Raw genomic sequence first — 949,027 nt, 5'->3', positions numbered from 1 at the left:
TGTGTTGTTGGAAAAGAGTGTTTGCTATGACTAGCTTGTTCTCTTGACAGAACTCTATTAGCCTTTGCCCTGCTTCATTTTGTACTCCAAGGCCAAACTTGCCCGTTATTCCGATTACTCCTTGACTTCCTACTTTAGCATTCCAATCCCCTATGATGAAAAGGACATCTTTTTTTGGTGCTAGTTCTAGAAGGTGTTGTAGGTCTTCATAGAAGCGGTCAACTTCAGCTTCTTCAGCATCAGTGGTTGGGGCATAGACTTGGATGACTGTGATATTGAATGGTTTGCCTTGGATACGCACTGAAATCATTCTGTCGTTTTTGAGGTTGTACCCCATTACTGCCTTTCCCACTCTCTTATTCACTATGAGTGCAACTCCATTTCTTCTAAGGGTTTCTTGCCCACAGTAGTAGATATAATGGTCACCCGAATTAAATTCACCCATTCCCGTCCATTTCAGTTCGCTGGTTCCCAAGATGTCGACGTTCAGTCTTGTCATCTCATGTTTGACCACATCCAGCTTGCCTTGGTTCATAGATCTTACATTCCAGGTACCTATACAATATTGTTCTTTACAGCATCGGACCTTCTTTTCGCTTCCAGATACATCCACAGCTGAGCGTCCTTTCGGCTTTGGCCCAGCCGCTTCACTCTTTCTGGAGCTGCTTGGAATTGCCCTCCGCTCTTCCCCAGTAGCATATTGGACACCTTCCGACCTGAGGGGCTCATCTTCCGGCGTCATATCTTTTAGCCTTTTGACATTGTCCATGGGGTTTTCTTGGCAAGGATACTGGAGTGGGTTGCCATTCCCTTCTCCAGATATTAATTACTCGTTGGTATATCTCCATCATCAGTATATCCATCATCCATTTCTACCTAGAAGACCACCCAGAAGTTGTGACTGGCCCAGAATGTGGCAGCTCGGGCAGCACTGGGCGCCCTTTGGTTTGCCCATGTTACACCACTGTTCCATGAGCTGCACTGGCTCCCAGTTTCTTTCTGGGTGCAGTTCAAGGTGCTGGCTCTCACCTTTAAAGATGACATGGTCACATATCCTAAGAGGAATTGATTATGGCTCCTTTAAAGATCAGGAAAGCTGCAGATCAAATCCCAGAAGACTTAAACTCAGGTGCCTTAAAGACACCAGTGACACAAATCCTCAAACTAGCAAAGAACCAAGTTGAGCATAAAACAGCTGCAGTAAGTCAATTCTGGTACAGCAAGCCTTCATTTGGCAGATGGTGCTCAAGGGTCTTGAAAGTTCCAACCACCTCAGTTCTCCCCAAATTCCTGAGCTTTTTTGGAGCACAAAACCATCTTGGAGAGACCTAAGCCTTCTTCCCACTATATCTGAATTTTCACTTCCTGGTAGGGATGGGAATAGCTTTGGATAAAAACATGCACAAGAGAGGAAAAGAAAGAGACGGTGGAACAACTGTCTTTCCGAGAGTGCTTAAATGCCATTAGGGAGGAACAGCCATGAGCATTCCAAACCAAGTCAAATCTTTATTATGGTCATAAATCACATAAGGGGGGTGGGGTACAGTCAGTTAAAAAGCATAGAAGGTATATCAGTGTGTGTGTGTGTGTGTGTTTGTATGAAAAGCTAGAAGATATAAAAATATGTATTAAAACAGAAAGTATATATAAAAAACAAGAGTCTAAAAAATCTAAAAGCCATGAGCGTTCCAAGAAAGGCAGCCTTCCTTGGAATACGGTGGGGAATCATTGACTAATGGGAACTTCTAGATTTGTTCAATCTGATTGCTGAGGTGTGCTGGCCCTGTGCTCCTGCAATTAGACTGCTAATTTAGAAAATAGCGGCCTGTTTTTCCCCCTCCCCAATATAAATTGATAGATGCAGCTGGCACTGTTAACATCAGGGATAAATTGAGCAGTCACATGCAAAGGATGCTATTGGTATTATAAAAATAAAGATCTGTCTTTCCAACCAATCAGTTCAGCAGATATATACCAACAATCAAATTGTTAAAAATGACTTCCCATAAATTACCCCGTCTTCCACCTAATGGAGCCAGAAACAGATGCGAGACAATTTAGAGCTGAGATAACCATAAGTGGATAAAGTTTCTTCCCCCGAATAACTCTCATCTTTTCCTCCTACTCCCCTTCTCCAAATTGCACAAAAGTAGGCATCTTTGCCCAGTGCCCCCTTAGTGAGAAACAGACCATATTTCACACTAGAGGTTAGCGAAGCAATTCTGGCAGAATTGTTCAAGAATATATGCATTTAATATGGGAAGAATAATTCAATTTCCTTCCTATTATTTCAGCTGGGAAGTAACCATGGCCTTAGTTCTTCATTAAACCCCTGAGCTCATAAGATCTTCTGCCTTATTGTCTGCTATTCCTCTTCCGAGGGAGAATGGAAAGATACGTCAAAGAGCAATTTCAATCCATTTCTTGCTTTGTTTTAAGTCGAATATGCTGGCAACTCCAGTTAAATCAAAACTCTTTAGTGTCTCGCGTCATTCCACTGCATACTCACGAAAAGGCTATGTTTCAGTCCAATCCTTCTGCCCAGCATCTTCACCTTGCAGATCCCAAGCAGAGAACTGGATGGCCCCCACCTGCTGGTGTTTCAAAGGGCCTTGAAGATCTGGCTTTTCGCCCAGGCCTTTGGCGAGGAAGAGCAGACCCCCCTTCGGACTGTGTGGGCTTGTTCCTTTTTTGTTCCTGACTGCTTTTTCGTCATCCTTTATTCTTCATTTTTTCCTTGTTTTTCATGTTTTTACTTGTGAAACACCCAGACTCACCGGGAATCAGGCGTTATTGTTGTTGTTTCCTCCCATCTAAATTTCATGAATTGGTTGCAATTTATCACCCGTTAATTGCCGTTACGCTAATGATTGCTTGTGGTGTCAAGAGGGTGTTGCTTATTATGAAGGGTGCTAGCTAAATACTTTGTCCCTATTACTCCTCTTAGCTGCTTGTTCATCCAGACATTTCAGAAACAAGGCCAAAACTCAAGGGAACCGTCACCTGGGAGTTCTGACTACAACGATGCATTATGTTGTGGAAGGTTGTCACGATGTCAGGCCTAGCCCAAAGAACTCCTGGAGACCGTGCAGGTTCAGTCAGCAAGGTTTATTAGCCAGCGCCTGTTTACAGAAATCTTCTCAGACTGACCACTGGTTCCCAGGCACAGCTATTCACTATCTTCTGGAATGTTTAGGGATGCACCAGCTTTCTCCGCTTATCTCCAGAGCGTTGCTCTGGAGATGAGAGCACCGTTTTCACCCCCCTTCCTCCATTCCAGTCCATCACACACGTATGCTGGCTTGTACATGACATACGCATGAAGAAAGCCACAGAAATTCGAACAGGCAGGTCAACCAAAGCACCTATTGACCCTGGAGAGAAAGAAGACAGGGAACAGAAACCAGGTGGTGGTTTCCCTTTGGCCTGAAGGGAGGCAATATATGGGCACAATAAATGCCATTGTTTATGGTATATGATGTTAGTATCTGTAACTAGAGCAGGTTAGAATCTCATTAGCAGAGAAGAACGTAGAGGTGCTAGTGTAGCCATAGTAAGGTCATCCCACAGTATTATCACATGTTGCGTTCCAGCTGTAACGATCATAGGATGATTTACATTGCTTTCTTCAGGATTCCTATGTAACATTTCTAGGAGTATATAACCCATAACCTGGCTGAGTTCAGAGCTCTTTTGCACTCTTGCAGCCTGGAGCTGTCAGCCTTGCGAGGTAGCTCAGACAGGAAGCACACCCAGAAGTCCTAGTTTTATCTTTATTGTAAGGTTACATTAACAGAATCTTGCAAGTCTGAAAGTGCATCTCTCCCCCTTCGCCTTTCCAGTCCATGAAACTAGAGAGGGTCCCTTCTGAGACATTTGCCATGTCCCCATTCCTTCTGTGAGCTCAGTTACCTCTTATCTGACTGCTGCCTAGTCTGCAGCTCTTCCTCTTGTCCCCCAAAGCCATTCCCACATACCATTACAGGAGCCCAGTGATCATTGTAGTTGTGCATGCAAATAAAAGATATCTGTTGCACCCATCTCAGTTTGGTTCTTATTTAAATGGGCTTTCTCCCCACAACAATGTAGAAAAAGGAGGTAGTAAAAATGTTTCCCCTTTGCTCCTCAAATTTGGATGTAGTCATCCAGCCATGGTGGAAGAGATTCCAGACAGGTAACAGGAAAGAGTTCTTCACATGGTGCAAAATGAAATTATGAGGCCAGAAAACATGGTGAGACCCACAAACACTCAACAATGGCTTTTCCATTCATCAAGGGTAAGGCAGTCAATGGGTTATAGTTTGGACTATAAATTAACCCCATCAGACTCTGAAGACATGATTTTGACAACATGCTTGGGGATCCAGTAATGGTGTGGAGTCTGCTAGATGGTTGTACTGATTGTAATGTATGGATTGCACTTTCCTGCAGATTATGTTTTATGGGTTTTAATTGGTTTTAATTGGTTTTTCACGGTTTTATTTGTTTTGGTCGTGTGTTTGTATTTGTTTATTTTATTTGTTGTTATTCTAATTGTGTGAGCCACTCACATATGTGAACTGGACAGCTTTATCAATTGAATAAATAAAATAAATAAATAAATCACTGCTATCTTATCAATGGTATTATACATCTCAGTCCTAATCATTGGGGAAAAGGAGCGGGAGGTAGCATTTCCTGGAGACATCTAGCTGGCCTCTCTGGAAGCCAGATTTCTGCAGAAGATCAGATTTGGCTTAATCCTTCATGGTTCCCCTTAATTCCTCTTTCTAGCTCTTGATTTTAGGTTTAGTAAGACTCTATAAGGGATGAGACTAGCTTTTTAACCTGAAGGATGTTTGAAAATAATCTAGTTTACAATCACAGCCACCTCACTGGAGATGTGTGCATTTGCTGAGACCCTAGGACTTTTACATTTAGATCATATTGCATCCCAGGATCTTTCCAAACAATCCTGGCAAATTTTTGCAGAGAAAGGTTCGCAGCCTAAAAACTGGGTATATGCTTTTTGCCCTCAGGCACTCTTGATTATAATCTGAGATTTGACCCTGCCGCCCCCAATTTGAATATTTTTAAATAGTTCAAGATAGCCAATGGTTGCTTATTGCTTGACTGATTATGTGCCATTGAGTCAGTGTTGACTTTTAGCGACCACGTAGATAGATTTTCTATGAAAAGCTGTAACACTCTTCTTGGGTGGGGACCCTGTTGTCCACATTGGGAAATGTTGAGCTGGAGGGTCTCAGAAAGAGGCCACAGCATGGCTAGATTAGAAACTTCATTGCATACAAGAATAAAGCCATAAAGTAGTTGATTACATTGCCCCCCTAGCAATTGAACCCCATCTCCTCTTCTTCCTGCCACCATCAATTAGCTCTTTGCTGGGAGCTTCAGGGTGGCTGTTGATTGGTTATGTAAATTACTGGAAATTGCTAGCTACATTTAACTCTGGGAGTCGTTTCTGCACCCATGGAATTTCCTAATTGGATGGGATGTTCAGCAGCAGAACTCATTTTGGAAAGTGATGACTCTTCTTTCACTGAAGAGTTTTAAACACAAGATGAGCACCACCTCTCAAGTATGTTGTAACAGTGGATCGATTGATTGATTGATTGACTGACTGGCTGACTGACTAATGGTCCAAACTCTGCTTAGCAGGACACATTTGAAGTAAATGTGCTTACAACTATGGCTTAGTTTACTGTATGAATTCTACACTGTGTTAATATGGATTACTCTTTGTTGTTCAGAGTTGGAGTTCCGAGTGAGCAAATGTAAGATTGCATGAAATATCTCGTAAAAAGATAAGCAATATTTCTATACAGGCAGAGAATTTTTTTTCCTGGCTACAACAGTGTCAGCCCCATGTTTCCTTCCTCCTTTGACAGTTCTTCCTTCAAGCAGCCACCATATTCTTTGTCAGCCTTCCAGCTGTGCAATGTCTTTTTTCGCATCACATGCCCACATTAGGCATAATACAACAAATATTTGTTTCAGTTAATTAGCAGTGCCTGTAACAAAAGCCACATTATTCTGCACCATAACCATGTGTTATTGCTAGTCTTGGGGCTACACAAAGTGTTGCATTGTTTCTTAATTATCCTTTTAAAATGACACTGTGAGGAATTCTCTCTCTGCTGCAAATCTGCTTTTCTGTGATTTGTGCAATCGCTTCCCTACGGAGAAGCTGCTCTAATCGCTCGAGAGCATTTGGGCTAGAAAGGATCAAGCCGAGTACTGTAGGCTTGAAAAGGGGTGGCTGGGACTGGGACTGCTTGATGTTATCAAATCAAATCAAATCAAATCAAATTTTGATGATGGCCATAAGACCAACAGTGAATGAATGAATGAATGAATGAATGAATGAATGAATGAATGAATGAATGAGGTAAAAATGGAGATGTATAAATCTAAAAAGAAAGAAAAATACTACAAACTTTCAGACCGAGGAACAGTGGAGAATCCATATGGACTTGCAGAACTAAGCCACCCAGAAGGATATATCCTAACAATGGTTAGACAAGGGAAGTGAGAAAAATCATGCTTTCTGCCAGTGAATTTCTTCAGATGGAATCCATAAAAATTGACTGGGGTTCCTGGTAGACAGAGCAATGAAAGAACACGTGACTGAAGGAATCCACTGACCTGGCCCCACAAAGACATATATGTTGAGGGAGGGGAAGAGGTCTGCTGCCCCAACAGGGTGGCAGACGGCAAGGCATCCATCATGGCTAAAACGAAGGCCTGGTGAAATGTCAAGACTGTGATGGATGAAAGATGGGAGGCTGGCACACACCCATTTGAAGATGTTGTGTGCAACAAGGCTGGAAACAAGACTTTGCTGATTTTAGAATCAAGATCCTGTCTATGTACAGTGTTTAGGAATACTTCTGGTGTTTCCAGAACTTAATGTGCAAAGATTCCCCAACAAGAATCCTAGTGAGTGAGCTGGCTAATAACTTTTCAAATTGAGGTTGACTTCAGTGCATCTCTAAGAACCAGACCCAGAGGAAAAAGATAATTTTAGGCAGGTTAAACAGAAGCCCAAGAGCAAGTTCTAGCATCCAAGGAGATGTTTTGAAAGCATAAAGAGGAGGAAATAGCTTTCTCATGCATTGCTCTGGCACATGGCTGCAATACAGCGCAATTAAAGGCAGCATTTTGGATTTTTAGGGCTGAGCAGGGGTATCTGCAGGGTATGGTCAAAAAAGTCAAGAAGGTGGCTGTGAGAGTACAATCAAAGCTCTGCCTGTTTTTTATGTGATATGCATAAAAGGCAGAGCTTTGATCACGTTGTGGCCACCATTTTGATTTTTTTTTTTTTTATAATGTTTTTTTTATTTTTACAACAAACACAAAACAAACATGAACAAACAAAAACATAAAAAGGCATAAAAAAGCATCTTCCATTTTATACCGTGTGTCAACCAGTTAAACTCGTTGGTGCCCCTTTCATAATCTTAAATTCTCATATCATCTATTCAAAAATATACTTGTATACTTATCAATTAACAATTATTAATCATTCATAGCTAATCTATAAAATCATATATTACAAAAAATTTTAACTTTCAATAGGATTAGTAATACATCTCCATCTATCTATTATATGTGTATATATATAATAATTAATATCAAATTTCTATTATAAAATTTCCTAATCTATTACATTACTATATTTTCTCATCTAATCATTAATAAAAACAAATCCCGTGTCATATAAAATTGCTTATCTTCTTACTCTAATTTCAAATCTCAATTTAACTCATCTCTGCACATTCCATAATTTTGAATAACTTCCTCCTGCATAAGTACTTTTTAATTTTTCCAATTCTTAAGAGTTACAATTCTAACCAATATCAGTTACAGTATCAATTACAATTCTAACCAAGTTACAGTTCTAACCAGATTTCACTACATGTTATACAATTTTTAACTATATATCTCAGATTTATACTTTATTCCAGCGCTTGCATAATTTTGAGTTCACCCTTTTCATTCAATGTCCCAAAATATCTGGCTGTTCATTCCTTTTTTCTATATTATTGGATAAGAGAAAGCAATAATAAGTGTCCTTTTGAACATTCTGCTTTTGGAAGCTTCTGTCAGTTCCATCATTGTTGTATTCCCCTGATTTTCTCTTTAAACATCTGCAATAGTTTCTTTCAATATTGTTTTACTTCTTCTTTTTGTACATTCTCTTAGTACGATTTTCCATTATAATCTTGTATAATCTTTTTCTCACCCTCAGTGCCAAGAACAAATCTGTCTCTCTTCATTTATCAGTTGATTAACCCTTTTAATTCTCAGTTTATAGGCCTCACAATAATTCCGTTTAATGTTTCTGATTTCTTGTACTATTTCTTCCTTTTCCAATGATCCCATTTTATGTTTAATTAAGTCCATTTTAGCTTTAATATCTTTTTTTTTTTTTTTTTGAGAATTTCTGCAGCTCTTCTTCCAATTTTTTATAGTCATCCTCAATAGTTTAAAGATCTTTTTCTGCATTGTGTTTCTCGTATAGTCTATTATCTTGATAAACCTTCATTGAGTCAAAGGATTCTTTATCTTTGTTCTTGCCAAAAATAAGAGAAAAAAAGAAGCAAAAGGAGAGAAAGAAAGAAGGAAAAATAAAAAGAAAAGGAAAAGAAGGAAAAGGCTAAGCCTCTTTAAAAAAAAAATCCATCTGGCGGGTTGCATAGAAAGCAAAGCAGAGCTTCTAGCAGAAAAAAGAGCTACTGCCACTAATCAAGGCTCTTGTGACTGGCTCAAACTTTCCATCTTAATGTTTTCAAATTCGCTTTCAACTCCACTTTCTTGTTTATAGTTACGGATGGCACCTGTATAAACATGCACATCCCACTATCTTTTTAGAAAGCACAGGGTCTTTGAGCGTGCGTCACAATGAAAAAAAAAGCACTAATTCGCGCCTCTAAATGGCAGTGCAACTTTCTTTCATTTACTTTCTCTTAACTCCACTTTCCCCATTTCAAAGTCAAAAAGATATAAATTTCTTATAACAATAAAAAAATCTTAGTAAAAAAAAAGGCTTAAAATAAAAAGTTATTGAGTATTAAAAAGAGAAAGCCAATCCAGTTAAAAATATATTTTTTTTAAAAGAAAAACATCTTGTCAATTCCACTAAAAGGGAAAGTTGAAAAGAAAAATTTTCTCCCCCTTCTTTTTTTAATAGGGTTCAATCTCGCCGCTTAATCCACTTTTCTTCACTTTTAAAAATCTCTTTAAGTTACTTAAGGTGTTCTCTAAGAATAGTTAAATAGTAAAAGTCCATCTCACCCAGTTGACACCCTTCTCTTCCATCTTCCTTTGGAGCTGTCCCGGCTTTCGCAGCCATTTTTGGCTGCCTCTCCTCCACCGGCTTCAAGAGCTTCTCCCCGGATCGATCTGGGACTTGCGGCGTCCCTGAGATCCGCGGGACACGCCCTTTGCGTTCGCCATCTCTACGGGACGGCTTAGGTCCATCGGGACCGTCCGGGCGAGGAGATATCGGCTGCCATCCTGGGAGCCCAGGATCGCCCGCCGTATCGCCGCGACGCCAGCTCCGCCCTCTCACCATTTTGATTTTTTTGACCACATCCTGTAGACACTCCTGAGGTTGAGTGTATCCTCTGTTGTGCTTGAAAAAGAAAAAAAGAAAAACAGGACTTGACAGACTAAACTTTTGGTAGCCTTAGTACTATATATTACTTCTGAAGATCTTTAACTGGAGATAAATGCTGAAAAGAGCTATTACTCTTGAGACCTTCTTGGCTTCTGAGTGGTTGGCCTTGGTTAGAAATGGGATGCTGAACCTAATCTACTTAAGCTTCTAGAAGAGTCAGTGTCAAGCCACATCAATTATGTGCCTTCAAGTCAGGGTCCACCTTTAGCAGCCATATATGTAGATTTTCTCCATGAAAATCTGTCCCCAACCTGGTCCTTCAGGTCTTCCAACAGTGCACCCATCGCCACTGTAACTAAGTCCCTCCGCCTTGCTGCTGGTCATCTTCTTCTTCTCTTTTCTTCCACCTTTCCCAGCATTAGAGCTTCTCCAGAGAATTAGGTATTCACATCATGTGCCCAAAGTAGGATAATTTGAGCCTAGTCATTTGTGTTTCAAGTGAGATGCATGGAAGTAGTCACCACCTTTCATCTTTTCAACCTTGTTTGTCTGCTGGAAAACTCCAACCATTGGTGGAGTCTGTAATTGTCTACGTGGCCAGCCCTCTGAACTGTGGGAACTGATACCTGACAATTCTCAATCTAGTAGGCAATTCCTCTGGATTCCTGACTCTGCTGTCAAGACTCTTTGCTGGTTCTTGATCCTTGTTGTGCCTTCCCAATTCTCTATGGACTTGGCCAGGAATAGTAGGGAGTGGGGGTGGGCAGTGGGGGGCACCATCCAGGGCATTTATTCCCCTTCCAGAGATGAGCTTCAGCATTAAACTTGTCACTCCTTTTTCTGATTATGTACTTACGCCACCCCCTCCCTTCCCCAAAGCAGCTTAGTAGTACCATGGTCTTAAAAGATGGAGAGACTCGCCTTTCTTGACGTCTGTGTGCCTGGCAGCTATTGAAAGACAGGAATGAGGCCAAGGGGAAAAAACAGGGGAGGGGAAAAGGAACAGGAAAATAGGTTTGGGTTTTCCCAGCAGGAGACTCCCCAAATGTATTAAGTTTTCAGGCTATTAGAATTCAAACAGGATGCTTTGCAAAGGCAGTTCAGGCGTCCGTCCTGGGAAATAATGGTCTCTTCCCATGTAATTATGTGTTATTACTGCAATTAGCAGAAAACGAAGAAACATCCATATATGTGCAGGACAGCAGAAAATGGGAACTGAACATTTGCAGCTTCTTCCTACCTTTTATTGTTTTGTTGAATTCTGAAAAAAATATAGGCAGGTTAGGAGCTGTACCACATCAAACTGTGTTTCTCCATCCAACATTTCTTGGAAACAAACTGAGGAAGAGACAAGTAATCTGTTTGCCTTCAAAGACCTCTGCTAGCTGTTGCAATTTCTCTGAGAGGATGTTTGGTTAGCAACTCCAGCTTTTTAATCTTGCATAAGGTTTAGCATCAGGCCAGCCTGTGCTTGGAAAAATTCCATGTTCCTTTGGGCGCCTTTTTACAGTGGCAGATCTTTAATTTATTCAACATACATAGTCCTTTCATTTTTTTCTTTTTCTTTAATATCAACTCTGTGCAGGTTCCCTGCCTCTACAATCTTATCAACCTGATCTCTTCAGAAAATCATTTCCTGCATCTAATTATCTTTAAATATGTGTTCAGAACTGAATAGGGTGCCAAGCAGAAAAATTTAAAAACAGGAGAAAAGTACTAGTAGGACCCTGAGGGAGACTGAGAAGACTTCAAGGATGACCTGAAGTGGGTCCTAACTTTTCTTGAGTTGGAATTCTCTTCCTGTACTAACAGGAGATCAGCTAGATGACCTCTAAGCGACCTTCCAATTCAGAAAGAGGCCGTTCTGATGATGGAATAGAGAGGAAGACCTTGGAATTGGATTTGGGGGGACACTTCCAGAACACTTGAAACATGAAATGGCCTCTTTGGGGGTTGGGCTGTACCGTGCCAGAAGACTTTGCCATATTCATCACCAAAAATACAAATGAAGAACTAAAAATAAATGTACAGACAATGCTTGGCTCACTTGCCTGCTTTATTAAGCCCTATGTGATTTGTTTCAGAATGGAGTAGCATGTGAACCCAGGCACTGAGGCCTATAAACATGGTGTATGACTTATTCCACAAACCATGGTTAAGCTATTGCAGTTAACTTCCACGGGAGCATTGGAATTGAAATATACTCCATTATCTAAAACATAGCACAGATTATGGGATTTTTAAAAAACCTGGTTTAGCGTGATGTGTGAAGCCTGTCTCCCATTCAGAGCATCTTGTGGCCCATCTGCTGGACAGTGACTGTTTGCTTCAACATTTCTGCATTGCTGAACCCAATTATAGCTTTCCTAAACATTCTGTCAGTCTTTGGGTGGGGAAGCAAACTTCTGTTTCACGTCAGGCCAAACTAGTGCTCCATTCCAATTTTGTAACCAGCCATGTGATCATCTGATACCACTTTTCTTCCCCCATTTTTCCAATATTTCCAAGATAGAGATAGAGGCATGTCCCTTGTCAGATGTCCACCCCCCCCCCCCAGTTTCTTGCAAATTTTACAGTTTTCCTGAAGAGAAGGAGATTTCCTTTTTGTTTCCAACATTCAATTTTTTCAGTGCCATTCAGTTCACATGTTGAAGCTAAGGAATAAACAGTTCTAAGAACCAACATGGATTATCTGAGCCCACCACATCTGTTTCTCAGTTCCATGTATAGGAAAACAGGGTGTTTGGGAATTGTAGAGCATTCACTGCTTGTCAGCATCCTTAGTCATAAGTTAACCAGGATAGTAGATCATGTTAAACCATACATTATAGTTTACAAAACCCAATGGCTAGATTCACAGCCAAAACAAGCCATATTATGGCTTCGTGCATTGTGTGAATTGAGTTGTCTGGATTCCTATATTGTATTAAGTTGTGATTTGTTCAATGTTTGTGGAATATCTGACACTGGCTGGGCTAACCCAATATTCTCATTCACAAAGTATGGATTATAAACAATAGTAGCTGGTTCCATATATTGCCCAAAGCCAAAATCACAAACCATGGAATGAACTACCAAACTCAACCTTCAGTGGGGAAAAACAACTTATGTGCTGTGCATTTAGGCCATTTTTGTGGTTAAATAAAAGTTGCTACCCAAGTCCAGATCTCAAATTTGGAGCTTTGCCCCTTTTTTTAGACCCATCTCTCAACTCGGAGCATCCATGGGGGGCTCAAAAAAGTCAAGATGGTGGCTTCAACCATGCAGGTGACAAATGCAAAAAGGGCAGGACTTCAGTCATCAGCTGCAGCTGCCATCTTGCCTTTTTTGACCCTCTGCTGCTGACACCCCTACCACTATTCAGGTATAATCTCATTCTCCACTTCAGGAAAATGGAAATGATGTATTTTTAGATGCCTCATAAATCCCACTTGGGAAACCATGCGGGATCCCTTGGTCCCCATCTTGCTAGCATTCTCGAACCATGGATCACTGCTTTTCATTTAACATCCTGCTTTTGTATCAAGCTGCATGCAATAAATGCTAATGGCATTTTTAAACTGATCATAAAACTTCAAAAACATCTTAGCTTAAATAGATACAATAAATCACAAAAAGCGTAGCAGCATCAACATAAACTCATTTAAATTGGTACGTAGTAACTTCATGGAATCTTGTTATGCTTATAAAGGAGAAAAAAAGAACACACAAGAACTCGTAAGTAGATTTTGCAACCGCTTTATGTCCACAGATATTCATACTATTCATGCACACATCATATTACCCTATGTTTTATTTAATCATGGTTTATTAAGTGCCCCTTAAGGGCTTATTCATATAACATGTTCAGCCAAACCAAGCATATAATGTCTAAGTTAGATCTATGAATTCAGTCCTTCTCTGCTCTAATATACAGAAGTTTGTCACCAACATGTTAATATTAATTGTTGTACACTGCCCAGAGTCACTTTGTGTGCGATGGGTGGCTATATATAAATGTGACGTATAAATGAATGAATGAATGAATGAATGAATAAATAAATAAATAAAATAAACATCTGGGGAAATCCTAGAAAAGATAATCAAGCAGTGAGTTAGCAAGCACTTCAAAATGAATGGGGTGATTACCAGAAGCCAGCATGGATTTGTTAAAAACAGGTCATGCCAGACAAATCTTATGGCTTTCTTTGACAGTGTGACAAGATTCGTGGATTGAGGGAATGCTGTGGATGTAGTGTACTTAGACTTTAGTAAGGCTTTTGACACAGTGGACCATAGCCTTCTTCTTGATAAATTGGAACAATGTAGGGTGGATGATCCCACTATCAGATGGATTTGCAGTTGGCTGAACAGCTGTAGCCAATGCATGGTCCTTTATGGGTCTGTGTACACATGGAAGGAGGAATGCAGTGGGGTATCTCAGGGTTCTGTCCTGGGCCAAGTGCACTTCATATCTTCATAAATGACCTAGGTGAGGGAACAGAAATGATGCCCATACAGTTTCCAGATGATACAAAGCTGGAGTGGGGGTGGGGGGATTGCTAACAGAAGACAGGCATGAGATTCAAAGGATCTTGATAGATTTGAACATTGGGCCCTATTCAACAAAATGTTGTTCCATGGTGAGAAATGTAAGGTTCTGCACTTAGGCAGAAAAAAAACGGATGCACAGATGCAAGATAGATGACATCGGACTTAGCAGTAGTACTTGTGAGAAGGATCTGGGTGACCCGGTAGACCACAGATGAAGCATGAGCCAGCAATGTGCCACACCTGCCAAAAAAGCAAATATAGTTTTGGGCTGCATCAACAGAAGTATCGCGTCAAGATCACAGGAAGTGATAGTACTGCTCTACGCTGCACTGATCAGACTACACCTGCAATACTGTGTCCAGTTCTGGTCACCACAATACAGAAAGGATGCTGAGGAACTGGACGGAGAGCAGAGAAGAGTGACAAGGATGGTGAAGACTTGGAAGCTAAATCCCACAAAGAGTTCTTGAAGGAACTCAATCTGAAGAGGAGATGATAGCAGTCTTCTAATCCTTGAAGGGCTGTCAGAGGACAGAAGGTGTGGATTTACGAGGGCAAGAGATGAAGCAATGGGTAGAAGCTTATCAGGAAGAAATCCAAACTTGAAATAAGGAGGAATTTCTTGACTGTGAGTGCTTTTGAACAATATAACAGCTGGCCTCCTGAAGTTGTGGGTACTCCTGAGTTTTCAGGATAAGATTGGACAGCCATGTGTCCGGGTGGTCTGAGGATGATTGGACGATTCCTGCACTGGGCAGGGGGCTGGACTAGATGACTACACTAGAAGGTCCCTTCCAACCCTAGGATTCTATGATTTGGTTTCTTGAAGCCCATCACCCCAGCAGATGGCAGACCCTAAACAAGTTTGGTTGATCTTCAAAAGCTAATCAAGATTGGAAATGGTTAGTGTCTGGATGGGAGATCACTAGGAAATCCTAGGGCTGTGGGTTTGATTGGAAAGGAAAAAAATCAAAAAGGCGGTGGAAAACTAGTTTATAGTGTTTTCAATAAAACAATATGGCCGTAATCACGTTCTTGAGCTAGACTTGAGGGAGCTTTACATTTTTGTATCTTTGTAGCCATCACAGAAATTCCCTGAGAAATTTCACACATTGGAAACTGTTTTCACTTCTGTCAATATTTTTCAGTTGCTCTGCTGAAAAACAGTCTCCTGCCTTAAATGAAATTTGTTGGCAATTCAAACCCTTACATTTCACTGTTGCTTGTCTTCACAGCCCAGGGCCATTTCCACCGATTGTGTGAAGAGTTGTCTGGATTTAGCTTTGCATGGGTGCAGTGATTAATGTATTGGACTATGACTGTGGAGTCCAGGCTTCAAATCCACCTTCGGCTATGGTAGATTCCTCAGTGACTCAGTCATTCTCTTGCAGGCCATCTACCTCACAGGGTTATTGTGGTGGGGATAAAATAAGGAAAGACCCCTCCCCCATATAACCAGTTTATAGATAAAAGATAGGCTAAAAACACAATACATAAACAATGGTTTGTGACTTAGTCTAGTGCGAACCCAGTCAGCTAAAGATTCATCAGCATAATATGAGTTAGGGTCATATGTGAATCCCATCTCTGTTTGGCTGTGAAGTGGTATTTGCTATGCAAATTCATTATTTTAAAGGGATGTAACAGAAAGCCATGTATTGGTGGCTCTTATCTAAAGTTTATCAGCATGTTTTATATAATCAGTTTAACAAATTATTATTTTATTCCATCCCATGGCTGCTCACCACTTCTTGAATTTATGATATGAGCAGAAGTAACAAAGGGCTTATTTTCCTTGTTTCTTTCCCTGGATTATGATCCATCAGGTGGTGATGAAGGCCATCTCCATATCAAACCCAAGTCCTAACCCAGATTGGATTAGATCAGATGATCCTAAGGAGTTTCTTTATCAGTGTGTCTAAATATGGAATATTTAGTTATTAAAGTAATCTGGGTGTAAGGATGGTTTCTCAGCAAGGATCCACCTCCACCTCCTTTAAGACAGTGGAGAATTTTGCCTGCCAAAGAGAAGTATTAATGGTCTGAGTGATTGATGGGCATGTGAGTTGTCATTTGTACATACACACACACAAACTGTGTATGTATGTGTGCAAATGACAAAATATGCATCATGACACCGTGATGCTAACTCTGCCTCTTTTCATATTTGCATCCCACACATGTACACAAGGAGCAGAGCTTGCATTGTGACATCATTGTGACACAATCTCAGCTTCTTCCAGATCCCTTGAGGGATCATTTGCAGGAGAGAATCCTTACAGGCCCTTTTAAGGCCAGCTGGAGAGAGATCAAAGTGGTAAATAATGGTCTGGAGAAAAAACAAACCCTTCCAAGCGCAGTAGATATCCTAGATAAAGTCTCGACTAGAGACGTGAAACTTGGCATAAATCTGAGCAATTTAGCCACAAAGAACTGGCTTGTATTGTTTCTGATAATATTAAAAACATATATTATTGAAAAAGAAAATAAAAGAAGCAGACTGCAAAGGTGGAGAGAAAGCTGCTTCACTCAACAGAGGAGATGCCAACCGCTGGGTGGAACTACCTGGGGTCACTCTCCATGGTGCTGAAATCTCCCTGACCTGCACCTGCTTCGTTGAGCTGCAGGTTAAGCAAGTTATCACCAAGTTGGGTGATGGGCATCCACTGTCCAGACCTTGTGGCTGCCAAAGCTCCCTCCTAAATTGCATGGGAAGGGATGTGGGGTGGATCCTGAATCTTTAGTGAAGAGCAGATGGAGACAGAGAAAGTCATTGGCAGTGCCAGAACAAATGGGTTCTAGATCTAGAGGCATTGGGAAGATGGGAGAGAAATGGAGATAAGAAAGCAGAGTTAGTGATGATGATTTAATGCTTATCCCAGGCCATTCCTCAACCTCTTCCTCATGGGGATCGAGGACACTGAAATAACTGTGAGCATAGGTATCTCTTCTTTACAGAGATTGGTAGTGGAAAACTGTAGTGGAGTTGACTCATTGTACTAAGATATAAGGTGATTTGATGGATTTCAGTTCACGTGTTACACAAATCCAGCCGTTTTGATCTGCAAGCTGTTGTTTAGGATGTTGTGTGAGCCCAGCCACTTGTGACTTGTCCAAGAAACTGTAGCTAAGCAAACCACAATGTGATGTGTGAACCCAGCCAATGTATGCAGTTTTCACTTGTTATAGACTGTTCTGTTGCAACACAAAAAGGTTCCTGAGTATTGGGGCACTAGCAGACATTTTTGGAGAGAGTGGCTGGTTTTATATATGGTGCAATGCCATGGCTTGTTAAAACCTGGTTTATTGACTAATCTCCAGTGGGCTGCGTTTGCACATAATGCTAAGCCATACTCTATTGTTTATGAGCTGTGATAGATGGGTTCATGCAATATACCAAGCTGAAACCAAACAACGTAGAGCATTCTGTGTAAACCTGGTCAGTGCCTATTTTTGTAAATGGAGCTTACCTCTGTGCAGGTGTACATAGCTTTGGTAGGTGGGAGAGAGGGACCATTGTGCTCCAAATTTGGAAGGAAATACAGTGTTACAGCCATCTGAAACCTCAGAGAAACAATTCAGGCAAGAGACACGATTCATATGTGCCAAGGAAATCAACTAAAATTCACAAAGGAGGGAAACAACAAAGAAAGCAAGCCACATTCATGCACAGAGAAAATATTTTAAAAGAAATAGCACTCCGCCCTTTATGTGCGTAGAGATTTAAATGCATGTCTGTCACTTATATTTTAGCAGTGAGCAGTCTTGAATTGATGCAGGATGTTGCTCACTCCCAAGAACAATCATTTCAGTGATAAAGCCTTCCAAAGTATAATTTGGCTGCCAAAGTCATAATCAGGTGTTGACTTAATTAAAATCCCTTGAAGTGAAGGAGAGAAGGGGGAAAATCACTCTGAGGGGGAAAAAAGAAGAAGGAAAGAAAAATACATTTCTCGTTATTGTTACCTCTGACTCTCCACTGAAAATGCTATGTGGAATATAAAGCAGACTGACTCATATTTGCTGCTGTTTCTGCCAGGAAATAACTGATCCAAGTGCTGATGACAGAAGTCACTGCATAAGTCAAGCACTTGGGGCATGTCTTGTGGCTGTAATCTCTCTGCTCAAGTCCACTTGCGGAAGCAACAGATTAACGTGGGGAGAACCTCCGTTGATATACAAACTGACCTCTTGAGACTATTTAGCTAGGCTTTCCCAAACTGGCCTACTCTAGGGCAATGGATTAGGGCTTCTGGAAGGCTCACTCCCTTAGTATCCTGAGAATTGCAATCTCAATACATTTTTAGTGACCCAGAATGGGGAATACACCCAAACTGTAGGCCTTTGGTAGCTTGGCAGTATCAAACCCAAGTGGGCACATATGGCGGAACTATAGATTTCTGCCTATAGATTTGAGCAGGGCTTAGCAGCTTCTGGAAATGATGCAATGCAAACCCATTGGCTATGATTGCACAACGTAAATTGCTGGTTAACTGGATTGACCCAATAGCTGGATTTGCAGAATACATTGAACTGACCATATGGGTTAGATCTGTTGCGGGAAACTGTAGAGGTATACAGAGATGGTCTTGAAGAAGGAATTCAGCATCTGGAAGGGAGGAGTTAGTGAGAAAGAAACTCAAGTTTACCCCACCTTGCTTCTTTTTGGGTTAACAGGGGAAGACAGACTCTTGTCAGGCTTTCAAGATCATGTTATTATATCCTTTAACAATAAAATAGAGTTCCATTAGTTCTTGTGGTGTCTGTTTCCTGACTTGGACTTCCTCAAAGGGCTGACAGAAAGCCAATACCAACTGTCCTCCCTAATTACCTCTGTTCAAAATATAGCCAAGGAAACAATGGTTGGTCTTTATCAATATTTTGCCCCAATAAGTTATAGAACAAGAGAGAACTACATTTCTTTCTGCTGGTAGGAACAAGGGCTGAAAGGACTGACCATCTAGCTTCATTATTTGGGATTATTAATAGCAATACATCTAATTACACCATGTTAAGGAGGACAGTTGGAAACTGCAGTTCTACTGGCTAAAATTATGAGTGTTTCAGCACACCATCTGCTGATGCCTACCTCAGAAGCATTACATTTACATAACGTCTGGCAGTGAAGTCTCCACAGAACATTCTCTGATGGAGGAGTTCTCTCTGGGTGTCGGTTACACACAAAAGAGGAAAAAGGGGTTCTTTCCCATGCGAGAGCCTCGTGAATGTGGATCAGTTCTTTTCCTGGAATCTGATGATCACGGCATTCCTGGTCTTCTCCAGCCATCAGAGAAAGCAGCTGCATGACCCAACTGAAACACATGAACTTTAGCAGATATAAGCATTCCTGAAGAATTGGCCCAGGAGTGTTGGAAGAAAGGGAAGAGATGGTGGGCATCAGAAAGATACACTGGATCTACAGAAACTAAGATGTAGTTGAACCAGAGGAAATCCATCTCTGATCAAAACAGAACCTCCTTGAAGGCTTCCCCAGTACATGACTGCTTCTAGTGATTGTGATGGATTGTCAACTTAATGAACTATATGAGTAATCTAATCAAATAGATACAATCCATCTGAACATGGAGGTACATGGAAAGGCATATTCCTTGACAAGACTGATGAAAATCAGGGGGTCAGATTCCAATACTTTAAGGTTATAAAATAGGAGATGAATAAGAGTTCCGTGAGATGATGATGATGATGATGATGATGATGATAATAATTTATTAAACTTGTGTGCCACCTGTCTCTCAATGACTCTGAGGCAATTTTTCGTAACTATCTGGTTACTGATTTAGATAACCTCTGCTTACATTAGCTGGGAGAATCATGTTCACTTGCAATGTATACCTTTAACTCAGTGTTTCTCAACCTTGGCAGCTTGCAGACGTGTGGACTTCAACTCCCAGAATTCCCCAGCCAGCAAAGCTGGCTGGGGAATTCTGGGAGTTGAAGTCCACACATCTGGAAGCTGCCAAGGTTGAGAAACACTGCTTTAATTAGCTGTGCTGGAACCGAGAAATATATTAAAGGGACAGCTGTATCCCCGTTTTGATTCAATAAACCTACACAACTGTTGTTCTGTGTATTGTTGCCTTCTGTGGTGATTATGCCCACTGGGGACCTAGATCCTGAGTGGGGAGGAAATAAATTCGCTATTTTTTCCCCTTTCCCAAGAGCGGGAAATGATGAAAGCCACCAGGAGCCAAGAAAATCTCCCTGGGGGGATAATCTGATGGTCTGACGCGCAGAGAGAAGGCAAGTTGCCCGACGGATAATTCTGGGAATTGTAATCCCAGCACGTTTGAAGAACATCATCTTGGGGAAGGCTAAGGCAGACAAGCCTTCAGCTGGATGGTTCATTAGTCTGGCTTGACTAAGACAGTGTCCAGCTTCCACTGAGTTTGCAAGTTACGTCATATTGGAGCTGTTTAAAGTTTTGCACATCCATTTTCCTTCGGCAACGAAGTGGGTGTGTCACCACTCTTTCCTAGCTGATTTGCATTTGCTGGCTCCCTTCCTTTCACCTAGGAAGGTTAGTGGAGAGAAAGGTGCCATCTGCTCCCGGCCTTGTCTGATAAGCTGTCTCCGTTGCCCAGATTTAGTATTCCGAAATGGCATTAACCTGTTGCTTATTGCGCTGCCGGATCAAAGAGATGAAATAATAGGGCTGCAGAAAAGGATCAGGATCCTCCTGTTGGTCCCTTACTGGGTAAATAATCTGCTCGAGTCACATCCAATTAATCAATTTGCTTTTTCGCAGGGGAACTGGCAAGGCTTGAACCTCCCACAGGCACGAAGTACCGCGCTGGCCTTATTTCTGCAGATGCAAGCAGTTAAGTCAACTCTTGCTGTTCCCTGGGACTAGAAGCCGATAAAACGGCTGGAATTACACCTGGAGCAGCCACGGTGCAGTCAGCACAAATGTGAAAACTTCCCTGTGGGTCAGGAAAGAGCACGGCCGGCGTATCTGCTTCCGGAAACAGAAGCGAGCTGCTGTGGCTGCTGCAGAAGCTGGTGGGTGTCACAGTGGCATTTTCTCAGTGGGGGCCTCGTTCTGAAGAGCAGTTTTTCTCAAGCAAACAGCCCCAGAACGAGAGGGCTACAAGCCCAGTCGATCCTGGCTAGCATGGAGATTGCAGAAATCGGGAGAAGGGTGTTGGCTGATCTCGAGTACAGTTCAAGACATTGAGATTTAACCTGCCATGTTCTAAGTAGGCCCAGCTCTTTAAGCGCTCTGAAACATCCCTTCCTCCAGAATGCCTTTCTGGAGCTGGGGAGTTCACGCACCAGACTGGAGACTGTAGGAAAATACGCAGGCAAGAAAGGATTCCTGAATCTTGAATCGTAGAGTTGGAAGCGGCTGAAGAGGTCGAGGGCCCAACCCATTGCACGCTGCAGGATTCACTACCCCACCCCCAAAACTAGAAGCAACCATTGTTTTATTTATTTTTGAAGAAAGCCTGTGGAGCTTTTATGCATTAATTTTTTAAAAATTTCACTTCACCGTTTTTGTAACCGACCTGAATTTGGAGCCATTGGATGATGAACAACACAGGGAAAAAACACACTTCAAAAAAGGAAGCAATTCAGACCAAACCCCCCCCCCCAACCACTTTCCAAATTGGGCACCACAAAGCATCAAGTCAGGCTGAAAACTCGGCAGAAGAAAGTTGTTTTTGCCATCCTAAGGACAGCTAGGAAGGAGGGTACTGTGCAAACCTCTTGAGCCTAGAGCCATTCCAGTAAATAAAGATCGTATTTGTTCCCAGCAGAAAATAATCTTGCATTTGTATGATAGGCTGTCATCCTTGCACGAACTTTTGATTTTTTGATTATGTGTCATCAATATGGTGTCAGCTCTTAGCGACCACATAGGTAGATTTTCTCCATGACGATCTGTCCCTAACCTGGTCTTTCAGGTCTTCCAATGGTGCCCCCATGGCTGCTGATGCTAAGTCCATCCACCTTGCTGCTGATTGTCTTCCTCTTCTCTTTCCTTCCATCTTTCCTAGCTTTATGGACTTGAGAAATGCTAGAATTTCTCCTTCCCCCAGAAAAATGCAGAGTTACCCTCCAGCCTGGTATTTCCCAACCTTGGCAACTTTGAGATGGGTGGACTTCAACTCCCAAAATTCTTGGCAATGGCCATGCTGGCTGGGGAATTCTGGAAGTTGAAGTCCACCTGTCTTAAAGTTGCCAGATTTGAAAAACATTGATTTACACCCTCTCAACATGCTACTGGAAGCTGGCATTTGCTTTTGCATCACCTCTGTTTCCTATTGATTGACTGATTGCATGTATTAAAAAAAGAAAAAATGAATGGTCCGCAGGTGGTCACTGGGGGGTGGGCATCACGTGGCCTCTGGCGTCCTGATAGGATGAAGAAGAGCATTTAGTTACCCACTTTCAAAAAAATTATGCAGGTGGACTTCAGAAAACCCCTTCTGCCTCTCTCCCTTCGCACCACCCCAGCTGGACTGAGTGATGAGATCAAAATCTTCTTTTGGGAAGAGCCTCCAGCTTGGGGATGGGGGGAGAGACAACGTGGGGCTTGATGCTCTTGGCGGGGAGGCTCTGAGACGCATCGGAGATGGGCCTGCAGCTCCGTCATGTATTTTTGTGATGAATAACTCTGCAGGGAGCAGAAGGCCTGTTGAAGGTCATGAAACCGTTCGGCTGACATTGACGTTAAATGCTGAATTCCCTGTTGCTTTATACTCTGAAGTAGGAAGAAGCCGTGTGCATACCCTACCAAGGATTTATTTATTATACAAACTCTGGTACAGTACCTAGCAAATCTACTCTTCTACCTGGCCATCAGGTCAAGACAGGGCGGGTGGCTTTTATTGCTGTAGTGTTTTGACTGGTTTGCGGTTGGTAAAATAGAAGTAGTCCCCCCCCTCCTGTTACACCTTGCAGATTTTTTCTACACCACTTCTACTACTAAGCACCTTGTTTCAGATCCACATAAAAGCTCCTACAAGTTAGCAAGAGCGCAGGACTTCTAATACCCAGACCACAACTTGCCCTTTTAGGATGACCCGTTTTTTTATTTTTTATTTTAAAAAAGAGGATTTTAGCCTTCCGAGGGCTATGAAGATCTAGAAACTTAACGACGCGTCGAACGAACGGCACGGAGCAATTTTATTTTCCTCTATGCACGATGCCTGCCTGGAGATGAAGTGACAAATTTCAAACGGGTGCTAATATTAACAATTATGGATTCAGATTCGGAAGCTGCATTTCAAATGTTAACTTCCGTTACTAAAGTGCCATTGGATCGGAGCTGTTGGCTATCCTCAGTTGTTTTGATTTGTGGTAGGCAGAAAATATTTGAAGTTTCATATGTCAATTGTCAGATACAAAACTGCTCAGCACGCCAACTGCCACGAGAACTGTTGAATTCTAAATACCACCGATTCCAACAGTGAAATAAAAAAAATACCATTGCATGCCAAATATCAGACACCGCGAAATTCTAAATACTATTGCATGCCAATTATTGAACACAAAATGCCATCTTATGCCAATTATTAAAATAATGCGAATACAAAATACAGGCCTATGATGAGATTCTGTTAATTCCTTAATTCTGTGGAAAGACAGGCCCAAACCCCATTTAACCCTTAAGCTGAAAAGGTGATCTTGGGTTAGTCTCCACCTCTCCAGAGATTTCTACTTCACTGTGTTGTTGTGAGAAAGAATGGGAAGAGAGAGCAAGAAGTGTAGAGTAAGTAAGTAAGTAATAAATCAGTTAGGGTTAAGTGTACCTAACTTAACCCTAAATAATTGATCCAATACAAAACAGAGTTGTGTATCAGCCATCAACTGTTGTCCAATTCCATATACTGTTGGACACCCTCAATAAAACCCAATGAAAGGACAAGGTTATCCAACACATCAAGATTTTTTTCTTCATGGGTGTCCGTCCTCCCACCATTTCAACATCCATAAACCTCAAAGTGGCATTTCATAACATTACCGGTGATACCAGCTCATGATTTAGCATTATAACAGAGATTTGATTTAAGAACATATTTATAGGATATTAGAGAATGGAAATACATAAATCAGAATGGAAATAAGGATGGAAAAAAATGAAAAGGGTGGCCATATGAATTGAATAAATCCATTGATTGATGAATTGATTATGTGCCATCAAGTCGTTTTCAACTCTTAGCAGCCACATAGATAGATTTTAAATAAGTACATACTTACATACATATGTGCTGATTTCTTTTTGGTAATCTTTGGCTTTCTCAATTATCAGCGCACATGAGCAATGAGGTCTCCTGTTCTTCAGCCTTTTCTAAAGCTGGCTTGAACATCTGGCCTTTCCCTGTAGGGCTCTCAGCTGTGTTGGATGATCGTTAGCAATATTTTGCTAACGTTTGAAATTAAGGATATTGCATGATAGTTTGCATAGCCTGTTAAGTCTCTCTCTCTCTCTCTCTCTTTTTGGTGTTGGAAAGTAGATTGACCTCTTCTAGTCGCTCGGTCACTATGTTGCTCAAGGGGTCCCAAGCAGGCTACGAAGCTCAACCAGATGGTCTTCACCGCCCTGACATTGGTCCTATTCCCTTGAAGATAAGCCTCTGGGAACAACGATTTACAGGAGACAGATGGACACAGCTCACAGCCAGTATTTTTCTACTGCAGATCCCATATTGAGGAACACCCTCCCCCTCTTAGATTAGATTAGCACCCTCACTGTGGACATTTGCCAAGAAAGCAACGTGACCATGTCCATGACCGTTTCCTCTGTCTTCAACCATAACCAGATCTATGGCTGCTTACCTTTTGGAGATCAACCAAGTTTAGCTAGAAACTACCCCTGAAAGTAACTAGCTTCCAGCCTGGTTATTCACAGACTGACTGTGGAGTCTCAGCATGTGTGGTGGATCCCAGTTTCAGGGAGGCCGGAGAACCACGTATCTGGAGCCTGATGATACTGTATGTTATTTCAATAACTTTCACAACCCCCCTGTACGGTGGGCCTTTACTGTTAGCTCCACATTGTCTGAGGCAAAGCTCTGATGTAACTAAAGTTTTCTTCCTTTGCTCCAGGGACAGGGGACCACAACTCTGCTGAAATTGCCAGCTGATGCAACTGCCTCAACTCCAAATGCCGATAAGGTGTTTTCCCTAGTCTTTCCTAAAAGGCTGCTTAAGTAACGCAATCCGCTGGTCGATGCGTCCAATCAAACAACTATCCACTCATAAAGACCGGGACAGTTTATTTCTGACCTGAACTCTTTGCTACTGTCTCCGTTCAGCCCTTGGCAAGGAATTCCACAAAAGCCTTTCCCTCTCATGGTTTTCCCACGTCCACTAACAGGATCACGTTCCCTTTGGAGTCTTTTATCCCTGTGATGCTAAACGTATTTGCATCCTGGTTTGCAAACCCAAGAATTATCCGTTAGTGTTTTATGCAATCCCTACTAATGGGGGTTTATTTGGCAAACCACGTGTTGGACCCAAAATGGGGTTCTTGCCCAGAGATGAGTGCCAATAACTTCGCCGGACACGAGAAACCTTTAGAAGTTTCCTTTATTGTTGTGCAGCAGTAAAGGGGCTCCCTCTGTCAAAAGAGGCACACCGAACACAAAGAAATCGGGTATTTTATACAATGAGTTCAAGAAAACAGAGTCAAAGGGAAGGATAATGACTGGTTAGGAGCGTCTTTATGACCTCGCGCATCATACCGTCGAGTGGCACCCCGTTGTCGGGAAAGGGTCTCTAGGTTAGTTTGCATTGATCTCTCTCTCACTAAAGGGAGGTATACCGACTCTCTCTGTCCTAGGAAAGGGAAGGGCAGCAAAAGGAGAGAGAAATTCCTCTGTGCCTTGGAAGGTTTCAGATATGGGTTGCCACATCCCTGCCCTAAAGACAGATGGGTCACTAAGATTCAAAGACCCATTATCGGTTATGGCTGGGAGGTTCTTGTTTTTCCACGGGAATTGCACGCACGGTATTTCCCCCTTTCGTGCCCCTCGCGTGGTTAGACAAACCAAGGCTAAGAGTGTGACGCGTGCATGAGGCCTATGTTTTATTTAGACGGGCTTTTTGCTTTTGAATACAGTGCCGGCTACGGGGCAGCTACCTAGATTTCATTGAAATGCAAGGAGAAAAGACTTCTGCGTGCCAAGATCCGTCCGACAGTGGAAGAGTTTCCCTGGGAGGTGGCGGGTTCTCCAGCTTTGGAGGTTTTTAAGAGGGGGCTGCAGAGCCTCGTCTCAGGAATGGTTTGATCAGTTCTCCTGGACCAGCGTTTCTCAACCTTGGCAACTTTAAGATGCGTGGACTTCAACTCCCAGAACCCCCCAGCCAGCTGTGCTGGACTTCAACTCCCAGAAGCCCCCAACTGGCTGGGGGATTCTGGGAGTTGAAGTCCCACTGGTTGAAAAACGCAGCTGGCTGGGGGATTCTGGGAGTTGAAGTCCACGCATCTTAAAGTTGCCAAGGTTGAGAAACATTGTCCTGGACATTGCAGAGGGCTGGACTAGATGACCCTTCCTCCCAACTCCACAGTTCTGGGCTGCACAATACAGCAGTGAAGATTTTTAAAATATTTCTTTACTGCCATTTAGCGGCTGCCCCGGGTTTTGCAACCCAGGAACCCCGTCCCTGCACTTCGGTCACAATTTTACATTACAGCTTTGCCTGCCTTCGGAGCACCACCTTGGAACTCCAGCCCCCAGAGTGCAACGCTACGACGCCTCTTCGAGTTCGCTCCCAGCTTGCCTTGCGCCGAGGCTGCCTTGCCGTAGTGCATTCCGGGAGTCGTGGTTCTCCCGGAAAGTTTCCTGCTTGGACCCGAGAGCGGGAGAAAGAAAAGTTTCCACTCCGCCCCTCTGGGTCGGGCTGTTGCCGGAGTAACGGCTTCCTCGCCAATAGGCGCGCGGCGCGAGTCGCGGCGGGCCAATGGCGGCGCACCGGTGGGCGGGGCTCAAGTCTCCTTGAGCCCCGCGCCGCGGCCTAGTCAGTCTGACCCGGCCTCGGGCGCCATGGGTGGCAGCGAGAGCATTCCCCGGAGGGTCACCTTCGAGGCGGACGAAAACGACAACGTCACGGTGGTGAAGGGCATCCGGGTGAGGCTGGCGGCCCGCTCCCTGGGACCCCTCGGGCGACCCTTCGCCCGGCGGGGGACCCTTCCCTCTGGGGGTGAGGGGTCTGCGGCGGCTGGGCCCCCCGTCGTTGCCTTGGCAGCAGCAGCAGCAGCATAAAGCGAGAAGCTGCTGAGGGGGAGGAGAGGACGGGCAGCCTCGGCCTGCGGAACTCGCGGCCTCGTGATGTTCCGGATCGCGCCTCCTGCGGCGATTCTCGAGCAAACCGAGGCGGGTGGGGCTGGCCGCAGGGGACCCCCCCGCCCCCCCGCCCCCCCGAGCCTCCTTCGCCATCGCTTGCTGAAAATTGCCTGGCACTGAGGAGACCCTGCAAACCCGCCCCCCAATCCAGCCACCCGTTTTGCATAGGTGCCCCCCGAAAGATGGCACCCATGGCCCCCTGCAGGGGTTGAGCTTCATGTGGGGAGCGGGGGGGCCCGTGGCTTCGCCCCTCTGCGGAGAGATCCAGTCTTACGGCCCAACTGCAAACCGGGCGACCCCGCTCGAACCCCCTCCTGGTCTGTAAGGCGGGTGGCGCTTGGCTGCGGTGTTCTGCAGACCCGCAAAGTTGGGTTAGGCGAGTTGAGTGGCGTGTTGCGTGAAGACAGAGCGCCCTGAAAGTCATTGGGGCCCCTCGGTGGGTTTTCTGCACCCCCAGTGAGGGTTGTCTCTTTTTACTGCGTTTATATTCTGCCTTTTCTGGGAGCGGCCAAGGTGTACGTGACTTTCTCCTCCTCTCATTTTATCCCTGTAACAACAGCCCTGTGAGGTAGGTTGGAGAGAGTGACAGGCCTGAAGCTACCCAGGAAGCCCCATGAGATCGGATTGATGCCTCCATCCAGCGTCTGTCTTGTTAGATTGTGCCGAGTCTTGGTATATCTACCTCATAGCTTGTTTTACGTTCTAACCACATTATAACATGGTTTGCATGGTTTTGGAAGGAGGGTGTGCCTATTATTCATGAATGGTTGTTAAATGAGAGGGAAGTCATTGTGGTTCATATGGTTGAGGTGAAGACATCATGCCATTAATTAGGTTGCATCAATTCATGTCATTTGCATCACTGTGTTATGGCACAAATGGAGCCATGATATAATTTGCATTATTTGTATAATGACATACATACATACATACATACATATATATATGTCTGTCTGTGTGTGTGTGTGTGTGTATAGTAAATCCCAACAGAAGGTTAGTCTACTGCCTGTGAAGTTTGTGGTAGGAGGATCTGATACATCAAGGTTTTGCTGTGTGGCAGTTTGGAAATCATAGTTTATGGCTGGGCCAGGTTCACACCTAACTCCATCATTGCTGGATCAGCTAATTACAATTAAAACAAACTGTGGCTGAGGGGGACGCACCTGCAGGGACCTTGTGTTTCTGATCCTACCTTTCTGATCTATAAGGGAGATTTTCCCATATGGGTGTTCCTGTAGAGATAGGATCAGCATGAGGAATTAGCAATGTAGGATGGTTTGTCTAAGTGGGTTCCCCAATGTGCTGGCTGAAAAAATGACTGAACGTGTTGTGTGAATCCAGATATTTTCTAAACTATGTTTAAATGAAACAAGGATTAATGTATTTTATTATTTATTTCTTGTTCCAATTTATATGGCTGCCCATCTCATATATATGATACTGGGCAGTTTACAAACAGATGAAACAATATAAAAATAACCAGACAATACAACAATTAAAAACAGTAAAAGCAATACAAAAACATAAAAAAACATCATATAAAATTCATAGTCAAGATAATCACATCTAACAATAACACTCAGTACAGCCACTGTGCCAGCTCTGTCGCATTACCTGGTCAAAACCATGTTTTCATTTTTTTTCGAAAGACTAGCAGAGCGGAGCCAATCTAATCTCCATGGGGATGACGTTCCACAGGGTGGGCACCAGAGCAGAAAAGGCTCTCTTCCTTGACCCTGCCAGTGGACACTCCCTAACTGATGGGACCTGGAGCGTGCACCTCCTTCCAAATCTTATGGGAGGGGTAGATGTGATTAGGGAGAGGTGGTTCCTCAGATAATCCAGTTCCGTGCCATGTAGGGCTGTATATTTATTACCAGCACCTTGAATTGGACCCGGAAGCAGACGGGTAACCAATGCAGCTTGCGGAGCAGAGGTGTAGAGTGCATTGATTGAGGTATGCACATAACTCCCTGTTCAGCCATGTTTTGTGCCGGTAGAAGCTTCCAAATACTTTTCAAGGGCAGCCCCATGTAGGGCATGTTGCAGTAATCCATACAAGAGGTGACCAAAGTGTGAGTGACTGTGAGCAGGGCTTCCTGGTCCAGGAATGGGTGCAACTGGCACACAACATGGAGTTGTGCAAAGGTCCTCCTGGCCACCTGCTGCCACCTGCTCTTCAAGCAGGAACTGAAAGTCCAGAATGGCCCTTAATTGCACATAGGTTGTGTTTTGGGGTAGTGCAGCTCCATCCAGAACAAGAGATGAAAGTCCCTGGGACTGGGGGGTTCCAGCACCCGAAGCCACTTAGGGTTGAATTGAACCCTGTTGTTCTACATCCAAACCCCCACATCCTCCAAACAAGGCCACCACAGCATCACTTAGTTGGCTGGGGGTGGAGATAAAAAGCTGGATATTATCAGCATGCTGATGGTACCTCACTCTGTGCTGTTGGATAACCTCATGCAGTGGTTTCATGCAGATGTTAAATAGGAGCAAAGAAAGTACCAAATCCTGTGGCACCCTGCAAAGCAGGGACCAAGAGTGGGACCTTTCCCCTCCCCCAATCAGTACCAACTGGAACCGACTCTGGAGGAAGGAAACAATACAGGTAGTCCTCACTTACCAACCATAATTGGGACTGGCAACTCTGTCACTAAGTAACATGGTCAGAAAGTGAAAAATCATGTGACTGTGCCCAACTTATGATAGCAGTTTGTCAGTTCCAGCTGTGGTCATTAAGCAAATCACCCATGGATGTTAAGTGTGACAAAATGTGACCATGACTTGCCACTTTCTGCCAGCTTCTCCACTGACTTGTCCAGATAATTGCTTCATCTGGGATCCTCTGAAGCTGCTGCGCAACAACCCTCCCTGAAAAGGGAAGGTTGGAGACTGGATGAAAATTGTCCAGAACGGTTGGGTCTAGTGAATGGCTTCTTGAGGTGGGGGTGAACCAATGCCTCTTTAAGAGAAGGGAAAACCCCCTCTGGCAAGGAAGAATTCCCCACCGCAAGCACCCAACCACTGCCAGCACCCAACCACATGTCACATCCTGGGTGGTCTTAGCCAACTAGGATGGAAAGGGATCTAACATACAGGTGGCTGAGCTCACAGTCATGAGGACCGTGTCCACTTCCTCAGGTCCAACAGGATCAAACTCCCCCCAGGTAATGAGCAAGACTGTGCCCCAGTCACCTCCATAGGACATGCTCCAAGGATGGAGTCTAACTGGGAGCTGATCCAAGTGATTTTGTCCAACAGATGCCCAGCATATTCCTCTGAATGGCCTTGCAGTTAGACCTCTGAGCCCAATTTATCCAAAAGGGCTCAGGTCACCCTAAACAAGGCCGCTGGACAGCGCTTTGTGGATGCAATCAGGGCAGAGAAATGTTGACACATGGGCGTGATCCGATCCAAAGTGTTATGGAAATATGGCCCTAAGATCTAATGTTGAAATGGTACCTCCCCCCCGACCCAGAGTCACTCTGTAGTGAGATGGGCAGTGACAAATTTGAAATATAAATAAATAAACAATTCTAGGGCTACTCAATTATTTCAGCCTTTGCCAATCTGGAGCAACCTATGTATATAAGAACTGCAACTCCCAGAATTTGAAACCAGAATGGCCAGTGATGATGCTGAGTAGGAATTCTGGGATTTACAGTCCCTAAGCATTTGAAACTGAAGAAAATTGCTTTTCTGATCGTCCTATTCCATCACATGTTCAGCCTTCTGTAATGCTCTACAAGTCTCAGCAGCCATTGTTCTCCTTTTTTGTCTTTCTCTCTCCTCCATCCACAACCTTATATTTACGTTTATCAGCAGCTCTGAACAATTCCTTCTCTGCTATACCTTGGATAAGTTTCCTTTCTTCTGGGGCTTAATGTCAAATACTGCCACTAAATACCTTGCTTGTCTGACATGTCCAGAGGAGTTGGAATTTGCAGCGTTGTGTATTTACAGCAGAAGAGCACTAGATTTTTTTCTTTCCAGACGGCTCATCCCTTTCGGTAATTTGGTTTGTAAACTAAGGAAGAACCAGGTGCTTTCATGTGAAGCGGTGTGTCTCATCCCCAATAGACATTTTTTTCCATGCTGCTATGTATGTAGATGACCTCTCCAAGCTTCTGTGGTTTAGACCAGTTAAAACCTCCTCCTCCCCCAGTTTTCCATTGGCTTTTTAAAAAGACCCTTTATTTCCTCTTATTATTGTTTGTCATCAATTGCATTAGACTGGTATTAATATTGCTGTTTTAATATTGGCTCTCTTTTATTGCCATTGCATGCCAGTGATTTGAGACGAAGCTCTTGGCAGAAGCGGGAAATAAAGAAGAGCCCGGCTGTTTGGTTGACCCTGAATGACAAGGGAGAGATTAGAAGCGAGATGGGCTGAGCCATCTCCTGTCTGTCTGGTGGTGATGAGACCTCCTCGCCATTTCTGAAGCCTATGTAAGCAGTGTTTCTCAACCATTAACAACTAAGATGTGTGGACTTCAACTCCCAGAATTCCCCAGCCAGCATGGCTGGCTGGAGAATTCTGAAAGTTGAAGTCCACTGATCTTAAAGTTGCCAAGGTTGAGAAACACTGATATATAGACACTTCAAAAGAAAAATGAAAGGCGGAGGATGAAACGAGGAGCTGTTGGTGTGACACTTGAGGAAGGTTCTGCTTTTTCCTGCCTCTTTGATTTTGGGGCCCCTTTCCCTATCCTCATTTTCTGTTAAGACTTCTCCAACCCTTTATTGCCTCCACCTAATCTCTTTGGTTGTTCACCTGTAAACAAGGGCTCCTGTGTTCTCATGACATCGCCCAGCTTGACGTCCCTTTTTTGTCCCTGAAGCTTAGTAACAAAGACATTAAGGAGCTGAAACTATAGAGTGCTATTGCTGCAGAATATTACTTTTCAACCATGCAGTCTGGAAACCTTTATGTGCCAGTGCTCGAATTAACGTTCCTTCTGCTCTTGAGGCTGTAATTCTAACACGACTGTCTCTGAAGGGCTTCCCCTTTTTCCAGCAGTGCCCCAACCTTAATGCTCCGACTGGATTCCGGTATTCTAATCATGGACATATTGAAGATTGCAGCCCCTAGCTTAGGGAGCAACTTATGGGCCGTGTGTGCGCCTCCCCGGGGGTATTTTGTGTGTGTGTGTGTCCCTGGAGGCCTGCCCCTCAAGACTGTGCTGTTGAAAATTGGTTGCAAATTGCTAAATAATAGGGATGGAATTTTCTTCAAGACTTCTGAAAATAAGTAGCTCTTTTAAGTCTTGGATTGGCTTCATGCTTCTATATTTCTTTGAAGAAAAACACCCAATCCCCCCCTCCTCTCCTTGGGAAAAAGGCCAAAGAAATTCTATCCTCGCCAATGACATTATTGCTCTGCATCCTGTGGCTCTTGGCTGCTGAAAAATGATAGATTTAAAAAAGGGAGACCTTTGCCTCCAAAGTGACTGCCAGCCTCTATTCTGAGTAGAGTTTAGAAGTTTCCAGCATCTTACAGAGTTCCCATTTTTATGCTATTTTATTTTAAAGGCAAAGGATAGTAAAGGTTGAAGGATGAGTTTAGTGCAGGAAAATCACATCTAATAAATTTCCATTTCCACTTACTTGGTAGTAGCTTAAAATACATTATAAGATTTTAAACCCTCCAGGCATGTCTTTTGAGCAAAGCTATTTTAGGGCTTAGAGCTAAAATGAAATGCTAGAATACCTTGTATTTCAAACTCATACAAGATGTAGTATGGGAATTATATATGTTCTGGTAACACAGTTGAAAAACTCTTGGTGTGTGTTATTTTCAGCTCTCCGAAAATGTTATAGAGCGCATGAAAGAGCCTTCTTCCCCCGGTGGAAAACCTCAGCAGAAATTGGGTTCTAGTGATCATACCTCCATTGAAGGAGCTGCAGGTATGTCTCTATTTTCTCTGGTAAGACATGTATATAATCCAGAAGTTATTTTTGTTCAAATCATTAATAAAATATTTGGTTAACCTGTAAGTGATTATTAAAAACCATCTAAGAACCATTTCTACTGGCCTATGACAGATACACAAGAACACTCAAACACACATTATACAGTGAGTGTGTTCAATCATTGTATGAAGCCATTATGTAATCTGTTTGGATTTGACCAAGCATGTTGTGTGAACTCATCCAGTTGTGGTTAATTCAATAGGTCATGGGTAAACAAGCTGTTGTTTTGCCAGTGTCATGAAGGGCTAATTGACCAACTCCTGTCACATCATAAATTCATCTCCCCATGCTCTGTTTTAGATCTTTTAAAGAATCTAGTCATAGAGTTGGGTGAAGTATGGAGAAATGAGGAAGACTGAAGAGAGAACAGGTGCTTGATTCACTGATGTTAGCCCTTCAAGGTAGTCCAGACAAGAAGCACAACAACGAACCCTAGCACTATCTTTATTGTAAGGTTACATTAGCAGTATCTTGCAAGACTGAAAGTATTCCTCCCTCCCTTTCCTTTTACTTTCCAGAAAGCTAGGGAGGGTCCCTTCTGAAACACTTCCCATGCTTCCTCTCCTGTGGGTTGAGATATCTTTTACATACTAGTTGTCCAGTATGTGACTCTTCCTCCTGTTTCCCAAGGTCATTCCCTCATACCATTCATTACACTGATGGGCACATCTGTCCCATTCTCAGTGAAGATGGGGGCAACCCTGGCAATAGAGAAAGCAGCAGAGAGATTTATTTTTAAGCTCTGTTCACAGGCCTCTTTAAGTAAAAAGTGGCACATTCTCAACACACTTGCAGGTTCTACTTTTCATTACTCTTAAGGAGAAGCTTGTTTCTAATACATGGTGATCTGGCATAGTGCATGCCAGACCTGTTGATCTCAAGCAGTGTAAAACGAAGTTACAAACTTCTATAACATATCACTTATTAGTTTATTTGTATCAATTTGTAGGTCACCTCCTCAGTGACATTGGAGGACTACTTCTTTCGAGCTTCCTCTTCCAATTCTTTTAGTAACTTAAAATATACTAAAATAATTCACTGGCATAAGACCTTTGAAGTATATAACTGATTCTTTTCGAGGGCTAAAAAACAGATGATGTCATTTCACTTCAGGTCTCTCAGTCTGATTTTGCCACCCTTGTTTTCTTAAAGACATTCTGCAAAAGTCTTCTTGATAGGTGAGTTTTTTCTTTTGAGTTGCAAGAGACTAAGTTCCTTGCCTGCCCCAGTATGCCCAGTTAAGATTCATTTCCTGAATTTTATTGCACTTTGCCCCTGGATTGGATCAGTATATCTGATCCTGGATTGTGGGCTAGATCTCTGTTTCTTGTAATTCTTTGTCTTGATGATCTCAGCTGTTGGTTTTCCAGTGCTAACTGGGATGTGTGAAATGTGGCTCAACTTAGCTAATTTTGAGATTCTACCTGATCTCCATACCTAGAGGGGCAACCTTTGAAAATGAGTTCTGAAAAGGGTAAAAAAAGTGTTTTGTACAGGAATTATAGCAAGGATGACAAAAACATTCTAGAAATGATAATAGTTATCATTACTACATTATAAATGGCACACTTCAACTACATATTACATTTTAATTACTTAACAATTATATCTGAGATGAAGATTCAGTATAATAATGCAAGTTTATAATACTGAGATTTGTGGTCAATAGGTATGTAACACCCAAAGTATGAACATTTTGAATATCTGCATGCTGCTGTCACCATGTGATAGGAAATGGAGTCCTTCTGATATGAAAGTCGTATTAATTTTTGTATCTTGAAGAGTGGATGAAGGAAAGGAATCTAGATACCATAGAAAGAAGATAAGCTTAATATTGCTTGCAAACAGTTCAGTTTGGTTGGAACAGACCCAGGACTTATAAACTGTGCAAAGGGGTCCTTGTGATTGTACATTCAAATTGAGCGATACTATGCTCAGCTGCCTTCAGGAAGAGAGAAATAATCTGAAATCACAAATAAACGTAAGCAGGTAGATTACTGGGAGAGATGAGAGCATGGAGAAATTTAATTTTACTAGAGTTGCTCAGTAAGCTGGAGATTCAGCCCATCTTATAAACATTTACTTCAAAGTGATTTGTGGCATCCACAAAGAGAGATTCCCTCTAATGCTTCCCCTATAAAGCATCACTGTGGTCTGTGATGCTTTGGACATAGAATAAGAGTTTAAGAAATTGACAAGTGGCCCAGGATGGTGCACTGATAATTATTGAGTAGCTCCTGCCGGTGTGCTTCATACAATAGATTCTTGGCTCTTAGGGAAGGTGTTAAGTCTTGGAGAAGCTGCAGGTTGTCTTCTGAAATTCTGTAAGCAGACATTTTCCAATAAAATCCTAAAGCTGGAAGGAGCCCTTAAAGCCATCAAAAAAAACCCCCAGCTTAGTGTAGTCCAAATTAAAGGACTGAGAGATGGTCATCCAACCCCTGCTTGAACACATCCAGCAAAGGAGAGGCCACTATCATTCTGTGTCATTGGGGCCCCCATTGAATTGCTCTTACTGAAGTTTTTTCTAACATTCAGTTGGACTATGTCTTCCTCTAACTGCAAGACGTTATTCCATTCCTGCACTCTTGAATGATGGGGAACAAATCTTACCTTTGTATCGTGTGATATCCTTTTAGGTATTTGAAGATTGCTATCATATTTTCCTATATCTCTTTTCTTTGCATGCCCAACTCCTTCAGTGTCTCCATAGGATTTCGTTTCTAATCCCCTGGTTACCCTTCTTACTCCTCTTTGAGCCTGTCTGCTGACTTTAATCTTTCTTAAAGTATGGTGCCCAGAACTAGACCTAACACTTAACATGGAGCTGACCAAAGCAGATTGAAGTAGAACATTGATGCCCAGGCATCTGGAAATTACATTTCTGTTGATGGTGCCTACAATTCCATTTGCCTCCTTTGCAATCATATCACACTGCTGACTTGTATTTCGGTTTGCAAATCGCTATTCCAGTGGTTCTTTTTCTCAAGTCCCATTATTAAATTATGTATCACCCATCTGATACCTGTCCATTTGATTTCTATAACTGAAGTGACGAACTTTGCATTTGTCTTCATGAGCAAATTTTTTTTCCTGTTATTTTCAGCCCATTTCTCTGACCTACCAAGATTTTGAATATCTAGGATATTAATGATGTTGTGTCACCTCCAAATTTAATAGGTATTCCCTCCATCTCTTCATTCAAGTAATTAATAAAAATATTGAAGAGAGTGAAGTCCACGACTGAATTGTATGGCACCTCTTCGGTATCTCTCTCCAACTTGATTATATAAAGCAGTGTTTCTCAACCGTGGCAACTTTAAGATGTGTGGACTCCAACTCCCAGAATTCCCCAGCCAGCATGCTGGCTGGGGAATTCTGGGAGTTGGAGTCCACACATCTTAAAGTTGCCAAGGTCAAGAAACACTGATGTAGAGTAAAGAGGATGACCCTAACAGAGATAGGTCAGATCTGTTACTAAAGCGACAAGGGGAAAAACATGGCACAAGTCCAAAACAAGATGAAGGTGTGCGTGAGCAACTCAAGCAGACAATTTCCTAATTCACATGACTATAAGGGGGGGGGGGCAGGGAGTAAAGCACAGCCAGACTTGCAAGATTCTGTTACTCTAGCCCAGTGTTTCTCAACCTTGGCAACTTGAAGACGTGTGGACTTCAACTCCCAGTGTTCCATCAACCTATGGCTGGCTGGGGAATTCTGGGAGTTGAAGTCCACACATCTTCAAGTTGCCAAGGTTGAGAAACACTGCTCTAGCCAATATTAGTAAAAGTAGTAATAGCCTTCTTGTGCAGTTGATTTCTTGTTTTAGTCTACTTGGTGGGGTTGAGAGATATGGAACTGTGAATGAATACTGTTTTTGAACCATCTAGTTAATTTTCACATACACCCCTTAACTGGCTTGCTAATCAGCTTGCTGGCCCCCCCGTTCACTCCAAGACTGAATGCTTTAGTAGAAGGGTGCCCAACCAAGCAAGGAGGTTATGATCTTAGAGGGGGGACCAGCTTCTTTGAGGATGGATTAATAGTCTTTCAGAGGATCCTGCTGTGGCTGTATTGTCCAAGTAAGTTTAGCAGTGGTACAAAATCTTTATATGCAAGGGTCAGATGCTCTGTGGCTAACTCTCCGGGGGTATGCCAAGCAGTAAGTAGAAACACGCACAACTCTTTATACTCAGATATCCATTCATGTCTTCTTCTTCCATGTCTTCTTTGTCACACATTCATACTCCGTGCTGACCTGTGTGAAGTTTCCAGCCCCTTCCCATTGTGCAGCAAGAGGAAGTGGGACATTTTTCCTATGCAGTTTAGGCTTAAAGTGCACAGGGTAATTTTCAGTCTGCATTGGTGGACTAGATGACCTCTGCTGGTCTCTTCCAACTCTGCGATGTTGATTACCCTCTGCACATTGTTATAATTTGTATTGGAAAATTTGCATCATTCTTGCCATTGGAGTGGAAAAATTTCCTTGGAAAAATAAGTTTTCCATCCCACTTCTCTGATCTTGATATATCCGGAGGGCTCCATGGAACTAGAGCATTTGAGTAATACAGTGAAACCTTAGCTAGCCAATTCCACATAGCAAAGGAAGCTTAGACGACTTATAAGTTTTAGCAGCTTTCTTGGGCCACTTGGCAAACACCCATAAAATGAATAAAATATTTAAACATGATTGGAAAATTAAAACATTGATAGGCTCTGGGAATGTCAAGCTCTTAGCATACCTAAAATAATTTGGAATATCTTGGGGTGTGTGTGTATGTTTATATATACATACATACACAAATGTACCCCAAAATATTCCATAGGAGTTGGAGTCCACACATCTTAAAGTTGCCGAGTGGCATATATATATATACACATACACACGCGCGCGCATATGTGTGTATATACCCCCCCCACACACACACACCTGTATGCAAAAGTTTACACACTTCTGGTCAAATGGTATATTTCAATGTATCCCTAATAAACAGAAATAAACAAATGCCCATAAATAGGCATTCAGATTTGCAGAAAGATGTCATGTTTAACTATGTACTTATTCACTGAAACATACCATTTGACAGGGGTGTCTAAACTTTTGCCTACAACTACAGAGCTCCCACTTGGAACATCTGGAGTGTGTTACATTGGCTGCCAGAGCAGTCGTTAAGATGTTTGGATGTAGGAAGAAATGGATTATATCATCGTCATCATCAAGATGACAATCAACTGCTGTGCACAGCTTGTAGTGCAAAGATCTCGCTTTTGCCCTGGGCCTAAACAGGAGGCTGATATTATCAGAAATCTTCGTGGCTGAAATTGCTACACGTTTGGTTATCGTTATTCCATAGTATAAAGCTGTTTTGAATTTTAGAAGCTTCTGCCCATTGTGTCTGTGTGTTGGGGTCCTTTTTCATGCTGATACTACTTTTTCATATGGATACTACCGTTCCATGGAGTTTTCTGGGTCAACGTAATGTTTAATTTTTAAAAATCTACTTGACTACCCTCCAGCTTTGACCTGACCATTAATAGCTAGCCTGTGAACCTGCTGTGACCTCTGGAATAATTTTCACCAACGTGATGTGTTCCTGGGCCTTCATTTATTTATGGGCAGGGCTGATAGGCTGCTCCAATCACCAACTCGGAGCAGCGTTCAGCTCCCCAACACATAATTGGGATTAATACCATACAATCAATTTAAATGCCAATCTGCAGAAGAACCAGCCAGCAAAAGTCTGGATGTTCTAGAGAACGGTATCATGAAAATTGCAGTCTCTGGTGCCTTTAAGATTCCTTCGCATCATTAACAGAAAAAAATCTGTAAGCCATGTCATGCCCAAGGCTTTTAGTCTTCCCCAACCTGGTGACCTCCAGATATTGTTGGTCTGCAGTTTACAGAATTTTTGGCCAGCTGTTTGTTACTGGGAGTACAGACAAGCATATCTGAATGGCACCAGTTTAGTGACATGCAGAATACAGTTTAACATCTCAATGTAGTCTTCTTATAATAAGGCTTTTAATATTCAAGGAGGCAGGCTCCTACAGTTGAGCGCAGTTGCCATAGTTTCAAAGTACTGGTTTTTCATTTAAGGGGGCGGAATGGGTGAGAATAGCATATTATTAAAATAAATGTTGTTTTCATATAATAATGTAATAAACCACCTCTCTTCTGATCCCTTCTCAATATCTTTTCCTGGCACGGTATTTGTCAGAGCAGAGTCCACAGTGCACCTAAACTGTTTTTTTCTCCCTGTCTGTCAGAGCTAAACTCCTTGAGACATGGATCTTTTCCTTCCTTCCACTTTTGTAAAATGTCTTGCATGTTGATGGTCCTAAACAGAAATAATATGCAGTGTTAGTTTTTACCTCTGGCAAGCAGTTACTGTTTTTTTGTTGTTGAGGTCATTGAAAATTACATCCTTGTTCTGTCTCTGGGCAGACAGGTTCCTACTGATACTTGCTGCATTTGTTCCTCTTTTTCCTTCTCCAAGTCCGACTGTATCCTGGGGACTATAAAAGCTGGCTGGAGTTTAGGTTAGAATGGAAGATGGTATGTAATCTAAGAATGAAGCCATTTGAAATACCTAGTTGTTCAAGGAAGATCCAGAGAAATGCTTCTTTATTGCTGAAGAATGAAAATGGACTCATGTAAGGTTCTGTAGACCAGGGTTCTTCAGCCTTGGTGATTTGAAGATGTGTGGACTTCAACTCCCAGAATTCTGGAAGTTGAAGTCCACACATCTTCAAGTCGCCAAGGTTGAGGAACCCCACTGTAGACTGAGCTGGGAAAGCATGAGTTAGGTAGACGTTAATTTAGGATAACTTCATGGTGATAAAACTCAGTTTCAATGCTGAAGGTGTTTGACTGATCAGAGACAGCATAGTTTCCTTTATGAGGCTGGGCAGTTTATTTCAGCAATGGTGTGTGTGTCTTCGTGTCCTTGACTCACCATCTGTGATGAAATGCCTAAGCAGACCTTGGGAACACAGAGGAGGCAGCAAGAGAGTTAAGGGAGGAAGCAAGGACGTTGCAGAAGCGATTCTTGAATCCAGGGAGGGGGGAACATGAAAAATAAAGTCTCAGTAACTCTGCCTTAATTACCCTAGGTATAAGTCAATCTGTAGAATTTGGTGGGCTTTCAAAATTCTGTTACGTTACCTTATTAACAATAAAGATGTTCCCAGAAATGCAAATGGTTCTTGTTTCTTGAGTTTGCCAGCCTTTCAGGGCTTGGCATCATCTTTGAAACCATCTCCATTCCTCGTTGCATGATTCTGAAGCTCTTCTAAAGGAATGGAAATGGACCATGTGGTGAAATATCTTCCTCAGATTTTTAAAAAACTGCTGGCAATGTAATTTGTAATCCCTAACTATCTGGGTGCTTGAACTGAGAGGAGCAAAGAACAAATGTATTGGAAGATTAGTAATTGATAACAAATGGAGAGGGGGGGAGGCGGGAGGGAGATTCTGTTTCAAGCAATTCACTTCTGTTTAGCTAGGAGGGCGAGCAACAGCCTCTTTGACTGGAAATATCTTCTCAAACTTGTTTATTCAGGAAAACAAACCATAGCATATTGTGTTACGTTGTGGTGTTTACATAGAGAAGCTGTTGTGTGAAAACCATTCTCTACTTATTGTTTAGGACAAAGCTACTTGTAGGAGCTAAGATTTTAAGTGTGAGTTTGCTGAGTTTGTATCTCTGCTCACAGGCAAATGATCATCCAAGATCATAGCAATAAGGTAGGCATACATTCAAATTTATAGGAAGACCACTTAGATAGGTGCCATTCAAACATGAGTGATGGAGAACAGCCTTCTTAATTGATGTCTTGATTAGAGTTATAGCTGGATAATTTTGTTTGATCTATTTTCTTCTTGAAGCAACATTTGCTTAGAAGTATCATTTTTGGTTCAATGCCATTGTAAAATGAGTAATTCTATACATGTAGTCTCCAGTTTAAGAACGCGTTCTGTTCCCAAGGTCTGCCTTTAAGTGGAATTTGTATGTAAGCTGGAACAGTATTATTGTATAATACTGTCTAAGTAGTATTGTGTAATTAACTGGAACCACTGTGTATTTTACTCGAATCGTTGTGCATTTAACTTGAATTTTGCTACAGTAGGTTCCGTTCTTAACTATGGGTTGTCTGTAACCTGGGCATTCTTAACCTGGGGACTACCTGTACAGCATATAATAAGCATCCCTGGTCTCAGGTGGATTATTCAAAATTAAATTTCATGCTCTCTGACCTATCTCAGAAATGCTCTGTTTTGGTTTTTACTGAATGTGGATGCATACTATATAAACATTTCCTCCAGTTACTGTGCTGCTGACAGATAAAGCAAGAATGTTTTTATACAGTTGTGAGCACAGATGTTGTTGGGTTTTTTTGCCATTTTAATACCAACTTTTTTCTGGATCGAAAAAGACACTTTCGGTGTGTATGCATGCATCTCTCACTCTCTGTATGGATTACCTGTCCAACAAAAAAGTAAAATAAAGATTTGATGTCCATGGAATGTTTCTGCTGTGGCTTGTAATAGTCAAGGTGCATTCATAGTGGTTGTTTACTTTTCAGGAGTATGTAAGATTTTTTAGACCAAATCCTGATTTGAAGCAAAGCACCTTCTCCTCAAATATCACTGTCAAGAGGAAATGTGCAGGAACTCACAGTTAGTTGATTTGCCTGAGAAACTGCTGGATTTGAATGGGTGGCTTTTAATTATGAGAAGGGCATCAGGTAGGCTTGGTGAAACAGAAATGGCGACACTTTCAGAGATCATATATATAATCCTTGGAGTATAGCATTCTTGGCCCAGCAAAAGATAGAAAACTAGTTTTTGGAATAGCAGAATTGCCCAACCATCCTAAAGCAGAGGAGAAGAACTCAAGTCCTCTTCACAATTTCCTTCTCCACCTCCACTGCAGACACATAGAACAGGTTGGAATTACTTTTCCATGCTGTGAGGCTTCTCCTTCACCAAAGGGATATGCAGGTGGAACAGGGCTTGCTATGACCTTGTTGCATTTTTTTTTTTTTTTGTAGATAAAGTTAGTCAGATCCACCTTCACTTGGGATAAGTTCAGCAGCTGCTTTCCTTATTATTTTGGATTCTTCTCAGCTTGTAGATCTTAAGAATGGGGACAAGGTGTGTGGAGAGATGTGGGCTATCATATTTTTATGATTAAGTTGACCTGGGTGGGATTGTCTCTGTAGTTAAGGGGATTGAGCAGTGCTTTCTTGCAGGCAGGATGTGTTTCCCTAGGCTGTCTGTTGGAAACTCTCAAATCCTGCACGGTTGGCAGATGTGGGAAACAAGAACACATGGATTTCTGGAAACATCTTTACTGCTAGGAGAGTAGTGGAACAGAATCTTGAAGCCCATCAAACAAATTATCCAGATCAATTTATACCTAGTGTAATTAAGGCAGAATTACTTTCTTTCTCATGGTCCCCCTCCCTTCTATAGTGATCTTGTTTCTTCCCTTAATTGTCTTGCTGGCTCTGTTGTGTTCCCAAGGACTGTTAGGCATTTCATCATGGAAATCATTCCTTGATCTGTGGGGTATCTGCAATTACAGGCCAGTCTCAGACATTCAGTTTCTAAGAAATGTGTTTGAGTAACAGGCTGAGATCAAGCTGACATTAAATCCAAGTAGGGTATAAGTGACTAGGAAACCAGGCTTGGGAATGGAGATTCAGCTGTAGAAGAGCTTGCCTACTACATAGTCTAGGAATATTCCTTAATCCTCAGCTGTCATTTGTAGAGGAATTTAGCTCTGGCCTTGAGAAGGAGGTATGAGAAGCAAAATGGTTGCTCAGTCTTGGAAAGGTGTAAGCATGACAAAGAGACTCAGAACTGCCCCACCTTGACCTTGTTGTTCTTCAGAGGGGTAGTAAAAGTTTTGGAGGGCTTTCAAGATCCTGTTAATAGACTCCACAACAATAAAATAGCATTCCTAGAATCCCTGTGGTGTCTGTTTCTGTAATGGTATGTGAGAAAGACCTTGAGAGACAAGGCAAAGAGACGCTGCCTAGGGAGTGGTCAGATGAGAGAGGGCATAGCTTGCAGCTACCTGATGGGAAGAGCAAGAGGCTCAGAAGGGACCCTCCCTAGCTTCCCAGGCTGTAAAGGAGACAGCGGGAGAATTGTACTTTCAGACCTGCAAGGTACTGTTCATGTAGCCTTACAATAAGGTAGAATTAGCTCATCTGGTTGTGCTTCCTGTGTGATCTGCCTGAGAAGGCTGACAGTTTCTTGACCTGGCCTGCCACGAAGGGCCAGCGGTCTCTGGGTTTGCAGGTGAGGAAAAGCAAGCTAAAGCTATTGCGCTCACTGTGACGCTTCCTGAGCCAGTTGAAATGGCAGCAGTGATTGGCACCTTGGTTACATCCCTGAGCTGTTAAAACACCATTGAAAGCCAGTCTGATGTAGAGGTTCAGGAGTCAGACTGGGCCCGGGGAGACAGGTTGAAGTTCACCTTCAGCTGTGGGAACTCACTGGGTGGCTTTGGGCTAGTCACTTTCTTTTAGTAATGTACAACCTATTTGTTGTGTTGTGGGGGCAGATTGAATAGACATCTGCAGTGTAAGCCATCTTACTTGTCTCTGCAAGGTACAGGGACTACGTATATCTATACGGAAAGATCTGCACCACTTGCCAGGAGTTTAAAATTTTAAATTTTAAATAGATACTAACCATTTGGATAACAGACTGTACACCTATTATTATTACTCCTCCTCCTCCTCCTAGTAGTAGAAGTGGTAATTTATAGCAATTCTAAGGATGATTGAGTCTTTATTATTACTATTATAATTATTTGGGTTTTTATTGTACACCATCATGAATCCAAGTGGAATGTGGTAGCATGCATAGATAGATAGATAGATAGATAGATAGATAGATAGATAGATAGATAGATAGATAGATAGAGGGTGCCGGCATTGACCTGGAAAGCACGAAATGGCTTAGATCCTCAGTATCTAAGGGGCTGCCTCTCCCATTATGAATCTCTCTGCCCATCAAGATCTCTTTTGAAGATAACCCTGCTCTCGGTGGCTCTCATATCTGTCTAGTCCATAGGAGAGGCATTGTTCCATGCTGCTTCCAGGTTAAGGAAAGATCTGCATTGGCCCCTACTCTTAGCATTTGGAAGCCTATCAAGGGCTTTTCGTATCCAATTGATTTGGATATTACTGGTATAATCTTTTTTAATTTTGTGAGACATCACAAGTGCTTGTCTAAGCAGAAAGGTAAGGTATAAATTCTGCAGTTCATTTCTCTGTATAAAGTTAGTGTGATGAGGTTCATTCCTCATGCTAAATCCTGGTTTGTTTAATGATGATTTCTGAATAAACTAGAATTATCAGTTCGTGCAAGTCATGATTTACAAACCACAGCTGGGTTCATATATTTCATCAAGCCAAAAGCAAGCAAACAACATGATATTGGAACCTAGCAGTAGCATTTACTCCCTTTAATAGCAAACTCAAGCAATGAATGTCAGCAGGCTTGGATCCAAAGCATGGCCATTGCAACATAAGAAAATAAATATCGGCTTGCTCAGAATCCCCTGAGCTTGCAAAAGTCCAAAAAGTTATTATTTATTATTTTGTTTTACTACCACTCTTCCTTCCAAGAGGACTTTAGGGAACAACATCCTCCTTAGTTGGACCTAAGGGAGCAGTTCTTTCTCTGAAGATCTCAGGGAGGGCTGGGGAATGTTCAGTAACCAAAGAGTAATGGTTTTCTGCTGGAAAAGAAAAATGGAAAATCCATGCTTCAGGGAATAAGGTTGGAGTGTTTGGGAAGAACTGTGGCTAGTTGGAGCTTTGAACACAAGGTTAGAAGGCAAAGTCACCCTGCAATGCTTCCTTGTAATACTTAGTTTAATGTGGTGTCATCAGACATGTTGGGTTAATTATCTTGATAATTCTGGCAACTTGCCTGTGAATAAAGCTGGTATTTTTAACCCTATACTGCACTTGAAAGGCTGAGTTAAAAATGTAGGCTGCCTGTCGATTTAAATGCTAATAGTAACTATTAGGCAAAACTGTAGTGTTTTACCCTGCTCTTTAGAAAATGAGTATTCTGGGCTAGCTTTTGAAAATAAGCTAATGAAGTAATAAAAAAACACACTGAAAGAGGAGCATGAACGGAATCAGTTCAAGTTTAAATTCTTCCAAAAGTTTAGGCGAAGAGAGGAGTCTTCATTTGAATTCAAGAAGGTAACAGACATATCCTAGGAGGGGTTAGAGTGCATCAGGGAAGGGACTGCCAAAAGTTTTTCAGCTCATCAGCTGCTACTCCTGAGTTGATGGCCTTTCATGAGAAGTCCTATCAGTGATGCTTATAGCGCATGAAGGACCTTCACTTCCTGAGCTCTTAGTCCTCTTAAAGTAGGGAGGGCAACTTTTCTGGGAGGAACTACATGTTCACATGCTGGAGCTACTTAAGATGGTCACATCTTCTCTTTGATACTCTGCATATTTGTGGAGGTGGAGTTGGTCAGAGGAACATGTAGAGCGGGCAGCTTTCTTGACTTCGGCACTTGTTAGTGAAAAAGCATTTCTTTCTTCCTGCCTAGTGTAAAAATACAGCAAGTTGCAGAGAAGAAATGAAGCAGTCCATTCTTCCATCTGTTTGGTTCTGAGGAAGAAGAGTTTATGCTCTCTGACAAAGTGATTTTTTTTTTTTTTAGCAACTTGGTTGGGTTCAGGGGAGGGGAGAATATCCTCATGGGTGGGGGTGTTAATGATTCTTTTCTCCTTCACTGAAAGCTGACACCAAGGTGCCCATTCCAGTAGATCAAAGCCTAGAAATAGAAATTCTTTGCAGCCTTCAGTGGACTAAGTTGGAGCTACCAGACCTCCTTTGCCCAGAAGACTTCCAGCTCTTTCGCCAGGCTAAGGGGATGGAGGACACCTTGTTTAATGATGAAGAACACTACTTAGTGTTCTTCAGTATTAAGATAGGTGGTGACAATCTATATTGCCTGATCCAAAAGTATTCTGTATGTTCCCTTATATTGGGAGGAGATTCAGATGAATGGGGCCATCGCTATTCTTTCTCTAGGAGCTCATTCAAGCATGGTATTCCTCTCAATTTGTTTATGCCTAGTTATCCCCCAGTTTTCTTGTGGAAAAAGCAGGGGTAGAACCTTGCTACCAAGCAGGGCCTGCAAAAGCCCCTCTCTGCTTTTCATGCATGTCACTGCTGAGTGGTACTCTTGAGTTGCCACCAAGAAACTACTGTTTCTTTTCCTCCTCCAGAGCAAGGAAGAGGGTGGTGTGACAGTTTGGTCCAAGCACATGAACTGTTTTTCTCCGGGCAGCTTACTCCACTCCTAAGGGAGAGCCCTTTCTTTCCAAACCAACCTTTCTTCCAGCCATGAAGGATTCCCCATGCGGCTGATGGGAAGTCTCCAAGGGAATAGGGTCCTTTAGAAAGGCAGGGAGGGAAAAGCTTGCTTCAGTGGTTGTATTCTTCTGCAGTACCGAAACGATTGGGATGATTGTCTGCGTTAGCCACAAGATGAGCTGGGTGGAGAGGCACCCACTGTTCATCTTGATGTGAAAATGAGACCCCAAAGCTATAGCAGAAAGCACTTTGTTTCTTTCACTGCTGCGCTCTCAGTAATGCAGAATTACACTCTCTAATGTGATATTAAAAGCAATTTAGAGCCATGGATGTGTGCTGTTTATTTTATATTTCAGCTGTACTTGTGTGCTGTGTTATGTTAGCTGACAAATTGGATAGACCAAAGGCTCGGGAAGGTATTTCCAGTCAAAGAGGCTGCCGCTCGCCCCTCCTGGCTAAACAGAAGCGAATTGCTTGAAACAGAATCTCCCCCCTGCCTCCCCCGCTCTCCAGAGGCAAGGAATAGACAAATGCTGCTAATAACTTGGCTTTTATTTGCACCCGAATGACTTGGGTGCATTATTAAGCTCTTTGTTTTTAAAGTAGCCCTATTTACTAAAAGCTTCCTGAGACTTGAAAGGGTGCAGCTGAGTTATCAAATTACAACAGAGAGTTTGAAGCATTAATCTATTAATTGCTCTGATTAACGGATTAATTAAAAACAGATTTAAGATCGTGATTTTTGCAGGTTTTTTGTGAAATGTGCCTGACTGCTGCTAACTTGCTCTTCCTTGGGTTGATCTAATGTCTCAGGAAGGAGGGTTTGAGCAGATGTGTACATGGAAAATTTCAGCTTTGTATAAAATAAGAGCCAGAAGGAATGCAGTTGAATACTTTGAAAGCAGAGATCATCTAGTAAGTATTTGTACTCAGACCCATTTCCCAAATTCTGCAACGTTTTAATGGGACTAAGAAATTATCCGTATGTAACTCGTTTAAAGATTTTTGAATTCAGATTTCCTGATCTTGGGATGGATAGAAAGGGTGGCTGATAGAAGGCGGAAGCTTGATATTTGTAGAACTGGAATTCACACTTTCAGAATGGAGGAGGAATAGTTAGTAGGCACATATTTTTGCCATCCCTTTGTTGTCTTTTGGCAAGATGCTCAATGATAATTATCTCAGTATTAATGATTTTTCACATCTTGGGTCAGTGCCACACAAGTATCCTAAGGCTAGCCTAGCTCAGCACTTAACCCTAACTGTCCCGAGCACTTAATTTGTGACAAAGCAAGTTTTTGAGTTCAGATCCTGTGTGTGAAATGAGGAATGATAATTCTAAGAATCGAACTCTTGCCTTCAGAACAATACCTGGTTTTCATGTAGTCTAGACCTGTGATTTGGGCTGTGCTCCATGTCAGTATGTTCAGGATTCTTACAAGCTTCCATTCATATGCTAAGATCCTTAGAGAAAGCTCTGCCTAGCTTTCTCAGTTTTTCATGACCAACTTGAGACGAAGGAGGTTGAAAACCTTACAATTTGTAGGCATCTAGGAATTGCATTTATTTATCTGCTGCACCTCTACCTGCTGCAGTTGTGAGGCTCTTAGCGGTTCGCAACAACACAAACATTTCAGTAAAACGTCCATGGTAGGAGATAAAATGCATAACATTTCAAAGCCATCGAAACATAAACTTCCTAAAAAACCATCCGACCAGGTATTCTATCACCATAGGCCTTCTGGAATGACTCAGTCTTCAGGAGGTTCTGGAAGGAAAGGACAGTGGGGCCAGCCTCATTTTCGGGGGACCTGTTCCATAAAAAGAGATGCTGCTGTTGATAAGCTATGCCTATAAGTTTCTCAGTGTTGTTATCACAATATGGGCGGCTTTGTAAATATTTTCAAACAAATATCCCCTCTATACCCCCCGGAAATGGGGGATCGCCAGAAATTTCTCCTGGGATGCCTGGTCCAATTTCCTCAGTGTTTCTATGGCAAAACACTAGATTCAAAGGAAGTTGTAAATCTATTCTTTGTGAGTATATAGGAATGAGTGTTTGGTCTAATATAATCCACTATTTGTGGCATTGGGCAGTTTTTTCATTGAGATCATTTGAAATCTAATGTTGCATTAGGATAATGGGGTGGGAATAGATGGGGAAAGGATTCTGATTAAGATCAGTTGTAGGTGCTAATGGTGGTTAAAAGATTTGGGGGAAGGTCTGAAGGATATTGATTACAAGCAGGTGAGGGTATGGGGAATGGAAAACCCTGCTTCCTTTCCTGATCTATTCACCAGGAATGTTTTCTTATCTCAGGTACCTGCTAACAGAGTCTGGGTCTGAGATGACATAGTTGAGCCCACTTTAAACACAGAATATTTCTAGCCATGCTTGCTAATTCTAGACATCCAGGATTCTGTCCCTGTATGCTTTCTGAAGCATCTTCAAAAATAACCATTATGGAAGAAAGCAGTGTTAAATGTCCAAAATAAGCAAAATTGAATCCTATAAATCATTTGTTTGGTTGTCCCCCCCCCCCCCTTGGTAATTATAAGGTCGTGAGACTAGCTGTGCTGGATCAAGCCAAGGCCTGTCTTTGGTGCAACATTTTGTTGCTCATAGTAGCTGCCCAGATACCTCTAATGTGCTTGCAAGAAGAAGAGGAAGCAGTCTCTTCTCCTGCTGTTTGTCCACTGCATCTGGTACATTGTCCCAACATGGAGGGAATATTGAACATTGAGTCTTCAAGACTAATAGCCTTTGATAGACCTGTCCAAGATAGTTGACAGCATGTCTTGCAGTAACAAATTCCACAGGTTAATTATGTGTTACGTGAAGAAGCATTTGCTGTTCTCCTTCCAATCGGATTCATTAGATCATACCTGGTTCTAGTACTTGGCCAGCGGGAGGGGGGGGACTTCTCCCTGTCCACTTTCTATGGCATGCGTGATGTGGACAGGTTTGTCAAAGGCTTTTTTGTTTTTTTGTTTTTAATACACCTTGATCCACTCATCTCTTCTTCTGAGTTAAAGAAGCCCAAGCATTCTAGCTTTTCCTCAGAGGGAAGGTGTTTGAATAGCCTAGTTGCTTTGGTTGCCTTCTGCACTTTTTACACCACCATTATAATCCTTTCCAAATCCAGCACATCCTGTATCGCAAATGTGGATGTACCATGCATAAAGGTAAATATTCCTTGGAGCAGAACCACCTTGTGAACAAGGTGGTAATCAAAAGGGCAACATTTCCTTCAGGAAAAAAACGTGTGTTTTTGCAGATGGGAAGTTGGATTCTATTTTAATAGATTACTTTGACAGCTCAAAAGGAAATTAAGATGCCAGAATTAAGCCCTGGTTATATTAAATATGTCAGACAGCTGCAATTAATTTGTTTGCTTGTATGTGAATACTAGAGAACAGCCTTCTCCAACATGGCACCCTCTAGATTTGTTGGGGCCACAATTCCCCAAATCCCCGATAAATATGTAGTTGGAAAATAATTTCACATGATCTCCTTAACAAATGAGATGATGTTAATGCATTGCTTGAAATGATTCCTGTGGGCTGATTTCGCTATTGTATCTTGTAGAACATTTTCTATATACAGTGAATACATTTGAAAGTCATCCTTTAATTTGAGATGACATGCAAGAAATTCTTCAATTATTCTTTCCCCATTTAAAAACATCCCTCTGTAATTACATTTAATATCTGAAATTCACCTCTTAGAATGTGTTTACTCCTCCCCTTTGGCTATGTTTTTACATTTTTTTTTCTGGAGAACTTGATTAATGATGTCTTCAATTAATAACCAACTCAGTATTGATTTTAATATTGAACTTTACCAAGTAAATAAACTGGAAATAGAGAAAGTGATAGAATTACATCTTTATATAACAGGACTTAAATAATGAACAATGCCAAGTCTGGCATCTGGCCAGCCCTGTGAAAAATTCAAGTCCATGTCAAAATAGAAAGGACCCTTCCAGAATTAAATACAATATTTTGACAGGCATAATATGCAACAGAAGAACTGGAAAGATAGTGCAAAGCAAATTTGTATACATTAAAATTGCATTATGGCCAGTTGGAATGGCTGACAATGAGAAGAAGACAGAAGGATATTCTTTGAGCCTATTGTAGGTGGACAGTTGGTGATGGGTGTTTTTTTGTCTTGAAGTACTTTGTAGAGGCTTGAAGTAGTCTTTTTTTGGTTCCTTTGAATCAGTGTTGACTCTGGGTGACTGTCTGGACAAGTCCCTGCAGATTTCTTGGCAAGATTTCAGAAGTAGTTTGCCCCATTGCCTTATTCCCTAGGGCAGAGAGAGGGGGACTGGTCCAAGGCCACCCAGCTGGCTTTGTGCCTAAGGCAAGACTAGAACTCACAGCCTCCTGGTTTCTAGTCTAGCACCTTCACCAGTAGACCAAACTGGATGTCAATTCATCAAGTCCCTGCAGTTTTCTAGGCAGCATTTTCAGAAGTGGTTTGCCCTTGTCTTCTTCTTCCCAGGGCTGAGAGAGGGACTAGCCCAAGGTCACTCAGCTGGCTTCAAGCCCAGGGGAGGACAAGAACTCATGGTCTCCTGATTTCTAGCCTGGCGCCATAACCACTAGACCAAACTGGTTTGAAGTAGTCCTTAGCAGCGTTAAATGTCAGCTGCTAGGGAGTAGAAGTGGAAGAGGGTAATCACTCTCTTGTCCATGTGATGAGCCTCCGTGTGACAGAATGCAGGCCTAGAAGAATATTGGCTTATGTTTGCAGGCTTCTTCTTAGGACATCTCCCATGCCCACCTTGATTCCAGCTAGTCTGTTAGCAGTCATACTTGCCCAATAGCAGCAGAATAAACCTTTGCCCAGTTGCTGAGGCCTCTTGTCTCCCTAACTGCAAAATATCAGGCTTCCTTTTTCTAGGGATTAAAATGAGAAAAAAGGAATTAAAGAGCAATCCTACCTCCCAAAAACCTTGCTGTGGATACAAGGGCTACAGTCTCGGCCAAGCAAGAGCTCAGTGAATTTTCAGGAGATTGATCTTCATTCCAAGGTTTATTATGGGATAAAGAGGCAATGTCTTAAGATTGCAAAGGGTATGAAGCACAAGGGGGCGGGGGGAGAAGAGGCATGGAAACATCACTGGCAGAGGAGTACTTTGCTCTCCTGAAGATACAGCTAGGTCTGTAAATTGGACTTCAACTCCTCTCCCCCCCAGGTTCTTCTCCACAGGATATGGATCTACTTAATCCTAACCCTTGTCCTTAAGGAGAAACATGGAGCTTCATTTTACCTCTGCCGAGCAGCTGAGGGAAATGGTTTCTCTGAAGACCCATTTGCTCTTCAGTGCTGTGGTTGGAGATAGCAAAACAAACAACTTTTTCTTCTGAAGCAGCCCTCAAGCCCCCGCTTAATTTTCCCATATGAAGCTATTGCCGGCTCCTGATTTTATAGAACAGGCTCTTGGGGCCCAACCCTGAGGAGGCTTATTTAGGAATTAAGCCCCACTGAATTTAGTGGAGTTCATCCTAGCTCACTCTATGTATGTCTTAATACTTGGCTGTTTAACAGCACTGTAATGTGTTTCATTTGAAATATTCTTCTAGATATTCTTTTTGTAATAGAATTGCATGTAGTCAGTTATTGAAAATAAATATTAAGGACTCCAAACCCCATTTTCTCCTTCCACTCAGTGTTAGGAATTATTTCAGTGAGGCAAACAGGAAATAAAATGGCTCCCGATAAATTTTTCCTATTGTCAGACTAAATAGGTTCATAAGGAGGTTTTCTTTTTCAGTTCTTGTCAGAATTGAAAAAAATTGCACCTCTCTGCACACACGTTATTTTACCAAAAGCAGCATTATCAACCCGTCATGTCATTGCTTTCTGCATCGTTACTTAATATGGACATTTTTAAATTCTGATTCTGCAGACTATTGTTGTGCTAAAAGCCTTACAAACAGCTACATGAATACACTACCAGGCGTAGGTGTAAATTTACACCGGAGGTAATCACTTGCTTAAGAGAAAGCACATCATGGCAATGGCTGGTAAGGGGACCCTTGCAAACATTTTTCCCAAACTAGAAGGGCATTATTCTAATGAGACATTGACTTGGTCAAGTAGCTATTGAGAGCTGATATTTTCTGTCTCCTGAAAAAAAAAAAGATGAATAAGCACATGGGTTGAGAGGGTTCAGTTTAAACAGTTCAGAACTTTTGATAATGAAATTGGGGAGTTGTAACCAAGCTGTCAGAGAGGGGAGAAAAAAAGGGGGGGGTGAGGCTAAGCAGCAGAAGAAATAGGCACTCAATTTAGATTCATGTATTCATTCTTAAAAGAGGATGAATTAAAATACAGTAATTCATCTTAACAGATTAAAAGATGGTATGAAAGTCTTGGAGTCAGCTTTCATACCATGAATGCAACTCTTTGGCTTGTTTAATCATGCCACAAGTACTTTGCTTGCTGTTCATCAGAGTAGCCCTCCCTTGGCAAGCTTTTCTTCCTAATCACAGAAATATTAAATGGAACTTGGTCAGGTAGGTGGTTCTTCTATGCACACAGCTATAGTTTCTCTGTGAGGTAACCCAAGTCCAGGACCACATCAGCAAATGTGTTTATCCCATTATCTGTGCCCATAGGATAGAATTGGGGATAGGGTATAAAATTTCAAGACAAACTTTTAGGACTCAGGGTTCTGGATCTCAGCTTCTTGATAGAGGTTGCAATGAAGGTTTGGTTTCAATTAGAATGTCAGAATTCCCAGTTTCTGGTTATGGCCATGCAGGTTGGCTAATGAGCTATGACTCATTAACTAGAGGCTTTCTGATTCATTTGTGGGAATCGGTGTCAACTTAGCAACCACATAAATAGATTTTCTCCATAGCAATTGGCCCCTAACCTGGTCCTTCAGGTCTTCCATTGCCTCTGTAACTGAATCCATCCATTTTGTTGCTGGTAGTCTTCTATCCTTACACCTTTCCCAGCATTAGAGCCTTCTCTAAAGAGCTGGGTCTTCTCATAATATGTCTGAAGTAGGATAATTTGAGCCTGGTCCTTTGAGCCTTGAGTGAGAACTCTGGGTTGATTGTTCGATTATTCATTGTTTTCTTGGCTGTCCATGGTATTCTCAGGAGTCTTCTCCAACACTAGCGTTCAAAATTGTCAAGACACTTTCTATCTCTCTTCATAGTCCAACTTTCACTTCTATAAAGTGTCACAGAGAATACCATTGCTTGCACAGGTCTGATTTTTGTAGGTATAGACACATCATGTCATCTGAATATCTTTCCCAAGGCTTTCATAAGAGCTCCATATTGTTTAGTAGATCAGGTGGCAAAAAAATCTGCTAGACAATTTTAATAATTCATTAAAAGGAATGATTGGGTAACCAGCATTCACCGATGTTGAAAAAGGAAGGATTAGACTGGTTGGTACTTAGATGGGAGTTGACCAGAAATCCCAGCGACTAAACTAGAAAATAGGACAAGCATTCAGAAGGCAGTGGTAAACTACTTTTCTAACTTGGGCCAAGAAGACAACATGAACCTGTCTATATATCTGTCCTGTCTTAGCTCAAAGTGGATTTTGTCTGCGAAGACAGACTAGATGGAGGTATTTGCAATGCCCTGTGACTCTTGTATTTATTAGTTATTTGAAACGTATTTATCCTACCCTTCAGCCCAATAAGAAGCTGCTTACAAAGATCAGTTACAAGGCCATCCCTGCTCTTCTGCTTACGGTGTGCAAGACAAGACACAAAGAGTTTGGGAGAGGAGTTAAATGCCAATTCAGGTGCTCATTCCTACTACCGCACCTCATAAAGCTGGCTGGCATACATACAATTCAAGAAGAGCCCAATGGTGGTAGTCTGCCAGTACAGCACGTGAAGCCTCATACTTCCTACCTCCATCCTTTTGGGATGTGCAGCTATTAGAATAGGTTAAATATGTGTAATCCTAGCATATTGTCACTGGCATGAGATGCCAGTCATCGAAGCCAGACAATGTCATGCCATTTTGATGGGCATGTGCAAAAGATGGAGAATAAGACCTAACCAAAGTAAGCCAAAAAGGCAGAAAGACTTTTTCTGGAAGATTTCCTCCTGCCAATGAAGGAGGAAGAAGACACACCAGAAGATAGTTCCTATGCAAATTTAATGAGGCATATCCTACAGCCTCTCTTAATAGCCCTTGCTGTGATACTTGGTTCTTACCAAGTGGTTGGCAGGTGTGTGTGTGTGTGTGTGTGTGTGTGTGAGAGAGAGAGAGAGAGGTAAAAAAATGGTTGGAGCCATCTTAACCCCACCCATGTGTCCTGAATGCCTACAGCTCATTTGCCTCTGAATTTGTCACTGGAGGAGAGGCTGTGGTAGTACGGCTGCCGTGACAAAGCCGCCCCACAGGAGTGGATGGCCATTACAAATGAAATGAAATGAATTAATAAAATTAACAAAGCTAAATTCCCAACCAGGTCCCAACACAGACTGGGATTCCTCTGCTGCCATTTGCTTTAGGCACAGCCATCTGTGGTTGCCAAGGCTGTTCTACTTTGTCCTTGGCAGAAACGTAGAATCTTTACCATCCAACACAGTAGTATTACTGCAGTGTTGTCCAAACTTGGCCACTTTAAGATGAGTGGACTTCAACTCCCAGAATTCCCCCACCAGCTATACTGGCAGGGGAATTCTGGGAGTTGAAGTCCACTCATCTTAAAGTGGTCAAGTTTGGACAACACTGTATTACTGGGTCACCAGCCCCAGTGAAGGGCGGATTGTGTGCGCGCACCTGCAGAACAAAATGTTCCTCCAGAACTTTGGTGCAGTTGAGAGCTTCTTGTTTCTTCTCTTCCTTCTCTCAATCCTCCACAAATACTATTTTAGTTCTCTATTTTTCTCACTAACTCACAATGCTGCTTGCATGAGTCTGAGGGAAGATTTCTTTTTTCTGGCTTTGAACAGAATCTGTGTTAGGAACAATATTTTTGACAGCCGTCCTCTAGCGGGTTGACCCGTTGCTCAGAAATACAGAAATTCAGGAAGCGTGTAACAAGGTCACTCTCAAAAGTGTCTCAAGTATGCCTTCCCCTTGGACTATTTTATTCTGACGTTTTTATCTCTATACAAACTGTTAGGTTTTCCAAATGCTACTGAGGGATTCCTTGTTCTTAGAACAAGGAAAAATAGTCTGGCTCTTAAAACAGAGTTTTATTTCAATCTTTTTACAAGAAAAGCAGGCTTGTTAATCTTGCAGTGCCTAGGGAATATTGTAAAGATTGTTTCTTTATTAATTAGCAAGTAAAGCTCTTCTAGAAATAAGATGCTTGTTTTAAATAACAATTTAATATAGTGATGAGGCAATGTTTTCTTCTGTTTTTCTTCTGTAAATTGCTGAATGTTTCATACTTTGCTGTCCTGTTACATAAACATGCATATAATGAGCTGAAAACCCCCAGTGATATATTTCGTGAATTTGGATTAACTGCCGTTCTTCTAAGGCTCACTTATTGCTAATGAAGATCAGAGAATCAGTATTTGGGACTAGGACATTCATTGAAAGGTTAAGTAACTTCAAAAGAAAGCAAGTTTGTAGGCTGTCCGGTGTGCATCAAGGGAAGGTTCTGGAAGTGGATTGGAGCCACAGGCATGAATGGTCAGATGGTCAAGTGAACAGAGAACACCAAAGTTTGGTGCTTGTTTCATTTATGTCATAGATAGAGTCATGCAATCTGCCAGTGTGAAAACGTAATTGCCATTTTAGATTCAGTAACTCAATTAAGCCATCTTTTGCTTTACATTTTTTGGAATTGGTAATTGACTTTTCCTACGCTTCATAGGAAGTTTTGCCTGTTCCTTGGTGAAATATTGTTTCAACTCAGTTACTTTTGAGGGTACTCTACAATGTAGAATTGTGGTTTCAGGTCCTGTCACAACATTTCAATGGCGTTTAGGTCAGAATTTTGACTTGCCCATTTCAAAACAATGAATTTATTCTTTTTCATCCATTTTCTTATAGTCTTGCTTGAATGTTTGAGGTTGCTGTCTTGCTACATGATGCACTTGCACTTCAGATGATGAGCAGATGGCCTCATAATGATGGCAGGTTGTCCAGGTCCTAAAATAGTAAAGCATCTCTAAAGCATGACATTACTACCTTCATGCTGGACAAATGGTATGAGATTCTTCTCAAGGTAGGAATTCAGCAGGAGCCATTGTCGGAGGGTGTGATCATGAATATAACCAGAGTGCTGAAAGAAAATGAAGTAATTAAGTTGCAGAACTTTCAATAAAAAATAAAATGCTCATAATATAGTTGACTTTGGATGCAGCTCAGAGCCCAGCTCTCACTGAATGTTAGCAGGCATTCATTCTGCTGGAAGTAAAAGTTAGATTTATTGAGGAATCCATAAGAAAGGAAAGGGCCACTTCTGCCTAAGCTATACTTTGAGGAGAGGAAGTCCAAGAGAGACAGAGAGAAAGTTCCCTTTTATCTTTTAAACGCAGAGATTCTTTTAACTAATAATAGGCCAGGTGAGAGAGAGACATGCAGAAGCAGAATGTGAAGACTCTTCCCTTATCTATAGCCATTTGTCCTAATGGTCAAAACAGCTCATTGGTACAATGAGAGGATGCTACTGCCATCAGGCTGCTAGTGTGAAATTGTAATGGTGTGTGGAAATGACCCTGGGAGAGAGGTGGAAGAGTCACAGACTAGGCAACAGTCAGATAAGAGGCAGCTGAGCCCACAAAAGGAATGGTGCATGGCAAATGTCTTGGAAGGGACCCTCCCTAGTTTCTTGGTCTAGGTGTGTGTGTGGGGGGAATGTACTTTCAGACTTGCAAGATTTTACTTTATGGCTTGCCATACTTTATTGTAAGGTTGTAGAATTAGTAGAATTAGTTCATCTGGGCATGCTTGCTGTCTGGATTACCTAGCTAGGCTGACATCTTTCAAGTCTGAAAGTACATCTCTCCCCTCTCATCTTTACAATCCAAGAAACTAGAGAGGGTCCCTTTTGAGATGTTTGCCATTCCCCATTCCTTCTGCAGGCTCTTATCTGACTGATGCCTAGACTGTGGCTGTTCCTTCTATCTCCCAAGGTCATTCCCACATACCATTACAGAAATGCGGTGTTTGGTTTCTGCCAGATGTAACAACCCCCGTGTAGATGAAACATTTCACCTCTGAGTCATCCGTCCATTGAAGGATCTTCCCGAAGTCTGAAGGTTTATTGTCATGGGTTCTTTTTAAAAAATTTTTTAAACCACCAATAGCCAGATTGACTCAGACTCAATAGACACAAAACACTGGAAACCTGGACAGTTGGTTAGATTTTTGTATCTCCCTTCAGTGGCTGGGGTGGGGGACACTTTCATTTTACAAAAGGAAAGCTTACCAAAAAACAAAGGAATGGCAAATTATAAATGCTGTCAACTAGTTCAGAAATTAATCTTAGAAATAAAACTATTTTCTATTTTAACTATTTTCTGTAGGCTCTTTATCTACACTACATTCTTTAAAGTCCGATTTCACTATATTTTCATAACTTTCTATTTTGTATCTCCAATATATTTGCTTATTGCTGACTTCTCTATTACTGTTGTCTTAATCTGTTGTATTCCCTCCTCTTCCTTCCCTGCCTCCACCCAATGCTGCTGTTGGAGTGGCAGCTGGGTTGTCCTGGTGACATGGGAGGGCCAAGAAGGAGCACAGGTGCTTCTCACCTGTTGAGGCAGGTGGTCCCCCCACAGTTACCCAGGGTCTTTTTGGTGAACTTAAGATGTAATCAGCGTTCTTGGTGAACAGTGGCTCACTACTTCTTGCTGCTCTGCTACAAATCTCCTGTTTCCTTATTGCTTTTCTGACAATGGAGTAATGAACCTGACTTTGACGAAGGTGAGAGAGGCCAACGGATCCTTGGATATTATTCTAAGATTTCTGAATGACTCTTGCATGCTTGAGTGATTTTGACAGAACGGCCAAGCTTGGGGTGATTTGTTATTTCCCATTTCAAGCCTCTGTCTCTGACTGGGGCTTGAGGGAGCCCCAGGTCTTTAAAAAATGACTTTGGAACCTTTTCCGGACTGATGGGCATTAGTGACTTTTTTTTTTAGGTCTTCAGAAATTGTTTTTGAGCAGGCCTCCAGAATCTCTGTAGTGAGAAACTTCACCATGATGTGGGGAAGCAGAGTTGGTGAGATTTTTATAGAGCAGAGCTGGCCCCAGTCAGCTGGCCCCTTTAGTAGTTAATGACATGTGCAACCAGCCCTAATGAATTGATTGGGGTGGGTTGGAGCAATTGCTTTTCCATGCTGGCAGGACACGTGTTGGATGACTTTGTGAAAGAGATGAAACAAGCACCAAACTTCAGTGTTCTTTGTTCACCCAGACTCCCTTTTGATATCAATAAGTAATGCATGAAGCTCCAGTGGCATTTTGCATCAAAGGTTTGCAAATGCTGAAAAAAAATTGAAAAGGGGCTGAAGAAGCATTTCTGTTTTTGCTTTTGAGGGCCCAATGTTGTAATTAAACAGGCTATTGCTCAGAGTTCATAACTGAGCCATTGATAAGTGAATGATAAATAATCAAGGGAAGGTATTTGGGTGGAGGGGAGATGCCTGCTTTGCACTTAGAAAGGCTGGGGCTCAGATCCTAATACTTTCCTTTAAAAGTGGGAGTTACAGTGGTACCTCGGTTCATGAACTTAATTCGTTCCACGATTCTGGTCGTGAACCGAATTGGTCGCGAACCGAATCAAATTTCCCCATAAGGTTCAGTGTAAATAAGGTTAATCTGTTCTGACCCCTACGAACGTGGTTGTGAACCTAATTGGTCGCCAACCGAATCAAATTTTCCCATAAGGTTCAATGTAAATAAGGTTAATCCATTCTGAACCATATATATATATATATATATATATATATATATATATATATATATTTTTTAACCACAAAAATATGAAACAAAGTACAGGCAATCTCACCTAGAGGAAGCCATGACCATGTGTCAGAGCAGGGAAGATGGCCGTGGGTCGTGTTTGTCACCCGATGTGGAGTTCGCGAATGGAAGCAAACTTTTGCGAACGCTGCTGTTCGTGAACCAAATTGTTTGTGAACAGAAGCGTTCGTGAACCGAGGTATTACTGTATGTAATAGGTGTTGCAAAGCCTCTGCATGAAATCTTGGATGGTCTCTGCTAGTCAGAGAAGAGAACATGTAAGGCACCTTTCGGAATTCCTAATTAACAACAGTATGCACAGGATGGATTTTATAGAGCTTCCTCTGTTGATTTCTTTCTTCATGTACTTCCTTTTTTTTATTCTGTGATACTCCTCTGTTTCTTTTTTTTTTCCCTTGGCAATTTGTGGTGTATATCCTTTGAAGCTCCCTGAGACAGGTCTACTTGTAATTATTTAAGCAAAGCCTCTACACCCTCCCTGTCATTTCCCTTTTGTTCACCTTCACTGTTTGTCCTTCAGTGGCTGTTTCACAGAATCATAGCGCTGGAAGGGACCACAAGGATCATGTAATCTGGTGTTTTTCAACCGTGGCAACTTTAAGATGTGTGGACTTGAACTCCCAGAATTCAAGGTTGACAAAGGTTGAAAAAGTCAAGATTGAGAAAGCAGTGGGAGTTGAAGTCCACACATCTTAAAGTTGCCAAGGTTGAGAAACACTGATCTAATCCAACCCTCTGCAAGGTGCAGGTAAACCAACTTACTTTTCTGCCTAACATAAAGATAAAGACATTCTCAAATCAAACTCAGCTCCTGGTGACGGCAGTTTTCTTAGCAGAGTTACAAAAGCGGTCTGCAGTTGTCTTCTTCCCAGACTAGTTTATAGTCCTGAGAGTTCAGGTAGCTTCCCATCCAGGTGTTAAAAGAGTAACCCTGCTTTGGTTCTGAGTTTGACAAAGTATTACTCCTTGCTGAGGACTAAGCAGAACGTATCAGTGCAAATTAACCAGCCTTATTTTAGTTTGGTTACTTTATGGCTCATTGGGTCAAGTAGGTTAATTGAGTAAGGTATGGTTCACTTATCCTTCGGTAAGCATGTTGTGCAAATGCAGCAAATCTCTCTCACCAAAAGTTCATTTAGGTTTCTGCTTTGCCTTTTACCCCAGAACTGAAGTTGCTTTATCTGAAGGATTTTCTGGTTTGGTGTTTTTAACACATTTTCTCCTTTATCCCCTCTTTTGTTCACAGACTCAAAGAATTATTATGCCCTAGAGGTGATAAACGATTCGGGTGTGTAGTAGCTCTAGTATTTTAATGAGCTTTCCCACCCAAATTACTTTGGACTGCAATAAAGCTCTCCAGTTGTGTTAAATCAAAATCCAGTCCCTTTTGCACATAATTTAAATGAGCAAATTAACCAGCACTGTTAACAGTAAATTTGCCTCCTTTCTTAAGATTGTACAGTGGCAGAGCATATTATTTCAACCAAGTTCTCTTAAATATATTTTGTCATGTTGCTCGGTTTGAATGCTTAGCTGTAATTGTGAATCGCGGAGTCCTGGAGTGGAGTAGTGGACTTTCTTTAGACAAGCTGCTCTAAGAAACAGCAGATTCATTTTTGGAAAGAGGCATAATAATTGGTCTGGCCTTTTGGCTGTGAAGCCTTCTGGAACTAGCAAGGAAAGTGAGGTAACAGGGGATATGGCTAAGAGTTGCTGTAGAGGACGCTCATACAAGTGCCTCCATGCTCAGAAAATGCATGAGGAAGATGTTGGGATGTGTGACTGTTTGGTTATGTGCCATTAAGTCAGTGTTGATTCTTAGCAACTGCGCAGGTAGACCTTCTCCAGGATGATCTGTTCCCATCCTGGGCCTTCAGATTTTCCAGTGGTGTACAAATCATCAAAATCAAGTCCATCCACCTTGTTGTTGCCTATCCTCCCCTCCCCTCCCCTCCCCTCCCCTCCCCTCCCCTCCCCTCCCCTTCCCTTCCCATTGTTTGATTAGTTAATTATATGGCATCAAGTTGGTGTTGATTCTTAGCAACCATATTGATAGATTTTCTCCAGCATGAACTGTCCCCAACCTGGCCCTTCAGATCTTCCAGTGGTATGCCCATTGCCACTGTAATCAAATCCATCCACCTTACGTCTGGTTCTCTCTTTTTCTCTTTCCATCCAGGTTTTGCAGCATTGTGGACTTCCCAAGAGAGCTGGGCCTTTGCATAATGTGTCCCAAGTAATGATAATTTGAGCCTGGTCATATGTGCCTAGCATGAGAATTTTGGATTGATTTGTTTTGCGATCCATTTGTTTGTTTTCTTGGCTATTCATGATATTCTCAGGAGTCTTCAGTACCAAAGTTTGGTGTGTTACTGACTGTGTCTTCAAACAGTGGGGTAAAGGAGTTGTATGTGCATAAAGCTGCTCCCTGTAAATTGATTTGCTTTGGGGTTTTTTCTTGCTGTTTGGCAACCCTTTGCACTCCAGTCGAGCAATATTTGACTGTGCAATATTTCTGATTTGATTCTAGAAAATGGTTCTGAGTGTGTGTACTTCTTAAAGCAGCCATAACTGGGAAAAGATGCTTTCAAGAGCTGCAGAGAGGTAATGTGGAGGAGTTGTGCTGGCCAAAGAACAGCAAGAACTGATGAGTGAAGGAAGAAGAAAAAAGGAGGCAAAGAGCTGAAGTTTTGAGGGTACTGGGGGAGAGCAGGAGAATGGTGGGGCGGGGGGACTGGCAGAGTGTCAGCAGTGAAGAACGGTGGTTGCAGCCTGGAAAAGTTGGAGGAAGCCAAGCTTCCAGAAGAAAGTGCAGGTAGAGCATTGGCATGTCTTTCCAGGGCACCATGAGTAGTGAAGTGTGCACACCAGGAGGCCCAAGAAGCCAGAAGAAGTGAAAGGTGGGCCTGAGAACCTGGTGCTAGGGCTGAGCAGAGCCAAGCAGGAGGGGAAGAGGTCTGCCTCACCCCCTCACCTTTTTCCCAAACGCCAGAGGGCAAGATACCGCAACACAGCCTTGAGAGCAGAGAGCTCTCACAGCCAGGTGACCTTGGCCAGGACAGTCTGGAGGCTGGACAGAGGTGTCCGTAGGGGTCCAGAAAGTCAAGATGGGGACCACACATGTTAACAGGGGTAGGGCTTTAGTTGTACATCATGGCCGTCGTCTTGACTTTTTTTTTTTTTTTTAACCACACCTTACCCCACAGATGCCCATGGGCTGGGGGCAGTAACCTAAGGCAGTAAGAAATAAAGCTAGGGTAGTATAGGGTATAGGCTTTAGTAAAGAGAACACTGAGTAAGCTGTAGGATAGAGTCATATACATTTTTTATTTTGTGACACTCTTGTCTAGTAAAGAACTTGATTATAGGAATTGTCCCATCTCCTGCCTGAGCCTGTCACTATTCTCAAATCTATGACAAATGAATAATTAGGTAAATGATGGAGAAGGAACCTCATGTGGAGATGTGGATTTTGATGTCACTCTCTTGTCCCATTTGAAATATCAAAAGATATATTTGATTCATATGGTTGTCTGTTCTGCGGTTCCTAGAGGTGATCATCTAAACAAATGAGCATTTAGTGTCAGGATTAATCTGGACATAGTATAAAATGGAAGTGACATTGTTGTTTCTAGACAGTTTTGTGCATAATCATCTCTCAAACTCATCTTGTGAGCGCCTAGTATTGTCTCAGAATCTGTCATTAGAAAAATCAGGTTCTCTGCTAATCATGCGTGTTGTACTGCTGACCTTAACTTAACCAGACTTGGAGAAATTGTGCTTTGTTTTACTTCCTAGGGGTTTATTTGTACATGATTTATTTGCATCAGCTAAATAGGAATAGCCTGCCTAGATATTCAGCACATCAGTTTGAGTCAAATGATTTGTTTTCTTGCAAAAACTTGGGCAGATAAATAACATTGCTGGAGTTATTTCTCATCCCCATGTCCTTTTCTTAGGATTAGTCCTTACTCAGTTGTCTTGGCTATCTCATTTGGGAATAATCCTACATACCTAGAGTAATAGAATTTCTATTTAACGATCTACATCCCCACTTTTATTCCCTATTAGGGTCTGGCTGATCAATGCATAACCTAATTGATTGTTAAGGTCAAATGTGCCATGTCTTTATTGGCTGATAGCCTGATTGTATTTATTGTTCTTCAGAAGTTGTTTCAATGGTCCATTAGCCTTTTCTATCCATTCTTACACATAGGAGCAATAAAAAACCCTGATGCATAGACTGGCAGACACCTTAATTGTTATGCATTGTATGCCTGTTGTCAGGTGCCAGATCTGAGTCTTGAAATATTTAAAATATCTCTCCAGAGGTGAAATTAATCTAATGATCAATTGCTGGGTAAATTGTTTTGCTGTCTTCCCAGAAGCTGCTTGTGGAGATTCCATAGTGCAGAGAGGTGCAGAGAGGGCATACCCTGCTGGAAATGTTCTCTGAGAAAATCCCAGCAAATGTCTGATTGAATGGGGTAGAAGCTGCAAAAAGCGAGACAGCCCCCATGAATTTCAGGGATGTTGCTCCAAAGGAAACCTCCGTGGATTGTACCTTGTGTTCTAAGTCAGAAGTTGGAAATAGTTATAAACCACTTTCTTCGCCACAGTGTTCTTCAGATATATTGGGCTATAGCTTTCATGATTTCTAATTCTTCCCCACATTTTGCTACACCATGAATTATTCCAGTTGATTGGATTTTTAAGTGGAGTCCGGTGCTAAAATATGGAAACCGAGGGGTGTATAAGGACAGTGTTTCCTATTTAGTTGTCCAAATCATTGTGTTTTAAATGTACTTTCTAGACCATATTCTAATTGATTAATTGATTATGTGCCATCAGGTCAGGGTTAACTCTTAGTAACTACATTGATTTTCTCCAGGATGATCTGTCCCCAACCTGCTCTCCCAGGTCTTCCAACAGGGCACCCATCGTTGCTTTAATTGAAACCATCTGCCTAGCTATTGGTTGTCCTCTTCTTCTCTTACTTCCGTGTTCTAATAACTGACATTTAATTTGCCCATCCTTTGTTGAAATCACCAGGCACTGGGTTGGATTAGGTCTTTTCCAATCTTTCCATTTGGTGATTTTTCTAGTCATTATTATTTTCTATCAATACTAGTCATTCACCAATGGCTTCCCGAGCTTCTGTGTTTAGGTCGAGCTAAACAAAGTGTGGAGTCTTTATTCTGGATTTGTTAGAGTAAGTATAATTATCTTATCTAATATTTTAATCTATTCTGGCTCCCAAGTTCTCTGTAATGGCTAAACTTGTGTTTGGTCTCCCATTATCACCATGAAAACCTGTTGTTATTTCCCCTCTGTATATTTCCAACTGTGCCTTAGTATTTTGAAGCTTTTGAAAAATTTTACACATGTAAATGGGTGGACGAAAAAGTAGGTGCCTGTGATATTTTTAGAATGGCCCATGTCTTATTCAGAGATGTGTTGTCTCCCTGTTGCATTGAAACAATGATTATAACTGCTTACCCACTTGGCTGTTTCCCCCAATAGGACTGTCTGCAGAGCGTGGTCAAAAGAATCAAAATGACAGCCATGACAGTGCAGCTGAAGTTCCACTTTTTTTTTACGTGCATCGCCACTCATGAAAAATAGGCAGGACTTCAGTTGGCATTGTGGCTGCCATCTTAACTTTTTTGACCACCTCCTGCAGACATCCTTGTCTGCCAACATCTTTGGATTTCCTTGTAGAGCGAGAGTAGCTGTAGGCAGAACCATGATAGAATAAGGTAGGACCACCAGGTGAAGCAAGTTGAACCAGGAAGTAAATAGAACCTAAAAGTGAAGACTTAAAAAATCCACAAAAGTTTTTCTTCCACAGATTTATAGCTTTACTTTTTCCTCTTATTGAGGAAAATTGTGTTAACCAAATATTTTATTTTAGACATCTCTTGACTAGAAATTGGTATGGGTACTCTGTTGTTAATGATGTAGGAATGTATTATTAGAATACAATTTAATAGCTATATGATATTTTTGATCTGCTGGCTATTTGTGATTTGTTGGCTATTCACCCTTTTTCTATTACTTATTTTTTTGTATTTGTATCATTCCTTTTTTCTTGGAATAATAACAACAACAACAACTTAGATTGTCCCTTTTAATCAGTAGCTTGTTAATCATATTTATTAAAGTAAGGAAAAAATGTATTATCTTGTATGAGTCAAAAATGAAACTAATGGGCAAAACAGAGGACAGCTCTTTTAGCAGGGTATATGCAACATGCATTTATTTTTTCCCCATGTCTTAATTCCAGTCAACGAGGAAGAACTAAAGAAAAGAATAGCTGAAGAATTGGCTTTAGAACAAGCTAGACGAGATGCCGAAGCTCAGAAAAGGTAAGTTTGGGGAATAAATGTATATATTCAGTTTTATGGGGAAATTTGGGACTTTGGATTCAAGGGTTATTTTGAAATAAGGCTGGTACTCTCAAATTAGAACAGCAAATTAGTGGAAATGGTTGGGAATTTGGAAGTTTGAAGTCCAACACAGCTTGTGCACTCCAGTTTGCTTTAATAAAATGAGCTCTGTTTCATTTTTTTTTAGCTTGCTCTTATGTGTGAAAGTTAAACCTGAGTTGAAAACAATTTTTATAAATTGCCATTCAGAAAGCATCCCCGTTCTTTGTTTACGAAGATCTTTCATTAAATATTAAGAAATTAAAATCTAAGCAGCTCCTTCAGAAACTTACTGATTTGACTTAATGTCAAATTATGTCAGATCAGTAAAATTCCCTGAGTACTTTTAGAAAGCAAGGTGTTGTTTATTAGATTTCCCTCTCCCTTCTCACCCGAGAACTAATGAGGTCCATTTTTAACATTTTCATATAGTGATGTGGGTTTCTGAAATGTTTTTGCCATCTTAAAATCAATAGAAGTCTATTTTTGACATGTTATTTGACTTTCATTTAAATTCATTTTGCAAGCTCATTATTTTATCTTTATTAAAAAAACCTTGTAATTCATATTACTCAAGTAGTCTGCATATTTCTTGTCTCTCCTTCAGCACTACATTATGATGGAATTAACAACAGAGGCTTAAACATACCTCCCTAGTGGACTTCAGTGGGGTGGTTATAGGATTTCCATCTAAATTAAGCTAATGTCATATAAAATTGAACATAAACATAACCAAAACCCCTCTACAGAACTAAAATATGACTCTTCGAGGAGTAAAACAAATTTATGTGTTATGCTGAAATTACTGCTCTTTGAAATATTATGACTGGTCTTAATTGATTTTTGGTTTTTATGAGGAAATGTGCTTACTCTTTCTATGTTAGTGTTAATGTAATTAATGTTAGCAGTTTAAAATGGAACAATTTATTATGCACTTTGATTATTCCTCCTGTACCAATAACATTAAGTGGTGTCTGTTTGTGGTGGCTTTCTTGTTCAGGTTTTATTCTATTTAATATACACTATCCGTATTATATGAAACCATGAGGGAACTAGGTAGGCTTCTTAGCCTCCTCTGTCCAGGTATTTCTCTTCCCTGTGAACTCACACTTGCTGGTATCCATTCTGTTAGGGAAGTAGAACCTGGTGTCCTGATGTAAACAGTCATGGAAGCTGGGGTGGCTCAAAAGTTGGGTTTCATTCAGTGAGTCTGAAGGACTGGTTAGACCAGTGTTTCTCAGCCTTGGGTTAGATGTAGTGGAATCCTTTGGGGTTGATCAGGCAGAATCCAAAGCTTAATTGAGTCCTTATATCTCCAGCTTAGCACGTGGCTTGAAGCCTCAACTTATTGGGTTGCTAAAGGCTTTAAATTGTGCCCTTTCTCAGATGTCTCACAGTCTGAGACATACCACTCGCTCATGAAGCCTATTTGTTCTCTAAGAGGAATTATTTACTCTTGCCAGTGCTAAGTTAGCATCTGAAACAGTTGGTTACAATGCCCATACCTTAGTTCTCCGAAAGGTTTTCCTCCTCCATGTCCCTCTCATCCGTTGGAAACTCATCTGTTTCCATTGCTGCTTTCTTAGTGAATCTAAATTATTTGAGGAAAATTATGTTCTTCCTTTCAGGTAAACATAATAATTAAGATTTGGTAGTGGGTTGAATAATGTATAAGGTAACTGGAGATGGCAAATGGAGTTATTTTAAAGAAGCTGTGGTTCAGAACTATAGCAGGACATGTTGGACTTCTAGCCATTAGTTGGAACCTAATTATTCAGGACCTAAGAGATTTTGAAGCTCTATATAAAGAGGCTGTAATTCAGCGATGAAATAAATATTTGCATGAACATCATTCTTTGTTCAGTATTAGCAGTGATTTATAGAATGATATTTGGTTGAAGGACTTGAAACTTGGCAGAGCATACACTGCCCTGCTTTGGCATCCTTGTATGTTCAGCTAGTAGAGAAATTTACACAGGCTTTTCAGGTTTAAACAGCTTGATTCAGGAAGAAGGTTTTAAAAGTGAACCTTTTGTACTGTATGAGAAGAGAGAGAGAGGGGAAAAAAAACAGACGTGGAAAATAGATTTGCAGGGATTATCTCTATTTTGCACTTTGCAAAATTTAACCAAAGGTTTTCCTTCTCTCTCTCTCTCTTTTTGACAGCCGTTTTATAAAGGCTCAGTATGGATCTAATTCTCTTTTTCCCAGTAGATTATTCAGTCCCTCTTCCCTTTTTTAAGGTTTTTTGTTGTTATTGCCAAGTATGTGCATTTCAGCAAAAGCTTCTGTGGGTGGTATTCATAAAATTTGGAATTATAATATAGATCCTTCCCTCCCTCCCTCCCCGACTCCCATAAGCTTTCTAAGAAATTCCATCTGTGGAACTTGTCTGGTTCTCTGGGGAAAAAATGGTTTTACTTCTTCAGTATCTGATGGTAGAATACAGCTTTGCATTCTATTAATGTTAGCATTTTGTTTATTGTTTTGTTCACTAGTGTAATAATAGCAGCACATGCAGCGTATGGATGGTGCTACAAAGTTCACTGTGTACAGTTTTCTTAATAACTTTGCCGGTTACCTTCATAGGTGTCTGAAAAATGCCCAGCGTTAAATGCTAGAGGGTCATGTGCCCTTCTCCTATAGGACCTTTATTTTTTCTTCTTCGCAAAGCCAGTCACCACACCCACAAAACCCATCTTTTCGGAAGCCTTAGCCTCAATCTCTGTTCCATTCTGTAAGTGAAATAACTGCATATTTTCCCTTTTGTTTGAACAGGTGACAGTGATTTGGAATATTTTTCGAGGTTTGGAAGCTAAACAGGGTTAGGCCTGGTTAATGTTTTGATGGGAGACCACAAAGGAGCTCTATGTTTGTAGGCTACATTGGAAAGCTGGAAAAATGCATTCCAGAAGAAGTCAAGGGCAAACCACTTCCTTTGTTATACCTTTTCACCCTTCTTGATTTCCCTCCAGAATATCTATAATATTAAGCCCCCTAGGGAAGAATCTGATTTTTTGCACTTGCAAATCACAACATACAGTGTGTATTGTTAATGGAGATGGTTGGCTGTTGCTGTTGTGAGGTCTCTTTTAAACACGGCTAGCTGGGCTGTGAGAGCAGATGGGATGGCTCCCTGGTTTACTTGCTTTTCCTCTGATCCCTGCAGCGCTGTTGAAGTTGCAAGGGGTTCTCGCGCTAGGCCTGCTAAATCCCCAGTTTTCAGAGCTGAGAATATTTATCTGCCAAGGGTGGTGACAAGTTGATAGGAGTGCCTGAGAAAGCTTCATTTGGGTCAGCGCACTTCTGTGTCCCTGTAACCTGGTGTTAAAAATGTCTGTGCCTTTCCACGATTGAAAGAATCCTCTGTGGGGTTACGTACCATTGCTGATGTCTAAAGACAATCTGACAGTCTTCTAATGGGGTGTGTGTAAGAGTCGGCGTGATGCAGCCCGTGATGAACTCTGCATCTACTTTGCAAGTCCATATGTCACGCTCTTTGACAGGGAGAAAAATGTCACTTGTTCTGACCCCCTAACCTTTGACATCCGAGTTACACTTTTTACCTGGCAGAGCAGATGAGTGCTTCACCCATCTCATTCTTTTTCTGAAAGCTGGGCATGGTTAGTGTGTGCTTGTGTCAAAAATCTTGTGCATCAAAGCTCATTTTTGCTCAGGGTTTACTCGAGCACTTTACATTACAGCTGTGAAATGCTGGTAGCAGAGCTAGATGTGGGTTTTTTATGTCGAATGTTAGCAATTTAATTTGCAGTCGTTCTCCTTTGCAGTTGTTAGCTCTTCTTCTTTACTAAAGTACTTAAGGTGACATTCAGAATCTCTTGTGAGTTTATGACTTCATGTCTTTTAAACAAGCCTTAAAGTTTTTTTTTTTTTTTTAACACACAATGGCATGGATTACATAGCTTGTTTTTATTCCTTTTATACAGTACCAGAAAGAGAGGAAAAAAATGAATTGCCTTTCCCTGGTAAAATCACTGTCAAATGTAAAGATGCTTTTCAACATGTTTTAGCAGAGAGTTCTAGTTTTAAAGAACAGGCTGAATTTGGTTTAACTGTGTCCCTGTTCTCTCATCATCTTTTTACTGTGATTTATATTGGGAGATCAGAATGAAAGAAAAAGAGCCACCTGGTCATATGGAATCACTAACTGCATGTATATGCAATATTTTAAGAGTCAGTTGGATACCTTGCCACTTCAATCAGTGAGAACTTCTTGGGTTTCTGATTTATGAGGTCAAGATAAAGAGGGATTCCTGTAAGTTGATTTCCTGGGTATTTGGAATTCTCAATTTTTAAAAATAACAAATCTGATTCAGACTAAATTGATTTGGGTTATCTGTTTCTCTTACTTTTTGTGCTGTTTTTTGTCTCTGTTAACTGACTGACAATGCCAGGGAAGTATCCTTAATATCATAAAAATAAAGTATATTGTTCCAAAATGGACCTTTGGTGATGAAGGGATGGTATAGAAATAAAAAATAGAATTTCTAGTTATGGGGGAGAGACACCTCCCCTTTGTACCGTGCCCTAGAAAATTGGGGATTACACATCCAACCATCTTTTGGCCCTCTGACGGTCTCTCAGCAAACAGGCTTCCTAGCCAAAGGTGGCTAGGCTGGCTGGTGAATTCTGGGAGTTGAAGTCTTCTCATCTTGAAGTTGCTAAGGTTGAGAAACACTGGTTTAGTGTCTCCCAGCCAGCTGAAATAGATAAACTGTAAGTTCCCATCCAGGAACACAGAGAGGAACATAAGGAAGCTGTCTTAGTAAAACTGTGTACTTAAATGGGTGTTTCTGTATGCAAAGCACGTGTATATTGTGGTCTGCAGTTCAGAGTAACCCTGCTATATTGCTCTGGATTAGAAAAGTTCTTTTTGTTTTAAAGGTTGTTTTAATGTTCTTGTTTATGACTAGCAGTTTTTAAGATTGTACCGTGGATGTTTTAAATTGTACTATTTATTCTACTTAAGCTGCCAAGGGTCTTTTTGATTGTGGCAGGATAGCAATGCAGTCTATCAGTGTATGTTGGCAGTGAGTTCTGCTGTGCATTTCTGTTTTGTTTCTAAGAGAGACAGGAGACAGACTTTACAAAGGCCCATCTGGTCCAAACTTTGAAAGAGGGCCTGCTCAAAATCTCCCCTCTGCGTGGGCTAAGTGAGGTGTGGGCTAGAAGGCAGTGCTTTTGGGGCAGTGCCTCCCACCTTGTGGAATACACTGCTCCTGAAGATGAGTCTTCCCCCAACCTTCCCTGTATTCTAGGGGACCCTAAAAACCATTTTATTTCAGTGAGCTTTTGGCTCAAATGATGATTACAGACCCCCCTCTGTTTTAGTATTGGCGAAGTCTCAGTGATTATTTATTGTTGTTATTTTGTTGTTTTATTAGCTGTGTCTGTTTTTGTATACCACCCAGAGTCTTTCTGATTGGGGCAGTTTACGGATATTATAAATAAATGTTCTTTCTTAGGTTTACAAAGACACGTTACAAGCAGTTATTTATTTATAATATGAAGAGTTTGCATTTGGATTTATATCCTTTACTCATGTTCTTATTTTATTTTCTCTTAAAAGCCTGTGATCTCTTGGTTGACTATGTGACACAAAAGCATGATAGAAAAGAATTGTGGCATGCTGTGAATAGAGTTTCTGTCAAAATATATGGGATGTGATTGCCTATGGAACTAATGTTTTCTTCTGTGGAGAATTTAGTTTGCTAAAGAAGGATGTTTCCAGTCATTCTTGCAGAAGCCGTTACAAGAAAAGTTTTCCATAACAACTACCGTACCTGATCAAATGTTTATTTGAGGAATAATAAATATGAAATAGGTCTTATTCCCTAAAAGTAGAAATTCATGGGATATGTCATGTAAACCCAAATTTTCATCGTTTCTGGGTCCAAATCTGGCCCAATTAACGGTAGAGTACTGAGGCTTAATTGTTGGAAAACTTATCTTTACCAGGTTATGCTGGAACACCAGAGCCCTAAATGTAATGTTTACCTTGAGTAACTTTAGTAACTTTAGTAATGTTTACCTTGAGTTCAGCTGCTTGTAATTGCATGAACCTGACACTAAGGATGAAAAATCCTGCTAAAAGCATCTTGATGATTATTAAGGGAAAATAATCTTGGTGTGCCTTCTAGGCCACCTAACCAAGCTGAAGATACAGATGAAATCTTTGTAAACCAGTTGGCCAAGGTATTCAGGAAATACACCTTTGTGATAATGGGGGATTTCAACTACTCAGCATCAAGTGGGAACCAAGCTTTGTGGCAAGTGGGAGATCTAATAGGTTCTTGACATGCCTTGCGGACAACTTCATAATCCAAAAGGTGGAGGAAGGAGATCGTCTACTGGACGTAATGCTAACTAACAGGGAAAAATGGTGGAACAAGTAGAAGTTGTAGGAACCTTGAGGAGAGTGACTATGGAATCTAGAATTCACTGTACTGCAGGGAGGGAGAAAAGAAGATAGTTTCTGAAGGCAAAAATAGTTCAGGCAGGTTGGGAAATTCTGAAAAATGAGATAATTAAGGACAAACACAAATAATACCAAGGAAAAATGGGAAACAGCTGATGAGACCGGTGTGGTTGCATAAAGAATTGATTGATAAACTGAGAAGCAAAAAGGATAAGTTTAAAAAATTGAAAGAGGGGCATATAACAAAAGCAGAATATTAGGGAATAACCCGAATCTGTGAGGATGGGATCAGGCTGAGCTGAGCCTTGTAATGGATGCCAAAAAAGATTTCTTTGGGTATGTGCAGAACAAAAGGAAGGTCAAGGAAATGGTCATTCCACTTGTTGGAGAAGATGCCAAGATAGTGAAAGACAACAGGAAGAAAGGTGAACTCCTTACTTCTTCTTTTGCATCCATCTTTTCACAAAAAGAAAAAGTGGCCCAACTGTCAGAAAAGCTGCACCAGGATGGCAGAAGAAAAATATGGGTCAAAATAGGCAACAAAGTGGTGAGAGAACACCTGGCTGCTTTAAATGAATTTGTCACTGGGACTAGATGGATTACATCCCAGGATGCTAAATGAACTGACAGATGTGATCCCAGAGCCACTGGCCATAATCTTTGAGAGCCTCTGGAGTACAAGGGAGGTGCCAGAAGTTTGGAGACAAACTAAGGTTCTAATCTTTTTTTAAAAAAAACAAAGGGGGGGGGTGGACCCAAGAAATTGCAGATCAATCTGGTTGACATCAATACTTGGACAAATTCTAGAAAATATAAACAGATTTGCAAACATCTAGAAAGGATTAAAGTGATGAAATTAGTATGGGTTTGTTAGAAATAGGTTGTACTACTGCTTTTTTTTTTTTAACAAATTGACTAGAAGAAATGCTGTGGATGTAGTATACCTATACTTTACTTTAGCAAGACATTTGATAAAATTGGCTATAGCTTCCTTCTTGATAAAATGGAACAATGTGGAATGAATGGTCCTGCTACTAGATGGATCCACAGTTGATTGTACAATTGTACCCAACACATGGTTCTTAATGGATCTATGTCTACACAAAGAGGCATGCAGTGGGGTACCAGTCCTGAACTCAGTGCTTTTCAACATTGCTATAAATGACTTAGATGAGAAGATAGATGCTCAGCAGATTTGCAGACAATACAAAGTGGAAGGTGGGGGATTGCCAGCATTTCAGAAGACAGGTTCAGTGTTCAAAAGGATCTTGGTAGATTTGAATATTGGGCCTTTTCCAGCAAAATGCAATTCATTGGTGAGAAATGTAAGGTTCTGTACTTGAGTAGGAAAAATCAGATGTATAGATACAAGATGGGTGGTACGTGGCTCAGCAGTAGTACTTGTGAGAAGGATCTGGGTATCCTGGTAGACCACCAGTGAAACACGATCCAGCAGTGGGCTACAATTGCCAATGCAATCTTGGCTGTATGAACAGAGGTATAATGTCAAGATTGTGGGAATTGATAATTCTGCTGTACCCTGCACTGATCAGACCATACCTGGAATATTGAATCCAGTTTTGGTTGCCATAATATGAAAAGGGTGCTGAGGAATTGGAAAGAATGCAGAGAAGAACAAGAAAGATGCAGAGACCTTGGAGGTTAACTCCTATGAAGAATGGTTAAAAGAAGCGTCCTGGTGGACATCACCTTTGGAAAAAAAGTGGATAAGCTAGAAAACCTTACTTCAATTAAATTTAATTAAAATATGAACTAAGCTTAAATACAGAGATCAACAAAATGATTCAAACTGTTTTGAGTTTGAAACACCCCGTGTCAAGCTCAAAATGGGTTTCAAGTTTGGTACAGGTCTTCCAATCTCATTGGAAGTGTCCCAGTGCTGTTCTGATCTCGGAGCAATCTTGAGATGCACCTGATAGCTGGAACATCTGCTTTCAAACTGATTTATTTTTTAAATGTTGAACAGATTCTACTCACACATTATTCCCTATGTGTTTAATAATTTTTCTGTTACATTAAAAATACAAAGCAGCAGCAACTTTGAGGAGGTTCTCGAGGCCCTGTCTGAAGCTTTGGGGGAACAGAGATTGTGAACTCTGAACTAGATGAGTGTGTGTTTCTATTGAGCAGGATTTTCAGATATATGGCTAGGAATCCAGATATAGTTCTGTGGAATTGAGTATGTGTATGTCCTCTGTCTCTGAATGAAGGATCTGGCAAACAGGCTGGTTTAAATCTCTTAACTGGGAATACTCTAATGATAGTGTATCATATTTACCCATCAGAAAGATTCTGTAATCATCTATTCTAGCAAAAGTACAATTTTGTTCATTTGATATAACTTGAATACATATTCTTCAGTACTTAAATATAGATTTCCTTTTTAGATAATAATGCTACATTAAACAATTATTAAATCAGACTTTTTAGGATTATTTGTTGTGAATGTTTAGTGAGTATTTTTGCCTTTATAGTTTAGCTTTTACATTATTCTGGTAACCTTGATTTTTCTGACTAGCTTTCTTTAAAAGAAGAGATTATTTTAGCCGGTATGTGCATTTTTGAATTATCTGCGTTATTTATTTATGAAGAGTAATTAAAAAACAGGCAGTTTCATCCAAGTTACCAGAAGAAACCTAAAATATTATGTGACAGTTGTCTTTTGTGTCATTCTCTTATTCAGGACTTAAAAAGAAAGACAAGCTTTCTTGCTTTTTCACATCCCATTTTCTTTCAGTGAATTAGTTTCTTTGAGTGAATTATTTGAAATGAAGATAAATCTCCACCAACCAAAACTACTGCTGCTAAAAAGTTGGATTATTATATTTCTCAGTTCAAATAATGATTTCCACAAGCGCACTGGTGTGGCATTCTTTAAAACATGCTTCTTGAATGGATCATCCTTTGCCCTGAAATGTGCTGTAATTAGCGGTATGAAAGGATGATTGCTGGATGCCCATCTTGTTGCCAGCTCTTCTTTTTTAAATTGTTAATAATTGATCCTAGCTCAATATTATTTATTGCGAAAATTAGCACAGAAATGATCAGAAAATAGTCTTGTTCTACTTTTTTTAGCACTATAATTTAACAGTCCTTGCCCATTTCTCTTTTCAAGGTTATGCACTGTTCTTTCCAACTTCAGTAGCATCAGAAATTTTAAAAAAAAAGTTATTTCTCTGTACTTTGTTTAAGGCCACTAAAATTGGCTTTGGGATAGTTATCAAATGTTCAATGTTTTCTTTAGCCCCATACTGAGTACCTGGCTCCTAACAGCTCCATCTTTTTCTTCATGATTTTGTTCACAAATTGGCATCAGAAGAAGCTCAATCTTGATAGAGCGCATCAAACAGTCCATTTATATGTTCCATCAGACATCTTATGGGAGAGTTAATTTGGTTCCCCTCCTTTTTTTTTTGAGCAGCTGCTGCACAGAAATTATTGCAAAAGTACTTTGCAATATGTACTACATTAGTCTTTGTTTTTTGAGCATAAAGGGCTTTTTTTTTTTGGCTTGGGGGCGCAACTATATACTGTTAATCTTGGGACTTCTTCTAAATTACTTGGATAAGCTTATTTTTTGTATCATCCATGCCAGCACTGCATATTTGGCATTTGAAATTCTTTTGACAGTTGGTAAATGTTACTCCTAATTCTTGTGAATATTTAGCAGTATGTAAATTTCATGCAATATGAATTTTTTTGGGAAAGATGCTCTTTTCTTCTGATGCTACGGAAGCATACATGTTTCAATAGTTGTAGATATTCTTCTACACCTCAAAACTTTAGGTAATAATTTTTCCCTCTAGATTATTTGTTCATAGTAGAACGAGCCTTTCTAAAGAAAATCAGCCTGAATTCTCTGGTGATAAATCCTGTCTCACCAAACTTCTAGAGATCTTTGAGAATCTCAATAGACGTGGCTTCTGAGTAAGGCTGTATGGTGGACTAGATGTCCCTGAAGCAGCAGGGATGGCATTGTGGTGGAGATCAATAGCCAGATGGTGAATTCTGGCCAGCTCCCAGCCTTACCAAGCAGACCAGACAGGAAACATGAACAGATGAGCTGTGGGCTGTGCTGCCTCTTATCTGACCATTCTCTCGGCAGTGTCTCTGGGCCCCGTCTCTCAAGGTCAGTCCCACATACCATTATGTTGGCAGTGTCTGTCTGGATAAAGGAGAGATTGTGAGATTACCCACTTGCACTCTGGATATCATCTCCTTGTGAGTAGACTGCAGGAACTGAGGTTTTTGTGGTCAACTTATGAGTTGAATGATTGGCAATTGAGGGATTTCAATCAAGCTCACAGCCATGATGCAACTTATATGGACACAAGGTTCGCCCAGACCTAACTTTCTTAGACACTTTTGGATGTAATTAATTTATGGCTAAAGAGAGATTTTCTGAGCAGTAGGATAAGAGAATTCCACTTGGTAAGAACATTTTTTCTGGACTAAAAAGGAGAACAAAGGGTGTTTAAAGATTTAAAAGCTTTTGGCAAAAAGCTTAACAACGAATGGATGTAAGAAAGTTTAAAATGGATAAAGGGGATAGGGTTTTGTTTTGTTTTTTTGGTGAAAATGCTTTTGAATAAATTAGAATTAAATTAGACAAATGAATTGGACCTTTGTGGTGATGTTTTTTTATTTATTATTAAGGAGTGCAGACAATTGGTGGATTTTCCAAAACAAACGATGTACAGAGTCTGAGCCAGACTGTGATGCTGACTATAGCTACGGAGTGCCATTTGAGACAAAAGTATTAAGGGCACAGGAAAAGAAAACAGGAAAAAAAAAGGATGGGCTTCAAATTCCTTCCTTATGAGAGAAGGCTGGAACATTTGGAATTCAGAAAGGTGATTGAAGAAGGTCACAATATCTATAAAATCATGTGCAATATGGAAAAAATGGACAGGAAGAAGTTTTCTGCAATCTCCAAAAATACTGGAATAACTGGCCATTCAGTGAAATTGACTGGGAAGAGATTTAAAACAGATGAAAGGAAGTAATCCTTCACAAAGCACATAATTAACCTGTGGAATTCATTACCACAAAATATGGTAATGGTTACTAAGTGGGAGTTCTTTAAAATGGAATTGGAAAAACTCAGGTTATTCTTCTTGAAGACTCAAGGGAAGCAACAGAGGGAGGGGGGTATGTCTTGGTCTCCTGCTTGCATACAACCAAAAGGTTGGCCACTGTGAGAAACAAAATGCTAGACCAAGATGGTCTTGATTAATCCAACAGGGCTATTGTTATAATTCTACCCAACAGTTTCTTTGCAATATCTGATGAATTGTATCTTGGTCAATGAACTAGGCATTTTCAACCACAGGAAGAGTTTGTTGCATATACAAACTGAGTGTTCTTGATTTTTATCAAGTGCCTTTTTGTTGAAATATACTGGTTTTATTACAATGTTATCGGCCTATTTTTGCATGACAGAATAACAACAACAACTTTAATTGCATCTATGAATATTATGATACCAGGGGCCCTTAAGTGACTTGTCTCCCATACTGAAATGGTCTGGAAATGAACCAGGCTTAAGACATTGCTTTTTGTATTTCAATTCCTTCTGTACCAGTAGGTTTCTCTTTCCATCCTGGCACTTGAGCTAAAATGGGCAACTGGCAGAACTCTTGTCAATTTCACCTAAATTGAGGAAAATGTCCTGATGGTGATCCTGGCCCAGCAAAATAGACTAAGTATTGCTCCCCTAGTGTGCTTGCTTTAGATGCTGGTACCCCTGTTGCAAGTGCAGATAGGAACCGGTGAGTCTGTGCTTCAGAACACTGCATGTTGGAGATAGAAAAGGAGTCCACAATGCCAGAGATTGCTCATAAAGCCCAGCAGTGTTCAGGCTTTACGTGGGCAGATTCTTCTCTTTGGATGGTTCTGTACAGCAACCCAGTAGGAGTGCAGATATTGTCTAAAAGCATGACTGCAGGTTGTGTCTGCAATGGGGTAGGAGCAAGCTGAGGGTGACATTGTTCACTTAAGCCCTCTCACTGCAACTTGCGGGTTGGTGGATTGTGTAGAAGACCCCTAGGTTTTTCTGATGCACACAGTGTGCCTGCAACATTGCTCCCTAGTAACTCTGAAATGGGAGGCATTAGTGTTGACACTGAGAGTGGTATGAGGGACCTTGTGTTTTAAAGATAAATCCGCATGATGACATCAAGGCATCTGCTTCTTGTTCCTGAGCGTGAACACTCATAAAAGCACGACCATAAAATAAGTATCTGCCTGTTTCATTTAACTGCATTAAACTACCGGAATGTAATAAGAACTTTCCTTATTATCATTATAGTCAATGATCCACATAAAAACATATAAAAACATAGTAATCAGGGATGCAATATTTGATGATGCGTTTTAAACTGCAGCAACACAGAACTTAGCCACCATACTGATAACGCTGGCTTTGGAATTGGAAAGTAGGAGCTTTAAGTGATGATGTTCTGCTCGTCTTGGATACTGTCACAGAAGAGGGGAAATGAAAGAATTCTGTCTCTGTAGAAATATCAGTTCAGCAGCATGTAGGTTTTTGTCTTGATCTCCTCCAAACTACAAGGGCAAATTCATTTGGATAAGGGAGTTCAGAAATATCTGTCTAGTGGGAGCATTGATGATGCTGTATCTGAAATAAGTTTTTCCTCAACCTGGGAAGGTTGAGAGATGTTAGAAATTTGGCCAGCACTCTGGCCAAATTTTGAAAACTAGGTTCTGTCTTTCTGTTAGCTTCCAGTTAGCATGCTATATCATCTGTCCCTTGACAGAGTATGTGTTTGGCCTTTTCATAACCCAAGGCAAGTAGGAACATGGCTATGAGTCTGTAAGTTGCTAGCTTGGACTCTGTAGCACCCCACCAAATAGAAGAATAGGCCTCTACCATTACAAGGGGTAGTAGGCCAATGGGGGGAAAATGAATCTTTAGCTAGCAATTAATCATCACCATCATCTTCATCTTCTTCTTCATCATCATCATCATCATCATCATCATCATCATCATCATCATCATCATCATCATCTAAGCATTCTCACTTCAACTCATGAGAGTGACCTTTGCCAAACATCTTGAGGCAGCAAGAATAGGGCTCAAAAATTTTGTTTGCCCTGCTTCCACTGTATTCTTCATATGCAGAATCCCACTTGGGCTCCATATAAGATCTGAGCTAGCATTTGGGTTTCAAAAAGTTTAAGGGTGACAGTACTTTTGTTGCAACATGAGAATTTCAGTAGCGATTTCAGAAGCTCCTCCAGAGGATGAGAGAAGACAGTCCCTAAGAAGAAAGACGATGATGACCCACTCAGGCAACCAGGCCTTGCCTTTCATTGCTGCACCAATTTTATTCTGAACTCTCGCTTGATTTGCCTACAAGTATAAGAGCTTCTTTCGTACATTTCCAAGTGGGATTTCTTCTTTAGTCTGTTGCCATGATTACAATACAGTCAGTGATTCTGATACACTTCAGAATTGGCAATTCATTCCTCAGGATTGCAGGAATGAGTTTGGGTCTTTCATGAAGCATTTATGTCCAGATTTTTCCCCCTTGCCTTAGATTTACCCCATCGTCATAAATTCCGTATTTGTTGACATTATCTTCACAGTTTTAAAGAGCTCAGCTTACAACCCTGTTAACTTAGCTCTTGTCTCAGTTTTAGCTAATAGAATACATAGTAAGTAGATGTTTTGTTTGCAAACATGTCTTTGAACTATGTTCATTTTTTGCAGAACATTGAAAGAAAAATTTTGAAATCTGACTTAAATCCAAAAACATTTCAAATGTAAGAATGAGTTTTTAATGTTCTGTTTAAAAGAGTTGATTTTTGTTTGCTTTAGGGCTAGTCAGTCACAAATGCTGAGTTGCATTCTGTGACGAAAATTACAACCAGCTTCATTAAAGTATGTTTGAAGAAGTTAGAAATCCAAGTTTCCTTTATCTTTGTGATTGGCAATATGCTTAGTCTTTTCTCCTGCTGCTGTTACTTAACTCTGCCCAGCAGCCTTACCACATGAAGCCCACAACGCCCGGGGTTGTACCTGCAGCACATGGAGCATGCTGGCTAGGAAGAACCTTCTGCATGGAGTGTTCATAATACTGTTAACTGTAGGAAGCACAAGCTGTTCCCCCTGTGCTTGAGTTGGGTGCATTGCAAGGCAGAGATCCAATTACTTCTGTGAATTTACAAATTTAAATGGCAGGCAGAGAAGATTGTGATGGCCTGGGAAATCAAAAGGGGGAAGATAACTCAGTGGTTTTATTATAGTGATTATGATATTGATGAACTCACTACGAAGGTTTCGGTTGTCGGCCCCAGTAGAATATTGGATTTCCACAGCTGAAATGTGTACCAAAGATTCTTGAACGAGAGCAGGTATTGGGGTAAAATAAAAATCTATGAAGTAATCTTTTCTGAGTGTTTATTATTTTTTTTTTTACCTTTCTGTATAACTTACGTTTAGTTTAGAGAGATGTAGTAGGAATTTTAAGAAAGGCTTTTTCATATTTTTATAAATTTTACCTGCATGCAACATGTATATGTGCACCTATATTTATATGTTTTTATATTATTAGGGGCCTGGTTCCATAACTTGTTGATATTTAGCATTAATTTACTTTATATTACCAATAACACAAAGGTAGGTGTGGAAGAATGGTGGATTCATATAAGAGGTACATATGTATCCTATGTGATTGAAATATCTGGCATAATCCTAACTTGATATCAACTGGTTATTCCTTTGCTTTTCCCTTTTTTTGGCACTGCTGATTAATCAATCAAACTCCATGTAGAAACCTTGTGTTTTTACTAAATCCTGTTTGCTATGCAGAGAGCCAGTTTGGTGTAGTGGTTAAGGCACCAAGCTAGAAACTAGGAGACCATGAGTTCGAGTCCCAATTTAGGCATGAAGCCAACTGGGTGATCTTGGGCCATTCCCTCCCTGTCAGCCCTAGGAAGGAGGCGTTGGCAAACCACTTCCGAAATCTTGCCAAGAAAACTGCAGGGACTTGTCGAGGTAGTCCCCAGGAGTCAAGACTGACTCGAAGGCACAAAACCAAACGAAGGATCTGTGCAGAAGTGCTAACATGGAGCAATCTCAGGACCGTGAAGTGGTGTGTTAGACTTGGGTAGTGCCTGAAATAAAATTGCTTTGTTGTTCTAATCCTGAACATTAGCATAAGAAAATGTTTACTTGTCTACCTCTCTTTGCCTTCTGAAAGTTGCATTTAGAGAGAATATTGAAGACAAACCTCCCCCACTGATTTCCACCGTAATTCACTTTATTTCCTTGCATGATTTTACTTCCTGCCATTTTTATCCCATCCTGGGCAACAGGATGGGATAAAAAATGGCTGAAAATAAAATAATAAACGCGGCTTGCACCTCTGCCTGATTTCTGTGCCTTCCCTGGCAAGGATTCCAGTTTTATGTCTCCCCCTCCCTCCTCATATCCTTCCACTGATGGGTCCAAACAGATGGCAACAGCTTGGCAAGAGCGCACTCTCTCATTTTTAGTCTTCCATTTGGAAGGACCGTCTTCTAGAAATGTGGCTTTGCCGCTTCCAGAAAATGGATTTATTTCTCCCTCCTTCTGAGCAGGTGCCGCCAACAGCCCCAAATAATGAGATCTGCAAGGCGGCTGGCCTCCATATGGTCTGACATTTCATCTGTCTTCTGCTAGATAACATACTGCAACCCCTGCCCACTGTTTTTCTAAACCCCTCGCCCATTTGGGGAGGAAATTTCCTGTAAATACTAAATCAGTGTTAAAAATGTACATAGGCAGTGCCTGGCCACAGCTCTCAGTAGAAGGGCGTTCAGTAGAAATCATAATTTTTCTTGCTTTTGTTGGGTGCCGTATCCCAGGAAAATATTTTGGCTTTATCTGAAACTCGTGTGGAAAGAGAGCTTTCTCCTTTTACCCTATACACTGTTTGGTCATTTCAGAGCACAGTGAGATAATGAACTTTTTATTGTGATTTATTAACATGTATATTGCACTTCAAGTTTTTAAAATGCTGCATAGAGTTTAAAAGAGTAAGTCAATTCCCAGCCAAGGAGTAGGGTTCACATCTTATATTAAATCATAACATTACTTTAGTTTTAATTTCATATATAGTTGGCTTAACATGTTGTACAAACTCAGCCAATTGTGGTTTAATCAATAAACCATGATTAACTAAATCATGCCTTAATGTAGGACTGTGCAGTTTCCATCAGCTTGAAGGCTAACTTAAGCCTTGTGAGGCATGGGTTTCTCTTTTTCTTTGCAACAATTTATAACCAGAACTTCATGGAAACTTAGGGATTCTGTGTGTTGCACACTCACTGTACAAGCAATTCTACACTGATATGGTTCTTTTATTATGTTTGGAAAAATGGGGTGGGTGAGTTGGCTTCTTAGTCCAACCTTCCACAACTTGGTTTCTTTCCAATATATTTGAACAGAATGCCCAGAATTCAGGGGTATCCTGAAAACTGTATGGGGAACATGTTTGATGATTTGGTCTTGGCAAAAAATATTAACTAAATAGGTCCAGGATGCGGTGAGTGGATTGTTGTGGGAAAGATGAGTATATAATGCTTTAAAGGAGATGGCAGTGCACCTTGTTTTCAAGAAACCGATATTGATACCCAAGATCTTGACAATTCATAATGCCCTCTTCTTAATAAACAACTTGGGAAAATGATGGCTACCCATTTAAGACATTTGTAGAAGATATGAATTATCTGAATCCTTCTGGTCTCAGTTCAAGTAGCTTAGACCTGTGTTCCCAACAGGTCCTGTACTGGTTGAATCCCATCTCTGCCTAGTTATTTTTGGCTGACGAGCCTCAGATGTTTGTTCAACCATCTGAAAACTTTGTTCATGTGATTTTTGGGTGGATTCTTGCTGCTGCTGTTTTTGCTTTTCTAATTTTGTAACTATTATTTTTAATGGCGCAGTAGTCATTGAAGATGACTCAGAAAATACTGTTGGTAGCTGGGAGTCTCACTGGAAGAGCCTGGTTTAGCAATATAACTCCAGTGTTTTGGCTGCTGCAGTGGTTAGCAATTGGTTACTGACCCCAATTCAGGGTGCTGGCTTTAACCTATAAAGCCCCACTCAGTTCACATAGAATATAGTGACTGTAGAACCATTTCTCCCAACTGTATTCAGCCTGTCCCATGCATTCTGTTTGGGAAGATCTGGATCCTGAGGGACCTTGCCTCATTGAGTTGAAATGGGTGGGGTCCAGAGGTGAACCTTATCAAAGGTTGCCCCCTCTGTGACACAACTGATGCAAAGGAACATCAATTCCTCAATGGATTGACCAAGCCCATCAGATTCCAGTGAGTATCTGTTGGATGATGGATGTTGCTGAAATGCCTTTTTTATTGGTTTTCACTTGACATGATTTGGTTTATCTGATTGGTGGGATTATGATTGTTTGTGGGTTTTTTTTCCTTGTATAGCTGTTATATTCATTGTAAGCCTACTTGAATCTTGGAAGTCGGTGTCATAAGAATGGCTGTATAAATACATAACGGTTTCTAGGAATATACCTGAGAAGTATTGATATTTTTCACATTCTTCAATCCTCAGTTTATCATTTAGGTTAAAGGTTTCCTTGAAGCAAGTTGCCTTGGTTCCCTGACAGGAGCCATGAGTTCAAGCCTCTGTCTCTTTCGGTCCCACTTCCAGCACGTGAAATAATAAGGAACATTCAAGGAACATTATTCACTCATAAGTATTACAGTATGACTTCAGCAGCGTTGTTCCAAACCTTGTAAGATGTTACACAAGTCTGCCAAACAAAATTAACAAACTTTCTCACTTTGGTGGTAAGCAGAAAAATGACAGACAATTCATACAATAAGTGTGCACTGTTTTAGGTGTTTGATTCAAAATGAGTGCTCTTCCATTAGAGCTATTCTCATAGCAGCTCTCCGCAAGAAGCCCTTTCAAAAGACAACGGCAAGCCAGATGGGATGGGTATTCACGTACACCGAAACATCTGCTGTACATCATTGCCAAACATAAAGGGATCTTGATCTCCCACTTAATCACATGGAGCTTCACACCTTTTTACATGAAGGCTCAGTAGGATACTAATCTCTTGCTTGACCCCAGAGACAGTTATATCATTGAGAGCTGCAACTTTGCAGAGACACGTTGACAAATTTAATACCTTAACTCTTCTGGGAAATGTCCTTTCACCAGTAGGTTCTTGCTTCTCCAGCAGGTAGATCTATGTTAAATCCATGTTCACTTCATGTGGTGAACATATTAAAATAGTAAATAACTTTGAGTAATGACTGTACTAGCTAATTACGTGGTTTCTCAGGATGCTGTTATGTTTGCACATTGCATATTGGAGAATGTAAGATGTGTCGTGCTTCATCTGACCAAAGGATCTTTCTATCTTGTCTGTCACATTTATACATCACAATTCTGCTAAAGTTCTTGAGGCAATTTTACATTTCAATTAACTTAGAGTCTAAGTGAAGGAGGAGGAGGAAAATGCACCTGAATACCAATCCATCCAAAATGTTGTTTTGTGGCCAGGTACAATGGGCACTGCAGGTGAAGAGTCAAATGTCACATGGAGGGGCTCTGATAAGCCCGTGTTCAGTTTATGTCACTGACCAGGCAACTATTCCCAGAAAACTCACTGAGAGAACTAGTTCTGGCAAGACCAGAAGTGCAAACTGGATGAAACCAGACAAGTCCATTTCAGTAGGAAGTGATAGGTAACAACCTTTTCTCTTGCCTGGTTGTGGGAGCCTCAAGCCTCTTGTACCTAGTAGGTAGGCGAAAGAGATTTAAAGACTGAACCTTGAATTTGGTATAAATATTATACTTGGCCATCACTAGAATTCTTAAGTGTTTCGTTCATGCAAGAAACTTACTTGTCAGGGCTGTGTCCTTGAAACACTGCCCGTATGACTCCAGTTCTAATGTCAACCAAGATAGCTTCCAGGCCCTTCAGCTTGACCACCTCACAGTGGGCTTTCTAAGGGTAGCTTGTGGTATTGCAAGCATGCCACAAAACGTGTGAAAGAGCCCATATGTTGTTGGGTGAAGGTGTCGCACTAGGACTAGGGGAATCCAGGTATCCCCCGCCCCCCCCTTTCCCCCTTGAAGTCCTGAAGTTCAACCGAACCTGACAAGATATCAACCTAATAAGTAAAGTTGCATCACATAAACTGATGCATTGACAACCACATCCATAAAGGTGCATACTGTCACAGAATATGTTAGATTGTATCTTTGGCCTTCCATAGCATTTGAAGATTGATTTTTATTAGCTTTCCTGTATCTTTAGCTGCAGCATTGAATATTGGAAAACCAACACATTCAGGTAGGTAGTACAATTGATGGATGGAATCCTTGTTGACTGAAAGTGAAATTATCCATTCTGTTCGTTTAGCTATTATGGTTCTTGCTGGGCAGAATAGCTTTTGGCATCATGTGATAAACCAGTTATACCATCAGTATAGGTCCAATATGGAAGGAGAGCCTGGCAAAAATGGAAAGGATTGTGAATCTTGCTGAAAAGAATACAGTTGTTTTGTCCTCTGCTTTAGAGTAAAAATAGCATGGTAATTATTTCTGAGCGGAATGAAAAAATCAACCTGTAATAATAGGTTTTACAGAGGATCCCCCAGCTAGACTGGATAGGAGCCATACCACTTTCTTTAAGCTTGTTGATCAAGTGTCATTGGTTGTCAGCCCTCCAGTTCTTATTCTTTTCTGCTTTGGACATTTACTGAACATGGGGGTCTAAACAGCTAGTTGCATCTTTTTTCTCTGGGTCTGTCTGTATATCCCAACTTAGCTATCCTCATTCATTCATTCATTCATTCATTCATTCATTCATTCATTCATTCATTCATTCATTCCTGGACTTATGTCCCTCTCCAATCATGAACGACTTTGAGCACACCAATCCCTACAAGCTGGTTTAAAAACATTGCAGTAAAATCAAACCTTATCAGTAACATCCAAAGAACGTATGTCTAGTACTGGGAACATTTGTATTTGTATTGTATTAATCAAATTAATCCATTTAGTCAAGCCAAAGGGAAGCAGCTCAGAACATTCTGAGCCCCAAGGCCTGATGGAAGAACCATGATGTAATAGCCTTCTGGAAAACCAGTAAGAAAGGAGTTGTTTGGATATCTGGAGTATGCTGTTCCATAGATGGGGGCAACAGTTGAGAAGGCTCTTTTCTGTGGCTTTGGAGATGACATTCCCTGAACAAAGGGACTAGACTGGAGGGGGCCACTCTACCTGATCTAATTTAATGGGCACAGATATTGGGAGTAGGTGGTCCTATGGATATCTAGGTTTGGATGACCTTCAAATCACTCCTGCACCTCCTATAATCCCCAGCCAACACCCCTATTTATCACAAGGTCCATGGGAGTAGAATGAGGCTATTTGCTCTTCCTCTCAGCAGTTCTGCTGGCTGTTTTGGTCTGGGCATGGAAGCAAAGTGGAGCTTGTGTGGTATGGAAATAGCAGTATATTGAACTTTCTTGCTGTGCAGGAAAGGTTTTTCCACCTGGTAGTTTTTCATTTGCTATGAATGACCCTGTCTTATGCATATATATTTGCTTGCGGGGGGCGGGGAGGGCTTTCTCTGGTTGTGCAGTTGGCTACTTGCGTCTGCAGGTGAGACTTTGAATCCCAGCTGAGGATGAAGGGCCTAGAAATTGAAAATTGCCCTACATATCGGCATTTATGTGGTAGTGTGTCATAGATAGAGAGATGAATTTCACAATAATAATAACAGCAGGTAGCGCATTGCATCAAGCTGTTCCACTTGAGGAAGGGAAAAGGCAGAGGCTTCCAATCTTACTAGCAGAAAAATATTTTCACAACCCAAATATAGCACTTTGTTAATTTGAATGGTGACTGTGTACATCTTCATTGGTAATATTAACCAGACTAACTCTGCTTTACATTCTCAGCCCAAAGAGGCAGTGGGGTCTAGTGGTGGAGGTGTTGGTCTAGGAGCAGGGAGACCAGGATCTAGTCCCCTTTCAGCCACAGAAGCTCCTTGGGGACTTTGGGCCAGGCCCAGGCCCAGGCCCAGGGTGGCTCAATGAGGAAGAGGCTGGATTAAGAGCAGGTTGTGGTTCTCCCTCAGTCACACGGAATTGTAGTAGGGGAAAATTGGAGGAGGAACAGTAAGTACCCTGGCTTGAGTTCCTGGAGAAAAGGCAAAATATAAATCAAATCAGTCAGTCAATCAATCAATCAATGGCACTTTTCACATATGCAACCCCTGGATTTTGAGCTGCCGCAGTGGAATTTTTTTTTCATGCCTTTTATGTTTCCTTCCAGTTGGACCTGTGCTTCTTCCTTCTGATATCAGACAAATTTCCTTTATAAAGTTCCTTCTCTTATCTAAAATTCCTTCTCTTATCCATTGAACTCCCTTTCTCATATGAATAAGCCTGCTATAGATACCTCTGTCCCCTTCATTCTGAGATAATTTCTCAGCATAATAGGAAATGGAATTAAAATGGTAAGTGTATAATCCTATATGTGTAACACATATATTGTATGTGTTATATGTCATATACTGAGTCACTGGCAGTATTTATTCTATTTATTTCTTTAGAAAAACTGGCCTCACTGGGTGTGTGTGATGGCAAGACTATTGCCCCGACAATTTTGTCAGTGGCCTCTGATAACATCTTTTTTTCCAAAATACTATCCTCCTCCTGTATTGGGACTACAACTCCTAGAACCATTGAATATTTATTGATAGGTAAAACTGGACATACATGAGAAACAATAGCTTCTCTCTCAGTGGTGCATAATTTTTAACAATCCAGTTTTGAAATAGAATCCCTTGTAGAATACAGGACATTGGTGTGAAGTTCTTTTGTTTGACTGCCCAAATGTTGGCTGTTCCTGCTGAGGTAATAACACTTAGTTTTGAGTTGGCAAATAAGTAGTATGGGGCTCTTGTGACTTAAAGCAGGTTTCTCCTCTTCTAACAGCTCTGTCTTAATAATTTATTAGATCGGGTTGTTTACATTGCTCATTTAGATTGCCCGTTTTCAGGCATGATGAGTTTTTCTTGAATTACCATTCATAAGAAACACAATTCTGCACAGAAATTGAAAAGCAGAGGGAAAGATGGGGAATGCCCTCCAGATTCACGTTAAAAGCTCAGGCTTTTTACTATCAAAATAGAACGAAGAGATCCGAAAAGCTTATTTGAAAATGAAAGTAAAATGTTTCTTGGAGCGGATGGATGTCCTCTGTATTTTCTGTTTTATTTTGCATTTTATATTCTTGGACTTAAGAACAGAAGAAAAATTGTGCAGGATTAGACCATGGACCTTGGCAGTTTGGCATCCATGGAAGGGGCAAGGGGGCAAATGATGTCACGTGGCCATGACATCATTGTACAGACGACACAAACAGTGTCATTTGTATGATGATGTCATGGCACACAAATGATGCCATCATAGCTTGCACTGGATGCCCGTGGCACAGGTAGCACATGGGGTTGATTCTGTTTTATCCCATTCAAGCAGAGGGCCATTACAGTACCTTTTGGTAGCAAATTCCACAGAATTGATTGAATTGCATTGCAGAGAAATAATCTTGGTACTCTCTGCATGTGTGTGGGTGTGTGTGTTTGTGTATGCATTTGAATCCTTATTGAAGTATTAAAATGAAATGAAAGGACTTGCCGTGGATGTGTGTGCCTGCATAAAAGCCTTAAGTCTCTATTTATTTCTTTTTTAGCATTAATGTGGCTGGTAAAGTTCCTTGCTGGAGATTTAGGCATCGTAAGCTTTCTTCCAGTGCATACTAAATGCCAATCAAATGTGCTGGGGGAGAAAACTACTATAAGTTGATGCACACAGGTGTTTGAGATCCTGGGGCAGTGTTGACTTGTGTTAGTTTCATTAAACTCCTACAAAACCTGCAATTACATAATGCAAATAAGCCACGTGTGCCTTCAGAACTGTCCTGCTTTGCACTGGAGTTCCAGTGAATTGAGAATGCATTCGGTGTCTTTGTGCAGAACCCTTCAGTCAACCAAAGTCTCTTGGCGTTGTTGCCATGTGGGGTTGTCCAACTTCAGAAGCAAGAGACAATGTCAGCGTTAGCTTGAAACACGTTCATCGTGAAAAGCTGGCCAAAGAAAAAGGAAATGACTTTCTTTTAAAGGTGCTGTTATGAAATCTTGAATGAGGCTCCTTTTCAGATAAGCTTTTCGGATCTCTTCGTTCTATTTTGATAGTAAGAAGCCTGAGCTTTTAACATGAATTTGGAAGACATTCCCCATCTTTCCCTCTGCTTTTCAATTTCTGTGCAGAATTGTGTTTCTTATGAATGGTAATTCAAGAGTTGGTAGTCTAGTGTTTTCCAAAGTGTTTTGGACTACAACTCCCATGATTCTTTGTCATTGCTGATGTTCAAAGGCTGCTGTGTTCAGTTTATGTGCAATGTAGATAATGCCCCTCCCAAAGTCAGTTACTGGTTTAACACAGAGTATATGCTTAACCCAGTGGTTTTAATGTGGATAACATTAAAGTTATGAGTGTGGATAACAGTTCCAGCTAAGATATGGGTGAGGATTGGCCTCATTCACCCACTGGGCAGGGGAATTTTGAGTTTGGTATTAATATTTTAGCATTTTGGAACAGCCAATCTTGAGGAAAGTTCCCTGACCCCATTTATTTCTGACTGAATGTAATTTTAGAGTAGAGTGGAGTTTTCTTTGTTTAAACTGGTTTGTTTAATTGTTTTGGATAACTTGTTACCCTCATTGGTATTGGAACAGATATAAATGTTTTTAATCGATGATAAAAAAGAATTTGCATAGGAGATGGATTCATTACAAGGATGTCAAAGCAAACAATGGTTATGAGAGTTTCTCTTTCTTATATTTAAGCACCTCCTCCTCCTATCTCCATATATGTACTGCTTGTGGAAACTGCGTTTGGCAAGCTAAAATATGGATAGTTAGTAGTTTATATTCTGCTTATCTATCCAGAGGACACTCAAGGTGTCTTATTTCAGTACTTGGATCTTGACAAGGATTAGTGATAAAATAGCCAAAAATTAAATGTGCAAGGGGCCAGTGTGTTCATGGAAGTAGCAGTTGGATCACTGGCTTTACAAGAACGTATTATAAAGTGACAGTTTCATTTAGAATATCCCAGATTACCTTTCTTGTTTTTTCCTCCTTGCTTTGAAAATACTTAGAATTGATAGGAATAAGATGTGTGTTGCGCTTTATCTAAAGCAGGTTTTTAAAGAATACCACTAGAGCCTTGAAGGAAAAGTAATCAAAGTTTTGCTGGGAAAAACTTTTTTTTAAGAGAGTGGAAGAGCTGAGTGTATATTTCAGGTTTCTTGGCACCTAAGTAACTAAATTTCTGACACTCAGGAAGGATGGAAGGTGGTTGAGATGATGGTAGGCTTGCAGCTCCAAAGGGCTCTAGAGGAGGTGGATTATCTGAACCCATCGCAGTCATGGTTCAAGACAGGATAGTACTGAGACAGCATTGATAGTGCTTGTGGATAACCTCTGGCAGGCTCGGGATGGGAGTAGTGTATCCGTCCTGGCCCCTCTTGACTTCTTTCGATATCACTGATCATAGTATCCTTCTGGACTGGGTTGGGAGTGGGGGGCATGGTCCTTGTCCTTCCTCTGAGGCTGGTTCCAATCAGTGTTGGTAGGGGAGAGAAGTCTAGCCCTAGGTCCCTGCTTTGTTAGGCACCAGGGGGTTTACTCTCTCCCCACTCCTGTTAAACCTCTACCTGAAACCCCTGGTGGGTTTAGTATTCCAGTGTACTGATGATATTGTTTACTTTTCTGTTGTACATTTCTGTGTACTCTGGTACACGTCTCTGCCCAAGCTGAAGTGCTTTCCCAGTGCAAGTCTGGATGGGGAAGAATCAGCTTCATCTCAACCTCAACAAGACTGAGCTGCTATGGGTTTTGGCCCCCCACCCCCCTGTATCTTTACATCATTAACTCTGGATGTTACTCTGGACGACACTCTCCCAAGCAGCATTGGTGTAGAATCTGGGGGTCCTCTTGGATTCATGGTTCCTGCTTGAGGAATAGGTGGCAGCCGGGGCCAGGAGAGCCTTTCCACAATCACATCTTGTGCACCAGTTGGGCCTGTTTGTTGGTTTGTTTATTATTTAATTTGTCTGGCTGCCCATCTCACCAAGTGACTCTGGGCAGCGAAGAGAATTTAAGAGATAAAAACAATTGTACAGTGGTACCTCGGTTCATGAACTTAATTCGTTCCACGATTCTGGTCGTGAACCGAATCAAATTTCCCCATAAGGTTCAATGTAAATAAGGTTAATCCGTTCTGACCCCTACGAACGTGGTCGCCAACCGAATCAAATTTCCTCATAAGGTTCAATGTAAATAAAGTTAATCCGTTCTGAACCATATGTATTTTTTTTTAAACCACAAAAATATGAAACAAAGTACAGTACAGTACAGTATGAAGAGAGAGAACACTAACCTTGCTTGAGGCGACACCAAAAAACTTCACAGCAAGTGTCTGTCTGTGACCACGATCTCGCCTAGAGGAAGCCACGATCACGTGTCAGAGCAGGGAAGATGGTCATGGGTCATGTTTGTCACCCGATGCGGAGTTCGCGAACGGAAGCAAAACTTTGCGAACGCTGCTGTTCGCGAACCGAATTGTTCGTGAACAGAAGCGTTTGTGAACCGAGGTATTACTGTATTAATACAAGCATTAAAATACATAGCTGAGAATAAAGCACCCATCATAATGACTCAATTAACCACAAAATGGGTCCCTGCACACACTCAGGCCCCAGGCCTGGGGACAGACCCAGGTCTTTAAGGACTTAAGAAAAGCCAGCGGGGTTGGGGCCATCCTGATCTCCAGAGGGAAAATGTTCCATAAGGTGGGCACCATGGCAGAAGAGGCACATCTGCTAGGCCCCACCAACTGGCATTCCTTAGCTGACAGGACCTGAAGCATGCCCATGTTCCTAGTTTGGGAAGCATTGCTCATGGTCACTCATGCCTTGGTCACCTCCCAGTTGGACTGTTGCAACACGCTTTACTGGGGCTGCCCTTGAAGAGCATTCAGAAACTTCAGCTGGTCCAGAATGCAGTGGCACAGGCAGTAATGGGCACGCCACATAACATTGCTGCTCTGTGAGCTGCACTGGCTCCCAGAGGGCTTCCAGATGCAATTCTAGGTGCTTGTTGTCATCTTTAAAGTCTTGCATGGTGTGAGGCTGGGTTTCTTGTGGGATCACTTCTCCCCAGTGGTTTCTTCCCAATGTTTTCTGCCCATCCCACCAGATTGAGCAGAAGGGCCTGCTCTGGGACTTACCAGTGAAGCAGCGTTACTTGATTGGTCCTAGCAAAGATGTCTTTTCTGTCATGGTGCCTATCTTGGGGAACAGCCTCCCCCCCCGAGATACGGACAACCCTGATCCTGCTGGTGTTCTGGAAGGCCATGAAAACCTGCCTGTTACCCCAGGCATTGGGGCCAGGGCATTAATGGAGCTCTGACATGGATGGGATGTGCTGGTTCTGATGTTCTTGAGAAATTTAGGGGCCTTGATTTGTTTTTTCCCCCTCTAATTAAATGTGATTTTGTTTTTGTTTTTATCTTGTTCACTGCTCAGATGGCAGCCGTATAAACAGGGAGGGAAAGCACAATAAGGGGAAATTTGGATGGGAAAGGAAAATAGCCGTGGACATATACAAGAAGGGTTTTGTTCTGAGCTGGACACCAATAAGCACGTTCCCATAAAAATACAAAATAGCCTTTTGTTCTGGTTTCCCATTTGCAGGTATTCAGTACTTGCTTGCATTTTGTCTTTGCGCTGTCTGGACTGTTCCAGAATTGCCCTGTCAGATTCAAATGTTTCATCAGAATTGCTCTTTGCTGCTGAAGTCACCTCTTAAAATTAGCAGCCTTTTCCAATATTGTCTATGCTGAAGCAAGCAAGAGCTCCTTTGTCTTCATCAACAATCCTTGGTACCTCTGTTTGGGATTATCCCTGACTTTTGCAACGAGAAATGTGTGCATGTCTGTTCAGCCTTTTCTTTTTCTGCATCATTGATTGGGTAGCCAATGTGATTTGATTGGAATAATCTGCAGGATCTGGGGACATCTTGTAATGCAATTTGGTCCATGCCTGCATAATTTAGGCTTTCTGCTTGAGTAATTGAAGATGCTGCTTAATAAACTTGGTAAAAACTCCCATTTGGTTTACATTCCAGAGGGTTGTATAGGAAGCACAAAGGCAATTCAGATGGTTATTGCCAGCCTTCCTTCATTCCCAACCTCTAACCATTTCCTTGGGGAAGAGGGTAATCCTCTGCAGTAGAAGGTGTGGGGTGTGGGGATGATGGGGGGAACATTTGCAAAGTGACCCTAGCTATTAGGAATTTCTCTGAAAATATCTTGGCAATGTACACAAGGCACGAGACTTAGAAACCTAATCTCTGCTGCGATTTCCAAACCCTGTTTGAAGAGGTCTGTTTGATCATCTTTTACCAGCGGCAAATTTTCAGATGTTGACTTTGTGCTCAGTATGAGAACATACATAAAGCCAGTGTATTTTATTAGCAGAAATTATTTAATACAATAACTTAAGACAATAATTTTGTACAATATTTTAGTTCTTGTACAAAAATGTGTAGTGGTAGAATGGCAGGTATTGTAAAGATAATTTTGTTCATTTTGGCATCTTGTCAGATTATTTTTGTGAATTCAACATTTAACATTTTGTGAATTAAGCAAATATGAGTAGATGGGTACAGTTATTTGAGCAAGTTTTCTTCTACACAGCAGAGGATCTGAGGACTCTAATATTATCTGGATTGGACAGTGTAACATACAGCATCTAGACCAGTGTTTCTCATCTTGGCAACCTCCTAATGTGTGGACTTCAGTGCCCAGAATTCCCCAGCCAGCGTGGTTCTTGCTATGAATTCTGGGAGTTGAAGTCCATAATCTGAAAGTTGCCAAGGCTGGGAAACGTTGATCTAGACTTAAAATGTTGTAGGCCAGATTGGCACTGATAACACCTGTTTTCACTTATAGAGGGATTTTGAGCCCAAAACATGCCCTAAGACAAATATATTACCACCTTTCCTTGAAGCAAGAGAAACATTTTGCACTCCTTGGTTAACTGTTGGCTTGCCTTCCTGATTAGCTGGAGCCTTCCTTCCTTCCTAAAATTTCTACTTCTGCGTTTTCCAATTTTGGCATCATTGGTCTCAAAACTAGCAACTCATATATATCATATAGCTCTTTCCTGTGCATCAGAAATGGAAATAATGAATGTGTGTGGTGTGTCACATATAAAACCAGTCTTTGGACTCTCTGTGAGCTTTATCAGGAGATCAAATTCTTTTTCTGGCAGTATATATCAACACATATCTTTCTGAATGAGCAAAGTCATGGATAGTTCAAGAAGAGAAATGTGAGTCTTTGGTTCTTGAAAAGTGGGTTAGGCATCAGAGCAGAACATGGGTAGCACTAGGAAAAAGCATGGTCTTGGAGACCAAGCACAATCTGGATTAATCTTCAATTTACAAATTGTCTGGAGTGCTCAGGCAAAGGGAAAACTCTCTGGTGTCCCAACTCAAAGATAGCTACAAGCTTAAAATACTGACTATAAAGGACCATGCACTTCTGGGGGCATCATTGGGGTGGAGAGAACAGCGGCATGAGTAGTCTGACTCCAGAGAATGAAAGGAAACCTAAGAATAACTTGTAAGTCTGACATGTTTGAGTTAAAACTAGCTAGTTGCTAAAACATGCCATGGAAGACAGATAGCTACTAGCATGCAACAGTATAATGGGCGTGCCCAGATGGTCTTCAACACAGTTGACTCTTTAAAGAGATGGGAATGTTGCAGGAGTGGGGATTTGGTTATTGATTGATTGATGCCAAGGCTCTGGATTGGCCAGTTTTGATTCCTGTTTCTTTTGTGTATCTGTCTGGATAGGTTTCTGATAATAATCATCTAAGAAGTAACTCTTGCATAAAGTTCTGTGTGAGTTAAAACCTTTGATGGTAAATAAGTGATGACAGATAAATCACTTTATTTTGAACAAGAGTGGCCTGGAATAAGGATAGCTCTATGCTTAGATTACACGCTACGTGCTACTGAAGAAATATTAATAATGCATTTAATCTTTCTGGGAAATAGGATTTTTATAATCATAATGATATTATATCTGCGTGCTGTGCTGATAAGTTGAAATCACATTACTTGCTAGACTTGAAGCTTTATGCATATAATAAAGCCTGGCATTCATGCTTAGAAGTGCTCTTGCCTGTTAAAAACCAGCAATTATATATCTCTACCAGAGCTCCTGGGTGCATTATGGCATTATCAGTAGACACAAGCTGTGGGGAATGTTCCACCATGTCTCAGTGTGCTGGTTCCATTGAAATGAAAGGCCAATCAATTCTAGCAGAATTCTGGTTTGTTTTAGTGATCCTTTTGTTTTGACACATTAGGCAAGCATTCTGCTTTGACCATACAGTTCAGTTTTCTGTCTTTACTCTTTCGTAGATTGAAACAAAACCAAATGTACATTCAAGATGAAGTCAGTAAAGTCCTTGAGCGAGAGAGAACTGTCTCCAGTGAGCATTTGGCTAGAGCCATTCTCAGAGAGAGAGCTGCAACTGAAGATGAACACACGAAATCACAGCTGCTGGTAAGTGTATGGTTTTTCCCAAGATCATCAAGCTGCAGAAGACCTAGAATGGTGCAGGCAGCCCATACAGGATGGCTAGCTGCCCTCTTTCTTGAACAGAAATGTGGCCATAATCTATTAGTTAAGGAAACTGTATTTTGATATCTCTTGCGATTGCAAGACCGTTGCAGGGTTTGCTGGAGCTCAGTGTTACTTTAAAGGTGTTATGTCAAGAATCCAGTGCTTAAGGTTTCTGTCCCATCTCTGCATGGTCGTGTGACCTAGCTTAAAGCATTTGACTACTATTTTCCATTGATTTCTGAAACTGGGATAGTTCTGTTAGAAAACATCTACGTACGACGAATTAATGTCAAACAATTTAAAGCTTTTGTGTTATCTTGAGTCTAAGGCATTATTTAAGGATGTCAGTGGTGATCCACTAAGGAGATTACTTTCAAATTAAGTATATATTTTTCTAAAATATTACCTCTGCATTTCCCCATTTCACTAAAAGATAACCCAAGTATCTTTTTGGAAATAGAACTGTAGGGATTCCTCTTGTCCAAGTTTTGCTTAAAGACTTTTCCTCATGTTTTTTCTTTAATACATTCACGTTCCTGCTCCTGAAACTTGCATTTAATGTTTAAGTTCTTTTATGCACTTAAGACGGAAGGTAGCAATTTTCCATCTGAAACTGTGGTATTGTTGGCAAAATGTCAAGCTTTTCAAGGCTTGACATGTTAGGAGGTACTGAAAGTTGATAGAAGTGAGGAAATGAATAGAGCAGCAGAAGGCTTACATATATCCACTGAAAATGAACTCAATTTCCTTTTGCCCCTCAAGGAAGTGTGTATAGGATTGTAGCCCGGGTAGCTTCAATCCTGGAACTTACACGCCTGTGAAGACAGTCAGAGGGTTCTGTGGAGATCAGTAATCAGACATTCCTTGTCCTTGAGCTTATCACCTAAAAGATAGAGCATAAAATGGGTGTTGTTTGTTGTTCAGTCGTTAAGTCGTGTCCGACTCTTTGTGACCCCATGTGCTCATTCCTTGCGATACAGTCTTAAAGTCAGGGTTCCTCAACCTTGGCAACTTTAAGATGGGTGGACTTCAACTCCCAGAATTCCCCACCCAGGCTGGCTGAGGAATTCTGGGAGTTGAAATCCACCCGTCTTAAAGTTGCCAAGGTTAAGGAACCGTGCTTAAAGTGATAATCTGGCATCTCTGTAGGACTGGTCTGGCAGGAGAGCCTGTAAAAGGATCCTGCTTCCTGTCTCTCCCACTGCGGCCACCTGATGAGTTTTTTGGAGTGGTGGGGAGCTGGATGGCAGAGGCTGTTCACTTCTCAACCGCAGTTTTTGGAAACCGCCTTTTAGTTCAGTACCACCTCTGCCTTTAGAATTCCTCATTAAACGTTTTGTGTTGAAAAACTTCATTTGAACCCACCGAGATTTATAGCCACTAGAATAGTTTTCAATGCAGTGACATTGCTATAAATAACTTATTGACATTCCATCAGCGGACAAATTATGAGTGCCAGGGTGAGCTATAGAGCGCCTGGAATTTAAAAAGTAAATCTATAGATAACTGAAGTACACAAAAGCAGCTATATATCCATCTCCTTATAATGACCTGGCATTTACTGTTCATACATTTGCTTCACTGCTCAGTGAAATGAGCTGCCTTTAAGACATTATATTTGGAAAACAGGTTTATTGAGTTGCCACTGATGTTAAAATCTCATTTCCTATTGGAGAGGCAAAGAAAATATATTTCTATGAACTTGGTGCCAGATACAATGTTTAAAATTGATTACTGTTTGGAATGAACCATTGTGGAAATGGGGGGGGGGGTATTGCCTTTTCCAGTTTCTGTGGAAGTCAGACTTATTCCCTCATCCAAAACAGGGTGGTCTACCATTTCATTTAATCACCCCCGCAAGCCATGTTTTGGTGACGTCCAGGATAAACTTGGCAATATATTGTTCATAGAATGGTCTTTCTCCCCCTGCTCCCCAATTGCTCACAAACTGCAATCAGTTGAAATTTAACTAGGTATAATTGGGATTTATGGCTATATCTTTGGTTGATTGGATGTGGATTAGTGGAGTTTCTTAGGCCCAGTTTTTTTTAAAATGGCAGTCCCAGTATTACTAGCCCTCCCCACAAGTTCCACCACTGTGGTTGGTTTTGGGTACATGTGGAAGGCAACCCCAGTTATTGACATTTTTGGATTGCTATCTCAGGGATAATATCCACTGAAGTGGAGTGAGCTCCATGGAAACCTACGTTGTGGTGAATGTGTGACCCTTTTAAAGGAGACATATCGATCCTTTGTTGTTTTTCTGCAACAGATTAACGCAGGTATCCTCTGCAAATCTTACCAGGGGACAAGACATTCCATACAAGAGGTACTGCCAGTAGCTGATCTTCTGAACTAAAAATATGTCTCCTTAGGCAGAGGCATCTGTAGGAGCCAGTGCTCTCCTCAAAATGGCAAAATGAGTGTTACGCTGTTATAATGCCATCTCTGCCCATTTTGTTCATTTATGAGATATCATGATCTACATACAAAATGGGCAGAGCTTGTGTTGCGATGATGAAATGCTTATCTCATCATTTGCCCCCCTCATGCAAATTCCTCTGTTTCCATGGGAGGTGCAAATCCTATGCAGACCCTAATGTTTGAAATATTCCAGTGAACCAACAGTAGATATGGCTGTGTTGTAGCCCTAGACTGCAGGAAAGATGTTTGGGAGGAATTTCTGCTTGACTTATGAATATAAATCAAGGTTAAAAGATATGGACTGCAACTTTGTTCATCCTGAGCCTAGGACTCTTCAGCATTTTTATCAATGATGTAATAAAAGCATGGAAGGAATCTTGATTATGTTTTCAGATGATAGTAAAACTGGAAGAGATAACTAACACCACAGAAGGCCAGAATAACATTCAGAGTGGTCTTGTGACCATGGAAAACTGAGTCGAAATTTCCAAAATGGCATTAACAAGGAAACATTCTGGGTTTTGTGTTAGTAATAATTGCAGTTGATCATAAGTTGAACATTAAGCAAGCAGAGTGTAAATAAAATGGCTACAACAAAGAAGCTAATATGATTTTAACTTGGATTAGCAGAAATAGTTGCCAAGACAGGAGAGATCATAGCTCAACTTTATTCCATGCCAAGCCAATAAAACGTGCATACTTTACCCTATTTTTGGCACTGCTCTTTAAGAAGCATATAAATACATTAGAACAAATAAAGAGAAAGATAAGGATGTTGGAATAGTTACATTAAACAACCTCTTGTGAGGAATGATTGAAGATACTAGATAAAATTTAGCCTGGAAAAGAAAAGGCTGGGGTGGTGGTGACTGAGGCTTGCTTGAAGCTGTTTAGTGATTAGAAGGGTTCTCATGCAGAGTTAGTTGTTTTCTCTAGAGGATGAGACAGGATCTAGGGGGTTCAAGTTATAGAAGGAAGAGGGAAAAAAAAGATCTTGATGGATTTATTATGATATTATTATAGCTGCCCACTCCCACAGACTCTGGGTGGCTTACAAATACAAATACAAAACAATAAAAAGAGTTAAAAACTTACAATCCCATAGGCGTCCCAGACTAAAACAGACAGTAACAAATCAAACCAAACCAGGGGCCTCACAAGCACATCACCCCCAGGCCTGAAACCAAAGCCAGGTCTCAGGGCTTTTTGGAACCCTATCAGTTTGACAGTAGAACCAGTTATCTACAGGAGTATTACCACTTCCTCATTGGAGGTCTTCAGACAGAGCCATCTCTTGAGGATGCTCTCGCTCTAGAATTCTTGAACAGATCAAAGAGCTGGACTATGAATTCTTCAGGCTTCCTTCACCTGAATGATTGGGTGTTACCTGCGAATAGCTCTTTGCAATGGAGGGTAGCCAAAATGAATGCAAAAACTACACCCTCTCATGCACCACAGTCCAAAAAATTGCATATATCAGGAGCAGAATAAAAGTAAACTGAATGCTGTGGAAGTTGGGTACTTAAGGGAGGGTAGTAAAACAAGTAGAGATGGGGTCAAGGATAAATGTGTACTGAATGAATGTGTATTGAATACAAAACAGAGCGATGAGTATGAAGGAAGCACATTGAGGTTGTCATACAGGGAGAATGAATGAAGATCAAATGCAAAACAAATACATGAAAGCAAAGAGAATGCGCTGAAAGGAAGAGTGGGTTGAGAGGAAGGGGAAACTGAGAAAGATGTGACTGGATGGAGTTTATGAGATCCTTAGAAAGAAATGGGAGTGAAGTTTAAAGAACTAAAGGCACTGTATGAAATGGTATATGGACGTGGTGAAAGCAAGGATGATTGGCAAGAAAGAAAGATATGGAGAAGTACAAACCAACAGTGGTGTTGGTCTAGGTAGATTCAGCTACATCTCATTTTCTTATCTTGTGCCCTGATTTCTTTTTCTCTCACTATTTCTCTCTCCATTTCTGCACTGTGCATAAAGTTGCTTACCTTGGAAAGAATAAGATGGGTGTGATATGTATGTTTTGTACATATGTACTCCTTAGAGTCGTCTCCATAGACCTGAGGGACAGCTTCAAACTGCATACAGTAAAACTTTGATTTAATGGACTTATTGAGGGAAAGAGTGTCCATTATTCTTGAAGGTGTGTCAAAAGTACTATTGTGGCAATCTAAGTATTTAGTTTGATAATAAATTTAGGCAAATAATGTAAATTGATGCAGATGGTATAATTTCCATCAGCTCCTTATTAACATATACACAAATGATATAAAATTAAGGTTAACGTTAATTTAAATTTATTTATTTATATTTCAAATTTAGATACCGCCCATCTCACGAAGAAGGGACTCTGGGTGGTTCACAATAAAACAACAATAAATATTAGTTAAAATGCAATAAAAACAGTATAAAAATACAGTAAAAATAGAATAAAACTGAACATATACACAGATAATAATATCTTCCAAGATGTTGATGATCAGTAAGATGTTAACATATGGGAGCATCTTCAAGGTGCTAGCCACCCCCAGGGTTGATTGCCCCCTTTTTTGCCCCATGCCAGTTATTTATTTAATAAATAAATAAATTTAAATTTAACTGCCACCTCCAAGCTACTTTGAATGTAATGGACTTCTGTGTTACTTCTGTGGGAAATGTTGTCCATTGCATCTGAAGTCCACTGAATGGAAGCCTGTTAAATTCAGAGTTTATTGTACTGCAGATAAGGATTTTGTTAGCAGCTCCGTTTGTCACTGGCTCTTCTTTGACTACAAGGAGGCTTCCAATTTTCTTCAAAAGCAGATTACAACTGGTTTTTCCTGTTGCTCACCAAATCCTTCTTCCTATCCTGTGTTTTAACAACGACTGGCCTGGAAAATACTGCAGGGCTGCATGCTAAACAAGGAAGAGCACTCTTCTTTAAGAAAACACTCACTTGTTTACAAGCCTGCAGTATTTTATTACATACCTCATTTAGCTCATTCATCATTTTAATAGAAAAATGAGTCATTTTATATGATTTTGAAATAATTTAAGGGAAACCACATAGCCTAAAACTGAATTACTTATTTTAGGCCTAGCCAAGCAGGAAGAAACCATAGCAGCAAGTGGAGGAAGTTCAATAATGATTATTTGCAATGCAGTGAAAATGTCCAAGAAATTAGTTCATACCTGAAACTTAGGTCTGGATCTGGAGCAGAATTAAGCCAATTATTTTGTGTTTACAATCAGGATATTCCCTTGTTTAAAAAAAATTAAATGTAACTGTCAGAATAGTCAAGCTGGAAAAAATATATGAAACAGATTAGGAAACTAAGATAATATATAGTGGAATATTGCCTGTAGAGCATGGGGTGCTTTTATTCCTAATATCAGGCAGGTATGCATTTAAGAACCTTGAAAGGCAAAAATAGGAGGATTTTGCCTTTCAGTGTAGCTTTAAAAACATTTTTAATAAATAAGTTGGTGAAACCCATTCTTGCCATGGGGCTGCCTTTGAAGATTATCTGGAAGTGGTGGTTGGTACAAAATGCAGCAACCTGTTTGCTAGCCTGTGTCAAAACCACATGACATCTGTGCTTTGGAACCTGTCTTGGCTGCCAGTACGTTTCTGGGTGCAATTCAAAGTGCTGGTTTTACCCCATTCAACCATATAACTCCAGGACTGCATGCCCATCCAGAACTATCTTGCACACACAGTCATCTTGGGAGAAACAGCTACTAGTTCCCCACTTCCAGGAGGTGATGGAGCTGAAGGCAGGAGACGATGCTTCCCAGTGGCAGTGCTTGTTCTTTGGAAGAGCCTCCTGGCTGAAATCAGAGTCACTTCCCCCCCATGATTTCATTCAGGAGAATGTGGAAATGTCCAAATAGCATTTATGGACAGACCAAATTACATTTAGGCTGAATACGTTGGAATATGCTTTTTATCATGGTTGACTGTCAGTTTCAACTGATGTTATTTATTCAACTTGTAACCTCCCATAATCCGGCAGACAGATAAACCATGGAGTTTTATCTGTCTACTAGATTAGATTAGGCAGATAAACCTCCCATAATCTGATTAACAGATAAAACTCCATAGCATAAAATGTCCATGATAATAACATCCCAATCAACATCAAAGACAAAACCAACACCCCCCCGCCCCAAAATCCAAATTGCAGCCATTCATAGCCCAAAGCTCTCTGTATCTGATGAAACAAGCATTCCAGTCTCAACCAGGAGGCTTTGCCAATAAGCAGGTGCTGTCAGAGAGAAGCAGGAACCCTATACCTCAATCCCCCTTATGTCAGAAGTGGTGTACTACGAACAGCTTTACTCCGGACAGTCAAGTCAGTTAGCTCAATTCTGATTGGAGAATGTAGCCCTCCACCAAGCCATATAAGGCTTTATAGCAAAATTCATTCAGCTCTGGGATGTTTTATGATGTATTGATCATGGATATTAACCTCCAGGAGTCTTACAGAATTCAGTGGTTCTGAAGTCAAACTTTAAGGTGTCGTATCCTACTGAAGGCTTAGCATGGCCGCTTTGATTACCTCCATGCTTAGTTGGGAATCTTGGTGGAAGAGCTACCTGTGTATATATATATATGCTTAGAGGCAGTGGGGCATAAGAAAGAAGTCAAGCTAAGTCTCTTCTCCATGAAGCAATCCTCAGAATATGACAAGGCTGCATCCTCTCCCCTTATTTGTTCAATCTATATGCTGAATATATATTAAGGGAAGCTGGATTGGAAGAAGACGAGTGTGGTTTTAAAATTAGAGGAAGAAACATCAATAACCTGTGCTATGCTGATGACATTTTCTGATAGCCGAAAACGCAAAGGAACTGCAAGCTCTTGTAATAAAAGTCAAGGAGCAAAGTAAAAAAAAAAAAAAAAGGACTAAAGTTAAATATAAAGAAGACCAAACTAATGACAACAGGTAGAGCAATCAGCCTTAGAATTGGTAATGAAGGTATTGAAGTGGTAGATAGGTTCTGCCTTTTAGGATCAACCATCAACGCTAAAGGAACAACAGTCAAGAAATCCACTGCAGACTAGCACTTGGTAGAGTAGCCGTGAAGACCTTGGAAAAGATATTCAAATGCTGTAATGTATCTATACAGGTAGTCCTCGCTTAATTAATTGGTAATTGAGACTAGCAACTCCATCGCTAAGTGATATGGTTGTAAAGCGTGATGTCACATGACTGCACTGACTTACGGTGCCAGTTCCAGTTGTGATCATTAAGCGAATCCCGTGATGTCATTAAGTGCGATGTCACGTGACCATGACTTGTGACTTCCTAATGGCTTCCCCATTGACTTTGCTTGTCAGAAGCCAGCAGTGAAGGTCACAAATGGTGATCCCATGACCACAGGATGCTGCAACTATTATAATTGTGAGCTGGTTGCCAAGCACCCAAATTGTGATCATGCGACTGTGGGGCCGCTGTGACAGCTGTGACTTTGGGGATTGGTCGTTAGTCTCATTCAGTGCCATCGTAACTTTGAACAGTCACTGAACGAGTGGTCGTTAACCAAGGAGTACCTGTACTACAAAGATCAGAATCATACAAGCTATGGTATTCCCTGTAACACTCTATGGAAGTGAAAGTTAGAGTTTGAAGAGGCAGGATAGAAAGACTATTGATGCTTTTGAATGTTGGTGTTGGAGAAGACTCCTGAGAATACTGTGGATGGCCAAGAAAATCAACAAATGGATCACTAAACAAATCAACCCAGAGTTCTCACTCAAAACACAAATGACCAGATTCAAATTATCCTACTTCAGAATCATTATGTGAAGACCTAGCTCGCTGGAAAAGGCTCTAATGCTGGGAAAGGTGGAAGGAAAGAGAAGAAGAGGATGACTGGCACTGAGGAGATGGACTCAGTTACAGTGGCAATGAGTGCACCTTTGGAAGACCTGAAAGAGCAGGTTAGGGGATACAAAAATCTATCTATGGGGTTGCTAAGAATCAAAAAGGACTTAATGGCACACAACTGATCATTAAGTATAGCATTTTTGAGGAAAGATGGAGGCTCATTTACTTGCAGGTGCACAGAACTGTCTACTCCAAAGTCTGAGACTGAAACTCTAGAAATGTTGAGGTGGGTGATCTCAGAACAAGGCCTGAAGGCTGATCCTTTGCATCCATGTGGAAACTATGGAGATCTTTGTTTGGTCAGCATCTTGGTATGAGTTTGATTTGTAAATAATGCAGAACGTGGCAGTGCAACTGTTGAACAGGGTGTAGGGCCATGCACACGTTCTGTTTGTGCTGAGAGAACTCAGCACCCATGGCCTATTTAGCAAACCATCTTTAGAGTGGTGGTATCACCATAAAAAGCTTTGAGCGGCTCACAAGCGCATTGTCTGAATGACCCTGTTCTCTTTTATTAACCTCAGAGGCTGCTGCAATCACCAGGGAATATTTCACAGCACATATCTTCCTTCTTTTATTGTCCTCACTCTTGAGTGCTCTTCCCTTGGTTATGCATGACGCATTTTGTCTGCTGTCTTTTCAATGCACATTAAGGACTTCTTCCTTTGCTCGGACCTTCTTTGCTGTTTGATATAGATATTCATACATGTTTTATTGATCTGCTCTTTGGGTTTTTCATTTGATATTTGTTGTGCTTATGTTTTATATGGTTCACTGCTGGTGGCCAAAAATCTCCATACAGCCTTTTACAAGGCTGAGTTATCAAGGCACACATATGAAATACTTAGATTCCCCCCTCCCAACTCTGAACACATCTCCCCAGTTCATGGGTAATTTTGATTGTAGAAAACAGTTTAACGCAGTAGGAAGAAAATGTGGAGAACAAGCTCTTTGGAGGGAAGACATGCAACTGCACTCCTCCCCTGTTGATGTTTGCCTTCTCCACTCATCTACTCTTCCCTTTCCCCTAGTCAGGGCAGCCCCTCTCCCGTCCCCCTCCCACATGTACAATATCTGATCTAATTTTCAGTCTCAGTGCAGCACTTTCTTTCTCCCTCCTATTTGGAAGAACCTTTTAAAGGAATCCCAGCAGTTTTCCCCTTTCAAAAGTTGGGGCAGGCAGCTGGGTGGGTGCGAGCTGGTCCTTGTGGTGGCAGGTTAGGAGAAGGTCCCAGCCTAAGGTCCCTTCTAACCTTACAATTCTGATTCTGAGTGACCTGGGGTCAACATAGGATGCAAACTAGCCAGGCAGGAATTGATTGAAAGAGTTTGCTTTAAAAGCGATAAGGAATAGAAGTAGAGGATGAGGGTTGCAGAATTTCAGAGAGTCCTGTTGGGCATGTGTCAGAAGAGAAAAGTCGGATTGACGTTGAACATCTCAAGGATCCAAAATCTAGCTTGCTCTTCTGTGCGATTCCTTCCAGCATGTTAAAACTGAGTTTAGGTTACAAAATCCCTCATCGTTTTTCTTGCTTGAACTCCTTTCCAGTTTATTTAGCTGAGCTACATAGAGCCCATGCTTCCCCTTTGCCATGGCCAGGGACGAGAGAAACATCCAGACCTAAACGCTGCCTTGTTTTCTCTTGGGGGCTACCATTGTTCTACAAAATGAGTGAAAACAGCTTTGTGTCCCTGAGTTCCAAAGGTAGGAAATGGGTTTTAGAGAGTCTGTCTCTTTTACAGTAAGGTTTGGCGTGCTACCCGTGTGCTTCTAATTCTACCCTACCTCTCTTTAAATCTTTGATTACTTTGGGGCCTTGGGGGCCTATTCTCCCTCCCAGTGTGGGGCTGTGACAGGCTCTGAATCACAAAGTTGTCAGGGGTTGTCCTTCTAAATGGTACGGTAGAGGTACGTGCAGCAGGTCGCAACCAGATTCCTCTGACAGAAATCTTTAATCAAAGACTCCTTATGCCAACAAAGCAGTGTGACAGGTTTGATGGCTTATTTGCCTGTTGGATTAGACGCTTTTCTGTCTGAATAAATGTTGGTTATTTAGGCATGTATTTGTAATCCAGAATAGGATAACAACAATTTCTGCAGTGATGTATCTCTTCCTTCTCTCTCTTTTTCCCCATTGTAGAAGAAAACAAAAGATGCATTTCAATTAAAGATACAAATAAGATGATTTTCATTTACTAACATACAGGTTCTACTTATGTCCTGAGTGGGATGCTTATCTACCATACTCCTTTGGTAGGAGAATCTTGGAAAAATTTCCTTTAAAAAATCCCTTTTAAAGAATAAAGCTTAGCCAGGTTGTTTTGTTTTAATCATTTGTAGCATAATGGTTATATATTAAGTGCCTCCAGCCACAGCAGATTTCTGGAAAGTAAATATGCCATTTGAAGAATCAATGATCAAAAATAGTGCTAAGTTATCTCCACGCAAGAGCTACATTCCTAGTAAAGCAGGGCCTGTTTCAAAGGAGAGCAAAGTTACATATATCATAGGAGAAATTTTCCAGCCCTATTTTAGTGATGTTACTTGGAAATAATTTCCATTTGTCTTCAGTTGGATTTACTCCCTAGTAAGCATCTTTACAAACTGGATGGTTTGTTGTTCAGATCCTGAAAATTCTGAATATTAAGGGGTGGCTTAAAAAAGCAAAAGGAGGAGGAATCATACTCAGTTACAGAGGTCCACTTAATTGCTTACAAGAATAGGCAATTGGTGCATAAATCAGTGCATTAGCCAGGTGTTCCAGAAGAACAATTAGATTTATCTGGATCAGAGAAGTGGATGGGAATTCCCCCTTTGCTCTCCTAAAAAGCTTCATTTTCTCATAAAGTCACAAGTATGTAATTGATCTGAGACTCTGCTAGACTTCTACTTGCAAAAGGAGGTAAGAATAAGATGGGGTTTGTCCATCCGAGTCCTCTGTCTTCTCCAGTTGCTTCTCTTGAAAGTATGAGATGACGCTACTTTTGACGGAGCAGGCCTGTGTTTTGGAGGTTTTTCTGGATTCACAGCTCCTGCTAGAACAGCAGGTGGAGGTTGTGGGCAGGTGGGCCTTCTCCCAGCTTTGTTACCCTATCTGAGGGTCTTGCTACAGTGATTCATGTCCTCAACTCCACCCGCATCGCCACCTGCTTAGACTGCTGCACCCTGCGCTATGGGGGGTTGTGCATCTGTAGAACTGCGTTCTCCCGTTGTAATCGGCCCGGCCAGTTCCACCTAGCTGGGATAAACTATTAGTGGCACCCCACTTGAGGAGAAGGGAGCGGGGTGAGGCTTTCCAGTGGCTGCACTTGCTGTTTGGAGTAGTGCTGGCTGGCCCCACTCTGCCTGCTTTCCAGAAGCTGCTCCAGACAGACCTGTTCAGGAGGGCATTTGGGCCTTGATTCCATCTCAGTTTGGTTATATAGTGTGATTTCCTTTGGTTAATTTAATTTAATTTTATGTTTTCATTGGTTTATGAATCCTTATTTGTATACTTTTTGTTTCTTGTATATTGTTTTTATGTATCTTGTTTGTAAATCGCCAAGAGTTCTTAGGATTTGGCACTCTGTAAAAGGAGGAGGAGGAGGAGGAGGAGGAGGAGGAGGAGGAGGAGGAGGAGGAGGAGGAGGAGGAGGAGGAGGAGAGCCAGTTTGGTGGAGTGGTTCAGGCACCAGGCTAGCAAATGGGAGGCCGTGAGTTCTAGTCCTGCCTTAGGCACAAAGCCAGCTGGGGGACCTTGGGCCAGTCGCTCAGCCCAAGAAGAAGGCAGTACAGACCACTCCCCAAATCTTGCCAAGAAAACTGCAGGGGCTAGTCCTGGCAGTCGCCAGGAGTCAGTACTGAGTCGAAGGCACAACAACAACAGCTACAATTCAGTTTAGACCCTTCTTGTGGAATCCTCCCAGTTCCCTAAGTCCAGTATGACTTTCTGTCTTCTAGGAAAAGCTGGGTTTGCATACAACTTCATGCACACCTTGCCTGTTTGTGCTTGTGTTTGATAGAGCAGGGTGGTTCTCCCTGAGCTGAGCCGAGCCGAGCCCAAGAGCTTCCTAAGATTGGCTCTCCCACATTGCTTGTCAGGTTAAAAGTATTGCAGGATCATTCTGCATGGAGTTGAACACCTAACCTTTAGGTGTTGGACAGTTCTCAGAATGACAGGATTATAGAGGTGGCAGAACCATATAGGTCATTTAGTCGGGGGCATCTGCCAATGGGTGTCAAAAAAGTCACGGTGGCGGCTTCAGTCAGGCAGTTGTGGCTACCATCTTGACTTATTTGAGCCCACATGTGAACACTCTGGCGTCTAGCCCAGCCCACTGCTCAGACCCATGGCTTCAGCTGTTCAGCCCATGCAACTCTCCATCAAAACTGTTTTGCAAAAGGCTCATAGAATATTGGGAAGCTTTTATATTTATGTGCAGTTTCTTTTTAAGGCGACTATTTTGGGCAATTGGTTACCCATATTGCTTACTTTATTATATTGTATTTGGAGTGTAGTCTCATAATACTTTTCTCATACTCTGGATGGTGGAATGGTATTTTAAAAAACGCATAAAGATGTGGCACTGTAAGAAATTGTTGGGTCCGAAAGATTAAATATATTAATTCATGGTTGAGATATAAACTATGTCTGACAGCAGTGTGGTGTGAAAAGCTACAAGCTTCTACATCCCTGACCATATTGACCTCTAAACCAGCTTTAACCAGCCTAATGCTCCTCCATTAATCCCAAAGCCAAGATGAACAGCAGAAGTTGAAGCCCAGCACCACGCTGGATCCAAGCCCCACGCTTCTTTGTATAGTCTGGAAGTGGAGGTGAACTTGAATGATCAGGAAGAGTCATTATCAGCCTTTTTGGCTTTCTCTTCTTGGCTTCATCTCCCCACTATTTTCAGGAAAAGTGAAAGCCTGAAAATAGCATGGCCACTGTGACTTTGATGCATGCTTCCATAACGAACTGGTGTGCATTCTTCTTTAAATTTAGTGTGGACATTTTGAAATATGACTATCCAGCAGAAAGATTTACTGTTTCAGGCTCAGTTTAGATTACAGGTAGTCCTTGACTTACAACTGTTCGTTCAGCAACCATTTAAAGTTATGATGGCGCTGAACAAATGGTTACGACCAGTCCTCAGAGTTCCAGCCATCACAGCACCCCAGAGGTCACACTATCATGATCTGGGTGTTTGGCAATTAGTTCGCACTTACGACTTATTACCATTTGCAATCAGAAAGTCAATGGGGAAGCTGGCAGGGAATTTGCAAGTCATTGGGGTAAGTCTTCCCCACCCATGCACCCTCCCCCAACCCCTCTGTGCTTACACCGTACCAGCCACTTGTGCAACCCTGTGCACCCTCCCCGACCCTTGCTGTGCTCCTTGCACAGCCTCACGCATCCTTCCCAAGCCTTGCCACGCCTCTCCCACCACTCATGCCACCTCGTGCATCCTCTCTGAGCCTCGTCATGCCTCCCTCACAGCCTCCCTCACCCTCCTCATCCCTCACTGCACCTCCCTCACACCCCCCCGTGCACCCTCCTTGAGACTTGCCATGCCTTGCTCGCACCCTCACACACCTTCCCCAACCTTCACTGTCAGCCTTACCAGGTAGACCAGACAGAAAACATGACCAGATGAGCTAATTTTACTTTATTGTAAGGCTACATTAACAGAATCTTACAAGTCTTAAAGTACAATTCTCTCCCCGTCTCCTTTATACCCCTAGAAGTTAGGGAGGGTCACTTCTGAGCCTCTTGCCCTGCCCATTGGCCAGCTGCAGGCTACGCTGTCTCTTATCTAACCATTCCCTAGGCAGCGTCTCTGGGCCCAGTCTCCCAAGGTCTTTCCCACATACCATTACACTTGCCATGCCTCCCTCGCACCCTCGCGCACACCTTCACACCCCCATGCACCCTCCCCGAGCCTTGCCGCACCTCTCTCACCCTTGTGCATCCCCTTGTGCCCTCCCCCACCTGGCAGCAGCCGCTTACCTGCCTCCTGGCTTGCTGGTGCGCCGCCTGGGACTTGCATCTTCCTGCCATCTTCTGACTTGGTTGTGGGAAGCCAGCAGGAAGTTGCCTTGCCTAATGACCATGGGATTCAGTTAACAGCAGCAGCCGGGACTGCAGGAATTGCCATCACTAAGCGATGCAGTCACACTTTACGACTGCATTGCTTAGCAATGGAAATTCCAGTCTCAATTGCCGTCGTAAGTCGAGGAGTACCTGTAAATAGTATAGAAGCAGACAGACTTGGGAACGCAGCTCATACCTGCACATAACCATTTCTGCTGGTTTTGTTGTTTGCTGTACAGAATTTGGCTTTCTTCATTTCCACTGGTCATCTGCAGCAAAGATTAGCGACCTTTTGGCTTTCTTCTAACATGGAGGAAGTTACAGCTAATTAAGCTTCTTGCTCTGGCAATCCACCGGTCTACCAACATAAACCTTGCCCTCTTTAGCAAAGCAGTTCAATTCCAATCACTTTTTAAAGAAACAATATTTCATTTCTTCTCATTTCCCTAATTATCATGCAGACAAACAGTGGGGATCATGGCATTTGGATAAATAAGTGGCTTATGATTTTGCCTTAGAGAAACCCTCTTGCTGTTTTTCTCCCCCTTGAATGGAACAGTAGTCATAAATGAGCAAGTTCAGAGTATTTTATGATAGATAGTTAATGGCGTTATAACTGAGCCAACAGGCCTGTTACTATAGCATCTGTCACAATTCATGGTCATTAGCATACCTTTAACAGTTTCTTTTCGTAATCATTTCTACTAGGGCACGTAGAAGATAGTGCAGGAAAAGGAATTCCAGATGCAAGAAAATGCTCTTGCTCATTTTGAAGCAAGGGGATGTTTCTTGCACGCTTTCTTGCCCGCACACATATGCACATTATTTCAGCGTACTTTTGGCAATTAAGTTATTGTTAGCTCTTCTGAAAAGTTTCTTTCCCCAGGCCAGTTTTTTACCTCCAGCTGCTCTGTTACCAGTTTTTTCTAGTATTTGCACTGTTGCATTAGTATATGGATTGTAAAGTCACTTGAAATGCCTCAGGACGAAAAGTAGATATATACGCAACTCAGCAGTGGCCGAGTAATTTGAGTTGATGTGAGCTTGGACCAAAAGGCTGCCAACCAGGTTTGGAAAATGCAATAAGAATAGAATAGCAGTCAGCAGAGAACATTTATTATTATTTATGATTGATTGATTGATTGATTGATTATTTCAATTTTGAGGCTTCCTGACTCTACCAGTGATTCTGGGCAGCTTGCAGTTAAAAAATTAAAAAGGAAACAGCATCTAATAAAGAAAAAAAATACAGCTGATCAAAAGACAGAACCACAACCCGAAGACAAAGGGCTCCACAACCATTCTAACTCAAGACCTGGGAGAACAATCAGATCTTTAAAAATTTGCCAAAATTCAAAAGGGTGGGAGCAGTATGGATCTCAGGGGAGGGGTATCATTCCAGAGGGAGTGGACAATATCTAGTAGTACTTTGGCACAAGACGGTGGTAGAATAAGAATTGGACTCTGCTTTAACATTTATAATCAGGACTGAAGAATTTTGAAGGATTTGAAGAAGAGTATTTTTCTAGCCCAGCCTTCTTCAATCTGGTGACTTCCCCATCTTTTGGGCTCCAGTTCCATCACACACTGCTCTTGACTTTCCTGAGTAGGGAAGTCCAACTTGACCTAGATCAGAACTTGGCATTTAGTGCCCAAAGTGCTTTTCAGACTTCCTTTCAGAGGATTTCTTTGTTATTTTCTTCCCCAAGCTCCACTTTGCTCAGATTTTATGTATCATACCTTCTGGAAGGACACTTGGGAGTCCTCCAGAGACAGAGGACTCCAAAATTTTTGGCACGTTTGTAATTCTGAGAAAGTGCCATGGATGCTATCATGAAATGGTTGCTGTAAAGGCTGCAGCCTTTCACAACACACTGATTTTCAAATCCTGGTGACTGTGTGGACACAACCATGCGGTATGGAAGTAGTTTGACACTGCCTTCTTCTGGAATGCTTTTCTCACTTCCCCTCTAGTCTACAGCCCTAGAAGGTCTTCTTGGTCTGCCCTCCAAGTATCAGGCCCAACTTAGCTTAGCTTCTAAACTTGGCCAGGTGACTGTAACCGACTCTTCTCAGAATCTATTCTTTTACAGTCAGCTGAAGAGAGAATCTTAGAACAATCACTCCCTCCCTCCCTCCCAGGTGGGGAATTCTGGGAGTTGAAGTCCACGCATCTTAAAGTTGCCAAGGTTGAGAAACACTGATTTCTAGATAATGAGTATAGCTGACTCATCTGCACTTGTTACTCCAAGAATGCAAATAGATCTGATGCTTTTTAAAATCTTGCATGCTTTTTCCAGTCCCCAATCAAAAAGTTTAATCATTGCGTGCGTATTCTGTGCATATATAATAGCTGAACCTATGCTCGCCAAGTGAACTTCTCCCCATTTCTCATTTAGTATATATGACCTCTTGATTATATATAGTAGTCTAGTCTGGAAATAGGTTAAATCTCTCTATTTTTTTGTGTATGTGGTTGAGGATGGCAGCTGTGCCTTGGGGAACTTGTGTGTGTATTAAAAATTGTATTTCCCTGTTTTTATTTATGACTCCAAGTGTCACTCAGCACTGCTTACCTAGAAGCGGGCATGTACTGCGTGCTCTGAATAAGTATTGGCTTTTCCTTCTGGTTGCAGCTTGCTTCATTCATTTCAACGGGGCATGCTGTTTTTGTTGCTCTGGCTTCTGGCTTGTGTTTTCTCCAAAAGCCATCTCAAAACCCTTACTTGCTGATGCTGTGGTTCTCTGCTGGCGTTTGGCTGTGCTGACGGAAGTTTGTCAAAAGTTATGAATTTGCTGAAAGACTCCATGTAGCAACTCCAAGAGCTCTCGGCAGGGTTTCAGTGTGGTACCTTAAAAAACAGCAGTTAGAGCCTACTGAAAGCAATTTCCTCTTAACTTGCAGTTGATATAGAACAATTTAGAAAATTGATGCATCTGTCATAATTTTAAATGGGTAGGGTACACTGCCAAGTTTGGAACTAACACAGAGAAAACCCACAACTTTTGCTAATAGGGAGGAAGAGAAAATCCATTTTATGCTCCATTAAACTGTTACACATCATAAATAATTTATGCTCGGCTTTCCTCCATTCTGCAGGGTGGATGATAAACGAATCATTTTCAGAGGGTTTTAATGAATGCAATAGTTTTCTTTATTCCCACTTTCTTAAAACATGGCTGTATGATTCTTAAATTCCCATGATCGCTGTATAATTGTAACAGGATTAAATGATCAGAAAGTGGATTTTTGATACAAAGCAAGTCGGTGGCTGACTCTAGAGTGTTTTTTCTGTTAGGTGCCTTTGTAAATAATTGAAATGATAATAACTTCTGAAGCAATTGCAAATAACTGCCTTTAAAAAAGATTAAATGCGTTAACATGGAGCAGCATTAGAGTGAAACATGGCACCCCATATGATCCCCTTGATGTCACCTTGCATCTGTAAGGATGAGGCAACTGGAAGAGACCATCCCATCTTTTAGGATTGAACTTCTGACTGCTAGTCAAGTATATTTAGATTTGCTTCCTCAGCCGGATGCCTTTCAAATGGGTTGATCAATCCGCCTGTGGATTATGGGAACTGAAGTCAAGCACATCTGGAGAGTACCAGGTGGGGAAATTTGTTTCAGATGTTAATATTATAAGAAAAAGAAATGAGAGACTCATTAACAAGATAGATAATTTAGGCTAATAAAAATTATATTAAATTGCTGGTGTTGTGAAACAATTGCATTAACTTTTCAACAGTGATCATTACTTTATTTTAATTACCCCCTTTCCTCAAATGGCTCAGGGCACTGTCACTGTGAGCTAGGCTGCGAGGAGAGTGTGTCACATCTAAGGAGCTTGGTGGCTGAATGAGGATTTATCCTTGGGTCTCCCTTATCTTTGTTTGACATTATTAACTAGTGGACAGTGTTCTTTGCTTTGGATGGTTGCTTGGGTTCCTCTTGGGAGATGGCCACAATTCTGGAAGGTAGCCCAGAGAAGAAGCCAAATTTCCCCCCGGGTGTTTATTGGGTTTGCATCTTCATTTCTGCCCAAGTTGACAAACGGAAACTTTGTTGGCTAGGGCCCATTATTAGCATTTTTGATTAGGGTCAAATTATAGCCAGCTAATGATGTGATCCATCAGTTGGCCAGTATGCCAGTTCTATCAGTAACAAACAAGGTCCTCTTGTCTTTACTTAATGGAAGGCAAGCTTATTGGAGAGCAAGGAAATTAAGGACACTCCTGTGATACAGGTTCAAACTTCTAATTCCCCCCATTTTCCATTTTAGACATTTTGAGATCCTCCTACCACAGTCTACAGTCTAAGAACCTCAGAGACAAAGAGTCAGCTTACCTATTGAATGAGATCCACAGTGTCTGGTATTATCTGCCAGAATAGGGTTGCATCCAGTGTAGCTAGAGGGGAACCACTCATTGCCCCCCAGTTATTGGCTTTCAGAATACTTACGTAGATCTGGCACTTCCTCCAGGTAGAATGGCCACTCAGAATGTAAATGTATTTTAATGCAATTATTTGTTGGACTAAAGGAAAACTTTAAAACAAACATTTGAGTTGTATGATACAGGATTAGGTTGGTCAGAATTCCAAAAGTTAACTTCCAGTGTTTGAATTTAGACCATTTTATACATTAGCCCTGGAATCTGTCCCTGGAATTCATACCCCATCTGCATTTATAATGCCTACTAATTAACAGCATCCTCTGAACTCAATGTTAATGAAAAGTATTCCCAAGCTGTTATTTTTGTAAAACAATAGAATTAGTGTATAATAGAGATCCGTTTATCATTTGGGGGAAAAAAAATCTTTTGTTGGGTTTATTTAGGATTTCTGTTTAATCTCAGATTAACCCATATATCTGTTATTACTATGTGTTGGAAACATTTTAGCAGGTTTGAATATTGCATGATATCTACAAGAGTTTCTGAAAACCTTGATTCACTATGCTAATCAATTTATTTCAGTGCTTATTTTTTGTTCATATCCAATCAAGATGTATAGGGACGCGGTGGCACAGCAGCTCAATGACGCTGGAAGTTGCTGGCCAGAAATGGTCAACACTTCAGCGGTTCGAGCCCAAGCTCCGCGCGGTGGGGTGAGCTCCCGTCTTGCGCCCTTAGTTCCTGCCCACCTAGCAGCTCGAAAGCGTAAGTGAGTAGATAAATAGGTACTCTCACCCCGGTGGGAGGAAAAACCCTGGCGGTGCTTTGCACGGGAAAACGGGAATCAGTTGCCGGTTGCTGAACACAACGCAATGGAAGAGACTTGATCTCCTGCGACTGCCAGCTGGGCTCCGCCCTAGGAAGGAGGCAATGGCAAACCACTTCCGGGGGAAAAAAAAACTTGCCAGGAAAACTGCAGGGACTCATCCAGGCAGTCTCTGTAGAATCGTTCACGATTGAAAGCGGATTAAAAAAAAAAAATCAAGATGTAAAATTTCACCTCAGGCATCTAGCTGGTGCTATGTTGATATTTGTTGAATTTACGCTAACATTAAAAAGCACACAGTGGTTCACTCGTGTTGTTGCCTTTGAAAAGTAGATAATACTTTGAACAAGTGCTTTTAGTCATAATGATAAAGAGAAAATTTTTGTAGCTTCTCTTCTCTTTTTCTAAATTACGCTGTAAGAATGTGCTCAAATGCTTTGGAAGTCTAACTAAATACCTGATACCTCACTGGTACAACTGTTAGCCTTTTTTGAAAAGCAAATAATGTGTTTGTAAGCGTTAAAATAATGGAATATGGCTAACGGGAAGCCGACTGTACCAGATCTGTGTCTCGGAGATAAGGGATATATTTGCCAGCAAATGCTGATGTGTCACTTCCATTAATGCTATTATATTTGTGCATATATCAGGAAGTGAATATATTTTGAATTAATGTCTTTGAGGATTAGAAGAGGTGCCTCTCTGTCTTCCTCTGTTGTCTTCATGTGCAGGTTGTCAATGAATGGTCGTTTCTACAGCCGTCCCAAAGGAAATTCTTTATGAACTTGTGCTTTGCCGGGCAACCCTCTGTGTGGTATGGACATTTGGCACCTGAAGCAGCAGGCACCAATCCCTTAGGGAACTCTATCATTTTAGATAAGTTTTGAAGAAAAGCAGTGCTGAAATATTTTGAATTGTGTCTGGAAAAGTAGTTTGGATTTTGGTGCTGGGCAGTGGTTGGTCTAGAGTCATCTCCAAGATCCCTTCCCACCCATACATTCTGTGATTCTATTGTATGCAGTTGTCAAAGGAATCCTGTACAATCTTTGGCAGAGTGGACCTTTGGATCAGTTTCTGCAAGCCTATAGAGTTAACATGGGAAAATGAGCACGCTGGAGAGATATAAGTAGCTAGCCAAGAGGAATTTGTATGTTAAAGCATATAGGAATCTGTGTCCATATTTATCTGTATTTATTTAAAATATGCACAGGCCATCTTTAAGATAGTTTCCCCCCAAGACAATTTCCAAAGTGAAACTCCAAAGCAATTTAAAAAAAAAAACAATTCTGCAAAATGTTGGGGAACCCTCAGTTACGGACAACTGCAGCCCTAGATTTGAAGAAGGTTAACCTCAGCATTAGATTTTACTGGACGGCAGGTGATTGAGAACGCGATTCCTCTTCCTCAGTCCTGATGGTGATGTTCCTGATGATGATCCTGATGATGTTGTTTAGCTGTCAGTAAAACGTGGTTGGCTTCTAGGGCACCATATTGGGGAGTGGGAGGGGACTGGTGTCTGAAAACTTGCTGCTTAATTGTGACTTCCAAAAGCTGTTCCTGAATTGGAAGGCTGGACCTTTCAAGACATTTTGACTTTTGCCTGGCAATGATGCAGTGGCGTTGGAAACTCCCTGCCATGCTTTTAGTCCAGGCCTATTGTCAATCGGCCAAGTTGGCAGGTGAATTTTACCTGTTGTTTCTATGGCTGGGAAATACCAAGGATGGTTTTTTTGTATTGTCGAAGGCTTTCACGGCCAGCATACGATGGCTGGTGTGGGTCTTCTGGGCTGTGTGGACGTGTTCTGGAAGTTTTGTTTCCTAACGTTTCGCCAGTACCTGTGACTGGCATCTTCAGAGTGCAGGAGCACAGACAGGAGCAGTTCTCTCTGTGCCCAGCTCCTGTCTGTGCTCCTGCACTCTGAAGATGCCGGTCATAGGTGGTGGCGAAACGTTAGGAAACAAAACTTCCAGAACACGGCCACACAGGCCGGAAGACCCACACCAGTCATCGATGGTTTTTTTGTTTGGCTGAATCCCTGCTTCTTCTCTGTAACCGAAAGAACCTTTTCATGACTACTTTCTGCCCATGCATGGCTGTTGCCTTAATATTTGAAGCAAATATTTCCAGCAAATTTGTTAAGTTTATAGCAATGGATGAGTTACCTGGGTAGGAAAGGATGGATCCAGAACTGCTGCAAGGAACCAGCACTCATGCCTCCAGAAACCATGATGCATATTTCTTGTGTCATCCAAATGATCTTGGAGTGCAAAGTTTTCTACCGAGTGCTTGGAAGTTCACCATATTACAAGATGCATAATGGCTGTTTTGCTCATGTTAAAAACAAGCAACCTGGACTTATTAATTCTTAAGAGGACAAAGGACTGAACATCCAATCTGTTGCTCTTTGTCGCATGGGCAGTAAAAGTTATATTTTAGGAGCACATGGTTGATAGAGAATACAATGGAAACTGTATTTCTGCCAGTGAAATACTTTGACAAGAAAATGCCCTCTGACAAATTAGAGATAATTTTTGTTCTATGCTATTCCGCCCTACAAACAACTGCCATATTAAATCTTAATCAATAACAATGCTTTGTTAATTGCTCGAAAGTGTTTATATATTGGGTAAATTGCTGTTTGTAAATGTTGGGTTATATTAACCAAAGCAGCTAATTACAAGCAACAAAATAAACATAAGGTTTGCTAAAAGCTTCCATTCGTAGCTAGAAGCAGTCCCTGCTGTTTGATACTGCAGTCAGCCCTGAAAATGAGGTAATGATATTATACATACATCTATAATGCAGAGCAATTTCTTCCACAATGCATGTAAGTATCATTACTTTACTAGGAGTCTGTGCAATATGATTTATCTAATGCATTCCAGTCCCCCAATGTTAAGATATAATTGAGATGGGTGTGTGTTGGGGTGGGGGTGGGGGTAACTGTGGTACATGTATCATGATCCAAAGTGCTTGTAATTTTATAGATGCTTAGGGGAACTGAGGGATGTGTATAGTACATGTCCAGAAATGGGAAAGGTGGTAAGAGGTACAGTCTAGTAGGAAGAACTTGATTTTGCGATTGGGGCCATCACCGTTGGAAGCAGAAGAAATCTTCAGAAAATTCACAGCATTAAAAACACCCCTAAGGATGCTGTTCAGGTCTGCTTGGCATTCAGTATTTCTCATGTGTGGACCTTTCATCTATAAAGTCACTATATATGCCTCCCATTCAGTTAAATAGCTGCACACCTAGTCTTGGCTGACCTTGAAAGACTAAACAAAGCTGAATCTGGTCAGGACTTAGATGGGAGACCATCATGGAAATCCAGGACTGTAGAGGAGTTTGGTAAATAACGGATGCATCCTGGAAGAAGACAGTGGCATTCTATATTGTTTCTGAGAAAAAGACATGGACTTAAGAGTTGAGCTCCATTTAAAGGAGTCGTCGTCGTCGTCGTCGTCATCATCATCATCATCATCATCATCATCGTAAATAAAGTGCAACAAAAGCCAGAAGTGACTCTGAAGTGTTATCTAATGTGCTGGCTACCAGGAACACTTTTGAGTCAGGATACGTTTTTGGCCCCCTCACTTGAGGTGATTGGAAATGCTGGAAATTGGTCTTTAATGACCACCAAAGCAGCTTTCTGCCTTTGGCTGTCTGTGAATTCTGGGAACTGCAATCCCAGCACCTTTGGGGGACACCAGTTTGAAGAAGGCTGAGCCCCAGCATATTCTCCTTTTCTGTTATAAATGGAGAGAAAAATGTTGGTATCTTCCAGGGTGTGTGGGCGAAGTGTGAAGTTTTCACACAAGCTGTTTTAAACACCGTGCATACAGAAATATTCTGAAAATTTCCAGAAATTTGAAGCAATTAAAAAAATATTTTTTCCAAAAGGAAAAAGGAGGGTAAATTTGAAATATATGAAATAATGAATTTACAATTATAAAGTCACTTTCATCATTTTGTAAGTTATATATTCTGGAGGTTGTCCTCCGCTGTGTTGAACAGATACAAAAAGCTATAATTTTCATGGGGAAAAAAACAGAAAAGTAGGGAAGGTGCTGGGGGAATGGAAGATTAGGAGTGCCTCTATTGCTATATGAAATATAGCTTAATCAGTCCATTTTTCTGAATCTGGAGTACTATCACTATCAGCACTAGTTCTCATCTTTAATTTTTTCATTTCATGGACTCAGAGAAGTTTGCTTGTGTTTACACAACTTCGTTACCCCTTGAAATGTTAGTCTATTTCTCGATTTGGTGCATTTCCAAAGATAGACCAATTTCTTTTGCAACCATTTTATTTAAGGAAACATTTCACTTTTTTCCCCCAATTCAGTTCCATTTTTTATTCTTTCCACCCCAGAGGAACACTGGAAAGAAATTATGCAAAGGGTCAGCACTTTGTCGGACTGTCAGTAAGACAACTCTCCAATAACTGAACAGAATGAGTCCAAATTTGGTACTTAGGGAGAAACCAGCAAAAGGAAGATCATATTCAAGAACAAGCTGGATTCAGATGGGGGGGGGGGAGGGAGGCTGCAGAGGAAAAAAATTAAATCACTTTGATGGGCCCTATGGGAGAGGCAGCTAGGTAGTGGCTCGAAAACACTACTGACTCTTCTGTGCTAAGACATGTTCCTGGTCATGTTTCTGCTGCTCTATATATACACAGAGATGCAACACAAGGGGAAAACACACCCACACACGCACAGTTACTTGATTATACAGAAGAAATCAGATGCTTCCCTATGCCTGCTGTTTGCAAAGAGTTTGGAAAGAATTCTACAAGCCCTATTTGGCATCCTTGCCCTCATATGATACAACTAAATTTAATTGCCTTGAGGGCCTGATAAGCACTAAGCATGGTTTTTGAACACTTTGATTGGAATTACTGAAACTTGTGTTTAAAGGCCAAATTTGAACTTCCCTGACTGGTTCAACAGCTTACTGAAGCTCCCCTGTTGGTGTCAAAACTGTGGAAACTGGAAGAACAGTGGAAATGGCAAGTCCGAAAGGGAAATCTTTTAGCATGGTATTTAGGAAGTTGAGTGTTGTTAACATTCCATAATGAGTCACTTAGGTGAGATGGGTGGCTAAACAAATTGAATAAATAAATAATAAATAAATAAAAATATGGCAGCTTTCTGCTTTTTAAAATTATCCACCGAACTTGAGTGAGTGAATGAAATCACAGGACTTCCAAGGGAATTGCTGCTGTGACTGTTGTTGAAATACTCCTTGGCAGGATCCGTTGAGCAGTCAGCTCAATTTCAGAGGTTCACATTGCAACCAGGAGCTGCTCTTTATTTGCTCTAGGTTTAAGTTGCCTTCTGCTTCCAGGGCGTATGTTACTTACCTATTACATGCTAAGAGGGCTGTATTAAAGAGCATGGGGAGAACATAACGTGGTCTTTTGAACAACTTGCATTTGTGGATATGAACTTTTTTCTTTTTTGAAACCCTTTAGTAATTATTGGAGATGCTTATCCTCCATGCCTGTGAATAGTGAGGGTTGTTAAAACACATCTGGTTCTCTGTCTGCCCCATTATAACTCTGAAAGGGATGGTAACCTCCCTAAAACAGGTGGGCATTTTGGGTGTGTGCCTGGAGTCAGGACTAATGTCTTCAGGGCAGGTAGAAACCGTGGTGTCTTCACCCAGCTTCTACAAGGCATCAGTTACAACAATATATGGAATAAGAGGGCCTGATGATCGTATCTCAGGGCCTTACTGCTACTAGAATAGTCTACTGCAATGCACTATATAAGAGGTTACTTTTGAGGACTTTGCAGAAACTTCAGTTGGTACAAAGTGTAGCTACCTGAATGCAAGCAGATGAAAGACACTTCAGTCATGTTATGCCAATACTGCGGGCGCTATACTGAGTACAATAGGTTTCTAGGTACGATTCAGTATGTTGGCTCTGACCTTTAAAGTCATACATGGCTTGGTTTCTAGATACCTTCAGGACTATCTTCTCAGATAAAACCATCCTATCTGGTGTACTCAGTTCCAGAAGGAGAGGTTACCTCTCTCCCAACTTGAGAGAGTTGACATCAGTGGGGGCCCTGAGGTCAGTGTTTCTTGGTTATAGCTGCCACTTTGTGGAATAACCTCCCCTCAAGGCTAGGCTGTGATAGGCTTCAGCACTATTCTGCAAAGCAGTACAAGCTGTTCCGTACAGCCTTTGGCAGTTAAGGCTACCTGTGTTCTTAGCTGGTATATTTAGGCATGATACTTTTTTTTACTGATTTTTTTGGTTTTATGGTTTATCAGTTTTATTTATTTTATTATTGTGCTTTCTGTTCTATGATTGTCAAGTACTGTGAGTCCCATAGAAATCCAATAATAAATACATTACTAGCACTTTCAATTGTAGGTTGAAAGTGTGCTGGTAAACAGTGCAGCAGTTACCATATAGTAACACTGCTGAAATGGCTCTCATCCACTGGAGGGCCCTTGCACTCTGTACCAGTTGAAGTTTTTAGATAATATTGAAAGGTAGAGTGCATTGCAGGAATCCAATCTCAAGATAATCAGGGGATAAGTGACTGTTGCGAGGGCATCCCACTCCATAGAGGAACATAATTGCCTCACCAGGCAAGCTGAATGAAGGCTCCCTTGCCCATGGTGATTATCAGGGGGAATGCAACCCAGAGCTAAAGTAGGGTCATCACCAAACACAATAGCTTCTGCACAAGCAGCAACTCCATCTTGGTAGGATTCCAGTTCACCTTGTTTTATCCCAGGAAGTCTTTACTACCTCCAGATATAGGTAAGAACATCCACTGCATCTTCTGTCTAGCACAGGATGGAGAGAGATAACTGGATATTATCAGCATACTTGTGACAACTCACCCCAAACTGATGAATGACCTCTCCCAGTGTCTTCAGGTAGACATTAAACTACATAGAGGAAAAGATTTGAGTCCTGTGGCATCATGTACTGGAATGGCCAAGGGCTCAGTCACTCATCTTCTTTACTACCAACTGGAACTGCACTGCAAACAGTATCCCCACTCCCAGCCCTCAAAGTTAAAAGAAGGCACAGATTTCAGTTGAATATTAAGAAACTTGTTTTAACAGTGGGAGTGGGTCAACTGTGCAATTCATTACCTAAGCAAGAAATGAGCTGCTGTCCTTGCAGTTGATGAGCTGGATTCTGCATTGAGAAGGGCTCTGATTGTCCACACAGGGAACCATTATTACAATCCAACAGAACAGTTCAGGTGAAACTTTACTACTTGCTTTTACTGTATAAAATGGGCCAGTTCAAGCAGAACATTACCACTTGATTTTACCGTACATTAAATTGCTTCTCAGTTAGGACTCAGGAAGGGTGGAAGGGAAAGGAGTGTGTAGTTTTGCGCCTTGAAGGAAGCCCGTGTCTCATTTTGAAAATCATGGTTGAAATTATCATCTGAATGAGTCCCAAGTGTCATATTTTATTTAGAAGCATCTGTAAGTGCAAATAGAAGAGCTAAGTGTTATGAAGAGTGTAGCACTTTCCTGGTTTTTCGTTTAACTATCCATCTCACAAAAGTACTTTGTACTTGAGTGCCAAGAATGTTCTTTAAAACTATGGTAAGAAAAGGCAGTTGATCCCAATACATGTTGCTTTTTGTGAATTTGTTTTGGAGGCAGTAGAGCAGGGTTCCTCAATCTCAGCAACTTTAAAATGGGTGGACTTCAACTCCCAGAATTCCCCAGCCAGCCATGGGAGTTGAAGTCCACCCATCTTAAAGTTGCTGAGGTTGAGGAACCCTGGGGTAGAGCCAAAAGGCTGATAGCACAGGCTTATTCCTGATTATGGCAACATTGGGAGATGTCATGGGTGGCTGGTGAGAGCCATCTGAGCTGATCTGGTGCAAGTTTCGGCTTCAGCTCTTGTTAAACTAGAAGAGCCAGAAAATAGATGATTATAAGAGTGGCAGGACAATAGACAGAAGGCAACCTTTAGAAGGGGTGTGAGTTGTGTTGCAAGCCCTTGAGCCTGTTCCAATTCTTCTATGAGAAATGGCCTAAAGCTGGGAGAAATCTGGCTTCCTTTGGTTCTACATCTTCTGATGGTGAAGGGAGGAAGTTAGCTGTCCCAGGAACATCTGTATTGATGTGTTGGGGTAGTTAGTAGTACCGTATTACATTGGAGAGTCTGCCTGTTTGGGTTATTAGGGTTGCTGTTTGAGTTCTCCATTGGGTGTTGGGGGAGGGAGAGAAATTCACCTCTTCTGAATCCTCAGGTGCTACCAGTGCTCATGTCCAAATGCTTTGGAGTCCCTTGAATTCTCTGATTCCACATTTTCCAGGTGAATTTGCACAATACTTTGCTTGACTATGGTTTATTGGATAGACTACAGTTGTCTGGATTCATGAGACATAATCCATAAACAATGATTTGCAAACTACTATAACTGAGTTCACAAAATGTCTAAACCATCACAAACTGTTACTAGACGCTGGTAATATACTATGTCATGTTGATGATTATGTATCTTCTATTCTACCACTTAATTGATAAAGTACAGAGTTCGATAAATTATCAGATTACTCCATTAGCTAGAGTAAGTCTCATATATTTTCTAGTCTCTATCAACATTTGTAGAAATTGGATTTATTTGTTGCCTCAATTCTTTTAAATATGTTGGAATAATTATCCCAAGGAAAATGTCTATTTATATATATAAATATACTATTTATCTTAGAATATTATTGATATAAATAGATGATTAAAAAATCCCAGTGAGTTTATGGAAAAAGATAAATGTAAAAATGAATACTACTGAATGATACATGTACTGAGAGAATGTTTTTATGAGATGGAAACCCCCTAAGTTTTCTTTATCCACTGTTATCAAATGGTTTAATGAAAGTTTAACTTACCCGGCTTTTAGTTTTACCATACATTTTGATTGCTATTTCTCAATGGTACCTGAATGATCAATAAAAATCACTATGGACGTGATTAGAAAGTTACTGCATGACCCATATGGCAGAACTCGATTCCTCTTTTCGTTATAACAATATTCTGTTTCTAGCATTAAAGGCTGCAAGACATATTTGAACATTTTTGGAATGAAAGCATAATTGTGACCCTTATTCATCTGATAAACGAATAGTCCCAGTTTGAAAATTTGAAGGAAAATCTTTCTTTTCATGGATTAATGAAGATATTAATACTTTAGATCAGCTTGTTGTTAATCAATTTTTTAGACCATTTCAGTTATTGCAAGAGGAATTTGGATTGTCTAAACCACATAATAAGAGCCAGTTTAGTGTTATGATTAAGACATCAGGCTAAAAAGCAGAAGATCATGAGTTCTAGTCCCGCCTTGGGCACAAAGCCAGCTTGGTGATTTTGGGCCAGTCACTCTCAGCCCTAGCAAGACGAAGGTCAGGGCAAACCATTTCTAAAAATCTTGCCAAGAAAACTGCAGGGACTTGTCCAGGCAGTTGCCAGGATTCAGCTCTGACTCGAAGGCACAAACAAGCCAATGAAACACATAATAGCGGTATATTAAAATATCCCTTTTAGTTCACAGTTTGGTCCAGAGGTTTTAGTAACATCTAAAACTCCTGAATTATGATCAGCAGTGAAATGGACTTTGGATGATTCTAAACTACAGTATTTTTGCATAGAGTAAAGTTAAAGACTATTGTTAATGGGTTGTTGATTGTTTCATGAACTTTGGAACAAAGAGTTGGATTGCCACATATAGACAAATCAGTGGTTAAGGATCTTATAGAATATTATGTAGGCTTCTGATGATCTTAAGATGTGACTAGTTCATCAAAGATTTTTTTCATGTTTCTTGGACATCTCAGAGTGTTGGCTGTCAACTTCATTATGCTGTCAGTAGAAAATGATGGTGTAGATCCTTATGTACGTGATGTGGGCTTACTCCACTATTCTGCTTCCATTTAATATTCATTAGTTTATTAATGACTTTATTATGGAAAGACAAGGCCACCGCTGGTTTTCAGTCTTGGATTAATGCTTATGATTTGGCGTTTTATCGCTATTATGGAAAGACTGATCAATATGCCTCTGTGCGGTACAGATTTAATGCTGCATTTAACAACTGAGCTGTCTTTTATATGTATTATTGTACTTTTGGTTTTGGTTTTCTTTTTTAGTTTCTTCTTTCTTTCCTTATTGTATACTAAAGTGCTAAAAATGCATTCAAAACTGCTTGGATATTTTTAAAAGAAAATGATGGAGCTCTCCCATTTGGCTGGAAACTCAGTTTCAGGGTTTGGTTAGCCAGAAAACAGGTACCGCCAACATACCTGTATATTTCCATTTCCAGATATCTAAAAGCATAGCACGCTACCTTCTCTCCTGCTTTCTCAAATGCTCACAGGTGTGACGCTTGCTTGGTTGCTCACTCACTCATACCCTTTTCATATATCCTGTTCGCCTTAGATGTATCTGTTTCAGTGAAAGTACAGCCTTGCTTTCATCCATTATAAATTATATTCATTTGAACATGTCATTTTGCTTTTCTGTTACAATGGAGATCAAAGTGACACCAGTTCACTGCTGGTGTTCAGCAGCTCTTTGTGGTCCTGGACCTTCAAGTAATAGGATCCAGTTTAATTTGTTGCTGTCTTAGATCTCTCTGAAGGGATGTGGAATGCTTGCTTTGGTGATGGATTCCTGTAATTTATAAATGAAATAATAGGAGTTTTATGTTTTCCAGCTCTGTGACAGCGGCCTATTGATGCAGATGTAGCTGTAGCGTGGGACACTGAAAGAGTTCTGAATCTATTTTAAATGGAATCATGCATTTGAAAAGCCATTTTTGTGGGTAAAATGAAAATTCCAGGGCATTCATCTGCAGGATAAGCAATATCATTTTTCTCAAGTCTCTGTCACTTTGGCTTCTTTGCTGGGAGAAATCTTACTTTATCATGTTATAACCCATGGTCTCTGAGAGCTCGGTGAATAGAATTTCATGAGCAACAGCTATTTTTCAAAGTTTCCCGGTTTGGGGGCTGGGGGGAGAGATATGCCCCTTCATATGTCATTGATTCAAGGCAAGGTCACAACAGTATATGAAATAGTCTGAATATGTATGCTTCCACTGCAGCCAAACAGCTGTAAAACTAAGTTGCCTCCAGGAGCATCGTACTATGGGATTGATAATTTTTGTGAGTTCCATGGAAAGGAAGAGAGAGAGAGAATGGGAGAAAGAGAGAGCAATGCTCATGATAGTTAACCGAGTTCTACTAGGTCCTTTGGTTTATCCAGTGTTCCCCAACCTTGACAAATCTGAGCCCACATTACTGTTGCTGAGAATACTGGGGGCTGAAGTCCACATATCCAGAAGTTACCACAGTTGGGAAATGTTGATAAGGCCAAATAATGCCAATTCTGATTGTCAGCAGTCTCATAGGCCCAGGCCAAGAGAGGATACCATTGCTCACCTAAGCTGCCAAGGATTGTACTTAAGGCCTCAATTGTTGCAAAACATGTGTTCTGCCACTGAATTTTGGTCTATCTATCACAATTGTACTGAATTTCGTTATGTCCAGGCAATAAATATTACAGCCATTAATCACTTAATGGATGTATTACCAGTGGGAAACTTCCATTTTTATACCCGTAGTATCCATACAGATATTAGAGTAGTCTAGAGTTGGCTTTGATTTATGAATATATCTACAGAAATAATCATATTTCCCATGAGTATAAGATTGATTGATTGATTTGATTGATTGATTGATTTATATAGTTGCCTAAGCAATGAGACCTGCAGAATGGTAACTCTGTCAGGTCTTAGCAGATAGGTAGACATAATCAGAAATACAGTAGATGGTCCTTCGAGTAATCTGGCCCTGTATCATGAAGGGTTTTATAGTGAGAACCAGCACCTTGAATTGCACCTGGAAACCCATTAGTAAGCAGTGCAGTTTGCAAAGTAGAGGTGTTACATGGGCACACAGAGGACCAACTGCAGCTTCTGAGAGGTCATTAAAGGCAGACTCACATAGAGCACATTGCAGTAATTCAGTTGCGACGTGATCAAGACATAAGTGGCTGTGAGCAGGGCCTCCTGATGCAGAAACGGGTGCAGTTGGTGCACAAGGTACAGTTCTATAAAGGCCCTCCAAGCTGTGGCTTCCACCTGCTCCTTGAGCAGGAGCCATGAGTCTAAAATTGTGCACCAGATCTATTTGGGGCAGTGTAATGGCGTCTGGAATCAAAGATGAAAAGTTTCTGGATCCAGGTGGTCCCAAAATCCATAGCCACTTGTGTTACAAGGAATGAGATTGAGCCTGTTCTCCCCCATCCAGGTCCCTACAGCTTCTAGACTCTGAGACAGAACCTTGACAGCATCATTTGGAGGGCCCAGGTTTGAAATGTGCTAGCAAATATTATTATCATACAGGCAGTCCTCACTTACTGACTGCCTCATTTAGCGACCATTTGAAGTTACAACAGTGTAAAAAAGAACAGCTTTGCGACCAATCCTTGCATTTATGACCATTGCAGTATCCCACAATCACATGATCGCCATTTGCATGCTTCTCAACCAGCTTTCGACAAGCAGAGTTAATTGAGAATGCAGAAGTAAAATCACAAGTTGCAGTTGCGTGATGTCTTGCTTAATAACAACAGGGATTTACTTAATGATTGAATGGGAAGTGAGGTCATAAGCCCATTGCAGTCATGTGACTTTCCACTTAGCGACCACGGTGCTTAGCCACAGAGTTGCCAGTCCCAATTGTGGTCACTAAGTGAGGACTACCTGTACTGTTGGTATCTAATTCTGTGCCAGTGGATGACCCCATCCAGTGGTCTCATGTAGATGTTAAATAGAGTGGGGAAAGAACTGAGACCTCAGGCATCCCATAAAGCAAGGGGCTTAGGCTAGATTTCTCCCCCCCCCCCCCCCAATCAATACTGAATGGGATCAGCTCTGGAGGAAGGAAGAGAATTACAACACTGTGCCTCCCACTTTCAACCCCTTAAGCCAGTCCAGAATGATACCATGACAGTATTGATCAAAGAGGGCCAGAATGGACACACCACGCCTTTCCCAGTTAGGGTCACATTAATTGAAAATGCAGGGGACAACTTCATGCTTCCAGAAAGTCTTTCTATCTGTGCTTCTTTAAGTTTCAACTTTGCTGTCTTTTTCTGTAATAATGTGGTTTAGCCTCACCATCACAGCAGTTTTCAGGGCACAGTGACATAAAAACTGCTCCCTGGTGTTAGTCTAAGATGTTAATAATCCTTGAGATATGCCTTTAATCCAGGGAAGCTCCACTGTGTTCCTTATGTGAACTCCAAAATTTGTGTCAGTGACAAGCAAATTTGTTGAAAATGTAAAGAAGAAGCCACTTCAGAACAAGGTCACACCAACTTTCTTGCTTGCTGGTTTCTCTGTTCTAATTCCATTTTTCATAAATGAGAAGTTCCAATGGTGATCAGGAATATTTTTTTCTACAACATTAGAAGATATTCTCTTTCATTTTACTAAGGATTAATCCTATCACGCTCCATACAAAACAGACATTTGAAATTTGTATAACTTCTTTTTAGACATTTGAGACAGTTGCTGGATTGAGAAAGTAGGAAAGACTTGGATTCTTTCTTTCTTCCTTCTCTTAAAGAGTTTAGTTACAATCCTAAACTGCATGAATGATAAAAAGAACATTTTGCAGGAATCATTTAAGATTTAAAAAAGCATTATTTAACATCCCGTGAGAGCCTGGAAATCTTGTTCTTTGCCTTCTGTTGGATCTTGTAAATTTAAGTGAAATAAATGTTTGCTAAGCGGTGCTGTAGACTTAGATTATCCTTATTTTGCTGAATGGTAAACTCAGATGATCATACCAACCAGTGTGAAATCAGAAAGCTAAGACAATATGTGTTTAAAGGATAAAACAGAGAATTGATGGTGATTATATTTAGGTGGTGCTCCAAATCAGAGGTACCCTCCTAGCAGCCCCAGAGTTTTGGAAGCATCTCACCAGAACCTTTCCAAAATTGCTGCAAAGTTGTAACTTTGACTGTGACAGAAGGGGGGTGGGATTATTAAATGCATCGTGTTTGATTTAATCTCATTTGAAATCTCGATAAACTGAAATGTAAGTTTTGCCCTGGCTCACTGTTCCTCTTGAAATCCAGGCACAGCTGTTGGCACTCCGCATATTTCCTCTTTGGGTTTTCTGTTGCTGAATAAATGGCCCAGTAGAGCTGTGTCATACCTTCAACCTGTCTTCTTTTAAGAAACCTCAAAGACACACACAGGAAGCATAGGTCAGTTGGTATTTCCTTCGTTTCAACCATCTTCATATTTTATATTCATTTAATTGATTGATTCCCCACCTTTCTGCTGTGGTGAGCATGGAAAATTGTAACATCATCACAGGCTTCAGGACCATCACAAAGTTCTCCTGTTTTTGCAGCACCTTTAATGTAATAGTACATGCCAGCTACTTGAACCAGTGTCTCCATAGTTAGTGGTAGGTTCTCAAGATGAATTTTTAGTTGGAAAAAAGACCATAAAATCCCCCACACAATGCTCTGCAATTGAAAAGAGTGAGGCTATTAGAGTTAACACGGGCCCTTTTAATTCCTTGCCATCCGTCTCAAGTGCGGTTTGTGTAATTAAGGGGTAATTCTTACACTTTTCTTCCTCTTTTAATTGAAGCTCGGAGGATGTGCTGATCTTGCATCCAGCAAGCCTCCTGCATCAGTAAAATGGAGACGTGCTCCTGACAGTTATCGTTGGCATTAAACAAATAAAGAGTAATTAGCCGCCTATTCAGTGCTTGCTTCTGTTGGCAGTACCAAAGTCATATTTGCCATTGATTGTTAGCTAAGTTGATGCCTTACTGCTGCCAAGGTTCATTTTTTTGTTTTTGTTTTTACTAATCCCAGCAGGAGTTACTAGGATTACTTTGGCAGCTGCTAGATGATCACGCCCCTTGCGCATGGAAACACAGAATGTGGATGGATGGGTTACCAGTTTCTTGGGTGTAAGCATCGAGATGGGAGTTGACAGGAGGCTTGGAGTTCACATTTGTAGGCAAGGCAGGTGTGGGGAACCTTGGGGGCTGCTCAAGGAAAGTTGCAGAATACAGCCAGGAAACTGCCTGGTCAGCAGTTTGCAGGAATGATGCCCCTAAGCGGCCCCAGGGATCAGCAAGGGCTCTGGAATATACAGCCTGCCCTTCTGCTGGATGAAAGGAGAAGGCTGACTTAGCAGCTCCTCTCCAAACCTCTGCCCCATAGAGCAGGGTTCCTCAACCTCAGCAACTTTAAGATGGGTGGACTTCAACTCCCAGAATTCCCCATGCTGGCTGGGGAATTCTGGGAGTTGAAGTCCACCCATCTGAAAGTTGCTGAGGTTAAGGAACCCTGCCATAGAGAATCCACATCATCAGTTGTTGAGGGCAACCCCTTGCTGTGGAAACTCCACGCATTGCTCATTGCATGCTGGTTTACAGTAGATTTTCATGCATGTGCAAAAGGTTCAGTCTGACCGCACAAACTTGCACAGGGATGAAAGACGGTTGAATCCTTTTTCAAATGTGCCTGGCTGCCACTGGGGGCAGCAGAGGGCTAGATGTTTCTGCACCTCTTTGCTGTCACCTACTGGCAATCTGCATTTTTTGCAGACTTGATCCAGTAGCCCTGTGAAAACCTTAAGCTCATGACAATTGTATAAAAGTAGGTTCTTTTTACTTTTTAAATCTCTGTAATAATGTCTTAATGTATCAATCAGTTTCTCTGTCCGAGTGAAAGTAATAACTTGGCACTCAGTGATTCAGGTATTTAGGAAATTAGAACAGATACAAAACACTATGACTGCTGTTAAGCTCAGATGTCCAGCTGCTTCTTTGCCAAGCCTGCCAATGCCTATAAACAGACAGGGACATAAAATACTTGTCCGAATTATTCTTCCCACAAATTGTACTCTACACGCTACTTCCTAGGCAGTACTAAAATTTCTGATGCTTAAAAGCTGCACAATTCTTTGTTTTGCTTTCTATCATTATGGATGCAGTGGGCTTTAAACGTCCTCTCTCCATATTAGCTAACTAGATGGCCCTTAAATAAAAACAAAGCAAAAACATGTTTCAATTGATAAATACTGATTTTTCCCTGTTTGCTCTTTCCTTGATTTACTGGACCTGGATGCAGGAGATTCTGCATGGAATGGACCAATTTTCTGCTGCAAATAATGCCTTTTGTGTCCTGGCATCACCAGGCAAATGATGTAAAATGAGACCAATGAGACAGTTGGTGTCATCTACGCAATGGCATAATGACAGATAGTATAGGTGGATGGGATTATAACTGGCTTGGTATCACATGGTTTTGTTTAGCTCTTAGGTGATGGAGAGTTTGAAAAAAATACAAACACGTCCCTCATACACATATGTTTTGCCCCTTAATTTAAACAGTGTAGGTGTGCATGCACTAGATTTTATATACATATGTATAATCATTTTTTAAAATCTATCCATCCATGCTGTTCTCTATAAAAATACATCTAAACTAGGTTAGTCATGCATTAATCCTGTGGAGCTTCATAAAACTGAATCAGGACCAACCTGAGGTTCATGAAATCCACTGAACAAGTGGGATTAATATAGGCTGGATTTGGTTTTGTGGTGCAGTTGATTCCATGGTTTCCTGATCTTCTCATTCCAGTGTACTATGTCCCAAGGAAGGGATCATTTAAGAATCTGATCAGGAGGGCCACTTGAAGATGTGGACTTCAACTCCCAGAATTCTGGGAGTTGAAGTCCGCACATCTTCAAGTGGCCAAGGTTGAGAAATACTGATCTAGGTAATCTTTCGAGAACTCTCCTGACTCTGTGTGCTTTTAGGACCAGAAAAGAAAATCAAATTACAGTTTAGAGCAGTGTTTCTCAACCTTGGGAACTTTAAGATGTGTGGACTTCAACTCCCAGAATTCCCCAGCCAGCATGGCTGGCTGGGAAATTCTGGGAATCGAAGTCCACACATCTTAAAGTTCCCAAGGTTGAGAAACACTGGTTTAAAGGAAAGAACTTGCTTTTCAAATCCATGAACATTTAATTAAATCTGAAAACTAATGTCCTCCTACTTTGCATTAACCTGCTATTTAATGGCATGTGTTTGAACTGCTGTTGATTCATCTAAAGTTAGCTACTTCCATATTTTATAACAATGTTCTATTTCTTTGGTTTTTGAATTTGATTTCCAGTACTTAATAAGTATCATTGCAGCTGAAGTGAACATTATTCTCCGTCTGACTTACCTTAAGAGGCTTTCTCTCTTTAGATTACACTACGGAAGCAGCAAAAGCTTTGGTTCCTCCTTTGTGATTAGTTTTCCTAGGGCTGTTCAAGCTTTCGCATTCGAAGCTCAAAGGTGCATTGGGGTGGATTTGATACCCGTTAGCAACTACTTAAATGAAATGCATCTTTTCTACTGCAGTTGTTTTACAGACTTGCCAAGAGAAGTTACATGGAAGCATACTTTTAAGCTTTTAAGTGTATATAAATGGCAAGTTCCCCATTTTCTGTTGATTCCTACCTGGTCACAATGGGATATCTATTATTTTGATCTGTTCTTGCATGGCTATCCGGTTCAGGGTTGGTTTATTTTATTTATTTGTTTCATTTTTGTCCCACCCTTCTTCCCAGGAATGCTAGAAGGTAGACATGATTCTCCTCCATAAAGACTCCTTGACACTAATCCAGTGTTTTTTCTAATAGAATGTGATAAACTGAATATTGTAATCTACTTTAAATATTACAGGGCTAAGTGATAAATGTGCCATTTGCCGTGTGATCCTCTGAAAATGTTATCCCTATATTACCCTGTAATTACCCTGTATTTGTTGTACCCCTATATTACCCTGTATTTGTTGTGATAAACTGAAATTGGATATATATAATCATGGGTACTTGAAATATGGTGAAAAAGAAATCAAATTAAATAGTCTTTTCCCTTTGATCATCAGCACTGAAGGAGTTATTACGGAAGTTTGCATTAAGGACAGTTTGAAAGCATGAAATACTTTTTCAGTATTTTGAATCCACACTGTGGAGTCATGATGTCAGTTATTTGGCAAACCTCAATTAACTACATGACTTTTGCAACTTTTGATACAGAAATATAGATGATGATGATGATGCCGTTTTCAAACAGGGAATGATTGCCTTGAAAGTTTGGGCTCAACATAGAATTGCAGTCTTTTCTTTTCTGCGGGTTTTTGATAAGTACTTTCAGAGAATTCAAATATTAGTTTCATGTTATACTTCAGTACAGAGCTAGAAAGAAAAATAGATATGACTTAACAGCGTTGATTAAGGAAAATGAACTCACCAACTGTTTCAGGAGTAATTTACAGAATGTAAATTGCTTTTATCTCTGGAGTAGAGAGATCACTAAAACACAAATATTAAGTGAGCAAATTATATCATTGCAGCTGTAGTGTGTTGTAGGGAAAAAAGCATGGCTGCCTTAAGGAGTTACGGATAGGTGCCTCGTTTGTGCCACTGTGTTCTCCAAAGCATCTGTTTGCTTTCAAATCCAAAGTCCTACACTCAGTGGTTGTGTGTGTGTGTGTGTCAAAATCTGCAAGATCACAGGTGCATATACAAAAGAGTGAAACTTTGATCAGTACTCTGTACCTGCCATCTTGCAGATTTTGACACACACACAAACACACACGGACATCAGTGTGTGCACAGCCTTGGTCTATCAACACCAAGATGCAAACAACTTGGACATGCATGTGAAAAATAATTGCTTAGCACAACACCCATGAACAGAAAGAAGCTTGATCAGTGCCTTGGGTTCATGTACAACCAGTAGGAAGAACATCCTATACAGTATTTTAATTTTACTTCACTAGATTCCTGCCTTGCCATTTTGTGCAGTCCTGGAACCTTAAACAAATTTCTGGTCAGTTTTGAAACCACTGTCAAATCATGGGTTTGGAAACAGCCTTGTTTTGAAATTGACTAGAATTTATTTTCAACCCCAATTCTTGGCTTCCCAGTGTACTAAAATCCTTAATTCTCTTCCCAAACACCCAGAAATGGCAGAAGAGCGCGGGTGAGTAAATTCCTTGTATTTCTGCTAATGTACATTATGTCAAATGGTAATTGCTGACTAGTTCAACAACCATATGGATTGTTCTTCCTGGATTCTTTTTCTTTCCTATTGATGGAAATCTGCACTACCAATTATTTCAAGGGGTCTTTCTTGAAATACACAAGAATATTGTGTCCGTGAACAGTCAAAATTTCTTATTTAAACTTCTTTTACTTCTTCAAAAGCAATCTGAAAATTCATTTTAAATGTTTTTATTTATTTATTAAATTTGTCACCACCCATCTCATTAAAAAGTAACTCTGGGTGGTTTACAGAAAAGATAAAATTAATTAAAAATACAGTATAAGAGTAATCCTAAATAAATAATAAATATATTCCAAGAATTGATGGTAACTAGCGAGTATTAGGCACGGGGAGTGTCATCAGGGCACCAGCCACCCCCAGGGTTGGTTAAAGCTCTTATTGCCCCATGCAAGCTGGCAGAGCCAGGTCTTCAGTCCTTTCCGGGAAACTGGGAGGGTATGGGCCCGCCGCACCTTGGGGTGGGGAGAATATTCCAAAGGGCAGGGGCAACGGCAGAGAAGGCTCTCCTCCTGGGCCCTGCCAGCCGACAAATGTTGGCCCTAAAATCAACCTGTTGCTTACATGGTAACCCTCAGCCGCATTTTATTTGCCAACTTACCATGCCACACAGAATTGATGGGAAGATGAAATAAGGTTGTTCTCCTATGCACCTTGGCTACTGAAAGAGGTAAAAAGATAGTTAAAAGTGGTGCATTTTTGAGAATTGTGACTTGGTTTGCTAATGGTTGCCGTTCTCAAAGTCTGCTAGAGAGGAGACTTCATGCGGTCTGACTGTGTTTCAATTATCTGATTTCAAGGGCAGCAAAATTTGTTTGTACAAAGGAGTGGAATTCACTGTTCACAATGACTCTTACAGTCATGGATATTTAGTGATTTCTCAGCCCAGTGGCTCACTTCGGCAATGCATGTTTTTGCAAGTAGTAACAAACAGACTTGACATATCGAAGAGAGAGAGATCCTTAGGTTGTGCTTGTTGTCTAACTACTTGGTTTTTGTCATAGACTTGTCTACCACTTTAATCAGGTATGCTCTCATTCCACTGCTTATATAAATCTGGCCTTTATACAGAAATGGACAGTACGTGGCCCTCCAGATGTTGGATTACAATCTCTCATTTTCTCCTACGATTGTACATGATGGTTAGGGACGTTGGAAGTTCAACCATATCTGAAGGGCTGCACAAGGCTTTTTCATTCCTGATTAAAACATCTGTACTTGCACTCTAACCCTTTACTCCCTGTTAGCTAGTGTTCATTTTCCATGCAGATTATAATCAAGGGGTGGCTTCTCATATTGGGCTAAGGCAGAATTTTGGAAATGATGCCTTGTTGAAGAAGCCATCATTGCACATAATAATGTATCATTGGGTAGCAGTATCTGGACAACCTTGCTTGGACTGGGAAGCTAAGTATAATTGGTAATGATTAATACTTGGAAGGAAGACTAAGAAGCCCCAGGACTGTAGGCTAGACTGGGAAATTAAAAAAGAAAAATAGAGAAGACATGGGAAACCATTTCTGTATTGCTACCAAGAAAACTGCCTGGATGAGTCCATGATGCCACTAAGAGAGGGCACTTTACTGTTCACATGTCAGGATGTCATAATGAGTGTGGGCCCCAAGCCAACTAACACAACATATGAACCCATCCAATGAGAAGCTCTCAAGGCTGAGGGTGTCCCAGTACAATAACCAGTTGCTTTCTAGCTGAGTAAGAAATGAAAGGGCTTTGGAGGGAACTCCTCAGCTGAGTTCATGCACTATGGTTCACTGTGACTGATTTCACTGTGGTTTATTCAACAAGCTAAAGTGGACAAAATAATTTTCAAATCCCAGTGAATGGATTCACACAGGAAGTGAAAGGCAAATTAGCCAAACCACATTGTAATTTAGCATATTTTGTGAACCCAGTTACAGTGGAACCTCGAGTTACGAATTTAATCCGTTCCGTGACTCTGGTTGCAACTCGAATTGGTCGCAACACGAGGCAAATTTTCCCATAAGGTTCAATGTAATTACCGTTAATCCGTTCTGGCGTCCGCGGACCACACGTCAGGGGCGGAAAAATGGCCGCGGACCACGTGTCAGGGGTGGAAAAATGGCCACGGACCACGTGTCGGGGCGGAAAAATGGCCACGGACCATGTGGAGCGGGCGGAAAATGGTCACGGACCACATGGCATGGGCGGAAAAATGGCTGCAGACCACGTGGAATGGGCGGGAAATGGCCGCGGACCACGTGGAACGGGCGGGAAATGGCCGCGGACCACGTGGCACGGGCAGAAAAATGGCCGCGGACCACGTGGAACAGGCAGATCCGGTTCGTAAGTCAAGGCGAGTACGCAAGTCGAGGTAAATTTTTGGGGCCGGAGCTGGTCATATCTCGAAAAATTCGTAAGGAGGGGCGTTTATAACTAGAGGTACCACTGTATATCTGGAAACTATTTGCATAAATATATTGAGGGCTTTCTTACCATCTGAGCATGTGGGATGAAATGATTCACAGGACACGGGACATCCATCCATAGGGGAGGGAGGCAAAAAAGTCAAAATGGCAGTTGCAGCTGCACAGTCAAAGCCCTGATCTATTTTTCATGAGCTCTGCATGTGCAGTGCGTTTAAAAAAAGGAGACAGAGCTCCAGTCCCAAGGTCACAACCTCCCTCTTGACGTTTTGGATGTCCTGCAGGACACTGTATCCCCATTTTGCACCCACATTTGGGATGGTCAGAGACTTGAGAAAGGTTGATCCTTTTGTAAAATTCATGTTGACAGATTTAAGTTGGTGCATGAGTCTGTCCTCACCAATGTTTAGAAAACTTGTGAAGCCAAAAATGCATGGAGCAGGGGTTAAACTGCACATTGGTGCATTGAGGTAAGCCATAGGTGTTCCTCAAGCCATGTGTCCTACTTAAGACATAATGCTAAGCCAAAACCCATGATTTACAAACCCTAACACCTGTATTCTCACACTGAGCTAAGCCAGAATCCAACAAAGCACATTATACTTTAGTGCAACGCATGAACCAGAGCACTGTTCGAGGTAGAAATTGATTTGCTGGCAACCAGCCACTTTGGCCCCTGGTGTTTGAGTACTTTTTTATTACTTTGCTTTAGATATTAAAAATTCCTAATAATTTTCCCCATAACAGATTTCAGGCAGAACTTTTTAGCTTTTTAATTGCTCTCCTTCTTTCACTTTGAAACAAAGCACTTTGCTTTTTGCTTTAGAGCAGCCTATTAAATGATTGGCGAGGCCGATAACACATCTGGATTTTGAAAATAGTGGTTACTTCTCCTTCAGAGGTGTTTGGAGGAAAGAGATAAGAATCACAACACCACTGTCAGGTTTGAAGAATTGGTATCTTATTTCTGTGCCATAGACCCAGAATTCCCAAGAATTATGTTTTGTAGAAAGCAGCCTCTGCTAACCTACTAGTTCCCTTGGGATATGCTGGAATAATTATTTCTTTCTGTCCTGGCCAGTGCTTCTGGTATTAACAAAAGGTCCACTTCCCTGGGGCCATATTTGGCTGGTGACTGGTGGGGTGATAGCAAACTCACTCCTCTAGAGAGCTCTAGCATAGAAAGCCTGGGATGATCCCATTTTTAGGATAGATGGAAAACTGTCCCTAGGTTAGAAACCATTGTTTAAATTTTCCAGTTTCTCTCCCTGGCTTTGCTAGGAGAAGGTATTAACTGGTGAATATTTGGTGAGAAATGTACATCTAAAAATATTTTTTATAATGCTTTACATCTTGGAATTAGATCTGGATGCTCTTTTAACCCCGCATGGCAGACAATTTTAGCGCCTGTTTAATAATGTAAAAAGAATAAATAAAAAGCAATCTCAAAGACTTGTTATTTAAAAGCGGATTAATTTTTCAAAAATGAAATGTATGTCCTAACAATGATTCAAGCAGTGGACTCACTTTAATATTTCACTAAGCTTTCTTTGTTTAGCCTAGTGGCCGTGAGTTCTTCAGGTTAACTGTGCATTTAATCAGTTTCTGTATTGTTGCACTTCAATTTCAATTTCACTGTTCACTGACCGTTGCCTTATTTTCATCTTCACATAAAGGGAGACACACAAATGTTAGACCCTCCAAGCCAGAATGTTTGTCATGTCTTGTCACTCTGGGATTTGTTCTGTGGGAAGAATGTTTGCTAGATTCCTAGTAACTAGTCAGAGGAGCTGCATTTACTTTATCCAATTCCTAACTACCTGTTGTTGGCTGATGCTCCTTCCCGGCCTGATGATTAATGCTGCTAAACAAATGAATGGGGGTGTGGATGTGTGGTTGCATTCCTTTGTCCCTTTTCTGAGCCCGTGGGTTAAAAAACAAAAAAAATGGGTAAGCAGAGCTACGAGCCCCCCAAGTTCTGCCTGAGCTGATCCTGCGCTGATCCTGCTGTGTGACTTCACGTTCTTCTGATGGCTCAGGACTTGATTTATGTCTTTCGCTGCCTCACTCTGAACCGAGTGCAGCTACTGCTTATTTCTTGGAGTGCTTTGACTTTGTTGAATTAAAGTGAAGTGAAGAGAAACAAATTAGTATTCTTTTAGATTTGATTTCTGAAATGTTAAAAGCAAAGAGCTGCCTCCCTCCACCTTCCTCGTGCTCTCGTTCATAAGCTCCACATTAGTATCAGCTAGCAAACCTCCCCTACCTATTTTCCCTTGGGGCGATAATTTTCTGCGACTCGTGGAAAAGTCGTAGACGAAGTCAACGCAGCAGCCGTTCCCATTACGTTACAAGGGTCAAGGATAACACCTCCCCAGGATTGCAGTATTAGATTCCATTAGATGATTTGAGGGTGATCTGCCATGCTCTAAACCCTATACTTTTAAATTTTAAAACATATTTAATATTTATAAATCATTAATCCTCTTGCAAACCTCAGAGCTCCCCCTGTGGTGGAAGTACTAAGGCAGGTTATCTGGTGTTCTCATATTTATTTTTTTGCTTTAAGGCTTTTAGGCTCAAGAGTGGAGATGGATTTAAGTTAAAGAGCTGGACTATCAGCTTGAGCATAAGGAACAGTCCCCTTCTTCTGGTCAAATAGTGGCCCATTGAGCTTGGCATTAACCTCACGACTCCCTTAGTTATTCCTCCAGTCTCTACCTTTAGCCCTGTTGTTCTACCAGCATCCCTAGTACAATTCATCAGTTACAGCTCACAAGATAGTTAGACTGGTGAAGAAGTCCTATATTTGGATTATTTACAAGTACCTTTCCTGGTTTACCTTGGTGGTCAAACAAATACGTGATCATGATACCCTTCCCTCTGCTGATCCTTCCTTCAGGACAGATTCTGGTATGTTGGGAAGAAAACATGAGTTGGTCCACCTGTTCAGAAGTGACTTCAGCAGCTTTATCCAAGGCTTTCCACCCCCTACCACTCCCAAAGCAGGAAAGGCAGCTAGAAGGGGCTACTGTGATAGTGGTGTCATATTCACTGTGGTGATGTGTATACCAAATAGATGAGTCACAAGACTGGTTACATTTAGGAGCAGCTTGCCACAAGACTGGAGGAGGAGAGAAAAGTGGCACTTTTTCATCATGAGTTTCCAAACTCAGGAAGGGGTCAAAGCAGCAATGCTATGATTCTCTGTCCGCACTTTGATTTGGGGGAGGAGGGATGCTCGGATAAATTTTAAATACAGGTAGTCCTCACTTACCATCCGCAGTTGGGACCAGCAATTCCATCGCTAATCCACATGGTCGTAAAGTGAAATATCACATGACCACACTTATGATAGCAGTCCTGCTTGCAGTCGTTAGCAAATCATGTTGTTAAGTGCAATGTCATGTGACCATGATTTGTGACTTCCTGCCAGTTTCCCCATTGATTTTGCTTGTCGGAAACAACTGTGAAGGTTCCAAATGATGATCACATGGCCAGAGGACACTGTGACTGTCATAAATGCACGCTGATTGCAAAGTGCACGAACCGCGATCATGTGACTGCAGGGACGCTGCAATAGCCACAACTTCAAGGACCAGTTGTAAATCTCCTTTTTCAGCATTGTCATAACTTCGAACAGTTGTTGAATGAGTGGTTGATAAGCAAGGACTATCTGTATTGCAATGAAAATGCAGAAAAAGAGTTCTCAATGTTATTGTTTTATGCTGTAATGTTTGCAATGTTCCAGATTCAAATTTGGGCATCTTCTAGTGTAGCGTTTCTCAACCGTGGCAACTTGAAGATGTGTGGATTTCGACTCCCAGAATTGATGCGTTGAATTCAAGAGTTGGTCCACACATCTTCAAATTGAGAAACACTCTTCTAGTGGAGAAAAGTATCTGAATGCCAGACCATAGGAGATCTGTGCCTGAAACATTAGATTAACATATCCATATGTCTTTCAAGAACACTCCTCATTCCTTATACCAGAATTTTATCCTTACATTCAAAAATTACTTCTTTATTCCACCTGCTCAGCTAACTTCATCTAAACTTTTAAAACAGCAAATTAGGAGCTATTAGGTGTCCATTGTTGATAAAATTGGCAGGAACATAAGACTAAGAACAGTGGAAAAATGAGGCATGAAATGTTGGAGTCTTTGATTTGATTCCTCCTGCAGGGCTGTTCCCAATCCACAAACTGCAAAAGTGGGATTGCAAATGGCTAAACAGTTCTAAATATTACACTTCAGCTTCCTTCCATTTTGGTAATGCCTTTTTGTCTTCCAGGCAATATAGAAGTTTTTGAACTCTGCCCAGAACACATATAGCCAAGCCTTATGGGAATCAGTTAAACCCTAAAAAAGACTTGGATGCAAGCAGATGGTTCATGTTTTCCCTGCAAGCATCTGACTAAGCTGGAACATTTGCATTTAAGGCTGTGTTCAGATGTAGAGAGTGCAAACTTCAGAGAATCTGAGGCATTCATCCTTCTCTGGTGCAGCTGTGAGGAATCAGAAACATTCATCCAATTCTGATTAATTGTGGGTCAACATTAGGATGGTATCAGGGTTTCTCATGCTATTCAAGCCCAGCCAGTGTTTAAGTTCCTTCGGTCCTCAAAAGGATTGAAACAATCTTATCTCTCCTTCTGAATGTCTGGTTGCGTTCCTACTATTGATGTGATCCTGTTTATTGTTTGTGTAGCTCCATGTATTTTAATATCAAGGTGACAGCATTTCAGTGAGATGTTAATCTCAAGCCCAGGAAGGTGGCCAGCTCATTTAGTTCCTTTTGTTTTACTGCTGACAAACATGCCTCCTCATCTTCCAAAAATCAATTTTGTCTCTTGTCAGCCTAGCTGGCCCTGTGAAATTCTGAATAGTTTTTCAATGTCAGTTAAAGGCAGAATTGTCTTGGGTGCCTCAGGTTTCTGGGCCCTTCCTATGAAGCAGACAAAGGGGACACTACATTCATTCCTTGAATTCTATCTAATAGGACAAAAATTGATAGATCTCTACCTTATCATAATATTCTGTCTGAATTGAAAATGGGGCAGGGTTTAATGTTTATTAATGGAGAGAGAAAATTTATAGAAATTTGTAGAGAGTATAGAAATTGCTGCCATGGAGAAGATCTGAGTATCGTTGACAGGAGATGATGCTAATTTGGTCCAGAGCCAAAGGCCAACAACACAGCATGCAAATCTAACAGAGTTGTGTTTGCATGTGTGGCTGGCAGCCTGGTCTGCTGTCCTCTACATCAACAAATACACTAACCATAATAAAGTTCTTTATTTATTTGTTTCAGTAAACCAATTAACAGAGGAAAAAGTGTGGATGCATGCAACTGAATTAACATAGTGTAATTTCTGCAGAGAAATAACCATGAAATGATGACAGTGTCATGGTAAAGTTCAAACCAGGTTAGCCTCTTGGGGAATGGTAATTGCTTTGGCACTATCAGAAAGTAAAGCTCCAAGTTCTAGTTATGTTCTCCATGCCTTTCCTTAGCTTCCCCCTTCATGTATACATCTGCTCAGGTTGTACCCACTGGTAAAGCCAAAACTGAGTTAGGGAAGGAGGTTGTATCTGTTCTTTAGATTCTTTCTTGGACTCATATCAGTCAGGGCTGGTTATCAAGAATTGTAGCTATTTCACTATCACCTGGTCCTCTCTGTCATCCTTTTTCTTCCCATGAATTTTTCAGTGGCACTTTTATTGTTTTCTAGTAATAATCATAATCTGTCTCACTGCATTGTACGTAATATCTGTTAGGAAAGGGTGAATCAGCCCAGGTTGAGTTTGAATTTGCAATTCAATTCACCCGGGTCGATTCGAAGATTGAATCTGATAGACGTGCATGTGGTGCGTGGGCAGAAGTCCATCAGATCTTCAACTGATTGACAGGCAGCTGATTTAAGCCATCATCTCAGTGATTCAATTTGAAGATTCGGTTCGATCAAGCTGAATCTTCAAATTGAACTTGCACGCAACACCAATATGAAGAGAGAAAGGGAGACCACACACAGAGATATTATTTTCCCCCATTTCTTCCTTGCTTCTCCTCTTCATCTTTTTGATTGTGAAATGCAAACACTTGTCTGAACATGACTGGACTGGACATGTTTCCACAAAGGTGTTCTCATTTGTTCCCAGGTAAAGCAGCAGGATGCATTGAAGTGATTAAAGGCACCAGGCTAGAAACCAGGAGATGGTGAATTCTAGTTAGACATAGACACCCTAGACATGGAGGCAGCCAGGTAGCTTTCTCTAGTCATTCTCACTCAGCCCTTGGAAGAAGAAGGCCAGGGCCAACCACTTCCAAAATCCTGCCAAGAAAGCTGCAGGGACTTAACCAGGTAGTTGCCGGGAGTAAAAGACTGACTTGAAGGCACCAAAACAAAAAAATAAAACTGAAAAACAGGGAGGGATGTAGTAAAAATAGGAAGGCACTTCCAGCCCAGATCTGGAACTTGGGGACACTTTGAGATGTGGTAGCTGGTATAAAGAGAGCAGTCTGAAAGCCCCTGAAATACTACATGGCTGAAAAGAGATAGCTTGAATGGGCACTGGTGTACTTAACAGAGATGGACAAGGGGAAATTGTGGTCTTCTGACTTCTCCACAAGCCTATCCCATCCCATTGGCCTTCCTATGTTACTTTTGAGTTTTCCTTACAACTTCCATGCTCCTCAACTGGAAGCATCACGTAAAGACTTTTATGGCATTTGGTACCCTTTTTTTCCTTTTAAATCCTTACTGTTGGATCTGCTACAGAAAGTCCATATTCCCCATGCTGTGCAAGCTCTGGTCTCTTCATCCTTGCCTTTAACAATAATTTTCCTTTTGAAATACAATGCATGGCTTCAAGGCCCTTTTTACAACCTTTTGCTTTATCCCGGACAAAACGCCCTTGTTTTTCAGTTAGCATTTCATAGGACGGTCTTGTCAAGGGTCGTGTGAGGCACAGATCTTTGTTTCCCTTACAAACGTGAGGAGTGCCATTTGCGGGCTGTTCAAGCAAAGAGAGGAAATGGAAGTCTAGGCAAACAGAAGTGGAATTTTTGGAATTTTTCAAGTTTGTGACGGATGATAATTAAGCAGATATTCTTGACAATCTGCTAAATTAACACATTGTTATTTATCCTTGCTATTGCATTTTAGATCTTTCAGTCTATTTGGAATTATGACCGACTTGGAGAGAATATACAATATACATACAGCTTCCCCATTTAATCTGTGCCACTTGGTAGTTCATGTAGATTCCTTTCGAGCACGTCTGAGTTGGGGCTGGTTGATACCTTGAGATTGATATAGTTTGATTGAAATGTTCAAACTGGTCTAGCAAATTGTTCCGGCCCGAACATTCAAACGGAGTCAGATGAAACATCTAAATTGGAACCTATTTATTTGGGACTGATTTCAACCACTGAAACACAGACAATGGCTGAATCAATCTGAATTGATTCGGATGCAAATCAAATTGATTCAGTGTGCCAAATTGGTCCAAACTGATTTGCAACATCAAGACAAATTGCGTAACCCAATTCCTGTGTTAGATTTTTTTTTCCCGTTTGTTTTAACTCAATGTGCAGAATGGATGTGATTTCAAATCAGAATTAATGGAAATTATATCTGCCCATTCCTTAATACTAAGGTTCTTTTTAATATTTTTTTCCTAGAGACGTCTTCACTTAAAAATTAAGTTCAGTATTTTATTTTTAAGTACTTAGACTTCTTGCTAACATCTTGATCTCTTACATTCCTTTTCTGAGATTAAGTGCACATGTATGTGCATGCATGTGTGTGTGCATGTGCGCGCGCACACACACACTTCCTGGTAAAGCCAAAGATGAACCATACTGAGTGCCAGCATAGATCTTCAGAAATTTTTATTGCCGTTTTTTTATTTAACATTGATACAATTTAGGGATGCATGAGAATTGCAAATTAACTTTCCTTTTCAGGACCTCAATGTGTTTGCTAAAACTTTTATTAAAAAGAGGACAGTAAACCTTGTAAGAGTCCTCATTTACAGCTAAAATGCAACATTCAGTTAATGGAATACATGGTCATTGTTAATTATTTTGCTATGGCTAATTAATATTCATCGGAATCCTGTCTTGCAGCCAAATTAATGTAATGTTACCTTGCCAAACTGCCTATCAGCTGTGAATTCCCTGACTGTGGCATGTTTGTGTGTAAATGTTGCAGTGATTTCTCATTGAGAGTTGCAAGATTGATGTCAGCTCTTTGAGGCAGATCAGACTTGAACACCAAAGTCATGAATACTAAAACTATGTTTATTGCAGGGTTACAATACCAGAATCTTGCAACTCTGAATGTGCCTCCCTCCTCCCTCCCTTTGTCCTAAAGACAACTAGGGAGGGTCCAGTCTGAGACACTTTTTCCACCCCCCACCCCATTCCTGCTTTGGAGTCAGATTTCTCTTATCTGACTGTTGCCTTGGCTGCAGCTCTTCCCCCTCTTCTTCAAGCTTATTCTCACAGCCCATTACAGGAACAGCAAAAAATGAAAATGGGCTCAGGCTGGGGGTGCTAAATTTAGATAGCCTTGGAAATATTGAAGACTTTCCCTATTAGGGATAGATTTTTTTGCATGAATGTGTGCTGATATTGTAGTTATCATTGAACTAAAATTTAGACTATTGTGACAAAAACTAGACTAACATATATGAGAAGCTTCCATTTCCTCATTGTTCCTGATAAATGAGGTTCAGTTAATCTTGGAAGGGTCAGAGGTGTGACCAATTTGCCTTCTTGTAAATTGCATTTGGGGATTAGAAGCCATTTGGTGAGAATGATTGTGACATGGTCTCAAAGGTGTGAATGTATTTTACTCTTCCATAAAAGGTTTGGGCTTCAAAGGCTGGTGCAGACTAAGTTGCTACTTCTCCTTCCAGGGTGTTAAGCAGAGTCTCCTTCAAATCAAGCTTGATTCGTCATGACTTCATGGTTTGGTGTATATAGTTTTCTTGGCAACCATATGGAAGTGTTTTGGAATCTGTTTATGACTTTCCTTTAGCCTACAGACATGCTCCCATCCAAGTACTGATCAAGCCCAGCCTTGCTTCGCTTCAAACAAGGTCAACCAGGTGCTGCCATTTGCTCTCCTTCATTCCTTTACATACTAAATGTATATGCTCCCCAATTCTCAGTGGATATTGTATTTACACAGCAACCTTGAATCCTGCAGCACACAAGCTGTAAAACTCAAAAAGGTAAAAAGATATATTTGGGACTCAGCCTCAGCTGTAAAATTAAGGGGCTCTGCTTCAATTTTAATAACCATTATTTCCACCTTGCAGAAAGCCGAATTCATAGGTGATGTTAAACCTTCCTATGACAGGTCCTGTAGAGTGCCCTGTTAAAGATCTCCCAACATGGAATGGCCTGTACAGGAATGGGCTGTTGTAAATGATACCTGGAGAAGAAGTCTTGCATGCCTTGCATCATGATGGAATACCACAGATCCTTTCATTTCTCTTTTGAAGTGTTTAGTAAGCTCTATTTACAGAGCCATAAGCCTTTCAGAAAGCCTTTCTCCCTCAGTGCCTCATTTATCTCCCTTTAGTGATTTGCAATCTTACTATACCACAAATGAACTTCTTCTCACTTTGTTTAACCAATACGTTCTTTTCTCCCTTGGCTCCTGGTGGGGCATGTTGCTGTAGGAATTAAGAAATGTTAACAAGCCGATAAGATGATATGAGCCACAGCTAATTGAGTCCAATGTTCCTATTCCAAAGGAGGATTCCATGCACTGCTAACTCATTGTAGCCTCATTAGATCATGTCAATTCTGCTGGGGTCTCTGTTGGGCCAAGAATTTGGGCCAAGAATCCCAAACGTGAAGTCTCTTCAGTGTTTGTTGAGTTCTTTTTAATGATACCATCATGTTCTTTCTTTATTAGTATTTCTCATTTGAAGTAAAACTCTGACCAGATTCACACATCATGCTAAAGCACAACATGTGTAAGAGTCAGTTCCTAGGCTGATAAAAGTACCAAAGGCTGTTATGTACAACAAATTCCAAACTTCCCTGTTATCAGGTAAGAATTCTACCTTCTTGCCAGGTCACAGGAAAGCTGTTACAAAATCAGAAATGCTCCACCCTAACATATGTGGGGATGTACTGGTTTTAGATGCAAAGTAGCTCTTTTGCTGGAATTCTTGTAACTCCTTCCCTTTAATATCAAGTGATTGATTATGTGCTATCAAGTCACTGTCAACTTTTATTGACCACATAAATTTTACCCATGATGATGTTTCTAACCTGGGGTTTCAAGTCTAACAATGACACACTCTTTGCTACTATAGCTAAGCCCATCCACCTTGCTGCTGATTGTCCTCTTCTTCTCTTTCTTCCACCTTTTCCAGCATTAAAGCCTTTTCCAGTGAGCTAGGTCTTCACATAATGTGTCCAAAGTAGGATAATTTGAGCCTGGTCCTTTGTGCCTTGAGTGAGAACTCTGGGTTGATTTGTTTGGTGACCCATTTGTTGATTTTCTTGGCCATCCACAGTATTCTCAGGAGACTTCTCTAAAACCAGTGTTCAAAAGCGTCACTTCTGTTCCTATGCTGCTGCTTCAGAATCCAACTTTTTTGCTTCCATAGAGTGTCACATGGAATACCATGGCTTACATGATTCTGATATTTGTAGGTGCAGACACATCATGGCACCTGAATATCTTTTCCAAGGCCTTCATAGCTATTCTATCAAGTGCTATTCTGCAGCGTATTTTTTGACTGCTTATTCCTTTACTGTTGATGGTTGATCCTAAAAGGCAGAATCTATCTACCACTTCAGTATCTTCATTGCCAGTTCTAAGGGTGATGCTTGTATCTGTTGTCATTAATTTGGTCCTCTTTATATTTAATTTTAGCTCCATTTTTTCACTATGCTCCTTGACTTTTATTACAAGAGCTTGCAGTTCCTTTGTGTTTTTGGCTATCAGAAAATGTCATCAGCATAGCACAGGTTATTGATGTTTCTTCCTCTAATTTTAAAACCACGTTCATCTTTTTCCAATCCAGCTTCCCTTAATATATATTCAGCGTATAGACTGAATAAATAAAGGGAGAGTATACAGCCTTGTCTCACTTCTTTGCCAACTTACGGCCAGTCTGTTTTGCCACGTTCTGTCTGTACTGTGCATATAGAATTCACATTATCAATATCAATAGTAAACCTTGCTAAAAAGAACTTGTGGGAATTGTGTTTGGAATTAGGTAGTGGTTGAAGCGCATGACAGTGTGGCTTGTTGTGTGATCTAACCATTGTGTGTTATAAGCCACTGGATTTTTTTTGTTTAGTGGGATATGAAAAGCCAGCCAGTGGAGGGTTAAATGACTTTCATGGCCTAGGCCAATGCATTAACCCAGCCATGTGGGCTGGCTTGCATGTGGGAATGGCATCTCACAGCAGATCCTGTTGAAGAGACATTCACACTGCATTGGCATTTTCAGTGGAATAAGTTCAAATATTTCCTCAGATGAGAAGAGATGAATTCAGCTACTGATATATTTTTTAAATGTTCTGTAACTGTATCTTTAGACAAACATTGAAGAGATTGTCTTTCAACTCTTACCTATTTGGTATATCCACATTCTGGAAAGAGTGATTTTTGAGGGTGTTCCTCACGGTTATGTGGTAATCATACCATAATCATAATACATAATATACATAATCATAATACATAATACCATAATCATAATACATAATCATGTGGACATCAAACGTGGCTGGGAGTGGCTGGCCCCTTAGAGGCCTGTTGTCTTAAGCCCCAGAATCCATCATTTTCTTGGACTTTTCCTTTTTGGTTATGTTTTGTATAAATTTTTATGTTTTATGTATTTATTTATATATATTTATTGTTTTAAACGGTTTGTGTGAGCTGCCCAGAGTCCCCCATTGGGGGGAGATGGGCGGAGATAAATTAAACAAACCAATAAATAAGGGTTAGAGAGATTGTGGCAAGTAGCAAAATGAGTCATTTTATAAAATTGAGAAATTATACAGATGCCTAATATTTTATTCCGGAAATCTGTAGCAAACCTTCATAGCAAAATAAAAAGAAGTATATATCAAAATAAACGGATAAAAGGTTTTTCAGGAAATCAGTTTTGAAAGCCTGCATCTCCTGGCTGCTAAAAATCCCAGCTGTTTCCAAATCTCAGTTGTGGACCCAAATACACCCACACCCACACACACCATTTAGAGCTTGCTAGAGCTTTTTAAAAAAATATATTTGGATTGTTGATTATTTGGGGTTTTATTAAAAAGTGGTTAAGAACAAAAATTGAAGGTGAACTAGGGACATATTTTATAAGGTTATGTGTATGGACACTTTACAGTTGGGATAGCTGTACAAAATTAGGGGGGGGGGAGTATGGAACCAATACTTTTTAATGTCTTCATAAATTACCTGGAGGTAGGATGAACACTGAGGTGGCCAAGTCTGTTGATGATTCTAAATGATTCTGGATAATAGCATCAAAAAGGAAGTGTAAAGGACTCCAAAGGATCCCCAAACAGGCTAATTGGGTGTCAAAATGGCAAAGGCAGTTCAGTGTAATCAAGTATAAAACAATGTACATTGACACAGAATATCCAGCATTTGCATTTGCATTAATGAGATTTGAGCTGGTAGTGAGAGGTGAGGACTGATTGGGAAAGCATTTGGCGTGATGGCAGACAGCTCAACAAAAGTGTCAAGCTATTTATTGTCCCGTTGCTGTTTTTGAAAAAGCCAGTTCCACCCTTGGCTTTAGAAAGAGAGCTGGAAATAAAGCAGCTGACAGAGTAATACCATTATACAAATCCATTGGGAGAATGCACTTTGAATGGTGTGTATGGTTGTGTGGTCACCACCTTTGAAAAAGGATTGAACGATGGAAAAGATGCAGAGAAAGGCCACCAAAATTACTGGGGGAGGGGTTTGAGCTGCTTCGCTATGAAGAAAGCCTGGGTGTTTGGGTTTCTGTTGTTGTTTTTAGCTTGGCATAAAGAGAAATAAGGGAAATGTTATATACAATCACACGTGCACCAAAAATGTTACTTGAACAAAGTTGTTCTCATTTTCTCATCATGTTAGAATTCAGAGTCCTTCATTAAAATTGAATGTGGGGCAATTCAGGACTGATAAGGTGTTAGAGCGTTACACAAAGCATAGTTATGGATTTAGCTGCCGTCAGATGTGGTGGTGGAGACCGGTTTAAAAGAAGACTGGAGGAATTCATGGAGGACTGAATTTTCAAGGGCTCCTAGATTTGCTGGCTATTTATTACCTCCAGAATCATAGGCAGTATGCCATCAGTAACAGCTGCTCAGGAGCAACAGTAGAGGAAAGTTATTGTCTTCCTCTCTCTGAGCTCCTGAAAGCAGCTGCTTCTCTACCTTCTGGCCCAGAATGCTAGTCTGTGGGACCTTGGCCTGATCTGGCAGCCCTCTTGTCTATTTCTTTAGGCTTTCTTTAGTATTCTCTCTCCCTTTCCTTGTTCCACGACAGTGAGTTCATTCATTTGCTGCTTCTATTTTCTTCTATGACACTCAGGCAATTGCTTTTAATTGATCTGTTGAAGTTTGCAAAGGGAGTTGGCTTGTGCTTAGACATCTCACTGCTTCTCTCTGTGTCACTTACAATGCATAAATGACCTTTCTCTCCCTCTCTTTCTTGTGTGTATGTAATACATTTCCCAAGGCTGAATACTGGAAGTTCAAATAGCTTCATGACTTTTCTTTTTTAGCTGATCTCCACTCCACTGACTTCTCAAACTGTAACTATCTCTTGGCAAAGTACTGGGGAGAAACTGGGCCTTCACGCTAACAGCAAAGTGGGAGCCCTGAACTTTGTGGATGCCAAGGAGTGGCATTCATTGAGGAACGTTTTGATCTTCCCACACTGCTACATGGTAAACACTACTCCTGTTGAGCCTGTGCCAGAGATGTTTCCAAAATGTTTTTCTGTAGGACTTGTTAGATTGCCATTGTCCAAGTATCAGCTACTTTTCTCAGATCTGTAGAAGTAAACCGTGCATACAGATCCATCTTAAATTCAGTGCACAGTTAGGAGTGTTGAGTGTGTCCAGGCAGTTATGGCTGACAGAGCTCTTGATAATACACTATTGATAATGTCCTGTAGGATGACTGTGTGCATGACATGGCTTTTCCAAAGGAACCATCACTGTCTTGACTTCTAAACTACTGAATGTAGTATATACTAGGTGTTTGTTATTACTGACACTACTTTTTCATTTTGTTTTACTCATATACTCCTCATTCTTCCAAAGTAACGCATAAAGCATTTTTTCAGGTTCCCAATAATAACATAAAGATTCCTGGACTGCTCTGGTTCTTCTGTTAATCTGTATATAGGAATTTGTCAGCCACGACAATCTCTACTAGTTGCTTTTGGGCCATATTTGATCTCTGAGGTGTATGCCAGCTACAAAACTCAGCAACCTCCATGCCTTTCTTCCTTAGTTATTGTATAGTTTCCACTGATGTTTATAGCTCTTTAGTCAGTGGCTGATCAGCTAATAAATAAAAATGTAAGCATATAAATAAATATAAATATATTTTAAATGGCCAGATCCTCATGACATTGCCAAAATCTCATAAGGTTGGCAATCTGAGGCATGCACCCTTTTCTATTCTCGTCCAAAATCTCATAAGATTTTAGCAATTTTGTATTATTTTGTGTTGGACAGCATGATGTGGTATGTGCATTTGTGCGCACAGGGGCCATGTTGCTTCCTGTGCCAAGGGATTGAGGAAGGCAGATACGCAGGAAGACTTTCCTTGTACCAACACATTCAGGGATGTTTCACGCTAAGTTTTATTTCAAGCAAGAATCTCCAAATTCCTTGGAAGATTTACCAAAGGGTCCTTAACTCTGAGAGTTCACTTGGGTCTTGTTTATTTAATGCTTTGATTTTATCTAATATGTTGGACAAACTTACAGCTTTGTATTCTGCCTTTACATGCTTCCAGGAAATGGAATACAAGGTAAGAAACAGAGATTGAGAGTAAATGGAATTGACTTCATAGTAATAATGATCCTTAAGGAGAATGAGGAGGCCAGCAGAGATTCAGGGTGGGAACCTGCATTGTTTCAAGAATTGCAACTCCCCCTTGTTCTGGCCAGCATAGCCAAAAGGATGTTGGGAGTTCATCAGGGCTTGGGGGGGCACCATTTCTCCTTCTCACCTAGAGAGTAGGAGTGGCAGGGTAAGAAACTAATGACTGGGATGCACTTAATTTAGAAGCGTTCATATGTTGTTAGCAGTGTGCCGCCCAGGAAGCAATGTTTTTAGACTCCCCAAAGACGATGAAGCTAAATGCTGGAGTTCCCTCTGTCAGACCATTCAGATGAGAAGGAAATCCTCATTAGTCTCAGTCAAGCATCCCATCTGTATGAATACGGTCTAGAGTTGATTTTGGGCAGGGTGGGTTACAAGGCTGAGAATGAGCTTTTACTACTTCTTGGTTCAAAGCCATAAGGTGCAATGGTGAAATGTTTGTTCCAACACAGTGGTGAACAATAACATGCATCAAATATGTTTCACATTCCTGTAGCCCTTAATGGGGTTAAGGAAGTGGGATTAGGGAATAAGGAGAAAGGATCTTCTTTCTACTTACCCTAACAATCTTCTGTACTTCCTTAAGGAGGGCTTAACTATTGCAATTCTAAAATGTTGAATATAGTCTGCATTTCAGGTAAGTTTCTTAGCTTGATATACCTACAGATTGGGCAATGGACTGGTCTTCTGAAATCTTCTCTAACCTGTCTTTGTTTGAGTAAGCTAATTTGAGAGATGTGTCTTTTTTTTTAACTGTAGCTTCAAATATATTTTTGCTAGGATAAATATACTGACTTTGAATTGTGTCAAGAAAGATAGTTGGCTAAAATACACCCATATAAGATAAGGGACCTATGCTTTTGATCATGGCCATTATTATCATTCAAGGAAGAGAGGCAGAATAGATTGATTTAAATCCAGAGAATTTAAATAGGTGGTTTGTGTCGGGGGCGGGGGATCTTCTCATCTCGAAGCTGAGCTTTCCAGATGTCTTAGACTGTGGTTCCCAGAATTCCCATTGGCCCTGCTAGTTGTAAATTATGGGAGTTGTAGTTCAACATATCAGTAGTATTCCAATTGGGAAAGGCTGTCCTAACCAGTGGTGCAGATCGGCCCACTGAAACATGCAGATTTACAAATAGAGAAACATTAACATGACTGTTTCATTTTTCTGTCCATTTGCTGCACAGCTTGGATATATTTTACAAGCTTCCCTCACTTACTCCACTGTTTCCATATGACGTCAGTCTTATGACCAGTAACTATAACATTTGTCAAGTCCACTCTCAAAAAATCAGACCTGTTTAGAGAACAATTTTTTTTTTTTAGTTTTCCAGTATTTTGCGTTCTGCTTCATTCTTTCTTGGCTGAGCTACTACCTCCTTTTGCATAAGAGAAAGTACTTTTAAAAATGGAGTTAATTTCTTTAAAAAGACATCTCTCTACCTTGGTTTGAGATGAAATATTACTGGTATTTATGAGGCAAAATGCTCCATGACCACCTCCAGAACCCTTGAGGGTGATTTCACTTGTAAGATGAAGTCTTATTTCTCCAAGATATCTTACTCTGAGTAAGGATAGACCAGAATTATCTTTTTGATCAGTAACCAGGAAATTCGTAGCAAGCAAACATTGTTCAGCTTTGGTCAGAATATCTGAAGATGAATCTGTGTTTCTGTCATCCTCACAAATTGTAAAGTTTACCCCAGTCACTTCATTCTTGGCTGGTCAATTTCTTGGAACTAGCTCATTTTTAAATGGTAATGATCCTGCCATACCCATAGCCTTTTATATGCTTGCAGAGATGTTTAATTCAGGTTTAGATTGGCTAATGTGTTTTAGTCTTTCATCTCTAAGTGTCAGCCCTACACGGTCCACTAAGAAAGCAATGCCATAGGTCAGGACTACTTTTATTGTAACAGCTATAGTAGCAGAATCTTGTAAGTCTGCATGCGCTTCCCTCCTCCCTCACATGAACTAGGGAGGGGCTTGTCTGAGACATTTTTGTATGTTATTTCCTTGGCCTAGGCTCAAACCTCTCTTACCATTATCCAGGCAGTCTCTCTTCCTCCTGTCCTTCAAGGCCATTCCCTATGCCCTCTACGCTAAGAGTCTTCCTGAAGGTTCTCGACATCTACGGAAAGCCATCTCCTATAAGGATGACCCACATAACCATTCAAAACAGTTTACATTAATATTTCAAAATCAGTTTGAGTAGATGCTGATTTTGGCATCTAATTGGGTAGTGAATTTCAGAAATTTGCCATAATTCCTAGCCAGCGCAGGATTATGAGATTGGAAGACTAATGCATCAGGAAAGTACCAAGTTGGAATAGCAGTTTTCTTTTTTTAAATGCTCATACCAAGAATGTAATTGCATGCTGGCCACTTGGTTTTCATCTGTGATTCTCTTTCAGGTTTTATAGTACAATTTTTTCCACTAAAGCATTCATTCTAGGGCTGTGTGCATGGCACTGTGTTATGATTATTCCTAGATCTGTTTGGATGATCAGAGGCACAGCTGTTGAGCAAACAGAAAAATACAATGGCTACGCACTTAATTTTCTCAATGTGCTAATCATGATCGTATTAATATCTTGTCTTGGCAAAAACGGAACATGCTGCAGGTTTCAATCTCTTGGTAAAACGTATTAAGCAGAATTGATACCAAATGTTCACTTCACTGGAACTTGGTTGTTCTTCATCTATTTTTCTCTCTCTCTCTGATTTTTTGTTTGTTTGTTTGTTTTCTTTAAGGCCAAGCAACTGGAAGAAAAGGAGAGAGAGCTGAAGAAGCATGAGACTTATTACAAGGAGCAGCTGGCCCGCCTGGAAGAGAGGGTGAGAGAATTTATTCGCTTTTAACGAAGGTGACTTGCTATGAACACATGATAGGCCCTTACTCTTCTGCTATGTTTTAAATGCACAGAATTGATGGGAAGAACACTCTGATCTTGGCCAACTGAGCTGCTGGGAGGAAGAACCTCCACCTGTCCTCATCTACCAACCACAGAAAGAACAGCTCCTTTAAAAGTGTTTCTCAGCCGCCTTTACCATAAACTAGACTGCTCCCTCTGGCAGGGATGTGTGCATGTGTGTGAGTGGGAGAGAAAGATTGGAGTTAGTTCAGTAGAAGGCATGGTAATGTGTTTTTCTAACTTAAAAAAAAAGAACATTGTAAATTGTAAAGGAGGTCCACAGTGAACATTTGGTATGTTCTCGTGACCACCTTAACTAATTCCTGTGGGTGAACCTTAACTGTTGAAAGCCATCTCAACTTTTAGAAGTCTTGGGACTTTCCCAGAAAATGTAGAGGTTTTTGCAAATTTCCCAGGGAACGGAGTTCCAGAGCCATCTGGGTATCCAGCCATCAAAGATCTGGCTATCCAGACTGACATATTGGATTAGTTTGACCTAATCTACCTTTTCCAAGTATGATTTTCTGGTGATTAATTCTGATGTTGCACATAAGACTGCTTTACTTGGCTCTGGAGCCTTAAAGAACTTGAGGCAACTGTTAGAGTGGAACAGCTGCCCGTCTCTCGTTGATAATCAGAAAGAATAACAGAACTTTATTAAGGCCATGTAAAATCCTACAAATGATCATTTGTGAGCTTTGCAGAATGCTTCCTCTGGCTCTTTGTTACACTATTTTCAAAAAGAGAAGATTTAAAAACAACACAAGGAAGGTGGGGAGAGAAAAGGAAATATGTTGCTTGGAGAAATCATGTCAGAAACTCATTATTCCTACAATATGTTAAATGAATTTTGGCATATGCTGTAGCTCGTTAGATTAGCTGCAAGAAATTTACCAGGACCAATATATGCCAGGACCAAAAAATATACCAGGACTAAAAAAAAAAAAAAAAAAAAGGTGAGGTCTTGTATCCCCTTGAAAATAATGCTCAACAATTCATGCATATAGAAAATAGGAACCCTACTTAATAGAATCAGATATCCACCCAACATGATACTGTCCTACTCTGATTGCTGGGAGCTTTCCAAATCTGAAGCAAAGGTCTTTTCAAGACCTGTTGAGAGAGATCCTTTTAACTGGAGATGTGTAACATGGAACTTGATTTTTTTGTCAGGCAGATGATGATGATGATGATGATTGACATTTGAACAAATGGCAACTGCATTGATCGCTTTGTAATCAATTATTTGCTTCCTTAGAACATGGAGGCTTTGTCTTGATTATCACTGGCCATTCACTCACCTTACCTTCTAAGACAGCTGAGGCTCTAGAGTGGAATTCCAGTGAAGTTGGCCTTCACCTCCCAGATTTTCCAGGGAACAGAGGCCATGCTTGCTGCAAATAATGTCGGTGGTATTGTGAAACATCTGCAGAGCTACAGGTTGTAATCTAGAGAATTGCAGAAATTCCTAGATATGTCAGCAAATCTGGGAAGTCCCAGGCTGGGATCAGTTGGCCTGAGGTCTGAAATATGTGAATGGAGGATCAGGGTATCTGTTGTGATCAGTATATCTTCAGTATTCCTGACCAGGAGCTGTGCTTTCAAGGCATAAGACAAGCAGAAAACATAAGGAAGCCCAAAAGCACTGAGTATTTTGGTGAAGAAAGTTAGCTTAATCCTAAACTCTTTTTCAAGATAAAGCACCTTGACTGCTAGGTACCTGTTGTATCTGTAAATGTCAGAGTTCATATAATTAATTGACTCTTTTTATTGCTCTCTCTCTTCCCCTCCCCCCCATTAGCAGTTCTATATCCATCTTTCTCTCCACTAGATTTATTACTGCAGCCATTGATAATAAAGGCAGATGACAGCAAAACAGATTAGTGTCAGTGAGGTGCTCCTTCTAAAGCCGAATTACTATATATACACTCACCATCATCTGGCTGCTGTCACATCGAAAACATTTCAGAGACCGAAGTGAAGACCTTGTCAACCTTTTGGTGAGGATTAATATTGGATCCAGTTACTGTGCATCATGACAACTGCAGTGTGGACACATAAGTAATTCTACTGTCCGGGACAATAGGCATCAATAAATATGGCTCGTCTTCTAAATAAACATACCCTCTTTAATACTGAATGAAAAAACAGGTTCCCTGAATATAGCTGATGGTCATAGGTCAGCAATGGCATATCTCGGTTATGAATTATTGCACGCGCCAGTGGAATAGTTTAACACCAGAGTTAAAAAATAACCTTCCCATGCAGTAGATCTGTTCAGGCTATAACCTCGTTATTTAAGAGCTTCCCACATTCGATTTCAAGGAAGATTCATTCATCGGTTCTAAAGGGACCTTTTCCTCTTCAGACCCAAAGAAAATATGAGCCAGTTCTCTTGATTCAGGTTGATAGCGGAGCAGGCCTCAGGAGCATGCAGAAATAGACACAGTGGCCAAGAATGGAACCGCTGGATTTGCTTTTTGGTCATGTTGAATGAAAACCGACTAGCTGACAGCAGAAAAAGCTGGTTCTAATGCATTTGGAGCTCATAGTGAGTTAATTGCCACCCTTGTATAGGAAATGGCAAATCAATGGGAGAATAGATTGGAATAATGAAGACACTTAGAATGAAAACGCTCGCTTTTCTTCCAGCAGGAGACCTCAGCAAATACACCCAGATACTCCATCATTTTGCTGTGTCATTACTTCATTTCCAAAGTCCCAATGCTAAAAATTGAAGAAAACTGGCAATCTGTCATTACAGAGTATTATCTCTCCCTCCCTCCCTCCCTCCCTCCCACCCACCAACACTCTGCCTACCTGGCATGTTTCAAAACCGCGCACATGCAGTTGAAATGAAACATGTCACCCATGTTTCAAATCTATACTGGAGAATGTATATAATTAGAGCCAATGCCATTCATCAGATAATCCATTGGATGTAGATCCGAGAGATCTGTATAAAAAACACTTCTCACTTGTTGGTCCTTTGGCAACTGAAATTGGCTGTGGTTAAAAAAGAGAGGGAGGGAGGATGTTAAATGGACGGGCTTCTGTCCTGTAATGAATCCGTAGATGTCAGACTCTAAAACCACAATGTAATAGGATTTAAGATACAGTGCAGAAGCTTAGTGTAAACCTCTGGAGTCGGCCTTTTCATGTGAAAAAGTATACTGTAGAACAACACACACATAATGATCATTTCATAGGGCAAAAGGCATACATCCTTAGTCCATAATACATGGAAAGCCCATGCATGAAATCAATAAACTTAAGCAATTGTATCTGTAGTCTTCCATCACTAAATTCATCCAAACATTTTCAGAACTCACAAGCCCGCCCCAAATTTGTGCTGAGAAGGACAGCAGATTAGCACATTTGTTTCGCCTGTCCCTGAGATGCTGAGTAAGGTCTCCTGTATTTTTCTCCATCTCTTCCACTGGTGGGAACAGGTCCTTTAAGTGCATCGGTACCCTTGCTTCCATGATTATGGAACTAGCCCTAAAGGACCTACTCCTTTTGTTCCAGTCAGTCACATAGCAGATCCATTTTGTGTTTTCCATATGTATCTGACACCCATTGGGCAGACACATGAGAAGAAGCTTTTTTATGTGCATGGTTATTCCATGGTTATGAAACTCCCTGCCCCAGGCAGACAATCAGGCAATATCCTGGCTGGTTTTCCACTAACTTTGGAGATACATCTGTTTCAGTTAATTACTTTGGCCATTGACCAAACTGGTTTGTTGTTATTTGTTGTCCTGTCTCCATCTCAGTAAGCTTCATTATGGTCATTGACCAAGGCAGAAAAGAAAAGAAGACAATTCTGAGACAGCAAATAAGGAACAAATGAATAATTATAACAAAACTAATAATTCTAAAACTGATGTGATCAGAATGCAAGGTACTTTATAAAGAGGAGAGCAGAACATAGCCTAGAGAAACTAAATCACATTGGTTGGACCAGTGTTTCTCAACCTTGGCCATTTTTAAGATGTGTGGACCTCAACTCCCAGAATTCCCCAACCAGCATGGCTAGCTGGGGAATTCTGGGAATTGAAGTCCACACATTTTAAAATGGCCAAGGTTGAGAAACACTGGGTTGGACAATAATAACTGTAAATAAAATGAATCTGGGTGGCCTGGAAATCTGACTAGATGGGGGATTTTTAGCTGTAACCAAGCTTCTTTATAACAAGGGCAAATAGCAAAACACGGGTAAACGTTTCAGTAATTCCTTGGCCACACGGGCAAAGTCTTCATTGGAATGAAATATCCCAGAGTTTCCCTCAAGAACAGCTGTTGGAAGGACATTAAATCTTGCCAGAAGTAGGGCTCTTCTGAATTTTGCAACCATTATTTGGCTTAAATATCTCGCTGGCTTAAAGAAAAAGGGTGCAGCTGCTCTGGGACATATCTTTAGGTAGGGCAGCTAGATCTTATTGGCTGTCCAGAACTTGACATGCTCAGGACACGAACCGTCATCAGAATTACTTCAGGTGAGAAATCATGGCGTTTTAATTTATCATGCGGTGGCCCATTCCAGGATGAAACAAAGTCATCAATTAAAATCAGAGAGGTCAAACCCATGGGGAAAAAAGTGACATCAGACACATGGCCAAATACCGTCTCAATTGGCCACACCAGCTTCACAGTGCAGTGTTGCTTTGTCTGCATTTAGCCTGGGGTGTACATTAGATTGTTTACTAAAATGGCTGACATTTTTAAGTCATTCGTAGTATTTCAGTGTGGAATTGCAAAATGTATAAGCTGTCTGTATTATAGAAACATGTAGGATTATGGACATATTAATAAGAGCCCCATTAGGTAGTTCGCCTAATGCTCTTAGGTGAGTTCTTGCATGATAAGGAAAGTTACTCTTTGGCTCCAATGTACATCTCTGCTTTCCATAACCTGCATCCTTGTTTGGGTTTCTTGAGCATAGCTGTACTGGTTAATGCTGACTTCTGTTTTATCCATGTTCTTTCTCTCTACCCTTTGCTTCCCCATCAGTGAAGCATGAGAATCTTGGCACACTTCCTGAAGTGGGAGATGTATTGATTGTCGCGGGAGGAAAAAAATAGTGACCCTATTCATAAAGGCCAATTTTGGGGGTGGGAGTTGCAGTGTTGTTTCAGACACTGTGAGCAAGGAGACCATCCCTGGTGTGGTTTGACTTTTGAGGAGACTGAGGAGAAAAAAAAATGGATTTAATTACAGTATTGATCTCTGAGCATGAGGGAGCCCCAGCCGACAAAATGTGACAGCCCAGCAACAAAATGTTGTGCTGCTTTATAAATTGCAGTGACACAGACTCATGAGGGAAGCGCTCATGCTAGTTGGGCAGCAGGACGAGGAGACCCAGTATCAAGCCCTTCGCAGAGGGCCGATACAAGGAACCACGAATTATACAGATTCAGTAAAGGATTTCATGCAAAGATTAGGGGTAAAGAACAGAATTTTGGAAACGGTGATCGGAAGCTCATTAAGTTCATTAAGGTGGAGTCTTTTTGAACATTATGAATCTCTTCTTGGGCTTTTTGCAGCCTGAACTGAGCTGGCACTTATGAGATAGCTATTGATTAATCCCTCTCCTACCTGTCAGCTGCTTCTGTCTTAACATTCATCTTTCCCAGTTTTCCCACAATCTCTCACATCAGGATATTTGGCCCTCTCCCCTGCTAATCTGATAAGGAAGTGATTTTCAATCTAAATAAACTCTTAAAAAATAACTCCAGGTATGCAGTCAGGCAGCAGAGACGTGGGGGCTATCTAGTGGATGATGCCCAGTATCATATGATTATCTTTCTGCTGGACAGATGTCCTGGATATGTGAGCTGCTGGCTCTCAGGGAACTTCTTGATTCCCTTAAGGCCAAGAGAAGCTGGGAGAGGCAGAGAGGTTGGTGATAGAGGCCTTTGCGGAGAAGATAGAGCCACCAGACTCCTATTGTGATGCTTTAGCAGTCATGGAGAACGAGGCTGTCAGGAGGATGGAAAGGATCTTAGAGGGATCCAGTCCATGGAGAATGAACAGATATCCTCGTTGTGCAAGTTTCTGGGTGATGTAGGAGGGGCTCTGAGTAATGGTGGATTATTAGAGGCATAAAAAGACAGGTGGTTGACCTATGCCAACCACATAGTGACCTGCCTGGTATAACGGTGGCAGATATCTCCACTGTCTCAGTATCCTTGTGTTGGCGAGGATCTAATGCTTGTGGTGATGGAAACACCAGGGACCTGAGAGAAAGCAGTCTAACAGTCCTGGAAGCCAAATTTAAGTTGCTGGGAAGGATATTGAAGTTTGTATTACCAAGAGGTCTGTCTTGAAAACTGTATTTGTTCCTTTGCAGGGCCACTGGACTTGGCAAAGTTGAGTAGTTCAGGTGAAGAAGATGAGACAAAGGTGCTGGGAGGAGAGGTTTAGACTGATGAGGTATGGCATACCTTTTGGTCAAGCCAGGTCCATACAAAAGTGCCTGTGCTTGAGCTGGCTTTTTCAGGAAACAGAGAAATAATGAGAATGGGAATTGGCATTATCAGCCAAATTGACAAGCTCAAATTTAAATAAATCTCTCAGTCTTGAAAGTATCTTCCCAAACAAGCTTTAACTCTCTTTGATGCTAAATTTGCCCCTCACCCCAAAAAACTCTTAATTCTTTGACAACTTGAGCCAAAGAAGTAGGGTAATTTAGGTAGAATTATGCTAATTGGCAATGTGTGCAAGCTTGTGGGCTTATTTCAACTTGCCCTACTTAGTACTCCTCCAAGTATCTTGGGATTGCAGCTTTTATGATCTCCATCCAGTAAGGGCATGGTGGAGATTATAGTCCAATGCACCTGGAGGACATTACTCTAGAGAAATAATTTATTTTAATAGAAGAATTGGCTGTCCTTAGGATTTAGGGTGCACCACAGGAGTAATTTTCTAAAGATACATCCAGGCTGCTGGATTGTCTTCATGAAGCATGTTTGGGTGCATGCTCTGAAAGTGCAGATGTTTTCTTTCTCTCATTCCCCCCCCCCCCATTAATTTATATTTTGAGATAGAATCTTCAGCTCATAGGATCGGTGTTTCATTCAAGGCACTGGCTTATTGCATAGGCTGTCAAGGAGTGTTAACCTTCAAGTGAGGTGAGCTCATAGACTATACAGCTTGGAGTTCATGGCACATCCTATTCCAGGTATTAACCAGCATTGTTCAGCCTGCTTGCAGCGGTAAATAGGATTTTGCTATTATGATGTGTCAAGGTTTTCACAGCAATCAAATTTACTAGACACTAAACTGTTCTCTGCCGAGCAGCTTTAGTCTGGATTTGGGGGCTCGCGTTAATCTTGTTGGTAGGAAATCCTCATCTCAATTTGGTAAGGAAACTATAATTTAATGATCTCCTTGCTCTTACCCAGAAAGGAAATGCTTAAATCCCCTCTCCAACCTGGGTGTGAGCTCCAGTGTCTTGAGAAGGGAGATTACACACCATTCTGCTCCTGAGCCAGCATACTGTTGGTGTGCAGGTAGTTTACTATAGAAGCCATGCAGGTTTCAGATTTCCCTGCAGCTGGATTGATCTTTTCAGAGATTCGAAAAGGTGAAGAAGCTATCCAGCAGAGGTGAAGAAGCTATCCAGCAGAGAGTTTCTTTGAGAGTTTTGGGCTTGCAAATCCTCGCTTGGGGCTGCAAAACAGTGATGCCCTAAGTATTACTAGTTGACTGGCTAATTAATTAATTAATTAATTAATTAATTAATTAAGCGAGCTCGTATGGAGCCTTGCTCAGGCACTTCTAGGCAGCTTAGGCTACAGAGCCACACAGCGAGTAACGTAAAAAGAATACAGTGATCATCCAAATAAAAATGACAGTAAACACCCTTTTTTTAAAAAAAAAAATGATTATATGCCATCCATTTGTTTTTGACTAGTGACCACCTAGATAGATTTTCTCCATGATGATCTATCCCTAACCTGTTCTTTTAGGATTCCCAAGGGTGCACCATCGCCACCGTAACTGAGTCCCTCCACTTTGCTGCTGGTCATCCTCTTCTTTTCTTTCTTTCCACCTTCTCCCAGCATTAAAGCCTTTTCCACAGAGCTGGGTCTTCACATAATATGTCAAATTATCCTATTGAAGTAGGATCATTTGAACCTGGTCATTTGTGCCTCAAGTGAGAACTCTGGGCTGATTTCTTCAATAACCCATTGCTTTGTTTTCTTGGTTGTCCACGGTATCCTCAGGAGTCTTCTCCAACACCAAAGTTCAAGGGTGTCAATACTCTTCCTATCCTGCTTCTTTAAAATCCAACTTTCACCTCCATAGAGTGTCACAGGGAATACCACGGCTTGCACGATTCTGACCTTTGTAGGTGTAGACACATCACAGCATTTATATCCTTTCCAAGACATGCCATTTATAACAACAGCCCCCTCCTCCTGATTTCCAGGGAAAATATTGTCACAAACCATCACACTTTTATATCAGGAAAGGGGTCCTCACTTCTTGGGGCAACGTGTTTCTAAAAGAGGGGCACCATAACAGAGAACACTCATTTCCAAGCCCCACCTGTCTTACATCCTGGTTGGGAAGGATTTGCAGAATGGACTCTGCTGGATGATTGTTGGGCAGGCAAGTCTGACTTGGAGTAGATGGTCTTGTTTGCATTATGTGTCAGGTGTTCGCTGATAAACACTGTGTAGGGGATTGTATAGATAACCTTGGAAAAGGAATGCAGGAAGAGTTAAACAGAGTTAAACTCTTTTGTTTAAACAGAGTTAAACAAAATAACAGAGTCCTGGGAAGGGAATCGTTGAAAGAGTTGCTTAAATGAGATGGGCGGTGACAAATTTGCTACATAATTAATAAATAAATAAACAAGACGGGAATTCTGGGAGTTGAAGTCCACACATCTTAAAGTTGCCAAGATAGAAAAGCACGGCTCTATAACAATACAGTTGCATTCCTGTGATACTTGTGGTGTCTGTTTCCTGACTTGGCCTACTTCAAGGGGCTGACACACTGCCTTTGGAAGGGTTTGTTTCTCTCGCTGTAAGTGAGAAATAACATGATAATAATCTGTTACAAAAACAAGGCCAGCCAACCCAAAAGAAACCAAAGGTTTTGGTTAAGTAGATCAGGAAAGAAATCAAATACGAGGTTTTGAACTGGTGTGTGTATGTGGTTCTTGAGGCTCAGCAGTTTCTGAAATTCCTTTAAGAATGGCTTCCTACTTTCTTCAATAAATATCACTTATTCTCAGTTCTTTGCTTTTCTCATGGGCGCATCGAAGGGTCTGGTCCTGTTCCAACCTGGAATTGCAGCCAGAAGCAAACCAGCAGCCAGTGCATCTCCTGCCACGGAGGTCTTACACGACTGTCATGGCTCTCGCTCAGTATCCCGTGAATTTTGCATTTTGTACCTGTATTAATTTCTGAATAGTCTTCAGGGGCAGCCCCATGTAGAACCAATCGTAGTAGACCAGCCATGAGAGACTATTAAAGGCTGTGCCAAGCGCACATTGTTCTGTTATTCCTCTCACCTAATTTTCTGCCCTACTCCAAATGCTCAGCAAGTATTCCATGCCCTTTGGGTACACCCGTCTTCCCTGGGCTGCTTCTGCCCCTTTGCTTTCTGCCATTTTTGCTGCCTAAGTACATATGTTTTTCCCAAAGTTCAGAAATAGAATGGATGATAAAAATCTCTACTCCTAATCAGAACTGTGTGGGGATACCAAAGGGCGTTCTCAGCAGCTGCTTTCCCCTGGAGACTTTCCAAAAACTGATTTGGTACTTTTTAAAGCAGTGATATAATTTGTTTTTAATCAAACTACCTTGAGTTAAGATGAGTTCTGCTCTCAGTCTAATTAAAGAAATAAATTATGTAGGGTTGTAGAGAATTATCTCTTTGGGGGGGCTGGTTTTAGGATTAACAGAAGACTATAATTTTAATACAGGTTTGTTAGAAGTTTAACTCTCAACTGAATTCTGCATTTTTGAATGATTGTGTACCATCAAGTTGGCGTTAACTCTTAGTGACCATGTAGCTAGATTTTCTCCAGGAGGATCTGTCCCCCAGCCTGGCCCTTCAGATCTTCCCCCAGTGTCCCCATCGCTGCTGTAATTACGTCCATCCATTTTCCTGGTGGTCATCCTCCTCGTCTCTTTCCTTCCACCTTTCCAAGCATTTTGAATGATACTGTTACTCGACAGTGTTGGAACAAGAGAAGCTGTACATCTACATGAGTGAATAGCCAATTATGATCAGGAGAGCAAATTTCACAATAAGGGGGGAAAAAAAGACAAATAGCCAATATTAGCCTTCCAAATTGCTTTAGACTACATGGAATCTCTTCCTATTTAGTAGCTATATAAAAATCCCAACCTTTCGGAATCTTGGAATATAGAATATAAGAGTTTGTGTTTCTGTATTGTACTGAAGAATTAGAACTCTTTATTCCAAGCAGTTTATCCCAATATTTGGTTTTGTGAATATATTGCTTTCCACTTCCTCGTCTTGGTCATTGCTTCTGAAAGGAGAAGGGAATCATGTAATCTGAGAAAAGATTCTAGTTTTTTAAGAAGTTATGGACCCTGCAGCTGAGTCAGTCCTTGCACACATCTCCCAATACGTTCTTGAGGATTGAGTGGCAATATCAGACCACAGTGTGAAATGAGGAATTGGATTAATTTGAGTGAGAAATGCTGTTGTATGACACAGGACTCCTAAAGTATAACTTTGAGGGATTGAAATGATATCTTCAGAGAAATGCATAAGTCTTCTTGAAACAATTCTAAGATTGACCTCCGCTGGCTTTCTAACTTGCTGTGACCAGAGCCAGTTTTGTATGAGTGAATAACCTGGGGCAATTTTGCAAATGAACTACAGGCTGAAGGGTAGCCTCTCAACAGTACTGTCTCTTGTCATTTTCACTGATTTAACTTGCATTAGTGTGGTGGACATTTGCCCTAGGCCCTGTCTCACACCATGACTTTTCTAGATCTCTGACCTCATTACTCACCTTTCTTTCACTGGATCTAAATGTCTGGGTTTGTAAGCTTTTGAGTAATGAATGTTATTACATTTACAAATGTGAGACCTTTTAATTTGGGAAGTAGCATTCTGATTCTATCTGCTTCAGATCTATAGCATACAGAGTACTCCTTTTTGGAGATAATTGTCTGAAATATTTTTTTGGGGGGTAGGAGAATCTCTGGATTGGTTACATGCTGAATGATGAGCCAAATCCAGGTACTCAGGGATGCAACTGTTTCAGGATCCCACTGTGGTCTAAGCAATACCTCTGTTGCTTTGTGGGGTGACTTTGGCTGCAGGTGGAGGGAATGTGACTTTTGGTGGCCCCCAGTCCTGTTTACTGTGGGATCCTTCTGGCTGAACTAGGTGATGTCAATGCTGTTTTCCAATAGGAATTTCTCCAGTGGTCAAGAACAGTCAAGTTGGATTGATCAAAGCTAGACATGGATCAGATAATGTTGTGGCTGGTAGCGGATTTGATTGATGTGAGTAAAGACAGAAAAGACAAAGCCGCGATTCTGTCACTGGAGATAGAAAAGGCTTTTGATAAAATCTATAGACTGTATGCGTATGTTACCTTACCTAAATTTGGATCTCCCAAAAGATTTATAAAAAGGGTCCAAATTCTGTATGCAGCTCCCAAGTATGAGGTGAAAATTAATGGTCTTTTTTCATCTAATTTTTCACTCTGTAAATATCCACTCTCTTTGCTTTTTCCTACTGGTTTAGAACCTGTAACTTGTACTGTTAGGTAAGATCACAATATCTCTGGTTTTTTTGTGTGTAATGTGGACAACTCTATAGCATGGTGCTGGAGAGGATTTTGTCTTGACATCTCATATTGTTTTAGGATTGCATAGGTTTAAGCCTTTCTGCTCTTTAATATATGAATTAAATCCATTGAGTGAGTTCATCTGAAAACGTAATGCTGCCTGTCATCATTTTTTGCCTTATTCTGGTAAGTTGGTGGCAGCACTAAAGTGTGCCAGGCTGTTGCAACAGAGAAAGCCAATGAGTGGAAGTTTAATGTATTGTTGAAGGCTTTCACGGCCGGCATACGATGGCTGGTGTGGGTCTTCCGGGCTGTGTGGCCGTGGTCTTGAAGTTTTGTTTCCTAATGTTTCGCCAGCACCTGTGACCGGCATCTTCAGAGTGCAGGAGCACAGACAGGAACGGGGCACAGAGAGAACTGCTCCTGTCTGTGCTCCTGCACTCTGAAGATGCCGGTCACAGGTGCTGGCGAAACGTTAGGAAACAAAACTTCAAGACCACGGCCACACAGCCCAGAAGACCCACACCAGCCAGTGGAAGTTTAGTCCAGAGAAATCGGAGCTTCTTTGAGTGGCTGGCTCATCTCCTTGGGAAAGCACAGTCTATCTGTTCCAGCAGAAGCTGCATAGTCTCTTCTCACTTTGGATATTCATTAATCCTTATTGACGGTATAAGTAGAAGTGGCGTCTATGGCCCAGACTCTTTCTTGATTTGTTTAGGTTGGCACACCAGGGGATCCCCTTCCTCGAAATCTGATTTAGCAGCCAATGCCTCAATGACCTCCAATTTCATAGCTGCAATGTATTTTTACTGAAATTGGTTTGGAAATTTCAGCTACTATTCCGGAAAGAGGACTGGTTGGGATCACGCATAATGGACACATAATCCCAGAAATGAATTAGTACGCTGGTTTCTAGTCTGTTCCTAGGACAAAGACCTTGTGGAAGTTTTGACCTCCACAGCTTGGGATGATCTCCTCTTCTAATATTTTCCTACTCAAGCCTTAAGGTCATAACAAAACATACAAGAGTAGAGCTGTTATACTAAGGGTTATACTAAAGTAGTATTACTCAAAGTATATTTGAGCTATACTCAAAGTATAGTTTGCAACATCCATGAGAGTCACCAGAGGCGCTGGCACCCAGAGGAAGGTTAAAAAAATATGGGATGATGGAATCGGGGTCGCTATGTAAGTCCCAGTCTTCTTGTATGTGCTTTTTGCATAAGCACAAAAGGGGCATGACTTGTCTTGAGATTACACTTCCGCCATCTTGCCTATTTTTTTTTAACCCCCAACACCACTAACCTTAACCTTCCTTGCACATCCCTTCTAAGCAGGCTTAGCAGCGTAATGCACAAGTGTGCTGAATGCAAAGCCACCAATGGTTCTAAAGTCCAGTGTGAAGCCTGAGTGTTTTTGGTGTTTTTTCTTTTTCTTTTTACCCATTGTGTTTGCCTTTCAAAAGAAGAATAATTGTGCCCCTAGATTATGGGTGAGCTAATTTTCAGTCCAGGGGAGGATCAAGGAGGAAATTGCAAGCGGAGAGGGCATTTACAGGCACCAGGTGAGAAGGAAAGAAGATGGGCTTTGAAGATGGGCACTCTGCACTGGGGCAGAGAGTGCAGAAAGCAACTTGCATCTCGACGGTGTTTTGCAAGCTCCAACGTTTGAAGAGCGATTTAGGAGAATCTGGTTTAAAGCCAGGATACATCCTGTTCTTTTCCTTTTCCTGGCTTTAGGGAATGAAAGTAGTTACCTTCAAAATGAAACCCAGATTTCAGGAATTACACAAGTGTGTCCTTCCCACTGAAGTATGATCTTAAATTGTATGGGGTGTTTTGGTTTTTTAGTTATTCCCAAAGAAACAGTTTTAGGTTATAAAAGTCCTATTGCTTTGTTTGAAATACAATTAATTAGTGAAAATAAAGTGTATATTTATTTCATGCCCAATACAACGCCCAGAATCTTACCAACATGCTTGCTTATTAATTTTATTCATTGGAGGCGGGGGGGTTCACACAGATTCATGTTATCATTTTAGAAGGTCATGGTATCGCAGAATTTGAGAACTCCTGGACTTCAGCTTATCTAGTATCACATTTTGCTGCCATAGTGGACAGGAGAGAGAAACCTGCAAACAGGAAACTAGCATATTTATCCCATCCCATTTGGATTTCCCGGGAACTGAAATCCAGCAGCCCCTGATACCAGTGGTGGCTTCCTGCTGCCATGAATAATAGCAACTGGTAACCCTACCTTCAGTGAATCAACAGAGATTTTTCTCCATAAGCCAAAATATGATTCTGATAGAGATAGAAGAGCCCTTCTGGCAGTGACCCCTTGGCTGTGAAATATTCTTCCTAATGCATGCTTTTACCATACTTTAGACTTTCAGAGTGACAAAACAGACCAACACACATTTTACTCCCTTCTGTTGTGTCTTTAGTATGATAGTTTCACTTGTTGTTATCCCTGTGTCTTTTGGGATGCCTCCCGACAATATTTCCATCTATTTTAAAGCACTTTTATAGTTTTAAGAAGCAGAAGAAATTCTATAATAAGACTATATAAAAGTAAAACTTTTTGTTTTACTGTAGTTTTTGGTGGGTGTTTTTGACTTGAAACACCCAGAGAACTGCTGTTACTGGTTGGTTAATTAGGTGAAAGAATGAATAAAGTTATCCTTTGAGCCTTCTAAGGAAAAATCATTATTTTTGTATCATCATTGTGTGGCACTTCATAAACTAAGAGAATAGGTCACTGCACTGAGAAACTTACAGTGTGTAGTTAAGTCAAAGATACAGAAGAGGAAAGAATGGAGTAGAGGCAGAAATAGGAAAAAAACATTTCTGTTACACGAACATAGATTTTATAATGGTTGTTCTTGATCTTCTAGTACAGTACCAGGGTTCTTAACTTTTTTGTGCCATGGAGCCCTTGGAGAGTTTGGTGAAGCCTACAGATCCCTTCTCAGAAAAATGTATTTTAATGCCTAAGGATTGTACTACAAAGGAAAACAATTAGGCTTAAATAATAGCTATCAAAATATTTAAAAAATAACAAATATAGGCAGTTCTTGGTTTACAATGGCAATTGGGACCAGAATTGTTGTTGTTAAGTGGTCATATACACTGTGACATCATGGGCCATGCCACTTAGTGACAACAGTTCTGGCAGTCCCAGTTGCTGTCATTAAGGGAGGACCTCACGTGACCACGACTTCCTGCCAGCTTCCTGCCATTGACTTTTCTTGTGAGGAGCTAGCAGGAAACATCAGAAATTGTGATCACATGACTGCGATGCACTGCAGCATCGAAAACCAGTTGTAACTACCACTTGTTCAGCGCCATTGTAAGCTTGAATGGTCGCTGAACAAGTGGTTGTTACATGAGGATCACCTGTATGCAATATAGTACTTCATGTGCTTCTTCATTAGTCCATTAAATCAATAAGACAGTAAACAGAGAGCAATCATAGCGGGTTCTATATTTCTAGAATCACAGGATTAATAGCTTGTATGGATATTTAGGAGAAAAACCATTTTTGAAATGCAAACTGTTGACCATTATCAGTTACCAATTTCCAGAGAAAAAGGTCCTTCACACAACCCAATGTATTCTGGTTTTGCTTTGTTAGGATATAATAATTTTAGACAGTGTGATTTATTGACATTCACACACCTTTTTGGAGTCTAGAGGCCATAAATTACTTTCTTCCCTACATTCATTATGGAATGAAAAGCTAAATTTCACTTAGAGGTTAGAGAAAATAAAGTTGTAATTTTTTCCCCATCCAAGTTCATGGATCCCCTGAAATTTATCCAGACTCCAAAGGGTTAAGAACCCCCATTCTAGCACATCCAGCGCACCTACTGTTTCCTTATTGTCACAGTGCAATTTTCCAGACACGCCAGTGCATTCAATCTTATCTGCGGTGCCACAAGCTCTCTGCAACTTTATTTCAGATATTGATAGCTATGAGCCTGGGGTTCTAAGAACGGAACAGATGGCTTTGGGACCATTCTGCAGATACAGTCAGCCCAGTGATTCTTTTTACCTTAATGCAATTGCCTTCAATTTTCCAGGATTTGCAGGAAAGGGAGTTTTAATGCAGGCTGGTGACAACCCAAGAGCAAATACTATTCAGGGCTGAAAAGAGTTTTGGCTTCAATGTTGTCCACCATAGTAGTTTTTCAACTTTTTGTTGGAAATTCCTGGTTCTTCTTCTTCTTCTTTTAAAATTATTTTAACATTTAAGGGGTAAAATAAATGACTACATAAAAGAAGTGAGAAAGGATATAGTGGATGGAAAATTAAATATCAGTAAATAAATAGAGAATTTATAATTGCCATAAAAGTTAACATTCATTGTTTCATAAAAACGAGACTCATATCATCTTCATAAATATAAATTGCTAACTAAGCATTAATATTTATATTGAGGCCATCACTCTTTATCATTATCTAAAAGTAAATGCACGTGATCTCGTGAAAAAGAAAAATGAAAGTCCTGTTTCTGAACTGCAATGATAAACTGGAGGTTCCATCACTAACACAGAGTACCATACTGAGAACACAATACTTTCTGTATTAGGGGCTAAAATTTAATATTGCTGCCCACCTCACACATTTGGACTGTCAATTTGACCTGAATTATAGCATTCCACCCTCAAGAGTCCTTTCTTCAGATCACATTACCGGGAAGACATATCTCGATGGGACACCTCAGTGCCAGACATGCAGAGACAAGGAATCCTGTCGCTGACAGATTATGGTCTTGCAGGCCTCATCTTGATTGAAGATAGCCCTCATTATAAACTTTGAACATGGTCGTTCGGACCATAGAACCAGGAGTTGAAAGGCAAGGGTTAATAGTGAGGCTGTACAAAGGGAAGTGTAGGAGAAATGTTTGCACTTAAAAGAGTGCAAACTCTGAGAGCAGAACTTCTTTAGCAGTTCTTATGGTTGTGGAATATATTTTGACTTGGTCCATCCGCTGTCCCTGTGCAGGAACTTGTTTGAAAATAAGTTGAGGGGCATCTCTGCTTCCCAAGGTTTTGTTTTTAACTGATTCTAATCTTTCTCTTTCTGGCCTTGGAAAATCATTTTTTAAATAAAGGTGGTAGCTACTCCCCTTTAGCTTCCTCTTACATACATATTCCAATGTGCTTGCTCCAAATGTAGTTTGCATTTTGCAAAGGTATTGTCTGGTGGTACATCTGTCTCCACACACACACACACACATTTGTGTGTATGTTCAAAACTCTTCCTAGGCTCAAATATTTTTTAATTTGATAGACAAATCTTTATACATGTTTAATAATTCCAAAGATATGTTTCCCAGCTGTGGCTACTAGTTAACAGAGTTTCTGCATTTAATGACAGTTTGCTTTGTTAAATGAACATTAATCTCATCATTCATGATTCTCCCTGTGATCAATAGTACTGTTGAAGTGTCACTTAATAAACCAAATAAAAACTTGAAACTGTTTTCCATACTGAATAATGTGCATTCATCATGCTTTTTTTCCCCGGTTAACAAAAGATTATTTTAGGGCAGACATATCATATGTTCCAGTTAAATGTGGCCATTAAAGTTTTAGGCTGTCTCTCAGTGGTGCCACAATTTGTGTTCTGCATTAAAAGGTTCTTAAGAATAGCAGCTCTCTGGCTTTGAAAGATGACGCCCTGTAGCTGGGTTTTCAAGAATAGCTCATTTTCATTTTGCATTGTAGAAAAGCTGCAGGTATGAGTTTTATAGGAACAGAGCCTCATCTTGAATTTTCAGCTCACCAATCTAAGAATTCATATAAAAATCAGTACAGGATTTTAAAAAAAAAACATCTAGATATAGGAGTCATGGAGATGGAAGCCTGGTTTGGAATACAGATTGTCTGATGCAATTCTATTTGTCTAAAACAGAATCTCTCTCATTGTGCCTTCGTGAGATCTCTGCCCAGTTTTTCCTCCCAATGGAGATTGTAAATCTAGCCTAGGCAATTTACAGTATGTTGTTCTAACTAAATTTCCAATTGCCCTGTAATTTATTGTTGCTTATTCTGTCCAGCAGAATGGATTTGGTGAGTTGGCTAAGAATAAGATTTATGAACTAGGTCTTTTTCTGTTCAGGTCTCACTCACCTTGTTCAGGTCCCACCATCAGTCAGGCCTCTAACTGATTAGATGCAGTGGGGGCAGAAACTCTGACCTATGTAGATGGTTGTGAAATCTGCTTTCATGGTAGGTACAAAATATTTTGAATGCTCCAGAATGAAGTATTATGTAAGGTAAATAAATCCCCCCTCCTGTTTGCAGGTATTCCAGTTGCTTTTCTTTTACTGTAAACTGCAAATTTCTGAAACATACACAGGAGTAGACTGAGATTAATATAGAACAAACTACTGGTCCCTTTACCTCAACATTTGAACATCTTCTAATTGGTAGAGATAACCAAAGTTTGAAAGAAGATGTCTAGCTTTTTATTAGTATCAGAAGGGGGCAAAAGAGATGAGATGCACCCTCTTTTTAGTGTTCTGTTCCTGAAACAAAATCCTGGAATTTCATGAGCGAGCTTGAATAAAACGTAGCTGTTTCACGTCCCATCCTGTTCTCCATGACTTGATTGGAATGTTGTCTTGCTCCTTGCTGGTGTTTGAAAAAGGGAATTTCCATCTTGGTCCTATAGGAACAATACAGCAGGAAAAGAACGGAGATGGGTGGGTGATCTGAGTAGGGCTGTCCTGGAGGACAGAGGCGTAGATCTGTTCTGGTGTTGATGGTGCTGTAGGTGAGAGATTCACAGAGAAGCAGTGCTGAAGGTTAAGTTGAGGAATATATATCTCACCTGCTGCAAAGAAGACTCCGTTGGTTTGGCTGGCTTGGAAGGTTGATGTCTACTCCTGACCGTTAGGTCCCCCTCCCTTCTTCCCTGTCACATGACCCAGAATGAAGCTTGTCCAGCCCACCCCATACTTCTCAGTGCACACATCAAGATCCAACACAATACGAAAGTGTAGACATGGCGTGTCTATATGCAGCAAGTTACGTTGAAGAAAATTCAGATGCCTCCTATGGCCACTGCTGGTAAAAGGGTTGAAAATAATTCAAGAAGCCAGATTCTGCATGGTTCTCCATTTTGGGGGTGGGGAGGGAGAACCAGCACAGACATCTCAGTGCAATGTTTGAAAACATAGCATAGCCGTGTATGGAATATTCAAGTTGTGAGGTAATAGCTGAATGCTAACTGAATAATTGAAATAATTTACTCATCTTACTTGTTGGGTCCAATACCTTAGCATAGGAAAACAGGGATTTTTGTTTAGACATATTTTAATTTTTTAAAAGAAATCGTCCCTTGCACCGTTTTTTGCTTTGTTTGTAAATTGGCTGGCTGGTAGCAGTCAACATAGCTCTGAGGGATTGGAGTGAAAAACAAATGGACAAGAAACTCAAATTTACTATGGCCCAAACAGTTGAAACCTTTGGAGATTTCTTCTGGTGGGATATGGAGCACTGAAGCTGTTTTCAATTTAGTTTCATCACAAAGCAGCCACCCTGGAACATTCCAGGGTAACATTCTGGGTGGGATGCTCTACTGCAACTCGACAGAAAACATCTTTTCCGTTTCAGTCATATGTCTTAATTACTGTAGATGTTGTTACATGCTTGATTTTTTTTTAAATAGACACTGAATTTAAGAACTAATTGAAAACAATCTCATCCGTTCTTTATGAAGCTATATGTATATGGAAAATCTGATAGTCGGGTAACTTTGTTCACAGAGCAAGGACTGGATTTTATCTTGCTGCTGTGTTGATGCTCAATAGTCAGGAGAATAGGATGCCCGTGAAAAGGTTTATATGTGGATGACCATACTGGCTGAGACGTTTGGGAGATGTGGTCCTGACCTCTTTGGAAGCCAGCAGATAAGAGAATATGATGATAGAGCCAGAAATGTCTTCTGAAAAATTGTTCAAATATCCTTTTTTTATTCTTTCAGGTATGTAGTTTTGCAGATGGCAAGGAAAGAGGAAAGCAAAGGTGAACGTTACTAAGACAAAGGGAGCTTGCAGTTAATGGAAGCACAGGATGGATTAAGAAGAAGGAAATTACCACGGACAGCTCCTTATTGACTTTTTGTTTTGCTTCTGTTCACCTCCCCACTTCTTGCTGCTTAGGGCAAGAGCCAACATGCCCCACGTTTCATTGACAGCACAGTTGGTGGAGTTTGTAAGGAAGTAGGGTTTGTTCCTCTTTGGCAGAGGAGTGAGGCTATCCTTGATGGTCACAAAGATTCTGGTGATCAGACCATTTTGTTTCCTGAATGGGAATGAATGCTTCCAGCTAAAGCTGAGCATGCCAGTTCTCTCTAGGCCAGTGTTTCTCAACCTTGGCAACTTTAAGATGGGTGGACTTCAACTCCCAGAATTCCCCAGCCAGCAAAGGGAGTTGGGAGTTGAAGTCCACCCATCTTAAAGTTGTCAAGGTTGAGAAACACTGCTCTAGGCTGTGCATCAAGGTTTCTTATTACTGTCTCATTTTTGCTTCCTTCCTTCCTTCCACCCTCCCTCTTTCTTTGGTTGGAAAGCAATCCAGTTGAGTAAGCTTGCAGTTTGCAGCTACGTTAAGGGCACATTCCCCTTGCATTGGATGAACCTTGGTTAAACGGCAGACATTGGAATTTACAGAGAGCAAGCTGTCTCAGCCTATTTTCCTGTGTTTCTCTGCACATAATGCCCTGGGCTGAGGCAGGCCAACTAGGTCTTTGAGTTGGCCAAGCAAAATGAGACAATTCTCAAAAGCTGAGCAGGCAGTTAAATTGTTTCAGAAATCCCCATGATGTAGATGCCAGGAAGGCAGTTTATATGATTCATTGTTGGCCAATCCAGTGCCCTCCAAGCATGCTGGAATTGTAGCTCCTTTCCCTCTCAGACAAATGGCTGCTCTGGCTGTGGATAATGGATGTTTACTACTCTAGAAGGTGCCAGGTTGAATGGTGGTTCAATCCAATGGCCACGCTGGACATACCGATTTGTTTCATGATATGTGATAACCAGTCCAGGGAGGGACCTGCTTCACCTCACTCCACTTGTTTGTTACTTCACATTCAGGGCTTTTCTGTTGAATAGGCATGATTAAAATTCAATTTCTTGCCATGCAGGTAACTGAAGGCACATCTGGCTTAAGAAAAATTATCCATGCAGGGAATGTTTGGAAGAAGAAGAGTAGATGTGCTCATTTGAAACATGGGAAGGGTTGGGCTAAGGGTTTTTGAGGCCAAGGAGGCTTCAGAGGAGAAGATTTCTATTTCAGATATTGGACGCAAATGGCCACCTGCATCTTTATCATTTGCCTTGTGACAAAGGTAGACTCGGTCAGTTATGTTTTTCCAGCCAAGAAGCTGTTTATCTCTTGTTTCTGGATTTTTCCAAACACACTTCGCCACCAGGAATATTTCGCTGTCCTTCAGTTTATCAGTGTGGGAATATTATGCAGGGAGCATTATCTCTTTGCATGCTTCCAACTCTCTTTAGTCAGTAGTTTTGTAAACCAAAAGCTCAACCCTTCCTCTCCTCCATATATAGAGCCCCATTTTGTTTGCTGACAGCCTGAGCGATATTTTAATTTTTCTGCCCCTTAGAAAACTTCACTCTCTTATCCAGTAGATAAATGAGTCAGCCCTCAGGAAATGCTGCCGCCAGAGTGTTTCCGTTTGCAAGCACAATAAATGCAGAAGCTAATAAATGTCCTCTCCCATCAGGAGGAGGCGTATAATGAGTAAATGATGGGAAAAGGGATTCGGGAAACAAATGATCAATCCAATCTAAGACGACAAACCATTCCTTAATAACTTGGTCTTTGGCTGAGTTGGAGTCTCGTCTCTAGCCGTGGGGAACTGCTGAGGGAAGGCCTGGAGAGAAGGCTGTGAATCTTTGGCAGCTGGTGGATGTTGTAGGCTTCCATTCTTGTTCACTGAGCAACTTGCTGTGAACTGGAGCAAACCCATCTAGCACAATGTGTTTGCCCTTTTGCCATCCATGTAAGAAGATCTGTGGCTCCAAATGAAAGCCTGAGACTCCCTCTGGGGAAATTAGTAGCAGGGAGAGCACATGAACAACACTGATATTCAGAAGGACAAAATAAAATGTTAATCGAGCCTAAATATCCATTATTATTGAAAGGGATTCTCTCCTGCTCTGTAATCCTGGGCCATCGGATATAGTCACACCCCAAATCATAAACATCAGCAGATGTGTTGGATAGCAAAATGTGGTTGAATTTTGACTCTGAAGGAGGAGAAAAGTGCACGAGCTCTGGAAGATGGTAAACAGTGGCACAGTTGAAGGCAGAACCAGCAAAGCGTCATGGCTGATGCACGCCAGCTGTCTCTAGTGAGGGAAGTGGAAAGGAATCAGAGCAAAGAACAAATTTGTAAGTGCAGAACAGTCAGGTCTTCTAGTAGCAGTTTGGGCCTTAGAGAAGTTGCTGAGATAGAAACCAGGAACAGACCTTGGAGACTAGAGACGGGCAAAGCAGTGCTTACACAAACCGTCCCATGCACAGAACGGTTGGGTTTGAGTGATTTGTGTGAACTGAAACATGCCTTTTTGCCCTAGATGTGAAGCAAAACATTATTCCAGACAGAAATATTTCTGGAGGAGATAAGAGTGGGATAAAGACCAAGCTTAAGGTTAGGGGAGGGCAGGAGGTGATGGTGGAAACACTATTTTCAGAGCTGCTGATAGATGATAAGAGGCAACATGGACGAACCCTGCTGTACTTGCTCTGTAAAATCACTCTGGGATTCCTGCAGGGCTTGTTTTCTCTAACACGCAGGACAACAAAAATGTTCTGGGTTTTGTTTCTGCCAAACCATGGCTAAGCACCAAATCATTGATTCCCAGATCATTATGTCAGTTGGGCTGTGGCATACACTATTTTGCTTGGAAAAGGCCCTCCTTATGCCCTCCCTTGTAACCTCTAGCTGCATTGGTGGCACATGGAACAAAGAGCTGTAGTTTCATTTTCACCATAAAGATGGGTAGCCTGGGGACCTCTCCGAAATCCTGCAGGTCCACAACTTTCACTCCACAATGTAAACATGATAGTCATCTTCAGCTAGTGATACAGACTACATGTGGCCAGGGAGGACGGAAATCCTGTTTTGTTCCCTGCAGCGTGCATGTTCATCTCTTGTTCTGGATAGTCCTCTGAGCCTCCAGAGAAGATTTTGAAGGGAAAGGGGATTCTTAAAGAAAAATTTGCTCTGTTGTTGGAAGCTCTTCTGTCAGTAGACAAGAAGTTCATCAAACTGCAGGAAAGCAAGCAGACCACATCACTCTTAATTTCTACTAATTAGCATAAGAATAAACATGAGCAGAGTACATTTTCTGCATTCAGCATGCCCAACTTTAATCATGGTGGTCCACAGGAGGTAGTGGAAGGGAGCAGTGCCACAGATGTAATGGCATCATTGTGCAAATGACATGACACGTGATATCATGGTTTGTACTGAATGTTATTATAATGTGTGTTGTAAGAACCATATAAGGTAGTGTGTAATCAAGATGAGAGTAATAGACTTTCTTGGATGACAGTTCAGACAGGTAGCTATTATACTAGCTACTTCCCTCTCGGATGTTGGCATAAATTTCAGCAGCTTCATGGACATCTTCATTACTCATCCACCATCAAAATAGAAGGGGGGGGGATTAACAGGTGAGTCAGTTGGAGGCAGGATATATCTATGGAGGCCAGATGTTTCCAACCTTAGGGCAGGACCACTATTGGGCCCTTAGCTGCTTCACAAAGGATAGAGACCCTCAGCTTGCCTTCTCAGTATGTATTGACTGATGGGTCAAGATCGGCTAGGAGAGATGGTTCAACAAGTATCTGGAAGGTGGGCCAGGTAGGACTCTATAAACAGTGACCAGCACTTTGAATCAGACTTGGAAGCCAGTGCAGTAACCAAAGCATGAAGGTTATTGCTAAACCTGCTACACCCAATTAGCAGTCAGGTTGCTGCATTTTGGACCAACTGTAGCTTCCAAGGTGTCTTCAAAGGCAGCCCATGTAAGATTGTGTTGCAGTAGTCCAACCATGAGGTGATGAAGGCATAAGTCAATTTTCAGGACTTCCTAGTCCCAAAAGCCTTCAACTGGTACAACAGCCAATTCTGCGGAAAGGATTTAGGGTAGATGACACTGTTCGACTTAGTCTTGTTCTTGCTTTATTCCACTTCCTCTGAATTACATGTTTCTTAATTTTTAATGCCCACTTCAGGTAAGGTTATCTATATAGGAGAAATAACCTTTCTGCAATATTATTCGTGGAAGTTTTCTATAATTATAAGAGGGCTGCAACCTGGACTGGGGAGGAGGAGGATAGAGGCAGGAATAAGTGCAATGGAGCGTTTGTTTTTGTAGTCCAGGCAGAGGTGGATAATGCAGCTGAAGCTCTCCTTGGCTGTGTTAAAATGTGCTCCAGGGAATCAGGCCGTGTCACATATTGAGTGTTCTGGCTGAGAACTATTATACCTGAATGCTTGTGCTTTTCAATATGCTTCTATTCAGATGCATATTTCCATGCCAGGTCTTTGAAAAGTCCTTTCCTTTGAAATACAGGAAGATAATCATGGCTTTTGAAATGAATAATGCCACCCCTACTACGTTTGAAATCTTGATTTCTACCCCTCCTGCTAAATATCCGAGCTTAACCCTTTGTTATTGTATACCATATATTCCCACGATGCTACTTCACACAAACTTGAGGTATGCAAACTCTAGCAAAGTGATCCTTTGGATACTCAAAGCAAAGAGATTAGGAGCCAACAAGGCCCTCTGTCTTGATCTTTTCTCCCACTGTGCTGGCATACATCGTGATACACTCAGCAGCATTTAGAGACTTTTTAGTAGGCTACAAATTAGGAAAATGATCCCAACCTTCCTTCTGGCGGTTCTCTTCCTAAAGTGGTCGTTTTTGTAAAGTCTTGAAAGACGTTGTCAATATTAACCTAATAGATTGATTTTATACTTTCATATAACATGACTTCAACTGTGAAAAGATCTCAAGGTGCTGCATATTTAAAATGTAAAAACCCAATACATCAAAATAAAGCTAAAATCAAAAACGATTGGTATAAAAGTAGAGCAGCACCATAAGTTACAAATTGGACTGTCTTTCTGGCTATCTACTATTGATCTATTACCTGTTTCTATTAAACTCTTTGAGCAAACAAGGACATCTTGTGCAGAAGAGAATTCAAGGATGCCCAGGAACAATGAACTTCTCTTACAGAATTAATGAAAGAAGGCCCTTACCTGCTCATCTTAAGGCACGGGTAGGTTGACACACCCTTTCTGCTATTTAGGCACCAAGCTACTTAGGTGAGTACCAGGACCTCAAATTGGGCTTAGTGGCAAAATATATCACGACCAACCTCATGTATAATGTCATACAATAAGCTAACTTGGAAATTATTAGAATGTAGGTACATATAGTTTAGACCAAGGTTTCTCAACCTTGGGAACTTCAAGATGTGGACTTCAACTCCCAGAATTCTCCAGCTAGCATATGCTGGCTGGGGAATTCTGGGAGTTGACGTCCACATGTCTTAAAGCTCCCAAGGTTGAGAAACCCTGGTTTAGGCTGTCCCTATTTGAGGAGACCTCAGGTACAGAAGACTGACAGAATGTAGGCCGCTCAAGTTGAAGAGACTGTTCAAGAAGAATCCACAGGCACACGTGCTGCTTCAAGAGGAGGAATACCTTTCTGAACTAGTTACCAATTTCCACAATGACCGACCAATAATACCATCTTATTAAGATTCTACTTAAAGTCTTTTGGCCCTTTTCCTACCAACACAGAAGATTGTTTTCCTCATGCTGATAAATGATCTTTTGCTGTTCCTGGTGGATCTCGCCCAGCCGGATCATAGAGATATGAAAGAAGATTTGGGAGCAGAGGAGATGAAGGTGGAACCTTGTGGGATTTTGCAACATAAGCTCCAGGGAGTAAACAATAGTGCAGGGCTAGTTCTTGAAATGTTTGTTGCATTATGAGGGGAATCAGCATATCAGTAGAGTCGTTCTCAAAATATGCCTGCTAAAACTCTTGGAAGATAATCAACAGATTTGCATGGCCTCTGTCCCAGCCTAAATCTAGATTGGTGCCGCATCCTTGTTCTCATCCAATGACATTTTGTATCAGGTTGTCACTTTGCCTTCTCCCACCTCACCTGAAAAAAAGAATGCTAGATTACAGAAGTGTTGAAGCTTGCCCTTTTTATGGCTTTCCATTGTTGTTTGATGAAATCCGCATCTCAGGTACAACACTGAAACACAGTGGAAAATGCTTTGAAACAAACGTGCAAAATACTGCGTGTCCCAGAGCGTTTTCTTTGCTCCTTGATACGATGAGCTTCTTTCCTATTTTTTTCAATTCAGGTCCTTTCTGGTGGCTCACAAAGTAAGTTTGCTCGTTTGTTTATGAAATGTATAAACCACCCCAATCTATCAGGAATTTAGGTGGCTAAGTTAATAAAATCTCTCGAGCCGTGCAGGCCGAATGAAATAAAACAAGCCCAGCTAGAGTAGTGTCATGCATCGTCTGTGCCAGCCTCCCTACCAAAACTCTCCCTTTCCTGGGTTCCTTTCCATCCATAAAGCTAGCTAGCTAGCTTATGGTGGCTTACGGTGACAGAATTCTAGATCAAAGCAAGCTCTTGGTTAGCTTCCATTCCTTTTCTACAGTTAAAACGGGCAGTTCAGTGAGTGCAAATTATCTAGTCTTTTTACCTCCACCCTACTTTCCTAGAAGACATTTCAGCTTCTGGGTGCCCCACTTTGAGCAGACAATAGTATCTCAAGAGGTTTGGTTGATTTGAGAGGCTTCGTTCAACAGATCTCAGATGGGCAGATACCATATAAGAGACGTCTTTGAAATTCTGCGTAATTGTGGTAAGGTCGACGTGACAAAACCAATGTAAATAATGTCGTCTTGGTTCTTTTATTTGTATTTATGCATTCAGTTTCAATTTTCCTTTTGCCATCTCTAGAGCCTCCTGCTGCATTTGGTGTGTATTCAGTGTAATGACATAACCTTGGCATTTGAAACACATTGACGAGCTTCCCACAACTAAATCATCCGAAGAGGCAGGATTGTAAATCTATTTATCTAGATTGGTCCTTTCAGTCTAGGTAATTTTATTTCTCATCCTGGTTTTTCTTGAATGCAAGTCTTCTTGGGAGTGCAGATTGTTCTCTTCTGAATATAATAATCTCATATCTTGCTTTCTGCAGTATGCATTACAATAGAGTTCCATATCTATTAATTTCTCTTGCAGACCACTATACTTGCACCCAAATGACACAAATACGTAGTTCTGCAACTTCCCCTTCCTGCGTACAGCCCTGTATGTAGAGAAATCTCTTGCTAAATTTAAATGCATAGAACTTAGGTTATTGTTGTGCATTTTGTTGTCGTTCAGTCGTTAAGTCGTGTCCGACTCTTCGTGACCCCATGAGCCACATCGCGCCAGGCCTTCCTGTCCTCCACTGCCTCCCGGAGTTTGCTCAGTCTCATGCTCATTGCTTCAGTGATGCTATCGAACCATCTCATCCTCTGCCGTCCTCTTCTCCTTTGGCCTTCCATCTGTCCCAGCATCAGGGTCTTTTCCAAAGAGTCCTCTCTTCGCATTAGGTGACCAAAGTATCTGAGCTTGAGCTTCAGTATCAATCCTTCCAATGAGCAATCAGGGTTGATTTCCTTTAGGATTAACTGGTTTGACCTCCTAGCAGTCCAGGGGACTCTTAAGAGACTTCTCCAGCACCAGAGTTCAAAGGCATCAATTCTTCGGCGCTCAGCCTTCTTTATGGTCCAGCTCTCACAGCCATACATTACTACTGGAAAAACCATAGCTTTGACTATGTGGATCTTTGTTGGCAAGGTGACGTCTCTGCTTTTTAATATGCTATCTAGGTTTGCCATAGCTTTCCTCCCAAGGAGCAAGCGTCTTTTGATTTCATGGCTGCAGTCTCCGTCTGCGGTGATCTTGGAGCCCAAATAAATGAAGTCTGTTACTGCTTCCATTTCTACCCCTTCTATTTGCCAGGAGTGAGAAATTTAGTGAGAAATCTCTCACTAAATTTAAATGCATACAACTTAGGTTATTGTTGTGCATTTTAGTAAGAACATTAAATGCCAAACTTAAAGAAAAATGCAGTTGATAATAAGTAGCAGCTGTACAGAGCCTGCATAATCTTTCTTAAGTTATTCTTGGGTTTGCAAAATTCTTCTGTAGTTTTTATGGAGTTGTTTTCTTCCTGCCACAATCATTCTGAATGTTAAAGAAAATAACAGGACTGAAATTTAAAAAAAAAATAAAATGAAACTATACTCCAGGGGTATAATTCTGGGTATAATTCTGTCTATCTGTCTGAATGAGATTTATAAATTGCCTTGCTCCAGAGGCCCTAGATTTCCCCATGCTAGCTGGGGAATTCTGGGAGTTGAAGTCCACCCATCTTAAGGTGGCTGAGATTGAGAAACACTGCTCTAGATGGTAGGTAGGTACTTGGAAGATATGGTTAGAAAGGCTTTTCTATCAGATTTTTTTTAAAAGGAATGCTCTCTTTTTTTCTTTTCCTAAAAAGCCTCACTTCCCCTCACTTTTTTCTTTTGTCCGAATTTGGTTTAACTTTTTCCTGACCGCAACAATGCCTCAAGCATGCATTATAACATTAGAGAAGGGGATAAATTCTGAAATTGTTTGTACTTGTTTTGATGAAGGGGGAAGTCATTTCTTTATATATTTCTTTTCCTTTATCCTTTATTACTTTTAATATTTTTTTAAATTTTTCTTTCTGTACTTTTTGATTTTTATATTTTCCTTAGTTTGTATCAGTTTTTTATCTTTATGTTTGTAATAAACAATATCATTTAAAAAAAGCATGCTGTGCCTATTAGCACCACCACTGCTGAAGGAGGAAGCACCCAAATTCCATCAATCTCTTTGTGCCTCCGGCTTCAGAAATCTCCTCGGCTCTCTCCTACTGCGATTGTGACTCTGTCTGTCCCAAAAATGTACATTGGTACCTCGGGATACGAACTTAATCCGTTCCGTGACTCTGGTTGCAACTCGAGTTGGTCTCAAGTCGAGGTAAAGTTTCCCATAGGGTTCAATGTAAATCCGGTTAATCCGTTCAGCCCTCTGAATTTGGTCGCAACCCGAGGCAAATTTCCCCATAGGGTTCAATGTAAATCCGGTTAATCCGTTCCACCCTCCGCCCGAATTTGGTCGCAACCCGAGGCAATTTTCTCTTCAGAGCCTTACTCCTGCCAAGCCTGCTCTGCATTTTCTTTGGAGCCATGCTAACACGCACACCAAAAACCTTCGCAAAACACTGCAAAACACACCACAAGCCTCACCGAACGTCTCCTTGCTACCGCGACCTCGCCCACAGGAAGCCGTGACCGCGTGGCAGCAGGGAAAATGGCCACGGATCCGGTTTGTAAGTTGAGGCGAGTTCGTAACCCGAGGTAAATTTTTCCTGCTGAAGCTGGTCGTAACCTGAAATGTTCGTTAGTAGAGGCGTTCGTATCCCGAGGTACCACTGTATATAAATCACCTTTGCACTCTGCTATTTTCAGTCAGAACGATAGCAAGAAGCTCTGTTCTTATTTCCTTGAGAATAAATAAACTGCCTTCATCTGCTGGGGCATGTCCAGCGCTGCAAATCTTTTGTTCTTCAGCAATTCGGAGGTTCCACTGAATCTGTTCATTTCACCGTCTGGAGAGTCCCAGGCTCAAGCCAGATGTTTCCTCCCTCTCTCTCAGGAGTGCTGGTTGCGGGATTCCGTGAGTGTCTCCCAGCAAATAGGTGGTGTGGATTTACTGCACTGTGGGGTGAAGGCTCTGAAGGACCTCGTGCCGGCTTTTGTCACAGGTCTTGATGTTTCCAAGGCCAAGAAGTCAGTGTGGCAGCATTTGGGAAGAAGCCAAGCCCAAGATAATGGAGAGGAGTAGGGGCCCAGCTCCAATAGCGGGCCACCAGATAAATTCCCAACCCCAGGCAAACTGGAAAAAGGAATTTGTAACGGCTTGCGCACATTTGTGTTGTGATGTGCCGTGACTGTTTCGACTGTCTAAATCAGTGTTGTCCAAACTTGGCCACTTTAAGATGAGTGGACTTCAACTCCCAGAATTCCCCAGCCACCAATGCTGGCTGGGGAATTCTGGGAGTTGAAGTCCACTCATCTTAAAGTGGCCAAGTTTGGACAACACTGGTCTAAATCAAAGGGTATTGCTTGCAGTAGTTTGGAGGGCAAAAATAACCCTTGCTAGGAGCTGTGTTTCTGAAGCATTATTTTTTAGCTCCTCCTGACTTCGCTAGAGCTTGGAAAGGACCTCCTAAAATGATAGGATGGGTCGTAGTTAAAACTGAAAATCTGACTGTATTGAAGGATTGTTTTCAGTGTTCTGAAAAAGAGCACGATTGGAAATCTCAGCTTCGTGGGAGATGAACTGGGTGGGAGAAATCAGTATAAAAGAGAGCAGGGAAATTGATTCGTGAATTCTGAGAAACAGTTGCGGGAGTGTGAAAATCATCCTCAGTAGGAAAATGCCATAAACATCATCTGTTTTCTTTTATTTTAAAAAAAATCGAAGAATGAAAGATGAAGAATACCTACGAACAGACATGAAGGAAGATGCAATGAGCTCTCCAGAATGGATTCTTGAATAAACTAATTTTTACTGCAGAATGTTAGGGATAGGGGTGAAACAACTGCATTTAAGCCATTTAAGTTGGCATTGGTGAACAAAAGAAGTCCAGATGGCCACATGGGTTTTAGAAACATGGCTTGCAAGGAGAGCGAGGACACAAGTTTAAAGACCTAGCTCATGATCCTGCACTGTATAAGTGCCATTTTGTTCCAGTTTTCCTCTGCTAATGTACATTTTGCACAGGCTCATCCAAGTGCTTTCATGATGAAGTTTTAACTTGTTCAATCTGTTTTCCTTCCTGTAGATGCAAAGGAGTGCAAGAGATCTCTGTGTATGTGTGTGTGCTTATAATTGTATCATCTGGCTAAGATAGGTGGATATCACAGAATCTGCAAACCACCAGAGAGCTTCTCAGATATCTGGTGGTCTTTAATTTGACCTACCATGGCAAATAAAGATGGATGGATGGATGGATAGATAGCTTCCTGTTTAAATTAAACAGGGTTCCTAAAAAGCTCACCCACATAGAAGTTAGTGTTATAATTACATTCCTATTATCACCCTTTTCCCATGGAGTTTGGTTCAGTGTGAGGCACCCTGTTTAAGTTATGTAATAGAGAAATACTATACAACAACTTGGTCAAGCCTTCTGAATTAAGATGCCTAGATAGAGAAGTCCATTATATTGTGGCCTTTTTTTCTTTTTCTTTTTTCTTTTAAATTTTTTTAAATAGTAATTTTATTAAAAATTACAATGATAAAAAACTAATACAAACTTAAAAAAAATAAAAAATAGAAAGTGCAGAAAAGAGAATAGAAAAAATAGAAAAGAAAGAAAAATAAGGATACAGTAAAAAAAAGAAAAATATATGAAGAAACGACTTCCCCTTCATAAGTATAAACAATTTTAGTAATTTATCACCTCTTAAAATACAACAAATAATCTCTTCTTCCCATAACCCATCTCTTATCACTAAACAAATCCTTAAAAACCTCATCATTTCAGTCCTGATCAGCAAAAGTCGATTAAAGGTTACCAGAGATAACAACATATCTACAGTATTTTAACTTTGATCAATAAACCAGCTTTCTTCCTTTTACTTTTAACAATCTTGATCTTTAGTCCCTTCAAACAATGTCCTAAATCTTTATTTCTTTTCATTTTTTTCTTTGTCCCTTCTCATAAAATTCTTCAAAGCTTTAACAAGCCTCCTTTGTAAATCCAATATAGGAAAATTATCCAGGTCGCTCTCTTGGTTTGTTATTTGTATATCCCTTTTAATTATTAAGACATTAGCTGGTTTCTTTTGTATGTCCAATATAGCATCTTTTTCCATATCATTCTTGTAGCTTGTTATTTTTAAATTCACTTTCAGATCAGTCTCAATCTTTTTTGTTAAAACTTGTTCCTCTTCCATAACTTCTGTTAAACTCAGAAGTATATCTATAGAGACAGACACTCTTAAAATTAACTTCTGAGTCCATTGATCAAAAGTATCCTTCAATATGTTGAATGTTAAAATATTTTGCTCCATTCTGTTAAATTTAAGTGTTCTTCTTTAATTATGATCTTTGGTTCCTTCTAGTTCGCTCTAGTGTCCAACCTTCAAAGTCCCATCCTATCATTTTTTTAAAAAAGAATTTAAAACAAAAGTATTTTCTCATGGGAAAGATTTTTATAATTAATTCCAAAATCTTATTTCAAATTTATCTGGACCCTTAGTCCATTTGTAACTTTCTAAAATCAAAGTTTTAATCACCCTTTTGCTGTTTATTCCAAAAACTTGTATTTAAACTACTTTCACTAAGGATGGAAAGAAACTCACCCAGTGCTATAAAACTTATCAACCCAAAGGTTCCTAATAGCTGAAAAACAGTTAACAAGCAATTTCGGAAAATGAATGGAAAAGAAAGTATGCGAACCCAGTGTCCTTTTTGAAGGCACCGACCATGGGTTGAGCAAGATGGCTATTCCCTCATCTCCCATTGCTCTAAATCCACCGTAGACCACAGTCTTGTGGTCTCCTCGCAAGGAGCAACTGTCTGGAGCACCTGTGGGCAATCTCAAGTCCTCTTCTTGTCCAGAGAGGAATTCTGAAAAGCTGGTCTACTCGCCGGCTCTTCATTCTGCTATGGTCTTCGGCTCCACTTTTAGCAGAGCTGTCTTCAGTCCGCCATTTCTTCCCTGGAAGTCTCATGTTGTGTCCTTTTTTCTATGGGGGCAATTCACTCTGTAGTTTTGCTTTTTGCCTGGATGTTGGAGAGGCAACCTCCCCAGGACGATGCATTCTATTGATTTTAGAAGTCACGGAAGAGAGTCTTGGAGGAAACACCCTCTTGGGACATTGGACCCTACTCCACTTTGAAATGGTGTTCATTAATGGAGAAGTTCACCCCTCGTGTTGACTTCATTGCAGTGGCAAATTGAATAGTCCCAATTTTTTTTAGCCATTTTCAGTGTACAGAATCAACTGGCGTCCTGTGGGAGAGAATTTAGTAGCTGCCTGGCATTGTTATAGATGTGCCATTTCTGCTAATGTGCTCACAGTCTGGAGTGCCGGTATTATTCAAGAGGGAACAATGAAAAGTTCTCGCTTGCCAATTAAGTCTCCAGAGCCTTCTCAAAGCAATGAAAGATGACAGGGGGCCTTTGCAATACGAAAGGATTGCAAACATTAGTAACTTCATGAGGCTGGATTTTGTATTATGCAATATTGCTGATACAGGATGCCAAAGAGGAAAAAGTTGTAAACATAGTTGGCTTTGATTAGGCATCCTGTCATCAAAGGATGTTTAAATATCATTGTGTGTCTAACCATGTGCTGAAGATTGAGAACATTTGTATTAACAGAATGTGTTTCAATTACATGCAAATTAGATGGTTGAGTGAATTGCTACAAGGCTTGTGAAATAGGTATATCCTTTGATGAAACATTTTCATTTTCTTTAGCACCTCTAAATATTAGCAAGGCAGTGAATTTTCTAATAGTGAAATGAAGCATGCTATCTTTTGAGAGGGATAGCAGACGTACCCTTAGACTTATTAGAATGATCCTTTAGTTGTGCTTAAAATAGGCTTAGATACAAAACTTTAAATATGTTGGCCCCTTAGGGGATAAAGCATGCTTGTAAAAATAATGGAAAAGATATGGAGGTTCCTCCCCCCTCTTTTGATTTATGTGTTGGATATGATTGATACAGTAGAATGTGTAATCTTGAAGGTAGGGGCCATTTAATTCTGAATTATTGGATGAAAGGTCTTTTTAGGCAGAGCTGTAATCCCTTTGACACGCGTTAATGCTTGGCTCAGCTTGCTTGTTTTCTTGTCCTATTAAAAAATACAGCTGCTCTGTTTTCTAGGGTCAGAAATATATTGACTTCCAGGATTTTGATCTTCCAAGAGATGATCTTCTGTCTTGAAACAGAGCTAAAAGCTCTTTTACTTTGAACACTCTTCCATATGCATATTGCCGTTCTGGAGAAAATCACATGTATACTATTGTGTAGACTCAGTGTTGGTAGAACACCGTCTTAATGAAAATGGGGATTGTATTCCAAATTGAATAAACAATGGACTCTTCTAATGATAAAGGGAAGTTATCATTGGTGATAACATGGATCTTCAGAAGTGATAATTATATGGCCAAGAACAATGGGCAAGAGCTGGGTATGCCAGAGGTCTTTTCATGAACATCGCTTTGCACATTGGCAGTGTGTCACACCGATGTCTGTGTTTCTTCATAGATATGCAGCTTTCAAGTTGCCATGTTTGCATCAGTCATTTGTGATGATGCGTAAATGTTTTCCTTCAATGGAACAGGAAGTGGTAGCATGTCAAGCATCACGGGAAGAAGGCATCTGATGGCCAAGATCAGCATCATATAGCATAATGGGACAGGTTTGTCTTGAGGAAGACTCTGTCTTTCCTTATCACTTCACTTTGGTCGCAGGATGATGAACCTGTTGAGTCTGCAGCATCTTTCTAACTGAACGGGAGTTTTCATTTCCTACTGTGGGTTATACTTGGGATGTTTGGTTTTCACCCCCATCTCTAGGAGCCTTCATGGAGGGAGGGAGTTAAAGTCCAGTCTCAATGGAGGCAGAATATAATTTTCATGAAATGTATATCCCACATATCTCAAAGTAATGGATCTTAAACTGAAACTTCTGTGGCATAACAGAAGTGTAATATTTCCCAGGAGTAGACTTGGTTTCAGCAAATCTGATGTTGGGTTTATGTCTTGCTTGTGGTCTTCTCATAGTCACCCGTTAGACTAATAGTGTATGGGCGCTTGGTTTGCTCCAACACAGATCTTCTTATGTTCTCAGAGGCATAAAAAAAGATATTCATCTTTGTGAAATACAGCGAGGGATTCTTAGATGTTCTTCTGTGGTGAAGATATTTCATCAGATATAGGTAACACGATATTTTGTAGAGGGGTGCAAATGCCTCAAGATCAAAATGTTTCCAATGTCTGAATTTCTCCAACCTGACGGGAAAGGTTCTAACGTTTTGCAAATCCCAATCATTTAGCACTTTTACTGTTTCCAGATTAGGTTCTAAGAAAGCACATTTATATACATGTGCCCCTTTTCTGAGTTTCTATACACAAGTGAAGTAGTCACCATGTACTTAATGCATTTCAGGGCATTTCTCTTTCACGTTGAAGGATTCAAGCATGTCCACTGTAAGATTGATTTGTTAGTTATCTTTGGGGTGTAGGAGCTGCTGAAAAATGAAACTCCTTGGCTCTTTCCAAACCAGAATTCAGTGGGGTGTTTTATTGCATTACAAGTTTTTAACCATGCTTGGAAAAAGAGATGTCTACTGCCATTTAAATCATGGCACCCCTGAGAAAGCACTTGATTATAAATCAAGACTAGTGTATTGGAACAGGGTGTGCGTGAGAGCTGGAAAGATACAGAGATGAAGAGGGAGAAAAAGTAAATTAAACCTTTTTAAACTTGAGGCACAGGAAAGGGAGGAATGGATCAGGGCAAGGCTAACAGTGGTTAGCTTGGAAGGAACATTAATGATGGCGTATTGTTTCCTCATTCCAAAGAGCAAATTTGATGATAGGCTAGGGTTTTAAACAATATTCTACTGTGGCCTATTATTGTTTAGATAGATTCTGGCTGGAAGGTTGCATTAGACACGTAACCAGAGTTTTGTAGATTTAAGACCCACTAGAGTCTCAGATCTTCTCAAAAAGGACAAAGTGCAGGATATCTAGCTGATGTTGAGGAGCGTATCTTCACACTCTGTAGAAGAAACACACATTTAATATTCCGATTTTTAGGGTGTTTGTAGTTATTTTGTGCTATTTTTTTTTCTTCTTGTTCAATTTGTTTTTATTGAATCAACAAGCAAATGTCTTATGTAGCATACGATAAAAATGCTCTAAAATTTGCTTGGTTTTGCATTTGGGAGAGAAAGATCAACGTGAAGTACTGTTTCAGACAAACTCTTCTGTGAAGAAGAGGACCCATGGAGATCTGTGGTGGGTAGATAAAAATAGCAGTGTGGGTCTTAGATACTTTTTCCTTTCGCTTCTCCTAACTACATTACCTTTCAAAGCCTACACAACTCATGTCCACTCTGATGGTGAGAACATATCCTTCCAAGTTCAGCTGAGAAGGTTTGTCTACAGCTGCCATGAGCTCATGGGGGGAGGGCAATTCTGGATTGAGGCTTTCCTGTTACCACCCCAAGCTTTTTGGAATAGTCCTCTTTGTAGGTTTAAGCAGCTAAAATCTTGGTTAGCTTTTTAAAAAGCCCTTAAAAAATATCTTTTTGAGCAAGCTTTTATATGGCAAATCATTGTTAATGTTTTGTTTTTATTATTTATTTATTTTTATTTATATATCAAGTTTATATGGCTGCCCATCTCACAAAAAGTGACTCTGGGCAGCGTACAACAATTAATAAAACAATGTATAAAAGCAGCCGTTCTTAAAAAATGTAAAAAAACCCAAAGGCACAAGAGAGAGTAAATGTTAACCACAGCAATGGAGCCACCTCAAGATCTCACTGGTTTTACTTTTAGTTGTACTTGTCATCACTATTAGTTTTATGTGTCGTTTTGACTGTTGAACAGGCTTTTATATGGCGATTCATTGTTAATTTTAATTTTTTGTTTAGATAGATAGATAGATAGATAGATAGATAGATAGATAGATAGATAGATAATCTCCATTTTTAAGGTTGTTTGCCCATGGCTAAAAGATCTCTTTTTGAACAGGCTTTTATATGGTGATTTATTGTTAATTTAATTTAATTTAATTTAATTTAATTTAATTTAATTTGCTTGTATTAGTTTTACTTGTCATTTTGATTGTTTTTAACAACTTATATTTATTTTTCACTGTAAACCATCAAAAGACTTCGAGGGTCAACTAATAGTTGTTAGATAGCTGATAGATGGATGGATGGATGGATGGATGGATGGATGGATGGATGGACGGACAGACTCCATTTTTAAGGTTGTTACCCCATCCCCATACCCCAAGCCACGGCTAAAATGGTGGAGATTTCAAAACTAGCTTTCAGCTCAGCATATGTGGGGTTCTGTGTGTGCACTGGGCCACCAAAAACAGGATGTGAGTACTTAGAATTCCTTGCAATTTTGCTCTGTAATTAGAACTCAACCTCCTGTTCCTGCACTGCTGTAGAAAACGTGAAAGCTATATTTTTTCCACTCCACCGATATAGGATAGGGTATCGCTGTCATTTTCCGAGCCGATTCCTTGACCTGAAACTACCATATGTCATAATTTATTGTCTTATTAAGGGACAGATTCAATTAACCAGCTGAGAAGAAAGAAGCTATTTTTTTTTCTGCTAGTACATTAGAAGGCTGGACATTAATGTAATTCTTAATGGACAGCCTATTAAAATAAACATGGATATTTCTATCCAATGTTTATATAGTTCTAAATTTCCTATTTAAAGCAGAGTGTGGTGGTTGGGTGGGAGGGGGGAAAAAAAACTTTGCCCATTGAGAGAGAGTGTTTACATGCGCACACAAGGACAATTCCAAGTGAAAACCAGGCCACTCAAAACTTGGGCTAAGCTGAATCTAAATTGATAAATGGCTCCTTTATGGTCTGAAGTCAGATTAAAGCAGTTCAACACGTGTAGCTGCTGATCATTCAAATGGCAGATCCAAAAAGAAAGAAAGAAAAAGCCAAGCCGGTACGCAAAGAATATTGCCTTTGTGTCCAAAATGTGCCTTCATACTTTAAAATGATAAAAAATTGCAATCGATCTTTACAACTGTTGTGTTCATCTTTATTGATCAGGCCGAAGAAAGATAAATCACTCTCCATATAAGATGATAGCAAATGTTAGCGTCAGAGGGGACGGCAGGTTGATAGAGGACGATTCATCATCTCAAACGGTGACCTGTCCATATGTGCATTGTCGTCCGTCTGCTTGTCTAATCACATCCAAATTGATTTTATTTGTTTCTGAGAAACCGGCATGTGACTGTCATTGGATGAGCACGATTGCTAAATGTGAGGGGGGGGGTCAGCAATGTGAAGAAGATTCCATTTTCATTTTCTTACTGGCCAACAGTGATTTATTAAAAAATAAACTACCCCACAAAACACGTGCATGGAACTTTGCTTCACAGACAAATGAATTATTAGGCCCAGATTGCGGGAGCCAGCTTGGAGCTAAGAGACCACCATGTTCTGTTTAATCTTCACACGCCCTTTTGACTGTAGCATCAGTTCCACAATTTATTATAATTTGTGTAAAAGACATGAGGCCTGAAACACAATTTTAGTCATCTTCTCGGTGTAATGTTTTTTTCCAATGATTTTTGCAGATCCCTAGTGGATATCGGAGTGGTCTTGGAGAGCATAAAATTGCAGGCTCAGATGATTCAATATTTGCCCTGTTACTTTTCCAGATGGCATTTGATCTTTGAGGTGTCAGTGAAATTCAGCTGAGCACTTCTTAGAACACCTAAAGGCGGGGGCCTTTATTTTTTCTGTCTGTGGTTTTGTTCTTCTAGCCTCTTAGCCATCAAGTTATTGTGATTTTAATAGGATACATAGCAGAAGATTCTACCTGATGACCCAGTTCTCTCTTGAGATTGGTTGGGGAAGATATACTCAAAAAGTGAAAGCAAAAGGGCCACCAGTCAAAACATGTTAACTATATGAAGTGTTTATACCTCTGTCTTGAGGAAGAAGGTGTTTTCAGATGAGGGTGAAAGGGTTAACGATGCTCAATAGACCCTTTTTCATATGCAGCTACTTTTCTATACATACATATATCCATCACACGATTCCCTTAGGGTAAGCAGCATTAGCCTCAGAAGAGGAGAAAAAAATAGTAAATTAAAAAGCTGGAAAGAAAATTAAACAGAATAAAAACTACTTTACACCATTCATGTTCTGATTCTTCCTATTTTGCAAACCCTTCTTGCTACATTCATACACTGGTTGAAACACTGCCTTCTTTAAATTTTTCACCTCTCTCTCTTTAAAGATCTCATCGCTCCGTTCAGCTATGACTTTCTTAGATTTCCCCTTCCATTGACCCACTTACTGTTCCTTCATATATCCTGTGGTTCAATCCAGATTTGTTCTCTTTATATGGCCTGAACACCTCACTTTTCTATTCACACCACGTTCATTCAGCACCCATTTATTTTTGATGAAACTGTTCTCGTTCCAGGACACACTTTTCTTAAGTAGCTCATTTCCACTGCATTCAACTGGTTTTTGTTTCTCCTGACTTATCAACCTCATTTTCGTAACTAAGTGAGCACACACTTGTACACAGTCATTTCCACTTCTTTTGGCAAACATTCATTCTTTGCAACAAACTCTTTACTACCCACTATTTTCTACTGGCATTTGCACATCTTATTTTTTTTTCCATCCATTTTCCTATCTTTAATTTTCTTTAGCATTTTTCCAAAAGTGGTTATATCAGCTTGCTCTAGTTTTTTGTCAGTTATTTAACTTGCAATTGTTCACTCCATTTTACCTGACAAACGCTAATACTTTGGTCTTTGATATATTAGTTTTCAGATCCACACTCCTTAAATCATCCAGTCTGTCTAATATCCACTGCAAATCATCCACCAGCAAAACAGCATTGTCTGAATCCAAATCTATACAGTTTGTGTCCCAACTGATCAAGAACATACCTCTAATGTCACTGCAAGCACTCCTTGTACATTTTTCCATAAATACATTAACCAAGGGGGACATTGCGCATTCTCATCTTACTCCGTGCTCAAGGCAGAGCCACTTGCTAAGCGTGACATTTATTCCCCTGCATGCTTGCTTTCTCTCGTGTACCACACTTGCAATCTGCAACTCCATATTTGCAAAGAATATTCCATAATTTGTGTCTCTTCATTTCATGATATGCTTCCTCACAATCAGCAAACATGCAAGAAACATTACATTCCTACATTTCTCAGCAACCTTTTAAAGAGCAAAAATCTGGTCTATGATTCCCTTGCATACATCAATCCACACTGCGCTTCCTAAACTTTGTTCAGTATCAACTCTTGTATACTTTCAGTCAGATTTCTGCCAAACATTTCCCCATGCGCACTTCACAAATTAATCCCCTGTACTTTTTCATTCTTATTACTGTTTCCTTTGTATTCCAATGTTCAGGCTTAGTTGAGGCCTCCCTATACCCATTAAACAAGTTGTACAACCACATTTTAAGCAAACCACATCCATATTTATTTAAACACTTCTCCAGTTACCATCCACTTATGGAGCCTTCTAATATTTTACCTTTTTATAACGTTTATAACTTCCTTTGTATCATTTTTTGGGTTGGAAGTTAAGAAGATCGGCATGTGTTTCAATTCCACTCTTCATCAAATCAGTCTCTTCCCAAACACAACTCCAAATGCTCCTTCCAGCATTCTTAGTTCACAGTTCCGTCCCATTGCAGTCATTCCTCACTTTTATTCTAAGCTCTGCTCTTCCTGCTGGTGTCTTTGTGGTTAGTCTTCTTCACCCGCTCCTGAAACATTTTGTTTTATTTACAGTGGGGCAAAAAAGGATTTAGTCAGCCACCAATTGTGCAAGTTCTCACACTTAAAAAGATGAGAGAGGCCTGTAATTTTCATCATAGGTATACCTCAACTATGAGAGACAAAATGGGGGAAAAAATCCAGAAAATCGCATTGTCTGATTTGTAAAGAATTTATTTGCAAATCATGGTGGAAAATAACTATTTGGTCACCTACAAACAAACAAGATGTCTGGCTCTCACAGACCTGTAACTACTTCTTTAAGAGGCTCTGTCCTCCACTCGTTACCTGTAGTAATGGCACCTGTTTGACCTTGCTATCAGTATAAAAGACACCTGTCCACAACCTCAAACAGTCACACTCCAAGCTCCACTATGGCCAAGACCAAAGAGCTGTTGAAGGACACCAGAAACAAAATTGGAGACCTGCACCAGGCTGGGAAGACTGAATCTGCAATAGGCAAGCAGCTTGGTGTGAAGAAATCAACTGTGGGAGCAATAATTAGAAAATGGAAGACATACAAGACCACTGATAATCTCCCTCGATCTGGGGCTCCATGCAAGATCTCAACCTGTGGGGTCAAAATGATCACAAGAATGATGAGCAAAAATCCCAGAACCACATGGGGAGACCTAGTGAATGACCTGCAGAGAGCTGGGACCAAAGTAACAAAGGCCACCGTCAGTAACACACTATGCCGCCAGGGACTCAAATCCTGCAGTGCCAGTGTGTCCCCCTGCTTAAGCCAGTACATGTCTGGGCCTGTCTGAAGTTTGCTAGAGAGCATTTGGATGATCCAGAAGAGGATTGGGAGAATGTCATATGGTCAGATGAAACCAAAGTAGAACGTTTTGGTCTAAACTCAACTCGTCGTGTTTGGAGGAGAGAGAATGCTGAGTTGCATCCAAACAACACCATACCTACTGTGAAGCATGGGGGTGGAAACATCATGCTTTGGGGCTGTCTTTCTGCAAAGGGACCAGGACGACTGATCCGTGTAAAGGAAAGAATGAATGGGGCCATGTATCGTGAGATTTTGAGTGAACACCTCCTTCCACCAGCAAGGGCATTGAAGATGAAACGTGGCTGGGTCTTTCAGCATGACAATGATCCCAAACACACCGCCTGGGCAACGAAGGAGTGGCTTTGTAAGAAGCATTTCAAGGTCCTGGAGTGGCCTAGCCAGTCTCCAGATCTCAACCCCATGGAAAACCTTTGGAGGGAGTTGAAAGTCCGTGTTGCCCAGCGACAGCCCCAAAACATCACTGCTCTAGAGGAGATCTGCATGGAGGAATGAGCCAAAATACCAGCAACAGTGTGTGAAAACCTTGTGAAGACTTACAGAAAACGTTTGACTTCTGTCATTGCCAACAAAGGATATATAACAAAGTATTGAGATGAACTTTTGATATTGACCAAATACTTATTTTCCACCATGATTTGCAAATAAATTCTTTACAAATCAGACAATGTGATTTTCTGGATTTTTTCCCCCATTTTGTCTCTCATAGTTGAGGTATACCTATGATGAAAATTACAGGCCTCTCTCATCTTTTTAAGTGGGAGAACTTGCACAATTGGTGGCTGACTAAATACTTTTTTGCCCCACTGTATTTACTCTGCACTTTTCTGCTTCTTTTAATGCAAATCGTTCCTTGCTCTGTTTGACTACATTCTGTGCAACTTTATATTAAAGGAGGAGGAAAGGAAATATATATGCATTATGCAATATATTTCTCTCCTCCTTTTGTGCCTCATTCCTTTTCTTATTTTCCTTTTTTCCCCCTCATTCACAGGTTCTTTAACTTCATCGTTTCACCAAGCATCCATTTTCATGTTTCGCATTAGCGTAACTCTGCACACTTCAGTGACAGGCTGTAACATAATTATTTTCATCTTGTTTTAAGTAGCTTATACATTCACTTACATCTACATTCCATTCTTTCTGTTGGGGGACTAAGTATCATTCTGCTTTCACTTTAATTTCAGTTGTTTCTTTCCTTTTCTTTCATGTCCATTTTATCCCAAGATCTACTCTTCACCCTACCAAAAAATTATCTTACATTTAGAATCTTTCATCATCCTTGGCTCCTTCATTTATTGTCTCAATCCTTCACTGTAAAGCCCCAAAATCAATTATGCTTTTAAATTTATATTCATCCCTTTGCAATGCATAGATATTAGTATACACGCTTACACCATGTACTTGAAACAAAAGCACCTTTTCAAAGAAGATACTCACCAAAGAGTCGCCATTCTCATTCATTCTTGGGTCTCCAAAAGACCCAGTAATTTTTTCTGTAGTCTAGCTCCCAGCCATCCATTCATATTATCATCAGAATGATTTTTCCCTCCTGGATTTCATTCATTCAGAATATTGCACAGTTCTTCTCAAAACTCACCATTGGTTGTTCAGTGATCATCATTTATTGGAGCATAACTTGTAACCTTCCCTAACCCATCCTACTTTGTACACACCAACAGCCTAGATGATGCCAATTTCTACTTCCTGACATACATTTTAGCCCTTTCATTTTTAATTAAGCCTACAGATTTACTTCCCTGCATGTATTTGTCAGCTGCTCCACAAGATCAGACCATCTTCATATGAATCTTATATCCTTCCACTTTCTCCAAGATACACAGACACATCATTTTTTCCCCCTTTCATTCTTTAATTCATGCCCATTACCATTTATTCATCTGGGTTGCAATCTTCTGTGTGCCTTAGTTGTCACCAGATGGGCCCATACTTGTTGATCTCTGCCACCCATCATGGCTTGAGTCAGTTGAGGCTTTCACACAATGATTTTTACTAAAATAGAACATGTAGGCTAGACTACTAGTCTTGGCCATACCTGTGCCACATGCAACATTCCCTGCTAATGATAAGGACAGGTATATGTCACAAATGCAACCAGAGCCTAGTTTTACTGCTAGCACACACATGCAGTTCTATGCAAACTAAGATCTCTAAGCTAGAGACCAATTTGCAGTCCAGCATACTGTTCTAAATCCCATCAGTTAAGAATTATATGTATATAATTATATACATATCATTATATACCAATTAAGAATATAATTATATCTCTTTGACCTTCACTGCTTGAATGCATGGATGAAGTGCCTCTATATAGTCATCCAAGAAACCCTCTTTGCTGATGACTGTGCACTCCTGGTGCACAAAAACAGTGATCTACAGTTGAAGCTGAACATTCTGAGATGCTGCTATGCTCTTTGGCCTATCAGCCTGAACAAGACTGAAATTCTTTATCAGCCTGTGCCAAATACCAACCCCGTAGAACCAAAAATCACTGTTGATGACACCCAGCTGACAAACATAAACAGCTTCAAATACTTGGGAAGCATCATCTCGAGCGATGGGTCTTTGGACAAAGAAATTGACTCGAGGATCAGCAAGGCCGGCCAGGCACTGGGGCGGCTGTGTACTAGAATGCTCAATCAACACAACATCTGTATCTCCACAAAGCTGGAAGTCTACAGAGTTGTGGCTATCCCTTCTCTCCTATATGGACGTGAGTCCTGGACTCTGTACCAAAGGCACATCAAACAACTGGAGAAATTTCACATGGGTGCTCTTCACTCCATCCTTGGCATTCATTGGCAAGACTGTGTCTTCAACCTGGAGGTCTTGGATTGTGCAGACTCCACCAGCATTGAGTTCCTGATTATCAGAGCCCGGATGCGGTAGGTGGGACATGTCATCAGAATGGAGGACTACCATATGTCTCGCCAGTTGCTCTATAGTGTCCTGGAGTCTGAGAAGAGACCTCGAGGTTGACCACACTACACTAAGCACTGCAAAGAAGCTGTGAAAGAAACTCTATGCCACTGTGACATCTAGCCAACATCAGAAGTTGTGGTTGCTGACAGAATCCACTGGCGAGCCCTGTGCTATGAAGCCTCCACCAGCTTTGAAGACAGGCGCTGTTAAAAACTGATAGAAAACCATGAGTGGTGTCACAGGATAACACCCACAGTTACTACAGAATAACACCCAAAGTTAGTACAACAGTGGACTTCCAGCTCCTCCATGGTGCAAACTGGGACTGCAGACCCACCTCCGTGTCCACAGATGAACTGCACAACAGCGTGTCTTCTTCGCACTGTACTGACACATATTCAGGCTCTGTTACTACCTTTAATATATAAGACAGATGGACTGATTGATTGATTTCAAATACGGGCCCTTTTTTTAAAGCAGAGAATAGTGGATATAAACAGATTCTGTTCTTAATTGCATATATATTTTGGCAAATAGTGTGATTTTATTCTCATTGAAATCTGTGATAGCTTTCTTTTATACCCCTACATTCCAGTCGAATGATTGGACCCATCTCTTGCTTTAACTTAACTCAGTGCCCCTCTCAGAGACATAGATAAACCCAAGTTCTTCCCCACTTCATTCCAGTGTAGAAAGGAACTGGACCATCATCACTATTTGGGTAGGTGGGTTTCTAGCTTAACGGTTCACTGTACCCATCACTATGGGAGGAAGCTTCATTGAGTTCTATGGAATTTATTCTTTAGTCGTGTGGGTTGTTCTGCATTTCTTTCTTGTACTTGATAGAAAATACGGTGTATTTCTAATTTCAATTGTGTAAATGAGGCAAATGGTTTATCTGAATTCCTATCATATTTATACTGATGTATTTTTAGCATCATTCTGGCGCAGAAAGATGAATTAACAGTCAAGGGAAGAGACATGTTGAGGTTCCCCCCATATGACTACAGATAATTCTGCCTCCTCTCTTTTATTTCATCATTTCTTCCCTTTCCTGCTTTTTCCCTCCCCCCACCAAAAAAATATTTTATATGTGTGTATGCATGTGAATGAAGAGATTTTGAGAGCGAGAGAAGGGGAAACACTTCTCAGAGCTATATCTGATGAAGCAGACTGGGTAGGGAGTACGCTTATATGGAAATAAAGAGTTAGATCTTTCGGGTGCCAGAAAACATTGCTTTTACCCCAAATAGCAGCTTGGCCGACTTACACAGAAGTCACTTGAGTGCTGTGAATATTATTAAAGTTTGCCTGAGCTGTTCTGTTTGTCTGCGGTTGCCAAGGCCTGAGGCATTGTGATGTCCTGAGGGTTCAGCTGGGGAACTCCGCTGAACCTGGAGACCAGGTTCCTGAGTGCCAAGAGTGGTAGGACCACAGGGAGTCCTGTGGCTGATGATGGAAAAGCCGGGGAGTAGAGGAAACCAAGCCAAAGAAAGAGGGCCCCAAAAGAAAAAGGTGCCAAGAGAAAGTCCAAGATGAAGGGGCAAAATGTGCAGCTGAATGGAAGGAACACGGATTATGTTTTCTGGTCAAGATGTTTTAACTAATTGGAAAAGCATCTTGGATATTTTCCGTGGTCCTGCTCGTGGCAGTGCTTGAAACCACAGTATTGTTATCCACAAAGACCTCTTTGGGGATTCCAAGAGAAATGAACTTCCACCCCATAAATGTGGTTATCCTTTCTCCTTTGCTTATTTAGGCATTTACACTTAATTTCCTCCCTCTTCTTCTCCCCTCCCTTCACAGAGCTCACAGTTCTACAAAGTCACCACGGAGCAATACCAAAAAGCTGTGGATGCAGTAGAATCCCGGTTCAAGTAAGATCTTTTTTTTCTTCATTGTCGACTCTGTTTTGCTTTGGTTCTCGTAAATGCCATGAACATGTAATATATGTTGCAAATGTTGTTTTTCCAAGAAAGGATTTTGGACTGAAACAGCTGAATGGTACTTGTGGCCTTGAAACGTTGAGAGACACAGAGTGTGCTTTTTAGAGGAGCTTCATTTCTAGGATCAGCCTTATTAGAATGCAAAGAACTTGAGAAAGAGCAGTCAAAAACAAATAAACAAGCCATATTATAAGAAGGCTAAATTTACATCATACCCAAGGCCAAACACCAAGACTTATTTTTAACTGTCGTAGGAACTTTTGAAAACAGTTTTAAAAATACTGCTGCTGTTCCTGCTGCATTTGAAAGTCGAAATCTGCCTCTTCCTTATCGAGCTAGAAAGGTTTTTAAATCAGCAGTTGAAATTTGCCCTTCATGGTGCAGGTCAGGTAAAATTCTCTTTATTATTCCCCAGAGGGCTAAATGAAGATCCAGTAATTGCAGGAGCAACGTAGCTTTGACCCTTAGCCCTGGTCAATCTGCTGCTGCTAATTCTTCCAGGAAACCATCTTTCATCATATTTGAGAGCTTTCTTTTCAGAAAGTGAAAGGTCCCCATTTTCTAGCTGTCTTCTGAAAAAGCTGCCAAGAGAAGACACTGACCAGTACTCTGGTCTGGAAGCCTGTTGTTGCTGACAAGCTTTTTGCCTACAGGTTGCTATAAATTGCTTAATAATTTGATAAAGATCATAATTGGGGCCCTCACAGCAGCCTGCACTGGCTGGAGAATTCTAGAAGTTGAAGTCCACACATCTTCGAGTTGCCAAGTTTGCAAAACACTGCTTTAGACTCTCTTTCCATATGAAGGAATCTCAGGGATTTGCCCTGGTCTGCCTTGTGAAGTGTATGTTCAGATACAAATGTTTCAGGTATCTTCTCAACATGAAGGTAACTTGGAAACTAAATGTCTGGAATCCTGAAGGTGCGGAGAGATGAAACTCCTGTATGGTGACTCAGCCACCGCTGTGCCTTGGCCACTGATTCTCTGTTTTGACTGAAAGTTGCTCCAAGTCTTTCCCTGTCAGTTGCAAGGGGCTGATCCTTGGTCACCTGTAGATGCCTTCAGAGAAAGCTGGACAGCCACTTGTCAAGATTTTTTAATCCTGGGACCGGACAGAGGTTGGGCTTGATGGCTCCATGTCCACCTCCCTTTCTAGGATCCAATAACACAATGGTCTGTTTTGTCCCAAGTTGTGATTACTCCTTTCCCTAGAAAAGACCTGCATTTGACTGCATGGATGGATATGGCCCTGGGGTTCCATCGTTATGCTCTCCTGGGATCAAGTCTGTGGGGCACAATAGTGGGTTACTTATGAATTAAGATATGGGGGACCGCATCTCAACCACAGAGATCTACTCTGCCTGGCAAAGATCCTAATATTACCAGTTTGAAAGTAAGCCAAACGGAGTTTAACAATGGGAAAGAGCTCTACCTAATACCCTAGAGAACAGCTTCTTTGACAAAAAGGGTGTTCTGGTACAAAGTAGCATCTGAGAACCTGGAGAACAGAACTTTATGGATATTCTTCCCTAATCCTTAATATTTCATTGATGATTAAAATAGTGGCTGATGTGGGTCTTCCGGGCTGTGTGGCCGTGGTCTTGAAGTCTTGTTTCCTAACGTTTCGCCAGCACCTGTGACCGGCATCTTCAGAGTGCAGGAGCACAGACAGGAGCAGTTCTCTCTGTGCCCAGCAAGAGCCTGAGCCTCTCTGAGCACAGAGAGAACTGCTCCTGTCTGTGCTCCTGCACTCTGAAGATGCCGGTCACAGGTGCTGGCGAAACATTAGGAAACAAGACTTCAAGACCACGGCCACACAGCCCGGAAGACCCACACCAGCCATCGTATGCCGGCCGTGAAAGCCTACATTAAAATAGTAATTAATACTATGAAATGCTGTATTTAAAACTATTATTATGTTGCTAATTTAAGACTAACTGTGACAGATGATTTTCTAAGATCCACTAAAAATGTCCATGGGGAAGGGGCTTCTGTTATTAGAGTTAAAGTAAAGGCCATCTCCCTTTTTCCTTGCTACAGAAAGAGTGGGTATTTTTAAAGTTGACACTTTGTGTTTCTGTGCTCATACGCATTTAAATTAAACAGATTTTCTTTGAAGTGCATTTTGGAATGTAGTTTGCTATTTAAATCAGACTGAGATTAAAAAAAAAAAACCCCAAGCATTGACGTTCTTCTGATGTCTCGTGTTCAGTTTAATTGAACGTGAGGATTGAAGGCAGGGTTTTGAGCCGTAGTGCTATAAAGAGCTTGCTTAATTGTCTGTAAAGAGAGAAATTAAATAAGGTTGAGCTGCTAAATTTATAATTTCGTTAAATGCATAAAGCAATGTGTTGCGTGTCAGCGTGATTTCAAGTTGTGAGTGTGAGATTAATAGAGCTAATTGTGGCATTGTTGCAAAGCAACTCCACTTAATAATGGCAAATATGCCTTGAATTTTTAGTAAGTTTCCACTCAAAAATTAACTTTCTGTGTCAGCTTATAAATGCCAGTTTCACACATCTGGCTCACTTTTACAGAGATTCTGCTGACTGGTAAGATGATCCTATTGAAACCTGTAGGCTACAGTGTGAGTGCAGGACTTGACAGAGCCATGTATATTTCTACCAGCAAGTGTGCAGGTAGTGCAAGAGATACTACATTGCACCTCCAGTATATCTGTGCAATGGATTCTTTGGGGAAGTTCTCTTCTTGGAGGTGATCCTGTAGTGCTCCCTTGTATCCAGTGAAAAAGATCTGCAAAGAGGCCCATAAAATGGCACGCAACCAAATACTATCTAAAATGTCAGATCTAGCAATATGCAAACCGTACCCTGAAGGCCACACAAAACATTAAACAAGATAATATTCCAATCCTTTAAAACAATGGGCACTCAGAAAGAAATGGTCCCCTCCTGGACAGAACGTTGGAAGAGGCTTTGTAGGAAAATTCTGAGTCTCTGCTGAGAAGGTTCTTCATAGAGCCACAGTACCTTCCCCTTTCAGCTAGGGGCCATTTAAAGCAAGGATATTCCAGCTGGTCTTAAGACAGGAGCAGATCATCCTAGACCTCTAATCTTTGTGTGTTTAAAATGCTGTAACCAACATCAGGACTTATTTCTCTTTAAGAGTCTAAATTTGCATTGCTAGAATTCTAGTGGGTCTTTCATCATCAGTAGTGTTCAGTGGTAATCAGTTCCAAGAGCTTGGTGCTAATTGGCCTGGGTGAGATGGGGGTGAAGATGTTGGTCAAGGCCCAGGGAGACTCAGGTTCAGATCCACCCACAGCTGCATACTGGGTCCTTTGGGCCAATCACACACTCTTAGCCCAGTCTCCTCTACAAGATTGTTGTCAGGAAAATTTGGAGGAGAGAGTGTTATTTAGGCCATCTTGAACTCCTGGAGGAAAGGCAGGACATACATCTAACATATACGTAAAGAAATGTGCAGGATCAGTCTTGAGAAGCTAAACCTAATGAAAGCAAGGGAGCTTCACAATTGGGGAGTATTTCTTGCTAGGGTTGAAATTGGCCAATTCATATTTTCTTCTGAAGGACGTTAATGAAGGATTGACTTAGTAGTCAAGGAACACTCCAAAGTATACCTGGAATTTTGTACTGGTCTAATTGACTATAATAAAGTTAATACTATACCTGGAATTCCTGTGTTTCTCATAATTGCACAAAGAGCTTTGTATTGATTCAGTGGCAGCAGAAGTGTACTTTGGTGCTAATAAGTCACACCTGAGCATTTGGGACCTTTCAGGGATCTATGTCCTGGGGGTTCTGCGTGTGCAGCTCCTAAAATGGGATTAGTACTTGAAGTGTGGTGCTTGGGTGATGGCCAGAAATAATATATAGGCGTCATCATGGTTGAACTTTGCAGTAATGCTCCTTTCCCCTGAGTTCTCCATTTGGCCTTTCTCAAACCCATGTGAGATAGCTTGAACAGTCAGTCTTAGTGGTTAATTTGGACTTTTGAAGAGGTAGAGAAAGAGGCCAGATGGCCCAGCTATCTAGAATTGATCTGCAATCTGACATATTCTACCAGACATTGTCTTTGTGATACTTACCTGATGCCCTCTTTTTGCTGATCCCAGTATTGCATAAATTTTAATATTCCAAAACACACTTCAAGAAAAGAAAGAAATCTTTCTGGGGCCTAGAATCACATTGATTGTCAAATGGTTTATCTCTCGTTAAGACACTAATTTGCATTGATCAGATAGTAAATGATCAGGTTGTGCTAGTTCCTGCAATACCCAAATTGTATTAAAACCCCATTAGTCGGCCCTGCTGCCTTTTTCTAATGCAGGCGTTGTGTTCTCCACTGTTGCATTATAACCAAAATGATTATATTACACAGATGTCTCGTTCGTAATGAAAAGTTTACATAAGAAAGGAGAAGGAAGAAAGGCGAGAGTTTGAAATTACAGGAAGGGTCTTGCTCTGGAGAAAAAAGATTTGAGCTTTGATTGAATAATTATATTATGTGTCTCCCAGGGATTTTTTTCTTTTGTTCTTCACAGTCAAGGGGTAAAAACCAGGCAGCTTGAGGGATAACATTGTCTTCTGTGATGTTTGAAACCAAGTGCCATTATTGTAATTTGCGTAGAGATTGAACCACTCCTGTTCCTGGAATTAATCAGCTGCACTCCACAACTGTCACATGATCTCGGGAAAATGCACATTTGGTTTAAGGTGTTCCCAGTGGGAACTATGTATGCATCCAATTGCTCTCCAAATCACATTACCCTTCAAATCCAGAGTGGAAACTGACCCTCCTGGGTCTTTATTTGGCACCCTATCCACTACCTTAGACTGTGCCACTAGATGGGCAAAGAGAGTACGGAAACATCCTCAGAAAAATGACAGGTTATTGCCAGAGGCAGGTCAAGATGGTGACCGTTTCTCAGTGGCCACCTAACTGGGGTCCTGTTCTGCATCCTAAATCTTCGGTAGTATCCCCTGGTTGTATCATGATTATCTGTACAGCTTCTACGAGAGGTTTCAGTCTGCTCCCTCACCTCTGTAACAATTGAGATCAGAAATGGGGGCCTTTCCTGCCAGAAGAAGAGGGAACATCATTTTTGGTGGGGATCTAGTATGGCTTAGCTCCTGGGGTGTGGAACAGAAGGTGCAGGCAGATGCAAAGGCTTAATTACAGGCCTTAGGCAGGCCCTTGGGGCACCTTTCTTGTTTTTCTTGTAAAGATTTATATTCCACCCTTTGACCTGATGATCTGTGTGCACAACATGTTAAATTATACCAAGACTAGTCTGTGGCTTTGGATGGCAGCAGAAGACAGAGTACCTGTCTGTGGCACTGGGAAAAAGTGGTTATAACTGGCGGTTCCTCTGGATTATAGCAAAATGACTTTCCCTTCCTGTCTGCGTGTCCACAGAGAATTATTTGACGGTGCCACACATCCCTTATTGTAATGCTGATGGGCCCACAGATGGGCCCACCGGTGAATTAGAAGAAGTCAGCTCTATCGGGAGAATGTAAGTTCTCAGAGCAGCCATCTCCAATCTGTTTTGCTTAGAAGGGTTGAGATACAACTCCCAGAATCCCCTGACAGCCACCTCTCAGCCATGCTGCTAGAGGAGTCTGGGCACCTTGCTTCACATGGTCCGGGGAAAGGTGCTGTAGAGAGTAAGGGAGGTGACCTTGATGGAAATACGCAAGAACCGTTAAATAGGCAAAGGAGGCTGAACATTCTTTAAGTCCCGGGAAGCCAGAGAACATTTGGAAGCATCTCAGCCAAACACCTCCCTGATTCATTGGGTATAAGAAGGAGGGGAGGTCTAGCACACTCAGACTTGGAAGATTGTGTTATAGCCTGTTTCAATAAAATGCAGTTCTGGTCTTCCTGTGAAGCTGATTTTCTGGTCCAGTCTACCTAGTGGGATTGACCAGTGCCGTAGAGTTCCTAGTCAAGAACAGCAACCACCCAGGACAATGGAGGTCTTCCATCCCTCCCTCCCTCCCTTCTCAGGGTCCAGCCAGAGAATGACCACCACCTCTACTTGTTTTTCAGAACTAAGCCAGGGAGAAAGTGAAATTACTGTAGAAGTAAGAATGCTGTTAAAAGTTAAGCCATCCAGGGCTGACCATTATTCTTTTGGCTGAAATGATAAAAATGAAGATGAATTTCATACATACTCCTCTGCATCCTCTTTCAGGCAGATGCTACTCTATAAACTTGGGGGGGGGGGAATTGCATTTGATGGTTTAATCTGAAAAAAAAATAATTGTTTTTTGCAATCTAGTGGGTCAGAAAGGAAATCATGAAATCAGAAAACCATGGACCTGAAGAGTAACTGAAAAAAAAATGGGGATACACAGTCCATTAGGAAATATTAGCAGTGACCAGAGAATACATAAGAAAGCAATCAGCAAAGCATCTTTAAGGGTTTAACAATGGCATGGAAGTGTTGTTATCATTGATAAAGCAATCACAGCAATTTGAAGAAGAACTATTTTCTAAACTCTCTTAAATTCATGTCAGAAAGTCCCTGCTTATTGTAAAGTGACTAACTCCTCTATGAAAGGCAACATTCTTATCTGTCATTGCAGAGGAAGGAAGGGAGGGATAAAGCAGTAAGGCATGGGACATAGGTGTATATCTTGCCTTCTAAAAGTTATGATGAACCCCCTTTTTATATTGATCAGAGACAAGATTTATTTATGATGTCAGTTTAATAATAAAGTACTTGGAGAGACCTGTAGATTATTCCGACTAGCCAGTCACCTTTCAAGAGAGAAACCCTCAGCACATTTTCGTGGTTTTTCAGTCATCGCTTGTACTTCATCGTGGCTGTTCTCGTGATGCAGTGCTTTGGCTCTGGGAAAAGCAGACCGACAGATACTGGCTAGCTTTGCTAGGGATCCTGAGAACCCAAGCCACAGTGTCTGGAAGGCATTGTGCACATTCAAAATGCAGGGTAGATGCAATGCAGGCAAATAAGGGCAAATAGAAAAAGGATGTGGAATAGGAATGCATGAATTTGGCGGGGGGAAGCTGTGCTCTGGAATGATTTAAGCCATCCTTTGATTTGTTGGCTGCTTTCCGAAGGTTGGCATCTCCAAACCGAAATGAAGCTTAGATCTAGACGTGTCATTGATAGGATCCTTGCATGGCAAAGCAAAATACATTTATGTTATGTTAATGATTTGGAAACATGATCCAGATCCAGAAAAACAGAAGTGGAACTCTGCCCTTTCCACCAACGGAAGGCAACATGCCTTAACCTTAACTCTGACTCTTCAGATGTCAAACAGCGGCAAGCCCCATTCCTGTCCATGAACATCCAGAGACAACCAGTCTAGCTTTAGTGTATCTAGTATAGTGTATTTTGCCTTGTCAGAATAATCTTTTGGGATATTCCAAGAAGTTGGTGCTCAACTGCTCCAGAAAGAAGATGCCTTCAGCTTTGTCTGAGGCTATACAGTGTCTTTGTTAGAATGCATAATATGTGGAACAGCTCCCGAGAATGATTGCAGGCATTTGTACCACTCCTAGATCTGCTCTGCACCCCTGTGGTCCTCTTCCATCTCCTCTTTGGCAGCTGAACCAGTTTTCTTCAAGTCCAGCTGTAGTATCAGAGGAATGACCCAGAAACCAGTTTCTAGCTGGAAATGCTGGAGCTCCTTAGGAATGACCTCTTATCTCTTCTCCTAAAACTCCTTTCCAATTCCTTCCTTGTCCAAAGTGCTCCATATCACAAAAAAGAGAAGGATTTCTCAGCGTGGTATACAGGTGAAGGTGAGGAGATGAGGTTAGGAACGAGGTCAACTTCATTCCTAAAGCTTGGAATGAAGTTGACCTCATTCCTAAACCCCATGGAAACTTTTAGCTCGCAGGCTGGGGGTGGTTAGAAAAGTTGGAGGAAGGTGTGCTGTGTATCCCTCCTGGAGTTCCCATAGGGGAGGCCAGTTACGAACCTAGCAAATCACAGCAAACTTTAGGCCTTTTAATTTAAGAAATGCCGTTAGCCTTTGAAAGTGTTTTAGCTGCGATCTCACATTCTTGTTTAGGTTAAGAATTTACTGTATACTGTACATTATTTATATTTCCCACTCATCAGACAGACAGACTGTCCTCTTGAATTTAGGATGTCTTTCGGAGGAAGGACAGTGTTGCCCACACGGCTACAAGTTTTAGAGCTTTGAACCTGCATTGCTTTATAATTGACAGCTTTACTTTCCCCTACAGCAACAGCGGCAGTTTTCTTTCTTCCTTTGATCAATACAATCCATTAGGAATGTAGAGTATCCAAGACAGCAATATGAAATATTAATTAAGCACATTATAGCTAGATAAATGTGTACTTGGAAAGCAGCAAAAGCAGGGGGTTCTGGAGGACTCTGTGTGTGTGTGTGTGTAGCTGTGTCTGTCTCTGTGTTAAGATGCAATCATTTAAATACATATTTGATCTACATTTGAAACCGTTGTGTCCTTTCCCTGTTTCTCGTAAAAACTCAGTTAAAACCCAGTCATCCTGCTGGATCTTGCCAAGGAGTCTTTCAACCATGGCAATTCCCTGCCTCCAGGAAGCTAATAATTCTTTCCTGCTGGTTGTCCTGAGCAACCAGTGTTCCTTGGCCCACTATCTCTAAACGTGGAAGGTCTCCAGCAGGTAGTGGCTAGATGAGATCTTTCTCTGACATTAACGGCTCCAACATCCTTTGTGGCATGCCAGCTCTTTGGTTTTGATCAGCTCAGGCTGACCTACCAACTCTGCTCATATTTGAACAGTCCTGGTAGCTCCTGTTTCATTTGCTAGCCTTAAAGAAAGATCCAGTGGACCAACTGGGTTGTAAGGGGACTGTGCTAGAATTATAACACCACCACACCATTTCTTTCTGGGCCTCATTAGCGACCTTCTTCTCAGTGCCATTATACATTGAGGTTTGGTGGGTCACCATTCAATCAAGCTGACATCTGACTTTGGCATTCAGATAATCAGTCTCCAGAGTTCAGCCTGCCATCTTGCTACCTTTTTGGTGCCAGGAGAAGATTTAATTTCCTAGGCCTTTGATTTTTTTATATTTCTGCTATTACATTGTATTTTTCTTTTATCTCCATGTTCAAAGATTGTTTTGTCTGTGTGGTGGCTTGTGGTCCTGTTGGCCACTTTTAATTGTTATTTTAATTGACTGCTTTATCAGTAGGTATTTATTGAAGACCCTCCTAAGAGCTTTTAGGTACAGGTTGTGCCATGGATGAGGCAATTTGAGGATTAAGCTTTGGGTCCATCCAGGGCTGCAATTTTGGGGGAATACAAAAACCTGGGTTGACTCAGTTACAATTAATGCCTGAAGAATGGGTATATCTGGATCTTTCAGTCTGCCAGTCATAAGTCTATGATTGATGGATGGATGTTTTGAACCTGGCTGGTCAAGAAGCCGATGCCATTAAAATTTGGGAGTTAGTGGTACACCTGATAATGACCACAATAATAGGTCTTGTTCAGAAGTGCAGATGTCATCGGCTCCCAGAAGGAACATTCATTTCAGTGCACCTTGGAAAACCCTGCATTTCTATGCCGGTATTAACATCTGCATGAACTTGATCCTTATGCCATCCTTTATACGTTGATGAATCTCATATGTATCCTGGGGGGAACTACTGTGTTTGATACAGATCAAGAGATTCCCCAGTCATTTATACTGTAAAGCCAAAACAATGTGAACTAAAACCCACTATTTTAAATGAAGTTGCTTTTAGTTTTTGAGCCTGAAAAAAAAGTAAGCCCCTGTCAGTTGAAGGGTCATCAGAGAGAGCATTTTTTCTTTGAAGATGCCAGGGACACCTTCTTCCTGCACAGACAAAGGTAAATTGTTTTTTTCTGAATGGAAAAACTGAACATAACCAATAGCATGTTCTTCAGTGTGTAACAGCGGGTAAGAATTGCTCGCTTTTATTTTTCTCTTCATAAATTATTGCTATGTGCACTTTCACTAAATTATTGAAAGCTCTAAGAGGCATTCTTAAGGAAGAACACCTTGTGCCAAAAGGACCTGAGTGAGCCATTGATGGACATCAGATTCTTTGGCCAATGACCCCAAAGGATGACCTTGACAAGCCGGCCAGGAGGACTGAAAAAGGTCACAAGCTACTATTTAGGGAAATGAATGTTATAGGGCCATCATGACTTAATGTTCACTAAAATATTAATAATCCACTTGCTTAATCCCCTTTTGAAGCCATCTAACCAGGTGGACATTAACATACTTTGGACAGTGAATTCCGAGCATTGATTTACATGTTGCATAAAGGAGTCTGCCTTAAATCAATGGGTTTCGCTTGGCGACCCAAAGTCACCATATTGAGAGATGGGGATGGGGTCTCCTTTCTGCCCCCTCTATATAAAATGATCTACCTTGGGAGGTAGATTTCAGAAGATGACTGGTGGGCACAGCTTCTGCCGAATTTGGGATTCTTAATAGAACAAGCTTCCTCATCTTGTTAGAAGAATCTGAAAGGGATTATGGTAGACACTGCAACACGTTTCCCACAAGCCAGTACAGTTACATTTGAACAAACCGTTTTGTGCTCAAGGCTACCTTTATTCCAGATGGGAGCTTCTGCCAACATAGTTACACTAGACCAGGAAAAATAATCAGCACATGCTGACAAGGCTTAAGGAAAGGATTCATCAAGAAGATAAAGGCTGTTGTCTGCAGCGTCTTCCGCGTAGATCTTGTTGAAATGTTTGGAAGAGGCAGAGAGGCGTATTCCCCATCCATTTCTTTGCATCTATTTTTACATATTAGCATACACTCATCTGCAACATTATCCTTCTTTTGCTTGTTTTAGAGTGAGCATTTATTTTCAGTGGAACATGACTGATGTTCCTAATGGTGGCTCTCATGCTGCTCCAGACATTCTCCAGCCGTGATGGACTGCAAACCCGTAATTCCAAGCCAACATGCCCATTGGAGGAGTGTCTTGAGTGTATAGGGAGAGCATGTCCGAAGGTCTCCTTGATGGATCTCCTTGTGAAATTTATTTTCCCTTGGAACAGGGTTGGTCAAAAAAGTCGAGGTGGCAGCCAGGACTGCACCATCACAGCTCCATCCCTTTTACACGCATCACAGTGCGTGTGAAAAAGGGGTGAAGCTTCAGTCATGCAGTAGTGGCTGCCATCTTGACTATGTTGAAGCCATCCTGCCCTGGAGATAGATTAAAATGTATGCTGGATGGCTTTTTACAGGAGCTTCTGTCCACTTGCTTGACATGATCCTCATGCCAGATTATTTGGTGTTCTGTTTTTTTTTTAACAGTTTCTGGGCACTTCAAAAAGTTTGCACCGTTGTTTTCACATTTTGACATTGCAGTTGGCAACCCAAGCTGGCAAGCCCTGATAGAAGGCCTTGATTTGCATTGCATTTTAATAGTAGTAGGCTGCATCGGCATAACATGCAGATTCATTTGCACCACATGCCAATGTTGGTTAGTTCTAGCCTTGGTTCGTAGTGTTTTGTTTTTGTTTTCTTTAGTTGCTTAGCATGTTGTGTGTACCCAGTCTGGTTGGCGTTTTGTTTTAGCATAATATACTGTAAGTTAATTCAGTAACCAAATATTCAGTAGCCAGGTTACGATTTCTGTGACTGTAAATTTATTTATTTTATTTTCTGAATGAATAAAAAAACGGGAATCCTTTAAGCTGTCTAAAGTCATGAGAAGAGGCAGCATGTCATAAATTGTAAATAAGTAAATAAAGCAAGCTGCCCCTGACCCCTGTAGTATTAATAAAACTTTATTAATTTATTAATTCGGATAGGAAAAAAACCCCAGCCATTCCACATATGAATTACCCAGAATCAAATCCTGCTTTGATGCAGAGCACACCCTCAACAGCAGGCTGGGTCCTCTCACAACCCCCCAAGAAAATACAATCCGTGCGTTTGCCGCTTTTACAACTTACGTTTTCAAATGTCCTCTAAATGTTCTTAGCTCAGCTGCCCTACCTGTGTGGACCTGGCCTCTGAGAATGTCTTGAGCTAGGAAGATGTGCACCCATTGCAGTGCGCACTCTTGATAGCCGAGACTTCATTGTACATTCAGGTGAACAGGCTTGGAGCTTTTCCATCCTCATCCCAGATGCTCTCATGTGGATAGATGAAGTCATTTGCAGGAGAACTTAAATAAAATCAAGTGAGTGGATGAAACCTCCTCTCTTGTGCTCCTGCCCTTTACATCTCAATGGCCGACAGTCAAACTGGCACATTTCTCATTCTTGCGAACCCATAACCAACCAAGTCCCCTGAAAGTTGATGGATGGGCTCATTAAGGGCAGTTCTTGCTTCCAGCTGCAGGGTGGTCTCACACACGCTGACAGGGGACCCCCCCCCCCCGCCCCGGGATGCCTCTGGCTCCCAGCATCCTTTCAGAGATTCGAAGGCCTCTGGTTTTCATTGCTGAACATGCTCTGTTGGGAATTTACATTAGTGCAAGTCACCCATTTCCCAATTATGTTTTGGCAACAAGGGGGGAAGGCTAAAAGCTGCAGTCAATCTTGTGGGCCTTGTTTTCGAGAATTTATGAGTTCTGCCAGCATCCTTTCCCGCTCCCCTTTCAGAACCAGAGCTGTTTTGCAAATGTCTTTGTACACCTTTCTCTGACTTTCTCTTTGCATTAAAAAGAATGCACGTAGCCCCTGCAAACATTGATCACTATGTTTGTTTGCCTTAAAGCCAGCCATTTCTGATGGAATGAGGTGGGGAATAGGTTGTCATTCACCTTTAATCTCTTACACCAGTCTGAAGATTGCTACTACAGTTTGTCCCCTTCCTGTGTCCTGGCAAGCCACCCCATTGACAGTGTGAGGAACAGCTGAGAGCAACTGAGTTGAGGATGGGAAGTGCCATCAGCATTTTCTCATGGCCGGACTTGGGCAAAGCTGTGGAGAAGAAGAGGCCAGCCCCACTCTCCTCTATTATTTATTTATTTATATATATATTAAATTTGTCACCTCCCATCTCGTTAAAAAATGACTTTGGGTGGTTTACAAAGTGGTTAAAATCAAGTAAACTTACAATATATGATAATCTTAATAAATAGAAAATAAATAGATTCAAGAATAGATATAAAACTGGCAGTCACTCAGGGAGCATCATCAAGGTGCCAGCCACCCCCAGGATTGGGTAAGATTGTTGTCACCCCACACAAGCTGGCAGAGGCAGGTCTTTAATCCTTTCCGGAAAGCCAGGAGGGTAGGGGCCTGCCGCACATCTGGGGGGAGAATATTGCAAAGGGTGGGGGCAACAGCAGAGAAGGCTCTTCTCCTGGGCCCTGCCAGCCGACATTCTCTCGCGGATGGGGTCCACAACATACCCTCTGTGCCTGACCAGGTGGGATGGGTTGATGTGATGGGGGTGAGATGGTCCCTCAGGTGGGCTCCACACATCTTTAAGTTGCCAAAGCTGAAGGACAGTGAAAAACCAAGCGTGTTGGTCCCTGGTAGCAAAATGTGTCCATCACATCTCTGTCTCAGAAATCCCGAGTGCCTTGTTGATGGGGCAGCTATATATTGGATGGATGGATGGATGGATGGATGGATGGATGGATGGATGGATGGATGGAAGGAAGGAAGGAAGGAAGGAAGGAAGGAAGGAAGGAAGGAAGGAAGGAAGGAAGGAAGGAAGGAAGGAAGGAAGGAAGATAGGCTGCCAACCAGCTAGCTGAGTCCAGCTGATAGTGGTGACGCCTTTGAAACGTTGGGGGCCATAGAATGGTATTCTTGATCACTGCTCTTGTCACTGGAACTGATTTTTTCTTCTTGCTCATTGGAAGCACAAGGTTGTTAGATACCAGAAAAGCCAGTTCTAGTTAGTGGCTGGCTTAATGTGCATATTAAACAGATATTTTAAATATTTCATGGTGGTTTTAATTATCTATTCAGAGTCTCTGTTGGCAAAATTGCCAAGTACTTTGAGCATGTGTGTGTACTGACACATGCACGTACCGATCGCAACACTGAGAGGCATACAGAAAATGATGGACACGTGAATGCAGAGGAAGCCAATACTATTTCTTTGGGGCGATAATGATTCACAGAACGTATTCAACACACATCTCTTCCCTGCGGTTACTATTTGGCTTGAATCTGGAGAAAACCCTGTATGGCCATTGATCCATGTTGCCAAGGGCTCTTCAGAGGTTTTGGCCTTCCCCTTCCACCAGAGATGTTTGTGGAGTCAAAAATGTTAAGCTGGCCATTGTGACCACATGAGAGGAGCCCTGCTCCTTTTATGCATGACACTGGTGAAAGCGGTGGGACTTCAGATGCACGGCTGCAGCCCCCATTTTGATATTTACCTGTTGGACACTCTTGCCTTGTACCACATTTGCTTAGGGTGCTTTTTTTTTTAAAAAAAAAACACCATAATAATCATTTCTCATTTTGCTGGAAATTATTTGTACTGTTGCAGTAAACTTCTCTGTGCTTGCCACACTGGGTTCTTGTTTCTCCATGATGGGGGAGGTTAAAGGGAGGTAGCCACCCATCAAAGTCGTGTGCACTGCTTTTCATTCCTGCTCATTCATCATATGCTCTTAAAATGCATATATCCGTGGTAGTCTCTGGATGTTTTGGCTTTACAGCAGCTATGCAAGGAAGGGAGGCTGTCTTTCTGGAGGCTGAAGATAGTGACCTGTACTTCCATGACAGAGATCCAATGTGAGCTTGAGTTCCCAGTTCCAAGCCGAGGGCTGCTTGAGAGGTTAATGCAGTTCTGAGCCACATCAGAAGGAGGACACCTGAAGCCACATCATTCTATCAAGGGCACCTGAAGTCCTTCTTCCCCTTTACTCAGCACTGGTACAACCATACCTGGAGGCCTGTATACATTTCTGAGCACCGCATTTTCAGAAGGGTCTTGACAGGATAGAGAGGGTTCAGAGGAAGGTGATGAAGATGAGAGCACATGACCTCTACGGACGGGCTGAAGGAACTTGGGTTGGAGAAAAGAAAACTGAGGGGAGACAGGATAGCCATATTCAGGTACATAATGGGAACTTACAGGGAAGATGGTCAAGTACTGTTTTCTGTGGCCATAGAAACTAGGATCAGAAATAATCAGTATAAGTTGGAGCTACCTAGATTCATGTAAATATAATGGAAAACTTTCTTGCTACAAGATCTGTCCAAAAGTGAAACAGTCTTATCTAAGGAGATTGTGGGGTTCCCCATCTCTGGAGGCTTTTAAAGAGGTTGGACCTCTCATGGATGATTTAATTATTTTTTCCCGCACATTATAGAGGATTGGAGTAGATGTTCCTATGTTTCCTTCCGATTCTACAGTTCCCTTTTCCTTCCAACTCTACAACAGAATCCGTGATTCTATTGGGCAACACTTCCTGGAAAAAAAAAAATCATCATCATGCTAGAGTGTATTTTCCTGCCCTGATGGAATCGCCCCCAAAGTTTTCTAAACCAAATTAGTTTTTTTCCCCCCTAACTGCTAGTTTGAGAGATTCATTGAGACCACCATTCCTCCTGCTTCCTGTGTATTATCCTCATCAGTTCTCAAAGGTCCTAGAATTTCGCTAGGAGTCATCTTTGTTCCAGGAACAGAAGATACTTCAGACATCATTCCCCATGTAAATCCTGCAAGACTGCTGGATGTGAATCTTACAACAAGCAGACAGACCTTAAAAGGACAAATGGCAGGAGATACACATTGCAACACAACTGCCCATCAGAGGTGTGAAAGGGCTCAACCACTCCCCAAAATTGCAAAGTTGGAATCCTGTCACAGTTCCTTCTGTTTTGTGAAGAGTCTCCTTTGTCTTTCTGTTGAGCTGAGCCAAGAAGAGCAGGCCTGGCCTAAAATGGACAAATTGTGCAAGTTAGGGGTGTCTCCAAACCATGACCTAGGGCCAGAGCATACATGACAAGAAATGTAAGTTGTTGAATTTTGGAAAAGGAGAGGAGGAACCATCACTACCACAACCACAGAGGCTCTTCACCTTCCCCTCCCCAAAGAATTTGATATTTACCCCGGAACTAAAAAGAAAAGTCTGAGTGTTCACACCTGATTCTCCCCTGTGCAAATAACATGGTTGCAGTGGTGCCAGGGGGGAGTTGTAGCCTGCGGTCTTTCCTGTTCCCAGTCTGGCCACTTCTCCCCACTGCTGTTTTTCAAGATAAAGAAAAATAGAAATGCATTTCCACATTTCTCACTTAGCTCAGTCCTTTTAGGCTAAGGGCAAGGCCAAAGCCAGCTTTCTCTCTCTCTCATAGGCTGTAAGGGTTGGAAGGGACCTTTGAGGTCCTGCAGTCCAACTCACTGCCCAGTGCAAGAATTCTTGACGCCTCTTGTTCTCTTGGTTGCTTCGCTTCCCTTTCTTTCTCGGTCTCTGTTCTCCTCCAACAGCCAGGTGCCAAGAGAGTTCTTGCAAAGGTCCAAGGGGTTCACTAGCACTGTGGCCCTGGATCTGGTGGTGGCTGACTCCTGCTTTAAAGCTGCAGCTTCAAATGATGCCTCGTCAGCAGTTGCTGTTTAGCATCCAAACCCCGTTGGTTGACCCTTCAAACATGAGACAATTTATATGGCTGCTGCAAACCAGGGAAAATGTGGAGACTGTCCCGAACTGAAGATGCTCCTGATTACCAAAACCAGTTTGGTGATAGGCTGCGGGGGTGTCTGAATTGAACCTGCCCGCTGAGCAATTTATTGAAAAACCCATCGCATGAGAAATGCCTCTTTCCACAGACCCGTGCCTGGGCCTGACTCAAAACTGACGGGAGGACCGGGTGGCTCCAAGCAAGGCCACTGCCAGGCCCCCAGCCCGGAGTCTTTGCTGGCAAGATGGCATCAATCTTGCAGCAAGGTCACTGGGTTTCTTGGGCCGCCCTAGCACAGCAGATTGGGAATTCCGTGCCCACGGGGTTTTTTAATTATTTATGGAAATGACGGATGCATTCGCGACAGCGGTCCCGGTTATTAATTTTGAAAATGAAATTCGGTTTGTTTTGTGCTGCACAGTACCCACCATTTTTCTCTTCAATGTGCCGCAGCCATTTGGACCGGCAGAGATCAAACGGCGTCGTGGATTCAGCTGGGGGCTGCGGGGGGGGGGGGGGAGTGGTGGGCAGGAAGGATTTTGCTTTGGGCACTGCAGGGAGACAATGCAATGGATGGGCCTGGTGGCGGTGGGGATCTCCCCCCCCCCCCCCGCAAGCAGCTAAAGGAGGTGAGCGGGTGTCTCTGGTTGGTAGAAATAAAATACCTGCACTACTCAGAAGGAACTTGTTCAATAGATCATCTTTCTTCCAGGTTGCAGTTCAGAAATGAAGTGCTGGGTTCAGTTTCAGGTTGTCGTGAGCATAAAATTCTGTTTCAAGCTTCAGACTTCACTTGTGTAATCCTTAAGCAAAAATTCATATACCCATGTTTGGCTTAAGTCTCTGTTTTAACACCCCCCCCCCAATCAATCAATCCATCCATCAATCAAAGAACCCTTGCTTGTAATTCTAAGTTCCTATCTCCTTCAAAATCCTTCAGTAGACCTTCGTTCCTTTTTACCAAGCCTCTCCCTTCCTGCTGAGTTTGCTCTCACCAAGCCTGAGCAAGCCTGGACCTGCTTAATGCTTGAATGGGAGACCACCAAAAAATCTGGGACATGAGGGGAAAAAAAATGTCACAAGAAGGCACTAGAAAACCACTTTCCTCCTGCTGTCAAGAAAACTGCATGAACGTTTCTGTGAAGTCACAATGAGTTTGGCTTGACTGAAGGGAGACTTCACCAAACAGCCCTTATCTTTGCCCTGCCTTCAACATCTGTCTTTGATCTGTGTTGCATTAAGGCCATTGAGTAAGGATCAGCTGGATCTTGGGTTCTATAATGCAAGTTGGACCCTGCTGGTGCTCACCTCAAGTCCACGTTTTATTCAGGCCTGCTTGTCAGGTGTACAAAGGTCATTGTTAGTGTGCAAGGAGGAAGTCCTGTGCCCGAGAATCCTAGTCTTGGTGGACATACTCCAAAGATATGCCCCACATTTCCTTCAGGGCACATCTTTGGGGTGTGTCCACAAGACTAGGATTCTGTCTTGGTGAGAACCTGAGGTCTTCCAAACATTGCTGATTGCAACGCACAATCGTCCTTTGCCCTGGCTTTCTGGAGCTGCCATGGAGTGAGATATCTTCAGTATACCTGCAGCAACATTTGGCCAACACAAGTGGAATTGCTCTTCCATCATCCTCTTGCGTGTTAGTTTAATTGCTTGTTTCTTCCCTGGATCACATCCCGAGGCTCTGTGAGTCAAGCTGAAGTGAGCAGTCATTTCCAGCTGGGGGGGCCAACACAGGCCAGCTCCTTTTGGGACATGGTAGCATCACCATGGGACTGGCGAGGCTGGAAAGGCTGTTCTTTTGGTTTTTGCATCTTCAAGGGTTCAGAAGAATCTCCTCATATTTCCTTCTAGACTGATTCGGAATTTTCATGCTCCAGATTGCTTCACTGAAAATCAGTCAGTCTGCAACTGAATTGCAGCAGCCTCATTTCTGGCTGCTTTGGGGGCTGTCAGTGGGGTGCCAGGGCTGTGGATTGCCTGATGTGACGAGTGGAATGTAAGCCTTCTACTGCTTGCCCTAAAAGGGGTTGATGCAGCTCAAACTCAATTTTTTTTTACATCACTGAAGCCCCAAATTCCTCAAAGATCGTCCACCCCATTGGAATTTACTAGGGAGGGGATCTGTTTCCCACAACAGAAAGGTCAGACCCCAACAGAAAAAGAAACGTCTTGGGGGTAGGCTTAGCAAGTTTTCTCATCCTAGCACAAAATTCACAGCCTGCAAGAATGACCTTGGGATTGAGCTGAGCATCCGTGCTGCTTGCTTGCTTGCTTATTTATTTATTTATTTATTTATTTCCATTTCTATAGTCCTTTGTCCATCTCACTCCCACTTCCAAGCACTCAAAGAAAGATCCCTGCTTGTACAATGCCTTTAAGGAGGAGGGCATTTGGGGCTGGAAAAAAGGAGAGATGTTGGGAATGGAAAGGTTTTGGAGTTGGGAAAAGACGTAGGAATTCGGGGTGTGGGGGGGCTGCAGTCGGAAGGAGGAAGATGGGACCGATGCAAGGAAATGTGGTGTTCTCTGTCTTTTCGATGAAGCTCAATCAATCCATGGTTCCTGGATTACTCCACAGATTAGCACAGAGTTATTCCTCAGGTGTTATTAGCGCATGCATATAGAAGGTGTCCGCTGGGAAATTAGTGCTGAGAAATAGGTAGGAATTTTTCACACTGGGTTTTTTTTTTTAATTATAGAATTGTACAAACCCAAGTATCCATGCAAAGATGAAACTGATTGGAGAATGACTGACCTGGGATTCATCTTACCTTATCATCTTACCTTACTGTATTTTATTTTAACGCTACTCCTGCTAGAGGAACCCAGAGCAATTTAGAAGCCACAGAAGGAGGCAACAGAAACCCACTTCTGCCTTGGCATAACCTTGATAGCAGCTCCTGCAAATCAGAGACTGGGTTATAATTTGCTTCTCCCCCCCCCGCCCCCCCCAGCTTTTCCACTCAACGGTTGGCTGCTGTACAGAAAACGCCCTTCCAAATCGAAACCCTCACAAGACCGTCCCCACTTTAAAATCATCCCTGCAAACAAAACTTTGATTAAACTCCTCTCCTTTCTAGCTTAAATGTTCGCCTTGTAAGCATCCTGCATCACCTCCCTTTTTTTTTTTTTAACTCATCAGTGGATCAATAATGCATTTCAGGCCTCCCGGAGCTGGCAACACAACCCAGTTAAGTTTGTCTGAGTTAATATGCACACACATGCACAATAACAATATGTTTGCCTTATTGCAACAGATTGGATCAATGATCCATCAAGTGCAGAGTCCCACTTCCATCAAAGACTGATGTCTGACGCTTCGGTGGAAGCGAATCCCATGTAACGATTCTGTAATTCACCCCGTCAGTCGTCCAGAGCCGTAAGCTTGGCGAGTGTTCCCAGCCCTTCAACGGCGGGGAATGGCCTGGCATTACAGGAATAGAGTGCAATCTTTCACTGCAGGCTCCCCAGTATTCTCTAGCCACACAACAGCCACGGAAATGAAAGGAAGGTGTTCTCTGTAGCCAAGATCTGGGAGGGAGGGCGTGGAAGGACCAACCTCTGCTGAAAGCCCGTTGCAGACCTTTACGTTTGACGTTGTCCTTTCTCACATTCCTTCGCCTCCTTGGCATTGGCTGGCTGTATTCACACAGCGTGCTGAACCTGGGTTAATAAAACACAAGGGCTGTTTTTGCTAAACGTGTGGCAGTCAAACAGTGAAACCATCTCATGACTTAATGTGGTGCCAGTGACATCTCTGGAACAGTCCATTCAGTTTCTGAAATTACTCTTTAAGAATCTCTTGGAGTACAGTGGTGGTAGCTCAGGATGTTTGTGAGACCCAGTTTGGTGCAGTGTTTTAAAGCACCAGGCTAGAGACCTGGAGATGGTGAGTTCTAGCCTTGCCCGGGGCACAAAGCCAGCTGGGAGACCTTGGGCTGGTCCCTCTCGCTCAGCCCTGGGAAGAAGGAGGAGGAGAAGGCGGTGGCGGCAGTGGAAATTTAGTTCTGAAAACCTTGCCAAGAAAATTGCGGGGACTTGTCCGGGCAGTCTCCAGGAGTCAGAAGGCATTAAATTAAAAAAAGGGGGGGCACTCTGTACTTATTTTCTTTGGGCGGGGGGTTCCCCAGGCTCAGGAAGATGGGCACACCAGGGCTGCAGGCCTTTCATGCTACATTTCAGCAAGTCTGAAGCTGGGCCTGGAGAATCCCAAAGCAAGCACAGTATGGACGCTTTAAGAAGGTGTGAATGAACGGCGTGTGCTGGGGCCGAAAAAAGAAGGGCTGTGGGTGTCACTTGACTGCAGTCCGTACCTGATTTTCATTCAGGCAACCTGACTTTTTTCCAAGCTTCTGCCTGAGATTGGGGGGGAAAGGCTGGCTGGGGGGATTCTGGGAGTTGAAGTCCGCCCATCTTCCAGTTGCTAAGACTGAGAAGCCCAGCTTGGACGAATCCACTGTGACACAAGGCACTGATGTTTTTTTTCCTAGCTTGTATTGGCCGGGGGGGGGGGGGGGGAACAGGCTGCTTTAATGAGCCCACTCCTGTGGGGTGCAGAGCACTCCTTCCACGTCCTTTTCAAAGCATGGATTACCCTAATATAGGCAATTATATTACCTATAATTGCCGATGTCAAAACACTCATTGTCATACATTGGGTTTCCCCTACATTCTCGGCTCAGATGAGGCCCATCTATAATGTGTTGCTATTTTTACAAAACGATGCTCAATTTCAGTTTAATCTCTCTCGCTCGGTGTGCATGTGTATATGTGTATACGTGCATACATACATACACCCACATACACATACACCATCCATTCATCCATCCATCTCGCCAGGTATTCTCTGCTCAAGATAAGGTATTGCCTCTAGGAAACATTGCAACTGTCCCCCAGGGCGTCAGTTCAGATTTAGACCAATTGATATCATACTCAGAAAAGGAGCTACTCCAAAACCTACAATTAATTTCATTACTTCCTGGTATGGCAGATTCTGGTTTATTGACAGACAGCAAATGGAAATCCCTTAGAGCAGGGTTCCTCAACCACAGCAACTTTAAGATGGGTGGACTTCAACTCCCAGAATTCCCCAGCCAGCCATGCTGGCTGGGGAATTCTGGGAGTTGAAGTCCACCCATCTTAAAGTTGCTGAGGTTGAGGAACCCTGCTTTAGAGACCGTAGTATAAGAAAGGACTGTAGCACCTTTTCCAATGAATGAATTTGATTTAAAAGCTTATCCCATTGAATAAAATTGGCTGGTCAGAAAAGTTGCTACCGGACTCCTCCTGATTTTTTTGCTGCCCTAAACTAACATGACTCTCCTTGTACAAATCCTTAGCTGCGTGTGTCAGAAGGGGTGTCCTCATGGCAAGTACTCAACGAAAGGTTTCAGACACAGACACTAAGAGAACTTCGATATTTTACTGAATAACTCCCATAGCAAGGAGTGAGATGTGATCCCAATTCAGCGTATTGTTTTTTTAAAAATAGTAATACATTATAGATAGGCCTCATCTGAACTGAGAATGTTTTTAGAGAAGGGAAAAAGGATTTGAAATAAGAAAATATGTATTTTCGGTAAACTTAATTCTTCACTACGCAGGGTGAAAACACCTGCAGCAGGATCCTCTTTAGCCTTATTGAAACTTGTAAGATTTACTAATAGTTTGAAAATTGTTTATGACCGGGTCTCACTTGTGAGGATGAATCAAACGTGCTAGAACTTCTAATCCAGTGTTTCAACCTTGGAAGCTTTGAGATGTGTGGACTTCGACTCCCAGAATTCCCCAGCCAGCATGGCTGACTGGGGAATTCTGGGAGTCGAAGTCCACACATCTTAAAGTGGCCAAGGTAGAGAACCACTATTCTACTTTTTTTTTTTTTTTCTCCAAAAGTAAGGTTTTCTTACTTTTGAAAATGTAAGCCACCCAGAGTGCTCTGGGGCCGAGCAGCCTCTGTGTTTAATAAAATAAAAGATGCCAGTCACACATATTCATGAATGCAATAGATCTCTAATTTGTACAGTATGTAGGGTCTTTCTCTGATTTAGGGGAACATGAGCTTCAGTACCCAAATCAGACCAATTCTGAAGTGTAGGGGCCACAGTATTTAATTTTTATTTGTTAGATTTCTATCTCATTTTTTTTCCTCTAGGAACTCAAGGCGATCTGCATAGCATTCCTCCCCCAGTTTTTCTCCCACAATAACAACCCCATGGGGTAGATTGTTCTGAAAATCTTTGGCCCCAAATCATCAGTGATTTGGGTGGCTGCAGTTAGGGTTGCCCTAGTTCTGGTTGTACTCTGTCACAGAGTGTGTATATGCATTCTCTGCCATCCTAAAGCTTTCAGTATCACAGAATCATAGAATAGGAAGAATTGGATGGGACCACATGGATCATCTGGGTCAACCCCCTGCAACCAGCAGAAGGACCAGTCAAGCCATCCTTGAGACGTAGCTCTCCGGCCTCTTCTAAAAGTGATCAGAGGTGGAGAACCCACAACCTCCATAGGCAGGCTGTTCCGCTGTTGGACAGATCTTACCATCTGAAGTTTTTCCTTACATTTAAATGAAATCTGATTGATTGATTGATTGATTGATTATGTTCCATCAAGTTGTAGTCAACTCTTAGCAACCACATAGATACATTTTCTCAGTGGTGACCTGTCCCTAACCTGGTCCTTCAGGACTTCCAACGGTGCACTCATCACCACTTTAACTGAGTCCCTCCCCTTGCTGCTGGTCATCCTCTTCTCTTCTCTTCCACCTTTCCCAGCATTAGAGCCTTCTCTAGAGAACTAGATATTCATATTGATTGATTATGTGTTTCTGTTTTCTTGGCTGTCCACAGTATTCTCAGGACCCTTCTTCAACTGGTCCCAGTTTCTGTGGCCATCAAAAACAGTTCTTGGCTCTCTTCCCTTTACGGTACCTGAATGTGCTCACTCTTCCTCATATTGTTAGTGAGGAACTTCATTTCTCCCGTGTGAATAGGGCTTCGTTTCTTGACCGTCCATCCATGGAAGAGTCATTGTTTTTGTAAAGCTTTGAGCAAAATGCTTGAAATCTGATGCGTCTGAGGTCTAGGCATTTCATACATGATACGATCGTCCTGAATCATTGGAAGAAAACTTGGAGTGGGCTGCTGCTTTAATTGATACCCTTTAAAGCTACGTTGTCCTCGGATCCCCTAAGTGCCTTAATTCCCAGAGGTTAATGCCTAGACTGCCTTAGCCGAAGCAGTTGATTCAGTCACATTTAGCACTTTGCTGTCGCTTGGAAAACTCTGGAGAAGGAGGAACAGCAATTAAAACAACATAAGTTAGGCCTTCCCATTTATTTTATTGTTTTTCTTGTAATGCCTCCCCTTTGTTGTTGTTGTTTCCTACAGGAAATCATGCATCTTTGAGTCTTTGTTGTGCATATTTTCCATTCAATATACCCAAGAGGATGCTCTTGATCATTCAGAAGTGCTTTCTCAAAATTATTGTCGCTTAGCATCCGGATATCAACTCTTTTTATTTTAGAGAAATATCCCAAATGCAGGAAAGCAAGAACAGAGCAGGATCAGATATTCCCTATTTATTTGACAGGCTGTTCTATTCTGGAGTCGAAAATGAAGACTTTGGGGGGGGGATCCAGACGCAGAGTGGGTTTGAGGGATGAAGAAGCAAGCCATCGTTTTTCTCAGCTGGATGTGAAAAGTGTCGCCGAGCAGTTAAAACAGCCTCATGGGAATAAGTGTTTGCTGCTAATCCTACTGGGAGTGGAGGGTCTTAGGGGAGGAATTTCTCTGTCAAATTCAGCTGAGCATTCCTGTGAAAATCCTCACCAGTTATTATAAAGAAGCTGTAGAAAACAGCAGCCAAATTCTTGCAGGAATCATCACGTAGACTATGTGCCAGGAGGAGCATCTAAATTGGGACCGTAACGATGAAATAAATCAGGTTTGCCCCCTGCCCCCCAAAAGTCTTCACCACCATAATAATGGCTTTCAGTACAGGGGTGCCCTTGAGGGCAGAGGAGTCAAAAAAGTCAAGATGGCGGCTGCATTCACACAATCAGAGGCCCGCCTCTTTTTTACCTGCGTGTAGGCGCCCCGGTGTTTTCTGTATCTGTCATCATTTGCAACGGAAAAAGCAGTGTCTTTGTGACACACCCATTCTGGTTTCTGATGTAAATCTCACCTGCCTTATCTTTCAGTCATCTATTTCTAGCCTCATCCAACAGATGCATTCCTTGTAAAAATGCAGCATCAGCCTTGGGTCTCTAAGATGCTTTTGCCTTTTAAGAACATTCATATTCCATGTCACAACGTTCAGAAACATGTATGTGTTTCCATACATGCATATACAGGCATACACCTGGGAACCCAGCAAGGGTGTCCATAGGCAAAGGGTCAAAAAAGTCAACATGTTGGCCACGACCACGCCATCAAAGCTCCACCCCTTTTGTATCATGCATCACAATGGGGGCGGGGCTTTGATCACATAGCTGTGGCTGCCATTTTGATTTTTTTGACCCACCCCCTCCAGGCACCCCGATAGACCGAGGGATTATTGATGTCAGAAAAGGTTTCTAGAATTTTAAAACTGCAATTTTAAAACACTAACATTTGCAAACGTAGCTTCTGTTTAAGCTGCATTGGCAGGAATCATCTGTGTTTGCCTGCCAAAGATAAGGGGAGGGAGAGAGAGAAAAGCCGAATATCAGAAGAAGAAGAAAAAAGCATCTTTGGTACTTTAAAAAAAATGAAAATCAGGCTGAGGAAAAAAAGGACCAAAAAGCAACATCTCTTTTTCCAGCCAAGTGGCCAGGAGCGCAGCCGTCCTCCTCCAAGGCCTTTCTGCCAACTGATCTGTTTCGCTGCAGGGGGGAAAGGGGGGCACCTCCACTGTGCTGAAGCCAGGCTTCCCTCACCTCCGCTAGCAAGGCCAAAGCAGGATGTTCAGACCTTGCACCTGGCCCTTCCTTAAAGGCCCAATAAAAATTGCACGGCAACTTTGGATACGTTTTTTTAAAAATCCGGACAGTCTGATCACAAAGGATTTTGGAGATTTATGGAACATTGGAGCTAGCTTTCTCCAGCCAGCATTTTTTTTAGGGTGGATGCATGAATTCCCTTTGCAACGTCCTTGATGGAGTCAGAAGTGATCTTGCATCGGCCTTTCTCGGGATCCAAAAAGCTGTTCCTGTTCCCAGGCTCTTCTTTCGTTGTTCTGTAAATTTGAAGAACTTGGCCTTGCATTTCTGCCCACTCCTCCTAATCCAAAGACCCTCGCAATCTCAGGTTGAAAGTTGGCCGGTCAAGTGACTCGCGCAGAAAAGGCTAGATAAAAGCAGCAGTTTATCCCATGTCGGGGTCTTCCACCCCCCAAATTTTGGTCTTCCTCCTGTGCCACTGGGCTCCCAAAAACCGAATCTGGCTTTGATTAGCTTTTGGTGACATTCAAAATCTGCTCAACTGTCTTCTGATTGGGGATGATGGGCAGGGATTGCGGGACTGGAGCCCCGCCCCCCTTACACGCAACATGTGTAAAAAGGGGGCAGGGCTTCAATCCTGCGGTCTGGCCCACCATCTTGAATTTTTTGACCCCATTCCACAGACACACCTGCTGAGGGGAGTTGAGTCTAATGCTTCTTCCTCTCTGCCTTCTGTTCTTGCCATTTAGAGCCCTGTTTCGGAATCTCAGCAACTTTAAAATGCGTGGACTTCAACTCCCAGAATTCCCCAGCCAGCATGGCTGGCTGGGGAATTCTGGGAGTTGAAGTCCACGCATCTTAAAGTTGCTGAGATTGAGGAACGCTAATTTAGAGCATATCTTTTAAACATCTCAGAAGCTTAGGTGTTCAACACTTCCAAATCCTATCTCTGATGACTACCTAGAGACGTTTTTAAAAATAATATAATTTTTCACAAGGGGGAGGAGACCAGAAGAGCTGTTTTGCAGTTTTCCTGCCTTCTTTTCTATTATTTTAGCCTTTGACATGATTTCCCAGCGGATCATAAAGCCAAGCTTGAGTCAACTCCTGTTGACGTCATCTCCGTAGATTTCTTGGCAATAATACAGAATAGTTTGCCATTACCTTCATCCGGGGTGTCTTTCTGGCTTCCCTGCCTAGCCTACAGACCCAGGATTTCCTCGTGGTCTCCCATCCAAGGACTAGGCTGGTCTGTCCTTGCTTAGCTTTTTGAAATCAGCCAAGATCAGCGAGGTTCTTGCAGCTGTCTCAGTACATGACGTGGAATATTCTCACAAGTTGTCTCCCATTTCCTGGCACAAAATACATGTTTGTTCTGTTTATATCCCAACTTCCTTTGCTCAGGAGCTCAAGGCGGCCTACACAACCTTGCCTCCTCCCATGCTTTCCCTACAACAACCCTGTAAGGTAGGTTGGGCTGTGAAAGTGTGGTGTAGTGACAGCCCAGAAGAGACACAGGTTCAAACTTACCATCAGAATCTCCTGCCTGAATGTGGGGCCAGATTCTCTCTCTACCTTGTCTACCAAAAGTTAGACAGCCCTTTGGCTGGGATGATCTCCGGATTCCAGCCCTGGGCAGGGGGTTGGACGAGGAGACCTTCAAGACCCCTTCCACCCCTCGGATTCTGCCTCACAGAGCTTTTGTGACCAGGAAAAATAGGAGGAGGCAGGGCTGCGTGTGTTACCTTAAGCTCTGGAAGGAAAGCTGGGATATAAAGCTAGCGTATAATGATTAAAAAAAAAATCTCATTTGCAATTGTTAAAAGCCACTCTTCATTTTATAAAAACATGGGCTTCGTTCATAGCTCATCGTGGATGTTCCTTTGAAGATTCTTCAAATGGGGCATGACCGTCACTACCTGCAGCTATCTGCCAGATATCTACTGTAAAGGAGGAGATTCATACAATTAGCAAAGGTTCATTCTTTCCCCACGGAAATGAATGCAGGTGAATGAATCTCAGCCTGTGTCAGAGATGGGATCCCATCAGGGTTTGCAGGAGCAATTAACTGTGGTATCTTGGATTACAAACACTGCCGCCTTAAGCCACCGTTTCCCCAGTGCAACTTGTCGGCTTCATTTATGGCTCTTCTCCCTAGTCCTCTTCATCCCACTGCCGTCTTGAATGAGAACATTTACTGAAGCATCGACAGTTTTTAGCTTGAATATCCTGATGAAAAATACATCGCTACTGAGTTCCTGAATCTAAACATCACAAAGACATTCAGACCTTTGTTCACCGTTTTCCATAAAGGCAGTTGTGAGAGTTAAACGTATGATTAATTCAGTGGAAATAAGGGGCTTAATCTGATCCAGTACAAATTCTGTGGAACAATCATATTTTCTTTCTTCTTGTTTTCCATGTCCGTTGTTCAGGTGGGTGATACTTCTCTAACCTCAGAATTTTTGTCCAGCCCTGGAGATGTCAAGCCAGGATATGTCCATATATTACCTATCTTAGAAGGCTGAGGAGAAGAAGAACTTAGGGATCTCATGGGAATGACCAGGAATCATTGATATTTAAGAAGACTCTGGATTAGGCCAAGGTCCATCTTACTCCAATATTTTGTTTGTTGCAGTGGCCAGCCAATTGCATCTGGGGTACTCACAACTGGAGATGGAAACATGTCCCTCTCTGTTGTTCCCCTGAAACTGGGATTTGAAGACAGGTTGTCTTCAACCCTGAGGTAACATGGAGTCTACAAGATTGATAGTCCTTGATGAATGTGTCCTCCATGAATTCATCCCATCCCTTGTTTAAGCCATTGAAATTAGTGGCCATCACCACATCTGGTGGGAACGAGCACCACAGAACATACAACCAGCCATGCTGGGTCAGTCCATAGCCCATCCTAGTCCAGCATTTGGTTTCTCACACTAGTTAACCAAATGCCTTTGAGATGCTCACTAGCCAGGGATAAGAACATACCCTTCTCCTGCCATTGTTCTCCGCAACTGATGTTTGGAGGCACCCTCCAAACGCTGTCTTTGCATGTTTTATCCCAACAGTTCAGAGAGTATAATACTGGGAATACCTTTAGAAAACTCTAATCAGTTTTTCTTCATAAATAGAGAAAGGAGAATGCAGACAGGAGGACGAATGGCCCCATCCAGACTTTGGCATTCTAAGCAGAAATCACAATTACTATCGGTCGTTGTTATTTGATGTCAATATTATTTAAATCATTTTCAGCACTGGATCGGTGTCAAAGGGAATTTGGATGAAGGAAACTAGAATAGTCCAAGCCTTCCCCCAAGCCATTGTCACACAACTCCTTGTGTTTTTGCTGTGTGTAAAAGATATTAGAGCAGTCTTTCTCAACCTTGGCCACTTTAAGATGTGTGGACTTCAATTCCAAGAATTCCCCAGCCAGCCATGCTGGCTGGGGAATTCTGGAAGTTGAAGTCCACACATCTTAAAGTGGCCAAGGTTGAGAAACACTGTACTAGATGACACACGATATACATTGAAAGAAGGCAATATTTGCATTGGAGAAATAGGTGAAGAGAAAGATTCAATCTCCCCCATGTCTAAAATCTGAATTTAACATTTCTAGGTCCTGTACTCTGCCCTTCAACAGCATTTTCTCTGCTTCCTTTCCAAAACAAGCAGAGAGGTCTCAGACGATCTCCAGCGAATCCCTAGAGCTTGTAGTCAAATCCTGGCTGATTAAAAAAGTTCCCAGTGTGTTTTGCACAATCGAAAGGCCCGCCATTTCACCAACACATAGGTATTTTCCTTCCTGTACATGCTGCTTCCTGTGTGGAAGAGATCCAGAGCATGGAAACATCAGCCTAGGAGCAGCTTTTTCAACCCCTCTGGAGGCGTTCAGTTGTTGGCAGACTGGCTGGTCCAAATGGCTGGGAAAGACCGAATTGTACTTTACAGAAGAAAGCAAATGCATCTTTGTCCTTAGACCTTATGAAGTTTAAATACAAGAGCTGTCGAGACCCGGGGGCTGCAGGTGACCCTGCTTGGTGAAATCTGTTGAATAAATCTGCCTCTTTCTCCGCAATGATTTAGTGAGACTCATGTGCCTTCCAGCTGAAGGGTTTACCAGATTGTCAGGGGCGAAGTCTCAGTTTTGTAGGTATTTACTCAAAAGGGAGCAATCAGAAGAGATGGGGCAGGTTCTTGATCATAGAAGAGGATTTTCTTTGCCACTCCAGAATTCAAGGCAGCCCCGGTGCAAATGGGGTAGGAACCCAAAGATTTCCTCCACCTTCCAAGTCCACTCGACTTGGGGTTTGTAATTTCGCCACATAGTCTCTCTGAACTGTTTGAATGACATCTGGAAGGTTTTTTGGGGGGCCTCTGTGTAGAGGTGGTGGAATTGTAATCCGGCGCTTCTGAAAAGCATCCGTTTGCTGGAAACAGGATTCGGTTTTTTGCAAGGCTGACATTCCAGATCTGGGGAATTTGCTATTGCTGCTCTTTCGTAAAAATGCGTGCTCTTTTTACTTGGGAAGATAAAAAGCTTGCGCACAATGTTAGCAACAGCCGAAGAGTATTCACCTGTCCTTCCAAATACTGAGAAGGAAAGAAAAAGGAGTGGGGATTGTTCTGGCTTCACACACGCGCACACACACACACACACACACACACAGACTTTCTATTCCCAACCAGAATAGTGCATTCCCCCCACACTCTTGAGCCCATTATGGCCCTGGGCTCACTCCTGCGCTTGCATTATTAGCGAAAGGCCCCGCGAACTGTGACACGTCTTTTCCATCGCGGGGGCACTTTTATGAAGATTGATAACCGGCTCGGCTTGGCGTTGGCCTTTACTGCCGAACGAGCTGCGGGAGAAGCTCCATCCTCACGGGCTCCGTCGGGCTTGATGGAGAAGTTGCCGAGGGAGAACCGCCAGGCCTGAAGCAGCTCTCTGCTGGCAGCGGGGTTATAAAATGGGTCGACACGGGGGCCAGACAATAACCCACTGTAATTATATTCATTTTCTTATCCTGGAGGCCTTTGCTCTTGATGGGGAGTTCCTGGACCCCCCGTGCTTTGCTACCGTGCGCTGCATTGCCAATCCCTCCTCCTTGAAAGCCCTTCCCAGAATTGGCCAGAGAGAGGCAGCTGCTCTGCCCTCGAAAAGAAGGCCATTTTCCTTCAGCGATGGACATGGGGAGCATAAACCAGAACCCCACACCCAAAAAACCAAGAAGAAAAAGAAAAAATGACATGTGGCGGACCCCTGTTCCACCTTTCCCTCCATTTTGTGGACCCATTTCAGGGGCGGTTGAGAAGACAAGCGGTCATGATGGTCTGCCCTGCTGCTGGTTTTGCGGTGATGGTTATTATTCCCCAAAATGTTGCCTGCAAGATTTTGTAGGATGACTGCATTTCCCAGGGATCCTCACCCCTGCTTGGTCAGTCTCGCAGTATTGTGGGGATCACATGCATTTGATCCAACGGTTGCGAAGCCAGAGTCCCAGTCAACCCGCCCCAAAGCCTCTGATCCCCCTTGCCAGCCATTCTTAGCTGCAGAGACGTGGCCATGTCATCAGGCACCCAAGAGGCTTCCGAACCACAGTTTTGCCCATGGTCTGGGTTTGGACAACCTGAAATCCCTGCCCCAATCTGGCTTACATGAGCCAGATCCATACCTCGGACTGGATGGCGCACATTCTCGGGGTTGCAAAGCAGTTCATAGCCTGAGAAGCAGGGCCATTGCAGGGTCTTCATGGTGGACGTCTCTGATTGTCCTGCAAATGGGTCCCGGCCTCCAGCAGAATCCGTACCCCTGTTGTAACGGTAGCATCTCACCTACCTTATCGCTTTCCGGAGATGCTAGAATGCAAATAGGGGGCTGGTATCTGCTGTTGGGCCACAGCTAAGCTGACGCTGGGCCACCGCAAGGGGGAACAAACATGCATTTGCGTTTTTCTACTCCAATTTTTATCCTGGGGAATAACCTAGAAGGAGCTCAAGTTCTGGCCCAAACAATTTCATGACACCCAGCAACGCTGTCAATTTTTTATTACTGCTCTTTTAGGAAGTGCTGCATAACTCACTGCCAGCTTGATAGACTTGGGGGTAATATAACCACCTGAAACTACACTAATAAAACCTTTATCGCCCCTTTCGATACTGTTGGAACTGAACTTTTCTGTTTAACCATGATCTAACCTGCCTCCGTCCTTAAATGAAAGGAGCTTCTCTCTTTCCCCAAAGGTCAGATGTTACAGTCAGCATCAAACACCTTTAAGGTACACACCATTACATTTCTGCTTCATTATCCCACAAGTATCCTTCGGTTGTGAAATACCAAAAGGTAGACCTCCTTTTCCTCTGCCAAAGAGACCAAGATACAGTGCGTTGGCTCTGCTGTCTTTGATCATCCGCGAGGGAGGGAAATACTGCACACAGCAACCCAAAGCTTAACCCTTAAAAAATGTGCCCCAAGAAAGGGAGGCGTAGGGGACCAGGTTGGCGTAGGGGACGAGAGAGGCTTGTATCAATGCACGCTGACGAGTCTTGTGACCTAGACGGCCTGGCTGCATCTGTGCACCGTTTTTATTCTATTTCAGAATAGCGTATTTGCATTTTCTAGCATTTGGAGTGTCCAAAACCATGTGGGAGCTCCGTTGGATTCTGTTTGAGCTCTAAACCAGGGTTCCTCAACCTCAGCAACTTTAAGATGGGTGGACTTCAACTCCCAGAATTCCCTGGGAGAATTCTGGGAGTTGAAGTCCACCCATCTTAAAGTTGCTGAGGTTGAGGAACCCTGCTCTAAACAAAAGTGTCAGAGTCTGCACACTCAATCCCAAAGTCCAGTAAATCCTCTGAAGTCCAAAGAGTTCCATCAAAGATTTCTTTATCCAGGAGAAGCGTACAGCATCATAGTTTGTTGAGTCTAATTCTACAAAGCAAACCCTTGTCCTTTTAAGCCCAAATTCCCCCCCTTCTAGCTTTGTTTCCCGCTTGAAACTCTTCGCGCCTTGCCCCGGTTCTCACACCTCTTGGCCTTGGATGCTTGTTTCAAGATAAAGATAATGGCACCTGGCCTCCTCTCCCCCCTGTTTATGGCAGGTCAAGCAAGCGGTTTAAAATAACATTCCCACCATTCCACTATTCACCCATTGATATATACTTAGCAATAAAAGTAAAAGAAATAAAAAAACAAATGAAGGTTCTGGCTTGCGTAGATCCTGACAAAAAGTGTCCATCAGACTGGGATATTTTTCTTTCTTTTATGTCAATGCATAAAGACACAAATCGTCAACTCCTGGCTAGCGATTGGGGTCAGGGGTTGGGGTCCAACAAGGAAGCCTTTCGCAGGGAACTGTCAAGCCTCCACGTGCTGTTGCTGGGTTAGGCTCACCTGCAATGATCAACCCAAATTCTGAAGAATCCTGGTTGGCTGTTTTCGAGCAGGCTGTCAGCAGCCTGTTCATTCCCACTATTTTGGGCCACCGTAATGGCTAGGAGCTGATTCAGCAGTCACTACCCACCACACCTCCGTTTGGTGAAAAGGAAAAAAATAAAAGGGCAGATGGCTTGACGTCCAAACTTTGCAAATCTGTGTATTCCCACCCGAGCCCACGAGAGCCTTTTTCTTTCATTATCTGAGCATCATTGATGCTTGGTGCTCGTTGCTTGAAAGTGGCACTGATCCCCGAGCTTAGGAACCCGAGATTGGAGGCCCTGTGGGTCATCCCTGTGGGACTATGGCTTGTGTCTTTCCCAAACCAGGACTGCAGATCGGCAGTTCCTCTTAGGCTGTGATTCCTGGCTTGTCTCAGGATGGTGAACCAGAAGCATCTGCGGGGTGACCTCCTAAGCTTTCAGTTCCTGGTTTGTTCCGCTGCTAATCTTTGGGAGGAACCAGGCGAGACCACATTGTGAAACGTCTGCACAAGCTATTCTTCTCCCTTTCCATAGCTTGCAGCTGTGTAAGAATGCAGGAAAGGATCTGTCAGCTGAAGCTGTTGGCCGTTGGGGCCGTTGGAGGGTTGGAGGGGCCATTTACTGGACCAGTAATAAACCCTCCTCTTTGGAAGAGTGTTGCAAATGCCTAGAAGTTCTACTACAGGAAGACATTAATGAACCGATTAGATGTGTGCAGACGTGCAAAGACCCCACATCTTTCGTCTGGCTTGGTCTCTCTGCCCAACGGGATAGGTTTCACTCCATGGAAATGGTGTGTCCCGGAATACAATCCCGCCAGGCATCTTTTAAAGCCACCGTCAAAGTTTAATTGTGGGGAAAAATGGCTTGGTCAATCAGAATTTAATTTCTAGCCCACCCCATTACATGGCTTATGCATTAGAAAACTGTTTTCGATCGACAGGCGCCTTATTAAAGCTATGTAGCGGGTGCTCCATGATCACACGTCCCGAGACCTTTCAGTAATCTCTTTGGGAATGCAACTGAAAGAACGTCTGCAGAAAGGGAGTGGCGTGCTTTTGCTGAAGGCGCGCCAGCTTTAATATCATTTACTGTGAAATACTTGTTTAAGAGGTCAAACGGGAGGAAGAACAGTGCAGTTTGTGTGCTGCTAATTTTAAAGCGAGAAATAGAAATGCATCAGCTTGCTAGGTTTGCAAAGGACGGTTCAGTTGCACCAGGATTCATGCTCTGTTCTGGGAACCCCTTTGTTGGCTGGAATGCTTAATGTGATATTGCCAGACAGACAGTATAAATAAATAGGAAGGTTGCTGTGAAGACTGATAATACTTTTCCATATAAGATGACTTTCTCACTGCCATCAGGGCTCAAATGCTCAGATGTGTGGCCTAAACCTGTAGCACCCATCACGTATGCACACCAATCAAGTCCCAGAATGCTCTACAGTACTTCAACAACAGACAAGTGGATCCTGTTTTCCATGGGCCTCTGTGCGTGTGTACAGGTCATCCTCATTTAGTGACTGCCTCGTATAGCGACTGTAGTTATGACGGTGATGAAAAAGTAACATTATGACCAATCCTTGCATTTACAATCTTTGCAGGTCTGTAAAGCAAAGGAAAGTTGATGTAAGATTGTAAGCACAATTGTGGGTTCACTTAGTGACCACTTTGCTTAATGACTAAGTCGCTGGTCCCAATTGTGGCCGCTAAATCAGGAAGACGTGTGTGCGTGTGTGTGTGTGTGTGTCTATATCTATGTATGTGTGTGTATCTGGAGGGGTAGATGAATGAATGAATGAATGAAGCCTTCATTATTCTATCCCAGCAAAAAACAGGTTGGCAAGTTGCAGCCAAACTGCTTTTAACTGTTAACTGGCAGAAAACAAGGCAGCTGAACGGTCTGGGAACAAGATATTCTTTTGCAGCATCTGAGCATACAGAGTGACGGTGGTGACATGACTTAAAGGCGTAAGGGTGCAGCTTGCCCCAAAAGCTCCCTGCAACCGTACCTCGTTGGGCATCGCATTGGACCCGTCTGATATTTCCCAGAGGCCTTGCTCTGAAGGTCTCTGTCCTAATGGTGGAAGTTCTCAGTGTGTGTGTGGAGAGAAGCAGCAGGATATCCAGTTAACACCTCCCGTCCCAGATTTTCCTTTGTATTTAAAAAAGGGTATCCCTTTAATTAAGGTGAATTTTCAAAAAAGGGCTAAAAAATAAGCAGTGGAATTCTGTTGCTTGTAAAAACGATAGCTGTTCATCTAATAATTTGGCATAAATTGATGAGGTGTATTAATGTGAATGATAACACAGCTAGTGTAAGATGCTAAATGCTAAAAAACATCCTGCACCCTTCCAGCAGGCTGATCCCTTATTTAAGTCTGATGTTGAGAGAACAGCAGACGTGCTTCGTTCAGGTTTCCTTCAGGAAGGCCAACTCTGCACTGGTGACATTTTCAGTGAGTTTCAAAAGGTGTCACGGTTCTTCTGCTCCGTGAAAGCTGGCAGAGTTCTGTGGTTATGCGCTTAGCCTCATCCCCAAACTGAGCCAATGCATCTAGGCTGGAAATGGGGGTGGGTGGGAGAAATAACCTTCCCCGGTCTCGGTACTTTCAGATATGTTATAGTAGAGTTCCTGGCATTTCCAGGCACTGACCATGATGGTTTGGTCAACATATCTACAGTCAGTGCATGTCCAGAACATTAGGAGAAGGCTACCCTAGAATCTCAGTCCAAAGCACCTATTAACTATGTTTCAGATACTTTTCTTCTGTATTTTGGGGAAGAGTCCTTTGATAGATGATCCATAATCTGGACCAGCATTTTTCGAACTTCACCACTTTAAGATGTGTGGACTTCAACTCCCAGAATTGCTGGCTGGAGAATGGGGTGGGGTGGGGTGGGGTGGGGCGGAGGAAAAACCACTGAATCAGACTACCAGATCTGAGCTGCAAGGATCTAGATGACCCCTAGTTGGCAGCAAAGGGTTATGAGTTTTCTGCTTCTCTTTCTTGCCCTCTAGTGACTTCCTTGTGCAGCCCCAAACTGTGTCCTCCTTGAAAACTGAAGCTTGGCAGATGATTAATGCAGATAGAAAAAGAGGCAACATATTTCTGCAGGGGTTTTATCAGTGCTAAAGATGACCACGTCCTCTGTTCCCTGAACTCTACCCCTGGGTCCTGCACATCCATGTCCAGCAAGCTATTGCACTAATTTTAATACCCACGCCAAAAAGCACCATCACACACTAATTTGGTCGGCTTAGTAAAGGCATGCTAGTTACAATACATCCAGCATAGATGACGTGCAGCCTTCTTGATGTTGCTGCATTACTCAAAGCAGCTTTAGGACATATAGCCAGTGGTGAGAGATGTGGGAGTCACAGTTCAGCATCAGCTCCCTCCGACAGAGATGCAGAGCTGAATTCAAATGTTGCTGCTCCTCCTCCGACACCGTACACCCTGCCTGACTAAGCCTTTGGCACGTCGGGGACTCAGATCAGGACAGAACTGGGAAAAGATGGGTTTATTCCCTGCTTATTCAGTTGGAGACCCCCTGAAAGTACAGAATGCAGAGATTTCTAAGAACAACACTCCCTGAGCCACAGAGAATTGATTTGAAATATTCTGTGTATGAAACCACTTGCAGACAAAGGGTTTGTTGCTGCCGCACAGTTGGGTTCGTTGGAGTTGCTAAGAAAGGGTTTGCAAAAATAGATCTCATCGGTGAACCAATTCCTGGGAGGCAAGAGATGTTTGTAGTCCAGGAGATCTGTAGCTGTGTGAAGTTCAGATTTTGGAGAATGATGACCAGCCTGCCTGCTAACATTGGTAGCGATTTCTCCACGAGACCCAGCCCCGTGGCCTGGCGCCCCATCCTTCCACAGCAGGCTCTTGTTCTCTGCGTTGCGAGGAAGAGCTCTTCAGTGGACCAGACCGGCTCTGAGTCCTTTTGGACGATGGTTCCCATCTCAATATTCTAAATAGGGATCTTTTCTTAGAAGCCCTGGAAATGTCACAAGCAATACGGTTTTTGTTTTAAAAGGCTGTACAGCAAAGTACAAAGTACGTTAATTTTTTTTTCTTTTTCTTTTATGTGGATGCTGCTAGGTCCAAGGGGGTCTGAGGGGACAGGGTGTCAAAAAAGTCAAGATGGAGACCACGACTCCAATGGAAACCCAACCCTTTTTTTAGAATGATATAGTTGGAAGGGAGCTCAGGGGTCATCAACTCCAACCCCTGCGCACTGCAGGATTCACTACACCGTCCCTAATATAGGTGACTATCCAGCTGTTCGAAAACCTCCAGTGAAAGGGAAGAAACCACTCCATGCAGCCTTTGGCCCTGTTGACAGCTCTTCCTGTCAAGCTCTTGAGCAGTGTTTCTCAACCCTAGCAAACTGTGACACTCTCAGCCTTTAAAATGTGTGGGCTTCAATTCCCAGAATCTGGCTGGGGAATTCTGGGAGTTGAAGTTCACACATCTCAAAGTGGCCAGGGTTGAGAAACACGGCTTTAGTCCATGGAGGCTTTCACGTGACTTTTTTGTAAGGTAGAGGACAGTATCAGATGGTTTTCGTAGATATGGCCAATCTGCCATAAGGTCAACCTAAACCTAGTTTTGCTCCCAAGCTAGGGAGTTATGATTTCTAATCTGGAGATTACTCTGCACGCCCACATACATTTGCCTACTTCCTACGAATTAGACTTTAGATGCAGTGTACTGATAGAGACCTAGGCTTCATTCCCAGCTCTAAAAGTGATTGTAAACTGCCATGAGGAAGGAAGGAAGGAAGGAAGGAAGGAAGGAAGGAAGGAAGGAAGGAAGGAAGGAAGGAAGGAAGGAAGGAAGGAAGGAAGGAAGGAAGGAAGGAAGGATCAATTGATCAATCAATGGGTCAGTGGATTGATGGATGGAATGGAATGGAATGGAATTGGATGGATTGATCGATTGATCAATCAATGGGTCAATGGATTGATGGATGGATGGATGGATGGATGGATGGATGCCATAGCTAGCAGGCAGGATAGATAGATAGATAGATAGATAGATAGATAGATAGATAGATAGATAGATAGATAGATAGATAGATAGATAGATAGATAACAAGGTGAGAACTAAGGCTGGAGAGAACTCTTGTGTAAATATGGAAAGATACTTTTAGTGCTGAATAAGGAACAACTAAGAGTCCATTGTTCAAAGTAGCAGGAGGAAAAGGCTTCGAATATAAACTCTGGGGATTACATACACACACAAATATATGGCTTGATTCCCGTAGTTCTACAACAAGCTGATCTTCTGTACATCTATGACTTTTCTTGTACCCGCAATAAAATATACTTTAGGGAAAGCTGAGATTTATATCCTGACCTTATCTCAGTAGTTTTTCTCCCAGGGTAGAGGAAAAGAGACTTTCCTGGGCTCAACTCAATCTAAGAGTCCCTGTGCTGTTTCACACTGTTCTCAAAATAGCCCTTTTTGTACTTAAGAATGGGAGATTTCTTTATTTGTTGCCTCTATGGCCCTTCCACCTATCGTGAACTTGTCCTGTGTGCAGTTATTTCCTGAACTAATGAGTTTTCTACTTTGTAGCTTGCTGATGTTAAGCAGTTAATGCAGGGTTTCTCAACCTTAGGAACTTTAAGCTGTGTGGACATGGCTGGCTGGGGAATTCTGGGAGTTGAAGTCCACACAGCTTAAAGTTCCTAAGGTTGAGAAACCCTGAGTTAATGTCACTCGGTCTTTTCCCAAAGTTGTAAAACAGCCCATTAGGGGCTCTCTGCCAGTGGAATCCGAACTTCTTCCCAGTAGGAAACCTGTTGCATTGCCTGCAAAGGGAACTCATTGTGTTTGTACAACTGGTAGAACTTACTAGGTCTTCGTTAGCTTAAGGGTCTCTTTGTTGGACCCACATAGGTACTTTGAGGAGTTTCTCAGAAACAACCTTAATTCTGTTTCCTCTAAAAATAATCAAAAATATGGTCAATCACAGTCCATAGTTTTAAGTTAACTGACTGTCCGTCTAAGTATATATTCAATAATAATGTATATCTGCTGATCTCTGGTGGAATAGCTTCTCTGATACCCCAAACTTTCAAATTTTAACCGAGCGAAAATAGAAAACAACATCCTTCTAACGATTTTGAATAATGCACGTAAGAGTCATCCATGGACTATTCCTAAATAAGCTGAACTTTGTGTTACCAATCCAGAAGAATATCTTTTTTTTTTTTTTTTTTGGAACTTGGCATAGTTCTCTTAAGTTTTATGAACTGTGAAAAATGTAGGGAAATGGATGGAGGAATCTCCATGAGGCTTGGAGTCGGAAGGCACCAATTTCTTTCTTTCTTTCTTTAATTTATTATTCAAATTGATGTAGTGCCCCTCTCAATAAATGACGCTGGGCGGCTGCATTATATATACAATGAATGCAACCCATGACGTTGAGTGGGTAGGAATGGCAGCTCTGGGAAATACATAGAAATACGTTTCTATGTCAAGTATTTTACTTCACTTCACTTTACATTACATTACGTTAGGGATCCAGACGGCCCTGTGGGTGATTTCTGTCTCCAGCACATTGCAGGATCTGGCAATAGGAAGAGATTTGTGGGGTGTCTTTCCACAGAGCTGAAATAGAAAACAATGTCCTTCTGGTGATTTTGAATAATGCACATGAGAGTCAAACATTCTGCCCACTTCCCACCCCTGTATCTTTTGATGTTTAGGGCAACTCTTTCAAACGCCATTATAAAGTTATCTGTGAATTTCCACACACACACACACACACACGTATACAAGGAGACCGACATACACTTTTATTAAGGGAGCAAAGTCATCCCATCTGAATTGCCTCATCAGAACAGTTCAGGAGCCAAGTCTAAGTTTAGGTTAATTGCTTTGCTTACAGTGACTCTCTGTATTAGCAGTTGGTGGCAGAGCTTCTGTTAAGCTCCATTAGAAGTGGTGAATCATGAGAGCAGTGAGTCATAAGTCACAGAAATTGTTGGCATGCAAGTTCCTTTTTCAATTTATTTGGGGCTGTGGCAGCTGCAGAGCTCATAGCTATCATTCTCTGATTGATTTCTCATAGCGATATGCCATACATTCCTTGGGTAGGGCGGACTGTGTCGGCTGTTGGTCCAAAGGAAAATGGGGGTGTTTCCACGAGAGACTCAGTAATGCTCCAAATAGCCCCCCAATTTTCAGGCACTGCATTGGCTCTGTTCAACAAAGTAGGGGAACAAAATTGGATGTAGTCAAGAGCTGTTTCACCCTGTTGACTCATGGGATTGGTCTTGGCAAGTCAACAGCTGGCTTTGCAAGCCAACAGCTGGATGGGAATTCTGGAAGTGGCCGCCCAGATACCTTTGGAAGGCACCAGCACGAAGAAGACTGTAATAGGTGAATTAACACATGGCTATAGATAGGTTACATGTTTAGATCAACTTCTGAAGACTACCAGTTAGTGAAGAACCAACAGATTCCATAACACTTCATCATGTTCACCCAAATGCTTGAATTAACTTAAAGGCATATCCTATATTCACATTTATGCAGGGATGTCCAAACAGGAGAGCCTGTGCCCTCTTCTCCAGTGGCACTTCACCAGAGGCAAAAAAACATTTACTTGGGGATCTGAGGAACTTGAATATTTGGAAATAATACATGTTTATGGATTATGCATCCATTTTCTTTGCCTTTCCCACTCAACAATGGCTCTCCAGGGTCTAAGACCAAGAAGGGTTATTCCTGGGATGTGCCATGTGCCACTAGGAATTGAACATCATCATCGTCATTATTGGAATTTGCTGGCCACCAGCTCCATTCAGACTCATAGCAGCTGACAAGGAAGCAAGAATTAAAATATCCACAACAACATCTTGAAGCCCACTGCTTGGATGTTCATGTAAAGAAGCTACTTGCCATTATACAGCAGACCTGCAGAAGTCTGAACTTTGAAAGCCTGCAGGGCGGATTTTAAAGGTGGCTTCCATCTTTTGCCATGGTGTAGCTATGCAAGAGGGACATTTTACTTGGGAATGTGCTACACAATGTAGAAAATTTACCTTCAACTCCTGGGTTGTTGCTGCTGCTTCGTTTTTAACTTTCTACATCTTGTGCAACTGTCAAGACGTGAACCACCTAAGGAGCAGAGGAGTGCTTTGCATCCTCTTTTCATCCCTTTAGTTGAACTACAGCTCTTTTTTGGCTAATCTGAAATCAAGAAGGTATTTCTTGGAGGATGCGTTAATTGACACGCACCTCTCTCTGTCCTTTGGTCAGCTTCAGATCCAACCATCCGGAAGGTTTGTAGGAGCAGGATGGTGTCTGTGGGGGAAAAGAGCATATGAAGTAGCTTTCGAAAGAAATGGATGAGACCTACTTAAGACGTGTGGTTTCCATCCCTCAAGCAGCAGAACCTATCTGCACGCCTAAGACCGGGGCCATAATGATTGTGGGTTTGAGGCATGGGGCCAAGGTGGGAAGTGTGATAGAGATGGGCAGGGATAATGTTGCTTGTATATACCGCACTAACTTCTTCACTCCATGGTGGCTGCTGCGAGAACTCCGGAGAGTGTGCTGGGAGATAACACAGGGACTGTGTTCACACAACACACTAGACCAGGCTAAAATGGGGCTGAGCACATAGTCTGATTTCAGCATAACATGAGATCTTCGCCATTTTCTTCAGCAAACTGTGTGACTCAGCCCATCGCTGCACATTGAAGAGGGTTGGACTAGATCAGTGTTTTTCAAACATGGCAACTTTAAGCTGTGTGGGCTTCAACTCCCAGAATTCCCTAGCAGCTTGCTTTGGGTTTGGGTTTGGGTTTAGCATGTTGTGTTAATGCCATCAGAGAATGCCTGAGAGGGGAGGGAGAAAACAATTATATTCTCATGCCCGATTTCCAAGACAATTCTTAACTGGCCTTTGGAAACACTTGTTTAGCCCTTGTGCCAGGGCTAAATCGCACACTATTTATTTATTTCACGATAGGAGTGTTTTCGCCCTTGGGGGAAAGTGTGGTGCAAATGAAATAGGGCTGAATCCAAAGATCTTTTCCAGCACAACTGGGTGCGTTAGAATTTCTACATTACATTGCAGAATCTTTTACTAGTATTTATGTCTACTTCGTAGAACAGCACAGCCAGCTGGGTTTTTCCCCTAACTCCTGATATGAAAGTGATCAAAAATAGGTAGACAGACACGTTCACAAATAACTGGTGTTTAGAAGTTTAGAAAACTTCCCTTTGGGGAGTTTTATCCATCCCACTGATCTTTGTGGGCTGTACTGAAATACATTCTTCCATTCTTCCATTTTTTTCCCCCACACTTCTACCTATCAATTGTATTTTCTTTAGTTTAGCTTGTGAAAAGATACCCAAATCAAGCATTTTGATTGTGATGTCTGTTGTTCTTATGGGCATTCATCAAAAGCCTACCTTTTCTTTTCTGATGCTGTCCGATATGTTATTGATTGAGCTACAGTTCCTGGGGCGCTGCTGAATGATACATTCCAACTTTCCTACTCTTGTAGGATGCAGCCCGAATTTCAGTAGTGTCCATGAGCAATTCTCATCTGTTCAGAAAAACCACAATTGTTGTTACAATTAATAATTGTTTTGCAATAAAATATATTTATAGTACCTTAAAAAAACCATAACCTTTGCATTGTGGTGGCTGATGGGAAAGGGAGTCCCAATGGCAATACAGGTAGTCATTGTTTAGTGACTGCCTCGTTTAGTGACCATTCCCAGTTATGACAGTGATGAAAAAGTAACTTTGCGACCAGTCCTCACATTTACAACCTTGGCAGGTCTGTGAAGCCGAGGAAAGTCAGATCATAAGCACAGTCGTGGTTTCACTTAGAGGCCGCTGCACTCAATGACCAAGTTGCTGGTCCCAGTTGTGGTCACTAAATAAGGACTACCTGTAACTGAATTAGCAGTTTCACAGTGGAAGAATTTCAGGTTGGATGTAAAGTCATCAGAGAAAGAGAATTGTAAGAATGTGGTCCAGATGCTTTCAACTGTCCCCTCTGACTCCAGAGATGCAGTCTCCTGAGTTTTCCAGAGGCCCAAACCAGTACTTCGTAAATAATAGTTGCTGGAAAGTTGGAAAATCCAGGCAGGGCAGATAGCCCTGCTTGAGGGCCCCGGATAGACCTTCAGCCCTGGATGCATAGCCTGTGACCACTCTGGCCCTACCCACTTCTTGCAGTTTGGTTTACAAAATGCCACCCAAAAGCCACACGTGGTGCTTGGTCTGAGCATGGCTGTGGATCCTTGCCATGGCCAAGAACAACTGAGCTCCTTCTCTCTTGTCCTGGTTTTAACCCCGGAACTAAATCTGTTCCTAGCAGGTGAAATATTTAACATTTCCAGGTGTGCACCATGAGTCTTGAGTTTGTACAATGTTCAGTGTGAGAGCATTCCTTAAGCGCTGTTCCTCCTCCTTCTGTCTCCTCTTCCCCTTGGCCAGGCGATACAAGTGTGACCCAGTGTGTGCAGAACTGCAGAGCAAAATCCTCCAGTGCTATCAGCAGTACCCCAAGGAGACCCTCAGCTGCTCCGCTCTGGCCAGTGAATACTTCAAGTGTGTCCATCACGCCCGGCAGGTGAGTACAAAAATATGAAACAAAAGTCGAGCCTTCTTTACCCCCCTGGCGTGTTCTGAATGTGTTGGAACCATAACACCCAAAAAATCTTAACTCAGGCCATTATATTCAATCTCAAGTTGGCTCTACTATGGTTTTTTTTTAGCATCCAGACAATGCTTTGAAACAGAAAGAATTGATTGTTTTCTTATTGGTTGCAGCCAGGCAAGTAATAGCAGGATTCTGAAAAATAGGAAGGAATTTGGATGTCTCCAAATGGTGGCAAATGTGCTGGAAAATTGCTTAAAAAAAAAAAAAATTACCCTCCTCCAAAGGCAGCAATATTACAATAACAGAAGATCTTTTAAAAACTTATCATTTATATGCAACCCTGGCATGATAATTGTCTACCACTCAGTTCCTGGTTCCTAGATATAACCTAAATAAGGTTATATGCACTTTTCTTCCCTATATACTCCATTGTATTGCTCACTAACAATTAAGTATTTATGTTTTTTTTAAAAAGAACTACAACCCCCAGAATTCTTAGCCGGCATGGCCATCAGAATTCTGAGAGTTGCAGTTCAGGAAAGGACCATGTTGGAAAAGGTTGCTCTTAGCCAGTGTTTCTCAACCTTGGCCGTTTTAAGAAGTGTGAACTTCAAATCCCAGAACTTCCCAGTCAGCATGTGTGGCCTTCAACTCCCAGCATGCTGGCTGAGGAATTCTGGGAGATGAAGTCCACACTTCTTAAAATGGCCGAGATTGAGAAACAGTGCTCTGAGCCCTTCTGTTCATTCCATCATCGATCCTTATGCAACATTCTCTCCATTTGGAACATAGAGTTGGGAAGGGCCATTTAGGACCACCCAGGAATGTAAAGTATCCCCAAGAGGGGGTTGCCCCTCATATTTATACCTGCTTTCCCATTCGCCTTGCTTGGGGCGTGCTTTGTTCCATTCTGTTATTTCACTTAATATTATGGTGTATGGAACGTGCATCTAAATCCTCCCCAACTTCTGTGGTTTCTAGCTGATTCTTTGCAAAATCCATTAGCAGACTCCTTATAGATATTAGTACCTTCCTTGACCCTAGCAACTGCTTACCTGGCCACCCAAAGGCTGCAGATCGGCCCTACACAAATTCAGTAGCTACATGCATGCATCCGTATGTGCTTGGATTTCTCTCTGTTCCAGGTTTTGGTCTGTCTTTTTTTTCCTCATCCAGTTAAGGGTATAGCTGCATAGCTGTGACTGACAGCCTTGCATCCTCACCACCACCACCACCATCATCATCATCATCATCATCATCATCATCATCACCATCATTGTTATTGTTATTATTTATTTGCTGCTGAATCACATAGACTCACAGTGGCTCACAACAACATAAAATTGCCAAGAAACGTCCATGATAAGAAAACTAGCCCCTAAGCCCAAATAACATCAGAACAAATCAGAACCAAAAATAATACAACACACAACAAATAAGTCCCCAAAAAGGATGGCAAATTATCCTGCTGTAAAGGCCCTCTGGAAAAACCCAGTCTTCTAATTCCTGGACAGCCACCATCAAGGGGGCCTGTCTAGCTTCTAGGTGGTAGCTTTCCAAGGTGTAAGTGTCACAGTTGCAAAGCAGCACTTTCTGGCCTCAGCACCCCTCACCCGACATGGAACTAGGGCATCACCAGCGGCTTCTCCTGGAAGGACTTTCTTGGATGGATCCCTCTAGTTGGGAGATGTGGTCCAGCAGGGCCTTGATCCCAAACCACGTAGGGCTTTGTAAGTCAAACTAGTACTTCCGGTTTGTTTTGTCCTTCTGTTTCAGCTTTCCGAATCCTAAGGTCTTCCATTTGTGTAGCTCCCAGGATCCTTTTGAACCATGTTGACTAGAAACTCTGGACGCTGCAGTCACCACCTATCTTGAAGACCCCAGATTGGGGAAGGCTCTTCTATATGCGGAAATGTATCTTGTGTGTGCATTAATATGTATGCGTTTGTACATCTGTGTATATGAGTGTGTTTGGGCTTTTTGCCCATCCCCAAAATGTCTCTGATGGTTCTCTATCCTCCTCTTCCTCAAGTCTGTCATATAATCTTAACAGCGCCGGATTAGTAGCTTGGACGTGGTGTCTTCTGAGCTGCAGCTCATTAAGTGCGTAGAGAGCTGGCCAGAAGGCCGGTAAATAAATCTCCAATAAACTACGTAAGATTGCAAAAGCAAGGAAGAGGCAGGAGGACTCAAGCCTTGGAGAAGATAACAACTGTGGTGAGGTTGGCCATTAGTTACAAAGGAGAGTTTTGGCTTCCAGAAAAGCACCGAAAGTCCATATTCTCTCTCTGATTCCTCTCATATTCTCAGACAGCCTTCGTAAAAGGTGGACAGTGAGCCCTTGCCTGTCATCTGAGCTAGAAATGAGCTACATTTCAGTGACTGAAGGCGGCAACCTGGCCACCAGATCTTCTGAAGAGAGGCGGGAGTCCACCCAATGGGGCTACGATGTCTCTGAAAAAAATGTGGCTGAATATTTTGGGATCTTTAAGGGTTGGGGGGAACAACACTACCCAGATACCCCTCCCATTCCCGAAAGCCAAACAATGTGCTAAAATCACACCCGAAACTGAGCCCTGAATTGGATGCTGGGTGCTGTGGTTGCAGCTGGGCGACGGATTGCCAACCCTGATCTAAACTCCAAAACTCCCTTGGTGAACAATGACAGAACAATCATCTGAAATAAGCTGCTGTTGAATGTTTTGTCAATTCTGCTTTTGCTCCGTTCCATGTGTTGACAAGGAGGATGCCTAAATGGCTTTCCTCCAACGGCTCTCAGGTAAGATTGCCGGCAGTGGCTTTGTTCGGCTCGCTTCGGGCCGTGCTTTCTAAATTATCCCCCTCTCGTGGTTTTCATTCTTCCATCTCCACCAGGTTGGCCCACCAGCCAGCGTTCTCGCTAAGCACCTCCCGGATGGACGGGGAAGGTCTGGAAGCCCCATTTTGGCTGGAGCACCTATTGTTCCCTGCCTTTGTGGGTCTGCGTGTCCAGGGCAAGCAGGTTGATAATGGCCATCGAGGCAGCTGGCCAAAATTACTTGGTGGACTATCTCAAGAATGCAGGACGCTGGCAGAGACCATCTGCGAGGAGCTGAGAAATAGAAAGACAGTTAGGGCATCTTCACACACGCTCTCTTCCTGGCATTTCCAAGTCACTCGTTCGATGCTCTCCGTTTATAACTCTCCATAGAAGAGGGTTTTTAGCTTTTCCCAGCCTTCCTGCTATTCTGCTTCACTTGGTGGCACAGGGAAGCACGGAGGAGCCAATTTTCTTGGATTCTCTCCCCACCAGTCTGCAAATTTCAGGGGAAGCAGATGCAGCGTGCTTTCCCCTAAATACTTAATCACTCATCCCATTTGCGGCCTTCATTCTGCTCCCAAGAGCAAGCCTTGTTCTTCCAAATTCCACTAGTCCTTAGCATTCAACTTGGCTCCTTTTCCATCACTTCCGTCCAATTCTGGGGGCTGGCGTAGTTTATCTGATGCACAGCGTCCACGCGCAGGCTGAGAGGTCAGCAGGCTCTGGCACTAATTTCCAGGATTAACTTGTGAAATGCAATTATCTTCTTCATTCAGATGCTATCTGAACATCCTGGATTACATTTCTGCTGGCAACCTCTGAACCGAACAGGCTCACATTCCATATAAAGACAGGAGTTTTTTTTTTAAAATGTAATGTTTTGTCCTCTCATTTTTCTTCCTTTGTTTGTTTGCTTTGAGAAATGCCTTCTTGAGAACTCTTAAAATATTAAGGATTTGGGTTCTTCCCCCAGCACTCAAACAGCAGTTTGATAGTGGCATGAAAATACAGTTTATCCCCAAAGTGTATCTCAATTATTTTGTAAGCTGATGTGTGATTTTCATTGTCAGTTTTGGACTAAGGATGCAGGCTGAGCCCATACCATATTCTGTATCTTAAACTTGCTTCATCCCAACCAGTGTCTTTTCTTTCAGTCCTTTCCAAAACACACGTCCATGCCACAGGGCAGTCAAGGTACTCTTTATATGCTGTTTGGTTTTTTGATTGATTCTGTGCCATCAAGTCGTTTTCAACTCCTAGCGACCACATAGATAGATTTTCTCCAAGACGATCTGTCTCCAACCTGGTCCTTCAGGACCTCCAACGGTGCACTCATGGCCACTGCAACTGAGTCCATCCACCTTGCTGCTGGTCATCCTCTTCTCTTTCCTTCCACCTTCCCAGCGTTAGAGCTTCCCCTAGAAAGCTACATGTTCATATTGATTGATTACGTGCCACCAAGTTGGTGGTGATTCTTAGAGGCCACATAGATAGACCTTCTCCAGCATGATCTGTCCCAATTTGGCCCTTCAGATCTTGCTGTAGCTGAGTCCATCCACCTAGCTGCTGGTCGTCCTCTTCTCTTTCCTTCTACCTTCCCAGCATTAGAGCCTTCTCCAGAGATCTGGGTCTTCTCATAATGCATCCAGAAGTAGGGTAATTTGAGCCTGGTCCTTTGTGCCTTGAGTGAGAACTCTGGGTTGATTATGTGCTCTATCTATCTATCTATCTATCTATCTATCTATCTATCTATCTATCTATCTATCTATCTATCTATCTATTAAATGACATAATATATATGAGAGCCAGTTTGGCATAGTGGTTAAGGCATCAAGCTAGAAGCCAAGAGACTGTGAGTTCTAGTCCTGCCTAGGCACAAAGCCAGCTGGGTGACCTTGCGCCAGTCACTTTCTCTCAGCCCTAGGAAGGAGGCAATGGCAAGCCACTTCTGAAAAACCTTGTCGAGAAAATTGCAGGGACTTGTATATATATATACAGAGAGCAAACCCCATTCCATTCTAGCACTGAAGATGTTACCTAGCCGAGTAACGAAACATTTGCAACAAAGCAACCAGGCTCAGAGAACCCCAAGGACTCCACTATATATATATATTTATAATAAGGAATGATAGTCTCAGGACACAGTGGAGAGCTTCTGCCTTGTATTCTTTGGTTCACATCACTAACACTTGGTGAGGTTTCTTGACGTGATTCATATATATATAATATTATATATATATAATATATATAATGTGTGTGTATCTCTCTCTCTCATTCTCTCTCTCTCTCTCTCTCTCTCTCTCTCTCATATATCTAAGCCACATAGCAGAGTACACATATAATTAGCCAATGTTTTTTCTCTAATCACAGCTGTCAATTTCACCATCTCAACTAGCTCCATCAGCTTTACAATCCATTCTTCCATCGCAGGTAGTATCAAGTCTTTCCACCTTTCAGCGTATAAAACTCTCCTTGCGGTTATCATATATACAAACCATAAGATTAAAAAAAAAGTCCATAGGACCCAATTGTTTAACCATCAGCCCCAAAAGAAATGTCTCTGGTTTCAATTGTATAATTTTAGGATTTTTATCTACAAGTAACATTTTAACATATTCAGAATTATCTTTTTTGGTGGGGGGGCTCTAATAATCTCCTCACATCTATGACCCTGTTGGGTAGGTTTGCAAAGGGGGTGGCCCGAATTATCCAGCAAGTGTCCAGATACAACTTCAACCAAGGTCTCCCAGCAAACATGCCAACACTTCCAAAACATTGGGAGTGGGGTGGCATTACATTGTTGGGTTTTATTTTCCCTACAAGAAGACAATTCCATGCTCCCACTCCTTGTATGGCAGTACATCTCTCTCTTTCCCTCGATTTTCCCCAGCACATGCACGCACACCCTGCAAGGCTATAGCATGGGAAGCAAACATTTCCAACCCTCTTAATGGTTTGGATCTTTGGAGATTGCTGTAAGAGCAAGCCTTATGCAAGGAGAATATCTGCAATGGTACGTGGGAAAGACCTTGGGAGAGTGGGCAAAGAGATGCTGCCAAGAGAATGGTCAGATAAGAGATGGCATAGCCCTCAGCTGGAAAGTGGGTGGGGCAAGAGGCTCAGAAGAGACCCTCCCTAATTTCTCAGGCTGTAAAGGAGACGGGGGGAGAATTGTACTTTCAGAAATGCAAGATTCTGTTAATGTAACTTTACAATAAAATAGAATTTAGCTAAATCGGTTGTATTTCCTGTCTGGTCTACCTAGTAAGGCCGACAGTATCTGTGTGTGGAGAAGAAATGCATGGAAAGTGGGGAGGTGGGGTTCTGGATCTTTGGCCCACCTGCCAGCTGATTTCAAGAGGGTCTCCTTCACCTAAGTGGCCCTCCAGAAGAGAAAAATCATACCAGCCCCCACTTTTTGCAGCGCCCTTAGCTGCACACACAACTTCCCTGAGGAAGTCATCATGGGTGCTGCCCGTCGGTGAGTTCTCACTATGTTCAGGCTCCTGAGGTGCAAATTCTAGGACTGGAGAACGGTGGTGAGGGTACAACTCCCAGCAATCCTGCTAGTGGAGTGAACGGAATGCTGGAAGTTACACTTCGACAACCTTGGGAGTGCTCTAGGTTGCCAATTTGGCTCCTCTGGTATTGGAGGATCGGGGCAAATCTGGGCTGTGACATCTGATTTGCAAACCGGAATGAGAGTAAATAGAACAATGGTTGTCTTTGCTCCTCTAGTGGACTTGGGGCAGTTACTTTCCATCAATTCTTTCAGACCCAACAGCACCTTCTCGGTGACATGTTGGAACAGCACAGTGTTTCTCAACCTTGTCTTTAACGTTCAACTTTTAAGATATGTGGACTTCAATTCCCAGAATTCTGGGAAGTTGAAGTCCACCCATCTTAAACTGGCCAAGGTTGAAAAGTACTGGAATAGCAGGAAAAGGAGATGAAAACATGATTGAGCTTCATGTGTTGTTCCCCACTAGAATAGCACCAGTATCTTCTGCACTTGGGAACATCAACCCCCCTGACCCATTCTCACGTTAGGTTGGTGGACTCCCTTCAGTTGACCTCAACTCCTGGTGGCCACCTGAACACACATGTGTCATTTTCTTAGCAACAGCATGGAAGCATTTCCTCCCCCCCCCCCCCAACTTCCCAGTCTAGCCTACAATTTCCTGGTGGTCTCTCATCCAAGCATTAACCAGGTCGAACCCTCTTCACTTTTCTAAAGTTGCTTATGCACTGCCACCTTTTATGACACAGAACCTGGTTTACAACAGACAGACAAACCAGATCATCAGTGTTTCTGTCTAAGCTTCATGGGAAAGGAGCTTCTGGACGGAGCAGGTGTCTTTCAGAATCCTACAGCCTCTGTGTATAGAAATATGGCCTTACATTATGCTTTGACTTTTATAAGCCGCCCGGAGTCCCTGTGTACGAGTTGGGCGGCCATATAAATTTATTAAATAAATAAATAAATGTTAAACTGTGGTTTAAAAGGGACCAGCATCAACCTCCTCCACCCCTCTCCCTGCTGGTTCAGGCTGCTTGGGGAGAGGGTCAATCAAGATCTAAAATAATATTTGAAAAAGAGCTCTACTTTTACCCTTTTCTTAATGGAAGGCAATTCATGAACCACAGGTGGACGAGTGGGCGGGCGTGTTTTAAGTCGCTTGCTGATGTTGGAAAAATCTGAGCAAGGAGTTCCTCTGCTGCCACTTTTAAATTGGCTAGCTGAAACACAGCAGCAATGAACACAGACAAACAGATGCTGGATGCATTAAAAAGAGAAAAGGAAAAGTCAGCTGAAGGAGAGAAGCTGGGGGTGAAGGAGTCACCCCAAAATTAGCTGCTAAGAACAAAAACGTGCGCAGGGAAACTGGCTCAGTAGCACTGGAGGATATCTGAATTCCAGGCAGTGATGCGCCCGCCAGAGTGGCACAGCCTTTGTGCTGTTCATAAATTGAATGCATTGACTCCCCTTTCCTTCCTGCTCGATCGCCATCGGCGCGTCTTCTCATCTGCAGGCCCCTTGTTTTGCACCGGGTAATCTCGCGGCTCCATCTTTCCCTTCGACAAACCTCGCCAAGTGGCTAATATCGAGGGCTTTGACCCTGGGCTGAATCTTGAGTGAAATCAGGACCTGACGTTCTTGGAGGGCGGTTGGATAAACAGTAGCCCGTTATTGATGTACTGTATATTATATTCTTCTTCATCGCCCTTGGAATGGTGAGAGGGGTGGCAGTAGAAGCAGATAGGCAAGGTAGGAAAACTCTTTGAAACTAGAATGATAGTTTGGAAGGTAAAAACTGTGAGAAATTGGAGGTGGCCGTGATCGCATGAACAGGACCACACTAGACTTCAGGATCCAGTTTTGAAGAATTTACTATATAATTTTTTTAAAAACTAGGTTTATACAATCCATAAGAGTAGGCAAAAATTGGGTTGGCTGGTTTATGATTCAGCATGTTGCGGGACTTCACCATTGATCCAGGTGAACCAGGCCATCACTTCCAGCGATATTATGGTTATTTCTTTGGTCTAGCTGACATAGGAATGCTGCATCTGAGTTTTCTTAAGCCAGGTTCAGGGTTTAGTGCAGAAAGTTAGCAGAGGAGTAAGGAAGCTAAAGACAAACTTTCATCCAGAAGCCTCCAAAGATACCATCTTACAATCTGAAATGGACTCTCCTGTCTCATTTAAGGACTTGGGATTCACCCCCACCCCCCTCCTGCTGTGGGAGGTGTTTGAGTGGCATTCTGGGACTGATGTGAACAACATGGTCCACTTGTCCCCCACCCCACCCCCCACAGCATCCTAGGACAGCGTTTCTCAACCTTGGCCACGTTAAGACGAATGGACTTCAACTCCCAGAAATTCTGGGAGTTGAAGCCCACCCATCTTAATGGGGCCAAGGTTGAGAAACACTGTCCTAGAGGATGGGGGAGTCTCAAAGACAAGACTTACCTCCCTTTGGCCAAGCCACAGTATTTGAAAAGTGTCAAACTAGTCAAGCTGATGGCCTCAACTGTGCAATCAAAGACCTGCCCCATTTTTTAGGGCTAGCATCTTGCTTTTTTTTTTTTTTTTGGAAACTCCCCTCCCCCCACAACGCCCACACCCTGGGAGTCGTAAAGATGCCGTCGGCTAGGACTGTCTTCCTCGGTGGGGACAATGGCTAGGAAATGGATTGCTATTGGGTTGGAGGGTCTTTCTTTCTTGCCTCTTTTGGACCGCCCTGGAGATGACCCTCATCTGCACCCATTCGTTGGAGACCAGCTATTACTTTGGGATTAATCAGGGAGATTCTTGGTATGTGGGAATGATTTGGGATTCTGGAGGAAGATCCGCAAGACTGGGCAACCCGCATGTGAAAGATGTCTCAGCCCATTGAAGGAGGGCGGGCATGGGAAGAGTCTCAGAAGGGACCCTCCCTAGTTTTCCGGAGCGTAAAAGGAAAGGAAGGGAGAAATACTTTCAGTCTTGCAAGATTCTGTTAATGTAACCTTACGATAAAGACAGAGCTAGTCCTCCTGGTTGTGCTTCTCGTCTGGACTACCTCACAGGGCTAACGGGCCCTGACCTAAGCCGAGTTCTTGTTGGCTCAACCAGCTCCTGAAAGCGCCAGAGCATCGACGGTGAAGCTCTTCCGCCCTCAGAGCTGCGTTTACGGTTCTGGCTGAAGTTGATGCAGTGAATAATTTGGCACGCAAGCAAGAGCTTGTTTATAATCAGGGGAAATGTCCAACCATTAGCAAGTTTTCTGAGCAATTAATCCAAAATGTTGCAGGTGTAGCCGCAGCAGCTTCGAGCGCGGGAAAGGAGCCCCCTGCGTCCCCAGCTCAATCTTCTCTATGTCACACAGGGCGTCCCTCCTGGCGGAAATGGATTTTTTTTCGCATCAGCGATCTGCAGGTGATGGACAGCCACCTGTATTTTCTTGGCTCACCTGGCAGATACCTGAAGGGAAGAAAAAGGGATCTGCTTTTCAGTTCCTGAGGTCCCCTCCCCCTTACTCCAACCCTACACACACACACATGCACACACACACTGCCATTCTTCCTCTGAAAGACCCAAAGTTAATGAAGGCGGTAGTTAAATTTATACACTATTGAATATTAAGAGCTTGGCTCTGCATGTGGAAAATGCAGGATAAACCAGGGCTTGATTGCTAAGCTTTCTGACACTGAGAGGGGCTTGCGGGCACAAGAAAGGGACACCTGTTGGCCCCCTGTCCCCTGCTTCCTTATCTCTCCCTTAGCAGCTGATGACCCTGAGGGTTGAGAGCGGACGCAGTGGCTAAAAGACCCCCAAATGAAGAAATCTAAGCAGAAGCGGATGGGGGAGAACACAGGCTGGGCGCTTCTAATTTGCTATTAGTCTGTAGCTTCCTCTGACAGCCTTCCCCAAATCAGGGTCCTTCGGGCATGTAGCATGACAGGTCCCATTGTCCTGGGTCAGCCATGGGCACCAGAGGTGATGAACCAGAGCCTTGCATGCAGGAAATGTCAGGATTCTGAGCCATCAAGATGGGACCGATTGGACAGACCACGGTTCAGGGGACGAGGCTAACGCATGGAAAAGCCCCAGCTGCTGGCTTTGCGGGATGCGCCAAGTTGCCAAAGAGGAGAACGCCTCCACCGCCTCCGTGCTCATGTTTAGCTTTCGGAGTTTGGGGCGGGGGGGCATCTGAGTTTTCCTGTTGTTTGTGGATGGTTTAATGGTAGGACTCTTACAGACTGCCAGGAGTTGCTGGCAAATTTGGTGGTGGGGCCAGACGAGGAGGTGGGATGTCGACGAGACTCAGAATGGGAAAGAGTGCCAGATTTGGGGGGGTTGATTAGGACAGCACGGCAGCACCTTTCAATCCCACAGGACTCCCCCCCCCCCCCCCCCGTTCCTCGAGATAGTGTAACCTTAAGGTGCTGGGCACAAGACTTTGTGCCCAAGACTGTATGCTGGCAAGAGGGCTTTGGATCTGGGTATTTCGGATCCCAAAGCAGGGATTTCCGTGAGAGAGTGCTCAGCTCACCTTCCTTGAATCATCTCAAGAAACTCGGCGAGGCTGCTGAATCCAGATGTGCATGTTGGGGCAGAAAGACTTCTTCCCCAGGGGACACTAGACCAGCCTCTGGGGCAGGATGAAGCTGGACGATTGTGTTGTCCCTCTCAGCTCCTAGTTCTCTGGCCCGGCTTTGCTTCATTATTCATTATTCATTATTCTGATTTTTTTCTCTCTCTCTTTCCCTCCCTTGGTTTTTTCCCCCCTCCCCTCTTTCAGAACCTGGCTGGCCGAGGAGGATAACGGCTGCTGCGCATTGAGCATCAATCCATCAACTCCAGTTCCAGCAGCAGGAGGGGGGGGGGGTATTCAAGAACAATCCAGCAGCCCATTTGCAGGGCGGACGGAAAGAGCCGTGTCTCCAGAAGGGCCAGATCAAGACCACCACAGCCACGGGCCTTATCTCATTACGCTAGCGATGGCAGATCCGAGGGCAGCTCGTAAAACCCACTTACTGGTAATTGAAGGGAAGCGAAGCCCCAACCTTCTGCTGACCTTAGGGGGGGAGAGAAGACCTCTCCCCCAACCCTGTTGTTTTCGCCGCAGGAGCTGCTCACCGGCCCGCCTCGGCCACCTTCCAAACCTTGCGGTTTCCTTTTGCATAATTGGGAAGGTGTGGGTTTAATTTATTGCCGGAATTATGTCGCTCCGAATCGGTCATGCTGGAATCATGTTTTTGAAACCTCCCTGGCATGGGGAGTTCATTGATTGCAAATTATGATTATAATAAGGCATTTGATTACATTGTGACAGTCGCTTGCAAGTGGGCTGACACAAAGTACTGACAATTATGTCCCTTCCGTATCAGTAATAAAAAGGCATTTTTGCAAATGGGATCGAGAGCTCCACTCGCCTTCTTCTGGGGTGGGGAGGAAACAGCGGGTGGGTCCCGGAAAATGCCACCACCTTCATGCCACTCTGATGGTGCGGCTTAACATCAGGGTGGCATTAATGTTGGGCTTTCAAAGGATCCTGACCTGAAATGCATTTGAGACTTTAAGTTTCTCTAGCTGGGAAGAGGTTCTGCTTTTCACAAGGATCCCCTAAATGGAGGTCAACCACTGTTCACGGTGGTTATGCCCCACTGTTGGGGATCAGCCCTTGCTGATCTGGTTCTCGGTGGATGGGTTGGGATGGCAACTGGCAGAATTCCCTAAGAATCAGTGGGAAAGGAAGTGGGACTTCAGGGGCTAGATCAGTGTTTTTCAAACTTGGCCACTTTAAGGTGGGTGGACTTCAGCTCCCAGAATTCCCCAGCCAGCATGGCTGGCTGGGGAATTCTGGGAGCTGAAGTCCACCCACCTTAAAGTGGCCAAGTTTGAAAAACACTGGGCTATCTGGTACTTTGCACAATGCATTAAAATGCAAACTATAAATTAGCCAAATCGATTGGGGTTGCAGAGCTGCAAACCCTGAAGATGGCTCCTTTGCTAATCCAGTTATGCATACGTGAACACAGCTTTTAGATCAAATCACAGATAACACAATCAGCCTTCTAGAGACACATCATGGCAGTCATCCAACCTTTTTGCTTTGACGTTCCTTGCTGGGCAATGCTTGCTAAGTTTTAAGGTTTTAACCTGAACCTTTGCAGGAATCCAATATTCATTCCAGCCTCAGAAATACTTCTCCAGGAGTTATTTAGACTTGCTCCTTACGGCACCCCCATTTAATTCATCAAGATAGCCTGATATTGCTACAGTTCTCCAGTCGCACCACCAGCCTCCCCTCAATCAATGTCAGTCGCCTTAACTACCTTCGATCTGTCTCAATCAAGCCAGCAGCAACCCTAAAAGTGAAATTCTACACTAACTCCTGGTGCTTTCTCAGAAAGGCTGTTGTTTAGATGTCTGTGGTTTTCACAGGTAGACTGCACAGTAACTCTATAAGTGAAAAGGGCTTTAACCGGATTCACATATTGTATTAAGGTGGAATAAGCCACCATTGGTTGTGTTCACATCATACTGAGAAGCCATGATTTACAGGCTGCAAGGGTTGGCTTTGGACAACCAGCTAAGCCACAAACAAACTATGTTTTGGCTTAGCTCAATGTGTGAACCCAGTTTTTGGCCTCATCCATACCACCACCTCGCTTGGCACTGGAATGGCCTGTTAACATTTGAGGACATGTCCTCACAATGGAGCCTCCATCTCAGTGCCAGTCTGAAACTAGAGTTTTCATTGAAAATGGAAGAAGACATCCTATGTGAACGTTCTGATTTGCCTGGAGGAGGAGTTTGGTGACCTTTAGGGCTCCCATTGGCCAGCTGCAGGACCATCCCGCCCATCTGACCACAAGGATTCCGTATCTCTGTGTTAATTTCTGCTTTGACTGCTGGAGAGGACCTCCCCACCACCCAAAGTTTAGCTCCATTCAGCTCAGCTTTGTTTGGTTTTTGAAGCTCAGGTAGAAATAGCAACTTCATGGAAGGTATTCATGAAGCTGTTACATCAGCCACTAATCTCCACTGCTTGGTTTTTCTCCTCCATCAAGTGCCTTCATGCTTGCAGAAGTCAACAGCCTATGGAGGTGGGGCTGCTTCACCCCGCCTGCTCCTTATCTTCTCTTTCTACCCAACAGCTGCAGCCCCCACCTTAATGTGAGGGCACCAACTTTTCTGGCCTCCTTTTAGAGGCCCACCAAGAAAATAACTGCGAGATCATTCAAAGGGGTGCTTTCTTCTTGTCTCAAGGACTGGAGGAAATCATGTTGCCCCCCAACATGATTACTGTTCCCCCCAATGCATTTAACCTCACTTCTGAATCCATTCATTTCCTGGGTTACACTTATTTATGGAATCCTACACAAACCTAACAGGCTGGGTTTGCACAGATATTCAGAGCCACAAAAAGACCTAACCAAGGTTAACGTTCACCAAGATTAACCTGTTTGCAAGTGGAGATACTCGATCTTTAGCTGAGCTGTGGAACTGTAGTGTGGGAATCCAGCCATTAGTAAATATTGGGCTGGCCTGGACCTTGGACTTCTGCCCTCGTCTGGTGGCAGAACAGGGGCATCTGTGGGGAGGGTGTGTCAAAAAGGTCGAGGTGGCGCTGTGGGGCAGGATTTTGGCCACATGGCTGCCATCTTGACCTCTTTGACCTCAGTGCAGAGCCTCTAGCTGCTACATTTGTAACTGAAGCTACTACAGAATTCTGCCCACTCAGGTAGATTTGCAGCAGCCTTCCTTCACCACCTTTTTAGCTCCAGCAAATTCTGCTTTTGCCAAACCATCCTCAGCCCATCTGTGTTCGGCTCTGTGGTTGGTGTGCTTGGCTATACCGCATCTTTTCAGAAGCTTTAAAAAAAAAAAAAGTTTAGTTGCATTAGGTATTTACAGATCCCGCTTTTCAGAATACAAATCTTTGCAAACTAACTTATGGAGAAATCTTTTTAGTTGCGTTTATATTGATCCATCAAATCATTTAGACAAACAAACAAACAAGGGATTACATGTCGTGCAAAAAAGCCAAACAGCTCCAGGCAATTGATTCTAGAGAAGAACCTTCTGAATGGTTTGGGGGGCTTCGAAGTCTATTGAAAAAGGAGAGACATGGAGAGTAAAGGGGGGGATAAAAGCTTAATGCAAGGAGCGTTAATGGGGGGCAGAGAGGGTGGCAAGTTCCTTTTGAAAATCTGTTGAAAGCACTGGGCATCTCCCCTCCCCCTGAATGTACACAAATACAAACTGTGTGTAACTTGTGCCTTCTGACAAATGGAGAGAATATCATACTAACATTTGACATTACAAGTTTTTTTAAATACAATTTTCAAAGCATCTGGAAAGGAAAGAAAAAACGGTATGCATATACAGGAAAAAACAGAGAGTCCTCTCAGACACCTTTTGTGCCCAAGCTAAAAATTACAGGTTAAAACTCCCTGGATTATGGGGAACCAGTTCTGTCCTAGGGCCTAAACCACCATCAGACTTCTGGTCCTCAGCCATTTTGGACATCAAACGATCCAGAAATAAACTGGCAATAGAGGACAGATGTCCAGCTCTCTTCATTCCTCCTAGCTCTCCAGTTGCCACATTTGGAGCCAGCTGCAGTACCCGAGCAGCTGTTAATGGCCAAACAGCTGTGATGAGGTCAATTGCAATAAGCTAACCTGAATGCAGGGAATGCATGGAAGATGATGGTGAGAGGCATCTTCAGGAAGGGTGTCAGGGACTCAGATGAAGGGGGCAAGAGGCCTCCCCTAAGCTAAGGTTCCAGGCTACCTCCATGATGCTCCCTAGCTAAGGTCCAGCTCCCTGCTTAGGACCTCTTAGAAATGCAGGATGGGGTTCTTCAATCTTTGACTTGGTTTTACATTCTGTACAGTTCCTGAAGGAGACCAACGTACATGTACCAACCGTGATAATAAAAGCAGCTTTCCAGCAGCATCTCTGAGTTCTTTTCAGATGTAAATGAAGTTCGTTTCCTGAATAGGATCTCGTGTTTTACAATCTTGAATGTTGTGAGACTCTGGGATTTTAATCAATCCGAATGGCACTCCTCCTGCTCGCCAGCTGGTTAGCCAGAGTGCTTGCTGTTAGCTGGTAGAAAGGATGAGGTGGACCTAGCAGTGTAGGTTTAAAGAAACTCCAATGCCCAAGAATTACTCACTTTCCTGGCTTATGGGCCAAGAACGGGGTGATTTTCCATCTGCTGCTTACAGTTTCCCATCTTCTGGTCAACAGGGGACAGTGAGTTCCTCAGGAACATCTCCTTCTTTTGATGGCATGCTCACATTTAACTCCAGCCAAAAGCATGAAAGTCAGGTGTAATTTTGTAAAATATATGTCCAGGATGGAAGATGTGGGCCACTGGAAAGCACCTGTACCATTTCAGGGCAACTCTGAACTGGATGCTCTGAGAGCCTTTCACCAGGTCCAAGGCAACATGAGTGAACCTTGTTGGGAGAGTCCATTCCTTCCTTTTTTTCTCTCAAGGAAAACTTGGGAAAATATCATTGAAAAAGAGAAGGACAAAGAAAGAAAAAGGCATAATAGATTTCTTAGCACCCTGAGAACTAAGACTGACTGATGGATTGGTGGATGATGGTCCATCAAGTTGATGCTGACTCTTTATGATCACATAAATAGATTTTCTCCAAAATGTTCTGTCCTCAACTGGGCTTCCAACAGACCTGTGTTTAAAGATTGGCAGAAGGGTGCTATGTTTGCACTCGAGTGTGACCAAAAGCAGCTTTTTAGAATCCATTCTAGGAAAAAATAAGGTTGTCCCACTAAGTTTTGGGATGGGGAACTGCCCACTCCATTCTTAACCTCCACTCTCTAGGGCAGTGTTTCTCAACCTTGGCAACTTTAAGATGAGTGGACTTCAATTCCCAGAATTCCCCAGCCAGCCTAGCTGGCTGGGGAATTCTGGGAGTTGAAGTCCACTCATCTTAAAGTTGCCAAGGTTGAGAAACTCTGCTCTAGCAAATGCAGAGTCCTTACAAATTATTCCCTGGAGAATGTGGCAGGAAAAAGAAGTTTGCCAGCTCCTGAATTGAAAAAAAAAGTTTCTCCTTCCATCAAAACCACTTCAATCAATTAAGGGATTCACTGATCAGCAAAATCTTCCTAAAAATAATTGCTTGGATGGGATAAAGCAGTCTGGTTTTTTTCAAGCCTGCAAACACGGCCAAGAGCATTGTCTTAAAAGAGACCTCACCTTACATAAGAGCAGAAAGGAACAGAGCGGTCCTTTATTTGCTGATTTCCCATCACGCTGGTTCGGCTCAAAGTAACCACGGTAACCTAACATGTCATCAGAGTAATACCACATATTGTGGCTTGCTCATAAAAACAGAAAGGCAGAAACCGGTTTTTAAAAGCTGGAACAAAAAAATGTAAGGCTGCAACACTTACAGAAGGAGGAGGAGAAAAGCAAACAGATACGAGATCTTGCAATACAAAACCAAGTGGAAGAAAATGAAGTCTTCACACATTAGATCAGGGTCTCCCTGCTCTTTCCCAGAAATTTTAAGATGTGTGGCCTTCCACTCCCAGAATTCCCCTTCCAACATGTGTGGACTTCAGCTCCCAGAATTCCCCAGCCACTAGTCTGGCTGGGGAATTCTGGGAGTGGAAGTCCACATATCTTAAAGTTACTGAGGTTGGGAAACACTGTTTCAGATGCTTCCTGAAGAGAAAGCCTTCCTTTTCTGAAAAAAGGCAGACAAGTTAACTTTTTTGCATATTTCTTTGGGGGCTATATTTGTGTAGGAGTCTAACTTTGCAAGCCCTCTGAACGACTCATTTAAAAAAAATGCAACATTAGAAATAAAGTCTACCGCTCTAAAAATGATTAAAATAACAACATAGCCAAAACATGGGTGTCACGCTGAGTAGCCCTCTTTTATTTAAAGAGGAAGGCCTTTCAGAAGGCTGGGCTGAAGGAAAGGGTCTGGTTGTGAGAGAGAGACGCGGGTCAGGATTTTGGGTTTCTATTTCCTGGGGATAAAATGGGGAGTTTTGTTTTATTTTGCAAGAACAAAAGCTTGGATTAATGTTTACACTCCATTCAATGCCTCACTGGAGAGTTTTGAGTCTCGCAAAACTGCCATGAGGATATTGTCTCCTAACCAAGGTGCCACCACCAACAGGGTGGCCTCTCTCAGTTGTTACTGGCCGTCTTGACTTCTGTGATGTGGAGGAACTGGAAAGAGTACAGAGATGGTGAGGGTCGTGGAGGCTCAATCCTGCAAAGAGCGGTTAAAGGAACTGGGTATGTTTAGCTTAAAGAAGAGAAGCGAAGGGGAGGCACAATTGCAGTCTTCGGATACCTGAAGGATGTCCCAGGGAAGAAGGAGCAGATTTATTCTCCAGAGCTCCCAAGGGTAAGTCAAGAACCAACGGGTGGAAGGTTTACAGAAGATCCAAACTCAAAATAAGGAGGAATTTCCTGGCCACGAGAGCTACGAAGCAATGAACAGCCTACCTCCTGGAGTCGTGGGGGCTCCATCATCACTCTGTTCAAGAAAAGACTGAGGTAGTCTGAGGCTTCCTGCCCTGGATAGAGGGCCGGGCTAGCAGACCGCCAAGGCTCCTCCCAACCCTAGGATTCTACGACCTCCCCTCCCCTTGGAGACCTCTTTGCACCTTGGACTTAGTTGGATGACTAGGGAGAGAGCAAATGGGGAGAGAGAGATGAGGGAAGGGTGTTTCCATGCTGTCCTGTTCCCCCCCCCCCCCCCGCCCTATCACTGGAATGATAGTGTTCAGAGAGAGGTGAGGCTTTCCTATCCAAGGTATTTCTTAACAAATCCAACTTTTACTTCAAGTATAATTCATGTCTGCTGCTGGCATTCACTGACAGCGGGTTGATTGTTGTGAGCCGCCCAGTCGTTGAGAGTCAGGCACCACACAGATTTAATAAATTATGGTTGGTCGCACAGTCAGCCAGATGTTTAGTCTAGATTTGGCATTTTTATCTACCTATTGAGTATTATATTGATGATGATGATGATGATGATGATGATGATGATGATGATGATGATTGATCGCACAGTCAGCCAGATGTTTAGACTGGATTTTGCATTTTTATCCACCTATCGAGTCTTTCCCAAGGGCTTGGGATAGGCAGGTATTGTTTGATGGTGTTCAAGGTATCATTGCAATATGGAAGCTGTTCCAAGTAAAGCTCCTTTTGCAATTGACGGATGGTGATTTTGTCAATGCCGATGGTCTTCAAGGGGTGCTCCAGATGTTTTGGGACTGCACCCAAGGGGCCTATTACTGTTGGTACTATCTTTGCTTTCTTTTGCCATAGTTGTTCTACTTCTCTTTATTTATTATGGTTGGTCACACAGTCAGCCAGATGTTTAGACTGAATTTGGCATTTTTATCCACCTATTGAGTCCTTCCTAAGGACCTCAGATAGGTCTTCTTCTTCTTCTTCTTCTTCTTCTTCTTCTTCTTCTTCTTCTTCTTCTTCTTCTTCTTCTTCTTCTTCTTCTTCTTCTTCTTCTTCTTCTCCCAGATAACTGTCAAGAGCATTTTACTTTTCAACACTATATTCTGCTACTTAATTGTCCAGTATTCTTACAGCACTCTGCTTATGTTCAGGAGCACAGCCTCTAACAAAAGCTCTTGCTGAACTCCGATTTCCAACAACATCAAGGCCTTCTCCATGGATGCATTCAAACACTTGACCTGCTTATTAAATTAACCCAGTTCACGCACAACCTACCGGACTCTAATCCAACAAACCGGGTTCGTATATCACAGTAAGCTATTAAAAAGCCTAACCAAGATTACCTGTGTTGTATAAGATCTACACAGCCACTAAGAGTCACCAACTTGATAGCACACAATCAGTCAACCAAGGTTAAAACTAAAAGCAGCCACTAACTCTTTCAGTGGCCAGGTTGTGTGAACATGGCCCATGGCAGCCCCTTGAATGTCCTTTCTTACGGAAGTTATGTGGCTTCCTTAAATGGACATTTAAGGAGTTTTCTCCAAGACCAGGCAGATGTATTCACACAATACACTAAGCCTGATTAGTCTTAAGTTGCATTTGTTTGTTTTATGTATCTGCATGTGGGTGATTTGGTTGTGTTTGGAGACTTTCTGGTTCAAAGTATTGTGTGAACCCAGAAAAATGGGTTCATTCAGTAATCAGGTTCAACGTGGTGAGCAAACACAGACCCTTGTTATGGCTGTGGATGATTTTAAGTGAAATTTCTCCTCTCTGCTTTGAAATATATTCCCTCCTCTTTTAATTCATTTAATATGGCATTTGTGTATTATGATGCTGCTTTTAGATGTTTAGTAAGTCTGTTTCCTCCGCGGCTTTTTCTTTCTGGAAGGCACAGTTAATATATCATTTTATAAATAAATACAGTCCTGTTTCATCCGTAAATATCAGAAACCGGATCTGTGCCCTTTTTAATATAAAGTACATGTCCTTCATTATGCTTCTAGCTTTACTACCTTGAGTTTTGTAAATGTGAAACTCAAGATATAAAGGGTAAAATATAAATTTTGCTAGAAACTCGTTTCTTACACACACGGCTTGCATTCATCATGAAGCACAGCACCCACGTGCACACCCAAATTGAAAAGAGAGAGAGATTTTGGAAAAATAACTGTGTTCCTTCCTTGGGATGTTTAAGGAATAAAATAATTTAACGTGCATTGATTAAACATTTGGATACAACTGTTCAATACCTCTTAACATTTCATTATCAAAATGTTACCATCTGTGAAGCAGTAGACAAGGTATTATAAGTAAAAATTCTCATCTCCCTGAAATCTCATTCTGTGGGCCTTAATTCAGCAAGTTCATCAATAACCCTCTCTAAATCATCTTGGTTGGGTGTATTTCAGCAGGCAAATATTCCATCGTCTATTGCAATAACCCCCTGAAACTACAATCTTGTGCATATTAGGAGCGACATTCAACAATCCGACAGGAGAAGTGCGACATTACTGTCAGTCCTCCACAAACAATGCAGAGGTTTTGTGCTCAGAGGTGAACAAAGCGTGCATTTCCAGCTGTCATTTGCATATCCGTACACACCGCAGAGCACTGCTGTGTTAATTCTGTGCCAAAATGGTCCTTGTAGGTTCCCACCAGTTTTCTCCCCTGCCAAATTTGGTCCCACTCTGTTCTTTGAAGAGGTACCCTGTTCATGGACCGATATTCCATTGGGTTATACTGGAGATAAATCTGTAAGAGGCCACTCCTGTTTCATGCCATTGGTGACTTACGAGTTTCCTCTCTCTTCTCAAGATGAAGTTCATTTTGTCTACTAGAGCATTTCAGTCTCCAAACACTTTATGATGGGTTTGCAAAACCAGGTCCGGCACACGTGGCCATGTTCAGCAACTCTCCATGGGCAAGACCCCGATACACAGGAAAACAGGGTGTATTTATAATCAAACCACCAGGAAATACAAGATTATAAATGTAATTGGTTGCAAATGAATTAGAAAAAGATAACGTTCTAAAATAGACCCGAGTTGCTAAGTTGTGCCCGCTAAACGAACCTGCTAAGTTTCAAACCAGAGTTTTAGCTGCTCTGACCAACTTCCTTTTGAAGCCTAACCACACATACCATACAGAAACTATTCTGATGTACCTTATGCCTGCTAAGTATTTGTTGGTCCAGGTGAAAACATTTATTAATATTCCAAGGGGTTAAATCCTTCCACAGTTGGAACGACCAAAAGTGGGTGAAGGCGGCCATCTGGCCATCGCTGAGCTTCCGGTCACATGGGCTTCCCAACACTGCGACGGCCAAGGCATGGATGCTGAGCAATGGGGAAGGGGTTAGCCAGGTCACCACCCACCAAGAGGTCCTACTGCAAGGGCTAAAAGAATTTTAGGCACCTCCTCCAGAGAAAAGAGGGGACCAGTTTCAGCCCGGGCTGCCAGATCACTGATAAAATAAGATTTCACTGGACTAGTAGCTAATGGGGCGAAGCATGTTGTGGGAAGATCCTACAATTGCACGACTGGTAGACCAGGGTGGAATGAAATGACTCGTGTCGGGGCCTCGGCCTCTGCAGATGCTCTGGTCTGCTTGAAGCTGAGAAAACACCCCTGGGAAAAATGGGGGAATTCAGGGACTAGGTACTGGGCTGAATGACATACACAGGTAGTAATTCAGCCCAGCCCAGAGCAGTATAAAAGAGGAGGGGAGCAACAGACCGAGGATGGGAAGGCTCCAGGGTTACCGTCTTATCTTCAAATGTCTTTATTTAAATAATTTATTGCCCTCCAGTCACCAAAAGCTGCGGGAGCTTTGCAAAGGAATAGCAATCCATCAGGGCGGGCAACGGATGGAGATGATCTGTCTCTAATAGGAGAATATGAAAAATGCATGAAAGATCAAATGGAGGAAAATGCAATAGAAAAAGTCAGGGCGTTACGTAAATCTTATCTAGGTATCTGTCATCCAGGATGGCAGGGGAATCGCTTTGCATACTGGCAGATCCCTTTTTTAAAAAAAAGTCTTGATGGTAGATAGGAAGTTGTGAAAATGGCCTGAGCTTTTGGTCCGGATCGTAAGTCACCCCAGAAATAAATAATCAAAAACACAACCCTCTGGATGAACTGAAATCGTTTTTAAAATGCTAGCCATCTGTAAAGCTATGTTCCCCTTTAAAAAATTGCAAAAAGAATGACCTCTTTATAAGATATTTCTTTCTTTGTTGGCTAAAAAAAAAGGGGGGGGGATTGTTGCTGTTGTTGATTTAACCCAGAAAAAGTTCAGGACATTCATAGACCTTCATTCCTTCTGGTTATTCTTAACACTCAATCAGAACCCACTTTCCTGCAGCAGAACAGTAAAAATGCAAACAAATCTACATAAAAAGGGACTTCGATTGTGTGGTTGCAGTCGCCATCTTGACTTTTTTGACCCTCTCCTTGGGGACACCTCTGAATACAGCAATGGTGTTCTGCTAAACCTGGAGTTTAAGGGTGAATGAAATGTGAACCCAGCCGTCGTGGTTTACAAACCGTGTTATGTAGCTTAGTGTGTTGTATCAACCGAACAAGTTGGGTTTAACTCAATAAACCATGTCAAGCGATCCATGACGGAGGTTTGAGAATTTTTTCGGTTGTGGAAAGGCTGGATTAAGGCCAACCGACACCCTAAACCCACCCCAACCACGGTGCCCCTTGGCTCTTCCCTTGCTTAACGGACAAGACTTTAAGTGTCAGTAAGTGTAGAAGGTGAAACAAGAGATGAAAAAAATCAGTTTTCTTCCAGTTGTAGTTTCTCCCACTGCTATATTAAATCTAAACTTTTTTAAAAAATGTTTTTTTATTTAGCACTAATAAAATTAGTCACTCACCCCTCCAAAGAAAACTTTTTTTTTTTTAACAGTGCGGGTTATCCGAACACAGCAGATAAGGACAATTACAAAAAATTCGACTAAAGTCGAGCGTGGCATTGAAAGAGTTAAAGGCGTGATAGCGAGGGGGAGAATCTCTGTGATGTCCCCTTTCCTTAGTGCCTTAAGCACGGCCCATTATAATCCGGGGCTGGGTTGTGGAATTTATTAGTAAAAAAAAATCCAGAATCTCTGATCAAAAGGCAAACTTCTAGTGATGGAAAATGGCTGTCTGAGTGAACATTTCTTAAAAATGAATTTTAGCCTCTTGTAGGATCCTGCCAAGCTCTTGTGGCATGCTAGAGTTGGGCAGGGCACTGAAAAAATCTGGCCCAGGGCATTGTGTGAACAGATCCTCTGCTTGGGTGCTGTGGGAATTCAGGGCAGCTGTTTTCTCCCACCCTGTGGAAACTTCTAATGCAGTATTTCTCAATCTTGGCCATTTTAAGAGGGGTGGACTTCAGCTCCCAGAATTCCCCAGCCAGCCTTGCTGGGTGGGGAATTCTGGAAGTTGAAGTCCACCCCTCTTAAAGTTGCCAAGAATTCTGGGCGTTGAAGTCCGCCCCTCCTAAAGTTGCCAAGGATTCTGGGTGCTGAAGTCCGCCCCTCCTAAAGTTGCCAAGGATTCTGGGCGTTGAAGTCCGCCCCTCCTAAAGTTGCCAAGGATTCTGGGCATTGAAGTCCGCCCCTCCTAAAGTTGCCAAGGATTCTGGGCGTTGAAGTCCGCCCCTCCTAAAGTTGCCAAGGATTCTGGGCGTTGAAGTCCACCCCTCTTAAAGTTGCCAAGAATTCTGGGCGTTGAAGTCCACCCCTCTTAAAGTTGCCAAGAATTCTGGGCGTTGAAGTCCGCCCCTCCTAAAGTTGCCAAGGATTCTGGGTGCTGAAGTCCGCCCCTCCTAAAGTTGCCAAGGATTCTGGGCGTTGAAGTCCGCCCCTCCTAAAGTTGCCAAGGATTCTGGGCATTGAAGTCCGCCCCTCCTAAAGTTGCCAAGGATTCTGGGCGTTGAAGTCCGCCCCTCCTAAAGTTGCCAAGGATTCTGGGCGTTGAAGTCCACCCCTCTTAAAGTTGCCAAGAATTCTGGGCGTTGAAGTCCGCCCCTCCTAAAGTTGCCAAGGATTCTGGGCGTTGAAGTCCACCCCTCTTAAAGTTGCCAAGAATTCTGGGCGTTGAAGTCCGCCCCTCCTAAAGTTGCCAAGGATTCTGGGCGTTGAAGTCCACCCCTCCTAAAGTTGCCAAGGTTGAGAAACACTGTTCTAAAGCTATTGCAGGAGATGGGCAACCTTGGCAGAACATGCTTACCACACTTGCTGGCTTGGTGTGCTATGTTGAACCACAAACTAACCAAGCATATTGAGTTTGCCCGGCATGACAAACCACCAAGAAGCAGAGCAAAGTTAAAACAAACCCAATTTCACATGCTCTGCCGTGCAAATGCCAAGTCAGCCTTTCCCAAGTGGGCAACTCCCAGAACCCCCCAGCCAGCAGGGCCAAGGCAGAGAATTCTGGGGTGGAACTCCACCCCTTTGGAAGTCACCCTGTGGGGAAACGGCATGAGATCTTTCCCTGGACCCGGCGAAGGATGTTGTAGAAATGAAGTCCAGAAGTAGCTCCGAGCCAAAGGCTTTTTTGATCTCAGCCTGAAGCCCCCGTTTGCTGTTCCCCCTGACAAGGGCCGCATTTCCAACAATTTCACTGGTGATGCCACGTTGCAGGGGGAAAAAATGCTGCGCTTTGAAAGGAGCGTCATTAAAACTGGGCGGGGGGCCGAGAGGGGGGCTTTTTATGGTCTGTTATGGCCATTCTGCCCTCCGGGATCACACCGCGCTCCGTCCTAATGGAGCTTAATGCTGCATTAGCTAATAGGGGTGATCTAATTAGACCGCAATGCTCTCGTGGCGGTGGGGGGGGGGCATCGCCCCTTGGTGGAGTTCTTGGAAATGGGAAAGAGGCTTTTCTACGGGGTCCTGCGGGCCTCCGCTCTGCAGCCTTGTTGCACTGCCTAGGTTTGCTCCACTTGCGCGTTCTGGGGCAAGAAGACTGGGGTAGAAATTACATTCCCAAGGAAGGACACCATTAGCTTCAGGTAGTGTTTCTCCACGTGAGCAACTTTAAGAAGGGTGGACTTCAACTCCCAGAATTCCCCAGCCAGCCATGCTGGCTGGGGAATTCTGGGAGTTGAAGTCCACCCATCTTAAAGTTGCTCACGTGAGAAACACTGGTGTTCATCATAATTCCAGGTAGAGAAGTTCAGCTGATTTCTTTTTTCTTTTCCCCAAACAGGTCTCCTTCAATGTGGGGTCTCTTCATTCCAGTCCTGAAGCTCTTCCATTCACTTCATTTCAGGCTTTGGAGTTCTCTCATTTCTCCAGCGTAGCTTTCAGATTTATCTCAACCTTGGTATCTTCAGGGAAATCAGGGCTAAATTATTGTCCAAGAAACAAAGTGGCAGGATACAAGGGGGCAAAATTTAAACCGGTCCCTGTTGCTTGTTGGTACATACCAACTTTTTCAGGGACTTTCTGTACTGGGGCCAGCACTCCAAGAGTTCCCGGCCTTTCCCCATCACAGTTTTTACTTCCCAAATCCTCGGAAGTCATTTGCAGCTGACGTACGATCGTTGGTGTCGCGGCTGACCTTGAAATGCTGGGAATGAACATCAGCCCTGTGCTGCTTGAACTGCTGCATGCCCCAGAATAAAACCCATAAAAGCCCGTTCCACCAATGTGGGAAATGAAATAAATTGCTAAAACATCCCCTTGCCCATCTAAGTTCTTCCTTCGTAGTACGTGTTTTTTTGTAAGTTTCATGGGAGGGAGGGGAAAAAAAAGACACTGAGAGGCTGAGATACAAAGCCTTCAAGCCGCCATTCCCCTGTGAAGGACCTGCCAGGACTAACTTCTCAGAAGCACCAGCAAGTTGCATTTCAAAGAGGCACTGGCTTCACTGTGGCTTTGGCTGTGGCATAGGTGAGCTGGAAATAAACGGGCCCAGATTTCCACCACTGTTATTGTTAAAGGATCAAAGGAAAGCAGAGTGGCTTTCAAACCAGTCTCAAACTCTTTCCAAAAGGGGGGAAAGGGCATCAAATTAATCTTAGAGCAGTAGGAAAAAAATCATTCAACAGCAAATGGCTGGATTAACCTTAACGCTCCATTATGAATCCAAGAAGACAGACAGAGGAAAGAGAAGGCTTGAAACAGCCAGTGATGGCTCCATCTGTCATGAAATGACAAGGCAAACCGAGGCCAACCCAAATGAGGTGCCCATAAAAGCAAAATACTAAAACTAGGAAGGGTATGAAGTTGCATTAAAAATAAACATTGTGAAATGTGGTATAACATCTTTGACTTGAGCGCCATTCTGGGTGACTACAAGACCATCACCATGTTGTATTTTTCTACAGTATCTACAGTAATTGGTTTGTTTGCCCTTAGTTTTTTCCCCCATGTTTTTCCCAGTTTCACCTACTGCCTGCAGATCTCCAGGTGGTCTCCCATCCACATTTTTCCCACTTTCAAACAGAATCTGCCTTTCTGTAGCCTGACAACAAGTCCAAATTGACTAATGAAGCTTATGACTGAATGAAGTTTTGAATCCAAAGCCAAAGCCCATTCCAGCACCCCAACTGGTACCCGTGAAAGGGTTCGGGGACCTTCACCAGTAATGCTCCTAAATGCCCCAGCCCCAGTTGCCTAAGGACAAGATATTTGTTGCTCCCAGTTCAAGGCCCTCGTGGAAACATCTCATGGGCTGTGGGTCATCACAACCATCACACTTCCTTGTCACCAACCCCCTTATCAAACGGGGTGCCTGTTCCTCCATGGCAAATTGAACCCATGGCCGAGGCTCTGCCTTGCAGCTGGGAGCCCGGCTCTCCCTGTTGAAATCAAAGGAAGCTTTGGGGGGCATCCAAAATCACAGCGAACGCAGGACCCAGTGAGCCGGTGCCGAGGAGGTGGCGGGAGTCATAACTGATCCAACTGGAAGACACCCGGCTGGAGAACAGTTGTTCTCTAATCTGCACTGGCAAAATCTCCGAACAATAAGTCATTTATGGATTCTCCATATGGGCTTTCTGTCGGCTGTGCATTTATGGGAGCTGAGTGGGAGATGGAAGAGTTGGCAAATTGCGTGCCAACCGAAGGAGCTGCATTGGGAAACACCCGGCATTCTCTGCTGCCCTTCCTTGCCTGCTGCCCACAGGGAAGTTGGGTAGTTTCTGTGAATCTTTGCTGGGTGCTGGATTTCGGGGACTTCGAGCACTTGGCACAGCCCCAGCTTCTCCAGATGTTACCGTCTCCTGGCCAGGAAGTGTTTGTGTAACACACTCAGCTTCAGACCCTGATTGCAGAGCATCCACAAGGCACCCTTAAACACTTCTCCATTCCCTTGTGGGTAGGCATTACAGGCTTAACCCCCAACAGCTGCCCTTCGGGGGGTTCATCATAATCCAGATGTGGCTCCTGAGCATGGCTGCCGGTGACAGCATTTGTTTCACAGTGGTTCAAGATGGGAACACTTTTCGGTCTTTTTTACATGCGCTGCATACATGATGTACATAGAAAAGGAAGGGGGCTTTGAGTTTCTTGAGTTTTTGGACCCTCCCCCCCCCCACCATGGATCCTCCTGGTTGGGGCTGCAGCATAGCTGAGAATGAGAAACATAGCCAAGCTGGAACATTGGGGGGGGGGGTGAGTTACAGCCATAGAATCAGACTGCTACGATTAGGAGGGGACACCGAATCCAAACGACATGTCCTTAAAAAATCAGGGGGGTCTGCAAAGGGGTCAAAAAAGTCAAGATGGTGATCACAGGTCCACTCATTTTTCACGTGCATCGTGCATGCGAGTGCGCGTGTCAAGCACCCCAAGATTAATCCTTGCAGTTTCCGTCCGCAAAGATTACTGTGGGGAATTTTCCATTCAGTTTGCACCCCCTCAGCACGCCCTCAGTCAGTTCCTATATCTGCATTAGAGCGAGCACATACGCTACTCAGTTCAGCTGGCAAAAAAATACAGCGTGATGTTTATTTATTAAACATTAGCAAACGTCAGAAACAGTGAACAGCGAAAATGAGACAAAAGGCAGATAAGCACAGGGAGAGAGAAAGACATGAACCCAAGCAACAATTTATATTACCTGCAGAACCCCAGTATGGAGCTGAATATAGTTCTATAGCTTTAACCCTTTTATGTACATCACAGGAGCAGAATGGAGATGGAAAGGAGGACACCAGGTGATCCTTCCTCTATTCTGCACCATGAAAGAAACAATGGGGTGGACGGGGATAATGTATTCACAGGTAGGAAGTGATGAGCAAGAAGACCCTCTATTCGTAACTTTCTTGGAAAAGACAAGAGTTTGGGGTGGGATAGAAATTGGGTTAATCTTTCTAGTTTTTGTTCCACATGGTTTCAGGGTATGTTCATTTGCACTCACCGTTTAACACACAGAACATTTAAGACATATTAACACATAGAAATTGTGTTAATAACTAAAATAAAATAAGGCAGCCTATTATAAACTGGCATGCAGGAAGCATAAACAAAGCTGCTGTCGTTATTATGGTTGGTCGCACAGTCAGCCAGATGTTTAGACTGGATTTGGCATTTTTGTCCACCTATCGAGTCCTTCCCAAGGACCTGGGATAGGCAGATGTTGTTGTCTGATGGTGTTCAAGGTATCCTCGCAGGGTGGAAGCTGTTCCAAGTAAAGCTCCTTTTGCAATTGACTGATAGTGACTTTGTCCATGCCGATGGTCTTCAAGGGGTGCTCCAGATGTTTTGGGATTGCACCCAAGGGGCCTATTACTGTTGGTACTATCTTTGCTTTCTTTTGCCATAGTTGTTCTACTTCTATTTGCAGGTCTTTGTATTTTGTGATTTTCTCCCGTTCTTTCTCTGCTGTTCTGCTGTCTCCAGGTATTGCAGTGTCCACCATCCAGACTTTGTTGTCTTTCTTATCATCCATGGTTAAGTCCGGGGTGTTGTGTGGCAGGTGCTTGCCTGTCTGGATTCTAAAGTCCCAGATCACTTTAGCTTCTTCATTTTCTATTACTTGTCTGTTTTGTGGTCTTGCTTGCAGGCAAATGGTATTTCTTGCAGATATTCCGATGCACCATCATGGCTACTTTGTCGTGCCGTTGTTTGCAGCCAGTCTGTGCGATCGTCTTGCAGCAGCTGACTAGGTGGTCCACTGTTTCCTCAGCTTCTTTGCAGAGTCAGCATTTGCTGTCTGTTGCTGTCTTCTCAGTTCTGGCTTTGTATGCATTTGTTCTTCAGGCTTGGTCTTGGGCAGCCAGAATTAGCCCCTCTGCCTCTTTCTTCCACTTTCCTGCTCTCGGCCCTTGCCAGGTCTTGTCGTTATCTGCTGTGCCTGCTAGTTTTTTTGTGTACTGGCCACGTAATGCTTTGCCTTGCCACGTCTCTTCTCTATTCTTCATTTGGTCTTTCTTGTAGGCCAGTTTGGGCTCTGGTATTCAGGAAGTCTTCATGGCGTACCAGCTCCAGTGCAGCTTCTTCACCATCCTTCAGATACCCTCCGAATGCCCTTTTTCCTTCTTCAGCTGTCTGGGCACTTGCAGCATTCCACGCCCACCTGTGCTCCTTGGCAAGTAGAGTCTGTCAACATCGCTGCGTGGAGGAAGGGCCTGGCTCCTTCTCATTCTTTTTCTGGTCTTCCTACCCAGGGCTTCTAGTTTAGGTTGAGTCCAGTCCACTACTCCAAGTGTATATGTAATGACTGGAATTGCCCAGGTGTTAATCGCCTTGATGGTATTTCCTCCACTGAGTTTGGACTTTAAGATCTTCTTTGCTCTTCTGATCTATTCACTCCTAACCTTCTTCAACGTGCTCAATGTTGTCAGCCTGAAGGATGCCCAGGTAGTTGTGATGATCTCCTTCATCCAGACTCTCGATGTTATTTCCATTGGGCATCTTCAGTTTTTATTATTATTTTTGCTATTATTATACAGTCTACCAGATAGTTCTGGCCAGATTTGGAAACTCTGACTATTGAATCCTTCTCAAGGATCTAAGATAGTTAAAGATACCATGATATACACATTGTTCCAAGTAATGCATCTTTTTGTAATTGATGAGCTGAGATTCAGTCCATTCCTCTGGCGTCCAAGAGCTTTTCCAGATCTCTTGGGATGGCACCAAGTTTACCAACCAACACCGTTACAACTTTCTTATTCCACATTTGATCAATCTCTGTTTGAAAGTCCTTATATTTCTCTAGTTTTTCTAGTTTTTTCTCACTGTCCCTTCTATCTCCAGCTACAGCAATGTCAATTGTCCATCTTTGTTTCTTTGTATGTCTGGCTTAATAAGGGCTAAATGTTTAGCAGTGTATATTTTGGGAGTCCCCTGGGAACTTCACCTCTTCATTCTCAACCACTTTTTCAAGATCGTGTTTCCCTCCATTCTTGGCTGCTGGAAAGATAATTCTTACTAAGATGCTAATATTATTATGTCACATGGGGTTAGCGTATCTGGACTGTAAACATCCAGAAACTCCATGGGGTGTGTGTATGCATGAACATATCTCCCACTTGCAAATCAGCCATGCTGTTTCCTCAGGACCACATGGAGCTCCTTTATGGTGCTGCCAACAGGTGTTACGTCCATTGTCCTGACCCCTCCCAACCATTTTTCAGAGACTGAACAGGAAGAGCTACAGACCTCCTCTGTTTAATTTTTAAAACAATAAATCTCTACATCAATATTATTACTGAGGCAATCGTGTACTCCATGATCCCAGGCCCATCTTTCATGCATTTCGTAATTAGGGACCTTTTCTTGGGAATAGGAATTAATCAAACAGAGCAGGACTTTCTGATGCATGTATCTTTACGCATTATTTCTTTCAGCCTTGGCTCATAGAGCAAATTTCTTGCAAGGTGATTTATAAAACTAGAGATCTGGATTTAGGATATTTCAAGGCACGGTTGGAGTTGGGCTAGGAATGGTGTCCTCAAAGGATTCGATTCTGCAGTTATGCTGGTTTGCAATAACATCCCCGAGGAAGTTGTCTGGTTGAAACAGGTTGACTTCGTGCATTTGAACCAGTGAACTGGATCGCTTCAGCTCTGAGCCAAAGCCCGTTCCCCCCGAACTTCAGTGTCTATGGACCCCCAGATTTAACCCATTCCCTCCCTTGGTGCCTTGCTTCTGCATCAGTCTTTTCCCTAGCACAAATCGCCAACATTTCCCTCCGTCACGAATGACGGAACCGGTGTAAATTATGCAAATGTATACAAATTGACTCCACGTGCATAATTTGTTCATGGGATTTGGGTGCACACCGAGCGCGCACAGACTTTGCCAAGGCAACCGTTTTTCTGGGTCGGTGCCAACTTGGAGAAAAAACTTACTCTATATCTCTTAGCTCTGAACTCCAGCATGAAAAGGAGCTTCATGTTAGTCCTCTCCTTCCATCAGACTTCTGCATTTGTCCTAGAATCACCTGATTTTTTGTTTTCCTGGGGAATTTTGGACAGAGCTGTGTTTTATTCTCTGGAAAGAAATGAGGGAGGGGGCACTTTGGACTTAATACCAAAACGCACATTGCTTTCCCCCACGTTAGCGTCAGCTCCTGCCAACCTTGGGCTCAGTCATCAGCACATGGCCCAATGATTGTTGGGTCTCCTATCAACAGTCATGGCACCTGCCCTCTGGAATGATATCCCCTTGGAGATCTGTGTTGCCCCCTTCCTGATGGTAGCACAGAAGTCTTTAAAGGCTTGGCTGTTCTCCAAGGCCTTGGGTTGGGTGCTTGGGGAACCCTTGGTTGAGCTTTATGTTATAGGGTGGATGTTAGTCTGGATAAGATTTTTTCTTCATTGCTTGTCTTCCATTCTTTTTCTTCATTGTTTTTCTTCACTGTTTTTCTGTAAACTCTAAGCTGGCCAGACCTATTCTGTATTCAGCTGGTCTCTAACTCTAATAAACTCAACTCAACTCTTCCAAGACGAATTTTGATCGGGTGACTTAAGGAAAAGGTTGGAAAACAAGGGCTACAAGGTGAGAGGAATGCACAATATTGGTATAATAGAAGAGATAGATGAGTAGGGATGAGTCTGAACAACAGGCACTGAACTGGTTTCCTGAATGAATGTGATTTCTATCTTTGCACCATACCTCCCAGTATAAGCCAGATTCACACAACACAAAGACACCAACCCATGTTAAAAATGACCAAGCTTAGTATATTCTATGAATTCAGCCACTGGGTCTTTCACTGACCTGGGTAAGTGGGTTGTGACAATGCAGCCTGTGACTGTCTGTAGAGGAAAATAGATAAAGGGTGGTCAGCCCTTTAAGGTAGGCCTGGTCAGGAAACAGATTCCAAGAGAAATCAAGGAGCTTGGCTTTACTGATCTAAGCCAGTATTTCTCAATCTTGACAACTTTAAGATGTGTGGACTTCAACTCCCAGAATTCCCCAGCCAGCATGGCTGGCTGGGGAATTCTGGGAGTTGAAGTCCACACATCTTAAAGTTGTCAAGATTGAGAAATACTGATCTAGGCTACAACCCCAGACTCTTGAAAGCCTGACAGTCTTTGCCCTTCCCTCCCTCTTATACCAAAAGACTGAAGGTGGAGTCACTTTAGTTTCCTTTCTCACATGTTCTTCCTTTTCCAAGGTTTAATCCATGTTTTGCTGACTGTCACATTTCATCTTCAAGATCATCTCTGTGCTTCTCTACCAGGACGCAAATGCCACATCCTTCATGGTATAAAAGAATGTCCACCACCACTTTTCTGGCCCATCCTGAATGGACTTTCTGGTAAGTGTTGTGATGAAACATGATCAGAAACAGATCTGGACTGAGAGAAGAATGAGCTCCCTTCCACTCAGGCAGGAGACCCAACTGTCATCTAGCAAAGGTAGGTGAAGAGTTATGTGTCCTCCGGCATTTGACACCCTTTCCAAAATTCTGGAACTGAGTCCCACTATTTTCTGGTGAAACAGTGGATCACTGTCTGGAAAGTAGAATAGGATCCCTTCCCAGCCACGTATGTAAAATTTAGTTAGTGGTTGAGTCTCAGCTGCAAAATTCTAAGCCAGGATTTGTACCAGGAGCCAAGCAAATCCTTGTGAATTTGTGTTCCTGAGTTAATCAATTCATCAGAATGCTATGACACAGACTCTAGCCAAATGCAAGGCAAGAATGGGACTGTTTCAGCTAGTCTGTTGGAGAAAGTCAAATCAAGACAGGCAACAGAAGGAGAAATGGGTCTGGCTTCCAATGGTAGATAACGCTAGAGAGGCAGACAGGAACCCAACTGGAGATTTCAAATAGGAATGTCAATCTGATTTTGAAAAATGTAGGATAGACTTTACATGCAACGCATACCTGAATTTCCTGAAGTCTGTAGAGGCAGCTTGGACTTTGTAGATGTTTTGGATACTGTAATTCCCACCAAACCCAGCCAGCCTGACCAATGGCAAAGGACGGTGAGAACTGTAGTCCAAAACTTCAAGAGGTTATCAGGTCACTCCATCCTAGATTATCAGAAAGGAATGAAGCAATGAAATAAATTCAGGAAGATAAGAAAGCCTGTGCTGGATCAAATCATGGTCTTCTTCTCTGCTCTATTAATGGCCAAGGAGATGCCCCAGCGAAAGTCTCAAGATATCAAGGAAAGAATCCACTCTCTTGCCTGGCTGTAGCATGCCGCATGCCGCATCCTCATCACAGCTAATAGTTTATTTTATTTTATTTTATTTTATTTTATTTTATTTTATTTTTTTAACTTGTCCCTGCCCATCTCCCCACAGTGGGGGACTCTGGGCAGCTTACAACACACTAAAAACATAAATACAATTAAAAGTTATAAAAACCAAGCATTAAAAAATAAAAAAGCTAAAAAATCCAAGAGGCCGATGGGGGTCACACCAGGGCGCTAAGGGGCCAGCCAACCCCATTTCTGATATATATAATATATATTAAACTGTATTATATATATTATAATTCTATAATAGTTACCAACCATCATCCCATTGTCTTCTTCCATTGTCATCCAAATAAGAGTCTCCAATCTGGTGTGACCTCCTTACATGTTGGAAAGTTTCCCAAGACCCAGGGTGTAGAGCACCTGATTTGCTTTGAGAAGATCCTTGTCAGGTTCAGCCCAGGAACAACAATGAGGCAGTCCAGTCCAGTATAGTTCCTTTATTAGCTTGCACCGAATAGACAGGATCTCGCCAGACTAAACCTACGCTAAAGGACCTAGTGGATATACCCCGTGAGACTCTAGGGAGGGGCTAGTCTCCTCCTCTTCATCGTCCCACGGTCTTGCTGCGGACTGAGGAAGCGCTTGCTCTGAAATGTCCCCCCTCCCTCCTGATAGCCTTGATCCTCCATTCCAGTATCTTCCTCGCTCATGCCTTCCATTACAATCCTGGTGTTATATCCAGGATTCTCCAGCAAAGTGAGAAAGGGCCCTTGATCCCAAGCCTCTTGAAATCACGTACCATGTAGACCAAAGTTGGCTATAGTGGCTGGAATGACCAAGGATCTGATATCAATCAGGCTGCAGGCGTGGCTGCAGTTTCCCCCTCCAGCATGGGTCTGCTCAGACATATTCCCAGGCTACGTTGCAATACACACATGACTAGGCTAAATGGGTTTGAGTTGCTTGTGGCTCAGTGCATTTTGTGAAGCTGGTTGTTGGCTGCGATGTTACGTAAACCTGGTTATCATGTTGAGCCATATGGTGGCTAATTTGTTTGGGTATTGCCTGTTATAAGAACACAGCCACTGTGGTTTGCCAACTCAGGTGTAGGGTACCGTGTGAACCCAGCCACTGTTTGCTTGTTTCTTGCTGAACCTAGATTCCTAGATTCAACAAGGATTTATTTATTCTTTATTAAGTTTTAGGAATCAATTGAAAACAGAGTTATTTAAAAGCACCTTTGAATTATGAACACTGCCATCTATTATTGGTTATATTTTTTAGTCTAGTGGGGATTTTTAAAAAATCTATTGTGTCCTATCTTCATTTTAAATGTAATTTTGGATGGCCCATTTTTTATCTTTATTGATTGCACTGTGTATGTTTTAGTGTAATTTGATGCAATTGTAACCTTCCAAGAGAGACTTTGCATTCTGTTGGATAGAAATAAAATGAAATAAATAAAGACTAAGGCCAGGCTAGGCCCTGCAGGAATCCTACCATGTCAGACCTGGACCAGAACAGAACTAGTTCCAGCTAGACCAGGAAAAACTGTCATATGCACCAGCGAGTTGAGGAGAGAGGTGGGAACATCTGGACTTGTTTTGTCAAGCAATCCACTCATTGGGTTAGATTCCGTAGTAGTATGGAATCAAGTAAGCAAATCTTGGATCAGCAGCTCCATGTTGATTGGCTACAGCAGTTTCTATCTTCCTACAGGGCTTCTGATGGTGATCAGATCATCTCTGGAGCAGGAACTGTGGGGCACATGCTTGACCTTATTGAGAAGGATTCTTTTGCTGATGTAGAAAACCTACAGTGTCTACCTCGAACACCCTAAAAGGCAAAATCCCTTTCAAGTTGAGCTTGATTCCTGTTTGACTTCATGATCAGAAAGCCATGCAGGAATTTTCTATAGGCAAAATAATAATAATAATAATAATAATAATAATAATAATAATAATAAATAAATAAATAAATAAATAAATAAATGGGTCTACAGCCATGGAACTCCCTGGTTTCCTATCCAAATCCTAACCAGGGCCAACTCTGCTTGAGAAAGACCAAGCAAGATCAGCCAAGGTTGGGCAGATGCTACCATCCATGTTCCGCTAAGTGTAAGTCAAATCCTTTTCAAGTTGGTGGCTTCGTGGACATGTCCTCACAGTTGTTTTGGCCACAGTTTGGAAATGGTCTGCCCCTGCCATGTTCTGGGCTGATTTTCAACTTCCCAGTCCACATTTTTCTCAGTTGAGAAGAGGATTAACCTTTGCAGCTTCACTCCAAAGAGCATGTGAATCCCACTCAGCGCATTAGGATCTTGTTCACCAATAAATCTGTTCAGGAACTTGGCAATATGACATTCCGGGGTGTAGCACAGCATTTATCCAGCATTTATTTGTGTGTGTGTGTGTGAGAGAGAGAGCGAGAGCGAGAGCGAGAGAGAGAGAGCGAACAAACACAGCCAAACTAAGTTTAGTTGTATTTTAGTACAACATCTATCTATCTATCTATCTATCTATCTATCTATCTATCTATCTATCTATCTATCTATCTATCTATCTATCTATCTATATGTCGCATTTCTACAGCTGCCCGTCTCAGACAAAGCGACTCTGGGTGGCATATAACAATTAACATGTTGGAAATGAAGTCAACGTTGTCTTGTTGTTGTTTAGTCGTTAAGTCGTGTCCGACTCTTCGTGACCCCATGAACCATACTGCGCCAGGCCTTCCTGTCCTTCACTGCCTCCCTGAGTTTGCTCAGTTTCATGCTCATTGCTTCAGTGATGCTATCTAACCATCTCATCCTCTGCCGTCCTCTTCTCCTTTTGCCTTCAATCTTTCCCAGCATCAGGGTCTTCTCCAAAGAGATCTCTCTTCGCATTAGGTGGCCAAAATATCTGAGCTTGAGCTTCATTATCGATCCTTCCAATGAGCAATCAGGGTTGATTTCCTTTAAGATTGACTGGTTTGACCTCCTAGCAGTCCAGGGAACTCTTAAGAGTCTTCTCCAGCACCACAGTTCAAAGGCATCAATTCTTCAGCGCTCGGCCTTTTTTATGGTCCAGCTCTCACAGCCATACATTACTACTGGACACAGCCATACATTACTACTGGACAACGTTGTCTAGCTGGATGTAAATTCCCATTCTTAAGTCTCTCTTCCTCCTTCAGAGGCCTTCTGGATGTATTAGGCTACAACTCCCATCATCCCCTAGCACATCCAGAGAGGCACCCAATTTGGGAAGGCAGCTCCATTCACCCCACGTTCTTAACCTAGTTACCTAATTAACCCATTTTCAGGACTTACCCAAAAGATTAGATCATAAACTCTCCAAATGGCTTGAGTTCCTACAATAATTTAAGGCATCTGCACACGTACACCGAGACATGACTTATCCGTGATTAAGAACTTTGCATGACGCACAATTGTAGCCCCTAGATCTTTATCTGACGGGGTAAGTGCACTGTGTGAACATTGCCTTTTGTCTCTCAAAAGCCATCCCAGCTGCATGAAACCTCTCTCTGCGGCAGTTGTAGACCTGCGGATGCCAAAGAATGAAGGGAAAAAAACAAGTGAAGAGTTTTATGTTCACATCTTCTTTGTAGGTTTCCAGAAATCTCTGGCAGAGTCAGAAAGGACCATTCAGGCTTAGGGAACTCCAGCGTTAATTACTGAGGCATTTCTCAGATATGCTAAGACTGGAAATCGGAAAGCTGTTACAGCAGTGTTTCTTAGTCTCAGTGACTTTAAGACCTGTGGACTTCAAGTCCCAGAATTCCCCAGCCAGCATGTTGAAGTCCACAGGTCTTATAGTCACTGAGACTGAGAAATATTGTGTTATGGAAAGTTCCATCACACTTGACAGCAGGTTGTCCTCAATTTACGGCCACTCATTTAATGACCGTTTGAAGTTACAATGGCACTGAAAAAAGTGACTTACAACCAGCCCTCACACTTATGACTGTTGCAGCGTCTCTGCAGTCACGTGATCAAAATTTGAGCACTTGGCAACTGGCATGTATTTATGATGGTTGCAGTGTGCCGGGGGTCACGGGATCACCACTTGTGACCTTCCCAGGGGGTTTCCAACAGGCAAAGTCAATGGGGGAAGACGGATTCACTTAACGATCACAGCAAAAGAGGTTGTAAAATCAGGCACCACTCACTTAATGACCATATTGCTTCGTGTTGGAAGTTCCAGTCTGAATTGTGGTCGTAAGTCGAGGACTACCTGTATCGGTGGGTGGGTGGGTTTAGGTAATAGCAAGACCTTTCACATTTTGCAGTCAGTCAGTGAGAGAAAGGCTAGGAAAATTGAGGGTAAGGAAAAATTGAGGATATAAGCACAACTTATACAATAACAAATAAGTTACTTCTGTAGGGCACCAAAGGAAATGCATTTAGAGTACAGTTTCTATTCCGCCAATAAATACCGGAAATTGGTTGGAGAACAAAGAAAGGAAAAGTAAAAAAATCAGGTATTTAACTATATTGTTTTTAGGGATGTTTTTCTCTTCTTTATTCCTTTTTCCCCCTTTTTTAATATTTATAAACAATAATGTAGTGGAGACTTTGTTACTGAACTCAAAGATTCATATTTCTTTTTTTCTCTTTTCTCTATAAATTTTTAATTGCTTTTTAATTAAGACCAAAAAGGAAAAAAACACAAAAATAGTAATAATACACGAGAAGAAGAAAGAAAACATTCAAAGGTGGTATTACAAAAAAGTGACCAAAGTACAGGAACACAAAAATGAAAAATAAAAACTTAGCATGCCATTATAGAGTAAATAGTTACACATCTCTCTATATTTATCTAATGCAAACATTATTCAAATACATATATATTCCCAGTACATTTATATAAGTGTTATTTTTTTTTAACCTACTGTATTTTGTATAAAAGAGTCCCATATTTCATTCTACTTGTCCATACAAAGTCTACATCTATAGACCAGTGTTTCCCAACCTCAGCAACTTTAAGATGTGCGGACTTCAACTCCCAGAATTCCCCAGCCAGCATGGCTGGCTGGGGAATTCTGGGAGTTGAAGTCCGCACATCTTAAAGTTGCTGAGGTTGAGAAACACTGGTCTATAGGCAATCCACTCATAAGTGGCAAGTCCAATCAGGTCTTCAATCCATTGAATAAATGGGGCCGTACATTTATCTTTCCAATGCCACAATGTCCATCTTTGGCCATAGTAAAAGCAAGGAGAATCCATTTACATTGCCCAGATGTCAAATTCCATGGACTAGGTATATAGTTCAAAAGAATATTCTCCTCTGAAAATGTTAGCTTTTGTTGGGCAATCATGCCCAATCCATGACGTTCTCCCCAAGCTTAGTATGTATAGGACATGGCAAAAACATGTTTTAAAGAGGCATTGTCCTTACTACATCGCCAGCAAAATGCGGTTTTGGACAATCCTTTTCCATACAAACGTAATGGAGTCCAGTCAATTCCAAAGGCTATTTTTGGTTGTATATGTTGTTGTTTAAGGTCCATTGACACTCTTGCTATAAAAATTAAGACACTCCCATGGCCTAGGCAACATAGACACTTCTAGTTCTCTATTCCACTCATCCCTTAACATCTGCATATCAAGTTAACTTATTGATCACAAACATCTATAAAAGCTAATAGTAGGTCTTTTGGTTCCAAAGGATTTAAGAAGTTGTTTTGGTATCTCAGGTATCTCGGAAGGTGAGAATGCTGCTGGCCTTTTCTTTTCTTCTTAATATTATGAACTCAATCTTCTTTGCTTGGCATCTTTTACTGATGTCCCATCGAGCCTCAGTTGCACAATCGTCGTAACCCTCTGCCCATCGATAGACATTACCTGATTGGAAAACCTCTCTCAGTTTCAAAGAACAGGAAAAAGGAAAAAAGGACGGACGTGGTTTTAATTTTGTAAATATTGATGATGTTGTGAACGATTACTCCGTCAACTTCCGTTCTCTCTTTCTCGTGCTCTCGCTCCCCAGAGACGCAAACGGACACGCACCCACATACGTGTGCACCCCCCCTCTTCCCATTCGCCTCTGATGCTCTGAACGGACCATCACTCTTTTTATAATGGCGTGGAGTGATAGGCAAAATAATCCTACCTTTTATGGGGTCAGTATATCAGTTTACAAAACAGAGGCTATTCTTCTCTGCAGGTAGCGGCTCAAAGGCCGACGGAAGAGCATCTTGGTGTTAAATATTTATTTGCAGCTCTGAAGGCAACCCGAGAGGAGGCGTGGTGTATTTATCTTGCATGACGTTTCCATCTTCGGCAGCCCTTTCTTTGCGGTTAGCAAACCTCATAAAACATGTGAAGGACTCTTATGGTGGGCGATAAATACCCTTCCTGTCTTCCAGCAGTTTAGGCAGCTATGTATCAATCAAGGGGATCTCTCCCCAAGAGCTGAACTATCAGTCAAAGGGACTTGATCGAGGTTGCAGGGAGAGAGAGGTGTGTTTTGGGGAGGAACTGATCCTCTAAGGCAGGGCTCCTCAACCTTGGCAACTTTAAGACGGGTGGACTTCAACTCCCAGAATTCCCCAGCCAGCAAGGCTGGCTGGGGAATTCTGGGACTTGAAGTCCACCCGTCTTAAAGTTGCCAAGGTTGAGGAGCCCTGTTCTAAGGATGACCTACAACAGAAAGAAAGTGGGGCCTTTAGAGAAGCAGTGGGACATGCAATGTGTTGCTTCAAAGCCGAGCAGCTGGTGGAAAACCACTTTCCAGGATTAAATGGAAAGCCTGCCCTTTCCCTTCTGCGAGAGACGCTTCTGTTTTTCCACCTGGTTCTCAGCACGCTTGAAAATTTCTTTTCCATTTCTCTCCGAGGTGTTTTGGACGTCATTGATGGAGGGGGTAAGGGGTTTCCTGGTGCTGTTTCCTTTGACGCATCTTTCTGAAGCCTTCTGGGCTACGCGGCTTTGGAGATTTACTCATCCTTCCACTAGGAAACTCGCCCCGGAGTCAACTTCAAACAGCTTCCATGTCGTTTTCATTTCACAATAGGGGTGTGATGTGCCATTGTTCCCAAGTCCATGATTTTGGACTTGCCAGTCTAGTCTGAGGTCCTGGGATTTCCTAGTGGTCTTCTTTCCATATAATAACCACACCCAACCTTGCTTAGCTTCCCAGCCCTGGCAGAGTCGGCCAAGTGCTTCCACCTGGTGAGATTCCTTGTTATTATCCTGCTATTATTTTAGTGATTTTGACCTCTTTGATAAGGAGTGTATCTTTCCTATTAATCTTTGATTCTCCATGACCTCCCATCACGTTACTCTGCAGAACGACAGGGCAAAGTTGGACGTCAGTAAATTCCATGTTAGGGCGATTCTATACGTTCTGAATCATTATGGTATAATTGGTGATGTCTGGTTTCAGTCTGGCTTTCATCTGGTGAAAATCTGGTAGATTTTGTTTAATTTTTCCCAGGACTTGCATCCCACCCCAGTTGCTAAAGACTCTGGGTGGCCTGAAGCATCAAAATAGAAACCGAAAAAAGACAATAAATAACTAGATCTCAATCAGTATGGAAAACAAACATCAACCACAGGAGAAAGCAAAGATAAAAGTCCAAGATACTGTATGTGCCCCAGCTGGTCTGCTGTTACTCAGTCATGCCCTTTGAACGGTTATGCCTGCGGGGTTTCAAGCAGGAATCACGGCCCTGCTGCCATCCAGCCCGTCTGCATGGCTCCCTTATCCCCTGGGCGGGGATGATGGAACTTGCGCTCCAGACAAGTGGACGGCATCAATGGTCTTCCGTGTTTGGATTGGTCACTGTGGCAGACGACAGATCTGTATCGTTGGCTAAATAGGGTGCATATTTTATTAACCCTTTTTAAAATATGTAGTTGTTGAACAGTATTCCTGGGTAGTTGTGTAAATGTTGAACCAACTCTGTAGCACAGTGTTTCTCAACCTTGGCAACTTTAAGATGCGTGGACTTCCAGAATTCCCCAGCCAGCTCAGCAACTTTAAGGTGTCTGGACTTCAACTCCCAGAATTCCCTTGCCAGCTCAGCAACTTTAAGGTGTCTGGACTTCAACTCCCAGAATTCCCTTGCCAGCTCAGCAACTTTAAGGTGTCTGGACTTCAACTCCCAGAATTCCCTTGCCAGCTCAGCAACTTTAAGATGTCTGGACTTCAACTCCCAGAATTCCCTTGCCAGCTCAGCAACTTTAAGATGTCTGGACTTCCACTCCCAGAATTCTCCAGTCAGTTCAGCAACTTCAGGATGTCTGGACTTCAACTCCCAGAATTCCCTTGCCAGCTCAGCAACTTTAAGATGTCTGGACTTCCACTCCCAGAATTCCCCAGCCAGCTCAGCAACTTTAAGGTGTCTGGACTTCAATTCCCAGAATTCCCTTGCCAGCTCAGAAACTTTAAGACGCCTGGACTTCCACTCCCAGAATTCCCCAGCCAACATGCTGGCTGGGGAATTCTGGGAGTGGAAGTTCAGACATCTTAAAGTTGCTAAGGTTGGGAAACACTGCTAGAGCATCTTCAGACTGAAGCAACTTTATTAGGGACACTTCACTTCTCTCCCTATTGAGCTACACATTTCTTTATATTTATCTTCATAGATTTCATGAGCTGCAGTTTATCCCATTGAATAAAGTCTGTCAGCTGGAAAAAGGGCTGCCAGACTCCCGATTTTGGGCGAACATGGATGAACACGTCTCTCCTCCTACAGCGCCTTCAATCGGAAGCTCCACGCAGGGTCATTGCAACATTTATAACGGCAGCTGATTTCTGAGATGCATTTTGATATAAAAATATAGATTTTTTTGCAGATGGACAGCTCCTTGGGCTTCGGGAGCAAGCAAAAAGCTGGGGTACAAAAATCTAATGTGGTCGTTCTCCTTTGTGTTGGACCCGTTCCTGATATTCTGTGACGCGTGCCATTCTTTCAACAAGGCCTGTACGGGATGACATTTTTATTGCACTTACCTTTTACAGATTGTTTTGTTTTTAATCCACAGGAAACTTTTGTCACAGGGTGACCTATGAAAATACCGTAAATAAAGCAACAGAGAAGTTCACCTAATCTTTTTAATGGGAGAGGCCGGGAGACAAAGCCATGATTGTCGCATGCCAATGAGTTTCCTTCCCAGCAAGGAGGTGGGGAGGTTGGGTCTCGCTTTTTCGGTTCCCCTTGACTGTTGATGTCTTTTGAAGATGGTGGGGATGCCTGCAACGGGTGGGAAAAACGGCTTCATTTCAGCAACAAATAAAGCTACAAGGCTCAACATCCCGATGCGCTGGAAAGTAAAAGACTCTTCCTCATTTTTTTTCGAGCTGTAATTTCATTGCTTTCGATCAGGTTTTGAAGGATGTCAAGTGTTTTCCAGAGAGACGTGCAGGCGGTTAACTGCATTCGCTCCCTATCGCCAAGAGAGATTTGGTCCCTTCTGGAGTGCAGTTTTTATCCGATGCCCTAAGATGTTCTCCTCATTTTTGCAACTCCTTATCTGTAATAGAGGGGGAGAAAATTCAGTCACCTGGTGATAACTTACTAGGGCAAGTAGGTTGGCCGGAGATAAGAAGGCAAGGTAGTTAAGATAACAAGCAATCTGGGTTGCAGGCTTGATAAAATAGAGGCATGCAACTTCGGGCTCTTCTCCAGCAAGATTTTCGCAGCTGAATAATATTTTCCCCTGCTTAGTCCTGTAATTCCACTGGTGTCCAACCACGAACCCAAGATGGACATTTATAGGCATAGCTCACCGATGGCATCTTCTGTTCCTGCACAACTGAGATTCAGGCAACACAGAAGGTAGGTAGAAGCAAACTAGGGTTAGAGACAGTGACCGGGATGTCCACAGGGCAGTCAAGAAAGTCAAGATGGCAGCCACCACTGCATGATCAAAGTCCTAGCTGCCATCTAGATTTTTCTAACTTCCCTTGTGCACACCCCTGGATAGTGAGTATCTCCTTACCTAGAGCTAGTGTTGACCATCCAGAAACATTTGTATAGGGCGTAAGTATCAGCTGGGCTGCTATGGCCAAATGCCATTTATATAAATAAAATTGTCTGTTTTAATAAATAAATAAATAAATAAATAAATAAAGAAAGAAAGAAAGAAAGAAAGAAAGAAAGAAAAAGAAAGAGGGATAAAAAATAAGGTGCAAATGAATAAAGGGAATTGAGTGTCATAGAAATTTAAGGTTTTCCAGTATTTCATTGGTTCTGATTGCCTCTGACATGACTATCCTGTTTAGAACTCAGTGCTGATTTGTAGCTTTTTAAATAGTATAATATATCAGTGATTTACAATTAAAACATTGTTAATTGGTGATGTGGGTTACCTTGACGTTTTCTCCTTTTTACCAGAGGCAGCTTTTGAAATTTAGCTGAGATGACTCTTGACCTGGTTGAAAGCCCTGACAATGATTAGGTTCATACAAGATACTAAGGCAAAAATCAAGCAAACCCCATTGTGGCTTAGCACAATACATGATCCAGCTATCAGGTTTATGACACCTAGTTTTTGGCTTGACCAACCTTGATTGAGCCATTTAATTGTGGATAAGCACGGTGGCCACCATAATATAGCTGGCATCTTTATTAAAATGGGCGGTGGTGAAAGTCAAGTGGTGTGACAGGGAACAGAAGCATCCTTGATTTCCTGTAATATTGTGAGAAAACTCTGAATCCCTCACCTAGCAGGAATTCTGGGCACTGGGCCGAGTGGAATTCATGATGATCAGCGGCTACCAAGCAAGTGAATGGATTACTGGTTCCATCTTTCTTTTTGGTTGCTACTGAACCATAGTTTCATTTTTCTTTCCTCAGCCAGGAAGATGTGGGTACCTATGATCTTCTCAAGCTCCATTGGGACAGAACAAACTTAGCTAGAAACTCAATCTTTAATTTGTTCCAGGAATGGTAGTCCTGTAGGGGAGGTGGCAATTACTGAACAGGTATAAGTGGTTGTGTAGAATTTGTTCCCAGGCACATCTCAAATCTGGCATGCTCTGCCCTTTGCAGAGAGGAGACTTGGAGCTCCTTTTAACTCTAGCCCTCATAAGGTCAGTTCATGACTGGCCCTTGTTCACCTTCTCTGCATTCCTGCCTTCTCATTCTGATAAATTTACCAGGTTAGGCTTGTTACATCTTTCCAGCAGATGTAGTTTTGGAAGGAAGATGTTCTGGAAGATCAAACAGGAACACAAATTTCCACCACCCATAACCTACTCTTCTTCTGTCTTCCATGCACGAGTCATCTTGCCATTGCCAGTGGACCCAGCCAGTCAAAGAACATTATCCATCATCCCACCTTGCCAAGGTGTCCCAGGCTGCACAGCTGGAAGGAGTCTGCTGCTTCGGTTCACTCCATCCCCAAATTGCAATCATTTTGCCATCTACGTGCAGTCGGCTGAGCAGCAATTCTTCCCATTCCACATGATATCCATGTTCATTCTCTTGAGGATTAGGCTCCACAGTTTATCTACTCCTGAGCAACCTGGGTTATATAATTTACAGTTGCTATGCTTTTTGATGGTTATCTTTTTTATATTCATTTTTTATGTGAAACTTTTAACTGTATTTTCTTAGTAGTACACTGTGTTTTTAGGGGATTAATTAAGTTGCTGCGCAGAGTCTTGTTATAGGGCTAAGTATTATTTTTTTGTGATAAATGAATGTCAAGAAATGGTCTGGGTGGAGCGCATCTCTTAATTCCACCCACCGCTCTCTAGATTTAAGTGAAAATGTTCCAGCTAAGCTGGGAACCCTCTTGAATTAGCAACCTTGCAAGTAGGAAAATACAATTATACAGGCAGGGGACATGGTAGAAATGCATATTTCCTCTTCCATCATGGCAGCAGCACCGTTTCATCCGATCTGTGATCACAACAGCTGCATTTGCGCAACATGTTTAGCTTGGTTATTGAGTTAACCCATTTTCTAGGGTTTATGCAACTTCAAACTAACTTAAACTAAATGATGGCAGCAGAACTGTCCAATGTTCCTGCTCATCCCATGTCAGCCCTTCGAGGTAGTCCAGACAGGATGCACCAGCCATGAGTACTAACACTACCTTTATTGTGAGGTTACAGTAATGGAATCTTGCAAGTCTGAAAGGACACCTCTTCCCCTCACCTTTACAGCCCAAGAAACTAGGGAGGGTCCCTTCTGAGATGTTTGCCTTGCCCCATTCTTTCTGTGGGCTGAGCTGCCCCTTATCTGACCATGGTTTCGTCTGCTGTTCCTCTTCCTCCTCCTCCTGTCTCTCAAGGACATTCTCACAGACCATTGTGAGACCCACAAGATCCTATAGGGCAGGTAAACTCTGGGTCCCTTCTATGAAACAGTGGCACCTTGAGGGACCCAGGTGATGTGACTTCTCTGTCACAGCACTTGCCCTATGGAACAAGCCTCTCTATCAAGATTTGGGTGGCCCTGACCCCATTGGCCTTTCACAAGGCCTTGAAGACCTGCCTTTTCTCTCAAACCTTAAGGCTGGTTGGTTAGGTGAGCCCTGCTGTCTTCGGCCTGTATGTAAGACTGAAAGGTTTTATTCGGACAGCGTATGGTAGTCACCGTCATTGTTTTTAATTGTTTAGATTGCGGTTGTCTTGTTTTATTACCGTCATAAGATTATAGCAAGATGAGTGGCCACACTGTGGGTGTGACTGTTTCTAGTATGCAACTTTCCATCTGCTTCCATTTGCCCACAAGTCCCCTCTGAAGCCTCCTTGATTGCCCACGCTTCCAAGTCTGAAAAGGCCCTTGGGAGACATTCCCTTCCAATGTCTTCTCTTGGGACTTCATGGATATGTGAGAAGCCAAGGAGGCTGTGGATTGATGGACAGAGGATTATACAATGAAAGGCAGGGTGTTCTCATAGTCCCCCATGTGGGACCCAACAAGCATTGGATGACACAACCTTCTCATCTTATGGATGGACTATTGTAATGCACTCTACATGGGGCTGCCCTTAAAGACCATCTGGAAGCTAGACCTTGTGCAGAATTCAGTCACCTGTGTACTAATGGGGACAACCCCTTACTGCCATAAAGCATCAATAATGCGAGAGATGCGTTGCTTGCCAATTTTTTTCTGCTGCAATTAAAGTCTAAAATAGCTTGGACCCCTCACTCCAGATAGAATCTGCCCACCTACAGAAAATGTTGGATGATAACCTCTACCATGAAAGGAAAGGTGAGGAGGGACTTGGCCAGCTTTATCTGCATGGCCCTTGCTCCTGTGTAATTCTTCCTGCTGGAAATTAGATCTGCTCCCTTGCCCCTAAGATTTAGAAAACCTATGAGAACCTAGCTCTTCCAAAGGTCTTTCAGTAAGATATAGGTGGTGGGACATGACATTCTTGTGATTTATGGTGCTTTGTGTTTGACGATGATTATAAGATTATGGGTTGTGATAGCTGCCATTTTATGCAATGACAGGGATGTCCACGGGGATCAAAAAAGTCAAGATGGCCGCCACAATCATGCAATCAAAGCCCTGCCCCCTCTTTATTTGATCCCCCTGTAGATCCCCTTGTATGATGATATTTAATGTTTATGGCTCTTTTTATCATAATTGTGCTCGTGCTGAATTTATACTGTTGCTGTGAGCTGCTTTGAGTCATAACAACTGAAGCAGCCTAGAAACATTTGAAATCAATGAATAAAGATGCTTAACCTGCTTCCCAAATTAATCCTTTTTTTGGGCTCGCAGCACAGAATGGGATTGTTATTACGAATCATAGCTAGCCTCATCATCAAACCATAAGCCACGCGTGAGCAAGAACACCGTGCGCCACCTATGAGAATTTCTTCCAAATTTTTCCTCTTTTGTAAAAAAATTTCTAAAGCAACTTTCCAGACATCCAACTGAGTGAGACCTGGGCAGGAAAAAAAAAAATGCAGGATTTTCCCACATAGGACAACGAAAGAAATTCAGTGGACCTACTTCTCTGTAAGTTCCTATTTTACAATTCAGGGCTTTTATTGATGGCTAGCCTTGTCTGGAAGCTAAGCAGGGTTGGAGCTGTTAGTATCTGGAGGGGAGAGTTTGACTTGAGAATGTCTTTATTTTTCTCTTTTTATCTGTACCTAAAAGTTGAAGAGTTACTGTTTTTAAAGGACCTCCCTGGGCCCAATGCTCTTGAATCAGGAAAGCAACACGTGTTTAGAGCTTAGTAAATAAAATCTGGAGGGGTCTGGTAGCACCTTTTCCTACCCACAAATTTTATTTAAAGGCATCAGTTGTCGTGAGCTGTAGTTTGCTTCGTCAGATGCAGCGAATGGCGCTAAAGCCACTCCGTTCAACCGATGAAGCGAGCTGTAGCTCACAAAAGCTGTTGCCTTTGAATCAAATCTGTTAATTGGAAAAGGTGCTAGGAGACTCCTCCTGGTTTTTTTTACCACCATAGCCTAGCACACCTCCCCTCGTATAATGCAAATAAAATCAGTAACTGGGAGGGAATGACACACGGTTCACACGCCGCTAATTTAGAAGTGAAGGAGATGTCACCAATGATGTCTATTTGCATGTGGTTAGTGGTTGAGGTGTTGGAGTAGCATGGTGGAGACTCAACTTCTATTCCATCCTCATCCACAGGAACTCCAGTGTGTCTTTAGTTCCTTTCTCCCAGCCCAACCTACTCCACAGGATTGTTGTTGGGGGGAAATAGGAGGAAGGAGTACTAGGTATGACACCTTGAGCTCCTGTGTGAAAGGCAGGATATAAATCCAATGAATGAATGAATGAATGAATGAATTTAAATAAGTGGTTTGCAAAAATACCATACTCTGTTCCCATCACATACTAACCCGCTCCAACTTTGCTTAGTATTTGAGATCAACCAAGGTTGACTATATAAAGATGGGTGACAGGCCTAAAAAAACCGTTCCTGCATATTCTTTTTTCATCATCTAGTTTGAGCACGCGCAGGAAACTTTTTCTTCCTCCCTGGAAAACGATTCAGAATAGCTTACGGCCTCCAGACCATCTTCCCCCAAAGTGCAAGACTGCTGCTTTGAAAAAGTAGGACAAAGCCGTGGAAATGTTTAAATCAAGGGGATCCTCTTTCTGAAAGTCCAGCCACAGTTTAGTTTTTGCAAAAATAAATTCCTCACTGCATTTTGCCCCTGCAGACGTTGACTTGTAGCGTCCTCCATGGGCTGAAGGCCTGGAGTATGTTAGCAGCGTGTTTTGTCATTTTCTTCATGAGAGGAAAAGCTCAATTTTAACCATGGAAAGTCAGATTTTGATAAAAGCAGGGAAGAGAAGCAAAGCTGTTGCATTCAGCCTTGCACGTTCTGTATTTCCTTCGGTAACATCTTGAATTTCTAAAGTCTTTGAACTTTCCATATGCCATAACGGTTGGCAAAAAGTTGGATCAGGAAACTCCACATATGAGTTTATGTGACCAAGATCACGTTGGAAGACATTTGCTTGAGATTTTCATAATGCTATGGATCGCTTTCAATATTTAGTGCTAAAATGTTGGCAGTTGGCAATTCAAGTATCAATGCGATGGAACGCCAGATAATTCTCTTTTCAAGCAAAGCTTGCAATAATGAGAGAGAAAGGGGCTGCAGAGAGCCAGTCCAGCAAAGCAGCTTTCCCCAACTTGGTGGCCTCCAGATGGATCGGACTACAACTCCCATCTTTTCAAGCACGGGTGGAGATGATGATGTTGTATAATCTAACATCTCTGCAAAATTAGAGGCTAGAGAAGAAAGAGAGGTGGTCAACTTCCCTTGTTCTAAAGGACCACAACCCATCAGTGACACATTAGCTGTGATCACATAACAGTTAATGAGAAATCTACGGACTCCATGGGTATGCAATATACAAGCTTGGCTCACTTTAACCGGGATCACCTTTTTTTCCTGGCTTAGCCTGTGATGAGAACCCAATCTGTTTGCTTAGTTTAGGATTCAGGGTATGGTGTGAATGGAGAAAAATGGTATGATTCAATCATCAGTGTCAGTGTGTTGTTCATGAAGCCCCCTTGGCCTGGAGTGGTTGGGGGAGCCGAGGGAAGCCACAGAACAGTGAGTGTTGAGCTAAATGTGAGAATGCAATAAAGAAATATATATTTTTTTAAAAAAATGGACTTTCCTGAATTCCTGGCTTTATGGAAGAAGAAGATTCGACCCTACTCACACAGGCCTCAGCCTACACCATAAAGTATTGATCAGGGGCAAGGTCAATAAAAGAAAAAAAGTGATAGGGGAAGGATAAGTAAAGGAGATGTTTCAAGGAAGAGGCCTTTACTGGAGAAGAGAAGAGAAGAGAAGAGAAGAGAAGAGAAGAGAAGAGAAGAGAAGAGAAGAGAAGAGAAGAGAAGAGAAGAGAAGAGAAGAGAAGAGAAGAGAGAACAGAACATACATTGCACATTCGGAAGACATAGTTAGATTACAGCGGACAGCCTAACCTCCATTTTTGCAACTTCCAGACTTTTCCCATTCCTAAACAACAGGGGAGAAAATTCAGCAACCCAAAGGCCATTTTTGGTGATGCAATTCGAGGCATTTAAAAAAAGGAGCTAAAATAGAGGAATTAAGGTTTCCTTGAGGCCTGATACCTGCCAAAATAAATATGGTTTGAGCCTAGCCAGCAGGACAGCTGAATAACACTATGGGCTCGATTGCAGAAAAAGCCAACCAGTAGTTAATGTCGAGCTTATCTAGCAGGACTCCCCCATGGTTGTCCTAAGAGTTTAGGTTGGGGCAGTCCTAGAAGTAGCTTGAGCCTCAGCTGTGTATGTTACACACCGTCATGAGCCCCTTGGAAGTTGGCCTGGATAGTAGCAAGCAGCTGTTGTGGGACCTTGGACAGGATCAGTCTTCTCCCAAGTTATGGCATTTGGGGACAGTCTTCAAGGGCTGTCCCATGAACAGCACATTGCAGTAGCCTGGACTCAACCTTACCAGGATGTGACTAGTTCCTGTTTCTCTCCTCCTGCATTTATTCATAAAAGTCGCTCCTTGCCTTTAACGTTAGGTGGCCTTGGCCTTGGATCCCATTCAGACCAACTTGTTCTTTCAGGAGGGACCCAAATCCCGAAGCCCACCCTCCTCAATCCATAACTCACTTATCTGCAGTCCATTATTCTCCTGCCTCCAGTATGGAGGCCCTGGTGCTGGGAAAGGCAAAACCACGGGAAAAGCAGAATTTTTCTGAGGTTTTTTGAGCTAAAATATTGATCTGGTTTTTCAAGTGATGGGCGTGGCTCTCTAGGACTCAGATAGCATCAGTGTCTGGGTAAGGTGAGGGTAAAAGTAGAATGAAGACGGCAGGTGCCTCCATTTTGCCTTGTTTGACCCTACCTGCCCACAGATACTATTCACCGATAGTCCGGTGGGATGGATTATGGTGCCATGGTCCAAAGCAAGTGAAAGATTGAAGGGCTTGAATTTTGGATGTCCCCTTGGAAAGTCAGTGCATTATGGCCAACCTATTTCCCCAGAGCCAGTTCCATTAAACACAAAGTCTGTTGCCCTCTCCTATTCTCTTCCTGTTGTGCTCCGAAGGCCTCCTTGCTCCATGGATGTAAAACAAAGCATTTCCAGCCAGCTAAAGGTTGAATGCTGGGCACCCGGGTTCATTATTGTCTCGGAGTCAAGTTCTGTGATTGAAGCTGAAGCCGTTCAGCGCTGGCTTAGCAATCTTATCTCCTCTACCCCAGTGCGGCACCCAGCTCGATACGAATGCAAACTCAGGTTTTTTTAGCCATCAACCTGCCTCACCTTTGTCCTTTTCAAGAGGCTGCCGTGTGCCAGAGAATGGGCCGGGAGAACGGAGACAGACGGATGTGCTCGTGCTTCTGCTCCCGGAGAAGAGGGCGGATGATGCTTTGGCCCCAGCGCGCAGGGCCCATTTCCAAGCAGGATGCAAACCATGTGCAGTTCAATCGCTCGGACGGCTTTGCGGCCAATTAACAGTCAGCGACGGTGCGGCTCCCGGATGCGCCCTGCCCGCTACAGATACCGGGAAGACAGTGTCTGGCTTAAGAGCACCTGATGAAAAACTGCCTTGAGTCAGCTGAGCATCCTCTTTCCCCAGCCTTGCAGCATTACAGGAGCATTGCTCTTGCCGTGCAGCAGACAGACGGTTGAAGAGCTGGGGGGAAATACACCTTGCGCCACTGTGGGATCGGCACCGAATGGGATTTGCCTGCGCTGGGCAACCTTTTCCTTATTGATTTAACTGGCAGGCTTGTTTCTTTCTTGAAACCCTTTGTTTGGACACCGACTCTGGACGGTGCACAGAGGATTAAAACAAAGCAGCCGCATCAAAGAACGAATCTGAAACCATAACAACAACATAGGTCCAAAAAACATGCGATTTTCCATCAGTGTGGGTGAAAATAAACACTGCAGCAACAGGAGTGTTTTAACCCCGACCCCACTCCAGGTCCAAATGCCTAAGGCAGTGTTTCTCAACCTCAGCCCCTTTGAGATGTGTGGACGTCAACTCCCAGAATTCCCTGGCCAGCAGGGAATTCTGGGAGTTGACGTCCACACATCTCAAAGGGGCTGAGGTTGAGAAACACTGGCCTAAGGAATATCCAGATCTTTCATACCACCCAATCTCTTCATTAGGGCATGACTCCGTGGCCCTCCAAGAGAACATTTAATCACAGAAGGGGCTTGGAGCTCGCCAACCCTCCCTGTTCTTGTACGGCAGGCAGAAATAATTGGAGACAGGCGACTTCATAAATAAACAGAAGATTGAATTTTCTCCACGTTAAGATTAGTACGTGTATTTGCTACTCAGAGCCAGAGACAGCAAAAGAAAAAAGAAAAAAATGAAAAGAGAAACTTTACCGAATTTCTACTTTTAGCTGCCCAATTTGTTGTTGCTCAACCGTGGACATCTCTAGATGTCTCAGTCGATGGATGGTACGTTAAGGTTTGGTCTATCATAAGGCTTCAAGAAGTTTTGAACCAAATCCATCGCATGACAATTCCAGGAACAAATCATGATTCCACAAGGAATGGTGGGATTTTATCATTTATGTGAAAGAGACTCTTCCTTGTAACAGTCAGTGTCAGAAATTAGAGGAAAATTAAAATGTACCAGAGAGCCAGTTTGGTGGGGTGGTGAAGGCACCAGGCTAGAAACCGGGAGACGGTGAGTTCTAGTCCTGCCCTGGGCATGAAGCCAGCTGGGGGACTTTGGGCCAGTCCCTCTCTCTCAGCCCTACAAAGAAGAAGGTGAGGGTAAACCCCTTCCAGAAATCTTGCAGGAACTTGTCCAGACAGTGGCCAGGATCAACACAGACTCAAAGGCCCTCCCCCACAAAAATGTACCAGCATCATGTGATTTTTTAAAAAAATAAAAATAAAGAAACTGGCAGCGCAGTTGATTCATTTCTGACTCTGGTTTATTTGAAACTGCAGCAGTGTTGATGTTTTCCTTCGAATTGCTGAGTCTGCAGACTCTGCGGGTGGTCAAGTTCCCCTTTAGTGGGAATTGATGTCTCTTGGATCTTGGGGTCAGGCTAGCCATTCTCCCCATCCATTCCTGCCCCTCTCCACAGGGGATCAGCCTCCTGTTCCTGGACCTCATCCTTTCTCTCTGCATCCTTTAGAGGAAGTCTTCCCATCCATCAATCCAGCTGCCGTAGTAACAGCCAACGGTAATCCCAGCGGTGGGAAAAAGTGTCTGGTCACAAAACTGCCAGAGTGTGTATCGTGTCACCTTGACAACACACAGGGGCTTTTAAACGCAAGACAGGAATGGTGACCTGGCAGCTGGGAAGCCTTTGGGGGAGTTCAAAGCTTTTGTTTACATTGTTTAACCTCAGTCTTCTCCTGTTTGACTTTCCATTGTAGGAAACCTCTTGTAGCTTGGTTCAAACTTCTTTGGGAAGAATGGGAGGGCAGGAGGGCTGGTGGCACGGAAGTACTCTGTGTGAAGAGGATTATGGTCTGTTTTCAATCATCCAGAGTAATAATGGTCTGAAGTTACAGGAAACCAGATTCAGGCTGAAAGTTAAGAAAAACTTCTTAATAGTAAGAACAGTTCAACAGTTCAATCGATTACAGAGAGATGTGCTAGGATCGTGTTCAAGCAGTGGCTAGATAGCCGTCAGTTGAAGATGTTTTAATCTGGATTCGTGCTCTGAAGAGGGGGTTGGGCTTTATGGCCTTGAGGGCCCCTTCCAACTCTCGGATTGCATGGTTGAGTTTTCCAAGACTTCAGATTTCAGAATTCAAGAGTTGAGGCTCAACATATTGGTGGGCGCCCAGCTCAGGAGAAGCTGATCTTGATTCATGACTGCACATCTACATGCATTCAGCATTTGGTTCTGGAATTAATCTGTTTTTTCTGAGTTCAGACAATAATATGTTGAATACAAATCTACTCAGGTTGAACTGATTTTTTTTTCCCGGGATCAGCCATAACTGGATCCTGGGAAAAGATGCATTTGGTTTAAGAAGTTGCAGCTGGGGGCTACTACGGCCCCCTCGGTGTTCCAAAGAGCTATTTTGTCTTGGAACCCCCAGCATGAGCAACCCAGGCCAGGACCAAAATATACCCATAAATGAACCGCTAGATCTCCATTTAATTATCATCTTTGCCATGAAAAGTGACCTGCTGGCTATTGTCTCTCAGCTTCCTCACTCCCCTCCCCTTCCCCCATTTCTAGCATGGGAATAAATACCGGGCCTGCCTTATAGGGCTGTTGTACAGAAGACTAAAATAGCCAACAACTGCTCAATATTGCATAAATGCTAGGTATGTTATAGTCTGCCTGGTACTGAAGTGTTAGGAGGCAAAGTGAAGGCGTTCCTTCTCTGCAGTAAGATTTTTGTGTGTGGAGGGAGAAAGTGTCCTGGCGTGTTTGGGAGAAGATGCTCCTGCAAGGGGATGGAGGGGTAATAGGTGGGGCAGCCGGGAAAGCTGCGGACCCCGTCGATGAAAGAATGTTGACTGGCGGGGCCCAGAAGGTCAACCCTCTCTGCTGTGGCCCCCGCCCCATGGAATATCCTTGCCCCAGAGGTCAGGCAGGCCCCTACTCTCTTGACCTTCCAGAAAGCAGTCAAGACCTGGCTCTGACAACTTGCATGGGGCAAGAAAAGGGCAACCAATTCTGGGGGTGGCTAGCACCTTGAAGATGCTCCCCTACGTTAATATCTTTTCGATCACCAGCACCTTGGAAGATATGATTATTTATGTATGTGTTCGGTTTAATTGTATTTTTTATCCTATTTTTATTGTATTTTAACTAATACTTATTTGTCGTTTTTATTGCAAATGGCCCAGAGTCGCTTCCTCTTGAGATGGGCGGTGTCCAAGTTTGACATATAAATAAATAAATAAAAGCAGCAACAAGACCTTCTTTGGTGATGCGGTTGCCATGGAGACCTTTTTCGCAGCTTCCCAAGCCAGCCAGCGGTGTGTCTTGCCCACTTAATCAAGCTGACAGTGTGGTGGACCCTGAGGGACATCTCCATGGGCTTTGCTCTCCTGGACACATTTTGGCAACCCAAGGCAGCCTGGTTGCCCTCAGCAACGCTGTCTCTGAGCAAACTGGATGTTCTGGTAGGAAGAAGGCTTTGAAGCCAATGAATTGATCAACCAATCAAATCAATCAAATGAGGTTTGTTTGATTTGATTGATTGATTGAATTAAATGTATTATGGCCGCCCACTCCATAACCTTCTGAGGGATCAGTAGACCTGTCTCCTTTCATTTTGCACAGATATTTTCATACGCTTCTATTTGCACACGCTTCTATTTGCACACAGGCTCACACGTGATTGTGCACATTTACACCGTTGCCTCATCCAGGTGTGTGCACTCATCAGACACATACACAAGACATTCGTACCACACAAATCTTTATCCTGACAACCTGCTTAACTGTAAAAAAAGAAAAAAGTGAAAAAAGATCCATTCCGCTCACCTGCGTTAATTGAATTAATTTAACTCAAAGCAGACCTGGTCCTGCAGAGGTTTAAATGAACTCCATGTGCACGTATGCATATGCACACATACAGAGAGAGCAATAAAACAGAATCTGCACCTCAGTACTGATGGAAAATAAATTGCTTTTCCCAGAAAAGATATTCTGAGGCTAAGACAACTAAGGGCTCCACCTCACGTCCCAATAATCACAGCACAAAGGTGCCCCCAGCAACTGTGTTTAGAGGGCACATCCTCATGAATGTAGCACTGTCTGAACCCCAGACTACCATGGAGGGAGTTTAAAATCATCTTCTCGTGGTACAAATCTTGCTATACAAATGGTATGCAACATCTGGATGGGGAAGGAGACGATGGTAAGGTCAGAGGCTGGATTTTGTCCATGTGGTCACCTGACCTTGTTGTGGGCACAGGCCTTTCCTCTGGACTATGTCTTCCTAATGCACTCTACGCTTCACTCCCGGCCTGGTCTCTGATGGCAACATAACTCCCTCCCCTTCTCTTGCTCTTTCACCCAGACCTGCCACTGAACCAGTCTTCTAGAAGACCACTAGATACGTGTTCCAAAAAATTGCCCAACTGTTCATCTCTACGCCAAGGTGGGGTGGCATAGATGAAGCCACTCCAGGGTTCACCCCATGCTGCCCTGCCTCACAAGTGGCCTGTCAGGTGATTTTCTTGAGAACAGGTCTAGCTGCCTTCCAGAAGACTGCTGGACAGACGTCCAGCACAACCTGGGCAGCAACAGAAAAGGGGGAAACAGTTTGTTCTGCTAGTTCTCTGGTCCCATGGAAAGATCTGTGGAAGCAGAGAACTAATGGCTGACGTGCCATCTTTCCCACTTCTCTTGCCACCCCTCCTAGCCCTGGAAACCTAGAGAGGTCTTGCTGGGGTGGCAGGAAAGGTGGGAAAGATGGCTGTTTGGGACAGGAGGAGGGTTCTGTTTGAAAGAACCAGGCTTTTCCAGTGTCAAAGGAAGAAGACCCCCAGAAAAGAGTGCCCAGGGATCAGAGAGAAGGGGCTGGGCCCACAGGAACTTCAGGTGACCAGTAAAGGAACCGAGCAGATCTCAGAGGCTGTATCACCCTGAGCACCATCAGGGAGGACCCACGCCCCATTTGCAGAGCAAGACTGGGAAAAGAGGAAAACAGAAACGATGCTCTGCCTCTACAAGGGGTGAGGATAAGACCATCGTATCACCTTTAAAAACAACTAGCTCCTTGGCTAGAGGGACCCATAGATATGATGAGCAGATGCTGAATCACTGTAATTTCAAAACGAAGGCAGTCGGCAGGTTATAGCAATACCCTAATTCAGTTCTTCCTGGCAGGCAGCTTGGGCTGTGCTGCGGGAACAGAGCTGAGCCGTTTTCACTTTCCAGCCTGGACTCAGCTTGGCATTCCCCAACCTCTCCCGGCGGAGCTGTTTGTGGCTGGAAGGGGGGAAGAAGCCTCTCCGTTCTGATCTTAATCATTCTAATGGGGTCCATGGGAAACTTCATCTCTGCTAATGACCTAAGTGGGTCAGAGCAAATGGGAGCAAGGCAAGGCTGTTCTGGCAATGCTTTTATCATGCAGAAGCAGAGAGATGGAGACGGCACAGAGGTCGCAGAAACAAAAGGGAACAACGGAGTATATTGTAATTAGATTTGCTGGAAAACATTTCCGGCCAGATATATTAATGGTGTTGGTGACATTGGGGGGAGGAGGAGGAGGAGGAGGAGGAGGAGGAGGAGGAGGAGGAGGGCTTCCAGAGGTCCCAGGTGGAATTTGCAAAGAAGGGACATGTCTTCCCATCAAACTCAAGCACTGCATTTAAATCTGTGCGCCATATTGAGGGCTGCTCTTCCTTCTGAGAGAGGCGGATTATCTCTCACTGGTATCATGGATTGCTTCCAAGCTATGGTGAAACTGAATTTGTTTGGAAGTCTGTTCCCCCCCACCAAAAATAATTCCTGAGATTTTCAGCCCCCGTGCCAACACAACAGTACCCAAAAGAAAAGGGTCTTTGCATATTTTCCTCCTGATTTTCTCCCCCATTTCTTTTCTGGATGGCCCCTGTTGGCCACCTAACCCCTCCCTTGACCATATGCCTTCAGGGAATATCACATGGGGATGGATTTGAATAAAGGATGGTCTGTTTTTAAAAGATAGCCAGAAGATGATAGAGATACAGGTAGATGATGATAGATGAGAGAGAGAGAGAGAGAGAGAGAGGGAGAGAGAGAGAGAGAGATGATGATAGATAGATAGATAGATAGATAGATAGATAGATAGATAGATGATAGATAGATAGATAGATAGATAGATGATAGATAGATAGATAGATAGATAGATAGATAGATAGATATAGAAATGATAGATGGATAGATGATAGATATAGATCATAGATAGATGATAGATATAGATAGAAATGATATAGATAAATGATAGATGATATATATAGGTATAGAAATAGATAGATATAGATCATACATAGATAAATAGAGATAGATAGATAGATAGATAGATAGATAGATAGATAGATAGATAGATAGATATTTAGATAGATAGATAGATAGATAGACAGACAGTCAGACAGACAGACAGATAGACAGACAGATGATAGATAGGTATAGATGGATGCATATGTACATACATACGTACGTTAGACCTGAAATAAGACAAGGAGTGCCAAACAATGTCTGGATCGCAAACACACTTCTTGTTGTTATAGCAGCCAAAAGATGTGCCTGCACACATCTCAATGGGACAGTTCTGCAAAAACCACCAGCTATGATGGAGTGGATCTCTCCTCCTCCTCCTGGATGGAAAGGGCAACCTGCCCCAAACCAGCCAAGTTCGTTGCTCTCCTCTTAGAATCAGTGGGACATGGAAGAAAGTAAAAGAAAATAGAGGTGGAGCTAGACATCTGCCACCCCTCTTGCACAGACACACACTCATCACTTCCAGGGGTATCTGCAGCTAAGCAGGGCAAAGCAGGGCAAACCCCACCCCACTGTGACCTCCCTGGGCAAGTCTCTTCTTTAGCTGCCTGCAGGGTGGGGCTTGCACTGGGATGTGACTGAACATGCTCAGATGCCACCAAAGCGCAACTTGTTCCTTACTTGCTGGCAAAACACAGGCCAGCCAGCTCAGATGCTGCTGGCCTGTTTGTGGTTGGCAAGGAATAATTCTGTACTTGGATATTTTTTTTTAATTTTTAGAAATCCAGTTATGTCAATTAACTTCCCTGGTTATAACAGTGCTTTTCAACCTTAGCAACTTGAAGAAGGGTGGACTTCAACACCCAGAATTCCCCAGCCAGCATGGCTGGCTGGGGAATTCTGGGCATCAAAGTCCACCCGTCATCAAGTTGCCAAGGTTGAAAAGCACTGGGTTATAGTGAAGACACCCCTATTACTTTTGCCCTGAGTAGCCCTAGCTTAGCAAGTAGCAGTACCTCCTTGGGGATTCTGACATATCCCAAGCTCCCTTGGAGTATCCCTCTGGGACATTCTTGCATTTAACACATTATTTGTCCTCTCCCCGGTTGCCATTTCTGAGTGTAGACACAAGAGAAATATTGGAAGATCCTCCTGTCTGTGGGTTTGCTCTTGACGCAGCTCCAACAAGAGGGGTCATCAAAGGATTTAAACAGGGCTAAGATGGGTTGAGATGGGTCCTCTAATTGTCCCATTTGGCTGATGGGAGCTCTAAATAGACCAGGGGAGATAGCAATTGAGAAAGAGAGAGACTGTTGATGTACTTCTGGCTCAATTTCAGAGGGAACTAAATCAAGCAACATGTATAAATTGAATTTGTGTGCACGCGTGCATGTATGTGCCCTACACAAGTAGAGGAGATGTAATAGGTAGTTTGGTTTTGCTTTGTTTTTTTAAATCCAGAACAGTCTGACTGCTGAGAAACCCAAATTATCATTAAGTGAGCAATAGGGCTGTGCAAAGAATTGTTTTGAAGATTGTTCCAAAGTAATACAACTGAACCACCCCTTTGAATCAAACTGCTCAACTGATGTGACATATTGAATTTGGGGGCTTTCCAGTCAACTGGCCAATTCAATACTTAGGAATCCTGGGCAGACAAAAATGCCCTTTTTTTTTTTTTGAGCTGAACTGATTTGATGATTCAACAATTGAAACTAAAATGACTTTTGCCTTCTTTTTGTAAAGGCAGATTGATTACACCAGGCTTCATTATTAAAGTTAACACTAAAATAAATTAAGCCTTTAACTTCTTTATATATCTCTTTTTGTTGCTTTTTAACTTCATTTGCTGACTTGGGTATTCACCATGGAGAAAACCAGGTCAAGTCATTGAAATCCTTGTCTTCAGCATCTTAACAAAGATTCTAATCTGATTTGGGGATGATTCACAAAACTTTAATGATTTAAAGCACTAAGGAAGGGACTTCAGAGTGCAAAACGTCTTCCAATATCTCTGAACATGCAGAGGACACCTTCTCTCAATGTTAACCTGATAACAAGCCATTTAGGTCATTCTGTTTTTTGTGGCAAGCAAACTCTTATTCACTCAATGAAGTTGAAAAGCACAGAAAAAGATTAACATGCCAACAGAGAAACTGGATGTGTGAATCCATTATGGTAGGTGCCCATCAAAGTTCATCCACCTTCCCCCCCTCAACATTATGCATGTATATTTACAAATGAGCATTAAAATCACCTGAAATCCACAAGGAACATTAGGATCAGGTATGGAAAATACAAATGATCAACAATTACAATAACACAAAGACCTAGTCTCTTGAGAAGTCAATAACGCTGGGAAAAGTAGAAGGAAAGAGAAGAAGATGGTGATGTACAGCAAGGTGGTCAGACTAGATTGCAACAGTGATGGGTGCACTGCTGGAAGACCTGAATGACCAGGTTGAGGGCAGATCCTCCTGAAGAAAGTCTCTTTATGTGGTCAGTAAGATCTGACACTGACTTGATGGAACATAATCAATCAACATGAAGACCTAGCTCTCCTGAAAAGGGCATAATGTTGGGAAAAATGGAAGGAAAGGGGAGAAGAGGATGACCACCATCAAGGTGGATGAACATTACAGAAGTGCCGGGTGTACCATTGGAAAACCAAGTTAGGGACAGATCATTCTGGAGAAAATCTATGTGGTCACTAAGAGTCAATATGACTTGATGGTACATGCTATCAATCAACATGAAAAGCCAGTTGTCTGGAGAAGGCGCTAATGCTGGGAAAGGTGAAGGGAAAGAGAAGAAGACAACCAGCAGCAAGGTGGATGGATTGAGTTACAGCAGTCATGGGTATACTGGTGGCAGAACTGCAGGACCAGGTTGGGGACAAATCATAATGGAGAAAATCTATCTATGTGATCCCTAAGAATTGACACTAACTTGATGGCACATAATCAATCAATGTGATAGGATGAGAGGCATAAAAATAACCCAACTGGCAAATAAACATTAAAGCAATCAACATTTAAAATGCTAGAATAACAGGACCGTTTGGGTAACTGAAAGAAAAATAAGTCACCTTCTAGTCTAAATCATGTCAATAATATCCAGGCAACCAGGAAAAGGGCAGGGTGAAAATGGCACCTTGTGAGTTGCTCCAAAAACATATGGCACCCCCACCCCCACCCCATGAATTATGGTCCCTTGCTGGGTGGAGAGAGATATTCTTTAAAATGTCTTATCTTTTGCTGGAAAGGTGAAAAGCGCTGGATGGCAGATCAAGAATCTGGCAGGAGACAATGCTTCTGTTGTTACTGGGGGAACCTCAGTATAGTCTTTTTTTTTTTTTAAATCTGCTAATATATTTTCAAAAGGGGTCTGGGTTAGCAATAACTGGGCAGAAAAGGGACTTAAGGGCTGTGAAAGACATCTGTGAAAACACAGCTCAAGCTGTACAATTGCTGCAATACGGGCAACTTCTGTGTTAGCACTCTATAGAAAAAGAAAGCCCCACTATTTGAACGCGCTCCCATGACTATCAAGAAAGTATCACAATTGTACCACCAAAGGAATACTACGTGCCCTTTTGTTCACCATATCTCAAAAGAGCTACTGAACAAAAGTAGCAGAAAAGAGCAAGGACAACGATCAGTAGATTAGAGTGCCTTCTCTGCGGATCAAGATTACAACGTTGGGAGCTTTTCAGAGAAAAGGAAAGTGTTTGGCAGCTATGGTGGACATTGGTTAGGGAAAGAAATATTCGTCTCTCTGCAGTAAATCTCAAGGTCATCCAGTGAAGCTGAATAATTCCAGACAGAGAAGGAAAACGTGTGGAAGGCATCAAATGTCCCAAGCTTTAAAACAGGTGAGATAAACTCATTGTAGGTGGTGCTAGCAAAGGCTGAGAGGCTTGTTAGCAAGATGTCACCCACCAGTATCAAAGACGGTGACTCTTTCAGTACTTATGGCCGGAGAACATCCTTGGGCAACAGGGATGACTGGGGCACTAGAACCTATGAAGGGTGTTTGAAGCAATTGGAAATGTTAGTCTTGAGAAGAAAAGGTGGAACAGAGTAACACAGAAGAAGGTCAAGTACTGTATATTGTTGCTTATGTATCTTATCTGTTGATTGATTGTGTCATCAAGTTGTTTTGATAACTTAATGACTACATACATACATTTTCTCCACGATGACCTATCCCTAACCTGATCCTTCAGGTCTTCCAATGGTGCACTCATCGCCTTTGTAACTGAGTCCATCCACCTTGCTGCTGGTCGTCCTCTTCTTCTCTTTCCATCAGAGCCTTCTCCAGACAGCTGGGTCATCACACAATGCGTCCAAAGTAGGATCATTTGAGCCTGGTCATTTGTGCCTCGAGTGGGAACTCTGGATTGATTGTTCGATTATTCATTGTTTTCTTGGCTTTCATTGGTATTCTCAGAAGGCTTCTCCATCACCAAAGTTCAAAGGAGTCAATACTCTTCCTATGGATTTGCAAGTCTATAAATATTATTATTATTTTCTAGGTCATCACCTCTTCTTTGTATTGTATTGTATTTATAATTGCTATGAATTGGGCATCCCGTAAATCTGATTTATAAACAAGTAAGTAAGTAAATACTGTAAGTAATTTGGATTCTTGCCCTGAGCAAGGTCTTGGGTTCCATGCCTCCAGACCCATTCCCCTTTCTAACTCTCTACCTCTAATAGTCTTAAAAACTGCAAATCACGACAAACCCTCCCGAATTGCCTCATTTGAGATGGTCCAGATTAAAGTCCTGTTCAGTGGCTTACCTCCCCTTCTTCTGTTTAATAGTGTGATGGCAGAAGAGCAGTAACATCACAAAGTATTTTCAATTTTTTAATATTTGCTTGTTGTGTGTGTGTGTGTGTTTTAGATAATTGCTCAAAAGCTGGGATTGGTGGCTTACATGCAAACATATTTTTTTAAGTAAAGAGAATCATGGAGTCCCAGGGTTAGGGTTAGACTTAATGTTGGAACATACTTCGGCCTAACCCCAATACGTATAGTGAAATCAGTAATCCTACTAGTTATTGGTTCCACCATGGGGTAGTGCAAACAATACATGCAGTTAATCCTTTGGTTACACTGTCAGTCCTTTGGTTCCTCATAAATTTTCCCCCATTATGTTGAAGGATAAATTAGGGGGGGAGGTCTGCTTTAAACCTTTTGATGCATTACTGGAATTCATCATACCATGTTGAAGCAAATTATGTGTGTGTGTGTGTATCTGTGTGTCTGTGTGTGTATTCAAAACTTGGCAAATGGTTCTGAAATGTCACTGCGAATTATTAACTAGATAAATGGCCTCCTTTAATTAATATGTAAAATGAAAAGGGAAACCAAAATGAGTTGTTCTGTTGGGCACGTCTGTCTATACCAGAATTTCTCAACCTTGGCAACTTTAAGATGGATGGACTTCAACTCCCAGAATTCCCCAGCCAGCATGGCTGGCTGGGGAATTCTGGGAGTTGAAGTCCACCCATCTTAAAGTTGCCAAGGTTGAGAAACACTGGGCTAGATGGTACTTTGCAGAATGCATTAAAATGCAAAGTATAAATTAGCCAAATTGATTGGGGTTGCAGAGCATCAAATCATGGCTAACCCATATGATCAGTCTTCTGGAGACACGTCATTGCAGCCATCCAACTTTTTTGCTTTGACGTTTCTTGCTGGGCAATGAACTGCAACTCCCGAATTCTGATGGGCATGCTGGCTAAGAATTCTGGGAGTTGAAGTCCACCCAACTTAAAGTTGCCGAGTTTGAAAAACCCTGGGGTTCATGATGGTGGAGGCAGAGAAAATAGAAGCAATCTTTCCATTGTTTTGCTTCCAAGAAATCTACAGGAAATCTCACCAAGACTTCCAAGAGTCAGCCTTTCCTGGTTGGCAAGATCAAGAACCAGGCATGGCAGGAATTCCAGGAACATGCTCTATTGTGGAAGAACTGAATCTTGAAAGCCTGGACATTTACTTTCCCAATCTTTTTTAAGTCCAACAAAGTCGAGGTGGGGTGGTTGTGAGTCTCGTTCTCATGTTTTCTCCTTCCCCTGGGCTGAGCAACTTTTTCCCCTCTCCTTCCTCCTTATCAAGGCCTGAGCTAAATTCCTCCACCCCTTTTAGGGGGTTTCGACAGGGTGTGGTCAAAAAGTCAAGATCAGATTTTGTTTGTAAGATGGTTGAAGCTCCATCCTGGACCACAGAAGTACCTGGCAAAGGAGACATTGAAAAGCTGCAGATTGGTGCCAAGTTGGCTCAATAACCCGACAGCATGGAATGTTAGCAGAACAGCCCTTCTTCAAAGATCCTTAGTTATTAGCGAGACAATTCGTCTTGGCAATTAGGGAGATAATTAGTTTGATTCTTTCTCAAGCCACTGGCTGTGGTGGGAAGCTTGGCTGTCTTGCTAAGCAGAAGCTGATGTTAACTCCTTTCGCTCCAGACGTGGATCCTGCTTCCAGACAAAGGTTTTGGACAGCACACTGAGAACTTCAGCAGCATCAAAATCATTTGGAAAGTTACTGGTCCACATGTCTACTTCAGAATCAGAATCCTGCGGCAGGAATTAATACCAAAAGGAATGCTAACAATTCAACCATATATAGAACCAGGAAGAAATTTTCAGTCCAACTTCTATTGAAGTTGAAGTATGCTGGCTGGGGAATTCTGCAAGTTGAAGTCCACGCATCTTAAAATGGCTAAGATTGAGAAACACTGACTTGGAGCAACCTTCTCCAATGTGGTCCTTTCCTGAACTACAACTTCCAGAATTCTGATGGGCATGCTGACTAAGAATTCTGGGAGTTGAAGTCCACACATCTTAAAGTTGCCAAGTTTGAAAAACACTGCTATAAGGTTTCATGGTCACCTGGCATTCCAGGAAGTGCTGCAAAGAAGCAAGGCTTCCTGGAATGGCTGTGAACCCTGGGCATTTTGGGCCGTAGGACCCAAAACAATTCTGGGAGTTGGGCCCTAGGCCAAAACAATCAAGACTATGAGCCACCATGTAGATTTGCAGAATGGAGGGTTACAGAATGGCTGAAAGAGTTTTTCAGCACCCATTTCTCTGGCTTCTTTTGAAGGTCATTCTCTTTCTACAATGACAGGATGATCTCCTTAAACTAGACCAGAAGGGAAGAACTTCCCACATCTGGTACTTTGGATATAAAATGCTTTATGTTGCCAGTCTCAATTTTTTATTCTGCCACAGGGAAATCTCAGGAAGGGTGTTTCTGCGTCCTCTGCACTCTTCTGGATGACGACCCCTTTAATAGGGACAAACCGATGGACCTTTGCATGGGAGAACCCACCTTGTCAGCAATTCTGCACGGAAGTCAAGATAGTATGCAAATTTCTTCTTATGTTTTAATTTGGATCAGAGGTTACCTTCACAAGATTTTTTTTTTAATTGCTATCTTCGCAAGGTTATTAAAATCACACCAGTCTCTGGAGAGCCAAGTACAAGATGAGGCTATGGAAATGGCAAAGATATTGGATTTTTTTGGGCAGCCAGGATCCCCGAAGTAACGGATTAAATCCAATCTTATCTTCTTGGGCTTAAAATTTTATTCACCCAGATCCTGATGACCTGAATAAAGAGAGGCATTTCATAATATCAAGGTTTTTAATCTCATGAAGGATTTCTGAACCATAATGGTAAAACAACCAAGATCATCAGGTTTATCACATAGATTGTAATATACTCCCTATTTATTTATTATGATGTATTTTACTGGATTTATAAGCTGTTTCAGTTGCAATGACTTTGTCTGGCGTCTGTCCCAACCTCCCTGTATGGATCCGAAAGATTACAATAAGAAAACAAATCGACAATATTCTGGACTCCAAAATCTTCTAAAAATCCTAAAAGAAAAAAAAAATGAACGGAGACCACCAATATTCTTATTAGGTTTAATTCCAGAAAACTAACCGAATTTAAGCAATAATGGCTCCCTTAGATGCTACATGTCACCCAGCAAAGCAAATTTAGACATTTGGACTATGGTTTTTAGAAAGAAAGAATAAAAATAATTGAAAGGATTCAAATAGATACTAACAATAGTCTTTAATGTTTAGTGTAAAGCAGTGTTTCTCAACCTTGGCAGCTTGAAGATGTGTGGACTTCAACTCCCAGAATTCCCCAGCCAGCCATGCAGCAGTCCACACATCTTCAAGCTGCCAAGGTTGAGAAACACTGGTGTAAAGCATATATATATATATACTTTGCGGTCAGCGGTTGGGGAAATAAACCGAAAGGAATAGAGAACGTGTTACTGGAAAGTTTTCACATAATGTTTTCCTTTATGTTTTATTCATGCTTAGTAGTTGTTTCTTTTTGTCTTATTCTGCGCAACGTAGACCTTTTCTTCCTTTGCATTTCATTATTCTAATAATAAAAATATATTTTAAAAACATGATTATGAAATGCTGTTACATAATATACACACGTACACACACGCACAGAGAAATATTCGTCAAAATAACCAAAAATGAAAAGACCTTGCATTACTAGCGAACGGGGTCAAGCAAAAAGGACATTTTGCAACCAGAAAACACCACGTTGAGAAAAGTGAACTTGTTCTGTAGTGGGATGAAAATCATTCTGAGCTATTTCTAGAAGTTTAAAATCTAAGCTTTATGGTATGGGCAAGGAAGGGGAAAAAGGAATATACCTGATTAGCCCATATGGGGGAAAAAAAAAAATTGGTCATTACTCAGCTGTTAATCAGAGTTTCTTCACCTGCAATCTGTTTTTCTTCTCAACTTGTAGCGTATTAGTGTTGGTTCACTAATATTATCATCATCTGAAATTCCAGATTTTAGCTGCTTTCTGCAGTTGTAGATAAGATTGCAGGGAGAATCATCAATAACCTCAGATATGCAGACGATACCATGGCAGAAAGTGAAGAAGAACTAAAGGGCCTCTTGATGAGGGTGAAGGAGGAGAGTGCGAAAGCTGGCTTGAAACTCAACATTAAAAAAACTAAGATCATGGCATCTGGAGCCATCAATTCCTGGCAAATAGAAGGGGTAGAAATGGAAGCAGTAACAGACTTCATTTATTTGGGCTCCAAGATCACCGCAGACGGAGACTGCAGCCATGAAATTAAAAGACGCTTGCTCCTTGGGAGGAAAGCTATGGCAAGCCTAGATAGCATATTAAAAAGCAGAGACGTCACCTTGCCGACAAAGATCCGCATAGTCAAAGCTATGGTTTTTCCAGTAGTAATGTATGGCTGTGAGAGCTGGACCATAAAGAAGGCTGAGCGCCGAAGAATTGATGCCTTTGAACTGTGGTGCTGGAGAAGACTCTTGAGAGTCCCCTGGACTGCTAGGAGGTCAAACCAGTCAATCTTAAAGGAAATCAACCCTGACTGCTCATTGGAAGGATCGATAATGAAGCTCAAGCTCAGATACTTTGGTCACCTAATGCGAAGAGAGGACTCTTTGGAGAAGACCCTGATGCTGGGAAAGATTGAAGGCAAAAGGAGAAGAGGACGGCAGAGGATGAGATGGTTAGACAGCATCACTGAAGCAATGAGCATGAAACTGAGCCAACTCAGGGAGGCAGTGAAGGACAGGAAGGCCTGGCGCAATATGGTTCATGGGGTCACGAAGCGTCGGACACGACTTAACGACTGAACAACAACAACAAGCAGTTGTAGAGGACCATAGGACTTTTCAGATTGGCCAGGATTTCGTTCCTGAATTTATATGGGAAATATTCCATTTATTTTATTTTATTTCTCTTTATTGGGATTGATTGATTGATTGATTGATTGATTATATGCCATCAAGCTTTTGCCTTCTAGTGACCACATAGATAGATCTTCTCCATGACCTTACTGGTACAGAGCTGTGTTTCGCAACCTCAGCAGCTTTAAGATGTGTGGACTTCAACTCCCAGAATTCCCCAGCCAGCATAGATGGATAGGTGGAAAGAGATGCTATGGTTTCCAAGTGTTTCCTTTTATGTGCATTTCCGTGGCAAAGGAAAGGAGGCCACTCTGCCTTCACAAGAGAGCATGGAGTGGCACAGCAGGCATGGAAAAGTCTTCTGTTGGCTTAACATTAATGCAGTGTTTCTCAACCTTGGCAACTTTAAGCTGTGTGGATTTCAACTCCCAGAATTCCCCAGCCAGCATGTTGGCTGGGGAATTCTGGGAACTGAAGTTTACCCATCTTAAAGCATGCTGGCTGGGGAATTCTGGGAGTTGAAGTCCACCCATATTAAAGCTGTTGAGGCTGAGAAAAACTGGTATAGAGCAAAGTCAGGGAAGCCCACAAATCTTGATTTCTGCATTTCTAGCCTTTTAATGATAGCTGTGCTCTGGATCCCATGATCAGGAGTGAACAGGGCTTAGTGTGGAAGAATCCAGAGGGATCATGGGGGGAATCTTTTTTCTGGATTTTGTTCACTTCAGCTCCATCCCGATGTGCCCCATTTTTGAACCCCATCTTTCTATTGCCAGCTTCTCCACGCTCCCCAAATTTGGTCCTGTTCTTTTCTGTTTCTGAAGAGAGAAAGAGTCCTAAAGCCTTTGCATAATTTCTATAGAGGTGGAACGATTAAAAATGGCTCCTGAAATTGGTGAATTTAGTGGGCAGCCAACCCCTTTCACAAAGATATAAAGCAAGTTGTATTAAAAGCTTTAGAAGGCTCAGCAATCTTTCATTGCTATTTTTGGAGCCAAAACCTGGAGAACCTTTTGCTCGTTAGGAAACTATATGAGAAATATAATGACTTGGCAAAGGGTTGTCCTCTTTGTGTCTTTTCTGGTTCAGTAGCGCCTGCGGGTCCTCCAACATCTATTTTCTTTTCTCATCTAGCAACGTCTTCCACCGCTAAGTCAAAGAATAGATCTGCCAAGAACATATAAATTCACTGTTAAAATAAGGGACAGAACAGAATTTGCAAATTAATCCAGAGCAGAATTTGCGAGTTAGCCACTTTGTGGACTGTTTATCAAGTTTCCTATAAACTTGCCATGGCCTGTGTTTGTTAATTAACAAAACCCTCTTTCCTGGAACAAAGTTGCTTCTTTCAAATTTCAGAACTCGCCTTCAGTTCTGGCACCGTTAGAAAACACACATACAAATTCCATCCATTCAATTATAATCACAAAACATCACCGTAATTAATGCAGGGAAGGTATTGGAAGCCCCTCAGAATACCGATGAGATATGCAGGTGTTCGTACAATTGTACACCATGCCGCAGTTCAAATGTTTCCAATTAGGGAATTAGAACAGGCAAATAAATAAGAGAAGGTGACAGCTATCTACTCAAAATCATCCTTTCTGTTGCTGTAAGGAGACACTTAGTTGTCCTGTTTTTCATTAAGAACAAAACCCCCAAACAAGGAAATCTATGGCAGGGAGCAAGGCAGTTGTCCAACATCAGAACCTCAATTTGCATGCAAATGTTTCTAACTCCCAATGGCCCCCCAGAAGGATCCAGGAGATATCATCTGGAGTGTTCAGCAGGAATGCAACGTTCATGACTTCTCCATGAGGTCCGCAAGTTACCCTCCAAAGGTTAAGATGGGGCTGCAAAGGTGGGACTGAAGCTCTGTTAGGTTTTGAGGGGTGTCACGTGTGCATATAAAAATCAGGTGGCACTTCAGTCGCACCGTTGCAGCCATCATCTTGACCTTTTTGACCACACCCTGCAGACACCCCTGCAGGAGAGGAGAGAAGAAGGTGCTTTAAAACATCCACAACACAGGTGGTTGTTTTTGCATGACTCACCTGTGGTTAACAAAACTGGGGTTTAACTCTGTTTTCTACGTTGGCATGATCCAATCACTACACAGGTCAGATAAAGTCACAAAATCACATGGGGTTGCCTAATTTGTGTGTTCCCACATGGCCCTGTCTTACTATACTGTGGGTTTTAGAGAGAGTCTAGAGCCCATCTTATCTATCCTCATATAGTAAAATACCCAGAGCTTACTAATTCCTTCTGGGTGCAAATTCTTCCCTCTGACCAGTCAGACTCCATTTCTCTGGCTGTTGCCAAGCTTTGTTACACCACCTCCAAAATTAGTGGGAGCTGATGCGCCTTGACCGTTCTCACTCACTGATCACTACAAAGACATCAGTAGATGGACTCCTTTGCTGTCTGTATACATAATATCAAGGGGATTTATGTTTCCCCCATGACCACATGCAACAGTTTTAGATCCAGAATTTTAGCACCACTAATATGTTTCCAAGATTCCAAGGTTTAGATTTTGCTTAGGGTAATCATTTCAGTTTTAAATGATATTATGATTTTAGCTTCACAATTACAGCTATAGTTTTCATATTATCATATATCATATATTCATATCTAGGAGGTAACCTGAGATGATGTTCTCTGATGTCTTCTTTTGTTGTTTGTTGGTTTGACTGCCTCTGTTTTATGCTGGTCATTGACCAAAATAAAGATCCTGACTTATTAGTTTGTGGTTCACTGTGGCTATTGTGAAGGTGAACAGAGAACCAATGTTAGGCAAGCCAACTATCATGATAAGTGGCTTTTTTGTTGGGCTTAGGGTTACCACATCCGCATGATCACTGATTCATTGATTATCTGCCATCAGGTTAGCATCAATTCCTAGATAGAGGTTCTCCATGAGGATCTGACCCCAACATGGCCCTTCAGGTCTTCCAACGGCGCATCCATCGGCGCTGCAACTGAGCCCATTCACCTTGCTGCCGGTCATCCACTTTCTGACCACTAGAGGGCAGCAAAAAGATGCAGAAAACAGACCTTCCTGCCTTCTAGTGGCTGCCTAGAGAACTGCAACCCATACATGGCAGCCTTAGTTTGGGTGGCCCATTAGATGTCAACACAGCAACTGGCTTGGAGAACCTGTTTTAGGGTAAAGCCTGATCCAGTGAAGACAGACTCTAAATCATCCAATGAGGTCGTCAACAGCTACAGCATACTTGCTGGAAGATTCTGGGTGTTTAATCTGATTTACAAATCAGGGAAACCTCTAATGTGTCACTATAAAGAATTGTTTAATGCAATGTGAGGAATGACCTTTTGCAGACACTGTGCTTGGAAAATGATGGATCAGTAGGATCGGTTATGAGATCCTTCACTTAAATGTTGGTTCTTCCTCTCTACAGGTGACCAGGAAGGTATCCTTGATTCTTGGCCACCGGCTCCTCTCCCGTTCCTTCTGCCGTGGTGTTTTCCATTTTGCTGACGTTCCCCCCCTTAATTTGTCCTCTTTCCAGCAGGAATTAATTGCCTCAGCAGAGCATAAAGGCAACACAAACGTTTTGCAGGGAGATAAACACAAAACCTGCAAATGAACGATACTGGAAGCACCTTTGCTCTGACTTCTCAAAATAATTTCAGCTGGAGTGCCGGGGAGTTTACTAGTGGGGAAACAAATGCCTGTGAAGAGACTGCATGCTTAGGGGGGGGAAAGTGGAGTTGCATACAGTCCCCAGATATATTCTGTATCTATATTCTATATTCTAGATATTCTATATCTATATCTGTATCATGCTGGCTGGGGAGTTCTGGGAGTTGAAGTTCACATGTCTCAAAGCTCCCAAGGTTGAAAAACACCAGTACAGCCCATTCCAGTTTGATACTAAGAGTTTGGGATGAGTAGTGTTTAATTCCAGCATTTATTCTATTGTTCTGAGGGTTCTTCTTCACCTCTCTTTGTAAGTAGTCCAGGTTGAGGTGGCCAATGAATTTATTTATTTAGTTCCTATAGCTGCACATCTCAGCAAGTGACTCTGGGCAGCGTACAATCACAAAAACATAAAACAATTAAAACAATGCAAAGTAAATAAATATGGTCCCTGAGTAAAAACTATTGCCATAGATGTCAATATAGCCAAGAGACGGGGCTCTTAACACACTCAGGGCCCCAGGCCCAGGCATGTAACCAGGTCTTCATAGCCTTATGAAAGGCCATCAGGGTCAGGATCATCCTAATCTCTGGAGGGAGAATGTTCCAGAGGGCAGGGGCTATGGCAGAAAAGGCATATCTCCTAGTCCCCAACAGCCAGCATCCCTTGGCTGATGGGAGCCATAACATGCTCAACCTGCCAGACCGAATTGGATGGGTAGAAACAATTGGGGGAAGAAGGTCCCTTAGGTAGCCCTAAGGGGAATCCTAACCCTAGGTAATTGGTGCAGTGTTTAAGACCTATTCCCATTCTGTGAATCAGCTCATCCCCTGATCACTTTTCCTAGGAGCAATATGGAAACGATTTACCAGTGCCTTCTTCTGAGATTTTTTTTTCAACTTCCTAGTCTAGCTTATAGCTCTCAGATTTCCTGGTGGTCTCCTGTCCAAGCACTAATTAGGGCCAAATGTGTCTCATTGTTTGAGATCAGCCACCTGCTATTACTAGCTGGGTTCAGATAAATTCTCCTTGGGTCCAGCTGTGTTCCTGGTGACTTCATGGATCTATCAGTGTAGTTCTCCTGCCTTATTCTGGGATGTTTTTCAGCTCCCCAATCTATCCTGTAGCTGTGGGATTTCCTAGCAGTTTTCCACAATGCAATTCCCAAATGTTGTTCATTCTTGCAAACTTTTCCTTACAGAGGAGAATAATAATGGCATTCTGTCAGTCAACAAACACAGATGCACCCTTCACACAGACATTAAACAAGTCTCATAGCCATTCCAAAACCAAATCACATCCATTTTTTAATATATCTCTAGTTACACCATCTACACCTGCAGATGTACAATTGGTCAACACCTAGACAGCAATTCTTTCTTCCTTTTCATCTATTTTTCCCCATACATTTATAGCATTTGTTTTGGTTCCACTTTTTGACATATCACTATCATTCCCATGCAAATCTTCAAAATACGCCTTCTGGTGTTCCTTTAGTTCAGTTTCATTCCAAACCACTTCACTGCCTTTATTTTTAATTCCATTCACTCTGCTTGAGGCTCCTTGTTTAGCCATCTACACCCACTTCCATAACAATTTTGTTTTCCATCAAAATTGCTGTGCATTTTCTCTTTTTAAACTTAATTGTTACTTGCTTTTTTTATTACATTCTTTGCAACTCTTTTCCCCTGTAACACATTGTATAATATCTTTTCCTCGACCTCATTTTTTGCAGCAAGCATTCTCTTGCATGTATCTTCTCTTAGTCCACCGCCTCTTTCATTTCATTAATCCGCCAACCACTAGCAGAACTCTACCCACTTTGGTGGTGCTGTGCAACAAGCAGATTTCCCCTTCTCTTTCTTTACTCCCCTTATGTTACTCATTCTGTTGGGAGATTTATTTTCAAATATATTTTCCTACAGGAGTCATACTTTCTCTTCTTGCTTTTATTCCACATTCACTCTCATTCTTACACTCCTTTCCTTCTCTCCTATATCCATTTTTCTTCAAGATCCACTCTTCACACTACCAAAACAGTCCCACATTCAGAACATCTCATCACCCTTCACTATCCTTCACTAATTCTATCAATCTTTCAACATAAACAATCAAATCACTCATGCTTTTAAATTTGCAATTGTATGATTGCATGAACTACATGTTTAAAACAAGTTGAAAAGTGGTTGGATATTTCAGGAAGACAATGATCTGATACACCTCTAAATCAACCTTGAGCCACTTACAGGGAAGAAAGGTTTTGACCTTTGGATCTCAAAAATGCCGTGCATGCAAAGAAACCTAAGAATATTTCTCAGCTAGAAGGTTCCTCAAGGAACGGAGGGCGCGAGGACTCTAAATGAAAGAAAAGAAAGCTATTTAGCTGGCTGCAGAAAATGTTTGAATCTGTTACTTCTGTCAAAGGAGATGTTACAAGTACTGAGTGCAAAGAAATCTAAGATGCTTCATTTTCTGTGTTCATTTTTAAAATATGGAATCAGTAGACTTCTGCAGATAAATAATAAGTATGCATTCAAATTTGCAGATAGATGCTGTGTTTAACTTTGTATCCTGTACAGGCTGTGTTAGCTACTATCTTCTGTTCAGTTAGGGATGCAATGAAATGTACAATTTGGTTGGGAGGGATGTCTTCATTTTTGTGTACAACTGTTTTGCCATGTGGACATATGAATAGACATGCTTAAGCCATGAAATGAGACAAGCAGAGTTGCTCACCAAACAGCCACTATTCTCCTTCACTGTTATATTTCTGAAGGGTCCAATCACTTTTTCTTTACTCTCTCATCTCTTGCTGATCCATCTCTTCCTGCCATCTAACAAAACAATCCCCTGTGCCCCATCGCATTAAAGTTTTGAAGACCTGGATGTTTCCTTCAGATGCTGGGACCAGGATGTTAGGTGAGCTTGTCCTAGGAGGTGAGCACATGTTGTTATGGCTTCACTGGGTGATTTGTTCTTAACACTGTGACCTGTTTTTAAGCTTGTATGAAATCCAGAATCATCTTTCTGTGAGTTGGGCAGCCACATAAATCTTCAAATAAACAAATTCACAATTTCCCCCCAAATTCAACTCTCTGGGTCTTCCATGATCACCCTTCACCCGAGTGCAACATGCAAGCGTTACCAGTGTATGGATTCCTGCTTTCCTACACATCGACAACCATGGAGATGATACCAGTTCATGACCTCCTTCACTTTCACACGTGTGTTTATCAACTCCTTTCCATATGATCAGGCCAACTCCCTTCAGTCTGGTTGCGTCCTTCACGGTCTCTTAGTTCTGCAGACCCACGTCATCTCTTTTCCTTTCTTTCTTCAGTTCCTGCTCTTGCCCATTTACCCCACTTCTGTTCCAAATCACTCTCTTCCAGATGCTGAAGATACTGACTTCTGCCACCTGTCATGGCTCTGGCCAATTGAGGTTCCACATGATGCATTTTAATAAAATAGAAACTAGGTTATTGCTTGAGTTGTCTCCACGTCGTGGGCCCCCTTCCCTGTGATTCCTGAGGGTCTGCTGCTCCGGCACTTTTGACCAGGATGCCCAAAGCAGAACCGCGGCCCAATTTTACTCCAGATATGCTTGCACTTAGAGGCCTCCAAAGGGGAGGGAACGCGGGGAGGGGAGCACAGGCTCCCCCCTTTTCTATCTGTGGCATGACAAAGCCTGCACATATGATGGGGGAAGGCTGGTATTGCAATGTCGCTTTCGTTATTTTGGCAAAAGCCCTACAACCTGCAGGTGCCTCTGATGTGCCCGTCTTTGCAAGCTGGAATCACTACAGAGAGACACCCTCACAAAGCAGCAGAGCATTGCCCGCATCCCTTCAACCTGGAGGAGCAGGTAGTGCAGACACCCTCCAGCCTCATCATCACACCAAGATTAAAACAAATCCATCTTTGCATCGTGGGCAACGTGCTGGCTGGGGAATTCTGGGAATCGAAGCCCACGCAGCTTAAAGCTGCCAAGGCTGAGAAACGCTGCATTAATGTGAAGGCAACAGAAGATATTCCACGCCTGCTGTGTTGCTCCATGTTCTCTTGGGAAGGCAGGGTGGCCTCCCTTCCTTGGCCAAGGAAATGCACACAGAGGAAACCCCTGGGGACCGCGGCACCTCTTTCCACCTATCCGTCTTTGACCACCAGGGCAAGTAGCACCAGGCAGAGAAGGGGAAGGGTCTTCAGAAGCCATCCTGGGCCCGTTTCTCACCTGGCCGCTTGCAAGCAAAAGGAGTCTTTGTGTTTCACAGACCAAGAAAGCTTCAGGAGAACGCGGGGAGTGCAAGTTTTCAAAGGCACCCATTTTCGTGAGCTGCAGTGCGCTTCATCCGATGCACGGAGGGGCTAGATGAATCAATCTAAAGGATTACATTGATTAAATTGCTATGAATAATAACAAATATATATAGCACCTTTTCTAACTAACAATATTTATTCCACAGCTTTCATGTTACCACCGACTAACAGGGCTCTCTTTCTGCAGCCTCCTCTACATCTCTTTTCCTCTCCTTTAGACCAAAATGAGGCTTTCCCGTGTATTTCTTAATAACTCTACTTTTTACTTCAAAGATAATGTACGTCTACACGCATCTATTGAAACCCGGGCTAAGCTAACCCTAATATGCTGAATCCATTTTCGTTTTTATGGGATGTTCTGCCACTTAATTAGCCAGAGTTTGTTAGCACTCTGCACCTGCTCAGAAGAACATCCTCTAACAGAGGCTTCTGCTGAACTCCAATTCCCAACCGAACATAGAAAGAGGTGTTATCTGCCCACCGTTCCTGGGATTTTACAGACTGATTCTCAAGCGTCTTATTTCTGTGCGCTCTAACAAAGTCTACAGACAGGCATCAGAGGAGCTGAGCCACAGTGGCAAACTTTCTGGAGCGATCCTCACCCTGATGTGTTCACACAACACTGTTAACCAGGTCAGCTACAACCATGCTCCACTTAGATAAAGCTGATTTCAGTTATTTTCTATGAGGGATGATGTGCTGTGTGAACCCAGCCCATGAGCTTCCTTTAAAACGCCCTGAATTATTGTTTAATTGAGAACGTGGTTTAATGCAAGGAGCAAGGAGCGTGGTGGGAATGCAGCCCCTCTGCCCTCCTCCCCTTCTGCCTATGAAGAGTAACTGTCTGCCTGCAGACGTTGCAGCTGGAAGCTTCTGGTGCAAATCATCTTCCTGGTCTCTGCCTTGCATTCCAACTTTGGTGCAATGCAGTCTTTGCAGTTTGAGGTCCTCAGCTCAGTGCAACCTTAAGGGTCCAAAATGCAAAGAAGAGACAGAGAGAGTGAAGGAGGCCAATGAGAGGGGGGGAAAAAAAGGCAGAGCCTCGGCATCATGAATATGGAGGAGGAAAATCCAGTTCGTGCAATTCTTCAAAGTGAAGGCATCTTCTTTTTCTGGTGTTTAGCTGTCTTAGGCAACTGTAAAAAGGGAATTGGATAAAAAGCTATCAGAGGAGGATAAAAAAATCTTCTGTGAACATCCAAGATCATCTCAGGGACCACCAGGGTTAGTTAAAAGCCCACTTAGGTTGAGAAACACTGCCTTAATGGAAGGACAAGGCTTGTACTGGGCTACGATGCAAAATGTTGAGGTTGTATTGCACATGTGAACGGAGCCAGAATTGTCTTTCCACCCCCATCCCGCCCCCTCCAGGTTTTGTGGGTTAAATCCTGGCTTGCCGTTTTTTCATTCCAGGCAGCAAAGCTAATCTATTCAGGTCTATCAGGCAAGAGTTATTTCAACAGTTCAGGCTTCCCACGCGTGCCTGATTATGAGGTTATTGATATCAGTGGGCCCCAAAAGGAGAACAAGAATTAAATTGAGAAGAAAGTGAGTGGGACAGGCAAGGAAGCACGCTTTGTTTCTGGATCACTCTGAGTTTGAAAAGGCTCCCCTCCTCTGGAGCCAGGTAGGAAGACTTGGTTTGGAGTCTCTAAAGGCTCAACCTTCACTCCCCCCTACCCCACTTCCAGATTTTCATTTTAAATGCATCATAGAGGTGGAACGCACTCACCTTTGGGCCTCCACACTTTGCACACCTCAGAATGTGAACATCAGCTAGAGCAGTGTTTCTCAATCTCGGCCACTTTAAAATGGGTGGACTTCAACTCCCAGAATTCCCCAGCCAGCCATGCTGGCTGGGGAATTCTGGGAGTTGAAGTCCACCCATCTTAAAGTGGCTGAGATTGAGAAACACTGAGCTAGAGGGACACACACTGGGTGGTAGGGTGGAGGGAGAGTTTTCACCCGGGGGGGGGGAGTAGAGGCAGGTAAAGGTGGGAGTTTCTGCCAACGGGAAAATAGACCACCCTGTAGTGCTGCAGCACTTGAAGAAGAAGGATACATTGGCAGAAGCTGGACTGCTACCACAAGAAAGTTAGCAAAAGATCGGCTGAATTTTGAGACTCAGGTGATGCTACGGGAATTCATTCATTCAACTCCAGAAGACTGGGGGAGATTAACTGTACAATATTGAAGAGTATCCGGAAACTACAGCTGGTTCAAAATGTGGCCGCGCGGACAATCTTGGGTGCCCCGAGGGTGGCATGTATAACACCTTTGCTGCGGGAGCTGCGTTGGGTGCGGGAGGGAAGGAAAAATGTAGGCAACTTGCAAGATTCTGTTCCTATAACTTATCTCAGTAGAGTTCTCGTCTTCCTGTGGAGTCAGCTTTAGTGCTGGTTATCACTGTGAAAGCCCTCCATGGCATGGGTCCGGGTTACCTGAGGGACCGTCTCACCCCCATCACATCAACCCAACCCACCCAGTCAGGCAGAAAAGGCATGTTGCGGACCCCGTGCTGGCTGGGGAACTCTGGGACTTGAAGTCCACGCATCTTCAAGTTGCCAAGGTTGAGAAACACTGTACTAGGTGTTTGAAACTCTCTCTGAAGATGATGCCTACTTGTATCTGCTTTCTCTTTGGTGTCAACTGGATCTTTTGTTCTTCTCTGAGCTTTTCATTGTCACTTGGGCACCAGCAGTGAAGTATCACAGGACCACCAGTGATGCCAGTTGCCCTATTTGAAGGGAAAAAGTGGTACTTGAGAAACACAATACTGGAAATCTACTTTTGCATTCCCTTAACTTTCATTAGTTGTCATAACTATTTGATCCAAAATAATAATACAGGTAGTTCTTGTTTAGCAAATGCCTCATTTAGTGACCGTTCACAGTTACAGTGGTGATGAAAAGTAACCTTGCGACCAGTCCTCACATTTACAACCTTTGCAGGTCTGTAAAGCCAAGGAAAGCTGAAGTCAGATCATAAGCAGAGTTGCGGGCTCACTTAGCGACCACTTTGTTTAACAACCAAGTGGCCAGTGCCAATTGTGGTCACTAAACGAGGACAACCTGTAATAAAAAAGCAACTGTTTTAAAAGCAGGAACAATGGCTTACATTAATCACTTGATGTGACAGTACATATGTATCAACTAGACAAGGACTTCACAACAATGTAATTCCTTTAGAGCTTCCTTCCATAACTTGGCACCTCCAGGCTAACTGATAGGCTGGGATCCCTAAACATTTGGAGGGCTCCAGATTGGGAATGTCTGCATAAAAAGAGAGTAATTGTACACACTTGGCCAAATCTTTATGACACAAGATGGTTCCAGGTACTGGCCCACTAAATATAAAGGATTACACTATTCTAAGGTATCTAGCAATTTTATACTTCTCTACTCAAGTAAATCCTTCTGGTCAGGTTCACACAATCTGCTTAACCTGGTTCCTGAAATAACCCATTTCCTGGATTTGCACAATATAATGACCTATAAACTAACTAAACAGACTGCAGTTGGACAACATGCTAAAGCACCCAAAAGAACCAAGTTTAGCATGTTGTGTGAATCCATCTGCTAGTACTTTCCCTGACCTGGTTAAGATCATGTGTGAACACAGCCAGTGTGCAATCAGAGTTATTTATAAGTAAGTGGAGGTAGAGTTTCGAATTTAGGCTAAAATTGTATAAAAACTTATTTGGAGGTTAATGAAATTGAGATGTGGTTAACCTTTGATTGTGTATTGTAAATTGGTAGATTACATGATGAACATAAGCCAATGGACTGACACAGCTGCAAAAATAGCAAATGCAATCCTAGTCTGCATCAACTGAAATAGAGGGTCAAGATGAAGAAAAGGACTAATTGGTTTCTCTTCTGTGTTGATCAGATCACCCCTAGAATATCCAGGTCTGGGCACCACATTTGAAGAAAAACAGTGACAAACTGGCATTCATCCCAGATGCTACGGGTTCTGGAAGGAAAATTTAGGAAAAGGTGCTGGGTATGTTTAGGTTGGAGAAGAGAAGACTGTAAGGAGACAGGATGATGGTCTTCCAGTATCAGAAGAGCTGTCAAAGAGAAGCCAGGATTGAATTAATAGAACATCACTTCACCAGCCCTTTCAGCTGAACAGTACAGAAGAAATAATTTGAATAAGAAGTACATAAACCAGACATTCCAGCTGAATCTTACCCAGCCACCCTTCCAAACAATTAACCAATAAATGCACCTCATTATTTTCCAACCTAGTCATTCTCATGCTCGACCCAAACAGAGAGTCACTAGAATCAGCGCCTATCTGTCTCTCTAATCGCTCGCTGGATCATTATGTCACAGCCTTGCTGAGTTCTCTGACTTTTTTTTTTTTTTTTACATTTTTCTCTGCTTTGTTTCCACTTATTCATTTCAAATTTCAATACTAGAGTTTCCATTGCTTTTTTAGCTGAGATCCGTCTGCGGCCAATAACATTTCCCCTTTTACAGGCACCTAGTCAATAGGAATGGATTGTTGAGGTTCCCAGGTGGCAGTCTTGATGTAGAGGATTTCTATATGGGGCTTAGACTTTCCTTTCTTTTTCCGACAAATTCTTCCTCTGAAATTCTGTTCAGTGTTTGGGGTGTTGGGTGAGGCTCCAGGCAAGGTGGTTGCAGGCCCAGTTCCAAGTACGCTGAGAGCGAACCTATTGTCACATCCTGCTCAGATGGGGACAAAGTCTGTGTGTCCACCTGAAAGATGGGAACCCACAATCATCTGGAAACAGGCAACACTGCTGTTAGTACTTCATTTGTGGTAATATTTTCCAACAGGCAAACAGGAGTTCTAATAAAATGTTGCATTGTGTCATTTGACACAATGCTGCGCTGTCACCCCACAGCAAACCTTTCTGAAGAGGTGAGCAACACTGACAGGATCACTGCATGGATGGTGGAGCCAAACACACACATATGAGCACAAACCACTATTTTCTTAACACGCCTACACTCACATCTCACACACTGAATGTTATTTATCTGTCCTTGACACACATCTCCCAGTCATGTAGACATCAGTGTGTATCTAGGGTCCTTACCATCTCTTTATGTTACATTACTCTCACACAATGTGCGTCTCTCATACATTGTGCTGAGTTTGCCCAAGACATCAACCCTGGGTAAAAAACACAGTTGCCGTGTTTGCACAATGTGCTATGCTTGAAGAGAGAAGTTGCATTCTGACTTAACACGTTGATTGGTTCAAACAAACTGCTAAGAAACAGTCTGGATTTCCCACAATATGTTGAAGCACAAGTCTCTCAGCTTCAGTGTGGCCTAGTTTATCATGCTGTGTGAACTAGGCCTGAGGATGACAAGTTGGGGAAGGCTGATCATGTAATGGAATTATAACTGAAGAAATAATTCCTAAAAGCTAGGTTCACACACCACATGCTTAACTAGGTTGACTAGGCACATAGAATATGCGGTGCCCAGACAAAGACACCATCTGACAGGTTAAGGTGAAGGTCTGGTTCACACAGCATGCCGAAACACCAAATCACAAAATAACCAAATTTTAGCCTTGTCTGGCATCTTGTGTGAAGTCCACCACACTCTTAAGCCTTCCCCACACATGAGCATACAGATGTACACCATATTCTAATATGCTCACTCTCTCTTACATGCAATCACTGTTCACATGAACATGCCTACCTATCATGGTTCTCATGTTTTGATTGACTGATTGATTGAGTGACTGATAATGTGCCATCAAGTCGGTGTTCACTCTTAGCGACCAAGTACATAGACTTCTCCAGGATGCTCTGCACCCGTAATGGTATATGGGAAAGACCTTGGGAGATGGGGAGAAGAGATGCTGCCAAGGGAACAGTCAGATAAGAGACAGCATAGCCTGTAACTGGATAATGGGTGGGGCAAGAGGCTCAGAAGAGACCCTCCCTGGTTTCTTGGGCTGTAAAGGAGACGGCGGGAGAATTGTACTTCCAGACTTGCCAGATTCTGTCAATGCAGCTTTACAATAAAGTAGAATTAACTTATCTGGCCGTGTTTCCTGTCTGGTCTACCTGGTAAGCCTGACAGCACCCAACTTGGTCCTTCAAGTCTTCCAATGCTGCACCCATCTCCATTATAATCAAGCCTATCCATTTTGTTACTGATCCTCTTCTTCTTCCCTTTCCTTCGCATTGATTGATTGATTGATTGATTATGTGCCATCAAGCTGGTGTCAACTCTTAGTGATCACCAAAGTAGACTTCCTCACGAATGAGTCGTCCTCAGATCTTCCAACAATGCACCCATCGCTGCTGTAGCTAAGTCCATCCACCTTGCTGCTGATCATCCATTTCTTCTCTTTCCTTCCACCTTTTTCCCACTTGGGAAAAAGAATCAAAGGTACGATGAGAGATATCTGGCTTGGTAACCATACTTATGAAAAAGATGTTGGAATTGTTATTGATTTCATACTGAATGTGAGTCAGGAGTGTGATGTGATTGCAAAGGAGGCATCTCCAATTTTAGTCTGCATCAACAGAGGTATAACTTCCAAATCACAGGAAAGAATCATTTCACTTGATTGTGCTTTCATCAGACCTCACGTATTGTATCACATTCTGGGCACTGCACTTTTAAAGGAATTCAGAGAAATGAAGAGAAGGGCAACAAAGGTTGATTTATTATTTGTTACAGAAGTGTGCCTGGCATCAGATCAATAGATTCCGAGCAATCAAATTCCATGTACCTTCCTTCCTTCATCCCACTTTTCCTTCAGCAAAAGGGAGGCCTTATATGACACCTTTGGCCCAAACAAGTCATTGGAACAATATCATTGCTTTCCTAAATGTGAACAGGAATGGGATGTCTTAACCCTGGATGGGGCAGGCCATTCCAGAGCAAGAGGGCCATCACTGGGAATGCATCTTCCCACATAACCTCTCTTTTATCATGTCAAGGGAGAGATTCTCAGCCTCTCCTTGGCTGGGATGTAACGGATGGGAACTTCAGCTTGGATCAGATGGTCCTGAAAGCAGCAAGGTAGTCACTGGAGCAGAAACCAAGGTCTGTGGGGGAGCTTGGGGTGTTTAGCCTTGAGAAAAGATGGACAGGAGATATGATAGCCCTCATCAGATACTTAAACACTGAAGTGTTCAAGCAAAGGTTGAAGTGGCCAGGGAAGCTTTAATTTGGATTTTTGAGCAGGAAGTAGACAGAGTAGCCTCGAGGGTCCCATCCAATTCTAGGATTCTTTGATTCTCTTTCATGAATGGCTGTGAGAGAGACTTTAACTTCACTCTTTCCCCATCTGTCAAGCAGCTTATAGCAGCTCACAATCTAGAAAGCAAAATCCTGACATTTCAGAGTAGGTAGGCATATTGCAGTGAGCAAAGATGTAAGGTTACCGAATCTTAGCCACTGACTACCTGTCCCTTGGCTCTCATTTATCAGTGACTATATGAAGACAGGGCCTTTCTATTGCCTTTGATCTTCTTTCTAACTGTGTCTTGATTTAATGGGGAGGATGCTGGCTGCTTATTTGATTACCCCCTGAATGTCCATCTGTTCTTTTTTGAGTAATAGTTTGCCAACAATAGTTTTCATTCCAAAGGTCAGACAACTCCATGCCATCATTCTTCAGCCCATTTTTCTTACAGAGTTTGCTGGTGAGGAGGGGTGAGGATAAACCCTTCCGCACCATCCTGTGATTCTGAAGAAAAGTGGGGCTTCCATCTTAATGTTCCTTCTGCCATCTTGTTGATTTTGACGCTGCCAACACCCTGACACCCTCATCGAGCAAAGGCATGGGTGTCTTCTTGGAGCTTCATGTTCTTCCTCGGATGGCTGAGGCTCCTTCTGGAATATTAGGCACATCAAGAGATGGCTTCTGTTGGCTGCATTCACCATGCTTATCCAACTCAGCTGCAAACCCGGCAGCTACACTCACACCACAGTTTGGTTAGTTTTAACTATGGTTAGGGTAGGTTTTTGTTGTTGGGGTTTTGCAGTTTAACCTGTGTGACCATAGATTCTGTGCATTGGGAAACCCAGGTTCACCATGTTGTATAAAGACAGCCATGAATGTGGAAGAGGCTTAAATAAGAGAGCTGTTTCTCACAGTCACTTTTCCTACTTTTCTTTTTCTCTTCCAAAGACCAATCCCCACTGGGCCAGCTTTGGGAAGGATTTTTTCTGTTCCTTACATGCTTTTAAAGCATTTTTTTATTTTGAGAAAGTTGTCCTTTGTATAAGAAGTGGGCAGAAAGGGATGATTTACAGCCATCATCCAAGATTTCTGACTCATGAGAACAACAATGAAAAAAATTGATGTGTCTAACAAGAACTCCACAGCCTTTCAACCTAACAAAAAGAACTAGGTTGCTGAAAAACAGAAGTGGGGGGGACAAACTTCTGTATGAAAGAGCTTCTGAGCTTGGTCCTGGTGCTGATTGCAAATTTCATGCTCAAAGCATGTGCTCTGAATGTATTATTGTAAGGGTTGTTAGCTAACCAAATTGTTAGATCTGGAAATAAAACCAAATTGGAAGCTCTCAGATTGGGGAAGTCTGTTCTTCAGGGTTCTGAAAACAATAGTCCTGCAAATTTGTTGCTTGCTTTCCCCTAATTATAAAACACTCCTATTACGACTTTGTACAAAACACTTAATGTGGGTGATAAAAGATCAAGCAGCTATATTCACACATGATGCTAAGTTTGGTTAGCTTCAAACATAGTTACTTTTTCTTCTGGCTTAGCTTGTTGTGCAAACTCAGGCTGTTTGGTTAGTTTGCAGCTCAGTGAACCCAGAAAATGGGTTAATTCAGTAGCTAGGATGGGGTAAGGGGATGCAATAACCCACATTTAGTTAATTAAAAAAAATTAACTAAGCACAAATCAGAGGAATATGTATGGTTACCTTTCTAAGGGACAATTCTGTGCATTGTGGAAGTTCTCAAGGTATACAGAAATGAGCTACTTTTGGGGGTGAGTCCACTTCATTTCACTTTATCAATTCATTTATTCAGTGTTGAGGCCACCCAACTCTACAGTGACTCTAGGCAGCTTACAATTAAGCAAAATTAAAAGAAACCAATGTATATCAAAGAAAGAGAATACATCCAATCAGAAGACAGAACTAAAAACCAATGGGGTTCCACCATCACCCTAACCCAAGATCTGGGAGAACAACCAGTTGTTTTTTTTAACCAGTAGCAAAAAATGAAAAGCAATATGGGGCAATACAGACCTCTGGGGGGGATACCATCCACAGGGCAGGAACCATCAGCGAGAAGACACACTTCCTGGGTCCCACCAGGAGACTCTGCTCAGTTGACAGGACCCCAGCAAGTTCCTTCTTAGAAGACACAAGGACTCTGAGTTTACTAGAGAGAGTATTTGGTCTGTGAACATTGACCTATGCATCTGTTAATGGTGGTTTCACCAACCCAGAGGGCTGAATTGTTATGACTCCCTCTCCAGATGATGGATCAGCTTTTGTTTTTATCAGGACTTCTGGTTTCATGTGATTACAGGGTAAGCAGCTGTTTTTAATTTGATTTGCATTTATTGTTTTTATTCCCACTTACATATTTGGGAGTAGAGTCCATGGGGTTCTCTGAGCTTGGTTGTTTTCTTGCAGACGTTTCATTACCCGACTAGGTAGCATCTTCAGTGCTGGAAGGGAGTGGGATTTGCTCCCTGTTTATATACAGTAGCTTGGCCTGCTAGTGTTAGTGGGGTGGTTGTTTTTTTTCTTGGTAGTTCCTAGATTAGGCTGTTGTTTACTGCTTGATTGTTTGTCTGGTGTTAATCCCTGCTTATCTGGGTGTTGATTGCTGGCAAGAAGGTGTTCTGGTGTCTTCTGTGGCTGGCGAGGATGTGTTCTGGTCTCTTCTATTGGTACCACATATTGGGGAGTTGTCCACCACTCTGGCTTGGCTGATGGGAACAGCCATAAACCTTGTAAATAAATAAATAAAGGCATACATAAAAGTAGCCAATGCTTTCAGGCCGCAGGGTATTCGTCCTTTAGCATTGTGTAGTAGAGAACATCTTTCAGCCTCAAAAGTGAGAACATATGACTCAGGCATTAAAGCTTCCCCAAGAATTCTGCCAAAAAGGGCATGAAGACTTGTTCTTATTTAACAACCAGCTCTAAGAACAAAGCCGATAGTGTCTCGCTGTTCTACACAATTCCGGAAAAAGCCTTCTGACAAATGATTTGGGTTTCTTCCAACCTTGGCTGTACGACTCTTTTTTTCTTTAAATGATGCTTAATCTTCATCTCAGTCAAAACATTTCTGATCTGGCAGGGAGTCTCTGGACAATATGGTTGAAATGTGCCTGTGAAATGATCTCCTCTGTGAGTACCAAGGCAGCCAATATTCCAAATATCCCTACTAATTTATTTACACTGAAAAAATCCTCAGTAGTCAACCCTGATTTTGGATTCATAAATAAGTAAAGACTCAATGTGTATCTGCACACTGCCTATACCTCCTAGTTGATTGGATGCAGGAAACAGGATGTTGGCTTGCAAGGTAGTCTCTAGAATAGAGATCTTGGCTTGCAGAGAAGAATGTGAACAAGCTTGGGATAAAACTGGACTTTGGTTGTGCTTGTGACATCCTGTAATGGTCTGTGGGAATGACCTTGGGAGACAGAAGGGAGAACTGCAGACTGGGCAACCGGTGGGTAAAAGGTGGCTCAGCCCACAAAAGGAGGAAGGGTGTGGGAAACATTTCAGAAAGAATTCTCCCTAAGTTTTCCGGAGAGTAAAAGGAAAGGAGGGGAGAAGTAATTTCAGTCTTGCAAGATTCTGTTAATGTAACCTCACAATAAAGATAGAGTTAGTACTCATGGTTGTGTTTCTTGTCTGGACTACCTCGCAGGGCTAACACATCCTGACTACAATGTGCAACACTATTGGTCTTGTGCTTAACAGTAGCAGGGAATGAAGCAGGTCTGGCACAGGCCCAGCTAAGGTGGGCCACCTTGTCTATTCCTCCTCTGTCTTACTAGAATGCATCAATGGAAAACCTCAGTTGACTAAAGCAAATCTTTGAGCCCCTCTTTGGAAGACTATGTAATAGATCAAATTATGTTTCCTTCTCTTTTCTCATCTCCTGCCTCCAATTTGTTTGACTATTTCTTGTGCCTTTTCTGTGTTTTGCCTAAGCATGCTTAACCTAAAAGAGGATAGAGTGATGGATATGAATTTACATATGTTTGAGGAATAATATCAGAGTTCAGGAGAAGCCAACGGCATCCTAGGAATGCTGTTGTTAGAAATATGGTTGCAAATCTGACCCTCTTTATTCTGTTAGTGTTGGGCCTTTTACCAGATTGAGCCTGTATTGTGTGGAACCTGGCCTCTCTGCAGCACTCACCAAACCTGGTTATATCAGCTGGGGATGAGAGGACTGCAGTCCATTATATATGGAAAGCACGGGCTCAAAAAAAGTTGGTGTAAATGTGCTTTAGGATGGATGTGGGCAAGTCAAGTGTCCCTTGCTGGTTCCTTGATGCTTTCGGCCACCCCTGCTTATCTTTAGGGTGGGATAGATGGGTCCCTTCCAGATAAAACACTTGGCTGCAACCACCCTTATTTTAAGGATGGTTATGGGGCCATGTGGACCCCGAAACCTTTCTTGAAAAAAGCCGGAAGCTTCTCATTTAATAAATGTAAATTAAAGGATCTAAAAAGATGAACAAATGCCCCATAAAATCATGTGCTGTTAGTTGTTTTTATCTATCTATCTATCTATCTATCTATCTATCTATCTATCTATCTATCTATCTATCTATCTGGTTATATTTTACTTGCTATGTAGACTGGATAGCCAGAGTTCCTGGAAGTGAGGGGTAGAGAAGTAATTGCAGAACTAACTAAGTGGAGCAGAGGTTCTGTTAAACACCAAAAGAGCATTCTGAAGGCCCTGCCCCAAGGCATTCTTCTTAGTTGTCCCAGCTACAATGGGAAACCAGGCCCTGGGCTTCTTCCAAGCACTACCAATGGTGACAACTAATGTAAGAGGAACATGATGCTACAGCAGTGAAGTTCTCAGACCAGAATGAGGTGAAAGGTCTCTTCAAGTATGGGCTGGAACAATGCCATATTTGATCCTTCCAGTGATCAAGTAACAATGGTCCAGGACAGAAGAAAAACAATGATGTATTCATTATTTAGTGGCCTGTTTCTTCGTGGAATACAGGGAAATTTGGCATGGCTGATTAAGCCAAGGAAGGGGAGGAAGTGGGGTAGAAATAGGCAGAGACGTAACAGGAGGTTGGTTGGGATTGTCTAATGAACTAGGCTAAGCTAAGATGGGGTTGGTAGGTTGTGGTTTGGGTGTTGTGGAAAGCTACCATATGTAGCTGCAGAACTTTGAATGGTCACTAGAGGACAGTGAAGAGACACAGTAAACTCTCTCTCTCTCTCCTGCCATCTAGTGGTCATTTGGATATTTCAGCCCAGCTATGGTAGCTCTGGTGTCAAAAATGTAACTATTCTCTGCTGTATAAAGTAGGCCATCACATGATGACTTATTTGTTTGCTCAGAGTATATTATGTGAACACAGCAAGCTTGGCTCAGCAGATTATTCTTAATCGGGTCAGTTGAAAAACTAACAGTTGTCTTTGTACAACATGATAAGATTGGCTAGTGTTAATCGGGGTTAATGTTAAACATGTCATCAACACAGAGCCCCAGAGTGGTCATAGGAAAAGAATTACAGAAAGTGTTGCACAGGCTGTGCTGTTCACACATGTTTAACCAGGTTAGTGAAAGAGTTAATAGTTGCTAGGCTAAACTTGGTTAATTTTAACTTTAGTTAGGTTTTTTTTTTAATTGTTGAATTAACCCAGTCTGTTTAGCTAGTTTCTGATTCAATAGATTTTGCAAAGCTGGAAAAAAGGTTAAGTCTTGCCACAGAATGTCAGTCTGACATGGAATGGGGAGGAGAATGCAGGAGGCATTACAAAAAAGATTATTGAGTCCCAGGAAAGAGGAAAAAGAGTGAGAAAGATATAACTCCACCCTGATTTTATGAGGCATAAGTTGAATTTCAGAGGCTCTGATTGATGTTAGTCCTTTGAAGGAGGCAAGGTCAGGAAACAAGAATCATGTGGAGCTTTAGAATGTACTTTATTGCTGTTAGGATATTTATTTATTTATTAATACAATTTATAGACTCCCAAAGACTGGGGGAGGGGGTTACAATTATAACCCTTATGATTACAAGGGTATTGTAACAGAACCTTGAAAGCCTGTCAAAGTCCTTCTCTACTTCAACTTATGCCTAACAAAATCAGGGTGGAATTATTCTTGAGTTTCTTTCTCACTTTCCTTTTTCCCAGGATCCAATAATCTGTAATGGCTCTGCTTTCTCTTCTCCATTCCCAGACTGATAGTCCATCCTAAATCTAATGTCATGTTCTCTGCAGCTGCAGAGATACTGTGGAAAGTTTTTCCCCCTTAACGCCTTCCAGATGTATCTAGGAATTTGGGGGACTTCAACCCAACCAGATGTGGAGGGCACCAAGCTGAGATAGGCCTGGAAACATGAAAAGGAGGGACAATATGCTGAAAAGTCCGTGGAAAAAGATTCAGGCTGTGGTGGGGCTGGAGAAACGTCATCCCCATGGAAGATGACATTAAGAATAGGGCTATCAAATCTGCCTTGGACAAATCCAACAACTGCTAATTATTTGTTTGTTTGACACGCAACTCTGTAGTGACTGTGGGCAGTGGACAATAAAACAATGATTAAAATACAACCTCCCTAACTTTCTGCTGCGGTTAGCTCTCCAGGGTCAGATGCAGAAGCCTGCTGGATTGCATCTAGCTTGTGGGCCAAAAGGACCTGATTCATGCTCTAAAGCTTGGTTTACACATCAGTGAAATATGCTGGTAGAAGACTGAGCTGGAAAAAAAAGACTGTACTATTCCAAGGTGCAAGAAAGAAATGTAATTTTGGAATGCTTCCAAAATCTAGCATGTCAGGATTTCTAACCCGCCGTCTTCCTTATAAGCTAGTTTTCTACCTGCAGAGAAGATTTCTATTAGCAACGATAGTCAAAGATAAGTCTTAGCAGGTCAGTTCCACCCCATCGTCTCAATGATAGGGTCCCTCCGTTCACGCCCAACTTCGAGGAAGAGACCATCACTGAGTACTTGGAAGTTCAAAATTTGCTCTTCCTGCACCAAAATCAATGCTGTTGTCTCTCGCTCCTTTTCTGCCGCAGCAGCCGCTGATGATGTAAAGGCTGTAAAAAGTAAAAATAGAACCCAGTTCAGCTGGATCCCACTAGGATAGTGAATGAAGCTAGATGGGTAGGTCCGAAGTAACCAGAGGCAGCTGATTCACTCCGCAATCAAGCCGTCCGTTGGTTAATGAATTGCAGCAGCCTGACAATGGATCCTTGTTTGCCCCAGAAAGAAAAGACAGCCCATTCTTACAGGTTTCTAATCGTACGGCGAAGACAGTGAGACAGCGAGGCCTCCCTGCTGCTTACGATGTCAAAATAGAAGGGGGAAGAAAATAAAGGAAGCGCAGGGCACAGGCAGTCTGCAAAATAAGGGGGGGGGGGAATCCTTTCAGCCTCTATTTATACATCCAGAAGCAACACCCCGGGGCAACAATAGAGTCTGTTTCTCTTTCACGGGTTCTCTTTATCATGGAAAAGGCGAACATCCTCCTGCCACTTGGCCGCAGAGAGACGGTGCCCGCCACTGACCCCGGCTGCCAGCCGATGCTGAGGACGGGCGCAGCAGTTGTTAATTTCCTTTTGAATGCTGTGCGTTTCCAGAGCCCTGCACATGCCGTAACCTCCGCGGCTTGCTGAATCAACTGCCTGTAATACCTGCGTGGGATAGAAACTGTTGGGGTTTTTTGGCAGGGGGGGGCAGAATCCAATTTTATGGACCTGGTTTTTCTCTTCAGTTAAATTTGTCAGATATGCTGGAGGGGTTAACCTCCCGGAGATTTTGTTTTCTTGAGGCTGAACTTCCAACATCTGCATGTCCATTTTTGGAATACGTGGCTCCCTGGGATCTAGGCTTGGAAAGGCCTCATGATGTCAAAAGGCATTGTTTCTGTACGTGTGCAGATGGCTTTCTCACGGCTTTTAACAGTAGCGGTTTGGAACAAGTTCTGGATTCAGGATCCTTCTGGTCAGTTAGTTTTATTGTTCATTTCTTTAAGAATCTTACTTCTACCCTGTTGCAACCAAAATAATAATAATAATAATTATAATAATAATTATTATTATTATTTTAAATTTATTGGCCACCTAACTCCATAATCATAACAATAATGACCACGTCAACCCCCAGATCAAGACATAAAAGCCAAGAACCTCCAGGTTCTCAAATCTGCTATGTTGGCACAATCTATAATAACCACCAGCAATCAAACAACATTACGGCATACAAATTTAATAATAAATAATAAAATAAATAAATTAACCAATCCAGAGATGTCGCTTGACACAGGGATATTATTACGGCTTCACGCATCCCATCCAGATTTCAAGGTTGGGGGCTTTGTGGATCGCTTCTTCTGTACGGCAAGATAACGTCCTTCAGCAGTTTGGACAGGCGATCCCAACAAATTTTGAGAAGGCACCAGTGAAAAAGAACAGGATTTCTGATGTTCCACAATAACATGGTCGAAGCCCTCCTACTGATGGATCACAGTCCTTCTGAAAACCACGTAGATCATTCTTCTCTACTAGCATTAAAGAATTGATTAAATTCACACACACACACACACACACACACACACACACACACACAGAGGGAGCTTGAAAGAATTGCAGCCTGTAGGAAGAAGAGGACATTAGAGAGATGATAAGGTCATGATGCAAGGCCACAAAAGTCGAAAGGCTGGAGAGTTAGGGCTCCCTGGGTACTTCTAACTCTGACCTTCTTCCTTGGCATCATTATGGTGCCACATATGATCTTCTAATGAAAGACCCTGTAACGGGGGGCTTTGGGGAATCTTAACTCTGAATCTCCTGGTTCAGCCAGGTTTAAATCACAGTCTTAATGTTGCATTAAAATGGAACTCCCTTGTGCAACAAATTAACTCCAAGACAGGTTATAAAGAGAGCAAAGGATACAGGAAAGATTGGGAAGGTGGACAAGGATTTATGCTTGGAAAGGATGGGCTGGGGAACACCACGAGAATGCCAAATGGGTTTCCAAGGTTGGAACGCAAGGTCAACAGAAGGCTTCAGAGCCTCAGCCTCTCGAGGCTCGTTGAATGAGTTTGAGTCCCGTCTTTGTCTGCCTGAGTTTTCCAGATGAAGCCAGCGGGCTTAAGGAAGGAGAACAGATGCGTCCACCTCTTCCGTATCATTCATTTCTTGGTGCAAGAGAAGATGTGGGACTGGAGGCAGTCTTCTCCCATCTTCTTGCATGTCCTTCCTTTCTAAGGAATGGAAAAATCAAAGGGCAGAACCTATTCAGAGAAGTGGTGTTTTTTCAGAATGGCATCACGGTGGATGTGCGGGGTGTGGACTCACCTTTGATCAAGGTTTGGATGGCGTGCAGACATCGTTGGTGGGTTGCCAGCTATGGCTGTGAAGGTTGTCCAGGCCAGTGGGAGAGATGGGAACAGCGACAGCAGTGCAGGCAGCTGGAAAACAGCTAGAAAACAGCCCCGTCTGGATCTTCTTGGGCACCAGACAAGTGGCCCAACCATACCTACAATCACATCACAACAACCAGGCCACAAAATAATCCCTGCCAGTCCAGATCTCCTCAGCCCAGGTCCTGCAGTCCAACACATCTGCCGTGGAATCTCTATCACCATGCCGATCCCAGGCCACCCCAGTCCAGGGTCCCCAGGGGAAGGGGTAAGAAGCCACCATGGTTGCTGTACCATGTGGCCAGTTAAGCAGCAGCCGCAGGATGCAAGCCGGTTCTCCTGCAAGACCCCTGCCTCACTCTTGCTGCACTAGCCCCCTGGCTGAGTCCTCCGTTCCACAGAGGACTGTTATGGCCCGGATGCTGTAGCCCCTGCCACTTCGCTATGTTGCACTGGCCCGATCAGCCTCATTCCTGAACTCACTAGCTGTGTCTACCCACAGCACAGCCTCTGTAATTGTCAGCCTTGTGAGGTAGACCAGACAGGAAGCATGGCCAGATGAGCTAATTCTACTTTATTCTAAGGTTACGTTAACAGAATCTCACAAGTCTGAAAGGACATCTCTGCCCCTCCACCTTTATAGCCCAAGAAGCTAGGGAGGGTCCCTTCTGAGCCTCTTGCCCCACTCACGTTCCTGCTGCGGGCTCAGCTGCCTTTTATCTGACCTCTCCCTTGGCTGTGTCTCTTCTTCCTGTCTCCCAAGGTCTTTCCCAAATACCATGACATCAGTGGAGAAACTGCTGCTTGCTTCAGACCGCTTGTCTTCTGCCCAAAGAGATTCAGACAGGGTGGTTGGCCCTCAGCTGCAGAGGGCCCTGGATGAAACAGGTTATCTGGGCCCTTTTCAGTCTGGATTTCAGCCATTCAGTTTCTTCCTCTCCCCTTCCTGTTCCTCCAGGCTAAGCTGAGGTTCTCGTAATGGCTGCCACGTACCTTCTTCAAGACTACCTCCATATCTGTATTCCCCTACCTGATTCACTGCACAGAGGAGAATACTCCACTCACAATGGAGCAGGCAGAACTTCAGTAGGAAAGTTCAGAGGAGCCACCCTGATGGAGACAGAACAGGTCCATGGCCTCATTCCCCGAGATAGACGATTGGATAAGAACTAACGATGGGGTGACATTTCTTGAATGTTTAAGTGGCCTATCCTAGCACTCCTAGCAAGACCTTTGGTGGCATTGGGGACTTCTCCTTAAAGTCTGGCATCGGTCCTGCCCTGAATAATGGAGCTTCGCTAGAAGTGGCACTTCTGTTTATGCTTGTCGAACAATGCACTAATTCTAATACAACCCAGTCTATGTTTTTTTCTGTCCATGTTCTCTGCTCTGACAGCAAACGCTGGCAAATTGTAAAGTAAACAAGCCACATGCCCCCATTGCAGGGTCTTCATAATTCACTACCCACTCAAAATCTGCTCTCATGGTTACTACAATTCTCCAATTGTTCCTTTAAAAAAGGAGTAAAAAACCACCTCCCCTCTTCCTCTTTTCTGCCCTTAGGTAGATAAGATAAAAGCACATGATGAATGAGTGGCTGGGAAACCATGCGCATGGCTCTATGCTCACTTGAGGTTTATAAAAGCAATATTTCCTAGCGCTGTTGTGCGGGCACAGAGGCTCATGTGTTTCATTGTGGGGACAACAACAGCCAAGCAGGCTGTGTAATTTGTAGTGAGAATATCCAGTCTCATGTTCAAAACCCTTGACATAATTTGATGAACCAAAATCTATTAGAAGGAAAACCGGCAACATGGTGGAACTGCAAAATCTCACACTTTGCTAGGTAAGGTCCAGAGACAGTCTGGAGCATCTGTCCAAAAGGGAGATTACTGTTTCTTTCGTGTGGAAATCAGGCTGAAGCACCGGAAATCCAATTTTATGGCCTTACTTTCCTTCTGTCTTTGTTCTTCCAGGAACTGATGAACGCCTCCTCCCCAGGAGAGATGAAAGAGCAGGTGGATGAAGCTCCTTTTCATCATAACCTTTTGGGTTATGGTGGTTCAGGGAGAGCTGGACTAGAGCTGAAGTTAAAAGCCACACCATTGCCCTCAAATCCTGGGGGATATTTGGAAGATACCAACTCTGTTCCTAAGTTGGTATCTCCAGATGTGGGGAACCTGGGAGGGGCCAAGGTTTGGGACATGCAGGGGGGGGGGGTTGCTGGGTTGAAGAAAGCTGGGCATGATTACTGGTGTCATCCAGCCATGGCAAATGCAGGGACTGAAAAAAAATCACGAGACGATATGGTAGAGAGGTAGGATTAGAAGTCCTCCTTCCCTTGTGGTTGCAGTCTGGCTGTGAGAGAGGCATTCTCGTTTTGAAAACTGTAGCTGCAGCCTTAAATCCCCTGACTTCTATTCTCAGTCCTTATCCTCTCTCAGCTCCTAGAATTGTGGCTCTTGTAACTGGATTGTCATCCCAATGACTGGTCCACGGACTGATAGGCATTAGAAGCAGGTCTTCCAAACTGGGGCTGTGGTCTTGTAGGAGGTCCATCCTGTGAGAGGGCCTCCTGGCTCTGCATTTAGGCTGGGAGTATATAGCACATATAACTCCAGCCAGGTTAACACAAGACAATCCCTGCACTCCACCCAAACCAAGACACCATGTTATGGCTTAGTGCATGGCCCAGGGCCGCATCATATGTTAAGACAATGTCTGGGTTTCTCACAACACATCGAGCCAGGTGCTACTGAGTACAAGCTGAGCCTAATGCCATCCAAATGAGGAAAGCCACGGTCCCCTTGTGGGGGGTGGGAGGGCTTGCTTTGTGACAGTCCAATCGTTCTGCCCACCCCCATGACCTCCTCCTGAGGAGACTACTGCCCAACACACACGTTAAAGCCCTTCAAAGTATATTCTTGGCTCTTAACAGTCTCCTTTAGGTATGCGCAGATCAATGTTCAGTCTGCATCGACTTGCAGGTTTTGATGCATTCTTGGATTCCACAGATTGATTGATTGATTGATTGATTGATTGACTGATTGATTTTCCAATGTACAAACCAATAGAAAATCTGCCTTTGTTGTCGCCAACTTGCTCCGGATCTGGAAGTTTCTCTACCATTTTTCCTCGCAACGGTGTAAATTCCCCTTTTAACAAATCAACTGAGATGATGATTTGCTGTTTGTATGTACATTTCCCCATGATATGCCTTTTGTGTGTGAGTTTTTGACACCCACACATTGAGGAATCTGTTCTGCAAAACATTTCATTTCACTGCCACTGATACCCTTGGCAAATTGTTTTTTCATTTCTAGCCGTAAGTTCCTTATGACTGCTTTCCTTAAATTTACAAGATCGATGGGACTGTAAACTTCCCCATAGATCTTCTGTTGGACTTAAAGCAGGTGGCACCTATGGATTTTGACGTTACTGTAGTATTACCAGGAGCCCTACAATCTGCAATTTTGGACCGATTCGCCTGATTAGAAAAGCAGCAGGATTTTAGCACGGAATGGAGCTAAAATGTTAGCCTAATCTGGGCCTCCAAACTTTGGAGGAGTCCCTTCTATGAGCTCTGCATAAGATGGTATGATTTTTGTTCTCGCTGGGTATAAGCAAAAAGAAAAAAAGAGAAGAAAAACCCAAATTCTACAAAAACATCTCTCTCATATGCTCACCAGAACAGTCCTCTATATTTATCCCCACCATGCTGCATATTTAAATACTGAATATTTAAATTGGTTTCCTTAACCACAAGGAAAGCAAACAGAAATGAAATATATAAATTGGCAGCCCACGTTTCTAAATAGTCCTTCTCTGGAGATAATTTGTCCCAATATAAAGAAGGGAATTCTCTGCTTCCCTGTATCTCTGAAAATAAGCATCCTTCTGCCTTGAGGAACCAGCTGTCCCCCACAGTTTCTACCCACCCCACAAGGTCCAAAGAGTTGACATGGACTGGGTCCCATTGCTTAAACAACGTCACCTGGTGGGACCCAGAAACTGCACTTTCTCTGGGTTTCTCAGTGCTCTCTGAACTTGGTGGTTTGCTTGCAGACGTTTCACAACCCAACTAGGGAATGCCATCAGTGTGAGGGAGGTTGGGGTTTGCTCCCTGTTTACATACAGTAGCTGCCCTGCCAGTTTTGATGGGGGTGTAGTTTCCTCCTTGGTGGTTCCTTGATTATTGTTTTCTGCCTGATTGTTTGTCTGGGGTTCCTCCCTGCTTATCTGAGTGTTGGTTGCTGGAGGGGAGGTGTTCTGGTCTTCTTGTTTCCTTCCTAGCTTTTTTATTGTCACTTTTGAATGGTGTTGTAAATGTGGTGTATCTCTTCTATTGCACTTTCTCCATCACTGCACTGCCCTCTGGAACATCACTCCCCCTGAGATTTGTATAGCCCTCATCCTGACCCCATTGAAATGAGTCCTTAAAACCTGGCTGTGTCTCCAGGCCCTGTTTAGAGTGGGTGCTAGACCCCTGGTGAGATGTTCTGGTTTCTTAAACGATTGTTGTTGTCTCTTCTAGATGATTTGTGTGTGTGCGTGTTTGCTGTCTCTTTATTACTGTATGAGGGGGGCGGTGGCTATGAATCTCATAACTAAATAAATATATCTCATAACTAAATAAATATATAAATATGCACACCTCAACATCCGTGCAACCTCCTCTCTTGGGTCAACAGAAGCTCCATTCTGCAATCTGGACAAAGGGAACCCAAATTGGTGGCTTTTACGAATTTGGGGCTCGGTGTTGCAAGGCAGAGCAATGAAAACAAAGGGTGCCATTTCAGACAATACCTGTTTTGACAACTGATATACCATGTAAACAATGGCAGAAGGATATATCTAAATTTGTATGGCGGGAGAAAAAACACGAGTTAAATATATGGTACTACAAGATGCAAAGGAAAAAGGAGGATTGGGTTTGCCAGATCTGAAATTATATTTTGCTGCCTGCTGTTTAATTTGGATGAAAGAGTGGGTGTTCTTAAGAAACAGAAGGTTATTGGACTTAGAGGTTACGATCTGCGATTTGGGTGGCACGGCTATTTATGGTACGATAAAGCTAAGTTGAATGTAGATTTTAAAAATCATTATGTCAGGTGGGCTATTCTTAAAGTATGGAATAAATATAAATTTAGGTTCTGCCCCAAAACACCTTTGTGGCTTTCAGTGCAAGAAGCATTTTATAGACAAGAAATGATAAATAAACATAAATGGTTAACTTACTAGAATTTTCTCAAGGGGACTGTAAAATAAAATCTAGAGAAGATTTAACGATAGAAGGATATCCTCGTCAATGGTTTTCTGATGTACGATTGTTAGAAAGATTTAAAGTGGATAAAAGATTTTATGAACAATGTAAAGCTGAATTTGAAAGGGAATTATGTACTAATGATGAACATGTTATTGCTAAAATGTATAAACTTTTGTTGAAATATGAGACAGAAGAAGAACGAGTAAAAGAATGTATGATAAAAAGAGCTAAAAACTTTGGTTATAATATACAAATAAAACAATGGGAGAATATGTGGCTGAAAGGATTGAAATTCACATGATGTTTTGATCTTAAAAAGAACGTTTATAAAATGGGGTATTGTTGATATTTGTTACCAGAGAAATTGTCTAGAATGTATAAAGGCGCTTCAAATCTTTGCTGGAAATGTGAATAACGTGAAGGGACATTTTATCACGTTTGGTGGACGTGTAAAAAAGCCAAAACATTTTGGACACAAAAAATAAATATACGAATTCAGAAGATTTTAAAGATTAAAGTATGACTGAATCCAGAGACTTTCCTTTTGGGACTAATGGACAGGCAAATAGAGAAAAGTCATGGAACTTTGCTTTCATATATGACAATTACAACAAGACTGTTATATGTACAAAAGTGGAAAGGTTCGACATTACCCACCATGGAGGAATGGTTGGTGAAGATGATGGAACTTGTGGAGATGGCTAAATTAACGTCTTTGTTCAGAGAAAAAACGAACTCTAGATTTATGGCTGACTGGAAACCCCTTATAGACTTTTTGCATGAAACGGGAAAAAAAATCACTTATGACTTGTGGCTTCGATGATTAGAAAAAAATTGGATAATAGAAAAAAGTGAGCTTTATTTTGTAAGAGTAAGAGATAATTTTGTAATTGTACTTGTACTGTATTTGCTGCAAAGGAAATTGGAGGCTCCTTCCTTCCTCCCTCCCTCCCTCCCTCCCTCCCTCCCTCCCTCCCTCCCTCCCTCCCTTCCTTCCTTCCTTCCTTCCTTCCTTCCTTCCTTCCTTCCTTCCTTCCTTCCTTCCTTCCTTCCTTCTTTTTACTCTCTATTAGTTTGTGTTAGTTTTTATGTTCTTTGTAAAACTTTTAATAAGATAGATAGATAGATAGATAGATAGATAGATAGATAGATAGATAGATAGATAGATAGATAGATAGATAGATAGATAGAAAAAAGAAAACAAAGGGTGCAGTGTTACCCAGCAAATTACTTCGCTAAAACATTAGCTGTTTTTGCAGGGCAGATGCATTTTAACAGAGGAGGCCCAAATTTCATCCAGGAGGGTGAGTAGGAACAATAAATTTTATTGTTGCTACTCTTGTCTTTTTGAGGCTGGCTGGCGCGCTCATGTTGTATTCTCCCTAGAGCAGGGGTTCTTAACCTGGGGTCCACAAGCTCCTCGGGGGTCTGTAGATAGTTTTCAGGAGGACCATGAACTTGGGAGAAAAAGTACAACTATTTTCACTAACCCCTAACTGAAAATCAGCTTTTCATTCCATCATGCACCTAGGCAACCAAGTAATTTATGCCTCTAAACTCCAAAATGTTTGTGAACTTCAACGCATCTCACTGTCTAAAATTATTATACCCAAAAGGGTATTCTTAATTATTGATTTAATAGTTGAATGCAGAAGCACTTATGTTACGATGTTACCTATTTGTTATTTTAATAACTGTATTTCAGCATCCTTGATCTCCTTTGTGATACAATCCGTAGCTGTGTATTTTAGTTTATGCATTTGAATACATTGTTCTGAGAAGGGGACTCTCGGTTTCACCAGAATCTTAAAGGGGTCCAGGGCACAAAACTTTCACAGAGACCCTCCAATGTGGCAGACGGTTTGCAATTACACCACTTTCAAAACCATCCCCAACCTGGTGCCCTCCAGCTGTGTTGTGACTACCCCCCTCCCAGCTGAGAATTCGGGGGGGGGTTGTACTCCATCACACCTGGAAGGCATTAAGAAGGCTGGTTTTCATTTTTCAGCTTCCACAACATTGTGTATGGGGAAATCCAGAATTGACATACTGTAATCCATAGCTGCTACAAGCCTCAGCGTGTAGTAAACCTATATTTCTTTCATTGTATGAGCTTCACGTTATGCAGACTGAAGCAACAGACTCTTTGCAAGGCCTACACTTCTTCAGGAAAGGGCAGAAGATCACGTTTTTAAATACCCCGATGAATTGAAAAACCTCCCCGTAAATAGAAAGTTAGCCCTGCAAGGAGGAAGATGCTTTTCCCTGATGTGCTAGTTTTTTTTATCTGCAGGGAGTTTGTTATTTGCTTTCCATTGTACTGTGCAGAGTGTTTGATACATGAGGAAATGCCCCTTCTCCCCTGCAGTCCAATTGGATGCAGCAAGATTGCATCAGACCTGAATCTCTGCCCTTGGCTGGGAGGGGATGAGGAGGAGAGGGGCGTTGAATTGCAGGGGGAGATAGACTGAAATGGTAGTTCAGCCATAAATCCCCCCTTTCGGAACCAGAGGAATAGCCCTGTCTTAAAGGCAACAGATCATAAAGCAGGATCCTCAACCCAGTCCAAAAAATGTGCATGGAGTAATTTGTAATATGTGTGTGTGTGTGTAGAATTCCTGCCCTGAGCAGCGGGTTGGACTAGTTGCCCTCAAGGAGCTCTTCTAGCGGTAGGATTCAAGGTTCCTCTTTTCCAGAGCGGCAAGTCAAATGCTACCTGAAGGCTTCTTTTGACTCCAGAACAAAATACTTAGTCGTTTGATATAACCAGCATCGTTCTCTCCTTGAGCTGCCTCAGCGTAAGTCAGAATTGCATGGTCCTTCCAGGAAGTACTGCAGCAATGACGCTGATTCCTCAGGCACCTCCCTGCGGCTCATGAGGACACGGGTGGACGCGAAATAAATAAAACAGCCTCGACCATCCCATACATTTTCAAAACTAAGTAAGCCTATCCAGAAATGAATTGGGACATTTAATGCTCAGATTTTTAAAAATTAAAAATGTGGATTTAAATCTTCCAGATTGAACACCTGCCCTACGCGGTGGACAAACAATTCCAAGAACATCCTTATGGTAAGCCATGGAGGTCTATAACGGAAGTCAAGAGCAAAAATACTTCTGGACACAGCTAAGACCAAGGAATTACATTCACACAATGTGCTAAACTTGGTCAGATTTAACCCTGTTCTGTTCCTGCGATGACAGGAAGAGATCTCTGGTCATCTGTAACCAGAGTGCAATGACGATGGTTTTCCTGCGGCAACTGGTGATTTCATTTTCAAACTGGGGATCCCACACATCATGGTGAGAGAGAAATCTACTGGATCTTCTGGATCATCTGCATTTCTAGCCAACATCTCGTGGCAGTGAGTTCCACCAGCACAACGACCCAAAGCGACATACACCTCTGATGACCAGGGAGAATTTTTCCTCTGCTCTTCATTGGAAGAACAAGGAGATAATATTGATGTGTACATCCACGGTGCCTAATTAGGAAGCTACCCCCCCCCGCTCCAAAAACCAATTAATTAAAAGACAATGGGATTTTTTTCCCCATCACAATTCCTCCCCCCCCTTTTTTTTTGGTCCAATAAGGCAGCACAACGTCGCCTTGTCAATGTAGATTATTTTCCTAATGTTATGCTTGTTTCTGAATAATTTGATTCAGTCTCGGGGGGCCACGGGGTGTGTGTGGGTGTCTATCTAATTAATCCGAATGACCCAACACATTTCTTTGTGTAGCGGAAGGCAAAAATCTAGCAGGAGACAAATCGCATTCGAATTAATCTTAGGGGGATCATTTGGGGCCCATCCAGTTTGTTTAGGATCAATTTTAATAAAGATAGATAGATAGATAGATAGATAGATAGATAGATAGATAGATAGATAGATAGATAGATAAGCAAGCTGAAATAAGGCAATGCCAAACCATCGGAAGCCGGTTTTTGACAACCGCTCGGGCACCAGACTGACAGCTGCGTAGGAAACTCTGATTCAGAAAACTGGGTTTTTGGGATCGGTTGAGACCATCAAAAGATCCCCGTCCTGTAGAGCTTTTGGTCGGGTTGGAATTTTTGGATTGCCTTTTGGAGAGATGGAAAAATGATTATGAAAAAAATATAAATGGAACCCTACGCTGGACTGAAAAAAGATCCTGCATTTCCCCCCTCCCTGCCCCCTTTCTGAGGCCTCCTTTAGTCTTTTGAAAGAGAATTGGGTTTGGAAATTCAGGGGAGCAGGGAGTTGACAGCTTGATGGATCTGATGCCTTGAAGAGGACCAGCATTATCAAATCTTGGTTAGTTTTAACATTAGTGACTTATTGGGTTCAACCTGCTGAGTTAGTTCACCATTCAGCATCTTGTGTGGCCTTGGAAAAATGGGATAATTCCATAATCAGACTAAGTGTGTTGTGTGAACACCATCTTTATGAAGTCCTCATGAAGGGAATGTAGGTTTCTTGCATGGACTGTCGGATGTCAGAGGACTGGAACCACTTAGAACATATATCTCAATCTTGGGAACTTTAAGATGCGTGGACTTCAATTCCCAGAATTCCCCAGCCTAATTTGCTGGCTGGGGAATTCTGGGAGTTGAAGTCCACGCATCTTAAAGTTCCCAAGGTTGAGAAACACTGAGTTAAAAGCTCATCACAAATCCAAGCTTCTTCATTAATCTTTATTGAAGAAAGGATGGGTTCTTGTGCTGGTTGTAAGCCAGAGCCAAGGAATTTCAGCAACTGCTGTGATTCAAGAATGAACCTTATATAAAAAGACAAGATTCAATCTCTTGTGGGTTTTTTTCCTTCCTGCCACTGGCATTTGTTCCTAATCATGATGATGCCAACATGGCAAAACTTGCCGTAATACGTCAACGCAAACCTCACCGTTTTTTATTTGGGTCAATATGAAAGGGCAGAGCTTACGTCATGATATTGTGGCCCATGTTTGGTCACTGGCCTCTACCTGTGGACACCTGTACTTCCTGCCCAACTGCTTGTCCCCCTCTTTTGAATGGACTGGCCCATTTCCACCTGTCCTTTGTGACTGCAGTGTCCACATCTTTATTTATCTATTTATCCATCCATCCATCCATCCATCCATCCATCCATCCATCCATCCATCTTATCTCTCTCTCTCTCTCTCTCACACACACACACACATCCCCTCTGCCCCTATGGTGGTCTGTGTCTTCCTCAATCTTGGGTCCTCCTCCAGAGGCCTGGGGGTTTGAGAGTTCTGCGTAGGATCTGAGCTGTTCTTAGCACTGCACTCTTCTGGACAGAGAGCTCTGATGCTGTTCCTGGGATCTGTGGGAGCCCCTCTCCCAGCTTAGGAGTCACAGCCCCGAGTGCTCCAACCACCACTGGGACCACTTTGGCCTTGACTTTCCACATCCTCTCTATTTCCTCCTTCAGGCCCTGGTACTTCTCCAGCTTCTCATACTCCTTCTTCTTGATGTTGCTGTCACTTGGCGTCGCTACATCTATCTCCACTGCTGTCTTCTGTCTACTACCACGATGTCTGGTTGATTGGCCAGTCCCTTCCTGTCCATCTGGATCTGAAACTCCCACAGGATCTTAGCCCTCCATGACCTTCTGTGGAATGTTCCATCTGGACTTGGGAGATGTTCCTGTACACAATGCCAGCTTCTTGGTGTGCTGTTCATTGTATGCAGTTAACTGTCATCCGACCACCATTTCTACAACTTTCACCCGAAAGGAAAGATTGGAAATTGGCCGATACTTCTCCAACAGAGAAAGGTCCAGTGATGATATTGAGGAAGGGGGGTACCACTGTCTCCTTCAAGGATGATGAGACCACCCCTTTCTCAAAGAAGCTGAACACCACCACAAGAACCCATCCTGTGGTCACCTTCCAGGCTGCTCTAATAAGCCAGGAGGGGCCAGGATCTAACAAACTGGGGAATTCTGGGAGTTGAAGTCCACTCATCTTAAAGTGGCCAGGTTTGGACAACACTGCTGTACACTTATCTGAAACAAGCTTCTGACTGTTTCAGAAAAGACACGCATAGGGTTTGCGCTACTAGGGATAACACATTGCACAACTTGCAATTGTGCTCAGAGTCAGCCCTGCTGAGTTCAGTCGGATGCCTACTTTAAAATACATCTGTTTAGGATAATACTGATGGCCTTCAACATAGCATGTCAACGACAACATTGAAATGGAAAGGGATGGGCGGGTGACTTGCAAGGCAACCCTATCAAGACTTACTTACAATGGAAATTCGGTAGAACGTCTTCCCAAGTCATTGCTGTCAACGTGTTGGCATATCAATATGACGTTCCCAAGCACATTTCTGGATGATCCTCTGCTACGCTGGATGCCAAAGTCTACAGACTGATGTGCAAATATACGTGATCCGTCGCAGCCAGAAACACTGCCCTCGAGGCAGCTCACAGCACTAATAAAATAAAATTAACAATTAAACAATTGAAGCTAGCAGCAGTGAAGATAGAAGAGGAGCGTCAGCCGTGCTATCTGGGGAGCAAGCCATTCTGTGTTCAAAGCCCAAATGTCGAACAACGATGGGAATTTAGGCAAATATTTGAAAAACAAGAGATCATCCGACATGTGAAACAAAGCAGAGGGAAGAAAATTAATATTTTTCTTTATTTTTCCTTCTCCTCTGCTTCTCTTTGCTCTCTTTGGTCCGCCTCTATCCAAAAGTTGCAAACAAAGTGGAATTTTTCCTGTGACAGAAGGGAAATATTCAAATGCACAGGAAATAATCATATTCTGTATATAATGAATTTAAGTTTCATGAAACCTAATTTAAATTCCATTTAATGTTTGCCTTGGCTCTTCCCACTTCTTTATCACAGCTTTGGGGAGTGTAGTCCCTGGCGTGCCAATTACAAGCTGAGTCTAGCTGTTGAGCCCCCAAAATGATGAACCCCAATTTTCAAAACCCACTTCCAAATTGTCTAAGTCTTAAACATGGAAAAATACAGAAATATCCAGAATAGAAGAGTAGACTGTGAAGATGGTAGAACTTGCTGAAATAGCTAAATTGACCTGTTTGATTAGGAAAGGAACTTTATAAACTAATTTTATAAAAGACTGGAAACCCTTCATGGACTTTTTGCTGAAAAGGAACAAACATGAATGGGTGATTTTGGGATTTGCTGATTAAAAAGGGTTGTTTATGGGAAGAAAGGAACCATGTTGTGCAATTTGGGAGGGCAGAAATGGTATTAACAAGAAGATCGGAATTCGCTTTTTAAAATCTTTTTCTTTTTCTTTTTTTCTCTTTCTCCGACTTTTACTGTTTTTCACTTTTTCTCTTACCTTCTTATGTCTTTTTCTCTTTTCTCACTTGCCCTTTGCACTAGTTTTAAATCCTGTACAGAATTTTTCTTTAATAAAAATTATATAATAAAAAAACACAGATTGTCTAAGTCTTGATGATCTTTTCTACCCAGTCTTCTCAAGGTAGCTAGAGATAGATGATTGATAGATGATTGATAATAGATAGATAGATGATAGATGATAGATAGATAGATAGATAGATAGATAGATAGATAGATAGATAGATAGATAGATAGATAGATGCCCACGGCTTTGGGTTATCATAGTGCAAAACGTCTCTTTATTGCTCTGGCATCTTTGCAAATCCACTCTCAATCAAAAGCTGATAATTTAATTTCCCCTGCGTGCTAACTGCTGCGATGACATGATGGTAATGGTGATGATAAGTGTCTCTGGCTGATGAGCGTTTGTGGAACTCCACGTAGATCTTCCTGATTAGAGCCACGTCGCCATCATCTCGTGCCAGGTGCTCTTCGCCGAGAGCAACATTTCACCTGCTCCCAAGTGGACCACCCTGGCTGGGCCACCCAGTTCCTGCTGCTGACCCAAAGCAAACGGAGACAGAGGCAGCCAGCAATGCAGGCTGGGGGATTCTGGGAGCTGAAGTCCACCCATCTTAACGTTGCCAAGTTTGGAAATCACTGGGTTAACCAGTAAGTACGAGGCTTTTTAAGTTGCTTTGATTACTAAGGCTACAACCACCAGCACTGGGTGGGATTCTAGGATATCATTAATGAAGTGAAATTTGCAGACAGAGATTCTCCTTCCTCAGTTGGCAAATGTTCCCTCTGTCAGCTCTGAAGCAGGACAGCAGAAGCTGGATCAGTGATCTGGAGTAGGGCCAGTTGGGAAGAAAGTGGAGTGGCCAACCCAACTGCATTCACAGCACACACTTAACCTGCTTACTGAATTCACCCAACTTCTGGGTTTGCAGAACACCCGATGCCGCAGACTTGAGCAAATCAAGGATACAACTCACCAAGCGTCACCTGTTGTGCAAATTCAGCTGCTCAGTTTATAACTATCCTGGGTTACGTGCAGTGTGGATGCAACTGCTGCTCTCTCTTATTTTATATATATGATGCCTTGTTTTATACATCGGTGTGGTTCCACCTGGACATCTGAGGAGGGCATTCCCACAAGATCCTTCCGCAACACAGAGCCTCATGGTGCTTCAAAGATGAACATATTGTCTGTAGCCAAGCCAAGCTTCCTTCTTGTGGGAGGAAGCAGGGACATCCTCAGATATAGTTCTGGTGGCTTGGGAATTCCGGGAAGTAAAATCTCTCCCATCTTCTGAAAGCTGTCCAGGTGGCCCTTCTGTCCCTGAAAGGTGAGCAAGGATCAAATGCAGAAGCCTTCAAGATGCCACGAGACTCTCATGAGCTCACGACGGCTCCATCAGCAGCTTGCCAGCGTTTGGACCTTGGCCTGTGCAAACGCCATCCTTCAGCAGGACATTCATCTCCTGTCTTGGCACCAGCATCTTCAAAGCCAACATAAGATCCCTTTCAAACGTTTTTTCCCCTGACCAGAATTGGCAGGGAAGGAAGCAGGAATGACACAAGCCCCCTTCTTTCCAATCCCCCCTCCCATCTTCCGGGATGCTGACATTTCTGGCTACCTCCAGGTGGCGCCCCAGTGTTGGTTTTGAAGCCATTGGCTTGTTCCTGAATTGAGGAATCTGCTCGGCAACTGTTTGATTATTCTCAAAGTTACGGGAGCCCCGGCGGATTTATTTAGCAAGAAAATCTGGTTTTTATCAACATCCAGTGCCAGGATGCTTGAGAAACCTGGGCAACATTGCCCACTGAAGTGCAAGAGGAGAAGGCTGGAAACAATTAAGCTGTTACTCTCTCTCTCTCTTTTGAAAAATGTATTTGCAGTTGGCTTTTGGGGATCATCATTAGGGGCCGTAGACGCCTTGGAGTAAATGAGGGTGTGTCGGAGAGAGAAGGAGAAAAAAAGAAGGAGCAGTTTTTCCAAGAATCATCCTCTGGCACGTGTTCCGCAAAGCACCAAATAAAGTGATTTCATCTGTTTTACGTTAAATGTCCATCCCATCCTTGGGGAGAAGAAAGTATTGCAAGTATTTCAGATGTTCCAAGGTGGACTTATCAAGGTTTTTGCCCTTGAGACGGTGGTTCCTTTTTCTCTTTTAATATATGCACCTGGTGTGTGCATCAGCCATGCACTTCAAAGGAGAGGCAGCCTCAGGCCAAGAGAGCCATCTGAATGAATGGGGAGGCTCCGGAGGTTAGATTCAACTTCTAAGCATCTTTCCCACACACCCACCCACCTCCATGCGTCAAAAAGCCACTGAGAGTCATAGAATGATCAAATCATGGTGTTGGGAGCGACCTTGAAGGTCTTCTAGTCCAACCCCAACTAATCTTATATGATCGGTGTATAATTAAATAATGACATAAATAAAAGCAAGGGAACAGAGCAACCGTTCTGTGTTGAGGCAAACATTCGAAGCTGGATTGGAAAGACTCTAACCTGAATTCTCTTGCTGCATGGCTCTGGATGAGAGGAATGGGGCTGAGAATAAATAAATTGGGGAGATTCTACCTTCCAAATATCAGCCAACTTGCGCGCTCGGAGAAATGGTGGTTTAAAAAAACAAGGGGCCCTCACACCAACAAACTCAGAGCCCACTTTGCGCTACTAGTCCTCTGGACAGCAGATGGGGTACCAAATTCCCCCTGCATGCACCATAATGTGTGCAAAAAGTGGGTGTCCTGGTCCCCAAAATGGATAGGGTATAACTGAACTACGACTTCCAGTATCCTTAGGCTATATTCCAGGGCTCTTGGGAGTTGTAGTTTTGCGACCTGCGGGCTGTGCTCCTACAGCATGCTTAACCATACGGGTTATCACTTATAAAGCCCGACATCAAGAAGGCAATAAAACCATTCCTCAAATCGCACCCAGAAGTGTGTGCTGGACCCAGCGTTGCATCCATGTGGCCTCCAAGGGCAGCCCCATGCAGAGCACATGGCGGCAGTCCATTCAGCCTTGCTCTCTTGGAGGTCAGGAAGAAGAACTAGCAAGGCTTTTCCGGTGGAAGACGCCCGGCTAAGCCAAGCTTAAGAACGGGACCTGCTGCCCGAGCAAGATCTCGCTCAAGACGGGCTTAAAAATGCTACCCTGAGTTATTTGCTTCCAAGGTAGGAGAGGACTGGGGAGACCAGGAAGAATTGGGGGATGTTAACAGAACAGCCTTTTGACTTCTCCCCAAACCTGTGGAGACATCTGTTTGATCTGAGCATTGGACATCGTGCTTTAAGGCAGTGTTTCTCAACCTTGGCAACTTTCAGAGGGGTGGACTTCAACTCCCAGAATTCCCCAGCCAGCAAGGCTGGCTGGGGAATTCTGGGAGTTGAAGTCCACCCCTCTGAAAGTTGCCAAGGTTGAGAAACACTGCTTTAAGGTCCTGTGGGAAAGGAAGTTAGCAAGGATGTCATTTTGGAAGAAAAAAAGGAAAGAAACATAGAGGTTGCTTCACTATAGTGGCCCCAGGAGCTGACCCACCTCGCTGGCTCCTTCTGGCTCATTATTGACGAAGAAATCAACCGAAGGAAAAATCTCTTTTGGCTGGCTGTCGAAGCTTTTAACTCTCACTACCTCCTGTGCTAATGAATTCCTAACTTCTCCGTTCCAGCATACAAAGGTTTGGACGGGCAGATGAGGGAGAAGTAACAGAAGAGGGGATTCAGTTGTCGATGGGATGATTTGTCATGTCTTACATCATTTTATTTTGAAAGCAGAAACTGTCTAAAAGAGTTCCAGACATTGGGAATTGGGGTTGCCCGAACCGAGCTGAAGCTCTTCCGAAACAGACCGGCCGCTGTAAAAATGACCTCTCCGGTTTCTAAGCAAGGTTCCCACCGGGACTGGTATTGTGGTTTGGGCAAACCCGTCCAATTTAGTTCTAAAATATAGATTCTGGAGGTTTTTGTGAACACAACAGTAGATATTGGTTGGTTTTTTGGTCTGGTTTTTAATGAATTCCATCCATCCCCCTTAAGCTTCTTATATCCTTGGATTTCTTTCGTGCCAATGGCAAATGTTTATTGGGTCGACACGGGGCGGAGAGGATTCAGAATGACCCCCTCTGTTTCTGCAGTATTTGCTCTCTCTCTGCTTAAGCCTGTTAGGCCTTTCAATAAAGTCCCATTTGACATCATTGACAATTGCCACGGGAGATGTTAGTTTCTACCAGTCTTTTAAGAAATGGCTTGCATTGACTGGTCTAGACCAGCGTTTCTCAACCTCAGCAGCTTTAAGACGTGTGGACTTCAACTCCCAGAATTCCCCAGCCTGCCTGCCAACTTCATTATCATAATCATAATAACCACCATGCTGGCTGAGGAATTCTGGGAGTTGGTCCACACATTTTCAATTTGTGGAGGTTGAGAAACAAGGGTCTAGGCCATCTCAACCGCACTCACAGCCAGACCCATCCAGGCCGGGGTGTGCGCAGGGGAGGTCAAAAAAGTCAAGATGGAAGTGTGGAAGCAACTGTACAACTGAACCCCCCGCCCCCGGTTTTTTTGCACGCATTGCAATTGAATCAGCCTAACCAATGGAGAACTTTCAGAAATCAAATGGTGTGACAGCCAGTGTGGTGGAGTACAAAAAATGTTGGATTAGGAGTGGGAAACCCCAGGTTCTGCGCCATCTCAGGTTTGTATTTGGACAGGAGACCACCAGACTGCATATTACTGGGAAACTGAAAAAAGAAATATTCCGGGAAAACGCAATAGCAAACTGCTTCCAAATTGTTGCTTAGAAAATGGCCCAGAGTCAAGCCTAGCTTGAAAATGTCTTGACCCTCGATGTCTGCAAAGGCAGCGGTTTGATAGCCGGGCCAGCCACTCCATGGCAGCCATTTTGTGACTGTGCTCACATCATGCTCTCCAAATTCCAAAATGTGCCAAATGGGCACCAAAGGACCATGCTCTTTCTGAGTCTTCTGTTAAGAGCGGCCGCAAGACCCAAGGAATCCGAGCGCTGGGTCTGCCAGCCTCAAAATGCACCCCCCAGTCTGTTTCATGTGCACGCAAAAGCCACATCGAACCCAGCCTGTCTTCCCTCACCAAATGACTGCCGAGCCGGGCCAAGTGGGTGGCGGATATCAAGCCACCCAAGCCGGGTGCCCTCCCTTCTGCCGGGAATTAAGGCCGGCCATTTACGAACCCGGCGTTTCCTGAACAGCAGCCGCCTGCGAAGGTGAGTCACTTTGCTCATCATGTTTCTGAGTTTCGCCTCCCTTCTCCCCTTTTCCCTTGTCAGTCTGCTGAGTGTTTATTACTCCTCTGGCTTTTTCCACATGGCATTCATTTCTGTGAATGAAAACAAATGGCCGCGTGCAAGAGGCAGGAGATAAAAGAATAATCAGCGCATTTTATATGCCACCTTTGAAAATCAAATCACAATATTAAAAAAGGGAGCTTTGAAGCTCCCATCCATCTCTCAGGATGTATAAGTTCTCTCAGCCATCACAGGAATAGGACAAACACCATCATCTACTGGGGAGATAATACTTGCTTCAAGGAGAGTACAATATTCAGTTTTTTTGTTTTTTTCCTGCTTTCATCAAAAAGAAGTACAAAGGCATAAATGCTAGGTTGCCAGCAAGACAGGGACTGACTTCTTCATCCCCCTCTGCCCCCAAACACCCATCTTGTTCTCTTGTCCGCGTGAATTGCTGAAGAGCCTAGAGTTGCAAAAATGAGGGGTTTTAACTTGAAACTCAACCCTGCTCAGTGCTGGTTTATTTGAGAATAAGACTGCAAGCGCAGATCCTTGGCCTGCTTCACACATAAGCGGTTGCTGCCTTGGACCCTGATGTTGAGAAACAGCCTCGAAAGCAGGTTTTTGGAAAAAGGTGACGTGGCTCATCATCCCAAAAAATGTCCTAAGAAGAATATGAATCTCCAGATGGGTTTTGCAATTATATACAGTAGGAAGGAAGGAAGGAAGGAAGGAAGGAAGGAAGGAAGGAAGGAAGGAAGGAAGGAAGGAAGGAAGGAAGGAAGGAAGGAGGAGGAGGAGGAGGAGGAAGAGGGAGAGAGAGAGGAAGAGGAAGAGGAAGAGGAAGAGGAAGAGGAGAGGGAGAGGGAGAGGGAGAGGGAGAAGGAAGGAGAAATAGAGAAAAGGAAGGAAGGAAGGAAGGAAGGAAGGAAGGAAGGAAGGAAGGAAGGAAGGAAGGAAGGAAGGAGAAGGAGGAAGAGGAAGAGGAAGAGGAAGAGGAAGAGGAAGAGGAAGAGGAAGAGGAAGAGGAAGAGAGAGAGGGAAGGAGAAATAGAGACAAGGAAGGAAGGCAGGAAGGAAGGAGAAGAAGGAGAAGGAGGAAGAGGAAGAGGAAGAGGAAGAGGAAGAGGAAGAGGAAGAGGAAGAGAGAGAGGGAAGGAGAAATAGAGAAAAGGAAGGAAGGAAGGAAGGAAGGAGAAGGAGAAGGAGAAGGAGAAGGAGAAGGAGAAGGAGAAGGAGAAGGAGGAAGAGGAAGAGGAAGAGGAAGTGGGAGAGGGAGAGGGAGAGGGAGAGAGAGAAGGAAGAAGAAATAGAGAAAAGGAAGGAAGGAAGGGGGAGGGAGGGAGGGAAGGAAGGAGAAGGAGGAAGAGGATGAGAGAGAAGGAAGGAGAAATAGAGAAAAGGAAGGAAGGAGGGAGGGAGGGAGGGAAGGAAGGAGAAGGAGAAGGAGGAGAAGGAGGAGATGGAGAAGGAGGAAGAGGAAGAGGAAGAGGAAGAGGAAGAGGAAGAGGATGAGAGAGAAGGAAAGAGAAATAGAGAAAAGGAAGGAGGGAGGGAGGGAGGGATGGAAGGAAGGAAGGAAGGAAGGGAGGGGGGAGGGAGGGAGGGAAGGAAGGAGGAGAAGGAGAAGGAATGCCTGCCTGCACTGAGCAAGAAATGGACCAGAGGGCCTCTCCTGTGCATCCTTTATACAGTCTTGGATTCTAAGGCTGTTTCTAGCTGCAGTATCAGCTCCTGGTATACATAACAGCAGAAAAAAGGCAGCATGTGATTTGATTAAAACCAAACCCAACCCACGAAAACTGGCCACTGGTAGAGAGGGATGACACTACCCAAATTCCCCTTGGCCAGCAGCGGTCCATAACCTGAACATGCATTTTTAAGATGGCTCCCCGATCTCCAGAAGTTGCACTCTCTTCCTCATTTCCGATGGAGCTTCCTGACAAAGCAATTTCTGCATTCCGCATCTGAATTTGCACTTGCTGTGTTCTTGTTCTCACTTGGAGTAAAGAGCTAGCGCAGGCTTTCTCCACCTCAGCAACTTTAAGAGGTGTGGGCTTCAAATCCCAGAATTCCCCAGCCAGCATGTCCACACCTCTTAAAGTTGCTGAGGCTGAGAAACATTGAGCTACAGCAATGACTGCTTGAAGCACCATAACTGTGGGTTCATTTTAACTGGCAGAATAGTGTGTGTGTTTTTAGAGCACAACCGGACTCCAGGGGCCCCAATCTCTCACACCTCCAAGACAAACTTCTCCCTCTAACGAGCATCTTCTGCATGTGACGGAGTCTAACTCCTGTCATCCACACCCAGCTTGCACTCCAATTTTTTTTCTGGAGAGAAGGTTGGAGAAGTTTCTGGTAAGATGCAACTGTTCTTTATACAACCCCCTAGAGCACAGCCATAGCAAGGAGTCATAGTGATGTTCCGTGCCGTGACGTCGTCACTCAGGTGACAGAATTCACGTCATTTGTGCAATGAATGTCACAAAACAGAATCTTTGCAGTTCTGCACCATGGCAAAAGCAAGAGTTCGGGGAGAAACCATTCAGCCCTTCCATGCAAACCTCTCTCCATTACAACTCTAATTCCCCGTCAGCCAATATTGAAACTGTAAGCCCTGTTCAGAAACCATGTTAACCCCGTCTCTTCTGGATCTCAAGACAAGTGCCAGCCAGCATCCTTAAGCCAGCGTGCTTGGCTGGAACGCAGAGGCGCCTTTCAAGCAGTTAAAAATAAGACCGCGGAGAAAAATTCTCCACCACTTTACTCAAGAGTTGGTACAAAGAATTTGCTTTTCACTTTCTTTCAAAGGAAAAGAGAATTTCTGGCAAATTCTCACAAGCTGTTTCTGGTTTGAGGGGGCTCTTATTTAATGAATCCTTCTGGTGGCCAAAGTGTGTACAGATGTGCAAATATGCTTCAGTTTGGTTCCAAGGAAAGCCATCCCACTGGGAATACACAAGATCCCCCATTTCATTGTTTCAGAAATAACTTAAAACAGCTTTATTCCAGCTAACCTTTGGCCCCGGCTCACCGATTGCGAGTGCTGCCTTCAATTTTATTTTTTGTTTTGGATTTTTTAAACATTAACTTGATTTCCCCCTGAGTTTCTTTTTTCTTCTCTGCTTTGATACATATTTGGTTTTTTACACTGCTCCGGATTGGAGTGGGTTATAAGTACAGGTAGTCCTCATTTAGTAACCACCATTGGGACTGGTGATTCGGTTGTTAAATGAAGCAAAGTGAACCCACGACTGTGCTTATGATCTGATTTCAGCTGTCTTTTGCTTTACAGACCTGCAAAGGTTGTAAATGCGAGGACAGGTTGTAAATGCGAGGACTGGTCATAAAGTGATTTTTTCACCACCATCATAACTGTGAACGGTTGCTGTACATGATGAGTGCTAAACAAAGATTATATGTACTTCCAAATAAATAAGTAAATAATAATAAGTATAATAACCATAAGTATAATATAAATAAATAAGTAAATAAATAGAGTGACTTCAGGTTGGGAAATGTGAACCATCAGGAACATTGTGTCACAGAGAACAACAGGTATTGGACATCTTCTGACACCAATCAGAGTCAGCTGCACAACGCCTGCAAGAGAGATTCAAAAGAAATTCTCAATCCTCCTGAGAATAAAGCAGAAAACCAGAAGCCTCTTTTGAAGGGGAAAGAAACTTTTGAGAAATTGTAAATAAAATTTTTGCACAGTGTTCAAAAGAAGGAAAGGAAGGAAGGAAGGAAGGAAGGAAGGAAGGAAGGAAGGAAGGAAGGAAGGAAGGAAGGAAGGAAGGAAGGAAGGAAGGAAGGAAGTCTGTCTCTAAAGTTTGCCAGCCCAATAAATATTCAAAACTTATACTCAATTGTCCTGAAAATAAAGCAGAAAAACAGAAGCCTCTTCTGAAAGGGAAGAAAAGTTTTGAGAAATCACAAGGCAAATTTTGGCATGGCATTAATGAAAATGAAACACACACATAGGCACAGATACCCTCCACTGTTTCTCAGATTCAACTTCTCTCTTTCTTTTTGATTTGGACAACCCAACAGATCTGGAAGACATCAGATTAAATCTGATTTCACCTGTCTGATTTTAGGGCAACCAGGTTAAGCGACTGTTGTTGTTTAGTCATTAAGTTGTGTCCGACTCTTCGTGACCCCATGAACCATATTGCGCCAGGCCTTCCTGTCCTTCACTGCCTCCCTGAGTTTGCTCAGTTTCATGCTCATTGCTTCAGTGATGCTATCTAACCATCTCATCTTCTGCCGTCCTCTTCTCCTTTTGCCTTCAATCTTTCCCAGCATCAGGGTCTTCTCCAAAGAGATCTCTCTTTGCATTAGGTGACCAAAGTATCTGAGCTTGAGCTTCATTATCGATCCTTCCAATGAGTAATCAGGGTTGATTTCCTTTAAGATTGACTGGTTTGACCTCCTAGCAGTCCAGGGGACTCTTAAGAGTCTTCTCCAGCACCACAGTTCAAAGGCATCAATTCTTCGGCGCTCAGCCTTCCTTATGGTCCAGCTCTCACAGCCATACATTACTACTGGAGGTTAAGCGACTACATTCAGCTATATCCTGAGTAACCCTCATCTGCACAATTCAAGACTTTTTTTTTTAAGACTGCAGTCCCGATCTAATTATTTCTGTGAAAAGGATGGCCTCTTCTCTTGGATGGGTGTGCACCTAACGCTATGTTGTGCATGTGTAAAATTGTTGCAAAATACGAGATGTGCTTTTTTCGCTGTGCAGAGGAACACTAATGGAATAATAATGGCCTGTGTAGACATGAGTGGTTTTCGAGAAAGCAGTAAAAACACGTAGGATTGGCAGAAAGCAGTCATGTCAAAAAACACGGTCTGCCGAAGAGTTCCTTTCGGAATAATTAAAAACTACCCCTTGTCCACAATTCCAGCATGGCTGTATTTATAGTTATCATTTGATTGATTGACTGATTACTTGATTATGCGCTATCACTGACAGATCTTCTCCAGAATGCTCTGTCCCAGTCTGGTCTTTCAGGTCTTCCAGTGGTGCGCCCATAACTGCAGTAATCAAGTTGATCCGCTTTGCTGCTGGTCATCCTTTTCTTTTCTTTCCTTCCACTTTATCCAGCATGATGGACTTCTCAAGAGAGCTAGGTCTTCATGCTGGTGGGTTATGTACCATCACGTTGGTGTCAACTTTTAGCGACTGCTTAGATAGATCTTCTCCAGATTGATCAGTCCCCAACCTGGTCCTTCAGGTCTCCAATGGCCACCTATTGCTGCTGTACCTGAGTCCATCCAGCTGGCTGCTGGTCATCCTCTTCTTCTCCTTCCTTCCACCTTTCCCAGCATCAAAGGCTTCTCCAGAGGGCTGGGTCTTCACATAATGTGTCTGAAGTAGGATCATCTGAGCCTGGTCATTTCTGCCACGAGTGAGAACTCTGAGTTGATTAGTTTGATGATCCACTGGTTTCTTTTCTTCGTTGTCCACGATATTCTCAGGAGTCTTCTCCAACACCAAGGTTCAAAATTATCAATACTCTTCCTATCCTGCTTCTTCAAAGCCCAACTTCGGTTTCCATTGAAGGTCAACCTTTGCCTGCAAGATTCTAATCCTTGTAGGTATAGATGGTAATGTTTACAGATCTGTGCTGCAAGAATCCAGATTGTCTGTAGATGGCACCAAAGAGATACAGGAATCCTAAACACTTTGCTGCCATCTAGGGATGGCATACAGATGCTCATTGGCCACATCTGGCAGGCCTACTCTATGAACACTACAGTGAATTGTAGAGTTTCTATATGAAATGGCATCTAAGTCTCCCATGGCCTGATTTAGTGAAGGAGAACCATCCAGAACTCCTGGATCCTACAATCAAAGGTGCTCTTGAAAGCCATCTAGTCCCCATTCCTCTTTTGAGGACATCTTTAGATGTATCCCAATGTCTGCCCGGCCTTTCTTTGAAAACGTCCATCAAGATGAAGCCTATTGCTATTAGAGAAGAACGTTTCCCTTTCATTGTCAAGGGCTTTCCAAACCTTCAGCTGACATTGACTCTCTTGTAACGTGAGCCCACTGTATGTAGTGCCATCAAGCAACCAGAGATTTTTGGAAAGCTTATAGGCAAAGTGGGAGGACACCAGAGACAGTGTGTCCTCTTGAATTATCTCCATGTGATTTCATGGCTACTCCGTATCATTTCCTCAGCAACAATGTGGAAGTGAATTACTATTGTCTTTTTCCAGTTTGTTTATCCAACTTCCCAGTAAATCATTCTAGGATTTCCTGGTGGTCTCCCATCCAAATAACGGTCATATCTGACTCTGGCTATGAACCAAGGTCTAACTTTGCTTAGTTTTTCAAAAGCAGCCAAGATTGGCTCTCTAATGCCATCTAGTTGGGTATGAAGGCCATCGCTTTTTAAAATTCTTTCTACCCAGGAACTGGACTTCAAGGTAGACTGCCTCGGAATCTGGAGTTTCTGTAGAGCTGCCATGTTTAGAAACTATCAATATACCTTGGTTCATCCATAAGTGTGTCTAAACCCCCTTTAAAACATAACAGTTATTACTCACATCTCGTAACAGTGACCTATTCATTTGGTGATTTTCAACTGGTGGGACCAAACCATGTTCTAGGCAGAAACAGGATAAGGTTCTGAAAGGTCAACTGTAATTGAAATTTACCATAAAAAGATGGATATGATAACCGTATATCTATAAATGTGTAAATGTCCTTCTTAGAAAGCATCATTGCTGGGACTACAGACACAAAGGGCTATGATGCACAGCAATAAATGAATAGCATGGATTTTTTTTTTCCTGTACGGAATTATCCACTAGTTCGCTTGGATGCAACTTAGATGACTGGACATGGTGTAGGCTGAGCTGGAGACCAGCGAAGCCAAGATAATTATTATACAACATTGGGGAGATGCCCAGGAGCCGGGAATTCCAGGAACTGAAGCCAAAATCCATCTCCGAGCCACCAGGTTGCGGGGGGGGGGGGGGCTGCTTTTCACCATTGTTATACTTCAGTGTTGTCCAAACTTGGCCACTTTAAGATGCGTGGACTTCAACTCCCAGAATTCCCCAGGCTGGCTGGGGAATTCTGGGAGTTGAAGTCCACTCATCTTAAAGTGGCCAAGTTTGGACAACACTGTTATACTTCTTTCATGGCCCCCTACCAGAAGAAAACAAACAAACACAACAACAGAAGGGCACTCGGCAAAATCTGGAGGTTCTGGAAGTCTCTCCAGCCTCTTTACCAGCAGCTGGCATAGGAGGCATCTTTGTTCTGTCACCAAGTGGTGGCATACGGAGGGTCACGGCCCATATCTGGCACGCCTACTTGGAGTGCTTCTGCTTTCCCCTTGCGTTGCATGAGTGTGCGCTGGTGCACGTGGGAAGTGCAAGAGCAGGCTGCGTGTGCTCTGCTCTGGGTCAAGTGACCGAGAGGGAGGGAGGGGGGCTTAGAATGGAGGAGTCAGTGCATTGCGAGCCATCCCCCGGCTCCCTCTCCCGTAGGGACACATTGGGGAAGTGCCCCTCTCTTTTGCTGGCCCCTCTCCCCATGCCACGTTTGGTCCTGCTCGGCTGAATGATTAAGATGGGTGGACTTCAACTCCCAGAATCCCCTGGCCAGCATGCTTTAAGATGGGTGGACTTCCACTCCCAGAATCCCCTGGCCAGCATGCTTTAAGATGGGTGGACTTCAACTCCCAGAATCCCCTGGCCAGCATGCTTTAAGATGGGTGGACTTCAGCTCCTGGAATTCCCCGGCCAGCATGGTTTAAGATGGGTGGACTTCAACTCCCAGAATCCCCTGGCCAGCATGCTTTAAGATGGGTGGAGTTCAACTCCTGGAATTCCCCAGCCAGCATGCTGACTGGGGAATTCTGGGAGTGAAACTCCACCCATCTTAAAGTTGCTGAGGTTGAAAAACACTGGTTTAGAGGATTCTCCTGCTGATGGACAGGCAGATGGACAATCCTAAGGCCTTTTATCTCTCTGCTTTCTGATGTTCCACTAGGGTGGAAAGAAAAGAAAAAAAACTGAAAAGCTAGCTCTTTTTTCTTTTCAAGATATAGTTTGATTGTTGTGCTGTCGTTTCACCAGGCTGCCTTGACAAACATTGTGTAGGAAGTGAGATGGAAGTGTAATCTGTGGTGTTGCATCTGTGATAATCCTGTTCCCACGTGCGAGTCATTCCCTGACAAACAAGCCCTGTTGAGAACCAGCCTTTAAGGTCCAGGATGCTCCACGTGATGCGAGGGATTAAAACGTGTTTCATCATCTTTTTAAAGGAACATAATAATTGGAGGGCAGATTTCAACAGCATCTGAAGAGGGGCATTTAAACATTTCCCTTCCTCGCAGCAACGATGAGAAAAATTGCCTGCAGAAACAGGTGCCCGTGGCTGCTGTTAATCTTAGGAGAACACCTCTTACTAACGCCAGACGAAATGCTGAATTTAATAAGTCTTTTGTCGGATTCAACCAGGCTCTTAAGTTCGTAGTTTCGACTGAAAAAGACTCTAGTGGGGTCCCAAAACTGGAATTCCTAGCAGCCAAATGAAGAAAAACCTACATCAAAACTTTGTTTGCGGAGTCCTTGGGGTTCTCTGAGCTTGGTTGTTTCCTTGCAGACTTCATGACCCGACTAGGTAACATCACCAGTGCTAGAAGGGAGTGGGGTTTGCTCCCTGTTTATATACAGTAGTTGCTCTGCCAGTGTTGTGGGGGGAGAGGTGGTTTCCTCCTTGGTAGTTCCTTGATTGGGTTATTGCTTTCTGCTTGATGGTTTGTCTGGTGTTCATCCCTGCTTATCTGAATGTTGGTGGCGTTTTGTTTCCTTCTTAGCTTTTTGTTGTCTTTTGAACAGTGTGTAAATGTGCCATCAATAGACATATAGAGATAAGCCACAATAGACATATAGATCAGCCATCAATAGACATATAGAGATAAGCCACATTTACACACCATTCAAAAGACAACAAAAAAGCTAAGAAGGGAACAAAAAGACCAGAACACCTCCCCTCCAGCAGCCAACACCCAGATAAGCGGGGATGAACCCCAGACAAATAATCAGGCAGAAAACAATACCCTAATCAAGGCACTACCAAGGAGAAAACCACACCTCCACCAACACTGGCAGGACAAGCTACTGTATATAAACAGGGAGCAAACTCCACATTCACCAGCACTGATGATGTTCCCTAGTTGGGTCATGAAATGTCTGCAAGGCAACCACCAAGCTCAGAGAGCACCAAGACTCCACAGTTCAACCCGGAGCTACCGATATTCTCTTCTATTACAGCTTTGTTTCCCTGACACAGCCTTAATTTCATTTGATGCTAAGAAGACCCCCGCTAGATCAAAAGGGAGCAGCATCTATTTTGCATTCGCACCTGGATAGTGGACAGATCTGAAAGCAATTCTCGGCCACCATTTCACCCCCACCCGCTCCTTTGAACTCTCCCTTCAGTCGTCATGGCTCAGGGATTGAGAAAGTGAGCAAGGGAAATCAAGGGTGTCTGTGGGGTAGGGTCAAAAAAGTCAAGATGGTGGCCACGGTGGAGCTTTGATTGTGGTGTAGTGTCCGCCATCTTGACTTTTTTGATGCCATCCTGTAGACGCCCCTGAAGGGAACTGCAAAGATCTGCCTTTTTTGTACCCAATCCACCCTTTATGAGTAAACTTTATGAGTAAACTGCTCCTACACTTGGAGGTCTATTTTCTACTGTAAAAAGAACCGGGGAGGAATAATTTAAAGGCTGCCCCTTCTAAAGCCAGGCCTATCATACTTTTATCAGATGGTCTAGCTAGGTGACTTGACTTAGCTGATCTTGGAAGAAAGCACATTTTGTTGGGTTTTAATTTATTCATTTTATATTTTTTTGGTGCCTTCCAGTCAGTCCTGACTCCTGGCGACTATATGGATAAGTCCCTGCAATTTTCTAGGCAGCATCTTCAGAAGTGATTTGCCCTGGCCTTCTTCCGAGAGAGAATGATGGGCGCAAAATCACCCAACTAGCTTCGTGCTTAAGGCAGGACTAGAACTCACAGTCTTTCAGTTTCTACTTTAACCTTTAACCACTACACCAGACTGGCTTTCCTTACTGATATACAGCACCCAGAACCATAATTTACGAGTTCGGTGGCCTTATATATTCTACAAATAAATAAATGCTAAGCTGGGTCAAATCTGGTTAGGTTTGGATGGGAGACCAAGATGCAATCCCAGCATTGTAGGCTAGACTGAAGAGCCAACGATCAGATCTTGGAAGGAAGTAACAGCATCTCACTTCTGAACTGAGGCCCAGAAACAGTGACCCTCACAGCAAACCATGATGAGGGCCAAGTGACAACACCCAAGCTGTGATGTCATCACGCAAACTCTACCATTATGTACTTCCATCCCAAAGTCTGGTGAGAGTAGGCACATAGAGGCATTTGCGTGAGGACTGCCAGACCTCCTTTGGCCCCCAAGTCAAAATCTGCCAGAGAATATTTCCCAGGTCACAAAGGCTCAGATAGGGTCGATTTACTGTAGCAAAAACAACAAAGCCATTAATTAATGAATATATCAAATTTGTCACCGCCTACCTCGTTAGAAAACAACTCTGGGTGGTTTACAGGAAAGATAAATATTAATTAAAAACACAATGTAACAATTAGTGCTAAATAAATAGTAAATATTATGAAAGAATTCTGGCACGTTGCTGGGTATGAAATGTGAGCCCTATTTATAACCATCGACCCACACATGTCGTCCATTGCTTTTTCCTACTTGCTGTCTATAAAGGGCTAGAAGCAATTCTCTTTGGGACAGGTGACATGCTGGTGGGTGAAAATGAACTTTCACACCAATGTCTTTTCACACCCCTTACTCCCCTTGTAGACACTCTTGTCCGGGGTCGAGCATGAATCGATGGAGACTTTATCTTAGCCATCCAAGGAACTGGGATCCTTCAGCATCATGTCGCTTTTTCCAGTGATCCTCTCCAGGCAAGTGGAATCTGACAGATTTTGGCTACCTAACAAGGAGGAACAGTTTAACAGCTGGCATTCGAAGTGCCAGGAGGCCCACATTATCAAATTATATCTGTGGATGTTACTCCTTCTTTCCTGGGAGTTCAAGCGGAACAGCAATTTTTTTAAAAAAGTGGAAAAAAATAAGTCTGATCATAAACTTTGATACTTTAAAGCAGTGTTTCTCAACCTTGGCAACCTGAAGATGTGTGGACTTCAACTCCCAGAATTCCCCAGCCAGCATGGCTGGCTGGGGAATTCTGGGAGTTGAAGTCCACACATCTTCAGGTTGCCAAGGTTGAGAAACACTGCTTTAAAAAAATAAAAAAAGAATGAATTTTTTCCTGAGGTTGAAATTAGGTGCCTGGAGAGGCCAGACTTCGGAAGGGCAAAATGCACCTTTGCCTCCTCCCAGCATTGTTTGACATCCCTGCCAATGTCATCCCCCCTCTTGCTTTTTCTCCCCCAAATCTGGGGGAGCGAGTGGGCCAACCGGAAATGCCAAAATGACTCTCTGTATTTTTATTTTAAGGTGAGTCGGATAAAGGAGTTCGCTAGGCTGGAATGGGCTTGACTAGCTGGTGGGACAAATCTGATATTCCGGGGGTCTGTTGGGGCACCAGAAGTAATGCCAAGCAAGAGTTGCTGTTTAACCTCAAGCTGGAGGGCAATGTGTTGTGCGAAGGGGCATCCACGCCTCCCTTTTCCCCTGCTTATGAAATTAAGTTACTGGGTGTTTGCAAAAGACTTTGACGTGCCCCCTCCCAGGTGAACAAACTAGCCTGGGGGGATAGCAAGCTGAGCCATGGTTAAACTGCGATGGTTTTGAAAAGTGGCAGTGGGATTTGGACGGGAGGCCACCAGGAAACCCCGGGGCTTAAGGATTTCCGAGAAGGTGTACCAGCCCCGCGCGAAGCGACCAGGAGGCCAGCTCGACTCCCTGCTGGCCCACGAATAAGCGCCAGTTCCCGAGCCTTGGAGTCCCACCAAGGAGATTCAGCCGCTCAGGGTTAGCCCGGCCCGGCTCAGCGGGCCGCGCGACCGCCGCCCACCGTAGCCTTGCCCGGAGAAGTTTCGCGGCTCCGGATTCCCACGAGCAGGGAACTCGGGAGCCGCGGGGCGGCGGCGGGGGGTGGGTCCGCGGGGCAGCCGCCCTTTGCCCCCTGCCGCCGCCGGCGCCCCGGCAGCTGCGTCTCCCGCCCGCGGCCCCCCCCGCCCACACCCCCTCGACGTCCCTCCTCCCTCCGTCGCTGGCGCGGAGACTTCACAATTAGCCCAATCAGGTTGGAGATGCTGGATGTCAGTCGGAGCGAGCGAGGCAGCGGACGCGCGCGGGGGACTCGCTGAAAAGTCGGCGGGAGGCGCCGCGCAGCCAGTGGCGGAGCGGCGGCGGCGGCAGAGCGGGCAGGGCGCCTCCTCGCCGCCTCCTCGCCGCTCTCGGCCCCTGCAAACTTTTGGGGAGGTTCGGCCGGAGCGGCGCCTGCGAGTCCGCCTGCCACCCGGTTGCCCGCGCGCCCGCCCGCCCGCCGCCCGGGGGCCCCAGGACCGGGCGATGCTGGCGGGCGAGAGACCGAGCGGGCGGCGCAGTCCAGGATTCGCCCCCGGACCGACCGCCTGCTAAGGACCTTCTTGACATTTCGGGACGGGAGCCCCATGCCGTAAGGGGCGCCGAAGCCCGAGCAGGCGGCGGCGGCGGCAGCGGCAGCGGCGGCGGAGCATCCCCGCCATGCATCGGCCAGGCGCCCGCCCTCGCCGGCAGCTGCGGCGGCGAAAGGTCCAGGAGCGGCCACAGCCCGGCTCCCACTGAGCCCCGCCGAGCCCGCGATCGCCCGCCCGCCCGCCCGCCCGCCCGCCGGCAGCCCAGCCGCCCCCCCGGTTGCCAAGGATATCTCTCTTCCCTGCTCCCCCGTAGAAGCCAAAGGGGGAAAACTGCGCTGCTGCTGCCGCCGCCGCCGCCGCTGCCGGCATTTCCGTTCCTTTCCTCCTTTTCGGCATCGGCGCCCTCCCGGCTCCAGCCGCCGCCGACATTCGGGCTGCCCCAGTGGCCGGGGCGGGGCCGGGGGCGATGGCTCGCCGGGGCGGGAGATCGGCTGCCTGAAGCCGCGCGGAACCGCTCGCCCGCCCGCCCGCTCGCCCGCCCGGCCGCTGCAGCGGGCGCTCTCCCGGGCGAAGGCGGCGGCGGCGGCGGCGGCGCATCAGCCCGGCGGGCGCTGCGGAGATGGCCGAGTGAAGCGGCAGCGGGGCGCCGCCGGAGCCAGCCCGTGGCCGGCCGGGCTCCGCCAGCGGGCGGGAGGGGGCGCCGGGCGCGGATTCCTGCTCTTCCTCCCCCCCGTTTGCCGGGGGGGCATTTTCTGCAAATCGGGGTCTGGCCGTCACCTGCTCGCGGCTGCCTGGAAGGGCTGTTTCAAAACCTTGGACAGGAACAGCGGCGCCTCGCAAGGAGGACGGACCTCGCTGCGGATCCGGCGGGCAGCCCCGGCTGGGACCAGCGCAGAGGTAAAATATGGGGGGCGGGGGGGGGGCGCGTTTAAAAATAAATTAAAATGCATGCATGCATGTATGTGGATATAGATAGATATGGAGTGCAGGGGCTTGCAACAAACTGTGTGTGTATACACACACACTCTTACTACACACACGCACCCACACCCGAGACACCATCTGCAGTGTCAATGCGGCGCCTGGGTTGAGCAAAGGTGGGGGGGCAGGCAGGGAGAAGGGGGGAGCATCTCCAAGCTTCCCAGGTAAGCAGGAGCCCCGTCACCTTTTCCCTCCCGCAGAGGTGAGGAAAGCTTGCGAGCACCTGCCCTGATTTTTTTTGGGGGGGGGAGGAGGAGAGGACAGGAGAGGGGAGGGAGTCACAATCCTGGAGGGGGAGGATGAAAAGTATTTCCCCCCCTCTTCAGCTTCTGGTTTGTGGTGGTCTTCTTCACTTGGGGGTGGGCAAGGTGCTGAAACCAACTTAAAAAATAAAGTGGGGGGGGGGACACCCTAGGCTGTGCAATTCAGAAGCCTTGGTCAGCCCACAGGCTCTCCTCCTTTTTATCCAAATGGGGTTAGCAAGACATAAAAATTCACAGGGGAACCTAGGGATGAAAAATCAATGACTCTGCCAGTGTGTGTGTAATGGACATGTGTGTCTGTGTGTGCGCGCGTGTGTGCAAGACCCAACTGCAAGAAAACGAGGGAAAATGCAGTCCAGATTGAGGAGTCTTTGCCATCTGACTTCCGCAGGACTTCCCCCCTCCTGAGCTATAATATAATTTCTTGTTAAAACACGCACACACACTCGCACCCCCCTCCCCCGAGCCTGTCTGTCGGTCTCCTCGCTGCGAAGGGTGAATGCATTCGGAGTATCTTGTTAGCAGGCAAGTGTTTTCAGGAGATGACAGAGAGGTGAAGTACCACAGGGTGAGGCATTGGGTTCCAGTTGGCATGGACAAGGGTGTGCGGTTACCGTTTGCTTTTAAAAAGAATTGGCATGGTTCAGCTCCTTTTCATCATTTCAGCCTTTCCTTTCCTTTCCTTTCCTTTCCTTTCCTTTCCTTTCCTTTCCTTTCCTTTCCTTTCCTTTCCTTTCCTTTCCTTTCCTTTCCTTTCCTTTCCTTTCCTTTCCTTTCCTTTCCTTTCCTGTAGTTTTTGAGTCAGGCTAGCTCGAGCTGGTGACAAAAGGAAGGTGATTTTACACACACACACACACACACACACACACACACACACAGCTTCCCATGGATCGCTCTTGCTGGCTCTTAGTCTAAGGGAAGACCCACTGAGCTCCACTCACCCCAGACTGAGCCTCGTGGATTGTTTTCGGGTGGTGAAGTTTGGAGGGGAGGGAACAACCCCCGGCCTTTCCATCTTTCAGCTGCTCCAGCTTTGCTGCGCCTAAGGGTGAGTTTGTCTCCCCCCCCCCAAAGATTCCCTTTTCCTTTTTCCTAGGTTTCCGAGCCCAAATCCAACATCTGCCATCCATGGAGACATTGTATTGGTGGCCCAGTTCTCCCATCTCAGTATCAGAGCTTAGTTCTGAAATGGTGGATGGTGCTCTGAGGCATGGACAGAGTGCATTTCCCTCTCCCGTAACCATGGGATTGATGGTGGGGCTGCCAGACCCAGGGTGGTGTTTGCAAGCAGCTTTGAACTACCTCACCTCTTGTTGGAGATGGTAACCCCAGTTGAGAAAGAAATTTCACTTCTTTCCAATCTCCACATTGGAAAACCCCCTTTGGTTTCGCTTGTGTTTCATAAAGTGCCTTTTGCCTGAACCCCCAGATGTTGATTGACTGGTGTGTCTGGGAAACTCCAGCTGTCTTGCGAAATGTGTTGTCTTTCATATTTTTGCAGAAATGGTTTTGGGGACAACAGGAGAAGTGAGAAGCTCTTAGCTCTTAGGGGTTAGGGTTCAGAAACGGGATGGGAAAAGGGAAAAATTCAAGCTCTGTGCACCATCATCATCTTCTTCAAATCAGTTTTGTGCCAATCCTAAAAGGCAAGAAGCTTTAGTACCCATTTCACAGATGGGGAAGTGCAAAGCAGAAGGGCGAAAGAGAACCAAACCCTGTACTTTATGTTCTCTTGGAAAGATTATCGTCTGAGATAATTAATTGTCTGAGATAATTCAAGAGTGGAACTCAAACTGGGAGACCACAGTCAGTTCTCTCCCCTGTCATGGAAGCTCCCTGGATGACTTTGAGCCAATTATTCTCTCTCTTTGCTCAAACAACCTCACAGGGTTCTGGTTGTTGCTGGAAAAACTGGAGCAGGAGATGCTTGAGGAAGCTGGCCTATAAAACAAGCAAATAAAATAAACCCTTTTTATGTTTATGAGGGCAAAGGAAGCATCACAAGCTGCTGGTGGGATCGAGAAGGGTGTTCCACACGTTAGGGACTAGACGCTTGATTCCCTCTGCCGTGATTTGTGGCTCCTTTCAAGCTATCTCCTGTCAGGGCCTGTCTCCCACTCCCTTACGCCTGCATTTGGGGCTGGGAGTGTTTCTCGGGTGCTGTCAAGACAAACAGCATTTGGTGGGTAATGATCAAGATGTTGATGATTTCTTCTCGGTGCTTGCTATTTTAGCCGGCAAGGAGACCGGAGATGGGATTTGAGAAACCCTGAAAAGAAAGGCTGAGTGCAGTTACCCTGGAGCTGCGGATTAAGGGGTTAAAGCCATAGACCTTGTACGGGAGCAGAGAGATTTGATGAGAAGTGTAAAGATGGGGAGGAGGGGTTCTCTCCCCCCCCTCAATTCCTCCAGGGTTATTTCTTTCCAGAATTAAAAAGAAAATGTAGCATTGGAATGAGCCCAGGGCTTTCCAGAGAACTGATGACTTACTCAGTGGATCAAGACAGTTTGCACCGTGATGCTGGTTTTTACTCCAACCAGTCTTGTCTTGCGAACCCCTGACAAAAACACTCCCAGCGGGAAGAGTGAGTGGGTTACTCCTGCAGGTCTCTCGAGCTGTAGCTGCCCCTTTCTCATTCTCCCTCCATGTTCCAGAACTTCATGTGAAAGGAAGTTGACTCAGTCCACCGCTGGGAAGAAGAGGCAGGGTGGCGGGAGGTGCCACGGAGCATGCGAAGAGTGGGGCTCTTTTTTTGAGCATGTCAAACGTAATGGCCGTCATTAACCTCAGTGCACCTCGCGTGAGCCGTAGGAGAGGCGGGGTGTTGGGGGTCAAAAAGGACAGGTTTGGAAATCATAGCTTTAGAAATGATGTGTTATTGGGCGAAGCTGTGACCTGGCAGGCGCAACCTATAGAAAGAGCGATCTGGCCAAAATGAAGCCCTTTGAAGTCCCGTAACTTTAAATGGGGAGGTTTAAGGCACGCGCTCAACCTTACATGTGAAATCAGCAGAGCTTGAAGTTGTTCCCACTGATGATCTGGAAAATTCTGGAGTGTGTAAACAGAAATGTAAGTTTGTTCCGTATGTACACGTGGTTCTGTTTAAAAGCCAATGTGTTGCACGGTAAAAATGCTAGAAGCATAACCGTATGATTTATTCCAGGGACATTTTGGGTTATGGGGATACATCAGTAAATAAAACCTGTTTACAGATTCTCCTTTGTCCTTGTCGATGCACTCCCCTTTCCATCTTGTCAGGCTTAGTAAGGGCCCTTGACCAGAATGATCTCTTGGATCTCCAAATGCTGATCTGCAAGAGAGATCCTATGCCTCTGCAGACTTGCAAAACCGGAGTGAATTTAAAAAGGTCTAACTTTTCCCATTAAGTGTTTCAGGGACAGGGAAGAAGCCCCACCTGATAAAATCCGCTGAGTTGTACTTTAAGGCAGGAGGTGCCCCATTTCAACAGCTCAGGGGCCACGCTAGACTCTGCACAGCATATAAAAGGCTGTACCCCCCGAAGTGGGTGGGATCTGAATCCATGTGGCGGGGGGGGGGGAGTTAAAGGGCTGCCTTGCAGAGGCTTGGCAAGGATTTCACTCCATGCCCTCTCCTCTGAATTTCAAAAAATGCAAAAAAGGGCCACCTTGGAGGGGGGCTTCAGGGGCCACAGATGGCCCCTGGCTTTTCTTTTGGGTACCCTCACACACCGTAAGGCGTGGGCTTACAGGACGTTGAGCTGGACTAACACTGAGTTGGGTTTCAGCATGGGGGGGGATCCAGCCCTTGATTTAGCATCTTAGCCGTCCCATGAAGCTGTGGGAAAGCTATTTAGCCCTGTACCTTCTGTTGATGCCACCTTTGTGTTCCGCCAAACCTGGGTTTAGGCTTCCCCATGTGTGAATCCAGCCTTTCCGGCTCAATGACTCCCTGGTTTTTGGTGCTGGTTTAGCAGAATTGAGTTATTTTGGTGGAAGGGGGGCTGCCAGGGGTCTTTGTGCAGAGAACCCACCCATCAAGAGGCTAGCCCGCTCCCCGCGGAGGACGTAGGGCCTGCACGGTTCCTCTTGCAGGCAGAATGCTAGTTAGTAAGAGCAGAGAGCCGGATCAAACGTGTCCTTTCCCTGCTCCTTTGGCGTAAGCCGCATAGATTCAAACGGGGAGGATCGTGGGCTGTGTGTCGGCTCCGAGGGAGGGCGAACGTGCATGTCTGAGTTAAGCTGCAACTGAAACTGACTGTTGATATTCCACTTTTCCCCCCCTAGGCATATGGCCCTAAATTATGTAGACAGGAGAAAGTGATCTAAACACAGAGTAGCACATGCTTTTGATAGAAACGTAATGCTCCAACGAGAGCTGATCAGTTCCTTCCAGATAAACAAACCAAAGGCTCGTTAAGCTTCCTCCGTGTTAACTGTGATTTGGACAGATTTGAAAAGGATGTTCCTTGTTTGTGGGTGTGTGTGTTGATGTGAGTGTGCTTGCAGGCCAAGGGAGGGAGTCTTCCGAAGGTGTAATTCGGTGTTTTGCTCCAGCGTTTCTGCTCCGTTCCTTCCTCCCTTCCTGCTGTGGACATTAAAAAAAATATATATTAAAAGACAGTTAATGCTCACAGGATGACTGTAAACAGCCTTTCGGCGTAGAAGCCTGATCTCCAGAAGTTCCTGGGAGAATACCGGAGTTCATTAGCAGCTGAGCGACGTTCTTGCGGTTACATATGTCGGTTTAGAAGAATTAAAGAGGAACCGCAGACCTCAGACAGAAATGCCAAAATTCCTGGAAAGAGGGTCGGGGGCCTTTCCCAGCATAGTCAGACTCTTTCTCCCCTCGGCTCCAGCCAGCTTGGCTCCTGTTGGGGAGGATGGGAGTTGTAATCCAGAGAGGCTGAAGGGCTGCAAGTTGGAATTGATAGCTCTGTGGTGGCCAATCCTACAGGCCTGCACAACTGATGTAAAGGCAGCTCCGTGCAGGGGTAGATTTAGACTTGGGGAGGCCCTAAACCAGGGTTTCTCAACCTTGGCAACTTTAAGACCTGTGGACTTCAACTCCCAGAATTCCCCAGCCAGCATTTAGCCTCTGCCTAAACAATGGGAAGCTGTTGAAGCTTTGTTGGGCATTGCAAAGAGAGAACAAGCTTATCATTCCCACCCTGGCAAGGAGCCCATTTTCAGAAAAGCAAAGTACCAGCTTTGCATGGGGAAACTTGCATTGTGATGTCACAATGCAAACTGAGCCCCTTTTGGGTCCTGACATCACAAGCCCAGCCGGGGCGGACCTTCCACTGTGACATCACAATGCACATTTCGTGGCTCGCCCCCCCCCATGCGCGGAAGCCTGTGGTTCCTCTGGGACGATGTGGAGGGTCTGTTTGCAAGTGCACCCGTATTTGGAAGGAGGCCCCCAAGATGCAGAAGCCATGTGGGGTGGGTGGGGAAGGCCCCCTTTCAAACCGAAGGCGTGAATGCCTGCAGAAAGAAAGCACGGTTTAATCAATTAATGAGGGTCATGGGAGCTAGGCCAGGGGGCTTAATTTACGGAGACTTTCCTAGAGAGAATTATAATAAAACTATTTTAAGAATCTGAAAATTGGAGAGGCCCCATCAGACTGTGAGGCCCTGAACTTTGGCTTGTTTAGTTTGTCTAAATCTGGCCCTGAGTGCGCATTTACGAATGTCATGTCTAACCCCGCAAGTGTGACTTCCCACCACCCAAGAGAATGAGAAAATGACTGGTCCATGGGATTTGAACCCAGGTCCCAATGCAAAATGTGAGGATCTCGTTCTCAGGGTTTTTCTCACACTGGCTATTTTGCATTTTCTACCCAACGCTTCAGGATAGACTAGGCTGGGGGTGAACCCTTGCCTCGGACTCGGCTTATCCAGCTTGAACGATCCCTTTCATTCAAATGTGGTACTTCTCATACTACGCGAGCCAGCTAGTATCACATGGTGGCGTGCAACCGAAGGTAGCAGTTTTTAAAAAAATAGTTACAGAGGAGGCTGGATTTTAGCAAGGTCAGCTTTTCTTAAGCTTGCCTGGTCCACCAATTATTCTTCTGTGTCACTGTTTAAGGACAAGTCCAGAAATGAGATTTTCATTTCCATTTGCAGGGAAACAGATGGCTCATGTTTTAGATGGTGAAACAATTTTTTTCCCTTGAGCCATGAGAACTAGACACTTAACTTTCACCTTAAATGATTCTTATCTGATATTCCCTTGTTTTTTAATCAATAATACATGGCCTAAGATTAATTAAAAGGGTGGGGACTGTGCCGTTTCAGACTGCAAGTGGGGTGTTTTCCACGATAAGAGTATTTCTGCAGGACGTATGTAGAAAGCTAGCATGTCAGGGAGAAGGCTGGACTAGAACTTTGGGATCTAGTTTAAAGTGGAAAGATTATTGAGGATCTAGTTATGAGAAACTGCACATACTGTATACCCTGAGACGGTAGAAGTTACAGCGTGACCTCATTCCAGCAACATCTCACTTTGCTATGGACCCTGCTGGTTACAGTCCAGCAACTGGTTTCCCATTTCAGCCAGGATCTGAAACTGACACACGTTGCAAACCTGGATTTACATTTTGGCCCATTTTAGGAAGCAAGGATCATTTCTGACTTGGGCGCAAATTGGCATCTGTTCAGCCCAAGACACGTGATCTCGGCAGCTTCTTGGTGGCAGAAATGTGAAATGTGGTGTTCCCCCCCCCGCCGGGTTGTCAATCTGGAGGAACAGAATGACATCTTTTCCAGGTATCCCTGGAAAATCCCTTGTCTCTGTAGTCCTTTGAAATTTGCATAGCATGGGAAAAGCTGTCACCCTTTTTTCCTAGCTTCTCATGCTACAGGAAGAGAGGAAAAAGTTGGAGGAGATGCAACCATCTCTGAAGGATGGATTTATTTCACCAGCCCTGGCTGGTGGCCAGTTTTTCAGAAGGCCTGGAAGAGTCTCCTTATCGGCTGTTCTGATTCTATGTGAAAGAAAGACAATCTGAGATGTGGTTCCGTCCTCCTACAATTAAAATGTGTCCCTCCTTCAATGAGTTTCCTTGCTTTTCTTCCTCCCCTCCAGAACGACAGTCTTTAAGGTTTCAAGGATCAGAGCCTTACTGGGATAATTTTAATTGTCTGGAGATTTTTCTCCTTCTTTGAAATCTAAGCAGCTCTTGTAAGTCGCCTGATTAATAAGGAGCTGGACTTCAAATGATGCAACAGATGTGCGATGTGCGAATTGATTTCCGGTTCTTTGTGCTTTCTTTTTTCTCATAAGATTAAATACATGTCCATCAGACATCGCCCTCCCCCCCCCCCCACTGGGGGCAGGTGCCTTCTCAAATAATGGAAAATAAATCTGGTTAAGGAAACAAGAGATTTTCTCCCGGGGCTTTCATTTTCGTCTGAAATACAGACTTTTTATAAAAGCAGTTAATTAATAAAGGGGTAGGGTGCCAACTTACGAAGAAGCACTGGTTCACAATCACTCTGTGTAGTTGTGCATGGGAACTCGAGTGGTTGGCATAGAAAGAGCTACACCAGGGGGTCACCTGTGACAGGTAAGGCTCACCTAGAGATGACAAAGCTAGGGATGTTTGCAGAAGGTAGTCTAGGAAGTGGGAGAATCTTTCACTGGCCACAGATGCGTATATCCTAGTTACTGTACTTGCCTAATCTCTTTTGAAATTGATTTTAATTGCTTTTTAATTAATAACGAAGAAAAAAAAGCAAAACCCAATAATAAGGATGGAGGTATGTATATCGTCAAAGGAAAAAAAACGTGAAAAAAGTGAAAAAAGTATGACAAAGAAAACAGTATGATATGTCATTGTCATTATTAACAGTTACAATTCTATATATACTTATCTAATGCAAATATTATTCAAGTGTGTATATATTTCTAATACGTTGAACTTGCCTAACCTTATTTAGAAGTTTGTTACTATACATGCATCTGCCCTCCTTCAGATCTCAGACCTTCTTGTTGCCCAAAATCCTTGGGTGCAATTTGCTAAGCCCCTCCAAAGGTTACTATTAACTTGTCATTTTTAATGTGATGATGGGGGATTATTATTAAATAAATGGGACGTCACCCTACAGATGGTAAGAGACAAAATCTCCTTCAAACTGATCTGGGACTTCATGGTTCCGTCCATGTACTTTACTCGCTAACCATGTTGGAATGGTTTGTCCCTCCCCTATTCTGAGATATTCTTTTTTGCCTTTGCAACCCAGTTAGTGGAGATGTGATTTCTTAGTGGTCTCCCATCCGAGTACTATGTAATCAGGTCCAGCTCTGCTTTCCTTTTCTGGGATCAGCCAAAGTCAGATAGATGCTGCCACCTAGCTGGACAGGTGTAATCATACTAATGGCATTAAATTATTTAAAATAAAACTTAACTCAGTTAAATGCAACATTTGTCCTGATTCCACCCATGCATCGTCCTGATTCTGTCCAGTTTGTGGAGGGTGGCACTTGCCAGGCCATTTAGAGGTCAACTGTGCCCTCCATCTCGAAAAAAAAAAGTGTGTATTTCAATTGCAAAGGGAGCTGAATTGAGGATAATGTAGATTTTGTTGAAATATTTACTGTTCAATGAATAGAATTGGAACTTGTGGGGGGTGGGCATTAAATTATGGCAGATTCCAGGTCTAGGATGAGCTTGAACCAGATTGAGACTGTATTTACTAATGGTCAGACTCCATCTTGAGCTCGGGTCCAGTTCCCAGTGTTTCAGAGCAACTGGAACAGGTGCAAAGAAGAGCAATGAGAATGATCAGAAAGAAAATGAAGTCTTATAAGGAGAGACCGATGGTGTTTCTCCCTGAGAACGTGTTGTGTTTCAACACTTTGAAATCCCTGCAGGAGTGTTGCACAGAAGGACGTGTTCTCCATCCTTCTAAAGTGCAGGCCTGGACCTGTGGATGGAAGTCACAGGAAGACATGCTTTTCTGTATTTTAGGAGGAAAAAAATCCCCATAAAAGAAATGTGACAGAGGAACCCATGTTCCAGAGAAGTGGTGGGCTTCCCTTTGCTAGGTGTGTCCAAGCAAAGTCAGGAGAACCATCTCTTGAGGATGTTTAACTTGGGATCCTACCTTGAGCAAGCAGTTGGCTTTCACGAGTGACACAACAGATGCAAATTACATTTGTGTGATGACATCATGGTGTATGTGAAGTCACTGTCACTTCTACTGGATGGCTGGGGTTCCAATAGTTTTACAGGAATAATTCACATCCCACCCTCTGGAGCTTTCAGGCCAAGAGTTAGCATTCATTTGGGGACTGCCAGGAGTTGAAAGAGAAATGTGTGTAAAATATGTACTTTAGCACAGTGCTACAATCTCACCATTGTTCTGTCCTGTAGAGTGATGGGCACACATGTCCATCATTAGACTCTTTGATCAGTAGAAACATTCAAAGTCTTAGATGTTGTGAACGAAGACCAGAAGACTTGGGGTAAATGAAACAAACCTGGTGTTCCTGACATCATCTTCTTTGAAGTAATCCCATGAGAAAAAAAATAGGGAAAATGCATGGGAGAAGATTATCCTTGAGGATAATCCCACATCTCAGTTCTTGACTTGTCACTTTCAATTTGGATGAATCCAACATTTGAACATCTGGTTCTTAAACTCAGGAAAGTGAAGAAAAAGTTGTACTGGGGGACTCTTCCATCACTTGCATCGAGCTGAGAGTTGATAGAACTGAGCAAGAAGATGATGAGGATCACGATTCTGGAGAAGCTCCCAGATCTTCTCCACCTGGTAATGGTTTGGATGAGTAGATGAATGCTCATGAGTTGGCATTTTGGGTGAAAACCAAAACCATTGTTGCTTCAGCAGGAGCTTGGCTCAAAGAAAAGGGGCATATTAGGAACAGGCCATTGGGTCTTTTCTGTTTCTCAGAAGGTTCCTGATCCAGACACGTGCCACCATGGGCTTCATCCAAGGTTGCATCATGAGGCAAACCCTGCAATTCACATCTGATGTTGAGGTGCAAGGCGGTAGGGGCAAGGTTTGCATCATGATGTCACCACCCATGTGTTGTTGTTTTTCTGCCATCATGGCTAACTGCAGATGGCCACATTTCAGGGCTCAACCAAAAATCCTGAAGCCCCTTCCAGCTTTATTACTTTGCTCCTAAGACTTTGAGGGTAGTGCATTTTAGGAGAGCTGGAGAGCAAATCTAGAATTCTGTTGTTGCATGGAAGCTTGTTATCCCAAAGCTCTTGAAGAGTGATGGATACTTTTGGGGGTGGGGTTTTCTCCTTGGAGAGCCCAGATTTTGAACCCAACTAACCCTTGATAAGCAGCGACCAACTCTTGCCAATGGTTGGTCCAGCACATCATCCTGAGATCCAGTTAAACCCACCTCTTCCATCATGGTACCCTCCAGAGATGCAGTTCAGTTCCCATAATTCCTCAGCCTGATGGCCATTCTCGTGAGTATGGGAATTGAAGTCCTCACATCTGGGGAGTCAGTGCCCTTTGAACTGTAGTGCTCCATGAGCAAAAAGTGGCTAGATTGCAGACCACATCAGTAAGCACCCAGTAGCTTCTGATGAATTGATAACTCTTTTTCGATAGGCTACCCCAGATACACCATTATAAAGAACATGTGGCTCAAGCAAGCGAGCCAGGTTAGCAAGCAAGGCTGGCTGGGGAATTCTGGGAGTTGAAGTCCACCCATCTTAAAGTTGCCGAGGTTGAGGAACCTTGGTTAAAGAACCATGAATTAATCAGTCATCTTGTTCAGCTTGCCCCTGTGTGACTCCTTAACTGTGCTAGGAAAGCAGCGGGCTGGGGTCACTGGAATGGATTTTAACTCTGGCTGGTTGGTGTGTGTGTGTGTGTCAAACAAGTCAAGATGGCGGCGCTTTCATCACCAATCGCTGCCTCCATCTTGACTCATTTGACCCTCCACCCTACTGGTGGATCCCCCTGCCTGGTGCTTTGTTAATGAGCGGTGACCTCTGTTGGCGTCCCCTTCTCTTGCAAGGAGAATCCATTTCTGTGTCTTCCTGCCCACTCTATTTTTCTTGAAAAAGGAAAAAAACCTTTATTTAATTTGCTCTGTCGCCGACAATCAAAGTCTCTCAGTGGCTTCAAGTAAAAACTCTCAGACTCTTAATGTTTATGGCTTGCTGTCACACTCCAGGAAAATCTCAGGAGACAGGATATATTTCACGAGTTGGAAAAGGAGTTTTTCATCGTGGCACCAGCGTTCTAGAATTTCAGCCAGCTTTTTTTCTTTCGGTGAGATATAATGGGGTTTTGCTTGAGGTTGGCTTGGTGTGTGAGATAAGCCCGTCATGGTTTATTTAATAAACCATGATTTGGTAAATCATGGCTTAGCTTGAGGTGGGATCCTGGCCTGTGGCTAATAATTGGTTCTTTTGATAGACTGCAGCAGTTGAATGGAAATGTTTTGGTGTTGTTTTTTTGGGGGGGGTATTTTATTTTTTATTTGTTTTAGGTGATTTTGAAGTATCTGTTTTAACTCTCCCACCACGATGGAACGCTTGAGGCTTGCACTGACTCTTTTGGGTATTATTCATTGGACTTATAAAATGGGACTCAGCAGATAGGAAAATGCAATGTGGCACCGACAGATGTTGGAGAGCCCTCCCCAGGGTGAAAAGTAATATCATTGAAATCTTGCAAGACTGTGGCATTCCAACATGAGCTCTTGCATAAGTCCACCGTGTCTGGGTTGCAAAAATCCAATGGGCACCAAAGAAATACAGTAAATTGCCACCATCTAGTGACCACCCAGATTTTTGCAGATCTGATCCCAAATCCCTAATCTTGCAAGGTTTTTCTTAAACTTTAGGAGTCTTTTTGTGAATTGGGGTAGGTTGAGAACATCTAAGCACCTTTGTGGTCCAGCCAGGGCCAGCTTTCGTCTAAGGCCAAGTAGGCATGGCCTAGAGTGCCAAGGCGGGAGATGGCACCATCAGTCAACGCAGCCTAGGGGTACCAAATACCTTTGAGCCCACACTGGGTCCAACCATGATTAGATTTTCAAAATCAAGGTCATCTAGATAATTCTACTTGCCGTCACTCAACGTTGCCTTCAAGTTGAGTTCAGTCCATTGGGCCTTCAAGGACACCACCATGCCATTTTCTTGGCAGCAATCCAGAAGTGGCTTGCCCTCACCTTCACCCAGGACGTCTCCTTTCACAGTTCTCCCATCCAGTTTCCAGCCCTGATGTTCCCGTGAGGTCTCCCAGACCAGCCAGCTGCTGTTCTGAATATCTCTCCACAGTTTTATAGTCTCCAGCATCTCCACAAGGGTGAGGAGCCGCTTCTGATGGAGAAGACCCACTGCTGTCGAAAGAGGGGCAACCTTGTCTCAGCACGACCAGCAAGTGCCTCCAAACCTGAATTTTGTGATGGGTGAACAGGCCCTGAGATTCACAAGCTGGCATCTACCCTTTCCAAAGATTTGAACTCATGACCCAGAGGAATAATTTTATTTTATTTTTTGCAGCAATCTCAAGCTCGGCTGGTTGTAATTTCCCCCCTGGCCATGCTTGGCAATGAATTAGCCAGAGTCTGACAGCAAAACCTTGCTTTGTGCTCCGCTCGGGCTGGCTGTGTGGCTATAATGCAGGTCATCTGGAATCTGTTTGCATGTAAGATATATACTTGCGTCTTCCGATCCCAAACCCACCTAGACTCAATGTATAAGAACTGGTGTAAATCTTTGTGTTGGAAAGATGAGCCCGCTGGTGTTCACAGCATGCCTTGCATGCAAATATTTGCAAAACGAACTGGCTTGCGACACAACTTGAGAGGAAAATATATTTGGGGAAAAATGGAGTGCAAGTAGAAAAAATCTGTCTGTGTGTGTGTGTGTTTAATTTGAATGATGAGATACAACTTGTCGTCCTCTCCTGGTAGGAAACTGGCTCAATTAAACCATGGTTTCTGGAACTATAGTTTTTAAAGTAAGCCGCAGTTGGTGAGTTCATTCCCCATCATTAGCCATAAGCTGTGATTTGCAAACCACAATTGCAGGGCTCATGGAACAAAGTAAGGTAAAACAACATCCCCGTGTTGTGGCTTTGCAAATTATTTGAGTCAGGGTTAACTACCCTAAGGTTAATATAGACACCAGCAAGGGTCTGATTTGCACATCACACTAAGCCACAGTTTACTTAATTATGGCTTACTGGATCAACCAGAACTGGTTGGATTTCTCTTGCACGCTAGAAAGTACATTAGAGTTTGGGAGTGTCATTAGCCAGCGATTTTTAAGTTTGATTCTAACTTTGAACGCTGCAGTTTCGGCTGCCTTCACTTTGTCTCCTGCAAAAGAATTAAGTTGGCCGGTTTTTAAACTATTTGATGGCTGAATTTGCAATTACTGGGTTCTTGCGGTGCACAAGTAATAAATCAGGCTGTTCACGCTCTTTGAACTTGTCAACCGAGATCCAGAATCCTTGTAAATCAAGCATAAAAACTTCCGTCAGGCCCGTTTGTGGTAAAAGAGCTGCTAAGATCCCTAGGAGGAGGAGAACACCCAGAAATAAAACAGAAAATGATTCCAGAACTGGACGGCTGCCACCTCACTGCCATTATCAGCTATTCTGGGATCTGTTGCCATTTGCTTTCTCTCCCTCTACGAGGAAGAAGAAAGTTTGGGAGAGAAAATCCACCATGGATCTCTGCTACTGTGAGAATCAGCAGCCTGGTATAGCTTCTAGGGGACTGGGCAAAGTGGGCCATTGTGGCCTGTTGACAACCCTGGTTAGATCAAAACCACTTCAGGCTGGGGATTATTTGGAGGGTATTCCCTTTTTTTAATGGATTTACAGAAAGAGGAAAAGGATGGTGCAGGATGCCCTCAGGAGCACATACATCCAAAACAATGTTGATTGGGTTTACAATGCTCTTACACACAGGAGGAGGCTTCACAGGAGCAAGTGGCAGTTCTGCTGGTGGTATCTTCCAGAAAAAAGAGGTTGGCCCCTAGGTTGAAGTTCCCCCAAACCCCTGCCAGTACTCTGAAAAGCAACTTCTAAGCTGGCAGGGGTATCTGCAAGGAATGGTCCAAAACGTCAGGATGGTGGCCACATAGGTGTGGTTGAAATTCCACCCGTTTTTTTAATGTTCATAGCATGTGGCTATTAGGGCCACCCAGATCCAGGGAGATTCCATCTTTAACTTTGGATGGGGTTGTACTTCCCCATTCAAGGGTAGTGGACAATCTGGGGGCCTCCTGGACTCACAACTCTTGCTTGATGAGCAAGTAACAGTTGTGGCCAAGTAGGTCTTTGCACAGCTTCATCTGGTGTGCCAGTTGTGGCCTTTCTTGGACAGGATATCTTTTGTCCTCCCCAAAGACACTCTTGTCTTGAAAGTCCCATCTGTTGCTGGAAGAACATCTCTCCAGCCATCCTTGGCCTCCTAGCTTTCCCATTCTTCCATTGCATCCCAACACAGTTGAGTTCTTTCCACACTGCTTTTTTCAGTAGCTACTAAACATTTACTGGAGAATGTTTCCTGTCCTGGCCAACTTGGTTTCTCTGTTGACAAAGTTGGTGGACAATTTCTAAAGGCAAGTTCTCCCTCCCTCTTATCCAGGATCTGCACATCATGCCTGAGCAGATCAGTCAAGCTATAGCAACACCATTCCCATAGCATGCCATGTGGGGAAGGAGAATCTAGCATGTTGTGAAACTCAAACCATTTAATCAGCTAATGAGCCAATGTCTGCTGAACTGGCCCAGTTGAAGACCTAGCCATATTCTAAGCCTGGTTACTATACCCTTGGCTAGTTTTTGCAGCTGAACAGAGCAGAATGGAAGAACTTTCCTTTAATACTGTAAAAAAATGCCAAAAGTACATCTGCAGTAGGTTGTCTCAAGTCCTTCTCTCCAAATGTCACAGACCTTTGGGTTTATTACAGCGGGGCGATGTCCCACTATTTTTAACATTTCATCCACATCTCATGAGATGTGTGCTGCGTATCAAAGAATCAGTTGGTTTTGTCAGACTGCTTAGGTCCTGTGGCAAGCCACATTTCAAAAAAGGGTCAGATAAATTTGAAGCGCAGCTTTTCCGGTGCCGATTTTTACATGGTTTCACTTTTCTGACGCTGATTTGGTGTATCGTTGGTCCAGTGCATTAAACAGCAGTGATTACTGCAGTATGCTCTCTATGCCATTGAAGACTACTGAGACTTATTTTTTTGGTTCAAAAGTGAGCAACCGGCTTGAGGGTGGGCAAAAGTTACTTTTCCCAACCGATCTCCAGGTACAAATCAAAGTGCTGGAAAGCCTTAGATCAGTGTTTCTCAACCTTGGCAACTCTAAGATGGATGGACTTCAACTCCCAGAGTTCCCCAGCCAGCATGGCTGGCTGGGGAATTCTGGGAGTTGAAGTCCACATATCTTGAAGTTGCTAAGGTTTAGAAACACTGCTCTAGAGAGTCTGTACAAGTGACATTCAGCATCTTTTATCTGCTTTTTAAAATGTCTAGGCTTTCAAAATGGAAAAGGTTTTGTTGGTCATGAGAAATGCTAAAGATGACAGTCAGTGTGGTGTGCTGGGGAAACCAGGAGGCCATGAGTTCTAGCCTTCTCCCAGGTATGGAAGCTGGGGAACTCTGGGAGTTGAAGTCCACCCATCTTAGAGTTGCCAAGGTTGAGAAACACTGCCCTAGATGGATCAGCACCCGAACAGCAGCAGGACTGTCACTTCCAGACACATTCTCCCATCCTATGCGCACACCATGGATAGGAAAGTTGAGGGCTGTTCCTCCATAAGAGATATAGGGAAGTGCAACAGATCTGTGCTTTCTGTTATGCCATCGAACTCCTGGAACAGCCCTCCGTTGGAGATGATGCCTTTGCTCCTGATCTTGAAGGAGGCTCTCAAAAAGAGCTTTTGGAGTTGGTCATCAGGATGCCTGATGATGATGATGATGACGATGATGATGACTGGATTAAATTCATTGGATAAATTCTTCAAGAACCATGAAATTGCTATTGAAATGTCACGAATGATTTGAGGGTTCGTAAGGCATTTGTTATGCTTCATGTATTAATGCTGTGGTTAAGGTGTTGTTTCGATGATGGTTTGAACTGTAAACTGCCATCTTTGTGGAAGGTAACAGAATAAAAATATAGCAAATAAATAAATTCTTCCAGAGGTACTTAAATTCCACCACGTGTTCTAGTTCTTGAGCTTTGTAGGTATTTTGCCACGTGTGCATCAAACAGACTTGTTTGGGTCACCGTTAGAGGGAAGTCTTTGTGAAGAATTAACATTATTGATCTCCGAGGAGGCTGTTTTCTATTCAAATCTACTTTCCTCTGCAGTTATTCTGAAAGTCACATTATTTTGTAGTGAAGACTTGGTTTGGAGTCAGGCAGTGCTGAAATCGAATCAAATAAAATCAGGTTCAGGGCCAAAACAGTGTTGATGTAAGTTCTTTCCCGACCCACTTAATCAAGTCAGTTTCAAATCCTAGTAACTCCATTTGGTTAGACTGGGTTAATTTTAAACTTGATTTGTTTTCTCAGGTCTTAATTTGCTTTGTTAGTTTACCAGTTGCCAATTGTGCAAATGGGTTTATTATGTAATCAACTTAAAACTGTTGTATGAATGATGCCAGGATGGACATTCTTGCCCTATAGAATTTCAGGAGAGCGTTGAATATGTTGAAGAGGGACAGCTCAGTTGGATTAACTTAACTGGACATTAAGATTAATTTTCAGTGTGCTAAATATCTTTGGCAGATGTTCCTCTGTAGATTGGTTGATATGGAAAAGGGTCTTAGAAGATAAAAAAGGTTAGGGTGTGGCTTGAGATATCTTCATGTTCCAGAAATGTGTCTTGCCTTGGTTTAAACCACAAAGGCTCTCCTAATTTGTTTGCTAGTTACATTTACATCCCGTATTTGTTCCATAATGGGCCTCAGGTTGGCACTTATAAGCCGCTTGCCATCCTGAAACTGGGTGGACCCATATCTGTTTTAGCTATAGTAAGGTTGATATAACTAGTACCTCCAAAATTATCTCATGGGCATGGAAGATATCTGTACGGTAAGAACAGATTTTCCCAAATGTGGCCTTGCAAACATGTTGGATTTCATCTCCTAGAATTTCTAGCCATCTGTGGGATACCAGGCTGAGGAAAGTTGGGTGGGAATCGAGACACTGGAGATATTAAAATCAAAGGCCGACAGTTTGAGCCAATAGATTTGAGGTTCTCCACTTCCACTATAATGTAGAAATGATGACTTTGGCTTTCCTTCTGTGGGAATTAGGAATTGCTGGAATTGTTGGAATTAAGGATGCTCAAGCATTTAATTTCTTCCACATTCTGAAATGAACCTAAGGGATTCCTCACTTAGCAGACTAATCTGCAGATATTTTTTGCATTTTGCATTACCCCATCTTATTGGTTTTTCTCTTCTCTTCTCTTCTCTTCTCTTCTCTTCTCTTCTCTTCTCTTCTCTTCTCTTCTCTTCTCTTCTCTTCTCTTCTCTTCTCTCCCCTCCCCTCCCCTCCCCTCCCCTCCCCTCCCCTCCCCTCCCCTCCCCTCCCCTCCCTTCCCTTCCCTTCCTTCCTTCCCTTCCCTTCCCTTCCCTTCTCTTCTCTTCTCTTCTCTTCTCTTCTCTTCTCTTCTCTTCTCTCCTCTCCTCTCCTCTCCTCTCCTCTCCTCTCCTCTCCTCTCCCCTCCCCTCCCCTCCCCTCCCCTCCCCTCCCCTCTCTTCTCTTCTCTTCTCTTCTCTTCTCTTCTCTTCTCTTCTCTTCTCTTCTCTTCTCTTCTCTTCTCTTCTCTTCTCTCCTCTCCTCTCCTCTCCTCTCCTCTCCTCTCCTCTCCTCTCCTCTCCTCTCCTCTCCTCTCCTCTCCTCTCCCCGCCCCGCCCCTCTCCCCTCTCCTCTCCTCTCCTCTCCTCTCCTCTCCTCTCCTCTCCTCTCCTCTCCTCTCCTCTCCTCTCCTCTCCTCTCTTCTCCTCTCCTCTCCTCTCCTCTCTTCTCTTCTCTTCTCTTCTCTTCTCTTCTCTTCTCTTCTCTTCTCTTCTCTTCTCTTCTCTTCTCTTCTCTTCTCTTCTCTTCTCTTCTCTTCTCTTCTCTTCTCTACCACTGTAATCCCTCAAGAGTCTCCTGGCTGAAATACATTGAGCAGGTACATGCATTCATTTTTGAAAGCCCTTTCAGAGAAAAGGCATTCAGACATGTGTATTTTGTGAGAAACTGTTTTCCAAGAGTCCACGTTTTTGTGCGGTTATTAAAAAAAAATCTTTGCAGATTAATGCAGAAATAGGGTAGAATGAATGGTATGTGTGAAATATCTAGGGACCAGAAATAGATGCAAGATTAGGAGCTTGTAGCTGTACTTCTAAATGATTCAAGAACTCCTTTCTATTTTGCTAAGACTTTCAGATATATTTGTAAATGCGTCCTTGTGAGTTCTTCACATTTCAGTGGCCGAATTGTGAAGGCAAAGCGACGTTTTTCTTGTTGTGAGCTGTGCGGGATTTTCTTCTCCCACTGCAGAAATAAAACGTTTGGGTAGAGCAACGGCTACTGGCCTCTAACATTTTGCTAGACCCAGTGCTGAAAATGGTAAGCTCCATTTGGGCCTTGTACACACAGTCAACAAAACGTTCAAATTCAAAACAACCCATTTGGAGTTCCAGATGTCCAGCTTTGAATATGAAACAGCTGTTCTGAGCGTAAAACGGGCTGTTGCAGTCGTTTTTGAGTGTTTTGAGTGAAAGGAAAGCCTTTCTAGCTTGCAACATAAGGCCAAATGATCACAGCAGCTCTGTTTTGCATTCAGGCAGAGTGTTTCGAATCTGTAAGTTCAAGCTTGAAAAGTTTTGCGCATCCTGGATATAGATATAGGTATAGGTACAGGTATACCGTAGGTATAGATCAATGTTTTTCGACCTCGGCAACTTTGTGGACTTCAATTCCCAGAATTCCCCAGCCAGCATGCTTTAAGATGTGTGGACTTCAACTCCCAGAATCCTGAGAATTGAAGTCCATACATCTTTAAAATGGCTGAGGTTGAGAAACATTGATATAGATAGAGACACAATAGATAGAGACATAGGTATGGAAAACATACTATAGCAATGGCATCTGCAGGGAGGTCAAAAACATCAAAATGGTGATCACGACTGCATGATGGAAGCCTCACTCCTTTTTGTACATGTGTCAGTGTTGAATCCATATATTTACAAAGAGGTGGGACTTTCATCTCATGGTGGTGAACCCCATCTTATTTGACTCCCAGCTGCATGGATGCCGCTACGCCACTCCCAGAATTCCTGGGACCAGGGTTACTCTAGCTAGGAATTCTGGACTTGCAGTACAGCACATCTGGAAACGCCGTGAGCGAAGGCTGGCTCCTTGGCAAAACTCAGGAATCACAGTTTACGTGGTTTATTGCACAACATTGCTAGCCCATCCCCGTCTGGATGGATTCTGGGCAGCGAACAGCAAAGCACAAAGCTGCAAGAACAATGACGGGCAGCGTGTCCATAAATCAGAAACCACAGCTGCTTGAAAAGGGGAAGGATTTCATAGAACCCTTTCTGTAAACAGAGTCATCATGTGAGTTTGGCCAGAACAGCTGGTGCTTCCTCTCCAGCTGAACTCGCTGTCCTGAGGTCTTCCTTGCAGACGCTGGAACGCGACCTCCTGCTCCTGGAAGCGTCCGAGGTACTGAAGGGGAAAATCACATTTGCGGTTGGCTGGTGGCTCTTATTATGCGCCAGGGCCCAGGCAATTTGACCCACCTTCAGAGGGGTGGGAGCTGGCATGGTGTAGTGTCCAAGGGATTCAGCCACTGAAACCCAGCTGGGTGGCTTTGGGCTGGCTGCTCTCTCGGCACAACCGACTCTACACGGTTGTGTGAAAAATGGAGGAATGTTGCATTCCCGCTGGAGGAAAGGAGGGAACTTGATGTAATGGTCTGTGGGAATATCTTTGAGAGGCTGGAGGAGGAAGAACTGCGACCAGGCAATGGTCAGATAAGAGGCAGCTCAGCCCACAAAAGGCATCGGGGTGGAGAAAGCGACTCAGACGGGACCCTCCCTAGTTTTCGGGAAAGTAAAAGGGAGGGGAGAGTTGTTTTCAGACTTGCAAGATTCTGTGACTGTAACCTTACCACAAAGGTAGTGTTAGTACTCATCGTGTTGGTTTTTTATCCAGACTACCTCGAAGGGCTGACACCTACATCTTGCAATTAAATGCAGTTTAATAACCCAGTACCCCCTTTTTAACTTCCCGGGGAAGCAATGCATGTAGCTAGAGGAACAGGCCCAGGGGTCTCCCATTGGGGAAAAGTGAGACCTCTGTGATTCACAACCCCGCCCAAAGAGAATCTGTCTCATGACAACACATCGGCTCTGAGACACCATAAAGACATACTGGAAGTGCTATATCCAGCTGATATCAGTGTGAAGCTGGCTTACAGCAAGGCGATCTGGGACACCTTCCAGGAAGCCTCATCCCTATGATGATTCATTGCAACTGTAGTGCCAGAAGGATGAAAGAAATGGGGATGATGTATTCGGTTGAGTAGGACAAAGCAACTTTCTCCCTGATTGTTTGACAGCGAGATCAAGGTTCACGTCCTTTGCTATGACTCTGGTTTCTGCATGCATAAATAACCCGCCCAACCAAGAACCTGATGAAGTTCTGGAGATGAATTTCATCAAGAGAATTGGGAGATGAATCAGAGAGAGCCATTGTGGGTCTTTAGCGCAACTCCCATTCATTTTACTGGATGTTAGGAATGCCAATTTCTGGTGCATTGGGTCAAAGGGAGGTTTCTAGGAAAGACTTTTTCTTCTGTTCCCCTACAACCAGGCTTACCTCTCTAAAGTTCACGGCACCTGCTTAAGTTTACTTCTCGATGATGAGGCGCAAAGTAGAATTGTAGGAGATCAAAATCTCCAGACTGTTGGCTCAAAAGCATCTGTTAGCTGAAATGGTGGCTACAGATGTCTTCCTTAAGCCCAGTTCAACCCTGGGGACTATATCAACTTCTCCATATTGTTTTCTTGGGTACACGTGGTTTGCTATCTTTTGAGAAGTTCTTCTACTTCCCAGTGTAATCTAAAAGCTTTGATTTCCTGGGGCTTTTCCATCCAAACCCTGATCAGACCTTTCCTCTTAGCCTTGCACGACGAGCAAAGATTGGCTAGGTGCTGTTCACTGGGTCTTCTTAAGAAGAGGAGCAGAGATTTACGTTTTTTAGTTGTTCTGATCCACGTGCAAATCCAACTCAAGTATTTTGATTGAGTTTGGGGACAATTCACACAACCTCCTCTGACCTGTGGGTGTCAGAAAACGTGGTGGATTAGTGAGACTGGCTAAGATAGGTGGCAGGGTGTGGACCAGACCTGCGCTAATACCCTGGAGGTCTCAGAAGGAGGGTGGAGTTGGCTTGTTGGAAAAAGATATATTCAGTCTGTAAGGCCGTAATATACATGGATTGGATTTGCAAAGTACCTCAAATAAAGGAGTTGCTCATCCCTGCTATAAGCCATTGTTTACACCCTGCAGCGGCTGGGGCTCCTAACCAGGCTAAATCAAGGCTGACCAATGCACGTTATGGTTTACTGCACAGGATGATAAGTTTGGCCTGAGGACCTCAAGGAAGCGGGTGCAACCAAACTTCTCTGGTTTTCTCTGGCGCATGAGGGTATGTCTTGCTCCTTGTGGGTGCTCAGGTGCCCCTATTAGCCATCCCAATCTTGGAACCCCCCCAAACAGCCCACTTTGAAGTGGGTCATGCAAAGCCCGGGGGCTCCTCAAGCCAGGAGATGTTTCTGGCTTTTGGCTTAGCGGGTTGTTTAAGCCTGAGAAAGAATTGTTAGCCCATCGTAACAGAAAGGAAGTCAGAGAACAAGGATTCCTGCGTAGAGCTGGTCTGCCTTCTGGATGCTAAGCGCCTGCTTATTCTGCAGCAGCGTTTACCCTTCGGATTCAAACTGCTGCAAGTCTTTCTCCTAGGCATGCCTAGGACACATCAGAGATCACCTAGTCCAACCCCATCCCCTGTGCAGGAACGACTATAGTGCCCTGTCTGACGCAAAGCTGGAACGTGGGTTAACTCGGGAATCGGGGGAGCATGTCACACAAATGAAAGGTGCCTGGAATGTGCTTAGAAAGTTCCACATTTAACCAGGAGTAGAAGATGTGTATGTCTCTGTGGGGGTGTGCATGATCTTATTAAAAGGTCTGTAAAATCATTCCATGCGCCTTTCATTCATGTGACGTGCTCCCCTGATTCCAGAGTCAGATGGGGTTGGACTAGGTGATCTCTGAGCTCCCTTCCAGCTCTAAGATAAAGGTGCAGAACAGGCTAGGGCTGCAGAGAATCTAAGCTGTACACAGACACATGTGTGGAAAGGTTAAATCTAACCCAGTTTTGCACATGTCCAGAGTTTTTTACTGGGCAAGTCCAACTCGGGGAATTCATGCGCAGCGGCTTTTACAGTCATGCACCCCTGATAATAGGCACAGCCCCAAGCAGATGTGTCTGCCGATCCCCCCCAGGATATTGGGGCACGTGGGCATGTTACGAAACTTGCCAGTTATCCATGTGGACAGAGCTGGCCCTAACCCCATCTTCTGCTTCTCCAGCAGTTAGATATGCCAGAACCAGCCGTTCAAACTTCGCTTCGCCGCCCGCTAATTGCCACCAATCAAACAGATGTTTCAAGCCTTGCTGAAGAGCTGCATGACTGTTTACATGACGTATGACAACCTGCGCGTCTGAACTGTGGCAAGGAAGAGTGATAGAGGAAAGGCTTAATTCTCTCCTTTTCCAACTGGGAGCCCTCCATTTTGGTGGCCCTAATGCTGAGCCAGCATGGGAAGTTGGCCCTTGTGGCCGGATGCCAGTTGCTGCCAACCGGGCAGGTGTTCCAGGCCCAGCCCAGGAGCAGAGTGACTGTTCCTGTGCTTAGTGGCAGCATTTTCATTTTTTTGGTTAGAAAATGTATTTGCCTCTCTTGGTTCGTTTGAACAAAAGATTTGCCACCAGCCTCTCCTGCTCTCCTGTTTCCAGATGAGCTGGGACAGCCAAAATCTCTAGATAGCCCAGTCCTTGGATTATGGGAGCTGAAGATAGAGTATCTGAAGGGCACCAGATTGAGAAAAGTAAAGTTTGGGACAGATTCTTTGGTGCCTGTATCTCAGATTTTTGTGCCTTCAAGTCTGTCTTGACACCTGGCGACTATCTGGACAAGTCCTTGAAGTGTTTTTGGCAAGATTTTTGGAAGTGGTTTGCCTGTGCCTCCTTCCTAGGGCTGAAAGAGAAGGACTGGCTCAAAGTCACCCAAATGACTTCATGCCTAAAGCAGGACTAGAATTCACGGTCTCCTGGTTTCTAGTCCAGCACGTTCACCACAAGACCAAACTGGGTATCAATTCATCAAGTCCTTGCAGTTTTCTAGGCAGTGTTTTTAGAAGTGGTTTGCCCTTGTCTTCTTCTTCCTCCCAGGGCTGAGAGAGGGACTGGCCCAAGGTCCCCCAGCTGGCTTTGTGTCCCAGGCAGGACTAGAACTCACGGCCTCCTGGTTTCTAGTCCAGCACCTTCACCATTAGAGCAAACTGGCTGTCTTTACATGGACAGGTCCCTGCAGTTTTCTAGGCAGCATTTTCTAGGCAGCTTTGGGCTGGTGGTGGTGGTCCTCCTCCTCCTCCTCCTCCTCATTCTCTCCCCTCCCCCAGGGCTGAGAGAGAGGGACTGGCCCAAGGTCACCGAGATGGCTTTTGTGCCCAAGGCAGGGCTAGAACTCCCGGCCTCCCGGTTTCTAGCCTGGCGCCTTCACCACTACACCATTATACCTGGCTCATGTGTTGCAGATTAAGTTTCCATTTTTGTATTTGGCAGCCTGTCAAAAGAATTTAATTCAGCTTTAGGGAATGAACGTCTGACCTGGTGGCAAACCCAGCTCCTAATTCAAAAGGCAGAGACAGGAGACGTTTAACAGCACCTCCAAGTAACGCTGCGGATCCTGCTCTGGTGGGGATAAAGGTTCGCTAATGAAGTCAAGCCATTACGTTGCTTCCAGGGAGTCGCGATGATTTTGGTGCCAGGGCAGCCCAGCGAAGGGCCGGATCCTGAGAAAGCCCCCCCCCCCCAGAAAGCCTGAGAAGATTTAAAAATAATAACATCTTTTTTCTCCAGATGTGTTTTGCTGCCTTTGCAAGCGGTGGTATTATGGAAGCTGATTTTGAAAAAGTAAATCTAATTTAAATCTGCAGAGACGGGCTTAAATCTAGGAGATCAAGCTGTCAGAAGAGGGGGGACTTCTCCTCATGCTCTGAGTCAGCTCCGGTTCGCGTTCTCTGGGCTTTTTGTATTGCATTATGAAATCGCTGCATTCAGCAGTGATGGGGAACCTGGAAACCCCATGGATGAAGCCAGAGACTGGTTGCTGATATATAAAATCTAACATAGTCTAATGTTTCAAGAGGTGTGCAGGTGTGGAAGAAATGGTTGCCTTGCAGATGTTGACTTAATTGATTTTTGGAAATTGGTATCTCACCCTTCTATCCATACAACAGTCAGGACGGCTTACGACAATTAAAATGACAAAGTATAAAAGTGCCAGCCCTTCGAGGCAGTCCAGACAGGAAACCAAAGCCATGAGTTCTAATGCTACCTTTATTGTAGGGTTACAGTAGCAGAATCTTGCAAGTCTGAAAGTACCCCTCCCCTCCTTTATTTTTCCTTCCCAGAGAACTAGGGAGGGTCCCTTCTGAGATGCTTCCCACGCCTCTTTTCCTTCTGTGGGATGAGATTTCTCTTATCAGGCCATTGTCTGGGCTGCAACTCTTCCTCCTGTCTCCCAAGGTTATTCTCACAGTCCACTACATCAGTGAAAACAGGGCAGTTAAAATCCAAGTAAAATTGGCATCATTAAAATAAATTAGGTTAACAGTGGCTGAGCTATAATTCCCATTACCCTTGGCCCCCACTGGCCTCGTTGGCTGGAGCTGCTGGGTATTGTACAGGTGGTCCTTGTTTAACAGCTGCTCATTCAGTGACCATTCGAACTTATGACGGCTCTGAACGAGTGGTAGTTACGACCAGACCTTGTACTTATGGCTGGCACAGCATCCTTGCAGTTACATGATTACGATCTTCTTGGTGCCTGGCTCTGGAACTGCTGTTGCTAAATGGCATGGTCTTGTGGTTTTTCAACTTATGACTGTTTCGCTTAATGACGGAATTCCCAGTCCCAATTACCATTGGTATAAGTGAGGACTACCTGTAGTTTGTCAGATCTGGAAGGGCAGAAGTACTCCACCCTGGGGTGTGTTTGTACAATATTCTTAAGGCCACCAGAGGGCACCAATGAGTCACAAAGCACTTAATTCCTTTACTGCCATCTAGTGGAAGATCAGGAATTTGCAACCCAGGTCTGGTCAACCTAGTTGACCATTAATCCAGTGGTTAGGAGAGTAGTTCAGGCTGAAAGGTAACTAAATATGCTTGATTTTAACACAGTGCTTTTGGTAAAGGCTGGGCTTCAAAATAAGGCTCAGAAAAAGGCAAGCATCTTTAAATATACGTAGGCATCTTTTCCTAACAGTTGCAGAAATAATCAGATGTGTGTCTTGACATCACAAAGCAAACTCTGCCCTTTTGTGCTTGTGTCATCATATCACATGCAGAGGAGGAGGAGGAGGAGGAGGAGGAAGAGTTATTGTTGAAGTTCGTATTCCAATGCATGTTTTCTCACTTGCTCCCTATCCTTCCAAGGATCTGAGTGCGCTTAAACACAAGGGTTAAAAAAGAGTAAGAACACTGTGTTTAAAGAGAAATCTTCCATAGTAAAGTATCAGCCCCACCAAGATCAGCTGAGAAATAAACCGCACAGGAAGGCTAAAACTACTTTTACTGAGATTCTATAATAACAGAGTCTTGCCAGTCTGATTAGGTTCAACCTCCTGTTCCTTCTTATAATTCAGTGAATCAGGGAGGTGTCTGTCTGAGCCACTTCCAAATATTATCTGTCTGTTGTGGCCTTAAAATATGTTTTGCCCCTTGTCGCCTTAGCATTGGAGCTGGCATAACTCCATCACGGTCCTCTTTTTCACTCTCTACATCAGTGTTTCTCAACCTTGGCAATTTGAAGAGGTGTAGACTTCAACTCCCAGGATTCCCCAGCCAGCAAGGCTGGCTGGGGAATTCTGGGAGTTGAAGTCCACACCTCTTCAAGCTGCCAAGGTTGAGAAACACTGCTCTACATCAAGACTTTAAAAAGCAAGCATACCAGCAAGTCAGATTTACAATAATGTGAACCAAGAAAGGTTATGAAGAATAATTTACTTTGTCTATGAAGCATATTGTAATGGGCTGTGAGAATAACCTGGAGGAACCACCATCTTGACTTTTTTGACCTCTCCAGCAGATGCCACTGGTACAGAGTGTTATAATGGCCAGCACTGCTCTTGCAAGACGAATTTCCTAATAGCGTTGCTGATGGAAGGATGCTAATGCATAGAAGTGATTCTCTGCAGTTCTTTGGGTTAGGGTAAAGTAAGTTGGTTAAGATATTGGGGCACCTGGGGGATTCTGCAAAATCAGTACTGGGGGGCATAATTCAAATGCACCCCCCCTTTTGATAATAGGGGGGATAACCAGAAGTTACTTCCTTGCAACCGAAGGGAGGACAAAGAGGTCAGTCTCTCTTCTGGATTGTCTGTAAGATGGAGGAAAGGAAAAGCTGTGTCTTATCAATATCGTAATACTTATGCCAGAAGCATCTTCAGGGTATGGTCCAAAGTCAGATGGTGGCTACAAAGGTCCAATCGAAACCCAGCCTGATTTTTATGTGCATCACATAAAGGCAGGGCTTTGATCGCACCTTTGTGGTGGCCATCTTGACTTTTGGGACCATACCCTGCAGACACTCTGGACATACATGTGTATTTATGTACCTATTTCCTTTTGATATAGCATTATGCTCAGTGCAGAAAAGGAGGAAGAAACAGGAAGGTAAAGCAATTGAAGGCAAAGGAGGAGGAGGAGGAGGAAGAGGAGGAGGAGGAACAACTAATTTAAACCTGGTTCACACCAACGCTATATTTCTCCATACCTTTCTGTATTTTCAAGCCAGGCTTGCTTCCTTTTTTTATAGTGATTTTATTAAAAATTACAATTACAACAATAAAACTTAATACAAACTAAAAAAAAGAATAGAAATAAAAAATAGAAGGTGCAGAAAAGAAAAACATAGAAAGAAAAATAGAAAAGAAAGAAAAAATAAGAATATAGTAAAGAAAAAGAAGAGAAATATATAAGGACTTCCCCCTTCATCATAACAAGCATAAGCAATTTTAGTAACTTATCACCTTCTCTGAAAATACTACAAATGCTCTCTTCTTCCCATATTCCATCTCTTATCTATATTCCTTCCTTTTACTGTTAACAATCTTGAGCTTTAGTCCCTTCAAATAATGTCCTAGAACTTGATTTCTTTTCATTTCTTCTTTGTCCCTTCTCACAAAATTCTTCAAAGCTTTAACAAACCTCTTTTGTAAATCCAGTATAGGAAAATTATCCAGGTCATTCTCTTGGTTTGTTATTTTTATATCCCTTTTGATTATTAAGACATCAGCCAGTTTCTTTTGTATGTCCAGTGTAGCATCTTTTTTCCATATCATTCTTATAGCCTGCCATTTTAAAATCCACTTTCAGATCAGTCTCAATCTTTTTTGTTAAAACTTGTTCCTCTTCCACAACATCTTTTAAACACAGATATCTATAGAATTAACTTCTTAAAATTAACTTCTGGGTCCATTGTTCAAAAATATCCTTCAGTATATCCAGTGTTAAAATACTTTGCTACATTTTGTATTTGTAAGTCAAAATTAAGTGTTCTTCTCCTTTAATTGTAATCTTTAGTTCCTTCTAGTTCCCTCTAGTGTCCAACCTTCAAAGTCCCTTCCCAGCATGTTTTTTTTTTTAAAGAATTCAAAACAAAAGCATTTTCCCACAGGAAGGATTCTTATAATTAATTCCAAAATCTTATTTCAAACCCATCTGGACCCTTAGTCTATTTGTAACTTTCCAAAATCAAAGTTCTGATCACCCTTTTGCTGTTTTTTTCCCCCCCCCCCATTTTTTAAAGTCCTTAAACTTATATTTAAAACTTCTTTTGCTAAGGATTGAAGGAAACTTACCTGGTGCTGTAAAACCTGTGGATCCAAAGGTTCCTAATAGCTGAAAAGCAATTAACAAGCAATTTCCAGAAGTGATTAGAAAAGGAAGTATGCAAACCCAGTGTCCTTTTAAAGGCACCGACTGTGATTTGAGCAAGATGGTTATTCCCTTGTTTCCCAGAGCTCTAAACCTGCCATAGGCTGCTGTCTTGCAGTCTCCTTGTGAGGAACAACTGTCTGGAGCACCTGTGGGCGATCTCAAGTCCTCTTCTTGTCCAGAGAGGAATTCTGAAAAGCCAGTCTACTTGCTGGTTCTTCATTTTGCTGCTGTCATCAGCTCCGCTTCTTCAGTTCGCCATTTCTTCTCTGGAAGTCCAAGCCAGCCTTGCTTCTCACACACCTATATGTTGCTTCATACATAGCTTTTTGTTCTTCAACTTCTCCCCTCTCTGTTTTTGCGGATCTCAGCAACTCTTCCCCACCCTGAATTTCCGAACTTCCCCTTCCTCTTGACTTGTTCCCTCTTCTTTAATAGATTTGTTTTGTGTTTTGATCCTTACACAATTTCTGTATGATCAAACCCCCTATTGATACTCACTTTTTGTATTTAATTCACATTCCTTCAGTTCTCATTCATTCTTGATCTTGCCATTTCATGCTTTACTGCAGGGTATGGTAAAAAAAGGAAAGATCATGGCTGGACAGTGTGATTGAAGCTTCAACCATTTTTTTAAAATATAATTTTTATTAAGAATTTTAATTACAATAATGAAAAGTAACACAAACTAAACTTAGAGAAAGAGAAGAGAAGGGAAAAAAGAATAAAAAGTGCAGAAAAAAGGAAAGAAAGAAGAAAAAGAAAATATAATAAGGAAAAAGAAAAGAAATATATAAAGAAGTGACTTCTAACCTTCATCATAACAAGTATAAACACATTTAATAACTGTTCACCCCCTATAAGGTTACGAACAGATATCTCTTCATCCCATATCCCTTATCTATAAGCAAATCCACAAAAATCAACCTTTCAATCCTGGTGTCAGCAAAAAGTCTGTAAAGGGTTGCCAGAACTTTGCAAAAAAAAAAAGAGTCTTATTTTAACTTTGATCAAATAAACCCACTTTATATTCCTTCCTTTTACTTCTAACAGTCTTAATCTTTAGTTCATTCAAATATTGTCATAGGATTTGATTTCTCTTCAATTCTTCTTTATCTGATCAGACAGATTTCTTCAAGGCTTTAACAAGCCTCTCTTGTAGATCCAATAAGAAAACATCTTCTGGGTCATTCTCTTGGGTTGTCATTTGTATTTCCCCTTTAATTTTTAAAACTTCAGTTTCTTTTGTATATCCAGTAAAGCACCCTTTTCTGAATCATTCTCTTGGCCTGTCATTTGTAGTTCATGTCAGATAAAATTTGTTCCACATCTGTCATGTCTCCATTAACATCTTTTAGACAAAGTCTGTCCATAGAATCAGCCATTATTATTGACAATGCTGATATTGTGGTTACTAATTTCTGGCTCTGTTCTTCAAAGATCTCCTTTAATATTTCTGATGTAACATTTTGTAAGTCTCAGTATTAACTGACATCAATAAGAGGCTTGTATTTTTTTCCCCTTCTGCTTAGAATTTTTAGTCCCTCTAGTGTCCAGTTTCTAAAATCATCACTTATCTTTGTTATGACCCACAATAGCCAAGATAGCCAAAATGAAAATTTTTCATGAGAAGCTGTTTATTTTTTATAGTTAATTCCAAAGTCTTACTGTAAAAGTCAATATTCTAAATTTATCTGGACCATTAATCCATTTATAACTTTCTTAGATCAAAATCTTATTTAGCTTTGTGTTGTTTATTTCAGATTCTTTAAGTTCTTACACATATAATTAATTTTTCTTTTGTTCAAAGTTGAAGATAAACTCACTTGATGAAGACTCTTTGAACTTGTTGTTCTGAAGGTCTCTAATAGCTTTAAGATGGTTAATAGGCATTTTCCAAAAGTGATTAGAAAGTGAGGTTTGCAAATGTAGGGTCCTTTAAAAGTCTCTGCTGCAGTTGCAAGCAAGAGGGCTCATCTCATCGTCTCCTGGTGCTCAAACCTGTGGAGAATCACTGTCCTGTGGTCTTCTTGTGAAGAATAGCCCATCCAGAACATGTGTGGACAATCTCTTGTCCTCTCATCTGGAGAGGTTCCAAGGAACCGGTCTACTCACCAGTTTCTTTGTCTTTGCCATGGTGTTGGTTCCACTTTTGTGGAGTTGACTTCAGTTCACCATACCTGCCCTGGATGTCCTAAGCTCCACCCATTTTATGTAAAAAAGGGCGGAGCTTCAATGACACCATCATAACTACCAGCTATTTTTTTGACCCTGCCACTCACACTTCCTAGGAACCCTCTTCCCGCTCCCTTCAACTTACTTTTAGCTTCCTCCTGACATAGCCAACTCTCATTCCCATATCATAATATGGGTAGAAGTGCACTTTATACCTAGCTGGTTGTGGGCTTTTTGACACACTCATTGCAACAGATCACATGCTACCTACTGCCTTTTTGCCAGTGTGTCAATATCTTAAAATTTCTCCATGCCTTTTCTCACCCTCAGTAAACATTCTGTCAAAGCACAAATCTTCATCCGCTTACTTTATTTTTTTGCCATTTGTTTATCTAAGTCTTATTTGGCCGCCCATCTTAAAAAAACAACTCTGGGCCACTCACAATGGCAACAAAAGGCAAACATCCAATAAAACTGAAAAGCAAAACCTGGTGCTCCAGCCATTCTCCCTGATGCAGCGTCTTCAATCTCCAACCTCGCCCTATTCCAGCACCAGGGGTTGTATTTATGTATAATTTGCAGTCGTTCCCTCTTTTTTCCACATCAGATGCAATTACTTTGGTCTTTGAGACATTAATTTTCAGGTCCCTACTCTTCGTTGCAGCATATAATCTATACAATATTTGCTGCAAATCATTTGGGATCTGAGCCAACATCTCCATACAAAATACATAAACCTTTGCACCCCAACCAACAGATGTGACCAGAAGAGTTCCTTAAACATTTATCTGTAAATCTGTTAAGCAGCAAAGGACCATCCCACAGCCAGGTAGGCTCTGACAAAGGTGCTTGATTATTCTTCTAATTCTAGTTCATGAATTATTGTTACTTCTTTATTTGGGTGGTGTTGGTAAGCGTATTATGCTCATTTGCCATCACTGTCCCTCCCAAAATTCTGATTATAATCAGTCACTCTCGCCAGAGTTCTTTGGCAGCAGGAGACCTCTGCCAACGTAAATGTAAAATGTAAAATCTTGGAGAGTTTTCTTGTGCCATTTCTCTTTATGGTCCTGGATCTCAAGAGGAGACTCTCTCTCTTTGTCAGTGGGGAGGAGGAAAGGTAGTTTTCTTGGAGAAAAAGTGTGACAGTTCTCACTAATGGCAAGCAAGAATTCTCATTCCTTTGTTGCTTCATTCCCTTCTCCTACTTCTAAGCTGCTGTTTTGCAAAATAATGCTTCATTTTCTCCAGTTCCGCGCAGGAGCTAGAAAAGCAGGCGTTCCCATTCAGTAAGGCGAAGGATCAATCACCCTACCTTATTTTCATTATTTGCATATAAGATTTTTAGCCTCATGTTTATAACAAGAAAACGACCTGCAGGAGCTAATCTGAATTAGGATAGGAAGGACCAACGTGTAGCTTGAATGGAGTTCCCATAAATAGGAGGCTGGTAAAAAGATCCAGAAACAGGAGGGCATTTTTGGGAGGGGGTGACACATTTGGAGTTGGAGAGTAGGTTGTGGGCACACTCACAAAATGGCTGCCAAGATGAGCACGGACTGTAACCAAGGTTCATTGACTGGAAAGGAAATTTGTGAAGTTCCTTCCCGCCCATCCCTTGGGTTGCAGAAAATATTCTCGTCTCCCTGGTCTTATTTTGAATGTGCGTGTATGTTTAGGAAATTTTCCATCTAACCCCAGAAAAACGTACGACGATAATAAGAGTCATTTATATATTTATTTACCACATTTTTGCCCTGCAGTCCACTGGACCCTTGGCAACTACTGGTTATAAAAGACAATTTAAAACACCCAGGTTAGGCATAAGAAAGGAGGAACTGCACTCATATTTTTCTCTAGTCCAATTATGAAAAACACCAAGACTGGCTTCACTCAGAATATTTCACTGAGTTCATTCAAGGTCTGTGCCTGCATTGACACCCGGGGCTAAGCGTGGTTACTGTTGACCTCATTCATGTGTGTGAGTGTGGTTCAGCATATTGCCCAATCCAGCTGGTTTGGTTAATTTAGGGCAGTGTTTCTCAACCATGGCGACTTGAAGATGGGTGGACTTCGACTCTCAGAATTCCCCAGCCAGGTGAAGTCCACCCATCTTATAGTCGCCACGGTTGAGAAACACTGATTTAGGCTTTGAGGCATTCAGCAAACCCAGAAAAATGGGTCAGTTTTCATAACTGGGTTACATGGGTTGTGCAGTGACAGCCAACTCAGGACCTCTTGCCCAAGGATCTCTACAATCCTGGTGTGCCTTGTTTGATTTATCCAGCATGGACTTCTGTAGAAGACACTGCCCTGGTTAAGCTGGACGGACTATTGGCCTGAATTGGTCAAACGTCCCTGGAGATTCCTCTGTTTAGCTGAGCATCAACTTGCTTTTTTGTATGTTTAGCATACTGCCCTCACCCTGGAAGAAAAATCCCAGTCTCTAAGCAGAATCCCCCGTCCTCCATTTCTACCTGCCTGGGACTTTAAGGAGAGGAAACAAGGACTTTGCTACCGTTAGAAGCAGGAGGAAGCGGGTGACCATGTCTCTTGCCCGTGTTTCTTTTCCATCTTTCTCTCCCGGTGTGGGTTGCGGAGAAACTCTGTCAGTGATAATCAGGATTTATTAAAAGAAGCCAGCCGGGGGGAGAACATGTTTTGCTTCGTGATTAAGGAGGATTGGGGAGCTGATCTGGGGCTGAATCGCTCGGCAGCTGGATCCGTTTGCTGAAGTCAGCATCCGGCTCAGAGATGCTGGGTCTCTCTTGCTGTCTCTGACATCCTTAGATGAGACAAGAAGAGAGATGGGCAACGGGCGATGCTGGAGTCCTGCTGAAGGTGCTGGGGAACCGCTGGGCCCCTCCTTCCAGAGGAAAAGACCTGGCCCCTCCCTCAGAGCCCCCGTGTGTTAATAGGCTGGGAAGAAAAGGGCTTGCTCCAGCATGCTCTTTTTTGAACTTGAGCTCTGTGTGGCAGGATCTGGGGACCTTGGAAACAGGGTGTCCAGCTTTTGGCTGCATTCACCCAACCTGATGAAGCAGCTTGGGTAACACAGGTGTGTCTTTGCACACATGAAGCTTGGATAGCGTGAATCCACGTGGTTTGGAATCTGGGCATTGGGTCAATCTGGAAAAGGGAGGACTTGAAGAACCAGGTTATGCGTCAGCCCTTTGAGGTAGTCCAGACAAGAAGTACCAACCATGAGTACTAACACTACTTTTATTGTAAGGTTACAGTAACAGTTTCAGTCAAGTCTGAAAGTACCTCTCCCCTTCCTTACTTTTACTGTTCCAAAAACTAGGGAAGGTCCCTTCTAAGTCGTTTTCTCTACCTCCTTCCTCCTGCAATGCAGATTTCATTTATAAGAACATCATCTAGGCTGTGGCTCTTCCTCCTGTCTCCCAAGGTCATTCCCACATACGTACGTTACAACTGTCATGTGGTTGCAACCTGGACACAATTCTCAGGGTTAAATAAGATTTGGTCAGGGGGGATCAGGGCTGTCCAGAGGGAAGGTCAAAAAAGTCAAGATGATAGTCACAACCATGTGATCAAAGCCCCACCAATGCATGTAAAAAGAGGCAGAGCTTCAATCACCCCGTCTCGGTCGCCATCTTGACTTTTTTACCCCTCCCTGCAAACACGCCTGGCTGATTTTGAGTCCTTTTCTCCTTTAGCTTCTCACCCAATGTGTTAAGAAGTATACTTGGGTTAACAAAGCACAATTTGTGTGTTCACAGAACATGCAATTGCTGGAAATTGTTGGAGGGCAACATGCAAGCTGGTCCACCCAAGAGGTGAAGGAAATGGCTGGGTTTCCATGATACAGCTGTCCAATTTAATTTTAGCCATTGTTCAGTCAAGCTCCTAGTCCTCAGTTTGAATCTCCCTGCCTCTGTTTGTTTCTTTCCTCGTTTATATCAAATTCATACCTGCAGCCAGCCCATGGTGGTTTCTTAAACAATGGCCAGCGACGTCAGTTAAAAGAGCATTGCTAAAACAATACATAAGGACAACGAAAGCATGCAAATATCCATAAAAGCGCGAGATTAAGAAGGGAATGCTTGTTTATCCAAGTAGGGATAATGCACTTCTTGCATCTTTAACGTTTTGTTTTCCTCCAGATTTTCTTTGAAGCAAAACACTGAACTCTGAAGCTTCTGCTTCGGGGAGAGAATTAAAAAAGAAAAGCCCTGAAATGTGGAGGCACGGTAAACATGCCGAGACAAAAAGTGAAATCTCTCAGGGTGTGTGTCTCTGTATGTTTGTGCAGAACTCGCAAAGCAGCTCCCTGCTCCAGCCCTCTCCTTCCAGGGCATTGGCTGCTGTTTGTAGTTTTAAGCTGCCGTAGAAAGCTGGATTGGATTTAGGCTGCAAATCAACAAAGCCGGCAGAATCGTGGGCCTCCGGCCTCATTTCAGTTCCTGTTTTATCTTTTGTTTTCTGGTGTTGGTTTCTTGTCCGTTTCTTTGGAGCCGTGGGTGATGATAGGCTTTGTATTGCTTTTCCGTTCTCCGTTTTCCATCTCTGGAGGGAGGCAATGCAGTTTCGCTGTTCTCAGATATGGGCCATCGGCCTTTTGGAGAAAGGCTGAACTTTGTGGGGACGGAGACTTGGTTCAAATGCTTGGCGAGGTCGCCTTCCTTAGTCAATATCTGATGACTTGCTTGGAGATCTGGATTCTGCTCCATCACCCCGGATGGGGCCATAGCTCCGAAGGCCCTCTCTTAGGGTGCTCAACTTTAGACTCTCTCTCGTAATGCTTGGCATCCCCTTGGGTGAAAATCATGCCTATTATTAGCATCCTGTGGGTGCAATGAGGAGTAAAAATGAACAAATGAAAATTTGTGAGCCTGGCTTGTAGGTCCCCCCTCCCCTCTCCTTCCCCCCCCCAGACAGCTGTTTGCACATCACATTTTGAAGGGTGTGCTTAAAGATGTGAAACATGATTGTCTCTAAGTATTGGAATATCTTTAAAAAGGGTTGGGTTCCCCCCCCCCATGTGACTGCCTGGACTAGTTGGTTAGCCCTTGCCTTCTTCCCGGGGTTGAGAGAGAGGGACTGGCCCAACATCCCCCCGTTGGCTTTGGGCCTAAAGTGGGACTAGAACTCACAGTCCCCCAGATTCTAGCCCAATGTCTTAACCACTCTCCTAAACTGGCTCTCTTAAAAAGTTTAGGGAATTGTCTGCATACTCTCAATAACCAGTGTAATGAGAAATTGGCATATTTGTTAAGGTGTTGGACTTGCACCAGGGAAATCCAGGTTGAAGTCCCCCTTCAGATGCTAAGAACCAGTGTGGTTTAGTGGTGAAGGTGCTGGACTAAGAGCCAGGAGTACTGGGTTCAGGTTCCCACTCAGCCATGGAAAACCACTGGGTGACTTTGGGCCAGTCACTCCTAACCCAGCCTACCCCACAGGACTGTTTTGGAGAAACATACAAAACAAGACTGCTTGTATTCCTGCTTGAGCTCCTATATAATTTTTTAACAAATATATGTGAGAATGGATATTGTGTGATAACTGAGTGGTTGAACTCTGCATCAGGCCATCCTTGGCTTGAAGTTGGCCTGGACAACAAACTTTTTAGGGAATTTTTGAGATCTAGTCTGTCTCTCAGCCTCAGTATTTCCAATCTTGGTGCGGAATAATAATATATTTATTTATTTATTTATCAAACTTATATGCTGCCCATCTCCCCCAGAGGGGGTTGATGGTGATGATGATATAATGACTGACTTTACAGCGTCTGAAAGTCAAGTATAAATATTAATTACTATGGTTCCTTTAGAAGCTGCCTTGGAGTAAAGTGGCAGAGTAATAATAAATAATAATACATTTTGGGTGCAAAACCTTTCAGGGGCAAGAGCTGAAGGTAGGTATTTCAGAATCAGTTGGAAGCTGCCTTTAAGTAGGGTGGGGATAAAGTGGGTCAGAGCAGTAACTGTGTTTAGAGCAGTATTTCTCAACCTTGGGAACTTTAAGACGTGTGGACTTCAACTCCCAGAATTCCCCAGCCAGCATGACTGGCTAGGGAATTCTCGGAGTTGAAGTCCACACGTCTTAAAGTTCCCAAGGTTGAGAAACATTGATTTAGAGTAAACAATATTTTTAACCCATTTTCTTTTTTCCAGTTTAATTTCCCTTCCCACCTTCTTCATTCTTTAAAAAAATGTACTTAAAGAAAGTGTGTCCCCAAGGGAGGGGTGGGATCCGTTCTTGGAAGCACAGATTTTGCATCCATACTGTACACAATGGCTGGTTGTCCAACATGCTCAACCTTGTTAGTGAATTAACTCATTTTGTGGGTTTCTAGAACACACTGAACCATCTTCTCAGGCCCCCCACAGATATATAGAGTAAAAACCTGTGGATGTGGTCTTGGGTTTCTGTTTGATATTCCTATCCAATATCAACCGGATTGGAACGGGCTGCCCATTCAGAGGCAGAGGAGGCCCTTTCAAGGACTCTGAGCTCTTTAATTCTAGTTGATAGCAAGAAGCGGCAGAACTAAGTGGTCACTTGGCCTTTCCAACCTTCTAAGGTCCCGTTGGCCATGGACAAGGGCTGAGACAACAGCTCTCTTGCTGGAGTTCCTGCAAGGAACTCTCCGAGGTCCTGAAATCACTTTTTTGTGCCCCAGCTGTGACCTTCCCCTGGCTGTGTTCCCACAAAACACTTGACCTGGTTAGGAGGTAATCCGTTTTCTGGGTTTGCACAATACACTGAACTAACTAAGTGGGTTGGGTTCAGCTCACATGCTAAGCCACAAAAGAAATACCCAAGTCAAAGTTATCCAAGCTGAAGATGGTATGTAAATGCAGTGACTGGTTGTTTAACTGCCCTAATTAAGCATGTCATGCCTATCTCCCCATAGTGTGAAACGATGCGATGATAATGGAAATGAAGGGAGATGGTTTGCATGAGGTCCAATTACCTTTGAGAGCATGGATTAGCTGCCCGGAGTGTACTGTCCTTTCGGCTCAGTATCTTTGCCTGTAAAGGTGAAATAGCAATGTTAGGATGGCTTACTTCTTGGGGAAACCTTGGAGACAAACATAGTGATGGCCTTCATACAGGTTATTGAATTAGCCCACTCTCTGAATTCACACAATCCATTGACTAATCAACGTTTTCATCTGATCAGCTAATGATTACAAACAAGCTGGGTTTGCAGAACACGATCAGCCAGAAAAACAAGATTAAAACCAAGCATGTTTAGCCCATTGATCAAATGCCATTGCTGTGTTAAGGATGTTGTTTGAATATAGCTATTTTCTATTACAGGCTTGCAGAGAAAGTCAACTAATTGAGACCTCTTGGCCAAGGTGTTTGTTTGTTTGTTTGTTTGTTTATTTATTTATCTACCTTACTTACTATAATTTGTGTTCCATTTGCTGGTAACAATTCCATTTGGCTCACACCCATCAAAGTAATAAAAGAACCATTAGAATCACAACAGAAGTAGCATTAAGCCATCATTATCTCCAACCCCCAACACCCCTCGCAACCACGGTTTTGCCAGTTAAGGAGCATACCCTGTTCTGTAGGCTCTTTGAAAAAGCCTTCAAGCTGGTGCCTCCTAGACATGCAGAATTACAACTCCCAACATGCTCAGCCAGCATGGCAGTTCTGTCTTGATGGGGTGGGATTTGTAGTCCCAGAGGTTCCAGGGGGGAAGGCAGTTTTGGGGTGTAGCCCCGGCCTTGGCACAGAGTTTGCTATTTGTGAGTCACCCTTAATAAGAGTTGATATGGTGACCCCTCCCTCGGGATTGGTTTGTGCCAAACTGGGTTGTCTTCCTAGCTGACATTTCTAGGAACAGGGAGTATTTCTACAGGTAGGAAAACCATGGGTTTAGTGTTTCTTTGTGAAGCTTTCTCTTAGTTAGGAATGGCTCAAAGGAACTGGGGAGCAGAATGGGATCTTGGGAGTCTGGAACTAGGTGGTGAAGACGGATGAGTGGGGAATGAGCCCTGCCTCTCAGAAGGTTGGTAGCAATATATGGACTTCAACTCCCAGAATTCTGGGAGTTGAAATCCACACATCTTAAAGCTCCCACGGTTGAGAAACACTGGAGTAGAGAAGCAACTTGAACTCCATTGAGGTTTGCTTCTGATGCAAAAAGTTACCCCTACTTGAAGTTGTCTTTATACATGGATATTAACTATATTTCTCCAGTGTTCTCTGATATTTTGGCCTTCAGGGCCCAGACTTCCTAGTCATGCTGGTTAGATGTTGGGAGTTGTAATTCTACACATCTAGGAGGCCCCAGCTTGAAGGCTTTTCCAAAGTGCCCACAGAACAGGGGATGTTCCTTAACTGGCTAGCAATTCTGAGAACCAAAGTCCAAGACATCTGGTGGGGAACCAGGTTGGAGAAGGTGGTTGAGAAGATGCAATGCTGGGTCTGCTGCAGTTCCCTTTCTGCTGCTCTGACATGAGTCCAGGTGTTTGCTTATTCTGTTTTATTGTCTGTTCATTCAGGGAACAACCTTTCTCCCATGGATAACAGCAATGAAAAGGGGAGGATTAGCAATTAAGTCGGCTTTCTTTAATGATGGCATTGCTCTTGAAGGCAGGAATAGGAGGGGAAGGAAATGCTTTGCAATAATGGGCTTTCTATTTTTCCTCTTTTCCCCTAGGATAAACTCCACCACAGGATCAGCACTCTGAACATCTCTGCAGCCCCGGTGTCATTTATTTCTTTCCCCCAAACTCCAATTTAGGAATACAAAAACTTTTGGTCATCATGTCGGGAGACATGTGGAGGTGGACTTGCCTTGGCTTGCATCTTGTCTTCTGCACTGTGGGGCCATCTTCTGTCGCTAGGCAACTGCCCTCCCACCCAAAGAAACCTTTCCTCACCTTCTCTGCAGAAGCCACTGAGATCTCTTTTAATCACTTGGTGGTAGACAAAAGGAAAGGGTATATTTACTTGGGGGCTGTCAACTGGATATACAAACTCTCCAACAATCTGGAGGTGGAGGCCCGTCATGAAACAGGTCCAGATATGGATAACCCCAAATGTTACCCTCCCAGACTGGTCCAACCTTGCAACGAACCCTTAACGATGACAAACAACATCAACAAGATGTTGCTCATTGACTACAAAGAGAACAGGTTGATTGCCTGCGGAAGTCTATACCAGGGCGTATGTAAACTCTTGAGGTTGGATGACCTGTTTAAACTTGGGGAGCCCTTTCACAATAAGGAGCACTACCTCTCTGGCGTGAACGAGAGTGGGTCTGTTTTTGGAGTCATCGTTTCTTACAACAACATGGATGACAAGCTGTTCATTGCCACTGCTGTGGACGGGAAGCCTGAATACTTCCCCACCATCTCCAGCCGAAAGCTCCCCAAAAACTCAGAAGCAGAAGGAATGTTTGCTTATGTTTTTCATGATGAGTTTGTGGCTTCCATGATCAAGATCCCATCAGACACATTCACCATCATCCCTGACTTTGACATCTACTACATCTATGGCTTCAGTAGTGGTAATTTTGTCTATTTTTTGACCCTTCAACCTGAGATGATTTCTCCCTCTGGATCTACCACCAAGGAGCAGGTCTATACCTCAAAACTGGTCCGTCTCTGCAAAGAAGATACAGCCTTCAACTCCTACGTTGAACTGCCCATTGGCTGCGAAAAGAATGGGGTGGAATACCGGTTGCTGCAGGCCGCCTACTTGTCTAAGGCGGGATCCATCTTGGCCAGATCTTTGGGTATCATGCCAGAGGATGATGTCCTCTTTACAGTCTTTTCCAAGGGGCAGAAGAGGAGGATGAAATCCTTGGATGAGTCTGCTCTTTGCATCTTTCTTCTGAAAAAGATCAATGACCGTATCAAGGACCGGTTGCAATCCTGCTATAGAGGAGAAGGCACTCTAGATTTGGCTTGGCTAAAAGTGAAGGATATTCCTTGTAGCAGTGCAGTAAGTCCCAATTCTAGATAGAAAAGATTCCATTTTCTCTTTAGCTGGGAGATATGGCTGAAAGAACTGAATTTTCAGCCCAGAGCTGGGGTGAGATCGGTGACATTGAAGGAACCGTGTTTTGTGAGTGGGGAGAAACATTTATGAGAGAGCTTGTCTGGAATATTCCTGTTTTATTGGTGCAAATATCAGTAGCAATTTGACTCCTGACTTAGTAGCACCTGTTCTTCAACTGTTTGATAGGAGAGTGGCATGGTGCTGCCCTCACTACGTTGGCTTTACGGAAATGCCCCATCATCAGGTAGATTTGGCTGCCTGACAGTGTCAGTGCAATACAGTTGACACTCTGAATTGGCTTTGCTGTGTCATGAATTCAGTTTGGTTCCGTGATGTCATGATGCCAACACAGAGTGAGGGTAGCCAAATCAACAACAATGGCAGGGGACCAGATTGGGGAAAATTAAGCAGTAGTGTGTGTGGTGTATGGCTTTGAGTCAGTGTTGACTCCTGGCGGCTACCTGGACAAGTCCCTGCAGTTTTCTTGGCAAGATTTTCAGAAGTGGTTTGCCCTGGCTGCCTTCCTCTTCCTCTTCCTCTTCCTCTTCCTCTTCCTCTTCCTCTTCCTCTTCCTCTTCCTCTTCCTCTTCCTCTTCCTCTTCCCCTGCTGCTGCTGCTGCTGCTTCTGCTTTTGCTGCTGCTTCTCCCCCTCCTCCTTCTCCCCCTCATCTCCTCCTCCTCCTCCTCTTCCCAGGGCTGAGAGAGAGGGACTGGCCCAAGGTCACCCAGCTAAAACTCACAGTCCCCTGGTTTCTAGCCTGATGCCTTAACCAATACACCACTCTGACTCTAAAGTAGTAGTGGCCAGAGACAAAGGAGCAATAAGATGAACAAAGCATGTGGGGCGTTCTTGAAATGTTTCATCCTTCTAAACCCAAGTTGATGTTTGAAAAGAGGTGGGACAAGCCTAGTTAGGATACAACGGAAGTTTTGTACCAGAGACTTTCTCATTCTTCCTCTCTCTCTCAGATTCCTAAACAAAACAAAAATAAGTTGGTTTAGACCTGAAATTGCTAAAGGAATAATGGATAAGATCAAAGTATTTTGATTTCTTCAGATATGAAAATCTTCATACGGTGCATCATAAAAATATTGTCATTCTCTTCCATCATCTACAGTACATTAGGGGGATATTTTTCCCCCGACCTTCTGCTGAGTAAAGTACGAGATGATGTCAGAAGCAGCTTATTTACCTTTGCTTGGCTGTTTCTCCTTCCTGCCCTGAATCATGGCTTGTTCAAGGTGGCCTTCAATTGAGGAAGGTTAAGGCTGCTGGATCTGGGCTGCAAAAAACTGGACAAGGATTAGGTGGCCGCAAAGTGAGTTCCTTTCACCTCTGTGCTGTGCCTATTGGTTGTTGGGAATTTTGCAATCTGGCTCTTATAATCATAAGCAGTGACTGTTGGCAACGGTAGAGGATAAAGAGGATGGCCTTGAGGGAGAGAAGGGAGAACCACGATGAAAGAGATGGGAGGAAAAGCATAGGTGAAGTCCGGGACTTGTAGGAAGTGTGTGCCTCAGACACCTGCCTAATGCACACAGTTATAAAAGAGAGAGGAAGAGGAGTACAACCAGACATGCAAGGTTATGTTCCTCTAGCTCAGTGTTTCTCAACCTTGGCCACTTTAAGATGTGTGGACTTCAACTCCCAGAATTCCCTAGCCAGCCATGGCTGGCTGGGGAATTCTGGGAGTTGAAGTCCACACATCTTAAAGTGGCCAAGGTTGAGAAACACTGAATAGAGGGCTGGTTTTTTTATTTATGTCTGCAGGGACCTCATTTCCAAAGTAGGTCTCCCCAATGCTCTTCATTCAATTATGGTCCCCATAAAATTGAAGCAACTGTGGACAACTGCCTTGATCCCAGCAGTTTCTAAACTTCTAAAAGTTTGAAAAAATCAACGTCCATCGAAGCCACCTCCTCACATTCTTCCCACTTCATCAGACCTGGCTTTTTTTCCCCTTTGTAGGTAACAATCCAATAAACCAGAATTTTGCAGGGAACGCCCGAAGACTGAAGTAAATCTCTGGGTTCTGTTTAGACTGGGAAAAATAGATGTTTTGCACGTTCTCCATCCCTTGCAGGCGGGGGAATTCTGGGAGTTGAAGTCCAGACATCTTCAAGTGGCCAAGCTTGAGAAACACCGCTCTTGCCAGTCTAAATAAAAGGAGTCTTTAGTCTTCTGTGGAGTTTCTCTCTTGGTCTGGTCTACCCCGTAGGGCTGGTAGAAACCGTCTTTCTCTGTGGCTTTGACAGCGTGCAGCGTGAATAAAGATAATTGCAACAGGAGGCAGACAGAGCCTTGCTGTGTTTTACCGCTCTGGCTGGGGGGAAAATGAGAGGGAATGAGCGTAAAATATCAAACCCAAACTTTGGCTTCAAGGAACAAGTTGGAAGACTTTGCTGCCGACGTGGAGCCACAGCTGTGACGGAACGAGACAAGCCGGGGAAATGAGAAGTTGGGAACTCAGCCACGCTGTGCTGTTGCTGCTGTTCTCAGCAGCTGGGAAGAAGAGGCTGGGAACTGCCACAGCCTTTGTGCGAGGCAGATTGCAACTGGAGCCACACACTGTTGCACAGACAAAAGGTTGGCAAGAGGATTCCTCTTTGCTTAGAAGCTTCAGAAGCTGGGTATCCAAGACACTTGTGGCTGGATTCACACGATCTGTTCAACCAGCATTGCTCAAGCTTGGCCACTTGAAGAGGTGTGGACTTCAACTCCCAGAATTCCCCAGCCAGCAAGGGATGGAGAAAGTGCAAGAAGTCCATTTTTCCCAGTCTAAGAACCCAGAGGTTTACTTCAGTCTTCGGGGGTTCCCTGCAAAATTCTGGTTTATTGGATTGTTACCTTCAAAGGGGGGGGAAAAACCAGGTCTGATGAAATGGGAAGAATGTGAGGAGGCGGCTTCAATGGACATTGGTTTTTCCAAACTTTCAGAAGTTTAGAAACTGCTGGGAGAAAGGCAGTTGTTCGCAGTTGCTTCAAAGTCATGGGGACCATAATTGAATGAAGAGCAATTAAAGTTGCATTGGGGAGACCTATTTTGGAAATGAGGTCCCTGCAGACATAAATAAAAAATCCAACCCTCTATTGCAGTGTTTCTCAAGCTTGGCAACTTTAAGATGTGTGGATTTCAACTCCCAGAATTCCCCAGGCAGCTATGAGTTGAAGTCCACACATCTTAAAGTTGCCAAGCTTGAGAAACACTGTGCTAAACATTTGGGTCCTACACGTAGCACCCAAGGATGCCAGTGTGTCCACAGATACCTCTGTGGGTACCTGAGCGACCCCCGCCTCCTCTGTTTTCTTACCTAATGCACACAGATGTGAACCTGGATGCAGGTAAAGTATCAACCACAGCATCCTTTTTATTTCCTATGGTACAAAATCAGCAGAATCTCTCTTGGGTAATAAAGAGGATGGTTAGGTGCAGTCTTGGAAGCAGGCCCTCCTGCGCAGAAGAGGGACAATGTAAGGAGGGGTAGAAAAATCGCCCCAAAGAGTGGAGAAAAGATGGTGATGAGCAGGTTGCTGGTAAGATGGTTCCTTGGTTAGTTCCTAACCAAGGAGAAAACCACACCTCACCAAAACTGGCAGGGAAACTACTGAATATATACAGGGAGCAAACCCCACCCTCCCTCGCACTGATGATGTTCCCTAGTTGGGTCATGAAACGTCTGCAAGGCAACCACCAAGCTCAGAGAGCACCAAGGACTCCACATGGTTTCTTGTAACTAGATAAATCCTTTTTCTGAGTAGGTGCACCACTCTCCCCAACCCCATGTCTCCCGCCTCCTTGCAAAAACATTTAGACCTATTCTCAAACTTACAAATGTACCACCAGCCTAGAAACATTGGTGAGTTCTTCATTCAACATCAGGGAAGAGATGTCTGCAGCAAACCCCCCAAAAATAATGAGACACCTGCCATGACGTCACCAGCTTCACCCTTTCACGCATACACTGCAAGGTTGCATGCAAGTGCGCAAGGGGTGGCATATGCATTGTGAAGCTGTGAGGCATGTTTTGGCAACCCCACCTTGCAAGCCAGATTGACAATACGTCGGGACAGTCTTTGCGTGAGAAGCCATTTTATGGCTACTGTGGTGGCCTGTTTTGCTGAGAGGAGGGCCGGCGTCCCATAACTGGCTGAATCTCAAGGGCCTCATTCCATTTAGCCTACTTGAGCATCTAGTATGCACTCAGCATATGTATGTATGACTATGAATAAGAGCCAATGTGGTGGCATGGTGAAAGTGCTGCTGAATTAGAAGGAGGAAGCTCCAGGTTTTAGTTCTCCCTGAGCCACAGAATCCCTGGGTGACTCTGGCCCCATTGATCTCTTAGTTGTAGACTGGGAAGTCAAAAGACATCTACAGTCCATGTAGACCAGAGTGGTGGATTATGGTCTGTAAGCATCAGCTTCGGTGGCAGGACTAGAACCTGGGTCTTCCCCCTCCTAGTCCAGCACCTTCACCACTAGACCACAGTGGGGCCACACTGGGCTGAGTTTGGTTCTTTCTCACGTAGGGAGGGTTCAAGGACAGAAAGCAGAACGTTTCACCTCCGCTCTCCTGTTCGTGTCTCACTCTTGTTGCAGACAGTGTCGTTGGCTCTCCATACGGGCAAAAAGTTTCCCTCCCAGCTTGGCAGCCTCCAAATCAGTTGATTTCAGTTCCCAGCATTTCCAGCCAACGGGTCCAAATCTAAGCTAAGTGCAGCATTATGGGATGGCAACCCAAGGCATCCAAAGGATACCAGATTGGGATAGGCTGATTGAAAACGCAAGATCTTCGCTTTGCATTTTGGATCCAGCCCATAGAATCAATTTGCCACATTAATGAAGCGGTGAGGAGCCTTGGGGCTGAATGGCCGTGGTTGAGCTTAATTTGGTCCTGACGTTTCGCCAGCAGCTGTGGCTGGCACCTTCAGAGGCCAAGTGAGCTGCTTGGCGGGCTGACTGGGTTCTTCCATTTGCCCTCGAAAGCTCCTCACGGCTTCACTGGTGCCAGCCATGAAAGCCTACCCCAATTTATTGCCACATTAATATTTTCTGAGTGGAGCTGGCTCTCAGAAAGTTGTAGATTGAAAGGCAGGCATGCAGCCTGGAGCATACACCCTTCATCCCCCATCATTTCAAATCAAACAGATTCAGCAAGTTTTTGTAGTCCTTCAGAAACCTATTTGACCACAGGCAATAGACAGGAGGCAAAAGAGATACATACACTGGGTCCTGGAGCAGGCAAGGCCAGGGGAGGCTAAAATGAGGCTGGGTAGCTGGTGTTTGGTGTGTTGTGGGAACCCAACCATTGTTTTAGCAGGTTGTGGGAGCTAGAAGTTGCTTTCTGTCTTGGGGCATGGCCTGTGATATGAACTTCGTGTCAGCCTGGTGAGGTAGTCCAGACTGGAACACGTCCAGATGAACTAATTCAACTTTATTGTTCATTTACATTAACAATCTTGCAAGTCTGAAAATACACCTCTGCCCCTTCGCCTTTACAGCCCAAGGAACTAGGGAGGGTCCCTTCTGAGATGTTTGCCACAGCCCCATTTCTTCTTCAGGCTCAGCTGTCACTTATCTGACCATTGCCTAGTCTGTGGTCCTTCCTCCAGTCTCCCAAGGTCATTCCCACCTACCATTACAGCTTGCTAACCTGTAGCAGGTGGCAACATTTAGCTCATCGTGGCTACTCTTGCAAAAAACATAAGCAGATCAGACCGGTTTAGCACTGGGATGGGAGACCACCAGGAGACACACACAAACCCCAGGCTGGGCAGTTGAAAAAACTTCCTGGAATAAGGCAACCATAAACTGCTTCTGTATACTTTCCAAGAAAACTTTCTGGATGTGTGTGCAAAGTCATCCCAAGTCTTTATCTTTTAAACACAGGGTTAGTGTGTAGGGCAGTGTTTCTCAACCTTGGCCACTTGAAGATGTCTGGATGTCAACTCCCAGAATTCCCCAGCCAGCATGGCTGGCTGGGGAATTCTGGGAGTTGAAGTCCAGACATCTTCAAGTGGCCAAGGTTGAGAAACCCTGGTGTAGGACAGTCCCTGCCTAGGCATGTCTTTGGCAGGAAATCTTATATTGCCTTTAACATTGTTGGTCTCCAGATGTTTGAGCCAACATGGAAGGTGATGCGTTCAATGTGACTAAAGGCGCTGCAGAGGCAAACATTTTGAAAAGCGCCTGGCCCCTTTAACTGGCTGCCCCCAGCCCTTCCCCTTTCAGACATTCCTGCATGTTCATTCCTTGTTTTTCTCTTAGCCCAGCTCACCCAGCCTGCTCATTGCGGACGGAGCCAGAGAGCCTGGGGCGCTGGCTGCGGCCCTTGTGTCTGGGCTATTTTGAGCAAACTCGCTGCCCTCCAAGGAGCCTATATTAACTCCTCTCTTTATGCTTTGGGGACAGATGTCCCCTCCCAGTTGGGGTGGATGGAGCTGGATCTTCCCCTGTTGCAGGCGAACTCCTCTTGGGAGAACCCTTTCTTCCCATGTCCTCCTCATCCTCCACGTCCCACCTGGAGAGCCACATTGTAGAGGTGGATCAGAAGGTTGGGTGATCTGTGCTTGAGGCTGGCGGTGTCTGGCATGCTGTCCCCACACAGCTGTTTACGTGTCACTTAGAGCCTAATGTTGACCTCTGATAGCCTTGCCTCCTTGTGGCTTTGCAACTTTGCAAGATAATGCAATGCAGGAAGGAAGGAAGGCAGGCAGGCAGGCAGGCAGGCAGGCAGGAAGGAAGGAAGGAAGGAAGGAAGGAAGGAAGGAAGGAGATAGAAAGAGAGAAAGAGAAAGAGAAAGAAAGAAAGAAAGAAAGAAAGAAAGAAAGAAAGAAAGAAAGAAAGAAAGAAAGAAAGAGAGAGAGAGAAAGGAAGGAAGGAAGGAAGGAAGGAAGGAAGGAAGGAAGGAAGGATGGAAGGAAGGAAGGAAGGAGAAAGATAGAAAGAAGGAAGGAAGGAAGAGAGAAAGAAAGAAAGAAGACAGACAAGGAAGGAAGGAGAAAGAGAAAGAAAGACAGAAGAAAGAAAGAAAGAAAGAAAGAAAGAAAGAAAGAAAGAAAGAAAGAAAGAAAGAAAGAAAGAAAGAAAGAAAGGTCAAAAGACAGAGTATTGGAGAATTGGCAAGTTGGGAGCAGTGATTCTGAGGCTATTCATAGAGAGAATTAGAGGCTATTTAAAGCACGGCTGCTCTGGGGGCCAAGGCACAACCAAGTTGGTACAATGATCATTTTGTTTGGAAGTGTAGTAATGGTCTTGAATGGGTTTAGCTTCTGTCCTGAGGCCAAGCCCTTCTCGGGCCCAAGACTGCGACGCCCACAGGGAGTTGGGGAATTCCCTGTTCCTTTCAAGCCGTGTTTCTCAAACTTGGCCACTTTCAGATGTGTGGACTTCAACTCCCAGAATTCCCCAGCCAGCATGTATCATCTTAAAGTGGCCGAGTTTGAGAAACACAGCTTTAGAATTTCTTGTGCTTCGTTAAAGAGAAGCTACGTTTTGATTTCCAGCAGGAGTGCAGGGGAGCGTCTGTGAGTTTGGCCTTTGAGAACGCCAAGCACGTGGGTGTGCAAGCTAAGGGGCTGGCGAGACGGTTCCCCAGAGGTGAGCCTCCCTGAAACCTCCTGTTGTTCCAGGTTTTGTGCTGAGCCCTGACATCTCTTCAGGAGCTTTTCCAAAATGCATAATCGGTGCGGCCTTTCCCTGGCCTTATTCTGGGCATCTGTTCTCAAGCAGAAAAAGCACTGGGTCGAAATTGTGAATCTTTTCCTGTCCCCTTCTAGCTCGGAGTGTGAAAACTCAGGCAGCAAGTAGCTTCACACATGACATTAGGCTCTGGCTTACTGACTAAGCCACAATGTTTTATGTTTTCATAGGGCCGTGTTTCTCAACTTTGGCAACTTGAAGACGTGTGGACTTCAATCCCCAGAATTCCCCAGCCAGCATTTATATCTGCCACAATGTTTTAAGTTTACATAGCTGGCTGGGGAATTCTGGGAGTTGAAGTCCACACATCTTAGAGTTGCCAGGTTGAGAAATACTGCTGTAATGCATGTGACCTACATTGCTGTGAATGATATATACTGTATTGGGAGTAACAGACCCCCTCTCCCCCCAGATGCCCCATCAAACTGAGGTTTCCCTTGTATCCTGTTCTTGCATAAATAATCTTATTTCACACAGTGGAACATATGCACTGGCATTTTCCTAACTGAGCTAAATGTGACTTTCCAGCTGCATTTGAACGTCGCAGAGAACCACAAACCAGCTTCCATCTCACCAGAGTTGTCCATTCTTTGTGTTTCTGTGTGTGTGTGTGTAAAAAGGTGAAGATGGTGATCGTGACCGCACTGTCAAAACTCTGCCCCTTTTTTACGCATGTCACACAAAACACTTTAAAAAAACAGGCCAATGCTTCAAGCGCATCATTGTAGCCACCATCTGGGCATTTTACCCCTCTTTGTGGACACCCCTGACAGCAAACCAGCTGACTTCTCACATGGTGGAAACCTAGTTTATGAGAATGAGTTTGGGCTTCAGAATGTCCTACAAACCCAGAAAATTGGGCTTATGGGGTGACATGTGTCTTCTGTCACCCTCACTGCCCCCAAGGATGTCTGTATCGGATTGGGTCCAGGGATGTCCACAGGATATGGTCAAGAAAGTCAAGATGGCAGTTCCAATGGTGCCATATGTGATCGCCAACTTGACTCTTTGCACTGTACTCATCCTTTATTGTCTCATAGCCCAGTTGACGTTTCCTCGTTTGAAAGTTCAGCCTCCTTTCTCAGCTTAACACATCGGTCCTTGCCAACTGATCCGTGATTCCTGGGTGAAAATGTTTCCTGCGCACAAAAACGATTCCCTTCTGTTGTTGCTTTTCATTTTTAAAAGCTCGGTGATTGCGTGCACACGGTGGTGTTCAGGAGCCTGAGTTGCAATTTTGACTGGAAAACAAAATAATAATTATGCTAATTGCTCCTTGGCAGAGGGACTCTTGGTGCCAACGAGGCTTCCTGGCGCACCTGGGTTTGCTTTGAGACGTGTGTGCGAATTTCACGACCTCTGATCCAGAATAGCGATAGCTGAGCCTTTTGGCGAGTGGCATTGGAGCTGGAGTTTGAAGCTGCGATTACCCCTTTGCTCCTCATTTTAGGTCTTTTTAATTGAAAGTATCTGAAAAGCCCCTTTGTTGAAAAGTGGGACAAAATCTTTTAAAGGAATGGAAATAAACATTAAACCTGGCTGAGTCTGGGATCCTGGTAGTAAAGAGACATTGGTGTGCTGCTTGTCTCTGGGTTACGCTCATTCCCAGCAGTTTGTCCATAGATGTCGTCACCTGAGCAAAGGAATCATAACATGGAAGGGACTCTCTTCTTAACCAAGTGATTCTGTCACCCACAATTGGATTACTGCAATGCATTCTACATGGAGCTGTCCTTGAAGATCACCTGGAAGCTGCAGCTGGTCCAGAACACAGCGATGTGGGCAGTGATGGGTGCATCTTGATGTGCTCCCTTCTCCCCACTGTTTTGTGAGCTCCACTGGGTACCAGTTGGCTTCTGGTGCAATTCAAGGTGCTGGTTATCACTTCTATATATGGCCTGTCTGATTGAGGGTCTGCTTAATGTTTGCGCCCATCCAGTGAGGTCAGGCAGAGTGGCCGTGCTTTGGGTCCCATCAATCAACAGTATCAACTTGTGGATCCAGGAAGTGTGCCTTCTCGGTGGTGGCCTCTGCCCTCTGGAATGACATCCCCCAGAGATCTATACTGTTCCCACCTTAATGATGTTCAGAAAACTATTAAAAACCTGTTTGTTCTCCCAGGCCTGGCTGGGGAATTCTGGGGGTTGAAGTCCACCCATCTTAAAGTGGTTGAGGTTGAGAAACATTGATCTAGAGAGAGACAGGCAAACAGACAGTTTGGTGTAGTGGTTAAGGCACCAGGCTAGAAACCAGGAGACTAAGTTCTAGCCCAGCCTTAGGCACAAGGCCAGCTGGGTGACTTTGGGCCAGTCTCTCTCTCTTAACCTGAGGAAGAAGAAGAAGGCAGGGGCAAATCACTTCTGACAAGCTTGTCAAGACAACTGTCGAGATTAGTCCAGTCCAACACTGACTTGAAGGCACAATATATATATTAATTATTGATTAATTATAAGCTGCCCAGAGTTGTTTAGGAATCAGGTAGGCTCAACATTTAAATAAATAAATAAATACCAACCCCCTTGCAGGAGTCCATCAGTGCAACATCTCCAGCCAGGGTTGCCCAGCCTCTGTTTGAACCCCTCCAATGAAGGAGACCCCTACTGCTCCCTGATACAGCTTGTTTCACAGTTGAAGAGTTCTTACCATTAGGAAGTTCTTCCTGAAGTCCAGCCGAAACCTTCTAAAGATGTGTCTGTCCTGTCTTGTGGAAGAAATCTGAACAATTCTGCCTTGTCTTCTGCCTGAAAACAGCAATCATGCAGTCTTCTCTTCTCCAGCCAGATCCACTGGATGTTTCCCATCATTTCTTGTAGACCTTTCTTTCCATCCTCCTTGTGAGCTTGGCTGCTGTCTTCTGGACGTGCTCCAGTCGGTCAACGTCCTTCCTCAAATATGGTGCCGAGAACTGGGCATGATATCCCCCCTGCAGTCTGACCAATATAGAATAGAGAGGAATGATAAATAGAGAGGACATTATTCTTCACATGAGAGCTAGACTACATTTTCTGACCATGTTTTCAGGTGTCTCCAAAACCCTGTGATGAGCGCTTTTGTCCTGTGGGGTGGGATGGATGGAGGGGACCTTCTTCCGTACTTTCCGTCTGATAGGGCAATGAGGAAGAAAACGTTAGGGCATTTGCTTGGCAGATTTTCTGAGGCGGACCTGAATGAGCAGGCCCCTTTCTTCCCATCTGCTACCGAGTAGCTATTTTCAACCTGCTGTCCATCAAAATAAAGTGGGGGGGTGTATCGATTCTCCCTTCCCTCTGCAAGCTCTCCAAATTGTCATCTGGCTTTTGGTATGTTCTTTAGATTGAGATTAATTTTATTGCTTATGGTTTTCCATGGTGGAGCAGCCATGCATCGTAACTTTTCCTTAGTATTTGGTATGGGGTTGGGTTATTTTATTTGTTACAACCGGTGGTTACAGCAATAAAGTTCATTCATTCCCTCACAGCACATAATTCATGGATTTTGCTCCCATGAGAAGGGATGGTGAGGCTGTCGGTGCTGAGCAGACTAATTTATGGGAGAGAAAAATTCTCCCAGTAGGTATACATTGTGGAGATGACTAGTGGTGATGAAAACAGCACTCAGGCGCTGTAGTGGATTAGGCCTAGGGAGACCACCATCTAAACAACCTGCTGGATAACGCAAGGGAGGAGGTAGTGGTCACAGTTCTGGCTGGGGAATTCTGGGAGTTGAAGTCCACTCATCTTAAAGTGGCCAAGTTTGGACAACACTGGTTTAGGGGGTCCTTGCTCATGGAAGAAGTAGCATTTCTGAGAATGCTACCCTGGCAGTCCTCGCCTTCAGTCTGCTCCTTATTACTTTCAGTTTGTCTCTGGGACTTGTTGACTACGTTCCTGATACCATTGGTGCCAACATGAACTGTGACCACTACCTCCTCCCTTGTGTTATCCAGCAGGTTGTTTAGATGGAACCTGATGCCTATAAACTTTGCACCGGGTAGATCAGTCTCCATGCTTTCTACATGCTGATCGTAAGCCCTTCTTTCTGTGTTTCTAATTATCAAATCACTCAAAACCAAGAGTCCTTGGCTCCCTGGAAGAGTATAATTAGTACAAGAAGATGGGAGTTCCTCACCCAAATATTGGATCTTCTTTAAGCAGCTATCGCTGTTATCCTCAACATAATGTTCTTCTTCCCTAAGAGTCTCCTCTTTTACCAAGAAAAAGGGAGCCATCATCTTGGGAATTGGAAGAAGCTATCACAGCCTGGAAGATCTTACTCTGGCTTTTGAAGCATCTACAACTTGGCCACCATTTCAAGGAAACGATTTGCTCCCTGAGAGCCAAGAATTCATAGCGCTGAGCACAAGCCAATGAATTATGCCCAAAGGCAAATATTCGTACATTTGACAGTCAGTGCAACAGAGTGAAAAGCATCTTCTCCCCACTGGCTTTCTATCTTCGTATTAGTTATTGTTGGTGACTGTTCTTTGGGAACTGGTCGACTTAAAAGACAGCCACTATCTTACACTTGTAGAAAGTCTGGATCCCTGGCTTCAAATTATGGCAATAGATTGATATAAATTAGGTAGAGGTTTGTACTGTTGATATATTCAAGGCCTCTGGGCTAATGAATTTATTTCCTCCTGGAAAAAATTGGAAAAATCAATAATGGCCTCATTACTTTTATTTATGACATGCAAATCATGCAAAAGGCCATTTGAAACACTAGAGAGTAAAACTTTGGCCTGTAAGAAATGCAGATTTTCCCTTCAGGAAATTAGACATTTTATGATGCACAAGGCAAGCTATATTTTTGCCTGGAGCCATGTGTTGGAAAGTGTGATTGTAGCAAAGACAGGCATTGAAGTTTGTGGTGCATTAAGATTCTGCAGGTCTCTGGAAACTTGACACCAATCCCTTGATCTGGGGCTTTTGTGTGTTTGTGTAATAAAATAAGAAAAGAAACCTGAACAGCCGCAGACACGAAGCCCAATAAATTTGAGGAACTTCATTCTGTTCCTGCCTAAATTACATCGGGACAAAAAGTCTCTTAGCTTCAGAGTTGAAGTTCTTCTGTTGGGGGCCTGTAGTTGCATAATAACCCACAACAGTGTTTGCATGGCTGATACATGAAAGTCAATCAGGACCCAGTTCTGAATGCCAGTTTCTCATCTGCTATCCCTTATGTGGCTGGAGGTCTGTTTGGATGAGGCTGTGTGCTGTCATAAAGCTTCTATATTTTTGCCAAGGAAGCTTCATAGATATGTCCTTAAGATCCCAGAAGTCAAGCTTGATGTAGGGGAGATTTTACTTAATACTTTTTGGGTACTTAATGCAGATGTTGACATGGTCCATGGCCTTTGTTGGAAGGTGCAGTGAGTATCATGAGAGGGGGAGAATATCCAGAGGTTCTTGGGAATGGAAAGTCTCGAGCTGTAGAACAGACAAAGGCAATCTGTTGAACAGATGTTGACCATAGCTAGTGATGAGAGATCCTGGGAATTGTTACATAACATCTTGAAAACCACAGGGTTTTTTTTACCTCGGCAAAGCCATCTTGGCTGTTTTGAATTGTCTGATGATTCCGGCAGCAGGATAGATGGGTAAATTAGTTGATTCTGAAAGTTATCTAGTGGGATCTCCCTGTGCTTTTGGCTGGCCATATTATTAGGTGGAGGGAAGTGGCTGTCTCAGATGATTCCGAGTGGAGGTGGGACCTCAGCAGCTCCAACCTTCCTTTCCTGTTCCTTTGGAACAGAGATTGGCATGCACTTATGCTAATTGTCTGCACTCAAGTTTGGAGCACCTGCTTATCTGCAGAACATCCCAGCTTCCCTCTGCTGCATCTTCACAGCAGGCTGGAAAAGCTCTTGACTGAAACTCTGTCAGAAGTCTTGGGATAGTTGGACCAAGGATCTGACTCTGCTAGCCAGCTTCCAAAAGTTCCCATCTCTCATTGCTGATGATGAACTTAAGTTCAGCTGCTAATGCCAGTCCTCGTGGTTCCTGCAGGGAGAATGGCATTGGGTGTGCCACCTGGTCTTTTTTCTCTGGCAATAACTTTTTGTCAACCCTTCTCTTCAGTGCATCTGATGATTGTTCGTTCCTAAACCTGCAAAGGGGGTCAAGATGCTTGTTTACCCAAGTCCTTTAGGAGGTTTGTGTGGGGCTTTCCTTATTATCATGTTGTGTTCCTTCAAGGAGAGACATGGTGGGTAGATGAATTAATAGAGCTGGCCATATTTACCAACTCCTTTGGGACCCTGGGTACAGCTAGGCAGCAGCAGCAAGTCAATCTTAGCTAAGCTCAAAAGCTAAATTGGGTGAGCCTTGGTTAGTATTTGGATGGGGGACCAGACTGGGAAGTTTAAAAAAAAATCCTAGAAGGAGGAAGTGGGAAACCACTTCCATATTGCAAAAACACTGCATGATGTTTTTTCACGGTCACCAGAGATCCAACTTGACCTGAGCGACACTTTGTGTCACAGCAGGTGAAACCCTGGTGATGCTTGAAAAAAGGTAACCAGGTCAGATCTGGCTAATACTTGGATGGGACAGTACCAGGAAACACTGGAGCTGTAAATTAAAGATGAACACCCATCTTGGAAAAAAGCATTGGCAAAACTGTGCCCGGGATCTGCAACTTCCATGCATCTCAAACTGAGCCCTAACATCTACATTCCATTCAGTATTCATCTTCTCTAGCTCAGCTTCCAGAGGGTAGCAAACTGAGACCAGGTTTATTATTTTGAATTAATCCTCTCCGTATCTCTTTATGGGTCCTTGGGGCCAGCCCAAAGTAACAAACCTGCCAAATGAGTAAGTTACAGTTTTCTGAATAAGCAAGTGTCTGTCTTAGGAGTAAAGAAAGACAAATGACAGATTTGCTACTGGCCCATGATGGCCGCCGTGCTTTAAGCAGGACTTTATGGAAGCTTCTCCTGTCCAAGAAGCTGAACTAAGACCAGTTTACTGCCAGTGTGAAAGTGAGAGGAAAAGTACTAATCTTTTAGTTAAGATTTCTCATGAATGCTCTGGATTTGGCTGGGTTTGCAGTTGTCTGGAAAGGTATGTTTAAAGCAGATTTTATCAGCAGAGGAGGCATATGGCAACCATTGCTTTGGGCACAGATGCCAGCTTATCTGGCTCCTCAAACCCCACTATTTGGCCAAGTTGGTTTGTAACTGTTGGGTTTTTAATCTTTGTATACGCCACCCGAAGTCACTGCTGTGAGATGGGTGGCCATATGAATTAAATAAATAAATAAGCAGGCAAATTGCTTCCTAGCTTGTGCAGAATTGTAAGGAAAGAAAGATGGCATGGTTTTAATACCCTGTCTGGCATTAAATAGCATTTAATGGGATGCCAGCAAGAGAACTCATCTACTAACATCGGGATGAGCAGAGTTTTGATTAAACAATTTCTTAGAATGGAATAGATCCATTCCCTTTGAACGTCTTGTGCCTAACACAATTTAATCCAGATTTCTTAACCTAGTGTCATCCAGTTAAGTGGGCTTTACAATCCCTAGAAGTCTCACAATTGCAGTTTCCGCCCCTTGGTCACTCATCAACCAAGTTGAGGAAGGCTGATCCAATCAATGTTCTTCTGCCTGGTGCAATGAATGTTCTTCTGCCTGGTGCAATGAATGTTCTTCTGCCTTTCCACCGCTTTCCCTGATGTAATTGTTCATTGCCATTTCCTGTTCTTCTGGAGATACAGTATCTTTTTTGGTCCACCAGTGAAGTCGCTCAGATTTTGATCCTGTTTGATGAGCTTTGATCTTTCCCCCTGCACTTCCTTGGATATTCAACTTGGAACTGAATTGGCTTGGACTTTTAAAAGAACTTCCATATCATCTGTTAATTAAACTCTTGGCCAGGCTTTATTCACTGAAGTTCTATACCAGCAGTGCTTGATGCCCAGAATTATTAATCTTGTAGGTGAATTCAGGTCTCCTACAAGGCATGAGAGCGGAGCTGGGTGGTTTGTACTCAGTTGGAAGATAGCTGAAGAAATGTGATCATTGTTAGTTCATTAATGTAAAAAATGCCTTGGATCAACACATGCTGTGAAACTTACGTTAGCTACTGAACTGTACAACTGCACTCTACCTTTTAGCAATTTAAGCAGGTAGAACTATACATTTAAATGTACTTAGGGAGAAAAAAGACCAAAGAGTAATACAAAAGCAAGATAGATAGATAGATAGATAGATAGATAGATAGATAGATAGATAGATAGATAGATAGATAGATAATGGGTTAAAGATTGAAGGGATAGTGGTGATAGATTAATTCACCCATCCAAACACTCAGTTTTCCTTTAAATTGTTCTGTATAAACCCTGAATGGCATAGGATCAGGTGATGTGGGATTGCCTGCTCCCAAGGAGACCGTCTGACAGGGAGGGCCCCCTGGGGTCCCGTCCTTGAAACAAAGTAATCTTATAGGACCCAGGAGCCCCCCCCCCCTTTCCCTCTGGAACAATCTTCCCCTGGATGTAATGGCTGGCCCCAGTCCTGTAGGCCTTTAGGAAGGTGGCTAAGACCTGGCTTTTTTCTGGGCTCAGGTTGAGTTGAGTCTCCAGTGGATGAGTCTAGAACCTCTCAGTTCTATTTGCCATGTTGTTGTTTTAGGAGGGTTAATGATATGTGTTGCTGAGTTTTGTATTTATGGTTTTGATTGCTCTTCCCTTTTTATACGCCACCCAAAGTCGCATGGTCTGAGTTCGGTGGCCATATAAATGCTTCAAACAAATAAACTAATTTAAGAATTGATGCTGGTTAATAAACTGAAACCATCCTCCATCATCTCCAAAGCCCCAGCAGAAACACCTCTGCAATTTTTCCAATAGCTGTAGACAGCCTAGCACCAAGACTTCCAGCCTACTTCCTTTCTCTTTACCCCCAGTTCACCCTACAGAAACATCATTCCTTCTGCTAACTAGTCCCATGGTGGATTTTGAGAGATGTGCTAGATCAGTGTTTTTCAAACTTGGTAACTTCAAGATACATGGACTTCAACTCCCAGAATTCCCTAGCCAGTTGTTTCTTCCAGATGGGATGCAACTTTTGAATTTCCAGTTGACGTGGGAATTGTGGGGCTGCAATCCCAACATATCTGGAAGTTCCCAGGTTAGGGGAGGTGCTACCATGTAAGGACAGTGGTGACTTCCATTCCAGTGCATTCACTGTTGGATGAATAGTGAAATCAGCAACCTGTTTGAGAACTTACGCGTTGTCTTTGCTTTGTGCAACAACCATAATGTCCATAATGTTATTTTCACCTCCCCCCCTTGTCTTTTTTCTTAGCTGTTAACAATTGATGACAACTTCTGCGGCTTGGATATGAATGCCCCTCTTGGAGTGTCCGAGATGGTGCGAGGACTGCCCATCTTCACAGAAGACCAGGACAGGATGACATCGGTCATTGCCTATGTCTACAAGAACCATTCGTTGGCTTTTGTGGGTACCAAGAGTGGCAAGCTAAAGAAGGTAGGTCTGGCTTTTCAGAAGCCAGTGTGGCATGCAGCAAGTTGACTATGGTAAATGGTTCAGGCCAATAAAAGGATGAGCTTCTGTTTTCCCAGAATTATTTTTGCTGAAGTTTGGTGAGTGGGTAGGAAGAGAAAGTTGTTATGTGTGAATAGGTCAAAGTGAGAATGAATGACCAGAGTGATCTTGAGATCTGCTAATGGTCTATCTATCTAGGTTCTAGGTTATGCTTTCCTTCTGGTTTGGAATGGTGGCATTTAAATCAACATGGAAAATTACTGGAGATATGGGACAAGTAAATTTTATTCCCACTCTTTCCAGAGTATGAAAAAGAAGCTGATTTTTAACATTGTTGAGTATTGTATTTACCATCAGAGTTATGGTTGTACGTTTGGGCAATACATCTAGAGATTAGTGGGCCTGTAAAGACTTCACCAATTGTCCATTGCTTAAGTTGTCCTGTGTTCGAGCTAATGTCAGCACAAACAGGCTGTGACTCACAAGAGTTTATTTGCTGATTAGCCGAGAAAGTTCTACTTAACTTTTTGTAGTTTGGATTTACTGAATTGCCTGTGTGGATTCATATAATTAGAAGTCTGTCCCTCGCTTTTCCTTTCCATTGTGCATCGTTCACAGAGCGGGCAGCTCATTGTCGGCTGAATTATGCACTTTTAGTCTTTTACAGAATTTGAGTATTTGCATTGTGGAGTCAGAGCTAGGACTGAAAGAGGCATTTGACTCTGGAGGTTTGGGCAGTTTTGATTGTCTCTCAGGATCTATTGGAGATGACCTTCTAATGGAGAGAAACTGACCTAGTGTGTTAATTGTGATAGTTTAACTGTCTGTTCATTTATTCCGTTCCTGTATGAGTACATACCTTGCTCTTGTACACTTTCTAGCTTAAGGAGGGGGCTTTTGAACGTGTTAATATAGTCTAATGTTAAATGAAAAATCCTCTGGGGAGGAACAGTAGAGCAAGCTTTTGCCAAACAGCGAGAATCTAACTGGACCTCATCATGGATTCTTGTAAATTATAATATAATTTTGAAACTTCTGGAACTGCTTTTAACAGCCTGGATCTCTTTGGATGTACCACTTTACAATTCTGATATTCTCCCATTTGTTGAGGATTATGGGAGGGGTAAGACAACATATATGGTTGTAAAAGATGCCATAGAGGATGTGACCGGTAATTCAATCCTATTGGAGTAAAGCTAAATCATCTTATGTCTGAGAGTCGGTCCACCAAAAGATTATCTGCTTTTGAATGAAATGATATTTCAGCTTGCGTTCTCTGAGTTTGGACTTACAATGTTCTTGGACACAATGTGCCACTTATCCGTGTGGAGATGTGTTCCTTCTTTGGTTTGCATATTCTGAGTCCACCCTTCATTCTCTATTCAGCATTAAAACCATGCCTACTTCTCTGAAATGTGTGTCCTCTTTATGAACTATTTTTTTGAGCATGTTAGAAATGCCTAAGTGCTGTGTTCCACAGAGAGGCAACTTTTTAATTTCAGTGGGCGTATTTGCAACTTGGAAACAGATCATGATGCCTTGGTGGACATTGTGGTCACAAAACACCCATTGCTATCCACCCTCCTCCCAAGCTGCCAGAATAATCTTATTATCTCAGATAATTTTCTGAGCAGGTGGGCAAACTTCCAAACAAATCACAGGTCACCCCTCATGTTTCTTTCTAAGAAGAGTTTGGGGATCTACCTGGGCCTAGAAGCATCCTGGCAAATAAAGATGATGCTGAGGGCTGGTGCTTTCTTTTGTTGTAAACCACCTTCTCATTTAATCTTTAAAATTAGAGAATCTTAAATTAAGCAGTGTAGGTAATCTGGCAGGCACCAAGGCTGGGCTTTGTAGTCCTACTGGCTTACCTACCACTTCTCCCAACTGCTCTGAAAGGTTTGTTTTTTTCCATCTTTGTGTTCTCTCCAGTGTAGAAAGAATAATAAGATGAAGAATCCTTTCTTGTTTTGGAACGAATTTCTTCTTCTTTTCCCCTTTCCAATCCCTTCAAGTTGGAAAATTTCACTGTGTGAAGATATAAATAATACTTCTGAGTTTGGCTCATTGCTATTCCAGACTCATCTGATTGGCAACGGCTCTAGTTGTGCAAAGCGAGAAAAAAACCTTCTGGTGGAGTAAATTAGATGTTCTGTGTCATCACCTTCGGCAGGATTAAACAAAACCCCAAACCAGCCCAGAATAATTCATATTCTGACGGAAAAAGTGTAGGGGCAGAAAGGCCAAGGGGGAAAAAATAAATAAATACAGTGGGTGGTATGGGAACTCTACTCAGAAGCGTGGGTTGTTGAGAATGTTATTTGATATTTTTGACAACAGTCAATATTTGACAATGGCACAGAGATCTCTTTGTGCATTGAATTAACCTGTAACAGGACAGTAGGAGGTTAACATGCAACAACTCTACAAATGAAGTTCATGTGACTCTTTCACCTGCTCAGGCCATCAGCTCGGCTTGCAAAAGGGATGACTTGGGGACATTTGACATTCCTTCTCCGGAATCGATTGTCCAGCAGCCCTAAGTGTTGTACGTTGCAACCCTAGTGGGAAGAAATGGCCTTTAGTGGTAGGTTGAAGGCTTCAAGAGCTGATGTTCTGTGAAAGACCTTTTTCCTTCTCTCTGTCTTTGCAAAAACGTAGGGTACCCATCGCATCCCTGAACCCCAACCATTCCAGAAATGGGCTCAGTGAAGTTGAGTTTAGGGGGTAGAGCCTTGCATACAGAGCATGATGTAACCCTCAGATGGTCCTCTTCAAAGGTCATTTAGCATGTTTATTTCCTTCTTATTTAACAAGGCTTTGCAGAGATACCCCCTAGTTATTTATTTGTTGTAATATGTTGCATAATTTTAACCTGAAACATCTGAATCGTAACATTGAAGCACACTCCATGATGGCTTCTGCAATAACTTTAACCTAATTGCTGAATTATCCTAATTTTGGGGGCTTACAGAATACATTGAGCCAAAAGTACTTAAATGGGCTGGATTCAATACTGTAAGATGCAACCTGTAAATGAATCAAGGTGAGCATTAAGCAAAAGAACCAGGATGGCTCAAAAATTGTATTATGCAGAAGTGCAAATATTTTAATCAAAAGCTTCTTGTCATGTCAGTTAAATTGGGAGCAGAGACAGAAAATAACAAAAGGTACTGGAAATTGTTGGCATGCTAATCGATTTTAGAAATCTACAGAATCCTGGCTATCTTACATCACTTCAGTAAAAGATTTGGTTCCAGGAAAGATTTCAGGAATTGAAAAGGAAGCCATAGTGAAAGCAATAAAAAACCATTGACTAATTGCACTGGGAAATGTTGCTCTATCATAAATTTAAATGTAATGAAATGTGGTTTCATACGGTGGTTATAGTGCCTGCAATGAGTTCATTAAGTGGCTTGAGACAAGCAAACATGAAACTAGAAATATGGACTTATCCACTAGTTTATTGTAAAGATTGCAAGATAATGTATGCAAAGTGCTTGCATACTCTATAATGCGCTATATAAATTATTATTATTGTCATTATTATTATTGTTCCAGTGATGTATTTCCGTTTCCATGTAGCCTTTCTACTTGTCAACTCTGGCTAAAGAATGTGGACAGGTTTAAAAAAAAAACACAAACTTTTCTTATTTCCTCTTCCCTGTGCAGTTTTAGAATTGATGGATGTTGGTTATTTATATGTTTTATATAAAGATGATACAGATCATATTTCAGACTCCTGAGATGTCCTGTTCGTGAATCTCTTGCAAACTATCCAGAAGCATAAAACAGCCTCAGTTGGTTGATAAACAAATGTCATCCATGTCAAGGAATTTTTCCAGTGACACATGCAATAGAAGTAAAATATTGTGCTTTCCAAGAGTATATTATTAAAATGAAAATGAGGAGTGTGTCAGGAGCCTGGATACGTAACCAAGACAACAAAGGAACAGGAACAGGAACAGAAAGCTGGGATGGAAAAGAACAGGGAGCAGAATGGAGTAGAGAGTTTAAAAACACCCATCTACATTCTTTGCTGAAAGGAGGCATGGACCGAACGTTAGGCCAAGTAGAAGATGGGACTTGTTAAAAACAGGCTGGAAATTGAGAGAGAACACCTGTCATCCATGGGTTCGCCTTCCCATGAGTTGCTACATCAAAATTTGGCTAAAGAAAAGTTGGTGCCTGTGACAGATCCCGTTCTCCTAGCACATCCCTCCCCCATTTTTTTGTGGGCTTTAGTGCTAGATGTGTCTCCAAAGAATCTTCCCCTGTCTTGCTCTATCAAGCAATACCAGTAGTCCTCGAGTTACAACGGTAATTGGGACCGGAAATTCTGTCACTAAGCGAAGCTTTCATAAAGTGCGCCCTGCTTAATGATGGCAATCCCGGCAGTCCCTGTTGATGTCGTTAAGCGAGGATTGAAGGTTGTTAAGCAAGGACCTGATCTGACTGGGTCTTGCGACTTGAGGGTTGTTAAGCAAGTTTTTTCTTCCAAGGAGCCTGCACTTGCCCTGCCGCCCAGAGGCTCCTTGGAAGAAAAAGCGGCAGGAACGGGAGCGACTTACCAAAGCAACTTGCAACCTTCTCTACTAGCTTCCCCACTGACTTTGCTTATGGGAAGCTGGCCGGGAAGGTCTCAGATGGCAGTTACATAACCATGGGACTCTGCAACTGTCATAAGTACAAGCTGGTTGCCAAGTGCCCAAATCGCAATCACATGACCATGGGGACACTGCGATGATCATAAGTGTGAGGACCAATCGTAAGTCCCCCTTGTTCAGCGCCGTTGTAACTTTGAACAATTGCTGAACGAGTGGCCGTAACCTGAGGACTACCTGTATCGATACACACCACCTTAGAATGCCAATGTAGGTTGCCTTGAGGAAGACCCCGATTCCCTCTGGTGGGTGAGGATAGCAGCTCCTAAGATGGGTAGATAACCAAGAATCATATCTGGTTGTCAGTGGGCAATCTGCAGAGAGATGTTCTTGAAATACCTTGGAGAAAAGCGGTGTGGAATAAGTATTGTGCTCCTTGATTCAGCTCCTGCTAATAGGGGAGCAGCGTCCCTCTGTCTGCAACTGATGGTCACAAGGTACAAGGTGTGTGGCATGAATGTTTATGCTGTTTGAGTTGCCGTTGCATGGATCCCATGTCAGTGCTCTGTAAAGAAGGGCGGTATCCTGTCTGGGTAAGACAGTGTAGGATGGAGCCAGAGCTGCATCATGTCGATTGTGCTTGGAGGGCCACCTCATGTACATGCTACATGATTCCCAATAAATGAACAGTTCCCAGTTTGGTGTTGGCTTCTGCAAAGCAACAAGGGGGGGAGGAGGGGCAGGGGAAAAAATAAATAAAAACTACATGCAAGTGCCGGAATAAAATTATTTCCCAGACCATCTCTTTTGTTTAGCTTTGACTTTGGGACAAAATTGGTTGCTTTGTGGGATGAAGTTGGTCAAGAGCGAGAGAAACAACATGCAAGGCTCTTGACTTCCTTGGACTTGTTCTGGGGTGACTTTTGGCCTTGGGAGTTCCGGCATGCTAGAAAGGGCAGGAGGCTGATTTTAAACCCAAAGGTTTAAGATGGAGGCAGGAGCCTTCATGATCAGAAGAGAATAATCTGTTTGAAGTGGCTTCAGTCCTGGTGAAGCTTCCACCAAGTAATAGCCAGCTGAAGGAAGGATTGCATTCCCTTTGAAATATTAGATATGCAGTTGGAGAACATTCTTGGATTCATTCATGGTGACCTACTGTAGCTGGTTTTGGTCCTCTGACATCATTCCATCAGCTTAGGCTAGGATGACAAAGTGTGCCTGTGTAATGGTATGTGGGAATGATCTTGGGAGACAGGAGGAAGAGTCACAGCCTAGGCAACAGTCTGATAAATGAATTCTCAGTTCGGAGGAAGAATGGGGGTGGAGAAAGCATCTCAGAAGGGACCTTCCCTAGTTCTTGGGAGAGTAAAAGTAAGGAAGGGGAGAGGTACTTTCAGAGTTGCAAGATTCTATTACTACTGTGTTTTTGTAGGGAAAGACCCTTGTTCCCTCCTGGCCATTTTCACAGGCTTGTAAGTGAGCCTAGGGGTCTACCTTACACTGGAAGTAGTGGATTTTATATGTTTCTATCTTTCCTGTGCTACTAACTAATTGCATTGCATTCTTTTCAGTGCTTTATCATTTGCTGTTTCTTTTTTTTTTTAACGTATTTTTAGAAATGTGTGAAGACTTTGGATCTTTGAGTGGTTGTGAAGCAAGCTAGATAGCTTCAGCAGAGGTGGCAACTGGCTGGCTTTGTCTAAGCTGAGAAGCTAAGCAGGGCCAAACCTGATTAGCATGTGGGTCAGAGGCTACAGGGGGTTGTTAGCTGGACTAGGAAGTAAAAAGAAAAATCTGGAAGAAGGCTGTGGCAAAGCACCTCCAAGACAACCGCATGGATGGGGCCATGAGGTCACCAAGGGATGAGATCCTTTGGGTTCTTGATCTCCCATCCAGACATTTTTGCTACTTGATTAGCAAACACGGGACAAAGTATTCAGCGTGCATTGCAATGCAGTCAAAGTTAAGCACCCTCCCTTTTCTCCATGACCTCTCTGTAACAAATTCACCTTGGCCACTTGTCAGGTGGATGTCAACCAAAGGGCTGTGCATTTTGCATTGCCTGTTCCCCATGTAGTCTTTGGCCATTTCCATGTTAGTGATTTATGGTATCTTCTAGCATCACTCCACCTTGTGATGAGGTGGAGCCTATCTTCACTGCTGATATATTGGCAGAGCAATGGCTGGGAGATGCTAGAAAATGCTATACATCACAGGAGTACAGGTGACCTGAGGTACAGTTTCCAATACCATATGCAATGCCATGTCATTATGGAAGATTGGATGGCTCAGTTCTGGATGGTGGGATGGTATGATTTGGCTAGGCTAGCCCTTCAAAAACCATTGTCTTTGGTGTGGAAGCTGAGAAGCTGAATACTAGCAGAATAAATTCTACATTCCAAGAAGCAATCTTACTACAGTAGTCCTTGCTTAACAACCACAATAGGGACTGGAAAATTTATTGTTAAGCAGGGTGGTTGCTAAGCAAGTTGTGCCTGATTTTGCGACCTTTTTTTGCAGCAGTCATTAAGCAAATCACCACAGCTGTTAAGCAAATCACACGGTCATTAAGCGAAACACACAGTTCCCCATTGATTTTGCTTGCCGGAAGCCAGTTGGGAAGGTTACAAATAGCAATCATATGACCCCACGATGCTGCAACCGTTGTCAGTGTGAGCTGGTTGCTAAGCACCTGAATTTTGATCATGTGACCGCAGGGGCACTTCTGATAGTTGTAAATGCGAGGGCCAGTTGTAAGTCCCTTTGTTCAGCACTGTAGTAAGTTTGAACGATCACTAAACGAATGGTTGTTAAGTGAGGACTTCCTGTATGGCAAACCATTCCATGGATCACAAACTCAGGAGTCACACAAGTCCTGCTGAATTATGGGTATCTTGGGAAATCAAGGTGGATTTTACTGGAAAGAATGCACACAACTTTTCTCTTCGTTTTCATCACTTTCTGGCCTTCAGTTATCCATGTAACTCTGCAGCGTGATTCAATCATCTTTGCACGCGCTGACTCTTGAGATTGTGTGAGATTTCCATCCAGGCTTACGCTTGTGGTAATTCATTCTTATTTTGGCTGCTCAGATCTTACAGCTGTTTGTTGTTGTGGGTAGCAAGGAGAAGGAAATGGACTTGTTTACTTCGAAACACATTCTCCAGGATAAATAATTAGCAGGGGAAAACACATCCAAAAAATGATCACGAGTGTGGTTGTGTGTGAGCTTGGATAATTGAGCAGAAGGCTTGCAGAATACAGAAGCAGTTTTGATGGACAAGTGACTGGTATTTCCCCCCCCCCCAAATTATGAATATAAGGAGGAAAAAATTCTTCTTCTAATTCAAAGTTTCTACAGCAGGAAACGAGGCTGCCTTTTGCAAGGTCTTCGTTCCTCAAGATGTAAGCTCATTCAGTTGTGAGCAAAAGGAAGGGCCTTAGCATGGATGCTTCATTGTACCGGTTACCTGGAAGGCCCCATGTGACTTTCCAGCAATCTTAGAAGCTTCCTAGTATTAATTGGCTGGAGTGGAACATGTGACTTTATGGGACTAGGAAAGGGTCTTTCTACCAGTTGGCTGAGTAGATCATGTGATTTTGGAGGAGTGGGCAGCATGGAGCCCATGGGCTTCCATAAATGTTGCTCCTCAAGCAGGGCGCTGGCCCATTTGCATTTGGGAATGCCATAGGTCCCCACATCAGCAGCATAGGATGGTTGACAACAAAAGGGTGGCAGCTTGTACCCCACCTTTAGATCAGCCCCTGGGAGCAGGACTCAGTTGTGGTCACCAGCAACCTTGACCTTCTGTAAATGGATGTTTTTGGCCTGACCATGTCCATCATGGGACCTCAGTAGCCATTTTGTGAGTACCCTTGCAAGTCTTCATCTGCCCATCTCTGTGTTGCTGTTTGACCCCAATAAAAGCTTTTACATCACAAAGAGAAGATGACTTCTTTCCAATTATTCTGGGGTTGTTTTTGGTTTTTTCCCTTTGTTTCTACCGTTCCATCTTTGTTTTGCAAAGATGGGTGACATCTGAACTCTGCTCTCTATGTGTTTTGCTGAGCCCACAACTAAGAACCCAACAACTGCTCTTCAGCAGCGGTTAGCGCATAGCTCCTCTGAACAAGGCAGCTTGATTATGTTGTCCCTGGGGAACCTGTTTTTCGTTTGTTGCCAGAGCTAAGCTAGTAGTCTTGGTCACGTTTAATGCATGGAAAACCACAAAGTAATTATGCATAATAATTCTGGATTTCATCACTGCAAAATATGACCTGTACCTTAGATGTGATGACAAGGGAGATAAGGCACTGTCGCTGTGTTCATGCTAAGATTGTTGCCTATGAGAATTAATCGATTTATGCTATTCTTAGAGGCAGAATAAATCTCTCCTTCACTATCTTGTCCTATCCTTAATTATATAACTATCATGTCCTTTCCCCATCCCTGCCAGCTCTCTTCTAAAATAATTCCCTTTTTGCTTGCGTTCGCTTTCTTCCTTTTTCAAACGGGCCGAATGCTGTTTAACTTGATGTTCTGACTTTAAAGTCATCTCGGCGTGTCATTGGAGATATGGATCTAGTGACCATGGAAGGAGACTTGTAAATGGAATATCTAATCTCCTCTAGATCCAGACTCTGCTCCAAAGCCTGGCAGCATTTAACCGGTGGAACTGTGCTGTGCATTTTTATGGGACTCAAGGGGAGCAAGGGGAGAAAAGTTCTGCCAAAGCCTTTATGGGAAAGACATGCTCTTCAACCTTGTGCCTTAAAATCTCTGTAGGCTGATGGAACTTGTACATCTCAGAGGTGCCTTGTGATAGGAGAGTGGAATATGCAACCCCAGCATGTTAGTTTGGCTTTCCAGACTCCATGTTCTCCAGATGCATCCGAACTATAGCTCCCAGGATCCTTGGCTAGGGTATTTATTTATAACCAATGCTTCTGTGCCACTTCAACTGCACAACCCTAAGTAGCTTACTAGCATTGCCAACAGCCGAAAGTGAATGTAGGCCTATCCCAAGGAGGAATCTTACTCTGATTCAACTGCTGGGCCCCCATTCATCTCAAAAGCAGTATGCAGTTCAGAAGGTATCTGATTCGAGTTGGAGGAAGACATGGCCAACTCTGGCAGTTCCAAAAGATGAGCAATATATTCTGATGCTCTCTGTCTCCCCAAACAAGGAGCCAAATATTTTATCTATTGTTGGATTTAGGGTTCAGTGCAAGAGAGGGAGATGATAGGTTTTGAGGGACTTAGCTATTATAGTCTTCCAAATCAGTGGTGGGCCTTATTGTGCCAGAAAACATATCTGTTGTCATCTTCCAGACTCCCTTCCTCCAGCTATATATTTTTACATTTCTTTTAGGTTTTTTTTTTTAAACATAATTTCATTCATATCTATGGAATCTAGTAAAAGTTGAAGGGAGGTTTTCACACAGGAATCCAGGTCACTCCAGTTCAGGAGAACTGCAGATCAGGGAGAACTCAGAGGATGCAAACCTCTAGTTATGGATAGTTCACCCGCAGAGTATAAACTCTGTAGTCTCACAGGCACAGAGGTATCTGGAGCTTCAAAAAGAGCCTTGGATCAAATGAACTGGATCTGATGTCTTGGTGCCTTTTGCTAAGTCTTAAACTAAATTTAACACATACAAAATCTATCCTTCCAGAACATTACATCCTTCCTGCAAACCATAATCCATACGCATATCTGGAACATCATAAATGATTTCTAGTTTGAAGATTCAGTTTCTGGAAAACCATCAGATTACACCCTTCCCTCCCAATACCGGGAAGAGAGTCATTTGGAAGAAGAGCAGTAGGTTTTGCACAGACCTAATTATTATTATTTGCCTTGAAAAATTATTGCTTTGTGTTTTGCATTTGTTCAACCTAGCTAATGGGTTGTCTGGACAAAGGTCGTCATTGTGTGATCACTTTCGATTGCTAAAATGATATAAATGGGCTTAAAGTAATTAAAGGTTGAGCTTTGGGGCTTCAGAACCTTGCCATTGGGTTCAAAGATGAGAAAAATTGCAAAGACAGGAATGTTTAAAATGCCGTGTTTCTATCCAGACTGATTCTGATTATGAGTTTTTCATTTATTCATAACAATTTGTTTTGCTTGCCTATTAAAGATAACTGCTTTTTCAAGAAAAGTCTAAATGATTTGTATAAATCTGAGTTGGTTGTCAGTGTTCATGTCTACATTTAATTAAGCTGCTTTGCAGCAGTCTGTCAGTATCGATGCTCTTGGGTTTCTGCTTGGACCTTTTTTTCCCCTTCCAATTGGACTGGAAAGGCCCTTATAAGGACTTTGAGCTCTTTAATTCTAATCAAGAGCAGTTGATAAACAATATTTTTTAACCCATTTTCTTTTTTCCAGTTTAATTTCCCTTCCCACCTTGTTCGTTCTTTAAAAAAATGTACTTAAAGAAAGTGTGTCCCCAAGGGAGGGGTGGGATCCGTTCTTGGAAGCACAGATTGTGCATCCATACTGTACACAATGGCTGGTTGTCCAACATGCTCAACCTTGTTAGTGAATTAACTCATTTTGTGGGTTTCTAGAACACACTGAACCATCTTCTCAGGCCCCCCACAGATATATAGAGTAAAAAACTGTGGATGTGGTCTTGGGTTTCTGTTTGATATTCCTATCCAATATCAACTGGATTGGAATGGGCTTCTCATTCAGAGGCAGAGGAGACCCTTTCAAGGACTTTGAGCTCTTTAATTCTAGTCGATAGCAAGAAGAGGCAGAACTAAGTGGTCACTCGGCCCTTCCAGCCTTCTAAGGTCCCGTTGGCCATGGACAAGCTCTCTTGCTGGGGTTCCTGCAAGGAACTCTCCGAGGTCCTGAAATCACTTTTTTGTGCCCCAGCTGTGACCTTCCCCTGGCTGTGTTCATACAAAATACTTGACTTGGTTAGGAGGTAATCCATTTTCTGGGTTTGCACAATACACTGAACTAACTAAGTGGGTTGGGTTCAGCTCACACACTAAGCCACAAAAGAAATACCCAAGTCAAAGTTATCCAAGCTGAAGATGGTGTGTAAATGCAGTGACTGGGCATTTAACTGCCCTAATTAAGCATGCCATGCCTATCTCCCCATAGTGTGAAACGATGCGATGATAATGGAAATGAAGGGAGATGGTTTGCATGAGGTCCAATTACCTTTGAGAGCATGGATTAGCTGCCTGGAGTCTGCTCAGTATCTTTGCTTGTAATGGAGAAATAGCAACGTTAGGATGGCTTAATTCTCGGGGAAATCTTGAAGGCAAACATAGCGATGGCCTTCATTCAGGTTATTGAATTAGCCCACTCTCTGAATTCACACAATCCATTGACTAATCAACATTTTCATATGATCGGCTAATGATTACAAGCAAGCTGGGTTTGCAGAACACGATCAACGGCAAAAACAATCAATCCATTTTCTAAAGTTTGCACAATTCATTGAACTATAGACTAATCAAATAGACTGGGCCCATACAACATGCGAAGCACATAAAAACTTAACCAAAGTTAAAACTTGGCAAAGTTAGTGAGTTACGTGGCTGCCACTGCACGGTCTATAACTGACTGGGTTAAATATATGAACTCTATTCATATATTCTGCCCTATGGAATACTCTCTCCCCAGAGGGCCCCAACTCTCTTGTCCTTCCAGAAAAAAGTCAAGACCTGGCTCCGCCAACTGGCACAGGGCGAAAAAGGGGGCAACCAACCCTGGGGGTGGCTAGCACCTTGAAGATGCTCCCATATGGTAACGTCTTACTGACCATCAGCATCTTGGAAGATATTATTGTTTGCATATGTGTTTGGTTTTATCCTATTTTTACTGTATTTTTACATTATTTGTATTGTATTTTAATTAATATTTATTCTTGTTTTATTGCGAACCACCCAGAGTCACTTCTTGTGAGATGGCCAGTATCTAAATTTGTATTTCTAAATCGAAATACAAATCAAATCAAATCAAATAGAAACTCAGCTTCTGTAAGTGGTTCTCAGTTGATAGCTTGGAGTCCTTCACTAGACCAGGGCATCTGGCACGGTGCAAAGAATATCACCAGCTTCCAATCTTATTTGTTAAAACAACACAAGACTGTAGATTGCTCCTCTAGGCATTCTGAGAAAATAGAAATAGAGGGTGACTGCAGCCCAGTGCTGTGTTGGAAGGGTGCCCAAAAGACAAAAGAAAATTGGTGGATAATAGAACAAATCCTGTGAAAGGGTTAAAGGCATGGTACACAGCAGGCCGGCCGATTTGCAAGTGGGCTCTATTTTGTATTTGGCCAAAGCCACACGGCAGCCGTTTCGTGAACGAGCAAGCCATTTGGTGAAAGTACCCCTCTCCAAATTCTATATCTCCCCTCTGCGCAAAAATGCTGCCTTCCCTTTTTTCATAGTTTTCATCATAACAATGATGCCTTTTATTGGACGACAGGCCAGATGAGAAGACAAATGAAAAAGATTCATTTTGTGCAGCAGATCAACTTGGGAGTCATCTGAGTGTCCAAGCTTTTATTTTGAGGAGTTAGTTATCTTTTAAAACCAATCCAACGATCTGTTCCCCCCCCCCGCCCCTTCCTTCTTTACTAGTTTAAGTCTTTCTTCCATCCGCCTTTCATTTCTATGCCTCTTGCTTTGTGACGCCACTTATGGTTCGGCTGCTTATGGGTGATACTCCTAATTAGTTTTGCTTTTATGAAATCTTTTGCAAATCAGTTTTGTCAGAACAAAGTGGGAGAATCCTCCACCCATCCTCCTTCTCTTCTCAACCTAGCTTTGGTTGGGAAGCAGAGGCTTTGTGTTTAATTTTTCATCCCATCATTCTCCAGATAAGACCTTGTTTGCGTATCTGATAAAATTCTCTGTGCTGTCAGGGAGCTGATTTGAATCACACCTTATCCAGGACTGGTCTGCGTCTCTTCCTTTCACGGGGAGTTGAACTTTGTAGCCATGAACCAACAGTCTTCTTCTCTGCTGATATCTTTTGTCTAGTCCCTATATTTAGACTCAGCTGTTTGCATCAAGAGCAAGAAGCTGGACTGAGATACTGACATCTATCACTGCTTTTTATTGGTAGAGGGTGGAGGGAGAGGAGATCTTCTGCAGTTCAGAGTGCTGATTATTCTTTCTGAAGGCCTACATAACTCAGGTCTCAGGTACCTGCAAGACCATCTCTTCAACTTTGGCTCTCCCCAGGTAATCTTGTAGGGAAGGCTTACTGAGGTTCTCACACCATATGAGACAAGAGGGTGGGGGCCCAACAACATGCCTTTTCAGTGCCTGCCCCCACTCTCTAGAATACTTTGTCTCCCAGGATCCAAAACTTTCTGGCCTTTTGAAAATGTCTGATTCTTTGGCAGCTGCCAAAGACCAGATGTGATTCTTTTCCAAGCCTGATTCTCAGAGTTTTCTTTAGCAAGATTTATTGAGCTAGATAAAACAATTGAACTATTTCCGTTTGGAATCAATTCATCCCCTTATGTATTAGGACAGTGACTTTCTGATTTTCTTACAGTCTTCTTAGGATCCAGCAAAGGGCAGGTTTCTTTGCTGATCATGGGGGAGCTTACAGCTGGTTGTTGACATAACAGCCCCCCAAACCTTTCGGTCTGGGAACCCTCTTACAGTAAGCTACTTCACCCTGGATGTTCTGCAGAGCACTTGGGTACTGTTGGTATGTCTAATGATGCATGGGAATGACCTTGGGAGACAGGAGGAAGAGCCACAGACTAGACAACCACCATGTAAAAGATTTCTCAGCCCACAGAAGGAGAGAGGGCATGGGAGACATTTCAGAAGGGACCCCCTAGTTTTCTGGAGAGTAAAAGGAAAGGAGGGAGACATATTTTCAGTCTTGCAAGATTCTGTTAATGTAACCTTACTATAAAGGTAGAGCTAGTACTCCTGGTTGTGCTTCTTGTCTGGACTACCTTGCAGGGCTATTAGTATGTGGGCTGCCCTGAAGATAGCCATTGATTGCTCTTTTGATTTTAACAGTATTGTGATTTTGGTTATTTGTAAACTTCTGTAGCTATAGAAATAGATGGTTTACAAATTTGTGTAATAGGTAACTAAGTAAGTAAGTAAGTGTCTGGAGGCTGTCTGTAAGAGTCGGCTATGGAACTAGTCAGAGGAAAAAGAGAACCTCAGGATATTTCCCTCACAGCAGGGGTAAGCAACCATATGTGGCCGTGAATCCAAATTAGAACCTTCCAAATTGAACTTCTGCATTTCACAGCAAAATATGAGTTACCATTTGTATCATCTCCTCCTCCTCTTTAAAGAAAATAAGGGGTAAAAACCCCTGCTAAATTTGGCACGTTTTTTTTGCCTTAGGACTTCCAGTCATTCAAAATACTATTAAAAAGGAAGGCTGAAAAGTTTGGCCTGGTGAACTTTCAGAGGCATTTCTCTCCTTCCTTCCTCCCCTTTCCCTCCCTGCCCACCCCTCCCTCCCTTCCTTTTTACACACATATATCGTAAGTGTAGATAAAGTCCCTTCCTCTCTGCCTTTGCAGCTGCTGACTAAAGGAAAATTGCCCACTCCTTTGTTACAGATGAAGGGAACTTGAGGGAGTGCTAAGATGTGATTTCTCAGCTACATCATATCTCTGGACCTTTCCTTTCTTCTTCCACAGTCTGGCAGCTGCCACTTGCAAGCCAGTTGTCCACTCCTTTGGAAAGATTGGTGCCCTAGAAATGCTTCCTTTTGTCTGCCCTTCTGATTGGCATTGGTCACAGGAAAACATACCTTGAGTGCCTCAAAAGTGGTCAACCTTTGCTGGCCGATACCTGAAAATTGTAGTCCCAACATAGATGGAAGCAGGAAATTGGAGTTGGCTACTTCAGAGCTACCGAGATCCAGGTTTTATCACCCATGTGCCCAACGTGAATTGTAAGGCATGTCCAAAAGAAGTGTAAGTAGTTGCTCTGCAGTTATGGGGCTAAATCCATTGCAATCTGAACCAGAAGCCTTTTCAGGTAAACTATGAGATGTGCTATATTTTCCTTTTTGCACTGGAGCTCAAGAGCTAGGGTTGAGGACCTCTTTTTTTTTTTTTTTTAATATGTGCTTTTTAAAAACATTACATCTAGTCCTCATTTAGTGACCAGAATTGGGACTGGCAATTCAGTCATTAAGCAAAGCGGTTGCTAAGTGAACCCGTGACTGTGCTTACAATCTGACTCTAGCTTTCCTTGGCTTTACAGACCTGCAAGGGTCATAAAAGTGAGGATTGGTCTCAAAGTTACTTTTTCATCACCGTCATCACTGCGAATGGTCACTAAATGAGGCCGTCACTAAGCGAGGTCTATCTGTATCAGCAGGATTAAACAGAACTTCATCCAACACATCAGTAGAGATAGTTCTTCTGAGTGAGGGATGGCATTGGACAGAATTTAGGACGGTAGTTTTAACTCAGGCTTCAGCATTTGCTGTTCCTGTTGGACATCACAAGTCCAGAGTGTGATACTTCCAGTTATAAAAGGATCTTGGCTAGCAGCTGATGAGAAAGACTTTTGTCTGAGACTCTAGGAGAACCTCTTGGGATAATGAGACCTTGACAGGAGATGATGATAAATAAGCTGCAGACCTGGGATGGGATATTTGATTGGTCCTGCCGAAAGGAAAACATTCTGCCTTTTCAGAGCTGAGGTCCCCTGAGCCGGACGGCATTTTCCTTCTGTGCTGGATTCCAGTTACAGTGGGCAAAAGCAAAAGTTCTGTTTAAGGTGCCTCAACCTTCCTGGTGACCACAAACTGGAAAAGTCCATTCCTTTCCTTTCCCGGCGGTAGAAATCCACTGCTCTCCAAATCCCGGAACCCAGTTCTTGCGTTAAAAAAGAGCAGTGTTCACCGCAAGGAGGGGAAACAAATGTCACGATGGAACTGTGGCCACCTGGATCCTTCATCCCTACAAACACTGGATCTCTTTCTGTCCTGAACTTTTGCTCTTAAGTTTAGTAGAAGGAGATATGGGCCGCTTGTACGGAAATGCATTTGGAATAGTGTGTGCATATGAGCTCTGTGGGATTGGGGCTCAAAGTTTAGGGTCAGTGTTTTAGACTTCAGAATGACATTCCTGCTGCACTCCTAAAATTCACAGCCAAGAGGCATTCTCAGCTGTTTGATCTCCCAGCCTGCCTTACGAAAATCAACACTTGCTATTAATGTCACAGCCCCTCTGTCTGTCACACGGTGACCGGCAGCATTGTTTGAGCAAATTCCACAGCTTGTTCACGTACCTTGAGAAAACATTGTTTCTAACCTAAAGTAGGGCCTCATTCTTGAGAACCTACCTGTTTTGATGTTTTTTGTACCCTTAAAAAAATGAATCTGATTTTGGAGCAGCCGTTGAACTAAACCAAACCACATTGTTGCGTAGCTGTGCTTAACACACTTGGAAACTGTGAGTTTTATTGGCCTTCGGTTGACCAATATGACGTAGCACAGGATCCTTTGTGTCATAAAGGATACTTTCTACTAGGAGTAATTACTGGAGGTCCATGGTGGGTGGGGTGGAAAGAAGTTGTGGGTGGGGCCAGGACCTAATGTGGACGTGGCTACATCTTCTCATTTTTTGGAGAACTATGCTAGATAAAAATTATGGGAGGTGTAGTGCAAACAGTCTGGAGAATATCAGCTTGGGGAAGACTGGGGTGGAGAGTCAGTTTACCTTGGAAGGCCTGTGTTCAAATCTCAGCTCAGCTTAACTGTCATCCTTTCAAACCCGTCTTGCAGGTCTGTTGTGCAAAAAAAATAAAATAAAATTGGAGAACATGTCCAGTGTTACCTGGAGTCCTTCAAAGGTGGCATATTAATGTATTTTGTATCTTGTTTTATTGTTCTGAGCTGCCTTGAGTGTTGATATAAGCCGAAAAGTGGGATATACATTTAGGAAGACATAAAACAAAAGTGTACTGTGATGATGATGATGATGATGATGATGATGATGATGATGATGATGAATTAAAATTGTAGGTAAGTGTGTTGTTATGTATACGGTTTGTTTTTGGCTTATTGCTTTTGTAAGCCACTTAGATTTGCTTTGATTGAAGCAAGACAAAAGCACCTAAAATAGACACAGGTAGTCCTCATGTTACAATGGCAATTGGGACCGGAATTTCTGTCGCTAAGCAATGTGGTCATGAAGCTCAGCATCACATGACCGCATTGCTTAGTGACAGAAATGCCAGCAGTCCCGGTTGCTGTCGTAACCCCAGGACCGTGCGGGTTGTTAAGCAAGAAGAGGTGGGAGTCCTAGGCAAGCAGGCCAGTGGGTGAGAGCTACAGGTGGGGGGGTGCTGCAGGCGGGTGCTAAGGAGTGTGGGTGGGAGGTGGGTGTCTCAGGCCAGCAGCAGGGGGGTGGCAGTGGCAGAGGGGCAGTCATAAATGCAGGCCGGCCAAATTTTGATCATGTTACTGCAGGGGCACTGCAACAGCCGGAACTTTGAGGACCAGTCGTAAGTCCATTTTTTCAGTCCTGTCGTAACTTTGAATGGTCCTGAATGAATGGACGTAACCCATTTCGCCTGTAAATGTGAAAAAAAAACCTGTGGATTCAACATTTGTGATGCGAACAAGTTACCCACTTTTGATTGACCCCCATGCTTTTTTAAAAATCTATTTTATCCATCCATCCATCCATCCATCCATCCATCCATCCATCCATCCATCCATCCATCCATCCAATTTCCACTTACCTCTTTTGCCCCTTCTTCTCTCTTTTCATAAGCTGCTGTTATTTCTCTGTCTGCAGGCCAACCTAAATAACCGAACTTAACCTAAGTCTTGTTGAATCTCTTGCCTGTCAGCTGAAGATGAATGCAGTGCTGGATTCCAGATGTTAGGCATGGAGGGAGAACATTTATCCCACCTGCTGATCCCGAGATACACAAAAGGAAAGATAGTGTGCGATTTGTGAGCTCTCATAAATTGAATTAAAATTCTCACATGAGAGGAGTGAGACCCCAAGGTCAACCTACGCAAATAATAGCAGGAAGCCCACCACCAATGAATGATTCAACCACCGGTGATCGTGCTGCAGAACAAGATGGAAAGTATAAACAATAATCAGAGAAAGAGGGAAGAATTTTCAGTTTTATCAGTCCTGGAAGACCAAACATGCACATCAGTTCTAGCTCTGATTTATGCTGGAGTGTATGTTCCTTGCAATATTGTGACTTTAAGGTCTTGAAAGATGTGAGAGTCTGATGCCGTTCGGGCATACTGTGGCTTTTTCTTTTTTTGCATAGATTTGTTTCCCTTATGCAAGTGACAGGTGGACTTTGGTGTTCATGGCAGATTTGGCCCAACAGACCTTTCTCTCTATGGTATCTATGATGTCCTTTGGTCAGAATAGTACCATCTGAGGAAATGCAGAGATTGAAATGGCATTGTCTTGTGCTTGATGGAAGGTGAGGAATCTATCTCTTCCCTGCCAGTCTGGGATCTGGAAATATCCACTGATGGTCTAAATGAATGATCTCCTTCCCTAATGATCACTCTGCTAGCCCTCATGCTCTCTTCTTACGGAGACCCCGGTGTACACTTTTGGAATTCATCATCTTCAAGAAGTTCTCATAACTTCCTCCAAACTGACAGCAGACTATAAATTCCAAAGCTCTCGAGGAAAGGTTATTGCCGGGGCTGGCGGAAATCTCGCCATATTAATTTTTCAGAACCTTTCTTGTGAAATCTAATTAAACCAAGCAACCTGAGCAGTGCGCAAATCCTTCCTGTATTTAGCTTGTTTGTCATCGGCATGATGAAGGGGCAAAAGCAGAGGTGGGCGTTAATTGTTACTCGCTGCATTGGACGGGGCTGTTACAGTTGCACGTTGGCTCAGAGGCCTCTGTTCCTTGGATCTCCTCTGCCTTTGCTCTTTCCTTGAAGGCTTCTCTCTGCTTCTCTTTGGGATTCCCATTTTCTGGGCTTCTCTGCACGCAGCCTTCAACTGCTTGTCTGTTGTGCAGAAACTGGCTGGAAGTGAAGCCTGCTGGAGACATGGTTGTCTGGTTTTCAATTTGTTCTTCAGCTTTGGCAGAGATGCCAGCCAAGGTGTTGTGTTTGGATGGCAGTTATCCTGGCCCAGATTCCCTGCTTTACCACTCCCACCTGTGTTGGGAGAGCAAACACCAATTGTTTTCCTTTCACTGGACAAGTCTTGGAGGACATGCAGTTTCCATTGATAGACACTCCATATGAACCCCCCCTCTGTTGACTCCTACTTGTACTTGACCCCATGCAGTCTGGGGTATTCATCAGTGGTAGGAAGGAAACAACACTGTTTTGCCCTTTTGTCACTTGGATTCAACATTTGTGATGAAAACATGCTAGAATAGGAAGGTTGCGACTCTTGTCAATTTTGCCTTGTTAATAATACTAATAATAATGATTGATTGATTGGTTGGTTGATTGATTATGTGCCATCAAATTGTTTTCGACTCCTAGAGACCATCACTGCTGGAACTGAGTTATAGACTTTTCAAGAGAGCTGGGTCTTCATGTTAATTAATTGATGATGTACCATCAAGTTGGTGTTGACGCTTAGTGACCAGGTAGACAGATTTTCTCCGTGATCATCTGTTCCTGATCTGGTCTTTCAGGATTCCCATTGCCACTGTAACTGAGTCCATCCACCTTGTTGCTGGTCATCCTCTTCTTCTCTTTCCTTCCACCTTTCCCAGCATTAGAGCCGCCATTTCACTGCGTACACCAACTTGGAAGCAATCCCTTGGATCTTATTATGAAAAATCAATTTACCATATATACTCATGGATAAACACATCTGTGGCCAAGCCAATCCTCAAATTTTTAACCAAAATGCCATGAAAAATCCACCACCCACAGATAAGCTGACCCTCAAAATTCTCATTTTTTAATTTTCACAATTGGTTTATCTGCAAGTGGTGCATTTTTCATGGTACTTTAGTTAAAAATTCAGGGGTCGGCTTATTCATGGATGGGCTTATCCGTGAGTATATATGGGTACGTTAAAAGAGAATTAATTAATTCATTCATTAATCAAATTTATATGGCCGCCCATCTCACAAAAAGTGACTCTGGGCGGCTTACAGCAATCCAATAAAACAATAGATATATAAGCAATCATTACGTAAAATCATGATATAGTAATTATTAAAAACATTAAAAACTATGAAAACAGAACTAAAACAGTAAAGGAAAATAACAGGCGATGGGTTGTTAATAATAAAGCCCGGTCACTAATTCATCTGTCCCATGGGGTCAACAGGCCTGAGGACATAACCATGTGAATAAGCCCATCCATGGATAAGCTGAACCCAATTTTGGGCGTATATTTTGGAACCTAAAATTCTCAGCTTATTTGCGAGTATATACGGTAAGTCTGGTTTCTGGAGATCGGTCTTCTAGACTGTGCATTCATTTGGGAGCCACAGGATCTCACTTCACTTTAGCCTCAACAAAGCTTTCAGCCTCCGTGAACCCTTCAGAAGGGGACAGGTGGCCCAGGGCAAAATTCCTAGAGACCAGTGATAGGAAAGTCACTTTTTGTGAGATGAACGACCCTATAAATTTGACAAATAAATAAATAAATAAATAACCAACCAAATAAATAAATAAAGTACCAAGAGTAGCCAATTGGAATGGAGATATTTGCCTATAACAGAATGAACCATAGCAGACAGACTGCACAGCACTGCTTGTATCAGCTTAAGTAGAAAAACCTATTTTTGACACTGGTGAAGGAGAGATGGGCTGATATTGCATTCATGGCAGGCTGGGGCTGTTTGAGGATGACAACATCATGCTTTCCTGCCCTTGAGAATGAGCGGTCCTCATGCCAGGTCAAGGAGGACATGTGGGTGACCCTTTTCTCTTCCCCTCTTTTGAGAGTTGACTTTTTCAGCATCTTGAGGAAGCTATTGATCATCCTTACTGCATGCTGTAGAACGTGATCATCTTAGTTGATTGGCGAAGGCTGTGGTGTGCAAACAGCCAGAATGCTAGTGTGCTCTTCCACGCTGAGCAAATAGAGTCTAGGATGAACTTTGGGGCATCTGAAAAGAACCTAAAGATACTTTTTCCTTTGTGCTGAGACAAGGATGGGGCTGGCTCGTTGTGCTAATCTGGCAAGTTCCATGTATGATACAACTCGGTTATAGATAGTTTATCTGATTTCTCAGTGATACATATTTTCTCTGATTTCGGAAAGAAAGCATGGAGAGAATTCCAGCACCCTGATCAGTTGTGGGATGCAGCACTTCTTGTCCAAAGCCAGCTGGAGAAAAACCTTGGAAGGTCTCACCATCTCAGGGGCTCCCTTCAGAATCTTGATGGGTCCATCCAGCAGCTCCTGGATCCGCTGATGGGAGGCACAGCTGAGACAAAGCAGGAACCCCACCAGCTGAGAACATTTGGGGGAAAGCCTGAATCAGTTCTGTCCTTCCCTAGGCTTTCAGTTTCACCCCTTGCAAAGAAAAACCATGGCCCTCCCCCCTGCCCCCACGACAACCATCGCAGGTGTCTTCCCTTTAACACGCCTGGCCTTATGTTCTCTGTTGTGTAGGCGCCTGGCTTGGGATAACTGAGTTGCTGGCATTGCATTGAATCTCTTTGTTTCCTGCCAGAGATCTGTTGGCAGACGCTGGTGTGTCTTGTGTGTTGTTCTTTCTGTGTTGGTAGCCCTGTTGGTGATTAGATTAACTGCTGCTTAATTGGGTGTAAGGGACTTAGCCTTTGCTGGTGCCTTGTTGTGACTTATGCCCAGAGAGAATCGAACTCTCAGCCATTTCCTTCCAGGTCTCACCTCCTGGGTTTAGAAATTACTGTCCTGATTAGCAAAGCGTGCAATAATTGGGGAAATGGGGGGGGGGGGCGTTTAATTGTCTCTAGCATTTAGACAATACATTCCCAAATGCTCCAATGGAATAAGCTGGAACCCCGTGCTGCGTGGCTTGGCGTTAGGGCAAGCTGCGGTTCAGATCTTTGTGGGCAGTGACACGTGCATGCTTGCAAAGAGCGGTGGAACCCTGGATCAGATAGAGCACCATATGCAACTTATTAGGACAAGATTAACTACAATTACTGGGCGTGAGCATCACTGATTCAGCATTGTTCACTTCTGAGTGCACAGGATCTGCTTGTAAAGCGCCCTGAGCTTTAACAAAAGATCTTCAATCAGCCGAAAGCAGAAGGGGTCGGGGAGCATCTTTTCCAACTCACAAATTTTATTGAAAGGCATCAGCTTGCTTCGTCAGATGCGACGAGTGGCTTGACTGATAATAAACAACAACAAAATGCCTATTGCTACATTCCTGGCAAGAAAATCGGGGGGAGTCTGGTAGCCCCTTTTCCAATTTTTTTTGCCACCATAGACTAACAAGACTCATCCTACAATCAGCCAAACTGTAATCTTTAGCTTAAAATTAGAAATGCAAACACTTGTATCGAGAGCTGTTGCCAATTTAATTTACAAGCATTACATAGCAAGTTCTGATGGATGTTCCTCATACACTGGATTGTATCTGAATATGCTCCACGTCTACTCCAAGAGTTTGTAGGATACTCCAGAGCAAATTGGAAATTGGGTGGTGGTGGTGAATGGCAGTGAGAAACAGGGCAAAGAAACCCCCATTGAGTGGGCAGAGCATGCAGGAGCAGAAATTTGCTCAGAGTCTTTTGGAGTATGTGGCTATAGTAAATCTAGATCAGTGTTTCTTAACTTCAGCAGTTTTAAGATGTGTGGACTTCAACTCCTAGAATTCCCCAGCCAGCATGTTGGTTGTTTTGGGGGGAAAAATAGGAAGGAGATTTATATATGCCACTTTGAACTTCTGTATGGATGTATTGATGAATTGATTGTATGCCATCAAGTCAGTGTCAATTCTTAGCGACTACGTAGATAGACCTTCTCCAGGATGATCTGTCCCCAACCAGTCCTTCACATCTTTCAACGGTTCACCCATTGCCACTGTGACTGAATCCATCCACTTTACTGCTGGTTGTCCTCTTCTTCTCTTTCTTCTACTTTTTGATGTATTATGGGCTTTCAAGAGTGGTGTGTCTCCATATTGATTGAATATGTGTCATCAAGTCAATGTTGACTCTTAGCAACCACATAGGTAGATTTTCTCCAGGATGTTCTGTCCCCAGTCTGGTCCTTCAGGTCTTCCAACAGTGGACACTTCACTGCTGTAATTGAGTCCATCCCCCTTGCTGCTGCTCTTGTTTTTCTTCTTTTTCCTTTGTATTGATTATATGCCATTAAGTCAGTGTCAGTTCTTAGCAACTACATAGAGCTTCTCCTGGAGGTTCTGTCCCCATCTGGGCCCTTCAGATCTCCCAGTGTTGCACCATTGCCTCTCGTCGTCCTCTTCTTACCTTTCCTTCCACCTTTCCCAAGGTTATAGGTGGGATATACCTCCAGTAAATAAATAAATGAAATACTGTTGCCATGTAAACTACATAGACCTATCTATTTAATCTCCAGTATTTGAGCTTAACTCAAGGGGAGACTTGACCCTTACTTAATTTTTTAAAAGCCCTTTTTTCTCCTCTCCCCGTGTGGCTTTTGAGGCAGGATTTACAAAAATGGAAAGAGCAGGCAGGGCACTTCTGGATAACAAGGGTTTTTCGTGTGCAGGGCTTGCCACGGGAATGCATAAGGCTGCCTCTTGGTCACCCCATCCTTCCAAGACACCCGGCATCTTTTTTCCTCTTCTCGCCTTTGATGGGTAGGAAGTGCTCCTGTGCCCCTTTCTTTAGCCCCCCTTTCCCTCTCCCCTCCCCAAAGCATAAATTAGATTACAATGTGTGTAGTGCGTTTTTCTCCGGTCGCCTGTGTTGTGGCGCATCTGTGGGATCTTCTGCAGTTAATGGCTTCGCACTAAAAAATGAAATATAATAAAGGTTATGATGCCTCTCTTTTAACCTCCTGGACCCCATTGTATATAAGCACAGGGGCTTCTGGGGAATAGTTAACCCCCCCATCTCTTTTCCATTCTGCATTTTAATGGCTCTTGATAATGTGTGTGTGGGAGTGTGTGTTTAGAGCTACCCCTCACTGGGTTGGCTTAAGTCTGTCTTTGTTACTGCTCAGAGAACAATGGAGCAAAAGGTTCCATAAATGCATGTGTTTTTACTGGTAGAAATAGAAGGATTATTTTCACACTCCAAGTAAGCAATAGGCTGGAGCAGAAGAGGAAGAGAACAGAGAAAGGGGAGGCTGAATGAAGAGACGTAGACGTCTCAAAGCCTTTGGAAGTGTGCAAGAATTCAATTACATTCTCCCATGGATTATGTGCTCTCAAAGAAGAATGGGAGAGAGAATGATTTGGTCCAAATCTTTATATAAACCCTATTCATATTGCCCCAAAGTTAGATGTAGATTAGGACACCACCACAAACCCCAATTTACACTTTTCAGAATGTGGTGGGTTCAGAATTCAAAAACATGTTTTAAAAGGTATGCACTCAGGAAGGACGCATTATACAAGGAAAATACTGCTTGTAGTTAGCGTCTGTGTAATAGGAAAAATCCAGAAGTTGGGAGAAACCTGGTATGTTTTCTGTTTGGCTCACTTTGAACAGGCCAGAACAAATTGATATCTCAGTGGGCTAATGGAAAATTCGTAGTCTGGGGTACAGATTCCTTGACGTGCCTCTTTGGAGCTCAGAATTTACAAGTGGCCATTGATTAAGGCGGGGTGTCCATAGGATAAAGAGTCATCATGGCAGCCATGATGACTCTTTTGACCATACCCTGTGGACACCTCAAATTTAGGGTACCAATAACTGGTTCTCCTTGTAAGGCCAAGGTTGGAGTAGGACAGTTGCAGATTGTCTCAAAGGCTTCCAGTAATGGAGGCTTCCTCTGTTTCTCCAGAGGAGTGACCTTTTATTAACATTTGTTTTTCTGAAACTTCTCATTTGCTTCTGATTTTGCTCTTCTAGTCATGCTCTTAGTTTTTTTTAAAAACTAGGATATATAAGAAACGAGACAGAGGCGAGAGCAGAAGTACCTCTATGACTTTGTCTACCCAACCATAGAGATTCATCTTCCCTGTCTCACACCACCTCACCCTGGTGATTATGGTCCCCTTTGTCTCGTGGGTCTTGAATATTTTTTCCCCCTCAAATGCCCCAGCATCAGGGCAAAACAGGGGCACAGAAGCTGGGCAAAAGCAGCCTGTCTCTTCATGCTAAATCTGGGAACCTTGAGATGCTCTTGGAGATGGCAATTGAAGTCAAGACCAGGGACCCTTTTCTGCCCAGCGCAAGGAGAAAATCTAGCAAGGGGAAAGGGGGAGCTACAAGGTAGATAGGAGAAATAAAATAATATTAATTAGGGCCCTGCAGGCAAACATTTCCCCCTTTCTCTTGTGCAGAGCTCCCTTGTCCTTTCTTATCTGAATCCTGCCTTTCCCTTGGCTTAATTATTTTCTAGCAATCATGTACAAGCTTTAATTTTTTTGTTTGGTTTTGGCATATCCTCCTCCCCCCCCCCCCTTACTTGGGCTTTTGGGATCCTGGTGGAATGCATGAAAAATTACACGTTTGGCAATCCTGTAAAAGGAAATCATGCATGTTCTTCCCAGATGGAAATCATGTTATTTGATTTATTATATTTACACACCACTTTTCTTCCAAGTGTTCCAAGGCAGTGCCTTCATTTCCTTCCTCTGCACAGCAGCCCTGTGAAGAGGGTTAGTGAGGGAGAGTGCTTCAGTAAGGTACTGTAGGTGCCCAGGAATCGACTCAAAAGACTTGGTTTGACCTGAAGTCCTATCCTTGGCTTGTTTCTGACTTTCTTTTCTTAGCTTTACTGCCTCCACTCTGAGTGGCTTACTTCATGGTATCCGTTCCCTCTGCGGTACTTCTGTGACATCACAGAAGGCTAACCAATCAGTGCTGGAGGCTTTGCTGCCATTACAAAATTAGGTATAGCTTATTTTGGGTAGTTATTGACATCATTTATATCCTGTCTGCTGCAACAAACTCTGGGCAACTCACGTAAATTTAGAAATCTCGTCATCCGGTGCACTAAAACCCAACGATTGGAGTATAGTTAAAAGTTGTCAGCCCCACTAGATAGACCAATGAGTCAAGTCAAATGAAGGCTAAAACTGATTTTATTGAGATTGGCTATAACGACAGGATCGTGCAAGTCTGATTGGGCTGGACCTCTTCCCCCTTCTTATACTCCAGGGGATCTGGGGGGGATCTGTCTGAGCCACTTCCAAATGGTATGTGGCTGTTCTGGACCTTAAAAAGATGTTTCAGCCCCTTTTGCCTACAATATGGTTCTTGCATATTTCTCCCTTAACCTCTACAAAAGTTAAGAAATGAACCTCTGCTCTAAGTCGTTCAGGTTCCAAATAGTCTCCAGAAGAGTCAGGTTTTCCGTGCTTTCGAAAATGTGGAAAATGGTGAGGCTCTCCAGATCTTGTCTCCCCCTCCCTCCAGTCCGAGAAAGGCTACTTGTGGGCAATCACGCCTAATACCTTTGTTGTCTCTGCATTTCAAAGATCAACAAGGGGAGACTTGGGGCAAAAGTGTTGGGTGTACATCTGGGAAAATCCCCCAGTGCCTGCTGGAAGCTAAGCGGATCCGTAAGATGGCTAGTATGGACCATCTTACCCCATCTTCTGCCCATGTGGAAGTCAGAAATGATGACTAACTGTAAACTGCCCAAGAAGATTCCTTGAGAATAGATGAATACCATGTCCTTGAGTTTCAGATCACAAGCCAGTTGTGAAGTGGAATAACTGGTTTATTGATACCAGGGCAGCTGGGGGGTGTTAATCTCCTGTTCCAATTGTCTGATTGGCATTTCTCTTTGAAATGCCAACCTGGATTTGCTCCCTGTAAGGACTTGAAGTATTTTCCCCATGGGACAAAAAGTCTTAGACAGAGAGAAGATATTTTAATGAAGATGAACTTAACTCTTCTCTACCCTGATGGCATAGTCCTGATAAAATAAGGATAATGCTGTCGGCATTAAGGGTGGGGTGGGGAGTAAAGCTATCTACAGTTCTCCAGAATTAGAGTCTTGTTTCTGTTAACTTACCCCAGGCGAAACAGCTCTCAGAAAATAAAGATACACACAGGTAAAATTCATTTTCTTCCCATGGATATGTAGAGATTAATGTTAGTTTTGCAGATTATAGAACGGGTCATTTAATGTGTATGAGTTTTTCCCACTTACATTTTTATTGCTTTTTAGTTGCATTTCAGTGTAAAATATCTATGGTTGGGAGCTATCTTGATTTTCTCTTTTTCTAAGAAAGGTAGGCAGTCATTCTTTCTTTCTTGTATATAATTAAGCTCTGCCTGGCAGTGACATTTTGTAGCATCTTCAAACAACTATTTGCAGTCAGAACGAGATGCTGAGATTTGTTTTGGAGAAGTGATGCGAGGGAACCTCTATCTCCAGTCAATAATATATCAGAATGCTTATGTAGTTGTCTTTTAATTAATTCTATATCTATTGTTTTCCTTTTTGCTGCTTGGAGTGACTGTTTATTGACTACATACCCCAGTTGTTAATTTTTAGTTCTGCGCTGAATTACTTTTTCAGCTGCTTCAGGCAACGTTTTGAATGAAATTTTTTGGCAAATGCGTGACATAATGATACATAATCCTAAAATAGCAGGAAAAGGACAGCAGTCTTATTCATTGGCTGGCTGTCCAAACGGATTGGGCATAGCGAGGTGATCCCAAACCACTTTGATCCTACATAACCTTCCTACAAACCAAGATTTCACCAACAGTACTCCTCTAGACACCATCACCATTGGAATGGCCTTTTCTAGAATTCTGTCGGCCATCCTTATGAACAAGGTTTGGATACAAGCAAAATTAACTCTGTATATTTTGGACTTGATAGCCATGTTTGCTAGCATCTTTTGGGGAAGGGTCAGATTTGTCGGTCAACTGCTGGATGATTTAAGGGCCAGTTCTCTCATTCCCATGTTGGCATAGGAGGGTATGTTTTGATTTCATTCATAGTTTGGTGTGTTCATTTCCTGGTGATTCTTTCTAATGTGAAAGTAAGTTGGTCAAGCTGCTTTGGGTGTCGTTTTTGGGCAAAGGGTAGTACAGAAAGATAGGGAGTAATAGAATTAATATTTATTTATTAATCTTATACAAGTACCACAGATGAAGGTGAAGGTAAAGTCCTCTTCAAATCAAGCTTGACTCCTGGTCCCTTCATGGACATGTCCATGAACTTTCTTGAGGACAGTATGGAAGTGGTTTGCCATTGTCTCCTTCTGGCACCTCTTTGATTTCCCTGTCTATTCTACACCTCTGGGATCTCTGGTTGGTCTCTCATCCAAGCACTAACCCAGCCCAACCCTGCTTAGCTTTTTGAGAGCAGCCAAGGTGAGTTAAGTGCTGCCAGTTGCCTAGACTTTTTGATGCCTTCAAGTCAAGTTCAGTTACTGATGACCTTGTAGACATCCATGTAGTTTCCTTGACCAACTGTATGGAAGTAGTTTGCCATTGTCTTGTCCTGTTGTGACTAGAGTCTGATATAGGAGAGACCCCAGGATATCAGGTGGACCTGTTCAGGTTGTCATAAAATCAGCTTTCTGCTGTTCCCCTGTCCTAAAATCCTTGGATCATGGGTTTCATCGAACCATCAGATCATGGGTTTGGAATGGATCTTGGTGGGCTTTTAGTCCACCCTCCTGCCCAAGTCAGAAATTCTCAGACCATCCCAGACAGATAGCTGCCAAAAATTTGAAAACATCCAATGATGGAGCATCCGTGACTCAAGGAAGCAGGTTGTTCTCCTGCTTAATAGTTCGCAATATTTGTGTGACGTCAGGTCTGAAAATGAAATATATTCTCTCTGCCATAGACCAGAGCTCAATTTCATACCTGTAGAGGCCCTTAAGGAGAATGTCTAATTGCTCAGATATAACTCACCTTAAAAGCTTCAGAGCATCTCTGGCCCCAGTTTCCCCCTGGGAGACACTCCTGGAAATCTAAATTTAGGCCTCCTTAAAGGATGTGTGGATCAGTATAATCTTCACCTATTATTCCATTCTGTCATTTCTTTCAGTGAAGGTTTTCTTTTTAATTAAAAATCCACAGTAAAGCATTTTGAACATGTTTCCTCTCTATAGGCCTGTCCATAATTTATGCCTTTTAAAGTGTGACTTTCCCTAATAGATGCTTCAGTTAAACCCAAGACTACCTAATGTGCATTTTTATGCACATCTTCCTGAAATGGACACTGATTTTTTTATTCAACTTTTCTCAAATAAATACATTTCAAATAAAGACGAACAGCCTTCACTGGACTCTGTTTACTGTTTTATCTCTATCATAGCAGAATCCACTTAGATAGATCAGATTATTTCTTCTAAAAAAAAAAAGTTCAGAGACGGTGTTAGATCTCTTTGTATTCTGACCTACAGAAAACCCATTGAAATGAAAATCAGGAGTTTTATTTCTTTGACTGAATGTATTTTAGGGAAAAGCTATTCTTCATTGTCTGATAATATGCTGTTTCAATTTATGATAGAGCATGGCAGCTTTTATCTGTTAAATAAAAAGATGTTAAAGAAAACATGTGTGCGTGTTTTCTTAATGTTTCGGTGAAAAATATATTCCCCCTCCATCAGAAATGTAACTTCTGGAGACTGTTGGGAAGGAACTAAAGAATCCCCATTTGAACAGTTCCCGTAAAGAATTATTTTGCATGGCTGTGCAACAATGTGGAAGGATAGAGAGGATCAGCTGAGAGAAAAAAGAAGCAATTGTCTCTGGTAACCCTTGTGATGTGCTGGCAGGATTGGGATCCACAAGGTCCGGGAAGCAGATCCTGTCTTTAAATGGTTGTGGCAAGATCAGAGTTGTGCAAAGCAGAGGCTGATCCGCAGCGAGAGACGAAAGTCGTGGGAAGGAGATCTCCGGCTATTGCTCTGACAGACAGAGCACAATCTCGCACTTGGAGCAATTCCCCTGGATGGAAGTGAAATGTGACAGCAAGTGATTGCCTTGAACAACCCTCTTTGTCATGCTGCTAATAGAACTTAAATAGTAATGCCCACACTTACACAGACACCTTTGTCCTCGTCTCTCGGGGACCGGATATTTTTAACATCTCTCGGCTCTGAAGACCTCTACGATAAATAGATTTGATGGAGACTTCAGCGTCAGCGCATGCAGGCCAGATGCTTCGCACTTGTGTGCTTGATGGTGGTAAGAAGACAGTGTGCCAAAAATACCTGTTTGTGTCGCAGACTCTCCTAATAAAGGGCTTGCCTCCTGCAATCAAAGAGACAGCTGTTTTCTGGCATTGTTAAGATTATAGCTGAGAGCAAGCCAGATCAACAGTTTACACGCATTGGAAGACTTGAAGAAAATCCCAGTCTTCGTTATCTTAAGTATAGACTGTTCATCTTCAGTCTTCATTGACTGCTGGGGGAATCTCTTCCTCTTCTCCATGCTTAAGATCTCCCTTTGATGGGAATGGGAATTGTTTCCTTTTTGGGGTAGGGCTGGTGAGGATCCAGGTGACAATTGACATGCTGGGAGAGTAGCAAATGCCAGTATGATGGTTATTGTAGTTCCAGTGAATGTTATAATATCAGAAATGTCAAACCCTCCAAACTACAAGCATACATGCATGCTTTGCAGATATTCATCATGTGGACCTGTATGGCGTGTTTTGTGTGCATATTTACTGTAATTACATCCGTGTGATGACATCTTGCTGGATATATCTGGAAATAAAGCGAAGAGGTTTTAGAAGGCAGGGGCTGGTGTAGCCCCGTTTGGGATCACATTTTAGGGGTCAGATGATTAGGGCTGTGTTCTGTGTGCTTTAATTGTATTTTAGTTGCATTTTACTAATGATAGTTTTTAGATGCCTTTTTATTTGTGTTATGCAGTGCCCAGAATCTCTGGATTGGACTGTATTCAAATCATTAAAAAAAACATAAATGAAAGCATGAATTATTACAGGGTGCTGTTTTCTGATCACTGATATTATATTGCTTTGTTGCTCAGAAGGGACAGCAAAACTGATTAACTATCAAACATTAATAATGGGTACATTGGAGCACAAAACAGCTGTATAATTAGAGCACACATAACGCTTGAAAATAATCCACTCCGTTCATCTGCATTTGCATGCTTTTTTAAAAAAGTAAAATCAATGGCCTCCACACCATAAGAGTCTGAGACAACCTAGTCCTGTGGCAATTTCAGCCCCATTAAGGGTTTCACCTCTCCAAGATTCATGTGCGCTGTTCCACTGAGTAGATCCTGTTTCAGCAGTTTTCTTGCCTGTGAATTGTGTCACTTTCCTGAGCAAGAACTTAAATATGGCTAAGATTTCTTTCCTTAACCAGCTCTTCCTACTCCAACGTCTAAACTACAGTTAAATATGGGCTGCACATCAGAACAGAAATTTATTTATCTTTTTTATATTTCACATTTGCCCAGAAGTGACTCTGGGCAATTTACAATACAAGAATAAATATGAATTAAAATACAATCAAACATAAAAATGGTTAATGGTGGAGAACTGCATTGTCCCCAAGACAAGAATGGAAAAGGAAGTTCCCCACCTGCCCTTCAGCTTAGCTAAGTGAATTGTTTTCTATACTTTGGGGATCTTAACCAAAATTAAGGCAACAAACCTGGTTAGTCCTAACTTTCATCCAGTGTAATGTCTACATCAGGGCTAAACCCCCCCACCAGTCTCCAAATATTTGGATTTTTCTCTGTCTAGAACTGGAAAGTATGAATGTCTAGGGTATATTTCTTTCTGTGATGGATAAATGTTGTGTCCTTCAAGGTGGCTGCATATACAGGATTATAGTATAAGCAAATTAGCTTGTAATTGAATATGAAAAACCGTAATGTGTTGGATTGCTGTCAAGGTATGGCTTTATGGTTTTTAAAGGTACTCGGGGTTTTTTAAATTGCCATCATTATATTTTAATTGCAGGGACCTAATGCTATAATTGGCCAAGCTGAATTGTCTAAGATGGTGCAGTTTGGTGGGGGAAACATTTACACATTGTTTTCATGTTGGTTTATTAATGCTGTGCTGGTACTCTAATGATGCTGCCTTGGCTTGGTGAAAATGCAAGATCTTGCAGATCTTTTGTATCTTCCAGCTTTTGGGTTGTGGAAATGCAACCCCAGGTGGAACAAGAAGATGGCTTCTGCTTCTTGCTTTCTACTGACCAGAAAAGATTCTGCAGAAATGTGAATGGAGAATCACTCAATGCATTTGTCTGACTGCTGGCAAATGTCTATACATTTATTTATGTATTTGAGAAGTGAGAAACTCAACCTTTTTTTCTTAGCCCATATGAGAATAATTTAGGTTAACAAAAAGGTTATTATTCTCCCAGGAACTAAATCCTCCAAAGATGCAAATTAAATACATGTGCATAAATTTTCTAGCCTAAAATTCCAGTTCATCTGCCTATTATATTCTTTGAGTCATTCCATCTGTCACAGTCCATAAGTGAAGCCAGTCCTTCTTCTCTAAAATATCCTCTCTAGATTCATGCTGGTCAGTCAGACTGTTCCTGTTCTAACTTTAGACATCCATGGGTAGAACTCTTTGTTTGCATAACATATTTACCAATATCTGAAGCACAGTTTATGCCGTTTTCTGATTTGTACAACACTATAAGTTAACTACAAATGTTGGTTTTAACACAAGGTTAAAAAGTATTTGGCCAGTATGTGTTTCATTATATTGTGTTATGTTAGCACATGTAATGATTGTTCAGGAAGGCAAGAGTCATGTAGACCTACTGATGTGCAGAAACTCTGCAGGTTTTTAGTCCTTGTGGCTGAAAGGACATGCTTATAAATACTGGACAATTCTTGTTCAAATTCTAGGAGCCAAAGGAGTGGCTGAATGAATTTACAGTGGCCGTTGAAGGATTTCAGGGCCATACTCACCTATTGCTAATATAGGGGGTCACCAAAAGAGACTAACTCATGCAACATAGTAAACATAATGGACTGATGCAAAATTAGAATTATGCAAATTATCGTAAAGGGGGTAGAATTTGAATTCTTGGGGTACAGAATTCAAATTCCTTTTAATGTGACATGTGCCTGTCTAGAACGTTTGTGAATGAATCTCAGGAGGCATCATTACTCAGCCTGATAACGTTGTGAATGGTGTGTAGCTGCCCCTTGTGATAGCCCATCAAGTTGCAGGTGGCAACATTTGTGTAGGTGGTGATCTACTCTCAAGTCTAGATTGAGTCTATTCACCAAAGCTGTCTTTTCCGTCTTCCAGAATTGATTGATTGATTATGTGCCACCAAGTTGTTTTTGGCTCTTAAGTGATCACATCAATAGATTTTCTCCATGACGATCTATTGCTAACCTGTCCTTTCAGGACTCCCAATGGTGCACTCAACGCCACTATAACTGAGTCCATCCACCTTGCTGCTGGTTGTCCTCTTCTTCTTCCAGAACAGGCTGGAGAAAAAGTGCATGTCCAGTTAAGCCTTCATCTTCCTGAATAGCTTTTGATCTGGTTTCTCAGAAATTCAATTCTGGCCTAGAATTCTGGTTTTGCTTGCTGATCTCTAATACAACATCTGTCTCCCAGTAGCTCTCAGTTCATCCCAGGTGTTCCTCAGTTCTGACCATGGTTGTAGGAATTAAAATAGCCTCACCCAATGAGGACCACAATATGCCCTTGAAATTTGAATTTATCCACCTTTTACAGGGGTTCCTGGCTACATTGAATAAGTCTCATTCAATGAGCATTCCAGCCATAAAGAGTTGACTTACCATGATCTTCGCTGATTGATAGTGATCAGGAGACTGGGAAGAATTGTGTCCCAACTGGAGCCTATAGAACAGTGATATGGCTCCGGTACTGTAATAGTTGAGAAATAAAGGCATAGATTATGAGTTCTATAAGGCACTGGCTTTTTTCATCTGTAACAGTAGAATGGTTCTCCCCACATCTCAGTGACAATTCATGACCAATTCATGACCAAAAGCAGGTGTGTGTGAGTCTCATCCAACAGTAGTTAAGCCTGATAGCTGTGAATTATGGGAGTTGCAGTTTGAACACATCTGAAAGGATTAGAACTTAGAGGTCTGATCTGATCATTCTTGGTGGATCCTTTTTTGCCTCTTGTGCTAATCTATTTTAACTCTCCTGTCTGTCTTCTCTGTATTTTCTGCATGGGCAGAAATGTACTTTGACGGACCAGTGATGCAGAAAATGACTTGTTGCTATCAAAGTGTAGCGTCTCTTGACCACAATTACAAAGCAACTATGTAAAAGCATCGTTTTCTAAGGTTTATTTGCTGATTCTCTCTCGATCTCTCTCTGTTTTGGCCTCTGATTTTTCTAACTAAAATATTCATCAGTGGAACACTTCCTCATTTTACCAGCATGAAATAATGTGCGTTAAGTAAAAATGCCAAGATTACTTTAACCCAGCCTGACCTTCCAAACTGCCAGCTGGTACAGCCAAGTTCTAGGAACTGGAGTTCCAACATCTGGAGGGAAGCATGCTGATTGGGAATTCTGGGAGTTGAAGTCCACCCATCTTAAAGCATGCTGATTGGGAATTCTGGGAGTTGACGTCCACACATCTTCAAGTTGCCAAGGTTGAAAAACATGCGTTATAGCAACCCTGGAGGATAGACTACTGTGATCATAATGGTTGAAGATAACACTCAAGTGATGAATCCTGACCAAATTTAGTCAAAGCAGGGACACAGAGCAGCAAGAGGACACACCTGAAAGAATCCTATCGTTTGTGGATGGACAATAAATATTTTTTTAAAGAAAAACTTAAACAAGAAACTCCCCCTCTAAACCACTGTACAAGGAATGTGTCTGGTGGTGTCAGATACAGAATAGGGAAAATGAGACATAGAATGATGTATCCGACGGGGCGTGGCTGGGTGAAATTCTCATACTAATGAAGTGAATAGCAGTGCTCAACTCAAAGGAGAGGTGCAGACTGGTCCTCTTTTACAACAGGCAAGCCCTTTGCATTAAAAAAAGAAGAAGCTTACGTTGCCTTTATATAGTGTCTCTTTTTAAAATAAGCTACTGGCTGGAATTTTTGTGCTGGAACCTTAACCTGCTCTAGTTTGTTCCAGGCTACTTGTATCCATGGTATGCAAGTTACAGGAGGGAGAGGTGACTTACGCAATGTATTTATTTATTTTTAGTTGTGCATTTTTGCTCTATAAGTCCCTGCAGAAATATGTCCTTACCTTAATTTTGTTGGGAGTGCATCATAGCATCAAATAAGACATTCCCATGACAACACAAGAACAGAACAGGGCAGGATTATTTATTTTATTTTATTTTATTTTATTTTATTTTATTTTATTTTATTTTACTTTATTTTATTATTTCAATGTCTTCCTCTACTGATCCCCATTCCATTGCATCTCCAGGTGTCAAACAATAAACTTTGATGAAAAGGCAGGAAGGAAAACAAATAATAATAAAACATAATCTACAGCATGGTTTTTTTCACTTGCCGGATTCATTTGTTTCAGGTCTCAGCCTGCTGTCAAAATATTTAGTGCAGCTCTAGGCACCCAATGATTTCCTAGCTTTTTCCACTGGAAAATATTCCGGTCTACAATTTATTTCTTTATTTTATTCGAGTTATGTGGCCGTCCATCTCAAACAAGGGATTCTGGGGCAGAATCCTGGAAGAAGGTCATGGTAAATCACTCTGGTTCTGTGGCTGAGAAAATGATATAGGTGTGTCCGAGGGGTCACCAGGAGTCAAACTCAGCTTGAGGGCATCTTCACCTCTGTCCAGCTAGCTGCTCTTGAAAGAAGCTAAGCAGGGTTGAACCTGGTTAGTACTTGGATGGGAGACAACCCAGAAATCCCAGGGTTACAGTCTAAACTGAGAAGGCAAAAAGGATCTTGGAAGAAGCGAGTAACAAGCCACTTCCATATTGCTGTCAAGAAAAATACCTGGAAGGAGATTTCATTTCTCCTTCCACTGTGCATGCCTGCGAAATACATCTTATTCCTTCTCAAGCTTGTTTGCTTGATCAGACCTGCCATACTGCTTGACCATTCACACTTTGTTTCACTTCCTATAGACTGGGGAGAACAAAAAAGAATTTTCATAATGAACTCTTGCAAGTTGTCCCTTGTATCTTTGCTTGGCTTGAGTTACAACTGTTCACAGGGATCTGAAACTCATTCTCCGAAGGAGAAGACTTGGTCTTTCAGTCCTTGTCCAGAATTTCTAATATTTTCAGGCAGAAAAGAACCATACCTGTATGTCATTGATGAAGAAGCTTTTGAGATGACAATTGTGTTTGTCCTCATTGTCATTCTAAATCCTACAAAGAGTTAAATTTGCTTGGCCAGTAGGACCACTTAGAGCAAAGTGGAAGGTGAATAGCCAGTGATGCAAAATTTAAGTTTGTTTTGAGTGTGGCTGCACAACAGGAGGCAAAACCTGACAGCTTCATCATGATCCAGAACCCCCATAGCCAAGTGTTTCTCAGCCTTAAAACAGACAGCTGTGAGGAGATAACAACTCTGTCTTCACCTGGCTCTACTGTGTCATATTTCAGTGCATCTTTCCCCAGACTGGTGCCATGCTGGCTGAGGGGGATGGGAATTGATGTTCAGTCATTTGGAGGGGCCCCACCTTGGAAAGTCCTTGTGTGCTTCTGCATCCAGGGGATGAACCGACATTTTCTCTAGAATGTTCTGCTTGGAAATCTCTTCCATAGAATACAGATTGTCGATAGTATGATTTGATTAGATGATGTCTATTGCCAATGTCACAGTTTCAACAGTTCATTGGACAGGAGAATTAGTTGGAAAGAAAGAAACTGTTAGACAGTGATGGCCTCAAGTGTTATATTTTAAGGAGAGTTGACTAAGTGACCTTTGAGAACAAAATTGGTAGACTGCATCAGCACCCAATAAAAAACAGGTTAGAACCAAAAGCCTTAATCCAATGTTTTTTGACACATTCCTCTTCACATTCATTTAAGAGACAAGTCAAATACCCATTACATCTCCAGATACCTGACAGAAGAGCCAGTTCTTAACAACTTGACAAAATACTATCAGGGATGGGCGAGGTTTGTTGCCACGACCAAGTTGTTGCTAAGGAGAGGGGCTGTCACCAAGAAGATTTGTCTCTGGGTTATCTCTCACTTTCTGGCATGGGGGTCATCCATAGCGTGCCTTCTCTGTTAGTTCTCACTGGATGGTAGAATTCACTCGAAGGAGGCCCAATTCATATAGGTATGAATTATTTAAAGGTAATAATTGTGCATCTGGAAGACATAGAGCTCCTTCAGTAGAGGCATCACATAGATAAAGCAGGTGGAACCCATCCCTGCATGGGCTGCTGCATTTTGAACCAGCTGGAGCTTATATATGGTCTTCAAGGGGCAGCACCATGTAGGGTGAATTATAGCAGTCAAGATGTAAAGTGACAAGGTGACAGTAACTGACATTAAAGCTTCTTGCTCCAGGCATAGGCACAACTGGCACCTAAACTGAAGCTGCATTCAGGCTGTTCTGGCCATCTCTTGATTCAGAAGGAGCTGTGAGTCCAAGAGAACCCCCAGTTACTTCTTCTTGAGGTTGCAACACCCATCGAGAGTAAAAAACAGAGCTTCACTGGAAGCAGATGGTTTCTGAATCAACAGTTGCTCCATCTTGCTGGGATTAAGGCTAAGCCTGTTTCTCCCTATCCAGGCCTTGCTTTACCCAGTGCTAGTCAATGGCACATTTCTTGACTGCTGACTCTATATGTTGATAAATTATCTCTGAAAAACAATGTTGTTGGAAATCTGTACATGGGTAATTAATCAAAATAATTCTTTTCCCCCCATGGTTTCCTTCCTCCATTCTTTTTGATTTTTGAGGGGCTCAGCCTGCCTTACAAGATTGTTGCAAAGAATGCTGTCCCATGTTTTGTGCAGTTCCCCAAAAGTGCAGTAAGGATTAAATTGGTCATTGGTTTGATGGGGAAAGGACCCTTGTGATCTTGAATCCTGGGTTGGATCCTACAAGTAGTAAGAAGAGAAGACTGTTTCCCATTGTGGTTTCAGCTCCCCCACTGGCCTCTTCTCTGTTGAAACCGGCCAAGTAACTTTGGGTTATGGTGCAGGCATGTCCTTTGCTGATTGAGCAGTAATGAAATTAATAGCCTCTTACAGCACTTACGGTAACAAAGGAGTCAGCAAGTAGTGGCTATTTACAATAAAGCTACTACCCTAGTGACATTTTGGTGCACCGAGAAGTTCATATTCTTAGATCTCTTGCCATCGCCATAAAATCAATCAGCCATTTCTAAGCACAAGGGCATAATTAAGGGGTGCTTTCAAGGGGCACAGCATTCTGTACTAATCACCAAGAAACAATAAGGAGGGAAAACACCCTGTTCATAGAATAAATTATTCCAAGCTAACAAATCTGCGTATTTCTATATATATTTTGATGGTCAGATTCAGCACTCTCTACCCACAGGGATTTTCTTTATATAAGGGCTAAAGATGTGGATCCATATGGAGAAAGAGTTGATGTAGGCGCAATTTGATCTAAGGCTATTGCCACCTTCTTATTCCAAGCAGTGACTAAGGCCTCAGCTGAACTGTGCACCAGATCCTCAGGAACTCCACCAAATGGCCTCTAAAACCCGGTTGGGTCTATCAGATGCCTGGGGTGGACCAGATGAATAGGTCCTGGCTCCTTGGGGTGAGAGCATGCTGGCTGGGGAGTTCTGAGAGTTGAAGTCCATACATCTTAAAGTTGCCAGGGTTGAAAACACTGCTCTAGAGCAATCAAAGAGGGATCTATCTATGACAATGGACAGATAGAAGCATCCCCCCAATTGTAGATCATGTCACTACGACCCTGAGACAAAAAAACCAGAGCCAGCATGTGACTCCACTGTGTTTCAAGCCCTCAAAGACCTGGGTTAGGTCCATAGTTGCCATGATGGCCGTGAACTACTGAGCCATTTCATATTCAGCACCGAAGGGTGGTAGATTAAAGTCTTCCAGGACCATAAGTCTGGGGAACTCCATTGACAGTTTGACAGCTGCATTGAGCAGTCCAAGGAAGGAGCCCAGCCTCACAAATAGTTTTGCATCCAGTTATCTATGGAGCAGCTCTTCTGAAAGCCACCGGAGTCTTCCAGAGAGTAATAGCCATTCCTTCAGCTTGCCCTGGGATCATGGCTGGTGCCACATATGAAACCTAGGAGGACACATTTCCAAAAGGCTACCCATGCAGGTTTTGGTACTACTGGCCAGATTGGCCCTCTCCTCCAAAATAAGGTCTTGTATGAGATCTTTAATACCTGGTGGCATTGGACAGCAACCATCCAGAGCCACCAAGGATCACTAGACCAGACCTCGTGGCTGAGAACCAGGAGACAGAAAGTGGAATTGGTATAAGTAGAGGTGTTATATGTTCACATCCAGATATGCTTGTATCTGGTCTGCATCACTGCATTCTGGACCTCTTGCAGTTTCAGAGTGTTCATTAAGAGCAGCCCCCTATAGAGAATATGTGGGTGAAAGGACTGAAATTTACAATATGTCATCATCTTAAAGAGAATTTTTATAAAATCATGTATCGTTGGTATTTGTCACTGGAAAAATTGTCTGCAATGTATAAAGATATTTCAAATTTGTGCTGGAAAGGTGAACAACAAGAGGGGACTTTTTATCATACATGGTGGACATGTAAAAAAGCTAGAAAAAATTGGACCAAAATCATTAATTCATATTTTAAAGATAAATATACAACTGAAGCTACAGATGTTTCTTTTGGGATTGATGGACAAAAAGTTGGGAAAAAAACCGCGAAACTTTGTTTTTATATATGATAATAGCAGCGAGACTTTTATATGCTCAGCAGTGGAAAGGCTTGACATTACCCACAATGGAAGAGTGGATGGTGAAGATGATGGAACTCGCTGAGATGGCGAAATTGACAGCCTTGTTTAGAGAAAAGACATTGATTAAGTTTAATGCTGATTGGAAACCCCTTTTGGACTTTTTGCGGGAAACAGGGAAAAAAATGAAATGATGATATATGGGTTTGATGGTTAGAAAAAATAGTAGATGATAGAAAAAATGAAAGTTATGTTGTAACCATAGAGTAAAAGTTCAGTTTAAATTTATACCTGTAACTGTTGTAAAAGAAAATTGGAAGTAATTTCTTTATATTTCTTTTTTCTTTCCTGTTTTTCTGTACTTTTGGCCGTCTTGCCTGCCTGCCTGCCTGCCTGCCTGCCTGCCTGCCTGCCTGCCTTCCTTCCTTCCTTCCTTCCTTCCTTCCTTCCTTCCTTCCTTCCTTCCTTCCTTCCTTCCTTCCTTCCTTCCTTCCTTCCTTTCCCTTATTTTAAATATTAGTTTCTGTTAGTTTTTATCTTTCCTGCTTAAAAATTTAATAAAGTTATTGTATGTGTGTATGTGTGTGTGTGTGTGTGTGTGTGTGTGTGTGTGTATATATATATATATATATATATATATATATATATATATATATAAAAATAAAAGAGCAGCCCCATGTAGAATAGCTTGCAAGAATCCAATTGCAAGGTGACCAAGGGATGATTAAGCATGACCAAGGCCTTCACTGTCTATTATTATGACAATAAGAGCATGAAGAAATGGCCTGAGGAAGCAAGATAGCTGCATCTGGTTCTCTGTGCATGTTCAGAGTCAGCCTCTTGCTGTTTATTCAGATCCCCCAGAATGCAGGCTTGGCATTGTGAGGCTGGCCTTTGGCTCAAGGTAAGCGCAAAGCACCCCAGATCAGAGTTCTGTGGATGTTTTTCCAGCTTGTGGCAAATTCTCATGTCCTTGTAAAAGAACTGGCGGGCTAGCGAGCTTGAAAGAGGAACCTTTAAAAGGGTTGAAATCAATGTGGAGTGCCATTCAAGTGGCCCAACAATGCTAAAATCAATGCAGAATTCAAAATGAAGAGCCTGGAAGGAAATTACAGCGTTTGTTTGCAATTCTAATATGATGAATCAACAGATTACTTGCAAAGGGTTGCTAATGAAGGAGATAGGGAGCGAGAGAAGGGACGGGATAGGGAAGAAGGAAAAAAGCATAGACGTTCCACATTTTTAAAAAGCATTACCCCACCCCCGCCCCCCATCTCATAACTCCTTCCTTAACTTCAGTGGCAAATTGGGGAGGAAACGTCTGGTAGTGAAAAGAAAAATATTATAGGTAAGCCTGGATGGCAGAAAATCACTGAATTTCTGGTTTGGAATGTCTCCATGGCATTTTGCCCAATGTGTTGGCTTCCCATCGTTGGTGCCAATGTCAGTTTCTAGACTCTGCCTGCCAAATTTGGAGGAGAATTTGGTTTAGGATGCATTTTGTATAAACTGATCTAATGAATGCAATTACCCTCCAGTTCTCTTGAGTCTTGCAGTGCGGTTCAAAAGTCCAAAACTCTATAAAAAGGATTCATGTTAGGGAAGGTTGTATAACCAGTTGCATAATGTAAGAGGGGACTGCTTAATACCTAAGCTTTTTTTTCCTTTTGCTTTTAGTAATATGGGAGCCCGACATGAAAATTGGGCAGAATAAACCTATCACTAGAAATGGATGTGTTCCCACGACACAGTGTCGCTCTTTTCCGCAGTAAAACGACTTGCCCTCGTGCCTGAGAGCGCACAATCGCTGATGACCTGCTCATCCGTAGAATGGACATAGCAAAACCAGCTGGGAAGTTGCAGGGTCCTATTTTTTATTTCCCCCCCCCCCCCGGAAATGAAGAAAAAGTTTCAGGGACATAATTTGGTGCCACTAGGGACAAAGTTGAGTCCACTTGGTGTGGCTTCAGGAGGGTGAAACGTTATAACAAATGAGAGAAATGGAAAGCCTAGAAGGGCTCTACTTTGGTGGGACCGCTCTGGGATGTTGTGTCTGTCTTGGGAGCAGAAAGGGACAACTAACCCCCCTGCTTCAGAGAATCATGGAGTGTATGGATTAGAAGGGACCTTAAAGCATCTAGTCCTACCTTCCTTGGCAGGTGACCACCTAGTCCCTTTTGGAGAATCTTCAGTGAATGGGAAGTCTGTGGCTATTCTAGGTAGATGGTCCCACTGCTTCTTAGCTTTTGGCACTGGGAAATTTTTCCTAATATTCAGCCCAAATTCTTTTAGCATCAACTTCATTTTAACTGATCTTCATTTAATTTCAGCTGTGTTCTGATGATGCGGTTGGCCAGGGAGAGCTATTTTAGCTCCAAAGAACCCTAGAACTGATTTTTCTACCCTTACAGAATAAAACTAGCTTCAGTTCAGTCCCCATTCTCCTTGGGTGCCAGAATTGGGTGGGTGGGTGGGGATATGTCCTATTTCCCATGACTGAACATGAAACCAGATGAATAACCCCCCTCCCTCCCTCCCTCCCTCCCTCCCCATGTGAGATCCAGAAAAGAAAGCAAAGTAAGGATAACCAAATAGAGTTTGTTGGAAGTTTTGAAAGGAAACTCTTTACCGTTTGGGTTGTCTTCTTTGGTAATAAAATTAGGAACAGTGCAGAGAAATGAGTGAATTCTCTCTTTTTCTTGATGCTAGAATGGGGAGTCATCCAGTTTCCACAGTACCGTGTAGATTCAGGAGAGAGAAATTAAAATGCAAAACAAAACCGTGCTTTATGTTGTTGGTTGCTGAGTGGATTATCTGAGTAACCTACAGCTGAACTGTTTAAAACACTTAAAATGTAGGATCTATAAAATACAGCCATAATATAAATCAAATAACCCAGAATGAAAAAAAACTAGAAGAGGAAACAAGCTGATCACAGAGCGGTATCGCTCAGTGGGGTCTTGTAAATGCCTCTTTATACTATAGGAATTGGATTTATAATTCAGCAGCACGAGATTAAGCAGTTTTTGTAAAAGGAGCCGAGGAAGGAGAGATAAAAAGGAAGCGAATACCGTGGCTTCCAAACCTCATCCAGAAAAGAGAGGCCCCCGCAATGCTAGCAGAACGCATCTACTGCATTCATACAACATGATGAACTTGATTACTGAATTAACTAATTTTGGGGGTTTGTACCATCCCCTGAGCTGTAAACTAACTAAATGGGCTGCATTGGCACAACACACCGAGCCATAAAAAGCTAACCAAAGTTACCAGTATTTAAGCCTAGCGGCTTGTGTAAACCCAGCCATTAGAACTTTCATTGGCCTGGTTAAACATGCTGGGTGAACAGTCATTGAATCCAGTGGAAGCATCTTCTAAGCAATGTTGTAATTCTTTGATATCTATCCTAAAATGGCTGAGATTAAGCCCAGTTTGGGCAACCTAAAGTAATTTTCTCTTTGGTCCATCAGAACCTCCCTATTAAGAAGCATTGTATCTATGGTTGCTGGGGATTGGAGAAGCCCATGGTTTATAGACCACTGGAAGTCCTGAAAGGTCAGATTAGGGACAGATCCTCCTGGATAAAATCTATCTATGTGGCTGCTAAAGCTTGACACCAGCTTGATGGCACATAATCAGTCAGTTTCTTGTGGGCTTCCTGGAGCCACTTGGCTGATCACACAACAGGACCTCAGAGATTAGACTTGATAGACCAAAGAGACTCTGGCGCGCTCTCATCTCTTTGAAACAAGGAGAAGAAACATTGGCACTTCTAGGATTGACTTTATTTTTAGGGGGGGGGGTGTTGGAAACCCAAGATCCACCAATTAGAGTAGGCAGACTTTATGCAAAGGTCTGGTGTTCATTTTGTGTTGGGAGATAAACCAAGTTCCGCCGCCTACGGCTTGTTGCACCACAAGAATTCTGAGCTCAGAGGTTTGTTCTAATTATCAGAAATGTCATTGCACTTCTTCAGCAATGTAATCAGGGTGGGGAGGGGAACAATTCTGTGGCTGCCCTTGGGCTCAGAAATCTTTGGCGATCGAATAGAAAAAGCACCCACCCATCTAGCAGGAGAACAACGTTCCTTCCACCTTTACTTTGGAGAATCTCTGCTTTTCCCAGCAGATGGGACCCAAGGCAGTAGTCCAATACCCACACTTCCTAATCATTTAGCACTTTGCAGCACAGGGGTAGGTAAGCTGGATGCTGAAGCTACAGAAGAGTCCCTACGGCACTGAGCAATTAAGGGTGTGACAAAGGAGGTGATGCTATGGCTCTGGGCTACATTAGGATTGAATGGCATTTAATGAACAGAAGGACCAATCTGCACCCTTCCACTGTCTCTCAGTGAAACCTTTTCAGAGCATGTTGGTGTATAAGAGTATTTCTCAACCTTAGCCACTTTAAGATGTGTGGACTTCAACTCCCAGAATTGCTGGCTGGCTGGGGAATTCTGGGAGTTGAAGTCCACACGTCTTAAAGTGGCCAAGGTTGAGAAACACTGGTCTATGAGCTTCATGCTAGAATTGGCACTGCAGTCTGGCTTTTCTGAGTTTTTCCAACCCAAGGCTTTCCTCCCGTTGATTTACTCTGGAGTGTTCACGTTGTCTTCCACCTGTTGGAAATGGGAGACCCAGAGTAAGGCCTGCTAGTTGTGGCTTGCTCATGGCTGTTCATAAATTACAATTCCAACTTTGCTTTCAGCCAACTGAGCTCAACAAATGTTTGTCTTTGAAGTCTATTGACGCTTTGGCTTCTACAAGTTTAACAGTGGAATTCTACAAATTTGCCAAGGCTACCAGTTGGCCCAGTTCAAGGTGCTAGTTGTTACCTAGAAGGTCCAATACTACCTGGGCCCCTTGTTATGTTCAGGATGTCCTTCTTTGGGTCAAATCTGCCCACTGTACGTGATCTGGACAAGAGACGATGCTGTGGGAGAGATCTGGAAAATGTCATTCTCAGTGGCAGACCCTTGTTTGACCCTCTGAGCTCAGTCTAATCTCCATCCCCTTATCCTATAGGAAACAGGGAACTTTCCTCTTCTTTTGGGAGTGAGTTTTATGGAAGGCAGCACCAGATTTTTAAAAACATTAAGGATTTTAATATTTATAGATTTTATGGTTGTTTTTAATGGATTGATATAAACAGCCTAGAGCCATCTGAGCAGGTCATGTACAAATCATAGCAACAAACAAACAAATAAATAATATGTACCCTTGCCTCTGCTTGGAACCGGACTCAGACAATAACCCCTCCCAATACAATTAAATAAAAAAATAATTTTAACCTCCGTTCTGGAATTTTGTTCCATCCATCCATTGACAGCTGCCTACTGTGGTAGAATGTCTCTGGGAACAGAGGGAAGGAACTGGGACCATTACATCCCAGTTCAAAGAACTCTGTGGAATTTTTGGAGGAAATTTTTGGATTTTTCTAAAATCACTGCTAGCTATTCAGCTTGCTCAGAGCTAAGATAGAAATCCTGTTTTTTTCCCATTCCTTACATTTCTGGGTAACAATTCCATTCTCTTGTCTTCCTTACTTTGTGGAATATGAAGTGTGTGGTCCACATCGTTTGATCCACCTTCTTCGCTATGTTCGCTTAATTTGATTACTAGATTCATCCATGATCTGGAATTGGACAACATAGTGAACTATAAACTAATACTCCCTCCCCGAAGGATAACACTAACCAAGCTTAAATCATGATGATGATGATGATGATGGTGATGATGATGATGATGATGATGGATGACAAAGTTATATCTGACCTTTTCTCCAGAAGCTCAGGGTGACACATAGCACCCCACAATAATCCTGGGGAGTAGGTTGGTCTGAGAGAGAGTGGTTGGCCGAAAGCCACCTGGTAAGTTCTGTAGCTAAGGATGAGCTTGAACTGGGTCTCCTTGTTCTTAGTCCCTTTTACCACTATATGGCACTGCCTTTCAAGCAATTTCAAAGCCTAGACCTGATCCAATTAAGTATGCTGTGTGAACAAAGCTATAGAGAAAACAAGAAGAACCTGGTGTTGAGTCCTCAGTGCCCCAACAACCTTGCATTCTCCCAGCAGTGAGATTCTTCCTGGAAGCTTAAAAGTTGGCTCGGAAACAGTAGATAATTGCAAAGAAATTATGTAATAAAAGAGAAAAAATAACTTAGTGGCTTTCCCTTCTTCCAGATGGAAACTTCTGTGATATAAGCTTTGTTTATCCTTTTCAGTAACAGGAATTGATCTAATTAACCATATTCCTAACTTTGTGTAGGAAGAAGTTTCATGAAGCGTAGAAGCTGCTGTTTCTAGAAATTTCAAGCCTTTCTCTAGCTCTGAAGACTTCAGCAAGCCTCGTCCATGTGCTTTCTAGCCAATATTTCTAGCCATGAGAAGTAGAAACTTATTTTAAAATCAAAACAAAACGTGAAGACCTCAGGAAGTGCTTTGCTCAATTCCAGATTATTTGGTTCCTCTGTTTTGTGCAGAAACACACCATGTACAATATCTAGGGCAGGGTTTTTCAAAATTGGCAGCTTTAAGATGTGTGGACTTCAACTCTAGAATTCCCCAGCCAGCATGCTGGCCCAGGGAAACAGACAAATTGATATTCCTGAAAATCATTCGAAACATTCAAAAACGCTAAAGTGCCAAGCTAGTCTGGAGATGTGGAGAGATGCTTCAGAATTTCTCCTCAACGAAATTTATCTCCAGATTTAATGCTGTGAGTTGCATTGTCTTTCATTCATAAGTGAAGCCAAAGCAGAAGGAATTTTACAATAATCAATTATTTTGATTAAATCTGTGAATGTGTAGAGAACACTCTTAATGCAATTGTTTTTAGTGCCTTCATGCTGTTGGCGTAGTTCCCTACTTTCTCTCCTGAGTCACATTAATGAATTGTATAATGAATTGTTTCCAACTTGTAAAAACATTCCAAAAAAGAAAATCAGTGTATTGTACAATGCTTTTGTACTAAAATTCTTTTTACTTGGTGTTTTGGGCCTCGAACAGGGATGAATAGCCCTTGAACATTTCAGTGAAATCACAGCATTAAAATAATTTTTGCTGGATTCACAGTTACATTCTGATAGCTTTTTTGGAATGTTTTACAATCAGTGCACTTGATAGTAAACAGGCAAGAGATGCGAATGAATAGAGGGAGATGAAAATGGGAAAAAAGGTAGAATTTCAAATCCTCCATTTATTTTGAAGAACTGATTTTAATCGTTCTCCAATTCTCCTCATTGGTTAGGAGAAATGGTGTGCAGGACCTGCGAGATAATGAAAAAAGCAATGGGTGAAATTTGCTAATCCCTGTAGATCCATTACTGAGTCAGTCTGGAGTCGGGCAGTGCCTACATTGAATAAAATAAAATAAATAAAATCATAGAAGATGTTCTCTTCCAGTTTGTATTTAGGAGGAGGAATGGCAAATGAAGCTGTTTGAAGGCAGAACTAAGTTTTTGCCTTCAGCCCTGTTTCACTCTCTTTTAAACCCATTTTTATTAAAGCTTATTTTCCTGCCTCCTTTCTCTGCAAAAAATCAACGGAATTGCTTCCTCTCCATTTTCTCAAGGCAGGTAATTGGGAAGAGTCAAGTGAGAAAGATAGCAGGAGAGAATTAGTGCAGACTGGCAAATGTCTTAAGCCAGATTCACACATCCTTGTACATCACTTGAGGTCTTAGATAGTAATTGCTGTAGTCCTGATAGATGGCAGAGAAATGTGTAGGAAAAGCAGCTGAACAGATGTCTGATCATGTGGAAATGCCATTTGATTTTATTTCTGTGATGCACGGCCCATCATTTCCTCCTGTGGTCAAGAATGCTTTCAGATGTGTGGCCAGAAATGGCTACCCATTGATCTTCTGAAGGGACCAGTAGAAAGGTAATCCTTGTTAACAGAGCTGGATTCACAGGAAATCACCCCATGCTTTTGGAACTGCATAAGATGTCGGCCTGGTGTGTTGGTGAAGGTGTTTGATTAGGATTGGGGAAACATAGGATTCTCCCACCTTTCACCATGAAAGCTCACTGGGTGGCTTTGCTCCTCTGCTCAGCTCAGCCTAACTCACTGGGTTGCTGTTGTAGGGATAAAATGAAGGAAATCCCCATAAAAATCACCCTGATCTCTTAAAAAGCAAGGTACAGTATAATTCTTAACAAATAAATAAAAAACTCCGGCGAGTAAGCTGACGGCATATACAGCTATGGGTCAGAAAAATTGCTAATGATTCTCTTGACAACACCTTCCCATCTCCAAATTTAGAACAACAGGTTGATTTGAGGAAGGTGCAGAACATCCTGTTTTGGGTCTGAACCACCGCAAACCACTTCTTGTTCAGGAACAGTGGCTTTTAGAAAATGATTGGACTGAACCAATAGATTGGCATGGGAACAAGGAAAAAAATGGAATATCCCTGTTGCTGGAAGGAACGTTTACACATCCTTACTTGATTTTGTCTCCTTAGAATGCAAGTTGGGTGGACATTGCAGCTTTCTCTAACCAGGGCAACAATTGTCTATGCTGCCTGCTGTCTTTGAAGGGTAGAATCAGGTCCTTTCTAACACAGCCTTCTCTTTAATACAACAGGTATAGAGAAGGGCAGCAAGGATGATCAGGGAGGTGGACATGAAGTCTTACAGGGGAAGACTGAGGAACTGGGGATGTTGACCGTTGAGAGAAGAAATAACTAATGGGGAGGGACATCAGTTAAACAACACCATCTATCAGGACATGTCCTGTGAGAACTGTGGGCTGTTGTAGAGAGCCAGGGTGATGGCCTTGAAGCAAATATTCCGAAACTGTTATGTTAAAAAAAAAAAAGGCAGAATCATTATTTAAGTCCTGGGAAGACGCACTGGCTCCCCCTGACTCCCTGGGGTATAAGAGGGAGAGAAGGGACATCTCAGGCAGACTTGCAAGATTTTGTTGCCCTTCTCAATCAAGTATATCTGTGTATTAGATTTTTATCCCACCATTATTATTTTTTTTTATAAATAACTCAAGATGGTAAACATACATAATACTCCTTCTTCCTCCTCCTCCTATTTTCCCCACAACAACCACCCTGTGAGGTGGGTTGGGCTGAGACAGAGTGACTGGCCCAAAGTCACCCAGCTGGCTTTCATGCCTAAGGTGGGACTAGAACTCACAGTCTCCTGCTTTCTAGCCTGGAGCCTTCACCACTAGACCAAACTGGCTGTCTAGTTCTAGAAGAAAGAAGTTCTAGTCTTCTTGTGGAGATGGTCTTCTGGTGTGGTCTACCTCGTAAAGCTGTCACCTGTCTACGTGCCATAACAAGGAGACTATGTAGATTTGCTTTAGAGAGTTCAGAGTTTTTCTGCAGCCTTGGGTTCAGGAGTTACGAAAAGACAGGAGAATTTCTGGAAAATGACTTTAAACTTCATGGTTGCAAGGAGTTCTACATTATTTGGCTGGAAAGGAGGAGAAGGGGGATGCTACACTTAGTGAAGGAACTTGGCCTCTCCAGATGTGAAAAGAAGTCAAAGTAAGCACTGTTTATTCTTCGGGTTATTCTTCGCAAGGTTGTATAGCAGCAGCTTCTTCTTAGCGCTGAGATGGTGCTGGTTCTCTTTTGTGATGGTTTTAAAGAGTGCTCTATTGTTATGTATTACCTTGACAGCTTTGTACTGGAATGATTTTTTGCATTATGTCAGCTGTGACAAACATGAACCACTAATTGATTTTTTATTATGTTTTGGATCTCTTCCTTCATGAGGGGCTGAAGGCAATAATTCTTCCTACCGTTTACTTACTTTATCTTTGCACTGATTTGAGGGAGATAAATTAAGTTGGCCTAGGAAAATATTACAGGTCCCAGACTAACTCAATTTCTCCCTCCCTATTTATTTAGAACGTCTCTTCCCATCAGATGAGGGGTCCGAACGAGACTAGAGAATGGGGTGGCATTTACCTTGATTTCTAAAAATTGGGCAGGCTTTAAAGCAGATCAAGCTAGGAAATCAAATTGTTCCACGTGGTTCCACTGAAAACCTTGTTAAATATTTCCTTGATCTCTAATAAATTAGTTCCCCCATCTGAGAAAGAGTGGACGTTGGGACGTAGATGAACCGATGTCTTCGTCCAAAGACCTTTGACTTCGTGGCCTTTGCTTGCACTAACCTCTTGTTGCCAAGCTGAGTTTAAAAGGTTGAATTTCTTCTCCAGAGATAAATTAATGATTTTTTCATGAACACACAGGTGAACATTCATAATGTTCAAGCAGCTAAGGGACGTGAGATGGGTTAATAGTTTTTGTGCAAGTCACACATAATTACCTTCATGGACGAGCTCTTTGATCTATTCTACGGATTCATCCCATCTCTTTTATTTGTATTTTATTTTCCTCCTTTAAAACAAGCTAAAAACAAAACAGAAGCGAAGTAAACATTTACTGGCAGCTGATGGCGAAGGGAAGAAAGTGTTATGGCGAAAATTACTTACACTGGTCTCTTAGAATTGTTATCATATTAAACTCCTGTTTTGCAGGTGTAAGTATTTTACGATCAGTTGGATATTGTTCTTTTGGACAGTGAAATTGCTATTCTCTCGCGGGGTATAAATTACCTGTCAGAGCCTTTTAGGTAGTTTCAAGCTGGTTAGTTCAGGGACAGGAGTGCGAGGGGAAGGCTGAACCGTTCAGCTTTCAGAAAAGGGGAGAAATACAAGGTAGAGTTTTCTTTGATAATTTAGAGCCAGTGGTTTTCTGTCATAATGTTATTTTCCTCTATCTCCTTGACAGCCCATCGGAAATCAGGAGACCACTGGACTAAAGCTGAACTGCATTGCAGTTTCCCCAAAGCTGTCTTTTTCCCTGTGGAAGGAGATTCTGTTTTTCTACCTGATTCTTGGGGAGCTTGAGAATTTCTTTTGAGTTTCTTTTGGTGATTTGATTATTGGAGGTGGCCAGAGAAGCTGTTGCTTTCTGTCACCCATCATGCTGAAACCTCTCAGAGTGTCCACATTTTGCAGTCTGAAAATGCCCAAAGGGACAATCCCCTCATACTATTTTTCCTTTGGAATTTAGATGGAGTTGAAACCACAGCAGCAGTTGACTGTTGAAGAGATTGTAGAATGAAAGACAGGATAATCACACACCTCTGGGCACCTCAGAATGAAATGAGGGCAGGAGCACTGCAATTCACCCATGAAGATTCCTCCCAAATTCATTTCTCCTTTACAAGAAAGTTTGGAAGCCAATTCTCTTGCATTAAGTTAAAGGAGAACTAATAGAAGGAAAGGGACAACATTATTCTGCACAGCACTGTGAGTCAGGGATGGTTTTAATCAAAGGGAACTTGATGTCCAAGCTGAGCTAAACTGGTTCTTAATTTCTATTTGGAGTGTTCCAGGATGGACAACGCAAACTCTGAATATTATTTGTTTGGTTTTGATTAGGTATTCCAAAAGGATAATTGCTTCAGGATGGGAATCACGATGCTTAGAATTTAAGAGGTGGTTCAGTTCACAATTATTTCCCTGTCAGGTTCATTTTTTTCCTTTTCCCACCAACATATAGGTGTCCTGTTCAAGGTAGTACATCCAGCAGAGCATAGTCAGGTGTATCAAGACCAAGGCAAATGAGGTCTTTAGAGTAGAGGAAAGGTCACAAGAGTAATCCAAATCCTAGCCAGGAATTAAAATAACAGAGGAGATCATATAAATCTGGAGGATCAGCTGTAGGGCACAGTCAAGGGATCAGCTAAGATTCAGTGGTTTGGGAGAAGGAGTTGAATAGACTCCTGGATAAACAAGGAGAAAGAGAGATTACAACCAATGTGGTTCCCATCCTTCTACTTGCGTCTATAGTGGAAGTGACAGGACTCACTCGAATACTGTTGGTGTTCCTTAGACAGTAATGTAATACAGGTCTCCTGAATAGTTGTCACTGACTCCCGAGGATGCTGTTCTTCTGAAGGGACCTAGTCATAGTCTCAAACCCCTGTGTCATTCCATTCACAGGGCCTCAATCTGGTAGCAGTGACACTCTCAGAAGCGCAAAGTTGCAGAGTTGGCTCAGAATCAGAGTTGGAAGGATTGGAAAACCCCAACTCTGACCTGGCTCCATACTAAAGTCTGATTTTTAAGGATGTGGACCATTTACTGTGTGTTTTCTCCTCTGGTTTTCATCCTCCAATAGAGCCTTGAACAGAAGGTAGAGATTGCTTTGAAGGCTGTGATCCAGTTCCATTATCAAATGGAATTATGTTCCTAGAAGTCCTCTGAGAACCTCATGTAGGTACACCTTGAAAGAAGAATGTGATAGAATAGCATCAGGAGAAGTTTGACTCATGACTGAGTGCAGTGTTACTCCTCACAATGAAATACAGTTGAAATTACATGGTGGTGGCCTCTCTTCTCATCTGCAGTGAAAGAGCTGGTGAATCCCATTCAGTTTGGAAGGTCCCAAGTTTCTTTAAACGTGTTCCAGGGGATACTTTGGGTATTTGCTAGATATGAATATGTGCACATAGGTCTTTGTAATCCATGCTGATTACAGCATCAATGAATAATAATCCTGTGTAATTGGGTGTACAAGGGATCAACCCTGGTTTGAAGGCTTCTATCCTAGTTGTTGATTTTCACTAATGTCCAGTTCAGTTTCAACTATCACTAAAAGGTTTTGTAGCAAAACTGTCATGAGCCGTTCAGTGTCTCCATCAAAGTAATGGAAGATAAGGCCAAGTAAATAATTTTACAGTGCTTTCTCTTTTATCTGGGAGATAATCTCTACCATCTGAACACAGTAAGCTGGAGCTTAATGATAAATGCCAAAAACGGTGTGACCAGCATGAGATTTCTAGCATTTAGAAACATCCAATTTAAATATCTTGTTCAGCTAATCCAGCTGTCAGGCGTGAAGGCTGAAACTTAAAGGAGTTGCAGTCCTGCACCTCTGGAGGGCACCAAGTTGGGAATGACTCTCCAATGAAAAAGGAAAGCTTTTTCGATTGGCAATGCTCACATTAAGCCTCAGCTATAGACTTATTAGGTGGATATTGAAAAATTGCTCTTCATTGATAGTCTCCCTCAAGCTGAGCTCACCTCCTGGTGACAAGAAGTAGAAGTTGCTGGTACTGCTTTCTTCAGGGAATCTTTTTTGGCTTCTCACCCTCACCTATATTCTTTTGGCCCTGCTAAGCTTTTGGGGGGCATCAGCAAGGTTCACTAGATACTAGCACCTAGCTGGTCAGAGATAAAGATGTCATCAAGTCAAGGTCAACTCTTGGTGACTTTGCGGACATCTCCATGTTGTTTTCTTGGCAACATAAGTGAGTTGCCATTGCTCTTCTTTTGAAAAGTTTGCCCAATTCCCAATCTAGCTATCTGCTGTGGAATTTCCTGGTGATTTCCCCTCCAAATACCAACCAGGTCTACTCTGCTTCTTTTTCTGAGATGAACCCAAGGACCTCTAGATGCTGCCACCAGCTGTGTTAAAGTGGGTTAACTTGCCACTTGGTTTACTTGGTTGGAGCAAAAGATGCTTTAATTACACGTTCTGATTTTTGAAAAACAGCTGTATGCAGTGCATTTCTATTTCACGACATAAACATGACATCATAATGTTTAGGGCAAACGTGGGTACTTTATTTCACCTGAAACAAAATCTGCATCAGACTGAAAGCTTGCTTGGGCTAAAAGTTCAAAGATCTCTGGGTGAGGTCAAGAGACCTTGATTTTTGTAGTGGGAGGAATATCCATGCACCATTTTTTTCCAAGCATCATGTGCTTTGAATGTGCTTCCCACCCTTGTGTTTCTACTCCGTTACCTAAGACTGCTTTTCAACACATGAAGGTTTTTGCCATCTCCAGCAACATTTTCAGAACCTGGAACCAGCAATTCAAGCAAGATGACTGTAGAGTTAGTGGCGGTGAAGATTGGGGCAGTTAACATCCTCTCTCCTTGCATTTTTACATCACCTCCTGCCTGACTCCTTGTCCTACTCCTGTGGATTGTCAGCACGGGAAGAGCAGCACCAGCTGGACAAGGAGAATAATCTTGTCATATAATATATTGCTCAACCTCCACGTTTTTGAAGACTGGCAGACAAATTAGTTTGGGCAGCAATGGAGAACCACAGAGAGGATCACTTCTGTTGCAAGCTTCCTGTTTTCTACTAGCTGCTGAAGAAACAAACACTTTATTCCCCCCACCTCTTCTCTATACACTTGTCAGTTGGCTATGTTCACACAACATGCTTAACCAGAGAGGCTGAAGTCCCAGCAGGTGCATTTCTACAACATGTTGAGTTTGGCTAGAGCTAAGTTTGGATCTGGGGGGTTGCTGATTGCTCCATGGGTTGTGTGGGCCCATCCAGCATGGTTATGGCTCATTGTATTGATCAAACCCAGAAAATAGGTTAAATCAGGAAATGGGTTAAGATTGTGGTGAGAATGCAGCCATCTCATTTTTCCTGAACAGAGATTTTGTTGCATCGTGTGGCGCCATGGCTGCATCTTGTGCTGCCAGGATGCTAAACCATGTTTTGTTTAACCGTGATTTATTCCATAAGCTATAATTTGCTGGGTTCACACATCACACCAAGCCATAGGCCATGCTTTGAAAATCACCATGCTTGGTTTCATATAGCAGGCTATGTCAAAACCAAATAAGCTATGTTATGCCTTAGCGTGATGTGTGAAGCAGGCTACAATGTTAGTTGAGGCTAATGCTTACACTGGGCATAGTTAAAATGAAGGTAGAGGAGAGAGGACTATGATCCCTGTATATCTAACTACTTAGTTTTTGCAGGTAAAACTTCAAAGTTCTAACTAGGCTTCTAGTTGTGGTCAGGTTGAAAACATAAGTTATAGGAGAACAATAGTGGAAGAGAGGCAGGTCTCCATCTCCTGCTTGAGAGCACGCCAGAGGCATCAAATTGGCCTTTGGGAAACACCAAATGCTAGACTACAATGGGCTTTATCCATCAGGGCTGTTCTTATATTCTGTGTACTCATGAGACATGATGGTTGCTATTGTCTTGGATGGCTTTTAACTAGGGATGAGATACATTCGTAGAGGAAGGTCTGTTGAGAGGTCTCAGTCTTGAAGACTCCACATTACTTCTGTATTAAGGACAATATGTCTCCATATCCCAGTGGTGGAACATCTGCATCTCCTCCTTGTGAGCCTTCCAGAGGCAACTGGCAGGCCACCATGAGAAACCAAATGCTGGACTTCGTTGGGCCTTGGCCTGATCCAGCAGCTGTTTTTACTCATTGATTTTCAGCACAAGGAGCTTGTTAGCAGCTTAGGATGGTTATAAGGTGGGTAACACACTTTCCAATCATCATTGGTCTATTCAGTGAAGAACCACTAATCAGCTCAGCCATTGTCATTTCGGAGACCTTTCTCTTACAAAAGAAAGGGAAAAAAACATGAAAAAAACCCAAAAACCATTCTGAGCTCCATGACACCTGCCTCTGATCTGGCTGTCAGGGTGTTGATCTGTGGAAAAAGAGCACAGACCTGGACAAGGTTTCATTGGGAAATGTTGCCACTGATTAAAACAGGCCCGAGTTTGAGTTTCAGCTACTGTACGTACAAAAGGTTGCCATGGAAACAGGCTCTTGGTACTGTCCAGGTTTCAAAACCATGTTATTTCTCTCTCTCTGTCTCTCTCTCTCTTTCATCCTTCACTTCGCTTGCTTTGTTGATGATACCGATCATTCTCTGGAGATGACTACAGTCTTCACATGAAGAGGACACATCACATTCAGACGTTGCCCCCCAAAAGAGTTCATGATAAAGGATATGGGGATGACTGCATGGACCCTCACCAGTACTTCCTTTGAATTTTGGTCTTGATCTTCCTGGGTAGATGGAGAAGATTTGAAAGGGACCTTCTTCTCACAAGCAGAGAACTTGAGTGGAGGGCTTCACCAAAATGCACCCAGTGTACAAAATGCACACAGCAGAGGTCCACAGCAGTGTTTTCCAACCTGAGCAACTTCTATATGAATGCATTTCAACCCTCAGAAGTCTCAGCCCTGGCCAGCTTGTAATTCTGCAAATTGCAATAAATGCAGGATTTCCAGCGTTTCTTTTAATCTCAGTGATAAGATGGAACCCAATAGTGCATGACATCTCGTGATGCTGACTTGAACCAGAGTTAGTTTTGATCTGCCCGTGTCTGTTTAGTGGGGTGTCCACCGTAAACCCCCCATTTTAGTCCTCCTCCTTGTTAAAAACCCAAGAGAGAGTTGTTCTGCCTTTGAAGAGGGAATGTCAACCTTGCTGCCTGCTGCCATGACAGGAGAGGCCATCCAGCAGCCGCTAAGTCCTCCGGTTGCCCTAGATTCATTGCAGCGTGTACGGTTGCTCTCGAATCTTTTTGAAAACCATTTGGCTGGTTTTCCAAACCTGGTGCTTGCTTGCCTGTGGCTGGCACAACACCCTCCTTGTCTTCCTAGTCAGGACTGCGCCTCCAGGGATACCCGTGGCGACGATTCAGATCAAAGATGGCTTAGTTTAGATGACTGAATCTAGCCAAGATTGGACAGAAACTCAGCTGGCTTGCGCTCGCTTGCATTGAATTGTGGCATAGGAATGTGATACTTACAGCTTTGGATTCAGAATGAGAAAAGCATGCTCCTTCCATAGGTCATTCTGCATTTTGAAAAACACCATTGCACTCTCTGTGGCCTTTATAGACACGGGTCCGTGTCTGTAAAGGCCACAGAGAGTGCAATGATATTTTTCAAAATGCAGAATGACCTATGGAAGGAGTATTCCTATGCCATGATAATCCTGCTACGTTAGGATTTTGGGATGTCCTGTTTTGTGTGCTGGCCTGGATCCTGTGTTTATTTATTGATTTGTGAGGCTGCTATCCCACCTTTATGTTGCACAGCTCATCTTTTCCTATATTCCCCACCACAACAACCCTGTGGGTGGATGGGACTGAGAAGAAAGGTCCTGGCCCAAAGCCATCCAGCCGACTTCCGTGCCTCGGGGAGGATCTGAATTCACATTTGCTTTCCTGATACTTCTACTGTATACTGCTTTTCTATACTGCTTTGCAACGTTCATTTAGAAAAGGCTTCATCGTGCACCGAACCCTAACAAAATGTAAACTGACCAAGAACCTAAGATGCAAAATGGAAATAAAATTATTCAGCAGCAGCTTTACAAACATCCCCTCAGTCTCAAAGGACAGATTAAGGTTTTGTGCCTGTCTGAAAAGCAACCGGTAATGTCACTGCATTAAAAAACTACAGACAGGCTCACGTGGGTATTGTCCCCTCATCCTTTACAAATTAAAAGGCTCTTTAGCGTCTCGGTTTGTCCGTTTTTCTCCTTGGAACGGGCCCTTTCCAATTTGCAGCTTTGCGCATCGTTCTAGGTTGCTCTGCAAAACGCTAGCCCGGTTGCAGGCGTGCAGGACGCAAGCTGCGCTTTGCAAACTCACTTGGATCGTGCAAAACTGTTGCTGCATTAGTTCCCGTGAATAATCGAGGCATGGGTGGAGAGATTAAAACGGTTGATGCTCAATGCATTGGTTCCGTGATGGCATTCCGACGCATTTTTGAAACGAATTCCCTCTTACGCGGTGCTCTTCGTACGGCTCGCGTTGTTTTAATATTGCATCGGCTCTTCTGTTCTGCTCTAGCTGCCACGTCTCTGTGTTTGGCTTTCTTCTTTGCGGCCTCTTTTAATTCTTGAGGGGTTTGTGCTGGTATATTTGGGGCGGGGGGGGGTATTCTTCCGGCTCAATGTTGTGGGCGTGAGTTACGGGAAAGCAGGAGATACATCTTTTCAATGAATATAAACTGATGGAGTTTTGATGGAGTTTTATTACTGGCGGCTTTGGGGGACGTGTCCACGTAGTTTTCTTGGCGACTGGACACAGAGGGTTTGCGATTGTTTTTTCCAATATAGTTTTCATTTCTTTTTCTGTGGTTAGCTTGTAACACTGGAGTTTTGGATGATCTCCCATCCACATGCAAATAGTTTACACCATTGTTTTGCAACCTCAGCAACTTTAAGATGTGTGGACTTCCACTCCCAGAATTCCCCAGCCAGATCACCAATTTCTAGGTATTCCCTAGCATTATTATTATGGTTGGTCACATAGTCATCCAGATGTTTAGACTGGTTTTGGCATCTTTATCCACCTATCGAGTCCTTCCCAAGGACCTGGGATGGGCAGATGTTATTGTTTGATGGGGTTCAAGGTATCCTCGCAGGGTGGAAGCTGTTCCAAGTAAAGCTGCCTTTTGCAATTGATGGATAATGATTTTGTCCATGCCGATGGTCTTCAAGGGGTGCTCCAGACGTTTTGGGATTGCACCCAAGGGGCCTATTACTGTTGGTAATATCTTTGCTTTCTTTTGCCATAGTTTTTCTACTTCTATTTGCAGGCCTTTGTATTTTATGATTTCCTCCAGTTCTTTCCCTTCTATTCTGCTGTCTCCAGGTATTGCAACGTCCACTCTCCAGACTTTTTGGTCTTTCTTATCAACAGTTGTTAAATCTGGGGTGTTGTGTGGCAGATGCTTGTCTAATTTTTTATTATTAGTAGTATTACTATTACTATTAATTTGATTTGTATGGCTGCCCATCTCATCAGCTAAACAACTTTGGGCAGCTCACAACAGGTTAAACACAATCCAGTAAAAACAAATTAAAAACCAGTACACAAACATATAAAAACTGTCCATCGTTAATTTTAAAAAAGAAAAAACATGAATTGCAGAATTCAATTTTGGGAATTTGGCTTGATCTAAATCTCAATGATTTCCTGGTTGAAATGACAGGCCTACAGAAGAAGCCATACCCCAACCAAGATTGGCAAGCCAAGTTACTATATATAAACAACCAGCAAACATCACTTTCCTCTCGATGACATTACCTAGCCAGATAACAAAATATCTGCAGGAAAACAACCAAGCTCAGAGAACACCAAGGAAACCAACTTTGGCAGAAGTCTCCCAGATGTGACTTGGCTGCGTGAGAATCTTCACTTCGGACAAAAGGATGCCGAACAAAACCACCCATTGTCACTGCAAGCGAGAAGATGAAAACAACTTTCATACTCCCAGTGGTGAAAACTCATTGTTCCGGAGTCCTTTGCAGAAGCAGTTTTGCACACTTTTCACTTGAATCTCCCCTCACGTGCTCACAAAGTATTTGCATCGAGTAATTTTAACATCGCTGTTTATATAGCCGAGTCACAGTGGGGTCTGTGTGTGTGTGTGTGTGTGTGTGTGTGTGTGTTGATTATATGCCATCAAGTCGTTGCTGACTCTTAGTGATCATGTAGATAGATTTTCTCCATGATGATCAGTCCCTAACCTGGTCTTTGTGTGTGTGTAGATATGTATGTATGCATGTATGTATGTACGTTTAGGCCAAGAAACTGAAGTTTATTTTTTTCACATTGCTCCAGGTTAAAACAGGAGCTGAAATGGGAGATAAAAGCAGAGCTGATCCATGGAAGGAATGGGGTTGAATAAAAGGCAGAGTCTGGCACTCCTAAGATGGGGTCAGTTAGAGGAAGAACGGACTTGTAATTTGAGGAATTCTCAAGGATGCTGCTAGAGAAGAGCTCCTGTTAGGATTTTCCTCGAGGGTTTGGCAGAAGATGCTCCTGAGACCCTGTGGCAGACTTTTCCCCAAGGGCCCTTTTGCTGCTTGCTCTCTTCTTCTTGAGCTGGCTGTATTTTTATAGCGGTTTCTTATCATTCTGATAACTCAGCAACCAAGATTCCTGTTTATCATTCTTGGTGTTACTGTGACATTTTCTGTAAAACTGGGGTGGATGCAGTGGGGGCAGAGATGAAGAGCAGCGGGGTCTTGAAATATACAGTTATGATTCCGAAGAATGGCCTCGATTGGTGGGTCATGATTGGGCTGGATTGTATAGGCCTTTTCCTTCTCCCTCTGGGTCTGGAATATAGAATCAGAGAATCAGAGAGTTGGAAGGGACCTTGGAGGTCTTCTAGCCCAGCCCCCTGCCCAAGGCAGGAGTCCTCATACCACCCCAGACAAATGGTTGTCCAATCTTTTCTTGAAAACCTCCAGCAATGGAGCACCCACAACTCCAGGAGGACAGCTGTTCTATTGCTGAATAGTTCTCACTGTCAGGGAATCCCTCCTTATTTCCAGGTTGGATCTCCCTCTGATGAGCTTCCACCCATGGCTTCTTGTCCTACCCTCAGGTGCTATGGAGAATAAATTGACACCTTCTTCCCTGGGGCAGCTCTTTAAGTATTGGAAGACGGCTATCCTGTCTCCCCTCAGTCTTCTCTTGGTTAAGCTAAACATACCTAGTTCCTTTAGCCATTCTTCATAGGATTTAGCCTCCAGACCCCTTATCATCTTTGTTGCTCCTCTCTGCCCTCTTTCTAGGGCCTCAGCATCTTTTTTGTGTGGTGGTGACCTGTGATGGAATGGTTTGATGAAGGCCGTGCTCGGGGAGATAAGCATTTCCTTAGCCCCCAACAGGAGCGTGGGAAGGTTAAGAAGATGAGACTGGCACCACGCTAAGGAATTCACGGTGTTTGGGCTTGCTGGCTTGGGAAGTTTAGATTCAGTCTGGAGAGATTCTGCCTTGGAGGTGGAAGCTAATAAATGCAACAGAACTGTATCTGTACTGTCTCGTGGAGTTCTTTGGGCTGAACCTGACATGACCAGAACTGGACGCTGTGTTCCAAATGTGGCCTCACCAATGCGGTGTAGAGCGGTACGATCACCTCCCTTGATTGTGATACTATCCCTTTGTTGATGCAGCCCAGAACTGTGCTGGCTTTTTTGGCAGCTGCAGCACATGGCTGACTCATACTTAAGCGGTGGCCCACCAGGACACCTAGATCCCTCTCATAGGCACTACTGCTGAGGCAGGTACTGCCCTGCCTGGAACAAGGGGGCTGAACTTGGTCACCCTTCTAACACCTTCTAATTCTCTAAGTCCATGAAAGTAGGAGGGCAGACACAGCCCTGCCCTGGTGGAGAAACATGATGCCACCTGCTTTAAAGGCATGGATTTCTTTTGTCCATGAACAGCCAGCTGTCCTCCAATAGCCTAAGGCAGTGTTCCTCAACCGTGGCGACTCTAAGATGTGTGGACTTCAACTCCCAGAATTCCCCAGCCAGCATGGGGCCTAAGGTGAATTTCAAGTCCACCATCGCCAGCACTGATTTCCTCTGCCCAATTTTGCCAATTCTCTTTGCACGGCGAGAGGCTGTGAATGGGCACTGCTTTTTTGCACTGCTCATTTCCATGCCCTTGAATCCTTGAGCCCAAGCTGCTCTTAAGTAGGGTGGAGGAGAAGGAGCCCATTTGGAGCTTTGGATTCGGCGGCCTGTAATTACGTAATTCTCCCTCGTTATCTTTTCTAATTGTCAGCCGCCGGGTTCCCTTCGACGGCAGGAAACAACGGCAGATGGGGGTGGCGTAGGAGGGAGCGGCAGGAATGGCAGCCTGCCGCAGCAAAGGCAGAGTTTCCAGAGAAGGGAAGGAGGAGGAGGAGGAGGAGGAGGAGAAGAAGAAGATGAGATCCACAGGGATTTCAGGGCTGGAGACCTCGTCGCAGAGGCGATGCCCAAAACATCATCAAGAAGAAGGGGAAGGAGGGAGGGAGGACTTTCTATTTTCCTGTAACCTCTACCAGATGCTGGCTTTCCAGAATGGGCCCCAGCATCCTGCCTTCCCTCTTGCCAGCTGTCCCCACGGCCTGCCTGTTTTCCTCCTCTCTCCTGCTCCGATGACGTGGATGGAGTCCCCTTGGGCAAGGGTGCGTTGCTCCATTGCTGAAGGAGGTCTCGGGCTGGTCTCTCTGGCATTGTTGTTTATTTGCTTGCCAAGGAAGGAAGAGCTCATTAGTAGTGTGAGTGAGTGCGTGTGTGTGTGTGGTGTGTGTGTGTGTGTGTGAGAGAGAGAGAGAGAGAGAGAGAGAAGGAGGGCTGGGAACCTGGCACTTGGGAATCAGGAGTGGACAACTCTGTTGGAGATGTCAGTTGCTGGCCAGTTGGCCAGTGGAACACCAGGATGGCTGGCTGCAGAAATGGCTGTGGCTGTGTGTTTCTTTTGATCCACCCACTCATGGATCGGATTTCCTTCCAGACGGCTGTTACTGAGCAGTGTTTGAGCTTTTCCTTCTATGCCAGAGCCTTGCTGTTATTTTAGCGATGGGTGCCAGCTTGGAGTGTGTTTGGGGAGAAAGCTGTGTACGGTAGCCGTGCTGGTGAATCCAGCCGCCTTCCCAGAGCCAGACAGACCACTGGGAGGAACCAGGATGAGGGGTTTCCAGCAGCACCTGCAAGGTATGGATTTCCAAATGGGGGCTAGGGAATTAGGAGTGGATCTCAAGAGGGAGAGAGAGCTAGCAAGAGGCAGGAAGCGCTGACTTTCTTTTCCCCTCCCTTGCAGATCCTCAAGCGTGATCAGCAATGATGGAGGAAGCTCAGGCTGAACTTTGCAAATTGGGGGCGAGGTCCTCCTGTGAACTTTTAGCATTTGCACCGGGTCTGGTTTCCACGGACGTCTTCCTTAGTACTGCTGCTGGGAGGAATTGGGTCTGTTTAGATGTCCCTGGCAGCCCAACCCAAGTGCAGTGGGAGGTGACATCAGAGAAGATGGTTGGGCATTATTACAGGTGGGCTTTGTCTGTACCTTTGCAACCTTCAGGTATGCTAAAAGCCATGAGGACTGTTCCTCTGATGCACATCCCCGAGTGTGAACAGCATGGCCTGGAGCTTGAAATCCACCCATAGTAGTTTTCCTTCCACCGTTCCTCCTCCTCTTGTTCAATTTGATGTCATTTGTTGGTAGGAACGAGGGCTGTAGGGAAAACTGCTGGATATATATATCCAGGAAACATTAGTTAAAATTATTCTCCCAAATTATTTCCAGGGGGGGTTGTGAAGGGTTGGCTCATAGTTAGCAGTGCAGCTGAATGTAGTCTTTCCTGCTCTGGATTCTTTTAAAAGGGCAACCCTTACACGCTTCAGAACAGTGCTCAGCAAAGAGGGTTTTCTTTTACTAGTGCACATTATTACCATTACTAGTAGCAGCAGTTATATATCTGGCCTTTCTTCATCAGTTTATGTTTCAGTAGATGAGATATTTCTAAGAAAATTGAAAAACTAATGGGATTTGGGATGGAACCCCAAAAAATCAAGAATCCAGACGTACCTCGAGGAGGATGAACTCTCACATCCCTCCCCCAGTGATATAACTGAGAGTTGTTTTGAGGCTTAAGGATTGTGGTTTTTTTTCTTCCTTCGAGTCAGTTTTTGACTCCTAGCAACTGCCTGGGCAAGTCCCTGCAGTTTTCTTAGCAAGATTGTTCGGAAGGGATTTGCCGTTGCCTCCTTCCTAAGGCTGAGGGAGAGTGACTGGGCCAAGGTCCCCCAGCTGGCTTTGTGTGTAAGGCAGGACTAGAACTAATGGCCTCCCAGTTTCTAGTCTGATGCCTTAACCACTACGCCAAACTGGCTCTCTAAGGATTGTTTAACTGACCCAATTTGTTCCTCCATTGGCAGCCTATCATTAGCATTCAAGGGAACACTCCAAAGTCTGCAAGTGCTTAGATTTAGCTCCAATAAACACCATCTTACAAAGGATTAACTGACTTGACCCAATCAGTCATCTTATCAGGACATCTAAATCCAACCAGATTTTAGATGATAGGTAGCTTTGCCTACCTATTCCTCCAAGAAATACATCTGGAGAGAGAGAGGGTGGTTGAAGATAACTATTATGCATGAAATAGCCTGCCTCCTGAAGTCTTGGGTGCTCCATCTCTGGAGGCTTTCAAGACAGTTGTCTGGGATGGTCTGAGGATTCCTGCTCTGGGCAGGGGGTTGGACTAGAAGATCCAAGGTCTCCTCCAACCTAATGACTTTGAGTAAGCCTAGTGAGGTCATATCACCTTGCCAGTAGTCTTCTGGCACTAGAGACCAGGCACTTCAAGAAGCAAGTGGGCGAAGACTCTGTATTTTTGGCCAAGTTGCTGTGCTTTGACCATGAGGGTGTGCTGTCAAAATTACAAGTAAGAAGGTTTGAATGGGGCACTCTTGGCTTGAGTTCAGCGCACTGTGCTAACAGGGCCTGTATTATCTACCCTGGAATGGCACAGCGATTTTAGAATCCTTGAGTGGATACAGTTCGTTGTCAGTGGAGCTGAAGGACAGAAGCCAGTGCTGGCCACAGGCTGAGAAAAGAGCCAGCCAGCAGATTGGCAGCAGTGATGGATCTGCAACCGATGCTAATGAAGGCTTGCTTCAGGAAGTACCATTTGGCTTCCAACCTTTCAGGCTGGCAGCCCAATTTGCAGAACAGAGCCAGGTCGCTGCTTCTAATTATCCTTGCACCCAAGCATTCTCTTCTCCTGAACCCTCATGATTTTCACCCCAGGATAACATTATCATGCAGCCTACATGGTTCTCGGATACCTCTCCAGGTTTCCCCCTCCCAATCTGCATTCCTTTCACGGCTGATCCCTTTAGTGGCACTCCAGAGCTTCCATTTCAGAGCAGATTCATGAGGGAGGAGATCCAACTCCTGGGCCTCTTAAAACCCTTGGGCCTTCTCCAGTCCCTCCAGTCCAGGACTTCCCAAAGACGAGAAAGTGGACTGAGAAAAGCATTTATTTCCCACGGGATGCACAGCTCTGCTTCTCTCATTCCATAGCCAGGAGCAGATTCGTTGGGCTTTGAAACTCTGGCAGGACAGGCTGAAACTGCTGGAGATGGGTGGTCCCACAAGGAACCGGGCCCTGTGCTGTGCAGAACTTTAAAGGTGATAACCAGCATTTTGGATTGTATCTAGAAGCCTACTGGAGCTGGTGCAGCCCACACAGCAACAGTGTCACATGGGTGAATCTTGATGAGCCCAAAACTGTATGCGCTGGACCAGTTGATGCTTTGAATGCCCTCCAAAGGCAGCCTCAGGTAGAGCGCATGTAGAAAGCTCAGACAGTTTGGTCCCCGTGGCATCTGTGAAGGATGAAGAGAGGTGGAACTGACATAAGGAGCATTGTGGCACTGCAGTACAAGCCCTGGCCCTCTTCTCCACGTCTCATGACCCACGGCCAGAAGAGGCAGAGCTTGCGTGTCAGGCTGCCATGTTACTTTTGTCATTCTGACCAAAGGAGCGAAAGCCTGTGGAGGCTGTTGCTTGATCTCCACAACCATTTGTTTCTTGGAATACATAAGAATATGGGGAGGGTTGTGCAGGCATAGCTGGCATCTATGGGCACCCCTGGGAGAGGGTGCACAATGACATGTGTGTCATGATGTCATCAAGCAAATGCCACAACTTCAGTGTTAGAAGCTGCGGCGCAAGTACATAATGGTGGGATTAGCGTGATTCATTTTGATTTATTTATTTAAACAATTTTATATGGCCACTTCTCTCGCTCTCATGACTTAGTAGATTAAAAGCCAGCACAGAGATGTAGAGACAAAAATAAAAAAGATTAAAAGAACAAAACCATTGAAATGATATGCAGTATACAATGGGCTGAGGCCTACTAAAAAGATTTTTTTTCACTCAGCCATACAGCTCAGGCTCACCTAACATCCTAGCCCCAGGACCTGGGGGAACAGCCAGGTTTTTGAGGATCCCCAAAGGCTAATAAGGTTGGGGGTGTCTAGATGTTGGGGACGATGCTGTTCCGGACAGCACGTGCTGTGACAGAAAAGGCACAACTCCTGCATGGATTTGAAAAGGTATCTGACAAGTTAACCATAGGGGGGCATAATAACCTTGGGCTAATCTTCCTCCAACCCCCCCCCCCCCCTTACTTCCCAGAGAGGGAATCAGTAACCTCCCTTGCTGATTGAACACACAGGATGGGGAAATAGTACTTGGAGAAGACCATCCCAAAGACTCAAGTCATAAAGGACTTTATTAGGTCATCACCAGCTCTTTGAATTGTACTCTGAAGCCTCCTGGGAGCCAACGCAACACCATTGTTAGTCTGCTGATATGGTTCTCCCCCATCAGCAAGCGGGCAGCTTCATTTTGCACCAGCTGCAACTTCCAAACAATTTTCAGAGGCAACCCCCAACAGAGCCCCTTGCCGGAATCCAGATGTGAGGTGAGGAGGACATGTGTGACTCCCTCCAAAGGACAGGATATCTATCTGAAGAAATACACATGTCAAATGTTGATAATAGGAAGCGAACAAAGCTATGAGAGATGAGACAGAGATCTTCAGAAATATAAGTAAATGATGTTTGAACAGGTTGCCAAATGGACTGGCAAATGCAATTTCTTCATTAGTTAGTGGTAATGACTTTCCAGCTTAGTTCGATTTAGTTAGTGTCAAAGACCAAAACCTTTATACAGTTCAAGTAAACATAACATAATATACAGTACAATTAAATAAAAATAAACTCATTATCATTTGCAACCCTGCCTATGACGTTTGGTAAATACAGATGTCTTCTAGCATCATCCGACCATCGTTGCGCTGGCATAATGGCAAAAAGGGGGAGCATTATTGCTCTAGTGGTGGCTGGGTGATGCTGTAGAGAAGCTACAAGTTTATAGTGAGAAAGAGTACAAAGATAGTCACACGGTTTATATCTTGTGGTGGTCACTCTTAAGTTGCTGTCCTGGATGGTGGTCATGCTAGAGGTGGTCCTGGAGGTCAACATTCAGGATTTGGCAGGGTTATTTCCTTAATCTGGAGTGTTCTTTGATAAAATAAGTTGGTGTTCATTCCCAAGGAAATGTGTTTGGTGCTGAGAATAGCAGAAGCAAAGCCCATTGTGGTTTCATGTTGTGGGCCAGGGTTTTGTACGGGTTTAATTTTAATATTGAGTTAACCCATTTTGGGGCTTTGCACAATACAGTGAATCATAAACAAACCATGGGCTGGGTGTCAGCCCAACAAGGTAGACTAGACTAAGACAGCAATGCCAGGTAGATCAGGACTACTTTGATTGTAATAGCTCTAGAAACAGAATCTTGCAAATCTAAATGTGCTTCCCCTCCCTCCCTCCCTTTTCATGTGAATGAGGGGCTTGTCTGAGATGTTTTCTCTCGTTACTTTCTTGGTCCGGCCTCAAGCTCCTCTTATCTGACTGTTGCCTTGGTAGCAGCTCTTCCTCCTGTTCTTCAAGGCCATTCTCCATGCCTTCTACCTTGGGTTAACTCCAGAGGTTCATCAGGCGCAGACTAGATGGTGGACCTTCTTTGTGGTAACCACAATTTTGGAAACAACCTTCCCCCAGAAGGATATTTGGTCCCCAACTCTGGTTCCATTTTCCAGACAAGTATGACCAGTATGATTTCAGCCTGCCTTTGGCTCTAGTTGATTGTAGGAGGCCCTCAAAGGAAAACTTTCATTATATTCTTCTTTGATGGTCTTTATATGGTTTCTGTCTTAGGGTTTTAATCTGACTTGGTGGCTCTTTGCTGCCTGGTCCTTGAAGTGGGACAGATAACAAATTGTCAGCCCTTTGAGGTAGACCAGACTTGAACGCCAAAGTCATGAATACTCAAGCTACTTTTGTTATAGGGATATAGTAATAGAATGTTGTAAGTCTGAATGTGCTTTCCCCTCCCTCCTTTATCTTCATGAGAACTTGGGAGGGTCAATTCTGAGATGCTTTCTCCACCCCCATTCCTGCTTTGGAGTTAGATTTCTCTTATCTGACTGTTGCCTTGGCTGCAGCTCTTCCTCCTCTTCCTGAAAGATATTGTCACACTCCATTACACAAATACTGTTAAGTATATAAGTGAGCCTGCTATGCCGTTCACCTGCAGATATATACATTCTACCCCTGAAAACTAATAAAGAGTGGACTTATTCCCCAGAGAGAAGAAGGAAGGGAAAAGAGAAATCAAAGTGGGGTTGAGAAGACTGCCTAAATTGCTACATAAACCTAACCATCTCTTATTAAATCCTGCCAGCAGAAGTGTGCGCAGGAGTGTGTGTCAAAATCAAGATGGTGATTGTGACCATGCAGTCAAAGCCCTATCCTTTTTATGTGCGTCTGCAAGTTTGATCACATGGTTGTGGCCACCATCTTGACTTTTTTGACTCCCTCCCAAGGATGCCTCAAAAAGTAGTTTACTGACTGACTGGGAGAATGGAGGGAGGTCATTCTTGTAATGGGAACAGGGCCCATATTAAAATATAGGCCAGAGTTTTTCCATGCCCCCAGAGACACCAATTCATAATCACACAAATTGATTCACATAAATTAGTAATCGTTTTTTGCACAACTTTCTATTCTTTCTTTTAATTATATAAGCAACCCAGAATCATTTAGAAGTTGGGCAGCCTTCTATACTGATGACAGATGGATGGATGGATGGATGGATAACAGACAGACAGAAGACAATGTTCATACAACACATTCAACCCTAAATCCAGGTTAGCAAGACCACCATTGCTGTGTTCAGTTAACACACACTGTCCAAAAATAATCCATATTAAGGTCAAGCAGGATGGCCTGCATCACCTAATCTGCTAAATCAGTGTCTGGTTTCCCACTATCTATTGGCTGTGATTGTACAGCGAGTTTAATCCAGCTACCAAATTAATTTGTTTTCTGGGTTCATGCAGTCCATTTAATCATCAAGTAGCTAAGCAGGCTTGGCACGCGCAAGCTAACCGGAATGCACACAGGCAAACTAACTGAAACTCTCATCTCTCTAGGGAGGGATTGTGTATATGGGTTACTGTTGTTCCTCAGCGTTGGGAAATTGTATTGTTATATTGTTGTATTATAGGTTTTAATCTGACAACGGAGCTTATAGGTTGCTCGGTGTCGGACATGATTAGAGCAGCTATAAGCTGAGCCAAAGAAAATAAATGCATGAAGAGTAAGCTAACCAAGATGAAAGATAATCAAATTTAGCATGTGGTGTGTGAAATGTAAGCTATCATCTGCCCTGATTAGGTATGTGCAACTTATAAAAAACAGGCATACTTTATATCTTAACTTTTCTGACCCTGCTCTGTAGTCACTCCTGCAGCCTGTCTCAACTCAGCCTTCTCCTGATCATCTGAAGCTTGCAGCTACCCAAAATCCTTTCTGCAGACCATCCATATGCCACCCTGGGAACTTCTCCATAAGAACTGAAAGGAGTAATTTACTCCTGCAAGTAGCCAGTGTCTCCAGCTGATGGAGAAATGCTTGCCTGAGGTGATCAGATGGAAGGGTAAGGACCTTCTGTGTAACGGGAAGAAGGTGCTGCTTCTGTCCCAAGTCCTGGATGGCAGATGTTGCATCTTAGAGACCATGCCCGGAAGATGCATATGTTCCCTTCAGGTTGCTGAGAGCATTTCTGGCATTTCATGCTGTGTCACAGGTTGGTCTGCCAAGAATGATGTCACTTGGCATCTCTTTTTTGAAAGAGTTAGGTCATAGGAAGGAGTTAAAAGGTTTCTCAGGGCCTACTTGCAGGAGGCATTTAACTGGGTCAAAAGGGGGAGGTGGTCATGCCAGCATATAACCCGGATAAGCAAACCCAAGGAGGCTATGATTTAGACCCGAAACTGGGATTTAAAAAATACATCTAATGGGTCTGTCTCTTGTTCTGGTTAATTTTTGGTTTGGCCAAGGCCAAGCAAATACTTAATGCACTGAATTAGAACATACAGTGTTACAAAACGAGTTGAGCTATATAACAAGGTTCTCCCAACCATGCAGAGGTTGGCACCTGCAAAATATGTGTATTTTCTCCCATATTCCAGTTATAGATAAGCCTTTTCTAGGGCTTGCTTCCTTAAATTGCTCTCTTCAGCCATCCTGGAAGGACAATTCCAAAACATTCCAGCACCATAGAAGGTCTACCAGGTTGAACTGAATCTACATGGTGCCCACTCCATGGTGAAATTTTGCAACTGAGCAACACAAATACACTGTGAAAAGGTCACCATTGTGGGACAGAATGACTATCTGCAGAGATAATCTGACTTACTTATGAGAATGTATTGAATATTTTATTATGCACTGGGTTTTATTGATTAGATTGGATTTCTGATCAATGACTAATAAAGTTTGAATTTGATTTGAGGCTCAAATAGACCGAGTCAAGTTTGGGGGTAAATTAATGTCTGCTGAGGTCCTGCAGAGGTCATTCTTAGGGTCAGTGCTATTCAACATTTTTATTAACGATCTGGATAACAGGAGTGATGGACTGCTTATCAAATTTGGGGATGATACAAAATTGGGAGGTCTGGCCAACACCCAGGATGACAGAACAAGATTGTAATCTAGTCTGAACAGATAGGATCAAATTGGCCTTCAAAGGGAGAAATATAAAGTTTTTCATTTAGAGAGGAAAAACACAGGGGGCACATATACAAGGTGAGGGATTTATGGCTTGCTTATTTATTTGTTTGTTTATTTAAACAATTTATATGGCCGCCCAACTCACAGTAACTCCGGGCAGCTTACAAGAATAAAAATCCCAAATCTAAAACCCACTCCACCCTGCCACCCCCCTGGTGACAACAGTACATTTACACTAGCCATTTGATGGGCTCTGGGTTGACCTGGCATCCCCAGGCCCACTGGCAAAACCATGTTTCAGGGCCTTGCAGAAGAGCATCAAGGTGGGGGCCGGTCTTATCTCTGGAGGGATGATGTTCCACAGGGAGGGAGCCACCAAGGAGAAGGCCCTGCTTCTCAGTCCCACTAGATGGACTTCCTTAATAGGGGGGACCCATAACATATCCTACTTCCCTGATCTGGTGGGTTGGGCAGATGAAACTGAGAAAAGGCAGTCTTCAAATAACCTGGCCCCAATAACCTGGCTTGGAAGAAGAACTTGGTGCGGTCACTAAGACAGTTGCTAGAAGGGCATAGGGACATATATGCATATATACATATCATTCTACATCATTCATAAAACTAATAATTAAAAAGAAATTAAAAGTTAAAAAGAAAAAGGAGAGGGAGAGGATAAATGTTTGAAGGTATCAAAGAAATGAAATTTTATTAGACAGTATTCCTGCCTCAACCTCATGGCAGCAAAACAAAATTCAGCAACATTTTGGGTAGTAGTGATCTTATGAACTGCTAGGAGGTAGGAGAGGTACCAATGATGGTTTCTCCCTGGAAGTTGCTTTATGAGGAGCCAAATTAGTACATTACAGAAGTTTGTGTAGAAATGACAATGCAACAGGACACGCTGCACATCCTCTACGGCCTGGAAGTCACAAGGGCTGGTTGAATTGGTTTTCCTCCACACTGCAGAGGACTGGACTAGATAGTTGGTCCCTCCCAACTGCTCAATTCAAAGATCCTACGGTCACGTAACTTCCCTAGGTCATGCAAGGAACATAATAGAAGTTATGGGACTGAAACAACGTTATGAAGATGGGAACACCCATCTCTGTTCTCTTGATAGTTTTGATTCCCCATGGCCAAATGGGGGTGGGCAAGGGCCACAAGGATGGGCAAGGGCCTCCAAAAGGAGGAAAACATAAAAGGATGTACAGAGAGAAATTAACCTTCCAGTCTTCTCTGGGGCAGCTGGTTGGAATAAAAAAGGCCACCAGGCTGTGCTCCCACACATGCTTTAATCAAATCTGTTATAACAGGGCTTGGCATACTGTGTGAATCCAGCCCATAACTACGTTACAAATGTGTGAATGTCCTCATAGCACTGTCACTAATGGGATGTCCTCACTTGTGACGGATGAAGGAAATGGCTGAAAAGTGAGGAAGGGAGGGAGGGAGGAAGGGAGGGACTGTTTGAACAATAAAAGATAAGTGCCTATTTTACATCAGTTTATTGGATCAATCTATACATTGCTATATAGCAGGAGGAGACACTGTTTTGCTTCTGGGACCCCCCGTTATCACTTTTGGACTATTCCAAGACTTGGATTTTCTTGGGGTTTTAAAGAGTTTCCTTAGTTTTTTAACTATACTGCAGCTCTTTTAGGGGTTTCACTCCTCTTCGTAAAGTTTTTCTCTTTCAGATGGTAGGAGGCAAGGTCACTGACTTAGAAGCTGTGATCGGAGATGGGCTTTAAGGCTGTGGACAGTTAACTAATTAATTAATTAATGAGTGGAAAATGCCTTCACCTTCTCTTTCTCATTTCCTTGGGGAAGGACTTTCTCCGGTGCAGGGCTCCAGCGCTGTTAACTGATGCTTTTTTGCCACTTGTTTTACTTGATGAGACATTTTGCACAATCTTTCTGCCTCTGTCTTGGTCTCTCTCTCTCTCTCATTCACACACACACACACACACACACACCTATCACCTCTATCCAGAAACAAATCAGAAAATCATGTCAAGGGGATATAGAAGCTTCCGCTCATTCTAGCTGTCTTGGATTATTGTTCACCGTGGTCTCTTTCATTTTTCTAAAGTCTCCCACTCCTCCCCCAACTCCTTTGTTTTCCTCTCTCTTTTTTCCTGAATTAGAACAAATATACTGCGCCTGGCAGAAAATTGGCAGCTGTTAAGTTTCCAGAGGCAGTAATTTTTCCCTCTTCTAAGTAGCTTAATGGGGTGCGTGTTTCCTTTCTTTTCCTCTTGCTTTATTGCTTTGCTAACCTCGTGGTGTGGAGCATGAAAATAAAATCAAACAGCAACAGCCAGAGTGCAATCGGACTCCTTTGACCCCTGTTTTGCCCTGCTGGATTGTCAAAGGATTTGGCCCCCGATTGGGGGCTGAGCGAGAAATCTTAATATTTTGGTGATTAGCCTTTCTCTTAAGGCCAACTCCCACTTCTGAAAGTGTGATACGCTGGGTTAGGTGCTTTCGGTGGGGAAAAATAAGATGGAGAGAATCAACTTTTTTTCAATCCCTTGTTTTCCTCCACTGCTGTGTAGGCTGTGGCCTCTGACCTTGGGAGCCCCTGCCTTTGCATCTGACAAGCAGACCATGGCTGGAGACAGCGATGGGTAGGTGTAGAGGGCAGCGGGAATGGCCTTGAAGGACAGGAGGAAGAGCTGCTGCCAAGGCAACAGTCGGATAAGAGGGGCTTGAGCCCAGGCCGAGAAAGTTGCGTGAGTAAATGTGTCAGACAAGCTCCTCCCTCGTTCACATGAAGACAAAGGGAGGAAGGAGGAAGCACATTCAGACATGCAATCCTAGTCTAGTCTACCTTGAAGGGCTAACAGTGGGAATTATAGCAGATGGCTTTCAGAGCAGGCTCTTTGCTGTTATTTTATTTTTTATTGTTTGGAAAGTTTCTAGGTCTCATGAGTGGTAACTAGAGGAGGAAAGTAGATGGGGCAATCAAGGGTTGGAGCACCTTACCATAACCCAGTTCCTTCTGTGGGCCAGGGCTGCTGTAGGCAGTGTGGTTGCCCTACATGTGTATGGTGCCAAATTGCAGAAAACTGTAGTAGCTGCTTTCCTACAATCCCGCTAAGCTTGGTCAGATTTAACCACGGGGTCTCTTTTTGTGACTCCATATATTTGCTGAACGAAGGCTCTTTTGATGAGTTTATGGTTTACTGCATAACACCACCGTAAAATGAGTTATTATCAAGAGAACTTGGGCTTGTGTGTGTAGGCATTGTAATGAGCCACAGTGATGTCAAAACGACACGTGTCACAACATCTTTGCACCAATGACACAATTATGTACTTGGGTCATGGCGCCCAATGCAACTACATAAGTATTTGTCTGATGTTGTCTTGGTGGTTGTGGGTCAGCCCCACTAGGCAGACCAGACTAGGAAATCAAATGAAGGCTAAACTACTTTTATTGAGATTGGCTGTAATGACAGGATCGTGCAAGTCTGATTGTGCTGGACCTCCCCCCCCCCTTGTACGCCAGTGAATCAGGGGGGTATCTGTCTGAGCCGCTTCCAAATCGTATCTGGCTGTTCTGGACTTAAAATATGTTTCACCCTTTGCTGTCCTGGCAATGGATCTTGCATATCTCCATCAAGGTCATCTTCCTTACTCTACATCAGGGTTTCTCAACCTTGGCAACTTTAAGACTTGCTGGCTGGGGAATTCTGGGAGGTGAAGTCCACCCATCTTAAAGTTGCCAAGGTTGAGAAACCCTGATGTACATTGTGTGAATGGAGCCAGTATGTCTGGTATGAGAGAGGTGAGGAATCTTCACACAGAGTGTGGCGTTGAAAACCTAAGGCAGTTCAGGGTGTGCCTTGTAGCTACTCGAGATTGTTCAACTCCACCTTCCTGGATCAAGTCAGCCAATATCCACTGGGTTTTTGATAGTGTGAAAAGTTTTTTTGCCACTAGTTGGAAATCAATATTGTCTATACCTCAGGAACTATTTTTAGGAATTACTTTGCTCTACTTTTTAGAAAGTGCCTCCCGCCTTGTTTTGTTCCCTGGTTGTAGAGGACAAGCTAGGTTTCTCTCTGGTTTCATGTTTGCAGCAGAATTATGTTCAGTTTTTCTGTGTTTCTCATTTACTTGATTTTTTCAAAAAGATACTTTAAAAAGATAAAATAAATATCAGAACAACACAAACATTATTTGCATTCATGTTGGTCTGCATTTTGGTACACATATTTCAAAGCCTATGTATTTTCTCTGTCGTGTAGGTATATTTATGTATATTTTTCATGCTTTTCCCCAACAGTGTAATGTAATGCATCTTCCTCCCTATTTTCCTGACTGTGCTCATTTTTTGGAGAGACTTTTCTCCAATAATGCATTTTGAAAAAAAATAAAAATAAAAATTGGCCAGTGGTACGGAAAACAGAGGAAAGTGTGCCATTTTACATGATAACGGCTACATTTTGATTCATGCGTCAGTCTGAAAATGCAAACTAAACAGATTTGTCTCCTGCAATTTCCTTCTGTAAGCATAGACCAAGCGATGTGAACTCCAGGCAGACAGTGTGAACCGTGTGTGTGTGTGAGAGAGAGAGAGAGACAGAGACCTGAAGAACATCTGGAGTATTTGCACACAAAAGGCGTTGCTCTCAACAGGTTTTCCTTAGTAACTGTTAACTGTCTGGACATGAACTGCGAGGCAGGATTCTTCCCACAACAGATCCAGATCAGGCAATTGCTGGGGACCTCCATTCCCACAGGGCTCATTACAATCCCCAGCACTTAATTTATTCTGAGCTTCTTCTGTGGCCTCTTTTTTCACCCTGAAATCTTATGCAAAGTAATAAGAAATAATTCTGCGGCTGATAGATGCAACTGAAGAAAGTTTGCCTACGCTTGCTTATTTCTTCTGTAACTTATTTTGACTCTGCCAGCACGGTTTAGGGCACATCATTTGCAAATGGGTGGCCTTAGAAATTATTAATAAATATTTTAGAAAGGGACCAGGGCTGGCCCAGTAGAGCAGTACTGCCATCGCTGGAAATATTGGTCCCGATCAGTATGATTAAGATATCACCAGGCACAGAGGATGGAGATTTTTCTACCCAAGTGAAGGGCTAGAAGATGAAATTCAGAAAGAAATGAAAGCAGATGTTCTCAGGATAGTTTTGGAGAAAAACCTGTAAGGGGCAACTTCTGAATTCATCTTCGTCTTAATTGCGACTTAGAAGTTTTTCCTCCCTTCTCACTTGGCCCTGGTGGAGCAACATGAACTTCATTTTGTCTACTCAAGCAGGAGATCAGAGTATTGAATCTCCAAATACTTTATGATGGGTTTGCGAAGGCAGGTCAAGCACACATGGAACAAGTTTAGTGGCATTCTTTGGGCAAGACCCCAAAACAAAGAAAACAATTTTCTTTATTTATTATCAAGCAACAAGAAGCCACAATTGTGTAAAGACACGATTGGTTACAAAGACATCATGCTGTTACGTCTCCAGTGCAAAGTCACAACTTTCCTCTAGTTCTAATGCTCGGACCAACTTCCTCTTACGACCTCATTGCTAATTTAGAGTGAATCTATTTTGAAAAGCTTGCTAATTAAGGGTTGCTATACTTAAAACTCTTGCTATGCTCAGGGACCCTGTGCTAACCCATTTATTAATATTCACGTTGGTTAAATTCTTCCACAGTAACCAGTATGGTATTCCAACTGGAAAATGTATGGGGCAGTTTCTTACTCATGGTTGCATGAACATGTAATTCTGGTCAGTTCAGGTGGGTTTAATCTTAAAATGAGGATCTTCCTCGAAAAGTGATACAGGCCGTGACCCTTTTTTGGAGTTTTTCAGTTGCTTAATATATCCATTTTTGGAGATTCTCTCCAAATCTCTATGAAATGCAAAGGAAAAAGAAGCCTGTTCTTTCCATCTTACCTACCAGAGTTGGGGGTTCAACTGTAGGTAACCCCAGATTACCTTTGAACCTTGGATTAGTTGCTGAATTGGCCGGTCTTTAGTTGGTGACTTTTCTCTGTGGGATGCTAAATCTCCTGCTTTATTTTTGCTATAAGTTGAGAATATCCAAATACAAAGACACTTGGTTCTCAACTGACTTGAGCGTTTCTCCAGGTTGGTTTCAGCCTAAATTGTTAGGGTTGGGGCAAGTGAGAAAAGTGTCTTAAGATCCTGTCTTGGGGTCAGTTCCTGAGATTTGCTTGAGGTCCTTCAGCTTCTGGACCTTTTCAGCCTCTGTCCTCTTGCTGATGCAAGAATATTTATAATTTTGTGTCCAGTGCTTTGAATTATTAAATTACTTAGAGGGAATGGATGATGGAGAGACATTGTTGGTATGCAACACCCTTCCACAAATGAAACCATAAAGATGTTCAGCTGCATTTTCCATCACAACTACGCCACCAGGGCTTTTTCTTGCAAGCAAGCAAGGCTGGTTTGTCTATAGAGCAAAGGACCTCCAAATCTAGGTATGTGGTTATTTAACTTTCCAAGATAAGCAAGATACATCTTCTTGATCTAGCCGGTATACATGGACAGGGATATCTTAGGGGGAGTGTGGGTCAGAAAAGTCAAGATGATGACCGAGTTCATGCAGTTAAGGTCCACAAAAAGGGGCAGGATTTCAAATGTACAATTGTGATTGTCATCTTGACTTTTTTGCCTCCTCCGTGCCTTTGTAGCTCTTCAGAACTTTTGACTATCCTAGTTCAGAACCAAAGGTGAAATGCTTCATCTTGTCCTCAAAGTGCATTAGATTGACGCTTCAGGCTGACCAATCGAGTTCATAGCTGTCAAACAGGCTTCTTCATGGGTCAGTGGTTCCTTTCAAACTGTTCCTTAATCCAAGGAGAGATGCCCTCCCGAAGGCTTGAATTGTCTGTTGCTGAGGCATGGAGGAACTTCTAGCTTCCAGGAGCTGATACTAGAATAACATCTTCCTGGATTGCTGAAGTTGCATCCTTGGATTGCCTCTGTTTTCTGCCTTGGACCTCTGGCTCCATTTATTTCCCTTGCCTATTATTTGGACTCTCATGTTCTGGTCCTGCCTGTGTTTAACAAGGGCACAAACCCTTGTTAAACACAGCCAGGACCAGAACATGAGAGTCCAAATAATTGGAGTATCGTATCTCCAACAAGATGTTGAAGCACCAACCATCTATCCACATTTTAGCTTAGTTTCACATGTCGTGTGTATCCAGTGCTTTGATCCTCTATATCAGCTTTCTTCAACCTAGCACCCCGCAGATCCTTTTGGACAAACTTTCTCAAACTTCCCAACTGCAGATCCAATGATTGGTATGAGCATGGCATGTTTTGTGAACACAACAGTTGTGTTTTGACTTTGGTGTGGGGTTTTGCATGCTGGGCTGATTCACCCAACATGCCAAGACAGCAGTTGGGTTCCCACAACACACTGAAACACAGACTACCCAATCCCATTTTGCTCAGCTTAGCATGTTGTGGGATTGGTCAGCATGCTGGCTGCAGAATTCTGGGGGTTGAAGTCCACACTTCTTAAAGTTGCTAAGGTTGAGAAACACTGCTCTATTCCATTCCATCCTCCTCCAGCCCCACAGACCTCTTCTCCCACCAGTATGCTAACAATTTAACAATTGGTATCTTCTGAACAAATTCAAGTCTTCATGGGGTTATCTAGAATTACTTTCCCTCCAATCTTCAAATTTTTCCAAAGACTTGGGGGCATTTTTTCCAGGTTTCTCAACTTGGCAACTTTAAGAGGTGTGGACTTCAACATGCTGGCTGGGTAATTCTGGGAGTTGAAGTCCACACCTCTTAAAGTTGCTGAGGTTGAGAATCACTGGTCTAGGGTGATGAATCATGAGCACCCCTTCTCAACTTCATGGCTTTGTGTTTCTTCCGGCTTGGAGCTGAAGGGGTGCACATCTTCATAGTGACATCATCTTCAGACATCAGAAGATGGACCTTGGGTTTGTCCATCCTGTGCAAAGGTTGCTGGTTTCTAAGGGGGAGATCCTCCCAGCCTCTTAACTCATCTTGCCTTTGTCCCCGCAGGTAAGTAAGGTCTCTGTTGAGAGGGGGCTCTTGACGCACCATTTCTGTGAATCTGACACAGTGAGTGAAGAGCTGATGGATCTTATTCAGGGCAAATGAAGAATTGTTCCCATTACCAAGTGTAATTAAAGGGATAAAAACAAAGTGGGATCTAATTAAAAGAAAGTTTAATTGCTATATGAATCTTTTAAACAGCACTGTGCATTGATTCCTCCTTTTGTGGTGCTTTGTCCTGTTGCCTCCAAAGATGTTTCTGCAGCTACCAGATTTATTCTGTTTCCTGAGTTCACACATTACTTTGAACCATAAACTAACCAGCCAGGTTGGGGAGGGGTTAAAAGCACACTGAGCCACAACTGATCTTCTCTCCTTCCTTTCCCCATTTGTCTTCCTTCCTCCCTCCCTCCCTGCCTTCCTCCCTGCCTTCCTCTTTCCTGCCTTCCTGCCTTCCTGCCTTCCTTTTCTCTGTCTCTCCTTCCTTCCTTCCTTCCTTCCTTCCTTCCTTCCTTCCTTCCTTCCTTCCTTCCTTCCTTCCTTCCTTCCTTCCTTCCTTCCTTCCGCCTGCCATCCTGTTTTCCTTTTCTCTATTTCTCCTCCCTCCCTCCCTCTCTCAGATTTAAGGCCATCCTATTCAGCATCAGTTCTAGGAGGCACTTTAAAAAATCAGTTGAAAACAGATTTTCTGTTAAAAAAGGTTTGCATGCATGAACCGTTATTAGAATTTGCTCTTTTTAATTATTAATATCACTTTAATAAGAATTTCATTTACTTGTTATAATATTCATGCCTGCATTGCCAATAAAACACATAAAATCCTAGCAACATTAGATATCTTCAATTGGTGCATCGACGCAAGATCAGTTACCGGAATAAAGCACGCTTTGGTTAATATGCAAAAATAAACACAAAGCTACGGCATTTATATCATTATTTTTCTGCCTTTTGCCTTTTGTTCACTGCCCAGAATTGCAGCTCTTCAAGTTGGATGGCCATTTGAATCTCTGAAATAAATAAAAATTAAATAAAAATCTCTCTCACACATCTTGTTTCAAAGTTAACATCAGCGTAGATTTGGCAGTTTTATTCTTAAGCCCCCTACCTGCATGGATGGTGGTTTGGCCTCATTTTACCCCATTTTTAATACTGAGAGGGGTATCTGAGACCATTGTTTGAAGAGATTTAAGGACAGGAACATGAGCGCTTTGCTTCCCAGGATCTTCAAGCACTCATCCCTCCCTTAAAAAAAATTCCCCGTCCCTCTAAAAGTCCAGGCTGAAAATTTCAGCTTCCCTTCTGGACTCCCTTTCCTACGTTTTTTCCCCCCTATCTGTTCAGTCGCGTCCGATTCTCAAAGACTGCCTGGGCAAGTCCCTCCAGTTTTCTTGGCAAGGCTTTTCAGAAGTGGTTTGCCCTTGCTCATCAGAATCAGACCTGGTTAGACCTTGGATGGGAGACCACTAGGATATCCCAGGGCTATAGACCAGGCTGGGAAATTAAGATAACATCCTGGAAGAAGACAACAGCAAACTATTTCCATATTACCATCAAGAAAACTCTGGATCTGTTCACAGGTCTACCCGGATTTGAGCTCAGATTGAAAGAAATGTTACTTTTTATGAAGTTAAAAAAAAAAAGCCACAACCTCTCTTTTGTCCATGGCGTGTTAAAAACAAATTAAAAAGTAGATATGGTCAAAGTGGAAGTTTTTTTAAACGCAGGGCTGGGGCTGAAAGATTAGGCTTCTCATATTATTCCTACAATGGGGCTAAAGTGGATGGAGGTGCTGTGTAGTGGGAACAAATTGGCCCTAGAAGTGGTACAGACGGTTATCTTACTGTACCTCTGCTTTAATTTAGAATTAAATTAAATAGCTCTAAGACAAATGGTGAGAGCTGGAAAAATGCACACCAATTCTATGCAAAGGTAGGCGTATTTCCCCAGTTTATTTCACGTAGAAGCTTTCTGCAGAGTCAAACATTTCTGGCCGTTGAGAAGAGCTAAAATCTATTTCAGCTGCAAGCTTTTTAAGCGCCGTTCTCAGGAGAAATCGTTCCGTGAAACTTAGGTGGAATTTGGAAGAAGGCGCCAGTTGTCCGGCTGAGCTGGGATTTAGGTTCCCTTCCCTGCTTTTGCATAACCCAGTTATGTTCCCAAGCAAGGAGGAAAGGTTTTGTATCACGGTTCTTCCCCACTGACTCCCCCCCCAGCCCCGGCTTTTTTTCTGGGATGTTCCACTCCACAGGAATGACCTGCCAGTAATGAGAAAATGGCCGAGTCGGGCGAAGTGGAACGGAGCCGCATCGAGCGTTTTTGATATACAAATGTATTTCAGAGAGTGTCACAAAGATAATTGAAAAACGCCAATAACAATCGACAGAGAATCTCTTAACTGGCCGCGGAGGGGGCCGATGACAGCGAGGGAACCCCATCAAAGATTTGAAACAGATTGTTAATCTTCCTCGGAGGTTTCCAGAAAGATGCTGACGGTGGTGCGCAAAGCTGACCTTGCAGTCCCACCAAGGGGAGTCGAGGAGATTGTCCTGCTCGGTGGGTGAGACGCTTGGCTTGGCTTGGCTTGGCTTGGCTTGGCTGGCCAGGAGAAGGATGGTCCTCAGAGGAAGCTGTCCTTTAAGGGTGACACTAATTGAGGTGGGGACAGCGCCCAGCCAGAAAAGGGAACACACTTTAGAACGGACCAGGACATGCAGAAGACAGCTTTGCACAGTCAGAGACTTTTCAGGCAAGCCAACTTGGGGAATCAAATGCAGTGGTTGGATTGCACTGCCCCCGACCCCAAACTTAATGCTAATTGTGACCTGCCCTGGCAGCCCTGCCCCATGGCTCTGTTTCCTTTTGCAACACTAGCATTGACCAATTTTGAATCCATTCTGGGCTGGTGATAGAAGGGAAAACATGTCTCACATCTTGTATGAAAGTTTGGAGGAGGAGCAAGGAGATCCAGGGTCCAGCCTCCCCCCCCCCCCAGCCAACATTAGCCCTGCAAAGTAGTCCAGACAAGTGCAACCAGGAGTACTAGCTCTATCTTTATTGTTTATTTATTTATTATTCAAATGTATACGCCGTCCATTTCACTGTGTAGGTAGGCGGCTTACGAGTAAGGTTGTAAGGTTACATTAATAGAATCTTGCAAGACGGAAAGTATTTCTCCTCCTTTACTTTTCCTTTCCAGAAAACTAGGGGGAGGGTCCTTCTCATATGCTTCCCACACCTCTTTTCCTTCTGTGGGCTGAGATACCTTTTCCATGATGGTTCTCTAGTCTTAAAAAATCTCCTCCAAGGAGTAGCATCTTCACCCACCTCCATGTCTTCTACCCTTTGCTGAAGTTAGTCTTCTTATCTAATGGGACGGGTTGCCACCAGAGTGTTTATGTTCCCTTGCGTGATCAGGACCCAGACTCCACAGAGTTCCTGTTGTGCGAAGGACTGAAAGTGTGTTAGGCTGAGTTGGCAGTCCCCTTTCGGATCTTCCAGTTCAACGTGAAGAGCTCAGGTGATGGAGAAGCGAGCACGCACGTATCCTCCCCAGTTGGAAAGTGGATTTCCACAATGTAACCTCTGTCCCTCTGAAGATGACTTGTCCCGAATCTGAGAGTGTACAGAGGGAGGTCAGGAGGTGGGCTTCTGTTTAGAAGGCCACAGGGACTCCCTGATGTGAAGGGTCTATTGAGCGAGTCCTCTGGCAGTCCATTAAAATACTGTGGTCATGATTTAAAAAAAAATGTTGATGAATTGATCAATTAATCAATTACCATCTTTAATGAACTAAAACAGCTTTAATTGCTTGGCAGTTTTAATGGAAAGGGACGGATTCTTTTCTTCTGCCTGCATTTCTGAATGAAATGTAGATGCTCTTTGGGTGAAAAGTCCCATAAAAGGGTCAGTTGATAGGTTTTGTAGTCATCCTTCCTTCTTTGTAGTGATCCTTCCTTCAAGAACTTTAAAGCCAACAACATAGTGTTTTCTTTCTGTCAGAAACTGTGTTAAGTCTGGTCACTTGTAGTGACTGGGAATAGAGGTGGTCAAGGCAGGGTTGGGATTCAGGCTTGTGTAGTTTTGTGTTGACTTAGGGGGGGCGAAAGCTCTTCAGCAGAAAAAGGGGACTTTTGGACCTTGACAAAACACTGCTGATCATCAGTAGTTCAGCCTGGCTTTTCAGCATGAAATTTACATTTAATGTAGCTTGTAAAAAAAGACACCCGTTTTGTTAGAATGTAGGAAGTTCCTTTATACCAAATCTTTGGTCTCATTAGCTCTCTAATTCCAGCACAGCTTTAGAGAGATTAAAAAAAAGCTTCCAAAAAGACTTATTGCAAAAGATCCGGAAAGCTCCATTAGCAAGTCATTTTTTAAAGTGTTCTTGTTTGAAAAACACTGCAGGAAAACTGGAAATTACTGGACTCTGCCTCCTTGTGCATTATAAGAGAGGCACACTGCAGATTGCTTCCTTGTGGTGGGAAGGTAGCATTTGTCCGGCCGAATTTCTCTGCATTCAGACATTTTTTATTTTTATTTTTATTTATTTATTGGATCTCTAAGGCTGCCTGACTCCGAAAAGACTTTGAGCAGCTTATTGTATTTACATACGCAGCATATAGGCCACTCCAATCAATCAATGTTTTTATTATTATTATTTGGTTTTTATGGTCTTTAATGTTTTAATGATTTTTGTTGTTTGTTTTGGATTATTTTGTGGTACTGTTTTTGTGTTTGTACGCTGCTCAGAGTCACGTATGCAATATGGGCAGCTATACAGATTTACCAAATAAATAAATAAATATGGCTCCCCAGATCTGCAATTGGGATGAAAACGATACACAATAGTCAACATGACAACCAACCAACGTACAGTATAAACAATTAACTGGGAATCAAACATTCCAAAAGCCATAATTAAAATGGTTGCTTATTCAGATCTTCAGTCTAGCAGCCTTGTTCCCAAAGCTTTGATGAAGTGGTTGAGTCTTCACTGACTTTCTCAAAATCAAGAGGGAAGGGGCCATCCAAATGTCTAGAGCAGTGTTTCTCAAACTTGGCAACATTAAGATGTATGGTCTTCAACTCCCAGAATTCCCCAGCTAGCCGTGGTGGCTGGGGAATTCTGGGAGTTGAAGTTTAAACATCTCAAAGCTTCCAAGATTGAGAAATACTGGTCTAGAGGGATACTAGTGACTTCTGGCAGTGGTATGTGGGAATGACCTTGGAAGACAGGAGGAAGAGCCACAGCCTAGACAACGGTCTGATAGATGAAATCTGAGTTCAGAGGAGGAATGAGGATGGAGAAAGCATCTCAGAAGGGACCCTCCCTAGTTTTTGGGAGAGTAAAAGTAAGGAAGAAGGAAGAGGAGAGGTACTTTCAGACTTGCAAGATTCTCTTATTGCAACCTTACCATAAAGGTAGTGTTAGTTGTTGTTATTCAGTCGTTAAGTTGTGTCCGACTCTTCGTGACCCCATGAACCATATCGCGCCAGGCCTTCCTGTCCTTCACTGCCTCCCGGAGTTTGCTCAGTTTCATGCTCATTGCTTCAGTGATGCTATCGAACCATCTCATCCTCTGCCGTCCCCTTCTCCTTTGGCCTTCAATCTTTCCCAGCATCAGGGTCTTTTCCAAAGAGTCCTCTCTTTGCATTAGGTGGCCAAAGTATCTGACCTTGAGCTTCAGTATCAATCCTTCCAATGACCAGTCAGAGTTGATTTCCTTTAGGATTGACTGGTTTGACCTCCTAACAGTCCAGGGGACTCTTAGGAGTCTTCTCCAGCACCACAGTTCAAAGGCATCAATTCTTTGGCGCTCAGCCTTCTTTATGGTCCAGCTCTCACAGCCATACATTACTACTGGAAAAACCATAGCTTTGATTATGCGGATCTTTGTCAGCAAGGTGATGACATCTAGTTAACATTGGTGCTTGCAGAACGGTGCTTGAGGAGGAAGAGAATAGCTAGAAGTTGGGGGAGGAGGGAGTTAGTTGCTGCTGTCTCCCATGTCAGCCCACCAGGTAGACCAGACCAGCAAATCAACTCCACGTGAAGGCTAAAACTATGTTTATTGAGTTGGGCTAGAATACAGAATCTTGCAAATCTGAAAGTACCTCTCCTTTTCCTTCTTCCTCTCTACAGCTGTGGCCCTGAAATTATTGTAGCATATTAAACAACTAACCACGTGCTGCTTTTCAGAATACATCAGATCTGATGCCCGAGGCAGATGCCCCACAGCCTTAGCTATGCATTGGCCCTCTTCTTACAACACTCTTACCCAGGTTAGCTGAAGACCCAGCGGTTGCATTCACACAACACTCTACGCTTGGCTGATGTTCATTTTATGCTTTGTTTTGGGTGGCTTAGTGTGTTGGGCCAACTTAGCCCTTTATGGTTTGTACTTTTGTGCGAACCCAGAAATTGTTAACTCGCTCACTGGATTTAGTATGTTGCATGGATGCTACGTTGAGTTGGTCTGTCTGCTGTCCTCAATCAAAGACTCAGCCATGGCAGCCAAACTAATTGAAGTGTCCAGAGACTAAGGATAAATGAACCATCTTTGTCATCCAGCAATCCTCTGGATTTATTCCCCGCTGTTATAAACCTAGTTTTAACAGAGACTGCTCTTGCACATCTGCGTGTGTGTTTGTGTGCTGCATGACTCTGTCCTGTCCTGCAGGGAACCTCTTTTCCACAAACCTTCAGAAGTTGATTCCTCCACTGCAAGAATACAACCCATCTTTTTAGGTCTTATGCTAAAAAGGATGCTCCCCTCTTGGGGCACTAACAACATAATGTAAATAGCAATTAATCCATCTGCTAAAGTTGAGTGTATCACTGGATACTTATCTGCCCTGAATAATCTCCTCCAAGCAAGATCTTATTATAGTTGAAAGGGATCGGCCTCCATGGTAGGAACCTTAATAATGGTGTTACCTTTCATGGAAGAGTGCCTGAATTAAAACGACCAATAATGTGTCATAAATGGCTTCTGAATGTGAAATTCTTCCTTTCTTAAACAAGGGTGTTTTTTTTGTTTCCTCTCTCCCTGGAGGGTCTTCTGTGTGCAGAGATATTATTATCAAACGCAATTCAACATAGTTTCAAAATCCAAGCCTTACCAAGGGCATTGGAAAAGCTCAGACAAAAAGAAAATTTTGCACCAGGGCTGAATATGGAGTCTGCACTGGACTGTTTTTAGTGAATATATCAGAATATATGTTGCTTTGCATGGCATGTGGCCATATGGAAAATGGACTAATTTTACATCTGATTCTTGGTGCGTATTCCAATATAAAATGCCTGTTTCAGTTTGCATTTACTGTAGCTCTCTTTTTCATGCTCAAAGCTGCATGGCAAAATTCAGGCACCGCATGTTCTGCTTGTCATTTTGGCTTCTCTCTTTGACCCTCATTCCATCCATCATTTTCAGGGCTTCTCCTGGCAAGATGTAGAGCCAGGTAGGAATCAAGAGTTGGAAGGGACCTCAGAAGTAATCTAGCCCAAGACCCAGCAGTTACATTCGCACAACACTCTACGCTTGGCTAATGTTCATTTTATGCTTTGTTTTGGGTGGCTTAGTGTGTTGGGCCAACTTAGCCCTTTATGGTTTGTACTTTTGTGCAAACCCAGAAATTCGGTTCAAGCATTTCAGAGAGCATTTCGGAGCAATGGGTACCCAGGCTCTGTTTGAAGACTTCCAGTGCAGAGAAACATACCATGTTGTGATTCCACTGGTGGACCTTTCTTACCATCCGGAAATTTCTCCTAATATCTAACTATCTGTTTCCCCATTGTTTCAGCCTGTTGGCTCTGGTCCTGCCCTCTAGGATAAAGAAGAACAAGTCTGCTGCTTCTTTCATATGACCAACTCTTTAGAGATCTGAAAAGTAATGTTGCATCTCTTGTTGGTCTTCTTTTCTTCAAGATAAACATACTCTGTACCTTTAACCTAGTTTCTAGTCTCTTTCCCATCTTGGTAGCTCTCCTCTGAATTTGTTCCAATTTGTCACCATCCCTTTTTGGCAAGATCCAGCATTTCAAATGGGGCTTGAGAAGAACAGGACATGGACTTCCTCTGTCCTGGATTTTGTGACCCTGTTAATACATCTCCAAATAGCCTTTTAGCAGCCATATCACACTTTTGGCTCATGTGGGACTTGTGATCAGAACACCAAGATCCTTTTCCCATGTTCTATACTTTTCCCTTTCATTGTTCTTCCCTAGGTGCAAGAGCTTATTTTTCTCTAGGTTAAACTTCATCCTGCTTCTTTCAACCCCTGTTCAAGCCTGTGTGGAACTTTTGGAGTCTTCCCTTTTTCTTCTAAAATATTAGCCACACCTCCTTGCTTTGGATCATCTGAAAATTTAATAATCATCCCCCATCCCCTTGATCCAGGTGGTTAATAAAAAAGCAGGGAACAGAGCTGGGCCTAAGACAGCTCCATCTGACACATCACTCAGAACTGCTCCCCAAGCTATGGTGACCCATTTTTGAGCATTCTCTGGGTATCTTCATTCAGCCAAGGATGAACTCATCTTAACAGTTGTATCAAGTAGCCCATGTTCTACCATTTATGAATGAGGATATCACAAGAGATTTCCTTGAATGCTTTTCTGAGATCAAGGTACACTATGTTTGCAGCATTCCCCCTATCCATTAAGCTAGTGGATCTGTCAAAAATAGGTACAGAGTTGCATCATAACCTTCTAGGCAGCCTTCCCATCCTGGTACCATTTTGAAATATGCAATCCTAACATATCTGGAAGATGCAGGTTGGGGAAGCCTGTTCCAGGCTATTTTTGAGGCCACATATAATCAGAGCTTAGAGCATTCCGAGGTCATCTGGGCCCAGTTGTGCTTCTAAGAATGGCTGAGAAAAAGAGCTCTTGAGCAGGTCCCCTGTGCTGTTTCCTTTGTAATCTCTGTTTCACAGCACAACCCCAAAGGGCACAAGGTTTTGATGGCCCTCCAAGTAGGATAGAAATACAAATCACCACTTTTATACTTGCTCATACTTGGCTTTCAAGATGTAGATGATATGGTCTTGATTTTCAGCAAAGGAATCAGGGTTTCTCTACAGTGTTCAAATACAAAGCCTGTTGCAAATGCAAGATTAGGGTAAAGCTTGTGATTCAGATGTGGTGGGAAACCAGCCTTGGTCTTAGCATCTTGTGCAGGACAGGCCATGATCTTAAGCCATTATATCATTTGTTTTGTTTGGGCAGAACATGTGATAGGAACACAGCAGTTGTGTTTTCTTCCTTGGGATTGAGAGTTTAGCAGGTTATGTCAATTCTAAGTGGGAATAAATGCAATTCCTGGTATAGCATATGAGAAACATGACCACATGTGGACAACAAACCCTCTTGGACAACCAGATTATGTGTTTTGCAATACCCATAGTATTTGCAACATGAATATATGGGTTAAGCATGTCCATAATCTGGTCTTCCAGTACATCATTCTGTTAGTACTCATGCGCTCTAGGTAGTTTGTAGGTCATTGAGGGGTAATTGCAGTGTGATGGGGTAGCCTCTGGATGGCCTTGAAACAGCCAGCAGCAGTAGATTGCTCACACTTCAGTGCACTAAGTTGCCTCCCCAAGACATCTCATTGTGCAAAAATGTACCAGTTTAGCCATAAGAATGAATGCACATGTGAAAGATGGTGGGGATGCTGAAAGTGTAACGCCACAAAGGTTTGACATAAATTACTGAAAGATAGGAGGGGAATCTGTTGGTGGCTTATCTCACAAAACAATGAAGTCCAGGTGACAAGAAACCTCAGAAGAAACGTTTCAATGCATTTTGAGAGTTGCTGCCTTAATGAACTCAGTAATAAATGAGGGGTGGAAATTCCTCTTGCAGTTTCCAAGGTTCTGTATTCATCCCTAAGACTGTGAATGATACCTCCCTGAAATCTGTGTAGTTCTTGCACTTTGATCTTGCCCGCCCTCATTCATTCATTCATTCATTCATTCATTCATTCATTCATTCATTCATTCATTCATAACATCTTTGAATGATTTGAAATGCTTCTTCCCAGGTTTCTTGCCACCTAGAACAAATAGCTGTGCAAGAGATGCCAACAGTCTCCCCTCCTATCTCTTGATTATTTATGCCTATTACTCTCTCAGCCACCTCCAAACTCTCGGAGCGTGCTTATATTCATGACAAGATAAAGAATCTCGAATTCAATTCCTGTTGATTTCTTGAACAAAATCCATGTAATTTTCTTGGCAGCACTGCAGGAGTGGTTTCCCATCCAAGTACTAACTAATCAAGTCTGTCCCTACTTAGCTTCGGAGTCCACCAAGGTCAGTCTGATGTGGTCACTCGGTCCCAACTATATATCTAACTCCAGGCATATTTACTTAAGCCCACAGTGAAAAATTTGGTAGAGCGTCTACAGCAGGCCCTTGGAAGACTGCTTTCAGAATTAAGTTCCTTTTCCTGCCTGCGTATTCCTGCATGGAAATTGGCAAGAGATTAATAGCAAAGTCTTCTCCAGTTCCCCATCTGTGCTCTCAGTCTTGGAATCAGCCATTGGGTCAAAAAAAAAAAAAGTCTTCAATTATTCAGGGCAATTAATAATTCATTAACATTGCTCCAGCTAATTATTATGCATTTATTTGTCAACCCAGGCAACATGTCCCCTGCACTTCTTGCAGTCTTTCCAACCTTTTCCATCCCTGTTATGCTTTCCCCCCCCAAATCTAGTCTCCTTGGGCTATGACGGAAAAGAGGCATAGCTGTTTTCCTAAAGCAAGCAGCTGGAGCTGAGCCTCTGTGTCTGTGTCTACAATTAGCATATGATTAATTAGGGCTTGGTAAGTGCGAAAGGTCGAGTAGATCCAGCTTCCTTAGTTCTGAACCGTTAAGTGTCTCAAACTGGGAGTGTTGGGATGACCTGGCATCTCCATAGCACATTTTTGTGTTGGCTGATTTACCCGTCTCAGGGGTAAATCTGTGAAATGGAAAGAAATCCACTGGGCAAAAGGGATTTTGGTTTTGATTGGGATGTTCAAACTGTTGCAAATGAGCTTTCAGGATAATAGGGCTGTGAGGTGCTTTTGATCTGGAGGGGGAAAGGTGCTTTGTGATACAAGGGTGCAAATGTAGCAACTGGCTGCAACTTCTTAAAGCAGCTGTGTCTTTTCCTGGAGTGGCATGACACGGCTGTTTTAAGAAGTTTCAGGTAGACAGTCTAGTTGGACTTTGAAGAAGCAGGATAGGAAGACTATTGACGCCTTTGAACCTTGCTGTTGAAGAAGACTCCTGAGAATACGTGGACAGCCAAGAAAACAAACTGATGGATCATTGAACAAATCAGCCCAGAGTTCTCACTGACCAGGCTCAAATTATCCGACTTCGGACACATGATGTGAAGACCTAGCTCTCTGGAGAAGGCTCTGATGCTGGGAAAGGTGGAAAGAAAGAGAAGAGGACGACCAGCAGCAAGATGGATGAATTCAGTACAGTAGCGATGGGTGTGCTGTTGGAAAACCTGAAACACCAGGTTAGAGACAGATCATCATGGATAAAAACTATCTAAGTGATCTAGAAAAGTTGACACTGACTTGATAGCACATAATCAGACATTCAAGTACCTTTTTGGTTGAGAGTCTGAAGTTCCGCACAAGCTTTCCCAATAACACAGAATATTTTATGTGAAGAATGGATGTTTTGAACATAATACACAAAGAAAAATGATCTGATATCAAGTTGGACAGTGTATATTTATGGGTGATGAAAGGTTCTGAATGTGGGACAGGCCATTTTTGGGGTAGTGTCAGGAGTGATCTTGGGGAAAAACGGGCCTGGAAGAAAAATAAAGAAGTGAAAGAAACTTGATGGAAAGTAGAGTGGCTTCCAGAAGAGAAACTACAATTCCTGTATGAAAAAGTGTTGGCAGATGGATTAATCTCCGTCAGAATCAATGTAAGAAAAGAGAACATGTAGGCTGCTCTGAACAGAGTGAAAAGAATTAGGGCCACTGAAGTCTATGGAGTTATGCTAATGAGAAATAAAGTAATAATACAATTTAAAAGGCCCTAGATGAGAAAAACGCATGTGACAGAGTAGCTGCTACAAAAACTGTTGAGAGAAAAATATTATATAGGGTGTGTATGGAGAGGAAGATTGTTACAAAGAACCTAAGAGAGGCAGAGTAAATGCTGAGCACCTTTGGAGGTGGGTGAAGGGAGCGAAAAGGAGGCCCTTCCCGCAGAATGAATGGAATTAAAAATAAAGGGGGTGAAATGATCTGGGATGAATCTGAAGTGTGGCCAGGCTGGGAACTGCATTTTAGAGATTGGTATGAGAAGGAGGGTGATAGGTTGAAGAGTGGAATTGATCTGAATGCTCCAAATTAGTGCCAAAGGGGGGACAATGCAGTGAGGAGGTTGAAAAATAAAAAGGTTGCAGGAATAGATGGGGAAGAGGAGAAATGTTACCTGGTGTGTGTGGTTTGCTTATGGTGTGGTTGTGTAGCTTGTTTAATCTCTGCAACACCTGATGGTTGGAAGAATGCAGTTCCTGTTCCCCTACACCAGTGTTTTTCAAACTTGGCCACTTTAAGACGTGTGGACGTCAACTCCCAGAATTCCCCAGCCAGCATGACGTCCACACGTCTTAAAGTGGCCAAGTTTGAAAAATGTTGCCCTAACGAAGAGAAGGGTAGCAAGAGTGAATGCAAAAGCTAAGGGAGAATTGGTTGTTAAACTAAGGGGAATAAGTTTGTCATGCTTTCCCCATCACATTCTTTATGGGTTTGCTGGTTTTCAGGGTGTAGGTAAGGGACGTAGTGCAACATTTCTTCTAAATCAGGTATTTGCCTTTCTTGCAAATCACTAGCTTCAGCTCATTGAGATTTCCGGCACGTTTTATGGATTTTCCAATGGAAAATGGCTCACCTAAGGGTAGCAGATGATCACTTTATTGCCCACCGCCTGTATTTAACAACACTGAATGGCTCTCCCTAGACCTCTGGATTACAAATGGGTTTATCTACAACAGAAAGCATGGCCAAGTTGGAGAGACCCAACATGGAGGCCACCAAGTCTTAGGAGAGCACAGAACAATTTTCTGTTGTTGAGCCTTCTTGCTCCCTGCCCATGAATGTATCTGAACAAAAAAAGGAGTCTGAATTAAATTCTCCAAGGAAGGCAGAAGTTCAGCGTCTTCCGCTACATTTTTGGAAGATGAATACGACTGGTCTGCCTTGCATGCCTGACACCTTGTTGATCATATGTTGCAGTAGAGTGGCTTTCTCAAAAGGCTATCATTATTCCTGGAGTTAAGAAATAAGAAGTCATTCTTCCAAAGGCAGTATTTTTTCCCAAGGCAACTTAATAACATTCCAGAAAAGATATTATTGTAAAAATTCGAAAACAGCAATGCAGTGTTTTCATTTTGGATCATGAGTAGTTTTTCTCCCCATCTCTAGTAGAACTATATCTCTAGGGGGAAGGGAAAGCATCACATTAATTGTGTTTCGGGACAGCTTTCTCCAACCTAGTGCCCTCTAGATGGGTTACTTTTCAACTCATAAGTGTCTGTTAGAAGCTACAACAATGGAGGTCTTGGTGCTCTCTGAGCTTGGTGGTTTGCTTGCAGATGTTTTGTGACCCATTTAGGGAACATTGTCAATGCCACTGATCATCAGCACTACATCAGCACTGCTGATGTTCCCTAGTTGGGTCATGAAACGTCTGCAAGCCCGCAACCAAGCTCAGAGAGCACCAAGAACTCTACAGTTCAACCCAGAGCTACAGATACTCTCTTCTATTGGGGCTACAACAATATCAGAACAACTAGAAAATAGGAGATGATGAATTTGAGTCCTCCTGAGGCAGAGTGGGTGACCTTGGGCTACACTTACACTCTCCCAGCCCACCCAAACTCATAGGGTTGTTGTTGTGGGAAAAAATGAGAAGAGGGACTTCTCCTTCGGATCCCAAGGTGGTGGTGTCCATTTCTTCCTCCCATTTTTCCACACAACTACCTTCTGCAGTAGGTTGGGCTGAGAGAGAGTGACTGACCTCAGCTGACCCACAGAGCTTCTATAGCTAAGGGTAGACTTGAACCTGGGCCTCCCTGCTCTGAGTCTGGCACTTTCCCCACTACTCCACACTGGCTGTTGGGCTGAAAGGGAAGGATCGACTCAGTGTCCTCCAGGAAAGGTCCACAGCTGAAGGTAGACTAGAACCTGGGTCTGTCTGATGCTAGTTCTCCTCTGACACAATATTAACTCTCCCCATCTTCAACGTAACGTGCATAATCCTTTTACAGTGGAACCTCAGTTTATGAACTGAATTTGTTCCGTGACTCTGGTCGCACCCCGAATTGGTCGCAACCCGAAGCAAATTTTCCCATAAGGTTCAGTGTAATTACCATTAATCCATTCTGGCGTGGAGGACAGGGAGGCGGCTATTGCTTGGAGGGAGAGTCCCCCTCCCTACCACCACGTGTCAGGGCGGAAAATGGCCGCGGACCACATGTCAGGGGTGGAAAAATGGCCGCGGACCACGTGTCAGGGGCAGGAAAATGGCCGCGGACCACGTGTCAGGGGCGGAAAATGGCCACGGACCACGTGTCAGGGGCGGAAAAATGGCCGCGGACCACGTGTCAGGGGCGGAAAAATGGCCGCGGACCACGTGTCAGGGGCGGAAAATGGCCGCGGACCACGTGTCAGGGGCGGAAAATGGCTGCGGACCACGTGTCAGGGGTGGAAAATGGCTGCGGACCACGTGTCAGGGGTGGAAAATGGCTGCGGACCACGTGTCAGGGGTGGAAAAATGGCCGCGGACCATGTGTCAGAGGCAGAAAAATGGCTGCGGACCACGTGTCAGGGGCGGAAAATGGCTGCGGACCGTGTCACGGGAGGGAAAATGGCCGCGTATCCTGTTCGTACCCCGAGGTGGAGTTCGCAAACCGAGGCAAAATTTTGCAGCCGGAGCTGGTCGTAACCCGAAAAGTTCGTTAACAGAGGCGTTCGTAACCCGAGGTACCACTGTACTTCAGAAAGCAAGTTCCTGAGGCAATTGAAACCTGTCACATCTCTGAGTGACCTTGTCATTTTTTTCAGTTGTGCTGCAGACTTCCAGTTTACTTGATCCACAGGACTTCAGAACTTCAAAAATCAGGCAGATGTGCCCCCCCCCCCCCGGTTCTCTGATTTGGCTACTCAGAAGCCCTCTGCTTCAGTGAGTGACAGAGGGGAAGCATTTGGTCAATACTTTAATGTGTGAATGCACCCACTGTACCTTTTTCCCCCAAATCTATACCCAGATTGGAACAGACATAATCCGCAAATATCTGCCTTTCTAAATTGGGCTGCTCTGCTTGCAGCTTAGAAAAAAATGTGTACGTTAGTGCACATGGCGCATTGTTCCGTTAAAGAGTATTATCGTCAGGAAGATGCATACCAAAGGGGGCATCTTAGTGAAAAATGAGTACATCAGTAACCCTTTTGGGAGAAACGGGCACTTTTTTAGGCAGACTTTTTTTTAAAAAGTCTGCCTAAAAAAGTGCCCGTTTCTCCCAAAAGGGTTACTGATGTACTCAAAAGCAAAGAGTGATTTGGGAAGAGATGGTGAAGTTAAAACTGGGGAAAAATCAAGAAACTGAGACCACTTTAATTTGATCCCTATTTTTCAGCTTTAAACTTGAAGATTTTCAGCTTCATGTACAGTGTTTTTCAACCTTGGCCCCTTTAAGCTGTGTGGACTTCAGCTCCCAGAATTCCCTAGCCAGCCATGCTGGCTGGGGAATTCTGGGAGTTGAAGTCCACACAGCTTAAAGGGGCCAAGGTTGAAAAACACTGCTCATCTGTGTTCCCTCTTCCCTGTTGTCTGTCTGGTTCTTTTCTTCGCTGTGCCTCTAATGCAGTTTAAAATGCTTCTTCGCCTCTTAATACAATGGAAGCCTTGCCTTTCTTTCTATAGCACATGCTTAATTCCACCACAGGTGGGATTTAAGGCAGAACATTTGCCAAAATGTTTGAGCTGCAAAAGGTGTTTTAGGGTGCTTTTTACATTACATATTTAATCGCAATTAAATAGGTAATGAGGGGGGTTCATCTGGGGGCAAGGAAGGGTTTGGCAATAACAGGCTGGAATAATGGATCTTAGATTGAGTAAAAGGAAACGTTGCCTTCAAGCTGAGCCTAGAATAAAAAGTCCTTTATTTTGAGTTGGATGGGTGGGGATTCTTGGGACCCATCTCTGCAGTTTTCTTGCCAACAATATGTTTGGAGTTTGCCCTTGATGTCTTCTGCAATTTTGGTTGTTGTTTTAATCTGTATAATTTTTCTTAAAACTTTTAAAAGAGAAGATAAGAACTAATGCAAACGAATATAAAGTAGGGAAGAAAAAAGAAAAAGGAAGGAAGCTAAGAGAAAGCTAAAAGCACCAGGGAAAAAAAGTAAAAGGAACATAGAAAAGAAAGAAAAAAGATACAGAGCAGTGGCTTCCGATATTCTTCCCAGCAAGTATAAGTACAATTATATTTTAACCTCTCTCTCTAAAGTTAACATCACAATACTCTTCTTTCTATAATCTATCCTGTCTAATCATCAAAACCACAAATCACAAGTGTGTTCTTTCCATTTTTATGCAAAAAGTCCATAAGAGATTTCCGGTCACCAAAAAATGTAGAGAGTCTTTTCTCTAATCCAAGAAGTCCATTTGTCCATCTCAGCAGGATCTGTCAATTTCACCAACCATTCTTCCATAGTGGCCAGCGTCGAATCTTTCCATCTCTGTGCACATAATAATCTTGCCGCAGTAGTCATATATTGAAATCATCTTCCATGGCTTTTTTCTAACTGTTTATCCATTAGTCCTAAAAGGAAAAGTTTGGGCTTCCATTGAATATTAATCTTTAAAATTTCTGCAATTCTTGTTGTTGTTGACTTATAGCTGTGGGATTTTCTAGTTGTTCCTTTTTGGAGGACATTATTACATGCATTTGCTCAACTGGGAGACAAGATTTAATCTTCTCAGATGTTCCCCTTCTTTTGAATTATATCCCTGTCAGGTGCAAATTGACATCTGGACAAAGAAAGTGGATTCTCCATGCCTTATTTATAGCTAAAAGACTAATTCCTCCATCTTGGCAGGATAAATATGGCCCCCACCTACTCATTGTTGGGCAGAGTTGATGTCATTAACAACACAAGAATGAATTAGTTATCGATGCGGATTAGCTGAAATGGATTTCAGTGAAAGATGGTTACCGTGAATGTTCACATATGTATACTTATCTATGAATGTATGCCCTATATGTTTTGGTGTCTTTCTAATTACTCTTTTTTCTTCTTGTATACATTTGTATGTTGGGTACTGATTTTTTTTCTCCAACTGATAAAAAGAAAACAAATGAGAGCCCCGGCCCCCACCCCAGAATTCCCTAATGGTCTCCCATGCAAATATTAACCACCTCTGAGATCTTGCTTAGCTTTTTGAGATTAGCCAAGTTTAGCTAGATTCTGCCTTCAATCTGGGGGTGCGCTTATGAGGATGTAAAATTGGGTATTTTTTAAAAAATGCATTTAAATAATGATTGGGCCTTCTGTGCATAAATAAACACCACTTATGAAATGAGAGTCGTGCGATATTAACATCTGCATCATTGCTAAAGTATGAATTGCTACAGAAGAAAAAAAATGGAGCAGTTATAATTGTGCTTGACACTTGCACTGGAATCCAGCAATTAATATTAGTTATAATTGGTTGTATCTGTACTACTAGTAGGAACTCACTTTCAGCTTAGTAATTACAACGTTTGCTACTTTCTATGGTAATCCTTGAGCGTGCGTATCAGAAATAGGTAACCTGATGCCCTCCAGCCAGAGACTGTGGGAGCTGCAGTGAAAAAGGTCTGGAGAGCAACAGGTGATATATCCCTGACAAGACATGTGTAAGGAACAATTGCCAGAAACATGGTGGTGTGTATGAAAAATCCTGTGTTTCTTTCTTGCTGCATTTGGTATTATCCAGAGAAGCAGAAGGCAAGCTGTGTATGAATTTATTACTGGAGCTTTAGGGTGACTGTGAGCATTTTTAGAATGGGCTGTCATATTCTGGTCTAGCACGAAATTGACAAGTTGATTGAGCTGCGGTCTGGGAAAACTCTAGCAAGCAAAAACAAATTGAATTCTGGAGAAAGGGTACAGGAGATGTTCAGCTTAGGCCAGAGTAAGTTATAATGGTTTTCTTGGAGCCTGGGAAAGAGGGTGTCGGTTTGCAACATTTTACAAGTGTGGAACATGTGCACATTCTTTCTTATCTCCCATGGATCAGTGGATGGTTAGCAAGATCAAGACTTCTCCACTTAACCTTAGAGATAAATTGGGTGCTAAAATTAACATTGCCCAGATTTCTGTAACTCAGTTCCCTTTCAATAACTCTGGTTAAAGAAGACTCCGGAAAAGTTTGGGATGGTAAGTGTCTGCTAAGGGACTAGCTCCTGTCCTGGGAGCTTCCATGGCTGAGAAATCTGGGTTTCTTCAATGCCAATCCAACATCTTCTCTACTATACCATGCTGGCTCTCAGTGCTCTCCTGGTTGCAGAAGGCTTTCTTCACCTGCCTTAGAACGATAGGATGAAAGGTACGAACATTTGAATGTTGAAATACTATGTGTTTTTCCAGCTGCAAATTCCAGAGGCCAGCATGGTGATGCTGATGTTGGAAAAGGTGGTGCAGCACAAGAGTGAGCCCTCACTCACCTTAGCTTTGGACCTCTAGCTGTAGTTCCAGCTTCTTTCACTCTTTCTCAATGGCCTGCCACCCATCATGGTTCCCATTTTGTTGGAGAGTATGGATCTGACTCACCACCAGCTACAGCACAGAGCAGAAAGCCCAAAACTCTTTGTCTATTTCCATCTATCAACTCTTCATTCACTCTCTTTGACAGTCAACTGCTGGGTCTGTTGTAAAGGCCAGTTTATCATCACTCTAGCTATCCTGCCTCCAGTTTCATCTCTTCCTAGCCCAAACATTTGATTTACAATTCCCTCTTATGGATCTTATCTCTACAGAACAGATCTGAATAGTATGTGGGAATGGCCTTGTGAGATAGGAGGAAGAGCCATAGACTAGACAATGGTCAGATAAGAGGCAGCTGAGCCCACAGAAGGAATGGGGCATGGCAAACATCTCAGAAGGGACCTCCCTAGTTTCTTGGACTATAAAGGCGAAGGGAGAGAGATAGCCTTTCAGACTTGCAAGATTCTGTTATGGTACCCTTACAATAAAGTTAGTGTTAGTACTTATGTTTGGTGCTTCTTGTCACTCTTTTTCACTCTTGTGTTTGGACGTTCAGCTTTTAAGCTCCATGAATATAGATGGTGAACACTGCAGAAAGTGTACAATGCAATCTTTCCCCTTCCTGTATTGTTCCTATTTTCAACATAAGTCATTCACCTTTTTGCTCCAAGATAATTCCCACTGAGTCTAATGCCCAAGGCTGTCATTTTGCATCCGCTGACAAGGGCATAATCCCCATTTAATTAAGTGGGACTTATTTTTAGGTCGACTTGTCAGGAATTGGGTAGTAAATAGGATTGAAGGGACAATGGAAGCTCCAACTTGACAAAATATACCTGGAGTTTTGGGAGGGCGTGAAGAGTTTCAGTAAGGATCTTCCCAAAAGAAAGTCCCCTATCTTGAAAAAGAACAGACATACAGTATCCTAGCTACTTCTTACAAACTGGGGTACCCCAACTTCCAGAATTCCCAGAAATTCTAGTTAGCACCAGGCTGTGAATCTGTGCAATTCTGAGAATTGCTTTCTCACCATAGGCTGGGGAAGATATTCATAAGTTGCCAGATAACACTGTGTGTTATCTCTCAAATGCTGTCAGACGCTAATTACAGCATGTTCCTGATCAAACGGTTAAAACCCACCAACAATGTACAGTATCAGCTATGCAACAGAGATTAAGTATAATGTGGAAGCTGAGATCTTCTCACATCTGATATCCTGGAGACTTCCAAACTAGCTTGCCTGCTCTTAAGGCTGTGCATGCTTATCAGAGCTATTCGGTGGAAATAATAAGTGGAAGGCATCTTGTCTGCCCTCCCTCCCTCAGATCTTCCTCTGCGGTGCCCAGCTGTTTGTGGGATTGCGCAGAAGATCTGCATATTGGAAGAAGGCATAGATAAGGGTGTGAAGCTTCCTAATGCTGTATGTCAGGGGTTAGAAACACATCTGTTCCCCCATCCCCCAGGCAAATGATACCTGAACTCTCTAAAAAAGTGAAATAGGTTTGCACAGGCAAAATGGGAAGCAAAAGCCTGAAGGGAATTTTTGACTTGCTTAGGCAAAGCGGAAGCACTGTCAAAACTCACTCCTGTTTTGCCTGGGCTAGTCTCCAAAGTTTCTCACAGCTGGTGACTTCTGGTGTGGGGTGTATATCCATAGGTCTCTAGAGCAGTGTTTCTCAACCTTACCAACTCCAAGATATGTGGACTTCAATTCCCAGAATTCCCCAGCCAGCATGGCTGGCTGGGGAATTCTGGGAGTTGAAGTCCACATATCTTGAAGTTGCTAAGATTGAGAAACACTGCTCTAGAGAGTCTGTATAAGTGATATTCAGTATTTTTTATCTGCTTTTTAAAATGTCTAGGCTTTCAAACTGGAAAAGGTTTTGTTGGTCATGAGAAATGCTAAAGATGACAGTCAGTTTGGTGTGCTGGGGAAACCAGGAGGCCATGAGTTCTAGTCTTCTCCAAGGTATGGAAGCTGGTTGGGTGACCTTGGGCCAGTGAGTCTCAACCCAACCTACGTCGTTATGTTGTTGTTCTGGGGAAAATAGGAGGAGGGAGCATTATGTACACTGCCTTCAGTTGTACAAAATAAAGGCAGGGTATAAGTCTGGTAAATAAACAAAATAAATAAAAACAAAAACAACCTTTCAGAAGTGCTAATAACCTTAAGCCAAACTGCTAGGAAAGTTACATGTCTTTTAACAAGTAGGAGATGTATGTCTTGCCCAGTCCTAACCCAATGATGTCATTTGTTTTATTTATGAGGAGGTTGGATAAATTAATTTTGCATTTTAAGGGCGGTCACAGTATCACACAGTTTGTCGGCCTTTTGAGGTAGACCAGACCAGGAAACCGAAGTTATGAATGCTAATACTGTACTGCTTTTATTATAAGGTTACAGTAACTGGCAAATTTGAATGTGCCTCCCCCTTTCCCTTTATCTTCAAGAGAACTAGGGAGGGTCAAGTCTGAGACGCTTCCTCAAATTACGTTTCTGCCTCAGACTAAAATTGCTATTATCTGTCTGTTGTCTTGGTTACGTCTCTTCCTCCTGTTCCTCAAGGTTATTCTTACTTCCCATTACAAAGTTAGAGAACCTGGTTTACAGGAATGTCCACAGGGGACATCAAAAATCAAGATAATAGCCGCAGTGATGAAGTTGAAGCACAGCCCCTTCTTTATGTGAGTTGCAACACATTTAAAAAAGGAGGATGCGTTAAAGGATAAGTTAACGGCTGGACATTAAAGGATGGAGGTAGTTAAACTATGATTATGTAGGGCCTTTGCACAGGTATATCTGGTGTACAACTTGCACCCCTTCCTGGACCAGGAGGCTCCTCGGACAGTCACTCATGCCCTGGTCACCTCACCACTGGATTACTGTAATGGCTCTACATGGGGCAGCCCTTGAAGACTATCCAGAAGCTACAGCGGGTCCAGAACGCAGCTAAGCAGACAGTGATGGGGCATCCAAGTGTCCCTGTTGCACTGGTTACCAGTTGGCTTCCAGGTGGAATTCAAGTTGCTGGTTATCACCTTTAAAGTCATTCATGGCGTAGAGCATGGCTATCTGAGGGACTGCCTATCTCCATTGTCTTTGCCAATCTGGTACGGTTGGGTAAGGTGGGTGCACTCCAGGTCCTGTCCTTCAAACAGTGTCATCTTATGGGACCCAGGAGGCACACCTATTTGGTTTCAGTGCCTGCCCTATGGACTGACATCCTCCCAAAGATTCATATGGTTCCCAGCCTTATGACATTTTAGAAACTACTAAAAAACCTGGTTGTTCTCAGAGGCCTTGGGTTAGGATAGTTGTGGAGGCTCTTGTAGTTTAGCTTCGTTTTATCTGGTTTAAGATCCAGGTGGCTCTGTTCTCTTTTTATATGTACTGTTCTTCTGTTATTTGTAAGATGCCCAGAGTTGTCAAGGAGTCGGACGGCTTCGAACTTGGATTAAATAAATAAATAAATAAATAAACCTAAGCAGAAGATGTTCAGGGGTGTATTCCAAGATGTCCCAGGCTGTGAAGGGATAGAAGATTCTAAAATCCATCTTTCTGACAAATTTCTTCTTTCCCTGCTGTTATGGTACAGGCACAACCAGGAACATCCTAATGACGCTCACAAAGGGGAATGACCTCTGCAGATTGATGAAGAACCAATCAATCAATTACAACCTAAACTACAAAGCTGAGATAATCTGACATTGTCTATTAAAAGCGAGCTGAAGAAATATAGCCTTTGAAGTGCTATTATCCGTTCCCTTGAAGACCATCTCAGAGGGTTCTCCTGGACTTCCCTCCCGCTTTTGTCACTAGGCCAACAGCCAGTAGGTTATCTTGGCCTAGAAAGCTTGTGCAATTTAGAGTGAATGGGAGATGCTTGCATTGCTCAAATAAAGCTGCTCAAATCTACCAGTACTTTCCTGGTATTGGTGGGTGGTGGCCACTGATTTTGCTCTAGTGCTGCGTAAAAGGAGTCCTAAGTCTATAGCAGAGGGCAAACCTCTTGTAATATAAATTTGTAACTCAGGACATCGGTCATGGGCACCATCTTGACTTTTTATACTCTTCCTCTGTGTAGTAGGGTAAGATCAACGAGATTTAGGGTGATTCTTGAGAGCTGGGCATAGATGAATATGGCAGGTCATGCTATGGTGCCAAGGCCCAAAAAGTTTGCCAACTTCTGCTGACTTGAACTGACCTACCAGGGTACCCGCAAGGTCTTTTGACATTTCAGCAGGTGTAGATATTAATGTCCAAACAAATATTGATCCCTGAAGTTTAAAAATAGGCCCCGCTCAGTTACCTATACTATCGCATTGTATATTATTATTAGCATTGTCAAATATTGATGACCAATTGGCTATCAAATATTGCCATATACCTAATGGCAGGTGTTAGATATTAAAAGGCATATTCATACTCCTTAATATTAAAACGTCTAACATTAAAAGGAAACAGTAGTAAAGATATTAAAAGGAAATAATAGCATGTGACAAATACAAATATACGGTACGGGTCCTCTGGAAGCTGAGGTCTTTTTTGCATAGACTAAAAACAGGCGAACAGACTAAGAAAGTTTGCGAGATAATTTGGCGGGAGCAAAATTCCTTTGGGCTGGTAATTGCAGTCAACTTCCTTGTTAGTGTTTTCTCATTAAGGAGTATATTTACGGAGCCAATTTTTATAAAGGACTATTCCTTCCGGCAGAGGTATCTGGGACTCCTTTGGGCTTGAGTTTCTGGAGATTGCATATGCCTCATTGCTTATGCTAATATCGAAGACCCAAAGATTCAGCCAATTTCCAAAACGGGTGTCTCATTTCTGATAAAAGCTAACCTGTTCATTAGCATGCTCCCCTTCGTCTGTCTAGGGACAGGTAGGAAAGTCAATTCTGCTGGTATGTACTTAGACTTTGAGAGAGGTAATAACATGAATTAAGGAGATGTATTGATGCATCTTTGTAAAATAGGGGGGGAAAAAACACAGATTCCCAGAAGCCTTTGGGAATTGTCTCTTGGAAATCTTCTGAATGTTCATGGATTTTTCTCCCTTGCAATTTTTCTCTGAGTGTCTAAAATATACTACGCTCTGCTGGGAATCCTCTTACCTGGCATCACTTGACCATTCATGCTTATTGGTAGAAATGCCTTTGTTTTTTGGGGGGGGGGTTTGCGTGATAGCCTGGTTCTTTGAAGGGTTTCTCGTATCCTCATGAGAGCTTCCCATAGCAGCAGCTGTCAGTGAGCAAAGGTCCTGTGTGATGGGCTTTCGGGATACTAATCTTGAGCCCCACGTAGTTGTTCCAGCTGGAGAAGAACAATTTCTGCAAGTTTGTTCAAGGACTGGCTTAATCCTTCCACTTTTTAAACAAAATTTTAGGCAAACACAGCATTCCTAATAGATAATTTCCCCAAAAGTCAACTTCAAGGAAAACATAAAGGATGAACCCTTCAAACTTTTTTCTTTAATTAGGCTGGAATTATCTCTGCTAAGCCAGAGTAAAATGGAGTTGGGTCACTTTTGATTGATCACAGTGTGGGAAACTTAGCCATGATCTTGGCATGTTGTATGAACCAGGCCATCCTATTAATAGTAATGTGGTTTGGTTGGTTGTGGTTAAGAAAGATCACTGGAGCTTGTTTAACAAACTGTGGTCAAAAAAGAAACCTGTTTAGCATGATGCCTTATCATAGTCAAAGAAAACCTTTGGAAAAGTGCATACTTCACACTAATCCATAATGTTTTATTTTGGCTTACACTGTTGTACAAAACAAGGGCGTCCACAGGGTTGTAGGGGTGTCCAAAAAGTCTGGACGTTGGAAACAACCATGTGATTGCAGCTGCCATCTGTATTTTTTGACTTCTCATGAAGATGTCTCTGGTTCATGACCTACTGTGGTTTATAGGGCAGACATTGTAGTTTACTGAGTGCAAATCATGGGCCAGCGCGATCTGTGAACCCATCTGTATAGTGGTTCAATCCACTCGGCAGTACCATCTGCTCACAGACTCGGTGGTCTTTGGATGGAAAAATAAATGCTAAATGCTAAACTCAGTTAGTTGAAAGGCTGCTCAGCTCTGCTGTATTACAACACAGGGGAATCTAGGTCTAGAGAGAGATTTTTCAAATCAGGGGCCTTTGCAGAGGTGGTCAAAGTTGCCATGTTGATCTTCTAAAAGGTCCCTTAAAACTGGGTTAATCTTTGCTCTGAAAATTCAGAGAAGGAATATTACAATGCTTGAAAGGTTTGGCCCAACTCTGAAATTCATTATTCCTATTTTAGAGACACAACCTGGATGCAGAATTGACTAAGGGAGTCCCTGAAAAGCTAACTTGGAGACAAGTTTGTCAAGAGATGGAATAATATTGTTAATTTTCCTGGCATCTTACCATTTTCAGCTTCATGGTAATGTTTTATGTTTCCCACTAGGCTTGACATTGTTAAAGAATAGAAACATGTTTCTCAGAATCTCAAAGCACAGGTTGATTTTTAAAAAAAAGATAATTATGGTACACATTAAAACCATAATAATTAAAATTTCTTTAAAATAGCTTTTAGTTTGTAACATTGAATATAAAAGAAATAAGAATATAAGTGGTATTATTATTATAGAAAAGACTATATACTTGAAAAAAGAACCTATAATATAAAAAGAGCTATATAGTGAGAAAAAAAGGTAAGAAAATAAAATTTTCCTTTTTAGCTTGGGGGAGGTTGAAAAAAAGAAGAAGAAAAAACTCCCTAGAAAATAGCTTTTAGTTTGCAATATTGAATATAAACAAAATAACAATATAAGCGATATTATTATTATAGAAAAGAATAGAACTTGAAAAAAGAACCATAACTTGTTATATAAAAAGAGCTATATAGTGAGGAAAAAAAAAGAAAGAAAAGAAAAATGTCCTTATTAGCTGGGGGTGGGGGAGAGAAAGGAAAATATAAGAAAAAACTCCCTAGAAAATATTAAAAAGGCCTGTTAAAAACAAAACCCAGTTAAACAAACTCTAAACTCAGAAAAAAAACAACTCCACACCTAAATACAAACACACGTTTAAAGAAGTAAAAGGGAATACAATATATGGGGCTATTACAATTAAATAACTTCAATTTCAACATTAGGATTCAGTTTTTAAGCATTGAATTAAGCCTACCCCAGTGTTCCTCAACCTTGGCCACTTTAAGATGGTGGACTTCAACTCCCAGAATTCCCCAGCCAGCATGGCTGGCTGAGGAATTCTGGGAGTTGAAGTCCACCCGTCTTAAGGTGGCCAAGGTTGAGGAACCCTGGCCTACACCACATGGAATCAAAGTGTGATGTCTATGTTGCTTATGGGCTAATTGGAACAGGATTCCACTGAGAGCATTCTTCCTCTTACAGTAAGATAATCTGACTCATTGGTGCCAAATGAACAACTCCCAAATTAATTTGGCTTTCCTCGTCAACCTTCTTGCACACTGAATCTACTTTGCACAAGTCAGCATCTCTGTTGGCGATGGGGATCATCATCTGATTTCATGAACCGTTGCAGGCACTTAAACATTTATTTAAATTAAACAGTGAGGTGAAAGTGGCCAGTGTCCCAAAAGATCTTCTATGGCTTCATCTGAACTTTCTAGAGATCTTATGTGAGACTATCCTGACCTTGCAAGATTTTGCCATCTCTGCAGATGACCAATGATGGATTGATGAATATGGGCCACTAAGTTGTTGTCAACTCTTCGTGACTACATAGATAGATTTTCCCTGTGATGATCTGTCCCTAACCTGGTCCTTCAGCTTTTCCAACATACTTCATTCAATTTAGACTTTCTTTTTAACGTGGGTCTTTTAATTCTAATTTTATATTGAAAAGGAGGAAGAATGATTTCCTGGGAATACCGTCTTGACATTGAGGTCCAGATTAGGCGTGGCTGGTGCTACTGTTCCTTTATAGGGCCACCTAAGACCCTGGGATGTGGTGGTACGTCTGAAAGTAGAAAGGCATTGTGACTTGATTTTTGCTAGAATGCAAGAAGCTGGATGGGGGAGCAGAATTTGCCCTGGGCCTCCAAAGTGTAGAGCTGTGCTTTGCGTTGCAATCTTCTTCCCCGGAACGGAGCAGAGGATTTGACAGTATTTTCCTTTCTTCAACCCAATTATTCCAGGATTCTTAGATTCATGCTAGGTGACATTCTCCATCTATTGTTATAAAAGAGATTCAGCCCCAATTATGATAACAGTTCTGGCTTAACTCTATTAATCTCTACCGCACGGTGTTCATTCCCTGCCTTTCGCTTGCAGCTATCTCTCCAGAAAGAAAACCCACGCACAAAAGGACAAATTCCTTCTGGCTTTGATCCCCGCTGACTTCATCCAAAGTCCAATAAAAATTAGCATATCTGAGTTGAAAGGGAAATAAAATCAGTGACTCATAAATCCCCCCAGGCCAAGGCTATATTAATTTGAGCAGTGTAAGCAAAGCCGCTCTCTCTTTATGTGCTCGCTCTATAGGCTTGGGGGAAAATGGAGATACAACACAATGGGGAGAAGAGGGGACCCTCTGGGCTGTTGGCTTCAGATCTTTGGTGATTGGGAGAGTGGATGTGTGCTGATATTTATAGTCAGTTCAGGAGAAGGTGGGGCCCTCTCCAAATTTAGGGGACCTTACTCAAGATGTTGATTTGTATGAGGAACTACCTCTATTCAACGTTCCCAACCCCCGTTCCTGGGGTTGTTTGCATGACCCAGGTGACCCACTCAGGCTTTAGTATGAGGAAAATACCTAGCCTATCTTCCAGAAAGGGCTGACCAGAAATGCCTCAGTTAAACTGGAATGGATGGCCTCACAGATGCTGCAAAGAGGGTTCAGAGGGTGTCACTTCCTGCCACTGTTATAACAACAACCACAACTTCCAGTGGAGCCCAGTGGAGGGTGGACCACTGCAGGTAGAGTCAGAGAACATTGTGGGTCACAGGCTTTGCCCTGAGGTCTTTCTTAGCTGCAGCACTGGAGCTCATTCTCCAGTAGACCATTGCAAACTAAAGCTAGACATACCCGGGCATTTTTCTCACTCTCCTCATTGGTAGTTTTGAAAGGGAGACCCCAAAACCTTGGCAGAAAATAGAACTGGTTGGGATTAATTGCATCATGTAGGAGGAGCTGTTGCTGTTTGCAGTTGACTAGTCAATGTTTGCGTGTTCCGATGGATGGCAAAGTTAGGCGAATGCCGTGTTTCTGCTAGCAATGCTGAGCTATTGAGGCATTGCTGTGAGTACTTGAAGACACAGACATAGATTCTTCTGGATGGCACATCTGTGCAGCCAGGTAATCAAATTTAAGGGGCTGTCACAATTCATCAGCAAATCTCTGTGTAAAGTTTATATTGGTGTTATGATATTTGCATAAAAAAAGGACCGATGAGAAGGAGAGGAAGAGGAAATAACTCCTAGTTCTACATCAGTTGCATTTGTTGTACAAGTAATCACAATTGTACTGTGCTCGATCACAGACTGTGTTCACATCACATCCTTAATTTGCTGCCTGAATTAACCCCTTTTCTAGGTTCACACAACAGGCTAAGCCACGCTAAACAGCAACCAGGTTTCATGCTAACCAAGCTTAGCATGTTGTATGGGTACAGCCCTTGAAGTGGCCAACTTGCTTAAATGGATGATATGAATGCAGACAACGGGGGCTTCAGCCGCTTAGAAGCTCCAGCTTTTGGTCCATTCTTGGTACTTTTTTCGTGAGCTCATTTTACCATTAACTGGATCCATCTGCTTATGTCAGATCCAGCTCTCAGCGGTGGTTTTAAACTTTAGTTTGTGGCTGAGAGTTTGGATCCGAGAGCAGGTTTGTATTTCTAATGTCTCCTTTTGTGGGGAGGTAGATTCCCAACGGAATATAACGTCCACCTGCGATGTGCTTTGATTGTCTACTTGAGGCCAATGTGCTGGTGGCTGTTGTTATTATTATTATTACAGTTGGTCACACAATCAGCCAGATGTTTAGACTGGATTTGGCATTTTTGTCCACTTATCGAGTCCTTCCCAAGGACCTGGGATAGGCAGATGTTGTTGTCTGATGGTGTTCAAGGTATCCTCACAGGATGTGAGCTGTTCCAAGTAAAGCTGCCTTTTGCAATGGGCGGATGGTGATTCTGTCCATGCCGATGGTCTTCAAGGGGTGCTCCAGATGTTTCGGGACTGCACCCAAGGGGCCTATTACTATTGGTACTTTCTTTGCTTTCTTTTGCCATAGTCATTCTATTATTATTATTATTATTATTATTATTTGCACCCGTCTGTGTTACACCAAGGCCCTGTGGGCAACTTTGCTGAACCATGTCCACTAGTTGTTTTATACAATGTTAGTTCTTGCAACTAAGCTTAGTTCATTCAGGATCACGGATGATGGTGTGTGGTTATTCGTCGCTTTTGCATCTGGGACACCTTCCAGGAAAGCTAAAAAGGCAAAACAGTGGAGCCCAAAGAAAGACTGTATTGCTTTTCAAAGATTCCACTTGGTTAATCTCTGCTCAGTGGAAGGCGACCCCATATCTGCAGGAGAAGCCTTCTCCTTGCTGAATGTTGATAGTGGAAGTCAGTGTTAGCTTGATCCCTTAAAACAAGGAGGCAATAGGGCCTGCAGGACTGAAATACAGACAGGGGCTATAATTCCTTTGCCTGCGATTCTTCTCTTTTAATTTTAAAATTCAATGTAAAGAAGCAAAGTAAAATTAAATTAAATAATTCAGAAGAAGGTCACTCCTTCTTTGGCATCACAGTAGAACCCGAGCATTGGTCTTGAGTTCCAGGATGGCGGATTTGAGTTGAATATTAGGAAAATGTCTTAAGGGCAAAAGTCCAGGAGAGGAACCAATGACCCAGAGAGGTGGTGGCTTCCCCCTAGGGGCATTGTGGGTGCCTTGATTTAGGTTCCTCTGCTGAGCAGGGAGGCAGACCCCATAGTCTCAAGGGCCCCATCCAACTCTCAGATCCTCTGAACTCGAAAGGATGGATGGATGGATGGATGGATGGATGGATGGATGGATGGATGGATTTATTTATTTATTTATTTATTTATTTATTTATTTATTTATTTATAAGATTTATATGGCTGCCCATCTTGTGAAGTCCAACTCTGGGCAGCTAACAACAGTGATAACACCACAAACAATAAAAACAGTCAAACAAAACCCAGGAAAAACCAGACACCTATCCATCATCTGCACCCACTCATCTATACAACCCCTGGGCTCCAAACTTACTGTTCCAATGCCTGGAGGGAAAGCCAACTACAAGGATGGAGTCCTGCTGGATCTCAAGAGGAAGGGTGTCCCACAGGGCAGGAGGTGCTATGGAAAAGGCAGCTTCCTAGGTCCAACTAGATGGCAACATTTAAGGGAATGGACCTGGAGCAAAGGGTTGGGTTACTAGGCCTCCTAGCTTCTCTGTAGAACTCGGCAAAACTGGAGCTGGTGCCAAGACCAGCAGTTCTGCTTCCAAGGCATTATGAGTCTAACCCTAACCCTAGCCCTCATCCTACAGCCTATAGATAAGTGAGAGGTGGACATTTGGAAAATCATCAGCATGGGGTTTTTTTTAACCCATATTTCTCCCCCCAGTTTTCTGTTTTTTTAAACTTTGATAACCATGGTTTCTTCAAGCTGGGTGAAGTTAGCAATGAGGACCTAAAGATAGCGATGAATGAATCACCCAGTTTCATTTTCTCCTAACTTTAGGGCAGGGTTTCTCAACCTTGGCGACTTGAAGAAGGGTGGACTTCAACTCCCAGAATTCCCCAGCCAGCCATGCTGGCTGGGGAATTCTGAGAGTTGAAGTCCACCCATCTTCAAGTCGCCAAGGTTGAGAAACACTGTTTTAGGGGGTTGTTTAAGGTCTGGTTCCACTGCATTTATTAAGAAACGAGCAAATTCTTATCAGAAAGATGCTGAAAGGTATTCCTGCTAATCTCTCCTTGCAAATTCAAGAGCTGCAACTGTGATCACCGTAAAGAGAATGATGTCTCTGTCCACTGTTTTCCTCTGGCAGATGATTTAAGGGTTAGGAAAAGAATGAGGCAAATCTAATAAAATGTATTCAAGTCGTTTATTTATTAAATGTAGGCGGCCATCTCCTAAAATCTCTCAGCAGTTTCCCGGTGGTTTACCTGGCTGAATGCATGTGGTTTAACGTTGAAGAGCTGAGCACCCAAAGCTGCCTTCTTGTATTCCATGCACAAATGTGTCTTTTTTGTGGATTTTCCTTTTTTTCTTTTTTTTTAAGGAAAAGCCTGCAGAGCAGGGCTCCTGGAATAATCTTTTCAACCCCTTACCAGTTTGTACCCATAGGAGGCATCTGTGTTTTCTTCTGCGTAACCAAATAATGCATTGTGTCTGTGCATTTCTGTCTGTTTCTGTTTTTTCCTTGTGTTGCATCTCTGTCTATGTGGGCACTGAGAAGAACTTACATGGCTGCCTATCTCAGATAGTGATCCTAGCTCACAGCGGTCAATAAAAACAGAACAAACCCTTCCTACCAGGTACCAGATCAACCGTACTGTTGACCTCTTCACTCAACCCCATCCTAGCCCAATATCTGGGGAAGAGCCAGGTCTTCATGGTCTTCCGGAAGGCTAAAACAGTGGGGGGGCCTTGAATCTGAGGTGGGAGGCAGTTCCAAAGGGCTAGGGTGGCCACCAAGAAGGTGAGCCTCCAAGGTCCCGTCAGATGACAACATTTAAGAGAGGGGACCTGGAGCACACCCACCCTACCTAACCTAGTAGGATGGGCAGATAACCTCAGGGAGAGGTGGTCCTGCAAATAACCTGGCTCTGTGCCATGGAGGGATTTAAAGGTGATAACCAGCACTTTGAATTGTACTTGGAAGGCAACTGGGAACCCAGGCAGTTCACGCAACAGCGGTGTAACATAGGCGAACCACGGGGCACCCAGAACTGCACATGCCACTGCATTCTGGATGGTCCTCAAGGGCAGCCCCATGCAGACAGCATTGCAGTAATCCAATTGGGAAGTGACTAAGGCATGAGTGACTGTGAGCAAGGCCTCCTGGTCCAGGAATTGGTGCCCAAGACAAACTTGTGCAAAGCCCCCCGCAGCCATGGCTGCCACCTTCTGTTCCAGCAGAAGCTGTGAGTCCAGAATGACTCTCAAATTGTGCACCAATTCTATCCATTATTTCTTTCTGGTATTCTGTAGGTTTGGAAAGAATAAAAGCAAGCAAAAAATGTCCAGCAATTTCCATCCTTCTTAACAGAAATTGGCAACTTCTGATCGTTTGATTTACAGGTAGTCCTTGTTTAGCGACTGCCTCATATAGTGACTGCCTGCAGTTACAGTGGTGACGAAGAAGTAACTTAATGACCAATCCTTGCATTTATGATCTTCGCAAGTCTGTAAAGCCAAGGAGAGCTGAAGTCAGATCATAAGCACAGTCACAGTTTTACTTAGCAACCGCTTCACTTAAGGACTGAGTTGTTGGACCCAATTTTGGTCACTAAACGAGGACAATCTGTGGTTCCATTTTAAAGAAGAAACTGAGTCAAAAACCACTGTTTCATCCTAATGTCTAGCCTCCATTTTTGAGTTGGAAAGTGATGGAAATTGTGGTTTATTCATCACAAAAAGATGCCGTGGACGAGAACTCTGCCTCTGTCTCAGCCAGAGCAACAAATGCTTGGGAGTCATCATTCTAAAGCCCAATTCAACAAGGTCGTATTGTGTAAACCTGGAGAGCGCAACCCCCTCTGTGTTGATCACTGCATCCATCAACCCATTTTCTGTCACTTTTAGATGGCAGGTACAAATAGAACAGAGGCAACGGTAGGAATGAAAGGAGAGGGGAAAAAAATGAGCTGGGGAAGGGTCACAGGAAGATTAAATAATTAGTAAACATGCCAAAGAACAGGATGAAACAAATGGCGTGATTCGTGTTTTGCATCGCCTTCCGTCCCGAACCTTTTAAAGTGTCAGCTGGCGTGACAGTCAGCCTTTAAAGTTTCATAATAAAGACAGAAGCTGTGCTTTAAAGAGAAGGGGGCGGGCGGCCCCAGAATTTTCCTATCCGCTTGCCGGCAGAAACACTGAAAGCCTAGAAACCATGGAGACTGGGTGGTAGAAATCCATATATATAGATGAAGATGCCTGTTTTTATAAAGATTTTAAAAAGTGAGCGAGAGGTAGACCGAAATCCACTTAGCGAATGCATCAATGCCCTGTGGGGTTACTGCAAGATAACACGGATAATACATATTGCGAATCTAATGGGGGGCGGGGGGGGGGAGGCAGTAGCTTACTTCATTACAATGAAATATGGTTATCCTTTATTGATACTTTCTGCATAAAAGATTCGTATTTATATACATGTATGTGTGAGAAGCTCTTCTTCCGTTCTTTTCCCCCCCTTTCCTTTCTCCTTTGGCGATTGCTTTTTCTCTTTTTTATTCTGTTGAATAAAGAAAGGCATTTTTTTAAAAAAAAAATGTATTTGAATCAATGACACTTGAAAACTGCAGATGAATGCCCAAAGCATCTCTGGCAATTCTACTTTGTTTCCTCTTGACTAACGGTAAACTAAATAGCTTTATGGAATATGAGGCCACGGTTAATGCAGTATTTGCATTCATACTGTAGTGTTACTCTGTTTTCTAGAGTCATGCTTTTTCAGAGTTGGCCCAATATATTGGACTAGGGACTTGGAAAATATTCTGCTCCAGCTAGAAGATATGTTAGGGCAGTGTTGTCCAAACTTGGTCACTTTAAGATGAGTGGACTTCAACTCCCAGAATTCTCCAGCCAGCATGGCTGGCTGGGAAATTCTGAGAATTGAAGTCCACTCATCTTAAAGTGGCCAAGTTTGGACAACACTGTGTTAGGGGGAAGGCAGAAAGTAGCCAAGAACGTAATGGCAACCTGCAGGGATGGTGGTCAACAAGTGGTAGGAACATGCTGGGAAGATGGTTCAAGCAAGGATGGGAGAGGGGAGGAGGCAGATCTTCCAGACTTGGTTTCTGTGAAACCTGAATCACCAGTGGGTTTGGGTTTCCCCAAACTGCAGCCCCCCTAGAGCAGTTTGGCAAAACTCCCAAACTGTGACACGATGCTTTTGGGCTTGAAACAAAACCTGTGGTCCATTTTCTGCACATCTGTATATGGAGCCATGAACTTAACCAACCAGCTGGGTTCATATTACAGCAATAACCCAAACTAACCAATGTGAATACGGAGTTTGGGTTCACCTCCCTTAAACTCTCAGAGAGGGAAAGAGAGAGAGAGAGAGAGAGAGAGAGAGAGAGAGAGAGAGAGAGGAGGAGTGATGGAAACCATGTGAAACCTTGTACAGAATGTAATCTGTCTCTCACTCTCTGAAAGCTTAAGGGAAGCTGGACTGTATACAGGTGGTCCCTGCTTAACGACCACACATTCAGTGACTGTTCAAACTTACAACGCTGAATGAGGAGACTTACAACCAGTCCGTCCGTCGCAGCATCCCACGGTCATGTGATTGCGTTTTGCGACCTTCGCTGCCGGCTTCCAACAAGCAAAGTCAATGGGGAAGTGTTGAACCTGCTTCATTCTTGGATTAGACAGATCCAGGATGTGGGTCAATTCTTTATTAACCTGTAGACCCAATACTCTCTGTTGGTCTCTCTACCGTGCTGAAGTGCCTCGATTTCTGATTGTAAGCCGCCTTGAGTCTGAGGCAGTCTATAAAGTTTGGGTACATACAAAGAAAGAAAGAAATCAGCCCCTTCCTCATCTGATCCATTAAGTGGCACCCATTATGATGTCTTCAACTCAATAACAGAGAAGGCAGATATGAATACCGGAGAGCGTATGCTTCCACTCTCTTCTACCAACTCTGCCCTTTCCCTGATCAATAATACAGGGGCATCTGATGCCGCAAGCCAAAGTTGCTTACCGATTGTGTTTATGCAGACATAAATATCATTATCGACGTGGTCACGGGGCTCAGATAACAGAAGCAGGGGGTGGAGTAGAGTTACGCTCAGTGGATAGATGAGAGAATCCATATCAAGTCCCATGAGTAGGTTATACCTGGATTCTTTTATCGACTGACAGCTGCAAATGAATGCCAAGGATTATTGTTTTGTTTGTGTGGATATAAATATTTGGAATGGACATGATCTTTTTTGTGAAGTCCCAAGGGACAGGAAGCCGGAGCGAAAATGTCCCGCCGATCCATCTGCCTCTAAATACCCAGTCCTGAAAAGAAGTATACCTGTTTCTTTCCCAGATGGTGGTAAATTCCTCCTTTTCCACCCCAGCATAGAAGAAGTTAAAGAGATGCACCACACAAACTTTTTGCAATACTCACAATAAATTTGCTTATTCGGATTTGCTGATTCTCTGCAGAATCTGGATTTTGGAAGAGGGGAAGGATCTCATGACTCCCTTTGGTCATGCATGGAGAATATTTAGATGGAATGGATACACATCGTTTTGTTTTAGTTAGTGCAGTGTTTCTCAACCTCAGCAACTTGAAGATGGGTGGACTTCTGGGAGTTGAAGTCCACCCATCTTCAAGTTGCTGAGGTTGAGAAAGATTGACTAGATGACCTCCAAACTCCCTTCTGATTGTATGGTTTTATGCAGGCCCTTTCATAACCCACAGAGGATGCTTTTTGGCCCATCTAAACAAAACCTCAGGAAACCTTCTTACAGATTATTTCTGCAAACCGTGCCACAGCCCATGGAATTATGGATGATGAGTGGAAGAATAGGAGCCCAGTGTGAGCAGGACAGTGTTTGTGGCCACAGTCTACATTCTTTCTCCTTGTGTAATGAAGTTCTTGTCAACCACTTGTTTTATTCCAAAAATGTTTCGTTAAGGGTCTGGGGACTGCTAAGAGTAAGCCTCCTGGAATGTTTGGAGTAGGATGCAAATCTTTGCTGGCATGCAAATAAAATAAAATAAGGCATTAAATGCATTAAAAGCCCCATCTCTCTCTTCTGAGTTATGATCTCAGATCCCTGTATGGCCCAGTGCCTTGCCCATGTAACCCACTTGAAGTTCCATACCAGCCCCAGATACACTTTTCTCTTTCTTTCTTTTTTTTCCTTTCTTCCTTTTTTTTTTCCTTTTGTTGTTTGGTTGTTTAGGTAATTGCTTATTGAACATCTCTGAGATGCGTGGAGAGATGAAGGCCAGGCCTCTGGGCTACTCTCATCTTTCTGTTCATAAAAGGAAGATGATCAAAAGCAGAATTCTACACCAGAAGAAAATTAATGGAAATTTTTCACCTGTCCCCTCTTCAGTCTGGCACAGCAGCTTTTTTTCCGCTTCTTCTTCTTCAGCACTATCCTGCACTCATCCTGGCGTCATTAGAAAGGAATTTCCTTCTTATTAAATGCATCCATCTCAGCAGGAGGACAAAATGATTAAAAACGTACAAGGAGTGAAAGCCCGTGCTTCCAAGTCAATTGCTTGTTCTAACAAGGTGTTCCTTTTGGAATTATTTTATTTGGATGACTTGATGGCATAGAACGGGTTAAAAAAGGACATCTTTTGCTGCATGAGTTTTGATTGGGTCAGAGGGAGTAAGAGCAGCTATAGGCTAGGACTGAGCTAACAACCTTCTATAAGCAAATTTGGATTGTGGAAAAATACTGCTTTATGATTAATTTTTAAGTGTGTGGTTTCTCATCATTGTCAATTGTAGTGGTGAATTTGCTACCACAAGATGTGGTGCTGGCTACCAACTTGGCTGGCTTCAAAAAAGGGTTGGACCAATTCATGGAAGTCATGAGGATCAATGGCTCTTAGCTTTGATGGTAGGGTGACTGGCCCTGAAGACCATCTGCTAGGAGACTAGTGGCCTTCCGTGGGCAGTTGGTTGGCTGCTGGGAGAACAGACTGCTGGACTAGATGGGCCAAGGGTCCATTCCAGCAGGGCATGGGTTATGGGTGCATCTTTGAAGACCTGAAGGGGCAGGTTGGGGACAGATCACCCTGGAGAAGGTCTAGCTATGCACAGGTAGTCCTTGACTTACAACCACAATAGGGACTGGAACTTTGATGTGGTTAAGTGAGTTGTGTCTGATTTTACAAAATTTTGTTGTGGTTGTTAAGTGAATCACCACAGTTGTTAAGCGAATCACATGATCATTAAGCGAATACAGTTTCCCCCATTGCCTTTGCTTGTTGGAAGCCCCCTGGGAAGATTGCAAATGGCAATCAATGGTGAGCCTGGGGTGCTGCAACTGTCATAAATATATGCCAGTTGCCAAGTGCCTGAATTTTGACCACATGACTGCGGAGATGCTGTGACAGTCATAAATGTGAGGACCGGTTGTAAGTCACTTTTTTCAGCGCTGTCGTAACTTTGAACAGTCATTAAACAAATGGTCGTAAGTCAAGGACTATCTGTAATTGCTAAGTTCTGACTCCGCTTTGATGGTACACTATGAATCAATTGATCAGTCAGTCAAAAATCCTTAACTCAGTTTGCTATTTTCTAGTAATGTCATAGTGTAGATAGTTTTTATTTGGTAGATAGGATGACAAGGTCAACCCATAATTTAGGATCAATGAAACTATTGTTTGGACTGATCCTGGAAGGATTACCCATTTTTTCAATTGGCCTCAGTGGGATCATCATGTCTTATGGTTCAGGATCCCTTAATGGCTATGACTTGTGAACAACGAAGGGCAATATGGTGGTAGAGATGACCTGGCCATTGCAGGGAATGGAGGGTTGCTCCTTTTGTTTCAGGTTACAGGGGGACAGCAGTGTTAGCCCCTCCAACCTAAAAATCTCTCTGCTCTCTATTGCCAGGTCCATTTATTTATTTAAAGCATTTACATGACCACCCAACTCAACCAAGGTGACTCTGGGTGGCCTACAAAACCTTCAACAAAACCTAACAAAAAGAATGCAAAGCCACAGCACATAAACCGACAAACAATAATGAAAGAATAAAACTATAAAAAGGTGATTCCAACAGAAAGAACAGCATCCTCCAACTGGGGCTCCAACACATCACGACACAGAAGCCCGGGAGAAGAGCCAGATCTTGATGGCCTTTTTAAAGGCCAGCAGGATTGGAGCCAACCCTATGTCAGGAAGAAGGGGCATAGCAAGGTTGCTATAAAACATCTATTAATAAGTCAGTTCAGACCCGTCAAGTTGGGGAGACTGGTGATTGTATGAAAGTCTCTAGTGATGATCCATAGTTCTTCCAAGGACATTGCGGTGATCTTCATGACCCCCTCCATTCATCTTATCCTTCCTTTACTTCCCTCAGCCTTCATTGTTGTTTTGTTCTAGTCAATCATTCACTCACATCATAAGCCTGTGAGTATCTGCTCTCTGATTACTGCCTCAAGGAATAGAATGGATTGATTAGTTCTTCTTGCAGCGTGTGGGAGTCTTGGTAACCATCTCCAAATTCATAATTCAAAGACATTTAGCTTCTTTCTCGCGCTTTCTCAACGTCCATCTTTCACTGTTGTTTCTTACCATTGGAAAACATCTATTAGCCAGAATTTAATTCTGCACGACAGCATCGGCCTGGTGTGTTTCATGGAGATGTGATTGACAGAGGAGAGTGCAGTTCATCTCTATCAGCTCTGTCTGCCAGGCTAGTCTGTAGTACAACAGGGGAGGATTGGAGGGTGGGGAGACGGAATGACCATGACCTGTAGGAAATCTTTTCAGTGAGCAGATGTTCCACCAAGCTGTCTACCAATTTTGAGTACAGCCAGCTAAATTTAGGTGACTAGGACAGTGTAAGGATATTGTTAGTGTACTGCCCAACTTACTGCCTACAGCCTCCTATAGAAGGTCTGCTGTTGGATTATCCATCTCTCCTTGTCCTGTAGGTGTGCAGTGTCCAAACTGGTGCTGCCCAATCTGGAGTAGCTTAGGGATTCAGTTTCTCCAAGACAACCATGGATCTGTTCCAAAGAGTATCTAGCCCTGTATGTACACCAGGCACATATTGGGTTTGATGTTCTATGTAGAGCTGGTGATCAAAAGCTGGACATGACTTGTGAGTTCCTACTGTCATGGACAAATCGTTCCCTGGTCAGTTAGACTGACAGCTGACAGAACCCTCTATAAATTGTTTATTATTTTATTGTATTTATTTATTTAAATTTATTGGCCACCCAACTCCAATGGACTCTGGTCTTGTTGGATGGCTGGTCCTAGAAATTGGAGTAGGAGAGTGTAGCCCTGCTAGTTTTCCTGGACCTCTCTGTGGTTTTCAGTATCATCAGTCATGGTGTCCTCTTTGTGGACTTGTTGCTTGGACTGGTTTTTGGAAGCATGGTTTGCAGTGATTCCTTCCCTCCTATCCAGTTGCCCAATGCCCAACAGCAAAGTACAACCCAGCAAAAAATATTTACAATGAGTATCATTAGTTAGGTTTATTGTCAAGAAAGTCAGGGGTCAATATTCCGAATCTTGGAAACTGAATAAGTAAACAATCTAGCCCTCGTTTATTCAGTGAAGTCATTCAGGTGACATCTCTGAGAACCGTTTGAACTTGTTTTTCCCACAATGCAGAACTGAGGGACTAACCATCCTTTTTCCAGATAAGATTACTGGAAAATCCATCTGCTCTTTAATAATAATGTTTTGAAAGAGTCTTGTTTCTTTCACACCCCCAAGAACTCACCAGTGCTGACTGTGTCCAATAGGTGATGTGGGGACTACTGTGAAACCACCACGCTTTTCGTGTATGGTGGCCCATCCTTCATGAAACCATTTTATCTCCCCTGCTGTTAAACTTGGTTATTTGGACTTCTGTTCCTTATGGCCAACTCCATGGAAGCATCCTTGAACTTTGCCCAAGTTATTTAATGGGCTAGATGAGGGAGAAGAAGCTGAACTGAGAGAGGCTGATGGGAATCAGTACAAGGGAAATGAGACTCAACTTATTTGAACAAAGTTGTGGTGCTTCTGAAAGAACACAATTGGAAATATTGCTTGATTTTCAGTTGTGTCTTGGATTTACAGGCTGTAATAAATGGTTTGCACAGTGGCACTGGTGTACCAGCTGTGATCCCTCCTGAGCCAGCTGGGTTTGGTGGCAGTTATTCCTACTGGATTCCCACCCAACTTGACTAAGGCAAGGTCCGCTACATGGGGCTATCATTGAAAACGTCCCAGAAGCTACAACTCATGCAAAATGCAGTAGGTGAGCTGCTAACTGGCACAAGATTCAAGGATCTTAGGAATCCTACGCTGAATGATCCACAATGGTTGCCATTTATTTCCTAGGCCCATTGTAAGCTATTGGTATTGCCTTTGAAACCCTAAATGGCATACAGTCTGACTATCTAAGGAACCACCGCTCCTATTACAAATCTATATAGCTATTGAGATCTTCAGGAAAGGTTCTTTGGAAGATGCCCCCATTCCAGAAACCCACTGAGCTGGCAAAGGGGCCTTTTCCTGCTTTGTTCCCAAGTGATGGAATTACTCTCAGTTGGGTGGTACTTTTGGTCTCCGGTTTCAGTGACCTGGAAATGTATTAGGCATTATTTGTTTGCTCGAATCCCCTATAACTGTCAGTCCTTCGAGGTAGTCCAGACAAGAAGCACCAACCGTGAGTACTAACTCTACCTTTATTGTGAGGTTACAGTAACGGAATCTTGCAAGTCTGAAAGGACATCTCTCCCCCTTCACCTTTACAGTCCAAGAACCTAGGGAGGGTCCCTTCTGAGACCTTTGCCATGCTCCCATTGCTTCTGTGGGCTAAGCTGCCTCTTATCTGACAGTTACCTAGACTGCTGCTGCTACTCCTCTTCCTGTCTCTCAAGGACATTCTCACAGACCATTACACAACACTTTGCCCACTCCTGGATCTCTCGCTCTCTCTCTCTCTCTCACACACACACACATACACACACATTTTGATTGCTTGTATTTGATCAATTGGTTATGTGCCTTCAAGTTGGTGTCAACTCTTAGTGACCTCATAGATAGATTTCCTCCATGACGATCTATCCCTAACCTGGTCATTAGGTCTTCCAACAATTCATACATACATATATACATACATACATATATTAAGAGAGAGAGAGAGAGAGAGGCAGTGGTGAAGGTGTTGGTCTAGGAGCAGGGAGACCCAGGTTCTAGTCCCCTTTCAGCCACTGAAGTTCCTTAGGGGACTTTGGGGCAGCCTCCCTCTTTCAGCCTCTCTCAGGGCCTGAACTAAGAGCAGGGAGACCCAGGTTCCACTTCTCCTTTTAGTATAGAAGCCAGCTGGGTGTCTCTGAGCCAATCCTTCTCTCCCAGACCTAAACTGGGAAACTGAAAAACATCCCTTTACCAACCTATGTAGACCAGTGCAGTAGATTATGGTCCATAACCTTCAGAAAAAGAGGTCTTCATCCTGCGGTGGATTAATTCAGATATCTTTTGCTATCTATCTCACACGTGTACACGTGTTATGATGATGGGTGCATGACTCTGTTTTCATGGTTTGAATGGGCAGGGTTTGCACAGGATCCTTTCTGCTGCTTCCTGAGATCTTGACAGTTGTGTTATCTTGCCTAGCAGAAAGGTGAAGAAGTGTAGGAGACCAGGTTTTAGAAGAGCAAATTTGGCTGATCAGATGAGAGCCACAGCTTCAGTTCAACCATACCAATCCTTTTATGAACAATAATCAACCCACAAGCCATCTTTGCAGGGAAAAGCCAATTACAAACAGGAAGCAAGCCATTAACTCATCTTGATGTTTTGGTTTGCTGCATTATGCACTCAGAGGCACAGCCGTGCTCTCTTTTTACTTAAATTCATGTTGGTGAAGGATCCTGAATGACTCTAAACTCCTTTATGGCAATTTACACCACACATATTGATCCAAAAAGTGATATACACCCTGGATTACAGCCTTGGTTTCCATTCATGTAATTTATGATTCATCCTTTGCTGTTCTGTTCTTTGTTTCATCTTCTTTTTTAAAGAAAGGCTGAAAGAAGTGTGAATAATCAATTTCCTAACTGGAATTAAAAACAGCTCCCATTAAATGAAGGGGAGGCGTGATCCATCATACAAAGTGGGGCAGGATATCTAGGCTTTGATTAGCATATGGTGCCTTTGGGAAGACAATTAAGGATCTGATAGGCTTAAAATTCAAGCTCAAAGTTGGATGCACTGATGACCAGGCCTGCAATGTCATAGCCAGAGAAAGTGCATTCATATAAGCCATGAGGAACATGGACTTTGTAAGATTCTTACCCAATGCTTAAGTGCCAGTCCAAGAATCCAGAGGAACCTCCTGGAATCATGATTATTTCAGGGCAGGGGTTGGAAGGATGGTGCCCACAGATGCTACCAGAGTTCTTGTTCCACCCAAGTTTTGAAAAACATAGTATTTGGTAAGTAGCTGCAGACCAGAGTTTTTCCACCTGCCAGAAGAAGGTTGAAGATAGCCAGGGTGGTAGAGAGCAGTGACCCAGAACATCCTCAGCAGTTCACATTGGGGAGGGAGCTAGAATCCCTAGCTTTTGTCCATGGTGTGTGTGTCCCCTTGCTCTCATCTAAAGAGAGTGCCAGGAATGCTTCAGGAAAGAAAGCCCGCTCCTATCACAGTTTTCAGTTGGGAGGAATCTTTTTTCCTTCTCTTGACAAAGAAACCTGGTCCCAATTGTTTGCAGTCTGCAAACAATTCAAGAGGGGATGGAAAAAGATTGATCCTGACCAGTGATCATTGCTCCCTCCCTGGGGAAGAAGTCTGTCTCTTTTTCCATTCTGAAAGGGGAAAGGCGAGATCCTGTCATTCTCCTTCAGGATGAAGAATTGGAATAGATTCTGATTAAGCTCTGGGGAGGGTCAACCAGCACGTGGAGGAAGGTGACCCTGTCAAGACTGTATCCTTGGACTTTCAGAAAGCCCTTGGTAAAGCTCCTTATCAAAGGCTCCTGAGTAATCTTAGTGGCTGGGGACGGGGGCGTTAAGAGGTCCTGTCCTCTTACTGATTGCTAACTGGTTAAAAAACAGAAAAAAACAAGTTTGCATTTGATACCGAACTATTAAGACTGTTAAGGAACCAAAACGATTGTGAAGAACTCCAGAAGGATCTGTTGCAATGCAGTGACTGGTTGACCAAGTGGCAAATGTGATGTGGTTTAAATCAATGCAAAATGATGCACATTGGGAACCTTCAATGTCACATATATACATCGGATGGGAGCTGTCTAGAACTAATTGGGAAAAAGATCTGGGGGTGATAGTGGAAAGCTCAGTGAAAGCTGCAGCTGCGAAAAAGCCAAAATCCGTGCTCGGGATCATTAGGAAAGGCACTGAAAATAAGTCCCAACATTGGAATGCAACCGATTTATTTGTGTCATTTGCATAACGCGACATCATTCTGACTCCTGTGATTACTTGAACTGCTCATACTTTGGCTACGCTGGAGAGCAAGGTTGGGGAACAATTGACTTGCAGATGGCACATATGGGAATCGAAGGATAGCCCTCATGGATCAGGCAAAGGTGTAGCCTGTCTTTTCTGGGAAACGTCTCTACTTTGAAAACTGTTTCATGTTTGAGAATTGTCCCTTGTTTTGAGATGGTGATGGTGATGATTGATTGATTGATTAAACTTGCACACTACCTGCTTCTCTGGGTGGCTCGCAAAAATCAAACAAAGGAACTACAGTAGCATCGATAAAGCATAAAAGACAGAGATCTCTTGTTGGACCTTCTCAGAAGTCTTTGCTCTGGTATTTCTCTAGAAGCTGATAATTACCACAACAAACTCCGCTGCCTCTGTGGCCTGCTTTCAGCCCATCTCCTGGGTTCCATGTCGCATACAGGTCCATTTATACTTTCACGCAAATGTACGGCACAAGGGATCCATGTACATCTTTATGAACCAAAGCAGCTGCAAATCCATATGTACACAGAGTCTGTTGAATTCAGACATTTTGTCAGAACAACGGCATGTGTGTCTCATTATAATGCAGACTCCGTCCCTCATAGATGTACGTGTCATGTTGTGGTGCATGTATGGAAGAGGGCGAGTTTGTGTGGGGATATATGTTCTGTAATTTGCAGTCCTTGCTCCCTATACAGACGCCAATATCTGTCTGTCTGTCTGTCTGTCTGTCTGTCTGTCTCAGCTACTTAATAATGCTGTAACAGTATACTTCCCCAACTAATGTACTTTGATTGTTCGGCAATGGTGAATGCTGTCAGTTGTCTTCTCCATAGCGTAGGACACCATGTATTGGATGGAATCAGAAAGAGGGAAATGCCTTAAGCCAAAACTGGGGTCTCTGTCATGGTCCACCAAATATAGTAATCTTTCTTTTTTTCTTAAAGATTCCATTAGTGGGGAGGTAAAAGCTGGCATGTTGCATAGCGATGGGCCTGTCTTTACCTGTCATTGTCCTTATTTCCTAGAACATCTCTGGGTACAACATAGGTCCCGTTGAGGTTCTTGGAAAACAAAAGGAAACTTCAAGAAAATGAGCAGAGATTCCATGCCCTCGGGAGCAGAATATAATAGCAGTGTTCTGACTTTCTTTCCTTGCCCAAAAAAGTTCTGCATTTTCCGATATTGGTTATTTTAGGGCTGCTGTGTTTCCCGATCCTTCCTATCTTCACTTTTCCCCAGACGTCCTAATTTAATGTGGAAGCTACTTAATTCAACTGCCAAAAGCCAATACAATTAATAAAATCATCCCACATCTACGTGTTTTTTTTTTAAAAGCCATTTTTTAATGAAGACCCACTAGGCCTTTTCAGGCTTAGCACAATGAATGTCAAAGGTTTTCAGTGCAGTTTGAAGTTTTGGAATGTATTCTATTTCTTAAGTCTGTAGAAAGGAATATTTAAAGAGGAGAGGGAGTTACAGAAGTCTTATTTTTTCCTTCCTTCCTTCCTTCCTTCCTTCCTTCCTTCCTTCCTTCCTTCCTTCCTTCCTTCCTTCCTTCCTTCCTTCCTTCCTTCCTTCCTTCCTTCCTTCCTTCCTTCCTTCCTTCCTTCCTTCCTTCCCTTCCCTTCCCTTCCCTCCCTCCCTCCCTCCCTCTCCTCCTCCTCCTTTCTTTTTCTTTTGGATAATAGAGTGCTGAGATTTGCACATCAAATTTCCTATGTTTTCCCCCAATCCCATTCATCCTGGGTGGCATTTACCAGTTAATTAAATCTTTCACTGTTCATTTTCCAAGGGTGACACCTTCTAGGCATTATGGAGAAAGGGTCCTGGGCTCATCAGCGCCAGTTTGATGCAATGGTCAATTACATACAGTTATGACTTCCAAGGCCATCTCAATTTGTGATGTACCTTTAGGAAAGTCACCGTTTTTCTGGATAGATTGCGTCTTCGTTGGAGAATTCATATTTGGCACATCAAAGAATCCAACTGGAAGAGTATCTCCAGGAGGATTGGAAAAGATTCCTTCTTGAAATTCTGCAAAGCCTCTGTTTGCCAAGAAGGAACTACTGTACTGTGGATCAGTTCTCTGAAATAATAATCGTAACAACAGTAACAATAATTTATTAAACTTGTATGCCACCCGTCTTCCAACAATTCTGGGCAGCTCACAACAGTCAAATAAAGAAATTGCAATGTGATCAATAAAAGATAACAGAGTAAGATAAAAGATAGCAAACATGTTGAAGCGAGGGGTCTTGCTCTCCCTCACCAAAGGCTGGGTGAAGAGGCAGGTCTTCTTCAACCAGCAGTGTGGGGGCCATCTGGATCTTGGGGGGGACCTCGTTCCAGAGGCCAGGCACTGCTACGGAGAAGGTGCACTTCAGGGTCCTGAGAGATGACATTGTTTAATCAAAGGAACCCGGGGTGCGCCAACCATGCCAGATCCAAGTGGCTGGCAGATATTATGGGAGCCCTGTTCATGCAACGCACATAACCTGATTATTGAATAATCCCATTTCCTGGGTACACCCAATACTTCAAATCATGAAGCAATCAAATGGTTTGCTTTTGTACAACATGTCAAATCACCAGAAAGCTAATCAAGATTACAACTCTCCAGCAGAGTCATAACTGACTTGAACCTACTGTGTGAATGCAACGTGAGGACATTTCCTACATTTTTGCCGGTATATTAGGAATAAAACCTTAAAAGCTGAACTGTGTGTGACATACAGGTAGTATACCTTTCAGGAGAGTCATTAATCAGCAGGTGCCTGTTGGACCACTGCTTGTAATAAGTGTAATTTATATATTGCTGGCATTTTTGTTTTTGGGGGGATGTTTTCTCTGTTCTTACAGTACATGGATACTGGATGTGGGTTAGGCTTTTCCTATGAATAAAAGGATTTATTTACCACTTGAGATACCTTGATTGTTGACTTTGAATTTAAGGAAGAGCTATGGGGACAGTGTTGGGCCAGCAAATGCTACCTGGTGTCAGAAGTGGGATCCTCTAAATGGCTTCAATTCCAACCCCCCGGCTCCTTCTAATGTCTGGAAATGATGCAAAGAAATGTTGTAAATTGCTCCAGGCATTTCAACCGTATTTGGGGAGGAGGGGGTGCAAGCGAAAGAAGAATGGCTTCAGTATGCCTTGATATTTATTTATTTATTTTATTTATTTATATTTCAAATTTGTCACCCCCATCTCACTGCAGAGCAACTCTGGGCAGTTTACAGTAAAAAAGAATAAATATTAATTAAAATGCACTACAGCAAAAAGATTCCTATATAGTTTTGACAAAGAATTATTCCTACTTAATGCATTAAAAACTAGCACCTATGACACTCTTATTATTCTTAAGACCAGAGATAGATTGGAAGCGATCTATTTTTCATGTCTTTCTTCTTTTTCTTTTACTTTATCTCACGTTTTCTTTTCCTTTTCCTTATAATTTGTATTTTTCATTTTCTTTTTCATTTCTAACTTTTAACTTTGTAATTTTAAAATTTCAATAAAATATTATTAAAAAAAAGATTCCTATATAATACTTCTAAGAGACTGATGTTAACTAGGAGTTATGAGACTCGGGGAGTGTCTTCAAGCCGCCAGGTGCATAGGAAATGTACAATACAGTTCAGTTTTTGCAAAAAGCAGATAAGCAAAAGCTTCCAGTAGGAATAGAAAAAGATACTGTATACTTTGGGTCTAGGAGGAACATTCATTACTCAGTGTAGCAAATGGTGCAGAGTGTAAAACACTTACCAGCATTCCATGGTCATGCAGTCATTCCAAGAAGTGCTTAAAGAACAGCAGCTTCTACAAAGATGTCTAAAGCACAACGAGCATGTAGGGTATTTTGCTGTGAAAAGAAAGTACTAATAGTCCCAAATGCCGTGTTCATTTTTTAAAAAAATGAGAAGTGTTTTTTTTTGGGTGGAGGGGAAGGGCACATTAACCATGTTTCTTTCCTCCTAATGTTTCTCCTGCCATGGATCCTCTGGGTGTGAAAACTGAATTCTACCCTGGGCAAGATGTATAGCGAAATTCTTTTCTATCTCAAGTTAAAATTCAAATCTCTGCAGGGAAGATTTACTCCCTTTATTACGGATTGCCAGTCTCTTATTGATATGGGAATTTCCAGTCCAGATACTTCATCCTGTCTGCTGACTTCCTGTACTAGATCAGTGTTTCTGAACCTTGGCAGCTTGAAGATGTGTGGACTTCAACTTCCAGAATTCCCCTTGCTGGCTGGGGAATTCTGGGAGTTGAAATCCACACATCTTCAAGTTGCCAAGGTTGAGAAACACTGATCTAGATCCTTTCTGTGCCTCAAAATGGGGAATATGGAAGACTGAATTCTTAAGGTCCTAGATTGAGAACCTAGTCTCAAATAGAGTGAACTGTTGGACCAAGTCCTATGACACGTGAATCCAAACTAGATTTGTTCATCTGTTCTCTAAAACTGTCATCTGGAATCAGTTATAAAAAGTAATGAAATCAGGAAAAGCTACTCTGGGTTGCAGAACTTGCCCAGTGTCCTTAGCCAACTGCAGGCTGCCAGGAATTCTGCAGAGCTGCAAACGTGGTTGTGTTCTGCAGGCAGCCAAGCTTTTTGATGTGCATCCTCTGGTTTGAAACCACACAGTTGCTTCTCTGAATAAATCAGTCCTTGCCCTGCATCTCCCTTGCTCATTCCTAACCATTCGTGATGCTCTTACCATCATTGCTAATCTCGTATTCCGCTAGAATAGAGTTTCCCAATCTTGGCAGTTCCCAGAATTCTCTGCAATGGCCACGCTAGCTAGGGAATTCTGGGAGCTGAAGTCTGGAAATGGCCAAGGTTGGGAAACCCTGCTTTTGATCCTGTCCTGTTAACAACATGGTTAACGGTCATTTTGACCCCATATGTTCTTATCATATGCTTGGTGTCCATGACAGTGGTCACCATAGCCACCTGTCCTGTGTAGGATGTATGATATTTCAATAGTATGTCCTGAAATGCCCAGGCTCAAATCATTAGCCATTATCTTTCAACCCAAACTACCTGTTACAGTTGTTTAAGGGAGGGGGGTTAAAGGAAGGACTGATATCCTATATGTAGCCTTGAGCTTCTGAAAGAAGGATGGAGTATCAGTCCAAGGAAGGAGGGAAGGTCCAAAGAAAGAAAGTGGTCCAGGTTGTTGTGGAGGTTGTGGACTTGTTCATCCACAGCCTCTGGACTGAGCAGGAAGAGAACTCATAGCTGCAAAATCCTCCATTTAATATCAACCAGAATTATTTCTATTTATCTCAGAGGGACACCACCTGACCTACCAAAAGCTCTCCTGCTTCTGACCGACCAGACATTGTTTTTCTCTATTATTATCTGTTAGAAAGATCAGAAGAGACTAAGAGGAAACTGTCTAGAGAACAGCTTGTAAAAGGTCTGGCAACACAGAGGTTCTGCCCCAGCCCTTTCAATATTTTGACTCTCATCTTTGATTTAGGTTTGGAGGTTTTAATCAGGCCATTGGAGGAGGCTCTAGGATGATTAATTTCAGCCCACTCCACCCTCTTTTTGTTCTTGCGCTAATGTGGGTTTTAAAGGATTCATGGAATCTGGAGCTGTCTTGATTTTGTTTTCCAAGCTAATAACCCAAAACAGGGACCATCCATTTTGTAGCTGACAAAGTCTGTCCTTAAACTAAGCTGTCCTTTTTTGCATGCTGATCTGCCCTCTGTTCCTTCTGGAGAAAATTACATTTTCAAGGAGCAAAATAATATTAAGTGCTTTTTAAATGTAGCCCATTAACTGTCTTTTCCAGCTGTTTTGCATCAATTCCGTTTCTCCTCTGGACCCCACTCTTCCTCCCATATTCTGGGGGATGAGTCGCTCTGAATAAGCTTGCTTGCCCAGGACTGTGGAGCATGGATGTTAGGCCTAGCCCTGGGTACTTTGCAATTCTGGTTCTCTGCAGTTAGGAGATGGAGGGATGGCCTTGATCATATATGTGAACATCTCGATCTGCTTTAGGAAGGCTCTGTTTATACAATATCTTTAACCAGGTAGGTACAGGTAGTTGGGGCATTCACCCAACATGATAAATGTGATTTGTTTCAACCTTGGCTTGGCTTTTTGGGAGGCTTTGCCTATTGTGTAGACCTAGGCCTGTTGATGGTTGGATGTATTGTGTGAACCCAGAACATGTATTAATTTAGTAACCTGGTTGAGAGTGTTGGGTGAATGTAGCTGTTGGGTCTCAGATGTAGTCCATCTACTTTCTGAGAGAGACAAGGCAGGCTCAAAATGGCCAGAGGTAAATAACACAACTGAGATGGCAGGAGATTGGTTTCTGGAGGCAAGGTGAATCCACATCCAATCTTTGTGGATTTTGAACCAGTAAAATGCTCACGATTCAGAACCAAACCTAAGCCTTTCTTATATAAAAACAGCTGGGCCCTTTTTGGTTCCCTAAATAGCTGTTCTGGGCTGGCCAGCTGCAGCTTCTTCTCATGCCACTTTCAATAAAGTAGCCATATGTCCTACACTGCAAAGACAGTTTTATATTTGCAGACATCCTCTGTGTCAGTGGTTCTCAACTGGGGACCCTCGGGTATTTCAAGGGGGACACAGGTAAAAAACATGTAACGGGGCCACAGCATGTACCGAAGGGACCACAGGAAAGCCAAGTATCTTATACTTCAAATACTATCTTGTGGATGCCAGAAAATGCACTAGTCACTCTATTTATTTATTTATTTATTTATTTATTTATTTATTTATTTATTTATTTATTCGGCTTGTATGCCGCCCATCTCCCCCACGGGTGACTCTGGGCGGCTCACAATAAAAACGAAGAAATACAGTTCTGTCCAAGATGGCTAAAAACTATAAATAATTTAAAAACATATTAAAATACCGTAAAAAACCTCCTCTAATTTTGGCCCTATAAAAATCTGTAAGATGCTGGGGGGGGGGCAACCCATCATCCCACCAGCCATCTCCACAGGTGCAGGCCCCCCTCTGGCCCCCAGGCCTTCTGGCAAAGCCAGGATTTAATACCTTTCCTGAAGGCCATGAGGGAGGGGGCACCCCGGACCTCAGGAGGCAGGATGTTCCATAGGGCGGGCGCTACAGCAGAAAAGGCTCTCTGCCTAGACCCCACCAATCGAAATTCCCTGACCGGTGGGGTCTGCAACCTGCCCCCTCTGCTGGACCGAGTGGGACGGGCTGAAGTGACCAGGGCGAGGCGGTTCCTCAGATAACCTGGTCCCGTGCCATGAAGGGCTTTAAAGGTGATAACCAACACCTTGAATTGGACCCGGAAGCAAACTGGTAACCAATGCAGCTCGCGCAACAGCGGTGTTATATGTGCCCTCCTAGGGGCATTAAGAACTGTCCGCGCTGCCGCATTCTGCACCAGCTGTAGCTTCCGGATACTCTTCAAGGGTAGCCCCATGTAAAGCGCATTACAGTAGTCCAACCCAGAGGTGACCAGGGCATGAGTGACCGTGCGGAGGTCCCCCTGATCTAGGAAGGGGCGCAACTGCCGCACGACACGAAGTCGTGCAAAGGCCCTCCTGGCCACGACTGCCACCTGCTCTTCGAACAGGAGTCGTGAGTCCAGGAGAACCCCCAAATTACGCACCGGGTCTGTCTGGGGTAGTGCAACCCCGTCAAGAACCAAAGATGACAAAGTCCTAGATCTTGAGGCTCCCTATATCCACAGCCACTCCGTCTTACCAGGGTTCAGCTGAAGCCTGTTGTCCCCCATCCAGGCCCCCACAGCCTCCAGGCACCGCGAAAGGGTAGTCACAGCATCACTTAAGGCACCAGGGATGGAGATGTATAGTTGGGTATCATCAGCATACTGATGATACCTCACTCCATGGCGCTGGATGATCTCACCCAGCGGCTTCATGTAGATATTAAATAGGAGCGGTGAAAGCACTGAACCCTGTGGCACCCCACACAGTAGGGGCCGGGGGCTGGACCTCTCGCTCCCTATCAACACCGATTGGGTTCGGCCTTGGAGAAAGGAGCTGAATCAGCACAGCATTGTGCCACCCAACCCCAACTCCTGCAGCCGACCCAAAAGGATACCATGGTTGATGGTATCGAAAGCTGCCGAGAGGTCAAGAAGAGCAAGGATGGATGCACTACCCTCATCCCGCTCTCGCCAGAGATCATCTAGAAGTGCGACCAATGCTGTTTCTGTCCCATAACCAGGCCTGAATCCTGACTGATAGGGGTCCAGATAATCCGTTTCCTCCAGGATCCTCTGAAGCTGCCGCGCGACCACCTTTCTAAAAAGGGGAGATGGGAGACTGGACGAAAATTGTCCAGGAGGGTGGGGTCTAGCGACGGTTTCTTGAGGAAACCTCTTTGAAAGGCTTCGGAAACACCCCCTCCTGCAAGGATGAATTAACCACCGCCAGGACCCACCCTAGGGTCACCTCCTTGGTGGATCTAACCAACCAGGAGGGACACGGATCTAAATCACAGGTGGTCGCGCTGACAGCCCCGAGGACCCTGTCCACTTCCTCAGGGACAACAGGATCAAACCGCTCCCAGATAACTGGGCAAGAACGCTCCCTGGTCAACTCTTCTGGACCTACTCCACGCTCTATATCCTCTAATGGGACCCAGACGGGGCCCACAGGAGAAAAACAAGGTTAGAAGAGGGCCACGAGTGAAAAAAGGTTGAGAAATCTTGCTGTATGAAACTGGTTAGCCGGTTCAACTCTGGTTTAAAGATAAAGAAGAAGGAAGAGAAATAAAATGGGGACTTAGAGGGTGAGAGCCATCTGGTTTGGCCAGTGGGGCAACTCCCTGGAACTGTGGGATCGTAATAACAGCAGACTGGGTGGGGCCAAAAATGTTGGATCTGGGAGGGTGGGGTTAAAGATTGGAAATCTCTGAAGGGATAAGATTTACCTGCCTTATAACTTATAAAGTTTTAGATTTCCGCCTGGATTAAAAATGTGGGATTCATATTTATTTTTAGGATATAGTAAAATCTTCAGAGAAATGCTCCTCGAATTATTATTATTATTGTTGTTCAAATAACATTGTTATTTAAATGTATTATAGTCACCCACTCCAGAATAATTCTGGAGGCAGCCCATCTTTCAGAAGGCTTGGTAGAGTTTCCCAAATCATCTTTGCCAGCTTGGGCAAATGTTCCATGGGTAATACTGGCAGAGGAAAAAGGCAGTGATGGATACTCACAGAGAGCATAGAGAATGGCCTTGAAGGACAGGAGGAAGAGCTGCTACCAAGGCAACAGTCAGATAAGAGGGGCTTGAGCCCAGGCCAAGAAAGTAATGTGAGGAAACATCTCAGACAAGCTTCTCACTTGTTCACACAAAGATAAAGAGAGGCAGGGAGAGAGGGAGGAAGAACAATCAGGCTTACAAGTTTCTGTTACTACAGCTATTACAGTAAAAGTAGTCCTGACCTACATGGCATTGGCTTCTTAGCCTGGTCTACCTTGTTGGGCTGACACACAGAGGCAACCTTGCAGGACTCTTGAAGAATCCCCACCACGTCTTTTGGGAGACCCGGCTGCTTTAATGCTTGTAAAGTGTCCTGTCATTACTTGCCCTCGGTTGCCTTCATTGTCATGATGGGCAATGGTGGCACGATTTGTAAATAATATCATGGCTAGACGTTGCCTGTGATGCTACCCCTGGAACCCCAAAACGAAATGATGGGAGTCAAAGCACACAGCACCGATGGCATGGCAAGGAGGGCAAAAAGGAAGAAGATGGAAATTGATGCCGAGAAGGAGAAACAGCCTGTACATCTTGCGCCTCTGGGAAGGGTTAGGATTTGTTTTTTAAATGAAACTGAATATGCTAATTGCAAAGCAAGTATCCAAATTTACAGGAACCAGGTTGGTGGATCTCCTTGCTCAGGGGGTAGGAAACCCAGCCGGGCAATTCCTTAGATGGATGAGTCCAGAGGGCAATAGACTTACACTTTTATGATATTGGATAATTTGTCAGGAAGCTGTAGGGTTGTGGCATTTTAAACAGCAGGTTCCCAGAGGGAATATATTTGTTAAACATTATAATTATCCTTCAGTGCTGATCTGTACAGCAATTCAATTCAGACTGATGCTCATTACCATTTCAGAAATGGTGCTTTCATTTAGGTAAGGCGTACAATTATACATCTTGATTAGGTCACTCATCCCTGGAGCTTTGGGGTTATTTATTATTATGAGGTGCCCCTTCTTGCAGAGGAACAGCGACGTGTGTCCCAGCCACATCTGGTCAGCTGCCTTTCTGCTTCTTGCTTTGGGAGAAATAGTCCAAGGGGCTAAAAAGCGCCGTAGATCGTATGATGAAGGTGGAGCCACCGAGGGTTTTGAGCTGGCTTGAAAGGGAGTCAAAGAGAGTGGCCACCGAGCCTTGTCTTTGGCAAGCGTGCAAGAAATGATGCCTTCAGTTGGACCTTCTTTCTTTAATCATGGTGTGAACCCACCAAACGGGCACATTGGTAATTAGCCTCCAGGCTTGAACCTGGAATGAATCATAGAATCCAAATTGGAGTTTCTTCTGGACTGGGATGGTCACATAGCAACACTAGAAGACTCTTTCAGATTCTGAATTTTCCGTCTACATTTTTCCTGTCCTAGATCTGACATTGCTCAGTTAAGGGCGGGGAATGTACTATAGGAAGACTAGGGGCTTGCTTTTTAAAACTGCTATTCATTTAAAATGCGTATTTAGTGAGTATTTGTTATCTCATGCTTTAGTTGCATATTCAGAATTAAATCCTCTTGATTCCATTGACTGATTACCAAGTTAGGTGGGTAGAAAACATTTTGAACTCAAACTGATTTGAACTGAAAAAGCCCTGCTTTGAGTCTGATGCAGTTGTTTCACACTTGAACCAGGCAGTTTCAATCCTGTTTGGAATCAAGTTCAACACTTCCCATTGTGCGCTCAAATTGCTTCTAAAATGGTCGGGGAAAACATCTGAATATGAAAACAGCTGTTTTGAATAAGAATTGTTTTCAGATTTGAAATGCTCCATTATGAGCTCAGAAAAGTTTTTTCAAGTTTAAAACAGCGGTTCTACACTACGGGTAGTCCTCGTGTAGTGACCACAATTGGGACTGGACACTTGGTTGTTATGTGAAGCAGTCACTAAGCAAAACTGCAACTGTGTTTATGATCTTCCTTCAGCTTTCCTTTGCTCTACAGACCTGTGAAGGTCGTAAATGTGAGGACTGGTCGCAAAGTTACTTTTTCATCACTGTCGTAACTGCGAACAGTTGCTAAATGAGAACTATCTATACTGATCCCCAACATGCATTCTTAGCAATGCAGTTGTAATTACGGCTTAGTGCTGCTTTCACCAGATCTCTGGGAAGGAGGTAAGCTCTAAAGGTGTACACAAATAATGCAATATGATTTCCAGTGTCCATGACTGAGACTACTGAGTTTTGCACATCAGTCTCATGACACAGCCCAGCCACACCCATGTGTGACTAATGACTAATCCCTAACTAGTAACAAACACAAGGCATGGTGTACTTTAAAAGAGGCAGGGCTTCAATCACATGGTTAGGGCCATCATCTTGATTTTTTGGACACCCCCAACTCTAATTGAACACAGAGTTCCATTAACCAGGTTTAATGCCAGTGGAAAAGGGGTTAGGATACAGAAACCTGGAAACTGAATAAGCACAACGTCTACCCTTCTCTTCCACCTTCTCATCCAGTGAATTCAGTAAGGTGGGGTCTTTATTAATTGTTTGAACTTCTTTCTCCCAGACTGTCTAATTGAAAGGCTTACACTTTCCAAGCGTTTCCTTATACTGTATTTCCCCAACCCCCCAGGTCCAAAGCCAAATCATGTATGCAGTGTATTTAATTATTTGAAGTAACACTTGGATTTTCCTTGCTGAATAGGTTGGCTTAGAACAATCATTTTTAGCATGTACAAAATGCCTTGCAGGTGTTTGTATCTGTAAAAAAAATGAAAGGTAGGCCAGAATTAGGGTTGCCCTAAAGTTTAGCGATGGTTCAGTTTTGCCCTACGAGCAGGGTGGGAAATTGATCCAAAGTGGTCATTGGCCCTTTGAGATGCAGTTTCCAATATTGGGTTGATTCCCAAAGGGGATAAATCTGGTCATCCAGTGATGATGCCAGGTTGAGGTAATCCGATCGCTTTGAAAGATGAAGAGGGAGGTTGGCTGCAAAATTGTGCCCTGCCTGAAGTTTTTTCTTAAAAAAAAAGAAAAGATTAATAAGCCACAAAGAAGGTGACTTCCCCTTCTCTCCAGATCTTCCCAACAGAGTGGACTATTTCCCCAGTATTATTTGTAGAATTCTCTGGTTGCCAGTGAAAAAAGCAGGAAAAAAAAGCCTGCTTTTTCTGTACGCAAATAGTTTTTAAAATGTTGGAGGCCTGATCTGGCCCACCATTAAAAACACTTCCTTATATTATATACAGGCTGGAGGCTGACAGCGAGACTGTATTAATAATCAAAGTGACCGATGTATTGCTACCTTTCATGTGTAACAGAGGAATCACTAGAAATACCACCTTCATCTTTTCCCACTCCCCCCACTTACAACATTGGTCCTAAATAATTTTCTGGTGACACAACAACATGACTTTCTGGTTGGGGAGCACAAATGACCCTTTGGGATTATTCCCAGGGCAAAAACCCAGAGAGAACTCATCAGATTGCCCCGTCTCAGTGGCCAATATTTATTTCCCGTGGTTCTCCCTTTCTATCATTAAAAAAAAGAGGACAGGGAATATATGGAAAGGTAACCTGAATTTATTACCTTTGCATTGCCACACTCTTTCGAAAAGCGACGTGCTTTCAGAGCCTGGTTGCGTGTGGAAGTTTCTCTCTCAATGCTGCTCCTTTGATGCGGGAAGCAATGTTTACTGGGTGTTCTAATTGCTCTCATTAAGCTTAGGTGGCACTCTTAATATTACTAATTAAAGAGCTATAAAGTCTACTTTACGGCGAACGTAAGTGCATCAATGTCGGCTGGGGCTCAGGTGTAAGGGGTTGGCGTAGCCATGTCCCCAAAAGGGCAAGTGTGCAAACAGTTTTGTGTGGCTGGCTGACCTTTACCTCTGTCTGTCCATCCGTCCATCCGTCCATCCCTTTTCACCAAAAAATGGCACTTGGCTAACTGTCTAAACCAGTGCTTCTCAACCTTGGCAACTTTCAGAGGTGTGGACTTCAACTCCCAGAATTCCCTAGCCAGTAAGGCTGGCTGGGGAATTCTGGGAGTTGAACTCCACACCTCTGAAAGTTGCCAAGGTTGAGAAGCACTGGTCTAAATAATAACATGCAAAAGAAATTGAATGTATAACTCAATATCTAGACACGGAGGAAGCAAGGACGCTTTGTAGCATGTAAAAGCTACGGACGGGTATGGTGCATGTTGTTGGTATAAACTATGTTTAGTTAGAGTTCTTTTTCTCTTATCCCCTGGCTCCCTTGCGGGGTGGGGGGGTTTGCTTAAAATTGCTTACCACAAAAGGGATTAATGTAATGGGATGCCATGTAGGCACATGCGTACGTAAATACATTAATTAAAAGCCCCAATAAAATGTGTTTAATACTTCAGGTAGTACTGATTGACCAGGCCTCAGGTGAACGTTTTTGCTGAAGCTTAGACTGTAGTTTAGCCAGAACAGGCTGTGATTTGCCGAAAGCGTTTTATTAAACCCCTATAAGCCGGTTTGTTGTCATTATGCCTGTTGGCCCCACAGAAGTATTATTTTGCGTTTGGCATTTGCTCAAGCAATGATGCTGAGTCGTCTGGACCAAAGTCACATATCGCTCTCGGTAGCCCAAACGTTCTAAATAAATCTGAAATAATATGTGGTTGCCTTAAATGATTTGTAAGCCAAAGGGCTCCGTCTTGCAACCAAGACAACAGACAGAAAGGCGAGGGCATCCAGAATGTGGCCGATTGTATTCTTAGCTGTACGGATCATGATTTTCATGATTTTACATGAAGCTCCTGGTTGTTGGCTCATCCGAATATTCTTGCATTGCATGCACGTTAAGAGGGATTGATTTTTCAATCAAGCTCTGATTTTTACCACGGTCCGTTTGTTGAACGGTGTACAAGACAGTGTTCAATCAACCCACTCATCCACATTTTGTCAGCCCTGCAAAGCCACAAGTGGGGAAAACTCTGTATAACATCTCAGCTTTGCTAGTTGGCCTTTTTCATTCCATCCAATATAAACTGGACAGGAAAGTAATATATGTTCAGAGCTAGCAAAAGGTGAAGGATTAATTCTCTGACAGCCTAAAGCAATGTTTCTCAACCTTGGCAGCTTTCAGAGGTGTGGAGTTCAACTCCCAGAATTCCCCAGCCAGCCTTACTGGCTAGGGAATTCTGGGAGTTGAAGTCCACACCTCTGAAAGCTGCCAAGGTTGAGAAACATTGACCTAAAGGATGCTTCAGTTATATTACATTATTTTCAGCTGCTGAGTTTCTTCCCTCCCATGTAGAGTTTGTTGGGTTTTTGTTAATTTGAGAGAGGGAGTAGACAAGAATTATCATAGCTGCTACAAAACAAATCTATTTCAGGCAGATGAAAGAACAGTTGCAGATAATCATGTTTTAAGCACTGTCTGACATCGTCTCTTGTTCTTCTTTGATCCAGTAACTGAGGTTCCTTGAAACAATGTGTTAGACATCTCAAACATGAACAATTCTGGATTTCAAGAAATAATTCACTGGTCTGTTTCTGGTCTTCGAAACTCTCCTGGACTAGAAGATGACCAAAGCAGAGAAGAAAATATTTACTTGCTTATTAACTTGCAGGACTTAGAGACTGTTCCAATCACAATTGACTTTAAAATCTGTTTTTTGTGGTACTGTTTGGGATGAAGGAGAATTCATTCCCGTTTTCGCCATGGTTTGCTATGACCAGAAACCAAGCTATCTCCCTTTCCCTCTTTTTCTTACTCTTGTCCTTCCTTCTCTTCTTCTTCCTCTTCCTCTTCCTCCTTGATGTAACTGTCTTCAACTTGATTTCAACCAGCTTGATTTAACTGCCCCCCTCTTTTTAATCTAGTTTGTGCAAAATAATCAAAGAACATTTACAGGGTAGCATTTGTTTTATGATGTCTCCATTATGTTTGCTCTTTACTCAACGTTGAATCAAAAAAAGTCTTGGTTGCTGCATACAAATATTTTTGCTTGAAGCAGCCAAGGCTTCTTGATATGAGCATCACGTTTATGGGCACCAGTTCTTGGAATGCCATGAAGTGTTGTGTAATCGATTCCAGGAAGTGCTGATGAAGAGAGATCTTCTTGGAAAAAAACCCTGTTTACATCTAAAAAGCAAAACTTATTTCAAGAACCAAAACTGCGGTCTGCAGCTGGAGTTAGAAATGATTGAAATGGGTGAATTTGCTTCTGAGTAAACAGCAACAGGACCAGGCAGTTAATCCAGGAACATGGGCTCTACAGGATGTTGTCCACCTATTAGTAAGCCTAGATTCCAAATAGCAAACTTCCTTATCCAGTTCTCAAAATCGGATGCTAGCAAGCCAAACCTGCTCAAGGGGAACGTTTCGTTCATTTAACTGGTCTGGATTTCAAAAGTTTTGGCCCACTGGGAAATCAGTATGTGTCAAAACACCCTGGCTGGACTGAAAATATCAGAAGGTCAGTGAGTTTTAGTGATTTTTTAGCATTTCTTTTAAGAATGACCCATCAGAGTTAAAGGAAGACACTGGTGATGAGTAGAGAATCTAAAATCGATATCTATTTGTTTACCTCGTATTTCTGGCTCCTATTTGTCATGTTTCGAGTGGCAGCTGTTCCTGGAAATTGGTGCCAGTGTCAGGGTGAAAAACATGATTTATGTACTTATGTAGGCGGTGGTGTGGCAGAGGGACAGTCAGCCTGTTTGTGCTTCCCTCCAAAAGGTTCGTGTTTGTTGTTTAGCAGTGCTCATAAATCCAATTTATTATTATTATTTATTAGAACAAGGTCCTCAGCCTTTTCTGTCCCATTTGGAAGTCCCCTGACAGGCACTTTTACAAAATAGGCATCCCCTGAGAACTTTTGCTGTTGCATTAAGGTGGCATGTGACCATCATAAGTTAGTCTGTTGCAGCACGGTGACAGTGGTAGACAGCGGCGAGGGAATTGAGGGATCCCTTCCTTAATAGGATCTCAGATGAAAGATGCTCCTTTTTTCTGAAGCCACATGATCGTTGGAGAGCTTTCATAGGGATGGTCTCTTTGCTGACCAATGATCTCAAGCCAAACTGAAGGAGCGGAATTAAGAAAGACGAACAGCAACCATTGACTCAACCCTTGGTGGCTTAAGGAACAAAGCGATGAATTTTTCAGGGGCCTGCTTTGAATGGTCACAGTGTAGTTTTCCTGAAATGTGAAGACTTCTTTGCATTGAGCTCCTAAATTCTCCTGAGAGTGTGTAATGGTCTGTGGGAATGACCTTGGGAGACAGGAGGAAGAGACACAGACTAGAGAACCGTCATGGAAAAGGTATCTCAGCCCACAGAAGGAAAAGGGGAGTGGGAAGCATCTCAGAAGGGACCCTCCCTAGTTTTCTGGAAAGGAAAAGTCAAGGAGGGGAGAAATGCTCTCAGACTTGCCAGATTTTGTTACTGTAACCCTACAATCAAGGCAATGTTAGTATTCATGGTTTGTGCTTCTTGTCTGGGCTACCTCAAAGGGCTGACCCAACGTTATGGGAGGGCTTTTAATTTTAATTTAATTGATTAAATTTATATACTGCTTGACTTCCAGTGAGTCTGGGCCTTTGTTCTTGCCTTATTCTGGGATGTTATTCCAGCAGCCCTGAGCTTTCCAGTTGGCCCCAGTCCAATTCGCCACTGACCCTGCTTCGTTTCAGTTTAGACAACTGTAGCACCCAACTTGGCCTTAGCTGATTTCAGAAAAGCTAAGTAGGTTTGAAATTAGTTGTGGTTTGGATGGGAGGCAACTGGACAACCCCAAAGGACAGGGCAAACCAGGAAGTCAAAAAAGTATCCGTGAAAAGGGCAATGTTGGATAACGCCAAGAAAATTTCACAGAAAAATCATCTAACAAGTGCTACGACAAAGAAGAAACAGTTTACCACGTGTGGTCCTGCAAAAAAACCCCTCAAAAGTATTGGAAGGAAATACATCAAAACATTTAGAAAATTTTAAACATAAAATTTGAACGGAAACCACAAATTTGTTATCGGGAAGAATTCCAGAAAACCTAAATGAAAGGTATCAAAATTTACTGATACATGTTGATGGCTGCAAGAACAAATTTGGCTCAACGTTGGAAAAGTGAATGGGAGACCAAAATTGGAGAAGAGGCAGCAGTGGCAAAGCTGAGAGGATATATTTCTAATAAAAGTCTAACTAAATTCAATGAAGAGTGGGTCCTTTATATATGATACATAGCATAGCAAAGCAAATTCAGACATTTGGAATATGGTTTTTAGGAAAAGCGTTAAGAGACTATTAAAAAACAATAGATGAAATGGCTTAAATAGATATTAGCTGTAACATAATCTCCAATGTTTAATGTACAATGCAAATGTTTAGATAGCAGTTAGGGATTGGGGAAATAAATGGAAGGGAAGAGGAGACTGCATTACCAAAAGTTACTTTTTCATATTGTTTTTACTTATGTTTTATTAATAGTTGTTCATCTTCTACTGTCCTTTATTCTTGTGCAATTTCTGTTCAAATAATCTGTCAAAGTTTCTGTAATTAAAAAAAGGGAGGGAGGGAGGGAGGGAGGGAGGGAGGGAGGGAAGGAAGGAAGGATGGAAGGAAGATGAGAGAGAGAGGAGGGAAGGAGGGAAGATGAGAGACAGGAAGGAAGGAAGGAAGGAAGGAAGGAAGTAAGGAAGGAAGGAAGGAAGGAAGTAAGGAAGGAAGGAAGGAAGGAAGGAAGGAAGGAAGGAAGGAAGGAAGATGAGAGAGAGAGGAAGGAAGGAGGGAAGGAGGGAAGATGAGACACAACAAGCAAGGAAGGAAGGAAGGAAGGAAGGAAGAAGGAAGGAAGGAAGGAAGGAAGGAAGGAAGGAAGGAAGATGAGAGAGAGAGGAAGGAAGGAGGGAAGATGAGAGACAGAGGAAGGGAGGAAGGAAGGAAGGAAGGAAGGAAGGAAGGAAGGAAGGAAGGAAGGAAGGAAGGAAGGAAGGAAGGAAGGAAGGAAGGAAGGAAGGAAGGAAGGAAATCTGCACAGATATTTCTCTGAAGTCACCAAGAGTTGAAACTTGACTTAACAGGAACTTTATTTTCACAGGCAACATTAATGTTCAATCTAGCTTTCCTGATGCTTATGTCGTAATTCTTCTGTAGCTTTCTGCAATTGTTTTTTCCTTGACGGACAACAAGCACTGTTCCTATTCTCTCTGTCCTGCCCTCCTAGAATTCTTCCTCTGGTTTTCAGCCTCCTGGCTGACCGTGTTTCTTGCCAAGTTCCTTTCTTTGCAGTGCTGTAATTCCTGTTTCTGCCCTTTTTTCTGCCTCTGCTATTTTTTCCCCCTTTCATTGTACTAGAAACAATGGATGCCGTTATAGTCAATAAAGGTACATGTTATAGGAATAATGGTCAATGATTACGGTGGTTATGGGAATTAGACTCCACTAAGTTGTTACACAAACATTGTTAGGGGTTAGATGGTAGATTGGCTGCAATTATAGCTTAGAAGTTCTCTTTCCATACTTGGAGATTGGGGGGGGGGGGGGGTGTTCTGGCGAAAAAGAAAGTGATTGTATTGCACAAATATTTATCCTACCCTTTTTGCACTAGACAAATTTCAAAGGAAAAATGCAAGTCTTCTCTATTTATAAACAGAGAGGGCAAAGTGGTTCCTGCATTTTGGGACATAGTTCAATACCCTGTGCAACAGAAGTAGAGCATGATTTCTGATGTGCTCCCCCTTTAGACGTTACATTCCTCTATCTTGGCCTAAGCAGCAAGTGGGTGATGTGAATTTCATTGATTTTTTATTGATCTATTGAACAATGGCCCAGGTCTCCCTTGGGATTCTGCAAGAGTATCAGGGGCCAGATCAGCAGAATCTGACTCTGAATCCTGTTGCCCCATTCTTGCACCTTCCATGAACAAGAAGGGAACCTCAGGAGGTTTGGAAAAACCTGGAAAAAATGCCCCCAAGTCTTTGGAAAAATCCAAAGATTGGAGAGAAAGTAATTCTAGATGACCCCATGAAGACTTGAATTTGTTCAGAAGATACCAGTTGTTAACTTGTTAGCTTACTGGTGGGAGGAGAGATCTGTGGGGCTGGGGGAGGATGGAATGGAATAGAGCAGTGTTTCTCAACCTTAGCAACTTTAAGAGGTGTGGACTTCAACTCCCAGAATTCCCCAGCCAGCAAGCTGGCTGGGGAATTCTGGTAGTTGAAGTCCACACCTCTTAAAGTTGCTAAGGTTGAGAAACACTGGAATAGAGTATTCAGGTGGAGATCACTGTCCCCTTGTTGGGACAATTTTTTAATCTTTGTCAGCCCCACCAGGTAGACCAGACTAGAAATCAATTATAAAGTTGAGTTACTTTAGGCGAGATGGGCAGCTACATAAATACGATAAATCAATAAAAAAAATCAATGAATCAATCAACTTCCCTGTGACCGCGGCTGACCAAGTTTAGTTAATGTAATTGTTAATATGTAATTGTTAATATATAAATAACATTGTAAGCTGCCCAGAGTCGCTTGTAAAAGCGAGATGAGCAGCCATATAAATATGATGGATGGATGGATGGATGGATGGATGGATAGATGGATGGATGGATGGATGGATAGATAGATAGATAGATAGATAGATAGATAGATAGATAGATAGATAGATAGATAATTCCACTGGAAGGCTAAACGTACTTTTATTGAGATGGGCTATCACTATCATGACCCTATTTTCTTGGAAAAAATGAAGGATGAACCTGAAAAAGGGGCAAATCTGAAAGAGGTTTATAAGGATTTTTTAAAAAATGTTTATGACAGTAACTTTGCTTTACTCAGGAACATTCAAGCGCAAAGCCAAGAAAATAAATCATAAAATTAAATAAATCTAAAGGACAGCTTTCTGAAATAAAGGACTTATCATAAAGGATGTATGGTCACCGTAGCTGTAAAAACAGATTTTGCAAGTTTGATTGTGCTGGACCTCCTCCTCCTCCTGATACTCATGTGAATTAGGGAGGTGTCTGTCTGAGTCGCTTCCAAATATTATCTGGCTGTTTTGGACTTAAGATATACTTTTGCTCTCATCGCTCTGGTAGCAGATCTCGGCTCCCTCTGTCCAGGTCATCTTCCTTACTCTCTACACTCTTGGTCAATTTTTTAAAAAATAATTTTACTAACATTTTTAAAAGGAAGATCAAAGCTAATACAAGCTATTATAAAATAAGGAAGAAAAAAATCAGAGAGAGAGCTCTGCAAGAAAGGGGAAAAAAGTAAAGGAAAAATCGAAAAGAAAGAAAACAGATACAAAGAAATGGCTTCCAATTTTCTTTACAGCAGTTATAAGTACAATTATAAACTTACCTCTTTCTCTAAAGTTACAGCATGTCTCTCTTTTTTCTATAATCTATCCTGTCTAATCATCAGAACCATAAATCAGAAGTTCATTTTTTTCTGATTTCTGCAAAAAGTCCATACGGGGTTTCGATCTTGGTGAGTTTTTTTTTAAAAGCAGAAGCTAAATTGTTTTAAGCGTGCAGGATTTGGTCACGTAGAAATGGCAGGATGTGAGAAAAGTAGTCATCCATCCATCCATCCATCCATCCATCCATCCATCCATCCATCCATCCATTCCATTCCATTCCGGCTTCATCTTTCATACAGAAGCTCAAGGCAGCGTACATAGTTTTCCTCTTCCTTTCCCCACAACAACAACCCTGTAAGGTAGGTTGGGCGGGAGATAGTGGATGGCCCAATGTCCCCTAGGACGTTTCCATGGCTGGAAAGTGTGTGGGCTCCCCGACTGTAGAAATCAAGCTGTTTTGCTAGGTGGCAGGAAATGTGCAGGAACATGAAGTGCTCTAGGAATCTGAGGTCTGACTGGGCAATGGCACCTTTTCCCACATGGACGTTTGGAGCCATTTCTGACTCTGGATTCCTCCAAGCCAGTGTTGTCCAAACTTGGCCACTTTAAGGTGAGTGGACTTCAACTCCCAGAACTCCCATGGCTGGCTGGGGAATTCTGGGAGTTGAAGTCCACTCACCTTAAAGTGGCCAAGTTTGGACAACACTGCTCCAAGCCCTGGTGTTGGGTTGGAGAAAGTCAGACTTTCTGTTGTCCAAACTGGGACAGACTTCACACTCGAGCAGGTTGGTGAGTAGATAAATTGCCAGTTTCCAAGTTATTGGTCACTGTGGGTGTAATTTCACCAGGTTATGCACAACTAGAGTCATTCTGGAATTGGGCAGCATCAAAATTGAATTAAATAAGGAATAAGCTGACCAGAGATAATGAAATGGAAACTAATTTAACAGGGCTGCCTGCATGGCTACTCAAAGGCAAGCACACTTTGATTTTTTTTTTTTTCCATCTGTAGTTCCAGGTTAAGTATGCAAGAGTTGCATCATCAATCACACCAAGTGCAGAACCTGAATTCCTGCACAATGGAATCGTAGTTCACTGATTAATTGGTGTAATTTGCATGTTGAAATATTTTACTAAATATTTCTTTGGGGAGATCGGAAAAGACTGGTTTTTTACAACAGCCTGGCAAAATAGGTTAAGCAGGGAAGGAAAGGGAGTGTGAGAGAGGGGAAGGAAGGAAGGAAGGAAGGAAGGAAGGAAGGAAGGAAGGAAGGAAGGAAGGAAGGAAGGAAGGAAGGAAGGAAGGAAGGAAGGAAGGAAGGAAGGAAGGAAGGAAGGAAGATGAGAGAGAGAGGAAGGAAGGAGGGAAGGAGGGAAGATGAGAGACAGAGGAAGGAAGGAAGGAAGGAAGGAAGGAAGGAAGGAAGGAAGGAAGGAAGGAAGGAAGGAAGGAAGGAAGGAAGGAAGGAGGGAGGGAGGGAGGGGAAGGGGAGGGGAAGGGGAAGGGGAAGGGGAAGGGGAAGGGGAAGGGGAAGGGAAGGGGAAGGGGAAAGGGAAGAAGAGGGGGAGGAGGGAAAAGGGGGAAGGAAGGGAGGGAGGAAAGGAGGGAGGGAGGGAGGGGAAAGGGAGAAAGGAGGGAAGGGAAGGAAGGAAGAAGAAAAAGAGGAGAAGAAGGAAGGGGAAGAAGAAGAGGAGAAAAAGTGGAAGAGGAAGAAAAAGGGAAGGAGGGGAAGAGGAGGGGAAGGAAGAGAAAAAGGAAGAAGGTGGAAAGGGAGGAAGAGGAAGGGAAGGAAAGCAAAGAGGAAGAGAAGGAAGGAAGAGGAAGAAGAGGGGAAGAAGGAAGAAGAGGAGGGGAAGAAGGAAGAGAAAAAAGAAGAAGAGGGAAAGGGAGAAACTAGAAGAGGAAGAAGGGAAGAAAGGGAACAGAGGAAGAGGAAAGGAAGGAACTGTGCAACTAGCAGATTGATAAACTCAACTCCTACACCCCTGTAGCTGAACTTCTCTCCGCCTTGAAGAAGCCTCTCGCTGCTCTGCCTGCCTGAGAGGCCAGGCGTGCACAGCTCCGAGCCCTCTACACGCGGGCAGCGAGGGAGACCTTCTGGGGGCTGAAAAAGCTCACCCAGGATGACTCCCCCCCATCCTGGCTAGCAAGTCAGGCTAGCAGCCCAAGCCAGAGGAGGGTCCGGTGCAGAGCCTGACCCTCATCCCTTCCTGGCCAGGGGGATGATTTCTGCTTAATGCAGCCTTCTCATCTTTCTTAAATCCAATTAAAAGCCTCGATTATGCCAGTGAAAATTTCTGCCAACCCTAATCGAATCTAATAAGCCTTAAAATAGCATTCAGCGAGAGAGAAGCCCTGGGGTTTAATTTGATTCTGAGGCTAATAACATGCTTTGACTGAAGTGGTTCCCCCCATGTTTATTTTTTCAGTCAACGCGCACCAGCTCCTCTTCTGTGCCTGGGAAGGCATTGTGGTTTGGTTTTTCTTAAATACTAAAGAAAAAGAACAGAACAATCGCTTTTCCTTCCCGGCTTCCGTAGTAGCTGGAAATGCCGTTCAACAGGTTAAATCTCCGAGTGACTTCGTGGGGACCTTCATGCTGTTTTCTTGGCAATAAAACCGACATGACTTCCTGCAGCTTTCTTCCAAGGTTGTTTAGACTTCCCAGTCTAGCCCACAGCTCTCAGGTTCCCTGGTGGCCTCCCATCCAGGCCCTCCTCAGCTCCAACCCTGCTTAGCTTCCTAAGACCAGCCCAGGTCAGTAGGCACTGCCATCTAGTGGCCTCGGAGGTAAACCATCTTCCACATTGGGCCACCTGAGGACTACATGGACATGTTCCATGTAGTTTTCTTGGCAATGGATTCAGAACTGGATGTCTTTTCAGTTTCACTAGCTTGCAGCTCTAGGATTTCTGGATTGTTTCATGTTTCCTCCAAATTTGTTGTATTACTTTTGGTGGCATCAGAACTGGCACTGATCCCCAAGTCCTTGCTGGGAACAAGGGAATTGGAGGCCCAAGTGGGTTTGCTCTCAGGTCTTGGACTGGGCTGTTTTCATGGGTCTTCCGAGGGTTTCCTTGCAAGGGAATATCCAAGGATAAGAGAATATTCAAGACATTCTGGGGACTTCCCCCACACTGTGTATCTGTGAAGCAGGGAAGAAGTGGTTTTATTGATAATGCCTTCTTCTTCCTCTCAATCTTTTCCCAGCAAGTTAGACTGGTACTAATGGAGCAGGCCCATAAGAACTTCTGGTATGGAGTGTTATTGTACAAATGTTAAGAAGCTATCATGAAAGAATTCTTGTAATTGCTATGTATGAAATGCGAGCCTTATTTATAGTAAAATCGGTGTTCAAAGTTTTGCACCTTTTTCTCCCACCTGAGCTATGCAATGGGCTGAATGGCCGTCTCTCTTGGGGACGAAGCCGAATTTCCACCTGTCTCTTTCTTTGGTAATGGATAGATCTGATATCAGGTTGTTTTCTTCCACCTCTGTAATTCAGAAGAAACGTGTTCAGTTCAGAAGCATCCAGAACAAGCCACAAAGATGTTACGTGGGCCATGAAGTCATTGCACAAATAACACAAACTAGCACAAATTACATACTTTGCATCATTTGCACACTGTTGACATGGGGCACATGATATTACTTGATCCCCATTCAGATCCTAGTGTTTATCTTCTTCTTTAGCAAAACCGTTAGGGTTGTTGGCTGGCATTGAGTTCTTGGAAAATTTGGAAGAGATGACTTCACCCATGGAAAAGTTGGGTTGGTTGCCTCTTCTGAGCATATTGACCAAGGTAAGAGATTTCCACAAGGGTGTCCTTGACCATATCATTGGAAAAACTGATGTTGAAGGACTCTTGAAGAGAACGATTTCTCTTGGGCCATATTTGTATGAAGAGAGTTTTGAGGGCTAATCCCATGTTACTCTTGATCTTCTCCCAACCACAACTTGTGGGTCTAACTGGGACCATTTTACAGACAGAATATTTTCTCTAACATTTATCCACTCAGGGATAGCATCCTTTTTACAAAACAGCAGTTTTTAATTTCTTTCCTGCTCTGAAAGGATCCAAAAGCAATTTACAAGTGAAAACTGTAAAATGATGAAAAAAAGTTAAGGACATCACAGGCTGCAAAAGAAAGGCGGGTGGTATCTCACCGAACTGGACCCAGAGCAGTTTCATGCTTCTCCAAATAGATCTGATGGGATCTGTCTATCTGGGCCCATTCTGGAGATTGATCACATTTTAGGCTTGGAAGATTAGACTCAAGGAACTCGAAGCCAGAACCCCTCTTGAAGGCAGGGTGGATGGACGTGCCTTTTCTGCTCCCATCCTTTCCATCCATGTTCAGGTTCCACCTTCTCCATTGCCAGCAGTTGGTCTCTAACTGCAATTAGATCCCTGAGAAGAGGCACCTGAGCTTTGATTGTGAGCAAAATAAAATGCTGCCCTTTCAGAATTAAGATATTTGCTTCACTTCAGGAGGTTTACATTTAAATGGTATAACATGGTCATTTTAATAAATATGTAAGCACTCTTTGAAGAAGTGGGGGTGTTAAACACCCGTGCAAGGGGCCTGGCCGTGGCCTCCCATCCACTTTGCACTTTGCACATGCCCAGGGGAGCGAAATCCTGTCTCAAGGTGAGGGTTGCATGTCCTGTTGCTGCACGATAGCCAGTTTGCCCGCTTGAGCGCCGCTTTGGATCAGAGAGGGAAGCTTTTGGATCGCGCTCCTCATATTTAGCAGCAGCATAATGGGTCATTTCTATCCCAAATGTACTTACAAGTGATGCACGCTCACTCACATGAGCACACTCGTGCGCACTGGGAGGGGAACAGTGGCCCTCCCTCTTTTCTTCCTGCCTTGGGCTTGTGGTGTAGGCCCAATTATCCCAGGCAGTGACAAGGAGAAAAATGAATTAGCAAAGCTTTGTAATGTCAGCATTATTTATCTTTTATAAGCTTGCCCAGATCAGCTGCAGATCAGCAGCAAGCCCCTTTCTTCCTCCGACCTGCCTTTGATCTGGCTTTCTTTATAGCCCCTTGGTAGAGTCCCTTTGCTCCATCCTTACAAAATCTTTTTTTTTTTCCTGCCATCAGTTGGGGAAGGATAAGACAAGGGAAAGAACCAGATCAGACTTGCAGGGGATAAAGGTAGCCAAAAGTGTGTGTGTGTGTGTGTTGTGTATTTGGACCTTATTCCCTCCCCTCTCCCTCCAGTTCTTCTGGATAATAAAATTGATCTACTGGATTTGTTTCCTGAGATACAGAATTCTTGAGTAGTGAAGGAAAAGAAGGGTGCTGATTCGGATAAGAACTCTCACTTACGCTACAATATATAATTAGTATATTAAATATATTATACAATATTAATATAATATAATGATCATACTTGGGACACAGGATGCGAAGATAGCTCTCTGGAGAAGAATGTAATGCTGGGAAAGGTAGAAGGAAAAAGAAGAAGAGGGTGACCAGCAGCAAGGGAGATGGACTCACAGAGGTGGTGGGAGCACCCCTGGAAGAGCTGAAGGACCAGGTTGGGGCAGATCATCCTGGAAAAGTCCACCTATGTGGTCGCTAGGAGTTGACACTGACTTGATGGCACATAATTGGTCAACATGATACAAAGTAATATTATATAATGAGAGCCAGTCTGGCCTAGTGGTTTAAGGCACCAGGCTAGAAACCAGGTGGCGATGAATTCTAGTCCCGCCTTAAGCACAGGGCCAGCTGCGTGACCTGGGGCCAGTCACTCTCGCTCAGCCCTGGGAAGAAGACAAGGGCAAACCATGTCTGAAAACCACTGTCGAGAAAACTGCAGAGACTTGTCTGTGTAGTTGCCAGGAGTCAAGACTGACTTGAAGGTGTGCATGCACACACACACACATGTACACACATGTAGCTCGTTTGTGGTTTGGAGTGCGAATGCAACTGCTGTTTGTTGAAATTGGGTATGAACAATATTAGATTCTAGGATTGATTTCCAAGGAGCATTTCAAATGTAAGTCTGACAATAACACAGACACTCTTTCTATCATCTCTCTCTCTCTCTCTCTACCTCTACCTCTGTCTATCACATCTATGAATCATCTATCTATTAATAATTTCTCTCTGTCTCATCAATCTCTCATCTTTCAATCTTACCATAATCATCTATCTATCTATCTATCTATCTATCTATCTATCTATCTATCTATCTATCTATCATGAATCATCTATCCATCATTTTCCTCTCTCTCATCTATCATCCATCAGTTGATCAGATCTATCTATCTATCTATCTATCTATCTATCTATCTATCTATCTATCTATCTATCTATCTGTCTATCATCAGTTTATTTCACATTATCTTATCTTGGGAAATCAAAGACAGTGGTCATGAATAGGAAATATAACTGTGGAAAGACTTGGACCAAAATCGAGGCAGATGGAGACAGAGCAACCCAAGTTTCTCTGCCTTTCTCTCAGTTATTATTTTTTTTCCTCAGTCCCAACTTGCTTTTTGTGGACTGGCTGGTTTGCCTCCCACAAAAGTGCCAGCTAAGGCTGATGGCTTGTGTCTGAAAAAATTGCTTTCCTACTCGTAAGGTTCCAGGGACATCTGCAGAGGGATCAACAAAGTCACAATGGCAGTTGTAACTATGCAATCAAAGTTCGGCCCCTTTTCTTTATATGCATCACCACAAGACACCCCATCTCATAGAACATGTCCCCCATCCTAGGCCAACAAAACAAGGTGGATTTGCAGGACCCATAAAAGTCAAGACGTCAACTGTGCAATGGGCTTTGATTGCACAGTTGACGTCTTGACTTTTTTGACCCACAGGTGCCCAAGACATCTTTGATAATTCTGCAATGGAATTATGGGTCCTGCAAATCCAACTTGTTTTGTTGGCCTAGGATGTGGGGCATGTTCTATGAGATGGGGTGTCTTGTGGCACAGGATAGCTGTAATGGTCTGTGAGAATGACCTGGGGAAAGAGGAGAAAGAGCCACAGACTAAACAACCATCATGCAAAAAGTATCTCAGCCCTCTGAGGTAGTCCAGACAAAAAGCCCAAACCATAAGTACTAACGCTACCTTTAATGTAAGGTTACACTAACGGAATCTGGCAAGTCTGAGAGCATTTCTCCCCTCCTTTACTTTTCCTTTCCAGAAAACTAGGGAGGGTCCCTTCTGAGATGCTTCCCACACCCCTTTTCCTTCTGTGGTCTGAGATACCTTTTCCATGACGGTTCTCTAATCTGTGGCTCTTCCTTCTCTCTCCAAAGGTTGTTCCCACAGATCATTACAATAGCAGACCAGGCAAAGTCCACTCCATTTTGCAGTCCACTTCTTTAGGGAAATTATTTCCAAATGGGCAACTTTCTATTCTAGTCTTCTTGGATTAAATCCATGGAAAATTGCTAGCAGAACGCAATGCATGTGTGCTGGGGTGATGGACATATCTCTCAACTATTCAGGGGTTCATCTGCTTCTCTCCCCCCACCAAGTTTGTTTAAAAGCACCCTGAACATCTCTTGCGTCTGGTCAAGGGAGGGTTAGGTCCTCTGTATTCCTTTTTGGCTAGGATGGTGGCTTTTTTCTGGACTTTAGTTATTCATTTAATCATTAAATGTATTAGGATCAATTAATAATATTCGTATGTTATTTAATAAATGTATATGGGCGATCATCTCATATACAGGCCCCTGGGTGGCTAACACTTAAAAACAGAATAAATACAATCCAAATTATAATCCAAACATTGGGGGTTTCCCATTTATATTATTGAAGGTCCACCCCCCCAGAGATTTGTGTGGTTCCCACTCTAGTTCGTGCAAGAAACTATTGACGACCTAGTTGTTCTCCCAAGGTTTGGGGACAGGGTCGAGCCCCCCACTATTTTTCTGTTTGCTTGTTTGCCTTGTTTTGTTTTGATCTTGTTTTGATTATTTTGCTCTTCCAGATGATTGTATCTTACACAGTTTTGGGTAGGTAGACAGACAGACAGACAGACAGAGATTGATTCTTAGTTGTAAGCCACCCAGTCATATGGGAGTTGGGCATCCTATAAATTAAATGATTGATTGATTGATTGATTGATTGATTGGATTTCTGTGGCCACCCACCTATCCCACATAAAGCAACTCTGGATGGCTAATGCAATAAAACCATCCCTGTGATAACAGAAAACAATAAATATCTGTATTTTGTTGGCACTTTTATCATGCACCGCCTGGAGTCCCTGTAAAGTTGGGTGGTCTTACAATGAAATGAAATGAAATAAAAATCCCCAGTTGCTCCTGGCCCAAAGGTCTCCTATCGCCCTTGCTATCACAATGTACTTAGTCTTCCAGTGAATCCTATATATCTTATGACGTTAAATTATATCCACTGGGAGTAGGTTTGGGATTTGCAGTTTCAACTGAACATGCCTGGTACTCCAGCTGGAGTTGCCTTCTATATCTGCTGATCTCCTGCTGATATCTGAGGCTTCCTTTGGAGAAGACATATAGAGGGTGGCCCAGTGAGATTTTGCACGGGGCGAGCAGAAGGAAAACAGGGTGCCAAGTGGTTCAAGGGAAATGTGGGTTTTGATGTGGGATTTAAGAGAAAGGCAGAGGCTACAAAAATATTTGGGGCAGGAACTGCACGCATAAGAGGGACAATTGTTGGAATTATGCATGTTCTTCTGCATGTTCATTAATAATTAAAAAATGTACAATTATGTGCCACCCTATAAGTAGAGTCAATCTTCCTGATGCACAAATTTTGGTCATGCTGAGGCAGGTTCAAGGACAGGAGTAATGACTGAGCTGAAATGGTTTGGGAGTTTGGGTTTAAATTTTGATCATTTGCAAAGAGAACAGAATTTTGGTGGGGTGAGAAAAGTTTGGTTGGACTGGCAATGTTTAGTACTGAGAGATTACAAGCATTAAGTATAAAATGTGCCTGGGAAAATTAGTTTCCTTCCTTCTTCTGCAGGATGTATTTTCTCCTGCACACTTTTCTGCAAAACTCTGAATTTCTTGAAGGATGACCCAATATGCAAGGCTAGATTGCAGAGCCTGTACACAACAATGAGGGAAAATTAAGTTTAGATTTCATGTACTTCATTTAGCAGGAACTGAACTTGGTTCACCTTTGGAAGACGCACTTCTCTGCATTTTGTGAAGCATTCAGAAAAATTGAGAGAAAAATCTGCACAGCGACGCCCATCTTCATAATCAAATCATACAAAGTAGATGATTTGGAGGACTTGCACGCAATACAGACTATTAGGCAAAATTGTAAGCCAAAAGGCACATGTGGGTGTGCAAGGAGTGCCAAAAGAAAAAAAAAGTCTCTATATTAGTGCAGGAATCAAATCAGTAAACAGGAAAATCAGAACCAGAGAGAAATTAAAATGGACGTTCACAGAAAGAAGAAACTGAGGAAAATCAAAACTGGCATGCAGTAATTGGTTTTCCAAGATGTCTCTGGGATGTTCAGAAGCAGGAGGCGGAGACCAACTCTTCTCCCAGTGAGTGGGAAATGGAGACAGACTGTGCCCAGTCCAGAAGTAACACAATTCCAGGCTGATTGTCCCAAATAGGCAGGTCCTCCATGCATTTATCTAGTTCCCTTTCAGAGTCATCCAAATGAATGGCTGTGACCATCACTTATGGTAATACGTTCTATCGGTTGATTCTATCGGTTGATTCTGCCAATTTACCCATCCCTCCTCTTAAATCCTGTCCACCCTCCATTGAAAAGACCCTACAAGTCTTGTAGGCACATTCAGACCAGGTGATCCGGTCTCACTTCTCTACCAAAACCTACATTTCAATTGCTCTGTTACATTGCCCCACAATACACAGCCAGGGAAGGAAGGGTGTGCAGATTTGGTTTTGGACACAAAAGTAACAGCACCCTTCTAAAAATGGGGCCTCATAATTGTCAAAGATGTATAACATCAGCCTGCTTCCATTAAGGAGCTTTATGTATGATGTTTTGTAATGTTGGAGCAGTGTTTCTCAACCTTGGCAACTTTAAGATGTGTGGACCTCAACTTATATAGGATGAGAAAGATAGAAGGAAGCTAGATACAAAAAACAGAGAGGGGATATTGTAAGGCATTAAAAAAAACCCACCCTCCTGTGTTTAGAAAGTGTGAAACTAAAATTATGAATGAAGAAAAGCATGTCAAGAAGATCACATCACAGAGGGTGTGAGGATATGCATGATAGGGTTCAGTGGTCCTGTTGGGAAGTTGCTTTTCCTTCCAGCATGAACAAAGGCCATAGCCAGAGAATGTTTATCCTTAACTGTGCCAGACATTGACTGATTATATGCTGTCAAGTTGGTGTCAACTGTTGGTGATCACATAGATAGATTTTCTCCATGATGATCTGTCCCTAACCTGGTCCTTCAGGTCTTCCAATGGTGCACTTATCACCACTGTAACTGAGTCCATCCACCTCGGTGCTGAACATTCTCCTTCTCTTTCCTTTCACCTTTCCCATCATTAGAGCTCCAGAGAGCTGGGTCTTCACATCATGTGTCCAAAATAGGATAATTTGAGCCTGGTCCTTTGTGCCTTGAGTGAGAACTCTGGGTTGGTTTGTTTGATGATCCATTGGTTGATTTTCTTGGCCAACACCAAAGTTTGAAAGTGTCAAGACTCTTCCTATCCATCTTCTTCAAAATCCAACTTTCACTTCCATAGAGTGTCACAGAGAATACCATGGTTTCCACGATTCTGATCTTGGTAGGTATAGACACATCATGTAATGCACCAGACATACCTTATGCACGTATCCTAAATCGACCATTGTCATGCTAAGAGCCAACAATCAGACATGCAGATGGAGAGGCTGAGGGACAGTTGGCCTAATCCTGAGCCCTGTCTGCTTGGAAAGGTCATCCTCAGGTCCCCTTTAGAGCCATTTTCCCTTGGGGAGTGTTGTTTGCTTGCCAACAGAGTCTTGGGACTTCGTGGCTTTGACCCAAGGAGTGGGGTTGTGCACTCTTGGAGCCAATTGGGGGTGAAGTTTATGAGGGGGAACAAATCCGGTATCTTCTTATCTTCCCTTTAAGATTTTATCCCTCTGGAAATTGCTGCTGGCCAATGGCTTTGCTTATCAACACAGTGCAATAGCATATGAGAGAACTAGAGTTTTGCCAACATCTCCGCCACCCCAAGAAGGTCTCAGCATCTAACCAACCCTGACTGATCTCAGAAAGCTGAGCAGCATCTGACCTGGTTAGTTGTTGGATGGGAGACGTCAAGGAGAATCCAGAGTTTAGGCTAACCTGGGAAGTTGAAAAACCATTCTGGAAGAAGATGGTGGCAAACCACTTCCATATTATTATTTTAGATTTTTTATCCCGCCTTTATTATTTTATAAATATCCCAAGGCAGTGGACATACCTAATCCTCCTTCCTCCTCCTGTTTTGCCCACAGCAACCACCCTGTGAGGTGGGTTGGGGTGAGAAAGCGGGACTGGCCCAAAGCTACACACGCATCCATGAAATTATCTGGTGCTGAGTCTGATCTGAGGGTGACCGTATCTCTCTCTGGCCCTTGGAGGTAGCATGGGTTAATAACCATGGATTATTATCATGATGAATAGTTATGGATCTCCTTATCTGATATCTTCTGCAATTGCATTTTAAAGCTATCACCGTCAATGGCCATTGCAGAATTTCAAGAGGGTGAATCCCGTATTTCAACCTATTGCAATGCCATTATTTCCTCCCCCCCCCCCCCCCATCCTGACTCTCTTTCACTCCAGCCTCACTGGATGGCCTTTAATTCGACTAAAGAGTGTTGCAATGTATTCATTTCCCTTTAATTTGCTCTCATTGTCCTTCCTGGGGGTAGAGGGGTGTGTGTGTGTGTGTGAGTGTGAATTAAATGGAACAAAGAGAAGAGGGGTGTAAATTTACTTGGAATTTATTTCTAAAAGCCCCTGTGTTCTCAAAAGGGTGGGTGTGTGACTTCTTTTGTGGATCTTTTAACCCCACAGCAGTCCAACAACTGCAACGTTTTTTTGCAAATGGAAGAAGCAGAAAGCAGAACCAACAAGGGCTTTTTAAAGAGAAGGGGGAAAATAAAGGGGAAAACTCCAGGCCCATTTTTTTTTCTTCTACTGCCCTCTGTTATTTATCTTGTGTACAATTCTTGCCTTCTTTTGTAGGGAATCCTACAAAATTAGGGGCCATAATTCAATCCACCTTTAGTTATTTTATTAGAAAAGAAGAGGAAGGGAAAAAATCCATTTCTTTTCGTTTCTTCCACGCCCAACGTAATTTTATAACCTCATATTGTGCCTCCTGCCGTTTTTACTCGGTTTTCTTTTAAAGATAAAAGCTGCCACGTGTGTACACAGGGTGTCTGCAGGGGTGGCAGAGGGGCAAAAAAGTCAAAATGGTGCCTGTATGATGCAAGTAAAAAGGGATGGCCTTTGATCATGTGGGGGCTGGCATCACATGGGCTTTTGGGGGGGCCTATGGACCCCTGGTACATTTCTTTGAATGTTTGACCTTCCACCCACATGATAATTTGAATATCCTTTGTGAGATTAGGAGATTGATATACCAAGTAAGGCTGCAGCAAAGGTTTTAATAAAAGCTTTATGAAGTTGCCAGTGTTATTTTTCAGTTCCTTCCCAGTGATTCCTCAACACAGAATTTACCTTTTCCATTGCTGCCACGCCGGCTTGCAATATTGATTGAGATACAAGCCTGAGATCTTTTTCTGGCACTTAAACTATGGATGCTGGTGTGCATGCTTTTATGCGTTGGTCCAACGTGCAAGTCCCCCCTTTTAATTGCAAAAATCCTTTTGGAGCTCACTGCAATTCTTTGCTGTTTCTACCTCTTCATTTGGATTTATCCACTGAGCCATTTCACCCTTGAAATCAAAATACAAGTTCTTTGCCCTTAGTAAAATCTCAAGTAAAGGAGAAAGAGAGAATGGACACTTTTCTTTGATATTTTAATGTCTTATGAGCTGAGATTTCCTTCCTCCTTCCTCCCTCGGTCCCTCTCTCCTTCTTCCCTCCTTCCTTCCTTTCTTCTCTTCTTCCTTCCTCCTTCTCTTCTTCCTTCCTCCCTCCCTCCCTCTCTCCCTCCCTTCTTTCTTTCCTTGCTTCCTCCCTTCATCCATCCTTCCTTCTCTCCTTCCTCCCTTCCTTCCTCCCTCCCTTCCTCCTTCCTCCCTTCTATTCTTCCTTCTCTTCTTCCGCCCTCCCCTCCCCTCCCCTCCCTCCCTCCCTCCCTTCCTGTTGTGAATGTGAATCATTCAGTTGGGTGAATTCACATTGTATTCTGAAGTGATGCAATTTAAGACACAAAAGAAGGAATCCAAGGTTTACCAACATTTAACCTACCTTTTGCAGCAACTAGAGCAGTGTTTCTCAACCTTGGCAACTTTAAGATGTGTGGACTTCAACTCCCAGAATTGCTCAGCCAGCCTGGCTGGCTGAGGAATTCTGGGAGTTGAAGTCCACACGTCTTAAAGTTGCAGAGGTTGAGAAACTCTGAGCTAGACAGTGGAAAATAACTTAATTGCTTACTTGATAGCAGTTGCAATCACAGTTGGCTCCCCTTAGGTTATATCTAGCTGACCAGCTTATCATTTCAGTCCGAGTCTCGTCCTGCTCCTCCTTCTCATGGTTCCTTGAAATTGAACAGGCAGCTCATCCAACAGGATGGCCCTCTGTGAGATAAAAGGCAAACACCTCTTGAGTTGATCTCATGTCCTGGTAACTAAATTGACATGTCCTTTGCATGCCACCCACACAAACGTGATTTTGCCATTGCCATCTTCTGAGATAGTCTTCTGACTTCCCTGTCTAACCTTCAACCCTGGGATGTCCGTGTGGTCTCCCATCCAAATAGTAATCCGGTCCAACCCTGCTTGGTGTTTTCAGATCAACTGAGGTCAACTAGAGGCTGCTAACTGACACTGCTCGGTCTAGCAGAAGGTAAAAGTAAAGTCCATCATTTGTGTACCCCAACTACAATACTAGAACCAGTCCATTTTTGTAGAAACTTCCCAGGGCATCTGTAGGTTGGCGTGCATCAAAATCTGCCAGATGGCAGACATGGCCTTGCAGTCTTGCAAATTTGACCACCCCCTTGTGGGCATCCCTGATACCTTCTGAATTTTCCCCAAATCTCTTTCTCTGTTAACCACCTTCCCATCTTAGAAGATTGTGTTTTCTGCATTCTGCAAAATTGCTATCAACCTTAGTTTTTCCCAACTTCTCTACAAGTTGCTGTGCTGCACTGACGTACTTCCTGGTGACCTGACAATAAACTCTCTTCATCTGGCAAACGTCTTGGTTGTATTAAATATGAACTAGTTCTGGGCACTAGCAGTGGGCAGATTATACTCCAGGATCCAGATGGTCCTTACCAATGATCTTAAATCAGTGTTGTCCAAACTTGGCCACTTTAAGATGTGTGGACTTCAACTCCCAGAATTCCCCAGCCAGCCATGCTGGCTAGGGAATTCTGGGAGTTGAAGTCCACTCATCTTAAAGTGGCCAAGTTTGGACAACACTGTCTTAAATGATAACTCATTCAAACCAAGCTCGGTTCTGAGCCAAAACCCAAAAGCAAAATAAACTTACCGTCAGATTGAGCTCCTGATGACTTCGCGAGCACAGCTATGTTGATTCCTTAAAAAAAATACTAAAGTGGTTTGTCATTTTGTCTTGTTTTTGTTTTTGTTTTACTTAGCAGTCTACTCTGCACTCTCAGATTTCCTTGTGGTCTCCCATTCAGTTACTAATTACAGGTCTGATTCTGCTGAGCTTTTTCACCACCCTTCCTTCTTTAGAACTGCCTTTGCAAATGAAACACCCAACGAAGACTAAACTGCATAGGAAGTAAGAACTCTTCCATTTTCAGGAAGGGTTTTTTTCATGCTAGTCTTGGAATAAGTACAGAATCTTGGAAACTGCAAGAGGAATTTCCCAGCCTCCATTCTCGGGAGTTCATTAAAGTAGCATTTCTCTGAATGCTTTTGAAACCCTTCTTGGTTTTTCTCCGCTTGGACTGAGTTGCCATTGGTGAGATAAGCTCCCAACAGGCTCTTTTGCTATCTCTTGTTTATGACTAATCATTCCTTTCCCCGCCGTTGTCAGCCCTTCAGAGTAGACCAAACCAGGAAACCAATGCCATGTAGCTCAGGACTACTCTTATTGTAAAGCTATAGTAACAGAATCTTGCAACCAGAATGTGCTTCCCCCCTCCTTCAATTTATATTTGTGTGAACTAGGGAGAGGCTTAGAAAGTAATGTGAGATGTTTATTCACATTACTTTCTTGGGCTGGGCTCAAGCCCCTCTTATCTGACTGTTACCTTCCTCCTGTCCTTCAAGGCCATTCCCTCCTCCCTCTACAGTACAGTGACCATATTCTCTTGGAAAAAATAAAAGACAAACCTGAAAAAGGAGCAAATCCGAAAGAGGTTCATAGGGATTAAAAAGAAAGGTTCATGCTGAGAACTTGGCTTGACAAAGGAAGATTCAAGAGCAAAACCAAGAAAATAACTAAACGAAATGTAAAGGACTGCTTTCTGAAATAAAGGATTGTCCTTTATCATAAAGGATGTATGGTCACTGTACTCTGCAGCCTTCCTGTGACCTTTCTCACTGCCCTCGCCTATAGTCCCCGGGCTCCCATCCCCATATGAACCATGGCCAACCCTACTGAGCTTCCGAGAACAGCTCGTCTAGGTGCTGCCTCTCAGCTAAAACCTGCCGGTGACGGGCGCGTGTTGGCGCATGTGTATACAGCCGAATATTTAATTCAAGCCCCACACTCATAGTCATAAATCCTAGCTGGCATGACTGTTTTGAACCAGGAGCGTACTTGGGGAGAGGGGAAACCAAGGGACTCCCTTACAGTATGGGCTTGTGGAGACGGGGGCAGAGTAAAGAAAGACGAAGCGGGGAACGTGGCTGGAACGTGGCTTAATGGAATGAAAGAGACGGAGAGTGTCGAGAAGGGGCCAAGCTGCCAAGGTCAGAAGGAGAACACCGCCACGAAAAATATGGCAGGGCCCAAAGGGGTGGGTGAAAGTCACTCTTCTGGAGTAGCCAGGAAAAGAGCGAGGTTGCCCTGAGTTCTTCTCCCTGAGCAAATGCCGGTATTTATCACTGTCGGGAGGATTTATTGTCCAGCAAAGACGGTGGAAGCGGGGAGGCTACCTCCCCTTCCTTTCTTTTCAATTACTGCCATGTCGAGAGAAGAGAGCCACCAAGTCCTCGGGGAACCAGCTGCTGATGAGGTGACGGGCAGAAAAACACGTTCCGGCCACGGCGGAAGACAGACGGGGAGCCTCGGGGGGTGCTGGGCACCCCTCGGCCTGGGCCGGGTCGGCAAGCCGGGAGAGTTAGCGGCAGCCTGGACGTAGACCACAGGCCAGGAGCCAGAATCAGTAGGAAGAGAGACACCCCGCCAAGGGCTTGGCCAGCTCCGAATTTTGAAATAATCCGGGACCAGGAGGAGAGAGCCGAGCACGCCCTCGGCCGAAGGGAGATCATGGTTTAGCCCTGCCCGTTGGCTTTCCCAGGGTTCACCCGACACCCTGACTCTCCTTCCTGCTGGACCCCCTCATGGTTTGCCCAGTAGGTTGAGCTATCACCTCAGTAGGTAGGGCTAAACTACCGATAAAGGAACCAAGGTTAAAAACTCCCCAGATTTAGCGTGCGGTGCAAATGTGGCTACAGAGTCCATAACATGGCCGGGTTAAGGAAGGGGTGCTACGGAGCCCACCTGGGAGCTCTACCCAGTTTTGAGATGGAGGACTGGTCTGTTTGAGGCCGGCCACGGTGGACTTGAAATCCAGTTTCAGAATCTATAAATTGCTCGCAAAAATGTACAAATTATTGTTGAGAGAAGAAATGGTTGAAGAACAAGTTAAAGAATGCATGATTAAATGGGCAAAAAATATTGGACATAATATACATGTGCAGCAATGGGAAAATATGTGGTCTAAAGGATTAAAATTTACTTTGTTATAACTTGAAAGAAAATTTCTATAAAATGATGTATCGATGGCATATGACACCCCAAAGACTATCAAAGATGTATGGGACAATTTCCAACATTTGTTGGAAATGTAACCAACAAGAGGGGTCGTTTTACCATCTGTGGTGGACATGTAAAATTGCAAAGTAATTTTGGACTCAAATACAAACGTTGATGCAGAGCATACTACAAGTACAGATTCCATTTAAACCAGAACTCTTTCTGTTGGGGATAATGGACTTTCAAATAGGAAAACATCTTATTAGAATTACTCAATACATGATTACCTCAGCAAGACTTATTTATGCACAATTTTGGAAAACCCAGACACTACCAACAATACAAGAACGGTTGTTAAAACTGATGGATATGGCAGAAAATGATAAACTGACTTGCTTATTAAAAGCAACTATTACCTTAAAGAATGGAAACCCTTGATGGACTATTTGCAAAATGCAGATGGGGTGAAGCTTACATAGGGATTTGAAGATTAGATTATAAATGTAATGGGATATATTAGACAAAGAATTATTCCTATTTAATGTATTAAAAACTAGCACTTATGATAGCCTTATTATTTCTAAGACCAGAGATATATTGGAAGTTATCTATTTTTCATAACTTTTTTTCTTTTACTTTACCTCACTTTTTTTTTCCTTTTCTTTATACTTTGTATTTCAAATTTTCTTTTTCATTTCTAACTTTTAAATATGTATCTTTAAAAACATAATAACATATTATTAAAAAGTTTGGATAGATGGAGAGAAAGAGAGATATGATATGACATGACATGACATGACATGAGATAGATTAGGTAGGTAGGTAGGTAGGTAGGTAGGTAGGTAGGTAGGTAGGTAGGTAGATAGATAGGATAGAGAGAGATCGATATATAGAGAGATGATAGATAGATAGATAGATAGATAGATAGATAGATAGATAGATAGATTAATAGTTAGATAGTTAGATAGGATAGAGAGAGATTGATATAGAGAGAGATGATAGGATAGAGAGATAGAGAGAGATGAGATAGATAGATAAATAGATAGATAGATAGATAGATAGATAGATAGATAGATAGATAGATAGATAGATGAAGACAGAATAGATCTGATAGAGATTGGTATATAATGATAGATATAGATAGATAGATAGATAGATAGATAGATAGATAGATAGATAGATAAAGACAGAATAGATCTGATAGAGATTGGTAGATAGATAGATAGATAGATAGATAGATAGATAGATAGATAGATAGATAGATTAATAGTTAGATAGGATAGAGAGAGATTGATATAGAGAGAGATGATAGGATAGAGAGATAGATAGATAGATAGATAGATAGATAGATAGATAGATAGATAGATGGATGGATGGATGGAGGGAGGAAGGGAGGGAGGGAGGGAGGAGGGAGGGAGACAGAGAGAGATAGATGATAGAGATGATAGATTGAGGTGTGTGGATGGATGGATGGATGGATGGATGGATGGATGGATGGATGGATGGAGATAGAGGGAGAAGAATGCATTGCCTACTTCCATTCTGTCATTCTAGCTGGCTTACAATCACCTGTATATATATATATTTTTTAAAAAAACATCTGCCTAAAATACACTAATAAACTCTAAAAAGTCACATGCACACACACAGTTACATGCAGAGTCACCCACACAAGCACACACAGGCTCTCATTCTCTGTGGTAGCCCCAGTTCTCTGCATCCACCATGGATCACTACACACCAGACCTTGCTAAGTGTGATAAAGGGTTTCCCAGATGTTTGCTGTTTGGTGATCCCTGATTCTTTTTGGAGGAGGGCTCTTGGAGTGATCCTTGTGTAGCGTATGTGTCTGCAGAACTATGAGCCAGCTCTTATGCATATTCAAAGTGTACTTTTTTTTTCAAGGTCCTGTTATCTGTGGTTTGGTCACCCACAGTTGTCACCCTGGAGTTGAACCTCCATGGATAGCAGAGGCCACCTGTATATATTATAGGTTGTGTATATATATATGTGGGTGTGCGTAAGTATATATTTCTTACACATCCACATATACAAGCAGGGAGCAAGTCCCAATGCCAGTGACAAATTGTTCCATAGTCTACACCAGTGTTGCTCAACCTCAACAACTTTAAGATGTGTGGACTTCAACTCCCAGAATTCCCCAGCCAGCGTGCTGGCTGGGGAGTTCTGGGAGTTGAAGTCCACGCATCTTAAAGTTATCAAGGTTGAGAAACACAGTGCTGGCTGGGGAATTCTGGGAGTTGAAGTCCACACATCTTAACGTTGCTGAGGTTGAGCAACACCGGTCTGCACCTTGCAACAATTTGGTGTGATTGCTGTCTGCTGTGCAGCCTGCAAAAGTTAGCCTGCTGAAGATCTACAAGCCTGGGGCAGACTAGATGCTCCTACAGTAATTTGGGCACATTTAGTATAACCTTCAGGACACTGATACACCCCTTAACTAGGTTTATTTCCAGGGGTTTCAGATAGTTGACAAGGCTTTCTATTTCTTTTACTCTGTCCTCCCTCTGAGCAGCCCAAGATAAAGTTTCATCAATAATTTGCTTTAGAGATTATGCTCCGAAAGGGGGTAACTAGAATAAAACTTAAGACTCAAAAGCTCACCTAAACTCTGGCGGTTTCATCCTCCACATCCTCCAGAAATCTCTGGAGACAGTCCTAATTTGGGCGCAAGCCTTTTTGACATTGCAGGGGCATGCCACGTGAGCCCCCAATGTCCTACTAGGGCTTGGCATCTCTTACATTTGGGATTCTTCTACACATTGATGAAGTCATAACTCTGCCTTTGCAAAGCAAAGCAGCACAGAGTTGGAAGGTTGATGTGTTAATGGTAGGAAAGATATATGGCTAATGGCATGGAAGTTAGCAAACAGTTCCTAACTGCTGCTAGCTTTCCAAATCCAGCCATTTTTTAAAAAAAATTTCATGCTAACACAATTAACAAGACAATTGTTAACCTTAAAGGGGGGAAAAAAAAAATACCAACTAGAAATACAAACTAAGAAAGAAAAGAAAAAAGAAAAGAAAAAAATCTACCTTATATCTAATAATGATAATTTTATACGTATTATCGTTCTTAATTTAAATATATCGTAGCTGTCCACTCCCATAGACTCTGCTTTCCTAATGAATTCACTACTATAATACGAATGGTAGAAAATATTATTGTAAGATGTTGCAAAAATCGCTGTCATAGTAAATCATCCTTTGATTCCTAGAAAACTGCCTTTTCCAAAAAATTGCGCCTTTCTGACTACCCTTCCTTGACGTTTGGAATGACGTCACATTTTCAAGGTCTCAGAATGATTCCTTGAGCCATCTTCCAAATGCAGCCATGCTGAAAAGCACTCTTTCGTCAGAGTTTACCCCTACTATCCCCTTGTCAAAAAAAGAAAAAATACCCTACTAGAAAAAGGGAATATATTTGTTTGGAGGGGATAACGCCTGCCCTTCCTCTGTCACTCTTAAAACTTGACCTTGGTCTTCATTTTGGGGTTAGGGTCTTGTTTGGGATTACAAGGTGGACCTGGGAAGGCTTCAAGCGATGACTCTGTTGTCATGTTTGAGGCAACCAAGCCACCTCCCAGCTGAATTTGGATACCTGGTGACTGGCAGGGTGGCATCTGTGCATTTCTCTTGCATTGGTGTGGAAGAGGCTTCCTGCCTTCTTCCAGAAATCACAGGGAATAGCATTGCTGCTGTGGGGCGAAACAAAGGTTGAAGGGCAGAATTGGGGTGTTTGGTTTTGGAAAAAGAGCAGGGTGAGAGAGGGGACGGGAGCGCCTTCTTCCAAGAGCTGAACGAAGGTCGTATGGAGGAAGAGCAGGATTTTTTCTTCCCTGTTAAAACTGGCGGCCACGAATCATGGACTGAAGCGACAGGAAAGGCGAGGGAGTGATTTAATGAAAGATAAAAATATGGTGGACTTTAAGAAGATATGGCAACCATTTCTTGATTAGCTGATGTTAGCTGAGAAGAGTGATGTATTGATTACTGGTTTTGTATATTAAAGAACTGTTTTAATAGAAATAATAGTAAAATAGGTAAAATAAAGATAAGAGATTCAAAGTAACATAATTACTGGTATATTTACAATGTTTGACAGCCGGAAACCACATTTTAAATGATTTTTTTTTCCTTTTCTTTCTTTCTTTCTTTCTTTCTTTCTTTCTTTCTTTCTTTCTTTCTTTCTTTCTTCTCTTCTCTTCTCTTCTCTTCTCTTCTTTTTTTCCTTCTTCTTCCTCTCCTTTCTTTTTCTCTTTTTTATTTTTATTTCTCTTCCTTCTTTCTTTTTTATATATGTTCTTGTTAGATTTACGTTCGAGGAGTTTAATTTTCTATATTATTTGTTGTATTTAATGTAGTCTGTATTTAGCCTTTTACAATAAAGATATATAATTACTAAAAGAAAAAAAAAGAAGAAAAGGAAAGCCGAGGGAGTGGACTGTTATTCCGAACATGGATGCTGGAACCCGTCACCCAGGGAGGTTTGGACGTGTTCAAGGGGAGACTGGACCGCCATCCGTCCTGGATGCTTTCATTTGGATTCCTGCCCTGAGCTGGGGGCAGACTGGATGGCCTCAAGGATCCCTCCATTTCTAGGACTTCGGGGGCTTCCCCCTCTAGCCCGGGGTACTTCCCAGACGGGTCCCATCCAAATGCTAGGCAAACTGATGTCATAGTTAGAGGCAGGAATACCCGGAGGCTAAAATTTCTGAAATGTTCGCTTCGCTGTGACAAGCCAGCTAAATCTGGCTGTGATAAATCTGGCTGCAGTTAAATCTGCTGATGTCAGTATGACTGTTCGCTCTCGGAGTCAAAAAGGACGGTGAGAGTATTAAAAGCCAAGTTATTTGTTCAATTGACTCCACAATCTGCATGGAGGATCTTTTTACCAATTAAAGGCCCCTGTTCCAGTCGGCTGCCGTTCCTCGTTTAAAGCAGCGAGCCTTACTTTTGAGTAAACATATTTATCACTAGGCATTTTTTGTTTTTCCCCATAAGGATGAATTAGGCCACTCTGAGAAATACTTTTTTTCAGTTCTTTCCTACAGTCCTTGTTTTGCCAAGTTGGATCTTCTGATTTACCCACTTGCTTACATAGCTATTCGTGTAATTAACTGATGGCGCTGAAATTTGTAATCGGTTCTAGGTTAAATTAGATGCTAACTCTGATTAATGAACCTTTTTCCAAGGGGTAGATTTTGAAAGGCTCTAAACCTGGGTTCCTGCAGTGGGCGGGGAAGTGATGTCATGAACACCATGACGTCATAGTGCAAAGGAGGCAAAGGACTCGCTCTGTATCATTTGACTCGTGATGCGATTGATATCATTTGCACTATGATGTCATGATGTGTGTGACATCATCATGGCTTCTACCAGATGACAATGTGTTGAAATGTTTGTCAGGGACTCTGATCAGGAAAAGTTAGGCTCCATCTTTTGGATCTTGCCAAATGCTCCAGAATATAACCCTTTTTCCTGGGTCCCCATAAGGACTAGAAACTTCCTTATTTTAAAACAGGACTCTCATGCTGCCTGAATTCACCAGGTTGCATACATGTACAGTGGTCTTCACCGTTGTCCAATAAAGAAAGGCGAGCTCCAGTTTTTAGTGATCAGCATTAGTTTTAAATTCGCATGAGACGTTAGAATTTTGTTCCTGTGAATCGGAAGTGGGTAGGAATTGAAAGAGCCAGCCCTGTTTTTTGCACATTTCTAAGATGGCTTTCTCAGACTCTGCACCTTCTGGCTCCTAAACTCATCGCAAATGAGGAGCAGATGCACGAAGACCTCATCCTGGCTAGGGACAGCAAGGAGAGAGTCATCCTCGATGACGCTATGTCCATCATCCTTTTCCTGGAGATACAGGTAGTCCTTGCGGACACAGCGGCTGAGTTCCTGCAAATGCCGGGCTGCATTTTGATCTAGTCTTGAGTATCGCATGAAGGCAGCCAGTGAATAATCTGAAACGGAGAGACTGTGGTTTGGGAGGTTAGGATAGAGTCTGAAGCTTGTCCTTAGAAGTCCCAGGATTAGGAGTTGGGTAACACCTAAACTGTAGTACGGTGCATGTGTGAAACAGAGATAGAAAGGATTAATGGTGAGGGATGGTGGGAAGTGTCAGTCTCACTAGGTAGGCCAGTCCATAAAATCAACTCCACAGGAAGACTAAAACTACTTTTATTGAGATGGGCGACAATAATAGAATCTTGCAAGTCTGATTGTGCTGTTCTTCCTCCTCCTCCTCCTCCTCCTTATACTCCAGTGAATCAGAAAGCTGGCTTTTCAAAGGAAGGCTGAACCCTTTTCTATGACACCTTAACTTTCTTCATGCAGGGAGCATTCTTAGCATCATGGGAGAACCCACAGAAATGCCTCCATGTGCACTTTATCGCTTGAAAAGGGATCCTAGGGGTGGAGGGAAGGGAGATTCCATTTATTATTCCATTTATTATTTATTTTAAAGATTATTTTATCGATTGTTTGTTTGTTTGTTTAGCTAGTTTATATGTTGCCCATCTTTCAACAGCGACTCTGGGCAGCTGAAGAACAGTGACAGTGAATATACACATAGTGGGAGCTGAGAACAACAACATTGACGCCCATCTCACGGGACCCCTTAACCTCCAACCCCCATGACCGGGAACATAGCTGTGTTTCAAGGCATTCGGGAATGCCAGGAGGGTAAAGGCCAGCCAGATACGGGGGGGGGGGGGGGGGGGAGGCGTGGTGTTCCAGAGGGCAGGCATTGCAACAGAAAAGGCCCACTTCCTGGGTCCCATCAGCTGACATTCCCCAATAGAGGGGACCTGGGACATGTTCCTTCTCTTGGACCTCGTGGGGCAGAGAGAGGGTTCTTTTGTCCCTAACTTCTACAAGTTGTGCAAAAGAGTATGTGGTCTTCTCAAAGGCTGGGTGTACCTTAGTCCTTGACAGATTCCCCTCCCTCCTGCAGTGCCCTCCCCCCCCATCAGGGAGCAAGGTGTCCCTCTCAGAGCAAAAACAAACCCATTAGCGCTGGTCTTTGTAGTGTTAATGAAGCTAATTAAGCTCCATGCAAAGAGCCAGGGAAGGACTAGAAGGTGACTTCACCCCTGGGGATGTTTCCATCCCTTGTCTCTGGAATTGTCCCCAAAGATTTCCAAGATGAGTTTCCATATTGGGTGGACTCCAAGAATAATAAAGAAGTGAAAAGCAGAAGATAATGATAAAAAAGTATAACGGGTACCCCAGCCACTGTATGTAGCTCAGGAGAGCCTCAAAGACTTGGTAATTTCCATCATCTCCAGCCCGCAGGAACAACTGGGGAGGTTAATGAGAACTGTAGGCCTGGGAATATGGGAGTTGTAGTTCAAGATTTCTGGAGGGTGGCAGCTGGGGAAGCAGCTCTCAAGATGAAGTCCTGTATAGACTAAACTTCATGATTGATCTGTTTCTACAGATTATAAAGCATGCCCTTCCTGTGCTTGGCTGGCCTTGAAAGCTAAGCAGGACCAACCCTGGATAATATTTGGATGGGGGACCCTCTAAGAAGTCCAGAGCTAGACTGGGAAGCCCAAAGAACAGCCCAGAAGGAGGCTGGGGCAAATCATTTCCCATGCTAAGAAAAGTGCACACAGATACGTTCAGCGAATTACTCAAACGAGTCTTAACCGTAGTTTTACATACTGTTGGGCTTGGCTTCGTGTGTCAGGTGGACCCACGCTTTCTGGTCTATAAATCATGAGTGGGTTAGGTGCGAACCCCTCCAGCTGAGGTTTCCCGAATCAACCACAATCAAGCCAACCACCCTTGGCAGGACGTGAAAGCCCTGCTTGGTTATTGATGGATGGATCGATGATTGGAAAAGTGCCCCTTTATATTTCTTGTCATTGGCACCCTGTGTGGAAAACACCAGTGTGGGAAACCGCGTGGGCAATTTGTCTGCAGACTCCTCAATGCGGTTTTCCCAGCCCGGGCAGTCTGCCCTGCCTGTGTCTCAAGTCCACCAGGCTGAGACCAGGAGCAGGTGCTGGCGAAGAGGGGGCGGGACCCGCCTTCATCAAGCCGGCACTTAATTGCCAAATTAGCATCACGCCCAGTTAAAAGGCAAACCAGCGAGAGACAAAGGCTGGTGGTCTCTGTGTGGAAGCACCAGGCTTCTCCCCAGCGTGGGACCCATTATGTTTTTGCAGGCCTCGCTCCTCAAAGATGGGGGTCCTCCTGTTCCTTTTGTAGGCATCCGGCATCCCTTCCTTTCATCGAGAGGGGCTCTGGTTGCAACGTCTGTTGCACCCATCTTTATTGATCACTCGAAGTGCTTGCTGGTGCTTTGGTTTTAGAATCACGTTTACTAAAGTTCCTAGTCCTCATTGTGAAGGAGAAAGTACAGAGAAACAAGGGTATAGTGTCTGATCGAGACTACAGATCTTGAACGCTACCCCGTGGGTGTCAAGCCAAAGGTGAGAGTCCATTGGAGTTGGGCGGCTAATAAATTCCCATAAGTAAGTAAGTAAGTAAGTAAATAAATAAATAAAAGTTGTGATGCAGTTAGCTTTGAGAGGCTTCTGGGCCAGGCCTCCTCTGAGACCCCCTTCAACTTGCTGAAACTCCCTTATCTTACTTTTGGCCACAATTTTCCCTTTTATTATAATAATTTTGAATGAATGAATGAATGAATGAATGAATGAATGAATGAATGAATGAATGAATGAATGAACAAACAAATTAATAATGTTCTGGCTGTTCTCTTCCCTGCCGCCTGATTATACTGCTCACCTTTCTCCCCCCGCCCCCAGTTTAACGGGTTGTGGAAATCGCCCCCCCCCTTTTTTAATTAGTTGTGCACTCTGCCCGCTGTGAGACCTCAGCTGCACTGCGTGGTTTCCCCAGAGTGCACCCAGCAAATGAAGGTGGTGGGCTGGCTGTGTGGCCATTAGTAGGTGCCTAACTATGCTGCGTGTCCCTCCCACCCCCAAGTCAATGCAAAAAAAGACGGGTTTGTATGTCCTGGCAAGTATCGATAACGTGGAAGTGACGCTTGCCAGCTGGGCGCTCATGCATTGCCCCTCGTCTGCTCCTGTTGTGCCTTCAGGGGGTGCCCTCGGTCCAGGACCCCAAATCCTGTTTTGTCAAAGCCCAAGGCCTAAAGAACCTTCCTAGGGAATACATGCGGGAGGAATCCGTGAAATTAACTCGCAGGGAACTGTAGCTGAGATCAAGCAGCTGGAATTGTGACGCATCCGAAGGGTGATGTTCGACACTGGGTGACCTCAGGAGGAGTGGCAAAGCTGCAAACAGCCTCTCCTTGCCTGAAATAAGCCAGCGTAGTAGGAAGAACTTGTTACTACAGCAATAATGGAACTGCTTGTCCAGATGGTTTTGAATCTCTCTGCAATAACGGCACGACCACTTGAGCGGTGATGGATGGATCCCACCAATCGCCCGTTAGGCTAAGACAGTGCTTGTCAACCATGGCCAGATCCAGATGTGTGGATTTCCAGTCCCAGGACTCCACAGCCAGCATGGGCCTTGATGAGAAATCTGGGCGTTGAAGTCTACACACCTGAAAGTTGCCAAGGTTGGGGGATACTGGCTTAAGAGGTGGAGAGGAGGATAAAAATTGGGGTAGGTACTGGGGACCTTGCATCCATGAGTTGCATGCAGCCCCTGAACTTGCTTTTGGGTCTCCTGGAACTTCTCTAACCACGATGGCTGAAATCTGATCTGCAGGGTTTCCCATCACCTTGAAACAAGAGTCACACTTAGTCCCCAATAGATGTCAGCCCTCCAAGGTAGGCCCAGTTTGGAGACAGATGTTGCGATGACTCCAGTTATAAACTTTGCTGTTATAAGGTACGATAGCAGAATCTGGAAAGACTGCCAGGTTTCAAGGTGGGGTTCATGGCTGCCAAGGATAAGCTCTGTCCAATACTACAAATGTTTGATGTCAAACTGGAACTTAAATTTGGAGAATATGCAGCAATGGCAAAGTTAACAGTATATATGGAAGCCATTCTTGTTTAAATGTTAGAGAGAGAGAGAGAGAGAGACAGACAGACAGACAGACATGATAGATGATAGATAGATAGATAGATAGATAGATAGATAGATAGATAGATAGATAGATAGATAGATAGATAGATAGATGATAGTTCAAATTTAAGCCAGAATGGCTTCCATATATATTACATATTTTGGAAAAAGGTAGATACAAACATTGAGAGTATGGTTTTTAAAGCTTACATTAATAGGCTCTTGAAGTTGGTTGGAGTACAATGAAGGGGGCAGTCAGAAATTAAACACTTACCTGTATTATTTTTAGGGCTGTTTTTTTTTCTTTTTTCTTTCTCTCTTTTTAAACATTGATAAAACAATAATGGAGATTTTGGCGTTAAGATGTATACTTCTTTTTGAAATCATGAAAATAACTTCATATGCTTGGAACCCTTACTCATGTCATACTGAGTTGTACTGGCAGAAGCTCAGCAGTGACCTGTTTATTCATAGAGAATACCCCTTTTGAAACGATGCCATTGTTTCAAATAAAATAAAAGGATAATAGTAAGACGAAATACTGCTAATAATAATACTTTAAGCACAGAGTACTTTTTCAAAGAGGGAAATAAATATATATATCGCTATCTGCCTCTATTTGTATATGCTGTATCACTGCTCCACTAGAGTTGGGCGGCCAATACATTTAAATAAATAAATAATAATAAATAAAGTTTTTTTTTTTTTACTGGAAAAAAAAAGAATCAAGATAGGGCAATCTTGAGTTTCTTTCTGACGCCATCCATTTTCTCTGGACAGGCTTATCTTTTATTTTCCCTTAATGATTCCTACATGTCTTCATCAAGGTGATCTGTACATTCTTTTACAGTAGAAGTATGGCTTATTTTAAGCTCCTCCCCTACAATCTAGCCCTGCCCATATAAGTGGCTCCACCTACCTATTTTGCAGAGTTCAGCTCCTGCCCCCAAGATTGAGGGCGGTCTCTGGAGTGCAAACGAGTTGCCATCCCTGCCTTCAATAAATTCCTCTGGTTTATTGAAGCTTTCAGTTTTGCAAGTCGGCTTTGCTTGACCTTTGACCTGGAGGAGGGACTATTTGGGGCTGTTTTTCTCCAAACTTAGGAAGCTACCTCATACTTCACCGACGGAGAATTGCCCTAGACTGTTTACTTGCTGAGTTCAGGTGATGAAGTCTAACCAACGTACAAATACATCTACAACACAGATCAATCGATAGCCAGCAAGTTCAAGTCTAATCTATTTTGCAACCCGTATCTGCTCTGCTCTTGGATTTAGAAAGGTTCATCCAGATGAGAAGAGAAGACGGCGTGGGGGAGATGATATCAGTCTTCAGATACCTGAAAGGATGTTGTGTAGAAGAAGGTCAAGACCATCAGCTTTCATTTCAGGGGCCAGAACGCAAAGAATAATAAAATTAAGTTACAGGAAGGTGGATCCCAGAAGAAGAGTCTGACAATGGATCAAATTACCTAGAGAAATGGCCGAATCCTTTTCACGTTCAGACACAATCTGGGCAGCTGTCTTTGGAGTCCTGCTCTGAGAACGGGTTTAGAGATCCTGGTCTTCAGGGCCCTTCCAGTTGTACCATCCAGCCATTCAACCAGTCAAACATGCTAAAAAATGTCCTGCGTTCACTCCTTGAATCATTCTGCTCAAGCCATCTTCCCCAAAATGCTTGACTTATTTATCCCAGCATTTACTATTCTGGTCTGCATTGTAAACCTTGATGGAGCCCCATCACATCCCTCCCCAGGCTAGAATAACCCCCTCCCTCTTAGGATCAGATGACCCACACGCTATCATTCGCAGATCCCCTTTTCTATCAGCCCAAAGCAAGGCTGAAACATGAACATTTGCCAGGCTGGCTCATGGGCTATTTTGCTGCTCCAGCAGATGAAATCATTTGCTTCTTTTCCCATAAACGTTTCACAGCAACGTGCCACCATTCCTTCAGGGGACACTACTTTCCTGCCGGTGGCTTTCTCATGTCTTGGACAGAAGTCTTAAGGGACCTGGGGATAGAATTTAAGATGTTCTGCAGATACACGAGAGCTGGGCATTGTGGTCTCTAAGTGGCATTAGGAAGAAGGAGGAGGGGGCAGCTGAGATCAGCTTGTTCAGTGAGACCACCTACCATGCCTCTGTCCCCAAAGTGCTACGGAAAAACCCAGTGGCAGATGCTTTGCATGGACAGTGCCTTTTCTGCCCTCAGGGGAACATCTCCAATCATGAGAGAACCATTGAGTTGGCAAGTTTGGATCGCTCATAACTCATGTCTCAAAGAGATGGCCAGGGGACTGCCTGGAGAATGTAGAAAACCTATAATGAAGTTTTGATGAAAGACCCACAGGCACACACCCACAAGAGTGTTGTCAACTGGAGAAGAGCCCAATGTACTTTTTGGAGAACAGGAGACTGGATTGATTTTTGCTTGATGAGTTCCTTGCCTGCCTTGCTAGAGGGAACTGTCTCAGCCCACCGAAGGAGTGGGGGTGGGGAAAACATCTCAGAAGGGATCCTCCCTAGTTTTCTGGAAAGGGAAAGTAAAGGAGGGGAGAGGTACTTCCAGACTTGCAAAATTCTGCTACTGTAACCCTACAGTCAAGGTAGTGTTAGGACTTACGGCTTTGGTTTTGTCAGGCCTAGCCCAAGGAACTCCAAGAGACAATGCCAATTCAGTCCAGCTATGTTTATTAGCTGCAACCTCTAGCAAGAATCTTCCCAGACTAAAACCCCAGTTCCCAAAGTCCTCCAGCCACAACAGTGTGAATTCCTCAGGGAGATGCCAGTCTCATCCTCTTGTTCCTCCCACGTGGTTCTGGCGAGCTAAGAAAATGTTTATCTCCCTGAGCTTGGCCTTCATAATTCCATTCCATCACAGGTTTCCTGGATTGGACTACCTTGAAGAGCTAACAACAGAGGCTTTATTTTCCTCTGTCCAAATGCCAACAATAAAGATAATTGTTCCTGCTTAGCAAGTTACGTGAACATGGGAACCCAGGACTTTGGGTGTGTCAGGCAACTTAGAAGTGGGTGACACACAGATTGGTGGTGGTGGAGAATGGACTGGGATCTCCTACATGCTGTGTGGAATTGTCCAGGTTGCAAAGCCCCAGCACCCAGGTGCTGGTTAATGCTGACTTTCCAAAGAGCTTTGAATGGGTTGATTTGGCAACCGCCTGAAGGGCTGTTTGCCAGAAAAATGGCTCGGATTTTAAACTGGACCAATTTTGGTTCTCCCCTTACGAACTGGTGCTCCAACTTGCTGAGATGGACAAACTGACTTCTTTGATTAGAACTTGCTGAGATGGACAAACTCACTTTGATTAGAGAAAGAGATGTCTGCATTTATTGGTGACTGGAAACCCCTTATGGATTTTTTGCATAAAAATGAAAAAAAATGAACTGATGGATGGTTTTGATGATTAGACAGGATAGATTATAGAAAGACGAGTCATGATGTAACTTTAGAGAGAGAACTTACAATAGAATTGTACTTATAACTGCTATGAAGAAGACCGGAAGCCCTTCTTTATACCTTTAGATCTTTCTTTACATCCTTCTCTTTTTTCTACTTCCTTCTCTTTTCTTTTCTGATTGCACTTTTAGCTTTTTTTGTTACGTCTCTCTTTCCTTTTCCTTTTCCCTAACTGAGTTTGCATTTGTTCTCATTATTGCTCTTAAAACCTTTAATAAAAATTATATGCTAATTATAAAAAAAAGAAGATCACGTGCCCTCAACCTGAGGAGCTTACTTATTTAATTCTCTTTTTTTCGCTGCCCAAAAGCCACTGTCTGGATCAGATCGCCGCAGCCTGTTTCCTTTTCACCGTTCCCCCCTTCTCTCAATATATAACAAGAATTGCAGGCCTGACCTTTTCCAGAAAGGGCCTGGTGAGCCGGAGGGTATTTACACAGACCCTGCTCCCGGGTTGAGTGATATTTAAGAGCACGGCCAAGGGAGTCTCAGCCCGCACCTCTGCCGTTCGCTCGCCTTCCCGAATTCCTTTGCAGGGCTGCAGGATTTCTGAGGTCGGCCGAGCTGGCGGCCAGATGCCGGCTGACCCAACCAGAATCCACCGCCAGGTTTCTTCGGCCTCGGATAAAATGCACGAGAAAAGATGATAAAATCTATCGCTTTGGATAACGATGGAGAGGGGAGTTTGCAATGTCCCTTTCTGAGTTAGGGAAAGTTGAGGATGTCATTTTTGGGAGAGGAAGAGTTTTGCTCTCGTCAGGGCTCCATCTGATTGACATCTCTTGTGTCTGAATTCCCAGAATATTCAGTTCTATTTTCCATAGGGCAGTGTTGCTCAACCTTGTCAACTTTAAGATGTGTGGACAACTTTAAGATGTGTGGACTTCAACTCCCAGAATTCCCCAGCCAGCCATGGCTGGCTGGGGAATTCTGGGAGTTGAAGTCCACACATCTTAAAGTTGACAAGGTTGACCAACACTGCCCTAGGGCATTCTGGAAGTCGCCTTTTTTTTCCTTTCCACCCAACCTAATGGGGGGAAAAGTGTTGCAAAGGGACTCATAGTTTTGTTCCTCAGCAGGATAACTGCAAAAATTGAAGCGGTTGGAACAAAACTGCCACTTATGGGCAGATTGCCTGTAGACGTAGACTTTGTATGGAGAAGTACAGTGAAAGATGGGACTTGTGTATACAAAATACAGTAGGTTGAAAAAAAATGATAGTCATATAAATATATTAGGACTGTATACATGCTTGGATAATATTTGCATTAGATACATACATACATACATACATACATACATATACATATACATATACATATACATACACACACACACACACACACACACACACATATATATATATATAGTAACAGTTACAGTAAACAGTTACAATTATATATATATATATATATATATATATATATAATTGTAACTGTTTACTGTTCTGACATATCATACTATTTTTTTTTCTTTGTCGTATTTCTTTCACTTTTTTGTAAAGCACTTTTTATCTTTTTTTCTCTTTGACAATGTAAGTATCTCCATCATTATTATCATTATGTTTCACTCTTTTTTTGTTATTAATTAAAAATCCACATATATATATATATATATATATATATATATATATATATATATAGCGTTTTAATTAAAAAAAAATATATATAGCTTTTTAATTAATATATATATATCACTGTGTTTTGCTCTTTTTTGTTATTAATTAAAAATCCATGTGTGTGTGTGTGTGTATATATATATATAGCTTTTTAATTAATAACAAAAATAATAAAAAATTATATATTATATATAAAATAAAATAAAATAAAATAAAATTTGCAGGGAGGGGAGTGAAAGAAAGATCGAGATGGAAAACGGGCTGGATGTGGGCAGGGGCTATGGAGAAAAACTTTGCAGAAATGTCTCCCCGCTGCGTCCTTATGGGAGAGCCAGTTACGCCAAGTGTCACATTTTTTTTATTATATTGGGATAAACCTTGATATATTGTCTTGTTTCACTGCAACGATGTTTATACGATCTGATTAGAGGTTATTAGCGTCCTATGATTTAAATAGCTTGAAGTATTGAAAATAGAGAAAAGGAAAAAAAAACATTCTATTGATATTAATTACAATTTAGGATGCCCATAGCACAGGCATAAAATGATTGGGCTTTTTCATCCGAAGTTAAATTTAGCATTAAAAAAAGATGCAACTCCCATCCAAGCATCGGTTCGTGGAGAATGGTTTCAACCCCAAGCTAGTTACTTAATGCTAAGTGCTCCATTCTATGGCCACCTAACGAGTGTCCCATTCTTAAGCCCCTCCCTTCTTGTCACGTGACCCAGGGCGGAGCTGATGGGAAAAAACCCAGAAGCCATGATCCGCCGGCCCTACCTCGTTTGATTGGCAGCTGCCAATCACTTTCTTTTGGCAGGAGAGGGGGATTCTGGGAATTCTCCAGTGGCCACTGCTTTGAAGAGGTGCGGTTAATTCCTCTCCAGTCCCCAATTCCCCAAAACGCACAACAAGGGAAGGCTGGAACGATCTGCCTTTGGAAAGGCCAGCGCAGTTCTGGCCAGATTTTACTCTTTGTTGAACATCTGCCCGCGTCCTTGTTCAATGTGCCCGTTTCCATCGGAAGAAACCTGGCACATCTCGTCCTTGTACAAAACAGTTGCTTTGAACAACCCAGTTAAATGGTGGCAGAATTGACCTTGTCTCTCGTGTAACAAGAGGCTGATGGAAAGAACCACAAAGCAGACCGCAAACTCGTGCAGAGAAGTGGCAGGCACACTCTTCCGGAGCTTTGATTATAGAAAGCCCTAAATTTCACATGCACGCGCACACACACACACACACAGTTTGGTCACTATCATGCCTCTAACAAGGGTGAGAAACATTTCCGTCTTTCTTGCCTTTTATTAATCATTAATTAATTAATATCTAATAGAGAAGGGGGCTGAAAGTCTATTGCGTAAGGGTGGGCTTGCCCCGTGGGGCAAACCATGCGCTTCGATTTATCCCACATGTCAAAAGAGGCGCAAGAGGTGCAGCAGATTCAGAAGCGCTGCTTCTCCAAACGTCGGTGCGACGGGAGAGTCCCCGAGCCTTCCTGGCTGCAGTCCTGTTCGCCCAGGACTCGTCATCTTCTCTGTGGTCCCCTCCTCCTCCTCCTCCTCCTCCTCCTCCTCCTCCTCCTCCTCCCTCTGCCCTTCACATCTGTATTTAATCTGGCCGCGTGGCCTGTTTTGGGGACAGGAGCTGGCTCTCCAAGGCCGTCTCCGGCCGCCGAGAGTGGATTTAAAGCTTCTGCGGGACGGCAGCCAAGGCTCGCTCTATCTGCCCGGCCAAACGAAGGCCTCTTGGCTAGGCTTCAAAAATAATATGTCCAGCAATAGGCCACGGAGTCCTCTTGACTGCAGCGGTGCCGTGGAGGGTCAGGGAGGCCAGAGAAAGCGGGGCGGAAATGAGCGGCTGTGCTGTTTGGGGTCCGGAGAGAAGAAGATGTTCCTGGAGTAAGGTTTGCCCGCCGAGACCAGATGGATTGTCAAGAACAGACTTGGAAAAGCAGACGCGCTTGGCTCGGGGAGCTGTAAACCCTGTTTGAACGTCCAAGGTCCTGCTCCTTGCTGGCGGATGTCAACTTGGGGTTTCCTTAGGTAGAGCAAAGAAGATGGAAAGTTTGGCAACCAGGAACCATGGTTTATCTTTCTGCGTTATTTTGACTGCAGAGGAAAGGAGTTTGGAGGGACAGAAACGGTTCCCCCCTCTTCCTTGGAGGGCCTTTAAAAAAAAAACAACCACCCAAGGGAGACTTTTTAAAAAAAACTAAGGGAGACTTTAAGACAAACTAACAAGAATCGAATTAGAAAGAAACTGGTAGTCCATTTTCCACCTAGCAAACATTATTAAAACAAACTTTATTAAAAGGCATCAGCTGCGGTGCATGAAAGCTGATGGAATAAAATTTGTTTTAATAAAATTTGTCCGTTGGAAAGGGGGCTGCCAGACCCCTGATGTTTTGCCCTTGTAAGCTAACACAATTCTTCTACAAAAACTGAATAGCAGATGAAGCTGATTGCAGTCATCACTCACCCATTTTTCTTCTTAGAAGATGAACAACCTAGAAGAGGAAAAAACAGAAAATCAAGCTACGAGATTGCAGCATTTTGCAAACTCGTGGTGGTGGTGTGATCTCAGGTTGAGTCAAAGAGACTGAAGTGGACAAAACAGGTTGCTCACCCCAGCAGAGGATACGTGGATTGGTTGCAAAAATGTTGGGTTAGTGCGCCAAGTTTAATGTTAAGGGGAAATTTCTAAATTAAGTTTTTGATACTTTTAGATGCACAAAACATTTGGGTAGTACAGTTATGTCCCCAGCAGGTGGCAGTACTTAGCCAAACTTGGCTGATTTCAACAAGTCAGGCAGGATTAGACTTGGATGGGAGACCACAAAGAAATTCCAAGTTTCTTTGGCGAGATGGGGAAGTTAAAAATAAAACAAAACAAAGACTCGTGGATGGTAGCAGCAAATTTCTTCTGTAACACGGCCAAGAAAGGAACGTGTCTGTGTAGTCAACGAGAATCAAATGTGACTCAAGAGAATCTTTGGAGTTTTAACAGCATGCTCAGATATATATTGACTGTTATTTGGAAAACGGAGAGGGAGATCAAGGCAGCTCAAGGCATGGTGCATTTTTAGCTAGCCATCTTCAGCCTTCCCATAGATTAAACTTGGCCTCTCACGTATTTTCTTTCCCCTCCAACGTGCTTGCTGTCAGGCCCTTTTATCTCTTCCCTGTCTGTGTCTCTCTCTCCCTGCTTTTTCCAGCCTTCATCCTGGTTTTGCCAGTTGTTTTTTGATGCTTGCTGAAATTTAATAAATAAACATCAAACTGTACTTCTTGTGGGCTGGACCGAGTGGAGTGTGTGCTTCCACCGATCTAGATAAAAAGATCGACTGGGAGTGTACTGGAAATTAGCCACCATCATTATCCATCATTATCATCTGGCTATGGGGCATGTCTCTGCCACGGGGGGCGGGGGGGGGGGAGAAAGCCAGAGGGTCTGGACCGGCTTCTTGGATCGTTTTTAGGGAGAACTTTATTTCAGAGAGGGCCTCTTCTGCCTCAAGGCAAGAGAGCCCTGTCTGCAATCTTTATGTCACAGCTGGAGGGAACTTTGGGAAGGCAACTGGCACCCGTTGGTTGAGGCAGAACAAGGATAGGGGCAAATCTTACAATGTTCTTCCACTGGTTTGTGTTGCTCTTCGCAAGGCCATGGTGACCTCTTCCCATTCACCCGAAGGAGCTTGCAGAGGAAGAAATTGTGGTGTTGGGGGTTTTTTTGTTTTTGTTTTTTGCAAAGCAGAGAAAACAGATCTTTTGTAAAAGGATACAAGGCAAGCCTTTAAGGATGTTGAACAAGCATGTAACAACATTTTGCGTAAAGCTTTCCAATATTACAGAATTACTCCTTCCTTCCTTCCTTCCTTCCTTCCTTCTCCTCCCTCCCTCCCTTCTCCTCCCTCCCTTCCCCTTCCCCTCCCCTCCCTCCCTCCCTCCCTTCCTCCATTTTCCTCCCTCCCCCTCCCTTCCTCCCTCCCTCCCCTCCTCCCTCCCCTCCCTCCCCCTTCCCCTCCCCTTCCCCTTCCCCTTCCCACCACCCTTGTTTCTCCCTCTGCTTCCTTCCCCTTTCCCTTCTCCTGCCTCCCTCCCTTTGAGTTGCAACCGAGTCTTCTGGGAGCAGGTGATGTTAGGGACTTCGACTGGATTGAGCTGCTGGACAGATGTGACCAGGAACCAGTTTCTCCTGGTTCTCCTCCTTGTGGGTTTTCCTCCACAGCCCTTTTCCCATGATCAGCCTGTGTGTCGGCTGCTGCCCTCGGGGCCTGCAGTGCCCGAGAATTGGCTGCTCTGCCCGGAGGTCCACCTTTCCCTTGGCGAACCGTGGGCGACGGCTCTCCCTCCTCCCGACTGGCCAGTCTCCTCCGGCCTCCTTGTCCAGGCGAGGGTTCTTCTCACCGGCCGCAAGGGGAGGGCCACGTCGGGGCAAGAGTTGTGGGGTGCTGCTGGCGACCGCTTGGAAGAGGCAACAGCACGCTTGCAAATGCTAGTTGCTGAAAGCCTGGCTGGGAGGTGGATTTTATGGATCGGGAGTGGATTACGAATGGGATAGGCTAGTGGAGGAGAAGCTCTGTTGCCCAGCTGATGGAGCGAATGCCTCCGGCTAAGACTCCTTCCTCCCATCCCTCTGGACTGGAGAGGAAGAAAGCCCTTTTTCTGCACGCCGAAAGAGAGCAAATGCAACTCTGGACCAGCGATAGCCCCGTCCTTTTTCTTGACAGCTCGCTCAGCCTTCCTTTCTCTTCTCCCTGCCTTCTGACACCCCAGACTCCGGCCTTTTCCAGCCCTCCCAGTGCCTGCGGGTCTCTTCCCAGCAGCCATGCTTCGCTGGGGAATGTGGGAACCCATATTGGAAAGGCACGCACATTCTGGAGGGCCGATCTGGTTGTTGAGGCAAGGGGGTTTAGGCTGAGTAATTTTATCCCTGATAAATTAGCAATAGTCCGGTTCAGAGGCTGCAAGAATAGAGGTCTAACCAGCTAAGGATGGGGGAACATGGCTAAAATTTTTCAGGGGGCCCCCAAACCTTTGGGTACCCATGAAGAAAAGCCACTGTGAGATCTTTCTGGGCAGATTCCAAAATAGAGACTGCTCTCTATTTTGGAATCTTTTATTCATCCAACCCTTTTAATCCATTTGATGGATCCATTTGATGGATTTGATGGAATCTTTTATTCATCTAACCCTTTTAATCCATTTGAAATGTAAACCAGCCTTTCCTATTCCGGTTTCTACAACCCCTTGCCAGCTTGACCTTTGTAGGTAGGGAATTCTGGGAAATTGAGCCCTGTAACATCTGGAGGATGTCAGTCACAATAAAAATGGAAGACCAGTGGCCCTTAAGTTATCAGAGCAGAAAGGCAGGATATAAATCTGAACATGCATAAATATAGCCGTGTGCATTTATCGGTTTATTTGCTGAAGATTCTAGGTAATTAACTATGTAAACATATAAAACATCCTAATAAATATAAACATAAACATTTTAAAAAAATCTGTTTTGTAAAAGCAGCAGCATATATGCACGTCCAGACAGAAATATACAGACACACACAGACACTTCTGTATATATGCAGAAATTCAGTGGCATTAACCATTTTAACAGCAACGTTGAAACTAATTAAAACAAGGTAGGGGAAAAAAAAGACTGGATAAGTATACCATAAATAGAAGAACTCAACAAAAAAAAATGCAAGGAGGTTTCCAAGTTAGGGTGGTTTGCTTGACCTGTTTTTAATTTCTGTGACTTGTGTTTTTATTTTCTGCTACACATTTAATGGGCTTTCTTGCTCGGCGTGCAATTTTTCATTTCTCGATGTGGCACCTTAGAGAAGTGTAGAAAAGACGATGAGAAACATGAGTTGTACATTAAAAATCTAGTGGATATTATTAACCAGGGTGACAGCCAAACCAGACCAAAATCCTTTGGGGTCATTTTGGCCTAGAGTCAAGCGAAAGGGAAGCCCCCCTGCCCCCCCCCCAATTAATGGGACAGGAACATGTCTACAAGTCTTCTTGATGGGGATGTGCGCGCATGTGTGTGCATGAGCGTGTCCCCTCTGGCCCAGTTTATCACACGTAAATCTCCTTGGCGGCTCCGTTTTCCATTTTAACAAGAAACAAGCATTTCATAATAACTACCGAGATTAGACGGTGAGGAACCCTTAAACCATTAACCTGAAGGAAATGTAACAATAAATTAAAGCTATTAACCAAACTGTGCTACAAGCTCAACATTTGTTAAGTAAATTGTACAGTTATTAAGACTCATTTCAGCATCCTCGGATCCATTCTTGGTAACCTGCAAGCTGGGAAGAGAAATCTAATTCAGACAGGTGGGTGGCGAGCAGAGACCAAAGACCACCTTCTCCATCTGGTAGACGCCGTGATGACGTTACATGCGTTGGACCTCATCACCTGTTCCATCATTTGTGTTCTTTGCTTGATGAGGTCACAGTGTGTGTGTGTGTGTGACATCACTTCCCCCAACGGATACCCGTGCCAGTTTGGTTCCTCCCAAACAAGCTGGCTAGAATTATGGAAATGTAGCCCATCTGGAAGACTTCGTTGGAGAAGGCACCTGGGTGGCTGTACAGAATTATTAGCCGTGTACTTAACCAGTTTCCTAAAAGAGTAGCATGTTGTATGGACCCAGCCTGTTTGCTTAGCTTATGGTTCCGGATATTGGTTGATGGATGGATGATGTACCATCGAGCCATTTTGGACTCCCAGTGACCACATAGACAGATTTTCTCCATGATGAGGGTATTGGAAGATCCGAAATACGGATTTGTGAAGCAGATTCCGCATGCTGTACAAAGACAGATGCTTTCGGGTTGCATCTTAATTTTTTTCATCTTTCCTGTTTTCTTTTCCCGTGGCTTCTCTCACAGGTGCCATGCCGGGCAGGGGGTGGGGGGGCGGCAATCCAAAAAAGTCACCAGTTTCACTGGCCTTTTCCATGTTCTCCTTCTGACTCATGCATTGACTCCGTCTGCATTGATTTTGTTATTGTTTCTTTAAAGAGACTTTCCCCTTCAGTTTGTTGGAGAGCATGAATGCTTTTACTTTCAGGCCCAGAAGCGATGAAAGTTATTCATCTTATAGAAAGGAGGACATGGGTGGGTCATCACTCCCAGGGAACCTGGAGCTTATGTTCTTGGACGTGGACTTGCCATGACACGGATGCTCTGCTGGGGAAAAAAAAGGGAATATGTTTTATTTATTTAATATTTATTTATTTCAACCCATGTATGTGATTTCTCTTGGTCCAAATGTTGCAAGTCTAATTCCAGACAAGGAGGATGAAGAGATAAATGACCCGGTCATCTCAATTCACACAGTCCTAGAATCCTCGTGCTGGAACCTGGGCGTCCTTTACTCGGGGACTATCTGTATCTCAAATTACCTGCTCTGGAGTCACAATTTTAAATGCTGGCCAGTGTGACATGTCTTGCATTAGCACCAAGTTTGGGACTTACCAGCTCCAGAGAGCAATGAAATCCAGGAGGAAATGGGGCAGAATGTATTCTCTTTATTCTCCCAGCAAAATCACAATTTCTGGCGAAGGGTGTGCGTTCTGGAATATATCCGACTGACTTAAATTCAGGGGAGCATGCTCTAGCTTAGAGATTTATCTTTAAAAAGGCAAGCACTTACTTGGATCCTGCAAATCACCTAGCCACTGCTGAGTTTCCATACCCTAACATTTCCCCAGAGTCTCTTCTCTTTCTTCTTCGCAGCCCAGGACAATCGCTTAATGCTTGCCCATTTGCATCGAATTTGCACCATTGTTCTGCGGAATTCCTCTAATTCCTCCGTTTTTCTGTTTCCCATCATCCAGAATTTGAGAAACACCAGCAGCTTATGCAAGGGGGAGAAATAAGAGAGAGAAAAGCGGGGGGAATCATCCAATTTTTGGCTTCAAAGAAGTCCAGAATAGGGGGTAGTTCAAGGAAAAACAGCAATAAATGAAAAACAGCTTATGAGGATTGAGTTCTGAGAGGCTGAATGAAAAAAAAAATATTGCCTTGTTAGTGGTCTTTTTTTCTTTTTGGCAATAATATGGAAGTAGTTTGCCACTGTCTTCTGGGATAGCTTTTCAGCTTCCCAGCCTAGCCTTGGGATCTCCTTGTGGTCTTTCATCCAAGTGCGAACATGTTCTGACCCTACTTAGATTTTTGGAGATCCTAAAGTTGGATGAGTATTGCCACCGACTGTAGCTGATAATGTAAATTACCGGATAGCTGTCTTAAAAATGGTCATTTGGGACATTGATTCAGGCTTCTTTAATATAAATGCCCAGAGAGAAAAAATGCATTGCTGCTTGTACAAGGCATTCAGCAAGGTGCTTTTTTCCACATTTATGTTCAAGCCCGTTGTGTCTGGGAGAGATGAATTCTGTTGAGCTTCCATACATGCAAGCCCTCGGGTTGCTACAGGATGTCCGTACCTGCTTGGAGGGGAATGTGGAAGAAATGATTTTACAGCGAGGGGTGGGAGGTGAATTTTAGCCTGATTGTCTCAGCAATTTGTGATAAAAAAATGCGACTAGAAGGATCAAAGAATGGGAGTCTGGAGGGAAGCCCCTTAAATGCTGGAAAATGCAAAAATCTAGCAAGAGTGAATTCAAGAAGTGCATGGCTTTTTTGCAGTTTGCAGACTTCAGACTGCGTGTATGGGGAAATTAAATAATCGAATGAACCGGAAGGAGCAGGTTCTAAAGGAATCGTTTCATGGATACGCTGGATTTCTTCACAGGATTTTTTTTTTTAAACAGTCACTCTTTTCTTTCTTTTAAAATATGTTCAATTTCCCCTGCAAGTTTATGTTTTCCAAGAGAGGGAAGAGAATGGAGCTCGAGGAAAACAGGGGGGAAGAAATGCAGACACCCAGGTCTTTGGGGAACGCTGTCTTAGTAGTCACTGCTTGGTGTGAAACCAGAACGACGATACCAAACCATAATGTCTGCTTGCTGTGTAAGCCTTGGCTTGCGGCTTGCTGTGTGGGTCCCACCACAGTGGCTTACAAACTAAGCCAAGCTTGTGAATCGCCCAGAGTTCCCCCATCGGGGGGAGATGGGCGGTTGAAAAATTTAATAAATTAAAAATAAATTTTAAAAGCTTTAACAGGTTTAGCAGCATGTGGGAACCCCTGCAAAAGAAGGTTAGGGTGCAGCTGGTATCTTACAAAGTATATCCGTACGGCAACCAGCATGTCACAGTTTTGACCGATTGCTTTCTCACCCTGTCGCCAGATCAGGGGAGAAGGTGGAGGAAGGCTTCCTTAGACGTTGTTACGGGTTTGATATTTACCCCGGAACAATTGGGAAGGGGGATCCCCTCCTGGTAAGAATATTATTGCTTGAGTAGCAAATCAGTTCTCAACTACAGCGTTTCGCCCTCCACTGCGTTCGTCCAGGTGCTGCCATCTTCTGGTGGCCAAGCGCTGTTGCTTTGCCACCTCGTGCAAGGTGGCTGTGAAACTTTACAGCCGTGTTTTTCGACCTTGGCAACTTTACCGTGTGGACTTGAGCTCCCAGAATTCCCCAGCCAGGAATTCTGGGAGTTGAAGTCCACACCTCTTAAAGTTGCCAAGGTTGAAAAACCCGGATGTAGAGTTTAGACCCGTCTTTCTCAACTTCAGCAACTTTAAGAGGTGGGCACTTCAACCCCCAGAATTCCCCAGTCAGGAATTCTGGGAGTTGAAGTCCACAGATCTTAAAGTCGCTGAGGTTGAGAAACTTTGGTTTAGAGGATGAGCTGTGCTAAGGGGAAAAAAGATTAGCTTGCTCCCTGTTTTGTAGCAATTATTATTGGGATACTTATTCTTATGACCCAGGCTCTGGTCATGTTTGTTAGCTATGTACATGGGTCAAAGGGCATCTTAAGAATGTGCCATTTGGCCAGGTTTTATTGGAGACCTGCAAGCAATAAATTGCGTAGTACATTCAATCAATACATGAATTGCAGACTTCCCCCCACCCCTCCCAACCCCAGCGGCTTTTTCTTTCTTTATTTCATTTCTTCACGACATTATTGGTTTGCCCCCCACTTCCAAGTGAATCCAAACCCATCTACCTTCTGATGTCATGAAAGGAGTACTTGCTCTCGGTAAGGCCTGGCTGAAAGGAGCCTGATCTAGTGGACAGAAGGAAGAACCTTGACGAACAGGAGGAAGAGCCACAGCCAAGACAAGAGTCAGATAAAAGCAATCAGAGTCCAGGCCAGAAATGTAATTTGTGGAAGCATCTCAGACTTGACCCTCCCTAGTTCTCTTGTAGATAAAGGCAGTGGGGGGAGGCGCTTTCAGACTTGCAGGATTCTGTTAACCATCTTTACAAATAAAAATAGTTTTAATATTCGTGACTTTGGTTTCCTAGTCGGGTCTGCCTTGAAGGGCTGACACCCAGAGCTGGAAGGAGCCAGTGAAAATGTTTAAATTCACTTCTCTTGCCCAAGGCAAGGGTGCAAATGAATGCATCTTGGGAGGAAAGATGGCTGTCCAGCTTCCTTTTGAGGAATGGATGCTGTCTGCCTCTCTGGGTCACTGTTTCCCTCTCTAACTTCTCTTCGGGCTAAGGAATTGTTTCCCCCATGTCATATTCAAGACATCCAGTTGCACCCTGTCGTGGATCCTTTAACTCTCATGCATAGTTTGCTGGGATTGTTCAAACACTGTATGAGGCCAAGCATGGCTTCTTTAAGGGGTCACTGAGACTTTAAGACAGTGTTCTCAACCTTGGCCCCTTGAAGACGTCTGGACTTCAACTCCCAGAATTCCCCAGCCAGCCATGCTGGCTGGGGAATTCTGGGAGTTGAAGTCCAGACGTCTTCAAGGGGCCAAGGTTGAGAAACGCTGCTTTAACAGGAAGTTCCAAATCTGCAAGATGGTGTGTGTGGTGTGGCAATCAAAGCCCTGCCCCTTTCATGAGGGGTGGGGGTTAAGATCTGCAAGAGGGAGGGCATGGCATCCCACTGAAACCCCGCCCCTTCTGTATGCTTGCTGAAAAGGGGCAGGGCTTCAGCTGTGACATCACGCCTACCGTCTTATAGAATTTGAACACACACACAAACACATCCCTGTGGACAGCCCGCCAACAGGTGCAGCGAGCATTCCCACGCACATCCCAAAGCATCTTTTGGATCTGATGCGCGGCCCGTCCCTACTTTCTGCAAAGGCCCAAGCGCCGTGCCCCGTACCCATCACTTCCGAAGGGAGCGAGGAAGTGGCTTCGGATTTTAACTCTGCAGAAAACAGGCCACACGTCGCTGCGGCGCCCAACCACCGAGGTCCCCGGGGCGTCATTTTTCCAGTAAATAAAAGTTTCCGATTGAGCAAAGCCGTGCTTGCGAGTCTTCGACGCAATCAAGAAGTGGATCCGAGGGTGAAGTGTCTGGAGATCAGGGATTTGCTGCCGAATCCCAGAAAGTAAATGTGTAAGCTACAGCAGAGACATCCACAGGCCAGGTGTGGCAGGCAGGCGAATCACAAAACTAGCGTTGCACTAGCCTAGTGCAAGTTCCACCCCTTTTCTGTGTGCCTGGGTTGAGCACCCACGTAGGAAAGGGTAGAGCTTTCCTCATGCCATCGCCGTGCTGATGTGGTCGTTTTGACGGAATAGTTGGGTTCGGGGGGCGCTCCTGCACAATAGCTGTGTTTGCCTCGCGTGCTAGGCTCGGTGAAAACGGCGTTGGGTTCTTTCGATCAGCTTGTCGCAACAAGGCCATCCTTTTGCACCGTAATGCGGTTTTCTTCCATCGGTTGCAGCAGGACACATAAACACAGCCATTGTGTTTTGCAACCTTGGGATTAGAGTAGAGCACATGGTGCAGGCTTGGGGATGCCAAGATTACAGTGTAGAACAGGCTGCCTTCCACGATTGTCCCAGAATTGAATCTGGTTACGTTTCTTGAGCCGGGCGACGTCCGCATCTTGTCACGATGAAGATGTGCCTCAGATGTTGCCAGTGGAGAGAGAGAAGTGATGGAGGAGATCTGAGCTCTTGTTTTATCGGTGCATTTGCGTGCTCCATGCGCCTTTCATCTGCCCTTCGTTTTTGTCCTCCGTTGGCCACAGGCAAAGTCTTCCCCTTCTGAATCTGCAAATCTTCTTCCCCGCTTCCTCCTCGGCGTGGGACAAGGGCCACCTGCTGTGAATTCTGGTTCCCTGCGAACGGGGGATTTCACACTTGTTTGTTTTCCCCAATACGAAGCTGCGGGGAGGAAGATCTGCATATGGTGAAATTCTTCCTCTTAGGAGGAGCTTGACAGGACGGATGTCTTCTCGCCGTTGTCGTCATCTGCCAGCGTGAATGGAGCTGTGGTTTCTAACGTGGCATCAAAGTTCCAGGCAAACTTAGGGTTCGCTGCACTAGATACTGTACAAGTCTCTCGTAAAAATGACATTGGTCTTCAGAACCCGAGGAGGGGGGTGGGAAGCCCCCTCCCGTACTTCATGACTTTTTTTTTTAAAAAAAAGCAAAAACATACATTAAATGGAACCTTTCAGATCCTTCAACGCTTTCTGCGTGCCAAGATAGTTAGGCACAGATTAATATTTTCCCTAATGCATTTCCTCTTTTCCTGCCAAGGTCTGTGTGCAGACAAGAATTTCTTCCTTTTTCTAATTAGCTGTCCTCTTGTGCTCCTCAAAGAGAGCAGCAAGAAAGGAAAGAACTCGGGGGCGAGGGGGGAGGAAAAGAAGAGGGGGGAAAAGGGAAATGTATGGAGGTTTGCTAGAGCATGACAGAAATGTTCACACATCCACAAGAAGGTCAGCTGATTGGGTCAAGTTTCTTCCAACTTTTGTATCCTGTCTCTTGAGGGGCTGGCTTTTCTTCTGCTTCAGGAGGCAGAAGATCTACAGAGAGCCGGGCTTTAAATCAGAGGATCAGCTGTGGATTGTCTGCTCACCCTCACAGGATCAAGCTTCCATTCAGAGAACACTCCAACTTCTAATAGAGCAGTGTTTCTCAACCTCAGCAACTTTAAGATGTGGGAACTTCAACTCCCAGAATTCCCCAGCCAGCATGTGTGGACTTTACCTCCCAGAATTCCCCAGCCAGCACATGTGGACTTCAGCTCCCAGAATTCCCCAGCCAGCATGTGTGGACTTTACCTCCCAGAATTCCCCAGCCAGCACATGTGGACTTCAGCTCCCAGAATTCCCCAGCTAGCACGCCACGGATAAGTCCACTTATCTTAAAGTTGCTGAGGTTGAGAAACACTGTGATAAAGCCTAATTTGAAAGTGGACAACCTATTCTCCCTTAAATTGGTGCCTAATTACAACTCCCAGACCTGCTTTGTTTCACATCTGGCCGGATGAAGAAGGCCAGACCGCTTTGAATGCTTACATGGCCCCATAAAGCTGTTATCCTAATTTCTATCATCATTTCAAAAGTTGCATGCAACCCCAGGCTTAAGAAGTCCTCCAAAACTCTTTTTTTGGAAAATTAGCAACATGATTTCTTACCTTTTTGGGCTGGGAACAAAGAACATCTGTATTACAAACCCTGAAATGGGCTTGGTGTACTTTAAGAAAGATCCCATCCCACCGCCAACAATTTTGGTTTTGTATGTGATGTGATCCTGCCCACTTTACATCATTATCTTGTCTGTTGGGGTCACCTCTGTCTTTGTATCTATCATCCTCTTTCCATCATTTTCTCTTTCTCATTTCCTATCTGTCTATCATCATATTTGTTAGCTTTCTATCCCTCCCTCCCTCCTTCCTTCCTTCCTTCCTTCCTTCCTTCCTTCCTTCCTTCCTTCCTTCCTTCCTTCCTTCCTTCCTTCCTTCCTTCCTTCCTTCCTTCCTTCCTTCCCCATCCATCCATCCATCCATCCATCCATCCATCCATCCATCCTCTTCAAGCACTACCTTGTTGACCTTGATTAGGTTCAAAAGCGAAGCACGGTTGAGCCTGGTTAGCACATGGATAGGAGAGCATCAGGATATACCAGTTCTGTGGGCCAGATTGGGAAGTAAAAAAAATATTCCTGAAAAAGGCACTTTCTCCTACTATTCCTGCTGAGAAAACAGCATGGTTGTGTTCACCTAGCCATCATAAATTGACCTCTGTCGAAAGGTCGTTGGTATGAGGTTTTCACACTCTCATTCAGTCACTCCTCATGAAGTGGAGGAAGGTGTTAGTTGATCATGTTTACACAATACCTTTAATCAGGCTAGCTACACATCTAATGACTACATGCACACAATGGGCTAAACCTGGTTAGCGTTAACCTTGATTCGTGGGCTTTGTGAACGCGATGTGCTTGCTGGTTTTTATAGTTCAGTGTGTTGTGCCAGCCCAGAAAATAGGTTCATTCAGTAACCATGTGAAATGCATTGTGTGAACCTGTGTAGCACACAGTACATATTTAAACTTTAGCAGTGCAAATCCAGTGTTCCCAACTTTTGGAAGTCTGGGAGAAAAGGGATGGATTTCTCCCAGGACAGATTAAGTAACCAATGAGAGCACTCATTCCCATGACAGAAATGTGATCAGCAGTTTGTTTGTCAAGTCAGATCTTCATCAAGGAGGCCTTGCGTCTTCTGCTTCTCTAATTACTTGTATAAGAGAGAGCAAGGTAGAGAGCCAAGAACCAGGGTGGTGTCATGATGAAGGTGCTAGACTAGGAGTGAGGAAACGAGAGTTTGTCTTGCCATGTCCAGCACCTCCACTACTGGACCGACCTGGCTCTTGGGTTGTGTTGGGGGGACTGGGCCAAAGTCCCCCAAAGAGCTTCTGTGGCTAAGGGGGGACCTGAACCAAGGCCTTCCTGCTCTTAGTCCAACATCTTGACCACGTCACCACCCTGTAGCACCTTCCCACTTTGGATTTTTTACCCCTCCCAGTTTAATCAGGAAAAGAAAAGAGTTTCTTCTCATTGCTGTGACAGGAGAAACGGAAGGGGGCATGTCACTCCCTAAAAAACGGCATGGTGGCATGGCTGGTAAAGGAGAAGAAGAGAAAGTTCACCCTACCCTCTATCTGATCAGAGTGGCTCAGGAAAACACAGAGAGTGAAAGTAGCCACAAGTCCCAGCTTCGGATCGGGGTCTCTGATCTCCCCGGCCTGTTGTATTGATGATGAACTCCTAACCTTGGCATTGTCTCAGTGTGTGACCTTATGTCAAAATGACTTTGGGTAGAGTTTCATTGACCGGGTGATGTCAGGTTCCCGAAGGAGATGGATTGCTCTAGCCTGCTGAGGAACGAACTCTTGTTCGCTCTTACTATGTCTCCCCCTCACCCCCTCCCGGTCTCATCTGTCTCTCCCACTGGAGGTGTCTCATCATCAGTTGTTTTTCCAACACCCGCAGGATGTCAGGAGCCAGACCTAGCTGGGCTGCACTAGGCTCCAAACCTACATTTATTTAATACTTTATGAAATTTCTATTGTGACAGAGAAAGAATAGGGTTCTTCTTTTCATTTTTCTGGTGACAACAACCCTGGGAGGGAGGGGCAGCTGAGAAGGAGGGTCAGGCCCAAAGTCTGTAGCTGGGGTCAGGGGTGGGCAATTTGAACCTGGACCTTACCTTCTCCATGATACCACACTGGCTCTCAGCTTTCATCTTGAAATTAAACCTTGGACATTACAACCAGTGGTACCTTTCTTCTAGACACATGTGCTGAGAGAGTAACTTTAATTAAGAGTGCTCTCAGCTAGGTTGTGACTGCAACTCTCATGATTCCCTGCCAGAAGAACCAAAAGTTGGTGCCGTGGACATCTGTAGGGGGCAAGGTGACATATTTCTGACAGAATCATCAAGAAAATGCTGCAAATTACATAGAGGGAGATGGGTGGAGATAAATCTAATAAAAAAATGAAAAATAAATAAATATTTGGCTCAAACATTAGGATACTAGTCTGTAATGGTGGCATCTGCATGATGCTGTCATTGTACCTGGGTGTGGGTCCCACTGGTTGGACTTCCAGCTTACAAGAGTGCCTCACTTCCATCTAGAGCCGGGTTTTTCACATTCTTCACTACATTTGGGAGCAAAGAAATCAACTGGATGATTGCTTCAGATTTTCCAGAGGAAGGGCAATATTTCTGAGAATTCCCCAATGCAGGACTCCCCCATAGTAGTGATGGTGGCCCTGGTGCCATCTCATTTGGAAGACACTAAGTTGGAGAAGATAGATTGAGGTACTTTCACTTGTCCCATCTTCTGTTGCATCAGGGGGATCTGTGCAGGCCTGTTTTGGGGGAAAAGTCATTTAGCCATGCCGGGATGAGATTTATGGACCCTTAATGGGTGGCAACCTCCCTCCCTCCCTCCCTCCCTCCCTCCAAAGTCCAAGTCCCTGAAACAACCATGAATACAGTTCTCTCACGTTGTTCCCTCTTGGAATGTCCACCTGATTGAAACTACCTTTCCTTTCCTTTGCTCAGATGTGGCATTAAAACACTTGCTTTCCTCTGTTGTGGCTTTTGTCCATAATTGTTTTGCCTCTTAATAGAGTCAATTGCCTATCCGGGATGTGGGAACCATACCCCTTAACCCTAATCCTAACCCCAAAGGGATGGTGGCAAATCTGATGTGCTTGAAGAAGGTCTGCATTGAATGTTGTTTTGGTGATGGGACCTTAAGGAATACTGCTGGAGAAGAGCCAAGTGTGTTATGTGAATGTGTACAAAAGTGTTAAGGGAAGATGAACCCTTTATCTGGCTGTCAAAACAGAATGGGAGTCCCAGACAGGAACTGGAAGAGCTGGCTTCTCCAGCAGTTTGGATTATTTCTACTTCTCCCCCTTTCTCCCACGTGGCTTCTCTGTCTGGAGTGATGCCATGATGCCCATCCCAGTTGGAGCCCTCTGGATTTTATAAATGAGGGGGGTTGCCTCCTTTGTGGCAAAAATGCCCCCCACCCCCATCCGATCAAGACGTCTGTGATTCATGTAGCTTCTGCATGAATGCCTATACAACATCTGTGACTGTGTGCTGCTGGAATATGGGGATGAATCTCTGGCCTGAGGGAAGATGTAAACTCAGTCATGTTGCAAGAACCAGCCCTGTGTGTGAGTTAACTTTCTGTTTGTGACCTTCTTTCCAAATATGGGGGCGATGCTTGAGTGATTCGAGTGAACTCCAAAGTTCCTTCTGGGTCTCTCAAAGGCCCTATTGTGGCCATGCAAGTCACACTCCTTGGAAGCTTTCCAGATGCTGAGAGTCCTCCTCCTGCTCCCTGAAGAATGGCTGCCATTCTGGCTCTTGAAGTGACGGTCAAAAGGTCAGATGCTCCACTGTGGCGCCTCCTTGAAGTTCTCATGAGACCATTATCATGCATCAATTCTCTGATCTGATGGTGAAGATGAAATGCTTCCAGAATGCAGACTTGGGCTCTCTTATGCTTTAGCAGACAGTCTTGACTTGACTGGTAGCCAGACAAGGCCTGGACTGATGCAACAGATTTATCTTAGCTACTAAATTAACCTGTTTTCTGCATTCACACAATACCCTGAATCCCAAACTAACCAACCCTAGGGAAGACTAACCTAGATTTGGGCAGTTTGTGACTCAACTTTTGCCTTGGTGTATTGTGTGAATTAGTTCATCCCTACCATAAGTTTGTTTAAGTATAGAATGTTAGATGGGCACAGTAATTGTGTTCTGTTAACCGAGGCGCAGCATTACTGGGACTGTGTAAATGCAGTTCCTCAAATTGATTGTCCAACCTGGAGCACAGGGCTTTGTCAACCTAGCTAACCAGGATTTGGCCAGGTACATATTCAGCAGATGGTTAAAGATGGCATTCTTGCCTTACAGCACTAAACCAGGTTTACACGAGTGGCAGAGGGTCAGTGGTACAGAAGAAAAAGCTAGAAGAGCTAGGTTAGTCCATGAGAAAATAGTCAATATTCATAGTTCAGCTGTTAGGAACAACCCAGACAACCAGTTCTCTGCTACCTTTTACCAAGTGGGTGAAACTAAACGCTAGAGAACAGAAGGAGAAGAATGTAAAAATTTTTAAAAAATGATGAGATGTTGTAGGCATGAGATTAGCGGTTTAGACATGAAGATTACTGATTAAGTCCATTAATCACTAGCAGGTACTGCAGATATCAGGTTACATGTACAGATGGCATTTGGGGACAAAACAGGTGTGGCTGGCCTCTTTTCTTTCTCCTGTCCTACACTTTGAGAATTGCAGGCTGATTTCCATCCTGAGCTTTGGAAGTCAAGAGAATAGATGCATTTTGGAGGGAGGGCGTGTGTGTGTTTATGTGTGTATTTGTGTTTGCATATAGGTACACCTTTATTTTATTTGACTAGACTTATATCTTGCTCCAGCTGTTGACCAGCTCCAAGCGACTTCTGATCCCCCTGTATGTAAACAGGATTAAAACAAAACTGTAAATCCCAATTAAAAACAGCACATGTTAACCTTAACAGCGATAATAACCCCCACTTCCTGGGCTGAGGAACAATAACAACTGGCATAATCGACTTTCATAAAATATACTGTAGGAGGAGAGCAGGCTGATGCCTTTGAATAACATTTGTTAGTCTGAAAAGATGCTACCAGATTTTTCCTGTTTCATAGAAGGATTCTCTACCTACCCCCTGCCCCAAAGATCTGCTGAAATAACCAGATTTTGATTGCTTTCCTAAATCCCAGTGATGCTGGGCCAAGTTGAATCTTGGGGGAGTATGTTCCAGAGATGCCCCCAGAACCCAGTAGAAGACGTTCCGTCAGAGGAATCTTGGAGGGATTCCAGTCTTCTTGATCTCAAGGGGTGGGCAGAAACTACCAGGAGCTGGTGGTCCTGTGGACATCCAGATCCTGATCCATGAAGGGCTTTAAAGGTACAACCAGTTGCACCCAGAAGCAAACTGGGAACCAGTGCAGCTCAGTCAAGGTGTTACCAGGCAAACCCAGGCAGTTTCTTCATTTCTCAAGCTGCTATCTTCAGGACCCATTGTAGCTTTTGAGGAATTGTAACTTACCTTTGTTAAACTAAACTATAATTCCCAGGATTTTTGGGGATGGGGGGGACTATGCTAGTTCAAGAGGGGAGGTAAAGATTTGTTTTTTTTTAAAGGCATGAACAGTGCATATCTTTTCCAAGCTAAGTCTTCTGCCGAAATTGTCCACACCAATGTGCCTGATCAAAGGTGAACATCTCCAGAACCTATCCTTCAGCGTATGAAATTCCCGTGAAGGGCAGGGCTGGCAGAAATCTCCTGCTTCTGGGCAAAACCTAGTCCTTTTTTTTTAATGGATGTCTTGGCAAGGTTCGAATGTTTGCTCTTGGCAAGCTGTTACCTTGAAAAATTAGCTCCCCCTGCCTGCCTCTTGTTGCTACAAATGAACACTTCCCATTGATTAGCACATGGCTTGTAAGTGTCTAATTTATCAATCAGCCGGCCCGGTGGGAGTGTGTATCAACCCAGATTTCAAAAATTATGTCATCTGTCAATTGGCAGGGGAATTGGTAATCTTGTAAGCGATTGGCACCGAGGACCCCCCATTTGGAGAAGGACGGAAAGGAAGGAGAATGAAATTCTCTCTCATCCTCCCTCCTTCCCTCTCATTTGCAGGGTAAATGATCCAAGATTCTTATTTGCCCTAAGAATAATATATACGGGGTCTAACAAGATTAAAGACAGGGACATCCACTGGGGTGTGTGTGTGTGTATGTGTGTCAAAAAAGTTAAGATGGTGCCCACAACCCTTCCCCCTTTTTATGTGTGTTGAGCATGTGGGGCTTTGAAGCCACCATCTTAACTTTTCTGACACCTCGCCACTCCTGGGGATATCCCTGGAAATAGCCTAACCTAGTCTTTCCAACCTGATCTGCACTAGAGATGTTGGACAGCTGCTCACAGAACTTCCAGGCAGTGTGGAAACATCTGTTTACAGCTGGGTGTGCACATCACATCACATTGAGTCTCAGCTGCAGTCAAGGAAGCCAACATCTACCCATCGTTTCAAACACTGTCCAAAAACAGTGACAGCCAATATGGGGCACGGGTGGAGGGGCTGGACTGGAAGAGGGAGGCCCAAGGCAGTGGTCCAACTGTGGAAGCTTATGGGGTGATGTGGAGCCAGTCTCTCTCTCTCTCTCTCTTTCAGCCCAACCTACTTCCTGGGGTTGTTGTGGGGAAGAAATGGAGGTGAGAGGGCTATCTCCTTGAGCTGCAGAAGGAAAGATGAGAGGTCCATTAAACCACCAAATGCATGAACCGAACAGCAAAGACTTAGTGGACAGCAGTGCACTAAGCAGGGTTAGTTTTAAAACTTGGGTTTGTTTTTCTCTGGTTACCTAGGTTGTGTGAAGCCGGCCTGTTGGGTCAGTTTATGATCCTACGTGTTGCACAAACGGAGAAACGTGGTGAATTCAATCGCCCCTGGACAGTGTTGGACAGACCCAGTGAACGTGGGTATTTGCTGACCTGCTTCACACATCCTGGGAAACCCAGTTCTGGGGGAGGGGGGGCTGCTGCTCACAGAGGAAGCCCCAAATTATTAACTGGCTGAGAAGAGAAATAACTACTAAAGTGCAGGCGTGCTGGTGGGCGAAGGAAGCTATGGGCGGCAGAGGAGGGGGACTGTTCCTGCTCTTGATACACCTGGGTGTGTTTGAAGAGAAGTGACCTTTTTGGGCACACTCCCTGCAGGAACTGGAGTGTGCAAGCTGCACGCGGGACCCAGCAGGTTTGGCTCTGCTCCAGCCGCTTTGATTTACACAAAGGCTTCTCTTTGGGCGGATTTTGCATCCCCGTCTGACATCCGGCTTAACGAAGGGGGTCAAGAGGCAATGCTTTCCTGGGGTCGCAGCGCATGGCTTGGCTGAGGACGGGAGCTCTTCCACTGTTTGTTTGCAGGGCTGCGATTGAGCTGAGATGGGGGGAATAATGCAGCAAGGTGGAGAAGAAACCAGCTGGCAATTTGTCTGTCCCGGCCGTGACTCTGGGCCAGGAGACAAGGCCCCTGAAGGAGAGCTCTGTGACTGGGGCCCCTTTGCCAGGCTGTGGCGCTGCGCCACTTGTGGCCCTTCCTGGCAGGATGACCTCTCATCCCCTCTTGGATTGACTACTGCAATGGGTTTTACATGGGGCTGCCTTTGAAGACTCCTGGAAGCTGCGTTTGTTGCCAAATGCTGCCGCCCACCGGTTGATGGGCAAGAGCGGGCACTTGTAGATTAAAGCAGGGCTGCGGCGTCATTCCTCCTAATGTCCCACCAGAATCTATTTCCTTGCCATTTGCAGTTCATTTTTATTCTTTTTGTAAGATAACCCCTATGTTTTATTGTTCCAATATGGAAATGCAAAAAAAGTAGAAAAAGACAGCTATTGAAATACAAAGAAAGTAGGAAAAAAGCAAGATAAAACAAAAAACACTGCCACATTTGCATTTTTAAAAATAGTGGAAAAAAAGGAAAAGAAATAACTTTGTAGTGACAGGTCTTTTTCCTTCGCTTCCATTTGTATCCCCAAGCAGTAGCCACAGTTTAGATACTCAAACTTTGCATCAAACATTGGTAATTGTTGTTAGTTTCTATTTGAGTCCTAAGTACCATATTCCAGATGTCTAAAACTGCCTTGCTCTGTGATATATTGTATATGAGGGAGCCATTCCTGCTTGAATTTAGTTAAATTAAATTTGTTGTGCATATACTGTATATTGTCGATTTTACCATTGTAACATATGCTCTAATTTGAGTCTCCCAGTCTGATATCTCAGGCAAGATATCCCTTTCCCAATGTTATGCTGGGTGCATCCTTGCTGCAATCAACATGTATCTTAGTAAATTGTAATATTTTTCATTGATGTTTTCTGGAATTACAAGTAGTCCTCGACTTATGACCACAACTGGGACTGGAACTTCCATCACTAAGCGATGCAGTTAAGTGAGTCATGTCCAATTTTACAAACTTTTTTGCCGCAGTTGTTAAGCAAATCTGGCTTCCCTCATTGACTTTGCTTGCTGGAAACCCCCTGGGAAGGTCACAAATGGTGATCATGTGATCCCAGGATGCTGCAACCATTGTAAATGCATGCCAGTTGCCAAGCGCCCAAATTTTTATCACGGGACCGCAGGGATGCTGTGACGGTCATAAGTGCGAGGATCAGTCGTAAGTCACTTTTTTCAGCACTGTCATAACTTTGAACAGTCATTAAATAAATGGTTGTAAGTCGAGGACTACCTGTATGCCTAATAGAAATGCCTGTGGTTTCAGTTCAAATTTTATTTTTAGATTTTTTTTGGATTTTTTTTTAAAGTATTTCTTTCCAAAACATGGGAAAAAAGAAAAAGAAAATATTGTTTTATATCCATCAATAAATCATAGAGTTTCTTACCCTGTTGCATGAACTCATCCATGGTGCTCCAGGGTATGGTAAGAAGTGTGAATCTACCATTTATACTTTCAACAAACCACAGTTAAACACATCCTGGGTTAGCCCAATGAGTGAATCCAGCCACTCTATTTTAGGCCTTTACTTTTGGTCAGGTCGAAAACTCTTCTTCTGATATTGGACATTTTCATTTAAAGAGGGACTGAACTTGCTAGAAAGAAACAGGAATTCTATAAATGCTCCTACGTATGCTAGAAGCTTTACTTTTTGCTCCATTTCAATGTCTGTGTTGGTCAGGGACTCAACCTGTCCCTTCGTAGAGTTTGCTAAGAGCTTCCTTGCTATGTTCTGTGATATAAAATGCATATTTTTTAATTATCCATGGACTGGCACTTAGCAGGCATTAGACAAAATTAGAGCCGGCCATTAAGCCTGGACTGGGGATGGACTGGGGGAGAAAATGAAGCATCGTTGGCAGTAATTCCCACCCCCACTGGCTCCCAGGCCTCTGATTGCCCAGATCAATATAGCCTAAATCCATTAAATAGGTGGGATGCATCACACACAGAACAGGCGAGGCTTTGCAGCCCACGCATAGATGCCGCTGTGTTTCTCCCCCGTAGAAGGACATCCAGCAAGAGTTACCATCAGTCCTTTGGGGGCCGTTAGACTCATAAACTAGGGAGAAGAACCAATATTGGAAAAGCAATAAGGCATTAGAAAGGTCTCTGTCTGGTCGTAACACTGTGGCCAGCCACACTTTGGGCAGCGTGGATTGATGTGCTGAGCGGCCCCAAGCACTTGGTGAAAATGGAGCTTTCAGGCCATTAATCTAGGGGGTTCCTAATGAGATTAATTGAGGAGACCTGGTGTAAGGAAGCAGCTTTGTACCAGAGCAGAAATGAACAGTCTGGGTTTTTAGTGTGGCCCAGAGTTTCTGAGACTGAACATACGTGACTGGCTTTGGCGGTTCAATTATCACAACTTTTATTGTCTTTTTGGACTGTGAGCAACTTTTGGGGATCTTAGAGAAGAATCCCAGCTCTGCTACAGAGGGAGCTTGACAAGACCAGCCAGGAGGACTTCCTGCTCAAAACATCCATTCTGTTTCTGCACAATGGTAGAGCTGACCGTGCTCCCTAAGCTGCTTTCACTGAATTTGTCAGGGACCAAGCTGGGGCTTTGGATATGAGGACATCAGAGGATCAGAGCATTTGAAGATGAGTCTTTAATCATCTGGTCCCCACCCACAAGGAGCATCATCAAGCTGAAGCTCTCAGCTTTGATCTACTCACACCCATCCTCAGCTTGCAGTCTTCTTCCTGAGTGAATTTTTCCAGCTGCATCCTCCATCCCTTGTTCCATACAAGCAGATGACCTGGCCAGTGGGGCGGGGTGGGAGGGGACAATGCCCACCAGCCAGAACGTCTCCAAAAGCTCTGGGATGGGCAGAGGGACCATGACTGGTTTGCTATTTCCCCAGTGAACTCTCTGTAATTCTGCTGGTTGGAAGAATGACCCGAGCTATTCTCTGTTTGGGCCAGTTAGTTTGACCAAAATATCTGTTGGTCAGGTTCTGCATAAGCCAGAGAGAGAAAGAAGCCTGTACCTTTAAAGATGAATCGTCTTGTTTGCTCATTAAGGAGATCATTCCCATTCTAGCTGAAGCTGGAACACTTGAACGCAAGCATCTGTTTGCTACTGGGAACAGATATTAATTGTCTTGATACTTCAGTGCATAGAAATACACCCGCCGGCCTCCGATAATGTTTGAGCAAACAAACAAACAGCTGCCAGGAGGGTCCCTCGGATGGTTGACCTTTGCTGAGTGTTGGGTGGCTGTTTTTAATAGCAACCTGGTTGACAAGGTAAAAGGGGATATCGAGATGCTCCAGGAATGTGGAATTAATGCCATGATCCTTTGGGGCTGGCAGGTGGTTTAGGAGCCGAGACGCTGGAAGGTGTGGTTGGTAGATTCAGGTTGTTGAGTGAGGAGGGGGCTAAGGCCAAAGATTGAGAGTAATGTGCACGTGGGTGTACGTGTGAATTGATTTCATCTTATGACTGATATGGAAATCCGTATCTTTGTAACCCAGTTTTGAGCTAGCGCAGAGCGTCAGAACCATGCAGGCAATATCTTGCATTGTTCCTCTTTGGGACTCTTCTAGGAATTGACCCAGGAAATTCTCATTTGCTTGAGTTTGTGGGTGACACAATGGCTCTCCAGCCTTTGAGACCCTCAAAAGCCTGAGGTTGGGATTCAGCTCGCTGGGTTACAAATGGTCCAGCATCGGTGACAAGCAACATTGCGTTGAATGAATGGAAGGCTGCGAAGTCTGTGGATCGGCCAGGCCTATCATATGTAGGAGGAGCTTGTGAACTGCCCAGATTGTCTTCTCTTTGGTGCCTGACCAGCAAAGTGGTACTTTCTACCTGTTGAACTACAACCTTTGGCTCTAACTACTGACCTATGGGACTTTCCAGTTGAAATTTAGGTCCAGGTTGAGCATGGCTTTCAAGCCAAGCACTGAGACTACAAGAGGCTTCTGAACATCTTAGGTTCAGCAGTTCCCAAAGCACTGAACAGACCATGAGTTTGCCTTCTCTCTCGGCTTCAAGGGTTGAAGGAGATGTTGACAACCTTCCTTTTTGAGCAGGTTTTTGGTGTCAAAGCTAAGTGTGGAAGGCCCACCCTTGTGGTAGATGGGCATCTGCCAAAGGGGTGGGGCTTGGTGGCATCACTTTACCTGCTGCCTTAGAGATTTTTGACTTCTCCCAAGACATCCTTCCCCTTCATGGATCACTGCCTTGTTGTGGCGAAGAGGCTTGCATAACTCAGTGAAGCCATGAGCTATACCGTGCAGGGCCACCCAAGACGGACAGGTCATGACAGAGAGTTCTGACAAAATGTGGTCCACTGGAGAAGGAAATGGCAACCCACTCCAGGATCCTTGCCAAGAAAACCCCACGGACAATGTTAGAAGGCTAAAAGATATGACGCCGGAAGATGAGCCCCTCAGGTCGGAAGGTGTCCAATGTGCTACTGGGGAAGAGCGGAGGGCATTTCCAAGTAGCTCCAGAAAGAGTGAAGCGGCTGGGCCAAAGCCGAAAGGACGTTCAGCTGTGGATGTATCTGGAAGCGAAAAGAAGGTCCGATGCTGTAAAGAACAATATTGTCTAGGTACCTGGAATGTAAGATCTATGAACCAAGGCAAGCTGGATGTGGTCAAACATGAGATGACAAGACTGAACGTCGACATCTTGGGAATCAGCGAACTGAAATGGACGGGAATGGGTGAATTTAATTCGGGTGACCATTATATCTACTACTGTGGGCAAGAAACCCTTAGAAGAAATGGAGTTGCACTCATAGTGAATAAGAGAGTGGGAAAGGCAGTAATGGGGTACAACCTCAAAAACGACAGAATGATCTCAGTGCGTATCCAAGGCAAACCATTCAATATCACAGTCATCCAGGTCTATGCCCCAACCACTGATGCTGAAGAAGCTGAGGTTGACCGCTTCTATGAAGACCTACAACATCTTCTAGAACTAGCACCAAAAAAAGATGTCCTTTTCATCATAGGGGATTGGAATGCTAAAGTAGGAAGTCAAGGAGTAATCGGAATAACGGGCAAGTTTGGCCTTGGAGTACAAAATGAAGCAGGGCAAAGGCTAATAGAGTTCTGTCAAGAGAACAAGCTAGTCATAGCAAACACTCTTTTCCAACAACACAAGAGACGACTCTACACATGGACATCACCAGATGGTCAATACCGAAACCAGATTGATTATATACTTTGCAGCCAAAGATGGAGAAGCTCTATACAGACAGCAAAAACAAGACCAGGAGCTGACTGTGGCTCAGATCATGAGCTTCTTACTGCAAAATTTAGGCTTAAATTGAAGAATGTAGGGAAAACCACTAGACCACTCAGGTATGACTTAGATCATATTCCTTGTGAGTACACAGTGAAGGTGATGAATAGATTTAGAGGATTAGATTTGGTAGACAGAGCGCCTGAAGAACTATGGACGGAGGTCCGTAACATTGTACAGGAGGCAGCAACTAAAACCATCCCAAAGAAAAAGAAATGCAAGAAAGCAAAATGGCTGTCTGATGAGGCTTTACAAATAGCTGTGGAAAGAAGGAATGCGAAAAGCAAGGGTGAAAGGGAAAGATATAAGCAACTGAATGCAGATTTCCAGAGAATAGCAAGGAGAGATAAGAAGGCCTTCTTAAATGAACAATGCAAAGAAATTGAGGAAAACAATAGAATGGGGAAGACTAGAGATCTCTACAAGAAAATTGGAGATATGAAAGGAACGTTTAGTGCAAAGATGGGCATGATAAAGGACAAAAAAGGCAGGGACCTAACAGAAGCAGAAGAGATTAAGAAGAGGTGGCAAGAATACACAGAAGGACTATACAAGAAAGATCTTAATGTCCCTGATGTCCACGCTGGTATGATCACTGACCTTGAGCCAGACATCCTAGAGAGTGAAGTCAAGTGGGCCTTAGGAAGCATTGCTAACAACAAAGCTAGTGGAGATGACAGTATTCCAGCTGAGTTATTTAAAATACTAAAAGATGATGCTGTTAAAGTGCTGCACTCAATATGCCAGCAAGTTTGGAAAATGCAACAGTGGCCACGGGATTGGAAAAGGTCAGTTTACGTTCCAATTCCAAAGAAGGGCAACGCCAAAGAATGCTCAAACTATCGCACAATTGCACTCATTTCACATGCTAGCAAGGTTATGCTCAAAATCCTACAAGCTAGGCTTCAGCAATACATGAACCGAGAACTACCGGATGTACAAGCTGGGTTTCGAAGAGGCAGAGGAACTAGAGATCAAATCGCCAACATTCACTGGATAATGGAGAAAGCACGAGAGTTCCAGAAAAACATCTACTTCTGCTTCATTGACTATGCAAAAGCCTTTGATTGTGTGGATCACAACAAACTGTGGCAAATTCTTAAAGAGATGGGGGTACCAGACCACCTTACCTGTCTCCTGAGAAATCTGTATGCGGGCCAAGAAGCAACAGTCAGAACCGGTCATGGAACAACCGATTGGTTCAAAATAGGGAAAGGTGTACGACAAGGCTGTATACTGTCACCCTGCTTATTTAACCTATATGCAGAGTACATCATGAGAAATGCCAGGCTGGAAGAATCACAAGCTGGAATCAAGATTGCAGGGAGAATCATCAACAACCTCAGATATGCAGATGATACCACCCTAATGGCAGAAAGTGAAGAAGAACTAAAGAGCCTCTTGATGAGGGTGAAAGAGGAGAGTGCAAAAGCTGGCTTGAAACTCAACATTAAAAAAACTAAGATCATGGCATCTGGACCCATCAATTCCTGGAAAATAGAAGGGGTAGAAATGGAAGCAGTAACAGACTTCATTTATTTGGGCTCCAAGATCACCGCAGACGGAGACTGCAGCCATGAAATTAAAAGACGCTTGCTCCTTGGGAGGAAAGCTATGGCAAACCTAGACAGCATATTAAAAAGCAGAGACGTCACCTTGCCAACAAAGATCCGCATAGTCAAAGCTATGGTTTTTCCAGTAGTAATGTATGGCTGTGAGAGCTGGACCATAAAAAAGGCCGAGCGCCGAAGAATTGATGCCTTTGAACTGTGGTGCTGGAGAAGACTCTTGAGAGTCCCCTGGACTGCTAGGAGGTCAAACCAGTCAATCTTAAAGGAAATTAACCCTGATTGTTCATTGGAAGGACTGATAATGAAGCTCAAGCTCAGATACTTTGGTCACCTAATGCGAAGAGAGGACTCTTTGGAAAAGACCCTGATGCTGGGAAAGATGGAAGGCAAAAGGAGAAGAGGACGGCAAAGGATGAGATGGTTAGACAGCATCACTGAAGCAATGAGCATGAAACTGAGCAAACTCAGGGAGGCAGTGAAGGACAGGAAGGCCTGGCGCAATATGGTTCATGGGGTCACGAAGAGTCAGACACGACTTAATGACTAAACAACAACAACAAGACATCCTTAGTTTTACCCCACCCAGAATCATGGGAGTGGGCGGATAGATAGGGTTATAATAAATCAGCTGGAGTGGAAGAGTTGCAGATCTGAACGGACAGCAGTGAAGACCATGCTCTGAAGACTCTACGGGTTAATTAATTAATGAATTAATATGTCAAATTTGCCATATAACAAATTTTTAAATTTGTTTTTATATATCAAATCTGATATATAAATGTATATATCCAATTTAACGTGAGGAGTGCCAAAAATATAAATGGGTGGGAGCAGAAGACAGGCAAGGGGGGTGTTGTAATGTTGTGATGCAACCTGTGCCTCTTACATTCTTGTTTTGGACAACCTGACACAAGTACAAAATGACAGAGCTTGCATTGTGACATCACAACCCAAGTTTCATCATTTTGGCAACATGGGAGTTAGGAACAGACGCTTCTGAGCAGGGCAAAAATGACATGCAGGTTGTCTCTGCATCTAAATCAGCCTTTGAGCTGGTACCTCCAAATGCTGGGGCGGCAATTCCCACAATTCCCAAGGACTCGTGGCTAGGCATCCTGGGAGTTGTGGTTCTAACACATCTGGAGATCTCAGCTTGGGGAAATGTACCATAATTGGGGTCAACAGCATTGACGGACAATTCAGATATTGCTTATTATCTTTTGCTTCTGGCAACAAAATGTCATGGGTCAGCCTTGTTAGTCAATTAACAGGGTCCTCTAATGAGAGAAAATCTCTCATGTCACCCAGGCCAGATCTCTCCTTGACAGGAAATCTGTTCAGACAAAGCGCGAGGCAAGGTTCGAGATGAGCCAGGGGTCAATTTGGTTATTAAGTGGAAAAGATCAGTTGTTTCTAATGAGAATGGGGTCTTTAAAGGAAAACAGATGGGTCTGCCTATGCCAACTAATGGGGGGAGGGTTGTGTGTGATTTTTCCCAGAACTGCAGCAGAAGTGTCTGTGGGGGGGGGGTCAAAAAAGTCAAGATGGTGCCTGTGAGTATGCAATCAAAGTCCTTTCTTTTTGGTGTGGCCAGTATCTTGAGTTTTAAATGCACACACACACTCACACACACACACACCATGGACACTTCTGATCTGGGGGGCTGCAGTATGCTCCCCCAATGAACTAGAGGCTGCAGGTGACCTCACGGGAAGGGCTGATGGTTCTCAACTGGATCTGGGGAGTTTTTTTAGAGATGGGAACAGGAGCAGGACGCCTGCCTGTTTCTACCCTAAAAATTGCCCTATCCCCAAAGGGGCTGAAATTGTTGAAATGGGGTGACCAAACGGAGGTATTTCCGTGGCGTGGACTGTTTAGGGAGCTTGTGGGGTGAGGGAGGCTCTACTTCCCAGAACCTCCCAGCTTCCATTTCTACCCTTCATCTTTGGAAGGAAAAAGAAAAAAGACCACGGTGCTGAAAATCGGCTATTTTGCCTTTGCCTTTGAATCTGAATCTGTAAAACAGTGGAAGGAGGGTTGGCATTTCTAGTGATTCCACAAGGCAGGCATTTATTCTCTTTATTTATTAAATGTATGTCCTACCTTTCCTTCAGGAACTTAAGGTGGTGTGCATAGCATCCCATCCTCCACGTTTCCCTCCCACAACAACCCTGTGAGGTGTTGGACATTTGCAAGATCTACACCTTTAATAGTATTAACTATAGAGTTAAAAAGAGATTGTTTTGGCTGTGAATCAGGTGGCAAACTCTGTATAAGAGAAGTATCATTCCTCTTACTTGTTCTGCTGCTTTCCTGATTTTACCTTTTTAGGCTCACTGCTTATTCCCTGCTGTCTGCTATATTTATATTATATTATTTATATTCTTTGTTGTCACTTTTGTATTGTTGAAGATATATTTTATGTTTAAGTTTTCCTTTTGATACAAAGCAATGCTTCTCAACCTTGGCAACTTTAAGATATATGGACTTCAACTCCCAGAATTCCCCAGCCAGCCTTGCTGGCTGGGGAATTCTGGGAGTTGAAGTCCATAGTTCTTAAAGCTGCCAAGGTTGAGAAACACTGATATAAAGGTTGATATTTATATACCTTGTCTCCTCTTAATCTCATTACCCAACATGAGGTAGGCTGGGATAAGAGTGGCTGACCCTGTGAGTTTCCACAGCTGAGGGTCTTGGCCAGCCTGCCATGTTCTGGTCTACTGGCATTTTACTGAATTACTGTATATGCAGTCCTTTCTCCTTCAAGTTGCGCTCCTATCAGGCTTAATCATTTCCCATCCTAGGCCACAGCTAAGGTCTTGGACAAGTAAGAGCGAAAGGAAGAATCACTTCTAATTGTCAGGACACCTCTTTCCACAAGCATGTCATGGCCATCGATAACAACATTCACCCGTCCCATTTAACCTGCATTCTGAACTGCATTCATTCATTTTCTAGAAATGTGCAATACATTAAATTCCAAATTAATCAAAGGTGCTGGCTTTGCAAAATATCAGAACCCACCCAAAAACTCTGGTAAAACTCAGCATGTCTGAAGGCTGCCTTCCAGCCTTTAACTGCCTTGGTTAAGGGTCTTGTCCATATCTTAATCAAGATTAACCCTAGTCTAGCCCAGTAGGTGTAAATGGCTTTGCTAAGAGACCCAGGTAAGCCTGTTGTATGACTGTTGCCAAAATGTAGAATGATAGCTGCAAAGAGAGCATTAGTTTCAGGTAGGAAAAATGAGAGTCAAATCTCTGCCGCAGCCTGAAGTCATTCCCGGAATAATTTTGAACCCTACTTCCAACCTTAATGAATTTTCCTGGTTTGTTGGAAAGGCAAAGTCAAACCTTTGTCTTGTGGGAAATAGGGGATATATTTGAACAAGTATAACATTTGAGGGCTGTTCTTCTGTGTCTTTGTTGGGAGGGAAACACTATGTATGTCATAACATATACATGTGAAGATGAAAACACGGTGACTTTTCAGTGGTTTCCTGAGTCTCATTCCTTCCTTTGGCTCTGCAGATCCGTATTGATGGTCCCATCAAAGGCGCCCTGGAGTATGAGATAGTCCAAGTGGCTAGTGCAGGACCGATTCTGCGGGATATGGCTTTTTCGGTGGATCACAAGCAGCTGTACATCATGTCCGAGAAACAGGTAAGCTGCCCGGCTTTGGTTGACCTGTTTTAATTCAAGAGAACCATGTTTGCATTTTGCTTCCTTAAACAAGAAGGACTTGGTGCTGGGGGATAGCAACGAGTTTCAGATTACCCAAGTCTTGATCCTGTCTTGAAATGCATCTTTTGCTTCCCTGGAGTCTGTCCGGCCCTGGAAAAAGTCAGGAGACCCTTTTAGATAGTGATTGGGTGTCAGGGATGTGGCTACTGAGAAATTGAGATTGCTATAATATGCAGTAAAAACACATTTTTTCTGCCAAGTTCTTAATTGCTAATTTACTGTTGGATTTTTCTGGATTTTAGCTGTATTAAGGCCATTTGGTTTCCCTTTTTTTGACTTGCTCTCTCTATTTTACTGTCCTTCGCCAGTTGATTGTTCCGTGGATTCAAAGGTGGGGTATAATCCAATAATAAATAACTAAGTTATGAGGGGTATGCAAAGCTTTTTGAACTTAAACATTTCAAGTTCAAAACGCTCCATTTTGTCAGCCTCCAGGCAGAGCAACAAATATCAGCTCTCCAGAGACTCAGCTCTGCGTTGAGGAACTAGCTAACACAACAGTTGCGTAAATGTGATACGGCTAGATAAGTTGCTTTATTGCACACAAAAAAGATGTTATTTATAGGCAGAAAAGCTGGCAGAACACAGGAATCAAGCCATGTGTCTATGTGTCTGTGTTGTGTGTCAGCCCCACCATTTAAATCCTAGATTTTTTCTTCCCACCCTTCCAAATCAGTTGACTTCAGCCATTCTTTTCCAGACCTTAAGAGTTGGAGACATCTTCCCAAGTTCATATAATAGTCCTGTTTGGCTTGCAAATGGTTGATTCTCTTGTTGCCAACTTCAGCTCTGACCCATTTTGAATCAAAAGAGGGTTTTCTGACCCTGCAGGAATGCCCAGTAGCTATTCTAAGCTCCAGACATGGTGATAACAACTCATGACAGGATATTCCCAGATTGAACCATTTCACATTTTGCATACCCCTGTGAGCTACCTAGAATTTATTTATTTCCAGCCTTTCTAAATGCTCAGGTTGAAGGGAGGAGTAGGCTGGGACCACCCAAAGGAGTGGGTCAGCCCGTTGATGCTATTGTCCATTCCGAAAACTTGGAAACGACCAAAATGATGCAAACGCAACATGGGTGAAGCACATCTTGCTTTCTCTAAAGGTGTGGAGATGTTTGGGGACCTGATAACAAGTGGTTGTGGGATGATCTCAATGATGGGAGAGGCCCTTCAAATGTATTCCTTAGTTGGAAGTAGCATAGTGAATTGGGGTCATGGGGTTCGTAGCTTTCTTGCTGGAGGTCATGAATCTGAGTTTTCCTGCTGAGAATGATTGAATTTGGAGGTCTCAAAATTAGTCTATTCTTATCACTATCTCAAAATGTGACAGGAAGACCTACAGTTGAGCATCATTTCACGACTAGAGATTCCATCCATCTTCAGTGCCATTCTCTTTCTCGCCCTCCCTTTTGATGTATCTATTATTCCCTTGTTTAATATTTATGACCTTTGACCAAAAGAAAATGTTAATGTAGACCTGGTGCATCCAAGCATCATTTTTTTAATTGTTCTGAAATACTGTGGAGAATCTTTCCACCTCCCATGGAGATAATGTACATATCTGCTACTTGGCTTAGTTATTAATTCAAGTTGCCTTTTTGTGACTGTTTCTGCTGGATAATCTAATAGTATATTGGGGAGAATTTGACAAGGCTGAATAGATTAGCCCATCTTAGCCTCTCATTTTTACTGTTTAACGACAGGCTGAAGGATCTTGAGATGTTCCTTCTTGAGATAAGAAGATGGGGGAGATGTGATAATTGTATTCAGCTACATCAGGGGTTCCCAATCTGGGGTGCGAGATGAAATTTCAGGGGGTGTGACAATTTTATGCACTGAGTTAAAAGCTTATTTTTTTTAAGTTCAGTTTGTTCACCCGCATTAGAAATTAGGCTTCTTCATCTTCAATGTGATATTACTTTTGTAGAGGGTGCGAACATTAATCAAACATCTCCTAGGGGTGTGAGGCATAGAAAAGGCTGGGAGCCACTGAGGTGCATGAAGGAATGCCGCTGGGAAGATGGTCAGAAACTTTTTTTTTTATTGCTGTAGAAACTAGAACCAGAAGTAATAACTTCAGTTGGACCTACCTAGAATAGGTTTAAATATCAGGAAAATGTAGAGGTTTTAAGAAGAGGCTGGACAGCCACCTCCTGAGGAGGCCTTAATGGTTCTTCTGCACATTGCAGAGGGTTGGACTAGATGATCCTTGTGGTTCCGCCAACTTTACAATTGTATGAGTCAATAAAGTTATAGAGAAAGGCAGGATGCAAATTAATAAATAACAGCCTCTATCATTTGGAATAGGAGGGTCAGTGCGGTCTAGTGATGAAGGTGCTGGATTAGAAATGGGGAGACCCAGGTTCTAATCCTCCCTTAGGCATGGAAGCCAATTGGGTGACTTTGGGCCAGCCCTTCTCTTTCAGCCCTAGACTGGGAAGTCATAGAACATCTGTCTACCAACCCACACTGGATTAGCAAAGTAGATTATGGTCCAGACAGACAGACAGACATGGAGCTACTTTGTGGTCTCTGCTCCTTTCTCTTCTGGAGTTCATCACCAGCTGCAAACAGACCTCGACAGCCTGTTCAGCATTTTAGATCCCTCCCCTCTGGTCATTCAAGGGCAGGACTCATCTGCCTTAGGCATATTTATCTGGATCCCATATTTATTTGCCCAACCCATTGTGAGCAAAATGGTTTTTGCTTTTAGACAAGCATCAGCTACAAGTCCCTAAGAACTTCAAAACGATGGTACATGAGACAGTTTGTCATTGCACAAATGATGGGACCATGCAGTTGTGTTATGACATTTGAAACAAAGTCGTAAGTCAGGTCATTTGTGTGATAACATCACAATGCGTCCTTGGTCTGCCACCTCCTTCCTGTCACCTATGGACACCCACGCTATGTATTTAAGTATATCCTTCCCCTTAATGTTCCTCTGCTTTCCTTCTCGTCTCTGAGAGAAACTTCTGATCTTCCCTTTGAAGATCAGATTTCGAAATTATTTGCCTTGGTCTCATCCCTTTGTGTCTCTATAGAATCCCATATTCTCTTGCTTTTCTTTGCAGCTGTGAATGTCCATCCATCAAATATGAGATGTCAAAAGAGGGGGTTCAATTTCATCCATTCATCTTCATTAGAGACATAGTCAAAAGATATAACTCAATAGTTCATGGGTGGCAGTGACAAAGGACAGGTGGCTTCACGTTTCTTTTTTTTCTCTGCCTGCATTTTACATAAATGGCTATTTTATTGCTGCAAATTTCTTCTGCCTGTCACCTGTGATCAATCTTCTTGCAGCCTAAGTTTTTGATCTGTCTTCATTCAACCACCCGTCTTGCAGGGCGTTGGCCCGCAACAAGGAGGCACAAATGCTATTAGTTTGAACAAGGCACCAAAGTTTGCGTGACCTCTGGTTGGTCTAAGCTCCCCAAAGCGTGTAGTGGCCAGGAACAAAGTGGGCAGAACTGAGCCCCCAAAAGGTGTAGGGCCATTGCAAACATCTGGCAAACATTGTGAAAAACAAAAGTGAAGGAAGAGTTGAATTTAGTTTATTGAAGCCTTTCACAAGACCAGTGAAGGGGACTGAATGATTCTTAAGATAAGTCATCTTCATGATCACGGTGATAATATTTATTTATTTATCATATTTATATGGCCACCCATCTCACAGAATATGATGCTGGGTGGTGTACAACAAAACTATAAAATGACAATATTAAAACAGAATGCCATTAAAACATTGATATTATTATTTAAAAAGGCTAAGCGAGAGCTTTAGATATTATGAACAGTGGAGCCACCTCAGGAGATCACCAAACCCTTGAGACCCCCCAGGCCTGTTGACACAGCCAGGTTTTGAGGGATTTCTGGAAGGATGGAATGGAAGGAGTCAATCTCACCTTGGGGGAGATGATGTTCCACAGAGTGGGTGCCATTGGCAGAAAAGGCTTATCTCCTGGGTCCCACCACATGTAGCTGTTTAGCTGATGGGACCCACAACATACCTCTTCTCCCAGATCTGATGGGACGCGCAGATGTAACTGGGGAGAGGCGGTCCCTCAAATAACCCAGCCCCATGCCATGAAGGGCTTTAAAGGTTAAAACCAGTACCTCGAATTGGACCTGGAAGCAAACTAGCAACCAGTGCAGCTCGTGGAACAGAGGTGTACACATAACTGCCTGCACCACAGCATTTTGCACCAGCTGCAGCTTCTGGATACTCTTCCAGGGCATTGTGTAAGAATGGGAAGGACCAGGAGGAAGTCCAGAAGAGAGAATGAGGGTAGCGCAGGACAAGGTTAGAGGAGAGACTGGGTGAGGAAGGACCAGTTGAGCAGAAGCCAGTACATAAAGAAGCAATCAGGAAAGAGATAGAAATCACAACTGCTGTGGAGGGCAGGGAATGTTTGTTGGAAAGTTACAATGAAAGGAAAGACAGCATAGAAATGAAAGGAGAAAAACAGAGTGGAAAAGGCAGTGGGGAAGTGGACACTGGGAGAAGGCTGTTGTAGGGGATTGCACTCAACCCACCATCAGGGTGCATTCAACCAAGGATCAGCGTGTTGCACACCTAGCCAGCATGATCTCAGCCCAAAAACAATCATTTGATGGTGAAATTGGTTGGTGCCAGGGTTGGCTCTGCCTTGGAGCCCGTTCTCTCCATGGATACACTACTGATGCAACATTTCCATACTTTCAGTTGAGGTTCTCCAACATTAGGGAGATCAATACCAAAGTACAAGTCATGTTTGTTTGCTGACGTTATGCTTTGCATTCCAGCAAGGTTTCCTCAGCACAGTGGTGCAGAAGAAGTAGGGGTCTCCTTGCAGGATTCAGAGTCTGTGTGCAATTTGGATTCTGTGGGGTGGGTTGGTGATTGGAAGTTTTCTGGGAGGTACGGTTGAATGGGGGTTGGGAACGGTGCCAGCTGTATTCCGATTGGTCCACCTCTCAATTTGTTGATCAGGTGGGAGACCATATCCAGTTCCATTGATCTGTTGATGTCTCCTATGTTGGAGTGCCAGACCTCCAGGAATTCTTGGCTCTTCTCCTGTTGGCATGGTCAGTTATTCTGTATTTTCCCAGTGGAACACGTGGTCCAGTGAGGGTGTGGGTGGCCCTTAGGTCCCTCTGCTCTTGCTTCTTTGCTATTGTTATATGTTCTTTGATTCGTAGATGTAGTTGGCATCTTGTCTGTCTTACATAGTCCTGGCTGCAACCCAGAGAATTGATTTTCTGTATGATGTTGGTTCTTTCCTGGGTGGGTGGGGGTCACCTTTAGGTTTCCAGAAGATTCTTTGTAGAGTTTTTCTGGGTGTGTGGGCCACAGTCAGGCCTAGTGGCTGGAGCAATCTGCTGTTGGCTCAGATATCTTTCTTACACACAGGAGTGTCATTGTGGTGGATCTTGGAGGATCTTTCAGTTCTGTGTTTGTGTCTTGGTGCATTTTTTTTGACGAAATGGGGTGGGGATGGGGAATTAGTGTTGCTAATTATATATTCCAGTGTTTTTCAAGCTGAGCAACTTTAAGACGTGTGGACTTCGACTCCCAGAATTCTATCCCCAAAGCTATATGCTATGGTGGCAGTTGAGTTCTGCTTTTTTGCATGCTGATGAGCTATAGTGTGTACTGCAAACCCTGTTCACTGGGCACTAATTCAGAAGATTTGCTTCCAGCTTTAGCCTGACATTCAGGTCTACCTTCTCCCACTTGCTTAGACTTCTCCTCCTCCACCCCCTTGGCTCCTTTAAGAATTGCCCTGATAGAGCCTTGAAAGGATGAAACTAATTTTCCTCTGTAATGCCTGAATTCAGTGTCACCCCAAAGAAATGTCACATCAAGAAGACAGGTGGAGCAGTGGGTCGCATGCCTCAGACGTTAGACACATGCCCCAAAATAGGATGGAACTGTCATGGAGATTCCCAACAGGTTCATCCTAGTTATGGCTTAAGCAGGAGGTTGTTGGTGGCTGTGGCAGCCTTGGGAGTCTGTCGCTATTGTTACTTGCAGATCTGCTGTGGCTTATGGGGCTATGGCTAGCAAGCCGTTACCGAAGTACTGCCTCTAGTTGTTTCTTCCCCTTTTCCTCTGAATACGCAGTCAGCAATTTCAGGGCAAAAGAGAGAGGTGGATCAAGAACATCTTCATAATTGATTTCCAACAACATAGTCATTTGTGCTCTTCTTCACAACTCTGACCTTCATCCAGGAGCAAATGATAAAAATGGGCTCTGGAGCTTCTTTGGGGTCTCTTTTCCCTGGAATCTGGGTGACCCCCAGATTGATAACCTTGTTAAGAGGTCAGGTTCCTTCATTCCTGGGCTCCAGCCTGTGTTGAACTTGGCTTTGTTCTGGTAAGACTTCACAAGGACCATTGGAGAGATATGGGGAAACTAGCTTGCTACGTGGGCACAGTGCATGGTTGCAGGAACCAAGTTCAGGATCTGGGTTAATTGGAAGATGTGGTAGGAAAGAAGGCTTAAATATCACCAGGATCCTATACTCTGTGGGTAAGATTTAAATTAGGCAACAACCAGCGGTCATTCCAACCTGCATAGGTTTCCTCCAGAGAAGGACCCTTGAGATTCGATGGATTGATTCCCAGGAGAGCATAGGTAAGATGTTCTTCGTTGTATTGTTGAAGGCTTTCACGGCCGGCATACGATGGCTGGTGTGGGTCTTCCGGGCTGTGTGGCTGTGTTCTGGAAGTTTTGTTTCCTAATGTTTCACCAGCACCTGTGACCGGCATCTTCAGAGAGCAGGAGAACAGACAGGAGCAGTTCTCTCTGTGCCTAGAGAGGCTGTGCCAGCTGGGCACAGAGAGAACTGCTCCTGTCTGTGCTCCTGCTCTCTGAAGATGCCGGTCACAGGTGCTGGTGAAACGTTAGGAAACAAAACTTCCAGAACACGGCCACACAGCCGGAAGACCCACACCAGCCATAAGATGTTCTTCCTCCATTCTCAAGGGAGAAGGATACACAGTTCCTCTTTTTGCACCCAAGTTTCCACCCCAGCCCTCATGTGCCTTTTAGCATTGCACCTGCAACTCTGCCCAAGAAGATCAGCTGAAGAGCAGTTCCAACATGCATCTGCTCTGCAGAGCTTAGAGGCAAGGAAGGGGCACGGTGGACAATCTACACTTCTGGTTCCCATTCACCAGCAGGGCACAGCCCCATCTCTGAGAAGGGGAAACAGTCTCTCCACACCTCTCTAGGGAAGGTCAGCACTGAGTGCTTGCCAAGGTGTCATGTTTGACTGGGAACCAGAGATGTTCCTCTCCCTTCCTGGGGTTGGAGTGCCCTATGGCCTGTCTGTCCCAATTCAATTCCTCCCTCCTGGCTAATAAATCTGATCAAACAAACTTTTTAAACAACCAGTTTGCACAGGTGTGATTGAAGAGCTGAATGACACCTGCCATGACCATAGGAAAACTATTAGGTGTGAGGTAAGTGTGTGTGTATTAGATTTGTTAAATTCTTTTTTTTTCCCAGTTATTGATCTTTTTTGCCTTTGTTGTTTTTAAATCCCTCACTCCTTGGGTTTCTTCTTCTTAGAGACTTTAATATCCTTTGTTTTTCTTTCATCGTATAGTTTGCTCTCTTCTTTGCATCATCTTTTATACAGTTGTCAATATATAGTTATATAGCAACTTGGTTTGCATAGAACAGTGTAAATAAATCAGTGTTGTCCATGAAATGTTAATTGTCGGGCTTTTACATTTTCTGGATATATTTTATACATGATGTTGAATTATATACCAAAGCGTTGGAATTTGACTGTTTATCAGGAATTATGGTTGAATCGGGCATGAGGGGTGGCTAAAAGAATCAGACTGAGAAATTGGAAATGTGATATTATTCCAGATGTCAAAGGCTGGTTGTCAGAAATGGGTGATTTATCTGTTTTGGCAAAGGCAATATTTTCTATGAATCAAAGGATGAAGCAATATGTGTTACTACGGCAGAGAGTTTGTGATATTTTACAATACTATGTTGTACTGTTCATATTATGGTAGTGTATTCATGAGTAAGCCAGTGACTATTGTTACGGAGAAAATATACGGTAGTTTTTTAATTTCTTTTCTTTCTTAGTTTGTATTTTTCATTTGTCTGGGGTTGTCTCTTTCCTCATCTTTCTAATTTGTGTTGTTAATTGGGTGTGCATAAAATAAATAAAAATAATGATTAAAATATGTATTAAAAAAGGAACGCTACCCACAAGAGAAGGGTGCCATTGCTAATCCCCAAGGATGTTCTCCGACTTCCCCCCATTTGCTTTTCTCTCCCCCTTGAAAACAATTTTATTAGAAGGGGACAAATTAGTTTGTGGGAGGCTCAGCCCAGAGACTCCCATCCCCCAAACCAGAAAATGATTAAAAAATTAAATATTCCTTTAAGTCAGGCTCATCTGTTGGTGATTTCATGGATACATCCATGTACTTTTCGTAGCAGCAATACCGAAGTGGTTTTCCTCGTGCGTGTGTGTTTTACTTTCCAATCCTGAGATTTCTGGTGGTCTCCCATCCAGGTAACTGACTAGATCCAAGCCTGCTTACCTTTTAAAGATTTGTCAAATGATGCTACCTGTTGTAGGTGTTAATGCAATATTCCCCATGTTTTTAAGACTTTTTACTGTCATGGTCAAGTTTTCAAAGGCTTTCCAGGAGCTCTGGGTGATATTCATGGTTTGAGGGGCACACTTGGTTGAGCCCTATTCTGCACTACACAACAGTTTTCACGCATTTTTACCTGAGTTGCTTTTAATACAGGTTTCTCTTTTAAATTGCAAGCCGTATTTATGCTGCCACAGTCTTTCAGTCCCTGGAGTCGGATTGTTTTAATTCCCTTCCCTCTCTCCGTCCAATCTCTCTGCTTCCTCGCAGTAAATGAAATGTGATTATTGCAAAGCCAAGCTGATCAGGTCTTGTTTCATTCTAGCGTTGGGAGACGTGGTTGCATCTGACAGGTTCCAAATATCCATCTTGTACTTATGGAATAGGGCAAATCTTGAACCCGCCTTGCCCCTGTAAACTACATCGTAGACTCAGAGAGGAAGATGCCAGGAAGAAGAAAGGGCCAGAAGAGAAATCTGAGATGCTGATAATTAGTTCTGATCTGAAGCCTGATCATTGTGGACTCTGTCAAACAGCTGTTTCCTCTAATTCCATTGACAGCCTGCCTCCTTCTCCTGCCGACCTTCTGTTTTCCAACCACTGGCTTATTAACTGCCTTGGCTCCCCTTTTGCTATAGGTCCATCCTATTCTGGGCAGCAACCAACACCAACGTTCAACCATAAATCTAATCCCCACACCTCCTTCAGGGAGAAAAAGAGGGGGGGCTTTTTTCCTATCTTGGACTCTGCGTGATTTCAGGAGAACTCCTGTGCGTGCTGAAAATGCATTTTTGATCCGGGGCTCAAGGGAAATGAGATGGAGCAATGGGAAAGTAATTATGTGTCGTAAAGGCAACCCTCCTCCTGAATATATCAACGCAAACAGAAGTCTTTTGGGGGAGGGGGAGAAGAGAAAAGTGGGCAGGTTTTAGTGAGAAGGATCTTGGTGTGCTGGGTGTTTGTAGCTTTTTATAACTACACAACTGATGGGGGGTGAAGGGTTTCCAAGGTAGTGCATGGTAGGACTAAGAAGCTCTGTCCTAACACCAAAGTTTGAGACAATTTAGCACAGCGGTTCAAGTGTTGAATTTGAACTCAGGAAACTTAAGAACCGGCTTCACTTGATCATGAATTTTACTTGGGGACTTTGTTCAATCACTCTCTCTTAACCCAATTCTTCTGTCAGGGTTGTTTGGGGTATAAAATGAGGGAGAGCCATTCTTTCCATTTATGCTCTTGATCCCCCAAGGAAAGTTGGGATATAATAAGGACAATGAAAGTAGAGTCTCTTGAGTCAAGCTTCATACACATCATGGACATTTCTATTATGCAGCTCTTTTGGTCACATTATCTTTGCCTAATGTGTCCAAAAAGTGATAATTTTAGCTGAGGCACAAGTGATTACACTCAAATTGCCATAATTTGCACACATTATGTGAAGTCCCAGCTCTCCAGAGAAGTATATAATTCTGGGAAAGGTGGAAGGGAAGAGAAGAAGGGAAGAGCCAGAAGCAAGAGGGATGGTCTCAATAACTATATCAATGGGTGCACCATTAAAAGACCTGAAGGAGCAGATTGGGGACAGATCATCCTGGAGAAGGTTTATCTATGTGGTTGCTAACAGTCAACACCAGCCTGTGGGTACATAATCAATCAATCAGTGGGAAGAAGAGATATGAGGATGACCACCAGTGGGTCAGTTAGTGATGTACCAGTGGGAGACCTGAAGGAGCAGGTTGGGGAAAGATCCTCCTGGAAAAAAGTCTATCAACATGGTCACTAAAAATCAACACTATGTTAATGGCACATAATGAAGATCCCATTGAGTCACATTCAATCTCTGGTGACATCCTGGTCAACTAGTATCCAGTTCCTTTGATCACATTATAGCAGAAAGCTGCCATTGTTTTTTAGAAGTTTCCCTGAGTTATCAATCATATTCATGGTCCTGAGATTTTTCTGGTGATCTCTCCTCCATGTATTAACCAGAGCTGACCCTACTAAGTGTTTTCAAGATCAGTCATGGTTGGCATGGTGCTGTCACCTAAGAATAAGTCATAGTATTAAGGGCAAGGGCAGAGAAAGAGCATGGAAATAAAGCCAGAACGTGATGGAACATCACAAGGACGAGACCTTGTTTTTGTCTCTTTCAAGGCACATCCAAGGGAAATGGGTCAACCATTTTCTTTGTTCTCCCCTGGTCCCCATCAGTCCTTTGCACCCTTCTCCTTTCTTAAATAACATAAGCAGCCCAAGGTTTCTGCCCCCCTCCCCCTATTTCCAATCCTGGCTTTTAACCATTAACTAGTTTTGGCAGCAGCGAATTGCTTGGGGCTTTTTCGCTTAGGAAAATGTGGAACTGATTGCTTGCCTGACCCCATTTGACCCCTGAATTTGGAGTTCAACCTGGGCCCTCGGAATAATAAACTCATATAATTACCAGAGAAAACCACTTGTGATGGAGTTGGGGAGGGGGGGGATAATCGATTGGAAACGGCAGTCAGTTGTACCTGCTCTGCTTTGAGATCAGGCAAAGATTTGCTAGTATTGGGGAGACTAATTACATTGATCTGCTTTGCTATTCTCCTCCTCAACCTCTTCCCCAGATGTGAGAGTGGCTGGAGTTTTGCTTAACATAAAGATCAAAATATCTTTGAAAGTTGTGGCTCGGAGAAAGCATTTGAGAGATGGGGTGGAAGGCTTTTTGGCAAAGGTGTCCATGCGTGTTCATCCATATTCCAGCATAGCTGACAGATGCATTATTCTGAGACGCTTTTGTATTTTAAATAGGAGGATCAAGCTCTGTATCCACAGGTCTGCAGGTCCAAAAGTCTCCTTTTATACAAATAGCTGAGTGAATGCACTAAGCCAAGCCAGAGATTTTTAACCACATTTTGTTGAATAAACTATAGTGGTTACAAAATGTTAAGCCCTAAAACCTGATTTTCAGAGCACTGGAACTGGCTTCCTACAATGCACTAAACCACAAAGAAAACATACAGTAGTGGAGCTATCGCAGTGCACCAACTCGGTCTGTGGCTTCACACCAGAGCAGCATGGAAAAGAGGCTCGGCATTTTTTCCGACCAGTTTTCAATCAGTTTAATGAAAGAGAATTTGCTTTTGATGTTTCTTGCAACGGGAAAGAAGGCCAGCAAAGTCTTCATGGCTGGAATGAGCACTCTTAGTTTTATTTAGACATGCGGTGGCCAAATCGAATGTACGGGGATGTCCACAAGGGGTCAAAGAAGTCAAGATGGCATCCATGGTTGCAGCTGAGATCTTCGTTTGTTTAACATAATTTTATTGCAAAATTTTAAAAGTAAGACAGAGGAAACAATCTACAGAAACCATGAGAGAATGAGAGCCGGTTTGGTATAGTGGTGAAGGCGCTGGCCTAGAAACCAGGAGGCTGTGAGTTCTAGTCCTGCCTTAGGCATGAAAATTTGCTTGGTGACTTGAGGCCAATCCCTCTCTCTCCGCCCAACCCACCTCACAGCGTCCTTGTTGTGGAGGAGGAAGGAGTATTAGGTCTGTTTGCCGCCTTGAGTTATATATATTAAAAAGGTGGGTAAAATTATAATAGTAATAATAGTAATAAAAAATAAAAACTGAATAAAAAGATAAAACAAAATATCAGGTATGTTTGCCACCTTGAGTTATATATTAAAAAGGTGGGATAAAAATAGAATAATAATAAATAAAAACTGATAAGTTATGAAGCTATAATATCGAAACAAGCAAAAACAGTTTTATTCTTAACACGTTTGAAGAATAAAATAAAGTACAGGCATTAGGTATGTTTGCCGCCTTGAGTTATATATAAAAAAAGCGGGATAAAAATATAATAATAAATAAATAAATACTGGTAAGTTATGAAGTTATGATATCGAAACAGAAGGAAAAGAGAAAGAATAAAATAAAACTAATTTTTAAAATGTGAAAAGGTTACTTTTTTAATGCCATTTTTGATGACAGCGTTGCTATCCGGATACCAGCAGAGCATTCGTTCACTCCTTAATGGCGTGGTATAATCATGGTTTGTTTACTGTGTCACCGCTGGCGGGTTGACATAGTTTGCTAACCCGAGGATGGAAGATCCAGGGGAGGATATAATTTATTTTTACCTATTTACTGGGCTTATATACTGCTCCAATCTGAACGGGCTCTGAGTGATGCCCGTTCCTGATATTAAAACAAAATACGGAGGAAATTATATAGAGAACAGTACCCCAAGTCCTGATAACCAGCAGCTGTCCTCCCTGATGGAAGGATCAAAGACAGCATTGCTAACTCCGGTGGTGAAGCTAGGTCTTAATCACTTCCAATAAATCAAGAGGCGAGGGAGCAACCTGATCTCCAGAGTAATGCTGTTCTATCATGGCTAATTATAAGTTTATAAACCACCGCTACCATTACCACCACTAATAATAACTCCATGCTATCCCCAAAGCTCACTCCTAAAACGTGTTTTAATAGTATGAATATTAACCAAGCCTCCTACCCACATAATAAGGTACCTCCAAGTGGAATGAGAACGGAACCAAGGACCTAGTCTCTGCATTTCTGCAGCGTTGACTGTGTTGAATCTCACCGCTTGTTGGCCGAGATGTGACGGTGCCATGAAATGTTCTAAAGCCACCGAGAGCAAAGGGCTAGTAAGGGCCTGAGGGCAGGGTCTGGCCCCTTTTCATTTTCACAGAGAAACATGTCCATTGGGACAGGACGGGATGTTGTAATAATTACTTAAAGTAAAAGCTGCATGTGTTGGACTTCACACTGATTTTATTCTAGTCTTGCAACACATCTGTTGGTGGGACTGGCTGTTTTAAGTGTCCTGGGTTTGGACTGCGCCCAACGGTGTGCCCAGGGGAAGAGGAATAGCTGGAAGGCAAACACAGCAGCTGATGTTCCACCACTCAAATCTCCATTATCCTAATGCATCCCCAAATCGACTTGGGGAGCGGGGAGCTGCTGTTTGGATATTAGAGCCATTGAGGTAATAGAATTATAAGTGCGTTTGGAGGGTGGGTGGGGGTCTCCTGTTCCAGCCTTCCAGGGCCTCTCTTGGTGGCTTTCCTCCTTCCCATGCCTTCTTCTGCATTGGTGGCAGAAAGTCATCGATCCAGAGTGGGACAGCAAGACCATTATTGCCTGCTGGAAAGTGGAAGGACATCATGGGCTGCTGAAGACTGTTCTGACCATCTTCACAGAGCAGATAAGGAGCTAGAAATATCCCCAAGTCCCATGTGCTAGGCTCAGAAACTCAAGTTGCATGGGCTTTTAATTCTCCCTCCAACTTGGCAAGGTCCCATATGTCTCCGTGTTAGTAGCACTTCATTTCGCAGATGTGCCCTTCTCTACTGGGAGAGCGATCTTCCTCCTCTGCTGCAGCAGTTAGGGCTTGGAGGAAAAAGATTGGGCAGTTCATTGATAAGTGACAAGGAAACAAGGCTGGGTTTATACAATATAGGTTATTAAATGAACCCATTCTCTGAGCTTGCATAGGAGTTTATATAATTTATGTGTGTGTGTGTGTGTCTTCGAGTCAGTATTGACTCCTTGCGACTTCCTGAACAAGTCCCTGCAGTTTTCTTGGCAAAATTTCAGAAGTGGTTTGCCATTGCCTCTTTCCTAGGGCTAAGAGAGAGTGATTGGCCCAAGGTCACCCAGTTGGCATCATGCCTAACATGGGACTAGGACTCACGGTCTCCTGATTTCTAGCCTGATGCTTTAACCACTACACCAAACTGGTTCTTGATTGAATAATAAACTAGCCAAAAGCTTGGGTTTGCACAATACTTACCATCATAATTACATAAACACAGATAGTCCTTGCTTAAGCAACCATTTGAAGTTATAACAACACTGAATGAATGGGACTTATGACCAGTCCTCAAAGTTATAGCCATCGCAGCATCCCCACAGTCATGTGATTGAGATTCAAGCACTTGGCGACCGGCGTGCAATTATGACAGTTGCAGCATCCCACAGTCACATGATCACCATTTGTGACCTTCACTTGTGGCTTCCAACAACCTAAGACAATGGGGAAGCTGGAAGGAGGTTGCAAATGGTGACCACATGACATTGAGCTTAACAATCGCACAGGATTTGCTTAATGATGGTAACAGGAAGTGCCAGAACTGCCCTCATAAGTCAGAACTGTCATGTGATGTCACGCATTACAACCGTGTCACTTAGCGATGGAGTTGCTTATCCCAATTACTGTTGTTAAGCAAGGACTACCTGTAACTGTGGTTAGTCCTAATCAAGATTAGTATATTGTACAAATGCATCTGCTAGTGTCAGGTTCAGCCCAAAGAACTCCATGAGACACTGCAAATACAGCTCTGTTGCATTTATTAGCTTCCACCTCAAGACAGAAATCTCACCAGACTGAACCCTAGTTCCCAAGCCAGCCAGCCACAACACCGTGAATTCCTTAGGGAGGTGCCAGCCTCATCATCTTGAACTTCCCATGCTCCTGCTGGGGGCTAAGAACACGCTTATCTCCCTGAGCCTGGCCTTCATAAGTCCATTCCATCACAGCTAGGTTTTCACTGGACCTGGTTAACTGGGTTGAGTGGATTGGAGGGTTGGACTCAGAAATCTGCACTGCTGACCCTCCTGTTCATTTGGGGGTCAGGGAGAGAATTTGGTCAGGTTATCCTTCACCAATGAGTGTCTTTTCATGCTTCTGAAGCTTTTGAAGGAATGTGATTAGGAATGGTCATAAAGGGAAATGGAGGGAATTGAAGAGACTGTGTAGCTCAGGGTCGAACTGTGGAGTCCTTGGGGTTCTCTGAGCTTGGTTGTTTTCTTGCAACACTGGCAGGGCATGCCACTGTATATAAACAGAGAGCAAGCCCCATTCCATTCTAGCACGGAAGATGTTACCTAGCCAGGTAATGAAGACTTTCCATTGACGCCATCCAGTACGGGCACAAAGACACTGACTCAAAGCAGAAATAACCTGTGCATGGTCCTCTCAGTAACCTAGATACTGCATATGGGCTGCTGGAAAGTATCATTCTCAAAGCCAGAAGAAGAGAAAGAAATCTTCTGCCAACAGAGTTGTCAACGAACAATCTTCTTGGGCAAGGGATACAAGGAATGAGTATGCACAACATGTGAGGCTATGTTAAAATGCAGCTGTGTGGTTTGTGGTTCAATGTGTGGTAGGAAAGCCATTCATTGTTTTAGTTGGTTGTGTGAACCAGGCTATCACAATAAGCCATAATAGGTTTTAGCCAAGAGTCAGTGTCTTCATGCCAGTACTGGATGTCTTCAATGCAAAGTCTTCTAGATACCTTGAAACCACCATTTCTCAAATACTCAATCAGTAGGGCTGTTGCTGGCTGGGAATTGGAGGAGTTGCAGTCGCACCCATCAAGAGGGTGTCAGAGGGGGAAGGACACCCCCAACTATAGCAACGTCACAAGGATGTGGATGATAGCTTCCAAAAATGCTATCTTCTCAGACCAATGGAGAGGTGGGGAAGTCAGGGGGAGATCTTCCAATGAACATGGTGAAAGTCACCTTGGTTCAGAAAAAGCTTGAGAATTTAATGCTTCCCCACAACTATTGACTCTTCTGGGCATCTGAGCACAGCTTCTGTGGAAGGTGTCAATAAGTGCCTGACGTCTGAGCAGATAAAGTAGCTGCTTCTGCTGCTCTCCAGAGTGATTTCCTGCTGCTTTCTAAACTTTTTTTCTTCTGCCCAAATCCACAAAATGGAAGGGGGATCAAAGAGGTTCAAAAGGAGACAGTTCCCTCATGTGGCTTATTGACAGTGCCTTAAGATGTGATAGGTTTACAAGCCAAATCCATTTTCTGCTTGCTCCCTGCACATTTTTTGTTGGAACGCATGAACCCAGAACGCTCCTCGGCAAAGAGCTAAAAGGGCCTCATCTGGTTCTCCCCCCACCCCCACCCCAGATTCAGAAGCAATCTGATGCAGTGCTTCTTGGATATTGCCAGCACTTAGACTCTTTTCAGGCAGGACAAAAATCAAAAGCAGTTGGGTAACACCAGTTCTTTCTTAATATGTATGTTATGGGAAGCCTAAAAGCTCAGCTTAGCTGGAGAAGCAGGTCTGCAGAAACCCTGGTGGCCTTCCATCCCACATGCAAACCTCTTAACTGTTAAGGTGGTCCTGATTTTACATCTTTATAGATCCCTGGTAAATCCGTTTTTCTGCATTACAGCAGGATGTATGGCTTGAGTCATTCGGCCCCAGACATTCTCCAATGTTGTGTTCACGCAACACATTTAACCAGGTCCTCTATCGCTTGCGTTCCTGTATATTAAATTTAGCTCATGTTAACACTCTGTTTTTGTGTGGCTTTGCAAATTGATATAGATGTGGTATAACATCGGTTCCCCAAAACATAGTTCATAGTTGATCTGGTGGTCACTGAGGGACTCCAAGCGCTGAAGAAAGAACAAATGGGATTCATACCACTGCTGGACCATAGGTTGCTCACCTGTGCTGTAAGACAAGTTGCCCCTTTGGTTGGCAATCAGGTTCTCTTGCTAAATCTTCTGTGACGAAGGACTTTCACCCTCCCGCATAACTGCTACACTGTGTATACCAGTGTTGTCCAAACTTGGCCACTTTAAGGTGAGTGGACTTCAACTCCCAGAATTCCCCAGACAGCTTGGCTGGCTGGGGAATTCTGGGAGTTGAAGTCCACTCATCTTAAAGTGGCCAAGTTTGGACAACACTGGTGTATACGCTCCAGTAGAATGCATTCCAAAGACTCCTTGTTCAGTATTCAACCCACTAAATGAAGGGTCTCTGGTAGCAAGGAAGGAGAACACTGTGGCTAGAGAAGACCCAAACGATCAGTCTATTTCAATGTTTTTCAAACTTGGCAACTTTAGGCTGTGTGGACTTCAACTCCCAGAATTCCCCAGCCAGTTCTGGGAGTTGAAGTCCACACATCTTAAAGCATGCTGGCTGGGGAATTCTGGCGGTTGAAGTCCACCCATCTTAAAATTGCCAAGTTTGAAAATCACTGATCTATATGAAGGGCATAACAGAAAAACAGACATGGAAGCCAAAATAGATTTGATTGGGATTCTTGGCAAACAGCCAGTGACCTATGGAGGGGACAGTTAAGTTTTGCATCCCATAAAAATGGGATTAATAGGAAGCAAGCTGCCTTTCAGTTGGCTTGGGAAGCTGCATGGTTTCCCCTTGCTCTAATGGAAATGTTGGCATGACTTAAATGTGGCGATCAAAAGTCCCCAAGCATTAATTTTTCATTCGACAGTAAAGAGAGAACAGGTGATAGCTTAATACGTGTCTGTGCTGTTAGAAGAACTCCTTGTCTCTTCTTTCCAACAGAGGTGACTGAACAATTCTCACCATGCGTCCCTCCATCCCATAATAAAAATAATAATAAAAGCTTCCCTCTCATTAATTACACTCCTTTAACCTGACATGAGATCCACGCTTTCTTACTTGTGAACGGAGTTCCATTTTTCAATCGATATCTATTACCATATCTCCTTGGACGAAGCCTGCAGCCCTTCACCTAATTAGTGGATGAGGCTAATTTTGTGTTTTTGAGAACGGTTTGGTGCTTCTGAGGAGACATAATGAGATCAGTCCTGCCCTCCTTGTCTCCTTTTGGATCCTAGTTTGCAGCTCAGAAGCAAGATTTTTTTGGTTTGGTTCTGTTTTGTTGTCAGTTAAATGGAGGCCTGGAAAAAATGGGTTGGTGGTGCTTCATCTCATGAAAAACATAACTGCTTAGTGCTCATGCACTCTTATTCAAGTTGGGGTCAAACCCACATTTAGGAATGCCTAGTGAATTCACAGATGTAGGCTCTTTGGTTCTGGCTTAGCAAACCCAGCCATAATGGTTTACAACAGTGTTTCTCAACCTTGGCAACTTTAAGAGGTGTGGACTTCAACTCTCAGAATTCCTCAGCCAGCCATGCTGGCTGAGGAATTCTGGGAGTTGAAGTCCACACCTCTTAAAGTTGCCAAGGTTGAGAAACACTGGCTTAGGCAGTAAATAAGTGAGCCATAGTTTTGAACTATGTGTGAATCCACCACTGAAGTAAATACAACAGTGTTAGCCAGAGTTAACCTATGTTCCATTGGCTGCATTGACCCAACATGCAGAACTTGGCTCCTGAATGAATCCATTTGCCCAATACACTGAACCATAGACCAACAAATGTGACAGAGTTTACCTGTGTCGTGCTAAGCTACACTCAAGATGAACATGAACCAAGCTTTGAAAATTACCAAATGCAGTCACTAAGTCCTTAACTGATCTGGTTAAAGATGTGATGTGAATCCAGCCATTGAGTTCCTTAAGTTGTTTGACTATGTTTATATATCTTGCTAAGCCATAAATTATAGTTTATGGAATACAGTAGTGGGTTCATATATCTTGCTAAGCGAAAACCAAGAAAGCTGCATTATGCTTCAGAGCACTGTGTGAACTCTGCTTTTGAATCTGGATCCATTCCGGGATCTTTACAATAGTCTTGCAAAATAGGTTCATAACCCATGTAGATTTATTTTCAGAGTTTTGGCCCAGGATGCACAATTCTCTGTAGAAGCTCCAGTATGTTGATGATTCCTTGATATACCTACTTTCCTGAAAGCTCAGAGCATCTTGAGAACCTTTGAGCATCTCTGAGCTTAAAAGGAGAGTTATTGTTGATTCCAGAGCTGGACTTCAGCACTAGAGAGATATTCCAAATCTGAACACTGAAACAGTCCCCTGTAAGGACAGTACGTAAAACAATTGTGTTCCAACCTAGAGAAGAGAGATGTAGCACTGGTCACACCTTGGCCTTTTGGATTCTTGTTCTCTTCATGGGACAACCCCTGGAGATGATCTGGGAATTGCAGCTGGACCAGAATGAGGCAACGTGCAAGGTGAAGGGTGCCTCCATGAGGTCCCCATAGACCCTGGTGGAAATGGCCATTTCCTGAGCCCAATTCAAGGTGTTTATCTGCAGACTCTTCCCATCCTGGATATAAACTGTTCCAACCTCTTCCTTCAGGACGGCGCTACAGAGCACCATATGTTAAAACATCTAGATATCGGAATAGTTTTTTCCCTTGTGCCATTGCTCTGTTAAACACTACATGACTCGATATGTGCTGGACAGTGGCTTCTCCCTTTGAAAAAGTTATTTTACTGGGCAGTGTTATTGTTTATTATTTTTCTGTTGCTATCCAAACACACTGTTGATCTTGCTGTTCGTCACCGAAGACAAATTTCTTGTATATATTTTATACTTGGCCATTAAAGTATTCTGTATTCTGTATTATTTTGTTGTCTAAAACCCTACTGAGCTTAAGCCCAAGTTACCTTCAGAGCCACCTCCACCCGTTCTTCCAAACATACTTGGGATCTTCAGTGCATTATCTTTTTCAGATCCGATCACGGATAGAATGTCCCTGATAAGGCGTGTATTGTGGAACCAACTGCTAGCAAGCCTGCTCATACTTACAATGTAGGAAGGGGGCCTTACATACGTTGCATTTAACCAGTTCTTCTAGTGTTCTAGCCATCTTCTAGGGTGGGAGCCTCATCCAAGACCCAGTTCAAATTCTCAGGTCAGTTTGATGAGTGATGTTGATTTGATTTGACAAGTCAGTGGGATTTGAATGATCAAGCCTAATCATTCAGTCAGACAGATTTGATTCGAATTATTGATTCCGTTTGCAAAAAGGTGCAATTCAAAGGGAAGAGATGCTCAATCTATCTACTCATTCCGCTGCTTTCTGAATGATTATCAGCTCAGTGTTCTTCTGCCAATGCCTCTCATGCCTTGACTTGCTTGCTTATAAGTTTCTACCTCCATCCTTTGTTTTTGTCTATTTGGAGCATGATTCCAAGTTTTTTCCCCATGCTGTGTGATAGATGGAAATCCATGCTGTGGGGTGGATTTAGCACCATCAAGGTGCATTGTGCTTCCAAGAGTTCATGATTCTTGCCCTCCCAAATCTTGCGGTCTAAAAATGGACAGTGGGGAAAAAAACAAAGGAAAGACACAGGAAATAATGACTGTGTTTGCAAGCATCATCAACCAGGCCAGACAACAACGATTCGATGTTGCTGCTGCCCAACTCCAGATCAACTCTTTCACTAGAATTATAGCACCACACTAAGCTTTCATATGCTTTAATTTGTGCATAGCAAGCTATGTGAACACAGCAGTTGCATTTCATTTATCCAAGGTTAGGTTTTAGCATGTCGTGCGCACAGACTAGGTGCAAACCTGCCCCACTGGATTTATTTATGGATTGTTGCAATGTGAGAAACCAGAAAATGGGTTAAATCAGTAACTAAGGTAAGCAAGTAGAGTAAACCCAACTGGAAAGTTGGGGCTTTGGTGAGTTCTGAACATCAGAATCTGAGGATCAGAAGCTATAATCGTATCTTCTTAAGGAGCTTTCCAGAACCATTGTCTGACCTCACCTGTTTTCTTACGTCCTCACGACAGCAATCCCTAAGAGAGTTCACACTGGAAACAGCACGGCAGAGAGCAAAATTAAGAGGAGGGTGACTTGATACCCCTTCCTACCCGCCCACCCCTTTTCCAATATGATTTTATGAAGTATATTTGGCAAGGCAATATGTTGCTGAAAGCCTCTATACCAGTGTTGTCCAAACTTGGCCACTTTAAGATGAGTGGACTTCAACTCCCAGAATTCCCCAGCCAGCCATGCTGGGAGTCGAAGTCCACTCATCTTAAAGTGGCCAAGTTTGGACAACACTGCTCTATACATTGCCAGAAGAGGATGGAACAAATGCACTCCAGGAATACAGAAGCGGTACTAATGTTAGATTTCACTGAGACATTGGGAACGAGAGCCGAGAACAATAAACCTGCTGAGGTCCACCGTCTTGGTGCTGAGAACATCTTTCAAGTTCTCTTGTGCAGGGAAGGAACCTAGCTTTATCAAAGACAAGGTTTGCTAGTTTGCAGAGACAGTTGCTAGCCAGTTGCTGGACCATGAGAGAAATGGGTTCTTTCTAGTGGCTTACAGAGAAACTGGATCTGTGTAACTCTGGCTGGTGGGGGCAATGCAAATGTTAGCAAGGAAGGAAGGGATGGAGAAATGAAAGTGTGTTCCAACCCAACACCCTTTTCCTTCCTTCATAATTCCTTACATCAGGGATGGAGAACTGCCTGCTCCATATAGAAATTGGTGCTAGCTGAGAGGACACGTTGGCCTTCCTGGCCACAGTGTCCTCATTCTGAAACAACTCCCACCCACCAAGCTGAGGAAGACCTTTTGTTGTCGTCGTCGTCATTTGGGAAAGCAGTGAAGACCCTGTTTTTCTTTGGAGCCTTTGGACTAACACTGACTTTATTGGGAAGAGATTGTTGAGTTGGCCAACATGATTCTGTTTAATAATTGTCTCTTATTGCCTTACTATTGTAGCTTCCTTTTAATTGCTTTAGTGGGTAAGCCACATAGAATGTACTGTATAGAGGAGGCAGAATGCACAGCTATGAATGGTTGCTTGGTTGGCTGATATCATAACTGGTGGGAACTATCAAATGTCATTTTTCAGTAATGCAGGAATCTGTTTTAGGCTCTTGGGGCAAGCTAGGTTCCAGATCAGACTTTTGGGACCATACCTGTAAATGGGTACATACCCCCACACACCCTGCAGGTATGTATATAACTGCATCAAGGAAAAATTGGCACACACAAACCCCATCTCTGCTCCTATATTATTTGATATTTAGAGTTGTCTTTGTCTCTGTTGCTGTATATGTTGTGTTTGTCCATGTCTGTGTTCACTTGGGCAGGTGTGGCTGTCAAAGGAAAAAGGTGGGATGTACTCAAAAGATCTGGATTCCTGCTGTTATGGGTTCTAAGTGATTTAAGGCCTTTCACGGGAAGCTGTTTATCAGCTGATTGGTGGGCAACTGGAGAATTCCCACGGATTTGCAAGAGCAGTGATGAGGGAGCACAGGGAGGATTGCTGCCATATCTCACTGAGATTGATGTGATCCAAATTAAAAAGTTACCCCGTTTTCTTCTTGCACCAACCCTTGTTGGCTTGGTTGAGAGATGGTGGCTTGCAAGGATTTTGATGGGGAATGTTCAGCGTGCAGCTCTGACATGGGTGACTTAATCCTCTTCCTGAGCAACAGTGGGTGCCCTGAAATGCAGAACCAGATCTCTGAATTCCTAAGACAGTGAACTTTGCCAAAAAATGGGTGCACTAGATGATCCTTGTGGTCTCTTCCAGACTTCTGTGATTCTAACTGTACAAATTACCTTCATCAGTTAAGGCTAGCCCAATGAAAAGCCCTATGAAAGTCCTCTTCTAAATAAGAAATGGGTGAGAGAGACCTGATATTGGGGACAGGCAGGTCCACAGTGAAAGGGCTGCCTCTGAGGGGGCCACCCTCTGGGTCCCCACCCCCCCGATCTTCCAGGAAGCTGGGTACCTTCAGTATCCCCTCCAGCTAGACCATGTACAGACACTTAGATTCCACCTGGAGCAGAGGATGGTTAATTTATTAATTTAATTTTAATTTAAAGGTTTAAATTATAGGTCCCAATGGTTCCTATAGTTTTAGTTATGTTTTGTCAGGAATAACAACCGAATCCCTCCCTCTTTTGTATTTGCAGTGTTTGAAAGCACTGTGCGGTACTTTGGATTTGATCTCAGAATGTGCTTCGAAGCATGTGGGAGGGCAAGCATAGTCCTTGCCTGCGATTCTTTAAAGCAGCTGCATCTTTGCCCAGGATCACAGGGCATCGCAGTTGCTTTAAGACGCAGCAAACAGGTGCTGTGCTTACACCACCGCGTTTTGGCAAAGCCCCTTTTGGAGTTCAAATCCAAAGTGTTGCGCAACCCTACTGTTTGCTCGATGGTTACACTGCGTTTGTGACAGCTTTCCAAGAAGCACTGACAGATTTACATGGTAGGCCCTGAGTATCTTCCTTACATGCTGCATTTGCTTCATATCAGTGTTCCGTCACCTCCTTCCTTACTCTGACATTGATACCCACCCACACGTTTGCAAACGCGCACCATAAATCTGTCCTTTTAAATACAACGATGAAGATGCCAGTTTTCTTTGAGGATGAATAAGATATATACATGGCGTGTGGCGTATATGAGATGTGGCGTATATGGGATGTGGCACTTATCACATTGTGTGTGGTGAGAATAAATGTTGCTCCTGCCATGCAAAATGAAATAACATCTTCTGCCTCCTATGTATTCTCTTCCTTCTGACATGCAGAATCTACTAGTATGTTGGAACACAAGCATTTTTTCCCCAGTCGCCTTTTCCCAATGCTTGTTGAGAATCTACCTAGCCACAGATTTATCAAGGGAATATCGCCCACTACTTAGCCATCATTATTTTATAGTATGAGACCAAGGCTGTAAGCGTGGAGCAGATCACTGTCAGGGTTCTCAAAACTCTTTCTGGAACAGAATCTAGACAAGGAAAAGGCTTGTTCCATTCTAGGAGTGGAAGGAGAGTCTGTTGACCCCAACAGCTTTTATTTAATAGGCTTTAAAATAGGACAGGCTGCTGCTTTCTAACTTCATATTTTTATAAAGCAGAGTGGCCAGTCCTTTGATTTTGGCCAATCCAAAATATTCAGGAAAAAAGTGTCAAACAGGGACTTTTTCTTAAAACACCTAAAATGTCCTCATCTCTGAATTCTACACCAGGGTTCCTCAACCTTGGCAACTTTAAGATGGGTGGACTTCAACCTCCAGAATTCCCCAGCCAGGCTGCCTGGGAATTCTGGGAGTTGAAGTCCACCCGTCTTAAAGTTGCCAAGGTTGAGGAACCCTGTTCTGCACAATTGAAGCATTAAACTTGCCTGTTCTGTGTTAGCTATTACTTTCAGTACCAGAATGGTGGACAGCTCCTTACCAAAGAATCCTAGAGTCAGATGGTCTTATTGAAGTCATGAAATCCAACCTCCTGCTTGGTGCAGAAATCCAAATTTAGAAGAGCCAATAAAAAAGTCAAACCTCAAGTTTACTTCTATGATTTTAGAACCAATAGGAGGATCTAAGTGATCCTGAATTGTTAAGAGGAGCTCCATTGGATTCGGGGGGGAAACACTACAATATGTATTCTAAGTTTTCTATTTCCACTAGGAGTTCACCAAATTCTTGTGCAGGTCTTCACACATTGGGCATAAACCTGCTTATTTCTCCCCATGTTCTGATAACCCATTCCCCTTTGCAGCAGCCAATTACATATCGTGATTCTTCTGTGAAGACTTCTTTATTTTACTGTTTGCCTCTGTAATGGTATGTGGGAATGGCCTTGGGAGACAGAAGAAAGAGCCACAGACTAGGCAATGGTCAGATAAGAGGCAGTTGAGCCTGCAGAAGGAATGGGGACATGGGAAATGTCTGAGATGGGACCCTCCCTAGTTTATTGGACTGTAAAGGCAACAGGGGAGAGATGAACTTTCAGACTTGCAAGGTTCTGTTAATGTAACCTTACAATAAAGATAGAGCTAGTACTCCTAGTTGTGCTTGTCTGGACTACCTTGCAAGGCTAACAGCCTCAAACCCGTTGACCCCATTTGTTAATTAATTTTAATATTTTAGAGCTCTGTTTGAACTTTTTGCTCACTATTGGATAAGGAGAAGATGTTACTTATTTGATTTGTATATTAGTAAGAGATGGGTTATGGGATGAAGAGTTTTATATTTCTTCATTAAGAGGAGTGAAGAAATTATGAAATTGTTTATTACTTGTGAAGAGGGTGGGAAGTTGCTTTCTTAAAAGGGGGAGATTTTTTTGTATTTTTTTCTTTTTTCTTTTACTTTGTATTATCCTTTATTGTTCTTTTTAAAATCTTAATAAACTTATTGAAAGAAAAAAACCCTGTTGACCCCAAACATCTGCTCTTTTGTGGTGAGAGAACAAGAACCCAGCTTCAGCAGACTGAAAATCTGCCACTCATTATGACCTTCCTTCTCCAGCTTCCAGATTGCAATGGCTGGGGTCTTCAGCTTGACATTGGAAGTATGAAGAAATCTATAGTGGCCCCTTCTATGCAGACAATCTATCCTGCTGCTTTCCCCAGTCTGGGAATTTGGGGAGTTGCAATCCCAGCACATCTGCAGCAGATCAAACGTTGGCCAGAAGAGTAACAAAGTTCTGTCTCTTGTCAAAAGCAAGCAGGAGAAAACTAAAAGAGTGACACTTCGTGAGTTTGCCTTGTCGTTTAGGCACGTTCAACGCAAGTTCTGAATTGAGATGAGCCTGGGAAGAGACTTGCCTTAAAGGCTACCGGGTTGCATCTCCTGACCTCCTGTGATGAAATGGAATTATGAAGGCCAAGCTCAGGGAGATAAACATTTTCTTAGCTCACCAGAACCGCGTGGGAGGAACAAGAGGATGAGACTGGCACCTCCCTGAGGAATTCACACTGTTGTGGCTGGAGGACTTTGGGAACTGGGGTTTTAGTCTGGGAAGATTCTTGCTAGAGGTTGCAGCTAATAAACATAGCTGGACTGAATTGGCATTGTCTCTTGGAGTTCCTTGGGCTAGGCCTGACATCTCCTCTGCATTGCCTATTACTTCAGCCCTGCTCCTCCCGTGTTCCTTTCAAATTAACAAAGCACATCTGGAGCACCATCGCTTCAGGAATTGGATTGCGGCAAGAGCCAACAACAATAAAGAGGAAACTATGGTTTGTGTAAAGATGGAGAAGGTATGGACAGAGGAGACCAGTTGAAAGAGCCACAGGCTGAAAGAACCACAGTTGTTGTCAGACATCCTTTAGAGCAGTGTTGGTCAACCTCGGCAACTTTGAGATGTGCGGACTTCAACTCCCAGAATTCCCCAGCCAGCATGCTGGCTGGGGAATTCTGGGAGTTGTAGTCCGCACATCTCAAAGTTGCCGAGGTTGACTAACACTGCCCTAGGGCCAAACGTCAGCAGACATAAGCATTGTGTTTCTTTATATGACTTTTGATTGCACCTAAACCTGTTGATAGAATTTGTATGATTCCCAATCCTGTTACTGCATCGGCAGCCCCTGAATTGTTGATAGGGCACTGGGAATAAATTTTGCCTTTTTTTTAAATACTAGGCACCTAGTCAAATCTTCTGCCCTACATTGCAATTTCCCTGCTGGATTCTGCTCGGTTGTTCACCAGCTTACTTCTGAAGTTCCCTCTCTCCTTCCCTAAATAGGACGGTGCAAATGGGTAGAAATCTGATCCATCTGATTACTAGTTTTTTAGGATGGCTCTCCTTTCTCACAGCTTCTGGCTAGATATTTAATCAATATCTGGACATAAATTTGCAGTTGGTGGGTGCATTCAACTTTGAAAAGGGACAAATGCCAACTTGTTCATTGCAGGGAGGGTGCTTTGTAAAGGTTTCTCCTTTTACAATTTTTCTGTGATGCTCACATAGTCATTCCCAGAAGTGCTACAAAGGAGAATCAGCCTTTGTAGCAAGTAGGCAGGGCATTTCTGTTGTAGGAAAAAGGAAGGAAGGAAGGAAGGAAGGAAGGAAGGAAGGAAGGAAGGAAGGAAGGAAGGAAGGAAGGAAGGAAGGAAGGAGAAGGAAAGAAGGAGAAAGAAAGAAGGAAAGAAGGAAAGAAAGGAGGAAAGGAAAGAAAGAAAGAAGGAAGGAAAGAAGGAAGGAAGGAAGGAAGGAAGGAAGGAAGGAAGGAAGGAAGGAAGGAAGGAAGGAAGGAAGGAAGGAAGGAAGGAAGGAAGGAAGGAAGGACGGACATTGGTTGCCCCATCCATTTAAAAAAATCAGTCTTCTCTCCCAGGGAAGGAAGAATATAAACCAGATTTATATCTGCTTTCTGTGGATCCTCTAGGAATGAAACGACCCCAAATCTGCTCCCAGGAGGATCCATGGCAAAATTATTTTGCATCGATTATAAAGCTCCAAACATTCTTCATGATATGCAACTGATTTTTTAAAAATGTAAGCATTGCTGGGGGAGGGGAGTTGTAACCTGGAAAGGAATTACAAGCTAAATCCACACCCCAAAATCTATTATTTCAGGGTTCCTTATAGATCTTTTAAGACAGGTTTTTTCCCCTTCCCCTTTTGAACCTGATTCTTCTGGTTGGACTCAGATATGCAACACCATTTTCTCTTCTAACATTTTTGGGGTCTGAGTTGGACATTTTATACATGCTGTGGCATTTCTTGGTATTTTCTCATTAGCAGTCAACTCTGTGGCGGGTGTCGTTCTAATTGCAATCAGATTTCTTCGTTTCTGCCTCCCTCGCCAGGCTGTTTAATGTTTGCAGGACTGCGCTAAACAGCTGGCCCTAAGCCTGTCAGCTGTAGCTGAGACTCCAGAGGGTCCCATAAATGTAATGGATGCCCTCAAGAATTTTGGAGAGGTTAGTTTGGTTCCTTGGAAGGAAAATGATAGTAGTGGGGAAATAACTCTTCCTGCAGTGTCTAATTAGTTAAGGCTCTTCAAGCCCTGGGGGTTTTCCAGAGTCAGCTGCTCCACTACTACAAAAGTTCTCACTCACTTGCAAAGAATATTGGGAAAAGAGAGGTCCATCAAAAACATTGAGAAGAACTCTTGATCTTCAGCCATAAATCCAATGAATGAATGAACAAACTGCCCCTTAATTCTGAGTCTTGCCACAACATTGGAATATCTTCTTATTCAGCAGAAGGCTTTCCTCAAAATCTCATCAAACTCCAAACATTCTTCATGATACGCAACTGATTTTTTAAAAAAATTAAGCATTGCTGGGGGAGGGGGGTTGTAACATGGAAAGGAATGACAAGCTAAATCCATACCCCAAAACCTATTATTTTGGGGTTCCTTATAGATCCTTTAAGAGAGTTTTTTCTCAACTATTTTTGGTGGCTGATCATTCATAGAATCTTAGAATTGGAAAAGGCCCAACACCTTTCTCTGTGCAGGAAACAAAATTAAAATATCCCAGCTTGAATACATTTAGTGAAGGAATGCTCCTTCACTTTGACAAGTTGGTTCCAGTATTGGGAAGTCTTTATATAACACTGAGCTGGAATCTGCCTTCCAATATAGACAGAACAGAGGAACTCTGGACTTCTTCTGGGTGACATGCCTTCAAGTCTCTTGAAGAAAGGTATCATATCCCGTTTCAGTCTTCTCTTTCAGAAGCTAAATATACCTCATAAGCATGTCTCCTACGACTCAGTTTCCAGTCCGTTGATCCTCCTTGTTGCTCTTCTTTTTTCCTCCTCTGGTTTCTCTGAATCTTTTATTGTGGTGACCAAAACTGGACACCGTACAAGGGGTGTTGGCAGTCTGAACAGTGCAGAAGAGACTAGAACAATTACTCCCCATGATTTGGAAATTATACTCCTGTTGGTGCAGTCTAACAATGTGAATTGGTGATTTTTTTTATAGTCATTTGTCTTTTTTCCCCCCAGTCATGTTACACAGCTGGCTCATGTTCACTAGTTTTCAGTTACATACAATTTCACGAGCATGTTCATATGTGCTCTTATTAAGCCAACTATGCCCATTCATACCTGTGCATTTGATTGACTTTGCCTGTCTGCAGAGTTTTACATTTCTCTCTGTTAAATTTCATTGTTTTATTTATTCAATCAGTCAATCAATCAATTTAGGAGCAGCCTGAATTACCAACTCTGGACAAAAAAGTTAAAAAAATAAAAAAATATGATAAAAGAAAAAGAATTTATAAGTGGCCCAAAGGCAGACGTATAAATAAATAGAATCCATCCAACATGTGCTGAACGTTTTCTCTGTCCCAAGGCCTGGGAGAATAGCCAGGCTTTCAAAAGCTTTCTGAAGTCAACAGAGAGGGAGCCATCAAGATCTCTTGGAGTGGGCGGGTATCATTCCAGAAGGCAGGTGCCATGGCAGAGAAGGCACATTTTCTGGATTCCAATAGATGGCACTTCTTAATTGATGGGGCCTGAAGAACCCCCACTCTGCCCAATCTCACCATACGGACAGACCAGCTGGAGACAGGTGGTTCCTCAAATAATCTGGCCCTAAGTCATGAAGGGCTTTATGGGTGATAACAGCACCTTGAATTGCACCAGAAGCCAACTGGTATCTGGTGTAGCTGGCAGAGCAGTGGGATCACATGGGCATAACAAGGCATGTCCACCACTGCCCTCTTGCATTCTGAACCTGCTATAGCTTCTGAGGCCTTCAAGGGCAGCCCCATGTCGAGCATATTACAATAGTCCATTCATGAGGTGACTAAAGCATGGGTGATTGTCTGAAGGGCCTCCTGGTCCAGGAAAAGGCACAACCAGTGCACTAGATGTACCTGTGCAAAGGCCCTCTTGGCCACAGCTGCTACCTGCTCCTTGAGTAGGAACTGTGAGTCCATGTGATGGAATGTATCTATGAGGAGGAGGGTGATGTGGGAGATCAAGGCTATCAGGAGGGAGGGATGCATTCCAGGAGGGGAAAGGAGACAAGAGACAACACAGTCTGGAGGTGGAGTGTGGGAGGAATAAAAAGTTCAGGATAGCCACTCCCTAGAATCTCCCAGGGTATATCCACTACTTAGATTTAGTTTGGCAAGATTCTGTCTATAAGGTGTAAGCAGATAAAGGAACTTTACTCAACTGGACTGCTTCACCGTTGTTCTTGGGCTGGGCCTGACAGTCCAAGATGACTTCCAGATTAATTTTAGAATTAAAAATGTCCACCCCTTTCTCTAATCTATCCGGTTACTATATTCAAATGTATATTAGCTATTCTGTCCACTTTTATGTTATCTGCAAATCTATTAACCTCTTCATCCATTAATTAATAAAAGTTGAATAGTATAGGCCCCTGAGTGAATTTTGTGGGATCCCGTTCAATGTCTTATGGTTTGATGAGGAATCATGGATGAGCAAATTTTGAAATAAGATTTTTCAGCCAGTTGTAGATCCCCTTTGTGGTCATTCCATCTAGCCCATGCCTAACTAGCTTGCTAATCAGAATATTATGGGATACTTTGTCAATTGCTTCGCTGAAGTCAAGGTACATTATTTCTACAGCACCCTCACAACCTGCTTATTTATTTGTTTATAAGATTTATATGGCTGTTCATCTTAAGAACACATCTCTGGGCAATTCATGAAGTTCATGAACAACTATTAAAGGCAGTTACACAATAAAAACAACGAAACCAAGACTTGGTTTGACAAATCAGTGCTGCTTTCTGATAATTACACATGATGTTCAAGATTCTTAGAGTTTGGTCTCATTATGATCTACAGTACTCTAGAACATTCATTCATTCATTCATTCATTCATTCATTCATTCATTCATTCATTCATTTAAATTTATTATTGAATTTCTCAACCGCCCATCTCCCCCCAATGGGGGAACTCTGGGCAACTCACAACAAACATTAAAAACATAAATATATATAAATACATAAAACATCAGTTAAAAACATTACTAAAAAGGGGAAGGAGAGTCCAAGAAGATGAAAAATCTGAGGCTGAAGACAGGAGGCCTCTATGGAGCTAGCCATCCCCATGCTTGAAGTATTCCCTCCCCACCCCAGGCCAAGTGGCAGAACCAGGTCTTCAAGGCCCTTTGGAAGGCCAGGAGTGAGGGGGCCAATCGCACCTCCGGGGGCAGAATGTTCCAAAGAGCGGGGGCCACCGCAGAGAAGGCCCGCCTTCTGGACCCCGCTAATCGGAGTTCTTTCACTGAGGGGGTCCGAAGCATGCCCTCTCTGTGTGACCGGGTGGGACGGGTTGAAGTCATAGGGGAGAGGCGGTCCCTTAGGTAACCTGGTCCCATGCCATGTAGGGCTTTAAAGGTGATAACCAACACCTTGAATTGGACCCGGAAGCAAACTGGTACCCAATGCAGCTTGCGGAGCAACAGTGTTACATGGGCCCTCCTTGGGGCACCAACAATAGCCCGTGTGGCTGCATTCTGGACCAGCTGTAGCTTCTGGATACTCTTCAAGGGGTATGCATGGGGCTACCCCTTCATTCAAGGGTAGCCCCATGGATTTCAGAGTGCTCTGTGGGTTCACCTTTGTGAAAATGGGGATATTTGCCCTCTTGTAATCATGCAGCACTTCACCATTTTCCAAGATTTCTCCAAGATAATGGACAGAGGTTCACCCAGACCATCAGCAATGTATTTTCAGTGAAATAAACCATTATGGGCATCTTGAGACTACCATTTAAATGCTGGTTCTGTGAACTCCTTCTTTCTTACTGTAATGTTAATAATTCAGAATGCAGGGCTGGTCCTGATGTGAGGAAGAATAAGGCAGTCATCTCAGGGGCCAGTTGCTAAGAGTCAGGCAAAGAGTGCAGGATGTTGGGGGACAAACCTGGGTGTGCCCCTCAGGCTACCCTCAGCTCCCTAAATGATGTTGTATGGAAATAAGATTTGGCTGTTAGCCTAGATTCCTCCCCCCCCCCCCCAAGAATTATGGAGAGGTACATCTGAATGCAAAGTACCTTGGGCCGACATCACACTTGGTTGACTGCTCTTGTGCCAGATGGAGAGACTTGTTGCATGATGACAGCAAGTCAAGTCTTTCAATGTTATCTGGGAGATGAGGGGATGGAGGTGCCAGGTTGCTGTCAAAAATAGCAGCTTGGCATCTGCTCTCTTTAGTTCGAATGGATATGTTAGCAACAAGCTTCAACCACTTGCCATTTTGTGTGATGATAGAAGCTTCCCAGGATAGGGAAATGGCTGGGTCCAGCAGCGTCTGCACCAAACCATGATTATGCCCCAGTGGCAACATGTGCACAGTGATGTCATGATATGGATACCACCATGATGTACTTGCATCCTGAAGCCTGATGCAAGAATGTCAGTCCAGCATTTCTTTCATAACATTATCATGCACTTTTCATCCTTTGACCCACTTGCCCCTCCCATGGACCCCAGTGGCTGGACCCCTCCATTGCATTTAAGTGCCATCTCATGGGCAGTTCTGTCCATCACCAGTACTTAATGGGCAAGAAGCTGTTAACCCAGAAAAGACTCAGAAAGGTTTTGCACACAGCACCACTTCCTCCTTTTTTTCCTGGTTCCTCTTATTTCCTTTTCATGATGGGGTCTTGCCATTCTTCTTGCAGATCATGAAAATTCCCTCACTGGATCAGACATAGACCCATCTAGCTAGCATTCCATCTCACATGGATGGCCCATCAAATGCATCTAGGAAACTCACAAATTGGAGATCAAGACAGCCCTCCTCTCTGGTTGCTGCCCCCTTGTGCCTAGAAGATAGAGGTGGATTGTCCCCATGCCTGGAGGCAGCACTCAGTCATCATGGGTATAGCCATTGATAGACTTTACTCTTACCCCTCTTCCAAATAGACCGAGATAGAATTCCCTGGCAGTCAGTAGAAAACTCTAATGCTGCCTCCTCATCAATACTTTGAGAAGGTGAAATGAGGAGATATGGGGGGCTTAGTAAAGTTGAGGATATGCCTGAGGGATTAACATGGGGAAAAGACAACTTGAGATGGGAATGCTCCAGCAGGTGTTAGTTCAAAAGAAGTTCTTCAGGGCCTCCTATGGGAGCAGAGTTTTCTGTAGAATCCCCATCCTCTTCCTTGTAAGACAACTCATCTGATTTGGGCTAGATTGAAAATATATTCAGAGTATGTTGATGATTTGAAAACTAGGACTTTCCATGGCCAAAGACTGGTAAGTTGAAAGGATCAGCAGTGTTACTTTCCATGAAATTTTGTCTTTGAACTGTTCCTCAGTTTCACAGATCATTGTTGTATCTAAAGGAGCTTTTCCCAATGAGATGTCCTCCAGAGGCTGGGGGCTCTAGGTTCTAACAACCCAAAACTACATGGACAGGAGTGATGGGTCAAAAAGACCTAGAAGACACCAAGTGGGGAAAGATAGCCTCTACAATCTGTTTAGCTACTGCACAGGGCAGGTAAGAACTCCTGTAGAAACCAGTAATGGGAAGATTTCTATCTTGAGTGGGAGTTTGAGCTAGATAGTCATTCATGCCTTGGTCACCTGACAACTGGATTACTGCAATGCACTCTACATGGGGCTGCCCTTGAAGACTAATTGGAAGTTGCAGCTAATCCAGAATGCGAAGGTGTGAGCAGTGGTGAGTGCATCACATTACACCCATGGGTTAACCCAGTTTTGTGAGCTATACTGGTTATGGGCGCAATTTAAGGTGCTGGTGATCACCTATAAAGCCCTACATGGCAGCGGGCCAGGTTATCTGAGAGACCATCTATCTCCAATAGTTTGTCTGCCTGGTACAGTGAGGGCAAACCTTTTGGGCTAGGCATGTCAAAAATCTGGAAAATGCCTACCTTGACTCTGCTGACGTGACAGACGCCACCCCCACCCCCAAACAAAAGAGAAACAATTCTTTTTTTTTTTTTTATCTGCGCTCAGTCGTTACCGACTCTGCAGTGACTGCTTGGACGAGTCCTTGCAGTTTTCAAGGCAATTGTTTCAGAAGTGGTTTGCCAGGGCCTCCTTCCTAGAGCAGAGCCCAGCTGGCGAGCGCAGGAGGCGGGGTTTCCGTTGCGTGTTTTTTTGCGCTTACCGGCAACTGCTCCCGACTCCTTTTTTGCAAGGCGCCGCCAATCATGTGTGATGCTATGTATTATATAAGGAAACATCCAATTATTACAAAAATGAAATACTCAGTTTCTTTGGTAACTCAGACAAGGAGAATAGTTGTCGGGTGTGGGTGAATGCTGGTGTGTCACCCAAAACGTCGTGGTGGGTCGCCTGTGACATGCGTGTCATTGGCTCGCCATCACTGCCCTAGTGAGATCAGGCAGAACAGATACACTCCAAGTCCAGGTGGTCTCCAAATCAAAGAATAGATTTTTTAAAAAATTACCAGATGAACTTCTAAAATTGTGGTTTTTGTGGTAAGGAAGTGTCCACAGTGAGGTCTGCTGATCCAAAATATCCACCATTACTTGTGAAACTATTTTGCAAGCTAACCTCCTCTTTTACGTGGGAACATTTCCTTTAAGAACTAGGATCCGGGGCCAGGTACCGTGTCTGTCCGTACCTGCCTTTGTCCAACATCTTTCGTGTGGTTACTAACTTAACCCATCTTCCTGGTTTGTACAATCCATGGGAATGTGAACCAACCCAACTGGCCGAATGCACAGAATATGAAGGTTGCTAACTGACTTGGCCCGTGCATATAATACAGAAAGCATTGTGACCTGGACTTCCCTTGATGTACACATGGGCAAAGCAGTGACATCAGTATGCCGCTGGTGTCAGGCGACAAGACTGGCCCAGACTTTTTGCCAAGCAAGTGGGTTTGCAGCTCTGTTCAGTTTGAAATCTTGCATACGTTGATGCTCCCCCCACCCTGTCTTTGTGATTTGCAGTTCTTGCACTCTTCGCAATACGGCTGCTCTCTGCCTGGAGCCCTCGAGAGGCTGTGGAGGGGTCCTCTGGGGGCGGAGTGGAATTTAGGGATCCCTTGAGAGGGGCGGGCTGACCCTGCGCAGCCCCACCGCTCGCCCAGGCGCCGCGCAATTCAGGTGCGCGGACCGGCGCGTGTCCTCGCCGAGGCTTCGCAGAGCAGCCCGTCCCTTGGGGGCCAGCCCAGCCCCGTGGCTCCTGCCTAATCGGAGGGTAGTATCCTGGCTTGTCTTTGGTCAGACCCAGGGAGCTGTGTAAAAAGAACGGGAGGGCCATTTGTTCTGATCTCCTCCGCCCGCTTCCCGCGGCTTGCCTTCCGCGCCAACGGAGCGCAAACCCAGCGGCTGGAAGTAATTGCATTTTGCTCGGTAATCACCCCGGGGCTGGAGGAGACCCATCTGTGTCTGTCTCTCCTTTTGGGCTCCCCCCGCCCCAGGTTTTCTCCAAATGCATCTTGGGAGAGGAGTGTAAATTTCACCCTCCCCGACACCCCCGGCTCGCCTGCTGGGCCGTACATCTTGCACGCCTCTTCCCCTCGCGGCTAATGGGTTTTGCCTCGGGGCCAATAAGGCTGGCTCGTATTTCATGCGCTGGATCCCCCACCCTCCTCCAGGCCGTCGATCGCTCAGCGTTGGGGGCCGCGGGAGTTAGGCGTATAAGCGCCTGTGTAGGGTGGCTTTACAGCCCGGCCGTTGCAAGAGGGGAGCGCCCAGGAAATCTCTTTATTGCAATTGTATTTTAAAAAGTTCGAGATTGAAAATGGGGGGTGGTGGTGGACTCCAACTCCAATACTCCACAGCGCCTCACTTACAGGAATCTGTTCCCTCTGTGTGTGTGTGTGTGTATGAATGCACGGATGCAGGTATGCAAGAGAGAAGAAGAGATATTGCCCCCCCCTTTTTTTCCAAGTTGCAAAGTTTTTAAAAACAAAAACTAGGGCATGAAACCTTACCTTTTCCAGCGTGGTTCCTGCCCCCCTGCCTTGCTTTTGTTGAAAACACAGGGGATTCAGCTTTGGTTCTGAATCTGCTGAGCTGAAGAAATATATTACTCAATTTTTACAAGTTTTGTAGGGGGGAAATGCTACAAGGAGGCTCTGCTTGCTTGTTTTGCTACCCTGAGAAATAGGCATTCATCGTTTGACTATGGTAGGGTCCCTCACTGTTTTGAGGTTACAGCCCTAGAACACCGAATTGAGAATGGGCCTCCTTCTGAGTTATTATCAAGCATTTTCACATGCATTCTAATTTAAGGGTAGCCCGGTGATAGGTTGAGAAATACGGGTCCACCTCTGGTTGATTTGCAACAGGTCAGTGAAAGTCTCTACCTCCAAATTAAAAGCTCACCACCATCCCATCTCAACAAAGTTGCAAATTAAGCTAGTAGAAGAGAGAAGCTAGTAGAGAGAAGCTAGTAGAACTGGGGAGAATATCCAGAAGCTGGGTTTTGTGGGAAAATGGTGTGAGATTGGCGCTTCTGTGAGTCATTCCTCCTTGACTTGAGCTCAGTGTGTGTTCACAAGTAGCTGCCTCACAGTCCTTTAGGGTGTGACTTTCTGTGTGAGTGGGACAGATCTAGACTCCTGTCCTTTTAAACAAAGGACATGTCCTGTCCAGGTAGGTCCAGATAGAAACCTTCCTGCATCTCACCAGGCTGATTTTCCTGTGACTCAACTTTATGCTAAACAGGTACAGTACTATAAAAATCCCTAGGAAGACCCTTGATCATTGGACCAGTTGAATCTTTCTCCTTCGAAGTTGCTTCCACTGCTCAGAACAATCCTTGGGTGAACCTGCTTGGTCTTCAAATGGCTTGGAGACAGTAAAGGTCCAACTCTGCAGGGGAGGTCCAGAGAATCACTGTATAAGTTTCCTGAAACTTTAGCTCCTGGTAAAGTTATGGTGCCAAGTCTGATAAGTTTTAATTAAGAAAGCCTGGTCTTTGTTTTATCAGCAATTGATTTCATTTCTGATTCCAAATTGATGGATTCTTTGAGAAATGTACGGAATTGGAAATGGGATTGTTTTGCCCTTTTTGCCCTGACTGTGTTCTTAGCCCTATACACACTGTGAGGTGTACAGACCTTCCTGGTTGAAGGAGCCAGATCTCTGAAAGTACGACCTTTACCCCTGGATTCTTGTGTGCTCAAACCGAGATGGTTGCAAATCGTTCCAGCATATCTACTTTAGAAATATGTAACAAAGAGGACCTTGGCAGGTAGATCTTTCTCACGGAGATACAGATGCTCCCGGTTGTCACTGTAAGCTAGTCTTTTGCCTCAGTTCACTAACTCAAGATTCTCACGAAGTTCACAGTAGATCCCACATATCTGAAGTCTGCCTATCACCAGACCTAGAAAACTAGCATTGTATATTTGGTCACAATTAAGTAACCTCCTCTTTGTGTCTTAGATGTCATCATGAACCTACAGGGTAGCTCCATGGATGATTGAGTTGCACTTAAATGCCCTTTTCGAGCTTTTTGATAAAAAGAGGGAGAATGAGAAGATGGAGGCATACACCACCACAGTACAATTCCATTCTCACTGACCTCCTTGTATATGGGGTGAATTTCCAGGAAGTTCAATTCTAGGAAGGCTATTCTGCCGTAAGAGAGGGTGAGGGCAGCATAATGCTGAACCTTTGTGGTGCCAGTTGTGGTGAGTCCTCCAGGGTGCTGATTGGCACCATTCCTCCCAGTTCTGTTCTCTCTCTGGAGGAAGAGAACATCCATGGTCACATAGTCATTCCAGGAAGTGCTGTGAGGGGAATTACATCTCTGCAAAGAATCTCAAGCTGCTGGGAATGCTGGGGCTATTCTGGTCATTAAACAAACGAAAGATTCCCCTCTCTATCCCCTACAGAGATTTTGAAAAAGAAGATTTGGACATTCTAGTTTTGCTTGCAGTTGGCCTTCACACCACCATGTTTCCAGATTCTCTGCCACTGAGATCTGTGGTGGAACTCTGTTAAATCCCTGATAATAACTTGTTGAGAAATAGAGAAGCTGCAAGGAAGAAAACTCTTAGTTGCAAATATAGCTGTATCTGTTGCTGCACGGGCTGGAGAGGAACCCTGAGTTTTACCCATTTATTGACTGTGTATTGAACCCCATCCAAACCTAACTACTCGTTTCAGTAGGAAAAGCCCCAGAGAGTTGCTTCTTTCATAAGACTGTAGCCTGATCATCAAGAGGAAATTACTTGGGGGTGTTACCTGCGGCTGTCCATTTGGAGCCCCCGCTCCAGTTTTGCCCGGTGCCTTCTCCAGTCTGTTCACAGATTGGTTTATCAAAGTAGAATAGACCGAGATGACTGAAAAGTCCTTGATCTCGCTTGGTGGAGGGAGAGTAATTAACTTTTAATGACGTGGGTTGCTTCCTGGCCTGCCAGCCTTAGTGGAGCCTAAACTCATTGGAGGTACTTGCCAAGAATTGGAGGGTTGCTAAGAAACATTGGCAATGCCCCTGGTTCTCTTTCAACATAGGATGATCCTCTCATCCTCGTCTAACAACACCAAGACCAGCCAATGCTGCTGCTTCTTTCCACTCCTGAAGTTAAGACTCTGTTGCAATGGTTGAGGACTTGCTGCACTGCTCCCTCCTGAAGGAGGTCATGGATCCCTCTGGCTCAACACTCCCTATTTTGACTAGCATAAGTCAGAGATCTTTCACTTTCCTGGGCTTCCCAAGGTCCCTTGGAGTAAACACTAATAAGGGCATGAGAATCAAGAAGCTTCTGGGCAGAAAAATGAGACGTTGGGAGATCTGGAAAGTGGACGATTCAACCACCTCTCCTCTTTGGTTGAGCAGAGGACCATCTCTGTTTGGTAACATGTTCTCTCAGCTGCTGCTGCAGTCAGTGGAATGGTACACACCAGGATGCCTTAGTATTTGTGTGCTTCCATTTATAGTCATGTGCAGGAGACAGTCGCTCCAGTCATGGGGGGAAGATCCTTTTCCTTGTCCCAAATACCTTCATTGAGTCCATTTCTTTCTCTCTGGACTTGCACACTTGTTCTCATTCATCCTGATTGCTTCCTGAACAACAAACTAGAGAAAGTCTGAAGACTCTGGTTTGTGGAATTCTTGGCAACCCTTTACCACCAGAGGAGGCATCAGTATTTCCTTCTGTGTAATGCGAGACTGCCTCTCCCTGAGGGCATCTGTCCATCACACCAGGTCAGATAGGATGGGCATGCTCCAAGCCCCTTCCGTTAAATGTTGTCATCTAGTGAGACTTAGGCAGGGCACCTTCTCAGTAGTAGCCCCTGCCCTTTGGAACACCCGTCCCTGGAGATCCAACAGGCCTCTACTCCTCTACTCCAAAAAGGCTTGAAGGCCTGGCTTTTTCCACAAGCGCTAGGGTAGTGTGTGGCTTTACTGGAACCCAGTAAAGTAGTTCGTGGATGTGATTGAGGGGAGCATTGCTTTTTGAGGGTGCTGAGAATTTTTTTTTTTAAACTATTTTTATCATTGTTTGTAAGCCTCCCAGGGTTGTGGTGCATAAGATAGGCGGTGTCAGGCCTAGCCCAAGGAACTCCAAGAGACAATGCCTATTCAGTCCAGCTATGTTTATTAGCTACAACCTCTAGCAAGAATCTTCCCAGACTAAAACCCCAGTTCCCAAAGTCCTCCAGCCACAACAGTGTGAATTCCTCAGGGAGGTACCAGTCTCATCCTCTTGTTCCTCCCACGCAGGGTAAATGTTTATCTCCCTGAGCTTGGCCTTCATAATTCCATTCCATCACAGGCGGCTATATCAATCTAATAAATACACAAACAAACAAACTAATAAATACACAAACAAACAAACATTGCATCTATGTGCATTCATCTGTGCATGCTGGAAACACTGAGTGGGCTGCCTCTACCCTGCTCTGGGTCATGTGACCACAAGGAAGGTGGGAGGGAGGCTTAGAATGAAGATGTCACCAACATTCTGAGCCATTGGCCAACAGGGTTGCATGGGGAATTTGGGGACATGTTTTCTCTTTATCCTCTGTCTGGATCTAGCTGATTTTCACACTCGACCTTCCTTTTGCTGACTTCTTCCCTCATGCCAAATTTGGTCTTGTTCTGTTCTATCTTGGGAGAGTTATGCTCCTGGCACACTTTTACAGAATTTCTTCCAACGTTCTGTTGGATGGAATGAACAACTGAAGCCTACAAACAGACGCCCATCCCAGGTACTTGCTGGTGGTCTCCTTCTGGCCCAGATACAGGTCAGAAAGCTGAAAGGAGCAGCCACCGAGCCAGCGAGACCCTGGCTGGATCTGGACCTTGGTGGGTGCCCAACTCTACCTCTCCGTGCATGATAGCTGTGGCCCTTGGCTGCCTTCATGCAAGACTACGGTGCTTTCTGAATTAACCCACGTTCTAGATTTGTATGATACTGTGAACCACGAACAAATCACACACACTGGGTTCACACAGCACACTAACGAAGCGAACGCAGTGTGTCCATTGTGTATTTGCAGCAGTGCGTGTAGAACAGTCTAATGGGGATTAGAATTAACTTTATATGAAAAGCTGAAATCATGTTTTAACAATCTCAGGTACCGGAAAAAAATGCAAGCAGCAGAACTATCTATCTTCCTCCTTCAATCTGGGGCCTGAATAAGAATTCTTGCTGTGAACTTAATTTGCTACCTTTCTTTTTTTACGGCTGGGGGAAAAAAAAAGATCCTTCTTTTCTTTTAGATCATATTCTTTTTCACCGGCTAGCTTACAAGTTTGAAATAAATCCTCAGAAGATGCAAGCTACACACCCAGCAAAGAGTAAATAAATCACAAGGCTGTTTGGCAACACATCCTTCACAACATTCGGGCGGTCTGAATCTTGGCAACTGCGCAGGGAGTGTATATAAATTTCTCACAAGGGGCGAATGGATGAGGAGTACAAAGTGGAAAATCTGCTGCTGTGGCAAACGTGGGGAGCCATACGAGATTTCAGGCATGTTCAGCGTTGCGCTGTCTGGCTAATTCAATAAGCTTGGATGAATCTGTAAAATAAAACAACAAGCAATATTTGAAAGAAGGGAGGCAGGTAAATGAGGCAGGGCGGAGGGTAGAAATGACCAATAATAATTATGCAGCAGAACGCTGCATGCGTTGCCCAGAACGAGTGACATGTTTCCCCACCTCAATGTTGGGGAAAGGCTGGGAATTTAAAATTAATGCCAGCTCAGATTCTGCCTTTTGGCTGAGACCAATGGGGCTACTGTAATTTCAGAGAGCAGAATTAACAAACCAACCAACCAGAATTTGAAAAAAAAGATCAGAAAAAAAGATCGGAAGACGACCGAGGTCTCTTGCTGTTGTATTCTCATGACACTTTGGAGGTCCACCCCTTCTCCACCCCTTGTCTTTTGCTGTTCTTTGGTGATGGGCTAACGAGAACTGAAGGGAGACAGACTTTCCTATTCCGCGGCTCTCGGAATTTGATTGCAATGGAGATTGGAGAACTTAATACAGAATTTCATAGCCTGGGTGGAGAAGGCAGGGAAAGGTAGGGTGAGGACAACCTTGACATGGAAGAAACATGGGCAGGATTTGCCCAAATGTAGTCATGGAAGCCTAACATGGAATGACACAGATGAGACTCTCCTAAGAAGGGGGAGTCTTGAGTGTGAGGGCTCACCTGTAGATCAGAGAGAAGTTCTGGGTTTTGGACCTTGGATGCCCATCACTTGGCAATTGATGGGCACCTGTCAGTAAATCAGGGGCAGATTGGGTAAGACAATTCCAGTGCCCAAAAGGTAATTCTATACACTTTTTCATCTTTTTATTCCGTGTGCCCCCGTTGTTCATGGTCTAGAGCGGTGTTTCTCAACCTTGGCAACTTTAAGAGACGTGGACTTCAACTCCCAGAATTCCCCAGCAGGGCAGGTTGGGTAAGACAATTCCAGTGCCCAAAAGGTAATGCTATACACTGGTTTTTCCATCTTTTTATTCCCTGTGCCCCCGTTGTTCATGGTCTAGAGCGGTGTTTCTCAACCTTGGCAACTTTAAGAGACGTGAACTTCAACTCCCAGAATTCCCCAACCAGCATGGCTGGCTGGATAATTCTGGGAATTGAAGTCCACATCTCTTAAAGTTGCCAAGATTGAGAAACGCTGCTCTAGAGTCCCATTTGCAGCAGAGCACAGAAACATACAGGGGACTTCTGGGAGTTGAAGTCCACACATCTTAAAGTTCCCAAGCTTGAGAAACACTGGTCTAGATTACTGCAGTGCCCTCTGTGCAGGCCAGCCCTTGAGAACAAAAAAGGCGGTTGTGGTTAATGCCAAATACAGCACTGAGCATAACATGGAACCTAGTGTGCCAAATGCACTGGCTGTCAGTGAAACATGCATTTGTACAACCTACTTATTCTGTTTGTACATTTTCTAGGTACACACAATACCATAAACTCCCCAAGTGGGTTGATTTTGCAGCCACAAAACAATTAGTCAAGGTGAACACTAACCAAGCTTAGCAGGTTGTGTGAATGTACCCATTTGGTCTTTGCCTGGCCGGGTTAAGTATGTTGTTTGAACGCAGCCTTCTGATCTGGGTTCAAAGTTTTAATGGTGAAAGTTAAACTCTTAAGCCCTCTCTTAGACGTATCAGCAGAGGTGTCTGTGAAAGGGTGTGTGTGTGTGTGTCAAAAAAGTCAAGATGGCAGCTCCAACTGTGCAAGCAAACAAATATTGAGAACAACAAATCAATGTGAAGGATTCTGTATTGTGCTTGTAGAGAGAAGAGAATTGCAAAGAATATTGTCGAAGCAAGAAATGCTTCAAATTGAAAGACGCAGGAAAAATGCAAAGTGATTTTGATGGAAATAAAACACCGTTGTGGAAGAGGGCTAAACAAAGAGCTTCCAGCGGAGTGGTGGATTAAAAAAAAAAAAAGTGATAAATGGCTTGTAATGAAACTGGAGTGACAACATGCTGGAAGGAGTATTTGAAAAATCTGAATGGGAATTATAGTGATGTATCAAGTGGAATTGCAACCAGTGCTATATTGTAAATGTTAAGAAGAAAACAAATGATGAAAAGGAAGTCATAAATGCTGTGACAATATTGAAAAATGGCAAGGTGCAGGTGTAGGTGATGTAAGCGCAGAAATGTTAAAATACGGATGTGGCTTGTTGAGGGAGTGACTATGTGATTTGTTTAATGTCTGTGTAAAGGGTGCATCTGTGCCTGATCATTGGAAGAATGTTCTTACTGCGCCTTCTACAAAAGGAATAACAAGAGTCAGTGCGAAAACTACAGGGGGATTAGTTGTAAAGCGTATCAGGGGAAGAACAATGAAATTCCCGCAGCGGAGGAATAAATTGTGAAAGTGACAGAATTTGCAGAAATGGCAACGCTGATCTGTTTGATTAGAGAAAAAACAACAAAAACTTTTTTGAAATACTGGAAACCTTATACAGGCTTTTTGCTGGAAGAAGAAAAAATTATTTATGGGTTTGAAGATTAAAAAAAGAAGTGGATTAAGTGAGGAGCTGAAGAGACTTGTATAACGTCTAAGAGGGAGGAGGGATTATAAGATTATAATTATCTGTTGAAAAGAAGGTTGGAAGTCATATTTCATAATTTTAGATTTTTTCTTCTTTTCTTTTTTCTTTTCTTTTTTCTTGCTCCTTCCTTCCTTCCTTCCTTCCTTCCTTCCTTCCTTCCTTCCTTCCTTCCTTCCTTCCTTCCTTCCTTCCTTCCTTCCTCCCTCCCTCCCTCCCTCCCTCCCTCCCTCCCTTTTTCTTTAGATTTGTCTTTTACTTTATGTAAAATTCTTAATAAATAAAAAGAATATCTGGGAAGTGTTTCAGAGAATTCTGGTTGGAAGGATGAAGAGACAGAATGAGCAACTTTTGGGAAAGTGCAGGGGGGTTATTTTGGGTGGGGTGTGTGCAGACCAGGGCTTTGCTCTTCAGCAAGTTGTTAAGACATGCATGAATGTGAGAAAGATTATTGAATATGTATTGATTGAGGGGAAGCCTATCATAATCTGAATACACTTGAATTATGGGAGATTTGTGTGAGTATGAAATGGAAGGTTAGTTGCTGAATGCAAAAGGGCAGTATATGATGCAAAATCAAACATGCATGAGGATAAACTAAATGCTTAGCAAATGCTTCAGCACTGAGCAGAGAGTAGATACAACGATATGTGATGTTCCAAAGATTGCTGTGTATTAATGGATAAAGGTATAAACAGTTCTTCTGATGTTAGAGATGTGTTGGTTGAGGATGTGAATGCAGATGAGAGATGTGTCATTGGCTGAGAGTCTGAATTATTTGCAGTGAGTGTTAGACGGTATGATGCAACAAGGAGATTGGATCTGAGCATTAACATCTCAAAGCCAAGGTAGTTGAGTTTGAACAGGAAAATGGAGTGAGCCGCTACATAAATGACTCCCCCCCCCCAAAAAAAAACCCTTGAGCAAATGGATGAATTATGTACCTTCGTGGAATATTTACTAAAGAGAGGAAATGGATGTAGAAATTTGACGAAGTGTCAGTTCTGTTGTTGGAGGAAAAAATGTTTGTCGACAGAAAGGAAAATGGCTGTGAATAACTGCATACTTCTGCCCTCTTTGGTATATGGAAGTGAGAATTGGGTATGTCAGAAGGAACATAAAAATAAATTGAATGCAGTGGGAATGGGGCACTTAAGAAGTATGAGTGGTAAAACAAGAATGGAGAAGGTCAGGAATGATTGGATAGGTAAAGAATGTTGATTGAATGCAGAAGTGAGAGGCCAGAATAGAAGAAGACTTTGAGGCAGTTTGATGGCAGAGAGAGAAATGGTAAGGATTGAGTTCAAAACCAGTTTATGAAGAAACAGTAGATGGGTTGTAAGGAAAGGATGGACCAAGAATCCCAAGGTTGGGTGGTGCTGATAAGAGCTAGAAATAGAGGTGAGAGGTTTCAAGAAGAAAACACAAGGTCTGAAGCAATGTGTTGACTTTCTCTGGGGTGTCTGCAGGGTATGGTCAAAAAGGTTAAGATGGCAGCTGCAAGAGGGCAATTGAAGCTTTTCCTGTTGGTTTTTTTTTAATGATCCACACAGAAAACAGGCAGAGCTTCGGTCACGCCATTGTAGACACTGTATTTTTGACCACACCCTATGCACCGTGTTGGACTTGTTGAAAGCAAGGATGGTTGGCAAGGATCGCAAGAGGTGGAGAGGAAGTGTGTGTCCTCAGAAAGAATTTTTCAGTTTAGAAAAAGGATAAATGAGGGAGGATGTGATGAAGGTTTTGTAAAATAAGGCATAACATGGAGAAAGTGGACCAGTTCAGGGACCCGCCTCTCAGTTGTTTTGGAAGAAGGTCTAGGGCAGTGTTTCTCAACCTCAGCAACTTTAAGATGTGTGGACTTCAACTCCCAGAATTCCCCAGCCAGCCATGAAGTCCACACATCTTAAAGTTGCTGAGGTTGAGAAACACTGGTCTAGGGAACGGTGGGCATCTCATTCAGAGGCCTTTATCCTGAAAAAATGTTCCACTGCCTTATGTCCAAGGAATTCATACCTTCTGGGGCAGAAAGTAGACATGTATTATGAGAATATGATCTGGGGTACCTTTACTCTCCTTAACAACATTAAAAACATCCAGTTCTCCATTGCAGCTGGACCTTTATTCTGCCAATGTGCAAAACGAAGAGATGAAATGTGTGTAAAATCCAATAGTGTAGGAGAGAGAGAGAGCTCAGCAAATTGGGTTTGAAGGACTATATTGGCATGAATCTGTCTCCAACCCCATCTTCTTCAACATGACCTGCAGGTGAACTGGCTCTTTGAGGAATTATCACATTTACATGTAGCTAAATTTAAAAGCAAAATAAGCCATAAATCCTTCCAAGAGCTGTTTTGTACAGTCAAGCTATCAAGGTGTGTTAATAGAAGTCAGTTGTCAATGTTTGTCTGCTGTAAAGACTTGATTCCTCACTTGCTAAGCTTAATTTAACAGCTGGGCATGAGCACAGGAATGCCTGTTTATTTATTTGTCGTATTTATATATATATATATATATATGTGACAGATAAATAAAATGAATAAATAAATATAGCCTCCCATCTCACGCAAAGTGACTGTTTCCCTTATCATCCCTCCTTTATGTTTTTCCTTATTGATACTTACATCCTAGTTTAATTAAAACATGGTTAGTCTTTGCATCTGAAGCAGGGGAATCTGATTTAGAGCACAAGCCTATAGACTTTTACTCAAAAGTATGTCCTTTCAAGTCCAGCAGGGCCTACTCCCCAAAAATACATTTCTTTATTCATTGTATCATATTTAGTACATTTATGTCCTGCCACAATCATATACAACCCTGAGCAGTTTAAAAGACAGATTAACCAGGGGTGTTTTAGATGTTTTCTGTAAAACTAAAGCATCCATGATAAATCTAAATAAAAATGTTGAAAATCAATGAAAACATGAAGTTGGTCAGACATGGTGGACTCAAAACATAGACTGCTCTGTAAAACCACATTGATGGCTGGTTCTAAGTTGCAAATGCTTTATAACTTTGCTCGGTTGTTAAAAGAATTGCAGTTGAAATGTCATTGTTTACTCAGAGGCAACTGCAGCTCAAAATTAGCTTAGAATTCTGATAAGTACATTGTTTATTTAAAATATTTGCATGGCATTTGTTAAATGCAGCTCCCCAATTGACGGAGAGAGATCTGTAGTAAGTCATTCCTTCCCCCCATCCTGATTAAGCTTATAATCTAAACGGAGTGACAAGGAAGAGAATTGAATGGGAAAGAAGGATGAAAAAGCTAATTAATTGGGCTCCCTGATCAGGGTTGGAAAAATCTGTGTGGCCAGTGAAGTTGGCATGTTTGTCTCCTCCTACAGAGCTACATGACAGGCATCAGAAATACCTATTTTTAACTAACCAGCATCCCTTGTTTAGAGTGGAATGGTGGCCCTGACCATGAGTAATGGTATGTGAGAATGACCTTGGGAGGCAGAAGAATCATAGACTAGACAACTGTCATGCAAAAGGTATCTCAGTCCACAGAAAGAGAGGTGATGCGGCAAGCTTTTCAGAAGGGACCCTCTCAAAGTTTCTGGAGAGTAAAAGGAGAGGAGGGGAGAAATACTTTCAGACTTGCAAGATTCTGTTAATATAACCTTACGATAAAGACAGAGCTAGTCCTCCTAGTTGTGCTTCTTGTCTGGACTACCTCGCAGGGCTAACATCATGTGACTCTTTTTTTACATGGATCAGACATGCGACACATGTCATACAAAACCCTCTCAATTTTCCTGCCATCTGGTGGCCCTCTGGACTTTTGCATCTTAGTTGTGGTAGCTGTAATAATACTAAATCATAATTATTCATCCCCAAAGTAGTCACTGAACTAACCCCTAAAGAGCCTTTGGCACTTTGACTGTACTTCTCTAATACTCCCAATCATTACAGCAAAAGGCCACGAACCTACATCTTGAAGTGGGACTCTGTGCTTTGCTAACAATTGTCCTAGTGCTTCAGATTTCAGGGAGATCTATGAAAAGTATATAATATCTCTTAACTTAAGAGCAAATATCTAAGCTAAACTTTCCAATTAAGGTAGAAGAAAATCAGCATTGGAGCCCTGACAACTGTGACTTTAGCAAAACGTAACAGAAAATATCTACATTGAACTCTCCAATTAGCTGTGACTTTAGCAAAAACTCGGGCACCCATGGGGTTGGGGGTGGGGGGAGGAAAAAAATCTAAAAAGGATGTCTCTCTAATCACATTTGGCTGCTGGAAGTTGAGAGGGTTAGTCTTGTAGCCATGGGTGAATTCCAGCCAATTTTAAGCTCATTTAGAAACAAGGTTTCAACATATACACCGTTGAAAGAATATTTCCCCAATATGAAGTCTTGGGATAATGTTTCTAAGCAGGATACTTCCATGGGGAAACCAGCATGCTAGTGTTCCACGGAGAAGAGCAAAAATGTTTAGCTCCTTGACGGGCTGGCCGTGCCACTATAAGAGGGTTTCCCAAAACTCAGGACCCATACACCAATCCCAAGATACTTTATTCATTAATATTTTTTTCAGAGAAAATGTCACTATACGTAGGAATGTTCAAAGGCCATGCATCAAATGAGTAAGAATGTGTTTGAAGAAGAGGGCAGCTGATTTGAACATTTAATTAGAATGTCTCTTATGGACATGACGTTGTCTATGGGATCTGACTTTGGGTACATCTTGTATGTCCTTATGATGTCAGAGAAGTATTGGGGGACTCAGATGACTACATGGGGCTGCCCTTGAAGACCACCAGAAGCTGCAACTAGTCCAGAATGCAGCAGTAGGTGCAGGGTTGGGCGTCCCTAGGTTCACCCATATTGCCCGCCTGTTGCACTCCCAGTTTTCTTCTGGGCGCAATTCAAGATGCTGGTTATCACCTTTAAAGCCCTACATGGCATGGGACCAAGTTATCTGCGGGACCATCTCTCCCTGAGGATATCTGCTCATCTCACCAGAGCAGATAGGATAGGTACACTCCAGGTCCCTTCCCTTAAACATTGCCATCTTGTGGGTCCTCAGCAGTGTGCCTTTTCCGTTGCGGCTCCTGCCCTATGGAACATTCTCCCCCCTGAGATCCAACAGGCCCCCACGTTTTTATCCTTCTGGAGAACATTCAAGACCTGGCTCTTCCCCCAAGTGTTGAGATAGGGCGAGGTCAGGGTGCAATGAGAATGTGGGTTGCATCAGGGAAGTACAGTTGTGGCACCAGATTTTTTTGTTTCTTAGATTTATTGTTGCTGGTTTTATGATTGTGTATATTGTTTTATTGGTGGTAGGCGGCCCAGAGTTGGTTTTTAAGATGAGCTGTTTTAAGTAAGTAAGTAAGTGGGTTGACAGGCAGACAGACATCTTGTATTCTTTAGGGCAGTGTTTCTCAACCTTGGCAAGTTTAAGATGTGTGGACTTCAACTCCCAGAATTCCCCAGCCAGCCATGCTGGCTGGGGAATTCTGGGAGTTGAAGTCCACACATCTTAAACTTGCCAAGGTTGAGAAACACTGCTTTAGGGACTTAGCCTGGCTTCACGCAACATACAGAACTCTAAAACCAAGAGAACAAAACACAACTCCTCTATGTATCCCTTCTGCAATTATTGCAATGTGTTTGCCTGGTCTATGCAACCTGCTAAGCCAAGGGCTGGCTTTCCCCCAATGCACTGAAAAGCAAGCTGTCAGACTTTATTTGAGCCCAATTCAGTAGGTTGTACAAATCCAGCTCGTCTTTGCATTCCTACATCATCCTTGGTTACTGAACAGACCCATTCCCGGGGTTTGCATAATGCTTGAAACTACAAACTAACCAAACATTCTGTTTTTTTCCTAATACGCTAAGCCATGAAGAGCCTACCAAGGTTATGAGCCCCCAAGCTTTCTAGGTTGTACAAATGCCGCCACTAGATTGTTAAGAGAACTGCTGCAGTACATAGTGCAAACAGAGATTTACCACCTCGGCGTAGGAAAACCTATTGAGATCTCAAGCAGAAGAAGGGGAAGATGATATCTTCATCAAATGAGTTTGAATCTAGCATGAGAAAATGGCTCTCTTCATGTACGTTGAACTTGGTTCATGAATTAACCTATTTTGTGGCTTTGCAAAATACTTCAGAGCATATGCTAGTCGAAACCCATAAGCCAGGAGTTCTCAAACTGGGGGTCCAGTCCACCCAGGGTGTCATAAGCAACTTGGGGGATCACTTTTTTTTTTAAGTATGAACCCAGGCAAAGTGGGACTTTGTGTTGAACTCACAAATTTGTTCCCCACATTGTGATGTGGGCCGTTGCGGAATTGCAAATGTTGAGATCTTCTGCCGTCTGTCGACTGGAGTTATTAAAAGTAAGTGGTATATTTACTTCTTGCCCAACCCTAACCTCAGTGAAATTATTGTTTTATTCATGGAAGGAAGGAGAGTAGGCACACCATTTATCGTGGATCAACGTTGCTTTGCAATGCTGCAAAGTTGGAGACGTCCTAAGTTAAGTCCAAAAAATCCTGGGGTGGATGAACACCTAACCAGGTTTATCCTCTGGTTCAGACGCATCGGCTAGTTTTTTTATCTAACCCTGTTAAACGTGTTGTGCAGACAGAGGTGCTGACTTGCAAGCCAACGCTCCAAGAGTCCAAGAAAGTATTTGTTTTTGCAGCTAGTAAAATAGAATTCCCTGCAACATCATAACTTGGAAGTGTGCATACACTTCCCCACAGTTATTCCGCAACCCATCTTCAGAAGCCATGCTTTGAAGTTGACTCCTTTGTAGTTAATGAAGTTTAATGTTAGTTAATGCTAGATGAATCAGAACATTCCTTTGAGATAAGCTGGCCTGTTCAAAGCTGGGACAGATGAGATCCGCTCTTTCCCTTCTCCATCCATTTAACGATCTTTAAAAATAGCCTGCCTAAAACACTGTGCGCATTTTCATGTATCTTTCGCCCCATGTATGCTATTTTGAGCATCTTTTCCTTAACTGGCCTGTTTCAAAAGTTGATTTCACTCATCAAAAGGGCTTTTGTATGTTGTTTTCGCTCCGTACATGCGCTGTGGAATGTGTTTCTTATGTGTACCATGCTGTTTTTCATGGCAGAGTTGCTTGCGCAGAAGGGGAACATCTCCCCACCATGCCTTGAAATGAACAGCACAAAATAAATAAATAAAACCTCCCAGCTGTAGCCCCCAAAGTCCTACTCTACTGCATTTTAAATTACTAAATCAGGTTATCGGAGAATCAAACTCGATTGATCACTTGTGATTACGAGCAACCCTTCTTGCAAGTTGCCTAACATTCACAGATGGATGGCTATCGTATTCTGGAACACGAGACCTCTTCCGAACCCCATTAAAGGCCTGCTTCTGCAAAGCATCCATAATTATAATCATCATACATTTAAATTGTCCCATTATAATAGGAAACATGATGCATCGCAGTGTCTGGCGAGGAAGGATTAATTAGCCCTCCGTTATCCTGTCTGAACAATCGTTTACTTCAGATAAAAAGACACCATGAATTATTTGGCACACCACACCTCCAACATCTTATAAGGAAAAAAAATGAGGCCTCTTGACAAGAGGGAGACTCAAGAATCACGTTGCAACCCAGATCTTAGTTGTCCAGAAGCTGCTCATGACTCATTTATCAGAGGGGGACAACACAAATAATATCAAGGATGATGGATTTTGGAGTCCCGCTTGGGCATCAGGGAAGATCGAGTTCGAAAAACACCTCTCTCTTCCTGTGTTTGTCTCCAGATGTAGCCTTCCTTCTGAAACACGCTGGGTTGATTTATGGATGGAGCCAACTGGTTTTTATAATTAAAATGGATTTTTGGTATAAGCATTGCCAAGTAGCTCAGTCTATTAAAAAGTTGGGGTGACCTGTGCAAAAGAGGTGCATAGCTAAAGCTCTAAGGCAGCATTTCTCAACCTTGGGAACTTTAAGATGTGTGAAGTTTCAAACAGTGGTCTAGAAATTCTGGCTGAAAGTGGGTAGAGTCACAAGCTTATATTAATTTTTTGCTGCTTTTATATTTGCCTGAACCTGAACACATTAAATTATTTTGGTTAAAGCCCCAGAACTTTTGTTGGCAAGAGTGTGCTGGCTATGGTTGGTGGAGCTGAAGTCCCAACTCCACCATGTTAGAAAATATTAAAATTACTGGAACAGGAGGTCTGACCCCAGTTCCCACTCTATTTTATACAGCAAGGGGGTCTTGGGTCAGTAAATTGAGGAAGGCATAAAAGTATGGGCTTGAGAAAAGTTTTACAGATCATCCTTGTTTAGTGACTGCCTCGCTTAGCAACCATTCGCAGTTATGACAGTGATTAAAAAGTAACTTTGTGACCAGTTCTCACATTTACAGCCTTCACAGGCCTGTAAAGCAAAGGAAAGCTGAAGGAAGTTCGTAAGCACAGTTGCGGGTTCACTTAGCAACCACTTCGCTTAATAACCGAATTACCAGTTCCAATTGTGGTTGCTAAATGAGGACGACCTGTAATTCAATACAATTGTGTTTGAGGCAACAGACCAACACCAGTTTCCCAGAGCCATAAAATATAGATCAGTCAAAAGCAATGAGAACTAGAACTTTGACCCTGATTGGGAGTGAACTAGAGAAACAGCCTGTGAGTGAAGGTTGCAAGAATTGTTCTGATGGAGGGTTCTATGAAAATGTGAGCTGAGTTGGACCCGGCTATTTAATTATTTATTTATTAAATTAATGGGCTGCCCCAATCTGTATGACTCTGGGCAGCTAAGCACCTGGATGGGAGACCACCAGAAAATCTCCGGGCTGTAGGAGAGGCTGGGAAATAAAATGCTGGGAAAAGCAGCCTCTTTGTGAACCGTTGCAAAGATAATTACACGGATATTTTCCTGTAGTCACCAGGAGTCAAGCTCGACATAATATAAACTGGCAAAAAAGAAAAGAAAAGAAAGGTGAAGAAAGTGAGATGCTAAAAATAGGAGAAGCAGCTTTCGGGGCTTAAATCATTTCAAGGGTTGTTCTGTCTCCAATGATAGTATTTTAAAAGGAGCTAGATTTCTCAAGCCCAAAGCCTCAGCCGCCTTGGGGAAGGTTTTTCTTGGGCAGATCCTTCCATTAACGGCTAACCTGTCCTGAACCTTGTTGATTGCTTTGGGGAAATCTGAGCCAAAGGCAAAGCTGCAGCCCCCTTTTCTTCCCCAACCATTGCTTCAAAGAACTCTCAACAAGTTAGTTAAGGAGCCAGCCCCTCCTCCTCGCAAATTCACACTTCCTGCCTTCCCTAATCCAATTATGCTTTACAAGGTGTTCTCATGCTAAATCCTGCAAAATTGTTTCTGATATTTTTACCCACAATTTATGTTAACCTACTCAATGTATAATTGCTTGTCTAATCACATGCCCCTTATTTTATTTTATTTTTAATTATAGAATTAAGCTTGACACATTTTGCTTCTTCCCTTCCCAGCGTTTAAGTATCATCTTTGAACCTAAAATATATATAATTACTTTATGACTCCACTGATATCTGTCCGTGTTTCTTTTGAAACGTTCTGGCGCCTGGAAGGAAGGAAAATAACATTTAAGCTGTCTTCCTTCTGCATTGGCAGAAAGCTTTATAGTTTTCTTTGCGAACAGCATGATGAATACTTGGTTTCTAAAATGTATTATTATTTCTATTAAAGTTGGGAATGAATTCAGTCATCCACCAAGTCTGTATTCCGGCTGGAATTCTTAGGGTGTGAACAGGGTTTTCAGACCAGAATTTTCCTAATCGCCAATTCCATCAGATTAATTTTCTGGTCTTGGGAGGTCAAAGTTTGAGTCTGCAATAGGCGAGAAATGGAAGGATGCATATAATCTAAAATTCATTTCCATTTATATACTGATAGACAATCCCCATCAGAACCAGACTGCATTGTTGAAAGCTGGAGCATGAGAATCATATTCCGCAGTTTATCCAACTGTCCTTTCACTCAAGAAATCCCATGCACTGAGGTAGGATCTTTGAGATACTCTCAGAAAGATTTTCTCCATCTGGAACCTCCTCAGGTCTAGAATTACAAGCTCCCAGCATTGAATATTCTAGCAGGTACAGTGTAACATATCTAGAGGCCCTCAGGCTTCATAGACATCCATCCTTAACCACACGGATGCCACAATGATGTTGAAATATGCATTGCAACATCTCCGCACCAGCTCGGCTCTTTTGTACCATGCTGTCACAAACAAGTACCTGAGCATTGCAATTTGCGATGTGCATATGTCACTTGCCTCCCCTTGCTCCTCCTGTGGACACCAAGGCTGAAGGAATTGCTCTGCAAACATTCTGTAGGTGTTCAACTTAGGAAGAATTCTGAGTTAGACCAAGGCTCTGTTATGTCCAGTTTGGAGTCTGGTTTGATGAGAGGTTCTCCAGCAGGACATTAAGACGATAGCCCTCCTTTTAAATCCATTTATGTCTATACCCCAAATCAGCCTCTTGCTTCAATTAAGGTGCTGAATTAAGAAGTTCTCACTATCACCTGGGCTGGACCCACTATCAGCCCAGCAGATTGGCAACCCATTCCAAATTGGTTTCCACCACTGAACATAGTGGAACAAGCTAATTTTATCTCTTTCCTCAGCACCAGCTGGGAGCATATCGGGACCAAGTAGAAAACTCTCTGGAAATAGAAGTCACTCTGAATTCTACCACCCGTCCAAATTAGAGCTGAGACAGTTTGCAGCCAGTTATGCCAAAAGTCCCAGAGCTGCATTCTCTATCCTGGGTAGTAATTATTCAGTAATCTATAGCACATTTCCTTTCCAACTTTGGCTCATCTAGCTCTTGTCCTTGTTCCTAGATCAGAAGTTCTCCAGGTGTTTTTGAGAGCCACTTCCAGAATTTCTTGCCATTGGGTATGCTGGGTAAGACTGATGGTCTTACAAAGTGTCAGCCACCTTCTCTCCGTACATAAGTGGAAAGGTCTAAGAGACAAAATAAATTTCAAGAGCATCAGCTTACCACTCCAGGAGTGCTTAACTTCCATTAACTCAAGGCCTCTACCAAGTCTGGCAAGACACATCAGGGGCCACACTTAGAAGTGAATGAACCTGGACCCATTTTAGACAGAACAGCAGGAGATAGTAGAGATGAAGTGGATACTTTAAACATCTGCAAAGCTTAAACTCCCCATTCCACACCTTGACATCCCCCCAAATTGAAAATATTCAAACAATGGATCCCATCCTTTCTGGGAGCCACAAAAGGGGCACCGGCACGTCATGTGCACTCCTGATTTAAGATTTTGTGTCCCCATCCCTGTAGCTGGGTCTGGATATAAAAGAAAAAAATTCCTCTGGCAGTCAGAATCAATGCATTTTATTGGGAAGGGGGGTCCTAACCACATGGCATATAAAATGGGTGAATTACAACCCCTCTGAAAATGAGGTTTATAATGGAAACCAACTGACCCTTAGCTGCACACAGGAAGGTGGAGGAAAAGCCGGAAGATCAATGGCTTAGTTAGACAAAAATAAAAGATGGCGTTGGTAGTAGGTATGGTCTACCTTCTCTGCAGTTCTGCGTGATTACAGAGTAATCACTGAAGCCTTCCATCTGCAAGGGACAGCAGGTGATGGATGAGGGCCCGGTCCTGCTTCGGACACCTTTTGCTCAAGGGGAATTCATGCTTTTCTTAGCAATCAGTTCCAGGGCTCTTATAGGACACAACTCCCTTTTTTTTCAGAGCTCTCCATGGTGCTGAACAACTGTTCCTTTCACCTTAAATTCAGCCTTTGATTTCTCTCTTTAGAACCATAGGCAGACCATGGCTTGGCTTCTATACATTAATGGGGAATAAATTAGAGGACGCTCAAGACTTCTGGCTAGGGAAACATTGACCTCATTCCCAGATTTTACACTATCTTGGGGAAAACTTCACCAGCTGAATACTTGCTGGGGGTATATTTCAAGACTGCCAGGAAAGCGAAAGGCAATCCTAGAGAGACTATTTTGAAATTAAAGAGGGATAAGCTAAATATAATTTCTGGCTAAATAACAAGCTTAGTGGTAAAGCAGCAGTATTAATAGAGGTGTTCTGTAAGCTTTTTTTTCTCAGTATGTACACATTTTTCTGTCCTGGATAAATTCGGGGGGGACCCCAAATGCTTGTCAGATTGGTTTATAGTTATCAAAGCAAAAGGCACTGTTTTAGCAGATACTCTTGGCTTCTCTATAAAGACATGTAGGTGAATTTATGCACTCTTTATGCTATCATGCTACCCAGTCCATGACAGTTGGACTGGTTGGTTCCCCGATTGGCTGCTAGCAAGCTGAGAGGATGAACCATCACTGCAGGGTAATAAGAGATCAAGGCTAAACATGCACGCCTACAAATATAAGAGGCCACAGTGAATGGGTTCACCTTAAAGTTTTCAAGAGGCATGCATTTGGTATCTCTTTATCCTTACCATCAGCATCTGGAGTTGTTGCATGAGAGTCATACTCCTGGATAAAGTGTCTAAGTTGGAAGGAAATTAGATGCTGGTTGATACATTTCCAATTTAGAGCTCTCAGAACTAAATTATGGGAGAGGTACAAGTGAGATAAGCCATTAAATCAGTGTTTCTCAATCTTGGCAACCTGAAGACGTGTGGACTTCAGCTGGCTGGGGGAATTCTGGAAATTGAAGTCCACATATCTTAAAGTTGCCAAGGCTGAGAAACACTGCATTATATAGTCAAATGCAGAGCTCTCAAAGTTCCTTCCTAAAGACTAACTGGGTTTGTAAGGGATCATTAAAGGTATCCTACACTTTGTTGACTGCAGGATGCAGTCATGCAAAGTTTTTAAAAATGGGTAGTGGGAGTTCTCCTAGAGACAAATTGTTTTATCACTGCAGGCTCTTGACACCCATCCAAGAGAAAGAAGGGGAGGCCATAGATCTGCAAAAGAAGCCAGAGGAAAAGCTGTCGTTATAATTTTACAGTTCACTGATGTGAAATGGAATCTAGTAAATAAAAAGCCGCACTTCCTGAACTGTGTAAATCTGCCAGAGCTTGGAACTATGAATCAGCCAAAGAGCCAACTGGGTGGGTGGGTCTTCTTCCCAGTTAGGGTTGCCGACGCAGCCAGGAAGGAACATGACAGATAAGCCCTTGGAATGGGAGAAACTGGGCCCTTCTGCAAATGATTCTGCTACCCCCAGAGGAGTTGGCGAAGGGCTTAAGAATCTGTTTTTGTGCTCAAGGATCCGGAATGTGTGATCTCAGAGCTGCTGGTTTGCATTTGGGGACCTTTCAGTTACACCAACTCTTAAGCTGATTCACAGATTGATGGCTTCCTCTTTAGAGTTGCTGATATGGCTCAGACAAGATTCATAGGCTTGGTAAATGGATAAACTTGGTTAATTGTGGGCCAGCTCCAGAGAGGATTTTTGCTAGGAATCTCAAAGGAGCTCCAAGTTGCAACAGATACATCTGTACCTAGATATTTTCCAATCAAAGAAGCTGAAGAAAAGACCAGATCTTCTTACCATCATCCTATTCCAGATGTAGGCATATGACTATGTCTTTGGTACCTTCAAGTCATTCTTGGCTCCTGGCAACGGTCTGGACAAGCCCCTGCAGTTTTCTTGGCAACATCTGAAAATGTTGGCCCTGGCCTTCTTCTTCCTAGGGCTGAGAGAGAGGGACTGGCCCAAGGTCCCCCAGCTGGACTAGAACTCACACTCTCCTGGTTTCTAGTCCAGCCCCTTCACCACAAGACCAAACTGGCTCTCATTTATGAATATTACATTTATGAGTATTACCACAATTTTATTTTAAAGGTTGGATATGGTGATTGATCGTTACAATTTTCAGTCTTCAGTGTGCTGTTCAAGCTGACAGTGCAGGTTGCTGAAATGGTTTCGTTAGCCAGATGGAAGTGGAAAAGGTTTTGTTTTGTTTCAGTATGTTTTTGCACACTTTTGGGGAGAAATGTAAGAGACCACTCTGCACCTGTGAGAAAGGAAAAGTTTGAGATGTTCGTAAGGATTATAGTCCACTTGCAGAACCCAGTTACGCCTTGACTGGATTCTGATCTTAACATTCAGGCTCACGCTATAGAAAGCCCGTAGATCATGGACTGCAGAAATTCAGGGCTACAGAATATTTGAATCCCAAACCTACGTGAATAAAACATTGCTGAAGTCACATAATAAGCCATGTCCGAAAGAGAAATGTCGTGGCTCACAAAACTTTCTAAGGTAATTAGTGGGTTTTTACAACACGCTGAGCCAAAATGACATAACCCCACTGCAGCCTAGTCTAGCGTATTGCACAAACCTAGGCTCTGTTTTAACAGGGCAAGGAAAGGAAGGGAGAAGAGCTTAAAACAAAAACCCACCTAAAACACTATCATGATCCACAATAAATGTTCTCTTCTTTTTATCATTGCATTGTGCCTTTCAGCTTCAGCATCTGGCAGGCTTTGGAAGCTAATCAGGGCCAGGTCTGTTTAGTACTTAGATGGGAGACCGCCAGAAAATCTTAAGAGATGTGCTCTCAACAGGGAAGTCTGTCTGTCTGTCTGTCTCTGTCTATCCTGGAAGAAGCCAGCAAACAACCTCCATACTATTGCCAAAAAAAAAGTGAGATTTTTTTCTGTGCGTGCAGTTTTTCTCTCTCGCTTATGGCTCTTTTATACACATGCTCCCTCTTTTTTTTTTTTTTCACAAGTCAAAAGCATGGGTTTGATTGTTGTTCTTTAGGATGTTTTTGTCTAATTTTAGATTTGACCATGGATGTTTTGAATTCTTTGGCTATATTCTGTGTAAGCCATCAAGAGGCTATTTTTTTGTATTCTGCTGGATAGAAAGGGCATTGAACAAGTCAAGTAAAATAAAACAGAAGCAAAAGCAAGTTGGAGCTTCTTTCCTTGGAGGGAAGGAATTCCTTCTGCAAAAACTCAGGATATTTGAGAGATGGTAGATTGAAGAAATTTGGTGCAGGCACGAGAGCTGCCTTATATTGAATGATCATTGGTCGGTCCAGCTCGGGGTTTCTCAACCTTGGCAGTGGACTTCAACTCCCAGAATTCTCAGTAATAGCTGTGCTGGCTAGGGAATTTTGGGAGTTGAAGGCTAGACATCTGGAAGGTACCAGTAAGGGATGGCTGAATTCAAGTTGTACCTCCTTCACCTTGAAATGTTTGGCGTTCATAATTTAGAACAGTGCTTCTCAACCTGGCAACTTCTATGTGTGGGGACTCCAGTTTTCAGAATACTCAGCAGTAGCTATGCTGGTGGGGAATTCTGTAAGTTGAAGTCCCGCAGGTTTGGGAAAGACTGGTCTAGTTACTCTCTGGAGTTCTGGGGTGAGGTTTAGGACATCATCTGGAACCTGACGTTTCTAATTGGGGAAGTAGCAGGGATTGAGTCTTGGAGTAAAGTAAGTATCCTTCCACTGATTTTCTGTCAGAGGTACATAAATAGGTGGTCCAGATTGAGGGTCCCTCACATCAACAAAGCATGATCAAGCTGGTAGAAAATAACAAAAAATCCCTGGCTGAGTCTTCCACAAGCTGGAGCCAGAGGAACTAACAGTGATCTATCCAGATGACCAGTGCAGCGGTGTAGCGCATCAGCAAATACTTTGAAAAAGTTGTTTTAGAGCGTGCAGGAGTTATCTGTTACTCTTTAAAGCAGCCATGTCTTTTTCTGGGATTAAACGGCCACCTTCTGGAACTGAAGTGTGGTCCCAGGGAAAAAATGCAGCTGCCTTAAAGGGTTGCTGGTAGGTGCTACTTCAACACTCCTGCAGTCTAAGGAAGCAGATTCAAAGCATTGCGCAAGTGTAAGGATTAGCGTGTCCTTAGAGGCACAGGTCCATGTGAGGCTCATTCCTTGTCTCAGGAGCAGCATCCAGCCAATTGATCCATGCAGAGCAATAGGTCAGGTTAACATTAGTTTTCCTGGGTTGGATTTATGGTGCTTAGTTCAACAGAAGGCCTTCCCACCATAGGCTGCTGTAGCAGATACAAGACATTGTGCCTTGAAGAACGTTTTAGTTGCACTAGATGCAAATTCTAACACCAACAATTATGGGCAGGTATTATGGAGTGGGAGGGATAGCGTGAAGCCAGACTTAAAAGAGAGGTTCTCCAAGACTGTCTCCCCCCAACCTGGTGACCCACAGATGTTTGGGGGGAAAACTGTCAGAATTCCCAGCCAGCCGATGGCCTTGCTGGATGGCAATTCTGACAGCTGTCTACAAAAGTTCCAGAAAACACCAGGTTGAGGAAAGGCTGCTTTAGGTGTTCGTTTGGTCCCGGTATGGATGTAAGTTTAGCAGAACTGCTCCTCCTGAACTAATGTTTGTTTTATTGTTGTGTGTCTGTGTGTGTACTTAAAAGTTTTAAGAGCGATAATAAGAACTAATACAAACTAAATTAGAACGGGGAAAATGAAAAAAGAAAGAGAGAAATCACAGAAAAAGCTAAAAGTGCAGTAAGAAAAGAAAATAGAAAAAAAGAAAGATATAAAAAAGGATACAAAGTTATAAAGCAGTGGCTTCCAATATTCTTCACAGCAGTTATAAGTACAATTCTATCGTAAGTTCTCTCTCTAAAGTTACATCGTGACTCTCTTCTTTCTGTGATCTATCCTGTCTAACCGTCAAAACCATAAAACAAAACTTTTTCTTCTTTTTATGCAAAAAGTCCATAAGGGGTTTCCAATCACTAATAAATGTAGATGCTGTCCTTTTTCTAGTCAAAGACATCAGTTTGTCCATCTCGGCAAGATCTGTCAATTTCACCAACCATTCCTCTACGGTGGGTAGTGCTGAAGAACCTTTCCATCTTTGGGCATGTAATACTCTCGCTGCAGTAATCATGTGCTGAAATAATCTTCCATGGCTTTTTTATAACTGTTCATCCATCCATCATAAAAGGAAACCGAACTAACGTTTGGAACAGAACACGGCATCCTTCTAGAATAAAACAATTATTCTGTTTTTGGTTTTTTGTGTATTTGTTAAATGCACCAATCTATGAATAATTATGAGCAACTCACCATGGGTGGTATAAAAATGTGCTATTCTAACCATGAAATGTATATCTTTGGGAGATGTGCATGGATCCTATTGCAATTTTTTAATGAAAAATTAATGGATGGAAGTAGCTTGAGAAACCAGCCTAGGAGAAATGTCTCATCCTCCACTCTTACTGGAGAGTCCTCTCCTATGACAGGCCAAACCGTAGATACGTCTTGTTTCTCCACTACTGCCATTTATGGATTTATGTATGTTTGCTTTGTTTAGAAGTGAAGGGGCCAAAATGTTCTTTAATGTAGAGGCCAAACACAGAGGAGGTACAGATGGGACCTTGAGCAAACTATCTCTAGATATTTGAACGGGATGGGGAAATCATGCTGAATAAGACAGTCCTGCCATGTAGAACGTAAATAGGAAGTTCATGAAATCTAAGTTAGCCAGATTTGGAACAAACACTTAATTTGAAATGTAATGCTCTTCCCTCTAAGGGGGAACAGGGTTCATGTGTTATGTTTTCTCTTATACCACTGTTCCTCTTGTGAGTCCAGGGCTGGAGGAAATACCTTCCCAGTTAGTTTGGAATATGGTCATCCCTTCTGCAGCATGACCCTGGCCAGGGACATCTTCAGGAGAACAGGGGGGTCAAAAAAGTCAAGATGGCAGCCATATCATGCAGTTGGAGCTTTATGGCTTTTTTAATGTGTCTCTCCATCACCATCTTGCCATCACCATCTTTATCCTGCTTCCCAAGACACGGCTGGCCCTGATGCGATCTGATACCACCTGAGCAGACAGAAGCCTGCTGGTTTCCACGAACAAGCTTAAACTTGGTGGGGGAAGAAGCAGGCAAGAAACTATGGATTCAGTATTCTTTTTTTAAAAAAAGTTGATATCGGGCCGTCCTTTGTTGCAAGAGACTGCGATCCCGTCATAATAATTAGCGAGAGTGGCAAATTGCTGCATTGCGTGCTTTTCGTTTCTTCCTGTCTCTGGGGCATCTTGAAAGGCTGACAGCTCCTGGAGGGCACTGGCTGCCCTACCGACGAGCTGCGGAGAACTGAGCAGAATTAATTGCAGATTTACGTGGCACCGGGGGAGAAGGAGGAATGGGTGGGAGGTTGCTTCAGATCCGAGCCACGATGTGCGATCTTTGCTTATTGCTGCTTTCCCTTCGGCTGACGACCCTTAGGTGGTGTACCTTTCACTCACGGCTCCCTTGTTTTCAGAAGTCTCCCCCTTTATTAATTAGAGGCCCCGACACAAAAGCTTGAGTCACTGTTCAGCAGGGTACAATTTTAATTAATCTCACCGCCAAGTGGTTGAAGGCAAACGTGTAAAAGGGGCCAATATACCAGCAATTAGACACAGCATTGAGAGCAGTCTTGCAAAGCTGGGCACACAACCTTGGCACGCCGCTGCAAACCATCTCCTGAGCAAGTCATTTGTGTAATTTGGGCGGGGGGGAGAGTTCCAGCCACCCTCTCCCACTGCCAGCCTTTAAAAATGGGTCCCAGAATCCAAACATGTGGCAAATTTTTTTGTTTTTCTGCATATTGCTTGGCAGTGGTTTGTTAACAGGTGAGGATGCCAAAGATGCAAGTGGACAGAAGAACACCTGAGAAAGTGGGTGAGATCAGTGGTCTCTTCAGTCCAAAATTCTGGATCAGACACCTCTGAAAAGTTCACAAGCAGAAGAAGAGAGCGTTCTTTCTCTGTTTTCCTGAAATACCTGAGCTCTGGCCATAGTGCTGTTATGACTGCTAACTGATAGATTTCTTCCCTTCCTACTTCTCCTTCCCAATTTTGTCTCCTTCCTTTTTAAAAGGATCTATTTATTTTATGGTATTCATCTGCTTGTTATCAGAGACCAGCGTACTAGGAAACTGCTTCTCCACCCCTCAGATCCCAGCTTACAGGGTTAAGCATACCTTTTACATTTTTCCTTTCAAAACAATAACAGTAAAATCAGTTACTTCCTTGTCGCATATTTTTAGCCATTTTAACCCAACAAGATGACAATTGAGCAGAATTTAGCTATCTTTGTGGTAGTCTCCACAATTTTGTTGGAAAGTCAACAGTGTTATCTGGCTGGGTTAGTCTAGTTTGTACAACCCGGTTGTTAAAGTCATCCTCTTCCTCCAATGACCAGATACAAGTCCAGCAAGAAAAACTTCAACTTCTCCAGGTCAAAGTTGCTCATTTCCATGCTCTCATTGTCTCTGTCCTCATTGGCTGCATCTTCCAGAACAGTGTTTTTTAACCTCTTTCAGGTAGCAGGTCCTGGGAGAGATTTCTAAAGTGTCCCTGGAGACACTGCCAATCTGAAGAAATACTAGCCTAGATCAGTTTTTTTTACACCTCAGCAACTTTAAGATGTGTGGACTTCAACTCCCAGAATGCTGGCTGGGGAATTCTTGGAGTTGAAGTCCACACATCTTAAAGTGGCTAAGGTTGAAAAACACGGTTCTACAACTATAGCTCCTGTTGGTACCTACATAACTCATGAATGATACCAGTCCGGTTCCTCACTAGGCAAGATCTATGGTTGAGGTTCAGTGGGCCAGCCAAGATGGAGATTCTGTTACTGTAACCCTACAATAAAGGTAGTGTTAATACTTATGGTTTTGGTTTCCTGTCTGGATTACTTCAAAGGGCTGACATCAGTCTTGTAAGTCTGAAAGTACCTCTCCCCTCCCCACCTTTACTTTCCAGAGAACTAGGGAGAGTCTCTTCTGAGACACTTTCTCCACTTCCATTCCTTCTGTGGGCTGAGCTGTCTTTTCTCTGACCATTGTCTAGGCTGCGGTTCTTCCTCCTGTCTCCCATGGTTATTCTCACAGCCCGTTACAGGGATGGGCAGACACCTTTGGGAGCAGGCTGTCCCACAGATAACCTGGTCTTATGCCATGTAGGGGTGTTGATGGATGCAACATTTATAATTTGTCCATCCTATGACTGTATTGGCACAGCTTACTTTACCAGGTTGGATCAGAGAAATTGAAGAATACATGAAGTTTTGTAGTATTCTTAGCTAAGTTTTGCTGGTGGGGATAGCTTTGCGCACTGTGTAAACTCAGCCCATTTGATTCATTTAAGGTTCAGGGTAGTGCACAAGGCCAGAAAATGGGTTAATTCAGTAACCAGGTTCAGTCAACCCAGCCTAGGTCTCAGATACTTTTGCACCTCAAATCCCAGCTTCCTTTCATAGCAATGGCACTGACATATTTCTGTCTTGTTCTAGTTTCTCTCTTCCTCTTGCAATTATATTTTAAGCCCCCAAGTTGGAAGTTGCAAGCCTCTTCTTGGTTATTTTTCAAGGCTTCCTCCATGAACCTTTCAGTTCATAGCTCATCTCCCTTAATGTTGTTTGAAAGCTGCCTATAAGGTACAGGTAAACTCACCTGCAATCGGTCACTCCTGGCTGTTTGAAACTTTAGTATCGATGGGCTTCAAAGGTGCTTCATCATATTGACTTCTGCATCAGTAGGGGAACCAACTTTCTCTGCTGACGTGGGAACCTACAGGGTGAAAGTCTACAAAACTGATTGCACTGCATCTCCGTGTTGCATCTAGTCAATTCTCCCCACCTCCAGGAAAATGCCATGTGTGATAAAAAAAGAGCACTTCAAGGTTGGTAGATGTTATCTGAGAAGGTTTTGCTACCAAAATTGGGAACAGGGGAATTAATAGCTGGCAGAAATATCATCTAAGCTAGAAGTCCATTTCAATCAACCCTAGATCTCAGGGAAAAAAATGAAGAAAAGAAGCAAAGTAGATCAGGAGGATATCAATTCTGCCTTCAGGACTCTTCAAAGGGGAATGGATTTGTGGATGGATTCTCACAAGACACAAAACATGAAACCTCGTTTTGCAGACACCTATTGCTATGTTTGCATAACATGCTAGGACTAAAATCAGCTTTCTTATGGTTTAACCAGATGACCTGGTTCACACAATGTATTAAGAGACCAGCTGAATTCTCACAACACAGTAAATCACAAATTACTCAACCCCATTCTAGCTTAATCTGGTGTGCCTCTAGAATTTCTATAATATTTATGACATGTAAAATATAATTTCAATAAGTACACAGGTTTTTTCATTACATACCCTGGACTGGATGTATCTGGAGGTCTTTGGGACTTGATGAATCTTTGTTCACTTTCATCCTTTTCTTCTTTTCTTAAAAAAACTCAATTGCTTCTACCCCAAGTTAACTTTCTGTCTTTTCTGGGCAGGTAAATACACCTCTAAGCAAAGCTGTGGCTATCTATTCTATGTAATGTTTAATATTTTCCCCACAGATGTTTTTACATTTCCCTCTATCATATACAACCCTGAGAGTCAATTCAGATTGTGGTGGGATATAAATGCAATGATTGGGTGGGTGGATGGAAGGATGGATGGATGGATGGATGGATGGGTGGGCTTCAATGGATCCTCATAAATAAAGGATTTTTATTAATATTATTTTTGCTGCCAACTATCATCTTGTTCACTTTTGTTTTGAAAGTATTAATTCAACTAAAGATATCAGTGAGAGCCAGTTTGGTGTAGTGGTTAAGGCACCAGGCTAGAAACCAGGAGACCATGATTTCTAGACCCACCTTAGGCACAAAGCCAGCTGGGGGACCTTGGGCCAGTCCCTCTCTCTCAGCCCTGGGAAGAAGAAGGAGGCCAGGTCAAACCACTTCTGAAACCTTGCCAAGAAAACTGCAGGGACTTGTCCAGGCAATTGCCAGGAGTCAACACTGACTCAAAGGCACCCCCCACTCAAAAAAAGGACATCAAGGGATGTCTTTAGGGCACTTTGGTTCTCAGAAATGCTGTGTTGTCCATTCCTGATGATGTGCTAGGACTGTGGTGTAACAGCTCGCCTAAAAGATGTCAGGAACACACCAACAAAGATAAAAAGGAGCAAGAAAGTGTGGGTAGCCAGGGAGGCCACAGACTGCAAGAAAGATGATTGTACACACACACCTCCTGGCCACCGCATTAGGAAAATTGTGTTACTTAGGACCATTCCATGTACTTTGGTCAATTGATGCAACAGTGTGGGTGTGGCAATACCACACACACCTTCCTTGACATTCATATTTATATTAACCAAGTCATTCCAAATAGATGACTTCTATCCATATCAGTGTTTCTCAACTTGGCAAATTCCAGAGGTGAAGACTTCAACTCCCAATTTTCAGCAATGGCCATGTTGGCAAGGGAAGTTTAGGAATTCTAGGAGTTGAAGTCCATATATCTAGAAGTTGCCAAGGCTGGAAAATACAAATCTATAGGTTAGTGGCCATCACCACATCAGGTGGGAATGAATTCTACAGAACAAAAGGATACCCCTCCTGGATGGTGCCAAGGTCCATCTTAGTCCAACATTTGGATTCTCACAGTGGGCCACCAGATACTGCTGGGGTGGTTGGAAGCAGGAAGTGGAGATATACCTCTTTTCTGCTATTGTTCTCCTGCAACAGGTATTTGGAGGCAGGCTGACCCAATCTCAGTAGTTGCGTGGAGTCTTCAAAGATAAATAAGCCTTCATTAGATCTGTCCTCCATGAATCTATCCAGCCCCTTTTGAAAGCCCTCCAAGCTGAAGGCCAGCACTAAATTTTGTGGCCATGAACCACACAAGTTCATTATGCACTGTGTGAACAAGTGTTTGTTCTGAATCTCACTCCAGAATGTCGCTGGTCCTGCTGTTTTGAGAGCTGGAGAACAACCTCTCCTGGCTCATTTTTTCCAGGGCAGGCATGACTGTATATGAAAGTTTCATATTCAGTTATAAGCCTGCAAATCACCAGCTTGTTTGCTTTGGCTTCCAGGGAAGAATTGTTACGGAACTCAGAATCATACCTACTCATTTGGATCATGAACTTGGGCTGCTTTGCCAAGGATGGATGGTTGGGCATTCACTGCCTTGCTGGGTAGGACATGAACAGCTTAGGAACTTGAGTGGCCTGTCCAGAATTGTTAAAAAATTCTTTCTTTTCCCTTGTCCCCCACAGCTTATCCGTGTACCAGTGGAGTCATGTGAACAATACAAAAGCTGCAGCGAGTGCCTGGGCTCAGGGGACCCCCACTGCGGATGGTGTGTGCTCCACAACATGTAAGTGTGACTCACAGGGACTGGAGAAGGCCGTTGCCTCATCCTCTTCTCTTCTCTTTCCCCCCATCTCACCTTTTCTCACCATTGTGTGTGAAAGACAACAAATCTGCAAATGGAGAGGTCCATCTCCAGGGAGATGAAAGCTGGGTCATTGGAAATGGAGCTCCTAGTTTGGAAAGGGAAAAGAAACATAGGAAGGAAGGGGTGAGGTTCTGCTAAAGTCTAGCCATCGCTCTTCTGTCCTCACTGGTTGTTTGGAACAGCTGCAGCTTCGCCCATTCCTGACATAAAGCACAACATTAGAGACCCAGCGTGGTATAGTGGTGAAGGTGCTGGACTGAAAACCAGGAGACCGTGAACTCTAGTCCTCCTGTAGGCATGGAAGCCAGCTGGGCAACCTGGGGCCAGTCCCTCTCTCTCAACCCAACCTACTTTTCAGGACTGTTGCAGAGGGGATGAAAGGAAGGGAGATCTTAACCTACACCAGGGTGAGCTCTTGGAAGATAGGCAGGCTCTAAGTCCCACAAACAAATAAATAAGGATGAGAACATGTTAAACTGTAATGGTACATGGGGAAGACCTTGGGACACAGAGCCAAAAGACACAGCCAAGGGAACAGTCAGTTAAGCGACAGCATAGCCCACAGCTGGAAAATGGGTAGGGCAAGAGGCTCAGAAGGGACCCTCCCTAGTTTCTCAGGCTGCAAAGGAGATGGGGGGACAATTGCACTTTCAGACCTGCAAGATTCTGTTAATGTAGCTTTACAATGAAGCAGAATTAGCTTATCTGGTTGTGTTTTCTGTCTGGTCTACCTGGTAAGGCTGACATCAATCTTGCAAGTCTGAAAGTACGATTTGCCCACCATCTACTTTACAGCCTGAGAAACTAGGGAGGGTCCCTTCTGCGTCTCTTGCCCCACCCATTATCTAGTTGTGGGCTATGCTGCCTCTTATCTGACTGTTCCCTTGGCAGCTTCTCTTCACTGAGTTTCCCAAGATCTTTCCCACATACCATTACATAAACCCATGGATAAAATACACGCAACTCCTCATTGCATCCATTTCTACCATGCTAAATTCTGCTATTACGTTTCTTCCCAAAACACAACAAAGTACTTCTGCCAAAGTGGAATCTGGGACGGTCCGTCCCCGGAGCATCTGATGTGCATCTGAAGGCTGGTTTGGGGTAGTGGAGAAGGTGCTGGACTAGAAATGGGGAGACCGTCTGTTCTGACCTTCCTTTAGGTATGAAAGCCAGCTGGGTGCCTTTGGGCTGGTCCCTCTCTCTCAGCCCCACCCACCTCACAGGGTTGTTGTGGTGAGGAAAAAGGAGGAGGGAGAGCTATGTTCACTGCCTTGAGCTGTACAAAATAAAGGTGGGACAGAGATCCAGTAAGAATAACAACAACATTAAGAATTGTTTGTGGATTTCTTTATTAACATCAATCCTTTCTTACCGAATCCTACTGAGGCCCATCTTGGGTTTGTTTCATTCTTCAGTTCTGCTCTGTGTCATTTCCCAAATAGCTCTGACCTAATATTGCCCAACCCAGCTGCGGTTTGAGGGCAGACCCTCCAGCCAGATGTGGCTGCATAAGCCACTTGGTTCAGTTTCCCAAACGAAAAGTTGGTCTAGCTCACTGTGATGGAATGGAATTATGAAGGCCAGCCTCAGGGAGATAAACATTTTCTTAGCTCACCAGAACCGTGTGGGAGGAACAAGAGGATAAGACTGGAGGAATTCACACTGTTGTGGTTGGAGGACTTTGGGAACTGGGGTTTTAGTCTGGGAATATTCTTGCTAGAGGTTGCAGCTAATAAACATAGCTGGACTGAATTGGCATTGTCTCTTGGAGTTCCTTGGGCTAGGCCTGACACTCACTTCCCTTTCCTGAGTCTGGCGTTTTCACATCTGGACTGCACAGATTCAATTGGCTACTAGAGGGCAGCAAGGAAGGATGATCTTGGAGATCTGGATGTAGTTAGTTTACTCTCTGGGCCAGTGTTTCTCAACCTTGGCAACTCTAAGATGTGTGGACTTCAACTCCCATGGCTGGCTGGGGAATTCTAGGAGTTGAAGTCCACACGTCTTAGAGTTGCCAAGGTTGAGAAACCCTGCTCTGGGCAGATGATGAGAACTTTAACCCTACACCATTGAATGGTACCTACTTGGAGAAAAACAGTTGTTCTGCACAAAGGAAGGAAGATGGCTTTGAAGCAGTGGGTCCTGCCCGGTGTCTTGGATTCAATGCATTCTGGGGGAAAGGTCCTTTCTGAAAAGGACAGACCTGACCCAGACCAAGGAGAACACTTTGTTTTTCTCCAGGTCTGGATGGAAACCTAAGGTCCTGCTTTTGTTCTGTCTGCGTGGAGCCTCTTCAGAACTGTGGTCCAGAGAAGCAATTTGCAGCTTACCCAGTTTCAAAAGCTGATCCCAGGGCGCCACCAGTCAATGCAAAAAACGGCAGTGCGCCAGCTTTGGCTGGCTATTCACGGAAGAAGAAACAGCAGGGCCCTTTCCTCCCCCTGTTCTCTGCACTACTCACGATACTGGCTTCTTTTTCCCAAGGGGTAGGCTGCCATAGATGAGAGTATTGATTTCTCCAACTTTTCGGTCTTAACTTTGTAGGAGGAAATGTGACCCTGTGTGCAGTGGGCACAGAGAGAGCGAGAAAGAAGCTTGGAAAAAAGGAGGGGGGATGGATTTCTAGGTGGCAAGGACTGAAATTTGGAAGGAAAGGCCATGGAAGTTTCTGACTGCAGCTGTGTTAACTGGCATCTGACTCCTAGATATTCTGTCCACCTCCTCTTCCCAGAGCCCAAAAAGTAAGATTACCATATTGGGTGAAAAATCTAGACAACCACCAGGTGATAATGACGAGTTTGAGTTTGTGTAACTCCATATCTAGTGGGTGTCTTGCTTTTTGAAGCCCTGATATGCTCATCTTAATGTTGTGTGAACGCAGCGGTTGTCTGCAGTCCCACTACATGCTTAACCTGGCTATGGAATGGACCTGTTTTCTGGGTTCACTCAAGACACTTAATCATCAACTCACCAAATGCACACAGCGTGCAAAGGTACACCCCTTCCCTCCGTAAAAACCTAACTAACTAAGGCTAACACTGAACAAGCTTCGCATGTTGCGTGAGTTCAGCTGCTGTACCTTGGAAGTTACCTGGCTAAGCATGGGGTGTAAATGTAGCCCCTGATATAGCAAAATGGGATAAAGGTTCCATATTTTTGCATTCACCGGACTTATGATTTAGTTGGCATCTGTCCAAATGGGAAAGGAGAAGTTTTTACTCCTGGATCAGCCCAACCTCACTTGGTCTTCTTCTCAGTGAAGGCCTGACTAGAGTGGAGCCATCTTCTTCAGGTCCCCAATTCAGTGGTATTGTTGGCTAAGGGTGTAATTTGCAAAGAGAATCGATTAGAACTACAAATGCATACAACACTGTAATGATAACCAGACCCCTGTGAAGAATAACTGCCTAACCTTGGATCTTTACACAACCTGAGGACTGTGTAACACATTTTCTAGGGTGCCCATTTATATAGCAACAAAAAAGGGAATCTGAATATAGCAGTGTTCTTCAACCGTGGCAACTTTAAGATGTGTGGACTTCAACTCCCAGAATTCCCCAGCCAGCAAGGTTGCCAAGGTTGAAGAACACTGGAATATGGTGAAACCTCAATTTAATAGACTCCCACTTAGCAGACTTTGGACATTTTGAATAGCAACAGGTAATATTTCCTTTCAGGCTTCCCCTGAAAAAGCAAACATTATGAGGTCATGTCTCTTTCATATTTAACAGACAATTGGGAATAACAGACACCTGCCTTCCTCTCAAATTAGCCTGTTAAATCAAGGTTTACTAAGCCTAACACCAGCACTGAGTGTGTTAGAGAGATGCTGAAATTCAGGATTGTGATACAATTCACAGGAGCTGATATCTGTCCCGAGCATTGGATACATATAAGCCACCATTTTAAATTTCCCATAATGCTCTGGAACTCCCTACAGACTATTTTGGAACCTTGTGATAAATCTTATAATGGCAACTAGAATTTCTTTCATGAAATCCACTAGAAATTACACTTTTTGGCCTATATATTTTCTGTACCACTATAACACGATAAAATAGAACAGAAGAACTGTGTCTGTATAACATGCTTAACCTGATTACTGAATTAATTCATTTTCTGGGTTGTACATAATGACTGGGATTTGCACACTACTGGAAACCACTAGGGAAAAAAAACTAAACAAAAAGATTAGCTTGTTGCATGAACATAGCCCCTAGGTCTTTAACTGGTTAAGCGTGTTGCACGGACACAACCATGTTTGTCAGGAGAGCACAGTGAGTTATTTGACAGCAATTCTAGGCCACTCTTCTGCCAGTTGACTAATGAAAACAACAGCCACACAGTTAAAGCAAATGATCAATACAAAAAAAAAAAATTCTACTGAAAAGAAGAAAAGAAAATGTAAAAAAATCATGGCGCCCCCATTCAGCTTGGGCCAAAGGCAAAAGGAAATAAAACTATTTTAACATGTTTCTAAAAATCCAGGAAGATGGGAACTACATGTATCTCAGGGGAAGGGGGGAGCTTCATAAAATGGGGGCTACCACTGAGAAGACCTTCAAACTGGGAGATGGCAAGAGACTCACTAGGCTTCTTGGGCAGGGAGTCCATGAGAATGGACGACTGGACGAGATGGGCCAGGATTCAATCCAGCAGGGCCCTGCTCATTTTCTTATGTTCTTAAACCTATATCTCAAAATATAAAGTTTTCTTGAAGCAGATTCAACTAAGACCAACAGATGCCACATAAAGTTATCATGGTACCAATAGAAGAGAATATCTGTAGCTCAGGGTTGAACTGGGGAGTCCTTGGGGTTCTCTGAGCTTGGTGGTTTTCTTGCAGATGTTTCATTACCCGACTAGGTAACATCTTCAGTGTTAGAAGGGAGTGGGGTTTGCTCTCTGTTTATAGCTTGCCCTGTCAGTGTTGGTGGGGGTGTTGTTTTCTCTTTGGTAGTTCCTTAATTAAGCAGTTGTTTACTGCTTGATTGTTTGCCTGAGTTGGTAGTTCCTTGATTAGGGTAATGTTTATTGCTTTGATTGTATGTCTGGTGTTAATACCTACTTATCTGGGAGTTGATTGCTGGCAAGAAGGTGTTGTGGTCTTTTTATTTCCTCTTTATTGTCTCTTTTGAATAGTGTGTAGATGTTGTTTATCTCTATGTGCCTGTTGATGGCTGACTTGTCTGAATACCAAGCTTCCAGGAATTCCCTCAAGTTTTTTTTCCCTAGGAGCTACCAAGGAAAAAACAATTCTCCCACCAACACTAACAGGGCAAGCTATTGTATATAAACAGAGAGCAAGACCCACTCTCTTGTACCATTGAAGGTGTTACCTAGTCAGGTAACAAAATGTCTGCAAGAAAACAACCAAGGACTCTACAAAAGTATCTTTGAAACACTGATTTGATTTTCCCAAGTGAAGCTTCTCCCATCTCCTGTGTAACTAAACTAGTTGCTCACGATCACTCTTGGTCCAAAAGCTGAAGCACTCAGTTGCTGTTTCTAAAATTAATATCTTCTAAATAACAGTAATTTATACTCAGTGAAATCTTGAATGCAACCTATCATAACCTGGTGAATATTCCAATATCAAGCATATGTGGACAAGGGAAAGGGAAAAGCCACCTTATCATATCAGACACTGGATGGATTGCATCTTCTCATATGACCAAGATATGAACTTTATGGGATGATAAAGAACGGTGCTGAACAACTGAGTAAAAGAAATTAAATCCTGACATGAACAAGCTATACTGCATTGATTCTTGGCCGTATCTTCTAGCAACCATATCTGGAACTTCTTTCCATTCAAGGAAGAAGCAAACAATGTTTATGAAAAAAACGGTTGCCTGCAATGCACCTACTTTTCTGATGATCTCCTGACTTCCCGATAGCTTTTTCTTAAGCTTCCCTCCAGAGCGGGAAGACACTATTCAAGCAGCTGATCTTCTTAGATATTTTCTGAGGTTGAGAGGGAAGGTTTTAATTGTGTCTTTTCAACTTTCCATTCCCTTCTGCTGCCTTGGCCATGAAAATAAATACCATCTGGTCTCAGCGTGTAACTCAATCCCGCTGTTCACAGGAAAGTCCTCATTGATCGACCTCAGCTTTACCTTTCTTGGTCAAAGTTTTGCAATTCAGTAAGCAGACTTTCAGGTAATCCAAGCTCTCTTCAGAGGCCCTGATAAAATCAGCCTCTTTGAACGTCTCTTTCCCTGTCCCTCGGCTTTTAAGATGCCGATCTGCTCTGGCCCAAGACGGTTTTCTATCTCACAACTTTCTTTTTCTGCAACTTTTTCTGCCCCTGAAGAAAGACAGTGGCCTGTGTCTAACTGTGATAGGTAGAGAGGCAAAGAACTCCTAATGGGGAATCTGAGATGTGGCACGTGCTTGGGTCTTACTCCAGTACATCTCTTCCAGACCCTGGAAATGTAGCAGTCTGCAAGTCTCCTCTGGAGACCCCCAAGGAACGGAATTGGGTTACCATGCAAGAAATGAGGGGGAATAGTAGCCGAGCGGACTCAGCACCAGCATTTGGGCTGGGAAGTACATAAAATGTGTGCATTAAACTAGGGCTAGACTTCAAACCCCCAGGCACCTTGAAAGAAAATGAAATCAGAAAATGTTTAAAAGCCAAAATCCTCCCCCCACTGCAGCCTAATGACACTTCATCACGATCCCACTCATTTCTTCCAGGAAAAAATAAAAATTCCAATCACCCATTGGCAGGAAGATGCCCAGCTGTGCTTTAAAATAAGGAAGAATTCTGAGGAACCTGCCTTCTTTTTTGGAGATACGAAGTTTCAGAAAGACCCAAATTTATGGGAGAATTATTTGGCAGATTGTGACTTCCGTTTGAATGAGCTAGCTTGCATCGGTCCAGTTTGGCCCAGGACACAGAATGAATAAATAAGGACTCATTCTGAATAAAAAGCTTTGCCCTGACTCTCAACCAGGCTCTGAAGGACACAGTAGCTGGGGAACGTCATCCAAGCCAATTGAAGCAGTGGTGGGGCATAGCCAAGGTGGTTCTCCTCTGGCTACTAGACATAGGCTCCAAAACTCTGAATGACCTGGAGGGGGTACCAAGGTGTTTTCTGTGTCTTTTGGCTGCCCTGTGGTGGACATCCAGATGTTTGATAGCTGTACTTCTGACCGCCTCCAGGGTATCCTTCTGAGGTCAGAAAAAGCTGGTCTGCTGTTATTTTCTATTCTTAGGATGACCAAGATAATAACACGTGGCTTGTCAAGCTCCTTCTGCTGACATGTCAGTCTCTGGAACAAAATCAGTAGTGGTATGATGGATGGACAACTGAACGACAGGGAACAAATCCATCTCAAACATGGAGAGGTTTTCAGGGAATTGTTTTCTGTCGGACTCTCTGGCAAATTTTAGTGTCTCTGCGTCAAGCTGATGATGTGCCAGTGAGAGAAAATAGCCTGTGGAGCGACTTCTCCCCAGAGAGAGGTCATGTCTGCTTTCAATTGTATTTGCTCTTCAAATTTCCATCACTCTTGATAGTGTCAAGTCTCCTGGCAGGATGGGATACACCAGATTCCCACTGCCCTGAAATAATTTCTCTGCCCCTTTAGAGGTGCTTATCTACCTCTAGTTAATTTAGCAAGCCAGGACTTTCATTCCTTCTTCATATCCACAGAGGAGCTGTAGGCATTGATTCCTAAGATGTGCAAAGCCATTTAACTGGCTGCGTTCACACGACACACTTAACCTAGTTACTAAAGAAAATCATTCTGGCAATGGCCCAATAAACTAAGCATGCATGGGCTGGCTTCATACAACCTACTAAACCACATGCCTTGTCAAGATTGGGATGTTCTACCCTGGTGTCAGCTAAACCTTCAACTGACCTTGTTAAGTGTATTATATAAACCTTTGCCCCAAACATCCCGGCGCATAGAACAGGCATGTTTTTTTTTCTTTGCTTGTTTCCATTTCCAGATGGATTCCTTAGGATCTTCAGCTAGGGAAGGAGACTTGTTAGGAATAATGTGTAGAAGAGAGCCGTGTTGATCTCCTGGAGCAAAACATCAGAGGGAGTTTGGGAGCATCCTTTCCGACTCACTGGTTTTATTAAAAGGCACCAGCTTTCGTGAGCTGCAGCTTTTAATAAAATTTGTGAGTCACAAAAGGTGCTACCAGACTGCTGATAGTCAGGAACAATATATTCTTGCTAGGGATCTGAACCGATCTCTAGCTGCAAGATTTTTAGATAAGACTGGCCTGGAATTAGACCAGTGATTTTCAAACTTGGCCATTTTAAGATGTGTGGACTTCAACTCCCAGAATTCTCCAGCCAGAGCATTTTTCAAACTTGGCACCTTTAAGATGTGTGGACTTCAACTCCCAGAATTCCTCAGTCAGCATGCATTCCCAGCAATTCCCTATCCATGATGTCTGGGGAATTCTGGGAGTTGAAGTCCACACATCTTAAAGGTGCCAAGTTTGAAAAACAGTGAAGTAGACTAAGATTGTTCTCCCTTCTCATAAGGGGTTCTTCATTGGGGAAAATACCACGCTTGCAAAAAGGATCCTTGAAATGTAAAACAATTTCCTGTGGTTGAAGCGAATTGGCAAACCTACTTTATAGGATGAAGCCATTTGTGTGTGTGTGTGTGTGTGTGCAAGGATACATACATGGATGAATGATCCCACAAGTTCCTTTGCAACTTTGGAGCTTGGAGTTTGAATTTTGAAGATACAACTTGTTAGAAGAAGAAGAGAGTCATAGAGAGTTAAAAAATAATTATTATAGTAGGTTACATTTTGCACCCCTTCATGGATCACTGCCTTGTCGTGGCGAAGGGGCTTGCGTAACTCAGTGAAGCCATGAGCTATACCATGCAGGGCCACCCAAGACGGACAGGTCATGACAGAGAGTTCTGACAAAATGTGGTCCACTGGAGAAGGAAATGGCAACCCACTCCAGGATCCTTGCCAAGAAAACCCCATGGACAATGTCAAAAGGCTAAAAGATATGACACCGGAAGATGAGCCCCTCAGGTCGGAAGGTGACCAATGTGCTACTGGGGAAGAGCGGAGGGCAATTCCAAGTAGCTCCAGAAAGAGTGAAGCGGCTGGGCCAAAGCCGAAAGGACGTTCAGCTGTGGATGTATCTGGAAGCGAAAAGAAGGTCCGATGCTGTAAAGAACAATATTGTATAGGTACCTGGAATGTAAGATCTATGAACCAAGGCAGGCTGGATGTGGTCAAACATGAGATGACAAGATTGAACGTCGACATCTTGGGAATCAGCGAACTGAAATGGACGGGAATGGGTGAATTTAATTCGGGTGACCATTATATCTACTACTGTGGGCAAGAAACCCTTAGAAGAAATGGAGTTGCACTCATAGTGAATAAGAGAGTGGGAAAGGCAGTAATGGGGTACAACCTCAAAAACGACAGAATGATCTCAGTGCGTATCCAAGGCAAACCATTCAATATCACAGTCATCCAAGTCTATGCCCCAACCACTGATGCTGAAGAAGCTGAAGTTGACCGCTTCTATGAAGACCTACAACACCTTCTAGAACTAGCACCAAAAAAGATGTCCTTTTCATCATAGGGGATTGGAATGCTAAAGTAGGAAGTCAAGGAGTAATCGGAATAACAGGCAAATTTGGCCTTGGAGTACAAAATGAAGCAGGGCAAAGGCTAATAGAGTTCTGTCAAGAGAACAAGCTAGTCATAGCAAACACTCTTTTCCAACAACACAAGAGACGACTCTACACATGGACATCACCAGATGGTCAATACCGAAACCAGATTGATTATATACTTTGCAGCCAAAGATGGAGAAGCTCTATACAGACAGCAAAAACAAGACCAGGAGCTGACTGTGGCTCAGATCATGAGCTTCTTACTGCAAAATTTAGGCTTAAATTGAAGAATGTAGGGAAAACCACTAGACCACTCAGGTATGACTTAGATCATATTCCTTGTGAGTACACAGTGAAGGTGATGAATAGATTTAGAGGATTAGATTTGGTAGACAGAGTGCCTGAAGAACTATGGACGGAGGTCCGTAACATTGTACAGGAGGCAGCAACTAAAACCATCCCAAAGAAAAAGAAATGCAAGAAAGCAAAATGGCTGTCTGATGAGGCTTTACAAATAGCTGTGGAAAGAAGGAATGTGAAAAGCAAGGGTGAAAGGGAAAGATATAAGCAGCTGAATGCAGATTTCCAGAGAATAGCCAGGAGAGATAAGAAGGCCTTCTTAAATGAACAATGCAAAGAAATTGAGGAAAACAATAGAATGGGGAAGACTAGAGATCTCTTCAAGAAAATTGGAGATATGAAAGGAACGTTTAGTGCAAAGATGGGCATGATAAAGGACAAAAAAGGCAGGGACCTAACAGAAGCAGAAGAGATTAAGAAGAGGTGGCAAGAATACACAGAAAAACTATACAAGAAAGATCTTAATGTCCCTGATGTCCACGCTGGTGTGATCACTGACCTTGAGCCAGACATCCTAGAGAGTGAAGTCAAGTGGGCCTTAGGAAGCATTGCTAACAACAAAGCTAGTGGAGATGACAGTATTCCAGCTGAGTTATTTAAAATACTAAAAGATGATGGTGTTAAAGTGCTGCACTCAATATGCCAGCAAGTTTGGAAAATGCAACAGTGGCCACGGGATTGGAAAAGGTCAGTTTACGTTCCAATTCCAAAGAAGGGCAACGCCAAAGAATGCTCAAACTATCGCACAATTGCACTCATTTCACATGCTAGCAAGGTTATGGTCAAAATCCTACAAGCTAGGCTTCAGCAATATATGAACCGAGAACTACCGGATGTACAAGCTGGGTTTCGAAGAGGCAGAGGAACTAGAGATCAAATCGCCAACATTCGCTGGATCATGGAGAAAGCACGAGAGTTCCAGAAAAATATCTACTTCTGCTTCATTGACTATGCAAAAGCCTTTGATTGTGTGGATCACAACAAACTGTGGCAAATTCTTAAAGAGATGGGAATACCAGACCACCTTACCTGTCTCCTGAGAAATCTGTATGCGGGCCAAGAAGCAACAGTTAGAACCGGTCACGGAACAACCGATTGGTTCAAAATAGGGAAAGGTGTACGACAAGGCTGTATACTGTCACCCTGCTTATTTAACCTATATGCAGAGTACATCATGAGAAATGCCGGGCTGGAAGAATCACAAGCCGGAATTAAGATTGCAGGGAGAATCATCAACAACTTCAGATATGCAGACGATACCACCCTCATGGCAGAAAGTGAAGAAGAACTAAAGAGCCTCTTGATGAGGGTGAAAGAGGAGAGTGCGAAAGCTGGCTTGAAACTCAGCATTAAAAAAACTAAGATCATGGCATCTGGACCCATCAATTCCTGGCAAATAGAAGGGGTAGAAATGGAAGCAGTAACAGACTTCATTTATTTGGGCTCCAAGATCACCGCAGATGGAGACTGCAGCCATGAAATTAAAAGACGCTTGCTCCTTGGGAGGAAAGCTATGGCAAGCCTAGATAGCATATTAAAAAGCAGAGACGTCACCTTGCCGACAAAGATCCGCATAGTCAAAGCTATGGTTTTTCCAGTAGTAATGTATGGCTGTGAGAGCTGGACCATAAAAAAGGCCGAGCGCTGAAGAATTGATGCCTTTGAACTGTGGTGCTGGAGAAGACTCTTAAGAGTTCCCTGGACTGCTAGGAGGTCAAACCAGTCAATCTTAAAGGAAATCAACCCTGATTGCTCATTGGAAGGATCGATAATGAAGCTCAAGCTCAGATACTTTGGTCACCTAATGCGAAGAGAGGACTCTTTGGAAAAGACCCTGATGCTGGGAAAGATTGAAGGCAAAAGGAGAAGAGGACGGCAGAGGATGAGATGGTTAGATAGCATCACCGAAGCAATGAGCATGAAACTGAGCAAACTCAGGGAGGCAGTGAAGGACAGGAAGGCCTGGCGCAATATGGTTCATGGGGTCACGAAGAGTCGGACACGACTTAACGACTAAACAACAACAACATTTTGCTGCCTATATTTTTTCCCAGGAAATAAGATTTCACAAGAATGATAGGCTTTGAAGAAAAGGAAAGAAACGTGTTTATGCTGCTGGGTTTGTAATAATATTAAGTTAACATATCTGGTCTTATGCCTATGTTGGTCTATACACAAACCAACCAGAATCTCATCCAATCTACATATGTACACTGGCCTCAATTAAACTCAGTTTGGATCCCAAGGCCTCTCACTTTCTGCTTGTCCGCTCACATATGAGAATCAGTTCCTCACTCCTTCAGGTTATGGGGACCTCATGAAATCATCACAACCATACTTACTGACATCAAATGATTCAGTATACACCCTGCTTTTCCACCCAGTTGCATGCAATAAGCAGCTAATAGCATTTTAGAAAAATAAAAGACAAAAATACAAACAATAATATTATTAGCCGTTAAAGGTCCGGCTAAAGGAATGAACGGCAGAGTAAAGGAAGAGCAGGCCCAACTCTTGAGTAAGTTTATTCTAGAACCTGGGACTGATCCAGAAGAATGGTCCTTAACGTAAGCTAAAACAGGAGAGTCTTCGGAAGGGTTTCTCTCCAGAATCTAATATCAGGACAGGCTGAACCTGGAATTGAGGGATCAGGAAGGTTTGTCAGAAGGGGAGTAACTGGTGGTTAGGGGAAAATGGAAGTTATTCCTGGGCCCACCAGCATCAGAGGAACCAACTGATCCAAAGATAAGATCCCACCCAGAGAGTGACTTCCTACAACACCCTGAATCTGAAACTTGGGTTAGCAACATTCACATGACACACTACCCAAATAAATGCATTGCTGGGTATCTTACTGTGATGGCCAGGTTCATACTACAAGTTGAGGCAAACCTTGGCCTTCCTACAATGCACTGAATGGCACACTACAAAAGTGTGTTGTATTGTGCCAGTTTGCTTCTTGGGATCTTTTGCTGAGTCTTAGCAAATCTCGGAAGGCAATTCCTGGATCGTGTAGCCCCATGTATGAAGCCTTAAAAAAACAGCCCCATTTATCCTGAATATGTAATATTAAGAGATCCTTATACAGCAATGGATTGGTAGGCCTATTTCAGCCCCCTTTCTTTTTCCTTTCCATCTCCCCACTCTCAGAAGCGAGTGGCATCTCTTTGGGGAACCATTCACTTTCGTAATGGTCTCTCGCACTTAACATCATATTGATCCTCATTCCAGGTGGAGGGGGGATACCTTGACATCTCTTGCCCCCTGTATGAACACTTTTCATATTGCTCCTATGAAAGCTGGGGTGGTGGAAATGGGGCGATTGATCTTTTTTCCCGTAAAGAAGCATTTAAAGAGGAAAATGTGTATAGTGAAGCTGGGTGAAATCTATCATTAACCCCAGGGCAATGAGTACCATGCGAGATGGATCCTGTAATTCTGACAGCATTAACATGATTTAAGTCACACTGGGATCAATAGCTGGCTGAAGTCCAATGTAGCGGAAGCCGTCATGTGATTGCATGCTTAAGACTTGAAGTAGCATCATCTCTCAAATGAAGTCAGGGCCATTGGCAACCCAGGTTTCTCTAGGAAATGACATTTGGATATACAGGCCTGGTTATAATTTTGTAGGGGGCATTTCTGGGACACAAGTGTTGGGAGGTCTCAATAACTATTTTTGGCCCATTAATTGTTTGGCTTGCTGTAGGATAGGCCAGCAGAGTGAATCAGCTGTAGTTCTTCTGTTATTGGAAGCCTCAAAGAGCAATGATAGTACTTTACATAGCAAGCGGTTGGTGACCTCATTTTTCATCACAATGATGTCATTAGTGACCTGTTGCATGCCTCACTGTCTTCTCCCCCGCAACACCTAGTAAGGTACCAGAAACCATAGCTGTTCCTCCAACTTAAGTCACTCTCCTGGGTGTGCCTTCCCCTTCATAAAAGAGGAAAACTGAGATAACTGAGATCTCTTCCCTAGCTAGAATCCTAGATGGAATTCCATATTTCACTTGGTGTTAGAAGCATTTCCGTAAGTTATGCTGGGATCTGGCAGACAGCCATGAATCTTGTAGCCATGCAGTGATTGGTAAGACTAGCAGACTGAGCAATGCCCAAGATGGTATTTGCAAATCTTTGGCTCAACAAGAATGGACAACGTCAAGCTGAGAGTTGAGTATCTGAAGCAAGAATGAGCATGCTCAAGAGTTGCTGTTGGAATTCATTTGTCATGTTTTGGAAATGCAGAACAGTAGAAATGAAGGAGGTAAACTCTCTTCTCTTATGTGGTAAGACAGCCAAACTGACAAAAAGTGGTGGCAAGTGATTCTCTTTTCAGTAGCCATTTCTTTTTAGAGTATTTTAACAAAATTTAAATGACTAATAAAGTGCAAAAGACCTCTTGAAATTCTTCACCTAATTTGGGGGTAAAGAAGCTGATAGGACACACCTACAAGATGGGGGATTCCTGGCTTAAAAACAGTAAATCTGAGAAGGACTTGGATGTAGTTGTTGGCAAGAAGCTGAACATCTGTTAGCAGTGTGAATCAGTTGCTTGAGGTCTAACACAGTTTTCAGCTGGATCAGAAGCAGGACAATATCAAAGACACATGAAAGCATTATTCTGCTCTTCTTAGCACTGGTATGATCACAACTGGAGTATGGTGTAGGGGTCTGGGTACTACATTTCCAGAAGGATATTGAGAAAGCTGAGAGGGTTCAGAGGAGAACAGTGAAGATGATACAGGGACTTGAGAACATGCCCCAAGAGGACAGGCTGAAAGAACATGAGATGTTCAGTCTCATGATTGAAGGGAGATATGACATAAAAGATACTTTATACAGAAATATCTATGCCATACAGAAGATATTCAGGAACTATCTTCTGTTGCAACAGGAACTAGGATCAGAAATAATGGGCATAAGTTGCCTCTACCGAGATTTCATTTAAATTTTAGGAAAATCTGCCCACCAATGGAAAAGTCTATCTATGGAGGTTTCAGGTTTTCCATCTATGGAGGTTTTTCAGAAGAAGCTGAACAGTCACTTCTCATGGAGCATCTAATTGGTTTTCTTACCCATTGCAGAGGGTTGGAGAAGATAGCCCGTGTGGCCTCTCCAATTCTACAGTTCTATCATTCTGTGATTCCTATCGGCCCCCATCTTTGTGGCGGATGGCAAGGGAGTGTGAGATCTGTAGTCCAACATCATCTGGAGAGCACCACGTTGCCTGCCTGTTGTCTAGTGCTGGCTTGTGAGGTTGGGCAGATGGACAGTCCCAAATTCCATTCCTAATGTCACTCTTTGTTTCAATGTATTAGCTGGCTGGGCTGGGGAGCATTTGCGGGGGAACGCCAAAGCCTCTTCAGGACTCTTCCAGGACAAGATAGGAAAGGCATTCAGAGAGGAAAAGTTCCATCTTATGTGCAAATTAAATCAGCAGAAGCTGGATGCAACCGTGACTGGCAAAGCCAGCTTCTAAATTGAATTGCATTTGCTTCAGATGTCCATCAGCATGGGGAATTATTACTTCTCTGCCCGTTGTTAGGAATTAATTTGGGGAGAACTTAATTGTGCTTCTGCTGAACCTGTCTTCTTCCAGGGCTTCTCTCCTCCCTTCTGCCTTGCCTTCTAATTTTCCACTTGGCTGGGATTCTTTGGCGGGGAAAGTTTGGGCTTGGGGAACATCTGCAGAAGCTGCTGTAGTAAAGTGGATTATCTCTTGGATCCACTGAGTTGAATAATAACAGCTTTACCTTACCCGCCGCACCGTATTCAAATGATGCTTTGAACATGTCACCCTGGGGCTGGGGTGGAGGGGGTGCTAAGAAGGGTGCAGAGGGAGAGAAGCCCCCCACCCCCCAGCTGTGTCCAGTGGAGGATCTCTTCAGCTTCTCTTTCAGGGCTCCTGCTCAAAGCACCTTAAAAAAAAAATAGCCATCTTTCCAGCCTCCACCAATGAGATCTAAGTTTTTCAAGGAGATCATTTATCAGATGTTTGGAAAGATTCTGGCACATCCCTCCTTTTTCACTGGATGTGCCAAGGATTTAACCTGGGATGTTCATGCAAAGTGGAGGACTTGCTGACCAAGCTAGAAGCTCTCCCAAGGGAACCTGACACGGAGAGAGGCTTGGCAACTTTCTGTTTCTAGATTTTTGCTAAGTGCATTGCAGAGGCTTAAGACCTATATTGGCAACCTGTGGTCCTGGGCTGGAAACGTCTCTTGCAGATGTGCCTTCCCCCCCCCCCCCGCCCCACTCCTTTCCCTCCGTTGCAGTTGCTTCAGCTGTACTGAGAAACAAGATTCTTCCAAAGCAAAATCTCGGTTAGGGTTGTGTTGAATGGGGATTAAGACAAAGGCCTCTCTCCCCAGCTGACATCCTTATCAAAATTGCAGATTCCTCTCCTAATCGCTGTCCCAAAATATTAAACCCCTTGAGGTCTGAATCTCAGCATCTATGCTGCATTTCTCAGCTATCCCTCGCAGATGCTTTGATCTGGATTGCAGGCAAAGGGGAAGAACGCTTTCACTTTAAACAGGCTGATGATCATCCTAGTCCAGGGATGGTGAACCTTTTGGGCTCGGCGTGTCAAGCATTCGGAAAATGCCTACCTTAACGCTCCTGGCGTGTCACACCCCCCAAACAAAAGAGAAACAATTCTTTACATATTCATTTGTTTTAAAAAATCCAGTCCAATCACGTGTGGTGCTATGTATTATATAAAGAAATGTCAAATAATTACAAAAATGAAATATGAGTAGAACAAACTCAGTTTCTTTGGTAACTCAGACACGGAGAATAGTTGTTGTCGGGTGTGGGTGAACGCTGGCGTGTCACCCAAAACTCCGTGGTGGGTCACCTTTGATATGCATGTCATAGGTTCACCATCACTGGCCTAGTGCCTGAATCTCCAAGGGAGGGTATGAGGTTATAGGCCACCTGCCCTCCCTCCAGCAATTGTGGTTGATTGGTTGGTTGGTTGGTTGGTTGGTTGGTTGGTTGGTTGGTTGGTTGGTTATTTATTTATTTATTTATTTATTTATTTGCAATGGGGAAACTGAGCTCCTGACAGCTAGGGAACAGGGTGGGTAAAGTTTAAAGCCTCCCCCTGTGATCACCTGTTTTTTTAAATGGTTTTCTTACAAGATGGAACACAAATAATAGCCAAGTACAGAAGCGATTAACACGGTCATGATTAAAGTAAATTAAACCTTTCGAAATAGAAAATTGTATATCAACATTAAATATGATTTCCGAGATGTAAATGGACAGAGAGTTGTGTGAATTGTACTGCAGATGCTTAATATAACAGTTGAGAACTACATTGAATGACTTTTTCATATGAGGGAAAAAATTAGAACGTTGAGCTTAATATTAAAGTCTCCACTGTATTGTTATTTGTTGTTAAATAGAGAAAGAAAAATTTAAAAAGGGGGAAAGAGACCCATATGTTAATGATGGGGACATGTCTGCATGTGAGAGAAAGAGAATGGATGTCTTTGGTGAGTGAGTATGTCTGTGTGTCTGTGTGTGTATGTACAAGCTTCTCATGACATTGTCCTACCACATGTGGAAACGCCCCCTCCCCCCAAATATTCCAAGGAAATATCTTGAAAAAGGCTTCTAGGAGATGGGATGGAAAGAATGGATGCACTGAAAAGAGTTAACATGATGTTCAGGTGCAGAGCCTGTTAATTTCGTGTCTGAAGAGGCAAGACGGTCTTACCTCACTGTTTGGTCTTAGTGAGATAATTGATCCAAAGATGTACATGTAATCAGATCTGGCAGGGGATTAGCCCCAATTGTTCCTCTAACTCTGCTAATGTCCCACTTGTCCCCCGTCTAAGCTGAGAGGAGGATTGGCAGGGGGAGAAGGGTAACAGAGTTTATGCAGACCCTTTTCTCCAAGATCATTCCTTCCACTGCAAAGCGATTTATTTAAAGGAGGTCAAGCGTGCTGAGAACAAACTGTATTAGAGAAATCATCCAAGGGTTCCTGTAGAAACCTTCTGTTTCAGTAGGCAAGGAAATACACACTTGAATGGATGTGCAACCAGATAGGAGTGCAACGCAGAGATCATAATGGGTCGGGCTAAATCAATAGTTAACATTGCTGCCTGAAGCTTCATGAACCATCCGTCATTTCATCTTGTCTACTGCCAGAAGATTCAATCCTTGTACTCTAAAAGCAAAAACAGTTTGATGTTTTATGATCTCGAGTTGAGGGTGACTCCTGGAAACAGCGTCCATAAAGTCTTATAGTGCCAACAGTTACAGACATCATCTGGTATTGTCTTCTTCTGTTCTGCAGATCTGTGGCCTACACCCTTAAGATCTCTAGCGGGTTCCCCATCCACATACTCACTGAGGCCAGCATATGCTACTTGTTCCTCCCTCTTGAAAACCTACAGCCAATCGATGGGTTTTGCCTTGTTCCAGTCTTCTGACTCAATGCCGATCAGTGGGAAAATGCATTACAAAGGCCCAAATTGCTCCGCAATTCAGTATCTGCTTGGAGATCAGTGTAAACATCGGCTCAAACTAGTTTAACCACCCCATACATTCCGAGGGAAAACATCTTCTTAGCATTCATTCCTAGTCTTGCTTAACACGGAATTTTCTTAAGTGAGTTGGATGTCCATTTCTCTAAGGTGGGATAAAACCAACAGGTAGAATGATCAACAATGGAACAGATCTGTTAGTAACCTCCATCATGACTTGAGGTGGGAGGATGGAGAGGAGAACTTATTTCTGGCTGGTGTCACTTACTCTTTCACATAGAAGAGTATGCAGGAGTAACTACTCCCCGTTCTTTCACGATAGAAACCTAGCCGCTGAGGAGTTCCACAGGAGTTCCATTATAGTTTTCCTCTTGGCACGCTAATTTTGCAAATGCAAATCTTTTCTTTTGCTAACCCTCAGTCTTTGGCCATGCGGTCCTCTTGCGTATCAGCGGAAGTGGTCACCCAGAAATCTGGTGGGATTTTTGTACTAACAGGCAGACCCCTGGGATTTCCACGTCAAGTGCAAACACAAAACAATCAAATGAACCATTTAGGTCACGTTTTGAGGACTTGGGTGTTAGTTGATGAAAAAATGTACCTATATCTGCAGAGTTTAAAAATTGAAAGGGGGAAGGAAATACAGCACAGAACCAGCCAAATTTATTTCTTGCAGTGAGTTACACAGCTGTCTTTCTAGTCTTACGCAGGGAACTATCTTCTCAGTTCAGAGGAAAACATTCACAAACATTATTAGTGTTAATAAGAAAACTCTGATAGGGCAGTATGTGTGAGAAAGGAGTGCTTTTGCTTATTAATTACTTGCCTTATCTCTGCAGCTTTGTTTCCTTTTATTAGTTCCTCTCCCCACTTTTTTTCTCCCCCTTTCAAATTAATGTCCATGAATTTGGCAGCAGGGAGGTTGTTTTTATAAACTCAGAAAAGACAAGAGACATTGCGCATGGAGCAAACGAATGCTTGGTGTTGGAAACTTGGAAGGGCTATTGGTATGGCGGTGAACTGCATTACAGTGCAGTGGTACCTCGGTTCACGAACTTAATTCGTTCCGCGACTCTGGTCGCGACCCGAATTGGTCGCGACCCAAATCAAATTTCCCCATAAGGTTCCATGTAAATATGGTTAATCCGTTCTGACCCCTCCGAATTTGGTCGCCAACCGATTTTGGTTGCAACCCGAATCATGTTTTCCCATAAGGTTCAATGTAATTACGGTTAATCCGTTCTGAACCATATGTTTTTTTTTTAAAAGACAAAAATATGACACAAAGTACAGTATGAAGTGAGCATGAAACTGAGCAAACTCAGGGAGGCAGTGAAGGACAGGAAGGCCTGGCGCAATATGGTTCATGGGGTCACGAAGAGTCGGACATGACTTAACGACTGAACAACAAACAGTACGAAGAGAGAGAACGCTAACCTTGCTTGACGCGACTTCTGGCGTGGAGGACAGGAAGGCGGGTGGGGAGGCGGATATTGCTTGGAGGGAGAATCTCCCTCCCTACAGGAAGCCACGACCACATGTCACAGCAGGGAAAATGGCCACGGATCCTGTTCATCACCCGATCCGGCGTTCACGAACGGAGGCAAAATTTTGCTAACGGAGCTGTTCGTGACCCGAATTGGTCGTGAACAGAAGTGTTCGTGACCCGAGGTACCACTGTATATTGAAAGGGAGATATTCCATAAAAATGGCAGACGGTCAGAAAAGCTAGTTTTAAGGATGTGCAGATATGATAAAATCCATCCCATTAAATTGTTCGCCTTGGGGGCGTGACTTTGATCCGGTGTTTGCTTCTGACATATTTTCAAATAACAAAATCACAGGAAAAAAATGAATGAATTGAACTGCCGAAGGAACCCCTGCATAAAAATGATTATATCTAACCACTCTCAGCACTGAGTATAGCTTTGCATGGCACATGAAGTTCAAAAATCCATTTTTTTTCCCCCAGTCATGACCTTTGGTGCAACCCTAGTGATCTATGAAACCCCAGTTAAGAAAGATTGCTCATGGGGGTTAGTTTAGGCTTGAGTTATCCACTGTATAAAGAGTTCTGGAAGAAGTGGGAAAGGAAAGTTTCCAAATCAGTTCTCTAACATTTAAAATGCCCTAACACTCACAGGAACACCCTGCACTTTGGAGAGAAGCAGTCTCTTTCGTAACACTCCTTGGAATGACCATTACTTGGCGGGGGGGTTTTGTCCATAAGTTATTATGCCTCCAGATACTGGCTTCGGAGCAGGTGAATTTCACTGAGCCAAATACAGAGGTTAGGAAAGAGAGTTGAATCTTCATCCCTGATACCTCCTTCCTTTCCCTTTGCCCTTCTTGGGTATATGAGCATCTGATTCCAAATTTATGGGGGGTAAGCTTTGAAATGCTGTTTCCTGCCCATTTACAAGAGCACTTAGTATGCGCGTTTGTGCTCTTATTAAAACACTAACTTTGTGACAAGGGGTAGCATCCCATCTGGGAGGAGAGATAATAAGGTACAAGCAAGGAGGAGTAAAGAGGGTGGAAGTTCCGCTGCTTGAACCTGGTTATTTATCAAGCTTGCAATTCAGTTTTTATTAGCATGTATTAGAATAGATTAGCTTCGTCTTCTTGGCAAAGATTCGGCCACCATTGTAAGCCAAGCCGAGAGACACACTCAAGCAGCCTTTCTGGACCTGGTTCCATTTTTTTCTGGGTCACAAGGTTGTCTTGTAACTACTCAGCTGTGGCCACCCAACATCTGAACCCTGCTTCAGGTGGTTCCTGAATTAACCCCTTTTTCCAGATTCTCCCAACAGTCTGAATTTGAGACTCTCCCATTTGAATGGGTTTGCATGGCATGCCGAGCTCCAAAATAAGACAAAGCAAGGGTAGCATGAACCAAGTTTAGCAGGGTGCGTAAATCCATCTGCAAGGTCTTTCTCTGGCCCGGTTAACAGGGTCGTGCACTGGAGCTTTTGTCTGCAGAGAAGGAAGAAAATCTGCTTTGCATCCACTCAGCATTGTTCCTAATTTTACCACGTCACAATCTTTAACTCTGCTCCCTCCCCTGCTCTCTGTCTCCCAGCAAATAAAGCTGAAACTAGTTTGGTCTTTCTTCCGAAAGGAACCGAGCCCCCATCTTTTTATCATACAGTTATGCCTTTCTCCAGCATCTTCGGAGAGAGAGAACCAGACGGAATTGGCTGGTGCTAGGCAACCGTCTCCATCACCCCTTTCTCCCTCTTGGGCTACCTAGGCTAAGTACCATCCTTGCAGGCAATTAGCTGCAAATAGCAGTCTCAGAAGAGTCCTTAGACAGGGCCCAGCCGGACAGCCATCCCCACCATGGGGTCCTTTGATTATTTCAGACCCCGGGTGTGACGAACCGTTGTTTCATTTGCATCGAAAAGTTGGAAGCTATCCCTGCTGTGGTGTTTGCCCCCCAAGCATTTTAGCCATACCCTAAAAACCACCCCATTGCCATGGAAGAAATCTATCTATGTGGTTGCTAGGAGTCAAAAACAACTTGATGGCACGTAATCAATCAAAAAAGCAACCCCAACTGGTGCCATAAATCTCTCTCTTGAGTTCCAATTCTGAAGCTTTCACAGGAACCAAGGAAGTCAACTCTACGGTAGATACCATTATCCTTAATGATGACAATCAGCTTCTACAGAGTCTAAGGATCTGGCTCTCTAGATAGGGATCCCCAAGGTTTTAAGCCTGTGTTTCTTTCTCCTGCCTTTTCTTGGACATGGAGCAAGAGCAACCCCTTTCTCAGGCTGTTCTGTTATGGCTTCTTGCAAAATCTTGCTTCCTGCACTGTCTCCTTTCTCCTCGGCGTTGCCATTTACAGACTTCAGGTGCCAACTACTAATGGGAGTAAGAACATAGAAGGTTTTAGCTTCTGTGCTCTCCATCGTACAGAAGTAGTTTATTCTGAGGTTAATAAAAAGGCGCATGTCTTTCTTGATTTGTTTTAGAAAATGTCTTTGGCCACCCATCTTATATATCATAACTCCAGGTGGCTCAAAGCAACAACAATAAAAACATGTAAAAATAACTAACTTCCAAAAGGAAATAGCTCCTGGAATCTTTGAGCAATACTCTCCGATAACAATAGCAACAATCACTGGGTTTCACCAGTTTCATCTGATCCCAATGCTTGGAGGAAGAGCCTATTTCCAGGAGACTAGAAGGGTGGAGACCTGCTAAATCTCAGGCGGGAGGATTCCACAGGACAGGGGCCACTACAGTCAGCCCTTCAAGGTAGTCCAGACAGGAAACCAGAGCCATGAGTACTAACACTACCTTTATTGTAGGATTTCAGTAACAGAATCTTGCAAGTCTGAAAGTACCTCTCCCCTCCCCACCTGTACTTTCCAGAGAACTAGGGAGGGTCCCTTCTGAGATGCTTTCTCCACCTCCATTTCTTCTGTGGGCTGAGCATTCTCTTATCTGACCATTGTCTAGGCTGCAATTTTTCCTCTTATCTCCCAAGATGATTCTCACAGACCGTTACAGTTACTAAGAAGACATACTTCCTAGGTCCTAGTAGATGAAAACTTTTAAGGGTACAGACCTGGGTGCAGCATGACCTGATGGAATGGGCAGATACCCTCAGGGAGAGACAAAAAACCTGGCCCTATGCCATGCAGATGATAACCAGCACCCTGAATTGCACCTGGAAAGAGACTGGGAGCCAGTGCAGCTTATGCAATAGCGGTACAATATGGGCAAACCAAGGGGCACCCAACCTTGCATACACTGCTCCATTCTGGACCAGTTGTAACTTTCAGGTGTTCTTCAAGAGCAGCTCCATGTAAAATGCATTGCAGTAGATGAGCCAGGAAGTGATCAAGGTATGAGTGACTATGAGCAAGGCTTCCCGGTCCAGGAATGGGTGCAATTGGTGTGTGAGATTGATCTGTGCAAAGGCCCTCCTTAGCCACAGCTTCCATTTGCTCCTCAAGTCCAGGATGACCCCCAAGTTGCACACCAGCTCTGTCTGGGGAAATACCATCCCACAGAGAGACAAAGATGACACCTCTCTGGATCCCAGGGGGGCTGTTTCCTTTCATACTGCATCAGTTGACTTGGCTGTCTCTAACAGAAAAGCAGAGTTAGGAAGCTGAACTCTATCCCTGGTCTAGCACAGGATAAAATGCTGGCAAAATTGCAAGGGGAGTCTGGTTGCATTCAAGAATCATTTACATTACGGTATAAAGCTTAAAGTCAACAGCGTCAACCGCTAAGCAATTATAGCCTGCTGAGCTTTGAACCCTGGGGGGAGAAATGAGGAAATGTCAAAATATTGCTAGAAGTGACCTTAAAACTGTACACAGGAGTGTAGCGGGGGCTCTTTGGGAAAAAATAAATAAAAACAAAATCTTTTCCTACAGGAAAACTGCTCACATCTGCAAGTGCTTGTCTCTCGTCTGGCGTCTCAGCCTTCCCTTCTAGCCCGTTCGGTCTCCCTGGATTATAAACTGAAGATGATTTCTAGAGAGGCAAGGTTGACTTTATCAGACAAGGTCTTGGGGCAGCTATGGAAGCACACTGGGGAATTCTGGGCTGGGGAATTCTGGGAATTGAAGTTCACCCATCTTAAACTTGCGGAGGTTGAGAAACACTGATCTAGGCTAGTATTTGTTCAGATTGGCAATGTTTCCCAGAACACTTGGCAGAAAACACTCCCACAAACTTCTACCCAAAAGTTATTTGTGCTTAGGGGGGGGAAATGCCAGCCTTTTGCTGTTCTTCTTTACCATATTCTCCTGAAAGAGAGAGAAATACTACCTCATTAACTTTTGCACAAGCGATGGAAGAAGGTTTAGATTTGACGTTCTTCAACATTTGTCTTTCAATAGCCTCTGATTCTTCCCCTCCTGCTTCTTATCAATTAAAAACACCTGAACAAAATGCTTTCCAGAGGCATCCACCAAGAGGGCGGCGGGTTCAAAACCTGCAAGATGGTGGGTGTGGCGCTGCTCTCAAAGCCTGCTCCTTTTCATGCAGGTATGAAAAGGCAGAGTTTAGGTGGCAGTTCCACGCCTGCCAGCATACAGATTTTGAGACACCACTGCACCCGATGGACACCCTTGAGCTTTCTCCTCTCATGACGTCCTTGGTGTTCTCTGAGTTTGTGGTTTGCTTGCAGACGTTTCATGACCCAACTAGGTAACATCATCAGTCCGAGGGAGGGTGGAGTTTGCACTGATGATGTTACCTAGTTGGGTCATGAAACGTCTGCAGAAGACCACCAAGCTCAGAGAGTACCTAGGACTCCACAGTCTGAGCTACATATTCTCTTCTGTTGGAACTTTCTCCTTTCACTTCACACATCCTAAGTCAGCTGTATTATATTTGTCGCTCAGGGAAAATTAAGAATGGGAGAGAAATTCATTTGGTTCATGGAGCAATGCAAACGTTTACTTCCCCGTTTGATTTATTTTATTTTATTTTAAGAATGTATATGTTCCGCCCCAGCTCGAACACTGCAACTGGGTGACCTACAGCAGAAAACAATCCAAGAGTATAGTCAACAATACTCAAAAGTAAGCAACTTGGTTCACATTCCTACACTCTCCCAATGGTGTTGTTACACATCTAGGCCTCAGTGCCAAGTTTTTAAAGTCTTTCTAAAGGTCATCAGGGTTGGGCCCCCCATTACCATTAGCCTTCATTTTCCACCCTTCTTTAGAACTTGCAGTGTTCTTCTCCAGATATAGCGCAGTTCAAATAGTGTTTGCATTCTTGTGTGTTTTCCCTTGCCTTAGACATCTTTGTAATCATCTGTTTCCTGCATGGATAAAAAACACATTTGAAGAATTGGATAGAAAGATGAGAAGGAAACACACACAAAATGCCTTCGTTGGGGGAAAACGCCCACTCAGCTTGGAGAACTGTGTGCAAAAGCGTTTTATCCAAAAAAACGCACACCAAAAATGGGTTTGGAAAGGAGATCCAACAAAGGTCTGCTTCAAAACGTGCAAAAATTGTAGAAATGGAACCAGATGGGTCTGTCTCCCTCTCTAAACTAATGTCATCCTGAGGATTTTCCTGCATTTCTGCAGCTGCACCCAAGTTCATGCCATGGTACGTTGTAAAACGAAGTTGACGTGTTGCAAACGGGGGCACACGTATTGTTTCGACTTCAAAATAGCAGCTGTTTGGAGTGCTTCAAAGCTTAAAACAAAAATGTGTTCTGAGAGTGATGTTTTGAGGCATTCCAAGTTGTCTTTTAACATGACACAGTTTGCGGTGGTCCAACGGGCTGCTTGCAGGGCGCTGTTTTGTTCCAAGCTCAAAACAAAACACATATGTTCCAAGAGGGGTTTTTTCCCCCCAATGTCACACACACAAAAACCACCCCTTTCCCGGGAATAATTTCAAATTTTCTTCCCATGGGAGGCAGCCAACTTGGACTGTTCCAACTTTTCAAATAGGGGGACTTATCTTCAAGCTTCAAATTAAGCACATTCTCCATCGGGTGCGCACCCGACTACTTATAAATCTGCAAAAAAAAATTCGTTTCCAGCTACTCCGGAAAAAGCAGATTTTTCTTTTTTTGCTTTCAACAGGGCTGGATGGAAGGTGTGTTCCAGCACATTTCTACACTTTCTTCTTTTCCTGAGAGAGGTTCAGTTATGCCTCCCCATCTCTTCTAAATATTCCCATAGTCCAGTCCAGGGAGAATTCTGGCATCTGCACTGTAACCAATGAAGTCAACTGACATAATTTGATTCCCAGAATTTAAAAAAAAACTAAGAAGGAGGCAGGAAAGGAAAAGGTGCTTTAATTATTCCTTGCCAGCAAAAAATAGGCCAGTAGCAGCAGGCTGCAGCTGGTCTATTCTTGGCCGATAATCAGCAATTACCAGCAGAAAACAAGCCACTGGCTGGCCTGTGGTTTGCCGGCAAGCAAAGAATAAGATGTGCTTTTGCAGCAACTGAGCTTCTGCTGTGATGTCACTGTGCAAGCCCCGCCGTATATTGTATTATTTATATAGGAATCTTGTTGTAGTGTGTCTTAATTAATATTTATTCTTTTTACTGTAAACTGCCCAGAGTCGCTTGCAGCGAGGTGGGTGGTGACAACTTTGAAATGTGACACCATTTTATTCCTTTATTTTATTTACAACGCAGGCAGGTAGAGAAGGGGCTTCCACAGTGACATTGCTGTGGGGTGAGGCTTTCCATATTTTGTCCCTCTGCTTGGAACACCCCAGGTGGAGGGCAGGGCAAACCAATGCAGGGGATGAAGGCATTCATGACATTTTTCCCTTCATTTTATTTCACCCAGCACTGAACATTCCTGTTCTGGGGCTAGCTCAGGCTGATTAAGCATGGCTGAAGTTGATCCCTGCCACTTCCCCATATGGCCTGCCTGCTGAACATCATGTGCTGGAGCATGGAGCTAGAAGTCCTACGCAGTTTTGCTTTCTCTCCTTAGCTTGCCACTTTGTAATCTGGCAGGGTTCCTTTCACAGATGCAGCGCAGGCAGAATTTCAAAGCGTTCAGAGTCTCTGGCGACTTGCAGATGGAAAGAGCTTCTCCCACTGCATTGTGGTTGGGAGTGCAGCTGTCTCAAACGTGGCAGCGTTCCTGCTGCTACAACAATCTCAATGTTAAGTAGCACATGATACACACTCAGTCCAGGTTTGCACAAATTGTGGCTTCAGTTTAATCAAACTCCAATGCACTTAAATTCCACTGTTTGATTTTGTGCTCCTCACGGACGCATTCTTGACCAAGGAAGGTGCCCTCCAGATGGATGGATTTCAACTCCCAGAATTCTCAGCCGTGGCCATACTGGCTGAGGAATGATGGGAGTTGAAGTTCAGTTACCTTCAATTCCCAGAATTCTCAGCAATAGCTGTGCTGGCTAAGGAACTCTGGGAATTGATGTCCACACATCTGGAGAGAGTCCAGGATGGGAAACCCTGCAGAAGAAGCTTAAATGTAACTTGGGGCACAAGGCAGATGTTTGTTTATTTACCAAAAATCACTCTTCCGATTTTAGGCAGTTTACAATGAGTGAGATAAAACATCAATAAAATGATAACATTTACTCATTAACCAGTAAATAATGAAATTAGAAACTTGTAGCTGCCATCAGATATTCTTTTAAAGAGGACTCTTTTCATTATCCAGAAATTGTCACGGTAAAGGAACACCTGCTTTTTGGGGTAGGGGAAGAAAGAGATTCTTCTGAGCTGTGTTTCTCAACCTTGGCAGCTTTAAGATGTGTGGACTTCAACTCCCAGAATTCCCCAGACAGCCAGAATTCTGGGAGTTGAAGTCCACACATCTTAAAGCTGCCAAGGTTGAAAAACATTCTGGAGTAGGGGACAATCTGTGGGCCAGCTCCCTGCCCCCCAAATTATTTCAGGATGGGACCTGAAGCACCTTTCCCTCTTTAGTCGTGGAGTTTGAGCAAACCTTAGAAGAAGGTGGACTGGAGGTTAACAAGGGCCCAAGCTGTAATCGGGTTTACAGATGACCTCCACCACCATGACTTGGGCCTTGAAGGCTACTGACAACTAGTACAGCTTCTGCAGAACAGGTGCAATTCTGCTAAACTGGGTAATCCTGGCAACCAAGCGTTCCTCCTCTTTCAGTGCCAGGTGCAGTCTCCAAACTGTCTTCAAGGGCAGTCCCAGGTAAAGCAAATTGTAGTAGTCTAGCTGAGAGATGACCATGGCGTGAGTTACTGACTTCAGCACCTCCTCGTCCAGGAAGGGCGCATCTCATTTTGCACAGTATGGCTGGCTTCCCACCACATGCTAGATTAGGCTAAAGTGGAGTTGGATGGTGTAGGACAGCATGTAGTGTGAATCCAACCACTTCATTATGACACACTGAAGTTTAGTTTTTTGGCCATTTCATAGTGTCTGAATAGAGGCATTGTTTTGGGAGTCCACCTGACTTTAGATCAAGGGCATGGTGTGAAAACAACCAATGTGGGCCCAGCTTCTATCAAATGCTTGTAGATCATTGAAGGCAAAAGGAGAAGAGGACGGCAGAGGATGAGATGGTTAGATAGCATCACTGAAGCAATGAGCATGAAACTGAGCAAACTCAGGGAGGCAGTGAAGGACAGGAAGGCCTGGTGCGATGTGGTTCATGGGGTCACGAAGAGTCGGACACGACTTAACAACTGAACAACAACAAGATCATATTTGTATTAGGGTCTTAATAGAAGAAAATATCTGTAGCTTAGGGTTGAACTGTGGAGTCCTTGGTGCTCTCTGAGCTTGGATGTTTCCTTGCAGATGTTTCATGACCCAACTAGGTAACATCATCAGTGCAAGGGTGGGTGGGGTTTGCAGAGATGATGTTACCTAATTGGGTCATGAAACGTCTGCAAGCAAACATCCAAGCTCAGAGAGCTCCAACGCTTTAAGCCAGAATGATACCAGCTGTAGAAATGGACTATGCTTGCTCCTCTCACACTTAACAGGGTGCATCAGAACCTACACGACCCTCAAAATCCCCATTTTTTTCCAAAGGATTTGATGCAATTTACTTTTAAAAAATGAAAAGGAAGATGCAGCCCATAAAAGCGATGATATTTGGTTACCGAAGGTAACAGAGTTTATTGCCCCTCTGAAGGGGCTAGTTTAAGGGCTAGCTGACTCCACCATTCTTTGACTCTTGTGCAGTTTGATTAGCCTTTTTCAGGAGCATCCGCTTGGGGGTAGGGGGTGGTCAAAAACATCACAATGGCAGCCACAACCATGGAACTGCACCCCACCCCTTCCAAAGGAGCAATGCACATAAAAAAGGGGTGAGATTCACAACTGTTACCTTGACTTTTTTGCCTCCCCTCCCTGCTAATATGGTCCGGCCTCTTTTGAATATTTGGGCACTGATTGTAATAAAGGTTATTAGCCGCTAACATCCCCCCCGCCCAAAGAAAACCCCTGCCGGAAAAGAGAACCCCTGCTCTTCTCTGTTGCCCCAGTACTAGCTGGAGTCGGGTCACTGTTGCTAGTCAAAGTACTGGTTTAAGCAAGAGACTCCTTATATTGATTTATTGATTTGATTTCTGTTGTTGTTGTTTAGTCATTAAGTCGTGTCCGACTCTTCGTGACCCCATGAACCATATTGCGCCAGGCCTTCCGGTCCTTCACTGCCTCCCTGAGTTTGCTCAGTTTCATGCTCATTGCTTCAGTGATGCTATCTAACCATCTCATCCTCTGCCGTCCTCTTCTCCTTTTGCCTTCAATCTTTCCCAGCATCAGGGTCTTCTCCAAAGAGATCTCTCTTCGCATTAGGTGACCAAAGTATCTGAGCTTGAGCTTCATTATCGATCCTTCCAATGAGCAATCAGGGTTGAAATTTGATTTCTATCCCACCTTTATTTTGTACAACTCAGGGCAGTGAACATAGCTCTCCCTCCTCCTTTTTCCCCACCACAACAACCCTGTGAGGTGGGTGGGGCTGAGAGAGAGGGACCAGCCCAAAGGCACCCAGCTGGCTTCCATACCTAAAGGAAGGTCAGAACAGACGGTCTCCCCATTTCTAGTCCAGCACCTTCTCCACTACCCCAAACCAGCCTTCAGATGCACATCAGATGCTCCGGGGACGGACCGTCCCAGATTCCACTTTGGCAGAAGTACTTTGTTGTGTTGTGTTTTGGGAAGAAAAGTAATAGCAGAATTTAGCATGGTGGAAGTGGATGCAATGGGGAGTTGCGTGTATTTTATCCATGGGTTTAACCCGTTCTCATCCTTATTTATTTGCTTGTGGGACTTAGAGCCTGCCTATTTTCCAAGAACTCACCCTGGTGTAGGTGTTGCAGAAGTTTCTTTCATCCCCTCTGTAACAGTCCTGAAAGGTAGGCTGGGTTGAGAGAGAGGGGCTGGCCCAAAGTCGCCCAGCTGGCCTACAGGAGGACTAGAGCTCATGGTCTCCTGGTTTTCAGTCCAGCACCTTCACCACCACGCCAAACTAGCTGTCATAGAGGCTTTGATGACCCAGTCTATGCCAAGATGGGTGGAGCTAATCCAGATCGATCGATTGATTATGTGCCATCAATCCATCTTCAACGTCTAGTGGCCATATAGGTAGATTTTCTCCGTGATGATCTGTCCCTAACCTGGTCTTTCAGGTCTTCTATTGGTGCCCCCACTGCTACTGCAACTGAGTCCCTCCACCTTGCTGCTGGTCGTCCTCTTCTTCTCTTTCCTTCCACCTTTCCCAGCATCAGAGCCTTCTCCAGAGAGCTGGGTCTTAGCATTACGTGACCGAAGTAGGAACATTTGAGCCTGGTCATTTGTGAGAACTCTGAGTTGATTTATTTAATGATCCATTTGTTGATTTTCTTGGCCATTCACAGTATTCTCAGGAGTCTTCTCCAACACCAAAGTTCAAAAGTGTCAAGACTCTTCCTATCCATCTTCTTCAAAGTCCAACTTTTGCTTCCATTGAATGTCACAGGGAATACCACAGCTTGCATGATTCTGATCTTGCTCATTTAGAACCCAACAATGTTCATGTGAGTGCATCTGGAAGATGATAAGTGGACATCTTTGCCAAGGAATAAAGGTCTCTCCTATTATAATTATTATTATAATAATAATAATTATTATTAATAATAATAATAATAATAATAATTTAAATTTATTAAAGCTGCCCACTCCAGTAGAGTTTCTTCTAAGGGTCAGGGGACTGCTGAAGCCTGGTGTGAAATAGAAATATATCATGATTATTAACTACCAAAAGTGGAGGCTGAATCCTTACTTGGCCATGAAGTTTACAAGATGAACCCATGAGTCACCTCCTAACCAACTAGATTAATTTTCTTGTGACTTTCATGGATGTATGCCTGCAGTTTCCTGGTCAACAGCCCAGAAGTAGTTTGCTATTATCTTTTCCAGGGCATCTTTGATTTTCCACTCTTGCTTACCGTCTGGGGATTTCCTAGTGGCCTCCCATCCAAAGGGGGCCCAATCCCATATGTGTTAGGGAGCACGTGAGCAAAATGAAACATAAGTGTTTCATTTGCATGCATAAAAGTCCACCTCGGGGTAACATGCATGGAAATGAACTTCAGTGCCGCTTTTAAAAAAGCAGCCGTCTTTGACGGGTGTGGAAGCAACATAGAGTTGAAGAGATCTGAAGCTGTAGGAGAAGTTCCTCACTTCCATGGTTTCGTGGTTTTCTTTTTAGCGTTGTTGCTGAGTCCCTGATAAAGATATCAACGGATTGGGGATTTTGGCGCTGAAAGTATTTTCTGGAGCTCAGAAATCAGAGGTCTGAGCTGAGCTGGAGTAACCAGGCGAGGCCCCTTACATGGTGTTGTACACCTTCTCGTCTGTTTCCCGTGGGCTACAACGAGCAGAATGAATTCTGTTTTCAAAGGATACCCAGGCATGTATTTGATTTACAAAATCTGTCCAGAGCTCCAAATATAGAAGTTGTCCCTTCTGGGCAGAACTGGGTTGACTTTGGCTTGTAGCCTCGGATTGATTTGGAAAAAAATTTGCTGTGGGATGGAGAGAGTAAAGCAGGGAATGAGAAAGAAAGAAAGAAAGAAAGAAAGAAAGAAAGAAAGAAAGAAAGAAAGAAAGAAAGGAAGGAAGGAAGGAAGGAAGGAAGGAAGGAAGGAAGGAAGGAAGGAAGGAAGGAAGGAAGGAAGGAAGGAAGGAGGGAGGGAGGGAGGGAGGGAGGGAGGACAGGAAAGAAGGACAGGAAAGAAGGAAGGAAGGAAGGAAAACCTCATAAAAAGGAAGGCTTTTTCTTGAGTTTCGACCCGATGGAATCTTGCTTTTTATTTTTTGCTAATTCTTTGGGTTCTTAAGCTAACATAGTTATCAGGGATGTCTCTCAAGATGGCAGCCACAACCACGGAATCAAAGCTCCGCCCTTTTTTACGTGCGTCATGATGCACGTAAAAAAGGGCGGAGCTTTGACTCCCCAGTCATGGCTGCCATCTTGACTTTTTTGACCCTAAGCCTATGGACCCACCGGTGATTATTGTTTTTGTTGTCATGATCGTTTGGATTTTAACCTCGCCATGGATGTTTTGCTTTGCCTTTTGGATTGTGGTGGGGTAGAAGTATTATCAATAAACCCATAAACAGATAAATAATACCCAGAAATGGACTTGGAAAGGTAAATATTGGCTTCAACTGCAACATTCATAGAGGAAAAAGACAGATCTCTTCTCTCTTGTGCTGGATGAAAGAATGGGTTTAAAATGCAGGAAGAGAGATTCGGATTGACCGTCAGGAAAAAAAACCTTGAATGTTGAGAAGAGCGAAGCAGTGAGGTTAGCAGCCTCCCCTCCGTTTCATAGGATGTGTTCAGGGGGAGTCCAGAGCGTATGGACTCCAGGGGTTGGCCTAGATGCCCTCAGGGACTCCGTAGGCTCCCTAACAGACCAGTGAATGTGTAACAGCAAAGTCACTCAGAGAAATAAATGCTCTTGTGAGGACCAGCGGGAATATTAGCAGCGGGTATCCCTGACAGCCGATCTGAGATTCGTAGAGTGGGGTGGCCGTATAAATCTCTAAGGTTAATTTTTAAAAACAAAACAAATCAAAACTCTCCGAATTCTGCAGTTAGGGGATTTGCAAGGCTCTTTGTGGCTGCATTTCCCCAGCGTGGTTAACCAGGTCAGGTTAAGCCTAGGGTAAGCCTCACCTAGTAGCTCCATTGGGGGGGGCACGTGGTAAGCTGGGTTAGGGTTAATCTTCTGGGGAGGGTTCTGTGGCTGAGTCTCTCGTGCGAATCCGGCCCGGTTGGGGAGGTTCCAGTGGAGCGTCTTGGGCAATCCCCAGAAAGGCCGGAATCTGTAGCAGAAGAGACCCCCACCCACCCCCACCCCCCGCTCTGCTGCTGGACAGCCTCGGGCTCTGCTGGTTCTTGGTGGACGGGGCGGGGGAGCTTGCCAGATCTTTTCCTCGGCTCTGCACCTCTGCCTTCGACACCAGTCGGCCCTGCACAAATTTTGAACAAGAGAGGATCTTTGTGGTGGACTGGAATGGAGGAAGGGGGGTGAAAACGGCGGAGGAAACTGGCGCATCCCTAAACATTCCAGAAGATAGTGAATAGCTGTGCCTGGGAACCAGTGGTCAGTCTGAGAAGATTTCTGTAAACAGGCGCTGGCTAATAAACCTTGCTGATTGAACCTGCACGGTCTTCAGGAGATCTTTGGGCTAGGCCTGACAATCTTCACATCACTCTCTCTGGGTTGTCTCATTCCAATTTTCTTCTTTTCTCTTCCTCTTCTTCCTGCTCCTCGTCGTTTTTCTTTTCCTTCTCCTCTTCCTCTTCTCCTCCTCCTCCTCTTTCCTTTCTCCTTCTCTACATTTGTCTTCTCCTTCTGTTCCACTTTTCCTCTTCTTCCTCCTCCTGTTCATTTTTCTTCTCCTTCATCACCTTCTTCTCTTCCTCTTTCCTTATCCTCTTCTTCATTTTTCTTCTTCTCCTTCCTCTATCCTTCCTCCTTCTCTACATTTGTCTTCTCCTTCTCTTCCTCTTCTCCTTTTTTCCTCTTTCCTCCTCCTCTTCATTTTTCTCTTCCTTCTCCTCTTCCTCTTTCCTCCTTCCCCTCCTCCTCTTTCCTTTTCTTCTCCTTTCCCTTGTCCTTCTTTTCCCTCCCTTTTCCTTCTCCTCTTCCTTTTTCCTTCCCCTTCTCTAATTCTCCTCCTCCTCTTCCTCTGGCCAACCAGAGCGTCATCTGCTTGATTTCTGGCGCTGCCAAATGGTCCCAAATGGTGCACGTGCTTTTCCCTCCCCCCCTCCCCCGAATCGTGCCTGTTGATGATTTTTCACACCTTTTGGTGCAAAGGTGTCAAGCTGTTTGCAAGGCGAATGGGTGCCAGAGAGGAGATGGCAGGAGTCTTTGTTACTGAGGAAACCAGACTGAGGAAGCCCCAACCAGAACAATGGCTGAACTCACACAAGATGCTGAAGCAGAGGTTTACACCCTGAGCAACTGCATTCAGACAACTTGTTAAGCTTCATTAGTGTTGACTCAGTGTGTGTGTGTTTATGTGTGTGTGTGTGTGTGTGTGTTATGGTTTATGATGTGTATATTTCGTTATAGTTCAGTGTCTTGTGTGTGGCATTGCAGAGCATTTTTCAAACTTGACAACTTTAAGATGAGTGGACTTCAACTCCCAAAATTCCCCAGCCAGCAAGGCTGGCTGGGGAATTCTGAGAGTTGAAGTCCACCCATCTTAAAGTTGCCAAGTTTGAGAAACACTGATTCTAGCTAATCTTGACCGAACATTTAAGGCTACACCAGATCCAACTAGTGAGTCCGTAAAAAGGAGATTACCAGAAATCCCCCAACCGTGGGCTCGATTAGGTTGCAAAAAGCCCCCGATGCTGGAAGTAGGCATTTGCAAACCATGCCCGTGCTGTTTGCTGAGAACACGGTACGATTGTGCCCGTGAGTTCACTAGCTTCTTGCAGCTCCTTATTGCTTTTAGGGGCGTGGAAGAGACGTTTCAAGAATTAGTAAGGTTTCCATAGCTTACAAGAAAAAAAGAGGAAACTACAGGTTCATAGTGCAGTCGACGGCAAGACTGCAACGCGTTAATGTGCGTAAGAGTTTTGCATGTATTAGAAGGAAGAACGATTAAGGTTATAAAAAGGCAGAAGCGTTCCATCTCTCTGGGGCAAATAAAAATCATTAGGGGGGGAGCGGGGGGGCCTCAATCCTAGTCCCATCTCTTAACTTTACCCAGTTGTGCATCTTCAGATCCCTTTAACAGCCGTAGTCAAAACTGGTTCCAACCCCGTGCCACTCAGTCTGAGCCGCAACCAGCAGACGGAGAATTAACATCACAAATGGGCCTCTGAACATTTCCGACATTTGGAGGCCTTATCAAAGCATCAGGATTCAATCTCACCCCTATTATCTGGAAAATCGTTTCAGATATGCCCCGCCGCCACCACGCTTGAATTCAAGGGTAAAAATTGGGCCACCAAATGGGTCACGCCGAACGAACATGGCTTTGGAACATAATGTTCAGGTTGGTTCAGTTGTTTGCAGGAGAATCCCTTTTTTTGGGGGGGGGGGCGGATTGTTTTGGCTCCCTCGGAGATGCTTCAAGCCTTTGTGTTGGTAATTGGGTTAGTCGTTTTTAGTGGCACACCGGCCTTAGTTTGGCAATCACTTTGTACTTTCTCCCTTCATCCCCACCCGGTTCACCATGTTCTGTATGCTTGATTAATCTATTATCTCGTGTTTCTCTTGGAAGGAAGTTCTGTTCGCACCAGAAAAGATCAGAGTGTCTCTGTTCTGGGAGGAAAACAGCCAGTCCCTTTTAACTCTATGAAGGACCTGTCTGAAATATAAGGAGAGGCAGCCTGCAGTGATCATTCTTTGGGGGATTTAATAGGGGAGAAAGCAGTGGCTGCCTTAAGCCGATTAATGGGCAAATTCGGCAAATTCATATCGTGTTCAGGGCACCAATATGGATATGGTTTCACCTTGCTTTCTTTCGGAATATTTTTCCGATTTCCCCCTTCTGGAATTTCCTTGTGGTCTCCCATCCAACCAGGTTGATCCTGCGTAGCTTTTTTGAGATTGGTTAATTGCTATATCCTGTCTATATGCATGCGAGGCTTTTTAAAACCTCCCTATTGCTAAATGATACCTACAGTATTATGAATTTTACTGCTTCTGCCTTCTCTCCTCAATTGCTGGTTGGAAACTAGAGGCTGCCCCCAAATTAAAACTTTTAGCCATCTCTGGTCTAGCACGATGTATGCCCTTTTAAGGAGAACAGTGAGCCTTGTCAAGGGGGATTATTTTGCTCCTGGATAGTAACCGATCGAGCAAAAAGTGAAATAGATCTAAACAGCGTTTCTTGGAATCTCGGAGTTTGCACAAGTTCTTAGAAGAATCATGGTGTGCTCGGGTTTTAATCTGGGACGTTCATGCGTTTCTCGTTTCTCCTGCCAGTCACCCGCTTTTCAGTTCTGTTCTTTTAAGGCAGTGTTGTCCAAACTTGGCCACTTTAAGATGAGGGGACTTCAACTCCCAGAATTCCCCAGCCAGCCATGCTGGCTGGGGAATTCTGGGAGTTGAAGTCCACTCATCTTAAAGTGGCCAAGTTTGGACAACACTGTTTTAAGGGAATCACACAGGAGACTCAGAATTCAACATCTCCTCTCCGGCGGCTCCTGCTGAGCTGACGCTGGGCCTCTCTGGCTGGAGAAAACCGTGCGCTCTAATCCCATAATGCAGAGACTGAATGACCAACCTGCGTTCATTAGCCTGCCAGAACATGGGAATGCTGGGGACTTGTGCAAAAGAATCGTAGAATCCCCGAACTGGAGAATCCAGCTTTGCTCTGTGCAGACATTCAGCCTGAAGCACGCCTAACAGATGTCTTTCCAGACTTCCTGGGAATGCGTTCAGTGAAGGAGAGCCCAGCTATCTCTCGGTCACGGGTTCCACTCTCCGATTGCTCTTAGTGTTAGTCGTCTTTCATCTTAGGAAGGGGGTTTTTTGTGACCTAAAATGAGGCCTAGCCCAACTCCTACTTCCATCCAACCTTCCAGCTGGCAAAGAAGGGGAACCATTTTGGAAATTAGCAGTGGGGAACCTGGACAGGAACGAAGGAGCCACTTCATGGACCGAAAGTCAATGTTGGGCTCCCTGTGACAGGCGGGCATTGGTGTTATCTCTTTAATTTTTACGTAAGGGTGCCAAAATGGCTTCCTGCTTCTACCCTCCCTCGGAGTTGGCTTCAAAATGGCCCCAGGATAAGGATGCTAGCTGGGGACCGCATTAAGACAGGGAGCAACACTTACTGATTATGATAATTTCTTTATTATTCAGTTCCCTGAATAATAAAATCACTCAACAGGATTCTCCTTTGTTTCTCACTATGGAAAGCAGCGCATTGTATGGAGATGTAAGATGGTTTTACTTTCTTTTCCTTTTTTTATTGGTCTCCTTGGAGACCAGACTGGCTTTTGTTGCAGCAACAAGTAAAGATGTCAGTATTCATCTAGCCTTCTGGCCAGGTGACAGCAGCTACACGACGTTTGGTTTCATTGCCATTTCATTTTCCAGGTTTTCAAAATCGATTTGTTTGCTTCGTTTAAAATATTTGTAAGTTCTCCTCTATCAAGGGGTCACCTCGGTAAAGACTGAATGTTGGCTTCTAAATTTGAAGAAAAGAGACCCACCACCAGCAGAGAAAGCAACTTTCTTAATCTAGACCAGTGTTTCTCAGCCTGGGCAACTTCAAGATGCGTGGACTTCAACTTCCAGAATTCCCCAGCCAGCTATTCTGGCTGGGGAGTTCTGGGAGTTGAAGTCCACGCATCTTGAAGTTGCCCAGATTGAGGAACACTGATCTAGACAGTCTTTAGGGAAAGCCAAGTTAAGGGAAGCTGGTCTTAGCAACTTAGTGATTAAAGTGAAGTTCATCTGGAGCATGCAAAACTTGGATCTCTTAGTCCTCCCAGATTCTTTCTTTAAAAAATATTTTTATTCGAATTTTTCAATACAATAAAAGTGTAAAAACGTTAAAGGAAAAATAAAGAAAAAAGAAGATAGAAAAAAGGGGGGGAGTGAAAAAAGAGAAAAAACAGAATGATGACTTCTGCCCTTCTTTCTATGAAGGAGTTGCCATCTTATTCTTTACCCTTCCTCTTTAACCCTTTTTAATCCCCAGATCCATAAATCATCCATTCAACCTTGTCTTCTTTCAACAAAAAGTCCACATAAGGCTTCCAGTCTTTTGAAGATTAGTCTTACCAGAATCCACTTGAGGTAGATGCTAACTGGATGAAGCTCATCAACTTGTCCCTTTCCCATGGAAGAGCTGGAAGGTGGTGTGCCTTTCATTGTTGTACAAAATGATCAAGGGGTGTTTTCTTGCCTTAAATTCTTTCTAAAAATCCTGGCTTTTTTATTGTCTCTTTTGAATGGTGTGTAAATTTGGTTTATCTTTATGTGTCTATAGAGACTGTGGTTCACGTTATCAAGTGCCTTACTAAAGTCTAAGTACATTACATCTACAGCATTCCCTCAGTCCACTAATCTAGTCACACTGTCAAAGAAAGCCAGGGGATTTGTCTGGCTCGACCAGTTTTTAACAAATCCATGCTGGCTTCTGATAATCCCCCTGTTCATTTCTAAGTGCTTCCTAACCCACTGGTTGATTAGCTTTTCTAGGATTTTCTCAGGTATTGATATCAACCTGTTTGGTCTGTAATTTCCTGGGTCCACTTTTTCCCTTTATAAAATGTTGGAACAATGGTGGCTCTTCACCAGTCTTCTGGCACTTCCCCTGCTCCAGGGTTTCTCAGTGAAATCAACCAATTTTGATACATCCAGATTTGAGTCAATGGCTCTGAGATGACATCCACTAGTTCTTTTAGCATCCTGGGATGTAATCCCTAGTGACATGAATTCATTCAAAGCAGCCAGGTGTTCTCTCACTAATTCCTTACCTATTTTTGATCTGCATTTCTCTTCTACCCACCCTGGTGGCAAAGATGTTGGAGTAGGAGGAGGGAGACTGGGGTTCAAGTCCCCCCTCAGCCACAGAAGCTTCTGAGTGCCTTTGGGCCAGTCCTGCTCTCCCAACTCAGCCTACTTCACAGGATTGTTATTTATTTATTTATTTATTTATTTATTTATTTATTTATTTATTGAATCTGTCACCGCTCATCTCTTGTTTACAAAACAATTAAAATCAATTAAAATCACAAAATTACAGTAATTAATAGAAAATAAAAAGATCCAAAATAATTGGCAATCACTCAGGGAGCAACATCAAGGTGCTAGCCACCCCCAGGATTGGGTAAAGTTGCTATCCCCCCACGCAAACTGGCAGAGCCAGGTCTTTAATTCTTTCCAGAAGGCCGGTAGGGTAGGGGCCTGCGGCACATCTGGAGGGAGAATATTCCAAAGGGCGGGGGCAACGGCAGAGCAGGCTCTCCTCCTGGGCCCCGCCAGTTGACATTCTCTCTCTGACGGGACCCGCAACATGCCCTTTCTGCCTGACCGGGTGGGATGGCTTGATGTGACAGGGGTAAGACAGTCCCTCAGGTAACCTGGACCCATGCCATGGAGGGCTTTCAAGGTGATAACCAACACTTTTAATTGGACCCGGAAGCAGACTGGGACCCAGTGCAGCTCACGTAGTAGAGGTGTTATATGCGTTGTTCTTGGGGCACTCAAAATTATCTACGCGGCCGCATTGTGGACCAGCTGTAGCTTCTGGACACTCTTCAAAGGTAGCCCAATGTACAGCGCATTGCAATAGTCTAGCCGAGAGATGACCAGGGCATGAGTGACTGACCGGAGAGCCTCCTGATCCAGGAAGGGGCGTAACTGGCGTACCACACAGAGGTGGGCAAAGGGTCTCCTGGCCACGACTGCCACCTGCTCCTTGAGCAGGACCTGTGAGTCCATAAGGAAGCCCAGGTTATGCACCGGGTCCATCCGGGGCAGTGCAACCCCGTCCAAAACCAAAGATGGTAAGTCCTTGGATACAGAGGGGTCTCCAATCCATAGCCACTCCATCTTACCAGGGTTCAGCTGAAGCCTGTTGGACCCAATCCAGACCCCCACAGCCTCCATGCACCGTGAAAGGGTGGTCACAGCATCACTCACTTTACCCAGGATGGAGATGTATAACTGGGTATCATCAGCATATTGATGATACCTCAACCCATAGTGACGGATGATCTCACCCAGTGGTTTCATGTAGATGTTAAAAAGGAGCGGAGAGAGTACCAAATCCTGGGGCACCCCACAAAGGAGGGGCTGCAAGCTGGACCTCTTGCCCCCAGTCAACACCGATTGGGATTGATGTTGGAGGAAGGAAGAGAACCAGCACAAAACTTCCACCTGCTCCCAACTCCCCATGTCGACTCAAAAGGATACCATGGTTGATGGTATCAAAAGACGCTGAGAGGTAAGGGGAGTAAGGATGGATGCACTACCCCCATCCCGCTCCTGCCAGAGATCATCCATGAGTGCGACTAATGCCATTTCTGTCCCATATCTGGGCCTGAAACCTGACTGAAAAGGGTCAAGATAATCCATTTCCTCCAGGATCCTCTGGAGATGCAACGCCACCACCTTCTCAACCACCTTCCCTAAAAAGGGGAGGTGGGAGACCAGATGAAAATTGTCCAGTATGGTGGGATCCAGTGATGGCTTCTTGAGGAGGGGGTGCACCAGCACCTCTTTAAAGGCAGCTGGAAACACCCCCTCCCTCAAGGATGAATTCACCATTGTCTGGACCCACCCACATGTCATCTCCCAGGAAGCTTTAACCAACCAGGAGGCTCATGGATCTAGTTGACAGGTGGTGGCATTGAATGTCCAGAGGACCCTGTCCACTTCCTCAGGTTCAACAGGATCAAACTGTTCCCAGATAACAGGGTAAGAATGTATGCTGGCATCTCTATAGACCATGCCTCACGCTTGATATCCAACTGGAACTGGATCCAAGCAATTTTATCCTCCAGATGCCTAGAAGATTCCTCTGCACAGCCTGGTAAATGGGCTACTGAGCCCCCCTTTCCCAAAAGACATTGGGTGATCTTAAACAGGGCTGCCGGGCGGCATTCTGCGGATGCAATAAGAGCGGAGAAATATTGACATTTCGCTACTCTTAACGCCACAAGGTAGGCCTTAATAGCGGCTCTAGCTTATGTTTGGTGGGGTTCAGTCCTTGTTTTCCTCCAGCGGCACTCTAGAAGTCTTCTAACCCTGTTCAAAACCCTCAGCTCCTCCATAAACCACGGGGAGTGTTGGGTTCAATGGGTCAAGAGAGGTCGCATGGGTGTGATCTTGTCCAAGGCCTTGGCCACTTTCCTATTCCAGGTAGCGGCCAAGGCCTCCACTGGACCATGCAGCAGACTCTCAGGTATAACCCCCAGCTCCCTTTGGAACCCAGTTGGGTCCATCAGTCGCTGGGGGTGGATCAATTGAATGGGTCCTGCCTCCCTGTGGAGGGGAGTAGCATAGGAGAATCTCAAGGCCACCAGGACACGATCTGACCATGACAAGGCGGACAGATGTAATTCCTCCTTCAGATCACTTTGCCACTGTCCAAGTCTGGTGTGAGACCACTGTCCTGAATCAGGTCACGGGTAATCTGGGACAGACCCATGGCTGCCATGGTAGCCATGAACTCCCGGGCTGCCTCTGAGGCACGCCCCAGGGATGGCAGATTGAAGTCCCCCAAGACCATCAGTCTGGGGAACTCCACTGCCAGCCCCATGACGGCCTCCAGAAGCTCAGGCAGGGAAGTTGCTACACAGCAGGGAGGCTGGTACAGAAGCAACACTCCCAACTGTGCTCGCAACCCCAGCTTCAGGAACAGGGTCTCACAGCCGGCCACTTGTGGAGCAGTGCCCCGAAGGCCAACAGAGAATTTCTGATGACAGCTGCTACCCCTCCTCCCCTGCCCTGGGGTCTCGGCTGGTGCCAAACCATAAACTCGGCCAGGCACATTTCCGAAAGGGGCACCCCCCCTTCAGGGCCCAGCTAGTGATACACGCCAGGTCGGCCCGTTCCTCAGTGATCAACTCACATGTAAGGGGGGCCTTGTTGTTAACTGACTTGGCGTTAAGAAGCAGCAGCCGAAAGCCAGGGTCTCCATGGGTCTGCTGCCCAGGGCCTGGGTCTGAGTCCAGAGGGCCAGAACACGCCACCGGTACTAAACACCAGGGGCATCTTCCCCGAGAGCAGCCCACCCTCTGTCTCCTATCATAACAGCCCCTCCCCGTCACCACCTGAATAGTGTAGTCCGCCTTGATCTCCCCAGAGCTTCCATTCCCCCGCAATCCCAGCCCTCCAGTTTCCCTGGTTAGGGGTACCTCCATCCAGCCAAAAACCATCACACACACCCAGTCACCTAAATGGTGATGGTGGGCTCCACGGCACTTCAACTCCTGCTCTCAGCACCGTTGGAACCCTAACCATCACCCTATTCGTCCACTGTGCCCCTTTGCCCACCTCTCTCACTAGATGGCTGGGGGCATCTGCTCCATTCCTACTCCCACCCCGACTCTCACTCGGGGGAGGTTGTTCTCTATCACAATCACAACACACTCCACACATCCACCCTCAGCTCCCCCTCCCTGTCTCTCACACTAGGAGAGGGCACCTAACCCATTGTTATTATGGAGGAAAATAGAAGGAAGAGTGCTACATAAGCCACCTTGAGCTCCTGAAGGTAAAGCAGAATAAAAATCTAATGAACCACCAAGTAACTAACTTAAAACTAGCACAGCTCCGCAATTATCTTCTGATCTCCTTCTTGTTGAGGGATTCTACCTAAAAGGTCTTTGTTTCTGGAAGATCCCTGGAGATACCTATCCTCTCTGCAGTATTGGACTTGCACTCTGGAGCTAAGATTGGGATGTTAAGGTCCCTGGAGTAGACAGGCTTCCCACCACACATGGAGATTGCTCACATTTTATCCTCTGGAGTCCCAGCCGTTGAAATGTTTTTCAGACAGAAGCAGAAGAAGCCAATGCTGATGAGATGAACTTGCTCTGTAGAGATTCTCTGAAATGTCCCCTCTTTCTTTCCTTTTCTCTGGAGGAGCGCCAAAGTTAAGGATTTGGGATCTCCTCCAAAATCAATGCCTCATTTCTCCCTTTGTCCCTGACGCTGCAATTTTCAGAGCAATTTCTCCCATTGGGCAATTGTCAGCAGCATTTTTTCCCCTCTACCCTCCTGGGAACAAGGCAATGGCAGCAGATTCCATTTAGTTAAATAAAAAACCCAGAATGTCTTTCCTCACAGGGAGATCGCTCCTTATTTCATCTATTTTCATCTACTTTCATTAAAAGACTCCAGTTCTACTTGGAATGCTTCTGTGGGCAAACACGTCATTTTTCACAGGGAACCTTATTCAGTCCAAGGCCCACACCTTGCATTTGAGCAGCAGGCTGGGGGCCCCACTCCAAAACATCATCAGGATCAAAGCAAACACTAAATCAGATTTAGCTTTCATCAGTTTGATAATCATCTGCCTGGTGGCATCTCCAGCAAAGCAATCCAATTTTGGCTTGAGGATTTTGAATAAAGGACCCATCGCTTCGTTGGGTCATCAATTCCACCAACAGAATTCCTGGCAAGAAATTTTTCTCTGACGTTGAATTGGAATCGGCTTCCTGTAATTTAAATATGTTAACGTTGGGCCCTGCATGCTTGAAGGATGGAGGACAGATCTTGACCTTCCATATGACGTCCTTTCAGAAACTAGAAGGGTACTTCTCTTCTCAAGTCCACCCATTCCCATCTCCATCATTCTTTCCATAGCTTGTAGTTTCTGATCCCCTGATGGTCCTTGCTGCCCAGGATCTTCGTGAAGGATGAGTTTCAGAGCTGGACAGCTCGCACAAAGTTGAGTCCGAACAAAGCAGAAAACCTAGTGGTATTACTTCCCATGATTTGGAAGATCTCTGTGGAGGCAACCTAAAACTGCCACCACCGTGTGACGGGGTTCTTTTTTGAACTGGAGGTGTGTTTATTTGCAAAGGTGGCAGTGGGCACAGAGACACTCAACAGCTTTTATGCTTTTTACTTTATACAGTTACGTGCAGCAGGTATGTACAACAGGGCTGAACGGCACAGTCTGGTGTCAGGTTTCCACCAAGGTCTCCATCCCAACAGCTTTCCCCTTCTCTCTCTCCTGCTTCCTCCCCCTTTCTCTCTGACTCTCTTCCCCGTTTCTGGGCTTGACAAGAGAGAGAATGTGGAAAGAAAGGAAAGGTTTGGGATCACTGGAGTGTGCTCAGTGTTGCTTACCTTTTTCCAGCTCAGCTGAACACCTTCTGCGTTGGTGTTGGGGGAAGAACCATTCTCAGGTCTTCTGCCCAGTTTTTTCCCCCAAACCAGAGCTTCTCTACCAGCAGCCACCTCCCTCCATCTCCTTCAGGGTCTTGGGTGAGTCGCCACCTGCAACTAGCCACATCCCTCCTTCACCTCTTGGGTCTTGGGTGGAGCTCTCACTCCTCTGGGCCTTCACTTCCCTTCTTCTAGGGATCCCCCCGGGCCTTCCTTCTCCTTTCCCCAAACAGGAACTGGCAACTGTTCTGCACACTTACCTTCTCTCTCCTACTTCTCTCTAGCTACTTCGTTCACTCCAGCAACAAACTTTTACTGTCTACTCCTTCTCTCTCTCTCTCTCTCGTCCCCCCCCCCACCAATTTTGGGTTACTCTGGCAGCATGTCCTGCAGCAACTGAGGTGGTGGTCCCCCCCCAGGGAAGAAATATCCTTTCAGACTTGCAAGATTCTGTTACTGTAACCTTACAATAACGTATATTTAATTCATCTGGGTATGTTTCCTGCCTGGACTACCTCCCAAGGCTGACATCAGTCTTGTAAGTCTGAAAGGACTTTTCTCCCCTGTCACCTTTACAGCCCAAGTAACTAGGGAGGGTCTCTTCTGAGCCTCTTGCCCCGTCCACATTCCTGCTGCAGGCTAAGCTACCTCTTATCTGACTGTTCCCTGGCTGTGGCTCTTCCCTCAGTCTCCCAAGGTCATTCTCATATACCATTACACTAACCTACCACTACAAGTGAACAAGTCCTTCCCACTCATGCTTAGATTTATGTCATGCACAAATAAACCAGCCTCACCAATAAAAATCTGGAGATAGGCTTATATCCAAGTCAACCAGAATCTGAACAAATTCATGGCCACTCCTGTAAGCTCTCAAATTGACAGCTCAGAATTTGTTGAATTATTTTTATGTACCTATGTATGTATGCACTCATTGCACTCATATACAGCCGACTCTGCCAAGCCCTCTGCCAATCAAACCGTCCAACCATAGTTCAAACAACCAAGATCGATAAATACTTGCATTAAATGCAGTTAAATCCAGTAGGTGGATGGAGCTGTTGTCATCCATCCAAAAATAACGTTGCAACAACATTGATGGTGGAGATGAGTTACCAGATGCACTTAAGAGTTCCCTCTTCATCATCTCTGAGAATGATATTCAGGAAGGGGGCAATTTAATTTTTAAGGGGAGGCCAATGCTGGCTACTTCTTTGTGTTGGATGAGACCACTGGGGCAGAATAATGCGTGATACACTTAAAAAAGGGGTGGATTGCACAGTTACGGCCGCCATGTTGACGTTTCAGCCCTCCCACGTGAATGTCCTTGCACTGGGAGACACGCTTTCGCCTTTTATCCTTCCCCACCCCCTGGAAGAAATCAACTTTTTCTCCAGCTGTGATTAAAATTCAGCTGCCAACGTGATGAGATTTTCCTCCTTCCTCCCAGAATAACTTCCCAACTTTTTAATTTGCATGAACATTTTCAAGACTGGGTGGATCCAACAGACTTAGCCAGGTTAGCTAAAGTCTTAAAGGCTGCATTTCCACAACATGCTAAGTTTGGTTGGGGTTCATTTGTGTGGGTGTGTCTTAGCATGTTGCGTGAACTTAAATTGCTTGGTTAGTTTATGGCTCAGTACAAACCTCCCAAATGGTGAATTCACTAACCAGGTTAAGTGTGTTGTGTGCAATGTTTTGGGCAATGTTTTCGCTGTTAGCAAATTAAGTTATCTTGGCTTGTTTGAAATCCTTCTGGTAGCTTTAGACGTGGAGGAATTTATTTTTTTTTTTAAAAAACATTATGAGTAAGAAGTTTAATCCAGAGTGTAAAACTAAGAAAGAAGGCCTGGATCATGGAATAGCTTAGCTTCAGAGTATGGTGGATCTCTTTCCAAAAAGTTTAGCTCCCTTATTTCATTCTAGATCCCAAGCCAGGTTGGACATGAAGTGTTAGACACGAATTTACCACTTTGGACTATATGAGAGAAGAACTCCTTCTGGTATACAAAAAACAAGCATTTTCTTAGTTTATCATTCTTTCGGCCTGCTGGGTGGATTTTGATTAAGAAGGGAGTTTACAAAAATATGTAAATTAAAAATAGGCCCCCCGACGAGATTTCCTTATTTGAAGTCTGCAATAGAGCTATTTTATGTTTTGAACGGCCTTGTATTTTTTTTTCATTTTCATTTGACTTTCCTTTGCCGCCCCTTCTGTGTAGAGGTGCAAGGCCGCTGTGTAAAATGGATTCCTTGGTGCCCGCTTTCCACATTTTTACGCTGATTTTGCATCGGCGCTGCTGCTGAACCTTTGACTGGCCACTGTGGGTATTCTTTCTACCAGTCAGGCTGGGTGCCTTAACTCCGAAAGAGAAACTTCAAAGTTAGTCGAAAGTGTGAATCATTTAGCTTTCCGACTTCAGCTTCAGAGTGAATTTTAAAGGGGGCCAAAGTTAACTGTTAATAATAAAGACTCTCTTTGAAGGTCTGTTGCATTAGCTTAATGGTGGGTAATTAGCTCAGGGTGGCATAGACTTTTGATATTAACCGGGTGTCCCGTTAGGTAGGTGATTATGAGATGAAAGACGTGATCCAATCCTCCTCCCGTACGGGCAATGATTCGGTGGTTTGGGTCTCTAAAATGTGTGTGTGTGTGGGGGGTAGTTTGTGGTTTAGCATATTCTTGGAACGCAACATTGACTTACTGGAGGGGTCTGCAAGTCAAAAAAGTCAAGATGGAGGGCGCCACGACACAATCGAACCACTAGCCCTTTGCTCCATGACTTTTTTGACCTCCCCTGTAGATGCCCCTAGTCTCTGCCAAGATGAGTGGAGCTAACCCAGATTGATTGATTGATTATGTGCCATCAATTCGTTTTCAACTTCTAGTGACCACACAGGTAGATTTTCTCCACGACCATCTGTCCCTGACCTGGTCTTTCTATTGGTGCCCCCATGGCCACTGTAACTGAGTCCCTCCACCTTGCTGCTGGTAATCCTCTTCTTCTCCTTCCTTCCACCTTTCCCGGCATCAGAGCCTTCCCCAGAGAGCTGGGTCTTCATGTTGATTGATTATGTGCTATCAAGTTGATGTCAACTCTTAGTGACCACATAGATCAGTGTTTCTCAACCTTGACGACTTTGAGATGCGTGGACTTCAACTCCTAGAATTCCCCAGCCAGCCATGTCCACACATCTCAAAGTTGCCAACACTGACATAGATAGATTTTCTCCAGGAGGATCTGTCCCCAACCTGGTCCCTCAGGTCTTCCAACAGTGCCCCCATGGCCACTGTAACTGAGTACCTCCACCTTGCTGCTGGTCATCCTCTTCTTTCCCAGCATCGGAGCCTTCTCCAGAGAGCTGGATCTTCGCATCATGTGTCCAAAGTAGGATAATTTGAGCCTGGACATTTGTGCCTCAAATGAGAACTCTGGGTTGATTTGATTTGTCATCCATCAGACCATCATCATAAGCCATAATATGATTCATCCGGAGTTGGGCTCTATACAAATTTAATTAATAATAATCATTAAAATTGATGCATTCGTAGAAGATTTATATATTGAATGATGTAAAAATACCAATATTAAACCCATTAGATATTAACATAAATAAAATGTTTTTCATGAAAAAAAAACCCTATATTTTTTAACAGATAAAAAATAATAATGAGAAGAGTGACATTGTTTTAAATTTTTGCAAGGATCTTCAATATCTGGCAAAGAAGTTTGATTTCACGGACCCCTGGGAGGGTCTCGGGGCCCTTAGACCACACTTTAAGAAACACTGAAACATTGGATGAATTTTCTCCCTTCTTTATAAGTTCACCGCTAGGAAAACCAATCTCACCTTTAGTGTGGCGTAAAGGACTTAGACACGCAACTACTTGATTATTCAAGCCATGCGACCCATCAGACCATCATCTTAAGCCATAATATGATTCATTGAGAGTTGGACTCTATAAAGATGTGTCATCTTTATAAGCCACAATTCCCTCCTTCCTTCCTTCCTTCCTTCCTTCCTTCCTTCCTTCCTTCCTTCCTTCCTTCCTTCCTTCCTTCCTTCCTTCCTTCCTTCCTTCCTTCCTTCCTTCCTTCTTTCCTTCTTTCCTTCTTTCCTTCTTTCCTTCTTTCTTTTCTTCTTTTTCTCTCCTTCCTTCCTTCCTCCTGGCCATCAGCCTTGGCCATTTTTTTCTGTACATGGAGCCACGCTAACAATAATGCACATAATGTGGTCTAGCCAATCAGGGATCCTATAGCTAGTAGATACGAGAGCCGCTGTGCTGCAGTGATGAAGGTGGTGGACTCTGAGCAGGGAGACACAGGTTTTAGTTCACCCTCAGCACAAAAGCTCCCAGGTGACTTTGGGCTAATGACTCCCTCTCAACCCAACCTACCTCACAGGGTTGTTGTGGGGAAAAATAGGAGGAAGGAATACTCTGTATGCTGCCTTGAGCTCCTGTACAAAAGGCAGGATAGAAATCCACTCAATAAATAAAATATCTTAAATCTAATCAGCTTTAGCTATAGGGTGCAGGCAAGTTGCACAATCAGAGTGAGAAGTCGTCTCATTTTGCAGCCTAACGATCCACCCTTTGGTAGAGGGACATTTTGAAGATGACAACTTTTGGGGAGGAGAAGTTTTTCTCATTTTGGCACAGCCATAGCGAATTAAAGAGAACCCCAGATCTTCAGTGAATGGCTTGGAAATATCCTTGCTTTCTTTTCACATAAGCTACATCTTTTTGCTGTTTGAGAGGATCACTATCATCCCCCAACCTAGGTCCTCCAGATATTTGGGATTATAGTCCTAATCACCCCCAAGATAACTAGCTCTGATAGACATTGCATTTTAACCTATTTCTGGTTCGAGAAGAACAGCTGAACCAGCAGGTTGGTTAAAACTGTCCCCTTGATCAATATCGCTACAGGAAGGAGCACCAGTCCCATGATGCTTGACGCAAACTTTTTGATGACTTCTGACATCCTTGGATTCTGTTTCCATCTCCCTTGTTTCTCAGGTGCACCAGGAAGGAACAGTGTGAGCGCTCCAGCGAGCCTCGGAGGTTTGCCTCGGAGATGAAGCAATGTGTCCGACTCACCGTGCACCCCAACAACATCTCAGTCTCCCAGTATAGTGTGACGGTAAGGACGGTGGCTTTCTTTTACATGTGAACTCTCTCATCCCAGCCCACCCGCTCCCCAGTCTTCTTGCATGATGCCCTTGTCACCTGAAGATAGCCTTTCCCAACCTAGTCGCTTCACCTGCATTGGGAATCTGACTCACGGTTTGGCTGTGCTCCCACAACACATTTAATCAGGTTAAATCTAGGTTAAAATTAACCAAGCTTAGTATGTTGTGTTAGTGCAACAGGTGGTTTTGTAAATGACCTAGTTAAAGGTCTTGGGCAAATGCGAGTGAGTCCCACCATGGCATTGTCTGCAATCCATCCCACGAGCCATAAAGGGTCCTTAACCCCTGGTCTTGGTTGGAGAAAGCCCCCCTGGAAAGATGATACAAATCCTGCACTCCCTTCTTTATTGTATATTGGTGCTGTTTAATATATCTGATAATTCACCAACTCATGTCTTGGTACAAGAACTCAGCTCATCTTTCTCTCCCATATGTCCATCTTGGATCAATGAGATCTTGGCTGCCCCAAGGCGTGGTATGGAGAGTTAAGAGTTGTGTCCGAAAGTGGGAAGGATCGGGGCATGGGGGGTGGGGGTGGGGGTTAGGAGCTTAAGAGGGGGGGAAATGGATACCTTAAACCTCCACAAGGCTTAAGCATCTACGTTGCATCTCAGTGATCCCAAACTCTGTGAAATGCAGAGAAAACAAACCCGACATTTTACCTCCATCCATTTTGGAGTGGGGGCTCAGGGGGTCACAAAAGAGATGGTGGAGAGCTGTGTACAGACCTTAGGCTGCACTTTGCATATTCTGACCTTAGTCTAAGGAACTGGAGTCTGAATACAACCACAGCTTGTAATCTCAATTCTATACCTTGTTTTGGATGCTGGCTCTCATCCGGGGATCCCGTAAAGCTACCACTGTCTCTTAGCTCTCTTTGCCCTGTTGATGCCCCAAACTGGTATCTCCACCAGGTCATCCCCTTTGTGATTAACCCCCAATGCTCAATCCCCATGCTACAGCGGTTCTAACTCAAAGCCTCCAAGCTCCAAACAGCAGAACGGTTGGGTGCATGCTTAGCGTCGGTCGAGCATCTTCTGAAGCTCTCAACCACAGCCTGCCACCATTGCCAGTTCTTTCCAGCTGAGGGCAGAGGTGGTAGGCAACGCTTTTCTGCGTGCCCTCGCTGCTCCAAGGGCACTCTTCAAGACCCCTCCATTCTCGGGGATGTTTTCTGGAGTCCCCCGTCTCTGGAGAGAATGTCCAGAATCTCCCAGTTGATTCCCTTCCCTGCTCTGAGCTCCTTGTCTGCATTTCCATCCTGTCTGGCTCATAATGGATGGACAGCTGTGCCTCAGTGATGGGCTTTTGCATCTTTCCCCTGTCCTTCTCTTTTCTCATGCTACCGCTAAGCCACTGGGGAGGGCGTTGGTTAATCGTTTGGAGTGCTAATCGCCTGGATAAAATTATTCTTGGCTCCCCTAGTAGGAGGGAGTAAAACAAGAGAGCAGGAAGGCTGTTGCATTCAGAAAGGAAAGACTTGCAGGCTTTTCCTAGCTGTAACTGCCGAGAGAGGCCTAGAAAGAGTCCTTGCCCCAAATATGGGGCCTGTGCTTTTTCAGCAGCGTCCAAGAGCTTTAAAATGTTGCTAAATTAAAAATAAAGTCTCTTCTGGGTCAAGCTAAACTCCTGGTGGTGCTTTTAGGGCAACGAGGCAGAAGGGGTTGATGGAGTCCTTGGTGGTTCACTTTCTTCTGGAGTTTATGGAGTCCTTGGTTTACGGAGTCCTTGGTGGTTTAGTTTCTTCTAGGAGGGGCTTTTGGATTCACAGTCTAATTTACAGCCCTGGGATCCCCTGGTGGTTCCCCGTCCAAGTATTAACCAGGCCTGACCTGGCTTAGTTTTTTCAAGGCAAATCAAAGACAAGATGCTGTTATATAGCTGGAGAACCACACTTGTGTTTTGTGGGAGGGGCAGAGCACCAATTCTTTTCAAAGATGTAAAAAATTTACCATCTATAGAAGGGTCTTGACTACCTGCCTGGGCTGCTTCTAAGTCTGGTGTTTGTCAAGAGAAAGCTGCCATGAAGCCCCATTCAGTCATGCTCTAAGCCAGTGTGTGTCAACCTCAGGAACTTTAAGATGTGTAGACTTCAGATCCCAGAACTCCCCGGCCAGCATGCTTTTTTTACTTTCCAAAAAATAACAGTACAATCAGTTACTTCCTGCCTTACATATTTTTAGCCTCCAATAACCCAACAGGATGACAACTGAGCAGAACTTGGCTGTCTTTTTGGTAGTCTCCACAATTTTGTTGGAGAGTCAGGAGGATGATCCCACTGGGTTGGTCTCATTTGGGCAAACCAGGTATTAAATGTGTCCTCTTTTTCCAAGGACCAGATAGAAGTCCAGCAAGAGCAATTTCATGTTCAGCAGCAGGTCAAGGTTGCTCATCTCCATGGTGTCATAGTCTCTGCCCTCCTTGGCTGTATCCTTTACAGCAGTATTTCCCAATCCTGGCAACTTGAAGACATGTGGACTTCAACTCACAGAATTCCTCAGCCAGCATTTTTTAAATTATTATTATTATTTTTCTTATTTTTTCTGCCTAACCCGCATCTATAACTAGACTGCTTTATACATGCACCAGAGCAGAGAGCGCTCCCTCTGCTGGTGATGCTAGAAGAGGCCAGAGTTTAGACTGGCACAGGGAAGGTTTCCAAAAGCCTCCTGGGAGTGGGGACTCCCCTCCCCTGTCCTGGCCAACTTGGGCCCTCACAGCCACATTCAAAGACGCCCCATGTTGCATGCAGAAGGTAGAGCACACCATTCCACATCCCCAGCATGGCTCCTTTTCAGTGGTGATGGCAACGTCAAGACCCTCTGACTTCCCTTCTGCAGCTTTGGGGCTGTGCCTGCATCCTGTCCTTTCCAACAAAAGCAGCTCCTACAGAAAGAGAGGCATTGCTCTTCCCCCTGAGGTCTTCCCCCCAGCCTGCCCCGCTTTTTCTCATCACGCCTCTTCCCCTTTTCTCCCGCAGCTGGTGTTGGAGACTTACAACGTGCCCGAACTGTCCAACGGGGTCAATTGCACCTTTGGGGACCTGGCGGAAATGGACGGCGTGGTGTCGGGGAACAAGATCAAGTGCCAGTCCCCGGCAGCCAAGGAGGTGCCAAAGATCATCACTGAGAATGGTGGGTATCCAGGTCCTAAACTCTCTCCTTTTAGGCTCAATTCCTGGTGGCTTTATGGAGTTGTCTTCTCAGTTTTCCTGGAAGGATATTCCCACTGCTTTCTTCTGGGATGGTATTTTTTTTCCATCCCAGTTTAGAGTATAGACCTGGTGGTCTCCCATCCAAGAACCAGTCAGCTCTTAGCTATTTGAGACATGGGTGGTAAAGTCTCCATCGAATCAAACTCGACTCCTGGTGACCTCATGTCCACTTCCATGTAGGGGTCTTGACCACAATACAGAAATGGCTTCCTGTTGCCTTGTTATGGGTGCTCTTTCGAATCCCCATCTACCCCACTGACTTCTTTGGGTTTCCCAGTCTACTGACAAACTTGGGATGTTCTAGCAGTCTTTCAGCTAAGTATTAACCAGGTCCAACTCTGCTTAGCTTTTTGAGATCAGCCAAGGTTGCTGTCCCCTGGTTGGACGCATAGTCCTTACAGAGAGCAACAAGAGGTTAAACCATACATTTCGCACAGCCAGAACTTCAGAAGTAATCATATCCCATTGAGGGATGTCCATGGGGGGGGGGGGGGGAGTGCAGAGCTTTGGTCATTCGTTCATGATTGCCATTGTGATCCACCTGTGGACACACTTATTCTCAACTCTTTGCCTTTCCACATCTGTCTCTGGGAAAGTAGAACTTAAAAAAGAGTTCTTAAGACTTAAGGAAGGTTCAGACTGAAATATGACCAGAAGGGTCATCCTTATTCCACCTCGGTGGTCCCAGTTGTTCCCTCTCAACCCCAGAGCCAGGATGGGTCAGTAGGGAAAGGGCTGGACTAGGACCTGGGAGACCCAGGTTTGAGTCCAGCCTCAGCTATGGAAGCTCTGGGTAGAATTTGGGGCCCAGACACTTTTTCTCTCAGGCCAACCTGCCTCCTAGAGTTATTGTGGTGGGGAAAAAATAGAAAGAGCACCCCATGAAAGGTGGGGCATAAACAAAATGCATGAGAGTGCTTTTAGCAAAGATTAGCAATAGGCTACTGGTTGGATCTGAAGTAGACAAGATACTTCAGAGGGGTTTCCCTAGTCCAGCTTTTGCACTCAGATGATCGCACAGATGAATCTGGGTTTATAGACTGAGTCAGAGTTGGTGCAATCCATGGGGAGGTGTTAGATGAGGACGAAGAAGACCCAGGTTCACATCTCCACTCAGTCACAAAACTCCTTTTGCCCCAGCCACCCTCTCTTTCAGCCCAGCCTCCCTTACAAGGTTGTGAAGAGGATAACACGAAAAGAGATCCTTCTGTAAACCACTTTCAGCCTCTGGAGAAAAAAAGAAGACCTCTCTTGAAGGCCTAAATAAACAGGTTTTTTTTAAAAAAGAGTTGCAGCTCAAGATAATTTTGGAAAGAGTGAGCTGTTGTTTAGGAGAGTTTGTGGCTGAAAAAAATAGCTGAATTTTGCAATTGCTGTTGGGCCCTTGATCCTGGGAATCATGACGCACAGGAAGGACAAGGTTTCGTTAAAAAAAAAAATAATAATTGCTGAGTTGACAAGGAGCCTTTCCTTCCTCTTCCCCAAGTTTGGAAAACAGTGGTATGTTGTTTCTGCTGATCTGTACAGCCTTTAAATTCCCCAGCAGGAAGTTGCCTGCTATTAAATACAGCACATTTAAAGGCGCTATCAAAGTCATTGGTGGCAGATGGGCAGCGGAGGGGGCGCACGGGTAACAAAATGTATGCAGGAATGTGTGAGCGCGTGTTTGCTCACGCACACACCATGATGAGCTCTTGTCAAGTTCCCTTTGCCATGATTGATTAATGACTCTCTCAGGTGAAGAAAATGATGGAGGTGGATTAGCCCAAGCGGGTCAAAGTTTTGCATTAAACATGCACACACCTTTCTTCTGAAATCTTAATAGTCACCCAGATTTGTTGTCAGCTGAGTAGGATAGCTGGACTCATCTTGTCATAGAAAGAATAGGGGCTGGGGTTCAAGGAAATAGAGTGACTTGTAATTGAACAAAGGTTAGGGAAGGACTTGTCACAGGGGAGACATCGGTGTCCACGGGGTAAGTAAGGCGAGCAAGTGGTGGAACACGCTCCTGATGTGAAATCCATGACTTAACATACAATTGTGCCAGATTAGTTTTCATGAAATTTTCCAACCTATCAACCCCAGATTCTCTTTGGCCCCCTTTTTTGCAAATTCAGCAGAAAAGGCTTGGCCAGCTGCTTGTGGGTATGAAGGAATTTTTGTGTATGTCCCTCGCTACGGTTAGTCCCTGGGTTAAGAACACCTGGTTTACGGAAGACCCATCGTTAAGAACGGAGCCTATTGTAGCAAAATTGGAGTTCAATGCACAATGATTCGAATTAAATCCACAATGGTTTGAGTTCATTACACAATGCTGCTTATACAGTATTATACACTAACCCTGTTCTGGCTTGCATCCAAATTCGACTTATGGACAGACCTTGGGAATGCAACTCGTTCTTAAACTGGGGACTACCTATACTTAATATAGTGTATGTCTGTGTGTGTGTTGCATGCCATGTCACAAAATTCTGAAAGTGTGGGTCTTAGCAGACCTACACATTCCTTGTTCTCCTATATATTTGGCTGATCCAAATTCAGTATATTGAATGAAAAATCTGGATGAAATGAATTTTCTATTTCTTCTTAGTCTAGAGTGCAGCTGCGAAGGGGTTCCTACCAGAAAACCAGTGCTGGGTTTGCCCAATTTCCTTAAACGTTATTCAGTTAATCCATTTTCTGGGTTTGCAAAATAGACGAATTGAACCATCCACATGGGCCAAGGGTGTACTATATGCTGAGTGACAAAAAAGCTAACCAAATTTAATCCTAAGTGTAACATGTCAGGCAAATGCAGGGGCTCAGTTTAACTCAGCTAAATGGGTGGTGCAAACTCAATCAGGAAGAATCTTTTATAATATTAGGAGGAAGATCTTCTGGATCAATGTCATCTTTTGCAGCAGATCTAGATCAGTGTTTCTCAACCTTTGGAAGTTTAAGACGTGTGGACTTCAACTCCCAGAATTCCCCAGCCAGCATGGCTGGCTGGGGAATTCTGGGAGTTGAAGTCCACCCATCTTAAAGTTGCTGAGGTTGAGGAACCCTGCTCTAGTGCACTGATGGACATAAAAACCCTTTATTCTTTGTAACATCAAGGTTAAGTTTGTACTAGTACCAGACACTCCAAAATGGTTTGGGTCTGGTCATCTTGGTTCAAGTTGCCATCTGCTTAAAAGTCTAGCCTTGGGCAGGGGGAATCTCTTGTTATACATCATCCAGACCACAAGGGAAGGAGAGCCCCTCCCCATGGCAATTTTTTCATATGCTTTGGGAGAACTTTTCCCCTAGGGGAACAGCCACCCACAGATGGACCAGGACGCAGGTGGAGTTGGTAGAAGAATGGAATTCCCAGATAGAGACCTGCTGAATCCCTGTTTTCAGATGAATGAAGGAATAACCCTCTTTTTTCCTTCCTCGCAGGAGACCACCATGTTGTCCAGCTCCAGCTGAAATCCAAAGAAACAGGCATGACTTTTGCCAGCACCAGCTTTGTTTTCTACAATTGCAGTGTCCACACCTCGTAAGTTCATGCTTCTCTTCTGGGCATGGATCCTTTTTTTTTTGACGGTTCGCCATTAGTGAATCAGCTGATTCTGATTGCAGCATTAGTTTCCAGGATTTATGGCTCAGGACTTAGGAAATACTGCAGTCAGGGTCAGCTCTGATTCACTAATGATAGAACGACTTCTTGAGATGACCACTTACTGTCCACACCATTTTCCCAAGTCCTGAGCTATAAGCCCTGGAAGCTGATGCCCCATTTTCATAAGCTCAGGTTCAGGAATTGAACCTAGGATTCTGAGAGCCATAGATGGGGTTCCACCTATGAATTCTTGCTCCTTCTTCAGAAGATGAACACATAAACTGCTTTGAACTATCCGAGATCAAAGATGGAGCTCAAAGATTGTTAGTCTTTAAGATTCAGTGTTACCTATGGTTACCTAGTCACTGACCATAATAAAGTTTGTCCTGCTCTGTGGTTACCCCTGGCTTGGGGCAGCATGCCTCCAGGTACCTGTGGCAGAGGAGCAATGGTGGAGGAAGGCTGTATCTCCATCTCCTGCTTGCAAGCATCTCAGGGGTTTCTGGTTGGCCATGGAGAGACGCAAAATGCTGCTGTAAGATGGGCATATTGTTATGGAAAACCTAGTGCCCTCCAGATCTTTTGGACTGCAACTTCCATCATCCTGTGCTAACTGATGAGAGTTGTAGTGCACAACATCTGGAAGACCAGAGGTCTCTCAGTTCTACTGTTGGTCATCAAGCCCAATGTGAAAGCCTAGTTTTGGGTGACAATAATTCTTTAGGTTCTCTGTCTTCTCTAGCACAAGAATGTTGGAACTGAAATTGATATAACTATCATAACACCATCCTGCCAAATGCTACAGTTCCCTGCTGAGTGAGTGCCTCTGGTGTCTTTAAAAGCTCACTTTATTAAGTTGATCTGCACTGGGTTTTCTGCTCCAGGTATATCAAGAAGATCACGTTGCTTCATTTTAATCATTCACCGGCCGTGCCAAATCTTATTTCCATCTTTCTGTGGGCTTGAAAAAACAGGAGAGCAGGTGGAATCATGGAATGGGGAAGGGGAAGAGAAAGCAGGACTGAGATCCTGGGGAATATTGATGGTGGGGTTTGCCTTCAGATTTGACAAACTATAAAACACTCTCGATTTACCAGAAGGGAAGCTTGTTATCCATTTAAAGAACAGCAGAGGCTTGTTGGTTTGAAACAAGAAAGATTTCGCCAGGAGCAGGAGAAAGAAGAGTTGCAATGGGCCTACATTTGCATTAGGAATAGAAACACAGTAAGAAAGAAGAAAAAAGCCAGGGAATTCCCAGGACTTTTGGTTTCTCTTAATGGCTAAGTTCACACAACCTATTTAACCAGGCTAGGAAAATATCTGACGGCTGCATGTATGAAATACGCATAGCTTTTTGTTGTTGCTCTTGTTAGTTGCGGTTAGCATTTCTGTTTGCTTAGTTTGCAGTTCATTGGACGGTGCAGACCAGAAAATGGGTTAATTCCAGAATCAAGTGGGTTAAATGAATGCACATTCACACAGCTCAGGTGACGTAGCCAACACCTCGCCAATCTATAGGTTCAGCTTCATATCTTGGCCATCCATAATACAGGATGCCAGGGACCATAAGCAGGGACCACTGTTTTAGTCAAAGGTGGCTAAGTTTATGTCAATTTGTTCCCTGCTTCCTACCTTTTTAAGCATTTCTCATTTCCAGAGGGAGGAAAAAGATAGAAATCCATGAAGGCATGATTGGATTTGACACCCTCACAAACTCCTTGGATATTCTCTCGGGCTTAGGAGTAGGAGAATTAGCTATATCCCCAGTGAACATTTAGTTGGACGGGGGAAGGACTCAGTTGACCTGGGAGGCCAAAAGTGATTTTTTCCAAGCACAATTCCCACCAAGTTGTCTTTAGCAAGATTTATTGAGATGAAAGGGACACGGTTACAAGAATTCCAGCAACTAATTGATTTCTGGTTTAGAAGCAATATCTCCCCCAGGTGCATTAGAGCAAAGATTTTTTCATTTTCTTTCTAACAGCCTTCCCATGATACAGCGGGAAGGTGGGTTTCTTCACTGATAACAAGGTCTCCAAAACCTTTATCAGTCTGGAAATTGATTCCTACAATTAGCTTAGCCCCAAACATGCCTCTGAGTCTGTTTGGGCCTGCATCTGAACTTCCCAGGTTAGATAAGTAGGCCTTTTGTGTACTTCACAGAATTTGCAGAACACACCCACCTCCCCACCTCCCCATGGCCCTGCTAAGGACACCTGAACAGAGCATACATATTTGATCAGGATGGAATTATTGTTCTTGAGGACTGTAACTCTGAATTGGAGGGGCAGGTGAGGTAATACAAGGGACAGGCCATTTGGAACTGCTACAAGAGCATGGATTGAACCCCAAAATCTGACCTTATCCTCTGGCTTCTGGGCCCATAAACCCGAGCACTGCTTGAGGACTAGGATCCTGAAATGTGGGTTTGATCAGTGCTTTGAATTTTTTTTTTTTCCAGAGAATGGCACACGTGGTTTCCTTATGTTTCTTTTCTCTTCTAACCCGTTCAGGTGCCTCTCGTGTGTGGAGAGTCCGTACCGATGCTATTGGTGCAAATATCGTCATGTTTGCACCCATGAACCTCACAATTGCCACTTTCTAGAAGGACGAGTCAAACTTCCTGAGGTAGGAGGACAGAAGGGTGTTTCAGAGGTATCCTCTTGAGGGGAGCCTAAATAATCATAATCATAATCATAATCATAATCATAATCATAATCATAATCATAATCATAATCATAATCATAATCATAATCATAATCATAATCATAATAATAGAAGACAGCTTTACTTGGAAGAGCTTCCATCCTGCAACAATACTTTGAACACCATCAAACAACATCTGCCTATCCCAGGTCCTTGGGAAGGACTCGATAGGTGGATAAAAATGCCAAATCCAGTCTAAACATCTGAATGACTGTGTGACCAACAGTAATAATAACAATCAGCTTGTGCAAGAAGATTGCACAGACTGATTATCAACAATGACATAACACAGTCACCAAAATAATTCACTGGAACATCTGTAAAAATTATCATCTGCCAGTAATGAAAAATGGGTGGGAGCGTAGGGTTGAAAAAGTAGTAAAAAATGAGCAGATTAAAATACTATGGGATTTCCAAATACAAACTGATAACATTTTGGCGCATAACACACCAGATTTAACTGTGGTTGAAAAGATGAAAGTGTGGATAATTGATGTGGCAATACCAGGAGATAGTAGAATAGAAGACAAAGTATCAAGATCTGAAAATCAGAGTTGAAAGATTATGGCATAAACTGGCAGTGGTTATCAGCCCTCTGGGGGCCATAGCAAAAAGCCTTGGACCACACTTAGAAAATCTGCGCATTGACAAAATTTCCATCTGTTAATTACAAAAGGCCGCGCTGCTTGGATCCGCGCATATACTATGCCGATATATTATGACATCTTAGGTTCTTGGGAAGAACTCAGTGTGAAGGAAGGCTAACACCAGCTAAAGAACTGGCAGCTGTGACTTCTCATTGTTGTATATTATTATTATTATTATTATTACTATTATTATTATTATTATTATTATTATTATTATTATTATTACAACAACAACAACAACAACAACAACAACAATAATAATAATAATAATAATAATAATAATAATGAGAGCTTGGAGAAGATTGAGATGATTTTATTTTGTAAAAAAAAAAAAAAGAATTTGTAGAGGCAATGTAGAAGGTCTATACAGTAGAACCTTGGGTTACGAATGCTTCTGTTAACGAACTTTTCGGGTTATGACCAGCTCCAGCCGCAAAATTTTGCCTCGGTTTGCGAACTCCGCCTCGGGATACGAACAGGATACGCGGCCATTTTCCCTCCCGTGACACGGTCCGTGGCCATTCTTCCGCCCCTGACACATGGTCTGCGGCCATTTTTCCGCCCCTGACACGTGGTCTGCGGCCATTTTCCGCCCCTGACATGTGGTCCGCGGCCATTTTCCGCCCCTGACACATGGTCGTAGGGATGGGGACTCTCCCTCCAAGCAATAGCTACCTCCCTGTCCTCCACGCCAGAACAGATTAACGGTAATTACATTGAACCTTATGGGGAAATTTGCTTCGGGTTACGACCAATTCGGGCTGCGACCAGAGTCACGGAACGAATTAAGTTCGTAATCCGAGGTACCACTGTATTCTGTCAGGGCTGACCTGGAGTTCCAAAGTCAATTCATTTTCCCAGCAATTTCACAGATGAACATTCTGAAATAGTCCTCAGAATTTTGAATACTTGGCCAATGTCAAATGTTTAGTGTTTAATGGTGTTGCTCAGATCATTTCCAACAGTAGTTGCCATTTAAAAGAGCTGAAGCGCCTGAGCAATTTTTAAATGACTTTATCAATCGCTCAGCACAGATCTTTAAAAAAAAATCATATAACTCCCATTCATTTGGAAGATCAAAAGCATTTAACCAACCATCTTCCAAGGTCTGAAATACCCGATCAGGCTATGCAACACTTCGACTGTGATTCCAGAAAAGATGCTTAGGAGCATGCGGGGAGGCGAAAGGAGCACCTGCCTGCAACTTTTTAAAGCAGCTGCATCTTTTCTCAGGGCAGCTGCAGAATTCTGGGGAAAGACCAGGCTGCTTTAAAGAGTTGCAGACAAGTGCTATATTTGTGCTTCTTCATATGCTGAGCCTCATTTTTAGAATCCAAGGTGGAACACCACACAGTTCTAAGGATGTCTAGATTCCAAATCCAAATTGAAAGATTCATGAGCTTCTGACATGATGCAGAGTTCATTTCAGCAGCAGCTTTTAGCAATTACTCAGCATGAGTTGCAAAGCAGAGTGTTTTGTTCCAAATCTGATGAGTCAATTTCCTCTCATTACTCTAATTAAAATCCAAACTGCCAGGCCTCTCAAAGAGCCTGGACTACGGAAAGCCCTATTTGTCTCTTCTTCAAAACTTCAGCTCGGCAATGAAATGAAGATATTTGTGCACCCAGCACGGAGCTGAATCAAAAGAGGCTGACGATCGGGTAGAATGATTTGTGATCGGAACGCTTCACTTTGACGTATAATTTCCCTTTTCAGTGGGCTTTTGAAAATGCAGCCAGCTGCTTTAAAAGATGCTTGGCAACCCTTGGGTTGAAGAAATTGTGGTTATTATTTCATTGAATGAGGGCGGGGGGGGGGAGAGTGTATGATGTTTATCGGATAGGGGAGGAGAAAGTGCAATAGACTGTTACCCCAATAAGATTGTATCAGCTTTTGAATATGAGCACAGGGAAAAACTAAAAATCTTACCACTGTTGTGAACAGGATGTAAGAAAAGCCTTGCTGGGTCAGAATCATGCTCATTCTGCTCCAGCAATTTGCCTGTCCCAGGGCTCATTAGCAGGAGACGGAGATCCTGTCATTGTTCCACTGCAGTTCCGATTTGGAGACAGACTGTGGCTTCTCTGGAGGTGACTGGTGCCTTCAAGACCAATGGCCCTCGAGAGACCTTCCTCCATGAATTTAGCCCATCCCCAGTTAAAACCATCCAAATTAGTGGCACTCACCATGCCTTGTGAGAATCAATGCCACAGAACATAAGAGCGGTTTTGCCAGATCAGGCCAAGGCCCTTCAGATCCAGCACTTTCTCCCCATGGCCAACCAGGTGCTTCTGGGGTGTTTGAATGCAGGGGATGAAGATACTCCCTCCTGTCATTATGGTTCCCCTTTAATTGGTGTTTGGAGGCAGTGACCAACAAACTGAAGATTAGATGGTAGACCTCCATGAATCTATCCAGTCCCCTGTTAAAACCACCCAGATTAGTAACCCTCACCATGTGAAGTCCACAGGTTCTCATCACAGGGCCGGTGCTAAATTACAGGTGGAAACAGAAGGTCACTATGAAACCCCCAACTTCTCTGTTAACCAGTTATCTTGACAAAGTAGGGCCACTCCAGGTTTGCTGAACTGATGTTCTCCAGATATCTGGGGACTACCAAGTTGGTTCTTCTTGCTAGAAGTCTTGGGACAGTAATCCCAAGATGCTAACCTGGAAAGGCTGGACTACAAATTTGCATTAGTTTCAATTACAAGGTCTGTTGATCGATAGATCAGTCAAGTGGAAATTGTGCTGATTCTTCACTCAGAATTGCCTTTAATAATTCAGGAGAAGAGAGAATGGGAGGGTGTTTTTCATTGACTACCGTAGGTTCTTGCAGCTTAGGGCCGCAGCATCCGGGGACAGGGCAAGGTAGAGCAAAATGATGAAAGCAGCGTTGGGTCATCCCTTTTGTACATATGTGTCATGATGTCACACCCCCGTATGAAAGGGACGGGGCTCCTGATGTGACAGCACAACATTCTTTTGTCATTTTGACAAAAGCGGCAAGCTCCAATGGACTCCTCATGTTCCTGTGGTGGAAAGAATGAAAATATATGTTTAAAGTTTGCTTTATTTCAAGAATAACTGATAGGCTTTTTTAATGGAATATCCAAGTTACCTTATCTAAAGTTGAGCTTGATTCCTGGTGGCCGCACGGACACACCCATCTTTTATTTTATTTTATTTTATTTTATTATTTATTTCATTTTATTTTTTATTTCATTTCATTTCATTTATTTTCAAATTTATATATGCCACCCATCTCACTATACAAATTTTATTGGCAACGACACAAATACAGTTTGCCATGGACTCCTGGATTTATTCCAGGATGCTTTTCAACTTCCTAGTGTATCCTACAACACTGGGCTCTGCTGGTGGTCTCCCATCTAAGTACTAACCTGACTCTATTTGGCTTTCCGTGTTCAGCCAAGATCACCAAGATGCTGTTTCCTGCTGGAATCCCTAGGAGCACTCTAACAATCTTCCCCAACTATTTTCTTTCCCCTCAGCCAGTTCATTTCTAATATTGAAACTCCACTAGAGCAAATGACTAGTGCTCCCATAGCCATGCAACATTTTTAATGTGGAAGTCCAATGCTTTCCTCCCAGCTTCTGCACTGAGTAGCTGGCTGGTGCATGGTTAAAGAACCGTAATAGCTGCTTTTGCATCAGATTTGGCGTTTGCGCGGGCGAGAGACATCTATGCAGGACCTGGATCCCTCCTGAGATCTGTTCTCCCCGTCCCTGGGGCTGGTGGTGTGCCCGGCCCAGAGAGGCTAGCAGGTTTGAATGGATGGAATAAAGAAATAAGCCTCTTCCTGTGGGTCTGCATTTCAACAATATCTTGTTCAGAGCCTTGAAAGGGATTGGGGCTTTCTATAAGGAACGAAGCTGGGTTTTGTGCACAAGGGGAGCGGGGAGGAGGAGGATGAGAGGCAGGAAGGATGGTGGTAAGAAGGGAGAATAAAAGCTGGGGATGTAGAAAGAGCAATTCCAGATAACCAATCTGTTAGGACCTGGGCTTAAAAGGTACTTAATCATCTAATTATGCTGAAGGAGTTTTTCATCTCGCCATGCTGCGCTGTTTTCAGGTGGTTCAGTGTTTTTTCCCTCTGCCATGAAAAGGGAGGGGGCTCCAGGGGCTCCAAAATGGGGGGGGGGGGGAGAAGGAGGTGAAAGGGGGTGGAAATCTGAAAAAAGAACTTGCACACTACCAGGGTTCCAACTCATTCCTGTCTCAAGCCACATAAAAGAACGACAACTTCAAATATTATTTCATCATTTTCAGCTGGCAGATACCCATTCTTTGAACCAGCTGCTGCAAGCTCAAAATCCTTCAAGAGCCCCCTTCAGGTTCAAATACACTGATTTTCTTTGTCCTTTCCTTTCCCCAAAGCTGCCACTTCAGGAGCGAGATTTGCTGGCCTCCGGAGTTGTCAAGAGCCCCGGTTGTTGGAGTGGGGAAAAGAGGATTCTTGACAGGTGCAGGCAGAGCAGGTGGGAGGGGAGGGCAAGATTTCTGGGGGGGGGGGGGGAGCCAAAAAAGTCAAGATGCAACCCTGCAATGGAAGCCCACCCTTTTTTATGAATAGGGGTCCCTCCAAACAGGAGAACAGTGACAGCATGAGATGGCCTTATCTTAGATTTTGGGTGTGTGTTCCAAGAGGCCTCCAGGTTCATCCTGATAGATAGATAGATAGATAGATAGATAGATAGATAGATAGATAGATAGATAGATAGATAGACAGACAGACAGACAGACAGACAGACAGACAGACAGACAGACAGACAGACAGGAATAGGGAGGGAGGGAATAAAGGAGAGAATAGGGATGGATGGATGGATGGATGGATGGATGGATGGATGGATGGAGAGAGAGAGATGTAGAAAGATAGATAGACCGACCAGTAGCAGATCTCAAGATCACTCTGGTCATTCATTCTCACTTTGACCTATCTACACATAACAGGTTTCTCTAGATAGACCAGATAGATAGGATGGATATATAGGATAGATGGACAGACAGACAGACAAGAGAGATAGAGAGGGAGGGAATTTAGTATTGTCATAGACACAGACAGAACTGACCACCATCATAAAACATTGCATAACCCTTACCAGGTACACGTCTTGTCAGAGCAGCATTTACACACAATATAATACAACTTGGCAACATTTAAGGACACACAATTGTCTTTGTTATCCAATAGGTAACTTAGAATAAATCAGAATGCCTTGGGGCATTTAGGGGAGAGAGGGGAGATCAACTGCAAACAAGTTTTATGGCCCAGATCAACTGTCCCTGTCGAATTGGTCATATAACAAAACACTGCAGCTGCGTGACACGGGCATTGTCGTTGAGCTCTTCCAACACTGCTCTGGGGTGAGCGTGAAAAATGACCTGAGGATAAAGCTCTTCTGAATCCCAGCACATACTTCCCATGTATCTGAGAGCTGGATAGATAGGAAGGATAGGAGGCACCTGTTCAGAATTAGGGCTGTGGTTCTGGAGAAACCCTGGTCCAGGAAGCCTCTGTTTGCCCATGGTTACACACATGCTTTGGGTGTGTAAACAGCCACTTTGAGAAGAGGTGTGCAACGTAAAGCAGGTGAAAGCAGGGGGCAAAATATTCATTTGTCTCTGCCTTAATGTCAAGCAACTGCCAGGGGTATCTGAGGTGTATGTGACAAAGTGGGGAGAGGGTCTGCTCACATGGTTGCAGTCCCCATCTTGACTGATTTGAGCTCTCCCCTCCCCTTGCAGAGACTCCTATCCACATCACAGATCTTCTCGGTCTTAGAGATTTGTATCTCTTGAACAAATCAGAGTTCAGGATGAGTTGACGTGGCACTCTTCAGGCGCTATCTAGAGATACTTAGGGATAGGGCATTCGGACGGGCTGCTGCTTTTTAAGAAAAGTGTAAGAGGTAGGAAATCAGTTGCAGATTTCATGAATTGTCTCCTTTCACTCTGCAACTTTCTACACAGTATTTCTCAAAACAAACCATTGGGTTGTGCAGCTCCCTAGTCATTATTCTCTGTCACTTCATAGAGCCCAAAACAAATGAGTGGTTTAAATTATAAAGAAATGAAAAAGGGTTGGCTAAAAGTTAGGAAGAACCCTCTGGTGGTACAAGATGTTTGAAAGTGGAACAGAGACTTTTGTTAAAAGTTTGAAAGGGATGTTAGATGGCCAACTATCAAGGGATGAGCATTAATAGATTTCCTGCTTTCAGAAGGAGGTCAATCTAGATCACTGTTTTTCAAACTTGGCAACTTTAAGATGTGTGGGCTTCAATTCCCAGAATTCCCCAGCCAGTGTGTTTTTCAAACTTGGCAACTTTAAGATGCGTGGACCTCAATTCCCAGAATTCCCCAGCCAGCATGTTTTTCAAACTTGGCAACTTCAAGATGTGTGGACTTCAACTCCCAGAATTCCCTAGCCAACTGGCTGGCTGGAATTCTGGGAGCTGAAGTCCACACATCTTAAAGTTTCCAAATTTGAAAAACACTGGCCCAGATGAACTTGAGGTGCATTCCAACATTGTGTATTTGTTAGTGTGTGTATATGTGTGTCTGAGAGAGGAGGAGGAGGAAGAGGAGGGGTAATTTCAGAAAGAGCTGTTTTACCTGCACTCAAAATAACCACAGGAAATAAAAAGTAGTTTTACAAAGTCTCAGGCAGACAGCCCTAACTACTATAGACCATCTCAATGCTTCTAGTAGGCCAGTACTCAATTATTCTGTTGTTAGCTCTAGACATTTACACTTTCCATAAATCCCAGTGAATTCCCCTCACCCCACAGCCCCCGGCAGCTTTCTCATCATCACTTACCTTTTAAGGTTATGGATATTTTCTTTCCCTGTTATTCCTTGTCTGTGTCAATAAGCGTGTACATCGTCTATCAAGCTAATGGGGCCATAAACCTTTAGGAAGTACGGCTAAAATATGTGGAGTGCTTGAGGATCCTTTGACTGGTGGGGGTCTTTCCTTGAAGTAGTTGGATTACTCATGGGAAAGGTACAGTTTTGCAGGTGGCAATGAGCTGAAATCAAAGGAAGGTGGAAGAGCAGTGCTGGAGAAGGATGGGGAGAAAAGTGTAAGATTTGATATCCCTCTTATTGGCCATGGACTTGATTATGGTTTATAAACTAATAAGATCTCGGTTGTCTGTCTCCCCTGTGGCACCACAATTCTGCTTCATGGTGTAAAAGAGAAATATAATTTTATGACTGTGGGAATTAGTAGGGTAATCATGTAAAGACAATAGGGGTTGTAAATCAGCTGCCTGGCTGAAGAAATGGAACACTTCTTGCTCACCGTTGAGTTATCCGGTAGGTTTTGGGCTTGCCAATTCCATAATTCTTGTTTTAAAAAGTGTGGGGGTTACACAGCTAAAACTTTTAGAGTTCTTTATCAAATATATGTGCAGCCTTGCAGGATAAGGAGGAGGAAGGGAAAGGAAATGGGTTGGGGGCTGCAGAGGAAGGGGCCATGAAGTACAGCAGTGTTTTTCAGCCTTGGCACCTTGAAGATGTGTGGACTTCAACTCCCAGAATTCCCCAGCCAGAATGAATTGTGGGAGTTGAAGCCCACACATCTTAAAGCATGCTGGCTGGGGAATTCTGAGAGTTGAAGTCCATGCAGCTTAAAGCTGCTGAGGTTGAGAAACACTGGAGTAGAGAATTGTAACATCAAAAGATCCTTGCCTGTTCCTTTCCTCCAAGACACACTTATTCAGTTCTGTTTCTCATTTGCCATGGAAATTAGGAATGTGAAGATCCAAGGCTGTATTTCTGAGGACCAGAGTTGACCCAGTGATGCTACTCTATAACTAACTGAACATACCCAACAGCAATTTTTAGGAGGCCTAACATTATGTAGAGATTGGAAGCCTGAGATTCTGGAAGCCATAATGCAAAATTCTGGTCTCTTGGATCAAATCTCACTCCCTGTACAGTGGTTTGTCAACCATTCTGTCAGATGGTTACAAAGCATGATTAAGAGTTCAGGTATATTAGAAGAAGGAGGGAGAATGGACAAGGCAATTAAGTACCATCAAACTAATTAATTCACTGTGGAGTCCTTGGTGCTCTCTGAGCTTGGTTGTTTGCTTGCAGACATTTCATTACTCGACTAGGTAACATCATCAGTGCTGGTGAGTGTGGAGTTTGCTTCCTGTTTATATAGAGTAGCTTGCCCTGACAGTGTTTTGGGGAGTGTGGTTTTCTCCTTGGTGGTTCCTTGATTAGAGTATTGCTTTCTGCTTGATTGTTTGTCTGGTGCTAATCCCTGCTTATCTGGGTATAAGCTGCTGGAGAGGATGTGTTCTGGTCTTTTTGTTTTCTTCTTAGCTCTTTTATTGTCTCTTTTGAATGGTATGTACATATGGTTTATTTCTGTGTGTCTGCTGATGGCTGATTTGTCTGAGTGCCAAGCCTCCAGGAATTCCCTAGCATTTTTTAAATTTAACTTGGTCTAGGATGCTCACAATTTCCCAGTTGAAACTGTGGTTGAGTCTGTCCATGTGTTGTGAGATTAAGGAGTTTCATCATGTCTTCAGCTGCTAATCAGTGTTCAGGGATGCGCTCTGTTAGTCTTCTGATTGATTAATTAATTGATTAATTCACTAATTAATTTACTTTTAAAGACTGATCTAAGGCCAAGATAGATGTTACATAAACATGGAATTAGAATCAAAGTAGATCCTATGGGCTAAATGACCTCTGAGGTCTCTTCCAACATGAGTAGTCTCTGTTAATGAGTTGAAAAGAACCATCTACTCCAGCCATCTGCTTAATGCAGGATCTACTATAGCATCTCTGGCAGATGGCCCTCTGACCTATTACTGGAGGACTCCAGTGAAGGAGAACTTCCTGTTTCATGTGGCAGGCTGTTCCACTGGCTGACCACTCATGTAGTCAGGAAATTTCTCATATTTATTTGTAGCCATGCCTTCAGTTTCAGCAAAAATCACTCTGGAATGCCAGAAGACATCCTGTGGACTATTAGCCTTCTGGTATATGAAGGTTTAGGGCACTGGCCCTGCCCACAGTGGCAGCCATTTTGTTAGTGTGCCAACCAGCACCTCTCCCAATTCCAGACATGGTCTTGGCTAAAAAACATTGTCTTTCTTTAATTTAAGACCTTCTACCAACTGTGTCAGATCTCAGAGTTTTATTTTACAAGTTGTAACCTTCCATTTTCCAAAATGTACATTTCAGGGTCCTAGAGCTCAGGATGCACAAGGCCAGGCCCCACAACCCCATCCTCATCTCTTCTGCTCCCCCAAAGAAATTGTCTTTTAAAGTTTCAATTAGGAAGTACATGGGGGTCAATCAGATCAAGATACACATTGCAAAGTGCCTTTTGCCTCATTTTCCATCCCTGGCCTCTTCAATTATCTATAATGAACTTCCTAACGCAGCCTCAAACCTTTTTATATGCTAACGAAGCCCCGATTGAAGCTGCGGCAATTGCCTCTCGTTAATGAATGAGAAGAACGATGACATTGGTGGGGAGAGCAGGGGAGAAAAATCCGATCTGCAAAGCCTCTGGTTCCCTTCCTTGGTCTTCACACAGCTTCTTACACACTGGATGTGGGTTCTCTTCTGAGGCTGACTGCAAGAGATTCCTTGCTCCTAATGAATCCACAACAGATATGTGCTTTCTTGGACTAGAATGCAAAAATCACCCAAAATATTCCAGCATTCCATTATCTCAGCCCACTTCAAATAATAATTATTATAATTGCAGTTTACACACAGTCTACCAGATAGCTCTGACCAGTTTTGGTACCCTTGACTGTCAGATCCTTCCCAAGGGTCTAAGATAGTGTGTTTCTCAACCTTGGCAACTCTAAGAATTAAAGTTTAATTTTAAGAGCCAACATGCTGGCTGGGGAAGTCTGGGAGTTGAAGTTCCCATGTCTTAAAGTTGCCAAGGTTGAGAAACACTGATCTAGGATAGTTAAAGATACTGCTGTAATATATGTGCTGTTCCAAGTAATACAAATGTTTGTAATTGATGAGTTGAGATTCTGTCTCTTCTATTGCATCCCGGTGCTCTTTTTCCAGATCTTTTGGTGTGGCACCAAGCCCCATGTTGTTATTATTAGTATTAGTATAGTATAGGGTTCGGGCATGACTGATCTCGGGGGGAATGATGTTCCAGTGCGTGGGCACCACAGCAGAAAAGGCCCTCTTCCTGGATCCTGCCAGATGGCACTCTCTCACAGACTGGATCCAGAGCTTGCGTTTCCTGCCAGATCTCACAGTCTGGGTAGACACCACTGAAGACAGACAGTCCCATAAGTAACCTGGTCCCAAGCCATGAAGGGCTTTAAAGGTGACCACCAGCACCTTGAATTGTACCTGGAAGCATACCAATAGCCAATGTAGCTTGCAGAGCAGAGGTGTCAAATGTGCCCGATGACCTGCACCCATATGTGTCGGGCTCCCTGGAAGGCAAAGCAGCCGACTGGGTGATGCGCCTGTGTGAAGCGGGCTCTGCCAATCTATGAAGTCTGGATGACTTCATGAGTGCCCTCCGCAAGCAGTTTGAAGACCGCCACATTTCACACCACTGAAGTGTCAGAAGCCTCGCAATCAATTAAATAGTTAATCAGCTTGTTTGCTTCATTTCTGCCATTTTGGAAAAGGGGGAGAGGGAGAAAGAATCGTTAGGTGCAGGTGGACTGTTACCAGGTTCCCCGAGACAACCAAGGTCGTACCAGCCTGAGACCCAAGAAGAGCTGAGATCATCAACCTGAAAGGGATGGACTGGGAAAAGGGGGGCGAAGGCAAGGGGAAAGAAAAGGGGTTTTGGCACACACAGGCTTTTAGTCTTGGCAATGAGTTAGAACTGTAGACTGCTTCTCAATAAAGCAATTTTCTTTGAATTCATTCTGTGATTCACTGAGATTTACTTTTATTGGGAATTGAGTTTGGCAGATTCTTAATTTTGCTAAGACTCCCCTTAGCGAATCTTTCCTGGAGCAGGCACTTTTCGAGGAAGGTTCAGAACTTTGCTGCTACTCAGGATGGCTGACAATGCCATAGAAGTAGAGTCCGGAGCCGTTGGAGGAACCGCCGGGGTGTTGGACAGGGAGCCACAGCCTGGACCTTCAGAAGCGCTGGAACCTACTGTGGTGGTAAGAAGGAGAGATCAGCAACTGGCTACCCAAGCAACCCATTTCCAGGAGGTCGTGGAAACGGAGGAAAAACCACCAGCTAAGCTGACACAGAAGAAAGTCGAACCCCAGTGGTCCTTGGGGGTTGGAGACATCCAAGTGGCTCAAACCCCCAGGGAGAAGAAGGACCCAGAGTTGAGAATCAGGAAATTGGAAGGCAAGGTGGAGAAGATAGAGGTGCAACTGTCCGCTGTGGGTGACGGCGTTTGTGCAATGCAGACCCTGATGGAGAGATCACTAGGACCCGGGTCCCAACAGCGGCAAGCTGGAGGGGATGGAGCATTACCTCCAACTCGACCCAGCTCTCCAATGTCATTAGGGAGAAGCGGGGGTTGGAGTGAGGCTCCACAGTCTAGTGGAGAAGAAGATGAAGGCCCGCCCCCAGGCATGAGTGGGGAGAGAAGAACCCTCTCCAGCAGAGGGGTTTCAAGATGGTTTTTGATAGAGACCCTGAGCGGTTAGGCTGTTTCGTGACCCAGGTGCAGATCTACATGGAGGGATGTGGAGCAAGTCATTTATGTGTCAGGCTCCCTGGAAGGCAAAGCAGCCGACTAGATGATGTGCCTGCATGAAGTGGGCTCTGCCAGTCTACAAAGTCTGGATGACTTCATGAGTGCCCTCTGCAAGCGGTTTGAAGACCCATTTGCGACCATCAAAGCCAAGGCGGCAATCAAGCAAGGGCCCCAAACAGTCTCAGAGTGCGCCCTGGAGTTCAAGGGGTTAGTAGAGAGGCTGCGGAATTGGCATGAGGAGCTGAAGGTGCAGTATTTCCAGAAGGGGCTGAGACTGGAGCTGTTGGAACAAGCTCTGGCGGGTGGCAATCCTGAAACCCTAGACAAGTGGATTATCTTGGCCGGAACGGTGGAAGCAGATTGGCTGTCAGTTCGAGGCAAGAGCAGCTGCCTGACGGGAGAGGCAAGACCCGGAGTGAAGAAGCTAGCTGGAAAACCCAGAGAGGGAACCTGAGAGATGAGATCCAGGAAGCGCACATGCTTCAAGTGCAGAGAAAAGGGGCATTTTGCAGCTAGTTGCCCAAAAAACTGCTCTTCATCAACTGCTGCAAAACCGCCCGTAGGGAAAAGGGTGCCTAAAGGTCGTGAACTGAGTGACAAGCCCGAAAAGAAGGGGACAGCAGTGGCGGGATCGGAGGAGGGTCCGCTTTTGTGGGACAGCGAGTCCTCCGAGGAGGATGTGAATCAGAAAGTGACAAGGGCATGGTGAGTCCTTTGACAGTGGATGTAAAACTGAGGGTTTTGAGGACTAATTGTAAAGCAGAATTGACTGCATTAATTGACTCTGGTTATACCCGGTGTTTAATTGATCCACAAGTTGTGGATAACTTGGGACTGAAGGTGCGGAACTTAAAATACCCTTCCTGTTTTCACCCAGTTGGAAGGATTGCCCACAGGAGGGGGTCCGGTGAAATTGATCATGGAACCTGTAGAAATGAGGATTAGGACTCATAGAGAGACTCTTAGGTGCTTGGTGGCTCCCACTGCAGGCCACCCACTTACTCTAGGAGTGTTGTGGCTGAAACAATGGGACCCCGAAATAAGGTGGAAATTGGGGTCTGTGGAGATTAAAATGGACACAGCAGTTGAGGGGGAATGCTAATCAGGATTCAGGGCCAGGGATGGCGACAGCAGGCATGGAATTAGCTGGGGAAAAGGGGATGGATTGCAGTCCCATCCCGGAGCCCTAAGCCAGATGGGCTCAGTTTTTTAGCCGCTTCAAGTTTGATTTGAAATACATTCCAGGGGGAAAATTTTTTTTAGCCAATACTTTGTCAAGGTTGCCTCAGCATAATAGCCAGCGTGAAGACGTAGTGGCGGTGATCATCCCGAACAATCAGTCGACGTTGGTGGCTATCACCCAATCTCGGGTTAAACAGCGGAAGGAAACGCCAGAGAATGGTTTACTAACTGACTTACAAAACGATCTGGAAATGGATGAGTGATTCCAGAAGAACAAAGACTCTTTAACCGAAGAAAAAGGAGTGTGGTGGCTCAGGGACCGACTATATGTCCCTGAGGGTTCCCGCAAGAAAGTGTTGCAACGTAGCCATGACAGCAAGGCAGTTGGACATTTTGGATTTGTAAAGACTCTACACCTAATTAGAAGGCAATTTTGGTGGCCATCAATGAGGAAGGACATAGCCGATTATGTACTGACTTGTCCCGCGTGCATGATGGCGAAAAGGAAGGGAGGAAAGCCAGTGGGGCTGCTGCAGCCAGTGGCTACACCAGAAAGACTCTGGAAGCAGATCGCTATGGACTTTATTGTGGAATTACCAGAAAGTAAAAGGAAGACCGTTATTTGGGTAGTCACGGATTTGTTTTCAAAGCAAGCTCATTTTATTCCGTGCACCGCTTTGTCTTCAGCCACTAAGCTTGCCAAGATGTTTACTCAACACGTGTACAGATTACACGGAATCCCCGAATGTGTGATTTCAGATCGCAGGGTCCAGTTTACTTCTAAGTTTTGGCAGGCATTTATTAAGTTAATTGGATCAAGCCAGGCTCTGAGTTCCAGTCATCAACCCCAGACGGACAGATCGACTGAACATCTGAACTCTGTGCTAGAACAGTATTTAATATGCTTTATTTCTTATCAACAAGACGACTGGGTGGATCTGTTGCCATTTGTGGAAGTGGCATATAACAACACAGTACATCAAAGCACCAGCTTTACTCCGTTCAAAATTGCTACCGGGCCGGACTTTGTGCCGATCCCCGAACTACCTCAAAAATTCACGGAAGTAGAGTTGGCAGATGATTGGATGAAAAAACTTACAAAAACCTGGCCATTAATTAACAATGCATTAAAAGAAGCCAGAGAGGATTACAAAAATTATGCTGATCATAAACGATCCCCTGAGAAACCTTGGAAAGAAGGAGATAAAGTTTATTTGTCCGCCAAACATTTAAAAACCACTCAACCATCAAAGATATTAGTACCTAAATTCTTGGGACCATTTGTCATTGAAAAAGTGATTAACCCTGTTTCCTACAGATTACAATTGCCTAGGAACCTGAAGAGGGTGCATCCCGTATTTGATTGTAACATGTTGAAAGACTATAAGGAGTCCACCAAATGGCATAAAACCCCTTCTGTTTCTGATCCTGTGATGACTGAAGGGGAGCAACATTTTGAAGTGAAAGACATTTTGGACTCTAGGAAACATAGAGGGGAACTGCAGTATCTGGTTCAGTGGAAGCATTTTCCTAGAGGTCAGGTGGAATGGGTAGTGAGCAAACATGTTAGGGCCCCACATTTGGCTAAAAGGTTTCATGATAAGTACCCTGCGAAACCCAAGTAACATGGTTAATGTGTATATTTTAATTTTCTTTTATTTTTTAGGTAACTTCGCCTTTGTAATTCATTTTTTCTGGAGGGGCGGCATGTCAGAAGCCTTGCAATCAATTAAATAGTTAATCAGCTTGCTTGCTTCGTTTCTGCCATTTTGGAAAAGGGGGAGAGGGAGAAAGAACAGTTAGGTGCAGGTGGACTGTTACCAGGTTCCCAGGGACAACCAAGGTCGTACCAGCCTGAGACCCAAGAAGAGCTGAGATCATCAACCTGAAAGGGATGGACTGGGAAAAGGAGGGCAAGGGGAAAGAAAAGGGGTTTGGGCGCGCGCAGGCTTTTAGTTTTGGCAATAAGTTAGAACTGTAGACTGCTTCTCAATAAAGCAATTTTCTTTGAATTCATTCTAAGATTCACTGAGATTTACTTTTATTGGGAACTGAGTTTGGCAGATTCTTACAGAAGCTTCTGAATACTCTTCAGGGGCAGCCCCATGTACAGCACGTTACAGTAGTCCAATCAGGACTACTACTACTTATTGTTGTTGTTCTGCCTCATCACAAAGGAACTCAGATGACATACAAAAACTTTTAAAAATACAGGTAATCCTCGCTTAACAGTGGTAATTGGGACTGGCAACTCTGTCACTAAGCGATGCGGTTGTAAAGCTTGATGCCATGTGATGATGCTGAGTTACACCAGCAGTTGTGGCAGTTCCAGTGCCATTGTTAGGCAAATCCCATGTAGTTGTAGCATCCCACGATCATGTGGTCACCATTTGTGACTTCCTGCCAGCTTTCCCGTTTGATTGTCAGAAGCCGGCAGGGAAGGTCACAAATGGTGATCACGTGACCACTGGATGTTGCGACCGTCGGAATTACAAGTCAGTGACCCAAATTGCGATCATGTGACTGTGGGGATGCTACGACAGCTGCAACTATGAGGACCGGTCATCCCGCTCACTCAGCGCTGTCTTAACTTTGAACATTGCTGAACGAGTAGTCGTTCAACAAGGGCTGCCTGTACATCACACAAACCAATGTTGTCAGAAGGGAAAGACAAGACACCCCATCAGGGAAATGCAAAAAGAATTAAAATACTGAGCTTCTAATGCAGGTTCATGGATTGCTCTGGTTCAGGGGCTGTTGCAACAGCTGTATTTTTAAAGCTCTCCAAAAAGACAGCTGGGCTGGGTCTAGGCAAAGTTTGGGGAGAAGACTGTCCCTTCCTTTTTTTGAACCGGTTCTCCTCCTTCTCTTCACTGAACTGAATGGAACTCCCTATCCACTAAAAATGCCTCTTGAGTTGTGTTTCTCTCTCTCCTTGCAGGATGTGGAACGCATTTGGTGCTGTTAGCTTGTATGCCGATTGCATAGTATCAGTTCAGATGCCTTAGCTGAAGATCTCTGTGTTAGTCTTTAAACTGTTAGTTGTCTAAGATATCTGTGTAAGCCTGGAGACTGTTGATTTTAGAGATTTTAGTATGAAGAGATTGTTTGATTACCATATATACCCTTAGCATTAAACATTCATTATATTGATTGGGTACTAATTACTATCTTATATTTGGACTTTTTTAATACAGTTTAATAACTTACAATGCCTAGTCCCAGTAGAATGGGTGCTGTAGGAAGCTCCAATTCATTTTTTTTTTAAAAAGACTTGCTAATATAGCTAATAAATGTTGACCAGATTTGAATAAAATGTATCCTCGTGACTTTTTTCCAGAATTCTTTGTTGTCTTGCTATTTCATACAGAACCATGCCCCATACTTTTGCATATGTAGATCGGTGATCTAATATTTATTTATGTATTAAACTAACTTTAATAGCCACCCAGAAAGAACATCAGGAACTGAAACAATTTGTTGCACCGCTTCAATTCATACGCTTTAGGAAATATAAAACCCAACAGTGGGATTCATTATAAAGATTATGGGGTGATTTCCCCAATTTGTTCAAAAACTTTCAGACCAAAGGATGGTTAATTGGACATGGCCAATAAAGAGGGTAAAATCTGCACATTTGCTTGTAATCCCTTCAAACAGCCTAGGAAGGTCATAATGAATATGATACAATATGGTGCCATTTGGAATAATATGATATAATATGACTAGAGATGACTTTGGACGTGGGCGTGAAGTTGTGCGCTCCTGAATTCAAGCGGGCATTTTCCTGGGATTGCATCGCTGCGTCTGCCTTCCGATCCCACATGCATCAAATCTGTATATAAAACCCATTGATGATTTTCATAGCCAATTCCGGAGTCCTGAAATAGATCTCAAGCCAGTTTTTGATGGTGGGTAATACTTTCTTGTTCCCAGAGTGTGTGTATGGGGGCAGGGGGGTGGAGGAGAAGCAGCTTATCTTTGAAAAGCACCCCCCCAAAAAAAAATCAGGTAGGCTTGCTAACACACTCATGTCCCAATCTTGGGTTTGAGAAGGTGCATATGAGAAGGTGAATGCACAATGATTTCTTTTGTAACTCCCAGAGTCTGCTTTCTCTGCAGGACTGTCCCCAGCTGCTGAGAGCCAACAAGATCTTGGTCCCTGTGGATGTGATCAAGCCGATCACACTGAAGGCCAAGAACTTGCCCCAACCGCAGTCTGGCCAACGGGGCTACGAATGCATTATCACCATCCAGGGCATCGAGAAGCGAGTGCCTGCATTGAGATTCAACAGTTCCAGCGTCCAGTGCCAGAACACTTCCGTGAGTAAGCTCCATCAGCAATGGAGGGGAGAGCAGGGGCTCTGTGGGAAAAATCAAGGTGGCAGCTGGGACGGTTTGGTCAAAGCCCCATCTCATTTTTTCCAGTAAAAAAATTATTTAACAATAATACAGTGTATACAGATATACAAAGATAGATAGATAGATAGATAGATAGATAGATAGATAGATAGATAGATAGATAGATAGATAGATAGATAGATAGATAGATTGATTTAAGGATGGATGGATGGATGGATGGATGGATGGATGGATGGATGGATGGATGGATAGGTAGATAGATAGATAGAGAGAGAGAGAGTGAGAGAGAGAGAGAGAGAGAGAGAGAGAGAGAGAGATTAAACGAACAGAATAGATAGGTGTATTTATTTCCCTTTTTTAAGAAGTACTTCGACACATGGCACATGGAAAAAGGGGCAGGGCTTCAATCCCATGGTCGGGCGGCTGCCATCTTGACATTTTTGACCTCCTACCCTGTAGTCACCCCTGGGTGAGAGGGTAGTGAGAATAGATTGGGGAAAGGAGCAAATGATGCCAAGAACTGGAGGTGCAGTTTTTGCCCTGCAAAGCCTGAGCCATATTTAGAGATCAGTTAAACAAACTCTAGCTTAGGACCTCATCGCTGGAAGAGGCCTCTCAATATTTCAGATCTTGTTTTCTGTTCGTTGCAGTTTTATGGTAATTTTCTATAGGAAAATCTCTATAAATTAAGCCCCCTTGCATAGCCCCCATGACCCTCATTAACTGATTAAACCGTGCTTTCTTTCTGCAGGCATTCATGCCTTCGGTTCAAAAGGGGGCCTTCCCCACCCACCCCACGTTGCTTCTGCATCTTGGGGGCCTCCTTCCAAATTCAGGTGCGCTTGCAAACAGAGCCTCCACATTGTCCCAGAGGAGCCATAGGCATCCATGTGAGGGGGGCAGAGGGAGGAGAGCCATGAATGTACATTGTGATGTCACAATGGAAGGTCCGCCCCTACTGGACTTGCGCGTGATGTCAGGACCCAGAAGGGGCTGAGTTTGCATTGTGACATCACAATGCAAGTTTCCCCAGGTTGCCGCTGTTGTGATTAGAAATACTGCAGTTGCTATTGCTCTTCCAGAAATGGGCTCTTTGTCAGGGGGGAGGGTGCCTTCTAAACAGGAGGGCGGGAATGATATATCTTGTTCTTAAAAGATTACAGTTGTACATTATATATGCCATTCAGTGCTTCCCCCGGTAAAATCATGTCCAAGAATTATGGGGAGAGATACGCGCGCGCAAGCAGCTTTTATCTATCTTGAGAGAACGGCACATTGTTCAGGACAAATGGATCAGGATAAATCAATTCCTGGAGGCTGATCTGCCGTTTTCCTTTTCCTTTTCAGTTCGGTAACAAACATCCTGCTCTTGTTGTTTTCCGCAAATGCCATCTTCATATGCTCATCCAGTTCAGGTTCCTGAATTGGACGGAGAAATCGATTTTGGTAGCGAACTCCCTTCTCTCATTCCTATTCCTTCCGTAGACCAAGGAAAAGCAAAAGGTTCAGAAAACCCCCAGAATTTGCTGGTGTTGGCTGTATTCACAGGATACATTTGAGTGGGTCTTCTATATCGAATAATAATAATAATAATAATAATAATAATAATAACAACAGCAGCAGCAGCAGCAGCAGCAGCAGCAGCAGCAGCAGCAGCAGCTTATATCCTGCGATGATACCTTTAACACCATCAGACAACAACATCTGCCTCTCCCAGGTCCTTGGGGGGGCCTCGATAGGTGGATAAAAATGCCAAATCAAGTCTAAACATCTGGCTGACTGTGTGACCAACCATAATAATAATAATGCTGAGCTTCTGTGGCTGAAGGGGGTCTAAAACACAGGTCATTCTACTCCTAGCCCAACACCTTCACCGCCTAATTGGAAGAAAGGGGGTGTCTGTTATTCATCAAATCTCTATTTTAAAAAAGCACATCACAGCAACAGATGTCATTTCCATTGCAGTGTCTTTACAGCAATGTTGCAAATGACCTCCTTGGCATTGACTTACGTCTGTTGCCAAAGACAGAAATGGATGCAGTTGACGTCACTGGGCTCCTTTGCATAATGCCCCTGTCACACGAATAGTGTGATCTGACACGGATGGGATCATCATTTGCATCACCCCGCAAAGGCTGCAGATTCCATCACTAGGGCGTCGTTCTGCAAAGGCGGAGATATGACCCTTTGCCGTTGGACCGAGGGCCGCTAAAGTGAGGTTCCCCTGTATTCGACAAGCCCAGGAAAAGGATTAGCCCTGTAACTTGACCCATGCTTCATTCATAAAATGGGGGTGAGGTTAATTTCTGTGCTCTGTAAAAGTCCTTTGGGCCTCTGAGATGCTGGCAAGGCAGAGGTGGCCTCCCTCCAGCTGTGCTCATGTCCTGTGGTCTGGTTTGCTGAAATGTGTTGCTTTGCACATGGATGCTGCCTTGCAATCATGGCCGTAGAAGCATAGCAGGTGGGAATCGGAGGGTGTCTTAGAGGTCATGTAGACCAACTCCCTGCATAGTTCAAGGTTCTGCTAAACAATTCTCAATGGCCTGTGGCTACACGTGTTTAATCAATGAGATTTGAAACTCAGCCATTCTTGGCAGATGGACCTCCAGCCCCGTGTGAAGCCCTCCAGTAACAGGGTTCATTGCTCTTCTAAGCAGGCTGTTCCGCTGCTTAATACCATCAGAAAATTTATCCTGATCTTCAGCCTGAATCTCTTTTGTTTTAAGTTTTGCCAGTTGGTTGTTGACCTGCCTTCTGTTTTAACACAGAAAAAGTCTGTTTTCTTTTGCACTTGACAGCCTCTTCGGTATTTGCCAAACTACTGTCATATCTTCTCTTTGAGATCAACATATTCTCAGCTCCTTTGATCCCTTCTCCTAGGACTGGGCTTGAGGATCCTCAAGGATCCTCCTCTCTTTCCTCTGCACCCTCCCCAGCTTCTCTGTGTCGATGATGGGTGGGTTGATTTGACATCGATACCCAAACAACGTGTGCCAATCAGAACTGGCCAGAAGGATTCCTAAAGGATGGTGTTTGCCCATCAGTTGTGCACATGACCTTTCTGAATCTAGAATCCAGATATTCTTTTAGCCTTGAGAGTCCCTGATGCAATTGGTAGGAGAAGGTGATGGGAACGAGAACCCTTAGCTCCCATGGGGGAAAGAAAGGGAAGTTACTCTACCTTGTTTCAGTGGCACTGAAGCAGGAAGGTTGTGTCTAGGCCAATGTTTCTCAACCTTGACCACTTGAAGATGTGTGGACTTCAACTCCCAGAATTCCCCAGCCAGCATGGCTGGCTGGGGAATTCTAGGAGTTGAAGTCCACACATCTTAAAGTCACTAAGGTTGAGGAACCCTGGGCTAGATGCTTCCACTGTTGTGATCAGCTTTATCTGCTTTTCTAATTTCTGAACAATTCACATTATTCAGGGAGATAAAGCTGAGTGCTTGGGATGAGTGGAACTCTACAAGAGCAGGGCAGGCCAGTCTGCAAAGATTGAGAAGTTAAGGAGACAAAAAAACCCAACCCCTTGATTTCCTGGACTTCAGCACAGTGGACTTCAGATGAAACAGACGCTATTACACTGTGGTGTTTGACATTTGCATAAGGACATTGTAACATCACTGTCACAAATTATATCACTTGCATTCATTTATGCCATTTGTATCGTAATGTTGTTATGCAAGTGAGGTACATTGATCAAAAGATGTACTTTTGCAACATTTGCATGACGGTGGCATCGCATAGATGGCATATCATTGCAATAACATTCTCTTTGACTTACTGTACATTTGTGCACAGCAGACACCTCTTGCCTCCAGTTAAGTCTGTTAAAATGAGATTTTGCTGTGATTCCAATGTCTGTGGTTAACTTTTTTCCTAAAATAAGAGGACATGTCTCTGGTGTCTACCTTCAAAGGTTCTCCTGAACATGTTGTCACTTGTTTAATTTTGGCTTAGTGTTCTGCTAGGCAGACCCAACCATACTGGCTGTAAATCAGGGTTTACTCCAATTTATTCAGTGAACCATGGTGAATCTAACCATGGCTTGATGTGATTGGAGAACAAGGTCTTCATCTGTTTTGGTTATTCTCAAAGAAGTCATATAAAAGGAGGGCAAGAATCAGAAACCAGCAAGGAGAACATATTCTCCATTCCCGCTCAACCACATTACCCCATCAGAAATAATGTTAGGCTGTGTTCATATAACACTCTTACTAAAGTAACTTGTTGCGAAGGTTGCACAAGATGCTGAAGTGTAAACTTAGCTAACAGCCAGGAAGCTAGGTTCACATTAACAAAGTTTAACATGCTCAAGAATGGAGCTCTTGGTTTCCAACTAATCTGGTTAAGCAAGTTGTGTGAATGCAACCTTGAGTTCAAAGGGACCTTATCATTATCTATTGTCCTATTGAGGGCAGGAATATGGAAACCACAGCACTCTGATCAAAGCCTTTCTAGCTTCTGATTATATGGCACCATTTCTTGAGTTAGGCTGTTCCACTGTCAGACATTCCTCCTGTAAGGAAGTTCCTCCTAGTGTTCAGCCATGTTCAACTTCCTTGCTATTCATTATTAATCATTGTATTTATCCTCAATAACGCATGCTGCTTTACATGTCAGAATTAAAAAGAATCCTCCAAGTATTTACTGGTTTAAAGTTTCCAATGATGGTTGCTAGGCTTTTTGACAGGTTACCCTTTCAGCAGGATACACCTGATTTTATATGGTAGCCAAACTTGTATATACGTTGGCGTCTTGTATTCTAATTTCATGGAGCAGCCAACCAGCTCAGTCTTGTGAAGATGAATGCTTAGAACTTGAGCTGTTCCCTTTCAGGTCACCCTTGTCACGTTTAAGAAAGATGCACACTCTTGACACCTATGTTTCAGATTGGTTAGCCATCTTATACAAAATTTCTAGGCTGTTCTTGGCTTCTCCCTCCAAGCTCATCATTCATCCATCACATTTCAGTCCCTTCCACTTCTACCCATCACATTCCCATTCTCAGTCTACTAGGCACTTGTCTGCTTTTCTGTCCTTGCAGCTGAAATCATAGTTAGCTCTCTGAGCATCCTGATAACTATGACGTCATGCAACATAGCCAAGTCTTAGGACCATTTTGCCCAATGATGCTTTCTGGATGTGATGGACTACATTTCTCATGATCAACAGGTAGCATGGTCAACAGCTACCTTAGGAGGAAGGCTTTTGACCATGCTCCATTGGGATCATGAGAACTCTAGCTCTCTGGAATATAAGATGAAAAATAGATATTGGAGCCCTAGAATCAAGGAGGTGACCATCTCTGTATGTATGTCCCATCATCTTGTCCAGTTCCAGCCAATGTGGTTTTGTCTTGTTCATGGGGATATTAGTAAATTGGGCATCACTGACTGCAGATTTCACTCTCTCTTTCTCTGCATTGTCTCATGCAGGAGACATTAAATCTAAGCTATCCATTTTCTGTGGCATTAAACACCTTATTTCTGATTACAAGTCTTTTGCCAGGTTTATGAGCTGATAAAATGAGGGTTGCTCCCCCCCCCAACATTGTTCCACTGATTTTCTCCCAGATTCCATTACTGGTTAGCGGTCTGTGTAAGCACTGCAGCTCTGAATTTCACTGAAATTTACTGATTATGAGCCATCAAATCATTGTCAGCTGTTAACAGCAACATAGATAGACCTTCTCCAGGATGATCAGTTCCCAACAGATCTTGTCCATGGTATCTCAGGAGTCTTCTCCAACATCAAAGTTCAAAAGCATCAATATTCTTCCTATCCTGCTTCTTCACAGTCCAACCTTTGCTTCCGTAGAGTGTCACAGGGAATACCATGGCTTGCACAGTACTGATCTTTGTATGCACAGACATGTCACAGCTGTTGAGATATCTCAACAGTTTCTTCTGTTGGTTCTGATGGTTTGGATTCTTTTTCCCATGTTGACTTCAGTATGTTCAGATAATCAAGGAAGACTCTCAAAGGTCCCTTGGAAAAGAGGCATCCAGGAGCTTGGAGAACATTAATGGCAACAATGAATTGGTGGAAAAATGGGTGTATAGACCTTACAGTGGTTGGTCCTCTGTATGATGAGCTGTCCAATCCAACAGTTTAGTTTGGAGTCAATGTGTTCTAGTGGAGAAGAGGTTGTCACAAGAACAGGGGAGACATGAGTTCAGGTCTACCTTCAGCCATGGAGTTTGGGCCATCACTCTCTCTCTCAGCCGTCTACCCCACAGGTTTGTTGTTAGGGGATAAAATGATTGGAAGACCTTATGGAAGCTACTTTTTTGCTCCTGGAGAAAAGTTTAGATACTAACCTATAAGATATAAGACAGTAAGATAAGACAGACATGAGATTCAAAGTTGTCCATCAACACTGCATCTGGACAAACTAAAAACACAGAGGTCCTGTGGTCACAATCTACCTACTATGATCACCGTGTATTTCTATTTTATATCTATTTGTGTGCACTTGGGCTGTATTTCCATGACATTGAGAATCCAGCCTTTTTGGTTAGTTCATGGTTTGATGCATTGTGCAAACCCAGAAAATGGGTCAATTCAGTAACCTGGTTCGGCAGATTGTGTAAGCACAGCCAATGTGATCTGTCAGGCTATTGTACCATTAAGCAGTTCCTTGAGATCAGTGGCAAGATGTTGGAAGCAGGTTTGGGTAGGTTTAAAGGTCCAAAGACAGCAAAATATCTTCATGTGGACTTAATTATGCTCCTTCTATATGAAAAATGTCTGATGTGGTGTAGCTCCCTTAACCTTTCATTGCTCTCCTGTTCATTACACATTTGATTTACCCAAGGACTCCATTTGCTCTACCTGCTTAACCAAGTCAGTTATGAACCTAGAAGCTGCAATCATTTTTAGTATTATCCTTGATTAGATGTTTTTTAATGGCTCAGCATGTTGTGGGGATCCATTGTGTTGGTTCTTTTATCGTGCAGTTTGTATGTGTGTGCAAATCCATCAAGTGGGTTCCTTCAGGTATTGAATTAAGCAGTGTGTGGAACACAGCTTAGCCAATATCCCAGTTGGTTACTCCTCATCAAACAATTCTCTTCCATCTCTGAGGGGCCGTAGGAAATCAGAAAAGCAGGCCATTGTTATAGCACCATGGCTAGTTCCAACTGAGAACTTGTTCTAACCAAAACTGAGACTAGATAGAAGTTTTTACACTATGGCAGCGGAATCCCTTCTCAGGTTCCATAATCTTTAAAAAGATCTCCTGGCCCTAATAGAAATTCAGCCTGTCTGGGGAGGTGTTGAGTGAGCCCTTTTCATTTCTCCTGGAAATTGTGCTATAGGTAGCCCTCGACTTACGACCATTCATTTAACAACTGTTCAAAGTTATGACAGTGCTGAAAAAAGTAAAAAGTGGCTGGGGAATTCTGGGAGTTGAAGTCCACTCATCTTAAAGTCGCCAAGGTTGAGAAACACTGTATTAGACTAAGGAAGATCCCTCCAGATGCTGACCTTTGTTTTCTACTTCAGAATATTATATTAACATCTGCATTAAAGCAATGAGATTTTTTAAATTGCAAAGCAAGAATAATGACTACAGTAAAAATAGCAAAGAGCAGTGATAAAACAGTGAATAAAATAAATGTTCCGTTAAAAAGTAGAGAAGTAAGATGTATTCATCTGACTCTAAAAAGCTAGTAATGAACGTGTCAACTAAACATCCTTTTGGGAATATTCCACAAAGACCACGAAAGGCTTCCTCACCTCTCTTCAGGAAACATCATCTGGGCCAGAGCTGCTTTATCGGTCTTATAAAAATAGGAAATGCTTATCAAAAGCATTCTAATCACAACTGACTGGTGCTGCGATCCTGTGATCTCTTGGAAAGGATCCCGGGAATCCTAGGAGATCCTAATTCTTGATAGAGAGCCTCCTTCAAAGATGGAGATCAGAACTTAGAGCCCTGTTTGAACTTCCAAGGCCAGCTTTTTTCTTGATGTTGGAACATGAAGGTTGGAGAGAGAGAGAAGGAAAGGAGGCAGGGGAAGATGAGGAAGACCCTCGTTCTGAATTTTGATATGCCTATTTCTCCCGCCTGAAGATGTAGGAAAGGGAGCTTCAGTACTCAGCTGTTTCCACAATTGCTAAACACTCATTTGCTGTGGGAATACTTGTTTGATGACTTACTGGCTAAGCTCATACAGCATGTTTGACTTAGCAGATCTAGCATTCTCACAACATGCTAAGCCTGGTTAGGGTTTAGCTCATTTATGCAGAGTTTGAAAACCGCATGGAATAAGGCTGAAGATAGCTTCCCATTTTTAGCATTGGGGAATGCCTAAAACTATGCACTGCACCAACATATATCTTGAAGGTGGGAGAGAATTAAGGGATCACGGACTTCATCTGTCTGCTAGGATTCCCCACCACCCACCCTGCAAACTTACATGTCCACAGTTTATTATCCATCCTAGACAGGATTGTGGGTGGGATGTAAGATCAGGGTTTGGATGAGGAGGTTTACATGGAAGACAAAGGATGGGAGTCTTGCCAGGTCCCATCTTCAGAGCAGAATGAAAACAGAACACTCGCTTATGGATTTCCACCATGGATTTCTCCGTTTTACCAAGAGTGGATTTGCGTGTGTTGTCTATTGCAGCAAAAGCCATACAAAGCAGAGTGTGTCCGATTGATTTTCGCTGCTACAGTGGAATGATAGATGGACATGGCTACAAAGATAGCATTTTGCCATTTCTGCAGCCTTCCTGTCTGCCCCTTTCCATGCCTGGAAAGATATAAACAGATAAAGACACCCTCAAGTTTGACCCCTGGTGCAAACATGGAGACCTCCTTGCATTTTTCTTGGTCTGAGTATGGATATGGTTAATGGCCTTCACCCAGAATCTTTTCCCCAGCTAAAACCAGATAATGCATTTCCTTATAAATTTTTTAACAAAATATTGGCCTTTCTTTGCAAAGGCAAAGAAGCAAAAGAGCAAAGAGCAGGGAGAAGACTTGGACAAAAGACATCCCCTTTCATCTACGGGTGGCTCCTTTTTACGAGCACCGTTTCCTGCCGGGATAATATTAGTTGTGTGTTCCTGATGTTGTAAACCCTGGCAAATGATCCCGCTGCAGAAGGGATTTTGGGATTCTGTACTCAAACCACCCATCGCTACAATCAGGATTAACCCAACAGGATAATAACAGATATTGCCCACCACCTTCTACTCTTCAAAGTGCAATTGAAATGGTGAGCTAATTAAAGCGGCGAGGAGGGAAGTCTTTCTAAACTACTCAGTGAACACTTTCTCCCAGGAGCAGCACATCCAAAGGAAACTCCAAGTGGGAGAAAGGAAGAGAATCAACTCAGAAGCCGGCACTGAACTCTAAAAAAGAGATGCAGAAAACCAAGGGGACAGTATTTTCTCTTAGAAACTGCAGAGCCCAAGGGCAAAACTGGGTCTGGGGGTTGTTTGCTAAGAACCCAGCAGGAGAGTGATTTTAAAATAAAGGTGGGCCACATAGTGTCTTCCTCTAAAAGAGGCCCCCATAATGGGATTTGGAATGTAAAAGGAGAGGAAAGGTATGTAACACAGAGAGAGTAATTGTATGAATGACATTTAATTAGTTTAATTCAGTGTTGGTTGCAATTAAATGTAAATCAAATCAAACTTAGTGTCTTCGTCAACCAATTTCAGGGGTTCTGGCCATTGCTCTGCCACTCAAAGGAGCAGACAAAAGTTCCTGGTGGTGCATTTGAACGGTGTCTATAGGAAAACCTATCAGTTTAGAACCTGCAAGGTGATTGATAGCAGGGGGTGGGGATACAAAAAACAAGATACAAGCTGGGTTCGTGTGTTGTGCTAAGCCATAAGATGGTTTGCTTGGTTTTAGCTCAGTAGATTGTGTGAATCCAACCATATTGGCTCATCATCCAAGACTGATGGCTTAACAAGTTGTGTGAACGCTGCCAGTGGAGGTTAAATCAATGAAGAAAGATTTAAACAAATTACAGTTTAGCATCTATTGATGAAACGTGCTCTGTTCAAAATTAAACTCCTTTGAGATCAATAGGGCGTACTTCTGAGAAGACAAGCCAACCTTTCTGAAGTTGATGGCCTCCCCGTTGATATTTTGTGGAGACGGCAACAGCCTGGCGAATCAAGATGGCAGTCACAACCAGTCAATGTCCCACCTTTTGTACATGTGTGCGATGATGGGCTGTGGCTTTGCAGCCCCCATTGTGACATTTTTAATCTTCTCCATGATGTTCCTCACAACAACCCGTGCTGATGCTGGTTCTCATATGGACAATCAAGGCTGGAATTCCATTTCTGTCATTCTTCACCTGTCTTTCATAATTCTGTTCCATCTCCTGTCTGGCTGAATCCATGATTGCTGTTTGTTTATTCATATAAAATATGTGTTTTTTTGTAAGGGGTTACTTGTTTTTCTCAGTCTTTTGGCTAAGATGAAGGTCAAGATCTGAGGAATCGTGTCTATTTAGAAAGGTTTTTACAGGATAATGTTCTGTTTCCAGCAGCGTCCACAGGCAGGGTTAAAATCAGGAAGATGGTGGACAGAAAGACATGATGTAAGCCCTGCCCCTTTTGTACATGCAGTGACATCACACACACACACACAGATTCAAAGAGGGCAGGGCTCCCATTGCAATACTCTGTCCATTATCTTGATGATATTGACCCTTCCTCCCCCTCCCTCCTCTCCAGACACTGTTGTGGGTTGCTGTTGTTGATAAACTAAAGTGCAGAAGGTTTTCCTTTGAGGGGCTCCTGGATTTTTATGCTTAGATAAACTTGTGCTCTGTAGATAACTATTGTAATAGCTGAATCCTGAGATATAGTTCCAATCACTTTGCTGTTCTGGTTAGGCAGGGTAGGAATGAATTGAGTACAGTGGCTTGGACTAAGGAGGAATCTGGCCATTTCAGAGAGAGACGCTCTTTACCAGCACAGTGGAAGAATCTGCTCTGGGATCTTTGGGGAACCTCTACCCCTCTCCAGCTCCTGGGAATCTCCATGGACATCCCAGATGTTCCAGCTGCTCCTTCATGCACACTTCCATGCTGGTGTTCCTGCCCCCCCGCAGGTGGCCGAGTGTCAAGCCTTGTAGCCTCTGCTTGTTGCCTTCTAGACAGATGTTACTCTTTTAATTAAGAGCATTGGTGGCAATAAAACCCCCATCGAGGCCATGAAGGATTCATAGCCTTAAGCGCTGCTCCGCCTTATGCAGGAGTAGCGATGCAGTCAAGAGGAACTAATGTTAAATGAAGTCAGGAGATATATGAGTTCAGTGAAAGACCCGTCCCTTTCCTGTCCTCCTCACATCATATTTCTGCCTTGGGTTAATTACTCATCACTCAAGCTTGCAAGGTTTTATGCCCCACTGCCACCTCTGTCGCCCCAGTTGCTATCTTTAAAGCTCTTTCTTCAAGCCCAGGATTAAAGAGACAGGAAAAATGGATTGTGTGAAAGGATAGCTCTTGTTTGCAGAAATTGATTTTGATTTTTTTCCCCCCTTGACCAGACAATGGGCCTATCTCTCCCCGCTCCTTCAAAACGTTGGGATTTAAAGTGGAGCCCCCGTGGAGTAGAGGCGGCCGTGGAAACAAAGCCTCCCCTTTAAAGCACCACGGGCATCGGGATGGCATTGAACTCGCATTTGTGCATTGAAGAATATATGCAATGTGGCTTTTGCCTATTAAACAGGCAGAATTCTTTTTTTAAAAAATGCGTGGGGAATCGTAAAAAAACCATGTACGTGGCACAGTCAAAAGGGGTAGCATAAAGCAAATCAAATTATGACAATCGGAAGTGAGAATCAGACAATGAAACTTCCGTGGCTACTAAAGCTTTAGAGAGGCAGGCCTGAAGTTGTGGCTTCGGTGTGAAAAGGATGGCTAGGGCACTTGGAAATCTGAGACAGAGACACCCAAGGGAGCGATGCTCAACTATAGAAAAGCACGTTAGGGGAGAAGGCCGCTGTTTGTGTACTTCTGTAGCATTGATTAAAAAGACCAGACAGGCCTCCAAATAAGTTCGTGTTTATTGCTCTCCACTGGACTGATCTCCTGAACTTGATCATGGAGGAAGGGCCCCCAGGTAGCCTCCAACATGGGGCAAGATTTCGACTGCAGCGTTTTCTTCTTGTACACAAAATCTCATCACAACTGCTATTTCTGCAGGATGCTGCACCATCCTGGGTCCTCTTATCTGAGAAGAATACTTCACCCGCATGGTAACCATGTTGGTAAAAAAAAAAAAAACAGAGACTGAGATGTTGATTGTAGAAGCCCGCTGGTTAGCAGCTAATTGTGTTTACTTTGCTCAGAGATAAATTGCCGTGTAACTCGATGTTCACTCCAATGTCATAGGCAGAAATCACAGGGTACTCTAACTGGAATTGAGCATCAGCTGACTGAGACAAAGGCCTCCCTCCGCCTAAGGCATGTGGAGCTTGGGTTTCTCCAAGCCATTCTGCACCAAGGAACAAAATTCAAACCGAGTGTGGGCAGGAAATGAAATCCCAAGGTTTTGTCATGGAAAGGCAGCCTCAAGGGACTACAGTATGGGTTCCAAGAATCAACTCTGTGTGTGTGTGTGTGTGTGTGTGTGTGTGTGTGCGCGCGCGCGCGCGCGCGCACGCAGGCATGTGCAGGTGAGCATGGAAAACAGAACTGTGATGGCTCTTTCCTCCCCTTCCCCTTCCCCTTCTCCCTACCTCTTTTCTCTCTCTCTCTTTCTCTCCTTCCTCCCTTCCTTCCCTTTCCCCTCCCTCCTTCTTCCCTCCCTCCCTCCCTCCCTCTCATCAGTGTTACCAGGCAGACCAGACAGGAAACACAACCAGATGAGCTAATTTTACTTTATTGTAAGGTTACATTAACAGAATCTTGCAAGTCTGAAAGTACAATCCCCCCTTGTCTCCTTTACAGCCCAAGAAACTAGGGAGGGTCTCTTCTGAGCCTCTTGCCCCACCCATTATCCAGTTACCGGGTATGCTGTCTCTTGTCTGACTGTTCCCTTGGGAGCATCTCTTCGCCCAGTCTCCCAAGGTCTTTCCCACATACCAGTACTCTTCCCCTTCCCCTTCCCCTTCCCCTTCCCCTTCCTTCCCTCCCTCCCTCCCTTCTCTTCCTCCTTCCTTCCTTCCTTCCTTCCTTCCCTCCCTCCCTCCCTCCCTCCCTCCCTCCCTCCCTTCTCTTTCTCCTTCCTTCCTTCCTTCCTTCCTTCCTTCCTTCCTTCCTTCCTTCCCTCCCTCCCTCCCTCCCTCCCTCCCTCCCTCCCTGTCTGTAATGGAAATTTTGCTTCCTGAATCTTGCACATGAAAGACTGTGGTGATTTGACTGGGGGAGACAGGATTCAATTTGGTTTCCCAACCCACATTTATGAACAACAGGAAACTTGCTTCAAAGCTTTGTCCAAGCCCTGTAAATGATCATTTTCCCCAAATGTTATGAAACATACCCAGTACAGTACAAAAATGGTTTTTTTTACCAAATAAATCCCAAATTGCAACGTTTTTTTTCCCTTCCAAATTTGCAAAACACTGGAAAAGAGAAACTAAGCAGAACAGAGACTGCCTACCCTTAGGAACATTTTAGACATTGTATTTAGCTCCTTGAGAATTCATAATTCAAAATCAAGTTTCTAATCCTTGTGGAAGCTGACAAAAGCTATGGACAACGGCCGAGCCAATATCTGAAGCTAGTAAGATTCTCCGTGGTGAGCAAGCTCAACTCTGGTGCATTGCCAGTTATCTTGCTGCTTTCTATCACCGCCAAAATAATTTGGGAGGGGCAGAAAACTCTACTAGTTTTCCATAGCTGTCTTTGCACAACGCCCTTAATCTTGGCAGTTAAAAATCTAATGACGGCATTTGCACAAAGGGCCGTAATTTGATTAGATTTTTACCTTGGTCTTTTGCTTGTGGTTGGACATCTCAGCAGGTTGCCTGAACCCGATCCGTTGGTTCACTTAGGGTTAAAGTGGGTTCATTCAATAACCGGGTGAAACGTGTGAACGCGGCCATAAAGTATAGAGAATTCTAGAGTTCTCTAGAGTTGATGATGTAGCAAAAGCCCCCCAAATCACAACTCCCTACCATATGTTTGTTTGTTTGTACCATTTGATGGTTTACCTCCATGACCTTTCTTGGGAGCATTGTGTGATCAGCAAACTCTGCTGTCCACAATTTTCACAGCCTACACTGGTCCCCTGTATGCTTGCGGGGGGTGGGGTGGGGGGAGAAGGGACAGTGGGGAACTCAGAAAACTGTCCTCTTATCTTCAGATAAGACCCCAGATTTTCTCTGCCATCTTCATTCCTCCTGTGTCTTTCATTTCCAACCCCCAAATCATGGAGGAGATATACGGAGGTGTGATTTTGGCAGTCCACATCTAAAGTGCTTTTAGAAAAGCTTATTTCATGCCTTTTTCCGGAGAGATTTGATGCATGACGAATACAGATCTATCTTGAGCATCACAGAATCCCTGGAAACACTTGCCAACAGTTCCAAATAAGTTTGTGTTTAATCGATTGTGTAAAAGAGCGTTTACCCCCTTCGGCTTGCTACTTTTAAATCTTCATCTCGAAAGCCCATGGGTTGTTTTCGAAAAGCTGCCTGGTTTAAATGGGGTGGGCAAAATGCAGAGCTCGGCTGCGAAACCGCCCAGGAAATCCTGCAGAAACCCCGAGAAACGAAATTCTCAGTCGCAGGGATGCCCGTTAACATCCTGTCTTTCCCACGGCTTTTGGAGTTGAAAAAAAATCAAAATCAAAATCAAAATGGGCGCCCCAGTGGCAGCTGTTTTTTTTCCCTCAGTTTGCATACGGTTACATCCAGGAGCAACAGGTGTGTGATGTATGTTTTGCTCCCTTCACTGTTTAGTATTCATATGACGGGATGGAGATTAACAGCCTGCCGGTGGATCTGACGGTGGTGTGGAATGGGAATTTCAACATTGACAACCCAGCCCAGAATAAAGGTAACGGACTGTTTCAACTTGTCCTTGGAAGTGGTAACCAGGCCGCTTTGTTCCCTAAACCTAGCCAAACTCTTCCTGCTTCCTTTTGTCATTGATCACAGGACATTTTCCTTGCTAATTTTTGCTCTGCTTTTTAATTAATGTATTTACTGGGGCTAATACATGACTCCTGGCCAAAACAACTGTCTTCTGCATCTAAATGCCTGAAAAACAACTCCTTTCTCCTCCCCACCACTCCCAAGTAGTATTTCCCACTTTCTAAGTTTAATTCCAGTACAGCCATTCGTTTAGTGACCATTCGAAGTCATGAAGGTGCTAAAAAAGTGACTTATGACTGTTGCAGTGTCCCTGTGGTCATGTGATCAAAATTCAGGCCCTTGGCAACCAGCTCACACTTACAACAGTTGCAGAGTCCCGGGGTCACATGATCGCCATTTGTGACCTTCCCAGGGGGCTTCCAACAAGCAAAGTCAATGGGGAACTGCTGGATTCACTTAACAACTGTGGTGATTCTCTTAATGATCATGGTGATTCACTTAACAACTGCTGCAAAAAAGGTCATAAAATCAGGTCTGATTCACTTAACAACCAATTTTCTGGTCCCTATTGTGGTCATTAAGCGAAGACTACCTGTAGAAGAGAATATCTGTAGCTCAGGGTTGAACTGTGGAGTCCTTGGTGCTCTCTGAGCTTGGCTTAATTTCCCAAGTTAATTCTGGCTCCATTCCCACAACTCGGGCAGTCAGGTCTGTCCAAGATGCTGTGTGGATTCGTACAACATGCAAAACACGCTTCTTTTCCCCTGGGTGGGAGGGCTTCATTTCTTTTGTGGGGGGTCTGGTTTGGTTTGGTTTGCTGGGTTTGCATGTTGGGTGAACCTGTTTTGTTGAGCTTCTGATCCAGAAATCAGGTTAATGGTCGGGTGGACCTAGATGAAGTGAATGTGGGAAAGAGGAAAGCAGGATTAACTTGCACCATGGGGAGGACAAAAGAGTGACCTTTGTGAGGGGTCCAGAGAGAGGGAGGAGGAACGGAAAGAAAATGAGTTGGATGAAGATGGCATTACCATTGCCAATTGCTTCCAAGCAGCTCAGAAGATCAAAGGCAGGGCATTAAGGATTTGCTTATAGGGGACCGAGGCACAATTGTGTCTACAACCCTCCCTGCACCCTCGGAAGCCTTCGGTGTCCATGAACTGCCTCTCAGTATTTGTGATTTGTATATATGACATTAAATGATACAGAGAACCTGTCAAGGCTTTGAACTGTCCAGCTGGTTTCTGGGCCTCCAGATTAATCCTAGGATTTAGACAGGGAGTAAACACAGCACATTTCTTTCCACTCCTTTTACTTTACTAGTCAATAACGTTTAAAATGTGAACCTACGCTGAGGCAGAGTGCATTTTTATGCCTTTCAACCTCATTTCGGCTTCCGAGCTGCATCATGGGGCTGCAGAATTCCTATCTTCTCCTTTCATCTGGGCCCAAATCTGCAATTTCTGATGTCTTTCCGTCCCCGCAAAAGAGGCTGATGTTTCTCTGCCTCGTTCCAATTTCTTCTGATGGTGTGAGGGAGCTGAATTTTATTGTTAGGGCTGATAGAGGGAATCACTGAGGCTGGGGCTGCATTATGTGAAGCATCATGCCTTTACTGTGAAGTTGCTCACGTTTTCCTGTCTGAAAAAGCTCCATGGCAGGAGTTTATGTAGGCGTGTCTGTCTGTCTGTCTGTCTGTCTGTCTGTCTGTCTGTCTGTCTGTCTGTCTGTCTGTCTACCTACCTACCTACCTACCTACCGGTAGTCCTTGCTTAACATCCACTCGTTCAGTGACCGTTCAAACTTAGAATGGTGCTAACTGAGGGGACTTATGACCGTTCCTCATAGTTGTGGCTGTCACAGCATCCCCACAATCACATGATTGCAATTTGGGCACTTGGCAACCAGCTTGCGATTACGATGGCCTCAGCATCCCACGGTCACATGATCACCATTTGCGACCTTCACTGCCAGCTTCCGACAAGCAAAACTTTACAACCGTGTCGTTTAGCAACAGAGTTGCCGGTCCCAATTACTATTGTTCAGCATGGATTACCTGTATCTATCTCACATATATATGGCTCCTATCTTAAAAGGCTAGCTGGTACAGAGCAGCAACAGCGAAAAGCCAATGCAAATGATCAATACACAGAAATGCAATGAAGCGAAAATTACATTATTATAATTGAGAATTACACGTCTGGCTTCAGAAACTCCATCAGTTAAGTTCCAGAGGTCTTCTGGAAAAATGGAATTTTTGCAAACTTCCTGAAGGCCCTGAGAGTGGAAGCCACTCTTGGTTTGTGAGGTAGACAAGGTCTGTCTGAGCCCAGTAATGGTGTCTCATAGACTCCTCCCTTCAGCCCTCTGCAGCTCATCTAGCTTCCCATGCTTCTGTTCAGAGGAAGACATCCTGGAAACTCCTGGACTTTTTCATCTCTCTGCATCCTCATCCTCCCTTGCTGATTGCCCGTCTCAATTCGTAAAGCCCCGGTGGAGGAGTGTCTTCCCTTGGGATTGAATGAAAGCATGGGAAGCTGTCAGCTGTAGAACATTAGGGAGATGTTTCCACAGAACTGCTGTTGCTCTTCACTAAAAACCGGGCATGCTAAATTCTCTCCTTGTGATGGAATGGCATGGTGAAGGCCACGCTCAGGGAGATAAGCATTTCCTTAGCTCCCAGAATGAGCGTGGGAAGGTGAAGAGAATGAGACTGGCACCACCCTAAGGAATTTGCAGTGTTTGCTTGCTGGCTTGGGAAGTTTAGATTCAGTCTGGCGAGATTCTGTCTTGTAGGTGGAAGCTAATAAATGCAATAGAACTATATCTGTACTGTCTCGTGGAGTTCTTTAGGCTGAACCTGACACTCCTCTTTCAAAAGAAAATTCCAAAGCTGGTCACGGCTTGATTGCTCTTCACTAAGAGTTATAAGAACTGGGCATGCTAAATTCTGTCCTCCTTCAAAAGCTTTGGAATTTTCCAAAGCTGGTTCTCTTTCATCCAACCGAGTGAGAATTGGCAGAAGAAAAAGATGCAGGAAATGTCTTGCCATCCCCCTTCCCCTACTTTCTGGCAAGGCCAACCTTGCCCACATCTGTGCCCAGCTCCTCAGTGGGTTTCTCTTCTCCCTCTAGTCCACCTGTACAAATGTGGAGCCATGAGAGATAGTTGTGGTCTGTGTCTGAAGGCGGATCTGGACTACGAGTGCGGCTGGTGTGAAGACTTGAATCAGTGCACGCTGAAGCACCATTGTCCCATCCTGGAGAACCGTTGGCTGGAGCTTTTGGGAACCGGAGGCAAGTGCACCAATCCCAAGATTACAGAAGTAAGTTTCTTCACTTTCTCCTCCCTTGCGCCTAGATGTTCTTCAATGTTGCAAGGAGTCACCTTACACCAGTCATGGGTTAGTGGCTTCTGCAGAATGAAACAGGTACAGAAATCCCGTGCAATATTTAGAATAAAAGCAGAAATCCAATGCACAGTTTGATCTATTTATCTACATTTTTTACTGCACACTCAGAAGATTCTGCTGACTTTGTATAGCTCCATGTAGCTTTCATGGCGAGAATAAAGAAGTGGTTTGCCACTGCCTTCTCCCAAAATGATGTTGTTATTATTTTTTTACTTCCAAGTCTAATTTAGAACTGGTGGTCTCCTCCCCGGGGTCTGATCCTGCTTAGCTTTCTTTGAGATCAGCTAAGGTCAGCTAAATGGTGCTGCTAGGGAATACCTGACTTGATTAAAATATATCTGAAAGGGATCTTGTTATTGTAGTTCATCACCAACTAAATATGAACCAGAAATGTGATGAGCCTGCAAAAAAAAAGAGGTAATTTTAGGCTGCATCAGCAGAAATGTTGTTTCTAAACCATGGAAAGCAAGAATTCTGCTGTATCTTTCAGAGGTTATTCTATCCGGTGTAATGTGTCCAGTTCTGGGCATCACATTTAGGAAGGGTTCAGAGAAACTGGAACATTTGCAGAGAAGGCTAACAAGGATGAGGAAGAGATTAAATGCTACATATTTCAAGGAGAGGCCAAGAGAACTGGGTATTTTTAGTCTTGAGAAAATACAACTGAGGGACTATATGAGGGCACATTTCATATGCTTGAGGGAGTGTCCCATGGAAGATGATCCAGATCTCTTTGCAAGATGGGAGGTTCTGTCTGAATGTTCTAATGATAAGAGGGGTTCAGGAGAAGAACGATTGCCAAGAGAGTTGGTGAGTTCCTTTCTCAGGATCTCTTCAAGTGGAGGCTGGATAGCCATCTACCAGGAATGCTTTAATTTAGATTCCCACACTGAGGAAGGGGTGATGGTGGACTACATGGCCTCAGTGGCCCCTTCCAGTCCTCTGACCTTTCTGTATTGCTGGACTATGGAGTTCCAACACTGAACTACAGGACTGGTCTTTGTGTGAAGGTTTTCCTCCTTCTCAAATTCAACTTGATTCTCTGGTGGGGTTCAGAGTTTAGCTTTCTGTAACTACCTGTGATCTAGATCCCACTGGTGGGTCAAAGATATTAGGGTAGAGGAACGACAGTACCTTGGCTATATTGTTCAGGCACAGTGTTGACTTCTGTCTCTTCTCCCTCCACCTCTCTGACTCAGAAACATAATGCCTCTTTCCATTACTTAGGATGTGGGATGCTCCACCAAGGGAGGCAGTGAGATTGAACTTACAAGGAGCTTTGTTTTCATACCTGTCAAAGAGCTCATGATCAATGGTGTTCCTTAAGTCATACTGGCTCCTGTGTCACCTGGCAGCCCAACCAGCAGTGATGACAAAGATTGCCTTGGAATTAGGATTGTCTCCTGTGAGCCTCATGGCCAGGGGCGTCCCATAGATAGGGAGCCAAAACAATCAAGGTGGTGGCCACAAGCATGCAATCAAATCCCTATCTGGTTTTTTTTCTTTCTTTTTTTTTGTGCATGACAAAAAAAGGAACCTTTTTCACATCCTTGGGTACCCACCTTAGTTCTATATCTGCTACATGCCAAATTCCCTGCTAACAGTAAGGATCCTACCAGTTCATTTAGGTACATGGTGGCAGGTGTGTCACAAGTACAACCAAAATCCACTTTTACCCCAAGCATGTCCTTCTTTGCAAGCTAAGATCTCTAACCTAAAGACTACCTCGCAAGCCAGCACTCTTGTCTACATCCCACCAACTAGGAGATCCATGCAACCTAGTGGCCCATACTCAGGACGCTGGTAGAAGAAGACACTTCAAAGTCCTGTTTTTCCCTCTGAGTCCAGATCACAGCACAAGCCTACCCTGTTGGGCTATAAGTTCCTTTCCCTTTTGTTATCTCTCCTCTTGCATTTTTTTTAAGCTTGCTTTTCCTTCCTCCTTCTCTGTGCTACACAAAATGTTGCTCACCCTGAAAGGGAATAGCTTGGTGGGTACGTAAGTATGACTGAGAGCCTCAAGCCAGATGGTTCTGCTCAACAGTTGGAAAGAATGTGGTCAATTAGTCATGTCCTCGGTGCCTGTACATTTCCTTATTGTTTGATATGTGCTCACTGCTGTTCTTTATAGTTAATAAATCTGGGACTTTGTTCCAACCATAACACTGGTCTCATGTCTTCCTCGGCAGTGGAGCAGCTTGTACATATTTTCATAGGCCCATTTACTAATCAGTGTATTTTTCATACTCATCATCGAGTTTGTGCCTTTTCCAATTCAGTTCTCCCTAAAATAATGTGCGTTGTGGGTGCACTTTTCCATAATGCACTCATTTTTGTAACACCCTTCTGTATGTTTGAGCTGCCAGGCCAAGTTTTATTTATTTATTTTTATTTTATTTACAGTTTTGAAGTAAGATGCCCCCATCTATAGATTCTGGGCAGCGTCCCGCAGGGCAGCGTTTGTTTATTTCTGTATTTTACAATATTTACAATCTTTTGCAATGCAGTGTTTAAGGATGCACGATATTCACAGCGTGTTTACACTTCTAATGGATTCTGAGCTGCGTTCAATGAAGTCAAGGGCAAGATATCTACTCGCAGGAACAATTAATGCAGTATCATTAAAAGATGATGAGTAATGTCAATAGCATATGAAAAATAATGTAACCTAAGGGGCAAGCAGGTCATGGTCATCCATACCTTGGGGAGAGACAGAGGTGTCCTCGATCCAAAAATGTCAATATGGCCCCTGCAACGAGGTGATTGAAGTCCTATGTCTTTTTACGTGCATGGCAATGGGGCAGGGCTCCAATTGCATATTTGTGGCTGCCATCTTGACTTTTTGGACTTCCCTGCCCAAACCCCTGGGTGGGGGCCATTCATTAAATGGGGGCCAAGACCCTGAAGGCCTGTCAACTGGATCACAACCCCTTCTACATTAAAAAAAAGAAAGATGTAAAATTAATATGCCCCTTGTCCCCAAGACAATAATCGCAGGTTCAAAAATGGCTACTGTATGCTATGAGTCATGCATCTTTCTATCTATCTATCTATCTATCTATCTATCTATCTATCTATCTATCTATCTATCTATCTATTTTAATTTCTATGGCCACCCATCTCAACCGAGTGACTCTGGATGGTAAACAATCATAAAAAACAATTAAAACAAGTACAATACAACACTGTGTCTGTCTGTCTGTCTGTCTGTCTGTCTGTCTGTCTGTCTATCTATCTATCTATCTATCTATCTATCTATCTATCTATCTATCTATCTATCTATCTATCTGGCAGCCAGGAAAAAATTATCCTATACTTACCAGTGTACCCAAGAAACGGGGTCCTTAACACATTTGGGGCCCCAGGCCTGAAACAGTATCATTATTATGCTTTATTATTTTATATTTTCCTTTTGGGGTGTTTTTAACCCTTTCAACTCGTTTGCCACCCCGAGTCACTTGGCAAATGGGCAGCCCTATACATGGATTAAAAAACGAAGCAAGAAATAAATAGCATCCTTGGTGGAATACGGCTGTTTGGACAGCTTTACGAAAGGCCAGGAGGGAGGGGGCTTCTCTGAGCAACGTAGAGTTGGATTCAACAAATGCCTTCCAATTGAGGCTCAGATTTGGAAAGTGCTGTCGGATCCGTCTCCCTAAAAATTTGGGCCGATAGAATTTCCCTTAAGGCTGTAATCATAAGCCGAGAACAGACAAATGTCTCCCATTATGTTTGCTTCTAAGCATGTTTATAGTCTGGCTGCAAGATCCAAGTGAACATTAGTCACTTCCAGACCCTTGTCACTAAATTGCTCTCAATGTTTGGTCACGCTAACAGCGAAAAGCTTTCAAAAGGGCCTAATTGGTATGCATGCAAATTAGCCTGCATTCAGCTCCACGCTGATGGGGTCTGAGCTAGTGGTGACCAACTAGGGACTTGAACAGGGTGTGCAGCGAGCATTGGAAAAGACACATTTCACATTAGGAATGATAAAGAGAGAGCTGGGAAATAAAGCAGCTGTTATCCTCAAATATGCATCGATGGCGTAGGTGCGTTGGGGGGAGAATGATGGCCTTTATCTGCAAATCTGGAAAAGAGCAAGCCAAAAATGATATTTGCAGAGGGCTTAGGAAAGGGACTGGCAAAGTAGATGTGACATATGTTTATAGAATTAGACACATTGTAAGAAAATAGACATTTTCCCTCTCCTTCCACGGTTTCCGGCGTTGAGGCAGCAGACCGGAGTGAGCTGGGGACTTGGGGACCACGTAGGATTTAGGATCAGAGAGCAAGAAAGGACTGAAGGACGAATGAACAGGCTGGCTCACTGAAGTTAGGAACAAGGATGCAAAAAAGTCGAGCAAGAACTTGTTGATCAAATAAGGTTGGGATCTAAAACAGGAGGCAGATGTCCATTCCTTTCTTCCTAGGAGAAGCCAGTGACAAAGTCTATTTGGAATCGGGGGGTCCCCAAAGCCACCATTTGCCAGTGGGCACCTGTAGAAGTAGGATCACCCAGATCCTGCAGCTCCAGACCCCTAGCAGAAGGGATCAGCTGTAGCTTCACAACCAAGGGAAGGCCACACCACATTCACTTTGACCTGGTGTTGGTTGTTGCAGGGATGTGCTGATCTTTACTAGCTTTGTGGCCTTTGGAAGATGATCCGGTGGGAGGCATTGACCATCACATATCAGCTGGGTTATTTCCCTCTTAGAGTGGGCTGCAGGCAAACAGGAGATACCTGTCACTACCATCCACCCAGTGGGATTTGATTGACTATCATCGGAAGCAGAGTGCGGGGTGAGATCAACTATCCACCTGCTGGGTGTTAGGTGTGTTCATGTTCCCAGGAGACATTTTTATTTCATGGACTCATAGAGCGGAAAAGACCAATTAGATCAGGTCTAACCTCTTGAGCACAGAAACCCAAAATTTTCCCAACTATTGTCCTCTCTAAAGACATTGAACCAAGGGTGCTCCACCATCATTCTGGGTCGCTGCTTCCATTGTCAGAAAGCTTGTAGGGTTGGGAAGGAGGAGTCCCTCTGCTCCTGCTTCCGCCCAACATGTCACTGGAATCCCCCTTCTTGTAACTCCCTGCAGGAAATGTCATGTCATCCAACCCTCCCTTGAAAATTCTTGTCCTGCCTTGCCACAAAGCTTGCCAGCCGCATGTTATCAAGAATATATAGTGTTCCTCCCAGTGTTTATTTATGTTGATATGTTCTGATTTGCATTTTGTACATTTATCTTTTTATGGAGGCTGGGATGGATGTCGCTCAGAATCGTTTGCCATCAGAGCAGCCTGTAATGCCATAAATTAATCAATGAAGTGCATTGTGCATGTCTTCCTAAGTCATTAGAGAAGAAGCATGTTGCACATCGTTGATAATAGTTATGTGCCATTGAGTCAGGTTGGATTCCTGGTGCTTGCCTGGACTAACGTTCACCATTTCAACCTTTCTGTAGTAACACCTTACAGCTTTTCCAAAGATGTTCCACTAATTTCTGTGATCCTGTCCATCCACCCTATCCGTTGCTTCCCCCTTTTTCTACTTCCCTCAATCTGGCCAAGCATAGATGTCTTTTCTAGCGCACCGTCTGCTTGCAACACACGCCCAAAATATGTGAGTTTCTGCTCACTGATCATTGACTCACGGAAGCAATAACCTTCTATTTTGTTGAGGACTGATTGATCAGATTCTTCTTGCGGATCTTGTACCCATTTCTAGATCTACAATTCCTGGGGTGTCTGCAAGATATTGTAAAAAAAAGTCAAGATGATGACCATGATGGTGCATCACACATAAAAAATAGGTGGGGGTTCAATAGCACTGCTGGGCCCACCATCTTTACTTTTTTTACTAGACCTTGTGGACACCCCTGCGTAAAATATGAGAGCAAGAAGCCACCGTTAAAATATGAATTGACCTGACAAGATATAATTGGTATGCAAGATACAGACACACACACATACACACATATGTATATGTATATATAAACACATGGCCCTAACCTTGCCATCTTGCTGGAAAGTTTTAAAAACTTTGCTCTTTGCACAGGCCCTGTGGTACTAGCTGGCAGTTTAATATTTTAATATTTTTGTAATATTTCACACACACACACACACACGTGTGTGTGTGTGTATACATATACAGAGAGAGAGAGAGAGAGAGAGAGAGAGAGAGTTATTTTTTATAACCAGATCTTTGTTTCCTGTATTTCCTGATGGGGTGTTTTGGTTTTATTTGCTCCCTGAGGTCAATTCTTTTATGCTGTATTTTTAACTGTTTGTGTGTTACATCAATTAGGTGATGTAAGCATCTTTTTATATAAACAAATGTGTAAAGGGAAGCTAGGGGCTTCCTATCTCGATTGTATGATCATCAACCGTGATTTTCAATAAGGCTGTAAAATAGCTAGCAAAGGGCATTGTCTATAGCAACACTCTTGGGAAAAAATATATAACATCGTAATTATAACTTGCATTATTATATTTGCTGTGTTCTTCTCTGCTTCAATATTACTGGCGCACCTAACAGGGCCATGAGCTTCCATGCCACATAGCAATGCTTGGAGCATACGTCGCACTGGGCCTTTCTGAGCATGGCCAGACTCGATTGCAACTTTCATTTTAGATGCTAAGCAAGGATAATATTGTTCCTGCACTCTGTTGCACACTGGCCTAGTGTACCAGGAACTTGGGTCCCAAATATACACAGGTATCCTGTTCAACGCTATTGTTCACAGGGATTGTTGCTTTCTTACTCTTTCTCAAAGACACACACAGCCAGGTGCAACACACATAAAAAGGGAGCAGAGTTCTGATCACACAAGCATAAGACACTATCTTGACTTTTTTGAGCTCCTCTGCATGTAAGCACACACATACACATAGCTTCCAGCCACACATAGACACCCCAACTTCCTGAGCTCGTTCCACCTGGATTCCATTGGTGGTAGCTAGAGGCAAATCATATTTGATGACAACCCATAGAAAATAATGGGGAAGGATGGTGGCTGTTTTGTTTTGAGGAGTAATTCAGGATGGATATTTTGGAAGGAAAGACCGGTATTTAAAAACTAGCAAGTAGGATGTGGTTCTGATTTTCTTTCATCTTTTAAACTTCTCTAACCAGATCTTTGTTTTCTTAGATAAGTCCAGTGAGAGGACCTCGTGAAGGAGGGACCAGAGTGACCATCCGGGGAGAAAATCTAGGTCTCGAATTCCGGGACATTGCATCCCATGTCAAAGTTGCTGGTGTGGAGTGTGTTCCCTTGGTGGATGGATATATCCCAGCAGAGCAGTAAGTAAGGTCTGCAGGGCAAAAAATATCAAGAAAAGGCTCTAGTTCCAAGGCCAGGAGGGGTATGTAAAGGTCTCTTGACTTGCAAGCCAAGGAGAGAGTCCCACCGCCCCCTCCCGAGTGGAGCTTGATCCCTGGTGACCCTGCAGAAGCCACCATGTTGTTTTCTTGGCAACAATATCAAAATGGGTTGCTATTGCGTTCTTCTAAGGTTCTTGGCTGGTTTGACTGGCTTCCCAAACTAATCAGTAGTTCTAGAATTTTCTGCTGGTTCCTTATCCATCATCCATTCAACCATCCATCTGCCGTCCATCCATCCATCCATCCAATCAACCAACCATCCATGTATTTATTTATTTATAATTTTTTTTAAAAACCACCCATAGCCATTTTCTCACTTGGATCTGTCCCTGCTTTTTCAAAATTAGCCAGGCTTGCTGTAGAGGCAAGCGTAACTGATCAACTTATTTTTTATTTTAACTGGGCTTGTAAGGTGCTTTGGCTGTAAACAAGTCGAAGAACAAGACAGTACGATTAGGTCTATCGTACAAATGATGCAAAAGAATTTGCAAGCTCTACAGAACCTTTCATTAGATTTTTTTTTTTTTTTTAAAGGAAGAGAAATGGGGAAGAAACCTGAAATCCCCCCCCACAAAAAAAAGGAAGCCAGATGTCTAAACCCGGCACTTCCAAGTCAGTGCCAAGATGACTCAAGAGGCAATCTTGAGTTTAGGTGGTATTAGATAGCAATAGATAGATTAGACTTAGAAGCTCTCCGTTGCATTTCAGGCTGAGAAATTCTGCGGTTTCTTATCTGTAGCAAGGAGTTCTGTGTTGAAGGCAAGAGGATGCGAAGGGAGCTGCCCCCAAGTTTGGGGCCTTCCCACCTCCACAAGGGTTGGAGATCTTTGGCACTTGGGAATCCTTGTACTGAGCAATGACCTTGTTTTCTCCAGTTTTGGATCTACAAGTGGCAGAAATATCATTTTGGCTGAGCTGGGAGTATGGCAGTGTTGTCCAAACTTGGCCACTTTAAGATGAGTGGACTTCAACTCCCAGAATTGATTAATTCAATTTTTAAAGACGAAGCTCCCCCCAACTCTGAAACATAAAAACCATTCTGCCTCCTGCGAAACACAGAAGCATCTCATCCTAACTGCCTCTTTGGCTTGAGCAGGAGAACTTGGTTCTTCATCCATCATTTTTTGTCCGTCTCAGGCCACTGAACTCTGAAATTAGGTGAAAGGGAAGAAGCTTCGTCAACTTGGTGCCCTCCAGATGTACGGGACTGCAAATCTTGTCACTTGAAAATGCAATGTGCTTGCAAGGATTAGAAATTACGGGCCCACAGTCCAAATATCTGAGCTCTGGCCAGCTCAGGAGTTCCACCAACACCATGGGTGGGTTGCAGTTTGAATGGGAACATAGGCTTTCTGGGGAGATGAACTCCATCAAATAAAATCACATCGTTCTGAGCTTGCAAAAAAGGGTATTAAAGTCTGGCTTTCTCTAATTAGATTGCAGAAAAATAACCCGACACGTTTTGCCTGTAGTTCTTCCTGCAGCTTCCTTTAACTGTTGACAGGCAAGCTGAAGTTCATCATCTCCAACTGGCCAGAAAAAAGAAGACTTAAAATACGCAATTGCAGGACACCACAACCTACACAGTGAAGGGAATAATGAGAGAAAGAACAACAAAGAAAAATGAATTAGATTTATTACATTTTATTATATAATATATTATATAATATAATATATAATATATTAAAATAAATAATAATATATTTATTATTAGATTATTAAAAGACCTGGAATACAGCAGTACAAAATGCAAACAATATTGGTCATGTTACATAAAAAGGGGAGGAAAGTTTAAACCACAAAAGAATCGTCAGTAATCAACTATCAGAAATAGAAGCAGCTAATTCAACTATTCCAGGTTCATTTGCCAATGCTGTCCTTAGTTTGATAGCCTAAAATTTAGCAGGGTCGCCCATTATAGCTGCCTCAATGGTAACCCTGTAATTTCTCTCACTATCTATCATATATTGTATTAAAATATATGCATTTTTATATGCATAGTGTAGAATGACAACAAAGACCTGGTTTACTCAGGACAAAGAACAAATTATCTTTCTCATAGGTGTCTCCAAGGGAACAAAGGGCAACATTTGCATTGCAACATCCCAATGTTTGTGCGAACACTGCAGATGTTGTGCTGAAATCTCTTTGCTCCAGCTAAGAAGCCGTCCTGCTGCAGCAAAGAAGGTGCAGCTGATCGTCCAAACTTGATGATAACTCCTTTGCTTGAGCTAGCTGAGTTGTCCTTAGAAGCTCTCCGTTGCATTTCAGGCTGAGAAATTCTGCGGTTTCTTATCTGTAGCAAGGAGTTCTGTGTTGAAGGCAAGAGGATGCGAAGGGAGCTGCCCCCAAGTTTGGGGCCTTCCCACCTCCACAAGGGTTGGAGATCTTTGGCACTTGGGAATCCTTGTACTGAGCAATGACCTTGTTTTCTCCAGTTTTGGATCTACAAATGGCAGAAATATCATTTTGGCTGAGCTGGGAATATGGCAGTGTTGTCCAAACTTGGCCACTTTAAGATGAGTGGACTTCAACTCCCAGAATTCCCCAGCCAGCCATGCTGGCTGGGGAATTCTGGGAGTTGAAGTCCACTCATCTTAAAGTGGCCAAGTTTGGACAACACTGGAGTATGGAGTGGAATTCTTTAAGCTTGTGAATGAGAAACGACATTTGCAAATGGTGCCAAACGAGATCAGATGGACCTACCGTTCATATCTCATGAACAATTAGACAGCCCCTTCTTAAATCAAGAGAAAGTTTAAAAGAGGATAAGAGACATGAAAGAGGGCCTTCCTTAATTTGTTGATTAAAACAAAGCAGGGCCAGAGGACGTACGTTTCTCCTTTCCAAGATTCTGCCACTTAATCCCATTTTTCCTTGCAATAAATCCAGCTAGATTTTGAGATTTTGTAAATCTAGCTTTGGATACTGCTAGGGGGCTTAACAGAGGAAAAACAGATGCTCAGCCTTTGAACGTCTCTGCTTTCCTTCTAGAATCGTGTGCGAGATGGGTGAAGCAAAACTCAGCCAGCATGCTGGAAATGTGGACATTTGCGTGGCTGAATGCAAACCAGAATTCATGGCGAAATCTTCCCAGTTCTATTACTTTACGGTAAGTCTGTGCTTCAGAGCCCAGGTGGCCTTTAAAGTAGCCATGTCCTTCTCAGAGATTGCACAGAATCCAGGAAAAGACCCAGCTGCTTTAAAGAGTGGTACACAAGAGCTACCTTCATGGTCTCCAAAGCAGATTGTTGGAATCAAATCCAAAATGTTTGGAATCGGAAAATGTGAGGTAAATTTGGGAGTTCTGACTTTGCCATATCCACAGATCTGATGCTTTCATCCAGATGGCAACACAACCCTGCCTCTTCTGTACATGTGTGTGACGTGTTGGTGCTTGTACAAAAGGGGCAGAGGTTGCGCCATGATGATGTGAGGTTGTAGTCATCATTTGCCTCCCTGGTGGATGTTTCTGGATTTAGGTGTGTGAGAAAAGCAAAAGTAGCTATGGTGAAAATCTGGCTTAAAGGCTAGTGCTAAATGGAGAAATTCATCTGTATTTTTTTCTACCAATTCTCATTCAGTTTGATGAAAATGCATCTCTTTGGAAATTCTTTCCAAGAAGAGAATCTCTCAGGAGTGGAATAAGATATTCTTAGGCTTGCTTCATGGTGAGGCTGCCAAAGGGCATATTAGAATATTCTGGATTTTCACACAGTCATTCCCAGTATCTCTGATGTGTCATGTTTCTATTAACTCCCAAAGGAAGATATCTGGAAGAACTTTTCACAGAGAGACTGCAGAAGGGGATATCCTGCCCTTAAGAAACCTTGAAGGATTTCTCATTTCCCTGGAAAAATTTGGAGAAATTCTCCAGTTGGTTTCTCTGCCCATTAAATTGGTGGGGAATTTCAGAAACCCACTGAGCCGACCTCAACTTCAGCAGGGGTACAATATGTGACTCAAGAGACCTGTGTGGTCCTGAGACCTTCCCCTTCCCTCTCCCTTTCCCCTTCCCTCTCCCTTTCCCTCCTTCCTTCTCCTTCTCCTTCTTCCCCTTCCCCTTCTTCCCCTTCCCCTTCTTTCTCCCTTTCCCTTTCCCCTTCCCCTTCCCCTTCCCCTTCTTCCCCTTCCCCTTCCCTCCTTCCTTCTCCTTCTCCTTGTCCTTCTTTTCTGCCATTCCTGGTCTCTACAGTCCTTATTGTTTAATTTTTCAAAAATACATATTAGTGAAAAATAACAAACAGAAACAATACGACACTGACAATACCATAATATGTCGTGATCAAATAAACTTTTTTTTAAGAAAGGAAAAAGTAAAAGATCCATGTAATATTGATACACAGCTAGCTCAGTCCTTCAATATATTATTAAATGTACACCCTATAAAAACATACTGCTTCATCTTCTCAATCTATAATATAGACTTGGAGAAAAATCATTTAAAAAATGTCTGCAGATGCCCAAAGGCTGCTTGTCGATCTCAGGTTTATTTCAGATAAGGTAGTGTGATAAAGGAGGGGTATAAAGAAGGACTGGAATTGGTCTCTTTTTTATGGGGGGCTGTTTGATTATTGTAGGAATGTTGTTTGCTGGTGCAGTAAGTAACTGAATGTTTCCCTTCCCTTCCCTTCCCTTCCCTTCCCTTCCCTTCCCTTCCCTTCCCTTCCCTTCCCTTCCCTTCCCTTCCCTTCCCTTCCCTTCCCTCCCCTCCCTCCACCCAGGAGCCTCAAACAACAATTTCATCCACATCTCCCCCCTTCTAGCATTCCAGGGTGGATTTCTTTGTCCCTGTCTGCCAAAGCTCTCCTTTGATATGGGAGAAAGGGGCCATCCGTGCCCTCAAAAGCAGCACTTTGTAAAGCGAAGAACAAAACCTGCTGCAGCCATCTCGATCGATGTCTCTCTGGAAGCCAGACGAGATTGTCCCTCAACATCTCCCCTCCAATTTCTGCAGTGTGCTACTGCAACCCCGAACTCCAAATGGGCTGAGTTCCCAAAGAGGCGGGGAATCTTCCAGCCCTACCCAGCCTGGTTTCACTGGTGGCCACAAGGGGTGCCCCCACAAATGCCACAGCTAGAGAGACTCCTTCGTTTGGAGTGAAGGTAGGAGGTGCCTATCCAATCAAGGATGATGCAAGAAATGGGGAGGGGTACAAGCACTTTTTCACCCAGTCCATTAATAACCTGGGGAACTCATTGCTGCAGGATGTTGTGAGGAACACATTCTCAGGTGTCTTGAAAAGGGGAAAGGAGATTGAATACTCTTAAGGAGGATAGGATTATCAAGGGCTCGCGTCTTGAAGGCTCCATGTTACCTCCCACCTGGGTGCCTCCAATGTTAACTCTACGTATTAGTTGCAGGGGAACAACCATAGAAGAGTGGCCTGTCTCCAGCTGTTGAGCATGTCAGGGGCATCTGGTTGTGAGAAATAGAACGCTGGACTGCAGTGGTGTTGGCCTCATCCAGCAAAGCCATTCGTATGTTCCTAACGCACTGTCCTTAGCTAAAGACGACTGATGGGCCTCTCGTCAGTGTTATCACTTGTTCCGAGCATAACCCCACGGACTTAAATGTATGGCAGAGATGCCTCCCTTGGCTCAGGGAAAAGAAAGGAGGGACATCTAGCAAGGTCACTTCCCCAGACCTGGAGGAGCTTCACGTATCTTAAATCAGCATTAATTTGCACTGGAAGTCTGTTTTGAAGGACCTAGTTGGATACCATAGTTTGATTGCCAGCACTGGTTTTTCTGGGTGGGGATGATTACAACATCTAAGGATGTGGGGTTGGGAGAAGATTCCAAAAAACCCACGGTTCAGCTGGGGAGAAAAGGTTTTCCATTCTTCTGGTCACCGCTTCAGATCCTGACCTCCTCCAGCAAGGTTGCAAGAAACCAAGAATAAAAAAAAAAGTCATAAATTGTTTATACATCTGATTCTTCATTCCCCTTCACACACACTCTCTCCCTCTGTGAATAATACCATCTAAAATTTGTTAAGGCAGCTGTGAATCATTAATAGACTACTGCAGCATACCACGCGCCTGTAAATGAGATGATAATAAGTTTTTGTGTTATGATTATAACACCTCTGGAAATTCATAGACCCTCTCGGGACAGGAAATGAGTATTATTTATTTTACTTTATTTATAGCGATTGTTCACCTGAGTGCCTGCCAGTAAAGACGGCTGAGGAAGCGTACAAAGATCAGAAATAAAGATAGTTCTGGGTTCGGAGCTGAGAATCTAAAAGACGAGAGGCAAAAGGAAGGAAGGGGGGGAGAAGAAGAAAAGCAATATCAAATATTTGTTCTCAGATAGTAACTTACTAGATATCTTAGCAGCTTCCATGAAGACCTGAAATGTTGCGGCCTCAAACACAATAATGTTATGTAATCTTTTTCATGATGCAAACCCAACTTTAATAGCCATTGACTGTTTTCACACAGGGCTGTCTCATTAGGTTACTTGAACAGGCCCATTTTCCAAATTGATGGACTCCCAAACTAGCAACTTCTATGAACGTGACAGACTTTTCCAAGAACACTTACGTGTACTCCTGGATCACCTTGTAAAGTTTGGGAAGGAAATACAACTCACATCTGTTTCCCATGTCAGCTAGACATCATTCTGGGCCCGCACCATGGCGTGTCATACCAGCAAAATGCCCACCCTTGCTCCTTGTCAGATCTGAGGTTGAATTCTATTTAAGTTCTGCTTAAGTAGAGATGGAAAATGAACCTCCAGACCTCTGGGAGATGCAGGATAAGCAAGAGAGCAAACGCGTAGAAAGACTGGGGAGTTGAAAAAACAGTTTAGTGGGTTCAAGAGCGCATCCGGCTTCTCGTTCTACCCGCTCATTCATCAGAGTTGCAACCTTTTAAGCCAACGTTCTTAAAAGTAGTTGAAGAGAAGTGAGGAGAAAGTGGGGAGGGTAGAGAAACCTTCATTGCAAATGCAGGGGGCGGCTTTTCATGTGGGACCCAGCGGAAAAGTTTTTCTATTAAAATGCTAATGAAAGGAGAAACCGGCAACTCCAGATTTCTCCCTGAAAATCTCGCCATTCTTCAGGATCACGGTGATAGGTTTCCTTTTTAAATAAGATGGGTTTTATCTTGATGGGCTGAAAGGCAGGGAGGAAGAGAAGAATGCAGGGTTTGATTCTTTATTTATTTATTTGGTTAGAACGACATGTTTCTCCGAGTTTTTTCTCTGCAGTGGAAGCACAAGATGGCTTTTGGGCTGGAATCATGAAAGTGAAAAATCATGTCTCTGTGTGTGTCTTGGGGGGGGGGGGAGAGGGAGGGAGAGAAATCAGGCTAAATTCATCCATCTATTATCAAGCATTCAGATCATTTCAACAGCAAAGCAGGATTTAGCCTGGTCTAGCTCTCTCTGTCTATGTGTCTTCCTTCCTTCCTTTCTTTTATACAATGCTCATTTACATGAACTATGAGTAACCTGCTACTGAATTAACCCATTTTCTGGGTTCACGTGACCTGTTCAGCTGAAAGCTAACTCACTGAGCTGGGTTCAGCCAACATCCTAAGCTACTATGCGAGAAAAAGATTAATTAAAATTAAAAGGAACCAAGTCTTGCATATGGGACAACAGCAACCATAGGATTTGGTTACGTGTGTTGTGTGGACACAGTCACTGGGAAGGAACGGACATGTCTTCTGTTAGCCAAGCGTCTAATGCACTTTCTAGTTTTATTTAAAAACACTTTCCAGCAATGCTAACTCAGAACTGGCCTCCCTTGAATAAGCAACCTCTGGTCATATTTTCCTCCAGCCACTGTCACCCTTTCAGCTTGTTGCTATTCCATTCAATTCCTCTTGAAATCATCTTCCTTTTTCCCTTTCTTTTCAGATGCTCTCTCTTTCTGACCTCAGCCCAAAGCAAGGACCAGTATCGGGTGGTACGCAAGTCACGATTACGGGCAAAAACCTGAATGCAGGAAGTAACGTCTCTGTAATGTTTGGAGAATACCCTTGTCTTTTCCACCGGTAAGGTTCAGTCAACTTTGGCTGCTTGGGGGAAAGGGGGAGGCCGTAAACACAGCAATTCTGCAACTCCAGAATTGCAAAGCAGCTGGTGGAGAATGTGTCTCTTCGTAGGCATCTTTTTGCCTGCACAGCTTGGTCATCTGAATTACCATTCCATGCTAGCAAAATTCAGGAGGAGTCTGGGTGCGCCATTTCCAACTAACGCATTGTATTGCCACTGTGGGCATGGAAAAAATGCTACCAGACTCCTGATTTTTGCTACCGTAGAGAGCATGGCTCTTCTACCCATATCTGTGCTAATGGGTGAAGCATTGATGTCACCCACGAAGAGAAGCAAAATATAATGGCAGATGCTCAGAGAGGCTTAATGAACTATCCTCTGGGTTAACTACACTTATTGACACTTTGTAGAAAGCAGTCACTTGAGGCCTGGGGCATCCACAGGGAGTTGTCAAAATCCGCAAGAAGACAAGCGTGGCATTGCAACACCTGCCACCGTGCAGATTTTGATGCATGCACCCTGCAGACAGTTCCACTGAGGTTCCTGGTTTGTATTCTCCCTGGCTTAAAAGCCCCCAGAGATCCTGCTTGCATCAAATGTAGGTCTTTTACATGCATTAGCTTGATGATGCTTCATGAAGTAACTCTGCTGCCCTGTTTTGAATATCCAAGAGATGCTACTTCATTGCTTTTGAGGGGAGGGGTAATGCTGATAGACCAAAGGAACTTTAGCTCCTTGTACTACATGTACAGAAAACTCATTGAAACACTGAAGAGACAGACAGTTGCTGGAAACATTGGATTTGGCTGTCAAAGCTTTGAATCATCGGAAGGACCTCACCAAAAGTGTCATCTCCTCACCTCAACGAGGAGAATCACATTGTCCACCCCCATATAAAGCACCTATTTGAGACAGAGCCAAACGGTCTCATCCAGATCAAATGCAATTGTGTGTCTGGGGACAAATCAAATGTAAGGAAGATGTTTTGGGGAAAAATAAGCCCCACATTCATCACTCATGCATGTTCCAGGTAAGCATTCCACATGGCTGGTTCTGTTTCAAAAGAAAAGGGGAATGTGCACTTTAAAAAATTATGTTAGGTTCATTTTGACCCTTCGTTACCCAGGGAAAAACCATTTCAGCTGCTGGTAGTGATTTGGCAAAGAAACAGTGCTATTAAACTTCAAAGGAAACTCGGTTTGGCAAGTGTGGAGGTTTTTACCCAGAAAAAAGCAAACCATATCATTTGATTCATAACAGATTATTACAATATTGAATTTCAACTCCCAGTTGCTTAAAAGAAGGACTTCTCGAAGTTCAGAATTCTTCCAGTCTTCTATAATAGAAGCTTCCATTAGCAAAAATATTAACATTGAAGGTTGAAGGCCTCCTGTGGACATTATCTAAGCCTAGCCTGATTTATCTTTTTTCATTTCCCTAACAGGAGAACTGCAGAATATATTATCTGCAATACCACAGCTTTTGGTAATGTCTTGGAGAAGAACATGGTGGATGTATCTGTGAAGGTGGACAAGGCCACATTGCACAAGGAACTTGAGAAGGCTAAAATGCACAAGGAGCTCAGGTTTAAATATGTGGAGGATCCAACCATCTTGAGAATTGAGCCAGAATGGAGCATTGTCAGGTAATGATGTCATGAGGGAGGATATGCCCTTTACAGGGACAAGTCTCATAATAGGGGTAGTTTACAGATATTTGAAGGAAGGAAGAAAGGCGGGAAGGGAGAGGTGAAGGAAACTAGATAGCTACTAGCTTGTGGGGAACATATTTATCCTATTTATCCCAGATCATCATGAATTCCAGATGAAACCCTTTCACCCAATGACATTAGTTTCATTCGTTAGAATTAGTGGCCCAGAGTAAGCCCTCTAGGAAGCATATGGCAGCCCCTTGCTGATCAGCCCCATGGCTGATCCCACAAAGGCAAAGTATGGAGATGCTCAGCACTTAGATGGGAGACCACCAGAAATCTGAAAGCTGTAGATCAGTCTGGGAAGAAGAAATATACTCTGGAAGAAGGATGTGGGAAGTCACTTCTATGTTGTTGTCAAACCCCCTAAAACAAAAATCTATATAGAGATATAAAGGTGGAGGGATTTTATTTTATTTTTTAAGAAAAAGATTCCAGTCCAGCAAATCTCTAAGTCATATTTAACTGTAGAAACTTTGAGGTGTGGCCAATAGAAATCTTCTTGTTTTCCCCCCAGTGTTTAATTGGGGAAGGGGGGTTGCTTTACGGCAGCTACAAGTTCTTTGAAGAAACTAGTTTCTGGGTGGTTCCTGCACGAGCCATGTGATCATGTAATGCTTCTTGGACTGGCCAGGCACATAGGCGAACCAAGATTTTGTGAAAACGGTGATGCGTGCAGTGACATCCTAAAGCAAACTCTGCCCTTACATATGTGTGTCTTGATATCTGATGCTAGTGTGTAAGTAGCCCGTGATGTCAATCACATCTGATGCCTATGGCCGTGGAACCACATGAAGACATCTGCATTTTTTAAAACCTTTATAAAGCACATCAGGTTGAGTAAATATTTAAAGATATGTAGAGGAACTTCTCAACCATCTTGGAAAGGTTCTGATGTACAAGCCAATCATTCCTCCCATGGATTTCTTTTTCTGGGTGAGAACAGACGCTATCTGAAATTCATTCTGGTAGTATCTGTCCAATTGACAAGATGTAAGATCTAAATATATTCCCTTCAGGATTCTAACTAGGGTTTCTCCTTCTCCTTCTCCTCCTTCTCCTCCTTCTCCTCCTCCTTCTCCTCCTCCTTCTCCTCAGTGTTGTCCATGCAGTTGCTAGGAGTCAATTCTCTGCAGTTTTCATGGTAGTATTTTCAGAAGTGGTTTGCCCTTGTCTTCTTTTTCTTCCTAGGGCTGAGAGAGGGGGACTGGCCCAAAATTACCTAGCCGGCTTTGTCCCTAAGGGAGGGCTAGAATTCATGGATGCCTGGTTTCTAGTCCAGGACCTTCACCACTGGACCAAACTAGCTGTCAATGCATGGACATTTCCCTGCAGTTTTCTAAGCAGCATTTTCAGAAGTGGGTTGCCATTGTCGTCTTCCTCTTCCTCCTCTTCTCCTCCTCTTCCTCCTCCTGTCCTCCTCCTCCTCTTCCTCCTAGGGCTGAGAGAGAGGGACTGGCTCAAGGTCACCCAGCTGGCTTCATGCCCAAGGCAGGACTAGAACTCACAGCCTCCTGGTTTCTAGCCTGTTGCCTTAACCACTATATCAAACTGGCTAATTCCTAGTTAGTGTATTCACACCAGCTGGTGACAACAACTTCAACATACCTGCACATATTTGGAACCTGAAATAAAAACTCACCCTGTCCTTGGAAGGAATATGAATGGAGAAGTCATTTTTTTTCTCTCCCAGTCCATGATATTTTTACAGGTGCTTATCCCCAGGTGTATTCTGTCTCATTATTGTATTAATTTGCATTTAAAAAATACTTCAAGATTTGCATATGCAGGTTTGATCCAATTCGATTTCAAAATACACATTTTAAAATGCATCTTGAGAGTTTTTGAGCAGAGGTGTGAAATTCTGCAAAACAGTTACATTCCAACCCTTGCATATATTAGTAAAAATATACAAGGAGCATTCTGTAAGTAGAAACAGCTTGTAAAACTGCATAAATTAGGAAAGTGTGCATAAAAATGCAGATGAATTGGGGGGGGGGCTTCTAAAAAATAGTGCAAAATGATATAGAGATGGGATGGAATGAAGGTAAGATGGGGAGAAAATGAGAAACAGAGATAAATTGAAATTCACACATCCCTCCATTCCTAATTATATCTCAGAGCTAAAAAAAACTTCATTCCCCCTAGTTTAACAGATTTGGGGATGCATTTATTAAAAAAAAAAAATCTCTAAAGGAGCTTTCAATTGTTAAGAGGACAGATTATGGTGATTATAGTGGAATAAATTCGAGTCTATGCTTTATTTATCTGCTTTAGTAAAAAAAAAAAAAAAAAAAAGTTTTTGTTAGAAAGCAATTGCTTTTCAGGGACAGGATGGCACTAAATTCTCCAATTTGGTAAAGTCTCCAGTGTTCAACAAATTCATTGCCGTATTTATTTTGTATCAGTTAAAAGTTTTGCAGACTTCAGCAAACCCTGAGCATCCTTTTATTATCATGGTTTCAGCTTCCTTCAACTGTCCTTGTAATGTGCTAACTTTATCACATTGCCCCATTCTTTCCCAAGAAATTCAATCAAGTCATCAAAATCCAAGTTTCCTCTAAACCAGTGTTTTCCAGCTTCGGCAACTTCAACATGGGTGGACTTCAAGTCCCTGCTGGCTGGGGAATTCTGGGAGTTGAAGTCCACCCATCTTAAAGTTGCTGAGGTTGGGAAACAGTGCTCTAAACAACCACTCACAGCTGAGTATTGAGTATTTGCACCCCAGCTTTCTTAGCCAGTTGTGCTGCACTGCACCCACACCCCAGTTCCCAACCCATCCTACCTCTGGGCCTCCTGATTCAATTCCAGGCAGCTGGCCTTGAGTGGCCTGGCTTCTTCTCCTCCAGCTTGGCTGACCTGCTGGACTCTTTTCCTAGACCTTGCCTAATGATCAGGTTTGTGTGTGCAAGCGAAACTAAGCAATAGTGAAATTCTTCTGGCCAGTTGCTCCAAACCAGTCAACGTATTTGGTCTATTTTCAATGCTCTGTATGCGCATAGGTCAGATTGAAAACGAATGAATAAATCAATAGTACCGTCACCATTTGGAAGCTGTTGAGATAACTCTACTTCTGCAAACCAGTGGATGAGACTTAACAGTTGACTGATTTTGAACCACTGGCCAGGATTTCACTTTTTCTTTTGTTTCATTTGCAGACACAGATTTCCCCTCTGAATTTGAAGTTGCTAGCTTCACTCTGAGAAGCGTCTGTGAGGATGGGCTGTAAGATTCCTGCTAATTTTGTCTTTTTTTATTCTGCTTGTTTGTCCATCAGTGGAAATACACCTGTTACGGTTTGGGGGACGAACTTGGATCTCATCCAGAACCCTCAGATCCGGGCCAAGTATGGTGGGAAAGAACACATCAATGTGAGTGTGATTTGAAAAAGAGGATACCCAGTGGCTGAAAGAGGGAAATGTGGGGCATCAATTGTCTCAGGGAGTTTTGTGTCTTCTCCTGCCCAATGCCTAGGGGAGTTTTCACTCTCTTTGTGGGGCTTCAAATTACTCATGGTAAGAAGGAGGTCATTTGCTAGCACTGCCCCCTTTTGACTTTACCTACATTGTGTCCATGAGTTGGGGCAAACATCTTCAGCAGGAAGGCTTTTCCAGAGGTCAGCACTGTATGGGACACCTGTATGGAAGGCTGTTGGACTGCAGAAATTTGCTTCCAACTCATAGATGGAGGATGCATGCGTGGAGCTCACTTGCATTCCCACTCTGAATGCTTAAGGAGGTTCCTCTCCAGTATAATTCATTCTTGAGAGATGTGCATCTTAAGCCACCTGCCGGAGAAGCTTCATCTTCTTACTTTCCATCTCCTCCTCCATATTATTCACGCCATGGGAAGTCCATTTCTTACTTGCTTCCAACTCATCCATTACTAAGTTCAGATAGGGCCATTCTAATCATGTCTTATACCCTCAGTTCCAGGGCCATTCCTCCATGGCCAAGTGGCAATATTTTAATTTGGATTTGGCAGGGCAGAATAAATGGGCAGTACTTGGAATGTGAATATGTTATGGAAACAATTGACATATCCATAGACCTTTGACCTTCCTGTTAGAAGTTCATATTTTCTCAACAACCTTAATATTTATTGTCTTTTCACAACTCAAGCTTATGTAATTGACTTATCTGGTCATTGGATCAAGTTATACATTGTGATAAACTATAATTGGCTTGTTTTAACCCTGGTTTGTTGAATAAGCCACAGTGGCCTTACACTAAGACATGCTATGAAATCCTCTGGATAATGGGTGGGCTATAAATATTTATAAAATAACCAAACATGGGTAGCCACTGTTTTTCCACTGTGCAGTTTTCTGCTGTTATTTATTATTATAAATATATATCATTATATGTAAATCTTTATATAATCTTATATAATGATTTATATAATGATAAATCATTACTAAAAATAATGCATTATGTAACGTTTCAATTTTGACCTTTAAATCCTTCCCCTGCTGAAGAAGACCTAACATTTTCAAGCACAGAATTGCAAAAAAATAATGGAAACATACAAACCGTCCTGGGAACATTTGCCCAGACTAGACTGGAGCCAAGGGAAGAATGGCATGTTCCAGTCCATCCACGATGTCACCAGACAATGACCTGTTGCTTCCAGAAGCCAAAGGTTTAGCTCCCAAACTGAAAAAGATTCCTCAGGGGTATCTGCATAGCGGTCAAAAAAGTAAATATGGCCATGAAATTGAAGCCATCACATGGTTGTGGCTGCCATATTGATTTCCCCCTGTGGACACCCCTGTTGTTCTTCACCAGCCATATATATTTGTTTATAGATCACAATGACTGGATTCATATATATTGCACTAAGCCAACCGTAAAGACCACCATATTTTAGCTTGGTATGACAGATGAACCCCACTCTTATATCTTCAGAGAAACAAATTCTATTTTTCCCCCTATTTCAGTCCCTAAAGTTCAGGGTAATCAAATCTTGATCGCTGATCATCTTGGTCCTTGGGTTTGACCTTGCTGCCATGTTCTGTTGTGAATATGTGCCCCAAGGCTCACGCTGGCTCAGTGGTCTCCATTCAGTTCTATGGCTCAAGAAGACAAAACTGTTCAAAAAAGGGATGAGAATCTGGGGTTGAGGTAATGCAATCCTCCAACAGTCATTCCCGTTCCTTCCACAAAAGCAAATTACTTCTGTTCCTGTAGAGCAAACAGAAAGAGGTGGAAGTTAGAAGTTAGAAGATGACTATTATACATGAGTAATACATGAACTATCCTGATAGCTTAAGTATTATTATTATTGTGGTTAAAAGATGGTAAATGATCTATATTGATAGATGAGCTGGTAGGATTATTAATTAGACTATATTAATCTTATTATTATTGTTATGAGTTGATCAATGATTTATACGAAGAACTACTTTGACACTTTAAATATTGTAAGTAAAAGATGAACTGTTATGATGTGAGATAACAATGTTAGGAGCAAAAGAAGAAGAAGAAGAAGAAGAAGAAGAAGAAGAAGAAGAAGAAGAAGAAGAAGAAGAAGAAGAAGAAGAAGAAGAAGAAGAAGAAGAAGAAGAAGAAGAAGAAGAAGAAGAAGAAGAAGAAGAAGAAGAAGAAGAAGAAGAAGAAGAAGAAGAAGAAGAAGAAGAAGAAGAAGAAGAAGAAGAAGAAGAAGAAGAAGAAGAAGAAGATACTTCAATCCAGTGTTGCAAAAATTATTCTCTCTGGAAATCTTTCGAGAATATCCGCTTTCTACCTGGTTCCTCCCTACAGTCTTCTTGGTGGGTTTTCTGCTGTTTTGATTTAAACCCAATTTCCTCTCCCCTGCTTGACAGACAAGGGGTTGCCTGCTGATCTTGTGAACGGCTTAATTCTGTAGAATAGAACTCTTACGTGCCAAGCTGGCACATTGGCAAGAGCCTGGCCCAGCAAGACAACTTTTGATTTAGCTCCACGCAGTTGCTCCGTGGAGGTGGCGCAGAGTTTAACGGAGAACGTTCGGCATATCTCCCCAAGCAAAATGGAAGGGGCAGTGGGAATAGGGGTCTGGGGGAAGGCAGCCCTGCTTCTTTTCCACTGATTAGATGTGCCCCTCAGGAGAAGAGCACTCCAATCTGAATCCTATTCAACTCTATTTTAGCAACCCTAAGGGTCCTGTTAGACAAACAGACTTCCAAACATGAACACAAATTGTGGATGTTTTGTAGGAACATCTGCACAAATCTGAAATGTGCTACTCTGTTCTTATAGTGGGGTTGACATTTCACACCATCCTCTTTCTTTCCAGCATGTTCCTGAGCAGCTAGTACTTAAAAAGCCATCCCAACTTTTTGAAGGCACTGTTGAGCCAGTGTTTAAGCCTGTTCGGGGCCACCATGCTAAGCACAGTTACTAGGGAATAAATTACCCTGAACTGCAAGTTCACACAATGTGCTCAATGGAGTCAGGTCAAGATCTAGTGGCTACATCTTTGCCACATGTAACCTTGGTTCATGCTTATGTAGGACCAATGTTGGAATAACCTAGTTGGAATCCTTCAGTGCATTTACTGGGTTACATGTTTTGCAGTGCCTGTGTGTATGAGAAGTAAGGAAGTGACAGCCTTGTGAGGTAGTCCAGACAAGAAGCACACCCAGAAGTACTGGGCTCGAACTTTATTGTAAGGTTACATTAACAGAATCTTGCAAGTCCGAAAGGACATCTCTCCCCCGTCACTTTACAGCCTAAGAAACTGGGGAGGGTCCTTTCTGAGACATTTGCTATGCCCCCATTCCTTCTGTGGGCTCAGTTACCTCTTATCTGACTATTGCCTAGTCTGCAGCTCTTCCTCCTGTCCCTCAAGGCCATTCCCTCATACCGTTACAGGAAGTCTAAAGACTCCAAAAAGACAATTAAGGAAGTGACATATCCTGAGAGAAAGCCTGTATTGCTGACCTTTATCTTGTCAGGGTGGGGAAAAAGAGAGGAAGGACAGAAACTCTCTCTTCTTCCTATGGGAAGCAGGCTGAAGAGGCAGGCTTAAGTGTGCCAGTCTTCCAATCTGGAGAAAGCACAGCCAAGTCAAGGAAAGGAGCGAAGAGGGAATCTCTTGCTTGCTGTCTCAATTCCATAGTGGTCAGGAGGAGAAAAGGTGCAAGGAGACCAGGATTTCTCCATGGCAAACGGGTGTGACTTCTATGTTGTTGTATGTAGGCTTGCATTCTTGGTGTCACTCAGTTAAGATAAAAAAATATAAAGGTCTCTGGAACCACGCTTCATAATGACGTGATGTTATTCCAAAAGGAAAGTATACAGTATACGTGCAAGCAGGGAATGCAGTGTCTGCTGGGGAGATCACCAAGAAGAGCTCTGAGAAATCTCCAGTGTACCAAGCTAGTACTAATGTATTTCAGGGGCAGTGGGAGAGTCTACTACCACTGTGATAATGAAACTATCGAAGTGGTAGATGGTGTCTTCCTTTTAGGGTAGACTATCAACAGTACCCCCTTCATGGATTGCTGCCTTGTCGTTGCGAAGGGGCTTGCGTAACTCAGTGAAGCCATGAGCTATACCGTGCAGGGCCACCCAAGACGGACAGGTCATGACAGAGAGTTCTGACAAAATGTGGTCCACTGGAGAAGGAAATGGCAACCCACTCCGGTATCCTTGCCAAGAAAACCCCATGGACAATGTTAAAAGGCTAAAAGATAGGACGCCGGAAGATGAGCCCCTCAGGTCGGAAGGTGTCCAATATGCTACTGGGGAAGAGCGGAGGGCAATTCCAAGTAGCTCCAGAAAGAGTGAAGCGGCTGGGCCAAAGCCGAAAGGACGTTCAGCTGTGGATGTATCTGGAAGCGAAAAGAAGGTCCGATGCTGCAAAGAACAATATTGTATAGGTACCTGGAATGTAAGATCTATGAACCAAGGCAAGCTGGATGTGGTCAAACATGAGATGACAAGATTGAACGTCGACATCTTGGGAATCAGCGAACTGAAATGGATGGGAATGGGTGAATTTAATTCGGGTGACCATTATATCTACTACTGTGGGCAAGAAACCCTTAGAAGAAATGGAGTTGCACTCATAGTGAATAAGAGAGTGGGAAAGGCAGTAATGGGGTACAACCTCAAAAACGACAGAATGCTCTCAGTGCGTATCCAAGGCAAACCATTCAATATCACAGTCATCCAAGTCTATGCCCCAACCACTGATGCTGAAGAAGCTGAAGTTGACGGCTTCTATGAAGACCTACAACACCTTCTAGAACTAGCACCAAAAAAAGATGTCCTTTTCATCATAGGGGATTGGAATGCTAAAGTAGGAAGTCAAGGAGTAATCGGAATAACAGGCAAATTTGGCCTTGGAGTACAAAATGAAGCAGGGCAAAGGCTAATAGAGTTCTGTCAAGAGAACAAGCTAGTCATAGCAAACACTCTTTTCCAACAACACAAGAGACGACTCTACACATGGACATCACCAGATGGTCAATACCGAAACCAGATTGATTATATACTTTGCAGCCAAAGATGGAGAAGCTCTATACAGACAGCAAAAACAAGACCAGGAGCTGACTGTGGCTCAGATCATGAGCTTCTTACTGCAAAATTTAGGCTTAAATTGAAGAATGTAGGGAAAACCACTAGACCACTCAGGTATGACTTAGATCATATTCCTTGTGAGTACACAGTGAAGGTGATGAATAGATTTAGAGGATTAGATTTGGTAGACAGAGTGCCTGAAGAACTATGGACGGAGGTCCGTAACATTGTACAGGAGGCAGCAACTAAAACCATCCCAAAGAAAAAGAAATGCAAGAAAGCAAAATGGCTGTCTGATGAGGCTTTACAAATAGCTGTGGAAAGAAGGAATGCGAAAAGCAAGGGTGAAAGGGAAAGATATAAGCAACTGAATGCAGATTTCCAGAGAATAGCCAGGAGAGATAAGAAGCCCTTCTTAAATGAACAGTGCAAAGAAATCGAGGAAAACAATAGAATGGGGAAGACTAGAGATCTCTACAAGAAAATTGGAGATATGAAAGGAACGTTTAGTGCAAAGATGGGCATGATAAAGGACAAAAAAGGCAGGGACCTAACAGAAGCAGAAGAGATTAAGAAGAGGTGGCAAGAATACACAGAAGAACTATACAAGAAAGATCTTAATGTCCCTGATGTCCACGCTGGTGTGATCACTGACCTTGAGCCAGACATCCTAGAGAGTGAAGTCAAGTGGGCCTTAGGAAGCATTGCTAACAACAAAGCTAGTGGAGATGACAGTATTCCAGCTGAGTTATTTAAAATACTAAAAGATGATGGTGTTAAAGTGCTGCACTCAATATGCCAGCAAGTTTGGAAAACGCAACAGTGGCCACGGGATTGGAAAAGGTCAGTTTATGTTCCAATTCCAAAGAAGGGCAACGCCAAAGAATGCTCAGACTATCGCACAATTGCACTCATTTCACATGCTAGCAAGGTTATGCTCAAAATCCTACAAGCTAGGCTTCAGCAATACATGAACCGAGAACTACTGGATGTACAAGCTGGGTTTCGAAGAGGCAGAGGAACTAGAGATCAAATCGCCAACATTCGCTGGATCATGGAGAAAGCACGAGAGTTCCAGAAAAATATCTACTTCTGCTTCATTGACTATGCAAAAGCCTTTGATTGTGTCGATCACAACAAACTGTGGCAAATTCTTAAAGAGATGGGAGTACCAGACCACCTTACCTGTCTCCTGAGAAATCTGTATGCAGGCCAAGAAGCAACAGTCAGAACCGGTCATGGAACAACCGATTGGTTCAAAATAGGGAAAGGAGTACGACAAGGCTGTATACTGTCACCCTGCTTATTTAACCTATATGCAGAGTACATCATGAGAAATGCCAGGCTGGAAGAATCACAAGCCGGAATTAAGATTGCAGGGAGAATCATCAACAACCTCAGATATGCGGACAATACCACCCTAATGGCAGAAAGTGAAGAAGAACTAAAGAGCCTCTTGATGAGGGTGAAAGAGGAGAGTGCAAAAGCTGGCTTGAAACTCAACATTAAAAAAACTAAGATCATGGCATCTGGACCCATCAATTCCTGGCAAATAGAAGGGGTAGAAATGGAAGCAGTAACAGACTTCATTTATTTGGGCTCCAAGATCACTGCAGATGGAGACTGCAGCCATGAAATTAAAAGACGCTTGCTCCTTGGGAGGAAAGCTATGGCAAGCCTAGATAGCATATTAAAAAGCAGAGACGTCACCTTGCCGACAAAGATCCGCATAGTCAAAGCTATGGTTTTTCCAGTAGTAATGTATGGCTGTGAGAGCTGGACCATAAAAAAGGCCGAGCGCCGAAGAATTGATGCCTTTGAACTGTGGTGCTAGAGAAGACTCTTGAGAGTCCCCTGGACTGCTAGGAGGTCAAACCAGTCAATCTTAAAGGAAATCAACCCTGATTACTCATTGGAAGGATCGATAATGAAGCTCAAGCTCAGATACTTTGGTCACCTAATGCGAAGAGAGATCTCTTTGGAGAAGACCCTGATGCTGGGAAAGATTGAAGGCAAAAGGAGAAGAGGACGGCAGAGGATGAGATGGTTAGATAGCATCACTGAAGCAATGAGCATGAAACTGAGCAAACTCAGGGAGGCAGTGAAGGACAGGAAGGCCTGGCGCAATATGGTTCATGGGGTCACGAAGAGTCGGACACGACTTAACGACTAAACAACAACAAAATCAACAGTAAAGGAACCAGTTGTCAAGAAATACACTGCAGACTAGTACTTGGGAGAGTGGTGTGAAGGCCTTGGAAGAGATCTTCAGATGCTGTGATGTGTCTATACCTACAAAGATCAGAATCGTGCAAGCCGTGGTATTCCTTGTCACACTCTTTGGAAATGAATGTTGGACCTTGAAGAAGCAGGATAGGAAGAGTATTGACACTTTTTAAATAAGAACTTTATTATATTATATTATATTATATTATATTATATTATATTATATTATATTATATTATATTATTTACAAAGTACAGTTAAAAACAGAACAGAGAAAACAGTAAAGATAGAAAATAGAACTAAAAGAAAAAAGACAAAAACTAAAATAGTGAAGATAGAAAGATAGAACGGAAAATGACTTCCGACTATCTTCCATACAGATATAAATACAAATTAGAAAAAAGTTAATCTTTTACCAAAGATTAATTAATCCAAATTCTCATTATTTCTATCAACACAAACCACCTAATTATTAAGACCCACAATCAAAACTTGCATTTTTTTCCACACAAGCATGTAATCAAAGGAAGAGTATTGACACTTTTGAGCTTTGGAGACTCTTGAGAACTCCATGGATAGCCAAGAAAAGAGACAAATGGATCATCAAACACGTCAACCCAGAGTTCTCACTCAAGGCAGAAATGACCATGCTCAAATGATCCTACTTCAGACACATTACACAAAGATCTTCCTTGTTTTCAACCGGGTTGTGTTCACACAAATGCTTAACCTTCTTGCTGAGTGGAACCATTTTCTGAACCATTAACTGGGTTTGTACTGTCACTCATCCAGCTGAACCACACACACATAATTAACCTAAGATCTTTGCTTGACCTGTCGAAATGTGTTGTGTGAACTCTGCTCTTGAACTGCTACCAAGATCCCTCCTAAAGTGAATTTTGTAATGAATATCAGGGGTGGGAGAGTCCTCTTTAAGGGGGCTCCTTCTTAACTGGGGAATTTCAAAGGGAAACCAGTTTTCCTTTTTGGCTAGGTTATCAATAGGATTTACTGAATGTGAACACACAGATGAAGCTTACAATGGATTTCAAGGAAATAAAAGAACTTTGATAAAACTGTCTCCTACATCAGTGGGGAATGACAAAGCAATTCAGCTGGACGTCATCAAGTGATATATTTTTAGAATTTAGACGGTGCTTACGATGAGAGATACACACTGTGAGGATTATTCTGAGTTGTTGACATCCACATGGGCGAAGTAGATTTTGGTGCAATTCAAGTTTTCCTTTAGCCTCAAGCTGAAATGAAAGCAGTAAGAACACTAAGCCTAGGAACATGGTCTCCTAGTAATATCAACCATGGGAAAATATTCCAGGATAGTCCAGCCGACCAGGGAACAGAGGTATGTGAGTTTTAAATTGGATCTCTCTGGAATCTGACATGCCCCATTTCGAAGCCACAACACCTGTTCCAAGTGCCTCGATCATTTTGGAAGTGGGATGAACTCAGAACAGTCCTCTTTCAAGTTTGAAATGCTCTGAGCTGAAGCCCCTTCCAGAATGGTTGAAATAATCCATTTCATGCTCAGGAGAGCTGTTTTGAAATTTGCCGTCAAAACAAGACATTACAACCTTGGGACAGACACGTAATCTGAAAACTGATTCAAATTCCATATGTTTTGTTGTCCCTACAAGAAGGTATCTTGGTTATAATTAATTTTAACCTGATTCAAGGCACAAGGCGTGGGGTTTTTTTGTTTGTTGTTTGCAGTTGTTACTGGAATTTTCAAGTAAACAGTGTGTCTGATGTGTCCCATAATAAAGCAATTAAACAAAGTCAGTTTCTTTGCCACCAAAAGGCATGAATGGGAACATGAGAAGACTTATCAAGCTTGAGTTAGTCAGATCATAAACAACTTGCATTCTTCAAAGAAAGACCTACTGAATTCCATGGGCTTACTCCAAGGAAAGCCAGGTATTCAATAACAGTCCAAAAATTCCCTTTGAATATCTGTGCAGATTTGGGAATGGTTCCCCTTCTCTGCAGGGCCAATTGTAGATACGGCTGCAGTAGATTTGTGTTTCCTAATGTTGGAGGCCACGATGAATCGGATTGCTCTTCAACCTTCCTTGCTCTCTTATTTCAGGTCTGCGAAGTTCAGAATGAGACCGAAATGGTCTGCCAAGCTCCAGCATTAACCGTTGACCCTAATAACCAGTCTGATCTCACGGAACGGCCAGATGAGTTTGGCTTCATCTTGGACAACGTCTACTCCTTGCTGATCCTCAATAAGACCAACTTCACCTATTATCCAAACCCTGTCTTTGAGGCTTTCAGTCCCCCCGGGATTTTGGAACTGAAACCAGGAACCCCTGTGATATTGAAGGTACGGAGGCAGGATGATGCAATGTGCAAATTCTTTCCAAATTTTTCACAGCAAGCAAATTCTGGCCGAGCAGGTAGGGGAGGGAAAAAAAAGGAAATTCAGGGGAATTTGCTTCTCCCCATCTTTTATTTATTTATTTAAATGTATTGGCCACCCAACTTCAGTGGGCTCAGTGGGGTACTAATAGACGTTTATTGAACCAGGAGTGATTCTATATGTCTCTTTTCAACAGGAAATGCTATTCCTTGCTGGAATATCTGACGCATTGTCTGTTCTAAGCTGCCATTCCAAAGTTTATATTGGGGGGAGGCATAGGAAACTACCCCTTTCTTCCAATTTCCTTTGACTCCTGGATACAGCACTTCCACCCCTCTGGTTTCTCTTGGCCTAGGGGAAGAACCTAACCCCACCGGTAGCAGGAGGAAATGCAAAGCTGAATTACACAGTGCTGATTGGGGAGAAGCCCTGCGTGGTCACCGTCTCAGATGTGCAACTGTTGTGTGAATCCCCAAATCTTACAGGACGACATAAAGTCACGGTAAGGAATAGCGCTTGCGTGCCGTGGGGCAAAAGCTATTTGCTTCCTGAAAAAAGCATTCCTGCCTTGCAACCCTGAGTGCAGTATTCCAATGCAAAGAGAACAAATTTACATTATTCCTCTTTTTTGCATAATTGATCATTCTACCCGTCCTCACTTATTCCTGTGTTGCTAGTAATGGGAAGAGCCCCACTTCAATCATCAGTCCTCTGGATTCTGAGATTTCAGCTGTGAGTTTCCCACGTCCTTTCCATAACCCCTTAGAACCCCGAGATCTAGCGACTTCATCTTTCCCAAGGAGAAGAGAGTGCTAGGGAAATGTGTCTTGTGCTTAGCAAGTTAGCTTAGCACCTTGCTGTCCCCACAGGCTCGTGTAGGAGGCATGGAATTCTCCCCAGGCATGGTGAACATCTCCTCCGACAGCCCGCTCAGCCTGCCTGCAATTGTCAGCATTGCTGTGGCTGGGGGACTCCTCATCATTTTCATCGTGGCCGTCCTGATTGCCTACAAGCGAAAGTCTCGGGAAAGTGATCTCACTCTGAAGAGGCTGCAGATGCAGATGGACAATCTGGAATCTAGGGTGGCTTTGGAGTGCAAAGAAGGTACTACAAGCCAAAGGGATTACCAAGGCTTTGGATGAATTGCTATCAGCTTTGGGAGGGAGTCCAGACAGGAAGCTCGCCCAGATGAACTAATTCTACTTTATTGTAAGGCTACATTAACAGAATCTTGCAAGTCTGAAAGGCCATCTCCCCCTACCCCGCTCACCTTTATAGACCAAGAAACTAGGGAGGGTCCCTTCTGAGACACTTGCCATGTCCCATTCCTTCTGCAGGCTAATCTGCCTCTTATCCAACTGTTGCCCTGTCTTTAGCTCTTCCCCATCTCCCAAGGTCGTTCCCTTACACCACTGCAATTGCTCAGTTATTGGGGAAGTGAGGATGGAGGCAGACATGCCTATGGAAAAATAGGAGACCAGGAAGTGTTGAATGGATTGGGTTAGGATGAAAGGTCTTGAAAATGACACTGACTAGAAGACTTGAGACCTCTGTTTTTCCTGGGGCTGAAGTAGGAGTTATGTGTTTGAGAATCTAGCAGGTGGGAAATGGAAGAGATCTATAGGTGAAGAAGCAAGAGGTTAGGAAATAGCTTCATATTAGCTGCATCCTCACAATACACTTAACTAGGACAAGACAAGATCTAGTAGATGCAGTCAAGTAACTTGCTATAGTTCTCACTAGGGTTAGGTTTTCTTTCAGGTGAGTGTGTTTGCAAACCAGTCTGGTTTTATTTTGTTTTTATGGTTTGCAGTAGAAAACTGCAAAACCTAGAACCCAGAAAATAGGTTCATTCAGGAACTAGGTTAAGTATGCTGTGTGAATGCAACCAGTGAGTTGTTGAAGTTGGATAATTCTGGCCAGAACTCCATACAATGCACTATCTTGGATCTTCTACCTGCATTTAAAATATTTTCTCTTGAATGGTTCAACCTCTTTTTTTAAACCATCCCTTCCCCCCAATCACAGCTTTTGCAGAGCTGCAGACAGATATCCATGAGTTGACAAGTGATTTGGATGGAGCAGGAATACCATTTCTGGACTACCGGACATATACAATGAGAGTCCTTTTTCCTGGCATTGAAGATCATCCAGTACTAAGGGATCTGGAGGTAAGAACTTGGGATGGAAGGGAAATTGATGCATGGAAGGCCTTAAAAACCAGCCAGCCAGCCAGCCAGCCAGCCAGCCAGCCAGCCAGGGAGGGAGGGAGGGAGGGAGGGAGGGAGGGAGGAAGGAAGGAAGGAAGGAAGGAAGGAAGGAAGGAAGGAAGGAAGGAAGGAAGGAAGGAAGGAAGGAAGGAAGGAAGGTTGGTTGGTTGGTTGGTTGGTTTGGGTTGAACCTTCAGATGGACATATTCAACTGTCCATGTCAAGGCTATAAGGACACTGGAGAATGCTTGAAAATGCTTGGCAAATTTTAGAATGAACTTTATACTTACAACAAAAAAACTCAAAATGCCCACATTAAGTAAAAAGGTACGCAGATAGGCATATGTTGAAGAAATGCGGACAAAAATTCACACTGATTTTTGTATTAATTTTAGTGATAATTTTCTTTTTTTTTTTTCCAACTGAGTGAAACTAAGAAATGAAGGAAAATCAGATTTGTCGGTGCCTAGAAAAATGTTTCTTTAAAACTCCATGGACTTCTAACAAATTGCTAAGTAGAACCTCTTCTTATGTGGTAGTGCAGAATTTGTATGCTCTTTCCATAATCTTAAAAAGATAAATTTTATGAGAGAAGAACTCTTACTGTTTTAATAAGACTTTGCACAGCTTTGAAGATTTGAAGATTGGACTCCCCTTTCAAAGCAAGTTGCCATGGCAGTTTGACCCTTCAGATCAAATCTGAATGGGTCTGGAGATTCAGTGAAATTTTGCACATCTTATCAAAATGAACCTTTCAATCAGATAAAATATGGGAAATTTAAGGAATAAAACGGGTATCTGCCACTTCAGAAGTCCAGCCCTTGACATACAAAATGAAAAACTTCTGGAGTAGAGCTCCTGGATTGTGTAAGAGCTGATTCCCAGATTAATAAAGGGTTGGAGACTTTGTTTAAAGTTAACTGCAAACTCCCCTGTTATCAGTGAAGAGACCTTCCTCTTCACCAAAACATAGCAAAGTGGTTAGAAAGAAAATCAGAAAATCTAGACCTTCACATACACTGGAATATATTGGTTCTAAACTGATAACACAACCAGTGACATGGTGGATAGACTCAATTATAGTGGCAATGAGTGCACCTAAGGACCAAGTTGGGGGCTGATTATCCTGGAGGAGGACTTTCTAAGAGTTGACACTGACTTGATGGTACGTAATCAAATTAGCAAATGAAATTCAGCTGCTGAAATTCTTGTAAACCTGTCCCTCCACCTTAATAAATCTTGCTAAAGAGAACCATTTTCAGTTTTAGACAGCAGTTGAAGAACCTGGCAACGTGCCCCATGATTTATTTTGCAGAACCCCTGACCTGCCATACATTACACGATGCCTAGTGCAACAGACATTGCGTATATGTTTTGTATATATATCCTTGGTGTGTATGTTTGGGAAGTATAAATTAAGTGGGTTTGCATAAACATCCTGGGGCTTGAAATCCAACATCCTTGAGGAGTCCTGGCTAGGAGAAGAGACTTCTAGTAGAAACTTTCATGGGATACGTAGTTTTGGATCCTCTCTATTTTGGACAGGTTCCTGGATATCGGCAAGAACGAGTAGAGAAAGGCCTCAAGCTTTTTGCCCAGCTCATCAACAACAAGGCCTTCCTTCTCTCCTTCATCCGCACCCTGGAGTCTCAGCGCAGCTTTTCCATGCGAGACCGTGGCAACGTGGCGTCCCTCATTATGACCGTGCTGCAGAGCAAGCTAGAGTACGCCACTGATGTCCTCAAGCAACTCCTTGCCGACCTCATCGACAAGAACCTGGAAAGCAAAAATCACCCCAAGTTATTACTTCGGAGGTAAGCATTACAGGGGGTCCCACTACCCTGGGCTGCGTGTCTTTCTGCAGCCTGGAGCCACCATGGATGATGAATGGTCCAGAAAATAGCTGAGTCTTGGATCAAAAGATTGAGACCTTTTCAGACTTGTCCTATGTGAAGATTGATTGGAGCAACATGAAGTAACCATGAAGAACTCCTACAGTGGTCTGGATAGTTGAGGGCGGCCTATGTTTCCCAGAGTTCCCTTCTGAAGCCCCAGAAGACACCTGCAGCAGGCTGGGCTAAAGCTTTGGCAGAATTTGAAAAGATGAAATGGGTACATTCAGCCTCTTAACCTTGCACAAAATGGGGAAAGAAAAAAGCCAGATTTTGCTGGAGTTTGAGGTTTTCAGGGGCGCGTAACACACCCATTGTGACCCACATCTTTCTAAGTACCCTGAAAAAACCCTAAAATCTGAAAATTTCAGCCTGCTCTCTGGGGAGCTTTTTTTGTTGGGGGGCTCAGCAGATTACAAGTCAAGGGCTGTGGGGGCCCAGAATTCTAATAACAACAGTTTGCTGAGAGGAATGGCTGGGCAAATATGTGAGTGAGGGTGGAAAATGATGTGCAGAAAAAGAAGTAATTGTGTGATCCACCTCAGTAATTTTTCTATAGACAATTATCCTTAGCAGATAATCCATAAATAACCATTCATTCTCATTGTCTCCCAACTTAAGGTTACTGAGGGCCTCTATCTTGACTTTTTTGACCCTCTAAGAGATACCTCTGCTGCTGAATCCAGTTTAACTTAGTGTTTTCTTGTACCAGGGTTTGAGATGAGTTCTCTTATCCTTCTTCACGAAAATAAGAATGGATTTCTGTACTTGCCATGGTGGGCAAATCCACTGCCTTCCAAACTCCTGATCCTGATCGACCAGAGGTCCTACCTTTAGACTCCTTGATCCAATCATGGCTAATCTAATCTGGCTTTTAAATGACTGCTTAAATGATTTACTTTGCCCTGGACTTTGGATGAGTTTTGCATTTTGATAATATGTTTATTGTTGCATTTTGCAAGCCACCTGGCATTTTCACAGATTGGGGGTGGCCTATGGATCCCATAGATAAATCAAGCAAGCAAGCCAGGATAGGTACATGATGGGATCCCATCACTAATGTCCATGGTGGAGATGAGCAACCACATGTGCACCATGACATTGAGATGCAAAGCTAGCAGCTTAGATACAGGTAGTCCTTGACTTACAACCATTTGTTTAATGACCGTGCGAGGTTATGACAGCACTGAAAAAAGTGACTTAAGACCGGTCCTTGCACTTATGAGTGTAGCAGCATCCCCGCAGTCACATGATCAAAATTTGGGTACTTGGCAACCAGCATGTATCTATGACAGCCGCAGCATCCTGGGTCACATGATCACCATTGGTGACCTTCCCGGGGAGCTTTCGACAAGCAAAATCAATGGGGGAAGCCAGATTCACTTAATTACCGTGTGATTCGCTTAATGACTGTGGCAAAAAAGGTGGTAAAATCGGGCATGACTCAACAACTACATCGCTTAGCAACAGAGGTTCCTGTCCCAATTATGGTTGTAAGTCAAGGACTACTTGTAATCGCATCAGGATGTAAAGTCAGAGTCATGACATGATTCTAGCCATCATCCCCACAGGTGATGTCATTGTGACATAATCTCAGTTTGCAGACCTCTACACCTCCAGTGAGAACACAGACCGTTCCTTCAAGCACCCAGCAGAAATACTTAGCAGTTCCTGCCTTGAAAAAGCCATTTCCTTGCCCGTCCACACAATGCCATAGGTTCAGGGGTGTGTCAGAATTGATTCCCATTGCAAGCCTGGCTCATCTACCAACCCGGGGGGGTGGGGAGTGTGTGTGTGGGGGGGAATCATCTCTTGTAAGTACTGAATCTGTGCCATCATATGAAACACTCTTTTGATTTCTCTGGTTTCGTGATTTTCACGTTTTTAGGTCACTCTGTGTCCTTGGAATTTTCTTTTTCATACTGCCCTTTCTGATGCCAATTTGTGCCCATTTATTCCTTTACGCTGAGATGGAGTGATGAGGCTCAAAGCTTATGCCCTGATGCATTGTTGGTTTTTAAGGCAGTTGGATATTTTTTTTAATCTTGGCTTCCACTTAAAAGCACATTTGCTCTTGTTCTGTCGGTGCAAGCAATTTCCTTTCATCAGATGTGTGGCGCACGTGAGGAACCACGGGCCATTGAAACACAACGTCTTGCACAAAATGGTCCGAGCTTTAGGAGTGGGGATGCGGATCTAAAAGCATTTATTTTTAAAAGCAGGGGACAACCTCAGAATGTAGATCAAAATCATCTTGGGGAGAGCAAGGGCAGCGCGTATCCCCCCTTCTCTCAGTTCTCTTTTAAGTTTGATGCGAGAACATTTGTTTTCCAAATAATTTCAGTGAATGACAGGAAATGTTCATGAGCGTAATGAAGGATTTATTTTATTTTATTTTTCTGCATTTCTTTAACTATAAAGTAGCAAGAATATCCTCTCTTTTCCCGTACAATCTTCTGTTAGGTAGCTTGTAGCCTTTCCTGGCCTCCCATTCTTCCCTTAAGTATGTTGGTTTTCTGCAAGCCAATGCCAGGTTTTTTCAGAGTATCTTCCCCTGATTTGATCTGATGTTGCATTCTTTTATTTTCTTTCTATCCTTGTTGTATTGTTGTACTTTTATTTTGGTTTGGAGCTTGCTACGTATTTCTGTGTGAGCTGCTGATAATTATTTTTGATTTTGGTGGTACTCAGATGGATGGATGGATGGATGGATGGATGGATGGATGGATGGATGGATGGATGGACAAATGAACGAACCAACGAATGAACGAATGAACGAACGAATGAATGAATGAATGAATGAATGAATGAATGAATGAATCCCCTGGCAAGGTAACAGGAGGAATCTATTAGTGATTTCCCCCCTGCCCTCTCTCTTTCCATTTCATTCTAGGACTGAATCTGTGGCTGAGAAGATGCTAACCAACTGGTTCACGTTTCTTCTTTATAAATTTCTCAAGGTAAGAGAACCCGTTTTGATGCTTCCCTTTTGCTTGTTCAAAGACGGAATCCAAATAGAGGTTGTGGGATCTATCCTTTTATGATCTGCATGCTGTTGTTTAATGGTGTTGGTTTATTGTGTGCATTATTTATTATTTTTTATTTAGCATGTGCATTATTATCCCCACCCCCACCCCCGTCATCTCAAATGTTTTTAGGATTTATGTACAGGGTTGGTTTGTTATACTTGATTTTTAGTGGATTATTTATTTTAATTATTTATGGGGTGTTTTTAATTGTTGATGGGGTTTTTGATTTTCACCGTGAGCCGCCCAGGGTCACCCGTTGGGGGAGATGGGTGGCGTACAAATTTAATAACAAATAAATAAATAAAAAATAAAATTATTTTAGACACATGTGGGATCTACAAAGGTGTTGGATCTACAGGTCCCAAGTCAACGTGGCAGAAAAGGGAAGTTGCCTTTCAATTCCTCTGGAGGGCCCAATGTTGGGCAAAGTTGCTCTAGTATTTTGAGGGGCAATGCATGCTATGAGAGCCAGTTTGATGTAGTGGTTAAGGTACCAGGCTAGAAATCAGGAGACTGTCAGTGATAGCCCTACGTTGGGCACAAAGCCAGCTGGGTGACCTTGGGCCAGTCCGTCTCTCTCAGCCCTGGGAAGAAGAAGAAGAAGACCAGTGCAAACCACGTAAGAAAATGCTGCCTAGAAAACTGCAGGAACTTGATGAATTGACAGCCAACTTGATCTAGTGGTGAAGGTGCTGGACTACAAACCAGGAGACTGTGAGTTCTAGTCCTGTCTGAGGCACAAAGCCATCTTGGTGACCTTGGGCCAGTCCCTCTCTCTCAGCCCTGAGGGAGAGGGAGAATGAGGAGGAGGAGGAGGAGGAGAGGAGGAGGGGGAGGACCACCACCACCACCACCAGCAGCAGCAGCGCAAAGCACTTAAGAAAATGCTGCCTAGAAAACTGCAGGGACCTGTCCATGTAAAGACAGCCAGTTTGCTCTAATGGTGAAGGTGCTGGACTAGAAACCAGGAGGCCATGAGTTCTAGTCCTGCCTGGGACACAAAGCCAGCTGGGTGACCTTGGGCCAGTCCCTCTCTCAGCCCTGGGAGGAAGAAGAAGAAGACCAGTGCAAACCACGTAAGAAAATGCTGCCTAGAAAACTGCAGGGACTTGATGAATTGACACCCAGTTTGGTCTAGTGGTGAAGGTGCTGGACTGCAAAGCAGGAGACTGTGAGTTCTAGTCCTGCCTGAGGCACAAAGCCATCTGGGTGGCCTTGGGCCAGTCCCTCTCTCTCAGCCCTAGGAAGGAGGCAATGGGGCAAACCACTTCTGAAATCTTGCCAAGAAGACTGCAGAGGCTTGTCCAGGCAGTCTCCCGGAGTCAACACTGACTCGAAGGCACCAAAAAACCAAACCGAATCAAAAAAAGCTTCCTATGAAGATGCAGGGGCTGGAGAAAAATGCAGATGCTTGTCCAGTTCTTGCAGCTTAGTGGTCTCAATCTCAATCCAGTTTAAGATTTCCGTAACGGATGGCTTATACACAGTTACGCTGTCCTGTGATGCCCCAGTGCTTAGCATGAATTCCAGTGTGCCTTCCATGGCGACAGATAATCAGGGAGCACCACATCTCTAGAGCTGAAAGCCTTGAGCGTCTACGTAGCCCTTCTCCTGCCTCCAGTGACCTGCTTGCAGCCAGGAAAAGTTTCAGAGGACCCGGGAAGGTCAATCCGCGGTTCCAGCTATCAGATTCCCATTTCCAGCTGAAAGTGGGGGATAGAAGGAGGTGAGCCACCGAAAGCTTTGCTCTCATAATCGGCTATTTTCTTTCCCCCACTCACCTTCTTGTCTTCCTGCCTCTTTTCCGAAAAGGCAGTCCGATAAGCCGCACGCAAGCAATATGTTGCCGGGAGATAAGCTAATTAAGTGGCAAGCAGATGCTGGAGGAAAAGAAAGGGTCCCCTTTTGCTTCTGACCAGGGACAAAATTGAAATGATGCTGACGGATCGGGGACGAGAGCCAGAACGGCAGAGGAGGACGATGGCCATAGGGGACAATAACAGAAAACGGGGGAATCCGTTGGTTCAGGCTGCAGCCTGAGCACTCTGCAGGTCTCTGAGTTTCTGCTGGAAACCCAGCCAGTTTCCAGCAGAGTTTTTCTTTCTTTCTTTTTCCCCTCTTTTTCTCGGTCCCCTTCTTGGGCTGTCTTCCCTGGATTGAATGAGAGGTTGTAAACTGCAAGGATTTACTTAGAGAGCAGGGGTTCAGTTCCCTTGTGATCTGTTTTGCATAGAAGATCAGGATGATGAAGCTTTTGGGGGGCATTGCCCCCCCCCCAGGATCTCTGCAAAAGAGGTCAGTGGCCAAATTGCAAAAGTCAGAGCGGTTGGCAGCAGGAGTGTCTGCAGAGGTCCTCAAAGTCAAGATGGTGGCCATTACTGCGAGCAAAGCCTGTCCTTTTTTTTTTTACATGCGATGACATTGTTGTGATACTCATTAAAAAGTGGGGCATTGATTGCATGGCTGTGGCAGCCATTTTGACTTTTTGGACCCTTCCCTGGGGGATGCCTCAGGTGGGTGGAACCAGGACCCAAACCAAGTTTGTCTTCATTTAATGTAAATGAAAGTTGCGTTAGTAGGGCAATATCATTCCTTGGGTATTTAATCATCTCTCTCTTTGGTCAAATTCAAAACTACATTTGGGGGCAGGGGCTGGCAGTCCATGTCTGCGTCAAAAAAAAAAACCCATCAAAATTTACCACTGTTTCCCTCTCAGGGCAACCATGAAAAACTTTTAACTCGGTTACTAAATTCGCCCATTTTCTGAGTCAGCCGTTGATCCAATAGGCTGGTCTCGTGTAAGGTTCTAAGCCACACACACACACACCCCAAATTAACCAAGGTTAGCATTAGCCAGACTTAGCAGGCACAAATATAGCCACTCCACCTTTAACTGGCTTGGTTCAACCTGTTGTGTGAACGTAGCCAAAGGTTCTTGCCTTGTTGTTACTATGAGAAGTGGATTCCATTTCTCCTGGTTTAACTTTCCCATATTTTGGGGGTCTTTTTGTTGGACTTATTTAAGTGCCTGAACCATGCCTCGTTTTCACACTTGCTTACTTCTGGGGAGGTTGTCCCAGGAGAAGGCAAGGAAAGGCAAACATGGTTTGTGTGCAGAAAAAGGCCACTGGGGGGAAGGAGGTGTTAAGTCCAGTTTGCAGGGCCCACCACTGCCAAGAGAGCAGTAAAGGAAACTCATTTGACTAGATGGGTCCAGATTTCAGATTACTAAAAGATATTTTGGAACTGAGATGGGGGGAAAAAAAACCAGACAAAAATCTCCCTTTGGAAGTATTAACCACCACAAGATGCTGATGCTGCTGGAATTCAGAGGTCCCCTGTGAAGCTGAAAACAGCAGTAGACTAAAAGTGTCATGTTTATATTAACCAAGCTGAGATGAACAGAGAGAAGACTTTTGAAACACTCAACCCAGTTTATGTTGCTACTTATCTAGAAAGGGTTGAAGTCACATAAGGATGCTTTTAGGGAATGAACAGGGAAGGGAGATACGTGTACAACTACAAGTAGTCCTCGTTTAGTGACTACCTCGTTTGGCAACCGTTTGCAGTTACGACAGTGATGAAAAAGTAAGTTTGTGGCCACTCCTCATACTTACGACCTTCGTAGGTCTGTGGAGTCCTTGGGGTTCTCTGAGCTTGGTTCTTTTCTTGCAAACGTTTCATTACCCAGCTAGGTAACAACGTCAGTGCTAAAATGGGATCCTGGATATCCTCATCAGCAGAGGAAACAACAGGAAATTAGAAACCCAAGTTTATCGGAAGACAACCCACACCAATCAAGTACTCCACTACCAAAGCAACAACCCGACCTCCCACAAGAGGAGCTGTATAAGAACATTATTCAAGTGAGCTCAAACGCACTGCAGCAACCCAGGACAGCAGAAAAAGGAAAAAGACCACCTATACAACATCTTCCAACAAAATGGATACCCACGTAACTTTATCAAAAAGTGCCTGGCCATTCAACCTACTACAACACAACCCACACAAGCCATGAAAAGGATCACACTGCCATACATCAGAATCATCTCAGAAACCACCAACAGATTATTACAACCATATGGCATCTCTGTAGCACACAAACCAACAAAATCACTCCAACACATCCTAAGTAAACCAAGACCCAGTTGCCCAAGAAGAAAAAACAGGAGTCATCTACAACATACAGTGTAAGGACTCTAACAAACACTACGTAGGACAAACAGGCAGAAGACTAGCAGAGCGCATCCACGACCACCAACTAGCAGTCAGAGGACATGATGAAAACTCCTTAATCTCACAACACATGGACAGACTCAACCACAGTTTTAACTGGGAAACTGTGAGCATCCTAGACCAAGCCAAATCCAAATATGCAAGAGAATTCTTGGAAGCCTGGTATTCAGACAAGGCAGCAATCAACAGACACATAGAGATTAACAGCATCTACATACTATTCAAAAGAGACAAAAGACCAGAAGATCGCCTCACCAGCAATCAATCACCAGCAATCATCTCCAGCAATCATCACCCAGATGAGCAAAGGTCACCACCAGGCACACAATCAAGCAGTCAACAGATGCTAATCAATGAACTACCAGAGGAGCAAAACAGAACCCACCCCCACCAGCACTGGCAAGGCAGGCCACAGCAGATAAACAGAGAGCAAACCTCATCCCATTCTAGCACTGAAGATGTTACCTAGCCGGGTAAGGAAACGTTTGCAAGAAAAGAACCAAGCTCAGAGAACCCCAAGGACTCCACAGTTCGACCCTGAGCTACACATATTCGCCTCCATTGCTTCATAGGTCTGTAAAGCAAAGGAAAGCTGAAGTCAGATTGTAAGCACAGTCGCAGTTTCACTTAGCAACCACGTCACTTAACGATCGCGTTGCTGTTCCCAAGTATGGTCACTAAACGAGGACTACCTGTCATGAATGCCCCAACTGGGTTCTTGTGTGAAACAACTAATGCTATGATAAATGGCATCATTTATGTGCTGTGTTTTGAGCCATAAGTCTGGGCTTTATGCCGATACCAAGTTAGGGTTCATCTCTCAAAGTGTCCGTGCCTATTATGGAAAAATGTCACTAAACAAGTTCTACAGAGTGGCAGGAGCATGCTCTGAGAAGTTGGTGGCAGTCAGCAATTTTCTGTGTTACAGTCTCCTGGGTAGTCCCCTTTCACCTTCCAGTGGGAATTTACTCTTGGCTGGTATGCCTGTTAAATTCAAACAATCTTAATAGGTTGGAGAAATAGACTGAAAGGAAGCAAATTTAACTGAGGCACGTGCAGAGTCCTTCGCTTAGGAACCGAGATGTTGGCAGCTTTTCTCAAAAGCATGAAAGCAGCATCACCATGTTGCCATGCAAGCTCTGCTCCTTTGGGGCATGCTTGCGAGGTCACGTTGCATGCACCAAAGCAGCAGAGTTGATGACGTGACAAATGCTGTCTTCATTTGCCCTTCTTGCCTTGCACCTCCTGGCAAACGCTTCTAAAGAAACAAAAATCAAATGTACAGTTCTAGGCTGGGGAAATACAAGTGTGGCAATTATATTTAGAAAAAATATCTTGGAATTTGGTCCACCGCAAAGGATTATGAGCCAGCAGCATGATGCAGCTGCAAAACAGGCAAATACAATTGTAAACTGCATCAAGAAATGTATAATGTTCTAATCATAGGAAGTATTTGTTCTGCTCTGCTCTGCTTTGATCACTCCCCGTCTTGCAAACAATATCCAGTTCTGGGTTCCACCTCTTGAAAACAATTTAGAGCAGTGTTGTTCAAACATAGCAACTTTAAGATGCTATGTTTAAGGTTGGCAGAGGCATCTGCAGAGTCCAATGATTTCCCCCAAATGATGTCCCAAGTCAAGAGCCGCCCCTTTTGTGTGGACGTGGAGTGTCACGATGCCTGTACAAAATGGCAGAGCTTGAATCCCCAACAGCGCAATGCTTGTGTTGTCAACTGCACTTCTCTATGGACACCTCTGTGAACTGGGCCTGTTTAGTTTTGAGAAAGGGCTAGTGAGGAGGCGTATAATGCACTCTTCAAGTATTATTATTATTATTATGGTTGGTCGCACAGTCAGCCAGATGTTTGGACTGGATTTGGCATTTCTGTCCACCTGTCGAGGCCTTTCCAAGGACCTGGGATGGGCAGATGTTGTTGTCTGATGGGGTTCAAGGTATCGTCACAGGATGGAAGCTCTTCCAAGCAAAGCTGCCTTTTGCACTTGACTGACGGTGATTTTGCCAGTGCCGATGGTCTTATTATTATTTTATGGTTGGTCGCACAGCCAGCCAGATGTTTGGACTGGATTTGGCATTTCTGTCCACCTGTCGAGGCCTTTCCAAGGACCTGGGATGGGCAGATGTTGTTGTCTGATGGGGTTCAAGGTATCGTCACAGGATGGAAGCTCTTCCAAGCAAAGCTGCCTTTTGCACTTGACTGACGGTGATTTTGCCAGTGCCGATGGTCTTATTATTATTTTATGGTTGGTCGCACAGCCAGCCAGATGTTTAGACTGGATTTGGCATTTGTATCCACCTGTTGATGATGATGATTTAATATAGTGCCCACTCCAACCCTCTATGTGTTGATCCCCCAAAGGATATGAAGCAGGAAAAGATCAAGACTTGTTCTCCATCTTTCCAGAGACCTAATGGATTTACCTTGCAGGAAAGTAGATTCGGATTGAATGTTAGGGGGAAAAGTCATGAAAATATGAGCAGTTTGACCCTGGGCTCGCCTTCTTGGGATGCGTTGAACCAGAGGATAGACGGTCACCAGTTCGGGAGGCTTTCCTTTGCATTCCTGGACTGAGCAAGGGGTTGGTCTTCATGCCCTCAAGGGTCTCTTCCAACTCTAGAACCCTACACTCTTCTCCGAGGGAGTGCTTCAAGCTAATAGTCCCCAGAAAAGGGCTGCTGGCCCGCTCTGCGGGAAGAAAATAATCAGCCGCTTTCCCCCCAGTCTTGGCCTCATCACCTTTTTTCCTTGCTGCAGGAATGCGCTGGCGAGCCTCTCTTTTCCCTGTTCTGTGCCATCAAGCAGCAGATGGAGAAGGGCCCCATTGATGCCATCACGGGGGAAGCCCGCTATTCCTTAAGCGAAGACAAGCTCATCCGGCAGCAGATTGACTATAAGACGCTGGTGAGTGAGGAGGATGGGGCCGGGGGTGGGGTAGAGCAGTGCTCCGTTTGGGACGCAAAAGAAATAAGGAAAAGGTCAAATTGCTTTGAATTTGGGGTTACAAAACACGAGGGGGTCGTGCAAGAGACGTTTCAGCAGGGAAAGGCTTGTCTGCAATGCCAACCAGATGGCTCTCGTCCCTGAATTATACCCCCCTGGATTTTGCAATTGGAGGCACACGCGGGTCCCTTTGTTTCTGGTTAGGTAACTTTTCAAAACAACTTATTCACAGAAGGACTTACAACACATGCGGGCATATAACACACTCATGTATAATTGGACCATTAGGTAAAAGTGTAAAGAAACTCTTTTAAGTTTTCTTTGGACTGCATTTTTCAGGGCGATGATGGGGCTGAGTTTTGCCTTTTTAAAAAAATAAATCTTTGGGGATGACTCTGCAACTTGGGGGTTCCTGCAAGCACACGGATGCCTTTCTTGGCATCCTTGATGGCGAAAACCGTGTTTTCGCTGTTGGTTGAGTTGAGAGTTAAGGGAATGTTGAAACTGATGCACACTTTCCTGCCTCCTCTGGTCATTGTCACCAAATCTCTAAGTTGTCCTGTAGTATCATAGGAGGTATCAGGAGCAGCCAAATATTGACTCAAGTTGGATGATATAAAGTTTTCTTTTCCTATAATACCGTTAAGTGTGTCGGAGACTGGGGAAGAGTGGGGGGAGAGATAGAGTAAGATTACACAAAATATAAAATAGGTTTTTTTCCCTTTTTAGTTTGTATCTTTATATTTTTAATTTTTAAGGATTTTTTTTGTAAGATTAAAGATTGGTTGAAAATAAAGATATTACATAAAAAAAGATTACAGATTGGAATGTATTGGGGGTGCCTCCTTCATAAGTTGAAGATAACATGTGCAATGACTTTGATTCCTTTTTGCAGTAAAATGTGGGGGTAACCACACTGAACAAGAGATAGTGTCGAGAGTAAGAAAGAAAGAGGGGGATCTCTAAACCCGAACAATCAGCAGATGGGAGATCCTGTTCCTTGGCTTATGGAATAAGCAGATTTGTACTCCGGCCTGCAAACGTTCCAGGGAAGAGATTTTAAAGCCCCAAAGAGATCCACCTTGATGGATGTGCCAGTGCAGGGGGCTGGAGGATTCCTATCCCAGTTTTCAAATTTCTGTACTCTACCCCCTATTTCTGGACTTTACAGATCCTTCCAGAATGGATGTGTGAATCTTGCTTCTTTGGTTATGCTCTAAAACTAAAGGGACCTGGAAGCTTTTAGATGGTGTTTAGAACATCTGCGCCAGTGTTTTTTCAAACTGGGCAACTTTAAGACGGGTGGACTTCAACTCCCAGAATTCCCCAGCCAGCATGGCTGGCTGGGGAATTCTGGGAGTTGAAGTCCACCCGTCTTAAAGTTGCCCAGTTTGAAAAATACTCATCTACACAGAGGACAGATCTGTTGCTTTAGCCATGACTATGAAACAGAGAGAGCCAGTTTAGATTAATTTTTTTTTTACTTCACCCCTGGGATTACATTTCCTATGGTCTCTCATCCAAATATTGAACAAGTCCAATTCTGTGCAGCTTTTGCGAGATGAAATGTATTCTGCTATGCCCCAATACGTTTTACTAGAGTAAAAATGAACTTGAGTAGTTAAATAAAAAGTAAGTAAAAATAAAACAGCCGATAACAGCTCCACGGATTCTAGAATCCCAGCCATCGTCTTTACATATTCTGTGAACCAGGCCGTGATATTGTTTACTGAAAGGAGACAGATCTCACTAGGTGCCCACAGCAATTTTGCTGTGTTGATCCAGGCTTAGCACAGTACACATTGCGTGAACCCATCTGTTTAGTTACAACGAACCCAAGAGGGTCTCTGTGAATCTCCCGTCTTTCATTCCTCATTCATCTCACAACCCGCAGCCGTTCAGTCCCAAGGAGAGTCCTCTGGAGGGCATTTTTGGCAGGATCGCTAAAGGGAACCCTACCCTTGACAAGTTCTTGGAGACTTTCCCCTGGAGAAGTTTGGAGACATCACGCCGTCGTCGCTCCCCTGATTTCTCAGGCCACACATTTCGTGGAAAATTCCAAAAGGCTGCTTAGGCTCGGTTCTGCTTAAAGAATCCACCAAGCAACCTTGATATCTAGCTTTAACTACAGATAGTCCTTGTTTAGCAACCACAGTTGGGACCGGCAACTCAGTCGTTCAACGCAGCGGACGCTAAGGGAAACTGGCTGTGCTTACCGTCTTACTTCAGCTTTCCTTTGTTTTACAAACCTGCGAAGGTCATATATGCGAGGACTGGTCGCAACGTTACTTTTTCATCACTGCCATAACTGCAAACGGTCACTAAACAAGGCAGTCCCTAAGCGAGGCCTAGCTGTATTTAAAATCCTAAATGGCTCAGGAGCAGGCTACTTGCATCTGCCCATCCTATCAGGCTGGGCACGCTCCAGGTCACTAGGTTGCCATCTAGTGTGGTCTAGGAAGTGCCCCTGTCCTGCAGAAGACCCTTCCCCACTTGCCTTCTGGAAGGCCTTGGAGAGCTGGCTGTTCCCAGTGTCGGGATGGGTTGATGCTGGAGCCCAGCAAGACGGCATGTGGATGTCTAGGAAAGTGCTGCCCTGGGGGTGCCATGCATTTTTATCGCATTGTTATTGTTCTTTAGGTTATGGGTTGCAGGGTTCTGTTGTTTTTATTGTTTGGTGCACCGCCTGGGGTGGTTGTCACAATCTGGGCAGTTATACAACTCTTTTAAAATAAATAAATACAATGTGGGGATTCCCCAGGCCCAGGCCAGCTCTCTAACTGCCCCACATCAGCCTTCTCTTTGCATAGACTGCTGATGAAATCATGCCCCCCTCCCAAAAGGCATCTCATTTCATTTCTTGGAAGCCTGGGCAAAGAGGGGAGGGAGGGAGGGAGGGAGGGAGGGAGGGAGGGAGGAAGGAAGGAAGGAAGGAAGGAAGGAAGGAAGGAAGGAAGGAAGGAAGGAAGGAAGGAAGGAAGGAAGGAAAAGAAAAAAAAAGAAAAATCTCTGGGTCAATAATTACATTCCTTCTTTGCAATAAGCTTCCTTTCTTTGGTTGGCGCTTTTGATGTTAATCTGTTTTGCCTCTTACATCTCAAGAGCAAGCAAATCTACCCTGATAGAAATCTTAGCAGATATATCGAGATCTATTTCACTGGGGAGATTAAAGGCAGAAGAAAGGACATGAAGAAAGCGTTTTTCTTAGCAACATTCTTTGTAAGTTGCAAAGGAAGGGGGAGGGAAGGATGGAGACTTGAAGGTGGATTTTCCTCCCCTTGAACAATAATTCCAATAATAAGATTTTAAAAAATACAATATATATTTATGCCGTAGAAAAAGACACTCCACAGCCTTCTGATGTTTTTAGTGCTGCGTTGAAATCTTCACCCAGTGCTTTTTAAATATTCCTTGAAAGAAGCTCACTGCACAATCAAAACAACCGGGGGGTCAAAAAAGTCAAGATGGTTCCTACAACCATGTGACCAGAGCTCCACCCCTTTTTTACTGGGGTCGTGGTGCAGTAAAAAAGGGCGGGGCATCAATCACATGGTTGTGGTCACCATCTTGACCTTATTGGCCCCCTCCCTGCAAACACCCCTCCAACCTAGCCCCTTTTGCATTTCCAAGTTCTGCCATGTCCTACTTCACCTCTTAGGTGTGCATTCTCAAAAATACTTCTGAACCAAGTGCAAAGTGGTGGTGCCAGAAGACCAAAACGAACAGCAGGCTTCTCCGCTGCAAGTCGCTTGCGGGATCCTGTGCAGGCAGAAGCAACAGTGACAAACGGATTGCGGGTTCTGCCGTTGGGACAATATTTCAGAAAAGGCCTTGCCTCTTGCAGCCGCTGGCCAAGATCCCGATACCGGGATAGAAGGGCAGAGAACAAGGCTTGAAAGCTTTCCTGCTGCTGCACGATTCGATTTCGCACCCCGCTTTGATTGCCCCAAATTTCTAGCTAGTCTTTCACCCACTCGGGATGGAAAGCTCATCCAGGGCACCCCAATATCTCATGATCCTGTTTGACGTTGCAGATAATCCATACGGAACAAAGGCTATGCACTGACAAGTAAGGTTGGCTGGAGCCTTCTGTTATAACCCCTTAAAGGACAGGAGTGGTGCAGGGCAAAAGCTGCGCACGGTGTTCGGAGTGTGCTGTGGGCTCTAAATATGATAAATGTCTCTCCCTAACACACACGAGCTCCTCCGCATCTCGACGACTTAATCAGTTAAAATATGTTGACGTCGCATATCTAGAAACGCACTCCCTCCCTTGGGACGAACGCCCTTGATGTATCTCTTTGGTTGAGGAGCAACACAGAGCATTTAGCGGTGGCACTAATGAGTCATACAAGGGATGCCCCACACATCTCTTTGTTGGGGATTGATTTCTGCTCAATCTACGCATTCATCCATGCCTTGAAAGACAAGAAGCCAGCGCTCTCCAATTCCTACCTAATTACTGGGGAGAGACACGGACCCTCATCCGTGTGTGGTTTGTCTCTTTTTTTAATACACCACCTCATCTCAACAATATTATAATTTTTGACACAGTGGAGGTACGCATAAGCCTGTAGGTGCCCTTTTGTAGCCCTAAGATTGCATGTTGACCCTGGACTAAGAGTTGGAACCTGAAGGTTCACTGGTAGGATTAAAAAGAAGAACAGACTTCAGTTTTTAGAGACCGACGTTTCTCTTTAGTTCAAATATGAATGGAGGTGTTCCCTTCTTTTTTGAAACTAGATATTTGTAGTATGGTGCTCTGTGCAGTGGATAGACCTATCAGATCTTGGCTGCAAAAACCTGGGCCCCTACAAGATGGCAGTACAGAGATACAGAAAAGTCAACTCAAACTTGATCTCTTCGCTCCAGTTCTGGGAGCCCTAGAGATGTGGACCTCTTGCTATTGGGGAATTGAACCTGTTGGTCTTCATGAAGCTTAGCAGTTGTGTAAGTGCAATGTGGTTGGGTTCACATAACATGTTAAACTGGGGTTAATGAAACACAATGGCGATGTTCATATAATATGCCCAGACAAAACCATATTATGGCTTCATGTAATGGCTTTGTTCACACATAATTGGGTTGTCTGCAATATGTTGAACCACAATTTTTCCATCGGCACTTTAGCCTAATCTAGAGTTTTGTCTGAATCCCACCCAAATATACTACTTGCAAAGTTCTGGAGCTTATCTCCTGGTTAAAGAAATCTTACGTTTGCTTCTTTCTTTCAATGAACCTCCTATAGGTCCTGAGTTGCGTGAATCCTGATAATGTGAACAGCCCTGAGATTCCAGTGAAGATCTTGAACTGTGACACCATCACACAAGTGAAGGAGAAGTTTCTTGATGCCATCTTCAAGAATGTGCCTTGTTCTCATCGGCCCAAAGCTGCAGACATGGATCTTGGTGAGTTGAATATCTTCTTAGATCAATGAAGCTGGACAGCCATGGAACCCACCCATTCATACAACCATGTGGGTCATGTAGTTGTAGTCAGGTTCTCCCATGAACATAGTACTGAACATGCTCTTTCTTCAGTATTTGGGGGGAATGATATATCAGGAACTGAAACCTAACCTTGGCTAAGGAGAGATGGCTAGATTTTTGGCAGTATCAGAGAGAACATTGAGAAGATTTCTTAGATGGATGGTACCTTGCAGTTTAACATCTTGGGGGGGGGGGGGGGGCTAAATGTCTCTGGATCTTCTGAAGCAGGATCTGAAGTACTACCAAGTTCTCCAAGAGTTCCTCTATCCTTAATTTAAGGAGTCAGGTGAGAACTGAGGTGAGCACTGACCGTCAACAGGCAGGGATTATACAGACCAAGGTTACAATTAACCAAGTTGAATATGTTGTGTGACTATAACCACTAGTACTTTAACTGACCTTGTTAAGCTTGTTTGGTCACTAAGCCATTGGTCACTAGCCCAGTGCTGAATTTCCTAGGGGTTCCCTTGAGATAATTTGTAACTTAATGCATTTTCCAACTCCCTCTATGGCAGGGACAGTCAAAAAGTCAAGATGGCAGCCACAGTCACACAGTCAAAGCCCTGCCCCTTTTTATATGATGCACTCAAAAAGGAGTAGGACTTTGACTGCGCAGTTGGGGCCACCATCTTGACTTTTCTGACCTCCCCTCCGCAGCAGACACCCCTGCTCCTTAGCATGAAGCTCACCATGAAAAAAGAGGGTGAAATTGCCTTTAGGATCCATGCCATTTAAACTGTCTTTTAGCCCCTGGATTCCCCCCCCCCTCCAATTTAGCATTGAGGCTAATAGACCTCTGTTAACCATTTCATGTGAAGATCGGTTGCTGTTAGGCGTATGTGTGTGTGGGTGCACATGTGTCCTTGAAATGCGATCATCCAGCAAGGTCACTCATGTCAATTTATAGGAGGAGCCCAAAAGATGCTGGGCACCGAGACTCACTTTGAGCTCAGATAATTTGAAAAAGTTGTTAGCTGCAATTTGATAGCTGATGTCATGCAGGAGAACAAGCTAAATGATCCTTGCTCCTGGCAGAAATCTTTTCTGCCTTCTCTCTCATCAGAGTTGTGCTTACAGGGGTGAAGGTGGGGTGAAAGGTGAATGTGATCAAAATTCACCATTTTATGTCTGCTCAGTGTTTCTCAACTTTGGCAGCTGGGAGTTGAAGTCCACACATCTTCAAGCTGCCAAGGTTGAGAAACACTGCATTTGCTGAATGCAGGTTTAGCAGCCCAGGGCCAGGCCCTTTACCTAGTCCTCATCTCAGAATGTTTCTCCCAAGGCCTCATCTCAGGAGATCACTTCACCTCCATGCTTACTTTCAATATCCTGCCCGTTATTTTGTTCAAACCCCAAAGGAAGCCACGTTCAAAGACCATCATCCCTTCCCTTGTGATTACTTTTGCCATGACCGCTGCAGACCAGCTCTGATGACCATGGTAACGATAGCCTAACTCAGTTTCTGCAAGCCAACCAAGAGGTCCAAAACGGAGCATCTGGGATTGCTTGGGTATTGGCAGATCAAAAGATTTAGAATGAACACGCAGCTTCACCAACGCTGTTCCTTTTATTGCTTGAATTTCACCATCCTACTGATGAGCAGAGAAACCAGAGGATCCCCCCCCCCCCCGGTTCCCTAAAGGGAGGATAAATTCTCCCAACGATTTCTCAGGATGGAATAACAACCAAAGCCCCTTTTCCCTTCCCATTTGCATTCTCTGCAGTGTTCAGAACAACTTTAGGATATGTCAGCAGAAGGTAATTTTCAAACTATGGAAAGTAATAACTCTACCGTATTGCAAATTGGTCAGTATCTGGCACCATATTTTTAAGAAGGATTCAGAGAAAACTGGCTCAGGTTCAGGGAGGAGTTGTGAGGATGGTCAGAGATCAGAAATGAAGACTTGGGGGAACTGGGTAAGGTTTAACCCCAAGAAAAGAGGACTTGGTAGGGGGGTGGGGAATATGGCAACATTTTTCAAATGCCTGGAAGGATGTTGTATGGAAGGTCAAGACTCCATCATTCAGAGTGCAGGATATGGAATAATGGGCTTAAATTACCGGAAGGCAGATTCCAACTGAAGGTTAAGAAAAGAACAAATTGTTAGAGCTGTTCAACAGTCAAACTATTTACAGAAGTGAACTCTCCTTTGCAGGGTGTGTTCAAACAGAGCCCAAACACTCCTCTGTCCAGGATTCTTTCCTTTAATTAGCTATTTCAACGCCTGCAACACTGTGTGAATGTCTCCTTCCCATTTGTGATCTTATGGTCTTTGGGGTTCCAAGTCTTCTGAATCTTGGAACACAGCTCTCCAGTTAAAAAGGAAGCAGATCCTATAGAGAGAGATACAGACAGGCTGAGAAATGATGCTATTTTTCTTCGGTACAGAGCAGGAATCTGCAATCTTGATGGACTCTAGAGCATTGCTGTGTGATCTCATGCCATGGCAGAGGCACTGAAAAAGCACTGTTGCTTCTCAAAAGTCATCAGTCTGACTTTCTGATCTCACATCGTGTGGAATCCCACGCCGCACTGTTGAAATCCTTGAGAGAGATCAGTGAGATACTATTCAGTCCACTCTGGCCTTACATGAAGCTGTGATGCCAGGAGAAACATGTCAGCCTATTTCTCTCATCATGGTCTCCTGGGCAGTGGTCAGTGTTTATGAACATACAGTGGCTTCCACGTTGTCATTACCGTGCTGTTTCATTTAAAAATATCTTTTTAGGGAGATGCTATTCTTTGGGCAACCTACCTTTCCCACCCATTGTCCGCCTTACGCGGTAGTCCAGACAGGAAGCATGGCCAGATGAGCTAATTCTACTTTATTGTAAGGTTACGTTAACAGGATCTTGCAAGTCTGAAAGGCCATCTCTCCCCCACTGCCTTTACAGCCCAAGAAGCTAGGGAGGGCCCCTTCTGAGACGTTTGCCATGCCCCCATTCCTTCTGTGAGCTCAGTTACCTCTTATCTGACTGCTGCCTAGTCTGCAGCTCTTCCTCCTGTCTCTGAAGATATAAGTTACAACTACACATGCCACAAACTCAGCAGGATCAGAACTCGTGCCTCCTTTGGGTAAGGGCTGTCAGACGTTGTGGGATGTACAAGCCAAGGACAGAGAGAAAACACTTCACTTTGTTCACATGTTCACTTTGTCTTGTAAAGGAATCGAACTGTCAGCAGGGCCACCTTTTGCTCCTGAAAGTGACTCTCTCTTCCGCCATGTGTTTAAGCCTTGCATCTATCCCAGGTCTTACAAGCAAATGCATGTCTTGAGGACATTATTATAATTTTGATTTCCACACAGTGTACCAGATAGTTCTGACCAGATTTGGTACTTAATCCTTCCCAAGGATCTAAGACAGCTAAGGATACCATTGTAATACATGGACAGTATATGTGCTGTTCCAAATAATGCAGCTTTTTGTAACTGATGAGCCGAGATTCTATCCATTCCTCTGGTCTCCAAGTGATTTCCCAGATCTTTTGGGATGATACCAAGTGCAGCAACCTCTACTGGCCGCACTGCAACTTTCTTTTTCCATTCACTTGATCTCTATTTGCAGGTCTTCATATTACCCCTTTTTTCTAGCTCTTTCTCACTGACCCTTCTAACTCCAGCTACAGCAATGTCAAATATCCATAGCTGTTTCTTTGTATCTGCAGTCAAGCCTGGCTTAATATAGACTAAATTCTCCTCCTCCTCCTCATGCCCCATCATCATCTTTGGGGCAGGTAGTGCCATTTTCAGCAAAGCCGAAGTAAAAAATCCTAACCCTTCCCCATTACATGTTTTCTAGAGTTGGAAACCAAAGCCATCCAACCAGATTTTGGGGTAGAGAAATCCACTGGGCAGTTCAGGAGAAGGAGGAATTTTCTTCAGGGCAGCCACTTCCCATTCGGTCATTAAGCGAATCACATGCAGTCGTTAAGCGCGACATCATATGACCACGACTTGCAATTCTACTGCCAGCTTCTCCATTGACTCTGTTTGTTGGAAGCCAGCTGTGAAGTGTGCAGATGGCAATCCTGTGACCACAGGATGCTGCAATGGTTGTAGATGCCTGCCGGTTGCGAAGCACTGAAATCTTGATCATGTGACCTACTGCGATGGATGTAAATGCAAGAACTGGTTGTAAAGTTACTTTTTCAGTGCTGTCGTAACTTTGAATGGTCACTAAACAGGGCAGTCATTAAGCGAGGTCTATCTGTACACTGAACCTTAAGCTAAACAAAGAGGCTAGGTTTTAATGACATGCATGCTAAGGCCCAATAAGAACTAGCCAAGATCAACACTAAGCAAGCTTTGCATGTTGGACAAATACAGATGAGTCTTTGAAGGGCCCTATCAACCCTGGGTTTGGGAATGCTGGGATGCAAATGATGGAGATGATGGGGAATATCGTTTTCTTGGGATGTCTGGCATCCTCGACCAAAGTATGGCAAGAAAGAGGATGCGTTTGCAAAACAGGCTAAACCAGGACAGTGAAAGACATAGCTGCTGTATTGACCCAATAGGCAAAGCTTGGCTCATTTTAGATAAAAAGGATTGTGAATCCCATTCACTGCCATACTTGGTTTTAGATAAAACTCAGAGCAGAATCTAGAAAAGTTGATGTTTCCCAAACTTTGTCTGGCATCTTCCAGATGTGTGGACTTCAACCCTTAGAATTCTCTAATTCTGCCTAGCTTTGATATAGCTCTGCTCGCACAACACTCTTCAGCAGCAGTTGAATTTATATAATATAGTTAAGTTCGGTGAGCCTTAGCCTTTGTTTGTCTCTAAGTGTGTGTGGGGGTGTGCGCATGTTGGACATACGATGCAGCTTGTTTGTTGGGTGTTCCATTGTGCAAATTCAGAAAATGCGTTAATACAGTCACCATGTAAAGCGGGTAAGTATTTTGGAAAATCTGGAATGATTTAAGAATGGGGGCCGGGGAGTGACAGATCTTTTCACTGTGGTGTCTGTGGACTAAGCACCGTGTTGCTCTGGCTTTTGTAGGATGCAAGTTAAGCAGGTATCTGTGATCCTGTACTATAGCTTTACTTGAAATGTGTATATTGGGGAATAATCCAGGGTAGATCAGGATTATACTTATCCATCACCCAACCCTTTCTTCATGAAAACCAGTTGATCTCCATGGACCAAATTTGCTTGAAAGTATATAAACTAATCTCCCCTTAGTATCATTGGGAAGGAAAATACATTGACACGTCAACAGGTTAATCTAGGATGACATTCGCTTGTGCCACCAAAGTTGAAAGAACATAGCTTATTAGAGCTGTTTGTTTGTGTAGAGGAAGCCGCACATCAAGAATTCATTGTGCTTTTTTCCACATTGCTGGAAGCCCACTGGTTCATTTAATGTAGCTGAACAATTAGAAGGTGAAGGGTGAAGTTTGCCTTCTGTCATTTCTCCGTCTTCTTCCAGACAAAGCTGCCTGCGTAGACTCCCCCCTTCAGTTCAGCAGTAATGCTTCCCCTGCAATTGGCAAGTTGATTTCCAGCTGGCTCCAAAGTGGGAATTGAAAGCAAAACATCAGTTTTGCAAATACGTTGTAATTAAGTGATCAGGAAGCAGCTAAGAGCAAAACTGTTCCTTGCATTTCAATGATGGGACCACCCTTCTAGAAAAGGTGGCCTTGGACCTCAAAGCAGGCAATGGCTTCTAAAGCCAGATAGGTGTTGAGTTTCAGAGAACGATAGGATCACAGTGATAGAAGGGGCCCTCAAGGCCATTGTCCAACCCTCTGCTCAGTACAGGGGTCCAGATTAAAGCATCCCAAACAGCTGGGTGTCCAGCCTCTGGTTGAACACATCCAAGAAGGGGAGCCACCATCTCTCTGGGTCTTTGGTTCTTCTGTGGGACTGCTTGTATTATTAGGAGTTATTTTCTGATATTCAATCAAAATCTGTTTTTGTATAACTTAAGTCTTGACTTTCTGGTCTGACGTCTGTTCTGGTATTTGTCACAGTTGTTTGGTGCTTAAGAAGAAAACATTCTACCCATGCTGAGTAGCATCGGGAACTTTAATTTTCCCTCTGGCTTGGAGGAGGTGAAGCCCTAGCCAGATTAACATGTAAACCATACTACAGTGACTCACGCAGCAGATGCCATGTCACTGTTCTCCCCAGCCACTTCCTGGTGGGAGTGACAAGTGTTTCTCTCTCATTGCAGAATGGCGGCAGGCAAGTGGGGCCAGGATGATCCTTCAAGATGAGGATCTCACCACCAAGATTGAGAATGACTGGAAGAGGCTTAATACTCTTGCCCATTATCAGGTGCGTAAATCAGCTCTTTGATTTGCTTAGACTTGGTGGTTTTCTGTGATTCGTCTGTAACGTGAAGATGAGAACACAAGAGTGGCCTTACTGGATTGGCTCATTTAGCCAATGTTCTGTTTCACATGGTGGCCCACCAGATGTATCTAAAAAACTTATCAATTGGAGATCAAGACAGCCTTCTTCTCCTGTTGTTGTTCCTGTGAACCTAGAAGGTAGAGGTGGACTATGCCCATGACAGGAGGTAACACCTAATCATCAAGGCTACTAGACATTGATAGAACTGTCCTTTATCTAGTTCAGTGTTTCTCAAACTCAACAACTGTAAAATGTGTGGACTTCAACTCCCAGAATTCCCAGAATTCTTATCTGGTTAACTTCTGCCATGAATTTAGCAAACCCAGGACTATGTTAGCTAAACAGCTCAAGTGCTCCTTTAGAGTAGCAATCATTTAAGCCTGTTCCTGAAGCAGCCTTAAATTTAACAGGCCTGTCTCATAGTCCTCCTACACAAGGGGTGGATTCACACAACCCACTTAATTTGGTTTCTGAATTAACCCATTTTGGGGATTCCCATAATGAGCAAAGCAAACAAACTGGATTTACACACCCCATACGTCACCAAAACGAAAACAATCAAAGCAAGCTTAAGTCTAACCAAGTTTGGTATGGTGTTTCAATGCATCTGCTAGGTCTTTAGCTGAACTCATTAAATATATTGAGTGAACATCGCGGTAGAGAAATAATGTATTAGAAAGAGGGTTCAGTTTCTTTACAATATACAGCATTTAAACCTGCATGGAATTTCTCCTCCAGCCTGAATGGAGAAAAGCATTTAGAGATGCAACCACTTAGGTGCTTTCTAAACAGCAAAGCAGGAGAAAAATATTGAAATATTTTTTAGGTAGGTAGATAGATAGATGATAGATGATGATAGATACATGATAGATAGATAGATAGATAGATAGATAGATAGATAGATAGATAGATAGATAGATAGATAGATAGATAGATAGATAGATAGAAAAGTCTGTAAAGGCTGCCCTCCAGTTGAGCTTATGATGACTCATGAACATGATAGTGCCGGTTTTTTTGACATTATATGGACATAGTTTGCCATGTTTCAATTTCCCAGTCCTAATGCATATTCTGGTATTTCCTGGTGATCTCATCCAAATATTAAACTAGTACAACTGAAATTCATTCAGCGTGAGAAAAATTTTAGGACTGAGTTCTGTTGCCTACATAATGTCCTTGAACAACAATATTATCTTTCCTCACCTCACTTTCCGAGATGCAGTTTTACAGATAATGTGTAAATTATGCAGATAAAAGAAATTCTTGTGCAAAGTTGGAGAGAAATGGTGGCTATTATATTTGTTTAGTCGTTAAGTCGTCTCCGACTCTTCGTGACCCCATGAACCATATTGCGCCAGGCCTTCCTGTCCTTCACTGCCTCCCTGAGTTGGCTCAGTTTCATGCTCATTGCTTCAGTGATGCTATCTAACCATCTCATCCTCTGCCGTCCTCTTCTCCTTTTGCCTTCAATCTTTCCCAGCATCAGGGTCTTTTCCAAAGAGTCCTCTCTTCGCATTAGGTGACCAAAGTATCTGAGCTTGAGCTTCATTATCAATCCTTCCAATGAGCAGTCAGGGTTGATTTCCTTTAAGATTGACTGGTTTGACCTCCTAGCAGTCCAGGGGACTCTTAAGAGTCTTCTCCAGCACCACAGTTCAAAGGCATCAATTCTTCGGCGCTCAGCCTTCTTTATGGTCCAGCTCTCACAGCCATACATTACTACTGGAAAAACCATAGCTTTGACTATGCGGATCTTTGTCGGCAAGGTGACGTCTCTGCTTTTTAATATGCTATCTAGGCTTGCCATAGCTTTCCTCCCAAGGAGCAAGCGTCTTTTAATTTCATGGCTGCAGTCTCCGTCTGCGGTGATCTTGGAGCCCAAATAAATGAAGTCTGTTACTGCTTCCATTTCTACCCCTTCTATTTGCCAGGAATTGATGGGTCCAGATGCCATGATCTTAGTTTTTTTAATGTTGAGTTTCAAGCCAGCTTTTGCACTCTCCTCTTTCACCCTCATCAAGAGGCTCTTTAGTTCTTCTTCACTTTCTGCCATGAGGGTGGTATCGTCTGCATATCTGAAGTTGTTGATGATTCTCCCTGCAATCTTAATTCCGGCTTGTGATTCTTCCAGCCTGGCATTTCTCATGATGTACTCTGCATATAGGTTAAATAAGCAGGGTGACAGTATACAGCCTTGTCGTACACCTTTCCCTATTTTGAACCAATCGGTTGTTCCATGACCGGTTCTAACTGTTGCTTCTTGGCCCGCATACAGATTTCTCAGGAGACAGGTAAGGTGGTCTGGTACTCCCATCTCTTTAAGAACTTGCCACAGTTTGTTGTGATCCACACAATCAAAGGCTTTTGCATAGTCAATGAAGCAGAAGTAGATATTTTTCTGGAACTCTTGTGCTTTCTCTGTGATCCAGCGAATGTTGGCAATTTGATCTCTAGTTCCTCTGCCTCTTCGAAACCCAGCTTGTACATCCGGTAGCTCTCGGTTCATGTATTGCTGAAGCCTAGCTTGTAGGATTTTGAGCATAACCTTGCTAGCATGTGAAATGAGTGCAATTGTGCGATAGTTTGAGCATTCTTTGGCGTTGCCCTTCTTTGGAATTGGAACATAAACTGACCTTTTCCAATCCCGTGGCCACTGTTGCGTTTTCCAAACTTGCTGGCATATTGAGTGCAGCACTTTAACACCATCATCTTTTAGTATTTTAAATAACTCAGCTGGAATACTGTCATCTCCACTAGCTTTGTTGTTAGCAATGCTTCCTAAGGCCCACTTGACTTCACTCTCTAGGATGTCTGGCTCAAAGTCAGTGATCACACCAGTGTGGACATTAAGATCTTTCTTGTATAGTTCTTCTGTGTATTCTTGCCACCTCTTCTTAATCTCTTCTGCTTCTGTTAGGTCCCTGCCTTTTTTGTCCTTTATCATGCCCATCTTTGCACTAAACGTTCCTTTCATATCTCCAATTTTCTTGAAGAGATCTCTAGTCTTCCCCATTCTATTGTTTTCCTCGATTTCTTTGCACTGTTCATTTAAGAAGGCCTTCTTATCTCTCCTTGCTATTCTCTGGAAATCTGCATTCAGTTGCTTATATCTTTCCCTTTCTCCCTTGCTTTTCGCATTCCTTCTTTCCACAGCTATTTGTAAAGCCTCATCAGACAGCCATTTTGCTTTCTTGCATTTCTTTTTCTTTGGGATGGTTTTAGTTGCTGCCTCCTGTACAATATTACGGACCTCCGTCCATAGCTCTTCAGGCACTCTGTCTACCAAATCTAATCCTCTAAATCTATTTATCACCTTCACTGTGTACTCACAAGGAATATGATCTAAGTCATACCTGAGTGGTCTAGTGGTTTTCCCTACATTCTTCAATTTAAGCCTAAATTTTGCAGTAAGAAGCTCATGATCTGAGCCACAGTCAGCTCCTGGTCTTGTTTTTGCTGTCTGTATAGAGCTTCTCCATCTTTGGCTGCAAAGTATATAATCAATCTGGTTTCGGTATTGACCATCTGGTGATGTCCATGTGTAGAGTCGTCTCTTGTGTTGTTGGAAAAGAGTGTTTGCTATGACTAGCTTGTTCTCTTGACAGAACTCTATTAGCCTTTGCCCTGATTCATTTTGTACTCCAAGGCCAAACTTGCCTGTTATTCCGATTACTCCTTGACTTCCTACTTTAGCATTCCAATCCCCTATGATGAAAAGGACATCTTTTTTTGGTGCTAGTTCTAGAGGCTATTATATTGTCCGTCATTAAAGTAACCCCTTCTCTGCACTGGCACAACATGCTCCCCCAGATTAATTAAACTTCTGGTGGTTGCATTCAGATGACACACTAAGCTTAGTAAGTGTTAACCTTGGTCGGGGGTTATTTTCATGGACACCTTTTCCCAACAGGCACTGATTTTGTATGCTACTTTCACAAACACATCCTGTTTTATATGGAGCTTTCCCCAAGAAAGTCGTGCAATGCCTTTTTCAGCAAAGAGCCAAGGACTCTGCAGGAATCAACCGCTGCTAATGCCTGTCTGCTGTTTTGTGTTAAAAGAAACCTGCAGCAGCTCCTTTGTTCGCCTTTCTAACTGGCGTCCCATCACCCAATGCCATTCCATTCAACCTTCTCAAAATGGGGGAGAAAATAGAATACCTTCCCTCCCCCCACCCACTTCCAGCATCCTTTTTTTGTTTTTAAACTCCCCGATGATGGCATCAGATGAAATGTCAGGTCACGGATTAGAAACAGATTGGGAAATGAAAGGAAAGAACAGGAAGGACAGGATTAATTCCATTCAGACTGTAAAGGAGACTGATGTGTTGTGGCCTGAAGGGAGATCTCAGAAGTCACTTGAGAATCCTGTCTGCTGGTGACATAAAGTGTCTCTTGGGTAGTATGACTGGCTGAGGAAGGGAAGGGTGTCGTATCTTCCCTGTAGGTGAACTGAACTTAATCTTTTCTTTTTCTTTTCGCCATCACTCCGTCCTGTAAAAGGAGGGGAGCAACATAGTCAAATATTCTTGGATGACCTGCTGGTCAATCTGAAACACACCAAAATGGTACAAGGGAGCAGGCTCCCAGCAGAAACAAAAGAAAATTGGGGTGGGGGGAGAGAGACACACAAAACTTCTGCTACCGCCACTGCATTTCTCTTTTGTTTTTCTTCATCACCTCTGTCTGAAAAATAAATAGCTTTGCAGAACATTACCAAAATATTGTTTGGATCAACCCGAGCTAGAGGATTTCACCTGCAAAGGGTCAACCTCAAATCTGTATTTCATTGCACAACAGATCCTCATTCAGATGACGAGGCTGGAGTGAAAGATGTGTTGTCTACTCTGGTCAACAACAATTAAGGATCACTTTTGGATTTCATGCAAAAGTTTCTCCAGCCCTTTCTGAAGACATCTGGGATTGAACCTGAGATCTTCTGGCTAGATTCACACAGCACTTAACTTGGCGTGGAGAGAACATGAGTTCTCATTAATTTTATAAGTACTAGGGTAAGAAAGAGGCAATTTTAACCCCAAACTGTACTGGGGCTATTGTGAGTCAAATTACCCTCTCCTAGTCAGTCGTTCTGCAAACTTGAATAAAACAGTCAAGTGGGGAGCACTAAGTCCTACACAGTCAGACCTCCAAGGAAAAGAGGTGGAACTATACAGTGACTGAAAACACAGAAAGTTTCATTATGGGATCTTCAAGCACAGAACATGCTTCCTTGCTGATGGCTGAACTGCCTGACCCATGTCTACCCAATGCTGGTTAATGGGGAAGAGCCCATACCAGTACCTCTTTGATACAAAGGCTCAAGGGATACTATGCAGAAGTGGAGGAGGTGTTTGGACACTTGATAATCCCCAGAACTGCAACCTTTGATGTAGTTAGGGTGATTGTGTTCTACCAGATCCAATTGTAAGAAGCTTTGACTAAGTTAGTGGCTGCCAGGGTCAAGAAGTTGATGTCTACCAGATGTTGTCTGCCAGGCACGTGCTATGCCAGTGAACAAGGGACTTCTGTCCAAACCTGACCTGAGGACCTCAGTGGTGTGATGGCAGTCCATGATTACCACCATCCATGTGGCATTCAGGTCATTGGGAAGTCTTTCTGCTATTTTTCCTATTGTCATGCAAAGTGATGAAAGAGAATTTGCTTTCAGAGCTTCATCAGTGGAGTGGGATGTACTTAGACAGGCTCAGTTATAAGGTGGCAAAAGGGGGGTTATATTTGTGTGTGAATGTCCCGCCCTTCACTGCAGAATCCTCTCTCTGGCAGTCTGCAGCCTTTCTGGCTCCCCCCATGTCCACGACATCCCAAGAGGGAACAGAAAATGATACCATCAGCATAGCATCCTCTGCCACTTCCACCAAGTGTGGGACTGAGACAAAGTCTCAAGACATTCTGGAGCACCCTGCTTGAGAAGCCTCTTTGGCAGGGGAAGATACCCCTGAGAAAAGGCAACTTGGGGTGACATATTTCCCCCAAATGAAGAAGTGGTCCTTATCTTACCTGTTGGACGACCACCAGATCATTAGGGGACTGTTGACCATCCTCGGTTTGTATGAAGATGAGAAGATGAACAGCCAGATGTTAAAAGCCACTTTTCCAGGCTTCAAGGAGAGCTGGTTAATTAGCATCCCTGAGATGCTTTGAAGATGAAGGCACTCAGCAATAAGTGCTAATTATTGTTACTGCTAATGGAAAGAGGGTCCTTCCCCTCCATGTTCATCAAAAATGTGCCAGGCACAGCTCCTCTTTTCAGTGGCTGAATATTCAGCTTTGTTTCATTTTTCTTAGAGAGACCAAGAGGCTATCCAGTCTGAGTTCAAAGGTATCTGTTGCAAGTTCTTGTAGCCATCCCTCTCAGAGATCACCCGGAGAGATCCTGTCTCAAGAGTGTACAGATGAACCCCACATCGTTGCCTAAACTTGGCTCATACCCAACACCTCTCATCTGCTCCAACTCAAGACTTTCTTGCCTGATCTCTGGAGTTGGATATGAAACAATTCAATATTATCCAGGATCACTTCAGACTTTCCTCAAATCAGGTCATACATTTTGTACATGGAAGATTCAGGCCTTCTCCTTTATTCCCAGCAGTGTTGCTGTGAGTCAGTTGAGTTTCTCCCTATAAAACATACCTTGGTTGGATTTCCCATCTTACATTTGGGAACATGCTAGTTTGTCCTGCACACGTCTCTTCTGCGCTTTCTCATCTGCACAAAGAAGAGTTAGATGGTAGAACTGAGTAGAATGGCCTCTTGGTATTCACCATTCTTTGGTGGGTGAGAAGAAAATGGTTTCACCAAATTTCTCCACAAGTTGAATTTCTTCAGCTTTTCAGGAATGATGTTGAGGCTTACAAGGGCAGTACCATAACTTTATTTCTCTGTTTAGAGGTCTCCTTCTCCTTCTCCTTCTCCTTCTCCTTCTCCTTCTCCTTCTCCTTCTCCTTCTCCTTCTCCTTCTCCTTCTCCTTCTCCTTCTCCTTCTCCTTCTCCTTCTCCTTCTCCTTCTCCTCCTCCTCCTCCTCCTCCTCCTCCTCCTCCTCCTCGTCCTTGCAGGTAACAAGAATGGTTGACCAGCACGTTGCACCCTCCAAAATGGCTTGTACAGGTTCTCATCATGTTATATTCTATGTAGGAAATGGCAGCTGCCCGCAGAAAGAAGCAGTGGGGAATATTTGCTGAACATTCTGTGATGGGGATTATTCTTCTTTTCTTTTTTCTTTTAATGGCATGGATAGAAAAGAGAAAAGAAAAGGATGGATTACAGACTTCATGTTCGTTTTGTAGAAGAATGTCTTCAGAGAAATGTGATTCAGCTACAGCTCAGAGCAGTCTAAGTTGTAAATATGAAACTGAGGGCCAAGACAAACTTACTTACCAGAATGTTTTTACTTAAAATGGGGAGCAAAGGTTTTGCTAGGGTGAAATATAGCCTCTTGTGCCCACATTCTTTCTCTCTGTCTGACTCTCTCTCACACACAAAGTTATCTGTATTTCATAGTGACAGCAGTGATGGGAAGTAACAGCAGGAACAATCAGCCTTCACTTTGTTGAGTTTCTAACAGTTACGAATGATGATGTAGCACGCTCATAAATCCAATTAGGAGTGAGGGCAATGTTTTCCCTACTCACTCTGCGGTAGGCCAGGAAGAACAAAATCCAGCCCATTTGCACTAAGATTTCAAGAGTGCTGTTGTTTCTGGCAATGAATTTCCCACTGGTTCTTGGGCATCTTTCCCCAGCCATCTCCCCACCACCACCCCCAGCAAAGAGGAAGAAAGCCAGAATCTCAAATTAATTTCTCTCCCAGCTTTGCTACCTAAGAAGCTTTTAATGGAGGAGAGGAGATTTTTTTTAACATGAAAAGAAAGTGCTTTGCTAGAAGGTTCCCCTCCACCCCCACCCCCTGCCCTACTTGGTTAACTGTAATCATGGCTGGTCCAGCATATTGGAGAAATAGAGACAGCCTCTTCTTCTCTGGGCAGAAGGTCAGAATTAGCATCCAAGGACCACAACCCTCCACTCTCCTCCCATTTTACTAAGGGAATTTGGAGCAAGATCTACAGCGAGCAGCTCACCTGAATCTACACACTGCTTTGTTCGTCCTGTCGTTCAGAAAACCCATACGCTATATTATATTTTTCTCAAAGATTTTCTAATCGGCTGTATGCTTAATAAGGCTAGAGGCACAAGAATTCATAAAGAAGCCCAGACTTGTGTGTTGTGTGTTTTGCACCCTTTGAGGCCATCCACTCTAACCCTTTGTTTAAACACTCCAGCCAAAGGAAGCTCATCTGGGTCATTGGTCCCACTGTCCTACTGCTCTTATGGTTAGGATGGCGTTCCTAACATTCAGCCAGAATCTGTGAAGGAATGGTTGGATGAAGGCCACGCTGGAGGAGATAAGCATTCCCTTAGCCCTCAACAGGAGCGTGGGAAGTTTAAGAAGATGAGACTGGCATCACCCTAAGGAATTCACGGTGTTGTGGCTTGCTGGCTTGGGAACTTGGGTTCAGTCTGGAGAGATTTCTGTCTTGAGGTGGAAGCTAATAAATGCAACAGAACTGTATCTGCACTGTCTCGGGGAGTTCTTTGGGCTGAACCTGACAGAATCTTCCTTACGGCAACTTAAAGCCATGAATCCTTGATCTGATTCTCATCTGGGATGAGAGAGAGAAGAGGTCTTCTATGACATCCTTTCGGGTGTTAGAAGACAGCTTCTCCTCTCAAGGTCATCCATTCCCAGCTCCATCCCTCTTTTCATAGGTTTTAGTTTCCAGTCCCCTGATGTTCCTTTCTGCCCTTCTCTGGACCAGTTTCTCTGAATCCATCTTGAGGGATGATGATCATAACTGGACCCAGCACTTGGGATGGGCTGTGACCTACGCAGAATAATTAATTGTGAATTAATTCATTCTTGCAACATCGAAACTTCTGCTGATGGAGATTAAAACTGCATTTTCCCTTTTTGCAGCCACATCACACTGCTGGCTCTTACTCAGCTTGCAATCCACTGCTACATATAGTAGTATATATGTACACTATGTAGTATATAGTGCATATTTATGCATGGGTATAAACATATAAGTTCTGGTGGCTTTCTGCTGCCCCACTCAGAGGCACATTGTCCCTCATTAAATTCTACTTCTTTTGTTACCTAATATTAATGATGATTTGTGGGTGTGTGCGTCTGTGCATGTGTGTGCGTATGTAATGAAATCTTAGCAGCCAACGCCCAGATAAGAAGAAAATAGCACCCAAATCAAGGGACTATCAGGGAAGAAACCACACCCCAATCAAGACTGGCCTAAGCAAGTGACACATATCTTGGTTGTGTTAGTGATTTGGGTGGTTGTTTCTCGGCTGCTTGTATTTTAACTTTTATCATGTTTGCTATTGTTTTTTTTATTTTATTTTAATTCTGTTCGCCGCCCAGAGTCACTCGTTGGGATAGGCTGCCATATAAATTGGATGAATAGACAGACAGACAGACAGACAGACAGATAGACAACTGCACTCTCCCATGGTGTTTGCAGCTTCTCTGGGTGTGGGCTGCTAGAAAGGATGTGCTCTGGGCTGTTTGTTTCCTACCTTGACTTTTGGTGGTGTTTTTTACATGGTAGGTGCTTGGGGCTTATTTATTTATTTATTTATTTAAAAGGTTTGTGCGGCCGCCCATCTTAAGAACACAACTCTGGGCAGCTCACAACAATCAAAACCAGAAAACAATCAACACTTGGCGCGTCAGCCATCCTTCTTGGATGCAGCCAACATCGCCATCTTCAGGCCCCAATCTTGCCCTATCCCAACACTTGGGGGAACGGCCAACTCTTTATGGCCTTTCAGAAGGCTAAAAGGATGGGGGGCCTGCTGGATCTGAGGGGAAAGGGTCTTCCACAGGACAGGGAAGGCACTGAGAAGGCACACTTTCTAGGTCCCACTAGATGGCAACACTTAAGGCAGTGTTGTCCAAACTTGGCCACTTTAAGATGAGTGGACTGGCTGGGGAATTCTGGGAGTTGAAGTCCATTCATCTTAAAGTGGCCAAGTTTGGACAACACTGCCTTAAGGGAAGGGACCTTTCTCTCTGTTTGTCCATTAATGGTTAATTGGTCAAAATATCAAGCATCCCAGAATTCCCGAGTATTTTTGGATTTGGCTTGGTCAAAAATGTCAGCAGTTTCCCTGTTGAAATTGTAGTTCAGTTTGTGTGTATCAGGAATCATATCTTCTGACCGCCACTTGATGCTGGTGGATGTGTTCTGCCAGTCTTCTGTCTGTCCCACTTAGTGGCTGTCTGACCTGTATATAATAGGTGATATACCTCTATGTTGCTCCCATGTTCTCACTGGCAAGCCTAGTGCATTGCTGTCTTTGGCACACACACATGCACCCAAATCATGTTGATAAGGGCTCATTCCTTTTCTAGGTGCCAGATGGATCTCTGGTGGCTCTGGTGTCCAAGCAAGTTACTGCTTACAATGCAGTCAACAATTTCACCGTCTCGAGGACTTCAGCAAGCAAGTATGGTAAGAGTTTCACATCACGGCACATGAGACAACAGAAGAGGCAAAAGGCAGAGTGAGGACACGCTCCAGCGTGTTCCAGATGGTTAGATGTTCAGAGGGCAGTAACAATCTGGCCAGCCCTGAAGATCAGGAATTACAGGATAACCCATGTGATAAAACATGGCCAAAATATTGGGAAATCATGTATAATACAAAGCGTTCTACTATCCATAATAATGTATACCATCTTTGTAGGGGGTATTATTTTGTATCTGTATTTAAAATATTTCAAGGACCACTCTAAGGGTAGAAGTTTTGGAAAAGGGCTGTGCAGTGCTTCACATTTGGTCTCCAAGATGCTTCCAGTGCACGGGGTACAAAAGTAGGAACTTTAAAGCAGCTGCATCTTTTCCTGAGATCACAGGGTAGTTATGGGTTCCATTAGAAATATATTAACCTAAACTGCAAAATTGCCCTTTCATGGAGCACTTGGAAAGAAGGGGTGTTCATTAAATCTGAATGTCCATTCAAGTCAATTTTCCATTGTATGAATTCATGTTGTTTGTGTAGTTACCCAATATCCTGTAGCAATAACTATGTAAATTTTCTGGGCTGAATTTGGATTTAGAAGACTTTGCCTGCTAAATGGGATGGTGTCTGAACTCAAACTTTGTCCGTTAAATCCAAAATCCGTTACATCAAGATCTGCTAATCTGCTGATCTTGAGATTTTAAACAAAGGTTACAAAACTGACATTAAAGCCAACACACTCCCATCAGTCAAAACACCCCTTCATAATACTAACATCATTCTCCAATAAAAACCTAAACATTTGTCTCTAACTACGCATCTTCATACACCTTTAAGGTAAAATGTGTGCGTTTAGTGACTTTTTAGTAAAATTTTGTTTAAAAAAAAAATTAAGATGAGAACCACATCATGAAATGTGGAACGAGCGTGAAACTCAAAGGGTAACTGTGTTCTGAGGAGTCAAAAAAGTGAAGATAGTGGTTTCAATTGTGTAGCTGAAGCATTGCCTTTTTAATGTGCATTACACCTCAAAAGGAGCTGGGCTTTGGTCAAGCGGCTCTGGTTGCCATCTTGAATTTTTTCGACCAACCCTCTTGGATCTGTGTATTAGTCCAAGAAGTCCTGTCAAAGCCAGTTTGTTTAAAAGTAGAGATCAAATGTTTGTGTTTTCAGAAAACATGATCCGCTACACTGGAAGCCCAGACAGCTTGCGCTCCCGGACGCCCATGATTACGCCTGACCTAGAAAGTGGGGTCAAGATGTGGCATTTAGTGAAGAACCATGAACATGGTGACCAGAAAGAGGGGGACCGAGGGAGCAAGATGGTGTCCGAAATCTATCTAACAAGGCTGTTAGCCACCAAGGTAGGTGAGGCTGGGGAGAAGGGGCTGGACCCCAAAGGGGAAGGTTGAGGGCAGAAAAAATGGGACTGTGTTGGTGTTTTGAGGCTTTAGCACCAGATTCCTCCCTCTTTGAAGGCCGATCGCTCCTCTATCTCACTGCATCAAATCTCAGGTTTATGGCCCAAATATCCATTGATCAGGATTATGTAATGTAGATAAATCTTTATGATTTCCATGAATCATTCTATAAATTTCATCTGTTTTGTATAAATGTGTAAAATGTACATAATTCATGGGAATCATATGAAGACTGCCAGGCACAGTACTCTGAATTCGGTGGCATTGGAAGTCTATTGAATAGAGGGTCATAAAACTGAGGTTTTGCTATAATGATACAATTTACGATCACACAGTCATATTTCATTGTATATGTTCCAAGAGTTATGTCTGTGACTTTGTCTGGAATCAAAAACTAAGCAGGGTCAGTCCTGGGTAGTCCTGGGATAGAAGACCACCAGGGGATCCCTGAGCTTTAGGGTAGATTAGAAACTTGAAAAAAAAATATTAAAAGAAAGCTGGGCAAATAGTGCCACATAGTTGTCAAGAAAACCACATAGTTACCTCCTTGGAGTTAACCAACATTCAAGCTTGGGAGATCTTAATTACTGAGACCTATATATTCTTATTATTTATTTGTCCTTAAAATGTTGATTTTCTTTAAGAGGTTGAATTGACATTGTAGATGATGTAACCTTGCCTTAATTTCTTATCATTTTTATTAGCCAACTTGAATCTATTGGATTGATCTAAATCAGTGTTTTTCACACTTGGCAACTTTAAGATGTGTGGACTTCAAATCCCAGAGTTCCCTGGCTGGGGAATTCTGGGAGTTGAAGCCCACACATCTTAATGTTGCCAAGTGTGAAAAACACTGATTTAAATCCAATGATTGAATAAATGAAGAATGGTGAGATGAACCCCACCATTACTTGGAGGTCCATAAAGAGATACAGTAGGACCCAGGATGGAGAAACTCTTCTGCAGCACCCCTAATTCCAGTGAAAACTGGGTTCCCCTGTGTTAGACTAGGCTAAAATTGGGTTATGGTGCACCATATGGTGGTAACCCTGCTACTCTCTGAGCACGCTGTGTGAACCAGGCCATCAGATGATGATATAAGGTGATTTGCCTATCCTGGCACAGCCTGACTATGAACACAGCAATTGTGTTTGTTTCCCAGGTATCGTAACAGACTGAGTAAGAAAGAGGAGTATCTTCAAACACAAACAATCCACAGATGGGAGATCTCATTACATACTTATCAAATAAGCCAACTCTTAGTGCATCATGCAGATCACTTCATTGACCACCAGGATGCACCACATGACCAGTTTTGTCCTTATTGGGACTTCAAATGCGGGTAGCCAGATGTTATTTGATGGGGTTCAAACCCTCTACTGGGAATTGAATTCATGGACCTTTGCACTTTAGACTTAACTCCCTTCAACTGTGGACTTCAACTCCCAGAATTCCCCATCAGTGTTTCTCAACCTCAGCAACTTTAAGATGTGTGGACCCTCCTAACAGGGGTCTACCCAAAACACTATCCACCAACAGAGGAAAATGACTGGGAGATGGACTTTAGAGGAAGTCAAGGAAGTGCATCTCTGGCCATCCCACCAGCTTCTGTCATTGGAACCACTGTCTTCTTCTCCCTAACAATACAGCTGATTTGGCACATAATTGTGGTCATGAGGTGCCTCCTGGTGGTCAACGTAGCATCTTGGCCTCTTTCCTGCAGCTCTGATAAATTAAAGCCTAATTTTGTGATACCTTTATAACGTAAGCATTCTTCGCCATCTGCAGAACTGCTGCCCCCCCCTTTCCTCATCTGCAAGGGGTTCCTCAGGAGGAGAGCCTTTAGTGGAAGAGGAGGGGGCAGGAGAGAGAGGGGGACTCCCAAGCAGATTGCTTGACAAGGAAATAATCTCTCGGCTGAGGTGTGGAGGGGGTGTGGACCGAGGTTTGGAGGGGGTGGGGCAAGCTTTTGCCTGTCACCGCACACAGTGCTTCAGGGGAGATGATTTGCTTGACAGCTTTATAATTCTCCGCTGTTGACTTTCGGCCAAGGGAATACTGCGAAGGTAGTTTAACACTCAGTGCTTTCCACGTGACTCCCACCTTCCTGTCGCTCACCGCCAACGCTTGGTGATTTATGTAGCATTGATTTTGCTGACACTTTCAAAGTGCCGAATCAGGAAGAGCCAGCCTAAGGCCCATCGTGCGTAGGGAAGGGAAGAGACAAGCGGGAGAGGCAGGCCGTCACTTGTGGGCCTGGCCCCTCTCTCCCTGCTCTGACCTTGCCCTGCCCTTGACGCGAAGTGGCCGTGAATGCCACCTTGCCTGTGGTACCACTTTATTCTGTGTTGTTTTGCAACAACCGAGCAGATGAAATCTGCGGTAGCTTCCTGTGATGGCCTGGTTCACACCACGTGCACAGAGAAGGGCTGAACCACAAACTGCCCAATTCCACTGTAGAGCATTGTGTGAACTCAATCATTTTGCACTAGTGATCTGATTATTTAAGGTGCGGGTGTTAGTCTGTGGAGCCCTACGTTGGGTAAGAATCAGTTATAAAAGTACTTTTCTCATTAACACCCAATGTGTGGAGATCACCTGGGAAGGCCTGTTAACATCCCACCAAACTGATGTGGTTCAAAAGATGGTGGTTTAGGGATGTCCACAAGGAGAGGGCCAAAAAAGGTCACATTGGTGGCCACAGCCATGCAATTGAAATTTCCTTTTACATGTGTAAAAAAGGGGCAGGGCTTCAGTTGCATCATTGTGGCCACCATCTTGACATTTTTGACCCCCATGGACTTCCCTGGGTCAGGACCAGGGTCTTCTTGGTAGTGGGATCCCAAATATAAGTCTCATCCAGAGGGAAGCATAGCTGATGTTCACACTGCTTGTTTTACATGATAACAGAAGACATATGTGTTCACCTCAACATTTGCAGTACGGATAGTCCTCGCTGAGTGACCACAGTTGGGACTGGCAACTCCATCGCTAAGTGATGTGGTCACAAAGTGAAACATCACATGAGCATTACAGACTTCCCATTTGGTTGTTAAGCAAGTCACCATGGGTTGTTAAGCAAGACATCACATGACCGTGACTTGCAATTTCAGTGCCGGTTTCTATGTTGACTCTGCTTGTTGGAAGCTGGTTGTGAAGTGTGCAAATGGTGATCATGTGACTGCAGGATGCAGTGACAGCCATAGATGAGAGGACTGGTCATAAAGTTACTTTTTCAGTGCTGTTGTAACTTCAAACAGTTGCTAAACAGGGCAGTCGTTAAGCGAGGTCTACCTGTATAGCAGCAGTCTAAAGATCTTCAGATTGCTTTTGAAAATGAACTTGATTTAATGGCCATATTCTTCTTGGCTTCTTCTGTGCAGGATGGTTACCTCATGAATTGCTTTACCTAATTGCTTTTGCTGAAGATTTTTCTTTTTCTTCTTCCTTCTTCCTTCTTCCCTCCTTCTTCCTTCTTCCTTCTTTTTCTTTCCACTCTGTTTTGTTGTTGTTTTTTTCAATATACTCTTTCTTGTCTTTCCCCCCCTGATGCCATGTTGCCATCTCTTCCTCGCAGGGCACTTTACAGAAGTTTGTCGACGACCTCTTTGAGACAATCTTCAGCACGGCACATCGTGGCAGTGCACTCCCCCTGGCCATCAAATACATGTTTGACTTCTTGGACGAGCAAGCAGATAAGCACAACATCCACGACCCTCATGTGCGGCACACCTGGAAAAGCAATTGGTGAGTGCTTCTGGAGAATCCGAAACACTTGCCCCGATGTGACGAAAAGGAAGGAAGTTCATCCTAGGGAGTTACAGGCATGTCTTGACTGGATGCATTCCCTTTAAGTCTGAACACTTAAGAGGATGCCATTAAGAAAATCTTCTTAACATTTAAGGAGGTTTTGGAGCCTTCCTGCCCAAGGGAACTGGACCCAGCCAGTGCAGAGCCAAGACATGTCAGTTCCAAAATATATGGCCTCCCTAGTGGCTGACGTGATAGACCTATCGAAGCTCATCCAGTTCTTCTGTGACCACCCTCTGCTGCTGAACTGTAATGTGGTGCAATTAAAGGAAGACAAAAACTATGAAGTTTTAAGTAGGAAAAACTGGGGATATGGGTAGCATTCTGGTCCAAACTTAGGGCTTTGTAGAGAAAGATGCATTTCAGCTGCTATCACTCTCTTGTCCCTGTGTGCGAGCTTCCCAGTGCCTCTGTGTGGCCGCTCTACAACCCAGAAAGAGGGGTGAGATGGGCCATTGGTCTGGTCCAGCCTCAGTGCTCTTCTTCTGTTCTTATATAGGAAGTGGCTAAAAACACCTGACTGCTGATAAGTCGAACTTTCTGTTTCTCTGCTAGGAAGCTCCTGCATTATGCAAAAAGACAACACAATGGAGTTTCAAAATGTGAGCAGATGAGACAAGAAAACTCCACTACCCTTCTTTCTTTTCCCTTTTTTTCCCCTGCCTATCCGGCTAACTGGTAGATTGTCAGAGGAAGGAAGGAAGGAAGGAAGGAAGGAAGGAAGGAAGGAAGGAAGGAAGGAAGGAAGGAAGGAAGGAAGGAAGGAAGGAAGGAAGGAAGGAAGGGAGGGAGGTAGGTAGGTAGGGAGGGAGGGAGGGAGGGGGGAGGGAAAGGAAAGGAAAGGAAAGGAAAGGAAAGGAAAGGAAAGGAAAGGAAAGGAAAGGAAAGGAAAGGAAAGGAAAGGAAAGGAAAAAAGACTTGGTGCTAATGAAACATTAGTATATTATTAATATCATCTGTGGCACTAATTTAAGGCTGATTGAAGCCACATAGGCTAAGCGAGCAGGAGGCTTCTTTAAAAGAGAGGAAAAGAGGTGGGTGTAGCAAGGGGCATTAAAGGAACTGAAAATGGTTTTGAGCAGATTCAATTAATTCCATGTCTGTTTTGTCAACTTCTTTCTTCACAATGGTTTCTTGACTTATCTTCTGTTGCTCGCTGCAAAGGGAACAACACCTAAGGATTCAGGGAAGTAGGAAAGAGAGAATCATGTGGACATTAGTAAAGTAGCCGGGAAATTTCAGACAGGGCCTGGAGTGGAGGTGGGGGATGTTGGATGAAACAAATGGTGGGTGTTGGCACTTGGAAGGAGGGTGGAGATAAATGGCTGAAGGAGAATCCTTTTGAGCAATATTTTTGTCCACTCGGTCAAAACATCTGCCTGGAAGTGATGAAGAAATATCAAAGTGGGGTTCTCTAAGCTGGTGGCCTCCAGATGTGATGGATTCCAAGTTGTGTTACTCCCAGCCAGCATCATGGAAAGCTGGCTTGACATTATAGAAAATAAAGTTCAACACATCAGAGAGGGATGCTAAGCGAGGGAAGGGTGATCTAAATTGTTATGTTAACTGACTATATAATCAAATATGACTCTAATATAATTGGCCTCAACATCTCATCTGAATCTTATTTTCATTCCCAGGAAAATGGGACTGCACATTAGGGTTATCTTTGCATGGGAAAGTGACAAAATGGTTTAGTGCTTAAAATTGCATTTTGCAGTGCATACTTTTGTAATGTTTTGGGTACATTTCTATTTCAATTGAAGCTGCCCCAGAATATGCAGCTGCAAGTGGGAAATGGGGGGTGAAGGGAGGAGAAATGCAAGTGAGTTTTGACTCATGCCTCATCCATGTAATGGTGAGATGGCAAATGAAATTGCAGAGATTAGCCAAGGAGTCCTCAGATCCTGTATAGTTAAATGTGAGATGGGAAGTGCTTTGCTTTGCTTGGATAAGATGCAGCATCAGTGGGTGAGAATTTGCCCCATTTGGTGAAATAAAATCCATTCTGGAGAAAAAAAAAAAAAAATGTCTTCCTTCCATCCTTCTTGTAGCTTACCATTGAGGTTTTGGGTGAACATGATCAAAAACCCACAGTTCGTCTTTGACATTCACAAGAACAGCATCACAGATGCCTGCTTATCGGTGGTAGCACAAACCTTCATGGATTCCTGTTCAACCTCAGAGCACCGTTTGGGCAAAGATTCCCCATCCAATAAGCTGCTTTATGCCAAGGACATCCCCAGCTACAAGAACTGGGTGGAAAGGTATGTCTTGCTCTCTTTTTTTGTAATACAGGAAGTCCTTGACTTACTATCATTCATTTAGCCACTGTTTGAAGTTATGACGGTGCTAAAAAAGTGACTTACGACCGGTCCTCGCACTTATGACTGTTGCAGTGTCCCTGCAGTCACATGATCAAAATTCAGATGCTTGGCAACCAGCATGTATTTACAATGGTTGCAGGGTCCCAGAGTCATGTGATCGCCATTTGCAATCTTCCCAGGGGGCTTCTGACAAGCAAAGTCAATGGGGAACTGTGTGATTCACTTAACGACCACATGATTTGCTTAACCACATGATTCACTTAGCAACTGTGGTGATTCACTTAACAACCATTGCAAAAATGTCATAAAATCGGATGGAGTCGCATGGTGCTTCGCTTCATGACTGCATTGCTTAACAATGAATTTTCTAGTCCCTGTTATGGCCATAAGCTGAAACTACCTGTAGCATCACTGTATAGTTGGACATTGCCAAGAAAGTCACAGGTTCCTACCTCTGTAATAATGAGCTCCAGTTATAGAGGTAGCACGCATATCACGAGGAGGAGAAGAGCAAACCTAGTTGCACATTCTTGCAGGATTGCTGTGAGCCTTCTTGAAGCATCTACCTGTTCATTGTTGGAGACCTCTGAATGGGTCTCTTTCCCTTCTGTTCCTCCTATTTCTTCTTCCCACTCGAGCAGAGAGCAGGGCTGGCCAGAGCACCTTAGCTCAGCATGGTTTTCATGCTGCCAGGCTCTTGAATTAGAAGGATGTTCTAATTAGGCAGCTAGTTTCCAGTTGTGATCTTTTCTCCAAGAGAAAATACCGTTGAAGGAGCGGGAAGAAAGAGGACAGAGCCACAAAGGCAAATGCATCTCTCATCCATTCGTGTCCTTCAAGGCACACAATCAGATCCTACCCTTTGTGTCCTGCTTACCCTCCAGAGATGGGCTGTTGTGCAGTTTACAAGGACTCCATCTGCCATCTCCCCACGTACACCAATGGGTCATGGCAGCATCTTCTTTCTGTCCTCTGACTTTGCCTTTATGTCAGCCCATGAAAAAGACAGGCTTAAGAGGTCCTTAACTGCACCTGTATTAAAATTGGGTTTCTCTCTTTCTTCAAGGGATAAAACATCTTTTAGGTTTTGTCACTCACTACTTTGGAGAGAAGATAGGGGACTGGCAGTCACTGGGAAGAGAGGCAATGGATCCACTGGTAGAGAATAGATGTAGCTCAGGGTTGAACTGTTGGGTTCTTGGTGTTCTCTGAGCTTGGTGGTTTTCCTGCAGACGTTTCATTACCCACCTAGGTAACGTCATCTGTTCATGGGAGAGTGTAGTTCTCTAGGGCAAACTATTATCCATTAACAGCCGGCAAACCCCACTCTCTAACCTGGTAATGAAACATCTGCAGGAAAACCATCAAGTTCAGAGAACACCAAGAACCCAACAAAGGCAATAGAGGCAGGACACCGATCAGGTCAACTTAGGGATTGGTGGGGAGCCCTGTAACTCAAGAGAAAGGAAAGGCCCAATGTTCATTTTGCTGTATGTCTTCACTCATGGTTTCCCATCAGTTTGTCCCTTTAACTATACAGTGTCAGGCCCAGCCCAAGAAGAACGAGGAGACAGTCCAGTACAATATAGTTCCTTTATTTGCTTACACCCTAAAGACAGAATCTCAGCAGACTAAATCTGTGCTAAAGCAACTAGGCCAGGGTTCCTCAACCTTGGCGACTTGAAGATGTGTGGACTTCAACTCCCAGAATTCCCCAGCCAGCCATGCTGGCTGGGGAATTCTGGGAGTTGAAGTCCACACATCTTCAAGTCACCAAGGTTGAGGAACCCTGAACTAGTGGATATACCCTGTGAGACTCTAGGGAGGGGCTAGTCTAAACCTATTCTTCTTCCCACGGTCTTGCTGTGGGCTGAGAAAACGCTTCCCCTGTGCCCTCTCCTGGAATGTTCCCCCTCCCTCCTGAAAGCCTTGATCCTCCATGCCGGTATCCTCCTCGCCCATGCCTTCCATTACAACAGTGACTCACAGAACTGGGTGTTTTCCATGAAGTATGCATTTCGGCTTAAACGCAACCTTGAGATACGCAATTTGGTCTGGATTTCATGTAAAGCGTACTTCCATTATGCGTTTTGGTGCGGTATCATTGAGCCGGGATTGATATTGCAAAATTTGGAGAAGTAAGAAGCCCCCCAGTGACTCCAAGCTGATCTGAGTCTTGATCCTGGAAGTGGGAATCTGAATCAAGGTTTTTCAAAGGCGTTCTGCAGAACCTTGCGGTTCCCTGATCTTGATAGGTTTCCATGAGAGGCCAAGGGCCAAAACAGAAAATTCACTTCAGTGCAGCCAATTTTCTATCACAAGAGCTTTGTCTCTTGGTCACAGGTTCCACGTTTTTTTTTTTTTTTTAGCTAACAGGTTCCACAGCTGAAAAAATGTGAAAATCCCTGATCTAATCTCTCTTTCTGGTTGCACTCCTCACATCTGCCTTGCAATTTCTCAAAAGTCTTCTTCCTCTGCAAAAGAGTTTTCTGTTTTTCCATTTTATTCTGAAGGGCCCTTGAGAATTCCTTTCCAATTTCTCTGGGTGATGATTTTGACTTTAACTCTGTTGCTGGAGCTGGCCGTGAAGGACACCCCCACCCCCATATGTTCCTCTGGAAAAGATACAGCCACATCTTTTCAACCCTCTGAAGTCCCCCAGCTGATAAAGCCCATGGGAGAAGTTCCCTTGGGCTTTGCTTTGAGAAGGGAAGTGTGGAAAGCAGGAGATGTGTTGAAAGGCAGGACCTTCAGACCCACACATATTCTGGGGCCAATTCATAATTAAATACATCCAAGAACACTGCACTATGCTATTAGCGTCTCACCAGAATTCTTTCCTCCTCTTGACTCTGAAAACAAATTCAGTGAAAAGTCCAAACCACGTGGTTTTCCATGACATTACCCTGGAGGAGCAACAGAATTCTCCTGGATGGAGATCAGAGAAGACAACCTGACCCTCAAAATGCTGGGAGATGCAATGAGTGCGGGTCACCTGCATCCTAGCAGATGACGCAGCCTGAATCTGCAAACTGCTGTGAACCTTTTCTGCCTCTTTCCCAGGGCTTGTAAAGCAGCTAGAGTTTTCCTCTCGTCCTTAAGAAGAACTCTGGTGCAGCGTGAAATCTAGGGCATAATTAAGCTAGGTACCTCCTGAGCCACCTTTGGGTTGCTAAGAAACCGCCTTGGTGGAAGCGGAGGTCTCCGGCCGGTCCTAAAAATAATGATCCGGTCAAACGGGAGCGCTGCGGTGGCTGAGCTAAGAAGAATGGCCTTTAATTTGGCCCACCGGGCAGAAGTCTTCAGTCGGCTTGGGCCGCTCCTCCTGACAAATGAGCTCCACCCGGGCTTGAAGGAGGAACAGGCTGCGCTGCCTGCGAGCTGGAAAGAGATGCGGTGTTTCTCTCGCCACGGAGCAAAGTGGAGGGCAGCTTCCGCGATTTAGCCTGTGCCGAACTGCCAGGCAGAGCGTCGCTCCAGCCGTCGGGAAAATCAGCGAAAAGGCGCTGCCCAGCACTCAAGCGCGTTAATCCGCACTGTTTGTGGTGTCGCGCCGCTTCGCATTGCCTTGCTAAGGGGGCTCAGATGGTGGCTCTGCCTGCGTAATTGAAGCTCCGCCCCGTTTTACATGGGCGATGCACGTGGAAAAGGGGGCAGGCTTCACACGTGCAGGTGGGGCCACCATGTTGATCTCTTGGACCCCTCTCCCTGGATGCCCCTGAGTGCGTTGTGTTGCTTTATTTTATTTTATTTCATTTTATATTATTTTATTTTATTTTATTTCTTTCCTTTTCTTTTTTCTTTTTTCTTTTTTCTTTTCTTTTTTATTATATTTTCTTTTCTTTTCTTTTATTTCTTTTCTTTTCTTTTTTCTTTTTTCTTTTCTTTTCTTTTTTCTTTTCTTTTATTTCTTTTATTTTATTTTATTTTTTATTTTATTTTATTTTATTTTATTTTATTTTATTTCATTTTATTATTTTATTATTTTATTTATTTTATTTTATTTTTTATTTTATTTTATTTTATTTTATTTTTATTTATTTTATTTTATTTTATTTTTATTTTTTATTTCATTTTATTATTTTATTTATTTTATTTTTATTTTATTTTATTTTTTATTTTATTTTTTATTTCATTTTTATTTCATTTTATTATTTTACTTTATTTTATTATTTTATTTATTTTATTTATTTTTATATTTTATATTTTATTTTATTTTTCAAACACCATGCTAAACAAGGATAGTTGCAAAGCTCCCAGCGCCATTCATACAAGACGCTCAGCTTGGCAAATTTTAACTTTGATTCTTGGATGTTGTTGGGGGTTTTCTGTGGCTCAGTGAGACATCGGTACCCAGCCTGTTTGGTTAGTCTAAGGTCCAGGGTTGTTGTGCTGACCCAAGAAGCGGGTTAACTCAGTAGCCAGCTTAAGTATGTTGTATGGATGTTGCCAGTGTAATAAACTCTGAAGAGAAATTCCTTGGTGGAGGTGTGGACCTGCCCAAGTTGCTTTGGCACGTTTCCCAAGGATGAGGTCCTCTAGATCAGTGTTTCTCAACCTCAGCAGCTTGAAGACGTGTGAACTTCAACTCCCAGAATTCCCCAGCCAGCCAATATTTATTCTTGTTTTTACTTTAAACTGCCCAGAGTCACTCCCTGGACTAAATCTGAAATATAAATAAAATATTACAATGATACCTTTAACTATCTTAGATCCTTGGGATGGATCCAATAGTAAGTAGTAGTAGTAGTAGTACTGCTACTACTACTACTAATAATAATAATAATAATACACACTTTCCATCTCCATTGCAGTATTATATTTCTAATTATAACTGATTGGCATGTATAAGAAAGATGAGCTCATCCTCTTGTTTTCCTTTTCCAGCCCTTTCCTCACTGGGGCCAACTTTTTTTGAACCTAAGAGGGGAAAAAAGTGGGTGTGTTAATTCTATCTCTTGTTGGCTTTCAGAGCAATAAATATACCCAAAAATGTAGTTAGAAGATAACAGGATTAAAGCCAGCATAGCTACAACTTAATCTGCCAGTAGATACCATGGTCAGCTCCTGGTGAAAGTTCTAAGTGAGAGAGAAAGGGTTCCCAGACCCATCTTCAGCTTCTCTGTTATTCCAAAATAATAAGCCAAGTCATTCTAAGGAGGTCAAATGTGTCTTCAACTATCCTTTATTCATTGGCCAAGTAATGCTGTAGCTTTTGTCAGAGAAACTGAGATGCAGAGTTATCCGTAACTTTTTGGATTCAGAAGAACCCCATTTACCACTTAAGCTTCACCTAAGAGTCACTGGAACTGGACCATTTCTTCTCCACCACTAAAGTCCACTTTAGTGTTGCTGTTGCCATTTTGAGCTTGGAATACTGTAAGCTTTGGAAGTATTCAACAAGGTCCCAAAGCCATGGAAGAGAACAGACCTTTGGAGAGCGACCAGCTCATCAAGATGCAGGGACAAAGCTAGGAGAGGAAGAAGTAGTTGACCTTTAGTTATATCAAAGGCTTCCACATCTGCAACTCTCCTTAGAAATTCATCAAAGCTGCTTAATAACATTTGTCACAAGCAATAAAACATTTCCACACAGCAAGGAAATCACAAAAGCCTGGCATGCAAGGAAGGGGGAGGAGAAAATGGAACTGAAGAGGCCAAAGGCTGCCATTCAGTTTACTGATAATGTAAAGACCTTGTAGCAGATGCCTGGATTGATAATGGCTTCTAGAATTGGATCATAGAACAAATCAATCCAGAGTTCTTCTTGAGGTCCAAATAACCAGGTTCAAATTATCATATTTTGGACACATTATGCAAAGATCCAGCTCCCTTGAGAAGCTTATAATGCAGGGAAAGATGGAAGGAAAAAAAGAACAGGATGACCAGCAGCAAGGTGGATGGACTCAGTTAATGTGATGATGAGTGCACTTTTGGAAGACTTGGGCCAGTCAGGGCCAGATCACGTGGAGAAGGTCCATCTGTAGGGTCACTAACATTCAACACTGATGTGATGGTACATAATCAATCAATATGAAGACCCAGCTCTCTTGAGGTCTATAATGCTGGGAAAGGTGGAAGGAAAGAGAAGAATAGGACATTCAGCAGCAAGGTGCATACATTTGTTTGTAGTGGTGATGAGTGTTCATTGGAAGTCTTGAAGGGCCAGGTTGGGCACAGAAAGTTCCGGAGAAAGTCTACTTATGTGGCTACTAAGAGTTGACACCAACTGGATGGCCCATAATCATAATCAATGAAGTTGGCAATGGGAGGGGACTTTTTTATTTTTATTGATCATATTTGTATAGCCGCCCATCTCACAAGAGAGTGACTCTGGGTGGCATACAACGTTCAGTTAAAAAGAACCAATACATACATATAAAACAATCATTAAAACTATAAAAGCTATAAAAAACACAAAACAGGAGAGGATGATGTTATTAGGCATGAATAAATTCAGGGAGCGTCTTCAAGGCGTCAGCCATCCCCAGGTCACTTGTATCTTTCTTTGCCCCACACAAGGACGCACAGCCCCCATCCTACCCTAGCCAGAGGGCATCCAAAGTGCAACCAGTGCTGCTTCCGTCCTATACCCAGGCCTGAATCCTGACTGGAAGGGATCCAGATAATCCGCTTTGTCCAAGGTCCCCTGAAACTGCTGCACCACCACCTTGTCAATCACCTTCCCCAAAAAGGGGAGGTTAGATACTGGGTGAAAATTGTCCAGCATAGTGGAGTCCAACAAGGGCTTCTCGAGGAGGGGTGAACCTAGGCCTCCTTAAGAGATGAAGGAACCCCCACTCAAAGAAAAATTCGCCACCGCTAGAACCTCTCCCAAGCTGGGAGGGGCATGGATCTAGAGAGCAGGTGGCTGAGCTCTCAGCCCCAAGGACTCTGTCCACTTCCTCAGGTCCAACAGGTTCAAACCATTCTCAGATAACCGGGCAAGACTCCACCCTAGGCATCTCCACCACGCCTGCAGCAAAGCCAGCGTCCAACTGCAAACGAATCCGAGCGATTTTGTCCAACAGATGCTGAGCAAATTCCTCCACATGCAAGAGGTTCTCCGAGCCCCCCTTACCCAGGAGGGCTTGTGTCACCCAAAACAGGCTATCTGCAGATGCAATAAGAGCAGAGGAGTAATCACCCTTCGCCCCCCCCCTTACCACCACTAGGTAGGCCTTAATAGCAGCTCTGACCCATGCTCGGTCAAGTTCATCCCTTGTCGAGCACCAGTGATGCTCTAGACGTCTCTTCTCTTGCTTCATCTCCCTCAACTCTTCCGTAAACCATGGGGAATCCCAGGATCCCAGGGAGGGGAGAGGTCACACAGGCGTGATCCGATCCAAGGCCTCAGCCGCCCCCTTATTCCAAGCGGCAACCAAGGCTTCAGATGGACTGTGCAGCAGACCAGCAGAAACAACCCTCAGCTCCCTCTGGAACCCATCCGGGTCCATTAGTTGCCGGGGGCTTTTTGCCCTTTGCTTGTTCCTGGTACTTCCTCCTCCCCTGTGCCTAGCTCCCTAAGTGTCAGGCCTAGCCCAAGGAACTCCAAGAGACCATGTAAATTCAGTCCAGCTATGTTTATTAGCTACAACCTCTAGCAAGAATCTTCCCAGACTGAAACCCCAGTTCCCAAAGTCAGCCAGTCACAACAGTGTGAATTCCTCAGGGAGGTGTCAGTCTCATCCTCTTGTTCTTCCCACGTTGTTCTGGCGAGCTAAGAAAATGTTTATCTCCCTGAGCCTGGCCTTCATAATTCCACTCCATCACATCAAGCCTTCTACCCATTCAGACAGGCAAGGAGAGAAAGAAAAGTAAACAAGCATGTAAAAAATAATAATAATTGTCTCCAGCTCTTACTTTACATTGGCAGAGTCATGCAACCTTCCTTCCTTCCTTCCTTCCTTCCTTCCTGGGAAAGAATATTGAAGTTGTTTTCTTCAGCCTTTTGAACAAATTTAGGCATTCCTATTCTCCTATCCAGAATACAAGCTAAAATCCCATTTCCATATTCCAGGAAATGTTTTCCTACTCTAAAACACTTTCCTTACATTCCTTAATCACGAACATTTATTTATTTATTTATTTATTTTGCAGAATTAAATTCTGATGCACATTGTTTGCTTGTTTGCATGGCTGTATATAATATCAGTATATTTCTTTCCTTTACGACAACTTGCAGTCCCTAAAAATGGGATTAAGGCCTGAAAGACAGGTACAAATAACAGAAATTGGAACAAAACATTCATCGTCTATTTTAAAAGAAGAAACAAAGGAAAAAGTCAAGATAGACAGATGCTTTGAAGGAAAAGGGCACCAGAAACAGGAAGGCTGAATTTGGGATGCTTGAGGAGAATTAGATATAAAAGAACCTGCAATGAATTCCTTGGGGAGTAAATCACATTTTCAGTGGAATAGATATTAGGATTAAATCAAGCTCCTGGTTGTCTTTCCTTGATCAAAATGTTGCAAAAAATCTCCACAAAGAATAATCCAAACATCATCTCAAAAAAGGATGCTGTTGTAAATTCAAAGAATACATGCTGGAATGAAATAGCAACTTGGGGAGTAAAGTGGACAGGATATTTTCTAATTCTCACACCCCCTGGAAAAGGGGGAGGCAAAGAGTTTTTGTCCAACTTGGAACGCAGTGGAAAAAGAGGGCCATAATCAGATCATAAAACTAAATTCAGGAAAGCTAATTTCTCTCATTGGCTTGAGTGAGGTCATCCCATATTTGTTACAGAAGACGCTTGCTTTTGAAAAATCATCCCTTGCTCCTTGTACTAGTTCTGTTTTACTATCCAATATTTTTCTCTCTCTCTGCAAGTGAATTATAGTGTTCTTTTGGATTTATCACATGACTTCTCTTGAGCTGGAGATGGCTTCTACTTTAAGGTAGAACCTCAAGGTAGGACCCTCCGCTAGGGAAATTCATGACTCCAATCTTCTCCTCCATACTTTTCTCTTCAATGCAAAGTCCTTCCTTCTCATGTCAGACTAAGCTGGTATAATAGAGGTATGGGCTAAAATGTCCAACACTGAGATCCTTAGCAGCTTGGGCATCTGCCACATTGTCTTCTGCTAGATGAATTTCAGTCAGTGGACAAATCCAATATCAAGCTGGCGTATCAAGGCCCTATCATAACCCAGTGGAGCCTCTGATGAAGAGCTTGGTGCCCCCTGCACCTGAATGGTGGCACCGTGGCATAATTATGTCACTCCTATAATTGCCATCTTCTGTCTGCAACACATGGTCTCATTACAAGCGTTTCACATGCTAAATGATTATTAACGAGCTTTGTAACTAGCAGCAGCAGCAACAACAACAAAAGTCGCTCACAAGACAATTAGCTCCATGCCACAGCAAAAACCTGGACCACCCTGGAAGATTACAGCACTGAAAGGCGATAATCATTAATGAAGTTTTGCATTTTGATGAGCTGTCAAACAATGGGTGAGAAAGGAAAATGAAGGCAAGATTTCCTCTTACTCCACACAGGCGCACATGTGCACTTATGCACAGGCAGCCTTTTGGACCGTCTTGCGCATGAAACTGCTTGCAGAGTTGCCACGCCTGTACGGTGCCTTTGCCATCTGAATGGTCTTTCTGCATGCAATATTCTTATTTGTCTATTTGTTTATTAAATTTGGATACCACCATTGTCTGCTCAGACCCCTCCCCCAGCAGTCAACAATAGCACACATGAACCACACATGTCCACAGTTAGAAGAGTAAATTAAATTAAGGTAGATGAAGTAAAGAAAATAAAATTAAAAATTAAGGTTCGGTAACTCAAACTCCTTGTCAGCTTTACCAGGTAGACCAGATAGAAAGCACAACCAGATGAGCTAATTCTACATTATTGTAAGGCTACATTAACAGAATCTTGCAAGTCTGAAAGCACAATTCTCCTGCCATCATCTTTACAGCCGGAGAAACTAGGGAGGGTCCCTTCTGAGCCTCTTTCTCCTCCCATTATGCAGCTGTGGACTAGGCCCTCTCTTATCTGACTGTTCCCTAGGCAGCATCACTTCGCCCAGTCTCCCAAGGTCTTTCTTGCATCCCAAAAGTAATATCCAAAATCCAGACAAGCCAAACACAGATATAGCATTTTCCTCCAGAGATGCTCTCCAGAAGAGATGTTTCCAGCCACTTCCAAAAGGCAATCAAAGGGGAGACTAGTCTGACCACAGAGGTCAGGTTCAGAATGGTGAAAAGCAGCTCCCCATAACTTTGGAAGGGGAAAACATTTACCACTGGGAAGAGCTCATTGGATGGGTCAATCAGTTCTGGATGGAGAGGCAGGTAGGCCAAAATGTGATCTTAGTACAGATCCATATAAAGATATGTCTGTTGAGGATGAGTGTCTGAAAACGCATATTGGTTTTGTTTTTTAAATAATGTCAGCTGATGCAGAAATAAGGGGATTCTGAAGGATGGAAAATTGAGACCATGGGTGAACTTGGAGTGGTCCGATTCACCCATTATTTCCAGTCGCCAATCAGGGGAGACAGTAGAACATGAGCTAGACCTAACTCTTTGCCATCCCAAAGGGTCTAAAGGCATTGCTGCAAATAAATGGAGACCAGGTTTGGCTTTTCATGAACCCAACATCCCCCCACCCCTTGTCAACATCTACATGCAACTGCTGGGTGAGGTCATCTGCCGCTCAGAGCCACTGAAAGTCAGGCAGTATACAAGTGTGTGTGTGTCTGCACACGTGTGTGTGAATGAATGAATGAATGAATGAATGAATGAATGAATGAATGAATGAATGAATGAATGAATGAATGAATGAATGAATATCAGGTTGAGAAAGAGCCTGGTACATGTCAGGGGAGCAATCTGGAGGCCATGGAAGTCTGCAGACACCATGTTCCTGACCCATGGCTGCAGAGAGAGGTGAGCAAAGGCCTTGGAGGAAAGCAAAGTCGATCCAAGTCCCAGGGTTGTGCCAATATTCTCTAAGAGAAAGATGTTCCAGGTCTTGTATGGAGCCCACCATTAGGAGTCCTTGTGAACCAGAGGAGTCAATTAGACAAATGCAGGGAATAGATCTGTCAGAGGCACCCAGTGTCCTCAAGCCTCCTTCCTAGGGAAACATGATGGGTCCAGAGTAATAGAGGTATCTCCGAGCCTCTGACAGGAACAGGCACCAAGAGCCAGCTCTTTGCAAATTAATCTGTCATGCCATCCCAGACGGCATTCAAGGTTGATATTGGAAGAACTTCACAAGGGCTGTCTCTTTCTGGCTGTCACCCAGGACATAAGAGCACCTGAGTTATGACAGGAGAGGGAAGGAGGGAGAGAGAAAGAGAGCAGGGATGCAGCCGAAACAGAAATACCAAACGTGCTTTCCTTGCAGCATGCCTGGGCAAGCGTCCCTAAATGCCCCTTCTTCTAACCTGTGGATCACTACAGTTTGCACCCTGACGATTGATAACATGACCTCATTTGGTCAACAGGCTTAACAGGGTTCCTAAATTAACTAATTTTCTGGGTTCAGGTAGTCCATAGAACTATCAGCTCTCCAAACAGGCTGGATTTGTACAACCACCACAACAAATTAACCAAGAGTAACATGAACCAAGTTTGCCATGTTGTATGAATGCAACTGTGAGGTCAAACTCAGGTGGGCAGCATTGCTCCTTGGCCATTAATTTTATTTTCTTGGTTTGTTTTCCAATAAATGCTCCAAATGAAGCCGACCTTGAGCGGGAACACACCACTCTCATCTTTGTAAATTCAGATGAAAAGCAAAACAATGAGTGTAACAGTATAAACCCTAACTTTGTATCTATTGGGCAGTGGCTTAATGGATGTGCTTTGTTTATTGGTTGCTTTAATGGTTTAATAATTTTGCTGTCAATTATTTCAGGATTTTTTTTTTAAAAAAAGTGGGATACAAAATAATGGTTGGCAGTGTTTGAAGTTGAGGAGGAAGAGGAGGAGGAAGAGGAAAGGAGGAGGAAGGAGTAGAAGAGGAATGGAGAAGGAAGAAGAGGAGGAAGAAGAGGGGGAGGAAGGAAGAAGAGGGGGAGGAACAAGGAGGGGGAGGAGGAAGGAGAGGGGGAGGGGGAGGAGCTGCTGCTACACCTTAAGTAACCACCATTTTGTGGCACAGATCATGAAATCTGTAGGCCCCCAAGGCGACTTTTACATAGTTTACAGTACCAAGCTGAAGCTTACGCAAATGCTGTCCCCTCAACCTTGAGTGGAAGAAGAAAGAATCAGAAAACTTTGCACAATCCCGCCTTCTCTGTGTGTCCCTACCCTGTCTTTGGGGCATCACAGCTCCAGCTACTGCAATCATTCCCCCAAATTTGCTCCTGGCTACCAAAGGGGCCTATCTGTGCTGCAGGGTCACTCTCCCTCCCTTCACGCCCTGGCCTTTGTGACTCCATGGTGTCCAAGTTTGCAAAATAACCAGGTCAGGTGAAGACTTAGCAACTCTGTACAACGTATTAAGCCTGGGTCATTTTGATCTTGGTTCCCTTTTTTGCGATTTGAGTGTTGTGCAAACCCAGCCTGTTGGACACGTTTATGGCTCAGTATATTGTGTGAACCCAGAAAATGGGTTAATCTTCTAAGTTAAACGGTTGTGTGAATGCATCCCACCAGCCTCCTTAAGAGGAAGCCTTCTCCAATGGCACTTTGCCTTCCTGCCCGGATCAAGGAAAAGTAGGCTGAAAAAATGGAACTTGCAATGCAGACGGGGTTGGAAAAGACACCCTGTATTGGAAGAGACATTCTTGCTCGGTGGAGCTGTTGCTGAAAAGTATCAATCTTTAGGTGCCCTTTTGACAGTTTCCTATCCAACCTTCCTCTGCTTCTGGACAGATCGTGCTTTCAGCAACTGCTTTTTGATTTGGTCCTTTATTCTAAAACGACATTGGAGTGAAGGATGGGGGAAGTCTCCCAGCAGAGGCCAACCGAACATTTTGCAACATCACACCAGCTTTGCACCTTGCAGCAAGGATCCATGGCCAGCTAGCTCTACCCTGCCTGCTGTCTGAAAGATGGTTAGATGTTATTGTTGTCTGTTGCTACAGGCTGCAAACCCCCCCCCCACCACCACCACCACCTTATCAGACAGGAGCTGGGAATTTGGCAGGTTTTCAAGCTCCCTACTGCCAGCACTGTGCAAAAGGCAGGAAAGAAACCAGGTTTGACTAACCAAGTTGATCATTTGGATTTCTCTCCCAGGAGGGTAGTTTAAAAGGGAAGGGTTCACCTGGACTGATTCTGATTTACTGGAGAGCCTCAAGCACGCCTGGCGGTTCAGAACTGAGCCTGCCTGTCCAACGTGGGTTATGTCACTGTTGGTCTTCTCCTCGCACAAGCATCATTCATTTTTAATCGGGTATAATACCCGTGCTGGTTCTCATGTTCAGCTCAGGAGGACAGCGAGCATGCAATATTTACAAAGTGTGTAGATGCCTTTCAGCAGGTCATTTTGGAGGACCATAAGTCACTCTCCTCGCCTGGAACCTCCAATGGCTGTCTGGGGGCTCGATTTCCCCCCTGCAATAAACAAGCACTCACCCATTTTTCAGTGGGATGAGAAACCTCTCGGGGAACTCCAGCAAACAAGGAGGAAACTGAGGTCTAAGTTTTAAAAGTCTGTTCCAGCTTGTCCTTGGGGCCTCTGTCATTCTGCTTATATTTTTCTCAGCTTCTCTTATCTATCGCACACTGAGGATTCCCCCCCCCCATTTTGGGCACATTTCCCCTGCAGGACTGTATCAGGATGAGACCCTTAGGGGCTGTGTTTGATTCACAGGGTCTGCTCCAGCTTTTCTGAGCAACTGAGATTCTAATTCAGTGCTTTTCAACTTTGGCAACTTTAAGGATGTTGGCTGGGGAATTCTGGAAGTTGAAGTCCACCCATCTTAAAGCATGCTGACTGGAGAATTCTGGGAGTTGAGGTCTGCCCATCTTAAAGTTGCCCAGTTTGAAAAACACTGTTCTAGATGTTCTTCCTTACTAGGGACTTACAGCATCTTTGTAGCATCACTCAGCTGTCTTTAAGGTGACCCAAAGCCTGTTATCACTGCCATGATATCAACACATTGATGGTTGACTGTTTCAAGAAGACAATATAAATGACCAGGAGGACATGACTCAAGAATGACTGGACTGTATGTGATCTGATTAGAAAACCAGCAATGGGAAAATGTTTCTTGAGGCACCTTAGGCCAGGGGTAGAGAACTGATGCTCCTCCAGATGTTTTTCATCTACAATTCCCAGCATTCCTTTCCATTGGCCACCCTGGTTGTGCCTGCTTGAATTTGTGGTCCGGGAACATCTGGAGGATCCGAGGTTCTGTATCCTTGCCATAATCAGAAAGAACCTTGTCCAAGCATAAGATGAGCATTGAGAGATTTGAACTTTAGACTGACACCCAGTTTCATTTCCTTTGTTCCTCAAAACCCATTAAACTACTAATAAGAGGTTGACGCTTTGAAGTGAACCATGGCCACAATATTCCACTCTTGTCTTCTTTAATGTGAGGTGGAGTCACCATGATGATACACAGCCTTAATATGTTGTTACAGTCCCTCATCCTCTTGTTCCTTCACCCTTGCCCTGTAGGCTTGGAAAGGGAAGATTAATATGTCCCCTTCAGTGATCCTTTCCCATTTTGCTTGGTTATTGAGATGGGAAAAGAGTCTGTATCTTCCCTGGCCTTAACTCTTCCCCCATACAGAGCCCATCCAGGGGCTTGGAAACTCATTTACATCCCTTGGAATTTTTTTCCCTTATTAACCAGATTTCAGAAGACTAAGGACCAGCCTGGACACTCAGAAACCCTCTGCCTTTTGTTAGAAATGATAACGTTAATATTATGATAAGTAATAACATTAACAGTATATGATGTGGTACATTATTATTATGTTCCATGATGTTAGTATTGTGAAATGTGCATAAACATTCTGTCCATCTTAAAGCACTGATACTAGACGGGCCGTAAATTAGTTGTCCTTGTTCTAAAGTAACTTTAGCAGGGGTGTCCACAGGGAGGAGTCCAAAAAGTCAAGATGGTGACCACAACCATGTGATCAAAGCATTACCATCTTGACTTCATTGACTTGCCTGGAGACACCCCTGAACTATAGGAATTTGGAGAGAGTCTGTGGCCCAGGAGTTAACAACATAGCATCTGCAAGTATTTTGTTACTCATAATATTTCAGATAGCGTCTTTGGATTCCCCAAAGCAATTCCAAAAATTAAAAAAGGACAAAATCTCTCAAGATCTCCAGATCTCATTGGATTTTTGCATTCTTCTCTTGCAATGTTTGAAATAAGGTTGTCAAAATCTCACACGATTCAGCGGATGAAGCGGCTGAATTCCAGAAAATTCCAAGATTCCAAAAATTAAAAATGAACAACATCTCTCAAGATTTCCAGATCTCATTGGATTTTCGTATTCTTCTCTTGCAATGTTCACAGGATGAAATGGCTGAAAAGTGAGGAGTGTATTGCAAGATCTGAAGGAATTTTTAATATACTTTTTAAATGATTGTTGCAGACACACAGCTATCGTGCAAAATCATGTGATGGTGCCCAACATCTGAAAAGCTTGCTAATCGGCCATAGTCTCTGTGTAGAACATATCCTAGCTGGCATTTCCAACTACAAAGACTTAATATTGGGAAAACGTGAGGCCCAAGAGCTGCATCCAAGGTGCAATCAAAGACCACAGGGTCCAGCAGTCCTGCATAAACTCTTTCAGTCATAGAGGTTCGGACTTCTCATCTTGATGGCAGTTTACTACTTCCTCGATTCCTGGCAGCAGACCTGAAGAACCAGCATTGGAAGAGGGTGATCACTGGTTCTTGTCTATATTTAGGAGCATCTCAAATGTGTTTGGGCATTACGAGACACAGAAGGCAAGGTTAGATGGGCCCTTGCTTTGATCCAACCTTCTGGACAGCTTTTTCCACAATGTCTTCAGGGCCTCCTCACTAGTTCTCTGACCTTCCTGCCCTAGTGTCTCTGTTCATGGAGCAGACAAATGAAAGGTTTACTCATGGCTCAGCCAGCCTCATCACATTTTCATGCCAGTTTCCCTTTTTCCTATCCAGGGGGGACAGAACACGGTTGCTAAACTCCGCAGGTGGCTGTGGTGGCTTCCACAAGACACCTGTCAGCTATTTTAGCTCCTGCTCCTTCCTTTCTTGCTCTCTCTGATTTCCAGACTCTGGATGCTGTTGGCGATTAGGGCCTTTTGGAACATGTGCAGATATTTCTCTGCATGCGTGCAAAATGTCAGATTGAAGGAATTAAAAATGTAAATGACGGAGCCTAATTAACCAGTTGACAGCAGAGCACAGCTGCTGGTGACAGTGACTGATTACCTTCTGCAAATCTTGTCCTCGAAGGCCCAGGCGTACTTGTAGCCAGGGAGAAGGAGGGGAGACATCCAAAATGGCAATGTCCTTAAAGAGCCAGGGTCTCTGTGCATAAATCTTTCCACTGCATTAGGGTGGTGTCAAGGCCTTGTTAGAGCAATAAAGAGTCGCGGCTGATTCAAGACACCAATTGAGTTCTCAAGCCTGGTTATTGAATTTATCCATTTTCTATAGTTGCTTCTTGCGCTGAGCTATAATGAGCTGGGTTTGCAGTATGGGCTAAATGGCTAGAAAGCCAGCCCAGGTTAACACCAACCAAGCTGAGCATGTTGGGTGAAGACAACCACGACTTCTGTCATTGAATAGACTCAGCATGTTGGGTGAACATGGCCATTGGTGAGTGGGAGCTCAGTTGCTGGAGTAAGGTGTAAGGACTGTTCTGCTCACCAATGTGGGACAAAAAGCTAGATCTTTCTGCAAGAGTAAGCAGAGGAACATGACTCAGAATCTACTGGGAGATATCTGGGTGACTCTCATGAGGTTAGCAAAAGACTAGGATCCCAGAATTTTACTTTAGCCACAACAGAAATGACACCCCACCCCCCCCTTTTCCAGCCCCAGTATTAGACTAGTGAAAAGAGCGAAATGGGATACAGAGTGGTGTGGAATTAAAGAATGAAGAGCTCCATCCCATTCTGGTATCAAAAGTGAATTCCTAGGCTCAGGATGCATTCAGAAGCAACTTCTTTCATTCTTAGTGAATATCTTTTATATCTGATCCTGGTTATGAACCTTGGGCTCCTAGGTTTTGCTGTTGGTGTGGTCTTTTAACACGCAATGTTTAATGCATGCCCACTCCTACCCTAATATGTAAACTAGGTTTGGCCTGTCCACTGTAGTCATCCATTATATATTCTCTTCCCTCCTGCTCTGTAGGATTCAGTGGGTGTCTGAAGACATCAGGTATTTCACACAACTAGGTCCAGTCCTGAAACCCTAAGATTGCCAGTTTAAGGTGCAGAGTCCTTGAGGAGTATGTTAAATGGAGTGTCCTCTAGGCAGAGATGGAGAATCTGTGGCCCTCAGGAGCAATATGGGCCTCAAGATTTTCTTTGGGGGGCCTCCAGATCTTCCTCTGTTGACTAACCCTGGAAATTGATGCAACAATTCTTCATTATTTGGATGCAGAAAGCACCATGGCAACTGTGCAAATCCTACAATAGCCTATCTCTGGCAATGAAAAGGACTTCTCCCAAAACAAAGGGGAAAAACCAGCCCCATCTCCTTTATATCATTGCTCTGTCCCACTACTCTTGTCCCACTACTCTTGGGGTGCCCAAAAGAATGTGAAGAGTGAGCCATCAAATCAGCATGGACACACCCCACACACATTTCAGATCCTTCTGAGAAATGCAACCAGATGTGGATTTATCGTTGTAGGATTGCACCTTGTGGGAATACAACTGTAAGAGCCAACAAGACGTAGGAAGGAATGGGTAAGACAGGACACCACCTGTACATCTAGCCTTTTCATGAGACTCTGAGACTTTTCTTTTCTTTTTAATTCTCCACCAGATACTACTCAGATATTGGCAAGATGCCAGCGATTAGTGACCAGGACATGAATGCTTACCTGGCTGAGCAATCTCGCATGCATATGAATGAGTTCAACACCATGAGTGCACTCTCTGAGATCTACTCGTACGTGGGCAAGTACAGCGAAGAGGTGAGCATGGGGCACGTGGTGTGTGTGTGTGTGTGTGTGTGTGTGTGTGTGCAGAAGTGTAAGCTATCATTTAGTTTTGGCCTTCAGCCACATCTGTGGTTTTCTTACAACTCAGGGGAGAAAAAGCCAGAGGGCAATTGTATTTTGCAGTCGGTTGTCTTTTGATTTCATGCACAAATGTCTGCAAATCATTTCACGGAATCATCTGGAATATAGGAGTTGGAAGGGACCTTGAGGATCATCAAGTCCAACCCTCTGTCCAATGCAACTGTCCATTACTATAGCGTCCCCTGTAGATGACCATCCATCCTCTCTTTCAGCACCTCTAGTGGAGAGCCCAGCATTTCCAAAAACGTCCTTTTCATCCTTGCATGGCTTTTAACACTGGGAAATGCCTCTTGACATCCAGTTGAAATCTACTTCCTTATCATTGTTTCTTCTCTTATCTTGTACATCTAAATGTCTCGTGTCTGACAAGAAGCCCCAAATTCAACCCTTAGTTATCAGAAGGGTTGAATTTGGGGCACCAAGTTGAGGAGAATTAACTTTGGTGGAAAAACAATGCTAAGTACAATTGATAGTGGAACCTGGGTACCCAGTGGAACCTGGTACCCAGAACCTGGTACCCAGGAACCTGGTACCTGGTACCCAGAAAGGTGGTGGACTCCCTTCTCCAGATGTCTTCAACAGAGGATTGGGCAGTCTCTGTCCAGGATCCTTTAATTTGGATTCTTTCTCTGTCCAAGGAGTGGAAGACCACCTCCATGGCTTTAGTTGGCCTTCCCCAAACTATAATTCTGTGATCTTATGACTCTAAAGCTGGACCAGCCATGCCCAATGTAACTTCCTACCCCCATTTTACTGGCTCCTAGAACAGCCCAGGTAAATAACTAACTGGCAGCGAGCCAGCAAGGTTACGTTTTCCTAGGGCACAGAAGCTGCATTAAGACTGCATTAGGCAGTGTTTATGGCATTGTAAGCCTCTATAGAACCTGTGAATTGGCAGCACACAACACACGGGTATACAATGCAGCATACAATTCAGATAGCACTGAAGATGTTACCTAGCCAGCTAATGAAACATTTGCAAGAAAACAACCAAGCTCAGAGAGCCCCAAGGTCTCCGCATACAAATAATTGTAATAAATAAAATGGATGGATGGATCATAGATAGACAGACAGACAGGCAGGCAGACAGACAGATAGAGGCAGGCAGGCAGGCAGGCAGGCAGACAGACACAGACAAGCTCTCTGAGAATTCCACTTCATCTCCCTCCCTAAAAACCTAATTTCTTCTCTTTTTAAAGAGCTACAGCCCCTATTTTTAAGAGCCCATGTTGAGGATCATCCCTTTGGTGGTTCCTTTCAGCTGGACACAAGCCCTCCACACTAACGTCTTTCTCCCTTCTCCATTTTGCACAGATCCTTGGAGCCCTTGATCAGGACGACCAAGCTGGCAAGCAGAAGCTGACCTACAAACTTGAACAAGTTATAACCCTCATGAGCATAGACAGCTGAGAACTGCCCCGCTAGAGGACTTTCTGGGAGGGATTTACACAAACAAAATGAACAAAAAGAACACACACACACACACACACAAAACCAAGCCGTGCCTCAGTCCAGTCTTCATTAAGTGCAAGTTTCCAACTGGCTGCCAAGGAGAGTCGCCAGAAGACGCTTCGATGTCTCAGAGCCTCACCTGCCAAACCTATGAACACCAAGGAACAAGTCCTCAAGGATTTGAGGGAAATCTCTAGGAAGGAATCCAAAGGCAGGGACTGTTCAGGTGGAGTCCCCCTTGGTCTGCAGGGTCCTCTTTGGTCGTAACCAGAATGTACCGTTGTCTGCTCCATTAACTGAGTGAGGATAACATTGGGGTTCACCTCTATCATGCTGCTTTGATGGCACCATCCATGGGCTCACCAATGCTGGAATAAGCCCAGTGTTAACTCAGAAGCTGTGCCAAGAGAGGATTGCTCTCTTGCCTTCAGAAATCCCACCTGTGTGGGAAAAAACTTCTCCAGTGGCCGCCTCTCCTCCATCATTGTCCTCGAGAGGAGGAGCCAAGAGGTTGCTCCAGGGAATGTCGTGGAAAGAGGGCCCAGTGACCTGTGAACTAGAGGACTGTCCACCATTCCCTGAGGATTGGATGGAGAAGAGAAGCCTGCCTTTTCTCTCTCCTCACTTCTGATTTTCATACGGTTTCCTTTTTCTGTTTGGTTTGGTTTGTTTGATCAATCATGGTTACTTTCAGCTTATAACCCTTGACTGTAATGGAAAGAGAACCACTCACACGAGCTCCCGCCTTTGGTCACTTGCATCCCCACCTGTTTCTTCTCCATTTACTTGAAAAAGCAGTCCAGATTCTTTTAGAAGGAGGAAGGGCATATTCTCCTCCTTAAACCAGCAATGTTGCATCTGCTGGGGGAAAGCCAACTCAACCTGAGTTGCAACTAGAAGTGGCCTCTCCTGTTCTCTCCCTGAAGACCCCAAAGTGTATCTTCCATTTTCTTCCTGGCTTGCCTTCATGAGCCACAGAGCACAACAAAGACCCAGAAATAAGAACCAGCAATGTAGATAAGGTTGAGATCCTAGCATGGCATTGGAAGTGGGGAGGTGAAGATAAGAGGACACCTCCTCCTAAATTATAACATCAGGACAAGGAAATCTTGTAAGACATTAGGAAGGAGAGTTTCTTACTTTGAGTCATTGGTCTGTGTGTTGTAACTATGCCTTTCCCAATGAAATGGAAGTTGTAACTGCCATAATATAATATATCCAGTTTCCTGCCAGGTCTTTCTCCATGAAACCATAATTACAACTGGAATAAGTCCATTTATTCATGTTCTGCTATTTGCACTGAGGCACGCTGGGAGTCCCCAGGCCAAACCAAGTGTGTATTTTCCATGACTGGATTATAATGGGAAAATTAAACATGTCTCCCCATCAAAATCAGTAGGGCTTTTCCAGATTTATCTTTGACACCTTGTGAAGGGCAGTAGAAGAATGAGCCTTGTCTTTGCTTCATTCTCGACCGCAGGGATGTCCACAGGGAGAGGTCAAAAGTGTCAAGCTGGCGGCTGCAACCATGTGATCAAGGCTCTGCCACTATTTTATGGGCAAAGGGGTAGGGCTTTGATGTCAGCCCTTCGAGGTAGACCAGACTTGAACACCAAAGTTATGAATACTAATGCTATTATTATAGGGTTATAGTAATAGAATCTTGTAAGTATGAATGTGCTTCTCCCTCCCTCTCTCCTTTATCTTCATTAGAACTTGGGAGGGTCAGTTCTGAGATGCTTTGGACTCAGATTTCTCTTATCTGAGCATTGCCTTGGCTGCCGGTCTTCCTCCTCTTCCTCAAAGTTATTCTCACAGTCCATTACATCTGATCACACAGTTGTGGCTGCCACCTTGACTCTCTTGATCCCCTGTGGACACCCCTGGCCTTCTAGTTGGCACTAATGCTGAATCTTTCTTCAGAATTGGTTTGTTTTTCTGTTGACGTTTTTCTGCTTGTTTTGTGGATGGAGAAATGGGGAAACGAGGTTGTTGAAGTACACAAAATTGGGGCTACAGTGCAGTTAAGGCAGGGCTGATTTTTTTGTAAATTCAGGGGTACAAATAGATTAAGTCTTCAATGATAAGCGGTTGAGGGAAGTCACAGTATCTGCTCCTGCATTGGGCCAGCTCTCAAAGTAAATCTCCCAGGCCCAACTCTTTAAGAAGATCCTCTGTATCAGGCCTGATTATGTGTCCATCATCCTCAGCATTGGTTCCTTTCCTTCTAGGTGGACCTTGGTTCATCATCTGCTACTTGGTTCTCTTTAAAACTGAAGATGCTGGGCTTGGACCTGTGACCTATTGGATTTGAAAGTGGCATTGTTCAACTTCAGATAGTCCCCAGTGCTTAAGTCCTAAAGCTTTAATGCTTAAACCCTAAAACTGTATGTCACCAGCCATTGACAGCAGTTACCCTGAATTTTTCCCATGAATGTCTGAGTTGCCCCCACCCAGCTGTAGTTTTAATGCTAGGCTGTAGCCAAGTCTCTTTGATGCCAGCTGGACTTCGTGGATGCAGCCATGTCATTTTCTTGGCATCAGTACATGCAAAGTTCCTCCCCCCCGCCATTTCTCAATTTAGCTTAGAGTGGTGAGATTTCACGGTGGCCTCTCATCCAGGTCCAAGCCAGGTCCAAACTTATTTGGAGATCAGCCAAGATCAGTTAGGTGCTGAGCATACATTGGGATACATTCTAATTAAATAGGCAAAGATGACCGTGGGTTAAGTTTGAATTCTGGGACACAACCATGTATTTTTCTTGCAATCGTGCAGAAATGATGTGCCATTACCTTCCCCCAGGATATTCTCCACCTTCTCAATCTGTTCTATCAATCTGGCATGCCCTGGGTATCTCTCTCCAAGTGCAGAACAGGTCTGACCATGCTCAGCCTTTTTCAGATGAGTCAAGATCAACAGATTTCTGCCATTTGCTAATGATTCCCCTAGGTAAGCTTAACTCTTAGGAGCTGGACATCCATGTAATTTTGTTGGGAACAATCCAGAATTGGTTTATCATTGCTTTCTTTCATTTTCTTTTAACTTCCCAGTTTAGTTTATAGGCCTAACCTTGGTGGTCTCCCTTCCAAGGCTTCTACATAGCTTTCTGAGATTAAAATCAGCTGGTGCACTGGTTGTAATGGGAGAATGAACCCCATTTTTTCTTCCTCCCTAGAAAAGACTTCTGTTTTTCTGTTTTCTAATTTTCTGTTTTCAGACTCAGGCCTCCTCTGGATTTCTTTTTGCCGTGGTCTTGAGTTGACCGTATTGTAGCAAGGCGTCTGGGTTCATCTCTTTTCATTCAAAATCATCCAGGCAGGGTTGAGTTTCCATCTTTTATTACATTTTCATTTTTCCTTCCTTAAAAATGTTTCCTTCTGCTTCTGAATCAGGTTGAGAATTCGCTAACGCCTGGATGAAAATTAAGGCACATTTTTCTGTGCACTTACACTAGTGAATACATTTTCCATATGCATATATGTGTGTTTATACATATATATGTGTGTGTATACGCACCCACACACATACATATATTCATAAGGAAAATATACTTTCTATATACAGCACGTACAGTGGTACCTCGGTTCACGAACTTAATTCGTTCCATGATTCTGGTCGCAAACCAAATTGGTCGTGAACCGAATCAAATTTCCCCATAAGGTTCAATGTAAATACGGTTAATCCGTTCTGAACCATACTTTTTTTTTTTAACCACAAAAATAAGAAACAAAGTACAGTCCAGTACAGTATGAAGAGAGAGCTGTTTCTCATTCAACCACACTAACAAAAGTTTTTTCACCTCTTCCAGCCCTTGTGTCCTCTGCTTGGTTAACATCGTCACTCCTTTTGCCACATCAGCTCCTTTGATGGCATCTTTATTCTTCAAAATAGTCGAGATTGTCGACTTCGCCATCTTGTACTCCGAGGCCAGATCAGTCACACAAATACCACGCTCATGCTTTTCTACAATTTCCTTCTTCAATTCAATGGTTATTTTCTTCAGAACCTTCTTCTTACCATTCTTGCTCTGCACGTTCTTGTCACCTTCATTACCGCTCTGCACTTTCTTTTTACCACCATGCTTGCTCTGCACTTTCTTTGGAGCCATGCTGGAGGTACTGTATGTGCTAAAAAGCACATCAAAAAGCTTCACAGCAAGTGTCTGTCTGCGACCACGACCTCACCTAGAGGAAGCCACGACCATGTGTCAGAGCAGGGAAGATGGCCACGAGTCGTGTTCGTCATCCGATCCAGAGTTCGCGAACGGAAGCAAAACTTTGCAAACGCTGCTGTTCGCGAACCGAATTGTTCGTGAACAGAAGCGTTCGTGAACCGAGGTATTACTACATATAGAAAGTTATAGGTTTCAGTTTGAGTCTGCTTGGGAAGTGCAAATCTGAGCTATTCTTGTTAAAATGATAACATGATGTCCCCTGTTCCATTCCCCAATGTTGTATAACTATCTTGACTAGCCGTGCTTCCTGATTTAGGAAAAAAAGGGGGGGGACCTATGAGAGGCTTTATCACATGACTGCATTCATGCACTGAGCGATAGGTCAGATTTCATGGCTTCAACGGCCCCTTCCAACTCCAGAATTCTAAGAATGTAATTTATTTAAGCCCAGGAAGGATGCAGGCTATTTGAGAAATGATTGTACAGTCCAAGGTGGGGCTTTCATTCCCCTCGGTCATCTTGTAAGTATAATTGGTGCAGGAGTTCCTACGTAACTTACGCATGAGACCACTCCTGAATGTCCTTTGATGTTCTCTCCAGGACAAGTTCTACAATGCAGACAATCCAAACTTTGAAATAAGTTTTCAACCCAGCCCAGAATCCCAAGTTGCCTGACATACAGGCCAGGTGACAGAAGTCGCCCATAAGATTGCCCCATCCTTTGGGCAATTTACACATTCAGATATCTCCAGGGAAATAAGTGTGCCTGGATTCATCTTCATCATTTTCTGTGGCACAAATTTGGCCCTTCCATCTTTGGGGTCTCCAACAGGCATATGTAGAGGAAGGCTGAAGAGACCCCTTGCTTTTGTTAGCAGAGACCAAAGAATTTGCATTTCCTGATTCAATGTGGTGAAAGAGATTTTGCTCTAACATTTCTTTAAAGGGAGAAGGTCATGGAATTTATACAGGTGGACTGTGGCACTTCTTCAGTGGCCGAATGGTCAAGACTGTAGCTGAATGTCTGGTTTTCTCTCTCTAGCCTCACTCCCATGGAAGGATCTCAAGAGACAACGTCTCTTGTGGAACTTTTTAAGATTGGGAAATGTGGACAGCCAGAGAGGCTGCAAGGTGATAGAAAGTTCTGCTAACAGAAAACAACAACAGCAGTTGCACCCACTTCTCATCTCCAACAAGAAAGCTCAAACACAGCTCTAAGAGAAACTCAAAAGAAATTCTCAAGCACCCCAGAATAAAGTAGAAAAACAGAAGCCTCTCTCACAGAGGGGGAAAAAGCCTGAGGAATAGCACAGCACAATTTGTTACAGCATTATTAAAACCATCAAACCTACAACCCATTTGAGGCATCTGCCATTTCTTTGCAACTCAGTATCTCTTTCTGTCCTGTCCTTTTCCATTTCTTTCGGTCTAGATTCACTAATATTAGCACACGGTACAGAATGGACCCGAAGGTGGGGAAAGATGCTAAAACCTTGCACATAGGAGAACATCGCTCCTGGCCTAGGACACTTACCTTCCTCTTTGTTTGGGGCTGCTTTCAAAATCTCATATTTCGATCAGGTTAAATCGATTCCCCTCTTTTCCCATGATGGCCAATAAGTCACCAGAGTCTTGTCTGTGGAAGAAGAATGCCGTCATGAGCCGATAGTGGCATGAAATACGAACTAAACAAGTGCCTTTGTGTTTGGTCCTGGGGGGTTGTGTGAAATAGAAGCAGGAGAGAGCAAGCCCTCAGAGATCTAGACCTGTGCCTGCATTCTCCTTTGGCTCTCAGTGGGTTCTAGATCAGGCGATGCATGAAACTTGGGCCACTTCTAGATTGCACCGGTAAAAGTTTTTAAGTGATGGTTACACAGAAACAGCCAATGTGGAATATAAACAGAGAAGCATGGGCCTGTAGTCACACTTACCCACGAAGGACCAAAAAAAATGGTCTTGAATGCAACAAGCTTTTTTTTTTAAGTGGAACTAACCAAAAGGAGGTTTTTTGGGAGGGGGGGGACAAACCAAGGGCCACAGGTAAATAGGAATAGGAAATGTTTCCTTGACTTTCTCAGATGCTGAAAACAAAATGGAAGTGGAACCACAGGGAGGGGATTCTAGAGATATCCTGCATGAAGGTTTGTTGGCGCAACTTGGGAAGAAGAAAGGGTAATGGGCATCCATGGGGGATAGTTTCTGGGGGGGGGGGAGCCCACATGATTGTGCACAGCTATTGAGGGAACAGTGGGATGCAACAAACTCAGCTGGCTTCTCCTTAAACAGGGTTTAAAACAATAGTTATAGCTTTCAAGATTTTTGGCTGATACAGAATCAACTTTTTATTTCAGCCTTGAACACCCCAAGGGAACAGGCAGAACACAGTCCCAGTTCAGAAATGGGAAGCAGTTGTACACTCTCCCACATCTTTTCCAGATGGAATTTTTCCTCTCCCCCCCCCCCCCCATTGGACCTGGGAGTTTTAAACAGAGTCTCATTTAGGGCTTGTGCTGTTTCCGTGTCTTAGGCACAGTTTAGATTTTTTTCTAATGGATTTCTTTTGTGAATGTGGGAGATAGGTGGTCCTGGTGATGTGACTGTATGGCTCTTTCCTTCTTCTCTGTTCACGGTTCTGATTTCTAACTCCGTCCTCCTGTCTGTCCGTCCGTCCGTCAATGAAAAAATCATTCCGATTTGATCGTGGAAGTCATCTTGCGCTTTTCAGTGCTAACGATATCAGCTCCGCTCTAGCTATGATCAAATGCCCAGTTTCTGAATTCAGGGCCCAGCTACATCTTTTTCCAGTGTTCAGCTCAGTCATCTTTTTCTGCAGATTCTGCTGAACCTTGATTCCCAAACATCTGCGTTGGCTCAAATCGTCTAACGTTCTGCCACATTCTGAGGGCAAAGAAATCCATGAAGGTGTGAAATTTAGCAAGCTCCAGCCTTCTAGGCTAGATGCTATTGCTGTACATGCAAACCTGCAGGAAAGGGAAAGAAATTCCAGCTATTAACCTCCGCTCTCCCTGCTTAGTGCTCTATTATGAAAAACCTCGCATTCAGTAGGTCTGTTATTTTGCCCAAGGCCTTGGATGTAATGGTGGGTGTGTTTGTTCAGTTTGTACTGAACCTGGTTGTTTAAAAATTTAGCAACCGCATTCACACAACATCTTGGATAATGTTTAATTTTCATTTTGGATAGTTTTGGGGTGGCTTCCTGTCTTGTTCATACCCTGTCCGCTGGGTGATTTATGGTTTATTGCATAATGTGAACCTAGAAGATGGGCCAGTTCAGTAACTGAGTTTATTATGTTGTGGGAAGCCTGTCACTGTCTGAGAGTGAGACAGTTCCTCACACCGCTTCCTTAGAGTATGAAATTAACCCCTATTCTGCCTTCGCACCATACTTTGAATAACAGCATAACCAAATGAGCTAAGCCACGTAGACACAAAATAAACCAAGATTAACCCTAATCAACATCATCATGTGTATGAATGGAGATCCTTGACCTTTTAGGTATGTTATTTAATCACATCCTGTGTGGTGGGTTCATGGCTCAATCCAGAAAATTCAAGAACCAGATAAAGCTTAGGGTCCCATCCTCCGCTGGGCAGAGAGAACAAAACTTTCTCCAAGTTGGTCCTCCTCATCCTTCATCGCATTGCCAAGGATTCTGGGGTGCAGTTCTGAACTGCAAATGCAACTTTATTGTTGCCCCCCAAGATCTTCCCAGCTGAAGAAACTCTGATTCTTTTCTAGCATGATGACCCCCATGGTTTCTTAAGTCCGATTTACCTGATTTTGGATGTGCAGTGGCATAAAAAGAGCTACAAATAGTAATTCTTACAACAAGCTGCTGGAACTAAAGGAAATCTAAACAGTTCCACTACTGTCTTGCCATATTTCGTGGAATTGAGCCAACGTAATTGTTTAAGCCAGCAACAGAACACCTCAGCTATTTTTAACTATGTTTTAATCCTGTATTCCAGGGTTTCTCAGCCTCAGCAACTAAGATGTGTGGACTCTAAGTCCCAGAATTCCCCAGCCAGCATGCTTGAATTCCTCAGCCAACTTGAAGATGGGTGGACTTCAACTCCCAGGATTCCCCAGCCAGCATGCTGGCTGGGGAATTCTGGGACTTGGAGTTCACCCATCTTCAAGTTGCTGAGGTTGAGAAACACTGGTATAGATCAACCTCTGCCTGATTTAATAAACTTCCCATTTTGAACAGGAAGGGTTGGGAGAGTCACATCTTTATAAGACAGTATTACAACGAGCCACGAAAATTAAAATAATGGAGCCTGGATTGCAAATGTGCAGGCTTTGGATTATTGAAGTCTGCTGCTTTTCTTCCTTTTCCATTTTTTTTTTACCCTAGTATCTGAGTTTCCAAACCCAAACGGTATCATGGCAATGATAACTCCTTCAAACAGAAACCTGTTGTTACTTGGTAAAGCTTCTGTACCTTTGTTATACTTAATTGTATACCTGTGTTTGTAAATATAAGGCATTCCTATTTTGCAGTCCAGAACAGAACAAAACAAAACAGAACAAAAAGCTATTTGTAATATAGAATAAAGTTTATTTAAAAAAAAGATGAGAGTCAACAATGTTGCGATGGCGTGACTCCTTCATTCTCATGCTTCGCTGTAGATAACTTCAGCTGAGAGAAGGTTCAACTGAGTCATCCTCCATACAGAAAGGTGGGGTGGCTTAACGCATCGTGTGAACCCTCCTTGGGTTACTGGATGGCTCAGGGTACTGGCTGATGCTTGAAAGTGAGTTCAGTCTGTCACCAGGTTCACTGTATTGCATGGATGCTGTAATGGTGTGTGGGAATGACCTTGGGAGACAGGAGGAAGAGCCGCAGACTAGACAATGGTCAGATAAGAGGCAGCGGAGCCCACAGCAGGAATGGGGATGTGGCAAACGTCTCAGAAGGGACCCTCCCTAGTTTCTTGGGCTGTAAATGTGAGGGGGGAGAGATATCCTTTCAGACTTTTAAGATTCTGTTAATGTAACTGTAAAGAAGAGCTGGTATTTCTGGGTGCGCTTCTTGTCTGGACTACCTTGCAAGGCTGACATCAATCTTGCAAGTCTCATAGTATATTTCTTCCCCCTGCCATCTTTACAGCCCAAGAAACTAGGGAGGGTCCCTTCTGAGACGTTTGCCATGCCCCCATTCTTCTACAGGCTAATCTGCCTCTTATCCAACTGTTGCCCTGGCTGCGGCTCTTCCCCCTGTCTCCCGAGGTCATTCCCACACACCATTACAAACACAGCCTAAAGAAGTTTAGGGATGTCATCAAGCCTCCCTGTTCCCCACACTTTCTCCCACCCTCTGCATAATGGTGAAAATTGGCCCATCAAGATCTCCAGCATGGAGTGGGCTAAAAGTCCGACAACCCTACTTTGGGAGGAACCATCCTGACCAGTTCAGAACAACCTGTTTATTCCATCCAGCAACCAAAATAGGCCAGGTAGGTTCAAATAAAACTAAAAAGCCAAATTTGGACGATGTCTGGTATGCAGTAGCTGTTCTAGCTCCATCGTCTTTTAGCTCCAGAGAAAAGATGTAAAGTCGTACCCTATGTTGGGCTATGACTGTAATCAAGATTGGTTTGGTTTGTAAATAGAGAAAGAGAAAGAAAGAAAGAAAGAAAGAAAGAAAGAAAGAAAGAAAGAAAGAAAGAAAGAAAGAAAGAAAGAAAGAAAGAAAGAAAGAAAGAAAGAAAGGTGTTCCTGTAGCAGGGAGGGTGTGTCACAAGCACATAACACAAGCCTCCCTGGAGGTCCACTCTTCCACCACCATGGTCTAAGATGGAAAATGAATCAGTGTAGCTATTCTGTCTTCTATCCAAGTCGGTCGTTGTGCTGTTCCTGAATGGGGAGGTGCCCCCTTCATCCACAGGGCACAACAGGCACTCATGTAAATAAATGGTTCCAAATGCCACTTTTAATTAGGGTTGCAGGCTCAAGCAGGTTTGAGGCGCTGAGTGCCACTAAGCCTACCGTAACCGGGCTGCAAAAACCTGGAGGACCCCAGAGAGAGAAACCTGCAAACCCCTCGCTGTCACCTGGTGCCGATACAAAATTTTGCAGCTCTTCTAATGGCCGGCCTGGCGCTAAAGCAAACCCACCCCTGGAGTAAGAAAGGCTGAAGGGGTTTAATCCTAGCAACCAAGGGAGTCTTAGATCAACACAGAAAACTTAGCCGGAGACCAGACAGGCATGCCAACGAAATAGAGGGACAGAAAGGCCAGCGAGAATAAAACCACTCACCTTAGGCCAGCAGCACTGAAAAGAGCTGAAACCCCCCGGTGCTTCTGCATGTATTTGCCCTTCTGACTTTCCCTGATTGCTAAAACTCCAGTTTTCTCAGGACTCTGTGGTAGAGGACATAAGTCCACGGCCAGCCAAGTAAAATCTCCTTCCTTCCTTGTTACTCTTCGGACTTTCCACCGTCCAGACTGGAGAAAGACGACATCAGCTGTTTCTCCTAGCTTGGATCCCACCACCCTGCCTCTCGTTGAAAGAGACAACGGCTTTTAGAATAATGGAGCTGCAAGGTGGTTAAACAAGTCCCTCTCCTGGGTTAGCCACGGGACACGACGGGCAGAGGGTCCAGGCCTACCCCGCTCTGAAGGGTCTGCAATAAAGTTTGAGTTGCTCATCTTAGAAAACTAGAAGAGGAAGGTCTGGGCCCATCCTTGCATGTATCAGTAAACTGACATGTGGGGGGCGGGGGAGCTCAAAAAAAGCGAGCTAAACAGGGTCAGAAATGGTTAGGATTAGGGTTGGTACCTGGATGGGAGACCACTAGGAAACCCCCGGGGGGATAGGTTAGCCTCAACCCTTGTGGAAGAAAGCAAAGCTAAACCACATCTGTACTGTTGCCAAAGTGAACTATATGGATCGATACATTTGTCATCCCTGGCTGGGTGTGACTCTACAGAGTTATTGCTTACATAAAACAAGGATGCACAATCTTACATAGTTGCACTGCATAATCAGGTGCAATAGCTCAATGCAATGATTTATCTATTGCTGAGTTGGGGGGGGGCTATCGTTCAAGGGGTGCCCGGGTTCTACCTAGACGTCAATCTAGCCTGTTCTGCAGAGAGATTCAAGAAGTCATATTGGCTTGCGCCTAACATGGTAGACCAGGCGCATGGGGTTGGCCTGTCCACGATTCAGCAGGTTGTAGGGAATCTGCAACATGTTTGACATCTGTGTGAACCTTCTTTAAAGCCATCTGTGGCTTTTAATTGCAGGTTGTTGAGTTTAGGAGGCAGGTCCTAATGGTACTTCGATTAAAATAATTTTAGCTACCTTCTGGGCTTGTCCACCTCTTTATCCGTGTTCTGTTCCCTTCCTGGGGTTTGACTCCTGTCTCTCTTCCAGTATCTTTTATGTCTTTTTCTTCCACCGCAGATTTCCTGTTCGGCCACATTTGTGAAAGTTCCAAAAAGCTTTTTCTCCACAATTAAAAGATTTTGTGCACCCGCAAAGCCAGAAAGCTAAATGCAATAAAGAATATTATTTCCCTTGCCTTTTATTCTCTCTTGTTATTCTGCCCCAAGTGTCTTTGCAATACTTCCATTCAAAGAGCTCTTTTTAGAAAAAGTTACAGGGGGGGGGGAAATCAAGAGCTTTTAATCTCATTTTTCCAGATGTTTTGCCTCGTCGGGTTTAATTTACTGTGCCGTCATTTTTCTCAGCCAGGCAATTTTCATTCTTTTTTCTTTTTCTGCCTGTCCCAGGGCCTTTTAATGGGAGATTTGTAAAGTGTGGGGTGAAAGCACAACTGATCACACTGGTTATTGTTATTTTCCATCAAGGGGAAAAAGGAAAAGACGTAGAACTGAGAGGGGGAAAAACATGTAAAATCAGGACATTAAAGCAGCTGGCTTTAATTTAGAAGCTGGGATTAGCATGGTCCTAGCCTAAGAACCCAGCAATTTCAAGGATCGTGAAGGACTCTTTTAAATAAATGTGGCTTTATTTCTGAAGTTAGGTGAAGCTTTACTCCTTGTGTTGGGTGTTATGCCCATGGTGTATATAAATTGTTAATACAGTTTTTGTTTTACTAAAATGTTTACTGCTCCTCGTGATGTTCATGGGGCGTGGGCCAGGCACCCGGCCTTCTCAGTGGTGGCCCCCATTTTATGAAATAACTCTGCTTCTAGAGGTAGCAATGACTCCTACTCTCCGGGCCGGATCAGAATAATTCCAGGAGCTGTTTGGCTCTTAAGTGAACTAAGAAGTGCCTTTGATGTAGCAGGACTTTTTAAAAAATAGTTGATGTTTTTTATCGTGTATACTTATGTTAAGCCAAGAATTTTCGGTTCCAAAATACACCCCCAAAATTGGGCCTGGCTTATTCGCAGATGGGTTTTTCTCCAAGTATATAAGACGGTGTTTTTCGACCTTGGTGACTTGAAGATGTGTGGACTTCAGCTCCCAGAATTCCCTACCAGCTGCCTGATGGAGAATTCTGTGTTACTTACCAGCCTTGCACCACCTTCATGCTAGGGACGAAAATCTAGCAGGACCTTCCTGGGTTTTGGTCATGCATTCCATTTGGAAGGAGATGGTTCGGCTGGGTGGATGCAACCATAAGTCCTTTCAGTCTTTGGAATAGTTTAGCAGCGCTCGCTTTTGTGGCCTCCCTACTCCTGGTGCAATTAAACTTTAGGGTCGGGCCGTGCTGAGAACAGATGCTCTTCAAGATGATCGGACTCGAGGCAATTAAAGGGACAGAAGGTTGCCTGATCTTAGCTTAGAGCCCGGGACATCCACGGCAGGAGAGGTTAAAATGCCACATGAAAGGAGTGGGGCTTCAATCGTACCAGGGATACTGCAGGACGTGGTCAAAAAAGTCAAGATGGCAGTCATGCTGGTGCAGTTGAAGCTCTGCCTGTGTTCCCCCCCTCCCCAAGCAAACTGGAAAGCAAGAGGTGCAAAGAAAGAGAGAGGCTGAGGAATTGGGGATGTTTAACTTTGAGAAAAGATCACCCGAGGTAGGGCAGATTGATGGCCCTTTTCAAGAAGTTGAAGAGAAGAAAGGAAAGATCTATTTGCTCTCATTCCAAAGGGCAGATCCAGGAGAATGGATTTATTACAGCATGGTTGATTCTGACTGAATGTTAAGGGAAATGTTCTAATCTGAGAGCAGATTGACAGGGCCATGACAGATTCAGAGAGGGGCCAGGCTTCCCTTGATTAGATGGGCCCAAATGGAGACTGGACAGCAATCTGCCAGGGACCCTTGAAGGAGGATTCTTGCACTGAGTAGCGGGTTGCATTTCACAGCCTTAAGAATCTTTGTATAACTTTTAGGAAGAAGGAAATGAGCCTCATGTTTCTTACATCGCTGAAAATGAAACAGTCACCTTAGCCATCCCTGATCTTGAGCAGATATTTTGATGTTATCCACCACCCCAGGCCCAGTGGAGATCAGAAGACTGGGGTATCTTCTGGTTCTTCTGCAAGAAGAGATTCTTGCATGCAGGCCCAGAAGAGTCTCTAAGCTCCAAGGGAGCTACAGGCCTCCTGCAGATCTTGAACTCCCTCATCTTCTGACCAGGATGGCACCATCAAACATTGACAACCACTCACCAAAAATCATGGGTGCACTTCCTTTCCAAAATCTTGCAAGCCTGCTCCCAAATCACCCAGCAGTTTTAGTCCTCACCCCCAAATCTTCCCCAGGCACATGCATAATATCATTATTATCTTTTCCCCGGTTGCCCCATTAAGAAAAGAAAGGATATGTAATAAAATGGGCAACTCAATCCATATAAAAGTTGCCCATCTCTGCTTCTTTTCCATTGTGCACCATTCTTACCAGCATGCAAAATCTTTTTGGTTGGCTCATTTTTAACACAACTTATACTTAGCCTTGAATTGAGAAGGACCAAGCTAAAGACGTTGATAGATTCAGGACAAATTTATTCAATTTAAATGTCATTAAAGGAGCATGTATAATCATAGTAGGATGCTCCCTGTGTATTGAATAATCTCCCCTCCTCCTTTGAGGGATGGCGCAAGTATTTCTCAGTTGGGTTTGTTTGCAACCTATTTTGGAAGAGAAGAGAGAACTTGGGACTGGACAGGTTCCTCCTGAGGTTTAGCTTCACCAGGCCCTGATTTTTTCTTAATTAATTCATTAAGTTTATATACCACGCAACTCCCAGTGACTCTGGAGGGTGTACAGTTTTCAAGGGAAGAGATGAACCAAATTTGAGGCAGGCAGTTACACGTCCTAATTTATTCCTTCAGTTCATGTTGCTGTTTCTAAAGCTTGATGGGTATGCAAGATGAATCCCATTCCTCTCCCCACCCCAAAACATGAATTTTTGTATCTGCTTTTCACTTTGGTGAAAAGACACCAAGTGTGCAATCATGGGTTAACCCATTTTCTGGAGTTGCAAAATACATCCGACCAATGAAACATCAAATGACAGGAGATAACTAGGACATCTCAGAGTGGTAGGTGAAGGTGGAAAGTGGAAAAGTCATCCCAGAAGAAAGCAGTGGCTAATATATTTATATTGTGGCTATGAAAATTATATGGACATGGACGTGAAGTCACCAAGTATCCAAGTCAACTCAAGATAATCTTTACCTGCACTAGCCCCATGAAGTTATTTAGGTTATAACTCACTTAGTGCAAATGTAGCTGCTTGGTGTGCTACCAGGTTAAGAGTGTGGTATGAACGCAGCAAGTGGCAATGAGCAAATGGGATTGCAAAATTCAGCAAGCTGTATATTGGAGGTGAATGTTCCCTTAGTGCTAGAGGGGGGAAATAGGTGAAGAAGTTGGATTTTTTTCCCCTCCTTGCAAGAAAGAGAGAAGAAAGGATTCACCATTTCATGTATGTGCAATTTTAAGATCAAAGCCGAAACGTAATGAGAAACAGCAAAGAATTAAGGGAAGACGATCAAGTGTTGGTACAAGATGACAGCATGGCCCAATACGGTCAAACACTCTTGTTCCTAGTTTCAAGCAACCCTCAGAAAACAATCTGAGAGCCTTGAATTTCTGACCCTGGTCCTATCTCCATTTACACCCAAGACAGGGACATCTGCCCCAAGACCTAACCAGCTATTTAGTTAGTTAGTTAGTTGGTTAGTTTAGCCATACCACCTGTTCTGTACTTTAAGAAATGATTCCTTCTTTAGGATGAAAATGCAATGTTCCTTTTGAAGTTGGACAGTTTGTTCCTTATTGGAGGCTTTGGAGAGACGAACCATGCATGCAACATTTTAATCTGCCATCTGTTTAAATAGTTTGGAATTATAGGAATATCTTGCTCTGCTGTTCTCTCTGAATGCTGCATTTTCAGAAGTTCTGATTGTTTTTATGAGGCGCTATTCCAACAAAATTCATTGTTGTTCCTCAATAAGACAATAACATGCCCTAACTGACATCCTATTACTTCCCAATGCTGTTCCACAGTGGCAGTGTCTTCCTAGTGCAGTGTTTCTCAGCCTTGACAACTTTAAGGTGTGTGGACTTCAACTCCCAGAATTCCCCAGTCAGCCATGCTGGCTGGGGAATTCTGGGAGTTGAAGTCCACACACCTTAAAGTTGTCAAGGTTGAGAAACACTGGCCTAGAATAACAAAAGAAACTCCCAGAGGTTTCCAAATGGAAGTTGGATGACCACTGTTGGAACTACAGACAGTCCTCTACTTACTAACAGGTTACATTTCAAGAGGCTGTTCGTAAGTCCACTTTGTTTGTTAAGCCCAACCAAGTGTACATATGTGGTGCACCATAAATTTATGGGCGTATGTATGTGGTGCGCTGTAAACTTCCAGGACCTTCATTACTGGAGTTGCGGACAGGTTTGTTCATATCAGCGAAAGTTTGTAACTCGAAAGTTTGTAAGTAGAGGACTGTCTGTAGTTCTGTGGATTTTTGCACTGAGCAAAAAGTTGGATTACAAGCTCTCCAAGCTCTAATCCAGTTCCTATGTTCTATAATACTCTGAGAAAACCAGTTTGGTCTAGATATTAAGGTGCTGGAATAAGAGCAGGGAGACCATGAGTTCTACTCCTGCCTTGGGCACAAAGCCAGTTGGGTGACCTTGGGCCAGTCCCTCTCTGCCCTGGGAAGAAGAAGGTAAGGGCAAACTACTTCCAAAAATGTCACCTAGAGCAGGGTTCCTCAACCTTAGCGACTTGAAGATGTGTGGACTTCAACTCCCAGAATTCCCCAGCCAGCATGGGAATTCTGGGAGTTGTAGTCCACACAACTTCAAGTCGCCAAGGTTGAGGAACCCTGGCCTAGAAAACTGCCTGTCCATGTAGTCACCAGGAATTAAAACTCTTGAAGGTACAAATACATACAAATCCTACCAGACCATCCATGGAAAATTAATCCATATCTCCAAACAACATACAGTAGCATGCATGAAGTCAAATAGGAGGGGAGAGAGCTTTCAAAACCAAATCATTCAGCGGCACCCCCACAAGATAACACAATCCAGGGTGTTCATCTCAGCATTTTACTCATACCTCAGAAATCACAGAGTCTGGCATTTAGCTCAAAATGTAACTGGTGGGCTAAGTAGGACCAAAGTTTGTGCATTGGCTGAAGTGCTGATCTAGAAACTGGGAGAAACTGAGTTCTAGTCCTCTCTTGGGTGTGAAAGCTGGCTGGGTGGCTTTGGGCCAATCTCTCAGCCCAACCTACCTCACAAGGATGTTGTTGTATGTACACCATCTTGAGCTGACCAAACATAAACGGGGGATTAAAAAATATATAAATATAGAGATCTCTTTTGCAAGGAATGAAATAGCTAATTCGATTAAACCACCCAATAAATGGCTTTAATAGGTCTAGCAAAGGGAGCTTAAAATCTGGTGACACAAGGTTTGAGGTGAGTCGGACCAACTCAGACTAAAACAGAACTATTACTTCCCTTGATATGTAGACTGTCCTTCCATTAATGCAGCCTAAAATTGCCTTTGCCTTTTCTGCAGCAACATTACAATGCTCATTCATCTTGCCATTCCTGTGTATTGAGTTTCCTTAAATGAAGGACGCATTTCTCTCTGTTAACATTCCTTCTCTTATTATCAGCCCATTTCTTTAACTTATCCAGATTGTTTTGAATTTCATTTCTGTTTTTCTATCTCTGGAGAAGGCTCTAATGCTGGGAAAGGTGGAAGGAAAGCGAAGAGGAGGATGACCAGCAGCCAGGTGGAGGGACTCAGTTACAGTGGCCATGGGGGCACCATTAGAATTGCGGAAGGACCAAGCTGGGGACAGATCCTCCTGGATAAAATCTACATATGTGGTCTCTAAGAGTCGACACCGACTTGATGGCACATATCAATCAAGGATGAGCTAGCCTAGTTTTGTGTCCTCTGCAAATCTCATAGGCATTTCCTCTGTTTCTTCACTGTAGGCCGTGCTGACAGATTTCTCATTAGATCCCACTGGTAGGCTTAAAACTCCGTGGCTTTGACCTCATGCAGATTTGGCTTTACCTGAACTGTTGCACGTTTTGGATTTCAGGTTGACATTCGTATTTTCAAGCGGGTTGACTTCCTCAACCAACAGGTCTCTGGTTTATGAGAATCGGAACGGCTACCCCTGGTTTTCCTCAGCTTCATAAAAACGGATCCCTCACCACCGAGCGCTCTTCTCATGTGCACACTTCACACCGAGCAGGATTTGGATGAAAAATAAGGAAATGCAATAAAATTCACTGGAACACCCAGGGGAAAGAGTGAGGCCAAAAAGAGAGCAAAATCAGGAAAACCCTAAACTGGAGGAACAGCCGTGGCATCGCAGTCCTTCTGATCAAACTGCAGGATGGTCAGATTAAGATATGGCCAGATATTTAGTTATACAAGAAGATCTGGGATTTCACAGGTACAACCACCTCCAGCCTGAATCCTTTTCTCTGGTTGATGGGGTCTTCCAGATCCTTGCATCCACTCCTAAGACGAGGGGCATGTAACCTATTTGGTACTTGAGGCCACATCTGGAATTTTGAAAATCCCAGATCTGCTTATATGACTAAGTATCTGGCCATATCTTAAGCTGACCATCCTGCAGTTTGATCAGCAGGACTGCGATGCTCACTTCTTGTACAGGGTTTGTATTTGTACTTGATTTTTAATGGATTACTTTATTTTATTATTTAGGGGGTATTTTTAATGGTTGATGGGGCTTTTGATTTTAACGGTGAGCCGCCCAGAGTCACCCGTTCGGGGGAGATGGGCGGCATACAGATTTAATACTCAATAAATAAAATAAAAATTAAAAAAACGCTTCAGTAGGGTAACCGGATATCTGAACGAGCAAAGGAGGACACAGACGATTGGAAAGGAAGCCAAACGGGGGGGAAAGGAAGACACACTAACTCAGTGTTTCTCAACCTTGGGAACTTTCAGATGTGTGGGCTTTAACTCCCAGAATTCCCCAGCCAGCAAGGCTGGCTGGGGAATTCTGGGAGTTGAAGTCCACACATCTGAAAGTTCTCAAGATTGAGAAACACTGCACTAGCTGTTTAACTTTCTTGGCATCTGCAACGAAAATTGCAGCAGAAAAACTGCAACATTTTTTACTGAGGCCTACACATATATGAAATCACTTTCCCCAGCATCAGAAAGACTGGTTTTTCAATTGCAATATTTTTCCAACAGATCAAGAACTGATGCTAGCGATACTATAGAATCGACAATGGTGCACTTTTAAATTTCACCATAGAAACATATGACGAGTCATGGGATCTACAGATTCCAACGATGAAGGGGCTGGATTGAAGCTGATTGCTGGAATCAGGACATAAATAAAGTAAATCTAAGTTGTCGAGTCTCTCTATGCATGAGGGGAAGAAAGACAATTTACAAGGTCCCAATACACGAATTTTTGAATAGCTACTGTTGTGAAAACAGTGTCCCCCTCCCAAAAAAACATGGTCCTCAAAATGCCCAACAATATTTGACTTTAAGACTATGCTTGTGGGATAGAGGTCATGAAAACCAAAAGGAGGACATGTCTGCTTCTTGCTGGACATCTGGTAACCCTACGCTGGGAGTGTTTTACCATCCCAGTGACACCATGGTAGGGCCAAAGGGCATGGGTGCAAATAAATCTGATGCTCAGGTTTGGTGCCTTGCTCTGCTAGCTTTCTCCTCTTTGCTTCTGAATTTTAAAAATCTTAATAAAAGCGATTTTCTTCCTTGCGGTGAGCAAGGAAGGTGCTGTATGGGGATCTGAGGAGCACTAGGTTAACAAATATACACCTTGACTTTGTTTTTGCTCCTGCTTCATTCCACATGGAAGTGGTTCCATTTCTGCCTTTCAGCCTTCAAGCACACTCCCAATCAAAGAATTTTGGAGTCAAGTTGGACATTTCACACCCTAAGACAGATGGTGGGCTTAGGACAAGCTGGCAGGAGAAATCCATTAGCATTTGAAGCCCAAAGCACAATTCATCTTCTCTTTTCCTCTGAAAGCCACTGCTGATGCAACAGATGTTCCATCACCTTCCAACAGTGACTGAAAGCCACGTTGCTTTTCCTCATTATGTTATGGAGGTTCTGGTCTTTGCTGGAAATGTTCTCATTAGAATGAAATGGCTCTTTACAAGGGGTAGGGCTGGAAGGGAGGACGTGAGTCGATGAAAAATAACAATTTTCTGGAAGGCTGCCTATATTTCAAGGGGATATGGAGAACTTGTATTCCCTGTGTCCACGTGTGTTGGAGTGTTCATGCAGAGACGCTTATCCAAAGCTCCTAAAGGATCAGAACAAACTGTGCAGCAGGGCACAGTGAATTTTTTAAGCAGGAGGAAAAAAAGGCAGCAATTCTCCCAGGGAAGCATCCTCTGTGCTCTGAAGGCAAGGTCCGGTATCAACAAAAAGGCCACCAAAATCTCTGTAAGCCACCCAGGTTGTTGGCAGGTGGGCAGACTTAGAAATTGACCAAATAAAGAAATAAAAATGAAGAAAGTGTGAATATAAGATGGTTCAAAAAGGAACAAGATTAGGATTAAGGTTGCAAATTTCATCATGAGCCTCCTAAAAATTTTTTTAAAAAAAGATTTTATGGGACCTCTTTTTCTTGCCGATCCCTGAAATACCCTCAGACACAACTGCTGAAATTGGTGGACCCTTGTTCCACCAGTTTGGGGTGCCAAAAACTATCCCAGGAACCCTAAAATTAGCTTAAAGTTGTTTGAAGAAAAATACACACTGCCAAACTCCCATCTGTGTGCTCAGAACCATGAGGACAGAGCGTCCAAGGAAGGGATGGGGGTCAAAAAAGTTAAGATGGTGTCCATGGCTGTATGGACAAAGGCCCACCCTGTTTTTATGTGCACTGCATATGGGATGCACCCCAAAACAGGGGTTGAGTGTTGATTGTGCAGTCACAACTGTCCTCTTGACTTTTTGACAACCCCCCCCCAACCTGCAGATGTCCCTCCCTTGGGGGTGGGGGAGAAAATCTTGGTCCTGCACATGTGTGTAATATGGCCTTGCCCCCTTCAAGTCATCACACACCAGACATCAAGGGAAGATCTAGCATCTGCATTCATACTACATGATGCTAAGCTTGATTAACCTGCTCTGTTCCTTTCTAGGTCAGTGTACTATGTCGGCCCAGAAAATGGGCTAATTTGCTAACCAGCTTAAATGAGTTGTGTGAACACAGCTGCTGTTTTCACGCAACATGCTGAACCCTCAACCCTGGTTTATGAAGCCAAAATCTTGTGCTCTTTTAACATGCCATGTCCAAACAAATAAGCCTCACGATGGCTTAACGTGTTGGCCTGATTCACACAACCTGCTAACACAACAGCTGAGTTTGTGCAATGCGAAAATTATCTGGAAATGTTCAGATCTACACAAAAGATGGTTTTGTAACCTTTGACAAAGGAGCCTCAATCACCTCTACAATGGATTTCCAATTCTGCATTAGCTGAATGTTGTTCATTGATCAGTTGAAATGGATTGAAAGAAAGCTAACTGCATGATATTGAGGGAACACGCAGATCATTTGAAAAGTAACAGAACTCTGAAATGGGAAAGATAGAAATGGGGTTCAAGTGACAAATCAGGAGCACATTCTGTAGCTCTGATAAAGCCAGTCCAATTTTAAGCAAGGTTCTTACAGGAAACTCTAGAAGGACCTCTACAACGCAGACCAATCTTAGTTGACAATGAAGTTTGAAGCTAGCAAGGTGGTGATGCAGAACGGTAAATTCAGCAGATCCCCATTTAACAGACTAAAGGGGGAAGTGGTGTCTGTTAAATGGCAAATGGGATTTGTGCGTGCATAAACTCGTGCACATTGTACATAACGTAGAAAAACATAAGTAATGCACATAAAACATGCCTAAAGTTACACATTATATAAGTAAAATGCATGTAATATACCCAAATGTGCAAACATTATCTGGACTGGTTCACCAAACTACAGTCTGTCCAAATTCAGATGTGGTCTGTCATTTCTGCTGCATCAAGGTCCATAAAATCGAGGGCTTCCTGTACATTGTCACAGATCCTTTCACTCTGAGGTGTGAAAAAGCTTGTCCTTTCAAATACATCAGAAACATCTCAGAAACAACCAACAGACTATTACAACCACATGGCATCTCCGTAGCACACAAACCAACTAAAGCCCTCCAAAACATCTTAAGCAAACCAGAAGACCCAGTAGCCCAAGAAGAAAAACAGGAGTTATCTACAACATAGAGTGTAAGGACTGTAACAGCCACTATGTAGGACAGACGGGCAGAAGACTAGCAGAGCGCATCCATGAACACCAACTAGCAGTCAGAAGACACCAAGAAAACCCCTTAATCTCACAACCCATGGACAGACTCAACCACAGTTTCAGCTGGGAAACTGTGAGCATCCTAGACCAAGCTAAATCCAAAAACGTGAAGGAATTCCTGGAAGCTTGGCATTCAGACAAATCATTCATCAACAGGCACATAGAGATAAACAAAATTTACACACCATTCAAAAGAGACAATAAAAAGCTAAAAAGGAAACAAAAAGACCAGAACATCTCCTTGCCAGCAATCAACAACCAGGGAAGCAAGGATTAACAACAGGATCAACACCAGACAGGCAATCAATCAAGCAGTAAACAACAGCCTAATCAAGGAACTACCAAGGAGGGGGGGAAAAAACCCTCACACCCCCACCAACACTGGCAGGGCAAGCTACTGTATATAAACAGAGAGCAAACCCCACTCCCTTCTAGCACTGAAGATGTTACCTAGTTGGGTAATGAAAGGTCTGCAAGAAAACAGCCAAGCTCAGAGAACCCCAAGGACTCCACAGTTCAACCCTGAGCTACAGATGTTCTCTTCTATTGGAGGGTTGATAGCCAAATCAGTAAGCCATGAGCCAGTTTTATGGGTGCTGTCAATCTCACCCTCATCTACTTCATCACTGCAGCTTCTCCTGCCTCCTCTGAATTATGTACATTTTGAAAGACAGCTGTCTTTCTTTCTAGTTATGGAGATGGATTCCCATTTCCTGAAGGCAGGAAAAAGCATCTCATATGAAAGATGAAGTGATGTGCAAACTTCTTCATACCAAATACCTGAACATTTCTAAGAAGTTCAGCCAATAAAATGAAATAAAAAAACTTGCAGGCTTCATCCTGGTTTCCAGGTCTCTCTAGCCAAGGTGATTCTAGGGAAGCAGCATGGAATCATGATTCCTTTCTGTGTACACCCAGAAATACCCCTTCAAGGGCTGTTGGTGCTCGGGACTCAGCCCCAACAGGTGCTGATGCGATCACAGTCCTGAATGAGTTACAGAGCAGTTGCCTCTTCAGCTTCCATGCTCTGAAGAACCATAAATCTCCTGCAGAACAGGGCTGTGGTGCCCACCTGTCTACTTAGCCGCTGATTCTGAACTGCACTTAAAAATTATCTCTTGGTCTCAAGGGCAGCGCACTGCATTTGCATCAGAGTCACCTAAAGTTGTGCCAACATCTCCTTTAAATCTCTCAGAACCTTTTCTTCCCCTCTACAGAAGAGGCTATTTTTTTCCTTTACTTGAGCTTCTGAGATTCTTGCAGAATCTTTCCAATTTCTCTTGAAGGCATCTCTGCGTTGACTTGATCATCGGAGTTGGTGGAAAGTGCTACTGTTGGACCAGGGCTCACTTTTCAGTGTCTTTTGAGCCCAGAAACCTCACTAGCTGTCCCTACTTTTCCAGGCTGATGAAATTATAAGAGTGGTCTTGTTTCTGAAGATCTGTTTTGGAGATCTCTTGGAAGTGTGGGAAGCCATGGAAGATTGTTCCATGGATTTCACAAGGGTAGGAGTGATGTGGGCCCTGCTACTGAGAACATATGGTAGGAAGAGTTCCTTCTTAAATCATCTGGATTTGATTGCAATGTGGGAAGCCAAAGAAGCCGCCCACTGAGAAGTTTGTAGAATGAAAGATGGGACATTCTTACATATTCCTAGGTCACCTCATCCTTTAAAAAAGGGCAAAGATATATTTCAGATTAGTCCTGCCTAGTTTGGTCCATGAACTCAACAATGTGGTCAAAAGAATTCAGAAGGTGAATCCCCCACCTTGGCATACTTTTACTCACTATTTCTTAGCTTAGTTGGATGTAAAAGCATGATGCTCAGATTCACACATTTCAGTGGTGTTACAATACCCCATTAAGCCATACTGCTGTTTGCTTGAGGGGAAAAAGGGTGAGCGGGGGAAAAGGGTTCCTAGGAAGAGGGAGGTGGGTTGGAAGGAAAAAGAAATGAAGTTTGGATTTCAAGAGACAAAATTCTGGGTTGCAAAACTCCGCATGTCATGTGAATATGGTCATTGGCGTCTGCAAATGTAGAGTCATAAAACTGGAGATTTGGAGAGGAAGCCCATTTGCAGAAGTCCAACCTTCTGCAACGGGCAGAAAAACCAATTCAACCCATTATGAGACATGACTCCCAAACTCTTCATAAGACCTCCAGAGCTGGAGAACCTCTTTAGATAGACTGTTCCACCGTTGTACAGAGCTTACCTTCAGGACGTTTCTCCTTATATTTCAACAAAATAAATAGTTTCTGATTTAACATGCTGTGTGAACCCAACCAATTGCACTTCATTCAAGGCATAAGCAAATCATGGATTAATGTATTATGGGGAACCAAGATTTCTACTGGACTTTAGGAACACTTGCCTACCCCTTTCAAATACACTGCTTTTTTCACTTTTAAAATACTAATATCTGGCTGCCCCCAGGTCAGGATGGCAAAACCCATTCTCCCTCCAGTAGCTATGCAGATGAATGATTTAACCAAAGAAAAATATTTTTCCAGAAGGGAAAAGCACTCTATCCTTCCTAAATTTCAAACCCTGCCCTACATTTTATGAAGCATGCAAAACCTTTGCACCCAAGCCCACATCACCCCAGGGTTAGATCAGTGGCCTCTCTCCCGTAGGCCTCCTAACTTTCTTTTCCATTTGCAGTGGGAGTCTCCGGGGCAGGTTCACCCATCCTTCGTTCATTTTAAGCGGCTGGAGAAGACGGGGAAGAGAGTAAACTGTAAGACAGCAAATGCAATTAAAACCGAGGAAAAAGCTGGAGCCTCTTGGTTAATCGCTCCCAGAAAATCAATATGCTGTAGATTATACCGCTCCAGGCCCTGAGTAGTACCATATGGTTTCCCTCTGCTCATTCCTTCTTAAATCCTGACATTTTGCAGCTGTGGAGATAAAGCTGTTTAGACGAATAACGTTGCTGCTTGTTTATAGGGAAATAATATGTAGCGAGCTGTGATTAATCAAGGTGGGTTGAAACCTGCTGCAGGCTTTGTAAAGAGATAGAGTTTTGCAACCTGGAATTTTGTCTGGTGAAATGTAAACTTCATTTCTTCCCCTTCCTGCTGGGACTCCTTGTCCCCACCTAGCCTCGGTCCCTTTCCAGTCATTGCCACCAGCCTACGCAAGCTTCTTTTGCTGCGCCAGATGGATCGCATTGGAAATTGGACGCACAACGGTTTTGTGAGTGTGGCAGCGTGATGCTCAATAAACAGCAAACTGAAGTGGCTTTGCTGTGCCATGCAAACATCGTATTTGTTCAACAAATCCAATGAGAAAGGAGTAAGGAGAGGAGATGATGTGATGTGATGTGATGTGATTCTTTGCCTACCTCCTGTCTGCTAAATGCTGGTCATCTTTAAGATAGCTTCTCCCTGTCGGGGGCATCTCTGGGAGGTGTGGGTGGGTTGGTGGCAAAAATTCCAGTTGGTGGTCACCACTGTACAACTGAAGCCCCACCCCCTTTTTACATGTGTTACACATTTTAAACTTGCCTATGGCCAGGTTAGGTGACACAATGACCAAGGGCATCAATGTGCTTGCTGATTTCTCCCTGTCTCTTGATTCTTCTCATTTGAAAATAATAATAGTAAAAAAATTAAATAGGAAGTTGGGCTGTTGCAAAGCAATCATGTTTAGGACATTCCATTTATTTCATAAAATCATGGAATATAAAGATTGGAAGGGATCTTAGGGATGATCCAATCCAACCCCCTGCCAGTGCAGATATTCATTCCTACGGCATCTCTGATAGGTGGCCATCCAGCTTCTGTTTGACTATCTCTGGTGTAGGACAGTCCACCACCATCTGGTATAGGACAGTCCACTGAAGAACACCTCTTACTGTTAGAAAATTATTTTTGATGCCCAACAAAAATCTACTTCCTTGTAATGTAAATCCATTGTTTCTTCTCCTGTCTTCTGGAGCCACTCTGACCAATTCCACCCCATCTTCTAGAGGACAACCCTTCAGAGAAATGAAGATGGCCTTCATGTCTCCCTGTAGACTTTTCTTCTCCAGGCTGCACAGACGCAGCACCCCTAACCATTCTGAATGGGTTTCTCTCCAGGTCCCTTATCATCTTCATTGCTGTCTTCTGGAAACCCTCCCATTTGTCAATGTCCTTGTTAAAACAAGGTACCCATAGCTGGGCACATGTCAGCCCTTCAAGATAGGCCAGGTCAGGAAACAGACACCACAAGAAATACTAGAACTCTACTTTATTGATGTAGGCTATAGTAACAGAATCTTGAAAGCCTGATGACACAATATTTTACGTGCAGTCTAGCTATCACAAGTAGAGAAGAAGTTGCCTTCTCTTGGTTCTCTAACATTGTATGATTTTTATGATTCTTTCCTTCTTTACTAGTCTTCATCGGGCAAAGGTGAAATGCCTTTGGACCCAGGGCAGATCTATCTCTACTGGGGTGCTACAGTGCACTTCTGTTGGCTCCCCTTCTTAGAAACAGATGACTTCTCCTAGAAATTTCCATTTCTTCCCACTTGCATTAGCGTAATGTATTTTTCCCAGCTGTCCTTCCAAAAACATTTCCTCATTTGCTTGAATGATCCTCACACACAAATGACCTCACTTGTCTTAATCGACATTATAGCCTAGTGTGGCAGGCTGTGTTTATGTTTAGCCCTCTAGATTTTATTCCTCAATGTGCAGTGATTTGATGATGTCATTCCATTCCTCATGTGTTCCCTGATTGGATGAGATCCATTTTAGAGATTCAGGAAAACATATCCAGGGATCCAAGCAGAACAGGATTAATTTTTAATTCAGGAATTAATACTAGTAAGTATTTTGGCGTAAAACCCCAACATTATGCATATATTCAGCGCCCCAAAGCTACCACTTTCTTCTATGTTTCTACGCAATCTTTTAACAAGAGTTTACGTTATTTGTTAGCTGTTTCCATTCCACTGGTTTTAAAAAAGCTGACCCCTTATTCAAGACTCTTTTCCTATATATTCATTTATAAAAATTGCCAAGCTGCCCAGCAAATTTTGTGCTCAAAATTGGGTCTATAAATTGGAACTGTCTAAACAACTGCCAATTTTGCCCTGCCAAAACCAACCCTCTTCCAATCAAGAAAGTAATGGATAATGTCAATCACAGGCATAAATGTTTTCAGCACAACAATAATTGATATTAAAAATGTCACAGGTTCTGACACATTTCAACATAGAGATTTGAAAGGTATGGGTGGGAAAAAAAGAGCCAGTCTGATGGTCTTTCATGCAGCATGTTTCCTGGGTTACTTTTTTTAAAACTTGATCTTTCCCCCAAGAGGTCAACGTAGAAACTGGTTTATCTTCATTTTATTCTTACATCAACCCTGTAGAGTAGGCAAGCCGGAAAGAACAATGCCATGCTCTAGCACGGGGTTGGGCAACTTCTCACACCTGAAGTGGCACTTAAATGTTTTTGAGAGCCCAAAGTCCACAGTGGGTGGGGCCATGGACCAGTGGGTGGGGCCATGGACCAGTGGGTGGGGCCATGTTCAGCAGGTCAGCAGAAGCAGGATTTTTAATTTTTCTGTTGACTGAGGTGAGAAGATTTCTCTGTTTAACAGTTATGATAAGCCTACCTAGTCTACTGGTATAGAAAAAAAGTGCAATTTCTTCTCTCTCTCTATCCTGATTTCTTCTATTAGAGCCCCACCAAATAATTAAAAACAGAAAATAAATGATAGCATTCAATTCACATTTAAAAAAATAAATGCCATTCACTGGCAAAAAATACAGCTCCTAGACAAGCTGCACAAAGTCCATTCCAGCCTATAAGCTGATGAATCTTGCCAACCCTGCCAGAAACATGTACGTGGAAGTACAGGTAGTCCTCACTTAACAACCATTCAGTGATCGTTCCAAGTTATGACGGTGCTGAATGAGGGGGACTTATGACCCGTCCTTGAAGTTGCGGCCATCGTAGCCTCCCTATGGTCATGTGATTGTGATTCAGGTCCTTGGCAGCCAGCTCACACTTATGACCAGTTGCAGTGTTCCATGGTCACGTGATTGCTATTTGTGACTTTCCCTGCCAGCTTCCGACAAGTAAAGTCAATGGGGAAACCGGCAGTAAAATTGCTAGTCGTGGCAATTTTGACGTGACATCGTGCTTAACGACCACGTTAAGTTGTCATTCACACACTCTCTCACTGACAGAGTTGCCAGTCCCAATGGCCGTCATTAAGGGAGGACTGTCTGTAACTTTACAATGTTCAGTAGGGTATTTAAGTTCATCTGAATGAGGTTGGCTACCCCATTTTTCACAGGGGTAAAATGGAAGTAGCTTCATCTTTAAAAGATGGCTAAAAAGTGCTTTAGCTGGGATTTGTCAGTCCTGAAAATGTTCACCTTGAGGAAGAATCCTGGCCGATCTAAAAAGTCCCGTTCCACTTCGTGCTTTTCAGTAAAACCCAGCATTTTTCAACCTCAACAACTTGAAGATGTGTGGACTTCAACTCCCAGAATTCCTGAGCCAACATGTGTGGACTTCAGCTCTCAGGGAATTCTGGGAGTTGAAGTCCACACACCTTCAAGTTGCTGAGGCTGAGAAACACTGGTCTAACCTAATTTAGGAACTGCTTGGCTAGATCTTTAGAGGACAGGATCAGAAGCATTTGATTTCCTACTCACCCCCATTGAATCTTCTCTCTCCTCCCTTCCTAAAATCTCTGTTGCCTCAACCTTTTAGGAAACGGGAATTTGACTGCCCAAGTCTACTTTTCCTGCGAAGAGCCATTTGTCATCCAGAGATGGAGCTCAGTCTGAAAATGTGCCAGGTATGTGTCAGTCTAAATAACAGTTAAAATATTAATTTGTTTGGTCAATTTTTTATTTAAAAAAATGCAATCCTCTCCACATCTGCCAGCATTCCTGACTTAAGATAACACGGAGGGATACGCAGGATCCGAGGCTTTTGCCACAACCGACACACCAAATGGGTGGGAGCCTGGCTTTGATGTGACGCTCAATTGTCAAGGGGCCTTTTCTTGACTGTCCTGTGGATCCCCCTGCCTTAATTTATGCATTATTATTTATCCCAATACCTCACGCGTTATTATATGCTACCTTGCTTAATGCAGTAAACCTCAATTTAATCAGCTAATAAAGGGGGAAGGGATGTCAGTTAGACCCAAATGTCTATAAAACGGTGAATGGCTTTTATGCACACACAGTGTTACTTTTTCACAGGGGTAAAATGCCGAGCAGGATTTTTTAAACGATGCAGAAAGTGGCAGGCAAATTTATCCTCCACGATCCAAAGCCCGCTCCGCTGCGGACAAATAAACCAAAGGTTTACTGTATATGCACTTCTTTTCCTATGCAGCTTCTCAAAGGCAGGCTCTGCATTTATATACGCATTTTCGTATGCCGTGTTTAAGCCAAGGAACGTTTTAAGATGGATGTTAGCAATCTCCGTGAATGACGTGCTCATCCAAGCTGCGGTGGAACCCATTTTGATGGAACACACCATTTCACTTGGGAGAAAAAAAGGCCACAGCCAACTTATTTCACATCCTTAGCATCAAACCATCATTTCTGCTTGTGTGATCTGCAAAGAGATTGTCCACCTACGCCAACCTGCAGGAAATAAGTTCGCCTTCGTAAGGAGCCTGCTCAGAATGTTTCCTCTATACATTCCGAAGCAGCAGACAATAAAGAAAGATGGAGAGGAAATTTCAAACTGTAGGAGGTATGGATCCAAAAACAATGATTCTTCACCTTTTACGTATTACCTACTAAAGGGTGTAAGGAGTAGAGAGAACGAACAAGGGATTCCCTTTTCATTCCTCTCCTTGACTTGGCTGTTCTTCCCCCTCATTGGAAGACTGGCACGCTTAAGCCCGCCTCTTCAGCCGGCTTCCTATTGGAAGAATAAAGGAAATCTTCCTCTCCTTTTCTCGGCTGTTCTTCCCCCTCATTGGAAGACTGGCACGCTTAAGCCCGCCTCTTCAGCCGGCTTCCTATTGGAAGAATAAAGGAAATCTTCATCTCCTTTTCTCGGCTGTTCTTCCCCCTCATTGGAAGACTGGCACGCTTAAGCCCGCCTCTTCAGCCAGCTTCCTATTGGAAGAATAAAGGAAATCTTCCTCTCCTTTTCTCGGCTGTTCTTCCCCCTCATTGGAAGACTGGCACGCTTAAGCCCGCCTCTTCAGCCGGCTTCCTATTGGAAGAACAGAGAAGGTCTTTCCTTCTTGTTTTCTGTCCACCATGAGACCAGGGCTACAAAGCACAGCATGTCAATTCCTTTAACATGTCACTGGCCCTTTTGGACTTAGCAAATATACTCGCGGATAAGCCAAGAAGTTTAGCTGCTAAAATATACTTCCAAAATTGGGTTTGGCTTATCTATGGATGGGCCTAGCTGGGAGTATATACAGTAATAATTTTTAAACCAACCATATATCCTGTATATAATTGCCTATAAGCCCATCCATGGATAAGCAGATCCTTGAATTTTTAACAAAATATCAGGAAAAATGCACCACCCACAGATAAGTCAACTGTCAAAGTTAAAATATACAAAAATTCTAAGGGTCGGCTCATCCACGGATGATGCATTTTTCATGGTATTTTGGTTAAAAAATTGAGGGTCAGCTGATCTGCAGATGGGCTTGTCCACGAGCGTATGCAGTAAGTACACATCGATTCTTCTCAACATGGACTCCAGGGAATGAATGGATGACGCCGACCAGGATTAACCCAAGATTTTCCTTACACAGATTAGGTTCCTGAAAGATCTTTCCTAAAAACAGTATATGCAACCATGTTTGCCTTACAAGCAGTGAATGCTGATTTTTATTTTTATTTTTTTGCATCAGCTTCTCTTCATTGGCTAGAAGGAAAATACCCTCTGGCTATTGTATTGGCAATAGCATTTAATCCAGGGTGCCCTTCATCTTGTTGCGGAGATCAGAGGAGTAATATGAGTGTGCACATCAGAGGAGGGGAGCATCCAGTCCAGTAGTGTGTTTTCACAGGGACCCACTGTTACGCCCATGCAAATCACATTGGGAGGACTGGAGGCATCTTGTCACTCCGAAGCAATGGCTAACCCTGCATCTGGTTTAATGAAAAGGCTTATATTTTTGGTCCTGTACATTGTTAGGGATAGCCTTCATAATCCTTCTTTGCCTCCTCCATCCTTTGCCTTTATTCTGCATGGGTCAGACCACAGCTGGAATGTTGCATCCAGTTGTGGGCACTTGGTCATTGAGCAACTGGAGCATGTCCAAAGGAGAGGAATGGCTGGAGGAACTGGATGGGTTTGGCTGGAGAAGAGAAGACTGTGTGAAGGCTTGACAGTGGTCCAAGTATCTGAAAAGCTCCCAGAAGAAGACAGGGCCAAATTGTTCAGAGCTGGTCCAGAAGACAGGCCCAGAAACAATATGTTCAGAGTACAAGGAAGAAGATTTGGGTTGGGCACCTGAAAAATGTCCTAACGAAAAGAACTATTCAGTGATAGAAGATGGTATCCCAGAAGGTGGTGGCCACTGGAGGTGTGGGGATATTCCCCATGGATAGAAAAATAGGCACCAAGGGTCTTTCCATTTCCTCCTCAAAATTTGTGGGCAGAAAAAATGAGGGAGACCTTCTCCAGCCATTTCTCAAGATTTCTCCTTAGTGCGACAGTAGGTGTTCTCTTGAAAAATCTGTTTTTCCAATTGAATGGAATGGAAGCCAAGGAAGCTGCAGACACTGGGAGGTGATTATTGAGTGAAAAACATGATATTTGGCACATATCGTTTGTCCATCTCATCATCAAAACATGGCCAGAACATCATACGCCATGGATGACTATGTCGCCCAAATCCTCATCTCTGCTCATTTCTCAAGCAAAGTCTCTTTCATCAAAGTGACCAAGTTTGGGGGGGGGGGGGAATGGAAGAGAATTTTTCCGCCTGGCATTCCCTGGGAGGCCACAGTGGCAGGGTAAGGCAGATTGCTACTTAGCATGTAGCTAACGGTGTGACCTATGATTGATAACAGAGTTGGACAAGGCCTTGGATTTAATCTGGAAAGAATATGGAATGGATGGGAGTCCCAAGCACACCACCGCCATCATGCATAACGATCCGTTAGTTGCCCGTCCCATAGCACACAGCCGCTAACACTACACTGTGGCTGATTCTACTCTTCTCTCCTCTCCTCCAGTTGAAAAGCTGATTTGCCACGACTTTGCACCACCTATTTTGAGATGAGCCCTGCAAACCTGGCTTGTTTATTGGCCTCCCCCTTTCTGATCTTGTTGCAGTTCCTACCTCTGGCCAAGGATGGATTATGGCAGCCAAACTGCCAATTCACAGATTAGCAAGGGAATGCTACTATGGAAAACCTGTCTGGTCTGCTAACAAATGAGAGAAGAATTGCTACATGCGATAGCAGCAATGAGGGCAACAGCCATTCATTTAACATGCAGGTCATTCCCACAGGTCACGGCTAGCCACAGTCATCTGCTGTACTTTTTTTTTCTTGGCAGGCATGAGAGATGGAAATAGAAATTGCAGCTGAGTTTGATGGGTGCACTTGCCAAGCAGAGTATCTCTTTCACCCATTCGGTGCTCTGTGACCCACAACATCTTCATTCATCTTCTAGTGGCAAGGTCACAGGCTAAACAAACTATTCGAACCTTCTCTTCATACGTAAACAGAAGCGATGGCTGATAGCAAGTTTACATTCTGCAAAGATGTAACTTATAGATCTGTCTTGGCAAGGGGTGGGCTCCAGGATGTTGGGGTGGGCTCCAGGATGTTGGGAACCCTTGATTATGCTGAAGTGATTCTGGATTAGGACTGGTGGTGCTGGGTTTGTACAGAGAACTCCAGAGTTTGGAGAGAAATAGTGACATCTTTATGATACCTCATAAGAGCTTCAACTCTTACCATTGCTTCATACTTGCCTTCTCAGTTCTAATATCTATCATGTGCATGATTTACCAGGCACGTTCAGAAGATACAGGTACAGCTTCAGCTTTTTAGAAGGGCAGAAGATGAACATGGAGCCATCTATTACATTGTCTTGGCCTAGATAGAGATTTTAGATTAAATTTTAAGCAGTATAATGAGACTGAATTTTTAATGGTTCAAAATGTGGACCAGAATTTAGATGGGAAGCAACGTAAATATAAGAATCACTTCTTCTCCACTTGTACTGAGTCATAAATGTTGAGAGTGGGAGAGAAAAAAAAACAGATTTTCTTGAACTACTAATTTGGCTGGCAACTACCCATTCAGCTTCTCCAGAATGCCTCATGTTGGGGAGGAATTGTTATTCCAAATTGAGACAGCATTCTGGGAAATGGTGTTTCCAGATAATTGGAGCTGATCCATTGTGTCAACCCCTGAAAATTATTCACTCTTTAAGTCTCAGAATGATACACATTTTCGATAAGCTGGTGTGTAGACATTTTATTCAGATTTCTTTCCCCAAAGCTGATAGCCAGGGTATATACATTCACATCTGCCGTGATCAGATGTGAATATCAGCAGCAGTGTAAAACAGGAATGTAAAAGAATTTCACCACTATTCCTCTAAGGCCAGATTTGAAGTAGTAGGGCTCAGGCTAACAAAATCTACCTAATATTTATCTCCAGTTACAAGAACATTCTATGGAGTTACCTGGTGGATCCTCAAGAAATACACCACAGACTAGCATTTGGTAGAGCAGCCATGAAGGCCTTGGAAAAGATCTTCAGATGCTAGAATGTGTCTATGCCTACAAAGATCACCTACAAAGATCTGGATCATGCAAGCCATGGCATTTCCCATGACACTCCATGGAAGCAAAAGTTGGACTTTGAAGAAGCAGGATAGAAACAGTATTGACTCTTTTGAACTTTGGTGTTGGAGAAGACTCCTGAGAATACCGTGGACAGCCAAGAAAACAAATGGATCATCAAACAAATCAACCCAGAGTTCTCACTCGAGACACAAAGGACCAAGCTCAAATTATCCTACTTTGGACACATGATGCAAAGACCCAGCTCTCTGAAGAAGGGTCTAAGGCTGGGAAAGATGGAAGGAAAGGGAAGAAGAGGATGACCAACAGCAAGGGGATGGACTCAGTTTCAGTGGTGATGGGTCACTGTTGGAAGACCTGAAAGACCAGGTTGGCGATAGATCATCATGGAGAAAATCTATCTATGTGGTTGCTAAGAATTAGCACTAACTTGATAGCATCATCATCACCATCGTGTGATTCCAGGAAATGCTGGTTCTCTCCAAACAGAAACACCACATACTTCACTGCAATACCAGGCTTTTAATATCTGAAAGGATGCTGAATGATACCTTCAAGCAGCCACTTCAGGCAACGAATAGCAAGTGGAGTTCCCTAGCAGCCATGTCTGGTCCAGTGAATGTTTTATTTTGGTTTTCAATCTTGGAAGATTAAAAATATGGCTTAATGTGATGACCTGATTCACCAAAATAGCTGGTTTTCCTCCAACACGTTGAGCCTCAAATCCCCATTTTAGCTTATTCACAAATGCGGTGCAAACCTGGTCTATGCGTGTTTCATTAGTCAAGATGGAAATTAAATAAATAAAAGCATAACCTCGCGTTTGGCACTTGGCAGCTGATGGCTCTTCTCCTGGAACAAGGAAGTGAACATCCATTGCATATGATCTAAAATGTTAAAGGATCCTATTTAGGAACCAATTAAGAATTGGCTGTTAAGTATGGCGTTAATCTTACATAGGAAAAGAAGTAGAGGGATTGAAACAAACCTTTTCCATTAATTCTCCTTCTGTTTCAGCCAGTCTGGCTCCATCAGATGGAGCCTCATAGTCAAAACACCCTCCCATTGATGTCTGGTTGTTTGTTCCAAAGCTCTCACACGCTGCATTCACACAACACACTTAACAAGGTCAGATGAAGACAAGGGGGGTAAGCATAATCTGGCTTAGTTTTTGCTGGTTTTGTTTTTCTTACAGTGTAACATGACTCGGTCTTTTGTGCCCGGGCAGAAAATGAACAAAGATTGAACGCGTTGTCTGAATGCTGCCCTATCTTAAATGACAGATGCTGGACGTTTCCAATGTCACCACCGATACAGTGGAACCTCGGGTTACGAATGCTTCTGTTAACGAACTTTTCAGGTTACGACCAGCTCCGGCCGCAAAATTTTGCTTCGGTTTGCGAAATCCGCCTCGGGGTACAAACAGGATACGCGGCCATTTTCCCTCCCGTGACATGGTCCGCGGCCATTTTTCCGCCCCTGACATATGGTCGTAGGGAGGGGGACTCTCCCTCCAAGCAATAGCCGCCTCCCTGTCCTCCACCCCAGAACGGTAATTACATTGAACCTTATGGGGAAATTTGCTTCGGGTTGCGACCAATTCGGGCTGCGACCAGAGTCACGGAACGAATTAAGTTCGTAAACCGAGGTACCACTGTACTTTGACTAAATAACCTCAATTCTTCATTCAAGAACCCTTTGGGCTTCTGGTCACCCTATTTTCTTCTTTCACTCTTTCTTATTTAATCGTTCATTAAGCCACAATCACGCAGGGGTGTCTGCAGGGCTGGTCAAAAAAATCAAAATGGCAGCCATGACTGTGCAATCAAAGCTTTGCCTGTTTTCATGTGTGACACAGATAAAAAAGTGTGAGGCTTTGATAGGATGGTTGTGGCCACCACCTATTTTTGACCTCTTTGCAGATACCCCTGGTTGTATCCAAGCTTTGGAGCAACTGAGAAGAGGTTTACACTGAGCAGGGGCTGGAACAGATGGCCTGTGCTAAAAGAATATTAGACCTCATCTGGAATGTATCTAGATCAGTATTTCTCAACCTTAACAACTTTAAGATATGTGGACTTCAACTCCCAGAATTCCCCAGCCAGCCCTGCTGGCTCGGGAATTCTGGGAGTTGAAGTCCACATATCTTAAAGTTGCTGAGGTTGAGAAACAGTGATCTAATGGGCACCTGGTTGTGGAAGGCTGTTATATTACCTTGTGCCCAGTGCAGTTGAGAGATACGATAGGAAAGAGGATAGCAGTCTACAAATACAGGTAGTCCTCACTTAATGACCACAAAAGGGACCAGAAAATTCATTGTTAAGCAGGGCAGTTGTTCAGCGAGTCGTGCCTGATTTTATGACCTTTTTTTTGCAGTGGTCATTAAACAAATCACTGTGGCCACTAAGCAAATCATACAGGCATTAAGTAAATCATGTGGTTCCTCATTGATTTTGCTTGCCAGAAGCCAGCTGGGAAGATTGCCAATGGCGATCATGTGACCCCCGGGATGCTGCAACCATCGTAAGTGTGAGCTGGTTGCCAAGTGCCCGGATCACAGTAACGTGACCACGGGGGTGCTGCAACAGTTGTAAGTGTGAGGACTGGTTGTAAGTCCCTTTGTTCAGCACCGTTGTAACTTTGAACAGTCACTAAATGAATGGTCGTTAATGGGATGGTTTGGTGGATTCCCATATGGAGAAGTGGGTTGGATTAGATGACCTCAAAGGACCCTTCCCGCTCCCTCATCTCCTGCTCCTATGATCTTAAGCCAGGGCGTCTCTTGTTTTAGACAAGTGGGTGGCTGACAAACTCCCACTGGCAATCTTCATGCCTGACAGGCGCCATGAAGATGGAAAGGGTTAACAAAGGGGGCTTGTGGAATCCGAAGACCTTGAATCCAGTGATGAGCTGATAAATGAACTTCTGACATTTGGAAAATAAATATGTTTACCTATGAAACTTGTCAGAATCTAAGGGAAAAAGGCTTGGCAGCACCTTCTATTCTGTTCGGGGATTAATTAACACTTCCCAGCTGTTCTGCCTTCCTGGGCAAAGTTTTTTATGGTCCCCTCAGAGGAGATCTTCCATTCCAATCCCTCCTCCACCCTTCCAAAGTACTGTAGCAAATTTGCAGGAATTCTTCTTGAAACCCTTGGAATTGCAAAATGGGGGCTGCAATTCCTTGCTTGGCATGGAACTCCATCTTGGAAGAAAGTCCAAAATTGCAGAAGAAGACCAGGTGCAGATAAGGACAGGGCTGGTGGAGCAATCCTGGGTACCATGAGGCAGCGCGGCTGGAAAGCTTCTGGAATGCATGTCCTCCAGGGGTGTCTGCAGGAGGAGGTCACAAAAGTCAAGATGGCAGCTGCGACTGCCCTCCAAGCAACGTGGCCCAGGTAAGAAGGGACAAAGTTTTGATTCCACCACCTTGATTTTTCAGATCTCCCCTTGCTGATGCTCCTGGCAGTCTTGAAGGCAGAAGGCTGAGAAGGGGGGTTGGAAGCTGGCCCCCAATAGCGAAGGGAACCCCAATTTCACATGCCACTCCGATGCACTCCCGGCAGTACCTTCCAAGGGAATTTTTCCCAGGATCCCTGGACTGATCGCAATCCTACACCTCATACTTGGCTCTTGGCGAAACCCATTCTCAGGAATAAGCAGGCCAAGGACTGCATTTTAATGGTGCTTGGGGGAAGGCTGTTTATTCAGAGAGATATACTGGGTGTCTGGGTTCACACATTAAGTTCAATGAGTTAGGGGGCCGAAGTGTCAGCAGTGGGAATCTGCAACAAAAGAGGGGCATTTTAAGGTGAGTTTTGACCCCAAACTATACTAGGATAATTGTGTCAGACTCACCGTTCCTGGTCAGCCATATTGCGCAAGCCTAAACCCAGAACAGAGGCCCCAGAAAGAGACAAAGATGGAGGTGCAGATCCAAAGATAAGGAGCTCTGGTGGGTTAGTGACTGTGTTCATCCAACGCATATTAAACCTGGTTTAGCAAAACCCAATTGTTGTCTTCATGTAACATATTGTGTTCAAACAAATAAGCTATGCTATGGTTTAACGTGACAGATCTGTTCGTACCAATGCTGGATTCCTACAACATAGTGAATAAAGAAATTACTCAATGAATTTTAGCCTAGTTTAGCATGTGATGTGAACCCTGCTGGTCTCTGGAGTCACATGATACATGCACGGCTTTGATCTCACGTTGTGGCTGCCAAACTGACTTTTTTGACCCCTTTGCAGACACGACTGCCTAGAGTGCAACCCATTCTTGTTTTCCAATGAGCAATTGTGATGGGCTGTGGGGCACCATACGAAGGACGAGTCGGAGGGATGACTGGGTGTTTTGTCCTGTGTTCTCTGCAGAAATCTTTAACAAAAGGATGCTGGTCCTAAACGTTCAGGGATGCTGTTGGTGGCATAAATAGAGCAAAAGGAGAGGAAGGAGACCTGCTGGGTCTGCAAGCACAGGAGGTCTGGCTCCTGTTCTTGCCCATCCTCACCTCATGCCTTCAAGTTGAAGGAGCTTGATCTATCCTAGCTAGGCTGCAAAACGTTGGCCAGCCATCGGGGGAAGCAAAGCCATTTCTTTATCTCTTTGCTCCCCTCTGGTGGTCATTCTGAATTTTGCCCAGATGTGGTAGCGTGAGGCCAGAGCTCCCAATAAGAGGAGGACGAAAGGATGGAGGGAGCAGGGGAAGAATGAGCCATTGCAATGTTGCAACTATCCCCTCTTCCTCTGTTTCCACTTCTGAGTCAGCTGTTGCCTGAACCGCAGCAGGATGTACCGGAAGCAATGCCCTCAGAGACCCCAGTGCCTGCTGGCCCCTCTCTTCTTCTTCCTACTCCCCTCCTCCAGAAGAATGAAGGGAGAGCGAATGCACTTCTCATATCTGAGTTGCAAACAGTGGGATCTTCACTAGGGGGCAGCAAAGGCATGCAGAAAACACCGTCACTTTGCTGCCCCCTAGTGGCCAATTGAGGCTTTGCTCTGCCTAAGAGACAAAGACCAGCTGAGTGGAGGGGTCTTCCCAGGAGTAGGCTGATCCACACAGGTGTAGTTGCATTCTCAAGGCAAGGGGAGAGGAAGTCACCTCAGAGTCTGATAGTTGAGCAAGGGGGCGGGGGGCGGGGGGGAGACTCTTTAGTTGACTAGGAGGTATGGAGTGACTGTAAGGCTCAAACCCACCACTGCTGCATGGAGGAGTTGCAGGAAGCCTCCTCTTCTGTTTCTCCCAGTGCTATTCAAATGCTGTAAATAAATTGAATTTCCCAACACCACTGATAACAGTTTACACTGGGCTGTGGTCAGCTGAGCTTTTTCGCCATTGAGGTGCCTTCAATGGGGCCCCCAGTCCCCCCCCCCCAGTTGCCACCAAGCCTCTGAAATGGATACAAATGCAAGAGATTCCATGAGAACTGACAGCGCGTCGGAAAAAGAGCCCACCCCGGTTCAAGCTATCTTTGCCCGAAGACCCTTCCCGCTCCATCTTTGATGCAAATAAGGAAGGAAATGAACAGTGAGTTATTCTGATGAAAGAGGAATCAGATTGGACTTTCTCCAAAGATATATAGGGACAACTCCCCCCCCCCCATGTAAACTGTTATCAATGGTGTTGGGAAATTCAATTTATCTGAAAGAACCATTTCAGACAGCTACGCAGAATTTGATCTCAGGAAAATTATTTTTCAAATAAGATTAGAAATAGAAACATATAATGGATCTTGCTTTTTTCCTTCCTTCCTTCCTTCCTTCCTTCCTTCCTTCCTTCCTTCCTTCCTTCCTTCCTTCCTTCCTTCCTTCCTTCCTTCCTTCCTTCCCCCTCCCTCCCCTCCCCTCCCCTCCCCTCCCCTCCCCTCCCCTTCCCTTCCCTTCCCTTCCCTTCCCTTCCCTTCACTTCCCTTCCCTTCCCTCCCCTCCCCTTCCCTTCCCTTCCCTCCCCTCCCCTCCCCTCCCCTTCCCTTCCCTTTTTTCCCCCTTTTCTTTTAGGAAATTGATTCTGGAAAGAAGATAAATGACAATTTCATTGCAGTGAAAAGATAGTTCCCCCCACCCTTTTGGCATTGATACACATGCAACAGGAAATAATGTGTAGTATCCCGTATTAAAATGTTGCTGTAATTGGCAGGATAAGCTTTGATAGCTGATCAGGGCTTAGTTTGTGACAAGACTAGGAACAAGAAGATGATTTATGAAGCAGGGCAGAGTCTTGAAATATATTGAGTAATAATAAAAACAAAGGCACATCTGAGGATATGCCTACAATTCCCCCCTCATCCACTGAGAAACAATCATTCTAATTTGGAGAGGAAACTTCCCAACAGAGCAGAGGTTTTACAGGGCCAATATCTATGCAGGGCTAGATGTATATTTTCTGCCCTCATTCTGAACTGGATTTATTTTGTCATCACTTCCATTCAGAGGAAGATCTGTATGTTCTGCCCTCATTCTGAACTGGATTTATTTTGTCATCATTTCCATTCAGAGGAAGTTCTGTATTTTGTGCCTTCATTCTGAACTGGATTTATTTTGTCATCCCTTCCATTCAGAGGAGGATTTGTGTTTCCTGTCCTCATTCTGAACTGGATTGATCATGCTGTCATTTCCATTCAGAACAAGATCTGTGTAACTTGCCTTCATTCTGAACTGGATTAATCATGTCATTGCTTCTTTTCAGTTCAAGATCGGTGTTTCCTGTTTTCATTCCGAATTTGGTTCATCATGCCAGTGCAGGGCCAAGCAGAATCATAAAATTGTAAAGCTGGAAGGGACCATTCGAATTTTGAATCCAATCCCTTGTTCATGGCAGGAATCGAGATTCAAGCATTCATGATAAATGTCTACCCTGTTTTGAGCACATCCAGTGAAGGGGAACTTCCTGTTACCATGGTATTTGATTCCACTCTTAAATTGCTTTTACCATATAAAGTTTTTTTTCCCCCTAATATCCAAGCTAACTGTCTCTCCTAGTTTGTTTATGATCCTCTGATCATCCTCACTGCCTTTCCCTGAACACGTCTGAATCCTTAAAATGTGGGGCCCAGAATCAGGTCCAGTACTTAGGTGTGGCCTCATCAATGCAGCATAGCGTGGAACCATTACTTTCACTTTACTCTGAGTTGGAAATCAGGTTTCTGTTACCATGACATTAGCTATGAGTTTCCTAGAATCTTGTGTACAGGGAGAAGTTGTCAAGCAGAGGCAGACAAAGTGAAAAACACAGTTTACAGAAAGGACATTTTAGCCCTTTGGAAAGGAGTAGTTGCTATTGTTCCCTTAAGGGTTTGAAGTAGTTTTTCATTCCACGTTTGGCTAGTTATGCGTTGAATAAAGCAAATATGAACCTATACAAATGGGAACTGTATAGGGACTTGCAAGGGGATGTGGAGGGGGAGGAAGATGCTGACAGGAGTGTGATGTCATCACACAGATGCTGCAATTTAGGTTTTGGTAATGGCAGCATTTGCATCATGATGGCTGGGCATCTCCACACCACATGATAAAGCCCTAAACAAAACAGAGTGAGGGGATTCACATAATGTGCAGTGCCCCAATAAATCATAATTAGGGCTTCATAGAATGGTCCAGTTCACACAAGGAACTAAGTCAAAGGCAGAGTTCCTGTTAGTTTCCCCACTGAAAGAAGGATGTGGCTGCTTTAATGAACTGGCCCATTAGACCAGCAGAATCTTTAATGTGATTCATTAAAGCAGCTGTGTACTTTTTTCAGGGTCCCATGGAAGTTGGAAAAAAAAAGGCAACTGCCTTAAAGAGGTGCTCAGCTCACAGTCCCACACCTGCCAAATAGGGTTGGTAAAGCTGGGACAACTGTAGTTGATAGCTATATACCAGCTCAAGTATTCTGGTTCTTCTTGATCTCTCAGTAGCTTTCGATACCATCAATCATAATATCCTTGGACTGACTGCAGAGATTAGGTGAAGGTGGCATGGTGCTGTGGCCTGTCAGTGTTAACAGGGGGGGTTGTAGTGGAATACAGAGTTACAGGTAGTCCCTGGGTTAAGAATGCCTGGTTTACAGACAACCCATAGTTAAGAACGGAGCCTATTGTAGCAAATTTTGAGTTAAATACACGACAATTCGAGTTCATTACACAATACTACTTATACAGTATTATATGATAATACTATTCCAACTGAAGGACAGACTTTGGGAATGGAACCCATTCTTAAACTGGGGACTATCTAGTCTTGAAGGGTATTCAAGAGTCATTGTGTAAACATCAGCTTAGCTCTGAGCGGGAGCATGGGGTGAGAAAGAAACTCAAGATTGCCTGCCTTGATATTCTTTGGTATAAGACGGGAGAGAGAGAATCTCTATCAGGCTTTCAAGATTCTGTTATTACACTATACAATAACAAAGTAGAGTTCTAGTAATCCTTGTGGAGTCTGTTTCCTACCTGGCCTACCTCACAGGGCTGGAAAGATCTGGCCCAAAGCCTCTGGTTGCAGGGTGCCTCTCCTGCTTAACATCTACCTGAAACTGTTGGGTGAGGTTATCCATCAGCACAGGATCAGATACCATTGGTACACTGATGATAACTGTATATTTTGAGCCCGGTCAACCATGTGATATTGCTGAGGTTTTGTCCCAATGCCTGGAGGATGTTTGGGTCTGGATGGGGAGGAACAATCATGACAAAGGCACGTGGCTACAGATACATGGCTCTTCTGGTGTTGTTGATTTTCCCTCACTGGTGTTGAACAGGGTGGTGCTCCCTGTTCAGAGCTGGTATGCAATCTGGGGGGTCCTTGTGGACTCATAGCTTTTGTTTGATGAGCAGATGGCAGCTGTGGTGAGGAACATCTTCTCACAGATTCATCTGGTACATCAATTATGCCCTTGCCTGGGCCGGGAGTCCCTTCACACAGTTTCTCATACATGGGGCTGTGTTTCTACCACTAAATTAACCCGGCGTTCTGAAACTCACAGCTGTATTCACACAACCTGCTCGGCTTGGTGAGTTTCAACCTTCAACAATCTGAGAGGTTTTGTAGCCTTCTGTGTGAAGCCAGTTGGAATCCCAAAGTCTGTCACTCCTCGTGGTGGGTCCCTGGCATGGAAGATGATATGAGCCATGCCAGGATACGAGAACATCCTGGGAAATGAATCTCAGATGCTCGAAGCTAGTGGTCCTGTGATTTGGCAGAAGGAGATGCAAGAATTTCTTTTGATGATTTGTTTTCTCCTGCATGTGGTTCTCTCTTGAAGCTCAAATTAGATTTAGGTTCCTGTAGACTGGAGAGCCTTGATTGAAAACACACAAGCATCATGATGTTGGCAGCCAGAAAAGCAGTGAATGAAACCAAAGACTTGGCTTTGGGAGCAGGGAAGGCGGATTAAATAGATCATTGTGACAATCTCTGAAGGAGGCTGAATCCTCAGCTCCAAGAAACATAAAACAGAGGAAGAGGCTCAGAGTGGAAGATACTTACCTTCCAGGAAAGATAACCAGGCTGCTTCAGTAGGAAAAATAGATTTTTGCACAGCTGGGGCTGCAGAACAGAGCTTTAGCTCCATCTAGTGGTGTGGTGGGACCAGGCGTGTGAAGCAACTCCAAGCAGACCCCTGTTTCTGATGTTTGAGAAGAGGTAGCAATTAGAGGACACTGTAATTTAGAGAGTGCCTGGAAATGAATGATTTAAAATATTTATGGAGTGATCTTATTAACTGCATTGGGCTCGTTGAATTTGATTTGAATTTTAATTGGCTCCATCCTGGAAACCTAATAGAAACGCTGAGGAAGGTTGCAAACCTGGCCATTGGATCATCGCTGGTCTGCGTGACCCAACCTTGACCAACCTATGGCAATCGGCAGAGTTCCCAGCCAGGGAGCCTTTGGGCTGTATTTAGCACTTCCTCCTCTAATTCTTCTGCCACCAGAATAACTCGGCAAGGTAGGCTGGACTAAGAATGGGAAAAAGTCATCAGTCACTCAGAGAATTTCCACGGCTAAAGGAGGACTTGGACCTGAGTCTTCAAAACGGCTTGCTCCCACACTGTTTGAAATCCATCTTCTAATGTTAAGGGCAGGGGCGTCCTCAGGGTATGGTCGAAAAAGTCAAGATGGCAACTAGGATGGTGCCATTGAAGCTCTCCCCATTTTTTATGTGCAATGTGCGGCTGCCATCTTGACTTTTGTGACCTTACCCAGCAGTTACCCCTTGTGAAGGGAGACCAGAAACAGAGCATGCTAGAGAGCAAAGCATTTGCCCCGAGCCTAACTTGCATTTTCAAGAACGAGAGACATTCTTGGGGGAAAAAACGTCCTCTGACTTTCACCCCGTTTTTTCTGAGCCTTGGAGAATAGAGGGGTATGTCTTGATGACCTCTGCCATGGCATCCATTGGGCGAACAGGCTTGTGACATGCTCCCAGCTGCAAATGGGCCCAAAAGGTTGGGTTTCCCTTTGCAAGCCCTACAAATTAAACACTTGCTACTTTTAATAAGAAAAGCACAGTTGGATTCCCTGCCGAGCTCCGTGTCGCTTTCACTTCTACACAGGATAATCTGCATCCCCCATAGAACAGATCTCAATGCTTTGCTGAGTCAGCAACCAGGCTAAGAGGCGAGCATTGGAGAGGGTTTTTCAAAGCCTTGGCCAAGCAAGCTGAGTCAAGGTGACCCAGCCAGGCTTGGCAAGTGTAATTTTGGAAGTTGGCTGAGCTGAACAATATTATGGCTGTGAAAACGTGGAAGAAGGGTGGATCTCAATTAAACAGATGGAACAAAGCCTTGGAAAGCATTCTTACATTGAAGGGGTTACTATAGATTGGGGGGAAACATCCCCCCTCCCTTGGAGAGCAAGTCTGTCCTTCATCTAATGACTACATACAAGGACAGCTTCATAAAGATTGTCTGGATTCATTCATGCTGGTTTATTCCAACTAGGAATGATTTTCCAAGTCTCTGAGAAGCTTAAGCCTGTATCTACACCCAACACAAGCAAGGCAGGAACGAGGACATCTGTGCTCTCCCCTAGCTGGCATCTGCAAATCTCCCGAAATTAAATCGTTATTGAAAATAAGCACAATGTTATAGAATGGCCGAATCTTGCAAGATTAGAATTTTCTCATATGAGATGTAGAGAGAGTTGAGATGAGATCCTACTGGATTTTCAGCCCCTGGCAGAAGTTGTTGAACTCTCATGAGGTTGGGCAAGATTTTAGCCATGTTCTACTGAGCGTTTGGGGGCTTTTGTCATTCTGCAAAATCACACGCTGGTGTCTTCCGTCCTAAATGTTTGCTGAGCTCTGCTTTAATCTGGAGGAGGCATACCAGGAAGAGTAGGTATTCACTGGTCTGCAAGGGCCTCTGCAGAGGTGTGTCAAAAGAAGTGCCTGACCACTCAACGCACTATAGCACAACCAACACAAGCTATGAAAAGGATAACACTGCCATGCATCAGAAACATCTCAGAAACAGCCAACAGACTGTTACAACCACATGGTGTCATCGTAGCACACAAACCAACTAAAGCCCTCCAAAACATCTTAAGCAAACCAAAAGACCCAGTAGCCCAAGAAATAAAAACAGGAGTCACCTACAACATACAGTGTAAGGACTATAGCAGCCACTATGTAGGACAGACCAGGCATCCATGAACACCAACTAGCAGTCAGAAGACACCAGGAAAATCCCTTAATCTCACAATACATGGATAGACTTAACCACAGTTTCAGCTGGGAAACTGTGAGAATCCTAGACCAAGCTAAATCCAAAAACGTGAGGGAATTCCTGGAAGCTTGGCATTCAGACAAATCAGTCATCGACAGGCACATAGAGATAAACAAAATTTACACACCATTCAAAAGAGACAATAAAAGAGCTTAGAAGGAAACAAAAAGACCAGAACACCTCCCCTTCAGCAGCCAACACCCAGATAAGCAGGGATTAACACCAGACAAACAAGCAAGCAGAAAATAATACCCCAATCAAGGAGCTACCAAGGTGAGAAACCCCCACCCCCACCAACACTGGCAGGGCAAGCTACTGTATATAAAGTGAGAGCAAATCCCACTCCCTTCTAGCACTGAAGATGTTACCTAGTTGGGTAATGAAAGGTCTGCAAGAAAACAACCAAGCTCAGAGAGCACTAAGGACTCCACAGTGGGCCAAAAGAGTCAAGACTTTCTTTGACATACAGAAAGGAGCAGGTTTTTGATTGCACAGATTCAGCTGCCATCTTGACTGCCTTTGTAGATGTCCCCCAGATTCATAAAAAACGTATATATTATATATATGGACATTTTGCTGAAGGAAGAAAAGACTGCACTGATGATTTATGGATTTGGGATTAAAAGAGACAAAGAGGAAGGGAAAGGAGTAAGATGGCAATTACTCAGTAGAAGGGTGGAAATTATAATTCTGTTTTCCTTCTTTTTTTTCACTTTCTTTTTTCTTCTTTTTTTTCTTCTTTTTTCTTTTAATGTTTTATACTTTTATTGTATTGGAAAACTCTAATAAAAATATTTTTAAAAATGTATCTAAAAGCAAAAGCCATATTATATACCCACACATGTCCATGTCCATATACATATACATATAAGAAAAGTTGCATAAGAAAGGCATGTGTTTGGGAAAACTGCCCACCAAAATCACAATGATTTCAGAAATTGATTTGGAAACTGGATGGATCAAGCATAAGCTTGAATATATGTGAAAATTAGTATTCTCCAGAAAAACTATCCTGGGTTGTTATTGTTGGTCTTCTTCTTTCAACTGTTGAAAGAGAATTTGCCTTCTGAGTTTTTGTCAAAGGATCAGCGAATGTTGGTAAAATGCTGCAGAGTAGAGAATGAATGTATTTATTTATTTAAAAGATTTGTATGGTTGTTCATCTCAGAGCACAACGCTGGGCAACTCACATCACCATAAAAACCCTAAAACAAAAACTAAAAACCCAGCATCTTAGTCATCCTCCTTGGGGGATCCAACAACCATCCACAGCCTTCCATCACTCTACCCCAGCATCTGGGTGAAGAGCCAGGTCTTGATGGCCTTCTGGAAGGCTAAGAGGGTGGGGGCCTGCCAGATCACCAGGGGGAGGGGGTTCCACAAGGCAAGGGCAGCCATGGAAAAGGCATGCTTCTGAGATCCAACTAGATGGCAACATTTCAGGGAAGGGACCTGGAGCGTGAAGTTCTTTTGGAGTCCCATCTTCTCTCCAGTTTTCTGAAGTCTCTCTGGCTTCCTTTGCTTCAGCTAAAATCTAAGGGAAGGGAAGATCCATCACAAGAACACTGATGGGGGTCTTCAGGTTAGGAAAAGGGGCCACCAAGGTACAATAGATAAAAACATCATCAGTGGTAGAGCTCTACTTCCTCCCAGAGAAAAGGGCTCTCCAACCTCATCCCACCATAAATTTAGGAATAAATGAAGTATTTCAAGTACTCTGATCTTTTTTTTAAAGAAACCACTGGTGCAGAGGAAGAAAATGTCGGAGAAACTGAAAAGTACATTTCAGCCCAGCCTGTTGTGAAACTGACCTGGCCAGAAAGAAACTGACCTGTACCTCTTTGTGCCACACAAGTATATACCGCTTCACTTTTCAATGCTTTTTCCAGACCCTATGTTGATCCTTTCTTCATTTTGGCCTTCATGGGTGTTTGCATGTCTTAGACAAGAATGCTTTAATTAGTAAAAACAAAAGCCCCATGGAATTGTCCAGCTCTACCAACACACCCACAACAGAGCTGATCTAACTCAGTGATCTAACTCAGTATTAGATCTAACTCATTGATCTAACTCAATGTTTCTCAACCTTGACAACTTGAAGATGTGTGGACTTCAGCTTCCAGAACTGTGGAGTCCTTGGGGTTCTCTGAGCTTGGTTGTTTTCTTGCAAACGTTTCGTTACCCAGCTAGGTAACACCTTCAATGCTAGAATGGCATGGGGTTTGCTCTCTGTTTATATACAGTGGCATGCCTTTCCAGTGTTAGTGGGGGTGGGGGGTTTGTTTTGTTTTATTTTTTCCCCCTTTGGTCGTTTCTTGATTAGGGTATTGTTTACTGCTTGATTGTATGTCTGGTGATAATCTTGGGGTTAATCTTTGCTTATCTGGGTGATGATTGCTGGTGAGGAGATGTTCTGGTCTTTTGTTTTCCTTTTTATTGTCTCTTTTGAATAGCATGTAGATGTTGTTTACCTCTATGTGCCTGTTGATGGCTGCCTTGTCTGAATGCCAAGCTTCCAGGAATTCCCTCGCATTTTGGATTTAGCTTAGTCTAAGATGCTGACAGTTTCCCAGTTGAAACTATGGTTAAGTCTGTCCATGTGTTGTGAGATTAAGGAGTTTTCATGGTGTCTTCTGACTGCTAGATGGTGTTCATGGATGTGCTCTGCTAGTCTACACATATTCTCTTCTATTAGCTTCCAGAATTCCCCAGCCAGCATTCTGGGAATTGAAGTCCACACATCTTAATGTGGTTGAGGTTGAGAAACACTGATCTACAATGCAATTTGGTTCACCAGCCATCTTGTAAATAGTTCTATTTGCAATTGTCCACTAAGTGGCACCATATAACCAATTTCATCCTTACATGGGGACTCATCAGGCATAGCAGCCTGTATATTAGATCTAATAAATACATTCAACCCTTTAGCAGGATTTGAACTCACACAGTGCATGGCCATTAGTAATTTGTAGCAAAGGCCGTCTACAGATGCTATGGAGATACACCTTCCTTTTTTCTAATATAATTGTTCTTTGAAAATAAAAATATCAGAGTGCTGCAACCAAGCATTTCATTTGCAAATCTGTCCAATATAAGCACTGGGGATATTGTTGGAAGCAGAAGGGAGTTAGACCAAGAATCAAAGGATAGCAAGATTTCACAAGTAGCCTCCTTTAAAAAACAAAACAATTTTGCTTTAGTTCTTTTTAGCTTTTGTCAACTGACCAGAAAAATTGACCATCTCAACTTTTCACAGCTTGTTCCCAGGAATGTACTTCATCAGCAAGTACATGAACAAAACTAAGTGAGGACAGGGTGAAGTAAGCAACAGACTTGGAAGGCTATTAATCTTACTTCCTGCCTGAGCCCCATCAGTAAGAGAGAGAGAGAGAGAGAAAATTGGATATTTTCCACCTTTTTTCTGACCCGCTTTTTGTGGTCTGGTCTCCCTCCTCACCTTTGCTATTGCAAACTGTTCTGTGAGCCCATCTGATTGCTCATGGAGATATAGGACTCCAGCTGAGTTTGGCAAGGAACAAAGCTGGTTCTGGTGAGTCCTCTTTCTTTTTCTAATCCTTGCCTCCCAACTGAAATGTCAGATGATCTTATCAACAATTAAGCTCTCCTGTTCTCCTTTGATCTTTCCCCATTCGTGACCCCCAGATGTGTCATGCTGGTTGCTTATTATGTTCCTGGAATGGAAGAGGGGAGAAACCAAGAAAGTGATGATTATATGAGTCGGAGGCTGATTTTGCACACCCCTATGCAGGTCCGTTAAAGATCTAGTACAGCATTTAGCATTCAATGCTAACTTTGGTGAATGTTAACCTTGGTTTGTTTTTGTATCTAAATGGGGGCTACCATATCTGGCCTGTGAAACCCCCCCATGAGCATTAGATGGCATAAAGAGATGATGATGATTTAATTAAATTTATATGCCACTCAACTCCCAGCCACTCTGAGATGCAGGAAATGAATTTTTTCTGCCATGGTTCTGTGTTTTCTGTGAATCCCCCAAAAGGGTTTATTTCTCAGCAGATTAAGCATGAGAAATGAAAAATCTGAAAGCATGCTGGCTGGAGGAATTTTGGGAATTGAAGTCCACCCATCTTAAAGTTGTCAAGGTTGAGAAACCCTGGTCTAGATTGATGCAGCCCAGATCTGGTACGTATTCCAAGCAGGAACCTGCAATAGACGTTGTAGTGGAGGAGGGAATAAGGGACCGAAGATCCATCACTAGCCATCATCACCTCATCCACTGTTGCTCCTAATCTTAACCATCACCCTCCGCAGGTAAGGTGACCCTAGAATTTGCCCATGCTAAATTTGGTCGTTTGGGCCACACACACACACACACACAAAAAAAACGTGGGGAAGAGAAAGATGGCATATCAGAGAGTTTGGCGGAGAAGATTCAAGCCCCAGATCTTCTCCCTGCAGCCTAGAAGAAATGTTCTGCTTTCTCTTACTTTCTGTGCCGAGTGTATTAACTGGGATTGATTGCAACTGTTCCAGAGGGAGCAAAGTCACGTTGGAAGGAAATGCTTGTGATTCTAGGCACAGCCTGAGCTGTTTCAAGCAAGGAATGGTCTGAAGGTGGTGTGTGGTGGAGCAAGCTTGCTGAAGCTGAGCAGAGCTGGCTCAAAACGATATCTGGATGATGGATTGCTTGCTCGTTGGATGCCACGCGATGCCCTCCCCACCAATATCCCCATGCATCCGAGTAAATATCACTGGGGCTCTTTCTCAGCTGTTGCTGACCTGAATTCATGGATTGTGATAGCCCTTCCCTCCCCCTGATTTCAAAGCCAGAGGTTTGGGGCTGAAGATCCAAAGTATTCCCAAGATAGAGGTCATCCCTGTACAGGGAATGAATTCAGGAAATGGGGACAGGTGGAGATTTCACTGGGACAGAGGGGATGTCTAAGAAAACAAGATGGCGGCTTTGAATCCCAGTCAATGCCCTGCCGTAGTGATTGCACAGTCAAACCTGCCTTGATGGTGATCCTGATGCCCCTGTGTTGGAGTAATTTGTTCGGGCTGCACCTTGGTGAGGGGCAGTGTCAAAGTCAGTGGTGAAGGGGGCCTGATCTGAAAGAAAGGAGCACCTCTTCCCCTACTCCACCTCTGCTCACTTGCCTTTCCCTGTGCCAGATTCACACAACATGCATAACCAGGCCAGCTGAAGACAAATGTCTATGTTCACACAGCATGCTAAGTTTGGGTAGGTGAACCATGCTTTACTTGTGTGTGTGTGTGTGTGTGTGTGTGTGTTATGATGTGTGCCTCCTGGCAACAGCCTGGACTAGTCCCTGCAGTTTTCTTGGCAAGATTTCGGAAGTGGTTTGCCATCGCCTCCTTCCTAGGGCTGAGGGAGAGTGACTGGCCCAAGGCCACCCAGATGGCTTTGTGCCTAAGGCAGAACTAGAACTCACGGCCTCATAGTTTCTAGCCGGGTGCCTTAACCATTACCTCAGACTGGCTCTCTCATGCTTTATGGGGCTTAGCATATTATGTGAATCCAGAAAAGGACTTAATTCAGTAACTAAATCATGTTTGTTTCAGTGACGCTTTTTCCCTTTCTCATTCTTTGTGATCCAGCTTGATTGTTTTTTCAGCCGCACTGTTTGATGTATATGCTGTTTTCTGGCTGAGTTTGTGGACGCTGCCTGTTTTATAAATGCATTTTAATTTGGCGGGGTGAAGCTTTGAATGGCTGATTTGATTCAAAGGAGATTAGATCAAATCATCCTTTCCAGTTGATTCAAGGTATCAAATCAAATTAAATCAGGCACTTTCTAATTGCTTCAGAGAGATGGAAAGAGGACTTGGAGATTCAGTAGCCCTTCTGGCACTTTCTGGCTCTGCAGAATCTCATACGTTATTGCAGAGTTCCTCCTTATGTTGGCAAAGAGGAGAGACTGAGCATAGGATCAGCTCTCCAATATTGACATCAATGTTATCATCTCTGCAAAACCTGACTTTTAGAGCTGCTCTTTGCTCTCCTTCTCCTTCTCCTTCTCCTTCTCCTTCTCCTGCTCCCTCCTTTGGGAAAAAACAGTACCGCTGATTAAAGATCTGGAATTTTCTAGGGGCAGAACATTTTCAAATAAACAAACATGACTAGTTAGAGATTCCTGGCAAGCCCTTCATTAATTGAGTCATGTAGGCATGAGTGTTTGTAACAAGCAAGTCTCTACGATTAGATTATTTTCTGCCTTCCACTAACAGCCAAGGGAATGCCTGGTATATAAAACACTTGTTGTACCTACTGCTTCTAGATGAATTTGCATCCTTCTTCTCTCTGTACTAACACCTTATTTCTCACTGAATATAGAGTCCTAACCAATTGGGGATCACAGGCTATGTTGGTGCTCCATAGCCATAAGACTGCACATTGTTTGCTGTTATTGTTACAACAGACTAACACGGTTACCTCTTCAGTGAATTTTGTCATGTAATATCCTAATGGAAGATAAATGAATCGAAGGGAAGGTTTGGATAATGTTTTTATTGTTGGTTAAGTGTGTGATGGTATGTGGGAAAGACCTTGGGAGAGAGGGCCAAGAGACGCAGCCAAGGGAATGGTCAGATAAGGGAGAGCATAGCCCTCAGCTGGACAGTGGGTGGGGCAAGAGGCTCAGAAGGGATCCTCCCTAGTTTCTCAGGCTGCAAAGGAAAATGGTGGGAGGATTGTACTTTTGGACTTGCAAGATTCTGTCAATGTAGCTTTACAATAAAGTAGAATTAGCCCATCTGGTTGTGATTCCTATCTGGTTCACCCTGTGAGGCCGACACAGTGGGAATTCCAGCCACCTGGTTCAACCAATTCTCACGAGGGTGCAACAAATCTCTGTGTAGTAGTCAAATTTGCTTTAAAAACTTCTCACTCAGACTTTGCCAGTTAATTGGGAGGGTGGGTGTTTCTCAAAATCATCCTCCATCCCCTCATTGATATTTCTACCACCTATGAGAGGTCGTGCAAATTAGGAAGGACTTGAAGGTGTTTGCCATCGAGTGAGAACCGAAAACATTATTTTGTTCTAGCTTCCTGATGTCTGAGGGAAATGTTTCCATCATTCATTCAGGAATCTTGGGAATAAAAAAAGAAAAGAAATGGCTTTGGTTAGCTGCCAAGAGATATCATCCCTGCAGTGTGTTCATTCCCCTCTTCAGTTCTGCTTTGGGTCTGTCCAAGATCCTGCAAATGATATTAGAATAGTGCAGTCTGCAAGTGTGTGTGTGTGTGTGAAATGAGACATTTTGATGCATCCCTGGAGCCTGAAATCTTGGTCTCAGAAGCTCAGTTGTCTCCAGTTGGATCTGCATGCTTGTAGCCAGACTTGGATCCACACTTTCTCCCACTGAGGTTGGGAATAGCTGCTGGTCTTCCTTTTGCAAATTACAATGCATAGCCTTCTCCAAATGAAACTGCAGCACACAGACAGGACTCGGTGGAGTTCCTCCATGTTGTCAGAAGGACCGCTTGCCTGCCTGTCATTTCACAGCCAATACCCTCTGGGAAGTTGGTTCAAATGGTGGCTTCTGAGAAGGTTGGCACATTTTTAATTCTGTCTCATTACAGCTTCTGTTAAGACTGCATTACAATAATTGCCTTAGTTCTGCTCTGGTATTTTTCAGGCCCTTTAATGTCACTGTCAACTAAGTTTGCAGGAAGCTCAACCATGCCAGGAAAACAGGATCAAAGCTTTGTTTTTGGCCAAGAAACCGAGTGTTCATTTGTGACAGAAGGAAGCTAAGGGACTGATTAAAAGGAATCAGGGCTGGCTCATCTATTGGACAGCTGGAACATTTGTCCTGGATATCAGCCTTAGATGCCGCCAACCCCGTCCTGTCAAATGTTTCAGCAACAGCTGGGATGGCTAGTGTCCATGGTCCAGTTTTCTAGTTTCAAGCCAGGGCATTGCTGTAGAGTAACAGCTGGGTTTAGACACCAAAACACTGACTATGTCTGCATAAACAAAGAGAAAGGAAACTCCTACATGCATAATTGAGAGAGAAATGATTTCCCCCCCATAAATGAGTAGTAAATTGGTTCTCTGAATACCTACTCTTACATAGTCCAAATGCCACTCCCCTGTATGGCTGGGGGAGAATTTCACTTGAATTGGTTTCAGCCAACCAGTTTAATCTGCACTTCCTGGTCTGTTCTGCAGATCCAGATACAGGCATCCTTTGAACAGTGCTTTCTCCAAGCCTTTTGTGATGGCGTTCTTGATCCAAAACCACATTCAAATGGCTCATGTCAGGAAACATTGGCTACTAGGACTGTTCAAAGGGGCTTCTGTGAAATTTCAACCTACACACTCCTTTGAAGTACTTTGGCAAAGCAAAGAGGTTCCCCATTTACAATGGGGGGAGGGGGTAATGATCATGCTGCTCTGCTCTGATCAACCAGTGGGTCTCCTGTTGATGGCCATTATAGGCTAAACTTGTTCAACGTCTCCCACTAACCTTTCTACGTTTCTCCTTCCTTAGAATCTTGAATTGCTGTCCTCTGGACAGGCTCCAGGTGGTCAACGTCTTTCTTAAAATGTAGTACCCAGAACCAAATCCAATATTTCGCAGGCAAGTGGGGAAGATGGAGTAGAATTGAGCAGATGTTATATTGCTACCCACTATGGTCCTCCCGCGTACAGATCCCTCATCCTGTTCTCATGCAACCTATAACCTGAGAAACCTTGCTCTCAGAAGCATAGCCGACTCCAGTTGGATCCCCATACTTGCATCCAGACTTTGGATCCAAACCACCAAAGTGAGGAAGAGCTGCTGGTCTTCGTTTTGCAAATGCAACACCCAAGCTTCTCCAAATGATGACGTTTCATTTGCTGAAAGCCATCTTGCTGCTTCCTACCATTTTTTGCAGCTTGGGTGGTTCCTTCTGATCCTCAGTTCTGCCCCCTAAGGTTTTTCTCTCCTTCTTATCTGTGTCATCTTCAAATCTGATAATCACATTCTCTAACCTGGTGTTTTTCAACCTTGGCAACTTTAAGAGGTCTGGATTTCAACTCCCAGAATTCCCCAGCCAACATTCTGGGAGTTGAAGTCCAGACATCTTAAAGTTGCCAAGGCTGAGAAACACTGCTCTAACTTCTTGTTTCATTTATAAATCACCCCTCAAGTCAATTATGACTATGTTGTACCCTCCAGAGTCCAGAACAGAGCACTCCCACATGCTCTTCAAGACTTCCTCCCAATCTGACACACAGCCATTAACTCAATTATTTCTTGAACCTTTGAAACCATCCAACAGCTAAAGCTCTTGTTGAACCAGCTGGGGTCACCTTCTGCTTTACCATCTTTTCCCCTAGAATCTCAGGAGAGAGCTTGTCCAATGCTTCACAAAAGTCAAGGGACCATTAGCTGAGCATGTTCGTTGCATTCTCATGGTCAGCTAATTGGTCGCTCTCCGAAAAGCAGGAAATCATCATGCCAAACCAACAGGGGTGTCCATATGGTATGGTCAAAAAAGTCAACATAATGGGGTGACTGAAGCTCTACCTGGTTTTTTTGCGTGTTGCACCTTCGTGGTGGCCATCTTGGCTCTTTTTAACATACCCTGTTGGTACGGCTTGATTAATTCCTGTTTATCTCATCCTGGCTTCTGCCAAGTGGTGCTTTCTTTTCTAAATGCTCTCAGAACAACTGCTTAATGATTCTTCTTGAGTTTTGTCCCGTATCAATGTCAAGCTGACCATCACATAATTACCCGCATGTTCTTTTTCCATTTTTTGAAAATAAGATTAGTCATGCATATTTGAAGTCTAAAGATATTTTGTTTTGCTAACTTTTTCTTATGGTTTTCTCTTCTTTCTTTCCTTCCCTGTACCCAGGTTTTTGAGAATATAATTGAAAAACAATATGCATCCGTCATAAAGCCAAGACACAGAACAAAGATCCCTTAATTAATACCCTGAACACTGAATAACATTGTTCAAATGAACTGGGTTTACATAATACTCCAAGCTGCAAAACAATAACAACGGTGATTAAAACTAGCCAAATTTAGTGTGTTGGGTGAACACAGAGACTATACCTGTAAGTGATCGAGGTAAATGTATTATGTGAACCCAACAAGTGCAGGCATGGAGTGAGGGGCTGCATTCGCTCCGTTCCAGAATGGCTGGCCTCTTTGTTTCTATTGCTTCCCTCCTTCCAACATTTGTCCTCTGAATGTAGAAATCTAACAAGGTAGGGAAATCCTGCAGAGCTGGGCTTCTGGAATTACCAGCCTTAGAATGGATAATGAAGATATCGAAGTGGTGGATCGCTTCTGCCTTTTAGGGTTGACCATCAACAGTAAAGGAACAATCAGTCACTGCAGACTAGCACTTGGTAGAGCAGCTATGAAGGCCTTGGAAAAGATGTTCAGATGCCATGATGTGTCCATGTCTACAAAGATTGGAATAATGCAAGCCATGATATTCCCTGTGACACTCTATGGAAGCAAAAGTTGGACTTTGAAGAAGCAAGATAGGAAGAGTATTGACGCTTTTGTGTGGGAGTAGACTCCTGAGAGTACCATGGACAGCCAAGAAAACGAACCAATGGATTATTGAGCAAATCAACCCGGAGTTCTCACTTGACACACAAATGACCAGGCTCAAATTATCCTACTATGGACACATGATGCGAAGGCCCAGCTCTCTGGAGAAGGCTCTGATGCTGGGAAAGGTGGAAGGAAAAAGAAGAGGATGACCAGTAGCAAGGTGGATGGATTCAGTTACAGGGATGATGGGGACACCAACAGAAGACCAGAAAGTCCAGGTTGGGGAGAGATCCTCCTAGAGAATATCTATCTATGTGGCACTAGGAGTTGAAAATAACAAGATGGCAATAAACAATCAATCAATCTTTTACCAGCAGTGGCCTTAGAAGGTCCCTATATCTTCTTCCTTGTAATGAAATAATGTGATGTGCCTATTTGTGTATTTATGTGCACTGAGAAGCATGGAGTGAACGGCGTAGGCTGCACTCTGGGTCACGTGACCAGGAAGGGAAGATTTAGAAAGGTCCAGAGGCCAACATTCTGAGCCACTGCCCAGCTGCCTCTCCCATTGGGATACATTGGGAGGGGGGGCAAATTTTCAGATTATTTTTCTCTGCAACCTTCATGCAGATCCAGCCAATTCTCAATCTTTCTTTTGCAGGCTTGTCCCCCCACTGCATCTTTGGTCCCGTTCTGATCAGTTTTCGAAGAGTTGTCCTGCTGATGAACAGACAGACGGGCAGAGAGACACCCCTCCCCTCCTTGGGCCTTATTTCTTTCCGACATTCTGTTGGGTTGGAAGAATAAAAAGGGGGTCTCAGGGTGCCAGGTCAGTCCCCTGAAGCAGCCACCTTAACAGGGGCTTAGGAGATTTTCCCAGGGACCCTTGGAAAAGCCCATATCCTACCCCTGACTCCAATCCCAGCTGCAATCATCTGGCTCCCTCACTTCTTCTAGAGCAATGTTTCTCAATCTTGGCAACTTTAAGACGCATGGACTTCAACTCCCAGAATTCCCCAGCCAGCAGGGGAATGGGGAATTCTGGGAGTTGAAGTCCATGCGTCTTAAAGTTGCCAAGATTGAGAAACACTGTCCTAAAGGAAGAATGGGAAAACATCTGGTTCTCCAGATCTTGGACTTGGTCCCCAAAATCTCTGACCCCCTGAAGGGCTGTAGACTCTATGGCCAGGCAGGTGATGGTCTGGTGGTGTTGTCCAAGTGCCTGGAGGCTGAAAGGCTCTGGATGGAGATGAACCGACTTCGGCTCAACCCTGGCAAGACGGAGTGGCTCTGGGTTTTTGACCCCCCAGGTCAGGTGACTTGTCATCTTTGACTCTGGGTGGGGTTGCACTCCCCTGGACCGAGCTGGTATGCAATTTGGGGGGCCTCCTGGACTCACGGCTCCTCTTGATGAGCGGAGTGGTGGCAGCTCCTCTTGGTGGCAGCTGTGGCTGGGGGGGCTTTGCACAGATCCGTCTTGCATGCCAATTGCACTCGTTCCTGGACGGGAGGCTTTGCTCACGGTCACTCCCTTCCCATTTGGATTACTGCAATGTGCTGTACATGGGGCTGCCCTTGAAGACCACTCAGAAGTTACAACTGGTCCAGAACGTAGCCAGGCGCGCAGTATTGGGTGTTCATAGGTTCGCCCATGTTACACCTCTCTTGCACGAGCTGCACTGGCTCTCACTATGCTTCTGGGTGCAATTCAAGGTGGTGGCTACCACCTTTAAAGCCCTACATGGCACGGGGCCAAATTATTTGCGGGACCACCTCTCCCTAAGAATATCTGCCCGTCCCACTAGATCGGATAAGAGTCCAGGTCCCTTCCCTGAAATCCTGGCACCTGGTAGGACCTCGGAAGCATGCCTTTTCCGTGGGTGGCCTACGTTATGGAACACCCTCCCCTGGCAGGCCCCCACCCTTTTAGCCTTTTGGAAGGCCATCAGGTGCTTTTCACCCAGGCGCTGGGATAGGGTAGAAGGTAGAAGGTAGAAGGTAGAAGGTGGAACAGAACGGAACGGAATGGAATGAGGGTAACTGGAGTTTGCTGCAGAGCATCCAAAGGGGATGATTCAGGCACAGGGGTTTTGATCATTTTATTGTTTTATGGTGGTTTTGTACTTACTGGTTTTGCTGTTGATGTGAGCTGCCCAGAGTTGTTTAAGGTGGGCGGCCGTCGGAACATGCTTGTGGTGGAATGGACTTATGAAGGCCGCGCTCGGGGAGATAAGCGTTTCCTTAGCCCTCAACAGGAGCGTGGGAAGTTCAAGAGGCTGAGACTGGCACCACCCTAAGGAATTCACGGTGTTGTGGCTGGCTGGCTTGGGAACTTAGGTTCAGTCTAGGGAGATTTCTGTCTTGAGGTGGAAGCTAATAAATGCAAAAGAACTGTATCTGCACTGTCTCGGGGAGTTCTTTGGGCTGAACCTGACAATGCTAAGTAAATCACTGCACTATTTTGAGCATCTTCCTGATTTCATTTATTTAGGTATTCAGTTCTGTATGTCAGAATTACCCTGTCTGGGCCTGGAACCCGTCTAACTCTGTGCTGCCATCATGTGGCCATTTGGACTGGTGCAGCCTAGATAATAGAGAGGAGTTTCTCAGCTTGGCAACCCGAAGATGGGTGGACTTCAACTTCCCCCAATGTTTTCAAAGGATGCTTTGCACGCGTCTTGATAAAGAAGGGCTCCCTTGAAACTTTGCTTTGAAGCAACGGATTGTTACCGGGGTTGCCTCTTCATAGGCAATATCGCTTCCCAAAATGCATCGTTCGGAGAAAGGCGCACGTTGCGCTCCCAATCGTTGTCCTGTCCGCACGAATTCTTTTAAACAACGTTCTTAAGCAGACGCGGAAAGGGGCTTCAGGGTGGGCAAAATGAGAACGGGGGAGAAGGGATACCAATTTATCCATTCCTAGCTGTGCCAGGGCATAATCGTGATGGAAAGCTGACGGTTGGGAGAATTCAGCATTTGTTGGCTTTGCTGAAGACTCTCTCTCTCTCTCTCTCTCTCTCTCTCTCTCTCTCTCTCTCTCTCTGTCATGGAAACACACCACACACACACACACACACACACAAAAAAAAGTCTATTTCTTTGGCTCCATTTTCTCTCCAACCAAGTGAGTGGAGTAGGGTCCTGAAATAATTAAGTCAGTGTCTCTCAACCTTAGGCACTTGACGATGGGTGGACTTCAACTCCCAGAATTCCCCAGCCAGCAAGGCTGGCTGGGGAATTCTGGGAGTTGAAGTCCACCCATCATCAAGTGCCTAAGGTTGAGAGACACTGACTTAAAAGAATGACTGGATTATCCCAACCCTTGAGAGGGATCCCAGAGTGGGATCCATGGCATTGAAGAGTTGTGTGTGTCTGTGTGAAAAAAATCAAGACGGCAGCTGTGACTGTACAATTCAAGTCCTGCCCCTCTTTGTATGTATCTTGTGTGCTATGCCCGTAAAAAAGGAGCGGGCTTTTTCACACACACATGTGGACACCCCTGTTTGGGATAAAGGAACATTAGCCTGCAATTAAACCAGATGGTTCATTCATTTATGGACACCATGGCAGTTTCATCTGATGTGGCTTTATAGGACAGGATTTAAATGGACAACTTTTTCAGCTCGATCTGGAATCGGTAAAACTCTCCTGTTGGGGGAAAAAAAAATCTGTAAGAGGCAATGTTAAATCGATTTATCCCATTTTCAACTTACAATTTCCCCTCCTTTCTCACTTGGCCCTGCAGGGACCAGATGGGGTTCAGCCTCCACTTAAGCAAGACACCATCCCCTTTTGGTGAGTCTCCAAAGACTTTACGACGGGCTTGTGAAGCCAGGTTGAGCACACGTGGTCATGTTCTGTAGCACTCCATGGGCAAGACCCCGAAACAAAGAAAAAAGGGTGTATTTATGAT

General features: G+C 43.4%; 2 protein-coding genes and 1 long non-coding RNA gene across 4 annotated transcripts; all 3 read left to right on the top strand.

The window, feature by feature from the left end:
* The first annotated feature begins 27,092 nt into the window (after positions 1-27,092).
* On the top strand, positions 27,093-257,140 carry CHCHD3 (coiled-coil-helix-coiled-coil-helix domain containing 3). 2 transcript variants are annotated; one of them, XM_088141427.1, is made up of 9 exons: positions 27,138-27,252; positions 28,028-28,140; positions 33,273-33,378; positions 66,048-66,129; positions 96,226-96,370; positions 155,474-155,557; positions 201,724-201,794; positions 245,271-245,406; positions 256,524-257,140. In XM_088141427.1, the coding sequence occupies exons 2-9, from the start codon at positions 28,096-28,098 to the stop codon at positions 256,545-256,547; spliced, it is 693 nt and encodes a 230-aa protein (XP_087997553.1). In that variant the 5' UTR covers positions 27,138-27,252; positions 28,028-28,095; the 3' UTR covers positions 256,548-257,140. The 2 variants fall into 2 exon arrangements, with proteins under 2 accessions (XP_087997552.1, XP_087997553.1); XM_088141426.1 differs by lacking the exon at positions 28,028-28,140 and having other exon boundaries at positions 27,093-27,252.
* Positions 257,141-368,367: 111,227 nt separating this feature from the next.
* Positions 368,368-898,189, top strand: PLXNA4 (plexin A4). The gene is made up of 32 exons (XM_088141425.1): positions 368,368-368,845; positions 408,273-409,561; positions 426,610-426,792; positions 632,710-632,841; positions 699,461-699,561; positions 748,964-749,087; positions 752,117-752,270; positions 755,771-755,870; positions 758,447-758,561; positions 776,303-776,503; positions 791,432-791,528; positions 794,698-794,888; positions 802,132-802,283; positions 805,359-805,476; positions 810,237-810,373; positions 811,819-812,019; positions 815,363-815,456; positions 824,926-825,165; positions 825,557-825,703; positions 826,071-826,305; positions 827,230-827,372; positions 828,957-829,225; positions 832,197-832,263; positions 839,342-839,488; positions 844,776-844,935; positions 851,198-851,301; positions 861,826-861,925; positions 863,108-863,298; positions 866,933-867,102; positions 869,220-869,432; positions 887,432-887,582; positions 889,005-898,189. Exons 2-32 carry the CDS (start codon positions 408,380-408,382, stop codon positions 889,098-889,100), a joined length of 5,715 nt encoding a protein of 1,904 aa, XP_087997551.1. The 5' UTR covers positions 368,368-368,845; positions 408,273-408,379; the 3' UTR covers positions 889,101-898,189.
* LOC148215993 (uncharacterized) lies at positions 488,829-528,093 on the top strand. The gene is made up of 3 exons (XR_015796297.1): positions 488,829-489,581; positions 489,688-489,913; positions 527,928-528,093. It is a non-coding gene; the product is annotated as an uncharacterized LOC148215993 (long non-coding RNA).
* Positions 898,190-949,027: the final 50,838 nt, after the last annotated feature.

This window comes from Python bivittatus, unplaced genomic scaffold, assembly GCF_059951505.1.
Source record: "Python bivittatus isolate LINGU-HERP-01145 unplaced genomic scaffold, Pbiv_v1 ctg000330_np1212, whole genome shotgun sequence".
Taxonomy (NCBI): Eukaryota; Metazoa; Chordata; class Lepidosauria; order Squamata; family Pythonidae; genus Python; species Python bivittatus.
The sequence above is the reverse complement of the archived record's forward strand: the minus strand, read 5'-3'. Positions and strand labels throughout refer to the sequence as shown.

Coding starts and splice junctions, on each gene's coding strand:
- CHCHD3 (XM_088141426.1), top strand. CDS start 27,169: ATGGGTGGCAGCGAGAGCATTCCCCGGAGGGTCACCTTCGAGGCGGAC. Junction 201,795..245,270: donor GCAGTAGAATCCCGGTTCAA/GTAAGATCTTTT, acceptor CCCCTTGGCCAG/GCGATACAAGTGTGACCCAG. Junction 245,407..256,523: donor GTGTCCATCACGCCCGGCAG/GTGAGTACAAAA, acceptor CCCCTCTTTCAG/AACCTGGCTGGCCGAGGAGG.
- PLXNA4 (XM_088141425.1), top strand. CDS start 408,380: ATGTCGGGAGACATGTGGAGGTGGACTTGCCTTGGCTTGCATCTTGTC. Junction 791,529..794,697: donor CAACCCAGCCCAGAATAAAG/GTAACGGACTGT, acceptor TTCTCCCTCTAG/TCCACCTGTACAAATGTGGA. Junction 839,489..844,775: donor AGATTGACTATAAGACGCTG/GTGAGTGAGGAG, acceptor AACCTCCTATAG/GTCCTGAGTTGCGTGAATCC.